Genomic DNA, 1153433 nt, shown 5'->3' with positions numbered 1-1153433 from the left:
GCCCTTTTCAAACATATTTCGTGTTTCTCCATTCCAGAAATATTTTATTTTTATTGAGTGAATCGTAGCTGAATTGTTTATTGTTTGATCAAAACCTATATACTAAAGTATTTAAAAAAGTATGCACGGTAAAAAAATATATAAACGAAATTTTCAAATGAAAATTCTTAAAAACCGCAAAATTGATGTTTTTAATTTTTGGATGTTTTGCAACATATTGTTTGAAATTTCTCGCACAATGCCTCAAAACGGAACATTTTTGGATAAAAAATAAATCATTTAAAATAATAAATAAAACTAATTTATATAAAACGTTATTTTTGGTGCGTTTTTTTGAGTACAGAAAAATAATAATATATTTTTAAATATGAAAAATTTCTGTCGAAGAATACTCAAGTAAAATTTAGCTGAGATGCATCACTTCCGAGATATACACGGAAAATCTAAACGTGGCATTAAAAATGTGATTCTATCACAACGGCGTACCTTTGGTCCCCAGGGCTAAGCCCGGCTAATGGGTAAAGCCCTCTCATCGCGGCAAGATCGTACATCTATGGAGAAAGAGTTTGTTTTTTTTATATATAAACTGCAATTTTATTTTTTAATAATATCAACTACTTTCTTGTTCTCGTCACAGCTCGAAAATTGTCTAACTTCAATTTGTGTTTCAGAGATAGGGATAAACGAGTGATATTTCTGAGTGCCTTGAACTGTTTTTGCACTTGAAAATAGTTGGTTAAGTTCTTGTGCAATGATATCATATTCCTCAGTAGTTGAATAACAAAAGAAGATTTGTGTAAGCTGCTCTTCTTTCCGATTTTGAGCCCAATCAAATAGTTCCTTAGCATTTTTTATCGGATGTTCACGTTCTTTGGCAAGACTGGCTCTGGTAGCCATACGTTTTAGTGTCCCTCCTATGGCATCACATGGCCCTTTTCCATGTGATGTTGCAAAAAATGCCATTCAACTTCTATATCATATTTGATTTTAAATTGCCAAAGAGTTGAAAAGTTCTTCCTATTTTTATACTGTGATGCAGCTCCGTCAGACATAAAATATATCTTGTTGACAGTTAATTTGTGATCCAATCGCAAAAAATCTATCATTTTAGATATGAATAAGTTGACAGATACAGAATCGTGGCGCAAATCTTCTGAAATTACAACATAACTTAAATGATTGACTTTGCCATCTGGACGATATATTTGTATATTACAAACGGATGCAAAGTAACTTGCTGAGCATTCCAATGATGGCTTTGAACTTCATCTTGAAGAATAAATGTGTAGTTTTCCGAAAAATGACAAATTACCGCAAATTCACCTTCAACTATCAAATTGTTTTTTTTTTGTGTTATTTAAAAATGTAGCTTGCTCTTTTTTTGATGAAATCATGAGGTATTAGTTTCTCCAATTTACGAGTTAAATATGATACAAATTCATCAGGCTGCTTTAAAAAAGTTTCAATATCACACCTGTCGGTTGTGACCCACTGTTCAAATTGTAATTCGTCAATGTCATTCTCTTCGATTTCTGATAACAAGCTTCGTTCAAAGGTAGTAGAATCTGAACATTTTTCACAACAACGTAAGGTGCAATCCACTGTTTTTGTTTCACATAATAAACTATCAGTAAAAAATTAAATCATGCAGTAAATTATATTTCTTTAAACTATGGATTATCAAATTAAGATTTTCGTGAATAGTACATACGCACATATTATGTGTTCCAGAGCTAGTTAACAATTTAGAATTCTTCGGTCTCAATTTTGCAAAAGATGAAAATCCTATTTGAACACCACTATGTAATTCAATAAATCGATTAAACGACTCTCATGCAACCTAGGAAAATTTTAGTTTAGTACTCATCCAATGCATTTTCTGTACTATCAAATAAACACATAAAAAAATATTGTTTTCCTTTATTTCGATTCTTTTCAACATTTGTAATATTTTATAAAATTATAACTTTTTTGTCCATAATTCTTCCATTGAGAAACATTGTGCAATAAATCACATAAGTTGTCCCCTAAAACATGTCCAAAAATAATAAAAATCACTAATGCATTTTCATAGAAAATCGATTTAATTTTTTTTTATTAAAAAAATCTGTCATTTTTTTTTACCGTGCATATTTTTTCCAAATAATCTTAAACAATACCTACAACAACCGCAAAATATATCCAAAAATTAAAAACATCAATGTTGCGGTTTTTAAGAACTATTAGTTTCAAATTTTCATTTGAAAATATCGTTTATATTTTTTACCGTGCACTCTTTTTTCAATACTTAAGCATAAACGTTTTGATCAAACGATAAACTATTGAGCTACGATTCGCTCAATCAAAATATTTTTTTTTCTGGAATGGAGAAACACGAAATATGCTTGAAAAGGGCCTATTTTTCTTTTTTTATTTGAAAATTTTATATAAATATGAGTATATCTCGAAATTGATGCAATCTAGAAAAAATTTACTTAACTACTTTCCGATTGCAATTTTTCTGTACTTTCAAATAATCACATAAAAAATTATTGTTTTCCTCTATTTCGATTTTTTTGTCAAAATCTGTAATTTTTTTAAAAGTTATATTTTTTTGTCCATAGTTCTTCCATTTTGAAACATTGTGCAATAAATCAAAACATATCCAAAAATAAAAAAAATCAAAACTGCGTTTCTGGAGAAAATCGATTTTAAAATTTTGTTTTTGAAATAAAAAATAATCTGTAACTTTTTTTACCGTGCATATTTTTCTCCATATAGTCCTAAGCAATATCTACAACTTTGTAGAAGATCTCGTATCGATCGGACAAACCGTTTTCGAGTTACAGTTTTTTAAAGATTAGCCATGCATTTTCCGAAACGCCGTTCTCAAAAATAAGGCGAGGTTCAAAATGGCGGTCTGAAAGTGCATAATGGCATTTTTGGTCATAAAGAATCTGTATGCAAATTTTCAGGCGATTCAAAAAATACAAAAATAATCGGTTTGCGAAACGGCGTGAACCGCTCAGATAGGGCATATAATGCCTTGCTTCCACTCCTCCGGTAGCTGTTCCGTTTCCCAGTTTCCCATCTTGATGATTCCGATACCATCCTTGCCAGCGGCCTTGTTGTTCTTGAGCTGTTGAATGACATCCTTAACTTCCCCCCATCGTGGGAGCTGGCTGGTTTCCACTGTCCGCTGTGCTGACGTACTCATCGCCTTCGCTGTCCTGACCTTCTGTGCATGTGTTCTCTGCGCCATTCAGGTGTTCATCGTAGTGCTGCTTCCACCTTTCAATGAGCTTCTGGTAGAACTTCCGCGTTTTTACACGGTACAGCAACTTCATCTCGTGGCATTCCACCTTTTTCAGGCGGCGCTTTATGTCCTGGAATAGGTGGGCTTGCTGTTTCCGCTTCAGTCTGCATCAAGTTCCCTCAGAAATGCCACCTGTGAATCCTTCATAGATTCTTCAAGTAATGTTTTTACTGGGATTTCTCCAGGATTGTTTAAGAAATCCTTCCAGATATTTCTCAAGGCATTCTGCAAGAGAGTTATCTTGATATTCTTTCAGAGATTCCTTCAGAGCCTGCTTCAAGAATTCATCTAGAAAAACTCTAAAGGGATCATTGCAGACATGTCTTCAAGTCTTTTTCCTGAGGTTATACTAATAACAGATTCTTCAAGGATTATTCCAAATAAACCAGATGTTTTCGGCCGTTTCAGTCTTAGAGAGCAGCAAGAATAATATTGCTCCACTATCCGACGGTTTCGGTAATTTATTTTACCTTTTTCAGTGAACGTAATTTCTATTCCTTGAAAAAAGTAAAATAAATTACCGAAACCGTCGAATAGTGAAGCAATACAATTCTTATGGCTTTCTTCGACTGAAACGACCGAAAACACCTTGTATACAAGCTATAATATCCAGTCGTTAAGCAACTTTTCCGTTGCTCCAGATATTTCATCAGGGGACGGTCATGGAGTACACGGGTAAAAATCGGATCCCAAAATCATAAAAAAAGACTCATGATTTCTGGAGCCTAGGGTATTTTCAGTTTATGAAAATACACCATGATTCGAAAGCATGATATCATGATTCGGTGCACCCGTAACGCAGTCAGTGCGTTATACTTTTGGCAGAATCATAAAGCTAAATCATGATGTTGGGATTTGGAATCATAATTTCCGGTGCGCATCTTTATGATTCTGGTCGGGTTTGCAAGCGCCATAAAGCTAAATCATATATTTAGGCTTTAGAATCATGATTCCAGGTGCGCATGGTTTATGATTCCGGTCGTTTTTTACAGGATCATGCAGCTAAATCATGCCATTGGGATCCCAAATCATGATTTCTGGTGCGCATCGTTTATGATTATCATTATATTTTCGGACCATAAAGTGAAATCATGATACTGGGATTTGGAATCATGATTTTGGGTGCGCATCATTTATGATTCTGGTTGAATTTGTTGGCACCGTAAAACCAAATCACGTTTTTGAAATTTGGAATCAAGATTTTTGGTACGCATTGCTAATGACTCTGAGGAGGATGTAACGACAAAATTGCGTTGATACTTTCATTTATTGTAAAGAACTACTGTAGTGTGAAAGACAGAATAATATTTTAACTATTATTGTGCGTAAAGTTGACTTTTCATGTTTGGTGATTTGTAGATAATATTGTATTATTTTCTTGTTTATTGAAATGATGAAGGTTTGTTCTTTGGTAAATGCTACTACACATAGAGTACCTACATACACTCCCGGTCAAAAGTTTGGGGTCACCCCCTGAAAGACATATATAAGTTTTATGGTGATATCTCTGCGAATTTTCATCCGATTTCAAATGCTTTAGGCTCATCTGAAAGATAAAGAATTAAACTTTGTACATAGTTTGCAGACAATAATTTTTACATATGGTCGGTGTTAAGTCAGAGTGAACTAGGCGATATTTTGGACAGGTGTAGACAAGCCAACAATTTTGACAACTCTGAACTTTTCGATGCTATTTTGAGGTTTTATCTGTCATTTTTTGCAGACTAAACTACTGTGTGACGGTCTGATTAAGGACATGGTTTGTGAAATCTAAAAATGGATATCACAATGGCCGCCTCTCATTCTGCTCTAATTCCCATGATCATAAATCTGATCATCCAGCAGGTCTATGAAGCTGAAAATATAACTCGTTGCTCGCTCACTCGCAGTAAACATTGTGGTACATTTTCAGATTGAGGCAGATTTTCAGATTTGTGCTCGAGAAAACGCGAGACAAAATGCATAGTTTTGAAAGTAAACGCACTGCACCTTCACATTAAGCTATTTGTGAGTACAACATTTATTTAAAACATATTTTGGGGTTTTGAGTTTAATTCATTTATTCTATTCTTTTCACTTGAAAAAAGATTATTTTAAGAAAAAAAAAAAAACGATCTTCCAGTTTAATTATCTATACCTTTTAGCAAATCACGTGTGCTCTTCGGGAGCTCATTAATGGACGCCGGGATTTTGAACAGGTATGACTGAACAAAGAGCCACAGCGGTTTGCAGTCCGGAGTGTATCGCAAATTTAGCACATAAGTGATATGCATACAAATGCATACAGCATGCACAATATTATCTGCGATATACTCCACGCCGCCAAAAATAACCATCGTTGCTTTTGTTGAGTTGCTCGTGCCCACTGCGACAATTTGAGGTTGTAGCGATGATTCCCCAAATTTTTCGCGGAGATGGTTCAGTCGCCGCTCGATCCTCCCTTCTATATCACCTGCGTTCTGTATAAAAAAAGAAAAAGTAAATACGAAATTAAATAATAAAGCATAAAACTATACTCAAAGACAACTTTGTTATGAAGTGCAGCTATAAATTAAGTGGTACAATTGATATAATTGTGTTCTCATGAACACTAAGTTGAAGAGGCAGGCGAAGTTCCAGTGGGGACGTTTGAGACAGAAAGAAGAAGAAGAAGAAGAATGTGTAACATCCAGAATATGCAGATGGTCGATAATCATGATTTTCTGTGCTGATATTAACTACATTTATTAGGGCTTCTGTCACTATGAATACAAGGTATAGTTTTATTTGAAGCAAGTAAAATTATATTCTTCTTCTTCTTACTGGCTCGACGTTCCTTACTGGAACTTGGCCTGCCTCTTCAACTTGTGTAGAGAGTACTTTTACAGTAGTAGAGCACTTTAACAGTTATCAATTGATCGGCTTTATTTGCCTGCCTTTGCATGATTTGTACATTGTGTGGCAAGCACAATAATACTTTATGCCCAGGGAGTCGAGAAAATTTCCCGACCGGACCGGGAATCGAACCCGCCGTCTCCGGATTGGCGATCCAAAGCCTTAACCACTAGGCTAACTGGAGACCCAAGTAAAATTATATTACACTTAATCATTATCTTTATACAACAAACGGACTAATTCTCTTTGAGTGGTCCTCAGCTTGTCCAAATGTAAATATAGAGACCTTTAGAATCAATCAAGTAATTCATTTAGAAGAATACCTGCAAAGAAAAAGAAAAATAATATTTTTTTCACTTTTACACATTATTTTCCCCTTTCCAGATGGAGGAGGGGCTCCAAACTACCTTTAAAACCTTCCCCGTCCCCAAAAACCCCTGTATGCAAATTTTCACGCCGATCGGTCCAGTAGTTTCCGAGTCTATAGCGGTCAGACAGACAGACAGACAGACAGAGACAGAAATTCATTTATATATATATATAGATATTGTTCAAACAATACAACTGTTTTTCTCTGGAAGTACAACTTTCATTCCGTGTAAACTTCTACTCGTCAAAGAATAACAAGGATATTGGTCGACATTAATTAACAAGGATATTATTACGATAACGTGAATATGATAAAGATGATAACCCGAAAGAATTGTTAAGCACGTTGTATCATAAAACTTTAAATTGTGATTTAGCATTTAAGTGGAATGCTAAAATAATTATTACGACATAACTCTTCCTTTTAATTCTACTATATTGTAAGAAACTCTAACAGATGTTACTAGGGAATACACTGAAGAAGAACACAAGTAGTCCTTGAAATACGCGCCTGTTACAAATTTTTACAATATAGTTTGTGATTAAGGCCGCACGGGACGTCATTATAATCATCCTATCCATTTGAAGAAGCAGATCTCAAGTACCACTCCATATATGGATGTGAAAAATTTATCACTATATTCTATATATGTGGTGCACAATCGATTAAATTTTCAGCTTCATCGGTTCACTAAAACTCGAGATTTGCTTCGGCAAAGTTTTGATGATAATTGTTAGAGTGAGACAAAAGATAAGGAAAATAACACGGTCTCCCGTGTCCCCTTAAATGACCAACTCAAGATTCACCATCTCTCTTCCACACTAAATCACTTCCTCACCGACAATCTTTCTCAGCAGCTCACTCTATCAACTCATTTACTTTTCAACCAACTTACTCATCAATTAACATGCTCCCTAACTCATTTTCTCATCGACTCACTTTCTCGCCAACTTGCTTTCTCACCAGCTCATTTTCTCACCATCTTACTTTCTCATTATCTCACTGTTTCACTGACTCACATTCCTCGCAATTAGTTCACGCGGAATAGTTCGGACGTATGTTTTTGTTTACATCTTTCGGTATCTCTAGCAGCGGGGATTGTTCGCTCCCTTATCCTGTTTGCATTGCCCCTGCGTGGGGTGAGCATCAGGTCAAGGTAAATCGTGTTTGTGTTTGGATCACAATTATCGTGGAGATTATATTTTTGGTGGATCATATCGCCAGCCATAGGACTCTCTGATTCATCGCCTATCCTACCTTAGTAACATAAGTTCCTTCCCGAGACGACTGTGGAGATGCTGTGCCAAAATCGAACAGTTATGTTGCCCAATTCTAACCGTGTAAAAATCGAACAACAAAATTGCCAAAATATAACCGTGCAAAATTCGAGCAGTGCCTAAAATGAACCGTACCAGAATCGAACGAACACTGTATATGCTTATGCTTATGCCTATGCTATTACTTTTTAACTAAAATTTTTATTTCTCCTCAACTTCATCTTCACCTCAGTATCTCACCAACTTCTTTTTTCCATTCCGGTTTCACCAGCTTATTTTCTAACTCACTTTCTCAACTCAAGAATGTGCGTTGATAAGATAGTGAGTTGTGGGTAAAATGAGTTGGTTAAAAAATAATTTTGTAAGAATGTGAGTTGGCAAGATAGTAAGTTGAAGAGAAAATTAGTTGGTAAAAAGTGAGTTGGTGAAAGTTGGTGGTGGAAAGTGAGTCAATAAGAAAGTAAATTGATGAGAATACGTGTTGGTGAGAAAATAAACTAGTAAGTTGGTGAATTGGTACGAAGGTGAGCTTATAGGAAAGAGTGTGGATTGGTAACAATATGAGTTGGCGAGAAGATGAGTTTATGAGAAAGTGAATTGGTGAAAAAATGAGATTGAAAAGTGAGTTAGAAATCACCTTAGTCTTACCCAATTTAACTTCTTACATACTTACCTTCGAACCAATTAACTTTCTCATTAAATCTCTTTCTCACTACCTCATTTTCGCACCAACTTACTTTCTCGTCAACTTATTTATCACCAACTCATTTTCTCATCAACTTACTTTGTAACAACTCACTTTATTATCAACTCATTTTCTCACAAACTCACTTTCTTCCCAACTCATTTTTCATCAACTGACTTGAACTCATTTTCTCATTAACTCATATTTTTCTAACTCGCATTCTCCATAACTCATATTCCCACTAACTTTCTCACGAACTCACTTTCTTATTAACTTGCTTTCTTAAGAACTCACTTTCTCATCAACTAAATTTTTCACCAACATATTGTTTTACAAACTCACTTTCTCATCAACATATTTCCCACCAACCAATTTACTTTCTTACTAACGTACTTTCTCCCTGAACTTTTCACAAACTCATTTTCTCACTAACTCACCCAATCACCCATATTCTCACTAAGTCCCTCACTTAATCATTTTCTCACCAACTTTCTAATGCGTTTAATAACTCACCTCTGTTCTGTGAACTGATTGGCTTAGACAGAGAACTGCTTTCAACTTTTTAACGATGTTTTTTCTACTTCGGCTCCATTATGCTTCTGTGCCTTTCGATAAAATACTATGTTTGAGTTATTATAAATGATGTTTTTTTTTCAAATATCTTGAATGGGATGCAATGTACAGTTCACCTGTCAGCCATATCAAGCATTCAAATTCTTCTTATTAGATTGTTTTTGTGTAATGTATTGCCTGTATCTGCAAAACAGTTCCATATGAAAAAAGTTGGCATTGAGAAAATCGTTATCAAAGTTTCAAACTACATAATTCATGCAAATGTTTGAAAAATCACTTATAATTAGCCAATATACAACATGGACCCGATTTTTTCAGCTCCATTTTGCGACAATCTTTATGCTGTCATCATTTTACAAATGAAAATTTTCCAAATCTTTTTGGTTCATCTTCAAACTGCTTTCGAAAACTAAAAAATAGAGCGATAAAAAGTTGAAAAATATGTTTAAATTTTAAAGGAGAGCAAAACATGTTCTCCAACCAGGAGCTGACAAAATTGGGTCAATAATGTATGTACGATAATAAAGTTACAGTTACAATGAAGTTAGAATATTATAATAAATTATAGAAAAATAGAATGACCTCGAAAGCAGATCCTTATGATGATTCCTGGTCAGTTCAATTCCATCATGGGGCTGATATGCAGTTACTTTGGGTCTCCAGGTAGCGTAGTGGTTAAGGCTTTGGATCGCCATTTCAAAGACGACAGGTTCGATTCCCGATCCGGTCGAGGAAGAATTTTTCTCGACACCCTGGGCATAGATTATCATTGTGCTTGCCACACAATGTACAATAATTATTCGTGCAATGGCAGGCAAAGAAATCTCTTCAATTAATTACTATGAAGTGCTAAAGGAACACTGAGTTGAAGAGGCAGGCCAAATTTTAGTAGGAACGTCGAGACAGAAAGAAAGAGTCAAAAACTAACATGGGACAATTATGTGTGGAGCGGCAGATTGAATGTCTGCCTGATAAAAATATTTAAATTTGTATTATTTGTTGCTAGACAACAGAGATTGTGTTGAAAACTACAGTAGTGCTTACGTCGACTATATGATTATGGACAGGATAGTAGGAGTGGGAATGGGGCACCCAAAACAGCAATGGAAATGGAAGCTAATTACGAATTAGAAGGCGGTGGAAAGTGGTCAGCATTTGTTTTCCATTGCAGATGCAAAAAGAGATTCATTTTGTAACACTTACCGGTAGTTGTGGGGGAAGTCGGAACGGGAACACCTACTGGGCGGAACCAGCCAAGGCTGAAAACGAAACGTCCGGAACGGCAACAAAATCGGGAGCTTATTACGGAAGAGAAGACGGTGAAAAATGGTCAATATTTGATTTCGATTAGAGGAGCAAAAATACATTAATTTTGTATCACTTACCGGTAGTTGGTAGGGCGGAGCTGGTCACTCAATGCGGAGCCGGAACGGATGCACCTATTGGACGGCAACAGCTGCGGCGGGAATGGCGACAGTGGCACTGGGACAATAAAACGGCTAAAAAGAGAAGACGGTGGAAAATGGTCAAAATGGATTTCGATTACAGGCGCAAAAATGGATTAATTTTGTATCACTTACCGGTAGTTAGTAGCCGGAAGAATTTTCCCTCAATGCGGAGCCGGAACGGGTACACAGGAGCCGGAACGGGCAACAGCCACGGCAGGAAAGGAACAGAATGAAACGGCTAAACAGAGAAGACGGTGGAAAATTGTCAGCATTTGTATTGAATTGCATGCGTTTTTTTCACTTACCGGTAGTTCTGCAGAGCCGGAATAGCTGGATATCAACGGAGCAGGAACGGAATAGTAGAGCAGGAACGACAGTAGAGCAACAGCGGCGCAGGGAACCGGCAATAAAAGTGAACTTTTTTTTAAAAAAAAAGGGCAACTTTTCCGTGAATGCGCAGCCAACTATGCTTTGCACAAGCTTTGCTAAACACGTTTTGACAGGTGCACCGTGTGCGTAACGCTTTTCATGGTCATGATTTGGAGCTCATGAAAATGGTTGCTCTGAATCATGATAGTGGTAGCTCAGCTTCAAAAATCATGAGTCTGAATCATGATTTCGTCCCAAGAACAAATTATAATTTTCATGATTCGTAAATCATGATAATGGGATCAGATTTTTTCCCGTGTAGGGGTTAGAACACACTCCTCTTACGCCGTGGACGAATCTCATCCCCGAGATAGTCACCTATAACGTAGAAGTTATAGCGACGACTCTCTTCAGAATGGAAATAAAAGAAAACAAAAATCATCAAAAATTCTGTCATGGGTTCCTCCAAGAATACACTACCCGTCATAAATACGGACTCACTAAAATAAGTATTGCAACACTCAGCTAAATATTGAATCACCCCCAAAAAGTTTAGCATCACCTCAAAATAGGTAAATTCACATTGCTATATCTCGAGATCCTTACAACTTGCAAAGAAGCGATCTTCAGCAAATTGTTCAGGGGATCAAGGACATCCGGAATGCAAATAGTTTGGTTCGCGATTTTTCCGCTAGGTAGCGCTAGTGAGCATGTAAAGAATTTTAAACTAGTTCTAGCTTGTGATTCACAAGAGATAAAAAGTTTGGGTCTTCGGTAAAGTTGTTCAGGGGTTCAAGGACATCCGGAAAGCAAACAGTTTGGTTCGCGATTTTACCGCTAGGTAGCGCTAGTGAGCATGTAAAACTGAGCAAAATAGTTCTAGCTTGTGATCCATGAGAGATAGAAAGTTCGGGTCTTCGGCAAAGTTGTTCAGAAGGTCAAGGACATCCGGAAGACAAAAAGTTTAGTTTGCTATTTTGCCGCTAGTTGGCGTCAGTGAGCATGTAAAGCTGAGCATTTTAAACTAGTTCTAGCTTGTGAATTACAAGAGATAGAAAGTTCGGGTCTTCGGCAAAGTTGCTCAAGAGTTCAAGGACATCCGGAAAGCAAACAGTTTAGTTCACGATTTTGCCGCTAGGTAGCGCTAGTGAGCATGTAAAATTGAGCATTTTAAACTAGTTCTAGCTTTTGATTCACAAGATATAGAAAGTTCGGGTCTTGGGCAATGTTGTTCAGGGGTTCAAGGACATCCGGAAAGCAAACAGTTTGGTTCGCGATTTTACCGCTAGGTGGCGCTAGTGATCATGTAAAACTGAGCAATTCAAAATAGTTCTAGCTTGTGATGCACAAGAGATAGAAAGTTTGAGTCTTCGGCAAGTGAAGAACAGAAAAAAAGTATAGGACATCCGAATAGCAAATTGTTTGGTTCCTAATTTTGCCACAAGGTTGCACTAGTACGCATATCAATTAATGCTTGAATAACTTTATGTACGTGTTTCAGGTATGATTAGTTCAATATCCAAGTGATTGATGTTTGATTTTTGAAGTAAATTTAAGGCATTCAGGTCTCATTTACATTATATTCAAGTGTTTCAGGTGAGATTCACTTCATTTGATTCATGTCTGATTCACTGCATAGGCAATTTTTTAAGGTAATATTCACTTCATATACAAGTAATTTAAGACCGATTAACTTCTTGTTCAAATTATTCAGATATCATTTACTTATATCCAAATGATTCATGTCATGTGACACTTAATTTTTGAAGAATGCAGTACTTTTTCTATTTATATTCAAATGATTCAGGTTCGATTCACTTCGTTTTCAAATGTTTCAGTTTTGTTAAGCTCATATTCAAATGATTCACATCTATCAATTCATTCATATTCAAGGGTTGTAGATCTAGTCTACTTCATATTCAAATGTTTCAGAGATAATTAGTTCCATATCGATACATCTGATATCAAAAATCATATATCTTCATGTTCAAGTGAATCGTGTCTGAGTTACTTCATATTAAATTGATTCAGGTGGCATACACCCAGACTACAGTTATCCCGTTTTTTTCGTCTCGTTATTCAATTATTAAGGTTTATATTAATTCACGTCTCAGTACTTCAGAGCTTATTTACTCATTTTAAAGTGGTTCATGTCTGATTCATTTCATATTCAAGTGTTTCAGGTTTTATTCACTTAATATTCAAGTGATTCAGGTCTGATTCACTTAATGTTGAACTAATTTGAAGTGCTCACAGCGCCACCTAGCGGCAAAATTGCGAACCAAACTGTTTGTCTCCCGGATGTCCTTGACCTTCTGAACAACTTTGCCGACGACCCAAACTTTCTATCTCTTGTGAATCACAAGCTAGAACTAGTTTGAAATGCTCAATTTTACATGCTCTCTAGCGCCGCCTAGCGGCAAAATAACGAACTAAACTATTTGCTTTCCGCATGTCCTTGAACCTCAGAGCAACTTTTTCGAAGACCCGAATTTTCTATCTCTTGTTAATCACAAGCTAGAACTAGTGCTTTATTTTACATGCTCACTAGTGCCAACTAGCGGCAAAATTGCGAACCAAACTGTTTGTCTTCTGGATGTCCTTGACCTTCTGAACAACTTTGCCGAAGACCCGAACTTTCTATCTCTTGTTAATCACAAGCTATAACTAGTTTTAAATGCTTAATTTTACATACTCACTAGCGCCATCTAGCGGAAAAATCGCGAACTAAACTGTTTGCTTTCCGGATGTCCTTGAACCCCTGAACAACTTTGCTGAAGATCGCTTCTTTGCAAGTCGTAAGGATCTCGAGTTATAGCATTGTGAATCTACCTGTTTTGAGGTGATGCTAAACTTTTCAGGGTGATTCAATATTCAGCTGAGTGTTGCAATACTTATTTTAATGAGTCCGTATTTATGACGGGTAGTGTACATGCAGGGAAGTCCAATGCAGGGATTCCTCCAGGAATCATTCAATCCTCGATTTTTTTTCTATGGATTCCTCCAGGAATTTCTTAAGAAATGCCTCGTGGAAAATCTTTCCGTGAACTACTCCAAGAAATTTCACAGGCGATCTTCCATTGATTACCGCAGAAAGTTCTTCAGAGTTGTGTGTTGGCCTTTTGAAAATTCCTCTGGGGTTTCCAATAAGAATTCCTCCGAAAAATTCTCCAAAGTTTAACCATGAAACTATCCTCCATTTATTTTGTAAGTAAATACTCTAAGAATGTCTCCAGGGATACATTAGAAAAAATCTATTCTAGATTTCTCTAGGAAAATTCCTTCATGGATTCCTCCAGATATTTCTCCATCGATTTTTCCATGGAAAATTTTTGGTAAAAACCAAGGAATATCTAGAGATTTCTAAAGAAATATCTCTGCATGGATATCATCAGTGATTCCTCCCTGTAAGCTTCACAATGATTCTTCTAAGGATCCTCAAAGGATGAGGGAATCCTGAGATACCATCAGGAATTCATTCAGCAATTTACCCAGGATATCTCTCAAATATCTAATTAACTCTTCATCAATTAACCCTGGTAATCTTTTATTAATTGGTTTAGCCATTTACATAGGTAACTATTCAGAGATTGATACAGAATTCTCTCCAGAGATTCTTCCAGAAATATACCCAGCCATTTTTTCAAGAATTTCTCCAAGAACTACTGCAGAAAAATCTCTACAGAGGTTCCTCTTAAAATTGTTCTAGAGATTTTCTCAGGAATGGCTCCTGAGATTTCTTCGGGAGTTCAGCCAGAGACTCCTGCATGATTTTTTTTTCGAAAAGATTTTCAAAAGAACCGTCCAGGAATTAGGCAAGGATTGCTCAAAAGATTCTCCCAGATATTCTTCTAGAGATTACTCCAAGAGTTCTTTGATGTAATGCTACAGAATTTTTGCCATATTTTTTTTTTCTAGAGGGCATCATCCAGGGATCTCTAGAGTTTACTCTAAGAATTTCTTGATGACAATTTTTTACAGTTTTCTCCAAAGATGGCTCAAATAGTTTCTCCAGCGACTCCTTCAGGGTAATTTCTGATTATATCTATGGAGGAATTTATGAGAAAATCTGTAGAGGAATTCCTACAGGAATTTTCTGCAACTATAATAATTCTTGAAGGAAAACCTTGTCGAATCTCTGGAGCAATTCCTGGTGGAACCTCTGAAGAAATCCTGGAGGAATCCCCAAGAAAATCTTTGGAATAATTCCTGGAGGAAATTTCTGGAAAAATCACTATAGAAATAATAGGTGTAATTCTTTAAGATCTCTGGAGGAATTTCTGGAGATAGCCAAGAATTTTCCTGGGGAATCCTCAGAGAAGTGTCTGGTAAGATTTCTGGAGGAAGTCGTATAGGAATATCAAAAGAAAAAGTTTGAATACTTTTTGAATAAATTTCTGAAGGAATCCCAGGAATAATTCATTGAAAAGTTCCCGGATAAATTCGTGGAGGAAAATCTTCGTGAACATTATACTGGGTCAGAAATTTATTCAAGCTATGGAGGAATAGCTCTCGAAATTTTTCCGTTTGAGCTGAAAACCTTATCGATTGGTCACTAGCTGGTGGTGACCAATCGATTAAGTTTTCAGCTCAAAAAGGTGTACCACATTTGTTAATGAGGAAACTAACCCGACACATTTCCTTGTAGGGCTACGGCCCTTAACAAGTTGGTTAACTACGTGCCCTGAAGAAGATCCAAACCATATGATCGAAACGTCGGCGATAAATTAAGATTATCAACGCTTTTGATTGTGACTGCAAGCCAAAATCCGAAAATAAGTTTATCAAACAAGTTTTTTTACAATTTTGTTTAGTTTGAGGGCGAGAATTCCAGAAAAGCTTTCACGTAATGATTCTATTTAAGCAAAATTATGTTAATGTACCCCGACCAATACCGTGAATAAAAGATCCAGTGTAGAAATCGTATTCGGTATACTGGAGGCACATTTCTTCATTTCAACTCTCTCTTCCGAAGCATCAACATTTTTGAAAACGATGACGATACCATTCTGGGAAGTTTTTCTTCGGCAAATGGAACCTATCCCTCTGAATTTTCGTTTATCTTACCACTCCGTAACGAGACCGATGCTGTATGCTGCTTCTGCTAGTGTTAAGCTGTTAGTTGCTTCGTTTTCGGCATCCACTAGCCCCCTATAAGTAAGATCGAGTGGCAGTTTATTCAAGCACTTGTGCCCATCACATCATCGGGCAGAAGATTTTTCCTCCTGGACCGAAATGTGTTTGACCTGTGCACAACGGATGAAAAAACTGAATTTCGACCATAATTATTTTATTGCCTCAATCGAAGCAATGTGGGAGTGGTCATTGAAGCTGAGTAGCAGGCTCTGTCCCAGTGAGGACGTAATATCAAGAAGAAGAGGAAGATGATCGAGTTGGTTCAAAACATGTGATAATAGTGGATAAATATTTTTTCAGGTAACAATAAAAAATATATTTTGTAAAGCATCAAATTTTTCAAATTTGCTCTAATTCGAAAACCAGAAAGTTTTTGCAAAAAGTATTAAACGTTTTTAGTGAGATCTATGGACGTTTTTCAAAGTGTTGTATTCAAAATGGCGACGATACAAATTGTTTTTTCAGTTAACTGTTAAAAACCATGAATTATTACTTAAGTTAAAAATTGAATGTTAATTAAACATAAACTTATTTTGTTACAATTTCCATCAAAAATCACACTTGGTATAAATCTCAAAATCATTTTTGGTTGCTTAGGTTACTTATTTATATAACCCACCATTGTGCAATGCGGTGGCGTTGGTTATGGGGATAGTCTTTCTCCTCCTAGGAGTTGTTATTTTTTCTTCTCTACTCTCTGCTGGACAAAGGACACGTCGTTCGGCTCTTCTTGACATATAGGAAGGACTTTGGCGCACTGGTTGAGGCTGCCATGCCATCATAAGAGGCCCATTACGTGCGCCTATTGGGGATTTTATAGACCGGTCATTATGGCCATTTCGAGAGGCCGTTGTAGAAAAGTGCTCTCGTATTTTCGCTTGTTCGAAGTTTTCCACTTCACAGTCGATGTTGGTGGCGGTGGAGATGCTCGCTGGGCACGATTTATGAGCGATAAGTGTACTTGTGTGATTTTTACTTTGTGGATAAGTTGAGTTTTGCTTTTTCGAGTTGCAATTTGCACTAATGAAGTGGGCATTGCTTTATTTCAATTGCTACATCATAAATACGCTTGTTGCCTTGACGAATATGTGTCTAATGACAATGCTCATCTTGTACATTTTAATGAAGTGTCGTATGCTAACAATTTCTACCTTAGAATAAATGTCTACTCAACATAATAAAAATATTGAACAGCTATAACATATGCTTATTTTGTTGAGCATACATATAATCACTGCGACAATGGATGGATCTTTTGTGCATATGATTGGAAGTATCTGCAATAATAACACTTTTTGATCTCAACTTGAAAACTGCAATACTAGATTTTGAAACATAATTTTAAGAAATTTTTTGATCGTAGTTTTGCGATTTGATCCAATGTTTCGGGAATTTCTGTTTCTTTTTTTACTTTCTGATCCCGGAAAATCTCCGGTAAGACCCTTAAGGTTGAAACTAGTTCAATCAAAAAAAAAAAACGTCAACAAAGATGAATGCAGATTTCCGTTCCATTGAGACGATCATCTAAAAGAGGTCTGATAGTTCGATGTTGTACCGCAGGAATACAGCGGTATTCCAATTGAAGTTTCTGTTGATTCTCAGTGCGTTATAACTAGTTAACGATTTATTTCTGCTCTGTGAGCCGAACCAGACGGTACACCTCCTATGGTACGGATGGTAGATTGGTTTCAAACACATTCTGGGGGTTAGTGCTTTGATGATAGTGGAGCAACAGTGCTGGACAGTATGAATACGGATTGACCTTTTTTCAAGCAAAATGGGTAAGTTTGAAGGTCTGGATATCGATTTCAAGTGATCGGCTCGACCTGGGATTGCCACCAAAGCTCATCATACCTAATTGAAATTCCTTTAAAATTGACTGAATACCTCTATAAAAAGCTTAAAATTTTCTCGCTAGACCAACAGTTACGGCAAATTGTTCCTATAGTGGAGGATCTCATAAGAAAACAATGGATACCGTAAATATTGATGTATAAATTGAAAATTTACCAAATGCCCCATTTGATTGTCTCATTAGATTTTCATCGGGTAAATGAAATTGAATCGTGTTTAATACGTCCACTATTGGTACATCTACTGTTTAGCCTAAATTTTTACTCACATCCCCCCTAAATCACAAAATGTCAACAACAAACACTTATCATTTGTCTCCCATTCAGGGATTGAATCCTGAGAAAATTGAGAGAATCTCTCACGTATCGCTCTCTGTAACTATCATAACATGCTGCACATTATGAGAGACTGTTTATCGTATACTGTTACAAGTTTGATCAGATTGGGGGGATAGTAGTGCATGATAAAACCCCTCTAAACATGCTCCAAGCCTGGGGGACACTGTTGTTATTGGAAGTTCGTGGATAGTTTATCGTGCCAGTAAAGAAAAACACCTATCCCCAACGGTAAACAAGCGAGAAAAATGGATTTTATCATCGCTCTCTCGTTGGGGCTCTCGCTCGCTGCTTCCATTTATCAGACTTGTTACACCTTGCGATACAATGACGATCGTGGACTGCAACAGATGGGATGTTTTTCTTTGCTTGCTTTGATCGTGCTTCATTCTCAAATGAGAGTGAATTCTGCAACGACTGCTCCCATTTGAAAAAAACTGCATTTTCATTTCAATATTTTTTAAATCGATCAATTTAACTTCAAATGGCATTCTTAAAACTAATTTTTATTTGTTAAATTGAATAATTTTTCAGGAGGGTATATTGCTCTTTATGTGTTTATTTATAAATAAGTGCTTAATCAAAATGTTGTAAATTTTGTCAAAATTGAAAATTTGTGTTTGTCGATGAAAAGTTGTGAATTTCCAGCTGAGCAAATTTCAATTTATCTCCATTTATCGCTGTAAAAAATTAAGTTTAATCGAAACACCAGAAACCACCATGAAATACTCCAAACTTGTCTATTTTATGAGAAAAAACTGCCTATGCGTTCTTTATTCTGTCCAGCACTGTAAATCATCGCCATCTATCGCAGTCAGGATAAATCTAATTGCGACGGATTTTTCCTCTTGCGTTCGCGTTCAAAGTGTGGGAAGGGTATACCACTTTGATAACACCGCACCATGATACTGGATTGCCCCAGCGAGTCGTAAAGTTCGATGAGATGTGAAGCAAATTGATGATGACATAGAGAGTGTCGGTTGAACTGGTGGTTTGGGGAAGTTTGTTAAACATACATACCGAAAGGTTCGCGACGCGACAGTTATCTAAGTGAAACCTTTTCGCGCCATATTGGTACCGGATGCAATCAAAGCAAAATGATGTTGATTGAACTGCACCAGACGCAGACCACGACAAAGCTGTTTTGCACTCCAGTTAACTTGATGGTTGAATTTTTAATTAAATTTACTTTGTGCAGTGATACTTCGTCAGGTTCGATTTGAAAAAAAATTATCGCAAGGATACTGAAAACTGTTGCACGGAAATGATGATTTGTTGTCTTCGCTCAGATAACGCGTTTTTGAAAAAATCCTACAATATACTTAACTAGGGAGACTTACGGCTTCGGCACCATTCGACTATTATCGGCAACCAAATTTCAAACGCCAAATATACAGTATTTTTCTATCAAAACACATCAGTGGAAACATTCAGATGATTCTTTGTTCTGCCTGCTTCCCGCTGGCGAGATTTCCGAGACTAAACAAACGATATCGCCGGAGATGTCATCAATTCAAATGAGCACGCCTCAAAATGCAACTGATTTGGAGCTGCCGAAGAGATTCACCAGCAGTTGTTATGGGAAAATTGCCGAAGAGATTGAGGCTGCCGACAATAGTCACACTGACAAGGGATGTTCGCAGCGTTGTAAAAACGTTTCCAAAAGCATTTTTGATAAGTCTGTCGGTATGAATCGATAGAGGATTGAGCAACGTATAAATGTAAATAGACAAACACGGAATTTGTCTGCTGATGTCCGAGAAAATTACAAAAGAAGCACGGAATCGGCTTAAGCTGCCGAGAATACGTAAGTTCCCCTATATATGAAACGTGGTGTTTTCGGCCGTTACAGTCTTTGAGAGCAATGTGGTAAATCTTTTCCTGCTTCTTATTTTCCTCTTTATCAGTTTTTCTTTTTATCATTCTTCTACTTCTTCTTCTTCTTATTCTTATTCCTGACGTTTGTTCTTATTTTTACAAAGCTTGGTTTTCAGCTTGCTTCTCAGCTTTGTGTTCAATGAGCACTTCCACAGTTACTAACTGAGAGCTTTCTTTGTCAAAGTTGCCTGCATCGAACGTGATTTGACCCACATTTTCAGTTGTCTGTCATTTTGAAAACAAGTAACTACAATTACCCAATCTAGTCTTCATTAATGCACCTCTCCCAACCTTTCAATTCTGAAATAACACTACATTTTTCTGGTGTTGGCGACACGAGCACGCATCGAACATAAAAAACGGTATAATCTTTCCCACTTTTCATTACCGCACCCTTAGAGATTCAGCTATCACCATCATCATCATCTTCTTCTTCATTGTGTGCAGCTCACTATTGCCAAGAAAGCGTGAAAATAGATGGTACAAAAGTGCCCAGCCAGACAACCATAACACCGGGACGTGTTACAAATTTTGCACTATCTACCCGTAAACCGTACGGTATGTTAGTGAAAAGTGCGGTTCAGAGGAACCGCACTCTGGTCACAAAGCTGTTGTGGATCTGCAGTGTATTGTCGGCCTTCTGTCCTGCACAAAAATCTGCAGAGTCGTAATAGTCATTCCAGTTGCGTAATGACTCATTACACAACGCTGCATAATTATGCAACTCTTTTGCCCAAATGGTTCATTATCAAACAATTTAAAATAAAATAACTTCCCACCTATACAGCCTACCGTTTATTTCCAGGTTATGTCACCTTCTGAACACAGGGTTCGCCGTAGTGCTCGCGAGGTCCATTCTTCGCTACTACAGATCGTTTTCCTGCTCGTCTCAAAAGATAGGCTTTAACGTTCGGAGGCCATTACTACTTGTAGATTCTCCTCTATAGTCTACATTTAACCCTCTAATACCCAACCCCGCTTTTAAACGGGGTACACTTCGGAATTTTGTGTATTTTTTCGTAGCTCGGAAATCAAAATGATTTTATTTTTGGCTTAAACCTTGACTCATAACACGCATATAAGAAAAGTTTTTTATGACTTTTCAAACTTTTTTGTATTTTTGAAAATTGTTTGAAAAAATATATTCTTATATAACCTACAAATGCCCGGGGTTCATTTAACGTGTAATATAAAAATCGTACCTTTTATATTTTTCTACGATCAACATATCACAAAAGAAGAGCCTGGTGGTATTAAAATAATTTTAAATTTTAATTTTTTTTTTCATTAGTTATACGGAAAATAAAATACGCTCCGAAAAAAAAATAATGAAATATTAATATTTTTAAAAGTACCGAAAAAAAAAAATAATTTTTTATTACTGCCAAAAATCAACAACCAGAAGAGGCTTCAAGAAAAAACGAAAAAAGCTAGGGATGTTCAAAAATAAAAATTATAAAAATCAAAAACCAAAATCCAAAAATTTGCGAATAAAAATAAATAATTACCCAAAACGTATTTAGAACAATTTTATATAACGAAAAATAATACTTAACTCAAAAATAAAAATTTGGGTATTAGAGGGTTAAAGCCCGTAGAGGACTATCGGTCATATAAGATTTTCTTCTAACCTGCATTGTAAGTCAAAAAAAAAAACGATGCGCCTTCGTATTTCATGACTGTCATTATAATGGGTCTTGCTAGCCGTAGCGGTTGCCCATTAGTTCATCTTTTGCTGCTTCATATTTTAGGCGATTGAACAGGGCTGCACACACCTTGAATGTTCAGTCGATATTGTAAAACACAAAATGACATCAATTTGATAGTATTTGAGCTAACGTTATTCTTGTAAATTAACATCCAATTTGACTGAACATTTTTCTGATGCGTACAATATTCAGTACAATGAGACGGAAAATAACGACGTTTGTAACTTAAATTTACGTCTTTTATCTTGCTTTAATATGTCGGGCACAAATAATGTAAATTTCAATGATTTTTTCTATGTAGTGTAAGTGTGAACCTCTAGAAACACCAAAAATTCAACTACAGGCAAATACTTGACATGGAATCGGTCAGTTACAGAACTCGACCATCTAGATTTGCAGTAAATTTTGCAAATGTTTTTGGTATCGTAGAATAAGCGTTTTCTGTAAATAAATCTACGATTTTGGCTCAAGAATGCATGCAATTTATTTGAAAATATCCAGTTCAGAAACGCTTGTCTTAAATGTTTACGGTAAAGTTGTAGTTTACCGTTAGAGCTATGTACAAAGAGAAAAATATACACTGAAAAAATATTTTATTTTGCACAATAATAAAACAGGCCAGCCCACTCAGTTATTCGTGTTTTGTTATCAAAAACAATGAATTGTCAAGATACTAGGCCATATTTATCTCTACTGCCTCATTTTTCTAGGTGAAAAATCACACTTTATCAATGGAAATGGCCTATTTTATTATTAAATCAATACATTTTTGCATTAAACTTGACATAAATGGCAACCGCTAGAAAAGTAATCATAATGATCATTATGGTTTAAAATAATTTCACAATTCTTATTTCATAATCAATACACATTTTTGGACAAAAAAATAAACAAAATATTGGAAATTGGTCAATAGTTGTTATTGGAAACAACTTTTTATTCAAACTTTATCCATCACTTTGTCTGAAGCATCTGTTTTCTGTCATAGAATCTAGGCTAATATTTGAAAAATATCAAAAATGGGATTTTGTGTGACTTAACATTTAAGTTTTACTTTTCAATTTTTCATGACAAAAAATGGAATCTGTTTTCAGTGCATATTTTTTCTTGAAGCTCAAATAGTTCTCTGCAACTTCGCTGTAGTGTTCTACTTTTTTTTCTCTGAAATAAACCAAACTTAAAATTTTGCATGTAAAATGCACAATCATAGGTCATTTTCAAAAGTTTAACTTAAGTCATTTTTTTAGACTCAGTCCAGATGGGATTCGTCTGAAGTATTCAATAGAATTTCTCAACATACTGTCTCTAAAATTCTACAAGTTACGACAAGGAATATGCTTAGAAACAATCCAGGACAAATCCTTGGAGGAAGAGGAACAGGGTGAATTTTTGGAACATTCATTATTTAGTATGTAAGAAGCTCTGAATGAAAGTCTAAAGAAAATTATACTTAACCCCTCTACCGGCAGCTTCATTTCAATTCAAATTCAAATCGTTATAACTTATTTGTTTTTCAATATTATTGCAAAAGCTCTCAAAAAACTGTTCTAGTTTTAGGATCTGTGTCGATATTGATCATTGGTCATCTGGTTTTGAAGATATTTTAAAATTCCTTGGGGGACCGACCCGTAACTACAACCCCCCGTTAATTTCTCAGGCTACAGAATTATAATCGTATTCGGATATTCACTCTTCGGAACAATACATTAATGAGAGTATGTTGTGAAAAAATGAAGCAATTTGGTGCAGCCGTCTTTAAGTAAAAACCATTTAGGTTTCTGGAACCACGCTGGCCAAATAAATATCTTAAAAACTTAAAAACATCATATTGTAATTTTAAGATATCTCCAAGAATACTGAACCGATTTGTATGTTTTTTTCAGAGAAGCTTCTTATTACCTGGAATTATATAGATATATAGATATAGAATTATATATATTTTTTTGATAAATTGATTAAAAACAAAATGGCCGTCAAAGAAATTTTATATGGAAAATATCGGTCCTCCAAGGAACATCGGAATATATTTAAAACCAGATCACCAATAATTAATATCGACACGGATTCCTAAACTAGAAGAGTTGTTTGAGAACTTGTGAAAAATGGTGTAAAAATATTGAAAAACAAAAAAGTTATAACGATTTGAATATTTATTTTGCGGTAAAAAATGAAGCTGCCGATAGAGGGGTTAAAGAAGTTTCAAGAAGAGCGATTCAGGAATCTATTTTCACTACTTCATACGAGTTTCAAAAGAAAATATTAAATATTGAATAGAATATTGGTAATCTGGTTGGGTGTTTTTTTTTTTGGCAGACAGTGCTACAAACCAAAGATAAAAAAGCTTTGAGATGTCGTAGAAAATATATTGCTGCCTATAATACTCAATTTTGAACAAATATTTGTTCCTAGCTGATCAGGTATTAGTACGTCGACCCTAGTGTTTGTTCATTAAAATCGTAGAGGGCATGACGAATTTTAATGAGAAGACCCAGAATTTTTTTAGAGCATTTCTCAAAAATTTCATTGAAAATTCCTCAAGAAAGAGATTTATAGAAGAAGAAAGAAGAAGAAACCGAAGCTCAAGAAAAATTGCTAGGCATAATTTATAAAAAAAACATCTTGAGGTATCACTATAAAAGGTTAAATTATATTGTAAAAAGATTGCATTGATTTCTGAAAGAAAATTACTAAATCAATGTATCAATGCTTGAAAGGATAAAAGTGTAATTTCTGGAAAAATTCAAAAGGAAATATTTGAAGGCATTTGTAGAGAAACTTAATATATCATTAATAGAGCTCTTTGAAAAATTGTCTCTTTGAGACAATTTGAAATCATTGGAGTACTTTACGGAGGAATCTCTTTAACAAATGTTAGTCTTAAACTTATGGACAAACGATTTTTTCTTCGAAAAAATCAATTCGCTACCATAAAGCGTTTCTGAAAAAATTTCTTGAAGAATGCAAATTATCCTTAGGGGAAACTTATAACATACAGGAATCCCTAGAAAAATACCTGGGAGAATTTCTGTCGGATTTCTTGGAGGAATATTTGCATAATGCTGGAGAATTTCGAGTTATTCCTTCGATTCTGTTAACGGAACCTCTAAAAAACGAATCTTAAAACTTTTACCAATCCGTATTGGAATTTTCAAAGGTATTACATGAACTCGTTACTCAGTCAACAAATTAAACCAAGACGCTTTTTGGGCTCCATTTTGCTAATTATGAAAGAAATTCGCTTTGTTTATATATTCAAATTTTGTTACATCTAATTGTCAGAAACGGTGTCCAGCCATTTGGCCGAATGCCATTTGGCCGAATCAAGAGCAAAAAAATAATCAAATTGTTTCAACGCTGATGTGTAGGATTAATAAGTGTGGCCCAATAACTGATCTGCTAGTAAACTTGTTGATCCTTATGATGTGGCGGGTCGTTATGTTTGTCGCTATATAAGTGCTCCAAGAGAATTCATAAAACTATCTGTTCATTCAGGACGAAGTTGTGAACTTGCGTCAAGACTCATGGTTGGTTCATCTCTGGGCTACGGTGTGCTAGGGTTTGAAATGTTTTTGATAATTTCTTGAGAAATTTTTCCTTCTTTCAAATAAAGGCTATTCTATCAACTTGTACTGGTTTCATTACTATTGGCAATAACTTAGCTTATATTTCAATAAGGAGTTTTACCTTTTTTTGAATCATCGGCAGTTCTTTATTGCTATACTGATAAAACAATTATTTGCATTAAACTAGCCCAGATAGCCGTAGCGGTAAACGCGCAGCTATTCAGCATGACCATGCTGAGGGTCGTGGGTTCGAATCCCACTGGTCGAGGATCTTTTCGTAAAGGAAATTTTCTCGATTCCCAGGGCATAGAGTAACTTCGTACCTGCCACACGATGTACACATGCAAAAATGGTCAATCGGCAAAGAAAGCTCTCAGTTAATAACTGTGGAAGTGCTCATAAGAACACTAATCTGAGAAGCAGGCTTTGTCCCAGTTGGGACGTAACGCCAGAAAGAAGAAGAAGTAGCTCAAATTTTTATAAGAGATTTTTACTTCTTTTGATCATAGGCTGTTCTTTAATATTTGAATATTTTTCATGGTTAATGGAACTAAGGCTTATTATACGTTCATAGAGTCTTGTTGAAAATTCAATCGAACCACTCTGCGAACACTTGCGTCAAAAAAGCTAACTCCGTTGTGAAAAGAAGAAGCCAAACTTGTGATAGCTTGAAATTAATTAATTTACTATGTGCTATCAGATGGAGATGGATGATCAATGAAAATTTATCCTTTTTTAAGAATAAACTGTTTTTTGAAATTCAGCTTTGAAATTCATTACAAAGGCATGCTAACTGTACTGCCCATAAAAGAATAACTGTCCCATATGGATTTTCTAACCAATACCTTTTTTCGTCACAACATCATGTTTAAATAAATACTCTACAATGCATATGAAAATTAACACACTATGTTTGAAAATGTTGTGGAAAAATATGAAGTTGGTGCAGTCCCATATTGAAAAATAAAGACATATCAGTCTTAATATGAACTTATGACTTAAATAGCAACTGCAAAACCGAGAATTGTGTTCAAGTTTGAGCGCTGGCGCTGTTTTCTCAATGCCTACTAGTTCAATTTGGGACAGTTTTGCCGTTATGGGCAGTGTAGTTTACTAATGTTTTAAATTTATGCCAAACGGCATTCGGCCAAATGACCCTTTCGACCAAATGGCGTTCGGCAACCGTCAGAAACAATATTTCCAAAATATTTAATTCGAAGGATTTGTCATATAGGGAGCCGGATCCTATTCTTGACACTTGTGATTTACTTGGGCAGTGTGGTTTTTCAAAAGCTACAAAGCTAATGTTTGGCCACAATATGCGTCGTAATGAAGCGCTTCTTATTGCAAAGTTTCAGACAACTCGGCTAAGAAACATTCCCCATGCCAAAGTGAATTATGGAATTGCCCTAGTAATTCTGCACCCTAGTATGTTAGACTCAACTGTGACATATTTTATGAGAAATATACTTTAACTCAAGAAGATCACGCTGAAAACTGATTTCCAGAAAAAAAACATGAACTTAACGAGGAAAAACTGTAAATGACATGTCGCTGTTCCCTATCGTCTGCACCCCTGACGACATGCTCGAATTGCATCGCACTGCTGCATTGTTGTCTTGTTGTCTTGGTCGTCGTCATTGCCGTCTTTTATTTAGGAGGGTAGGTACCAACATTCGCAACTAAAGCGGATTATCCCCGGATAAATATCCCATTATTTTCACACGGACATGGACCGAAACGAGTCGTGGCTTCGGGGAGCAAGAGCAAGGGAAGGTGACAGGAGAGGGACAATAGCCCATCGGCGGCGGCGGCGACAGACACTGACTAGTCGCAATCGAGATAGGAAAGTGTTGATTGAGATGACAAAAAAGTGAATTGTAAACTCATTAGGCGGGGTGATCCGGGTGGAGGGATTCTCGTTTTTGTCCGATAGGGGCAATGAATGGTTTTGTGGAAGATTAGGGATGAGAACAATGCATTGTGTAAGAAACTTCAAAAGAGATGCCGCCGTCTGTGTAAACATTTTCTTTTCATTGTCATTGCATCGATTGTTTGAAGCAAAACCGGTAGAAAAAGAGTAAAATTGTTGATTATTTTAGGACAAATATGTCAAATACTCTCTATCACGGACGTCAATTCATGTGACAACGAACTGACCTGTCGTTCAATGCGCTTCGAGCCAATATGTGATTTTGCGAATGGCGCCCACTTCCGGGGATATGAGTATGGGAGCATCGGATGATGATGACTTGTTGAAATATTTTCCCCGGACGAGGCTTATTGGAAATCCCCCATGCACACAGCAAAGGGGATACAACAACGCACCAAACTTTAATTTATTGAACTCGGTCATGTCATGTCATACAGGAAGATAATCGCTGTGGTGTTGGTGTGTTTGATATAATCAATTTGGTATTTGTTTATTCAGAATATCCAATGCATAAATAAACCTCCCTCTGGACGACCTGATGATGAGAAAGAATTTTACGTACAACTTGTTCGCGAGTACGATAGCTATTGAAGCCACGAAGTCAAAATTATCATTAGAGGACCGAAAGGTCAAGTTGGTGAGGTAGAAGAGTTTAACCATGCTATCTGAAAGATCAGCGCTTAACTGCTGGAGAAAATTGGAAGATGCAGCGGAGACCAACATCGGATATGTGGGACGGAGTCGACGGAATTATTGGTTCAACAAGGAATCTAGGCAGATTCTGGAGGCGGTCATGCTGCAGCAAGGGTCTCGACAGAACGTGGATCGTTATAGGCGGAAACGGCAAATTTAATCTTTAATAAATTCCACCAGAGCTTCCTTCGAAGATTCTTCCTTGTATCTCTGAAAGGACCCTACGAGGCATTCGTCCTGGGATTTCTGCATGAATTGCTTCAAGAATCAACCAGAAATTTATCCAAGATTCCAAAAAAAAAACTTGTCTATCAATTTTTCCAGTATTTCTCGTAGAATATTTAATTAATCCTGTAGGAACCCCTTCAGAGATCCCTGAAGGAATACCTGCTTCAAATCCCAGGAGAAACTCCTGATTGGGTCACTGGATTATATACTGGTTATATACTGAAATCCTTAGAAGAAATTTCTGGTAGGATATCACCATAGCAAATTTCTGGCAAAATTGCTGAAGGAATTTTGGAAAACTCTCAAAAATTCCTGGAGATATTTCACGAGAAATTGACGATTCCTTGAGGAATTCCGTTGAGAATTCATAAAAGAATTCCGGATGGAATAAATAAAAGAATTCCGGATGGAATCTCCTGAGTTATTCCGGTGATGAAATCCTTATAATAAATTTCTGATAAAATCCCAGTAGGAATCCTTGATAACCCTCAAGAACCCTTAGAGATATTCCGGGGGAATTCCTTCAGGATTAAATCCTTGAGGAATTTCGGGAAGCATCCCTTGATTGATTCCTGAACGAATTCCTTAAGAGATTACGGAAGGACTCCTTTCCGGGAGGAATCTCTTGAAGAATCACCTAGAAGCCCATGGAAAAAAAATCTGGTAGAATCCCTAAACAAATTTCGGGAGGAATCCGTAATACATAGCCTGATGGAAACCAGAATAACCATGGAAGTATTCCTGAAGGAACATTTAGAAGCATTCTTGACAGAATATCTGACAGAACTTCTGATGGCATCCTAGAAAATTTTCACGATAGAATCTCAGGATGATTTTAAGATGAAATCTTAAAAGTATTTCTAACGAAATAAATGAAAGAACTTCTGATGGAATCCCTGCAGAAACTCCCAATGAATTCCGCAGAAGAACATTGATGAAATCCCTAGAGGAGCTCCTGATATAATACCTAGAAGAACTCCTAATGGAATCCCTGGAGGAACTCCTGCTGTCATCCATAGAAAAACTCCTGATATAATATCTGAGGGAACTCTTGATTTTTGGAGGAATCCCAGGTAGAATATCTGAAGGAATTCTTGATGGAATTCCTTGAGGAACATCTGATGAAATCCCCAAAAGAACTCTGATGAAAGCCATAAAGGTACTCTCGATATAATCCAATTAGGAACTCCTGATGGAATCTCTGGAGAAATCCCGAGAATCAGAGAACACCTTGTGATATTCCTAGAAGAGATATTGATGGAATCCCTCGAGGAACTCCTGATAAAGTCTCTAGAGCAACTCATAATAGAATCATTTGAGGAATTCCAGGTGTAATCTCAAAAGGAAACCCTGGTGGAACTCCTGATAAAATCCTCAGAAGAACTGCTGGTGAAAACCACCCCAAAAGTAGTCCTGATGGAATACCCAGACAACCAAAATGTACGTATAACAAAATCACCTGGAGGCGAAAAGGCCTTCTACGTACAAAAGTGGAGGTGATATGCGTGCATATATTATGTGATGAATAATAACATACAATGCGAGTGTATAAATATTCCACCGAACTAACCTGTGATCTTATGCGACTTAACCCTCTAATACCCAAATTTTTGTTTTCGATCTAAATATTATTTTTCGTTATCTAAAATCATTCTAAACACGGTTTTGGCAATGAATTATTTTTCTTCGCAATTTTATGAATTTTGATTTTTGATTTTTATTATTTTTATTTTTGAACATCCCTATCCTTTTAAATTTTTTCTTGAAGCCTTTTCTTCGGTTACTGATTTTTGACAATAATAAAAATTTGAGTTTTTACTATACTTTTGAAAAGATAATTTTTTTATTTTTTTTTTCTGGAACATTTTTCATTTTCCGTGTAAGTAACGGAAAAACAGATTTGAAATTACCATCAGACTCTTCTTCTGTGATAGGTTGATCGTAGAAAAATATAAAAGTTACGATTTTTTATAATACATGTTATATGAATCCCACGCATTTGTAGGTTATATTAGAATACAATTTTTCAAACAATTTTCAATAATACAACTAAGTTTCATAAATCATAAAAAACTTTTCTTATATGTATGTTATGAGTCAAGGTTTAAGCCAAAAATAAAATCATTTTAATTTCCGAGCTACAAAAAAATACACAAAATTCTAAAGTGTACTAAAGGGTTAACTTATGATAACAAATGTCGATTTGACAGCTGCTACGAATCGATTCGACTTACTTTGTACGAGTGTACGGGATGAAACAAAATGTACAAATGAACTCAGAAAAGAAGTGTTTTATGCGAGGAAGCTCATCAATCTAACGAGTTTATCAACGATTTCTGGTTGTCTGGGTACCTACAGGAACTTTTGATGGAATCTTCGAAGGAATTCCTAAATATATTTTTAAAGGAACTCCAGATGAAATAATTGGAAAAAGAACTCCTGACGGAATCCCTGCAGGACCTCCTGATGAAATTCCTGGAGGAATTCCTGATAAAATTCTTGATGGATCTCCTGATAGAATCCCTAGAAAAACTAGATGTATTTCTAGAAGAAATCTTGATGGAATTTCTGGAGGAAATCCTGATAGAATCTATGAAAGAATTCCAGGTGAAATCTCTGAAGGACCTATTGATGTAATCCCTGGAGAGACTCTAGATGAAATCTCCAGAAGAACTCTGATGGACGCCCTATAGATATTCTTGATGGAATCCCTGTAAAAACTCTTGCTGGAAATCCTGCAGCAATTTTTGATGAAATTCGTTTTGGAATTCCTGAAGATATTTTTGAAAGAACTCCTGATTAAATGCCTCGAAGAGCTTCTGATGGCATCCCAAAGGAACTCTCGATCCTGATCCAATGGGAATTTCTGATAAGATTCATGATGGAACTCCTGATAGAATTCCTCGAGGAACTCCTGATATAATCTCTGGTGGAACTCCTGATGGAATCACTCGAGGGAGCTCAAGTTGAATCTCTTATGAAACTTTTGATGGAATCCCTGGAGGAACTCCTGATGGAATTCTTGGAGGAATTCCTAAAGATATTCTAGAAGGAACTGCTGATGGAATCACTGAAGGAATTTATGATGTAATGTCTGGAGGAACTCCTGATGAAATCCCTGGAGAAACTACTTATGGATCTCCTGATAGAATCTCTAGAGGAACTCTTTATATATCCCTAGAAGAAATCCTGATGAAATTTCTCGAGGAACACCTAATATAACCTCTGAAGGAATTTATGATAAATTTCTGGAAGAATTCTAGATGGACTCTCTGGAGGAACTTCTGATGAAATCCCCAGAAGAACTCTGATGGAAGGCCTATAGGTATTCTTGATTGTGATTTTGTGGCTTTCTCAGTCTAGGGAAATCAAAACGGAAAGTTTTGTTTTGCCCAACGTTTCGGCACTCTGTATTTGGCCTTTATCAAGGGTAGCGGTATTCTTGATAAAATCCCTATAAGAACTCCTGATGAAATCCCTAGAGGAACTCCTAAAGATATTATCGAAGAATCTTCAGATGAAATCCATCCAAGAGCTCATGATGAAATCCCTGGAGGAATGATCGATAAGATTCCTGATGGGGCTTCTGATAGAATCCCTAGAAGAACTCATTATGATATCCCTCGAAGAAAATCTGATGAAATTCCTCGAGAAACTCCAGATATAATCTCTAGAGGATGATAGAATCTCTTAAGGAATTCCTGGTTAAATCTTAGAAGGAACTTTTGATTGAATCCTTGAAGTAATTTCTGCTGAATACCATAGAAGAACTCTGATGGAAGCCTTAAAGATAGAATCCCTATAGAATCTATTGATGGAATCCTTGGAGAAACTCCTGATAGAATCCTTGGAGGAATTCTTGAAGATATTATTGAAGAAGCTCCTGATCCAATGGTTCCAACTGGAGAAACTTCTGATACAAATCACTATGAAGAACTCCTGATGGAATAACTAAAGGAACTCCTGGTAGAATCCCACGAAGAATTCCAGGTAGTATTTCTGAAGGCAATCCTGGTGGAATCCCGGGAGAAACTTGTCATAAAACTGCTAGAGGAACTGGAATGAATGATGGAATCTCTAGAGGAACTCCCGATGGAATTCCTAGAGAAAACTCCGATGGAATTCTTAGAGGAACTTCCAATATAATCTCTAGAGAAACTTCCAAAGGAAACCCTGATGGAACTCCTGATGCGATCATTCATGGAACTCATGATTGAATCTATAGAAGTACTCCCAAGTAGCACGCGAAACATCTTTCAAAGAAATGCTTCTCAAAAATGGTTTCAAAGACGTATCAATAAAAGCATCTGTAACTTACCTAGTTCTAGTTCCATTGCATATTAATCAAAAGCTCATAAAGATTCATTGTCGTTCCAATGAAATAGCATTTCACCCCATGTTTGACGTCTAACATTACTGGAACGGCGAGATTTGCTGCAAATGTCTTCTGCAAGCATCCATGAAGTCAAGTTTATCAAGATGTGTTATGTAACTTTTAAAACAAACTCTTGCAACTTTTCCAAAAATGCCAATTTTAATGTTATGTTCCAATATACTTTCACTTAAGGCATCCGCAATATAACTTCATTGCATGCAAGATGCGCTTCAATACCCACAACTCAAGAAGATTCATCCCAGTTGCGTGAAAGTTGCACTAAACAACGTGTTTGACAGCTAAAAGTTCGTTTGTTTCAATCAAGTTGCAGTAAAGTTGAGTCACACCTCACGTATCATGTAACGACTAAAATATGTTCTACTAACCGTTTGTTTCTTTACATGGTGTTTCTAATACGTTGCGCGAAATTTTTTGCATATTTTGCCAGTAATGAACTTGTATTCCGAAGAGTGCAGTAAAGTAATAAGCAACAAAGCAATGTGATCACTTATATAGAGAATTGGTGAGACTGTTTTTCGAAGAGCTAGTAGTGTGGTGAGTAGAGGAGAAGATTTATGATCTAGAAGTCGGGAGTTTGATTCTCGTTTATATTTTTGTTTTCATTTTTTTCCTCTTAAGTATTTTGCAACAAATATGCATTTAAACATAAGTTTGTTGCAAACAGGCTCCGCCTCTTGCGTTGCTATTCAGTGCAATTGTAAGTCGTATTTTCAACGATCTTCAACTCTGATTAGTTTCAAGAGATATGTGTATTCTTGAGTTGAAACAAACTGTGTTGCTTGGGTCCTGATGGAATTCCTGGAGACAGTTTTGATGGAGTTCTTGGTGGAATCTCTGATGGAACTCCTGGTGTAATCTATACAATAGGTTCTGATGGAAACTCTCTTGATGGAGTCCCTGCATGAAGTTTAAAAGGAATCCTTTTACCTGAATGAATTTCTGGTGAAACTCTTGAAAAATCCCTTGCTAGAATTCCTGGTACAATCCCTAGAGGAATCCTGTATTGAACTTTTGATGAAATCGCCGGTAGAACTGCTGGTGTATTTACTAAAGAAATAGGTTGAAGATTGTGGAAAACTGCCAGTGTGTATATAGAAACATCTCAAGAGTGTACATTTGCTAGACCACCAAGTCGTCGACGCTGCATAAATTCACGCATTTTGACTTGCCACCCATCTGCATCGGCAGTTCAGGACATCGAAGCTTCAAACATATCACCAACATGTGCATCAACTTGGGGGCAGAGTCAATGTTGGTCAAACGGTCCGAGCGTCTTGGGCTGCATAAGGGTCCTTTCGTGCTCGTCCAAATCGAAATGTCTGTTATGCAGCCCACAGACGCTCAGACGGTTTGACCAACATTGACTCCGCCCCCCAGGTTGATGCTCATGTTGGTGCTATGTTTGACCGTGTGTGATGCTGCTTGACGAACCAATTTGACAGTTTGTGAAACCGATTTGACGGTTGACGAATCGGTCGGCCAAAATCAAACGAGTTTGATTTTGCTCAAACCACCGGTGGGCGGAGCCAAATGTTTGACGAACCGATCGTACCGTCTGTAGGGATGTTGCACGAACATCGACGTCTTCATGTCAAATTGAAGCTTCGACGTCCCATGAACTACCGATGCAGATGGGTGGAAAGTCAAAATGCGTGAATTTACGCAGCGTCGGTGCCATAGTGATCTATCAAATGCGCGCTCTTGAGTTGTTTCTATATAGATAGTAAAATATCGTTTCCAACTATCTCTAATCGTTTTCTTGAGCAAATTCATCAAAGATTCTTTAATTATTCCTGAACCAATTTCTCCAGAAATATCTTCAGAGAATCCATCAGCAGTTTTACCTGTGATTCAAAAAAATCCATCCATGGATTGTATTTGGATTTGTACTACAGGGATTCCATCAAGAATTTTATCAGGAATTTCTCCAGGTAATTCTCTTGTAATATCTTTAGGAATTCTTCCAAAACTCCTTCATGATTCCACCTGGTGTTCCTCCAGAAATCCAATCAAGATTTTGTCAAGTGATTTAACAAGAAATTTCTGTAAGAATTCCTTTATAAATTCCTACCGAAAGTTTAACTGAAATTCCACATGGGATTCTATCAGGAGTTCCTACAAAGATTCCATCAGTGATTCCTCTGAGAATGATGAGTTCTTCTTCTTCTTGGCGTTACGTCTTCACTGGGACAGAGCCTGCTTCTCAACTTAGAGTTCTACTCTAGAGTTTCTACAATTTATAACTGAGAGCTTCCTTTGCCAAAGTTGTCATTTGCGCATGCATATATCGTGTGGCAGGTACGATGATACTCTATGTCCAGGGAAGTCAAGGAAATTTCCATTACGAAAAGATTCTGAACCGACCGGAAATTTAACCCAGAAACCTTCAGCATGGTTTTGCTTTGTAGCCGCGGACTCTGACCACTCGGCTAAGGAAGGCCTCTAGAATCAGGAGTTATTCTAGGGAAATAAACACAATTTCATCGAGGCATTCCATCAGAAGAACTTTTATAGATTCAATCATAAATTTCACGAAGGTTTCATTCAGCAGTTCCCTCAGGGTTTTTATCAGGACTAGCTCTAGGGATTCTAGTTCCTCTAGGAATACCATCAAGAATTCTTTTGGGGGTATCATCAGATGTTCGGCTAGGGATTCCATCTTGAATTCTTTCAGGGATTCCATCTGGAATTCCTCCAGAGATTCGATCAGGAATTCTTTCAGGGATTGCACCTAGAACTCAACTAGGGAGTTCATCAGAATTTTCTCCAGGGATTCCATCAGGAGTTCCTCTATAGATTCTATCAGGAGTTCCTTCAGGAAACTTATCAGGAATTCCTCCAGAAATTTCATGTGGAGTTCATCTAGAGATTTCATCGTTCAAGAGTTCCTCTTACAATATCTTTATATTCCTCCCAGTAACGATTCCGTAACCTCAAATCTACCTGTCCCACGAATATAAATTCTAGAATTTCAGCAACAAATTTGCATGCAATGAGCAGAGAGTTGTTAGAAAGGACGATTTCAATAGTTTACTCTTTGATTACTTTTTGATTTATATTCTAAATTTGTCGAAATAGTCATTTTTAGAATCATAGAACAAGTAGAAAATGAGGTAACGATTCGCCACTGATTCCTCCAAGGATTTCATCAAGAGTTCCTCTAGGGATTCTATCGGGAATTCCAATAGGGATTCTGTTAGGAGTACCTTTAGGGCTACCATTAGAGTTCTTCTGAGGATTTCATCACGAGTTCATCCAGGAATTCCATCAAGAGTTCCTTCAGAGATTCCATCTAGCATTGCTTCCAAGATTCTATTAGGAGTTCCTCCAGAGTTTATATCAGGAGGTCACCTACGACCAACATCAGGGTCTTCTAGGGATATCATAAGGAATTTCTGTAGGCATTCTATCAGGAGTTCCAGCAGGAATTATATCAGGAATTCCTCCAGGGATTACATCTGGAGTTCCTAAAGTGATTCCATAGGGAATTCTTCAAGGGATTTCATCAGGAGTTCCTCCTATGATTTCATCTGGAGTTCCTGCTAGAATTCTTCTTCTTCTTGGCATTATCGTCCCCTCTGGGACATAGCCGGCTACTCAGCTTAGTGTTCTTATAAGCACTTCCACAGTTATTAACTAAGAGCTTTCTTTGCCAAAGTTGCCATTTTCGCATTCGTATATCGTGTGGCAGGTACGATTATACTCTATGCTCAGAGAAGTCAAGGAAATTTCCTTTATGAAAAGATCCTGGACCGACCGGGAATCGAACACAGACACCTTCAGCATGGCGTTGCTTTATAGCCGCGGACTCTAACCACTCGGATGGGATGCCTCCAAAAATTCTTCAAGGAATAAATATCTCCAAGAATACTCAAAGGTTATCAGGAATTCCTCCTAAGATTTTTCCGGAAATGTCTCAGGATTCTATCACCGGAATAACTCTACAGATTCCATCGGAAATTTCTCAAGGAATTTCTCACAAAATATCTTCAGAGATTCTTGGGGGTTTCCAGAAATTAATTCAGCAATTTTACCAAAAATTTCTAATAAAGATTTCACAAGTAATTAGGGAATCCATCAGTATATCCTCAAGTGACTCTGTGAGGAGTTCCTCCTAGGATTCAAAAAAGGAATTCCTTCTGCGATTCCTCTGAGAATTCGTTCATTGAATCCAACAGGAATTGCTTCGAAAATTTCGCTAGGATTTCCTCTAGGCATTCCAACTAAAAGCCCTCCAGAAATTTCTCTAAGCAGTCCACCAGAGGTTCATCCATGGATTGGATCTGAAATTCGCCAGATAATTCTCCATGATTTCCATCAGGAAAATCTTCAAGGAATGAGCTGAAATTCTCATAAGGGTTCCACTAAAAATTCTTTTAGAAGCTTCACCAATATTTTTCCGTTGATTTCACCGGAAATTCAAGAAAATCTTCTGAAAGTTCTTCCAAAACATTCTGGAAAAAATCCTTCGGTTCCTTGAGAGATTTCACCAGTATTTTATCTAACTATTTCTTCCGGAATGGCGTTTTTTAAGAAATTTCGCCATGAGTTCTTCCAGGGTTAAGAATATCAATAGAGTTTCGCTAGAAATTCTTTACCAGAAAAATCTAATACAGCTTCGCCAGAAGTTCAACCAGAAAATACTTCAATGATTTGACTAGGATTTTCCTTCTTCGAATTTTTCAGGATTATCAAAAATTCCTCCAGGGTGTCAATAAAAAAACCACAAGTTCAAATGACTTTTTTTTTCTGGAAAACCGCGAGAGAATCGACCGGCAATTCCACGAAGGGTTGAACTTCAAGTTGAATTCCTTGAAGGATTTTTTGGAAAATTTCTGGAAAAAATCATGAAATAATTTATACTGAAATCATTGGAGGAATCACCAAAGAAAACTTTGGAGAAATTCACTGGGGAAATTCCTTAATATATCTCCGTAAGAACTTTCAAAGCAATCCCTGAAGGAGTTTCTACAGGATTCTCTAAGGCAATTGCTGTTGGATTCCTTGGAAAAAATCCTCCAAGATATACTGGAAGGAATTGATGGATAAATTCCTTTAGGAATCCTCGGAGAAATATCCGGTAGATTCTTGAAGCAATTCCTTCAAAAATCCGAGGTCGAATGCCTCGTAGGAGGTTCCCTTAAGGGATACAAAGAAAAATCTTTTAAGGAAACACTGGAAGAATTCATAAAATAATTTATTGAAGATTCCCTAGAAGAATCCCCTGAAAGTAACCTGGGGGAACCTCACGAAAAATTGCAAGCGGAATTCCTGGTGAAATCCCGTGTGTGAAATTTGTTTTGAATTCTTTTGCAGTATTTCTTGCTGAATTCCCAAAAGCTTCCTGGTGGAATCTCAAGATGAATTCCTTAATGAATCCTTGGATAAATTTTTGGTGGAACCACTGTAAAAGTTCCTGAAGTGAATCTCTACATGTATTTCTGTAGGAGTTTTTGAAGAATTTCTAGCAAAAATCGCGTAGGAATCTCTGGAAGAATGTTTGGGTTAATCACTGAAGGATTATTTGGAGGTATTACTAGGGAAAGATTTTTGATGCATAGGAGAAATTCCTGGTGAAATTATTGATGAAATTCCTGTAATAATTTCTTGAGCAATCTCTATAAAAATTTCTAGAGGAATTCCAAGTAAAAGCACAGGAAAAAAAAAATCATTAAATAATCTGTATAGAATTTCTTGAAGTTTCGATGGAGGAATTCCTAAATACATCTGTGGAGGATATTTTGGAGGAATTCTTGAAGGAAGCATTGAATGAATAAATCCCTCGGAAGTTGTTGTGTAAATCTCTGGAGGACTCTGTAGAGAAAATTACAAGAAAGAATCGCTGAAGAAATTCCTTTTGTTTGAATTTAAGGAGGAGTCCTAGGAGAAGCCCTGAAAAAAGTTCTGGTGAAATCCTTATGGGAATTTCCGGTGATAAATTTATTGAGAAGTATCTGAAATAATTCGTTATGTGATTCCTGAATAATTATATAACTTTAAGAGGAAAAAGAGGAATCTTTGAAAAATTGTGATAGCAATCTCCGGAAGAATTCTTGAAGTCAGCCTTGAACTAAGCTCTGAAAAATTACTGAAGAAATCACTTGAGGATTTTTTTTGATTTTTGTTGGAATCAGTAGAAGAAACCCTGAATAATTAGCAGAGGAATCTTTGAAGGAACCTCTGGAAGAAATCCAGCCTGAAGAATTTTCCTCGGAGGATTTTCTGGGTAAATCTGTGGATAAATTTCTAGAGGAATTGTTGATGAAATTCCTGGTAGAATCCCAGGAAGACTTTCTGGTGGAATCCCTAGTATAATCAATGGTTCTGGAAAGACTTTAAAGTAGAATAACTAGAGGAAACTGCTAAAGACTCCGGATACAAACTTTAAAGAAATTACCCTAGCCATTCTCATATCGATGACTGCTCAGAATAATCCCCGATAGAGATCCCTCATAATTTTAGAGTTCTGCCGGAATACTTCGTGCAAATTGTAATTGTAATTCCTCCTCAATATCCATTTCTTCCGGTATTTAAATTCTGAAAGTTCTGCTCTTTCTCACAACTATTATTGCTATAGAAATATTCACCCCACAGCCACAGAAATCGAAAAAAATAACAATCACATATTCACTAGGCTTGCCTAGAGCATTCAAAACATGCAATGAAATATGGTGTTGCTGCAACAAACTTTGACAGTCGGTCAAACGGTTGCAGCAACATAAATCGGTTTGACTAACTTGGGGGCGGAGTCAATGTTGGTCAAACCGTCTGAGCGTCTGTGGGCTGCATTATAGTCTCATTCAAGACCACGGCGAATTTCGTCAGAGTAGCTAAACTTTGCTTCGGCTATCGATTTGAACCGCATTAACTCTCCGAAGGTGTTTGAAAAAAGTTACGTTTAAGGTGTTCGGGTCATTTTGACCCGGATTTGACTTACGAATTTCGCAGCCGTTTTTGACCAAATATAAATGTTTTTGTACTCAAAATTATCGTCAAGGCTTACATTTTGTGAATCTGGCTAAAGATCTTGGTTTGGTAGGACTTGGCCGCTCAGAACCGGTGGCAAAAGGACCATGGTTTGGCCATTTTTGCAAGAGCATTTTTAAGAGCAAAATGCATTTGTTGTGAATTGTGAAGCATAGTATTTTGTCTGAAATGTTGCACTTGGAATCTTTGAGCGTCACGTGTTTAAGATGATCTTTGGCGGTGTACAAGAAAACGGTGCGTGGCGACAAAGGATGAATCACGAGTTCGCCCAACTCTACGGCGCACCCAGTATTCAGAAGATGACCCAAGCCGGAAGACTACGATAGGCAGTATAGGTTGCTAGAAAGCCGGACAGCAGAGATGGTGCACACTTCGAATTCGGTTAGTAAAAGAAGGCGTGAAGCGCAGCGAGCTAAGTGGACGGATCAAATGCATAGTGATTTGACGAGCGTGGGGCAGAACCGAGGATGGAGAGAACCACGAACCGAGTATTGTGGCGTGAAATTGTTGATCCAGTGTTATCTGTTCAGATGTTTAATAAATAGATGAATGCTCACATGAATCACATGTAATTACATTTTTCTAAAGCTTGGTTAGCGGAATTGAACCAGGCTTGAGTAAGCTTGAGGCCTGCTTTGAGTATACATTTTCTTACAAAAGCACACCTTTATACCAATCAACCCTTTAGACCACCCAATATAAAGCCATCGCATCGCAGCATTTCCGCCACACGCATTCCGGCACAGCCCAGGCACCAATGAGTGTCCGGCCCCTCGTGGAAAGCCCGGTGCCTCGGTGGAGTTATGCCACATAAATTAAATTGCAGATTTATTTGCATGAGCTCCGGCAGCGAAAACGGCTCAATTCGACGATGACGATGGGATGAAAAGTGGATCCGTGTGCGGGAGCGGAGAAAGGATGGATCTACATAAATATTTTCATTCGATGATCACTTTATTGGTGCAATCGATGACCCAAATTGAGGGCTCTCGACAGAGAAAAGGACAGGGCGCGTTATGCGTGGATAAAATCTGTGTTTTGGACGTGGGAATAATTACGATAATGAATTGGGAAAACATACACCGGCAGCCAGCGTGGCGTCATGTTTAAGTTGTGAAGTTTGCTTTCGATAGAGACTAACTGGTTTATGTTTCCATGCATTTCGGAGTGTGGTTGGAATAATTGATTGATGGAAAATTGCAATCGCAATTAAGTTCACCAAGGTGTTCTGGAGACAGCGCTTAATTGATTGTGTTTAAATTTTCTGGGCATGACTCCTATGGATGCAGCTAGGATTTTTATAAAGGGGTGTGATCCAATTTTGATATTACTTCACGGAGAAAGTACCATTTTTGAAACCATATGTACCCGTTTCAAATGTCTTCTCTTTTTTCGTATAAAACGTGACTTTATTATAATCATCCCATCTCCTTTTTCTTGGAACACGTGACAACAATTAACTTCTTGGATAGACTAAAAGACTAAAATGTTGAATCAACCTCTGTTACTTGCGGTATGTGAACATATGAAAATATTCTAAATTCTTAAAGGAAACGCCAAGGAAGTATTCAAGTACTTTATTTCTAAAGCTTTTCCGAAGAAAACAAATTTAAAGACTTCTCTTGACTTTTATCTGGAAGATTTTTGAAGAAAACTTTGAAAAAACACGAAATTGGAATTTCACCAAGATTCCACCATAGACATTCATTCATATTTTCCACTAGTTATTCCTTAAGGCATTTACTGAAAAATCTCTTACAAACATCTCGATGTTTTGAACTTATGTGGAATGACGAAATTTTCAAACAAATTATCCGAAAGGATTTGTTATGAATTTTTCAAAGTTTCTTGGAATTATTTACCAGAGAACTTCAAATTTATACATATGTTCATACTTTCATGAATTGTTCGAAAGAAAAACTTATGAGAGATTAATCAAGAAGTACACCGAAAGGTAGAGAATATTATAGGAACACTTCCAAAAAATCTCGTGCATTCCTCGATACAATGTATTCCAAGATTTAAAACAAAATGTTGACAAATATAATAGATAAATAAAACCAAAATATCCATTCTGGAACTGATCTGAAAATATTCTACGAGAATTTCTGTGGACATTTTTTAAAAACTCAAGAGCAATTTTCCTATGGATTTAGCCTGCAAAATATCCACAATAATTTCCCCAGAAATCTGAAGGTAAATTTGAATGAAAGATTAATTTAAGGTCAAATTCTTATAAAAATTTGTCAGTCATTCTTGAGAAAAAGAGCATCTTAATGTGACTTAAGAGACCATTTTGTTTAGAAAAGTTAGTGACGTTCAATTAAAACTATAGGCTTTTTAGAGACTTGCATTTAAAATTGTCCAAGTCTCTAAACACAGAGAATACTGTTAGTCTGTAGAATGATCGTAACAAAACATGAGTCATACCACCCACAACTCTCAAACGATTTAAACCAAATCATCGCAAATGGTTCCCGTTATTTATGCTCCACGCACGAAACACGCCAGCAACAAATTGAAGTAAATGGTACACATTAAGAATTCTTCATGCCCACCCTCGCTCGCGATGTGCTGCTTGATGGATTTCGGAAATCGCGATGGCAGTTGGTGACAACGAACAAGGAGATAAGCAAATCTGATGGCAAAGGGCACCGAAAGAAATCCCTTACGACCTGAGATCGCAGAACGAAGAAGAAGGGGGCGTTGTCCTTGGGAAAGATTATTGAGCTGGGTTTCCGGGGAGGTTTTGAATTCGATAAATTTTTAATCAATCCTAGTGGCAAACGGTGTTCGACGGTGGAAGTGCATTAACGAGTGTCGTTGACGTTGACGGTGATGCAACTCGCTGTTATGCGGAGGGGGATAGTAGAATCTTCAAGGGATGAAACATGGGCAGAAATTTATATGAGGTTTTGGAATTTATTGACAAATATATTTCTGAAGAATTGTCCGTTAATCCAAGCCGTATTTTTATAAAAACAATTAACTCATTGCGTTTGAAAAAGAAATTATGGAAAAAAGTCCTCGAGCTCAGGTGAACGATTCCACGCCGTTTCGCAAACCCGATTATTTTTTGTATTTTTTGAATCGCCTGAAAATTTGCATACAGATTCTTTATGACCAAAAATGCCATTATGCACTTTCAGACTGCCATTTTGAACCTCGCATCATTTTTGAGAAGGGCGTATCGAAATATGCATGGCAAATCTTTAAAAAACTGTAACTCGAAAACGGTTTGTCCGATCGATTTGAGATCTTCTACAAAGTTGTAGGTATTGCTAAAAATAATGAAAAATATGCACGGTAAAAAAAAGTTACAGATTATTTTTTATTTCAAAAACAAAATTTTAAAATAGATTTTCTCCAGAAACGCAGCTTCGATTTTTTTTTATTTTTGGATATGTTTAAGGGGACATTTTATGTGATTTATTGCACAATGTTTCAAAATGGAAGAATTATGGTTAAAAAAGTTGTGATTTTTTAAAAAATTACAAATTTTGAAAAAAAAATCGAAATAGAGGTAAACAATATTTTTTTATGTGATTATTTGAAAGTACAGACAAATTGCAATTGAAAAGTACTCAAGTAATTTTTTTCTAGTTTGCATCAATTTCGAAATATACTCATATTTATATAAAATTTTCAAATAAAAATAGAAAAATAGGCCCTTTTCAAGCATATTTCGCGTTTCTCCATTCCAGAAAAAAAAAATTTGATTGAGCGAATCGTAGATTTTACCGTTTGATCAAAACATTTATGCTTAAGTATTAAAAAAAAAGAGTGCACGGTAAAAATATAAACGATATTTTCAAATGAAAATTTGAAGCTAATAGTTCTTAAAAACCACAACATTGATGTTTTTAATTTTTGGATATATTTTGCGGTTGTTGTAGGTATTGTTTAGGACTATTAGGAAAAAAATAAACACGGTAAAAAATAATGACAGATTTAAAAAAAATTAAAATCAATTTTCTATGAAAATGCATCTGTGATTTTTATTATTTTTGGACATGTTTTAGGGGACAACTTATGTGATTTATTGCACAATGTTTCAAAATGGAAGAATTATGGACGATAAAGTTATAATTTTATAAAATATTACAAATTTTGAAAAAAAATCTAAATAAAGGAAAACAATATTTTTTATGTGTTTATTTGATAGTACAGATAACGCATTGGAAGAGTACTTAAGTACAATTTTTCTAGGTTGCATCAATTTCGATATATACTCATACTTATATAAAATTTTCAAATCAAAAAAGAAAAATAGGCCCTTTTCAAACATATTTCGTGTTTCTCCATTCCGGAAAATTTTATTTTGATTTCAACAACACAAACCAAGTCAAGTCAAGTACACAACACTGAAGACGGCTTTATAATTGAGGTTGAAATACGCGTATCTGTCGAAGGATACAAAAGTAGAATTAAAAGGAACAGTACTACTCATCTTTTTGTATATTTACAGGCATTCTACTAAACAGGCTCCACAAGGGCTTTCATCACTTTTGCCTGTGTTAGTAGGTATGATGAACAAAAACGTTTTTCCCATACCCATACATTTGGACATGGTAAATGAATAAAAGAAAAATGATGCTTTTTTAAGCGTACTTCATGGGTACAAAAATAATGCGCTTTTATTCGCTTTCAGAAGATTTGCGCCACGATTCTGTATCTGTCAACTTATTCATATCTAAAATGATAGATTTTTTGCGATTGGATCACAAATTAACTGTCAACAAGATATATTTTATGTCTGACGGAGCTGCATCACAGTATAAAAATAGGAAGAACTTTTCAACTTTTTGGCAATTTTAAATCAAATATGATAAAGAAGTTGAATGGCATTTTTTTGCAACATCACATGGAAAAGGGCCATGCGATGCCATAGGAGGGACACTCAAACGTATGGCTACCAGAGCCAGTCTTGCCAAAGAACGTGAACATCTGATAAAAAATGCTAAGGAACTATATGATTGGGCTCAAAATCGGAAAGAAGAGCTGCTTACACAAATCTTCTTTTGTTATTCAACTACTGAGGAATATGATATCATTGCACAAGAACTTAACCAACTATTTCCAAGTGCAAAAACAGTTCAAGGCACTCAGAAATATCACTCGTTTATCCCTATCTCTGCAACAGAAGTTGAAGTTAGACAATTTTCGAGCTGTGACGATAACAAGAAAGTAGTTGATATAAATAAGAAATAAAATTGCAGTATATATATATACAAAAAAAACTCCTTCTCCATGGTTGTACGATCTTGCCGCGATGAGAGGGCTTTACCCATTAGCCGGGCTTAGCCCTGGGGACCAAAGGTACACCGTTGTGATAGAATCACATTTTTAATGCCACGTTTAGATTTATCGTGTATATCTCGGAAGTGATGCATCTCAGCTAAATTTTGCTTGAGTATTTTTCGATAGAAATTTTTCATATTTAAAAATATAAAGTTATTTTTCTGTATTCAAAAAAACGCACCAAAAATATCGTTTTACATAAATTCGTTTTATTTATTTATTTAAATAATTTATTTTTTATCCAAAAATTTTCCGTTTTGAGGCATTGTGCAAGAAATTACAAACAATATGCTGCAAAACATATCCAAAAATTAAAAACATCAATTTTGCGGTTTTTAAGAACAATGAACTTCAAATTTTCATTTGAAAATTTCGTTTATATATTTTTTACCGTGCATACTTTTTTTAAATACTTTGGTATATAGGTTTTGATCAAACAATAAACAAAACAGCTACGATTCACTCAATCAAAATAAAATATTTCTGGAATGGAGAAACACGAAATATGTTTGAAAAGGGCCTATTTTACTTTTTTTTATTTGAAAATTTTATATAAATATGAGTATATCTCGAAATTGATGCAACCTAGAAAAAATGTATCAAAGTACTTTTCGATTGCAATTTTTCAGTACTTTCAAATAATCACATAAAAAATTATTGTTTTCCTCTATTTAGATTTTTTTCAAAATCTGTAATTTAAAAAAAAAACATAATTTTTTTTTTCATAATTCTTTCATTTTGAAACATTGTGCAATAAATCACATAAGTTGTCCCCTAAAACATATCCAAAAATTAAAAAAAATCGAAACTGCGTTTCTGGAGAAAATCGATTTCAAAATTTTGTTTTTGAAATAAAAAATAATCTATAACTTTTTTACCGTGCATATTTTTTCCATATAGTCCTAAGCAATACCTACAACTTTGTAGAAGATCTTAAATCGAGCGGACAAATTGTTTTCGAGTTACAGTTTTTTAAAGATTTGCCATGCATTTTCCGATACGCCCTCCTCAAAAATAAGGCGAGGTTCAAAACGGCGGTCTGAAGTTGCAAAATGGCATTTTTGGTCATAAAGAATCTGTATGCTAATTTTCAGGCGATTCAAAAAATACAAAATTAAATTTAAAAAAAAATCGTCATGTTCGGTGGGATTGCTCAGGTGGAATTTGAACCCACGACTATTGTGTGCAAGATGAGTATTTTATCATCCTTGCTACTTTGCCACTACTGATTACTTGTTTTTAATTCAAATCCCAACAATCTTCTTGTCTTCTTGTCTTCTTGTCTTCTTGTCTTCTTGTCTTCTTGTCTTCTTGTCTTCTTGTCTTCTTGTCTTCTTGTCTTCTTGTCTTCTTGTCTTCTTGTCTTCTTGTCTTCTTGTCTTCTTGTCTTCTTGTCTTCTTGTCTTCTTGTCTTCTTGTCGTCTTGTCTTCTTGTCTTCTTGTCTTCTTGTCTTCTTGTCTTCTTGTCTTCTTGTCTTCTTGTCTTCTTGTCTTCTTGTCTTCTTGTCTTCTTGTCTTCTTGTCTTCTTGTCTTCTTGTCTTCTTGTCTTCTTGTCTTCTTGTCTTCTTGTCTTCTTGTCTTCTTGTCTTCTTGTCTTCTTGTCTTCTTGTCTTCTTGTCTTCTTGTCTTCTTGTCTTCTTGTCTTCTTGTCTTCTTGTCTTCTTGTCTTCTTGTCTTCTTGTCTTCTTGTCTTCTTGTCTTCTTGTCTTCTTGTCTTCTTGTCTTCTTGTCTTCTTGTCTTCTTGTCTTCTTGTCTTCTTGTCTTCTTGTCTTCTTGTCTTCTTGTCTTCTTGTCTTCTTGTCTTCTTGTCTTCTTGTCTTCTTGTCTTCTTGTCTTCTTGCCTTCTTGTCTTTTTCTCTTCTTTTGATGATTTCATCCTACATTACGCAATTTGATAAATGAGTTCAAATCTGATACTCAACCATTCATTTGAGACACTTTTCGCAAAACTTCTCATCATACAATCAACATATGCTAATCGCCTGGAAGACCTTCAATCCCAACTATTTGAATATAAATACCAACCCCCCCGCGAAGTGACAGATAACGCAATTTTCACGTACCTACTTTCAACGTAAACAATGGGGCCATCCCCCGCTGCCGGCACAATTTTTCACTATGGCAGATCGGAATTTTGTTTCGTTGTTGACGGGTGCAAAACAACGAATGGAATGAAATGAAATAAGGGCGAGTCTGATATTTTCGTCTGCCAATGGAAATAAATTTAATAAAATCACCAAGTTTAAGCACCAAATGAACTTAAGAGCGTACCAATTCGTTCGGTGAACAGATTAAATGACGTGTTAGTGCTTTGTTTTGCGGGAAAGTAATCCATAAGAAATTACTCACAATACAGCCTAACTGATTTGTGGATCGCTTTTATGCCCTCAAAAGAAAGCGCTGGCCGTAACATAAAATAAAATAAAATATTGTGGGCCTCGTGGCCGTGCGGCAATGGCCGCCAAAAGTTAGCTTACTTTCTGGTAGTGATCCAACATATTGACGTTTGGCTTTGGTTCGGTCAATTGACTTGTCCACCGGTGTGATAAATTCATTCGGTTAAAGAATTTTGACACTTTAGCGGGTCACGTAGATGCTTCCCACGTGTTTCGGTCAAGTGTCAAAATTCTTGGACTGAGTGCACCGGTGGATAAGTCCATATCAAGCGACCCAAGTCAAACGCCAGATCACTAGATCCCTTTTTGTAAAAGTGGGCTAATTTTTGGTGATATTAGCGTTCGTAAAAGCGGGATACTTCATCCAATAAGCTTATATGATTGAAACTTAGACATCTGGTGGTGAATATGAGAAAAAAAGTGTACAAATCCGCAAAACAAAATGTACTGCGAGTTGATATGATCTCAGATTGATTTCAAGCTTATAACAGTCAATTTCCCATAAATCAATGATTATCGTAAATATCTAAGGGATGATTCAAATATTACGTAACGAAGAAATTTGCCAATTTAAACCCCCTCCCTCCCTGAAGTAACAGGTTTTATATGGAAAATTTCAATTTATTGTATAGCGTTAGCGTTAGCGTAGTTACGGTATACTTCGTAGATTGGATACTGGTAACATTCATGTTTCTTTTTAATAATCTCATTATGACTACTTTCAAGAACAAGGCAGGGGAGTATACCTTGTTCAAATCATAAACAAGAATACTAAAAGCATGAATATCACTATTCCCGGCCACGCCCATCTTTACCGTAACTTGGGATAGGGGAAGGAAATGTTGATGTAGCACTTACTTAATGAGAGGCCACCGACTCAGCGACACCCTCATAAGTGCTACGGAGTTGGAGGTTGGGGAAGGTATATTGTCAGGATTCGCCTAGAAAGCTGGCGATAGACCATAAATATTTGTTGTTTAAGCGTTTTCAAATTAATCTTTTGAATGCCGGCAATCAAAAGAGAAAACAATAGCTTATTTATAGTATAAATAGTATTTCGCGAAATGATTGTCGATTGTGCAGTAATATTTTTGCTCAATAACCAGTAAAAAGCAAAACCGATCCCTCCAGGGTCATCGGATTGTATAAAATAACGATACGCGTAAAAAAAAATCACGTCTATTGAAAAACTGTACTGTGCCCATTGAAAAACTGTACTGGGTGGTACTGTATTTTTAGATAATCGAAAAACGAAAGGAAGCGCGTTCGAACTAAACACCCTAAGATAACACAGTCCGTTTTTCTGCTCAAAATTATACGAAAAGCAGAATCGATCCCTCCAGGGTCATCGAACGGTTAAAAAGCATCCACAACCGATTGTTAGTTGCGTAACACCCGCCCGGACAGAATGCGCAATCTGAACATAATTATCAAACTCCGAAAATAACATTTTCCGTTCAAGAAACGATCAGAAGTTCCACGACGCGGACAAAAACGATCCGGAAGGCTCACAAAAGAAAAAGTATCATACTGGAACAAACTCACCGGATTGATTCTCTAAATTTATGTGCTGCCTGTCACTTCCGGATGGTTCGGTGAACTTAGGGCAGCCAAAAACCAACAGAACTGAGGACACAAATCAAACAAATCACTTTTTCATTTTCACTTTTCACTATTCCATTTGTGAATGTAAAAACTGTCCTGCTTGGGCTTCACAAAGCACTACCCAGCAAGACGCTCCAAAACAGGAAAAAAAAAATCTCCGGCGACGAAAACATGCGCGAAACCGTGAGCCAAATCTATCGGACGACGCAAAACCGAACTGACCTGCTTGGGCTTCATGAAGCACTACCCAGCAAGACGCTCCAAAACAGAAAAAAAAACAAAAAAAATCTCCAGCGACGAAAACACGCGCGAAACCGTGAGCTAAATCTATCGGACGATGCAAAACCGAACTGTCCTGCTTGGGCTTTACGAAGCACTCTGAAAATTTCAATTTATTGTATGGACCGAAACACTACAAAATATCTCTTATCTCTCCTTGTTGTGTTACGTAATATTTGAACGATCCCTCACAAATTTGTCTTGCTTTGGATTGCCAAGTGGTCAAAACATAATGTCGTAAACAAAGGAACGGTTACTATAAGCAACTTACAGCATGCGGACCACATCACACCACTATTCAAAACTCGCTCGTGGGCCATACAAAATCATCCCGATGACCGTACAAATCCTTTTAGAGAATCGCTATTTGGTGATTACTCGTTTATAATGATGTTACAAATGCCAAATAAAAAATGTAAAACTTTTTTATGTACATCAAGCATAATTCTAGTTTACGCCCTATTTTGAGCACACTCCATGATTTTATTGATTTTGACAGTACCACGGACCAAAATTTTTCGGTACATTGACGTTGTACTACAGCTGTCATGATGCTCCCGGGTTGATAAATACCTACCTGTAAAATCAAAGCCCACTGACGACGACGCTTGTCCCTTCACACCTACCTTTCAAAGATCTAACACACCCATAACCCAGCCAGACAACTAATCTTCGTCTAAACAAAACAAAAATAACCAAAAGCATTTCCAACCGCACATTGAACCCCTTGGGTTCCATTTCCTTCCGTAGCACCCGGCCAAGGTTCGACTCCACCCCCGCTGGTCTGAGATTCAACTCCTAAATCCTCAAACTCATCACGAGATCTGATTTCAGATAAGCAACATCTCCTCTCCGCAGCGCAGCATCCTCTCGAGATTCATGTAAAAGTTGAAAAGCTTTGCGGTTTGCTGAATAATGAGATGTTTTTCGTTCACCTCATCAACGGTGTAAACCCCTGTTAGAGCAGCTAGCTTCGTCGACCTCGGTCCTTGCCGAGATTATCTTGAAGATACGGTCTGCGTTTTGCAAACACAGACCACCGAGTAGTGGCGTAGGGCAGCCATTCATCTTGTTCCCATTACTCTCCAGCAGGCAGCTTACAATCTGGTTCAAGTCCTAGCCGGAGTCATTGGAGGCAAAGGCTCTTTTTTATCTATGCAAAAATACATCGCCCACGGACAATGAAGATTGCGCGATAACAAACGATGAGCGATGCTTCTGGGCTCTTGGGTTGGCGTTGGAAAGAAAACCTCTGAAGTCCACCGTCAGCCACCTGGAGAGCTATTTTGAAAATGGGATTTTGTTTCTCGAGACTCTTACCCCGGAAAGTTCAATTTGAAACCGAGGTCGAGCAGGAAGGTCGCTTTTAAAGTACGCATCACTATGGGTCGAAAATCGAAATTTAGCGCCAAAATGCCAAGCACTATAACGAAGTTCAACTCCATAATGTTCAATGATATTCTTCAATAAATCAAATAGAATTAACAGTATATCTAGAATCACACATGTTGAGAACAATGAGAAAGTCATAACACAGATTTAGATTTATAAAAATCTTGGACATTTGCAGCGATTTTTAGTCCATAGTGCTACGCAATGACAGAGTATCACTTACCGCTTCAATTGATGTTCCCTGCCGGATTCCGGTCGGAGGCATTCAGGAAATGAATGGCTTAGCATCGCGCTCGATTTCAACCGAACCACAAATGAACGAGCCATATATTTCAATTTGGAGCTCAGACGACGAACGGAAAACAAGTGCACACGCACAGTCGGCACATTTAACAAAAGTTTTCTTCCGATGGATAGAATCCTATTGATTGCGTGCAGAAAACCATTACTAATTGACTTTGATGTAAGCCAAAATTTAAGGGATGCCCCCTTTTTGTGTGGTGAATGGGATCCTTAATCTTCTTTTATCCTGGAGAAGGAGATGTTGCTTTGAGCGCGTGTGGATTCTCTTCCGGTTATAATTCGAAATAATTGCTTCCTGAAGACGGATGCAATAAATCCAGACCGCACCCTCGATTTGATGGCGATGTCGAAGGAAACGATGAACTGGAAGGGTTGTCTGCGAGATTTACTCAGTAACGATGATCGATTTAGTATTCTGTTTTTCGTGAAGAATAGGAAAACATAAACTTTTATTGATTGTTGACGTCGTCATTTCTATGAATAAATTTTACGCTATAATATGATCGACTATATTGTTCTCAATTTTATTATTGTTCTCAATTATATATTTGTTTGGGGCTGTCCATAATTAAAATATTTGTGTTCAAAATAAATATCAAAAAGCTCTTCCTTTTCTTTAAGGATTTCTGTAGTGATTTTATTTCAAATTTCTTCATGATAATCTCTACAGAGATCCACACAACAATTTCGACAGAGGTTCTTTCACGAAGAAGTTTTGATCGCAACCAGATTTTTTAAGACCGGATTAGATACACAGTTCGAACGAAACGTATAAATTTCTGAGACATATAATGCACATAATTGGAGCGTAGAATATCATGGATATTTACATGATATGTCATGTAAACTTCAATTATATGTCATGTAATCCAACAGGATTCTGTATGATTACATGACATATAACACATTTTAACATGATTTCAGACTTAAATTTACATGACATCATGTTTACATCGCATTAATGAAGTTTATATGACGTGTAATCTTCATTATTTTTAACTGTGTAGAGCTCCAGAAGCACCTTCACTCCTGAAGGAACAGGAGTTCTGCACAGTACGAACAAAACCTGTAAAATTATAGCGAGTCGAATGTAACAAAAGGACTTCATCATATATGATAGATATTTATGTGCGATCTTAAAATTACATTGCTGCTGGTTTGAAAATGAACTATAATTAGCTACCAAACTAGATGAATATATAAAAAAAAGTTCTAATCGGGAGTAGAACTCGCGACCTCTGGAGCGATAGCTACACGCCCGAGCTCTCTCGGCTCTCTTACCACCTTAGTAAGTGGCTGATACCGTTGTGTGCCGATAAAAAATGACTGAAATTTCTGAATTTTCAAGAAAAAACGAGATCAGTAGTAGATCTTTTCGTCCCGAGGTCCTCAAAACACGAAAAGCGGATTTTTTTTTTATATTTTTCTTCTTTAAAAACAATGTTTGTGAAATTTTTCTTGAAAAGTCAAAATGTTTAGCTTTAATTTTGTCCAAGAAAATTAAAAATCGGTCAAAAGATATGATTTAAAAAATAATAAAAAAATTGCAAGGTCGCGGTTATTTTGGTCACCCTTATAAAAAAATTCAAAAACACGTGTTTCCTTATTTCGGATAAGGAACAAAATAGAAAATTTTCACGGAATTCGGTGACCCACTAGATCGGTTTTCCATGGATGGAAACATTATTAAGAAATCCCTGTAGGATTTGCGGAGGAATCCCTAGAGGAACGTCTGGCAGAAATCCTGGAGGAATGTCTGGAAAAATCCCTGGAGAAATTCTTACCGGAGTTTCTGGAGGTATAACCAAGAAAATTGCTAGAGTAATTCCTGAAACAATCCATAGGGCTATTTTGGGAGGAACCATAATGTAGGTTTTGTGGAGTAATCCTAGCAGAAATTCCTGAAGAAATTGTTTGGAAAAATCTCAAAAGGATTACCTGGGTAAATTGCTAAAGGAATCCTTTAGAGACATCTTTGGAGAAAGGGCTTGAGAAATATCCTGGAGTATCATTGAAAAAAAAAATTGAAAAAATATTGTAGATATTTAGCTCAAGAAATCTCTGTCTATATATTTTTCTGGAAAAATCCCTGGAATAATCCTTGGATGAATTGCCAAATTTATGGAGAATTACCTGAACAAATCTGGTAATTTTTCAGGAGGAATCACTGGTGGAGTCTCTGTAAGAACTCTCCAGAGAAATCCCTGGAGTAAAGGAATGGAGGTTTATTGGAACTGGTCTATAATATACGGTTGTAATTGAAAATTCATCCCAAGGTGATCCCTAGAGATTTTTTTGAGAACAATTTCTAGTAAAATTATTTGAGATCTGTAAAATTAGGGGACCCAGATAGCCGTAGCGGTAAACGCGCAGCTATTCAGAATGACCTAGCTGAGGGTCGTGGGTTCGAATCCCACCGGTCGAGGATGTTTTCGGGTTGGAAATTTTCTCGACTTCCCAGGGCATAGAGTATCTTCGTACCTGCCACACGATATACACATGCAAAAATGGTCAATCGGCATAGTAAGCTCTCAGTTAATAACTGTGGAAGTGCTCATAGGAACACTAAGCTGAGACGCAGGCTCTGTCCCAGTGGGGACGTAAACGTCAGAAAAAAGAAGAAATAGATACTATAGAGATTTGGAGAAAATTATGAATAACAAAACGGTATACTGGGTGTACCAACGTTAGCCGCATCAACTAGTTGAAAACAAAATCCCAGGAGGTTTTTTTTAGTGAAAATCCTCAATAACCTCCTTCTAGAGATGTCACCAGGAGTTCATTCGGAAATTACTTTAGGGTGTTTACCAGATAATCCTTCAGATAAAGATCACTCTCCCGTAATCTTTATAGGGATAACTCTAGGAATTCTACCAGGGCTTTTGCCAGAGATTTCTCTATGAGACATTTGAAACCGTTTCTGATAGATCTCTAGGATTACCTTCAGCAATTCCTACGGGAATTTCTCCAAGAATTAATTCCAGGAATTTTTGCAAAGATATTTCTACAGAGATTCCTTTATTTGGACATTTAGCAAGCACTTCCTGCAGTAATGTCTCCAGTAATTCCTTTATAGATTCCTCCAGAAATATCTTTACTGGGATTCTTCAAGGAATGTTTCCAAGGATGCCTTTAGGATTTGACTCAGGAGTACTCTGGATTTTTACGGAGAGTACTCCAGGGATTTTTCAAGGGATGTATCCTTGAATTCCTGCAGAGGATTCTCTAGAAAATCTTTCAGAGACTTCTCCAAAGATTCCTCTAGGAAAATGTCAACAAAGATTCTTTCAAAGATATCTTCAAAGCATTTTCCAGGAATTGTTCCAGGAATTACACTAGGATAATTTCTTCAAGTATTACTCAAGATATTTCTTTAGTGATTTATCCAGAGTTTCCTCTGGGGATTACTCCACGGATACGTAAAAAGATATTTCCAAGTAGGCATCTCGAGATTCGCCCAGGAATTATTCCGAAGATTTTTTTTCGGAATTTTTCCACGACTTGTAGTTGTAGATCAAGATCTCTGCCAGAGATTTTGATCTACAAATCTCAATGGATTCTTCAAGAATTTAATCCAGGAATTCTACCAGAGTTACTACTAGGAAAATCGCTGCATGACTAACTCCAAATATCTCTAGATGATCCTACAGAGATTCCCCTGGAATTTCTAGAGAGATTCGTTCTGGGTGTCCAAAAAAGCATCAAAGAAATCCTCTAAGTGTTCCTCTAGGAATTTTTCCAGAGATTTTCCCATGAATTCCTGCAGGAGTTTCATCAGAATACAAAAACTCCTCCAGTAAAATCTCTACATATTTTTTTTGAAAATCGCTTCTACAAAATTTCTACAAAAAATTTTCAATTGATTCCTCTGAGGATAATTTCAGGGTTTTCTTCAGGAAAATCTCTACATGGGGTTTTCCTGGGATTTCTCTAGGGATTCCATCAGCAAAATCTCTATAGTAATGTTAACTGGGATACCTTCAAGGATTCTCCTGGAGGACTTCTTATTATATTTTATGAAATCACTAATAGAGGAATTCTATGAGGAATGTCAGAGGTATTTTTTGGAGACCCAGAACAATTCTCTTGAGAAATTTCAAGGTGAATCCCTAAAAAAAATACCTGAAAAAATTATAAGAATAATTCATATAGTGAATTTCCTTAGAGAATTCTTAAACGAATATCTACAGGAATTTATGAAATTATTTTTTGCAGAATCCTTAGATGAATTTTCGATAGAGTCTCCGGAAAAATTCGTGGAGCGATCTCTGGAGAAAATCTCAGAAATAATTCCTTGAAATACATAGAGAGGACTACTGTAGACATTGTAGTGAACTGTCTTTTTCTCTGGCCAGTTCTTCACACGGACTCGGTAATACTTTTTATATTTCAAACACTAATTTTCACTCGTTTTACATTAACACGTTTATTTTCCCCAAAACATACCAACATATTGGCTTCTGCTTTTAATACTCAGATACAACTGCCTACTGTGATCTGAATCAGTATCTTTTTTTCAACAGCGAGTAAACCCTTATTAAATTTAAATTATATCTTATTCCTTTCCTTTCTCTATCCCTACAGTAACATCCTTACAAAAATTGCTGGAATAATCGTTGAGGGAATCCCAAGAGAAACTCCTGACGAAATCCCTGAATGAGTTGCCGGAGGTATTTCAGGAGCCTTATCGGAACCGGTCTAGAAAATCTGTTACCAAACAAAAGTTCTTTATGGAGGAATATAATGGGTTTCGGAATCGATAAAACATTCAACAAAACGATATCCTGGATGAAATTCTAAAAGTCATGAAGCTCTGGAGCTTCCGATGAATAATCCAAATGATTGGATCTCTTTTGAGTTTGGATCCAGATTTCAAATTAGTTTAAGTAATAAATGTTATATATACGTTATTAGCTGTAAGAAATTAAACAGCTCGTCTTCTTTACCATTCAAAGAACGAGCATTCCAATTTACTACACTTTTTTATATTAAACTTTGGGAGGGATTATTAGAGTATGTTTAAAACTACAAATGAACTTTAACACTTCACTTTTTGCAAAAAAATAAAATACTAAAATCACTAAGGTGAGCAAATACCTTTAAACTCTAATATGTGTTGCTTATCTTGACAGATAGGCCTATTTCGTCTGCGACTTACAGACTTCTTCAGTGTCGAGCACTCGACACTGAAGAAGTCTGTAAGTCGCAGACGAAATAGGCCTATCTGTCAAGATAAGCAACACATATTAGAGTTTAAAGGTATTTGCTCACCTTAGTGATTTTAGTATTTTATTTTTTTGCAAAAAGTGAAGTGTTAAAGTTCATTTGTAGTTTTATTCCAATTTAAATTATTTAAATTTTTTTTGGATCCATTAGAGAAATGTAATCCAATAACAATTTGATTAGTAAATTTTACACCAGCTAGGACTGTTACAGTCATAGGGATGGTTTTGAACATTGCATCAATAATTTGATTCAATTGTTCAGTTGGAAAAATAAAATCAGAGGTTGACATCGTTTTCCTTAGACATATTTCCTATGATATTTTGCTCTACATCGTGAAGAAAAATTTTCAACGATAGAAAAATATCAACGAAAGCTACCGAAAACGTAAGCGCTCTTTTGAGGCGCTAAGCTGTCCAAGCAGCCTTCATAAAGGAATAAATCGGTCAGAAGGAAGAAAAACTGCGACAGATAAAGGAAACCGATCCTTCTAGTAGCACATCGTTCATCCTTCAAAATTTGCTTCCTTTTTTCGGGGTTTGTCGGAAGCAATGATGACTATCGCTAAATCCTCAGCATCCTACCCAGCAGTAGCTCCTATTTTGGTGCCTACAATCCAAACAGTCACCGCGGGAAGGCTTTTAGCTGAGCTGTGCCAATCAGTAGTGTACAAGAAATGAGGAACCCTCGTCAATGGCAGAGTTTGCTTCTCCTCAGCAATATGTGTGTGTTTGCGTGTTTACCGATGAAGAAATACATCCTTGCGACCGGCGGTTGGAACAACGCTCTCGATGATGTGATGTGTGTTTAGATGCCAGCTTGCCGTTTTCGATGCCATTGAGATTTGAGAGATGTCGTCGTCCGTCGTTTGCAGCACATGGCGTTTACTCTCACTTCATTGGATGGATGTACCCTATAACTTACCGACCCAAACCAACCCAACCATAATACGGATCCCGAGTCCTTAGATACTTCTTTTTTGGGGTTTCCTATTTGTTCAGCTTTGTTTGCTGAATGAGCAAAATAAAGTCATTCTCTTTCAACGATGAGGACCATTGTTGTGCAACTTTCTTTTGTTGGATAAAGACGGCAACGACAACGACGATGACGAGTACGACAACGAAAATGATAATGACGACAACAATGTTTCAATGGGACCGGGGCTATTGAGATAGCTGTAACGTCCTGCCGGGTTCTGTTTTTCTTCGTTGGATTATAATACCGAATAAGTGCATTATTTACAATACATATTCATTTGCTTCTATAATTGGAAGAGCAGAGAAAATTGTGACAACTGTTACAGTCGAAGCTCGTTATAGCGACATCGCAAGGGACCGTCGGTATACGGAGATGTCGCTATAAAATCGTCGTTATGAAGAGGTTGGATGTCGTTATTAAGCATGCAGGAATAAAACAATCATAATATGTACTAAAATAGCTAAACAAATGTCGTTATATTGAGTGAATATTGAATATAACACTAATGTCGCAATAGAGAACAGTCGAAATAGAGAAATGTCACTATGAAAGTTGAAATTAGTATGGGAATCTGAAGGGACCATTGGAAATGTCGTTATAGAGAGATTTGTCGCAATAAAAGTTGTCGTTATAACGAGCTCCGACTGTATTTACATATTTAGTGAATATTTGCAATTTTTCATGTTTCAATCATTGCCACGTATACACCACACGGTGCAATATGCAATGAACAAACATTCGTAATCCTATTTTTACGAACAGTCCTTGTACGTAATTCTATTTATCTTCGTAATTTTATATATATATTTTTTTTTGTATTTATTTAGTGCTACGCAACAATAAACTCTCTACATTGAAGTTTGTGCCTAAATAAATAAACAGACAACCATAAACGTAACTACACTGCCGTGCAAAAGATTGGGTCCACCCCCTTAAAATAATACACAAGTTTTTTGGTCATACCTCTGTGATGACACGTCCAATTGAAACTATCTGTGGCGGATTCAAAAGGCAATAAGTTATTTATTTATTTATTTATTTATTTATTGATCTCTTTAAACTTAAGACTGTTGTCTTTTATGTTTAAGTGCTGAGGATAAGAATAGTATGATTACAAAAAAACGCAAACACATTAAAAATTAACACAACTTCCAACTTACTAATGAAAATGCTCAAGACACGCCTTTTTGAAACCCCATGTGAAATTAATTGTTTGAATACCAGAAGGTAGTTCATTCCAGAAATGTATGCCTCTTACAAAAAATGAGCTTCCGTATTGTGATGTTCTATGACGGGGGATTTGAAACTTCCTGCCACGCTGACTTCTCAATGGTACTATTTTCGAAAATAAATATGGTGGTGTTTTGGATTGAACAATGTTTTGAAACAAAACAACACTTCTAAGTTTCGTAAACTTATCAAACCTGCAACCAATTAAAAAATGCTGTAAATGAGTCACGCTTGCATATCTGTTGAGATTGAATACAAATCTAACACAACAATTTAAAGCTACTCTAAGTCGATTTATAGTATTTGCAAAAGCTTGCGACAAAATAAAATCACAAAATCAAAAGTGTGGGTAAATTAGGGATTTGAATAGCATCAATTTAGTCTTAGCTCCAAGACATTCACCTTTAATTAAAAGGGTTCGCAAGGTTGCATATATTTTGCCGCATTGTTTTAGAATAAATGTATCCCATTCGAAATTGCTTTGAATGGTAATTCGTAAACTAAGAACTTCGTTCGAAAACTCTATTTTATCGCCATTAAGAAAAATATTAGGTTCGTTTACAATATTTCTGTTACGTGTAATGAGCATAGCTTGAGTTTTTCGCGTATTAAGAAGGAGAGAGTTTGCAATGGCCCACCTAGAAACATCAGAAAGACATTCGTTGATTAGATTTTCGACTGCTGCTGTTTCTAAACTGGTACAATCAAATAAGATCTGTACATCATCAGCGAAAAGGTGCACCAAACAGTTTCTCAAAGTTGAAGGCAAATCGTTTATATACAGTGAGAAGAGCAGTGGACCTAACACTGATCCCTGTGAAACTCCAGAACTGATAGGCAGCAGTGAAGAAAAACTATCATTATGAAAACCAGTTTGGTAACGATTTCTTAACCCCTCTACCGGCAGCCTCTTTTTTACCGCAAGAAAAAAATTCAAATCGCGATAACTTTCTTGTTTCTCGGTATTTTTGCACCATTTTTTCACTAGTTCTCAAAAAACTCTTCTAGTTTGAGGATCCGTGTCGATATTGATGATTGGTGATCTGGTTTTAAAGATATTCCAATGTTCCTTGGAGGACCGACATTTTCCATACAAAATGTCTTAGGCGACCATTTTGTTTTACGTCAACTTATCGAAATAGTAAAATGTGGGTTATACGATGCTATGTAATAAGGAGCTACTCTGAAAAAATCATATAAATTGGTTAAGAATTCTTAGAGATATCTGAAAATTACGATATGAGGTTTTTTGAAGTTTTCAAGATCTTTATTTGGTCAGCTTGGTACCAGCAACAGCAACATAAATGCTCATTACTCAAAGACGGCTGCTCCAAATTGCTTCATGTTCTCACAGCATACTCTCATTAATGTATTGTTCCAAAGAGTGAACATCTGAATACGTTAAAAAATCTGTAGCCTAAGATATATACGTGGGTTATGATTAAGCGTCGGTCCCCCAAGGAATTTCGGAATATCCAGATGACCAATGATCAATATCGACACGGATCCTCAAACTAGAAGAGTTTTTTGAAAACTTGTGAAAAAATGGTGCAAAAATACCGAGATACAAAAAAGTTATCGCGATTTGAATTTTTTTTTTCCTGCGGTCAAAAATGAAACTGCCGGTAGAGGGTTTAAATATGATCTAATCAAACACACAGCTCTTGAGCAGAATCCAAATTGTTGTGCTAATTTACGACGAAGATTAGTGTGACAGATTGTATCGAACGCCTTAGAGAAGTCCAGAAGAATCATGATAACATGTCCATTTCTATCTAAGACAGTTCCTATGACGTCAGAAATACTGAGCACGACTGTTTTTATGCTGTGTCCTCGACGATAACCAACAAGAATTCCGCCACCTAATCTACGAACTCGATCGTTTCTAAGGATTACATAGTTTTCTATGAACAGCACATCATTTGGGATCGTTTCATTCAACCATGACTCACATACGCACATTACATCTACCTTCAAAATCATTGCAATATTACGGAGCTCCTCAATTTTAGTCATTTTTCTAGCACATATACTTTGACTGTTCATACAGCAAGCGGAAAGCTTTCCATCAACCAATGCAGATTTCATCACAATACCAGGTAGACTCAAATTTGAAGAGACATTGGTACTGGATACACTAGCCATTATCGATATAATTGCTAAAAGTGGGGATCAAAAAAGCATGTCGAGGGAGCATTTTATTACTAAAACTAAGACTAAATGTTATCATATGATTTTCCAAATATATTACAAAAAAAAATCTAATCATGTACTTCGAACAAACTAACGTGATGATATTATATCGATCAAAAATCCTTCAGCACGTAATAACGAAACTTCATTTACGAACCACAGCAGCAGATTATCAACAACAGCAACGTTCAGCACCACAGCAACAATCACCGGCATGACTTTCAGGATGGAATCTGGAAATTAAAGGATGGAAAGGAAGGAAAAAAAGAAAAGCTATGAAGGAAAGGGTTAACTGCGTTGGGCGATACGAAATAAATCCTCCTCCGTCTTGATGACATGATCTTGATCCGAATTAGGAAGTCTGATGTGCACGATTCCCCCTCGGCAATAAACACTGGACAGTAGACCTTGCTTCTTCAACTCGACAGCTTTAGACCAGGGCTGTTAAGTATCATGACCGGCTTGCGACACTGACGAAACGAGTCTTCTCACTGTCGCAAATCGAAACTATATTTCATGTGCTCACTTCGTCAAGTCGCAATGACAGAGCTCTCACGAGAGCAATTTTAATGTTGTTTTGCTATTAAAATTTGAATCTCATTTTGAATAATTTCGGAAGGAAATGTGTTTGAAACGTTAAGTGGAAATCCTTCCTTGATTCCAACGATATAAATAACAATTAAAACAGTTAATCAACTTAAAATAGTCAAGTTTGCGATTCCGTCACAGGCCGTAGTGACGGAAAAATGAAAGAGAATTTAGAGAAAATCTCTGTCATTGTCTCGCCGTCCAATAACAGTGAGGTAAGCAACTTTGTAAATGTCGCGCGACACCCTGTATTTACATGGACGCTTGCCAGCCCTGCTTTAGACTTAAGTTTCCTAGCAGACGGTATCAAATTCTCATTGATGAAAATCCTGTTTTCGACTTAAACCCAAGTTGTGCCAATGTAAATGATCTGGATCGCAAGTATTTGGTAAATAAATCGTTCCGCTGATTAGTGATAGCGAACTGAACAAGAATGAAACAGATTGATCCTTCTCGGAGTGGTGATCTGGATAGACGGCGTAGATCTACCATGGGCACAGTTGAATCGGCGTATCCCAGGACTTTGCACCATATTCTGAAGTACTCTTACAGATTTTCAGTCATCATAAACGGTACATTGCTGATGATCAAATTGTTGGATAATGACGATCTTTTAATTTCATCGGTGTTATCGGCTACATTCCTCTTCACTTGCGTCAATCCAATGTTTACTTCAGCCAGATCACCTCCCCTAGTAGCACGGATGTTATACTAGAGGCAGAATAATTCTTATATGACCAAATCAGGTCACAAAAGAGTTAATATGGCTCTATTATAACATGTGTGTTGCTCGGGTCGTATACCATCCAGTCCTTTGTTGATCTCCTCTCGCAGTTCATTCCCAAGTCTGCTAGTTCATTATTGGACACATCTTTAGAAGTGTCATTCTTCGCCATCCCGCCTGTTTTGCTGCGAAGGCTCACTTGACTCATCGACCAATGGTTGGATAACAACAGATACAAAAACAGACAGCACTGTTTATCCGAGAAGTGGAATATCGGCAAACAAATTTCGATTTTATACCGACATCGTCTGAAATTTTTCGACGGATAACAGCAACTCCAATACGTCTCAGTTTTATCTCAGCAACAATGATCGATTTCAGCAATAACTCAGCATATATCAACGTTAATTTTTGTTCTTATGCACACTAGCTATGCAACCACTTCATTCTTACCACTGTTGCCAGAATGAATTGCCTTCTCCTGAAAGTGGAGCTGATAAGATTGAGAATCACTTCAGGGGATATTTGAAAAGTAACAGAAACATGATCAGAATCAAAATCAGCATGAGTAACTTATTGGCTACAAAGATGACTAAAGAATATATGCTTAATGATAATTCACTTTTCTTATTCCTTTGTTTATTTTTTTTTTGTTGTAAACTATACTAACTAACACATGAAAATAAACTTAAATATGTAAAAGTAAGACCTTTGATCAGTTATTTTTATAAAACAAATTTTCTATGAAACATTCTATGACCATTCCATATTTTCGCGATGCTCCGCATTTGGCATAACGCCATTTGGCATAGTTTGGGAAATACATTTTATGTATATATTTTTGACGTAGGACTACGCATTTGTTTTCTATATTGGGGTGCACTTTAAAAGTACGGAAAATGAGACATGTATCGAAATTAGGGGAGATTTTGAACGTTAATAACTCAGTTGTTAAACTATTGAAACTTTGATAAAACTTGACCCCTTTCTTATCCAACCAATCACATCCGAGCATTTTTCGACGGTATCGCTTCCCACTATAAAAGCAAATGGGTCCCTGCTTCTTCCCTCAGGAGGGACGAATGACCTTCGGGTTAAAGTCCCTCTCAAACAACAACAACAACAACAACAATTCTTCCCTCAGTCTTCTTTTTGCGGTCGGACTGTGAACACGGTCAGGTGAGTCATTTTCGCTTTGCGTTTGCACAGTTCAATTTGTGTCGTCGGAAGAGGAAGACGCAAGATTGATTTGCGGCGGCGATGACGATGGCTTGGGCGCTTCTCCGAGCGGCAAACTATTGCCCAGATTTCGATAAATTCAGCATCGGTGGTCAAGAAGCAAGCCCGTTTGGAGCCATCCACGTCACGAAACATTCAGCTGGTTCGTCGTATAAGCAAATAAATTGCCCAATTTATACATTTGCGTTGAGGATTTTCCGTTTGACCATGGCAATCAACTGATAACATTCCGCAGTGCTATTTATCTGTGACCGCATCGAGGCTAAGAAAGCCATCGGTCCTTTTCAGAGCCATCAAATGTGTGGGAAAGAGCTTAAAGAATAATATTTCCGACTTCATTACATCTTATATTCCTCAATCATTCTCACATCTCCATACAATTCGTTTATGAATAATAAATTGATGACACCACAATTTGTGACTGAATTCGCGGACGCTGCTGCAGTGCCGTCGGGGTGAGAGCTCAACATTTGTAAAATAGAGAGGCATTTCCAACAGCGTCTTTGATTTTCCATATTTTATGTGAACACTTCGATTACGAAAATTATCACATGCAACAAAATTGCGACATATTTAGAATGCTTTTGAAAAGAAATTCTTATTGAACAGTTTTCATCATTTTGGTACCCATGTATCAGAAATTTACCTACATACTAAAGAAAACTATTGATTATCAATAGCTAACTATTAAATATTTAGTAAATATCAACCATTCCAACTATTCATGTTCGACCAACTTCTCACGCACTATCATTTTCGGCAATTTTCAAGTAATTCCAAGCCCAACTCATCATTGGCATATACCCATTTCCTAGATTGGTCGACTAGAAAGCGAAGAGCACGAAAGGGAGAAGCATCATCTGCTAATCTAAGGTTATAAGACATGCTTCTTTTGTGCATTCGAGCTGGTAAGAGCTCCTCCGGACCTGCTTAGCAAGGAGCACCTCGCAGCCAGAAGCCTGCTGAGCTGTTGATCAGCATCTGGTTTGTGAAATCGCCCTAGATTGACCCGTGCTTCCAGATTTCGACTCGTGATAAACTCATGAGTCACCGCAGTATCAGTGGTTCAGTCAAGAAGCACACCCGTTAGGCACAATACCAGAAGCCCCCTGACTTACTGATCCGAGGAGCTGCCAATTGAGCGTCGGACTTGTGAAATCGCTAAAGATTTCAAGATTGAGCTAGGTTTCCAAATTTCGACTCAGGCCGTGTGATCCACTACCTGTTGCTGTTGTGCGCCATCCACGCTACGAAACATTTTCCTGGTTCGTCATATAAGCAGATATCTTCCTTAAATTTATACAATTGCGTTGAGGATTCCTCGGTATGCCATTCCATGGCAATCAACTGATATCATCCCGCAGTGCTATTGATCTGTGGCAACATCGAAGTTAACAAAGCCATCGGTCCTTTTCAGGGCCATCATATGTGTGGAAAAGAGTTAGAAGAGTAATATTTCTCAATCAATCACACAGCTTCATACAATATCTCATTTATCATGAATTACGTCTGGTTTGTGAAATCGCTCAAGATTGCTGGATTGACCTGCGCTTACAGATTTCTGCTCGTGATAAACTCATCATCTGTGCTGCAGTTAAGAATCAAGCCCGTTAGGCATCATTACCACTATTATTAGGCAAATCGAGCGTCTGGCTTGTGATATCGCTCAAGATTTCAAACTTAAGCTACGTTTTCAGATTTCGACTTCAGCCGTGTGATCCAATACCTGTTGCTGATGTGTGCCATCCACACCACGAAACATTCAGCTGGTTCGTCGTATAAGCAGAGAACTTATTCAAATGCATACACTTGCGTTGAGGATTCTTCCCCAGACAACCAGAATGTACGTATAATCAAATCACCTTTTACGTTATGTGACGCTTATATGAGCAAAGTTTCACGTATAAGATGTCGCGAAAGTGCCTTATACGTGCAAAAGTGGAGGCAATATACGTACATATTTTATATGATGAAACACAACATTCAATGCGGGTGTGTAGATTTTCTTGCGAATTAGTATGTACTCTTATGCGACTTAATTTATGATAACAAAGTTTTTTTGACAGCTGCTACGGATTGATCCGACTTACTTTGTAACATTATACGGGGCGAAACGGAATGTACATATGGACTCATGAAATAGCGTTCTATGCGAGGAAACTCATCGATCAAACGATTTCATCCACCATGCAGTGCGGGAGTGATGCAGTTTGTACAAACAAACGACTTTGTTCGTATACTGCTATGCGACTTCTGGTTGTTTGGGTCGTTAACCCATGACAATCAACTGATAACATCCTGTAGTGCGATTCATCTATGACAGCAGCTGAGCTAACAAAGCCTTTGGCTTTTTTCAGGGTCACTGTTGTGGCCAACAATAAGCCACCGGGGTGCATCATACCGGTGGACGAACATGCATCATGTTGAAGCCACAAACACACCACAAATCAGTCATAATGGCAACACTTTACTCACCTGAAAAGCATACCATTCAATATTATTCATACCTAAAACCAATAGAAAAGGTTACAGATAGCATTATTATTCGATTAATATTCTACTCACCATCGAGATCATTCCAGATCCAAACATTGAATTTGCATTGTTATTGATTATCTATCTTGCATTGTGTCATTGTCCGACGGTTCGAGAATATTCAATCCGTCAATTGTATAACAGTTTAGACACAGCACATTCTTGTATACAACAATGCACATCGACAATATTCTATGCAAGTACAATAGGGTAGAGGACTATAAATACAACACCATGTAATATACCAAATCAGTCTGAAATAAATTGTGAACTAGAACGTATTTCTGTCTCGTATTAATTATTCCCTACGGGAACAGTCACCAAATGTGCGTAAAACAGTTAACAGAGTAATATTTCCGACTTTATTTATCACATTGCCAAGCAATAAATAATATTTCTCTCAAACCACAGGATTAACAAAACGATGACTGGAGCTTTCATTACAATCCTTGAATAACTTCCTATAGACACATTAATGTTAAATATTCTTTATTTAGTTCAGCATAGTGAATAAGCCTCAATCACTACTGTTCTTTCCAATGTTACCATATATTTCATAGGAGGTTATTAATATAATTTAAAAATGATCATACAACCTAAAGTGAAATTTCATATTTTCATAGATAAATATGACGAATTCATCGGATAAAGATAAAGTATATTTGGGACATGAATAAACGTACACTTGGCTGCAAATCGTTAAAATTAACAAATATTAACGAAAGTTTCGAGTACTGCAAACAGTATGAAGTCGAAACAAGCAACAAGAACAAAATCAAATTCAGTTAAATTAACCATCGTGATCCTACGTCACCAGTTCGTACAACCCTTTAGGGATGTACTCTTATAGTTTTTTTTTTTTTATTTTGGGGTTGTTGATGATTTGTTTGATCTGAGTGTTTGTAATCTCCGAATCTTTTCCCCACCGTAGATTTTTGTACCGTGCAAATTTGTTGGGATAGATAATTTTGGTAGAAATTCTTCCTGTCTCCGTAGTTTATAAATGTCCAAAGATTTGGCACCTACTATTCGAAAAATATAGTACTGGACAAGGGATTTTGAAGAAATTTGTTCTTCTTCGTCTGTTTGTCGGTTTCTGAAGTAACTCTTGAAGAAACTCCTGAAAGAATTCGTAGAGGAATTCTAGAAGTAAACGCTCGAAAATTTCCTTAAAGATTTTGTGGAGATATTCCTGAAGAAACTCTTCTAAGAATTCATGGAGAAATTCCTGGAGGAACTTCTGGAGTCATTCTCTGTTAGTTTCGATCACATTTTTTGAAAGCATTAGCAGAGATCAAGTCGGACAAAGAAAGGCCAAAGGATTTCCAGAATCTATAAACCCGCAGCTAATCTTAAAGCTACCCGTATCAACTACATTGTCAAGAAATTTACGACATTCAGCCAAGCGAGTAATAACCATCCATGGAATCTTCCAACAAACTAAGAATTTGCCAAGAAATTTGTTCCGGGAATTAGCATGATTTTCTCTGCACCTTGGACAATAAGAAAAAACTTATGAAATTTCGATGAGAGAATCAACAAGAACATCTAGAAGAATTTATGATGTAATATTAATACACAGATCCCATTTAAATTTACTAGTGGAATACTGGAGGTTTCCTTGGATGATTTTTCCGGAAACCTTCTCTGGAAACACCAGTAGGGTTTTTGACCGTCTTCTAATAATTCTGGAAAAAAGTCTTTACAGAATTTTTGGAGTTATGCGTAATATCCTAATATGATCCGGTGGTCGCATACCGCAAGGAACTTCATTCCTAAAAATAACCAAAAATGTTTTTTCAGCAGCAATGCTCACACCGCAAGGTTCAGAATTTTCGCACCAATGATGCGAAATCTACGATTTTTCGCACGTAAGGAGAATGTTTTTTTCGCTTCCTCACCCTCACGTGAACATCTTTTATCGTTTACACTAATTTTCCCTGAAGCTAGGATGGAGGATAACCGAAAATCACTCCAATCTGGGGGGATAATTTCTTTTTCACTCAATCATATTTTCGCTCACCAACTGCTCCCGAGAATTATCAATATGTGAATGAACAAAAACTAGTGCCGGCGACGGGAATCGAACCTAGAACATTGCTAAAAACATCCGCGATGCTTGCACGCTAACCATGCTACCACACCAGCTTGACGAAAAGAGTGGATAATTTGGTGCATAAAAGCAACTGCTGGTTCGTGCCGATGGATACAAAAAAAGTTCTCCATGAATCGGAGAAAGAGAAAACAAACTTCTCACAGCTGCGGAAATGTGCAATTATCTATTTTCGCTTTGTTTTGTGGACGGATAAAATCGTAAGGCAGCTTATCGCTGAAAATTGCTGTGAGGGATAAATCCATTATCGTGAGAGTGAGTGAGAATACGGAAGCCTGCTTGCACCGTAGATAAAACTCATTGCGCACAAATTTTGCACAGTTGTTTGTGATCCATAATTGAACTGGAAAACTTCGGTAGTGCTTCGTGAAGCCCAAGCAGGACAGTTCGATTTTGCGTCGCCGGAGATTTTGACGTAGGACTACGTCTTTGTTTTCTATATTGGGGTGCACTTTAAAAGTACGGAAAATGAGGCATGTAACGAAATTAGGGGAGATTTTGAACGTTAATAACTCAGTTGTGTATGAACCAATTATTACGATTTTAGTATCATTCGATCAGAAATGTATCTACGCATCGTTAGTAATATATCCGATAAGTGAATTTTGTTGTTAAACTATTGAAAATTTGATAAAAGTTGACCCATTTCTTATCCAACCAATCACGTTCGAGCACTTTTCGACGGTGTCGCTTCCCACTATAAAAGCAAACGGGTCCCTGCTTCTTCCCTCAGTCTTCTTTTTGCGGTCGGACTGTGAACACGATCGAGCGAGTCATTCTCGCTTTGCGTTTGCACCCGCGTCACAGTCCAATTTGTGTCGTCGGAAGAGGAAGACGCAAGATTGATTTGCGGCGGCGATGATGATGGCTTGGGCGCTTCTCCGAGCGGCAAACTACTGCTGCTCGGAGAAGCGTCCAAGCCATCGTCGTCGTCGCCGCAAATTTATCCGCGCTCCCAGATTTCGACCCGTGATAAATTAAGCATCGGCGGTCAAGAAGCAAGCCCATTAGGAGCCAATTACCAGAAGCCTCCAGAGTTGCTGATCCGAGGAGTTGCTGCTAATCGAGCGTCGGAATCGCTCCAGTTTCCAGATTTCGACACGTGCCCGTGGATCCACTACCCGTTGCTGTTGCCGTTTGACCATGGCAATCAAGTGATAACTTCCCGCAGTGCTATTTATCTGCCATCGGACCTTGTCAGGACCATCAAATTTGTGGAAAAGAGTTGAAGGAATAATATTTCCGACCTTATTAGATCTTATATTGCTCAATCAATCTCGCAGCTTCATACAAAATTTAATTTGTTATGAATAATTGACTATTCGTGGACGCTGCTGCTGTGCCGTCGTGGTGAGTGCTCAACATTTCACTTTAAAAGTACGGAAAATGAGACATGTAACGAAATTAGGGGAGATTTTGAAATAACTCAGTTGTTTATGAACCAATTATTACGATTTTAGTATCATTCGATCAGAAATGTATCTACGCATCGTTAGTAATATATCCGATAAGTGAATTATGTTGCTAAACTATTGAAAATTTGATAAATGTTGACCCCTTTCTTATCCAACCAATCACGTTCGAGCACTTTTCGACGGTGTCGCTTTCCACTATAAAAGCAAACGGGTCCCTGCTTCTTCCCTCAGTCTTCTTTTTGCGGTCGGACTGTGAACACGGTCGGGCGAGTCATTCTCGCTTTGCTTTTGCACCCGCGTCACAGTCCAATTTGTGTCGTCGGAAGAGGAAGACGCAAGATTGATTTGCGGCGGCGATGACGATGGCTTGGGCGCTTCTCCGAGCGGCAAACTACTGCTGCTCGGAGAAGCGTCCAAGCCATCGTCGTCGCCGCCGCAAATTTATCCGCGCTCCCAGATTTCGACCCGTGATACATTCAGCATCGGCGGTGAAGAAGCAAGCCCGTTAGGAGCCAATTACCAGAAGCCCCCAGCGAATCAAGCGTCGGACTTATGAAATCGCTCAAGATTTCAAGAGTGAGCATCGTTCCCAGATTTCGCTTTGTGCCCGGTGATCCACTACCCGTTGCTGTTGTGCGCCATCCACGGACCATGGCAATCAACTGATCAATCCCGCAGTGCTATTTATCTGTGACCGCATCGAGGCTAAGAAAGCCATCGGCCCTTGTCAGGGCCATCAAATTTGTGGAAAAGAGTTGAAAGAATAATATTTCCGACCTTATTACATCTTATATTCCTCAATCAATTTCACAGCTTCGTACATAATTTAATTTGTCATGAATAATTGACTATTCGTGGACACTACTGCAGTGCCGTCGGGGTGAGTGCTCAACATTTCACAACGATTGTAAACTAGAGTGGAATTTCCGACAGTGTCTTTGATTTGCCATATTTTATGAGAACACTTCGATTACGAAAATGATCACATGTAACAAAATTGTTACATGTTTAGAATGCTTTTGAAAAGAAATTCCCATTGTACAATTTTCATAATTTTGGCACCCATGGATCAGAAATTTACCTTCTTATTAAAGAAAACATCATTTTGGCACCCATTCATTAGAAATTCACCTTCATACTAAAGAAAACTATTGATTATCAATAGCCAACTAGAGAATATTTAGTAAATGTCAACCCTTCCAACTATTCATGTTCGATCAATTTCTCACGCGTTATCATTTTCCGCAATTTTCAAGTAATTCTTAGCCCAACACATTATTGGCACATAGCCATTTTACAGATTGGTCGACTAGAAAGAGAAGAGCACGAATGGGAGGAGCATAATCTGCTAATCTAAGGGTATATAGCATGCTTCCTTCGTCGGATTCGGTTTCATTCCGTTTCGACTTCCGAGCTGGCAAGAGCCCCTCCGATCCTGTGCAGCGACGTCCGCACCTGCTCTGACCTTCAAGCTAGCGATCCAGCGTCTGGTGATCGGCGGTCAAGAAGCAAGTCCGTTAGGAGCCAAATACCAGAAGCCCCCAGAATTGCTGATCCGAAGAGCTGTTGCGAATCAAGCGTCGGACTTATGAAATCGTTCAAGATTTCAAGAGTGAGCATCGTTTCCAGATTTCGCCTTGTGCCCAGCCCTGTCGTCGTAAAATTTGAGCTTCTTAGTCGTCCCTTTTTAAGGGGGGCGTTGCTATCGTCCAGAGGGCGCTTTCACTCCCAGGCGTTAATGATGTCTGCGCATAAGAAATATCACAACTATTTTAATACATAGGGATCAACTGTGATGGAGGTTATGTTGCTATGGGTTTTCGACTTTCAGTCTATACAGATCATAAACGGTAATCCAAAAACCCTTAGCAACATTTTAATATATAAAAATTACATTATCACAAATACTTCAATATACATTCCTAACAAACGAAAACCAATATTCATTTGCACGTATTTAGTTTGTGTGCCATTTATATTAAAATATGGAATCAAGAGATCAAGTAAATGGGCTTAAACATTATTTAGTTAAAAAATTTTCTAATGTAAAAAGTGATAGTTATTTTGTCCTTGTATCAATTGAATCTACTATAACAATACCTTTTATACTACTGTATATGCTATGTGACTATTTTCTACCCAGTCAACATTTCGGTTGGTATATTTTTTGCTATACATCATTATATATGAATTAAATCACTCGTATAAAATGCATGAAAATGCTATATACACACCAAAGTGGAGGCCATATACGCACTTCCCACGGCTTTTTCGGACTTTCCATGGTCAGCAATACGATGCCTCAAAATTCCGATAAAAATTTAAAAAAAAGTTTCCAGTGAGACTCGAACACCGGACCTTTGGGTCCCTAAACCCGTACCATACCACAACACCATAGACCGCTACATGAATAAGGTGTGATTATTTGCCAACATGAAAAAAAGTTTGCTACACAGCACACACGCTTTGTTGTTCTTTGAAGCCCACCGCCAGAAGATACCAACCTCGGGTGGCAAATTTTACTAAGTTATTGCGATTTCATTTGATGCTAATCTGCATTGATATATGATCTGTCAGTTTATACAACTTGATGCGATTCTAGATTATACTATTTACGGCATGGTTTGTTGTCAACAAAGTTTGTCGACAATGAATCGTAGTGGAGAATTATATACAATTTGTGTTAACATTTATTCGTTTTGATTTAACATATTATGCGATTCTGATTTTTGACGTATGAATATGAGATTTTTGGCGCACATCCTTATACGATACGTGGTTCACTGGGTAGAGTCTATCAACTGAGACTATTTCGATGTGCCCTTTAAAAAGAAATCTTAATCCATGAAATGAACTCAGTCTTGTAGAACCTATCGCACAGTGTAATACGGATCACCTAATGCCAATCCAATAACCACATCAAACCGTTTATTTGTAAACATTTTTGTGTCTGCCTCAAATTTCAAAATTTTTCTTCTGTTCGGCATTTCGCTTTTAAAACAATATATTGTTATTGCATTTCGCTTTTTAAACAAAATTGTGAAAAATTTAAGCAAATTGATGCAACATTTTTTGAGTAACGACCATTTATGTTTCTGGAACCATTCTGCCCGTAAGCTCTAAGTCAAGAGCATAATTTTGACAATTGTATGATTTTTTTAATAACTTGATACTGTATTTATTTATTTTTTGATAACAAAATGGCATTGTACAAAATATTATGTTCGTATTTAATAAGAAATTCGTTCATCCGGTAAATATTATAGGACAGTTTTGCAGCTGCTCGAACTCAGTGTTTTCGAAGCTTATTGATTCTGATCTCAGAATTCAAAACGAAGCGCTAACGGCGAAACACGTTTTTCTGAAAAAAAAAATCAAGATAGAGCCAAACTCAAAATGGTCGCCAACATTATTTCAAATTGAACTATATCTTTCCTCCATGCGATGCCCTAAGATTGATTTGTGTTTCAGCGAATATATGAGAAGAAAGATGCGTGAAGAAATACATGGAATTTATCAAAAAACTGTCAAGCTAGGGTCCAGCAGTTTGAGTTTACCAAAACGCTTCTCCTCTAGTTTTATAAAATTCAAGCAAACTACGATGCAAACTGTAATTATAATAATATATGCCTATGGTAACCGCGTTTCAGCGATAAATACTCAACCATAGCTCGAAACATTTTTTTGAAGAAATTTTATGCGTATGCTCAGCCATGTAAGACTAGGAAAATTTGTAGACTTGACTAGAATGCAAAGAAAAGTTTTAAAGTTAGACATAAATAAATTAATACTTAAGACTCGATGTTTCGAATATTTGAACGTAAATTAATATATGAAGCGCACATAAAGAAATTTATTATATTAAAAAAAAATGAATCAAATAATTAAGTGTACAAAGATTTTTTTGAGTTTTCTAAAAGCAGAACATCTAGAACGTTTGAACTGCTTTTTTACTTAAAAAAAGGTGATCGATTTTCAGCGAAATTATGGCTTAAATTAAAAATGAAATATCGCTCTTGAAGTGATATCAAAATGAAAAAAAAGTCAACAATTTATCGGGATTTCAATGTATTTATCTTTTGTAGTTTTACGTTAGATATATTAGTGGATCTTGTAATTGCCAAGTATCAGTTACAGAAGGGTTTCAAACTAATTTCATCAAATTAAAAACACGAAAATACTTTTCTTAATGTTTACTTGATTATGAAAGTTTATCACTATCACATGAAAATTATTGGTCCAAAATAAACAAGGGTATGAACTGACTGTCTATAGAACATATATTATATATAATAATATATACAATTTTTCAGCTTTAAACTTTAACATATTTTATCAAAGTTCGAGAGTGGTCTTGGGCTCCTTAATGATCTCGTGCTTTCATCGAAGGATCTCTCGAGATAATTTAACCAATAATTTCTTTAATAATACAGAATACTAAGGATCAAGTGCATACAGCCCTGTAGGTAAATGCTTTTTTATCGCAATATCCATTTTATTAAAGGATTGTGCTAGTTTGCCCTAAATATTGTTTCCTCGTCGTTTCCTCGAACGTCAGTCCTTTGAATGTCTGTTCAGCGAGTATCCTGTTTCACGACTTTCTACATTTTAGAGTTGTGAACTGACCAGTCATCTGGTACGCATCCTGTTTCTATGAACTATTTTTGCACCTTCATGGACTGCATCACTTCTCGAAGTGGCACTTCATTCGGAAAAATGAGATTCGAAAAAAGTGTTATTCGGGGAACTTTCATTCGCGGAAACGACATTCGAGGACAAGTAGCACGTTTGATAAATAGTTTGGAAAAATAATATGAGACAAAATATAGATATTATAAACAGCAAATAAAACGGGTATAATTCACCAATATGATAAATGAATTGCTTGACATACACAATTCGCTAATCAACATTGATCCTAATTGCATCGCTCGTTCGTACAAGAGCAGACGACGTAACTAAAGGACCAAACTACTATTACTCTTCACTTGATAAACTTTAGTTATGGACATAAAGCAAACACAATTTAATTTCTTTTTTAGAGGGCGTTAAGATGCAGATGATCTACGTGAAACAATGTATAATCACTTCAGGGCGTTAATACAGATTGAAAAATATTCATAGGATAAGGTCAAATTACTCCAGGGTGTTGATAATGTTCAAAATGTATGCACATTTTAACAAGCAATTAATATTCAACAAAGCGTTAATATGATCTACATGAGACAAGATCAATTACTATATAGCTTGACAATTTCGATTGATGCCATACAGGGCGTTAAGTTGCACTTGCTCAATGTGGAATACGGTCTACTCCAGGGCATCTCGGAATTTACGATTCATGCCATACATATCGTAAAATTGTACCTGATCTACATAAAATTAGGTCAAATTACTCCAGAGCGGTAACACAGTTTGGAATATTTCCTGAAGGGCGTAAAAATGCACCTGACCTACATAAGATAAGCTTGAATTATTTGAGGGCGTTGAAAAGGCTAGAATTTTCTATTGACGTCCTAGAGGACGTTAAGGTTTACCTAAAATACGTGAGAAAGGAACAAATTAATCCAGGGCGTTGATATATTTTGACAATTTCGATGCGATCGATCAATCAGAGCGTTGAGATGCACCTGATCTTCAAAGGATATAGTCAAGTTACTCCCGGGCGTTGATTCTGCTAAGAAATTTCTATTGAGTTTCAACAAGGCGTAAATATGCTCCAGATCTCGCAAAGATCAATATGGATCAAAGTCAAATTACTTCAGACCGCTAATCTAGCTTGATCGGCTGATGTTATACAAAGCGTAGAAATGTTTCTGAACTATCTGAAATAAGGTCAGAGCGTTGCTAAAGCTTGAAATTTTTAATTGATGTCCTATAGGGCGTTGAGATGTACTTGATCTTTAAGGGATGAGGTCAAATTACTCCAGGGCGTTGATATGGCTTGGAATTTTCAATGGATACAGGGCATTAAGTTGCACCTGATTTACGTAAGACAAGGATTATAGATATCGAACAGGGCGTTAATATGAAGTTGATTTACATGGCACGAGTCCAAATTGATACAGCATGGAATTTTCAATTTATGTCCTACAGAGCGTTAATATGCACTTGATCTAAAATCTACATGAGACAAGGTCAAATTACTCCAAGGCGTCAATACAGATTGAAATATTCAATCAATACAGGGAATTGAGGTGCACCTGTTCCACGTAAGACAAGGTCAAATTAGTGGAGAGCGTTTATACATCTTGACATTTGCCCCACAGGTCGTTTAAATACAGCTCATTTACATGGAACAAGGTCAAATCGCTTCAGGGCGTTATTGAATCTCAGAATATTCAATTGATGCCCAACAGGGCGTAAAGATGCACTTGGTCTACGTAAAATGATATCACATTACTCCAGGGCGTTGATAAAGCTTATAATTTCAATTGATATCCTACAAAGCGTTGAGATATATTTGATCGATATGGGTCAAATTACTCCAGGGCGTTGATAGAGCTTGGAGTTTCTATTGATGTCATACAGGGCGTCAAGCTGCACTTGATTTACATGGGATGAAGTCAAATTAATCAAGGGCATTTATATAGCTTGAAGTATTTAAATAATATCCTACAGGGCGTTGAAATGTAGCTGATCTATTACTCTAAAGCATCGATACAGATTGGAGTTTTTAATCCATGCAGAGCATTGAGATGCACCTGATTTACGTAAGACAAGGTCAAATGAGTCAAGGGCGTTTATACATCTTGATATTGTCTCACATAGCGTTAAGTCTTCTTCTTTCTGGCGTTACGTCCCCGCTGGGACTGAGCCTGCTTCTCAGCTTAGTGTTCTTATGAGCACTTCCACAGTTATTAACTGAGAGCTTACAATGCCAATGACCATTTTTGCATGCGTATATCGTGTGGCAGGTACGAAGATACTTTATGCCCTGGGAAGTCGAGAAAATTTCCAACCCGAAAAGATCCTCGACCGGTGGGATTCGAACCCACGACCCTCAGCTTGGTCTTGCTGAATAGCTGCGCGTTTACCGCTACGGCTATCTGAGCCCCATACAGAGCGTTAAGATGCAGCTGATTTACATGACACGAGTCCAAACTACTCCAGGGCGTTAATAATGCTTGGAATATTCAAATTATGTGGGGCGTAAAGATGGGCGTCTACATAAAGGAGGTCAAGTTATTCCTAGGCGTTGATAAAGCTTGAATTTTTAATGATGTCATACAGGGCGTTAGGATCTATATGGGACAAAGTAAAATTACTCCAGGGCGTTGAAACAGCTTAGAGTTTTCAATTTTGATCTACGTAGAATAAGGTAAAATCACTCTAGGGTATTGATAAAGCCTGAAATTTTCAATCGATGTTCTACCGACCGATAGATATGATGAAATTACTCTGGGGCGTTGATACAGAGCGGTAATATACTCATGTTCTATATGAAGTACTATATGAAATAGGGTCAAATTACTCCAGAGCGTTGGAAGGAACAGGTTGGAAATTTCGATTGATATCTTATGGGGCGCTAGATTTTGTTTATGACCACATGTTTATGATTATGGGCGCACATTATGTTTATGACCTCAGGTGAAAAATTCTGAAAAATAATCTGAGAAAAGCTTCTTAGTCGTCGACTAAGCGCGACTAAGCAGGACGACAGGGCTGCTTGTGCCCGGTGATCCACTACCCGTTGCTGTTGTGCGCCATCCCCGGACCATGGCAATCAATTGATCAATTCCGCAGTGCTATTTATCTGTGACCGCATCGAGGCTAAGAAAGCCATCGGCCCTTGTCAGGGCCATCAAATTTGTGGAAAAGAGTTGAAAGAATAATATTTCCGACCTTATTACATCTTATAGTCCTCAATCAATCTCACAGTTTCGTACAACATGCTGTGCTGTGCCGTCGCCGTCAACATTTCACAACGATCGTAAACTAGAGTGGCATTTCCAACAGTGTCTTTGATTTGCCATATTTTATGGGAGCATTTCGATTATGAAGATTATCACATGTAACAAAATTGCGACACACTTAGAATGGTTTTCAAGAGAAATTCTGATTGACTAATTTTCATCATTTTGGCACCCATTAATCAGAAATTCACCTTCATACTAAAGAAATTTATTGATTATCAATAGCTAACTAGAGAATATTTAGTAAATGTCAAGCATTCCTACTATTCATATTTGATCAATTTCTCACGCATTACCATTTTTCGCAATTTTAAAGTAATTCTAAGCCCAACACATTATTGGCACATACCCATTTTCCAGATTGGTCGACTAGAAGAGAAGAGCACGAATGGGAGGAGCATCATCTGCTAATCTAAACGATTAAAGCATGCTTCCTTCGCCGGATTTGGTTTCATTCCATTTTCGCTTTCGAGCTGGTAAGAGCTCCCCGAACCTGCTTAGCGAGGAGCACCTCGTAGCCAGAAGCCTGCTGAGCTGTTGATCAGCATCTGGTTTATGAGATTTCGGCTCGTGATAAACTCATCTGTGGTGCAGTCAAGATTCAAGCCCGTTAGGCATAATTACTACTTTTATTAGACAAATCGAGTGTCCGGCTTGTGGTATCGCTCAAGATTTCAAACTTAGGCTACGTTTTCAGATTTCGACTTCAGCCGTGTGATCTAATAGCTGTTGCCGATGTGTGCCATCCACACCACGAATCATTCAACTGGTTGGGGATTCTTTGTTTAACCATGGCAATCAACTGATAACATCCTGTAGTGCGATTGATCTATGACAGCATCCGAGATAACAAAGCCTTTGGCTCTTTTCAGGGCCACCAAATGTGTGTACGAGAGTTAACAGAGTAATATTTCCGACTTTATTTATCACATTGCCAAGCAATGAATAATATTTCTCTCAAACCATAAGATCAACAAAGCGATGACTGAAGCTCTCATTATAATCCTCGAATAACACTTATACACATTGCTATTAAATATTCTTTAATTAGAATTACTTAGATTTTGCTTCAGCATACTGAACAAGCCTCAATCACTACTGTTCTTTCCAATGCTACCATATATTTCATAGGAGGTTACTAATATAATTGCAAAATGATCATACAACCTGAAGTGAAATTTCACATTTTCATAGATAAATATGACGAATTCATCGAATAAAGATAAAGTATATTTGGGACATGATTAAACGTACACTTGGCTGCAAATCGTTATATGCATAAATATTTACGAAAGTTTCGGGCACTGAAAACAGTATGAAGTCAAAACGAGTAACAAGAACGACATCAAATTCAGTTAAATTAACCATCGTGGTCCTACGTCACCATTTCGTACAACCCCATAGGGATGTACCCTTATAGTTTTTTTTTCCTGTTTTGGAGCGTCTTACTGAGTAGTGCTTCGTAAAGCCCAAGCAGGACGGTTCGATTTTGCGTGGTCAGGTAGGTTTTGCTCACGGTTTCGCGCGTGTTTTCGTTGCCGGAGATTTTTTTTTTTAACTGTCAGTGTCAGTTTTGTGTTCAGTCGAGGATGGATTACTAACTATTGAGTTCGTTTCATGCTTGTGATATGTAACACATTTTTTTTTGAAAGCGTAATTTTTAGGTAATATTAAAACAAACTTTGTATGATTCGTCACTATAAGTGTCGGCATTATGTTTTTTTCTTATACAATTTCAACGTACATATATTTTTTTCTCTTTTTGACATTATTAAAAATTATCTTTTGAATTGTTCGACATTGTGAATGTTGACGTATTTTTTGAAGCTTGTACCATATCGAGACAAAATGCACAGTAATACTCATATGTAATTTTCAAACAAACTGTGTATAGTTCGTCACTACAAGTGTCGGCATTATTCCTGTTTCATATAATTTGAAATATATACATGTAATTTTCAGTTTTCGTCATTAATAAAAACTTTTTTTGAATTGTTCGACATTATAGATGTTGACGTACTTTTAAGAGCTTCTACCAAAAACTTCTCGAGACAAATATACAAAAATAGCTTTAAATATACAGGGGATAGGCAAAATGATTGAGATAGGCAAAATTTTGCCCAAATTCAAATGCTTATAACTTTATGAAAAATGGATGAAATTGGATGCATCTGGAAGCAGTCGACGGCAAATTTGGTCCAGTTTTAGGAACTTTCTGGGCCATGCATATTTGCCACTGGACACCGGAGATGTTCCGGATTTTCTGAGGTCATGTCCAAATGTCATTTTTTCTGTCGCTTGTATTTTTGTGCGGTGTAAAGTTAGATAGATGTTTGCAATTTTCCTAGAAACTAGAACTAATAGGAAGTTGAATGCCACTGGACGCATTAAGATTGGTTGGAAATCTTCAGAAATATGACCATTTCCGTAAAACTGGTTCCGGAAAGCATGGTCAGTCATGTTTGTATTTCAAAGCATGTAAATATTATCCGGAGCTATATCCAAGCGGACAGCAACCTTAAAAATGATGTTTCCTGCAGCGTATTCAGAACCATTAGATGCACAGACTACTCTATAGAAGGTTCCAGGTACCCCGGGGGAAGTGGTCAATTAGGAACATATCCGGAACCATATCAATATGGGCATCAAACTTCATGATTTTCAAAGGTTATGCTTTCCGAAGCATTTCCAGCATCACCGGCTGCCATGACCACTTTATAGTAGGTTCCAGGTGCCCCGGAGGATGTGGCCAATTCAAAACATGCCCGAAAACACATCAATATGGGTATAAACCTCAAGATTTTTGAAGGTGATGCTAATAGAAGTATTTACAGCGCAACTTATTTATACGACCACTGTATAGTAGGTTCCATGGGCCCTGGGAGATGAGGTCATGTTTCGAATTGGCCACATCTCTAGGAGCCCCTGGAATCTACTATAGAGTGGTTATTACATCATGTGGTTCTGAAAATGATCGCCATTTTCCAAGTCCCATGGATCTTACTGCTTATGGTAGAATGTGATTCTAAACAGATGAACGGACATGTTCCGAATCGGCCACATTCCCCGGAGCACCTGGAACCTACTATAAAGTGGTCATGGCAGCCGGTGATGCTGGAAATGCTTCGGAAAGCATAACCTTTAAAAATCATGAAGTTTGATGCCCATATTGATATGGTTCCCTATATGTTCCTAATTGACCACTTCCCCCAGGGTACTTGGAACCTTCTATAGTGTAGTCTGTGCATCTAATGGTTCTGAATATGCTGCAGGAATCATCATTTTTAAGGTTAGTGTCCGCTTGGATATAGCTCCGTATAATATTAACATGATTGGAAATACAAACATGACTGACCATGCTTTCAAGAACCAGTTTTACGGAAATGGTCATATTTCTGAAGATTTCCAACCAATCTTAATGCGTCCGGTGGCATTCAACTTCCTATTAGTTCTAGTTTCTAGGAAAATTGCAAACATCTATCGAACTTTACACCGCACAAAAATAGAAGCGACAGAAAAAATGACATTTGGACATGATCGCATAAAATCCGGAACATCTCCGGTGTCCAGTGGCCAATGTGCATGGCCAAGGAAGTTCCTAAAACTGGACCAAATTTGCCGTCGACTGCTTCCAGATGCATCCAATTTCATCCATTTTTCATAAAGTTATAAGCATTTGAATTTGGGCAAAATTTTGCCTATCTCAATCATTTTGCCGATCCCCTGTAAGTCGTATATTTCCCCCTTGTCCATGCATCGCATCATCGACCAGAGGTGACTCCCAGATCTTTTCCTCCCTCACTAATAAACACCCTTACCGTGGTGATTGTGGAGATGCAGAGGTATTCTCGGTCTCTAGAAGCAACAATCAATACACCCTAACATTCCTTCCCCATCCCAACTGACTGTAAGGACTTGGCCAGCGCCGTTATTGATCAATAATATTAGATCTGCTAAAATTGCACTTCGAGAGTAAGCGGAAACTCCCATCCCTTATTCATTTGGATCGTAGCGCAATTCTTACCAGTTCCGATCAATCACGGAGTAGCAACCATTGACATGTACAGTCAGTCTATGCTATGCTATGCTATGCTATGCATAATTGAACTGGAAAACTTCGATCTGATTGGATTTAATCAAATTTGCGCACTAGTGCTTATGGAACCATGGAATACTATACTCGCAGCAGGCTTTGTTCCAGCAGGGTCGTTAAGGGAAGAAAAAAGTTATCGCAAGAAAAGCAAAACCCTTATCGGGTGCGTTTCATCTTTTTCACGAACGATGATAAATAACTAAAAACAAATCTGTCACCTCTCCTCATATTGGTAACGCACAGCGAACTCACAACTACACACTCATGACAAAGAAAATGCTGCCAGCCATGCATCCACCGGAGAGCCGACGATATTTTTTTGACAGTCGGTACCCAGACACCCAGAAGTCACAAAAAAGTTCACGTAATAACTCGTTTATTCATACAAATTACATCAAACCCGGAAAATACGGTGGATAAAATCGGCAGTTTGATGAGTTTCCTCGCATAAAACGCTTTTCTTCTGAGTTCATTTGTACATTTTGTTTCGTCCCGTACACTCGTACAAAGTAAGTCGAATCAATTCGTAGCAGCTGTCAAATCAACATTTGTTATCATAAGTTAAGTCGCATAAGATCATAGCTTAGTTCGATGACAAATTTATACTCTCGCATTGTATGCTATTATTTGTCACATAATTTATGCACGTATATCGCCTCCACTTTTGTACGTAGAAGGCCTTTTCGCGACATCTTATAAGTGAAATTTTGAACATACAAAGCCTCCAGGTGATTTCGTTATACATGCATTTTTTTTCTGTTAAGAACATAAAGGGCCCATTCACAAATTTCATAACGCTGAAGGAAGTGGGTGGGTGTTCTAACGATGTTACGATTCATACAAAAACAGAAAAATATCAATACAAAAAGCGTCACAAGGGGGTGGGTGGGTGTTCAAAACGACCAATTTGAGCGTTATGAAATATATGAACAAGCCCAAACCACTGCGACCAATATTTAATCTACATATTGTAGTATATCACGAGTCCTTTGGTTACCGGTACATTTTGGTTGTCTGGGTTATACCTCGGTTTGACCCCGGGCCCGGCACGGTAGCTTTGGTGTGATCACTCACATATAAAACATATGAAAGTTATTCAAAACATAACCCAGTCGGACTCCGCACGAGTCTTGGCGTGGTCCGGCACGGCGTAATGGGAATGGCCCTTAATGACATTACTTTTTGGTTATGTGAACTGTTCACGTATAAAATGTAACGCAAAGCCCTTATACGTACACAAGGGGAGGCGATATACTTGTTAATTATATGATTTAAAACAATATGCAATGCTAGTGTGTAGTTTTTATTGCGAACTTATCTGTACTTTTATGCGGTATAATAGATTTGGCAGCTTCTGCGGATAGACCCGACTTTTATTGTAAGCGTATACGGGACGAAGCGGAATGTACATATGAACTCATAAAGTATAGTTTTATGCAAGGAAACTCATTTATCATATGATTTAATCTATCATGCAGTGCGAGTGTGACGCATTTTGTATAATTAAACGACTGTGTTCGTAAACTGTTATGAGACTTCTGGTTGTCTGGGTATCCAATCATCTCAGTTGTAGTAAGATGTACATTATCAGAATTTCCATTCAAAATTCAACCTGCTACCGTCGGACGGGGCTACTTTTGATTCCAGGGGCTACTTTGGACACTCACCTTTTGTATTTATTAGCAGCGTAAATATTAATCTGAGCAATTTTGTGTCTTCAGCACTTTTATTGACCAATATATGCTCTACCACTAGGCATGATTTTTTCTTGGAACAACATCAACAATAACAGGATAAACAAGAAAACATTTCAAAAAAGCCCGAATAAATATTCACAAGGTATAAAACATTGGCTATACAAACATTGTTTGAATTTTACCCATGTCTTGGAAACTTATTGGGAGCATCACAAAACTATCGAATCGTCATGTTTCATGAAAATCTTGCGATTTGTTTTGCTTAAAATTGTTGTTTTATTAAAATAATTGATCAAAGGTCTTATTTTTGCGACTTTTATTTTATTATAATGTTTTGATTTGTGTATATTACAACTTAAAAAAAATAAAATAAATGTTTGTAAAAGTGAATAGACATAAAACACATATATTTCAATACGTACCAATGCCAAATTCACAACATAATCTCTAAAAAATTATTTTTCGTCATATATTACATGAATTTGTAGTACAGAACAGTTGCATCCTTCAAATGCCTAAATTAAACTACTGTTAAGCCAGCTCTAAACTGCTAAGAAGCTAAAAGCATATTACAAAAGCAAACTTACTTCTTTACGATCTTGCTAAACTTTACTTCATAGATTGCGTTTTTAATAAAAATTGCTTACTGGTATTAATTTAGTTACCGGTATTAATGTGATTCTTCAACATATCGTTCATATAACAGTAAGAATAGAAAAAAAAAGAGTTTTTGTACATAACTCATTTATCATCGCAGTACCTAGTAGTTACGTCGTTCGCTTATGTCAACTTGAAAATCGAGCATTCGTAACTGATAGTTAAATTTAAAAGGAAGATAAAAATTTAAGTTTCATACTGCAAACTGAGAATAGTGAATGGCATGTTTCGTTGAAATTTGTTATATATGTGTAATTGATTCTAGCTTTGCAATTTTCTACATTAGGTTTATCAATGAAAAACGTTCCATAACATCACAGTGGACAACAATTTATTGAATCAGTTTGAAAGTTATAAGGAAAAATCATTTCATTAGCAAATTTGCGAAAATGTCCAAAGTAGCCCCTTTTTTGTCTTGAAGGACACACTTTTTTCGCTATTCAAGCATTTTTGTTATTTCTTGATGGATTTGCCTCATATTTTGCACATTTGTTATGTACATATACAACTTAAATATAGGCAAAAAATATCAACATCTATCCATAATTCTAAGAGTTACAAATCCTCAAAGTTAAAGAATGTGGAAATAATGTCAAAAGAAGCCCCGTTTGACGGTACTTAATGATTTATCGAACAGAGAATTTCCGTGACCAAATGAAACAAAACGTCCGAATTGCTGAACGAATTCGTATTTTCCGGGAATTTATTTGACATCCTTCACATGTACGGAACAAGTCGCCACCACCACCACAACCACTTGGAGCTGTTTGCCCTTTTTGTATTACGTTTTGCCCGTTCCGCACTCGCAATCTTTAACACATGGTTTATGTTGTCGTCTCATGCAACCATAACAATCACCATCAACATCAGCATCGTCGGAAACAATCACGGGGGGGGAGTTGGGTGACAAAACGTCGAAAGATGAAACGTCGAAAAATCAGAACCTCGAAAGATAAATCGTCTGAATGAGAAAACGTTGGAGGAACAAAACATAGAAAGGACGTTTTCGTCGAAAGTAAATTATTGGAATGGAATGAACATTTCCTAGAATGATTTTCTCCCGAAAAAAAAAATAATTCACTATGTGCTAAATGTTGCATATTCAATCAATGACGATGTTAAAAATAAATCTGGAAAAGAGTTCTAGATAGTTGTTGAAAATTTACTGCTTTGGACATTTTGGGATTCGACAATTTGGCATTCGACGTTTGTCTTTCGAAATATATCCCTAAACCTCACAAAGGGTAGTCAAAGAGGTCAGGTTGGGGACAAGGGAGGAAGGTAATGTAATACTTTCATATTTACTGGTTCACTGCCGCGAATGCGTATGCGGTGACTTGCTAGGCGAAGAGTCCTCGTGCGGAAAAAAACGGAACCCACAACAACGTTTTATGAGCTTTCTTCCGTTTGGAAGTATGGTTCGCTGGAGTACAAAATAAGGAAGTTGATAAATTTTATTGTATAGTAAAATTCGTTTCTGTCGAGTTGTAAAACATTTTTATGAAGTCTAGCGTCGCGAGAGATGATTTAGTTAATAGGTTATGGCTGGCAGTGATATATGGGTAGGCGGGGTTTTAAATCGAATTTTTAACGAGTTGAACGAAGAAAGCAGATAGAGATGGTAGGGATTTTGTTCCGCTTCATTGGTTGAAAATTACGAAAAATAAGGGATGTAGTTTTTAAGTGAATAAAATAAAATCCATCAAATAATCACTTAAACCAACTGACGTTACTAGAAATCCGATATCTTACCAGTTTTTCATCCGATTTCCATAAATTTGGAACTTATAGATTTTCCTGATCTTTCAGATGTTAATGTTGATCAAAACATCAGTTGACCCATAATCAAAGAGAATATTAAAGAATCTTAAATTCTCAATGAATGCTCAACAAAATGCCCAACGGAATTATAAACGAAAAACCAACAATAACTGTTTTACCTTCAGCATTGTTAAACTTCTCCTTTCAATGCAAAGACAACCAGGAAAACATTCCTTTGGCCAGGGCAAGCAAATCGCTTCACTGATCAGGAACAGAACATAATCCCCTAACGGAACACGACCGAAGAGGAATCGCAAGAACAACATTGCACCACCCAAGTGCAACAACGGCCAATAGAGGACACATTTTTGTTTTCCTCCCGAGTTTTACCCCCGTTTAGTGCCGGGCACTGGGGCACACAATATTTTTCAATTTTTTGACCTAGCCCCAACCGAAAGAGAGGCGAGCAAAAACTGTTTGCCATGTTGGCACAGCTTCCGGAAAACTTTCGCTAGTTTTCCCCACCCGAACTGCCACAAGTATCTATGGGAGGGCGTTTCAACGGTTTTGGCACACTGGCCAAGCCGTCCAAGGGCTCCACACCAACTAACGACGCAAGGATTTTTGAATAATTGAACGACACACGAAAAACATTCACCCGGTCAAAGTTTGGACAGCCTCCGGGGGTTGGTGTCCAGCTTCCGAAAATATGTGTGTATGCCGTAGACAGTCCTCAGCATGTGAGGACCCGACTAGATGGATGGAACAAGATTATAGCATTTAGTGTTTCTCTGACATGTTTCTTAAGATCATTGATTATTATAAAGCATGTATCTATTAGTAAGTAAAATAATAAAAATTTTAACAAAACTAGAAAATTGCGAATCTTATTATCATTATAACAAAATTATAACATAATGTGTTCCAAGTATATTCCGAAATAAATCTGTTACAAATATTGTAACAATGCTTAATAACAAAATTATATCACCTTCTTTTGTTTTTAATTGCTTTAGATAACAAAGGTTATAATCTTGTTATATGATTCTGGTCGAGAATGGATCACGAACCCTGGTGTAGGCGACCCAAAAAAACCGGGAAGGTCAGGGTAGGTCAGGCATGCGAATGTAACTTTTCCAAACAGCAGAGGGACATGTGACCCGAAAGTCCCTGATGAGATGGGAGGCCGTCCGGCGGTCGAGCGATGGTTAGAAACTTTCTACAGCGTGATTAATATTGAATCAGGAAAAGTTGTGCGTTCGCCAGTGTCGCCATAGTTATGGGTTTGGTGCAGTTCACCAAACATGTGTTGGCTGGGTTCTGATTCAAACGAAAGGGTTGACGTTTTAAGGGACACTTCGATCTGATCGATCGGTTGTTTATCCTTGACAATGACTTATAACAGATTTCATCTACATGGCAGTAAAATAAAACTCAGCTAATTCTAAGCCATTCCCTATTCCATTCGCTTTTTATTCCCTTTTCATTTCGTTTTCGGTTTTATTTTTCATTTCATTTTCCATTTATTTTTCCATTCCTTTTTCCATTACTTGCTTCATTCCCTTTTCGATTTCCTTTACGATGTCCTTCAACATTCCCTTTTCTATTTCTTCTTCGATTTTCTCTTCTATACACTTCTCTATTCACTTTTCCATTCACTTTTGTCAATCTTTTTCTTATTCCTTATTCTGTTCTCATTGCATTTTCCATTTACTTTTTCGTTTACTTTTTAATTCCATTTTACGTTACTATTTTCATTCTTTTTTCCTTTCCCTTCACCATTCCCTTCTCCATTGATTTTAGGATTTCTTTTCTATACCCTTTATAATTTCCTCTTCCATTTCCTTTTCATTGTATTTTTCGTTTTATTTTAATTTTTTTTATTCCATTCTTCATTCTCTTTTTAGTTCCCTTATCCATCCCATTTCAATTGCTTTTCAGATCCATTTTTCATGCCACTTCCCATTCCACTTTCGATTCAATTTTCCATTCCCTTTAGCTTCTCTTTTTTACCTTATTCATTTCTTTTTCCAACAATTTACATTGCATTTTACCGGTGCCGTTTTCCCATTCAATCTTCCATTTACATCCGTTCTTCGTTCCCTGTTTCTTTCCCTCTTTTCCCATCTCCATTACATTTTTCATTCCCTATCATAATCCCTTTTCCTTTTCTTTATCCATTCCCTTTTCTTTTCCTTTCTTTGATAAGAGAATGTCCTTATCCATTTCCTTTTCTATTTCATTATCCATTTCCATTCCATTTCCATTCCATTTCCATTCCATTTCCATTCCATTTCCATTCCATTTCCATTCCATTTCCATTCCATTTCCATTCCATTTCCATTCCATTTCCATTCCATTTCCATTTCCATTCCATTTCCATTCCATTTCCATTCCATTTCCATTCCATTTCCATTCCATTTCCATTCCATTTCCATTCCATTTCCATTCCATTTCCATTCCATTTCCATTCCATTTCCATTCCATTTCCATTCCATTTCCATTCCATTTCCATTCCATTTCCATTCCATTTCCATTCCATTTCCATTCCATTTCCATTCCATTTCCATTCCATTTCCATTCCATTTCCATTCCATTTCCATTCCATTTCCATTCCATTTCCATTCCATTTCCATTCCATTTCCATTCCATTTCCATTCCATTTCCATTCCATTTCCATTCCATTTCCATTCCATTTCCATTCCATTTCCATTCCATTTCCATTCCATTTCCATTCCATTTCCATTCCATTTCCATTCCATTTCCATTCCATTTCCATTCCATTTCCATTCCATTTCCATTCCATTTCCATTCCATTTCCATTCCATTTCCATTCCATTTCCATTCCATTTCCATTCCATTTCCATTCCATTTCCATTCCATTTCCATTCCATTTCCATTCCATTTCCATTCCATTTCCATTCCATTTCCATTCCATTTCCATTCCATTTCCATTCCATTTCCATTCCATTTCCATTCCATTTCCATTCCATTTCCATTCCATTTCCATTCCATTTCCATTCCATTTCCATTCCATTTCCATTCCATTTCCATTCCATTTCCATTCCATTTCCATTCCATTTCCATTCCATTTCCATTCCATTTCCATTTCCATTTTTTCTGTCAATTTCTGTGTTCATTTTTCTGTCCATTTTTCTGTTCATTTCTCTGTTCATTTCCCTGTTTCATGTTGTTCATTCTTCTGTTTATTTCTGTTTTCACTTCTTTATTCTTTTTTGTACACTTCTCTGATAATTTCTCTGTCCATTTCTCTGTTCATTTCTCTGTTCATTTCTCTGTTCATTTCTCTGTTCATTTCTCTGTCCTTTTCCTGTCTATTTCTCTGTAAATTACTCTGTGCATTTCTCTGATAATTTCTCTGTTCATTTCTCTGTCTATTTTTCTGTCCATTTCTCTGTCCATTTCTTTTTTCATTTATTTGTTCATTTATCTGTCCGTTTCTCTGTCCATTTCTCTGTCCATTTCTCTGTCCATTTTTCTGTCCATTTCTCTGTCCATTTCTCTGTCCATATTTCTGTCCATTTCTCTAACCATTTCTTTGTCCATTTCTGTTTTCACTACTTTGTTCTTTTTTGTGAACTTTTCTGATAATTTCTCTGTCCATTTCTCTGTTCATTTCTCTTTAATTTCTCTTCAACTTTTCTGTTCATATTTCTGTACATTTAACTGTCCATTTCTCTGTTTATTCATCTGTCCATTTCTCTGTCATTTTCTGTGTCCATTTCTCTGTCCATTCCTGTATCCATTTTTCTGTCCATTTATCTATCCATTTCTCTGTCTATTTCTACGTCCGTTTTTTGTCCATTTCTCTGTTAATTTCTCTTTAATTTCTCTCAAATTTCTCTGTTCATATCTCTGTACATTTATCTGTCCATTTCTTTGACCATTTCTCTGTCCATTTCTCTAACCATTTCTCTGTCCATTTCTCTGTCTATTTCTGTTTTCACTACTCTCTTCTTTTTGTGCACTTTCTGATTATTTCTCTGTCCATTTTTCTGTCAATTTATCTGTCCATTTCCCTGTCCATTTCTCTGTTCATTTATCTGTCCATTTTTCTGTCCATTTCTCTGTCCATATTTCTGTCCATTTCTCTGTGCATTTCTCTGTCTCTTTCTATTTCCATTTTTCTGTCCATTTCTCTAACCATTTCTAAGACCATTTATCTGTCCATTGCTCTGTTAATTTCTCTCTAATTTCTTCTAAATTTTTCTTTAATTTCTCTGTTCATATCTCTGTCCATTTATCTGTTTATTTCTCTGTCCATTTTTCTGTCAATTTCTCTGTCCATTTCTCTATCCATTTCTCTGTTCATTCATCTGTTCATTTCTCTGTCCATTTCTCTGTCCATTTTTTTGTCCATTTATCTGTTTATTTCTCTGTCCATTTTTCTGTCAATTTCTCTAACCATTTCTCTAACCATTTCTCCAACCATTTCTCTGTGCATCTCTCTTTCTTTTTCTGTTTTCACTTCTCTGTTCTTTATTGTGCACTTTTCTGATAATTTCTCTGTCCATTTTGCTGTCAATTTCTCAGTCCATTTATCTGTCCATTTCTCTGTTAATTTCTCACTTATTTCTTTTAAATTTTTCTTTAATTTCTCTGTTAATTTCTCTATAATTTCTCTTTAATTTCTCAGTTCATATCTCTGTACATTTATCTTGCCATTTCTCTGTTCATTCATCTGTCCATTTCTCTGTTATTTTCTTTGTCCATTTCTCTGTCCATTTCTCTTTTCATTTTTCTGTCCATTTCTGTTTTCACTATTCTGTTCTTTTTTGTGCACTTCTCTGTTCATTTATCTGTCCGTTTATGTATCCATTTCTCTGTCCATTTCTACGTCCTTTTCTCTGTCCATTTCTCTGTTAATTTCTCTTCAACTTCTCTCAAATTTCTCTGTACTTTTATCTGTCTATTTCTTTGTCCATTTCTCTGTCCATTTTTCTTTCCAATTCTCTAACCATTTCTCTGTTCATTTCTCTGTCCATTTCTGTTTTCACTACTCTATTCTTTCTTGTGCACTTTTCTGATAATGTCTCTGTCCATTTCTCTGTCCATTTTTCTGTCAATTTCGCTGTCCATTTCTCTGTTACTTTCTTTTCAATTTCTCTTTAATATCTTTTTAATTTCTCTGTTCATATCTCTTTCCATTTCTCTGTCCATTTCTCTGTTTACTTCTCTGTCCATTTATCTATCCATTTCTCTGTCTATTTGTACGTCCTTTTCTCTGTCCATTTCTCTGTTAATTCCTCTTTAATTTCTCTAAAATTTCTCTGTTCATATCTCTGTACTTTTATCTGTCCATTTCTTTGTCCATTTCTCTGTCCATTTCTTTGTCCATTTTGCTGTCCATTTCTCTAACCATTTCTCTGTCCATTTCTATGTCCATTTTTCTGTTAATTTTTCTGTCCATTTATCTGTCCATTTCTTTTTCCATTTCTCTGTCCATTTCTTTGTTCATTTATCTGTCCATTTATCTATCCATTTCTCTGTCCATTTCTACGTCCTTTTCTCTGTCCATTTCTCTGTTAATTTCTCTTCAATTTCTCTCAAATTTCTCTGTTCATATCTCTGTACTTTTATCTGTCCTTTTCTTTGTCCATTTTTCTGTCCAATTCTCTAACCATTTTTCTGTTCATTTCTCTGTCCATTTCTGTTTTCACTACTCTGTTCTTTTTTGTGCACTTTTCTGATAATGTCTCTGTCCATTTTTCTGTCAATTTCGCTGTCCATTTCTCTGTCTATTTCTACGTCCTTTTCTCTGTCCATTTCTCTGTTAATTCCTCTTTAATTTCTCTAAAATTTCTCTGTTCATATCTCTGTACTTTTATCTGTCTATTTCTTTGTCCATTTCTCTGTCCATTTTTCTGTCCAATTCTCTAACCATTTATCTGTTCATTTCTCTGTCCATTTCTGTTTTCACTACTCTATTCTTTCTTGTGCACTTTTCTGATAATGTCTCTGTCCATTTTTCTGTCAATTTCGCTGTCCATTTCTCTGTTACTTTCTTTTCAATTTCTCTTTAATATCTTTTTAATTTCTCTGTTCATATCTCTTTCCATTTCTCTGTCCATTTCTCTGTTTACTTCTCTGTCCATTTATCTATCCATTTCTCTGTCTATTTGTACGTCCTTTTCTCTGTCCATTTCTCTGTTAATTCCTCTTTAATTTCTCTAAAATTTCTCTGTTCATATCTCTGTACTTTTATCTGTCCATTTCTTTGTCCATTTCTCTGTCCATTTCTTTGTCCATTTTGCTGTCCATTTCTCTAACCATTTCTCTGTCCATTTCTATGTCCATTTTTCTGTTAATTTTTCTGTCCATTTATCTGTCCATTTCTTTTTCCATTTCTCTGTCCATTTCTTTGTTCATTTATCTGTCCATTTATCTATCCATTTCTCTGTCCATTTCTACGTCCTTTTCTCTGTCCATTTCTCTGTTAATTTCTCTTCAATTTCTCTCAAATTTCTCTGTTCATATCTCTGTACTTTTATCTGTCCTTTTCTTTGTCCATTTTTCTGTCCAATTCTCTAACCATTTTTCTGTTCATTTCTCTGTCCATTTCTGTTTTCACTACTCTGTTCTTTTTTGTGCACTTTTCTGATAATGTCTCTGTCCATTTTTCTGTCAATTTCTCTGTCCATTTCTCTGTTAATTTCTTTTTAATTTCTCTTTAATATCTTTTTAATTTCTCTGTTCATATCTCTTTCCATTTCTCTGTCCATTTCTCTTTTTACTTCTCTGTCCATTTATCTATCCATTTCTCTGTCTATTTCTACGTCCTTTTCTCTGTCCATTTCTCTGTTTAATTCCTCTTTAATTTCTCTAAAATTTCTCTGTTCATATCTCTGTACTTTTATCTGTCCATTTCTTTGTCCATTTCTCTGTCCATTTTTCTGTCCAATTGGGTCCTAAAATGTTTAATGAAACCTTGTTTTTATTCAATAACACGAAAGAACACCTTACTGCAACTACTTTAGCAATTTTTTCCGCTCAAATAACGGCTATATCATGTTTAAACTTTAATTTAAAAATTGGGTCCATAAATGAACCTTGACACTTAAGATCATGTTTGACGTTCGCTTAGTCGACAAAAACACCACAGGGGTTTTAGTTCGACCACTGGGGTTGTTCCTATCTGACATTTCGGAAGGGACACGGAAAACAAAATACACCCAAAATTTGAGTTTAAGCCAAAGGGTGTGACAAAATTTAAAAAATTGTTTTTTGGGGCTCAAACCAACGGAAAACATTAGAAAATTGAGTAAACATGTGTTATTGGCCTAAACTTAAGCGTTTGGCACTAAAATAGGGACAGGGCTTTATGACCCTATTCTCTAACCATTTCTCTGTTCATTTCTCTGTCCATTTCTGTTTTCACTACTCTGTTTTTTTTTTGTGCACTTTTCTGATAATGTCTCTGTCCATTTCTCTGTCCATTTTTCTGTCAATTTCTCTGTCCATTTCTCTGGTAATTTCTCTTTAATTTCTCTTTAATATCTTTTTAATTTCTCTGTTCATATCTCTTTCCATTTCTCTGTCCATTTCTCTGTTTACTACTCTGTCCATTTATCTATCCATTTTGCTGTCTATTTCTACGTCCTTTTCTCTGTTAATTCCTCTTTAATTTCTCTAAAATTTCTTTGTTCATATCTCTGTTCTTTTATCTGTCCATTTCTTTGTCTATTTTTCTGTCCATTTCTCTAACCATTTCTCTGTCCATTTCTATGTCCATTTTCTGTCAATTTCTCTGTCCATTTCTATGTCCATTTTTTGTCAATTTCTCTGTCCATTTATCTGTTCATTTCTCTTTCCATTTCTCTGTCCATTTCTTTGTTCATTTCTCTGACTATTTATCTATCCATTTCTCTGTCTATTTCTACGTCCTTTCCTCTGTCCATTTCTCTGTTAATTCCTCTTTAATTTCTCTAAAATTTCTCTGTTCATATCTCTGTACTTTTATCTGTTCATTTCTTTGTCCATTTCTCTGTCCATTTCTCTGTCCATTTTTCTGTCCATTTCTTTGTTCATTTCTCTGTCCATTTATCTATCCATTTCTCTGTCCATTCCTACGTCCTTTTCTCTGTCCATTTCTCTGTTAATTTCTCTTTAATTTCTCTAAAATTTCTCTGTTCATATCTCTGTACTTTTATCTGTCCATTTCTTTGTCCATTTCTCTGTCCATTTCTTTGTTCATTTCTCTGTCCATTTATCTATCCATTTCTCTGTCCATTCCTACGTCCTTTTCTCTGTCCATTTTCTCTGTCCATATTTCTGTTCATTTTTCTTCCCATTTTGTACATTTCTCTAACCATCCGTTTTTCTGTCCATTTCTGTTTTCACTACTCTGTTCTTTTTTGCGCTTTCCTCTGTTCATTTCTCTGTCTTTTTCTCTGTCAATTTCTCTGGTAATTTCTCTGACCATTTCTCTGCTCATATCTCTGTACATTTCCCTGTTTTTCTTTGCCTGTTTTCTTTTCCCTGTAGAATCTCGTCAAATTTATTCTATGACGTCGATTAGAAAGCTGTTTCACATGTGTATTAAGTAAATTGCCCATGTTAACCAGGATACGATGAATTTTCCCACTACAAAATCAATCCCGTGTTGACTAGATGAGAGTCATACACGCGTATTGGCCAGAACATTTCCATTCAAGTCATAACCCTAGGGTGTACAGCCCAAAGTGTTTTTAAACGACCTGCCAACACCCCATCCGAGACTTCCAGCTGTGATCAAAGTACCTTCATCCGTCTGCCAATATCCAATAATATAAATTCCAGGATCTGCACCGAGTCGCGAAATTAAACCTTCCACCGCCCGATTTTATACGCGAAACCAAGCCTCCGGCACTCAGACGGATTTTTTCCCTCCTTTCACATCAGAAAAAACCGGACGACGAAATCGATTCCCATCCCAATTAAAGCGATACATGGTGGCGAGGGAAGGCTAACACCCTGCGCCTAGTGATAAATGATGGTGCAAAATTAAAATCCCATCGTCTTGTGTGGGTATTTGAATAAGCGAATCTACGCCGCTGTGAAGCCTGCACGAGCACAAGGCGGAAAGTATCCTCCCCTAAGCTGACTGCAATGTGTCCACGGGGTGGGAAGACATCGGCAGGGGCACTGTTTAAACTGAGGAAGGCAATAAAGCTTTAATTGCATTGGAAGTGTATTCAAATGTTTTGTTTCTTTTTGGTGTTGTATCTAGGAATCTGCAGAGGTTTACGAGGCTTCCATTTGGTAAAATGAAACAAAAGATTTGAAATTACTTTCAATGTGTGACATTATTTTTATGTTCAATAAAGTAGAGTCGCTATTAATTTTCAAGAGCTTAAGTATTCTTAAGTGTCTTATTCGTCGATTTAATATTGTGACAAAACAATTTTTAAGTGTGAAATTTTCACTAGTTACGCTGTTATATTTTGTACAATATGAGAGAACACATCTCGCTTTGCGTACACAGCATCAGCGTAGTATTATTTCTCTACCTGTTTCCCTTAGCAATGCATGAGATCATTGAAAAGAAATTTGTTTATAGTATCCAATCGACAAAGTATGCCGAAACAATGGTAACTTTAAGTAAGAGATAAATAGAAGCCATACCCTAAATCTACGAAAGCACAAATCTGTTTAACCAGATAACAGCTTGAGCAGCAAATTTGATCGTTTGGGTACCACCCAAATGATTAATCGTTCAAGTTTTGCAGCTTGAACGGCTGTTTGATTTTATGGAATTATGATTTTGAATGTTTAACACATTCATCTTAACCCTTGCATACTATTTCAGCTGTGCATTATGCAGTAATATAACAAATAACAATCAAAATAAGAAATTTTGATACTTACAACCCACAGCTAGAGAAACAATAACATTTCTATTTCATAACTGGTTTTAAATATAGGTACCAAGACAAAAACAAAATTTCCTGTATATTATAAACCGTTATCAAACACAAGAAGATGTTCAGTTAATCAAACATACTTCAAGCTACATACCTTTATTGTCAATAAATTGTCGCTTTATGGGCATACATTATCTTGAACATAACAGAACGGAAACTCCTTTTCCGCCCTTCTACGTTATAGATAGTAAGTAATCACGCATTGGATCCCTCAACCCTACTCAACAAACGGTGAGGATAGATTTATCTGTTGGCATGTGGTAAAGACATATCCCTATCACTTCTCCCTTCATCTATTTGTAGTTGTTTGGGATTGAGTTGGATATGTAAAAAAATGACAAAACAATCGGATGTAGGTTTGAAAATGCTAGGATCACTTCATAATAATACTGGATGCTAGTGGATTCAGTCAAAATTCAACCACTGAAGTAAATATATTCTTTTTTCAATCGTGATGCAGATTCTTCTGGATAATTTATGTAGAGGATTTGCTATCCTAGTATTAATAAAACTTGCCAAGCTTTGAAAAGTTCACTACGCAATAAATTTTGGCCCATTTTCCGAACTAAATATTTCGGGAAATCTCAGCCGACCGAATGGTTGATAAATATAATTGATTGCTAATTGTAATTGATGTTTCGTAAAAACAATAAAATTAATTGCAATAACTTTCTGCAATTAAAATCAAGAGCTTTTAGCACTCTGTGAGCATGTTTTACGAAACGCCGTACGTTCCGAAAGAAAGGAACTAACTTGCCTCAATGGGGTCCAATTGTGGATTTCTTCGGCTCCCTCAATGCCCTACCCGAGGAGGAAAGAATAACTCGCCAATAACTTATGCATACCATATTTTGGCATCATACCAGAATTAGGTATTGTTCAGTTATCAATACCTCATTTTGGTATTATAATGGTATTTGAAAAAAAAAAATGTTTAAAACAATTAAAAATACAGTGAGAGGCAAAATAAAGTGCCCACCTTACCAGTTTTCGAATTTCTCTCATTGATTTGGTTCAAATTAAAGTTAACACACCTAAATCTTTTGTGATATTTTATTTTTGATGTTCTTTTAAAGTTGCACTTACGAAATTTTGATAAAAAAAAGAATTTTACTTAAAGAAAAAGAAAATCAATTTGTATTGAAAAAAAAGTAGTGACAAAAATAAGTGCCCACTTCCTTCTTGGCCCCAGAAAAGATGATTTAAGAAAAATAAAAAGCAATTTAATAGTTAATGTGTCCTCCTTTGGCCTTAAGGACTTGCTGGAGGCTCTTCGGCATGCTTTTCACCAGGTTTTGTAGGTGTTGTGGATCTAGTTCTTCCCAGGCGCGCTCCAAGGCTTCAAAATAATTATTTTTGTTGGTAACACCAGTTTTTTCAACCCTGGCATCGAGAATCGCCCACAAATTCTCGATGGGGTTGAGGTCTGGGCTTTGTGGAGGCCATTCCAGCGGTTTAATCCGACAAGACCGGAAAAAAGACTTGGTCTTCTTTCCAGTATGCTTCGGGTCGTTGTTCTAGAGAAATATGAATTTCTCTTCAAGGCCCGTCTGGATCAGCGAAACCTCCAGATTTTCCAGCAAGATGTTAATGTAGGAATCTGCCATCATTATTCCGTCGATTTTCACGAGGTTTTCTACTCCACTCCATGAAAAACACCCCCAGACCATCACATTTCCTCCTCCATGCTTCACCGTTCCTTGGATGTGGTGCTCTGCATCACACACGAGCCCGCCGCTCTCGGTTAGACAGCTCGAGCTTCAGGAGCGCCACATCCAAGGAACGGTGACGCATGGAAGTGTGATGTGATGAAATGTGATGGTCTGGGGGTGTTTTTCATGGAGTGGAGTAGGAAGCGTCGTGAAAATCGACGGAATAATGACGGCAGATTCCTACATTAACATCTTGCTGGAAAATCTGGAGGTTTCGCTGATCCAGACGGGCCTTGAAGAGAAATTCATATTTCTCTAGAACAACGACCCGAAGCATACTGGAAAGAAGACCAAGTCTTTCTTCCGGTCTTGTCGGATTAAACCGCTGGAATGGCCTCCACAAAGCCCAGACCTCAACCCCATCGAGAATTTGTGGGCGATTCTCGATGCTAGGGTTGAAAAAACTGGTGTTACCAACAAAAATAATTATTTTGAAGCCTTGGAGCGCGCCTGGGAAGAACTAGATCCACAACACCTACAAAACCTGGTGAAAAGCATGCCGAAGAGCCTCCAGCAAGTCCTTAAGGCCAAAGGAGGACACATTAACTATTAAATTGCTTTTTATTTTTCTTAAATCATCTTTTCTGGGGCCAAGAAGGAAGTGGGCACTTATTTTTGTCACTACTTTTTTTTCAATACAAATTGATTTTCTTTTTCTTTAAGTAAAATTCTTTTTTTTATCAAAATTTCGTAAGTGCAACTTTAAAAGAACATCAAAAATAAAATATCACAAAAGATTTAGGTGTGTTAACTTTAATTTGAACCAAATCAATGAGAGAAATTCGAAAACTGGTAAGGTGGGCACTTTATTTTGCCTCTCACTGTACTTTGGTATTCGACAACTATTGAGGACTGCTGGAGGTATTGAACTAGTATTGAAAAATTTCACTTTAATATGAAAATCCATCAAGTATTATTTAGGTATTACAATACCTGATCTAAGTATCAGCTTGGTATTTGTAGAACATGCAGAAGGTATTATTTGAGGTATTTTACCACTTATGCAGGGCTCATTCATACCTCATTCAGGTTGTAAGTATTGGAAATTATCTGGTATGGAATACCTCAATTTGGTATTCAGTAGTTACTTTCTTCTGCTCGGGTAGTGTACAAAAATAATTAGCGAGCCGAGGATACGAAATTGACCACGAGGATCTGGAAGATAGTCGTCTGTGTCCTTCAGCGCTCTTTTGCACAGAGGTTGCATTAGCTAACAATTCTAAATGTGCACAAATCGAGAGTTTGAAATTTGAAAGTCAATTACTGCACCGGCCACGTCCTTACGGTCATCGGAGAAGGGAAGGAATGTTAGACAACCGTTGTTACTAGAGTCCAAGTATACCTCTGCATCCTTTCGACCTTTTCTTTTTCAACTTTTTGTCGTATATTCAATTTTTTCCTACTATATTGCGAGATGCACAGGTATGCACTTTTGGAGACTTCGGGCTTATACATATCATATCATCCCCCTAATCTACATCTAAAGGTTTGAAGCAGCTCCTGTTACATAAGGTAAGACAGTACAAAATTGATGAAATCTGCTATTCTACCTTCTACGTCATTTCTAGACTAGATAGATCTAGCAATTCCTTCCGAAAGTGTATGAGAAGATAGCGCTAGCATTTCCGTAGAGCTGCAAGCTATAATCTTCAAGCTAGTCACTTTTTAAACTCTTCATCATACCATTCGTTTCATCTTCGTTGTTAACCAGGACCGATCACGTTCCACGCCTTCGTGGTCAAAGTTTTATGGATCTCAAAAAGATGTTGATGACTAGCTGATGGCGGTTTTGTGCAGCTTATATATTCACACCAGAATTTAAGCAAACACTAGATAAGCATCCGGCAGGCCCGTAATGGTCGAAAAAAAAAATTAGTTTGACGAAAACTAGTTTTATCACATAAATCGATGAAATATGTAATCTGAATAATTAATTTGACGTTTTTATTTTTTCAGAAGGGGTTATACACATATTACGACACTTTTTTATATCAGTTTTTTAGGCTTTTTATTTAATTAAAAATGCAATCAAACTTGGCTGAAAACCCAACTTTTGTTTTTATTTGACCAAGTTTGATCAAAATGTGTAAGAAAAGTGAATATATATGTTCTGAATAAACTTTGTATGAAAAATATATGGAAAATATTGAATTTTTCAAACAGCTCTATCTTGCAAATCAGCAAATTGTCGAGCGGCCGTCGATGAAACCTGCTTGATAACTTCACACGAACTCGTTTGCTATAGGTGATCGATGACGGAAGAGAATCTGGGATAGCACTTTGTAGGCGGCGTTCAGGATAGTGCTTCCTTCCTTCTGGCGTTACGTCCCCACTGGTACAGAGCCTGCTTCTCAGCTTAGTGTTCTTATTTAGCACTTTCACAATTATTAACTGAGAGCTTACTATGCCAATGACCATTTTTGCATGCGTATATCGTGTGGCAGGTACGAAGATACTCTATGCCCCGGGAAGTCGAGAAAATTTCCAACCCGAAAAGATCCTCGACCGGTGGGATTCGAACCCCCGACCCTTAGCTTAGTCATGCTGAATAGCTGCGCGTTTACCGCTACGGCTATCTGGGCAGGATAGTGATCGCACGATAATTTTCACACTCCCGTTTGTCGCTTTTTTGTAGATAGGGCGTATAACGCCTTGCTTCCACTCCTCCGGTAGCTGCTCCGTTTCCCAGATTTTGATTATCAGCCGATGCAGATAAGCGGCCAACCTGTCCGGGCACATCTTGATGAGCTCGGCTCCGATACCATTCTTGCCAGCGGCCTTGTTGTTCTTGAGCTGTTGAATGGCATCCTTAACTCCCCCCATGGTGGAAGCTGGTTGGTTTCCACTGTCCGCTGTGCTGACGTAGCCATCGCTTTCGCTGTCCTGACCTTCTGTGCCTGTGTTATTTGCGCCATTCAGGTGTTCATCGTAGTGCTGCTTCCGCCTTTCAATCACCTCGCGTCCGCCCATCAAGATGCTCCCATCCTTATCCCGGTACATCTCAGCTCGCGGCACGAAGCCTTTGCGGGATGTGTTGAGTTTCTGATAGAACTTCCGTGTTTCTTGAGAGCGGTACAGCAACTCCATCTCTTGGCATTCCACCTCTTCCAGGCGGCGCTTTTTGTCCCGGATAAGGCGCTTCAGTCTGTATCGTTCCACGTTTTGTCGCTGCGTTTTGCGGGCTGCTTGGGCACGTCAGGAGTTAATCATCAATATTAACCTCCTTTTCCCGAGCAGCCTAGATAGCCGCGTAGTGTCGGTAGCGGTTGTTTCAACTGGCTAAGAATTAACACTACGGACTGCCTGTTCCGGTGGTAAAAGTCCACCTCACAGGTGACCCCTAATTTATGGTGTGATGCGTACCGTGCCTAAGAATGAATGGTTAGGGGGGTCTAAATAAAACCTAACCGCAAACGGAGCCTGTGGGGTACCAGGGCGCCCTCCACAGTATTGAGTCCTTCCTGTGCTACCCGGAGCAATGGTGCAGGTGACCTTGTGTTTCTCCGAGATAATCGGCTGCCCTTCTTCAGTCTCTATCCTGAGGCTTAATAAGGGTGGGATTATGAATATGTTGACATTTAATTTAAATTATCACCTATATGGATTCGCATTATGCGTTTTACACAGTGTATTCTGTGCTATTTCGCCTTTGGCGACTTTAAATAGATACCGATCTGGTTTTTTCGTTGCTGGTCTTTTTCGTGCTGAGATTGCAAAAAGCTTAATCCTGCCTAGTTTGGGTAGTGGCTACGGTTAGGTTAGCTCAGATCAATCTTCAGCATAAAAGAACAGCAACGATCAATCTTTGCAGACTCATGCAAAATGGTGCAGCCCAAGTGGCGCTAGTTCAAGAACCCTACTTTCGTAGAGGGAACTTCTATCTAGGTAACCTTGTGGACCCAGTTTTTGCTACTTTTAGCAAGCTTGAAATGGCAAACTCGCGCTCCATGCCCCGCGCATGCGTGCTCGTTAATAAAGCAATCGTTGCTACACTCATTTCTGAGTTAACTACCAGAGATGTATGTGCTGTCACAATCGATGTTTCTGTTGGTGACCTCAACAGGAAATACGTCTATTGTTCGGTATATTTACCACATGATGAACCATCCCCAACGGATGACTTCAAACGAGTTGTCGTACACTGCGTAACAAAAGGCCTTCCGCTGATTGTGGGCAGTGATGCCAATGCTCATCACATCATCTGGGGCAGCTCGGATATCAATTTGAGAGGCTCCAGTCTGATGGAATACTTAAGTAGTACAGACCTTGGATTACTTAACATAGGCAATCGCCCAACCTTCATGGTTTCTAATAGAGAAGAAGTGTTAGACATAACGCTCTGCTCGAATAGAATCAGTCACGAGTTGACGAATTGGCATGTATCAGATGAGGAATCATTATCTGATCATCGCTACATCTTCTTTGAACATTCAAATGTAACTGCGCAGACTTTGCGTTTTAGGAATCCCCGGTCAACAAACTGGGAACTCTACATTGAATTGGTTGCGACCAAATTTCATGGATATTCTCCGTCCATTGAAAATCCAAGTGATCTGGATGATGCCGTTGATACTACAACATCCTACATTATGGAAGCTTTTGAAGAAGCATGTCCTCTGCGGTCTGTAAAGACTACAAGAGGGACCCCATGGTGGAATTCCGATCTGACTAGACTCAGGAAACAATGTAGAAGGAGTTGGAACAGACGCCGTTCAGCTGGATCAGAGTCGTTCAAGTCAGCTCGCAAGGCTTACAAGAAGGCTCTTCGTTCTGCTGAACGATCCGGCTGGAAAAACCTTTGTACAAATGTTTCCAGTTTGAGTGAAGTCAGTCGGTTGAACAAAATTCTTGCAAAATCTAAGGATTTCCAAGTGAACGAAATTCGCTTACCTAATGGTGACTTTACTTCTTCCGATGAAGAAGTTTTAGAATGTTTATTCAATACACACTTCCCCGGATGTGTGGACATAGCATCTACGGATGAACCAAATGTCTTTTCATGTAGTTACGAGTCTCTGGCCTCGGCTCGCAGTATCGTAACTACTGAATCGATTCAATGGGCACTTAATAGTTTTGCTCCTTTCAAATCTCCAGGAGCGGATGGGATTTATCCTGTTCTGCTCCAAAAGGGATTTGAGTCTATCAAACATGTTTTGAAAAAGCTACTTGTAAGCAGTTTTGCTACCGGGTACATTCCCAAATCCTGGCGTGATATTACTGTAAAGTTTATCCCAAAAGGAGGACGTGCGTCGTATGAGGAAGCGAAGAGTTTTAGACCAATCAGTCTGACCTCTTTTCTTCTGAAATGTCTGGAACGCATTATCGATCATCACATCCGTGATGTTTATTTGGCAAACATGCCTCTTCATGTGAATCAACATGCTTACCAATCTGGAAAGTCCACTGTGACTCTTTTACACAAAGTTGTATACGATATCGAGAAAGCATTCGCTCAGAAGCAATCGTGCTTGGGTGTTTTCTTGGATATTGAGGGTGCCTTTGATAACGTGTCTTTCGATGCCATATTGGAAGCCGCACGAAACCATGGGCTACCTACAATGATTACCAATTGGATTCATCAAATGCTCAAAAACCGACATCTCTTCTCGACATTGCGTCAAGCAGCGATTCGAAAATTGAGTGTTTGCGGATGCCCCCAAGGGGGAGTCTTGTCACCACTTTTGTGGAATCTCGTAGCAGATACGCTATTGAGGCAACTCAATAATTGCGGTTTTCCAACTTATGGATTTGCCGACGACTATCTAGCTCTGATAGTTGGTATGTGCATAAGCACCCTATTCGACCTGATGCAAAGTGCTCTTCAGGTAGTCGAGAGTTGGTGTCGCCAATATGGCCTTTCGGTTAACCCGAATAAAACATCTATTGTTCTTTTTACGGAAAGACGAAACCGCGATGGAATTCGACCTTTACGTCTTTTTGGCACTGAGATTAATGTGACTGATCAAGTAAAGTATGTCGGAGTCATTCTAGATTCCAAACTTTTATGGACAGCTCACATCGATTTCAGAGTCAAAAGAGCATGCATGGCCTTCGGTCAATGCCGGCGAACCTTTGGTAAAACTTGGGGCCTCAAACCCAAATATATCAAATGGATTTACACAACAGTTGTTCGACCAATATTGGCATATGGATGTCTTGTGTGGTGGCAAAAGGGCGAAGTGAGAATAATCCAATCAAAATTGGGCCATCTCCAAAGGATGTGCTTGATGGCGATGTCTGGTGCGTTCTCTACAACTCCCACAGCAGCGCTCGAGGCCCTTTTCGACGTTGCGCCACTACACATATATCTTAAACAAGAAGCACTTTCTTGCTCTTACCGTTTATGGGTACTGGATCTACTGGAGAAAAATCCAGTGAATCGTAGATCTACACACACTTCGTTGTTTCCACTTTTGGTGAATTTGGACAAAATTGTCCTTGCTCCAAGTGATCTCACAATTGCTTGTAACTTTCCTTACAGGACATTTACCACACAATTCCCTTCACGGGAAGAGTGGACGTCTGGCTATTTGGAAAGAAGTATATCAAACAATATAGTATGTTACACTGATGGCTCCCTTCTTGAAGGTAGAGCTGGTGCAGGAGTATATTCTCGTGAGCTAAGGCTGAATCAGTTTTACTCACTTGGTAGAAACTGCACCGTTTTTCAGGCGGAAATATTTGCCCTTATGTGTGGAGTGCAATCAGCACTTCAACAGCGCGTAATGGGTAAAGTCATATACTTCTGTTCAGATAGTCAGGCTGCTATAAAAGCTCTCGCTTCGGCCAACTCAAGGTCGAAGCTTGTTATCGCATGTCGAACTCAAATTGAGGAACTGAATTCAGTCAACTCTGTAGGTACCTGGCCATTCTTCCATCGCTGGAAATGAATTGGCTGATGAGCTAGCTCGCGATGGAGCATCGCATGACTTCATTGGCCCTGAGCCGGCTATTCCAATTTCGAAGTGCTGGGTGAAGCTTCAGATAAACTCTTGGGCGGCAACTCAGCACAAGCAATATTGGAATAGTTTGGAGTCGTGTCGTCAAACAAAATTGTATATTACTGAGCCATCTCCAAAGGTGGCGAAGTATTTAACAAATCTGTCAAAGCAGAATTGCAGTCTCTTGGTCAGAGCGTTGACAGGCCACTGCCGACTCAACTATCACATGGCAAATATTCAGCGTGCTGACTCATTTGTGTGTGATAGTTGTGACTCCGATTATGGAACTTCGTATCACCTGATATGTAACTGTCCAGTTTTTGCGCAAATGCGATTCCAATTACTTGGTAAACACTTATTAAGTGAAACTGAATACAGAAGCCTGAATCTTCAGGACATTCTGTTATTCTTAACCCGCTGTGGTAATGAGCTATAGGCTCTCTTTACGCTCATGCGTTTTGCAGTGCCCTTTTTAGGGCGCTGTTCGAACCCATTGTGGTATGGAGCTACATGCTCTCATTTCGCTTATGCGATTTTCCCTCTTCAAGGGACCCCACTCCTATTTCCTCCCATCTTTCCCTTCCCTTTCCTCTCCCATCGGGTAGATGATGAAATAGGCTCAAATATGGCGATGGCACAAATCTCCCAACTGGTGGGGAACGTGCCTTTGGAGCCGGCCTTCTGATACCATGCTGTAGCATTGCAGCCCGCGCTGCATTCTTCTCCTCTAAAACCTCCTGGCACTCTTCGTCGAACCAATCGTCTCATGAGCTCCGTTCCACATATCCAACAATGCTTTCGGCAGCGTCGTTAATGGCTGCTTTGACTACCCTGCAGCAGTCCTCAAGAGGGGCCCTATCGAGCTCGCCCTCATCCGGCAACGCTGCCTCAAGATGCTGCGCGTACGCATTGGCGACATCCGATTGTTTCAGCTAGATTGTGCTGAGGCGGGCGTCGGTACCGTTCATCGTTGATGACGGATAGTTTTGGGCGCAGCTTCACCATCACCAGGTAGTGGTCAGAGTCAATGTTAGCGCCAAAATCTATCAGTCGTTGGACGTTCTCGTTCGTCAGCCGATGGGCGCTTTCCAATCGTCGGTGTGAATCTTCCTCCCGGCCAACCTGAGCGTTCAAACCTCCTATGATTATCATGACGTCGTGGCTTGGCCAGCGGTCGTACTCGCGTTCAAGCTGTGCGTAAAATGCGTCCTTGTCATCATTAGTGCTTCCGGAGTGTGGGCTATGCACGTTGATTATGCTGAAGTTGAAGAACCGGCCTGTGAGTCTCAACTTGCCCATTCACTCGGTCACGTGCTTTTGCATATCACCCATCACTATAAAAGCTGTTCCCAGCTCACTGTGTCGCCGCAGCTCTGGTAGATGGTATGATTACCTCTAAACGTTCGCACCATCGAACCTGGAGAGTATGCGATAAAGTTGAGAGATTTGCAGTTCCACGTACCGAGTTTCAAATCGCTAGTCCATTTCCGTCGCTGTGGTCTTTGAAGATTGTTCCGGTCCGTATTCTCTCGTTGACGTTCCTGTGCTGATGTGTTTGTACGGTTTGCTTGCAGGGCCTGACACCAACCCCTCAGATTTCCGGAGGACCACAGCGCGCAGTTTAGCTTAGAGTCCTTCTCTGGCACTCGGACGATGATCAGCGGCCCCTGACATGGAGTACAGACGCTCTAGGTTTGCAAGAGCAAACCGCCCCCTTCCCTGTCAGCATACGACCAAAGTTCCCACCGGGGTTGGTTACCCGATCTTCCCCAAGGTAACTCGTACCCCGGCCAGTACCACGAGGAGGTAGGGACAGGAGTTGCTGGGCAAGAGGCATACAAAGTCATACAAAAGGGTCTGTTTATTTTGATATTGGCATAATACAGCAATCAATCATCTACAAAGTTATCAATTACGTCAAGCAAATGATAGCAATACTGCAATATGCAACTCGACATTGGCACTTCATTATCAGTGAAATACACAAGTTTTTCTAATCCTAACTATTTCCTGTGTGGAACTGTTGCTATTCCACTTCGGATCACATGGTAAAACCAAGTAATTAAGTTTGTCCCATTCCACCCGAGCTAGGTACTGGTGTAGTGCACGTAAAGTAACGCATACCACGGATTATATTCGATCCAAGCAGTTGCTTCACTGTAAGCGATATTTTTCATGCTCGCCCGAATAAGAAGATTATCCCCTTGCAAAAAAATAACAGTAGAACGATACAAGAAATATCTATTGATATGGCTCATGGTGTGCCGGTATCGTTGCCCTTGTCATCACATTCGTCCGCATTCACCGTCAGTAGCTAACGATGATGACGGTGTTGCAGCTTGCAAAGTGATGCCTTTCCGGGTGGATGGAATGTCGCACTTTCAGTTGGGTCTCCTATTGACGCTTCCACCCACTTTACATCCTCCGCGATTTCTCATTTGCCATATAATCAATTCAGGTGAAATTCGGTAGGTCATTTGTTGCGTACTTTAAAATGCTAACTGTGATTGTATGAAATTGCTTCATGCGAAACGTCCATTATGCCAAACGTCCTTATGTGAAATGTCGTTATGTGGAACGTTTTCAATTAAAATGGGACCCTTCCACAATAAAACTGTGTCATTCTTAGGAAAATTAAGCTACGACAATCATTAAACAACACAATTATAGTGGGAGACAAGTGAGTGACAGCGTCTTACAGGAGACCTGACTGTATACTACCGACTACCGAATATCATGGCAGTGTTACTTTAGCACTTATAAATAAACGAAAAACCGAATTTAGTGCAAAGCCATTTAATTCCGCTAGAGTTTTTATCCGTTGACAGATACGCGTTTTTCGACTTCAACTGCAAGGCCGTCTTCAAGTCGAGTCTAGTACACGACACTGAAGACGGCCTTACAGTTGATGTCGAAATACGCGTTTCTGTCTCTATCGGAATTAAATGGCATAGTACTTATTGTAGACTCCGGATTGAAGGAAGACGAGGTATTTGTAAAGAACAAAGTATATTTGTGTGCTTCTTCTTTGGAGGTCTAACTGATAATAATCAAAGAACAGAATTTAACATAATGACATAAGGTTAGCAAAGCCTACTGCTCTGCTACATCTCCCCTTTTAGAATATGTCGTATGGGGCCAACCAAGCTGACAACTTCTTGGAGCGAAGCGGTCGTGGTTCAACATCGGTATCAACGGATGGCTCTTGTCCAGTCGCTTCATCTGGTTGGATCTCATCAGGTTCGGCAACAGCTATCGCTTCAGGGCGGACCAGTTCAGGTGTATTACATCGTAAGCGGTCATCATTTGCTGAAGTGGTTGCTGAAACTCCAGGAACTGGTACGACCTCGGGTCCAGGAGGGAAGGTTTCTTCTTCTAGGTCATCTGTTTCGATATGGGTGTAATCTTGATGTTCTTGTAGGAGGATTTGCCATGGAAGATTAACTGGTTGAGCAACAGATGGTTGTTTGGCTTCTTATCGTTCACGTAGCTGATTAGTGTGTGACCGTATAAGCTTCTCACGGGATCCGAGGTGCAGGAACACGTTGTAGTTGACTGAACCTTTCCGCTCTACAATCCGTCCAGGAATCCAGGATTTCTTGTTGCTGCTGTGGTACTCGGCGTACACCAGATCTCCAGGTTGAAACTCACGTTTGATAGCACCGTGTCTTCTGTTGAACTGCAGATTCTGTTGATCATTACTGCTCGTAGGTGTTCGAACGGGCTTCTTCAAGAGGTCCAAAGTCGTCCGGGCTGGTCTACCAAGAAACAGTTCTGCTGGAGTCTTCGTCTGCGGACTGCACTTATTCGGTGCATTGCGGTATACATACAGGAAGGTTTGAAGATGCTGTAGTGTTGGCGTAGATTTCCCTTCACTTAACTTCTTGAGTCCGCGCTTGAGAGAATCGACAAAACGCTCTGCTTGACCATTCGATTGGGGATGGTATGGAGCAGTACGCATGTGATTGATTCCGTTCTCTTGGACGAACTGCTGGAATTTTTCGCTAGTGAATTGGGTTCCGTTATCCGAGACTAGGGTTTCCGGATTCCCGTAGCGAGCGAAGGTTTCACGTAGTATATCCAACGTTGCAGTTGCGGTTATGTTACGAGTTCGAAAAATTTCTGGCCACTTGGAATATGCGTCCACTATAACCAAGTAGTATCCGCCGATTGGACCTGCGTAATCTATGTGTACACGTTGCAATGGTTGGGTGCACACGTGCTAGGATTCCAGAGTTGTCTTCGTCGGAGACTTCGCTGCTTGAGCACAGGATCTGCACTCACGAACAAAGTCTTTAACGTCCTCGTCAACGTTTGGCCAGTAAATGTAGCTTCTTGCCAGTGATTTCATTCGGTCCATGCCAGGATGTCCCTTGTGTAGCTGATGAAGTACTTGCTTGCGAAACTTTTCTGGAATGACGATGCGGTCACCAAACATCAAACAGTTGTCGACTATCTGCAATCCATCGCGTCGGGAGTTGAATTTTCTCACAGCAGGGTCAGTAATCTTCTTACTACTTACGGGCCAACCTTCTTTCAGGAATTGCATAACTTGCTGCAGAACTTGATCTTTCTGGGTTTCAGCAATAATCATCTTGAATGTCAGGGGGAGTTTGCTCACCGTATCTGTGACAACAGCTTTGACTTCGTTTTCCAAGTGTACTGCAGTGAGAACGTAATCTTCATCTGGTCGGGTTTTAGTGGACATCAGTCTTGACAGGACATCTACGCAACCGAACTTGTCAGCCGAAATGTGCTGGATCTCAAAATCGTACAGGAGCAAAGTGAGAGCCCAACGTTGCAGTCTGTTGGCAGTATACACCGGTATACCCTTCTTGGAGCCAAAAAACTTGATCAGCGGCTGATGATCCGTCTGGAGGATGAATCTACGTCCGTACAGCATTTTATGAAAACGAATAACTCCAAAAACTAGGGCGAGTGCTTCTTTCTCTATCTGTCCATAGTTGGCTTCTGCTGACGTCAAAGATCTTGATGCAGGTGCGATAGCCTTGATTTCGCCAGTTGGAAAACGGTGCATGATTACGGCCCCAAGTCCATACTTGGATGCGTCCGCCGCGACAATGATTTCCTTGGCTGGATCAAAATGGGTCAGGAGCAGATTCGAACAAAGAACTACCTTGAATTTGTCGAACGATTGTTGACACTCGGATGTCCAATTCCAGTGGGCGTCTTTCTTGAGCAGATTGTCGAGAGGTGCTCTTAACTGTTTCATCTGCTTCACAAATCGTCCATAATAGTTGATAGCTCCCAGGTAAGAACGAAGCTGTTGAACGTCCTTCGGTGGTGGCATCTGGGAAATCGCTAACGTCTTCGATGGATCTGGGTGAATACCGTCTTTGTCGACTATGTGCCCGAGAAACTTGATTTGGGAAACGGCGAACTTGCATTTTTCAATGTTGAGGTGAAAGCCATATTCTCGAATTCGCTCAAGGACAGCATACAGGCTACGGTCGTGTTCTTCCTTGGTCTTGCCAGCGATGAGAATATCGTCCAGATAAGGTTTCACTCCAGGTATTCCGGCAACCATGCTATCGATGATGCGTTGAAAAGCTCCTGGGGCTGATTTGACTCCTGGCGGTAGGCGGTTATACTGGAACAAGCCTCGATGTTTGTTAACCGTAAGCAGCTTTCTTGATGATTCCTCAACTTCTACTTGTAGATAGGCATCTGACAAGTCCGGGTGGGTGAAAAACCGTGCTCCGAATAGTTCAGCGAACAGATCATCAGGATGCGGAAGAGGGTGCCGGTCAGATTCGAGAGCGTCGTTCAAGCCAGTGGAATAGTCACCACATACACGGACATAGACATTATCTGCCTTCCGTACGACGACTATCGGTGCCGCCCAATCTGAAAATTGCACTGGAGAAATTATACCTTTGTCCTGGAGCCGCTGGAGTTCTGCTTCCACCTTCGGAAGTGCCGCGTAGGCCACCGGTCGCTTCGGACAGTACACCGGACGAGCGTCTTGCTTCGGGTACAGCTTAATTTTCGCTTTCGTGCATCGGCCCAGCGTACTCTTGAACACTTCTGGAAACTTCTGCTTGAGCTGCTTTGTAAAATCTTCAGGACGCTGCTGGATTGCATTTACAAGACTGTTGATTGGAATGGACCAAAGATCGAACAGGTCCATGGTTTCAATCCCAGCACGTTCAATTCAGGATTGTTTGAAATGAAAATGCGCTCTGACTTGCTCACGTTGCCGATGGTGATGTCGGTGTGAAATTCTGCTAGAAGCTTGAGATTATCTCCAGAGGCGGTGATTGCTGCTTCGGCAGTTCTCCGAGTCGCTGGTTGTCCTATTTTGATCCAGTTTTCTTCCGAAATGACTGTGATGTCCGATGCCGAATCATGTTGAAGCTTGACCGGTACTCCGTTGAGTTCCACTGTGACGAATTTTCGCTTGCTTTCCACGTTCCGGATTGAGAAAATCCCTTTTGTCTTCAGATTTTCCTTTGGCTTGAAGTGGAATGGCTTTGGTTTGGTTTTGTCGTTTGAGCAGTACCCATCTTTGTGGCCTTTCTGCTTGCACTTGGTGCAGGTGTGACTGGAGAACGGGCAAAAGCGAGTGTAGTGCATTTCACCGCATTTCCAGCAGGGCGTTTTGGGGGTCTTGGCTTTCTTCGGGTTTGAATCTTTATGGTTCCGAGTGATGGCGTTGATGGTCTTGCTATCCTTGTTCTCGACTATTTGAGTATCATGCTTCAGGTTAACAATACGATGACACTCCTCCACCAGATTTTCCAAAGTGATAGTACTTGGACCATCTGGCCGCGCCGGGGCTGATTCTTCAGCTTCTAGCTTGGAGATCAACCTGGCACGAATATCGGCATCGCGTGGTGATTGCAGGCCACAAATGAACTGGAGAGCCTTGAACTGGTCGTTAGATAGCTTTGACAACTGGAACGCTTCGCAGTGTTTGTTAATCTTCGCCGCATACGAGGTAAAATCGTCTGCTTCACTCTTGAAGTACTGCAAACACTGGTACTTCTTCTTCTTCTTTCTGGCATTACGTCCCAACTGGGACAAAGCCTGCTTCTCAGGTTAGTGTTCTTATGAGCACTTCCACAGTTATTAACTGAGAGCTTTCTTTGCCGATTGACCATTTTTGCATGTGTATATCGTGTGGCAGGTACGAAGATACTCTATGCCCTGGGAATCGATAACATTTCCTTCACGAAAAGATCCTCGACCAGCGGGATTCGAACCCACGACCCTCAGCATGGTCATGCTGAATAGCTGCGCGTTTACCGCTACGGCTATCTGGGCCCCAAACACTGGTACCTCGCATGGAAAATTGACTTCCGACGTCCGAACAGCTTGTCGGACATTTTTTCTTACGGTACTTCGATAGATGTTCCGTCGTGAGACTTGAGGTTGACTTCGGTTCGTACTTCTCGTCGCCAAAATATTGTAGACTCCGGATTGAAGGAAGACGAGGTATTTGTAAGGAACAAAGTATATTTGTGTGCTTCTTCTTTGGAGGTCTAACTGATAATAATCAAAGAACAGAATTTAACATAATGACATAAGGTTAGCAAAGCCTACTGCTCTGCGTACTAAATTCGGGTTTTCGTTTATTTATAGGTATTCCACTAAACAACTTCTTGTATGTTATGTTGATTCGCGATTTGGTTGTAACGGTAAAAAATAAAATTTTCTAAATGTCCATACCAAAACAAATCGAACAAGACATTTCACTAAAGACAAACGCAATCCGTATGAAATCGTAGCCAATGATACAGCGGAAACCGTTAGACTAATCGTTTCCGTCGTATCTGAAGAATTTACCCTTTCCCTCGCACTCTAGCTATTGCTAACGCGAAACACATCATCCAGCAATACCCGTCCGATGCAGCGATGTTTTATTATTTTACTCTCCGATCCGAATGCCATTGACGACATCCTTCGCGAGTCTTCCTAACTACTTGACATCACCAGGATACAATGTGATCAAATTTTCTACGATAGTCATCCTCAACATCAATGGGAAGAAACACGATAACTATCATCAGCCAGCATCTTACGAGCTCAGTTTGAAAGGGATGCTCTACACTCGATTTTCTCCACCCTTTGTGGAGATAATCGTTTTTTTATTAATGTCTTACATTTTCTAACTATTCGAGGATATAATACAGATATTTTGAAAAGGTCTTGTATTGGGTGCATAATTTTTAAATTATGACAGAAGACCTAACAGTAAAAAAATAGTCGGAAAATCGGATCAACACTGTAATTCAATCCATAGACCGTGGTGCATCGAACGGCTGTATTTGCTGTGCTATTAGAAACGCGTGCATTCCGGATCCGAAAGGATCGTTTTCCAGTGGAAAGGCTCCACCCCACGTTACTTTTGCAATACCATCACGATTAGCGTCCTGTTTCAGACACGGGAACAGGAATGTACTTTTAATGGATATTATTGCTAACCCATATCCACAGTGAGGCAACTCATGAAACTGGATAGACAGCCGGATAGACGACTACGGTTCTTTATTTGCTTAACACAGAAGGCAAACATGAAAAGTGTGAAATATAATGATCCAAATGCAATTATTTACACCCTCGTTGAGGGTATCCATATCGGCTCATACGAATACGAAGGATCATTGAGTAGTTATGAGTTGGTAGAATGATTTACATGAGGGCATCAAGCACGTTGAATAATAAAATACGCGTTCAGCATGAGCGAAACTACCGGACAGCAAACTGTCTATATCGAAACAAAAGCAAAAGTGCTTAGCGTTATTATTAATTTATTTGGTCCTAATGAGCACTTCCACAGTTATTCACTGAGAGCTTCCTTTGCCAAAGTTGCCATTTTTGCATTCGTTTATAGCCGCGGAATCTAACCACACGACTAAACAAGGGAACACGTTGATTTCTACAAGAAACCGTTCATCTGAAGGAAACCGTGCAAGAATTACTGTAGGAACTACTTTAGGAATATATGTAGAAAACAAACACCGAAAGAATAACTTAGGAATTGTGGGAGAAGCTGTGAAAGTTTGCGTTAAAATTCTTGGTAAAATCCTTAGAAGCATACCTGGATTCTGTGGAGAAAAATCATAAAATTTGGAAGAAATTTTAAGAAATCTGTTCAGAGTAAAATAGGCTATAAGATTTATAGTATGAACTACATAATTTTTTTCCGATAACCCTGTTAGTATTAATTAGTCGAATTCATAAAAGGAGTGAATTTTTCCATCTCTCTCCTTATATACAAACATTACATACACTAACAGAACCTCATGCTGAACTCACACTTAATTTTTCTTAAAATTAGTTGAATTAAACCTCTCGTTGAAAGCGGACGGAATCGTGTTTTCCTGTCGAGACGATTGAGAAATACCCAGTTCCTGTCGGACTTACCCAAGAAATCGCGAACTATCCACTTTGGGTCTCGTTAACAGAAATTCACCCGACGTGTCGCCGCGAGTTCGCTGGTTAGAAGATTTCACTTTTGAACAAAATCGTGAACAAATTCTACATAAACAAGTATAAGAATTTTTTTTTCTGAATATATGAAAGAAGTCATGAAGCTTTGTTGAAAAGCTATTTATTAATTCCTGAGAAAATACCTGTAGTTATCTTAAAGAAATCCTGGAGGAATATCTAAAATTTTTCATTAAGGGTTATTGAACGAATCTCTAAAAGGGAAACAAATTTCTGGGCGAGATTTTAGGAAAATCCTTGAAAGATTATATGTAGTAATTTGAACGAAATCTTTTCGACATTCATGTAAAAATTTCATTAGGAACTCATGGAGACATTTTCGATTTTAAGTACAGTTTATGTTCAAATACTAACGAGAATTGCTCGTGGAAACTCTTTATCAACGTCTCAAATAATATCTTGAGAGTCGCTCTAGAAATGGCTGCAGGTGATCTTGCCAGCAAATTCCAAAGCAGGATCTGGTTGCGTTCCAAAAAGAGATTTTGGAGAAACCCATAAAACTGGAAGAACACTTTTAAATGAGCAAGCGTTGCCCCTTTCCTTTTGCCGATGAATAAAAATTAAAATCAACTAGCTAGCTACAACGGTTAATATATTGCTGATTTTTTCAATAACTGTATTCAGCATATTTACATAAAATGTTATTATGATGAACTTTGTAGATGACTCTTGGAGTCTTTAAAACAGACTTCTGTAAAATATTAGAAGTTATTTAGAGAATTTCGTTTTGCCTGTGCGATGACAAAATTTTCGTCATGGAAATTATAATTAGTTAATCAATCTTTTATTTCAAATTCTCAAAAAATATTCTCAACATTAATAACTATAAAAAATTGCGTCCTGATTGATTTCTTGAGATTTTTTTCAATTTTTACTACCCAGATCTTCAGCCCTATGCTAGTTTAACTCTGGACCAACGGCTTTACTTTCCTTCCAAACGAAGTCTTCTCTATAACCTTTTTGGCATAAGCGTCTATCTCGGGGATGGGATTCCATCCAAGGTTCTCGGCGTGTGGCGTGCAGGTCGTAAGGCCGAATGGGTCGTTAGGTTGAAATAACAATTGAGATTGTGCGATATTTGCCAGAAAACCATTCGCCAGAAAACTATTCGCCAGAATGACATCTGCCAGAAAACCATTCGCCAGAATGTACCATTTACGAGAAAACCATTTGCCAGAATGTACCATTCCCCAGAATTTTTTTCTTGTCGATTTTGATCAATTAATGCATGGTGAAATATCTCGAAATCCAAAGATGGCCGTCACAATATTCGACTTGTGTCACTTTTCACATCTTCAAGAGCACTAAATTGAAATAGTAGTATGGTAACAATCTCATTCTTCTCATTTTAAGCTGTCTGCTACTGCACAGAGTAGAGACAATATAACACTGTTATTCTACATCTCTTGCGAGATTTTTGCCTATTAGATATTGATACAATATTCTAAGCTGTTTTACCTAGTTTTAACTTCGAGAAAATTGTATTTCCTGTCACCGCAAGCTTTTCTTCATCAGAATTTTGTATTGTACAGAATTTATTGTACAACTACCAGATAATTTTTGCTTTTCAATGAGCAGTTTATTGGGGCTGTGCTACTTTCTCCCGAATGTCTTTTCCCCGAACACCAGTTCCGCAACTGCCAGTTCCTTGAATACCCCGTTTCTTGAAGTGGACTATTTCCTCGGAAATGTTTTGGCTCTCATAATTTCCATAATTTATTGTATATTTCAAGGTGATGAACCGTTTATATGATATGCAACCTTCTTTTTTGTTCAGCGGTTCTTTAAAGTTTCTTCGAATTCAGCATTTTTTCTTGTTTTCTCTATCGTTCTTTCTAGTTTACCACTCTGTCTCTGAAGATTGTTCCTTATTCATTTTGAACTGCATCTATTTTGGTGCCGGCCATAAACCACGTGGTCGTTTAAGGGGTGGGGGGGGGGGGTTGTATAAGTCGGTGGATCTATCCTAATACCACAATTTCCGGTCATTCGGGAGAATAGATTGCGGGGAAAAGTGTCATTCGGATAACTGGAGTTCGGGGAAATGATATTCGGGGGTACAACATTCGGGTAAAAATAAACCAAACATTTTTTAGTGATAATGGTCACTTACATTTCAGTACATGAAAAAGTATTCAAAAATGAGTCATTGTCTATAGCTACTTGATATGGTTTGGGGCAAATCAGAATTCTCCATTCTTCATATATAGGATGTTCTTATTAATTTTTCTTATTTGTCATTAAGTTCCTGAAAGTTGTAAATGTAACTTTGGTTTGCGAGTGGAGGCATTAATTACTTCGTAGAACAGACGGCACAATTGTAAATATCCAATGAACTAGCCCTTAAGACGCAACAAAACTTTAAAGAACAGCTTATGGTGAAAAGAAGAGAGAACCACTTGTGAAATATTCCAAATCAAAATCCCCTTTAAAACTTAATAATATTAGAATAGAAAAATATTTAATTGAAACTGAAAAATTCAGAAAGAAAATCTTATGGAATTAACTAATTATAAAATAACAATCTCATGCTATAACATTTGTATAACAATAGTTGCAACGTACCTATATAAAAATTTCGAAATATTCAATGAGTTCGTCCATGAGAAGCCACAATACTTTGAAGAACAACTTAGGTTGAAAAGAAGGGCAAATCTCTTGTGAAGTCTTCCAAACCATAATACCATTTTACTGGGACTACATATATTAAAAAAAAACATTACTTTATTATCCGTTATTCTGAATATCGAATCTTTACATCAGTAAGCAGTATCTTTCATGCATAGTGGAACAGCTTCCAATGAATGGAATTGTGATTCTATTGTATGTTTTCTTCTTTCTAGTTCCACGGTCCCAAAGGATTAAGTGCTGTCTTTTCAATTCATATTTATAAAGCTTCAAATGTTGATGTTGATCGTTGAATGCACGAGAAAACGATATTTTTTATGAACCGTAAGGAAGTCATGTGTACCTAGTCAAACAATTAGAATACTAGAATCACAATACCCAAAACGGATATTCTAAGCTGGCTCACTAAGTCAACTGGAGATGGTGTCAAAAATACCCTGTACTTTTTTAAGTAACTAACAAAAACAATCCCACAAATTTTTCAACGCTCTGGCTCGATTGTTTCTCCTACAGTTGGTTAATCTGAAAAAAAATTTAGGGGATGGTCTATTCTGGGGAATTATTTATTTATTTATTTATTAACTTCGTCTTCAGTATTAAAACTGTACAGACTGATACTTAATCTATAACGCTCAATTCAAACTCTAGAATCGTATTCACAATTATAAGCAAAAACATGAACTCAAAATGCTACACTCATTCAAGCAACAGTATTACAAAGAAGAATTTTACAATAAAACTAAACATTATGGACAATATTACGCACATGGCACTACACACAAATTTAACATTGATGTTTGTAAACATACTATGCTTTTACGAAAATAAAAATCCTCTACATCTTCACATAATTAGGGCTCCAAGTTCTACCGCGGGAGTGGATAAATTCTCTAAATTTGATTCCTGGTGGCCACGTTGCAGAGTTCATAACGATTGTCTTCCATTTAGCGTCCAAAATAATCTTGAAAGACGCATAATCAAGCAGACTAAGGTCTTTGCCCTTGGGCACCAACTTGAAAACGTAAATAGCCTCATCTTTGTCGATTCCAACTGTTTGGCGGACCATACATTCGACTTCGCTTTCGGTGACATAGCTTTCTATATTCGCCAAGAAAAGCGGGAAAATCTGTTTCGGTGGCGAGCGTGATCCCAATAAACAATCGGTTTCTTCGTAACTACTATTTGTTGCGTATATAGGGCCGGAACCATCTAGTAGTTTTTTTTTTTTTTTTCGTGGCCACTACTGTGCCGGAATCAGTTGATCGGTAGCTTCTTTATCGATACAGATCTATTTTTAACCTATTTATATTTACATCAACTTTCACTCTCTCCTACTCTTTCACTCTCACACCGAGCAGGTAGAAGAGAGCTCTGCTGTTAGTGAGGCTAGCTGCCTGCGAAGAGGGTCAGTTTGTCTCAGTCACCATCTGATACTGACGGAGGATGAATGTGCTCCCCAAAGCACGCTCCTCCGTGCGGTGTCTTCTGGTGGCTGGACGGGTTTTTTTGTGGAGGGGCTGGGAATTGAATCCATTACCTTCCGCTTATGAAGCGAAAGCGTAACCTCAAGGCTACGGACCCCCTTAACTAGTAGTTTTGTCGATGAAAACGGTGGTGGTGAATTTTGTACGGCTACGTGCTGTAGTGATCGTGCTGTTATGCCCAATTACGTTTTACCGATTTCTTCAATTTGCGTTTTGATATCAGCCAGTTCGGTTCCAAATATTGGCGAGGAATTGGGTAACACTTCGTCCGTGTGTGGTGTTGATCTCTTCTTATAGAAATTATTCAAACAGCAATCACACATCCAGAGAACATTGTTGACTGACAAGCATTCCATATGAGACTCCAACACTCCAACACAATCAATGTGGTAGCTTTTGCTGCAGTCTCCTTCACACACGACGAACGATTCCGATGTAGCATTGACAGAGGAATAACATTTGCCACACTTCATCGTAAATGAATGCGCAGATTATGATGATGACCAAACGATGAAGATACGATTTTTCACGAATTTCCTTAGTTCATGGAATTATCCTTCACGTTGATGCTGTCCGTAATTTCTTTATAAGTACATCCACGGTAAAACAATTGCAAATACATCAACAGTTTCATATAAAAACTGAATTAATAGCAAGATCTTTATAACGCAGCACAGAAACAAGCGATACACACATACAACAATGGTACATTCTGGCGAATAGTTTTCTGGCGAATGGTACTTTCTGGCAGATGGTTTTCTGGCATATGGTACTTTCTGGCGGATGTCATTCTGGCGAATAGTTTTCTGGCGAATGGTTTTCTGGCAAATATCGCACAATCAACAATTGATCATTTACTACTATTTCAATTGGCTAACACATTCATTGTGATAATAAATCTTCGAGCTGTTTAGTAGAATACCTATAAGTAGATGAAAAAACCGAATTTAGTACTATACCATTTAATTCCACTAGAGTTTGTATCCTTTGACAGATACGCGTATTTCGACCTCAACTGTAAGGCCGTCTTCAGTGTCGTGTACTAGACGAGTCGAGTCTAGTACACGACACTGAAGACGGCCTTACAGTTGAGGTCGAAATACGCGTATCTGTCAAAGGATACAAACTCTAGTGGAACTAAATGGTATAGTACTAAATTCGGTTTTTTCATCTACATTCATTGTGTTTTTTTCCTTCTTTTCATCAAAGGCTGTTCTTTCTAGTTATATTTCACAGTGGTTATTGTGGGCAAATTATGCTGATCTAACAACTAACAATCAGGGTTGCTTGCTGTCACTATCAACGTTTGAAATTTGCTGATTTGTACAGGCCGACTGCGATACAATTCCGATCGTTCCCTATCACATCACTATCATGCTGTCTACTCCATCACAAGTGCATTGATGGCGATAGACTATGGATATCACTGATGGGTCAAGTTTAGCCTTAAATTAAGCAAATAAAATTACAATTTATCAGTACGATATTCTTGATACTGCAGCAGACGGATTGAAACTGTGTGTTGGTCACTGAAAAACATTAATAGCGTGGGTAATTACCACGTGATCACTCATTCTGCAGTGATTGTGATCTAGAGTGCGATGTCGCATCACCGCTGTTGGTTGTCAGATCAAAATGATATTGATAGTTCGCAACTGATATTGATAGCCCATCAGCCATCGGCTAATATGACCGATATTGTGCAACTCTGCTAACAATCCATTCGACCTGAAAATTCAATGGGTGGCTTCTGAGTAATGCACATTGTATTGAAGTATCTCTGTTAGTGTCCCATTCGATTTTACGCTTCAGCAGAACTATCGGCCATTTTCGGCCTAATGTCATTTTCTACCTAACGAACATATTCGGCCTACCGACATTCGACCTAACGGCATTTAGCCTAACTGGATAGAACCAAACGTGTGTTATAACCTTTAGAGTGCATTATAGTCCATTTTCTGCAAAAATATAACTTTATATCATTTGAAGATACAGGCCGTAATGACAAATTCCATGTCAAATCGGTTAGTCACAGAACTCGTCCATCTTCGATTTGCAGTAAATTTTACACATGCTTTTAGTTTGGTAGAAAAAGTGTTTTCCATAGAAAAAACGATCATTTTGACTCGAGAATAACTTATAAAAAGAGCTTATACATTTTTTGCAGGCAACATATTTGAAAAATTCTAGCTCGAAAACGGTTGATTTTAGACGCAAAAGTTCTATGCAGAAGTTGTTGCAAATCGTTTGGGCTTCAAGAAAAAATATACACTGAAAAAATATTATACGTTTTAACATGAAAAATTTAAAAATAAAACTTAAATTTATATTACGCAAAAACCTCATTTTTGATATTTTTAAATTTTCACCATAGAATCTTGACAGTAAACAGACGTTTGTGACAAAGTTTCATGCAGGAGAAATTTTTAATAAAAAAGTTTTTCTAAGTACAAGTTTTAGTCAATTTCAAATGTTTTTGTTAAAATGAATACGTTATGATGGTACAATAAGAATCTTGAAATAGTATAGCATAGCATAGCATAGACAAAATGTTTACGCGGCAACCTGGAATCGAACCAGGAACATTGCGATCGTTAGGCCCGTGCGTATACCACGCGCCTATCAACGCATTGCTGATGGTACAATAAGAATCTTGAAATGCTTCTAAACCATAATTATTATCTAGATAACTTCTCTAAATGTAGCCATTTTCAAATTATATCAAGTTTAACGCAAAAAAAATCAAATAGGCCATTTTTATTAGTTATTCGCGATTCTCCATTAATAATGATAAGTTTTTGAGAGTAAAGATCATATTTATTTCCACCTACTTATTTTACTTGATAAGAATCGCGATTTACTAATGCAAATGGCCTATTAAATTACTAAATTTATAATTTTCTTGTATTCAACTTTAAATAATTCGGAAATAGCTACTTCTAGCGAAGCGATCAAATTAATCATTATGGTTCAGAATAATTTCAAGATTCTTACTGCATCATCAGAACGTATTTATTTCGACAAAAATCAGACACTTTTTTATTAAACATTTCTCCATCATGAAACTTTGTCCCAAACATCTGTTTATTATCAAGATTCTATGGTAAAAATTAAAAAAATATATTTAAGGTTGGGTTTTGTGTTATTTAAAATTTAAGTTTTATTTCTGAATTTTTTCATGAAAAAACATTAAATATTTTTACAGTGTATATTTTTTTCCTATAGTCCAAACGGTCTACTACAACTTCTTCATAAAACATTTTTCTCTAAAATCAACAGTTTCTGAGTTAGAGTTTTACAAATAAGTTGCATGCAAAAAATTAAAGGTCATTTTCAAAAGTTATTTTACCATACCAAAAGCATGTGCAAAATTTACTGCAAATCGAAGATTATCGAGCACGATTTTTATTTTTTTCTACTCATTCTGGATGAAATTCTTCTAATACGTCATTGGAAAAATCTGCCAAAAATCTATTATGAAACTCGAAAGGTCAATGCCAAGGATCTGCAAGTTATCTTACAAAGTAGTAAATCCATAAATTTCCAGAAGAATATGTCATAACAATTTGATAAAAGAAAGCTTCACATATTACATAGGAATTCCATCTACAACGAATCTGGATGCTTTTCTTTCGTTTCTTCAAAATCACTTCAGGTTTTATGTCCAGAAATCGTGCCACGAAGTAACAATAATTTCACCAATGAAACATTAGAAAAACCTCAAGATATTTTTTTTTGAATGCTTGGAATAGCTTTGGAAACCTACCAGTTTTTTTCACAAAACAAGGAACTGCTCCATAATTTTATTCAAAAGTTCTATCAGAGAACTTACTGAGAAGTTTATAGGGATTTCTCCAAGTACTTATTTGAGATGGTCATCCTTAAATTCTTCAGAATGTTTTGTATGAAAAATGACACTCCTCTATTCTTTAAGAGGTGTTCACATTTTACATAAACATTCCTTCGGATATTTTTACAAAATTGGCAACAGCTAAGATTTGCGAAAACTACAAAAATGGTTTCAGGTACCTTTCATGGATTTGATTAGGAATATCATTAGGAACAAGGAAGCATTGCCTAGCGTTAGGGCTCTCTGAGATATTGCTCCAGGGAGTAGAAAATAATTTGTTTAAATATTCTTTGGTACTATCCTAGGAACTTCTCTGAAAATATCTTCCAAGCTTCTTCAACGAAGTTTGCTGAATACCTCCGAGAATACGAATTTGTTTAAGAATATATCTAGTATATCTTTTTAGCATTTTATCCCGGATTTTGCTGAAAATTTAAAACATTAAACTCGTCATAGGATGATTCTGGCGAAACCGTAATTACCAGGTAATCCTCTGAGATTCCCTCAGAGTTTTTCCAAGAATTTCAACTAATAATTCTCTCCGGAGTTCTACTAAGCACTTTTCAAAAAGTTACCGAAAATAATTACATGGAATTCTTAAACTTTCAAGAGTAAATACGAAAAAATAGTTCAAGGAATTAATGGAAAAGCACCTCATGTTTATTTGTTCCCATACATATTAGGTCCAAAATGTATTGCATTTATTTCTTCAAGAATTAATTTTGTGAGAAATAACAAAAAAAGGAAAGTCCAACATTTCTTACTAATTGCTTTTTGGATTCCACAAGTTGCTCATAATTTAGCTATTCACTAGTTGTTGTATGAATGAAAATGATAATCCTGAAAAGTTTTTGGCAGTATGGTTCAAATTTGGAAGGTGGTTATCATGCTCTTTAGAATTTTCAAAACATCTTAGTTTTCAAACCTTCTACGACATAAACATTTGTGCTTATTCTGCGCCGCGTGTGAGGTGAGACGAGTCGAATGAGGTGACAATTGTCGACTCGCTCCCATTTGATTAACATTAGTCGTCTCACGTCACTCGCGGTGAGAGCGACTCGTCTCGACTCACACGCCGCGCAGAATAAGCACGATTATATCCAACTTCCGTTTTAGACTTATTTTTGTCCCGATTTTAACCCCTAACGTCCTGGTCAGCCTTTGACTAGATAAATCTTACATGGAGCTGTGTAAAAAAATCAGAAGTTATAAAATGAATCTAAAGAAATTAGACGAGTAGGAGAATCTAGTGAAATTTAGGAAATTTTGGCAGATTTAAAATAATTTCCATTAGGAATGTCAAAAAAAAAATCTGTTCGAGCAATTTCAGAAGGAAGAATTCAATAAACTTTTGTAAGAATTTCCCCCTGTAAGATCCCAATAAAATACATGAAGAATTCCCAACGACATCAACAAATAGATGACGTCTGAAAAGATAGTCACTGTTGTAATTTTGAAGGAATCTTCAAACTTATTTATAAAAAAAAATCATTCATTCAAAAAAAATCCATACCGTAAAATGGGGTGTTAAGGGATGAAAAAAAATCCCACTTAAAATTCGAGCATCTTCTAGTATGCCAATAATTGAACAAAATACAGTCCTACCATTCTCGCGGCGTGTATATCAAAAGCCAATGACAATGAAGACGATCCTATGGCAGATTTCTGAGATTATCATAAAAATGTGTGATTTTTGGCGAAAATGCAAAATGGGGTGTTAAGGAATTTGAGCTTTGTATATAAAACTATGTTTTGCCAACAGCAAAAAAAAAAATTTTGGTCAACATCGTTGATGTGTCCCTTCAGCTCTAAAGGTCTTGTTCAATGTAAAGATGATATTACTTCAATATAATTCAAGTTGGAACTCCTGAAAACGCTATTCCTAACTGCTAAATCTCTCATACCTATGGATTCTATTTTCAAGCAAGCTATCAGTGCATCGCACAACTGTCTTGAAAAGATTTTTATACTTATATGCAGTATTCGTATCCTCGAACAGTGCAGAGCAATCTTGTCATGACTTTTCAAAAGAAGGATAATTTCAATAAGCTTTTAGTGTGAATAGGGTAAGTGTCCAATTTGCCTTTTAAATAAAGCACCACACCAAACTCAGAGTTCCTTAATATAAAAAGTATCAGCTGATGGCTGATGCTCTAAAACTATCAATATCACTTTGATTTGACATCCAACAGCATCGATGCGACATAGCAATCTAGATCATAATCACTGCAGAATGAGTGATCACGTGGTAATTATCCATGCTTTTAAGGTTTTTCAGTAACCAACACGTAATTTCAATCTGTTTGCAGCACTGTAAAAAAAAAATCATACTAATAAATTGCCATTTTATTTGCCTAATTTTAGGCTAAACTTAACCCATCAGTGATATCCATAGTCTATCGCCATCAATGCACTGGAGATGGAGAGACAGCATGATGTTGATGTGATTTAAAATGAACCGAATTGTATCGCAGTCGGCCTGTACAAATAAGCAAATTTTAAGCGTTGATAGTGACAGCGAGCAACTCTGCACCAAATAACGGATTTGCATGTAACACCCAGTGGCATGATCGAGAAAAATCCTAACGAAAATTTTCCAATGTAGAGCGGAAATCGCTCACACTATACCGCACACTATATATTTTCCAAAAAGAGCTCGGAAACAACCTTATATTATAATTGTTTATCTAGGACCTAGGTAATGCTTAAAAGAAATAATAGCTCCAAAACCATCTCAAATAAGATAATCATTCTTATATGCAAACTTTTCACCAATGTGAACAACTTTTGAAAATATCATCATGAAAAACCCATATTCACATTAATCAGTTTTTATCTACATTTTCCTACCAATTTTACCAAATTTTGATATAAGTCATTTTTGGTGATATTAAGTGACTTACTAAATAGATCCCTTAACTTTACGTTGCAGTTCAACTTCACGGAACAACTCAAAACTATATTGAAATATATTACGGCATAAATTTAATGGGTTTAGTTACTTAGAAATGTTAGAATAGATAATTCCTTAACACCCCACTTATTTTCAAAACGAGACTTTTTTCATAAAAGTTTCTAAAAATCGAAACCCAGACATAATTTTAAGAAGTTTTTGTCTGTACTATGATCTCAATTAGATTTCCTTATCTTCTACCTTACTCGCGAATTTTTCTCAAATATATTTCATGGTTTTGTAGATAAATGTATTTAGACCATAAAATTTGAACAAAAATGTTTAGAAAGGTTTTCAATTTCTAGAAACCACAATACTTCATATTAATAGACAGCTCCTATTACATAATGCAGTTCACAATCCTCTGAACAAATCTAGCTTTTCAGATGACTTACATATCGACTTTCTAGGTTTCTGTGATTTGTTAAACTTGATTGTGAAGTTCAATCCCTTAAAACCCCACGAGTCCTTAACACCCCATTTTACGGTAAATATTTTCAATTTAATTTAATTACTTCCTTTTAACTATTCAGATTTACAGTCAACACACCATAACTAAATATTGAAAGAACCATCGGTATTGAATCGTGTTATAGAACACAAAATCATCGAGTAAGCCTCTAAAACCAACAATCACTGTGGTACTCTATCTTGATATTGATATATGAAATATCAAGTAAGTGAGTGTGTCTTCAATGAGATTCCTGTGCTGATATATTTCTGAAAACCTTTCTCAAAAGCCTCAAATCAAAATATTTGATGGACCATTGAAGATATTTTTGTGTTAGTTCAGACTAAACTCCCAATTTGTACAGAAATTTCAATGGAAGAATTTAACATAAACAGTTTTCTGATGAATCCATGAATTTCTTTAGGAGTTCTTGGGTGTGTTCCAAAAGGCATTTTCAGTAAATAAAAACGTTAAATCGTCAAATTCGGCGGAATTTCTTTTGGAACTAACGAAGGAAAAATGCATACAAATATTTTTGGAGTTTCATAGAATATACTTTGAAGGATTTCATGGAGAAATTTCTTGCGATGTCGCAAAAGAAATCATAATAGTAATCTTTGAAGTGAAATCAAGAAAAAGATAACTTGAGACGTTATTACACACTGAAATTATTTTACCGAAATCCTTGAATTTCACCGAAATCTCAACAGCTGAACGGTTCGGTAAAATAAAACACCGTAATTCCGTTCAAATTTTACGGATTCCGTTGAATTTTTACCGACAACTGTTACAATCTACCTTATTCCGTTAATTTATTTCACCGAACTTTTCAGCTGTTGAGATTACGGTGAAATTCAGGGATTCCTGTAAATAGTTTAAGTACACACTAAGTATAGTTTAAGTACACAATGCAGGAAATTGTAGAAGAAACGAAATGTTCAAAGAGATAGATGGCCAATTATGCCAAGCAGTTTGTAATGCAATCGTAACATCCCTTATTCTGCTCTCATCCACTAACAGTAATCTGGTGGCTAATTATATCACCGTGACACAAATGAAGAGCTAACAACCAGCAGGGTAATTTATCATCTCCACTTCACACTGTCGTCGTCGGCGAGTAACTCTTCATTCGTCTTGCTCACAATGAACTACAAAACCGCACCGCAAGTGATTACGATGATAAACGGAGGCTTAGAATTACCATCCTCAGTGAATGCGTGCCAGAATGCGTCGTCTGTTCCTCGCCTGTGACGGGGATGAGTGCCGTCGTAAACTTGTGACAATAATGAGTGTAGATAAAGTCAAGAGCGTTCCATTATCACTTCTCAACTGCACCAACAATGGTCCGGCTTCTGATGTCAAGACCAACTACAATGGGAAACTTCAAAGAGGCAAGATTTTACACTCACTCACTCACTCACTCAGTATTCCTCACCTGCAAATGGCCTGAGGTAAATGAGGCATTTGAGAGAGATAAAGTTGTCCTCATCTCATTCGTATGCATGAAAAACCAATCCGTACACATGCTCAACCCTTTGGCTGTGTTCTGGGGTCGATACGCTCCAAGGGCGCTTTGAAGGGCTGTAACTATTTTAAATTTTCGTTTCAAAACAGTTTATGAATTTTAGATGCATTTTCATTTCGCAATTTTATCGGGATTCAATTTAGGGTCACATACAACGAACCATTTGTTGGTACAGTCACACGGTTAAACAGTAGCATGTGTTGACACATCAAACTTTGTCGGAGACTCGTTTCTGCCAAAGGCACAACTCCAAGGACATAGGTTTATGGTTGTGTGTTTGTAGAGCACAAAATTAAATGGATATAGGTACATATTAAACGAACAGCTCGATGTCACCCTTCCGACGAATGCTTCTCGGAAAATTCATGCGACATTCCCTTAAAATTTCAGGCCCCACTTTTCTGAGGAAACACATCGCAACAATGGCAACGGAGCAACCCCGGAAACCACACACTGGAATTGATATTTCCATTACGATGATTGCAGCTTTTGTGCACCCGGCATGTATGATGCTGTCTAACTATTTGCATTTTGTGCATAATACGACCACTTTCTTTCGTTGTTTCTGCTCAGCGCACCACTCCTCCTGGGGGAGGAGGAAAAACTGCCTTTCTTTTGGCGGTGATGCAGCGCTGATTCAGAATGCTCGGCAAAACGACATCCCGGAACCGCCCTTCCACGGGAGCTCATTCACGTTAATCAGTGGGATTTCCATCCAGAGCTCGACGGAAGGAACGTCAACGTTGTCGATTTCGGTGAAGCGTCAGAGGAGGAAGGACAAATCAAGAATCCTTGTTAGGTTGAGAGGGTAGGGTACGTATGTGGAAGAGGGCAAGAAACGACTATTTTTCCTACTTCAGCAATTGTTTGTCAGGTCGATCGGGTGGTTAAAGGCATTTCTGTCCCATTGTTGGGTCATTTTCGGATATGCAATACAATTTATTTATCTTGATATTTAAACGTCAAAAGACATAACGTCCTGACGTAGTTTACTGTAGAGCTCCATATAAATATTGACGTCGGTAATGGGCAATAATGCCACAGTTACCCATACTTCTAGGATTCCCAGGTTCTCTTCCACTGCGTAGAGCCAACATATTCGTGGTCTTACACAAAGTCACTTAGTTAGCACACGCTAACGCTAACGCTTACACAAAGTCACTTAGCTTAACCTGGTTCCATGCTGAATACCATTTTCTCAATTATTTCTTTCAACTTTCGCCAGACATCCTAATAATACCTTCGAGTGCGATGTTGAACAGTAAATTCGAAAGTACGTATTTTTGCTTCAACTCGTTCGACGCTACAAACATGGTTAACACCTCTTCTACAATCCGAACAGTTGATTTCGAACCATCCAGCATTGCATGTACCAACCTAGTTAGTTTTACCGGAAAACCAAGTTTAAACATTATCTTCCACAGTAGGGTGTGGCTTATTCTTCGAGCTGTTCTGAATGCATATCACTTAAATAGAGATACCTCAAAGATTGAGCCAAAAATATTGAGATTAAGAGACTTGAAGATGATTTTTTAAGTTATATAATATGACCTCCAATAAAGTCTTCATGAAGTTATTACCCAATTTTGAAGCCTTTAGCTTTTTTTTTATTATTCTCTTCAAAATTAAATTTATGGAAAGTTTGAAAATTCTTTTTAGATAATGATAAAGGGCTTTTTATCAAAACTATATCTTCTTCTTCTTCTTCTGTCTGGCGTTACGTCCTAACTGGGACAAAGCTTGCTTATCAGATTAGTGTTCTTATGAGCAATTCCGCAGTTATTAACAGAGAGCTTTCTTTGCCGATTGACCATTTTTGCATGTGTATATCGTGTGGCAGGTACGAAGATACTCTATGCCCTGGGAATCAAGAAAATTTTCTTTACGAAAAGATCCTCGACCAGCGGGATTTAAATCCACGACCCTCAGCATGGTCATGCTGAACAGCTGCGCGTTTACCGCTACGGCTATCTGGGCCCCGAAACTATATGCAAATCTATATGTAACTTGTGAATCCTTCCTACTAAAAGAAGCCTTTTCTTGTGATAACCTTGGAGATGCAGAGGTATACTCGGTCTCTTATAATAATGGATATCATGCGCATTTTTCTTTACCTAACGACCGTAAGATGAAAACACAACACTCATGTTTGTTTTTGCATTTACAAAATCTTTGGTTCATCACTAGAGTTCTCGATATATTTTACATGTAGTCTTCACAAATATCAATAGATGATTTTTCAAATGAGTTCACATGAATCGCATCATTTACCAAGGTGAATCCAGATTCCGTAGCTTCTGAATCATTCCCGCTAACAAAAACTGCTTACCGTGGCGACCCTGAAAATGCAGAGGCACACTAACATTTCCTCCCTCCCGGATGACCGTAACGGCCGGCACCGTTATAGACTCTATAATGATTGAGTTCTAGGAATTGTAAACTAAAAATGGTAAGCTACTTCCAAGCTCCGTCTGTTGGTTCCTTGTGCAATTTTGATTGTTCTGATAAATCACAGAGTAATTGTACATCCGGGGTTATAGAATTAAGGGCTTAGGTACATCAGAGGTAGCGCCATTAGGATTAGGAAGGGCATTAGGAGCAATGGCATTAGGGGTGATAGGATAGAATCATGTATGCCTTATCTATCCTCTCCTAAAAATCATTCTTTATGGAATCCAACATGCACGGGTCTACTTAAAGTTCTTACGTTCCAATCATTGTACCAAGACATAAGTATTCGCCAAAAATTTATTTGAAATCGGATTCTCTTGAAACTTTCAGGGAATGAACTAATACATATTGGTTATATTTTGGCATAATTACTTTATTCAATGTCCATTCCTTCGCTGAAAACCCGCACTTTTGACGTTAACTACGTCTTACGGCAATATACTGGGTGTCAATTGAAAATCTAAAATTTTGAGACCGTCACGAAATTATGAAAGATTTTGAACGCTAGTAACTCAGTCATTTATCTATAGATTTTAAAAATTTTCCCACCAATCGGTCGGAAATGTATACAGCAATTTTCTCGAATGGAGAAAACTATTGAATATCGACAATAAACTATTGAAAATTTGGAAAATGTCGACCCCTTTCTTACGCAACCAATCACGTGCAAGCAGTTTTCCACGCTTCTTTTGCGTTCCGCTTCGCACTATAAAACCAGACCGATTCCTGCTTCTTCGCTCATTCTTCTTTTTGCCGTCAGACTATGAACATGGTCGGCGAGCAAGTCTCGAGTGCCTTTCGCATTCTCAGCTCAGTTTTCAATGGAACGCGAATGGAACAACAACACGCCGCCACGACTGAAGCCGCTTGTTGAAGCGCACATCGTCATCGCCACCGCAAACCTCATCGGGCGAGGAGGATTTCTACCAGTGCGCCGTCAAAATGTGTCCGTGTTACGCAAATTCAACATTTCAATCGGTCCTTTCCAGAGCCAACAAATGTGTTTTAAAGAGTTGATTGTGTAATATTAATTTGTTCGAGATGGCTGAAGAAAATCGACCAAAGCCGCTTGTTGAAGCGCACATCGCCATCCGCACCGCAAATCTCATCGGGCGAGGAGGATTGCAACCAGTGCGCCGTCAAAGTGTGTCCGTGTTACGCAAATTCAACAATTCAATCGGCCCTTTTCAGAGCCAACAAATGTGTTTTAAAGAGTTGATTGTGTAATATTCCTTAATTTGTTCGAGATGGCTGAAGAAAATCGACTAAAGCCGCTTGCTGAAGCGCACATCGTCATCAGCACCGAAAATCTCACCGGGCGAGAAGGATTGCAACCATTGCGCCGTCAAAATGTGTCCGTGTTACGCAAATTCAACAATTCAATCGGCACTTTTCAGAGCTAACAAATGTGTTTTAAAGAGTTGATTGTGTAATATTCTTTAATTTGTTCGAGATGGTTGAAGAAAATCTACCAAAGCCGCCAAAATGTGTCCGTGTTACGCAAATTCAACAATTCAATCGGCCCTTTCCGGAGCCAACAAATGTGTTTTAAAGAGTTAATTGTGTAATATTCCCTAATGTGTTTACCACATACTTGCTATAATTTCTTAATTCATCTCATAGCAGCATACAATAATTGATTTATTACAAATAATTGACAATACGGCAATTTGAGGATGTTTCCGAGGACGCTGCTGCAGTGCCGTCGGGATGCAATAACAGCATAATGCTAATCTTGTACATCCATTACCCAGACATCAGTTTCATATAGCCTATTTCCCAGATAAGAAAACGAAGAATTTGAAAGGAGGAGAATCACCTGCTATTCTAAGGGTATAAAGCATCCCTTCTTTGTTGTATTCGGTTTCAGTTTCGTTTTGACTTCCGAGCGAGTCGGACGTTGTCCGTTTAGTTGCGAGGAAAGTAGAAGTTAGTGATAGTAAAAGTTCAAGCGTGCCCCCCAGTATGGGACGAAGGCAAAAGCAACGCAGTAATCGGGCTGCTGACACCACGGCAAGCACCCCGGAACAACAACAACAACCGAAGAAGAAGCGGCAGCATGATGAAATGTCCATTAACACCATGCTGTCGAGAAACCGCTTCAGTACCGGCGGCACCGCAGTAAACGACAGCGATCTGGAAGGCTTCGGTGACGAACCGGAGATTCCTGAGCAACAACAGGAGCAACGAGTGAAACCATCGAAAGTGCTCCCACTGATGGTGAAATCCCTCAGCTTGGACAAGCTGAAGCAAGCAATGGAATCCATCCACGTCGATGCGGCATACAAATTGTGCCGCGTTGGAATCAAGGTGGTTCTCGAATCCAAGGAGGATTACGAAACCGCAAAGAAGTTTCTTGACCGCAGCAAGGTCGAGTTCTTCACCTTCGACATGCCGTCGGAGAAACCGTTCAAGGCCGTAATCCGCGGCCTTCCCCTGATGGACGTCGAAATAATCAAGTCGGATCTTCAGCTCCGATACAAGCTGAAGCCGCTGGCGATCTATCCGATGTCTCGCCACAACCGACAGATGGAACAGCGCGACTGCCTGTACCTAGTGCACTTTCCGAAAGGATCTGTGACGCTTGGTGCACTCAGTGCTGTTCGGAAGATCCAGAAGCTCATCGTTTCCTGGGAAGGCTACCGTGGTGCGAACAAGGACGTCACCCAGTGCATGCGGTGCCTGAATTTCGGGCATGGAACCCGGAACTGTCGACTCAAGGCAAGATGCAATTTCTGCGCGCAGGGGCATTCCACGGATTCCTGTCCCATTGAAGAAGCTGTGGCATACAAGTGTGCCAACTGCGGTGGTCCCCATCGCTCTACGGATCGAGCTTGCCCCAAACGCGACGAGTACAAGCACATCCGAAAACAAGCCTTCACCACCAACCAACCCGGAAGAAGGAGGGAACGGGAACCCCTGTTTAATCCGGAAGACTTCCCAAGCCTCTGCCCAGAGGATCGTGGCGCCCCAGAAGCTGCTGCGCCGCAGAACCGATGGCTTCCGCCGTCTGCAAACCGCAAGCCTAGGACGACCACGCCTGAACGCCCCCCTGGATTCCAGCAGTCACCGCATTCTCGTGGGATGCCCCCCCATGAGGACCGCTCAGCTGACGTGCACCCCCGATTGTACACGGCAGCTGACCTCCAACACATCCTCAACGAGATGTGCGACAAGCTCCAACAGTGCACCACCCGTCTGGAGCAAGTCCGGGTAATAGGAAATCTGGTCCTGACCTATGGCTACTAACAACCTCAAGCTGCTACAGTGGAACGCCCGCGCCATCTCGCGGAAAAGCACCGAGCTTCTAGATTTGTTGATGCGTCAAAACATCGACATTTTAGTAGCCACCGAAACGCACCTGAAACCTGGCATGAACTTCCGATTGCCTGGCTTCACCATCACCCGACTGGATCGCACGCACTCGAGCGGGGGCGGAGTGCTCATTGCGGTAAGGAACCCCATCAAGTTCTCCATCCAACCACACTACAAGACATCGATCATCGAAGCTCTGGGCGTCGAAGTTGCTACCGATTCAGGTGGCATACGGATCATCGCTGCCTATTGTCCCAGGCAGTGCTATGAGAGCAACGGTCTAAGCCGGAAGTTCAAGGACGATCTGGCGAAGCTTACGAGAACCACCAAGAAATTCATCATCGCCTGTGATTTGAATGCCCGGCACGAAGCTTGGCGGAACCACCGAAGGAACAAAAACGGCGAACTTCTGTTCGACGACTCCCTGCTGGGGTACTATACCATCAGCGCTCCATTGGACCCAACGTACCTGTCACCCGCCGGCGTCTCGTCAACCCTGGACATATTCCTGACGAATGCCGACCGCTACATCAACATTCCGGAGACGACCACTATCCGGTCGAACTCCAAATCCGATCAACACCGTCAAGCCGTCCAGTACAGCAGCGAAGAGACTATCATCACGTCAACTGGATCGAGTTCCAGCGCAGGGTCGACCATCGCATCGACGAGAACGCTCCCTGAGCGACGCTGAGGAAGCTTCAAGAAGCCATTGCCGTGGCCGAGGATGAGTGCGTCCGTCGAGTTGCAACAAGATCTGTAAGTAACCCCATCCAAATTGACCCTGTTACCAAAGTGCTTATCGCCAGGAGAAACACTTCGCGTAGAATATACCAAAGATCAGGCAATCTGAGAGATCGAAATCTTGCAGCTCGACTGACAGAAGTTATCCGCAATAGAATTAACGTTCTAAAGAACAAAAAGTTTTTATCATCACCATCAAGCTATAGGCCTATTAGTCTTCTATCTTCACTCAGCAAAATCTTTGAACGCTTAATACTAAATCGAATTATGGAACACGTTACTAGTAATACCGGAAGAACAATTTGGCTTCAAAAGAAACCACTCAACTGCTCCTCAGCTCCAGAGAGTTGCCGGATTCATAAAATCAAGCAAGTCAGTAGCAAAATCCACAGTAATGACATTACTAGACATAGAGAAGGCCTTCGATAATGTATGGCACGAAGGTCTTCTCTATAAACTCTATAGGTATAACTTTCCGATATACCTTATTGAAATCATTCAGAACTACCTCACCGATAGGAGCTTTAAAGTAGTTGTTAACAGTGTTAGTTCGCAAACTTTCGCCGTTCCTGCAGGTGTTCCGCAAGAAAGTTTGTTAGGCCCAGTACTGTATAACATATACGCGTCAGACATCCCGCAAGCACCTGATGGGTGCCATCTGTCTCTTTATGCGGACGATACTTCAATCATGCAAAAGGTAGAAACACTCGCTTTACTGTCAGAAAACTACAAAACTACTTAAACACTATCACAAATTACATGTCTATCTGGAAAATCAAAGTTAACAACAACAAAACACAATGTATCATGTTTCCATACAACAATTCAGACAGGCTTAAGCCTCCACAAGATTGTAAAATCAAAATTGATGACAATCCAATTGATTGGTCCGATGAAGTAGTATACTTAGGTCTCACACTTGATAAAAAATTAATTTTCAGAACACAAATCGATAAAACAAAAACGAAATGTCAAATACTTTTGAATAGGCTCTACCCTCTGATAAGCAGAAATTCAAAATTATCAATGATTAACAAATCTGCTGTATACAAACAAATAGTTTTGCCTGTAATATTATATGGCTCCCCAATATGGGACAACTGTGCGAAAACACACAAAAGGAAATTACAAGTAATTCAAAACAAATTCCTAAGATTAATCTACAATCTAAATAGGTTTACCAAAATAGCAGATATACACGAAACAGCCGAGATTAAATCAATTGAAGAACAACTGATAAACATCAAACAAAAATTCATAGAAAAATCTCAAAACTCAGATTATGAGTTAATCCGTGGATTGTTTCCACAATAGATTAAGTAGTAGTTAGATTAGGTTAAGGACTAAACAAATAACCAGCAATGCGAAGCATTCAAAATGTAAAATGAAACCATAAAATACCTGTAAACAAACACAATAATGAAGAAAACTAAAGATGTAAGCTTTTGCGAATCAATTAAAATGTAAAAAGAACAGAGATTGTTAAGAGAAATGAAAATAAATGCTATTGAATGAAAAAATAAAATGTATTCGGTTTGATTCTGTTTTCGCTTTCGAGCTGGTAAGAGCTCTTTCAAACCTGCTCAGCTCCTCGCTACCAGAGGCAAGCTGTTTGTACGAGATGGCTGAAGAAAATCGACCAAAGCCGCTTGTTGAAGCGCACATCGTCATCCGCACCGCAAATCTCATCGGGCGAGGAGGACTCAACCAGTGCGCCGTCAAAATGTGTCCGTGTTACGTAAATTCAACAATTCAATCGGCCCTTTTCAGAGCCAACAAATGTGTTTTAAAGAGTTGATTGTGTAATATTCCCTAATGTGTTTACCACATACTTGCTATAATTTCTCAATTCATCGCATAGCAGCATACAATAATTAATTTATTACGAATAATTGACAATACGGCAATTTGAGGATGTTTCCGAGGACGCTGCTGCTGTGCCGTTGAAATGCAATATATTGACGTTAACTACGTCTTACGGCAATATACTGGGTGTCAATTGAAAATCTATAATGTTGCGACCGTTACGATATTATGTTTGAGTTTGAACTAAAGAAAGGCTAACTATGACAATCGACTAAAATTCAAATGCAGAAAATCACTTGGCGTAGTTATCGTCATGCGGTCGTGTCTTGTACACAATCCCCCCTGAATTTTTTTTTTCCTTAAGGTGAAGGTGAATCGGAGCCAAAGCTCAAATATTCAAGAGCACGGATCTGGAGAACCAAACATCCGATCTGGAGAACCAAACATCCGTTTGAGTTGGAAACCTTATCGATTGGTCACCACCAGCTGATGACCAATCGATTAAATTTTCTGCTTAAACGGATGTTTGGTTCTCTAGATTCGTGCTCTTGAAAATTTGAAGTTTGGCTTCGATTCATCTTCACCTTAAGATTCCTCATTACATTTTGTGCAATGGTTGAGCCAACCTTTTTGGTTTTTGGTTTCCAGCTCGTTTTTAAACACCTTGGACGATTTTCGAACTTTGGCCTTCATTATAGCACAAAATCTTTTCACCGGACGAATTTATAGTGAATTTGGGGGGTTGGCGGTTTTTGGTACAAAAACAACGTTATTGTCTCTGTACCAATCCAACGTCGATCGCGCGTAATGTCTCGCCTCCAGAGCCCAGCTCGTTTCATGCTTTGCTTAGCAAACCAGGCCGAACACTTGGCCTTCAGAGCCGCGTCGCGAATCTAAAGGTTCAGATTACGCTTGAAATAATCCAACACCTTCCGGGCCTTCACAGGGTCAGCTGTCTTCGATTTTCTTCCACTTCTAGCACGCTGCTCGATCTTCTGAGACTCCTTAAAACATTTTACCACCCGAGAGACAGTTGTATGGCTGATTACCGGTTATCTTCCGATCCATCTTATGCTCGCAGTCGGATTATCCATAACGGCGCGCAAAATTCTCCGGCGATTTTCTTTTTGTTTCGATGCCATCTCAATAATCACTGAACCGATAGTTATGAAATTTTGCACATATAAACAATACACTCCAATCTAATCATACGCAGGTTTTAATTATTTTTACGGACAAAAAGTTACACACAGATAAAAATGGTGCGAGTACAGGCCTTATGCTGGGTATTTTGCTATAAAACTACTATCTGGATTATCCGTTAGTTCTGTAAATGATGACTACGGTCCTGGTCATCACAACTATTCAGCTTAATCAGAGTTTTGGAGCTGTAGCTCTCAATGCTACGGGGATTCGCTCGTTAGGGCTCCGCTCCATGGAATCATTCGATGGTTGGATGTTCACCGGTTGAAATAAGTCCCAACTGAAAAACACTGAAATGTCATAAGTAGATGACAAACTGACTTTGACGTCTGAGCACCGTCGCTTGAAGTTTTCACATACATAACAACTGTACATGTATTTGTTCGTTTCGTGACGATTTGCTCTCCACACATGGGTGTCTTGAGCAATTTCTACACCTGCCAGTCGTCCTAACTTACTGGTAGAATTTGCTAGTTGGAAGGCAGTAGTGGTCCAATCAGCGTAACCTCGTAATTGTTTCAAGTTCTTTCGGATATGTTACTTTGATGAGCCGTTATGCTTTGTTTTTGATGATGATGCATCGGCTTTTTTCGGTAAAATTTTGTAACGCGAATAGTCTTGTGTTATACATTGTACAACATCCTTGGTTTTGCGAATATCCCAGGAGCCCGACCTCTTAGAGAGATGGCGTCTTCGGAAAAAATGTTCAGTAGCTCTAGGGTTATCATTATTTGACCCAAGAAATTCGGGGTTTTGCCAAGAGCGGGGCTAGTGAATACGAAACTTTTGTTTTGCGGATACTTTCTTTTTAGAAAGATGGCATCTACGGCAACATCTGCAAAACAAAAGTAAAAGACAACAAAAGGCAACATCTGCAAAACAAAAGTAAAAGTTCCATGCCCACTAGTGCCAGCTAGCGATCAAATTACGAAATAAAAGAGTACCATCAGACAGCGCTTCACCTCCAGAACTACTTTGCTGAAGACTCCAAGTTACGAAATTATCTGGATTTTGAGATATGTCGTTTTTAAACTGTTGTCTACTCGAACCGTTAAAGTTTAAAAACTCATATTTGGGAAATGTTCTCATGATGGTAGGTAGCAAATATTGTAAAGTTACTGTTAGGACTTCGAATGGCGTTAAAATGTGGAACTCATTAGGAGAAAACAACACAAATCCTTAAAATGGCATTTTGGACCATTTAACATTTGGCATTCAACGTCACCTAGAAGCGGATTGCTCACATAAAAGAATGCAAGAACAGCAAGTTTCATCGGAGAGCAGAATTCTAAAGGGTGGAGAAATATGGGCCAGACATGGGCAGGGTGAAACATCGAGTAGTGATGAAATCTCACATCACTTGCGATCTCGCCCTAAAAGCTATTGGTAACGGAGCTAAGCAAATGAATGGACCAGAATGGAAAGTATCACCACTGGGAGATAGATGAGGATTTTCTCTTAATCGTAGCATTGATGAATGACATATAAATCCATTCATTTACTCGGAAATAACACACTCGGTTACCAATAGCTTTAAGGGCGAGATCACAAGTTATGCGAGAAATGATTAGTCTGCACCAAGGTCTTCCGAAGCGAACAAAAGCGTTTCAGCAGCTTCCTGATAAAAGTGAAGGAGCGACACGCTGGCAAGAGAGGGTAGTGATCATGGAAGAGCAACGCAACGATGTAGATGATGCTGTCGATCAACAACCGTTGGCCAACGATGTGTGATACAGAGAATACTTTTCCAGCAGCTTCAGAGAATGACTTAATCAAGGTCACGGGCAAACGTGCTAAGAAACAGAAGCCTAATTACAGGAGTTTGCTTCGGTTTCGGATGAACATCGCACCAGAAAAAATCAGTAAGAGCAAATATTATGCTTCTCGAGAATTTTTAGCATTCCGATCACTTTCTCTTCACTTCTCGTGTTACGTGCCAGGGTCTGGTACTAGTTGGGCACTTTGCGAATCTTTTCTGAAAACCGCAGACCCTCGAAAAAGTTGCGCGCGATCGATCATGTGCCGAGTTGTGATCAGTCAAAACTATTTGAAACGCTTGCAACTTGAAAACAAGATGGTACGAACATATTAATTTACTTTTTAGCTGACGCACACTCGGTGGCCCAGGCGCGCAACTTGTTGGACAGTCTGCGGATTAAACCAAAGATTCGCAATAATCGCACAGTCGTTACAGGGAGGTGTGTTGAGCGAAAGCTTAGATCGGGTTATACGAAATAAAGCGAAACATATTAATGTGAGGGCTCGATAGAGATAACAGGAAGCGAGGAAATCAAAATTGATTGAATAGGGTGATGTGCTAGTATCCATCGTATTGAGCATTGATCAGTGAGAAATGCAATTTTCCCAGTATTGCAGTGAATGATGCTGATACAAACCGATGCCAAACAATTCTTTCTCAAAACGGATTTAGCATTGTACAATCACATTTTGATAAATCTTGATCTCTTTTTGGAAATAATTCAAAGAGAATGCACCTTACCGTATTCTCAATCCGTCGTATCGTTTTCAACTCCGTCGCAATCAGTTTCCAGATTCGTCTCACAACTTACGGCTCACTGTGTGTATTGAGTGGTAAAAACACAACATATCAACGCTAAATAAAATGTTTTACTAGAATATATAGATCTACGGGCATCTCCTTCCATTCCTTCAGCATGATGGAATATACTTATTTCCTTTAAAATTCATTGTTCGCCATCAAAATTCAGCCCAAACATACACAGTTAGAAATAATGAAGATTACACGTCATGTAAACTTCATTTATGCGATGTAAACATGACGTCATGTAAATTTAAGTCTGAAATCATGTAAAAATGTGTTATATGTCATGTAATCACACAGAATCCTGATGGGTTACATGACATATAATTGAAGTTTACATGACATATCATGTAAATATCCATGATTTTCCACGCTCCAATTATGTGCATCATATGTCTCAGAAATTTACACGTTTCGTTCGAACTGTGTATGAACACAATTCCGTTTGACCGTACAATTATGGCATTTGCTCACAGTGCAGGGAAAACAACACAATCAAAGGAACCGTATTTTTATGTCGAGCGTCGCGCACACATTGATGCGCACAAGCTTTTTTTTCTCAGTACGACGGATTGAACTTTGTTTACATTCTCAATTATACGCGGCGGTTGAGGAAATTTCGTAAAATTTGGTGATTTATTGTAGTTTTACGGCGTGTGATTGGAATGAAATCCTTCAGTGAAGAAGTACGAAGGTTTTCCATAGTGAAAATAAGTGCCCGGCGAAGTAAGTCACCCACGGGGGCGGGAGGAAACTTGTGTTAGAAAGTGGTGTGGCTCAGTCGATCGCTAAGCATTTCTCTCAAATCGTGTTCGTCCATGCGATTTCGGTGAAAAAGTGCAAAGCGGATAATTGAACTGGAGTTATCTACCGAAATACAGTAGTTTTATTGCATTTTTGGTGTACAAACCATAACAGCTTTCACAAAATTACACTTGGATAATGAATCTATCCACCGTAGTGGAACATTTAAAGTTTGATACGACGAATAGTAGCGCTTACGACGAAGTAGAACAAAACCCTATGCGGATAAAGAGGGCTTGGTTTGGGTTTAGAATAGAGGTGTGGTAGTATGATCTCGACGTTGATAAATTCGGTGAGTTATGGCAGCTAGTTTGAAAATGGTTAACGGTTGATACCTTACTGAATTATAAGAGATTTAGTCAAAAATTAAATACGTTGTCAGAGTGACTAGCGTTAATTTGAATAGCAGTAAAGCAAAGCGAATAAAAATCAAACAGACAAACAGATCATTAGGGAATCATAATGATAATAAAAGTATATGGCCATTCAGTTGTAAGCAGAGGTAGGGAGGCAGCGCTTAAAAACGAGGAAGTTTTAGAACTGTTCAATAAAGCGACAAGTTTTTTCAGTAGATAAAAGTAAATGATGGAACGAGGTTATGAAGCTCAAATCTTAACAGCTTTGTAAAAGCAAAAGTTGGGATTTTTTTACTAAAAAATCGAATGAGAATTTTTATGGTAATCCTTTTGAACACATGGATAAACGTAATAAGGATTTGGATATTTATCAAGCTATAAAAGTAATCGTATCAAGAATTTTCGAAATTGGAACAGAGATACTTAATCATATAGAAGATACTTTTGAGAGCTACAATCTTCTACAATGGGAAACAATGAACATTTTTAAAATTGCTGCACAATTAAAAAGGAAAGAAAAAATAATACATTAAAGATAATAATACATTAAAAGATAATTAGGAGGCCCAGATAGCCGTAGCGGTAAACGCGCAGCTATTCAGCAAGACCAAGCTGAGGGTCGTGGGTTCGAATCCCACCGGTCGAGGATCTTTTCGGGTTGGAAATTTTCTCGACTTCCCAGGGCATAGAGTATCTTCGTACCTGCCACACGATATACGAATGCAAAAATGGTTATTGGCATAGTAAGCTCTCAGTTAATAACTGTGGAAGTGCTCATAAGAACACTAAGCTGAGAAGCAGGCTCTGTCCCAGTAGGGACGTAACGCCAGAAAAAAGAAAAAAAGAAAGAAAAGATAATAAGTAGGGACAGTGGAAATTCGCGGTAAAATTCTTGCATTTTCGCGGGTGTCCAAGGCAATAAAACTAAAATTTCGCTGCTTTGTCGCGGCCCCATATTTTCGACCATATTTCACGTAAAAATGCATGTTTACAGTAAACATATCCGTTATATGTGTTAATTTCAAGGATATTCATTAACATATTTTTTTTATTTTACAAATTTAGATGATATGTTTAATATCATATAGTCAACATAAAATTCAGTATAAAACAAGCAGACGTCCAACGATTTTAACATTATTCATGAAACCTCGACTTAAAAAGGAATAAACCAATTTCATAAGCAAAACATTGAAGTTTACTGCGATTGTCATATTAATTCTCAAATTTTAACTAATTTCGCGGCATTTCCTGGGATTTTCTAAACTTCGCGTCAAATGCCAAATTTCGCGGAATTCGCGGCTTCCGTGAAATCGCGAATTTCCATCGTCCCTAATAATAAGCAATGGTGTCATCGTCACAGTTTCGCTTGAGCTTGAAACACTCGTATATGATTATTATTATTCAAAGTACTTTGAAAAGGGAACTGGTCAGACCTGCGGGCACTGACGATCCAGTGAATAATATTTCTGTAAGTGTGAATGATGAAGACAGAGACCATTTCTCCCCTTTCGTTGAAACAATTGAAGAGTTTTCTGGATGCAACCAAAAAAAAAATCTCTAGAATCCAATGGTTTTACTTATGAGTTTTGTTCACGAAATTTTAATATACTGAACAGCGATATTTTGGAAATGTTTAATGCTTACCTCTCTGGTGCACTTCAACCACCGAAAGTCTTCTCTGATGGTGTAATCACGCTTATTCCAAAAATACTAACAGAAATGTTTCTCTCGACAGCTATTAACCAACAACAGTGATTACAAATTATAAAAAAAAAAAAAAAATGCGAGATCGGTTTGTCAAGGTTGCTCTCTAAGTATGATGATATTTGTACTATATTTGGAACCCTTTGTAAGGACCATATCGGACAATTTAAAAGGATTTTGTATTCATGACAAAATTTTTAAAAGTTGTAGTTTTTGCAAACGATTTCAATGTTGTGATAAGATTTGAAGAAGAAATTCGACATACTGTTGACAATATTCGAATGGTATTCAGGAAATGCAAGGATAAAAATCAATTAAGAAAAGTATGGATTCATACGTATAAACAATTTAAGACTTTGATCACAGAAAATAAAAAAGTTAGATAATTTGAAAATATTGGGCGTTATACGTATATATATATTCGAAAAAAAGTGGTACCCAACAATGGTATGGCAGAGATAAGGGAAGCTTGTGGAGAATTCATATGGAATGGATTTATATTGAGAGTAAAAAAAAACAGCTTTACATTGATTTCCCCAAAGGAGGCTTAAAAACTTATTGATTTAGAAGTCGTAATGAAGGTACTTTTTTTTAAAGAATTAAGTTTTAAATACGGGCATAAACTGTAATCTTGTACAGGAAACATATCTTCTTGAAATAAGGATTCCCCAAAGCTTCACTAAAACTGCCAGTGTCGAGTTTAATTTGAAGTCAACCAAACTGCTGTACGCTTGTTTCATCGAACTAAATAATTGCATTAAGATTATAAAAATAAGACTGAATTAGATAATGAATGACATGGAGGATATTGCGTGTTTGTTTTAAAAAACAGATAAGAAAATTGAGAAAGAACAACCGAAAACCGTTTGCTAAGGAATTTGGAAATTTTCCAAAACTGTGTTAATCAGTTGAAGAAATTAAACATAAAATCGTTGCATAATGTTTATGAGAAGTAGCCTTATCTTACTAGATTCAAGTATGTGCTATTATGTATATGCAATTTTGTAAAAATATTATATCAATAAACAAAAATGCTGGCAGTATCCACCGGAAGAACTTTATTTGCATCTGGTGTGCCCAAACAAAATTATCAGCAGTTTTGTAAATGAAAACATACAAAGGCATAAGCCCCAATTTCAGGTGGGTCCATAATAGGCAATGTCGGCAGCAAGGTAGATAATCAAACACAGGCGTGATAAGGACGAAAGTTTTTAAAATGCATATGTTTTTACATGAAACTTGTTGACAGACTTAACAAACCGTGTATCTATGTAAAGGATTAAATCTTAGCCAGTAAAGTGTCCATTACTATAAACGAAAACCCATACTCCATACAAATGTTGTATTAACTCAAGTATTTCTTCAACCCTTCTACTAACAGCATCATTTTTTTTTTCATCACAAAATATTATTTAAACTCCAATAATTATTTTGTTTTCCGATAAACCATTTTTTACACTACTTTTAAAAAATATCTTCTATTTTTAAAATCAGTGTCGCTTATCGCGATTTGTATATTGTGCTGAAAAAATGAAGTTGCTGGTGTACGGGAAAGTGGGCAAACATTACCGTAGATCAATTATGACAGTTCTTACACTATGTACTAGTTGAGTACTAAAATAATTCTACATCCGATTATAAATCCATTCTAGGATGCATTTGAAGATCTGCATTCCAAACTTTATCCTTTTCGGCCAACGTAACGCTACCTACACACCTGGTTCCCCCCAAAGCTGAGATTTGAATAATCCCAACAAATCCTTTAGTCACTCTTGCAATCACCCATCAACTTTTTCCAACCCAATTCGGTTGGCTGCACTCTGACAGTTCGACAGTTTAGAGTTGCAAAACAAGAAATCTGTGGGGTGGGTTCTCCCGTCGTCGTTTTCGTAGTTTGTCGGTCGACAATGTGAGGTGCGCCGGCTGATGCTAAAACGAGATGCAGAGAAAGGCACTTGAATCCGTAATGTGTCGACGAACGACGCGAGAAACAAAGTGAGTGCACTTCTAGTATAGACATGTCGATTGGGATAGACGTCGATGTCGGCACCCAGCGCAAGCAAGCAGACCGCTCGAATGACGGACCGACCGCAGAGATGGTTCGTATTATTCTCTATGGCATGCCCCCCAACACCCTCTAACTGGAAAATCGTTAGAGTGGGGGTTGGTTGTTCCTGTTCGGTAGGGGTTCTCTGAGCTTTTGGCTTTCGGAGCACTTTTGCCACACTACCTTAGCACGTACATCACCTCTATCTCTACCAGCCACCATGAAGTCCATACTTTGGTAGAATTAAAGGTCAGGCATATCCTCACTATCTTCAGAGGCATGAAGGCCTACTCTACTGACCTGCGATCGATTACAATAAGGTCGATATTGTCTGCAAAGCCAAGGAGTATGTGCGACTGTCTGATGATAGTAACGTTTCTCTGCACGTCAGATTTCCTAGTAGCACCCTCGAGTGTAAATTCGAAAAAGCGTCTCCTTGCTTCAATCCGAATCAATCGAACTTTTGGTTTTGAATCATCCAGCGTAGCACTTGTCAGCCTAACTAGTCCACCATGTTCAGACATTATCTGCCACAGCTCATTTCTTTTCACTGAATCGTACTCTGCCTCGAAATCAATAAACATATGGTGGGTCTTCAAGTTATACTTCCGGAATTTATCTAAGATCATTCGCAAGGTAAACGTCAATGCAAGGAATGAATGTTTTATGAAAGAATTAATAATTTACTATGTGCTAGACGTCATTCGTAGCATAATTATTCGAACACTAGGTGAAACAAATCTGGAAAATAATTCAAAATAGCTTTTTAAACTGGTTAATTTCAATTTAAATATCAGGTTAAGAAACCCGAATCGTCCTGAGCACCAAGTGCTCCGAAGAGCACGATCTGAAAACCACTGGTAGATTTTTTCCTCTTCCTCAGGGATCCTGTTAAATGGGGCCCTACACTGACGAGGCGGGCGCTAATACATTCATCGGCGTGGATCGTTAATAGTGCTTGACTATGCAACTAACACTGAGTTAACCTTTGGATTCGCATTAGAGTGCCCTGAGGCGTAAATTTCCATCCCCCCACCCAGCTTCATTTGCATGGCGCCCATTGTTTCGAGCCGTGTTCTTTGTTTCAAGTGCGACCGCATAATTCACGTATAATTAATTTTATTTTTCAATACAAAGCACTTGTGCATCCCGAAGAAAGCCCTGAAGTGATGCCTTCGTCTCGAAAAACTTTATCTTGTCCATACGGTTTCGAGGAAGCCAGAACCACTCAATACGGTTCGGTGTGGCTTGACCAGTTTTATCGACCGTGTAAATTGAAGAGCAAACAGACCGCAATTAACCTGGGCATCAATTTTCAGCATCAACACTTTTCGGGTAAGCAGAATCCCGGTCCCGAGCCTCGACCGGACCACCCTTGAACCGGAAGCCTTCACCAAAGCCGACTTGTGTACTTTGCGGTGGGATTCGACCGAGAGCTGCCATCACTGAATGGACGGATGAATCCATCAGCCAACAAGCATCCCAGAACGGGAAAAAGCAAATGCCAGCATGGACGTAGCCAGATGGAGGAAAAGAAGCCTTTGTACAACCCTCCTGGCCAATGTAAAAAAAATCGCTACGGCCCTTTTTGTAGATGGGGCATATAACGCCTTGCTTCTACTCCTCTGGTAGTTGTTCCATCTCCCAGATTCTGACTATCAGCCAATGCAGACAAGCAGCCAACCTTCCCGGGCCTATCTTGATGATTTCGGCTCCGTTGCCATCCTTGCTAGCGGCCTTGAATGGCATCCTTAACTTCCCACATCGTGTGAGCTGGTTGGTTTCCACTGTCCGCTATGTTGACGTAGCCATCACTTTCGATGTCCTGAACTTTAATGCCTGTGTCCTCAGCGCCGTTCAAGAGTTCATTGTAGTGCTGCTTCCGCCTTTCGATCACTTTGCGTCCGTCCGTCAAGATGCTCCTTATCCCGACACATTTCAGCTCGCGGCACGAAGCTTTTGTGGGATGTGTTGAGCTTCTGATAGATCTTCCGCGTTTCTTGACAACGGTACAGCAACTCCATCTCTTGGCATGCCGTCTCTTCTAGGCGGCGCTTTCTGTCCCGAAATAGGTGGGTTTGCTGTTTCCGCTTCAGTCTGTATCGTTCCACGGTTTGCTGCCTGCGCTACATTCTGCTCTTCCAAAACCTCCTGTCTCTCCTCGTCGAACCAAATTTTTCCGATAATCTTTCTAAAATTCTTATGGAAAACCTTCTGAAATTCTGTCGGAAATCTTTTTGAGGATCCTCTAATTCCTTCCCATTAGATTTATTCGAGGATTCTTGTAGAAATTACCAAATTACTTCTAGGATGAGGAAGCATGCTAAATTTTTCAAGAAAATTCTCTGTGATTATTCTTTCGACTATCTCCCTAAGATTAATTTGGAAAATATTCTTTAACCCGTAATGGCCTGAGTGAAAGAAAAACAACTAAAACTCTCATCGCTCATCGAATATATAACGGATTTCAATAATATTTTTTCAGCATACTCGTACACATATCGAGTTACGAAAAGTGGCTAGAGGATCTCGGGAATGTTCCAATGGCCGGAGTTATTCCGGTGGTTCACTTGGTCAGGTCAGGTGAAAAGGGTGCTGTGCGTTTGTGCCTCTGAAGGTAGGCAAATTTCAAGTCACAGATAATTTCTGAAATCAGCTACAACGAAATAGAATTTCAAAAAAATCACATCGGTGTGAACTTTTTGAGAAACGATTGATTTGGATAACCATGTTTCCTGCATTTGATTCATCCTACAAATGTCCATTTTCGGGTCCCGGAGTACCTCAAATTTACGATAAAATGGCCAATTTGTATGTAATCATCTGTGCCAAGCTTATGGAAACACGTTTCAGTGAACTATTATGCTAGATCTCTACTTTTCAAGAAATGATACGGTTTAGTAACCAACATATCTATAGCCGGTTCTTCCGGGCATTAGGTCTGAATGGCCATATCAGGTACATTCTAAACGGTCCAAAACTTTTTATTTATAATGTTGATTATCATATCATAATGATCTATGCAAATTTTAATGAATGTCATTATAAATAAATAAAGATTACTTGGCATGTCCCAAAAACCAGCTGTTTTTTACCCGACTTGACCCAGTAACCCACCGGAATATCTCCGGCCACAGGAATGTTTCCGAGTTCCTCTGGCCACTTCTAGAAACTAGAAATGTGGGCCACTATACTGACAAATAATCATTTTAATCCGTTTAGAATTCGCTGAGCGGTGAATGTTTTAGTATTTTTGCTTTCACTCAGGCCTAAACGGGTTAATAGCTCTAGATTTTTCTCGGAAGTCCTCGAACTATCTTACGAACATTCTTCCAGACATTTTTCTGGAATATTTTAAGAAATCCTGGTGGGATTCATTCGACTGAAAATCTTCCGGATATCATTCAAGGATTCTATCTGAAGTTTTCTTGCGATTCTGGATATTTTCCAGAAATACCATTAAGATTCCTCGGAAAAAATATAGAATTCTTCAAAATATCTCCGTGGAAAATTTTCTGGGAATTTTTTTGAGATTATAGTGGGGTTTCCAGAAAAAAATCCCTGGTCAATTTGCGAAGGAATAACAAAGAAATTACTGAAAGATTTTCAGGGAAATTTAAAATGATATCCAAAAAAATCCCAGAATTTTTTTGCATGAAACATTTTTAGTAAACTCACAGACATCCAGAAGAATTCATGAGTATTTTCCAAAATAATTCCATCGCGATGTCCAGAAAGGTCAACGGAATAATTTCAGGATCTATTTTTTTTTCCTCTTCTTTTATTTGATAGGCACTCCGTGCTCTTGGCCACTACTATGCCGAGTATCAATCTATTTATAGTTCATATTGCTATTCCTCTCATACCGAGCAGGTAGAAGAGAGTGCTGTCGTTGGTCCAATCCATATCCATATCGAAGTGCATTGGTGTGCGGTGGTTCATTTTGCCATGTTCCCGTGTCGTGTGAGGCAACAGCCAAACAAAGAGGGTCAGTGTGTCCGATACATCCGATACTGACGAAGGATGGTTGTGTTCCCCAATACACGGTCCTTCGTGCGGCGTCTTCTGGAGGCTGGACGGAGTTTTTTTTTTGTGTGGGGGGATTGGGAATCGAACCCATGACCTTTCGCTTGGCGAAGCGAAAGCGTAACCTCGAGGCTACGGGACCCCCCAGGATCTACTTAAGAGTAACTTTTAGAAGATTCTCAGAAAGATTTCTGATAGATTTTCAGAGGTATAGTTTTAAGAGTTTCAGAGGGCTGTCCGGAAGTTTTCTTAGGGGATTTAAATTTGAGTTCAAGAGGGATTTCAGAAGATTCCACATTGGATTTTCGAAAATTCACAAGATAAAAAAACAAATAAATAACGAAATATAGGGGAACTGGGTGTAAAATGCGCCGTTGGGGTAAAACGCGCCACCCTTGTTTTGAACGAACGACGTGCTTTGGGGCGCTGTTTTTCACCCGAGATAATGGAAAATGTATTAAAATGCTTCTCCATGTATATTTTTAAGTGTTTTCCTGGCATTCAGCCAGGAATTCAAATTCCAGCATACGTAATGCCCAGCTGTAGTTACGTACCAATTTGAACCTTACAAATGTGCAATAACATCTGATCAAACGCCCTTATGTATGCAACGTGTTTGCAAGCATGATTGCGCATGCGTGCGCGCGAACGACTAACGCCGAGATCAAGTGGCGCGTTTTACCCCGCAAAAATAAGAATGCGGATAAGCAAGAATTTTTATAAAAATTTATTTATTAATTCAAAATTCAACAAAAAAAAATGGATGGCTGTGTCTACTATTTGATAGAAAACATTTTTGTCTATGAGATAATAAATAAAAAAAGGCTCACAATAACGTCTTCATAGCTAAAAACGCTTCCTTCCTTAGAGGGCGCGTTTTACCCCCAGTTACCCTAGTCAAGAACGCTTCCCGATGAACGCTTCCAGAAGAAGCATATAGAGATTGTTCCAGAATTACAGAATCTTTTTTTTTTAAGTATTCCACAGGAATTTTTGAAAAAGTTCCATAAGGATTCACGAAAGCATCCCAGAGGAATTTCCGGAAGAATCCCAAGAATTGAACGAAAGAATCTGGCAATGGAAGAATAGATTTTTTGTTATAGTCTCAGGCGGATTTCCGAGAGAATCTCGGATGAATCGGAATAATTCAAGACTTGTTTTTGGAAGAATCTCAAAAAAAAAACATAATTACAAATTGTGGCGAGCTGAGTGATTTGTACGCCATCCGGTTTGGAGGCGAATCAACGGTATCTAACTGAATAAAAATAGTTTTAGGAGAACGTGTTGAAAATAAGAATCAACAGTGCAGAATACATCAGACCGATTTACCATTGTTGCACACATCTAAAAGATTTTTTTTTTTGAATATAATTTTATTTAAATTGTTGGAAACATTTGAAATTTTCACTTATTTGAACATTGTCTAAAACCACAATTTATGAATCGGCAAAAAAGTTGTCCACAAATATGAATCAATGTGAACACGATTTATGAATCAGTCGTTTACTTTCAATAGGGCGATATTCGAAACTGAAAAGGCAATAGATGGCTCTTTTTCAGTGGTAGTAAAAACGAAATCCTGAAGTAAAGGAAGCACCACGGAAGATGAACTAAACACAAAAAGTTATGTATTCACTTTGCACTTGATTTCTAATCACTACTTTTTTGATCCAGTTTCCTAATTGCAAATAATTTGCGTTTTTCATTATTTTCCATACGTTTTGACAGTTCTCCGACTACCATTCTTCCAGGCGCTTGTGTTGAAAGTTTGAAAAATTTGAGAATCCAGCGTAGCGAAACACTGCTCGAACAACGTTAATAGGGTAACGACTGTTTATTTCGTTCATTATCGCTAAAAGTTGGCGCCTGCGGCAAAAAGTGCAGACAACAATCTTTCGAACATTCAGTTTTTCTCACTGGCCGCCCAGCGGCGACGCTGATGTTTGTATTCCACTCACTGCCCAGACAACCAGAAATCGCATGAAAGTTCACGTTACAACTCGTTTATTCATACTAATTACATCAAACCCGCAAAACACCGTGGATAAACTCGGCAGTTTGATGAGTTTCCTCGCATAAAACACTACTTTTCTGAGTTCATTTATATATTTTGTTTCGTCTCGTACACTCGTACAAAGTAAGTCGCATCAATCCGTAGCAGCTGTCAAATCAACATTTGTTATCATAAGTTAACTCGCATAAGATACCAGTTTGGTTCGGTAGAATATTTATACACTCGCATTGTATGTTATTATTCATCACATAATATATGCACGCATATCGCCTCCACTTTTGTACGTAGAAGGCCTTTTCGCGACATCTTATAAGTGAAATTTTGCACATATAAAGCCTCCAGGTGATTTCGTTATACGCACATTTTGGTTGTCTGGGTGATCGCGCTACGCTGGATTCTCAAGTTTCTCAAACTTCCAACACAAGCGTATGGAAGAATGGTAGTGGAGAACTGTCGAAACGTATGGGAAATAATGAAAAACGTTATTTACACGCAATTAGCAAACTGGATTAAGAAATTAGTGATTAGAAATCAAGCGTAATGTGAATAAATAACTTCTTGTGTTTAGTTCATTTTCCATGGTGCTTCGTTTGCTTCAGGATTTTGTATTTACTACCACTGAAGAGGAGCCATCTATTGCCTTTTCATCCATGACCTCTTATTTTTTTGATATTTTTAAAGTATGAATACCTTCTTACTTCTCCATATGTCTGATAGAAGAGCCAACAGTTTAGCTTGGGAGTTCATCTAAAAAAAAAACTTATGTGCAACAAAAGTAATCATAAAATAGGGGGGTCTGTAGCCTTGAGGTTACGCTTTCGCTTCATAAGCGGAAGGTCATGGATTCGATTCCCAGCCCCTCCACAAAAAAAAACCGTCCAGCCACCAGAAGACGCCTCACGGAGGACCGTGCTTTGGGGAGCACATCCATCCTCCGTCAGTATCAGATGGTGACTGAGACAAACTGACCCTCTTCGCAGGCAGCTAGCCTCACTAATAACAGAGCTCTCTCCTACCTGCTCGGTGTGAGAGTAAAATAGTAGGAGAGAGTGAAAATAAGATGTAAATATAGATAAGTTGAAAATAGATCTGTATTGGTAAAGAGGAAGCTACAGATCAACTGATTCCGGCACAGTAGTGGCCACGAGCACAGAGTGCCTTAAAAAAAAAGTAATCATAAAAATTACAAATCAGTTCTTTTCTTACACACTCGGTGTTCTTGGTCCTGCTGTAGAAGCAATATTCCGTTTTTATAGCCAAATTAGGAAGAACCTATCAAGTGTAACTAAAAAAAATTCCTTACATATTTTACATCTATACTGTTTTTTTTTGGTTCCTTACAAATTTAGGATTTTTTTATTTATCCATAAATGATTCAGCATAATAATCTTTGAGGTCTTACATAAACAAGATCCACAATTTTTATGGCCATATACGACATATATCCCCCTAAATAAATTTTTTCATAAGAATTTGTTTTTTTTTTCAAAATCATGGAAATTTATTATATGTTCAGATTTCTTTTCCACAAAAAAAAAAAAATAAATTTTCGTAGTTTATGAACGGTCACAAACCACTTTTGCTCTCACGTAACAAAATTTTACAGTTGAAACTAAGAACCATTTTTAAAAATACTTGTAGTTTGAACGCTGATTCATAAATGGTAACTTGAGTGTATATTTCCCACAATTTATTGATCAAGTATTTTACTCAAAAATCTTAGCTAAATCCATATAAATACGCATTTATCTCTCATGGCCAGTGATGGAAAGTGGCGAACACTTCTTCTGAACTAGAACAAAAACAAAACCAAACGCTCCCGAGCGTCAGAGCGCTGGTTTACTCGCATCTGTCGGCTCCCGAGTAACTGAAGCTAAAAGTGATTGGCGAACGTGTGCGGAGCTGTTCAGAGTCATATTGTGCTTTTGGGAAAAAGCTGCTTCCCCTCCGAGATTTATGGTTTTCAAGGGCTTTTGAGTACAAACTAGTAGTTAACTGTCGATATGATGGTTATATAATTAATTTGTCTGTCAAAACCATAATAAATCACACCTTGCTCGGTTACTCGCGAGTAAACGCTCCCGAGCTTGTTGCTACTTCTTTTGACATGTTCTCCCGAGCAGACGGGTGCGGACTTACTCACACCTAGCCAATTCCCGAGTCTGTGATATTTGTTATGCGTTGGTATACACTCGTTAGCTGCATCGTGATGCGAACTTTTCCAGCACTGCTCATGGCTATGTTTATTGAATCTGTAAATATTGTCTGTGGCTCATTCTGTCGAAAAAAATCTTTAAAACATAATTTCTAGCTAGGCACCAATAGGCACACGGCTTACAAAGTTGGCCAAAAATACAGCGCAAATAGCTACAAAAAGAAATGAGTAATATTGTTGCTTCATACCGCGATCAAGAGCTTTTTTACTGAGATAAAAAGCCGTGAAATGGCTGAACACTATGTGTTGCTTAACAGTTCAAATGATTCTGTGATATTTTGTGGGAAGTTTAAAATCAGCTGATTCTTAAATTGTAGGTGATTCAACTGCGTGTGGTGCGATTGTATTAAGAATCGTACACTGATCTACAAAACAGACGCTGGGAAAATGTGCACATCATTCACGGCGGGCGTCTCACAGGGTTTTAATCTTGACCTGAATCTCTGGAACGCTATTTCGACTCTCGCTCAACACTAGTAAAAATCACTCAACAAGAAGCCTTTGGAAAGGACATCTTCTAAATCAATACGAAGGGACAAGTTGGTTCGCACTCAGCTTTGGAAAATCTCGCTCCAATCCAAAAAAAATCTCCGGAATAGCAAACATCCTATCAGCCTTCCTGCCACAAACCAACAGAACTCGAACAGAAGACGAGTCTAGTACACGACACTGAAGACAACCTTACAGTTGAGATCGAAACACGCGTACAAACTCTTGTGAAATTAAATGGAATACATAGTACTAAATTTGGTTTTTCATCTACTTAACGAAACTCGTTCTGATTCACTTCCACCTGAAAAATCTCAACGCTGGCTTACAGCTTCTGATAGCCTGTGTTCAGGAGAAGTTCTGGCCTTTTCGAATTCGTAATCTGGCTCGGAATGTGGTGCACTCCAGTGTGAACTGCTTCCAATGTAAACCCACGAATTTCGAGCAGCTAATGGAGGACTTAACTGTGGAGAAAGTCACGCCGACTCTGCCATTTCTTAAGGCTCAAGAATCCATCATTCAATCATCAGCAATCATCAAAAATGAAAAACCAGTTTTTTTGTTCAAATTTAAAGAAATCCTCATAAAAATCTATCATTGCAATCCAGATAGCAAGTATAATGCAATGATAGATTTTCTTGAATATTGCTTAAAATTTGAGCAAAAAAACTGGTTTGGATAATTTGTAAAACGATGATGGTTATTTTCCTCTTAACACTGGCGTAGATTTGTGTGGACCGTTCCAGTTTCGCAAGCTGCCTAGGGCCCCTTCGGTGAAGTGCTATGTGTCTGTTTTTTTGCCTTGTCACTAAGGCAACTGACGTAGAACTCGTTCACCTAAGGTCACTACTACCACTTTTCTCGCGGCATTGCATCGATTCCAATTATTATTATATTCAGGTCAGCTTCAAGATAGACTGGAAAAACATAACTATACAAATAACTCGAGTCTAGTACACGACACTGAAGACGGCCTTAGCGTTGAGGTCGAAATTCGTGTATCTGTCAAAGTATATAAACTCTAAGAATTTAATGGTAAAGTCACAGACAAACAGACGTAACACTGACGAAATTTCCATCGACCACTCATTTAACAATCATTTTAAATTCGCTATGCTACAAATCTCGCACCCAGAGGCGCGCGCATCGTTTTTCTTCGCGTTTGACGTTTCACACTACCGCCATCTGCCGGTCTTGTTGCACGAAACACCTTTTCGTGGAACATGCTCACCAGATGATGATGGTGTAAACTGGGCGATGGATTTTGAAGAAATTTGTTCTAAGTGTTACGTCTGTTTGTCTGTGGTATAGTCTTAAATTTGGTTTTCATTTATAAGTATTTATAGGTATTCCACTACACGACTCGAAGATTTATCATCACAAAATTTTACGTTTCAAATCCAGTGAGTTCGATGAGCAATTCCCGTCAATCATTTAACATTTAAGTTGATTTCACAAATAATCATGAAATCAGCTATGCGTAAAACTTACTGCTTACAATATAGGAATGTTGAAGTTGTTTCGCTTGATTGCATAGAGTCATGCCTTCAAAGTTTGTACGGATATTATTTGTTCGCGGATGGAGTTATGAGGTCACTCTCCCCCTTTGTTGGAAATTCTGTCCACACCCATGAAAAGCCAGGCATATTGGCAGAAGTGTACCGCAAAAAACCCGTCCATCCCACGTCCGAGAGAGCCGAGTTTTGGGGCCATTTTCTGTTTGTGGTGCAATTTGGATCATGTTCCATCCCACAGCCAGCCAGACAGGGTTCCGTTCGGGTCGGTCAAAGCCTATAGTTCACCGCAATAGGGGATCAGTTTTGTGTTTACCGATTATGCCAACGTGTACGTGTCGAAGTACTTGCTCGCAGTTAGCTTAGCAGACAACTGGGCAAAGGTGATGGAACGGTTCTGTTGTGCATATTTCCATAAAGATTGACGTCCGGGGTCCGGGGGCATGTTTGCCGATTGGATAGGTGACGGGCGATGGATCTTCCCAAGGATGAGAATGAGATGGCAAATTAGTAGGAATTGTTTGGTCGGTATCTTTCGAGTGGATGTTCACACTTATTTAAGGGATATGGGTTAACTTCGTGGATTTGGGAGAAATCATGTGGTTTCATTATCATTTTAAACTGTAATTTATTTTTTTCCTTTTTTAAACTTAACTGCATGAGAAGTTAATTTTTATTTAAGGTGATTATAAAATGAAGCCAAACATTGAATTTTCAAGTGCATAAGACTGGAGAACTTGACAACAGTTCGCGTTGAAAACCAATCAAATCGCTTGCTTGCTGGTGGTGATTGATGGGATGTATTTTCAACGCAGTGCGCTATTTGGTTCATAAGTCTTGTGCTCTTGAAAATTTGAGGTGTGGCTTCGTTCTATAATCACCTTAATCTGTTGCGCTACAAAAAATTATATTTTTTTATATTTTTCAACATATTATCTACGAAATATTATCCCAATTGCTGTATATTTTCTGAGAACATTCACAGGTGCATGAAAGTTCGATAATAACCGATGTTTTGTCACCATGTAGTAACATTATCATAAATTCAATTCACTTCGCTGCAAGAATTTTAAATCACCGGTTCTTCGAAACCCTCCAACAATCTCGTTACATCGCTTTGCCCTTTTCGCAGTTACCGATACAACTCGTAGCCCAGTAACAACCACAGACACCCGATTGAAACGGATCTCCGACAGCCCCAAACAGTGGATGGCACAATCCGACCGCCCTCCAAGATAACGACATTAATATGCGGTGCATACTTCCTAATGCGTTCCAGGAAAGCCTTCCTGCGATGGAAATCACCACATTGACACCGGAGCTGTAGTCTGTTGCTCAGTCTAGACACCGCCGCTATCCACGGGCCCAGACTTCAAAGAATGTATACTTTGAATCCCAAACCCCATGCCGCTGCACGAGCTGCAGTCACTGCCAAAATAAAGTGGCCACTTGTTTGTAATAAAGATAAACTCTCAATAAAATAATTATGCATCCCTTGTAACTCATATTCCTTGTGATACACAGCAAAGAAGGTCTTGATTTTAATTAATGTTTTGATTTTACAGAGACCAAACATATTTGTCTAGAAAATGCGTCTCAAAATTAAAATCTCACTTGTGAATATAATACTTAAATTAACTATAATAAGTTGGTGGTGGTAAAAATGGATATACTACTCAGCTGAGATTCGAACCCATGACTCTTGTATGCTAGACGAGTGCTTTACCAACTAAGCTAACGAGCCAATTGGTGACCCAACAGCTCAGAAGGTTACAAGTTTCGTATTCAAATCTCAACAGTTCACACAGATCACCAAAGTGATAACTAATGATATTGAAAAAGTTTTTTATTTTTTACACATGATTTACTCCAATTTACGTGATTCTAAGCAAGTGAACATTTTATTTTATCCGCAACTGTGCAAAGATCTGGAAACACTCGCAAGAACAAAACGTGCTTCAATCCGTTTTCTGAGGGTGAAATACTTCCCCTCGGCCTAAAGCAGCGTGCGGGAAACTCAATCAAAAAGTTTCGCTCATTGTCGTCGTAAGTATTTCAACGAGAGACTTGTTTTCTATTAATTATGTTGAAACTTGTGCGGAATTTAATTAATAAAACACCCTCAACAACTCCATTCAAAACGGCTGACCAAAGTGCTAAAACTTTCGACATTATAGCCCCAGTCACTGTCTGCGTTTGGTCAGGTCATCAAACATTTATTTCCTGCAATCACTGTCAGCTTCGGCTGAGACACACACTGTGAACGGGAGCAAATTCGCATAGCCGTTGACAGCTTTTGGTAGCGGGAGGAGGAAGATCGGAACTTGGGAGAGAACAATTATTTAAATTAATTTCCCGCGTTGCGTAGCGCTCGAATGAACTCATCCATCACACTCATAATGAGGGAATAAGTCGTTATGTTTGGAAACAGTGCTGGACTGAATTGTGCGTTGTAGTGGAAGAACATATTTGAAAACCTTTTACATCTAGTTTAAGCCTTTTGTATGTGTATTTTGGGACCTTCCTAAACCTTCTGGTAATATCCGCGATTACAAATCAATGCCATGCTGACGGTCTCCAGGTTCGATTCCCTTGACTTCCCTTAGCATACAATATTCTCACATAATAGTAATTTTGCTGAAGTGCTTACAAATGACATAATTCAGAAACAGGCTCTGGTGACGTAGTTCAAAGAAGGCATTGAAGAAGAAAAATAAGAATAAAGCTGACAGCTCATGTCAGATTATCTTTTCCAGGATGGTTGTGCTACTTTTCCCCGAATGTCGTTTCCCCGATTGCCAGTTCCCCGAATGCCAGATCCCCGAATATTCCGTTTCCCCGAATAGCCCACTTCCCCGAAAAGCTTTTGGCACTCATATTTTTCATAACTTCATGCATTTCAGGAAGGTGAACGTACTGATTATCTAATATGCACCCTTCTTTATTTGATTGGCGGTTCTTACGAGTTTTACCATCCTCAGCATTTTTGGCAACATATTTTTAGTTGAGATTGATTAAATACCTCCTTCTTTTGATTGCTTATCGTTCTTTCTAATTCACCATCCGTCACTGAAAACTATTATAGCACCTTTTTGGATTGTCCGACATTTCCCCGAAAAACATTTTCCTCGAATGACGTTTTCCCGAATGAACTATTTCCCCGAAAATTGTTTTCCCGAATGTACCATTTCCCCGAAAAAATCATAATGTTATTGACATACTGAAAGCTATTTATGATCATGCTGCCAAAAAGTATTTAACGTGCTAAATTATGTAAGACTTGATGAAAATTGATTAATCTATATAAATAAAAATGGAGTGGTGTTTGTATGTCACGAAATGACTTCCGAACGGGTCAACCGATTTGAAAGATTATTTTTTCATTTTGTTCGTCAAGTGTTCCGACGTGTTTGTGTGTATAAAATTCCCAGGATATTCACCGGGACAGTAGAAAAAACGAGCGTGAACGGAACTGTCATTTAGTATGGGACGATCCATAGCGTTTTTCAACAGCCTTCTTGATGGCAAGACAAAGTTTGCCGGGCCCACTAGTTTGTTATAAAATCCATGTGTTTAAAGTAACAGATGTTCAAAATAATGTGCCACGTGCATTTGACTCAACACAATTTAGATTTTTTTTTGTGATAGCCTGATGAAAAAAGCGAGAAGCGGTATCTTTGGAGTATAGATAATCAGCTAAAGAACATTTGGCTAAATGAACATTCGGGTTAGTTTTGCCTTCTTAGAATAATAGGCTGTTCTTCATATTAGCTTAGCACTAAGCTTAGCTTAGCATATTAGCTTAGGCACTTAGCCGATAATATTTCAATTTGAATTTTCCCTTCTTTTAATAATAGGCTGTTCTTTCACATTGTGTCGCATGATTACGCAAAGATGCCTTAATTAGCCAAACGTCTTCATGCTATATGTTCACTAGGTTAAACGTTATTTTATTATATTTAGTGACAGTAGCTACATTGAGTCTATTGATCCTTAGAATATATTATATCTTGCACTATATAATTATACCTCGAGTCTTCCTTAGAGCATGTTAGTAATGGAAACTGAAAATGCTGATAACAGCGATGGGCGATTTTGAATCAATGTTACGAACATCGATTTTTTCGTTCCGATTAATCGATTTTTTTAATCGATGTTAGGATGACTCAAAATCGAGTGAATCGATTTTCTTCATTCGATTTTTTGTTTCGATTCAAAAGGACGGAGTTCAGATCAGAATTGATTATTGAGTTGATGAACCATAAACTTTGTTTGGAATCAGCCTTAAGATGTTGAATGTATATTTTTTAATTTCAAACGTTTTTTAATTGAAGGAATTTAATTATCAAATGCAATTGCATTTGGTCTTAGTTTGAGATTTTGTTTTTGTAAATTTCCATGTGAACTTGAAAATCGAATCGATTCAAAAACATCGATTCAAATGATTCGATTCAATCGGCGAATCGATTCGATATATCGAATTTGAATCGATTCAGTAACATCGATGTTCTGGTCAAATTCGCCCAACGCTAGCTGATAATCACTAATTAAATAGAAAAAATAGTCTATTTAAAAAAAAAATCTCAATTAAGAGTAGATCAACAGCTTTGAACATGTCGGATCGAAGTATTAAAATCTGTGGTATTTGTTTTTACAATAACATTTGAAGTAATTACCAGAATAAAGTCTGATAAAAGTTTCAGTAGTTCCGTTAATATGATTGATATATTTATGTATAAAGAGCAGCATTCTATAAGAAGGGCAAATTTCTGATGAAATCGAAACTGCCGGGAATCGCAAATTAGTCCCATCTGAATTGTCGTCAAATTGAGTTGAGTTCAGTTTTCAACAAGTCTTCCAATTCTCTTTCAACTGCACTAATGAGATAATATGATTTATTCTGTAAATTAGGAAAGAACACCGAGCTGTCCCATAATGAAAAGTAACCACATATCAGTCCCACTACAGATATTCGCACCGTGTAATACATAAAAGAACCGTATTTCGACCATCTCTCTATATTTTTCGGAAAAATATCGTTAGGAAAAGCAGAGTTTCGTTTAGATTTGATCAAGTTCCAATTATCTGGAATTTTTTGAATCTTTGTATGGAAAACGAGTTTGGAAACACCACAACCCATTTTCTCAATGCCTTATTTTTACAGATGGGACTGACTTGCGATTCACGCAGCATAGCAGCTGCAAGCAGAACAATATAGCAAAGCTTCAGAGAACTGCCTACGATGAAGGCGAGACTAGCTTCAAAGTTATCAACTATTTTGATTCCAACGATTATCACACCAATAATGTAAGGTAGAACAACCTATGTTTTTAAGAAGGGTTATTTATAAATTTGAAAACAAGCTTTTATTGCATTATAAATTGTAGTTGAAAAAAAATAACCATCTGCTTATGTTTCAAGAAACAGAAACTACTAACGTGGAAGTAATGATCGAATGATAGCCCGAATCTCATTTTTTATTTCTATGTTTTCCTGCAGTCTTCCCTGCATCTCATTTGTGTCAAGTCTTTGAATCCTGTAAACTGTTTTCAACCAGTCAAACTTTATTTCATATTTCTGCCGTTGCCAGTTCAGCCAGATGCCATTCAGATGAATAATGATGAGTTAAGTATCAGATTTGTTCATCTCTTGAATATTTTTTCAAAACCTAACTTCTAAATTTTATGCATTTTTATTACGATTCTTAGCATAATAAAATTTGAATACTGAACCTCATTTCCCAGACATATTTTTTGAAATCAGACATACCAGTAAAAACTGCCATCGACTTCCAATCTAAATATCACATTTTTCGATTCAAATCATTCATAAGAAAATTATTCGTTTGAAACGATTATCAAACTTACCGTATTTAGTCTATTACACCGATAATTTAAAAAAAATTAAAAAAGTCTTTGGAAAAAGCTTTCGGGGAAACAGTACATTCGCGGAAACAGTTCATTCGGGGAAATGGTTTTCGGGAGAAAATCCTTCGGGAAAATTTCATTCGGGGAAATGGTTTTCGAGGAAATGTCGGACAATCCCTATTTGAACTGCTACCCTTTTCGGGGAAACGGATCATTCGGGGAAATGGCATTCGGGGAAACGGGTCATTCGGGGGAACTGGCATTCGGGAAACCGACATTCGGGGAAACGACATTCGGGGAAAAGTAGCACAATCTTTCCAGGATACATGTCAAGTCGTACAGAATCTTGTGAAGTTGAATGAAGTTGCATCAAAACTTCTGGATGTGAAACTAAAGTTTTGTCCAAATGCGACTGAGTCGGATAGAGTAAAGAAAATCGCTACACGTCTCCGTAGAGTAAGAAATGGTTCGGCGTTAAAACCACTTGATCTGCCTCATCGAGTGGAACGTAGAACACCTCGAGTTGATGATCGCTTCAGCTTTTAGTAGCAGCGTCTCAAGCACTTCGTCACTCGAATGACGTGGATGTTCTGTGATAGTCGCCATTGCAGTTTTGACGGAGCGTACCATACGCTCCCTGCATCCTCCCATGTGAGGTGCAGAGAGCGGATTGAAATGCCACGTAGTCCTTGCATTGGTGAATGTTACCGCACTGTCCTTGTGAATGGCTTGAATCTGTTCACACAGCAAGTTGTTGGCATCCCTCAAACAGATTCCGTCATCGGAGTAGAATGCTGCTGGAGATCCTCTTCGACTAACAAACCGACGAATTACCGTCACGCAGGATTGGGTAGACAGACTTTGCACGATTTCCCAGAGCACGGCACGTATAGTGAGGCACGTGAACAACGCTGTCCACCGCTTCACTAAGCTGCGACCCCGTTCGAGGAACATAGGGCCAAAATAATCCACACCAGTATAGCTGAATGCCCGAACGTGCGGAGTTAGTCGTACTGCTGGAAGCGGGGCCATCATAGGTGACCTCGGAATAGCTTTAGTATTTTTGCAACGCTGGCATTCTCGGGCGATACGTCTGACGATTGCACGTAGTTGAGGAATTCTGAAACACTGTCGAACTTCGTCAAAGACTATATGTAATATTGTTACCATGCAGGAAACGTCGGTGATAATTATCGACCAGTGGACGAGTATAGCATGGTCTTTCGGCAAAATGACTGGATATTTCGTCTCGAACATATGTTGGTGCAGCCGAAATTCTACTGTTCATTCTAATTACACCCGCATCATCCATGAATGGCGACTCTTGATACAGTTCAGGTTCATATGGATGCTGAACATTATAATTCAGCACGCTATACTCGTCCGTGAAAGCTTGGAACTGTGGAACTGTGTAACTCTTCAGCCGTGCAGCACTGCTTCTGGGTCTGTTTCGGCCATTCGGCTTTGGACTGGTGAAGGAAATGTTCTCCCTAGTACCAACGACTGTTTGGATGGAAGTCTGGACCACTGCACTGCCCCATTTTGTGGCAACGTCCGCCACATTTTGCTTGAACGGAACGTGGTGCCATTCATCGACGTTTGAGGTGTTAAGAATTTCGCCAACTCGAAACGCCGCGTACGGGTGATAGCGGCGACTGTCGGATTTAATTCAAGCAAGCGCCATCGTGGAGTCCGTCCAGAAGAATCGCACCTCAACGTTGAGATTCAGTGCTGCATTAATGGTATCCATCAAGTGACACCCGATTATGCAAGCCTGCAGATCAAGCCAAGGAATAGAAAGCGGTTTCATTGTGGCCACTTTCGTTTTCGCCGAGACGAGCGTACAGTGGACAACTCCATCTTGCACTATACGAAGATACGCTGCACACGCATAAGCTTGCTCGTTTGCGTGGACGAATACTTGTAACTAGATACTTTAACGTATTCTACTGCTGCTTCTACTAAAGAAACATCGTGAGACTTCAACTTCCTGTATCCGCTTCAGCAAACGAATCCAGTCTTGCCACATTTTATGCAGCTCGGGGGAAAAAGTGTTCGATGGATCCATAAGGATCGAAAAGTAACATTACCAGTCGGAGCACTTGTCGCTGCGACATACACTGTTTCAAATCATCGTTCAGTACTACGTTGAAGGTAAAAAAAGCCCTCTGTCGGCTTCCATACCATGCCGAACACACACTCGACCTTTCCTGAGCCATCTAGCTCGAGCGACTTTTTCTGTAGACTATTTGGTTATCCTAACTGGTGCAGGACATCGGAAGAGTTCGATATGAAGTTTCGAATTTCGAAACTACTTTGGCTGTGTACGTACTTCACCTCTTTCACTAGCAACACAGCTTCTTTCAAGGAATCTACACTGTCAAAGTAATCATCAACGAATCTATGACATTTGGTCGAAAGACATTTGGTCGAATGACATTTAGTCGACTGACGTTTGGTCGAAAGTACATTTGGTCGAACGGACATTTCGTCGAATGGACATTTGGTCGAAAAGGTTTAATTGCAACAGCATTTTGTCGCTCATACGCAGGATAATTGAATAATGGGAAACAAGTATCGACCATTCTACAAACAATCTATATGCGGTTAGCAAAATTTTGTTGTTCAATTTAATGGACTTTATTCTTGCGTTTTTTGACATTTCATGCTCCTTTTTTATTCAGTAGCGATTAGCTGATCTTAAATGGAAGTAAGGCTACTTTTGTCACTACAGTCAACTCGTCCTCCCTTACTCGATACATAGTTAGCACAACTTTCTCGTTTAATTGATAAAAGATTCAAACGCAAACTCTGTTATTCACTCGTGGTCATCAACACCGTCAGCAAAGCCATATATTTTTGTGAAGAATGTTATTAAGATGGAAGTCACAATAAGGCAATTGGCCATAATTAGAGTTATCGATATTTAATATTCACTTCGCCATAAAGATTCCTTTGAAGCAATTTGTTCCTGCCGTTCCATTCAAAAATCTAACCCACGTCCGTGAACTATATGACTCGGAATTCAAAGAAAGGTCCCGAGCACTCTTTCCAAATGCTTTCATCAGATGAAGATTATCAGTTCATTACGAAGAACGATGAAATTTTAAAAGAATAATAAATTCAAAATATCACCATTTACACATCATTTATGATAAAGAAGCTTTAAGTCTTTAAAGAATGATGATATTTTGAAAGAATAATAAATTCACTAGAGCTAAACATTTCAGTCAAGTAATAAAAAACTACTTCTAAAAAGTTGAACAATCATCAATCAAGTAGCAAATCACAAACAAATAGATTTATGAAATTTCGAAATACACCCGATTCTGTTTTTGCACGGATTTTTTTTTACACGGCCGTGCAAAAAAAGTTTCCATACATTTTTTTCCGCCCAAACCTTATTTTTGCATGAAACGTCGAGAAATTGTGTTACATTTTTTGCACGGTTTTTGAAATTTTGAACTGAAAACTTTTTTTGCACGGTACGCATCCCCCGTACAAAAACATAATCGGGTGTAAAATGTCTCATGTTTTATTCGACACAAGTTTTTAATTCAGATTATTCATTTTCATTTTTTATTTTACCAACTTTGCTAAACATAGATGCAATAATCAATTTTACCAAATGAACTTTCAATAAACCATAACCAGAATAACCTTTCGACCAAATTTCCGTTCAACTAAACATCATTCGACGTTCTAAAGCCATTCGACCAAATGTCCCTTCGACCAAATGTACTTTCGACCAAATGTCATTCGACCAAACGTCATTCGACCAAATATCTTTCGACGAAATGTCCTAAAGCCATCATCAACATAGTGAGCTTTGATGACCGCCCCTGCTCTGCCCATAACTGCATAACAGTCACATTCGACATTTTTGACAAATTGGAGTTAATACCATGGAGAGTCATCAAATGATAAATACTTTCGATCAACTTACTGAAATCTGTGAGATTGTTCTAGAAAATTCGCAAAAAATACCAAGTTGTTTTGTCACATTGGTAATTATAACCGCATAACAGTCACATTGGGATTATAAATGAGCCTCATAATGTAATAGCAGTGAAATTTCTATCAGAATTATTTTCTGGCTATTCATCTAGTATGCGATATGAGTTGTACAAAATATCAGCCTCAAATAAGCACTTTTGAGTTCCTGGTTATTTTTGAATATTATAAATTTCTCCAATACTGCCATAAAATGCGAACTTCTTTTGCCATTTACTCAATGCCTACTTTTGTCGAATGTTACAAATATGCAGTTATGGGCAGTGCTGCTCTCGGATACTTTTATTTTCAAACTCTCGGGCGTTCTTGTTCTTAACGATCTGAGAAGAACAGGGAGTTGCGCCAAACGTAGCCACCCCGAGGAGAAAAAAATAACTCGCAATAACATTCTTATACCATATTTTGGTATCATACCATAATTAGGTATTGATCAGTTGTTTGAAAATCTTAAAAAAAAATTACGTATTGCCTTAATTTTGAGCCTATTCAGTAATTTATTTTTAATATGACAAAATTATTTGGATCACGCAAGCATGATCGAACATAATCCTTATTTGATAGTATGAATGTATTTTGTACCAAAATTGAATTAAATGTGGACATCAGTCTGCTTTGTGCTTTGATCGTGAGTGGTGGCATTATGCGTTGCTCCGGTGGTTACGATTTGATTTTGGATTTGATCACGAGTTTTTGATACTAGTGTGCAGTGATTCTGAATATGTTTCAGGAAATTTGATAAGAGTTCAGTTTTTTCATATTTCTAGTAAGTTTGTATGTAATTTGTTCAAATGATTGAACGGTGATGATCGAGAAGATATTGTTCATAATGGCCGAGGCGAAGCTATTGAGGAAGGTTTGTTGTAGAGGCCCGTTGAAGGATGTGAAAGAACGCTTGCGTGAATGAATCAATCCCAGAAAAATCGTAGTGAATATAACACAAATGTAAGCATTGAAAAGCGATTGATGTGATATGGAAAGAAAAAAAAATCGGATGGGCGATAGAAGATTGCATTTCGAATGTGAAAAATGTGAACGCATATGTGTGAGTGTAAGTGAAAAATAAGTGCTTGCGGTACAACATTCACACACCATACAACCACCGACACCATACGAAGTTTTGCCGGGCTGCCAGTTTCTTTCAAAATTCAAAGCTAAGTATCTTTTTAAATTTTCATTATATTCATTTGTCTTGCATGCTAGATTTAATTCAATTCATGAACATAAAATAATTGTTTGAAATTTTCAATATTTATATACATATATCAAGCGTGTGCTGGGATAAGGGCGAGAGTCGCATGATTGGTTTCTCTTCATTGATCCTCTCTTCTGTGAGTGGGGGTGGCGGGATGCGGGTTTGTCAGCGTTTTTCCACCTTAGGACGCAAGATTGTATCACTGCCAAGCGGTCTGAAGTGAAAAAGATGCTGACAAGCTTGCATCTTGTCACTTTTATTCGCAGAGGGGTGGATCGATGAGGAGAGATCGATCATACGACTTACGCCCTTATTCTAGCACACGCTTGATCTACCAAACTCTATTGTAGATACTCACATATTATTGAATTTGCCCAAATGTAATTTCAATTGCCTTATATTTTATTTTATCATCGTTGTTGGAAATCGCCAACAGAAGAAGATATTTCCGAAATAATAACCCCGAAATTAAACGACCGTTTCTGGGATTTACTGATAGGGGGATTATTATTTTCCTGAAAGGCATGAGTAATGTTATAATTTCACAGCAAAACTGAATAATTCTTTTAAATTTATAGGCAATCATAAAGTCTTATGTGTTCAACTTACGTTTAGTCTTGTTCCTGTGTCTAGTCCAGTCTATGTCTTGATCATGAACCAGTCTAATGTTAGGTCAATGTTTAACTGCCTGTCCTCGAAACACCGAATGACTCGGGAACAGTTGTTCCAGCCGTACTTTTAATCCGTACTATAATTTTAAGGTAGTTTTTAAGTATTTGCATGATTTCATGATTCTATGTTATTTTACCAAACTAATTCGTAGATTCAATTCATCACTTTAGGTTAGGTGTGTAACGAATTTGGCCAATAGATTCCTGATTGGTCATTAAAAGATTAGCGAATATCGATAACACAATTCAACGTTATACTACCTTATAAATACAGATAAATTCACTTATTGAGCTAAACCTACTATACATTTACTGCACTAATAGGCAAATTTGTAAGTTCAATTTTATCGCACGATGTTTACTATTTCACTCTTATCAACGTTATCATCTTTATAATGAACGATACAGACTCACCGCTATAATTGTGTGTGAAGCTGTCATCTCATCCATCGAAGCCGATTCGGCTTCTCTTCGTACCTAATGCCGGGGGGTACAACCGTCGGTCGTATAGAGCCAATTAAAACATAGAGGCGCGCTGGCGTAGGTTCGCCAACAGTCCCCCAGGTATGCTGACCGGTTGGCCAGCTTACTCTTCAACGCGCCGTACATCTAGTACAGCCAGTTTGGCTACCGGTCGTTCGTAGATTCCGGTTGCCGTTCTTACTGTACCAGACCGTAGTTTACTATCTCGTCCGGGGCGGATACAAATGACTCTGCCCTTTGGCCAACAGTTCCGAGGTAGTTTTGGGTCTAAAATCACCACCACGTCGTTGATCTCTATTGGTTTGGTATCGGCGAACCATTTGGTGCGGCGGGTTATTTCCGGTAGATAATCGGTGATCCACCGCTTCCAGAATCGGTTAGCCTGTACTTGGGATAAGCGCCAGCATTGGCGCAGCGTCTCCCCACGGTCATCTATGGTGCAGAGTGGTTTAACTCCATTAGACGACCCAAGCAAGAAATGGTTGGGTGTTAGAGCTGGAGCTGAGTCGTCGTCCACAGGAACGTGGGTCAATGGTCGCGAGTTGACAGTATTCTCTACTTCGGTTAAGAGATTGCGCAGAACTTCGTCTGACAGTTTTCTGCATGGTAGGATTGCCATTAAATTCTTTTTTACACTGCCGATTAGCCGTTCCCAACTGCCACCCATGTGTGGTGAAGAGGGGGGAAGAAACTGCCATGTGGTATCTGCGTCAACGAACTCCTTCATGATCTCTATTTGATCGATAGCGAACTTCGCTTCATTCAACTCTCGATTCGCTCCAATAAAATTCGTCCCTCGGTCACTGTAGATTGCTCTCGGTTTTCCTCTCCGTGAGATAAGGTTCCGCAACGCCATGACGCACGAATCCGTGCTGAGAGAATGAGCGACTTCTATGTGAATTGCCCGAGTCGTGAGACATGTGACTAGCATACCCCAACGCTTTTCTACTCGGCGGCCGATGACGACTTCGTATGGTCCAAAGAAATCGACGCCGACGTGGGAAAATGGACTTGCGAAGGCTTCGAGCCGGGCTGTCGGTAAATCTGCCATGATCGGTACTTTTGGGACAACCCGATGGTTTTTGCAGCGTTGGCAGTTGTTTCGGACATTGGCAAAGGCTGAACGAAGCTTCGGGATGCTGTATTTTTGTCGGATTTCGTTGATTACGGTCTCATGGTTCTGGTGGTGGAATTTTTGGTGGAAATGTGCAATGATCAGCTTAGTGGTGGGATGGTCACGGGGAAGGATAACTGGGTGTTTGGCATCTTCGCTTGCATAATCGCAGTGGGCGATACGGCCTCTCATCCGTAAAACTCCTCTCCGATCTAGCCAAGGTGATTTTTGGTACAGCGGGCTTGTTTTCGGCAAAGGTGTGTTGGTTAATTTTGGCTCGTGTTGTGACCGTTGAAGAAGAGCAACTTCATCGGGATAACCCTCCAGTTGCGTCTGACGAAGTAGATGTACTTCAGCGGAACTTATTTCTTGAGTAGTTAGAGGACCGGTCGAGATCGCTTTCTTCAGGTGCTTTAGTTTCCAGTTGTTAGAGAAACGGTGTACAAATCCAACGACTCTAACTAATCGACCCCAACTGGAGAAATCGTTGACCCGTATTATGGGATCAGTTGCGATGAAATGCGACATTGCACTGGGACGGAGTTCGAGGTCGGTGGTAAAGCCTGTCCACGATAAATTTCGGACACTTTTTTTTTTCAGTGTAGGTTTTGAATTATTTCACGGATTGCTGAAACGTTTCACTTATATGACAGCTGAAACTCTCCACTTTATTTCGTGGTACAACATGTTTACATTATCGTAACATTCACTGAAATGGCGTCCAATCAAGTGGAAGTGCGCAAACGTATTTTGTTTGAACGGCAGCAAAATCCGAATTTATCGGTACGCCATCTTGCACATCCAGCACAGGACATCTTGTGAGTCGGACCAGAAAACTTGACGCGAGATCTGAATCGTGAGTGCTTCGGTTAGTGTTCGAGCCAATCGGGCACCGATCAAGGCAGCTTGGAGCTCCAGTCGAGGTATAGAAAGGAACTTCAACGGCGCAACTCGGGTTTTGGCAGCAACTATATTGCACTCTACGTCATCGTCATGGTCGAATCGGAGGTAGCAAGTTGCTGCAAAACCGTTTTCACTGGCATCGACAAAGGTATGGAGTTGCACCCTTTCGGTATCGAAGCTTCGAGTACTGAAGTAGCACCGTGGAATGCTGATCTGCTCGATTTGTGGGAGCACTTGCAACCATGTTTGCCAATGTTCGAAGATGGTATCATCAACTTGATCATCCCACCCGATGCCAGAGCGCCAGAAATCTTGTAGCAAAATTTTCAGGTACATAAGAACCTGGGCTATTAGCCCAAGCGGATCGAATACTGACATGAGTACCCGCAGCATCTGTCGTTTTGTTGGACGGTGTTTACCTTCTAATAACGCTCGACCGTAACGATCCCACCCGACTCTGTAGGTAAAGATGTCCGAGTCGGTACACCACCACATACCGAGTACCTTCTCCGTGGCTAGCTCCGATGACAAATCTAGGCTTCTTTCTTCTGTGTGGTTCTCCTCTAGGGCATCGACGACACGCTTGGAGTTGCTGAGCCAATTACGGATTTCAAAGCCTCCTTCTGCATGTATCTTCTTTACTTGCGGTGCGAGTTTAATCGCTTCCTCTTCTGTCGTCACACTCACCAGCATATCATCGACGTAGTGACGCTTCTGGATGACCTCAACGGCCGCTGGTTACTCACCCTTGAAACGTTCGGCGTTCAAGTTCTTCACATATTGAGCACTACTAGGGGAACAGCACGCTCCGAACGTCATCACTTGGAGAACGTAGACGGAGAGAGTTCCATCTTCGTCATACCAGAGAAACCGCTGGCACTGCTGGTCATCTGGATGCATAAGCACTTGCAGGAACATTTCACGCACGTCTCCAGTTAGAGCAACACGTCCTTCCCGGAATTGGACGAGTATCGTGAACAGTTCGCAGAGTTGATCGGGTCCCTTGAGCAGCGATGTATTCAGTGACATACCGTGGACTTCTGCTGCCGCGTCCCACACCATTCGAATCTTTCCAGGTTTATTGACGTTCGTTACGGGAAATATAGGAAGGTACCACGTCCGTTCCCTTTGGGAAAGCTCTGCTTTTGTGAGCTTTCTGGCATAGCCCTTTTCGACGAAATCGCTGATTTTCATGTTGAGTTGATCGGCTAACAGAGGATCTTTATCCATCCGCTTTCTGAGGCATTGCAGTCGTCGGAGGGCCATCGGAAAACTGTCCGGCAGTCGAACATTGTCGTATCGCCACAATAAGCCTGTTTCATATCGGTTTCCTTTTAACGCAGTGCGAGTCTCGAGTAGAGTCTGCGCTCGCTCTTCTTCTGCCGAGAGATGTTTTTTCGGTTGAACAACTTCTAGGCTATCCACTGCGAAATACTCCTTCATCATTCTATGTAAGTTCTCGACCGAAGACGAGTCGCAGGCACATATGTGGAAAACTGAATGAACCTGGTTGGCAGCATTGTTAAGATTGCCTCCCCCGCAAATTGTCCATCCTAGCCGAGTTTTTACGGCGATCGGCTCGTGAATAGCTCCCTCGCGGCTTTTTTGAACAAGGCTGAGGTACTGGTCCTTCATTCCGATGAGGATTTTCGGTCGAATATCTTGATAGGAAGTGATTGGCAGGCCTCTGAGGTGTGGATACTGTTCAAACAGCTCTTCGAAGTTGAGCGTTTGCGGTGGTAGAAGAAGTTCTGCCACTGTACGTACTCCATGCATGGCGTACTTCTTGGATCCGTTGTGTTTCGCGGCGATCTCAAGCTGAACACTCTTTGAGTCATCCTCTCGACGCTTCGCTCCTCCAGTCCAGAGCAGGCATAGAGGCGTTGTCTCTCTCTTCAATTGCAGCTCATCTGCAAGATCTTGGTCAAGCAGGGTAAGTTCCGACCCGTCGTCCAGAAATGCAAATGTTCCAATCGAGCGATTCTTTCCATGAAGTACTACGGGAAGGTAGCGAAACAGCACATGACTAGAGGTAACCTGGTGGGTATGACATCCGTGCTCGTTTGAATTTGTCGCTGGTGGTGTTGATTCTAGACTTTGATGTGGTGGTCGTTTGCTTGCGTCGCTTGCGGAAGTATTCGACGACAGTGGTGCTCTCTTCTGCTCGTTGTGCAACAATTCGTGATGCCTTAGCTCGCATCCACTCCTTCCACAAGGTTTCGTCTGACATCCGCCACTGTGTTGATGTAGACACCGGCGGCAGAGGCCTAGATCTCGAACAGTTGCCCAGCGGGAATCACGAGAAAACTCCAGGAAACGTTCGCATTTGGGAATAGACCTACAGCTACCTTTGCATACAAGACAGCTATTAGCTTCATCTATAGCGGTGGAAGGGGCTTCTTCGGAGTGAGAGTTAACGAACGAGTTGCTCTTCTTGCCCATACGTGAGTCGCTTCGTACGGGTTTGGACTCGAAAGTGGTGTTTGGAATAGTTACGGCACTTGCAGCTTCTGCTAGTTGGTAGAGCCAGTTGCTGAAAGACTGTAAATTGACCGTCGGTAGTGATATCCGATACTGGGCCCAATTCAACTTGATCGATGGTGGAAGCTTGTTGACGAGCTGGTGAAGGAAGGTCATGTTATAGAAGTATTCTTCTAATCCACACGCGTCCACTGTCGCGCAGAAGTTTTGAACGCTTACAGCAAAATCCACGATCAATTCTAATTTGTCCTCTCTCAATGTTGGGAGTGAGTTGATCTTCGACATCATCGAGTGGACGATAACTTCCGGTTGCCCAAAAAGCATCTTGAGCGTCGATATGACCCCGCTGACATTCGAAGGGTGTAGCAGTCGGCTTTTTACTGCTTCATACGCTCGACCTTTCAAGCTTCGCTGCAAACGGACGATGTTTTCTTCGTTGGTGAATCCACATAGAGCGGTGGTACTGTTGAAGGTTGACAAGAACAGAGGCCACTCTTCTGGGTTTCCAGAAAACGTTGGAAGGTCCTTCGAAATGGCTTGTCGAGCAGCTAACTGTTTCCGAGAAATCGGGTATGCATCGGTTTCTTCCTCTTGGTTGTAGTCTCGATAGTCTCGCATGGTTGATGAATAGGGATTGCTTTGGTGATGAACCGCTGGTCGATTCGAAGGTGGTACGAACCGTCGATAGTCTGGTACCGACACGTTTTGTGAGACCCGACGGGATGGGTCCATCTCGATGTTTTTGAAAGCAGTCGGTGCAGTTACTCCTTGGCCACCAGAATGCGGTAACTGCGATATCGAAACTCGTCGTGGAAGCTCGTATGTTGGGAACGTCCGAGGCTGTTCCGAAAACGGAGTTTGATGTGTTGAGCCGAGAGCTAACTGCTGCATTCCAGCAGTCAGTGTCGGTGGATTTATAGGGCAGCTCAGCATGGACTCAGGGGCGGGGAATGGTTCAGGAGGACTTGGTTCTGGGAGTGACGACCGAATGCTACCAATCCGCGCAAATGTTGAATTCCAAAGCTGCATCTTGCCAACGTGCATATTTGGATCGATTGCTTCCTCGGCTTGGGATGCTATCAGCCCATCGTGGTGCGCATTTGTTGCTGTGATCCAGTTTTGCGTCCTGGACATGGAACCGTTCTTTGACGAGCCATTTTCGCTCATGGCTTGCTCCAACAGCTGATACTTCTGCTCCAAGAATGCCTTCTCTCTTTTTGCTTCCTCCGCTGCGATTGCACACTGCCGATCTGCTTCACGCCGCTCGACGTCCCTCATCTCTTCTAGCATTTGAAGTTTGAGCCTAGCGATAGCTTGCGAAGAGTGACTCGATGACACTGATGCAGCTTTAGATCCGTCTCGAGAAGGCGACACGACCCATTGAAGCGAGGTGACGAACGGTCCTTGATTTGCTCCTTTGGGTTGTTGGTTCGACCCATTAGCTGCCAGCGAAAGAGATAGTTGACTAGCTGTTATATCAGACTGCTGCTGCGGAGGCGTTGGCTGTGACTGCTGCTGGAGTTGGTGTGGATGCTGAGTCTGTACTGGTACTGAGAGCCGATTCAAGTGTGATTTAGATGACTGTCTTGAAGGACCACCGTTTCCTTGAGGAAGAGCTGCAGAAGAACTGTATTCCTGGATACCTTTCGCAGATTCGCATTTGGTACAGCTCCATGGAAAATGTTCTATTTGCTGCGTGACTCCTACGCATTGGAAGTGATGCCACTTGGAACACACGTCACATTGCACCATCTCGACTGAATCCAGTCCACGGCATACTTGGCAAGTTCAACCGGGATGTGACTCCTCCGGTACTGCCGTGACCACCACTTGCACACCACCATTTGCACTATTAGTGCCACCAACCACTTTGCCAGACCGTAGGGTTCGACTCGACATGACTGAATGTAATCCGCGTTTCCGTATATAAACGAAAATAATAATTTGTTGGAAATCGCCAACAGAAGAAGATATTTCCGAAATAATAACCCCGAAATTAAACGACCGTTTCTGGGATTTACTGATAGGGGGATTATTATTTTCCTGAAAGGCATGAGTAATGTTATAATTTCACAGCAAAACTGAATAATTCTTTTAAATTTATAGGCAATCATAAAGTCTTATGTGTTCAACTTACGTTTAGTCTTGTTCCTGTGTCTAGTCCAGTCTATGTCTTGATCATGAACCAGTCTAATGTTAGGTCAATGTTTAACTGCCTGTCCTCGAAACACCGAATGACTCGGGAACAGTTGTTCCAGCCGTACTTTTAATCCGTACTATAATTTTAAGGTAGTTTTTAAGTATTTGCATGATTTCATGATTCTATGTTATTTTACCAAACTAATTCGTAGATTCAATTCATCACTTTAGGTTAGGTGTGTAACGAATTTGGCCAATAGATTCCTGATTGGTCATTAAAAGATTAGCGAATATCGATAACACAATTCAACGTTATACTACCTTATAAATACAGATAAATTCACTTATTGAGCTAAACCTACTATACATTTACTGCACTAATAGGCAAATTTGTAAGTTCAATTTTATCGCACGATGTTTACTATTTCACTCTTATCAACGTTATCATCTTTATAATGAACGATACAGACTCACCGCTATAATTGTGTGTGAAGCTGTCATCTCATCCATCGAAGCCGATTTGGCTTCTCTTCGTACCTAATGCCGGGGGGTACAACCGTCGGTCGTATAGAGCCAATTAAATCATAGAGGCGCGCTGGCGTAGGTTCGCCAACAATCGTTTCGCAATACACCCGATATTCGGCAACACTGACTACTACAATCAAACTGCAACAGGTGACCTTGTAGTGCAACAGTGGGGTGTATTGGTTGCGTTGATGTCACAACTAGTTTTTATGTGTGCATGCAGAAAATGAAAATCTAGCATTCCTTGGGAGCTGTCGCTATACTTGGCAAACATCTAGGTTGTTGGAAAAAAAACTCGTTCGACATCATGGTCATTTCGATAAATAATGCTTGTTTTCCTATGAATTATATGGCAAATCTTATTCTTGATGAATATATTGCGGCGCTAATTTAAATCCATATTCGACGGTGGCGGTAACGCGTTGATAATATGTGCGCAATTCGCATCGTCAAAATTCAAGTATGCTTGGACTTTTTCGTTTATTAAGGACGCGAATGTTTCAAATTTGCTTAATCCTAAACATTTGATGATTTTTATTATCATTGCAACGTTATATCGACATTTTCAGATAATCGCATTCCGTCTGTTTTCTTTGCAGAACACAGTAATACTCATAAGAAAACCGTTTCATCTGAAGCAAGCTCCTAAACAGCTTACAGTAAATTTGCATGTATGTATTCAGTAGTAGTTTTTATGAATCATCAATAAGTGCATGCTGATTTTTGAAAATAATCAGTGATTACAGGTATAAAAACCGAAGTACAATGCAATGAGGATACGTATTGAATCATATGTTCTTTATTTTTCTTTGCAGACGCTGTTCATATAAAATTCGGTTTTCAATTTATTCAATAATTACATTTCAGCCCATTTGATCCATAAATATGCCATATGCAGGTTTGTTGAGGTTGAGCTTAATGGTTACTCCTCATATCTTGATATTCTATATCCCGTTTGGTTCCTATGGCTCTTCCGATGATTCTTTAAACTTAAACCACTATGAATCTGATCAGTTTTTTTTTCTAGTATTCCTAAACTGAATGTTTCATATCGGAGTTTTTTCTATGGTTTTCCTTATTTTCCTAATAAAATTTATAACAGGTTAAATCGCGATAACGCACCTTATTGTACGTCTAATTTCATATAAATATTAGGAACGCAATTTTTTTTTTCGTTTATATATTAATAAACTTTATAATGGTCTAAACTTTCAGGAGCATCATGGAGTCTGCATATCGTAGATTCTAACTTAATTAATGCTTTTCATGTTTCAGCTTGTCATTCTTCTTACAGCATCAGGATGTCATTGAAATTTCAAAAGGACAATAGAGATGAGTGCCAATCGGAGTCAAGAGAAAAATGTTTATTGTACGCGACTTTTTTGAATGATACATCTATAATGAATAATTTTATCACTTATAATATATTTCTTCAGGATAGGTGGCTCACGGACGAATAGGATACCGAACGAAGACCACACCTTTTTTTTTTTAAAGTATATGAAAAATGGATCACGATATATTTGATTTTTTTAAGATAAACATTCAACCGCAGGACGCTGGTTAGATGGACACCCATGAAACTGTATTTTGATTATACCATATAATATTGTGTTATACCATATTGTTGTACAATCAACTCTCCTTCACTCGATATCCCTTAAACTCAATTTGGCGAATCAAGCAACTCATAATAAGTCAATACTTGCTAATTTCAGTATTTATCGATTAAGGGAGAGCTGACTGTATTGTATAACATTTTATAATATTAGTTTATGTCATACTATATTATATTGTGTTATAATTTATTACTCTTTAATGAAGAATTTATATTATATCATGTTGCATTATATTATATCATATTACATCATATTGTTTTATATGAACCATATATTGGGAAGGGAGGGAGCATCAGGGCAGCATTGAAATTACAACTGGACAATGAAGTGGAGTGCCAATCGGAGTTAGGAGGAAAACTATTGATCGTTGGTGGCTAATGTTTTTCTCTCCAACAGTTGTAAAAGATTTGACGCGCCCTTCTTCTAACAAACCATCCCGTGGAAAGCTTGACAAGTACTGCAAATTTCAATATTCAATCTGTTGGATCATACTGTTGGAAGGAGATTCTCTTATTCCCGCGGATTTCGCGTATGTGTCTCTGCTTACGGGTCCGCCACCCCCCTTTTGGCCCTTCATACAATGGTATGTTGAATTCAGATCGGTAATGAAATTTGACCTTACTGTTGAGTGGAGCCGCAAGCAGAGCAAGACTCAAGCAAGGATGGTGGCTATCTACATACATACATACATACAAATTGAATTAAATGTGGACAAATTACAATTTTGGAAAAGCACCTCCTGTCCCCCAATTTCGGACAGCTTGGTTTGTTGTACCGTAAAACGGGGTAACTTTGATAGTTTTTTCGAGGAAAACTTGAATATTTATGCATGCTGTTTCAAAGAATTTTAATTCATATTTTTAAAACAAGTACTGGTATCCTAACTATCGATTCCAGTTGATAGATTTCCAAAAGATTTATTCTTAATGGATATATAATTTTCCATATAATCGAAAGTCGGTTTTCTGTTTTGGGGTAACTTTGATAATGGAGCATCACTCGAACAAAATTGAATGAATTACAGAACATTTGTAGGGCGTTGCATATCTTTAGGCGTTTAACGCTATATGGAAATTTCAAACTTAGATTCCAAAAATGGTCCCAGCTTGTAAAAATAGTATTCGCTAAGAGTTTTGAGACCGACTTCTAGTTCTACTATAACTAGGCTATCAAGTATAAGTGACGAATTCATTATGACTTCATCAAATAGTGATCGTAGAACAGATTGTTTGAGAGCATTTCAAAATTGCTAAAATCTTATAAATTTTCCATATATGCATATAAATCCTCAAATGTACTTGATTCCAACGAAAATAGCTTTAACATGAAGTGTCATACTTATACTCTTTATTTTTGCATTCGTTTTGCTTAACAGATTAACAGGAAATTTCGTTTAGTATGTTGAGAGTCTCGCATTATCAAAGTTACCCGCATTATCAAAGTTACCCCGTTTTACGGTATGACATCTTTGTAATTATTGTACCAGTGTCTCAAAATACAATAATTTTTCATGGATTCCGTCAATCATGATATCGAACATGCAAAGAAAATAAGAAGAATGAACATACAGAACAACATCATAAAATGTGCTATTTTTCATCATATACAAAAGAGGTTTTTGATGGACATCCTGCAAAATGAGAAAAATTGAAATTGTTCTTGTAAATGTTGCAAATGCATTGAATTGGCAATTATAAAGTAGTACTACGGCAAAAATATTCAATGATGTACAAATTTACAGAATTCGAGGCATCTCCAGATTGTGTCCGATATTGGGTGCCACCTTTTAAGATCGATCAATTTGGTACTAAAATACATCATCAAAATGCAATATCAAAATTCATATTTATATTTTCAAATATATTTTTGTACACTATAAAAATGATAATATTTATCATAGATGAGTAACAGGAGCACATAAAACCAATATTTTTTCGAATAATGAATTTAATGGCTTAAGTGTCCGGTACTGGGGGATTAGGGCGATTCACAATTTAAAAATGTTTGAGAATCCAATCTCCCATATGTTCCTTACCATCCTTATCATAAAAATAGTGTTCTGTGAAATTTTCAGCTTTCTAAGTGGTGATTTAAAGGTGGCCCAAAGACAATGTAGGTTAATATGGAAATTACTATGGAGAAATTTTGAGAAACGTTCCAAACACGCTAGAATTGTAATTTAAGTATAAACTTAATATCCCATATTGAAAACTCATTCATCAAACCTTAATGAAGGATGTTGCTGAAGAAACAAATCCCTTTTGAGCTATTTTTTTTGGGATTTTTGTACATGTTTGCTGGGCTATAATTTCATTTTAAGCTAAATTATAGCAAACAAACTCATAAATATCTCTTCTGCTATCCGTCAGATTGAATTTCTCTTTTCAGCAAATTTATTCATTAAGGTTTGAAGAATGAGTTTTTACTATGGGATAATAAGTTTGTACTTGTATTACAGTACTAGCGTGTTTGGAACATATCTCAAAATTTCTCCATAGTAATTTCCATATAAACCTACATTGTCTTTGGGCCACCTTTAAATCACCACCTAGAAAGCTGAAAATTTCACAGAACACTATTTTTATGATAAGGATGGTAAGGAACATATGGGGGATTGAATTCTCAAACATTTTTAAATTGTGAATCGCTCTACTGGGGGATCTCTCCCTATAACATTCCTTTGATTGTACCACTCCTTTGTCGACACCAAACAGAGGATGGTGCGTGTCTTTTTTGACTCTATCTTTACTCATTTCATTCCATGAACGATAAAAGCCATGCGTGTTGTATGAATGCAGGCTCATACAAGGGATAAAATTATGGGTCGTGAATCAATTATCATAACATTTTCCAAAGCCTAACAAAAAGTTACAAAACTAAACCGAAAAGCTGATAATTATTTTTCTGCACGGGCCTGATGTAGTGGTTATAACTAATGTCTCACATGCTGATGAGGACCTGGGATCGAATCTCATCCCCGAGGAAAAATCACCCTTTTCAGGCGGTCAAATTATAAAAGAATCAGACTTTATACACCGTTTGGCGACACAAATAGGCAAAAATCAAACTTATCTGTTGTTATATGTTTCCTATTAAACATGGATTGAAAGCTTTCGTATCAACAGTGTTCAGGTATCTTTTGACTAATTAGCAAAATATATGTTTTCGTTGGATTATGAATAATGTAACACTTCTACTAAACTCGGATTCACTGAACAACTCGAATTTCTTCACTAAACAACTCGAAGATTTATTACAAACACAAAATTTAACGATCCCCATCATTCATAGCTGAAGGCAACTTTCTTCAACACAGCTCACTAAAAGAGACTCTTATGTGGCTTTAGAATGGAGATTTGCATAGCATTAAAACATTCAAAGTTTGTATGTAGTTCCAACAATAAGCGGATTTTTGACTGTCAAAATATTTGAATATTTTTGTGCAACACTAAGTTTCCTCAAGATCCAGTCATCCAGTCCACCAGAAGAGAACCAGTTCGCATCATTCGAAGCCAAACTCTTCCCGTATTTATTTATGTATCTCATCCTAACCATCCTAACTCCCACTATCCCAATTTCAAGCTTTTTATGGCAGTCCCAGTCACCCAACTCCTTCCGCAATAATGGGGTTAACGTGCAAAGTGCGTGTGTCTGCGTGACTTTCACTATATACGATGTCATTCCCGACAATAACGACGGCCAAAGCAGAAGTCGTCGTCGTCGGCAACGCATTAAACGAAATTAATGATTCGAAATGGTAATGTGACATGCAATAAATTAAAATTAAAAATTCCCATTTCCCCGGTGCCATATCGCCTTTGGGTTGCGTTGCTGAAAAGCAGTGTTGTATCCTTAAATGGTTGGCTGAGGAGGAGGAGGAGGAGGAGGAGGTGGAGGAGGGACGAAGAAAAGGATCACTTTCGGGGTCGCTTTATGGCACATTATGTAAATTTACGCATGAACTGGAATGCGTGAAGTGCAAGTTTCAAGGGAAGCAATGAAAGTGGGAGTAAATTGCGAACAACAATTGTCCTTCATGCAAAAGGGATGTGCTGCTATTGGTAAATTAGGTTGGAACAGGAAACGACTTCGGTTTACGACTGGTCAGTAGAAGATGTCGTTAAAAGCTATGATACTAGAAATATGTCGTAAAACCGAAACTTCAAACTCAATTCTGTTGAAGTGCTTATGCAACATGCAAAGCTCTAATAATCCGTTAGCGTAATTGGCGAAACCAAACAAGCTAATTTCTAAAGTTTTCCCAGCTTTAGAAACGACGACGGCTACATAATCAAAATCCATTATCGCCTGTGTAGACAAAAGAGTTTTCAGTTCTCATCCCAATTAGGTAGGTATTTTACAATCGAATATTGTTACCAACTCGATCCTTTGTTCGATTTGACAATCCGCGCAGATTATGGACTTCACTCTGGAATGAAGTGCTTTCCATTGAAAAGTTTTCCCTTGTAAGCAGGGATGCCATATTGAGAGAAATGTCTTCCATTGGAAGACATTTGGATGGAGTGGAATACATCTGGCCACTTTTAGAAACTAGATATGGGTACGAGTATACTGAAAACAAACTACTATAATCCGTTTAGTATTCCATGAGCCGTGAGGGTTTTAATATTTTTGATTGAATAAATCACCTGGCATCCCTGCTCATAACCACAATCGGCCATCGTACGAACGGCTTCGAGATTGCATTCGTTGACAGCCAACGCGCGACTTGGTGGATGATAATAATGATCAAATTATAATATTGCTCATAACAATCCCGAATAATGGGCGCCTGGTTTCGATTCGATTCGCGGCCATTCCATTCCTAGATCCGCAGCAGTATCCAAAACAGGTGATGGAAGGAGATGCGGACAATCTTCGGAATTGATAACGAGGTGCATCTTTTGCAGCTTTTAATTACTTGCTTGGGTTTGCTGTCTCTCACTTCGTACACCTTGAGGACGGAAGAAAACGTGCTCAAGAATACTCGTTGCGCAATATAATGGGTTCGACTCTTCGAGTTCGAATACTTTGGTTATGGTTCAACGAGCGCGTCCTTCTCCAAGGTGGACGTCCAGAGGTTGGGAAACAGCGGACAGCAGGGAATTTGTTTTGCACTCTTCGTAGATGATGATGATGATGATCACTTGAGCGCAAGAGTTCTGTAATAGTTTTTTGCTGGTTCCCGAGAATGACACTCGTGGAAGAATGGCAGATTGTTTTCTGAAAACTCTTGCGCGAATTAATTGGTTGAGGAAAAGTTTCCGTTGTTCGATGGAAAACACTTGGACGGTAAATATTTTCATTCCATCGAATATTCCGTGGAAATGTCGTGCCACAGTATCGAACGGAATAAACAGTTTTTGCATTATGAGGCTCTCGTCCGTGTCTAGACTCAATCAGTCATCCCGACAGGGTGGAAATAAATCCCGACAATTTAATCCGACCGGAATTTCCGTCAAATAATAATTTCGCCTTTCTATTTGGTGGGAGGGGGATTAACGGGACGAGAAAGGGCGACAGACAACTAACGTGATGACGAGAGAGTGCAGGAGATTGGACCATAATGACACACCGAGCGCTTGACATCTGAGCTCATCGAATTATGGAAAATTTGCGAAGCGAATCGACGATAGAGGTGAGGATGCTCCGTGTTGCGTTGGATGCACTGAGGAAAGTTCACAGCTGACATTCATTTCATTTAAATATAACACTACTGATAATAAACCTTCGAGCTGTTTAGTTGAATTATTTGAACGCTAATTTAATAATAGCTGTACTAAATACTTTTAAAACGATCCTAAGGTAGAAAAATGAAGTGTGAACTAAGGACTGTTCATTTTATAAAGTGGACACCTTGTTTACACTATATCCTTTTTATTTATTGATTAAATTGAAATCGGTTTTCTGTGTATCGTTCAACTATTATTCTACAATGTTATGAAAATATAAAAAATCTTAAAATGCTTTTGGTTCGAGAACTAAATATTTTTTTGCTCCTAAGAAAAAATGTTTGTCAAACTTAAACATTATTTTTCACATGAAAAAAACCTAAATTTTATGAACAAATTGTATGTTGGTATCCTTTACTATTCTACTAAAGGTAGAGCTTTAGAAACATCAATAATATTCGTCCAGTCTCTGACACTAGGCCATTTAAGTGATTTATTCCTTATGGTCAAATTTGCTGGTACACCATCCTTTTACTTCCAGCAAAAAAGTAAAGTAACAAGCGTGTTCAAAACTGGTTTAGATTACTAAAGAAACTATATTTAATCGCATTCCTAGGTACAAAACTTACTCTTCATGGTGGTTTCATTAAAAAATCCCATACTTTTAAAATCCTTTACGCATGTTTATCGATCTAGAGTTGATTGTTGGCGTTTTTCTCCAAATATTTTGATAGGTAATTTCAGAATAACACATTCTGAAAATTATGCATGGATAATAAATTCTATTTCATTAAAACAGTGTTCTCAATTTTGATGATTGTCATTGTGCTTTGAGTGGTTTTTGAAAATAAAGCATTTGATTTTATATGGTGCTTTAAATATGAAGTGGGGACTAAATAAGCAATTCTATGAAGGCGTAGGATATATTTCATATTAATACTATACACTGAAAACATCTCTTCGTATTTATCCAAAATCCATTTCGTAAAACAAGATTTCGTACATATAACGCTATTTTCATTCATTGTACGAATTATTTGTACTTGACAGAATTTAGCGATTTAGTGACTTTACGAAATAATCGCAAGATGTACGATATACAATTCGTAGATGTGCGTTATCGTGTTGTTCGTATTACGAATTGTTTAGTATTACGAATTGTTTAGTATTACGAAACTGATCGTTTAATCTACGAAATCATTCGTTGTTTTCTGCAACGAAAGGTTTCGTAGACACATTTCGTAAAATACAACATGACACGACCGCAGCCGAGGGAGGTAAGAAGAAGCGCGTATAAATGTTCGTTCTGAATACGAAACAAACGAATTTTGATTACGGAATATAAAGTACATTATAACAATCATTGTTTGTTTTGATTTCGAGCTTGAATCATATTACGAAGCTGGTTGCATAAATTTGACGAAACTGTTTCGTTGCAGAAAACAACGAATAATTTCGTAGTTCAAACGAACGATTTCGTAATATAAAACAATATATATTTTCAGTGTATTATAACTTCCATCTGGATGTACTTTAAACCTTCGAATTCTACTCATATCAGTTCAAATAAAATTTAAAAATATCTTTAAAAAATCGATAATAAATGATTTTTGATACCTGGAAAATTGTTGCTTCAAAAATAACTTGATATTTTTTAGCAAGCTTCTAATTGATGATGCTATCGAAGTACAAGCATTTTTTGAAAAGAAAAAAATAAGATTGTCCTATTTTTCAGCCAATTTTTAATAATGCTTGATTTTAATAACCTCAAAAAAACGATCGTTCTAAACTTTGTGCCTTATTATTATGAAATTAGATTATTTTGGTATTTTTTTTATTACCACTTCATTGTACAATATTAGTCGAAAGATGTACAGAAAACCGATTGCGATTTCATTGATAAATTAAAAAGATATTGCATGTACAAGGTGGACACCTTAAAAAAATGAACAGTCCTTACGCCTTAACAAAGGTTGCGCATGTAAATAATTAACATGTTACTAAGCGCTGAATCTGTTCTAATGGTGGTTGTTGAATGAGATTGTTTGTTGAGATAATTATCATGTGTATCACTTGAGGTTAGACGTGTGTGGGGCAAGATGGCAACAGTGTATGTGTGTCGTCTCGGCCCGATCATTGCTCATCGATCAATCAATCATAGTGGAGTAGATTACAGAGGACGGATTTCACGCCAACTCGACAAAGGGATTGGCAGCACCCCTTCAGAATTCAATGAAACTTTCTGGGTGTGAAGACTATGTGAAACTAAGGTACTTTACATACTTTGTTTTTTCAAAATCGATCTAGACTAACATTTGGAAAGGGTCAAAGTTTTTTTTTACTTTTTTATAAACCCGTATAACTTGAAAACGGTAAGACCTACAAAAAAGTGTTGTATGGAGGACTGTTGTGAAATTTCCTGACGTTTTAGAAAAAAATATTAAAAAAATAAAAAACACATTTTCTACACTGAAAAAAAAATATTCAAAACATTAAAGTCCATTTAAAAATAACGGATTTGAAAGATTTTGATCATCCTTAAAAAAAACGGATTGAAAGATTTTGATCATCCTTAAGCAAAAAGTTTCGTAATTAAATTTACTAAGAGTCGTCCATACATTGCAAATTGGGCATATTTTAGAGAAAAAAGTTTTTCTAATATCGAAATTTTTAAGTCCCAAAGTTTTTTTTTCTCTTTTTTTTATAAACCCGTATAACTCGAAAACGGCAAGACCTACTAAAAAGTGTTGTATGGGGGACTGTCGTGAAATTTCCTGACGTTTGAGAAAAAAATATTGAGAAAATAAAAACACATTTTCTACACTGAAAAAAAAATTCAAAACTTTAAAGTCGATTTAAAAAAAAAACGGCCATTTCAGATTTTGATCATCCTTAAGCAAAAATTTTCGTAATTAAATTTACTAAAAGTCGTCCATACATTGCAAATTGGGCATATTTTAGAGAAAAAAGTTTTTCTAACATCGAATTTTTCAAGTCCAAAATGATTTTTTTATTTAATTTTCATTTCGCTTTAAATAGTCTAGTCTAATCATATTTTCAAGTGATAAATGAGTTTTAATCACAAAATAGATTATATTTGTTTAATTGGAAGTAGTTAAAAGAAATAAAACGAAATTATACAGTTTTTTTGATTAAATTCAATTGATCTCGCACCATACCGCTTATGAGAAAATCAACTCCTTCTAAAAATCCGATGGGTTTTTTTATGGTTGGAAAGATATCACAATAATATTTAATTTCTTATTTGGTCAAATCCAATCTAAACAGGTGTCTGGATATATTATGCTTAAGAAAAAAATCGTGGTTTGTTTTTATTTTTATTATTGCTATATATCCTAAAACGTAGTATCTGCACATGAATATTTACATTATTTTTGGGCTTTACTGAATAAATTGAATATTTTTGGTTCATCCTCTGAATTGGTATACCGTTCGGCTGTAATTTGTGTATCACTAATAGGCATAAAACAATGATATTTTTGGGTACCAGGGACAGTTTTAACCTTATCAAACAATTCCACCAATTCCTCTGACATTTTAACATATTGTTCATTAGATTTATAACAGAAATTTAATTTGGTGATACATGTATCAGTTTGTTTCACTGCCCAGTCGAATAGTTCTCGCGGAGTTGCGATTGTGTTTCCATAGTATTTTGCAAGTCTTGCTTTTTTTGCCATTCGCTTGAGAGTGCCACCAATAGCGTCACAGGGGCCTTTGCCGTGGGATGTGGCAAAAAGTGCCACTCTGCTTCCAATCCATGTATTTTCTTGAAATTACATAAGCTGGCATTTTTTTTATTTTTATAATGAGCTGCAGCTCCATCTGACTTAAAAATAACTTTTGATTTGTGTAACAAAATTTATCAATTTTGAAATAAATAGCTGAACTGCTACTGTGTCATGGGTCTGATATTATAAAAAAACTAACATTTTCCAATTTATTATTTTTTATGGTAAATCTAGAATTGGTGTATCACTGCTTGGGAAGTATTCCAGTGATATCCTTGAGCAGCGTTATAATTTTCAGAAAAGTTGCTAATTACCAGTAAAGACTGTTCATTTTATAAAGTGGACACTTTGTTTATGCTATATCTTTTTTATTTATTGATAAAATCGCAATCGGTTTTCTGTGTATCGTTGACCTATTATTCTAAAATGCTATGAAAATATAAAATCTTAGAAAATGCTTTTGGTTGAAGAGCTAAATAGTTTTTCCAAAAACTCTTAAAAAGAGCTGTCCGTCAAAGTTTAACATTATTTTTCGCAAAACAAAAATCCTTATTATTATGAACAAATTGTATGTTTGTATCCTTTACTATTATACTAAAGGCAAAGCTTTAAAAATATCAATTATATTCCACCATTCTATGACATTAGGTAACTTTAGTGATTTACCCATTTATGGCCAAATTTGCTGATACACCATCCTTTCACTCCCAGCAAAAGAGAAAAGTAAAAAGCGTGTCAAAACTAGTTTGGATTACTAAAGAAACTATACTAGTATAAACGAAAGCTAAATCGTGAGATTAAACTACAGTTTTAAGTATAAATTTTACTGTTTATGGTAGTTTTACTAAAAAGTCTCATACTTTTAAAATCATGTACGCATATTTATCGATCTACAGCAAATTGGGTCCTAAAATTTTTAATGAAATCTTGTTTTTATTTAATAACACGAAAAAGCATGTTATTGTAACTACTTTAGCAATTTTTCCCGCTCAAATAATGGCTATAACATGTTTAAACTTTAATTTAAAAATTTGGTTCATAAATGAACCTTGACACTTATGATCATGTTTGACGTTTGCTTAGTCGACAAAAACACCACAGGGGTTTTAGTTCGACCACTGGGGTTGTTCCTATCTGACATTTCGTAAGGGACACGGAAAACAAAATACACCCAAAATTTGAGTTTAAGCCAAAGGATGTGACAAAATCTCAAAAAATGTTTTTTGGGCTTAAACCAACGGAAAACATTAGAAAATTGAGTAAACATGTGTAACAAACTTAAGCGTTTGGCACTAAAATTGGGACAGGGCTTTAGGACCCTATTGTAAACAGTTTTCTCCGAATTTTTCAATTGGTAATCTCAGAATAACATATTATGAAAATAATATGTGGAAAATAAAATCGATTTTATTACAGCAGTGTTGCCAATTTTGATGATTGTCAATGCACTTTGATAGGTCTTCTAAGAATAAAACAATTGTGTTTCTGTTGTGCTTTGAATGTGACGTGGGGACTTACTAAGTAACTCTATGAAGGCGTAAGTTATTTTTCATATTAATACTATATTAGGAATTCCGTCAGGACGTACTTTTACACAAAAAATTCTACTCATATCAATTCCCATCAAATTTAAAAAAAAATTCTTTAAAAATATACGGGAAAATTGATTTTATTATATCTGTAAAATTGTTGCTCCAAAAAAAACTTCATATTTTCCATCAGGCTTCTGATTGATGATGCTTTCGAAGAACAAGCCTTTTTTGAAAATAGAAAATATAAATTATCGAATTTTCCAGCCAATTTCTTACAATCATTGATTTTGATAACCTCAAAAAGCCGACCGATCTAATCGTTGTTCCATATTCGTGTGAAATTTAATTATTTTGGAGAATTTTTATTATCACAACATTGTACAATACTAGTCGAACGATGTGCAAAAAACCGATTGAAATTTCATTGATTAATAAGAAAGATACAGCATGCACAAGGTGTCCACTTTATAAAATGAACAGTCCTTATTTAACCTTCGTCCTTGACGCTTTTTTGTCTTTTTTGTTTTGTAGAGAAGAAGACTGTTATTTGCAAATAAAATCATGAGTTATGAGCTTATCAACTTTTTTTAGGTAGATAACAATACAAACATATTCATAAATTGGAAGGCTGTTGTATGATTCAATAATCTCACCAACAATGACGTTTGGATCACAAGTCTCTGTTATTACCAAACGTACTCGTAAATCCATGCGGAAATATGAGAAACAAATAGTAGAGGAATTGGCTAGTTGCTGTACAGGAAACAATGACAGACCAACCGGTACTGAAATACTACGAGGAAAAACGGTCACCAAGAAGGTTAGAGCACTGCAAATGAGATTTTGGAGTCACATAGTACGGATGGAAGACAACCATTTGTTAAAATTGGCTGCTAAGTACAAAAAAGACTATAGAAAATTAGGAAGACCATCATTTACTTGGCTTGATGTTATTAAACAAAATGTTGATAGATATGGAGATCTGAGTTTTCAGGAATGGGAAGATTTAGCAAGAGACAGAGAAAAGGTTACAAACAAAATTGAAGAAATTTATGGAAAAGCGGAATCAACTGATTCAGATGATTGAAGATAATAGCGTTGTTTGAGGAAATAAATGTATATATAAGTATTAATCAGTAATTCATTCGAAAACGCGATTAATCATTCTACACCAACTCCCAAATGTACAAATACAGAGACACATAAAAGAAATTTCCGAAGTTTTTTTTTTTTTATTATTCACTTTATTTCATACCAAAACATCCATTATTCATTTATTTTTTGGTTATATTTATCATATTACTAATAATAAAAATGTTCTCTTACAGAAGTGATCCAGATTGATCAGGTAAATTCAAAACCAATTTCAACTCATTTATGATTATATATTACCAATAATGTTCTAAGTTGTCGAATAGAGCTCTTCCTCATTACCACCCTACCCTACTAACACAACTACCTCATCCTATGATGTCTATGAAGATAGTTTGGGTTCCCTGTATCTTCTAAAGTAGACATTGAACTAACATTCCTTCCCTTCCCTTAGCGATTGTGAGGACGTGGCCAGGTGTACCATTTGATGCTTGTTTTGTTAATTTCTAATATGTAGAAAAAAAAGCGTTAACTCCAAAACGATTTTTTTGCAACACTACTTATTAGATTTCTCAAAACGAAAAGAGTTAAGAATTGCACAGCCACCCACGATTTGTACAGTCGTTTATGCTATGCTATGCTATGCTATGCTATAACAATACAAACATATTCATTATTTCTTATTCATCTGGCGTTTAAGGCAGGTACGTTTAGTAAGTTTTTTTTCACAACACTTTTTCTAGAAGAGAATTTAATGGGATATGGATAAGGTTGTTACTTTTCAATGTTTGCAATACTGTTGTGATACCTTTCGAACCATAAAAATCCGTCGGATTGTTAGACGGAGTTGATTTCCTCATAGGTAGAGGCGAAGTCCATTGATTGCCTTCATCTATAAAACATAATCACTGTATAAATCCGTTTTTTAACTATTCTCAATAAAAAATACAATCTATTTTTTAACTCAAACTCATTTATCACTTGAAAACATGATCATATTTGACAGTTTAAAACAAAATCTTTGAAAAAAAAAATTCAGTAAAAAATTCGAAGTTAGAAAAACTTTTTTCTCTAAAATATGCCCAGTTTGCAATGTATGGACGACTTTTAGTAAATTTAATGTGTTTTTATTTTTTTTCAATATTTTTTTCTCCAACTTCAGGAAATTTCACGACATACCCCCATACAACACTTTTTTTGTAGGTCTTGCCGTTTTCGAGTTATACGGGTTTATAAAAAAAAGTGAAAAAAACTTTGGGACTTAAAAAATTCGATGTTAGAAAAACTTTTTTCTTTAAAATATGCCCAATTTGCAATGTATGGACGACTTTTAGTAAATTCAATTGCGAAACTTTTTGCTTAAGGATGATCAAAATCTGAAATGGCCGTTTTTTTTTTAAATCGACTTTAAAGTTTTGAATATTTTTTTTTTCTGTGTAAAAATGTGTTTTTATTTTTTCAATATTTTTCTCTAAAACGTCAGGAAATTTCACGACAGTCCCCCATACAACACTTTTTTGTAGGTCTTACCGTTTTTGAGTTATACGGGTTTATAAAAATAAGTAAAAAAAACTTTGACCCTTTCCAAATGCTAGTCTAGATCGATTTTGAAAAAACAAAGTATGTAAAGTATCTTAGTTTCACATAGTCTTCACACCCAGAAAGTTTCATTGAATTCTGAAGGGGTGCTGCCAATCCCTTTGTCGAGTTGGCGTGAAATCCGTCAGTTACTGTATGATGTCTCACATTGGCGAGCGTGACAGGTTTTGCTACGGATATTTTAATTCAATATCATAGCAAAATATATGAATTTTCTCAACCAAAATTCTGTTTTCTGGCGAAAAGGTATATGTCTAGAACATCTGCAATAGGAAGGATCATCATTTGCTCACCTTCGCCGTTTGGTCCATACCCGTGATCAGCTCCCATATCACAGATTGGTGTCTTTCAGAGCAGAGAGTAAATCTGGCAAAGCAGGAATCGCGGAACTCAGATATTCTAAGTCAACCACTTCTCCGACATAACCGACGTCAGAAGCTATCGTAGCGCTAACATTGACTCCGACCACTACCTGGCGATGGTGAAACTGCGTCCAAAACTATCCGCCATCAATGATGTGCGATACCGACGCCCGCCCGGTACAATCTAGAGCGGCTGAAACAACCGGATGTCGTCAATGCGTTCGCGCAGCATCTTGAGGCAGCGTTGCCGGATGAGGGCGAGCTTGATAGGGCCCCTCTTGAGGACTGCTGGAGGACAGTGAAAGCTGACATTAACGACGCTGCCGAAAGCATTGTCGGATATGTAGAACGGAGCTCAAGAAACGATTGGTTCGACGAGGAGTGCCAGGAGGTTTTAGAGGAGAAAAATGCAGCGCGGACTGCTATGCTGCAGCATGGTACGCGGCAAACCGAGGAGCGATACAGACTGAAGCGGAAACAGCAAACCCGCCTATTCCGGGACAAAAAGCGCCGCCTGGAAGAGGTAGAATGCCAAGAGATGGAGTTGCTGTAACGTTCTCAAGAAACGCAGAAGTTCTATCAGAAGCTCAACACATCCCGCAAAGGCTTCGTGCCGCGAGCTGAGTGTGCCGGGATAAGCCGGGATGAGACGTGGACTATGCTCGAGGGGGACTTGCAAGCTCTTGCGGTTTTCGAATGCCGAGTGCTAAGGATGATCTTCGACGGTGTGCAGGAGAACAGCGTGTGGCGGCGAAGGATGCACTACGAGCTCGCTTAACTCTACGGCGAACCCAGTATCGTGAAGGTAGCTAAAGCTGAAAGGGGACAAGGCATGTTGCAAGAATGCCGGACAACAACTCCGTAAAGATGGTGTTCGCTACGAATCCGGTCGGAACACGAAGGCGTGGTGCGCAGCGAGCTAGGTGGATTGACCAGGTGCACCAGGACCTGGAGAGCGTGGGTCGCAGTCGAGGATGGAGAGAAGCGGTCATGAATCGATTAAATTGGCGAAATGTTGTTGGCGAGGTTTTATCAAACTAATTGATGTTAAACCAAATAAATAAATAAATAAATAATAAGTCAACCAAATTATGTTCACAGCAATACAGTCGCCTCTCCACATCTCGATATCGAAGGGACCATCGAAATAGGGAGAGATCGAGACAAAGAACCAATTTTTGATGAATACTAGATTTAAAAACACTCCGTTGCCAAGAGAGTTATACACAAACAAACGTCATTTTGCACTCCTAATTTGTTTTAAATCCCAAAACTTTGGTCTCCCAACTAACAATTTTAGCGCTATAAGCTAAGATTATTTGCTATGTGCTGTATAACAGACGAATTGAAGCAGCGAAAGCAGCAAAAAATGAAAGCTGCCAAAAATAGAACGATTAGCGTTAATACAGCTGTAACGCAAACGTTTTGCAGCTACAAATCTTAGCTGAATAAATTTCGTCAGTTATCGCTTTTGTTGCTTTCACTAAGCTGTAACTCAACAACGTAAAAGATAACAACCTAATGGTGTGGAATAAAACTCGCCATCATTAATCCGGCTGCTTCTATTCAATATGATTTGTTATGCTGCTCAATATATAACTAAGAAGCGCTTTGTCGTCAGTTATACAGCGAGCATACAGCAGTAAGGTGTTAGACAACAACTTGTGGCGCATCTACTCAGCTTGTTGGATGTAAACATTGCGTTTGACGTTTCGCACTCTTTTACAGCCTGATGAAGTGGGGTAAGCGTTGCTATTACATCTTTTACGATCATTATAAAATATTGTGTGAACCTCGTTTATTGTCATTAGCCACAAACATGACATAGCTTTAATATTTATTTTATTGATTTTTTATACTTTAGGTGGGCAAATTTTTCAGATCATTTTTATGCTTTCTTTCCTATTTCAGTAATTCAGCTTCCAGGAGCATCAAAGAGTCTGCATGGAGGTATTAATTTAATCACAGGTTTTCATATTTCAGCATGTCGTTCTTCTCTACAAAATGTATATCGTTCTTACCTTGGAGTGTACTTTATGAAGCCGAATTCATCCCATCAATAGGATTTAATAATTATTAATACCTTCATCAACCATACATATACATAATTTTCATATTCCTATATTTCTTTATAATCATTTTTTTTTTCATAATTTGTTGGGAATTTAGAGGGTGCATCAGGGCATTATTGAAGTTGTAGATGGACGATAAAGTGGAATGCCAGCCGAGGTCCAGGAGAATGCGTGGTAACATCCTAGAAGATGGGCATATCTCCAACAGTTGCAATACAAATTAATAATGAAAATTGACTTTACTATTCTGTAGAACCGCATGCAGAGCACGACTCAAGCTAGGATGCTATCTACATATATACATACATACAGACATACATTGTCATTGTACTTTTTTTCAGGCTTGTTGGAACAATCTGTTATTATGTATTTAATATTAATCATCTTTCATCCATCGATTCTAGGTCAAATAATCCTGTTATTGCATGATTTCCTATATTATTTATATTTTAAATTATTATGTATAATTTTATTACATAACAATCATTTAATTGAATCAAATAACATGGGAGATACTTGGAGGGTGCATCAGGGCATCATTGAAGTTACAGCTGGACAATGGAGTGGAATGCCAGCCGGAGTCAAGGGTTGAAATAACCGTAACATCCTTGTAGATGGGTTCTTCTATCCCAACAGTTGTAATGGATTTGACGCGCCCTTCTTATAACAAACCATCCCGTGGATAATTTGACAGATATTGCAAATTTCATTATACTTTCCGTTGGATCATATTATTGGAAGAAGACTCTCTAATTCCCACGGGTTTCGCGTAAGTGTCTCTGCTTACGGGTCCGCCACACCCCATTTTGACCCTTCATACAATGGTATATTGAAATCAGATTGATAATGAAAAATGACTTTACTGAAAAGTGGAACCGCATGCAGAGCAAGACTCAAGCTAGGATGGTGGCTACCTACATACATACATACATTATAAAATATTGTGTGAACCTTTTTCGATGTAGAACAAAACGGTGTGTTTTCTTTGCCGTTCGATATAGACTGTGGTGGCAACAATGACACCGTCGAGACTTGTGGATGCAGATATCGTAAGTTCGATTCCAAGCGGTGGCAGGTAACGTTGGGATCATTAAATTCAGATACTTATGATATGAATTCCGGAAGCTGTGAAACAGCTTGAAAATAATATTTAATCGAAAATACAGCGAAGCGAACAACATTGAGTGCAATAACTTTTCGTTAGGAATTGAAAACAACTTCACTTCACTCAACACTTAAAATAACACAAGATTGCAATTGTTATGGCATCATTAAAGCCATTTACTGCTATGTACAAAGTAGAACAAAATATCAACTTATAATGATACTTTTTTCTTTTATTTTAATGTTTCAAGTATGTTCACACGTTAATTACTAATTTTGATATGCACTTTTGCACTGATGAACAACAACTGCTGAAGGGGACAAGCTTGTCATTTTTATTATTTATTATCGTAATGCCAAAATACACGCGATAATTCGAAATTACTACATTAATCTTATCGGAATCTCAAAATTCTTTTTGAAATCTTAGATTTTTTACGGGAATTTCAGTATATCTTCAGTATTTAGCACACATTATTTTCCCATGGCATTAAATCAAATTTTAGTTATTCCATTAAATTCAACAATCTCAAGGCATAGGTAGCAACCTTTGAAGCTACCAGTAGATTTGTAGTAAATGCTACTTTTATTCATACCAACGCGCTGTTTGTAGTATATTCGAAAGGTGTAGTGAAGTAAAATAACACAAACATGCTCCATTAGTATTCCACATATAGCATTTACTACCGAGAATGTAGTAAACTCAACTTTACTACATCTTGTTCATACCGCCCAATGTCGTAAATCATTAATTTCAAATGCGTTTATGGTATCATGAAAAAAATGGCATGAGAAATCACGCTAAAAAAAATGTTACACGTCCCATTTTGGTGCGAAAATGTAATTGTCATTTTTTATAGGTTCCCCGAAGCACTTCGGAGAAGTCTGGGGGCATATTTAAAGACTAAAGGGGGCAGGATCTGTCATTGATTTCGTAATTTTCAAAAGCAGTTTTTTCGTTCAAAATCGAGAAAATTTACTGGAAAATGTGTTCACTGTATTCTTTTCTCCAACAGAAACCCAGTGAATACATTTTCATCGAATAAAATTCAATTTTGAACAGAAAAACTGCTTATTAAGTTTCGATGATGACGATGATTACGATTAAGGAGCGTTGAACGTTAAAAATTCAAAAGATTGAATTCATGATGTTGTTTCAGAAACGTTCCATAGGCAAAACCATAGTAATTATTGAAATACCAATAATGGCCATAGATAGGTTCCTCAAGACAATCTGGAAAAATTCCGGAACCATTCGGCATTCGAGGATTGATATCCACGCCATCAAAGCTAAAGTAAAAACTGGGCCTTATTTAAAAACGTCATCAGATGGTTAAGATTTTTTCAAGAAATTATGTTAGCAAGCCAACTTGACATCTTATGTTCTAAGGGAATGGGAAATCACAATTAAAGAAAAAAATAGATGTCCTGGTAAATAAGCCAATAATTTGTCATTGTGCAAATTCTAACAACGTTTAAAGAAGTGAGAATATTTTGCTCATTATAATAAATGAAATAATGTGTTAAGGACTCCAGGTAAACGTCATATTTTGTGTGGTTGGTTGGCTGGCAACGATTACAATCGTAGTATATGGTTGAAAAAATATCATATATATTTTCATCTTCATCTGCGTATTTCTCTCAGTGCATTATTGTCCCATACCGTCACACACGCAATTCAACCAGACGCGACGCATCAAACCATCCGAAACGAATTTGAGCGATACGATTTCGGCCATCCATACGGCGGCGGCTGAAGGATTAGCGTCGACGAACCTGTCCCGTGTCGATACGATGCCACCCCAAACCACATCGGTCTCACCACGGGCATCAACCCACGCAATGTCCAGCTATGGGACCGTCGTCCAAGCCGTGGAAGAATGCGCTCCCAGTCTACCACCAGAGGTCATTTCCTGGTTAGGACTGTGGTGTCGTCCTCGCTGTCGTTGTAGTCGGTGATGATGACAATGAATGATGGGGACCGACGATGGCACAATGGTCGGAAATTAGAAAAGGTTGGCTACAAATAGTTTTATTATTAACAAATCTTCGAGCTGTTATGTGAATAAATGAAAAGCCGACTCTAAGACTTAACCATATAATTCCGCTACAGCCTGTATCCTTTGACAGATACGCGTATTTTGACCTCAACTGTAAGGCCGTCTTCAGTGCCCTGTACTAGACTAGTCTCTAGTACACGACTTAGACCGGCTTTGTCATATATTGTGATCAAATTGCCAATTGGAATGCAAACCAAAGGACCAGTTTTGAAAAAAAAAAGATTCTCAAAATTATTTTGGACAGTTCTGACCGCTTCTTTCTATGAAGACCGACCATTGTGAATGGTGAATTGCCCAGCCAGAATCAGCATCAGCAGGGATCAAACTGACTGTCTGCGTGATGGACGCAATTTGTCTGCCGACGCGACACCGAATACCTAGCTAGTGGGTGGCAATCCATAACACAGACTGACAGAGCGCATAGAGTCGCATAGACTTGATTGTCATACGAAACTCGATTATGAGAAAAAGCCATTGGAAATGTGAAACTGATGCGATTGAAATTTGATTTGGGGCTCGCCAATGTACGGGTACGAAAATTGCCTGCGCGAGTGAAGAACCATGATTTTCAAAACGTTCCGTTGGCGGTATGCGTTGCTTATCACAGCACGTGACCAGCACAGATGCATAAACAAAGCGATAGCATCGTATTCAAACAAACTGAGCAATTTTATGTGTGCGCAATTTTATGCTGGCTTTCTTATCAAAATAGCGAGCGTCGTATTGAGGAGCGTCCTTTTCCACGTGAGCCATTTCCAGTCGGGAAAGCATTACACTAGCGCGTGCAGCCAAATAACTTCCGGAGAGATTTTTTCCTTCCCAGTTGTTACGATCATGGGTGTCGTCAGGGGAGGGCAGAAGAAGTCTTGCACCCCTTCCCCTACGCTAAGATTTTTTCTTCAGCCGCGAATTTCTCCTCATATTCCTCCTTGTTTTTTTCTAAATATTTCCATAACTACACTCGGAATTCTTTCTCGATTTAAATTCGGAAATTCATCAAAGAATTACTATAAAAATATTACTATAAAAAAACATTTATGTTTTTCCTAGTATGATCTCCGGAGAAAAAATCTTCCAGAGGTTTTTGCAGGCACCCCTACTGTCAGAATACAAACGAATACTCCAGTAGTCTTCTTTTTGCACTTACAAGAAAAATCTCTTTAAAATTCGCTGAACAATATCACTATGATTTTTAAAGTAATTTCTGAAGAATTTTCAAAAAAATTCAAGTGGCACCCCAAGAAATTTGTTTCGGGGTTTTCTAAGACTTCCTCTTACGAATAACAGGGATTCTAACATAAATTATTTTATTTTCTTTAAATCACCTTTTGCGATTAATCTGAAGATTTTGCTTATTTGTTTTGGTGTTATACGGGATCCGTGTATATCTCGAGAGTTGATCAAAGCAAGAAAGACCGTTTTTCGTCTTCGGGTATACGAAGTGTGTTGCGGTTTGCTAGGTAGGGGTTCGAAAAGAAAACAGTTTTTTTTGGTGATGAGACGGGTAACCGTGAAATAGTTCGACGATATTGTTTTGACAACCAGCTTGAAAATATTACATGAGAAAATATTATATTATATTCATAAATATTAAATTTTATATTCAAATATATTATATATTATATTCATAGTATTTTATGAATTTTGGGGTTGAAGCGAGATAGATAGAAGGAGTGAAGCTGTCAACTTTCTATCGATGACATTTCGTGGAAAAAGACGGTCTCTTCTACCCATCTATTGGTCTTCTTGCCAAGCAAGAGCTTGTTTGTGAGCTTACTTCTGGAAGAAGATTAATTTTCCCTTGCGGAATTCGCATCCCTACTATGGGTTCGCTATTCGTTTTTAGCCCTTTAGACAAGAGTATAATTGAATACAAACAGTCATACAATCTTGAACAAATTGTTTGTTAGAACAGGCCATTGCTACCGGTGGATACCTACAATAGATGGCAGCTTACACTCCCGTGTTAAAGTTTCACTCCCTTAAAAACAAACAAAAGCGTTTTGTTCATATCTTTTTGATTACAGGTCCATTTGCTATGAGTTATTTTGAAGGTATTTTGCCAAAAACATTTTTAAATTTCGTATACTAAATGTTCACTTAAAGTTGAGACATTTTTCAAATTATACTTTGAAGAAACATGTATAGTTTCCTCAGCATTGAATCTACCAAAATGTTAAACCAATGTGTCATTAGAATCGTAGTCTTATAGATCACTTACGAGATTTTGACGGAAATATCTGAAAACTATTCAAAATAAATGAAACAGTCATTTAAGTCATCGTGCAAAAGTTTGGGTCCACTCCTTAGTATGGTATATGCATCGGTTTGGGTACATACAGTTTTTGTTCAACTGAGCCGCACGCAAATCATTTTTGGTAATACCTCTGCAATTTTCCAACCGTTTTAATGTCCATAGCTTTTACAAACGCAAATGATGACGCGTACATGATTAGTTTGAGATTTTACAAGAGTTTGGTGTTTAATGTAAGTTCAGGTGAACCCAAACTTTTGCACGATGACTTGAATGACTGTTTCATTGATTTTGAATAATTTTCAAATTTTCTGCCAAAACTTCGTGAGCGCTCTTCAAAGAATATAAGATTACGATTCCAATGACACATTGATTTCAATTTTTGGTCGAACCAGTGCTGAGGATATCGACCATGTTTTTTCAGAGTTTTTTTTATGTTGTCACTTTAAGTAAAGATTTATTATACAAAATTCAAAATATGTGTTTGGAAAAATACCTACGAAATAAGAATAACTCATTGCTTTTCAAATGCCCCATAAAAACAATAAATTGGACGTATATTCACAGAGGTACGGGCAAAACACTTTTGTAAGTTTTTAGGGGTGACCCCAACTTTTGCTCGAGAGTATCATCATCATATCATCAACTGCGGATTCCGTGGAAATCTCAACAGCTGAACTGCTCGGTAGTGTCAATGAACGAAGTACAGTATTTTTTTTTTTTTTTCAATATTTGGTAAAAACTCATTGAAATCTGTATTCTTCTCACGGTCTTTTTTAATTATCTGAATTGATCAGCTGAGATTACTGTAAAGCTCAAATGAATTTCTTAATTGACCTCAGTGTATAGATCAGACACAAATAACACCTTCAGATTTAAAAATGTAACCAGGATCATTCGGAGGATTAAATCAACCAGATAGATACCAATGCAGATTTATTAAATCATACTCTTCCGAGTATTGAGTATAAAGACTGTTACCCATAGCGTGTCAAAACGTGCTCCTATCGGCATGGTGTCTTCGGATAAAAAAATTCAAATACTATGGCGCATCGGGTGTCCAGAACATTTAATCCGAAATCCTACCACAGGTTGCGCTGCAAATTTCAACTTTTTATATGAGGGTTTTCAAATATAGTGTCTTTAACAAAGTTGTAATTTAAAGAAATAAAAACAAGTTTGCAGAACACACTAACTCTCCATCTGGTCACCCTACCGAAATTCAAAGATATTTCATAGAAGGACCTCGACATATCGTTTTACTCGAATACTTTGATTTTTTTTTAATTTTTGATGGTAAAGTGTTCTACAAAACTGTAAATAATCGAAATACACAACTTTTCTTGTTTGTATTTTAGAACCCTATTTATTTCCACAATAGTAAATAGGGTTCTTAAAAACAAATAAGAAAAGTTATTGTCATTTTTTGGTAAAAAAATCGCCATTTTTATGCTTTTGTTTTTACCAGGTAGACAAATGGATGCAGATAAAACCTTCATGAGTTCAAACTACATTATAACCAGTTGATTATTTCAACAATTTCACCTGTATCAATGAATATCCAAACAAGGGAATTTGAATATTATTGGCCACTTTTCTTTATCTCTCATATGATCGCATCTGTCTTTTTACTACGACATTTAACCCCATTGTCTTTAAAAAATGCATTTTTACTATTCACATCATATGAAAAAAAAAAAACAGTAGTTTCCCAGATTTGGAAAAATAAACTTGTACATCATGTGAAGAAAATTTGTTCATACTCTAATTGAATTTATGTCACCTGCAAAATATTAAACGGTAATGCTGCTATTTTTCAAATGTAATCTTTTCCAAATAATGATTATTTTCATCAGTTTGTAAAACATTGTTATCAACAAAAATGTCAACTATTGAATAATTAGAATAAAACAATATTATATAAAAGTGACCGGAACGTTGATGCTTCCAGAAGGCGAATTTGTCCTTTGAAGGAAGCATGCAACGCCTAGTGGCACAGTCGGAAAACATTCCTCACTAAAAGTTTCCCCAAAAAGAAAATGGAATTGAACCCACACTCCTGAACACGATGCGGCTAAATGCCTGACGACAGTAATCGCATGAAGCCCACATATTTGTTGGTCCTTTTATTGAAATTTCTTGCATTTCGATACTGTGACCAGATAAAGAGCTGATGTATTAAGCAGACTTGTATCAATTTTTTGAAATTAATTTGAAACATTGTAAGGGGTCATGCACAAATTACGTCACGCTCCAAGGGGGCAGGGGGCCAAGCCAAGTGTGACAAGCCTTACACAAATTTCGGAGGACTCATACAAAAAACGTAACAAACCCGGGGGGAGGGTGTCAAAAAGTTGAAATTTAGCGTAACATATTGTGTGTACGATCGCTTAGAGACATCATATATGAAATTCATCAAAAAAGTTGACTCGATGCGCCATATCAATTGATAATTTTCATCCAAAGTCACCATACCGATTAGAGAATGTTTTGACACGCTACAGAGAAATATTTACGACTTTAGGCATTCGAGCCACTGTGCCAAGCCACTGCACTTTTTCACCACAAAAAATTGCGATAAAATTTTTATTTCTCAATGTTTTTGCGTCATTTTTTCACAAAATAATCGAAAAACTCTTCTATTTTTAGGCTAAGTATGCATTGAAATTGATTATTAGTACTGAGAGGGTTTTGTTTTTAATAACATTATCAAAAAAGAATTAAATAAGGGCTATACAATAACACAGCGTAACAAAAATGACATTTTTGCGTGTCTCAAGGATCAAATTATGTGTCTCTAGTAGATTTGGGGTTGCTGAATCTGGTGCCATTCTCAGAAATGTTCCAGCACGTCACAATTTTTAGCTACAGGTCGCCAAAGTTGTATAAAACACTGGTTTTATTAATGTTTACATGAAATGTAAAGTACAATTTATCATACTTTTTTGTAATCTAATCCACCAAACATGCAAAATAGAATTTGAACTTTCATTTCAGACATAATTTGATTGAAATTGCGCGATTAAATTTCGATTAAACGATTTTTTTCAACATGCTTGCAGTCCCCATACAAAATTCTTCGTTTCTTCTATATGGCAATATACAACAATTCTCTAAACCATCAAAAAATAACTTTTCTGTATCGAAAGTAATACAAACTTTGATGATAAGTATTGTTATACACATAAAGTTTGAATTCTGTGGCAAATTAGGCCAATACATTACCTTACAAGCTGGCAAACTTGCATGCAAGTTGGCTGAAATAGTCATTTTTTGCATTTTCAACAGTCAAAATCTTAAAAACTAGACGTGCTATGATATTTCTGAAAACGGCAATGGATTCAGCAACCCTTAATTAAGTGAATAGCGGTATTTTGGTGCTAGAGACAAAAACGTGTTCCGCAGTGTAATAGGTAATAAGGAGCTTCTCTGCAAAACATCATACAAATTGGTTGAGTTGTTTCCATCTGTCAATGTAATCCTACCATTACAATATTCTGATTTTTTAAATTATCAAGATCTCAATACGGCCAGAATGATATCAAAAATATAAATGCTCATTTTAAAAAACGGTTTCAGTTTTTCACAACAGAGTCTCGTCAAAGTATTGTTTCGAAAAGCGAATAATCCAACATGAACAAATCTGTATCCTGAAAGATTACGCATAGTGGGGCAGATCGCTGTTTTCGACGGTCAAAACCTCTAGTGTTCTGCATACTGGCGGTTTGGTGCCTTCGACTAAGTATTTTGGAATGAATTGTACTATATTTTGACTGCTTCGGATATGATCTAGATAAATTAAAACTGATCTAGATCCATTTGATCTTAGGATGGCGCTGTATAGTAAAAACAGCCAAAAAATTGATTTTGACCTGTTTTTCGTACACCAAAATATATAAAAGCAGCTAATTTTTTGCCCGCAACTAGTCAAAAACACAAGTTTCATAGTCGTGAAGAAATAAAAGTGGAACCGCTTGGTGCTTATTTGCTGTATAATATACACTACCCGTCATAAATACGGACTCACTGAAATAAGTATTGCAACACTCAGCTGAATAATGAATCGCCCCCAAAAAGTTTAGCATCACCTCAAAACAGGTTAATTCACATTGCTATATCTCGAGATCCTTACGACTTGCAAAGAAGCGATCTTCAGCAAAGTTGTTCAGAGGATCAAGGACATCCGGAAAGCGAACAGTTTAGTTCGCGATTTTGCCGCTAGGTGGCGCTAGTGAGCATGTAAAATTGAGCATTTTGAACTAGTTCTAGCTTGTGATCCATAAGAGATAGAAAGTTCGGGATCCATAAGAGATAGAAAGTTTGAGTCTTCGGCGAAGTTGTTAAGAAGGCCAAGTACATCCGGAAGACAAACAGTTAGGTTGTAGATTTCACCGCTAGGTGGCGCTAGTGAGCATGCAAAATTGAGCATTTCAAACTAGTTCTAGCTTGTGTGCCAAAGACCCGAACTTTATATCTTCTATGGATCACAAGCTAGAACTAGTTCAAAATGCTCAATTTTGCATGCTCACTAGCGCCACCTAGCGGCAAAATCGCAAACTAAACTGTTCGCTTTCCGGATGTCCTTGAACCCCTGAGCAACTTTGCCGAAGACCCGAACGTTCTATCTCTTATGGATCACAAGCTGGAACTAGTTTGAAATGCTCAATTTTGCATGCTCACTAGCGCCATCTAACGGCAAAATCGCGAACTAAACTGTTCGCTTTCCGGATTTCCTTGAACCCCTGAGCAACTTTGCCGAAGACCTGAACGTTCTATCTCTTATGGATCACAAGCTAGAACTAGTTTGAAATGCTCAATTTTGCATGCTCACTAGCGCCATCTAACGGCAAAATCGCGAACTAAACTGTTCGCTTTCCGGATGTCCTTGAACCCCTGAACAACTTTGCCGAAGACCCGAACTTTTTATCTCTTATGGATCACAAGCTAGAACTAGTTTAAAATGCTCAATTTTACATGCTCACTAGCGCCACCTAGCGGCAAAATCGCGAACTAAACTGTTCGCTTTCCGGATGTCCTTGAACTCCTGAGCAACTTTGCCGAAGACCCGAACTTTCTATCTCTTATGGATCACAAGCTAGAACTAGTTTAAAATGCTCAATTTTACATGCTCACTAGCGCCACCTAGCGGCAAAATCACGAACTAAACTGTTCGCTTTCCGGATGTCCTTGAACCCCTGAGCAACTTTGCCGAAGACCCGAACTTTCTATCTCTTATGGATCACAAGCTAGAACTAGTTCAAAATGCTCAATTTTACATGCTCACTAGCGCCACCTAGCGGCAAAATCGCGAACTAAACTGTTCGCTTTCCTTGAACCCCTGAGCAACTTTGCCGAAGACCCAAACTTTCTATCTCTTATGGATCACAAGCTAGAACTAGTTTGAAATTCTCAATTTTACATGCTCACTAGCGCCACCTAGCGGCAAAATCGCGAACTAAACTGTTCGCTTTCCGGATGTCCTTGATCCCCTGAACAACTTTGCCGAAGACCCAAACTTTCTATCTCTTATGGATCACAAGCTAGAACTAGTTTAAAATGCTCAATTTTACATGCTCACTAGCGCCACCTAGCGGCAAAATCACGAACTAAACTGTTCGCTTTCCGGATGTCCTTGAACCCCTGAGCAACTTTGCCGAAGACCCGAACTTTCTATCTCTTATGGATCACAAGCTAGAACTAGTTTAAAATGCTCAATTTTACATGCTCACTAGCGCCACCTAGCGGCAAAATCGCAAACTAAACTGTTCGCTTTCCGGATGTCCTTGAACCCCTGAGCAACTTTGCCGAAGACCCGAACGTTCTATCTCTTATGGATCACAAGCTGGAACTAGTTTGAAATGCTCAATTTTGCATGCTCACTAGCGCCATCTAACGGCAAAATCGCGAACTAAACTGTTCGCTTTCCGGATTTCCTTGAACCCCTGAGCAACTTTGCCGAAGACCTGAACGTTCTATCTCTTATGGATCACAAGCTAGAACTAGTTTGAAATGCTCAATTTTGCATGCTCACTAGCGTCATCTAACGGCAAAATCGCGAACTAAACTGTTCGCTTTCCGGATGTCCTTGAACCCCTGAACAACTTTGCCGAAGACCCGAACTTTCTATCTCTTATGGATCACAAGCTAGAACTAGTTTAAAATGCTCAATTTTACATGCTCACTAGCGCCACCTAGCGGCAAAATCGCGAACTAAACTGTTCGCTTTCCGGATGTCCTTGAACTCCTGAGCAACTTTGCCGAAGACCCGAACTTTCTATCTCTTATGGATCACAAGCTAGAACTAGTTTAAAATGCTCAATTTTACATGCTCACTAGCGCCACCTAGCGGCAAAATCACGAACTAAACTGTTCGCTTTCCGGATGTCCTTGAACCCCTGAGCAACTTTGCCGAAGACCCGAACTTTCTATCTCTTATGGATCACAAGCTAGAACTAGTTCAAAATGCTCAATTTTACATGCTCACTAGCGCCACCTAGCGGCAAAATCGCGAACTAAACTGTTCGCTTTCCTTGAACCCCTGAGCAACTTTGCCGAAGACCCAAACTTTCTATCTCTTATGGATCACAAGCTAGAACTAGTTTGAAATTCTCAATTTTACATGCTCACTAGCGCCACCTAGCGGCAAAATCGCGAACTAAACTGTTCGCTTTCCGGATGTCCTTGATCCCCTGAACAACTTTGCTGAAGACCGCTTCTTTGTAAGTCGTAAGGATCGCGAGATATAGCAATGTGAAATTACCTGTTTTGAGGTGATGCTAAACTTTTCAGGGTGATTCAATATTTAGCTGAGTGTTGCAATACTTATTTTAGTGAGTTCGTATTTATGACGGGTAGTGTATACGAGAAACAGGTCAAAATTGATTTTTTTGGCTGATTTCACTAAAGGGTCATACAATGTCATCGATGTCAGTGATAGAGTGTTATTTTTTTTTTTTTTTTTGCAAGGACGCTCCTAGGAAAAGATAAAACTGATCTAGTTCAGTTTTAACTAATCTAGATTAAATCCGAAACAGTCAAAATGTAGTACAAATGATTCTAAAATAATTTGTTGAAGATACCAAACCTCTAGGATGCACGTCAAGAGTGCTAGAGGTATTGGCCGTCGAAAACAGCGATCTGTCCCAGCGTGTGACGTCGGTAATAACTCCTTCAAGAACAGGCACTCTGATCTACAAGAATAAACAGTTAACTCTTGAAGGTTTACGAACAATATTTTACTCGTATCAGCTTATGAAAATATATCCTGTCAAATTTTGAGTTGAATTAAACAAGTACCGTAATTTCGGGTGAAATTGATCATTTTTCACGATTTTTCTTGTCTGTTTTCTATAATAATGACAATGCCACACAATTGAATGCAGGAAAACAAGTACCAAGGCGAGCCTCATTGGCTCATATACCGAACTTTTCTAACAAATGTCACTTTAGTGCAGAGAATTATCTCTAAAATAAAATATCTGGGGAATTCATTTCGGGGTGAATTGATCACTTGTCAATGCAATTATTGTTAGTATTCAAAACAACTCTACATAATAAATTTGAGCTCCCTGAATCCGAATATGCTTGCAAAATTATTAACAATACAATATTTACAGAAATAATATATAGTTAAGCTTCATGAATTACACGGAAAACGCCTAAATGTATGCAATTTCCTAAGGAATTTCGTGATATCTAACAGAAATTTAATTATTTCAACCAAATGAGCAAATTGATACGAATTTTGCTGATGAAATCTGGTTTAGGGATGTATCTCAAGCATCCTCACAAACTTTCAGGTTCATACCATGTTCAAATCCTTGTTTAGAACTAGAAGTAAATGGATGTTTGTCAATACTGCACTGTACATGATTTTTAATTTTTCATTATTTTTCATAGAAATAAGCTTTATTTAACGTAAAAAACTTCACAATAAACAATTCGACAATAGTGACGGCAAACAACGTTCATTCACTGCAGGTTACATAGATATTTGTGCCCCATTAGGATGAAATAAAATCGTGTGACACGGTGATCAATTTCACCCTACTGATCAATTTCACCCGATTTTACGGTACTTTTTCGGGTACAGGTCTTCAGATCTTAATGTGTAACAAGTGATTTCTTGAAGGTTTTCAAAGACTACTTAAGGTTATCCAAAATTTACTTGGCGTCCAGGGGGTCAGACAAGCGTCACATGTGACCTACCAGAATCTTGGGAAATAGGATGAAATTAAATTTTAGTCATGTTCTTCTTCTTCTTCTTTCTGGCGTTACGTCCCAACTGGGACTAAGTCTGCGTCTCAGCTTATGAGCACTTCCACAGTTATTAACTGAAAGTTAAACTACTTAAAATACAGGTCATCCAATCTACAAGCGTAACAAGCGGCCTTTCACAATTTCGCAAACAAAGCCAATACCCACACATGCTCATAAAGTAAGGTTCTTCAATGTTTCAAGTTCAACGGCTATCGAAGGTTAACCTAGAACTCAAAATTAAACAGTCCTTTAGCGACTTCTTAAGATTCAATAATGAGTTTTTTGTTTACGGAGTCTCATGTAATTATGTTACAGCATTTTGAACTTTAAGAAATCACTATTTACGCTTCTAGATGTGATGACAAATATAATAGTTCTTGGATAACCCAAGGAATCCATTGGACTTCAAACTTTCTATATTAAGTTTGTCCAAGAATGCTTGCGAATGAATGTGTAGATTCAAAAACACACGCATAAAGGAATTCTTGGATCACCGTAATCATTTTTGTGCTCAAAACTTATCAGACATATTTGATAAAGCTTACCTGGATGTAAAGCTAATAAAAAATAAAAAAAAAGATCTCTGGTTACGCATGTTAATATGAAGAAGTATTTTTATATCCTAAGATAGGCATTTTCAGGCCAGCAACAAGCCACTAGTGTGCTTGATCTCAGCTATAGTGCTAAAGGCAGATGCTTTGCTACAATAAATGGTTCAACCAAATCATCACCATCATCATCACACCAGTGGACGCAGCCTACCTCATGCTGTCAGCCCAATATCTACTAAAACCACAAAACCAGCAACACTTCTACTCACCTATATTTCATTCCTCAACATGCATATCTAAAAGAAAAACAATTTTCAGATAGAGTACTTAAATTACTTACCTTTCGATCTTTCCAGATCGAACACAATCTAAAGATTGTTTATTTTAATTTTCATGCTCTCTATTGTCTGACAGTTCTGGAAAATGCAATCGATCGATAATAAACCTATTGCATAACAGTTACTCTTTCCACACAATATTGTATACAACAATACACTTCTAGAATATTCTATGAAGGCACTACAGGGTAAAGTGGCATATAAATAGGACACCATCAGTTGTACAAAATCAGTCTGAATAAACCATGAATTTGAACGTATCTCCTTTCGTGTAGTTATTCCCTACTGGATCGTTTCCGCGGGAATAAGGCATTAACTTAAAATATATTATGTAATTCTGTTTGATACCTATGATCGCTCGTTGAGGTTATTATTCTTTACACCATAGGTTAGTGAATTCAAGGAGACATATCTTAGATCATCACGAAATGGAAATTGAGCTTTGAACCACGTGGTACAATCGGTTTGAAAAATGTGCTTATTTGACACATAATAGTGTTTTGAGTTTTATTAATGAGCTGTGATCATGTCCGTTCTAGTAACAAGTTCTTCGAGAAATCCAAATAAATCATAAGTGAATGGTGATCTTGAAATTTCTCATATTCGTCAAACATCTTAATTTTGTCAAAATATTTTGTCAATACAAATAACCATTAATGCTTTTGGAATTTGCTTCATTATGCCAACTGTCCGGTTTTGGTTTTGGTTTTGAAAGTAAACCAAATAAATTGAGAAATATAGAGAATATATGGAAGAATATAGGGTTTCGAGAAGTCGAAAAAAATGACCACATAGCTTGAGGACGACCCCAAATTAGATTTCTTCTATCTTTTTGTAACATGATGTGTTATAAAATAAATTGTAACACATTTTGATATCAGCTTGTTATGTATAATAAATTCGTCATATCTAAATTTTATCAACGGAAGTTAAGTATATCTCAATTTGATATATTTGTGTAATAATTTTGATATGATCTTCTCGCCGAGTACGTATTTGAATATTTTTTAATAATGAGTGGAATATTTCCTACAAGAGTTGCTTCAGAAATTCGTTCAGCGATTTGAGCTTAAATTTTCCTGTGAATTGTTGTACTATTTTTTATTATTCTTCCAAACTAGGAATTTCTTTATGCACAAGAAGATCTATCGAAAACTTAATATAAAATCTTTTACAGAAAATGCGTCATACATGTTCTTCGAATAAACTAAAATGTCTGCAAGGATTTCTTTGATATATGAAACAAAACAATGAGGCCGAATTTTTCTAGGGCTTTTGAAAAATTTCCCTGGGATTTATTTTCATTTTATTAAGTGATTTCCTTGTGGACATGTTCAGGATTTTGTCAAGAAATTTCTGAAAGTATTTCAGATAGTTCTCTGCCAAGAAAGTAGAATTACTCATCAGGACAACTTCAGAATTCCCTTGAAAAAAAGATGGCTTTCCATCAGCTAATCCTCTGATGATAGTATAATATGATCTACATGAAATCCCCATTATTATACGTATAAGCAAGCTAAAATTAAATCGAGGTAAAACAGCTCATTATGGTTCCGTTTTGTCTCAAACTTCAAACAGTGGCGATTGTAAATATCAGTTTTAACTTATTTTTCAACACTTTTCAACATGAACGGCTTAAATTGTATAAGAATTGATACTTCTGTGCACAGATTTGGAAAATTTATTTGAAAAATCATTTTCAAGAGTTCGGAATTTGAGACAAAACCATTCATAACGCACATCCTGACTTCGCCCATGTACCCGACCGGTGCTCGGTAATAACCACGGTAGGCAACGTACATATGCTAATCAGAGGCAGCAAATCAAACTCCGAGGACTCAACCCCCACCCCATCACCAACCGAAGAACAACCCGCACAGTTTGCTTTTTTAAGTATGGCCACGTGTGCAACCGCGCGCTTCAGTCCAACAGCGGTATCGCAACAATCGTCGCTCATAATCAACTCATTGCGGGCTTACATGCGGTTGGATGACTGGTTAAATGCACAAAATGCGAAATGATTTAGCCAAATCCAATTCTACAGCGGCTTATCTCGGCAATCCTGTGAAAGGGAGAGGAAATGCAATTTCGGTGCGATTCGGACGGACGGTCGGTCGGTCGTTGTTTGTTTGGCATTATTTTGATAACGGGGATCGTTTTTGGGTGGGATGTTTTCCCGAGATTTCGATTAAACGATGCGATAAATTGAGTTTCCTATTTTCGGACTGCAAATTGATGGGAAAATTTGGGAAACTTGTTTATGACGATTGTGGGAATCATAACAAGATAAAGTTTGATTTTCGCTGAATTTAAGAAACGGGAACATTAATATCCCTTAGACGTGGTGGCGGTCGATTTCTTCGCCCCATAGAATTAATTACAAGTCCATTAAGCTGATGGTTCGCAATAAAATTCACTCATTACATACCACAATACAACAAAGTCCTATAGTCATTAACCACGAACAATCGACCAGCGTTAGTAACAGTTATTCCATCAGAGGTACAAAAAACGAAACCACGACGAGCAACAGTTTGTGCGGGTGTTCAACGCATTTGAATTGGTACCCCAACTCACACTCCGTTAGTTTTCAAGCAACTTCCGCATTTCCCTTTCCATCCAGCCAGAAGCGCAGTCATTTATCGATAAGTCAACTTTTTATTGGTGAAAGCTTGGGTCGTCGCCGTAAGCTAACTGCGTAATTATATGAAAACGTGTGGCGAAAGAGGGCTTGATAGGCCTCCCCATCGAGGACCAAGGGCTTTCCTTTGTCTTGCGGTTACGTCCATGGCTGCTAAGCAAAGCTATGCTGAAGGTGTCTGGGTTCGAATCCCGGACGGTTTACAAACTTTTTTGAATTGCATGGCCATAAAGTATTATAGTGTGTAATTTTCGAAAAAAAAAATCACTCAGTACATAGAACACTAAGCGCAAAATCAAGCACTAATCCAGTGGGGAAGTAGTGTCGAAAAAATAAGAAGAATAACCTCAAGGACCAACCAACGAGCAAAAAAACATCAAAAAGACCAACCGGACCGGCATCCGTTCTTTGTACGACGTTTTTGCCGGGATAAATTAACGTTGCGTGCGATTTGTGCATAAACTTGAAAATGAAGCAAGCGGCTAGACTCGCAATCGTGGAAAGGGGCTCGGTTGTAATTATGCGTTTATTTATAATTCAAATATATGCGTGTGCGGTGGTTGTTTTAACATTTTGGGTAGGCGTGCCTACGCGGGGTTGCAGTGGTGGATTCGAATTTGAGATTAAGGCAAATTTTCCAGCTAGTGCTGCAAAATGGTGTACCGACAACTTAGAAAAAGGGCATTTAAAGCGATTTAAAGTAACTTCAGCCATTTTAAGCCCGTTTTAATCTCATCCAATGAAGCATTAGTAGTTGGATAAAAGTTTATTCAGCTAAAATACGCATAACAGTGCGTTAAAATATGCTAAGAGGGGCCCAGATAGCCGTAGCGGAAAACGCGCAGCTCTTCAGCAAGACCAAGCTGAGGGTCGTGGGTTCGAATCCCACCAGTCGAGGATCTTTTCAGGTTGGAAACTTTCTCGACATCTCAGGGCATAGAGTATCATCGAAACTGCCACACGATATAGGGTAAGTGTTTCCTTAGTTGTGGGTGTTCCTATAGTTGCGGTAGTGCCGTTTTCGTTGATTTAATTAAATTAGCCACAGAACCGACACTGCCAATCGACGTATTGGCTTGTTGATACACGAAATAGTTGAAAAGAGCGTTCAAATTGATTGAAACTGATGAAATATCACTAAAATTGCTAAAACTGTTATTGCTTGTACCAATAGTTGCGGTAAAGTGTTCCTATAGTGGAGGATCCCATAAGAAAAACGGATACTGCAACTATAGGAACACAAATTAAAAATATACCGCAACTAAAGGAACAGTGAACCAATAGTGGAGGTATTATTTTTCACTGACATGCCGTGGATTACTGCGATGAAATATTTTTTCTCATTAAGCCAATGGTTGTTACTTCCCGTTACAACATTTACATGTACATTAATTGCACTTCTTGAATTTAGGCGGTTAAATGAAGTTCAATCGTGCTTAGTACCGCCACTATTGGTACATCTACCCTACGCATGCAAAAATGGCCATTGGCATAGTAAGCTCTCATTTAATAACTGTGGAAGTGCTCACTAAGCTGAGAAGCAGGCTCTGTCCCAGTGGGGATGTAACGCCAGAAAGAAGAAAAATACTTACAGGGGTTGTTTGAATTTTATTCCACTAAAATGTTTAGATTCATAAGCCATTTTTAACCATTTTTGGCTATTTGAGGCTATTTTAAGCTATTTTCAGCGGGTCTAAATAATTTAAAGTCATTTTTCCTTTAATTTGGAATTTGGAATTTTGAATTTGGAACTTGGAACATGGAATTCGGTGTTTTTTTGGGACAATTAAAATTAAACATTTAAAATTCTAAATTCCAGGTTTAAAATTCCATTTTAAACCATTTTCAGCTGGTCTAAATTGTTTAAATCCTTTTTCCCTTAAAAAAAATGATTTAAACAATTTAGACCAACTGAAAATGGCTTAAAATAGCCTCAAATAGCCGAAAATGGCTTAAAATGGTCAATAAATCTAAAAAAACATTTAAGTGGAATGAAGTTTAAACAACCACTGTTAAGCATATTTTAGCTTAAGAAACTGTTTCATTGGATAGCCTTAATGGCTTAAAATAGCTTATAACGGCTTATTATGGCATAAAATAGCCTAATATGGCTTATAATGGGCTAAGAACGGGTTCAAATGGCCTGAACTAGCTTAAATAGGCTTAAATCGGCTTAACACAGCTCTAGACGGATCAAAACGGCATGAAATGACTTAAAATAGCCTATTATAACCTAATACGGCAAAAAATGAATCATAATAAGCCCAGGCTGATACAAATATTAAATTTATTTTATGTCCGAGACCACTTGGAAGGTACGACCCCCCCCTCGTATAAATAAATAAGGAACAAAAAAATAAAATTAAAAAAAAAGTTATTTTTTAGAATTTTTATTTTTAATGATAGTTGTTAAACTGTTTCAATTCGTCCTCTGGATCATTATTTTACTTGTTTTTTACTTTGTAAATTGAAAAAACCTAACTGGTGTCAAAAAAATGATGAATCTTTTTTTTTTCTCCCCTTCAAAATTTTCGGATTTTTGAAGGGGGGGGTGACATAAAAGAAAATTAATATTTGTATCAGCCTAAGTTAAACGGCTTAAAACTGCTAAAAAATACCTAAAATTGCTAAAAAATGGCCTGAAATGGCTCCAATAATGGCGCATTCCGTGCCCTAACACCTGACCGTGTGACGTAAGGCGCCACGTCGTTTTCCAATTGGCTAATCCACCTAACAGTTATTCCTAACTAAGAACGGCTTAAAATGGCTTTATATTGCTCAAAATGCCTTAAAATATTTCAAAATGGTTAAAACGGCTCAAAAGTTTCAAAAAATCAAAAAATGGCTTAAAATGGCCCCAAAAATGGCGTGAAACGGCCTAAAACGGCTTAAAATGACTTTTTTTGTTAAAAACAAACAACAACAATACTAATGGCTCAAAACGGCCTTAAATTGCTTAAAACGGCTTAAAAGCGCTCAAAACGGCTTAAAATGGCTGAAACGGCTTAAATTGCTCAAAATAGCTTAAAATGGTCAGAAACGGGCTTAAAATGAAAAAATACGGCTTGAAAATGCTAAGAATGGCTTAAAACGGCTTTAAATGGCCTTAAATTGCTCAAAAAAAATAGCTTAAAATGGAAAAAGAAAAGCTTAAAATTGCTATATTCAAGGGCTTCAAGTTGCAGAAAATGGCTTTAAATGGCTTAAAACGGCTTCAAATGACCAAAAAGGGCTTAGAATGGCAAAAAAAGAGCATAAATGGCTTGAAACGGCTTAAAATGGCCTTGAATTGTTTAAAAAGGCTCACAACGGCTTCAAATGGCCAAGAAAGAGCTCAAAATGGCCAAAAAAGGGCTTAAAAATTAAAAATGCCTGAAATGCTCAAAAAAGAGCTTAAAAATGGCTTACAATGGCTTGAAACGGCTTAAAATGGCCTTATTTGGCTCAATATGGCCTAAAATGGCTCAAAACGGCTGAAAATGGCCAAAAGAGAGCTTAAAACGGCTTGAAATGGCCTAAGAAGGGCTCAAAATGGCAAAAAACGGCTTAAAATGGCTTAAACGGCTTCAATTGCTCAAAATGGCTCAAAATGGCTAAAAATGGGATTAAAATGGAAAAATACGGCTTGAAAACTCTAAGAACGGCTTAAAATGGCTTTGTATTGCTCAAAATGGTTTAAAACGGCTCAAAACGGCTTCAAATAGCTTAAAATGGCTCAAAACAGCCTAAAATGGCTCAAATAGACCTTAAACTGGTCAAAACGGCTTAAAATCGCTCAAAATTGCTTAAAACGACTTGAAATGGTCGAAAGAGGGATCAAAATGGCTAAAAATTACCAGAAACTTCTAAAAATGGCTTAAAATTGCCCCAAAAATGGCTTGAAACGGCTTAAAATTACCTTATATTGCTCAAAACGGCTTAAAATGGCTCAACATGGCTAAAAATGGCTCAAAACGGCCTTAAATTTCTCAAAACGTCTTGAAAGCGCTTGAAATGGCTCATAATGGCTTAAAATTGTCTAAAAAGGGCTCAAAATAGCAGAAAAACGGCCTACAAACCTAATTTAGAATGCCGAATCTCGGCTAATTTTAACCGAGGTCCGCACAGCCGAACTCAGCAAATAAAAGCCGAGTATCAGTAAATCGTGCTTCGTTGCTCAGCAACCGGACAATTTGTTAGCTCTCGGTTAAAATTGAAATGGCAAACAAATAGCTTAAAATGGAAAAAAGGAGTAGAATCGCCAAAAATGAGGGGTTCAAGTTGCAGAAAATGGCTTAAAATGGCTTAAAACTGCTTCAAATGACCAAAACGTGCTTATAATGGCCAACAAAGGGCATAAAATGGCTTGAAAGTTTCAATAAAGGCTTAAATTTCAAGTTGAAATAGCCTTATATTGCTTAAAAAAGCTCAAAACGGCTTAAAATGGCCTTATATTGCTCAATGTAGCCGAAAATGGCTCAAAACGGCCTTAAACTGGCCTTAAAATGGCCAAAAGAGAGCTTGAAATGGCTTAAAATGGCCTAAAAACGGCTCAAAATGGCAAAAACGGCTTAAAAGGCTAAAAACGGCTGAAAATGGTTAAAAGGGCTTAAATTGCTCAAAATGGCTTTAAATGGCCAAAAATGGACTTAAAATGAAAAAATACGGTTTGAAAAAGCTAAGAAGGGCTTAAAATGGCTGTATATTGCTCAATATGGTATAAAACAGCTCAAAACGGCTTCAAACGGCCAAAAATGGCTCAAAACGGCCCAAAATTGCTTAAAACGGCTTCAAATGGCGAAAATAGGGCTCAAAATGGCCAAAACCAGCTTAAAAAGGCTTAAAATGACTTAAACAACTTAAATTGCTCAAAATGACTTTAAATGGTCAAAAATGGGCTTAAAATGAAAAAAATCGGCTTAAAACGGCCTTCAATTGCTGCAAACGGCTTCAAATGGCAAAAAACAACTTAAAATGGCCAAAAGGGCTTTAAATAGCTGAAAAATGTAGAAAAGTTGCAGAAAATGGCTCTAAACGGCTAAGAACGACTTAAAATGGCATTAAATGTCTTAAAATGGCCTTAAATTGCTCAAAACGCCCTAAACAGGGCTAAAAACGGCCAAAAATAGGTTTAAAAAACGGTTTAAAATGACTTATAACGGCTTAAAAAGGCCTAAATGGCTCACAATGGCCTAAATGGCTCAAAATGACCTTAATCGGCTTCAAATGTTCAGAAAAGGGCTTAAAATGGCGAAAAACGGGTTTGAATAGCCCTCAATGGCCTTATTTCGCTCAAAATGGCTCACAACGGCTTCAAATGGCCAAAAAAGGGCTTAAAATGGCCAAAAATTTGCTTAAAATAAAAAAAACCGGCTTGAAATGGTTAGGAACGGCTTAAAATGACCTGCAATTGCTCAAAATAGCCTCAAATAGCAAAAAATAGCTCAAAATGGCCAAAAAGGGCTTAACATTGCCAAAAAAAAGGCCTTCAAAAATGACTCGAAACGGTATAGAACGACTTAAAATGGCCTAAAATGTCTTAAAACGGCCTTAAATTGCTTAATACAGTGAAACCTCCATGAGTCGATATTGAAGGGACCATCGACTCATGGAAATATCGAGTCATGGAACAGCAATTCTTTGGAAAGCTGCTTCTAGGGACCATCATAGTAACCATGAAATTATGTTTTTAGTATGGTTCCATGAGTCGATATCGAGTCATGGAACATCGACTCATGGAGGTATCACTGTATGTCTTAAAATGGCTTAAAATTGCTCAGAACGGCTTTAAATGTCTAAATAGGGTTTAAAACGGCCAAAAAAGGGGTCAAAATGGCCAAAAAGGGGCTTACAATATAAAAAACGGCTTAATATGACTTAAAATCGCCTTCATCGGCTCTAAACAGCTTTTGGCCTTAAATTGCTTAAAATGGCCTAAGATGGCTTAAAACGGCTTTCAATGGCTTAAACTGGCCTAAAATTGCTCATATTGGCTTAAAATGGTTTGATAGGGGTTAATACGACATAAAATGGCTTGAAACGGCTTGAAATGCAGAAAAAGGCTTAAAATATATATAAAAAAGAAGGCTTAAAATGGCTCACAACCGCTTCAAATAGCCAAAGTAGGGCTCAAAAAAGCCAAAAATATAAAACTTTAAATATAGACAACGGCTTAAAACGGCCTAATATTGCTTAAAATGGCTAAAACGTACTTTAAATTGCCAAAAAGGGCTTTGAATTGCCTAAAATGTCCTTAAAACGGCTTAAACTGCCAAAAACGGTTTAATAAATGAGAACAAGCTTAAAATGGCTTATATTAGAAAAAAAATTCGGCTTGAAAAGGCAAAGAACGGCTTATAATGTTCTTATATTGCTCAAAACGGCTTAAAATTGCAAAAAAAAGCTTAAAATGGCTTAAAAGAGTTTAGAATAGCCGTAATAAGGGTTTTCAATTGCAAGAAATGGTTAATAAGTGTTAAAATGGCTCAATACGGTTTAATATGGCCTAAAATGCCAGAAAAGTTGAGCCTAAAATGGCCAGAAGAGGGCTCAAAATGGCCGAAAAACGCTTAAAAGAACGAAAAACAGGCTTAAAATGGCTTAAAACGGTTTAGCATGTCCTTAAATTGCTCAAAATGGTTTAAAATGGCTCAAAACGGCTACAAATGGCCGAAATAGGTTTTATAATGGTAAAATAACGGGATAAAAATGGCTTGGAACGGCTCAAAACGGCTTAAAATTGCCTAAAATGGCTCAAAGCGGTTTAGCATGGCCTTAAATTGCTCAAAATGGTTTAAAATGGCTCAAAACGGCTACAAAATGGCCGAAATAGGTTTTAAAATGGTAAAATAACGACTCAAAATGGCTTAAAATGGCCTTAAATGGCTCAAAACGGCTAGAAATGGCCAAAAAAGGGCTAAAAATGGCCTAACAAGGCTTGAAATATAAAAAAATGAGGCTAAAAATAGATAAAAAGGGATTGAAAAGGCTAGGAATGGCTTAAAATGGCTCGATATTGCTTAAAATGGCAAAAAATAGCTTAAAAATGGCCAACAAAGGCTTAAAGTGGTCAAAAACCGAGCTAAATATGGTAAAACAGGACCCAAAAAAGCCTTAGTTGGCTTCAAACTGCTTGATGTGGCCTGAATTGGATTAATATGGCTTAAAATGGTTGGAAACGGCTCACGACGGGCTTAAAAATTGCTAACGACGGTTTAAGATGGCTTAAAACGGCTTTTAATGGCCTAAACTTGCCTAAAATTTCTCATATCGGCTAAAAATGGCTTAAAAGGTTAAAACGTCTTAAAATGGCTTAAAACGGCAAAAAATGCTTAAAAATGCTTAAAATATTAAAAGAAGCTTAAAATGGCCATAAATTGCTTAAAATAGAAAAAATTGCTTCAAATAGCCAAACAGGGATTAGAATAGCAAAAAATAGGGTTTTATATTGCAGAAAATGGATAAAAATGGTTTAAAATGGCTCAAAACGGCTTAAAACGACTTATAATGGCTCAAAATACCTTAAAATGGCCTTACATTGCTCAAAACGGCTTAAAATCGCTCAAAACAGCTTAAAATGGCAAAAAGGGCACAAAATGGCCAAAAGGGGCTTAAAATTGCTCATACCGGATAATAATCACTTGATAAGGCGTAATACGACTTAAAATAGCTTGAATCGGCTTCAAATGGCCCAAAAAGCCTTAAAAAGGTCATAGAAGGGCTTGCCAAAAAAATTGCTCAAATTAGCTTAAAACTGCTCAAAACGGCTTCAAATGGCCAGAAATAGGTTTAAAACGGCCAAAAGAGGGCTTAAAATATCTCAAAAAAAAGGCTTGAAATGGCTTCAAAAGGCCCAAAATTGCTCAAACGGCTTAAAACGGCTTTAAATGCCCAAAAAGAGCTTGAAATGGCGTTAAACGGCTCAAAACGTTAAAATGGCCATAACAGAGCTTAAAATGGGTAAAATGGCCACAACAGGGCTTTAAATTATTAAAAAAGAAGTTAGAATTGCCTAGAATGGCATAAAATGGCTTAAAACGGCTGACCAAAAAAGGCTTTAAATGGCCCAAAAAGGCTTAACATTAAATTAAACGGCTAAAAATGGCCTAAAATTGCTCAAAATGGCTTAAAATGATTTGAAATGGCACAAATGACTTCAAAATCTAGAAATCGCTTACAATTGCTCAAAATGCCTTGCAATGGTTCAAAACGGTATAAAATGGCTAAAAAATGGCCTGAAATTACCAAAAAGAGGTTTAAAAAGGTCAAAGAAGTACTCAAAATAATTTAAAACCGCTTCCAATGGCCTGAAACAGCTCAGAATGGCTTAAAATGGCTTAAAACGACTTATAAGGGTTAAAAATGGGTTGGAACAGCTTGAAATTACCTCAAATTATTCAAAATGGCTTAATATGGCTTAATATTGTTCAAAATGGCTTTGAACGGCTTAAAATGGCTTTAACGATAACGTCTTATAACGATTTAAAATGGCCTAAAATGGCTTAAAATGACTTGATATTACTCAAAATGCCTTTAGATGGCCTAATATGGTTTGAAATTGTTTAAAATAGTTTACAATATCCTAAAATGGTTTGATAAGGATAAAAAATTTCCTTTTAATGGCGTAGAATCGCTAAAAATGGCTTGAAGTTCGAAGCTTAATTAGGACTGTGTGTATTATCTGGTGACACAAAATTTGGCGAATGAGGAACACAACTCATGTTGGATGGAGGCAGCTTTCAACCTAGTAAAATTGCGAAGAATAGTTGACTCGGTTCTCTTGGCATTACAGTGTGCGCCAATAAAATTTATTGTTTAATGAATTCTATAATATTCCAAGAACTGCTCATGGATGCTTGTGAATTAGTTGAAAATTCGTTTAATGACAGGTTTTTCAGTGTTTTATGTTTTACCTAGTATCGTATAGGCTAAACTAACAGATTTAAAAAATATTGGATGCGCTTCTTACTGGTTTTACGGATACATAAAAATTTGTACCGTCATAATCGAGGCATTCAATCGAATATAAAATAAAGAAAATAATTTCAGAGATTGAAGTTGAAAATAAATCACGGATGTCCTAAACAAAGTTATTCAGATATACATCACATTTGTGACATTAAGTTCTATCGTGGAACAGGTCATTACCGTAACGTTTCTTCATGGTGATGACGCATTGAACTCAGATATATGTAGTGTCAATAACGCCTTTGCAACTATACTAAACTCTCCATCTAAATTAAGATAGATATTGGTTTCCCCATATATTGCACCAGCCAGCACAGGAAATCCAATCTCATCGATCTAATTAATTAGGAGCGTGTGTGCGCTGCCGCAGCTACAACTCAATCCAACGGACAACGTGAGAAATGACGTCGCCGTTTCCTTGATTGAGCCTAATCAGTTCAATTTCACACCTCGTTCGAAGTTTATGCAACAGCTAATAGAGTTTACCTGCAATTAAGTTGTATCTCATTATGCTTCATTTGAGTTATCTCGTGATGAACTGGTCCGTCCCCAGGAGTAATAATGTGAGTCGGCGACAGAACTTTCCAACTACGGGCCAAAGTGACAAAAACCACCTCATTACTTCTTATCCCCCGGAGGAATATACCGTTTCATTATTAATAAGATTATCCATCCTTGGCCGTCACCGTGTGCCGCTCAGGTTGAGATTTCACTTATCAGCATACGGTCCAAGTCAGGGCGAACCCAGGGCGCCATCCCCGGACCTTGGAGGGTTTCCCCTGCCCTGTCATCAATCAGTGTCAATTAAGGTGTACATGTACGCTGGCCCGCATATGGCTGCTCGTTCGGCGATTCCCGATTAGATGGGTATAACAAAATTGAAACACAATTCTATCAACTGTTTTTATTTTATCCGTATGGGCCTAAGTGAAAAAAACAACCTTAAACTCTCACCACTACCGCAAATACTTAACGGATTTCAATATTTTTTTGTCAGTATACTTGTACACATATTTAGTATTAACATAAGTACATACTATTCCATTTTGCCACGTTAGTTTCAAACCCACTTTTTTAGAAGGAAGTTTTTAATTCAAAGATTCACGCTACCTTTTGTTCGTGGTTGCAACCATGTTTAGTGAATAAACGGAGTTCTGTTTGATCTTTCGACCTTGATGCTTGCTTTTGCCGGAGCGAGCGACGAGGGCAGGATCAAACATGTCGCGCGTCGGTCTAGTAAGTGAAAAAGTGGCGTGATCGAGGAGTTCGGTTGGAGTAAGTAAAAAAGTGCCGCGATCGGTTAGTTCTGTTTGATCTTTCGACCTTGATGCTTGCTATTGCCGGAGCGAGCGACAAGGGCAGAATCAAACATGTCGCGCGTCGGTCTCGTAAGTGAAAAAGTGGCGTGATCGGGAAGTTCGGTTGGAGTAAGTGAAAAAGTGCCGCGATCGGTTAGTTCTGTTTGATCTTTCGACCTTGACGCTTGCTTTTGCCGGAGCGAGCGACGAGGGCAGGATCAAACATGTCGCGCGTCGGTCTCGTAAGTGAAAAAGTGGCGTGATCGGGAAGTTCGGTTGGAGTGAGTGAAAAAGTGCCGCGATCGGTTAGTTCTGTTTGATCTTTCGACCTTGATGCTTGCTTTTGCCGGAGCGAGCGACGAGGGCAGGATCAAACATGTCGCGCGTCGGTCTAGTAAGTGAAAAAGTGGCGTGATCGGGGAGTTCGGTTGGAGTAAGTGAAAAAGTGCCGCGATCGGTTAGTTCTGTTTGATCTTTCGACCTTGACGCTTGCTTTTGCCGGAGCGAGCGACGAGGGCAGGATCAAACATGTCGCGCGTCGGTCTCGTAAGTGAAAAAGTGGCGTGATCGGGGAGTTCGGTTGGAGTAAGTTAAAAAGTGCCGCGATCGGTTCGTTCTTTTTGATCTTTCGACGACCTTGACGCTTGCTCCTGGGCAGTGCGTCAAGAAAGCCCGAGCTGTCGTCCGTGTTTTTTTTTCGAGTCGCGCGCCTTTTTTTTTTTTTTTTTTTTTTTTTTTAATTCAAAGATTCACGCTACCTTTTGTTCGTGGTTGCAACCATGTTTAGTGAATAAACGGAGTTCTGTTTGATCTTTCGACCTTGATGCTTGCTTTTGCCGGAGCGAGCGACGAGGGCAGGATCAAACATGTCGCGCGTCGGTCTAGTAAGTGAAAAAGTGGCGTGATCGAGGAGTTCGGTTGGAGTAAGTAAAAAAGTGCCGCGATCGGTTAGTTCTGTTTGATCTTTCGACCTTGATGCTTGCTATTGCCGGAGCGAGCGACAAGGGCAGAATCAAACATGTCGCGCGTCGGTCTCGTAAGTGAAAAAGTGGCGTGATCGGGAAGTTCGGTTGGAGTAAGTGAAAAAGTGCCGCGATCGGTTAGTTCTGTTTGATCTTTCGACCTTGACGCTTGCTTTTGCCGGAGCGAGCGACGAGGGCAGGATCAAACATGTCGCGCGTCGGTCTCGTAAGTGAAAAAGTGGCGTGATCGGGAAGTTCGGTTGGAGTGAGTGAAAAAGTGCCGCGATCGGTTAGTTCTGTTTGATCTTTCGACCTTGATGCTTGCTTTTGCCGGAGCGAGCGACGAGGGCAGGATCAAACATGTCGCGCGTCGGTCTAGTAAGTGAAAAAGTGGCGTGATCGAGGAGTTCGGTTGGAGTAAGTAAAAAAGTGCCGCGATCGGTTAGTTCTGTTTGATCTTTCGACCTTGATGCTTGCTTTTGCCGGAGCGAGCGACAAGGGCAGAATCAAACATGTCGCGCGTCGGTCTCGTAAGTGAAAAAGTGGCGTGATCGGGAAGTTCGGTTGGAGTAAGTGAAAAAGTGCCGCGATCGGTTAGTTCTGTTTGATCTTTCGACCTTGACGCTTGCTTTTGCCGGAGCGAGCGACGAGGGCAGGATCAAACATGTCGCGCGTCGGTCTCGTAAGTGAAAAAGTGGCGTGATCGGGAAGTTCGGTTGGAGTGAGTGAAAAAGTGCCGCGATCGGTTAGTTCTGTTTGATCTTTCGACCTTGATGCTTGCTTTTGCCGGAGCGAGCGACGAGGGCAGGATCAAACATGTCGCGCGTCGGTCTAGTAAGTGAAAAAGTGGCGTGATCGGGGAGTTCGGTTGGAGTAAGTGAAAAAGTGCCGCGATCGGTTAGTTCTGTTTGATCTTTCGACCTTGACGCTTGCTTTTGCCGGAGCGAGCGACGAGGGCAGGATCAAACATGTCGCGCGTCGGTCTCGTAAGTGAAAAAGTGGCGTGATCGGGGAGTTCGGTTGGAGTAAGTTAAAAAGTGCCGCGATCGGTTCGTTCTTTTTGATCTTTCGACGACCTTGACGCTTGCTCCTGGGCAGTGCGTCAAGAAAGCCCGAGCTGTCGTCCGTGTTTTTTTTTCGAGTCTCGCGCGCGTTTTTTTTTTTTTTTTTTTTTTTTTTTTTTTTTTTTTTTTTTTTTTTTTTTTTTTTTCTGGGTGCTAGCCGAGCAAACGAGTGAAGCTGAAAATGGATTGTGGCCGCTCAGTCAAGGATAACGGATCAATTGGTGAGCTCGTTTCATGCTACTATTTCTAATCTATAAAATATGTATGACTGCACATTTAATCGTTACAATGGTGGGATGTAAATATGATGTTTCAACAAACTATGGATGGTTCGTCACTGTGAGTGTCGACACAAACTCTGATTCATGATTTATTTATGTTTAACATTTTTTTTTTTTTCAGAACACCCCTTATATACCTTTATTTTTGTAATTAAAAAAACTTTGAATGGTTCGACACTACAAGTGTAGACTTGCGAAAGGTCCACTTTATTCAACAAACTTTGGATGGTTCGCCACTGTAAGTGTCGGCATAAGAATAAGAGTGTTCTATGATGTCCCAACCAATTGAGTCTTTTGTTTCTTTTCAAATGAGTAAAATATAATAACACATGCTTTCGTACTGACAGCTGTAGGAATGTTACATTTAGGTATTTGTTCAACAAACTTTGAATGGTTCGTCACCTCAAGTGTCGGCATAATTTTCCTCTACATAGAAATTATATGAACAATTATATTTACGTATAAGCATGTATATATCTCACAAATCATTGTTTATCATGGTCTAATCGCTTATCAAAGTGAATCCTTTGACCCAACGATCCTCCCCATTAACAAACATCCCTCCCAGTAACCTTTGTGGAGATGCAGAGGCAAACACGGTCTCCAAATAGCAAAGGTTACACACTAACATTCCTTCCCTCAATCCCACCTGACTGCAAGGACGTGGCCGGCGCCGTTATTGACCTTGTATAAATAGAGGCACTGAATTATGCACACTGAAGAAGATTATGGCCTATCCCAGCTGAACTTCTAGTTGATTCTTTGTGCATTTTCACTGACTTCGGTCAATCACGGAATAGCAACCATTGATATGTGTAGTCAGTCTAAGCTAAGCTAAGCTAAGCTAAGCAACCATGTTTAGTGAATAAACGAAAGAAGACGTCACCGTTTATTTTTTCAAGACGGTGTCCAAGAAGGATTACCACCGTTAGCGTTTGCTAACGGGTCCTACGAAAAATAGATGGCACGGGTTTCAACAAGGATCGAAAGGGATTTAATAGTAGAAAGAAGAGTACTATATTGTAGCATTGAGAAGTACTGTTTTCTAATCGGGTCACTTCTGAGTGTGAGTGTGTGGAAATGGGACACCACCGTACGGGTAACCCTTCAAATATTTATGGCGAAGTTCCTCCCCCCGGTCTCCGGACGGAGGTTGGGATGGAAAGTGCATTAAGTGATTTTCATCGTTTCACTTTTTCCACCTCATCATCGTGATCATCATCATCAACCTCTCGCATGGCCGTCAAACCGTGGAAGATGTCGGGTTTTGGTCCGTGCGCTGATGGTTCCCTGTCAACAAGCTTGAAATCCCAAATCAACTTCTTGACTTTCGGTGTGGAAAGGGAGATGGGAATATGAAACGGGGAAAAAATGTGGTGGTGGTCCCATGAGAATCCGGGGACGACGCAGGAGAGCGGCCAGGAGCGGTAACAGACTTAAATTTTGCAAACTAATGCTAAAGGTAGCGGGTAACTTACAATTCGAATAGGGTTGGAAAAAATTGTCCAATCATCATCCGAATCAACAACGGGCATTCTTTTTTCGGCTGTAAACGGTTTGCGGTGTAGGCACGATGGGAAAAAATATGGTTGAATTATGAATTGAAATGAATAATAGCATATTGGAGGCCATAGTAGGCCCGACTTCAACTGATGATGCGCCTCCGTATTTCATGGCTAACGTTATTGTCAGCCGTCAGCAAGGATCCAAGGTACTCGAACTCGTCCACTACCTCGAAGGTATCCCCGTCTATCGTGACACTGCTTCCTAGGCAGGCCCTGACGCGCTCGGCCCCACCAGCTAGCATGTACTTTGTCTTGGTCGCATTCACCACCAGTCCAACTTATGATGCCTTGCGTTTCAGGCGGGTGTACAGGTCTGCCACCTCTCAAATGTTCGACCGACAATATCTATATCATCCGCGAAGCAAACAAATTGACTGCGTCCCACGTACACGACGTTGCTCTCAGTTGCATTGTGTATGGATGCTTTCACTGTTCTCCAGCAGTCCTCATGAGGAGCTACATCCAGATCACCCTCTTCCGGTAATGAAGCCTCGAGGTGCTGCGCGTATGCATTTGCGACATCCGATTGCTTTAGCCGCTCTTGGTCATACCGGGGCGGTCGCCGGTACCGTACGGCTGTTAACGACGGAAAGTTTTGGGCGCAGTTTAACCATCACTAGATAGTGGTCAGAGTCGATGTAAGCGCCACGATAGGTCCTGACGTCGATAATGTCGGAGAAGTGCCGTCCATCAATCAGAACGTGATCGATGTCTGCTGTGGCGATCTCCAGGTGTATCGGTATGGAAGGTTGTGCTACGAATGATCATAGTCTAGGAGGCGGCGAAACCAATTAGTCGTAGGGCGTTTTCGTTCGTCAGTCGGTAAGCACTGAACTGCCCAATAATCGGTCTGAGCTCATAGGGGAAGGGGTGGTAAAATGAACACCTTAAGGAAATCATCTAGTTTCTGATAGGAAAACGAGGAATTTGTTTAGTTCTATCGCACAACATCAAAAATAGGGATGTAATCTATAGCAGCGACAGGGATTCAGACTAAAATAGCTAAATTTTCACATGTTTTCATCGCTATCAAAAAGCGATGCAAATGTTCATTTTACCTGCACTATGTGGGTAAAATGAACAGCGGTTGGTGGTAAAATGAACACCATGCAAAAAACGTGGACAAAACAAATATTTCTGAAAATTTTCATTGCCCCACCGAAAATACATCCATTAATGATTGTAACCCATTCAAAAAGAATTCTAAAGGTATCAGATTTGACATCATATCATAACGATATTATCCTCACTGAAAAACCTCAAGTCGTCCGAGCTAAAAGTTATGTCAGTTCTAATTTTCAAACATGGTTTTCTAAAATCTTAGATTTCGTTGATATTTTCACTTCAATTGACCTACGTATAAACTTGAACACTGAGATTTATGCTCTAAATCGTCCGTGCGTGATAAAAATTCATCAACATTTGTTTTATCTCGGTAAAAGGCACAGGGTTCATTTTACCACCCCTGTTCATTTTACCACCACTTCCCCTACTCCTGGCCAACCTGAGCGTCTAGATCTCTTAAGATCTTTTGACGTCGTGGCTTGGGCAGTTATCGTAATCGCGTTCGAGCTGCGCGTAAAAAGCGTCTTTATCATCATCAGTATTTCCGGAGTGAGAGCTGTGCACTGTGAATTCCAGGACAATTTGGATAACTTGCAATATCCAATATCTTATCAAAAATTGTAGACACGTCTGTTTAGGCTTAATGATTGCTGTAAAGCACTAAACGTAGACATCATTCGCCTAAAATATTGTATGCACCTGTGTTGATAATGATCAAAACTTCAGAATGTTTTGGAGGCCTGAGCATTACTCTAGGTTAAATATACATTTCTAAATCCCCTGGTGCATCGTAACCTATTACAAATAACTGGTCTGTTAACTTTTTGTATGGAAGCATTTCGTTTCCAAATTAAAAATGAGTTCTAAAAGGAAGTTTATGTGATTTTTACCCTAGCTGACCCAGAGATGTTCTGGAATAACTTTGTCAACAATATTCCTATACAATCGTTTTCCATCACATATGAAACTACAACTAATAGTGAAGCAATCCTCAAAATTTCATTGAAAAATATTGAGTTATGTTCAATCACGAGCAATTTGTATTTTGTTTGCCAGTCTACGGGTTAAGCTGAAGTTGAAGAACGGACCTCTGATCCTGAACTTAACATTAAGTAAAGAAAATTCAATTGCTTATGATTGTATTTCCAGAAAACATGGAAGTTATTACCAATTTTTAGCAAAACATAAATCTTCCGAATGGCTCGATACTGTTGCATTCTGGAAGAGTGGCTGCTCTAGAACTCATTGAAATTACAGTACTCTTAAACTACTGGTACACGACCCCTTTTGGTAAAATCATAGACAAATTAAATACATAGATGTCGGGCTGAAAATGGGTATCACTTCTTGTACTACATTCAGTTTTGGGAAGCTGCAATGTACATAATTGATTATATTTCTTCTTCGGTTAAATGGCAGTCGGCCACATGACTAAAATCCGAAGAAAATCGCGTTTGCATTGATTAGTACTGTTTGTTTGTGTACACCAGAAGGGTGCATTTGTGTCGGACTTTAAAGTTAATTAAACAATTAACATTATACATTTTTATAATTCAGTGTCGCATATTTTTTTAATAGTTTCGTTATTCTGACTTCTTCATTATCAAGAGATTCTTGGAGATTTGCTTCGATGTAGTTTTATTGACGTTCTTGTCGTTCTTGCTTGTACTTCCAGCATTCAAAAAATATATGCCGCACTCCATAGTCGGTCCACAGCACTCGCAAGTGGGCAGAGGTTATTTTTTCAACAGAAAGGTGTGTGTGAGTCGCGTGTGGTGAGTATCGGTTGAGATAGCACACGTTATATCTCCAGCGAACTGTGTCATGCTCCACTTATCGCAACTTCGCATCTCGGGAGTCGCACCATTGTCTATTGGTGACGTATTGTTGGTCAGTTACAGTTAGACAAAACTTAAGACCAAAAACGACAGAATTAGTGTAAGTTGTACTGACGAGACTATTTAACGGACAACATTATTAGTAGCATATTTACACACTTCCAGTTCCCACTGAAGAAGACACTAACCCCGCGTTGAAACGTTGGGCAAGTAATAAACCTCGTTTTATTCCCGAAAAGACTGCATAGCCGTTAAATCCTAACGAGATAATGTTACAGTAGAACCCCCGCCAGATTACAACATAATGGAAGCTATTCAATATTCATTCTTTCGGTATATTGACGAATACTACGGACATCAATCGGAAGACGCTATGAAAGCATATGCGTCCAATAACAAATGTTGTGTAGTCGCCTTTACCCTTTCTAGCTACACCCATGGTATCAGCTTTGTATTAACTGCTAACCAGCCAGTCGATGAGCCAGCGTAGAAGAATTGCTTCGATAGATCGACTACGTAGTAAACAACTCGTCGTAGAACTACCTACGTTGCTAGATGGGCCATGTGAGATGCGAGTAGGAGATCGTTAGAGAGTTTGCCGTATGTTTTTGCAGTGGTGAATATGCTTCCGGAGTTGATTGTAGGGAGAGATCTTATTATCTTAACTCTTTCGCTGGACCCGACCGTTTTGATATCGGATTACTGGTCAACCGATGACCATCCGTAGCCATCTGCGGCAGTTAATATCGGGCATTACCCTCAAACGCACACGCACAGATATGCCTCCGCAAGGTCTTTTAATATATGAATTTCGTGTTTAGAATTAAGTGTAATTGTTAGCTTGTAAGCGAATAAATGTAGTCCGTGTAGTATTGTGTTTCCGTAAATATAGTGTTTTAATCAAACCGCCGCGAGTGTGTAAATAATTGAACCTGAAAAGAATTTTGTGCCCACAAACCCCACCGTCCACTGGAAGGAATTTGTATTAGAACAAATAATTTGCCCATCACCCATAACAACAACCCGGTCGAGTGCTGAGGAGCCATCCCACCCAGTCGAAGGAGGTAATTCTTGGTTCCCCAACAACAAGAAATTGGCAAATTTGGATAATCAGAAATCGTTCCTTATGTGTAGGCGGTAAGGTGTGTACCCCGTACACGTAGTGAACTCTTTCAAATATGTGCACCAAATTTTAGCGGAGAACGGTCCATATATCAACAAGATCAAAACGACTATCAACAGGTTCAAAAAAACTATCCTTAACCTGGAGATTAAGCAAACCATCTTCAAGATTAAGCAAACAAAGAAGTAAATAAAGGCGCTGATATCCAGTATCCGGTCTCTCACCAGCGAAAGTGTGATGGAAGAATTCACCGTCACACAAATAGAGGCATATAATGGTTGGTCAAGCAGAAATTGCAGAAGGACGGAATATAGGAAGTCGTTGACGCAGCGGGTACCCTATCACATCAGTACCTGTGTTGACCGTACGCCACAGTTCGGACGTCGTGCTGGTCGGTGAGATTTTACTTACGAAATTTTCCCACGATTGTTACTTACCTTCACAGATTGTCTTGCGCGCCTCTGCTTTTGCTGTTTAAAATGTTGCAAACGCTTCTGGTTGATCTGCTGTAGACATCGGAGCGACCGAAGACACTTTCGTCGCCGACGAATTACAACCTTCGCTTCGGGGCACCATCATGGAACCGCTTTAGGTCCGATTCGCGGGAAGCTCATAACGTCCCACTCAATTTGTTGACGGATGGTTTCTATTGTGATTCGTTAATGTAAATCCCAATCAGCTTGATCGTAGAACCATTTTCGCCGCGTTGTTTGCTGATTTGACCATCCAGGTATAGAAACCGTTATTGGAAAGTGATCACTGTTGCGTGTGTATCTGATAAGGTTAACTCCGAGCTAGACTTTCCGAACAGATGGTCCCATCGATCGCTGAAGTGTTGCCCGAAACCGAGTCGATGCGGGTAGCTGAGCCATCACTCATGATCATCAGTTGCTTCGTCAGGGTTGTTTCAGCTATGAATCGCGCTTGATTGGTGCGGTTCCCATGGTAAGAGTTGAAATCTCCTAGGAGCAGAATCATGTCTTCTAGATGATCGAATGGTTCACCCAGTGCGGTCTGACACTGAGTTGAACTCGGCGGAATATACACAGAAACCACAGTTGCCTGGATCGGTGCGTGAGAGCAAGCAACCACGAGATGTAGAGAGATATCGACTTGACCGTGTTCCAATAGTATTCCTTCCCAGATGGCAAGGCCAACACCGTGTTGACAGTAGTTGGTGCTCATCGACTACAGCAGCAATGTGTTGGCCTCAAGGCCACAGATATTCCACTGGAGGGCGGAGCAGCCGCCTGAGCGACTATCCGTAGCTGATCGTTTGGATGATGACAAGGTTGATGTTCTTCGGATCGGCAGATCTGTTGTGGGAGAAAGAGGGATTGCGGTAGCCTCTGACGACGAAATAATCAATCTGTCACTTGCCTGTGGGACGCTTTGTTCCACAGTACCAGCTGCTGTCGAAACCATTACACTAGTTCTGCCAATACCAACAACAGCCGGCACTGGTGAAGCGCTTTGTGTAATGATTCTAGGATGAACTCTCGAATGGCCTTCCCCGGGAGAAGTGGGTGATATGGCATATCCAGGCGCAGCATTATCCGTTTGAAGTTGGAAAGCAGAGACACTGACCTGTGGTACGTCTGGCCCACAGTGCCAGCCATTGCCGAAACTACTACACGATTGCTTCCAGAAACACCGGCAACTGGCACTGGGAAATGTCTTGATGTAGTTTCATCGGTGATTTAGTTGTTGGATGCGATGTTGATGCTTGATGTTGATGCTTGATGTTGATGCAGAGTGGATGATACCTCGGTGGATTTGCGATGTTGTGGTGGTGTCTAAAGTACCATCGGCTTCGGAGGTAAGACGTCCTAGATGACTCCTTCAGCCTGCCGTACTTGCGTCGGAAGATGTACTGCACTTTCCCTACTTCCGAACCAGAAAAGTCTCATTATACGTGAAAGGGTCGTCGTTGTTTTCCGAACGTTGTTCGAGAGTGGAGTCATCGAAGACGCTGGTTAGGGGGACCTCCGATACCCCAGACTTTTCGCCGGAGTACTCCATTTGAGTCAGATTATGCGTGCTGGTTGCGATCTTTTTCGGGGGTGGGCTGGTGTGTGGCGAGGTGGTTGGTTTGGTTTGGACGAATTTTGAAGGTCTACCGCAATTTGTCTCCTGAATGGCCGGGGAGTTGTTTTTTGACCGCGTCATTGGGCCAGCCGTCGAGTGAGCCACTCGTTGCTCTCAGCTGTGGCATGGCTTCTCTACGACGCACACTGGGGCAGATCGCTGTTTTCGACGGCCAAAACGTCTAGTACTCTGGATATACATACTAGAGGTTTGGTGTCTTCGACAAAGTATTTTGGAATAACTTGTACTACATTTTGACTCATTCAGATTTGATCTAGATAAGTGAAAACTGATCTAGATCAGTTTTATCTTTTTATAGGAGTGTCCTAGCAAAAAACTTTCTTCTGCAAAGTTGTTCTTACAAAAAAAAATGGTTCAAAATGTTTTGTCATGGATTTTTAGAAGCTCAACTGTAACAAAGTAAATTTTCCTTATTTAGCAAGTATTTCAGATTTAATTATACTTTTAGTAAAAGCAGTCTTGAAATAGTGTTGGGCCACGTGGGGCTTTTTTGATGCGGCGCACAGTGCGTCGCTCCATAGACAAAAATCAAATTACAATTTATTTTATCCTGCGATAATAAGCATTCACAAGTGCTTATAGATAGCATACGCTATTGAAACAAGTATTTATAAGCTTTACAAAGCACTAAAACTACTACAACATGCGTCGAAAGTGACAGTTGTCGGAGTAGCATAGCATAGCATAGCATAGACTGACTGTACATGTCAATGGTTGCTACTCCGTGATTGATCGGAACTGGTAAGTATTGCACTACGATCCAAATGAATAAGGGAAGGGAGTTTCCGCTTACTCTCGAAGTGCAATTTTAGCAGATCTAATATTATTGATAAATAACGGCGCCGGCCAAGTCCTTACAGTCAGTTGGGATGGGGAAGGAATGTTAGGGTGTAATGATTGTTGCTTCTAGAGACCGAGAATACCTCTGCATCTCCACAATCACCACGGGAAGGGTGTTTATTAGTGAGGGAGGAAAAGACCTGGGAGTCACCTCTGGTCGGTGATGCGATCCATGGACAAGGGGGAAATATACGACTTATATTTAAAGCTAGTTTTGTATTTTTGTCTCGAGAAGTTTTTGGTAGAAACTTTAAAAAATACGTCAACATCTATAATGTCGAACAATTCAAAAGACGTTTTTATTAATGACGAAAACTGAAAATTACATGTATATATTTTAAATTATATGAAACAGGAATAATGCCGACACTTGTAGTGACGAACCATACATAGTTTGTTTGAAAATGACATATGAGTATTACTGTGCATTTTGTCTCGATATGGTAGAAGTTTTAAAAAATACGTCAACATTCACAATGTCGAACAATTCAAAAGATAATTTTTAATAATGTCAAAAAGAGAAAAATATATGTATATTGAAATTGTATAAGAAAATAGCATAATGCCGACACTTGTAGTGACGAACCATACAAAGTTTGTTTTAAAATTTTATAAAAGTTACGCTTTCAAGAAAAAATGTGTAATCATAAGCATGAAACGAACTCACCAGTTGGTTATCCATTCTCGACTGAACACAAAACTGACACTGACAGCAAAACTTCTTGGCGTTACGAAAACAAACCGTCTTGCTTGGGCCTTCCCAGCAAGGCGCTCCAAAAAAGGGAAAAAAAATCTCCGGCGACGAAAACACGCGCGAAACCGTGAGCAAAATCTAACGGACGACGCAAAACCGAACTGTCCTGCTTGGGCCTTACGAAGCACTACCCAGCAAGACCTCGAAAGTGACAGTTGTCGGAGTAGCAGAAAAACTAAATTTTGTCGCATATTTTCAACATTCCTTACAACTAGCACGGAGAATGATGAAACCAATCTATTCAATCAAAATCTAAAAGAGAACATGGCTGAAGGTTGGTTAAGTATATATGATGTGATGAGAACATCAATTTTAACTGAGAATATGAGAAATCGTCATGATGAATTGGCTATGAAATTAAACTTATAAAATACTAACAAGGAACTTTGATTATCGATTCAAAAAAAGTTCCACCGAGTTCCAGCCTAAATCACGTATAGACATGTTTTTTGGAGTGTCATCTAAAAGGTCTGAAAGATACACCTGCAACCACCTGCAACTCTACGAGATTTTTGACTATTTTCAGGTATACTCCTTAACCAGCATAAGTATGAAAATGTGTTGTTTGTGATGAAAAATCTTAGAATCTTGCAACGTTATGGGGCCACGGCTCACCCAAACATTACACGAGAGCAAGTTCATGCTTAAAATAGTATATTTCTTTACAGTTTCCAAGCTTTTCTTCAAATTTTATATTAAAAACTGAAAATTTTTATATATATGCGTTTTTTTTTCAGCATAAAGGCGTTTTAGTCACTTTTGCAGCTACAAGTGAGAAAAGACATAATTGCAAATAGCTTCTTACTTTATTATGAGTATAATAGTACAAATCGCAATGTTTTTCTTGGGAAATAACGAAATTGGCGCTTGGGACAGTTCTGCGATTATGCGTATATTATATTTCATTTATGCAAATTGTAGCTCTTTTGACCAGAAATAACTTGCCCCTTCATACCTAGGTGCTCAAATGTCTTGATCTTTAAGTTTAGGTTTTTGTCCCGCATCTCCATACATTCGACGCACTGTGCGGCGGTTTGAAAATTTGATGAAAATATGTTAAAAAAAGCTAATACAGTTAACTCTCCCTTACTCGATATTGAAAGGACCATCGAGTTAGGGAGGTATCGAGTTACAGAACACAAAACCAATGCAACTGCGATTCAAGGGACCATCGAGGTATCCATGAAAACCAATTTTAACTATGGTTCTCTAACTCGATATCGAGATACGGAAAATCGAGTAAGGGAGAGTTAACTGTATTTGATAAACTTTTAATGAATTTATATTTTTCATATGTATTTCACAAATATATTGCATGTTGACAAAGTATTTTGAAGAAGTCATCTCTGAACTGGTGTTCTAATAAACATTTAAACGGAATTTAAGATAATTTGTCTTGTATGTGTATCTACCTATCTATTAAAATTACATTAAATTACATATATCCCATTTTGAACCTCATACATACTGATATGACGGCGTTTTTTTTTTCGATCCCAAAATCATTCCAGCAAAAAAGCCCCACTCGGCCCTACTTTATTTTCTTCACGCCAATGAAACTTATATTCTTGACTAGTCTTAGACAAAAAAAATTAGCTGCCGTCATCCGCTTCATGAGTAATCCAGGATTTTGTAAAACACTATCTTTGGTCTGTTTTTACTGAAGGTATCAATAAATCTGAACATTTTGCTAGAAAATGTTGTTTAATTACTTTTTTATGGTAAAGCTTTGAAAACTAGATGACAAAACATTTTATCCATTTTTTTTGTATATGAAAAAGTTGTCAAAATCGATTTTTGACTATTTTTAATAAATTGTCATACAGCTTCACCCACGTCAGTTGTAGAGAGTAAGTGTGTTCGGAAGAAATTAATTTGAAATGAGTAAAAAAAGGAGTACAATCTGAATGAGTAAAAAAGTAGTACAAATTATTCCAAAATACTTTGTCGAAGGCACCAAACCTCTAGGATGCATATCCAGAGTACAAGAGGTTTTGGCCGTCAAAAAACAGCGATCTGCCCCCAGTGTGCGACGATGGTTTCGTTCACGTGGTATGTTCTCTCTTGACTCGATTGTTGCTTGGCTTGCTTAATGAATGCCATCATCTGCTCGATCCTTTCGTCCTTTTGTTTGCCTTCGTCCTGCAGCTTCGCCTTTTCCTTATCATTCGCCAATATTGTCGCTTTCAACTCCTTCAGCTTTTTCTCCTGAAAGTTCTGTTGAGCAGCTTCCTCCTTGCTGTTCCACGCGAATAATATGAAATACAGTGTTTTGCGGGCAAAAATGCGTCTTCAATGAAAACTGGTACTTAATGGCGCGTAAAATTCGTCGGTAAAATGTTCATGATATATTTTCCCTTTTTTTTTATATGTCAGCTATTTTTTCGAAATATCTTGTTGGCAACTATCTTTTTCTCATTCTTTCTGAGACAGTGCCTGTTTATCAGCTCAGTAGGCACTTTTGCAGTTCAAGGGTTTATTCACAAATTTCATAACGTCAAAAATTGTTATTTTAGACACCTACACACCCCCTCGTATCATTTTTTGTATGGAAATTATACATATTGTATATGGGCTGTAACATTTTGAGGATAATTACTAAAATAAGCCTTTTATTGACTAAGAGCTCTTCTTGTCAATTTGGATTCTTGTTCATATGCCTATATGCCTAGGGACGTCAAGGAAATGTTCAATGCATAAAATCCGCCACCAGAGGAATTCGAACCCATAGCCCTCAATATGGTCTTGCTGAACAGCTGCGTGATCACCGGTGGTTGGACTTCTTGGTGGTGTTCATAATTCAATATTTTTCTTTCTTATGAATAAAGGTTGTCCCATAGCATCACGTGGTTGAAGAGATCATTTACGTCATAGCTGCAAAAATTTCACCAGAAATTTGCCCTTCTTTCTTAAATAGGCTGTTCTTTCCAGTTTTTGTTGGATAAGCTAGTCACTAATATTTCTATATAGAACAGGTTTTTAAAGGAATATCCTGAAGGCATTCACTAAAGTGAATCCTGCTATAATTCTCATATTTTTTTTTCTGTTTTTATCTTCTTGTATGGAAACAGACAGGTCTCTTGTGAATTTGCTCACCACTGTTCTGTCATCATCATTTCTTCATTGTCTTGATTCAAGAAAAAAAATCCTTTGTGGTTATCTTATCGAAATTTAAACCAATGATCCCACAAACCAACGAAATTTTTACTGTAGTAGCAATCATAGGCCGCCGTTTTTATAACATGTAAAAGTGAATAACCGTTTCCTTACTACAGCGGAACAGTTGTATATCAGGTTGGTCTCTAAGCGGGTTCCATAGAACAACACTTGCAGCGATTATCTCAAGGTGATCTTCCATTACCATCGTTTACGAAACAAAATCTTTAAGAAGATCTTAATGCTAGTAGCGCGTCACCTACAAAAATGAGTACTTTAGTACATCCTATTTTTTTGCATATTATAGCTATACATTTCATAATAAATTCACCCTTCTTTTCGAAATAGGCTGTTCTTCAGAGCATTGCAATGAAGCTGTGTGAATCTAACCAAAATTAGAGGACAAATCTGAACAAAACCTTGTATGTGCACATTATTTGCTTTAAGGGACGAATGACCTTCGGGTTAAAGTCCCTTTCAAACAACAACAACATTATTTGCTGAAAAAACTAGCTGCTTTTTTATTTTCTTCTTCTTCTTGACATTAACGTCCCCACTGGGACAGAACCGGCTACTCAGCGTAGTGTTCTAAGAGCACTTCCACAGTTATTAACTGAAAGTTTTCTTTGCCTGATTTGCCATTTTCGCATTCGTCCGGGATTCGAACCCAGACACCTTCAGCATCGCTTTGCTTTGTAGCCACGCACTCTAACCACTCGGCTATGGAAGGCCCATGCTTTTTTATCTTCTAATATTTGAAAAATTGAAAAATTTGTTGAGACAAATTTGTTGAATACTCATAAGGAGTGGTACAATTATCTCCCTACTCTCTAACTAGAATATGTCTCAAAATGTTATGCTTTCGGGGTAATGGCGTTCGGGGTAATGACTCATTCGGGGTAATGGCTTTCGGGGTAGTGGCGTTCGGGGTAGTGTCATAGAGTCAGCTTCACCGCACTCTTCCACGTGGAAGTGCGGCGAGCAATAGACAACGAACGCGAGAGTGTCCGAAGCTGAAGCAGCCATAGCACAACATTAGGTTGGAGAAACACGGGCGGGTTGGAACGCGCAGATATTTCAGATATTGCGGATACGTTGTCTCACAGAAATTGAGAATCAACGCCGGAGTATTCACTCTTCTGTCTTGTTCGTTACGGGTGATCCGTTGCACACGGATGACATTTTCGCTAATAATTTCTCGTAGAACGTCCTTCTCCTCTATTTGAATCAGGTCGATGCAGAACGCACCTACTGACATTCAAATTTTGATGCGGGACCACTTCCACTTCAGTTCCGTAAATTAGCTTCGAAACTTGGCGACTTGGGCTGGGTTTCGAACTCGCAGAGTGTATATCGAACTCTGTGCTTCGGACTTTGCACTCTCGATTGGCTCAACCGATTTCCCGGTAATGAACGGGTTGATCAGAAGTGGAATTCCTGGACAGCTGGAGGAACGTCATCTCACCAAATTGGTTCATTGGGCCCATATATTCCGGTAATCTGAGTTGAACGGACCCATGTTCAGCTTGTTTTACTCGATAGCGCGTGCAAAGACAATCCGTCAGCACGGTTTGTCAACGATGAATAATGACTGATTAATCACTACTACGGAGAACGCACAAATGAATGGACTTTTAAAACTTTGTATTTTAAATATTACTCACGGTGTTTATACAGTTAGATTACTGGGATCGGTAAAATTTAACTGGGTTTTTGAACTACCGAAAAAGTCAGTAAAATGTAAATTATCGTCATGCATGATTGCATGGCAAATATCGCCAGGTCTTATTTTTCACTGGTAATTGGTATTGAAATATAGCCCACCACAAAATTTCAAAAAAAAAATTTTCTTAATTTACTGACTTTATTGGTAGTGCAAAAACCCAGTATTTTTTACCGAACAGATTGAGTGTGTAGTAAAAGTTGGTTTTCATTGCTACCTCCCTTAAATCGTATTTGCATTGGATTTGTGTTCTATAACTCTTTACCGCCCTAACTCGTTGGTTCTTTAATATCAAGTTATGGAGAGTTGATTGCACAAAAAAAATTATGTAAAAATCAAAATATAAATCCTTTAAGCATTAGCAAAATTTAGAAGCAAGAAAATTTAACGTAAAATTTCCAACCGTGCTTTCGCTGCCATCCAGAACCTCCAAAGTCATTCGGATGTAATTTATTCGCGCTTCCTCTCATCCGGCCGTACCTTCCCGCACGATGACGGCGCCTCGAAAAATCATGTCAGTTTTCAAGGACCGTCCCACGGGGATTCCCAACCAGCTCACTCGTGCCGTGAGTGTGAGTTTATCCGTATGAACCGCGTTTGAATGCAAGAAGAAAATCTAAAAATCATTAGTCGATCGTCGTTTTATGCACACATCATACCGTTGCTACAGTCACAAGGGCCCCTCCCGAAGTGGTGAATAATATTGAACCGAGTTTTCGTATCAATCAGAGGCTCCCTGATGCGTTCAATGAGTTGGCAGTTTGTTTGCATTCAGTTGAATATTGAATCGAAATTTTGCAGGGAAGAATCAAATCAAATCTTATATCCACTCCTGAAGTTAAATATGGCAATGATGATCAACTTTATACACCAAAATTTCTGTGTGCGTTATTAATCAGGGGTACGTATAAAGAATATTACGTAAACGGAATGACCTTCGAATTTTGTAGATCAATACCAAATATACTGAAAATAAGACTTGTGTGAAAAAAAGTTTGTGAAAAACTATGTAAGCTTTACGCTGATAAGCCTTGATGTTCTAATTCAGCTAAGAATATCTAAAATGAAAACCAATTGCAATCACGTTTCATTACGTAAATGAATTTAAAGTAATATAAAGTTACGTCAATAAATGTTCCACTGTTCTCACATCAGCAATTCCAAGACGTGAGCGACGCTGAGGGACACACCTTTCAAGACTTTTACCTCACCGAGCGCCATTTTCTCCTGCAACCCAATTACGTTTCCAGTCAAACAATGCATTCATCACCGAAGAACGGATCCATCATTAGTGGCCTCCATTGTGTGATTTTACCAGCGCATGTTGTCCTGGGCCTATTATGCAAATTCATTTTCCATTTACACAATTAAAGCGTCTTATTATGTCGATTTCATCCGGCAAACTACCATCCCTGCCACATCCACCCCTGAGGCGGTTCCATTTGCCTTATCAACAGTCGACGTCCGGTGGGACGCTGTTGACTGTGCAGACGAGGGGTGTTATAAGGAGGCCTGGAGAAAGGTGAACCACGTTTCAATTATTCCATAACTAATTTTTCGTTTTCCTTCTATATCGTCCTGGCATGACATCTCAACTGGAACCAGGCTTGATTCTCAGATTATTATTCCATCTGAATGCACACAGGTAATAAATTAGAGTTTGTAGTTGATTCTGTTGTACTCATTAATCGTGCAATCCACAATAAAATTGGCAAATTTCAGGTATCAAGTTCAGTTTATTCAATATTTAATCTCAACCCTCCAATTCATACCTGAAATCCTCTAAACATAAAAAAAAACATTAATTTCATCGTGCAAAAGTTGCCGCATACGTACATCGTGTGGCAGTTACGATAATAAGGAAAGACAAGACAATTTCGATTACGAAAAGATCCTTAACCAACCGGGAATCGAACTCGGAGATCAGCATGGTTTTTGTTGAAGCCGCAAACGTTACCACCAGGCTAAACGAGGCCGATCATATCTATGGTTGGGTCGAAATTTGTGCATGGTTGAATAAACGCTACAATGTAGTTAAACTAGCAAAATATTTGGTAGAATTGTAGTAAACGATTGTACATATATATTTCTCCAGAAATTATACCATGAATTCAGCCAAAAATCTCTGCAGCAGGTATTATTGGAACACATTCTCTAAGAATAACAAGAGGCATACTTGGAGTAAATTCTGATGAAATTTCAGCAAGGAATGCCAGTGAAACTTTAACAAGATTCTTTGAAGGAACTATTGGATCCCTAAGAGACTTGCAGGATTCATTTGAAAATATCTGATTAGAATTTCTGGAAAAAATCCTTAGAATAACCTCGGGGTTCGGTCGGTGATGCGTGGTAATGCGGTCACCATTACCTAATTGCAAAAGCCATAGATCAAACCGAACTCCGTCCTATCGTAATAACCTTGCTGCTAACAGCATCCTGATGCTTATGAGAGGATGTAGAGTTCTCTGCAAATCAGAAGATTACCAACAGTTTGTCCTGATCTGAAGATTACGAACAGTACCAAATCTGACTTTGATATCGGACGGGAAGGAGACAATCCTCATGCGACGGTCTAGAACAGTGTCAACTACGGATTTGTGCGAATTGCTAGATTGAGCTAGATTGAATTGCTAGCAAGAGCTTAAATTATTAAATTGTTGTAGCATTTCCTGGCGGAAACCTTTAAAGTATTATTTAAATATAACTGCGTGAATCACTGAGGAAATTACTGCAACAATTGTTTGAGAAATTCCTGGCAAATATTTCTGCAATTTTTGGAGAAATCCCTTGAGGGATTCCTTTTGACAAAACTGGAATAAATCCTAGATAAAATAAATCCTAGACATAGGGTTTTTTTTTTATTCTTATGTGTTGAAAATCATTAAGAAAAACCACATAAACATTCAGAATTGCTCTGTAGGAATTGCTTGAAGAAACTTTGGTACCGTAAAACGGGGTAACTTTGATAGTTTTTTCGAAGAAAACTTGAATATTTTTGCATGCTGTTTCAAAGATTTACAATTTATATTTTTAAAACAAGTACTGGCATCCTAGCTATCGATTACAGTCGATAAATTGGCAAAAGATTCATTTTGAATGGATATATAATTTTTCATATAATCGAAAGTTGGTTTTCTGTTTTGGGGTAACTTTGATAATGGAGGATGATTCGAACAAAATTGAATGAATAACGAACATTTGTAGGGCATTGCATACATCTAGGCGTTTAACGTTATATGGAAATATCTGACTTAGATTACAAAAATGGTCCCAGTTTGTGAATATGCTTTTCTCTAAGAGATTTGAGACCGTATTCAAGTTCTATGATAACTAGGCTATCAAAGATAAGTGGCCAACTATTAAAAACTACATCAAATAGTGATCGTAGAACAGATTGTTTGTAAGCGTTTTGAAAATGCTAAAATTGTGTAATTTTTTTAAATTCGTATAAAAAGCCTAAAATGTTCTTGATTCAAATAAAAACTGCTCTTACATGAAGTGTCATACTAATATTCTTTAGTTTTGCATTCGTTTTGCTTAACTGATTAACAGAAATTATGATATTTCATTTAGTATGTGGTGGGTTACGCACTATCAAAGTTACCCGCATTATCAAAGTTCCCCGTTTTACGGTAATTATTTTTGGAGGGATCCCTAGATAAATCTTGAAGAAAACTCCAGATAAATTCCTGTAAGCATTTTTAAAATATTTCCTAAAGTAATACCTGATATGATGAGTATAAATGTGTGCAAGAATTTCCGAAAAAAAACCTGTCAAATTTTTCAAATAGCCTTAAGAAATCTCAGGAGAAATTCCTGGAAGAATCTGGAAGGATGCATAGATTTGCAGTTCGTTTCTAGTGGATTTTTGGAGATTTCGTTGAATTGCTGGGAAAATCTCTAATTGAAATACAGAATTAAGGGATCCAAGCAACCAAAAATTCAGATTTTACTTAAGCAGTCAACCAAAAAATTCACTTCTAGTATATTTTGAGCTCCAAAGAAACTATATCGCAGAATAAGAGCACATAAAGAATACTAACAGAACTAGATTCTCGAAAAAAGTAACTATTGTCAACTCTACATTACTCGATATTGAAGGAACCATCGAGTTTGAGAAATTTCGAATACTAGAGCACAAAATCAGTGCAAAGGGTCATCGAGGTAGTCATGAAAACCATCTGTTACTATAGCTCCTTATTTACTATCCTTACTTACTCCTATCTTGACTTGGCAGTTTACTATTTCAAAATAATAAAACTCAATCCTCATATAAAAAAATATTCATTTGGGAAATTATCACCAGATACGCTTGTATGCAGAGTGTATGCTGATACTTTTTTAGCTATGGCATTGCAATTCCAACTGATGTTCATTACTTCGAAATCGTGAGATGATCCAGCAACAATCGTCAACGACGCGTACAAATTACAATGATGGCCTATTTGCCCTAACTCGCTATCGAGATACGGAACATCAAGTAAGCGAGGATTGACTGTAATGCACTTTTTAGCAACTAGGAAGTTCAGAACAAGTTCATGTCGAACGTTTACTTTTATTTATGGTAAACATCATTTTTTTAAGCAACTTAAATGAGTTTTTGTGTGAACTTAATAAAAAAATACTTAGTCAAACATGCCCTTTTTTCTGTTTTTTTGTTGTTACTTGGGGTATGATCACGTGAATTCTATGAGATATTCCACTAAATATTCCTGCAAGGGGAACAAAATTATCGCAACAAACATTAAATTATGCAGAAGCACGTTAATAATTTAAATATAAACATATATTTTTGAGTATTTTTTTTTTCAATTACAAATTTGAAAGTAATAACAATGATTTCAAATAAGTAAATGTGAAGTTCTTAGCCGCATGAACACTCTACGTTAGTTTTAAAGGACAAACTGTTTGTAATTTGTTGGAGATTTCTAGGCAAAACTTTATATTCCGAATAACCAAAGAAGGAAAAACATTGCCCCTTGTGTGGCTGTCTTGGTAGTGTTATTCGAACAACACGCCAAGCCATTCCCATAGGGAACGTTAGCCACAAGGAAGAACGTTTCAAGCTATGGGGTGCGGACTCGAATATTTAGGTCGTTCAAATTGAACACAATCTTTTCCGCGAGTGCTAACCGTTGCTTGTTTGTTTGTCTCGCAGGAAACCACATTCAAAGTGCACGCTTAAATTACTTCACACAAAGTTTAATCAGTTCAATGCAGGCATTTAACCTAATAAATTGCCTTAATCAGAATGTTTCTGGCTGTATGATAGTAAGCAACATACTGTAGAATCGTTCAAAAAGACTAATGCATAATTTCTTTTAAAATTGGCGGTTCTTATGTGACTTAAATTATTTAACATTTTCAAACATAACGAAATCATGACCGTACATTTTTAGGCATGCCATATTTAATTTGACAGCAGCCTGGCTGCTTGTTGATTTTCAATTCGCATCCCCCATGTTTCAAGTAATACTGTTTTATATGGTATTCCCCCTTTAACATCTAATCCAATGTCTCTCGCCGTTCCCTTACGGTACCTATCGATCTAAGTTTTCATTGCTTTCTTCTCCTTGCTCCCTACTACTTTGAGCAAAACAGACCGATATGCCGGTAAATAAACTTTAAACAAAAATTAAATATTTAATTAGTTATAGTTTATGGTGTCTCTAATATACATAGCCAACCCACCTGACAAATGTTCTTGACTAGAAAAAATGCCTTTGTAACCATTTATTTTATATAATCCAATATTATCGGCCTTGATACACGTGTCTTCCAATATTCTTACGTTAATAGATACCACCGATGCCGGTCTCAAGAAACATGCAAGTTCTATCAGAAGCTCAACGTATCCCGCAACGGCTTCGTGCCGCGAGCCAAGATGTGCAGGGATAAGGATGGAAGCATATTGACGGACGAGCGTGAGGTGATCGCAAGGTGGAAGCAGCACTTCGACGAACATCTGAATGGCGGTCAGGACAAAGAGTTTGCTTTCTTCTGCTGTCGCGAACTGGTGCAGCCAAGGGATTGCTACGATGGTCTTTTTCTGTTGCGGAGCTCACCCATACGAATGTGCACATCAACAAAGTAGCTGGTGCGAATGTGGGGTAACGAACCACGGTCCACAAATTGAACGCATTACTTGCGTTTCATTATAAAGAAATCGTTTCACACTTCCTTTTTTGTCTGTTAGGTATCTACGGTTTGATTGTCCGAAGAAACATTTGCATTTCTGCAGCTCATTACCATCATCAGCTTAAGCAGATTTCATTGCGCTCCATGCGTTTTGTACTGTTTTCTCTCGTAGGAAGAGGTAAATTTACAAAAAATATGAGTGTGTGAGTGGAATTTGACTCTGGAGTATAAATTATGCTCCCGATAAGGAGGCACACCTCTAGCTGTCAGATTCCATAGTGAAAAAATAGGACGTCATCCCTCTGGGTGCAGCAGAACGTGTCTCTCCTGGCTACTGTTGAAAATCCATATGTGTGCTTGAAGATGGTTGAAATTAAGAACACGATGAGGTTTGCTTTTCCTCCGGAATCTGCGCGGCCCTCTTATGAAGAAATCGCCAAATTTGTCAAAGCATGTGGATATTAGTACCATCGAAATGGATACGCTGTACAGACGAGCAGAAACTCACAGTGTTTACTTGAAATTCAAGAATCAAAAAGCGTTCAAGCAAGCAATGGAGAACAATGCACATCCACTTCGTTTTGAATACGCGAATGGGACGACAGTGGTGGTGCAAGCATCAGATGCGGAAGGCAATTTTCAATATGTGCGAGTGTGTGAACTACCACCGGAGCTACCCGATAAAGAAATATCGTTGGTACTTGGCAAGTACGGAAACGTGTGATACGGGAAAAGTTTCCTGCTGGTCTTGGATTGGACATATACAACGGCGTTCGTGGGGTGTATAGGAACGTCAAATCTGAAATTCCGATAGTGCTTTATTTCCTCAACTGGAGAGGTAACATTTTTTACTTCGGAAACAAGGAAAAGTGTTTTATTTGTGCTGAAAAGAGACACCAGATGAGCGCCTGTCCCAAGAAAAAGGTTCAACGTCGGAATGGTGACACGGAAATGGGAGAACCATGCACCTATGCTGGTGTAGTGAAGGAAAATACATCAATGGAAATTGAAAAAGTAACGGAACTTTTGGAGATAGAGGTTTTAGAGGAGAAAAACATTGCGTCGGAAGAAATATGAACGGAAACTCAGGAGAAGGAGGATATTCCGAAATCCAAGGCCAAACCAGTGCCAATAAGATTTTGGAGGGCCAACGGAAAGACATATACGCAGTATGCAGAGGTTGCACAGATTAGTGTGGAAGACGAAACGGAGCCGCAGAAGAAACGTGACTTGGAGGCCAAGGCGTCTAGGAGTATTTTGCCACCTAAGGAGAAAAAGCAGCGAAGCTCATCCCAACTATCGTCTATCGGTTCGAAGTCCGATTTATCGGATTAGTTCGCATGTTAGTTTTTTTTTATATTAGAGTTCAATTGAAATTGTAAAACAACAATACAATTTAAATGACCATTTACTCCGTAAAGTGTTAAACACGTTTGAGCCCAATAAATAAACAATTAGAGAAAAGAAAAAAGAAGGTCAGTACAACGGAGAAATGCCTTCGTCGGTACTGCGGAGGATGGAAACCAACCAGCCCCCACTTTGAAGGAAGCTAAGGATGCCATTCACCAGTGCAAGAACAATAAAGCTGCTGGTAAGGCTGGAATCGGAGCTGAACTCATAAAGATAGGCCCGGTGAGGCTGGCCATTTGTCTGCACCGGCTGATAGGCACAATCTGGGAAACAGAACAGCTACCGGAGCAGTGGAAGAAAGGGGTTATATGCCCCATCTACAAGAAAGGCGTCAAGTTAGATTGTGAGAACTTTCGAGCGATCACCATTCTAAATGCGGCCTACAAAGTATTATCCCAGATCATCTTCCGTCGTCTAGCGTTAGCGTTAGCGTAGTTACGGTATACTTCGTAGATTGAATACTAGCAATATTCATGTGCCATTTGATAATCCCATCCAGACCGCTTTCAGGAACTAGGCTGGAGTGTAAACCTTGGCCCAATCTTAAACAACATTACCAAATTCACGAATATTGCTTTTCCTGGCCATACCGCACACAATACAAGCAGATCCTGGGCTGAATGGAATCGAATCCAGACTCCAACATAATGGTTTTTCTTTATAGCTGTGGAGGTTACCACAAGCCTACGGAAGACCCTTGAAGCCGATTGATAATACTTTCAAAATTCTCCACCTTCTACTCTCAATTCGTTAAACATTCTGCCCCTCAGGAAAACCCAAAACACCGAAAAACTGCATTATGTCCTGCCCTTATCCCAACCCAATGACGGAACCCAAGAGGCAAACCACTTCCTCTAATAATAACAATAAAATCCAATCTTATCCTCACGATCTCCCGGTTTTTGGGGTGGAGGCCTGATGGATGGTGCCTTGAGGCCAGATTGGGTTCGTCGTCGTCGTCTTCGTAGGCATATGGTGAGTGGTGTGATAATTATTCCCTATACATACTTCTGAAATGTGTGCATAATGTGGATTTAATTAAATGTATTTAGCACGTGTACCAACTGCATCGCGGCCACACCGCAGCGTGATTAGCATAGGGAAACCATTAACTTTGGGCGGATGGTGGTGTTGGAAGTGGTTGGGTGGTGGCGGTGGGTTGTCATGCCTGGAAGGAATGGGCGCGTTCCGGTACCGTGATTAGGGTAGATTTCCAAGTGTAGCAACGGCGGGATGGTTTAAATTGTGCTCTTATTGTAACAGTATGTAATAATATTCAAGTTTAAAATGAACAAGGGAGAGCAATTTTGTTCTGCCATTATGCTATAATTGTTAATGCTACGGTAACAATGTTCTGGTTAATACTTTCATTCCTATTTCTACATCTTATAAACGATAACACAGCGTAACAAAAATTACCTTTTTTTGTGTCTCAAGGTTCAAACTATGTGTCTCTAGTAGATTTCGGGTCGCTGAATTCGATGCCGTTCTCAGAAATGTTCCAGCACGTCACAATTTTTAGCCACAGGTCGCCAAAGTTGTATAAAACTCAGGTTTTATTAATGTTTACATGTAATTAATAGTATAATTTATAAAACTTTTTTGTGAATCAATCCACCAATCATGCAAAATATAACTTGAACTTTCAATATATCTAAATTTGATTGTAAATTGTATTAATATATTCAGTTTAAATCGATTTTTTCAACATGCTTGCAGTCTCCATATAAAATTCTTCGTTTCTCTTATATGGCATAAGACAATACTCTTCAGAACCACCAAAAAATAACATTTTATCAGCGGAAGAATTATGAAATTTGTTGAAAAGTATTATTTAACACATGAAGTTTGAATTTTGTGACAAATTAAGCAAATAAATTGCCATACAAGTTGGAAAACTTGTATGCAAGTTGGTTAAAATCGTCAAATTTAGCATTTTTAACAGTCAATATCTCAAAAACTAGACCTGCTATGATATTTTTGAAAACGGCAATAGATTCAGCAACACCTAATTGAGTAAATAGTGGTATTTTGATGCTTGAGACAAAAACGTGTTCCGCAGTGTAATTAATTCGTAAGGTTTCCTCAGTTTCATTGGTTCTTTTTGATTATTCATTGTATTTCACGGACGGAACTTAAGCAAAACCAGCCAAATCTAGAACATGACATGGAAGACGGCTTTACAGTTGAGGTCGAAGTACGCGTATTTGTCAAAGGAAACAAACTTTTGTGAAATTAAATGGTATACTACTAATTTCGGTATTCATTTACGTACAAAAAAATTAGTGTGCTTCAGCTAACTCATTAACTTATGGTTCCCACTTTATAATGAGTAAACGCGAATTCATTGTGACGTCAAGCACTTTCACATATTTTTTCTTCTTCTGAAGCAATCTCTGCATAGATAACTTGAGGAATACTTAAAGGAATACCTGGAAAAGAATTTCTGAAAACATACCTAGAATTTGTATCCTATATGCGTACACTGAATTCGGTACTAAGGCTGCCATAGTGCCGTGTACTAAACCCAACTTTCACGGATTTTCCTAAATAGTTCCTGGAGCAACAATCAGAAAAAAATCCTGTAGAAATCACGTGAGGATTCAAAAAGAAAACTGTACAGAAATTGATTAAAAATAATCCTTGAAAAGATCCTTGGGAAATTTTTAGCGCATTGATAGAATTCCTTACAGAATACTGGAGATTATCGTAATGGAATGTCTGAAGTAACTGCTGAAAAAATGTCTGAATGAGTGCCAGAAGAAATTCCTAGAGAAATCTTTGATGCAATTATTGGAAAACAAATCTTTGGCGTAAATCCAAAAGCAAACATTTCTGTCAATAAGAAGGAATTCAAAATACAAAACAAAAAATTGAAAAAAGCGGGGAATGTTTAAATAACCTTCTGGAGGAACCTCAAAATATTTTTTTCATTAAAATTGGCAGCTGAAATATACCTTAAATGGTGTCAGACATCGATTTCCATCATCTACGTTCCAGAAATATCTGTATTACATAGGTTCTCGTTGGTCGTTACTAGGCAGGAGCGTAAGTTGAAATTTTTAGATTGTAATAAAAGGAAGCGTAAGCTGGAATTTGGAGCGTAAAAAGAGGGTACGTAAAAAAGTGAGCGTAAAAAGAAGTTTGGTTATATTTTGAAAACATATCAGGAGGCGATTCCAAAAATATGTTGTCATCAAAAGGTAGAAAGACAAAAAAAGGTAGGGAAACACTGATCCGGAGTATAGTGAGGAAGATATTTCTAAAATCATAATTCGATGAATCGCTAGAGGAATTTAAGTAGCCATAACGAACTCTATGGAAAAATTCCTATTTTTCTATGAAAGAAAGAGTAATACAAAAAATTGTTGAGGGAGCACGAGAAATTGTAGGACAGTTTTTATGAAGAAGTCACTGGGGAATTCTCGGGAGAGTTAATTTATTCTGAATCCCAGAATCTACAGAATTCACATCGAAATTCTAGAGTCCACATTGGAATCACAGTATTTAGCTTGAACATCAAGGATCCATGTTCAAATACCAGAATCCACACTGAAATCGCAAAATCCACTTGGAATCTCAAAGTCCTCACTGAAATCTCAGGTTCCACCACCCACGTTACACTCAAAATATCAACACTGAAACCCTAGCAATCAGATGGAAACAACAGAATCCGCATGGCAATTCTTGCATTCACACTGGATTCCCAGCATTCACACTGAAATCATAATATCCATACTGTATTCCCAGGATCCAAACTGAAATCCCAGCATTCATACTGGAATCCAAAGATCCACACTGGAACCCCAGAATCCATACTAGAATCCTAGCATTCACACTGGAATCCCAAAAAGAACTCTAGAATCCCAGGGTTTACAATGGAATCTCAGGTTTCACACCGGAATCCCAGAATCTTCACTGTGATTCAATGAATGCCACTCTAATCCCAGGAACCAGGAATCTCAATATCGATATAAGAAAGTCAGGATCCAAACTAAAATAATCCACACTGGAACTCCAGGATCTGCATTAGAATTCGAGAATCCACACTGAACTCCCAGGATCCATACTGTAATTCTTGGATCCACACTCGAATTTCAATATCCACAAAGGGATCCAAGTATCTACACTGGAATCCCAGGGTCCATACTGAAATCGCAGGATCTACACTGGAATAATAGGTTTTACACCTGAACACGAAGATTCACACTAGAAGCTCAGAATACACACTGGATTACTAGAATCCACACCTGGAACCTAAAAATCCACACAGGAAACCTAGGACCCGTGCCAAAATTGAAGGTTGATTGCTCTTTAAGTATCATTAACATATAATTAATACATTGGGTTCTTAATCAGGCTATAATGTGTGCAAGTTAAGGTCTTCCAAGAACTCTTTGGAGTTTGGGCATATGATTCTACATGAGTTAACGGAGATCAATTTATCATTTCTATGTAGAATAATATCTCACAATATTGGACCCTAGAAGATTGTTATATTTTTAAGAAGCGTTTGTATTGACAGATCCAAGTTTTGGTTACTAAGTGAGTACAACAGGTGTCCTAGTTGATCCAAAAACTTCCTGGAATATATACCTGCAATGCACTGGCATATTTAGCGATCCATTGATTTATTTTTTGATATGGCACAGGCCCTTATCTATTCATAATAGTAAAATGAGTATTTTTATAATTTTTGCCGATGTCCTAGGTCCTGAAAGGACTCCATTAAATAAAGACTTTGGGATCTACGACCGAAATAAGAGATTGGAGGTTAGTTTTCAAATACTCCACAGGCTCCTAACCATTCATGTGAGTAAACGGTAAACGGTGTATTGTAATAATTTGTGCGGATGTCCTAGGTCGTCCAAGGACCTTATTGAATATACGCCTTGCAATCTACGACCGAAATAAGAGATTAGAGGTTAATTTTCAAATATTCCACAAGTCCCTAACCATTCCTGTGAGTAAACAGTGTATCGTAATAATTTGTGTGGATTAGGGCGGTTCAGAATTCAAAAATGTTTGAAAATCCGATCTCCCATATCTTCCCTACCATCCTTACCATGAAAATAGTGTTCTGTGAAAATTTCAGCTTTCTAGGTGGTGATTTAAAGGTGGCCCAAAGGCAATTTAGGTTTATATGGAAATTACTATGGAGAAATTTTGAAAAATGTTTCCAATACGTTAGCAATGGAATGTAAGCATAAACTCATTATTCCAGAATGAAAACTCATTCTTCAAACCATAATAAAGAAATTTTTTGAAGAGAGCAATTCAATCTGATGGATAAGTGAAAAAATATTCATGAGTTTGTTTGCTATTATTTAGTTTAATATGGGAATATAGTCCTGAAAACATCTACAAAAATCCCAAACAAAATTAGTTCAAAAGCGATTTCTATCTTCAGCGACATCCTTCATTAAGGTTTGAAGAATGAGTTTTCACTATGGGCTGATTTGTTCGTACTTACATTACTGTACAAACGTGTTTGGAACATATTTCAAAATTTCTCCATAGTAATTTCCATATAAACCTACTTTGTCTTTGGGCCACCTTTAAATCACCACCGAGAAAGCTGAAAATTTAACAGAACGCTATTTTTATGGTAAGAATAATAAGAAAGATATGGGAGATTGAATTTTCAAACATTTTTGAATTCTGAACCGCCCTAGTGTGGATGTCCTAGGTTCTAGGTGATGCATTTCGGCGCATTAAGCTTTGCTGGTATAAACGGATTTTATAACGACCGATGTATTTTTGGATTTTAAGCAATCAATGTATAAAGCTTTGGAATCTTTTAAATTGCATACAATTAGCCATTTTAGTTTGGTCAATGTAAACAAATTGAATCTGAAAGCTGGTTTTAGTTTCATTTACTATACATTTATTAAATTTAAAACAAACTGCTGTTGCTCTACTAAATTGCAGTGTACAATGTTGCTTCATGTTCTACTGTGCAATGCTTCTCCAGAATAGTGAGCCGCATTATTTTCCCAGTGTCTCAACGATCCCCGTGCAGGATTTCTCCCCCAGGATCAACTTAAAAGGTTTCACATCACGATTATTCTATGGACTAAATACTACAGTCAGCAAACTTACCTTGCTTGAATGAAACTTCCTAAGACTTTTTCGGGTGAAAGCTGGACAGTTTTCCGATACGCGGTACAATGGAACATTTCCGCTATTTGAGGCTCTGTTTTGCATTTTTCACATACTGCTGTGCACTGTTTAGGACACTTTTACAACAACAGACTTGGACTCGAGGAAACTTAGCAAATTCACGAGAAAATTAAATATATTTCATTTTTATTTAACGCGTCGCGACTTGCGTGAATTGGGAACCGGACAAGATTAACGTTGCAAGTCCAAAGAGTAGCATTGGTCAGTACCTATGCAAGAAAAAACATATAAAAGGAAAATGCCCGACAGTGTATAAAACAAAATCTATCGAGGATTAATTGTTATTGTTTGCAATAATTAAATGAGGAAAATGTTTGAAAAATAATAAAACGTATACTAAATAGTATACTTGATTTCCTCCGTGCAGTACAAATTTCAATGCCGGCCTACTTCGCCTTAATACATTAATGACCCGATTTTGTCAGCACCCGATTATGTCTACCCTCGATTTTATCTACCCCCGATTTAAGCACCGTTTTGACCCGATTTTGTCATCCTAAAATTTATATATTTTTTAATCAGACTAAACACGTCTATACTGGAAATATTGGGTGCATAAAGTCTATTATGACACTGGCCACGTCTGTACAATCATCTAATGACCGAAATTTTGAAATTTGAAATTTGTAACAATTATCCAAGAAACTGATTAATGTTACCTTGGATTGCGGTATATAGTAAATGGAATTATTAAACATGTTTTTTATTAACAAAAACATAAATCTAAGTCTTTAAATTCAGATCAAACATGAAACCAGTTGAGATTTTTTTTCCGATTTTATTTTTTCCCGATTTTGTCGGGAAATGACGGCTGACAAAATCGGGACATTACTGTATAAACAAATGTATTGATCTGTACTGATGTTCATGAATTTGCTTCGTTAAACAAGTGACGTCAATTAAATTCGCGTTAAAACAGACTCCGTTAATTGATGTTTTGGTGAATTTAATTTAAAAATGACGTCAGACATCGATTTTCGTCAACAATTTTCTCCAATCGGAGGTCGTCATCTTGGATATCAGAATGACGTCGGTTATCGATTTTTGTCATCTCCTCGTTGTGCCCGTTCTGAAAACACCCATAACACTGCGGAACACATTTTTGTCTCAAGCACTAAAATACCACTATTTACTTAATTAATGTTTGCCGAATACATTGCCGTTTTCAGAAACATCATAGCATGTCTAGTTTTCGAGATATTGGATGTTGAAAAAACTAAATTTGACTATTTCAGCCAACTTGCATACAAGTTTGCCAGCTTGTGAGGTAATTTATTTGCTTAATTTGCCTCAGAACTCATACTTCATGTGTATAACAATACTTATAAAAAAAGTTAGGAATATTTTTGACTCTCAATAGTTATTATTTGATGATTTAGAAAAGTATTGTATTTTGCCATATAAAAGAAACGAAGAGTTTTGTATGGAGACTGTAAGTATGTTGAAAAAATCGATTTAATCGAAATTTTATCATGTGATTTCAACCAAATTATATCTAAAATGAAAGTTTATGGCCTATTTTGCATGCTTAATGGATTAGATCACGAAACATTTTGATAAATCATACTTTAAATTTCATGTAATCATAAAAAATCAGTGTTTGAAACAACTTTGGCAACCTGTAGCTAAAAATCCTGACGTGTTGGAACATTTCTAAGAATGGCATTAGATTCAGCAACCCCAAATTCACTAGAGACACATTATTTGATCCTTGAGACACGCAAAAATGAGTTTCCAACGATTTTGCCAAACCAGAGGTCGCCATTTTGAATTCCAAAATGGCGTCGGACATCGATTTTCTTCATCCCCTCGTCGTGCCTGTTCCGTAAATACCCATATTTCATGAGTCTCCAAAGGTTTTCCCCAACCGGAGGTCAATAATTTCCCACATCATTGTCTAAACTCAATTTACACATTGCGTTAAAAAGGGGAGGTACATTAAGTTTACTTCGTAAAAAAAGTGACTTATATTAAGGAAGCGTAAAAAAAGACTTCGTGAATTGAGGTTTTAGTGTACTCTGAAATATCAGAATCCACAATAAAGCTCAGGGATTCATACTGGTATCCAAAGATCCATTCTGAAATCCATCGATCCACACTAAAATCCCAGGGTTTTCACTGGAATTGTACGATCCAAAGTGCAATTCACACTTTAATCAAAGGATCCAGAATCCACACTAGGATCCACATCCACATTGGAATCCCCAGTTCCACACTGAAATACTACGACCCTCATTACAATCCTTGGGTCCACACTGAAACCATTCGATCCACACTACAATCCTAGGATCCATATTGGAATCAAAGGATCCACACTGAAATACCAGCCTCTACACAGAAATCACGAAACCACGCTAATTGTAACATACACAGCAAAAAAATAATTAATAGCGGATTACTTGGAAGAATTAATTGATTCCTTAGAAATTACTAAATGATTTTGTGTAAAATGTTCGGTAAGCTCTACTGCAAGTTATAGGTATATTTCTGGTGGAACCTTAGGAGAAATCCATAGAAGATTTTTTAGAGAAGTTCATGAAATAATCTGAGGAAACTCTTTGAGAAATCTCTACGAAATTTTAAAACGCAAAACATGAAGGTTTTGAGTAGGTTGGTGATACAATTTAATTTTCAATATTGGGAGGAGTTTTTGATGAACTCTTGGCGGAAAGTTCTGAAAAATTTCGTGAAGGAGTACCTTGATATATACTGGATAATTTTATAATTTTCATTGTGAATTTATTTGGTTTTTTTTTCTGAATGAATGAGATTTAAAATTACTGAAGTAATCTGTGAAAAGTTTAATTGATAAATTGCTGTCCCTTTTATTACACCATGTAGTTGTATTTCCAACTTGCTTTTATTTTTCACTCTCATTCTATCTCACTTAAACTATTCGTTCATAGAAATTTCTAAAACCTGAGATGGACAGAAAACCGTTTAACCACGCTTCCATTCTTCTATCCTTATAGCACGCCTTTCCTTACGCCTGATACATAGGCAATCTGCTAACCAAAACGCAAGCCGCTGTGTCATTAAATTACCACCCCTACACCTTCCCGAACGAAGTGGCGTAGATGCAATACTAAATCCGGTCTACTGTGGGCTAGTTTTAATGCAATATCATTTTTATCCCCTTCCCCTCATTCATCAGATATTTAACATTTTTCATGTTTTCCACAAAGTTGTTGAACATCTTAAAAAGCGTGTTTTTGCTGTACATCGCACCTCTCTATCTCTCAAAGTTAAAGAATTATCAGTCGAATACATTTTAATAAGGCTTATTTGTTTGATAGTAAAAAGCCATGCAAAGACGCTTATAGACAAAAAACTTTTCAACTGCCGAAAGGGGAGATATGATACTTTCATGATTTGTAAGAGTTGTCTGCGCCATTTTGCGCCGAAGCCAGTTATAAAGGCCTAAACTACCCCTTGAAAAAAGAGAAATTCATGAATAGCTATGTTACTTCAAAAGATAGGGTGATGATATGTTCAGCAAAAACACGGGTTTTTTTTATGACAAACAACTTTGAGGAAACACAAAAAAATGTTAAAAATCTTGGAAAAAAGTTATGATAAAAAGTATAATTTTTAGGGGCCATTCACATACAACGGCATATATCTCAAAAATTATAAGAGTTAGAAAAATCGTGTCTTCGACAAAGTTGTTTAAAATTGCCAATTCTACAACTTTGCCGAAGACACCATATGTCTATCTAATTGTTTTGAAAAAATAGTTTTTCTATCTCACTACTAGGTTTGATCGCAAAACTTTTTTTCATCAGAAGATGCGCTTTAATATACCAAGAAACTTCTCCGAACAAACTATATCGCTAAAATCAACGTTTTGGGCGCTATTCAAAAAGCGCATGAAATCAAGAAAATAAAACACAGTCGAGTGCATTATCGCCTAGATGACAGGGTTCAAAGAATCTAGAATGCTTCAGTTTTTGGTGCCCTCATTGTGAGAAAAAGAACAATCTCACCACTAGATGGCAAGTGTTTTGTTTCGCTGAGTTGCATTATAATTTGTTTGATTGCAAAAAGATTTTTGCCGAGATCATCGCCATATAATCAAATCCGCCATAATAAATAATTGATACAAAACAAATACACGTCGTGACGTAAAAGTAAATCTTTAAAACTCACTTTCACGTGATAACGTGTATATTTTTTTGGTTTGTGGCAGTCTTGTAATTTTAAGAACTGATGTAAGTTCACGTCAAATTGTTCGCTTCTTTTATGTGAATCATAGAAGACTGAAATTTACATGAAATTTTCGAAGAGTGTACGGATATGAGTTGTTCGTGGAAAGTTAACAAATTTCACGCGAAAAAAGATTCTCGAACGGACCAAGACTGGAACCCAGCCACTTTCAGCAGAGTCAAAAGCTGCGCACATATGCCCACTCATGTAACAAGGATATTAAATTTTCTTCGTATTCATCACACAGCTCCACCCCAACAGTATCACAGAACAGAAAAAACCGAGTCCCTCCTGCAGGGTCGTGGTTTTACAACACTCGAGCTATAATGTAACACCCAGTAAGTACACAATTGTATTCCCTCCCGCATCCACCAGCTATGTAATCATGTAACGCTGCCACTCTCAGCCACCCGTTGCTGCGGAATGGTGTTTAGCCATGCCAAGTAGTTCACCACCTGGCCAAAACCAAAACCAACCAAACATAACTGTGCTACAATATCTACTGCTACTGCTGCTTTGTGGAGCTGTTTTCAAGATAAGCGCCTTCAAGGCATGCTCGACCGATACGCAGCACCCGATGAACAACGAAGTATTAAATGCCTCACTAATTACCGAGGCCGCATCCTGAGGGAGAGTGCATACCGAAAAATGAGGTCCTTCGATCCGGTTCGATGTGCGTTGGGGGGGGTTGCTCTTCTGGTGTCGTTGAGGGTGCGTCAACTACGAATATGTGTTCAATATGTGTGGTGTGCTTTATTGACTTTCCTACTGTTTTAATGCATTTTATATTAGTGGCCTCGGGGGTGAATTGTAATCGAAATGGGCGAAGGCAATAAAATGTTGCTTTCGACACATGTGTAGTTTAGTTTTGTTTGCACTGCTACTACGATGGACGGATCCCAGGTGGTAAAGGTTGAAGATAATTCTTGTTGTTTTGAAATGAGTTTAATAAGGCGCAGCAATAATTATAATTTATTTATTTGGTTCTATATCAAACTTTGGATTACAACTCATCAACAACATTTCATCAATCCATTGCAGTTCCATTTCACTCTCCATCCTCGGCTGAAATAAACGCTCTTCAGGTCCTGATGCATGTGGTTAATCCACTTAACTTGCTGCGCCCTACGCCTTCTTGTGACAACCAACTTTAAAGCGAACATCGTTTTAACAGGGCCGTTGTCCGGCGTTATAACAAAATCCCCTGCCCATTGCATACTTCTAGCTTTGTATACCTTCAGAAGGGCCTTCCTTAGCCGAGTGTTTAGAGTCCGCGGCTGTAAAGCAACGCCATGCTGAAGGTGTCTGGGTTCGATTCCTGGCCAGTCCAGGATCTTTTCGTAATGGAAATTTCCTTGACTTCCCTGGGCATAGAGTACCATCGTATCATCTTGATAAAGCCTCGCCAACAATAATTCGCCAATTCACTCGGTTCATGGCCGCTTCTCTCCATCCTCGACTGTGACCCACGCTCTTCAGGTCCTGGTGCACCTGGTCAATCCACCTAGCTCGCTGCGCCCCACGCCTTCTTGTTCCGACCGGATTCGTAGCGAACACCATCTTTACAGGGTTGTTGTCCGGCATTCTTGCAACATGCCCTACCCAGCGTATCCTTCCAGCTTTAGCTACCTTCACGATACTGGGTTCGCCGTAGAGTTGAGCGAGCTCGTGGTTCATCCTTCGCTGCCACACGCCGTTCTCCTGTACGCCGCCGAAGATCGTCCTTAGCACTCGGCGTTCGAAAACCCCAAGAGCTTGCAAGTCCTCCTCGAGCATAGTCCACGCCTCATGCCCGGCCTTATGAGCGTTTTGTACATCGTACATTTGGTGCGGGGGTGAATCTTTCTTGACCGCAGTTTCTTCTGGAGCCAATAGTAGGCACGACTTCCGCTGATAATGCGCCTTCGTATTTCCCGACTAACATTGTTGTCAGCCATCAACAAGGATCCGAGGTAGACGAACTCGTCCACCACCTCGAAGGTATCTCCGTCTATCGTTACACTGCTTCCTAGGCGGGTCCTGTCGCGCTCAGTTCCGCCAACCAGCATGTACTTTGTTTTTGACGCATTCACCATTAGCCCGACTCTTGTTGCTTCGCGTTTTAGGCGGGTGAACAAATCTGCCACCGTTTCAAATTTTCTCCCAATAATATCCATGTCGTCCGCGAAACAAACAAATTGTCCGGATCTCAAGAAAATCGTGCCTCGACTGTTAAGTCCGGCTCTCCGCATGACACCTTCAAGCGCAATATTGAACAACAGGCGAGAGAGTCCGTCGCCCTGTCGTAGTCCCCGCCGAGACTCGAACGAACTGGAGTGTTCGCCCAAGATCTTCACGCAGTTTTGCACACCGTCCATCGTTGCTCTTATCAATGTTGTGAGCTTCCCGGGAAAGCTGTTCTCGTCCATGATTTTCCAAAGCTCTACGCGGTTGATACTATCGTATGCCGCCTTGAAATCGATGAACAAATGGTGCGTAGGGACCTGGTACTCACGGCATTTCTGGAGGATTTGCCGCACGGAAAAGATCTGGTCCGTTGTCGAGCGGCCGTCGATGAAACCTGCTTGATAACTTCTCACGAACTCGTTTGCTATAGGTGATAAACGACGGAAGAGAATCTGGGATAGCACTTTGAAGGCGGCGTTTAGGATGGTGATTGCACGATAATTTTCACACTCCAGTTTGTCGCCCTTTTTGTAGAAAGGGCATATAACGCCTTGCTTCCACTCCTCCGGCAGCTGTTCCGTTTCCCAGATTCTGACTATCAGCCGATGCAGACAAGCGGCCAACCTGTCCGGGCCCATCTTGATGAGTTCGGCTCCGATAGCATCCTTGCCAGCGACCTTGTTGTTCTTGAGTTGTACTGCTTCCACCTTTCGATCACCTCGCGTCCGTCCGTCAAGATGCTCTCATCCTTATCCCTGCACATTTCAGCTCGCGGCACGAAGCCTTTGCGGCTGCTTTGAATGTCCTCCAGCAGTCCTCAAGAGGGGCCCTATCGAGCTCGCCCTCATCCGGCAACGCTGCCTCAAGATGCTGCGCGTACGCATTGGCGACATCCGGTTGTTTCAGTCGCGCTAGATTGTATCGAGGCGGGCGTCAGTACCGTATATCGTTGATGACGGATAGTTTTAGGCGCAGTTTCACCATCATCAGGTAGTGCTCGGAGTCAATGTTAGCGCCACGATAGGTTTTGACGTCGGTTATGTCGGAGAAGTGCCGTCGCGTTCGAGCTGCGCGTTAAATGCGTACTTACCATCATCAGTGCAACCGGAGTGTGGGCTATGCATGTTGATTATGCTGATGTAAAAAATTAGGCCTTTGATTCCAAACTTGCACATCCTTTCGGTGATCGGCCACCACCCGATCACGCGCCTTTGCATATCACCCATTACTATGAAAGCTGCTCCCAGCTCGCGCTTGTTGCCGCAGCTCTGGTAGATGGTATGATTACCTCTAAACGATCGCACCAATGCTGTTATCCAGCACACTACGCAGTGCAGTGCTACGAAACCGAAACCGCGGGTCTTCAGTGCATCGGAGAGTATGCGAGTACTTCCAATGAAGTCTCTGCATCTCTCGTTGACGTTCCTGAGCTGATTTTTTTTTTAAAGACACTACACGTTAATGCTTCCAGTGGGCTATTTTCCCTTTGAAGGAAGCACCACACTAGACAACGGACTAGTGCATGCAACGCCCAGTGGCACAGTTGGAAAACATTCCTCTCGAAAAGTTTTACGGCCTGAGACGGGAATCGAACCCACACTCCGATGCGGCGAACTGCCTCTGTGACACTAATCGCACGGCTATGAAGCCCACAAATTAAACGGCTACGAAGCCCACAATTTTTACGGTTGGCTTGCAGGGCCTGATACCAACCCCCTAGATTTCCGGAGGACCATTCCCCCTAATGTTCGGAGGACCATAGTGCGCAGTTTAGCTTAGAGTCTTTTTCTGGCACTCGGACGATGTTCAGCCGCCCCTGACATGGGGAATAGACGCTGTTGTGAGCCGCTCCTAACATGGAATACAGACGCTCAAGGTTTGCAGAAGCAAAAGCAAATGCAAACCTCCCCTTCCCTGTCAGCATACGACCAAAGTTCCCACCGGGGGTTGGTTACCCGATCTTCCCCAAGGTTACTCGTACCCCGGCCAGTACCACGAGGAGGTAGGGATAGGAGTTGCTAGGCAAGAGGCTAGGGACCGCACAGAGGGGTCTATTTTATTCCTGCAGGTACGCGAGGTACCAATGGTACGCCATGCCCAGCCATTTATCGTGCCTTCCAAGCATTTAAGCAAAAACTAATACACGTCAAAGCATCCTCATGATAGACCTAGAAACGCCCTAAATAAAAAATCGAAAAATATTGTATCTTTATTTGGTACCATGCAATGAAAGTTCGACCAAAAATTATAAATTTTACGTCAAAAAGCAACAAATTGCCATAACTTTTCCAAATCTCAACTGAGTTTTATGATTTTTGGAGTGAATGTCTCTTACTTAAATAGCATTCAAACCACTATAACATTTTTAGGTTTTGTTTTAAAATGAGCTAGAAATCTTTAAAAGCAACTCTTGCACCACTCGAACTTTTGCCCCATTTTACTCTACAGAGTACGAAACAGCTTGAAAAAACGTGTTCGGTGTTCGTTTGGGAAGACTGGTTTGCAGATCTGATAAAAAGTTCGTTGATATTGGTTAGATCTTACAAAAGCAAAATATGATGTGTCAATGGTATTCCAGGAGTACATTTTAGATATCATTGTCAGATCTTTTATCTCTATCAAGTTAATATCAAAAAAGTTGAAATTTAGCGTGACATAATTTGTGTACCATCCCCTAGATTAGAATGCTCACAAGCGCCACCAAGCGGCAAAATTTAGAACTAAATTGTTTATCCTCCGGAAGCCATTGACTTCCTGAACAACTTTATGAAGTTTCTAGCGCAAGATACAGCTTACTTAAAATGTTCAATTTATCATGCTTACTAGAGCCACCTAGCGGAAAATTGAGAACCAATTTATCTGCTTTTTAGATGTTCTTGATTTGCTGAACTACTTTGCTGAAGATCGAACCATGGCAGACAATTAATCAATCCATAAAAAAATATAAAATTTCCATAAAAAATGCAAAATTTGCCAGTAAAGAAACAAGGGTAAAATCAACAGAAAAGTTAAAAATTTCCATAAAAAAATAAAAAAAAGCATAGAAAAAACAAAATTTTCCATAAATAAAAAAATTTTGAGCAATAAATAGATTCAAAAGTGCAGTAGAATCGACAATAATCTCACTAAAAAATATCGAATTTTCCATTTAAAAACCTCAAAATGTCCCTATTTTCTTCACAAAAAGCAATAAATAATTATAAATTATCCACAAAAAAAGCCAAAATTTGCAATAAATAAATAATAATTCGCCCACAATAAATCAAAAATATCCATTAAAAAAATCAAAGATAGCAATAGCAGTAAATGCAAAGTTGCAATAAACAAACCCAACTGAGCAATTCAAAATGACAATCAATACATGAAAATGTTGTAGAAAATTCCAATATTTAAGTAAAACTTTCCATAAAAATAACGTAATTTTCCAATAATGAGTAATAATGTGTATAATGGATTTTATAAATTTTCAGTCAAACTGAAGCATTGTTTTCACAATTGGAGCTAGTTAGTCGTCGTACATACAGTATTGGACAAAACATTTGCAACTTTTTCGATTTTCCATACAAAATGACCAACTTTGATAAACTATGTCTCAGTTATTAATGGTCCGATTTGAATGAAATTTTCACAGAATATCAGACATAACTTGAACTTTAACATAATTTTTGAGTGATTTTTCCAATCACAAGTTGAAAAGCAGTAACGGTTATACTAAAGTGAATTTTTTGACGATTTTTCATAATTGACATAACTTAACATATTGAAGGAATAGCTTCATCATATGTTCAGCAAAGTTGTAGATTTTGACGAAATGAATAAGTTTGCTGAAGACAGTTTTTGTGTAAGGCTATCAGATTTTGAGATAAAAAGTTTTGATTTTTCGTCGAAAATTATACTTTAGTCAAATCGTTATTACTTATAAACTCGTGATTGGAAAAAATATTCAAAAATATATGTTAAAATTCAAGTTACATCTGATGTTCTGTAAAAGTTTCATTCGAATCGGTCCATAAATAACTGAGATATAACTTACCAAAGTTGGTCATTTTGTATGGAAAATCGAAAAAGTTGCAAATGTTTTGTCCAATACTGTATGTAGATGTAGAAATTGCATTTTAGAGTTCGATAATTAATTACGTAAGAATTTAGGGGAGGGGAGAGCGGGGAGATTGGCCGGGTTTGAAAAAATATTTCTTGCCATATAGAAAAAAATAATGTTTCATACAAAAAATCATACATGGAGGGGAGGCGAGGTTTCGAAAAATCACAAAAAAATGTTTTTTAATACACCCGATCGTTAGGCGCTACAATTTTACTTACTTCGGCAAAGTTGAAATGAAACATGGAACATGGGATATCTAATCTTCCAATATTAGGAACACTTATGTCACTGCTTGGGTTATGTCCAACTACATTGATGGTAGAAGCTTATGCTCTCATGCCCCACCAGCCAGGGAACTGGTGTTTACAAACTAAGCATCAGTAAAGTAACTGCCCACAGCAGTTGCAGAAATGTGTATACTTCGATTGATGAGTTTTTTCCTAAATATTTTTTTTATTTGCATACGAACATAATGCTTTTTAAAGTATCTTCTAATAGGTTCATTTTTAGATCTAGTGGGTTGTCTCAGTACTACAAATATGGTTAAGCATGCTGTAACGCTACTTTTGTACCTCATCACCCACTTCATGTTTTATTTCAACTTTGCCGAAATAATTAAAATTGTAGCGCCTAACGATGGGGTGAATTAAAAAACATTTTTTTGTGATTTTTCGAAGCCTCGCCTCCCCTCCATGTATAATTTTTTGTATGAAACATTAATTTATTCTATATGGCAAGCAATTTTTTTTTTCAAACCCGGCCAATCTCCCCACTCTCCTCTCCCCTAAATTCTTACGTAATTAATTATCGAACTCTAAAATGCAATTACTACATCTACATACGACGACTAATTAGCTCCAATTGTGAAAACAATGCTTCAGTTTGACTGAAAATTTATGAAATCCATTACACACATTATTCCTCATTATTGGAAAATTACGTTATTTTTATGGAAAGTTTTACTTAAATATTGGAATTTTCTACAACATTTTCATGTATTGATTGTCATTTTGAATTGCTCAGTTGGGTTTGTTTATTGCAACTTTGCATTTACTGCTATTGCTATCTTTGATTTTTTGAATGGAAATTTTTGATTTATTGTGGGCGAATTATTATTTATTTATTGCGAATTTTGGCTTTTTTTGTGGAAAATTTATAATTATTTATTGCTTTTTGTGAAGAAAATAGGGACATTTTGAGGTTTTTAAATGGAAAATTCGATATTTTTTAGTGAGATTATTGTCGATTCTACTGCACTTTTGAATCTATTTATTGCTCAAAATTTTTTTATTTATGGAAAATTTTGTTTTTTCTATGCACTTCTTTATTTTTTTATGGAAATTTTTAACTTTTCTGTTGATTTTACCCTTGTTTCTTTACTGGCAAATTTTGCATTTTTTATGGAAATTTTATATTGTTTTATGGGACGTTAATATTTTAGCCATCGAACCATTATGCATCATCAGCCAGGCCAGTATAGCCAGGCCCGGATTTGAGGGGGTGCCAAAGGGGCAAATGGATCTAAAAAAAGAACAAAATACATTTTGAAATGGTCTTCAATAATTTTTCCGTCAATATTCGAATATTTCAGTAGATTTTTTTATTTGCCTAACATATAAATCTCACAGGTTTAGTCAATCTCTATCCTTCGATAAATTACAAAAAAATAATGGATGTTGAGCCAAAAATTTCAAAATTCTTCTCAAATTAGTGTTCAAAAAATATTGGAATTAAAAATGCGCCTCAGTTTTTTGTCTATAGTTAACTTTGAGTATAATCCATAGAATATAAATCCTATGTTTTTTTTATCAAAATTGACAATGAAAGAAAATTTCATCTTTTTGTTTATTAAAAAAATCCATATAACGAGCCAATTGTCAAAAACGCTTCAGTGAAAGTATTAACAACTAGAAAGAAAAGATAAATTTGATCAATTGCATTTAAAAAATGGATACTCATAATATCAAGCACAGGATAACTTAAAAGAACTCTCTATCAAGTTTAAAAGGATTCATAAGAGATAATAGGTTTGTTAAGAATTTTGAAATGTGTGATGCTCCAAACTTTATGAAGGCCAGAATCTTTCGTGCACATGGGGAGTAAGGGGAAGAGAGAACGTTTTTTGTATGAAGCACAATACAATTGGGGAATGAACAATTTAGGAAAATGTGTTTATCATTATATCAATTAGTGTTTTTGTTTTTTTTTGGCTTAATTGAGAAACATTAGAAGAGTGGAAAGATGCAATTTTTTATATGAGGGCTAAAAACGGCTTTGAAGCTTTTCTGTATTTATTCACTTTATACAAATTATATAAAACCCAAAAAACAAGCCAATGTTCAACGAATTATTATTTTTTCCCATTGAACGGGGAAAATCACCTAAAATTACTATTGAAAATGTTGAATTTTTCAACTTCATTTTTCACTTATACCCCTTTGAATTTGGGCCCCCTTTTAAAGATCTGACCCGGGCCCTCCGAAGCCCAAATCCGGCACTGAGTATAGCATCATTAATGTTCCTGTTTTTAGGTGATGCTAAACTTATCAGAGTGATTGCAATACTTTTTCAAGCAAGAACGTATTTATGACGGGTAGTGTACATAACGGGCGTTGAATAAAAAAGGAATTTTTTTCAGTCATATAGTAAAAAAGTTTATTTCAACGAATTCAGTATGTTTTATGAACATTATATTAATCCTTCAAAAAAACGTCAATGAATGTCGGAAAAGGGGCCCTGATCAGCCGTACGACACTTACTTGCGTGCGTGTTACCCCAGAGCTGTCTTATTGATGATTGTTTCGGCTCTATCAGTGCCCTAGTATACAAAAATAATTGGCGGGCCAAGGATACGAAGCATTTGACCACGAGGATCTGGAATTGTATCCGAAAGATGGACGGCAGTGACTTCCAGCGCTCATGTGAAAGCATCGCGACTTAGTTGCGTCGTAAGGCTGATCACTTCTCTTATATTCATTAACGTTTTTTTAGGAATATTAAGAATTTGTTAAAAATTTTATTTTTCTGAATTTGACTGAAAAAATCTCTTTTTTTTTTATTGAACACCCTTTATTTAGTGAACTATTTCAACAATTAACGCAAATATTCTTATATTACGAATGCCTGTAGTACATTTTTCTAAAACCATTGAAAAACACTTGGTCAAGACTGTCTAAACACCGACCATTCAACGTTCCAAATTAATTATGCCTATGGCCTAAAATAAGTCAAAATAAATAAGTTCTAATGATTTTATTACCACCCTCTTGAATCGTTCCCAATAACGTCGAAAAATTGGCCATTAGTTCTCACTCGATTCAAGTGGATATCCGCTTACGAAAGCGCAACAGACCGAGAAGTAAAACGACATGCACCATATGGCTACTTTAGTGGCGGTGGTGGCGGTAAAGTGGCTCTACATCAGGTTCACAAACGCGTGCAATGCACTCGACAGATGCAGAGTGCACTGTAGCGCTTCCAGATGTCTCACCCTTTCGTCTTCAAGTAGGTAGATACCTAACCTTTGTACGCATGCCATCGCAAGCAAACATTATTTTGTTGTCACAGTACACATGGTGCTAAGAACTTCATGAACACCGAACATGATATAAGCAGCTTTGTTGGGAGCATAAGCACTTCCGACCTGACATAATGCCACAAACAACAGCAACAGCGCACTTTATTGTGTGCATCAATCTGTTACAAAATGCGCATTCAATGTGCATAGAAGAAGATACCGAAAGCGAAGTATTTGCCTCTATAGAGGCGAGATGCAACAAATTTGCTCTCATATAGCTCCTCGTATGGTCCAATTTGTCACATCACTCTCTTGAATCCCACCCGAAAGGCTTTTCTACCACTCAACACAGATGGATGACACAAATGGGATGCGATTTATTGTCGGTGCGGTTGAAGCAACAATCTCGCGCGCCAAAGACATTTACAGCATGCTGTCAGTTTCAGTGCGCTCACTCGCACTGGAAAACTCGGAGAGAAAAGCATGGCATCTCTCCGCTCTCTTTATCACTCTCGATGAATGTTATGTTATGCTTTGGATTTTCCATGTTTTTCATGCTCCTGACTGTTGAACATGGGAAATACCGCATAGGATATTAATATTCATTCGCATTTGAAAGAGAGAGATAAACTGGTAGATTTTGGCATGGCCTTCATTTGCTTCGCATGAGAGAAATGCGTTCATCACGCCCATATTTCGAGCAGTGTTTGAAGACATTCATTGAAGTATGCAATGTATGCCGTTTGGTCGAGTTGCAATTCACGCAAGTACATGATCCATAAAACTCTGAAGTCCTTTCTATATCCATTGATTCAAGAAACTCAAATATTGAGAGACTTCTACATTTTTCAAAAATTACTAGATATTTCAGCACAATTTACATGATAGAGTAAGAAGATTTTTGAAACAAAGTGTTGGTGATCTATAAGTAGTTGTAGAATACGGTATTTCAGCTCAGCCATTCTAAATAGTAATTGGCTCAGGAAGAATCATGACTGATTTTTTCTGCAAAAATAACTTTTTTTAATTTTTCGTCAAAAAAAATCAAAATATAACCCTGCGTGACGGTATCCTAAAGAAAATTCACGAAGAAATTTCTGAATTTATCTTTATATAAAATCGTAAAAAATTCTTTATTAATTTATTGGAGGAATCCCTAAATAACACTTTGCACTTTGGCCCAATAACCCATTTGGCCTAACGTACTTTGGCTCAACGTTCTTAGGCCAAATGACCCAACACTCTCTTTTGCGTAAGGTCAATAAAAACATTCTTCCCGCGTACGATATATCATTCAATGATTATCTATAAACCGAATTGGATGATTATTATTAGTACTTATTTAGTTGGCTTGCTGATGATGGGAGTTTCGTTTTTTATGCTATGAAGTGGTATTAAATTTTTATATCTGTAAAATAATCGTTTATTGTTTGCAAATCTGATTTAAGTTGCCAAGGACTGAAAGCCTCGTTAATATAGACATTAATAATAATAATGACTGAAATTAATGCACGGGTAAAAATGTGTTCCTGAAACCACGAAAATGATTCATGAAATCATGAATACCCCTATTCATGTCACGCTTTTCCATACAAAATCGGACCATGAATATGGATATTCATGATTTATTTATGATTCTGGGAACAGATTTTTTCCGTGTACGAATTAGCTTTCCCAGAGAGATATGAGCTCTTATTTCTGTAAGAATATGTGACAGGTTATGCTCACCATCCTCATCATTATAATTGTTTTTAATTAATCATTTATTTCTCAGGCTCAAGCGCCATTAGGCATAACGGAGCCTAATTCATTTGATATTGTTTTGTTAACAAAATTAAATTTGCTTCTTCTAGAAGACAAGGCAGACAGACGAAAACCAAATGGAGGACGAGGTGGACTGAACAACCAAAGTAGGAAATCAAACAAGGACATCAGTTTGCTTCCAAAAATTGGAAATCAGCGTAATAAATTCGAGGTCCAGCCTACCCAGACCATCTCTAATGTCTTCTTTATTTGGTTTCCCTCGGGCCCTCAAGGATTCACGTAAATCGGATCTGGCAGTAGGTACCACATCACATGATTAATGTCTTTGTATCCTGCCGCTATGGTTACTGACTGAAAGCCCTATCCGATAGAGGTGCGATCCCAAATAGAAGTGATTGGACATCAGCCGACACATGACCTTGATAAAATCATGATTCATGTTCAACAACAGGTCTCTTGGACACCTGAGGGAGAATGGAACGCAAGTCCCCATTGTCCCATTTTTGTTGCCAACTGAGCAGGGTTTGCTGACGAGCAATTGCGAAAAAAATATTGGAGGTGATTTGACAATCACAAACATCGCCATAACACGCACCTTGGCGAGTGTGTCTGCTTTCTCATTGTCCGATATCGAGTAATATGAAGGGACCCATACCAAGGTGATGGTGTGATTCGAGTTATAATCATTATGATCGGCAATATAGGTTATTCCAGGGAAAGAAATACATACACAAGTATTCCTGAAATTTGTTATAATTGTTATACAAATTTAGCGTAACGTACTCAATGGACGTTAAATAACTTTAAAAAAATATGGCTGGAGTAACACTTCAAAAACACACAAAGAAAAGAAAACATAATCCAAGGATTTTAAAAAAAATACACTCCAAGAACATTTATTGAAATATAACTTCATGAATTTTAGACAACAAAAGCCATCAAATGCGCTGATGAAATTTTAACGCATACATGTTAAATGAAATTTGGAAGTAAAGTTTGGAAGAATCCCAGTAGGAATTTTTTCAGGTAAAATAGTTTATACTGAAAAAAATTGTTGAATCTGCGATTTTTCAAGAGGAATACAGGTCGGACTCGATGATCCGGAGTATCGTTTTTTTTTTCACTTCAGAAATCGAATCCTCCGGATAATTGACTCGCTAAGAAAAAAATTAAATCTTTGATGAAATGATTGAAATTTTATCTGTTTTCGTTGTTTTATTTATATGATGCGGTGGCGTAAACAAAACCTATTTCTAGGAACATTAGGGGTCTTTACATGAAAAAAAAAACATTTTTTTTGACCAGCATACACAAAAAATACACTTTTTAAAACCCCCTTTTCTTAAAAATGTTCAAAACTGCAAAACCACTCATATTGTATATTGCAATACCAAATTATCTCAGATGTATGCATAAAAATGAAAAACAATTTCATCAATAAACAAATTTCGGATAATGGAGTCTAAAATTCCGGATAATCGAATCCCGGATAATCGAATCCCGGATAATCGAGTCACCGGATAATCGAGTCTCCGGATAATCGAGTCCGACCTGTACCAGAAATATCTGTAGAAATCACTAGAAAATTTTGCAGAATAAACCTTGCTGAGTGCTTTTGAAAACCTCAGGAAAAAATCCTGGTAAATTTTTTGGTTGATTTATAAATCACGCAATCAAGATATGTACTGCTGGTTATTTTCGGAAAACTCCTCTATGATTTTCACCATAAATTAATTAACTGATTACGCTTGGTAAAGATGGATACATTATGGTTGAAATTTTGAAAAAAAAAATCCACGTGCTCGGCTGGGATTTGAACCCAGGACCCAATTAGTAAAGCGCTCTAGCTTACAAGAGTCCTGGGTTCAAATCACAGCCGGGCACATGGGCATTTTCATAATTTCACCCATAGTTTATCCCTCTTTACCAAGCGAATATTCGCTTAAAAAGTTGGGTAACAAAGTTTTCAACAAAAACTCCCGGTAGTTCCCAGTAGTACAATGAAATTTTGTAACGAACGAACCCAAAAGATTGTCATAAGATGTGAAAGAGTTTTTCCTTTAAGAATGGTTTCACTAGAATCCATCGCCAAGAAATTTTCCAAAGAAATGTTATTCTCTCTGCAAACTGCTTCCAATACTTCAAGAAACATGTTAATATAGATAAAATTGTTAAAAATTCGCCAGGCTCTTTTCAAAAATGTTGTCAGATTTTTATAAAAATAATCAATAATCTTAGCAGAAATCTTCGACGGACAACTACGCAGATATAGATCAATTACGTTTTTCATTAATAATTCACCAAGGAACTTTTAAGTAATGGGCGGTCCATTAATTACGTAAAACAAATTTCGGGGTTTTTCAAACCCCCCTCCCCCCTTGGTAAGATTTTTTGTATGAAAGTTAAAAATAAATTGTATGGCGCGTAAGAATTCTCTGACCCCCCCTCCCCCCATAAACCCTTACGTAATTAATGGACAGCCCCTAAATTTACGAGGATCTCGACAAGGTGACGAAATCTCTCAACGATAAGACCCCTTATATGCAAATACTTCTAATGGATACTTCTAGGAACAATGTTTGTTGCATTTTTAATTTCGCTCATAAAATATTTTGCGATGTCAATGAGATAAAACTGGGCTTGTACTCAATTATTGAAAGAATGCCCCTCTCACGGGGTCCACGGACTATCGCTTGGGAAACCCTGCTATGGTGAATAAAAATTACAAGTTACAAGTTTTTCACTTCAGAACGCTTATCAGCGATGGAATCTTGAGTCCTTAGGTGAATAAATTGAACTTTCATGTACCTTGATATTTTTACGAAAACTTTAATCATTTGGGCTATCATCCCGACCAATGGGTTACAACAAAATTTTAGCACAATAATATCATATTTTGTTTCGATTTTGTTTAGTGTGAAGGAAGATTGTACCCCGTTTGGCATAAAGCCGTTTGGCATAAAGTCGTTTGGCATAATGGCCGTTTGGCATAATGCTCAATTGACATAATGACCGTTTGGCTTAATGATTGACTTGAAATAAATATCGGCATTTTTTAAGCTTTTACCGAGATCAACACCACCGAGCCCATAGCAAAAAAATTTGGTAGGTTCTAAACAAGCGTGGTGTTCGTTCAGAGATTATCCGAGCTAAGAATTTCAAAAATTGTTGTGACATTATAGAGCATTACTAAATAAAACTCGTGACGGATCTCTACATCTCATAACATAGAGTACCCTTCAGCTTGTTGCGATATACATATATAAATTCTAATTTTGGAAGTGTACATCGAAAACACCGTCTATTATCGAGAAAAGGGAACATTTGTGATTGAAATCATATATTTTCCAGCATATCTCGTAAGGAGATCACGCGTTTGTTCCAAAAAAAAGTATATATTGAATATTGGCAGGATCTGAAATAATTATAATTCTATCAACGCATCTGGCAAGAATTGATAATAAAAATGGTTCACAATTAGCTTTACTAAATAATTTTAAAAGAAGGCAAAATTTACAATTAAACAAATACAAGAATTGACACCAAAAATTATTGCGGCAATGACTGGTTCCCCCGAAAAGTGGTGACGAGAAAGAACGATAAACAGTCAAAAGAAGGAAGTATTCTGTCATTCTCGGCTATACACATGTTGGTAAAAATGCTGAAGACGGTGCAACTCGAAAGAACCACCAATTAAATAAAGAAGGGTGCATATTAGATGGTCAGTTCGTTCACCCCCCTGAAATGTATAAAGTTACGATAATTATGGGTGCTAAAAATTTTCCGGGGGAGTGGGCTAGTCGAGGAAACGGGATATTCGGGAAATGGCATTCGGGGAAACGGCATTAGGGGAAAAGTAGCACAACCCATCAAAGTAACTGCAGTAATCGATTGCCGCCCTTTTGTCAGTTGTATACAAAAATACTTAAATAATATAGCTCCAAAGAACATCCTATGCATAAAAGAAGGAGAAATTTATTGAAATTCAAAATCAAGTTTTCATACCTATAATAGTGGTTACATCATATTTAAAAAAAATAGAACAATTAATAGAAGAGTAAATTTGTGCTTAATATACAAAAATCTTCAGTGCAAAAATTTGTTCCAATAGCGAAACTCAAAAGAAGAATTAATATATGAAAGAAGGGTAATTTCTGGATAAATAATAAAATACTATTGGCAATAACTTTCCTAATATGCTTAGGGAATTCAAGAGCGAATGATTGTTGAATAGAGTGCCAGTTTGTATCAATTGACTCCAAAACAAGCCTTCACAGTTCTAACGAAACGTGTAAATTTCTGAGACATATAATGCACATAATTGGAGCGTGGCAAATCATGGACATTTACATGTCATATCATGTAAACTTCAATTATATGTCATGTAATCCAGCAGGATCCTCTGTGATTACGTGACATATAACACATTTTTACATGATTTCAGACTTAAATTTACATGACCTAATGTTTACATCGCATGAATGAAGTTTACATGACGTGTAATCTTCATTATTTTTAACTGTGTTGTGTCATCAGAAAGATTCAATAGAAACGTAAAAACGAAAATTGAGAAATTCTTGGTTTCAGACTCATTATGCCAAACGACTATTATGCCAAACGACCATTATGCCAAACGACTTTATGTCAAATGACCATCATGCCAAACGACTTTATGCCAAACGGCTTTATGCCAAATGACCTACCACCGTGGTGGAAATTTTGTTATTTTAGCTACTAATCAGCCAAAATTATAACATATTCTGTTAGAAGCATCGTGCAAACTTAAGTACGAAACATGCTACAACTCTGTTGTAATCAGCTGGTCTGAATTTTGTAATTGGAAAGTAAAAAATATCTTGTCGTGTAAAAATGTGTTACATTTTGAATGGGACATTTTATGCCGCAAAATTTAGTTGTTTTGAATTTAGTACGGAAAACATCTCTTAAAGTAGAAGATATCCTATTTTCCTCAACAGAATACATCTTGTTTATACTTTTCCTCGTCGTACAATCTGAGGAACATTAAATTTCGATTATAATAGAATTTTTTAGACTGTGAAACAAAATCAAGAACATTTCACGAGTTTCATCAAAATTTCAAATCTACCTATACATGAGTGATGAGCTTGTGATTAATCCATTGAAACACATTGGTGTAGACTTAAAAACGAATTACTCCGTTACAGAAACTCGCTCAGATGTTTGAACTAAAATAAAAAGTTCGAAAATTTCCTAACCTGAGATTGAACCTGAGAAAATTGAGAGAATCTCTCACGTATCGCTCTCTGTAACTATTATAATATGTAGCGCATTATGAGAGACTGTTTATCGTATACTACTACAAATTTGATCAGATCGGGGGTTTAACAATGCATGATAAAATCTCTCTAAACAAGCTTCAAATCGTCCCACAGATTTCTATTGACTATTGCTTTCGGAAGCTCGGGGATTGTATATCGTACCTGTAAAGTAGAACACCCCCCAACGGAAAACAAGCGAGAAAAATTGCTTTTATTAGGGTGATGTGCTAGTATCCATTGATCAGTGAGAACTGCAATTTTCCCAGTATTGCAGTGAATGATGCTGATACAAACCGATGCCAAACAATTCTTTCTCAAAACGGCTTTAGCATTGTACAATAACATTTTGATAAATCTTGATCTCTTTTTGTAAATAATGCAAAGAAAATGCATCTTACCGTATTCTCAATCCGTCGTATCGTTTTGAACTCCGTCGCAATCAGTTTCCAGATTCGTCTCACAACTTACGGCTCACTGTGTGTATTGAGTGGTTAAAACACAACATATCAACGCTTTAATAAAATGTTTTACTAGAATATATAGATCTACGGGCATCTCCCTCCATTCCTTCAGCATGATAGTACTAATACTAATTTCCTTTTAAATTAATTGTTCGTCATCAAAATTCAGCCCAAACATATGAACACAAATCCTTTTGACCGTACAATTATGGCATTTGCTCACAGTACAGCGAAAACAACACAATCAAAGGAACCGTATTTTTACGTCGAGCGTCGAGCGTCGCACACACATTGATGCGCACAAGCTTTTTTTTCTCAGTACGACGGATTGAACTTTGTTAACATTCTCAATTATACGCGGCGGTTGAGGAAATTTCGTAAAATTTGGTGATTTATAGAACTTTTACGGCGTGTGATTGGAATGAAATCCTTCAGTGAAGAAGTACGAAGGTTTTCCATAGTGAAAATAAGTGCCCGGCGAAGTAAGTCACCCACGGAGGCGGGAAGAAACTTGTGTTGGAAAGTGGTGTGGCTCAGTCGATCGCTAAGCATTTCTCTCAAATCGTGTTCGTCCATGCGATTTCGGTGAAAAAGTACAAAGTGGATAATTGAACTGAAGTTATTTACCGAAATACAGTAGTTGTATTGCATTTTTGGTGTACAAGTGTACAAACCATAATAGTTTTCACAAAATTACACTTGGATAATGGATCTATGTTGCAGGTAAGTTTCAATATCCGCCGTGGTGCAACATTTAAAGTTTGATACGACGAATTGTAGCACTTACGACGAAGTAGAACAAAAACCTATCGCTCTCTCTATGGGGCTCTCATTCGCTGCTTATATTCATCAGATTTGTTACAACTTGCGATACATCGCCGATCGTGGAGGCAACACTGCCGTGAATCGCAAATCAGTCACATCTGTAAAAAGTAGGCAGTGAGAAAATGGGCTGTGAAGTTTCCAAACTCGTTTTCCATACCAATATTCAAAAAATTCCAGAGGATTGGAACATGTTCAAATCATAATGAAACTTTCACAATTTACTTTTCACTATGATATCTTTCCAAGAAATATATAAAGATGAACAAAACATGGTTCATTTTTGTGTTACATGGTGCGGAAATCAGTAGTGGGACTGATATGCGGTTATATTTAATCATGGGACAATTTGACTTGGTGTTTTGTCCTATTATTTCCGAACAAATCTTATTATCTTATTAGTGCAGCTGATAGACCATTGAAAGATGTGTTTTAATCTGAACTCAACTCGATTTTGACGAAAATGCAGATGGGACTGACTTGCGATTCACGGCAGAACAGATGGGATATTCTTTCTTCGCTAGCTTTGATCGTGCCTCTAAATCAAATGAATGCGAATCCTGCAATGCCTGTTCCTCACTAAAACAATTTTAGATGCCGACAACACAGATTAACACTGAATTTAAAAAGCTGCCTAATCTAAATTCATATAACAAATCGTTTAGATTATAATCAAAAGCTTGGAATTAATTTAGAATTAAGGTGAAGAAGATTCGAATAAAAAAATCTCAAGCAGAAATCTGGAGTATTGAATTTTTGCCTGTGATGTAAATGTGATCACTTAGTAACTAACAAACCGATCAAATTTTCAGCTTGAACGAATTTTTAGTTCTCCAGATCTGTGTTTCTGACAATTTCAGGTTTGGCTTGAATCATCTTCCCCTTAAGGAACTCCGCGAAACACTATTTTTTAAAAAAGTGCTCCGCGAGCAAAATAGGCTGAAAACCCTTTACATTGTAGCTAAGGTTCCCACTTAGTAAATCCATTTATTTATTTTTTCACGAATTCCTACATAGTTCTCCAAGGATTTCTTACCGTACAGTGAAACCTCCATGAGTCGATATCTGAAGGGACCATCGACTCATGGAAATATCGAGTATTGGAAACCAACGCCTTGGAAAGCTGTTTGAAGGGGCCATCATAGTAACCATGAAATTTTGATTTTGGTATGGTTCCATGAGTCGATATCGAGTCATGGAACATCGACTCATGGAGGTTTCACTGTATTATTAAAAAAAAATATCCTCTAGTTAAACTTAAGAAATCGTTCAGAAATTTTCCATAAATTTCCTTAAAAATTCACCTGAAGTTCCCACTCAGTACATACATTGCTTTTTTCATGAATTGCTACATTGGTCCTCTTGGCTTCCTAAGTGCTAGCTCGGGAATCTCCCTCTCTCGGGAATTTCATTACATATCGCTCTAGAATTCGTTCAGGAATGCCTGTTCGAATTTCATCAGTAAGTTTACAAAGGATTTGTCAATCACTCCTCAGCCCTTATACGCCTACTTGTCCCATGTTCTTTGTAAACCTTATGGACCGCGGGACAAATATGCGTAGAATAGCAGTTCACACGTTTTTCGCAATTCCTCTTGAGATTTATGCACTTTGAAATTGCCAATTTTAGCAAGATTTTGTTTCCAATACCTAATTATTTTTCGTTTTGTTATAAAGACACATAAAAATACCTTAAAAATTTATCCTTTTATTAACCTAACATTCGCAGATTCAACATGATTCATCATGCCGGTTGATTTCAATTCAATAACTGGCCATAAGGCCTTCCTTAGCCGAGTGGTTAGAGTCCGCGGCTACAAAGCAAAGCAATGCTGAAGGTGTCTGTGTTCGATTCCCGGCCGGTCCAGGATCTTTTCATAATGGAAATTTCCTTGACTTCCCTGGGCATAGAGTATCATCGTTCCTGCCACACGATATACGAATGCGAAAATGGCAACTTTGGCAAAGAAAGCTCTCAATTAATAACTGTGGAAGTGCTCATAAGAAGACTAAGCTGAGAAGCAGGCTCTGTCCCAGTGTGGACGTTAATGTTAAGAAGAAGAAGTGGCCATTTACGCATAAGTTACGTCCCTACCCAAGTTTAAATTAGACAGTCCGACAAACCCAACCAGATGAAACCCATTTCAATTCTACCCACCATGAACGAAAATTCCCCTTCGCAACTCCAAAATCGAGCAGTTCATCCACAACCAACTTCACCCTCATCGTTATCCTTTCCACCCTCAAAACCACGCGAACACAACCCGAGTCCTTACGAACGTCCCGAGCGAGACACGAAGGCACGCACAAAAGTTCTCTCCCCATATTCTCGCCTCTCACCGAAATCGGAACCGATCCCAAGAACCCGCGCACCCTCCGTCCTTGTCGTCATCGCCATCGCCATCGTATTCGGAAGAACACAACTCAGCTGACGACGGAACCGTCGAAACAAACTGCTGGCTGGTCAGTCTAGCGCGTGAAGGTTGAACGTTCAGATCGGCGGCGGATGTTCTCTCCTCTGGCTTTCCATCCCGTAGTTTGGATCAGACGTTTAGTCCACTAGCCCACAGAGCGAGCGGTCAGTGTTCGAATCACGACGACGACGACGACGGTCGTTTTTCGTTTCGATACAGAGTGCGTGTGAGTGCGCGACGTGAAACGGAGGATCCGTGAATCCGTGCATCATAACTCAACCGAAACACGTGTGCAGTGTGCCGTAGTGTAGACGTCGAATGCGCTTTTTGTGACCGGGAGCCGGGGCCGATTGATTGCATTGTTGTGTGCAGTTGTCTGCAGTTGTGAGCCACGCTGCTGATTGATGATGATCACCGTCCTCCTCCACATGGCGCTGCTGCTTGATGGGGCTCAGTGAGTTTGTCGTCCTGTATAGCTGATGTCGTAGTCTACGTCGTAGTTGAGCAAAAAGCATTCGGAATGATGTTTGGTCGGAAGGAATGATTGAAGTGTCCCGTTCTACGAAGTGAGTTGTTGATTTTCGCGTGGGGGATATCCCAGTTCAATCTCGGATCCAGGATTTTGTCGAATGTAGAAATCCGTTCCAGGAAGAAGGCAAGGCTTCAACGAGAATTATTTGTGATTTCATTTCGGTAGTTAAAAGAATTTTGGTGTTTGCGTCCGAGTAAATTCTTAGGAATTAGCTTCAGAGAAAAAGTTATTCCAACGTAGCTTAGCTTAGCAGAAGGTCGTTCAAAAGAGGGCGAAAGTGCTTTATAAAACAGCTTTTATTTTTCTTTCGATTCTTTGTCACGCCGTTTTCTGGAAAGCTACTGAGAAAAAGTTCTTGTCACTTCGCCACCCACTTCGGTTAAGTGTACGACCCCCGGCTACAAAGAAAAGTGTAACATCAAGAAGCCGTGGAGAAGTGTAGTTTCAAGAACCAACCCAAGTTGAGGGTCTGTCTGTGGGTGGAAGTGAAATCTGACAAAACAACGACCCAGAAGCGTGTAAGGTGAAACCGAGTGCAGGATTTACGCGCGGAGATTGCCAGTGGATTGAAGTGAGCTGTCAGTTGCAAACACGACACAACAACGGTTGGCGATTTTAAAAACCGGCAGCGCCAGATAAACCTGCAAAAAAAGCCGGCTAAATTTTTTGATTGATTAGGGTACTCGGTCCAGCGAGATACAGTCAGTGTTTCCTTCTGGGAGGAGTGTTTTTGTGGTGTGGATTTTAGAGAGGCGACAACTTCGTCAAAATGTTGGATATAGCTGACCGGAGCTCGTACCGCAGTCTACGGTGGATGGCGATGCTGATGTTGGTGCTATTTGTTCAAGGTAAGATTCGATAGGACGAGTTCTAGGAACAGGTTCTGACACATTACTTGAAGGCGACAGATTTACGATACTCGTGTTCAAATTCAAAGAAAATTCGCTTAATTATTATATGTAATACATTTATTATTTACGAATAACGAATGTGAAATTTTAGATGCACGGGCCCTGTAATCTACAAATAAATATTTTAGAAGGCTTACTGGAAAACAAATTTAATACATTTGGGTTTAACATAAATAATTGAATAATAATAATTTGCTGCAACAGTGGAAATGATGAAGACCTGGATGATTCCCTTGCTTATCCCCATAAAACAATATATTATAATCATGTGATACGAGTTGTGCTACTTTTTCCCCAAATGCCGATTCCTTTCCTTTTTCATCCCATTTCCTCCAGTTTTTGGTCCCTAATTATCATAGATTCATAAGTTTAGAGATGTTGAACAATTAGATTAGATTTCAGACGAAATGTTCAAATATTTGCCGATCAAAAGTTCACACTTTTGAGACTCATTTTGATAATCATTTCTATAGATATCTATAAAAATTAAGAATGGAATGTTGAGTTCAATTAACAATTTGACTTTTCTTATTATGATTTACATGAGCTGTGCGTAATTCTGATCAAAATGTCCGGTAAAAGTGATGAAACGTTCAGAACAGAGGCGCGGCCACGTTCGAAACCATGGGTAGGACAAATATTCAGATATTGCTTCGGAAATTTCCAAAAAAGTTCATTTAGTGATTATTTCCAAATGAATTTCTTCAAGATGTTTATTAGGATACCTAAAATTCAACCTGAATTTTCCCAAGGAAAACCACAGCAATGGAATTTCTCCAAAGATTGTTTCAGAAATCATCTTAATTCCATCAAAAATTCTTTGAGAAAATTTTCCCATCTTAAGGCTCCTCATCGCTTCAAGGCTCCCGACCAAAACGTCTTCTAAAATTTAATCAATAATTTCTCCAGCAAATTCTAGGCATTTTTACTAGGGATTTCACTAAAGATACCTTCAGCAATTGATCCAGAGATTCCTTCTAAGAATTCTTCAGAGATTTCTCTAGTAGTTTTTTGAGATTTTCTCAAATAAGTCTTAAATAAAAAGAAAATCCGAAATTCTTCCAGGAATGTCTCCAGGGAAATGCCAAGATTTTTTTCTTAAAATAAATCCGTGAGGTATTTCTAAAGAAAATCCTAGAGTTCCCTTTGATGAAACTAGGGTAAGTTTTAAAGTCACCCTTTTGTGGTAGGTTTAAAAAAATTCTAGATTATTTGCAAAGATAACCAAATCAATCGAATTTCGGGATTGTATTCCGCAGAATTTCTCGAAAAACATTGGAAAAAATCTCTTTAGAAAATTGTGTAGGAATGATCGGAGGATTTACTGGAAAAAAATCTGTAGTATAAGCTGGTGTAACACCTTAAATAAACTTTTGAAGATTACATGGGAATTTTTTGAGATACTTTTTAAGAAATGTTTGGTACTTGAAAAAATAGATTTGTCCAAAGAACCCATCAAGGAATTTTTGATTTCTGGGAGGAAACGTGGACGAATTCTTGATGGAATCCACATGAACATTTGAAGAAATTCTCGCAGGGTTCCTTATAAAAAAAAACTCTTAAGCTATTTTTTCAAAACACTCTGGAATAAACCTTTGTGAATTTCCTAGGAAGAAATTTTGTAGAATTTTTTGAAGATCTCCATGAGTTGTAACTGGAGAATTTGGTTTAAGGATTAGTGAAAAATATCTGGAGGAAATTCTAGGATAGTTTGGAAAACAAATTTTAAATGAGGAAATTACTGAAAGTAATAGCTTTGGAGGTTTCAAAGATTATTGGATCGAAATTTGGAAAAATTCTTCTAAGTATTCTTTGAAAAATCGCTGGTAGAATTTAAGGGGGAATTTGTAGAAAAATCTTTGCCAGAATTCCTGAAGAGAACCCTGTTGGAGAAAGTATTTAAAAAAAAAAAAGGAATTATCATAGATTCCTCGAGGAATCTGAGACGAATTTCTTGAAGAGGCTCTTGAACCCATTATATTCTCCGAAGGTTTATTTGGAGCCTGTACAATTTTGCGTCAGGATCTAAATCAAGCAGAATAAGGGAAAAAAAGATTTTAGAGACCATTTTGACTAAAAATAAATAAAAATATAAACTTTTTAGAAACTTGCATTGAATTATAGACCAAGTCTCTGTAAATAAACATACTACCAATCATGTCATTTGCAACATTCATTGAATCAAGTTGTGTTATTATTCATATTAAAAAATATTTATTTAAATCCTTTTTATGCCAATTTTATAGAACAAATTTGACAAAAATAGGCCAAAAAGCTTGCCTTTACAACCAGTGTGGCTGTTCTAATTTCCTCATATATTTGTATGTAACAAATGGATGAGCAGCAAACATTCTGTGAAATTCTTTGCACTGAAGTTTTTTTTTTTTTTTTTGTTGAATCGTGGGTAGGACAATCCTTTGACTGTCCTACCCAGGTGTTTTTGTGCGTAGTACATGTCCTACCTGTCCTACCCACTTCCCGCGCCACTGGTCCAGAATAAGAATTCTGTTGTCTAGTGATGAAAAATTCACAATTTTTGGTAGCTTGATCGAAAGTCTAAGTGTAACACGGTTTAATGGCGCTTTAATATCTTATTTTTGATATAGTAAATGATTAAAAAAGATTTTTATCGGTCGGCTCAATGACATTTCAATTTACATAATGACAGTTTGTCTCATAGTAAAATTAGCCAAGGGGTAATTCAAACGCGATTTCCATACTAAATTCAAACATGTTTTAATAAGAGTTAGGCACGGAAAATAATGAAACTTTGGATTCCAGCTCAGTTTTTAACGTAGAATCAGAATATGTAAAAAACAGGATACCGCTGAACAAGCCAATTATAAGGACAAACAATTTTATGTATTAAAAATATGTCTTTATCATTCTTTAAAAAGCTAAGAATATCCTAAGCTTAATAACACTGAAGAATCATAAAAAAAATCACTGAGGCCTCAAGTGACCGTAATATAAATAAAAACGGTAGTGATTCTTTCGAGATGTACTATCGATATGTACTTTCCGATATTAAATGTTCATTCAAAAAATCCATCTACGATTGATTTGGTCTTAACCGACTCTAGTCATCTTTGTAGCCAACTGATTACTCATGCTGATTTTGATTCTGATCATGTCCCTGTTACATTTCAAATATCCCAAGAAGCGATTCTCAATCCTATCAGCTCCACTTTCAATTATTTACGAGCCGACTGGAATATATATAAAACGTATGTTGACTCTAATCTTGATGTTAACATTTCTTTAGAAACTAAACTTGATATTGACAATGTTCTTGAAACTTTAACAAATTCCATTGTTGAAGCCCGGAGCATTGCAATTCCAAAATGTAAAATTTGAATCCGTGATTATAGACGATGATCTTAAACTCTTGATCCGTCTTAAAAACGTGAGGAGAAGGCAATTTCAACGCACTCGCGATCCTGCTATGAAAATTATATGGCAGGATTTGCAGAAAGAAATCAAGAAACGTTTTGCTCAATTAAGAAACAAAAATTTTGAAAATAAAATTTCTCAATTGGACCCTGGCTCTAAGCCCTTTTGGAAATTATCTAAAATCTTGAAAAAACCTCAGAAGCCAATACCGGCATTGAAAGAGGAAAACAAATTATTACTAACTAATTGCGAAAAAGCTCAAAAACTTGCTATGCAGTTTGAAAGTGCGCACAATTTTAATTTAGGACTTACTAGTCCAATTGAAAATGAAGTTACTCAGGAGTTCGAAAATATTCTCAATCAAGAGAACGTTTTCGAAAATGCCTGGGAGACTGATTTGGAAGAAGTGAGAACTATTATTAAAAAATTCAAAAATATGAAAGCTCCTGGCGATGATGGAATTTTCTACATCCTCATCAAGAAACTTCCAGAAAGTAGCTTATCATTTCTAGTTGATATATTTAACAAATGTTTTCAATTAGCATATTTTCCTGACAAATGGAAAAATGCTAAGGTTGTTCCAATTTTAAAACCAGACAAAAATCCTGCAGAAGCTTCTAGCTATCGTCCAATCAGTTTGCTTTCCTCCATCAGTAAACTTTTTGAAAAGGTTATTTTGAACAGAATGATGGCCCACATCAACGAAAATTCAATTTTTGCCAATGAACAGTTCGGATTCCGCCATGGACATTCGACCACTCATCAACTTTTACGTGTAACAAATTTGATCCGTTCCAACAAATCTGAAGGCTATTCTACTGGTCTTGCTCTTCTAGACATAGAAAAAGCATTCGACAGTGTTTGGCATGAAGGTTTGATTGTAAAATTAAAAAACTTTAATTTTCCAACATACATTGTTAGAATAATTCAAAGTTATCTGTCAAATCGTACACTTCAGGTTAATTATCAGAACTCCAGATCTGAAAGACTTCCTGTAAGAGCTGGTGTTCCCCAAGGCAGCATTTTGGGACCAATATTATACAATATTTTCACATCTGACTTACCTGAGCTACCTCAGGGATGTCAAAAATCTTTGTTTGCGGATGACACAGGCCTCTCCGCCAAAGGACGAAGCCTGCGTGTCATCTGTAGTCGATTGCAAAAAAGTTTAGATATTTTTTCTTCGTACTTGCAAAACTGGAAGATTTCTCCTAATGCTTCCAACACTCAAATAATAATATACTCACATAAACCAAAAGCTTTTTATTTGAAACCTTCAAGTAGACATGTTGTCACGATGAGAGGGGTTCCAATAAATTGGTCAGATGAAGTTAAGTATCTAGGGCTCATGCTAGATAAGAATTTAACTTTCAAAAATCACATTGAGGGCATTCAAGCCAAATGTAATAAAAATGTAAAATGTCTCTATCTCCTTATTAATAGAAAATCAAAACTTTGTCTTAAGAACAAGCTTTTGATAATCAAACAAATTTTCAGGCCAGCCATGTTGTATGCTGTATCAATATGGACTAGCTGTTGTAATACCAGGAAGAAAGCTCTGCAGAGAATTCAAAATAAAATTTTGAAAATGATTCTGAGGCTTCCTCCCTGGTATAGTACCAATGAGTTACATAGAATATCCAATGTTGAAACATTGGAACAAATGTCAAATACAATCATTAATAATTTCAGGCAAAAATCGTTACAATCTTCTATTTCCACGATTAATGCGTTATATGTTTAGGTTAAGTTAGGTTAAGTATATTAAAAACGTTTTTTTTTCTCTTATAAGCAGGTGAAATCAACTCATCTGTAAAAAAACTGAACTGCTACGGCAAATGAAACGTAATATGTTGTTAACAAAATGTTAATTAAATCTTAAATATGTTTTACCAAATTAGGATGATAGTGTTGTCTAATAACACAGAACACCTAGATATAAGAAATGAATGTTATGTTTGGAATGATACTAATAAAGAAATTAAAAAAAAAAAATGTTCATTCAAAAGTGTCAGAACTCTTCTTTCCATTCATCGATTTGTATAAATTTTTGTTTTCAGACTAAGTCCTGTAGCAGGTCTCCTCTTAAAGACTTGGTCTGTATTTTAGTGCAAATCTTTAAAAAGTCTCGATTATCAATGAAAGGTCGTTAAAGTATTTTTTTAAACTTATATGAACTCTTAAGTCTCAATTTTCCTACTCTGATTTCCGATTTCAAACACATAATCAGAAATTTCCACAAGAATTCTAAAATTCTAATCCAGGATTTCCCTAGAAAATTTTTCCACCAATTGCAGTTTTCAACATATTTTCAAGTAGTTACTCTAGCAGATCTTCCGAAGAAGCTCTTGAATAAATCCCCAAAGGGTTTACCAGAGCTTTAGAAGAAAATTGTTAAAGATTTCTCCTCAAATCCATGTAACTAGTCCTCCAAAAGTTCCTAATCCGATTTTTCCAGTAGTTTCTCCAGCCATTGTCATTAAAATACTTTTACACCCATGTACAGTTTATCCCAGGAATTGCATGAAAATTCTTCCAGGAATGTTCTTTAGTAATAAATTGAGTACTCTTCCAGGATATACTCGATATAAATTTCTCCAACATTTCATCCAAGAATCACTTCTGAACTTCATCTAAACACTAAAAAACGTCAAATCCTCATGAATGCATCAAAATTTCATTTGGGGTTTCATAGCTGAAAATACTACATTTATTATTCCGGCCATTACTGCAAAAGGTTTCTAAGGACTATTCAATGTTTTGCAAGAAATGCCTCCAGAAAATCCAGCAGGACTGAATGCAGAGATTCATTTGATTATTTGTCGAAATTTTTTTTAGCAAATTGCCGGAATTCTTCTAGAAACACTTCCTCCGAAGTAAGAGAGCTTTTCAGAGATCCTCGCTATAGTTCATCAGGAATTTCTATAGAAGTTCCATCAAGCATTACTACAGGATTTGTTTTAGCGATACTTTCCAGGGTTTTTCAGTTTTGAATACTATTTTTGAAAATGTCCGTGACAATTTCCTGGAGACATCTCTAGATAAATTATTTGAGTACATCCTTTGAAATTTCTCAAAGAATTTCTGATGGGCTCTTTTAAGAAATCATAGAATAATAATAATTGAAACTTTATTATAGGGAATTTCAGCCCGAGGCTGGTTCATCCCCGTCAAAAAAAAACATAGAAGGAATCTGTGGAGCAATGTCGAAAGGAATTCTTAGAAATATTCTTGATACAATTTTGCAAAACATCTGAACGCCTACTCTGGAGAAAAACCCAGGAAATCAGTGGAGGAATCTCTATATAAATTATTGCTTTAGTTCTTGAAAATGTCCTGAACGGAAATCTTGTACGACATCCTAGTGAAATTGATTGAAAAACGACTAGCTGATCTCAAGGATTGGCAAAATGTGTGAAAAAATCTACAGTAATACTTGAAGTTCCCAAAAAAATATATTCGTAAAAAAATGTCTGGTTGGATTTTTATGATAAAAAAAATTGTGGATATTTTAATCTCCTGATTCCTGTATGGTCTATTTTTGGTTCCCGTTCGGTATCTCCCAAGACCGTTATTATCAGAAGAAAATTCCATTAAATCTGAGCTCAGCAGTCGTTTTTTATAGTCGGGCTGCACGCAAAAATAAATCGAAGAGTCTGATTAGAAGGTATAAGTCCACAAATTCAAAAAAATTCGAGATTTTCAAACAGTTTTTCACTTACCATGATTATCATAAGAAATTTACCATCAAAACTTGGTTCGAAACTGGTTTGCCTAGTAATTTGAAACCACTGATCGGATTTTCGAATCAAAAGATTGACAAAATTTATAGTGTCATATATTTTTTCAAGCGTAACCATTAGAAGCATTAATTTTTAAAGGATAGAAGAGGCATTCTAATATCGTTAGTCATGTCAATGATAAACTGCTATTACATGTCATAAAAGTTTCTCACAATTTTATTTATTTTTCATAGGCTCAAGCGTTTTAAGGCATAACGAAGCCAGTTTGATGATGTTACTAAATTATATTTTAATCGAATGCTACCAAGTGTTTTGATTGCGTGCTACTCAATGTTACAGTAAAATCGTATTTTTTTAACATTATAAATTCAGTGTAATGTATTAAATCAAATGAAATTAACGACATAAATAGCAAAAGTGCAATAGAAGCAAACAATAAAAAGCTTAAAGCATCCGTTTCGTCGCAAATTGACTTACAGATCTGAATTTAAAATATTTGTCTTAAGGAGTTCTGTTTGATCTTTCGACCTTGACACTTGCTTTTGCCGGGGCGAGCGACGAGGGCAGGATCAAACATGTCGCGCGTCGGTCTCGTAAGTGAAAAAGTGGCGTGATCGGGAGTTCGGTTGAAGAAAGTGAAAAAGTGCTGCGATCGGTTAGTTCTGTTTGATCTTTCGACCTTGACACTTGCTTTTGCCGGGGCGAGCGACGAGGGCAGGATCAAACATGTCGCGCGTCGGTCTCGTAAGTGAAAAAGTGGCGTGATCGGTGAGTTCGGTTGAAGAAAGTGAAAAAGTGCCGCGATCGGTTAGTTCTGTTTGATCTTTCGACCTTGACACTTGCTTTTGCCGGGGCGAGCGACGAGGGCAGGATCAAACATGTCGCGCGTCGGTCTCGTAAGTGAAAAAGTGCCGCGATCGGTTAGTTCTGTTTGATCTTTCGACCTTGACACTTGCTTTTCCCGGGGCAAGCGACGAGGGCAGGATCAAACATGTCGCGCGTCGGTCTCGTAAGTGAAAAAGTGGCGTGATCGGTGAGTTCGGTTGGAGTAACTGAAAAAGTGCCGCGATCGGTTAGTTCTGTTTGATCCTTCGACCTTGACGCTTGCTCCTGGGCAGTGCGTCAAGAAAGCCCGAACAGTTTTTTTTTATTCTTTTTGGGTCGCGCGCTTATTTTTTTTCCTGAGTGCTTTTTTATAGCCGAGCAAACGAGTGAAGCCGAAAGTGGATTGTGGCTGCTCAGTCAAGGATAACGGATCAATTGGTGAGCTCGTTTCATGCTACTATTTCTAATCTATAAAATATATGATTTATCAACAAACTATGGATGGTTCGTCACTGTGAGTGTCGACACAAACTCTGATTCATGATTTATTTATGTTTAACATTTTTTTTTTCAGAACACCTTTTATATACCTTTATTTTTGTAATTAAAAAAAACTTTGAATGGTTCGACACTACAAGTGTAGACTTGCGAAAGGTTCACTTTATTCAACAAACTTTGGATGGTTCGCCACTGTAAGTGTCGGCATAATAATAAGAGTGTTCTATGATGTCCCAACCAATCGAGTTTTTTGTTTCTTTTCAAATGAGTAAAATATAATAACACATGCTTTCGTCCTGACAGCTGTAGGAATGTTACATTTAGGTATTTGTTCAACAAACTTTGAATGGTTCGTCACCTCAAGTGTCGGCATTATTTTCCTCTACATAGAAATTGTTCATATCAAATGAAAATATTATATTTACGTATAAGTATGTATATATCTCACAAATCATTGTTTATCATGGTCTAATCGCTTATCAAAGTGAATCCTATGACCCAACGATCCTCCCCATTAACAAACATCCCTCCCAGTAGCCTTTGTGGAGATGCAGAGGCAAACACGGTCTCCAAAAAGCAAAGGTTACACACTAACATTCCTTCCCCCAATCCCACCTGACTGCAAGGACGTGGCCGGCGCCGTTATTGACCCTGTATAAATAGAGGCACTGAATTATGCACACTGAAGAAGATTATGGCCAATCCCAGCCGAACTTCTAGTTGATTCTTTGTGCATTTTCACTGACTTCGGTCAATCACGGAATAGCAACCATTGATATGTGTAGTCAGTCTAAGCTAAGCTAAGCTAAGCTGAATTTAAAATATTTGTCTTAAGAATTGAAGAGACAGCGTATAGTTACAAAAAAAAAAAAAAAACAAAAAGTTTTTATACTTCAACATAAGCTAACACACTTATATGGAGAGAGTTCAGGATAAAACAGCTTGGAAAAGTTTTTTAGCTTAACCAGTACGATTTTTTTTCCATTTGCACTTGCTGGTTATGGCGACTAATGTTTCTTAACTTGACAGGCACAGGGGTGCACGACGCTAGGCATAAATACGTTTGACATACGGACGTTAGGCATAAGTACGATAGGAATAATATAAGATAGGCATAATGGACGATTGGCATAATTCTCGAAACTAGCTTCTTATTATTCTAGCGATGGTTGATGTGAAAAAAGTAGATTATTTTTATGATTTTTGGGAAAGGTTAAAGAGGTCCAAAATTATCTCATGGTCAAATATTCATAAAAAAAATATGATAAGCAAGGTGGTGATGTCCTACATTACTAAATAATCGTTTTAATGTTTCATGATATGACTTTGTGATAGAAGTGGATCAATTAAGAAGGATCTAATAAATAAAAATATCATACTATAGATAGAGGATGCAAGTAATTTTGCCAGTCATCTTTATGGTGTGGTTATGCGAACATAATTAATGAAATTTCCATCAGTGGTTTCCCTTCTTCAAATCAACGGGTACTTTTTTATGTAATGCTGTCGATAAATGACTAACGATGTAAATGTTCAAATTATAATAGGAAATTTTGCCTATTTCATTTAATATGCTGTTCTTTCAAGTCATATTCCAACAATCATTGGCAATCTAGCCTAATTAATTTCATCAATGATTTTCTATTCTTTGAATCACAGGGCTTGATATAATTGATACCAGTGAGCCTGTTGAAATAAATAGAACGAAAATTGTAACATGTATTTATCGAATGCATAAAGCTTACGAATAATTAATGATTCGTAAAAGAGTAAAACTAAGCATCAATGATTAACTAAAAGTTCTGAGTCACTCACTCTATAAATGCTTCTAGAACACTGAACTGATAATCATGCTTGGTTCTACTAGAAATGTAATATTAAAACAAGGGTAGGATGACAACAAAAATAAAGTATTTTTTTATTCTATGTATGCAGTAGTTTCTATTTTAGTGCAAATAATAATAATATTTTACTGCAAATAATAGTAATATTGATTACTTGCATTTTACTTGATAATATTTGCATTGAAGGTTTGGCCTTCATCATTTCTAAGGTTGTTTTTCCGACGATTACACTACATAACTTTTATCTTTACTGATGTAATCAGAACACTAAAACAACAATCATTTTGTTATACTGCTCAAAAATAGTTGACTTGTTTATTAAACGGGTGAGGCTCTTGTGAATTACACCACATGGGAAGGTTTAAAAAATGTCGTGCATCGTTGTTGAGGTGTCTATACCCCATCCTTCGTCTGTCACGCATTGTCCAAAACTTAAAAAATGCACTGTTACATTTTCTAATAAAATTCCTTGCCTCTTCTCCAATGATGAGTGTAATTTTTAAATGTTTCCGTTAGTAGCATATTTCTCTTTCCATGATAACAGCAAATAATACTGTCTGAACACTGACCATATTATTTATTTCCAAACAAGATCCACCTTCATGTTATTTTATGCCGAAAGTCCTTTATGCCTAACATCCTTATGCCTAACGCCCTTACGCCAAATTCTTTATGCCCAATGGGGTATACTCCAGGCACAGTGTGTAACCGATTGAAGCTTACAGAGTAATATTAAGGTGATTATAAAGCGAAGCCAAACTTGGAATTTTTAAGTGCACAAGACTGGAGAATCTGACAATATTTCCGCATTGAAAACCAATCAAATTGCTTGCTTGCTGTGTTGACCAATGGGATAGATTTTCAACGTGGAGCGCTGTTCGGTTCACAAGTCTTGTGCTCTTGAAAATTTGAGGTGTGGCTTCGTTCTATAATCACCTTAAGTTTGTTCAGGATTCAAACCAGTTTATAACGGCCTTGCATACAAACCAACTACACTATTTTCCGGAAACTTAAACTGAAATTAGCAAAAAATCAATAACCAACATAGTTTTATTATATTTCAGCAGTCAAATCTCGAACATGCCAGGCATGAAAAATCAAGCACTTGCAGTGCTTTATAAAATATAACATTGTATTGTCGCATTTAAAGCATTGTCGTAACGGAAATCACACAAATTGAGCAGTAATGAATATTTCCTACTTTTCAACTTTGCTTCCTTTTCTTCATTTCATACATTTGGATTATGCAGTTCAAAAGAATTATGCTCGACCCAGAAGACCAAAATAGAAGACAAATTCCGCAAAGGGTGGACATAAGCACATAAACAAAATCTCAAGTTTCTAAATGTTCTTTGAAGCAGAGTGAAGTTAGAAAAATGTTAAATGTAATTGTTCAATTTCATTAGGGTTGTGCTATAAAGATAATTTCACTATTCATAATAATATTCAATTGGCTCCGTAATGCCTTATAGCGCTTGAGCCTATGAGAAATAAGTTTATAGTGCAAAATTTCTACGAAATGCAAAAGCAGTTTCTCGTTGTCAAAATTTGAACATGATGATGAACAGGAATATGTTACCTCTTCCATCTATTTGAAATAAGTAGCGTAATCCGAGGGCAAATTGATCACAATTTTACAACTTTTTGTCATGCTATCCTTCTGAACTCAAATATTGTCAAACAAATTTCGACAAATTCAGTACTCCATTGATCTTTATCAGTTTATATAATCGATTTTTCATGAAAAAATATTTAACATATCATAACAATAGGGGATTTTTTTTATTTCCGTACAAAGTGGGCCTAAGGTCTCAGATTTTCATGAAACTGTTTTCCACAGGCAGGGCTCATCAATATATGAATTAAAAAAAAACTGAGAAAAATTCAGGGTCGCTTATTTTCCCGGAAAACTCAGTTGGAATTTTTTTGTTTTCCTCTGACACAACTTACTTTGAAAAATCATAACTCAAGAACAAAGCATCGTAGAAACAAAGTTTTTATGAGAATGAAAGCAAATTTTCTCAGGAATAAAAAAAACATATTATCTGGAAAAAAACTTCCGCAAAATTTTCCACCGTTGAGAAAATTCGTAAAGAAAAGCCGGAAAAACTATGCTCCGCTCGTGGAAAATTTTCATAAAAATATTTTTGAGAAGATAATTTCAAAAGCTTTAATCGCTGACATTTTTGAAATGGTGTTTTTTTTTCGTTTTTGAGTTATGGCCAATTTTGTAAAAAATGTGCAAATGTGCCATTTTGAGCCTTTTCTTTGAAAAATCATAACTCAAGAAAGAAGCATCGTAGAAACAAAGTTTTTTATGAAAATAAAAGCAAATTTTCTCAGGAATAAAAAAAAATAACTGGAAACAGTTTTCCACAAAATTTTACACCGTTGAGAAAATTCGTAAAGAAAAGCCAGAAAAACTATGTTCCATTTAGTGGAAAACTTTCAAAAATATATTTTTGAGAAGGTAATTTCATGAGCTTTAATCGCTAAAATTTTTGAATTTTTTTTTTCGTTTTTGAGTTATGGCCAATTTTGTGGAAAATGACCATATAAGCCTTTTCTGAAATATGGGTTTATTTCAATCGAAGCATCGGAAAAACAAAGATTTTTTATCAAAGCAATTGCAAATTTTCTAAAACATCTGAAAAAAAGATATGGGATTGGTTTTAATGAAGTATAAGTCGGAATGGATGATATTTTTTCATGAAAAATTACACCACTAAGAAAAACTGAAAAAAAACCGTTACTGCCTCAATTTTTCATTACACTGAAAAGGGATTCTTTCTTTTCTATGGAGCAAATAAGATTATTATTTTTTTTAATTTTATTTATTCAATTATTCAGTTATATAACTTACATTTTCATCTTAATACTATCTATTTTTTCAACCGGGAAGATTGTCTTTGGTTGCTAACACCAGAAGATTTTCCTTTCTGGTTAATCATAATCATGCACTTCATGCAGATTTTCATCTTTTCCGAATCCACCGAACTCCATTCGAATGAAACTTGTTCATGAGACCATGGCTAATCGAGGCTAAATTTGTCCTTACTGATTTGTGGCCATCCAGTCCTAAGGGGTTACAGCCTAGCGAATAGTACAGTGGGGATTCGCTGGTTGGAACACGACTGCCTTCCATCTAGCGAATCCGACCCGTTAGTTGGCACGACTGACAGCTGGTGAAAATGCTCCACACTAACGCATCTGGAGAGCAAATCGTCACGGAACGCACATATACATACGCATTAGTGCTATATATGGAGACTTCAATGCGACGGCAATCAGACGTCAAAGTCAGTTTGACATTTTCTGTTGACATTTGAGTGCTTTTTAGTTGGAATATTTTCCAACCAGCGAACATCCAACCATCGAGTCATTCCATGTAGCGGACCCCCAACGAGCGAATCCCCACTGTATTCGTACCTAGTATTGAACTTTGTCCATTTCAACAGCCTCGGTAATAACGAGTAATATACAGCTGACAACACTTGCACTTTTACAATGCTCTTTCGATTTGATTTTTCAAACAAAAGGCTCAAAATGGCACATTTGCACATTTTTTACAAAATTGACCATAAATCAAAAATGAAAAAAAAATGAAAAAATTTCTGCAATTAAAGCTTATGAAATGACCTTCTCAAAAATATTTTTTTGAAAATTTTCCTCTTATTGGAGCATAGTTTTTCCGGCTTTTCCTTACGAATTTTCTCAATGGTGGAAATTTTTGTGGAAAACTTTTTCCAGTATTTTTTTTATTTTATTCCTGAGAAAATTTGCTTTCATTTTCATTAAAAAAACTTTGTTTCTATGATGCTTCGTTCTTGAGTTATGATTTTTCAAAGTAAGTTGTGTCAGGGGAAAACAAAAAATTTCCAACTGAGTTTTCCGGGAAAATAGGCGACCCTGAATTTTTCTCAATTTTTTTATTCATATATTGATGAGCCCTGCCTGTGGAAAAAGTTTCATGAAAATCTGAGACCTTCCGGCCCAAACCCATACGGAAATAAAAAAAATCCCCAACAGTTTTAATATTTAAAAACGAAAAGGACGCAAGCAGGTCTACTAATGAAATAAAAATCCTATATACTAAATTTGGGTCTCCTGAATCTGAAAATGATGTCAAAATTCTTACAACTTGAGTATTTGATCATATAATTGCAAAATTAAACCTAAAAATCTGCCTTATACGCCTTAATGTAGGCAATTTCCCTTGAAATAAGCCCATTATTAGAGAATAAACTGTTTTATAAGCAAAAAACTATACTTGCGTATAGTGTTCTACCCCATTACTCCGAATGCAATTTCCTTGATTGCCATCACCCCGAATTCCATCATCCCGAAAACTAATTCCCCGAATTTGCAATTACCTTGACATGATGATATTGATGACATTTCCCCACGATTTTGGAATTCTGGGTAATGGCGTTCGGGTTAATGGCATTCGGGATAATGGGATTCGGGGTAATGGGGTAGAATTGCTGTATGATATCAAAAATGAGTTCAGTAGCTCATACTTAAGCTTATACAGCATTTTAAACACTCGAAGTTTACATGTAGGCATAGCACCAGGGGATTGTTTAGCACATACGTTTTCAACTGTATTGCTTACACCTTCAAAAGCTGTGAATATTTCTATGCAAAACTGACTAGAAAACATGGAATGTCTGTGGTGCCTACGAAATCGTCAGCATCCTTGCGAAGAAATGTTTTTTGGTACCGACCTGATCAAATTCACCCTAGTGATCAATTTGCTCCCGGATTACGGTACTTCTAATGGTTATGGCTAAAAAGGGCGTAACTCCTGAAAAACCGTTTTAGCATTACGGATTTCTATTTAATTTGTGGACTTGTACCTTTGAAAGGGTGTTTTATCAAGACGGGCATCAAGATATATTTCAATTTTGCCCAGGCATGCAGCTTTACCATAGAAAACGACTGGTGAGCTCAGATTTAAAGGAGGTTCTTTTTTTTTGTTATAAACAATGGTCTGGAATGCACCGTGATATTTTGCTCCTGTTTGGACTTTTTCGTATTTCCTATTTTAAATCAACTAAGCCGCAGCAAGCCCTGTATAAAAATTAAAAAAAAGAACGGGTTCAGTAGGTAACGGTATATTTAACACTGCCCAAAATTCTTTCCAGGAGTGATCCATGGCAAAATCCATCAGCAAAATTTAAATTTAAACCAGGTTTGAATCTTTCTTAGAACTTTCTGAAAACAAAGTAGTAAAGTGAGGCAAAAGTTCGAGTAGGGCAAGAGTTTCATTTAAAGACCTCTAGCTCAATTCAAAACCAAATTTATAAATGCCGTGGTGGTTCGGATACCATTTAATTAAGAGACTTTCACTCCAAACATCATAGAAATCGATTGAGATTTGAAAAATTATGGCTATTTGTTGTTTTCGACGTGAATATTGTAATTTTTGGTCAAACTTTCGTTGCTTGGAAATAAATAAAGATAATATCTTTTTCAATATTTTATGTAAGGGCATTTATAGGCCTGTCATAATAATGTTTTGAGCTGCATTAGTTTTTTGCATTTATGCTTCGACACATGTAATAACTCACAAAAAAATCCAAATTGCCTAAAATCCACACATTATCTTCAAATTAAGCGAATTTTACCTGATCGTGCGAAAAGTGTTAACAAAATTTTACATTTTCTCTTAGTTTTGCGAAAAACTGCAACAATTTATCCTGTTTTGGGCAATTTTTTGATAAAAAACGATGGGGTGTATTTTTCGTCAAACATAAGTTTACGGCTGGTATAAAGTATGATTGTCGTAAAAGTATCGATATTTTGTATTTAGGCAGCAGACTATTGCCCCGCACTAGATTTCCAGTCTTGCTCCACCTGTGGGGCAATAGTTCGTTGAGGACAATAAATTTTGAAACTGTTATAACTGAAAGTGGTTAAATATTTTCAAACAAGTTGTTGAGCAAAATTATAGCTAATGTTGAAAGTTCACTGAATGGTTTTCATTTTGTTTCAATTGCTATTGTTTTCCGGAAACTTTGATTATACCACTAAGGTCGAACTTTTGCCTGACCTTACTCTATGGACCTGTGCACTGTGTATCAGTTTTTGTTTTAAAAATAAAAAGGAAGTCCAATTTTTCTTATTTAATATTTTAGTACACTCCAACCTCTTTTTACGACCGTTTTTTACCGACGGTTCTTTTTCCGACCACTTTTTTACGACCGAAATTCAGATTAACGACCGTTTTTATAAATGATCATTATCTTCAAAAGTATTCAAAATAGAGGATCATGATGTTCAGCAAAATTGTTCAGTAGTTCAAGGGCTAACATATGGTGGTCATTGAATTGCGGAATTCTGCCACTAGGTGGCGTTAGTGAGCATATAAATTTTGTTTTGCGGATATCTCAGGATCATGACCACTTATAAAGATGGCGTCTTCGACAAAGTTGTTCAGTAGCTCAAGGACCATCATTATAAACGCTATGAGATTCAAAATTTCGCCACCAGGCAGCGCTAGTGAGCATGAAACTTTTGTTTTGCGGATATTTCAGGATCCTGGCCACTTAGAAAGATGGCACCTTCGGCAAAGTTGTTCAGTAGCTCAAGCGCTATCATTATAAAAGTTATGAGATTCGAAATTTTGCCACCAGGCGGCGCTAGTGAGCATAAAACTTTTGTTTTGCGATTATCTTAGGATGCTGGCCACTTAGAAAGATGGCGTCTTCGGCAAAGTTATTCAGTAGCTCAAGCGCTAACATTATAAAAGTTATGAGATTCAAAATTTTGCCACCAGGTGGCGCAAGTGAGCATAAAATTTTTGTTTTGCGGATAGCACAGGATCGTGACAATTTAGAAAGATGGCGTCTTCGGCAAAGTTGTTCAGTAGCTCAAGGACCATCATTATAAAAGATATAGGATTCAAAATTTTGCCACCAGGCGACCCTAGTGAGCATAGAATTTTTGTTTTCCGGATAGCTCAGGATCCTGGCCACTTAGAAAGATGGCGTCTTTGGCAAACTTGTTCAGTAGCTCAAGGACTATCATTATTCTAGCCAAGAGATTCGAGATTTGGCCACCAGGCGGCGCTAGTGATCATAGATTATTTGTTTGCCGGATAGCTCAGGATCCTGACCACTTAGAAACATGGCCTCTTCGGCAAAGTTTTTCAGTAGCTCAAGGACTATCATTATAAAGGCTACGAGATTTGAAATTCCGCCACCAGGCAGCGCTAGTGAGCATGAAACTTTTGTTTTGCGGATATTTCAGGATCCTGGCCACTTAGAAAGATGGCACCTTCGGCAAAGTTGTTCAGTAGCTCAAGCGCTATCATTATAAAAGTTATGAGATTCGAAATTTTGCCACCAGGCGGCGCAAGTGAGCATAAAATTTTTGTTTTGCGGATAGCACAGGATCGTGACAATTTAGAAAGATGGCGTCTTCGGCAAAGTTGTTCAGTAGCTCAAGGACCATCATTATAAAAGATATAGGATTCAAAATTTTGCCACCAGGCGACCCTAGTGAGCATAGAATTTTTGTTTTCCGGATAGCTCAGGATCCTGGCCACTTAGAAAGATGGCGTCTTTGGCAAACTTGTTCAGTAGCTCAAGGACTATCATTATTCTAGCCAAGAGATTCGAGATTTGGCCACCAGGCGGCGCTAGTGATCATAGATTATTTGTTTGCCGGATAGCTCAGGATCCTGACCACTTAGAAACATGGCCTCTTCGGCAAAGTTTTTCAGTAGCCATAAAACCATTCATTAACCAATTCATAAACCACGTGGTCATTTAGAGAAGGGGGGAGGGGGTAGTTGATTTTCAAAAATCAAAGATTTCAATGTGAAACGATATTTTATCAAACAAAATTTTCATAGGCATCATTTTAAATACCCCAAGGAAAATACAAAACCATATATTTGTTTGCTAAAATATTGTGATTCTCCTTATAAGTCGTGGCCATACTTTCTGGGACACCCTTTAATTTAAGTAGGGTGTAGAACTAGGATAGTATCTATGATAACTCCGAAAAAACAAAAAGAAATTCATGCAGTTTATTAGATCATCAGGAACAATACACAAATTACCGTAAATTTCAGCAGCAATATCATTCAGCGGGGCCTTGCTTAGTCGAGTCGTTAGAGTCCGCGGCAACAAATCAAAGCTATGCTGAAGGTGTCTGGGTTCGATTCCCGGTCGGTCCAGGATCTTTTCGTTATGGAAATTTCCTTGACTTCCCTGGGCATAGAGTATTATCGTACCTGCCACACGATGCGAAAATGGCAACTTCATAAGAAAACTAAGCAGGCTCTGTTAATGCCAAGAAGAAGAAGAATCATTTAGAGTTGGGCAAATTTTACCACACCATCGATGTTACATCGATCTACCGGTTTAATCAAAAGCGATCATTTGAATCAATGCAATGTTTAGGCTCGTAAAATAATTATGGAAAAAACACCGAAACGAAGACCAGAGCATCCAAGAGCATCTACAAGGAGCGTGAAACCTAGGATTTCCGGTCCTTGTTAAAGGACTTTATGCCAAACGATTTAGGAGTCGGATCCTATTCTTGGCACTTTTGATTCACTTCGGCTATGGGTCTTTTTTCAAAGCTACTAAGCACATATTTGGCTACAATATGCGTTGAATTGAAATGCTTTTTGTTGCAAATTTTCAGAGAATTCAACCGATAAAAAACCCCCAAAGTGAACTATACAAGTGCCCAGGTAGCTCTGCACCCTATAACTTTTCAAAAGGCATGATTTAGAAAACAATACATATATCCACACTTTATATCCATTTATCAAACTTTGATTCGCTCGCCAAGCATAAGTTGATCCAATCACGCGAAAATAATAAAAAAAGCTTTAGCTTCAAAACACAAGAGCGTCACGTCAGCCGGATAAAAGTCTTCTTCTGTCAAATCTATGCCCGACTCGACGATTCCTCCCAGCACTGTCGTTTCCGTTGTTTATTTGGATTTATGCTATATAGTGTGTTTGCCTTGGTCTGTCTCTCTGTCTGTCTGTTTGTCTGGTACCGGTTGTTGTTAAACTCTCCGACTCCGGCAAAAAGCTTTTCGTGATCATCCGCCGTTGTTTCGTGTACTACCTTGTACTGTAGTGGGTGAAGGACGACACCCAGCCAGAGCGAATTAATTAGAAAACTTTCTGTGCTCGTACAAATTTGTCTCGGTGCGATAATAAATATCAATTCGACGCACCCGGGCAGAAAAATGGAATGCGACACAAATGGTGTATGCCTCTCTGTGCACCAACCAACCAACCAACCAACGTTGGAAATACAATCCAAAAGCACACTTGGGCCAACCGGAATGCCAATGGTGGAGATAAATTGTTTTGGAAGCTTTTTCGGATGGGTTTTTCGTTTGTCGACCATGATTTAAGCCAATCCGCTTGTTTTCATTCCTCTCTGGGGATATGCTTTGCAGTATGTTCTGAGCAGAGATTTTAAAAGGAAATTACGAGGCTTGATGGGGCCTTACTTAGCCGAATGGTTAAAGTGCGCGGCTACAAAGCAAAGCTATGCTGAAGGTGTCTGGGTTCGATACCCGGTTGGTCCAGGCACTTTTCGTAACGGAAATTTATAGCTGATTGCGAAGAATAGCAATACTGAGAACATTCACCACAATTTCACTGCAGAATTGCTCAGAACAAGTTTCTGACCCCAGTCAATTTCGGATGATAACCTAATTTGAAGACGCAGAACAGGAGGATAAATAGTGGCCCAAATAGCCGTAGCGTTTAACGGGCAGCATTTCAGCATGACCAAGGTGGGTTCGAATCCAACCAGTCGAAGGATGAAGCATAAAATATTCTTCATGCTTGCCACATGATATACACATACAAAAATGGTAAATCGGCAAAAAAGCTCTTAGTTAATAACTGTAGAAGTACCCATAAGAATACTAATCTAAGAAGTAGGCTCTTTTCCAGTTGGGACGATACGCCGGAAAGAAGATGGAGAGGAGGCTCAGCGCCTTGGTCGTCATCCTACACGTTTCGAGGGTGGTTGCTGGTTGTTTGCGTGGCAGTGCACCCGTGTCAGTTGCATACCTGGAAGGAAAGAACCGAGACCGAAAGAAAAAAAAACTCATTAGAATAGAGATGTAATCAAGGTGAATGCGAAATGAAGTAATGAAAGCAAAATTTAATCCTTTTTTATGATTCAAATGTTTGGCGCGCGCGGTTGTTTGTTCAGCCTTTCTCCACCGGCAGGGTTCTCTGTTTGTGCTTCCATGGAAAGTGTTGAAAGAGGACTTTTGTTCGGCAAAACCTCGAACCGGACTTTCTTTTCAGTGCCTCCGGGCTCTGTAAGTTCAAAATTCTGAGCATTAATTCATTAAATAGAGGCTTTTTGTGCGATTGTTGGTTTTTCATTTGATAAATGGGAAACTAATTGATTCAGGCAGACATTGCCTTTGCTTGTGTCTGTTGCTAGCAATTCTCAAATAAATAAGTTGTGGATTTCATTGAAAACGATTGGTAACCAGAACAAATCATAATTCTAGCAAATTGTGTTTAAATACATAGATTTAAGAGTCAGGTGCTGCAAAAGTACGACGTTAGTGAAATAATCAAACTGAACAGACTTATGTAAGAAATCAAATTTGAAAGCCTAAAACAAGCTTTTGTCCCACTATAACACCATAACTTACCATAACTATAAAGTATGCTGGTAAAAATTTCGAAACTGGCAATTTTTTGTTGATAAAAACATAAAATAATGATTTTCACGTCAAAGTTTTACTTCATATGAAAGGCTAATTGATGCCAGCATAAAAATACACAATTGATTTGATAAAAAAATAACTCAATAACGGGTTAAATGTAAAATACCGAAAACTGCAATTTTTCACAATACTTTTCGCACAATTTTCTTGTTAAAATCAATGGCTGTTTATTGATAAGTTTTCCAAATATTAATCGAGGGCACTTGGTGAAAATCAAGTTTTTTTCTGTTTCGCCGGAGTGACTTCAACCGAGGATGGATTACCAACTGGTGAGCTCGTTCCATGCTAGTGATAACACAAATTTGTATCGTGGCAATGTTGCATTTATTTAATCGTTTAACAAACTATGAATGGTTCGTCGCTATAAGTGTCGGCATAAGCATTTATTCCTGTTCTAGATAAAAAAAATGAGATACACGTTTCTATTATTCTATTCATTTGTCGCAGTTACCGTCGGACGGGGCTACTTTTGATTCCGGGGGCTACTTTGGACACTGACCTTTTGTATTTATTTGCAGCGTGAATATTAATCTGAGAAATTTTGTGTCTTCAGCACTTTTATTAACCAATGTAAGCTCTACCACTAGGCATGATTTGTTTTTGGAACAACATCAATAATAACAGGATAAACAAGAAAACATTTCAAAAAAGTCCGAATAAATATTCACTAGGTATAAAACATTGGCTATGCAAACATTGTATGAATTTTTCCCATGTCGTGGAAAGTTATTGGGAGCACCACAAAACAATCAAATCGTCATGTTTCATAAAAATCTTGAGATTTGTTTTGCTTAAAATTGTTGTTTTATTAAAATAATTGATCAAAGGTCTTTCTTTTATTATAATATTTTGGTTTATATATTTCACAACATAAAAAAATAAAATAAATATTTGGAAACGTGGACAGATATAGAACACACATATTTCAATACGTACCAATGACAAGTTCACAACATAATCTCTAAAAAAGAATATTTTCCGTCGTATTTCAAATGAATTTGCAGTGCAAAACAATTGCATTCTTCAATTGCTAAAATAAACTACTTTCAAGCCAGCTCTAAACTGCTAAAAAGCTAAAAGCATATTATAAAAGCAAACTTTTACTTCTCTACCAGCTTTACTCCATAGGTTCATTGCGTTTATAATGAAAATTACTTTTTTGTTACAGGTATTGATGTGATCCTTCTGCACATCGTTCATATAACAGTAAGAATAGAAAAAGACAGTTTTTGTACATTACTCATCAATCATCGCAGTACCTAGTAGTTACATAATTTGTTTATGTCAACTTAAAAATCAAGCATTCGTAACTGATAGTTCCATTCAAGAGGAAGTTGAAAGTTTAAGTCTCATACTACAAATTAAAAATAGTGAATAGCATGTTTCGCTGAAATTTGTTATATATGTGTCATTGTTTTAAGCTTTGCTTTGCAATCATTCTAAATTATATTTATCATTGAAAAAAACGTTCAATAACATCACAATGGACGATAATCTATTGAACCAGTTTGAAATTTATAAAGAAAAATCATTTCACTATCAAATTGTGAAAATGTCTAAAGTAGTCCCTTTTTTGTCTTGAAGGACACGTTTTTTTTCGTTATTCAAGCATTTTTGTTATTCCTTGATGGATTTGCCTCATATTACATTTGTTACTTATATATACAACTAAAATATATGCAAGAATCATCAATATCCATTCATAATTCTAAGAGTTACAAATCCTCAAAGTTGAAGAATGTGGAAATAATGTCACAAGAAGCCCCGTTTGACAGTACTGAACAAACCTTTGAATATTTCGATATTAAAAATATCGAATCACTGGCAGCATCCTCTTAAGCAACATGAATCACATCACTTGTCGAGAAGAACCCTGATCATGTAGCTTTTGAACTCTCCCACTGACAAATCTCATTTCTGTGAAAACCATGGAGATTAAGAGATGATCTCGGTCTATAGTAGCAATTGATGTCACACTAACATTCATCCCCTTCCGTGATGACCATAAGGACGTGGCCGGCGCCGTCAATCTAATTTTACGAAAGAGGTGCGCTTTGTAAAAGAGGACCACGTGATTATTGAGTTGAAATCAAATTCAGGTTAACTTCTGCGTTCATGAGTCCTCTCCTGGTGTAGAGATAACGCGCCCTATCTGATGAACAGGGAGTCGGGAGCTCGATTCTCACTGAGAAGACGTGCAACTTTTTTCGCAAAGTTCACATCAATTTGTCCATTTAACCCCTCTACCGGCAGCTTCATTTTTTCCCCCAAAATTCAAATTCAAATCGTTATAACTTTTTTGTTTTTCAATATTTTTGCACCATTTTTTCACAAGTTCTCAAAAAACTCTTTTAGTTTTAGGATCTGTGTCGATATTGATCATTGGTCATCTGGTTTTGAAGATATTTCAAAATTCCTTGGGGGACCGACCCGTAACTAGAACCCCCCGTTAATTTCTCAGGCTACAGAATTTTAATCGTTTTCGGATATTCACTCTTCGAAACAATACCATAATGAGAGTATGTTGTGAAAAAATGAAGCAATTTCTTTTTTTCAGAGAAGCTCCTTATTACTTGGCATTATATAGCCCATATTTTATTTTTTTGATAAATTGATCAAAAATAAAATGGCCGCCAAAGACATTTTATATGGAAAATGTCGGTCCCCCAAGGAATATCGGAATAACTTTAAAACCAGATCACCAATAATTAATATCGACACGGATTCCTAAACTAGAAGAGTTGTTTGATAACTTGTGAAAAAATGGTTCAAAAATATTGGAAAACAAAAAAGTTATAACGATTTGAATTTGAATTTTGCGGTAAAAAATTAAGCTGCCGGTAGAGGGGTTAATCCAATCGCAAAGTATAATTGATGTTTAGTTTCACGGTAGTTGTTCAAACTTCCATTCGGCTGTAAGCCGTAAAACCGATAAGTGATAATTAACAAGGCATTACAAAGTTTGAAAATTTCAAAATTGTACATAAAAGATGGTGTGCTACAATGTCTCTGTACAATTTCCATTATTCTGGTTAATCACGATCTCAATCGATTTTTATAATTTTCTACCGTAATCCGGGGTCAAATTGATCACTGGGTTGAATCTGATCAGGTCGATATCATTTGAGCTAGAAATCTTAATAACATGTTTTTTACCCTTCATAACAATTATTGGTTTTATGTTTTACTGATTTACCTTTAAAAATTCGATATAGAATATGCCCCATTTAGGTTGCACATTCAAAGATTAAGCAACTTAATCCAATTTTACCGAAATATTCTTCGTCCCGGTCCCGCAAAGGAAAACCGTCTAATAAGAAGCGTCGAAAACCTTTCACCACAAACCCCCGTATTGTCAGTGGCATCAAAGAACGCTTTTTCGTCCTGATCCTTGTCTGTCGGTTTGAATTCTTATCCTGCGAAAAATGCAGCGCACACCTTACCGAGGAAGCAATCGAAGTACGGGAAAACAAAAACATGAAGTCAGTTGCCGTGGTGCACTTTTGCTACTTCCTAAGGAAGAGGCCACCTACCGAATACACTGTGGGCGATCAGCAGGACAAAATTGAAAAATAGTGGCTTATTATGATACGTTTTTCTTGGTCAAAATTCCATACTGAATACTTACATAAATATACTTCTTTATTATCAGTACGAGATGTTTGCCGAAACTTATTTTTTAGCTACAAGGAGACTTCTCAAACATTTTATCGAAAACATATTTTTTCAAACGAAATTATTAAATTTGTATCACAAAACTAATGAATATGACACAAAAAAGTCAAACATATTTTTGTTCGCCTCACTTCATGAAAACTTCCCATAGTGAAGCAATCACCCGGCTCCGACTTCGACGAAAGGAAACCCCAAGCAAGAAAACAGCACAGCACAGCACAAAGTTGCGGAAATCATGTATCAATTTATCTGACGGCTGAATTCAATTTTCAACTTGTGCACTTATCTGATCGGGCAATATTTTCTCGCTTTATTTTCCCATTGTTTTTTTTGTTGTTCCAAAAAAAAAATCAGCAGCTTGAGCTTGAGTGCTACAAGCTTCGGAAAAATTGTGCAGGAAGTATGTGGCAACTGAGCTTTTGCCTGTTTTTTCCGACTGAATGGGCTCCTATGGGTGGATTGTTTTTATTCTTGGCTTCATCATTTCGAGAATTAGTCTACCATGAAGTATGGGAAAGATATCTTTTTCGGAAATCGAGGCTGTCTCGATTGAGCTTAGCAACGTATGACTAAGGAGACACAGAGTTAGAGTAGGAAAATCCTTTTTGAACCAAGAGTTTAAAGTCTTATCAAATTATAATGGAAGAAAATGTCACAATTATGTGACTAGGGGCCCAGATAGCCGTAGCGGTAAACGCGCAGCTATTCAGCAAGACCAAGCTGAGGGTCGTGGGTTCGAATCCCACCGGTCAAGGATCTTTTCGGGTTGGAAATTTTCTCGACTTCCCAGGGCATAGAGTATCTTCGTACCTGCCACACGATATACACATGCAAAAATGGTCATTGGCATAGAAAGCTCTCAGTTAATAACTGTGGAAGTGCTCATAAGAACACTAAGCTGAGAAGCAGGCTTTGTCCCAGTTGGGACGTAACGCCAGAAAGAAGAAGAAGAATGTGACTAATCAAGGCACAAAATTTCCACAAGTTTCGAAAAGGTTTTTCATGTCAATACTAATAATTGTTAGAAGATTTTGCGGAAAGAAAAAAAGGTTGTCAGCATTATCACAAAGTGTTTTTTCTGATCAATTCCACTCCTTGTTGGCTATAAAACATCTTTGATATCTAACCACCAAACATCTCATTATTTTCTATACATATAATTCATCGAAAAAAAAAATCTGATCAATCCACATAGAGATGATACAACTTTTCCCATGAACAGAAATATGTAATTACTTTTCTATCGCACATACATTTATAGATACAGTGAAACCTCCATGAGTCGATGTTCTATGACTCGATATCGACTCATGGATCCATACTAAAGACAAAATTTCATGATTACTAAGATCGTCCATTCAAACAGCTTCCCAAAGCATTCCTGTTCCATAACCTGATATTTCCATGAGTCGATGGTACTTTCAGATATCGACTCATGGAGGTTTGACTGTAGATATGTAATTTCTTTGTAAATTTGTGTATGTGAATAAAGTCAGGGCACATGGAATCTATTCCAGACCGGTACTATTTGTTACTCATATCGTCAGAAATCTGAAATGTGTGATCAATCGACCATAATAATCATGTGGCCTGATGTGTCGTACGATGTAATTTTGTTCAACCACTTTGGCCACTTCCTCCGAGACACTTGAAGCCAATTTCTAGCTAAATTCGCAAATGAATATGGTATTTTTGAACCACCATTATATTAGATTAAAACGAAACATGGGACATGGGTTAGTTGCTAACCAATCCCATTGAAATTTTGATTACTTTCTATGACTTCGTTTTGAAAAGAACCTATATTCGAATCTATTCTAACATTTACAATTGAAAACGGTACACTTAATTTTAATAAACACTTTCGCAATATTGTAATGAGTTTCAAAGTAATAAAAATAGGAAACGTTTCCAATTCTTCTCCATAGCTTGAGCTTGAGTTTGATTGGCCGCCCGTAGTTGCTACTCCAGTATTGCCAGATCAGCAGCATTTACACAAGGAAACAACCAGATGAATGCTTGCGAGTGAAATACACCCTCAGTGCTGATCATCTTCTGATTTTAGGCAACAATGGCGCCTGCCACATCAGAACGCAGACGAATTCGGAAAGGGGGAGGAATTGAAGTTGCATGTAAAAATGGCCCACCATAGACCGAATATACCGCTGCATCTACGTTACAGGGGGGAAGATATGGGAGTAAGGTTATTTTATAGCAAAGAGATTTGCAGACTGCTCATGTGTCAGGCGTAAGGGAAAAGCATGCTATAATGATGAACGAATGGAAGCGTGAGGAAACGGTTTCTTGTATGTATCCGGTTCTAGCGTTTGCTGTGAACGAATCGTTTAAGCTTAGATTAGGAGTGGAAGATAGAAGCTAGTGAAAGATACAACTACGAAGTACGAGGAGAGGGACGGGCCTGGGATTGAACCCATGGGCTTCTGCTTATGAAGCAGAAGTGATAGTCATTAAACCACCAACTTCGTCGATTTAGAATATTCCTCTCCATAAACTAGAAATTGTTACAAAAAGTTCCGAGTATGAGATCCTCAGAAAATTTTCAAAATTATTTCTATCTACGATACAATACTATGATTTTTTTTAAATTTTTTATAAAATTGTATAAGCTCATCACTTTCGAATGAAACACGGTAGGCAATTCATCGCATAATGGTAATAACCTCAGTTTGAAACGTTTTTTCTTCAATAATTCCTACTGATACTCCTTCAAAATGGAACTTGAATGGATGTCTCTTGCACGGGCAGCTCATTTTAAAGGGGCTTTTCCTGAAGGTGCCCCAAGGAATTCTCAATAATTTTTTTCCAAAATTTTCATTCTTAGTTTACTTTGAAATTCCTTTATTGAAGATTTTTTTTTTATATTTCTACTGGAACATCTAAGAGTGTTTTCGTAGCAGAAGCGCGTCCACGTTCCAAACCATGGGTAGAACAAACGTTGGCAACATTTTGTAAATAGTGAAGCTAAGAAAATTTTCAACATCGGACTAGAAATTTAAAAATTACCATATATGAGGGGCTCAAACGTAAAGGGGTGTGAGTTGAGTTGAGCAAATTCTAATGTTTCCAAGTGTTCTATCAATATTATCAATTGATATTTCTGCTCAACAAAAAAATCCATAAATTTAAGAAGACTGGCTTTTTTGCCCATACAACTTGTATAGAATGACGAATTGCTAAAAAAACTTCAGAGTGGAATTTTTCAAAACAAGGTTTTGTCACTAACACCAGGAGAGTGATTCCAAGCAACAGCACCAAAATTTGGTAAATTTTTTAATTCATTTTTTTCTATTGAGCTGAAACTTTGCACAGTTGTCCAGTTCCATCTAAATCGTCATTGTCCGATTAAATGCTCACGTCCTTTGGCTAAACTTGCTCTTGTGGCCATGCGCTTTATGGTTCCTCCAATAGCATCACAAGGACCTTTGCCATGTGACGTAGCAAAGAAATGCCATTCTGCATCAATTCCGTACTTTGATTTAAATTGACATAGGCTCGAAAAATTCTTACGGTTTGTGTACTGCGATGCTGCTCCATCAGACATGAAATATATCTTTCTGATTTCTTTATCCTTATCAACGCGTAAACAGTTAATCATTTTGGCAATGAACAAATTTACAGATACTGAGTCGTGTCTTAAATCTTCGGAAATTACAATAAAACTAAAATGTTCAATTTGCGTACTTCCATTGAAATAAATAACGAATGTTGTACGTTCCAGTGATGGGACTGCACTTCATCTTGCAATACAAAGCTATAGTTTTCAGAAAAATCACAAATGACTAAAAATTCACCATCTTGTAATGTATTATTCGTATTTTTTAAAAAGCGGGATTGCTCTGTTTTAATAAAGTCGTGAGGAATTAAACTTTCTAATTTCAAGCAAAAAAATGACACAAACTCATCTACAGGTTTTACAATAGTTTCTAGGTCACACCTATCCGTGGTCACCCATTGCTCAAATGATAACTGATCAATATAATTTTCTTCAAACTCAGCGAATAAAGTTTTTTCCAATGATGAAGAATCTGGACAATCCGAACAAGATCGTAGATAGCAATTTGATGTTGTATTTTCACACAAAAGACTACCAGTTAACATTTTAATATCCTTTGATAAATTGATTCTTTTCAAACTATGTAAGATTAGGTTAATATATTCGTGTGTTGTGCACACACAAACATTATGTGTTCCTGAATTGGATAGAAGCTTGCATTGCCTTGGACGAAGGCTTGCAAATGAGGAAAAACTTACCTTAATATTTTCGTTAATTTCCTTGAAGCGTGTATACGCTTCTTTCAAAGTAGTCATCATTAATCGTTTTTGGATTGCTTGACGCTTTCCATCTTTTTTTACAAATACATAATCTTTTTGGCCAGGCATAGCTCTACTTACTTCATCGTCTTCAAAATATTGAATTATTTTTTCTTTTGTCTCATCTGTTAATGAAGTACTCGACCTAGCATTTTTGGTTGCAAGACAGTTATTTTTGAATTGTTTTGCCTCTTTTGCTGTATTTCTATTGGTTTTGAACTCATCAATGGCGTCTTGAATAGACCACGAGCTTGGCAGCATCGACAAAATCAATAATTTTTCTTTCCTTGTTGTGGCTAGATTCGAGAACCTTTCCTTCATATTCATAATTACCTCATCGTAGTCTGTATTTTCCACATCCTCAGGTCCTAGTTTGAAGAGGTTTCTTCGTACAGCTTCGTTGATTTCACGGTATTTTTTCTCGGGTTAATTGACGTAACCCATCTTCGTCCATTTAATCGGAGTCACTTTTATTCCAGCTATCCCTTCGTTTACTTCGGAAATTTCAAAAGGTTTCCATATACTTATAATTTCAAAAGATTTCTCCCTGAACTTTCCTGGGGAATTTTTTCAAGAATTTTGTTCAGGGTATCTCAAGAATGCAATCAGAATTTTCTTAAGGTGAAATGAATGGCTACAAAGATTATTTCACAAATCATCGGATATACTATAAACATAACTTGAGAATTTTTTTCAAGAAACTCCTAACTTCACCAAAGTTTTATCCAGTGATTCCATCGATTTCCTTGAGACATTCACTAAGATTCCCGGCTAAAACGTCTTCTCAAAGTCAATTAATTTCTTCTCCAGAGACTTGAGTTTTATTTAAAATTTTCATGATTTTTAGAAGATTACAACTTGGATTAAGTAGACCTTGAAAGTTTTTTTTTCCGGAATTCTCCCAGGAACGTCTCCGAGAAAATGCCAAGCACATTTTTCTGGAAAATATTCCGGGAGAAATTTTCTAAACGAAACCTTATAGCGGTCTCTAATAAAACTTGTGTTAGTTTTAAAGTCACTCTTAATGAACAAGGATCTCTGAAATAATCTCTGGACACTTGAAGAAGTTTTAAAAGATTTCGTGGACAATTTGCTGAGATAATCGGGAAAAATCAATTCATTCTCGGGATAGTAGCTATTCAGCAGGATTTTCTACAGAAAAAAAAATCGAAAATCATTGGACAGATTTTCTATAGAAATTTACATGTATAGGAGTGATCGGAGAAATTATTGGAAATATTGCTGTAGTATAAAACTGATACAGTAAAAATAAATTAAATTATCTTTTGGATACTGCAAAGGATTTTTTGAGAAGCTTTTGAGAAATACTTGGATGAGATGCTGGAAAAAATTTAGAAAAAAAAAATAGATTTGTTCGAAGAACCCCTCACGGAATTTTGGATTTCTGGAAGAAAACGTGGATAAATTCTTGACGAAATCCATATGAACAGGTGGAAGAATCCTTGCAGTGTTTCTTGAAACAAAAACAACGCTTAAGCTTTTTTTTCAAACACTCTGGAATAAACCTTTGTGGGTTTCCTTGAAAGAAATTCTGTAGCAATCTTTGGAAAATCTCCTAGAATAACAAATGCTGAATTCGGTTGAATGATTGATGAAAAAACATCTAGTGTAAATTGTAGGATAGTTGTAGGGAATAATCGAGATAATACCGAGCATCATTTGAAAAATCTCTGAAAGTATTTCTGGGGGAAATTGTAGAGCAATTTTAAAAAGATTTCTTGGGGAGATCCCTGGAGGAGACCTTAAAAATATTCTAAACAATATAACTATGATATTTCCTAAAGCTTTTCCTTGGGGAATCTGAGCCGAATTTATTGAAGAGCCTGTTGAACCCGTTAAAGCCTCTGAAGGTTTCTTTGGAGCCTATACAGTTTTGCATTAGGATTCAAGACAAGCACCATTTTGGTTAAAATAGATACTTTGGAGACCTTCCATTTAAAAAAGAGACTTGCATTAAAATAGAGACCAATTCTATTAAAAAACCTACTATAAAATCTGTCAGGATCATTAATTGGATGAACTTTTTTTGCCATTCACATTAAATAGTATATATTTATATCCTTTTGAAATCGATTTCATTCAACAAATTTTACAAAAATAGAGCAAACTACTTGCTTTTACCACGAGTGAGGTTGTTCTTATTTCCTGATCTATTTCTGAATGAATGAATTGTGGGTAGGACAATCGTTTGACTGTCCTACCCAGGTGTTTTAGTACGTAGTCTCGCGCTACAGCCAAGTGTTTTTTTTTTCTGGATTTCCAATAGGAATTTCTTCAAGGGTATGTCTAGGGTAACTGTAAGACATTCGTGCTGGGATTCCAGAACTCGAGAAATCCAGTATGGACTGCTGCAGGTATTGCTTAAGAGATTCTTCGTCGCAAAGGAAATTCTTTAATACCAGGATTTTTGACAGAAGTTCCCTGTACATGAAGGTTGAAGAACTCCTTCATGATTTTTGCTGAAAATGCCTCAGGTTTTCTCAAAAATTCTTCCACCTTTTTTCCTCTGCCTTCTCTTGGGACTCCTTCTGAAAATGATCACTGGAGTCCTCCAGAAGTTTCTAGAGAGATTCCTCCAGGTTCATTTTTATAAAATCCTCAATGATTTTCTGTAGAAATTTTCCCAAAAGATTCTTCCAAGAATTCTTCAAGGAACTCTTCATCTGAGAGATTTATTCCTATTCCTCAAAAAAAAAAAATCTTGTAGTAATTCCAGAGAAGTTAATTTAGCAATTTCTACAAAGATTCTATTATTCAGAAGTTTTTTTTTACAAATTCTTTCACAGCATTCGCCATAAAGTATAAAGTAGTTGTTCTTAAATTCCGTCAGATATCCGCAGAAGTTTTTGAAAATCGCTTAAGATCCTGTTAAAAGATTTCCTATGGTTTTCGTCCATAAAAGCTTTACAAATACTTTAATGAATATTTTCATATATTTTGCTAGGTATTCTATTAGGAAATTCCTACATGATTTTTCGAAAATTTATGTATTGATACTCTCATAGATGACTTAACTTTTTTTCTGGTGTATCTTCATGAATTTAGCCTTGTGTTCCTTTAGGGGTTCTTACAACAGTTATCCAAGTATTGCTCCAGGAATTCCGTCTAGGTATTGGTTAAATAATTCTTCCTTGGATAGTTACTGTGACTCCAAGAAATACTCCAGGGAATCTTTTGAGAATGCCTCAAAAAATTTCGTTAGGCATGGATTGCCTGTACTTTAGTAGGTTTTTTCCGAGGATTCCACTATGATTTTTTTCAAAAATTACTTCAACAATGTCTTCACTGTTGTAAGCATGATGACCGTACAATTCGTAATTGATACCCAACAAACATTTTTCAGGATGTCTATTGATTCGGGAAAAACCGGGAGTTTGGAGAACACCCCGGGAAAATATTAGTTAGTAGAATAGTGTAGGTAGGGTGTTAGTAGAGAGATAATTAACAGTTAAGATCTTCGGAAAAATTTAAGACGTGTACTTAGGAATTCCTGGCAAGATGCTTCTTAAATTTATATTCAAATTCATGGTTGAATGAGATATTTGCTGGAGTCCTAACGGAAACCGAACCCATAATTGACCAGATTCTTAAAAGATCACTGAAATGGTTATTGAGTAGATTGATAATAAGGTTTCTAGAGGAGTCGAGAAAAGGTTATGAGCTTATTTTATCGTAATATTTTCGTACAAATTTGGCATATTTCTTGGGGGCATTTTTTATATTATTCCAAAACCTATGAATCTTTGAACAAAAATCTATGAAAACAAAACATCAACAAAATCTATAAATTTGAGGGGGTGGATGGTCTTTTAGATACCGTGATGCATCAATACCCGGACGCTTAAGCAAGGGCAAATCTTCAAACTCAGTTTTGAATAACTTTTCATCGAGTCAAGTTGAAGTCCAATTATCCAACAGACATTTATACATTATATCTTGCTAATAATGATAAACTTTACGTTAAAAATTACAATTAGAGCGTATAAATTGCTAGTTCAATGAGACAAGTCTTGTACCTAAATCCGGACATCAGAGGCAAGCTTGTATTTAAATCCGGACACATTTGAATCAAAATCTGGACAGCTACATTTCAACGCGAAAAAATCGTAAGAGGTTTGTGAAAGCTTAGTTTTAATCGACAAATGCCACATATATAAGAATTTTAAGCTTCAACTTACATAATTGTATGAATAATAAACCGAGGGGGACAACAAATCCAGATTTGTTAAGATTTATGAATATCATAAAAAATCATTCACATTTCTAAAACAATCAAACACAGCGCACTATCTGTTCATCATCTGTATCATCTTCATGCATCTTTTCCATCTTTTCGCATCTACTTCTTCGCTGCGCATCCTAGGACTGTCACTTGCGCATCTTTTTGTCACATCACCAAAACAGCAAAATGTTTCTCGATTGTTTACACAAGTTTCTTTGAATGGGAAAAAAAGGTAAATTTATCAATATTGTTGTTAGTTTCTTTCTGAATTGTCTGGTCCCAGACAGGTGAAACATAGGTCGTATCCGAGGCAGTCAATAATGTGTAGGAGTACTAAATGCACTAGGTAAGTCGACTCAACCGTGTGTTTTAGTGAGGTTTTGTTTTCAATTTTGTTTTGAAACAATCTTCCAGACTCTGGATTACAGAGGATCTTCCAGGAGCCTTCATCACGTTCACCGGAATACAGAGAAAACCATAATGTGGAAGAGAACATTCCTCCCGGATTCATAGGCACGCAATTGGTGATAAAGTGAATCGCATTGGAAATATATACTTGTATAGAAAAGGTTGCCGACATAAATGTCCCTGAAGTATATTCGAAACATAAGTTGATTAGAAATGCAGCAATAGAGTAAAACAATGTGGATAACCTGTACTTATAAGTCTAATTATTCGTTTGTTTCTGAAAAACCTACACTCTTAAAAATAATGAAAATTACTCTGGACGTAATTCTGGTTATGACTGACTGACACATGATGTAAGTGATGGAACGACACAAAAACGTGTCCTTGATGATGTATTGAACAAAAAATGTAATTTTAAATGTTAAAGGTCACGAAATCGATGGAACTATGATCAACATTTCCCGAATTAGACACTAACGTATTTGAAATTGGACACAAATTTACGTCATTCGGTTCGCTTCTTTTATGTGCATCCCAAAAGATGTAAATCACATTATTTTTTGGTACTGTGTTTGTTGGCAATCGACCTTTATTCCCGGATTTTTGGACTAAAAAGCTCATTGCCACCATTGCCATTGCCATGACCACTTCTGCATTTGCATATCGTATGACTTGTACGATGAGGCCTTTCTTAGCCGAGTGGTTAGAGTTCGTGGCTACAAAGCAATGCCATACTGAAGGTTTCTGGATTCATTTCCCGGTCGGTCCAGGATCTTTTCGTAATGGAAATTTCCTTGACTACCTGGGCATAGAGTATCATCGTACTTGTCACACGATATACGAATGCGGAAATGGCAACTTTGACAAAGAAAGCTCTCAGTTAATAACTGTGGAAGTGCTCATTGAACACTAAGCTGAGAAGCAGGCTTTGTCAAGAACAAGAAGAAGACTTGTAAGATGATACCCCGGAAGGTCGAGAAAATAGACATCTCCAAAAATTTCTCAACGGATGAATTCAAAGCCTCCACTACCATGCTTTGTTGTATAGCTGCGCATTTACCATTTAACCATCGAAACCATGAATACGATCCTGTTTCCATGCCACTCGGTTTGAATGGATCATTAAAATAACCAAAACGGCCGCTATGGAAAGCATAGATAGCGCCACCGTAGCCTTGTGTGTTTGACAGAACAGCAATGCTGTCACAATGTTAAATCCCATATACAGTGGCGCCTTTGTTTTGATGCGGTGAGCACTTGCAAAAACTACCTTCAATGATTCATTAAAGTATGGATTGCGAAAATGGAACTAAATGCTAATATAAGATGGTGGAAATCTGAAGAAATTTGCATTTCTTCCTATACCCTTTTCCCACCACATTCATCAGCGCTAGTCAACCAGTGAGTTATTTATTCATTCAAAAATATTCACATTGCATTGTTATAAGAATAGTAGATAATATTGTAAAATAAATCCGTCATTCCGTAATCCTAACCGTGGTTCCATAGTTCCAAACCTGGTCGACAGCTATTCTTTACTTTAGATTCCAAGCTCGGTTCAGCTTTCATCGCTCATTGTTTGCATCCATCCAAAAAGTTCTTCGGTATCTGAATCGGAATTCATAGTTCCGGTCCGGTTCATTGCTGCTGGGCGGATACTGTGCAGTGATCCGCTGCCAATGTATGGTTATCCATGAGCCATCGAAAGTTTCGAATGGCTTTCGGCCCAGGTCGATCATTGCATAATAGATATACTTCCGCTGTTTCGCCTAAAACAAAAGAATCATTTTTTTGAGTAATTGCATGTTCTTGTCTCAGATTGCATGTTACTTACCAAACAAATTTCCTTTTTGATTATTGAGTGTACACTATCATTACTATCATAAAAGTAAACTGATTTTTTTCATCGGTTCAATTTCACCATAGATACATGTCATCTATTCTATCTGACATAGCATCAATGCATATCTTCTTCCATCTCATCTATCCAATGCATCGTATGTCAGCGTTGCAAAGAGGTGAAGGTGCACCGATCTAAATTATCTACTTTAATCTTAATGAACGCCAAACGGTGGATGTAGATGTGTCGTCCCCCTCGGAATAAACAGCTGCAGCATGCGAATAAATTGTTTTTAGGCAAACGAAAGGCTTTCTATTCACTAATAACACTTCCTACAATAGTGTTGTATTGGTATTGTATTCATTTTATTGAAATACAAGCTCGAACAAGTAAAAAATGTTGTCCGGATTTAAAACCACTTGCCTGAGATCCCGGACAGCTTTCATGCACTACTTTAAATGTTAATACACACTATATTTTAAGACCGCTTGGTAGCCAAATCACTGAATAATCGTTGTTCTTCACTTTCATGATGAAACATTAATAAAAAAAAATAATTTCAGCGCTATTTCTTTGACTAAATGTTGTGATGCGTTCGTCATTGATTTTAAAATTTAACTAGCACTGAGGATGAATTGACGTCTAACTGGGGGTACAATTTTGTTTTCATGTCTATCAATTATCTGGCAATGGTAACTAGATTACCAATGAGAGGAGAATGATCAACGTTTATAACAGTGTAAATTAGGTGTAAAACCAAATAAATTAACATTCAATTTAACTTGCAATTGGAGAAAAATGTCAGAGTGTCCGGATATTGATACCGTCCGGATTATGATTCAGCACGGTATTTCATTGATATTTTTCCCTCTTTTGAAATTTAAGCTCGCAGTATGTTATAAATTTAATTAAAATTAAGTTAGACCATGTCATCCAAATTTCATACTGTACTAGTTGGCCCGGCAAACTTAGTATTGTTTTAGTTTTTCATACTTTCCCAGTGAATTCCATAAATTATTTTTGCAAACGAACACGTCAAAACCTTTATCCAACAAAATTAAGAAATAATTATCCAAATCTGTTAACCCGTTCTCAAGCCAACTCGTGGCATACAAGCACAATTCAATTTTTATTTATTTAGATTGGAAAAAAACATAAACATCAAGTCGCCGAATTTTTTTTGCAATCTGTTTGTTAATTTCTTGGGCATCCAGGATTTGGATAACTTATTTTGAATGGACACTCTGATAATTGATGAATAAGAGTTAAACAAACGACTCTGGGGTTGACCGGAATAATCAAAATTGGAAAGGAAACCATACCTTCTTCAGTGTACAATTTTGAGTCAATAATATCAATAACGGCGTCGGCGACGGCCACGTCCTTTCAGTCATCGGAAAAGGGAAGGAATGTTAGTGTAGCGTCCAATGCTACAAGAGACAGAGATCGTCTCTGCATCTCTATGGTTTTCACAGTTTTGTTAGTGGAAGATTTGAAAAAAGTAACGAACCATCCATTGTTGGATTAACGGTTATATAAACGTAGCTTATGTGTTTGCAATGATACAAATGTGTGTTATCACAAGCATGAAACGAGCTCAAAAGTTGGTAATATAACCTCAAAAGTTGGTAATCTATTGACTGATGATAGCAACTCTATCTTATGCTCTGTCCTTGTGATCATTACGATAAATGAAAAAGTTTCAAATAACTACAATCTTCTTTTTCTTGGCATTACGTCCTCACTGGAACAGAGCCTGCTTCTCATCTTCGTGTTCACTGAGCACTTCCACAGTTTGAAAGCTTTCTTTGCTAAAGTTGCCATTTTCGCAATCCTATATCGCTTGACAGGTACGAATATACTCTATGTCTATGAAGTCAAGAAAATTTCCATTATGAAAAGATTCTGGACCGACCGGGAATCGAATCCAGACAACTCCATCATGGCTTTGCTTTGTAGCCACGGACTCTAACCACTCGGCTAGTGAAGGTCCTAATAACTACAATTCCTGTTATTTACTGTTGGAAAATTTAATTGCTCGTTTTTTGCCCTTCATGAAACGAGCTTTTCATTTTAACCTTCAAAAAATATTTGACAAAAATAAATAATATAAAATTCAAAGTAAGCAATGCAAAACTAGTCGATGTGTCTTTGAAAGAAGACGAAAACATTATCAAATTAAAAAACTAACACTTTAAAGTTTGAAATTTGCTCTTAAAGGTTTGAAACGATAATTTAAAAAAAATGGTTATACAGCGTTACAAAAATGGAATTTTTGCGTGTCTTAAAGATCAAATTATGTGACTCTAGTACATTATGAGTTGCTGAATTTAAAGCCGTTCTCAGAAATGCTCCAGCACTTCACAATACATAACCTTATAAGGCTGATAAAAAACTCATTTAAATTAAATTCATTAAGGGAAATTAAACAAGTTTTTGAAAAACTCAAGGCAAAAATTAAGATACTATGATCAGATATGCGGATATACAATGTATCGTTATAAGTTGGTTGGTATATACGACTTGGTCCACTAAGCCCTCTATCGGAAATTTGTTTTCAAAATGAACACATAACCTTTCGTTTACGGTTCCGGTTTGGTTAGATAAAAGTAAAATTATTAGAGAAAAAACAGCAACAAGAAACCGATAAGCGATAGTTCCCACAAGCAGCGAACGGGCGAAACCCGTTCGCCATTCACAACACGCTGATGATAGTTCGCCTTCGTCGAGTAGTGGTCGTCGAGTTGACTCAGTTTTTCTTAACTTTCATCTCATAACTTTCCAACGTTTCCTTCCGGGTGCGGAAATCGATCGGGATCGTTGTCGGCTACCAGGCAGGGCACTTTCGTTCGCTTCGTCCGCTCCAGAAAGTGCCCTTTTTTCAGCTCCTTAATAATTTATTTTTATGTCCGGTCTCTCTCTCAGTGTGTATATCGCTTTCGGTGATGATATTTTATTAGTTGAGTGGAAACAAAAAAGATTCTTGTTTTTTCTGAATCGAAGTGCGGCGGTATGATATGGGAAGGGCGGAGGAAAATGATTGGTTTGTTTTGTGCACCATATTTTTTCGCTTTTGAAAGTATCAACGACAGGAAGACATTTACAATTATTTTTCTGCAATGGATGGCCCAGAGGAAATCATAATGGTTGATTAAGTGTACATGATTATAACCTTAATGATAACGAAACAATATGACTTTTGGATTTATCGTGCAATGGCTTAGGTGTTCTTCATGATAAACGCTCAGCTTATTAGCAAGATCAAGCTAAGGGTCCTGGGTTCGAGTCCAACCGGTCCAGGATCATTTCGGATCCAAAATTGTCTTGACTTCTCTGAGTATAGATTATCATCGTACCTGACTCACGATATACGAATTCAAAAATGGTCAATTTGTAAAGAAAGCTCTCAGCTAATAACTATGCAAGTGCTCTTGGAACAGCTTAGAATAAGGCTCTATCCCAGTTGGGACGTAAAGCTAGAAAGAAGAGGACGTTTCGTACTTTATCAAGACACTAAGTTTAACGAAGCATAATTTTTGTATTCAAGTTGATCAACTATTTTCACTCATTTACTTCAGTGACATTCCGATATTCAAACCCAGAAGCAAATTTTCCTCAAATCTTCGACTGCCCCAAAAAGGAAACACAAAAATTTGCCATAAACTTGGAAGGGCGCCACACAAACATTTCCATCACTACTGCTGCATTCGCCAACCCAAAAGGATGGACTTCGAATTGAAAGCTCCAGAAAAACGAAATGCTATGGTCAGCAAATCGAATAAAGCCCGGTAAATGTTGGAGGTTTTCACATTATGCTTTCATTTTTTTTTCTTTTCGCTTTTCTCGTATAGCCAGTGTTGCTGAAAGGCTGTCGATTCTTTCGAAAATTGATAAAATAAATTAAAACGATATACGAGCAAACTTGACAGGAAAATATGCCAACTAAAAACAAGCATGATAAGCTACTTTCTGGAAGTGTCTTAATTAGGACGTACAAAATTTCTTCATTGCCAAGGGATTTTATATTTTTGATTTTGTTTTAGAAAGTTTTCACAAGTTCTTTTGTTTCAAATCAGTCCCCCAGGAATTTTCAAAAACGTTCTCTTGATTGAGAATGCTTTCGAAATCCTGAGTAGCTTGATTTTCAATTGGAATAGTGAGCTAAATTGCTAAATTAAATTTTTGTGCGCTTTCAAACTGCATAGAAAGTTTTTGAGCTTTTTTGCAATTAGTTGGTAATAATTTTCTCTTTCAATGCCGGAATTGGCTTCCTAGGTTTTATCAAAATTATAGATAATTTCCAAAAGGGCTTAGAGCCAAGGTCGAATTGAGATATATTATTTTCATTTTTTTTTTGTTTCTTAATTGTGAAAATCCTTTTTCAATTTCTTTCTGCAGATCCTGCCATATAATTTTCATATCAGGATTCCAATCCAACGATCATAACTAATAGGTGGATTTCCCCAATCTCTTTTCGAAAGATGTGCCAACTTTGCACAAAACGGTTCCTCTTAAATTTGATTGACTTTTCTTCGCCGCTCGTTTGCTTCCGAGAGTCGGCTTCGATTGAACTGCACCGATCCTTTTTTTTCGCTTCCTTCCTTCCTTCCCCAGAATCGAAGCGTTTCCAGGTTCACGGCTCCAGGTAGCCAGAAAAGCTCATGCGATTAAAGTTGGACTCTGGACGGAATTTTGTTTGAAGTTTCCGAGATGGTGCTCTCCATCTGGAAAAAGCGAGGGAGTCTGGGCTATCGCACCATTACCGCGAAAAGTGGAATCAATTGAAAGTTTTTCCTATTTTCAGGTGTAAAATTTTCCTCGCTCGCTGATAGCAAACGGAAGCTCCATCCGAGGTTGGAACCATTCGAATGTGAATAATTCAAACGGTAAACTTGCTCTTCCTCGTCCCCCGCGCAGTTTTCCACCACAGAGGATTGACGATCTGACATATTTCATCGAGTGGGTGGGTGGGGCGATTTTCGGAACGGAAGATTCCAGAAGTTGGGATTGTGGGAGCGGGATGTGTTTGCCTTTGGGAAATTTCTATCGCTAATGCTTGAAAGTTAAAAGCGTGGCGAGTACGGCACATTAAGCGTAATAATTACTTTTTCGCCGAAGTGGTGGCGGTGGTGTAATATGTGTTCACATGTGTGGAAAAGTGAACGTGATGGCGGTCGGTAGTGGTATGGTTCTCGATGGAGCTTAGATAAAGTGTACTTTTGGTTACTCCTCGATTGAACTTTGCACGCTTGCTTGCTCGGCACGTTTACACTTGTAGGTTGTTGAACAGGTTGGCGATGATGAGATGAGGAGGCTGTGTTTGATGATGGGTATGGATTTCTGCGTGTTTATTTTGAGAATTGTAGATAAACTGAATGCGTCATCGAATAGAACTCTCCAAGAAATCTTGTATCAAATCTACAACATTTCAGTTTATAAGCTAATGGTTATTACGCGAAGATGGGTTCATTCAACTTACATAAGTTGAATTCAACGCAAATAGCAAGTACATATGATATATAACATTTTTGTGAAATTCACCTTTGTACCAATAGATCTGAAATTTAATTGTATTACATATTGATACAACATAATACTAGGAATATGGTATTTGTTAGAATGACGATATCACGAACGAATATAACTGACAAAGACACTGTCTTCAGCGGTGGTAGGTCATTTGGCATAAAGTCGTTTGGCATAAACCCGATTGACATAATGGTAATTTGGCATAGAGTGGCTGTAATAAATTGCACTGACGACATCAGGCTTCTAGAAACAATTGACACAAAAAATGACACTTTTATTAACAATCTCACGCTTTTGAATAACCTAAGGCATCTTTTCCCAAATGTGGCTTTCGCAGCCCCCCAGCATGTCTGCTCATTGCTTTGCCTGTACTTTGAAAAGCGAGCTGACAAAACGTTGGGGATGGTCGCGAAAACTATGTTTGTAGAAAATATTTCCAATAGTATTTTATTATTTACTCGGAAATTACCCTTCTTTCATATATGAGTTATTTTTTGAGTTGCGATGTTGGACAAAACTTTAGTATTGAAGCTTTAGATATATTCAGCATAATTTCATTCTTCTTACAAACATTGAATGTTCTTTCGGTACATGATGTAACAATAATTTAGTTTCATCAAATCAGGATAATAGTGTTTTCTGACTCAGAACACCTAGATATAGGAAATTAATGTGATGTGTGTAATGATACTAATGAAGAATTAAAAAAAGGTTTATTTTTTAGAGAGCTATTTAAGTCCAACTGATATAATGGCGACAAACATTAATCTGTCAAAGTTATCACCGAAAAGAGAAATTGATTACTGCAGTTTCTCGGATAATTCTGAACGCAACTTTGCTGTCCTTTCGTTGTTGCAATCATTTTTGACTGTTCTTTACATTAATACTGTTATAACATAATATTTTCTGAAGCCTATCTATTTTTTTATCTCACTGTTTTATCGATTCTTACAAATCATGCTGTTAGAATAATCATTACTTTGAATCCTACTACCTATAACTTTAACATATTTTTAAACGCAAGATTTTGTTATGCTAAAACAAATATAATGTCAATCACAAATTTTCTCTTCTTCAATAAATAGACGGTTTTCGTGACTTACACTTCCATTAAATATATTAAAATAATACTGGATCCATTAATGAATGTTTGCCCTTTACTGGCATAAACCAGATTTGCTGGTATGTCTGAAACATAGTATTTGGAAACTTGCAATCAGAAGACACAGTGTGTTTGTTTGACAAATTGAGACATGAATTTGCGAAAAAATACGCGTTCTAGTGAGACTCGAACTCACGACTCCGTGTACGCTAGACCGGCGCTTTAACCAACTAAGCTACAGAACACCTTATGATTCTGCGGAATAGAAAGCCAAACTGAATCCGAGTACTAACTATAAACACATCTCTTTTCGCAAATCCATGTCTCTTTCGGACTTAGATGCCAAACCCCCAACACGCTCACGTTTGTATCTCCCGATCGCAAGTGAGAGCGAATTGTTTATGGATACTGAGTTCTTACGCTCTACAGCCGCATACCTATAAGCCGAATGCTTGCCGGCACGAAATTCAGTATGCGTTGAGCTCTCAGTGCGGTCGCACGCTCTACGACCAACTGCGCCAGGAGGACGCAACGTGCCGGCAAGCATTCGGCTTATAGGTATGCGGCTGTAGAGCGTAAGAACTCAGTATCCATAAACAATTCGCTCTCACTTGCGATCGGGAGATACAAACGTGAGCGTGTTGGGGGTTTGGCATCTAAGTCCGAAAGAGACATGGATTTGCGAAAAGAGATGTGTTTATAGTTAGTACTCGGATTCAGTTTGGCTTTCTATTCCGCAGAATCATAAGGTGTTCTGTAGTTTAGTTGGTTAAAGCGCCGGTCTAGCGTACACGGAGTCGTGAGTTCGAGTCTCACTAGAACGCGTATTTTTTCGCAAATTCATGTCTCAATTTGTCAAACAAACACACTGTGTCTTCTGATTGCAAGTTTCCAAATACTAATACTGGATCGTTTAAATATTTTACCTTATATATTTCCTTTTTAAATTGTGTTCGAGTTTTGCTGTGATTAGATTTTTTTGGCAAAACTTTTAATCAAAAAACGCCTCTCTTTTTTTATTTTGATTTATACTGCAATAATTGATCTTAGGATTAAAACTTTCAATATTTTGCATATAATGTGCATATCAAGTTTGTGCAAACCAAGGCAAAGCTTGTTTCAGTAAAATCTTCTATGGTCACTTCTTTAATTATCAACTGATAATTTTATTTTACAATTCACCGTGTTCATATATGTATATCACGATAAGCTCATAGATATTTTATGACCTGAGAAGAAGAGGAAATTATTATTATGAAAAGATCTTCGACTTTCATCAAGTTATGCTTTCTATATCAACGATAAACTGTTCGTTCATTATTCAGTGATGTATTGGGGCGGTCCATTAATTACGTAAGACAATTTTGACAGTTTTTCATCCCCCCCCCCATCCCTCCGTGGTAAGATTTTTTGTATGAAAATTTAAAATAATTTGTATGACGCGTAAGAAATCTCAAACTCCCCTCTTCTCCCATAACCCCTTACGGAATTTATGGTACCCCTTACCTGGTTTTAATCAAATTACACACTTAAATTATTTCACCGATCTCAGTAAAAATTTTCGCCGAGAACCCAACAGCTGATAATTCGGTAATTTTCAACGCCAAATTTACCGAGATTCGGTTAACGTTTATCGAGATCTCGGTAAAAGTTTTACCGATAACCGTCAAATTATTACCGAGATATCAGCTGTTGGGTTCTCGGCGAAACCGTTTAAGTGTGTATATTTCGCTGAAATGTATGAAACAACAGTATTTCAAATCCACTGTTCATAATTTATTAAAAATACTGTTTTTTAGGTTTTTCTCAATTTGGTTAAGTTAAAACATAGCGACGTATACACAACCTAAGATACATTCGGCACTTGTTGGTAACATATTTTGTTTGGCAAATCTCCAACCGAACACTACGCGTTCCGAAAAAGAGTGTGAATTTTCGAAGGTGCAGAAGAATTCGCTAACTATATGTGTAATATATATCGTTTGAATCTTCTCAAACTAAATAACCCATTATGCCAAACGACTTTTACTTTTACTTTTCACATACTGCCAAACGGGGTGCAATTTTTTATATTTTAAAGTAGACAAAAAATGAAGTGTTTTGAACAGTGGGTCAAGATGGAGAAATCATGGACAAAAAAGTTACGATTTTTAAAAAAGGTTGATTTTTCAATATGGTCTAAATGAACTTTTTGAATGCTTTTCGACCTGATTTTATGAAAGTACGCAAAATTTGCAACAAAAAAGGTCTATGAGAAAATTTTGCTTATTGCTACCGTTTCCGAGATACAGCGATTTTAAAATTAATATTAATGAAAATTCACAACTTTTGGTTGTTTTCGGATGTTTTTCGAGTTGAAAAAATAAAGAATATTTTTTTTTCTGAAAGCATTTTATTTCATGTTCTTATGCAATGAGCATCCTATTTTAATAAGATTTCATACTTTTTCATAATGTTTACAAGTGTTGCAGCTCCATCGGACAAGAAATAAATTTTGTTCAAATTTAAGTGCTTTTCTTGGCGTGTAAAATTAATCATTTTTGAGATAAATAAGTTAACAAATATAGAATCATGCCGCAAATCATTGGAAATCACTACAAAGCTTAAATGATTGAGCATGCAATTTTCCTTAAAATAAATTGCAAATGGATGAATAGTTGCTTGCTGCGCTTTCCAGTGATGACTTTGAACTTCATCCTGAAGTACAAAAGTGTAATTTTCTGAAAAATTACATATAGCTACAAATTCTCTTTCCTGCAAGTTATTTTTTTATTTTTCAAAAATGTAGACTGCTCTTTTTAAACTAAATCATATGGTTTCAATTTTTCTAACTTTTGAATGAAATAGGAAACAAACACCTCTTTCTGTTTTGTGAACGTCTCTACATCGCATCTATCAGTTGTGACCCATTGTTCAAAAATAATTTCATCAACAAATTTTTCACCCATTTCTTCTAATAACTTTTTTTCTAAGGAAGTTGTGTCAATGCAATTTTCACATCGGCGTAAAAAACAATCTACTGTTGCATTTTCACATGTCAAACTATCTGTAAACACTTTTAATTCATTAGATAAACCGTATTTTTTTAAGCTGTGGGTTATGAGATTCACATTTTTGTGAATGGTACATACACAAACGTTGTGAGTTCCCGAGCTAGTTAAGAGTTTACAGTTTTTAAGCCGAAGTTTGGCAAAGGATGAAAATCCGATTTGTATTTCAGTGTTCAATTCCTGGAATCGGTTGTAGGCCTCACGCAATGTGGTAGTCATGAGCCTTTTCTGAACAGCTTGGCGTTTTCCGTCATTCCTAATTCCTAATCTGCTGAAAGAATGAACAAATTTGTAGGCTTATGAGCCTCGAAAAACAATCGAAAGTGACCGAAAATTTAAAATTATATCATAATTTTGTATTAAAATCGCTGTATCTTTAAAACGGTAAAAGTTAGCCTGATAGCCTCAAATACCTTTTTTGTTGTAAATTTTGCGTACTTTCATAAAATCGAGTTGAAAAACATTTAAAAAGTTTATAATGACGATTTTCAAAAATTCACCTTTTTTCAAATCATAACTTTTTTGTCCATGATTTCTCCATCTTGACCCACTGTGCAAAAGACTTCATTTTTTGTCTACTTTAACATATGAAAAAAAATCAAAAAAACGATTTTTGAGAAAATTTATTTATAAGCTTTATTTTCGAAATATAAAAACTTACAAAATTTTTTTACAGAGTATATTTTTTTACGGATAGTCCCAACAATAACCTAAAACTTTACGGAAGACACCAAACTGATCAGACAAACCGTTTATTAGTTAATTTTTTTTGAAAATAATTAAGGAATTTTTTCTAAGGCCCTTCTCAAAAGTTAGGCTAGAGTCAAAATGGCGAACCGATGATGCAAAAAGGGGCTTTTTGGCATAAAGAAAGCATGTGCAAAATTTCATCCAAATCAAAAAAATATATAAATGAAATTTGGGAAAAAGTCGTCATTATCTGTGGAACCGCTCAAATACATTAACTTAAACTTGAAAACAGACAAGCACAGCACCTGACAAAGAGTTACTAAAGCTGAAGCAGGAATCAAACCCCCAATCCTTGACTTGAAGCGCTTTATTTTCTTGCGCAATTGCCGCACGGGTGGTTAAAAAATGTCATTGTCAAAAATGTTAAAATATCATGGGATGGAAAAGTCATTGAGCCAAGTCGGGTGAAATAAATAGCCAAGGACATTATGAGTGCTGAATAACAAACTGTAACTTTAACATTGTTCTTGTAATTGCAAAATTGAACATATTTGGAATTTTATGGAGAACACTTCGCCTCGAGTACTTGAAATAGAACAAAACAAGTAATTGCCAAAGTTGAGCATTTTGTATAAATTCGACACGCCCTGCTATTATTCAGAACAGCATGAGCACGATCGGCGCCCACAGTTACTACTCCGTTATTGCAACAATAGTTGTTCTTACGCACGGAACCATCAGACGCTACTCAGGATCAGTGGCATCCTTAATGTTGAAATACTGGTGCTCCCATTATTATAACAAACAATAATGGATGCGTCCGAATGCAGGTCAATTTTGGGATGGAAGAGAAATGTTAAAGAGTTACTTGCTTTATGGAAGCCGATGAATCCTCTGCACTTCAACAGAAAAAACTGGAACTGGAACGTTTGGATATGGAAAAGGGTTTTTTGAGGCATTCATTGTGGTAAACGATCAAAAAGATTTTGCAATGATTATAAGCAAATGAACAATGTAATCGCATAGCGTGAACCAGACACAATTAACCCTGCATACAATATAATCAACGGATCAAACACTACACTCAAAACAGCACTGTATACCAATAGCGATTTAGTTATTCTTTGAGGCTGAGCAAATACATACAATATAGTAGAAACGCACTAATTTCCTACCTACAAGAAATCAGTGCCAATTTTCGAATTTTCATACAATCCAAGCCAGAATCGTATAAATGGGTCGAAAATTAGTGCACGGTTCTCTTTCCATATTCCAAAATAAGATGTGTAAATTCAAATATAGTTATATGTACAGAACTTAAGTACCAAACTCTTAAAAAAATAGTAGGGTAGCTGTTCAAGTATTCGTCACCCCAAGGAAAAATATTTCTATTTGATCAGTCGATAGACATCTGGATATGGTCAATACGTTCAACGAAAACATTCAATCCTAATTAAGCAGAAAACATATAACAACTGGTCACAAACTTCGTTTTTGTACTCAAAACTGCTGTTGCAAATAATGGATCATATGTACCAGCATGCGCAGCCATAGCTTTAATATATTTTCCTGAATTCGTCACCTACATTGATTATTGTGGCAAATTCAGGAAAACCGTGGCGAAATTAAGTGCAAGGGAACGAAAAATATTAGAAAAATGTTTTTTTTCTGTTATTTTCTCTAAAATGTTTGAGGTTTCTGAAAATGTTTCCATATAATTTCAAAGCGATGAATAATGAATACTAATCCTAACTTAATCCGGGGTGACGAATAGCGGTTTATATTCCCTACATGCTTTTTTGACACCTTACAATGGTTGGCTTACTCAATATGTAAATGGTTTATCTAAATGTTACGAGGCACTGTGGATAGTAACGGATACAAATCGCAAGCGTATATAAACTGAAAATAACTGAAGACATGTAGCTTATGGAAACCTTAACTTTACTAATACAACTATACTGACAGATGTCTTCTTCATTATGAGATATTTTGGACATCGACAGATTTAAACCTCATAAGTTATGAATGTAGCCGTTTCGGTAAAGCTTGTAGATATTCAAGACCTCAACCAGATTCAGCACTCCAGCTTTGAATGACCTAAAGTAGTGATTCCCAAAGTGGACAAATTCGGTTCCGGGTCATTTGGCTCGCTCAACTCTACGGCGAACCCAGTATCGTGAAGGTAGCTAAAGCTGGAAGGATACGCTGGGCAGGGTATGTTGCAAGAATGCCGGAAAACAACCCTGTAAAGATGGTGGTCGCTACGAATCCGGTCGGAACAAGAGGGCGTGGGGTGCAGCGAGCTAGGTGGATTGACCAGGTGCACCAGGACCTGGAGAGCGTGGGTCACAGTCGAGGATGGAGAGAAGCGGCCATGAACCGAGTGAATTGGCGAATTATTGTTGGCGAGGCTTTGCCAAGATAATTGATGTAAAGCCAAATAAGTAAATAATAAGTCATTTGGCCGAACGCCATTTAGCCGAATGTCGTTCGGCCGAAAGGGTAATTTGGCCGAACGCCATTTGGCCGAATGCCGTTTGGCCGAAAATTCAAACAATAAGGAACTGTAACAGTAAGAATGTAATTAAAATGAATCTCAAAGTTGAATTTCGAAGAACAGCTTATTTTTTGGAAAAAGAATAAATCATCATAATGAGATTTTTAGTTCAGGAAACAGTCAGAGCTAAAATCCCTAATGTAAGCATCTATTCACTTTTATACTAACGGCAACAGCTGGCAGTAGAGGTTTTTCTCCTTGCGCTTGTAATCATTTTTTGACAGTGACTGAAACGGCTTACGACTTACTCGTCCTTCTGAAGGATCGGTTTGCTTAAATTCCCCAAGTATCGTACTTAGTAAATTATTTCATAGCAACCAAATTAACATACAGGTTTTGCAAACACGAAATATTGGCTTAGTCTTTTGACAACGGAGAAACAGTTTGCTTCTTTGGCGTGAGTGTTCGTACGGCTTCACGCAACGGTGCAGAGTTCAGTTCACACGTTGCAATTTTAATTTTGGAAGAGAATAACATCTCTAATAACCCTTGTGCTGTTTTCAATAAGACTCTATGAACGTTTATAATACGTTCTTAACGTCTTAGTTCCAATTATTATGAAAGAACAGCCCTTGGTAAAAGGAAGGAAAATCTTATATGAATATATAACCAAGGATAATGCAAATCATCGTTATGTTAGTATAACTACGAAGAACTGCCGATGATTTAAAGAATATAAAATCCCAAATTAAAATATAAGCAAAATTTTGCCAATATTTATGAGCAATACGTTTCTCTTGGAAGAGCAGCCTTTTGTCAAAAGAATAAAAAACTTCTGTGAAATCATTAACATATGTAATGCAAATAATCGTTAGATCATTATAACCACAAAGAACTGCCGATGATTTAGAGAAGGTATGATTCCCAATTAAAATGTAAGCAAAATTATTAACAATAGTAATGAAACCAGTAGAACTTGAAATAATCGTCTGTGTGTAAAAGAAGCAAATATTTTGGATAGAATAATTGAAAATCGTTTTAAACTCCAGCACACCGTTAATAACCCAGAAACGAACCAATCATCAGCTAAGAGCCTTGAAACAACTTCATCCTGAATTAACAAGTCGTTCATTCTCAACAAACATGACGTCCCATCCTATCACAGTTATTGGGCCACTCTTCTGAATCCTACACACCAGTGTTGTAGCAATTGGATAATTTTTTGTTCGTGATTCGGCCAAACGGGATTCGGTCAAATGACCCGTTCGGCCAGATGCCATTCGGACAAATGGCGTTCGGCCAAACGGCATTCGGCCAAATGGCCGGACAGCGGCAAATTCACCCCTTGGGGGTGATTTTCAACCCCAGGGGAGCGCAATTTTGTCAAATTGAATTTGGAGGGCGAAAAAGCCAAAAAGGAAGTTAAAGTGCTAGTGTGCGAAAAATTGAAAACAACGAAGTTTTGCGAAGCAACTCTCATGCTTTCGCGGGAGAACTCGCGAGTCTACCAACAACTGCATATAATATTTGAGAGATTCAACTGTGAGTCTACCAATACTGCTTATAATATTTGTAGGAGACACTCATGTTAATGGAAGATTATGTGAATGTTTAAACATGAATCAGCTACTGAGAGTTCACTAAAAAGGTAACGTCCAAAGAATTTGTTGTCACAGATATTTTTTTAAGTAAAAACTAGATGCGAAACAAAGAACAAATATTTCAAAATCTTGAAGAAATCTTGTGTTGATGTTTTTCTTATAGAGAAATTTCAAAATTGTGCAGCTTATGTGTTTTTTTGTTGTTATCTGGGTTTTGAATTTTTTGAAGAGAGAAAGGAAATATCTGAATTCTTCTTAATCAATAAAATAAGGTTAAAAAACAGGAAGTGAACCGAAACTGTATCGAAAGTCGCAGATTGGTTAAAACTAATTCGGAAGCCAGTAATAAAAGCAATACAATTGAATATTTGCATTTATAAACCAGTTGATCATTTTAATAATTATCGATTATCGTAATTTAAAGATAAATGTCGATGATTGAAAACAAATAAAAACTATAGATTTGCTGATACTGAAAAATTTATAAGCATGATGGTTATGCTATGACTCTTTAATGGGTAAGCAAATCAAGGATATTTTTTGACGTACCCAGACTGACGGTGTTTCTGACTGATTTCAGAAAAACGTACTCTAAGCATTGATAACAACAAAATATTTGAATAATGTTATGTTGTATAAGAACTATATGATAAAATACCTGTATTAAATAGGCATAACATAATCAGAATTGATGTAGTGCTGGTTTATCGTTACAAGGTCAAAATATCTCCTAGTTCATATATGCTTTAAGCTAGATATGCTGTTTTGCTCAAGAAAAGTAAAAATTTCTGCCCAAGAAATGGTCAAGAAATTTCCTACAGTGAGCTCCATTTGAATTGACATTTCTTTTCAACTGCGTACTGCGATCAAAGAAAAATGCTTTCCTTGAGCATTTCTTGCAAGAAATTTCCCACGCATCAAGATAGGCGACTACTTTTCTGTTGCAGTGCATACTTCGCTTTAAAATAAACAATGGCTAACACTTTTCAAAACGTATAGAGTACTCTACCAGTAAATTTGATAATTTGATCAACTTTGGTACACTTTTGATAAGCTGGATCAGAATCTTTACACAGTGTAGCGTTTATGTAATACAAAAATATAAATTACATATCTGTTTATTTTCTTATTATAGGTATTTTACATCTTATAATGCATTCGTGTCTCTAAATAAAAGCGTTTTTGGAGTCTCAGTTGACAACCGTCTCTTCCCGATGAGTTCTTTTGTAGTATCAATTTCGTTTTCATGTCCGTTGCTGTTGTTGTTATCGTCGTCGCTGTCGTCGTCGTAGTCGTCGTCATCACCACTTGAGTCGGTATGAGCCGATGATGGTTTGCAATCGTTGTTTTGCTCCTTGTCAGAGCTGCTCGGTGCATGACATTGAGTCGATTTTTGGTAGCTCTCGATGATGTTTGTTTTTGGTTCCCATTCTTCGGGTAACTTACGTAGCTACGTAGATTATCTAAGACAATGTTTGCCGGCAATGAGCCTCTGTACGTGCCATAAATTCTTTTGTTCTGATGACTTTTACTGTGCGCCGTGTTTTGGTGCTGTCTCGCTCCTTCTCACGGGCAACTTGAAAACGGTGCGCACAGTAAAAGTCATGCGTTTTATAGCATGCATAGGCTCATAGCTTTTCTATTCTCATCCGAACCGCTCTAACACCATTAGGTACACCCGAAAAATAGTTCTTCCAGACATCGTTATGGATAGAAAGAACCTTGCTGTATTGTTGTAGATGCTTGGTGATCAGCGTGTTGGGCATCTGCGGTGGCAGATCATGGATCTTAACGGTAGTGGTAGGGCCGTCCACATACGCCGGGACGTAATAGTCAATCCCGTGGTAGATAAACGAATGTTGTAGATGGTGTAATTTATGAAGCCGTGGTGCTATGCTTGTGTTGCTCATCTCTATGAACACGCAGTTTTCGAGATGGTGCAACTGGATGCTCTTCATGTCGGCCATGTCGAGCTTGAGTGTGTTTCTTCGGTGTTTAAAATGCAAAATTTTATAGTCACTGATACCGCGAGCGAAGAACGGTTGCCAACTGACATTAGGGGATGATTTTTAAAAATATTAACCAAGGAGGCGAAGGTTTTAAAAGTTTGGGAAACACTGGTCCTAGAGTAACGAAAAATAAACGAAAATCTTCTCAGTTAGGTGTTGAGGCAAAACAAGCGCATAATAATTGATTTTGTTTATAATAGTTGTAGTTGAATGTAGTTGAAAATACAAAAACTTGTGAAATAATTTCAATCTTTTGAACACCCCAAAACGTCTAACCAACTTATTACAGTCGAAGCTAGTTATAACGAAAACTTTTTTAACGACAAAAGCTCTGTTTAGCGACATTTTTCGGTCCCTTGAAAAATATTTCAATGTTATATCTATTCTCTATAACGACTCTTCTCTATTGCGACGGTCCTTTGCGATGTTGTTATAACGCGCTTCGACTGTAGAGGCTATTTACATCATATGAAAGAATGATATCAACGGATTGCTACTGTATGCGTAGAGTGAAAATAAATTTCGGTTGAACATGTTGATCTGAGTACTGTTTGATCCTTTGTCGCTTACTCCTACGGGGTGGGTGACGAACACTATTTCGGCGTACAATGCGCTTATAGAATTATGTTGCATATACGGTTAGGCGTGAATATATCATGCATCGCATCACTCTCATCCACATCATGTGACACCCAGATCCTTACCTTATCACACTTACCAAATGTCTCCCCATGACAACTGTGAAGAGGCAAAGGTATACTCGGTCTCTTGTAACAATGGTTGTCCAACTTGCATTCCTTCTCTTCCTCCATGACCTTATGGACGTGGTCGGTGCCGTTATTGACTTTTAAGAATTGAGCTCTCAATTTGCTTATCCCAAACCCCATAAATTTAATTTCTGTGCAACTTCGATTGCTCTGGTCAATCACGAAGTAGCAATTACGATTATTACGGTCATCTATGCTCATGATCATGCTTTTTGCGCTTGGACATGTAGATCTTGAAGCTCATAACTCCAGAGTAGTTCAGATGGCATATCCAAAGGTCAATGAAGTGGCCAATATCACCAGTAGTGATTGATATGTCCTTCAATAAATTTGTTTTGCAAAATCGTAAAGTTTGATGTGTAACAAACCTGGTTTCAGCAACATTCGAAAAGTTGTCACTTTCTGGAGGACTCCAGATTCTTGGATATCCCAAGAATTGGTCAAAGATTTTGATAGCTTTGGAAATGCACTCGAATGAGCTTTTTCTGTAAAGTCTTGAAATTTGCTGTGGCGCAAGAAATCTTTCAGGATCATTTGAAAAATAACCAAGCTGCTCCCTTGATGGGCAACCTCCTCTACCAGAGATTTCAGGGTTTGAAGGCATCAAAAGTTGTTGTCTTTTCAAAAAAAATTAAGATAAGTTAAAATTTAGCAATCTGACCCCAGAACAAATGTAGAGGTGTCAAAGGAGGATTCCCTACATAACATTTTTGGTTTTATTCTTCCAATTGAAGTGACTTCTGTATTATACGAACTGCGATATGGAATGGATATGTAATGTTTAGTTTTAGGTAGTTGTTCAAACTTACACTCGGCATGTTAGCTGTAAAATGATGAAATCACAATTAAGAAGTAAATACTATATACCTACATATTCATCAATCATTGAAAATCATTCCAACAACATAAAACAAAATCGTGATGAAACTCATAATGTCACACACATCTTGTTTGCTTGTACTTATTTGTGTTTTAATTATTTTAATCTGAGTCTTATCCGAAATCTCATAAAATCAACAACTGTTCATACATTAGGATTGATAGTGGAAATCTTATCGAAACTTGAAATGGACTCATTTAGGGATTTACATTTAAATATGTATTGAATCCTCATCGGGATCAACCCAGAAGATTAGAACTAAAATATCATCGGGATCCTAAAGCAGTAACCAACCAGAAATCAAGGGAGAGTCCCCTATATACTGTTTTTGGTATTATTTTCTATCTGATGAGGATTCAAACATATACCGTACAACTATGCATGAAGATTTTGTAATTATTCCAACAACAAAAAAACAAACCTACTGTATCATATAAGATATGCTAGCTTAATCCAAGTTGTATTTCAATCCTTTTCGTTCTGAGTCTTGACCAAAGTCTTCTACAGTAGAATTGATGATGGCAATCTTATCAAAATTGCAATCGATCACAAATAGTGAATTCTACTCAAGGCTGCACTGAATTCTCATCGGGATCAAATCAGAAAATGATAGCTAAAATATCATCGGAATCCTAAAACAGTGATTAATCATGATTGATTGAAACAAGGACGATGTTGGGGTCAGTCAATTATCATGAACCGTAAACTATAAAAATTAAGCTTTGAATTCTTCAATATTTCTTAAAACGACACTCAGAAATTTTAGCAGGTTGGGTCCTACATGATGCATAAGTTGCTTCGTCTCAAGCCACCTGCAGCATCAGCAGTTTAAACAGGGGAAAATTCAAAAACTCCTTCTCTTATAGATAGTATTTGCCTGCTTCTTTCCCTATTTGCAACCATATACTTTGTTTTAAGAAAATTGATAATCATTTTGCAATTGTAAATCTTGTGATAATCAAGAACATAGCCTATTCTTCTTGTTTACCACAAAATAAATGATTGCAAATTCTTGTTTTTTAATTATGAATCGTGGTTTACGGCTAACCAGCCGACTGGAAGTTTAACAACTACCGAAAAGCTAAATATTACATATAATTTGCAATTGGATTAGATGGACAAATTGATATGAAGATTTGCGAAAAAGAGATCGGGGAGTCGTGAGTTCGATTCTCACTGAGAAGACGTGTAACTTTTTCGCAAATCTTCACATGAATTTGTCCATCTAATCCAATTGCAAATTATATGTAATGTTTAGCTTTTCGGTAGTTGTGATTGCAAATTGATTATCAATCTACTCAAAACTTAGTAAATGGTTGCAAGTAGAGATAGAGGAAGGTAAAAAGTTCTCATCAATAAAGATTTTCTTGAATTTTTCCCTGCATGAACTGCTGATACTGCTGGTGGCTTGAGACAAAGCAACTTATAGATCATGTTGCACCCAACCTGCTCGAATGTCATACATCCAAGGACCGAATGCTGGTTCAGGAACTACTGAATACTTGTTTATCGCAGAGATTTTTATTTTACCATCAGTAGCAGAAAAATGTTGAAAACATGTAATTTAATCCTATTCATACTCAACCAAAAGATATGCTTACAGCCACCAAAGTATGTGCGACCTTATCTATAACAACCACGAGCTAAAATGACACCACTTGACAAAAACACGCCCCGATGCATCCACTCTGAGGGACCTTTCACGCCTTATTGGTCACCCTGAAGCGTCGGAGCGTGACAGAAGAAATGGCAATAATTAAACAACCGCAAACATCGCCATCAGCCGTCATCGTCGTCGGTCATAACACTTCTGGGGTAGGAGAATTGTCTAAGTGTACCCGACTCTCTCAATTATGGCTGTGACAAATTTTGAATATCTTTGCGGTGTGGTACGTCTGGGGAGAAGAAAAATATCCGAGTCGGGACAAAAGCGCAAAAATGTGAGCTAATTTATTCAATTAATATTAATTACACATAACTTGGGAGCAGACACTGGGACCGGTCGGATGCTTAGTCTGAGATGAATGAAAGAAATGGGAGGTTTTTGTGCAATTGCAGTTCATTAAGTGATTCTGAGTATTTTGGGATAAGACAGTGACTGGTTTCGAACGAAATGATTCCCTTCAGTTTGAATTGAGGGATGTTGGTGATGAATTGAATATTGAACTTAGTTCTCTTCTTTTTCTCTATTATGACGTCATGTCCAAATTGACGCAAAATCTGCTACTAAGCTTTTAATGTTCTTTGAGCACTTAACATAGTAAGGCGGCTTTTACAAGTTACTTTTTCCTAGAGGGGGTTTATGAGTTATTTCGAATGGGATTTTTCCATCAATTCCCCTAAAAAGATATTTTTTTCAAAAAAAATTAGGCAAATAATTTTGTTAAATTAAGGATTTCTTGAGATTCCTCAAAAACTGCTTCCAAAGTGGTTTCCCAAAAATTCTATTATTACTTCCAAGGATATTTGACTTGTTTTTTTAACTCCTTCAATGATGACTGCAGGTATTCGTCCTGACATTATTCCGGGCGTCTTACAAGAGTTTGTTCCAAGTTGTTTCAAGGGATTCCTTTAGAAGTTCCTTTGAATATTTCTCCAAGCAATTAAAAAAACTTCTGAGATTCCTCCAGTAGTTTCTTCAGAAAATCCTCCGAGATTTCATTGAGGAATTCTTTAAAAGGTTTCTTTGATTAGATCTATCGGTATATTACCAGAAACTCTTCTAAAAGAATTTCAGGAATTTACCTGGAATTCTTCTGCAATCATATTTGAAATTGATTTGCGTTTTGCGCATTTAAAATGCTATAATATGATACATTTTTACTAACTGATTTAAAAGGTCCTCATTTAGGCAGGTGCAATATGTAAAAAATGTGTGATCAATAAGTAAGCGTCTTTATGTAAAACGACCATTCTCGAAGACTTCGGAAGAGATTAGGATTCTTAACCGCGTCGGAAAACTTACTGTGATCTCGTGTCATAAACAATAATACTTCCTCTCTCCTATAAGATTAAGTTGTTCACCTTAAAAGTAGAACCTCTGACGAGCTCAATAGAAAAAAAAAACTCACCGAAATCTCTAACACCAGCAATCGTCACCCGCTCGAATGAAGTAACAAAATCAATCAATCAAACCGAAACCGAAATCCATGCTTCGACCTTCCCAACTTCAGGAAACCCATCTTCGATTTACCTTCCCTCGGTGTGTGTGTGTGTGTGTCGAAGAGTCATAAATCACTGAGCAATTCCGCACAAATTAGCTGTTGATTTGATCTCGATCCGTTCGGATCAGTCGTGTGCTTCGCTTCGTTTCGTTTCGTTGGCCATTTTCATCCTTCTTCACCTCCCTCAATTCCACCCACACCCCGCAGAAAGTGCCCTGGAAAACCTGTGCCAACAATTTCTTCCACTCGAACGGACTTCTTCGTCCTGCTCCGATGTATAAGATGAGTCGATGCGACGACGATAGGAAGTAGAACGGATATTTTATAGCACTCGTTACCGGCTTTTTTCCCCGTCAGGCCATGCCTTCAAAAAGAACACATCACAAGGTGTATGAAAGTTGAGCCCAGCTCAAGCAAAAGCAACATGTGTATTGGCACCGAAGTTGATCCTCCTGTTGATGATGATGATGATGATGATGAAAACTACCATGGTGTGCAGCCAAATCAACAACACCCGCCAGCGTACGGGATTCTGCTGGAAAGCTGAAAATAGCATATCCCAGAAGAAACTGGACTCCAGTGATCCGGAAAACAAATTCCTGGGCTTTCCTATTGTCAGCTAATTTTTCATACGGTGTACCTCTTCTGTGTGGAAGAAAGCAACCAGAGGGTGTGCCAATCGATTCGGGATAAATTCCGCCTGGCCGAAATGAGAGATTCAGGCTTTTGTGTTGAGGATAAAATCCAGATGGGGGGGCGGAGGTTTCTCGTTCTGATGAGGTCAGGAAATGAGATACAGAATTAGATTTTTCGGTTTCGAAGCGGGACGGTGTGGCGTGGTGCGGAAAAAGGGTTCAGCAATCGATTTTCTTCCCGTAATGACGTAATTCGAGGGCAATTGAAGTCTATTTTTGGATTCGTTGGGAGGCGAAATCGAGGAGAAAATTTACGGAAACTAATTTAGTTCAAAATTACATCGCGAATTCAAAGACGAATCCTAAACAACAGAAGACGTCTCATTAAAGATGCGGAAGGTTTTCTATCTAAGGTTAGATCGTCTTGAAAATTTGACTTGAATATAAATTGCATACTGCTATCTTCTTTTTTTCAAACGGGATCGGAAGTAGGGTAAGTGTTCCCTTAGTTGTGGGTGTTCCTATAGTTGAGGTAGTGCCGTTTTCACTAATTTTATTGCATTAGCCACAGAACCGACACTGCCAATCGACGTATTGGTTTGTTAATACACGGAATAGCAGAAAAGAGCGTTCAACTTGCTTTAGAACTGATAAAATATCACTTAAATTGCTAGCACTTTTCTTACTTATACCAATTGTTGCGGTAAAGTGTTCCTATAGTGGAGGATCCCTTAACAAAACAACGGATACCGCAACTATGGCAACACAAATTAAAAATATACCGCAACTAAAGGAACAGTGTACCAATAATGGAGGTATTATTTTTCACTGACATGTCGTTGGTTACTGCGATGAAATCATTTTTCCCATTAACTCATTGGCCGTTACTTCCCGTTACAACATTGACATGTACATTAATTGCACATCTTGAATTCAGCCGGTTAAATGAAGTTCAATCGTGCTTAGTACCTCCACTATTGGTACATCTACCCTACGAGATCTTTATATAGATTGTTATCGAAAAATATGAGTATGTGGTTTTGACTGTGTGCATACATTGATTTTGGTTGCAACAATTATATGGTGAATTTTTCTGAAATCAGTTTGTTCTAACAACTTAAGAGCGTTCTAGAATGGAATTACTGAACTACGATTTCATATTCCGTAAAAACTCTTCTAGCAATAGGTACATGTTTCGAAGTCCTGATTATTTACTGAGCAGGCCATCTTCAGTAAAGCGAACGTTTCAACTTTGATTTATTCATAGCCAATTTCTGTCGCTATGATATTGAATCTCTATACTTCTTTGATTTATTCATGTGAAACTCAATTCAGACAATAATCCAAACGCAAGACTCACGAAAGATAGATCGTGTTGGAATTAATAACGGAAGTCAGAGCAAGATGCACCAATTAGGAAAAAAACTAAACATGACCTGTGAGTTTAACAAAAAACTCCATTCTTAACGGTATTATAGGGGAGTTCAATATATAATCTAGCAATTTTTTAAAACAGCATAATTGTGCCATATGGAAGAAGTAGGCATTGAAAAAATGCCAAACGAAGTTCAAAGTTTGAGATTTAAACTACGTATATTAGGTTGTCTTATTCTTGGCAAAATCAAAACGATAGTTTTGGCTTTGCCCGATGTTTCGGCTCTTTCATTGAACCTTTTTCAAGGGTATAGTTATACCCTCGAATAGGCCCAATAAAAGAGCCGAAACGTCGGGCAACGCAAACACACCGTTTATATTTTTCCATCCACCGACCATTCCAGCAAAATGTTTAAAGCCACCCTTCTATATATCTGGAGGAATTTCAGTACAATCAAATTCCTCAAGGAACACCGAAAGGTGGCATCAGAGATTTGTCTAATATTCTCTTAGAAGTTAGTTAACCTTCCGTCAGTCGCTCAAAAAAAAGTTACACGAGCGGTCGCATCGTGTACTGAGTACACGCGGAGCAATTTTGATTGTAAATCTAAAGCTAGGCAAGATAGAGTATTGATGTCTTCGGCAAATTTCTTCAGTTCAACGGTACCAATCGGTCAGTGGACAAAAAAAATATTCAAAACATCCTCACCCTTCAGTGGCCATCGGAATGTGTCCCGGGGGAACCGATGAAGTGGACATTTCGCAATGCAGTATCTCGAACACAAATATCTCAGGATCTAGATTTTTTAGCAAGATGGTGTCTTCGGCAAAGTTGTTCAGTAGATCAAGGACTAACATGTGATGGGATACTTGTTTCGGAATTCTGCCACCAGTTGTCGCTAGTGAGCATTTAATTTATCAAACATGGATATCTCAGGATCCTGATTACCTAGAAAGATACGGTCTTCGAAAAAGTTGTTCAGTTGGTCAAGGACTATAATATTATAGACCACCTAACTTAAAATTCTGCCATCAGCTGGCGCTAGTGAGCATGCAATATTTCAATCACGAATATCTCATGATCCCGATTTTTTAGAAATATGCTGTTTTTGGCAAAGTTGTTCGATAGTTCAAGGACTAATATGTGATGATCTATTTAATTTGGAATTCTTTCACCAGATGACGCTAGTGAGTATGACATTTTTTTAACACAGATATCTGAGGATCCCGATTACCTAGAAAGTTGACTTCTTCGGCAAAAGTATTGAGTACGTCATGGTCTATCATATGATAGACCACCCAACTAGGAATGCTACCACCCGATGGTGCTTGTAAGGATGCTGTATATTGATCGCGGCTATCTCAGGATACCGAAATACCGTAAGGTGGGTCCGGGGAGATAAGGATCTGAGGCCAAGGAGATAAGGATCTGAGGCCAAGGGTAATGTCGATGCACTGTACACCATTTGAGCAATTCAACAAGAATTGCTCAAGTACAGTGATTTGCTGAACCAATCGTGATTGCATAATCATGGAAATGATGTCTTCAACAAATTGGATTATTCTTTCCAAGGCTGAAGAAAAAACTTTTTGTCAAATTTTCAATTGACTCAATAATATTATATTCGTACAAAATCGACCCTTTCTGAGCCCCTCCTGGCTACACCACTGGTCCATGACCCGAAAGGCTTTGGAGTTTTTCATATTTTGACATGTAGAATCTAACTAAAATAGTCCGGTTGAAAACCCCGTGTAACGCCATCGTGATCTTCCCTTGTTAGCAACCATGATCCATATCACCGCCAACTCAGCAAAGAAAATCAAGTTTTGACTTCGCCTTCCTTGTAGAAAATTTTAACGCGTTTGGTGTTCCCGCATTTGATATTTACATTTCAAACGCACAAAGCAATACAAAAACCATAAGAAATCTTGGATGAACAGATTAGGAAACACAGTTAGGAATTATATTTATTTTTCTTTCTTTATCAGCTGCACCAGTTTGAACAATTTTTATAATATTCGTCCTCCTATTCACTTTTGACATAGTTTTTTTTTTATAGAATCACTTTCCGAGTTGAGTCTTCGTCGAGTCTAGTACACGATACTGAAGACGGGCTTACAATGGAGATCGAAATACGCGTATCTGTCAAAGGATACACACTCTAGTGGAATTAAATAATTCGTGATCAAACGTCAACATCCCACCGCAAAATCGCTAGTGTTTGGAGGTGATTTTAACCTCCAAATTGCCAAATAACCTCCAAAACATCACCTCCAAGTTAGTTCTAATAACCTCCGTTATATGAAATATGGTGGCGCGTCGATCGTCGCAAGTTTATCGTTAAACAGTCAATACAGTACTAAACTCGGCTTTCATTCACTTCAAGGTATTTTACTACAGTACTTGAAGCTCAAAATTATCAAGAAAGTAGGGTTTATCCACAGAATTAGTTTATATAGAGAAGCGCGAATACTGGAATCAAAAAACTGTCAAACGCGGTTCCAATCGAGCAATAAGCCTTTTCAAGAGATGTTTCTAATAAACTGATTCGGAAGGTCTTTGACAGTCTTGTATGGAACCAGTCCTCCACCGAATGGAAACACGGACCTCATGAAAAGGCCTGTCTAATGGGCGACAGAAAGCTGTTACGCAAAAACAATTGGGTGTGAGTTAGTGCAAAGCGATATGAAAGTGACGTGACCGGTTAGCTCGGTCTATTATGGCAACTCACAGGATGACACGCGCACTACAACATTGCTCGAATCGCCTTGAATGTGATAGAAGAGTGCATGGTGACGTCACGAATAATTCACCTTCTCTGTCCCTCTCTCATCACGGTCAATTGACTGTCCTGCTCTTTGACATTTACTGCTGGAATTGTTTCGTTTTTTTTTTTTATATGGAACTGACGTTCACTGCTGGAATTGTTGACATATTTTTATATGGAGTTTTGAAGTTATGTCAGGCGTGCAACGATCTATAGCTATTGCCTGTGTTGTTTATAAATAAATTCAAAATGCTCTCAGCGCTTCTCTAGTATAATCATATTCTCTGGGTTTATCATTATAGTCAACGCTCCATTATTGCTCTGCGTTATGTACAGTAACACCTTGGAAAGCTGTTGTTGGTGATAATTACAGTAAACATGAAATTTGAGTTTAAGTATGGATCCATGAGTCGATATCGAGTAGCGAAAATTTGACTCATGGAAGTTTCACAATATACCAGTGCAGAGAAAGTTCAATGTTATTTATGTTGCTATAAACCGAAGCATGTCGAAATTAAACGATCTCTTCATGACTCATTTTTGTAGTCATATTATTTAAACAATAAAATAGAAAATCATCCTTCAACATGTGTTATATACTTTGTTCATAATTGATGCTATATGATAACAAATTTAGGAAACACTTTGGCATGGTGTCGAAAACGAATCTTACCAAAATCGAACAGTAATTATGTTGTGAAAAATTCGGTTAGCTACATCTCGGTAGATTATGTTCCGAGATACGATATTTAAAATTACCGAATTCTCAGCTCTTGGGTTCTTGGCGAAATGTTTCGCTGAGGTCGGAGACATATTATAAGTGTGTATGGATCTTCATTCACCTGTATATCGCGTAGATATAGTGTGTCTTATGTGAGGAGAACTGCTTTGCGTTTTACGAAGTCTTTTCACGCAACATAATCAATGTATTCATCAGAAGTTAAATATAAATATAAAAATAAGATTGGTCAATTTGAATCTAGAATTTGAACGAGAATGAACTTTATATCTCTCATGTTATTTTGTGCTTGTCTATTAATTCACTGGTAGCGAAATATTTTCACATTTGACAAAACGTGCACTGATAGCCCAAATGATCAGCATCATAAGATGTTCAGAAAATAAAATGCTCACTGGCCCCGGGATGCATAACTCCAAACATAATTGCCCATAATATGGCAAAACTTTGCTTACTTAATAACTTTGACGAAGCCGTCAAGTTTTAAAACAATCGGGAACTCGAGATTTTGTATAAGAAAAATTTGAATCAGGACCTCTAGCGTAGCCTGATGGAAGTACATCTAGTATCCCACTGCATTTTGAATTGAATGTGGAAAATTTTGAATATATTTTACCCCTTATACGTTGGCCCGTGATATACAGAATAACTTGATCGAAGACGCCATCTTTCTAATCTAATTTTATTTTCAAAATTCAAAATATAAATATGTTTGAAAATCTAATCTCCCACATCTTCCTTATTATCCTTACCATAAAAATAGTGCTCTGTGAAATTTTTAGCTTTTTCGGTGGTGATTTAAAGGTGGTCCAAAGACAATGTAGGTTTATATGGAAATTACTATGGAAAAATTTTGAGAAATGTTCCAGACACGTTAGTACTGTAATGTAGGTACAAATTTATCATCACATAGTGAAAACTCATTCTTCAAACCCTTATGAAGGATGTTGCTAAAGATACAAATCCCTTTTGAGATAAATTGTTTGGGATTTTCTTTTTTATGTTTGCAGGGCTGTAATCCCGTAAGAAGCTAAATAAAAGCAAACAAACTCATGAATATCTCTTCTCCTATCCGTTGGAATGAATTTATCTCTTCAGCAAATTACTTTATTATAGTTTGAAGAATGAGTTTTTACTATGTGACGATAAGTTTGTACTTACAATCTAGTACTAACGTGTATGGAACATTTTTTAAATTTCTCCATAGTAATTTGCATATAAACCTACATCGTCTTTGGGCCACGTTACAATAATTACATAGAAAACCGAAAATTTCACAGAACATTATTTTTATAGTAATTATAGTAACGAACATATGCGAGATTTTTAAATTATGAACCGCTCTAATAATCACTAACACCGTGTTGTGGAAGAATTGCAAATCAAACGGCACATCACATGTTTGGTACTTGATCTACTTTACAGCTTGCCCCGATCAAAATACAGCATGCTCACAAGCGCCATCTGGTAGTAGAATTTCAAGTTGGGTGGCCTATCACATGGCATATCACCTTCTCAACACTTTTGCCGAAGACGTCAACTTTCTAGGTAATCGGGATCCTCAGGTATATGTGTTCAAAAAATGTCATACTCACTAGCGCCATCTGGTGAAAGAATTCCGAATTAAATAGATCATCACATATTAGTCCTTGAACTATCGAACTACTTTGCCGTAAACACCATATTTCTGAAAAATCGGGATCATAAGATATTCGTTATTGAAATATTGCATGCTCACTAGCGCCATCTGATGGCAAAATTTCTTGTTAGATGGCCTATAATATGATAGTCCTTGACCTACTGAACAACTTTTTCGAAGACCGCATCTCTCTAGGTAATCAGGATCCTGAGATATCCATGTTTGAAAAATTACATGCTCACTAGCGCCAACTGGTGGCAGAATTCCGAAACAAGCGGCCTATCACATGTTAGTCCTTGACCTACTGAACAACTTTGCCGAAGATACCATCTTGCTAAAAAATCTAGATCCTGAGATATTTGTGTTCGAGATATTGCATTGCGAAATGTCCACTTCATCGGTTCCCCCGGGACACATTCCGATGGCCACTGAAGGGTGAGGATGTTTCCAATGTTTCATTTGTCCACTGACCGATTGGTACCGCAGAAGTGAAAAAATTGCCGAAGACATCAATATTCTATCTTGCCTAGTTTTAGATTTACAATCAAAATGCTCCGCGTGTACTCAGTACACGATGCGACCGCTCGTGTGACGGGCCCGGTAAAATAAAGTTACACGAGCGGTCGCACTGGTGTACTGAGTACACGCGTAAAAACTTAGGTCAGAAACACAAAGTTTTCGAATACTTTTCGTTGATTTTTTCGAAAAATTTCTTCCCTACAAGCAAGAAGAAGAGTAGATCTTGGAATAGGACCAACACCCGGATCAATTTAAAGGGGTTTTCAACGTGTTTTTCGAGTTTTCGCAAAGTGCGTGTACTCAGTACACTAGGGCGACCGACGGTGGGTTAAAGAATGTTGTGAGATTTTTTCATTCATTCCACGTGAATTCCGCCTGGAGGACAACTATTTCTTCAATGTCTACTTTCTATCCACAAAATATGTGCCTAGATTTAACTAAAAAAGAAATACCTAGCCTTCCAAAACATAAAAGTTTTTCTTAACTTTTCTTCTAGAAATTCATTAATTCTGTCAAATCTTAACCTGAGATGTTTCGCTGAAAGTTCTACTAGAAAGTTCTCTCTTCCTTCAAATAGTATTTCCAAAAAAATATTACAAATCCTTTTTCGAAGTTCATCAAAAGTCCTTCAGAAATATTTCCAAAATTCATGGCATATTTCGTCAGAAATTCTACAAAGTTTTTTTTATTCTTGAAGCAGAATGTCCCCAGAATGTCCCTGGATTATACGAGAATTATCTACGAAATGTGATTTCAAAATGTCTCTTGCCTTCGATTCTTCAGAGGAATTTGGTTGCAACATACCACTATACTTTCACTTCCCAAATAAGCATAGCGGAATCTGTGATACACATAAAGAAATTTGTAAGGAGCTTCATCCAGTCTTCTAAGATCATTGTTGCGCACAATAGCGCATTTTAAATTAAAGCATTTATCGCAATACGCATATTGACAGTTACCGTTCATCAGGAACAAATACACAACATAGATAATAATTAGAAGTGAATTGCTGTGCGAAGATGGAGGTGCTTGCTAAAAGGAATCAATTGCTTTCCTGCAGTTTGTCACCGAATTTGTGAGTAAAACTTAATGTAAATAGATATATTTTATAATAAATGTTTTTTATATAGCTTTGTAGCTGACTGAAGACAAATATTCTGGTCTTAATTTCTGCTGAAAGAGTCGATGTCAGATGCACCTCCCGCAATCGCAACAATCATCCTTCTGCTCCAAGATTTAAACAAGCATGCTTTGAATTCATCTCAATGAGCGGGATCGTTTTGAATCCTGATTGTTTCAATCTCAGCTTGCGAGATTTGTGCTAGGATTCAATCTCAGGATTGAATCACTGTCATAAGCTCACAGGAGATCAATTGAATGCAAGAAGCTCCCCGAATTGAATAGTACAAAATGTTCCTCCTGTCCAATCTAAATATTCAACGTTTCAATGAGGATTGGAATGAACCAAACCTATGGAATGAGAGGCGCAGTAGTAGGGAAAATTATATCCGTCGTCAGAAACGTTCAGTTGTATCAAACCAACCTAGTGGTTGGCCCTACTGGCGGTCATTAGGCTGCTACAAATATTAATTTTCTTTTATGTCACCCCTTCAAAAATCCGAAAATTTTGAGGGGGAGAAAAAAAATAGATTCATCATTTTTTTGACATCAGAAGGTTTTTTCCAATTTTTAAAGTAAAAAACAAGTGAAATAATGATCCAGAGTACGTTTGAAAAAAGTTTAACAATTATCGTTAAAAATAAATATTCGAAAAAAATACTTTTTTTCTATTTTTATTTTTTCTTCCTTATTTATTTTTATCCCCCCCCCCTCGTACCTTCAAAGTGGTCTCGGACATAAAACAAATTTAATATTTGTATCAGCCTTACTAGCCTTGGTGTAGTGTATCAAGTCAAATATTTGAGCGTCACAGCACTATGTTTGGTAAATTCAGACATTCTCTCACGGAAGTCTAAATCTGAAATTCTGATAGAATTTTATTCATACTCGATTTATCGATATACCGTTTTGACTCATATTCCGAACACTTAAGGCCAACAGTGACTTCAAATGCATCTTATTGGCAAAAATTGGCTGATATTTGTGTAAATATTATTGTTTTCGCAAAGCCTAACTGTTAGCTGATGAGTGTACCGATAATAATGTTGATTTACTTAGTTTTAGTATTGTTTTTACGTAAAAGTATGGAACAACACTTTGATTCAAATGCCGAACACTGTGTTCATTCTGTCTCATATTCCGAACACCTTGATTCAAATTCCGAACAGCACGAATAAATCGTATTCAAATGAAAAATTTCGCAAATATATTCATCTGAGCTAGTTTTACTAGTCTCGAGCTAGAGAATCATCACTACTCCCGAGGTATAAAATAGATTGGTAGACGTTAAAATTGAATTGCAATTGACTGCCATTTCCTGGTTGTTTGATGACATATTTCAGCGAAACATTTCAACCCAATCGCCATACAAAAACCGAGTGTTCGGAATATGAGTCTGTTCGGAATTTGAGACAAAACGGTACATCGAAAGACTCATCACAAACGTCCTGTCAGACAAAAATTTTCAGTTTACATTGCCGGAAATATCAATGATCACTCGATTTATTTTACCATCAAACAATTGATCTAGGATTGAATCCTGGGATTCAATCCTCCCATACACGTGACATGATTCATTGCATGCCTAGATTTGAACAAAAAATGCGCGCCAAACAAATCTTGCTCTGGTGAATTTAAATCTCAGCAGTTCTTGGAAAGGGATTTTTTGAAGACTGGGCTTCATCAAATAGTTTCATCAATTATTTGCAAAATCCATAATATTATAATATTATTAAAATATTATGGATTTGAATTTTTGTGTTCGTTTGATAATCTCTTGATATTCTAAAAGCGACATTTAATTCTAGAAGTTTTGATAAAACGCACAATTCAAATGCAGAGATCGTGCAAACCCCAATAGAATGCAAATTTCTAGTTAAATCCACCCTTGTCGTTTCTGTAGATCAGGAACATAACAAAAGTTCGAAGTACAAATAATCAAAAATAATGAAAATTTGATTTTTTTTTTCTTGAAATTTCTTCTTTTTTTAAGAAGAATAAAAAGTTAGCAGCAAACAAATATTTTTCGAGCTTTTGTTCTTAACCCATTTCGAGATTCTTAAAGCTATGTAGTATCGCATGTACCATAGTTATTATGATGTATAGCAACATAATAAATAGAAACACTCTCATAAATAATTAAAATTAGGATAGATACGTTATCGACTTTTGCTGAGTTTTCTGAACTTGAGATTATGGTATCACTGACATTTAAGATAAGAAATGTCAGTGATACCATAACATCAAACGATTAAATAAATTGTCTCTCCATTGCAGCCCTTAAATTTTTTTTTAATAAATTCCAGAAACAGTTCCTCTAGAATATCATGTCAAGAGTCATTATTACCAGTCTTGATACAGTGTGAATTTCCCATACATTCGTATTTTGTTGTACGGTTGACATTGAAATATTGCACTGATTACAAATAATACGGAGTGATATGCTATTTCCATGATATTTTTCCTCATTTTCGTCACCATCATCAATAATTCATTTTTAAAGACTGAACTCTGAACTGAACTGATACTCCGGCAAAACTGTCGCTACAAGTTGTTATTGTTTGTGTTTCGCTCCACATAACATTATGATTTTACGCTGTTACCTATCGCCTAAAAAACACCGCTCGTCAAATTCCACTCACAACAACCTCCTCTAAGGGGGGTCTGTAGCCTTGAGGTTACGCTTTCGCTTCATAAGCGGAAGGTCATGGGTTCGATTTCCAGCCCCTCCACAAAAAAAAAACCGTCAAGCCACCAGAAGACGCCTCACGGAGGACCGTGCTTTATCCATTATCCAGTTCATCGCGTTCAATTGAGCCCAGAATGACAAATACACTTGCGGATACCATAATGAACACATTTGCAGAAGGTTATACCTGGATACTAATTTTCATTAACCTATAAGTTGTTTAAAGTTAGGCTTAGATCAGCACTCCCGCACAATCACTTATATGCACGCGCCTTGGGCAGCAGCTCGCCCAGCGTCATAGGTAGCTATGATGCGCTTAGTGGCTACCTCCAAGCTACGTCGAAGAAATACGTAGCAGTATTGCATGATCTACTTCAGATTGTTCAAACACCAACTTTATCCATTTCAATCATTATACAACCTTTTACATTATTGTTCGTTATCAAGTAGTTTTTTTGACATTCTGGGTCCAATTAAACGCGATCAACAATTTTCCTGAACCAGTAGATGGTTTGCTGTTTTGCATATGTTTGAACTGAAAATCCCATATTAACTTTGATTCAAATACGCCAGCTCATGGAACAACCAAATGAGCTGATTTTTTCAGAAAGGCTTCCTCTAACCCCAAGGAATGATCCTGGGGTGTGCCTCGAGGAATCGTACAACTTTATTTTTACCCCATACTGAGTTGGGCCAGTCTATTAATTATACTAAAATTTTTCATGAAATAGTGAAGAGTGGCTAAAAAATTTTGATTTCAATCCGTTAGAAATTAGTCAAAATTTTTTAGAATATCTCAAGAATTTAAAACATATGTTTTCTTGGAAAAATGTAGTGTACAGTCTAAGAAATAAGTTTATTCGTGCGAAATTACTTCAAAAAATAGAGCAAAATCGTGGAACGAGTTCCAGAAATAAAAAAAACTATGGTCGATTTAGTTGGACTTTTCCATAACAGGATACATTTCTGCCATCCATCTAAAAAACTTGAAAATATTTGTTATAAATTAGGTTATGGTCTTCGCTTGAAATTCCCACTATCTATTGTCCAAGAAATCTCTTCAGTTATTTTTGCCCATTTTGCAATTAGTTTTGTCAACCATTCTATGATTTTCAGTTAATGTATGAATTTCTTTAGTAAATTCATATACATGATAACTTTATCACCTGTCATCTCAAGTAAGGCGTACTCCAAACATATGGAAAATCATAATGCTGCTTTACTGTAAAACATCTTTTTTGTATCACAGTATTTTTTGCAACAAAGATGTCGAAAAATTGTGCGTATCGCTCACAGCAACAGGCTGGTTCTAGCGGTAACCAATAGAGTGACATCCGGACGGTTAATCTTTCAGTAGTCGCGTAATACACCGCAGTTAGAACCTCCACGCTGATGCTGTACATGACAAGCGATGTTTTTCCACTAATGTTGAACAAAAAACATGAGTTTTTTGTCAATAATAAGAATCATGTAAATTGTTTCCGATGATTATTTTGTTTATTTACCTTCGTCCAAAATTCCAGGAAAGGCTGGCCAAATTTAGGTTTGATTTCAAATTTTATTCTTTTACTTCACTATACTCCAGATAAAGCTTTAACACTTCACAATATATATTGAATATTTAGTAGGGTTTTGGAAAATTCGATTTAGATTTGCACACCGTGCATTGGTCCTCCATTATAGGACGGATACCCTAGCTGCATTTTTTTGGGCCTTCCCTAGCCGAGTGGTTAGAGTCCGTAGCTATAAAGCAAAGCCATGCTGAAGGTGTCTGGGTTCGATTCCCGGTCGGTCCAGGATCTTTTTGTAATGGAAATTTCCTTGACTTCCCTGGGCATAGAGTATAATCGTTCTTGCCACACGATATACGAATGTGAAAATGGCAACATTGGCAAAGAAAGCTCTCAGTTAATGACTGTGGAAGTGCTCATAAGAACACTAAGCTGAGAAGCAGACTCTGTCCCAGTGAGGACGTTAATGCCAAGAAAAAAAAGAACCCTAGCTGCATACTTTAAATATTTTTACATATCTTGTGCACTTGACTATGATAACACCAACACAAAAATATTATCTTTAGTAAGTGTTTAAAATCCCTTCTGAAAATTACGGGTCAAATGAGTCGTGGCTCTTATGAAAATAATCGTGATGCATGTTTTGAATGATTCGTGAGTGAGTCGCCCATTCCTAGTTCCTACGATGCTGATTCAGAACAGTTAAGTACCGTGGAACACGAAAAGGTCAGATATGTTGAAAAAGTCTCCCACGGCTTAATTATGAATTCCTTCTTTTGCTAATTTGAAATATCATCAACAATTCAACAAGGTAAACGAAACGTGGTTGCTTCAATTTACGTTCCAAGGAAAACCCCCGCTTAGTTTGGAACTTAAAATAGCTATAGCTAGGACGGCTCAAGCATCAATCGTTTCTGTGGAAGCAATGCTACAGTGTCGTTCAAACATCTTCCTTCATACGATATAACGACGATTCGCCAACTCAGCCACCTTCAGCAAGGTTTTGCGTTTGTCAGTAACTGAGAGAGGGAAATTTGCTGTAATATGATGAAGATGAAGAAACGACCACGCAATACTCAAACAGTGTAATGAATGAACCCACACTTATTGTTTGCCCTGTTCTATCTGGCGTTACGTCACAACTGGGCACTTCCACAGGGCTTTTTTTTTAACAATTCACCATTTTTGCATGTGTATATCGTGTGGTAGGTACAAAAATACTCTATGTCGCAGGGGAATTGAACTTCCAACCCGAAAAGATCCTCAACTTAGTCGACCGGTAGGATGCGAAGGCAAACCCACGTCCCGACTATCTTGGCTCCAATGAATGAACCCACACAGTACATTAAAATTCTTGAATTTCGTGTTTTTTCATCTACACAGTACCCTTCCATTTAGATTTCCGTGGGTTGTTTTCATAATAAGACACGTGCATACTTTGCGATTTCTTTAAAATTCAACTCAGACTCTTCGTAGAAATACGTATGCACCTACATAACTCTAATAATCCATCTTGCGCCAGCTTGAACGGATATTATTACGAACAAACACCCAAAAATAATCTCATTGCCACCCACTGTTACAGCATGGCAAGAAGCATGTATTCCTCTTCAACAAAATCTTCAGTCTAATGACATTTCGCGCGGAATCGCCATACGAACATCCAATCAAGCAACGAAAATCATCCACCGCTGTTAAACACCGGATAGCTAATGCTTCGTTTCTGACGGCTTCTTCCCACCAATCACTGAAGGAGGGTGCACAGAGCTCCGGAGCCCTCGAGCCCTAAACGAAATAACAAAAACAAATTATCTAATTATGACTACCATGGTCACCCCGCCCACCGTGCTCCCCTTTTGTGGATCAAACGCCACAGCGTGGAAAATTCACGTGCATGACCCATAAAAACTGCAAAACTGTGCTTTCCTGGCAAGTGACGAAGACCTGGGACTGGGAGGTGGGAGGAGAGGGTGGCAACAACGACGACGTTGGCATAGAACGAAACACGAAGCTACTAACCTTCCGACTGAGGGTATGCGATATTTCAATCACTAGTCGCCAGACCCAAATAACATAAGCGTTACCAAGTATATATTTAAAATACAGCAAAATTAATATAGAAACAATTATCTTGATGAAAGAGCGAAAAGATATTCGTGATCAATCAAGGATGGATTGCCAACTGGTAAGCTCGTTTCATGCTTATGATACCATATTTTAATAATGACAACGTTTATGTGATGAATATTGAATATATGATTGAACATATTGTTGTGGCGTATAAGCGTTTGCACATGAAAAAATGCATATCGCATACCCTCACTTCCAACTAGTACCTTGTACTGGCAGGACATCCAACGGCGGAATAAAAAGCGAAAACAGTGATTTGGAAACACGCTCGTCAGTCCCCAAGCGGAGCTCAAGTCACGGTGAACAAGCGTTATGGCAGCCATGCCGCGTGGGAATATTGCTTCAGGACTAGCGTCGTCGTAGTCGTCGTCGTCGTCAGGCGCTTCCCATGCGATTCTATATGGGCCATCATAATCATCATTAGAGCGCAGAAAAGGATAGCCTCCCACACCACTCGTCGTCGTTTCATAGCACAGGGACTTCCTTTTGCAGTTTTCGCTTGCTTGCGTGCGGAAAAGAGTTTTCTAAACTTTTGCTCGGAAACAGTTTTAATCATACACACCGACCGAACGAAGAACCGACCGACCCACCGATGTACTAAGGGCAGTTTTCATGTAGTCTGGCGGCCAAAAATATGTTTGATGGCTTATGTTAATTTTTTAAGCTTCGTGATACAAATTTGATTTTTGTCTTCAAATACAAGTTTTCGAGACAACTTTTTGAATAGGGCCTATAGGGAAATAATTTGTATTGTTACAAATGCTATGTAACATAACATGTTTCATACTAATCTCGTGGTAATGGCTAAGACCAAAGGTGCCATAGCGCCCCAAGAGAAGTCACCCGAGTTGCTGCGATCGATAATCGATGTACTCTTCCCGAACCATCCGATAAGCCCATGGCCCCTAGCGCGTATGCGGCAGATGAAGGAGAAAAAGTGACGAGAGTGACGAATGAAGAGCTAGCAGAAGTCGTAAAATCATTCGCGTCAAACAAGGTACCGGGACCCGATGGTATCCCGAATGTTGCCTTAAAAGCGGCAGTGAACGCGGATCCAGACATATTCAGAACCACGATGCAACGCTGCATTGATCAAGGAATCTTCCCGGATGTATGGAAGCGACAGAAATTGGTGCTACTACCAAAGGCGGGGAAACCACCAGGTGACCCATCGGCGTATAGACCTATCTGTCTACTAGATACGACGGGCAAGTTATTGGAGAGGTAGATTCTCAACAGGCTAGTACCGTATACGGAGAGTGCGGACGGCCTGTCCAACAACCAGTTTGGATTCAAAAAAGGTAAATCTACTCTGGACGCCATCCAGTCGGTCGTTCAGACAGCTGAGGTGGCAATCGAGCATAAAAGGAGCGGCATCCGTTACTGCGCGGTTGTCACTCTGGATGTGAAGAATGCGTTCAACAGCGCAAGCTGGGAAGCAATAGCACATGCACTTCAAGGTGCCGGTGCAGTTGTGTAAGCTTCTAGAAAGCTGTTTTGATGGTAGGATTCTACTGTATGACACAGAGGAGGGGCAGGAAAGCGTTAGAATTACCGCGGAAGTACATCAAAGTTCAATCCTGGGCCCGCTGTTATGGAATGCGATGTACGATGACGTACTGAGGCTGCCCCTTCCGACGGGTGTTAAGATTGTTGGCTTCGCCGACGATACACCCTAGTTGTGTATGGTGATTCGATGGAGGAAGTAGAGTTGACAGCACTCTATTTCCATAGTTGAGGTATGGTGGTCAACAACCGCAAGTCCGAGCAACGGGCGCTTATCTCGGTAGGTGATTGCACCATAGAGTCCAAGCGATCCCTTAGGCATCTTGGGGTAAAGATGGATGACAATCTCAGCTTCTACGTTGATTATGCCTGTAAAAGGGCATCAACGGCTATAGCGGCGCTTTCGAGGATGATGTCTAACAGCTCTGCTGTAATTGTCAGCAAACGCAAGCTACTGGCAAGCGTGGCGCTATCCATACTAAGGTATGGAGGACCAATCTGATCAAAAGCGCTTAGAACGAGCAGACACCTAAAGCGGTTGGGAAACACGTACAGGATAATGTGCTTAAGAGTAGCAAGTGCATACCGGACGGTATCTAAAGAGGCCGTGTGCATCATAGCCGGGATGACGCCCATCGGGCTCATCATCAAGGAAGATGTTCAATGCTTCTACCAAAGGGGTACCAGTCCACGACACGTGTAAAGAGGAAACGATCAGAAGCTGGCAGCAGGAATGGGATAACTCCACTAAGGGTAGATGGACCCATCGGCTAATGTGTCAGATTGGTATTGAAGAAGCCATTGGGAAGTGAACTTCCATCTGACGCAGTTTCTGTCAGGATTTCCTGCGTGCCCCAATTGTGCTGGTGTGGAGGAAACAGCGGAGCATGTCATGTTCGATTGCCCCCGTTTTATTGCTGTGAGAGGTCGCATGCGCACTACATGCGGAGGGGACACGTCCCCCGACAATATAATAGAGAGAATGTGTGCGGATGCCGAGTGCTGGAATGCAGTAACTACGGCTGTCACTCACATTATGTTAGAACTGCAGCGCCTATGGCACGTTGACCAAGAGTTGGCTGCAGAGGATTAGCCCTGCCGAGGCTGGTCCCTTGTAACATTGTTTAAGTCGGCTAGGAGAAGCAGTTTGCCTAGGCTACTTCTGCTACACGTGTTGTGGTATATGCACAGGCCCCTCCCCGAAGAAATACCGTAAGGTGGTTCCGGGGATATAATGGTCTGAGGCCAAGGGTAATGTCGATGCACTGAAGAATTGCTCAAGCACAGTGGATAGGATGGTTTTAGCGGGTCGTCGTTGGTGCGTCATCCCCGCATTCCCTGAGTTACCTTCTCAGGGAATATGTTTGCAGATTTCCTCCCTGTAAAAAAAATACGAATCTCGATGATCCCATTATGACGAGCAGTACTGTAGGGTCACACTCAAATCTCAATCAATGAGCTCTTCCGCAAGAGCAAACACATTAGAGATCTGCTTCGTAAATGTCACGCATGAGATTTTCATGCAAAATCACTCAATCACACTCAAGCCGTCAAAAATGATTCAGTTATAAAACCCGTCAAAACTCATGTAAACTGAATGTTGATGTTTACGTCAAAAAAGACATTTATAACTCTATCAGACTTACAAAATATCATGACTTTGTTAAAGAAAACTGTGGCAGTAAATCAAAAAGATGAGCCATCTCATCCATGATTTCTTGACCGCTGAGTTGTGTGGTTGACAACTCACGCATGAAAATTATCAATCGTGAGTTATGAGATTTGACTTTTCACAACGCTGACGACTAGTGAATATGTTCTTTTTCGTAGCGATAAAACAGTTATTTATGCTGATGCAACTTGTGCAACATATTTTTGTTGTTAAAATCATGTACATTGTACATATTATCAAACATTGGAAACACTCACTCATTTATTGCGTTTCCCTCACTCGCTTTCACACACAGTCGGGAGTGAGACTGCCGTTTCTTTAACAAAGCTGAACGTTTCAATGTCCAGCGCCCATCTTCTTCGACGAGCACTAAGCAAAACAAAAAATGGCCACTGGTTGAGTCGCTACTGATTCTGAAAACCGAAGGCAACCGAATGCAATACCGAATGATTGTTTACATTCGGATTCCGTTCGAGTGGCATTTGGGTTTGAGTGCTGATGAGGGTTCACAGGCTGGCAATACACACCACGGAATGATTCAGTGAGTGGGAATCCGCTCAGTCAGTTCAATGCATTCGGCGAATGGATGCTAATTGCGTGCCTCGCACACGGATAATAATCTTATTCCCTAATCATGATGTACAAGTCATGAACCTCATAATTTGGTTAGGTCATGATACCAGGACCACAAATCATGGTTCCTGGAGCCATAATCATGATTCCTCATAAGCGTAACATCCAGAGTTGCAACACTAAACGGGGTGCATTGCATCATTTCATTCGTTTCAATCTCCTGTATTTCATCATGTCAAAGTGGTAGTGCGGTAAGGTACGGGTATCACAAACAGAAGGCTCTTAGTTCGAATCTCGCTCTTAAAGCTTTTTTATTATTTTTTTAAATGTTGTCGATCATAATCGGAAGCAATCCGCAACAAAAACATAACGCGTGTGTTGCGTTACGGCAATCTGACTCATGATATCATGAGTCCAAATCATGGTGTATTTTCATAAGCTGAAAACACTCTGAAATCATTATATCATGAGTCATAATCTTGTTTTTAGATTCTGATTTCTATCCGTGCAGATGGAAGTGTATTGGTATTCACTCCTCTTCCTGTTGCTTCGGTTCTCCGACATTACCCGGAAAGCCATTACCCGGAATGCAATTTACCGGAATACCATTACCCGGAAAACCATTTACCGGAATGAACCATTTACCGGAAGACCATTACCCGGAAGGACCATTTACCGGAAAATTACTTTTCTATTTCTCGCCTTTTTCATCACGTCCTTTTAACCGTTTTGCGGTCATTCGGGTCAGTATTTTGTAACGATAATGGACAGGGGATGTTCTTCCATCAAAATTCCTAAGCATCGAAGAGGAGTCTAAGATATCTTCATACTTGATCATGTCAATATGCACCATCTTCATATATTTGAATTTCATAGATGATTCACCCTTCTTTTAAAAATAAGCTGTTCTTTCAACTTATCTTTGCAGCTTGTCTTGGCTGAACTGGCTAAATTTGGTTACAATTATGTAACTTTACTTTTGACATTCGACCGTCGGTTCTCCAAGCGTCCAATTGTTAATTAATAAGCAATGATTAGAATTTTGAACACGATTAGTTGTGCTCCTTTTCGCCGAGTGTCAATCCACCGAATGTCGTTTCTGTAAACGTCAATAACCGAATGCATTATATTCCTTTTGTCTAGAATGACCCATTTCAGGCCATCTGATATTCACCCTTCTTTATTTGGTTGGCGGTTCTTTCGAGTTCCACCGATCTTGGCATTTTTGGTAAAATGTGTTTAGTCGAAAATGACCAAATTTATGACAATATGATTGCTTACTGTTCTTTCTAGTATATTATCCTGGCATTGGATTTGGGGTACAGACATTCAGAGTTTTGACATTCGTAGTATATAGCAAAATGAAGCAAATTCAAATGAAAAGTTGATCTAATTAGGTTCAATATTTCGAAATCCAAAGATGGACGCCACAATGGCGAATAGTGTCTCTACTCTCAATCACCAAGGCAATCTTAGTTTCGTTTTGATGTTTTAGATTTCCTCTAAAGGCTCCCTTAAATCAAGGCGATTTTTAACGGTCACAACAACATGCACATGCGCTGCATGCACAGTTTGATGAGCGTGTCTAAGCCACAGCGACGCAATTTCGCAGCGATTTTCGTCGTGTCGATCTAGATGGTTCCATATAAGAGTGCTTGCAGCGACTCAACAACAATCGCGTCGATTTTTTGTCGATGTCGCTTGGGGGAGCCTTAAAGCTAAAATGAGAATAGCACTGTTGTATGTCCCTTCTCTCGCAAGATTAGAGTTTTTTGTGATACAATATTTAAAATGGATTCTAAATTGTTATTTGAAGAGAATAAGAAAACCATCATAAATCCAAACATTTTCAAATGCTGAGATTTTCTATTTACAATAATGCACCCAACTATAAGGTGACTATACATCGAAGCCAATCCTTAAATTTTCAAGAGCACAAATCTAGGAAACCAGGCAGCGGTTCGAGCTGAAAACTTGATCGATTGATCACACGCTGGATGTTACCAATCAATTAAGTTTTCAGCTTGAACGGGTGTTTAGTTCTCTAGATATGTGCTCTTCAAAATTTGAGGTTTGGCTTCGATGCATCTCCAACTTAATCGTTAGGCGATTTTTTTCGATTTATATTGACCTCGTTAATATTTGACATCAAATATACAAAACAAAAATAATTCTCTTCAATCTTTTTATCCTTGCCTGTAATGTTTAGTTCTACAGCCTAAATTTGAAGACATAGTTTTCATAGATCTATAGGATGCTTTGGCACTTTTGATTCACTTCGGCAGTGTTTTTTTTTTAAAGCTACTTAGTTTATATTTGGCCACAATGTGCGTCGTACTGTAGTGCGTCGTACTGAAGCGCCTCTTTTGGCAAAATTTCAGATAATTCGGTCGAGAAAAACCTGTGGAAGTGCTCAAGTAGCTATATACCCTATCAGGCGATTCCTTTCTAATAAAATCGCAAATAAATGACATGTGCAATTTAATTTTGGTATCGTAATATTCATTGCGGCAAAGTGCAGCTATTCATAATAATCAAGCTAAGGTTGGTAGAATTGAATACCGCCGATTCAAAATTATTTCTAGTTGGCAAATTTGACGACGTTTCAGAGCTAGAGAACTTATATACTTGTCAAACTATGTAAGAATGCAAAAGTGGTCAGCTATTAACTGTAGAAATTCTACTAGAATTGCTTTGTTCCTATCGACTCGTAACGCCAGCAAGAAGAAAAACATATTTGGTCCATAGCTGTTTGAATTTGTCTTTTGAAAAAGTGTTTATAGAAACCGAGGGAGTCAAGAAGGTCCATGGTTAGCGTGACATAATTTGTGCTGAGCATCATTGAAAGAGAATAAATAAAATATACAAATGTACTGAAAATGGTCGTCGAAATTGGAAGATTTGGCTTTCCGGGTAATGGTGCATTCCGGTAAATGGTACATTCCGGTAAACGGTTTTTCCGGGTAATGGTACATTCCGGTAAGTGGTATTCCGGTAAATTGCATTCCGGGTAATGGTATTCCGGGTAATGGTATAGAATCGTTCCTTCTGATTATCGTTTTTACACAATTGGTTTCGACGCTTTTATGCTATACTCTTCCCAGTATGGTTCAGCTATCACTGAACATTCGGTAGCACCAGATGTTTTACTTTTTTTATGGATGGTGTTCAGGTGAGTTAGAGAATTTTCCCCTGCTTGCATACTATATATTATACTTGCATACTATATAGTATATAAGTATCCCAAGCAGCACAGTTTGTTACAACTCAAGAATAAAATTATCTCTTGCAACTAATCCGAGTTGTCAATGGTTGAAAATATGACTTACAATTGCACTGAATAGCAACGCAAAAAGCGCAAGAGGCGGAGTCTGTTTGCAACATATTTAAGTTATACACTAAACCCTCAATTTACGGGGTATTTTTTTACGCTACCTCAACTTAAGTCACTTTTTTACGAAGTAAACTCAATTTACGTCACTTTTGTTACGCAGTGCGTAAATTGAATTTTGACAATTCTGTGGGAAATTATTGACCTCCGGTTGGGGAAAACCGTTGGAAACCCAAACAATATGAGTATTTTCGGAATGGGCACGAAGAGGGATGACGAAAATCGATGTCCGACGCCATTTTGGAATCCAAGATGGCGATCACTGGTTTGGGAAAATCGTTGGAAACTCATACATTATGGGTATTTTCGGAACAGCCATGACAAGGGAATAACGAAAATCGATGTCCGACGCTATTTTGGAATCCAAGATGGCGACCTCTGGTTTGGGAAAATCGTTGGAAACCCATACAATATGGGTATTTTCGGAACGGGCACGATGAGGGGATGACGAAAATCGATGTCTGACGCCATTTTGGAATCCAATATGGCGATCTCTGGTTTGGGAAAACCGTTGGAATCCAATACAATATGGATATTTTCGGAACGGGCAGGACGAAGGGAATGACGAAAATCGATGCCCGACGCCTGGGTGGACCTAGGATTTCGGTACAAATTATGACAATACTAATTTTATAGATACACATAGATAAGGGCCTGTGCCATATCAAAAAAGCATCTAATGATAATTGGTTACGCTTGTAGATCCGATTCGATATAGATCTTGGAGGAGCTAGGACATCCGCACAAATTATTACAATACACCGTTTACTCACATGAATGATCAGAGGCCTGTGGAGTATTTGAAAATTAACCTCTACGGTCGTAGATCCCAAGGCCTATATTCAATGGAGTCCTTGGAGGACCTAGGACATCCGCACAAATTATTACAACACACCGTTTACTCACATGAATGGTTAGGGGCCTGTGGAGTATTTGAAAACTAACCTCTAATCTCTTATTACGGTCGTAGATCCCAAGGCCTATATTCAATGGAGTCCTTGGAGGACCTAGGACATCGGCACAAATCATGAAAATACTCATTTTACTACTATGACTAGATAAGGGCCTGTGCCATATCAAAAAAAAAAAAACATCAAAGGATCGCTAAATATGCCAGTACATTGCAGGTATATATTCCAGGAAGTTTTTGGATGAACTAGAACACCTGTTGTACTCACATAATTACCAAAACTTGGATCTGACAATACAACCGCTTCTTAAAAATATAACAACCTTCTAGGGTCCAGTATTGTGAGACATTCTTCTACATAGAAATGATAAATTGATCTCCGTTTACTCATGTAGAATCATATGCCCAAACTCCAAAGAGTTCTTGGAAGACCTTAAGAGGGATTCCACGGAGGCATGCAAGTCGATTCTGATCGACCATTTCAAAAATATCTGAAACTTTGCACAGTTTTTCAGTTCCATCTAAATCGTCATTTTCCGATATCAAATCTTCAAGTTGAGTCACGACTAACTTTTCAAAAGGGTGTATGTGAAAATGGTTCAAAAATATTCAAAAAGCTGCACAGCAAAAACGGTTCGTTCGATTGTTAGACAACTAAAGAAACAAAGTTAGACAACTAAATAAAGATTCCAAAAAAATACACACAGTAAAAACAATTTTTTTTTTGCATTAAAAACCATCATTTTTGTCACAAAAACTAAAATATCTCAAAACCCTATCGGAATACCAACGTAATTTTTTGAGGGAAAACGGTCCATTATATTAACTATCTACCATAAAAATTTGGTGATGGTAAGCCAATAAACAAATAAGTTATGACATTTCAAATATTTCACAAATTTGACACTTAGTGAAAAATTTTTTTTTTTCATTGTTAATTTTTTTTAGGACCGCAGTTTGTTGCTGAATTTTTTGTTAAGGTTACCACATGAGGTTAACAAGTTGTTTTCATGATATTTTATTTAATTATTCATAACTATTATAGCATCTATTAGAAAGTTAGACGCGATCCAGTGTTGTGATCTAAAGTCTTGATAGTGTCATTTTTTTTATTGTACGTAACTGAAGAAAAATTCTCTCAATAGTGTTGAAACCTTTTGATAAAAGAAACCTATAAGAAATCTAATATTGAAGGCAAAAGCTACAAAAAAAGTTTTCTATACAGGTATACGACTAGTTTACCTGCAAAAAGTTTACCTCGTAGAGAACAAGGCGGGTCTATACCCAGGTGATCTAGTATACGTAAAGCAGGTCGGTTTTCTCGGCGCTGGTTTTCTCCACAAAGTTAAAATCTGATTACACCTGGGTATAGACCCGCCTTGGTAGAGAATAGACTTTGTTAATCATATTTGGGAGAAAGCGAGTAACTTCAACAACATCAAAAACATGATAGGTACATACCATGAACATACTCACGAAAAAGCTAAAAATATACTACCACTATGGTTATAAAAGATTTAATTGTAAAATTTTTCTTCAGTCAAGCAAACGACACCAAACTAGTCAGTAAAAACTTAAAAGTGATTTTGTTTATTAAAATCTAACGAGCAACATGAGTAGTCGCTTTCTCAACTGTTGCAGGCCGTTTGCAGAAAAAAAGTGTTCGAAAGAGCTACGAAATCTCACCGAAAGCACCATAGATAAACTGAAAGCGGCTGGTTATGCTCCAATGTCTACATTGAATACAAATTTACGCATTTGTACGTCCTGCCGTTTAAACGTTGACAAACGGGCAATCTGTACATCATCGGTGGATCAGGTTGCAGGAAGTTCGAAAACAACGGTACCATCAGCGACATCTGTTTCAACAAATCAATCAGAAGATGAGTGCATCCAGAAGGTCAACATCGAACGCTTCAACGAAGGGATAGCTGGAATAAAAGTGACTCCGATTAAATGGACGAAGATGGGTTACGTCAATTATCCCGAGAAAAAATACCGTGAAATCAACGAAGCTGTACGAAGAAACCTCTTCAAATTAGGACCTGAGGATGTGGAAAATACAGACTACGATGAGGTAATTATGAATATGAAGGAAAGGTTCTCGAATCTAGCCACGACAAGGAAAGAAACATTATTGATTTTGTCGATGCTGCCAAGCTCGTGGTCTATTCAAGACGCCATTGATGAGTTCAAAACCAATAGAAATACAGCAAAAGAGGCAAAACAATTCAAAAATAACTGTCTTGCAACCAAAAATGCTAGGTCGAGTACTTCATTAACAGATGAGACAAAAGAAAAAATAATTCAATATTTTGAAGACGATGAAGTAAGTAGAGCTATGCCTGGCCAAAAAGATTATGTATCTGTAAAAAAAGATGGAAAGCGTCAAGCAATCCAAAAACGTTTAATGATGACTACTTTGAAAGAAGCGTATACACGCTTCAAGGAAATTAACGAAAATATTAAGGTAAGTTTTTCCTCATTTGCAAGTCTTCGTCCAAGGCAATGCAAGCTTCTATCCAATTCAGGAACACATAATGTTTGTGTGTGCACAACACACGAAAATATTAACCTAATCTTACATAGTTTGAAAAGAATCAATATATCAAAGGATATTAAAATGTTAACTGGTAGTCTTTTGTGTGAAAATACAACATCAAATTGCTATCTACGATCTTGTTCGGATTGTCCAGATTCTTCATCATTGGAAAATACTTTATTCGCTGAGTTTGAAGAAAATTATATTGATCAGTTATCATTTGAGCAATGGGTGACCACGGATAGGTGTGACCTAGAAACTATTGTAAAACCTGTAGATGAGTTTGTGTCATTTTTTTGCTTGAAATTAGAAAGTTTAATTCCTCACGACTTTATTAAAACAGAGCAATCCCGCTTTTTAAAAAATACGAAAAATACATTACAAGATGGTGAATTTTTAGTCATTTGTGACTTTTCTTTGTTTTCTTTGATTTTCCATTGTCAGAAAATAAAATTAAAGCAAAACTATACTCGAACTGTACTGATAATGATGCAAAAGTGTTCGATATTGTAAAAAAATTGAATAACAATAAATAAATAAATAAGTATTAATAAAATGTTTTCATGATCTCATAACGCATACCCAAATCCAAAACTTTTAAAGTTTATATATAACATTTAGAAACTCATCGATCATACTCTAAAAAAAAATATCCTGGTAAAAAAAAATATTTTCGTGTAATCTGTTAATGCATTTTAATTTATACATATAAACATATACATATAATATTTATACATATACATAATATTTATACAAATAATATACATAATACTAATGAATACATGAAAACGACTTGTTTAATTCGCGCAAGGCCCTTAACAATAAAATCAGCAACAAACTGCGGTTCCCGTAATAATTTACACCGAAAAAAAAATTTTTTTCTACTAAATGTGAAAATTGTGACATGTTTGAAATGTCATAACTTTTTTGTTTATTGGTTTACCATCACCAAATTTTTATAGTAGATAGCTAATATAATGGACCGTTTTCCCTCAAAAAATTACGTTGGTATTCCGATAGGGTTTTGAGATATTTGAGTTTTTGTGTCAAAAATTATGTTTTTTAATGCAAAAAAAATTTTTTTTTTACTGTGTGTATTTTTTTGGAATCTTTATTTAGTTGTCTAACTTTGTTTCTTTAGTTGTCTAACAATCGAACGAACCGTTTTTGCTGTGCAGCTTTTTGAATATTTTTGAACCATTTTCACATACACCCTTTTGAAAAGTTAGTCGTGACTCAACTTGAAGATTTGACATCGGAAAATGACGATTTAGATGGAACTGGAAAATTGTGCAAAGTTTCAGCTCAATAGAAAAAAATGAATTAAAAAATTTACCAAATTTTGGTGCTGTTGCTTGGAATCACTCTTAACTAGTACACATTCTAGCCTGATTTAGAACCCAATGTATTAATAATATGTAAATGGTGGTAAAAGAACATATTTTTTTCAAAATAATACAAATTAATATCAGACTCCAAACGGCCTCCAAACGGACTCCAACCTCGTTTTACGAACTGAGTTCCCTCGTTTTACGCACTGATTCAATTTACGCACCAACTCAATTTACGCACCCCCGATCTAGTTCGTAAATTAAGGGTATAGTGTATCGAAATTGCTTATTTGTTGCAAAATACTTGAGAGAATACATATGAAAACAAAAATATCAACGAGAATCAAGATGATCAGAGATGTTTGTCACACCATTTGCAGCGACAATAGCGGTCTAATTCTTATATGTCTATTTTCGAGGCATACCTATATATTTGAACTGTAGCTAACCTATTTTGTTTCTTTCAACTTCAATTTCATTCAGTCAGTTTAAGATGACAAATCAAGATGCATTATAATAAATCTTCGAGCTGTTTTATGGTACACCTATAAATAGATTGAACCGAATTCAAAAATTACTTTACGTGCATCCGTTCTAATTGAACATTATGATCATTTCTGGACGTACTCATAGAAAATTGCTGGAATATATTTTTAGCACGCTTCTCAATAAAAAAAAATCCTCAAGACCAGGCTTCTTCCTTGCTCTTGATTTATCATCTTTCTCCCCCTTTCAACGATCAACTACAAAAGAGAAGCGTTTTTACCCACACACAAACTGAGCGTCCGTACTCTGTGGGATGAAGAGTTCAAACGTTTGTGTTTGCTTGTTTTCGTTCCCACAGTTGTGAAGAGTTTGTTTTGACAACCTCATTGCTCCAAAGAGAAAGAGATTGTTTTTCCCCTTTCTCAGTTCGGGGAAGAGCATTTTCAGACAGCTATTTGTTGTCTCTTTGCTGCTCTTTGTCCAAAAAGGCAAAAAGGAAAGCGAACCCTAGCTCTTGCGTTGACGGAGCAACCAACCTCAGTTCATCCCGAAAGCAATGATGATGTGTTCGAAGAGCTTCGCAGTAAGCAAGAGCTATCAAATGGAAGATGTGCATTTGGCTAGAGCCAACGTTCCCCCATATACAATGCACATCAAATGCTGACTCATAATTGTTGTGAGCGTACGAGTTTGCTCCATCTATCCGATCAAGGGGAGCAAAATAAAGCCTGCTCAAAACTCTGGTATTTATTGAGAGGATTGAACACAATGAAGTTTTCCTGCATTTTCCAAAACCAACTCTTTTGAATCTATTATTGAGATTGTTTGTTAAATATTCGGCTGATATCTGTCGCAGTGGTCTTCATCAGTTTTCTTCAGAGGTTCCCAAGGGACAGATTTTACGAAGACTTTGTAGCATTTTTTTTTCTGAAAAAATCTCCATACGGCAGATAGTTGGCTTCTAAAAAACCCAAAAACAAGCCTCTTAAAATATTCACAGCAGCTTCCAGAGCTGATGATTTCTAGTTAAATACTTGAGGGATGTTTCCAATCTTTTTGTATGGAATGAAAAATCTTCAATTAGCTGCTGGGAATATTTTTGATGAAATGCTAGCTGGATTGGTAGTATTCTCATGCAGAGAGAAATTTGATTGCTTTTTAACTTTTAAAGCAGGAACCCCCTAAAGCAGGAAAACTAATGTGCTGAAATTTGGGCACAATTTGAGTAATTTTGAAGAGATTCTTATTGCAAAGTTTTAGGAAATTCAGCCGAGAAACATGCCTCAAGCCAAATTGAATCGAGGAAGTGCAAAATAGTTCTTCACTCTGTTCTGATAGCTTACATAAGGGTGGCTTACTGCTAAGTTTCAGACTTTTGGATGAAAAAAAAAAAAACTCCCACTTAGTTAAAGAGAATGATGGAGGATTCCAAGTCGTTTACCCTACGTCTGCGAGTCGGGGTACCCGTGGTACAGTACGTATTTCTATTTTTAAGATTGGTTTAACAAAACCACAACAGATCTTGCTCAAATATTCTTTGAAAATGTTAATGTTTCTGATGTACTAAGAATAATCTATCAAAAAAAGTACCTTTTTTCGATTTTTGATCTCCTGATCACCCATAGTGCAGTGATGATGCTTCTTCGCGGAGTTACCTTCTGTCGATGGGAGAGTGATGTGAGCCGAGTGGAGTTGAGGTGCAGCTGAGGACGACTTGGCATATTATCCCTTTCGTTCCGAGGTGGATATCACCACTTTGGACGGCCTCTCAAGGGTTGTGCTGCTGACGAGTGCTGTTTTTTTTTTCTTGTCGCCATTTTTGCGAAGAGGCACAATCAGTCAGAGTGGGACTGTGGGATTAGCATAATTCATTCAAATTCACGTTTCGGCATCAGCTCAAGGTACGAGTGAGAAATGAGTTCGTTAGGAGATGAGCTTGGGAAGAATAATGGGACTAGTTTGAATAATGATCGTTTGGCATAGGGGTTTTTTGCGGGATGATGACTTTTTGCAATGATGATGATTGACTGAAAGATGGCACGCGATACATTTGGGCACGTGGGTATTAATAAGATACCAGACTAGACCAGAGAAACTCTACAATGAAAGTCAAAAAAGTAGGTTTTACTACTTTGTACCTTTCAATTCTGCCTTAATTGCTTATCCCTGACAGATTCGACTACCACTTGTAGCCTTTTTCATTGTCTGTTGCTTCTATCCAGAATGGATGAAGTTGCGCTCGTATGATCCAGGTTTAATGCAAAAAAATCGTTTACAGTCCCACATATTCAGAATTTTTATGTAATGAGAAATGCACTCCTATTGTTCAGCAATTATGTCAGTTTTCCGCCCACTTTCTTATTGCATAATATCATGGAATTGAAATTGTGCAACTCAAGATTAGGAACATGACAATTTTCACTCACGACTTAAAAGTTTTTGCTCATATTCATGAAAACAGCGGGCCAAGTATGTATAATTCTTCGATTTTTGTTTGCCTAAAAATGTGTTATATACTCGCTAATTTTCCTCTTATTTGTTTTCTTTTCAGGTATACCCACAAGAATTTTCAACAATTAGTCTATTTTTTGCAAATAATGATTGTAACAGAGAGCGATAAGTGAGAGATTCTCTCAATTTTCTCAAGATTCAATCCCTGACAGTAAGTAAATTCAGAAATCTCTTACCCATTTTCATAACATTGTAACCTGCTGGATACTGCAAACCATTGAATAACCAGAACGTAGGATGGTAACGAATAACGCCAGGGTTCATGTTGGTGGATCTCACCTCGTAACGCACCAAGTAACGCTTATATATCTGAGTTGCGGGACTTAAATTTCTGCATGGGAAAGACTGTCAGTGAAAATAAACAAATTGTTATCTCTTAAAAATCGCCAAAGGCGAAAAAGCACAGAATACACTGAGAAGAATGCATTATGCGAAACTATATCGGCGATTATTTTAATTTAAAAACTACATATTAACAATACCAAGCATATTTAGCCTCGGGCTTGAGCCTAAAGAAAGCACGCGATTATATCGGAGAAACACAAGGTCACTTGCACCATTGCCCAAATCGAATGTTCAAACTCCAGAAAAAGATATGTTTTGAATATCTGTGCCAAAACTAATTTACGCACGGTTCACAACGTAGTGCATCCTATAATTTATAATAACTCAGTGATAATGAAGCAGAAAGTGAAGGATGGTATTGTTCTGATTTTCTGGTTCAATTTTGGCAACGTTACAATAAAACAAATATCGTGTAGCCCATGTGTGCGAGGGAGGGTGCGTCGTACCCTGTTGCTCCTGAGTTTGGTGTGGCCGCATGTTCGTATAATTCTGCCATTCCGGAAATGAGACCTCTGCTATAGTGACTATTGGACTGGTCATCGCATTATTGGGGCGCCATTCGGATCAGCAGCGCACAGTGCACAGTGGCTGCACTTCATAAAAGCTATCCAAACTATCAAAAATCCTAATTAATTGTTTAAACACTATTTTTGCAATTTATGATTGAAAAAGGCTGAAATTCAAATTAAAATACGATTCGAAATATCTCTGAAACAACGAATAAGAACTAATATTTCAAACGATACCAATTGAGATGAATTTATTTGATTGTCAATACAGAAACTACAATTTAGATGGAACACCATCCAAAAAATTTGGAAAAAAATCAAAAGGGTCACTATCTGCAGTTCACATAATGTGAAAAATTGCTACACACTCAAATCAATCTTTAACTTTGAGAAATGGTTTTCCAATACTGGAAAATCGTAAGAAAATAGTAGTGAAAATATTACGTAGTTCTTTTTCAACTCTTCGCCAGCATTGGACCACTGTGCGGGCGTCGTGGTTCGGGTGCCATGTGGTTTTATGCGAATAAATTTGCAAATTAATTTATAGGAATTATACCCCTGCCACGTGCTGCAAACAAACCCATCCGGCGCACGGAGCCGGATTCATCCGGATTTGGCGACGGAATGCCACTGCGGGAATGTGGGGAAGGCCCCTTCCAGAGGTATTGGATGATAATTTATAATCCTGGCAGCACGAAACATGCGGCAGGCAAACATGGAAGCGCACGATTCCGAGCGCACAATATCGGTAAATAGTTCAATAAGTTAGTAGGTATGCTGCTGTCCAGTTCGAGCGACGTCAGCTTGCATCGATGCGCCGACCGACGACCGGATTGGGAGTGACATCTAATTATGGCAAAATGTTCCGGTGAACAATGGACCAGTGTAATTGCTTTCTATGGTGGAGCTTGGCAAATATTGTAAGATGAGGTATTTTCGCATCATGTCGAACGGAATTATAGGATTTTTGCTCTCATTATATTAATTGTCGTGCAGTTCAGGGAGCGCAACCAGTTTGTCCAGGGAATGGATTGAAGATTAATACAAAATTTGCTCCAAGAATTAGATTACTTTAGAAAATTCGTCAGGAATATTGGCGAGAAACTCAAGAAGTAACAACATTCAATCCCTACATAATTTCTTTCAGAAATGCCTATAAAACGTCACACATAGATTTCTCCAGGAATTTCTGTATTTATTATGTCGATTAGGAATAATTGGTCCCAATGCACAAAAAAGGTTTTATATTCCAAAAAAAATCTTAATCACCTGATTAACAAATTTACACTTTTTTTACCAAGTTCACCACAATCAACAGAACCGGGAAACGCATAACAATCCAACAACCACCGCAGCCATCAACCTCATTGAGTTTCCCCAATCAACACACGTCTCTCGGAGGTGAAACGTTTCATTAAAAGTCCACAGCTCCATGAAATTTAACTTCCATCCGGTTTTTCCTCCTGCTTATTTTCTTCACGCTGCGGGCTGCTATCACTTTGGTTGAATCAAAATTGCTCCCATTTTCCTCTCGCTTCCCCTCCCACGTGAAGTAAAGCAACTCTTTTCCCGAATTCCTGGCAGAACTCGACACCACTCCCCCGAGGATGCTTATAATGGCTGAATTTCCACTTCATTTACGGTTTTGGTTTAGGCATTGTTGAACTTTTTCCCGCGGTTTTTTCGAACTAGAGGGAAGTTGTTTCCACCCCCAGTTTATGAAAGCTGAAAGCTTCTGCGTTGCGTATCGAGAGCAAAAAGTTTGAACCGGGCCAAATTTGATTGTTATCAACTCTTCTCATTAGAGAGCGGTGCAGGGTGTGTCTGAAATCTCTCTTTTACTTCCTTTATTAGTATCATTTCAAACATTACATTCATTTCTTACATCTCGGTTAGACAACACTAGCATCCTAATAAGGTAAAACTTAATAAAGCTTTTATTAACATTTTATTTTGATTGTTTAAAGATCAAATGCTTGCTCTTAAGATAAGGTATTGAGTTTCTGTTCTGAGTTTGTTACATATGGCTTGAATGCCCATAATGTGATTTTTGAAAGTTAAATTTTTATCTAGCATCTATCTAGAAGAGCAAGACCAGTAGAATAACCTTAATTATGTTGAAATGGATTGATAGTCCTTTTGCTTTTCTTATAACGATTTTGGACACACCGAGGTGCTTTGGTATAGTGCCGAATTTTCACGAGTTTGTTTTCTATTTCTGGAACAAAAAAAATTCTCACCCACTTAAGACCCACATCCCACAGGGGTAGAGTCACACGTGTGTGCGTAACAAGTTGCCGAAAAGAAAAGTTAGATCGCGATTACGGTGCTCCTGGAACTACCTCTCGATTCGGGGGCGTTGCGTAACTAACACGATAGAGCGACAGAGCACTGCTGCCGAAATATCGATCAGCCGACAATATGCCGCTTATCTCAAATGGAACAAGAGTCAAAATTGTTTTTACGACGTGCAGGAAAAGTGTGTTTGTGGGGGAGGTGAAACGAGTTTTCCATTTAACGGTGCCAATTGTGAGTGTCGTAGATTTTATTTAAAGAAAAGTGCCATGCGGGCTCCATAGGTGTTGGTTGATGATTGGTAAAAATCCATTGACGATACATATGATTCGGGCCCAGATAGCCGTAGCGGTAAACGCGCAGCTATTCAGCATGACCATGCTGAGGATCGTGTGTTCGAATCCCGCTGGTCGAGGATCTTTTCGTAAAGGAAACTTTCTCGATTCCCAGGGCATAGAGGATCTTCGTACCAGCCACACGGATATACACATGCAAAAATGGTCAATCGGCGAAGAAAGCTCTCAGTTAATAACTGTGGAAGTGCTCATACATTAATCTGAGAAGCAGGCTTTGTCCCAGTTGGGACGTAATGCCAGGAAGAAGAAGATGGAGTTATTGAACGGAAGTGATTCAGCAGATCCTATGATTACCAACAGGATTGTCGAATACAAATGAACTCCATCCTTAGTTGTTTTTTTAGTGTTCCAAAGCAAACAAGAAGCAAACAATGAGCGTGCTTCTAATGTTTCTATGTACGGAGAAAAATCATCCTTAGTGCTTAGTGATAGGAACCAGATCCTATTCTTGGCACTTTTGATACACTTCGGCAGTGGGGTTTTCTGAAAGCTACGGAACTTCAAAATATACTCATAACTCAAAAACTTTAAGGGACTCCATTTATTTTTTGATGCCTGCTATGGATGATGCCTCGTATGGATGTTGCCCCTTGTGTTGAAATTCAGTGTGCTTAAGGGTAAACATTTCGGAATCTAAAAATGGCCGTCACAATGGTCGACTTGTGCCCCTACTCACGTTGTTAGAGGCACTAAACCAGAGAAATATTAGGCAAACGTTCCTGATCTTCTTATTTTGAGCTTTCTGCTAGTGGGCAAAGCCAAAATAAAAAGTACACTGTTGTTGGATGCTTCCTGAGTGCTTCGTGAAGCCCAAGCAGGACAGTTCGGTTTTGCGTCGTCCGATTGATTTTTCTGACGGATTCGCGCGTATTTTCGTTGCCGGAGAATTTTTTTCCCCTGTTTTGGAGCGTCTTGCTGGGTAGTGCTTCGTGAAGCCCAAGCAGGACAGTTCGGTTTTGCGTCGTCCGATTGATTTTTCTGACGGATTCGCGCGTATTTTCGTTGCCGGAGAATTTTTCCCCTGTTTTGGAGCGCCTTGCTGGGTAGTGCTTCGTGAAGCCCAAGCAGGACAGTTCGGTTTTGCGTCGTCCGATTGATTTTTCTGACGGATTCGCGCGTATTTTCGTTGCCGGAGAATTTTTTCCCCTGTTTTGGAGCGCCTTGCTGGGTAGTGCTTCGTGAAGCCCAAGCAGGACAGTTCGGTTTTGCGTCGTCCGATTGATTTTTCTGACGGATTCGCGCGTATTTTCGTTGCTGGATTTTTTTTTTTTTTTCCCTGTTTTGGAGCGCCTTGCTGGGTAGTGCTTCGTGAAGCCCAAGCAGGACAGTTCGGTTTTGCGTCGTCCGATTGATTTTTCTGACGGATTCGCGCGTATTTTCGTTGCCGGAGAATTTTTTTCCCCTGTTTTGGAGCGTCTTGCTGGGTAGTGCTTCGTGAAGCCCAAGCAGGACAGTTCGGTTTTGCGTCGTCCGATTGATTTTTCTGACGGATTCGCGCGTATTTTCGTTGCCGGAGAATTTTTTCCCCTGTTTTGGAGCGCCTTGCTGGGTAGTGCTTCGTGAAGCCCAAGCAGGACAGTTCGGTTTTGCGTCGTCCGATTGATTTTTCTGACGGATTCGCGCGTATTTTCGTTGCTGGATTTTTTTTTCCCTGTTTTGGAGCGCCTTGCTGGGTAGTGCTTCGTGAAGCCCAAGCAGGACAGTTCGGTTTTGCGTCGTCCGATTGATTTTTCTGACGGATTCGCGCGTATTTTCGTTGCCGGAGAATTTTTTCCCCTGTTTTGCAGTAGTGTGTGTTCCTTTGACTGCGACGCTTGCTCCTGCGGGGCGGGTGATGCGGTCAGGATCGAACGTGTTACGCGTGGAGTGCAGTGAAAATGTGTATAGTGTTTTACGGAAACCCCAGTGCAGCGACGGAGAAAAACTGCTTCACATCCTGGTAAAATCGTTCTTTATTATTGTTTACTTTACTCACTTATTACCAATTCAAACTAAATACGTGCCAGGGTCGAAAATATAATTTTCGATTCGGGAAGTGTAAAAACATTGCATATATCCATTTGATATCTGGATGTTTTTATGCGGGGCTTACTGTAAATAAAAATGACCTCAGAATGTGTGTGTATTTACTGCCATTCTTGAAATGGGTCGTTGGAATTTCAGTAGAGCTATCACCTTTCATCTCCTGGGCTAAAATTGTCTGCAGATATAAAGATATCGAAGGGTATCATTAAATACATGCATACAATTTTCTTCCATAAAAGCACTGCCGGCCAGTGGGAGGTGGATTGTATCACACACACACACACACACACTGTTGTTGGATGCTTCCTTTGCGAGATTAGTGCCTTCGATGTTTTAGTGTAATTTTAGAAGTTGGAATCGAAACTGTTTCACTTTAAGGAACGGACTTTTCTGGAAATATTGAAAGTTTCTTCAAACGTGAACCCAGACAACCAGAAGTCGCATAAAACATGACGTAATAACTCGTTTATTCATACAAATCACATCAAACCCGCAAAACACGTTGGGTAAAATCGTCAGATTGATGAGTTTCTTCACATAAAACGATATTTTTCTGAGTTCATTTGCACATTTTGTTTCGTCCCGTACAGATTTGTCGTATTTGGCCACAATATGAGTCGTATTGAAGTGCTTCTCATTGCAAAGTTTGAGACAATTCGGCCGAGAAAAAAACCCCATGCCAAAGTGAATCATGGAAGTGCCCAAGTAGCTCTGCATCCTACGCCTTCATCTTATACGTTCCTTGATCGACCTGAGAAGTAAGTCGTCAACCATTTATTGTGAAAAAAAATGATTCAAAAGATTATTAGATTTTTCATTAGTGCCGTAAATACCGGTACTCAGTGCTTTCCAGTACCGGTTTTTCGGTACCAAAAATTGATCGGTAATACCGGTACTTTCGGTACCGGTACTCCCGGTACCAAAACCCTAGTTTTACCACGTTTACATTCAAGTTAATGATGATGTTTTATGTCATGCACGCATGGGCGTAGCCAGAGGAGGCAATGGCAATGCCTTTCATTAAAAGTGAAAAAAAATCGATATTATCAATATAAGGGAGGGAAAGCTCCTGTTAAAAAAACTGGCTACGCCCATTTCCATTGCCCTCTTAAAAGCCCATGTAACCATGTAATACGTCAAAATTTGAAAAACAGGAACAACATAACATGACCCGATTTTGTCAGGTTCCCCATTTTGTCAGCCTAAAATTCATCGAGGGGCTGATAAAATCGGGTCCTCACTGTATAATCCGAATATACCTCTGCATCTCCACAGATCCTTGGGAGTCACCTGTGATTGGTGATATTCCATGATATATTCATTCCTAAACGGACTAGTATATGTAACTCGATCGTCGTAATGCACATCAAACTTCGCATGTATTTTGTGGTGGCCAAAGGGTAATCCACGTAACCACTGGCCCGCCAGTTCACCTTTTTGGCCTTATAGGGCTTTTAAGGGCTAATAGTGGACATGTCGTCTGCACTATATCACTATACTAGGGAGCAAGGCTAATTAAAGTGCTATTTTGTTACTTGGGAAGATCGAAATCAGGCCATCTTCAAAGGATATTGTCGTATTTTAAATGTGAGGCGCTGAAACTATCACCTATATCTTTTAGCTAGAGCAGTGTTTCCCAAACTTCGACTATCGACTTTCGCTCCGCTTGTTATTTAATTTTTGAATCGCCCCCTGATATATGGTTCATATACAAGTCCAAGTATGTAAGCGGTATACTGTGCTTATCGAAAATCGATCAAATGATCAAGTTAGCTAGTACATTACTACACAAGTGTGAAACAATGTCAAATATATGTGCTTTGTGACACATCTACACTCCAAAAGATTCCCACAACATATCCATATCCATATAATAAAATAATAATTTCGGTGGAACCCGACTTTTGTCATCCAAGTTTTCAGAGGTTTGTTTATTAAAAGATTTGGACCATTAGGAGTAAGAATGATAAGAATGCATGCAACCAAAATATCAAAAGGGGTCATGAAGAATATTTTTTCTGTGAAAAAATGTGGGCTTCATGGCATTGCGGTTAGCGGCGTCAGTCGTCTGGGCTTATTGTGCCACGAAGTGTGGGTTCGATTCCCGCTCCAGTCAGTGAAAACTTTTCGTCGAACGAAAAATTCATCACTGGGCTACTGGGTGTTTCGTGTTGTCCGTTGCCCAATGTCAGTGATTGTTCAGTCTGTGCAGCCTATGCGCTGAAGACGGTGTGAACTGTCTTTTTTTAATTGGATGCTTACAATAGAAATATTAGCTGCTTAATCTTAAATTTCTCTCATAAAAAAATCTTCTAATAATAAATACTAGTGGCCTGGAAAACATCGCCATGCCATCAAGTAGTTTGGTAGAAAACGCCAAGTAACCTCTTATAGAAAATGGCTGTAAGTTTTCCGACTATTTCGGAGATTATCTTAAACTTTTCCTTCGCACGAGCATTTTCAGACTCCTGAACGAATGCATCCATTGACCAGTTCTCAAGCCAGCTCATGACATGCAAACCATTATTATTTTTTATTTGTGTAACTTTAGTATTCATTCTCCATTCACATATTTATTGAGCTCTTATTCGCCAGCTTGGGCATCACCAGAGCGAAATCAAATTTGACAGTTGTTCTTTCTGTTTTATCGATTCAATCTATTTATGGATTTGATCCGACGTTACCTTCCTTTTACTACACTAAGAGGTATAAAAGATCTATGTTAAAATATTTTTAGAAATAGTTTGGCTTTGAATCGATAATCCTTTGGAAGCATTAGTTTAATTATAAGTTTGTATTAACCCTCCAATACTCATTTTTTACGATCTTAACATATCTTCTTCTTTCTGGCGTTACGTCCCCACTGGGACAGAGCCTGCTTCTCAGCTTAGTGTTCTTATGAGCACTTCCACAGTTATTAACTTAGAGCTTACTATGCCAATGACCATTTTTGCATGCGTATATCGTGTGGCAGGTACGAAGATACTCTATGCCCTGGGAAGTCGAGAAAATTTCCAACCCGAAAAGATCCTCGACCGGTGGGATTCGAACCCACGACCCTCAGCTTGGTCTTGCTGAATAGCTGCGCGTTTACCGCTACGGCTATCTAGGCCCCCTATCTTAACATATATTTTTGTTATTTAAAATCATTCAATGTTTGGAACGCTTAAGGCAATGATTCATTTTTATTCGCGAATTAATGTATTTTTGTGTTTGATTTGTATAATATTCATTTTTGAGCATCCTTATCCTTTTTTATTTTTTTTTAGTCTCTTCTGGTTTGAAATAATATGTTTTTTATTTCCACGGTACTTTTGATAATAATATTTTTTTAAGTTTTTGTGGAACATATATTGTTTTCCGTGTAATGAACTAAAACAGGTTTGAAATTATTTTAATACCATCAAGCTCTTCTTCTTGATTGTATACCTACCTTGATACCTTGATTGCTACAGCGTAGCGTCACGCCATTGCTGGGCGTATAGTAGAGCTCCATCTTCGTCGGTCTTGGGCGAAACTTCTCCAATTACCCCGAACGTTTAGGGTCGCCAGGTCCTCTTCCACTGCGTACAGCCAGCGTATTCGTGGTCTTCCCCGAAGCCGCCGACCTCTACCTGCTGAATATTATTTTCGCAATTCTTTCTTCCGACATTCGCACTAAGTGACCAGCCCACTGAAGTCTGCCGTATTTTACACGATTGATAATAGTCGCATCTTTGTACACTTGATACAACTCGTGATTCATGCGTTTGCACCACACACCATTTTCGAGTTTCCCACCGAGTATTGTCCGCAGCACTTTACGCTCGAAAACACCGAGAGCTTTCCGCTCTGACTCTTTCAACGTCCACGCTTCGTGCCCGTAGAGAGCCACCGGAAGAATCAATGTTTTATACAGGGCGAATTTTGTTTCCGTTTGCAAGCTGCGGGACCTAAGCTGGTTGCGTAGTCCGTAAAAGTCCCTATTTGCAGCCGCAACACGTCTTTTCACTTCGCCGGAAACGTCGTTGTCACATGTCACATGTTGTTTAAATTCTTCAACAACTTCAAACACATCCCCATCAAACACTACCTCAGCACCCACACCACCATGCCTGACTCTATCTCTACCTGCAACCATGTACTTCGTTTTGGTAGAATTAATGGTCAGACCTATCCTCACTGTCTCCCTCTTCAGAGGCACGAAGGCCTGTTCCACTGTCCGCAAAGCCAAGGAGCATGTGCGACCTTGTGATAATAATGTCATTTCTCTGCACGCCAGATCTCCTAATAGCACCCTCGAGCGATTGTACGACATTTCCCAGAATGACGTTCCCCAGAACGACATTCCCCAGAACGCCATTCCCCAGAATTGGACATTCCCCAGAAACCCATTCCCCAGAATGGGACATTCCCCAGAAAACCATTCCCCAGAATGGGACATTCCCCAGAAAAAAAAATAACAAGAGATCTTTGAGGTGTTCACATCCAGGAAAATGGTATATAGTAAATAGTGAATGCATCTAACTGGAAAATTCGAGGAAAACCATAATTTGCATAGGTAAAACATTTTCGTATTGTTTTTTTTTTTTATTTTTAACGGTAGGACTTTCGGTTTGTTGCAGTCTTTCATTTATTGAATGGAGAATCTTTAAATCAAAAATTCTTTAAAATTAACCACCTATGGTCGGAAATGTAATTCGAACCATTTGGAAAATTTTTGTATTCTTTAACGGTTTTCTCGTCGAAAAAGTTAAAATTTAGCGTGACATAATATGTGTACCATTCCTAATTATTTAGACAATAAACCTAGGAAGAACAGCATATGTTCAAAAGAAGGGAGAATATGCCATGAAAGCCGAAAAACAAATTCCATTAATTTACTTTGTGACATATTACACTACACCAATCTCCCTTTGAAAGTACAATTAGAAAAAACAGCCAATTTTAAAAGAAGGAAGAATAACTATGAAAACAAAAAAAAAACAATAGCTTGGATCAAGTTTGATCATAAAACACAGTATGGCATATGTAAGAACAGCTTATGTTAAACGGTTGAGCTACTTTTCCTCGAATGTCGGTTTCCCAAATGTCGTTTCCCCGAACGCCAGTTCCCAGAATGCCAGTGCCCCGAACAACCCGTTTCCCCGAATAGTCTAGTTTCCGAAAAGTTTTTAGCTCTTATAATTATCATAACTTTTGTGTTTCGATGTGGTAACGAACCGGTCATCTAATATGCACCCTTCTTCACTTGATTGGCAGTTTTTTCGAGTTTCACCATCATTGGCATTTTTGGCAAGATATATTTAGTCGAGGATGACGTTCAAATTCATATTATCTTCTTCTTTTAATTGCTAATCATTCATTCTAGTTCAGCACCCAGTCCTTAAAGACTATTCTTGCACCTGTTTCACTATTCGGGGAAACGGGTCATTCGGAGAGGTGGCATTGATATTAATTAAGACACAATTAAGAAAAATTTTAAACAGCATTTTCCTCCTAAGATTATGGTTGGGTCTGCCGATGAACCACTTAGCCACAAAACCACCTCTTTCCCCCTTCGTGATTTTTTGACCGTACAAACTTTTTAAAATTTGTATACCACACCCCCCCCCCCCCTTCCATAGAAGGCCAAGCCATTTATGGGGGTGCCCCAAGTGATTTATGAACGGCAGCTTAGATGGTTTGCCTGAGAAAAAGGAAGCAAACACTCGCCGTTCAAAAGATTTTTTAACTCAATTCCGATTTTATTCGTTTAAGATCCATAATAATGAAATTGACAAAATAATATTTTGGGTGAATTGACGTCTGTGTCCGGAATTCGAAGCTTCTGGGAATTCGAGTCAATTCAGTAGGTACATTTCTTAATGACAAAAAAACTAAACTACCATTTTTTTTCCACTCTTTACAAACGTATAAAACCCATTCTGGGGAATGTCCTATTCTGGGGAATGGTTTTCTGGGGAATGTCCCATTCTGGGGAATGGATTTCTGGGAAATGTCCCATTCTGGGGAATGGGTTTCTGGGGAACGTCATTCTGGGGAATGTCGTTCTGGGGTTTGACTTTCTGGGAAATGTCCTACAACCCCCTCGGATTGTACGACATTTCCCAGAATGACGTTCCCCGGAACGACATTCCCCAGAACGCCATTCCCCAGAATTGGACATTCCCCAGAAACCCATTCCCCAGAATGGGACATTCCCCAGAAAACCATTCCCCAGAATGGGACATTCCCCAGAAAAAAAAAATAACAAGAGATCTTTGAGGTGTTCACATCCAGGAAAATGGTATATAGTAAATAGTGAATGCATCTAACTGGAAAATTCGAGGAAAACCATAATTTGCATAGGTAAAACATTTTCGTATTGTTTTTTTTTTATTTTTAACGGTAGGACTTTCGGTTTGTTGCAGTCTTTCATTTATTGAATGGAGAATCTTTAAATCAAAAATTCTTTAAAATTAACCACCTATGGTCGGAAATGTAATTCGAACCATTTGGAAAATTTTTGTATTCTTTAACGGTTTTCTCGTCGAAAAAGTTAAAATTTAGCGTGACATAATATGTGTACCATCCCTAATTATTTAGACAATAAACCTAGGAAGAACAGCATATGTTCAAAAGAAGGGAGAATATGCCATGAAAGCCGAAAAACAAATTCCATTAATTTACTTTGTGACATATTACACTACACCAATCTCCCTTTGAAAGTACAATTAGAAAAAACAGCCAATTTTAAAAGAAGGAAGAATAACTATGAAAACAAAAAAAAAACAATAGCTTGGATCAAGTTTGATCATAAAACACAGTATGGCATATGTAAGAACAGCTTATGTTAAACGGTTGAGCTACTTTTCCTCGAATGTCGGTTTCCCAAATGTCGTTTCCCCGAACGCCAGTTCCCAGAATGCCAGTGCCCCGAACAACCCGTTTCCCCGAATAGTCTAGTTTCCGAAAAGTTTTTAGCTCTTATAATTATCATAACTTTTGTGTTTCGATGTGGTAACGAACCGGTCATCTAATATGCACCCTTCTTCACTTGATTGGCAGTTTTTTCGAGTTTCACCATCATTGGCATTTTTGGCAAGATATATTTAGTCGAGGATGACGTTCAAATTCATATTATCTTCTTCTTTTAATTGCTAATCATTCATTCTAGTTCAGCACCCAGTCCTTAAAGACTATTCTTGCACCTGTTTCACTATTCGGGGAAACGGGTCATTCGGAGAGGTGGCATTGATATTAATTAAGACACAATTAAGAAAAATTTTAAACAGCATTTTCCTCCTAAGATTATGGTTGGGTCTGCCGATGAACCACTTAGCCACAAAACCACCTCTTTCCCCCTTCGTGATTTTTTGACCGTACAAACTTTTTGAAATTTGTATACCACACCCCCCCCCCCCCTTCCATAGAAGGCCAAGCCATTTATGGGGGTGCCCCAAGTGATTTATGAACGGCAGCTTAGATGGTTTGCCTGAGAAAAAGGAAGCAAACACTCGCCGTTCAAAAGATTTTTTAACTCAATTCCGATTTTATTCGTTTAAGATCCATAATAATGAATTTGACAAAATAATATTTTGGGTGAATTGACGTCTGTGTCCGGAATTCGAAGCTTCTGGGAATTCGAGTCAATTCAGTAGGTACATTTCTTAATGACAAAAAAACTAAACTACCAATTTTTTTCCACTCTTTACAAACGTATAAAACCCATTCTGGGGAATGTCCTATTCTGGGGAATGGTTTTCTGGGGAATGTCCCATTCTGGGGAATGGGTTTCTGGGGAACGTCATTCTGGGGAATGTCGTTCTGGGGTTTGACTTTCTGGGAAATGTCCTACAACCCCCTCGAGCGCAATGTTGAACAGTAAATTCCGAAGTGCGTCTCCCTGCTTCAATCCGTCTAACGTCACGAACGAATTTGACACCTCCTCTGCGATGCGAACACTTGATTTCGAACCATCAGACATTATATGCCAAAGCTCATTTCTTTTCACTGAGTCGTACGCCGCCTTGAAATCAATAAACAGATGGTGAGTCTGCAAGTTATACTCCCGGAATTTGTCTAAGATCATTCGCAAGCTAAACATCTGGTCCATTGTCGAATGGCCCTTACGAAAACCAGCTTGGTATTCGCCGACGAAGGACTCCTCGAGCGGTCTCAGTCTGTAAAACAGGATGCGCGACAGAATTTTGTACGCCGAATTCAGCAGGGTAATTCCTCTGTAATTGGCACACTCCAGTCTGTGCCCTTTCTTGTAGATAGGGCGGATGAGGCCATCCAACCAGCCGGTGGGCAAATCTTCGTCCTCCCATACCTTCAGCAGTACTCGGTGGATCGACTGGTAAAGGTGCTCGCTTCCGTGCTCGAGAAGCTCGACCGGGATCTCGTCCTTCCCAGCAGCCTTACAGTTCTTCAGCTCGCTGATAACCTTTTTAACCTCTCCTATGGTCGGTGGGTCCACAGCTTGATCGTCACCATCTATGTTCATCCTGTTCCTCGATACATTTCCATTTTCACCGTTCAACAATTGTTGAAAGTGCTACTTCCACCTGACAGCCACCGCCGTTTTATCGGTCAGCAAATTCCCTTCTCGATCATTGCACATGGCGGCACTGGTACGGTATTGTGCCACGCACCATTGACCGTTGCATAGAATCTCCGCATATCATTCCGGTTCATGCTTTCTTGAGCGTCAGCTAACACACTTTCTTCGCGCTGCCTTTTCTTTCTGCGGTGGATTCACTTTTCTTCGGCTCTCGCTGCCCTGTACAACTCTCTGTTCTGTCGGGTACCGGCCACAAGCATACGGCTTCTGGCGACATTCTTTAAGTCTGTCACTCTCTGGACCTCTTCATCGAACCAGTCGTTTCGTCTTCGTCATTGACCAGTGTCGATCACTACCCGCGCCGTTGTTATCACAGCTTCGTGGATAGGGTCCCATAGGCTGTCGACGTCTCCAGCAACGTTGATTCTTCCCAACTGCTCATCTAGTTGCTGACGGTATTGCGCAGCTACCCCATCAGTCGACAAGCGTTGCAGTCGACTTGCATGCAAGTTGGCTGAAATAGTCAAATTTTGCATTTTCAACAGCCAGTATCTCAATAACAAGGCGTGCCATGATATTTTTTAAAACGGCAATGGATTCAGCAACCCTTAATTTAGTAAAAAGCGGTATTTTGGTGCTTGAGACAAAAATGTGTTCCACGGTGAAATTAATGCACACTCCCGTATTGTGATAGGTTTCCTTAGAAGGTATTTCCTCCTTATGTCCTGGCCTTACAGCCTCGGCTTAAGCGCCATTACTCGTTCTCTGAAACGAAAAGAAAAATTGTCCCTTTCCCATTATATAGAAATTAACTTTAGTGATCATCGATCATCAACTTGAAGCCATTATCACTAGTCTTGCTCCAATTTGCACCCCGAAAGTTGAAACAACAACATTAATTAAATCAATACTCGTTTGTGCATTTACCAGCTTCAGAATTGAACGTCTCATACAATATGATATTCTCCCATGCGATCAGTAAAACAACACAATTTAACAGAACGCCATCCTAGACTGGAATCGTCTTATTGAGTGTTTTTTTGGGGGTCAAGAACATGTTTTAAAGACTGCTTGAATAAATTATAGAAAACTGATTCTTGATTGACCTTTTTCTTCTAATTCTGTTTGTATTGAGCTAGTATTTAAAACATCTTCATCTTCTTCTTGGCATTACGTCCTTACTGGGACAGAGCCTGCTTCTCAGCTTAGTGTTCTTATGAGCACTTCCACAGTTATTAATTGAGAGCTTTCTTTGCCAAAGTTGCCATTTTCGCATTTGTATATCGTGTGGCAGGTACGATAGTACTCTATGCCCAGGGAAGTCATGGAAATTTCCATTACGAAAAGATCCTGAACCGACCAGGAATCGAACCGAAACACTTTCAGCATGGCTTTGCACATGCATGCAAACAGGTAAACTAAATTAAAGGATTGTAAATGGAAAGCTTTCACCGAAAATTTAGTAATATCTGAACAAAACGGTAAAATCGTATTCGCTAGGGTTACACTGCTTCATTCACTGCTGTCCTACTGCTTTTTCTTGCAGTCCTCAAGCTTGATACTTCCAACACACTGTCACCCTTTCAGCGCAGCTTAGGTCTTCACTGTTGTATACATTTTTCATTCAGTTAGACAATAGAAATAGGAATATTAGTAGAATGCTAGTGGCGCTGTTGTCACAAAACTGTTTTTGATTGTTGTTAGTTTCATCTATGGTTTTTCACTATTTATTAAATGCCATGTCGTATAGAATGATTTGTTTTGGTTTTAAAAATTGATTTGACACTTTGAGGCCCGGTACTCAGGCTGCCAGCGCGTGGCAAACTAGATGTTGGTAACACGATTAGCAGCGACATTAGAATTCTAAGGTTAATGTTTCTACTTTTATTAACACTTTTCACATTTCATCACTTCATTTAAGTTACTTTCATAAAACTTAATATAAAAATTCTTCAGCCAAAACACCAAACTATTTTATTTACCTTAGTGAGAAAATTCGTGACAGAAGTCAAAAATCGACTTGTCGCAAGCAGAGCTTACTGCGTTACAGTGATCTTTCACAGAGACCTCTATAGAAAAAAACTTTGCAACAGGTTCAAAGATTCATGTCTATTTTGATTCTTTGAAATATTGATTGAACTTTTCAAAAATCATTGTTTACTTTGTTCATAATTTATTAGGTTCTTAGCTAAGAACACTTAGCTAAGAAGCAGGCTCTGTTCCATTTGCGAATTAACATCAAAAATGAAGTATCGGAACGGTAAATTATTCATAGTCAGGTCACATTGGACACTATTTCTACTAAGAATCAGAATATTATATTTGACATGATGTAGAAATCATAAGAAATCCTTGTTTTTAATTATGAATCGTGGTTTACGGCCAACCAGCCGAGTGGAAGTTTAACAACTACCGAAAAGCTAAACATTACATATAATTTGCAATTGGATTAGATGGACAAATTGATGTGAAGATTTGCGAAAAAGTTACACGTCTTCTCAGTGAGAATCGAACTCACGACTCCCCGATCTCTAGTTGGGGCGCGTTAACCACTACGCCATGAGAGGACTCATGAACGCAGAAGTTAACCTGAATTCGATTTCAGCTCAATAATCACGTGGTCCTCTTTCGCAAAGTGCACATCTTTCGGAAGAATTAGATGCCCATCCAAACACAACGCTTTCTATATATATCCAATGCCTAGCCCGAGAGCGCATTGTTTTTTAGGTATAGGAATAGCACACTACACTAGCCAGCAACTGCGCTGGCTGAGGTTTCTATTGTGTGGGCTTCCAATGGGTCGCGACGTTCTCAAACGACCGGTTACGGAACATGAGTCCGTTGCTCGAAAAATACTTGTTTTTAATTATGAATCGTGGTTTACGGCCAACCAGCCGAGTGGAAGTTTAACAACTACCGAAAACCTAAACATTACATATAATTTGCAATTGGATTAGATGGACAAATTGATGTGAAGATTTGCGAAAAAGTTACACGTCTTCTCAGTGAGAATCGAACTCACGACTCCCCGATCTCTAGTTGGGGCGCGTTAACCACTACGCCATGAGAGGACTCATGAACGCAGAAGTTAACCTGAATTCGATTTCAGCTCAATAATCACGTGGTTAACGAATTCAGGTTAACTTCTGCGTTCATGAGTCCTCTCATGGCGTAGTGGTTAACGCGCCCCAACTAGAGATCGGGGAGTCGTGAGTTCGATTCTCACTGAGAAGACGTGTAACTTTTTCGCAAATCTTCACATCAATTTGTCCATCTAATCCAATTGCAAATTATATGTAATGTTTAGCTTTTCGGTAGTTGATAAGAAATCCGTTAAACTAAGAAACTTTATCGCAACAAATCAGTATTCCAACATTCATATTAAAAACATGGTTAATTCCATTGGCATCCAAATACCTAAGCAAGGCGGTACCAGTTCGCTTATTTGCTACAATTAACCAGACGTATTTCTTAGATATTCAAATTTCTGTTCAACAAACTTTGAATTCTTAAACGTATGTTAAATACAGAAACCATAAACGCCACCCCGAGCGTTCACCCCTCAAAGCCGATACGCCCCTGTTAACGCTTGCCGCCCCGGAAAGAAAAACGATTTCGCTGAAAACTGGCGCGCGTTTGTTATCTCAAATTATACACATTTTCACATACACACGTTCCGTTCTGCTTCCGAAGGAATATCTCCCAGAATTCGAATGGCAGCGGTGGTTGGAAAGCGGCAAAAAATAACAGCTCTCTAGAATTCCTTTCCATTCGCGCGTGCCACCCAACCGCAACCTCGCAGCTTCCCAATCACGCCATTCCACTCGGCCCAAGGCGCAAACCTGCCTCCCGACACATACGTTACAAGCGTAAAGGGGGACGTGGGGCAGAAGTTCGACTTGGGCCCAGCAAGAAACCCACCGGATCCGGATCATCGTTTTGCTCTGCGCTTTCCCATTCTCCGGCGTTCTTTCAATTTCACCCACTTGGACCATTCCGAGGGAACACGCTGAGACCGGCAAGCTTTTAAAAAGCGCGAAAAACGATTGTACGCATAGTCGTGTGCGTCTGTCTGTGTGCGAATGTGTGCTCAAAGAGTGTCGGAGAGAAAAAAAAATCGCTGAGGTTTTTGGCTTTTTGGCCAAACAGTATCTGCGGTGCTGCACCAGGACCAGACTTATCATTTGCGAGCTGGAGCAGCAATGGGGGAATTCCCATTTAGCCATTAGATAAGCTGTGCAGTGAGTAAACATGTTTCCCATGGCTGCGGCAGTGCACATTGGTTCGATTGGCTGAAAGCGTGAACTTAATTCAGTAGCATCTTCTGAATATGTCCCAATTCGATGCCCTGATAAAAGTATTTGTTTTACCTCTTCTAGAATTTTGTCTACGATTAAATGGGTCTAGGCAAAACTTTCTAGCCAACTGGTTACTCACGCTGACTTTGATTCTGACCATATTCCTGTTACATTTCAAATATCCCATGAAGTGATTCTTAAAATTAAAAAACTTTAATTTTCAAACATACATTAATCAATCAAATCAAAATTAATTAATTATCAAAACTCCAAGTCTGAAAGACTTCCTGTAAGAGCTGGTGTTCTTTAAGGCAGCATTTGGGGCAAATATTATACAATATATTTACATCTGACATACCTAGGTTACCTCAGGGATGTTGAAAATCTTTGTTTGTGGAAGACACAAGCCTCTCCGTCAAAGGATGAAGCCTGCTTATCAGCAGTAGTATATTGCAAAAATGGAAAATTTCTCCCAATGCATCCAAAACTCATGTTCCAGCATAAAGTTCTTTATTAGAAACCTACAAGTGACATATTGTGGTTTCAATAAATTGGCCAGATGAAGTTTAGTATCTAGGGTTCATGCTAGATAAAAATAACTTTCAAAAATCATATTGAGGGCAGTCATAATACTAGAAAGATATAATAGAAATAAAATTTTGCAAATGATTCTGAAGCTCCCAGGCATAGTGCTTATGAGTTACATGGAATATCTAATGTTGAAACATTGGAGCAAATGTTGAGTACAATAATAATATTACTGTATTGAGTCCACGATTTTAGCCAATCAAAACTCTGTGCAGCGGTGGCTTTACGTATGAGGTGGGTGGTTGTGTAGAGGAAAAAGAATTTCACGTTTCTGGAGTATTCCCGGCGTGATACTTTGGGCAAACAGATTTGTTTGGTTTCCACGGGAAAGTGCTCTCTCTCTCCCGCTCATGTTTCGATACACGTAGGATTCTTCTGTACGTTTGCGCTCGAATGACGGAAGTTTTATCGGATGGGAATTGTTCTGGTACAAATTGGAATGGTCATACTTTTGACGTTCTAGAAATTCTCGGAATTGTTGTTCTGAACTTCTAAGTGGTTGATTTTTTGGTGGATTTAAAAAAAAATCATAGAAACAACATAACTGTTTACTTAAATATCTGAATCGTTGAAATTTAAAGATAAATCCTCCCCCTAGTATGAAGTGAAAAAGATGATAACAGAAAATTCTAAAAACAGGTAGCACATAGCAAATAAACCTGTCTGTAATGAAAATCGCGAAAAAGATAGCGCTTGCAATGTGTAAAAAGCGGCTTAGTGGAATTAAGAAACAACATCGTCCAACCAACTTGGCACAGGATACGATCCCATTGGAGTACAACTGTGGTTGAAATCAGTCGTTGCAGAGAGAGGGATAAAAAAAAATCGAAAATGGTTTTCGGGGTGCCTGGCTACTGAAGTATGGATGTACAGAGGTATTGCGATGGGATACAGCCGAGGATTACCTCACGGAAAATCCGGAAGCAAAATAAACAAGCAAACAAATCTTCTGCAGATACGAATCGACACCGACGATTTGCTGGAATGGATGTGCTTTTGGGAACAAAGGAGAAAGTTGCCATTAAAGAAGCGTTTCGAGCAATTCATCGATAAATCATTAAGTTTTCACATTCGAAACATAAAAATGTCTCGGAAAAGTGGAAAAAATGATGAAAATGCTATTTCGCTTTTTCGCAAATATGTATATTGAAAAAATCGAAAAAATATTCCTAATTTCAAATTTAAATACACTGTAACCTCAATTTACGAACTAGATAAGGGGTTCGTAAATTGAATAAGTTCAATTTTAACCCATATCCGCATAGCGCACAGTGCGTGGCTCCATAGACAAAAATCAAATTTCAAGTTATTTTATTCGGCGATAAAAAGAATCCACAAGTGTTTATAGATAACATCGGCTATTGAAACGTGTATTTATAAAATTTATAAAGCACTAAAACGACTACAACAAGCGTCGAAAGTGACAGTTGTCGGAGTAGCAGAAAAACTTTATTTTGTCGCATGTTTTCAACATTACTTTCATTTAGTACGGAAGGTGTTGGAACCAATCCATTTAATCAAAATTTGAAAGAGAACATGTTTGAAGGTTGGTAAAGTATATTTGATGGGATAAGCACACCAAATTTAACTTTGAATATGAGAAATCGGCTCGATGAGTTGGCTATGAAATCAAACTTATGAAATACTAATATGTAGCTTTGATTATCGATTCAAAAAAAGTTCCACCGACTTCCACCCTAAATCACTCACAGACATGTTTCTCAGAATGTTCTCTAAGAGGTCTGAAAGATACAGCTGCAACTCCCTGCAACTCTTCGAGATTTTCGACTTTTTTTCGGTACACTCCTTAACCAGCACAAGTATGAAAATGAGTTGTTTGTGATAAAAAATCCGAAAATCTCGCAACGCTATGTGGTCAAAGCAGAACCAGACATTACGCCAGAGCAAGTTTATGTTTAAAATAATATATTTTAAAAGAAATTTCCAAGATTTTATTCAAATTTTAAGTTAAAAACTTGATTTTTTTTAAAATATGCGCATTTTTTTTGCATAAAAGCGTATAAGTCACTTTTGCAGTTACGAATATGAAGAGACATAATGGAAAATAACTTCTTATATCATTATAGGCAATAAAAGTACAAATAACAAGGTTGTTCTTGGAAAATAATGGAATTGGCGCTTAGGACAGTTTTGCGATTATGCGTATACTAAATGTCATTTATACAAATTGCAGCTCTTTTGACCAGAAAATTTTTTTCCTTTCATACCAAGGTGCTCAAATGGCTTGATCTTCCAGTTTTGATTTTTGTCCCGCATCTCCATACATTCAACGCACTGTGCAGCGTCCTAAAAATAGGACACAAGCCCCGAACGCCCAGCGTCCTATAAATAGGACAGTACTTGTTGAGCAAATATCTTGAAAATAAAGAGGTTTAGGAGAAAACTGTCTTCTGCAAAGTTGATCACAGGACTGCTGACTTCCACTTGGTATCTATTTTAATTCAGAATTAACTCACCAGGTGGCGCACAGACGTCAACAAATGTTGCATATATAAGCAACATATGAAACAACTTTCCGACGTACAAATATTTGCTTCGTTTATATCTCAGTCCAGCGATGAGATACAAAATTGGTGTCTTCGACAAAGTTCAATATCTAAATAATACCTATTCGCATAGAACCTTACAAATTCGTAAAACACTCCCAAGATGGCGCTAGTGAGCCAAAACTTTATTTGATTATATCTTAGTCCAGTTATGAGATACAAAATTGGTGTCTTGGATAAAGTTGATGAACTAAATTAGTGAATAGATCTAAAACCTTATTTGTTCGGAAAACACTCCCAAGATGGCGCTAGTGAGCCAAAACTTTATTTGCTTATATCTTAGTCCAGTTATGAGATACAAAATTGGTGTCTTGGATGAAGTTGACCAACTAAATTAGATCTATTCACCTAAAACCTTATTTGTTCGGAAAACAAATGCGTACCTTGTTTTTCTTTGAGGCCCAACGTCAGCAGATACCAAGTTTGGGTGGCAATTTTTGCTAAGTTATTGCGATTTCATACTATGCTTTCTGGATTGATATATGATCTGTCAGTTTATACAACTTAACGCGATTCTATGTTGCAATATTTACGACATGTTTTGATGTCAACACAAATGTCGTTTATGAATCGTATTGGGGATTTATATACAACTTGTGTTGACATTGATAACGATTGATTTGGCATCCTTTGCGATTCTGATTTTGGACGTATGAATATGTGATTTTGAATGCACATTCTTATACGATACGTGGTTCACTGGGAACTCTCCCTTACTCGATATTGAAGGGACCATCGAGTTAGGGAGGTATCGAGATACAGAACACATATTTTTCAAATTTTAAACTTTTCATTATTTTGACAAAATACATTCACATAGTTATTTTCACTTGAAAAACAATACAATTTTACCACATTTACCTTTGTGACACCTTTTTACCGATTAGCAAAAATTAAAAATTTTACCACCCAGAAATTGGCAGTAAGCTTTAATTTTACTATCAATTTAATCATTATAATCAAATTCATGAAATTTATTAACTTTTGGAAGACATTTGGAACTTTTCATGAAACTATCGAGTTAGAGAGGTAAACTTACTTGGGAAACTGAAACAGGTAGCATCGAGTTAGGGAACATCGAGTTAGAGAGGTATCGTCTTACAGAGGTATCGAAGGGATTGAAGGGACCGCGCATTCCATCGAGTTAGGGGAAATATCGAGATACAGAATATCGAGTAAGGGAGAGATGACTGTACAACGTTGGTGTCTTCGACAAATGTGTTCAACTGAATGAGATCTAGTCACCCGAAAATTTATTAGTTGGGAAAACACTCACTATATGGCGCTAGTGAGCAGAGATTTTATCTGCTTGTATCTCAGTCCAGTTATTAGATACAAAATTGATGTCTTCGACAAAGTTGATCAACTAAATGAGACATATTCGCCTAAAACGTTTTTAGTTCGGAATACACTCAAAAGATGGCGCTAGCGATCGAACATTTTGATTGTTTATATCTTAGTTCAGTGATGAGATACAACATTAGTGTCGTCGACAAATGTGTTCAACTGAATGAGATCTATTCGCCCGAAAACTTATTAGTTTGGAAAACATTCACTAGATTGCGCTAGTCGGCAAATATTGTATTTGCTTGCATCTCAGTTCTGTTATGAGATACAAAATTGTTGTCTTCGACAATGTTGAACAACTAAATGATACTTAGTCACATAAAACCTTATAACACTCACAAGATGGCGCTAGTGGGCAAAGATTTTATTAGCTAATATCTCAGTCAAGTGATTAGATACAAAGTTTGTGTCATGGACAATGTTGAACAACTAAATGAAGCCTATTCGCCTAAAACCATATTAATTCGGAAAACTCTCAAAAGGTGGCGCTAGTGGTTAAATATTTTATTTCATTTTATATCAGTCCAGCTCTCGAATTTGGTATCTTCGTCAAAAGTGTACAGCCGAATGGGATCTATTCGCCTAGAAACACTGTAGTTTGGAAAATTCTCCCAAGGTGGCGCTAGTAGACAAACACATTATTTGATTCTAGAGATTGGATACAAAGTTAGTGTTTTTGGCAAAGTTGGAGAACTGAATGAGACCTATTTGCCTGGAAACATATTACTTTGGAAATCACCTAAATGTCACTACTGGGCACACATTTTTTCGCTTATATATCAGTCCACTGATTAAATCCAAAGTAAGCTATTCGCCTAAAACCTTCTTAGTTCGGAAGTCATTCTCATGATTGAAGTCCAGTGATGAAAAATTTGGTATCTTCGAAAACGATGATCAACTAAAGGAGATATTTTCGCAAAAAAAAAACTATAAGGGTACATCCCTATGGGGTTGAACGAACTGGTGACGTAGGACCACGTAACAATAGAAAATATATTGCATCCCAACGGCACTGCAGCAGCGTCCTCGGAAACATCCTCAAATTGCAGTATTGTCAATAATTCGTAATAAATCAATTATTGTATGCTGCTATGAGATAAATTAAGAAATTATAGCAAGTATGTGGTAAACACATTAGGGAATATTACACAATTAACTCTTTGATACATTTGTTGGCTCTGGAAAGGGCCCATTGAATTGTTGAATTTGCGCAGGACGGACACATTTTGACGGCGCACTGGTTGCGTCCTCCTCGCCCGATGAAATTTGCGGTGCTGATGACGATGTGCGCTTCAACAAGCGGCTTTGATCGATTTTCTTCAGCCATTTCGAACAAATTAGGGAATATTACACAATCAACTCTTTAAAACACATTTTTTGGCTCTGAAAAGGGCCGATTGAATTGTTGAATTTGCGTAACACGGACACACTTTGACGGCGCACTGGTTGCAATCCTCCTCGCCCGATGAGATTTGCGGTGCGGATGACGATGTGCGCTTCAACAAGCGGCTTTGGTCGATTTTCTTCAGCCATCTCGTACAAACTTGCCGCCGCTTGGTGATCAACAGCTTGCCTCTGGTAGCGAGGAGCTGAGCAGGTTTGGAGGAGCTCTTACCAGCTCGAAAGCGAAAACAGAATGAAACCGAATTCAACAAAGGAGGGATGCTTTATACCCTTAGAATAGCAGATGATGCTCCTCCTTTCAAATTTTTCGTTTTCTTATCTGGGAAATAGGCTATGTGAAACTGATGTCTGGGTAAGGGATGTACAAGATGAACATTGTGCTGTTATTGCATCAAAGACACAGTCGGAAATTCCACTCTAGTTTACAATCGTTGTGAAATGTTGAACACTCACCCCGACGGCACTGCAGCAGCGTCCATGAATAGTCTCAAATTGTCGTGCCATCAATTATTAATAACAAATTAAATTTTGTACGAAGCTGCGAGATTAATTAAGGAATATAAGATCTAATAAGGTCGGAAATATTATTCCTTCAACTCTTTTCCACAAATTTGATGGTCCTGACAAGGTCCGATGGCAGATAAATAGCACTGCGGGAAGTAATCACTTGATTGCAATGGTCAAACGTGAAATCCTCAACGCAAACAGCAACAGCAACGGGTATTGGATCCCCGGGCACAAGTCGAAATCTGGAAACGATGCTCACTCTTAGAATCTCGAGCGATTCCGACGCTCGATTAGCAGCAACTCCTCGGATCAGCAACTCTGGGGGCTTCTGGTAATTGGCTCCTAACGGGCTTGCTTCTTGACCGCCGATGCTGAATTTATCACGGGTCGAAATCTGGGAGCGCGGATAAATTTGCGGCGGCGACGATGATGGCTTGGACGCTTCTCCGAGCAGCAGTAGTTTGCCGCTCGGAGAAGCGCCCAAGCCATCGTCATCGCCGCCGCAAATCAATCTTGCGTCTTCCTCTTCCGACGACACAAATTGGACTGTGACGCGGGTGCAAAAGCAAAGCGAGAATGACTCGCTCGATCGTGTTCACAGTCCGACCGCAAAAAGAAGACTGAGGGAAGAAGCAGGGACCCGTTTGCTTTTATAGTGGGAAGCGACACCGTCGAAAAGTGCTCGAACGTGATTGGTTGGATAAGAGAGGGGTCAACTTTTATCAAATTTTCAAGAGTTTAACAACAAAATTCACTTATCGGGTATATTACTAACGATGCGCAGATACATTTCTGAACGAATGATACTAAAATCGTAATAATTGGTTCATAAACAACTGAGTTATTAACGTTCAAAATCTCCCCTAATTTCGTTACATGTCTCATTTTCCGTACTTTTAAAGTGCACCCCAATGTAGAAAACAAAGACGTAGTCCTACGTCAAAAACAGATGGCTTAAGCGCCTCCTCCGAAGAGAACCGTCTGTCGAGTTATGTTTGCCCGGTAAGAAACCCAGCCTCAGGGCGGGTTTGTTTAAGGTGATTATAAAAGGAAGCCAAACTTCGAATTTTCAAGCGCACAAGACTGGATAATCAGACAACAGTTCACGTTGAAAATCGATCAAATTACTTGCTTGGTGGTAATGACCAATGGGATAAATTTTCAACGCGGAGCGCTGTTTGGTTCTCAAGTCTTGTGCTCTTGAAAATTTGAGATGTGGCTTTGTTTTATAATCACCTTAATAAAAGTCCAAAAAGCAATTTAAGAAACAATAGAGAAAACTCAAACGGTATGGTGGATCGAGATTTCTCAGATATGGAGTTCGCCTTAAGCGATTCTCAAAACTAGTTGATGCTGACCGTCATTCTGCCGACACACAAAGACACCACTCACGAGTATCATCACTGGAAAAACTCTCTAATTCAATCTTTCCTGTCCGCTTCAGACACGTGAGTGAAGAGACTGATTTCTAAGGCAGTCTATTCTAGCGTACAGTATAGCCCATAAAAAAATGCGAAAATCGTCATATCATGTTTTATAACAGTTTTTACATAGAAAATGTGAATGAAACATGAATGTTATTCATTACTTGCATTGTTTAATCTATTTAGACTCAGTTTATCGCTTTGGACATGATTTTTATCTGTTACTTTCACCTTACCAGAGAGGAAATGGAAGTATACCTTTAAACTTTATCATGCGGACGTCAGGTTCAATATCTGTGTGATGAAAGCTTCTAAAACATCAACGATGGCGTGAGATTCTTCACTGGCCTTGTCTTCAGCATACGCCCATATCAAATAATAGAATCGGTTCATACCTGGGTAATAAGCGACTTAAACATATTTTCGAAAAAAGTCTCATTTTAGAGAGCTTTGATTGAACCTTCATTTAAGTGTGATAAGCGGCTCCGTTTTGCTCAAAACCTATGAGCTAGTATTGATATAAATTGTCTCTAACCGAAGGAACAAATTTTATCCTCAAAAATCTGTTATAGGCCTCCGTATTTATTTTTTATTCAACTTTAACCAAAAATAAAGGCATATCAAACCTATAAAGACGCAAATGCCTTCAAAACTATGACCCTGGCAAAATATTTTATTGTGATCATGAAAAACACGTTCTCTAATAGCTCCTTCATTCTCTGATACCAAACAAACTAAAATTTTCAACAATAAAGCGTGATTTATGAAGGTGGAAAGTTAATCACCAGAGTATACGACAATCAGACGCTGTTTCTAGCTTTGGGCTGAAAAACCCTTTGAACTTACTTGCTTTATTAGATTATTTAGGACAGTAAGAAAAATACGACAAAAATTGTCATGGATAGCGAAGTTGTGTCAGAATATACTACAATAATCAGAAATTGCATTCACTATCAAAAACAATGAAAATAACGCCTGTGGATGATATATTCACGTTTAAACAATGTTCGCATTTTTTCATGGGCCATACTGTACGGCCATACATCCTTCCTAGCTTTCCCTAATATGTGTGCGGATTTCTATTCCGATTCTATCGACATTTATCGACATCTTCTTATTGTCTTCGAGCTCGATCAGTTGTGTGGAGTCTCAACGTATGCGCATGGTTAGTTGGTTTTGTTGTGTTACTCACAGACCCTTTTAGATCCTGCGATAAATGCCGCCGGCAAAGCAGAAGCGACGACCGTTGAAAGCGCTGGCAAAGCAGAAGTTCCGGACGAAGAATGAGACAGCAAAGCAGAATTCCGGATTTAGCGCATTAACGAGGGTGGTGATAAGGCGACTACCACTCCAAATTCGGCAACGAAATGCGACTTTTCGGTTTTACCTTTTGATGATGAGTCGCACGCCGATATTTACATGCGTCGGTGACGGATGACGCAGTTGACGACGGTGGGAATCGTCGGGGGCTTCACACGTGTGGCCTGTCCACATGCTAATAGAAAACTAGTAGTGGCCGCTCTGTCGGAACGGTTTGTTCCCTTCCAGCTTTCCCCCCAAACCGGAACTCATGAACGCTGAAGCGTGGGGTCGAAAGCTGCGTCTAAGGATTTGATGCGGTGTGCCGAGCTTAGGCCGTAAATCGCTAGACGCAGATCCTGAATAAAAAATTCTCCGCACAACAACAAAAATCACAATTACCTTTTCTTATTCACAAACGCACACACAAACTAGCTTGACCGTACGTAACCTTTGAACTTTGGCTAACGAACTTTACTACACCACAGGAAGTAACAAAAAAGTAACACTGAAAGACTTCTCACATTTTAAAGTTATTACCACTTAGAACACACCGCGACACTATCAAATATTCACGCACTCTCGCCTCTTCCACGGTCCAGGTCAAAATGGACGAGTAGAAGTTCTGAAAATCCTCAGATCAGGTGTGATTTTAATTCTTCGTGGACGGAAGTACGTTAAATCACCGAAGTAATTTTACGACCTTATCAAACAACGATCCTCATCAACTACGAATGAGAACCGAATAATGCGCTATCTCTTTCGCTACCATTCCATCTGAATGACCTGTATCGCTTCGTCTATTTTTGGACGCCGATCAATTTTAAACTATCGTACACTTTCGGACTTGAACTTTGAACCCTAGGCTTCTTTGTGTTTCGTGGTGTAGTGTGTAAGGCAATAGGAATTTTTATTTGAAATAGTATTTATGGAAGACGACTTATATGCATGTTATGTTCGCGGTGTCGGGTAGGTGCATTTCACTTGGAAAAACCATGATAAATTTATAAAAATATTTTGCATATATTCCTGTAGGAATCAATGTTGGAATCATATGATGTTGAAGGATCGAGTAATCTTTGGAAGAAGCCGAAAAGATTAACCTAGAAAACTATTCAAATCACATGCTTTTCAGAAATTCTATTTAACTTTTTGAAAGAATGCCAGAGAGAATTCCCGTAAATATTGACAGGGCAATGCCAAGAAATATTCTAGGCAAATTTCTGAATGAACCATTATGGTCAAATTTGCAGGAATGATAAGAAAGACTACTTAGGAAACTAGTTGATATAATTTGTTAGGGAATCTCTGCCTAGAAAAAAGTTTGGTGCCCCGCCCCCCCACCTTAAATTTTTTAAGTAGTTCTTGACCCCTCTACCGACAGCTTCATTTTTTCATCACAAATAAATATTCGAGTCACGATAACTTTCTTGTTTTTCATTATTTTTGCACCATTATTTCACAAATTTTCAAAAAACTCTTTTTACTCTTATCAGTTATGATCATTGATCATCCGGAGATATTTCAAAATTCCTTGGGGGAACGATGCGTTGCCATAAACCTCGTTATTATTGCAGTCTACAGATTTTCTCTTACATTCGATTATTTGCTTTGCAAAGCTATACCTTGAGGAAAGTCTACTGTGAAAATATGAAAAAAAAATCGGAGTAACTGCTTGATAGATATCAGCAGCGAACATCTGATAGAAATAGTGGCCTCCAGATTTGGAGCTTACTTAGATGGGTTTTATCGTGCACTGTTATAATCAGAGCTGTAGCTGTAACAGACTCTCATGATGTGTAGTGGATCATGATCAGATCAGAGAGCGATAATTAAGAGATACTTTCAATTTTCTCAGAATTCCATCCCCTAAGGTTGTAGGACAAAAGGTCGAAGGACAGAACGTCGAATGACAAAAGGTCGAAGGACAAAAGGTCGAATGGACAAAAGGTCGAAGGGACAAAAGGTCGAATGGACAAAAGGTCGAATGGACAAAAGGTCGAATGGAAAAAAAGGTCGAATGGACAAAAGGTCGAATGGACAAAAGGTCGAATGGACAAAAGGTCAAATGGACAAAAGGTCGAATGGACAAAAGGTCCAAATTGTACCGTTGAAAGGATTATCGTACATTCAGTTGCTAACATTTTAATCACAAATTCATCCCTTCTCATCTGAAGTTTTTCCTTCTTTTAGATGATAGCTGTTCTTCAGAACTATCGTTTGGAGCAATAATTTGTATTAATGCTAGTATTTGCCAAACAAAAGATTCATTTTCTGAATGTCGGTTGTTATTATTTTGATACTCCAAAGCATAAAGTAATTATTATTAGCTTTTTATTCGATACATTTTCAATAGAAATTTGTCCTTCTTTGAAACATTGGCTGTTCTTTTGGAGTTATACATGATAGTGGTTTTATACTGTTGTAGACACTTGTATCGACGGTTATTCCTTCTTTTATAATCGACCGTTCTTCATGGATTTCACTTTTGTATTTTGTATTTTTTTAAATACTGGCTGTTCTTCATGCTTTACAAAGTTTATAAGCATTTCAATTGCATTTCTAACAAAAGATTTTCCTCCTTTGGAAGTTTTGCTGTTTTAGGGCTATGCATTAGAGTTTTACCTGACTGTTGGTTTCGACTGATTTAAATTAGCATCAGGGAAAAATAATCATCCTCTTTCTGGAATTAGGTCCCAACTAGGGTGAAGTCTGCTTCTCAGCTACACTAGCATTTACTGAGAACTTTTCTGATAATTTGATCATTTTTGCATTTGTGCATCATGCTTTTTATTAGGAGATGATCTGCAACCGATGCAACACTTTATCATATGCAGAAGAAAAAGCCAAGGCAAACTGCTTCTCCTAGCCGTCTTGAACATTGTAACAGGGAACCAGCCTCCGCAGAGCGAACCCTCTGCTCTGCAGTCAACTCATGGTGGCACGCCATAGGTGCTTTAATTCCAGTATAATCTGAATGACAGCCGCAGTTACTGCATTCCAGCACTCGGCATCCCAACACATAGCACACATCGAGTCCCATGCACTTCGATGTACTTAGAGTTACATAATTACCAGGAGAACATAAATGAAATAACGAGTCTCCAACTAAACCGCCTTTCACATCATCAGAATCGTAATGTGCTGCGCTAGGTTCACAAAAATTCTGAAAGCGCGCGCTAGGGTAGATTCAACACATGCGCTGCTCGGTGCTAGGCTAGCCATCGGTATCCAAGTTGTAAAACAACTGCTCAGTAACGAAGAGTCTCTACAGCTATTTTTACCTTATTATACAGGTGTCTAGATGGTCTACATGGTACGCTCGAAGACGTGCGATCCGGAAGCTACAATTTCGATTCTCGTTTTAAAATTTTGTCTTTGTATCAATTATTGTGCTGTTTTTGAACAACGTATGTGATGAAGCGCATGAGACGCATTGAGAAATTACCCTAAAAAAGCAAGGAACACCAACATAGGTCTCAAAATGTACAGTGCACGGGTGAGCATGAAAGGAATGTGGCTCTTGCACATAAGGCTACAGCACGTACACAGTAACTCTGGGTGCACTACGACCTGAAAAGTCTAACAAAATTTCACCCCGAAAAGATCGTTGACCAGCTGAAATTGAACCTCCCTCAGCATGGTCTTTCTGAAAATATGCGCGTTTTATTCGCGTCTATTTTAGCTGTAGCGCTTGTGATAACTTGCTTTTTTATCTAAAGAGTATAGCCTTTTGTTCTTCCTAAATTGTTGTCCATGCGACCTTTTTCGTCATTCGACCTTTTGTCCATTCGACCTTTCGTCCATTCGACCTTTTTTGTCATTCGACCTTTTGTCCATTCGACCTTTTGTCCATTCGACCTTTTGTCCATTCGACCTTTTGTCCCTTCGACCTTTTTTCCATTCGACCTTCTGTCATTCGACCTTTTGTCATTCGACCTTCTGTCCTTCGACCTTTTGTCATAGATTCTCCCCTAATAATGTATCATAGAGGTACGAAAACCGCTAAGATGACAGTAATGCTTGAGTCTCAATATTCCAGATGGACTGCAGATAAGCAAATATTAGTGTTCAGCTAAGTTGTAGTGGGCATTCTACAAAGTTGTGTTCATTTTTGCTATAGAATAATATATTGGAAGCTTATTACACTGCATACTACTACAAAACAAATAAAGCTTAATACATTCGTTTGTCCGCAATTCAATATTTCGTATTTCTATATCAAGATACAAAATTAAAAAAAAAATGTTTTTCAAGGCTACTTCGATGGTTTTATCCAGCGTAATTGCGCTGCTTCCGTGTTCTGGGCATCAACATCTACCTATTTCAACACCACGAAAATTGAAGTGTAAATATTTTGAGATAAAGTAAACATTGTGGGTGATGCCCTCATCCCACTGTCCACCGATGCAAGGCTTTATTTTCTTGGAGCCAAATCCGTCGCTGATTTTAATGAGCATCTTTCTTGGAATTTCGGCTCCATCTGTAATAATCCCCGCTTCCGTCTCTGCTCCTTTACCCACGGACGGGAATGTATTCCTACTGAAAAATGAAAGCCCCATTAGCATGCATCCCACGACGTGCTCTGGCTGACTGCACCGCAACAAACGTTTATCCATCATCACATCAATTAGTGAACGCCGAAATTGATACGACACAAAGTCATGACATTTCCCCCTGCGCGATTACACCACCCACAACACAACGAATTCCACGTGTACCTTGCATTGGCGCACATGCCGACAATCGAAGTTGGGCAGTGGTCCAGATTTGAAAAAATATATGACGAAATCGTTTGGAATCCAAAGAAAACATTGTATCAAAACTTCAATGGCACAAATTTCACAAAGAAAACATCGAAGCTTAAAATAAAATGATCCAAATCAGAGATTCATTATTTATTCAGTCTAGTGCCTTTAAAACAGTGAGTAGGTGCTCGAGTTATCAAGGAAGCAACATGATTTGTTTCAAAACTGTATTTTTCGAAACTTCATCTCAAAACCTAGTTCTTTTTTTTATTCAGTGTTCAGAGTATTGTTTTATCCTCGATTCTCGAAGAGTTTTCTCGTATTTTCTGCAACTTATAACACACTTTCAAAGTCTTTCAGCTACTTTAGGAAAAAAAATAACAATATTTTTATAAGAATATAACTTCAATTTAATTCATCATAAACTATTCTTTTTGGGACGCAAAACATTTTCACAAATTTTGGTGAAATAGTTGAGTTAATGCAAAAATTAGAGACCTCATTCAAAAACCAAGCATGAAGAAAACAAATTTTCTTTTGAATGTTTTGTATGTGGTCTGAGCTATCCGCAGGGTAAATGAATGTTTGACTTTGTTTTTCAACTGAAAACATATTTTGAAACTGAGTTTAAGCCAGCTTTGTAGAAAACTGGACCACCGTGCGTCGTCATTTCCATACCCAACAACGGAGCAAACATTCTCCGCACATTCCCAGGGTTTGAATTCCAGCCATTCCCATTCGAATGCGGGTTGGCAATGGATGCGTTCTCATCCCTCCTTTCCGGTTACTTTGCCACCTCTCGTACAGTTGATGAGTTTAATTAAAACTAATAAATTTTAATTAAAGCGCTCCAGTGGAAATGATTTAACAGCTGCCAGTCATTAGTGGATGATGGGCCGATTGACAACCTGTGATGATTGATTCGCTAGGTGGTGCTGGTTATGGGAATGTTGTGTCAATGTTGCCGTCGATTTCATACATACTTAATTGAAATTAAAAGTTTAAAATTTTGTTTTTACCTTGATTTCTGCGTATGAACACAATTTTCGCGGCAAATCCTTCACGGATTTCTTCGAGATATTTTCTAGAGATTTTTCTTACAATTAGTTCAAGAATGACTGCAGGCATTTGTTTAGAGTAAATTGATTTACTCATAACGCGTGGTAAAGATGTATAAATAATGAACAAAATCTACGTGCTCAGGTGGGATTCGAACCCACGTCTCTTGTCTCTTTGGACTCAAAGATTTTTGACAGCCCTGAGGTAACTTAGGCAAATCAGATGTGAAAATGTTGTATAGTGTTGCTGCCCTAAATGCTGCCTTCAGGAACACCAGCTCTTACAGGCAATCTTTCAAACTTGGAGTTCTGGTCATTAACCTGAAGTGTAGATTAGTCTAACTATGTTTGTTCAAAAATTAACGTTTTTTAATTTTACAATCGAGGCTTCATGCCAAACACTGTCGAATGCTTTTTTATATCGAGAAGAGCAAGACCAATAGAAAAGCCTTTAGATTTTTTGAAACGAACTAAATTTGTAACACGTAAAACTTGATGAGTGATCAAATGCCAATATCGGAATACGAACTTTTCATTGATAAAAAATGTTTTTTCGTTGATGAGGACCATCATTCTGTTCAAATGTTGTATTACTTGTATTAAAGATATGTTACCAGTTATAATTTCACAATACGTCCTCTTTTCTCTCATTTCAGGTATTCCACAAAGACAGCCTTTTGTTTTCAAACCTATGCCGAAGTTATTCAAACCAAAACCTACATCTTTAAGTCCACGAGCAGAACCGAGGATTTCAGGTACAACACACTCATTTGAAAAACCAATTAAGCGCAGTCCAACTGACGTATTAATTGGCGCAAATCAGAAGCAAAAGGGTGTTAGATCAACTATCTTGCTTCAAAGCTACGTGAAGCTTTAAAGGCGCCTATCTCAGATATTATTTCCAATATATTGGAAAATGGGAAGTTCACCCCTTTGCTTCCAACCTCGTTTTACTGAATGTTGTTTGTCTCGTTGTCACATTCATTTAGTTTCAAAATCATCACTATTATTTTAGTACATTTTTTTTCTCTTATTTATATGTCTAAACATATCTGGGCATTTAATTTAATCCAATATGTCTCATCCAATGAGTCCAATCAAGTTTAACTCATATTGAAAAACAAGAACAAAAAATCAACACAAACACCCATCTCGTTATAATTGAATTCTCTCTCCGTCCAATCTGCATACTTAGGATCGAATCTCGGAATAAAAAAAAAATCCAATGAGTAGAATGTTTCCAGTCCGGTCCGTTGGTTTCAGCCCCATCACCCTAAGCATCCTTTTGCTATGTTTTTAACGCTGAATCACAGTCTCCCGCTCTGCCATCCTTCCGGTGACTATTCATATAGGATGGGAAGTGCTGCCGTTCTACGCATAACTGACCAATGTTCCAAAATAGAAAAACGAGAAAAAAGCAATTGAAGATTTATAGCATGTTTCTGCTCTATGCTGACTACATGCTGATGTTGAAATTATCTTCAATTACACTGCGGAACACGTTTTTTGTCTCATGCACCAAAAAACCGCAATTTGCCAAATTTAAAGTTGCTGAATCCACTACCGTTTTCAAAAATATCATAGCACGTCCAGTTTTTAAGATATTGACTGCTGCAAAGGCAAAATTTGACTATTTCATGCATGCAAGTTTGTCAGCTTGTATGGCAATTAATTATCTTAATTTGCCACAGAATTTAAATGTCATGTGTATAATAGATATTATCGATAAAGTTTATAATACTCTCGACGCTCAAAAGTTATTTTATGATGATTTCGAAAATTATTGTATTTTTCCATATATCTGAAACAAAGAATTTTGTATGGAGACTGCAAGCATGTTGAAAAAATCGATTAAATCTAAATTTAATCGTGCAATTTCAACCAAAATAATATCTAAATTGAAAGTTAAAGTCATATATTGCATGCTTGGTGGATTAAATCACAAACAAGTTTGATGAATCATACTTAAATTTTCATTTAAACAACAATTAATACAGTGTTTTATACAACTTTGGTGACCTGTAGCTAAAAATTGTTACGTGCTGGAACATTTCTGAGAACGATATCAGATAGAGCAATCCCAAATCTACTAGAGATACATAATTTGATCCTTGAGACACGCAAACATGTCATTTTTGTCACCCTGTTTTACCTTAAAATCCATAATGCTCCCTGAAAAACCTCTATGCTCTGTTATGATCTTTTCCTTTTACCAGCTTATGTAATTCTGAAGATGTGCAAAAGTGAGAACTTCAAGGCCGTACAAGGTGTTTTTTAGGGAGAGCATATCAATTTCCAGTAGGGACGTAAGTTGGGTTGAAATTAATTACATACATTCTGCAACCTCTTAACATGTCTCGCATCATTTTAGTCAAATAACCCCTTGACAATTGTTTAGGAGTGACATGTGGCTTTCACCTAATGAAAAAGCTAAGGTTTATGAGCAGAGAGAAAGATGGTTACGTCATCATTACACGATTGTGACGAGTTGATCGGTAAGAGATTAGAAGGTTACAGTTTTCTAGTGCTACTTCAGGAAAAGAGGTGAATGGTCACTAAGGTTTTATCTAAAGAACATTTGTACATATGTATGTAGATACTTGATCTTCTAAAATAAATGTAATTGTTCGTGTAAATTGTAATATTTAGTGTTTAACGTTAATTGAGTGTTTCAATGTGATCATCCTGTGGAAATGGAGGCTACCAGCAAAGAATAAGCAGCTCTAGAGAAGCTTATTTCTACTATAAGTGGATTGATGGAATAATAAAATATGGTGGAATCCCCTACTTACACGGATTGTTCTTTCGGAGGCCGATGTTACAGGTCGGTGGATCTAAGCCCCATCAACACTATTTTGCTCCATTAGGTTTTAGAGGATGTTAAGCCTAATTCTAGGGTGTTTTAAAGGGTGCTTTTTTTGACGAGAGGCTGTTTTGGTTGCATGATTTTCTGTAACCTCTCTCATCCCTTGTTTTACATTATTCCAATTCTTTATTAAAGCCATGTTGAACGCCATTAAAACCAATTTTGACATTCCTCTTACACTTACGTTCAGTGAAAGTTTAAAAGTGTCCAAAAGAGTTTTTTTTTATAAATTATATAAATTCGAAACTCCTGTTGCATCAGCTAGGTCAATCACTGAATTGAAATCCCCCAGGATTATTGTGTGTGCTGAGTAATTTTGCAAATATTGCGGAACTGTTTGGTTGAAAAAAGCTTCGCGAGCCGCTCTATTATTGGATCCCGATGGTGCGTATATATTCAAAACTTTTATTAAATTAGCGTCATTTCCCAGTTCGATGCATACGACCCTCGAATCCATGCTTCGCTGCACTCGCCTAACGTCTATTCCGTTGCGAATTCCAAATGCCGTACCACGCTGTGTTTCATTGATGTTCATTATCATGTAGTAGCCGGGAATACTTATACACTATCCAACTACTTCTTGCAAAGCAATAATATCTATATCGAAGGTATACACGAAAGCCCTCAATGCGTTTACTTTAGTTGTGTTGCTTATACCGTTAAGGTTAATTGTTGCAAAGGTGTAGGTGAAGTGTTGAATACTACTAACGTCTTCCATGCTTGAATCTATCTACTTGCCGTCCTGTCTGGTCTTCGATGATCGCCGAGTTCTAATGGAATCCAGTATCTCATCATCCGAAATTTCCATCGTGCGTTTCTCCGCTCCCCTGGTGAGAGAGCTTGACCTGCTGCTTGTTGGTGTGATTCGCGAACGGTCACTCACCATCGTTAACCTGGGTGCTTGGTGTACAGTCTGCTCAGTCGTAGATTCGGTGCTCGGCGAAGTGGTTTTAACAGTCTTCTCTCGAGACTCCATGTCAAGAGGAGAAGCCGGACGTTTGAATTGCTGTTGTGATTGGTGCTGTGCTGGGATTTGCTGTTGGACCGATGAATGCGATTTCAGTGTTGTTATTTCTGCCGCAGTTTCTGCTTGTTCCGGGGTAGGACCGGCGAGTACTCTGGAGTAGAATGACGAAGTTTGTTTTGCGTGGACATCTTTGCTCGGTTTTCTGCGCAACTGGCTCCAAAATGAACCTCCTGGTTGCAATGCTTACAGGTCTGGATCTGGTTTGAATACGTGCAGTGGCTGCTGTATCCCTTGATATTGATAAAGGATTGGATAGGGCTGGTCATACGGATACGTGCTATACGTACGCCACTAGGCGTTTGAGCGAAGAACTCTGACCGGCACATTTCATGCTTGATGCTGATGATCTCCCCGTAAGCTGAGAGATACTCCACGATCCACTCTTCAGGCATTTTGGGTGGCAGATGATGTAGTGTGACGTCGGTACCTCCATCCTCGACATACAGCCTCATACGGTGAGTAGCCCCATTGCTGTTGAGTACGAACTTGTTGTCGAATTCCTCTACTACCCTTTGCATCTCCTCCTGCGTCCGTAACTCCACGAATACTTTGCCTTCGATTCTGTCGATTTGTATGGCAGCCAAGTCAACTGGTGTTAGCTTCAGATTTTTGGCGATGAAAGTAAAGATGCTTTCATCTTTTAGCTTGCGGATTCCACGTATGTCGATGAAGAAGTTTTGCTTCCTCAACGAATCCATATTCGCGATTGGGGTCTTGGCCCGAAGAGCAAGCTTTATACCCCTTAACCGTAAAACTTTTCGAATGACAATAAAGCGCGATGGTTTAGGTCTTCTCAGCTTGAGTGCTCAGGGATAACTAAAGAGTTAAGAGAGGCTTTCAAAGACTGACAATCGTCAGCTTCGTCATCGGCTGGTGACGAAATGAAAAAATCATCGTCATCCAGTACAATAACTTCGTCATATTGTTTTTCACTCAATATCTCCCTAAAATTCTGCATACTCCATTTTTCGTATTCTAACTTTCCATCCATTTTCTGCTTTTCGGTGTTTAAAATTGCCCTCAGATATTTTCAGCATTTGTGTAATATCCACCAATTTGGTAGAATTTGATCTCTGAAAATTTCGCCTTGTGATATTTTCCGTCTGCTGGAAATTCTGATTCATTAGTTTTACACTTATCAAGCCTTTTTATTTTTGTTCAAATCTTCAGAGAACTCATGGGAAATTAAAACAAACTCTCTTGGCTCTATGAGAACCACTTGAAATCTCCCAAGTATCTGTGGATCTGTATCTTATATTGATTCGCTTTGATGGAAGACAGCGGATAATGTCATTATGTTCAAAGTTAAAAGTACACATGTAACGTTAGTTTTAGACTAAATCTTAACAAAATGTCCGCTAATATATTCTACCTACATTGTAGCTTGACTAGCGTAGTGTCAAAAAATTTTCAGGTGTATCATTGAGCTTAAAGAGCTAGCTCGATCTTCATCGGTCTTGGATGGTAGTTCTCTAGTTGATTCAACCCCATTACCCATAATTTCATTACTCCGAATCCCATTACCCCGAATTCCAAATCCCCGAACGCTCCATAACCCCGAATTTTAATATCGTGGGGAAATGTCATCAATGACTCTATGACACTACCCCGAACGCTACTACCCCGAAAGCCATTACCCCGAATTGGTCATTATCTCGAACGCCATTACCCCGAATGCATAACATATGAGGAATTTTAATTAAAAGGTGGTGAGATAATGTTACGATGCCTTATTAGTATTAAAGAAGTTTTCAGCAAATAATTTTTAAATACTGAGTTTCGTTCGGATGTGTTCTCTAATTTTAATAAAATTCACATAGCCACACTGCAATGCACTGAAGAATAGTCTTTTTCGAAATGAAGGGTAAATTTGTTATAAAAAAAGATAGCTACAATATGCACATGCAGGGTGTAGGGATTTTTTTTATTAGATTTAAAGCAGGACTATCTTCAATGAATGCCTTTAGGATTCCTCTTTCATAGCTGTTCCATATGGAAATAATAGTGACTAGCTTCCCAACAAACCAAATAGCACTTTAATTCATTCCGCGTGCTAATATACTGCTATTATAAAGTTGACATTCTAGCCGTATAATAGCCCCAGAAGACCAAAAAAATGAATTAACGGGCTAGTGGTTACTTGGGTCATTCAACGAAAACTTATAAGAACTACTTACTTACTTATTTGTCTTTGCATCAATTATCTTGATAAATCCTCGCCAATAATATTTCGCCAATTACTCGGTTCATGGCCGCTTCTCTCCATCCTCGACTGCAACCCACGCTCTCCAGGTCCTGGTGCACCTGGCCAATCCACCTAGCTCGCTGCGCCCCACGCCTTCTTGTTCCGACTGGATTCGTAGCGAACACCATTTTTACAGAGTTGTTGTCCAACATCCTTGCAACATGCCCTGCCCAGCGTATCCTTCCAGCTTAAGCTACTTTCACGATACTGGGTTCGCCGTAGAGTTGGGCGAGCTCGTGGTTCATCCTTCGCCGCCACACGCCATTCTCCTGCACGCCGCTGAAGATCGTCCTTAGCACTCGGCGTTCGAAAACCCCAAGAGCTTGCAAGTCCTCTTCGAGCATAGTCCACGTCTCATGCCCATAGAGGACTACCGGTCTTATGAGCGTTTTGTACATCGTGCATTTGGTGCGGGGGTGAATATTTCTTGACCGCAGTTTCTTCTGGAGCCCAAAGTAGGCACGACTTTTGCTGATGATGCGCCTTCCCGTATGCGTATTTCCTGACTAACGTTGTTGTCAGCCGTCAACAAGGATCCGAGGTAGACAAACTCATCACCACCTCGAAAGTATCCCCGTCTATCGTAACACTGCTTCCTAGGCGGGCCTTGTCGCGCTCAGTTCCTCCAACCAGCATGTACTTTGTTTTCGACGCATTCACCATTAGCCCGACTTTCGTTGCTTAGCCGCAGGATTAGCCGCACGAAAAAGATCTGGTCCGTTGCCGAGTGGCTGTCGATGAAACCTGCTTGATAACTTCCCACGAACTCGTTTGCTATAGGTGATAGACGACGGAAGAGAATCTAGGATAGCACTTTGTAGGCGCTGTTTAGGATAGTGATTGCACGATAATTTTCACACTCCAGTTTGTAAATAACGTCTTGCTTCCACACCTCCGGTAACTGCTCCGTTTCTCAGATTCTGACTATCAGCCGATGCAGACAAGCGGCCAACTTGTCCGGGCCCATCTTGATGAGTTCGGGTTCGATACCATCCTTACCAGCGGCCTTGTTGTTCTTGAGCTGTTGAATGGCATCCTTAACTTCCCCCATCGTAGGAGCTGGTTGGTTTCCACGGTCCGCTGTGCTAACGTAGCCATCGCCTTCGCTGTCCTGACCTTCTGTGCCTGTGTTCTCTACGCCATTCAGGTGTTCATCGTAGTGCTGCTTCCACCTTTCGATCACCTCGCGTCCGTCCGTCAAGATGCTCCCATCCTTATCCCGGCACATCTCAGCTCGCGGCACGAAGCCTTTGCGAAATGTGTTGAGCTTCTGATAGAACTTCCGCGTTTCTTGAGAACGGTACAGCAACTCCATCCCTTGGCATTCCACCTCTTCCAGGCGGCGCTTTTTGTCCCGGAATAGGCGGGTTTGCTGTTTCCGCTTCAGTCTGTATCGTTCCACGTTTTTGTCGCGTACCATGCTGCAGCCCGCGCTGCATTCTTCTCCTCTAAAACCTCCTGGCACTCCTCGTCGAACCAATTGTTTCTTGAGCTCCGTTCCACATATCCGACAATGCTTTCGGCAGCGTCGTTAATGGCTGCTTTGACTGTCCTCCAGCAGTCCTCAAGAGAGGCCCTACTAAGCTCCGGCAACGTTGCTTGGTTGTTTCAGTCGCGCTAGATTGTACCGAGGCGGGCGTCGGTAACGTACATCGTTGATGATAGATAGTTTTGGGCGCAGTTTCACCATCATCAGGTAGTGGTTGAAGTCAATGTTAGCGCCACGATAGGTTCTGACGTCGGTTATGTCGAAGAAGTGCCGTCCATCGATCAAAACGTGGTCGAATTGCGATACTTTCTGCTGAGGTGATCTCCAGGTGTACCGATACGGGAGGTTGTGCTGGAAATAGGTGCTACGAATGGCCCTATTCTTGGAGGCGGCAAAATCTATCAGTCGTAATCCTTTTTCGTTCGTCAGCCGGTGGGCGCTAAACTTTCCAATCGTCGGTCTGAACTCCTCTTCCTAGCCAACCTGAGCGTTCAAATCTCCTATGATGATCTTGACGTCGTGGCTTGGGCAGCGGTCATACTCGCGTGAGAGCTGCGCGTAAAATGCGTCCTTGTCATCATCAGTGCTTCACACTATGCACGTTTACGATGCTAAAGTTGAAAAACCGGCCTTTGAGCCTCAACTTGCACATTCTTTCGTTGATCACGCGCCTTTGCATATCACCCATCACTAAAAAAGCTGTTCCCAGCTCACGTGTGTTGCGGCTCTAGGACGTTTCGTCGAATGACATTTGATCGAATGACGTTTGGTCGAATGACATTTAGTCGAAAGTACATTTGGTCGAAAGGACATTTGGTCGAATGGCTTTGAAAAATGTATTTTGGTCGAATGATGTTTAGTTGAACGGAATCATTTGGTAAAAGTGATTATTGTTTCCTAAGTTTTGCAAAGTTGATAATATAACGTATTCTTTTGAATTATCTGAATCATTAACTGTTGTTGAATTAATAATGGGTCATTTTATGTAGTCTTATATTTAAATTTAATATACCTTTTTATTTGTAATTTGAAGTTATGCCTAAATCTAGGATTTAAATGATTATTCAAATGTACTTTTCATTAGTTTTTTTTTGTACATTGACTAAAATATTTAGCTCTAGTGAATTTATTATTCTTTTAAAATATCATCATTCTTTGAAAAACTACTCAACAAGTTATGTTATTACAAAACGATGTGAAGTTAATGTTTTATTCATTTATTATTCTTTTGTAATATCATCAATCATCGTAATGAAGATCAGCTTATCTGATGGAAGCATTCGTAAAGAATCCTCGGTATCTTTCTTTGAATTCCGGGTCTTACAGCTCACGGACGTAGGTAAGAATTTTGAACGCGGAAATCAGAACTCATGGCCAATTGGCTTATTGTGACTTCCATCTTTTTTTTTTTTTTTTTTTATTTGATTATTTATTTAATAGGCTCATGCGCCATTAGGCATTACGGAGCCGAATTTTTTGAAATATATTTACAATTTCAAGCTTGCTTCTTAAGTATAGTGTTAGCTTTGGGGAACCGTAAAACTCGCGGTTTGGTCGAGGTTAGGGGTAACAATAATATATAGGAAGGGATAGGGTAATAGGGCTTGGCGTTGGCAGTCAGCAGCATGAAGTTGAGGCGTATTTGCTGCTGGCCTAACGATGGGTGGACTGTACAACCTGTAACGATGCAGAAGAAAAACAATTTTCAAAGGGGACACAAGGTGGACAAGTGGAACGACAAGACAAGAAATTAAACACTAATTTCAGCTTGCTTGATAAAAACATACACAAGCTTCATATACTCTAGGTCAAGTCTACCCAACACATCTCTAATGTCTTCCTTTTCTGGTTTCCCTTGGGCCCTGAGGGATACACGTAATTTGGATCTGGCAACACCGTGTTCAGGGCAATCCCAAACCACATGATTGGCATCTTGATAGCCTGCACCACAGCTGCAGTGATTGCTGTCTATGAGCCCTATTCTATAGAGATGCGAGCCTAGTGAACTTCCATCTTAATAGCATTCCTCAAGCAAATATATGTCTTTGCTGACAGTGTTGGTGACCTCGGGTGAACAACAGAGTTTGCAGTAGAAGCTCTTGATTATTAAAAATGAAAACTGTGCTAATCCTATGTATCGGGTAAGGGAAGACGAGTTGGCTTAGGTGAAAATAGTTGTCTTGTTTCCATTTAAGTTCAGTTTATCTCGTATCTCATGCCTGAACGAAAAATCAGCATGAAACATAAAACACGCAAGAGGTAGATTTATACCTTAGAAGAGCGTCCAACAAATTGAATATCAAAGTTTTGCTAATCGCATAAAGATTAGACTGATACTTTTTCAATTATTCAATCACTCTTGCGTTAGCGACAAAATGCTACATATTATTTAGACTCGAGCACTTATTTACCACGAAATGTCGGTTTGACCAAATATCATTTTCTATCTGTTTGAACTAAACCTTTTCGACCAAATGTCCATTCGACGAGGCTTTAGGACATTTCGTCGAATGACATTTGGTCGAATGACGTTTGGTCGAAAGGACATTTGGTCGAATGGACATTTGGTCGAAAGCTTATTTTGAAATGGTTTATTGAAAGATCATTTGGTAAAATTGATTATTGATCTCTAAGTTTTGTAAATTTGGTAAGATAACGCATTCTTTTGAATAATCTGAATTATTACCTGTTGTTGAATGAAAAAACGGGATAATTATTTGTAGTCATATTTTCAATTTCATACATCTATGTATTATTTAGTGAGTTATATCCCGATATCTAGGATTTCGATGATTTTACTGATGATCTTTTTGGAATTAGTTTTTTTGTACATTGACTGCAATATTTAGATCTAGTGAATTTATTATTCCTTTAAAATACCATCATTCTTTGTCAAACTGCTCAACGATGCATGATGATTTGTTAAATTAATTACTCTTTTTAAACGTCATCGTTCTTCGTAATAAACTACTGATAATAAACTTCATCTGATGTACCAAATTTCGGGTTTTGCAGTTTACGGACGTGGGTATGATTTTTTGATGCGTAAATCAGACTTTCAATGGCAGAAAAAATTGCTTCAAGGAAAATCTTTATGGCGAAAAGAGTATTATATGTCAGTTACTCGCCTATAACCAATTGGCTTATTGTGACTTCCAGCTTAATAACATTCCTCAAGCAAATATATGACTTTGCTGTCGGTGTTGATCACATTGGGTGCATTACAGGGTTTACGGTAGGAGCTTTGAATAACTGAATTAGAGTTACAGTGAAACCTCCATGAGCCGATATTGAAGGGACCATCGACTCATGGAAATATAGAGTCATGGAACAGCAATCCTTTGGAAAGCTGCTTCTAGGGACCATTATAGTAACCATGAAATTTTGTTTTTAGTATGGTTCCATTAGTCGATATCGAGTCATGGAATATCGACTCATGGAGGTATCACTGTACATATTTTTCAGGAGCGCATAAATGTACTGACGAGCCTCCAACCAAACCGTCTCTCAGCTCATCGGAATCCTAGTGTGCTGCGCTAATAGAAATATTAGTAGTAGAACGCTAGTGGCGTTGTTGTCACAAAATTGATTTTAATAATTATTGCCTTAAATTATGGGTTTTCATTGTTTGTTCAATACCTTGTTGTTGTTTTGGTTTTGAAAATTAATCTGACACTTTGAAGCCCGGTACTCACGCTGTCAGTTCGTGGCAAACTAGATGTTGGTAACACAAACAGCAGCGACATTAGCATTCTTAGGTTAATGCTTCTACTGCTGCGCTAGACGGAGGCTCACGGAAATTCTAAAAGCGCGCGCTAGGTGATGTGCTCTCAGGGAAACTCGTCTCATGCGCTGCTCGGCGTTATGGCTCGCCATCGGTATCCAAGTCGTGAAACAACTGCTTAGTAACGAAGAACCTCTACAACTATCTTCGCCTCGTTATGCAGGTGTCTAGATGGCCTACATGATATGGTCGAAGACTCGCGATCCAAGTGTTACAATTTGAATCCTCGTTGAACTCTTTTATAATCACTTCAATTATTGTGCTGAATTTTAAACAGCACATGTGACGGAGCACATGAGACCGCAGTGAGACACATCTCAGGCAAAATGAGGCACACCAAAAAAGGTCACACAATGTACTGCGCTCCTGTGCGCTGACAAGCAAAGAGGCTCTGAGGAACTGAATTCAGTCAACTTTGAAAACATTGTATGGGTACCTTGCCATTCTTCCATCGCAGGAAATGAATTGGCTGATGAGCTAGTTCGTAATGAAGCATCGCATGAAATCATTCACCCTGAGCCAGCTATTTCAATTTCGAAATGCTGGATGAAGCTTCAAAAAACTCTTGGGTGGCGATACAGTAATATGAGCCATCTCAAAAGGTGACGAAGTATTCAACAAATCTGTTGCCGAGTTTTAGTCTTTTGGTCAGAGCGTTTCGAAAAGTTTCAGACACATTGCTTGTTAGCCTAAGGTTCTCAATCCACGTGATGGGGCTGCCATCTAAGGCATAGCTTCTGGGGAACAACATTTAGTATTCGTTCGCTGGATGCCAGAAAAGACGCTGTTTGAGTCGCATCTTATCACTTAAGCTGGCAGCTAAGTACGCAGTTCTTAGTTGTTCTTTTTGCCATCGGTAGACCTGTTGAAGCATGAGCTAGGGATTTGTGTAGACCAGAGCTATTTCAGGCGCTTATCGAATTCGACAAAAAATAACATGGGACATTTATGCGTATAACGGCCTAGTTCTGCCCGAGAAAAGCACGTCACGAGCGTAGGGGAAAAATTTAATTACGAACACGAGAGAATCGGAAAACACGCGAACGCGCTCTCCCTTTTTGTATGGGGGTGTAGTGGGAAGATCTGTAACGCGATGCCATGGGCTGGGAAACTTCAGAGGAACTTGGCCATGGCCATGCAGATGCCACGCAGTGAGTTGAGATAATTAAAATGTTTCAACGTTGGTTGCGCCAACCTTGCTCATCCTTGCAAGCCCTGATCGGACAGACAGACAGCTCTTCGGCACAGTCGATAGATACTCGGTCCTGACAGCCGTCAGCTGGAACAAACAACTTCGATTTGGGTAATATAGCCGTCAACTGATCGTCCGTCGCTCCGTCACTTCGCCCAACCGCCACGACGCGAGAGGAAACTCATTTACAAAGGCGCTTTCGGAATTGATTTGATTGCTTCATTCCGACAGGAATCGTTTGTTCCACACGGCGCACACCGAATTTGTTGGATTGGATTGTTTCATAGCCCCCCGTTCCACGAGCGAGTCCGACACGACAAGCAGAACCAATAAAAATAGCCAACGGCGTGCTCTAATGGCAAACGATGACGATGTAGGGAAATGAAAAGAATGCTCGGCATTCCCCGGGTTCGATTCGGTTCTGCGGTCAGCCAACGGTGGCATAAATGAAGAGCTCGGATCGGAACCCAAAGCGGACGAAAACCATTACATAATGATGACAAAACTTGTGCAAACAGTCGGCCTTCTGCCGGAGGACTCTGTTTGTATACAATTCCACATTTCCAGGGCCGCACAGTGGTGCGACTTCATGCCAAGGTTGAGAAAAACCTTAGAAGTTTCTTAGACCGTGTTATTTTGCCTATCTTTTGTCTCACTCTAACAATTTTCATCAGATGCAAAGGCCATCTATTAAAAAAGTTTTTATATATTCTCCTTACTTTACTCAATGGTATTCAATCATAACTGAAAAATGTTAAACTTGGTTTACCATAGTTATATAAGCCCACATGACTGCGAACCTTGTTGATCTATTTTCAAGATACTGCTGGTTATGTTTGTTGATCTGAAGTCATCAGAGTTTTGTGATAATTGTAGAGTGCCATTGGACTCCAAACTTCCTTTTAGAATTTGTTTGTATGGCTCTGCTTGGGTATGGACCTTATTTATGAACCTTTTAAAGATGTTTGGTTACGCCTGTAGATACAAAAGCCTTAACTTTAAGAAGATTTGAGGTTTTGTCCGGCTTTGCGCCACCGTGAACCGATCGTCATCCTTCGCCACAAATGTAATCGTCGTCATTCTCCCTTTGATGGAGTAGGTAAATCAAACGCCGTATCTCCCCTCCGCTTTCGGAATCGAATTCCAATCATTTCTCATCGACGTGTTGTCGACCAATTCGCTGAGGGGACCAATGGGATGTGGAACAAACACCCTCGCAGTCCAATCGTCAGGCAGGGAGACTATCAGTGGGATAATAAATAGGGTCCTAAAATGTTTAATGAAATCTTGTTTTCATTTAATAACACGAAAGAGCACGTTACTGCAACTACTTTAGCATTTTTTCCCGCTCAAATAACGTATACATCATATTTAAACTATAATTTAAAAATTGGATCCATAAATGAACCTTGACACTTGAGATCATGTTTGACGTTCGCTTAGTCGACAAAATTACCACAGGGGTTCAACTTTTTAACACCGGGGTTGTTCCTTTCTGACATTTCGGAAGAGACACGGAAAACAAAATACACCCAAAATTTGAGTTTAATCCAAGGGGTGTAACTAAATTAAAAAAAAAACTTAAAACAATGTTTTTTGGACTTAAACCATCGGAAAACATTAGAAAATTGAGTAAACATATGTTTTTGACCTAAACTTAAGCGTTTGGCACTAAAATTGGGAAAGGGCTTTAGGACCCTATTGACAACGATGGTGTGGATGAGCTGACCGACCGAGGACGAAAGCAATGGCCGATGACGAGGACTACGAGATGACACGGCACTAGAGGACTTCTCCGTGAGTTGTGCGTGCATCTCGAGGGGATACGAATTGTTTATCGTCATCATCGAGCTAGGCCATCGGTGATATTAAAGCGATATCAGCACGTCATCATCGCATTTCCATGCTTGTTCTGTTGGGATTTTGATGTTACTCCCAGGGTGTAGAATGGGATGTACTGGTGATAAATAGCATGAAAAATATTGATCTGATTGGTTTTTCAGAGCTATAAACATGACAAAATAGCTTGATATGTAAATTTATTTTTAGTGTTCAACATTCATTGTCTTGTCCTGAAATTCAGTTTTCCTTACTCTTCTCCTTGGCATAGCATATCATAGACTGTGACATGTCAATGGTTGATATTCCGTGATTGATCGGTTCTGGTAAGAATTGCACTTCGATTGCAGATGAGCATCCTATCAGACTTTTAGCAGATTCTAATACAATTGATCAATAACAACGCTGGCCAAGCCCTTACAATCAGATGGAATGAGGAAGAAATGATAATGTGTAATGATTGTTGCTGCTAGAGATCGAGAATACCTCTGCATCTCCACAATCACCAGGGTGTTTATTAGTGGAAGCGGAAAATAATCTAACAGTCACCTTTTGTTGAAGATGCGATCCAAGGATAAGGAAGAAAAATAAGACTCTTTCTTAAAACTAGTATTGCATTCTTGCCTCGCGGTTTAAAGATGTTGGTGGAAAAATTAAAAAGTACGTACATAATGTCGAACTATTCAAAGGTTATTTTTAGTATTGATGAAAAAAGGTATGTGTATATAAAAATTATATACATATAATAGATAAGTGCCAAGGGGGCAAATGCACCCGGCCCCTCGATTAAGGGGGGCTCCCGAGGAATCAAAATTAGGAACAAAAAACATTTTGAAATACCTTATAATTTTTCTCTTAAGCCATTCGGACATATAATTCTAACGTTAAAGTCAACTTTCCAAGATTTGAGTTAATTTTTCTTCTTTACCTTATATCAGAATCTCACAATATGGTTTAATTAATTTTTATCCTTCAATATAATACAAAAAAAAAATCATGATATAAAGCCAAAATCTTCAAAATTCTTCTCTTGTTAGTTTTCGAAAAATACTTGAATTGAAAATGCGCTGTACGTTTCTACAGGATCTTAAAATATACGGCAAAACCTATAAAGCACCGCTAAATTCAAAGAGTTTATCTGGTTCGTATCAGATCTCTAAAATTGGAAAGTAAAAGAAATTCTTATGTGAAGCGGGAGTCAATATATGCAAATACTTTTCTATTTTGTATTCCATAGTCGATGAAGTTTTCTTTGAATTCAGTAAAGGCTTAGAGTATACCTCGAATATAATTCATAGAATATACAGTACACGAAGGGCGATTACAAAAATGGTCATGTTAAGGAAACTGTATAACAGCTTCTAACGAACCGATTGACCTGAAATTTGAACTACATCTCATGAATAACTTGAAATTTTATTTATTATAAATTATTCAAATTTTATTCAAGAGATTGGAAGCTATTAAAAAAATACTAATCCGAGAAAAATGCCAACCACCAGAAGACCACTGCCAATGGACCCTTTTAAGCTTAGCAAGTGGTGGAATTTCTCTTGGACTACTTGTATAACGCTGTGGAACGTTTTTCTGTGGGAGGGGCATATTGCCTGGTTTGTTTTGAAACGGCAAAATTTAGACCGTTCATAAAAAACGTCTTGTACTCTTTTTAGAAGCTTCCTGGCAAGAGAAAGTTGCATGTAGAATATGATCAACTTACAACATAACACCTTGTCATCGAAAACGAGAGAAGTAATGCATTTACTACTGCGACAGAGCGGTTTTTCCTTAAGGGGGGCGTATTATACCTCTTTGCCGTTACTTAGTTTTTCCTACTCTTTGAATTCGTGTGACAAACTTGACTATCCTTCCAGACCTATTCCACTAACACCTGATAGCACCTTATTCAGGAATTTTCGAGAGATCATTAGTTTCCTTCCATGATATGTTGAAACCTTGCTGGAACTTCACCTTCCTCGGTCTCGAGCTATACTTGTCCAGTGGCTCCGAACATTTACGATTCCCAGGTCCATTTCCATTGCGTGAATCCTGGGAATCTATGACATTTGGTCGAATGACAATAAGTCGAATGACGTTTGGTCGAAAGTACATTTGGTCGAACGGACATTTAGTCGAATGGACATTTGGTCGAAAAGGTTTAGTTGCAACAAAATGCATATTATATTTGGTAGAACCGACATTTTGCGGAAGGGGTGGAATCTTAATAGTATGGAACAAGTTTTACGTTCAGTCTGACTATTGTCGAGAGTAGCATTTTGTCGCTAATACAAGAGTGATGGAATAATTGAAAAAATGTCGACAATTTTAACAACAATCTATTATGCGATTGGCAAAATTTTGTTATTCAATTTGATGGACGCTCCCCCAACATATTGATCAACCTCTTGTGTTTTTGCTACATTTTAGTTCAGGCATGTTCTGCGATTCGAAATAAGCTGATCATAAATGGAAGCAAGCCAAGTTTTGGTGTCTCAGTCATTTTGTCTTTCCTTACATACATAGAAGTCACAATAAGCCAATTGTTCATAAGTAAAGTTACCGACACCTAACATTCACTTAAAGCAATTTTTTCCTGCCGTTTCAATTCTGATTTTCGCATTCAAAAATCTTACCCACGTTCGTAAGCTGTAAGTGGCTGCTTGGGCACGTCAGGAGTTAATCATCAATATTAACCTCCTTTTCCCGAGCAGCCTAGATAGCCGCGTAGTGTCGGTAGCGGTTGTTTCAACTGGCTAAGAATTAACACTACGGATTGCCTGTTCCGGTGGTAAAAGTCCACCTCACAGGTGACCCCTAATTTATGGTGTGATGCGTACCGTGCCTAAGAATGAATGGTTAGGGGGGTCTAAATAAAACCTAACCGCAAACGGAGCCTGTGGGGTACCAGGGCGCCCTCCACAGTATTGAGTCCTTCCTGTGCTACCCGGAGCAATGGTGCAGGTGACCTTGTGTTTCTCCGAGATAATCGGCTGCCCTTCTTCAGTCTCTATCTTGAGGCTTAATAAGGGTGGGATTATGAATATGTTGACATTTAATTTAAATTATCACCTATATGGATTCGCATTATGCGTTTTACACAGTGTATTCTGTGCTCTTTCGCCTTTGGCGACTTTAAATAGATACCGATCTGGTTTTTTCGTTGCTGGTCTTTTTCGTGCTGAGATTGCAAAAAGCTTAATCCTGCCTAGTTTGGGTAGTGGCTACGGTTAGGTTAGCTCAGATCAATCTTCAGCATAAAAGAACAGCAACGATCAATCTTTGCAGACTCATGCAAAATGGTGCAGCCCAAGTGGCGCTAGTTCAAGAACCCTACTTTCGTAGAGGGAACTTCTATCTAGGTAACCTTGTGGACCCAGTTTTTGCTACTTTTAGCAAGCTTGAAATGGCAAACTCGCGCTCCATGCCCCGCGCATGCGTGCTCGTTAATAAAGCAATCGTTGCTACACTCATTTCTGAGTTAACTACCAGAGATGTATGTGCTGTCACAATCGATGTTTCTGTTGGTGACCTCAACAGGAAATACGTCTATTGTTCGGTATATTTACCACATGATGAACCATCCCCAACGGATGACTTCAAACGAGTTGTCGTACACTGCGTAACAAAAGGCCTTCCGCTGATTGTGGGCAGTGATGCCAATGCTCATCACATCATCTGGGGCAGCTCGGATATCAATTTGAGAGGCTCCAGTCTGATGGAATACTTAAGTAGTACAGACCTTGGATTACTTAACATAGGCAATCGCCCAACCTTCATGGTTTCTAATAGAGAAGAAGTGTTAGACATAACGCTCTGCTCGAATAGAATCAGTCACGAGTTGACGAATTGGCATGTATCAGATGAGGAATCATTATCTGATCATCGCTACATCTTCTTTGAACATTCAAATGTAACTGCGCAGACTTTGCGTTTTAGGAATCCCCGGTCAACAAACTGGGAACTCTACATTGAATTGGTTGCGACCAAATTTCATGGATATTCTCCGTCCATTGAAAATCCAAGTGATCTGGATGATGCCGTTGATACTACAACATCCTACATTATGGAAGCTTTTGAAGAAGCATGTCCTCTGCGGTCTGTAAAGACTACAAGAGGGACCCCATGGTGGAATTTCGATCTGACTAGACTCAGGAAACAATGTAGAAGGAGTTGGAACAGACGCCGTTCAGCTGGATCAGAGTCGTTCAAGTCAGCTCGCAAGGCTTACAAGAAGGCTCTTCGTTCTGCTGAACGATCCGGCTGGAAAAACCTTTGTACAAATGTTTCCAGTTTGAGTGAAGTCAGTCGGTTGAACAAAATTCTTGCAAAATCTAAGGATTTCCAAGTGAACGAAATTCGCTTACCTAATGGTGACTTTACTTCTTCCGATGAAGAAGTTTTAGAATGTTTATTCAATACACACTTCCCCGGATGTGTGGACATAGCATCTACGGATGAATCAAATGTCTTTTCATGTAGTTACGAGTCTCTGGCCTCGGCTCGCAGTATCGTAACTACTGAATCGATTCAATGGGCACTTAATAGTTTTGCTCCTTTCAAATCTCCAGGAGCGGATGGGATTTATCCTGTTCTGCTCCAAAAGGGATTTGAGTTTATCAAACATGTTTTGAAAAAGCTACTTGTAAGCAGTTTTGCTACCGGGTACATTCCCAAATCCTGGCGTGATATTACTGTTAAGTTTATCCCAAAAGGAGGACGTGCGTCGTATGAGGAAGCGAAGAGTTTTAGACCAATCAGTCTGACCTCTTTTCTTCTGAAATGTCTGGAACGGATTATCGATCATCACATCCGTGATGTTTATTTGGCAAACATGCCTCTTCATGTGAATCAACATGCTTACCAATCTGGAAAGTCCACTGTGACTCTTTTACACAAAGTTGTATACGATATCGAGAAAGCATTCGCTCAGAAGCAATCGTGCTTGGGTGTTTTCTTGGATATTGAGGGTGCCTTTGATAACGTGTCTTTCGATGCCATATTGGAAGCCGCACGAAACCATGGGCTACCTACAATGATTACCAATTGGATTCATCAAATGCTCAAAAACCGACATCTCTTCTCGACATTGCGTCAATCAGCGATTCGAAAATTGAGTGTTTGCGGATGCCCCCAAGGGGGAGTCTTGTCACCACTTTTGTGGAATCTCGTAGCAGATACGCTATTGAGGCAACTCAATAATTGCGGTTTTCCAACTTATGGATTTGCCGACGACTATCTAGCTCTGATAGTTGGTATGTGCATAAGCACCCTATTCGACCTGATGCAAAGTGCTCTTCAGGTAGTCGAGAGTTGGTGTCGCCAATATGGCCTTTCGGTTAACCCGAATAAAACATCTATTGTTCTTTTTACGGAAAGACGAAACCGCGATGGAATTCGACCTTTACGTCTTTTTGGCACTGAGATTAATGTGACTGATCAAGTAAAGTATGTCGGAGTCATTCTAGATTCCAAACTTTCATGGACACCTCACATTGATTTCAGAGTCAAAAAAGCTTGCATGGCCTTCGGTCAATGCCGGCGAACCTTTGGTAAAACTTGGGGCCTCAAACCCAAATATATCAAATGGATTTACACAACAGTTGTTCGACCAATATTGGCATATGGATGTCTTGTGTGGTGGCAAAAGGGCGAAGTGAGAACAATCCAATCAAAATTGGGCCATCTCCAAAGGATGTGCTTGATGGCGATGTCTGGTGCGTTCTCTACAACTCCCACAGCAGCGCTCGAGGCCCTTTTCGACGTTGCGCCACTACACATATATCTTAAACAAGAAGCACTTTCTTGCTCTTACCGTTTATGGGTACTGGATCTACTGGAGAAAATCCAGTGAATCGTAGATCTACACACACTTCGTTGTTTCCACTTTTGGTGAATTGGGACAAAATTGTCCTTGCTCCAAGTGATCTCACAATTGCTTGTAACTTTCCTTACAGGACATTTACCACACAATTCCCTTCACGGGAAGAGTGGACGTCTGGCTATTTGGAAAGAAGTATATCAAACAATATAGTATGTTACACTGATGGCTCCCTTCTTGAAGGTAGAGCTGGTGCAGGAGTATATTCTCGTGAGCTAAGGCTGAATCAGTTTTACTCACTTGGTAGAAACTGCACCGTTTTTCAGGCGGAAATATTTGCTCTTATGTGTGGAGTGCAATCAGCACTTCAACAGCGCGTAATGGGTAAAGTCATATACTTCTGTTCAGATAGTCAGGCTGCTATAAAAGCTCTCGCTTCGGCCAACTCAAGGTCGAAGCTTGTTATCGCATGTCGAACTCAAATTGAGGAACTGAATTCAGTCAACTCTGTAAACCTTGTATGGGTACCTGGCCATTCTTCCATCGCTGGAAATGAATTGGCTGATGAGCTAGCTCGCGATGGAGCATCGCATGACTTCATTGGCCCTGAGCCGGCTATTCCAATTTCGAAGTGCTGGGTGAAGCTTCAGATAAACTCTTGGGCGGCAACTCAGCACAAGCAATATTGGAATAGTTTGGAGTCGTGTCGTCAAACAAAATTGTATATTACTGAGCCATCTCCAAAGGTGGCGAAGTATTTAACAAATCTGTCAAAGCAGAATTGCAGTCTCTTGGTCAGAGCGTTGACAGGCCACTGCCGACTCAACTATCACATGGCAAATATTCAGCGTGCTGACTCATTTGTGTGTGATAGTTGTGACTCCGATTATGGAACTTCGTATCACCTGATATGTAACTGTCCAGTTTTTGCGCAAATGCGATTCCAATTACTTGGTAAACACTTATTAAGTGAAACTGAATACAGAAGCCTGAATCTTCAGGACATCCTGTTATTCTTAACCCGCTGTGGTAATGAGCTATAGGCTCTCTTTACGCTCACGCGTTTTGCAGTGCCCTTTTTAGGGCGCTGTTCGAACCCATTGTGGTATGGAGCTACATGCTCTCATTTCGCTTATGCGATCTTCCCTCTTCAAGGGACCCACTCCTATTTCCTCCCATCTTTCCCTTCCCTTTCCTCTCCCATCGGGTAGATGATGAAATAGGCTCAAATATGGCGATGGCACAAATCTCCCAACTGGTGGGGAACGTGCCTTTGGAGCCGGCCTTCTGATACCTGATAAGCTGTAAGACTCGAAAGAAAGATCCCGAGTATTCTCTCCGCATGCTTCCATCGGATGAAGATCAGCGTATCATTACGAATAACTATGACATTATAAATAATAAATAATAAAAACATTATGTTCACAACGTTGAATAGCAGAATAACTTGTTGAGCAGTTTTTCAAAGAATGATTATATTTTGAAAGAATAATAAATTCACTAGAGCTAAATATTCCAGTCAATGTACAAAAAAACTACTTCTAAAAAGTTTAATTAAATAATCAATGAAATGAAATTTAAAAATAAGAGTACATCAATGTCTCATTTTTTATTCAACAATTATTCAGATTATTCAAATGAATTCGTTATCTTACCAACTTTGCAAAACTTAGAAAAAAATAATCAATTTTACCAAATGATAAACCATCTGAAAAAAAGCTTTCAACCAAATTTCCGTTCAACTAAACGTCATTCGACCAAAATAAATGTACCAAAGCAATTCGACCAAATGTCCATTCGACTAAATGTCCTTTTGACCAAATGTACCTTCGACCAAACGAAATGTCCTAAAGCCCGTGGTTCAAACGTCTAAGTTACATCACCATCACTAAGTATTGTTCGCAGCATTTTACGCCCAATAATACCAAACGTCCTCCGGTCTGCCTTTTTCCATGTCCATGCTTTGTGCTCGTGTCGTAGATAGCCACCGGAAGTATGTACTTCAACAACTTCAAACATTACCATCACACACTGAATCGACAGAAGCTGGTCGTTTGGCCAAATGCTGTTTGGCCAAAAGGGTCGTTAGAACGAAATAACATTTGGCCATTTACTACTTTCAAATGGCTAACACACTCATCAGTGTTTTTTTTTAATCAAATGCTGTTGTTTCTAGTTATATTTCACAGCGGATATTGTGAGCTTGCAGGTAATGCAAAATATCCTGATCCAACAACTTACAATCCATTCGATGTAAAAATTAATTCCGTGGCTTCTAAGTAATTTAAATTTAAATTGATGCTTTTAAAAATATTTTCCACTAGCAACACATTTTTAAAGGATTGCTTCTTTGTGATAATCTTATATCTTAGTTTTTCAACGTATTTTTTGGCATGTGTTCCGATTTTCAAACAGTTTATGTGATTTTTTGGTAAAACATTGTGTTTATTTGCATAATATTTGTAAATAAGAGGAACTACAGGGTAAAAATAAACATAAACCCTTTATTTGACTAAATTAATGTATGAACAAGTCAAAATTATGTCCCTTATTAGTATCTTAAAAATATAATCCATGTTTCCTGCAATTACATTTAAAATGACTGTTGAAATATCGAATTTTTGAATGAGATTTACAAATACCGCAATAATTGGTAAAAAGCTATTTTCGTTGTCCTATTATTGCGGTATATGCTTTTTCTCAAAAATATTGAACTTTAATTCAAAATTCAATATCTATCATGTAACTACATCCATACTGACCTGATATACCCGCTACATATAATTGTTTTGGTTCTAAACTTAAAAATTTAAGCTTATAAAAACCCGTCCGTAGATAGAGAGACTGTTTAAAAATATAGGCTTTTCTTGATGCATCATTTCAAACTGTTCTTCCAACGATCAAAATCGTTTAATTTTTAAAGCATTCATCTGGTACAGCTTAGGAATACTATAAGCTTTCATCATCATCAATAATATCCATAGAAAATAGAGTTTTCGATTAATAATGAGGGTTTAATTCTTATACCGCAATAATAGGGAATACCGCAATAATGGGCAAATTACCCTACATAAATTCTGTATCGGTTTCTCCCTCCCAGGCTATTACCACCTATTGAAAGCTAATTTTATTCTGGTAAAGTTTGTCGAACAAGCCAATAAGATTAAATTAAGTTTAAACATTGTTTGATCGAGATTTGTTTTCCACGATACCCAGAAATCACGGTTTCCTGAATATGTATGCTATAAAAACACACATTGGCATTATTTTTCCAGGCCCTAGTCAACAGGAAACGAACATATTAAATCGATGAAATCATTACCCACTAACTGCTTACATGTTGCTTTAGGAAATAAATTACAAAAAATGGCCAAAGATCGAACAACCACTCCCAACCTGATGATAGTTAAATCGTGCTTGACACATGTACCATCTAATGAATGAATTGAACAAGTTAGCATTGCTTTTTCTTTCCGAGTGATGATTGTTTTGATCATTATCATCATTATCATTATCATCGACTGAGAAAAAGCAGTGCTAACGTGTTCATTTTTAACATTCCTTGAAGCTCATGGTGGTGTTCTTGGCTCACCCACAGCGGATTTACGAATGTGCTTCCTAGTTACCTATTTTTTACAATTTATTTTTGTAAGATAAAAAGTATCTTTAAGGGGGCAGGATCCGTTATTGATTTCGGAATTTTCAAAAGCAGTTTTTTCGTCCAAAATCAAGAAAATTTACAGGAAAATGTGTTCACTGTATTCTATTCTCCAATCGAAACACAGTGAACACATTTTCATCACGTAATTTTCAGTTTTGAACAGAAAAACTGCTTTTGATGATGGCGATGATTACGATGACGGAGCGTTGAACGTTAAACGGGATTGAGTTTTAGAAATGCATACACTGTGTCCATTTAGCTTAAGACCACCTACATTTTAGAACAAATGAAACAAATTTTGTTGAACTTCAAAGTAGTTGTGAATGTTTTATTGAGTACTTCAGTTGTACAGTATTTTGTAATGATTAACTTACGACTAATGAATAAATCTAATTTTTTAGAGGACCATTTCATATATTGTTCGCTTTTACACAGTAAAAGCTATGTGAACAGTGAAATTAATGTGTCAATAATCGGTCACCTTACCATTCCTGTTAATAACCTGGAACATTCGGTTCGGCATACTGTTAACCAAGTTTTCCAGTACAGTCTTCTCAATATATCCCCATGCCTCCAAAATAGCTGATTTGAGCTCATCAACAGTGGCGTACTGCTTACCTTCAGCATAAATCCTGCGTACAAGGATTCCCCAGAGGTTTTCCACAGGATTTAGGTCTGGGGAGCGCGCTGGCCAGACCAGCAGATCGATTTTGTGGTCCTTTATCCACTGTTTGGTTTCCTTGCTTGTGTGGATAGCAGCATTGTCCTGCTGAAAAGTGAACTTTTTGCGTCGAAATCTGCGCAGAAATGGTAGAAGACGCGTTTCTAGCACCTGGATGTAGTCCTTGCTGTTCATTTTGAACGACGCGAACGCAAGGTCCAGCTTTCCAGATGCACAGAATCCTGCCCAAATCATGCATGAACCGCCACCAAAATTTCTTGTGGTGAAATATTGTTCTTCTTTCCGCAAATCTCTCCAGTATCCATTAAATCCGTCGGGACCATCCAGATTGAACTTCTTTTTATCACTGAAGATCATCTGGAAGTAAACAAAAAAGAAAACATACTTTTTAATAAACATTCCTTAATCACGCTGAAAATTGCTTTAAAATAATACGCCCTTTTCACAACTTACCATGGTCCACTGTCGATTCATGTTGGCTTTTGCAAAGTTCAAGCGTCTCTCGATGTGGGATGGAGTAAGGTTTGGAGCTTTTGCCTTTTTGGCCCTTTTTATGTACGGACTTTGGACCAAAACTTGACGAATAGTCTCCCGGCAAACGTTCAAATTCAGCTCCTGCTTAATCTGCTTCAGCGATTTTTGGGAGGTCGAAGCGGTTCTAACGATTTCACGTTTCTCTCGTCCGGAAAGCTTCGATTTGCGAGGTTTCTTCCGATCTTTGCCATATCCGGAAGGATTTTTCAGATAAGTTAGGACCACTTGATGTGACCGGCCAATCCGACGAGCAATTTCTCTGATTCCAACTTTATCCCGGTGAAATGCTTCTATTTTGCCTTTCTCTTTATCCGTCAGTGCTTTTCCCTTTGACATAATGAACTTTTTCTTCTTAAAAATTTCAAAACACACGTAAAACACTTGTGGTCTTAACTTAAATGGACACCGCAAAAGTATGCGAAGGACGAATAAACACTGATCCTTCATCATCATCCACCACTACTCGTACATTCGACTGCTTACACAAATACAAGCAAAGTGTCATAGGGTGGGTCATAAATATAAACTGTTTTCCTATTGGATCTGAAAAAAATCAGGTGATCTTAAGCTAGCTGGACAAAGTGTAGTCATCATGTTCTGAAAATTCAAAATCCAAAATTTTCATACAGATATGTTTTTCAGGGAGAACACTCCCCAAAAAAAGTGATTTTCTAGAATCTTGAAGCACAAACCTCAACCAAATAATGTTTAAACTTGCTCCAATCATAAAACCGTGTTCGGCAAAATTTCGTAGAATTGAATAAACTACTATGTAGAGGTATTTCCGATAAGTTTTAATGTTCCGTTCAGTAGTTTCGAATTTTCATAGCTTGGAAATAGTCCAAAAACACATAATTGATTTAAAGCACATCTAAATTTTCTCCAAATTGATTGAAATTTTTACCAAAAGTACATTTTGACATGAAATATCAAAATATTGGTTGACTGAGGAACTTCCAGACATTTGAATAGGTCTACTGCCCAGTAATCGATTTCAATGAGGGAGACATCGTCCGCAAAAATTAACCCATTAACGCCCAGCGATCTATTTTGAGATCAGCAACCTCGAACTAGATGAAATTGAATAATGAAATTCTCAGCAAAGATGTGAAAGAGCTCATGGGCAATCTAACAGGTTTTTTTTTTAATTCAGATTCCTTCGACTAGATTGCGCTGCAAGCATGAATATTCCAATTTTTTGACAAACAGTCTTTTGTTAGAAAAACCGTGGTTTCAAAATCAGAGATTCCTGGATCCTGGAAGTCAGTGTGGAATTCTCTGTGAGTTCTGATATTTCAGAATAAATCCTGGGATTCCTGTGTAGATCCTGGGATACCAGTGTGAATACTGGTATTTCAATATGGATCCTATGATTCTAGTGATAATATTGGGTTTGCAGTGTGGATCGCAGGATTTCAGTGTGGACCCTGGGACTGTACTCGCAGAAATTCAGTGCCCATCCTAAGATTCCAGTGAGGATCCAAGAATCCCAGTGTGAATCATTTGATTCTACTGTGTATCCTAAGATTTTAGTGTTGATCATAGTACCTTAGTGTGGATCCTGGTATACCAGTGGATAGATTATAAGATTTCAGTGTGGATCCTAGAATTTCAATGTGATCGCAGAATGTCAGTGTTGATGTTGGGATTCAAATGGATCAAAATCCTTGGATTCTAGTATGAATCCTGAAACTCCAGTGTGGATCCTGGGTTTGTGGTAAAGATCGTTGTATTTCCTTGAAGATCTTGGAATTGTAGTGTGCGTCACAGGTTTTTATTGTGGATCATGGGATACCAATGTGGATCCCAGAACTTCTGTGTGGATTCTGGAATTTCAGTGTGGATCCCTCCATTGCAGTGTGAATCCTGGAATTGTAATTTAGTTTCGGACTAGACCTGAGACTGTGATGTAGACCGTATGATGACTATGTGGATCCTTGGATTCAAATGTGTATGTTGGGATTGCAGTGTTGATCCTGGAATTCTAATGTGGATCTTGTGATTACAGAGTGGATCATGAGATTTCAGCTTGGATTCTGGTGTTTCAGTGTGGATTTCTATGAGAAACCTGGATCTTCAGAATGGATTCTGGGAATCTTGTATAGGATCCAGAGATTGTATCATATACCGTAGAATTTTGAGAGACCGTTGGTTACCTACCTTGATACCTTAATAACTTGCTGGAACTCCATCTTCATCGGTCTCGGATTATACTTATCTAGTTGCTCCGGATTTGGATTTCCAGTGTGGGTCCTGAGATTTCTGTGTGGATCTAGAGATTGTAGCATGTATCGTTGGAGGTTTAGGGACAAAATGTCGAAAGACAAAACGTCGAATTCCAAAACGTCGAATGCCAAAACGTCGAATCCCAAAACGTCGAAAGGGACAAAACGTCGAAAGCAGTCATTTTTATAGCGACGGTGTTTGGATAAATAGTGTTGCTAAGGAAAAAATGGTTGCGAAGCAAACGGTGTTGGAAACAGCAAAATTCTCTATTTTCATCACAGTAAGCATAGAACAAATTTTCAGAAAAATGTCACTCTTGCATCCATTTCTGGCGAGGAAAGAAGCACCTTATGAAGCTTATTGAAATTGAAGCCCAAGATACGCAGAACTGATCAAACTAGTCAATATTTATGTTGGGGAATATAGGTTCGTGGCTTATACATACATTCAGCAATGCATTCCGCTGCTCCCTAAGTTGTGTGAAAAATCGTGTTCCCAATAACTTGAATCCCTTTTCAACTTTTCTTTTACAAACACTCCTAATCCAGGCACTATAACTTCCGTTAATCCTAGTTCTTTCCTTCCGATAATAATGTTCATCAGTCACATCCAATTAAACCACACTATTTTAGTGAAACCTCGCGCGCGAATCTTGCTATCTTTATTGCATGCATATAGATTGATCACTGATGAATCTATTAGTGTTGTTGATCGGTTTCGTCTCTTTTCGTGTTCCGAGAATGTGTTATTGTGCGATTGTTGCAATGGACCGATGCACGAGTTCACTAATTTGACGTTTGAGCGGTGCCGAATAGGCCTATTCAAATGACGTCTCAAATCAGCTGATCGTGAAGCACTTTGACAGTTCTTCTATGAAAATGACAGGCCCGTGTTAGCACCGGTCCTCCACCGATGTAAACAAATGCATAGACGGATCTGTCACATGAAAAGGCCTATTCACTGGTTTCCATGGTCACATAAATAACACGGCACCGCTAAAACGTCAAGTGGTGAACCCGTGCATAAGTCCATAGTGTTTGTAGTTTATGTCACTTAGATTAACAAACATAAACAGTTTGTATAGAGTAGCATGATATTTCTGAACATGATCATTGCAATTACTTAATTTCGTTTGCTTGTTTAACTAATCTAATATGATGTGAAAAAATTATTGACATCTAAGACATGATTTTTGACAATTAGTGAATTCTTTATTCTTTTACAATCTACTCATTCTTTCCTCGATAAGCACATTTAAATCGAATGATTGATTTTCTTTTCAGAAACAGATATTCGAAATCACATGTATGGAAATCAAAATCTCTAGCAGGTTTCCAATATGTACTATAGAATGGAGTATTAAACATCGATTTATTTTATGCGTAGAGAATTTATTTTTTGATCATGTCTACCATATAAAATGTACTAAATAGTAAATACGATACAGGTATCGTTGAGTAAATGATAACTGTCTTAAGTAGGATACCATTCAATTCCAACTAAAGGTAATTGATAGTTTCAGTTCAAAACATGTGTTTAAATAAAATAAGCACTTTGATGAAAGTATTTTATAACCTGAAAATTAAAAACAAATATCTTAAACAAAACCAACAAGTTTTACCAATTTTCAATTTGCGTTTTTTCTATCCTTCCAAGACCAACTAAAAAATACGGTGTCAAGATTAAGAAATTAGAAAAATATATTTTCACTCTCTAAACTTATCAAAACATTGTTTAGTATTTTCATCCCACGTTAAATTTTTATCGATTTTCTTCACATTTCTTCGCTTTAAATCGAATAAATTGAAGTTCTACCACATATTCACATTTTTTTCTATTCGACGTTTTGACATTCGACATTTCGTCTTTCGACGTTTTGTCCCTTCGACGTTTTGTCCTTTCGACATTTTGTCCTTTCGACGTTTTGGCATTCGACGTTTTGGTATTCGACATTTTGTCTTTCGACGTTTTGTCACCCAACCCCATGAAAAAATCTTCGCTATTATTTGCACTCTCTCTCGTATCGTTTGAGGATCTGTTTTGATAATTTTGAGTTAATTTTTTACTCCTCAGAAAAACGTCAAAATCACCTCACCTCACCAATATTTGCATCGCATAGGAATTTCTGTCAAGCCTGACAATCGCAGGATCCACGTCGAAGTCCAACGATGGACAAAACAGATCCTCAAACGATACGAGAGAGAGTGCAAATAATAGCGAAGATTTTTTTCATGGTACTCTTTCTCTCTTGTTGTTATGCTTATCTTTACTCACTCTTCAAAAGAACCCTTGAGCGACTCGCCCGAACAAAGCAGACCTCACGGATTTGTGATGGCACTCATTTTTAATGGAATTTTGCGCTGTTGTGTTTGGTGCATCTACCTCGCTCATTTGCCTTTCATTGCCTCTCAGCATTAATATTTTTTCGCTCCCTCGCAAAAAGGCAAAACCAGCACGCTGCTCTAGAATATGTCACCGAACTTTGATGATGTTGAGGAGTATTATCAAGCTCGGGGATTGTAATGTGAATCGCAGGATTTAAATGGGATCCAATCAAAGACAAATTAAAGACCTTCATGTCCCTTGCAGTTGCCCAACATTTTATGGCTCATAAGGTAATCTAGAATGCCGTGAAAAGTGTACTGCGATCTGTCAAACTTGGGTACCTTTTGTTCTACCGAGGGACCAAATGCAGTACTAGAAGTGGTACCCAATCTGAGCCCGAGTGGGACGGATCTGATCCAATGTTTCCAGTGTGAATCTTGGTATTTCAGTGTGATCCTCGTGCTCTATGGTAAAACCTGGCATTCCAATGTGGATGCTGGGATTCCAGTGGAGATATATAGATTCCAGTGTGGAAACTGATGTTCTAGTGTGGATCATGGGTTTACAGTTTTGATTCAGGGTGTTCAGTGTGGATTTTGAGATTCTAGTGTAGATATTGAGATTGTGAATACTGGGATTCCAATGAGGATCTTGGAGCTCCATGTGAATCCTGGTGTTACAGTATGGATCTTTATATTCCAGTGTGGATTTTAAGATTTTAGCGTGAATCCAGTGTGGATTCCTATTCGGTTCCTAGAATTCCAGTGTGGATCTTGGGATTTCAGTGTGAATCTTGGTATTCCAGTGTGGATTTTGATATGTTAGTGTGAATCCTGGGTTTTCAGTGTAGATATTGAGATTCCAGTTATTTCTGGGAATTCCACAGTGGATCATGGGTTTTCAGTATGATTCTGGTATTTCAGTGCAGATCCTGGGTTCCAGTATGGAACCTGGGATTGTACTGTAGATCTTTGGATTCTTGTGTGGATCCTGGGATTGCATTCGACTGGACCCTGTTGTTTCAGTCCGGCTCCTGGGATTCTAGTGTAGATTATGTTACTGCATTGTGAATCCTATGTTTTTAATATGAATATTGGGAATTTATTGTGATTCGTTGTATTTCAGTGTGGATGCTGTGACTTTAGTGTGGATCGTAATTTGTTAGTGTGAATCTTGGTATTCTAGTGTGTATCCCAAGATTCCAATTTGGACATTGGAATTCCAGTATGCATATTGGCATTCCAGTGTGAATCCTAGCATTCCAGTTTGGATCCTAGGATTGTATCGTGGTTCGTGGAATTCTAGTGATAATCCAGGGATCTTAAACAGTAAATTCGAAAGTACTTCTCCTTGCTCGAATCCATCAAACATGACACATTGACATCACGTCTTCAATGCATACGCTCGATTTTGAACCATCCAGCGTTTCACGTATCCGCCTAATTAGTTTTGCTCGAAAGCTATGTTCAGATATTATCTGCTACAGTTAACTTCTTTTCGTTGTATCGTACACTGCTTTGATATCAATAAACGGATGATAAGTCTGCAAGTAATACTCCCAGAAATTATGTTGAATTATCCGTGAGGTGAACGTTTGCTCCGTTGTCGAGCGGCCCCTATGAAAACCAGTCTCAATCTGTTGAACAGGTGCGCGGCAGTATTTTGTATGCACAATTCACAACTCCTTCCCAGCAGTCAGGGATGCCTCCACCATATTCTCTACAAAGCAGAAGTTCTCCAGGAATTCCTCCTAAGATGCCAGGAATGCCTCCGAGGATTCCTTGAACAATTTACCCAGGTAATCCTTCAGAGATTCCTACAAATATTTTTTCTAGAGACTCTTCTAGGGATTCATCTGGTAAAATCTCTTCAAGGATTTCTCCTAAGATTTCTTGAGCATATTTTCAGGAATTTCTGCAGGGATTGCTCTACAAAACTCTCTTCTTGGGTTCCTCCAAAAACTGTTCATGGTTTTTTTTTTTCAGGAATTTCTAAAGAGATTTCTCCCGGTATTCTTCCAAAGACTCCGTTCACTCCAGTGCTTTTTTGAGGTTTTCAACCAGCGATTCTCCCAAAAGTTCCTCCTAGGATTTTTCTAGAGATTCCTCCATGCAATCCTACAGAGATTTCTCCATATTCTTTTCTAGAGGTTCCTCTAGACAGGGATTGCTCCAGTCGTCCATTCAGATTTTCCAGGAATCCATCCAAGTTTTTTTTTCTAGGAAATCATCCAGGTATGTTCCCAAAAAAATCTTCAGAAAAGGAGTGTCTTTAAAAAATCTTGGAGGAATACCGGAATGCATTCTTGGGATTATATCTGATGCGATAGAGGAATTGATTAGGAAATCTCCGGAGCAATTTCTAGCATGATGATCTCTTGGAGAAATCCTTCAGAATATTCCGAAAAAATCTTTATAAAAAAAAATCTGAGTAAATCCCTAAAGGATTACCTCAAAAATCCTTGGAGTAATTCCTCTGGAAGAATTCATGGAGAAAACTCCTGAGAAATTCGTAAAGTAATAACTTGCTCTATGAAAAAATCCCTGCAGGAATTCCTGGTTGAATGCCTGGAGCAATCCCTTAAGAAATCTCCGGAATTATTTCTGTAGTAATTTTGAGAGTACTACTTGGGGAAAACCCTGCAAGTAACCCTGGAGGAATTTCAGGACAAATATCTATAACAATCCCAAAGAAGGTGTCGGAATTCCTGGAGAAAACCCTTGTGGCAACCCTCCAAGAATCCCTTCTCGAGGAACCCGTTGTGTAGTCTCCAGATGAAAATTTCAAGATAAATCTGGAAGAATTTATGGATGAACCCTGTACCAGCTGCTGGAGGGATTCTTGAAAAAATCTCATTAAAATTATTGCCGAATCACTGGAGAAATCACTGGAGGCATTCCTGAAGGAACTCCTCCTTTCTAGAGATTTCCCTAAAGGAATCTTAGGAATAATCGTTGGTGAAATCCTGGAGAAAATCCTAGCAGCATTCCTAGAGGAATTGCTTAAGTTACTCCTGGAGTCCTATCTGAGCCTGTCTGAGAGAATCTGGTTGCGATTGAATTTCTTGTTGGATGCATCTCTTCCAAAAACCGAAGTGGAATCCCTGGTAAAATCACTGTATGGATCACTGTGACGATTATCCTGGAAAATTTTCTGGCAAAATTCCCGGAGAAATCTTCGAAACAAATGATAGAGAAATCTCTGGAGGAATTGTTTTCCGACATCAAAGTTTTTATTTATCAATCTGACCAAGGCAAATTAATAATTTGGTTTTCTTTCGCACTTTCGTGCAATTTTTACAAATGTTCTGGCATTGCATGCACTGTGTAATCACAGCTTCAAAGTTTTTTAGTTCGCTATAATGGATAATGAGTGTATGTGGATGCTTCCAAGAAGGATTCTAATCACGACTTATGTGGATTCTTATGACAGAAACAAGCGATCACACATCTATCTCTAAAGATCCATTCTGTAGGCCCTTGATGTGTCCTTGATGCGTTTTTCCTATCCATAGTTTATAGCACACACAAGCTATCAAAAGACCAATCGAAAAAAAGAACTACTTGGCAGCAACTGCCCCGCCCACAGTAAAACCCCTCACCAGCCCCATCGTAATAGATGCCAGTCAAATGAAGCAATTATTGCTCTCAATTGTGCTTTATCCAACTGGGCTGCCGCATGGCTGATGGCAGCATTACATCGACCCACAAAGAGGGGGCCTCCTCTTCTGCTGGATTATAGGCAAATACACGGCAATCCGGTATGCATGCGGATGAGGACCATAGTTCGGATCAAGTTGATTCCACTTGACGCCGGGCACTGGAAATACCCATGGGCTAGACATGCGACTGGGACAAGAGTGTGCCCTGGTGGAGGACGACTCGCTAGGGTGGAGCCTCTTTTCAAAAATCTTTCGTAGTGGAAATTTACGGTCCTAAATGACTACGAAAGTTTAGCCCCACCCTAACGACTCACCTGGTCCAGTTCCTGCTGAAAGCAAATGATGACGAACGGCGATGATGATGATGACGACGATATCTCCTTCCGGGAACGTTGGTCAAGCGGCCGGTGCTGGAGCCGTTGCCGAGAAGATAATGTAGAATGCTTAGCAACTCTTCATCGCCTCTTCCGTCGTTTCCGTCCCCGCCCAGGAAATTCACGTATGAGCCTTTGGTTTTCAGAGATCCAGAAAGGATTTGTCTGTGTATAATTTCGTCCACTGAAAAGGAGATTAAATTGAATAGCTCTATCTAGTGCGGTGAGTCTCCTGAATCGTATGACGGTACGAAAAGTTAAACGTGGTGCAAGCAATGAATAGGCTGATGGCACCATGAAAGCAAAGTCCACAAAAAAAAGCGAATCTACTTATTCTGGGCCCGAGCGCATTAAGGAAGCGTGCCGTTAAAGAGCTGAATGCAGTCGCGTTCTTTATGAGTGGGAAATATTTGCATAGAAAGGAGGATTCCGCTACTTCTGAGCCTCTTCGTCACCTTGCCGGGGTAGACGAAAAATTGCGAGCTAGCTTTTTATTAAGTACCATTGCCATAGCCATCGTCATCATCAGTGCACATTGGGCTGAGTTACAAAATTAGGAGGGAAAAAAGATGTTGACTTTGAATTAAGTATTAGAACAAATGTGTTTCCGTAAAAATTGTTACATGTCACTGTGTTTTATTTTCTTGATTTCATGCGCTTTTTGAATAGCGCCCAAACCGTTGATTTTAGCGATATAGTTTGTTCGGAGAAGTTTCTAGGTATATTAAAGCGCAACTTTTGACGAAAAAAGTTTTGTGATCAATCCACCTAGCAGTGAGATAGAAAAACTATTTTTTCAAAACATTTAGATAGACATATGGTGTCTTCGGCAAAGTTGTAGAATTGGCAATTTGAAACAACTTTGTCGAAGACATGATTTTTATATCTCTTATACTTTTTGAGATATATGTCGTTGTATGAGAATGGCCCCTAAAAATCATACTTTTTATCATAACATTTTTCCAAGATTTGTAACATATTTTGTGTTTTCTACTTGTTTGTCATAAAAAAATCCGTGTTTTTGCTGAACATATCATCACTCTATCTGTTGAAGTAACAAAGTAATTCATGGATTACTCTTTTCATAAGGGGTAGTGTAGGCCTCTATAACTGGCTTCGGCGCAAAATGGCACAGACAACTCTTACAAATCATGAAAGTACCATATCTCCTCTTTCCGCATTTGATAAAAACTTTTATCTATAAGCGTCTTTGCATAGGTTTTTACTATCAAGCATATAAGCCTTATTAAAAAGAATTCGATTGATAATTCATTAACTTTGAGAGATAGAGAGGTGCGATGTTCAGCAAAAACACGCGTTTCAAGATGTTTAACAACTTTGTGGAAGACATGAAAAATGTAAAACATTTAAGTAAAAAGTTATGAGAAAAAATGATTTTAAACGAGTTTTTTTCATACAAATTTGTGTACTTCATGTTAAAAAACCGTAACTCTTTTACAAGGGACGGGGTTGGTGGTCTGATGCCTACCGCTTCTGCTTCATATGCAGAAGGTCATGGGTTCAATCCCAGGCCCGTCCCTTTCCTCGTACTTTGTAGTTGTATATCTCTCACTTGCTTCTATCTTCCATTCTTAATATATCACACTTAAACTATTCGTTCATAGCAAACGCTAGAACCAGAGACGGACAAGAATCCGTTTCCCTAACGCTTCCTACTTCCACGCGCACGCCTTTATTACGTCATTTTGCGCCGAAGCCAGTTATAGAGGCCTAAACTACCCCTTGTGAAAAGAGTAATTCATGAATTACTTTGTTACTTCAAAAGATAGAGTGATGATATGTTCAGCAAAAACACGGTTTTTTTTATGACAAACAAGTAGAAAAAACAAAATATGTTACAAATCTTGGAAAAATGTTATGATAAAAAGTATGATTTTTAGGGGCCATTCTCCTACAACAACATGTATCTCAAAAAGTAAAAGAGATATAAAAATCATGTCTTCGACAAAGTTGTTTCAAATTGCCAATTTTACAACTTTGCCGAAAACACCATATGTCTATCTAAATGTTTTGAAAACATAGTTTTTCTATCTCACTGCTAGGTGGATTGATCACAAAACTTTTTTCGTCAAAAGTTGCGCTTTTATATACCGAGAAACTTCTCCGAACAAACTATATCGCTAAAATCAACGGTTTGGATGCTATTCAAAAAGCGCATGAAATCGAGAAAATAAAACACAGTGCAATGTCGACTTGAAAGGTGAAACTTGAAGGTTTATTTGTCACATTGTATATGAAAAATCTTATTTATATGGAACCATAAACATAATCTTCGAATTCAATACAATTTTTTCCTCCTAACTTTTTGATCTCGCCCAATATGCAGTGGCTGTGAGACGCTTGTTTGTTTCCCTGGAATCGTTCTCCGTTCTATATTCTGGGACTTTTTTTTCTGTTGCGAATATGCCCCAGACTCGGGGCTGCCGCCCGTTGATTGCAGATTGCATTAAGTCTCGGCAATAGCATAATAACCCAACAGCCGGAGAAGAGAGTTGATGATGATTTGCTTTCCGTTCCTCTTTGCGTTCAAGTGGAAAAATGCGAAAATTTCCCATTCCATGCAAGTGCTATGGCTGCTCCCTTTAAACGTCAGCTGCCAGCCAGGGGTAAAAAAATTGTTAAAATATGCAATGAAATTCCACTCCGCCGATCCCAGACCCTGAACCTTGCCCTAGTTCGATCAACACACTCAAACCAAGCGAGGGAGGAAAGGGACCTTCGACGATTGCCACCGAGGAACGTTAATCAAATTTGAATCACTCAATTCGTGTGCGTAAATAAATTGCTTTCCGATTCCATTCCATTACACCACTCGATTTACTAATGGTTGTCTATTTGCTTGAATTGTATGGGGAGAGGAACGAACGGCGAGCTGAGGGAAGTGATGGTTTGCAGTGGGAGCTCTTCTATCAGAGGCAATTTGTACGACCCACGATGGTGTTGGGAGATTTACTTAATGGACCTGGATAAATCCCATCATTTTGATAGTATCAACCAAGAAGGGCTGTTTAATGAATTCATCGATGAAAAAACGTATCAATGAACTAATCAAACTTTCAGAGGAAAGTTTTTTTTTATTCTTGGATAATCTGTCGACGACAAACATATCATCCGCGAAGCTAACAAATTGACTGGATTCAAGAAATTCGGCTCTCTACATTGCACATTTTAGCTCGGGTCAGCAAATGATAAGTACAAACATTAATATACATATACTGATTACCACATTTGATATCTCACAGTTTCAGTGGAAGATGACTTATTATTCTTTCCTTTGGATAAAGGTAAGGTAAACGAAACGTAAGATTTGAAAAACCGTTTCCACGAATCTTCACCATAATTAAAAACAAGCTTGACTTCCACGAAATATGTCCACCTGGCACGGATGCCAGTCAAAAACCCGGAAACGTAAAAAAATATAACATTTACTTCATCACGGCACAACAAATTAGATTTTCAGCAGCAACGCCCGGCGCACTTAATTGCAACCCCATGTTTAACTCAATTTTCGTCATCCTCAAACCCGGCAAGGGATGGCAAACCATCATCATCGTTTCGTTAGCTTAAATAATAATTATTACAATAATGCAGATTGCATGCAAATTTTCCTTCAGCATCACATCATACTCGACTGGAAGTTGCTGTAGAACGAACGGTTCGTTGGTTGACAGCTCAGCAACAGGGAAAAAAAAACTCTGAAAACTCTGCTGCTGTTGCTGCAGAACTCCACGTACGGTACGGTACGGTACATCACTTTCAACCAACTTTGCGTGTGCATATGGTCATAAATTACATCACTCACGACATTGCATCTGGCGGGGTGGGTTCTGCACTGCTAGAATGAGCTCGACCGAAGACCGCTCCTCACATCCCATGTATGAAATAGTGGCAGCGGGCTGTGCTGCACACAAAACTAGACTACAGAACTCTTCACTTTCAACGTGATTTGCATCGCCGAGAAGTGTTGCTGCTAGATTGCAGGCACCGGAGGTTCTCAACGAGTTGTGATTTTGGAACAATGACTCGGATAAGCGCTGGTGAAATTTGAAGCTTGGGGTCATGCACAAATTACGTCACGCTCTGAGAGAGGGGGAGGGGGTCAAGCCAAGCGTGACAAGCCTTACAAAAATTTCAGAGGACTCATACAAAACACGTGACGAAGGGGGGGAATTTGCTTCGAATCCTGAGAAGGATTCACATGGAATTCTTCTTCTTCTTCTTCTTATTCTTCTTTGAATCCTGAGAAGGACTTGCTTGAAATCCTGAGACGAATTCGCTTGGAATCCGTAAAAGGATTCGTCTGGAATCACTAGAAGGTTTCGCTTGAAATCCAGATAAGAATTCGTTGGAATCCTAAGAAGGGTGCGATAGAGTCCTGAGAAGGATTCGCTTGGAATCCTAAACAGAATCACTCGAAATCCTGTGAAAGATTCGCTTCCAATCCTGGGAAGAATTGGCTTGCAATTCTGAGCAGGATTTGCTTGGAATTCTGAGAAGGATTCGCTTAGAATCCCAAAAAGGATTTACTTGGAATCCTGAGAAAGATTTGCTTGGAATCCTGAGAAGCATATGTTGAAATCTTGGGAAGGATTCGCTTGGAATTCTGAGAAGGATTGGCTGGGAATCCTGAAAAGAATTCGATTGGAGTCCTGATAAAGATTCGTTCGAATTCCTGAGCAGGTATCCTAAGCAGGACTTACTCGAAATCCTGAGTAGGATTTTCTCGAAATCCTAAGCAGGACTCGCTTGGAATCCTGAGCAAGATTTGCTCGGAACCCTGAGCAGAATTCGATCGAAATCCTGAGCAGGATTCGCTTTGAATCCTGAGAAGGATATCCTGAAAAGAATTCGATAAAGATTCCTGATAAAGATTCGTTCGGAATCCTCAGCAGGATTCGCTGGGAATCCTGAGCAGGACTCACTCGAAATTTTTAACAGGATTCGCTTGGAATCCTGAGCAGGATTCGATTGAAATCCTGAGCAGGATTCACTTGGAATCCTGAGCAGGATTCGCTTGGAATCCTGAGCAGGATTCGCTTGGAATCCTGAGCAGGATTCGCTCGGAATCCTGAGCAGGATTCGCTCGGAATCCTGAGCAGGATTCGCTTGGAATCTTGAGCAAGATTCGCTCGGAATCCTGAACAGGATTCGCTCGGAATACTGAGCAGGATTCACTCGTAATCCTGAGCAGGATTCGATCGAAATACTGAGCAGGATTTGCTTCGAATCCTGATCAGGATTCGCTTGGAAACCTGAGCAAAATTCGCTCGGAATCATGAGCAGGATTCGCTCGGAATCCTGAGCAGAATTCGCTCGGAATCCTGAGCAAAATTCACTCGGAATCCTGAACAAGATTCGCTTGGAATCCTGAGCAGTATTTGCTCGAAATCCTAAGCAGGATTCTCTCGGAATCCTAAGCAGAATTCACTCGGAATCCTGAGCAGGATTCGCTTAAAATCCTGAGCAGGATTCGCTTAAAATCCTGAGCAGAATTTGTTCGAAATCCTGAGAAAGATACGCTTTGAATCCTGGAAAGGATTGGCTTGCAATTCTGAGCAAGATTCGCTCGGAATCCTGAGCAGGATTCACTCAGATTCCTGAGCAAGATTCGCTTGGAATCCTGAGCAGGATTCGCACGGAATCTTGAGCAGGATTCGCTCGGAATCCTGAGCAGGATTCGCTCGGAATCCTGAGCAGGATTCGCTCGGAATCCTGAGCAGGACTCACTCAGAATCCTGAGCAGGATTCGCTCGGAATCCTGACGAGAATTTGCTCGGAATCCTGAGCAGGATTCGCTCGGAATCCTGTGCAGGATTCGCACGGAATCTTGAGCAGGATTCGCTCGGAATCCTGAGCAGGATTCGCTCGGAATCCTGAGCAGGATTCGCTCGGAATCCTGAGCAGGATTCGCTCGGAATCCTGAGCAGGATTCGCTCGGAATCCTGAGCAGGATTCGCTCGGAATCCTGAGCAGGATTCGCTCGGAATCCTGAGCAGGATTCGCTCGGAATCCTGAGCAGGATTCGCTCGGAATCCTGAGCAGGATTCGCTCGGAATCCTGAGCAGGATTCGCTCTGAATCCTGAGAAGGATTTGCTCGGAATCTTGTGCAGGATTCGCTCGGAATCTTGTGCAGGATTCGCTCGGAATCCTGAGCAGGATTCGCTCGGAATCCTGAGCAGGATTCGCTCGGAATCCTGAGCAGGACTCACTCAGAATCCTGAGCAGGATTCGCTCGGAATCCTGACGAGAATTTGCTCGGAATCCTGAGCAGGATTCGCTCGGAATCCTGTGCAGGATTCGCACGGAATCTTGAGCAGGATTCGCTCGGAATCCTGAGCAGGATTCGCTCGGAATCCTGAGCAGGATTCGCTCGGAATCCTGAGCAGGATTCGCTCGGAATCCTGAGCAGGATTCGCTCGGAATCCTGAGCAGGATTCGCTCGGAATCCTGAGCAGGATTCGCTCGGAATCCTGAGCAGGATTCGCTCGGAATCCTGAGCAGGATTCGCTCGGAATCCTGAGCAGGATTCGCTCTGAATCCTGAGAAGGATTTGCTCGGAATCTTGTGCAGGATTCGCTCGGAATCTTGTGCAGGATTCGCTCGGAATCCTGAGCAGGATTCGCTCGGAATCCTGAGCAGGATTCGCTCGGAATCCTGAGCAGGACTCACTCAGAATCCTGAGCAGGATTCGCTCGGAATCCTGACGAGAATTTGCTCGGAATCCTGAGCAGGATACGCTCGGAATCCTGAGCAGGATTCGCTCGGAATCCTGAGCAGGATTCACTCGGAATCCTGAGCAGGATTCGCTCGGAATCCTGACGAGAATTTGCTCGGAATCCTGAGCAGGATTCGCTCGGAATCCTGAGCAGGATTCGCTCGGAATCCTGAGCAGGATTTGCTCGGAATCCTGAGAATGATTCGCTCGGAATCTTGTGCAGAATTCGCTCGGAATCTTTTGCAGGATTCGCTCGGAATCCTGAGCAGGATTCGCTCGGAATCCTGAGCAGGATTCGCTCGGAATCCTGAGCAGGATTCGCTCGGAATCCTGAGCAGGGCTCGCTCGGAGTCCTGATGAGAATTTGCTCGGAATCCTGATCAGAATTCGCTCGGAATCCTGAGCAGGATTCGCTCGGAATCCTGACGAGAATTTGCTCGGAATCCTGACAAGAATTTGCTCGGAATCCTGAGCAGGATACGCTCGGAATCCTGAGCAGGATTCGCTCGGAATCCTGAGAAGCATTCGTTCGGAATCCTGAGAAGGATTCGCTCGGAATCCTGAGCAGGATTCGCTCGGAATCCTGAGAAGCATTCGCTCGGAATCTTGTGCAGAATTCGCTCGGAATCTTGTGCAGGATTCGCTCGGAATCCTGACCAGAATTCGCTTGGAATCCTGAGCAGGATTCGCTCGGAATCTTGTGCAGGATTTGCTCGGAATCCTGACCAGAATTCGCTTGGAATCCTGAGCAGGATTCGCTCGGAATCCTGAGAAGGATTCGCTCGGAATCTTGTGCAGAATTCGCTCGGAATCTTGTGCAGGATTCGCTCGGAATCCTGACCAGAATTCGCTCGGAATCCTGAGCAGGACTCGCTCGGAATCCTGACGAGAATTTGCTCGGAATCCTGACCAGATTTCGCTCGGAATCCTGAGCAGGATTCGCTCGGAATCTTGAGCAGGATACGCTCGGAATCCTGAGCAGGATTCGCTGGGAATCCTAAGTAAAATTCGCTTGGAATTTTGAGGAGGATTCGCTTCGAATCTTGAGAAGGATTCCCATGATTCGCTCGGAATCATGAGCAGGATTTGCTCGGAATCCTGAGCAGGACTCGCTCGGAATCCTGACGAGAATTTGCTCGGAATCCTGACCAGAATTCGCTCGGAATCCTGAGCAGAGTTTGCTCGGAATCCTGACCAGAATTTGCTCGGAATCCTGAGAAGGATTCGCTCGGAATCTTGAGCAGGATACGCTTGGAATCCTGACCAGAATTCGCTCGGAATCCTGAGCATGATTCGCTGGGAATCCTAAGTAAAATTCGCTTGGAATCTTGAGAAGGATTCGCTTCGAATCTTGAGAAGGATTCCCATGGAATCTTCGGGTGGAGTCGCTTTGATTCCTAGGAAAGATTCTCTTTTAATTCTAGGAAAGATTCGCTTTGAATACTGGGAAGGATTTGCCTCAAATCCTGGGAAGCATTCACCTCAAATCCTGAGAAGGATTTGCTTCGAATCCTGGCAAGGACTCGCTTCGAATCCTGGGAAGGATTCGCTTCGAATGCTGGGAAGGATTCGCTTCGAATCCTGAGAAGGATGCGCTTCGAATACTGGGAAAGATTCGCTTGGAATTCTGAGCAGGATTTGCTCGGAATTCTGAGCAGTATGTGCTCGGAATTCTAAGAAGGATTTGCCTGAAATCCTGAGAAGGATTTGATGGAATCCTCAGATGAAATTGCTTGGAATCCTGAGCAGGATTCGCTCCGAATCGTTTTGAATCGAAACGAACTGGCAACATTGTTGAGGTTTCAATATTCATCAAGACAACTTCTTTTTTCAAAGGCTAAGAAATATAAAAAAAATCGTGTTCTGTTATAAGTTCAAATAACATTAAGAGAAAAACTTCAAAGTTTGAGCTAAAAATATTGAAATTTAGAGGTGGCGCAAGCGTCTTGAAAGTGAATTTTCAAGTTATAAAAAATGGGCTTTAGAGAAGTTACCATAAATTCGTTATTTTCTGACCAATTTTGAAACTTTTAGCACCATTATCTTATTAAATTTTATGAGAACTTTGTAAAACATCAAATTTGTCAACATTCTAAACTAATCTCAGTAAATTATAATTTGCTCCGAAATTTTCCTAATTTTACTAAAACAAATCGTCATTGTTTGACTATAACTTCATAAAAACTCAACCGTTTCCAATTTGTTTTACATTTTGTAGAAGCAAATTAATCTAGTTTCAAACTGTTCATACAACAAATTTTTCTAAAAAGTGGTTTTGACTTAGTTATTTAACAAAAACTACCCAAAAACATATTTTTTGCAATGAAATTGCATTGTTTCTATAAAACTTTTAAAGCATCTTGTTTTTGCAATGGATTGAATAGTGCATATATTTTTTAACATGTACAAAAAAATTTTTGTTTCACAATTATTTAAATATTGTCGCAAAGTTCTTTTCAAATGTTCAACAATGAGAAAAATCAGTTTGATCTTTAGAGATATTGTTTGATTGGCAAAATAAAATTAAAAATCTGGCATTCTTCGTTAAAAAATCATGATTTTGTGTAGTTTTTGTTAAATAACTTGGTGAAACATGTTTTTTCTTTTTTTTTGTCGCGAAGACGAAACAGCCACCGGCTGAAAGTCTTTTTTTTAGTATAATGTGTTGAATGAACAGTTTGAAAACATATAAGTAAGCTTCAAAATCATGCAATAAGATTTGAAATGAGTATTCATGATGTTATGGTCATACAAAGATAAAAAAAACTCAGAAAATGAAGAAAAATTTGGAGTAAGCTATTTTAACTAAAACTAGTTTTAATTTTAGAAACAATTGGTGTTCGATAAAGTTTTCATAAATTAAATTTTAAAGATAATGGTGCTAAAAATTCAAAATTGGTTAGAAAATAACGAATTTATGGTGACCATTTTTTATAACTTAAAAATTCACTTTCAACACGCTTGCGCCACCTCTAAATCTTATTGTTTTTAGCTCAAACTTTGAGATTTCTCTATTAATATGACTTGAACTCACAAGAGCACACGAATTTTTGGTTTTTAGAACTTTTTCAAAATAAGCCGCACCCTAATGCGCATTAATACTTTGTTTTCCTTGATATTGATAAAAACTCTACTATATCCCATTCTTTTTATATTTTTTTGGTCACTTATTGGGAGAATCCTATTTAAAAGTTTCCACTGTCAGATGTTTTTTTTTCTATTTTGCTGATCAAGTCTGAATATTCAGATTCGTAAAGGTTCAAATTTATATTTACATCACCACTACCAGGTGTCGTGGAAATTCCATGTCAATTTTGCTTCAGCCGGGTAGCTCAGTATTCAACTGTAAAAAGTTATAAAGTAATAAAGTTTCGAGCTGGTGAACAATTTTGCAAGGTGCCATCTTGCAAGCTCATCCAGATCCTTTAAAACAATAAATTGTGTAGAAACTTCAGCCTTTATAAATTAAGATTAAAGATTATAATCTGTTAAAATTCTGAATATATTCGACCACTTCGCGATTACTCTTAAAGTTTTTAACAAATATCTCAAAGACATTCAACTTTTAAGGATTTTGAAATACAGAACATTTTTGCCGATTCGAGAAACACTGCCACTGGTTGTACCGATGGATGAGACGCAAAACAAATGAACTTTGCGCTACGAAATTGGGTGAAATCCCGAGATCGGGGTGGGATAGGTGGATCAAAATTAAATTTCCAAGATTTATAGCTTATCTCGAGCAATTTCGTTCCATCCAAGTTTTTCGGACAAGCACGATGACAACGTGCACGTCAAGGATGAGCTGCTGACGTATGAGTGCTTTGGTACTCGGTGGCATGCAAAAGCAATCTCAGCTAAACCAGAGGCAGCTCAGCAATCACCAGTGGCTAGTAACTAAATAAATTTTCAATTAATTTTCTTTGCCCGGTCTTTGTGTGCCACTCTCCCAGATGGTATTGCCGACTTGGAATGTGAATGTCTTCCCTCGGAGATAGGGACGGTAACTAACTTGCACACAAAGTCTCGTCGCTTCCAAGAACTCGAAAGGGATTTGTGTTTATTGTATAAGAAGTTCCTTTATCTTCCATTCAATGCCCGGCTGGCTGGCAACCAGAAGAAAATTCCATTAAATTCAATTAAAGCAGATTTAATCCACCGCACTAACAGTGTGTCTACAACAAATAAGAAGGGTAAAGTCGGAATCCACAAATCTGCCGCCGTCCCGCCGCTTCGTTCCGATTCCTGGTCCGGGGATTGCAAGGACGGTTAGCTTTGGCGGTTCCTCACTTTTCCGGATGGCCACCAGAACAACTTTTCACCACAGTCGCACTATGGGGTATTAGAGCAAACTAGCTGGCCAAATGTTTTTCGAGACATTTTTAAAATTTTGTATTTCGTATTTTTTAAACTTAGCAAGCACTACAATTCTTCTTCTTTCTGGCGTTACGTCCGTACTGGGACAGAGCTGGCTTCTCAGCTTAGTGTTCTTATGAGCACTTCCACAGTTATTAACTGAGAGCTTACTATGCCAATGACCATTTTTGCATGCATATGTCGTGTGGCAGGTACGAAGATACTCTATGCCCTGGGAAGTCGAGAAAATTTCCAACTCGAAAAGATCCTCGACCGGTGGGATTCGAATCCACGACCCTCAGTTTGGTCTTGCTGAATAGCTGCGCGTTTACCTCACTCTTTGTCAAAAGCCCACAGAACTTCTGCCAGAGTAATATCGGTAGTGTTTGGCCAAAAATCTGTGGACTCTCGTTCAGCTGCCGATTTCACCATCTGGAACGACGGAGGGTAGCTTTAAGTCGCTGATCTTTCGCTTTAGTAGTTCTTCCGCTACTTCTTCAAGATTATCCGTGAAACCGTCCTGCAACTGCTTGAGAGCAACTGATCGCTGTTGTCGGTGGCCACGCAATGTGCTGACCATACACCACAATTCGGTTGTCCTGCTACTGGGTGAAATTTTCGCCACAAAATCACTCCATGATTGTTCCTTCGCTTGGTTAACCACCTTTTCCGTTGCTGCTTTGACTTCCTGGAATTTCGCCTTCGCTTCGGGTTGGTCTGGATTGTTCTGCTGCAGACGTCGACGCATTCGAAGACACTTTAGTCCCTGACGAAATACTGCCACGGTATACCTTTCGGTTCAATACGGCCGCTAGAACGCGGGATTGTTTTGTTCTGCTATAATCTTCGTGGTGAAACTATCTAGATAGTTTCCGCGGTAATGCGTTAGTACATCAACCAATCAGTTTGGTAGTTGGACCACTTTTGCCTTGTCTTGCACCAGCCAGGGCATAGAAAATGCTATCGTAAATTGATCGCTGTTGTGTATGTCCGGTAGGGTTCGCCATGTAAACCTACGTGCCATACTTTCGGAAAAAATAAACACGTCAATTGGTTTTCCCGAAACAGGCTCGACACGAGTAGCGGAGCCGTCGTTCAAGATAAAAAGTTTTTTATCCAATGTTGTCTCGGTAATGAACTGACCAAGCGTGTTCGATTGATGAGACCCCCACTCGAAATGGTGCGCATTAAAGCTTCTGAAGTGTTCGACGCCACAGCAACGTGTATTGCTTGCCGATGAATTCGGGCGGGATGACGTGCTGGTCAACTTTCGTCTCCTGGAGTGCTGTCACGCAACGTTCGAGGTCGGCTATGAGAAGTTTGAAAACGTTAATGTTTGTCATAAGCCCACAAAGGTTCCATTGCAGGGCGATGCAGCCGTCAGAGTAACTATAGACAGCTAAACGGGTGGTTGATGAATATACTTATGATATCCGCCTGAGGTGATCAACTGTGAAAGAAGAGGGTGCCGCGATAACTTCTGTTGATGTTTGCTCGGAAACGAAACTTGCCTGTGGAATGCTTAGCCCCACAGTTCCAGTTGTTGTCGAAATCATTACACTAAATCTACCAAAACCGATAACAGCCGGCACTGGGGAAGAGCGTTGTGTAATGTTCACTTGATGGATTCCGGACGGAACTTCCCCGGGAGACAAATATAATGTGGGATGATCAGGAAGAATATCAGGCGCGGCGGTATCTGTTTGTTGTTGAAATGCATTAAAACTGACCTGTGGAACGTCTTGTCCCACAGTGCCAGTCATTGCCGAAACTATTACACGACTGCTTCCAGAAACATCGACAACAGTCGGCACTGGGGAACTTTGTGACTTTTGTGTCATCATCACCGTGACTTTCTCAGCCTGTCGTACTTGCGTCGGAAGAGGTATTACACTTTCCCTGCTTCCGAACCGAAAAATTTCGTTGTCCGTGTTCGTTCGAGAGTCGTCGTGAATTTTCCGAACGTTGTTCGAAAGGAGTATACCCCATAAGGCATAAAGACGTAAGGCATAAGGACGTTAGGCATAAGTATGTTAGGCATAATGGACGTTAGGCATAAAATAACTTGCGTGTGTGTCATTCAAAAACTCTTCTCATACCGAAAATTGTTCGGGTCCATTTACAAATTCCATTACGTTGATGGGGGTGGGTGGGTGTCTTTTAGATGTAACAGCTCATACAAATAGTGGAAAATTCACACAAAAAGCGTTACGAGGGGGTGGGTTAATTGGTTGGTTATAAATTGCAATTTTCAGTGTTATGAAATTTGACAATGAATCGATTATCGCAATATATGAAGGAAGATTATTATCATGGTCATTGTTATTATTCTAAAATCCATTTTTGTAAATATCCATTTTTATTTGCAATGTGCAAGTGTTATTTATTTCTAGCGATGTTTAGTTTGGTGAGTTTATGCCATTTCTTACATTTCTCTTACATAATTGCGTTAATTCTAAAGAAGGGAAATCTTCCATATAATTACACAGCGCAACAAAAATGACATTGTTGCGTGTCTCAAGGATCAAATTATGTGTCTCTAGTAGATTTGGGGTTACTGAATCTGATGCCATTCTCAGAAATTTCCCAGCACGTCACAATTTTTAGCTACAGGTCGCCAAAGTTGTATAAAACATTGGTTTTATTGATGTTTACCTTAAATTTGAAGTATATTTTATCAAACTTTTTTTGTGATCTTATCCACCAAGCATGCAAAAGAGGACTTAACCTTTCGTTTTAGATATATTTTGATTGAAATTCCACGATTAAATTAAGATTAAATCGATTTTTTCAACATGAGTGCAGTCTCCATACAAAATTCTTCGTTTCTCTTATATGGCAAAATACATAACTTTTCTAAACCATCAAGAAATAACTTTTCCGTGTCAAAAGTATTATATACTTTGAGATAAGTATTGTTATACACATAAAGTTTGAATTCTGTGGCAAATTAAGCAAATAAATTGCCTTACAATCTGTCAAACTTGCATGCAAGTTGGCTGAAATAGTCAATTTTTGCATTTTCAACAACTAATTTCTCAAAAAATAGACGTGCTATGATATTTCTGTAAACGGCAATGGATTCAGCAACCCTTAATTGAGTAAATAGAGGTATTTTGATGCTGGAGACAAAAACGTGTTCCGCAGTGTTATTAGTACTTATAATGCAAATATATACCTTGAAGACAGCAATCTGGAGTCAAGCAAAAAATTCATGTTACAGTAGGCGATAATATTTTCAACAATAATATTCTGGTAGTGTGACGCCAATAAGAGCGTTACATTCCCACTCCGAGTCTGCTCGTTAATTTAATGTGGTGAAAACAATTATTTTGCCTCTTCTGCCAACAATTTTCGATGGTTTTCAAACAATTTTGATCAGCCACATTTGAAAGTATTGCCTAAAGCACCTTAAAAATATTTGAAATTTTGCATTCTTATTTGTACACGACACATGAACACGTTTGCACTCCATGGCCAAGGATCCTGGATCAACTTGAAACCGAACTAAAATACCTTCAGCATGGCTTTTCTCTATGGTCACAGAAGTTACCACAAAGCTAATGAAGGCAACCCAAGTAACCAGGAAGCACGATAATGCGGCACGGTAACAGCATTATATGCGCATATAGGGTAATCATTTGATGCATGTCAGTTTTATATACGCATATAATGCTATTATAATGCCAGAAAAGACGAAATAGCGTGTCATTATAGTGCCAAGATATAACCGTGCACCACTAATGCTGATATAAGACCACGTGAGAAACGTCAGTTGTTTTTGTCAGGTTTTTAGGGCGAATATTTTGTGCTTTCGCGTACGCAGCCAGAGAGCTTTCGCGTATGCGGCTAAGCAACTGGTACACGAGGTAAATAAATGAATGAATGAAAACGGAAACCTCTAATAGTATGCAAAAAATGTAATAAATTGATACAGATAGTACTTCTCCGTATCAGATATATTCGTTTTGGTAAATTCATCCTTTTGAGGACTTGCAATTGCCACATTTTGATCCTCGTTATGAAGATGAAATTCCTCATTTTGCGTCTCGAACCTGCGACACCCGTATTGTTGAGTTGTTGTCCTGCTCCTTTGCTCCTACGGCCACATAAGATGAATAGTATTGGAGAGAAAAATGAACAATTTAAACCATCACTTTTCCCCGTCATAAAACCTTCAATTATAGTAGTGAGAAGATTTATGTTTGACTCCATCTTACCACTATATGCAAACACAAAGCACGTGGTATATCTGTCAAAACACTGGATGGCATTTAAACATGCCCTGTATTCGAATATAAAGCCAATATAGTGCTTATTTAATGCCTGTATGCATCAGGCTTAGAAGCATAAATGATGCTGTAATAGGGTTTCTATGCAGCGGAAGTGCTATTATAAGGTGTGTAAGCATTTGTGGTGCTATTATAATGCATGTACGTATCTATGATGCTGATTAAGGGCTTATTATTAGTGCTTATGGTTACTTGGGAATTAACAGCATTTCCATGCTAATCATTTTATCAAGTTTTGTTCTAGAAATTGACCTCAAAAAATTCACCACAATGGGACGGCTGCAAAGGACACAGTTTTGATCTTTGAAGCCCTCCACAATTACCAAAAAAGTCAGCTCACTGTTCACACAAATAATCACATTTTTTATTTTGAGAATTATGCCTATCGTAAATTATGCCTAATGTCTATTATGCCAAACATCCATTATGCCAAACGTCCATTATGCCAAACGTCCATTATGCCTATCGTACTTATGCCTAACGTATTTATGCCTAACGTCGTGCACCCGTTCGAAAGTAGGTTTATCGAAGATGCTGGTTAGGAGATGTATTCGGTTCCTAAGACTCTTCACCAGAATACTCCAACTGGATGAGGTCATGTGAGCTAGTACTGCCTCCTTCGGTGGAGAGCTGGCGTCTGGCGAGGTGGGGGAGTTGGGGAAGTTGAACTTCGCTGGTCTTCCGCGTTTCGTTTCCTGAACGGCCGGTGAGTTGTTCCTTGACCACGTCATTGTGGGCCACACGTTGCTTTCGGCTGTGGCGGGGCTTCTCTACGGCTACGGTTTCACTCACATGGTGCATTCTCTCTGGATAGGATTACTGCTTAGCCTGCTCGATGAAAGCCATCTTCAGCTCTATATTTTCATCTTTTCGCTTGCTTTCTTCCTTGAGTTTGACGGTTTCAATCTCCTGCAGTTTTTTTTTTTTTTATTACCCGCCACTATCCCCCACACCAAAAAGCTCACATGGAGAGGGAGCTTCCTGGTAGTGGACGCAACTATCTCAGCTCTATCTGAACAGCAATACAAAAACACAAACTTAATACGGAGCTGAGATGCAAAAAAATAAAAAAATAACTAGGAAAAATATATTGAATAAAATTAATAATAACATTCGAATGTGAAGGGCATGACATCCCAGTGGAACAAAATATTCCTTTTAAGGGAGCCATCTAAAAACTAAATTATACAAATGAATTTAAATATAACGTGTTACTGGTAGTAGGTGCAAAATAAAATAACAAAATAAATAAATATGTAAGATTAATGAAGGATATCAAAAATATCATTTTGAAAATACGACGATTGGAAATCTGCTTAATTTCATCCGGTAGTTGATTGTACTTGGTTGGACCGATGATCGATATTCTTTTTTGGCCAAATGTTGTGTTAGCTCGACTTTGAAGCAAATTATTTGGGCGCCTAGTTGGGTAAGCGTGAGGAACTACTGGCAATTGAACATTGTGATGAAAATTAACCCTATGAAGCATGTCGTGTAAAAATATTACAGTTTGTAAATCACAAAGACCATTGATTGGTAAGATATTGTGAGAGCAATCAGAATAAAGCTGAATTGAAGAAAATAAGAATGGTTATTTAAGTATAGTTTTAAGGCACCTATTTTGTATGGTTTGAAGCTTTTTCAGACGCGATTTACAAGCACGGCCCCAAGCAACTATTAGATAGTTGAAGGCTGAATGGATATGCGCAAAGTAGAATTTTTGTAATATACTGCGGGGTACAAAATAGCTTACTTTCCGTAAAACACCACACAGTGAAGATGTTTTCTTTTCGATATATTCTATATGCTCAGACCAATTCAAAGTGGCATCTAAAATTATTCCCAAATACTTGAATGATTTGACCTCTTCAATGCAGTAAGAGTTGAGCATAACTACGTTGTGAGCTTGAATCCGCTTCCTGGGTGAATGAAAAATCATATATTTAGTTTTTGATATATTTAGGGACAGAAGATTTGAAGCTAAGTATTTTGATAAAATTTTCAAGTCATCATTGATATCTTTTACAACCATATGCACATCAAAACGTGGGTAGAAGAGAGCTGTATCATCAGCAAATAGGCGTGGAACATCTTTCAATGGGAGTCTACAAAGATCATTGATGTACAAGAGGAACAACAATGGGCCGATGTTGCTCCCTTGAGGCACACCTACCGTAATTGGTCTGAGGGAGCTAACGGAGTCATTAATAGAGACAAATTGCATTCTATCTGATAAATAACTTTGCAAGACTTTATTTGCCAACCCTCTGATACCGTATGCTTCAAGCTTTTTTAAAAGAATTGTATGATTAAGTGTATCGAAGGCTTTCCGTAAATCTAAAAACAATGATCCCACAACTTTCTTATTGTCAATATTTTTGATAACATCATCTAGAAGCTCCAAAATTGCCGTTTCTGTACCGCTTCCTTGCCGGAACCCATATTGGTATTTATAAAACACATTGTGCTGATTGAGAAAAGGTACTAATCTGTTTATCAACAACTTTTTAATAATTTTATTAAATGTAGATAACGTTGAAACACTTTGTTCGGTAGAAACCTGGGCGTAGTTACCTGCTTGTTGCTTCACACGTTTTATAGCTTCCAGGAAACTCAAGTTTTCGTTCATTTGATCCTTGACAACCTCTACGTCTGTTTTGTATACCCGACACTGTCGATTTGTTGGGCGGTGGTCACCGTTGCAGTATCGGCACAACGGAACTGAATGAGGTCGATGCATGAAATGACAAAGCTACTTACAATCAGATTCGGGTGAGGGACAATTTCTTCACCTTGAGTAACTTGGCAACCTGAGCGGGATCTCGAACTCGAACCTGGGCGTACCCTGCGCTTCGGACTTCACGCTCTCTCTTGGACCGCCGGCGCATGCCTCAACCGATTTTGAGCTACAACTCAAGCATGCAAAATCTCAAGCTCAAGAGATATTTAGGTTTTTTGCAACACTGATACTGAGTATAAAAAAGTATTCTTGTTTTTGTGTCATATGAAGAACATAATTTCAAAATCTTTGGCAGTGACTTTTGGCCAGCTAGATTCACCAACCATTCCTCAGAGAGTCGTCGTCAAGACTTGAGTCGACTCGAAACGGAATATCTGCTGCTCTCGATGATGGCCAGCTTTGTTTCAACGAACGCTTAAGCTGTTTTATTGGCAAAGTTGTGGCGAAAAGTTTTCGCACTGCTTTTTCCCCCGGACGACGGATGGATGGCTCAAGGATTACATCTGGACCTCTCCCAGAGGAGGAAAGGGTCCTTGTGGGTCATGCGGGGCGCACTGGTGGGTATAAATGACGTCGGGAAGCATTTTCCTGTTTGCGTTGTTTCTGGCAGATCTTGGAACAATGTCGCCAACAACCGACACGTTAGCGGTTGAGTCATGGAAGGTGAAGTGACAACAGGTTTACTCGGAGATACAAGTGAGAAACTTTGCCAACTGTGGTTTGCCATTGATGTGGGAAGGGGTGATGGGGAGGAAAGCTTCCATAACTTAGTCACTCAATCATTTCTTGTGAGAAGTGTTAATGGGACGAGATAATTTGGGAATTCAGTTGAAGGATGAAATTGCAATATGGGGATATTTACACACCAGATTTTTTCTTTCTCTCGCTCCTCTACTGTGGCCGTTTGTGATTTTGATGAGATCATACTTTTTGAAAACAAAAAAAACTTGCCAAAGTGAACCAACAGTGCCAATAGTAGGATCCGGTTCACTATTGATGTACATCGAAATTTGGAAAAAAATTAGTAAAAATTGGCGAGAAATATTTTGACAAGGAGGTCACTTTACATATCTAACCAGGATTCTACTTGCTAATTCCTTCTATATTTCACTAACAATTTCACCATTCATTCTTCTAGTCTAGTTGAAGACTATATCATCCATATTAAATCAATACGAATCGATTGAACCCTTAATAAAAATTCTCTTTCTTCAATGCATTTCATTTATTTGGACTCTTTCCGTTTGTTCACCTTTCCTCGCTTTACAAGAAGCTTCAATCAATTATTCAAACCAAGGGAAACACACACCAATTCCATACTTTGCAAGTCAAAGAACTGTCATTTCAAACCGTTCTCTCATCCACCCTTTGAGGTTTGCATAAATTGTACCGCTTTGGATTGGTCAGTTCGGCCCAAACTGGAATTTTCCAACTTCGACGACGACAAAGACTACGTTGTCATTTTACTTCAGTTGGCAGGGGGACATACATTCTCTTGGGTTAACAACCATCGCCATTGTCAACTGGGGACGTACATGTGTGCGTGTGTGGGAATGATTTCTTGCCAGCAGTCGTGCCAGCTGGGACTTTCGATAAGACGAGGATTGACAGTTCCTTTCGATGGATGGTCGACGATTGAGGTTTCCTGGGAAATTACGCAATCTGTCCTCCTTTGTGGATGTAAGTCGACTGGAAAAATCAGGTCAATGATGGGGCTTCTATTGTTGCAGCAAAAATGGATTGAAAGCTGTCTATCAGGCGTAGATATATCAGTTTGCAGTCGGTAATAAGAACGTCTGCTTGACATGTAATGATTAAGGTTTAATCGTTCGCCCATCATGAAAGGAATTCAATTGCAATTCAATCGATTCCAAACCAATAAATGCAGAATTTTAGTTTTTTCTTGTATTGTTTGGATTCTACTTGTCCTACTAGTGCTACATGTCAAGAAAACCAGGAATCCTACTTGGCAAGGAATCCTGAGAATGATTCGCTCAGAATCCTAAAAAGGATTTACTCGGAGTCCTGAAAATAATTCGCTCAGAGTCCTGTGAAGCACTCGCTCGAAATTCTGAGAAAGATTTGCAAGGAATCCTGAAGAGGATTTACTCGGAATCCTGAGAAAGATTCGCTCGGATTCTTGAGAAGGATTCGCCAGGAATCATGTGAAGAATTCGCTCGGAATCCTGAGAAGGATTCGTTGGGAATCCTGAGAGAGATTTGCTTAGAATTTTGAGAAGGAGATGCTTGGAATTCTGAAAAGGAATCCGGAATCCTGAGTAAAATTCGCTCAGAATCCTGAGAAGGACTCGCTCGAAATTTTGAGAATGATTCGCAAAGAATCCTGAGAAGGATTCATTGGAATCCTGGGAATGATTCGCTTGGAATCCTGAGAAAGACTCGCTCGATATTCTGAAAGATTCGCAAAGAATCCTGAAACGTATTTATTGGAATCCTGAGAAAGGTTCGCTTTGAATCCTGGGGAGAATTCGCTCGGAATGCTGAGAAGTACTCGCTCGGGATCCTAATAAAAGATTCGCTTGGAATCTTGGGAAGGATTGGCTCAGAATCCTGAGAAGGAATGGCTTGAAATTCAGAGAAATAGTCGCTGGGAATCCTGAGAAGTACTCGTTCGAATCCTGAGAAGGATTTGCTTCGAATCTTGAGAAGGATTTGCTCGATATCCAGAGAGAGATTTGCTCAGAAAACGAGGAAGGGTTCGCTCGGAATCCTTAAAATTATTCGCTCGAAATCCTGAAAAGGATTTGCTCTTAATCCTGAGAAGAACTCGCCCGAAATTCTGAGAATTATTCGGGGAGAATTCGCTCGGAATTCTGAGAAGGACTCGCCCGGGATCCTGAAAAAGATTCGCTAGGAATTTTGAGAAGGTTTAGTTCGGAATCCTGAGAAGGATTCACTCGAAATCCTGAGAAAGATTCGTTTGGAATTCTGTAAAGCATTCGCTCGGAATTTTTTTGAAGGATTCGCTGGGAATCCTGAGACAGAATTCCAAGCAAATCCTTCTCAAAATTTTAATTTTGAGAATGATTTGCTTGGAATTCTGAAAAGGATTCGATTGGAATTCTGAGAAGGATTCGCTTGAAATCCTGCGAAGGATTCGCTTGGAATCCTGACAAGGACTCGATCGGAATGCCAACGATCGATAGAACTGTTACATACGCCGAACAATATAGTTAACAGGTCGAGGCGACAAATTTTTGCCTGTCTAGTGTTAGTAGTGACCAACACTACAACATCTAGCCGTTCGAGACCAGGACGTTAGGCAACGATTTGTCGTTTCGATTGTGTTGTTCACACATATGGCCCTCTGTTAAAACAAATTTTCATCTTCTATTCATTTCTCTCGTCGCTCGCTTGCGATTCTATCCATCTTGTCATTTCATTACTTTCGTTACTCCCTTTCACTCTGAGTATAGATATTGTATTCACCGAAAAAAGCCAATAAATTTTCATAATAATAAAGTCATGCGGTGATTAAACCTTAAAAAAAAAAAAAAAAATCTGAGAAGAATTCGTTTGAATCCTGAGAAGTAATCGTTCGAAGGATTTGAGAAGGATTTGCTCGGAATTCTGAGAAGGATTCGCTCGAAATCTTGAAAAGGATTTGCTCGGAATCATGAGAAGGGTTTACTTTAAATTCTTAGAAACATTCGCTTGGAATCCTGAGAAGAATTCACTCGAAATGCGTCCTATTCATCCTACCTGTCCTACTTGTCCTACTTGTCCTACTTGTCCTACTTGTCCTACTTGTCCTACTTGTCCTACTTGTCCTACTTGTCCTACTTGTCCTACTTGTCCTACTTGTCCTACTTGTCCTACTTGTCCTACTTGTCCTACTTGTCCTACTTGTCCTACTTGTCCTACTTGTCCTACTTGTCCTACTTGTCCTACTTGTCCTACTTGTCCTACTTGTCCTACTTGTCCTACTTGTCCTACTTGTCCTACTTGTCCTACTTGTCCTACTTGTCCTACTTGTCCTACTTGTCCTACTTGTCCTACTTGTCCTACTTGTCCTACTTGTCCTACTTGTCCTACTTGTCCTACTTGTCCTACTTGTCCTACTTGTCCTACTTGTCCTACTTGTCCTACTTGTCCTACTTGTCCTACTTGTCCTACTTGTCCTACTTGTCCTACTTGTCCTACTTGTCCTACTTGTCCTACTTGTCCTACTTGTCCTACTTGTCCTACTTGTCCTACTTGTCCTACTTGTCCTACTTGTCCTACTTGTCCTACTTGTCCTACTTGTCCTACTTGTCCTACTTGTCCTACTTGTCCTACTTGTCCTACTTGTCCTACTTGTCCTACTTGTCCTACTTGTCCTACTTGTCCTACTTGTCCTACTTGTCCAGTTTAACCACAATTCAGTCGCAGCCCAACGGAGATTCAATAGAAATCTAATCCAAATCGTATAGAAAGCCGAATTCAAACTAAATCCAAATTCATCGAAATCGTTTTAAAATCCATTCGAAATCAAATTGACATTCAGCCCAAATCTAAACAATATACAACTTTTACATTAGACTGGCCCACTTTAGTATGGGAGAAAAATTAAGTTGTTTAATTCCACGGGACACCCACCAGGATTATTCTTTAGGGTGAGAGGAAGACTTCCTGAAAGTTTCAGCATATTTGGTCGTTCCATGAGCTGGCGCAATTGAATTGAAGTTAATATGGGATTTTCAGCTCCAACATATAGGAAATAGCACATCATCTCCTGTTTGAGTCTGGAAAATTGTTGATCGCGTTCCATTGAACCCAGAATGTCAAAAACACTACTTGATGTAATAGCGAAGAATATTGTAGAAGGTTGTATGATGATTAAAATTGATAAAGTTGGTGTTTTAACTATCTGAAGTAGATTTGCAATATTGCATAGTATTCCTTCAACTTAGCTGGGTGGTAGCCACCAAGCGCATCATAGTCACCTATGACGCTGGGCGAGCTGCGGCACAAGGTGCATGCACATGTGTGATTGTACGAGTGCTGATCTAAGCCTAACTTTTAACAACTGAAAGCTTAATGAAAATGAGCTTAAATCCAGATACAACCTTCGGCAACAATGTTCATTAGCGTATCAACTAGTGAATTTGTCATTCTGGGCTCAATTGAACGCGATTGGCTAGTTCCATACAAACTTTGAATTGAATGCGCCAGCTGGGGGAGCAACCAAATGAGTTGAAATTTTTAGAGAGCTTTTTTCTTACCCTAAGGCACATATCTAGGGGGTGCCCCGTTGAATTTTACAACTTTTTTGTTTATGGGCCAGTCTATTTTACATATATACACGCAATTTATCTGAAATCCAATTGAATATTCAATATTTTCTCGTAATTCAAACCAATTGACATCCAATCGAAATCCAGTCAGAACTGAAATCATTAAATCAATATTTCAATCTAAATCCGAATTAAATTCAAATGATATCTAATCAAAATTCAATAATATATCAATTTAAGTCCAATCCAAATCCATTCTTAATCAAATGCATATTCAATTGAATTCCAATTGAAATTCAATCAAAATCAAATCTTATTTAAATGAAATTCAATCGAAAGTAAAATGAAACCAATTCCAATCCAATTCCATCATATCAAAATCCAATCGAAATATTTTCCCAATCCAAACGAAGTTGATATCCAATAGAAATCCAATCTAAATGTAATCTAAAATCATTTGAAATCCAATCGAATTCAAACCCAAGTTCAACCAAAATATTCATTCATTAGAAACGCAATTTCAATCCAATCCTAATCCAATCGTAATCCACTCGATATTCAGTCCAAGTCCAATTCCAATTCCAAGTTCAGTTTCAAGTCCAGTTCCGAGTTTAGTTTCAAGTCCAGTTCCATGTCCAGTTCAAAGTCCAGTTCAAGGACCATGGTCTGCATGAACTGCAGTTCAAAGACCAGTTCCAAGTCCAGTTCCAACTCAGGAGTTCGAAAATATTCTCAATCAAGAGAACGTTTTCGAAAATGCCTGGGAGACTGATTTGGAAAAAGTGAGAACTATTATTAAAAAATTCAAAAACATGAAAGCTCCTGGCGATGATGGAATTTTCTACATCCTCATCAAGAAACTTCCAGAAAGTAGCTTATCATTTTTAGTTGATATATTTAATCCTGCAGAAGCTTCTAGCTATTGTCGCCAAGGGCTGAAAGTCTCTCAAATAAAGAAAATTCAATTCATTCTAGCTATCGTCCAATCAGTTTGCTTTCCTCCATCAGTAAACTTTTTGAAAAGGTTATTTTGAACAGAATGATGGCCCACATCAACGAAAATTCAATTTTTGCCAATGAACAGTTCGGGTTCCGCCATGGACATTCGACCACTCATCAACTTTTACGTGTAACAAATTTGATCCGTTCCAACAAATCTGAAGGCTATTCTACTGGTCTTGCTCTTCTAGACATAGAAAAAGCATTCGACAGTGTTTGGCATGAAGGTTTGATTGTAAAATTAAAAAACTTTAATTTTCCAACATACATTGTTAGAATAATTCAAAGTTATCTGTCAAATCGTACACTTCAGGTTAATTATCAGAACTCCAGATCTGAAAGACTTCCTGTAAGAGCTGGTGTTCCTCAAGGCAGCATTTTGGGACCAATATTATACAATATTTTCACATCTGACTTACCTGAGCAACCTCAGGGATGTCAAAAATCTTTGTTTGCGGATGACACAGGCCTCTCCGCCAAAGGTCGAAGCCTGCGTGTCATCTGTAGTCGATTGCAAAAAAGTTTGGATATTTTTTCTTCATACTTGCAAAAATGGAAGATTTCTCCTAATGCTTCCAAAACTCAACTAATAATATTCCCACATAAACCAAAAGCTCTTTATTTGAAACCTTCAAGTAGACATGTTGTCACGATGAGAGGGGTTCCAATAAATTGGTCAGATGAAGTTAAGTATCTAGGGCTCATGCTAGATAAGAATTTAACTTTCAAAAATCACATTGAGGGCATTCAAGCCAAATGTAATAAATATGTAAAATGTCTCTATCCACTTATTAATAGAAAATCAAAACTTTGTCTTAAGAACAAGCTTTTGATATTCAAACAAATTTTCAGGCCAGCCATGTTGTATGCTGTACCAATATGGACTAGCTGTTGTAATACCAGGAAGAAAGCTCTGCAGAGAATTCAAAATAAAATTTTGAAAATGATTCTGAGGCTTCCTCCCTGGTATAGTACCAATGAGTTACATAGAATATCCAATATTGAAACATTGGAACAAATGTCAAATAAAATTATTAATAATTTCAGGCAAAAATCGTTACAATCTTCTATTGCCACGATTAATGCGTTATATGTTTAGGTTAAGTTAGGTTAAGTATATTGTTTTTTTTTTCTCTTATAAGCAGGTGAAATCAACTCACCTGTAAAAAAAACTGAACTGCTACGGCAAATGAAATGTAATATGTTGTTAACAAAATGTTAATTAAAACTTAAATTTGTTTTACCAAATTAGGATGATAGTGTTGTCTAATGACACAGAACACCTAGATATAAGAAATGAATGTAATGTTTGAAATGATACTAATAAAGAAATTAAAAAAAAAAAAGAAGTCCAGTCCAAGTCTTGTTCCAAGTCCAGTTCCTAGTCCAGTTCAAATACCAGTTCAAAGACCAGTTCCAAATCCAATTCCAAATAGAGTTCAAAGTCTAGTTCCAAGTTCAGTTCCAAGTTTAGTTCAAAGTCCAGTTCCAAGTTTAGTTTCAAGTCCAGTCCCAGTCCAGTTCCATGTTTAGTTCAAAGTCCAATTCCAAGCCAGTCCCAGCCCAGTTTCAAGTCCAGTTCAAAGTCCAATACAAAGACCAGTTCAAAGACCTGTTCAAAGACCAGGTCCAAGTCTAGTTCCAAGTCCAGTTCCAAATTTAGATCAAAGTCCAGCTCCAATTCCAGTTCCATTCCAGTTCTAAGTCCAGTTCCATGTCCCGTTTCAAGTCCAGTTTCAAGTCCAGTTCCAAGTCCAGTTCCAAATCCAGTTCCAAGTGCAGTCCAAGTCCAGTTCCAAGTCCAGTTCAAAGTCCAGTTCCAAGTCCTGTTCTAAGTCCAGTTCCAAGTCCAGTTCAAAGTTCAGTTCCAAGTCCAGTTCCAAGTCCAGTTCCAAGTCTAGTTCCAAGTCCAGTTCCAAGTCCAATTCCAAGTCCAGTTTCAAGTCCAGTTCCAAGTCCAGTTTCAAGTCCAGTTTCAAGTCCAGTTCCAAGTCTAAGCCCAAGTATAAATTTAATCCAATTCAAAATCAAGAAACATTCAACGTTGATGATGACAGCGAGTAACTCTAACCTTCAGAATGTACATCCGGCTTGAAGTTTGCGAATTCGAGTTGAGCTAACGTGCAAAATCCATGGTTATCACTATACTTTCGTTTTCGTAGATAAGAATAATTTCGTCAGCTGTTACGATGATGAGCTCACAAAGAAGTCTAGTACCGGATCAATAATGGGAAAACAGAGTTTTGAAGTTGAACCGTTATGCTTAACTTTGTGAAATACGCCAAGTTACAAATATTCCCACGTCAACTGCTCTTTTTTCATCTTCTCTTCAACAGCGTTATACTTTTCTTGAATCGACCAGCAATCTCCCGGCAACTTAAAGCAAGTTTTTCAAATTTTCACAGCGAAAAAACGCTCGCTGCAAATTAGTCGAACGCTAAAACGAAAACTTTGCCATCTAGGTACTTCCAAGTACTGTCATCCTCCATCGCCATTGCCTTGGCTCCGTCACCAGTCACACTATCGCACTCATCGTCATCACAGTCTTCGTCGTCATTTTGCGGCATCCATAATATTGAGTGCGACTCGGTACCTATATATTCCCGTAGTCTCCATTACCGAACTCATCTCGTCATTGCTTTTTCAAGTTGAGCCATTTTAACTGTGTAGGGAAGCTCGGAGAAGGAGACGGCAGTCTGAAGGACACACTAACTGAGACTGAATTTGCATTTTATTTCAATTTCACAGCTGAGCGCAGATAATCACTTATTCGCTTTTGTGCTCGAATAGTTTCTGACGTCGGAATTGGTTTGCTCTTTTTCTTTTTATTTTCTGGAATTGCCTGCGGTGGTCCTTAATCGATTGTCGACCAACGAGTCTCCGTCTACAACTACTGCATGCATTTTAAGATCTGTAAAACTCTGCTAAGTGTACGACTTATCCGCTAAGTCTCTTCTCACATCCCACCATTACAGCAATTAAAATAATAATGGTCACTGACTGCGCTTAATAACTTTACCGCCCAACCACCAAACATACCGCAAAACGACTGTCCGGCTTTGGACAAAAGCTGCGGTGCGTCTCGTTACATACAAATTGGAGCAAACGAAGCAATTCATCATCCAGTTAGCAGCATCCTTGTACTGAATGGTTGTTGTTTGCCATCAAGGTACAATACGAAGGACGACGACACACAGTTGCTCAAACTCGACAAACGGCACTTCACTTCAGGTGAGCTGCATAAATGTCAGCTAAAATTAAACTTTTGAATTTTTCAAATTTCTTGTTCTATCAATATCGCTGTTATCGCTGAACTTATACAAAAAAAGTTTTTGTTCACCCTATCTAGCAAACGCTGTTAAACGATCAGTTAACGAAATACGATAGTTTGAACCAAATGTTGCCAATTGTAGAAGATAGCGTGTCTATACCAATTTTGTTCACCGCCTGTTTTTCGTTAAATTGCCTTCTAAACCAATTTTGCCAAGAGATAATAATTTTGGAACAATTTGCGTCAATTTTGTGCGATTGACCTACATTTGTATGCAGTGCAACCACTGTGCAACAGTCGGCAGTTAGTGTCAGTGGGTGGTGGTAGATGCATTTTCATTTTTTCCCCTAGTTCCAAACTCGTCACCGTCGTCGTCACCAACCATCAGTAAAAACGTGTCATTATGACTGTGTGACGACGACTACAAGTAACCAACGCCCAACAAAGGTGTCGACGGACGACAATGGGGAATAATCAGACCGTGTCAGGATGTCTTTGGGGGGAGGACGCCAAAGGCAGACGAAGACGAAGGAAGGCATAATTAAAGTAGGAGCACTTTATCAAAGGATAATTGTCTAAATGCGGCCTGGAGAACTAGCGTTGGTGATGAAGTGTCCAATAAAGGATTGCAATAAGTAAATTTTTTCTTTGCTTTGTCTTCCGAATGAAGGGAGTATTTTTGTATTGTATGTATTTGGAATCTACACACACAATTTTAATTGCGGTACTGATGGATCTTTTTCACGTTAAAACGTATTACTGTTGGATTGGCATTTTAGTGAACAGAATCGAATATTTTTAGAATTCAGGAAGCAATTTGATGATTTGATATCTTATCATGAAATCATACCAAAATTTAAATTTCATGATTACATATTATGATTGTCCCTCATAACAGAGCTGTTCAGGTCCAAAGAATTTCTGTTCCATCATTTTTTTTTACTTATTTTTACTCTTCAATATCGACTTATATCGAGTTATCTATTAAATTTAAATTGAGGATCCTCCGATGGGTAAGAGTATAAAAAAGTATATATAAAATAAACAAATAGCGTAGATGGAATTTCTGAAGGAATCTAGGGTCATTTTCTGGTTCAGGGGTGTATCAGATTTGCACGTAAGGTTCAATACAAAACATGTAGATAACGATAGAAACAAGAAATTTTCAGGAATCAGTTTGATCGATTGTACGACATTTCCCAGAATGACGTTCCTCAGAATGACATTCCCCAGAACGCCGTTCTCCAGAATGGGACATTCCACAGAAATAAAAATAACAAGAGATTTTTGGGCTGTTCAAATCCAGGTAAATGGTAAATATTAAATAGTGAACACATTTAACTGAAAAATTCGAGGAAAACCAACTTATAGTTTCAACAGGTAAAACATTAAAGTTTTGTTTTTTTAGAGACAGCACTTCCAGTTGTTCCAGTCTTTCATTTATTGATTATAGAATCTTTTAATCGGAAACGTTTGGACGGGTTTTATATATTTTGACGATTTTTATATATTTTGACGACTTTTATATATTTTGATGATTTACTTCTTACAAACTTCAAGCTCGTTTAGCCCCTCCTTAGAGTTAATATGGGCCACCCTAGTGTACACAGACTACGATATTTTGTAGCTATGAGGTTTTGCTTTAAAAGGTAATTATCAAAGACAAGAGAACTTCTTTAGTGTAATTGTGTTTCATTAATCTACATAATTACGAAGACAATAAACCTAGGAAGAACAGCATATGTTCAAAAGAAGAGAAAATATGCTTTGAAAGCAAAAAATGCTAATTTCATCAATAAATTTTGTACATATAAGGAACATTATACCAACAATAACCCTTTGAAAATACAATTAGAAAGAACAGCCAAATTTAAAAGAAGGAACAATAATTATGAAAACAAAACAAAAATTACTAATAGTTTGGGTCAAGTTTAATCATAAAACATAGTATGACATATGTAAGAGCAGCTTATCTTAAACGGTTGTGCTACTTTTCTCCGAATGTCGTTTTTCCCGAACTAGTTCCCATAATGCCAGTGCCCCGAACACCCCGTTTCCCCGAATAGCCTAGTTCCCCGGAGTTTTTAGCTCTTATAATTGTCATAGCTTAGCGTGTTTCAAGGTGGTGAATCTGATATGCATCCTTCTTTACTTGATTGGCGGTTCTTTCGAGTTTCACCATAATTGGCATTTTTGGCAAGATGTATTTAGTCGAGGATAACCTTATAATCTATATTATCTTATTCTTCTAATTTCGAGTTCATCACCCAGTCCCTGAAGACTATTCTTGCACCTGTTTGAATTGCATCATTTTTCGGGAAAAAGAGTCATTCGGGGAAATGTCTTTTGGGAAAATCGGTCATTGGGAGAGCTGGCATTCGCGGAAATGATATTCAGAGAAACGACAGTAGCACAATCATTTTAAGCAGATGTAATATTGTTAAACAGTATTTTCTCCTTAAGATTTTGGTCGGGTCTGGACATGAACCACGTACTCATTTTTTTAAACCCTCTTCTTCCCCCATATTTTGTCTTTTGTCTGTACACACGTTTAGAAATGTGTATGGGCCGTGGTTTTTAGCCAAACCATGACCCCCCATAGATGATTAACTGATTTATGGACAGCCTCTTAGATGGTTTACCTGAGAAAAGGGAAGCAAACACTTTTCAAAATGTTTTATTTTTGCACTCCATTCCATTTTTATTCGCTTGAGATCAATAATGAATGATTTTGACGCAATAATATATTGGATGAATTGACACCTGTGTTCGGAATTCTAAGCTTCAAATTTATTTTTTCCACTCTTTTAAAACGTATAAAAACGATTCTGGGGAATGTCCTATTCTGGGGAATGGGATTCTGGTGAACGTCGTTCTGGGGAATGCCGTTCTGGGGTTTGGCTTTCTGGGAAATGTCCTACAACCGTTTTATTATATTCCAAGATATTTCTCCTAAAACCCACGTTTTATGATACCTACAGTAATTTATCAAACATCCTTTCAGGAATTCTTGAGAAATTTTCCTTAAAACGATCATCAAGTAATTGCTAAGAGAATTCCTGAAGATGTCTTGAAAATTCATCGAGGGAAAAAAGAGTCCATGGAGAAGTTTGAGTTAATATTCTGTGATACATCCCTGAAAAAAATCCTGGATTAACTTAACAAAGCATTTCTGCAGGAATGTTCGGAAAAACGGATTTCACGAAGAATCCTTAGGGAATCACTGAAAACATTATTATATGACTTACACAATTAAACTATTTCACCGACCTCAGCAAAACATTTCGCCGAGAACCCAACATCTGAGATTTCGGTAATTTTCAATACTGAATCTCGGTAATAAGATTATAGCAACCTAATGTTTTTACCGAGATTTCGGTAGAAGTTTTACCGATATCACTGCGGAGCACGTTTTTGTCTCCAGCATCAAAATACCTCTATTTACTTAATTAAAGGTTTCTGAATCCATTGCCGTTTACAACTCCAAATCTTGGTGAATCCGTTTACCGAGATTGATTCCCGAATTTAAATTTGTAAATAAGGGATTTCAAGCAAACAAGCTGCTGGAAGTTTTTGAAGATCTACTGGAAAAAAAAACTTTGAAGATTTAAAAATTCCTTGGAAACGGCTTTCCTTGGTTTATGGCTTAAGTCATGGTGAAAAAATCGGCCCTAAGCGAGTTTATGGAGTAATCCTAGCTCTAGATTTTCGACGAATTCCTTCCGTCACCTTCGGTTTATTCCAAGCAGAACTCTTAACAACTTCATAATGACTAATTTCTAGTAAAGTTGTTGGTTCATTCCCTGAGATTATATATTTCTTTCTTATCTCGTTAATTTGGCAGGCCGTAGGGCATAACAGAGCCAAAATCTTTTCTTTTTTTACAATATTTACATTTCATAAATTGTATAAATTTTAAAAACTATGTTAGTTTGTTGAAGTTTCGAGATTAGGGAATACAATTATACAACAGTATTCATTCATTTCATTTATTTAATTTAGAGTAAAGTGGGGCAAAAGTTCGAGTGGGGCAAGAGTTTCTTTTTAAAATTTCTAGCTCAAATCAAATCAAAACTTAGAAATGTCATGGTGGTTCGAATGCTATTCAAGTAAGAGACTTTCACTCCAAATATCATAAAAATCGATTGAGATTTGGAAAAGTTATGGCTATTTGTTGTTTTTCGACGTAAATATTGTAATACCGTCAATGGGGGTGACAATGGGTCTAGGGGGTGAGATTGGGTCAAAACGGAAAAATATGTTTTGTGAAATACTTCAGCTAATAACGCTGATATTACTAAAGTTAATAATTCATATGTTAGGGAACATATTATTACTCATAATTCATAACAATATACATTTTTAGAAATAGTAGTTTTTGTGTACTACATCAATAAACTTACATGTTGAAACTAGATAAAATTTACAGCATTAAATTTCTCCTGTACAAAATATCACGCATGTACTCTAGCCTCTATCGTTGTATTAGTAGAATGTTGAAAATCTTTTCATTACACATCACAGGTATTTTCCGGAATCTGTTTGATTTTCCCACAAGAAATAATTTTTTTCGGTACGATGTCCAAAACACTGAAAATGGGGGTGAGATTGGGTCAAGCAAGAATGATAGTAAATGAAATTCCAAGTCCACTTTTTTGACATTTTACGGTGCCGGGTGTGCTCTTTTTTCATTAAGATGTGTTTATTCTTTCTAAATACAGCATCTCTTAAGCATCAAACAAGTCTACTTGAGTATTCCGTGCATTGAATAACAATACAACGCATTTTGACAACTTCTCAAACCAGCAACTGTGTTTCGTGCGCAGCATCATCGTCAATTTTTTATCAAAAGGGTTTTATCTTAATTTGATTATTTATCAGTGTTTTCATATTATAGAAATATCTCACGGAAGTACAAATGAGTTGGATCGCTGAAATACTGGGATTATGACGTCAACTTCTGCCTGAAATTTATTGATCGTGGAATGTCGAACCGAAATTTAACTATTTGCGAAGGTTTAAAATAATCACTGTTTCAGTGCACCTTTGGGGAAACTGAATGAGCTTTATAGCAATGGGAATGAGACTTTGTAGACAATTTGAGGTAAAAACCAAGAAAATTTATGTAAACTTGACGAAAAATGTTTGGTTTACATATTTTTTCTCATAGCTCTTCAATTTTCAGTATAATCTTTCTTTTAAGTGGGTTTATCATACTTGTGAAACATCTTAGATATCTTTTTGTCTTGTTTGCATCGTTTTTTGGTCAAGATTTTTCAGTTGTGAATGGTTTTGAAATCATATTCTCAAAAACAAGTTATTTCAATTACAGTGACCCAATGGGGTGAGATTGGGTCATTTTTCATTCACTTGTGGTGCCGCTGTGCATAAATATTTGTCTTTAATTTTTTGAACAGTTGTTAATGTACCATCAAAGTACGTACAATTCAAATTTGAAGTTTATTGGAGTTAAATTGCGATAGTTTTTCGAAAAATAAATCGCACATATCCCTTTTTGACCCATTGTCACCCCCAACGACGGTATTTGGTCAAACTTTCGATGCATGGAACCAAATGAAGATAAAATATTTTTCAATATTTTATGTAAAAGCGTTTCTAGGCCTATCATAAGGATGCTTTGACGTGTATTAGTTTTTCCATAAATAGTTGGAATAAATTTTTGGTCCATAGCGGGGCAAAAGTTCGAATATGCGGGGCAAAAGTTCGACCCATGTATAAATCCACGGAAATTTTTTCAAATTTCCTGAAATCTACATATTATCTTCAAATTCAGCGAAATTTGCCTGATCGTGCGAAAAATGTCACAAAAATTTTAAATTTTCACTTAGTCTTGCGAAAAACTGCTATTTTTTGGGTGTATTACAATTAATCCTGTTTGGGGCATTTTTTGATGAAAATTTAGTGGTATATTTCGGCACACATAAGTTTACGGCTGGTATAAAGTATGCCTGGCATAAAAGTATTGATATTTTGTGTTTTAGCCAACGAACTTTTGTCCCACACTAGATTCGAACTTTTGCCCCACCGGTGGGGCAAAAGTTCGTTTAAGACAATCAATTTTGAAACTGTTATAACTAAAAATTGGTAAATATTTTGACACAAGTTTGTTCAGCAAAGTTATAGCCAATATGTTGAAGATTCGCTATATGGTATTTGTTTTGTTTCATCTGCTTTCATTTTCCTGGAAACTTTGATTATACCACTAAGGTCGAACTTTTGCCCCACCTTACTCTACATCTAAACAGATAACACTGAATCAACAATTTCACGTTACAATACTCGGTTCCTGGCCGTCTCTCCATGCTTGGTTCCGCCCAACGCTCGCCAAATCGATGCGCACTTGATCCGCCCACCTAGCTCGCTGCGCTCCACGCCTTCTTGTACTAACCGGATCCGACGCAACACCACCTTTGCAGGGTTGTTGTTCGGCATTCTTGCAACATGCCCTGCCCATCGTATTTTTCCAGCTTTGGCCACCTTCTATCACCTTGTTTTGGACGCATTCACAGGCGGGTGTTCAGGTCTGTCACCTTTTCAAATGTTCAGCCGACAATATCCATATCATCCGCGAAGCAAACAAATTGACTGGATCTCGTGAAAACCGTACCCCGGTTGTTAAGCCTGGCTCTACGCATAACACCTTCGAGCGCAATATTGAACAACAGGCACGAGAGTCCATCACCTTGTCGTAGTCGCTGGAGGGATCCAAACGAACTGGAGTGTTCGCCTGAAACCTTCACACAATTTTGCACATCTTCCATCGTTGCTCTTATCAGTCTCGTGAGCTTCCCGGAAAAGCTGTTCTCGTCCATAATTTTCCATAGATCTACGCGGTCGTTACTATCGTATGCCGCCCGTTATTGATCGGCCGTCAATGAAGAGCGGCCCTAGAATTCGTGTACGGATGATGATCTGGGAGAATACTTTGTAGGCCGCATTTAGAATGGTGATCGCTCGATAGTTCTCACAATCTAACTGGTCGCCTTTTTTGTAGATGGGGCATGTAGAAATTACAAAACAGATCTTGCTTCAGTGAAGTACATAATCAGAATAATGTTTATTTCCTCATCCTAATTTGACACTCTTCTCTAGCCTACTTGATTGCATGAAATACCACAATACTACAGGGCATATTACCAATTCCTTCCACTCCTCCGGTAGCTGCTCTGTTTCCCAGATTGTGCCTATCAGCTGATGCAGACAAATGGCCAGCCTCTCCGGATCCATCTTTATGAGTTCAGCTCCGTTACCATCCTTACGCTCGTCAGTCGAAATGCTCCCATCCTTATCTCGTAGCATGATGCCGTTGCGTATACATTTTTCGGGATTTCAACTCTTAAAATGATACTTAAGCTACTTAGACTACTCAGCTGAAAAGCCTGATGAGACAGGATGTACTGATCTGTTACGAAACTTAGTAGAAACGGGTTGTGGGAGACACGACTAGAAGGGGAAAATTCAAAGGGACAAACAAAGACATGGAACGAACGACAATCAAACTCGGATATTGATACGCTACAAAATGAGGTAGGACAAATTCATATATTCCAAATCTCCAGCACTTCCCCAACAGATTTCTGCTATTTTCCTCGGATTCGGAGAGTTTCAGTCAGTTCAGATTGCATCAGATTCCGCCGAAAGCCGTGCCGTAAACACAAAGATTGCTTTCTGAGAGCTCAATACGGTGGGAGAGATTATATAAAATTGTTAGTTTTTCGAATCGATACCAGATAAACAGCAAGTGACAACAAATGGAACAAAGCTAATGGAAATTTGCAAGAATATTTTATTGACTGCTATAAAAATAATATTCAAAAAAGGATAAGGTAAGAACACAAAACTTACAAAAAGAAGATCTTTAGACAAATGATTGGAGAGGAAAAGTAAAAATGAATTTTCAAAAGTGATGAATTAAGAAAATTGCTTTTGTCTTTCCCTGTTTTTCTTTTACACTTCTTTCGCCCTTTAAAATATTTTACCTTGATCTAACGAAGCTACTCACAATAATTAGAAAAAAAAAGTTTTCAATGATGACGATGTAAGATGATTCATTCTTTTCCATTTATTTGAGGCTCAATCGCGTTTAACGCTTGACAGATGACCAGGGTATTAAATCCAACACAAAGAGGTTGGAACGCAGTTCAAAACTGAAGTAAAGTACACAAATAAATTATACTTTTATACAAGACAAAACTTTTCTATAATCGGGTGGAATTCTTCTATCATTATTCTCACCTTGCTCTAAACGTCCACTTTTGCGAGAGTCCGCCTTCTCATTATCATAATATTAGCAATGTGAGAGGACCCATACAAAGGTAATCTGGTATAATCTTACAACCATTGCGCTCTCATTTGCTCTCTTATTTTTGTAAGAAAGTAAGATGCTTGCTTAACAGGATTCGTCGATCGAATAGAACTGAGGCTATACAAGAACGTGAAGAAGGAGATAGCAGGCATGTTCAAGATAATCTCCAAAGCGAAATTGATTGCTGCCAGCTCAGTAACATAAATCGTGCAAGGTTCTTGAAGTTTTTGGAAGGCAGAAGAGTTTTCGTTAAAGACGGGAATCATTCTCTATTTTGACTTTATTTATCGCAGACATTTCGAGATAAACAGTGTTCTAACCTGTTCAGAAAGCCACAGAACAATATCTATTTAGATGTAAAATTTTTCTATGTATTGCTATTTCAAAGATAACTTTCCGTTTAATGGTTAAACAGAAAAACAGGTTAACAAAATATTCAAACATGGTGATTGCATTTGATTCTTGCAGTCTGCTATTTTTCCGAGTTCCTGCAATCAATCCATGGAGCACCAGGTGATCAATATCCTTTTAAATAATTATCTGGTGAAGCACTGTTGTAACTGCAGATATTTATGATAGCAGCTTGAAAAAATCCATCAACTATTCGTATTGGTCACTTTCCCGGAACCTTTTGGGAACCACTAAGTGGTCAATGTTACCCAATATATCTATAGATATGTTTGATAAATTCAAAATGGAATTTTTAAATTTTTGACATTCCACACGGTTTAGCTGAATGAAATGTTTGGATTGATAACTTTTTCGGGAATCCCGGAACCTGCTACGGAACCACTAGATGGCCAATGTTACTTTAGACAACTTTAAATATATCTGATGAGTTCTGTATTGAATTCTGCAAATTTTGATGTGTCTTACGGTTTAGTTCTATCAATTGTTTGAATTTGGCACTTATCCAGGAATTCCGGAGCCGCTAGGTGGCTAATATTACTTTTCATTACTGAAGATTTCTTCGGTAAGTTCTCCATGGAACTCTGCAAATGTCTGCAGTTCTATCAAATTAATGAAATGGCCTTTTATTCGGGAATCATGCAATCTAGCCCTGAATTGCTAGGTGGCCAATGTTACTTTAGATAACTGAAAATTAATCTAATACATTTTTCATGGATTCTTAAATTCTGATGAAATTTATTTTTTATCCGGGAATCCCGGAACCTGTTACGGAGCCACTGGGTAACCAATATTCACTAAGGTTACTACATGATTCTGTTTGAAATTCAGAAAAGTTTTATGTGTCACATGATCTGATTGCATAAAATGCACGAGTTGGCCACTTCTCCGAGAATCCCAGAACATGTTACGGAACCACTAGGTGGCCAATGTTGCTTTTGATACTTAGAGATAACTCTGGAATGGAATTCAACAAGTTTTGATGTATTTCACAGCTCTACCAAATTTTTGAATTGGTCAATCATCCAAAAATCGTGGAACATGTTACGGAACTGCTAGGCGGCCATTGCTACTGTAGGCAACTTAATGGTTTTTCTATGGAATCCTGAAAATTTTGATGTGCCACAGAGCTATAAAATGTTTAAATTAACCACTTATCCGGGAATGCCGGAATCTGTTACTAAACCGCTAGACGGCCAACGTTACTTTTGGTAACTGAAAATAATTGAATTGGCCACTTTGCCAGGACCCCCAAAGGAACCCAAGAATCTGCCATGGTAACCCATGTGGACAATATTGCCATACTCAGGTGGCATCGGCTTGGGTCAATTTGTTATAAAATTCTGCAAAATTTGATGTGCTGCGTTAGTTCTACCAAAAACATAAATTACCACTAATCCGGATGCAGTGAGAACCGCTCGATGGCCTCCGGAATTGGCCCCTTGGCCACTTGGTAGCCAGTAGTGCTCTGGATAACTAACCGGTTGATTGGATACCATTTTCAATGCATTTTACATCAAATCCTATGTTTAATATAAGCCTAGACGATAATTTTTAGTATAAAAACATTTATATTTGGTTAAAAAACAACTGCGAAATTCAAAATCCGGGTCAATATGACCCAAACACCTTAAACGTAACTGTTTTTGAACACCTTAGAAAGGTTAACAATTGTTTTCAGTTGGCTTATTTTCTTGGCAAATGGAAAAAATCCAAGGTTTTACCAGTAATGAAACCGGACAAAAATCCTGCAGAAGCTTCTAGCTATCACCCAATCAGCTCTCTTTCTTCCTTCATCGACGAATTCGATCATGTTCGTCAGCGATTATTTCCTTTTTTCATTTCTAAAAAAGTGCAGTTAAGTGATAAAGGACTATGCCTGATGTTTGTTATAATTGATAGTAATGTATCCTAATGGGACAAGGAAGTTTTCCCAAAGTCGTCAATGACGACAACGACAACTCCTCCAACAACAACGCCAATGACGATCGTTCGAATTGTTCTGGGCACGCTTTCCATTGAGTAAAAGCTTTCTTCTGGCCGGAAACCCCGAGCGGAAGGGGCGGTTTCTTCTCGTTCACCATTTCCTGTTCATTTTCCTTGGCTGGGCGATTGGTTGCTCTTGGTTGGTAGGTGGCAAACAGCAATAAACGTTAGCATTTAAGTTAATGCACTGCCGTACGAATTTGGAGTCATTTCCTGGGCCACCGCCCTCCGCTCCATTCAAGGTGGATGAAAGCCGGTATTGTGTGCTAGAGCGTTTGATTTTATTGGTGGCAATCAGTGAGATTGAATGTGTGAGCAAGGCGAACTAATGGCGCGCAGAGGGGGCTGTTCATTCAAGGTTAGCTCCTTTGATGGGGAGGCGCAATTAGAATCAATTGAGAAGATGCTAATCGGGGTTATTGATGGTAATTGAGAATGTAATCGATTTATAGGATGCGATTGAGAAGATGAAACGGAAACGACCTAGGGAAATCTAAGAAACAATATTCATATGAAATTTTGTACATGATTTTCAAGTTTAACAAAACCTCAATTTGTTCCTTCAATAGAAGAATAATTTGGAGTTTTTAATGCAGACTATGGACAGTGTGTATCATACTCTAGTGCTCAGCATAAACAAAATCTTTCTGCTGACAGAAACTTTGAAATTTCTCAAAACAATAAAATAGTACTTTTCAGCGCAACTTTTCATACACAATATTGATTCCTTGTTTGGACCTTTACCTTATATTTTTCGTTTAACTCATTAGCTAAAGCTCACGTCGGCAATCCTTCTTGGGAAAAAACTTTTTAAAAGGTCACTTCTTTTTATTTACTGAGTATGGTTGCTACACAAACAAAAGGAATTTCTTTCAAAAAAAATGGGTTTGGAATTGTCAACTAACGTGGCGAAAATGAAAGAAAAACTGTTTCTACGGAATGCAAGTTTTCTTCCAAACCTGAAATGGGTAAAGCTGATAATTGCATCAAGATGAGCAATCCGTTCGATTCCTTAGACAAATTTTCCAAACATAAGATCCATACAATCTATAGCCCAAGCTTTTCGATTCATGTGAAGAAACAAAGGGTGCCGCCAATTCTTGGTCAGTCGCTCCGAATGAGTTTTCACTATGGGATGATAAGTGTGTACGTTTATTACAGTACAAACGTGCTTGGAACATTTTTCAAAATTTCTCCATAGTAATTTCCATAAAAAAAACATAGTAATTTCCATATAGACGATGTATTTGGGTTACCTTTAAATCACCACTTAGAAAGCTGAAAATCTCACTGAACACTATTTTTATGGATTGTAAGACATATAATGGAGATTTGATTTTCAAACAGTTTTAAAATTTGAATCTACTCTAGACTACAGGTATGTACGGTTCATCACTAAACGAAAATCTTTGACTTTTCACTTTCTAATTTATGGATAAAGAAACATATTGCGTTAGCATCCAAATTAATTGAAGGTTTCAAAAAAAAAAAAAAAGAATGAAATCATTCTAGCTGATAGCTTGTTCAGCTAAACGAAGTTATTGCAGTTTCAAGTTCCCCTACTGAAAAAAAAATCATTCAAAATTAATCATTATCAATTTGTGACTCACCGCATCGCATTCCGTTATCGGCAGTACCAAAAGTTTTTCTTGCCAACCATTCCATAAAGCCATCAAGATACAGATATCCGAGAACCATCTTCTGTCAGCACAGCCCTTATTCTTCAGCCAAAAAAAAAACGGGAAAGAAAAATCCATACAAATCGAAGAAGTTCCCATAAAAATGAATAAGATTATGGCTCACAGGGACGGAGAGGGGCCAGTTGTTGAAAAGTTCCTTTCCCCGCCCGTTTCAAGTCATAAAAGCAAAACCAAACCACGGCCAGGCGAAAAGTTTCACGGAAAAAATGATAGCATAAAACACTTGCTCCTTGCGTCTCTGGGCTTGGCACACCCGGCCAACCGTACGTCTTTGACCGCCACTCACTAACCAGCCCTCTGATGGTTTTCCACGGACCACTCCAGTGCCTCCCTTGAGTAACGAGAGACTCTGACAAAAATGCTCCGGAGAATGTAAATACCTACCAAGTGAAAAGATGAAAAAATCAAAAACGAATCAACATTTGTTTCTGTGCCTTTGGGACGGATGGATGCCGAATGGTGTTAGGAAGCAAATGCCAACAAGGGGCTCACGGTGTGAATTGTAGAACTATTTTAGAACCAAATATATAAAATTATGTGATATTCAATCGAAACTATTATACGCATACTTCGAGGTGTATTAGATTTTGCACATATGGTTGGAAACCATTTTTGGCCCAAAGTGGTGCAAAAGTTCGAATTAGCAGGACAAAAGATAAAGCCGTATATGATCCCGATAAAAACCATGAAAATCCCCTATCATCTTCTTTCTTTTTCATAGCATAACGTCCTTATTGGGACAAAACCTGCTTCTCAGCTTAGTGTTCAATGAACACTTCCACAGTTATTAACTGAGAGCTTTCTTTGCCAAAGTTGCCATGTTCTCATTCATAAATCTTTTTTTTCTAGTATTTTTAGGAAATTTTTATATTTTTTCATGTTTTTCAGAGTTTTATATTATTTTAAAAAAAGTTGAAATCTTATGCTTTCATTGCATAAAAAAACATTGCAAATCAGTTTAGATTTCGAAAGATGTGAAATGATAAAATGTATCTCAAATATTATAAAACATACATCGTTGAAATTTTAACAGTGAACGTAAAATGTTCTATACTTTCAAGAAAAAATGAGAACAGCAATAGCCCCTTTTGTCCCGTAGCCTTTAAAACGCTAAAAAACGGATATTTTTTATATTTTTCATGTAAAAAAAAAAAACAATTATTACGAAATTTTATATTTTTCTTGAAAAGTCAAATCTTTAGCATTCATTTCGTCCAATAAAATTAAAAATCGGTCAAGCGGTTCAAAAGTTATGATTATTTCAAAAATAAAAATTTGACAAAGTTTAGATTTTTTGGTCACCCTTATTTGGAAATGGTCGCCCTAATCAAAAAAATCCAAAAACACGTGTGTCCTTATTTCGGATAAGGAACAAAATGGCAAATTTTCACGGAATTCAGTGACCCACTAGATCGGTTTTTCATGAGATGGCTGAATATGAATATTTTATTTCAGTATTTTGCTTTGAATTTTTGTTTTGTAAAGCCTACCCATTATCTTGAGTCGCTTACAATATTTTTATTTGTTTTTATTTTAATTTATTTCTTTTTTTATGTGATTAAAATAAGCTTCATTGATTTCTTATTATGTTAAATATTTCAGTTATAAATATATTTAATCGTGATTTGTGGTGGCCCGGAGACATGGCCAATTCGTCCCCCGTAAGTACGACCCTGTTTCTAGCATTAGCATAAACATTAAGTGATTCGCAAAAAATCGTAAAAGGTACAACCCTAGACTGTTATACGAAAATTGCCACATTTTCGTCCGTTACCATAGACAGAGGTTTGGGACAAATATCTATCTCTAAGACGAAATAAACACAGCTTGTGACAATCGACAATTTTCCTGGCACGTTCGTTCGAGAACAGGTTAATTGATTAAAGACCTACTTACTAGAGATGATCAGGATGATACTAGAGATGACCCGACGAATTCGCGTTAGAAAATTTGATTTATTTCGGATTGTTTTTGAAAGGCTACAAAGTTATCGAGTACGGATCGGCTTACTCAAAGTCGGATTTTGGTCGGGTTTGGTAACAATTGTTAACAGAACAATAACCTGATAGATTAATTCATCATCTTTTCAAACTTGGGTTTCATTTAACCCGTATAGGCCTGAGCGAAAGCAGAACTACTAAAACCCTCACCGCTCCGCGAATTCTTAACGGATTCAAATGATTTTTTTGTTAGTATACTGGCACACATATCTAATTTCAAGAAGTTGCCAGAGGAACTTTTTATTCTCAAATTTTATGCATTTTAATAAAAATAAAAAGCAACTAAGAACGTTTTTTAGATTCGTAACGCAAAAACCAAAGTATCTAAAAGGGAGGGAGTTAAATCTGTCAAAAAACTGCATCCGCCATATTGATATACAATGTGACAGCTGGCGAATTTGTTTTGATTAGAGGATGGTTGTAAAAGCTATCTCGCACACTACCTGAATGTTTGGATTGGTTTAAATCACTTATTATTGGATTAGGTTCTTCGAACAGGCTTTTGTGTTCCAGATTTTATGTTCAAAATTGCTTCTTACACCATTTTAAAGACAAGTTCCACGCAGGAATGCGGAAAAAAGTTTTCACTTCACCGGTAGGATTCCCGGTCCTTCCCCGCAACTGACCAGCTCTTTTCCAGTAACTACTTAATTGATGTACCTCCTTGAAGACCTCGACAAAAATTTAGTATACTCACCAATTTATTACACTTCTAATACGGAACATTTAACAACCAAAGAATTTTGTTTTTCTTAGAATGAATTTTATGTCTTCCATCTATTTTTTTTTTTAGAAAATTTAAGGAAAATGCAACAAAGCTTTTATGAAGATATTCCATTGCTTCAACTTGGTTGACGATAATGTGAGAAGACGAATAGAGGCGAACGATACAGCGTTGATATATTAGATGTGGTATCGTGATTCCAGTTTGGGTAACAAATCGTTTATATGAGGCATGGCCCAGATTGGGCAAAAAATGCGTAATTTCTGGTTGATTGTTAAATTATTTACGTAATTTGACTTTGAATGTTTTTCTAAATATGGAAAAAGGAAGAAAACATGGCTGATTCTTAGCTCTTTGAGAAAGTGACATTGAGTAAAACAAACTAAAATTGATTCGCAATAATAATTGTCTTTTGCCTAAGTTTCCTACAGATCTACAAGAATAAAATTCCTTTAATGTACATGCGATTTTTAATGAGCATTCATCCACCTAAAAGTGATATTCTATATAACATCCTTAAAGTGACACTTTGAAAAGGCCTTAGTTACAAGCTTATTCCAATGATTGTTTTATAGTATACTACTTGATCTCGAAACTTTTTTTTTCTGATAATAGCTGTTGATTCTATCAACTTGATAGCTGCGAAGAAAGCTTTTTAAAAATTTAATATTTAATACTCTTAACATTTTCAAGCTTGGTCAAGCTTGGACTCATTGCATCCCCAACGAAGTTTGTAAGACTTTTTTAAATAGTTATGTATAATGATGCTGAGATTTTTTTCAATTTAAAAAAGGTAGGCAATTTCCTAAGGAAATTCCTAACAGAAATTCGTCAATGATTCCTAATTGAACATTCTCATGAAAGTTCCAACAACAGAGTCGATGCTCAGCGATGCTATTTTAGGTGAGAACAACATTTTCCTTGCTCATAACGCTTGCAGCACTAATATGAGACATTAATCTTCGGTAGTGTCATCCTTAACCATTGAAATCGTTGTTTCGAAAAGTTGACAAATTTACGCATGAAGTAAACGTATTTTTTGCAAAAATCATAATTATAATTAGCTTATAAATATAAGAAGTGCAATTCATGCTTTGGAAATGTACCTTCAATAAATGATGATACGAACGATTTGCGAGATGAGTCATTCCGATCAATGTTACCCCGGATTACGGTTTATAGGGGAAGCTGCTGTAAAATGAACAGGGTGGTACCGTGCCTTTTACCGAGGAAAACAAATTTCAATGAATTTTTATCACGCACATCATAGCACAAATAAGAGTGTTCGGTTGGGTCATAGGTCAATTGATCAATACAAAAACTAAGATTTAAGAAAACCACGTTTGAAAATTAGAGCTGACGTAACTTTTGGCTCGGAGGTCTTGAGGTTTTTCAGTGAGGTGAATTCGTAATGATATGATGTCAAATCTGATACCTTTGTGTTTTTTTTTTTGAATGGGTTACAATCATTTATAGGTGTATTTTTGGGAATGCAATGACATTTTTTTTAATATTAGTTTTGCTAACTTTTTTTCTACATGATGTTCATTTTACCACCAAAAGCTGATTATTTTATCCACATAGTGCAGGTAAAATGAACATTTGCAACGTTTTTTCCTAGCGATAAATATACCGGGTACCCCCGTTGGTTTGACCACATTCAATCAGAACACTTTTTAATTTGTACCCCGCATATTTGAACATCGTTCAGATTAAAAATGGTTCGAACGTCATATAGCTCATGAAACGGAGTAGAAGGGAATGGAACGATGTGAAACGAAACGCAGAATCAAAACAAAACAGTGAAAAAGGTGACCAGAAACACGTTTCTAGGGTGACTAGATGTTCAAATTAAAAATGAATCCCGATGGTTTGCATGAGGTATCGTTCAAATTAACGGGGGTGTACGGTATATGAAAATTTGACTATTTTAGTCTGAGTTCGTGTTGCTGCTCTAGATAACATCCCTATTTTTGATTTGGTGCGGTAGAACTATACATATACCTCGTTTTTCGATCAGAAACAAGATGATATCCTTAAGAAGCAAGAAAAAATAAAGCAAATGTCAAAAATGAAACAGCAGTTTTTGCTCTTAAAATCAACAAATTGGAAAACATAAAAACACACAGCCTTTTAATTATCATATTAAAAAGCTGTGTGTGTGTGTTTTTTTTTTAAGTTGTCGATTTTAACAGCGAAAACTGCTTTTTCATTTTTGACATTCGCTCCATTTTAACAAGCGCCTTAAGGTGTACATTTTACCACCCCTTTCCCTACTTTACATATTTCAGAATGGCCTTAATAAGTTGCTGGAAAAATTTCATACTCATTTAATTTTCGTTTCAAAGTTGACCTTGAAAGACACCGTGAACATCTTCACTTTGGTCGTCCCACCTCCCGTCCTTTTGGGGAACTGGGTACACATTCTGTTGTTGTCAGCTGGGTAATATTTTGTACGACTTTGTAGCACACCGCCACCACCACTGGTTACCGGCATCATCATCATCATCATCGCCAAAAGTCAAACCGCAGAAATCCGGGCCCCCAGCGTGGCAGCGAAATGATGAAAAATGGTAACAATTTTTCGTGATGTCGAAAACCATACAAAATGGAAGACGGCTGCTGTGGTAGGCATTGCCGGTGCGGATTGAAGTAAAGTTGGCCGAGTAATCCTGGTTTGAATAATCTGTTGCGGATGCAGCTGGGCTTAGAATTGGCGTTATTCTCAACGTGATTTGTGATATAATAGATGGTAATGAAATGTTTCAGGAGTTCAGATAATTCTTGATTCCTTAGATGTAAGTAGGATAAAAGAAAATATTATTAGTCTTATAAAAAATAGCTTCTTCTTCTTATTCTTGGTATTAACGTCCTCACTGGGACAGAGCCTGCTTCTCAGCTTAGCGTTCTTATAAGCACTTCCACAGTTATTAACTGAGAGCTTCCTTTGCCAATGTTGCCATTTTTGCATTCGTATATCGTGTGGCAAGTACGATTATACTCTATGCCCAGGGAAGTCAAAGATATTTGCATTACGAAAAGATCCTGGACCGACCGGGAATCAAACCCAGACACCTTCAGCATGGCTTTGCTTTGTAGCCGCGGACTCTATCCACTCGACTAAGGAAGGCCCCTATAAAAAATAGCTAAAATCCTCAAATTTTGCGGCGTATATTTCTATTTCAAAAACCGAAAAATCAAAAATGGTAATAATTGGAAAGTTCAAAAGAAATTTATGTATAATTTACTCTCTAATCTGCTTTGAACTATCCATCTCTCTGCTCACTTCAATCATTATTCATGAGATTGTAGTTAATTCCAATTTTGTTCACTTGTACATCATATCATTAGTTGATAAATAATAAATATATATGATTAGAGTTTACTTTTAACCAATTTTATTTGTTTCTTCTTTCAGGTGCGTATTCCATCAAGAGATGAAGTATTCTTACAGTTGAGCAGTTTTTCGTATTATCGTTTGGTTTGGAAAAGTGAGTAATAATATAGATTTTGTGATAGTAAAAAGTATAATGTTATACCAAAGCTTGAAATAACTTTAACCTTTAGTAGTTTTTTTATAAGAGAACCATATAATGTAATGATGCTTTTCCGCTAGTTTGAAAATTGTAGGCTTCTACAAATGGGACTTATATAAGCCGTAAATCTGACATTTGGCGCGGTAAATGGCTGGGCATGGCGTACCATTGGTACCTCGCGTACCTGCAGGAATAAAATAGACCCCTTTGTGCGGTCCTTAGCCTCTTGCCCAGCAACTCCTATCCCTACCTCCTCGTGGTACTGGCCGGGGTACGAGTAACCTTGGGGAAGATTGGGTAACCAACCCCCGGTGGGAACTTTGGTCGTATGCTGACAGGAAGGGGGGGTTTGCTTTTGCAAACCTGGAGCGTCTGTACTCCACGTTAGGAGCGGCTCACAACAGCGTCTGTTCCCCATGTCAGGGGCGGCTGATCATCGTCCGAGTGCCAGAGAAGGACTCTAAGCTAAACTGCGCACTATGGCCCTCCGAACATTTAGGGGGAATGGTCCTCCGGAAATCTAGGGGGTTGGTGTCAGGCCCTGCAAGCCAACCGTAAAAACACATCAGCACAGGAACGTCAACGAGAGAATATGAACCAGAACAATCGGCAAAGACCACAGCGACGAAAATGGACTAGCGATTGAAAACTCGGTACGTGGAACTGCAAATCTCTCAACTTGATTGGAAGTACTCGCATACTCTCCGATGTACTGAAGACCCGCGGTTTCGACATCGTAGCGCTGCAGGAGGTGTGTTGGACAGGAGCATTGGTGCGAACGTTTAGAGGTAATCATACCATCTACAAGAGCTGCGGCAACACACGCGAGCTGGGAACAGCTTTTATAGTGATGGGTGATATGCAAAGGCGCGTGATCGGGTGGTGGCCGATCAATGAACGAATGTGCAAGTTAAGAATCAAAGGCCGATTCTTTAACTTCAGCATAATCAACGTGCATAGCCCACACTCCGGAAGCACTGATGATGACAAGGACGCATTTTACGCGCAGCTCGAACGCGAGTACGACCGCTGCCCAAGCCACGACGTCAAGATCATCATAGGAGATTTGAATGCTCAGGTTGGCCAGGAGGAGGAGTTCAGACCGACGATTGGAAAGTTCAGCGCCCACCGGCTGACGAACGAGAACGGCCTACGACTGATAGATTTTGCCGCCTCCAAGAACATGGCCATTCGTAGCACCTATTTCCAGCACAGCCTCCCGTATCGGTACACCTGGAGATCACCTCAGCAGACAGAATCGCAAATCGACCACGTTTTGATCGATGGACGGCACTTCTCCGACATAACCGACATCAGAACCTATAGTGGCGCCAACATTGACTCCGACCACTACCTGGTGATGGTGAAACTGCGCCCAAAACTATCCGTCATCAACAATGTACGGTACCGACGCCCGCCCCGGTACAATCTCGAGCGGCTGAAACAACCGGATGTCGCCAATGCGTACGCGCAGCATCTTGAGGCAGCGTTGCCGGATGAGGGCGAGCTCGATAGGGCCCCTCTTGAGGACTGCTGGAGGACAGTCAAAGCAGCCATTAACGACGCTGCCGAAAACGTTGTCGGATATGTGGAACGGAGCTCAAGAAACGATTGGTTCGACGAGGAGTGCCAAGAGGTTTTAGAGGAGAAGAATGCAGCGCGGGCTGCAACGCTGCAGCATGGTACGCGGCAAAACGTGGAACGATACAGACTGAAGCGGAAACAGCAAACCCGCCTATTCCGGGACAAAAAGCGCCGCCTGGAAGAGGTGGAATGCCAAGAGATGGAGTTGCTGTACCGTTCTCAAGAAACGCGGAAGTTCTATCAGAAGCTCAACACATCCCGCAAAGGCTTCGTGCCGCGAGCTGAGATATGCCGGGATAAGGAAGGGAGCATCTTGACGGACGGACGCGAGGTGATCGAAAGGTGGAAGCAGCACTACGATGAACACCTGAATGGCGCAGAGAACACAGGCACAGAAGGTCAGGACAGCGAAGGCGATGGCTACGTCAGCACAGCGGACAGCGGAAATCAACCAGCTCCCACGATGGGGGAAGTTAAGGATGCCATTCAACAGCTCAAGAACAACAAAGCCGCTGGCAAGGATGGTATCGGAGCCGAACTCATCAAGATGGGCCCGGACAGGTTGGCCGCTTGTCTGCATCGGCTGATACTCAGAATCTGGGAAACGGAACAGCTACCGGAGGAGTGGAAGCAAGGCGTTATATGCCCTATCTACAAAAAGGGCGACAAACTGGAGTGTGAAAATTATCGTGCAATCACCATCCTAAACGCCGCCTATAAAGTGCTATCCCAGATTCTCTTCCGTCGTCTATCACCTATAGCAAACGAGTTCGTGGGAAGTTATCAAGCAGGTTTCATCGACGGCCGCTCGACAACGGACCAGATCTTTTCCGTGCGGCAAATCCTCCAGAAATGCTGTGAGTACCAGGTCCCTACGCACCATTTGTTCATCGATTTCAAGGCGGCATACGATAGTATCGACCGCATAGAACTATGGAAAATCATGGACGAGAACAGCTTTCCCGGGAAGCTCACAAGATTGATCAGAGCAACGATGGACGGTGTGCAAAACTGCGTGAAGATCTCGGGCGAACACTCCAGTTCGTTCGAGTCTCGGCGGGGACTACGACAGGGCGATGGACTTTCGTGCCTGTTGTTCAATATTGCGCTTGAAGGTGTCATGCGGAGAGCCGGACTTAACAGTCGAGGCACGATTTTCACGAGATCCGGACAATTTGTTTGCTTCGCGGACGACATGGATATTATTGGGAGAAAATTTGAAACGGTGGCAGATTTGTTCACCCGCCTGAAACGCGAAGCAACAAGAGTCGGGCTAATGGTGAATGCGTCGAAAACAAAGTACATGCTGGTTGGCGGAACTGAGCGCGACAGGACCCGCCTAGGAAGCAGTGTTACGATAGACGGGGATACCTTCGAGGTGGTGGACGAGTTCGTCTACCTCGAATCCTTGTTGACGGCTGACAACAATGTTAGTCGGGAAATACGAAGGCGCATCATCAGCGGAAGTCGTGCCTACTATGGGCTCCAGAAGAAACTGCGGTCAAGAAAGATTCACCCCCGCACCAAATGCACGATGTACAAAACGCTCATAAGACCGGTAGTCCTCTATGGGCATGAGGCGTGGACTATGCTCGAGGAGGACTTGCAAGCTCTTGAGGTTTTCGAACGCCGAGTGCTAAGGACGATCTTCGGCGGCGTGCAGGAGAACGGCGTGTGGCGGCGAAGGATGAACCACGAGCTCGCTCAACTCTACGGCGAACCCAGTATCGTGAAGGTAGCTAAAGCTGGAAGGATACGCTGGGCAGGGCATGTTGCAAGAATGCCGGACAACAACCTTGTAAAGATGGTGTTCGCTACGAATCCGGTCGGAACAAGAAGGCGTGGGGCGCAGCGAGCTAGGTGGATTGACCAGGTGCACCAGGACCTGGAGAGCGTGGGTCACAGTCGAGGATGGAGAGAAGCGGCCATGAACCGAGGGAATTGGCGAAATATTGTTGGCGAGGCTTTATCAAGATAACTGATGTAAAGCCAAATAAGTAAGTAAGTAAATCTGACATTTATTTCGGACGTCATGGTCAAACTAAGACTGAGTGTTAATGTTCTACAAAAAATTTCACAGCTTTTATCTTAAAGATTAATTTATCAAATTTCTATTTTCCAATAACTGTAGTGCTATGAAAAATGCACAGCATAAATTTGGTTGTCAAATTCCACTCTGTAACGTTTGAATTTGATCTGTTGAATATTGCATGAGTAAGAAAAAAATGTAATGATTTGCGATGCATAAATGAACGCTTTTACCCTTGAAAAGGTTCAAATTTCATGCATTACTCTAAATCACTTCAACCCTTCGTTCGTTTGCGGCTAGGCGAAAGTATCCAATTTCCGGCAGATACAAGATAAATTTGATGCACCCATTTTATAATGAACCATACAACACATCAAACTCGATTGCGACCCCTTACTTTTCAACCAACCAACACTCCGAAAAGCCAATTTATTTTAATAGACTCTTGAAACGGGAACCCCCTTCTAACAAACCAGCCGGAGAAATCTATTAAACTGACCAACCCTCTGCCCCGGTGTAATAAAACAAAAATTTCCTTCTATCAGTAGTACCGAACGACAACATGTTCGCTTCCTCGCCGAGTGCCATAATAACCCCATATCTCATTTCAGGAGGGCCGCCGTCGCACCCTAGCGCGAACAGCGGTTCCTCCTTTTGCTCTTGCGCTTTTCCACAATAAAACCATGCGCCACTGGAACTGGATCGAAGAAAAAAAAACAACGACGAGAAAATGATAAAAGCTAGTGAAATTTCCGGAAAAGGTGTTACCTTCAGTTTTTTTGATCCTCTGGAACTGGATTTAAACTTCCACGATTGTGCTTGTAGGCCCTCGAGGCGCGTTCTGAAGCTAAGGGGATGCGATACTTCGGATGATTCTTGTGGCGTCAGTCGCTTAGGCATTCAATTCCACATTCCGCTTAAACTATGATTTATCAAACTTTTCAGTGATCTTATCTAAACGACTTAAACTTACATGTATATTAAAGTTTGGATTTAATTTCACTATCAAATTGAATCGATTTTTTTTTCGATATGCCTGCAGTCTCATACAAAATTTCTTTGTTTCTTTTATGCATAATAATAATCTAGTTTTCCAAAGCAACAAAACATAACTTTTAAACATCGATAGTATTATGAACTGTGCTTATATGTGATCACATAAAATTTAAATTCTGAGGTAATTTAAGCAAATTACCATACAAGCAAGTAGACTAGTAGAATTCTGAGGTAATTTAAATTACCATACAAGCAAGTAGACTAAAATCATTAAATAAACAGCCAATATCTCAAAAACTAGACGTGCTTCGATATTTTTGAAAACGACATAAAAAAATGACATGAAACAAAATATGACTCTAACAACACTTCACAATTCAGTGAAAGGAAGTGGGTTGTTTCAAGATAAATTATTGTAACGAAACACAGAGAAATTGCCCAATAAAAGTATATATCGCATACCCTTATCTGCAACGAAAACCATAAACCAACTCTCGATTATTACTCATATCCTAAGCCGCTTGTTCGTGTTCGCTTATCCTACTGGCGAACCTCCAGTAAAAATGCCGACCGTCGCGGGAATTATGATATATGACACCGAGAGCTCAGCACACCAACATCGTACTGTAAAATGGGGTCTCTTTGATAATACAGGGCCCAAAATTTACTAAACGAAATTACAAAATTTCGGTTTAGCTAAATGAGTACAATCGTAATAGCAGTTAACTGAATAAGTTGTAGAATGATGTTTTTTTCAGAACGAGTCGTACATTTATCCTACAAAACTTGCAGAATTGGATGATTACGACGAGTTCTGTAAAAATCGAGTTCTGCAACGAGTTGCGTACAACGGTTTTTGCAATTTCGTAAACGACCACTTGAAATTATCACATATCATATCGGGATGTAGCCATAATTTAAACATTTCTGAAAATTGTTATGCAATGGTTTATTACGGAACTCAAAACAGCTGTGTAATGAAAAAATGCTGCGTAATAGTCATTACACAACTGATTTCAGTTGCGTTAGAACTATTACCACACTGCATTATTCAGTGAAGGAAAGTTGGCCATTTCATGGCAGGTTGGCACGAGAAACACAGCCATTATTACGATAAGAAATTGCAAAAATTGTAATAGTATGACATTTCATATCATTGCTGTTTTTGTTGGAATTAAGAACATTTAAGGCATTCATATTTTGAAAATTGTTGGAAAATTAGCATTTTGTCAACGCTAACAAACAATCACCTCTACGATCACTGATTGATGAAGTTTCAAAACTTTCATGGATCGAATCAGATCAGATCAGAAATCGGATTTTCTTCCAAAAATCTAACTAAGCTACTCCGTTCTACGGTACTTCCGATGGGCTTTCGTAGGATCCTGTGCATTGTTACACATGCAGAGGTGCAATCTCAATTTAGGCGCCTAGCCAGATGTTTGTGTCCGTGGCATTGCAGCAGCGTTCATCGATTCTTTTTTCTCACTTGACACTTTCTACGTCATGGGAGCTGTAACGATTTAATCTGCAGTGGAAAAAAAGTTAGAACAAATTGGAAACTATTTGTGGTAATCCGGTATCTGGAATCGAGATACTGTTTGTCGAGATAGGAAATCAATTATTTTTTAATTTTATCGTTAAATCTAACGAAGAATTATTTTGTAAGAAGTTAAACCATGAACAGTGTTGGAACCGTATCAACACTGATTCCATTTATATAAAAGAACATCCTGATATTCGATTTTTTTCGGGCAGCCAATAGAGTTTACCTCTAGCTTTTAAAGTGGATACCAACAAACCGGTCAATTTATGACCATCTAGTAGTAGCTGGTCGCACCTTGCTCTACTTTTCTCATGAGGATGTGTGTTACGGAGACTTGTTTTTGTAACTGAAGCAAGAAATGAAATAGGTGCAGTGTAATCTCTTCGTAAATTGGGTTTCCATTCTGGTGCTTTAAAGACCTCCAATTTTGCTAGTAACCATAATGAAAAAATCTAACAGTTAGGTTTATTTCAATGTACAGATTGTAACTTAAATTCATTTTTATTGACACGATGCATTCGCAGAAATGCAAGAAGTATATACTTAACAAAAGTAATCTAGACCAACTTTGGAAATCGCTGTATCTAAACCACTCTTATGCTCTTTGAGAATCCCTAAAAAATCCTTGGAAACATCATGGAATTCTTCGGGAACCTCTAGGAATTGCTTGAAAAGCCCCTGAAAACCTTTGAAAAACCCTTCAACTCTTTGAAAATATTTCAAAACTTTTCATCTAGGAACACTCACTTGCTAAACTGTATACCAGGCTGAATCGTGAGGCAGAAAGGGTTTAAGAATAATACGTTGACGAGCGTGATAGACGTGTTATGATCGACGAAGATAAGTTCGAGGTGTTGGATAAATTTATCTACCTCGAACCATTGGTAACGTCGGATAACATCTGCAGCAGAGAAATACGAAGATGTATCATTACTGGAAGTCGTGCTAACTCCGCAAGACCTTGCGATCTCCGCAAGACCTTGCGATCTGCTAAACGTCACCTCCGTACTATGTATAAAACCGGTAGTCCTTTACGGTAATGAGAAGTGGAAAATGCTTGAAAAGGATTTGCCGCTCTTTTTAGTGAACGGATCCGATCCGAATCACTCATTTTAGTGAACCGGATCTTTTGAACGGTTCAGTGGCTCAGCGGCTTGCAAAAAAAGAGCGAACTGAACCGAGCGAATGGGAAAAAAGAGCGGTTTATTCTCTGTTGCGCGACATGCGTCGTATCTTTCGCTATCTCATTCTTTGCCATATTCTACCCCAGAAACTCACGAGATACTCAGTCAATTTTCCCTACCAGAACCAAAAGCTGCCTTTCCAAAAGGGCACTTTTTCTCTCAATTTTTCATCTCCCTGTATATAAATGAGCGGGGCAAATTTGATGTTTTGCTTTGTATGCTGAGAGTGTGGAGCTGCAGCAAACTGTGTTTGCATGTGTGCAATGGCGCGCAAAGCAAGAAACGAACGAACGAGAATAGGGGAAAGAATCGGTTCGTTCTTTTTCTGGGTAACTTTTTGTCTGATCCGTGCCGATCAAACGAACCGACTCTCGCAAAAAAAGAGCCACGGATCACTCACTCTTTTGAGTGATCCGGATCTTTTAAACGGCTCCGATTCTTTTTGCCCATCTCTAGTTTCAACAAGAGAAGTAGGATCCCAGTGAACCACGTATAGTATTAGCGTCCAAAATCACATATTCGTGCGTCCGAAATCAGAATCGCAAAGCATGCCAGATTAAGCATTAGAGTAAGGTGGGGCATAAGTTCGACCTTAGTGATATAATCAAAGTTTCCAGGAAATCAATAGCAGTTAAAACAAAACAAATACCATACAGTGAACCTTTAACATATTGGCTATAATTTTGCTGAACAAACTTGTGTCAAAATATTTACTCATTTTAACTCATTTTTATTTTAATTCACAGATTCAAAATTGATTGTCTTATTCGAACTTTTGCCCCACCGGTGGGGCAAGAGTTCGAATCTTGTGTGGGGCAAAAGTTCGCTGGCTAAAACACAAAATATCGATCCTTTTATGACAGGCATGCCTTACACCAGCCGTAAACTTAAGTTTAACGAAACATACACACTAAATTTTCATCAAAAATTGCCCAAAACCCGGTTAATTGTTATATACTCAAAAATAGCAGTTTTTCGCAAAACTAAGTGGAAATGTGAAATTTTGGTGACAATTTTCACACGATCAGACAAATTTAACTAAATTTGAAGATAATATGTGGATTTAAGGAAATTTGCAAATTTTTCCGTGATTTTATACATGGGTCGAACTTTTGCCCCGCTGATTCGAACTTTTGCCCCACTATGGGCCAAAAATTGTTTTTAAGCATTTATACAAAAACTAATACACCTCAAAGCAACCTTATGATAGGCCTAGAAATGCCCTTACATAAAATATTGAAAAAGATTTTATCTTCAATTGGTTCCATGCAACGAAAGCTTGACCAAAAATTACAATATTCACGTCGTAAAACAACAAATAGCCATAACTTTTCCAAATCTCAATCGATTTTTAATGATATTTGGAGTCAAAGTCTCTTACTTGAATAGCATTCGAACTAGCATGACATTTATAAGATTTGTTTTGAATTGAGCTAGAAATCTTAAAAAGAAACTCTTACCCCACTCGAACTTTTGCCCCACTTTACTCTATTAATGTCAACACGAGTTGTATATAACTTCTCAACACGATTCATATACTACAATCAGTGTTGATAGCAAAACATGTCGTAAATATTGCAACATCGATTCGCGTTAAGTTGTATAAGCTGAAAGGCCATATATCAATCCAGAAAGCATCGTATGAAATCGCAATAACTTATCAACAATTGCCACCCAAAATTGGTATTTGCTGACGATGGGCCTCAAAGAACAACAAAGCAAGTGTCGCTGTACATGAACCATGCATTGATATTGGCAACAACTCCTTGGTAGTATAGTGATAAGGTGTCCGATTCCTAATCCAGAGATCCGGCGTTTGAGGCTTGCTGGAAACATTTTTTTTTATCTTCATCCAAATTTTGTGGCATCGTATTTCTGATCGCAGAAATTCAGAAAAAAAAGTCGTGCCAAGTACGCATAGAGCCTCCATTTTGGTAGGTAGAGTAAGGTGGGGCAAAAGTTCGACCTTAGTGGTATAATCAAAGTTTCCAGGAAAATAATAGCAGATGAAACAAAACAAATACCATACAGCGAACCTTCGTCATATTGGCTATAACTTTGCTGAACAAACTTGTGTCAAAATATTTACCCATTTTTAGTTATAACAGTTTCAAAATTGATTGTCTTATTCGAACTTTTGCCCCACGGGTGGGGCAAAAGTTCGAGTCTAGTGTGGGGCAAAAATTCGTTGGCTAAAACACAAAATATCAATACTTTTATGCCAGGCATACTTTCTACCAGCCGTAAACTTATGTTTGCCGAAAAATACACACTAAATTTTCTTCTAAAAATGCCCAAAACAGGGTTAATTGTAATACACCCAAAAAATAGCAGTTTTTCGTAAAACTAAGGGAAATGTAAAATTTTTGTGACATTTTTCGCACGATCAGGCAAATTTCGCTAAATTTGAAGATAATATGTAGATTTCAGGAAATTTGAAAATTTTTTCGCGGGTTTATACATGGGTCGAACTTTTGCCCCGCTATGGGCCAAAAATTGATTCCAACTATTTATGGAAAAACTAATCCACGTCAAAGCATCCTTATGATAGGCCTAGAAACGCCCTTACCTAAAATATCGAAAGTTTGACCAAATATTACAATATTTACGTCGAAAAACAACAAATAGCCATAACTTTTCCAAACCTCAATCGATTTTTATGATATTTGGAGTGAAAGTCTCTTACTTGAATAGCATTCAAACCACCATGACATTTCTAAGTTTTGATTTGATTTGAGCTAGAAATCTTAAAAAGAAACTTTTGCCCCACTCGAACTTTTGCCCCACTTTACTCTATATAGTTTTTGCATGCATTCCATACGATTGAATTGATTCATATAGAATGATGTATAACAAAAGTTATACCAACCAAAATGTTGACTGGGATCTTGTTAGTATGGGATCGTTCCATAACACTGCGGAACACGTTTTTATCACAAGCTTCAAAATACCGCTATTAACTTAATTAAGGGTTGTTCAACCCATTGCCGGTTTCAAAAATATCATAGCACGTCTAGTTTTTGAAATATTGGCTAATGAATATGCAAAATTTGACTATGTCAGCCAACTTGCATGCAAGTTTGCCAGTTTGTATGGAAATTTGCTTAATTTGCCTCATAATTCAAATTTCATGTGTATAACAATACTTACTAGCAAAATTCATAATACGTTCGATGTTCAAAAGTAATTTTATGGTGATTCACATAAGTATTGTATTTTGCCATATTAGAGATACGAAAAGTTTTGCAAGGAGACTGCAAGCATGTTGAAAAAAACGATTTAATCAAATTTTAAAAATAGAGTATATATTTTATACAGGGTGTCCGCAAATTATCCGAACAGCAGAAAATTTGGAAGATGATCTCGCATTGAAAACAATGAAAAATCAATGTCCATGTACCTTTTATAATACATCTATATGTTAACAAAAAATACAACTTTAAAAAATTTCGAAATGACTGCTTGTTACTGAGATAGGCAAATTTATATTTTTCGGAGACGTTTTTCCTGAGGGCCGCTAGTCATACTGGAGATGTGTTATCCCTAAAACCTAAAATAGATGAACCCAAATGCCCTATTATTATTTGAAGTAATCTACATGTTAGTGGCTTCAAGTTAGACTGAAAATAGAAAATGGTACGGTTCAAATCCAGTGAGTTCTATGGACATTTCTCTTCCGTCATAAAGCTCGGAAAACAGCTCCTTTTAAGACACCTCAATACATTTGGATTGGTTTTGCAATTATTTAAAATCGTAAATGTATCAAACTCACTTCTTAAGAATATAATAACCCAATGTTTAAAACCATGCAAAAATATTGAATTTATTATGCTTGATTATATAGAGCCATGTCTTCAAAGTTTGTACGGATAATTTGCGGACACCCTGTAATGATGTTTCGTTCAAATCTCAACAAGACCAGCGAGTCAATATATTTTATACGTTAATATCATAGTTTTGAAAATTTTTAAAACACAGAGAATGAACAGTTAACAAAAAAGAGGCTATTCACAAGGAATGAGATTATTGGTACGACTATTTCCTAAGCTCATGACATCTCATGAAAGATGTCGTTTACGTGTCAATTCTTATCATCGGGCATAACAAAGTTACGTATTTGCTGTAGAATCGCTTATCCGGCTCTCATATCCCATAAAGTTCACTTTATTCAAACACCTATCAACCATCGGTCGTGATGGGAAGTCATCTTCGTACTGAGGAAATATTTTCCACCGATTTTTATTAGCACTGATTTATGTGTGAGATTGCTGGTAGCTAGTCGATCAAAGTATCTGTACCCTAGACATCGTCGTCAGCTCCACTTGTCAGTCGTCAGTGTAGTTCGTATTTTTCGTTGTTCAGTAACGACGACATCTTCCGGACCGTTTGGCATTTCCTCGACATGGAAATAGACCTCAAGTCAGGCAGACGAGGACGACGACGACGGCGATGATGATGACACTGCCAGACCGATTTTATGCACTGGATTGCGAATCTGATCCGCAGGAACCATATTTTGTGCACTGTAAAAAATAATATATAAAATTTAACTTTAAAAACTCATATTAAGTGCATTCAAGCCAAATGTAACAAATATTTAAAAAGTCTTCATCCAATTTTCAACACAAAATTAACCCATATCCGCCCAGCGTCCTAAAAATAGGACAGAAGCCCCGAACGCCCAGCGTCCTATAAATAGGACAGTACTTGTAGTGCAAATATCTTGAAAATAAAAAGGTTTACGAGAAAACTGTCTTCTGCAAAGTTGATCACAGGACTGCTGACTTCCACTTGGTAACTATTTTGATTCAGAATTAACTCACCAGGTGGCGCACAGACGCCAACAAATGTTGCATATATAAGCAACATATGAAACAACTTTCCGACGTACAAATATTTGCTTCGTTTATATCTCAGTCCAGCGATGAGATACAAAATTGGTGTTTTCGACAAAGTTGAATAACTAAATAATACCTTCTTGCATAGAACCTTATAAATTCGGAAAACACTCCCAAGATGGCGCTAGTGAGCCAAAACTTTATTTGCTTATATCTTAGCCCAGCGGTGAGATACAAAATTGGTGTCTTCGATAAAGTTGAACAACTAGATAATACCTATTCGCATAGAACCTTATAAATTCTGAAAACACTCCCAAGATGCCGCTAGTGAGCCAAACAATTATTTGCTTATATCTTAGTTCAGCGATGAGATACAAAAATGGTGTCTTCGACAAAGTTGAAAAACTCAATAATATCTATTCGCATAGAACCTTATAAATTCGGAAAACGCTCCCAAGATGGCGCTAGTGAGCCAAAACTTTATTTGCTTATATCTTAGTCCAGTTATGAGATACAAAATTGGTGTCTTCGACAAAGTTGATCAACTAAATAAGACCTTTTCGCCTAAAACCTTATTAGCTCGGAAAGCACTCAAAAGATGCCGCTAGTGGTCGAACATTTTGATTGTTTATATCTCAGTTCAGTTCAGAGATACAAAATTGGTGTCTTCGACAAATGTGTTCAACTGAATGAGATCTATTCACCCGAAAACTTAATAGTTTGGAAAACATTCACTAGATGGCGCTAGTGGCCAAAGATTTTGTGTTGCTAATATCTCAGTCAAGTTATTAGATACAAAGTTTGTATTTTGGGCAATGTTGAACAACTAAATGAATCCTATTCGCCTAGAATCTTATTAGTTCGGAAAACACTCACAAGGCTCTAGTGGTCATTTTTTTTATATCTCAGTCCAGCGATGAGATTCGAAATTGGTGTCTTCGACAAAAGTGTTCAACTAAATTGGATCTATTCGCCCAGAAACATAGTAGTTTGAAAAACTCTACCAAGGTGGCGCTAAGAGACAAACATTTTATTTGCTTATATCTCAATCCCAGTGATTGGATACAAAGTTAGTGTCTTTGACAAAGTTGAAGAAGTAAATGAGACCTATTCGCCTGGAGACTTATTACTTCGGAAATCACCTAAATGGCACTACTGGCACAAATTTATCAGTCCACTGATTTAATCCGAAGAAATCTATGCGCCTAAATCCTTCTTATTTCGGAAGTCATTCTCATGATGGCGCTAGTCTGCAAATATTTTATTCGCCTACATTGAAGTCCAGTGATGAAAAATTTGGTATTTTCGAAAACAATGATCAACTAAAGAAGATATTTTCGCAAAAAAAACTTATTAGCTGGTATTTGCTTTTCTTGCGAAATATCAAGGAAACAATCACTAATTGGCCTGCCTAGATCAAAACAATCGATACACATGTTTTCTTGCCGTCGAATGAAAAAGATGATCTTTTGAAGGGTATAAAGAACGGAAAAACCGACAAATTGACTTATCCATCCATGAACTGAACTCCAAGGGTGAAGGGCGGCTGTCAAATGAGAGTTAAATGGAATAGCCCAACCTTAGTCCAGAACCAGTTTTATGGCTTAACGTGGAAAAGTAAAAATGATTATTCGCAAAATTACAGGTAATAAATGTGCTTGACAGATATCGTTTGCAAGCAGTTTTTTACTACGCGCTACTGCAATGCGTTGTTGCCAATTTAATCAGAAAATTATACTAAATTCCTAAAATGAATGTTCGAGAAAATTGATTACGCCTTCACTTTTGTTTGGTCGTATTTTTGTTTGGTTGTTCGCTTTTTAGAACCAGCGGCATGTTGAGGTAGCAGTACAGAGTCTCCCTTGCTGAACTCACTCGGTCCAAGAATTTTGACATTCGAGCGGGCACGCTTCCGTATGCTCCCCAGGTATTCTGGCCCGTTCTAGTGTCAAAAATCTTGGACCACGTGTATTCGGTTCTATCGGTGGATAAGACCATATGCATCAGTGATGCAGTAACTTCAACGTTATAGACGAATAATGTTGACTTCAAATATTCACGTCTGTAATGCATGTAATAGTTGGAGTGCAATATTTGACTGTCAATGGACTGAAGGACTAACTTTTGATTAGCACTAATGAAATTATATTATTGCCTAAAATAAATTTCGATAGCTGTCAGATCCGAGCCACATTGTATACTAATAACTTGACCCAGCAAAAATATGTTGATAGTTATGTTTTCAATATCAGCTGGCAAGTTTTATAGAATCTTTTTGAAGACTATTGTGATAAATCTGTAGGTTTTTTTATAATCAGTTCTGGCATGCATCTTTCGCCTCTGAAATTTTTATTCTTTATGTTGCAATTTCTTTATCAGGGTACGTCCATAAATTACGTCACGCAAAGTTTTGACATATTCATCCTCCTCAATTTTCTTATATATCACACTTTTTGTATGGATTTCAATTTTTATATGGGTAGTCACGTTTTTTTGTAACCCCCTCCTTCCTCTTCTGTACGGGACGTAATTTATGAATTACCCCTTACCTGCAGTTTTTTCAACTTGTTTACATTGTAATGGGTCGAAGAGCATGAAAATATTTTTGATTATTTTCGAAAATAATCTTTTAGAACAACTAGATATGGACGACACACTTTCAAGAATTTTTTTGGATCCCCACCATAGACTTGAATTTTTTTGGTGAAATAAGGTTTAATATATGGGAATATGACTATGAATTACAAAAACGGAGCTGAATTCCAATTGTGAGATACCTCGGGCGTTGACGGGTTAAAGCTATGGCCTAAGAACAAGCTTTTGATCTTCAAACAGCCATGTAGTATGGTGTACCAATATAGACTAGCTGTTGTAATACTAGGAGAAAAGCTCTGGAAATGATTCAAAATACAATTTTGAAAATGATTCTAAAGTTTTCTCCCTGATAAAGTACTAATGAGTTACGTAGAATATCTAATGTTGCATTACTGGAACAAATGTCAAAAAAAATTATTAATAATTTAAGACAAAAATCAATTATGCGTTATACGTTTCGGCTAAGCTATGCCAATTTAATGAATTTTTGTGCATCATTTTAAATGGTCAACTCGGATTTATCGATTGGTAGATCGATATTTGTTTTCTGTCGATTGGTTTCAGTATTTTTTTTTACTGTGCATGCGCGTTCGCAGCAGTTTCGGAAAATTGAGAAAATATAGCTGTTGAGCTGGAAGTTTTCCCATTTTTATATGTGTTTTGGCAGTACGGAATTGCAATATGGCGCCCCGTTCCTATTTGGAGAAATGGTTCGAAGAATGAGAGATCGAATTGCCATTTGCATTTTTCTATCCAAGGGAGGGGGGATTGTGGCTGTATCCGGAATCATGTGAGGGGAGCTGGGGAAGGAACGTAAAAAAGTACGAAATAAATGACAGTGCCATGTGTGACTGTCTGTTCGGTTGTCTATTGGAAATGTGCACGGTTCGGAGTCGTATTTCGCTCTGTTGCTGCTCTTGTTCTGCATGCGAGGAAAGTTTCTCGCTGTAAGAATGGATTGTTTCGATGGGTTTCTGAAGTGTACTGATGGTGCCAGCCATTGGAACTTTGTTTTACGATCGGATGTGCATTCCAGCATGTTGTCATGATAACTTATGGAAAATGTGGAACTTGTTCTCGTGCGATAAATGGTTTATGGATTATATGGACATACCATGATCAGGGGGCACGTACAGACAATTTTTATACGTCCAATATGCAGAGCTTATTCGTCACTGCAACCACCACCACAAATCATTAGAGTCAAAAGACAAATTCCTGGTATTTTACTAAGGGTATGCAATATTTCGAAACTTAATACATAACAAACAAAATAAAACAAAATTTTGCGTTACATGGAGTTTAGGGAGGGCAAAATATCTAATTATCAACCAATTGTTTAATCGTTTCATTTTGTCATTAACATTGCTAGAAAATTCTTGTGTCGTTTTGTATGATATCGGCATAGAAAATAATGCACATCACATACCCATCAAGCAACATCATTTCAGCAAACTCCCATGATCGAATCACAACAGCCTGCACACCTAATTTCAAACTGAAGGATATACCCAATATGGGCGTAAATAATTTAACCGTTCGATGGATTTCATCCAACGGGTTACGGCTTCCTGTGACCATTTGGGATGCCATCAATATGTTTTTTTTTCTCCTTTTCGTCAAACTCGTCCTGCAGTATCGATACCCCATCAATAAATGGATTTCGCGGCGATAGCTCGAGAGGGAAAACCAGAACGTTGCTCCGTATGAAAAAATCGGTAATGGATTAGCTTTCATTTGTTATGTACACTCCATATCTGGATGGGTCCATCTCCGATAGTGAGAACCAAATCGACCGGACCCTGCCCAGCGAAAACGCTTGGCTTTGCTCTTCCAGCCAAAATTTCCATGGATCATCAGGGAAAGAGAGTTGGAGGTGAAACATTCTGCTCTATCCTCCTGCTTCATCACGTGTTTCTTTTTTTTTTTCATTGACGCGAGCGCGATTGGTCCGACCCAAAATGGATATGCCAATTTGGGGGTGCTATGATGATGGCCACCACACAGCAAAGTGACAAGGGCTACAGTACTGGTTGCGATGTTTGACCACAGTTGGGAAAATGTTTCCCTATCGATGTGATCTTACATGGTCTCCTATGAAACGCAACAATTGGGTACGAATTGAACAAAGTGTAAAAATATTTCAGAGCACATCGTACTCTTATGCTGTGCATACACAAATTCTTTCTGCTCTCGAAAGTTTTTAAAACTACACAAAGCAATAAAACAGTACTTTCCTGAACTGAGCAATTCCACCGAACATGACGAATTTTTTTTTAATTTAATTTTTGTATTTTTTGAATCGCCTGAAAATTTGCATACAGATTCTTTATGACCAAAAATGCCATTTTGCACTTTCAGACCGCCATTTTGAACCTCGCCTTATTTTTGAGAAGGGCGTATCGGAAAATGCATGGCAAATCTTTAAAAAACTGTAACTCAAAAACGGTTTTTCCGATCGATTTGAGATCTTCTACAAAGTTGTAGGTATTGCTCAGTACTATGTGGAGAAAAATATGCACGGTAAAAAAAGTTACAGATTATTTGTTATTTCAAAAACAAAATTTTAAAATCGATTTTCTCCAGAAACGCAGTTTCGATTTTTTTATTTTTGGATATGTTTTAGGGGACAACTTATATCATTTACTGCACAATGTTTCAAAATGGAAGAATTATGGACAAAAAAATTATGATTTTTTAAAAAAATACAGATTTTGAAAAAAATCGAAATAGAGGAAAACAATCATTTTTTATGTGATTATTTAAAGAACAGAAAAATTGCAATCGAAACGTACTTAAGTAAATTTTTTCTAAGTTGCATCAATTTCGAGATATACTCATATTTATATAAAATTTTCAAATAAAATAAGTAAAATAGGCCCTTTTCAAACATATTTCGTGTTTCTCCTTCCCAGAAAAAAAATATTTTGATTGAGCGAATCGTTTATCAAAGTTAGTTTTCCTTTATTTCAATTTTTTGAAAATTTGTAATATTTTATTAAATTATAACTTTTTTGTCCATAATTCTTCCATTATGAAATATTGTGTAATATATCACTTAAGTTGTCCGCTAAAACATGTCCAAAAATAATAAAAATCACAGATGCATTTTCATAGAAAATCGATTTTAATTTTTTTATTAAAAAAACCTGTCATTATTTTTTACCGTGCATATTTTTTTCCAAATAGTCCTAAACAATACCTACAACAACCACAAAATGTATCCAAAGATTAAAAACATCAATGTTGCGGTTTTTAAGAACTATTAGCTTCAAATTTTCATTTGAAAATATCGTTTATATTTTTACCGTGCACTCTTTTTTCAATACTTAAGCATAAATGTTTTGATCAAACGATAAACGATTTAGCTACGATTCGATCAATCAAAATATTTTTTTTTTCTGGAAAGGAGAAACACGAAATATGCTTGAGACCCTTTTCTTTTTTTATTTGAAAATTTTATATAAATATGAGTATATCTCGAAATTGATGCAACCTAGAAAAAATTTACTTAAGAACTTTTCGATTGCAATTTTTCTGTTCTTTCAAATAATCACATAAAAAAATATTGTTTTCCTCTATTTCTATTTTTATTCAAAATCTGTAATTTTTTAAAAAATCATAACTTTTTTGTCCATAATTCTTCCATTTTGAAACATTGTGTAATAAATAACATAAATTGTCCCCTAAACCATTTCCAAAAATAAAAAAAATCAAAACTGCGTTTCTGGAGAAAATCGATTTTAAAATTTTGTTTTTGAAATAAAAAATAATCTATAACTTTTTTTACCGTGCATATTTTTCTCCATATAGTCCTGAGCAATACCTACAACTTTGTAGAAGATCTCAAATCGATCGGACAAGCCGTTTTCGAGTTACAGTTTTTCAAAGTTAGTTTTCCTTTATTTCAATTTTTTGAAAATTTGTAATATTTTATTAAATTATAACTTTTTTGTCCATAATTCTTCCATCATGAAATATTGTGTAATATATCACTTAAGTTGTCCGCTAAAACATGTCCAAAAATAATAAAAATCACAGATGCATTTTTATAGAAAATCGATTTTAATTTTTTTATTAAAAAAACCTGTCATTATTTTTTACCGTGCATATTTTTTTCCAAATAGTCCTAAACAATACCTACAACAACCACAAAATGTATCCAAAGATTAAAAACATCAATGTTGCGGTTTTTAAGAACTATTAGCTTCAAATTTTCATTTGAAAATATCGTTTATATTTTTACCGTGCACTCTTTTTTCAATACTTAAGCATAAATGTTTTGATCAAACGATAAACGATTTAGCTACGATTCGATCAATCAAAATATTTTTTTTTTCTGGAAAGGAGAAACACGAAATATGCTTGAGACCCTTTTCTTTTTTTATTTGAAAATTTTATATAAATATGAGTATATCTCGAAATTGATGCAACCTAGAAAAAATTTACTTAAGAACTTTTCGATTGCAATTTTTCTGTTCTTTCAAATAATCACATAAAAAAATATTGTTTTCCTCTATTTCTATTTTTATTCAAAATCTGTAATTTTTTAAAAAATCATAACTTTTTTGTCCATAATTCTTCCATTTTGAAACATTGTGCAATAAATAACATAAATTGTCCCCTAAACCATTTCCAAAAATAAAAAAAATCAAAACTGCGTTTCTGGAGAAAATCGATTTTAAAATTTTGTTTTTGAAATAAAAAATAATCTATAACTTTTTTTACCGTGCATATTTTTCTCCATATAGTCCTGAGCAATACCTACAACTTTGTAGAAGATCTCAAATCGATCGGACAAGCCGTTTTCGAGTTACAGTTTTTCAAAGTTAGTTTTCCTTTATTTCAATTTTTTGAAAATTTGTAATATTTTATTAAATTATAACTTTTTTGTCCATAATTCTTCCATCATGAAATATTGTGTAATATATCACTTAAGTTGTCCGCTAAAACATGTCCAAAAATAATAAAAATCACAGATGCATTTTTATAGAAAATCGATTTTAATTTTTTTATTAAAAAAACCTGTCATTATTTTTTACCGTGCATATTTTTTTCCAAATAGTCCTAAACAATACCTACAACAACCACAAAATGTATCCAAAGATTAAAAACATCAATGTTGCGGTTTTTAAGAACTATTAGCTTCAAATTTTCATTTGAAAATATCGTTTATATTTTTACCGTGCACTCTTTTTTCAATACTTAAGCATAAATGTTTTGATCAAACGATAAACGATTTAGCTACGATTTGCTCAATCAAAATATTTTTTTTTCTGGAAAGGAAAAACACGAAATATGCTTGAAAAGGGTCTATTTTTCTTTTTTTATTTGCCTCCGTATTTCACGGCTAACGTTATTGTCAGCCGTCAGCAAGGATCAAAGGTAGACGAACTCGTCGACCACCTCGAACGTATCCCCGTCTATCGTAACACTGCTACCTAGGCGAGCCCTGTCGCGCTCGGCCCCACAAGCTAGCATGTACTTTGTCTTGGTCGCATTCACCACCAGTCCAACTTTTGCTGCCTCGCGGCGGGTGTACAGGTTTGCCACCATTTCAAATGTTCGGCCGACGATGTCTATATCATCCGTGAAGCAAACAAATTGACTGGATCTCGTAAAAATCGTACCCCGTATGTTCAACCCGGCTCTCCGCATAGCACCTTCTAGCGCAATATTGAACAACAGGCACGAAAGTCCATCACCTTCTCGTAGTCCCCGGTGGGATCCAAACGGACTAGAGTGTTCGCCTGAAACCTTCACACAATTTAGCACACCTTCCATCGTTTGTAGATGGGGTATATTACCCCTTCTTTCCACTCCTCCGGTAGCTGTTCTGTTTCCCAGATTGTGCCTATCAGCCGGTGCAGACAAATGGCCAGCCTCTCCTGACCCATTTTTATGAGTTCAGCTCCGATACCAGCCTTACCAGCAGCTTTATTGTTCTTGAGCTGGTGAATGGCATCCTTAACCTCCCTCAAAGTGGGGCTTGAGTTTACATCTTCCGCAGTACTGACGAAGGCATTTCCTCCGTTGTCCCGTCCTTCATTGCCTGTGCTCTCAGCGCTATTCAAGTGCTCGTCGAAGTGCTGCTTCCACCTTTCGATCACCTCACGCTCGTCCGTCAAAATGCTCTAATCCTTATCCCTGCACATCTCGGCTCGCGGCACGAAGCCGTTGCGGGATGTGTTGAGCTTCTGATAGAACTAAAGCGTTTCTTGAGACCGGCACAGCTGTTCCATTTCCGCGCACTCCGTCTTCTCCAGGCGGCATTTTTTCTCCCGAAAGAGGCGGGTCTGCCGTTGCCGTTTCCATCTATAGCGTTCCACGTTCTGCCGGGTCCCTTGCTGCAGCATGACCGCCCGCGCTGCATTCTTCTCCTCCAAAACCTTCTGGCACTCCTCGTCGAACCAATCGTTCCGTCGACTCCGTCCCACGTACCGACGTTGCTCTCAGCTGCATCGTTGATGGCTGCTTTTATTGTTCTCCAGCAATCCTCAAGAGGGGCTTCATTAAGCTCACCCTCTTCCAGTAATGCAGCCTCGAGGTGCTGCGCGTATGCCACTGCGACATCCAGTTGCTTGAGCCGCTCTAGGTCATACCGGGGCGGTCGTCGGTACCGTACGTTGTTAACGACGGAAAGTTTTGGGCGCAGTTTGACCATCACCAGATAGTGGTCAGAGTCGATGTTAGCGCCACGATAGGTCCTGACGTCGATAATGTCGGAGAAGTGCCGTCCATCAATCAGAACGTGGTCGATTTGCGATTCTGTCTGCTGTGGTGATCTCCAGGTGTATCGGTATGGAAGGCTGTGCTGGAAGTAGGTGCTACGAATAGCCATATTCTTGGAGGCGGCGAAATCAATTAGTCGTAGGCCGTTTTCGTTCGCCGGTGGGCGCTGAACTTTCCAATCGTCGGTCTGAACTCTTCCTCCTGGCCAACCTGAGCGTTTAGATCTCCTATGATAATTTTGATGTCGTGGCTTGGGCAGCTGTCATACTCGCGTTCGAGCTGCGCGTAAAAAGCGTCTTTATCATCATCAGTGCTTCCGGAGTGAGGGTTGTGCACGTTTATTATGCTGAAGTTGAAGAACCGGCCTTTGAGCCTCAACTTGCACATTCTCTTATTGATCGTCCACCACCCGATCACGCGCCTCTGCAAATCACCCATCACTATAAAAGCTGTTCCCAGCTCATGTGTGTTGCCACAGCACTGGTAGATGGTATGGTTACCTCTAAACGTTCCCACCATTGATCCCTTCCAACACACTTCCTGCAACGCTACGATGCCGAATCCGCGGTCCTTCAGCACGTCGGCGAGTATGCGTGTGCTCCCGATGAAGTTGAGAGATTTACAGTTCCTCGTACCGAGCTTCCAATCGCTAGTCCCTTTACGTCGCCGTGGTCTTCACCGATTGTCCCGGTTCGTATTCTCTCGTTGATTATTCGTTGCTTGATATTTTTACGGCTGACTTGCAGGGCCTGACATCTGAAGAGATCAAAAGTGGAATAAATGATTTACATGGATTTTCCCCAGTCCGAGTAATCATTATGAAGAAGAGAACCCAATTCTCTTCGCTGTCAACATTCATTGGAAAGGATTTTCAAGAATATTATTTAATTAGCTTTAAGAAAAGTGATCTTAATAATATTGAAACTTGAGAAAAAGCAAAACTTATGTTCTATGTCCATGTGACTTGGGGAAATTTTCAGAACCCCACTCAGCGTCAAAATTGGGTTCATGTTACAAAACATTGCCCCATGAATGCTGAAATGTATGATTTGCGAAGGTTCTTCTCACGCTAAGGACGTCTGTCTTGTGAAGAAAAATACCGATAAGTTTGTATGAGCAAATTTCGGGGCAAACATAAGACTAATTTTTGGAATTGCTCTTAGCGTAAACGAATCTTAAAGGTTCAAACCAGGCAGATGAACGGTAACGTGTTTTGTTCTCGGAATTCCGCAGGCATAATTTCCAACAATGGTCATTTTTCAGTTTACGATCGAATGCTTAAGAATCATACCCATCAGTAAATTATAATCATGCTCATTCAACAGTCAATTTTCATCCGTCGGGTAGCCGTTCAAATCTTCTAATATCGAATGTAATTACCCAAAGAAACTCATATGCCAATATTATAGCAGGCAGTTTCGCTTCCTCCGTTTTAAATTGTCTTCGTATGGATAACCATTCTGATTGTTTCAAATCATATGGAAACACCCCTGCCCTTGCCGGCAACTCCTCCACTGTCTCTTCATTAACGGATAATACCAACATAAAATGCCTCCCTCTGATTGTGATTTTGAATTGAATCAAGTGACTGGAGTAGTCCAAGTTGAATTAACTAATAAAATTGTTATAGGATCACGTTGTCCAATGGATTCAAATATTTTTTTAAACTTTTTAAATTGAAATGTTCGTTCTATTTTCTAACAGCTGATAACATACATTCAGCAGTTACTTATTGAAATTTATTTGAATCCTGGATCCAAACTAAAACGAGGCTCAAACTTTTTTGTTTGTCGTAATGATTGACTTGATGGGGTATGCGGGGGAGTTGCTATCGTCATTCATAGGCGTATAAAACTCAACTTTTTTTTCGTCATTTGAAACCAAAGTTTTTGAAACTTTGGGTGTTTCTGTTGAAACACAGCTTGATAAATATACTATCAAAGCTGCCAATTTGCTTTTCAATGCACTGGACAGCAAATGCTTGAAAATGACTTGCGGAAATGGAAGCGCAATAAGTCACATTTTGTTGTCATTGGTGACTTTAATGGCAAGCATCACCCATGGAATAATTCGCAAAGTAATTAAATTCAGTCAGTGACGGATTTGGGTCTCGGGAGGCCCGTGTCAGATCTCTTGAAGAGTACCCTTGGTACAAAATGAGGAAAGTTTAGTTTTATGCAACACAAATTTCTGAAAACTTCAACAAATCGTAACATTAATTGAATTCGACAACATACATCACTTAGTGAATATTTGGGAAATAAATTATCTGTATCACATTTTTGAAAACGTACATAGTAGATTATAGATTTGAATTTAAGCCTGATTTGCTGTTAAAAAGAAAGTTCTTGGCCTATCTTGATACGTGGGAAATTCCTGCAAAAAGTGCTTTTTTCTGATCGCAATACGCAATTAAAAAGAAACGACAGTTAAAACGGGAGTCGTTGTAAAAAAATTCTGCAGGGAGTCGGCAAGAAATTTCTATAGCGATTCTTTTTCAGCAGCAAATCAGGCTTTAGAGTGGGTCGTTCTCAATCAAGTGTGAAGCGTGAAATGAACCAGTTGAAATCATGATTATAAGATTCATTGAGATTTTTAATATCATGAGCCAAGATTATATTCATTTTTTTAGATTTTTGGGGCACTTTTGATTTAGCTTCCATATAAATATCAGAAAATCTGCACAATATTGGCCTACCTGATATATTGAATAATTTATTGTACAATGTGTTGTTAGAGAAACACATGAGTTTCACCCTCGGTCTACCCACAAGTTTTAGAAATAGCTACACCCCTAGGCTCATATTTAAGTCTTTTGTTTTTTTTTTCTTATGTTAAAGATATTGAAAACTGGGAGGACAATGCAGACTGTTTGCAGATGATGCTACAGCCTCTGTGGATTATGATACATCTTAAGCTTTAAGTAAATATCGCATGAACACAAAACCATAAAAATATCAATGAAAAAACTACAAAATTCTGGTCCAACAATGGAAAAAAGTGCACTGGAATAAGGATACATCGAATTGCCGATAGAATTATGTGTTTGATAAAATAATAATTGCAGTACTCTAACAGTAAAATCATGAATATGTGTTCAGTACCTTCGTCAACTTTCGTCTTGGCACCCCCCTAAATCCGGGCCTGCTGATAGCCCTACTTGTTTTTTTTTTCTTTTCTAGAAACCCTTGTACAATTGTCTTGGTCTTAACTGACTCTAGTCAGACTGGCTTCACATTCAATTATTTTCAAGACTACAGGAATGAAACATATATCTTTTTTTCACTCAATAATTTATTTACTAGGCTTATGCGCCATAAGGCAATACGGAGCCGGGTTCTTTTGATTGTTTTGACAAATACATGATGGCTTCTTATCTTTCTATGTTAGCTTTAGGGAACCGTAAAATCGAGTTTAAGAATAGTAATAATTTTAAGAAAAGGATAGGACAATGGGATCATTCCGATGACATTCAGCAGGTTTCGATTATGACGTGTCTGCTTTGCTGCTGGTCGAACGTAGAGTGGACAATGATAACCTGTAACTGTAACGTCATTTAGAATCCTATTCGCGGTTTTCGTTCTCACTGATAAGATTTGAGTGTATTTGTTATGTGTACTAGAGTTCGTCATGAATGTCGCATAGTCTGAACACTAACCAAACAAGACGCCACCAATGGAAATTCAAAAGAACTAGAGAAACATTTCGGTAATTCAAATCTATTGCGTCTTAGAGAATTAACCAGAACTTCTCTCGTCGCTCCAACTAAATTGGGCATGAAAATTTCCAAATGTAAATTGACTAATAAGGAACAAAAGGTAGTACAACCTTTATACGTATTCGGGTGGAAATTGCCTCGGATTCGAGCAATGCGAAGGAACCCATGCCAAAGTGATATGATTCGTTTGATAGATAGGCCAAGGTGTATGTGATTCATTCGATAGAGCACTCAATGTAGATCGTACTTCACCGAAGAAAGACAGAGTGTGCGTTACCGGCTTCATTGAACGAATAGCCTCTATCGCAGCTGACGTGACCGAACTAGCTCGCAAAGAGTGTTGTACGCGTAGTACAATGTCATAAATATTGTTTGAGGATTTCGCTCGATTAGCTTTTCAAAACTGTCAATTACCAATGGGTTCAACACTTCACAGCGGATGAGGAACCTTAGGGGCGGTCCATTAATTACATAAGGGGTTATGGGGGGAGGGGGGGTTTGAGATTTCTTACGCGCCATATAAATTATTTTTAATTTTCATACAAAAAATCTTACCATGGGGGGAGGGGGGTCAAGAACCACCAAAATTGTCTTCATAATTAATGGACCGCCCCTTAATGACAATTCCACGAACCGATCTGATAAAGGTAGTATTCCTGCTAATACCTCTTAACTCATGAGTTGAGTTCATGCAACCTAACGCTATTCGAAGACAGCGATAATGAATACGGTGGAATTTCAGAATGTGTGTTTTCACGGTGGATAGGAAGCAAAAACTACCGCATTCAAGAATCGACAGAATCTTGGTGCGATGAAGCTTTATCAGATCATCCCCACCATGTTCCTGTGAGTGGACGCATGAAGTTGATTCGTTGTTGGCACTTCTGATACAGATACCTAATTTGTTTTGCCCAGGTGCATTTAGAATCATACCAGACCCCTTAATAGATCCACAGGATTATGCTTCCTAGAAAATAAACTAACTCAGTTTTCCTCGGAGAGAATTCGATACTCAGCTTTACAGTCCGCCTCTGGTCCTGTGTCGGAAACAACGGCGTCATTCGCAAGCTGCCTTAAGGGGGCAGGATCCGTCATTGATTTCGGAATTTTCAAAAGCAGTTTTTTCGTTCAAAATCAAGAAAATTTACAGGAAAATGTGTTCACTGTATTCTATTCTCCAACCGAAACACAGTGAACATATTTTCATCGAATTATTTTTACTTTTGAACAGAAAAACTGCTTTTGAAGTTTCGATGATGACGATGATTACGATGACGGAGCGTTGAACGTTAACGAGCAATTTATCATCAATCAGACAATCATCAATATCTCTTACATAAAAATTGTGAAGAAGAGGACTTAGACAGGAGCCGCTGGGGAGACCTATACAACTTATTCGCGAAGTTGTCGAGTTTCCATGTGAGAAAAACATGTGCTTCTCAGACAACAAATTGTACAAATAGTTGTTCAAAATCATGGAGTTTGTTCGAAAAGACATCGTTCCGCGCGTCAACACGGTTTCGGACATATTAAAAACTCGCGGCGAAATCCAACTCAAAAACAAGCTTCATTGCGCGAACAGAAATTACACTTTATTACTGTAAAACGAACGAGGTGTAGTTCTCGCGACGGTTCATTCACTTCTACTTTTGACTTGCAATTATTGATATATGCGGACCAGCACTATCGAGAAACGATCCGGTAGAACGGTATTTCACACACTACCGTACATGCCTATCACTCGTATCGAGAAGCGAAACGGACCGAGAGATAGCGCGTACCAGAACAGGACAGCCTGTGGTACGGCAATTGTGGAACATGAACGGTCACTCATTTCTGCCTACTTCTATCTTGCTTGACCAACATCTACGCAAACTACATCAAAAGCCCCCTTAATATCCGAATATCACTGAGCCCATTTGTTCTGTTTGAGCATAGGCCAGTTGAATTTCAGTAGAAAGCAGCGCGACACAATCGCTCGTTCCCCTGCCTCTGCGGAATCCAAATTGAGTATCTGAGAGAAGGCCATTCGATTCAACCCATTTGTCCAGCCGATACAGCCGATAGAGAATCATCTTCTCTAACAACTTTCGAAGACACGACAACATCGCAATAGAACGGTACGAGTTGTAGTCCGACGCAGGCTTTCCAGGATTTTAGATGGCAATAACTCTCACTTGTCTCCAATCATCCGGAATAATGTTGCTCCTCTATGAATACATTGAATAAGTTCAAAAAGCGCCTCTTCTCGACGTCTGGGAGCAAGTTGAAATTTATTCTATCTATTCCTGGTGCAGAATTTTTACATGAAATGAGAGTAAGTGAGAATTTGTTGAGTCCAATTCATTCCTTTCGTCTGGATAATCACGTGTGATCGTTTGCACTTGGACAGAATCCGGTCAAACTTTCTTCGCGAATCCATTCGAATATCCATCGAGAAGAGCTTTCACGATCCTCACTTACCGATACCGCATTGCTTCCGACCGCCCAAAGAGTTCGCATCGACGTTTTCCGTGATAGACCATTGACTAAATTCCTCCAGTAACCGTGTTTCTTCGCTTTCATGAGGCTCTTGAACTTGTGATCCAGAGAACTATACCGCTCGAATTTATCCCGTGAACCACGTATCCAATATTCGTTGAACGCGTTTGATCTTTCCCGATAGACACCGGTATATTCGTCATCCCACCACGGGGTGGGCAGTCGTCGTCGTACCGAGAATCCCGGAATTGGCTTACGCTGAGGTTGGAGAGCACTTTTTATAATCAACGCGGATGAAAACTAATATTCTTCCAGCGAGGGAAGTATATCGACCGATTGCTCACTTACGGAGATCGCTTCAACGTATTTTTTCCAGTCGATATGCTTTGTGAGGTCATACGCTACGTCGATCTGGTGTGTTCGATACGAGGATCCTGAATTTCTTTCCACATGCAATCCAATGATAATAAATTCAAACAAATTGAGAGGTATAACATACTTGGGAAATCTGAAGGTTTTAAACTAGCTGCTTCCCTTGTGTTTAAAATTGAAACATTTATCGATAGTAATCATGATGTTAACATGTCTTTGCAAGCAAAACTTGATATTGATTATCCTCTTGGAACTTCAACAAATTCCATTGTTGAAGCAAGAAGCATTGCAATACCAAAATATGAAGTAAAATTCGAATCCGTGATTATAGACGATGATCTTAAACTCTTGATCCGTCTTAAAAACGTGAGGAGAAGGCCTCTTCCGCCCACCCGCGATCCTGCTATAAAAAATATATGGGCAAAAAGAAATCAAAAATTTCTTAATTAAACCCTGGCTCTAAGCCCTTTAAGAAATTATCTAAAAAAGAACCCTCAGAAGCCAAATCCGGCATTGAAAGAGGAAAACAAGTTATTATTAATTAATTGCGATAAAGCTCGAAAACTTGCTCTGCAGTTTGAAAACACGCACAATTTTAATTTAAGACTCACTAGTCGAATTGCTAACCAAATTACTCAGGACTTCGAAAGCATTCTCAATCAAAGGAAAGTTTTCGAAAATTCCTGGGAGACTGATTTGGAAGAAGTAAGAGTTATTGTTTAAAAAAAATCAAAATTATGAATGCTCTTGGCGATGATGGAATTTTCTACATCCTCATCAAGAAATTCCAGAAAGTAGCTTATCATTAGTTGTTATATTTAACAAATGTTTTCAGTTGGCATGTATTCCTGCCAAATGTAAAAACGCTAAGGTTGAACCAATTTTTAAACCGGACAAAAATTTTGCAGAAGCTTCTAGCTATCGTCCAATCAGCTTGCGTTCCTCCATCAGTGAACCTTTTGAAAAGGTCATTTTGAATAGAATGATAATCCACATCAATGAAAATTCAATGTTTGGCAATGAACAGTTCGGATTCCATTATGGACATTCGACCACTCATCAACTATTACGAGTAACAAATTTGATACGTCCCAACAAATATGAAGACTATTATGCTGGTCCTGCTATTCTAGACATATAGAACACATTCGACAATGTTTGGCATGAAGACTTGATTGTAAAATTTAAAAAAAAACTTTATTTTTCCAACATAAATAAATTGTAAGAATAAATCAAAGTAATCTGTCAAATCGTACACTTTAGGTTAATTACCACAACTCAAAGTCTGAATAACTTCTTAACGTTGACTTACAACAGTTGAATTAACAATTAGGTCATACTGTGCAAAAAACTTACAACTTGCCGTTATTCGGCAATCAACAATACCTTAAATAAATCACATAACCGTCCCGGACTGCAATAATCCCTCGCTGTATGTTTCGCAACACTATCCGATCCCGAATGGCCGAAAATTATACTGCAAAGATAGTGTGAAAGAGCGAGCGACGCAGCGAAGTGGAAATGAGCAGATAACTTTGATACTTTTTTTCGTCCGTCCATCCATGTGCCAAAAATTGACACCATCGGCGGGCCCGGCTTTATGAAGGATGGCCGAAGTGGTCGATCGGATCGGGATCGGGTCGACCGGCGTCATTCATTTGTTAATTTTCCCTGATTATACAACACGTGTCTTTTTTTCTGATGCTCCAATCTCTCTCGCTCTACGTGCAACTGATTGTGATTGATATTCCGGAATCGAGGCAAAAAAAGTGAACTATAACTATGTTGTTGCGCTGTCGGGTATGAACTGAACTGATTGGAGTTGCAATCTGTGTATGGAATGAAATAACAGAGTGACGATGAAGGGATGTTCATGTGTGTACGGAATAGGTTCATGATTTATAATCATGAACAGGGGTTGAATTCTGAGAAAATTGTGAGTATCTCTCACTTATCAATCTTTGTAACAATCATGATCCACAACACATCATGAGAATATGTTTGTCGTCTACTGCTACAGCTCTGATTATATCGGGTGGATAACAGTGCATGATAAAACCCATCTAAACAAGCTCCGAACCTGGAGGGCACTATTGCTATTAGATGTTCAGAGATTGTTCAAGATGCCAATAGAGTAAAACACCTACCCCTCATGGTAAATAAGCTAGAATGCTCAGAAAGACTCTAGATACTGTCTCATTCTTTGCTGAACATCAAAATTTTCTCATTCTAGGATGATAAATACAGGCAGTGTTGCCAAATATCTCAATTTTTTCTCATCTTTCAATCTGTATTTAATTTAAATTTCCTTATCAATCGGATTTGATGTCTTGCAGTTGTTGTCAGATCAAATTTTGGTGAACTTAAAACTTAGGCGAACATGAACGAATGAGATCTGTATTTGTTATCTACTTCATTATTACATTAGATTTGATGTCTTGTTCAGATATTCATTTTTTTATAAAAACAGTTTTATCTGAATTTAGGTCGTTCAAAGTGGTCGTAGTCGAGTCTAGTACATGACACTGAAGACGGCCTTACAGTTAAGGTCAAAAAACGAGAGAAAAGGTGGTAAAATGAAAACTGTGCCTTTTATTGAGAAAAAATAATTTTCGATGGTTTTTTATCACGCACGGACGATTAAGAGCACAAATCGGATTGTTCGGGTTGATACGGAGGTCAATTGAAGTGAAAATATCAACGAAAACTAAGATATTAGAAAACCACATTTGAAAATTAGAACTGACGTAACTTTTAGCTTGAAAGTCTTGAGATTTTTCAGTGAGATGAATATCGTTATGATATGATGTCAAATCTGATACCTTTAAAATTCTTTTTGAATTGTTTACAACCATTAATGGAAAGTGGAATTAAATGGATTAGTACTAAATTCGGTTTTTAACAACACATTTTTACATACCTTTGTCACGTTTTGAACAACCCTGGTGAGAAAAAAAAAGACCAATATCATGTTTTCCCGAGTCATGCCTCAGCATCACTGATGCCATTGATCAGTGTAGAAAAGGTATAAAATTGAAGCAATATTGGAGTAGTGATTTCAGCTTTTTTTCTCCAACCCCATCTCGATACCGGCACGTTTTTCATTCCACTGAACTTATCCTATGGTACCACTGCTACGCTCTGGTCGAGGGCTTTGTTTTTATTGATACATATCCTACATACCAACATCCTCATATCATATGAACACGAGCATAGTCAGAGCATCCCCGAACGGACCATTGCATCGCGCGTTGTGCACTATCATAGTAGATGATCGCCTGAGAATGACACAAAAACGTACGATTTTATCGCGAACCCTCCACCTTCTTCACTGGACCCCTCGCAGCGCATAATAAGGATATGCGATATTTCGAATGATGCGTTCGAAACAGAAGTTCATGGGCAAAACCTCTGAAGGACAAAACGTCGAATGACTAGAGTTCCGAAGGATAAAAGGTCAAAAATGCTTTACTCGGTGGGAATATTTTCCTACCTCGGGAAAAGATTTTCGACCTTTGTCCCTTCTTCTTTATTCTTCGACCTTTTGTCCTTTAGACTTTTCGTCTTTCCCTCTTTCTGCTTTCTGTCCTTAGGACCCTTTGTCATAGACTCGAAACGGAACACTGCAAAATTTCACGGAATATAATGTAGCGAAAATGTTGTAAGGCGATTTTATTTCGATTCTTCCAATTGAAATAAATTCACGAATATGTTTCACTAGCTAACGAAACAAAACGTAATTTTGCGAAATATCGAGCTAAAACATTTTAGAGTGAAAATTAACATGTAGGGTAGGTGTACCAATTATGGATGCAATAGGTCAACTGTTTGGATACAAATCAGATTTTAACCACGTTTCTAAAACGTATGCATGACTTTTTAATGTTAATTACTAGTTTGAGGCCTTGCGAATCAGATGAATTGAATTGTTTTGGCACTAAATTGGCTTAAAGCTTTTAAAAAATGGTTTTAAATAGCTTTGTCTTTGTACCAATTATGGCAATAGTGTTCCTAGCATTCGACATAAAAGTGTGCCAATTATAGACTATCGAATATTTGCACGAAAGTATCTCAAATGCCATCCAGAGCGAATTATAATGCAACGCTAATAAGTAATAAAGTGATTGCTTAGAAAATTTTCCAGAAATTTTGTGTTAAATAGATTTTAAATCAATTTATTGCAATGGGTTCATGAGAGAAAATTAATTTTCGAAAAGGAGTCGAAATGTAGTGTAAATGCAAATTATGATACAAAAAAGCATTAATGATCTCACATTACCTTTCCAGTGCCTGATTTTAACGAAAATAAAAGAGAAAATTCAAAACTCGAGTGTCGCTGAAAACCCTTCTCTACCATGAAATTAGCATCTTCCGCTTGCGAATGTTTTCGAACATGTGATTGAAAAATCTTAGTAATTGAGTACAAAACACGCAGATAGTGCCTTACCAAACCGTCCCGTCGTGGAAGTAACCCGTGAAATATCTTTACTTCCTTTATTTCACTGATCAAAAAATGTAAACAAACCGCCTCCTGAGTATTGCCATAATTGGGCTCTCATACACTCTTTGTACCAGTTATCGACATAGTGGAAATAACACGATTTCCAACTTAAAACAGAAGATTTGATTGCACACCAGCTACATTTATTCATTTGTTCTCACTAGGCACCATACATTCAACGGTTGATGCAGTTTTTCCGGATGAAAACATACATTTCGTAACGGGTGTCCCTTAGCAAACTGCTAAGAAGGTGACATAAATGTGAGGCAAAATTTTCAAATGTTCATTTTTCGAAGCTTATTGCACGAATGTTCTTTTCAAGGTTTAGTTACTATCAAAAACAAATAGTTTTATCATTTCTGTGAATATTAGCCGTTATATTCTAGTGAAACAATAAGAAAAATCTCTTTTTGTTCCCACTATTGCCATAATTGGTGCTATAGCCATAATTGGTACTTCTACCCTATACGTTTGGAATTGCTTTTAACTGCTTTGCATTAAGAATAGGACAACCATTGACGTAACTAACGGAGCTGGAGAAGTCTAGGCTCCCTAGAAGTATCTTACTCCACCAAGAAATTTAATCATTCTTGCGGAGATATACGATACGGGGATAACCTACAAATTAAGGTCAAATTTTCCAAGAAATTACCAATAAAGGACTTCTTGTGGGGGTTTTCAAGAAAGTTCCTATCGTTTTCTGGGTTTCCAAAAGAGGGTTTGCAATTTTACAGTTTCAAAAAGGTTTTCAGGAATTCCCTGGCAGGTGTATTGAGATGTTATTAAGGGGGTTCTAGAGGTCTCTAGCGTTCGAAAATGGTTTTCAACGGTTTCCCTGTAAAATGAATGGGGTTATCTAATAGTTATTTCAGCAACAAGTTGCAAAATGACGATTTTTTCAGCACGAGTCGTACATTTATCCGACGAGGCTGGCCAAGTTTGATAAATACAGCGAGTGCTGAAAAAATCGAGTTTTGCAAAGAGTTGCATACAACATTTTTACAATTACGAAAAATGCAGTCCAAGTTGAATTATTTCTAACTAGGAGCACAAACATGTATCAAGAGAAGCCACATGAACATGGACGCGAAGCATCGGCTTATTTTACAATTAGGCTGTGATGCATAAATGTGACTGTCAGAAATTTTCACGCTTCAGTCAATACCATACCTCCATCCACATTTTATATTCCAGAATGGACCATAAGAGACGCTGCATGCAGTGTTTCCAACTATTGTACAATTATTCCTCATGTGTCATGTGCCTACAAGAACCATTGGGAATTTTGATTCAGGAATATTAAGTAAAGTTTTAGATATTTTGGTAATTCATCAGTAATGAATTAACTGCCTCTTTTTCGTGCACTGGACGAGTCGATTCGAATTAGTAGGGGAAGAACACCAATTTTCGACCTAGCACTAGTTTCCGAAAATTGGCACAGAATTTTTGTGGGTCGAAAATAAGCGCTTTTCCCCTATGGCTCATCGGCCACAATTGAATCGGCTAAGGATCGCCAAATGGATGTAAAATCAGAAATTGTAGACCATATCATTGTGCAGTACAGAGCAATTCTATAAATGACAAGGAAAGTGATTCCGATTTCTAATTGAAGACTTCAAAACAGTGCTGAAAATTGCTACTTTTCAGCACTGTTTTGACAGGCAGGAAAAGTAGGCCATTATGTTGTTCATTCTCTTGATAAAAAGTAGGTTTACATGCAATTTCAAAATAGTAATTTACGTAACAACAACTCGGCAAGCCTCGTTGGATAAATGTACAACTCGTGCTGTAAAAATCGAGTTCTGCAACGAGTTGTGTGCAATATTTTTTGTAATTTCGTAGAACACCACTTGAGAGTATCAGAAATCACATCTGGATGCATGCACCATCATTTTGATATTTCTGAAAATGATTCATTTCGCAACGCAGTTGCGTAATGAAAAAGCGTTGCGTAGTAGTCAAAACACAACTGATTTCAGTTAGGTAATGACTATTAACACAAAAAAGCTATATGTCTATTTTGAGGGATGTATGTAAGAAGCATGAGAACCTCTCAAGAAATATTTTGGAAAATCTTGATAACATTTGCGAAGCCCTTTTTCGAAATCCTTTGAAAAAGTTTTGAAAATCAATTGGGCACCACTCAAGGTCAAATTTAATTCTCACAACTAATTTTGTTATTGCTGAGATCTGCTATACGAAACAACAGTTAACACCCCTCTTCTCTACCATAGAATATTTTCCCATTTTTAATGGTTTATCACAATATCCGAGACTCTTCCCTTACCCTGAAAAGCGATATCATTTACGGACGGTTCCTTATTGTGTTAACAAAATATCGGCTTTTATTATTTTCTATACTCACTCTATAATGGTATGTATTTTTATTCTTATTTTATCGAACTTTTGTCAATGGTTTATTTCTAAGATTTATAATATATGATATGCACTGAAAATTATTGTGTCGAAGAAAGTCAGTTAATATATATACCTAAGGTACTTTTTGCAAGCAAAATAATGTCAAAATAATACATCCTGTTATTTTTATTTGAATGGTAAAACATGCCATTGGTTAGACTATTTCCCTTCCCCTAAACAGCTACGTCATTTATGGGTGGTCCCTTACTATGTCAACAAAATAACCAGGCTTCCGAATTCTCACTCACTCTCACGATAATGGATTTATCCCTCACAGCAATTTTCAACGATCAGCTGCCTTGCGATTTTATCCGTCCACAAAACAAAGCGAAAATAGATAATTGCACATTTCCGCAGCTGTGAGAAGTTTGTTTTCTCTTTCTCCGATCCATGGAGAATTTTTGCTGTATCCATCGCTTCGAGCAGCAGTTGCTTTTATGCACCAAATTAACCACTACTTTCGTCAAGTTGGTGTGGTAGCATGGTTAGCGTGCACGCATCGCGGTTGTTTTTAGCAATGTTCGAATCCCGTCGCCGGCACTAGTTTTTGTTTATCCACATAGTGATAATTCTCCGGAGCAGATGGTGAGCGAAAATATGATGGAGTGATAAACAAATTATCCACAGAGTGGAGTGATTTTCGGTTATCCACCATCGTAGCTCCATGGAAAATTAGTGTGAGCGATAAAAGATGTTCACGCGAGGAAGCGAAAAAAGCATTCTCCTTACGTGCGAAAAATCGTAGATTTCGCATCATTGATACGAAAATTCAGAACCCTGAAATAACTGATATTGTCCTCAATAACTCTCTAATGGCTTATTTTCATATTGTACAAAATTTCTGCCATTGGTTTGTACATATAATGTCTGTTAACAAATCAAGAATGAACGCCGGCACAAGGGCGATTCAAAATAAAAAAAAAAATTGAAAATCCATAAAATACCATAAAAATACTGTTCTGTGAAATTTTCAGCTTATTCGGTGGTGATTGAAAGGAGGGCCAAATACAATGTAGGTGTATATGAAAAATACTATGGAGAAATTTTAAGAAATGTTCCAAACACGCTAGTACTATAATGTGAGTACAAACTTATCATACACTAGTGAAAACTCATTCTTCACACCTTAATGAAGGATGTTACTGAAGAAACAAATCCCTTTTGAGCTATTTTTGTTTGGGATTTTTGTAGATGTTTGCATTTCAATAATCCCATATGATGCTAAATAATAGCAAACAAACTCATAAATATTACCTCTTCTATCCTCGGAGTGAATTTATCTCTTCAGAAAATTTATTTATTATGGCTTGAAGAATAAGTTTTCACAATGGGATTATAAGTTGAGTATACCCCATTAGGCATAAAGACGTTAGGCATAAGGATGTTAGGCATAATGGACGTTTGGCATAAAACTATTTGTTTATGCCACTTAACAAGTTTTTGATAGGAAAATATTTGGGGCCCATTGACAAATTACATAACGCTGAAGGAGGTGACTGGGTATCCTTGAACAGGTCATAAATCATTTGCAATATGGAAACACAAACCGTTCCAGAAGGGAGGGTGTCAAAAATGGCTATTTGCCCCATTAGTAAATCTTAGAATGGAGAAGTCGCAAAATATACAAGTAATCATTGGAGTCATTCTGTAATGCCACTCAACCCATTTTTCTAAATTGAAAGTTTATTGTTTAGATGTTCGAAGTGTTCAAAGTTGTTTGTTTTCGTGAGTAAATTTAATTTTTTGTGCTATATTTCTCTGGAAATATTGTACATTACATTAATCAAACAATCAACATGACTGGTAATGCCATTCTCAGCTGTGATTTTGTGGTTATGTTATTGGCGAACATTTCCACTCAGAGCTAGCTTATTAATTTAGTGATGTGAGAACACTTTCCTTCCCTCCTCAGCCAACATAATTTGCTGATTTTCAATTGATTACAAGCTAGCAAAGAGTTTGATATATATTTTTTAGAAAAAGAATCAGTCAGACATAATTACCATTTGAAGAAAAATCTGCTGGTGTCAGATTATTTTGCAAACGTACCAACTACTTGTTGAATAAGAGCCAAAAAAGTTGGACAGATCTGTCTTAAAACTTCTTCGGATCTCTGTAGAGCATCCATATAATCATTCAGAAGCTAGTAAGAAGGAAAATTTCTGATGGAAATATTTAAAGCTACAATGCAAAAGGTAGTATAACATTATAACCCGAAAGAACAGCATAAAACTTGAATATTTAAGCAGCTTTTATTTCCAGTAAAATTTATAATAAAACTATGAAGAACAGCCTACACACCAAATATTTGATCTATCTTCAAGCAATTTCGTTTGCTGAAACCAATTCAGCAATACACCATTTTACTGATATTCAGCACTTATGAAATTGTTTACTGGAATTCAGCAATCTAACTTGCTGAATACTTGTCAATACCATCGGGATTGCTGATTTTCAGTAATTTAAATGACAGATGATTGATGACCAGCAATCGATTTGAAATTTTGCCGTAAACCAGCAAACATAATTACTGAACTTGCATCAGCAATTGTTTTATTTGCTGAAAACCAGCAAACAGTTTTACTTGTCAACCGATAAACTTAGAACTAAACGAGAAAACCTATCCTGTTCGTTTCATGGGCCTAACTGACATGAAGTTTCAAAGAAAATTTAACCAACCAGCACCTTTTGAATCATATATGATTCATAGAAGGAAGAATATATAATGAGATCATTTTTAGCAATAATTACATTATTTACTGTAATGGTATGACCCAGAAGAACAGCATATTAATTAAATAAAGAAAATACATATGCTTTAAGACATCAGCAGCTCTATTGACAAAAATTCTCTTCACCAGATAACTATGAAGAACAGCCTTCAATATAAAGAAGGGAAAATCTCTTATGAAAGTAATATGTGTGCACCACACATAAAAATTGCAGCAAATCAGGTATAGTCGATTTTTCTCCTATTTTATCTTCTAGGCATTACAACTCATTTGAGAGCGACCCTACTTACTAGCTTAGTGTTACACAAGCGTTTCCACAGTTGACACAGTCCTTTCCCAAAGCTGCCATTTTTTATTCGTATATTGTGTGGCACACACGATTTCAATTATGACAAGATCCTGGACTGTACAAGAGTCGAGCCCATACACTTTGGTTTCAAGACGTGGACGTTATTACGAAGCTAGTGGAGGCTCTGTACATTATCCGCAAAACTTTAATAATTTTGCTTTTCTTGAATTAGATTCTCAGTTGATTCACAACTATGAAGTGGCATTAAGGCAACCACTTTTTAAAGAGCACTTTTGCGGGCCAGTCAGCTAATTGATAAAATGATTCCATTTTTCATTTCGAAAATTATGCCTATCGTCCATTATGCCAAACGTCCATTATGCCTATCGTATTTATGCCTATCGTACTTGTGCCTAACGTCCTTATGCCTAACGTATTTATGCCTAACGTCGTGCACCCTTATAAGTTTGTACTCACATTCCAGTACTAACGTATTTGGAACATTTCTAAAAATTTATCCATAGTAATTTCCATATAAACCTACTTTGTCGTTGGGCCACCTTCAAATCACTACCTGGAAAGGTGGAAATTTTACACAACATTATTTTTTTGATAAGGATGGTAAGGAAGATATGGTAGATTGAATTTTCAAACTTTTTTTTTAAATTATGAACCGCCCTAGCCGGCACACTACCAGAAGAGTGGAAGCACAGGCTTGTAGTCCCAGTTAGATTTAGTATGAATTATTTCTTACACTAATATGAATTTAGAATTACTTAAACTAAACATGCAAATTTGAACTAAAAATTGGCCACCCTAAAAACTATAACTGTTATAAAACACCCATACATAACTTATACACCCGATTGTAAAACGAACTGAACACAACACATGCAGCACAGGTCAGTAAGAACCTCCAGATCGACTACATAGTCAGTAGCAAACCGATAGCCAACCAATAAAGGCGGCCAACAATTCGTGCGCGTTTGTATGAATCCAAGAATAAAGTGGTAATTCAATTACGTAATAAAGTGACTAGTTCTCATTAAAAAGTAACAAAAGTGGAGTTGATTTGTACAATAGAAGAAAAGATATCGAGTACAAGGATTGGAAGGAGATTGATAGTGTATCAGGAAGGATTGAGAAGTCTGGAAGGAATCGGAATCGGAACGGAAAAGAAATCGGAATTGCGGATCACAAATTCACCATCACACAACGTAGGAAACTTTCTGGAGGTAATTAACTCGACCCCGAAACTACCAACCCCAACAGTCCCCATACCCAAAAGCTCTAAACCGGCCAACAGTACCTTTAGCTACCGCCCGATAGCACTCACCAGCTGTGCATGCAAAATTGGAAAACGGATGGGAGTCCAATGGCCTACTAGGCCACCGCCAACACGCATCCCGGCCAGTGTATGGTACCGGGACTTACCTAACGAACCTCGGAAATATCCTCGACGACACAATGAAGGCGCAGGAACACGTAGAAATCGTATCTTAAGGCAAACAACTGGGCCTAGGCCCCAGTATCTTAAAGCAACTACTAGAATAGGGAGTATACGGTAGCCTGTTGAACTTTATTAACCCGTATAGGCCTGAGTGAAAGCAAAAATATTGAAATCCTCACCGCTCAGAGAATTCTTAACGGAATCAAATGATTTTTTGTCAGTTCACTGGCCCACATATCTAGTTTCTAGAAGTGGCCAGAGGAACTCGGAAATATTCCTGTGGCCGGAGTTATTTCGGTGGGTCACTGGGTCAAGTCGGGTTAAAAAGGGCAATTTTTTGGGACATGCCAAGTTACCTTTATTTATTTGCAATGACAATCATTTTAATTTGCATAAATCATTAAGATCTGATATTCAACATTATAAATGAAGAGTTTTGCACCCTTTAAAATATACCGGATGTGGACATTCGGACGTAATGCCCGGACGAACCGGTTATAGATTTGTTGGATACTAAATCGTTTCAATGCTCGAAAAGTAGAAATCAAATGTAATTGTGCTCTAAAATGCGTTCCTATAAGCTTGGCACAGATGTTCAGATACAAATTGGCCACTTTATTGCATGTTTGAGGCGTCCCGGGACCCGAAAATGGTCATTTGAAGGATTAATCAAATCAAAAACTCATAGTTATCCAATTCAATCGTTTCGCAATAGGTTTACACTGACGCAAATTTCTTAAAATTCTGTCATGAAGTGGCCACATTATAACCAATTCCGGAAATTATCTGTGACTTGAAATTTGCCTACCTCCAGGGGCACAAACGCACAGTACCTTTCTCACCCGACCTGACCCAGTGATCCACCGAAATAACTCCGACCACAGTAATATTTTCGCATTCCTCTGTCCAGTTCTAGAAACTAGATGTGTGTGCCAGTATACTGACAAAAACTCATTTGAATCCATTAAGAATTCGCTGAGCGGTGAGAGTTTTAGAATTTTTGCTTTCACTCAGGCCTATACGGGTTAAGAGTTTCCTCATAAACCAAACCTTCGAGGTCCTGATAGGAAATCTTAAAAAAAAATCTAAAAGTGAGGCTCGTAGCTTTCAATGGCTGAGAGGCTGGCAAAATACTTGCCAAGTTCGCTAGCTACTGATTCTGGATCAGATACAGCATTCCACAGCACTTGAAGGTATACCTAGGTAGTTTTAAGCATTGAATAATATATTCAGAAACCATCCTTAGATTTTATAGTTAATGGTTTTTGCGCCACCGGAGTGATAATTTGCTTTTGTGAAATGAGCATGCTGATTAAAGTAGCTACAGCCTCTCAATCAAGGATGGATGATGATCAATTTGGTGAGCTCGTTTCATGCTTTTATTTTAATTGTACAATATATTATTGACCGTATATTTATTATGATAACGGTGGGAATGTACCTTAAATGAATTTATTTTAACATAATATGAGCAATTTGTCACTGTAAGTGTTGACATAGACTCTTGTACATTAACATTTAAAACCTCATACCATTGTTTTAACCTGATTTTAATAATTTTAAAAAATGGAGTCTGTATGTTCACGTTGTATTTAGAGTACTGAAAGGTGATTTTTTGAACTGAGGAGGAAAGAATAACTCGGAATAACTTTTGCATACCATATTTTGGTATCATACCACAATGAATATTTTTCAGTTATTAATACCTCATTTTGGTATTATAATGGTATTTGAAAAAATGTTAAAAACAATTAAAAATAATTCATTTTGGTATTCGGTAGCTATTGAGGACTGCTGGAGGTATTGAACTAGCATTGAAAAATTTCACTTTTATATGAAAATCCATCAGGTATTATCTAGGTATTACAATACCTGATCCAATTATCAGCTTGGTATTTGTAGAATATGCAGAAGGTATTATTTGAGGTATTTTACCTCTTATGCAGGGCTCATTCATACCTCATTTAGGTTGTAAGTATTGGAAATTATCTGGTATAGAATACCTTAATTTGGTATTCAGTAGTTATTTTCTTCTGCTCGGGAAATCGCATCATTTACCAAGGTGAATCCTGATCATGCAGCTATGATCTCTCTCTATCACTAAGAACGGAATTTTGACACCTGATTTGATTCCACCTGGTTAGAAGATAAAAAATAACTTTCATTCACTTACTCCAACTTATGGCAATGGAAGATTGCAACGATTTTTGTCTAAAATTACTATTTATGTTATTTGACAGCTGTTCTAATATTTCAATATGGGATATTCTATGTTACTCTTTAGTACTATACCAGGGAGGGAACTCCAGAATCATTTACAAACTTTTCCAGTGCAGAGCTTTCTACCTAGTATTACAACAGCTATTGGTACAGCATACAACATAGCTGGCCTGAAAATTTGTTTGAAGATCAAAAGCTTGTTCTTAAGACAAAGTTTTGATATTATGTTAATGAGTGGATAAAGACATTTTATATATTTGCCATATTTGGCTTGAGTTCCCTCCATGTATAAAACATTCTTATATTTCGCTTTGTTTCGCCATTTGCAACGCTACACATTCTATCATATTGTTACAAAACAGCTGTATAAAAATGCACATCCCATACCCTAAAAGCACAATTGCAACAGCAACACATTGTAAAACTGAGATTGTGTAGTTGCGCGCGTGGGGTCAGTTCGGCCTACAGGATTGATGGCATACAAAGTATAGTAATTTGTTTCCTGTCCTGGACAGAGCACGCTGCTGGGCGGAACTCGCGTAATAATGGCAACCGGTATAGTACAGACCTGACCTGGCCTGACCTGACCGGCACAAAACTCTCTCGCAAGAGGGTCAGAACGGGGCTAATGGATTGCAAACTGGCCGGGGTGATGAATATGTCACACATAGTAGCTGCGCGCCTAATGGAGCTTTTTTGTTTAAAATAATATAGATTCAGTACGTGTGTTCGGAGCTAGCAGTAGTGCGCTCCCAGGGTGAAAGGTTTCGTCGACGACGAAAGGGCCAGAAAAAGTCCATGAAGCTTAGTCACGAATATCTGATTGATGGCTAATGCGAAACGAGTGCCATGAAATGGGAGATTACAATCGGGGACGTTGTCAAAGCTTGACCGGTAATAAATTAAGTTTGTTTAACGATAACGCCCAAGGTGAGTTGCGAGGATTAGGTGGCTTTGATTTTCTAATCGGATTATTCGCTTTTTTAATGGAAATAACCCAGTTTTCTAAAACGCTTTGCGATTATCCAGTTCGTTTTTTGTTACATTTTGCTTAAATACCCTCGATGTGATTTTTTAAAGTTAAGCAAAACTTCTGTTATGAACACGAAATGGAAAACAAGTAAATTTGTCGCTACTACCGAATTCTACAACCCATCGCTGCAATTTTTTTACAAGGTGTAGTACCATGTAAGTATCAGCAACCCTGTTCGCGTTCACAGCATTGTAGGAACCATTTCAAGCTATTACAAGCAACAGAAACAACACAAATTGACGCATTCTAAACACAATAAAACCCTTCGGAAACCGTAAAACGCACTCATCAAAAAGCGAAACGACACCCATTGAAAGACGATCCCCCTTGTCTGGCCGAGGCTCACTTTATGGCTCATTACAAATCGTGCAACATTATCACCAGTCAGGCGAACCGGCGCAGCATAAAAGCAGAAGCAAAAACTCACGGCGACGCACCAAGAATCGAACCGACGAGGGAAAAGAGGGTCGTCTCCGCTTAGCTCTTCTGCCGTTTATTACCGCAATATTATAAATCGCAATCCGCAATGAATCAAAACCCGCCAGAAGCACCACCGGTTGGTCGGTTGGTTGAAATCGAGCACCCAAACTTTGAACCGCAGCCAAACCGAATCCGAATTCTGTGTGTTGCCGAATAATACAGTTGCACTTTTCTCGCTACTCAAGTAGGTGCCTCTTCAGTTTCGCCCAGGGTAAAGTGGTTGAAAATGCACTCATTGGGGGAAATGGTACAGTTTACAAGTTTCTTGTAAAACTTTGTTATATCTCTGTTAAACGAGATTGAGCTTAAGCTTTCATTTTGAACTACCTTCCCTTACCCACAGCACCAAACTCTCTTGGGCTGGAAAATTTATGACGGTTCTGCCTGTGCCGGGACGGTCCCCTTTGGATATTTCGCCTCGCCATCCTAAACCATTTATGAGCGTTGTCGTCCTTCCGGAGGTTCGACGATCGGTTGCAGCAGCCAACCGAACCCCGGGATGGATATTGCATGGCACACATGATAGCTAGCTAGAAGGACCAACAACGGCATCGTAAATATCCATTAGGAGCCTGGTTCATGCGTTATTTCGCAAATGTACAAATGAATGAACAAATTGTAGCAGTTTTTGATCATCGGCTACGGCAATGATGACAATGGCGGTGACGGTGCTTGAAATCAGTCCCAGCGGTACTGTGAAGCCATAGCCATGGGAAATGTTTCTGCCGAAAAGGGGAAGTGAAATTCACAGCGTTTTGCCTTTTTGAAGAGGTTGTTATCTTTTTTCACTCGGTTCCCATTTAGTTGCGGTAAGTTAGGCTAGTTGTTTGTAATGGTCCCAGCGGGACTAATTTGTGAACCTTTTACTAAATTAGAAAGCATTCCTTAGTCACGCGCTTATTTATGCAGATATGGTTTGTGTTTGTATGATTTTTCCGGGAAATATCTTAGAACGTAAAGAGAAATTTCACAGAATATAATACTGTCAACTCTTCACAACTCGATATTGAAGGGACCATCAAGTTAGGGAGATATCGAGTTGCAGAACATGAAATCAGTGCAACTGCGATCCAAAGGACCATCGAGTTAATTTTTACTCTGGTTCACTGTATCTATATCGAGATATAGAATATCGAGTAAGCGAGAGTTGACTGTAAATTTGTAATTATAGGGGAACATGGTCCAATTCGGACCTAGTAACAGTTTTTGGCCATATCTTTCTAGCACGATGCATGGCATGAAAAGTTTTATGTTTTCGTGAAAGAGCGATTCAGCGCACACATTTTTCTTCCAGAGAGTTTTGTAATAGCTCCTACCAGGACATGACTAGACAAGTTTGAATCAACTTCTCCAAAAGGTCCGAATTAGACCAACCCTGTTCCAATTCGGACCCTCCATGTTCTAATATGGACGATTATACCCCGTTTGGCATAAAGTCGTTTGGCATAAGGTCGTTTGGCATAAAGCCGTTTGGAATAAAGTCGTTTGGCATAATGGTCGTTTGGCATAATGATTTACTTAGAATGAATATCGGCATTTTTGAAGCTTTAACCGAGATCAATACCATCGAGCCCATAGCAAAATTTTTTGGTAGGTTCTCAATAAGCTTGGTGTTCTTTGAGAAATTTTTCAAGAAAGAAATTGGTGTGACATTAGAGAGCATAACTAAATAAAACTCGTGACGGGTCTGGTGTAAAATCTCTTCGAGATAATAATTTTCTCTACATCCAAGAACATTGAATATCACTGAGCTTTTTTTTTGCTTTTAATAACATCAAACCAAACCGTACCAAAAAGTTTCAAGAAAACAGATTTAGAAAACAAAAAAAATAAACGATGCCGTAAAAATGTGGTCGATTAGTAACTAATTTTCATTTTTATTTTTCACATTTGTACTCTTGAAAATTTAGGAGTGGTTTTAATTGAGGAGGTTTGAAGCAAAGGGGTGACAAACATCAAGTATTGCAGTTTTTCATTCCAAACAAATTGTATGGGAGCAGTGCTGTTAGCAATCACGATACTCAACACGTTTTTGTTAACATTCGACAGTTTTTGCCTTCAGCATTTACAACACGAGCGATCCAACGAATGTACGCAAGAAAAATGTCAATTGGCGTCACCAGAAAAGGTTACAGCTTTGTTTATTTCTATCATTTTTGCTAATAAGAGCTGTTTCAATTGCATGTGGGTCACATACAACATAACAAGCAATATCAAAGTATTCTTGCTGTAAATGATCGGACATTTTTGAAATCTATGCAAAATTCATGGTTTATGAAAATCGTGTCAGACGACATTCATTACACAGTTTTTTGTGTTTCTCGATAATTAATCCATCGCTCGTGCTGTGTGTGAAAAGTGTCATTAGTGGATAAGTGTACAAAAATTATTTGACTGCTGACCATGGAAGCGAAACGAACGTCGTGAAAAATGTCGAATGTTTACAAATACAGTGTTGTAAACATTCGACATTTTTCACGAAAAATAAACAAGCCAATCTTTTACGAATTACTTTGGTTTGCTGTTGTGTGGAAATTCACCTAAAATGCCTGTTACACTAAAAGTGCAATGATTTATTATCAAATGTTCAGTTTTGGAATTGATTTTTGTTACAGTGTAAAGTAAAAACATTTATCTAAATAGTGATGAGAAACAGGTGCTCCGCGAAACAATTTTTTTTTTCAATAAGTGCTCCGCGAGCCAAAAAGGCTGAAAACCCCTGCAATAGAATATTGGACGTTTAAAATTATTGCGGCAAAATAAAACGAAAAGACATCAAAAATTCCGTTCAGAATCATCGGTTCCCCGATTGCCAGTTTCCCGGTGCAGTTTAAATAGGTGCTATAATAGTCTTCAGTAGCTGGATAGTTAACGAGAAAAAGCGATAAGCAATCAAAAGAAGAAGGTATTCCGTCATTCTCGCCTATACACATGCTGGCAAAAATACTGTGGACGGTAAAACTCGAAAGAACTGCCAATTAAATAAGGAAGGGTGCATATTAGTTGGTAAGTTCGTTCATCACCCTGAAATGTATAAAGTTACGACAATTATGAGTGCCAAAAACTTTTCGGGGAAGTGGGCTAATCGGGGAAACGGGATATTCAGGGAACTGACATCCGGGGAACTATCGTTCAGGGAAACGACATTCGGGGGAATGTAGCACAACGCATAAGTAACTGCAGTCTCTTTTCATCAATAACTTGAGCAGATCGATTGCCGCTCTTTTGTCAGTTGGAAACAAAAAAAATATCAAACAAATATAGCTCCAAAAACAGCCTACGTTTAAAAAGGCGAAATTTATTTAAATTTGAAATCAACAGTCTGTATACCTATAATTATGGTTACATCATATTTAGAGAAAAAAACATAGAATGTTTGAGAGAAGTCAAAATATCGAAATTTGTGCTAAATATATCGAAATCTACTGTGTCAAATTCATTTCAATGATTTTTTCTCAAAAAAAAAAATCAATACAAGAATCAACATTTAAAAGAAGGGTAATTTCTAGATAAATAATAAAATACTATTGACAATAAGGGGCTGTCCATTAATTACGTAAGAGTTGATGGGGGGAGGGGGGTCTGAGATTTTTTATGCGCCATACAATTTATTTTTAATTTTCGTACAAAAAATCTTACCATGTGGGGAGAAGGGGTTAAAAAACCCCAAAAATTGTCTCACGAAATTAATGGACCTAATATGCTTTAGTTTATTCAAGACCATATGATTTTTGACTAAAGTGTCATTTTCTATCAATTGACTCAAAAACAAGCCTGATATCATCAGAAAGATTTAATAGAAACGTCAAAACGAATGTCACCTTAAGATGATCTTGATTTCAAACTCATTATGCCAAACGACCGTTATGCCAAACGGCTTTATGCCAAATGACCATTATGCCAAACGACCTTATGCCAAACGGCTTTATGCCAAACGACTTTATGCCAAATGACCTACCACCAATTTGGACCACCCTATATTTTATGATTATTTGAAATGTTAGTAACAAAATATAACTCAGATTTGTTTGGTATCATTTCAATCTAATTCGAGTCAGAACAAGCTCAAGTGAAATACGAATTTCATTAAAAATAGTTCAGAAACTTGTTCAAAATTAGGTACAGTCAACTCTTCCTGACTAGATATTGAATGAACTGTCGTGTATGAGAGCTACCGAGAAAAAGTTTCGAATTTTAAAGCTTTTTTATTTCGACAAAATACATTCAAAAAAGTCATTTTAACGTTGAATATTGTAAAATTTTCAACTCATTGAAACTTTGTTATGAAATATCGGGTTGAAAAGGTGAACTTGTATGGGAAACTGAAACAGACTCGAAGTCTCGGAAAATCAATTTGGAGAAGTATCGACTTATATTTATGGATTAAAGTACACTATATCGAAGGGACTGCACATTCTATCGAGTCAGGGAACAAAAACACAGAATATCGAGTAGGGGAAAGTATTGTTCTCAGTACTCGTAAACGTTTTTTGTAACGTATTTGTAACTATTTTGGATACGGCTTGGCTTTGGTGTTGATGGAGATGCTTTTCAAGTAGCTGATTTATTGATTCCTTTATGTTTAGTGGTGTGTATTTCTTAATTTTTTTCAAAGACTTTTTCTTGACCGCAACAGAAACAAAGGCACCTTCGATCAACATTGCAACTTTTGTGATTTTCTACCAATTCGTGAAGAGTTTGGGTGGAAATCTTGGAATAGACTGAGTGCTCGTTGAAAATGAAGAGGTCCATATTGAACCATGTCAAAAGGTCCGAATTGGACCAGCACACATTTTGTGATTTTCAAACTAGTTGAGCACAAACAGTGCATAGACCTATCAAAACCATATGGTCAGATGAAAGCTAATGCTAGGGAGATTCAATTAAAAAAAAAACAGAGAGATTGAAGAATTATTGTCGCTTACAGAAGCTTGCAAATAACGCCAACCGACAGTACACCTGAGCACTTCAAAATAATAAACTAATATAAAAATCAAACGAAATAACTGAAAGGCGTCAAATTTATTGTGTTAGATCTAAGCCAAACGATGAGCAGAAAAACGGTAAACACGATCTTCACAGTAGAAATACTTGATGGTCCAAATTAGAACAGGGTCCGAATTGGACCAGGTTCCCCTACCATTTTGTGTACTTTTTTGCGAAGGAAATCTCTATCAGATTTCAATTACTAGAGTCGATTCATCTTCTTCAGAAAACAAATTCTCATTTCACGAAAAATAACTTCTTCACTAGTGAATTTCAAGTTCGAATGAATAATAAAGTCCATTATGTAAGAATTTCGATGGAATATCGGCCTAAGGAAAAAGGAGGTACTCCTTTGAGAATCAAACACAAATAAGTAGATCAAAAACTGGACAGTTCTAAAGTACCATCCTGAAAAGAATGGTAGTAGTCCAGGTTTAATTTCAGCAGAAATCCTTGCTTAAATCCCAGAATTTCTAGAAGAATTAGAGGAGATGTGCAAGGGGTATGGTGGTACAAATTCCATTTAAGAATCACAAAACCTGTGCAGATTATACTATCAAAGAAGACGGATTATTGGTATTTTATCTAGAAAAAAATGAAGCCGCCCTTCTCCTTAAAGAAATCTTGGTAAGATGTATTGGAGGAGCCTCTGAATAAAATTCCTGGAGAATGTCTAATGGAATCAAAGCTAAGCAGCACTTCTCAAGCAATTCTTTCGACTTGAAAATCTAAAACCTTACGCTTCCTCCTATATGGGCAATTAATTTATTCTCTCAGGCATCTTTAAACAAATTCCATCAAGATTCTTGAAGAAATCAAACGCCTTTAACGGAATCCTTAAGCAATATATTGGAATATCCTGGAATAACCGTTAGAGCAATTCTCTGATGAAAATCCGTAAAAAATATTATTTAATTTTATAGTCTTTAATTAGTTCCTAAAATAAATTATGCGAAAACTTTACAGGGCTAATTAGTGGAATTTCTAGAGAAATTTCTTGATTATATCTGTTGTAGAGTATGGGTACCAGGTATGGATGCAACATGATAACAGTATGGGGAAAAATAGATTTTGACCGCTTTTCAAATACGTAAACATGACTAGTTGGTGTTAATTACTAGTTTAAATCCTTGCGAAATAGATGGATTGAACAGATTTAGTACTAAATTAACTTAAAGCTTCAGAAATTGATTATAAGAATAGTTCTCTTAGGGATCATAGCGGTTTTCAGATCGTGCTCCGCGGAGCACTTGGTGCTCCGCCAAGCCTTAGCAGGTGCTCCGCGACAGTTTTGAAAATTCATACCAATTATTTGAAATATCTCAACATTTTTCTTTAAATACACTTTCAATAATACCAAACCGAACAACACCAAACATTTTCAAGTGTACAGATTTAGAGAACAAAATAACCAATCGTGTTAAAAGTTTCGATCGAGCCCAGGACTCTTGTATGCTAGGCGAGCGCTTTACCAACTAAGCTACGGTGACCCAATAAATCAGAAGATTACCTGTTTCGAATTCAAATCACAAATCACGCAGACCCATTCCATAACCCATATCCATCCATCTCCTGCAGCGTTAAAACTGTTTGCCATACCTACATTGCTTCCACAACAACTGTATAGGTACTACAATATATATGTGTCAATAGATTACAATTTTTTTTTGCGAAGTTCATCAAAAATCATTTAGAAATATTTTTAAATTAGATCACAAAGTGTAACACATATCCCCCTAGCGGTAAAGGAATCTGAAGAGAAGCATTAAGTAAAATAACTGGAAAAAAATCATAAAAAATTGTAAGGCTCTTCCATAGAACAAAGAAAAAGCTTTATCAATTCTGCCAATAATCCATATTCTTGAATTGATTTTTTGTGCAATTCCAAACGGAATTCTTTGAGGCTTTCAGGCAGAATTCTGGTGAATCTATAAATTAAAGATTTCAAACATAATTTCTAAAGAAAATTATCAATTATCCTGTTATTATTCATCTCCAAAGAAAAGATTATAAATAATTACTTATTTTAAGTTGTTCCATTATCCATCTATTGCTTCTACCTGTTTCAACATTTTGTTGTTTCTCCTTCCATCACGTGACGGTTTCTTGAGCAACTCTGTACAACTGTTTATAATACTCCAACCAGAAGTTGCATAACAGTTTGCGAACAAAGTCGTTTGTTTATACAAAGTGTATCACACCCGCAGTACACGGTGGATGCAATCGTTTGATCGATGAGTTACCTCGCATGAAACGGTAGTTTATGAGTAAAAATGTACATTTCGTTTCGTCCCATGTACTCGTACAAAGCAAATCAGATCAATAGTAGCTGTCAAATCAACATTGTTATCATGAATTAAGTCGTATATGAGTACAGATTTGTTCGCAATAAAATCTACACACTCGTATTGCATGTTATTCTTCATCATATGAAATATGCACCCACTTTTGTACGTATAAGTCCTTTTCGTTACATCTTATACGTGAAACTTTGTACATTCAAATATCGCATAACGCAAAAGGTGATTTTTCTAAGATTCTACCCCATTACCCCGAATGCTATTTCCCCGAAATTCATCACCTCGTATTACAACATTAACCCGAATGCAACATTACCTCGAATGCACCATTACCCCGAATTCCATCACCCTGAATGCTATTTCCTCGAACCAGTAGCGCAATCAGAATTTGGCTGTAGCCCGACCAACCAGTCTTTATAATTCTATATAGATGTTTAACCAACGATTGCGATCGCTAACGATTCAAAACGAATCAATATCGATCGCTATCGAAAATCACTGACTGGTTGACCGGGAGGGGGGTTTTGTGAACTTAAGGGTACCTAATTTGTTTTTCGTAAAGTAAAGCGAGGGTAAAAAAATTCGAGCAGAAAAATATAAAAATATCCCTAGTATAACACCTAGTACCTGGCAAAATTTTCCAAAAGTTTTCCACAAAGCCTACTTCTCAGATTAGTGTTCTTATGTGCACTTCCACAGTTATTAACTGAAAGCTTTCTTTGCCGATTGACCATTTTTGCATGTGTATATCGTGTGGCAGGTACGAAGATACTCTATGGCCTGGGAATCGAGAAAATTTCCTTTACGAAAAGATCCTCGTCCAGCGGGATTCGACCCCACGACCCTCAGCATGGTAATGCTGAATAGCTGCGCGTTTACCGCTACGGCTATCTGGGCCTCCTATTATTTTTAGGTATTCCATTAAACAATCTGAAGGTTTATAATTAATTTTCAATATTGATTTTTATTCTATAAATTATTTTTGAGAAAAAAATTATACAAACTTAGAGCTCGTTTAGTTGACGCTCAAATTTGAACAGTACATCCTGGATGTCAAAATGAACAAATTAATAGGGTGCAAGTTAAAACATGCAGTTTGATCAATATCGGCCATCGTAATCAACATACTCACTCATACAACTCTCATATATACTTATCGCACGCTAGTTTATACTGCGCTCGTATTTGTCATAGTGGTGCTACTAAATGGTGTACAGATGAAGCCGGCGGTTCATTCATTTCTCTACTCACTGTCAAAGTTATATATTATTTGTTAACACTTTTGAAGTTTTCTTGAATAATGCATTATAATTCAAACAAAAAGAACAATTAACACTTCAGTCGTCGCGCTGTTGTATTTTGTACAACACTGTTGAAAAAACCTCGCTTTTCGTTCACAACAGCAGCGTGGTGGTTCTGACGGTGGCAAACTGCGCGACGACTGGACGGTTAAAAATAAGATGACATGACTTTTTGGTTGATTTGATTCTATTATGTGGTGAACCGAAAAGGCGAGACTACATTTGTAAATACATCTCTGTTTGAATCATATACTTTTTTTCTTGCTCTTACGTGAAAACTTGAAATTGAAGTAAGCTTGTTCAAACGAGCTGCTCCAAATCTAAAGAAAAATGGTTTTATTGACTACATTTATCAGACCGGCAGACTCATGTGGGCTGGTCACAAAGAGTGAATCTCTGAGAAAAGACTTTGGAACTTTATTTAAGATACTCATAGAGATTAAGCGCTTCATGAAGCGTTGCGAACATAGCAACATCTCAAATTAAACACGCGCCAGTGGCAGCGATTAGTGGGAATATCGATGAAGATAAAGCTCTGGAATGCGGTAGGAATGAAAAAACTTACTCGTTTTTCATATTACTAAAATAAAAAACACAATGACGTTTACATAAAATAACAAATTTTAATGGTATTAAAAAATGTTGCCAAAAACGGAATCCCATATTATCAACCCTCTAATACCCAACCCCGCCATTAGACAAGGTACACTTTGGAATTTTGTGTATTTTCGTAGCTCGGAAATCAAAATGATTTTATTTTTGGCTTAAACCTTGACTCATATAAGCAAAGTTTTTTTTATGACTTTTGACACTTATTTGTATTTTTGAAAACTGTATTCTTATACAACCTACAAATTCCTGGGGTTCATTTAACGTGTAAAATAAAAAAAAGGACCTTTTATATTTTTTCACGATCACAGAATCACAGAAGAAGAGCTTGGTGGTATTAAAATAATTTCAAATTTGTTTTTCCGTTGATTACACGGAAAATAAAAAAAAATCCAGAGAAAAAATTAAAATTGAATATTTTTAAAAGTATTGTTAAAACTTGATTTTTTTATTATTGCTTAAATCAGTAACTAGGAGAGACTTCCAGAAAAAATTAAAAAGCATAGGAATGTTAAAATAAAAAATTAAAATCGAAAACCTAAACTTATAAATTTGCGAATAAAAATAAATCATGGCCCAAAGCGTGTTTAAAACGATTTAAGATAATTAAAAATGATATTTAGATCGAAAATAAAAATTTGGGTATTAACCCTCTAATACCCAAATTTTTATGTTCGATCTAAATATCATTTTAAGTTATCTAAAATCGTTCTAAACACGTTTTGGGCAATGATTTATTTTTACTCGCAAATCTATAAATTTTGTTTTTTGATTTTTATAATTTTTATTCTTGAACATCACTACCCTTTTTCATTTTATCTTGAAGCCTCTTTTAGTTACTGATTTTTGGCAATAATAAAAATTTAATTTTTTGCGATACTTTTAAAACATCAAATTTTAAATTTTTTTCTGAGATTTTTTTTATTTTCCGTGTAATGAACGGAAAAAACAGGTTTGAAATTATTTTATACCACCAAGCTCTTCTTCTGTGATTGGTTGATCGTAGAAAAATATAACAGGTACGATTTTTTATACTACACGTTAAATGAACCCTAGGCATTTGTAGGTTATATAAGGATACAATTTTTCAAACAATTTTCAAAAATATAAAAAAGTTTCAAATATCATAAAAAAACTTTTCTTATATGCGTGATATGAGTCAAGGTTTAAGACAAAAATAAAATCATTTTGATTTCAGAGCTACGAAAAAATACACAAAATTCCAAAGTGTACCCTTTCTAAAGGCGGGGTTGGGTATTAGAGGGTTAAAGAGTTAATCATAGCTTATAACTTTCGAAAGTTCCTAAAAACTTTGATTAAGCAAATAGTAACCTAAATTATTTTTCTTGCTCTTCTCCTTTCAGGTACCCGTCGACACAACTAATGAATAGATGTTTCTTTCAAATGAATGCAAAACATTGACAAAATCGGACTAAGCCATAATGCTGAACAATAAGTAAGATCATACGAGATAAAACAAGTGATTCCGATAGTTTCTGCAAATTGATATAGCAATGGTTCTTTGACTGGTTTTCGGTAAAATATAAATCAAAATTTGTGATATTTTTCGACCATTTTCTAAGGATTACATACAAGTGAGATATAAATTCAAAAAGCATTCTAGTATATTCAAGACTACTTCTTTTGCTTATATTGAGCGAAACCATCCCAAAAAAAGAAATCTAGAAGCTTTTTGAAACAGGTTAAATATTGTAAGAAAAACCTGTGCAAAGGTTCGAAACTCCATCTTGAGGTGAAGATGAATTGAAGTCATACCTCATGCCTTTAAGAGTACAAATCTAGAGAGCCATGTTTCCAATCTTACTGAAAACTTGATCGATTGTTTAGTCGTTGTTTAGACTCCATCATCCAATCATCAGCAATCATCAAAAATGAAATAGGGTCGGTGTTCCCCTATAGTCACACTAGTGCCTTTTTACGGCCGTTTTGCTGTAAATCTTTTCAAAATATTTTTTGACATGAAGGTCAGGAGCTACTTATCTGAGTACCATTGATACACAACATGGTTTTGTTTTAAAAATGATCGAAATCATTGATTTTGCTTAAAATTTGAGCTCCCTTGCGCCTATAGCAAACCTTTTGTTCCTATATTTTTTTTTTACTTAATCATTTATTTATTAGGCTCATGCGCCATTAGGCATTACGGAGCCGAGTTCTTTTGATTTTATTTACAAATTCATGGTGGTTTCTTAATTTTCTATGTTAGTTTTGGGGAACCGAAAAACTCGCGGTTTGGTCGAGGTTAGGGGTAACAATAATTTCAAGGATGGGAAAGGACAATGGGATCATTCCGTTGACATTCAGCAGCTTTAAGTTGTGACGTGTTTGCTTTGCTGCTGGTCAAACGTTGAGTGGACAATGACAACCTGTAACGATACAAAAAGACGGGTTTCGAGGGGACACAAGGTGGACAAGTGGACCGACAAGAAAGGGGAGTTAAACAATGATGTTAGCTTGTTTCAAAAAATTGTACATCAGCTTCATGTACCCAACACATCCCTAATGTCTTCTTTTTCTGGTTTCCCTTGGGCCCTGAGGGATGCACAAAAATCATATCTGGCAAAACCGTATTCGGGGCATTCCCAAACTACGTGGTTGATATCCTGGTAACCTGCACCGCAGCTGCAGTGATTGCTATCTGTGAGCCCTATTCGATAGAAGTGAGAGCCTAGAGAGTAGTGATTGGACATAAGACGACACATTACCTTAATAAAGTCTCGGCTTAAGTTCAACCCCTTGAACCACGGCTTCTTCGATACCCGCGGGAGAATGGAATGTAACCACATGCCCAACTCTCCGGCATCCCACTTTTGTTGCCAGCTGACCAATGCATGTTGACGAGCCATTGAAAAAAATTCATTGAAGGCGATTTGTCGATCATAAATATCGCCTTCCATAGCGCCCACCTTGGCAAGCGAGTCCGCTTTCTCATTGCCCGAAATCGAGCAATGCGAAGGGACCCAGGCCAAGGTGATAGTATATGATTCATTCGATAGAGCACTCAATGTAGATCGTATTTCACCGAGGAAATACGGAGAGTGCTTTACCGGCCTCATTGAACGAATAGCCTCTATGGAGCTAAGACTATCCGTAAAAATGAAAATATTGATCAGAGGGAAGAGAGGCAATTCGCTCTAATGCGTAATGTATAGCCGTTAATTCTGCGACATATACGGAGCAAGGGTTTTTGACCCGTCTGTGTAAAACCTTTTATCGCAGCTGGCGTGACCGAACTTGCTTGCAAAAATTTTTGATATTTGCTCCGAACGAAGCAGATCTGGTATTCCACGGATATCTTGCTTCATGGTCAGATCAAAAACTACAGCGGAACTTGAGAAGTCAGGGAAGCAACCGTGATTGGGAAGATTCAAAGAAGGGTTAACCTCCAGAGTCATGTACGCGTAGTACAATGTCATGAATCTTGTTTGAGGATTTCGTTCGATTAGCTTCTCAAAATTTTCAATTACCAACGGGTTTAACACTTCACAGCGGATGAGGAACCTTAACGACAATTCCACGAACCGATCTGATAAAGGCAGTATTCCTGCTAATAACTCTAAGCTCATGGTATGAGTCGAGTTCATACAGCCTAAAGCGATCCGAAGACAGCGATACTGAATACGCTGAAGCTTCAGAATGTGTGTTTTCGCGGCGGATTGGAAGCAAAAACTACCGTATTCAAGAACCGACAGAACCGTTCCTGTGAGTATACGCATGAAGTTGATTCGTTGTTGGCACTTCTGATACAGATATCTTATTTGTTTTCCCCAGGTGCATTTAGAATCAAACCAGACCCCTAAATACATATGTGATAAACCTTGAGAGAGTTCCTTACCCATGAATTGAAGCTCTAGATCCGCAGGATTACGCTTCCTAGAAAAGACAACTAACTCAGTTTTCTCCGGAGAGAATTCGATACCCAGCTTCACAGCCCATGCGGACAAATTGTTCAGAGTATCTTACAACGGTCCTTGCAAATCGTCCGCCTCTGGTCCTGTGACAGAAACAACGGCGTCATCCGCAAGCTGTCTTAACGAGCAAAATCATCAATATCTCTTACGTAAAAATTGTAAAGAAGAGGACTTAAACACGAGCCCTGGGGGAGACCCATGTAACTTATTTGCAAAGTTGTCGAGTTTCCATGTGAGAAAAACATATACTTCTCAGACAACAAATTGTACAAGTAGTTGTTCAAAATCGAAGAAAGTCCACACTCGTGGAGTTTGTCTGAAAGGACATCTACGCAAACTGCATCAAAAGCCCCCTTAATATCCAGAAAGATTGAGCCCATTTGTTCTTTTTGAGCATAGGCCAGTTGAATTTCAGTAGAAAGCAACGCAAGACAATCGCTCGTTCCTTCGCCTCTGCGGAATCCAAATTGAGTATCTGAGAGAAGGCCATTCGATTCAACCCATTTGTCCAGTCGAAAGAGGATCATCTTCTCTAACAACTTCCGAAGACACGACAACATCGCAATAGGACGGTACGAGTTGTAGTCCGAAGCAGGCTTTCCTGGTTTTTGGATGGCAATAACTCTCACTTGTCTCCAATCATCCGGAACAATGTTGCTCTCCAAGAATGCATTGAATAAGTTCAACAAGCGCCTCTTTGCGACGTCTGGGAGGTTTTTGAGCAAGTTGATATTGTTCCTATAGTAGCACTACTGAGAGAAACTTTTTTTTTATTATACGAAATAATTGATGAATTAAGAACTTTTTTCACCAAACTAAAGCTTTTGATCCACACTTTGTTGGAAAAATATAAAAATTTTGTAAAAATACGGTTTTGATAAGTATTTTGCCAACGCCGTGATGCTAGTGCTACTATAGGAAAAGAAATTAGAAATAGTGCTACTATAGGCACATGTATTCCTATAGTGGCACAAGCGGTAATAAATACAAACATATGATTTTTCGTAGTTTTCATATTTTTCCCACAAAATCTAGATAAAAAACTTTCAGATGATGTAAAAATAATGACGCTAGCGTTATTTTTCAATTTTATACGAATATTAGTTCTTAGCTATGAGGCTATTGGTACATCGACCCTACCAGTTTTATCGTTCTTATTTGAAGAAATCCTCATTAAAATCATTCATCGCATTACAGATAGCAAGTGCAACGCAATGATAGATTTCCATAAACATTGATTTGATTTTAAGCTAAAAACCATTTATTTAAAAATTTTGAACGATGAGGATTATTTTCTTCTTAAACACGAATCATGAAATGCACGTTGTTCTTCAATGTCATGCGTCCTTTAGCTTATATCGATGTATGAAAACTTAAATGGTTATTCTTCCTGATTTCCAAGGAACTTCATGAAGTCCACTCACCCCACTCCATTGTTGGAAGAAGTTGGATGGTCATAACTTGCAATCATTTCACGATCCAACAAACTCATACTCCGCATTTTTTTTAACATCGAAAAAAACTTCCCGAAACGAGGGTCGACAGTTTTCCACCATTTGGCAGGATATTGGAAAGCGTCCACCCTGACGACGACACACGGATCCAACTTATGATGATGCTGTCAAAATCAGTGCGATTCATTACCTATTATTATGAAAGTGCCGAAGCCATGTGTTATAACAAGACTGGCACGCCAAAATCATGTGCAAAGACCAGGGCGGAAGAGAAATCACGAACGAAGAAACATTGGTGATGTTGGATCGGCCCTTCAAACGCAGATATCCCCGTGATATGGCTGCTGACGGATACCGTCGTAAAACATGTTAGGAATATGTGGGAGAAGCTCCGCCAATAAAAGGAAAAACCTGGGCATCAAACAGGAGACGGTATCGTTATAAAATATGAGATTGATCCAGGACAAGGTCGCACCGAAGCGTGAAATTGGAGTGATTCCAAGTTTACTGGCTGCTAGCTCGCTGTTTGAGGCTATTTCCTTTCCTTCATGTTCTAGCGCCACCCCTCCGGCGTCCAAGACAAAGTACTATGGGCCGAATTGGGAAATCTTGCGACAAAGTGCAAAACACTGTTTTTTATAAAACGAATTACCATTTTATCTCAATCTCCGAACAGACTTATATTCCGTACACTTGGTTTTGTATTGCGATTTGGTTAAAATGTTTCACCGAAATATGTCATCAAATTGACAGGAAATAGCAGCCATTTGGAATTCAATTTTAATGTCTCATAATCCATTTTATACTTCGAGAGTTATAATAATTCTCTAGCTCCGAGGTCGGTAAAACTAACTCAAATAAATTGATTTGTTGAATTATAATTTAAATACGATTTATTTGAGCTGTTTGGAATTTGAATCGAGGTGTTTGGATTCTTGTTAATCACTGCACACGACTTCTTCCAGTATATTTTCAAAATTTTGTTTCCTAGCCCATAGTGCAACGGCAAGGTCATGTCGTTTACCCGCCAAGACAACAGCATCGTCATCGTCGTGATTCGCAACATAATCCGAGGTGGTTTTGGTCCCGGTTTTTGACTGGGGATCCGCCAGCTTTTCACTTTCCTTGACCCTTGACGGACATTTTGGGCTAAACAGAATAGGTGAGCAGACAGAACGAAAGCTTCGGAACAATGCCCTCGGGCTGTTGAGTCTGCTGGTGGAATGCGGCGTGAATTTTAAAAAAACATCACACAACACCAACAAACGACCCCGGGATGATAGATGAAAGTGGCTTCGGTAGATGTTTATGTTGCCGAAAACAGAATAATGCTGCCGATGCGAAATTGTTTTTTCGCTTGATATCGTGTTATTGTTTTCGGGGTTGCCTTCCTGGAAGTGCGGAAAACAGAGAATTTCGAAAAATATGCAAGTTCTTGGTAGCTGTGTAAAGCTTCGGGAAGATTGTTGTACCACCAAAGAGCGCTATCTACTTTTAGCTGATTTCTCCAGGGGGAGTCCCTTTTAGTGCAGCAATTTATGGTGCCTTATTCACTGGAAGCGAAATGAAGGACCCACGTGATGCTTAAAAGCTCAAGACTATTAAAATGTGGATTGAAGTGGCGAAACTAACGCTCATAAATTTGAAAGTGTAACGTGGAAATGTACATTTATTACGAGACTTATTTACTTGATTGTTTTATCAACGATAATATCAAGTCTGATTTGTTGCAAAAGTGAAGAAGTTAACAGCTCTTCTGAAATATTTTACAAATACATTACAGTATCAAAACACTACCTGTTCATTTAATCTGGATATAGCTGTTTTGGCTGGTCTCTTCCCTAGGTTACATTTGAGTGTTACCGTCAATTATGGCTTGGGACGTTCCGATCTTTCCGATATATTAGGCAGAGAAACTGTCTTCATTTGTTCTGAAATGAAAGCAAAGTAATTTCTTTTGAAGCTCTGAGGTCTGAGGAAAGCCTCCATGAGAATCCGCAAAAAAGTACTATAAATTCAGACCAAACAGTAAAACCATGCATGAACTTAGCACAGAATAAGCAGAAAAAGAAAGAATAAATCCCAAAACTAACGATTCAACAAGTTTGAGGTTTTGGCACACGTTCTTCCACTGCAATGCACTGCACATTGCCAGCTCTCTTTCAAAAAGTGAAGCAAAAAAATATAACCGAGTAAAAACCTGGCTCGGTGCACAAGAAGGAAAAGCTTAGCTGAGTACTAGCTATTTTTTGTGAATAGTGCGCATATGTGTATTTGCACCTGGTTTATTCAATTCCGGAACGACCAACCGAACTGACTGAACAGAGAGTCCTGTATACGAATGTTAATGTTTAGTCAGCGTTAATGGTACAAACTAGCAAAGTTGGCTCGTTCGCTTGGACTCTCGGTTCGGACTGGGAGGGAAAAAAGAGCGACTTTTCAAATGTGAATACCGTTGGCACCCATTGTGATTATATGTGTTTGTACGGTTTTTGTAAGCTTGTTATGCTCTGATTTCCAGTACCGTCACACCGGGTAACTTTCAACTTGCAGTGAAATAATATGATTTTTCGTGATCTATTGTTTCGGTTGAGATATACATAAAGTCTGTTCCACTTGGTATTGAGCCACTTCTTTTTAATTACTGTGGCCCTCTAGTTGTCAGTTAGAAGATTATTATAGCCTTATGGTAAGAATGATTAATCCAATGATAAAAATTTCATGAAAATTCATAAATATTTGCAAAAGTTATCGATGCTAGAATTCGATTGACGAGAGAGAATTTTGTAAAATTTTGCTGAAAACTCATAATAGTCAGGAGAAATCATCGCAAAAATTCTTAAATTTTTGAATTCTGAGCCAAAAATACTACCGTATAGCACGTAAGGTGGATGTACTGAGTAAGTTAAAATAAGTTTTACAGATAAATTCACTTGCAAGTTGATTATTCGGCAAGCTATCTGTGGTTTTCGGCAAGCTATCTGTGGTTAAACCAGTGTTTTCTTTTTTTACTGGGATAACCAAATTGGCAAGTTTACAAAGAAAAGTGTCTCTAAAATAGAGTTTTCCTCTTCATACAATCGAACAAAGGTCCCGTGAGATTCACACGTGACTGAGCCTTCTGTCATAGTGTTTTTGGTATGTCTAAGGTATTAGCACAATAATGTCGATTTTAGTGAAAAGGTTTTATTCCTCCAAATTGTCCATATATTGAACAACAAATTGATCTTTTTAAGCAAAAATCAAGTGCTACACGGTGACGAGATGTATTTGATCCTCCGATCTTTGCTTGCTCCTGCGGGGGCAGGATCTCCCAGATCTTTGCCTTATCCCACTAACCCAATATCTTTTCCATGACAACTGTGGAGATGCAGAGGTATACTCGGTCTCTAGTAACAACGGTTGTCTAACTAACATTCCTTCCCTTCCTCGATGACCGCAAGGACGTGGCCGGCGCCGTTATTGACTTTAAAAATGTGATTTCTCGATTTGTGCACATTGAAGAATGGTAAGCTAATCCAAAGCCCCATTTATTAATTGCCTGTGCAACTTCGATTGTTCTGATCAAATCCGGAGTAGCAACTACGAATTGTAGGTCACCTATGCTCATGCTCATGCTCAAAACCAAGTGCTACACAGTGACATGCCAAGATTTTCTGTGCGTTTTTTCCTCTTGAAGAAATCATCTATTTTGTTCTAAGTGGAAAAGATTTTATGATGGCGATTGCAAGAGAATCAGTATACTCATCCCAATGATTTGATAACACTTCATAAAAGATTTGGGGACAAAAAGTTGAAAGACAAAACGTCGGAAGGGACAAAATGTAAATTTTATTTGTTCTTTCGGAAAAGAATCATTCTTCCAATCCTAATCAGTCCTCTACAGTTTTCTTCTTTCGTTGTTTTGTCCTTTCGACCATTGGCTAAGTTTTCTTCAGATGGATGGTAAACATTTAACTTGGTGTGAAAAAGTCCAACAAGATCGACCATAGTTTTGTTCTGGCACTGAATTCTTTCTTTGGTTTTGTTTCATTCTTCAAAATAATTTTGCTTTAAAGAACACTTAATTGTTTTTTTCAAAGAACATTTATTATGTTTTAAATTATCAATAGATTCCAAAAAATATTTCCCTAGTTTCCTACATATTTGAAGCAAAATGTTTAAGGTCACCCTTCGATACTTCTGAAAGAACTTTCGAATAATCAAATACCTCAAGGAATACCGAAAGGGAAGAGCTTTTGCTACAATTCTCTTGGAAATGGGTCAAAGAGTATTCTGAGATTTGTACATACTTTCAACGTGATTTTCTCCTGGAGATGAATTTTTCCTTCTATATCCACTTTTTTCTTCCTGAACTTCATTGATTCTGTCATACTTTATACTGAGATACTTAGCCGACAGTTCTACTAGAAACTTCTCTGTCAATTCCTTCAAATAGTGTTTTCCAAAACGTTTATTTCAAATTCTTTCATGAAGTTCATCAAAAGTCCTTCTGGAGAATATAGAGGTCGAGGAAAGATTTCTGCTAGATTCCAAAGATTATTTTGTAAAGAGGATTCTGATGAAACTTTTCGGGAAACTTGGGAACGCTTCCTTGAGGAACTTCATTTTAAAAATATCTTCTAATTCCAAAACGAATATAAAATTAAAAGATCTCAAGTCAATACCTCATTTTGGTGTTATAATGGTATCTGAAAAAAATGTTTGAAACAATTAAAAAAACTTCATTTTGGTATTCGATAGGTATTGAGGACTGCTGGAGGTATTGAACTATTATTGAAAAAAAAAATCACTTTTATATAAAAATCTATAATGTATTATTTAGGTATTGCAATACCTGATCTAAGTATCAGCTTGGTATTTGTAGAATATGCAGAAGGTATTATTTGAGGTATATTACCTCTTATGCAGGGCTCATTCATACCACATTCAGGTTGTAAGTATTGTAAATTATCTGGTATGGAATACCTCAATTTGGTATTCAGTAGTTATTTGCTTTTGCTCGGAAATTCTAATTTGCCTTCAAGATTTAAATTCAGTAAAATCGTCCATTACGAGCTTTACCATGATATATTTTTGGTAATGTTCTTATAAATATAATTTTCGCGTTAAAACTTTTACAGTTCTACTTCCATAATTAAAACAAGTCCCTCCAAAAAAGTTTTTTTTTTTAATTTCTGCAAGTAAAACATTAGTTTCTACTTCAATTTGTTTGCCATAGTATCATTAAACTTCGGAGTTCATGTAGAACATTTTCTAATAAAAAAAAATTCCTGGACTGGTTGCTCGAGTAACTTCTAAGTATTATCACGGAAGAGTTAATGAAAGAACTTTTAAACGTATTTCACTAGAAACTGTAAAGGAATGTTTTATTTTCCTAATATTATCAAGTAAGCATTTTTGAAGAAATTTTTGAACATTATTTTCAATAGAGTTTTGAAGCAATGCGGGGAGCAACATCAAATTGTTTTTCATAGAAATTCCCAATTGAATTCTTTTTTATTTGCTAATAAGGCATAAGGATGTTATACATAAAGACATTAGACATAATGGATGTTAGGCATAAAATACGATAGTCATAATGGACGTTTGGCATAAAATATCTTACGTGTGTGACATTTAAAATTTGTGGGTCTGTGTTCTTAAGATACAACAGCAAAAGATGCATATGGTGGCAAATTTATAAAAAAGCGTTAGCGGTTGATTGGTTGGCCATAAATTACTGTTTTCGGTGTTATGAAGTTTTACAATGAACCCATTTTTGCAAGATATAGAAGAAAACTGTTGTCATGGTTGTTGTTATCATTCTAAAATGCAGCCCAATCCTTTTTTGACGGTATTCATTTATGATTCTACGCCATTACCCCGAATGTCATTTCCCCGAATGCCGTCACCCTGAATTTCATTACCCCGAATGTACCATTACCCCGAATTCCATCACCCCGAATGCTATTTCCCCGAATTTACAATTATCTTGACATGATGATATTGATGAGATTTCCCCATGATATTGGAATTCGGGGTAATGTCATTCGGGGTCATAGGTCATTCGGGGTTCTGGAATTCGGGGTAATGGCGTTCGGGTTAATGGCATTCGGGGTAATGGGATTCTGGGTAATGGGGTAGAATCTTTTTTATTATATTTTTTTCACATGATTGTGTTAATTCTAAAGAAAGGAAATCATCCATATAAATAAAAGAACTTATTATGCACATGATAAACTTGAAGACCACAATCAAGAGTCAAGTCAAGAATTTATGTTATGATAGGTAACATTATCTTCAAAAAAATTTTTTGGTAATGTTGCAACCAGTTTCTTGGCGTCACATTCCCACTACGAACCTGCTCATCAATATTATCTAGTGAGAATACTTCCTTTGCCTCTTCTGCAAATAATTTTCGATGATTTTTTATTAATTTTGATCTGCCGCATTTGTAAGTTTTACCGAAAACACTTTGAAAATAATTGCAATTCGTCGAGTTTCTAAAAGTACAATTTGATTAAGTATTATTTTTAGATGCAGCAGTCAAGTTCAGATTCAACATAGCAGAGTATCCAGCATTTAGCATGGCGTTTATTCAGGTTCAGAATAATATTCCCATTTTTTTTGGTGCAAAGAGCTTCTCCACCTTATCTAATTACCAAGTGTTACACCTAACCATTCAAAAGCAAATCGAAACAAAAATGTAATGTCTACAGTTCCAATAACTATTAGAAGACAAAGAATCCACAGAAAAGCATATTTTAATAGAAGGTGAGTTTTTCGAACAATCCTTCACCTCCAGGCATCAAATTAACAGTAAGAGTTTAAAGAATAACCCATTATTCAAAAAATGGAAAATACAGCGTTTATATGTAGACAAAAAAAAAATTTCTGAATAAAACATAAGCTGCGCTAACTACAATACTTTGGTCGATATAACTCGATATAACATACAAAGAACAGCCTTCAATTTAAAGAAGGGATAATCTCTGATGAAAAATTTACCAGTTATATGTGTATAACCAAACTCCCCAAAACAAATCCTTAGCGTAGTGTTCTAGGAGTACTTCCACTGTTATTAACAAAAAAAAAATGCTTTGCCAAAATAGCCATTTTGCATTATTATTAATGCACGATTCACGAGTACGATTATGCTTCATGGCCAAGGATGTGAAGAAAATGAAAAGATTCTGGATCGACTTGGAAACAAACTAAGATATCTTCAGCATGGGTTTTCTGTATGGTCGCAAAATCTACATTAAGCTAATGAAGGCCCTTTACATTATTGTGCTGATCATTTAAGCAAGTTTTGGTCAAGAAATTAACTTCAAAGCCGTGTCGTGTACACAGTTTAAAAATAATTTAATTAGCTTCAAAAGTATGTAACAAATTTTGGAATCGGTTAAGTATTCATAAAGATATGGTCAAATAATGAAACATTTTGTAGTAGAAGAAGGAAAATTTTGTAGAAAACTACATTTAACAAAGACTAGTTTTGATTTTAGACAAAGTTGATGTACTTAAACTTTTCATGAATTTAGTTTTAAAGAGAACGGTACTAAGAGCTTCAAAATTGGTTAGAAAACAACAAGGTAATAAACACACTTAAATTATCTCACCGAGCTCAGCAAAACGTTTCGGATTGGGAGTGTTTAACTGTCACGTAACACTTCTTTTGAATAATAGCTTTTTGTTCTAACTACCTCCTAGCTGAAATATCATCCTGAACGGTCGTTTTTTGGACCCTCTAAGGAAGTGATTTATGGTTTTTGTCACAATTTATTAGTTGAACAGTGTCAATGAACGTCAATGAACATGTCAAAATGTAGAGAAAAAGTTTCTTAAAATAAGATAAAAATGCTCTGAAATACGTTGGAAATAATTCAATTGCTAAGCACTGCTTTTCATTTATTTAGATTGTTTACAATCGATTTGAGATAAAGCCTAAAGAAACTGTTTGTTTGATATGCCTGCGTATAGTTTATTTAATCGGTTATGAATATAAAATCAAAGAAATGTATTGCTTTCGGCTCGAAAATTGAAAAAAAAATGTTTATCTCTACATACGAAAAATTTCTGATGGCTTCAATTTGTGTGTAACGTGTTATAACAGTTGCATGGATTAAACGAATGAAATTAATTAGTTTTTTGTCAAAATAAATATATTTTCCATAATATGGTGCGTTATCCTTACACCACGAAATCATAATCAAAAAGTATTTATCGAGCAATGGACTCATATTCCGCAACCGGTCGTTTGAGAACGTCGCGACCCATTGGGATCCCGCACTATACAAATCTCATCCAGCACGTCGTTGGCGAGTAGTGTGTCGTCATTCAATATCTAATAAATAATACGCGCTCGGCTAGGTATTGCATATACAATCAAAAGCGTTGTGTTGGAAAAGGCATCCAACTCTTTCGAAAAAGGTGCGCTTTGCGAAAGAGAACCACTTGATAATTGAGTTGAAAACGAATGCAAGTTAACTTCTACGTCCATGAGTCCTATCGTGGTGCAGGGGTGACGTGCCCTATCTAGTGAACAGGGAGTCGTGAGTTCGATTCTTACCGAAAAGACGTGTAAATTTTTCGCAAATTTCACATCAATTTGTTCAGTAAATCCAATTGCTAAGTATGTAATGTTTGTTTTTTTGGTAGTTGTTCAAACTTCCACTCAGCTGGTTAGCCGTTTAACGATGAAATCAGTATCAAAAAGTGTTTTCTTTTCCTTGGAAAACGTTCAAGTTTATGTGATTTCAACCATATTATTTTTAAGTTATTTATTAAAATTTTTTGAACAGATCTTTTTCTGAGCTTTTAAGTGTTTCAAGTAACCCCTTCTGACGGTACACACTTTGGCAAGCATTTGGTTCGCTTTTTTAGGTAGCCTGCGGTACGTGCTTTTGGCTCAGTTTTGACTTTCCCACACTTTGGTTGGATCTATTTATTTTCAGTTAGCATGAATGTGCTGACAGATACCATTCCATATGGTGAATAATTTGCTTGGCATTGCCACTGGTACTTCTCGCAAGTGATAACGAGTGTGACGAGTTCCCAGCGATTCGCATGTAACTTCAACCAGTCGGAACTGTGTCCATCCGTTGGGTAGAGCTCTACACCATTCGCTATGATTTATTCCCCATCCCCAGCAGATAATTGAAATTCATCATTCTCTTTGTGGAGATAATCCAAGACATAACCTCACTTCCTGCCGGTTGTTCGCTTCCTCCAAAGCAGCACTAAAGCAGCAAGGCGCCGCTCAAAAGGAATGGGATAGCTGAGCTTCCACAGAGCGTCACACGTACTATCGTGAATAATAAATTCCGCTGAAATATTACGCACTGTCAGAAGTGCTTATGGCCCAACTTTCGGTATTAAATTGTAGCGAAATAACGTTCCGCTGAAGGAAGGAAGCGCTCGAGCTGCTCAGCCTTGGGCAACCTTGGGCGGCGCACAGTGGTTCAGTGCAGACCTTATTTTGGGCATAGTCACCATATTTTAGCTTTCGTAGGGAAACATTTGAACAAATTTTGTATTTTTATTTTTTACATTTTGAGCTTTTTAATTTTTTAAAAATGGAAACTAGGTATACCTCTTTTGTAAGATGATTCTATTCTAATCGATTCCTTAAACCTCAAAAGCATTTGAGCAAGAAATATCAACGGGGAACGATTTGTGCGATATAAAAAAGCTAACATTATTATTTGACAATAATAATTGTAATTTTAATAGGATTAACGACAGATGAAAATAACTTTGCGTACGAAAGAGTAGGATCTAGGTGAAAAATGATTTACCAATAAGAAAAAACTTATGCTGAAAACTGATTTTGTACGAGTTCTGATGAAGATGATATAGTTGGGTGGTAAAGCTTTGTTAAACATATTTTTCCCAGCTTTTTAGAAAATTAGACCTCTGTGTGCAGCGTAAGAAAGCGCCACGGTTCACACCATCCTGCTCGATGGTCCCTGTTGTGAGAATAAGATGCCTTTTAAAATTATTAAAGCGCAAGAAAAATGGATATTCAAAGCCGAAGACATTCCCTGGGATTGCCGCTTGCACGGAACAGTGCACTACTAGCGTACCTCTATGCTGTGGAGAATGCAACGTGAACTTGTTAGGTTGCATTTTAGAGGAAACACTCCAGTCATGTTGATACAAAGTTGTTATCGCTTTTGGCAAAGGCAAGGACACGTTTAATTGAGTTTAATATCATTGTTCTTCACTTAAAAAATTAGTACACAATTGTTTTTTCTTTCATTTATATTTTCCTTTGTACTGCAATTTCACTGGGACAGAGCCTTCTGAAGTTCTGAATCTGTTTTGACCGCAGCTTCTTGTGGAGGCCATAGTAGGCCCAACTTCCACTGATGATGAGCTTCCGTATTTCAAGGCTAACGTTATTGTCAGCCGTCAGCAAGGATACAAGGTAGACGAACTCGTCGACCACTTCGAACGTATCCCCGTCTATCGTAACACTGCTACCTTGGCGAACCCTGTCGCGCTCGGCCCCACCAGCTAGCATATACTTTGTCTTGGTCGCATTCACCACCAGTCCAACTTTTACTACCTCACGTTTCAGGTGGGTGTACAGGTCTGCGGTCTCAAATGTGCGACCGACAATGTCCATATCATCCGCGAAGCAAACAAATTGACTGGATCTCGTGAGGATCGTATCCATGTAAATCGGCTGTTCAACCCGGCTCTCCGCATAACAAATTCTAGCGCAGAATTGTTATTTCGTATCATAGTTTCAAATTTTTCTTACCAGCAGATAAAAAATGAGTAAATATTTTGACACAAGCTTGCTAAGCACAATTGTAGACAATACCTATGTTTAAGATTCATTACCTGGTGTTTGTTTATTTTTTTCAACTAAAGACTGGACTCGGAAAAAATGAGACACACAAAAATGATCACCAAAATGTTTTGGCATAATTTATTTATTGAATTTCATCTCCTTAGCTGAATGCTCGTACATTTCCCTTAACACTGCTCATGACAGCTTGGGCGAGGCTTTGCCCATCTTTCTTACATAATTTCTCCCAGCTTTTCTTCAAAGCTTTATCACTTTTTAATGTTTTTTAGCTTTTCTTCAGCTTCTTTTTCATTCTCGTCCAAAATTTTTCAGTCGGACGAAGTGTATTTGGTGGGTTTGCCTCCTTCGGGACCACATTAACTCCCTTAGCTTCGTACCAATCCATTACAGGCTGGGCGTAATGGCACGATGTGAGATCCGGCCAGAACAACGTGGGACCACGGTAAGAGCGGAGGAAGGGCAGCAAGCGCTTCTGCAAGCATTCCGCTGGATAAATCTGCCCGTTTATGGTGCCCGGGTCGCCTGCCACAACAGGAACTTCATCACGAATTTGTCCATCTTGCTCTTCCGGAACCTTCATGCAGGACGAACCGACAAAAAACTCGAGGCCGAGGTCCATGACGAGACAGCCTGACTTGACCAGCCACTCACGGTACAGCTTTCGCGCACGCAATTTGGCCACCGTGTTTTGCTTGTCAGTCCGTTTTGGCACCTCCCAAACCTTAAAAACACGTAGCCCAGCCCGCTTCATGGTCTGCTGAACGAACTACTTCGACGAATTGACCATTTTGGTCACGTCTCGAGTGGAAAGGTTCGAGTTATTCTTAAAGTATTGCCTTATCTTTCGCGCCTTCTCTGAGTGTTCTGTTTCGGTCAGCTCCAGCGCGCCGCTCGATAGTCTTTGTCTCCTGGAACATCCAAGCCTGACTAGGATTATCGATCACCGCGCCCAAGATTTGCTGGCGTAGCTCTTCTTGTTTCGAATGCATCTTGAAAACTACTTGATAAAATTGTGCACACATAAACATAACACTTTAAATTAGTAGCGAGAAAGAACATCAACCCCGTCGAGCCCTCGTAGGGCGAGATTAGAGCGGGAGCTTCAGCTTATTGCCGATGAGAAGAAGCTAATGGAAGATCTCAGCAGTGAACGGATCGAGATGTAACGAGACCTTCGTGAACGAGAACTTCAAGAAAAGTTGGAGCGTGAACAACAATTCTTCGCTCGGAGGCACGCATTGCTGACTCGGCAGGATCATGACGAGGAAAGAAGTGTGCGTAGTATACGAAGCAGCCAGAACTCAATACAGCGCACGGAAAATTGGGTAAGGCAGACGGGGTCGGGCGTTGTCGGTTGTGGAGACACCATTCCACAAATACAAGCATCGACGTCAGCGAACTCTGGTCATCCGGACGAGGCAAGTCTGGTAAACTTGCAGGGGGTACAACCCTCTTCGACGCCCCTGAGAACAGCAAACGAGTCGCCTCCACTCGGTGGTGAAGCTACGGCAAACATGGGATCAGATCGACTTGGATGGCAGATGGAAAGCAGTAAAGTCACGCATTCCTAGATGATGGATTGTTGGAGACACTCGGGGAAAGGTCAATAGCAGATGCTCTTGGAGCCAGAGGAGAGACGGAAACGCTGCGTATCGAATGGACTGGAGGCATCAACAAGACGATTGCTGGTGTAGCCAGCCCGGGCGATCCGTCTTAAAGCACGTAGCTTAAGCGCCACTCCACAAGGGAGACCACATGCCCAATTTTAATTTGCCCGGTTGAGACTCTCCTAAGGGCGAGTCCATTGAATTTTCCCGAAAGGAATTTTACAGATCGCTTCAGCTGACTTACGAACCAAACGACCGAACGGGGTTCACCCTATTATCGCTACGCAACCACACAATCAAGAAGGCACTCAGAGACTCCGGTAAGAGAATCACTCATGCTCAATACGAGCCAACATATGCTGCCGCTCGCTCTTTCTCATCACGGGCAGACTCGTCGTTCGACGCGCTACGCATCAACAAATAGGAAGCGGACTGAGTACCCAACGATCACACTCCATAAGGAGGACGGGGACGATAAGGAAACGCGAAGTGACGGTCTACACATGATAACAATTAAACATTTGGAATTACGGTTACAAACTAATTAGTGTTTATTGGTTTAATGACCACATGGTTGACGAACGAATAATTTATTTACAATCCACTAATTCATGATTTCCTTAATGCTAGCATTTTATTTCAACGTTTGTGTGTGTTCGTTCTCTCTATCTCCCTATCATGTGTGCGATTTCTCTCCCTATCTCTATCTGTTCTGTGCTCATGTGCTCTATGTTCTACGTCACCGACCAAAGCAGTGCATCTGCGGGCTAGTCTGCACTCCTGGTGACAATCGGATCTGGCGGCGGCAATTCGTCACGCACGCATCGTGATCCTCACTTCTTCCACTAGTAAGGCTTTAGTAGCACATACTCTTCAGTCTTAAGACTGGACAAAAAACACTCCGAGGCGCCCTCACCGGACGCCCCACTTCACTCCAAGAAAAGGTTTAAATGGGCTTGACTCACCGAGTTCGTTGGCTTGCCTTACGCTGTCGTTGACCTGTGACCCAGGTCAGTGTCCTCGTCTAGACGAGCGGCGATCTCCAATGGCGGTACTGTTGAATGACGCGTTCTTCACCGGAGCCGGGGTCTCGCAATGGCGGCGACAATAATCGAGCTTCGCAGTCGGTTGGATGGATTGGCCGACCTGCGAATCCTAGAGGTCCCCTGAACCTCACTCGGTCGATTTGGTGACGGATCGGCCGACTTCCAGCCGGTTGGGGGTTTGCTGGGAAGGTTTTCGTCCGTGAAGGGGGAAGACCACGCGCTTGGGTGCGGGTGTATTTGCTGCGAATAAACCAGCCTTACGGCTAAAACGAACACTGAGCACGACACTACATGGCACATATCGAGCACAATTACCTTGGATATTTGGCTATCACGCTAATTCGCACACAAATCCTAACTACGCACACTTTTCACGAACTAGAGAACGAATAAATATTTAATTAATTACCATGTACTTAACGTCACTAAAAGTAGCATACTTCACTACGGAAAACGAATAGATTACAAACGCGCACACTTCTTGTTTGCTGGGTAGTCACGAACGAAATGAACGAATCTGTGACTCCTCAGATTAAGGAAAGTGAATCTCGGACAAACCGGAAATTCGTCATTTCCCGAAACTTCCTCGTACACATTCGTGACCATATAGTCACGAAGGATAACTCGGCACGATGGTAGTGCAGCTGTCCCTTTCCAACCTTTCGAAAAAATCGATAAGCCCGCCCTAGGAGAGATTCAGCAAAATGTTCGCAACTTGTAATTGCCTATGCTAAGGGATTTATTATAATTTGAATTTGCTTAATATACTGTACATTGCCTATTATTGCTATCTTATTCTATCAACGCATTTGGACAATATTTACAAATTTCATATCATATATATTTACAAAATATATACAAATCTCCTGACCGCTACATTGCACCAGGGCTGTTTTACGAAAATTTGGTTTAAGGATTTAAACCAAATTTTCGTAGTGGTAAATTTTACTTTTTATGTACAGAATTCATTTAACTCCCATTAGCTATTAAATATTTCAAATTTCAACCGGGTTCCTAACCTATTTTCCATATATATAATTCAAAAAATAACCAATTAAAAAAACCAACAATCCATCTATATATTACACTCTATCTATATTTACAAACATATTTACAAAACTTAGGTTCACCCCAAAGGAAGATTGAGCTGTTTGACATTATCAATGTAGGGGAAATACCTTAACCAACAAAATCTCAAACCACAAAGAAATCTCAAAACTGCATTACTGCTGGCAACTTTCATTCTCAGCATAAGCATCATCCCAACAACACGTCATTGATTAACAACAACTGTCTATCAATGAACTTAACCCAACACATAACAGGAGCACATCGAGAAATCAAACACCAAACCTAAACGTTGGTCTATTACATTCCTCCGATATGACCGCATATACATATACATACAGAACTGGATCATTCAGATTCGCAACTACACCAATCCTCATCGTTGGTAAAACGTTCTCCTCTGAAATCACCGCAACGATTCTGTCTCACAGAGAGCCACCGAGCCTGCTACCCGGCTTACACGTCTCTGTGTAGGACGCAACGTAAACATAAACCACACAACAAAAATTCGCGCCACAACACATGTTAACCCGCCACAGTTTTCTGTGGCCTACGCTAAAACGTGAGTGCGCACCCTTAATTTCACTCAAACAACATTTCAACAACATTTCAAACGCCAGAACTCCTCTCCGGCTCTCTTGAAGCATTATCAAATGAAAAATACACAAACCAACTCACTACTACGTCACTCAGAGAGTATTTTCTCCGGACACTCACGACACCCATACAGTGATACACCCACCCACATTGATAAACGTCAAACTAAAAGTAAACATTAAAAAGTGCAGTGAAACCGAAAATAGTGAAAGTTTTTAGGTAAATTCTACCTTAAATACGGACGGAGAATGGCTTCGAATATTGAAAAACTGAAGACAAAGATACTATTGAACTGTAAGTAATGAAATTTTCTTTTAATTTGTGGTTTAGATTGGCTAACGATAGAAAAAGGGACTGGCTGACGGAGGCTCGAGGACACCGACGAAGGATATTCTCTTGCTGGCTGGAGTTATTTAAGATATCGGACGACCTATTTTTGAAGACCACCCCACCGGCCGGATGAGGCATCTTCCAAAGGATCGCATGACAGGGAAGTGTAATTCCAATCACCTCACAACATTTTTACCGTATTTTAATCTGATTTTTCTATTTTCAGGTACTACCGGACGAAAGAAGAAAACTTGCGACGAAATATGCATGAAGACAATACAGAGAGGGGTGGCCTAATTCGAGCAGAGGCCGAAAATTCAATTCATGTATATATTTTGTATTATGAAATTAAAGATATATAATTTAAGTACTAAACTAGATGTAAGAATTACTTTTGTGAACTACTTTACTAACATTATTTATACATTGCGGAAATTCTCCTTGATCGTCTTAATTAAGCGAAAATTTTTGAATTCATGAGGTGTAACCTCGCCCCTCCCACTTTCGGGCAGTACTTTCTTGGTACTTCCAAACTAGGACCATTTTTCGAAGTTGTTGTAGCTATCGCTCGATTGACTCGGGTTGCTCAACATCGTTTTTCCTTCCAGAAAACTTCTGAGTCTTTCTTTTCGATCAGCATCTGATACTCCCCAACATCAGACTCACGAATTCCACTTCCTTGGACAGTACTGCTCGTCATAACCCTTCGGCTCTGAGCTTTTGGCTTTGAGATCATCGCTCGGGAAGACTCCCAGAGCTCTCTCTGACTTCTGGTCGAGGGGATCACGAATAGCCACAACTACTTCTTCTTAATTGGTTCTATTTGAAAGAACCACCAAAATTCCTTTTTCCAGCACATTGCAAAGCTTCTTCTTGGACCGATTAACAGTCCAAGGATGCCCCTAGTAAGTAAAAAGGTTTTGTAGGGGCGGCAACTGATCCGAAGATCAGTGCTAAGCTTTGCAAAGGCGAAAATGTGTTTTATTTACCCGGAGCACAGCTTCAACGGAGTAATCGTAGCTCTTGGGTTTAACCCCAAGAGTGTCATAGCTGGGAAAAGGTTCACTTCAAGTATTTTTGTGAGACCAGGCCTAGCACTGGTTCATCGTCGCTGTCTAAGACAGGTACATAGCTGAAGGTCATTCAGGTCAAATTATGGAGAGCCTGGCTTGGCAAGTTTTTTCAAGAACTTGCAATGGAAAATGCCAAGTCTTTTTCCATCCAAACCCTCCAAATCGTAACAATGACTGCCCACTACTCTCTTAACGACTGCTTCAATGTATTTCGGTGCCAGCTTGGCTGAAACACCTTTCCCCTTGTCCGATAGTATGGTGTTCTTCTTGAGAACGGACTCACCGACGGAATAAGTTGGGCAGTTCGCATTCGACCTCAGATTATAGTAGGACGAATGTTTTTGGTAGGCGTCCTTCAAATTCCTACGCACCTCTTCCTGCAACTCCTCTTTTTCTTCGGGTGTGAGACCCACCTCATCTGCTGACCTCGTATCCCGCATCCGCCTATATTCCTTGCCATCAGATACTTGGTTTCGTCCAAATACAAGGAAATATGGCGTATACTTGGTCGTATTGTGCACCGAATTCCGGATGGCATTCGCGATGCGCTGTAGATTGTTCGCCCACTCCTTGTGATTGCTTCTGATGGTAGCACGGATAGCGGTCGTCACCACTCGATTTACTCTTTCCGAGTCATTCACCTGGGGGTGGTAGTTCGGCGTCTTCCAGTGCGTCACGTGATATTTTTCTAGCAGATCTCCAAACGTCCTAGAAGTAAACTGTGTCCCGTTGTCGGTCAACACCACTTCAGGTACACCGAACAACAGAAAGATTGAGTTCTCGACAAAGTGAGTCAACGTTTCTGCAGTTGCCTCCCTGAATGGTTGGATCATAACGAACTTGCTGAAGAGATCTGTTACTACCAACAAGCAGGTACTCCTACCCTTTCCTGAGGCTGGTAACGGACCGACATAGTCCATGGCTAAGAATTGCCATGGATGCTCTATCAGCTTTTTTTGGTCTGTCATCGGTGGTGTAGTGTTCTGGTTAGTAGCCTTACTCGTTTGGCACCTCATACAGGCCTGGCACTGCCGCTTAACCTCCATGCTCATTTTTGGCCACCAAAACCGTTCTTTGACAGCAGCTAGTGTCTTTTCCGGACCAAGATGTGCTACATCGTGTATCTTGTTCACTATTCCCTCACGCTCTCCTTTTGGGGGATACCTTTTCCAAAGGAAACGAGCATCTTCCACTTTGTTTTCCGCCTTGCAGTATCGTAAAATTTCCCCATCCACTACCCGGAAATTACGGTACTCGGCTGGACTCTGGTCGATCTTTGCAGCCAGTTCCTGATACTGCGTATCGGCGCTTACTGCGGAGATAGTTTCTACCGATCTCGATAGACAATCGGCTAGGACATTATTTTTGCCTTTCCTGTATTCTAGCTCGATGTCGTAGGATTGTATTTTCAATGCCCACCTCAACAACTTCGCGTTGCCCGATTCCACGCCAATGGTGAACAACCATAAGAGGCTGCGCGCATCGGTAACCACTCGAAACCGAGTGCCCTCAACGAAATGGCGAAAATGTTGAATTGCCAACAACACTCCGAGGCACTCTTTTTCCACGCTGGAGTACTTCCTCTGGGTGCTGCTCAGCTTTTTGCTGAAGTAAGCAATAACCCGGGACTGCCCATCTTGCTGCTGGATCAATGCTGCTCCTACAGCGAGATCGGAGGCATCAGATTCTATGGTGAACGGCATAGAGAAATCTGGATTGCCTAGAATAGGCGCAGCAATCAACGCTGCCTTCAATTCTCCGAATGCTAGTTCCGCTGAGTCCGTCCAGACGAACCTCTGTCTCGACTTCTTGAGAAGGTCGGAAATCGGTGCTACTATCCTGCTATAGTTTCCTATGAAGCGTTGATAGAAGCCAGCTAGACCTAACAACCGCCTCACATCCTTCACGTTCTTCGGTCGAGCGTAGTCCAAGATCGGTGCAATCCGAGAGTTGTCTATGGACACTCCCTCCTCGGTCAACAAGTAACCTAGATAGGACACTTTCTTCCGGCAAAATCTGCTTTTGTCCAACGAAATCGTCAGATTGGCCTTCGCGAGTCTTTCCCCTACAATACGCAACAGTCGAACATGTTCACTGAACGTATTTGTCGCAATCACAATGTCGTCCAGGTATACAAATACATAGGGTTCAAGATCGAACCCTATAACTTTGTCCATAAGACGACACATTGTAAAGGGGGCATTCGTCAACCCGAAAGGACAGACCTTAAAACGATACAAACCCTTCGGTGTTCGAAATGCCGTGAAATCTCTACACTCTTCTTTCAGTGGGATCTGAAAGTATGCATCTTTCAGATCTACCACCGAGTAGTATTTCGCTTTCCCCAATCGATGAAATATTTCTCCCATATTCCTCATTGGGTACGAATCCTTTTTCGTAAGAGCGTTGATCCTTCGAGAATCGAGGCACACACGTAGCTTCCCATTCGCCTTACGAACTGGAACTAGTGCGCTCGCCCATTCACTGGCACATTCCTCAATGGCATCCATCTGCTTGTATCGCTCCAACTCGGCATCCATTTCGCGTTGTATCGCTGGGGAGCACCGATACAGTGGTTGGCGCCTCGGTTTTACTTCTTCGTTGAGCACGATTTCGTGTTGAATCACCGATGTCCTTCCTAGACGATGCTCCGTCGTACACGGAAATGCCTTTATGGCCTCTGACAACTCCTTTCTCTGCTCCGGAGTCAATAGATGCTCAGTCTCTACGGTTTCTGGCGTAGCCTTCGAAGGTTCTGGCAGTTCTAAAGCTGGAATATCCAACGACTCGTCTGGATCAGCTCCCTTGAACGCCGGCAGTGATTCAATCGGTAATACAGCCAGCTCAACTGTTCGACTCAAATCGGCTCGTTGCCTAATATCCACCGTGGCAACTTGTTCGAAACCATCTGTACCCTGGATCATCGGTTGAATTCCGAAAGTTTTCCAAAAGTTGTACCCCAGAATCAAGGTTCTCGCTACTTGTGGAACGATTAAGGTTGGGATCACTTTCGTTATTCCCCGAAATTCCATTGGCAAGTTAACGTACCCTAAGCTTTTGTGCACCGTTTTGTCCGCGGTCACAATTTTGACCGGACTTTGGTGAACCTGTAGACCATTTTCTTCTGCCAAATGTTTCAAGCTGGTTACGCTCACGCTTGCCCCTGAATCCAACAGAGCGTCAAATTCTTTGTCGAAAATCTTAACAATTACGTGTGGACACATGTCCGTGTGAATTTTCACTTCGTATACGTTTTGATACGGATCTACGAAGGGCACCACATCTGCGTTGTTGGGAACTGTAGAGATTGGAATGCTGTCGTTCCCCAACTGGCATTCCAGATCTAGTTTCCCGAGTTCTCTACCTGATTTGTTCTTCCGTCCCCTGAATGTTTTTCGCAAGTAGTTACCGTTTTGCCTTGCGCACCACACAGGTAGCAAAACAGCTTCTTTTCTTCCGGACAGTTTCTCCACAAGTGACCGCACTTCCTGCAGTTCCAACACAACGGAGTCTGTGTGGAACTTGAAGTCTCTCGCGTATTCCCTATACCTCTTCCGTTAGTCCCTCCTGACCTTTGGTCTCTGAATCTCTTCTCCTTGTCGAATTTACTTCCTATCGCGTTCACGTTCTCTGACTCCGACTCTGAGCTATACGATTCCTCATCCTTTTGCTCCACTTCGATGTTGTGAATCGCTTTACTCGGTCCTTCTCGAGTATTCCTGAAAATCGGATCGTTAGCATCGATTCTGTACGCATAGTACTCCAGCTTACGCAAACTATCTACCGTCTTGCACGCCAGTTTTGAACGGTAATGAGGGCGCATGTTGTCCCAAATTACCTCGAAGATTCGCTGAGGATCCAACGGAGTACTCAACAGTTTATTCAGCCGCTCTATTTCCATCTTGAAACTCAGAAATGTTTCATTCCTGTTCTGTTTCCTTTCGTAGATTTTCTGACGATTCCCTTGGTCCCTATTGGGGTTGCCGTACATGTACCGGATTCTCTCTTCGAACTGCTTCCAATCATGAAACTCATCCGCATAACAGAGATACCAGTCGTAGGCTTCCCCTCGCAGAATCGTGTGTATCCTCTGCATAAGGACATCGTCAGCGATGCGATCCATCGCGGCAAGACGACGCACCTTCTGCAAGAAATCTTCCAGCGATCTGCTCCGCGCGTCACCTCTGAAACTCAAGTGCCATTTCTCCATTCTACGGTCAGCGTCTCTTATCTCCGCCTCGGTGATTCTTCTGAAGTTGCGCCTCGGTCTGAACTGCCTTCTAGTCCATCCATCTTCATCGTCCGAAAACTCATCTGAACTGAAGTCCAATTGCGCTCTCGCGTTGACTCCAGAAGATCGTCTAACCCGTTCGCCTTGACTCCAAACTCGCGCTCCATTATCTTCGAACCGACGCTGTGCAAAGTCCGCCTGCAAACTCGGTCGATGCCTCCATGTTCGGCCTAGGCGATTTCCCTCGTACGGATTCCTAAACTGTTCGTTACGGAACGCAGAACTGTCTCGTTGTGCCTCGTAGCTGTCCCTGCCATCGTACTCCTCTGCTCTACGCGGCACACCACCTGGTGCTCGGACTACGTATTCCGAAAATCGCTGCTGTTCGAAGCCCACATTTACACCTTGTTGACGCTGCATCTGTCCACCTTGACGTTGCCTTTCGTCCGCTCCACCGTAGTGGTCCTCATCGAGTCTGTCGCAATTCCACTGATCTCGCCGCCTATACCAGTCCTCGTACCCCTCATTTTCTTGATATCTACTCCCTCTGTGCGTATTTGGGTTGGCAGCTGCCCTATAGTTTCTGCTCTCGCGCTGGTAGTAACAATCTCTCTCATAGCTTTCTCGATCCCTATTGTACGCTCCGCTTTGCCGTTCAACATTCCTATTGACCACGTTCTCCTTTGAGCCTTGACCACTTAGTGAAGCTCTACAGTCCCTGTCTACCTTCTCTTGCCGATTCTGACTCTCATTATGGATCACCAAACCCGCGTATCCTTTGCTACCATCATTTGCATCCGCCAATTTTTCGCTCTCCATGCCGCTATTCTCGTCTCCACCTTTAGCTCCCGTAGATGCATTCAACAAAATTTCCAACTTCCGTTGCAATTCCTCTACTTGCGCTTCCAAAGCCTTCTCTCTCTCACTTACTACGCGCTCTGCCTCTTCCTGATTCCCATTCTTATTGACCTGCTCCTTCTGCTTTGTGCCCGTCTGTATTGATTTATCCGCACCTTCAAAGTCAAACGGATCTGGCCGTCGCTCATACTCCTTTCGTCCTTCAAATCTACTCAACTCTGCCCTTATGTCTTTCAACAATTCCCTTCGCATTCGCTCCGACTCCCCATCTTTCGTCATTATCCGGTAGACCCTACCCCAATAGTGCTTCAAGCGGGATAACGATCTATCATCCAAACCATTCGCCAATTTATTTCTCAACTCTGAGATTCGAGAGCAAATTAAATCGTACTCTTGATCGATCGTGAACGGAGATTCATACACTCTGCCTTCCTTTTCGTCCTCTTTAAACAAGTATCTCAACAGCCGATATTTTGCCTCAACGTCATTTTTAGTCTCTTCAAATTTCCCTCGTATAGTAAGCTCATAGTCTACTTCATCATTTATCAAATGGTCCGCATATGGAAGTTTGACAGCCATTTTAACAGAAAAATGTAATCTTAAATCAAAGGAAAAATATAAGAAGAAAATAAAACAACAAATAAACTAATTCTATATATAACCAATAATTTTCACTGTACTAATTCAATATTTCTAAATCTCAAAACCTTCCAAAATCTTATAATTTACCAAATTCACTATATCACTCAAAGAATCCACACAAAACCCAAAATTACGGAAGAAACATTACTCCGAAACTATCAATATGTGAACCTAAAATTATCCATAAATATAACGCAAATATTTTCCGAAAAATAATTCCACATCGAAAATTTCATAAATTCTCAAAATATTCCGAAGACCTTAGTTGGGCGCCAATTTGTAGCCAGCCCGGGCGATCCGTCTTAAAGCACGTAGCTTAAGCGCCACTCCACAAGGGAGACCACATGCCCAATTTTAATTTGCCCGGTTGAGACTCTCCTAAGGGCGAGTCCATTGAATTTTCCCGAAAGGAATTTTACAGATCGCTTCAGCTGACTTACGAACCAAACGACCGAACGGGGTTCACCCTATTATCGCTACGCAACCACACAATCAAGAAGGCACTCAGAGACTCCGGTAAGAGAATCACTCATGCTCAATACGAGCCAACATATGCTGCCGCTCGCTCTTTCTCATCACGGGCAGACTCGTCGTTCGACGCGCTACGCATCAACAAATAGGAAGCGGACTGAGTACCCAACGATCACACTCCATAAGGAGGACGGGGACGATAAGGAAACGCGAAGTGACGGTCTACACATGATAACAATTAAACATTTGGAATTACGGTTACAAACTAATTAGTGTTTATTGGTTTAATGACCACATGGTTGACGAACGAATAATTTATTTACAATCCACTAATTCATGATTTCCTTAATGCTAGCATTTTATTTCAACGTTTGTGTGTGTTCGTTCTCTCTATCTCCCTATCATGTGTGCGATTTCTCTCCCTATCTCTATCTGTTCTGTGCTCATGTGCTCTATGTTCTACGTCACCGACCAAAGCAGTGCATCTGCGGGCTAGTCTGCACTCCTGGTGACAATCGGATCTGGCGGCGGCAATTCGTCACGCACGCATCGTGATCCTCACTTCTTCCACTAGTAAGGCTTTAGTAGCACATACTCTTCAGTCTTAAGACTGGACAAAAAACACTCCGAGGCGCCCTCACCGGACGCCCCACTTCACTCCAAGAAAAGGTTTAAATGGGCTTGACTCACCGAGTTCGTTGGCTTGCCTTACGCTGTCGTTGACCTGTGACCCAGGTCAGTGTCCTCGTCTAGACGAGCGGCGATCTCCAATGGCGGTACTGTTGAATGACGCGTTCTTCACCGGAGCCGGGGTCTCGCAATGGCGGCGACAATAATCGAGCTTCGCAGTCGGTTGGATGGATTGGCCGACCTGCGAATCCTAGAGGTCCCCTGAACCTCACTCGGTCGATTTGGTGACGGATCGGCCGACTTCCAGCCGGTTGGGGGTTTGCTGGGAAGGTTTTCGTCCGTGAAGGGGGAAGACCACGCGCTTGGGTGCGGGTGTATTTGCTGCGAATAAACCAGCCTTACGGCTAAAACGAACACTGAGCGCGACACTACATGGCACATATCGAGCACAATTACCTTGGATATTTGGCTATCACGCTAATTCGCACACAAATCCTAACTACGCACACTTTTCACGAACTAGAGAACGAATAAATATTTAATTAATTACCATGTACTTAACGTCACTAAAAGTAGCATACTTCACTACGGAAAACGAATAGATTACAAACGCGCACACTTCTTGTTTGCTGGGTAGTCACGAACGAAATGAACGAATCTGTGACTCCTCAGATTAAGGAAAGTGAATCTCGGACAAACCGGAAATTCGTCATTTCCCGAAACTTCCTCGTACACATTCGTGACCATATAGTCACGAAGGATAACTCGGCACGTTGGTAGTGCAGCTGTCCCTTTCCAACCTTTCGAAAAAATCGATAAGCCCGCCCTAGGAGAGATTCAGCAAAATGTTCGCAACTTGTAATTGCCTATGCTAAGGGATTTATTATAAATTGAATTTGCTTAATATACTGTACATTGCCTATTATTGCTATCTTATTCTATCAACGCATTTGGACAATATTTACAAATTTCATATCATATATATTTACAAAATATATACAAATCTCCTGACCGCTACACTGGAACAGAAGTCGTCAAGATGGAGCACGGTGCTCCCCTGACCGTTATTATCAGAAAAAAATCTCCATCAAATCTGTGCTCACCAGTCAATTTCTATAGCCAAGCTGCATGTCTGGGCAAAATTTAAAAAAAAATCGTAGGGCCCGTTTTGGAGTTAGGCCCTTTTGAATGTATAAGTCCACTTATTCTAAAGAAATCCGAGATATTCAAACGAGTTTTCATTGGCCGTGATTATCAGGATAGATGTAATGTTAAAATTTGAATCAAAGTTGGATTATATGGTTATTTGTAAATTCTGGGAGAGTTTTGAATGAGAAGATAGACGAAATTTGGAGTAACGTCCTTTTGGAAGCGTAATCATTGAAAACACTCATTTCCAATAGATTAATTAGCTATTCTTATACCTTTGAGCATGTTCAAATGTTTTCAATGGCACATTGCACTTATATGCCGCCAAAGTATTTCACAATCAACTGATTTTCCATAGGCTCAAGTGTTTTAAGGCATTACGGAGCTAATTTCATCATGTAACCAAATTAGTTCTTGTAGCACAATATTCTGGATAGCTTGGTGAACCCATGTACTCACGATTCAGTTTATTTTACATGCAATTATTGTTACCTGTTGTATATCGAAGCGAAGTATACGTCAAGGAATACTTTACGTGTTAAGTTTTCGATTATGGATAGCATTGTATGGAATAAAATAAAATTAACAACGTAGAAAGCAGCGATATAAAATGGAAGAAAACAATGCAAAGTTTAGAACATCCGTTATTATTTTGTTTAATGGAGTTCAAAATTGCAGCATTTACAGAGCTTAAATATTTGTCTTTGTCAATTTGGAAAACTTTGTGAGGCTCCCAAAGTATGTTTTTTTTTCGTTTGTGATAAGTCATAGCAGCTCTTTACTTCACAAGCACAGTTTGCGATCGAAAACAAATAAAAGTGTACATGGAAATCTTTAGATTGTGTAGGATTGAAACCATATTCTGGTATATAGTCCAGCAGGTTGTCAACGGGGCCACAGAACGATTTACGATTTTCCGGTAATCATAACTGGAATTTACGTAAAATCCATGATCAACTCTGTTATAACCATATTTTATATATCTTTTCAAAATTATACCCCTTGACTTTGAATTCCATTATCCCGAATACCCGAAGACCATCTTCGCAAGTTCCAGTTTCTAGAATGGCATTACTTCGAATTCCATTATCGCGGGACAATGTCATACAAGGTAATTATATATCCGCGACAATAGCATTCAGTGTAATAGTGCGTTCAGAGTGATGACACTCGGGTTAATGAAATTCGGAGTTAAGGTATAGAATCTTCTCAAGAGAGTTTGATTTTCAAGGAGACATATAACATAAAGCTCTGAAAGTGTTATGATTTTAAATTCAATAAAACCAAATAATAACGAATGTTTCTTACTTTTCTTAAGCATATTTCAAGTACTGAGGCTTTGTTTCACAACATACCATGAGAATGGACTGTTTGATTTATACAATTCTTTCACTATTGTATTTATACAGAGCTCTTACGTGTTTGTGAAATCGAAAAGACCGAGAAACCCAATGGTAAAATTGTAGATTTTTGAAAAATATAAATGTAGTAATGTATGCTACAACTGATCACAAAACTATTGACAGTGGTCAGAGTTCTTTGGTTCTATAGTTTGGCCAATTGTGCATTACTCAGCAATTGAAGTTTATGTTCTGGGGCAGTACAAAATTAGCCGCAATAGCCGGTAGCTTCTGCTTCTTCTTTTGGCATTACGTTCCAACTGGAACAGAGCCTGCTTCTCTACTTAGTGTTCAATGAGCACTTCCACAATTATTACCTGAGAGCTTTCTTTGCCAGAGTTGCCATTGTTGCATCGTGTATCGTGTGGCAGGTACGTACATACTCTATGCCCAGGGAAGTCAAGGAAATTTTCATTACGAAAAGATTCTGGACCCAATCACCTCCAGTATGGCTTTATTTTGTAGTCGCGGACTCTAACCACTCGGTTAGGGAAGGCTCATGGTAGCTAGTGGGCGATAACAATATATTATGAATAATAATGACACGAAAATTGCTCCGTAATGCCTTACAGCGCTTGAGCCTTTGAAAAAATAATCAATTGTGAAATACTTTGGCGACATATAAGTGCAATGTTGTATTGAAAACATTTGAACATGCTTAACGGAATGCCTGCCTAGAAGAATACCTAATTAATCTATTGGAAATGAGTGTTTTCAATGGTTACACTTCCAAAAGGACGTAACTCCAAATTTCGTCTATCCTCTCAATCAAAACTAGTGTAAGTAGTTACAAATAACCATATAAACTAACTTTGATTCAAATTTTAATGTTATATCTATTCTGATAATCACGGCCAATGAAAACTCGTTTAAATATCTCAGATTTTATTAGAATTAGTGGACTTACACATTCCAAAGGGCCTAACTTCAAAACGGGCCCTACGATTTTTTTTAAATTTTGCCCAGACATGCAGCTTGGCTATAGAAATCGACTGGTGAGCACAGATTTGATGGAGATTTTTTTCTGATAATAACGGTCAGGGGAGCACCGTGGGAGATATCCGAAGTAGGTGGCAGGAAACGACACAGATTGTTCGAAGTATATGAAGTTGACAATCTTGGCTTGCCACAACACACAACGGATTATACTGAGCTTTCAACACGATTTGCACCTCTCGGAAAACTGCCGGTCAACAGTTTCCGCTCCGCTGTACCGGGAATCTTGATTGGGCAGAACAATATGAATTTGTTAGCTACATTGAAACTAATTGAGGACAAATTAACTGATTCGATTGCAACGAATACACGAATTGGATGGACAGTAAGTGGTAATCTGCAAAAGCCTACAATGCGTAGACAACATGCATGCAGAGTCAACAGACTGATCTACATGACGTTTCACCATTTTTTCGACGTAGAGAGCTTAGGTGTAGTGGGGATGCCAGCGGTGAAAGTCGTCGAGGAGCAATCTGCCTATCAGATCCTAGAAGCGATAACGCGACGGGTAAGCGATCGCCTGTTCTGGAAACAGGACTAGGGTAAGTGTACCAGTTATGGGCATAGTGGTTCCCTATTTTGCCATACGAGATTATTTTATAATGTTCAAATTTTGAATTTTTTTGTGTGTTGTAGAAGCAAGATTTAAGATATATCTAGATGGTAAAGCATTCAAAAATATTTAAAATGTGAAAGTTATCAAAATATCACATTTTCCCTAGTGCTTTACGACAACTTTCGTAGGCAAATGGCGGACTTCAAGACCAAGAGCTATATCAACCAAGCAACGACGGATGAACTTGAAGAATACCGTCGATGGGGGTGACAATGGGTCTAGGGTCAAAAGGGTGTTTTTGTCTAAATTTGATTATTTATCAGTGTTTTCATATTACAGAAACATCTCACGGAAGTACAAATAAGTTGGATCGCTGATATACTGGGATTATGACGTCAACTTCTGCCTGAAATTATTGATCGTGGAATGTCGCACCGAAATTAAATATTTGCGAAGGTTTAAAATAATCACTGTTTTAGTACACCTTTGGGGAAACTGAATGGGCTTTATAGCAATGGGGATGAGACTTTGAAGACAATTTGAGGGAAAAACCAAGAAAATTTATGTAAACTCGACGATAAATGTTGGGTTTACATATTTTTTCTCATAGCACTTCAATTTTCAGTATAATCTTTCTTTTAAGTAGGTTTATCATACTTGTGAAACATCTTAGATATCTTATTGTCTTGTTTGCATTGTTTTTTGTTAATATTTTTCAGTTGTGAATGGTTTTGAAATCATACTCTCAAAAACAAGTTATTTCAATTACAGTGACCCAATGTCACCCCCTCTATGGGGTGAGATTGGGTCATTTTTCATTCACTTGTGGTGCCGCTGTGAATAAATATTTGTCTTTAATTTTTTGAAGAGTTGTTAATGTACCATCAAAGTACATACACACCACATTTGAAGTTTATTGGAGTTAAATTGCGATAGTTATTCAAAAAATAAATCGCACATATCCATTTTTGACCCATTGTCACCCCCAACGACGGTACTTGAATCTTCGCCGTACATGGTACCCTCCGATTGGAATCGTTATTAACGAGACGAGGCCTGAAAAAATTCGCGTGATCTGGGATGAAGCAGCAAAAGTCGACGGCATATCGTTAAAATCCATGTTGCTCAAGGGCCCGGATATTCTAACACCGCTCAAACGTCAACGAGTGATCTCGTGCATTGGTCCATGGGGCTCTGCACTGTTTTGATTTTTTATGGGATTTTGACTTTTACTGGCCTTGTTGTTTACAAATTTCATGGAAGAGTGAAAGGGAGAGGTACATTTTTGTGCAGAGCCCCAAAGAGGTACATAACAATCTTCAAAAAACCCCACTCCAAGAGCTGCTGAGATTCAAAATTATCACAGCAAGATTTGTTTCGTGCGCATCTTTTATTCAAATCTAGTCATGCAATGAATCACGCCACGTGTATGTGAGGAATGAATCTCAGGATTCAATCCTTGATCGATTGTTTGCCGGCAAACAAGAATCAAGTTAGCATCGATATTTTGCCCAGAGTTGAATAAAACATTCTGTCCAGACCAGAGTTGCTTGCTGTCACTATCAACGCGCGAAATTTGCTGATTTTTACAGGCCGACTGCGATACAATTCGGATCATTCCATATCACATCAACGTCATGCTCTCTACTTCATCACCAGTGCATTGATGGCGATAGACTATGGATATCACTGATGGCCCAAGTTTAGCCCTAAATTAAGCATCTAAATTGGCAATTTATCAGTACGATATTCTTGATAGTGCTGCAAACGGATTGAAACTGTGTGTTGGTCACTGAAAAACATAAATAGCGTGGGTAATTACCACGTGATCACTCATTCTGCTGTGATTGTGATCTAGAGTGCGATGTCGCATCACAGCTGTTGGTTGTCAGATCCAAGTGATATTGACAGTTCGCAACTGATATTGATAGTTTTAGTCCATCAGCCATCAGCTGATATGACCGATATTGTGCAACTCTGGACAAGACACTTGAATCGTTTCTAAAAGATGACATTGTTAACTTGCAGTTGGGGACGATGAAACTGCTTACTGTTAAACAGGGCATAAATAAGATGCCATCAGGAATTTTGAAATGATTTTACGAGATATTTAGTAAAAAGTAGTATTGTGACGCTCAAATCTTTGACTCTATTCACTTTAACACGGCTGATAATGACTGATAATGGGGCCAACTTGCAGTCCACTGGCACTGGACCACTGCAGTGTTTTGACACTAGAGATGGGCAAAAAGAATCGGATCCGTTCACAAGAAGTCGATTCATTTTATCAGCGTGGATCAGACAAAAGGTGACCAGGAAAGGAACGAACCGATTCTTTCCTCTATTCTCCTTCATTCGTATCTCGGCTTTATTAGAACGCTTGACACGTGCCTTGTTTTACGCGCCACGGCACACATGCAAACACAGTTTACTGCAGCTCCGCTCTCTTGGCATACAGAACCAACCCACTAATTTGCCCCGCCCACTAGCATACAAGCAGATGAAAAATAGAGAGAAAGCTCACGGGAATGACAAAGCACATGTTGTTTCTTCTTCTTGGTTCGGGTAGAAGTAATCGGTCGAGTAGGATCGTGCGAGTTGGGGAAAGAACGTACGAAGAATGAGAGAGCGAAATATGTGAATAGTACGACGCATGTCGTGCAACATAGAGTGAATCGCTCTTTTTCCCGTTCGCTCTTCTTTTGCGAGCCGCTGAGCCACTGAACCGTTCAAAAGATCCGGTTCACTAAAATGAGTGATTCGGATCGGATCCGTTCACTAATATGAGCCGTTTTGCCCATCTCTATTTGATACAATAATTAAGCGTTTCATAAAAACGGGTATAATTTCATTGCCTTCTTACTACTTCTCCTCCCATTCGTCAGGTTTCGTTGGTCGTAATCCCTACGTAACGTCAAATATTCGCATTCGATATGAAGAGGAATTACTTGACAGGGATTCAGTCCTCGGTAGAGTTACATATTTCTCAGGAGCACATAAATGTACTGACGAGCCTCCCACCAAACCGTCTCTCAGCTCATCGGAATCCTAGAGTGCTGCACTGAACGGAGGCTCACGAAAATTCTAAAAGCGCGCGCTAGGTGATGTGCACCCGGGGAGACTCGTCTCATGTGCTGCTCGGCGCTACGGCTCGCCATCAGTATCCAAGTTGTGATACAACTGCTCAGTAACGAAGAGCCTCTACAAATATTTTCGCCTCATTATGCTGGGTGTCTAAATGGTCTATATGATATGGTCGAAGACTCGCGATCCAAGAGTTACAATTTCGATCCTCGTTGAAAACTTTTGTAATCACTCCAATTATTGCGCTGACTCAGCACATGTGACGGAGCGCATGAGACCGCTTTGAGACACATCTCAAGAAAAATGAGGCGCACCAAAAAAGGTCAAACAATATACAGCGCGCCCGTGCGCTTGCAAGCAATGAGGCTCCTGCACCTAAGGCATAATGCCGTTTGGCATAAAGGCCATTTGGCATAATTTAAAAAAAATATTTTTCTTTATAATTTGAAACCGTTTATTTTCGTGCTTGAAATGTTTGTCTAAGATAAGACTAATGGAAGACTAAGCAAATATTGGTCAAGATCTTTAGTATAAAAGAGCCAATGGGAAGTGCAAAGAAACACTTCAAGAGTGACTCGTTACCTATTTTAAAAGTTTATTACGAGGAAATTCTAGACAGAGAAAAGTCACCGAATGCGCGTTTGAGGCTGGTGATAAAGCATCAGTAGTTACTACATGTTGGGTTGCACCATAACGCTGGGGAGGTATCGTGTAGATGGAGATCTATATATCTGATTTCAATACAGCATCATTAGAAAACTTTCAAGTTTGATTGTGGTGAAACACAAGCACCGAATCAGATCGTTGTATACAATTTAAACAATTCAAAGGATGGACTCCCGAGCATGTGAAAAAAGCTGAACAAGATCATAATTTGTTCTCTAAAGTAACAAGGTACTGACGATCAAAGTAAGCTAATGGCTTGTTGAAGGTTAAAGATAAAATATCAAAAATAATATCTAATATTAGCATGAAGAAGTTTTGAGCAATATATTGCTATAATATTATAAAATCAAAACAATATCTGGCAAGTTTATGGATTAACCAACAAATCAATATCATAATATGATCTGATAGATGGCGAAGAATGAAAATTAACAAAATAGGATTGAAAATCAGCATCAAACCCTCGACTTTTAGATCTATACACAGATATGTTAGCCATTAGGCCATGACACACAAATGAGAGCCGAAGTAATTAAGAGCATCATGCTCTTCGCTGTCTGAGACTACTTTTTACTCTTAGAAGTTGTCCTGACACTACCCTGTTCAGTACGGCCATTTTGTTAGAGAATGTGTTTTGTTTAATGTCAAAAAACTAATTATGATCTTGTGTATATTTTAAGATGTCGAGCTAACGCGTTGAAAAAAAATCCCGCCTGTCCGGACTGGAATCCATTAAGCTATAAATTTTCACGTGCGCCATTCAACTGTATTCTTAATTGGAATCTTTTGTATTTCACGTATACGTTATATATCTATAGGGAAAAATGAAGTGGCAGAAGTGAATCTCCTGTCTTCGCACTTCAATCTGCAAAATTGTGCAGCCAAATTGATACAATTTCTCAAAAATTTAAAAAACGCATTGGTGCACGGTTATGAATTTAGATTAGTAAATTTCATCTTCTTTCTAACATAAGCTCTTATTTTGTATTTGCAGCTTAGCGAATATTGTTATACCAAGGCAAACCGGTGTAAATGAACCTATGAACCTATATTGGCGTACCTATGATTCACTACTCTGAAATCTAAAAAGAACTGCTTATATTTGAAAGAAGGTAAAATTTCTGTTGGAGTAAATCACCAATTGCAGAAGGGCATTAATATTGGCTTATTGTAGAACTCGTCATAAGGAAGAGTCGAAGATGATACACATTTGTTTTAGGTAGATCATTATCGTGTCCAACGTTGCGAAAAAATAATATTTGGAAATGTATTCTTCAAATCATGCCAAATGGCTGTTATGCCAAATGGCTGTTATGCCAAACGGCCATTATGCCAAATGACCATTATGCCAAATGGGGTAGAACCATTGTAAAATAAGGATTTAAATCGATCCCACTTATTGAGATGGATTCAAAGCATGCTTTTTTAAATCTGGGAGTAAAAGGATGATTTTAGAAGACTGGTACATAAGCGTGTGGAATTCCATATCCGCAATTGGATGTCGAGCGATAACACCGTGCTCGAGAAACTAGGCGAAGTTAATCGGAATCCGGCGAAAAACATGCTATCGGGAAATAATATTTCATTCGAGCGGGTGCTGGGAATGGCATGGATGCAAGAAGACGATGTATTCTTGTTTTTGATACTGATAGTGCGTTATCTGCTGGAGGATACCGCGATTCTATTGGGATTGATCGCGTCGTTCGTAATTCAAGGAAAGGTTAAAATCCAGGACGTGTGGCGGTCAATCACATACTGGGACAATCAAATTCCACCGAAGATTACTGAATGATAGGGATGGAGTTGATATAGGTACTCAAGCAGATGGACGGACTGCGTATCCCTCGGTTTTGTTTTCCGGGATACGACCCAGAGAGCTACAAGAACGTAGAGCTACATAAGTTTGTAGACGCTAGCGTTCAGCCTTACGCAGCCGTTGCTTAATGCCGCATCATAGACCACAGGGTCTTCCTTAGTCGAATGGTTAGAGTCTGGGAGGGAGAAACCGATACAAAATGTATGTACGTCATAGTGAGCCGAGATTATGCTGTCACGAACTGTCACTGTGAGCCCAGATCTTAGAGAATGGACAAACTTGATAAAAGCGCGTAATGGATCAAAACATTTTTTTTTGCATTTCAACAAAGTTGACGACAATCGGTTGAAAATCAATTCCTGCACACCCAAAAGCAATGCTACGATAGCACCTTATAATTTGATCGAATATAAAGTATTGAAACACGCATCTTTTTACTGTTTCTCAATCAAAATTAAAATTAAATACACATAAAACTATGGCCCTTTTTCCAAGTTTGTCCAGAAAGATCGAAGGTACACAATAAAAGAAAAGTAGCGATTCTTCCCAAGTCTGCCTTGATTGTCGTTGGTGAGCGGGAGTTATCTTGCAGTTTGGAAAAATGTTGAGTCATGTTTCGTGTGTAGTATCTGTGCCTCCCTCCCAGGTTAGAGTCAGCGGCTACAAAGCAAAGCCATGCTGAAGGTGCCTGGGTTCGATTCCCGGTCGGTCCAGGATCTTTTCGTAATGGAAATTTCCTTGATTTCCCTGGGCATAAAGTATCATCGTACCTGACACACGATATACGAATGCGAAAATGGCAACTTTGGCAAAGAAAGCTCTCAGTTAATAACTGTGGAAGTGCTCTTAATAACACTAAGCTGAGAAGCAGGCTCTGTCCCAGTGAGGACGTCAATGCCAAGAAGAAGAAGACCACAGTCAAATCAGAATAGCACTTGTTCCGTCGAAAACCAAGTCGCGCCGCTTCGAGAAATTTCGATACCATGGCTTCAATTCATGGAAGCGTTGCGAAAGACGGTTGAGGAGAATCGCTCGTTAACGAATCAAAGAACCCACTTTTGGAGTGACTCGTGTACGGTGTGTTTTTGGATCAAATCGGATACGGTATCGTCAATTTGTCGCCATCAAAGTAGGCGAAATATTGAGCCTTTCAAAGGTCGATGAATGGTGGTGGATTTCCACAAAGCTCAACGTGGCAGATGAAGCTACTTAGTGGGGGAAAGGCCTTTCATACAAATAGCCGCTGGTTCCAAGGACTACAATTCCTGTACAACAATCACATGAATTGGTCGACGGTTCCTGAAGACAACAGTGATGAAAGCAAAAGCGAATAACGAGTAACGTATGTATGCAGCCATCAAGTCAGACTGCCGATAGTGGACGTGGAAAGGGTTGCTGCGTGCGGTAGCGTACGTCCGCCACTTGGTTGATAGCATACGTGCAGTCAAAAGCGTCAAGTCTGCAGATACTGTTGCGACGATTTATTGCAAGGCTCCTCAGGAAGTACACTCCGATAATGGAACAAATTTCGTAGGAGGTAATCGAGAGTTTGATTTCAAATTCCAAACAGACTGATAAGTTTAACACTCTAGTTTTTTATGAACATTTCTTTGAACCATTCCATTTAAATATGTCAAAAAATACTGCTTACTGATTCTTTATCCTTTATACAGTCAGTCACAAAAGTTAGTAACCAAATGCTGTTTTTCCATACAAAATGCTCAAGTTTGAGGTGCTGTATCTCAGCTTCTGGTAATCCGAATTGGCTGAAATTTGGATGACGAACTACAAATATCTTGAAATTTTGCCTGTAAGGGAATTACTACATTGCAGTCATTTTACATAGAGTTTCGGAGGGTTGTTCAAAGACAAAAGTAAGTAACCGAGAGATTTTGTAATTTTATTCTAAAACGGTAAGTTTTGGGTTGTTGGTCTGTTCCACAAAGTTGTTCAATTTCAGAAGTCACACAAATTTGCAAAACACACCAACTTTCCACGACTTTTCGTTTTCGAATAAAATTGAAAAGTCTCTCGGTTACTTACTTTTGTCTTTGAACAACCCTCTGAAACTCTATGTGAAATGACTGCAATATAATAATTCCCTTACAGACAAAATTTCAAGTTATTTGTAGTTCATCATCCAAATTTCAGCCAATTCGGATTACCAGAAGCTGAGATACAGCACCTCAAACTTGAGCATTTTGTATGGAAAAACAGCATTTGGTTACTAACTTATGTCACTGACTGTATGTAATTGTGCCTTGAGTGAATCAAAACAGTATGGATTCGAGAAAAATAATTATGCAAAGTTTCTTTTTTGAACAAATATTCATACAAATACAGTAAAATGATTCTATGAAGCAATGAAACCTGCCAATAACACTATTATCTTTACAATTTGCAATTCAATCCGTAGGTGTTTATAAAATGTGCCCAGATTCTTCCTTATATTACCTTCTTCTTGCATTAGTTTTTTTTTTGAACTGCAGAGCAAATAGCAACAAAATCGATCAAGATCGGGCCATCGACCATGTCCATGAAATTTGTAGGAAGAAAAAGCTTTATTGAACGCAAAAATAAAACAGGCTTCGAATTTTGACCCTGAATGGCGTTTGTTTATCGAACACACTGAAATAAACACCTTTCTCGAGAAATAACCACGGTAGCGTACACAAAACGAACCGAACGTTTACTCATTCACAGAAAGCCATTGTAACTCCGAACCTATCCGGAAAACCCGAAATACCTGGAAACCACCCAACATCGGTTTCGAAATTAATTTCACCAGATTATGGGTGAATTTTCCAATTAAAAATTTCACCTTACCATTCCATCCCTGCCGCATCTTCTCCAGAAAACACTGCGCATCCCTCACCCCCACAATTCCTCGAAACAAGCAATTCGAGCTTTGGCAGGAAACTTTTCCCATTCGCTGGAGTTGTATCGTTTTACCAAAAAACGAAAACGAAAAAAAATGCGACGAGAAATTAAAGTAATTTCACTAATAGCACAAGTTTGTTTCGGCTTCGGCTGCTCTGCCTCATTGTAAATTGGAGCCCTAATTGAATTGCTACATTACCAGCGCCACAACTTCTCGCCCTCTGATGTTGGGCAACGAAGTCGCAAGGACGAACGAACGAAGAAAAATACTCAGCCCAAGTCAAACAGTGTGCAAGATCTTCGGCCCTGGCAGACTCAAGCCTTGAAGCAGGAGCACAATGTATAGTTTATGAGCCTGCAGGCGATTGTGTTACGAATTGTTCGGTTCGCACCCGCACAGCGAAAAATAAATTGTAATATTACGTCATATTAACTGCACATTAGCCTAGTCGCAATATGGTGTGCAATAGGGTCCTAAAGCCCTGTCTCAATTTCAGTACCAAACGCTTAACTTTAGGCCAGAAACACTTGCTAAATTTTTAAATGAGTTTTGTTTATTTCATTTTTTTCGGTTTTCGAGATTTGTCACATCCTTTGGTTTAAACTCAAATTTTGGGTATTTTTTGTTTTGCGTGTCCTATCCGAAATGTCAGATTGCAACAACCCCAGTGTCAAATCTAGAATCCTTGTGGCATTTTTGTCGACAAAGTGAAAGTCAAATTTGATCAAAAGTGTCAAGGTTAATATATGGAACCATATATAAATTAAAGTTTCAATGTTTTTTGCTATATGTTATTTGACCTGGAAAAATTGCTAAATTAGTTGAAAGAACATGCTCTTTCGTATTATTAAATAAAACCAAGAAATCATTAAACATTTAAGGACCCAACTGCATCTTTCAAATGTACAAAATCAGCCACTGATAGTCAAAATTTGGAGTCTATCAATCGATTTGATAAATTAAAAAAATAATGCAAACTTTTGATCGGGATGTGAACTCTGATCTTACAAATTAGAGCCACGAAGAATCTCATTACAATTTTATAGAATTTCAATATTCCGCTCAATTCTCATTTCTATTAGCGTCAAAAAAGTATTGGCAAAATGAACTCCCTTTCCTCGCCGTGGTGAGATGTGAGACTCTCATTCGCTAAATCATGGTTCAAATCCTTCTCAAACTTTTACTTCTTTTTTGTTAATTTCTCGAACCGGTTCAATCGATTGCTGGACTCCGAAAGTCACTTGACGCCTGCTATTTTTTTACATTTGTAAGATGTAATTGTACATCGTGTTTGAGTCGAAATTGGAAAAAATGACGAAATATTACTTTGTTTTTTGCTGTGCCCCAGAGGCACAATTTTGGGTTGGATGAATGTTGAAGCCGGTGCAAGTTCTCTAATTGCCCGATAGTGCATTTTCCCCTTCATCTCAAAACAGGCAAATATACCCAAAGTGCTCGAGAGTTTCGAGAATAGTGGCTGACTCGCATCTTTGAGCATTTTCTCTCCTTTTGATGGGGTGAATTTAATTTTTGGAATTGGTGAGCATGATTCAATTAAGGGAAGCCCGCAGTTTTCGGAAATGGGTTGTTGATTACGAAAGTGGAATACCGGTCATCAGGTTACAAGGATTTTGAATTATGCTTTAAGCATCGAACTTTCCTTGTGATTTCGATGGCAATGGGATTTGAGAGAATTCATTCAGGAACCTTTTTTTCTCGAAGGATTCATACTCAAAGGTATACATATAGATGATCAGAGAAGCATCATTTCTATTGTTTTCGTAGAGTAGATTTGCAATTCTTAACAGCTTACAAACTTTGCAAAACTAAGCCGTTATGGTTTTTAAATATAGCTTTTAAGTTCTTGGAAAGAAAACCTTCAAACAGTGTGCCACTTCAAGTGGTTGGAAGGCAAGCTTCCAATAAACAACAAGTTCATAAATTTTTAAGCTTTATAAAAACAAAATGGATATTTTTAAAAGAAAAAGTGAACTTTAAAGCACTATTTATTGAAAATTAGAGATTCTTTGCAGAAACTAGAAAACTTATCTTTCTGAAGCTTGGAAACTTCTCTTTCAAAAACTTAGCAGCTTCAGTTTGAGAAGTTTGAATGTTTTTGAATTTTCAAAAACTTGAGTATTCATCTTTAAAAAGCATGAAAGCTTATTCGAAAGCAGATGCTTTTGTCCAAGAGTTTCTAATTAGCTCGAAAGTTTCACAACAGAAGCTTGAAAGCTGTTCAACAGAGGCTGGGAAACTTCTATAAAGTCGCTTTTATTTTCTAAAACTGGAAAATGTATGCACAAAATCTGAAAATCTTTTCCAAAATCTTGAAGCTTTTCCTAAACTATTCCAGATTTGAACAAGCATCTCTTCAAAAACTTCTCAGTAGCTTCTCAGCAGAAGCTTGGAAGATTCTCAGCAGAAGCTTGGAAGCCTCTCAGCAGAAGCTTGGAAGCTTCTTTGCAGGAACTTGGAAGCTTCTCAGTAAAAACCTGAAATTTTCATAACAGAAGCTTGGAAGCATCCCAACAGAAGCTTGGAAGCTTCTCAGCAGAAACTTGGAAGCTTCTCAGCAGAAGCTTGGAAGCTTCTCAGCAGAAGCTTGGAAACTTCACAGCAGAAGCTTGGAAGCTTCTCAGCAGAAGCTTGGAAGCTTCTCAGCAGAAGCTTGGCAGCTTCTCAGCAGAAGCTTGGCAGCTTCTCAGCAGAAGCTTGGAAGCTTCTCAGCAGAAGCTTGGAAGCTTCTCAGCAGAAGCTTGGAAGCTTCTCAGCAGAAGCTTGGAAGCTTCTCAGCAGAAGCTTGGAAGCTTCTCAGCAGAAGCTTGGAAGCTTCTCAGCAGAAGCTTGGAAGCTTCTCAGCAGAAGCTTGGAAGCTTATCAGCAGAAGCTTGGAAGCTTCTCAGCAGAAGCTTGGAAGCTTCTCACTCGAAGTTTGGAAGCTTCTCACTCGAAGCTTGGAAGCTTCTCACTCAAAGCTTGGAAGCTTCTCAGCAGAAGCTTGGCAGCTTCTCAGCAGAAACTTGGAAGCTTCTCATCAGAAGCTTGGCAGCTTCTCAGCAGAAGCTTGGAAGCTTCTCAGCAGAAGTTTGGAATCTTCTCAGCAGAAGCTTGGAAGCTTCTCAGCAGAAGCTTGGAAGCTTCTCATCAGAAGCTTGGAAGCTTCTCATCAGAAGCTTGGAAGCTTCTCAGCAGAAGCTTGGAAGCTTCTCAGCAGAAGCTTGGAAGCTTCTCAGCAGCAGCTTGGAAGCTTCTCAGCAGAAGCTTGGAAGCTTCTCAGCAGAAGCTTGGAAGCTTCTCAGCAGAAGCTTGGAAGCTTTTCAGCAGAAGCTTGGAAGCTTCTCAGCAGAAGCTTGGAAGTTTCTCAGCAGAAGCTTGGAAGCTTCTCAGCAGAAGCTTGGAAGCTTCTCAGCAGAAGCTTGGAAGCTTCTCAGCAGAAGCTTGGAAGTTTCTCAGCAGAAGCTTGGGAGCTTCTCAGCAGAAGCTTGGGAGCTTCTCAGCAGAAGCTTGGGAGCTTCTCAGCAGAAGCTTGGAAGCTTCTCACCAGATGCTTGGAAGCTTCTCAGCAGAAACTTCTCAACCGACGCTTGAGAGCTTGTTAATCTAAACTTGGGAACTTTTCAACCAAAGTTTGTAAGCTTGGAAGCTTCTGAATAGAAGCTTGAAAAATTCTTAACCTAAGCTTAGAATCTTTTTATTCTAAGCTTGTAAGCTTCACAACAGAAGCTTGAAAACTTCTCAACCAAAACTTTTTAACCGAAGTTTGGAAGCTTCTCAACAAAAGTTTGGAAGCTTCTCAATAGAAGCTAGGTCATTGGCCAGTCTCGCAACATACTCTCATGAAAGAGCTCAAAATGAAAATCGTTTTTTCGGCAAATTCAAAATTCAATATAAACTTCCAACCATAAAATCATCAAAACGTTCTCTCCATATCACTTCAATATCTTACATACGAATCAATGCTGATACTATTTTCGGCTTTTCTTCACAATCGATACAAAATCCTGCTTCCTTCTCTTTCGTCTTAATCCTTCAGCCTTAATATTGTATATCACTCGTCTCGGCATCAATCCGAAACCCAAAACCGGGGAAGCAAATCGCAGATTGAAATCGTATAAATTCTTTATCTGGCGTTCTGTTTAAATTCTCCATCTTCAGCAGTTGAACAGGGAACCAAACGGAACGAATGGCACTACGACAAAATGCGGGTCGTCTTTCGTGTTTGCCTATTGCTTGGCACAACAGAATCCCTTTCCCGGTCGCCTACCTCGGTTTTGTCGTCGAAGAATCCATTCGACCGGGGAATACATAAAAGATCTGCTTAAAATTCACGCAAGCATTCGTAATCCGAGAATCCGACAGATAGTCCATACCCAATCATCAACCGAGGGTGGGTGGGGGAAAGTGGTGGAGAAGGACTCCGGGGAACAGAAGAAAGTTTATTTTTAAGATGGAAGAATCGCTGAACAGATGTTGGGCCGGGATGGGTTTCCCAACATTTTCTGGGCGGAAGCTTAATGGTTTGTATCCTTTTGTGCCCCTGATGATGGCTCCGATGAAATCGATCCGGCCGAACTCTTTCGTCGTGCACGTCGCAGAGGGACAACCTGTTTGGACACTTTTTGGCTTAGTGGTTGTTTGGTTCTGATTCTTTAAAATTATTTCAGAGTTCGTTCTATCACGATTTCAAATAGTTTGGAGGAAGGGTTTTGAATTATTTTCGAAGCTGTTAAAGAAGCATTTTTAAGGAATAATTTAAGAAATCCTTACTCTATGTTTTTTTAAAGTATTCCTCCAAAAGTCTTGAAGGACTTTCTTTGAAGGTTCTTCCCGGAACAATGCCTTGAAGTTCCTTTAAGATTACCAAACGTTTTCAATTGATTAGTAACATGAATTTTCTCATGTATACTTTTGAGAAATTTATTTTATGAATTCCTGGTAGAAAAAATCTACAAAATCTAAGAAATCTGAATCAGGATTTTTTAAGCTTTTTGAAGCGCTGCAGAGATCTTGAAACTTATATAGGTATTTTTCAATTGATCAATTGAAGGTTTTCTACGAGAATTCCATTGAATATTCTTTCGAGAAACCCATTTTTACATAGATCTTTCCAGAAAGCCACACTGGAGTTGCTCGGCTCAGATTTCCAGTCGTTAAAGGAACTTTTTCCACCAACTGCCATGATATTTGACACATGATTCATATAATCCTGACAATTTTTAAGCATTTCAATATATTTGATTACAGTTGATAATCAGTAATGAACCTAATCATATCCAATCATCGCTTCCATCATCCATGCTCATACTCCCATCCGCCTGCTGTAGTCTAGCTAATCAACTCATTTCTTCTCATAAAACTATACCAAACGCCGTCTCTTGTCCCAAATCAAGACAAAGGCGGCTCTCATCCAACCATCAGCGACGACGACGCCGAAAACCTACTTCTCTTGTTTCGGTGACATCAACGGCGTGCAGCATTACCTTCCCTTGGAGCCGCGGCGCGACGACGGAATGCTTCTGGCACTTTAATTAAAATTTATTTAGAAAATGGAAACTTTGTACATATCGTCACTCCGAAGCACTCCGCCTTCTCATGGCGATAGATCCAAGCCGCATCAGCAAGTTGGACGAGACGAGCATTAAGTGCATATATTCGTTGTCCCAGCAGTGTGCCTGGCGGAGCGTAACGAACCATCATCCCGAGTTGATGATCCTGCTGCTGTTGACTAGAAGAAAGACGACGACGCGAAATTGATGCCAACGACGAAGCCAACAGTTCGGGCTGCTGATTATTCACACAACGTACCCCTCCCCCCAAATATATAGTTATCATCATGGGCGTAGCCACAGTTGAGAAGAAATTTTAAGCTATGCGAAGAAAATTCAAATTTCATGGTCACAATGAAATAATTGCACGACATGAACATTATTCAATAAGCCTTGCTGTTCATCAAAACTACAGGATTTCATCAAAAATCCACAACGGATCTTGCAAAACAAATTGCTGAGAATTCGTCATGATCTTGCAAAAAAAAACAACTATTTATTTAAAAATAAGCACCTAAATGACACCTTCACGGGTTCCACCAATATATTCATCAAGAAGTGCCTTCATGTATGATTTCCAGAGTTGCTTAATATGAATCATATCAGCTGATGGCTGATGCTCTTAAACTATCAATATCACTTGCGAGCTAACAATATCACTTTGATTTGACAACCAACAGCAGTGATGCGAAAGCGTACTCTAGATCATAATCACTGCAGAATGAGTGATCACGTGGTAATTATCCATGCTATTAATGTTTTTCAGTGACCAACATATAGTTTCAATCTGTTTGCAGCACTATCAAAAATATCGTACTGATAAATTGCCATTTTAGTTGCTCAATTTAAGGCTAAATTTAACCCATCAGTGATATTCATATTTTATCGCCATCAATGCACCGGTGATGGAGTAGACAGCATGATGTTGATGTGATATAGATTGATCCGAATTGGATCGCAGTCAGCCTGTACAAATCAGCAAATTTTAGGCGTTGATAGTGACAGCGAGCCACTCTGATGATTTCAAGTTCTTCCAATAACTACGCTTGGCACATCAAAAAAGAATAGCAAGCCTCAGTCATATTATTATATATATACAGAGGATAAGCAAATAAAATTTGTCCTCATTCAAATGCTTATAACTTTTTGAAAAATTGATGAAATTGGGTTATCCAGTTTCTGAGTTGTTCCGGATTTTCCAAGATCATGTTTAAATTATATCAATATGTGTATTGTGTATCAAACTTCAAGATTTGTGAAAGGTATGCTTCCGGGAGCACTTGCAGAACCACCAGCTACCATGACCACTCTATAGTAGGTTCGAGGTGCCTTGGTGGAAGTGGCCAATTTCTCACCAGAAGTCCGGAACCATATTAAGGTTCTAGAATCCATCATTCAATCATCAACAATCATCAAAAATGAAAAACCAGGTTTTTCGTTCAAATTTAAGGAAATCCTTATAAAAATCTATCATCGCAATCCAGATAGCAAGTGTAGTGCATTGATAGATTTTCTTGAAATTGCTAGAATTTTGAGCAAAAAACTGGTTTTAAAAATTTGTAACACAAGATTTTTAAAGGTGATCAATAATTTTTAGTGCGATACCCATTGATACGAATATTGATATGGTTTTAGATGTGTTCGAAATCAGCCACTTGTTCCGGGACACTTCGAACATACTACACAGTGGTCATGACAGCCAATAGTTCTGGAAATGCTTCCGAATGAATCATCTTCAAAAATCTTAAAGTTACACACTTATACCGTGCTGCATCAATACCCGGACGCTTAAGATGACATGAATGTTCAAACTGTGACTCTTATATGTTTATCAAGAATTTTCTTAAAGTGTTATCATTAGACACATTCTTATATTTCAGATCTTCAGGGAAGCGATGGAATTTTGATGATTTTTGATGATTTTCACATGTAATTCAATGAAATATTGGAGTCTATCTTGATTTTAAATCCGGACACTCTTGGATCGAAATCCGGACACCTTCAATAGAATGTGAAATATTTATATATCTTTACAAGAAAAGCAGACAAACTCGTTTAAATATCGTTCTTGTATCAATTCGATGTATGTAATCTTCCTATAATGCTACAAAGATCAAAACGTATTTATTATTAGTGTTTTAACTACCTAATCTGAAGTGCGTGTAGTTTGAGCTCATTTACGTGCGGCTTGGTTCTAAAACAGGAAGATATTTTACGCTCATCCATCTTCTGACAACTCACACACAGTAAAAAATAATGAAGATTACACGTCATGTAAACTTCATCTATGCCATGTAAACAAGAAATTATGTAAATTTAAGTCTGATATCATGTAAAAATGTGTTATATGTCATGTAATCACTCAGGATCCTGTTGGATTACATGACATATAATTGACGTTTACATGACATATCATGTAAATATCCATGATATTTTACGCTCCAATTATGTGCATTATATGTCTCAGAAATTTACACGTTTCGTTCGAACTGTGCAACGCTGTTTATTAATATCATTCAACTCTTCTATTATTTTATCTTGAAAAAAAAAAACATTTACACTTGTTCAAAGTAAGTTTTTCATATGATGTCCGGATTTGAAATCATTGGCTCATAATTCCGGACAGTCTCATTTTACACCGTTTGAATACACATTTGTATTATTTACACATCAGTAGTGTTATCGAACATTAAAATTATCACTCTGGACTTAATTCTGTTCAAACAATCCACAAAAATATGCTTCACACACTTTTTATTCACTAAACGTTGTTCGTGTCCTAGTTTGTGCATTCACAGTTCGTCTAACTTGAATCAAAACGCACCGCGATGAAATGACGTTCGACAGAAACAACCAATTTATTTTTATCTCTAGTAATTATTTGGCAATGTTTACTAGATTGAAAATGGTAGTAGGTCATATTAAACATTTAAAGGCAAAAGTATGAATAAAATCCAATCATATTAACGTTCAAATTAGGCCAAAATCTTTGAATATTATCAGAGTGTCCTGATATTGGTACCGTCCGGATTTTGATTCACCACGGTATTGGAATGATTTCGGACATATTTTTTATTGGCCACTTCCTTGGTACCATAGTGAATCTAAATCCGGACGGTATCAATATCCGGACACTCTGTATATTTTCGTTGAAAGGATGTGAAATTGATTATTAAATTTATCCCATTTTAATAAACTTGGTAGTTTAAAGAATTTTGAACATTTTCAATATTCAATTTCAATATTCAATCAACAAATAATTAATTGAAAACAAAAACAAATACCTTGCTTCAGTTCGCCGTCATATTTGCGCCACGAAAGTTCTTTCGGTAAAAGTGTTAATAGGCCCAGCTTCAATGTTTGAGTTGTAATGGTGCGTTTCATGTATTTGGTGTATTTAGTGCCGAAAGAAGAATCTGTCTGGAATTATGATCAAGTGTTTGAAATGCGGACATTATATTTAAACTCCTTGTTTTCATCATATGAGTCAAATTAAAAATATGAAACATAAAGAGACATGTAAGAAAACTTCAACGATTCATATGAAAGCCATTATGAGTGAAACAAACACCGAATTGTGTGGACAAATTGCGTGAATCTACTGTTTCATGGCACAAATCTCCCAACTGGTGGGGAACGTGCCTTTGGAGCCGGCCTTCTGATACCCAAGGGCAGATAATCGAAATGCATGTTTAAGTCAAGGTCTGCTCTTAGAAGCATTTTAAGACATATGAATGGTTCAAATTCGTTAATGTGCTATGTGCTATGGAATGGAACTAGAGTATGATTTTCGCGAATTTTGTATAAATAATTCATGTTCAATTAGATCTGTCCGGATTTCAATTCAAGAGTGTCCGGATTTAAGAACAAGACATGTCTCATTATGTAACCCTCTAATACCCAACCCCCCCTTTAGACGGGGTACACTTCGGAATTTTGTGTATTTTTTCGTGGCTCGGAAATCAAAATGATTTTATTTTTGGTTTAAACCTTGACTCATAACACGCATATGAGAAAAAAATTTTTTGACTTTTGAAACTTTTTTGTATTTTTGAAAATTGTTTGAAAAATTGTATTCCTATATAACCTACAAATGCCTGGGGTTTATTTAACGTGTAATATAAAAAATCGTACCTTTTATATTTTTCTACTGTTAACCTATAACAGAAGAAGGGCTTGGTGGTATTAAAATAATGCTAAACCTGTGTTTCCGTTAATTACACGGAAAATAAAAATATTTTCAGAAAAAATATTTGAAATTTTTTATTTTTAAAAGTACCGTGAAAACTTGAATTTTAATTGTTGCCAAAAATTAGTAACTAGAAGATTTAAGCCTCTTCAAAATTAAAAGGAAAGGGATGTTCAAAAATGAATATTATAAAAATCAAAAACCAAAATTCATAGATTTGCGAATAAAAATAAATCATTGCCCAAAACGTGTTTAGAACGATTTTAGATAACTAAAAATGATATTTGGATCGAAAAAAAAATTTGGGTATTAGAGGGTTAAACGATTTTCATAATAAAATAGTAACTTTTACAGGAAAGTTAGTTACTTTCACAATGATTCGATATGACATTGTGTGTGAAGCAATGAAATATTAACTGCAACGCAATAAATCATGTTTGAAACAGGGTTCAAACATTTGTAGCTGCTTAGGTGTCCGGGTATTGATGCATCACGGTACCTGGACCCTGATATAGAGTGGTGAGTGCAGCTGCAACATCGTCTCAAAGTTTGTTTCCCAGTTTGATACAGTAAAATCAATAGTTAACTTCATCTTTCTGTTCTGCTAACATGAATAATTAAATTCGTACTTTTTTCTGTGGATAACAAATGAAAACTTAAAAATTTGCGCCAAATGATCCACTTACCCCGACGTGCTGAAGATATATACGATCGTGCTGAAGATGCTAATGATTGTGTCCAATATGACCTGCAATGGATGGTGGCTCATGTCATTTCCGGTGACCCCGCCGACATTTCTCAGCAGCTTCAGCGGCTTGTTGGTACAGTTGCGTTAAAAATCTCTCGTGTCTCCAATGCTGTTTGAAGAGCCTGTCAAATGTCGTTTACTTCTCCTTGAAAATGTGCCTTAAGGCGAAATAGGCCGTCATTGAATTTTGTACGTGTCGTTGATGATTGTTGCTAATTCATCTCACTATTTCAAATCAAAGAAAATCAGTTGGTTTTGCACTGACACAGCTGAAAAAGTATCAGCGTACTTTATGCTTGTTAGCGCTTACGGTGATACTTTTTCAAGTCTATATAAACTATCAAGACTGAGTTTTATCACTTTGAAATGCAAGCTGAAAATTCATCATTGTTGCCAAAACGAATGACGGGCTACTTAGCCTTAAGTGATTGACACTCTTCGTTTGTTGTACGGGCGACAAGCGTTGGTGATCTACTTCAAAAAGTACGTAGTTTTCTTTGAGGTCCAGAAGCTGACGCCGGTATTAGACGAGTTTGAGGTGTTGCGCATTGATGGAAGGATTGGTGCCGCACTGAAAGCGCAGCTCTATGCCAGATTTCCAGTGATCCTCTCAAAAACGCCCCGTGCTACAAAACGAATAATTTTCATCAAACGTTTCACCACGAAAATTCGGAGACGGTTGTTAACGAAGTTCAACAGTTCTACCACATCTCGCGTTTGAGAGTAGTGGTGAAGCAAATTGCAACTGCATGTTTGAGGTGACGAAAACTGTTCCGAAGGTTCCGCATGACGCTATTGCCGGTAGCTCGATTGTCGTCGTTGTTTCACCCATTTACCTATAGGTATTGTGCTCTGGAAGATAAATCCACGTAATGCGATTATCTGTAAATGTCGATATACCGTCGCAGTGATAATAAAAATCACTAAATTTGAAACATTTGCGTCCATGAAGAACGAAAAAATCCAAGCCTACTTGATTTTTGACGTTGCGTTTGAATTGCGCGCATATCTTCTACGCGTTACCGCCGCCGCTGGATTGATAAACGGTGGATCTCACAGGTACAGATTTATCTGGAGAGGTACAGATTTTTTCGATTTTTTGGGTACAGATTCTGTACGGTACAGATTACAGATATTTGAGAAAAGGTACAGATTAGTACAGATATTTTAGCTTTGACTGTAATATACATTATTCATACTCACATTATCGTTTTTTTAATTAGCATAATTTAATATTGCTTTCGGATAATCTTGAGTAGAATTTTATCAAGGTGTAAACAGATGATTGACGTCTGTAGTTAACTCATCTGGCCTACCCCCTATGGATGGATTACTGTGGATGTGGTATGAAGGAATGTGTAGCTGCGGAAGAATGGAAGAGAAGAAAAGTGATTGACAGTTTTGTCTTCCTGCGTAATTGAGTGGTGAAGCAGTTTGTTGTGCGTTTAACGAGGATTTAATTCAACTGATTTGGAAGTTATTCGGCCGTGATTTACCGCAATGTCTCGGAAATTCACTTTGACTGATTACTTCTCCAAAGCGGATAAACTGGAGAAAGGTAGGCTACATTTTTTTATAAATAGGAAATTATAATTGAAATGGGATTTTTGCAGACAAAAATACGGCGAAAAGTGTCGAGAAGCCAAAGCTGTCTGTTGAATCGGCAGGCACTTCTCAAGCCGGAAAAAAACATTTCTGATGTAGTCATGGGCACCGGAGCTCAGAGCGGTACAGCTGTGATTTTAATAACTCTAATTGTGTTTAACTAAAATTATTTTTAATTATTTTAGAAATTAAATCGAGCAACGATGCGACGGATTTTTGTGAATCGGAAATGAAAAAATCAAGAACCGCAAAAGAAAAATCACAAAAAATTAGGAAAGAATAGATCAGTACAGCGTGTCGCAGTACAGTTGTTTCGAAAAATATGAAAAGGACGAATCGTTTGCTTGGTGCAAGGTGTGCCTAGAAAAGCTTTGCATCAGACGAGGAGGAAAATCGAACTTGACGACTCATCTGGCAACGAAACGTCACAAGGAAACCGCTTCAAAAGTTCATGCTGAGAATGATGCTAAATTGGACTGTTTTGCGAATACTATGTCTTCTGAAGTTGCCATGTCAACGCAGGCGGAGTTGAATATTTCTGCTTGGGCGGTTGAATACGAATCTTTGACAAAAGGTCGAAAGACAAAAGGTCGAAAGGACAAAAGGTCGAAGAACAAAAAGGAAGGGACAAAAGGTCGAAAATCTTTTTCCAAAGAAGGAACAATTTCCCACCATGCAAATCGTGTTCGACCTTTTGTCCTTTCGATCTTTTGTCTTTCGACCTTTTGTCCTTTCGACCTTTTGTCTTTCGACCTTTTGTCCATAAACCGTTGAAAACAATGTCTCCTTCAAATCAGTTGGAAAGCTTGCGGAAGTTTTACGCACCATTGATCCAGAATCCAAAGTGATGGGCAAGATTACGCTCGGAACGATCAAAGCTACCGCAGTTGTTGAAGGGGTTTTAGCGGAAGAACAGCACCATGAACTTGTTACTAAGATACACAATAGCAAATTTTCGCTAAAAATGGTGATATGCAGGTACGTGATTATTTTTACTCCGCCGTTCCGCTTGGAGCAGCTGATCATAAAAGTATTTACAATGCTATAATTGATCAATTCCGAAAAGATGACGTGTCGTATGAAGAACGGTTGAAAGGATTTGCATGTGATGGAGCTGCAGTAATGATGGGTGTTTCGAATTCGGTAATGCGTTTGTTGAAATCAGACTGTCCATATATGATAATCATCAACTGCACATGCCAACGAATTCCATCCTCAAATCTAAGGACCTCATCAAACAACAGGGTGGAAGCTCGAATATCGTTCTAACTGCCACTATGCAGTCAAAGTTTTGCAAAACAATGTATAAACATCACTGATCGAGCGATGATGAACAAGGCTCGTTGGTACTACTTGAAACTTTGTTATTAAAATCAATTTAATTAAAAAATTATTTAAAAAGAAATAAACACGACTTTTAATTGCGGTACAGATTTTTGGTACAGATATTTTAGCAAGACGGCATAGATGAAAAAGATTTTTTGGTCCTCGGTACAGAAAAAAAATGTGGCAACACTGGTGGATCTGCCTGTTTACTTGTCTCGCCACCCGCGCCGTCCACTTTGAGGTAGCATACAGCCTTTCTACGCCTTCGTGCGTTAAAGCCATTCGTCGGCTCCTCAGCCGCCGAGGAGCTCCGTCGGAAATCTATACAGATAACGGAACCAACTTCCAAGGTGCTGATCGCATGCTGCGTGAACAGTTGATGGAAATACAGGGCAATCTGGCAGCGACGTTCACCAACACGGATACCAAGTGGATTTTAAATCCACTAACGGCGGTCGGTTAAGTCAGCTATGCAAGCATCCTACAACAGTGACAGGAAGAGCTGGACGACGGAGGATTGGAGACGTTGGTCGTCAAAGCGGAGGACATTGTCAACAGTTGTCCTCTTACCTACCTGTCCCTAGATTCTGCTGAAGGAGAAACCCTCAATCCAAATCATTTCCTGGTAGGTAGTTCTGATGGAGTTCGCCAGACTGCTTTAAAATCCACTGATCCTTCTGCGGTTAAGAATTCCTGGAAGCTGATACAACAACAATTGGACGTCTTCTGAAAGCGTTGGATTCGGGAATATCTCCCAATGCGGATGGAGTGGTTCAGCGAGGTGGAACCGTTGGCTGCGGGAGATCTGGTTCTAGTTGTGGATGAAACCCGGAGGAATGGATGGTTACGTGACAAGGTGAGAGAAGTCATTACTGTGAAAGATGGGAGAGTGCGCCAAACTGCGAGGGGGATATTGCGAAAACCCGTATTGAAGTTGGCCGTGTTGGAGGCTGAGTTGTGTTGTAAAACTGGGACTGGTGAGACGGGACCAGTGTACGGATGCTGGCAGCACGGTGTGCCATGGTGTCAACGCAACTGGACAGGCGAGGCACTCCAATTGATCGGAGGTGTTGATAAGTCTGATAATGACAGTAATATTCCATGAAATTTTTGCAGCGTTCCTGAAACAATCTATGGATGAAAAGTGGACAAAATTCTTGGAATGATTATACGGAATCTCTGAAGGTGTTTCTTGTAGAATAGTGGAGTTCTGTCAAGAATAATTTGACAAATCTATGAAAAATTTCTGATAAAAGCGCTCGTACAAAGTATGATGATTTTTTTTTTAATTTTGTCATTCCTCGTAAGCTTAAAGCAAACAAGCATTCTGAACTGAATGAATATCCACATGGTGATCCTGATGAAATTTCAATAGGCTTCCATGAAACATTTCTTCAAAAATTTTCATGGTGAATGTTAAGGTAAATCATTAGATATGTATATCAGCATATTTTTGACCTTAGTAGTAGAGGTTGAATAAAACAGTCTGACCCATTGGATGTAACGGCAAACTCGCTTACGCCGTTATTCCTGCGAAATATCTTCAGATTGCTAAGTTATCCAGTTAAATCAGAACTGACAGTAATCCTGTTCACGTCCATGGTCATCACTAGTTACTGCAGTAGAGTAGAAGCAATTTGCCAGCTAGAGATAATCAGTCCAGATCAGAGCCGCTAGGTCATTGCAATTGTGACGGCAGTGACAGGTCTTTGAACTCGCCTTATTTTTCCAACTTCAAAAGGGAATTTAAAATTCATATCTCCCCCACACAAACCGACTGAAACTATCCATATCTGTTCTGCTGGACAATTGTCATGTTATGAGGCACCCGCATGCAAGCGATCTTCCATTTGAGAGGACGCCGCTGCACTTGAATATTCAATGAAACAAAACAGCAGGCGGCAATGACCATCAACTGACGCTATGAGTTTGACCCCTATTTTGCATTAATTAGAAGCACAAACCGAACACGAGAAATATGAGAGGTCATCTCGTCGGATTCGTGCAACTTTAGGCGTCGTCATCAGATGGCTTAATTAGTTCGGTGCGATAACATTAGTTCTCGGCTTGGGGTGATTTATTAATACCATAAACGTAACGGCGTTGGGTTCGTTTAATGTTCGGCATATGCAGGAGGTTTTATGATGGTTTTAATGTAAATTTTTATTTCTTTATGATGTTTTGATGAAAATTTAACACGAAAGGACAGTTCGGAGAACTTTCACCCAATATAAGGAATCACATTTTTTTCCTTCCACACTGTCGAATGAATCCATGTTCAATGTTCATTGTACATTATCCAAGAAAGTATGAGCCTACTTTTTGCATTGGACTTCATACAACCTGGAGATGGGGCAATAGGCCTAATCATTCCTTAAAAGTTGACTTAACAACTTTCAGCAACTCGATATTGTAAAAATACTCTTCCGAAAGAACGACAACCGATAATTCCAAATTTATTGCTGTTTTACCGCTTCTGATGAGCCCCCACTCTGCAACATTTATTAACCCCCTGCTGTCCTCCAAAGCTTAACATGGAAGCTATATTACATTCCTCGAATCCTATATGTCCCATTCGTTCAGTTCTTCTCATAATCGTCGTTGTAAAAATAACCTCTTCGCAAACTTCCCAACCACAAGTGCGGGTGTGGAGTGAGGAAGTGTAATGAAAACACATTATTTTAAATATTAATTCAACCTTGTCTGGGTTGCTCCAGTTGAAGAGGAAAGTAAATAATTACTGCACGACGACAGCACACGCAGCCAAAGGAGCACGCCACAGTCAGTGCGATATCTAAATCTATGTCGTCGTCTTGTTCAAACCTGCTTCGAAACACGCTCACAAAATGCGACGATTCTCATCGTAAAGTTTCCGAATTTAGTGGCAATTTGGCACGCCAAAAACTCGTATGTCGTCCCGACTAACGTCAAGCTTCATCTTCTGCTATACCCCTAACTATCACTCCTTCCCTCGCCCCTGGGGAGGTATTTATTTTACGGTTAGGAAAATTTAGTGCGGTTTACCACCAATAGACCGACCGACCGACGACCGCCTGTCAATTGTCTTAGCGACCCAACGGGGCCAAAAATCAACTCTTTCAAACCGTAAAAAGACGGCTCACGCATTCGGGGAAAAGTTTTGGCTTTCATAAAATAAGTTGAGCCACTTTCCGTCAAGCTGGCAGGGTTTCCTCCTGGTGTCGTTTGCAGAACTACGTTTCAGCTGAAAAATGAGCGAACATATTCGGGAAAATCGTGTGGGGAAAGCCCGGTCGTATTCATTTTTGATATTTTAATTAAGAGAATTCTATAAATTATGCATTCGCTGATCCTGACGACAGTGGGTAGAAAGGAAACATACGACTTGGCAAGAGGCGGAATCAATGTCATGCCGTGAAGGTTTTGGAAGGATTTGCATTTTTTGCGGTTTCGAGGGAAGGGTAGATGATATACATTCGTGTATAAGTTTATACAGCAAAAATACGCGAACGTCTGTGAGTCGTCGTCGTCGGCCTACAACAACACGTCTGACATGAATCGCTAAACCGACCGAATCCATTCGCTCATGTGGGATGCACATAAACCTACGAAGGAAAAACTCATGTAAAAGTGAGCATCGGGGAAAAGGAAAAACATGTGTTTCTTTTCGCATGAAAGAGTTAAAACTGAGGCTGCCTCGGTTTCGTCAGCGTGACTCGTTTTTGGATCCCAGGTTTGGTTTGTCGTGCAAGAAATACGAGCTTTCGGGGTGTGCATAATGTATGAATTACTAAGTTAGTTTGTGGATTTTTGGGTTCGGAGGTTTTTCGTTTGATGGTTGACGTTGTTTATTCTTGTTTATGTGGGGAGACATTCCGAAAATAATTTGAATTTCAATTAACCACTCTCTTAGAGAGTTAAAACATAACGGTTTGCTTTAGTTTGAACTTGCAACGCCAAAGCGCCAATTTTTTATCGATTCTGGATTCTCTTCTCCAAATTTCACAATTTTCACAGATTGACAGATGCTCTCGATGAACTCAATTTATGAGCCATGTTGACAGGCTTAGGAATATCTACTGTATCTCTTTATTTGACTATGGTGCATAATCCAATAAAGTAACAAGTGATACTTTATCCAGCATATTTTTCCGACACTTGTCAACGTGGAACGCAAACAGCATCATCCGAAAATGACATGCCGGTAAAGATGAAACCAGTGGCGCGGGAAGTGGGTAGCACAGGTAGGACATGTACTTCGCATAAAAAAAAACCTAGGTAAGACAGTCAAAGGGTTGTCCTACCCACGATTCAACAAAAACAAAATCAAATCTTGAAAAATAAATTAAACTATTTATCATCTATTCAATATACATACAAACTCGATCAACATCGTACTTATTCTTATGGAGAATGGAAGACACAATAAGGTTTTTCATGGTTTCTCATGCTTGAAGCGTGAAGCGTGACATAGATTGTGCATGACCCCCAAAAAAAGCCTGGCTCGTGTGAAGAGCGATTGAGAATATCTAAAGTGGAAATCTTAGGAAAGTAACTGTAAGCATTGTTGCCAGAAACATCTTTAACCGTTAGAATAACTAATGGAGCAATACTCTATGGCATTTCCAAATGAATCAATGGATGGTTTCTTAAAAGTATCAGCAACCAGACCTATATAGAGTAAGGTGGGGCAAAATTTCGACCTTAGTGGTATAATCAAAGCTTCCAGGAAAACAATAGCAGTTAAAACAAAACTAATACCATACAGTTAACCTTCAACATATGGGCTATAATTTTGCTGAACAAACTTGCGTCAAAATATTTACCCATTTTTAGTTATAACAGTTTCAAAATTGATTGTCTTATTCAAACTTTTGCCCCACCAGTGGGGTAAGAGTTCGAATCTAGTGTGGGGCAAAAGTTCGCTGGCTAAAACACAAAATATCAATCCTTTTACGACAGGCATACTTTACACCAGCCGTAAACTTATGTTTGACGAAAAATACACACTAAATTATCATCAAAAAATTGCCCAAAACCGGGTTAATCGTAATATACTCAAAAATAGCAGTTTTTCGCAAAACTAAGTTAATATGTAAAATTTTGGTGACAGTTTTCACACGATCAGACAAATTTAACTAAATTTGAAGATAATATGTGGATTTTAGGCAATTTGCATTTTTTTTCCGTGATTTTATACATGGGTCGAACTTTTGCCCCGCTGATTCGAACTTTTGCCCCACTATGGGCCTAAAATTGTTTTCAAGCATTTATGCAAAAACTAACACACCTCAAAACAACCTTATGAAAGGTCTAGAAACGCCCTTACATAAAATATTGAAAAAGATTTTATCTTCAATTGGTTCCATGCAACGAAAGTTTGACCAAAAATTACAATATTCACGTCAAAAAACAAAAAATAACCATAGCTTTTCCAAATCTCAATAGATTTTTATGATATTTGGATTGAAAGTTCCTTACTTGAATAGCATTCGAACCACCATGTCATTTATAAGATTTGTTTTGAATTGAGCTAGAAATCTTAAAAAGAAACTCTTACCCCACTCGAACTTTTGCCCCACTTTACTCTATGTTCTGTAAAATATATCGGGGTCAACAAGCTCTTCAAGAATTTCGATTCCCCAAAGAAAAGCTTCAGATATTATCATAGTGATTTTATTTAGAACGATTGTCCGACATTTCCCCAAAAACTATTCCCCCGAATGCAATTTCCCCGAGTGCCGTTTCCCCGAATGAATTAATTTCCCGAAAATTATTTCCCTGAATGTACCATTTCCCCGAAAAAGAAATCGTAATGTAATTTACACCCTGAAATCTATTCATGATGCTGCTACCAAAGGTGTTCAACGTGCTAGCTGATGTAAAAATAAATGCAAATTTGTTAAGTTTGTTAATAAAACCCATATGATTGAAGTAACTGGTAAACTAAAAAAAATTTCTTGTGATAGCCTGACATGAAAAAGCAAGCACATGATAGGCAGTTTCATTGGAAGCGGTATGTTTGCCATATGGATGTTGGGCTTGTGGACATTTGGTCGAATGGACGTTTGGCTAAGTTTTTCCTTCTTAGAATTAAAGGTTATTCTTTAATTTTTTACTGTACCAATAATTATTGGCATTTAGCTGATAATATTTCAATTGCAATTTTTCCTTCTTTTAATGATAGTCTGTTCTTTCAAATTGTTTCGCATTATTTCGCAAAGATACATTAAACGTCCTTACGCATTATGTCCATTAGGTCAAACGATTTTTTTTTATTATATTTAACGAAAGTAAAGCAATGTAACTACCGATAGTCCATTGAGCCTTCATACGTTTCAGTAGTTTCAGTAGCTCTATTATTTTGTATTGATATATATATATATATATCTAGGAAGAACAGCTTTCAAATAAAAGAATGGCAAATCTCTGCTGTAATCAGTAGCAACTGCTGACAGAACAATATTGGCATATCAAAGCATCAAAGAACTGCCTACGAGTGAAAGAAGGCGAGACTAACTTTCAAATTATCAACTATTTTATGCCAATGATTATTAGAAGAACAACCTATGTTAAAAAAAGGGGTATTTATAAAATTGAAAACAAACAACTTTTATGTTATCAGTTATTCTAACAGAAAAATACTTAAACTTCTACTTTGGTTTTATAAAACACAAACTTATAACGCGGAACTAATAATCGAATAATAACCTCGACACGATGCGCTGAACTGTCAGATGCGTCCCAAACAAACTTATCGCCTAGGTTATCGATTAATTTATTTTGACATAGTTGTTATGCAGTGAAGATCAAGATATCCATTTGAATCCAGCACACTGTTTTCAACCAGTCAAACTTTATTTCATAATTCTGTCGTTGTTAACGGGCAACGGCCAGATGTCACAAAGATGAATTATCTCCGGACAAACGACATTAAGCGTCATTCTTTTTGTTTTCCACTTTTTGAATAATTTAAAAACTGGACTTGATTTTTTCAACATACAGTCAGGTCTCCTATAAGACACTATCAACCACTTTACGTTCACCGCGATTTCTCAGGTGTCGTTCAATTGATTCGAGTGTAATTTGGTAGATATTAAGCTCGTACTTAATACTGCCTCAGTGACCACTTTATCTGATTGAAAATAGCTGAGAAATTGCAGTGGGAGGAAAGTGGGTGACAGCGTCCTCTACAAGTTTTTCGTAGAAGATTTAAAAAATACACCAAAATTCATAATGTCGAACCGACATTGTATAACGAATTGTATAAAACATTCATAATGCCGACACTTGTAGAGTGACGAACCATACAAAGTTTGTTTGAATATTACATAGAAATAACGCTGTCATGAAAAAATGTATTATCATAAGCATGAAACGAGCTCACCATTTGGTAATCCATCCTCGACTGAACACGAATATCTTTTCGCATTCATACAACGCGAACCGCAGAATTTCTCGGCATCCCAAATACGAACCGTCTTGCTTGGGCTTTCCGAAGCACTGCCTGTATTTTCAAAAGAAGACCTGCCAACAGGTTTGATAATGCTCCTCAACATCATCAGAGTTCGGTGAAATACTCTAGAGCAGCGTGCTGCCTTTGCTTCTTTGCGAGGGAGCGGAAAAATGCTAAGCAGAGAGTCAACGAAAAATGAGTGAGGAAGATGTACAGCAAGTTAATTTGCTCCAAACTGACTTGCGAAAATTGACTCGCAATAAGTCAAAATTTTTTGTCATTGGTGACTTTAATGCCAAACATCGGTCATGGAATAATTCTCAAAGTAATTCCAACGGCAGAATTTTATTTGATGAGTGCTCTTCAGGATATTTCTCAATTCAATACCCTGATAGCCCTACATGTTTTTCCTCTTCTAGAAATCCATCTACGATTGACTTGGTCTTAACCGACTCTAGTCATCTTTGTAGCCAATTAGTTACTCATGCTGATTTTGATTCTGATCATGTCCCTGTTACATTTCAAATATCGCATGACGCGATTATCAATCCTATCAGCTCCACTTTCAATTATTTACGAGCCGACTGGAATATATATGAAACGTATGTTGACTCTAATCTTGATGTTAACATTTCTTTAGAAACTAAAATTGATATTGACAATGCTCTTGAAACTTTAACAAATTCCATTGTTGAAGCCAGGAACATTGCAATTCCAAAATGTGAAGTAAAATTTGAATCCGTGATTATAGTCGATGATCTTAAACTCTTGATCCGTCTTAAAAACGTGAGGAGAAGGCAATTTCAACGCACTCGTGATCCTGCTATGAAAATTATATGGCAGGATTTGCAGAAAGAAATCAAAAAACGTTTTGCAGATTTAAGAAACAAAAATTTTGAAAATAAAATTTCTCAATTGGACCCCGGCTCTAAGCCGTTTTGGAAATTATCTAAAATCTTGAAAAAACCTCAGAAGCCAATACCGGTACTGAAAGAGGAAAACAAATTATTATTAACTAATTGCGAAAAAGCTCAAAAACTTGCTATGCAGTTTGAAAAGTGCGCACAATTTTAATTTAGGACTTACTACTTACCAATTGAAAATGAAGTTACTCAGGAGTTCGAAAATATTCTCAATCAAGAGAACGTTTTCGAAAATGCCTGGGAGACTAATTTGGAAGAAGTGAGAACTATAATTAACAAATTCAAAAATATGAAAGCTCCTGGCGATGATGGAATTTTCTACATCCTCATCAAGAAACTTCCAGAAAGTAGTTTAAACAAATGTTTTCAAAAGGAAAAAAAAAAAAAATAATGTTATTTTGAACAGAATGATGGCCCACATCAACAAAAATTCAATTTTTGCCAATGATCAGTTCGGATTCCGCCATGGACATTCGACCACGAGAGAGAGAGAGAGAGAGAGAGAGAGAGAGAGAGAGAGAGAGAGAGAGAGAGAGAGAGAGAGAGAGAGAGAGAGAGAGAGAGAGAGAGAGAGAGAGAGAGAGAGAGAGAGAGAGAGAGAGAGAGAGAGAGAGAGAGAGAGAGAGAGAGAGAGAGAGAGAGAGAGAGAGAGAGAGAGAGAGAGAGAGAGAGAGAGAGAGAGAGAGAGAGAGAGAGAGAGAGAGAGAGAGAGAGAGAGAGAGAGAGAGAGAGAGAGAGAGAGAGAGAGAGAGAGAGAGAGAGAGAGAGAGAGAGAGAGAGAGAGAGAGAGAGAGAGAGAGAGAGAGAGAGAGAGAGAGAGAGAGAGAGAGAGAGAGAGAGAGAGAGAGAGAGAGAGAGAGAGAGAGAGAGAGAGAGAGAGAGAGAGAGAGAGAGAGAGAGAGAGAGAGAGAGAGAGAGAGAGAGAGAGAGAGAGAGAGAGAGAGAGAGAGAGAGAGAGAGAGAGAGAGAGAGAGAGAGAGAGAGAGAGAGAGAGAGAGAGAGAGAGAGAGAGAGAGAGAGAGAGAGAGAGAGAGAGAGAGAGAGAGAGAGAGAGAGAGAGAGAGAGAGAGAGAGAGAGAGAGAGAGAGAGAGAGAGAGAGAGAGAGAGAGAGAGAGAGAGAGAGAGAGAGAGAGAGAGAGAGAGAGAGAGAGAGAGAGAGAGAGAGAGAGAGAGAGAGAGAGAGAGAGAGAGAGAGAGAGAGAGAGAGAGAGAGAGAGAGAGAGAGAGAGAGAGAGAGAGAGAGAGAGAGAGAGAGAGAGAGAGAGAGAGAGAGAGAGAGAGAGAGAGAGAGAGAGAGAGAGAGAGAGAGAGAGAGAGAGAGAGAGAGAGAGAGAGAGAGAGAGAGAGAGAGAGAGAGAGAGAGAGAGAGAGAGAGAGAGAGAGAGAGAGAGAGAGAGAGAGAGAGAGAGAGAGAGAGAGAGAGAGAGAGAGAGAGAGAGAGAGAGAGAGAGAGAGAGAGAGAGAGAGAGAGAGAGAGAGAGAGAGAGAGAGAGAGAGAGAGAGAGAGAGAGAGAGAGAGAGAGAGAGAGAGAGAGAGAGAGAGAGAGAGAGAGAGAGAGAGAGAGAGAGAGAGAGAGAGAGAGGTTCAGTTTTTACTCCTCAGAAAAACGGCAAAATCACCTCCTGCCTCGCAGAGGTGTTCCAGAGTCTGCCTGCCAATAGAAATTGTCATCGATTCCCAATCCAAACATCTCCTCTGTTCCAAATCAAATCATTCATAAGATCATAAATTTGAAGCAATTATCAAACTTGCGAAATTCAGTTTCTTGCATAGATTATTAAAAAAAACATGGAAAAAGCTACAAACACAGTGGGAAACAGTGCATTCGGGAAAATGGTTTTCGGGAGAAAATCCTTCGGGGAAAAATCATTCGGGGAAATGGTTTTCATGGAAATGTCGGACAATCATTTAGAACACTTTCGGGGGCAACCAGAGCTATCTCTCCTGAAATTTTTCCCTGCCAATTCACCCAGACATTCTTACAGCGTTGTTTTTTCATAGCATGTTTTGAAGAATTTCTCCAGAATTTTCTACAGGAAATTCATGAGAACTCCAATCTTCATCAGGTTTTTTTTTCCATACTATCCCAGAATTTCCTACAGATATTTTCACTATTCCTGCAATTTCTTCCGAGATGTTTTTTTTTTAAATCCTTTAGAAAATCCTGCAAAATACTATCTCGAGATTCGATTGATTTTGTTTTTCGATTTTCTCAGCAAATTACCAATTAAATCTTAAAATTTTGCCTCGAAAGTCTAGAAGTTGTTTCAGAGGTCCTTGGTCATTAAGGATGGCTTCAAAACTTACATTGGTTAAACCAGAGGTTACTTTTTTCTTTGCATTTCCCTGGAGATATACTGGAAAAAATCCTGAAAAAAAAACTTTCACGACATGCTTTAGAAAAGCTCATAAAGTGAGTGGAGGAATTTCTGTAGAAATCTTAGAAGAAACCTCTGAAGCAATCGCTGAAGGTATCATCAGATACATTTTTAATAAAAATCTTATACAAATCCTGAAAGTCATTAAGAACAGAGCTAATCCATAAAAACGTCTGGGGGCATTTCTGGAGAAGTTATTGATTGATTTTTAGAAGCCCAGAAATCTTAGAGGATATCCTAGGGAAATCTATGGATGAATAACTGGACAAAGTCTTGGAGAAATTAAGGTTTTCTTGGGAAATTTCACAAAGAATTTTTAGAAGAACTTATTTGATTTCCGAAATAATCTTTGTAGAAATTATATTTTTTGCTACTCCTTGGGAATACCCAGGTTTAATTCTGAAGGTATCCTAAGCAAAACACTTGGAGAAATTCCCCAGGTATTCTGGATTGTCCTCCGGTATCCTTGAGCTGTGCTCCCAGCCGGAGTGTCCAGAGATTAAATTGTTCAGACTCTTCACCTTTAAACTAGCATCACGATAGCGGTCGTCGGTTAAAACGTACAAACGCTGAGGACGGGGTTTGTACATCGTGCGTCCAACAGCCACCAGCAAAACTGTCGCATTCAACTTTACTCGCGAGTTGCACGCGCATATCTAGCACGCCGACGACGGGGCGAACTGATTCGCGGACTCGTTAGAAATGGGGTTTTGTTCGGTGCGCAGTGGTCTTCAGCTGGAACCAGCTGAAGAGGTGCGGCGAAATAAAACTCCTGACTTGAGGTTCGTCAAGACTCTAACCCCCTTCTGTTTATTGATAGCCTTCTTTTATACCGTTTTACAAGTAGGCATTCTTAAGGTCTAAAGGTATGAGTGAACGAGGCGCCTGGTCCAAAATATTGACAAACAAAGTATTATGCGAAATGCCTTCCGCATGCCCATCGATTGCTTCAATTTGATGTGAGGCCGACGGTGTGAGTCACCGTGATGCATTTCCTAGAGAAGATCATGAAAAACACATTCAGTAAATAATACGAGCAGTAATACTTGTCAGTAACAGTAATGTCACGAAGAATTATCAAAAAAATCTTATCTTTTAGAGAAATATCTGATGGTTAAAATAATCACACTCTTATTTCCTGGCTCTTGTTAGTTTTCGTTTCATTTTCTTACTTCCTGTTTGGTCTCTTTTCGGCCTTTTAGGTATCTATTTTCGGGCAACAGGTCTTTAATATCCTACTTTTAAGGTACTCAGTCGTCTTGTGAAGGCGGAAATTTCAGTTTTGTGTTAACGACTGACGTTTTTCGAGTTTGCGTCCCTTAAATATAGTAACGTTCAAATTCAATTGCTGAATCCATACGGTTAACATTTTTGTTAGCTTCACTTTGCACAAAATATTTGTCAACGTTTGTCCTACCCATGGTTTCGAACGTGGTCGCGCTACTGGATGAAACCATACCATCAAAGTATCGATACGTTTACTTGAAAGTTATATCGAGATGAAGTATCGATACCTACTCAAATCATATAAGTACTTTCTCTTCTAGAGAAAACATAAAACTAAAACAATTTCTATAATTATTACTGAGTTCTCCATTCACAAAGTAACTTCTTTGTTTTCGTAGATACAATTTTTCAAACTTTGCAAGATTCAAAATCGTTATTATTGGACGATTCTTAAAGCATTTATTTTGTATGCGTAGATTTTATGCCGTAAAATTGTTTAATAAATCCAATTCAATAATCCAAACGCGGAATCTGAACGAGATAGAAAATTTATGTCTTTTAAACAGTTGTTCAAAGTGACCAGTGCTTCCCTAAGGGGCTCTACAAAGTTTCAATTTTATCTACTATGTGGCGCTAGTGTGCGTAAATGCTTTCGTTTTGTTGCAATTGTGGGATATTTCAAAATCTAAACGATACAGAGCATTCCTGCCTTTGAGCATACAGAGCTTCCCTTTAAAGTTCCAAAGTCATCCACTACGTGAGTGAGTAGAGCTTGCCTGAGGGAACCTAAAAAACTCCAAATTCATTCACAATGGGGTGCAAGTATATCTCAGCATACCTCAGTATCCAATGTTTTTGGGACAGTTGGTCTGAACAAGCAGAGCTTCCCGAAGGAGCCCTGCAAAGTTTTAAATTTATCCACTACGTGGCGCTACTGTACGTATATATTTCTGGTATGATGCAATTCAAGAATATCCCGGAAACTCAATGAAATAGAAAATTTCATGAATTCCTAAATTAAATTTTGCAGGAATTCCTGATAGATTGTAGTGACGTATTCCATTTTATCGCTAGACGAAAACCTGACGGTATTTTTGAAAAATTTCCTGAGGAAATACCAGTAGGAACTTCCGAAGGTATCTCTGCAAGCAACTCGGTATGAACCCGTTAGGAGATTCAAAAGAAATCCTTGAGGAATTTCCAGGAAGAATGCTTGGGAGAATTCCTGAAGGGTTCATTGGGAGATGGGGATTTTAGGGAGAAATTTCTTGGGAAACCAATTAATGATTCCGAGGTAGAACTTCAAGAAGATTTCCTGGAATAATTCCCTAAAGAGTTTTTGATAAAGTTATACGTGAAAGCATTCCTAGTGAAATTCCTGAATTAATCTTCGAAGGATTTCCTGAAAGAATCCCTTGACGTATTTCTTGAGGTATGTTTATTTCGAAGCTATTTCAAAAGGAAACTATTCGCGAGTAGCATTGCCCCCAGAACTACATCCCTGCATACATTAAATATACGACACCAACCCCCTCCCCCCTTTCTCCAATCATGCAGGCCACCAAATGCCCATTGCACGGTGACGTCATCAGAAAATCGCTCTCTTTCCCTCCTTCGGGAAATCTGAAAACATCGGTGCCAGTACCTCTCATAGTTTATTGAAGAGCGAAAGAGAAAGAATTTCGCCGTAAAATGCCTAATGCAGTGCGGATTAGAAAACCATTAGAAGGCATCTTATAGAGAGCGAGAATGACTCTCTCATCATTACTCTTTTCTTCTAGCGTCACTTGGAGTTTAACATTATGAGGCAAGGAGGTGGTAGTGATTTAAATGGATCCCCACTTATACTATAAACAGTCTATATATACAGTCCACTTGAAGCAATCGCACTCTCCCCCTACACAAACTCTGAGTTTATTCTTGATGCAATTTCTGGAGAATTCTTAAACGAATGCGTGGAAAAATTTTTTGAACAATTCTGAATGAATCCCTGGAGCAATTTCGGAAGGAATTCCTTGAGAAATCAATGGAAGTATATCTAGTGAGAAGCAATGGGAATTCCCAGAGGAATCCTTGAAAACAATTACTACAGGGATCTCCGGAAAATACATGTTGTGGCCAAGAACAAGCCACCGGTGGACGAACATGCCTCATGTTGAGGCCACAAACACTGCACAAATTCGCCATACTGGCAACACTCTACTCATCTGTAATACAATACAGATCATTCATCTGTTGCATACCTAAAAGAGACATAACAGTTAGATGAAAACATTAAATCATATGCAATCAACTTACCTTTCGAACTTTCCAGACCGATCACAATCTAACGATTGTTTATTTACATTTTCATTCTCTCTATGGACCTATGCACGAGTTCACTATTTGACGTTTTAGCGGTGCCGTGTTATGTATGTGACCATGGAAACCAGTGAATTCGGCACCGCTCAAATGTTAAATTAGTGAACTCGTGCATCGGTCCATTGTCTGACAGTTCCAGAATATTCAGTCCGTCAATAGTATAACAGTTTAGACTCAACACATTATTGTAGGGGTTCCTGGGGAAATATGCACCACTCAAGGAAAATGTGCCGAAATGAACACTAAACAGCATGTATGTAGTGTTTTGATTCACGAATCTAGGTTTGGGTTCACTATACATGGTGTTGAGCGAATTTTCATCATAATTACATTAGATTGTTGGAAAATTTAACATTTTTCAAACACTGCTTTTGCGTGAATCATGCGGGGCACGATGCACCGCTTTTTGGGACAGAACGCACCACAACAATGAGGCAAGATGCACCATCGTGTTTAAAACGTAATTTTGTTTATCGTAAAAACACGAGTTTTGGACGATATTCGTTTACAAGATGATACAATTGTGCATAAATACGTTAGTAAAGACTGCAAATGACCTAACTGACCTAACTTTTATTATTGTAGATTATTTTGGAATGGATCATTCTGCCCCGACCAATGGAGTGCATGTTGCCCCAACCGGGCGCTTATCAGAATTTTGTTTATCTAGTTCATTAATTTGAGGCTCGTTCGCGTTTAACGTTCTACGGAGCCGAAACTAATTTTTTGTACTATTTTCAATTTATTCACTTTTAAGTACCAAAATTAGTACGGGATGGAGCCAGGGTACTCGTGACAGCTCGAGGTTAGTGGTCACAATTTTTGAAGGAAGGACATGATAGGGATTGGGATCAGGGATTGGGATTGTGTTATTTCGCCAAATTATGTCATCAACAACTTACCCAATCTCTAATCATCTGTTTAATGGTGAAAGATTGTAAAAAAATCGCAATTCATCGCTTTCAAAACAGCAAGTGAAACTATCGGGAAAGTTACATCAGAATCGTGCTTTTCGAATTTATTGTTCTATCTCCCTGTAAAGTTTTTCAAAATGCACGAAAATCTCAGGGTGTCAACAATGCAACGTTTCATCAATCCGCATAGTGTTTTTCTCTCAAAACTCGTTTATTTCAGAGAAATAAACAAGGTGCGTTTTGCCCCGGCAGTGCATATAACCCCAGGAGCCCCTAAAAACAAAGTGAATCGAGAATATTCTATGCAAGTACAATAAATACACTATGTAAAACACCAAATCAGTCAGAAATAAACCGTGAACTAGAACATATCTCTCTCATAGTAATTATTCCCAACCGTATCGTATCCGCGGGAACAATACACAGTGGACTGAATACACAAAATCAGGGAAGAATTGAATGTTATGATTTTTTTTATCGGAAGCATGCAAGAATTTTGCAAGAATATAATCTATAGTGCTCAACGAAGACCAAGAAATGGTAGGTTTAGCTAGGAGTGCCCGAGAATTACGGGTGAGAAGAACGTAGCTGGAAGCCGGATCCCTCGCTGAATTAAAAGTGAGCACGAAGAGGCACTAATCGCTCAGGCGCAAGAAACTATGGAACAGAACGACATGCGACGGTTCTACGAATCTGTCAATGGTGTGCGGAGAAAAACTACGCTGTCTTCTGCCATATGCAACGACCGTGAAGGAAACTTGTTGACGGATAAAACAATTATGGCCGCCAGGAGAAACAAGTACTTCGAGTCATTGTTGATCGGAGATAACGGAAGTGAATCTGGTAGCAGAATCCAAATCGATGACGAGGGACAGGCGGTGGAATCTCCAAGGCTAGATGAGGTAAAGAAAGCTATTATTGGACTAAAGAACAACAAGATTGCTGGGAAGGACGAGCTCCCGGCCGAGCTCCTTCACCGTATTATTTCGAGGATATGGATGGAAGAACAACTGCTTACTAGTTGGTTGGATAGTCTCATTTTCCCTTTGTACAATAAAGGGCATCGACTGGAGTGTGCCAATTACCGAGGGATAACACTCCTTATATCTGCTTACAAAATCATGTCTGGAATTCTGTTCAACTGATTGAGACCGCATGAGGTGTGCTTTGTCAGCGACGGATCAAATGTGTACTCTACGTCAAATCCTAGATAAATTCCGGAAGTACAACTTGCAGACTCATAATTTGTTTGTAGGTTTCAATGCAGCGTATGATTCAGTGAAGAGAACGAGTTGTGGCAAATCATTTCCGAACATGGCTTTCTGCCGAAGCTGATTAGACTGATTCGTACAACGCTTCATGAATCAAAATCATGTGTGTGGGTGGTGGATGAGATTTCGTCATCGCTCGTAGATGGATTTAAGCAGGGTGACGCTTTTCTGACTTGCTGTTTAACATAGCACTCGAAAGTGCTATCAGAAGGGCCAGTGTGCAGAGAAGCGGTACCACTATCACACATTCTCATATTCTCCTTGACTTTGAGGACGATATCGACATCATCGGGATTCACCGTCGCACAGTGGCCGCATCCCATACAAATGCTGGCCAAAAGTATAATTCTCACTCAAAACGTTCAAAAATGCTAATTATTTGACAAAACATGAATTTAGAGGTAATTTGATAGAAATAGCCGCTGAAACAGAAAATCGATATTTTCGGCGTTATACAAGACACTGATCCTTCAGGTTATCCAATAATGTCATGGATTTTGGACATTGAAGGAAGTCGACCGGAGAGCTTTCGGAGTGTTTGAACGTAAAGTGCTGCGAACAATACTCGGCGGTAAATTAGAAAACGGCATCTAGTGGCGTCACATGTTTCACGAGTTGTACCATGAGTATAAAGAGGTGTATATTGTCAACGGTATAAAACACGGCAGGCTGCGTTGGGCTGTTCACGGTGCCCGTCGAACCCGCCGTTTTCTTGGTAGACCACGCACAAGATGAAATTTGGCAGTTGAGGGGGACTTAAGGGCACTTAACGTTCAGGGCGACTGGAAGCGATTGGCCCAAGACCGAGCCCATTTGGCGCAGATTCATCGTAACGAATTGTAGCCCATCATGTATTAAGTTAAATTCATTTGCACATTTTTCAACGTCAATCCAACAAGAAAGTAAGTACTCGTCAGTTTTGTATTACATAGCAAATAGAAGCAAGGCTCTGTCAGTTCTCACAACACATAAAAACAATTTTGTCAACATCGCACTGTTATACATGCAATTGGGTTGGTCTATTGGTTTTATGAAGTATTATGTTCCGGCTGTCATTAGCTCAACTGGTCAACATAATGTTACTAATTGTGGAAGTCCTCATATAAAGCTAAGCTGAAAAGCAGGTAAAGCTGAAGGTGTATAAACAAAAAGCCAGAAATACGTAGATTTCTTATGATTTCCAAACAAAACTTAAAAGGTGCGAGGTTTTTTGAAATTAATACAAATTTAAACTTTGGATGAAACAACAAGAGAGGATAACAACAAGGATCCATTCTTTTGATTTTTAAGGTCTCTAGACCATAATTTGCAAGATTTTGACACTAACTTTATGTACTATTTTCATCTTAATATACTTCAACAGTTCAAATGTCCTTAATTAAATAAATTAAATAAACAAATAACAAAATAAAAAAAAAGTTACGCTGGACCCAAATGCAAATGAACGAGGAAGATCTTGGTTTTCATCGGTCCAATGCCATTTTTTTATTATATAGTGACATTAAAATTCTTGGACACAGTCTTGGGAAAGAACTCACGAAAGGTCTCTTTCCGTATCATTGTTAGTATAAGCAAAAGGATGGGTGAATCAAGAAATTCACAACTTCCTTCTGAAAAGTGGGTTTTAGAATCGTTGAAAAAACGTAGATAATAATCATTACTATCAGTTTTCCAAACAGCCTTCAAGAAATCCTAAGCAGCTTGCCATATTCCTCAACAATCTTTAGTTTTTAGTTTTTATCATTCACAAACAACCTTCAATAATTATAAAACTTCCTTAAGGTGAAGATGAATCGAAGCCAAACCTCAAATTTTCAAGAACGCAAATCTGGAGAACCGAACACTAGTTCGAGTCACAATCTGCTAGTGACCAATCGATTAGCTTTTCAGCTTAAACGGATGTTTGGTTCTCCAGATTTGTGCTCTTGAAAATTTGAGGTTTGGCTTCGATTCATCTTCACCTTCATATTCCAACCATCCTATTTCAATTTTCATAATTTATCGTAGGAATCTCAGAAAAAAGGTAATTCTAAAAATGGTGGATACAGCAAAATATCTTTCATTCATTGCCAGGGATTAAATCCTGAGAAAATTGAGAGATTCGCTCACGTATCGCTCTCTGTAACTATCATAACATGCTGCACATTATGAGAGACTGTTTATCGTATACTGCTACAACTTTGATCAGATTGGGGTGATAGTCGTGTATGATAAAACCCCTCTAAACATGCTCCAAGCCTGGGGGACACTATTGCTATTGGAAGTTCGTGGATTGTTTATCGTGCCAGTAAAGAAAAACACCTATCCCCAACGGTAAACAAGCGAGTAAAATGGGTTTTATCATCGCTCTCTCTTTGGGGATCTCGCTCGCTGCTTCCATTTATCAGACTTGTTACACCTTGCGATACAACGACGATCGTGGACCGCAACAGATGGGATGTTTTTCTTTGCTTGCTTTGATCGTGCTTCATACTCAAATGAGAGCGAATTCTGCAAAGCCTGTTCATTGCACATCCGAGATAATCGCAATTTAGCGTACTTCTCAGAGAGGCTTCTGAAAAAAGTTAGTATACCCGGAAAAATCTCCACATGAATCATGATGAATATTTGTAAATGAAACACCTAAAATTTTTGTATAGAATAGTGTAAGGAATTAAGAATAATTTTCGCATGCATTTCTCAATACTAATTTCGATAATATTAATCGCGTTGGGAAATGATAAAGTTATTCATCATCTATTCAGAAATAATCTCGAAACATTTATAAATTCCAGAATTAGCTTTCAAAAGTGATTGAGTTGTTAAAAATTAAAAAAAAAACATTTCCAGTTATCATTACACACTAATGATCTAGAAAATATCTCAGAAGTCTAAATATCAGAGAAAAATTGATTGCGTGGTTTATGGATGACCCCAAGCGTTTAAACGAAACGTTGGAAATGTATCTATTTTTTTCAACTATTCATATTTTGTCTATAAGAGATACCTATCTGGTTTGTGGCTTGCGTCATCGATAACAAGATTGTGTACTAAAATACATTGTTTAATATATCTCCATTCACAAAGAAATTGTGTTTAATAAACGTTCTTTCTCCCTTTCCAGGTAAATGTCACCTCCGGTTGTCAATCTCCGTTCAAGCAGGTAACCTTATTGAAAACCACTCCGCAACGCTTCTGTGACTGGATTCATAATGGATGTGATTACGTCTCACGAACATCAATCATACCGAACCATTATCCCATCCAATCATCATCCCACGCAGCAAATTGCCCTGCTTAAAAATCAATTTTCCACATTTAGCTCAATCCAACCTGTACCAAAAGCATCGACCCGAAGCGGCCGCGCCATTCAATCAAGCTTTGAGGGGGGCATCATCCGAAGAAAGCCCTAAGACGACATTTTGGCTGATTAATTTATCCGGTATGTGCTGTGCCGTGCTTGCGCTACTTAATGCCATCCAAAAACGAACATTCCATTGAGGATTCGAGCAACCGAGGTCGCAAAACGTCGACATAGCGAGCTAAAAGTGTCACCGCCAGTCGACTTTACGGATTAGCATTGCTAATACTAAATCAACCTCCAACCGGTGTGTGGTGTGTTGACGATGGTGGTAAACCACCTCACGCCTTTTATGATCCAATGGCAACGACGACAGGCGACGGGGTTGACCGCCTTTGGAAAGAAATTCTAAATCATCCCCCTAGCCAGCCAGTCAGTGATCGCAATCCGTCTAAAGCAGCAGCAGCCCCAGCTATCCTAGCGAATGGTGAAGCAACAAGAGCAACTCGAGAGCTACATAGAACACCAACCGACTGCTCAGCTGGCTGCCGCCTCTACCTTGTTTTAAGGATATGCGATATGCATTTTTTTTATTTCGATGCTAAACGAAAAGGTCAACCACATTTTTAGAGTTATGACCCCTTTTGCTGTGAATTCCGTGTATTTTGTTTCGAACGCTATTGAACGAAATCATTCGAACTTTCGCATACCCTTACATACCTCGCCGTGAGCTATGAGACATCATATCCTTCTCTTCCGGACGGAGCTCGCGTGAAAGTGGCTGTCGGGCGCTTCTGATGCGCAACACAAGGACTACGACTATGACGACGACGACAAGCAAGGGTGCCAGGATAAGCCGGAGGGAAAAGGATTTTCGGTGTGCCATTGATGTCAACCGTCTGTTTTGTGTTTTGTGTGCACCTTTTGTACTGGATGATGTTCGGTATTTATAGGGCTCTGCTTGAATGCGACGACCTTCCCCCTTCCTGGCCGGGGATACAATGAAGTCTCACGTCTATCCATAGGTCTCATAACTGAAAGCGGGTGGAGGACTCTGGGGATGGTGAAGAAGTGTAAGGCACAAAGCCACCATGCTGACGGCCAATATAATCGAGAACTACCTATATAGGGTAAACGAACGAAAGAGCAGCCATCGACAGTCAGCAGTGCTTGAAGAATGTTCGTGTTCTTTTCAGCTGAAGAAAAGGGCCGAACGAAGTTCGAAGAAATGCGAAATGAGTGTGTGCGAGTACAAAGGAGCCACTTAGTGTCAATCCCTTTTCGGTTTCCTTCCGTTGTCGTCGTCGTCGTCTTGGGTATTTCTGTGTCATTTTACGCGGAAGCTGTCGGGGCTGGATTTTCGAAAGGGTTCTCTTTGTTGGAGGAATTTTCCTAATCGAATTATTCGAGGGCAGGGTACCAAATTCCAGGAAGAAATACAAAAAGAATATATGAAAAATGATCAGTAGAGATTTTGTGAGACCTTAAAAGTTCACAAAAACTTCTCACAGTTATGAAATGCATAGTCTTCCAAATTTCCGTGTAATTTCCTATATGTAAGGGACGTATGTAATGCCAGAAAATGAACGAGAAACTTTATAAAGCTTGAGAAAAGCCCTTTTTTTAACTTTTTGCCTGCGGATCAAAAATTTAAAACAATGTATTCGACTTCCATGCTCCCCATGTTTTAGTTTGTAACTGGTAATAATTGTTAAACTAGGATGAGTTATCCATTATTGGGATCTGTTTTTCCTTTTGATGTAATCTAATTAAATAAATAAAACAAAGACTTGTAACTTTTTTCACATCAATCAGGTATCCATTGAATTAAATTATTAAAAACTACATGTCATTGCTTTACAACTCGAATATGGTCATACAGTTAAACAAAATAAGTTTTTTCAATGTTTATTTTTGGTAAAATAAATTTTGAGCGTTTTCAAAATTTACTATTTTCCCAAAGATGGTCACTAAATTTCTACAAGTAAGTTCATGTCAAAAAAAAGAAATGCCATTGCTTTATATATTTATTTTAAAGCAAAGAGGTTGAAAATCTAGGGTTTCTCGTAAGTTTTTGGTAAAAAATGTTATATGTGTAATCCAAAATAATTATGTCTGCTTGAACATGTTCACTGGAATTGTACAATAAGGTGCGGATTATTTTTCAAAAGCTTTCAAAACCAAAAATTCGTGTGCTAATATGAATTCAAATCACATTAGAAGAGAATCCTCAAAGTTTGAGCCAAAAACATTATGATATAGAGGTGGCGCAAGCGTCTTGAAGGTGAATTTTTAAGTTATTTAAAACGGCATTCAGTGAAGTCACCATAACTTCAGTAATTTTTAACCAATTTTGAAACTTTTGACACCATTACCTTAAAAAGAAAATTATGAAAACTTTGTAGAACATCAAATTTGTCTTAAATCGAAACTAGTCTAAGTTAAAAGAAGTTTTCTCCAATTTGTTTGACCATAAATACTCAACCGATTCCACAAATACTGAACTACAAAAATACTCAACCGATTCCAAATATTTTGACATGTTTTTGAAGCAAATTTAGTTGGTTCCAAACTGTTCACGACCACAGTTTTCTAAAAAATGGTTTTAACTTAGATTTGAAACAAAAACTACCCAAAAACATGATTTTTTAATGAAAAAATCCAATATCTTTCCTAGAATACTTAAGTTTATAAAGCATATTGTTTTAATAACGTGTTGAAAAGTGCATATCATTTTTAACATGTGCAAAACTATTTTTGTTTCAATATTATTTAAAAATTATTGCAAAGTACTTTCCGAAGGTTTAACAAATGAGGAAAATCAATGTCAGCATTAAAAATATTGCATAACTGACAAAGTTCTGAAGAAAAAATTGGCGTTTTTCGTTTGACAAATATGTTGTCGTTCGGTTTTTGTTGAATAACTTTGACCAAAAAAAAAACAATTTAATAAGCTTCAAAACTATGCAAAAAAAATTGGAAACGGATTAACGGGTTTCTGTTCTGCTCTGCTCTGCTCTGCTCCGCTCTGCTCCACTCTGCTCTGCTCTATTCTGCTCAGAATTCTTCACAGGATTCTGAAAGTTCTGAAAGTTCTTTACAGTATTATGAACGCAATCCTTCACAGAATTTCGGAGAAACTGTTCTCATGCTTTTGAACAGAATCCTTCTCAGGACTTCGAACGGAATTCTTTTCAAGATACTGAAAGATACGATACTGAAATTTGAGCCATATATGTTTCAGGATTTTGAACAGAATCCTCCTCAAAATCCTAGACATATTCGTTCTCAAGTTTTTAAACCGAATCGTTCTCAAAATTCTAGACGGAATCCTTCTCAGGAGTTTGAATGGAATCCTTCTCAGGATTCTTAACGGAATCCTTCTCAAGGTTATGATTCGAGTCCTTCTCAGGATACTTAGCAGAATCTTTCTCAGGAATTTGAACAGAATCCTTCTCAGGATTTCGAATAGAATTCTTGTTAAAATTCTGAACAGAATCCTTGTCAGGATTCTCAACGGAATACTTTTCAGGATACTGAACGGGCTCCTTCCCATAATTCTGAGCGAACTCTTTGTCAGGATTATGAACGGATTTCTTCTCAGAATTTTAGACGAAATTCTTCTCAGGATTCTGAACGGAACCCTTTTTAGGATACTGAATTGATTCCTTCCCAGAATTTTGAGCGAAATACTTCTCATAATTGTAAACGAAATTGTTTTCAGGTTTCTAAACGAAATCGTTCTCAGAATTCTGAACGGAATCCTTCTCAGGGGTATGAGTTGAGTCCTTCTCAAGATTCTGAGCGGAATGCTTCTAAGGAATATGAACGGAATCCCTCTTAGAACTCTGAACGGAATTCTTCTCGGGATTCTAAGCGGAATCGTTCTCAGGATACTGAACGGATTCCTTCTCAGAATTTTGAGTGAAATCCTTCTAACGATTCTGAACGAAATCCTTCTCAGAACTCTAGACGAAATCGTTCTCAGGTTTCTTAACGGAATCGTTCTCAAAATTCTGAACGGAATCCTTTTCATGATTCTGAACGGATTTCTTCTCGGAAATCTGAACAGAAACCTTCTCAGGAGTATGAGTAAAGTCCTTCTCATCATTCTGAACGGAATCCATCTCAGGAATCTGAACGGAATCCTTCTCAGGTCTCTGAACGGAATCCTTCTCGAGATTCTGTACAGAATCCTTTTCAGGGTACTGAACGGATTTCTTCTCAGAATTTTGAGCGAAATCCTTCTCACGATTCTGGACGAAATCCTTCTCAGAATACTAGACGAAATCGTTCTCAGGTTTCTAAACAGAATCGTTCCCAAAAATCTGAACGGAATCCTTTTCATGATTCTGAACGGAATCTTTCTCAGTATTTTGTACGGAATCCTTCTCAGGATTCTGAACGGAATCCTTCTCAGGATTCTAAACGGAATCATTCTCAGGATTCTGAACGGAATCCTTCTCAGGATTCTGAACGGAATCCTTCTAGGGATTCTGAGCGGAATCCTTTTCAGGATATTAAACGGATTCCTTCCCAGAATTTTGAGCGAAATCCTTCCCACGATTCTGAACGGAATCCTTCGAAGAATTCTAGGCGAAATCGTTCTCAGGTTTCTATACAGAATCTTTCTCAGGATTCTGAACGGAAACCTTTTCAGGATACTGAATTGATTCCTTCACAGGATTCTGAAAGGAATCCTTTTCAGAATTCTAGACAAAATCTTTCTAAGGAATATGAATGGAATCCCTTTTAGAACTCTGAACGGAATTTTTCTCGGGATTCTGAGCGGAATCCTTCTCAGGATATTGAACGGATTCCTTCTCAGAATTTTGAGTGAAATCCTTCTCAGAATTCTAGAAGAAATCGTTCTCAGGTCTCTAAACGAAATCATTCTCAAAATTCTGAACGGAATCCTTCTCAGGATTTTGAGCGGGATGTTACTCAGAAATCTAAACAGAATTCTTCTCAGGGGTATGAATTGAGTCCTTCTCAAGATTCTGAGCGGAATGCTTTTAAGGAATATGGACGGAATCCTTTTCAAAACTCTGAACAGAATCCTTCTCGGGATTCTGAGCGGAATCCTTTTCAGGATACTGAACGGATTTCTTCTCAGAATTTTGAGCGAAATCCTTCTCAGAATTCTGAACGGAATCCTTCTCAGAATTCTAGACGAAATTGTTCTCAGGTTTCTAAACCGAATCGCTCTCAAAATTCTGAACAGAATCCTTTTCATGATTCTGAACGGAATCCTTCTCAGGAATCTGAACAATATCCTTCTCAGGAGTATGAGTCGTGTCCTTCTCAGGACTCTGAGCGGAATGCTTCTCAGGTCTCTGAACGGAATCCTTCTCAAAATTTTGATCGGAATCCTTCTCATGATTCTGAACAGAATCCTACTCAGGATTAAAAACGGAATCCTTTTCAGGATACTAAACGGATTCCTTCCCAGAATTTCGAGCGAAATCCTTCTAAGGATTCTGAACGGAATCCTTCTCAGAATTCTAGACGAAATCGTTGTCAGGTTTCTAAACGGAATCGTTCTCAAAATTCTGAACGGGGTCCTTCTCATGATTCTCAATGGAATCCTTCTCAGGAATGTGAGCAGAATCCTTCTCAGGATTTTGAACGGAATACTTCTCAGAAATCAGAACGGAATGCTTCTCAGGACTCTGAACGGAAACCTTATCGGGATTCTTAACGGAATCTATTTCATGATACTGAACGGGTTCTTTCCCAGAGTTATGAGCGAACTTCTTGTCATGATTTTGAATGGAATCATTCTCGCATTCCTTCCCAAAATTTTGAGCGAAATCCTTCTAAGGATTTTGAACGGAATCCTTTTCAGAATTCTAAACGAAATCGTTCCCAGGTTTCTAAATGGAATCCGAACGGAATCCTTCTCCGCATTATGAACGGAATCCCTTTTGGGAATCTAAACTCAAGCCTTCTCGGGATTTTGTACGGAATCCTTTTAAGGATTTTGAACGGAATTATTTTTAAGGATACTGAACGGATTCCTTTCCAAAATTATGAGCGAAACCGTTGTTAGGAGTCTGAACGGAATCCTTCTCGGGATTATGAACGCAATCCTATTCAGGATACTAAACGGATTCCTTCCCAGAATTTCGAGCGAAATCCTTCTGAGGATTCTGAACGGAATCCTTCTCAGATGTCTAGACGAAATTGATTTTCAGATTCTCAAAACTCTGTACGGGGTCCTTTTCATGATTCTGAACGGAATTCTTCTCAGAATTCTAAATGGAATCCTTCTCAGGATTCTGAACGGAATCGTTTTCAGAATACTAAACGGTTTCCTTTCCAGAATTATGAGCAAAGAACTTTGAACGGAATTCTTTTTACGATACTGAACGGATTCCTACTCATAATTATAAGCGAAACCCAGGTCAGGGTTCTGAACGGAATCCTTCTTAGAATTTCAGACGAAATCGTTCCCAGGTTTCCAAACGTAATCGTTCTCAAAATTCTGAATGGAACCCTTCTCAGGAATCTGAACGGAATCCTTCTCAGGATTATGAGTCGAATCCTACTCCTTCCCAGAGTTATGTTCCTTCCCAGAATTATGAGAAAACCTTGTCATGATTCTGAACGGAATCATTCTCGAAATTCGAGACCAAATCGTTCTCAAAACTCTGAACGGAATGTTTCTAATGATTCTGAACGGATTTTTTCTCAGGATTCTGAACGGATTCCTTCTTAGGATTCTGAACGGAATCCTTCTCAGGATTAAAAAAGGAATCCTGTGCAGGATACTAAGCGGATTCGTTTCCAGAATTTTAATCGAAATCCTTCTGAGGATTCTGAACGGAATCTTTGCCAGAATTCTAGACGAAATCGTTCTTAGATTTCTAAATGGAATCGTTTTCAAAATTCTGAACGAAATCCTACTTATGATTCTGAACGGAATCCTTTTCAGGATTATGAACGGAATCCTTTTCAGGATACTGAACGGATTCCTTCCCAGAATTTTGAGCGAAATCCTTCTCATGATTGTAAACTATATCATTCTCAAAATTTCGAACGGAATCCTTTTCAATAGTTTGAAAGGAATCCTTCTTAGGTTTGTTTGTTGCATAAGCAAATTATCCCATTGGGTAAATAACTCCTACCACGAATAGTCTGCGAAATTAAGAAGTAAATGCTGATCTAGCTGATAAAGGAAATATGCAAAGAGTTCATATTTTCTTATGCATAAATTCCCCATAAATACGTGCATTTCATGTAATGAACGTAATGCAATACAGCAGCTGCATCGATTATTCATGCTCATCCCCAAAGAACCGCAGTTCCGCAAAATGAAAGTAAGAAACCCTGAAAAACTTCATATCATCCGTCGTCCTTGCACATCACACACGAAGCAGAACTTGCAACCCCCGGGTGAGATTGGCAATTTATCGCTTGCAGTAAATGTACTCTCTCTTTAGTAAGAACCATCCTGTAGTGCGCTCGTGTAATGGAAGGTACCAACGATGCTCACGAGTGGCTTCTGCTCCTCTGCCGTTGACTTTTAATCATACGTGAGGCCAAGACAGAACAGAGAACACACTCTTCCGAAAAGTACGATCAGTGGGAGTATAATGTGTTTCCCACGACCCACCCCCACCTCAACATGGCGTCGTCGGTTTATCTCACAACCGAAAGTGCACGTTCCTGTTGTTACCTTTGGTCGTTGTTCGTTCTCGGTATGGTGGTTGATGTTACCATTCCGAGTTGAGCTGACGTGGCAAGGATGGTTGGGTGGAAGGATATTCCCAAATGTTTGCCGGATAAACATGCTACTAAAGGCTGCGACACATAAAACATGACTTGTAGTAGTCTCGAAGGGACACGTGATCTACGACAACCTTGCTCATGGCAAGAAGAGGACGCTTTTTACCTAAACTTGCCCTCGACGGCGATGTGGGATGGAATTGTCCCAGTGCTCTGTAGCGTCATCAACTTGACTTCAGGAGGAACGAGTGGAGGTCGTGTCGAGAGCATGTTCCCGACAAAAAGGGCACCGAGAGATAAGAAGTCAACCAAAATTGTATGTAAACTTCAACTTGTGCATGCGTTCGGGACGACGACGTGATGAAGCGAGGAATACCTACTGGCTGGAAATCTTGGAGAAAAAGCCAGATGAACCTGACTGTTGGCCATGTGGCGTCAAAAGGGAATCATATCCACTTAATCACCCTGATTCTGCTTCACGGTGTGTCTGGAACCAATATTAACAAATTATAGGCCACCAAATTAGCACCCACCACTTGAAATATATAGTATTCAAGAATATTCTCCGTGAATTTGGAAAAATTCACACGAGTATATAGCCCATCCTGGTAAATAATCATCAAGTTTGTATATGACATGCAAAAGATAGGTTATCCGATGGGTGCCAAATTGGTGAATTTTTCTGTTAACAACAATTTCAGACCCACCGTGCCAGCTGCTGCAATCTGATGGATGGCGGTGCTCTTTTGTTTCTCTGTTAAAAGCTCTCCATCATACTCAGTCAGTTACACATGAGAGGCATAAAAGGGCAAACGCATCACTCACCAGACCTTGTGTATGATACCTACCGGGGAGAAAAATGCGGATCACACTAAACTTCGGATTGCATGTAGCCGTGACTATCACACTTTTTCAGAGCTCCTATCCAGCTCTGCAGCTTTTTTTTGGCACTCGATGTGTTGTTCAGCATTTGCCTGGGGGCGTGGGTGAAGAATGGAGCTTTTATAAGCGATGACGACGCGTGACAAATGGATGCATAACGGAACCGTTTTGGGAGGTTCCCTCGAGGTGAGATGAAATAGAATGTGATGGCAGCCGACGACACGGATTGTGACGGGTGCGAAATATTTGAGCTTATGGAGTCAACTTTTACTAAAAAGAGCAAGTATTTAGCTGATTTATTGTATTTAAAGTTGAAAGTAATCGTTTCTTTCCGTTTTTTTTTTTGGAAAGTCAAATATGAAACGATTCCGTTTAGAAGCCAACGTTAAAATCTTGAAAGATTTCCATAAACATTCTTGAGAGGACTCTATTCAGATCCTGAGAAGGCTATTGGCTTGATCCTGACTACTTATGTTATCAGCGCCATAGTGTTCAGATGTTCAATGAAGAGCTGCTTGCAACTTTCAAGATTCAAGAAGTTAAATTTCTTCAAAATCTAAATGAAGGCTGTTCTTCCAATAAGGCCGGCAAAACACCCATAGATTTTCCGGCATGCTGAATCCTATGAAAGGTTCAATCCAGAATCCTGAGAAGGATTCCGTCCAGAATCTTGAAAACGATCCCGTTCAGAATCCGTACAAAGAAAGATATCTGAATTTTGTGAAACATGTCGTTTATAATGCTTTTAAAATCCGTAAAACAATCTGTTCAGAATCCTTTACAAAGGAATCTATTCAGAACCAAGAACAGAAAATTTATTAGTTCAGTATCTTTCCAAAATCCTGACAAGAGTTGGTGCAGAATCCTGATTGCAGAATTCCGTAAAAAAACAATTCCGTTCCAAATTTTGTAATAAATCCGTTCAAAATCCTAAAAGGATTACCTTATGCATCCTGTACAAATTTGAACGTTTTGAATACTTAGAGTATTAAGTTAAGAATACCAATGAGGATTCAGTTCAAAATTCTGAAGTTATTTCAGACATTTTTTCCATAACAAATATTATTATGTTCAGTATATTTAGATGTTTCATCCAGAGTCCTAAAAGAATGCTAATACGTTTCCGATCAGAGTCCATTCAAGATTAAGATCAAAATCCTAACAGCATGTTAATCATAGTTCTGAAAAAAAACGCAGGATTTCGATCATAATCCCGGAAATACTACATTGAGAATAGTAAGAGGAATCCATTCAATATCCTGGTTTCCATTCAGAATCCTGATAAATTTATGTTCGTAATCCTGGAAGCATTACGTTAATAATCCTGAAAGGACTCCATACATAATTCTGAGCAAACAGAGTTTCCTTTCCCATAATTCCTTATACACAAGATATGTAGATTTGATTCTTTAATATTTATATATTGAAAACAAAGTCTTTGATAAACTCTAAGCACGGAAGTACTATCCACCCCTTTCCCGACCTCAGAAGCAATCATTTAACATAACGACTCATCGAGCAAACGTAAAACTAATCTATGTGCAAACACTCCACCGCCATTAGAGCCTGAACTCCGCACAGAAAAAGGGTTAACAAACTGTTCGGGTGCATATTTTCCACCTTCCCACCTAATAGATCGTACGTGGTTTATCTCCTCCTCAATGACCTGGTGGTTACCAAAGCGATGCTACCGATCCGTCTAAAGCTAGTGGGATATTTTGTTCAGTCGATTTTTTTTTCTGTCCAATCACGTGCCTCTCTTGACAAATGGGACCCCGGTCTGGCACGCATACAACATCCGATAAGAGGGGAAGAGCGACTTCGTCGCTTCTCGTTGCTGCTTCTGGCGTTGTTTTACTATTGATGGTTTAAAATTTTAATCTCCATCATGGGCGTAGCTTGAGGGGGGCAAGGGGCCGTTGTTGACAGCGTCTTCAGCGATTTTTATTGGGATTTTTACAGAAATTCTTGTATAAATTCTTCCAGAGAGTCTTCCGTAAAATTTTTTTCTCTTTTTTTCACAAATATCCGGATGAACATTATTAAATGTTTTCTCCAAAAATTCATCCAAAAATACCGTGATAAGTACTCTATAAAAATAAGAAATCCAAAGATTATTGCAAAGCTTTGTTCCAAACATATTGAGAGTTTTTCAAGTATTATTCTAGAAATTTCATACATGACAGAAATATGAAATTAAAACATATACTTTAGGAAAATGTCTTCTGGTATCTGCTTCTTGATTTCGTTCAGCAACTACAACCAGAATTTCTTTCGGGAATAATTGATTTATTTTAATTTCCACCTTTTACCTCTTTTAATCCTTTTAATCCTTCCAAAGATTCCTGTCCAAAACAAGTGTAATGATTTGCATCAGTCACACAACCGAAATTCCTAAAAGAACTCATTTGACAAGAAAATCCTCGAGAATCCTCGGAAATATGTTTAAAAATTCTACCAGTTCTATTAAACCAGGAATACAATTAAGGATAAGAGTTTTTTATACAAATATGTTCAAAAAAATCCCATTAGAAGTTCTCAAGTATACTTGATTTTTTTAAAGTATTACCGCAAGTATTTTTAAGCAATCCATCAAGAATAATTTTAGCTAGTTCTCTTCGAAGAATTGGGAGCATATCATTAGGCCGAATGTCGTTATGTCGAAAGGGTTGTTAGGCCGAAATAACATTTGACCATTTGCTACTCTTTTACACGGCTAACACCATCATCAGTATTTTTTCTGTCTTTTAATCAAAGGCTGTTCATTCTAGTTATATTTCACATCGGATATTGTGGGCTTCTAGGTAGTGCAAATATTAATAATCTAACAACAATCTTCATTCAGCCTAACGGCAATCGGCCTGAAGGGATAGAACCGATTAATTCCTGGGTGCGGATGAAAATTGTTGGATTAGGACTATTCGCATTACCTAGAAGCACACAATATCTTATGTGAAATCTAACTAGAAAGAACAGCCTTTGATGAAAAGACAGAAAAAATTCTGATGATGGTGCTGGCCGTGTAAAAGAGTTGCAAAAGGTCAAATGTTATTTCGGCCTAACAACCCTTTCGACATAACGACATTCGGCCTGACGGCATTCGGTCTAATGATATGCTCCCAATTTTTGAAAGAGAATTAGCTGAAAATATTTTTGGCAGATTGCTTGAAAAATAAAGACTGCGACGAACTAAATTCGTAAAATTCAAACAACGAAAGCTTTAAAACCAATTCATATGTACACTTCAGGATTATCCCATTTTTTAATTAATAGTCTCTAAAATATGTCAAGCGTGTAAATAAAGCTCTTTCTAGCTTTGGTTATGTGTGAAAGATGATCAAAAAGTGCATAAAAATATTCCGCTAAATTGACAGAAAATATCAAGTACCCACGCAGTTTAAAAGAGAAAAAATTGAGCAATTGTTTAAAATGTAATGAAATTTCTTTTAAACCGATAATTTGAAATGATTTTAATTAAAAGCAAGTGTTACAGATTTGATCTTTTCATTTTGAAATCCTAGCAGGCGTGGAGGAAAAAGTTCATTTGGTTTTAATTGCAATTTGGTTTTTAGAATTATCTATGAAAAATGTGGCAAAAATCATACAAAACCACAAGAGTGGTAATTCAAAAACCCGAATCACGCAAACGGAGGAAAGACTTAAATTAACAGAAAACATCATTTTATTCCTGTACTTATTCCTGCAGCATTCCATAAAAAATGTTCAGAGTCATTTTCTTCTTCTTTTTTCTGGCGTTACGTCCCAACTGAGACAAAGCCTGCTTCTCAGATTAGTGTTCTTATGAGCACTTCCAAAGTTATTAACTGAGAGCTTTCTTTGCCGATTGACCATTTTTGCATGTGTATATCGTGTGGCAGGTACGAAGATACTCTATGCCCTGGGAATCGAGAAAATTTCCTTTACGAAAAGATCCTCGACCAGCGGGATTCGAACCCACGACCCTCAGCATGGTCATGCTGTATAGCTGCGCGTTTACCGCTACGGCTATCTGGCCCAGAGTCATGTCTAAGATTTTTTTCCTGAAATCCTTCTAAAGAATCTTCTAACAGCTTTTTCCCATGGTAACTCCAGAGCTACAAGGATTTTTGACGAATTCCAGAATAGGGACGAGACAAGAATAGGGAGTGGCTTATTTTTCAAAAGTTCTCAGAATTATAAATTCGTGTGCTCTTTTGAATTTGAATCACATAAAAAGCGAAACCTAAAAATTTGAGCCAAAAGTATTAAGATGTTGGCGAAAGCGTCTTTAAGTTGAATTTGAAAGTTTAAATTTATGACTTTCAGTTATGTTTTCATTACTTTGTGATTTTTCAACCAATTTGAGTCGTTTGGCATCATTTTCTTTAGAATTATATAAACGGAAACTTTGTAGAACATCAATTTTGTGACAGAGCTAATTTGAATTATTGTTAAGACGTTTTTAAATGTATTTAAAATGAGATTAGCTAGTTTCAGCAAGAGTTTTCAAGTTTTCCCGGCAAACAGTTGAATTTTTTTGTATTTTTCATTGTAAACACGAACTGGCAAATTGTTGAATGACTAAGTCAAAACATTTATTTTACTGAACTGTTTTTTTCCCAATTTCGAATAACAACTAATTTGTCTTTGGAAGATTAGAAATCGGTTGAATATTTATGAAGTGACCATAACTTTTCGACTTATTTGATCCATAAGCTTAACAAAAATATTAGCAGAAGATGATAAACATTGTTGTCATGATTGTCACGATATCGATTAGTGAGAGTTATTCTTAATTTTCTCATGATTCAATCCCTGATCAGCAGTAGATTCTACCCCATTACCCCGAATGCCATTTCCCCGATTGACATCACCCCGAATTCCATTACCCCGAATGTACCATTACCCCGAATTCCATCACCCCGAATGCAATTTCCCCGAATTTACAATTATCATGACATGATGATATTGATGACATTTCCCCACGATATTGGCATTCGGGGTGATGGGACGTTCGGGGTTTTGGAATTCGGGGTAATGGCGTTCAGGTTAATGGCATTCGGGGTAATGGTATTCGGGGTAATGGGGTAGAATCTCAGCAGTAATGTTCAGAGGAATATTCTGAGGATATCTTAAGACAAGTGCTGTGTAAATTTCGAAAGACATTTTTGGGGAAAAAAATCGATTGATTCGTGAAAAAAATGCAATGCATAGCATCCTTACAATAAAGGGAGTAAGATGCAATTTAAGAGAAACAACTCAAAGTCTTTGTTGAGCAATTTGTGAAAAAATCACTAGAGGAATTTTGAAACGAATACTTTGCGCCTTTTTTGGAAAACTTTTGAATAATTTTTTGAGGTATTTTATGAAGTAATGAAGTAGCTTAAATTAATGGAGAAAAAAGACTTATGACAACCCCTGGAGAAATACTTGAGATATTTCATACAAGTATTTATGCTAAAAAACATGGAAAAACTTATGAAATAACCTTGTACTCTCAACTGCAATACCTTTGATTCAATACTTAAAGGATTTTAGTCCTAAGAGAACCTCAAAATGCTGGAGCAATGCCTAACAGCGTTTCTGCAGAAACGTCTAAAGGAATCTCAAAGGAATTCCTTGGAGGAATCAATCGAAGAAAACATTGCAACACTCCTGCAGTAGAAAATTTACCTAAAATGACTTCGATCCCTTTCACCATCGATTCAATTATCTGACTTATTCGTTATAAGATCCTGTTACCTAGTAGAGTTATTGAAGTCCCCGACAAACTAAAACTATCAGGATTGTAACTTGATGTGTTATTTAATTAAGATAATTGTTATTTAATAACATTGGTAATAAATTAGATACAGGATCTTGTTAAAATAACTAAATTTTGCACTGCAGCTTTTATAATTGAAACAAATTTTGTTACATATACCTAGTCTATTCTTAAAAAAAAAAATACTTATAATAAAATAAATATTCTTCTTAGAAAAACAAGTCTCTACCGGGAGTCGAACCGAGACATGTACCAAACTACCAGAGAGGACCCGACGCCCCTACTATTGAGGCTATTGATAAACTTGAAGTGGAGAGTGATACAAGCTCAACTAGTTCTACATCGTTTCAGCTCTTGAACATAGGCTTCAAACTCCCGTTTCTGAGCTGAACAACATGACGTCACAGTTAGTGGCGGAATTGAACGTTCTGTTATCGTTTCAACCGATGATACAATTTCGTTATAATGATAAACGAAGCAAATATTATGTAACAAGATTTGTTAAAACTTTTTGTAACATGATGTGTTATGAAATGCATTGTAACTAATTCTGATACAATCTTGTAATAAATAAAATTATATCCTAATTTTATCAAAGGGAGATATTTATATCCCAACATGATACATTTATGATATAATTTTGGTATGATCAGCTAGTCGGGTCGTATGATATTTCTTCAGTTCGAATTTAGGGTTCCCAGGTCCTCTATCACTGCGTACACCAGAATATTCGTGGCGTCACATGAAGTCTCTGGCCCCTTGCTGAACATTATTTTCGCATTTTTTCTGACATTCACACTAATTTGCAGTCCACTAAAATGAGTCGTCCACTAAAGCTCAATAATGTTTGTTTTCTCATATACTTGACATAACTCATGATTCATGCGTATGCGTCACTCACCATTTGCTGTAGTTACCCACCGAGTATTATCCGCTGCACATTACGCTCAATACACCGAAAGCTTTACCTATCAGTCTCGTTACATGTCTTCTAACTTCACGGGTAACGTGATTGCCAGATGTTACAAGTGTTCCAAGATAAACTAATTCTTCAACAACTTCAAGGAAATATCCATAACACGCTTTCTTAGTACTAACATCACTAGACCTACCCATAAAACTACCTGTAACTTAAATTTGGTAGAATTGATGGTCAGGCCTATCTTCGCTGTCTCCCTATTCAGAGGCACGAAGGCTCCACTGAATCTATGACATTTGGTCGAATGACATTTAGTCGAATGACGTTTAGTCGAATGATGTTAAGTCGATTGTACATGTGGCCGAAAGGACATTTCGTCGAATGGACATTTGGTCGAAAATAATTTATTTGCTTTAAGAGACATATTCTATTTGGTCATTGAAACTAAGGAAAGCTTGTATGGTAGGTGCTATTAGGGGCCATCCAATAATTACATAAGGAATTATGGGGGGAGGGAGGGTTTGAGATCTCTTAAGCGCCATAAAAAATATTTTTAATTTTCACACAAAAAATCTTATGTATTGAGGAGGTGAGGGGGTTGATTAAAACCGACAAAATTGTCTTACGTAATAAATGGACGGCCCCTTACTGTAGGTTGCATATGCTAGAAAAACAAGATCTTGAACAAATTTGAGTATGTGTCGAATGGTATTCTGGTATTCCAGCGGATCACCCAGTCTCCCCCACAAAATTAAATGACTCTTTGCGTTGTTGTCGCTACTTGATGTCATTTTTTTATTCAGGCTTATTCAGTGAGAAGGATGAATCGCGACGAACTGATCTAAAATTGAAGCAAATTAAATTTTGTGACATAAGTCGACTTGTCTCACTTCACGTGAGGCCATCATAATTGCCTCCTTTATGCAGACAACTTAGGATGACCAAGTTGTTCTTGAATCATTCCAAATTCTTTTCCACGGTCGAACGCTGTATAACTTGATACGTAATAACGGTTCCGAGCATTGGAAGTATTCGAGATGAAGATCAACGGATATGTATAAAGAATGATGACATTTTAAAAGAATAATGAATTCAACAATGGTTAATATTTCAATTACTGAGCGTCGAAAGTATTCAATAGGATTTTTTACAAAGCATGATGGTATTTTGAGAGAATAACAAATTCCCCAAGTCATTGTGTTCCTACGTTGAGCAATAAGTAGACACATTTACCTATAAACATCTACTTAATTAGATAAAAAAGTCACGTCTTCCGAACCCAAAATTGGTTAAGATTAAGAACATTTACAAGAATAATGTATCCTATATAGATACTAGTGCATATGGTAACCACGTTCCAAGTGGGTAAACATTTTCTAAAGCCATTCGACAATGTCGAACAGTACATTTGAAAGTATGTCTCCTTGCTCCAATCTATCTGCCTACGTGATAAACGAGGTCGAAAGCTCGTCGGTAATTCAAACTTTTGGTTTTGAACCATTCAGCGTTGCACGTATCAGACTATTAGTTTCGTGGGAAAACCATGTTCAGATATTAGCTGCCACAGTTCATTTGTTTTCACTGAATCTTCGGTTGCCTTGAAATCAATGAACAGAGGGTTAGTCTGCAAGTTATTCTGCTAGATTTTATTTAAGTTCATAGGCTATGCCCGCTTTAATAGGATTAGGGGGTTTTACGTCTTCCATAGCATAACATGCTAAAGTATGAAATAATCACAAAAAAAGATACGCTATAATACTTTTGAGGTTATTCGTACTTAGCTACACGCGGCTACGTCCATGATCCCCACCGACTGCTGCATCCAATCCCAGTTCTAATTGAATGCGAATCTGCACAATGTTGTTCGATTTGATTTCGGGGGGGTTGCCTTGTCCGGGTTAGGTGCGGATATTTGGATTGCGCTTCGAAATTGTTATTTTTCCTGAAACCGAACGACGGAGAATATTGGATTAAAATAGTATAGCACCGAGCCTGGCGCTCTGCTCTGGGGTATTAGCACCCGACGATACTTCCCCGAAGCTATTAGCTATTAAATCTGAATATTTGAGGTCGCAAGCTTTCGGCCTCCCCCGGAAACCGTGGCAGGGCAAATTGGCACCCTGAATCTCTCTCTGTCGGGTGGATTCTGGCGGGAAACGGCGAGCTAGAGAAGGCGTTTTGTGGTGGGCGCCGCACACGAAACCCGAAATGGAAAATGGATATTGGGTAATTTTCGAAATCAGGCTTCTCTCTGTGCTGTGGGAGCTTCTGCTGGGGCTGTGCGTGAAGCGATTGTGCGAAGAGATTGGTTCTATGGTAGCAGAGGATGGTATCGATGATGATGATGATGGTAATGGGATAACGCATCCGGGTGAAATGGGAAAGATAGGATGTTGTGGTGGTTAGAGCGGAGGCTTGTTCTGTACGGGGCTCAATAGTTTTTCCGGCAGAAGGAGATGCTCTTTTAGAACGGGGAATAATCTTGTGGAATAGCTTGATGATTGCCCAAATTTGTTATTTATGTTTAGTATCATGGTACGTAAGGTGCAACTCAACTATATTGAAAATTAATTGAAAGAAATAAATTCTTAGTTGTCAAACAAGTAATTTAGTGCAACTTTCGTGCAACTGGGATGAATCTTCTTGAGTGGTGGGCATTGAAATACCACTTGCATGCAACGAAACAGATGTAATAAATTTTAAATGGAGCATTTGAATAATTTGAAACATACCATCAAAATCGGCATTTTGGGAATGCAAGGGCTTGGGGTTGCAAGGGTTTGTTTGAAAAGTTACTGAATACATCTTGATACAACTTGATCTCAATGCTTTTTGAATTGAATATTTTAAGCAAATCTCGTCGTTTCAGTAATGATAAACGTCAAACGCGGGATGAAATGCAAGTTCATTGGAACGGCAATGAAACTGTATGATCGTCTGATATTAGTATGCAACGGTAGGTAAAATTACAGATGCTTTTATTCACACATCTCTGGAATCTCATTTTTGGAAAGCATCTCGTTGAAAGATGTTCGCGAGCTATTTGGGTTTTGCCAAAGAACTACTTTTATATTTATGGTTTCAGATTTATCAGCAATTTTCTTCAAAAAATGTTTGCCTTCAAATGTCGATATCTCCGAAAGGCGTAAACGTATCTTAAATCTTCTGACGCCGTTAGAAGGATTACCTTTTTTTCTGTTTATAGTGAGGAATCTGTGAGGACGCTTTTGTTTGAAGAGTTTAATTGAATTTTGATGATAATATTGTTTTTAAACGAAGTATGACCAAAACATAGAAAATAAACGAGATTGTTCTTTATTAGTTTCAGCAAAAAAAATGCGAAATTTAAAGTTCTGAAACAGTCTAAAACAAATTATTCATAATCAACATGTTAGGATAGTAACATCTAAACAAAAATGTATATGCAAAAGAAAGCAAAAAAAGAAAATTTTGGTAGAACAACCAAAGCTGAGGGGTGCGGATACGAATGTTTTGGTTATTCAATTTGAACACAATATTTTCCACCAGTGCTAACCGTTGTTTGTTTGCTTGTCTCGCAGTAAACCAATTTCAAGGTGCACACCTAAAATAGTTCACACAAAGTCTATGCAATTTGATGCAGGCAATAAATTTAATAAATTGGTTGCACTAGATAGTTTCTGACCGTACATTAGTAAGAAGTATATGTAACAATAATTTTTAAAAACGTATGCATGAATAAGACCAAGTGTAACGTTTCTTCAAAAACTAGAATTCTTTGTGTCACATAAAATGTGTAATATTTCTTAGCGTGAATAAGTAATGATCGTAAAGTTTGATCATAAAACATAGTATGACATATGTAAGAGCAGTTTATCTTAAACTGTTTTGCTACTTTTCCAAGAATGTCAGTTCCCCGAATGTTGTTTCTCCACTCCCTTATAAGTGAAGCGACACATGTCTGCACTTCTTTCAATTCCTTCACTGAAGAAAGAATCCGCGCAGGGTCTTGCAGATCTTGCTGACGAATTTAATCGTCACGTACAGTTGCTGGATAAACTCGAAGGGACTGAGAACCACTGGAATTATTTTCTGGTCGAGCGACTGAGCCAATATCTCAACCCCGTTACACTCCGTAAGATTGGGTTCCGAAGGTGGCGACTACCCGAAGTTTCAAGAACTTCTAGAGTTTATCCACAAAAGATCGCGTGTTATTCAAACCCTTAAGCTCTCTCATTCGTCAAATACCCAATCCGAGATAAACCATCCCAAATCACGAATCTTTTCGTACGTTACTTCGAACAATGTTCAAAACGTTTCAGCTGCAAGCAAGCACATTTCCTGTTCCAGTGTGAACAATTCCGAACGCTCTCTCCTCAACAACGGTTCGAAGTTGCGAAGAAGCACGGCATATGTCTTAATAGTGTGGGACAAAATTTAGATTCACGCTCCAGTCCATTTTTTGGATTGCATTTAAGTTCCATAACAACTATGAAAAATTTCAGCTCGATCGGAAAAACTATATTTTAGCGCCAGCCGTTCAAACTTTGTATGGGATTTACTATGGGAAAACCTAGTTTTGCATAGAAAAATAGCCAGATGTCGCCCATTGACCTCTATAAAAATTCTCTACACAGACTTCCATTGATATTTTTACGATAAAGAGTATTGCCGAAGACCGCGAAACAATTCGACACTTGTGAAAAAAGTTATTCAATGAAAACCTATTGACGTTGATTAACACGTAAAGGAATAACAATAACAACAAAATCAAACTTTTTTCACAAGCATCGGATTGATTTGCGGTCTTTGGCAATGTTGATTATCGTAAAAATGCCTATCGAAATCTGTGTTCAGATTTTTTATAGAGGACAATGGGCGACCTCTTGCGATTTTTCTTTGCAAAAGTAAGTTTTCCCATAGTAAATCCCATACAAACTTTGAACGGCTGGCGCTAAAATATAGTTTCACCGATCGAGCTGAAATTTTGCACAGTTGTTATGGGACCTAAATGCAATCCAAAAAGTGGACTGGAGCAAGAATCTAATTTTTTCATATAACCGTGTCCCAGGCTAATGTTTTAACTCTCTGAAGGGAACACATCAAGCGAAGAACTGCTCCAGCGGTTCCTGTAAAAGTTGTGCAAGGAAACATCATTCGTTACTACATCTGCACCGTTTTCGTCAGTTCCTGGTTCTCAACCAGCAACAACATCGAGTAGATCTGCTGAAGCCAATTCGCAATCGTGGCAAATGTCGCATTCCGTTCCGAACGTTGTCGAAAGCTCTCCGTCGATAGAGCTCGCCGTTGCCTCACCACCTGTCTCGTCGTCGGTTCGTTCGAAGTCGTCGGGCGGTAATCCTTTCCCACGATCGTCGGTTGATTGCGTTGCCAATACTCCATCCACTTCCTGTCAAAGTTCAGATGTTACTACCCAACCTCGTCAGTCAACGGTCATTCTGCCAACAGCAGTGATAAAAGTGAAAGATGCAGATAACCAGTATGTTTGCGCCAGAGCCCTATTGGATAGTGGATCACAGCCAAGTATCATCGCTGAATCACTGTGTCAAAAACTCCGTTTGAAGCGAACAAAGCTGGAGTCACCGGTCAGTAAGATCGGACAATCCGTCGTTAATGCGCGCTACTCTGTGACACTATCGCTAAAATCTCGATTCGAAGCCTACACTACTCAACTAGACTGCCTAGTATTGCCGAAGCCAACCGTTGCATTACCCAGTCACCACATGGACGTCTCGCGCTGGAGAATCCCGAAGAATCTTCCTCTCGCTGACCCACATTTCAACATCAGTCAAGGTGTGGACATCATCATCGGAGCTGCCTTGTTCTTCGATCTTCTAGAGCACGATCAATTCTCGCTCGCCTCTGGGTATCCAACGTTGCAGAAAACGGTTCTTGGGTACATCGTCTGTGGGAAACTAGAGCAGCAAACGCCCGATACCACAAACATGCAGTCCTGCAACATCTGCGTTGAAGATCGGCTCGTTACTCAGCTTCAGCGATTTTGCGAAATCGAGAACTTCGATACAAGTAAAGCATACACTCCAGATGAACAATACTGCGAAGATCACTTCCAAAGCACTGTCGCCCGTTACAATTCAGGTCGCTATGATGTTCGTCTTCCTCTCAAGGAAGAAAAACTGTCGATGCTTGGGAATTCGCACACCACTGCGCTCCGAAGGTTCCAACAAACGGAAGAAAGGTTTGCCGTCGATGAAGGTCTGCTTCACAGTTATACTGAGTTCATGGTGGAGTATGAGAGGTTTGATCACAGGGAGTTAGCTCCCGTCGCGTTGCGTTACTCACAGTTTTTCCTCCCACACCATGCCATCCAGCGTCCAGAGAGTTCAACCACCAAACCCGTGTGGTATTCGACGGTTCCTGTCGTGGAGCTGCCTCGCTTTCGCTGAACGAGGCTCTATATGTCGGACCTACCGTTCAGCCTGCGCTCTTTTCAACTGTCGTTAATTTTCGTCTGCCTCGCTTCGTCATAACAGCCGACGCAGAGAAAATGTTTCGGCAGATTTGGGTCCACCCAGATGACCGTAAATTCCAACAAATCCTCTGGCTTAGAAGTTCAACGGAACCGATCCGCACGTATCTGTTAAAAACCGTCACCTACGGTCTTGTAAGTTCGCCATTTCATGCTGCTCGAGTCTTAAACCAATTGGCCGACGATGAAGCTCATCGCTTCCAGCTGGCTGTACCAGTGATACTAAAGGGCACCTACGTACATATACAACGTTCGCATTTCACTGGATTAAATCCAGATCGAATTCCTGGAAGGTCTTTGTTTCAAACCGAGTCACGGAGATTCAACGTGGATGCACGTACCGACCCGTTTTGATCCCTGTTGACCACATCTCCCGAGGAAAGCTTGCAAGCCAGATCCTTACAGACAAGCTGTGGTGCCATGGTCCAGCGTTTCTCACCTCCCCTGTCGAACAGTGGCCAAAGTGTGCGGTTTTGATGCCGACCAAGTCGGAAGTAGAAGAAGAGTTGCGTCCGTAGGTATCCATACCTTTGATGAACGAAGATGCATCCATTTTCAGCGAATCCTCTGAATTAGCTAAGTTAACAAGATTCTTCGTCAACCATTTTCGATTCTTAAACAACTGCAAACTTCCCAAGAATCAACGAGTACTTTCATCACTGTCACATGAAGAAGTGGATTTTGCACTGAAGTCAATGGTCCGCTTTGCCCAGCGCCAGGAATTTCCAACAGAAATACGCTTGTATAGCCGCAATAAGTCAGACAGGACTGCTAATATCGCATCGAAATCGCCACTCAAAACTCCACTTCGGGGTAGAGACTTGGCTCGTAAGGTTGTTCGTCAATGCGTCACCTGTTTCCGATGCAATCCAACACCCGCAAGTCAGATTATGGCACCGTTGCCATCAGTTCGCCTCGGACCAGCCCGAGCCTTCACTTACGCTGGGATGGATTACTGTGGGCCGTTTTTCGTTCGTCCGCTAATTGGGAAAGGTACGTCGGTAATGGTTTACGTGCGTTGTTCGTCTGTTTGGTGGTGAAGGCCGTACACCTCGGAGTTGTGCCGGATCTGTCGTCCGCCGCTTGCATCGCCGCAGTAAAACGCTTCGTGGCGCGTCGCGGTCGTGTTCTCGAGTTGCATTGCGACAACGCGACTACGTTGGTCGGTGCCGATCGCGAGCTCCGACAACTTCGAAAGGAGTTCCAGCTGCAGTTCAAGTCACCGGAATGGGGCGATTACTGCTCCGGAAATGGAATCACCTTCCGCTTCATTCCTGCACGCTCTCCGCACTTTGGAGGCATTTGGGAAGCTGGAGTGAAATCATTTAAGTATCACTTTCGTCGTATTATGGGACAGAGGTCTTTCTCCATGGCCCAGCTCCTAACTGTGAATCTGTCCTGAACTCCCGTCCCTTCGTTCCTATTTCCGATTCTCCCGATGATCTGTCCGCCCTTACTCCTGGGCATTTCCTGATTGGACAGCCTTTTGTCTCCATTCCCGAACCGGATTTGCTACAGAAGTCGCCTAATCGCATCACCCGATTGCAGGAGATGCATCGCTCGGTCTAGGACCTGTGGCGCTGCTGGTCACGAGACTACGTGAGCCAGCTACATCTACGAAGCAAGTGGAGACGTCCATCCGTAGACGTTCGAAAGGGTCAACTGGTACTCTTGATACAAGACAACTACCCTCCGCTACAGTGGCCTCTCGGCCGCATCGTAGAAACCGTCGCCGGTTCTGACGGACGAGTGCGTGTCGAGTGCTTCGGGAGAATACAAGTGGGCTATCTCAGAGATCGCCGTTCTACCAATCGACTCCGAAGATGAACATAAGGAATCCTCGCTATTGCCATCAACTAGCGACGTGGTGGTTGGTTGAAACGGACGGTTTCAACGGCGGCCGGCGTGTTGAGAGATTTGAATTACCTTAATTAAATTGAACACACATTAAATTGTACAACATACTTACCTACTACACTTATCTTGCTCCCTATTGGTTAACGCTACATAGATAGCGAACATACAGTACCCAGTACAGTGCGCTTCCACATCTCTCGAAGTTTCACGTTCCGTAAAGTGCTAGTTTGTCGGTCAAACCAAGTTTGTCCGTAGTCGAAGCACTCTCACACGCGTCCCAAAATGTCGTAGGTCAAAGTCCGATCGCTTCGCCGTAATTTGCAATTCTTTTCCCCTAACAAATTGTTTAAAGTAAAAAATCTACTCAAATATTGATTGTTGACTTTCATGGAAGCCCAAGCAGGACATTTCGGTTTTGCGTCGTCCGATAGATTTTGCTCACGGTTTCGCGCGTGTTTTCGTCGCCGGAGATTTTTTTTTCCTGTTTTGGAGCGTCCTGCTGGGTAGTGCTTCGTGAAGCCCAAGCAGGACAGTTCGGTTTCGCGTCGTCCGATAGATTTTGCTCACGGTTTTGCGCGTGTTTTCGTCGCCGGAGAATTTTTTCCCTGTTTGGGAGCGTCTTGCTGGGTAGGTATTTGGGAAGACCCAAGCAAGACGGTTTGTTTTCAGGACGCCAAGAAGTTTTGCTGTCAGTGTCAATTTTGTGTTCAGTCGAGAATGGATTACCAACTGGTGAGCTCGTTTCATGCTTATGATAACACATTTTTTCTCGAAAAGGTAACTTTTATGTAATATTAAGGACATTATAAAGGGAAGCCAAAAATGGCTACCAGTATGGTGCTTACTGTACCTCCCCTCACTTCTTCCCCCACTGGCCTGTGGTTGGTTGGAGCAAACAGGCATATTGATCGAATTTTAGTCACTCTTACCTCTTAGTTGCAATGCAGAACTGCTACTGTTTACTGTTTACTATGAAAGTATTCCCCAAAACTCATTTATACCCTCAAATACGGCTTAAAAAGCTCAAATACTGCAATTTTCTCACGCACTTGAAGTGGCATTTCTTTCAGCTTATTCTTCCAATCTTCTTCAACACATTTTGGAAACATTCTTTGAGCTTCGTTTTTTGACATTTTCACACATAGAAATCTTATAAAAATGTTATCACTGTGATAATTGATCACCATATTATTCATCATCATTAGCAAAATTACGGAAAACCATCGGAAATCGCGTTTAACTGCAGGAAAAACCCAGATCAGATTTCACTTTTGCGAAATGTAAACAACCACGACGGTGACTAAACGCAATTTTGTTGAGTAGTAATATTGGTGACTTTCGATGCAGTGTTGCCATAAAATTTAAAGCGAATAATTCATACAGACCAAATTAATTTTCGATTCATAGTGTTTTATGTAATATAGAAAGCAACGAATGTATGTTTCCATTATAAAATACTCGTCTGAAATGTTGGTTGATCATTGAAAACCCATTTTTCAATAACTTTTCAATTACTAGGAATATTCAACATACAATATCCGCAGCACTGTTGTATTAGCTGGGACGGATGTTGTTGTAACATGTTTTTGTCACACAAATATTATCATTGTGTGTAAAATGCACATTCTACTAATACCTATGCAGTCATTTTACATGGCTTTGCTTTATAATGTCCTTAAAACAAACTTTGTATGGTTCGTCACTATAAGTGTCGGCATTATGCTTTTTTCTTATACAATTTCAATATGCATATATTTTTCTCTTTTTGACATTATTGAAAATTATCTTTTGAATTGTTCGACATTGTGAATGTTGACGTATTTTCTAAAACTTCTACCATATCGAGACAAAATGCACAGTACAGTGAAACCTCCATGAGTCGATATTGAAGGGACCATCGACTCATGGAAATATCGACTCATAGAACAGCAATCCTTTGGAAAGCTGCTTCTAGGGACCATCATAGTAACCATGAAATTTTGTGTTTAGTATGGTTCCATGAGTTGATATCGAGTCATGGAACATCGACTCATAGAGGTATCACTGTAATACTCATATGTAATTTTCAAACAAACTATGTATGGTTCGTCACTACAAGTGTTGGCATTATTCCTGTTTCATATTACGATTCTTTTGAAAATTTTCCGTTCTGCGGTAGCCGCCGAGTTCTACCGCAGCTGTCATAGTTCTACCGCAGCCTTGAGAATCATTGTATCATTGAACGAAACCATCTAATCAAAGTGGGCTAATAGAGTCCGAAGCTTTGAAAAACAGTCGAAAACAACAATCATCAGTCTGGTTTCCAAGGTATCATCGCAACCGATTGATGATGCTTTGTGAAAATCAGTAATGTGACAGCTGCGGTAGCTTTCTGTTCAACCGTAGAATGGAAAGTTATCTCTAAAATTGCAATATAATTTAAAATATATACATGTAATTTTCAGTTTTCGGCATTAATAAAAACGTCTTTTGAATTGTTCGACATTATAGATGTTGACGTATTTTTTAAAGCTTCTACCAAAAACTTCTCAAGACAAAAATACAAAACTAGCTTTAAATATAAGTCGTATATTTCCCCCTTGTCCATGGATCGCATCACCGACCAGAGGTGACTCCCAGATCTTTTCCTCTCTCACTAATAAACACCCTTCCCATGGTGATTGTGGAGATGCAGAGGTATTCTCGGTCTCTAGAAGCAACAATCATTACACCCTAACATTCCTTCCCCATCCCAACTGACTGTAAGGACTTGGCCGGCGCCGTTATTGATCAATAATATTAGATCTGCTAAAATTGCACTTCGAGAGTAAGCGAAAACTCCCATCCCTTATTCATTTGGATCGTAGTGCAATTTTTACCAGTTCCGATCAATCACGGAGTAGCAACCATTGACATGTCCAGTCAGTCTATGCTATGCTATCAAATATTGATTGTTGACTTTGAAGTTAGCACTATATGTCTCAAGAGCAAATATTGAAAATTATTTCAAACTTGTTTTATTCATAATTCTGAAACCTCGTAGTCCTTCTTTAATCCCACTAAATCTGGGCCTGCTCAAGGTTCCTTCAATCAATATGAAGCAATTGTAAAAAATAATTTATAAATCTTTTCTAGGAATTCTTACGTAAAATTTATTTCGATCCTCTTCCTTCCTTGCAATAAAAAGTATGTTTTTTTGATACACACCCTTCCAGTGCTTACGTAATTATAGAACGGCCCGTTTTTGGAAGGACCCTATAAGATACAAGTTTCAGTCACAGCCATACAGAACTAATGCTGTCGACGTTTCACCCATTCGCAGGATACTGACGCTTATGCAGCAAAACGTCCTGTATGCACAACACAAACCACTCCAATCCATTATCTAATTTGGCCTCTCGTTAGGAACTACCTCTTCCTGTCTTTCAACCGCTTCCATCAGAAGTGGTCGACCAACTCCTGTCCTAGCTTCCAAGCGAATGCGTGCCTGTCCCTCCACGTCGGGACCAGACTACAGTCATAAATTATCCGGATTTTGATCATAATTAGCATAAACCGGTGTACGCGAACACAATTCAACTTCCTTCGTTTCCTGTGGCCGGGGCGAACAATAACGAGCCTACCGGCTGCTAAATAGACTGCTTCTTTCACCGTGTAATAGGCACATTTATTAAGTGGATCCTTCCCTGTTGAGGTTGACTTCTGTTTTGCCTTCCTGCCTGCCGCCTGCTGTGCGACGGCAATCCGAATCCTTGCATCAGCGTTCTCACAATAGGCCCACACCGAGTATTACAAAGGTCAAAAGGAAGCCGACGGAACCGTCGCACAGTGTGATGAAACTTAAAATGGACGGTTAAAATCTGTTAGAGGAATTTTGTCTAAACAAAACCTACGACCTCTACCCTCCCTCATAGATGCCCACTTCTTTTTCTTCTTCTTCTTGGTATTGCGTCCTCACTGGGATAGATCCTGCTTCTCAGCTTATTGTTCTTATGAGCACTTCCACAGTTATTAACTGAGAGGTTTCTTTGCCAATTTTGCCATTTTCGTGTGTTAGGTACGATGATACTCTACTTATGCCCAGGGAAGTCAAGCAAATTTCCATTACGAAAAGATCCTGGACAGACGAGAAGTGAACCCTTCAGCATGACCTTCAGCATGACTTTGCTTTGTAGCCGCAGACTCTAACCACTCGGCTAAGGAAGTCCCTCGTGGTGTAGGGGTAACGCGCCCTAAATTTTTATTGAACAGGGAGAAGACGTGTAACTTTTTCGCAAATTTCACATATTTAATCTAACTAGTTTTTTATTGTTACTACAGATACTACATATTTCAAAAAATGTTCCGAAGACTGTCCTGGGCTATAATGTTTCCCACAGGTTTTGACAGCTTATTTTTGGTTTTGTACCATTGTTCACCGCACTGGTGCTGACGCGTACAAAAAAATCTGCTGCCGCAGTAAAAAATAAAAGAATCAACCCCAAACCCGTTGCGCTAATAAATCACAAACCATCACTAACTCGAAAAGGAACCGCTACGCTGAGATTCGAGAGCGGAACGGAAAACAGGACCACATCGCAATCCTTGTCGCTCCCTCGCCCTCTCCAGCGATGCACAAACCGGTGACTGACGGTGCTCGTTATTGTACCCGAACAATAATTAATAACCATAAATATGACACGACGATCCCTCTATTCATAACATTCACTCATTCAATAACCCCTAATGGGGTGACATGAATAAAAAATGAAGTGTATCGAGTTCCGTTGAGTAACCCTTTCCTTTTGTATGCTGGCGATGGCGTATGTAGACTCTGTATACTCTGTTTTTTTTCCCTCGTTGCCGGTTATGCAATTGTACGGTAAACTGATTCCACAGAATAATGATGATGGATCCTTATGAATGTAATAAAAGTGACAGTTGAAGTAATTAAAGGGATTTTGAGTGCCATAAGCGGCTTTCATTCACTATTCCTGTGTTCCTTGATGTCGAACGTTCGTATCTCTCAGTTGCTTTTTGTTCTTTTGATTCTTTCGGTTGATCCGTTCCTTTCGTTTCTTCCAATCCTTTCGTTTTGCCTTCTTTGCATTCCTAGCGTTCCCTGCGAACCTTGCGTTTCTTGCGTTTTTTGCGTTCCTTGCGTTCCTGGCGTTCCTGGCATTCCTTTCGTTTCTTGCGTTCTTTGGGTTCCTTGCGTGTCTAGCATTCCCTGCGTTCCCTTGCATTCCTTGCGTTCCCTTGCGTTCCTGGCGTTCTTGCGTTTTTTGCGTTTTCTGCGTTCCTGGCGTTCCTTGCGTTTCTTGCATTCTTTGGGTTCCTTGCGTTCCCTGCGAACCTTGCGTTCTCTGCGTTCCTTGCGTTCCTTGCGTTTCTTGCGTTTTTTGCGTTCCTTGCGTTTCTTGCATTCTTTGGGTTCCTTGCGTTCCTTGCGTTCTTTGCGTTGCTGGCGTTCCTTGCGTTTCTAGCGTTCCCAGCGAATCTTGCGTTACTTGCGTTTCTTGCGTTTCCTGCGTTCGTTGCGTTACTTGAATTTCTTGCGTTCATTGCGTCAATTGCGTTCTTTCCGTTCCTTTCGTTCCTTTCGTTCCTTGCGTTGCTTGTGTTTTTTCGTTTCTTTTTTTTTTTACTTTTTTTGGTTTCGTTGGTTGCGTTGATTTCGCTTCATTTGTTCCTTTTGCTTCTGTCGTTGCTATTTTTGCTTTCGTTCCTTCGTTCATTCATTCCTTCGTTAATTCGTTCCTTCGTTCATTCGTTCTTTCGTTCTTTCGTTCCTTCGTTCCTTCGTTCCTTCGTTCCTTCGTTCCTTCGTTCCTTCGTTCCTTCGTTCCTTCGTTCCTTCGTTCCTTCGTTCCTTCGTTCCTTCGTTCCTTCGTTCTTTCGTTCCTTCGTTCCTTCGTTCCTTCGTTCCTGCGTTCCTCCGTTCCTTCGTTCCTCCGTTCCTTCGTTCCTTCGTTCCTTCGTTCCTTCGTTCCTTCGTTCCTTCGTTCCTTCGTTCCTTCGTTCCTTCGTTCCTTCGTTCCTTCGTTCCTTCGTTCCTTCGTTCCTTCGTTCCTTCGTTCCTTCGTTCCTTCGTTCCTTCGTTCCTTCGTTCCTTCGTTCCTTCGTTCCTTCGTTCCTTCGTTCCTTCGTTCCTTCGTTCCTTCGTTCCTTCGTTCCTTCGTTCCTTCGTTCCTTCGTTCCTTCGTTCCTTCGTTCCTTCGTTCCTTCGTTCCTTCGTTCCTTCGTTCCTTCGTTCCTTCGTTCCTTCGTTCCTTCGTTCCTTCGTTCCTTCGTTCCTTCGTTCCTTCGTTCCTTCGTTCCTTCGTTCCTTCGTTCCTTCGTTCCTTCGTTCCTTCGTTCCTTCGTTCCTTCGTTCCTTCGTTCCTTCGTTCCTTCGTTCCTTCGTTCCTTCGTTCCTTCGTTCCTTCCTTCGTTCCTTCGTTCCTTCTTTCCTTCGTTCCTTCGTTCCTTCGTTCCTTCGTTCCTTCGTTCCTTCGTTCCTTCGTTCCTTCGTTCCTTCGTTCCTTCATTCCTTCGTTCCTTCGTTCTTTCGTTCCTTCGTTCTTTCGTTCCTTCGTTCTTTCGTTCCTTTCGTTCCATTTGATGCTTTTCGTTCCATTCGGTTCCTTTATTTCCTTTCGTTTCTTTCGCTCCTGTCGTTCCTTTCGATCCTTTCGTTCCTTTTGTTCCTTTCGTTCCATTTGATGCCTTTTGTTCCATTTGGGTCCTTTATTTCCTTTCGTTTCTTTCGTTCAGAGAATCAGAAAATCAGAGAATCAGAGAATCAGAAAATCAGAGAATCAGAGAATCAGAGAATCAGAGAATCAGAGAATCAGTGATTCACATCTTTCACAAGTTTCTACGACAGTCTGTAGTCCGTTGACATTTCCACCTCATGAGACTGTTGCAAAAAAAAAAACGGGTGGCGTTCATGAATCTTCATTTGCATCCCGGTGACGTGCAACTTGTATCCACTTGCATACTCCAGACAGCGATTTCAACAATGAAGAAAATTTAGCGCTCTAACTAACCTCGTAAAAGTCGTATTCTTTACGAGGCACCGGCATGCAATTGTAGCTGCTGATGGTTCGTCAAGCGGGTGGTTTGTTCGTACACTACTTTATCGACAACAAGCGGGAAATTCTCTGTCCTGGGAACGACACAGGGAAAACTTTTGGTGGGTGGTGGATGTCGTCCTAGCAAAGCTCGAGAGGTGGTTCACACGATGATAAATATCATTTGCAACAACTTGTGCCATTGCGGTTCTGATTTGTTTCTGCTGCTTAGATTAAACAGAAACATTTTAACGATAACGGACGCCGGCTGATGATGGCCAGGGTGGAAGAACTTGAAAAATGTATGCGGAGCAGGACCTACCGCGGCGACGACGTGGTGGGACCGCAACTTTGTTGACGGGCGATTTATGGACTGGGGCTGGTTTTTGGTCTTGGTCGGTTCTCGCGAGGAAGTAGTAAAATTATTAACTGCTGATGGTGGCGCGGCGTCCGTCTGGAGAAGCGTATTAACATCAACCACCCACTCGTGGTTAGCAGAGTGGAACTGTTTTGGTAGAGGGAAATGGTTTCTTCAAGTGTACCATTCGATTCGCGGTGGTGGGCACAATGAATCATCACGGACGGAAAGGGCATTATGCCGATTTCAAGCTGGTTTTCGTTGGATGTCTCGAGCGAAGGCAGACGATGATGTACGCAATGCGGTATGGAGCCGTAGATTAGGATATGGCGAGGAGGAGTAGAAGCATTAGCCGTAGAAGGCCAATGTCGCGACTGTTCGTGTGACAAACATTTAGTTTGCCACGCTCTGACAGTCTGAATACCGGGTCTATAAGTGTCAAATCAAATTTTTCGACCATAATAAAACATTGTCTACAACATAGCGCTAAACAAACCATCAAAAACTTCAACAGTAAGTATTAATGAAATAATTCTATTTTGTGATAACAGCGCCACTAGCGTTCTACTGCTTATACTTCTATTCGAGGAGTCGAAGGTGAAACGAAATACACGTTTCTGAATCGTGTCTTCCTGGGTATTGCTATACGTACAGTCGCCTCTCCACATCTCGATATCGAAGGGACCATCGAGATAGGGAGAGATCGAGACATAGAACAAATTTTTAACGAATACTAGATTGAAAATCACTCCGTTGCCAGGAAAATCAAAAACAAACAGATGTCATTTCGTCTTCATAAATTATTTTGAATCTCTAAAATCTAGTCTAGTAGCCTTTGATAATGGACATATCGACATACGGAGAGAAAATTAGGAACGAAAATCACATCGAGATAGGGAGATATCGAGATAAGGAAGATTTCGAGATATGGAGAGTGAAAATGTATGCAGATTGAAGGGACCGAAAAAATCATCGACATAGGGAGAGATATCGAGATGTAGAACATCGAGATGTGGAGAGTCGACTGTACATCATATTTTTTAACAGGAAATTTGTTAAAGCTGGCTTTACTGCTTAACTTAAAGCCAACAATACTAAAATATTATTTATTATATGTTCATGAAACATCGTATAAATTGGAGAACATTGATGCAAAATCTAAAATCCTTCCGTAGCTCAGTGCTGAAGTGTGCGAACTAAAAGCAAGACCTCTTCTATGGATTTCCTTTTACATAGCCTGCTTCTCAGCTCAGTGCTCTAAGAGCTCATCTATAGTTAATAACTGGAAGCTTTCTTTGAAAAAAATACCACCTTTGCATTCGTTTATCATGTACCACCCATCCTGATTTTTAGGTTCTTTTGGGGTGTCCTGATTTATTTTCCATATTCAAAGTTTTGTCCTGCTTCTTCCTGCTTGGCGAATACTTTCGAATGTCAAAGATTTTTCGAATAAGAAAAAGTTATCCTAATAGATACCAAAAAACAACAAGAATAATCAAATGGCATTTATCCCAAAATCCATTTTGAGTTATGAGGTTCAGAAATATACTCAGATACACGACCGCTAAGCAGATTTCTTCAAAAAATATTGGTTAGTTGTTGGCAACATTGTTGCATGATATCATGGACTAAACAGATGAATGGATATTTAGTGTTTTTTTTAATGATTCCAGGAAAACTTACCACAAGCCTTCAGTATAACAAAATATTGGCATTATTTGCTGAAGCAATGGAACATATATGTTAGATGGAACATCTTTATCAAAATAGCATCGTAAAAATCAGAATTGACGAAGTCATTGGCTTATCTTTGCAAGGCCAAAATATCATCAAGTCCAGTTTGTCTGAACACCAACCGTAAGCTCTTGTAAAGAAGATTCCTACTGTGGTTTTTCGCAGACTTCAAGCAGTAACCTTAAAAAAATACTTAACAGATACCCATCACAACCAAAAGTCTAAACATAATTGTGTCTTCGAAAAAAAGCTAGATTATCGTATTAGCAAAAGGTGCTCATACACTCTAATAAGAAGTAACTTAAGATCGTACATTACGAGTCATCAACATTGAAAATTGAAAAAAAAATCTTCGTAATAGCTGCTGTCATGTTCAGAATTTATGACAAAATGGAATTTGCATATAAAAATTTTAAAAGTTGCAAAATGTCCTGATTTTGAATCTCCAGGAGATGGTCACCCTAAAGTTGACGGCATCGAGCTCTACCCGATTCGTTCACCGTGTAAAGTGAGAAGTGAGAGCATAGACTGGACAAGCAATAGGCCTTTTCATGTGACAGATCCGTCTATGCATTTGTTTACATCGGTGGAGGACCGGTGCTAACACGGGTCTGTCATTTTCATAGAAGAAATGTCAAAGTGCTTCCCGATCAGCTGATTTGAGACGTCACGTGAATAGGCCTATATGCGCGACCGGTCAACTACGATGGAAGTTCGGTGATGATGACAGGGCTGGTAACGGCCAGACAGCAAAATAATACAGACTTTAGTGCCCAAAATGATCAAAAATGACTTTAAAACTTCAAATAGTTATCAAACAAATTACTAGAAATGAGAATTGGTTCTATGTGTATATTAACAAATCCAATTATTGAGTAAATTTAGAATGTAAAGATTTGAATTAATTTGAAATATTTCTCAACAGTTGTCTGTTGTACGGGATGAAGACTTATGGTGAAGATGTATCTAAGCCAAACCTCAAAATTTCAAAAGCACAAATGTGTAGAACCAAACATCCGTTTAAGCTGAAAACCAATGGATTAGGTTTTCAGTTCAAACAGGTGTTCCATTCTCCAGATTTGTGCTTTTGAAAATTTGAAGTTTGGCTTCGTTTCATCTTCACCTTAATTACCATAAATGGTCAAAAAGATGATTGTGCTACTTTTCCCCGAATGTCGTTTCCCCGAATGTCGGTTCCCCGAACGCCAGTTCCCCGAATAACCCTTTTCCCCGAATGCCATTTACCCGTATGACCCAGTTCCCAGAAAACTGGTACTGTTCGAATAGGAGCTCTAATAGTTTTTAGTAGCAAGATGGTGAACTAGAAAGAACGATAGGCAATCGAAAAAAGGAGGTACTTGGTCTTTCTCGACTAAACACATGTTGCCAAAAATGCTGAGGACGGTAAAACTCCTAAGAACCGTCTATCAAATAAAGAAGGGTGCATATCAGATGGCCAGTATGTTCACTTCCCTGAAATGTAAAAAGTTATGAAAATTATGATCGCCAATGGGATATTCGGGGAACTGGCATTCGGGGAACTGGCGTTTGGGGAAACGACATTCGGGGAAAAGTAACACAACCCAAAAAGATGGTATTCCACATCACATTTTTATACCAGCCGAATATTAGCTTGGTATAGGTACTATTTTATATTTCTGATTGCAGTCGGAAGAAACTCATAGTTTATCAAATACATAAACTCCGGAAATCAAACTCTTTAGTTTTGATGGGTTTCAGATTACAGTAGTGCGGGGTGACATTGGGTCATAAGGCTGACTTTGAGTTAAGATTTATACAACAAACTACTAAAACAATGAAAACAATGTGGCAAGCTTCAAGAATACGTTATAAAAAGCCACTAGATGGTCTTAGATTGCTTTTTTGACGTTCCATCTAACCATGAGATGCATCGAAAAGGGCGGTCAAAGTCACAGATCTTGGTGTTTGACAAAGTTTATTGAAATGTTTCGGCTAGAAAATGCATCCCAAAGTCGCTTTTCAAGATTTGGCGAATATTCTACAAAACTTTTCCCAGAATTTTTTTTTCACATTTTCCGTTAGAAATATTTACGAAATATTCACTTGAATTCTTCCAGAAAGGTAGCCAGAGATCCCTGTCTTTCTTGATACTTTGATTTCCAATTCACACTATATTTGTCTTTAAAATAACGTATATCTATATCTTGCTGTTTGTGTTTGGAAAGCTAATCTAGCCTAAAAATTATTAATCACCAGAACACGAAATTAGTTACTTAAGTGAATTTTTTTCTGAAAAAAGTGACTTAAGTGATTTTTTGTTGGAAATAGTGACCAGGTCGAAAAAAATAAACAAGTAATTGAAATGAGACTTGCTACCAGCCCTGTGATGGTTTGTTGTCAAACGAAAAGTTCAAAATAAAAACAAACCTGAAGGGGGTAAAGTTTAAGTTCAGTTTGCGAGGTGCTACAAGTTTAATATCTCTCCGTGTAAATTTGTATCACAAGTACGATCAATACGGTGCTAAAATAACAGTAAAGGTAAATTATTCGCGGGAAAAATTGTGAGTTTGATTGGCTCAACCCCATTTAGGATAATGACATTTGGCATAATGCCGTTTGGCATAAATCCATTTGGCATAATGGCCATTTGGCATAACTTGAAGAACATTTCACGAATCACGTCCGAGTACCGACTCACGCTTTCCAAGTCATGCTTGTAGCTATGGGTATTTTTTCCTTTGTGGGGACAGGATGCCACAACGACCAAGTAAGTACTACGAGTTGTTCTATGAGGACTTACTTAAGCTTATTCTACGAGATGAGTGAGGTGAGAGTTGTCGGTCTCCTATAGCGAGGTGACAATACTCGACTCGTATTAAGTGACTCACCGTGCAAATCGAATTGGGGCTTACCTCACTCGAGTCGAGTATTGTCTCCTCGCTATACGAGCAGCGCCGGATTTCGGCTTCTGGGGGCCCGGGTCAGATCTCATGAAGGAAGCCCTTTTATACAAAATTCAGCACGTTTTGGGATTCCACAAACCAACGTGTTGAGTTTTGAATGCCATCTCATTCGGTCCAAAGATATGAGGGGCTCAAATGCAAAGTGGTGTAAATAACATTTTCAATTGTGAGCTATAAACATTGAAAATTTTAACTGTTTTCAAACTTATCAATAGTATTTAGATGATTTTTCCGTCCAATGGGAAACATATAACAATTCTTGTTATATTCCGGTGTTCAGACGGACTGGACTAAGTGATTTATTTTTAATGGCTTCTAGAAAACGTACCTCTGCTATTCGGAATATCAAAATATTTACATTATTTGCTATGATAATTCAACTTATCTATTTGATGACAAATTTGGATAATAATAGCATCGGAAAAATCAGAATTGCTGTTGTCCTCAATGTATATTTAAAACGCCAAAATATCGTCTAGTCCTGTCTGTGCATAGTTCTTAAAATTCTCCCATTTTGACAAAAATGTAATATTTTGTTAACAAACAATTTACGATAAGTATAATCTTTTACAAAGTTTGGCATTTCATTGAAGTGAACAAATTTGCAAAGGCATGCCTACTTCTAAATATTCACATTTAAAAAAAAATCCAATTTGTAATTTTTGGTATTATTTTTTTTTTTCAAATAGTGTTTTTAAATGCCTTCCAATTTCTTGAATAGAATTTTATTAATTTTCCATATATCAAATTCCCAGTTATTTATTAGATGTAATTCAAATTTCAGGTCAATCGGTTCGTCAGCAGCTGTTATAAAGTTCCCTAAACTTGAACATTTTGTATGCCTTTATGTACTCATTTCCTACCAGTATTGTATATTCAATAGATTATATTCAAAGCTAAACCTTTACTGAAGTAAAACTAAGCCTATACTGATTTCAAAGAAAACTTCATCAACTCTGGCTTGCAAAATGAAAAAGTATTTAAAAACACTGATCACCGCGTCACAAAAGAATTTCCCATACACTTCAGGTCTCCGATAGAATTGCAAATAAGTTTAAATTTTGAAGTTCTGATAGGAACCCAATAAACTCTTTGAATTCAGCAGCGATACACAGGTTTAGCCGTATTTTTTAAGATCCTGCAAAAATGTTCAGCCCATTTTCACTTCCAATATTTTTTTAAATTAATTAGAGAAGAATGTTGAAGGTTTTGGGTTAACTTTCATGTTTTCTTGTAATATACTGTGCAATTCAGATGTTAGGTGAAGAAAAACGATTTACTGAAATATTGAAAAGTTGTCTTGAACGTTTGAATTATATGTTCAAATGTCTAAAGAGAAAATATGAAAAGGTATTTTATAGTTTTTTGTTCCTAATTTTGATTCCTCGGGGGCCCCCTAAACCAGGGGGCCCGGGGCATTTGCCCCCTTGGCACCCCCCAAATCCGGGCCTGTATACGAGATCAACAATTCTCACCTCACGCCCAACTCATTCGTATCGCTTCAACAAATAGAGTAATAAGAAGAGTATACAAATTGACGCCGGGGAGAAATCTCGCTCGGAATAATCAATGTTAATGACACGATTATGTCGATTAAAATTTATGTTTTTTTTTATCCTTGAGAGAACATAAATTAGGCATGAGGAACAGCCAATGTTTGAAAGATGTGAAATTTCAAGATAGATGTTTCAATTGCTACAAAAATTAATTGGTACACAATTAATAATTCAGCATTAGAAATTTTACCTTCTTTCAAAAATAACCTGTTCTTTTGAGTTTGCAGCGGAGCGATTTAAAGGCACGCCAAGATTGATGATCATTTACATCGATTTGCCTTGGGTTCTGATTCAAATTCCAGACAGCTGCAAACTCCGGACTTTGTAAAAGAAACATTTCGCACGATATGATCAATATTTTATTTAGCATCTCTCAAAGATATCTATGAAAGTTTTAATGGAACATCTCAGTTGTGTAAACCGCCTTGGACGTGTATCTAGTGGTTGTGTGATTTCAATTGAAGGTTTGACATTTCTTATTGTCAATTCTGTGAGCTGTCCGTAGTAAGAATCATAAGAAGTCCATACATTTTTATTTATTTTATCCATGTTGCAGAATCAAAATCTTCACCCGTCATTTGAATGTTTGATGATTTGAATACTCGATAAAGCTTAGAAATCTTACAGAATACTATATTTCATATGCTTCTTGATAAGTTATACTTCACTAAGGGCTTAATTGTCCTCATTATGAATCAAAACGATATATAAGTTATGATTTTCAAAATTTGCAAACCAAAAAGAACAGCTCATGTGAGAAAGAAGGTGAAATGAACTAAACTGAATGAATCACTGTGCACCAATATTACGCGTTTTTGAACAAATTTTAATTCCTGGAAAATCAAAAAAATCCTTGTTGAAGTGCAAAGACAGGAGACAAACATCTGACACTTCAACTTGTTCTATGAAAAAAAAAACTTTTACATTAGTCTTAAAAAATTCTAATTAGGTAGACAATTGAACGACGCACAAGGGATTGAAATAAATTCTTTCTTTTAGTCAAATTGTACGCAACTATTTGTTTACCATTCTTGAACCGTGAAAGCTTGCTTATGATGCTGTATTGGAATCAGTTATCTAACAGACAACGCGAATAATAAACCTCACATATAAAGAGACAGCTGTATTAACATCAATCGTTGAAAGACTCTGATGGCAAATCTCCAACGATATTCTTCAAGTAAAAAAAACACATGTATCTCTTATAGTTTTTCCTTGTGCTTCACACAATTTATTTTGTACTGAAAAATCATGATTAAAATTTGTTCCTTTCTTCAGTAAACTTTACTTATCTTAGACAAACTTTTTTTTTTAATTTCAAGCTCTTACACATGGCTCAACATTTTTAAGTGTTAGAAAAAGAAACTAATAAATTTGCTTTCTTTTTTAAATTATGCCAAATGGCTATTACGCCAAATGGCCATTATGCCAAATGGCTTTATGCCAAATGGGGTAGAGCCGTTTGATTACATATTCATATGTGATTGGGTAGCCCTAACGATCGAAACCATGTACTGTCTAGATCCTTCTATATCGTTTCAAGAATTTTTTTATTGTTCTATTATTTTTTTATAGTCAAGCCTGCTTAGTTATATGATGAACAATTTAGCCTAGTGTGTCATTTTCAATTTCTGATATTAAAACTAATTTTATGAAGTTTTTGATCTTATTTCATAAAAAAAAATCGATTACGTAAACTGATAGACATAAATGAAGAACTTATTTTGTCGACATTAATTAGATAATATTTGAATTCCAAAGACTTGCATAACAAAAGGTTGTGAAAAGTGATACATTTGTCCCCAGATTATAGTATTTCTAAACTCCAGTCGATGAGTATTATTAACATAACCTTCTTTATTACATCTTTTCAGGTAATTTTGGTTCAAAAGCAATGCACGTCCACATGGTTCAGTCCACCTTCGTTGAAAAGTGAGTAAACATTTCTAGCACTAGCTGAATTTTCACTATATACAGCACAATCTAACAATTGATTACATCAGTAACATCAAACTTCGAAAATCGCATCTAAGATGGAAAGAATAGAAGATGAAGATCGCAAAGACACAGACAAAGCTTTTCTTACGACTGAACATCACAAAGTTTAAAACTCGGTTCGCTACCATGAGACTGTGTAGCAAACTTTGTTTTTTTATGATGGTGTCTTGTACTAGGCAGATGAAAAGGAATATTCATAATACTCGCAATTTTGTAGGTGAAGTCACAAATTCTCATTCTTCAACGATCGCTTGATAAACAATTACCCAACAATGCTGCGGGAACCCATAATTTCGAAAACGCCTCCTCATAAACGATAAATCTCCATAATGTAACTGCTTCTGGTAACATTTCTGCCTGTGGTTTTGATTTCTTCTCTGAACAATTGCTTCAAATGATTGATGAAATGTTCAAAATCACAATAATGGTTAAACTGTACAAGGGTGCGCTTAGCTTAGCTTAGCTTAGCTTAGCTTAGCTTAGCTTAGCTTAGCTTAGCTTAGCTTAGCTTAGATTGACTACACATATCAATGGTTGCTATTCCGTGATTGACCGAAGTCAGTGAAAATGCACAAAGAATCAACTAGAAGTTCGGCTGGGATTGGCCATAATCTTCTTCAATGTGCATAATTCAGTGCCTCTATTTATACAGGGCCAATAACGGCGCCGGCCACGTCCTTGCAGTCAGGTGGGATTGGGGAAGGAATGTTAGTGTGTAACCTTTGCTATTTGGAGACCGTGTTTGCCTCTGCATCTCCACAAAGGTTACTGGGAGGGATGTTTGTTAATGGGAAGGATCGTTGGGTCACAGGATAAGGGTATGCGATATGGATTTTTTCCATGTCGATACGAAACGAAACGATACGCGGAATATCTTGCGCTGATAATTACGAAACGAAACGAAATTTAAAAATGTTTCGTGCAACTCGATACGAAATCAAATACCTGACGGAACTTTTCGAAACGAAACGAAATTTTTAAGTTTGTTTCGCGGAATACACGTTTATGTTTTTTTTTCTTGTCAAAAGCTGGAAATTTGACAAAAGGCTTAAAAAACGTCTTTTTAAATCCTCTACCATATGGAAACCTTAGTGTTGCTCAGCGGAATCTTTACATGTTTTGATAAGACTCTTTTTTGTTTGAAATCTTCTTAATAACTTTCTAAGGTTTCATTTCAACATAGCTGACACTCACACAAGGGAATAAGTGGGTTTAATTTAAATGTTACAACTAAGAAGTGGATCGAAAAGCAGTTACAAACATTTAAAACAATCTCAAAAATATTGAGTGGAGCCCAAGATTAATTTAATTTTTAATCATGTGGATCTGATGTTATGCCAATCTATATCATAATACATGAAATAATGATTTTCATTTTTTTTTTGCTGTACTGTATGCTGCGTGGCTTGAATGAATGTGATTGGGGACACAAGTCGATAAGTGATCATGAAAACACTAAACTGAGAAGCAGACTTTGTCCCACTTGGAACATAACACCAGAAAGAAGAAGAATAATAAGTAGAACAGAGGAATCACTGGAATATTTGCTTTAGTATTTACTGGAGTATTGAATTAAAATTTATTTTAACAAATCCTTCAACACATACCTAAGAAATCAATCAAGATAAATTTAAAAGAACTGCAAGAGTAATAAATTCCAAAAGACATTGCGGCAGCAACTTAACCAGGATTGCCTTTTGGGGTTAATTTAGAAGTTCCAAATAAATTTTCTGGAAAGGCTTGCATAAGCTGTGAATCAATTCTTGGAGGAATCACTCTGGAGGATCAAATCTGGATGAATGCCAAATTTTAGACTAAACGTTGTAGAAAATACTGAAGGTATTTCTATTATTTTGTAGAGCAAATAAAGGAGAAATGATCCTATTCTGTGAAGGAATTTCTGAACGATTTCTGGAAAATTAAGAATTGTTGATACTATCTCATTTTCCGATTATTTGTTTAAAACTGACTACAAAATCACATTTTCACTAAATATTTGAAAATTTCGAAAAAAAAAAGTTTTGAACTGGACTACATAGCATAGAGGAACCGCAAATAAGATTGACAAGTTCACTCATGTTCGTTCAGACGGATTTTTCAATGAGCTAAATATAATGTTTGGCATTTTTTTCTCGAGATTTAGATGTGCGAAAATCGAAAAAAAAAAATTGTTGCGCTTTTCCATTGTGGAATACCCTAGGTACCGTAATCCGGGGGCAAATTGATCACTATTTTACAACTTTTTGTTGTGTTATCCTTCGGAATGCGAATGTTGTCAAAAAAATTTCGACAAAATCAGTACTCCATTGATCTTTATCAGTTTATGTTATCGAATTTTCATGAAATAATATTTAACATATCGTAAAAATAGTTTTAATATCAAAAAATAAAAATGACACATTGGGGTGAAATTGATCACCCTATAAGAAAGCATGCTGAAGAATAAAAAAATTCCCTATCTATTAAATTTGGGTCTCCTGAATCTGGAAATGATGTCAAAATTCTTATATCTCGAGTATTTGATCAATTTATTGCAAAATTAAAATTTGAAAATCTGCCTAATACGCCTAGATGTAGGCAGTTTCCATTGAAATAAGCACATTATACAGAATAAACGGTTTAATCACCAAATAATTTACACACTTAGATTTTTTCACGAGCTCGGCTGTGCAGATCTCGGTTTCCCGATTTTAACCGAGACTCAGCTAACAAATTGTCCGGTTGCTTAGCAACGAAGCACGATTTACTGATACTTGGCTTTAATTTGCTGAGATCCCAGGAAATTTGTTTGCCGACTACTCGGCTGTGCGGATCTCGGTTAAAATTAGCCGAGACTCGGCATTCTAAATTAAGTGTGTACGTGCTATGCTATATGATTTCAAAAATGAGTTCAATAGTTCATACTTAAGCTTACACAGCATTTTAAACACTCGAAGTTGACATGTAGGCAAACCACCAGTGGATTGTTTAGCACTGATATTTCCAATTGCATTGTATGACATGTATGACACAACAACGAAATCGCGGCGATTTTTCGTCGCCGTCGCGGAAAAAATCGCGTTGATTTGGGAGAGCCTTTACTCATGTGGCGCGAATAATTGATGCGTGCTATTAGTTTTCTCTTCTATTCTCCCACTGTTATTATGCAGAGTTAAAAGTGACGTCACAGCGGGAAAGCAAGAGAGAGAACTAATGCGCGCATCAATAATCTGCACTACCTGAGCAAATCCAGCACATCAGGGACTCACGCTCCGCACCTGTTTTTGACATTTGTGTACAAACAATTTTTGCGATATATTAACGGATTTGCTCAAAAGGACACGCGATGTTCCCCGGAGGAAACGAACAACCGTGGTTTTGCCCTCTGCTTTCGGTAGTTCATCAAACGCAATTGTTCCTTTCCTGGGCTATTCGCCGCGAGGACTTTAGGACAAATAGGCGTTATTGGAAACTTTACAACAGCAGTGCAGTTTATCATATCCTGCGGACCAGTCAATACTACAGTCACCCCACAGTTATGGACAGCACTCAGATATGGATCAAAGTAGGATTAAACGGAGATTATATAGAGAGTTGCAATTACGCAGAACCCATTTTACCTACGCGAACCATAAATCTATACAGCATCGCAATCAACAATAACATGCTTAAACACATTTGTTCCATTCGTATGAAATAAAATGTCATACATATGCCTAGAAGCGTTGATTCATATCAGTGGGGCATTGGAACCCATAGGTACCACAGTTATTAATCTAAGATAAGATGATGCCTAAAGAAACGCCAAAACGTATGCTTTCACTAGCACACCATTCGTTCGCATCGCAGATAATTTGCTGTTATAGTGTTCTGATCCATGATTTGAGTCGATTTGATCCATAATACGGACTCATTTTTGACTGTAGCTAGAAGTAGAAGCGAGCGCTTTGCCTTTTTTGTTCGAAATGAAACTCGAATTTCGCGAAATTCCGTTTTATTCCGTTTGTTTTCAATTTTCCGTGGAAATATTTTAACAATTTGGCGAAACGAAACGAAATAGCAAAATACAAATTTCGCCTGTATGAATTCCGTGGAATTCCGCGGAATTTCGTTTCGAAGCGTATTTGACGGAATCATTCGGTATTTCGCATACCCTTATCACAGGATTCACTTTGATAAGCGATTACACCATGATAAATAATTATTTGTGAGATATATATACATGCTTATTTGTAAATATAGTATTTTCATTTGATATGAACAATTTCTATATAGTGGAAAATTATGCCGACACTTGAGGTGACGAACCATTCAAAGTTTGTTGAACAAATACCTAAATGTAACATTCCTACAGCTGTCAGGACGAAAGCATGTGTTATTATATTTTTTTTTACTTATTTGAAAAAAAAACCCCGATTGGTTGAAACATCATAGAACACTCTTATTCTTATGCCGACACTTACAGAGGCGAACCATCCAAAGTTTGTCAAATAAAGTGAACCTTTCGCAAGTCTACACTTGTAGTGTCGAACCATTCAAAGTTTTTTTTTTAATTACAAAAATAAAGGTAAAAAGGGGTGTTCTGAAAATTAAAAAAAAATGTGAAACATAAATAATTCATGAATCAGAGTTTGTGTCGACACTCACAGTGACGAACAATTCATAGTTTGTTGAAAATTCATATTTACGTCCCACAATTGTAACGATTAAATGTGCAGTCATACATATTTTATAGATTAGAAATAGTAGCATGAAACGAGCTCACCAATTGATCCTTTATCCTTCACTGTGCAGCCACAATCCACTCTCAGCCTCACTCGTTTGCTCGGCTATATAAAAGCACTCAGAAAAAAATAGGCGCGCGACCCGAAAAGGAAAAAAAAACTTGGCTTTCTTGACGCACTGCCCAGCAGCAAGCGTCAAGGACGAAAGATCAGACAGAACTAATCGATCGCGGCATTTTTCATTTACTCTAACTGATCACACCACTTTTTCACTTACTAGACCGACGCGCGACATGTTTGATCCTGCCCTCTTCGCTCGCCCCCGTAGGAGCAAGCGTCAAGGTCGAAAGATCAAACAGAACTCTGGATAAACTGTACAAGGGTGCGTGAGATTTACTAATAAAATTGTAATTGGATCACGTATCTATAATGGATCTTTATTTTTCATAATTTTGTTAACTAGAATTGCTCGCTCTGTTAATAGCAAAAAGGAAGAACAGTTAGTTACATATATATTGCTGTAATTACTGAAACCTATTTGAAACCAGGATCCAAACTCAAAAGACATCCAAGACAACTTTTAAATTTATACTGATTTTGCTATGCAACCTGAAGGTTTGCCCTATTTAAATAAGGGACTGAATAGTTCAAGTGGCTAAGAATTTCATTTGTATTTTCATTCCAGAGAACGCTTTCCAAAATTATTGAGCAACTGATTTGAAAAAAGTGATAACTGTATTAAAAAAAAAATATGACAGATCCCTCATCGTTAAACTTCCAGAATGTAGCTCTTGTTTGATATATTTTAAAATGTTTTAAGTTGACTAATTTCCTTGAAAAAGATAAAAATATTTAAGTTGAACCAATTTGTGAACAAGACAAAAATCCTGCAAAGGCTTGCGTCTTTTTCCAATCAACTTACTTTTTTTCAAAGGTGATATGTTTGAAAAAGGAATTTCAACAAACATGATGGTTTGCATCAACAAAAATTATTTTTTGTCAATAAACAGAGTGGATTCTGACATGGACATTCAACTATGACTCATCAAATACAAAAAAAAAATGATTTTTTCAATGTACCGAACTAGACAACGCATTTGCAACTATTCCGATTTTATTCACAAAATGATCAACTGCAGAGCGTTAGATCTAAGGTATACATTTGTTTCAGATCTATTGAATGAAATTTTTACAGTTATCCACACAGAACTTGAATTTCAACATCTAGTTTTGAGTGATGTTTCCAACCGTTCAACAGAAATAAACGGATTAACTAAAGTGATTTTGTATACAATTTTTTATGATTGACATAACTAACCGTCATTGCTTTCAAGGTCGTGACTGGGAAAATTATTCAAAATATATGTTGAAATTCTAGTTATGTCTGATGTGCTGTGAAAGTTTTATTGAGTTCGGTCCATAAATAACAGAGATCTAGCATGTACGGAAAATCAAAAAGGGAGCAAAAGTTTTGTTCAATTTGACAAGTTAATTATCAGAATTTCGAGTCTGACAGACTCCATGTAAGAGGTGGTGTTTCTCAAGGCAGCATTCTGGAACCAATAACGTACAATATTTTCATATCTGACTTACCTGAGGGGATGTCAAAAGTCATTGTTGGTAGATGACACAGGGCTTTCTGCCAAAGGACGAAGCCTGCGTGTCATCCGTAGTAGATTGCAAAAAAAGATTGGATATTTCTTATATTATACTTGCAAAAATGGAAATTTCCAAAACTCAACTCATACTTTTTCTACTTTACTTATAAGTTTTCTAAATAGAACATTTGTTAATGAATTATTGATAGGGAAATGCTATTCATGGCTCTCTTGATTCACTCCCGCATTTTATTAAGCATCTGAGGTCATATTTGGTTACAACACTGAATTACTTCTGACTGCAATATTCGAATCAATTAAGTACTCAAGTGTTTTAAATTTCTTTATTAGTATCATTCCAAACATTACATTCATTTCTTATATCTAGGTGTTCTGTGTTATTAGACAACACTATCATCCTAATTTGGTAAAACAAATTTAAGATTTAATTAACATTTTGTTAACAACATATTACATTTCAGTTGCCGTAGCAGTTCAGTTTTTTTTACAGGTGAGTTGATTTAACCTGTTTATAAGAGAAAAAAAAAACGTTTTTAATATAAGGTACCCCGGGGCAAGTGAGAATCCGGGGTAAGTGGGACATTCCGTCATAGCTCTTTTAGGAATAGCTTTTCAAGAGGGTAGTCTTCTAGAAAGTTGAAGATTCAATGATAAGAAAAGTATTTAGTACAAATTGATTGTAATTTTTTATACCATGTGCTCCATGTAACAGTTGTCAGCTCAGCACCATTTTCAACTTGTATGATAAATTGTGACACGTTTCACGTTCTACATTGACTCGCAAAAAATAATTGTGCTATAAATCGAATTACCATCGGTAAGCTACAACTTTGAGTATTGTTACAAGCTGCATACGATAAACAGTTATTTTGTTTTCATTTCATATGAAAATTTTTATAGTCTAAATTACTCCAAAATATCTTTATACCCGGGGTAAGTGGGACCTATCGAAACAAGCACCAGAATCAAAACTTTTCTAGACACATTTCAAACATTTTCCTAGAGAGTAGCTTTAAAACATTCAAACGAATGATTTCTATAAAAAAAATTAATCTTATTTTACGTAATTGTTGAAAAGGGAGAACAAATCACAAATTTGTCTAAATAGGTATTTCTATTTTTATTTTTGAAATATGAATTTAAAATTAAAAGAAGACAGAGATAAAATTTAAAATACATCATGAGAACGATTTCTTTAATATTTTTATTCAACTTTATTTGATATTTCTATCAATCCAGTAGTTGCGGAAAACAGTTCCATCCCATTAAGTGGGATTCCGCCATGAATTACAGTAATAACAAATAATAATTAAATATTTAAAAATTCGTCAATTTTTGAAAGTTTACGTGCTACATTTCGATTGTTCAAAATATAAATAGTATATTTTGAACATATTTTATACCTCTTTACTCTTTTAGTGAGGAATTGTACGTACTCAAAATTGAAAATCCATGATTTATCAATCTTATTATTGCTATGGTTGACTTACTGATGACGTTGGACGCATGAAACTGGATGTGTCCCACTTGCCCCGTTTAGCGAGGTAACTGCGTCTATTGGCTCATTCTAACACTTTCTTCTAAGATTTTCACAATTTTGAAATTATTCGATCAAACTCACACACACCATCAAATATGTTGCCAAAATGTGAACAGGTTGTTGGATTTGCAAAATATTGATATTTTTTTAATTATATTGAACAATCTGTTTGAACTATTGTTTTTTTATGTCCCACTTGCCCCGCGGTACCTTACTTAACCTAACTTAACCTAAACATATAACGCATTAATCGTGGCAATAGAAGATTGTAACGATTTTTGCCTAAAATTATTTATTATTTTATTTGACATTTGTTCCAATGTTTCAACATTGGATATTCTATGTAACTCATTGGTACTATACCAGGGAGGAAGTCTCAGAATCATTTTCAAAATTTTATTTTGAATTCTCTGCAGAGCTTTCTGTTTCTGTTGTACTTCATAGGAGAAGTCGGGTAATATAAACGATCTGAAGATCATCTGAAGAAACCGCTGTGGATGATTTAATTAAAATAAGGTAATAACACCAAGAAATTCATATCCAATCAACTAAATGAAGCCAATTCTAGTAACCCTTTAACCTCACTGATGTCCGTACTAATTGGGTATCTTGTCGCTGTCAAATAAATTATTTCGTCCCTCGTCAAATTCAACTTCCGACACAACCTCCGAACTCAACTGAGTGTGCGGCTCGAAATTCCTTTTTTTTTTTCTTCCACTCCCAACAATGATGTTGTTCATTTTTTCCTCAATCATCCTGCCATTTCCCCCCGACGCCGCCAAAACGATGTTTCATAATCTAACTTTTACGATCAACCTCCAACATCTGTTGGCGTTACAAGTAAAAATAAAATAAAACAAGGAAGACAACACTTCTCCTCCTAGGAAAAAAGGCCTCCAACTCCAGACAGGCGCTATCCAACCCTTGCTCCCATAAAAGTGACCCAGGGATCAAATGCTCACTCACTTATTAAGTCACGCGAATCCAGCGTCTACCGTTGTTGGATGCTATAGAGTTTTTAATTTCGCTAAAACCCTCCCCGACGAGTATGGTGGGTCGGGATCGGCTAAGGGTCAACCAAGGGAAAAAGCACGATGTCAAAACTTTAAATAATTGTTTGACAGTTTTGTGGCCCTCGTCCTAGTTGATGTCCACTTTTCGCTGGAATGTTACCCCGAAATGGGAGCCCTTCGTAATGGATTAAGGGTAAGGCTGTAATACTTTTTTTTCGCTCGCACCCAGTAAGGATCCCAATGATCCATTTTCCTTCGACTTTGAACGCCAATTGAAGCAGACAGCGAAAAACTCAATTTAATTTCACAACTTGTAACTTTTGATCCGGTCTTATGAAAATTGATAGCGCTCAAGGTTGTCCTGCCGCGGGGACTCCCCTAGGAACCGGTCAGAACTTCAAGAAGGCAAATTTAGCGAAAGCGAAAAGAAATAAATTTTTCGCCCTTCCTGTTTCGGTTTCATGCCTAGGAATGATTGATGGAGCCACTCAGGCACAATATAAAATAATGAAAGGGGAGGAAAAGCCGAAACGCGAATCCGATTTACCTTGGCTTGAAGACATACTTTTCCTCCGAAAGTTTTCCAATGTTGAAGTGAGCCCCGGGGGAAAGGCAACTTCCTCCCACCCAGGAACGAACGAAAGAACGGGGAAACAATCAATGAAGTTAATGTGCTGGAAATGTTGAGCCAACTTCCCACTCCCAAAAAGGGGAGAAAAAGAGTGCAAAATTTGACAGGAAGCCACTTTCCGTGACCGCGCCGAAATGAGGCCTATTGCGAACGTTTTGACCCTTAGCAAACAAATGAAAAAGTTTTTTTTTATTTGATTGGGAGAAAAGTTTCTTCTGGAAACACGATTTGTTCGAGTGGTACTGGATGGGAGATGGTCAAGGCTTAAAACTAATTTTAATAAATTGTCCGCGTTTGTGGGACTTTCGGCTATGATATTTTGAGTGGAATTAGCGGTTCGATGTGCAAAGCTTGACGGCACAATAAAAACCAATGCCTCTTAGCCCAGCAAATCAAGTTTCGAGAGCATTGTCAATATAAAGTTTTGCTTGAAAAAAATTCTAACATCAAGATTACTATCAATGTATGTTTCAAATGGTCGGTGTTCAGACAGATGGTTCCACAAAAAGGGGTTTCAGGTGTTCGAAATATTAAAAATTTTGCATTATTCACTGCAGAAGCGCATCCACGTTTGAAACCATGGGTAGGACAAACGTTGGTAAATGTTTTGTGCACAGTGAAGCTGAGGAAAATGTTAACACGGGACTGGAAATTAAAAGTTGCTATTGTAAGGGGCTATTTGATGAGCACAAAATTAAATATGGGTCATACCACAATATTCCTAATTATTGGACGCAGTGGGTAAAAGGCTCTACAGACAAAAAAAAGGGCTCAAACGAAAAGGGGTATAAATGACCATTTGGTCGGTTATAACTCAAGTTGAGTAGAGAAAATTCTACTGTTACCAAACGTTCCAACGATATAGTTGGTTTTTCCGCTCAATAGAAAAAATGACATAATTCTGAGGAGACTGGCTTGTTTTTTTTTTGTCTCCCATACAATTTATAAAGAATGAAAAAAATGCTTAAAAAACTTCAAAGTAGATTTTATTAAATCTAGGTTTTTGTCACTGACACCCCTTCGTTTCTAACCCTCTTATGTTAATTTCTAACGGCAATTCTAAATCCACCAAGTACTTTTATAGAGTGTGCTGTGGAAGTTCTATAGGAACTGTTCAAGAGATTCAAGAGATTCAGCAATGCTTTGATAGATTGTATCGAGAGTGATCGCACGTTCAAAAGATTCTCCAAGAATTTTCTGAAAATTTTACATGGAGACCTCTAAGAAAGTATTTCCAAGAATGATCAAGCCAATTTATCCCAGAACATATACAGGGTTAGCCGTAGATTCAGAAATGCCATAGAAGATTGCTCCATTAGTTTTTTTTTTCTAATGGTTTAAGAAGTTTCTTGTAACAGTTCTTACAGTTTCTTTCAAAGGATTTTCACTATAGATATTCTCAATTTTTTGTGTTTCTTTTTCATGTTGAATCATGGGTAGGACAATCCTTTAACTGAGTGATTCCAAGCAACAGCACCAAAATTTGGTAAATTTTTTAATTCATTTTTTTCTATTGAGCTGAAACTTTGCACAGTTTTCAAGTTCCATCTAAATCGTCATTTTCCGATATCAAATCTTCAAGTTGAGTCACGACTAACTTTTCAAAAGGGTGTATGTGAAAATGGTTCAAAAATTTTCAAAAAGCTGCACAGCAAAAACGGTTCGTTCGATTGTTAGACAACTAAAGAAACAAAGTTAGACAACTAAATAAAGATTCCAAAACAAATACACACAGTAAAAAAAATTTTTTTTTGCATTAAAAAACATAATTTTTGACACAAAAACTCAAATATCTCAAAACCCTATCGGAACACCAACGTAATTTTTTGAGGGAAAACGGTCCATTTTATTAGCTATTAACCATAAAAATTTGGTGATGGTAAACCAATAAACAAAAAAGTTATGACATTTCAATTGACACAATTTTCACATTTAGTAGAAACAAAAATTTTTTTTTTCTGTGTAAATTATTACGGGAACCGCAGTTTATTGCTGATTTTATTGTTAAGGGCTTTGCGTGAATTAAACAAGTCGTTTTCATGTATTCATTAGTATTATGTATAAATATTATGTATATGTATAAATATTATATGTATATGTATATATGTATAAATTAAAATGAATTAACAGATTACACGTAAATATTTTTTTTTACCAGGATATTTTTTTTTAGAGTATGATCAATGATTTTCTAAATGTTATATATAAACTTTAAAAGTTTTGGATTTGGGTATGCGTTATGAGATCATGAAAACATTTTATTAATACTTATTTATTTATTTATTGCTATTTAATTTTTTTACAATATCGAGCACTTTTGCATCATTATCAGTACAGTTCGAGTATAGTTTTGCTTTAATTTTATTTTCTGACAATGGAATGAAACAGTGAAATTTTTGGGTTCCTTGGATCGTTTTCGCGTTATTATATTGCTCGCTGAGCTCTGATGCCGTCAATTCGTACTCTTCAGTAGTAGTAAAACAAAATGATAATTTTGTTAAATCTTCTTCTTTTCTTCGATTCGCCCAATCAAATAGTTCTTTTGCAGTTTTAATTGGATGCTCACGTTCTTTGGCTAAACTTGCTCTTGTGGCCATGCGCTTTATGGTTCCTCCAATAGCATCACAAGGACCTTTGCCATGTGACGTAGCAAAGAAATGCCATTCTGCATCAATTCCATACTTTGATTTAAATTGACATAGGCTCGAAAAATTCTTACGGTTTTAGTACTGCGATGCTGCTCCATCAGACATGAAATATATCTTTCTGATTTCTTTATCCTTATCAACGCGTAAAAAGTTAATCATTTTGGCAATGAACAAATTTACAGATACTGAGGCGTGTCTTAAATCTTCGGAAATTACAATAAAACTAAAATGTTCAATTTGCGTAATTCCATTGAAATAAATAACGAATGGATGAATTGTAGCTTGTTGTACGTTCCAGTGATGGGACTGCACTTTATCTTGCAATACAAAGCTATAGTTTTCAGAAAAATCACAAATGACTAAAAATTCACCATCTTGTAATGTATTTTTCGTATTTTTTAAAAAGCGGGATTGCTCTGTTTTAATAAAGTCGTGAGGAATTAAACTTTCTAATTTCAAGCAAAAAAATGACACAAACTCATCTACAGGTTTTACAATAGTTCCTAGGTCACACCTATCCGTGGTCACCCATTGCTCAAATGATAACTGATCAATATAATTTTCTTCAAACTCAGCGAATAAAGTATTTTCCAATGATGAAGAATCTGGACAATCCGAACAAGATCGTAGATAGCAATTTGATGTTGTATTTTCACACAAAAGACTACATTTTAATATCCTTTGATAAATTGATTCTTTTCAAACTATGTAAGATTAGGTTAAAATTTTCGTGTGTTGTGCACACACAAACATTATGTGTTCCTGAATTGGATAGAAGCTTGCATTGCCTTGGACGAAGGCTTGCAAATGAGGAAAAACCTACCTTAATATTTTCGTTAATTTCCTTGAAGCGTGTATACGCTTCTTTCAAAGTAGTCATCATTAATCGTTTTTGGATTGCTTGACGCTTTCCATCTTTTTTTACAGATACATAATCTTTTTGGCCAAGCATAGCTCTACTTACTTCATCGTCTTCAAAATATTGAATTATTTTTTCTTTTGTCTCATCTGTTAATGAAGTACTCGACCTAGCATTTTTGATTGCAAGACAGTTCTTTTTGAATTGTTTTGCCTCTTTTGCTGTATTTTTATTGGTTTTGAACTCATCAATGGCGTCTTGAATAGACCACGAGCTTGGCAGCATCGACAAAATCAATAATTTTTCTTTCCTTGTCGTGGCTAGATTCGAGAACCTTTGCTTCATATTCATAATTACCTCATCGTAGTCTGTATTTTCCACATCCTCAGGTCCTAATTTGAAGAGGTTTCTTCGTACAGCTTCGTTGATTTCACGGTATTTTTTCTCGGGATAATTGACGTAACCCATCTTCGTCCATTTAATCGGAGTCACTTTTATTCCAGCTATCCCTTCGTTGAAGCGTTCGATGTTGACCTTCTGGATGCTCTCATCTTCTGATTGATTTGTTGAAACAGATGTCGCTGATGGTACCGTGGCAAGACTATCTGCACTTGGTACTTCTGGTAACTCCTCAGTTGTTGTCGGTGCATCTAGTAATTTCTCAGTTGTTGTTGTTTTCGAACTTCCTGCAACCCGATCCACCGATGATGTACAGATTGCCCGTTTGTCAACGTTTAAACGGCAGGACGTACAAATGCGTAAATTTGTATTCAATGTAGACATTGGAGCATAACCAGCCGCTTTCAGTTTATCTATGGTGCTTTCGGTGAGATTTCGTAGCTCTTTCGAACACTTTTTTTTGTGCAAACGGCCTGCAACAGTTGAGAAAGCGACTACTCATGTTGCTCGTTAGATTTTAATAAACAAAATCACTTTTAAGTTTTTACTGACTAGTTTGGTGTCGTTTGCTTGACTGAAGAAAAATTTTACAATTAAATCTTTTATATATTTTTAGCTTTTTCGTGAGTATGTTCATGGTGTGTACCTATCATGTTTTTGATGTTGTTGAAGTTACTCGCTTTCTCCCAAATATGATTAACAAAGTCTATTCTCTACCAAGGCGGGTCTATACCCAGGTGTAATCAGATTTTAACTTTGTGGAGAAATCCAGCGCCGAGAAAACCGACCTGCTTTACGTATACTAGATCACCTGGGTATAGACCCGCCTTGTTCTCTACGAGGTAAACTTTTTGCAGGTAAACTAGTCGTATACCTGTATAGAAAACTTTTTTTGTAGCTTTTGTCTTCAATATTAGATTTCTTATAGGTTTCTTTTATCAAAAGGTTTCAACACTATTGAGAGAATTTTTCTTCAGTTACGTACAATGAAAAATATGACACTATCAAGACTTTAGATCACAACACTGGATCGCGTCTAACTTTCTAATAGATGCTATAATAGTTATGAATAATTAAATAAAATATCATGAAAACAACTTGTTAACCTCATGTGGTACCCTTAACAAATAATTCAGCAACAAACTGCGGTCCTAAAAAAAATTAACAATGAAAAAAAAAAAAATTTACTAAGTGTCAAATTTGTGAAATATTTGAAATGTCATAACTTTTTTGTTTATTGGCTTACCATCACCAAATTTTTATGGTAGATAGCTAATATAATGGACCGTTTTCCCTCAAAAAATTACGTAGGTGCCGTTTTGATTCATATTACGGACACTTAAGGCCTCTTTGAAGTGTCAGCCATCTAAAAGCATATAAATTAAATCAATGATTACGATTGCTCAGCGTTATCATGCTATCAGAACACTTACCTTTCGAATGGTAGGTGAAGATTTGAATTCCACAACTTCAATAAATATAAATAAATAGAAACTTGTACCCTCTTCATGATTTTTATTCCGGACAACACCTCCCTTTTGCTTCTTATTCCGGACGCTTTGATTCAAATTCCGGACAGCTCGTGAAAAGCAAAGTTGGAAAATTTAAATCGTTAAATAAACACCACCAACCATTAGAAAAACGTCAAAACTAGTTGAGCATTGTAAATTTTCATGGATTGCTATGGAAAAATCATATTAAAACGAGTCTCCAAATTGGGAACTTTTGAACGGAAAATTTTGAAACATTTCAATTGAAACCTTTCCCATACAAAGTTGAGTGTCCGGAATTTGAAGCTGTCCGGAATTTGAATCAGAACGGTATTCCGATAGGGTTTTGAGATATATGAGTTTTTGTGACAAAAATGATGTTTTTTAATGCAAAAAAAAAAAAAAATTTTACTGTGTGTATTTTTTTTTGGAATCTTTATTTAGTTGTCTAACTTTGTTTCTTTAGTTATCTAACAATCGAACGAACCGTTTTTGCTGTGCAGCTTTTTGAATATTTTTGAACCATTTTCACATACACCCTTTTGAAAAGTTAGTCGTGACTCAACTTGAAGATTTGATATCGGAAAATGACGATTTAGATGGAACTGAAAAACTGTGCATAGTTTCAGATATTTTTGAAATGGTCGATCAGAATCGACTTGCATGCCTCCGTAGAATCCCTCAACTGTCCTACCCGGTTTTTTTTGTGCAAAGTACATGCCCTACCTGTCCTACCCACTTCCCGCGTCACTGATTCACTGTAATAATTGAACTTATCTGATTGATGACACGTTTGTATCAAAATAGCATTGGAAAATCAGAACTAATGGAGTTCTCAACGTATTTTTAGAACGGCAAAAAATCATCTAGTCCGGTCTGTATGAACACCAACCATATGTTTTCCAATAGGCTCGAAAATAATTGAATTTGGAGCTAATAGGATTGCGGATCGCTTCATGGGATATTTGAAGAGTAGCAGGGACATGATCAGAATCAAAATCAGCATGCGTAACAAGTTGGCTACAAAGGTGACTAGAGTCGGTTAAGACCAAATCTATCGTAGAAGGGTTTCTAGAAGAGGAAAAAAAAGTAGTGCTATCAGGGTATTGAATTAAGTCGATCATTGCGATAATTACGACAATCAAAAAAGTGTGGATCTCTTTTGGGTTTAGATCCAGGTTTCAAATTAGTTTCAGTAATAACTGCTATATGTATTTTAGTTGTTGGAAAATGAAACAGTTCGTCCTCTTTACCTGAAGTAAAACTTCTGAATTGATTCCACATATCATTAGTACATATATTATGTTTTGGTACGTCAGGAGTTAATCATCAATGTTAGCTTCCTTTTCCCGATCAGCCTAGATAGCCGCGTAGTGTCGTAGCAGTTATTTCAATTGGCTAAGAATTAACACTACGGACTGCCTGTTCCGGCGTAAATAGTCCACCTAACAATGCGGCTTAAAGCTTACCGTGCCTAAGAATGAATGGATAGAGGGGTCTAAATAAAACCTAACCGCAAACGAAACCTGTGGAGTACCAGGGCGCCCTCTACAGTATTATGCCCTTCCTGTGCTACCTGGAGCAATGGTGCTGGTGACCTTGTGTTTCTTCGAGATAATCGGCTGCCCTTCTTCAGTCTCAAGCCTAAGGCTAAATAAGGGTGGTATTATTAATACGTTGTAATTTAGTTTAAATTTTCACTTCTATGGTTTCGCATTATGCGTATTACACAGTATAGTCTGTGCTTTCCGCCTTTGGCGACTTTTAAGAGATACCAATCTGGTGTTTTCGCTGCTGGTCTTTTTCGTTCTGAGATTGCGAAAAGCTTAATCCTGCCTAGTTTGGGTATTGGCTACGGTTGGGATAGCTTAGTTAGACCAATCTTCAGCATAAAATATTAGCAACAATCAATCTTTGTAGACTCATGCAAATAGTACAGTTCAAATGGCGCAAAAACCTTACTTTTGTGAACTTTTATCTAGGTAACCTTGTGGACCCAGTTTTTGTTACTTTCATAAACATGAAATGGCAAACTCGCGTGCTATACCTCGTTCATGCGTGCTCGTAAATAGCGCTGACGTTGCTACACTCATTTCTGAGTTAACAACCAGAGATGTATGTGCTGTCACAATTGATATTTCTGTTGGTGACCTCAATAGGAAATACGTCTTTCGTTTTGAGGTACATTTACCACATGCTTAAAAGGCCTTCTGCTGATTTGTGGGTAGTGATGCTGATACTCATCACATCATCTGGGGCAGCTCAGATATCAATTTGAGAAGCTCCAGTCTGATGGAATGCTTAAGTAGTTCTAATCTTGGATTACTTATTTTAGGGAATCGCCCAACCTTCATGGTATCTGCTAGAGAAGAAGTGTTAGACATAATGCTCTGCTTGAACAGAATCAGTCACGAGTTTACGAGTTGGCATGTATCAAATGATGAATCATTATCTGATCATCGATACATCTCTATATGAACATATGAATGTAAATTTGCAGACTTTGCATTTGTTATACTCCACAAACTGGGCATTGGTTGTGACCAAATTCTATGAATTCTTTCCGTCCACTGGAAATCCTAGTGATTTTAATGTTTCCACTTCCGATGAATTGGGACACAATTTTCCTTGCTTCGAGTGAATCCCACAATTGCTTGTCACTTTGTTCCTCACAACTCCCTTCGCGGGACGAGTTGACGTCTGGCTGTTTGTAAACGAATATGTCAGATAGTCAGGCTGCTTTTAAAGCTCTTGCTTAGGCCAACTCAAGGTCTAAACTTGTTATCGCACGTCGAACTCAATTTGAGGAACTGAATTCAGTGAACTCTGTAAAAGTTATATGGATCCTTTGCTATTCTTCCATTGCTGGGAATGAATTGGCTTATGAATTAGCTCGCAATGGAGCATCGCATGACTTCATTGGCTCTCAGGCAGCTTTTCCAATTACGAAATTCTGGGTGAAGCTTCAGAAATTCTTGGGCGGCAACTCAGCACCAGCAATATTGGAATAATTTTGAGTCATCTCGTCAAACAAAATTGTACAGTACTGAGCCATCTCCAAGGGTGGTGAAGTGTTTAAAAAATCTGTCAAAGCAGAATTGCAGTCTCTTTGTATCAACCTAGACTGGCCACTGCCGACTCAACTATCACATGGCAAATATTCAGTGTGTTGATACATTTGTGTGTGATAGTTGTGATTCCGATTATGGAACTTCTTATCACCTGATATGTAACTATCCAATCTTCGCGTAATGGCGATTCAAATTACTTGGTTAACACTTATTAAGTGAAACTGATTTCAGAAACCTGAATCTTCAGGACATTCTGTTATTCTTAACCCGCTGTGGTAATGAGCTATAGGCTCTCTTTACGCGTTTTGCAGTGTCCTTTTTGGACGCTGTTCGAACCCATTGTGGTATGGAGCTACATGCTCTCAATTCGTTTATGCGATTTTCGCTCTTCAAGGGACCCCACTCCTATTTCCTCCCATCTTTCCTTTCCCTTTCCTCTCCCATCGGGTAGATGATGAACTAGGCTCAAATATGGCGATGGCACAAATCTCCCAAATGGCGGGGAACGTGCCTCTGGAGCCGGCCTTCTGATACCTGATACTATTGATGGGTAACACAGCGCAACAAAAATGACATTTTTGCGTGTCTCAAGGATCAAATTATGTGTCTCTAGTAGATTTGGGATTGCTGAATCTGATGCCGTTCTCAGAAATTTCTCATCACGTCACAATTTTTAGCTACAGGTCGCCAAAGTTGTATAAAACGTTGGTTTTATTGATGTTTACCTAATATTTGAAGTATATTTTATCAAACTTTTTTGTGATCTTATCCACCAAGCATGCAAAAGAGGACCTAAACTTTTGTTTTAGATATACTTTGGTTGAAATTTCACGATTAAATTTAGATTAAACCGATTTTTTCAACATGCTTGCAGCCTCCATACAAAATTCTTCGTTTCTCTTATATGGCAAATTACAATTCTTTTCTAAACCATCAAAAAATAACTTTTCCGCATCAAAAGTATTATAAACTTTGATGATTAGTATTGTTATACACATAAAGTTTGAATTCTGTAGCAAATTAAGCAAATAAATTTCCTTACAAGCTGGCAAACTTGCATGCAAGTTCGCTGAAATAGTCAATTTTTGCATTTTCAACAACCAATATCTCAAAAACTAGACGTGCTATGATATTTCTGTAAACGGCAATGGATTCAGCTACCCTTTATTAAGTGAATAGAAGTATTTTGATGCTGGAGACAATATCGTGTTCCGCAGTGTAATTTATAATTTCAAGGTTGTATCTGAGAAGTACAAATTGGATTAGAATGTAATTAATTTTGTATCAATTTGACCTTACCCTACAAATATTTCAGAAAAACTTATTACAAATTAATTCAATATAATTTTAATTAGACAGAGCAAAACAATCTTTTTAACAGGAATAAATCTCGCGGAACTTTACTAAAGGACCTATGTACAAATGAGAGATTCTCTCCTCTCTCGTTCTCTTTCGGTTATAACAGTGGAATACTAGATATTTTGGGAAGTTTTTCACTATAGATCGAGAGTCAATTTCCTTGACTAGCGTTCCATACAAAAAACGCAACAGAAGAGGTTAATGTGTCTCAGTTATTAATGAAAGAGAAAGTAAACAAAGAGAGCCTCTCAATGTAAGATAGGTCCTTTAGTAATGTTCCGCGAGAAATCTGATTTTATAAGCACATCACTTCTCTTGCTTCATAATTTTTACAATCCACATGGCATTTGTTGCTAGTGTACACATAAATGTCAGAATGCCAGCTCTTCTCATCCGAGAGTTGGATTGTTCAACTGTCTACTCCGACGCGCCGACCGAGGGGTCGTGACAGTGGTAACCTTGAACATTGTTTAGTTAGAAGTTTAAAATCAGAGGGAGAAATATCACTAGAAGTAGGCACATTATCTGATGATTTTCCGAGCATTATTAGAGATTCGGTCTGGAGAATTCCGGCAACGAAAAACGTTAATGCTCATCTGCCTGGCACGACTATTCGTTTCGTTACGAACATAAGTCTTGCTTTTTCTAAGGCTTCAATATTATTTCGATCACTTTAAGTGAACTAAATAAAATTCTTGAGATAGTCTTTTCCAAGAATGCCATATTAAGTTCTCTTTTCCATAATGATTACTTGGACAGGAGAAAATTCAAGTTAGCATTAGCATCAAGCATTTCGCACAAATTCATATGTGGTACAGTCCTAGATCATTGTATGAGGGTTCCCGTCCGTTACCTAAGTCAGAAATTTGGGGCTAACCTCTAACTCTTAGACAAGATTGACGCATCCTCCAATAGCCGAGAGCTGTCCTGGCCACGTCCTTGCGAAAGCTAGGGAATAGGAAAGGATGATTGATTGAACACCTACTTAAGAAAAATGCAGAGAACTCTACGACCTCTCATAGGTGCTACGGGATGTTGTGGAATGTTGATGGAAAGGGTAGTGCCATAGGATACGTTCGGTAGACGTTCTGGCCGACAAATGGTTAATATTTACACATTGTGATCATGCGCTGCTGATCAGAACAAACTCATCGAATTCCCTTTTTGAAACTCCTCTGAAAGCCGTCGCTTCTCTAACAATAAACAATAACTTGACCCGTAACTTAGCGCTGTCCAACCGACAAAAATGTGTAGTTCATAATCCATCTTGAATCGGGCATCCACGAACCACATTCAGTTTTTGAATCAACACGTTTAACACACACAGGAGATTAAAAAAAAGAATCGAACAAAACACCTTCATGCTTTCTCATCTGCGTGGCGTAGCACTGGCTGAACCATTAGTGGAATTATTTACAAGTGTAAATGGACTGGAGAAAATCAAAGTTAATCATTTATTCCATTTTTGATCTCATAGGGTGACTTATAGTCACTTAAAAGACCTTTCATAACGACTTTGAACAAACGTTCAGTTTTGTCATAATAAGTTTAAAATTTGTGCTTCTTCTCTTCAAGATGTTTGAGAACAAGTTTGAGGTCTTTAAGAGTTTCCGGCAGAACGCGACAGTCTCTTTTCTTTGCGATTTGGAAGGAAACCTTTATTCCCCTAATGGAATCAAGATCTCCTGTCTAAATCCTACAAATTCGGAACAACTGACCACGATAGGCGGCACTCTTTGCTTCCTCACTTGAATAAAAGAGCCTGGGCTAGAGACTGCTTTGATTTTGTGTTCGGAAAATTTGTCTAAAGCATTGCTCATTTCGATACAATTATCAGCATCAACCATTTCACTCTTAAAAGAAAGTGCGCATTTCAGAGAAACGTCCTTTCTTCCATTACTGTCATATTTAGTGGCCGTTTTAAGAGAATGTTGACTGTAGTTAGTATAAATCAAAATCTCCTGTAATAGCGTGCCAAGAAAATAAAATTTTCTAATACCAAGACAACGTATCAAATGCGACAATGGAATCCCATTATCCATTCGTGCAGTTAATGTTGCTGTTCTATTTATAGTGCCTAGAGCCCGCCTACAACTAGAACGAACAACCTCCGGCCGACTAAGCTCTGTCATCATCCGTTCTCACGCACAGCTTTTAATCCATTCTAATTAATTTTCTCAAGTTGGTCGCCTGTTTTGTGTGGCATCCGTTGTCTTTCTCCGAGTCTTCTGTTCTGACACCTTACAATGATGTACTGCCATATCTCGCAGGAAGAATGACAGAAAAGGCGCCGTGACCTGTGCCCAGAACCCAACCAACCATCAGAGGCCAACTCATTGGCCGTGTTTAGTATTCCCGGAACGGAACGGGTAAACCTCAGGGACCCGGTCATATTTAACCGACTCGGAGAAAACCCCGGTGGGTCAAACGACCGGAGACGGGGTCAACACGTTCTTCCAGTTTTATTCAATGATCAGAAAACGCGAGTCGAGCATCCGGTTGACACAACGATGGACGCTCACGTTTCTCCATTTCCGTCCTTTAAGTTATAAATTGTAATTAGGTGTCAGAATGGTGCTTTTCCCATTTTACGCTCTCTCGATTTTCCCGTCCGTGGTTGGTTGGTTGGTTGGATGCGTCGTCATCTAGTGTGGGTGGTGGTCCTGGTTGGGTGGTTTTCCGGAACTGAACAGCCAGAAACCGGTTTACACGTTGTCCTGTGTGACACCCAGAGTGTGTTTTTGTGTGGCAAAAAAAACTGGAAGGTGTTGTACGAGGGGACGAACCCCCGCTTGTTGGTGGGTTTGCGGTTTGTGCAACAAGGAGAATAGTGGCAAACATTCCAGTCTCTATTGAGCTTTTCCAGCAGAAAACGCAAATAAAAATGACATTTCCAGACTGATATTGATTTTAGTGATTTTTGTGATTTTACTATAAGTTAAAATCAAAACTAAAAAACCGGTGCATTTCAGTGAATAGCCATAGATTATTGAATTAAAATATACTGAGAAAAATAATCATGGTGAGTCTACGTTAGATTACATATAAAGCTATTTAAAACCATACTCTTCAATGTTTAATATACATTTTCTTCAAATTGCTTAAAACTAGCACTAAGTTTCGCCGTATAGCGTAGAATGGTCAAATGTTTTGAAATATTCAAGTAGAAATAGCAATTTATATCAAAAATAGGTACTACGCAAAAGATGCTATCAATCTGATTATAATACAGTTACCGTTATATTTTGGCAACATGCCCAAAAAAATCATGTTGCCGAAGTCGAACACTGCCAAAAGCAAACGCTTTTTTTAATTAAAACTTCTTTCAACGTTATATTGACTTATTTTAATTATTTGGAAAATAAGTTTCAAAAAGGCCCACAGAAACATTTACATTAACAGGATAGGTGACTGACAACTGATCTTTTTTTTTTGTTTTGTTTTTTTTTTGTCTCGAAAGACGGAGTTAAAAGTCTTATGGCTTCTACTTCATAAGCAGAAGATTGTGGAGTCAATCTCAGGCCCATCCTTTACCTCGTGATTTGTAGTTGTATTTTTCTCTTGCTTCTATCTATCCAGAGACAGACCAAAAAAAAAACCGTTCCTCCAAAAATTCTTTTAAAATTTGGATGAGTAAAAGCATATTGAATAGCCTCTGATACGTGTAAAAAATGTTATTCAATTCGAAAAAGATTACTTTTTACGCGATTTGCGATTTAGGCTGGAAACGCTCTCCATTGCTTCACCGGAATACAACAGCTCAGTAAATACCTTCAAAGCCGGTTCCTCCTGCTCCTGTGTGTGCTTTTGCAAGAACGTGCAAATGTGAGAAAAAGTAAGCTGTTTGTCTTTGGCATTTTTACATTTCGAAACGTGTCGTAGTCACGAACCCCCGAGAGTGGAAGATAGTTGGGATTTCTACTTTGTGGTTGACAATCGTGCTCACGGACGCTCAAATCGCTTTTTGCGAATGTTTCCAGTTTTCTACTTGGTGGCCGTCGTCGGAGCAGAAGTAGGTGAGTTGGAGCTTGCTCATGCGGAATGTTGCAGCAGGGGATTTGATAATAAAATTTCATGCACTGCAACTCGAATGTGAATTTTTTGTTTTTTGTTTCGACGGCAGAATAACTTTCCAGGACAACAATTTACAACAAATCATGAATCGTTAAGGTTTTTCCTAGAATTTCATGATCTCTGAATAGCGAATTGTATCTCTGATATTTCCAGGAAAACGATGTATAAGTGTTAATAGGTACACTCCGAATTCTAACGACTGTTATAGGGAGATTGTAGAACGGTTGAATTATTTGTTTTGAAATATTCGATGACTAGGGTCGATGTACCAATAGCCGCATAGCTAAGAACAAATATTCGTATAAAATCGAAAAATAATGCTAGCGTCATTATTTTTACATCATCTGATAGCTTTTTATCTTGGTTGTGTGGGCAAAATATAAAACATACGAAAACTCAAATGTTTGTATTTATTATCGCGTGTGCCACTATAGGAATACATGTGCCTATAGTAGCACTATTTCTAATTTCTGTTCCTATAGTAGCACTAGCATCACGGCATCGGCAAAATACTTATCAAAACCGTATTTTTACAAAACTTTTATATTTTTCCTACAAAGTGTGGATCTTAAGCTTTCGTTTGATGTAAAAAAAGTTATAATTTAATCAATTATTTCGTATAATAAAAAATAGTTTCTCTCAGTAGTGCTACTATAGGAACAATAGGTTTATTATAGGCGCAAAGGAGCTCAAATTTTAAGCAAAAATATTTTTTTCGTTCATTTTTTTAGCAAAATCAAGATGTAAATCAATGGTACTTAGATAAATAGGTCCTGACCTTCATGTCAAAAAATGTTTTGAAAAGATTTATAGCAAAACGGCCGTGAAAAGTCACTAGTGCGACTATAGGGGACTGTCCACTAAGGGAACACCGACCCTAGATCTTGAAAAAGAGATCCAGAGTATTCAGCAAAGCTAAATCATGTTTATCGGCTCCGTTATGCTTTTAATGATTGAGCCTTAAAACAAGTGTTTTAAAATGCCATTCATGATTTAATATTTAGGATTTTGGCAACACAACTCGATTGTGAACTAGAGAGCTTTTTATTACTCTCATTTAACTCTTTTCAGTCGTCACGCGGTTTGCCACCGTCCGAACCACCTCGCTGATGCTGTGTACGATGAGCGAGGTTTTTTCACAAATGTTGTACAATATACACTACTGAAGTGCTAATAAGGGCAAATACCAAATTGGAGGTAACGATATTGAATGTTCAATGTTCCTTTCGCCAATTTGTAAATGGTCAAGTAGCTGGCAACTAAATTTATTACTACTTGACTTTACCAGCTACTTGAACAATAATAACTTGAATAATAATAAAAAGCTGAATGTTTTGAACTCACAAGCATATTAAAGACTATAATTTTCAATCAGTTTATTGATGTAACTAAACTATATTCGAATCTGAAAATAGTGTTTAGTATGTCAAATCATACAAGTGTGAAAAAAATAAAAAAAAAGATTAATTCTTCAACTTAAATTGATTCAATATAGCTATCAACGATTTGAGTGGTTTTCTAAATGATATTGAAATTGCTTGTAAATACTCCATATATTTGGAAATGAGTTTCTTCTGGATTTTCCAGGTATTTTTAAAAATAAATCCATGGGTGCTCACAAGAATTGCACCAAAAACCCATTCTAGATAGTCTTTACAAATTCCTCTTAGAACTCTGCCAAAAATATCAACTAGGATTTCCAAAAATGTTGTTTTTTAGTTAGTTAATTAATACAGCGATTGTGTCAGAGATTCACTCAGAAATATTTGTGATACAATTCCAAAAATTCAGCCTGCAGATACTTCAGGAAATTGTCCTAAGATACATTTAGTATGCATCCTCAAATTCTTTCACCAATTTCTTTTAAAATCATTTGAAAAATTTGTATCCAGTAATTTGTCCTAATTCTCTCTTTAAGGTATTTCCGAACAGAAAAGCATAATTTCTAATGAAGAGAATCAAACAGAGATTTCAGTTATTTAGATTGCTTATCTTTTGAAAGATAAGTGTACTTTAACTATAACTTGCGAGTAACTTAGTCTGGGGAAGATTGCATGTGGATTGCATGTATTGGAATCTGTCAGAAGATAACCAATATGCGTGAAATTATAAGCGACAAAACACTTGAATATATTTTTTCATTACTAGATAACTCTTCCAAGAATTTTCCCAAGAAATTTTCCAAAAAATGCCTCAGGTACTTCTCTAGATGTTACTCTAAGAATTTTTCAAAAAGTGCCTCCCGAGATTTTTTCCTCAGAAATTGATTCAGAAATACCATTGTAGATTGCAGGTACCAGGTTTTTTTTAGAGATACTGCATGAATCTTATAATAATTTTCTAGGGATACATACAATTGTCCTAGAAATTCGTTAAAAATATAAATTTCAATTTTCTCTGAATTTTCTTAGATTCTTCGGAAGATTTCTTACTCCAATAATTAAAATTGTATAGAAATTGTCTATACCGATTTCACCAGAACTTTCTCGAATCCTTACATGCATTATTCTAAAGTTTTCTCTAAGGGTGTCTACAGCGATTCGTTATGAGAATTCTTCATAGACTCATCCTTGAGCTTATGTTTGAACTCATTCAGAAATATTACCCATAATTTTTCAAGATAATTTTCCCAATAAGTCTTCAATAAATTTATGTCCAGGATTCAATTAAATCTTTACGCGTTGTAAAAATAGATAAATTATGAATGAAAATTACGAAGAAAAAAAACGCGTGCTCAGGTGGGATTTAAACCCACGACGCTTGTATGCTAGACGTGTGCTTTACCAACTAAGCTACCGAGCCACTTGGTGACCACTTGTAACTCAGAAGCTTACAAGTTTCGAATTCAAATCCCAACAATTCACGCAAACCCTACTCATAAACCATGTCCATCCTTTGAAGGAAACCTGTCGGGTTTCCAAACGGGATCCTGTGAGGATTGCAGAGGGAATATTGTGTGGATTCCAGACGGAGATCTGTGAGGATTCCAGACGGAATTGGGTGTGGGTTTCAGACGAAATTATGTGAAAGTTCTATACGAAATCCTATGAGGCTTCCAAGCGGAATCCTATAAGGATTCTAGATGGAATTCTATGGGGATTCCAAACGGAATCCTGTGAGGATTCCAGAGAGAATCCTGTGAGGATTTCAGAGGGACTGCTGTGAGGTTTACAGACGGGATCCTGAGATAATTCCAGTTGGAATCCTGTGAAGATTGCTGACGAAACCCTGTGAGGATTCCAGATGGAATTCTATGAGGATTATAGATGCAGTCTTGTGTGGGTTCTAGAGGAAATACTGTAAGGATTCCAATGGATAAAACTGTGACGATTCCAGACGAAATCCTGTGGTGATTCCGGACGAAATTTTGTGCGATTTCCAAAGGGAATATTTTGAGGATTCCAGAAGGAATCCTGTGCGGATTACAGATGGGATCCTGAGGTAATTCCAGACAGAATCCTGTGAAGATTCCAGTGAAGATTCTGTGAGGATTCCAGATCGAATCCTGTCAGGATTTCAGATGAAATCCTGTAAGGATAACATTCCTGTGAAGGTTTTAGAGAAATTTTTGTGAGGATTCCAGAGGGAATGCTGTGGGATTTCCAGATGGAATCCTGTGAAGATTTCAGAAGGAATACTGTAAGGATTCCAGAAAGAATCCTTTGAAGATTTCAGAGGGAACCCTGAGAGGGGATTTCAGAGGAGAGTCCTGTGAGGATTCCAGACGGAATTCTGCGAGAATTCCAGACAAAACCTTGTGAGGATTCTATAGAAAATATTGTGAGAATTCTAGGGAAAATACTTTGAGGAACGACGGGAATGCTGTGAAGATTCCAGAGAGAATGCTGTGGGGTTTCCAGACGGAATCCTGTGAGGATTGCAGAAGGAATTCTTTGAAGATTTCAGTGAAAATCATGTGATGATTCCAGAGAATGCTGTGGAGTTTCCAGACGGAATCTTGTAAAGATTTCAGAAGGAATACTGTGAGGATTCCAGAAAGAATCCTGTGAGGATCCTGTGAGGATTCCAGTTAAAACTTGAGAAGATTCCACAAGTACCTCTGTGAGGATTCCAGACGGAATCCTGTGAAAATTTCAGACAGAATGCTTTGAGAATTTCAGATGAAATCCTGTAAGGATTCCACAAGAAATATTTGAAGGATTCCAGATGGAATATTGTGGGGTTTCCAGAAGCAATCCTATGAGGATTCCAGGCAGAATACTACGAGAATTTCAGACGGAATTTTGTGAAGATTCCAGACGAAATACTGTGGGGATTCCAGATAGAATCCTGTAAAGATTTCTCTAGGAATGCTATTTCAAGAATACAACTCTTCTGGATGAATACTATTTTAAAATGTCCCATTCATGTCCATTAAATCAATTGCTTTTGAAAACCTCTAGGCGAAGATGGCATTGGTTATTGAAAAGCTTTGGCATAAGACGATTCTTTGAACTGTTCTTTTTGCGTTTCAGTTCTAGTTTTTTTTTGACACAATGTCAGCTCCCTCGAAGGTGTGAGAAATGAATTTTAATTATTTTTTTCTGTATTTGCAAACACATTACTCATGAACATATTCTCTTAGTTAGCAGAACATTTAAAGTCAAATTGCAAGTAAATTGGAAGTAAATTGGGGTTTTCGCATTTTTGGCCCAAATTCGGTACATGAAGGAGTTTTCCAGATAATCTTTCAGGGATTCCCACAGAAATATCTTCAGAGAATCGTTCTATCCTTCCAAAAAATCTTGCGAGGATTCCTTCAAGAGTTCCTCTGAAAATTTCTCCAAATATTACCCGTGGAATTATCCTATAAGAATTTAATACGAAAGTACCCTAACAATTTTTCCCTAGATACCTTCAGAGATTCCTCCACAAATTTGGCCATGGATTCCTCTAAGGATTATTCCTTCTAAGGAGATTTCTTCAGAAATATCATTGCAGGGATTTCTCCAGCAAAATCTTCACAGTGATTCTTCCAGGGATGCCTCCAAGGATTACTGCAATAATTCCTCTAGAGATTCCTCCGGCGATTCCTTCAGAGGTGCCTTCAGGGATTCTTTCAGCAATTTACCCAGGCAACCTTCCATTGAATCATTCAACAATTTACAAAGGTGATCATAGGATTCAGATATTCGTTCAAGAATTTCTCCATTGACGCCTTTAGGGTTTCCTCCAGGAAAATCTCTACAGGGATTTCTGCAGAGATTTATCCAGTTATTACTCCAGTGAAATTTCTACGGGGGTTCATCTAAAAATTGTTCCACTGAATTCCTCAGGAACTCCTTCAAAGATTTTTTGGGGTGTTGCTAATTATACTCCTGCAAGAATTCCTCTAACGATTTTCTAAGAAGGAATCTTGCAGGATTCCTTAAGAGGTTCTCGCACAGATCCTTCTAGAGATTTATCTAAGGATTCCTTTTTTGTAATACCACAGGGATTTCTCCATTTTTTTTCTAGATGGTATCAGCCAGGGATCTCTAGGAACTTCTTCAGTAAAGAAGTTTTTAGGGCAATGCCTGGAAAAATTCTTGGAGGAAACTCTAAAGGAATTCATAGGGTAAATTCTGGTGAAATCCTTGGAGGTATTCATGAGGGAATCGTTGGAAGACTTTGTAGAGAAATTTTCGGAGGCCTATATCGAATCTCTGTACAAAGTTTCTCAGATAGATGGAGAATTCCTGAAGCAAACTCTTGAAATAATATTTTGTAAAAAAAATCGATTGAAAAATCTTTGACGAAATTTCTAAAGGAACCCCAGAACCAATCCCAGGATGCCTTAAGAAGTTCACGGAGGAATCCTTGGATAAATTTCTAAATGAAACCTAGTAAAGATTGTACTCGAGGAATCTATGGAGGAACCACTTGAGAAACTCCTCGTGAAACCTGTAGAAAAATCCTAGTAAATATTTTCCTGTAGCAATCCCTGAAATAATCTTTGGAGGAATCCCTGGATTAACTCCTGGTTGAATTCCTGGAGTAATTGCTGAAGTATTATTGGCGCCCTATCTGAACCGGTCTAAAAAAAAATCTAGCAACGTGTGAAAATTCTCCCTGAAGAAAGCCTTGGCGAAATCTCTAGACAAATTTCTAGAGAAATTGCTGTAGGGATTACGGAAAAGATTAAATTGGAGGAATTTCTCGTACAATCTCTTCAAAAGCAATTACTGGAAAAATCTCTGGAAAAAATCCTCGAGAAATCTCTAGAGAAATTTTTCTAGGAAGGATTGGAGATATTTCGGGAGGAATTGCTTGAAGGAATCTCTGAAGGTTTTCCTATAGGAATTTATAATGCCCTATTTGAACTTATCTCTTATCTTAGTAACAGTATACAGTATTCTTCGCTATGATTCGTTCAATTGTTACACCGTCAAATGCCGTCTTACATGTTCAAATGATCAACAACTGTCATGACTAATGCACATGGATATGTTAGGTTATCTCAACTTTGCAAAGAATAGATTTAAAATTCTTGACAGACAATCCTCAGTTAACTACCGGCTCTTCACTAACTGAGTGAGATTTTCGAGATAAATTCACTGTAATATCTAAAGGAGCAAATTCAATCAGTTTATACAACAGCTGTACAGTATTCAATTCACTACTAAATTTCCCTTACAAATACAAACAGTTATGGAATTCATTAGACAACTATACCTTAGCTTGTGCATTGATTTTTACTTCAAAAGATTTGCTGAATAATGCTTTTACTGTTTTTTTTTTCTGACGTAGATTTTGTTTTTTTTTCGACAGTGGTCTCACTACTGTTTCGCAGTCAACAGTGTTGCCGGTAACACTTAGTTTTTAGCAACACCAAGCTGAGGGCATGGGTTCGAATCCCATCGGTCGAGGATCTTTTCGGGTTGGTATTTTTTTTTCGACTTCCAGAGCATAAAATATTTTCGTACCCACCAACCACATGACATATGCATGCAAAAATAGTAAATGGGCAAAGATAGTTCTCAGTAAATAACTGTAGAAGTTCTGATTAGAGCACTTAGCTGAGAAGCATGCTATGCTCCTGTTGGGAATAATGCCAGAAACCAGAAGTAGAATTCTATGTTTGGTTTTTGGCGTTGTGTGTATTTAGATCTGAATTTTCAGCTGATGGAACCACAGATAACAGATGTTTATGTCCGATTGCAAAACTGTGTAAGACAATTAATGGTGATTTTAAGTGGCAACACAAGTAGCAATATCATGGTGGCGCTGTTATCGCTAAGTTCCCATGGTAATGTCTGTGGTGAATATGGAACATTTCAAGATACCACTGATTGCAGCAATACGTTGTGTGGCGGCGCTAGTGTTTTCAACGTGTTTTAGTTTGAATATTTACACAAGTTTTCAGAAGATTTTTGTTCTAGAATAAACATCTGTTATCTGTGATGGAACTATATGATGATCTGAAAATGTACACATCTATCGGAACCGATTCCAGTATTTTCCGACCAAATCTGGCCAAATTTGATTTTTCTTGATGCTCTTATAAATCTAAATTAAAAATCATGAATTTGAACCTCGTATGGTATCAGCGACCATCAGGAGTCTCTGACAGCTTCTTTCAGCACGAAAATGTCCGTTTTCAGAAGCGCATCCATGAAATACCTGGATAGATATAATCAAATATGCAATTTTCTCGTAACGATTAACCCACCCACAGAACACACTTCCAACCCATCAGCTTCCGCCAATTTCTTCGTTGTCTGTCATCGTGATTTCAGTAGACGTGAATGCTCCATTGCATTCCGCAAGTGCAAAAAGCATGTCACCACCTACGCCATCATTCGTCAGAAGGCGTGAAAACTCAACACAGGAAAAGTCTACTCACGAAGCTCTTGTTCCGACGTGTCAGGCTAAAGACGCTTCCAACCATCATCAACAAGTCTAGATGATGGGTGCCCGCCAGAGTGGGAGTGAAATTAAATGCCTTATTCCAGCTGGTAGCTCTTTTTCATTTCTTCGAACTATGATATCTTCTACACTGAGGAATTTGCTCCGTCTGGAATGAAGAGTCATAAATAGTTGCCGTCCGTTGTGATGGGTTGCCGCCAGGAAAGAGTGGCAAAGCTGCCTCGCCGAACGCCGAGTGGAAGACTTGACACTACTAGACGGAGAATTGTTGGCTGTTTAATTGAATCCAATTCAATTATTGTCGCTCTTCAACGACGCGACTGCTGGAAGGATTGATGGACGGGTCTGTCAGGACTTTTGATGCCAGTCACGTTGTTTCCGGCTGTTTGAAGCTACAAATAAATACTAATGAATTGGTGGCTTTTGCGTAAGGGTATTTCATAGTGAAGGGCTGTAGTAACTGTTTTCATGTGTTCTTCTTCTTCTCCATATGGTAGACACAAAGATACTCGATGTTGTAAGAGAGGAGAAAATCAACAACCCAAAAATAAACCTCAACCGACGGGATTCGAACTCACGACCCTCAGGTTCCGGGAATCGTTCTAAGGAATTGTAGTTTGTTATTTGTTGTTGTTCTAAATGTTGAAGTTTGATCTACGCGTATTTCAATTCGCTACCACACTTTTTCCTTCAGCCGAAACTTCCCAGCAGTCTCTAATTGTATGAAGTGGCTATTTGTGGCTGAAACATATAATATGAATTCATTACATTACGAATTTCATTTGAGTAGATTGAACGACAGCTAAGAAATTGAGGTGGGCAGTAGGGCGGTTCAAAATTAAAAAAAAAAGTTTAAAATCCAGTCAGCCGTGTCTGCTTCACTATCTTAATTTTCAGGTTTTTCGGAGGTAATTTAAAGGTGAACTAAGGACAAAGTATACTAGAACCTCAATTTACGAAGTCTTTCTTTACGCAAATTCAATTTACGTCATTTTTTTTTTAGGAAATGTGTACATTGAGTTTAGACAATTATGTTATCGAATGACCTCCGGTTGGGAAAAACCGTTGCAATATAGGTATTTACAGAACAAGCACGACTAAGGGATGGCAAACATCTATGTCCGACGCCATTTTGAAAGTCAATATGGCGATCACCAGTTTGTGGAAATCGTTGAAACCCATGCAATATGGGTATTTTCGGAACGAGCATGACGAGGGGATGACGTAAATCGATATCCGAAGCCATTTTGAAATCCAAGATGGCGACCTCCGTTTGGGGAAGATCGTTGGAAACCCATGCAATGAAGTCCTTGAACAGCAAAGAACATCTAAAACCATCAATGCAATACTACGGTTGCTATTATTAAGTCTCTATCCGATGCAGACCTTGTAGGACCAAGAACATCAGTACAAATCAATACAGTACTCCATTGCCGTATATGACGGGTTCAGATATTATGCCGTAACTAAATACTATAAATATACAACTGCTAACGCTTGTAGATTCTAAAGTCCTCATTTCATTGAGTCCATGAACGAACAAAACATAGAAATAAATTAATACAATACCTCGGCGCGGCTATGGTTATGGGCTTTCACAGTATCTAAAAAAATCTTCAAACCGTTGCTCTGGCTTGTAGATTCTAAAACTCAAAATATACATCTGCTTACGCTTGTAGATCCTAGAACCTATATTCCGTGAAATCCTTGAAGGACTCATAATTGCACATGAATAAGTACAATACTACGTTTACTTACATGAAGGATCAATATAATATACCATAACTAAAACTATTACTAGAGCACTGGTTGCACTTGTAGATCTTAAGCCGTATATTATATGGAATTCTTGGAGGATCAAGAACATCAGTACAGAACAGTACATTGACCCATTTACTTTTATAAAAAGTTAAGATTTAATGTTATACCTAAATATCATAAATATACAACAGCTTACGTTTTCAGATACTGAGGACTATATTACGTGGAGTCCTTGGAAGTCCAAGAACATTGGCACTTCATTTACCAATATAAATAGATAAGCTATACAAGAAATTCCACACAAATTGATACAATACACAGTGAACTCACATGAATAGTTAGTGGTCTTTGGAGTATTTGAAAACTTATCACCTCTTATCACTTATTGTGGTCGTAGATCTCAAGACCTATATTCAATGGATTCCTTGGAGGACCAAACACATCCGAACAAACTTAAGTGAATGTGCCATATTAAAAACTATCGATAGACCATTGATCACGCTTGTAGATCATAAGGCCTATATTCAATGAAGTCTTTGGAGGACCTATAACGTCAGTACAAATTATAATAATACTCATTTTCTTGCTAGGAATAGATAAGGGCCTCTGCCATATCAGTCTTTGAAAACAAACCTTAGATTGTTTATTATGATCGTAGATAATAAGGCCTATATTCGATGATGTCCTTGGGCGACCCAGGGCATCGGTACGCATTATAACAATACTCATTTTACTTCTATGAATAGATAAGAACCTGTGCCATATCAAAAAAAAATCAAAGGATTGCTAAATACGCCAGTACATTGCAGGTATATGTTCCAGGAAGTTTTTGGATGAACTAGAACACCTATTATACTCACTTGGTTACCAAAACATGAATCTGACAATACAAAAGATTCCTCAAGATATAACAATCTTCTGGGGTCCAGTATTGTAGGATATTCTTCTACATAGAAATGATAAATTGATCTTCATTAACTCATGAAGAATCGTATGCCCAAACTTCGAAGAGTTCTTGGAAGGCCTTAACTTGCACACATTCTATCATGATTAAGAATCAAATATATCAATATTATGTTAATGATACTAGAAGAGCATAGTTTCTCTAAATAATAAAACATATTTCTTACAAGTTGACTCCAAAAGGCAAAACTTCGTTTTACGAACTAAGCTCCCTAGTTTTACGCACAAATTCATTTGACGAAATAATTCAATTTACGAACTCCCGATCTAGTTCGTAAATTGAGGTTACAGTGTATGTTTATATGGAAATAACTACACCCCAACCTCTTTTTACGACCGTTATCGGGGGGTCGTAAAAAAATCAGGGTTATAATTATGTTTTTGAAAAATGCAACATCTAGATGCGGAGATACTGATTCGAAATATTCAGCAAAGTTGAAGCATGGGTTGAGAACTTTCCAAAATAGCCGTTCAAGTTTTCAAATTTTGGTAATAGATGGCAACACTGCTCGTTTGTTATCAAAAGAGCCAATTTTATGGGAGTGTGGTATGTAAATACCAAAAACTTCAGAGATAACGATACCGAATGTTCACCAAAGTTGAAGGAAGTGTTGCGTGCCATACAGTTGGCCGAATCACAATTGTTTATGTGGCTGGCAACACTGTTTAAGAAGAATAAAAAAAGATCAAAACGAGAAAACTTGAGCGGAATAGAAAAATAGAATGCTTAGCAACATAGCAATACTCTTAAACTGTAATCCAGTTTTTCATGAAGGGTTCAAAATTTTGTCGTAGCTGGCAACACTGCTTAAGTGATATTGCGCCACCAGGCAGTACAAGTGTGCATGCAACTTTTGTTTTGGGAATTTCTCAGGATCCTGACCAGATAGCGTCTTCGGGAAAGTTGTTCAGTGGCTCAAAGACTATCATTATTCTAGCCAAGAGATTCGAGATTTTGCCACCAGGCGGTGCAAGTGAGCATATAATTTTTGTTTTGCGGATATCTCAGGATCCTGACCACTTAGAAACATAACGCCTTCAGCGAAGTTGTTCAGTAGTTCAAGGGGGTGTCCGGCCGTTTGGCCGAACGCCGTTTGGCCGAATGCCGTTTGGCCGAATGCCGTTTGGCCGAACGCCGTTTGGCCGAATGCCGTTTGGCCGAATGCCGTTAGGCCGAATTAGGAACAAAAAATTGTCAAATTACTACAACACTTATGTGTAAGATTCTGAGGTGTTACCCAATAATAAGTCAGCTAATTAATTGACTTTAATAATGTGACGGGACGTAAATGTTTGTCATAAGTGCTTTAAGTGCTTTAAGAGAATGATAAAATTCACCCGTTAGTTTATGACTAAGTTGTGAACTCCAATCATTGCATCAAGACTTAAAGCTCATGATTGTTTCATCTGGGGCTACCACCGGTATGATAGGGTTCCAGATTTTTAATGATTTCATTAGAAGTTTTTCCTTCTTTTAAGCATTCTTTAAATCATCGACAATTCTTAGTTGTTATACTAATACAAAAATTGTTTGCATCGCCCTTGCTTAAATTTTCATAAGAGATTTTTCCTTCTTTTGATCATAGGCTGTTCTTTCTGTTTCTCCTCCAATATTAGGATTGCAACGTGTGAACAGAACTCTGCACCGTTGCTTGCGTATAGCGTATATTTTCACCAGTGCATGAACAATTACGTGGAAAAAGCTCACAGTTTCTCCGTTGTGAAAAGAAGAAGCCAAAATTTGCGGTTACTAGATTTATGAAATAATTTACTTAATACGATTCGAGGGATCGAAGCAATCCAGTCTTGCAGCAGGACTAATAAGACGTGAACCGTTTCAGTTACTGTCAAAAGCTGACTACGAACACAATGCAAAAACTTCTGCTGGCAGTTATTACCGCTAGCAGAAAAGTGAATATTTGCTTAAATTTAGGATGTTCTTCTTTCCGCACTGACTGTTTGTTGAACTAACATCAAAGAGCCAATTATGTGTATATAAATGATGATTAACCTTCTTAAAAAATAAGTTGAATATGTTCTTTGAGATTCAGCTTCGAAACTCACTACTATAACATGCTATCTATAATTCACTACTTTTTCCTATTTCGGCCAAACGGCATTCGGCCAAATGGCATTCGGCCAAATGACCCGGAACCGTTCAAGGGCTATCATTATTCTAGTCAAGAGATACAAGGTTTTTCCATCAGGCAGCACTAGTGAGCACGTTTTTTTTTGTTTTGCGGGTATCTCAGAATCTTGACCACTTAGAAAGATGGGGTCTTCGGCGAAGCTGTTTGGTTTTTCCACCAGGCAGCGCTAGTGAACATAGAACCTTTGTTTTGCGTATATCTCAGGATCCTGGCCACTTAGAAAGGTGGCGTCTTCGGCAAAGTTGATCAGTAGCTCAAGCGCTATCAATATTAAAGCTATGCGATTCAAAATTTTGCCACGAGACGGCGCTAGTGAGCATGAAACTTTTGTTTTGCGGTATCTCAGGATCGTGACCACATAGACATGGCTTCTTGGGCAAAGTTGAGCTACTTAGCAAGTTTACCGAAGGGTCATCTTTCTTAGTGGTCAGGATCCTGAAATAACCGCAAAACAAAAGTTTCATGCTCACTAGCGCCACCTGGTGGCAAAATTTTGAATCTCATGGCTTTTATAATGATTTTGCTGAATATCATGACTCTCCATTTTGAATACTTTTTAAGATATTGATCATTTTTAAAAACGGTCTTTAATCTGAATTTCGGTCGTAAAAAAGTGGTCGTAAAAAGAACCGTCGGTAAAAAAACGGTCATAAAAAGAGGTTGGAGTGTATGAAGAAATTTCTCATATGGTGCTGAACAGGCGTTGCAGAATTCGCTCTCATTTGAGAATGAAGCACGATCAAAGCAAGCAAAGAAAAACATCCCATCTGTTGCGGTCCACGATCGTCATTGTATCGCAAGGTGTAACAAGTCTGATAAATGGAAGCAGCGAGCGAGAGCCCCAACGAGAGAGCGATGATAAAATCCATTTTTCTCGCTTGTTTACCGTTGGGAATAGGTGTTTTTCTTTACTGGCACGATAAACAATCCACGAACTTCCAATAACAACAGTGTCCCCCAGGCTTGGAGCATGTTTAGAGAGGTTTTATCATGCACTACTATCCCCCCAATCTGATCAAACTTGTAGCAGTATACGATAAACAGTCTCTCATAATGTGCAGCATGTTATGATAGTTACAGAGAGCGATACGTGAGAGATTCTCTCAATTTTCTCAGGATTCAATCCCTGGTGCTGAATAATAGCAAATTCATGAATATCTTCTCCCCCATCCATAGGAATAAATTACTCTCTTTAACATCTTTATTCATTGAGAATTGAAGAATGAGTTTTCACTATGAGGCGATAAGTTTGTACTAACATTACAGTACTATCGTGTTTGTAACATATTTCAAAATTTCACCATAGCAATTTTCCTTGGGCCACCGTTAAATCACCACCGAAAAAGCTGAAAATTTCACAAATCACTATTTTTATAGTATATAAGATATGGGCGACTGGGTTTCCAAATATTTTGAATTTTTAATCTTGGGTTTTATTTGAATTATGAATTTTGATTTTCCTTTAGACTTTAATTTGAATTTAATGCTCTTTCATATATTGTTTAACAATTTCTCAAATATTTCTACGAACTTTTGTTATCAAATAAGATTACAAATTCACCTGCATATCCAAACTCAGTTATAACACACATTTGCGTAGGAAATTCTTAAACCTGTCTCTCATCTGTTCCACCAATTAAAATACCCCACAAACTACCGGCTTGAGGGCAATCTCCGTCTAGATTCCTCTGACACTAACAGACAAACCGGGAACCAAAAAGCCAGCTTTGATGACTTTGCACCTTGTTCAATTTTCATCACACTTGAAACAAACCCCACACCCCCCACCTAGGGAGCTCGTTCCCAACGTTTTAGAACGCTTCGCAAATTGAATTTGATGACCCACCGTCGCGTCAGAAAGCCATTGCCTAACCGTAAGGCGCAAGAAACGGCAGTGCGAAGGTGCGCCGTTTATCACGTAGCAATTTCCACTTTGCGGCTTATTAGAAAGCGTAGAGTAAGCTGGGGAAAAAGTTTGAGATTAAGTTATATAAGCATGAGACTTTTACTCTAAACATCTTAGGAATCGATTTAGCTTGGTTCACTAGCAGAAAGCTCAAAATAAGAATTTCAAAATTGTTGACTAGTTATTTCTTCAATTTACAGGGTGATTACTATTACCTGTCAGTAAAATAAGTAATCATAGAAAAAAGATGGTTATATGAATTTCAATTACCACTGCATATCCAGTTTTGTACATCTATAACATTTGTCTTCACTATACATAGATAACATATTAATGTTTTTACCTTAATTTCTAACCACATGAGTTGTTTCAGAAGCATTACAGTTAACACGCACGTTATTCAAAAGCATATATTTTAACCAAAAAAGACATATTTTTTTCGCAAAAATTTTCCATAATCTGTCTTATGCTATTCCCTAGTAAGTCAAAAAGATTGTGCTAACATGCTGTTTCAATCAGGCAAATTTTTCAGCGGAGTTTAATCAAAAATACATATCTGTGCAAAACGTGCGTGCCAGGTGTAATGCTTTTAAAACAACACATATGACTAAAAACTAAGGTAAATGAAAAAAGATTGAATCTTTACTTTGCCGAAACAAACTTTATAGATGTACAAAACAGGATGTACAGTGGAAATTAAAATTCATACATACATCTTTTATCTACGATCAATTACTTTACTGACGGGAATTAGTAATCACCCTGTAGTGCATTTGATAATGTGATTTGAGGCACAATCTTTGTTTGATAATAAAGTAATAAAGTAAACCCGAGGAGAAAAAAATCTGTATGATGGCAGTTTCTGGCGATTCGTACAATCTGGCGAATGGTTTTCTGACAAATATAACACAATCTAGCAAAGTTGTAGCTGTATATTACTCTGTGATATTTATCTGTTTTCAACTGTTAAAGTTTTTCTGGAAATAATCATTATTGCACCAATGTTCAACTTTTGCTCCACCTCACTCTATGTCCGTAGGAGAAGGTGGTAGGCGCTGCGGCGGAAATGGTTCTGACAACGACGAAAAATGGTGAACGCGCTGAAGGGCAAGGACATTGCTGTCGCATGGCTTGAGGAGCCAGTCTCCCAGCTAGGAGCCACAGGACAATGTTTTGTTTGGGTACTTTTTTCGCGTGACCAACGTCGAGTGAAGATCTCCCCGGGCTGATAATGGCGGCAAAGCCACAGCGAAATTGTTCTTTCTTTATTTTAATTAATGATTTTTTGGGGGGAAATGGTCTTGTTCAGGTTTCCCCTTGGCGGGTAAGGTTTGCCCGTGAATCATAATATGAATCAGTAACAATATTCGAGGCGACTTCCTTTGTTGCACAACGGAAGAGGGTTTATTCTCCCTAGGAGCACTTGAATGGGATTGCGCGGTCGGTAAGGAAAAAGAAAGCTAACTGCGGACGATCGAGGTCATGCTCTGATTAATATTAAATGTGGATTGCCGCCTCCCACGTTTTGTTCTGGCTTTCTCAGCATGATCGTGGCCACTGACCTTCTGGTCCCTTGCTACATTAAAAAAAAGGAAATTAGAGTAAAAAGTGGCACGCTACCAATATGTTATAAACTATTATTCCCTCTGCGAAGAAAGCGTTTGTGTAATAAATCAAGCATGAAAATATGCTGCCTCATTTGGTTACGGTGACATGATGGGGGTGCCTTAATTATGCTCATATGTTGGTGCGTTAGTGCTAGTCATGCATAATGCGCATATGGTGTAAGTCACTTTCGGAGAAATGAAAGGAAATGCATTCAGCTGGTAATGCACGGACTGTGCGAGATAATGTTTATCGAACGTAAACAAATTAGTTTTAAATGATTTGTCATGCCATTTAAATGAAGCATGCAATGGTGTTGTTCTGTCTCAAACTGTGATCATGAATCATGTCATGAACACTGAACTGCACCATTTGAATGAAATTTGAGTCTTTAATGGTTCATTCATAGGGAGATATTCCTTTAGGCTTACCAAAATTTGTGAGAAAAAAAATTCAGGGCCTCTGTTAGATTTTGATGGTAACAGTTTATAGGGAGACGTGCAACAAGTTGCAACAGTCTGAAAACTGTAAATGGTGCTAGTTAACCTGGGATTCCTCTAGGAACCTCTGAAGCTATGTTGTATCTCGATTGTCAGTAATCTGAAACTGTGTACGGACTTACCAATCTATCTATCTATCTATATAAATAAAAATGGAGTGGTGTTTGTATGTCACGAATTGGCTTGCGAACGGGCCACCAGATTTTGACAATTCTTTCACTAAAGTGTTCGTGAAGTGTTCCGACATGTTTGTATGTATAAAAAGTTCAAAATATTCACCGGGAAAGTCGAAGAAACGAAAGCGAACGGAACTATAATTTTGTATGGGACGTTTCATGGCGTTTTTCAACAGCCTACTTGATGGCAAGACAAAGTTTGCCGGGACCACAAGTTTACACTAAATTGCTCATTATAACTCCAAACTTTGCCTTTTAATTTTCAATAAATATGAATTTTCAGTTTTGTTCCAACAAAATGCAAGTATTGGCTTAAAGAGTGGTCAATTTTGTCTAAAATATCGTTTCTGTCACCCTTGATCAGCTTCTATACACTCGTCGACCACAGCTGCTAACCAGAAAATCACTGGTTCCACCTTGACACATTAATAATAGTTAGTGTTTAAACCAAGCCTTCAAATACCTAACGCCCAATGGAAGTTTCTTGACCTCCGTCACGGAATAATCCAGTATCGAACCCTTGGACATGTGTCTCTCTGTGCTTCGGCTGACTCATTCTATTCAGAAGTAAGAGTATTTTCTAAACAAAACGTGCCTCGACCGGACAACCCTTAATCAACCCTCCCCCAGCCTTCCTGGGCGGTCCAAACCTCGAAGCTCCATAATTTATTCACCGTTTGTAAATACACTTCGGATGTAAAATTTATGCAGACCCCTTTCCGTCCGTCGGGTTGAGCTCTCAGCGATCTGGTATATACCAGAAATGCAGCATAATTTATTGGTCAGGTGTTGTGCGTCGGTTTGGGGCTTCGAGCATTCAATGGCGCTGAAGGACGCTGCGACATGGAATGTCCCTACGAAAGCTGAAGAAAGGAAATTTTTACCACAGGACGACCAGTGGCTTCCAACAGTTCCTTCACCCAGTAGCCATCTCAGTCTACCCGCTAAATGTGGGTAAACTGATTGAAAGCGGCAATTTATGCTCCCACCCCCTCATCGCTATCGCGCCTCCATCGCGCGATGACCGTTTATGGCGCAGTATGGCTTTCACTTTCCATTCATCGATTCGTCGAGGGAAGCGGAAGACAACAACGACTACGATGATGGCAGGTTTGACAGGTTTTCAATGCCTCCGCTAACCAGCCGGCTTTTCCTCACAATAATCGATTAGATAATATATTTAAGGACACAATTATTGGAGCCCTCGTTTCCGTTGTCGGGTTCAGTTCCACCCTTTGAAACAAGCGATACTTCGCTTGTTGGGGTATCAGACTGAAGCGAAAGAGAATCCAGCTAATCGACAATGGCAGTGTGCCACCGCAGCACAATGTGACTGTTTCAGAAAAGGGCGACCAAAACCTCTAGGTAAGGTGATTTAGCCCATCGGTTACCAATTATTTTGAATTTGAATCACAAGGTAAGCCCGAGTTAACATAAGTTTTTCAAAACATTTTTGTACCGATTAGTGTCCTCATCAAAGTTGTGCAATATAAAATTTTAAAAAACTTTTTCTTAGATGCCAACATGCTTTGACTTCGGGTTACAATGTGATATTGTAGCAGTTTGGCAACATATCCTCGAAATGAATTTTCAGGACTTTTTCATGCTAAAATCACAGAACATCCAAAAAATATGGACCATAAGGGCAGTTTTTGGCAGTCAACAACTGATTTTGAGGTTAAAGAAGTCAAAGCGTATTAGAATTAGAAGCAAAATAGTTAGAAATTTTGAATTATAAAAATTTTATATAAAGGAATCTGAAAAATATCGTGAAAAAATATTTTACTTGGGTTTACTTTGCGGCTGAACTTTGAAATAGTTTGGCCCAAAGATTTAGAACAGGGTTTCTCAACCGGTGGTCCGCGGACCCCTAGGGGGCCGTGAAGAGTTCCCAGGGGGTCCGCGAAGCCATTGAGAACAAGTGTCGGTTCTCCTAACTGATGAATAAGTCTCGCGTAAAAATTGAAAAGGGCCGATCCTCAGATCGTCGAATCAAAGAAAATTTGATGTGAATATTGATCACTACATTTTCAATTCCTATTTCTCTGTATTCAATTCATCTATATGATATGCTCGTTGATTGCATTTTACTATTTCAATACGTTAATACGAGATATTATTATGAAAACTGCTAAAAATGTGGAAAAAAATTATGAGATTAAATGTTTTACTCATTTTTGATTTTCAAGCAGACATTGACCTATTTATGAGTTTTGTTAGCGTGCCGTTTCCCAAGGATAGGATCTTTGGGTTTCCAACGAATGAGCAAAAGCGAGTGATTGGCCTCTCACCCTACTAAGGTCAATGGCAGTTTGCGAATTTTTCCGATCGTCGGCCGTTTTGAGCAGTGGACCAATGAATTATTTGAAAAAAAGCGGGTATTGGCTACTTTGCAAATCGGGTTTATAACGAGTTTTATGATTATGTTGACAATGTTTGTATAGTTTGTTTGTTGGGAGATACAATCAAACTGTATCAAAGACCGTTTTTTTACAATTGAATCATTGGCCTTTTAGAATTTTTATGCGAAAAATGTGATGGGTCTTTAAGGCCCAAGTAAAAATGGATAAAATGTAATATGTCGTCGTATAAATCAATATCAAAGAAAATAAAAACACAGAGCCTTTTTATTTTGCTAGTAAAACAGCTGTGTGTTCTTATTTTTTACGAATTGCTGATTTTAACTGCTTTTTCACTTTTGGCATTTGCTTCATTTTTGCTTGGGGGTCATGCACAAATTACATCACGCTCCGAGGGGGGAGGGGGTCAAGCCAAGCGTGACAAGCCTTACAAAATTTTCGGAGGACTCATGCAAAAAACGTGACAAAGGGGGGGAGGGGGTCAAAAAAGTTGAAATTTAGCGTGACATAATTTGTGTACCATCCCTTGGGCATTAATACAGTTTGGTCTCAAGAGAACATTTTTACCGAGTTGCAAATGTATGACCTGTCTGAAACCTATTTTGGTCCTTTCAACGTAAATTCTTGGTTGTCGACTACCTCAGTCTTAATCTGAGATTGCCGACAACCAAGAATTTACGTTTCAACTTCCAGCTGCAACTCCCAATAGTTCCTTTAAACTGTGAAAATACTGACAAATATCATCAATATGATTCTGTCAGTTATAGTCAGCTATAGTTATTCAACGCACAGCCATGCAAATTCTATCCAGTGTGATCTTAAAAATTAAAACCCAAGATAAATTCTGGAGGTATCAATAAAAAATATCTGAAATATTTGAAGATTAATCCTTAGCAGATTTTGCTAGCTTACTGGCGAGATCCAAGGTTTTCGGAGATTTCATGACGATTTTTTGAGAATTTCCCCTACGGTTCCTCACACCACATGAAATCTGCAATTTACTCTTGGCAAAATTTTTGGCGATTTATTGGCGAAATTCGGAGTTATTCCATGTGAAATATTTTATTCTTTGCACTTCTCATTCACTTCGACAGGGTTTTTTTTTTCAAACTACTGATCACAAGATGCGATGTTTCCAAGCGCTTCATATTACCAAGTTTAAGAAAATTCAGCCGAGAAATTTCTCCATGTCATTGTGGATACTGGAAGTGTCAAAGTTTTTTAGTTAATTCTAAACCGTACATAAATAAAGCTTAGTGTGACAATTGGATGATGAAAAACCTCACAGTGGTTTATCATTCTTGTCCTTCATGAATTGTTGAATTTTGTCAAGATGCCTTATGGAAGTTCCTTGTAGTATTATTGGAAAATACAAGGAAAATTCCTGACTCATAGTGGACTCCTCCAAAGAGATTACAGCAGGATTCTTATATTGACGATTTCTCCATTAGGATTTGTTGTGGATTACAGACATGATTTGTAGGAGTGCCTGTCCAGTACATTAGATAACACTTCATTGTACAATATGTTGTACAACATAGTTGAGAGAACCTCGCTTTTCGATCACAGCGACAGCTTAGTGCTTCTGGCAATGGTCAACTGCGTGGCAAACGGAAGGAAAAAATATTGGAGAGATTCGGTATTTCCATAAACATTGATTTTAAGAACATCCATCTTTAGGGGTCCGTGAGACGTTTGTAAAGCTTCAAAGGGGGTCGCGGCACCAAAAAGGTTGAGAACCACTGATTTAGAAGAACCATCTGGACATCCCAAGTAACCAGTAAGCACGATAATGCGGCACGGTAACAGCATTATATGCGCATATAGGGTAATCATTTGATGCATGTCAGTTTTATATACGCATATAATGCTATTATAATGCCAGAAAAGGCGAAATAGCGTGCTATTATTGTGCCAAGATTTAACCGTGCTTCTCTGCACCACTAATGCCGATATAAGACCACGTGAGAAACGTCAGTTGTTTTTGCCAGGTTTTTAGGGCGAATATTTTGTGCTTTCGCGTACGCAGCCAGAGAGCTTTCGCGCATGCGGCCAAGCAACTGGTACACGAGGTAAATAAATGAATGAATGAAAACGGAAACCTCTCATAGTATGCAAAAAATGTAATAAAATGATACAGATATTACTTCTCCGTATCAGACATATTCGTTTTGGTAGTTTTCATCCTTTTGAGGACTTGCAATTGCCACATTTTGATCCTCGTTTTATGATGATGAAATTCCTCATTTTGCATCTCGAACCTGCGACACCCGTATTGTTGAGTTGTTGTCCTGCTCCTTTGCTCCTACGGCCACATAAGATGAATAGTAATGGAAAGAAAAGTGACCAATTTAAACCATCACTTTTCCCCGGCATAAAATCTACAATTGTAGTAGTGAGAAGATTTATGTTTGCCTCCCTCTTACCACTATATGCAAACACAAAGCACGTGGTATATCTGTCAAAACACTGAATGGCATTAAAACATGCCCTGTATTCGAATATAAAGCCAATATAGTGCTTATTTAATGCCTGTATGCATCAGGCTAAGAAGCATTAATGATGCTGTAATAGGGTTTCTATGCAGCGGAAGTGCTGTTATAAGGTGTGTAAGCATTTGTGGTGCTATTATAATGCATGTACGCATCTATGATGCTGATTAAGGGCTTATTATTAGTGCTTATGGTTACTTGGGATATTCTCTCAAGACACCGGGCACGCTAAAATTACATCTATGACCCCTTAGTGGTTTTGATCGCCTTTTTCTGAAATGGTCCCATTGTGCGCTGTAGTCGTTCTCATGCGGTTCTTCTGATTCGATTGTGTGCGATTAATAGAGGCTTATACATTTTTATGAGCTGTTATTGATCGTAAATCGGATGAAACGATTTTATACGGAAAGAAAGATATTGGAATTTCATTAAAACTAGAGATAAACTGTCGTCAGACACGTAATTAGTAGAAAAACGAAACTTTTGAAAATAAAGGTGCTCTATGTTTAAACGTAATCCTGTGCACTGAAAAATACAAAACAAGGGAAACGTAAAGAAAAGTTAAAGTAACTCTGACCACGCTTCCGTTTGACAGAAATCTTCTTCTTCTTCTTTCTGGCGTTACGTCCCAACTGGGACAAAGCCTGCTTCTCAGATTAGTGTTCTTATGAGCACTTCCACAGTTATTAACTGAGAGCTTTTTTGACAAAGTTGCCATTTTTGCATTCCTATATCGTGTGTCAAGTACGATGATACTCTATGTCCAGGGGAGAGCCAAGAAAATTTTCTTTACGAAAAGATCCTGGACCGACCGGGAATCGAACCCAGACACCTTCAGCATGGCTTTGCTTTGTAGCCGCGGACTCTAACCACTCGACTAAGGAAGGCCCCTATAATGTATGTATCCTGAGTAAATGAAACCCTGTCATGAATTGTGTTAAAAATTTGAAAAATGGTCGTGAATATGAAATAAATCAGCCACGGTGTAGCTGTCATGGGCATGTAAGCTTCCATCTACTGCGCTTCCATCCTCTTTCACGCGAGAAAATTGTCACAATCGATCATACGTCAGGTGCACATTTTTACACTTTTACCAAAACATTTATTTGTATTGTGTGGCTTCTTACCTACCATTTTTATACTGTCTTATTTTACCACACAAAACCTTGCTTCGGCAGGAATTGTTTAAAACACAAGCTTGAATTCGAAAAATTACCAATGCGGAACGCGGAATCACATTTATCACAAACGAAAAATTAAAAATACTGAACGAGTGGCGTAGGGCCGCCAAACCAACAGCGAAATCACGTAACAATCTACCACACAAAACAACACAAACTATCTTTTAAAAAAAATCTCCGAGAAGAAAAACACCTTTATTACTTCAAAAACATTATCTCATAGAACATCGGAAGGTGGCGTAGCACCATCAGTCGATCCAAAAAAAACGCAGAATCGAAGTAATCGTGACGGAAAATTCAAAACGCAGCTGCATGGCTTACTGCGAAACGGTCTTCAAAACATTTAAAAAGATATTTGTCTAAAATACATATTTCTGGACAAGGATTGAATCTTGAGAAAATTGAGAGTATCTCTCACTTACCGCTCTCTGTAACAATCATGATTTGCAGCACATTGTGAGAACCTGTTTATTGTATACTACTACTACTCTGATAAAATCGGAAGATAGCAGTGCATGATAAAACCCTTCTATAAGAGCCAGTTCGCGAGAGCCGCAACCCCTTCTTGTATTGATGATCTTCGATCAGGCTGAAATTTTCATTTGTAGGGCTACTCATGGGCTTTTATTTGAGGTGTAATCCAAATATGCCGTTAAAAAAATTTTCGAAAAAAAATTTTTTTTTTCGAGGTAGTGTTTGAACTTGAGCCATTTTGCGAGTACCGCAACCGCCTTGTCTAAAGAGGTTGTATTGATGTTCTCCGATCGAGCTGAAATTTACAGGAGTTGTTTTCCTATATAAAAGAATATATTCCGCAAAATTTCAGATTTTTATATTAGGGAGAAGTGGTACAATATAACCATTAATGATTTAATATATAAAAACACAAAATCAATTAAAGTTCTATAATAGGGACAGTGAAAATGCACGAATTTGTGTGAAATTTGGCATGTTTACTTAACTTTATATGAACTTCAAAATGAACATGGTATTTGGATTAGAAAAATGTTTCAAATTCATGTTTTATTTTTCTTAATAAAATTTGTTTTTTTTTTCAAATCGACTTATATGTTTGTCAACCGAACTAGGTCAAAAAACTAAATATGAAGTTTTGTAGGGAAACTCAGGAGCTTTCATTCGCGGTGTACCGTAGAGAATCAAAATTCAGACTTTACCAATATCCGGACACTCTGATAATATTTACCAATAAAATGCTAAATTGACAACATTTATACAACTATATTGAATGAAAAAATAGCTGTTTTTGTAGTTATTACGACGTATTTGCCTTTCGGAGGTCTGTTCAACAAACTCATCAATGTCCCCGATGAGATCAGCTCAAAGGTACAAATATATTGGTTAGTGATAATCGTAAAGCATATTTTTATTTCTTACATTTGATCTCTTACTAGGCTAACAAATGCATTAAATTTTTAATTTTTTAAATTTAATATAGGGTAATTCAGGGCGCTATCTGTAATTATTCAGTTTTAATAAGGATATAGTAATAATATATAAATTAAAGTTCACTTAATAAACGATTTTGCATTCACATCGATCAATCAACAATGAGAAGGTATTTTTTTTCAATTCTCATTCCCCCACTCATTCGCATGGATGGTATCTATGCGTTCGAGGGGCGCTTTGATGGAGGCAATCGTCGCAGTAGTAGTGGTTGTAACATAATAATACACAAAGTTATAGTTTAAAAGTTTAGTGACACCACATTGGAAAAATATGCAGTAAATATAGTTTAAAATTGTAAAAATAGGCTGTCTGGAATTGGAGCCCAATGTTTTTGAATTGAAATTGTATGTTTCGATGCCGTAAGTACACAATTTTCAAATAAAACTGGAATAATACTTTGAGTAATATGTAATAAGAACAATACTTTATAAGGGAAAAGTGGGTCAAAATGGCCCCCAATATTTTTGTGTCGGAAAACACACAAAATCACAAGAACTACTATAACGTTTAAACGGATTGTACTGAAAAATATGTTTTTTTTTTTTGTAAAAACACACAATTTTCCATGGAAAAATGCACTTTTTAACAATCTTCATCTCTTTTTCACTCTTTCGAGAAATTTCCAAACATCAAGGCTAGTAAAAGTCAAAATTCCATGCAAGATATACAGTGCAGTGTCTCATAGCAGCCATATGTGCAGTCAGTCTAAACTAAGCTAAACTCAATTATTTACAAATTGATCTCTAGCAAACATACCATCATAAAAACATACATGTGACCCTCCCAATCAAACCCATCAAACATTATCCAAATTAAAAAAAAAAATGCGGTAGTTGATTCCCATCCAAACAGCGTGACAAGAAACAACGCTTACTACTGAACCGCCGAGGCTGCTAACGAAAACATTGGTGCAATGACTTATTGTTATCCACATCATCACTTTTGCAAGAAAGTGACATTTCTTTCAGATATGGCAACGGCAACACGGTATGATATAATCGGTTTTACAACTACCGACAAGAGGCCTTCATACGCTGCTCATACCGCCCGGATTTTGATTCACCACGGTACACCGCGAATGAAAGCCCTTGAGTTGCCTTACAAAACTTCAACCTAGTTCGGTTGACAAAAAATAAGTCGATTTGAAAAAAAAACTAATTTTACAAAATAACAGGTTTTTCTCAAATTGAATTTATTGATTTTTTTTTAATTAATTTTTTATCCAAATGGTTATTTTAAAGTTCATATTACGTAAAGTAAACATGCCAAATTTCACACAAAATCGTGCATTTTTACTATCGCTATTATAGCAGTTTAATTAATTTTGTATTTTATATATATATTAATTGGTTATTTTATACCACTTCCCCCTAATATAACATTCTGAAATTTAGCGAAATATTTTCTTCTATATAGGAAAACAACTCCTGTAAATTTCAGCCCGATCGGAGAACATCAATACAACCTCTTTAGACAAGGCGGTTGCGGTACTCGCAAAATGGCTCATGTTCTAACACTACCCCGAAATTTTTTTTTTTTTCGAAAATTTTTGAAACGGCATATCTAGATTACACCTCAAATGAAAGCCCATAAGTTACCATACAAAACGTCATATTTAGTTTTTCGACCTAGTTCAGTTGGTAAGAAAAAAATCGATTTAAAAATCACTAATTTTTTTATGAAAAACTCATTTTTCTCGATTTGAAGTACCTTCAAAATCCATATACCATGCCAATCTCAAATTTTATATAACGTAGAGTATACATGCCAAATTTCAACATAATCCGTGCACTTTTACTATAGTTATAAGAGTTTTTGTGATTTTGCACACAGAAAAAAATATTTAATTTTCAATGTGATGTAAACTGAAGTCTACCGTAAAAATAAATCAAATTCGTGTGTTGTTACAGCATCATGTAAATTTAAATGAATATACATTCAATTTTCAACTGAAAATAGTTGAATATTAAATGATCGTGTAAATTTAAAGTGAATTCGATTGAAAAATAATGGATTGGTCGTTGAAATTTAGGTTTATTTTCATGCTCCAAATATGTGCATGAAAATAAACTTAAATTTACAACATATTTTTAGCTGTGCATGTTTAGTGACATGAAATCATTGGGGGTCATTTTGTCCCCTTTCCCCCTAATATAAAAATCTAATATTTTGCAAAACATCATCTTTTATATAGAAGAACAATCCCTGAAAATTTCAGCCTGATCGGAGAACATCAATACAACTTCCCTTGGAAAGGGGGTTGCGGTTCTCGCGAACTGGCTCTTAAAAGCTCTAAACCTGGGGCCACTATTGCTATCAGATGTTCGGGGATTATTTAGCATGCCAGTAAATTAAATCACCTACCCCCAATGGTAAACAATGGTAAATTTATCATCGATCTCTCTTTGGGGCTCTCGTTCGCTGCACTTGTTGATCATACTTGTTACACCTTGCGAAACATTGCCGATCATTGAGCGCTACAGATGGAATGTTTGAAATGCAAACGAATTCTGCAATACCTGTTCCTGGATCCTTGATAAATTTCTTTGAAATCTCAAAAAAATTGTTTCCACTATCTCAACAAAAGCTATACTAAGCTATTCTTTCAACTTTTTTTTTCGGAGATTCTTCCTAGAATAGCTCCACGATATCGCCTAAGAAGTTTCTCGCAGTAATTCTACAAAGCATTCCGTTCTCCCAAAGATTTGTCTATGGGGCTCGTTCGGGGATTTTTCAGGTATTCCTTCTAAAGTTTTTCCATATTTCTTTTAGATATTTTCAGAGGTTTTATTGATTTTTATTTTATTTTATTTTAGAATTCTTTCTAAGGATACCTATACTTTCCGACAATTATTCTGAGGTTCCTGCAAACATTTGTCAAAAATGTTGTCCTAGGATTTCTTGAATTTCCACGGATTCCTGGGTGGATTCGTCATGGTGTTTTAGCAAGGATTTATTCAAGTTCTTCCATGACTTTTTCAGGAAACCTAGCAGGAGTTTCTTCGAGAACTTTGGCTTCTCAGCTTAGAGTTCCTTAGGCGGCATCCACAAATTACGTAACGCTCTAGGGGGAGGGGGGGAGTAAGCTCAAGCGTTACGGCTCATACAAAAATTTTAAATTTTTCATACAAAAATGGAAGGGGGGGAGGGGGCCAGAAATTGCCAATTTTGGCGTTACGTAATAAATGGATGCTGCCTTATGAGCACTTCCACAGTTATTAACTGAGAGCTTACTATGCCAATGGCCATTTTTGCATACGTATATCGTGTGGCAGGTACGATGATACTTTATGCCCTGGGAAGTCGAGAAAATTACCAACCCGAAAAAATCCTCGACCGGTGGGATTCGAACCCACGACCCTCAGCTTGGTCTTGCTGAATAGCTGCGCGTTTACCGCTACGGCTATCTGGGCCCCTGGCTAGTGTTGTGTGCTATTTCATTACCTAAAAAATAATGCGCTCTCGGGCTAGGCATCAATGTTGCTGAACAACGATCGGAAACACGAGGCACGATGATTTTTCGTAGGCATCAAAACAGAATCTCCGAATAAACACAAACAACCGTTCGGGCGCTTCATTCGTTCGTGTTTCATTTTCGGATCGCTGTTTCTCCCGACGCTATCATCGGGTGATTTTCCATCGCTCGGTAATGTAAACGCTACCTGCTCTTCGCGAAGAGCAGGAAAATATTCATTTTGATCATCTTGCAACAATCACGCTAAACTTGCTCCGCTCTAAAATCAATGCCGAGCGCAGATTGGTACGCCATATTCAATGACTGGAAGAATGACCTGATTGTAAACAGCAAGCTTGTTGACTTACGGTTGATCAGTGGGTATAGTGCTTTGAGCAAGATGTTGCTTTCTATGACCGTTTTGTCAGCCTGCTGTCTGAAGAGAAGCTTGCTGTCTAACGTTAAACCAAGGTAGCGATAGAGAGCCGCCTTCAGGCAGCTGAGGCATGTCCGAGGTGAACAGGTTGTATTGTAGGAGACCTAAAATACTACCCTGTGAAACACCTGCGAGGATGTTGAGTGGATCTGAGTTGACTCCATTGAAGGAAACCCTGAACGTCCTGTCAAACAGATAGTTTTTGATGGTTTTCACCAAATAGGTGGGAAGATTGTATCGGTGCAGCTTGTACACTAGGCCGTCATGCCACACGTTGTCGAATGCTTTTTCAACATCGAGCAACGCCATGGCAGAGGATTTGGCGAGGAACTTGTTCCGCCTGAGAATGTTCATTTCTCGAGTCAGTTTGTGCACGGTTGAACGACCGCGTCGAAAGCCAAATTGTTCCTCGAGTAAGATGTTGTTTTGATGGACTGCCGAAAGCAACCGTCTGTTGATCGCTTTTTCAAAAAGCTTTGATAAACCTGAGACAAGGCTGATGGGTTGATAGCTTTTGGGGGAGGAAGAATCCTTCCCAGGTTTCCTGAAGGGGATTACTTTTGCTGACTTCCACGACGAGGGGCGGAAGCTATGTCGGAGGCACTGATTTTCAATCAGATGTCGGTAGAACTGGAGACTCAATTGCTTGAGCTCCAAGTTCAGGATGTTGTCGAAACCTAGGGCCTTCATGTTTTTGGATGTTTTGAGATAGGCCAGCAATTCGTCAGCAGTGATCTCCAACTCCTCCGAGAAGTCGTTGGGGGATCGGTGTAGGTTAGCTGCGTGTTCGGAGACAGCAGCTTCGTGTGGGCTAGGAATGTCTAGCCCTAGATTGTGGGAGCTGACGATATGCCGACCTATCTCAGCAGCCTTCTCCGCAGGGGTTATCAAGCGATTCTTAGAGTCGGTGTTGTCTAATAAGATCAACGGTGGAATTGGTCTGGGTTTGGTTTTAAGAATTTTGGTCATCTTCCAGAATGGCCTAGCACAATCTGGGAGAGAGAGGATCTTTTTGGAATAGTCTTCGTTCCTAAGGTCCACCATTCTGGCCTTGATAATTTTGGATATGTGATTTACTTCGCTTTTTAACTGAGGCAAACCAGTGCGTTGGTACTGCCTGCGTTTGGTGTTCCGTAAACGAATGAGATCTTTGGTAACACGATCGATAAAAAGAGTGTTGCTCACCTGACCAGGTGCTTGTACATGCTGCTCTCGGGCCACGGAGAAGCCCAGTGAACCACGTATCGTATAAGAATGTGCATCCAAAATCACATATTCATGCGTCCAAAATCAGAGTTGCACAAGATGCCATATTAAACGTCATCAATGTCAATAAAAGTTGTATATAAATCCCCAATACGATCCATAAACGACCATCTGTGTTGACAGAAAAACACGTCGTAAAAAGTGCAACAAAGAATCACGTTATGTTATATATACTGACAGATCATATATCAATCCAGTAAGTATCGTATGAAATCGCAATAACTTTGCAAAAAGTGCCACCCAAACTTTGTCTATCTGCTGACGATGGGCCTCAAAGAACAACAAAGTATGTGTCGCTGTACATGAAACATGTATTAACATTGGCAAATAATCACCCATTGGATAAGTAACCCTTGGTGATACAATGGTAAAGTGCCCGATTCCTGATCCAGAGATCATGTGTTCGAAACTCCCTGGAAACTCATTTTTTATTTTCATCCAAATTTTGTGGCATCGTATATCTGATCGCAGAAACTCCGAAAAAGTCGTTCGAAGTACGCATATAGCCTCCACTTTGGTAGGTATATAGCCTTTTCGTGCATTCTATACGATTGAATTGATTCATATAGAATGATGCATAACAAAAGTTATACCAACCAAAATGTTGACTGGGAGGCCTCTTCGACGCACTGTAGCTGCCGGTCGATATCTTCGACGGATGCCAGAGGAGCCTTGTACCGGATGTTGGCGTCGACACACCGCCGGAATTGGCCCCAATCGACACGGTGGTAGTTGCGCCGAGTGACCCGATACGGGTTGACCAGGGAAACAACTTCTGCCACCACCGGGTAGTGGTCCGAGCTGAGGTCCTGGTGAACGACCGGTTGGAAGATGTTGCCGTCCATGTTGGTCAGGAAGACATCGATAGTTGAGTGGGCCCCGGACCGGCTCCGGCGTTTGGGTGAATACCTGCTCAGGATGTTGTAGTGGCCTTCCTACAGGTTCTGTTGTAGGATGAGGCCATTCCTACGAATGCTAAACACATTGTCATACAGACTCACATGGTTAATGATGGCCAGGTTGTCGATTTCTTCCGGGGGATCATTCACAAGCACATCCACGACTGTGCTATCGACGTAAATAGACAACGGGATCTTCCACTATCCCGTTGCACTCCATACAATGCTGAAATTGATGCTTCGATGCAAGGCTAGATGCAGCTTCCTCACTTTTCACTGTACCACTCGTTGTGTACCTACGTTCTTAACATTATGCAAGATTAGAAAATAAATCTTGGGCAAAAATGTGACAGAACTTTAAGCACAATTCTTACAGGTCACTTGCGCAAGACTCTTATTTCTTTCTAGGCAAGATTCTAGCAAAAAATAGGTTCCAAAATTCTCTTGATTCCCACATATTCCATGACTTGATTTTATTAGAATACTGGCAAGACTTTAGAAGCAAATAGTATGTAGATTTTTGACAGAATTTTGAGCTTTCTTGTTAAATCTTGTACTTCATGTTTATAAAAATCAAAACCTGGGCTAGATGACGAGATCCTGCGTACAGTTCTCACATAATCATAAGTGAGCTTCTAGGCTGCAAGTATTTGTTTATTGACTGGCTTTTGTTAGATTATATTAAAATGGATTTGTTTGTGAACTGAGCAAAATTTGGTTCGCCACCAAATATTGCTGCTGAGATTTGGCCCGCGGTTCAAAATCGTTGAACAGGTCTGTCCAATAATAGTTCAATCTTGTATCATTATATTCTGAAGATCAACAATCAAGACACCAGACATCAGAACAGGCAATATCACGTCAACGAACGGCTAAATTTAAAAGTAAGGTACCAAAACGCACCAGAACCTATCCAATCCATAATTCACCACTTACCTCAGTACGAACCCTTGTAGACGCTACCATCTCCCCAACCCCCCTCAAACGATTCAGTTTAGTTCTGTTGTCACGAAAACCACCTGCAAATCAACCGGTTCCTTGCTTTCCAGTCCTTTTCCCCATTATCCCTAGATTTCCCATGCGACCCCCTCTGCGAGACCGAACCTCATAAATCGAATCGAAACATTAATTTGTTAGTGAGGTCACCACATTTATAAAAATGACATTTAAATTGCTTTCTGGTGGCTGGCGTTGGTCGAGTGAGCTGGGCAGGACCGGTGTCAGGGGTTAATTTTTTTTCGGGCTTGGTGCACGCTTCAATGGATATGGCTAGAGACGGAACCCAGAGTTCCACAGCCGGTGCGTGCACGTGCTCAATTTTCCCGGCAAGCCCCGTTTTGCTGTGCGCCATATGGATATAAAAAGGAAGCCTCCTAATAGGACTTTTTTTTACTCCGAAGAAGTCTCACTGCTGCATCATCGCGTCGTCGCCACAGAGGAGTTAGTTGAATCAATGCGTGGAGGAGTTTCTCAATAGGAATATATAAATCCCATCATTTTTGATAATATTTACTTCTTCCAAATTTTAAATTCCAAGTTAAGTTATCAATGACTTTTTGCAAGTCAATTTCCGCATGTCATTTCGAAGCAAATTAACATGTTGCCCAGTGCATTTAAAAGGCAAATATGCAGCAATGTAAGTAAATGTGCCAAGCCGTGTTTCAACAGAAACACCCGAAGTTTCAAAAACGATGGTTTCAAATGACGAAAAATATAGTTTTATACGCCTATGAATGATGATAGCAACTCCGCCATATGCTCCATCTAGTCAATCATTTCGATAACCTTTCCTTTTGAGTTCGGATCCAGGTTTCAAATAGGTGTCAGTAATAATTGTCATATGATTGCAAAAGTTGTATTTCCACATATTTCCATTATTTGCTATTTTTTTTTCCTAATTCGATATAGTGAATTGATTTAAATTTTTATTCAGCAATACTCGAATTGCTTCTGCTATAGATGTAATAATTTTGCTCTTTTTGTTGATTTTTATGGCAAATTGAAATCATACATTTTGAGTACTTATTGAGCTACTTTAATATTCAAAAAATTACCTCTTACGAAAAGATCCGGCAGTGTGAAACTAAACAAAATTTGGCCATGATTGCCCAAAACGACTCCTGTGTGGCGTCGTCGAGGTGAGAGTTGAAATTACGAAATGAATTGAAAATATTTTTCGGGAAATGCGGCAAACGGCTTCCCCCAAATAGAGGTATGATGCGTGCACGACACAACACCAATCACACAAAACAGGTCAATAAATAACATCCAATTGGAAGCTCGTCGAGAATTTTCAGACGCGTTTGTGGTAATAGCATTTGAAATGAGCCATCGCACAGGCGACATTAATGGAGGAAATTTTGTTCGTTTTGATTTACGCCTCAGACCACCATCATCATTGCACTGCTTTTGCTGGCAGGTGTTCACGTGCAATGAAAGCAATTTACATGATTGGAGTATCAATAATTCGATGTTATTGGATCGGAAACGGAGGGGAGCTATTTTTAGAAGCGTGAAATCGTCACGAACAACCGTTAAAAGATTTAAATATACTCGAAGACTTCTTCTTTGAGTTTCACATTTGAAGAAGTGTTTGGTTTGTGTAGATTACTTTGTTGTGAACATATATCAGAACGAATAGCTCAAAAGCACATTCCAGAAAACTGAAGTGAAATTCAGATGGGAACCTGAAATTTGCCATAGAACCTCAGTGTAGTAACAGACCAATACTCGAAACCTGCATTTTCAATAATTCAAACTGAGTTCGGATGGATCCTCGAGTTGTATTGTCTCTCCTTTATCACAGGCGGCTACATGTCTATTCCTAGGAAAGAATGTTTAATATCAAATTAATGAGTCAGTTTGATTGACATTAAATTCCTTTTTGTTCAGTTTCCCCAAAGCCATCAAACTCATTTCTTACAATCGAGAAACAACTCTGCTCCGAAGTTTTGAAAGATCCACCTCGAACAAGAAAATAATATTATGTTTCCGAACCAATTTCAACCTCCAGCATTATTAGCAATCTTGTTGTTCCCGGAACAACTTCGTTCGCAGTCACTTCAAATTTCACGGCGAGCGAATAGCAATTCTGACACGGATCGATAATGACTTCGTTTCCAGCTTACTTCACACGGCAAAAGCAGGACTGACACGCGAAATTTATATTTCATGACCGAAAGCTCCTCGCCACCGACTGTCATCCGACCCCTTTCATTCCAAGGCCAGCAGCGAAACAGTAGTCTGCTTCTCCGTCGAACGACCAAGCCGATCTGCGAAACCGACCGAAAATTACAAAGTCAAATAAAATATCTACAGCGAGCTCTTCCCCGATGACTCCTTCCAGTCCTGGCAGCCATTCATACCGCAAGACACGCCGAACTGTATCACACAAAGAAACTCTCCGCGATTGACTCTAGCAGGGGAAGATGGTGCAAAATGTCAACTTTAGCTGAGTCGCATTCAATAGAGGCGTTGCTTCAGTTTTTCATGACAAAAAAAATGTTCGCATCACAATAATATTTTTGTTACTTGAAATTATTGAATCATTTTTTCACAAGTTATCAAAAACACTTCATTCAAGGGTGCATGATCCACTTCAACACCTACCCACCGCGACGATCTAACTGAGTTGCCGACAGCAGCTCGAGAACCCCTTTATTCCACCCGAGCCTCCCTCGAACTTATGGCAGCGAAGGATGTTCGCCCGGGGGCGCACTCGGCAAGAAAATAAATGACTTTCGCCACAAAATTTCACTATTTCCTGTCGCTCGTTTTTCCCACCGCCAACAACCACTCTGCCCACGTTTTTCCCGGGAAAAGGCTTCCGGTTGCCCACCTCTCAGTAGACGAAAGCTGAAGCACCACCGCCGTGAATGAACCAAACCGCAAGCATACTTCCTTCCCGTATACTTCAGAGACACAGAACCAGGGCTGGTGGCGGTCGGGCAGCGAAATAGTGAATATAGTGACTAAAATTACCGAAATAGTGCTCAAATTGTGACTTCTAAGTGATATAATAACTACAAACGTCAATTCAAAACTTAGAGTAAGGTGGGGTAAAAGTTCAACTTTAGTAGAATATTTTCTATTTCCAGAAGAGCTATAATAATTGAAAAGAAACGAATACCACACAGTTGAACTACAACTACAAATTTGCTGAACAAACTTGAGTCAAAAAATTTATTTGTTTTAAGTTATAATAGTTTCAAAATTGATTCTTTTGTGGGGTAGAAGTTCATTTACTAACACAAAATATCGACTTTTTTGAAAAAGAAATGCTTTCAACTACTACTGTCTGACTTTTTGTGGTAAATTGTGACCAGGTCGAGAAAATTGACCAAGTAACTAAAAATCGACTCGCTCCTAACCCTGCAGAATGTAGCGTTCGCCGTAGAAGAACCTACTTACGTATGGCGGGCTCAAAGGTGAGAGCACACAGAACGCCACTACGCAGCATACTGTCCCGAAAATATCAAGTCGGTTTCGAAGTAGGTACCTATGTACCGGGAGACGACGATAGTTCTGCTGCGACTTCTTCCGTCGGTCTTGTGGGGATTAAAATAAAACATTTTAGCAGTAAATTAGTGAAAGCAGCCCGAAAAAACGAGACTCATTCCGGATAATAGGTTTTTCCCGCACACTTCCCCAGACCTTGCAATGCTCAGAGTCATCTGTTCTCGGGTAGCCCCCATTGTGGCTCCAGGATTGGTACAGCGAAACTTCCATTTACGTATCTTAACCTGCTAATGACTATTTTGTAAATTTGGTACATTGAGGATTGTGGTAAACCAAGGAACATCTCAATGGCGACCTAAGGTTCGTCTATTTGAACTGACTAACTCCTTGGAAGGTAATCAATTAACCTAAGAGAATCTTGGAAGAGATCCTACAAGAATTTTAAAAGATATTCTACGCGAATCTCAAAGAAGATTCTACGAGAATCTCAGAAAAAATCTCAAAAGAGAATCTCAGGAGAGATTGTACGAGAATCTCAGAAGAGATTCTATGATAATCTCAGGATATATTCTACAAGAATCTCAGGAGAGATTCTACGAGAATCTCAGGAGAGATTCTACGAGAATCACAGGAAAGATTCAATGAGAATCTCAGGAGAGATTCTACGAGAATCTCAGGAGAGATTCTACGAGAATCTCAGGAGAGATTCTACGAGAATCTCAGGAGAGATTCTACGAGAATCTCAGGAGAGATTCTACGAGAATCACAGGAAAGATTCAATGAGAATCTCAGGAGAGATTCTACGAGAATCTCAGGAGAGATTCTACGAGAATCTCAGGAGAGATTCTACGAGAATCTCAGGAGAGATTCTACGAGAATCTCAGGAGAGATTCTACGAGAATCTCAGGAGAGATTCTACGAGAATCTCAGGAGAGATTCTACGAGAATCTCAGGAGAGATTCTACGAGAATCTCTGGAGAGATTCTACGAGAATCTCTGGAGAGATTCTACGAGAATCTCTGGAGAGATTCTACGAGAATCTCTGGAGAGATTCTACGAGAATCTCTGGAGAGATTCTACGAGAATCTCTGGAGAGATTCTACGAGAATCTCTGGAGAGATTCTACGAGAATCTCTGGAGAGATTCTACGAGAATCTCTGGAGAGATTCTACGAGAATCTCTGGAGAGATTCTACGAGAATCTCTGGAGAGATTCTACGAGAATCTCTGGAGAGATTCTACGAGAATCTCTGGAGAGATTCTACGAGAATCTCTGGAGAGATTCTACGAGAATCTCTGGAGAGATTCTACGAGAATCTCTGGAGAGATTCTACGAGAATCTCTGGAGAGATTCTACGAGAATCTCTGGAGAGATTCTACGAGAATCTCTGGAGAGATTCTACGAGAATCACAGGAGAGATTCTACGAGAATCACAGGAGAGATTCTACGAGAATCTCAGGAGAGATTCTACGAGAATCTCAGGAGAGATTCTACGAGAATCACAGGAGAGATTCTACGAGAATCACAGGAGAGATTCTACGAGAATCACAGGAGAGATTCTACGAGAATCACAGGAGAGATTCTACGAGAATCTCAGGAGAGATTCTACGAGAATCTCAGGAGAGATTCTATGAGAATCTCAGGAGAGATTCTATGAGAATCTCAGGAGAGATTCTATGAGAATCTCAGTAGAGATTCTACGAGAATCTCAGGAGAGATTCTACGAGAATCTCAGGAGAGATTCTACGAGAATCTCAGGAGAGATTCTACGAGAATCTCAGGAGAGATTCTACGAGAATCTCAGGAGAGATTCTACGAGAATCTCAGGATGCATGCGGAGAAATAACTGCAGATGAAGAAGAGGGAGGAAGACGCCAGACTACAAAGGCTGCAGATAGAATTGGAATATTTAAAGCAGTGGTATAACCTGTTGTTCTTCAGTATATAGAGCAGAGTAAGCGTAAACAGTAATCGGACCGGAGTAAGCATGAAAAGTAAACGGGACCAGTTGGAGAAATAGTTGAAGAGAGCTGCGGAAGGCGAATCTGGACAGTCCAATCCATCATCGTCGTACAGAGAACTACCTAACCTCGCGAGCTGCTAAGTTTATTGGCGATCCCCAAAAGTGGCCCATAGCTTCTTCAAGAACACAACAATGGTTTGTGGATACACCGATACAGGGAATTTGTCGAGATTCCAGCGTGCTTGGGAGGATATACATAAGAAGCAGTTAGAGCCGTCTACTGCTATTAGCTTCAGTGCCATATGTAATGGAGACACTGCACAAGCTCTATGGAAGACCGGAAGTACTAATCAGTTCTCTCCTAGAGGAGGTGCGAAGCGTGCTACTACCTGAGTCACTTTCGGTTTGGCAGTACAGAATTCGGTCGATCACATCGTCTTGGTAGATCAACAGGTCCACCCATCAAATCCAATGCTACTTCAAGAGTTGGTAGACAAGCCACTACAGAAGGGTACTTTCAAGCGAGGATTTGCGATAGTCAACTTGGCTATATTCAACAGTTTCATGGCAGGTCTTTTGAATCTGGCGTCCGATCTGGCTATCGATTTTGACTCTGTTCGGAATCATCACAAACAAGTCAGAACGGAAAAATCGAAGCAGAGAGAGAAGCTGTTCGCTCACGCCAATGAATCATCGCGAGCATCGAACCAAGAAAAAGATACGTCAACTGAAAGAACAAACGCAAAAGCGTGCTCGTGGAAGGCAATGCGCCAGAAGAATTTGAGTCGATTGTGTCTAGTTGCTCACCGAAAGTGGCCATGCCACTAAAAGAAGGAGTATGGGGTAGATGGCTGTCGTATTCGACACCGCAAGCTTCTGCACAGCAGTCAGCCTAGCCGAAGTGATCCGGTTGAAACAACGAAGCCGACCGAAGCAGTACACCACAACAACCACCACACGAAGTCGTTTTCCCTTTTCCGTTATCTGCCAGTTACACTATCTCGAAACGAAAAGCAAGTGGAAATATACGCTTCCCTGGATGATGGCTCATCTTCGACATTATTAAAAAAGACGATTGCAGTTCAGTAAGGGATCGAAGGCCGAAGGATAATCATGGGTAAGGATGGAGGGATAGGATCAGCAGACATGAAAAAGGCTCCAAATGAGTCGGCGTAGAACTTTTATTAACTGGCAAGCGGGAATCGCTTCAGATAAGCAACGTACGAACGGTGCGTGAGTTAGGAATACCTAGTCAATATTTGAACTACAGTGAGCTGTCGAAGGACAACCCACACTTACAGGGTCTGTCAGTCTGTAGTTATACCAATGCCAAACCTGGTATTATAATTGGCATTGAACATGTACATCTCCTTACTAGTCTGAAGGTACACAAAGATCCAGTTGCAGCGAAAACTCGCCTCGGTTGGTGTGTCTACGAAAGAAGTTCTGGGAACTGCATAAAGAACAGGAAATGAGTAAAACAGTGACCTGTAAGATTCGATGAAGAAGTTTTTCGCCGTCGAGGAAGCCGCTATGGTACAGCCCGTTGAATCTGAACAAGATCAATGAGCTCGTAGTATTTTGGAAGCAACCAGAAATGCGCGAGGATCAAGGGTTTGTTGTGGCGCAAGGAGAGCACCCACGTTTTAGAAAGCTACCAGATGGCGATGAGCTGATTCCGGGGACTAGAGAAGCGTCTATCCAGGGTTGGTTGGTTATTTGGCTTTACATCAATTATCTTGATAAAGCCTCGCCAACAATAATTCGCCAATTCACTCGGTTCATGGCCGCTTCTCTCCATCCTCGACTGTGACCCACGCGCTCCAGGTCCTGGTGCACCTGGTCAATCCACCTAGCTCGCTGCGCCCCACGCCTTCTTGTTCCGACCGGATTCGTAGCGAACACCATCTTAACAGGGTTGTTGTCCGGCATTCTTGCAACATGCCCTGCCCAGCGTATCCTTCCAGCTTTAGCTACCTTCACGATACTGGGTTCGCCGTAGAGTTGAGCGAGCTCGTGGTTCATCCTTCGCTGCCACACGCCGTTCTCCTGTACGCCGCCGAAGATCGTCCTTAGCACTCGGCGTTCGAAAACCCCAAGAGCTTGCAAGTCCTCCTCGAGCATAGTCCATGCCTCATGCCCGTTTTGTACATCGTACATTTGGTGCGAGGGTGAATCTTTCTTGACCGCAATTTCTTCTGGAGCCCATAGTAGGCACGACTTCCGCTAATGATGCGCCTTCGTATTTCCCGACTAACATTGTTGTCAGCCGTCAACAAAGATCCGAGGTAGACGAACTCGTCCACCACCTCGAAGGTATCTCCGTCTATCGTAACACTGCTTCCTAGGCGGGTCCTGTCGCGCTCAGTTCCGCCAACCAGCATGTACTTTGTTTTCGACGCATTCACCATTAGCCCGACTCTTGTTGCTTCGCATTTTAGGCGGGTGAACAAATCTGTTAAGTCCGGCTCTCCGCATAACACCTTCAAGCGCAATATTGAACAACAGGCACGAAAGTCCATCGCCCTGTCGTAGTCCCCGCCGAGACTCGAACGAACTGGAGTGTTCGCCCGAGATCTTCACGCAGTTTTGCACACCGTTCATCGTTGCTCTGATCAATCTTGCGAGCTTCCCGGGAAAGCTGTTCTCGTCCATGATTTTCCATAGCTCTACGCGGTCGATACTATCGTATGCCGCCTTGAAATCGATGAACAAATGGTGCGTAGGGACCTGGTACTCACGGCATTTCTAGAGGATTTGCCACACGGAAAAGATCTGGTCCGTTGTCGAGCGGCCGTCGAAGAAACCTGCTTGATAACTTCCCTCGAACTCGTTTGCTATAGGTGATAGACGACGGAAGAGAATCTGGGATAGCACTTTGTAGGCGGCGTTTAGGATGGTGATTGCACGATAATTTTCACACTCCAGTTTGTCGCCCTTTATGTAAATAGGGCGTATAACGCCTTGCTTCCACTCCTCCGGTAGTTGTTCCGTTTCCCAGATTCTGACTATCAGCCGATGCAGACAAGCGGCCAACCTGTCCGGGCCCATCTTGATGAGTTCGGCTCCGATACCATCCTTGCCAGCGGCCTTGTTGTTCTTGAGCTGTTGAATGGCATCCTTAACTTCCCCCATCGTGGGAGCTGGTTGGTTTCCGCTGTCCGCTGTGCTGACGTAGCCATCGCCTTCGTTGTCCTGACCTTCTGTGCCTGTGTTCTCTGCGCCATTCAGGTGTTCATCGTAGTGGTGCTTCCACCTTTCGATCACCTCGCGTCCGTCCGTCAAGATGCTCCCATCCTTATCCCAGCACATCTCAGCTCGCGGCACGAAGCCTTTGCGGAATGGCATTCCACCTCTTCCAGGTGGCGATTTTTGTCCCGGAATAGGCGGGTTTGCTGTTTCCGCTTCACTCTGTATCGTTCCACGTTTTGCCGCGTACCATGCTGCAGCATTGCAGCCCGTGCTGCATTCTTCTCCTCTAAAACCTCCTGGCACTCCTCGTCGAACCAATCGTTTCTTGAGCTCCGTTCCACATATCCGACAATGCTTTCGGCAGCGTCGTTAATGGCTGCTTTGACTGTCCTCCAGCAGTCCTCAAGAGGGGCCCTATCGAGCTCGCCCTCATCCGGCAACGCTGCCTCAAGATGCTGCGCGTACGCTTTGGCGACATCCGGTTGTTTCAGCCGCTCGAGATTGTACCGGGGCGGGCGTCGGTACCGTACATCATTGATGACGGATAGTTTTGGGCGCAGTTTCACCATCACCAGGTAGTGGTCGGAGTCAATGTTAGCGCCACGATAGGTTCTGACGTCGGTTATGTCGGAGAAGTGCCGTCCATCGATCAAAACGTGGTCGATTTGCGATTCTGTCTGCTGAGGTGATCTCCAGGTGTACCGATACGGGAGGCTGTGCTGGAAATAGGTGCTACGAATGGCCATATTCTTGGAGGCGGCAAAATCTATCAGTCGTAGGCCATTCTCGTTCGTCAGCCGGTGGGCGCTGAACTTTCCAACCTATCCAGGGACTTAGAGCTTCGTAGAAGAGTGAACGAACAGATCGACAGTTATAAACAGAAGAAGTACATCACTAAAGCGTCAACCAAAGAGGTCGCCAGTCTGAATCCTCACCGTGTCTGGTACCTCTTAGAGTAATGATCAATTCCAAGAAACCTCCCAATAGATCAATTAATGGTCGCAGTAGTTCAAAAATAAAAAAGAAGCCTAAACGATATGTTCCTTAAGGGGCTTTCTAGTGTCTCTGATGGAGATTCTGTTGTGATTTTGATAGAATAAAATTGATGTATAATCTGATATCCGGGAAATGTTTCTGCGGATTCTCATCCGAGATAAAGACAAATGGTCACAATGTTTACTTTGGAGAAACTGCCCTGAAGAAGATGTGCAAGTATACGTGATCCACGTTGCAATGTTCGGTTCTACGAGCTATCCGTGTACAGCGCAATTCGTGAAGAATTGGAATGCGTCCGACTACAATGAGAGAGTACCCTAGAGAAGTAGAAGCGGTAACCACGAACCACTACGTCGATGACTTCCTCGAGCAGGGGAGCTGTGGATTTCTTTGACTCAGTATAACAAGCAGTGGAGCTCGTGAAGCAAGTGCAAGAGATTCACTCAGCAGCTGGAATTGAATTTGAGAAAATTCTATCCAATAAAAAAGAAATACTAGAGCGTCTAGGAGAATCGAGGTAAACGATCAGTTAGCCCTTGCCTGTGGACAGAGACGGAGCGTACGAGCGTAATGCGGGTAACGAGAGGGTTTCTTCAGAAGACATCTTTACATTCAGGCAGCACGGAGTTGAGGATGCTCTAGGTAACGAGTCGTCAGGTGCTGCGTATCGTTATGAAGCTGTACGATCCCTAAGGGTTCGTTACTCACTTCGTTGTGCAAAGAAAAATCTTGATGCAGGAGATTTGAAGCACTGGCACGAACTCGGACGAGCCCTCCTGCAGAGCAGTTACACGATCTATGGATCTATGGTAGTACCGGAAGATCGACGAAGTATGCGTTCCACGTTGTTTCTTCGAAAAATTTTGCAACTAGTCAACAATATGTCTACGGACGAAGCTATGTCAGTTTGCGCGTATCTGGCTTATTTGAGAGTGACAGTTGATGAAGAGAGACAGTGTTCATTAATACCTGAAAAAACTAAAGCCACCCCGTAAATCTCCATTCCATGCTATGAATTGCAAACAGCCATGATTGGTACACGCCCGCTACAGAATAGTTGCTCAGCGCTCACAGTCAATATACAAAGCTGTTACTTATATGGATGGATTCAGTCACAGTTCTGGCCTGGCTACGTTCTGACAGTCGACTCGTCTCCTTTCGCGTCGGCGAAATTCAGTCGCTCAATTGTAGCGGACGATGGCACAAAATGGAGAGCAGGTTCATTATTTGAACTAGACTCTCTTTGGTATCAAGGCCCAGCAATCCTGCAAGATCCGAAGAGTCTGTGGCCATCAGAACAACCAGAAGCTACAGTGGAAACAGACGCTGCATGCGATGAAGCACGATTCGTTTCAGTTCATCGCACAGTTGAGCAAGTGGTAGATGTACAACCCTTCTCGAACACCCTACTACGTTCTATAGCATATGTTCACCGAGCTGTAACAGTGTGGAAAAAATCCATCAAGCGAGAGAATGTCGCTTTGAACACTGAGTCAAAACGAGTGAGTCAAATGAGACAGAGCAAACACTACGACGACAAGCACAGGCATATGCTGAAGAAATTCATCTGTTGGACAAAGGACGGAATGTAGGAATGTATTCAAGTTTGATTCGTTCGATGTTCCGAGGAGGCGAACAGTAGTGCGGAGCGTCAAACGTCAGTTGTCCGAAGAGATGCAAAAGATTAAAGTTATTAACGAAGACTGCGCATCCACCTTCACCAACGCTCGCACGCAGCAGTTTCTGCAGTTCCGCACATGAGAGGACCATGGGAGCGGTGAAGTCAGTGAAAGTAGCGATGGCAGCCATTTCTGACAGTCCACACCATTCGAGGTGTTCGAAACAATAATGTTGGAAGCTGATGGTATTATTACCTGTCGTCCACTCACCTATGTTCAATTGAATGCAGCCAACCAAGAAGCGCTCACTCCAAACCAATTCTTGTTGTATAGTTCGAGTGGACTCAAACAACCTAAAGTTACACTAGATCAGACGCACACTCTTCGAAATATTTGGGTAATCAGTGACAATCTGGTAGACGAGTTTTGGCGCCGATGGGTATTGGAGTATTAACCGATGCTAACAAAAAAAAACGAAGTGGCTGAGAACACGAAGCCATTGGAGCCGGGTGACCTGGTCGTGATAATCTACGAGAAGGTTCGGAACAGTTGGGAAAAAGGACGAATCTTGGAAGTTTTTCCTGGCAAATCAGACCAGGTGCGACGTGCGATAGGGCAGACAGCTCGAGGAACCTTCGCACAACGAAACAAAATAATACAACAGAATATTCGACACATAGTTAGTCAGCAGTTTTGTACTGCCAATCGAAGATTGAAGTGCACATTAGTCGATTATAATTTAGTGAGTTGAATAAGAGTAGCATCAGTTCAATTTCCTTATTTCTGTACATTTATATTGTACAATTTCAGCAGTACAGACTATTGACCCCGATAAATTTAAGAATGTTTGCACTGAAGGTTTGTCCGACACAAATGATGTTTTCATAAAATTATAACCTGAAATTAGAAATGTCAACAGTATGAATTAATTGTAGTTTCGCTGAAGACAGTTCTTCCCGTTTGTGGATCGATCAGACAGGACAGACCGAGAGAAATATTTAAAATGTAAGATGACTGAATTGCCTATTTATCACATTCATAACTAACTGAAATCAAACAAATTACAGCTTTGTAGCTGCTAAATCTGCAACTAAAAGACGGTGTTTGTTTTGACTATCGGGAACATAGCTCTTTGAAAAACTAAATCAGTCGTTGTACTTTAATTTTGGTAGAATATAATTAAATTAAAATCGAACATCTGGAGGCATACACTTAAAAGAGTTCTTGAATAACCATAAACGGTCATAGCACCAAAAACTCGAGAGATTATATAAGCGAATCACATAAATGAAGACTCGAGTGTAATGGGAATCCGTGGAAATAAGGCCATAACTGCAACTCGTGCTCTACCACCAGAAGGACTGCGAAAGACTCCATCGGGCAGGAACCAGCTGAGTCATATGGTGATGCATGCTCTCATACGCTGTCGCTGGGATTGTTCGTATACCCATTATCTCTGGCTCTCGGTGGTGGTAGGATGGTCAGAAAGCCAAGTCATGCTGGCCACCCGAACCCGGATGAGTCTCAGCCCCAGAATAAGGCCAAAAAGCGAAAATCCTAGAGAAAATGTGAAAACTCTATCCCGAAATGAGTGCTTGGTCATGGTGGTGGGAAGTATTAACGCTTTTCTGAAAGTAAGCGGAAGGAAGAGGCGTTTGGGAGGAGAGGAGACAGAATATGAATCGAGACAAAACTGTGCGGAAATTTCTATATTTTAAAGAACCGCAGACAGAGCCAGATGTTGAGCAAAGTTTTTGTCAACCCGGTGACTGTGGTTACGTGGGGATAAGAGGTATAACGAAGGCAACGAACGATGAATAAGTAGACCGAAATTAAGTTATGTTCCACGCGATAATTCCAAATCGCATTTTGTGATTATTTAATTTTAATATATTCAACATTTGTTGTAGATGGCTGACAAACATGCGGCAAGACTTGTTGAATTTCTGCTTAATTGATATATTATGATATATCAAACACCTTTCATAGATTCCGAAAATCTCAAATTTTTAAAAGAAATTTAACAAGAACCTAGAAGAAGATTGTACAAGAATTTCGAAGAAGATTCTTCAAAAATTTCGAAACATATTCTACAACAATCTCGAAAGAAATTCTACAAGATACTCTAAAGAGATTCCTCAAGAATCTCGAAGGAGATTACACAAGAATCTCGTACGAGATTCAACGAGAATCGCAAAGGAATTTCAACAAGAATCTCGAAAGATATCTCGAATGTAATGCTCCAATAATTTTGAACAATATCCTGAATAGAAATTTACGGAAATTTTAGTCTGAACATACAAGTTGTTTACAAATCCATTTAAAATTGGAAAAAATAAAATCAAAAGCGTATGATTAGTTGCATGTTAGTAAAAATACCTGATTTCCCAAAGTGGTCCTCCTCAAACTAGTTATTATTTCCGCATATTTATTAATCATCCTCGTTGCGGCACACACTCCCGTCCAATCTGGGCCTAATGAATTGATGAATCTTGCGGTGGTCGTAAATCTTCCCTCCGACGGCCGGTCGCGTGCATTCTTGCCACTTTCCAACATTGTGCCGCCGACGGCTTAATGCCAATAATTAAGTGCATAAATGTTGCTTCAAATTATGACATGAATTATCCATACACGGCGCTCGCTAATGAATATTCATTGTGTCGCATCAGGACACCGCACCGCTACTCGTCCTTGAGCTACTGAGGGAGGGTCGTTCTGAAGAGCTCCATTCGTCCAAGGTGTCAACCTCCACAAAGATGGAACGAATTCGAATGAATAATTTGTCTTCATTGCTCCATCTCCAGCATTTGTCACCCTGTAACTGCAAACAGAAATGCATTAATCTTCGACCCTCCGATGGGCAATGAATCGAGTGTTCTCTCGAGCGTCCCGTCAGAAAGACGATATACAGAGTGATTACTATTTTCTGTCGGTAAAATGAATGATCTTGGAAATGCTAATATGCATTTGAAAATCCAGTTTACATCCCGTTTTGTATATTTATCTGAAAATTTAAACTCACGTTAACTCCTTTTGCCTATGACAATTCAGTTTACCGACTGGAAATAATGATCACCCTGTACCTATCTATTCGCTCGATTCATTTTTCTTTCCACTGACTTTATTCCATCCGAAGCGAACGATTTGATGTGCCTTGAGGATGCAATTGCATCCTTCCCCCTTGCTTGCCACATGCACCAGCAAGGACTATGGGCAACAGCTGGTGTTGTTTAGTTTGACCTCAACAAGCGGCAACTCACAGTCGATTCGAGTTTAATTGTGTTTGCTTTGCGTCCGATGACCTGAGGCGGTAGGAGTAGCGAAGGCATGAGTGTAGCTAAATAGGACGGAAAGAATAATTTAATTAATTCTAATATTAAACAGACAAATTTGTGTTCAAATTTTACAAAATTTGGTCATTACAAACTTCTTTGATAATACTTGGAACCCACTAAAGCATTAATAGATTTTTTTTTGTTTTGGGAGTCCATCTATAGAGATTCAGAAAAAAAAACGCTTCATTAATATTTCTAAGTTTCTTCCATATCTTGCCAGTAAACCTTATCGAAATATAAATTCTTTCCCCTAACTTTCGAGATACACGACCCACCTAATCATCAAGTTCATTTGTTGCGACTCACCAGAGAAAAATAGCAAAATAAAAATGTTATATGGTATAAGGCTATTGTTTCGAACTTTTCTAATGTGTTTACCGTTTGACAATCGTATCGTATACTTTCCCACAATAAATTCAAATTTGTTGTAAATTCTTAGAGTATTGTTTTAAATATTAATGACTCCCTAGGATTTCCTGGAAAATAATTCAGACAACTAAAGTGTTTTGAGCAATTTGTAGGTTCTTCGATAATGTTTGGTTTATTGGCTAAGAGTTTTTGGACAAATGGTTTAAGCATTCAAAGTATGATGTCGTTCCTTCCTGGATGAACGGCGATGATTCTTCCTAATTTCCAAGTTTGTGGTGGTTGATTGTCTTCTGTCAGTAGGGCAACCGTGCCGATGTTGATGTTGGGCTGCTTCTTCGTCACCTTTGCTCTTGATTGAAGTGATGACAGGTAGGGTGATGTGCTAGTATATTGCAGTGAATGATGCTGATACAAACCAATGCCAAACATTTCTTTCTCAAAACGACTTAAGCATTGATGGGCTTCGTGGCCGAGTGGTTAGTGTCGCCAGGCAGTAATCGCTTCGTGTCATGAGGTTTCGATTCCCGCTTCAGTCGTCGAAACTTTTCGTTAGGAATGTTTCTCGGCTGTTCCACTGGAGCATGCTTGTCGGTTGTCTAGTGTTAAGTTACAGTCTGTGCAGCTAAATTGCTGAAGACGGTGTCCGTGTCTTTAAAAAAAATAGATTTTGATAAATCTTGATCTATTTTTGGAAATAATGCAAAGAAAATGCATCTTGCCGTATTCTCAATCCGTCGTATCGTTTTCATTTCTATCGCAACCAGTTTCCAGATTCGTCTCACAACTTACGGCTCACTGTGTGGTCAAAACACATCATATCAACGCTTCTCCTTCTTCTTTCTGGTGTTACGTCCCAACTGAGACAAAGCCTGCTTCTCAGTTAAGTGTTCTTATGAGCACTTCCACAGTTATTAACTGAGAGCTTTCTTTGCCGATTGACCATTTTTGCATATGTATATCGTGTGGCAGGTACGAAGATACTCTATGCCCTGGGAATCGAGAAAAATTCCTTTACGAAAAGATCCTCGACCTGCGGGATTCGAACCCACGACCCTCAGCATGGTCATGTTGAATAGCTGCGCGTTTACCGCTACGGCTATCTGGGCCCCATATCAACGCTACATACAAAATACATACGCTCTCGTATCCGTGAACAGCAGTCGTGAACTCGTCAACAATCAAAAATACACCATGAACTAGATCATGTTTATGTGAACGCGTTGCCTAGTTCCGAGAACGTTCATGTAAACAGGATGGTTGTTCATGGTGTATTCTTGATAGTTCACGTTTTCCGGAACTCTTTTTGAGCCTGTATAATAAAATGTTTTACTAGAATATATAAATCTACGGGTATCTCCCTCCATTCCTTCAGCATGATGGAATATACCAATTTCCTTTAAAATTCATTATTAGCTATCAAAATTCAGCCCAAACATATAAGCACAATTCCTTTTGACCGAACAACTATGACATTTGCTCGCAGTACTGCGAAAACAACACAATCAAAAGAATCTTTTTTTTTTACGCTGAGCATCGCGCACACATTGATGCGCACAAGGCTATTTTCCCCAGTACGACGGATTGAACTTTGTTTACATTCTCAATTCTACGCGGTCGTTGAGGAAGTTTCATAAATTTCGTGAATTGTAGAACTTTTACGGCGTGTAATTGGAATGAAATCCTTCAGTGAAGTACGAAGGTTTTCCATAGTGAAAATAAGTGCCCGGCGAAGTAAGTCACACAGGGGGGCGGGAAGAAACTTGTATCATAAAGGCTCCCCCAGATCTAAGCGACTTTTTACGGCGACAGCGACAAAAAATCGTCGCGATTTCACTGATGTATCGCTGGATGCACTGTTTGATGAGCGCATCTAAACCACAGTGACGCGATTTCGCAGCGTTTCGCGTCGTGTCAGTCAAGATGGTTTCATAGAAGAGTGCTTGCAGTGACACAACAACGAAATCGCGACGATTTTTTGTCGCTGTCGCCGTAAATAGTCGCGTAGATATGGGGGAGCCTTAAAGCAGTGTGACTGGTGTCGATCGTTAAGCATTTCTCTCAAATTATTTATCAAAAATTGAACTGAAGTTATTTATCAAAACACAGTAGTTTTATTGCATTTTTGGGGTAGAAGTGTACGAACCATGACAGCTTTCACAAAATTACACTTGGAAAATGAGTCTATGTTGCAGGTAAGTTTGAATATCCGCCGTAGTGAGACATTTTAAGTTTAATACGACGAATAATAGCGCTTACGACGAAGTAGAACAAAACCCTAATCTCGAGACCACCTTTTCTAGAAATGGCTCCGCAACTGATCTAAATACTACCATCTCGCCAGTAAATTTGAGCAATGTTTTCGTGAGTTGGTTTGGTTATTAGATCTAGTGGTCTTCCTAGCATTTGAAGAGCCGGAGTTATTGGTTGTTGGTCATTTGGATCAATGGATGAACTAAACAGTTAACTATTGACTCAATGTGAGCTAGTACGGTGTTGAACTCTTCAAAGATTAATGTAGCATTCCCATGAGTTCTGTCTAGCTGTGATTTCACCACCTTCACTCCTGCTTCCCACAATCCTCCAAAATTGGGAGATCTTGAGGAATGAACTCCCATTGCAGTTCACGACGCAGTAGGGAATCGTTGATTTTGTTCTTCTCGACCTCGTTGTTAAACAAGATTCACAGCTCCTTGAGTACACCAACGAAGTTTGTTCCGTTGTCGGAGAACAACTTCCTCACCATACCTCGTCGGTTGACGAATCGATCCAATGCAGCCAGGAACGCATCGGATGTCAAATCCGATACAAGTTCTAAATGAATAGTCTTTGTGACTAGACACACAAAAAGAGCAATGTATGCCTTCACAATCTTGGGTATGTGCTTGCCTTCCTTTACTGATACTGGTCCAGCATAGTCGACGCCAGTAAACTCAAACGGTGCAGCAATGTTAACTCGACATTCAGGGAGATTTCCCACCGGAGGTTGAATTATCCTTGGCTTCGTGCGGAAACATTCATGCAGTTGTGGATTACCTTTTGGATGGCTGTACGAACGTTGATGAGCTAGAAATTCCGTCGAATAGCTGCCAAAACTCCGGATTGGCCTTCGTGGAGTCGTTCTTAACCCGTATACAGTAAAAATACTGAAACCCTCAGCGCTAGAATGCCTAACGGATTTAAATGATTTTTTGTCAGTTAACTGGCCCACATATCTAGTTTCTATAAGAGGCCAGAGGAACTCGGAAATATTCCTGTGGCCGGAGTTATTCCGGCTGGTCATTGGGTCAAGTCGGGTAAAAAGTTACTATTTTTTGGAACATGCCAAGTTACCTTTATTTATTTGCAATGACAATAATTTCAATTTGCTTAAATCATTATGATCTGATATTCAACATAATAAATGAAGAGTTTTGCACCGTTTTAAATATACCGGATGTGGCCATTCGGACGTAATGCCCGGAAGAACCGGCTATAGATTTGTTGGATACTAAACCGTTTCAATTATCGAAAAGCAGATATCAAACATAATTATGCACTAAAATGCGTAACCATAAGCATGGCACAGATGTTCAGATACAAATTGGCCACTTTACCGTAAGTTTGAGGCGTCCCGGAACCCGAAAATGGTCATTTGTAGGATTAATCAAATGCAAAATTCATAGTTATCCAATTCAATCGTTTCTCAAAAGGTTCACACTGATGCAATGTTTTCTTAAAACGCCGTCATGTAGTGCTCACATAACAACCGATTCCGGAAATTATTTGTGACTTGAAATTTGCCTACCTCCAGGGGCACAAACGCACAGTATCCTTCTCACCCGACCTGACCCAGTGATCCACCGGAATAACTCCGACCACAGCATTATTTCCGCGTTCCTCTATCCACTTCTAGAAACGAGATATGTGTGCCAGTATACTGACAAAAAATCATTTCAATCCATTAAGAATTCGCTGAGCGGTGAGGGTTTTAGAATTTTTGCTTTCACTCAGGCCTATACAGGATAATGGATTTTCTTGATCAGTAGTTCAGTTACTCGGTGTTTTTGAGAAAGTATCAATTGATGTTTAGCTTCACGAAGATACTTCGAGCCTTGCAGATGTCCTCCGACTCGCAAAAAAACATCCTCGACTATTAATGGTTGTAATGCTGCCAGATGCTTTGGAGTTTCACCTCGTTGAATGCACTGTATCTCCTTTTGAAGTTCACCTTGCTGGAGAAGTCCAATGATGTACATCATTGCTTGACGCATGTCTTGTACCGTTAATCGTCCACATGAGCCATGAATGAATCGAGCAGCGTGACCGTAATTACGCTGAAGTTTGTGAAACGAATTGTACTGATCAACGTTGATTTCGAGTCTAACTATGGCCGGATTGGCGATGGTCACATCCTAGGTCACATCCTTTAACTCGGAAATGGCTACATCAGAAATTTCTTCTATCGGTTCTGTTTCATAGTCGACCACACGAAGAAAAGTTGGACCAGCCCTGGAATTTCTTCAGCCATGCCATGAAAATTTGGCTATCGGACCACAGCTTGATTTCACGGATATCTAACTTCAGTGTCGTTACCACCTTATCTACTAGCTTGGCTAACAGTACCGCAGCGCACAGCTCCTGTCTAGGAACAGTCATTTCAAGGAGAGGAGCAACTTTGGATTTGCTACATAGAAGATGAGCATCAGCTGTTTCGTCCTTATGAATGCAACGAAGATGAACGCAAATATACGCAAATTTAGAAGTATCAACGAAACCGTGGATCTCCATTACCTCTGTAGCAGTGACTACGACGCATCTTGGAATATTGACATTGTTGAGCTGACACAACGAATCCTGGAACTCAGCCTACTCCCGAAGTAGTTCACCTTCCACAGGATCATCTCAGTCGAGATAGATAGTCCACAGGCAATACACTATCACCTTTGCTTCTATGATAACCGGTGATACTAGACTAACTTGACTATTGCGGACAGGATTTGCCTCTTTGTTATCCTGTATTTTGACTTGATTGCTTCGTTTGCGCTGGAGTCTTGGATTAGTACTAGGTTCTTTCGATCCTTTTCAGAACTTCCTTTAAGTATCTCATCTTAATCATCATCACTTCAGTATTGGAAATGGCTTCAGCATCACTTCTTCCAGATCACAACGTAGCTTCTTGGTTGATTCAATTGAGTTTGATCCAGACAGGATGTCGTCCATATACGAGTCATTGAAATTATAATAAACGCCGCATACTGTACTTTTAAGTCTGGATCTTGGGCCAATCTTTTCTCCAACTGCAAATCGCTTTAAAGCCAAGGATATTGAACTTGATCCACTGATTCACAAAAGGGCAGAAGGACTACGATCATACATCCTGTTTAAGACAGGAGGTTCGTCGAAAATGCTTTTCGAAGTCTTCTTCCTCGCTCGTCATCAATGCTGGCTCAGCGACTTCCTCTTGCTCGAAAAAACGTTGCAAACGTTGCAAACATGGTAGATTTATTCACGTGCCTTAAATGCGCAGCAACAAGAGTCGGGCTAATGTTGAATGCGTTGAAAACAAAGTACATGCTGGTAGACGAAACTGAGCACGACAGGTCCCGCCTAGGTAGCAGTGTCATGATAGACGGAGATACCTTCGAGGTGCTGGACGAGTTCGTCTACCATGGATCCCTGCTGACGGCTGACAACAATGTTAGTCGGGAAATACGAATGCGCATCATCAGTGGAAGTCGTGCCTACTATGGGCTCCAGAAAAAACTGCGGTCAAGAGAGATTAACCACCGCACCAAATGCACGATGTACAAAACGCTCATAAGACCGGTAGTCCTCTGCGGGCATGAGACGTGGACTATGCATAAGGAGGACTTGCAAGCTCTTGGGGTTTTCGAACGCCGAGTGCTAAGGACGATCTTCGGCGGCGTGCAGGAGAACGGCGAGTGGCAGCGAAGGAAGAACCACGAGGTCGCTCAACTCTACGGCGAACCCAGTATCCTGAAGGTGGATAAAGCTGGAAGGATACGCTGGGCAGGGCGTGTTGCAAGAATGTCGGATAACAGCCATTTGGAGATGGTGTTCGCTACGAATCCGGTCGGAACAAGAAAACGGGGGCGCAGCGAGCTAGGTGGATTGACCAGGTGCACCAGGACCTGGAGTACGTGGGTCGCAGTCGAGGATGGAGAGGTGCGGCCATGAACCGAGTGAATTGGCGAAATATTGTTGGCGAGGTTTTATCAAGCTAATTGATGTAAAACCAAATAAATAATAAATAATAAACTTTAACCACAGACTCCGACAGAAGGTTAACCTGCGGCCCTGAATCCAGTAACGCTCGAGCTTGATGGGTATGTCCGCTTTTGGAACGGAGAATGATCATCGCTGTCATGAGGATTACTTGCTTGGTTGGTGGACAGAACACACTGGAATAGGAGGCATTCACAGGGCGCTCCGATACTGCTGGTAGTGGATTCGCTTCAGCCGAGTAGGGTGCCTCACTTGCTCTCGCATCTAATTTCTCTTGCTGCTCAAAATGCACAAGGGTATGGTGCTTTTTGGAACACTTTTCACAGTATTTGTCATCAGGACATGCGGTGATCTTTTCTCAGACAATTGAAGCACAACTTAGCTGATTCCAGTTTGCCTTTGCGCTGCTCGATATTCATCTTCTTGAAGGCCGGGCATTTAAAATTCTGGTGCTAGCTGGAATAAAAGTCGCACGTATATTCCAATGACGCTGTCACGGCATGTGACATTTAGGATCTACTCTTGGTTGGAACGATCTTCGGAAGCTGATGTTGGAGTAGCATTTTCACATCGTTCCAAGTTGTCGTTTCACCGGTACCCAGAGGATTTTGTGAGGCGTACACGGCATCCTCAATCAGACCGAGCTGGTCTTCGATCGGTTCAGAAGTCCGTAGTTCCGGATCTTCGGAAAGACGAGCGTCCACTAGGCGACTAAAAGCTACCCAGTTGATTCGATGGTAATCCCGTCTCATCGTCGGCGCGGCTGGTGTTGGGCTACAGTCAAGCTCGCATACCACTGGATAGTGATCGGAACTCAGCTCGTTGTGGGTGAAGCCTAGAGGTCCAGTTCCGAGAGGAAAACGTCCAGGGCTAATGTTCGTCCAGTTGGGGAGAGGAACGTTAATTGGCTCGGCTGGGAAGTGTAGGAAGCACGAGCTCGAGCTGAGGTGATCGACAAGGAGGCTGCCGTTCCTGTTGCAGGTGCGGCTTTGCCACAGGGTATGACAAACGTTGAGGTCGCCGGCTACCACAAAACCGGTTCCGCTGGTGAGCTTCCTCCGAGAATTGGATGGATGTGCCGTTGTTCATACACGGTCGAGGAACGTAGACAGCATACAGTAAGATGTCATGGGCATCCAGGCCGTAGTCCTGCTTCAAGCGAGTCAGGAGGCTCTCGTGGTTGACTAGCGATAGTCCAAAAAGAACCACACGATAGGTACGGTCGCTCGGTTTGTCGTGTGTGTAGTATACTCACACAGGTCCAGTTGACACCGCACCTTATTGTATTCTGTCAGTGCTCAGAGAGACCGGACTAGATGATATTTGGCGTTCTAAAGATACGTTAAAAACTCTATCAATTCTGATTTTTTCAATGCTTTTTTGATACAGATGGCTTATCAAATAGGTATGTTCCTTTATTACTGCACATAATGCAAATATTTTGATATTTCGAATGCTTGGGGTACGTTTTTCCGAAACCATTAAAAAACATTTGGTCCAGTCTGTCTGGACACCGACCATATCTAAGTCGCACGAGCTAGGTGCCCTCCTTTTATAGTGTCGTGTGGCTGAGCTTCCATCCAGAAGCTTCGGAGTTCATCTGTCGTGTGGCTGTTGATTTGCTTAGTCGAAGCTACACAGGTGGCTACGATCAGAAAACTCCTTGTCGTTGGGCGTGCTAATTGCGTATAAATACCTTCAAGTCAAAAATATTCCTTCAGATATTATTCTAGGTTTCTATTAGAAATTATGTATTAGAAAACTCACTTGAGATTTTTTTTATCATAAAATTATTCCAGTAGTACACGCAGCAATTATTCTGAGGACGTTTTCAAGCATTTTTTGCACGGATTATTCCAGATACATATATGCCAGGCAACTAGAACTTCTCTAAGGATGTCGCGATGATCCCTCCCTAGTATAACGCAAGATTCTCCCAAAAGGTTTCTTTGGAAATTTCCCCTCAAATACCAAAATCAATAACAAATAGCTACCACTACCATCTGAGATTAGTCCCTCATTTTAACCATTTTTTTTATATAACTTGTTTATGTAACAATTTATTTTTGAACTATTTAAAAGATTTTTACAGAAACTCCTTCATGAATTAGTCCAACAATTTGTCTTAAAACATTGGCAGGAAAATTTCTCCAAAAATTTCCTGCACTTTCTGACAGATTTTTTTGGAGTTGCTTTGTGGTATCAACGGACGATTTTCGTAGACTCCAGTAGATTCGAGAGAAAATAAAGGATAATGTTTTGGGTGTAATTATATTTCTATGAATTAATGTTAGATGTCAGGAGTTATTTCTGAACAAATATCTTGAAGAATTAAGTATCTTGATAAAACAAAATTCTGAATAAATTTTAAGAAAAGTTCTAAAATGAACTAAACATTCATGATTATCTACAGGAATCCTAAAAGAGGTCGATTTTATGTAAATTCTCTGAAGAAGCCAAAATCTTTTTTGAGAAATATTGGTAAAAATCATTGTACTTTTACGCTAAACTATCATGAGACAGCTAAACTAGTCATGATAGTTTAGCGTGCTTAAAAACAGCATATAACGATAAAAAAATTTCAAAAATAGAATTCATGTTCGAAACCACACCTCCTTCCCTCCCTCTGATGGGAAACCTAGCTACACTCATGACCCACGATGCACTATCTTGCTCACGACACACCTTTACCTTTTCCGAAACGAACTGTCCAGCTGGTAATGCACCCACGCTCCAGCAACGAGTTGTTGATGCGATAAAAGTAAAAAAACGAACTCGTTGAAATAATAGCAGTCAATTATGATTATTAATTTAATAACCGATGCAAACGGTGCTCGTTGGGTTGGCATTTGTTCAGCGGGAGGCGTCGAAAGAGTTTCCCCCTTCGATGTGTCCTACCGTCACATAGAGCGCTATTGTCCACCCGAACAATCGATCATGATTGAGCTGCCCGTTGGCCACACTTCACGGTTGATAGATTCTGTAAACAGATAAATGTGTGAACGACAGACCAACACCCTGGCTCGCCGTATCCCCTGGTGGCGGTCCCTGCTGGACTGCACGCGGTGTGTCATCATCACCAGAAACGTCCGTCCGTCCGGTAGCACAGTGGTTGAAAACATTTAAACAGTTATGGCCAGGTTCGGGTGCACGTCGTTAGGCATACCTAAGTTGGGCATAGGGACGTTAGGCATAAATACCATAGACATAATATACGTTAGGCATAATGGACGATTGATATAATAAACGTTAGGCATAAAGGGCGATTTGCATAGTTTTTACAATCATTCTAGTGATAGATGTTGTGAAAGAGTTGGTTACTTAAATAGGTTTTGCGAAAAGCTTAAAGGTTCACATTTACCTCAAGGTCAATTTCCAGCAGAATATATGATAAGCAAGCACGCTGACTTATTTATCGCTTTTTTATTACGCAACTGTTCTGAGTTGCGTTTTGAACCGTTATAAAATGTTCAGAAATTGCGATATAATGGTGAATGCATCCTAGTATGATTTCTGATACCATCAAGTGGTCTTCTACGAAAAAAATGCTGTACCTAATTCGTTGCAGAACTATATTTTCACAGCACTCGTCGTATATATCCAACTCGATAAGCCTAGTCGGATAAAAGTACTGAAAAAAACCCTCATTTTGCAAATATTTAGATTTGTTTTTCATCTCTGTTTGAAAAAGGGTTTTCGTCAGCTTTTTGAAAAAATAGACTTCTGTGCGTCCGTCCGTTTATTCGAGGCGACACGACAATGGCACCATGTGGTCAGCGAGGATTCGCCCCAGGGCTGTCTAGTAGCAAAAGGGGAGCGGCCAAGCATTCAGGTAATTTCGTACCGAAAAGTGATTTTACGCCCACCGAATGTGAGCACACTTTATAAAAACCATTCCACCGTGCACAATGATAAATTGCACAACAAAAGCCTAGAGGGGGGAAATCATTTCGATAAAGTTGTTAAAACAAACATCATTTGTTCTCCGCTGGGCGCGCTTGTCATCGTCAGCATTATATCGTCCACATAGGTAGGAGGTAGGTTTTGCTGTCACACGGATGGGTACACGTGCCCATGAATTATTGACTATTATTGGAAGCATTATTTTCTCCTCACTTGTTTTATTAATTACTGCGCTGACTGGGGAAAGATTACTACTATACGAGAACAATGGGGAAATGCAAAAGTTTCCAAATTGGACACAAAATTAGTTCGGGTTTTGTAACAATAGCGTGAGCTTCCGGATATCAGACAAATACCGTATCGAGAACTGTTTCAAAATGAGCAATTCTACAGAAGGTTAAACGTAATTGATATGATTGTGTATCATAATTGGTGCTAATTAACCTATTGATTTGTTTCACAGACCGACAGTTGTGACTAGCTACCAATTTATTTAAGTACAGCCAAACCTCTTTTTACGCCCCTATTTGGGGAGCGCAAAAAGAATCGGAGCGCAAAAGGAGTAAGTTGGAGTTCAGAGCGCAAAAAGAGGGAGCGTAAGTTCGAATTTAGCGTAAAAGAATTAGAGGCGTAATAAAGCTTTTCGTTTTTTTTTCTCGAGATGTTTTGCGAAGAGGTGGGGATTATCCGTGGTACTTTTTAAAAAGTTTCAATAGAGATGACGTTAACCATAGTTCCAGAAATAAGCTACTAAATTGGTTCTCATGGGTTGTCATCAGGCAGGAGCGTAAATGGAATTTTTGGATCGTAAAAAGAGGGAGCGTAAGTTGGAATTTGGAGCGTAAATGGATGGGGCGCCAAAAGAGGGAGCGTAAAAAAAAGTGAGCGCAAAAAGAAGTTTGGCTGTAGTTAGATAAATGCTGTTTATGGAATGAATCAGAATTAATGGAATGAATCAGAAATAAATCGACTCATAGTCGATCTTATGAAGATTAAATATAACAGTACTATTGTTCAATGGTTAACAATAAACATTACGTCCAAAAATGATTATGTAAAAACACATCATACTACCGCTTAAAATATCAGAATACTATTATTTAAGTTATTTATTGACGCTAGGATAACTATAATAACAACATTGTAAAGTTTTTTTGAAATACCCATAACGTTTCTTTTTTCTTTCCCTTTTCAGGTAATGATGCTGGGCATTTCTTAGATGCACTTGATGTACACTACTGAAAACTAAAGTACCCACAAAATATGATATGGTATGGCTCTCGAGTGTATATATTCTGTTAATATTCTATTAATACATTCTATTAATACATGTTAATACATCGAATCTACAGGACGTCTTTTTAACAGTATGACCAGGGCACCAAGCGAAACATTCAATGTAGTTCAGTTCTTTTACGGTACCTGTTTGTAAACCTATTGAAATCGGAATCCCATATATAAACTAACGGCGTATATTTAATTAAGAATTTAATGAATATTGATGTGAATATTCATATCATATTTAGTTAGAGATAGTTCAATATACACTGCTTTGGTACTCTGATCAATTATCGTCACTTGCGAAATATTTAATGAAAAATGTAACAGTTAACATTTTTAACTTTTTTTAAATTGTTTTTTAATAAATTGAAAATAACTCTAATCAGTGTTATAATTCGAACAACTCTTCACAAGAATCGAGTATGAAAATAACTAGTCTTGTATTTAGATTCATCAACATCTTTGAAAAAGCTGCTACGCTAACTGAGGGTTTTAATAACACTTTATTTTGAATAAAATACTTTTCACTTTTTCTGCCATGAAAACGACTGGCTGCATTTGACGTTTCGTGCCAGCGGAATCGCTGCATATGACGTTGATATTTTTCCTCTTTGTGAGTGTCTCTCAGGTTAAAAGTAATGTCTGCTAAGTTTACTGACGTGAATTTTTGCTGAGAGGTTCATGTGAGGGTTGCGCATGATTGATGTAAACACAGAGTGGAATAAGTAAAAAGCAATCCGCAATTATAGAAAAAAAAAAACCTGAACCGACCAGGAATCGAACCTAGACACCTTCAGCATGGCTTTGTAACCGTGGATTCTAACCACTCCGCTAAGGAAGGCCTCTACTGAGTATACGCTTCTTACACAAAGCTCGCTTGTTATACTCAGCACCAACGTAGTGCTGCATACGATGGCTGATGGTGCTCTTGATTTCTCAAGGCATTCCTGGAAGAAGCTGTTGAGCAATTCCTACAGGGCTTCCGAAGCACACTCTGTTGAAGCTCTTGGCTGAATTGTCGGAAACATTTCGCAAGATATTGCTTGATGAATTCTTCGAAAATGATTAGATATTTTTTCCCATGATTCATAAAAATATAATGTTTCGTTCCTCTTTTCTTCTCTCTGGTGTTACGTCTCAACGGGGTCAAATCCTACTTCTCAGCTGTTCTTATAAACACTTCCACAATTATTAACTGAGAGCTTACTTTGCCAATTGACCATTTTTGCATGTGTATATTGAGTGACAGGTATTAAGATACTCTATGCCCTGAGAAGTCGAAAAAATTTCAGCCCATCTGCGTGTTTACCGCTACGACTATCTGGGTCTCTAATATATATTTTTGAATTGGTATCAGTTTTCAACGATTCTACCCCATTACCCCGAATTCCATTTCCCCGAATGCCATCACCCCGAATGTTCCATTACCCCGAACTCCATCACCCCGAATGCTATTTACTCGAATTTACAGTTATCTTGGCACGATGATATTGATGACATTTCTCTATGATATGGAACTCGGGGTAATATCATTCGGGTCGATGGGTCGTTCGGGGGTTTGGGATTCACGGTAATGGCATTCGGGTTAATGGCATTCGGGGTAATGGGGTAGAATCGTTTTCAACATATCTTCCAATGATCGCTCAGTTGCACGCCTTTTTTGTTCAATTAGGCAAAAACGCGCAAACACAATTTATCAATGCTTACTTTTTACATAAGATGATGGCATGTGATTAATGACAGTACAAAAATCATAAGTATCTTCCTTAACAGGGTTGGTAGCGACTAAGTGCCTTTACCCATAACGCGGGTAGATCACCTTTTCGTGGTGCGTTATGGGGTAAAGATCTACCAATGAACCCTAGTCCTGACTGCTTCAAACGAAGAGAACAGGATGCTATAGTAATCAAAGGAACACTATTAGTCCTTGTTACATTTTAACCCTTGTTAAAAGTGACAAGTCTCGGTTTTCCAGTAGCTGAGAATGACCTTGAGACAAGGGTAAAAATGAGTCGAAATCAACAAGTTGTTTTCTAATCTTTTATTTATTGTTCTCTAGTTTGAAGAAGTAAGGACTAGGATTCTGATGCATGGACAATATCGGTGTCACTTCCCAACTTTATCAAGGGATCCGATTTTTACTGATAAAGGGGCGCGCCTGCGGAGAGTGTACCCACCACACCCTTCGAAGGGTTTAAAAAGCGGAACCTTTCAATTAAAATCCTTTCCTGTGATCAAGTTAGGAATGACAACTGTAAAAAAACCGAATACTTTATCACTTCTCGATAGTGACAAAGTAACACGACATGCACTACACAAAGGACACGGGATATACTACAATAGATCAAATATTGGTCGCAGTGGTTTATGTTCCGAACAGAAAAAAAAAGTGCCTTGAAAATAGGAACTCTTGCCTGAGAAAAGAAACCAGACAACAATAAAAAATCGATAAAAAAATGAACTAATGAGAAACCAAGAAAACAAAAAAACCTTATAGAAACCAGGAGATTTAGTTGTTATTCTTACCAGATATTTTCCTAAAAATATTTTAAACATAAATTTTTGCTTTTTTTTTAATTCTTTATGAAATTACAAGTATTACTGCTTGATTTTCTGCACGAATTTCTGCACTATTTTCTCCAGGATTTGCTTCAGGTATTTGCCCAAAGAGTTTCCTCCAAAGATTCCTTCTGGAGTTCATTTCGTGATTTTTACAGAAATTATTTCCAAATGTTTTGTTTAAAATCAGGAAATCTACAAAGGCGGCATCCATTTATTACGTAAAGCTAAATTTAAAGTTTGATCACCCCCCTCCCCCCTCCGTAACGTTTTCTGTATTAAAAAAATAAATGTTTGTATGAGCTGTAACGCTTGAGCCTACTCCCCCCTCCCCTAGAGCGTTACGTTATGGACGGCGCTTAAGTATAATTACAGAGATGACAACAGGTATTCCTCTAAAGATGATTTTTGAAAAAAAACATTTAAGTCATCCAAGAATTTATCAAATGATCCTATTTTTCTGAAACTTCCTCCAAGAATCTCGTTCAGAACATTTGCAAGAATTCAACCAATATTTTCTCCATGCATTTTCCAGGATTTCCACAAAAATTTCGTTCAAGATTTATTTGAGATACGTTCAGGAATTCTTCCAGAAAACTTTTTAGAAATTTTCCAAATCTTAAAATTATTTTTTCGGGGACAACAACAAACAACAAATATCTGAAGGTATAACTGAGAATTGATTTCACCATAATCCTTGTGGTAATTACTAAAGCATCGGAGTGTTCTAGGATTTCCTGTAACAAATTTAGAAGTTATTCCTCTAAGTATCGAAAACCTTGAAACACCACTGGAAGATTTCCTTGGAGAATTTGTCCATCCTTGGAGTCCATCATTTGTCCAGAATCCGTGGAGGAATATGAAGATGAATTTTAGGATTTCTGGATCGCTGAAGGAGTTCTTGAAAATATGCAAGAAGAAATCTCTAAAGAAAACACAAGCAGAATTCCTGAAGCTCTTTCTCAAGAAATCTGAGAAAAAAATTCTGAAGAACCTGTGCGTAAAACGCGTTAAATATTTACGTTAGAAACCTTCCGTTAAAAATAGAGACATTTTAGGGACTTGCATTAAAAAAAGACCAATTCTCTAAAAAGAGGTCTACTACCAGTCCTGCTGCAAGTTCTGTTAATATATTTCGGGAATCTTCATTTCAAATTTCGGCAAAAAATACACAGAAAAAAAATAACAGCGTTTCAATGTTTTAATAGGGAAATTATAGAACAATATCATTAGCTGTTGAGTTTCGAAGTTTGATCTAGTTTTTCTCAAGTCTATCTATGTGAAATGGTCCGAAAAAGTATAAAAAATTTAATCAATAATATATCTTACCAATGATCTTCAAGGTTTCTCAGTCTTGTGGTAATGACTGACATGAAAATTATCTGTCAAAAATTTCATTTTTTTCACCAGACTTTCTTGGACATAACTTTTTTTACTTCATTTTGGCGGGTTGACTGACAGATCTTTTAATAGATTATAAATAAGTACCTGACTCATGATAACACGAATTCAATTCCAAGAGATAGGCAACAAAAACATAACGCGTGTTATGTTTATGCTGCCTATTTATGCTGCGTTACGGCAATATAAATCATGATATCATAATTTGAAATTATGCTATACAGTCAACTCTCTCTCTCTTACTAGATGTTTCGTATGTCGAGTTTTTTGAACCATAGTAAATGTTGGTTCTCATGGCTTACTCGATAGTCCCTCGGATCGCAGTTGCACTAATTTTGTATTCTGTAACTCGATACCTCCCAATTTCGATGGTCCCTTCAATATCGAGTTATGGAGAGTTGACTGGATTTTCATTATGTGAAAACGCACTGGAATTATCATATCATGTGTCATATTCATGATTTTGGTATTCTTGTTCCTACAAGTGTGGAATCTTTTTTCGAAGGTGCTGTTATCAAGTTCTATAAAAAATTGGTAAGAATATGTAAACTAATGCGTGAATCATGTATATATTTATGAAAGAGCTTTCCAATCATTTTTATTTAGTATCTAAGGCCTCTACTCGAAAAAAATGCACAAGACAAAAGTGTTTGCCAAAAATTTATTTGAGGTCAGATTTTCTTGAAACTTTCAGGGTTACAAATGGGTTATATTTCGGCATAATTACTTTATTCAATGTCCTTTCCTTCGGTGAAAGGCCGAACCTTTCCCTTAAGACCCCTTATTACATTTTGTGCAATGGTGGAGTCAACATTTTTGGTCACTTTCATCCATGCTTTCTTCAATTCCAGCTCGTTTTCAAACAGCTTGAGCGATTTTCGAACTTTGGTCTTCATTATAGCCGAAAATCTTTCCAAAGGACGAAATTCTGGTAAATTTGGGGGGTTAGCGGTTTTTGGTACAAAAACGTTATTGTCTCTGTACCAATCCAACGTCGATCGCGCGTTATGGCATGATGCCAGATCAGGCCAAAATATTGTCTCACCTCCGTGAGTCCGCAGAAAGGGCAACATACGTTTCTGGAGGCACTCGGTGCGGTAAATTTCGCTGTTGGGTACCATCATTCTACTGTACGGTTTAGTTTATCGCATTGGCATATGGCCCGCCAAAACAAGTATTTTTTGGCGAATTTGTCCATTTTTCTCTTCCTTATGTCTTTCGGAACATCATAACCTGATTTGGCAACGTAGAACTCCAGCCCCGGTATCTGCTTTGCGTCTGCCTTGATGTAGGTTTCGTCTTCCATAACCACACATTTCGGTTTCGTTAAACACTCTCGATACAGCTTCTTTGCGCGGGATTTCGCCGCCGTGTTTTGTTGATCATGCCGGTTCGGCGCCTTCCGGACCTTGAATACACGAAGCCCAGCTCGTTTCGTGGTTTGCTGAACGAACCAGGCGGAGCATTTGGCCTTCAGATCCGCGTCACGAAACTAAAGTTTCGGATTACGCTTGAAATAATCCAACGCCTTCCGGGCCTTCACAGGGTCAGCTGTCTTCGACGTTCTTCCGCTTCCAGCCCGCCACTCAGTCGTCTAGAACTCCTTAAAAGATTTTACCATCCGAGAGACAATTTTATGGGTGATTCCCAGTTGTCTTCTGTTCCATCTCATGCTCGCAGTCGGATTTTCCATGACGGCGCGCCAAATTTTCCGGCAATTTGATTCTTGTTTCGATGCCATCTCAATAATCACTTGCATTTTGCACATGTAAACAATACACTTTAATCTAGTTATACCCAGATTTTCATCAATTTTTACCCACTGACAAAAATGTTGCACACGGATAAAACTGGTGCATTTTAAAGACAATTGTTTGATGAGAGCAGATCATTTTGTAATTTACGTTATAATTTTGAATCCTAAGCGAAAATAAAGAAAAAATATCTTCAAAAGCAAAATACTAATGATCAATATCTACAGAGTTTCCCAAACTGGAAGTGTTTTTTGAAAACTTTTAAACTTGTGGTATAATATTTATTTTGCAGTAAAACAATGATATTGCTAGTGGAGAGGTCAAGTGAAATCTTCACTGTAGACCTAATCTTCTACCATACATCTTAATTTTCATTACATTATCTTTAAATGAAATCTTTACCATTATGAGAGCTTGTTGGCTTTAACAATTAATTCTCTACAATCCGCAAACGATTTATTCCACATGCGCCAATTGTTGCCACTTTTCCATCTTTATCTAAATTGAACTGCCAGCTCTAATCTTTTAAATCCCAACAGTTCCATCATTGAAATTTTATAACATCGCACTGTCTTCCGCACTCCTCCCATCGACAAACAATAGAATCACGACACTGCACTCTGCCTAATTGAATTGTCTTCGTCATTCTCCTTCCTAATCGTCGAATGCAAACACAAACTCGTATCCACTTAGAGGCCCATCATCTTCCACGGGCCGCGAAGAAAGGCGCCGAGCCGCCAACCCCACACAATTCGCACACAATTCAATTTCACGCCAATGAATTTTCAATTAATTTAATAAGCATTATCTAACACTCCAGTCGGCAATGAGGCGCATCTGTCCCGATTCACACATACACATGTCACACTGACGACGAGCGAAAGTCTATTAATTTTCGTCAAACAAATCCCACCACTTCTAATCCTTTGCCATACAATCGACCCGGGGTTTTGTTCCGTGATTGAAACTTTCCAGCAGTCAGTGTGAGTAAGCTGGTAAGTGCTGCGCTTCAAGAAGTTATAGGGATCGACTTCGACGGCTATCCTCATCATCATAATTCCGCTCGTCTGTTGGTTTCCCTTCCTGTTTTCTGATCACCGTAGGTAGCAGCAGATATCTATTGCTACATTGAAGATCCTTTAAAAAAATAATCACATTATTCAACAACACCCTCTTCCGCTGATGATGGTCGTAAACAAGGATCGGAACAAACTTGTCTGGCTTGTGACGTGGCCCGATCAGGACTAGACGCGCACCTCATCCCTAATGTATCGCACGCGTGTTCAATTGAATGGAATCAGTCTCTAATCCTTTTTGTCATCATCAAAGTCACACAATACCCGGCTTTACACGGTTCACTCGAAGGGGCAGTAATTTACATCTGTTTGGAATGTCGAACTTTTTGAAAATTTATTCACCGTGAATGAGTGCGAATTTTTGGCCTGCGGCCACCTAAAAGCATCCGACCAGACGGTGAAAGCGGATTAAATTTTTAATGATTATCATTAGTGTCAATAAAAACGCACGGAATCGGATTTCGGCGACCGAACTCACCGCGCACAATAACTACCAGAAGCAGTCCGGATGGATCGGGGTTGGACGATCCGATTTCCAGGATTGGTTGGTTCGAAGAATGGGATGATTTATATGCACACGGCTCGTTGAAATCTAAACGGATGAATTTCTGCACGGGTAGAAAAAAAATGGTAACAGATGATGTGCTACCACCAGTGGACAGAGGTCCAGTTTTGTAAAAAGCTGACAAAAGCCTAATTTAAGAATAGTTTTTTGAGTTGAAGATCAAAATCAAACTTCCATCAACCATATCAGAAAGTTAAGTACACAAACGAGAATTTTAAAACAAAAATGTTAATAATAAATCTTCGAACTGTTTAGTAGAATACCTATAAGTAAATAAAACCCGAATTTAGTATTCTACCAATTCTACTAGAGTTTATATAATTCGTCAGATACGCGTAGTTCAACCTCAAAATGTATGAGAAAAATCCATTTTGTTTGAGTTTTGCTCTGTGATCATCAAAAACGAGTGAATATAGCCAAAAAGGGTATTTAACTCTAAATCATGCTCCTAAACACTTTTCATGGCTTAAAAGGTGAAATATTGAAAATGTAAAATTATTATTATTATTATTTATTAAGGAGGTTTTAACGTCAATGTCATTCGCCTCCAAAAAATGTAAAATATATTCCATTTTTTTCTGTTATTCAGAACCATTTTCACAATTTTATTTTGAATTCTCTGCAGAGATTTCTTCCTGGTACTACAACAGCTAGTCCATTTTGGTACAGCATACAACATGGCTGGCCTGAAAATTTGTTTGAATATCAAAAACTTGTTCTTAAGACAAAGTTTTGATTTTCTATTAATAAGGGGATAGAGACATTTTACATATCTATTACATTTGGCTTGAATGCCCTCAATGTGATTTTTGATAGTTAAATTCTTATCTAGCATGAGCCCTAGATACTTAACTTCATCTGACTAATTTATTGGAACCCCTCTCATCGTGACATCATGTCTACTTGAAGGTTTCAAATAAAGAGCTTTTGGTTTATGTGGGAATATATTAGTTGAGTTTTGGAAGCATTAGGAGAAATCTTCCATTTTTGCAAGTATGAAGAAAAAATATCCAAAATTTTTTGCAATCGACTACAGATGACACGTAGGCTTCGTCCTTTGGCGGAGAGGCCTGTGTCATCCGCAAACAAGGATTTTTGACATCCCTGAGGAAACTCAGGTAAGTCAGATGTGAAAATATTATATAATATTGGTCCCGAAATGCTGCCTCGAGGAACACCAGCTCTTACAGGAAGTCTTTCAGACCTGGAGGTCTGATAGTTAGAATGTGTACGATTTGACAGATAACTTTGAATTATTCTAACAATGTATGTTGGAAAATAAAAGTTTTTTTTTTTCATTTTACAATCAAGCCTTCATGCCAAACACTGTCAAATGCTTTTTCTATGTCTAGAAGAAAAAAGTTGAAATGCCTTCAGATTTGTTGGAACGGATCAAATTTGTTACACGTAAAAGATGATGAGTGGTCGAATGTCCATAGCGGAATCCGAACTGTTCATTGGCAAAAATTGAATTTTCGTTGATGTGGACCATCATTCTGTTCAAAAAGACCTTTTCAAAAAGTTAACTGATGGGGGTAAGCAAACTGATTGGACGATAGCTAGAAGCTTCTGCAGGATTTTTGTCTGGTTTTAAAATTGGAACAACCTTAGCATTTTTCCATTTGTCAGGAAAATATGCTAATTGAAAACATTTGTTAAATATATCAACTAAGAATGATAAGCTAATTTCTGGAAGTTTCATGATGAGGATGTAGAAAATTCCATCATCGCCAGGTGCTTTCATATTTTTGAATTTTTTATCAATAATTCTCACTTCTTCCAAATCAGTTTCACAGGAATTTTCGAAAACGCTCTTCTCTTGATTGAGAATGTTTTCGAAGTCTTGACTAACTTGATTTTCAATTGGGCTAGTAAGTACTAAACTGAAATTGGGCGCGCTTCCAAACTGCATAGCAAGTTATTGAGCTTTTTGCAATTAGTAATAATTTGTTTTCCTCTTTCAATGCCGGTATTGGCTTCTGAGGTGCTTTTTTCTCAAAATTTTTGGATAATTTTCAATCGAGAATTTTATTTTAAAATTTTCATCGTCTATAATCACGGATTCAAATTTTACTTCACATTCTGGAATTGCAATGCTCCTGGCTTCAACAATGGAATTTGTTAAAGTTTCAAGAGCATTGTCAATATCATGTTTTGTTTGTAAGAAATGTTGACATCGAGATTAGAGTCTATATTTTTGTTTCATAAATATTCCAGTCGGCTCGAAAATAATTGAAAGTGGAGCTGATAGGATTGAGAATCGCTTCATGGGATATTCCAAATGAAATAGGGACATGATCAGAAGCAAAATCAGCACGAGTAACTAATTGGCTACAAAGCAGACTAGAGTCGGTTAAGTCCAAATCAATCGTAGATGAGTTTCTAGAACAGCCAAAACATGTAGGGCTATCAGGGTATTGAATTGAGAGATATCCTGAACAGCTCTCATCAAATAAATAACTGCTGTTGGAATTACTTTGAGAATTATTCCATGACCGATGTTTGGCATTAAAGTCACCAATAACACACAATTTTTATTTATTGTGAGTCAATTTTCGCAAGTCAGTTTGGAGAAAATTAACTTGCTGTACAGAGCATTAAAACGGCAAATAGGTAGCACCTTCTTCTTTCTGGCATTACGTCCCCACTGGGACAGAGCCTGCTTCTCAGCTTAGTGTTCTTATGAGCACATCCATAGTTATTAACTGAGAGCTTACTGTGCCAATGACCATTTTTGCATGCGTATATCGTGTGGCAGGTACGAAGATACTCTATGCCCTGGGAAGTCGAGAAAATTTACAAACCGAAAAGATCCTCGACCGGAGGGATTTGAACCCACGACCCTCAGCTTGGTCTTGCTGAATAGCTGCGCGTTTACCGCCACAGAAACACCTAATGTTTCAAAAACTTTAGTTTCAAATGACGAAAACAGTTGATGTTTTATACGCCTATGATTAATGAGTGCAACTCCCCCACATGCCCCATCAAGTCGATCGTTACGATAAACAAAAAAGTTAGGATCTCTTTTGAGTTTAGATCCAGGTTTTAAATATGTTTCAGTAATAACTGTTATATGCACGTTATTATATTAAGAAATTAAAACAGCTCGTCCTCTTTACCATTCAAGGAACGAGCTTTCCAATTTAATGTGGTGGGTTTGAACATTACATCAATCATTAGATTCAATTGTTCAGTTAGAAAATTAAAATCAGAGGCAGACATTTCACTTCAAGTGGGTACATTATGTGATAATTTTCCGTTAGAATTTTAGGTAGACGAAGAAGCGGAGTAGTAGTAGTAGAGTTTCCTGTGGTGGCAGGTTTATTTTTTTCATTTGATTTAAAACAAGTAGAACGGGTACTCGTAGTATGACAAGGGAGGAGTTCAATTACCTGCTACGATTTCGGCAAAGGATTTTCCTTGGGTAGATACATTCGAAATTGAACTATTCGAACGGCTACCCGACGGATTAAAATTAGCTTGTGAATGAGCATGATTTTGATCTTCCTGATGGGTATGATTCATGATCAAGCGATCGTTGACTGAAAAATGAGCATTGTTCGATACTCCAGGCCAATTCTGGATAAGGGTCGTTTATCGTAACGGATATTATTGTTCATCTGTCTGGTACGAGCCTCGACGACTCGCCTGTGCGAAGGGCAAGCCCAAAAATTAGACTTATGATTGCCCCCGCAGGCGAACATAAGTTTTGCTTTTTCTAAAGCTTCAATATTATTTAAATCTTTTAAAGTGAACTAAATAATATTAAAATAAAATAAATATTCTTGAGAAAGCTTTTTCCGAAAAATGCCAGATTGGGTTCTCTTTTCCTTAATGATTACTTGGACTAGGGAAAATCCAAGTAAATCATTAATTCCATTTTTGATCTCTTTAGGTGACTTCCCAGACAACCAAAATGTACGTATAACGAAATCACCTTTTGCGTTATGCGATGCTTATATGTGATACGTTTCCGTATAAGATGTAGTCAAAAGGCGTACAAAAGTGGAGGCGATATATGCGTATATTTTATATGATGAAAGTTGACATGCAATGCGAGTGTAAAGATTTTATTGCGAACTATTCTGTAATCTTAACCGACTTAATTTGTAATAATAAAGTTTATTTGACTGCTGCTACGGATTGCATCGTACATTCTTTGTACGTGTATATGGTGTCGAATGCTCAGTGGTTGTGACACGAAATTTAACGGCTTTTTCACCTTCCCACACAGGTAAGTTCTTCAGGTAAGTTCTTCTCACACAATTAAGAAATTTCCGTTTAGGTTAACTAATTCACTAATTTATTGTTATCTACTCGCACTACTCTAATTCAACTTTATTACTTAATTCTACTATTTACAGTTCATAATTGGGTAATTCACACTAATTCAAATAATAATTCAATAACTTGAGCACTAGATGTCCAAATTTAGGAGTTACAATCCACTCGTCGAAACTGATTTGGACTCCACCTGTCGGTTCGATCGATGACACAGAAAAAGAGAATTACATACGCTATGGAGGTCCCTTTTATACTTGTCAGTTGACGGAAGAAGGAACAAGCGGAAATCAGAAAACGTCAAAAAACGCAAGCTGTATCTCTGTCGTCGAATCGGTAATCGTTGAACGAGGGAATGACCGCTGGATATCGATGATCTGCGCTGACTCATAGGTGTCGCTTCTCGCATATGCGAACATCCTGGCCCCTTCGAGGATCGGATTCTGACAGTTGCGTCGATGTTCAACGTGATGATGTTATTCTCTGCTCGATGGTTGATTATCTCGATTTTATGGTGAAAACGTCAATTGATATTGCTCGACGAATGAATTGCGAAAACTGGAATCAAAACATAAGACCCGGTAGCGGGTTCAAGGGCGGCATAACTAATAGGACAGGTTCTTACCTTGTCCTTTTGGTTAAAAGGACCTTGTATTTCTTTATTTTTAGGTGTTCTTTGCTGGAAACATTGAAGAGATGCCAAGGCTGATGATATTCTGTGGACCGGCTTACTGGTTGTTTTCATCGGATGCTGCAACTGGAAGAATGCAGATTTTCGAAACCGGTCGCTTGTATTCTCCTGTTGATGTTTTTATTGTGACGACACGAGTGATGCCATCGGTTCCTGGATGCAAATCCACTACCCGTGCTGTAGGCCAATGCAGCGGTGGTGCGTTCTCCTCCTTCAATACGACGAGCTGGCCCCGTTGGATATTTACGGGATGGTTGATCCATTTGGTTCGAGACTGAAGCGTACATAAGTACTCGGTGTGCCACCTCTGCCAAATATGTTGAAGTAGCTTCTGGATTTGCTGATAATCGCTCAGTCGATTCATTGGACTAGTGGTGACATTTACGTCAGGAACAGCCTTCAAGGACGAACCTGTCAAGAAGTGTCCTGGACTGAGAGGCTCGAAGTCGGAAGGGTCGTCACTTAGCGGAACGATCGGCCTGGAGTTCAGGCAACATTCGATCTGAGTGAGAAGTGTTTGCATATCTTCTATGCACAATGTTTGAGTCCCCAGAGCTCGAACAAAGTGTTTTTGGGCAGATTGGATTGCGGCTTCCCATAGTCCTCCAAAATGAGAGGCCTTAGGAGGATTAAAGCGCCAACGTATGCCATTTGACGCACATTCTTCGATGATTGCTTGCTGATGCTGATTACTTTGGATCATTTGTCAAAGTTCGTTTGCAGCACCAATGAAGTTTCTGCCATTGTCGCTGAAAATTTCCGCGCACAACCCTCGGCGAGCGACGAAACGTCGTAGAGCCTGAATGAATTTGGCAGTGCTCAGGTCTCCAACCAACTCGAGATGTACAGCTTTCGTTGTGAAGCAAACGAAAACTGCTACATAAGCCTTACCGGGTGCTGCTCGACGATGGATTGGTTTGAGGGAAATGGGACCCCAATAATCGATCCCAGTTATTGTGAATGGACGAGTCGCTGTTACTCTTTCGACTGGGAGTTCGGCCATAAACTGCTGGACGAGTTTGGGTCGGGCTCTTACGCAGACTACACAGTGTTGGGTGATCTTTCTAGCCAAACTTCTGGCTCCGGTAATCCAATACTTCAGACGAAGAATGTTGAGCAGCAATTGAGGTGCGGCATGTAAATGGGTTTCATGTAGAGAGCGAATGAGGAGTGTGGAGATTGAGTGGGTGGATGGCAGAAGAATTTGGTGCTTAGTGTCGAAGGGTTGTTGTGTTTGCTTTAGCCTTCCACCAATGCGAATCAGTTGATCGGTTGAAAGGAAAGGATGAAACCAACGAATGCGTGATTTAGACGAGACTGGCATAGATTGCTGCAGCTGTTTCCATTCAGCGGCGAATGTTTGTTGTTGAACTAGGCGGATTAGTGTCGTTTCTGCTCCTGTCATTTCTTCGCTGGTAATGATTGTTGTGCTTGGCCTTGAATTGCGCTGACAGTGTAGGATGAAACGGCGACAGTAGGCAGTAATTCGCAACATTTTGTTGTAGCTGGAGTATTTGCTGACGAACAAATCAATGAATGATGGTTCTGCGGTAGCCGTTATTGCTGTTGTGGGTGGTTTTCGTGCTTCTGGGATGCTGTTGTACTCGGAGTCGTTCATAGGTTGCTGGAGAGGCCAAAATTCCTTGTCAAGTGACAACCATGGTGGACCCTTCCACCAGAGATCGTTGTTGAGGAGATTTTCTGCAGGCAGTCCTCGAGAAATATGGTCAGCTGGGTTTTGGTGTCCCGAAACATGGTTCCAACGGCAATTTTGGGTAGATAATTGTATTTTGGAAACGCGGTTTGCCCCGAAGGTGGTCCATGCTGATGGTGTAGAGCTGAGCCAACAAATGACTATGGTTGAGTCTACCCAGAAATAAGTTTCGGTAGTGATTTTCAGGGAAGCTGCTACCTTTTCATACAGTTCAGCTGCGAGTAGAGCTCCACAGAGCTCGAGTCGTGGGATGCTTTGTTGCTTCAGGGGGGCGATTTTTGACTTTGCAGTCAGCAGAGCAGTTTTAGTTTCCCCAACGCTATTGCATGACCTTATATAGCAACAGGCTCCATATGCATTTTCCGATGCATCGGAGAAAAAGTGGAGTTGGATTGAAATAGGATTTGAACAGAGGATGCAACGTTCGATACGTAAATCGTTCAAAAGTGGTAGCTCAGAGGTGTAGGTTACCCAACGTTCCTTGTAGGATGGAGGAAGCTCTTGATCCCAACCCCATATGTGCCCTTCGTTGGATTTTAGTGTCCACAAGGCTTGCATAAATAGCTTGGCCGATGTAATGACGGGCCCTACTAGACCAAGGGGGTCAAATAGGCGAGCAATTTGGGAGAGAGCAATGCGTTTTGTTAGTGGGGTGTCGTTGATCGGAGGTAGGCCAATTTTGTAGCGAAGATGATCGGTTGCTGGTTCCCAGTGAAGACCAAGACTTTTGATGCATTGATCTCGATCTAAGTCCACTGAAGTTTTGAGAGCTTTATTGTCCAAGGGTACGTCTTCTAAGACAGCATCGACGTTAGAAGCCCACTTTCGTAGTTCGAAACCCCCAGCAGAGAGTAAGGAATCCAGTTGCCTTCGGAGTGCGATGGTTTCCTCTACGGTGTTTCCTCCAGAGAACAAATCGTCCACGTAGAAGTCCATTCGTAGTACTTCAGCGGCTTCCGGGAATCGGTCTTGCTCGTCTTCGGAGAGTTGGCGTAGTACCCTTGTAGCCAGAAAAGGTGCACTTGCTGTTCCATAGGTGACGGTCTTTAATTCGTAGGTACTCATTGGCGCGTCCGACGATGGTCGCCAAACGATTCGCTGCAGTGGTGCATCTTGTTCGTCAACTCGGATCTGACGGAACATTTGCTTGATATCGGCGATCAGCATTATGGGGTGAGTTCTGGATCGCATGATTATGGACCGAAGGTCTTCTTGAACAATCGGTCCGACCATTAGGGCGTCGTTTAGGGATGATCCTTCGGGAGTACGACAGGATGCGTCGAAGACCACACGCACTTTGGTGGTCGTGCTGTCTTCACGGATGACTGCGTGATGCGGCAGGTGATAGCAACGAGACGGGGGATTTTCGTAGTTGTGTACTTGCTGCATGTGCCCCAATTCTTCATATTCTCGCATGAATTCTCGATATTGGGTACCTAGCTCTGGGTTGCGTGACAGGCGATTTTCAACGAGGTGGAAACGGCGAAGCGCAGAACGGCGATTGTCACCGAGGTTCATTAGAGCATCTTGTTTCAAGGGAAGTCGTACAATGTAGCGGCCTTCTGGCGAGCGGGAAACCGTGCGACGGAAGTGAGCTTCACAAGCAGCTTCTTCGACGGAGTAGTGATTTTTGTCGTTGCCTTCTTCGATGGACCAGAACTTCTCCATTAGACGATGGAGATCAGCGGTTGTGGCTACGTTAGCAGTGACGGATGTTCTCGATTGACAGTTCGACGTAACCCCAGATACGACCCAACCTAGAACGGAATTGATTAGGTTTGGCAGAGACTCTCCGAGTTGAATTCGACCAGAAACCTTGAAGAGGTCGAAAAAGATTTCTGCTCCCAATACAAGTTGGACAGGTCTTGTATCGTAAAATGACGGATCAGCAAGCTGGATTCCGTCGGGAATTTCCCAGGATGAGACGTCTATCGATGTTGATGGTAGGTTAACAGTGACTTTTGGAAGCACCAAGAATTCAACGGCCGTAGAATATCCGCTGACTCGAGAGCGGATGGTGGATTGCAGCTTGTGACGAGCGTAGGTTGAGGACTGTCCGATACCAGTGATCGGAACCTGAATCTTGGTGCGTTTAGCCTTTATTTGTTGAGCTAGCGATTCAACCATGAAGCAGCATTCGCTGCCGGAGTCTAGGAGCGCCCTAGCAAAGTGTTCGGTTCCATTGTCATCGATCAGTGTGACCACGGCTGTGGCCAGTAGAACACTTTTCCGTTTCTGGCCGGAAGAAGCGCAGCTTACGGGTTCGGAGATGGCAGAAGCGGAGTTTCTTGGTGGATCTTCTACGATTGGGGCAGAAGTAGGTTTCGGTGGGGCAGATTCCACAGTTCTGGAGTTCGCAGAAGCTGGATGGGTTTCCCCGGGACAGAGTTGAGTATGGTGGCGACTTCTGCATTTACGACAGGTGCTTGACGAAGGGCATTCACGAGCTTGATAACCTTTCCGGAGACAGTTGCGGCATAATTGGTGACGTCGAACATCCTTCTCTTTGTCATCAAGGGTCATTTTTGAAAAGACAACGCACTGGTACAAGGGATGATGGTCGGAGCAGACGAGACACTTGCGATAGTTGGGCTGACTGGCCCCATGGCTGGCGACTGAACGAGAAACTGACTTCTTTGGGGCACCTTGGGACAAAACTTCGGTTGACTTGTTGATTGTTTGCAGAACGTTGACTCTGCGCTGGATGAACGTTGTTAGGTCGTTGAAGCTAACGTTGTCCTTCGATGTTGCATACTCCTCCCAATCACGTCTGGTTGTCGGGTCAAGCCTGCTGCTCAGCATTTTGATCAGGAGTATACCCCAGAACTCGGTCTTCTCTCCTAACTGTTTAAGGACTCGGACATTCGCTTCGAATTTTTCAACTAGAGAGTGTAACTCCGACGCAGATTCCCTTTTAAGCGAAGGGAACTCGAAAAGCGAGTCTACGTAAGACTGCTTCAAAATAGTAGGGTTTTGGTAGTGATCTACCAGTAAGTTCCTCGCCACCTGGTAATTGTTGGCACTGATAGCAATGGTTTGGATCAGCTTGAGGGCATCTCCGGAAAGGGAAGACCGCAAATAATAGAATTTTTGGATGCTCGAAAGTTCATGCGACGAGTGGACGAGCGAGACGAACAAATCATGGAAGTTTAGCCATCCATCAAGATGGCCGGAGAATACGGGCAGCTTAACGTCAGGTAGTCGTACTGACGATGTTGGAGGGACTTGTGCGGTAGTTCGAGAAGCAGACGGTGAGTCTGGGACAGCAGATTTATTAACGGAAAGTAGGAAACCCTTTACGTGGAAAAAGCTGGACTCAAAGTCTGTGCGGACCTTCAGATATTGGTCCAGGCTCTCTTCATCCAGCGTTTCGAGTTCGACTTGAGTGGTGTTCACGTCCTTCCAGAGGGCTACTAGGTGCTCCAGACGAACCGAGACTTGGTGAGCATCCCGGTCTTCCTGGTATTCTTCCACGAATGATTTGATGAGGTTGAATGAAGTCAACAAGCTCTTTAGGCGCGTCTTAAGGCCTTTGATGCGTCGCTCCGTTGACATCGTGGGGAGATGACGAAGATGACCAGGAAATGAAAGGATCTGGAAGGCGGAAGACCGCGCAGCTCAAACGAGTAGGGATAGGAGGTGTTGGAAAGATAATTACCTTCTCAAGGCAATTCGAATGCCTTGTATTGCAGATTGTTCCAGACGGCTAACCTCTTCAGCACGTGGCGGCGAATATCTGGCGGGTTCGGCGTAGATTCCGGGCTGGCGGACTAGCGGAGTTCACGCTATCCGGCTCGAAGGACCAATGTCGAATGCTCAGTGGTTGTGACACGAAATTTAACGGCTTTTTCACCTTCCCACACAGGTAAGTTCTTCAGGTAAGTTCTTCTCACACAATTAAGAAATTTCCGTTTAGGTTAACTAATTCACTAATTTATTGTTATCTACTCGCACTACTCTAATTCAACTTTATTACTTAATTCTACTATTTACAGTTCATAATTGGGTAATTCACACTAATTCAAATAATAATTCAATAACTTGAGCACTAGATGTCCAAATTTAGGAGTTACAATCCACTCGTCGAAACTGATTTGGACTCCACCTGTCGGTTCGATCGATGACACAGAAAAAGAGAATTACATACGCTATGGAGGTCCCTTTTATACTTGTCAGTTGCCGGAAGAAGGAACAAGCGGAAATCAGAAAACGTCAAAAAACGCAAGCTGTATCTCTGTCGTCGAATCGGTAATCGTTGAACGAGGGAATGACCGCTGGATATCGATGATCTGCGTTGACTCATAGGTGTCGCTTCTCGCATATGCGAACATATGGAAAGAAACAAAATGCACTGATGAACTCGGAAAATAGCGTTTTATGTGAGGAAACCCGTTACTTAAACGATTTCCAACACCGTTCTGTGTGGGTGTGGTGTTATTGGTACAAGTAAACGAGTTTCCACGTTAATTATTATGTGAATTCTGGTGGTCTGGATTATAGTCACTTGAGAGACCTTTCAAGACGACATGTCCATGCATGTCCACCTTACTGCTTTAGTACAAAAATCGATCGGTGGTTTTTTTTTCCTGAATTTTGATAGCTTTTTATCGAAAGGGACCTTTGCTAAATATACATCCTGGAAATTTAGGCTCACGCAGTATTTATTAAATTTCTTCATGTAGCTCTGTCGTAATCTATATAAATAAAAATGAAATGGTGTTTGTATGTCACGAAATGGCTGGAGAACGGATTATCGGATTTCAAAAATTCTTCCGTAGTTATGTTCCTGAAGTGCTCCGACGTGTTTGTGTGTATAAAATGCTCAGGATATTCACCATGATAGTCGAAACAGTGAGAGTGCACGGGACTGTCATTTTGTATGAGACGTGCCATGACGTTTTTTAACAGCCTACTTGATGGCAAGACGAAGTTTGCCGGGACCACTAGTTCTTAAATAAAATATGTTTCAGGACTGTGAAGACTTAATTTTGCTTTTATTCGAGAGGTCTTCAACTTGAAGTGCTTTTTCTCTTGTACCCTATAGAAGCTTGTGCACTAATTTGAATTTTGACTATCGATTTTTTCCTTCTGCTGTTGTTTATATACATCGATTTCAAATACAGATGTAGAACGATGTATTGAATGTCAACTGCATTTTCGTTTGTCCGAAGTTATGTTGAAGGTGTTGTGGCGAAAGTGAAGTATTGGAAGTCCAAACGCAATTAATTACTGAAATAACATCATAATTCAGAAATTCCTGTGGAAATTTCAAGTGGAAGTGTTATTGCTAGAAAGCAGGAATCGTTTATGGATTTACCTAATAAGGATATATCGTGCGGGTTTAAAATCCGAACACCTAAGAAATAAATCTAAACTCTTCCACTTCATATAAAACTTCTTCTGTGTGTATGAAGTGTACGGCCTGTATGGATTTAGGCCCCCTACTGTAATTTCTTTCAGATTATAAAAGCAATAGCTGTAGTTATATCAAACGGGCATTCTAAAATACAAAATTAGTGTTAAAATTGCACATAATCAATCACATCTCATACATGCAACCGAGATGTTTATATGGTTCCGTAGTTCATTCTAATATAATATCATCAGTTTAACCCACCCCACGTTACATTCTTCTGTGTTCTTTGTTCTTTCTCTCATTCTTCTTTGCTCTTTGTTCCATTCTTCTAGCATAGGAATCCTCCCCAGCTATTCATATGATTATTCGGGTTCATAGTAATCAATCAGCGAAACCTACTCAAGGGCCAAAAAACGCATGCATAAAATATATTTCGTCAAATATCATCTAAAGGAGTGGAGATATCGCAATTTTGAGGTGGTTTTTTGTCCTTAGGGGTCCTAAAATCACCAAAACAAGCTTAAAAGCATACCAAAATTTTTCAAAGTTCACTGAAATGGGAAAACTGCACATACGCCCTTTACGCCACCTCTAAACCTTCACCAAAAATTCTCATTTTTTCACAGTATGTTATTTTGGAACCGATGATTGTTTTCCACTTTGTAAATCCTGACTACGGAAGATTTTTGGAAATAAGCCCCACCCTAACGCGGCAGCCTCCTTTCTTTTCAATTTGGAAGCAGACCTTGATTCCCCTAATGGAGTTCAAGATTTTCTGCCTAAATCCCCCAAATTCGGAACAATTGACCACGATAGACGGTACTCTTTGCTTCCTCACTTGAATCAAAGAGCCTGGGCTAGTGACTGCTTCGATTTGGTTTTCGGAAAAATTGTCTAGAGCATCGAACTGATTGCTCATTTCGATGCAATTTATCAACATTATCGATTTCACCCTTGGAAGAAAGTTCGCATTCCGGAGAAACGTCATTTCTTCCATTCTTGCCACTTTTATTGACAACTTTAAATCCCACTTTTATGGAAGGAAGTTGTGAATTCAAATATTCACCCTTTCTTTCGTTTGTAGTTGCATGTTTAGTGAATAAACGAAAGAAGACGAGACCTCCTAAGAGGTTTTTCTTCAAGACGGTGTCCAAGAAGGATTACCACCGCTAGCTTTCGCCAACGGGTCCAACGAAGGCACGGGTCCAAACAAGGATCGTAAAGGGATCAATAGTAGAAAATATAGTACTGAAAAGTACTGTTTCAAAGCGCTGAAAAGTACCGTTTTTAATTTTAGCACTGAAAAGTCCTGTTTTTGTAGCACTGAAAAGTACTGTTTTATTGCTTTAGGTAGTTTTTAAAAACCTTCAAGAGCAGAGAGAATTCGTGTACGCACAGCACGAAGGTATGATGCGCACTGGAATACATGCCATTAATTTTCAAATCTAAACCACTGTGCAGCAGGATGAGGTTGGCATAACTTTGCATATGTCCTGCTCCTGATGACGATATGGTGCACGAGTTTGGGCGAGTGTGACAATCAGCTTTGGGGTTCTCTAATGACACAGCATGGAAAATGTAAAGTTTTTCGTTTGCTGAACGGATGTGGAACGAGAGAACTAGGCGGTGGCAGCTGGACGTGTAGGAGAACAGGCAAGACTGTCTCTACAACTGTGGTTCGACAGGAAGCCATTACCACTATTTGATTAGCAGTATTTGAGTTACGGAGTAGCTTTGAAAAGTTTGCTGGTCCGCAAATAACGAACAAACGATGACGCTGATTGCAATTTGGATGAGAAATTGTCCTAGTCTTGCGGTGGAGGCGTTGGGATGCACCACAGGAAAATCATGTCTATCATCATAAGATTGTTTCTTCAATGTTTAGTTAACAATATATTCTTTTGGTGTACCATGAAACTTTTCTTGCATAATTTACAAAGCTTGCTTTTGGTACTTAAAATGTCAATATTTTTGAATTCATTGAATCCATTCTTCCCAAACAAGAAAATCAGTGAAACCCTCAGATCACAATCTATTGAAAGACGCTGAATTCAAAAAAAGCTCGGAGTACACTGTGTAAGAGTCATTACATGGAGCCACATACATAGGTTTTAATTGAAGATGTTTTATTGTATGTTATTACACAAAATCCCATCCTTATTCAACCTCAGACTTAAAACTTGCAAAAATGAATGTTAATAATGCCCTATGAGCGAAACAATTTCTTATCTGAGAAAAAATCATAAATCGAAAACATCGCAAACCAAACCAACAGATTGTATCACCAAAGTCTCAAGAAAAGAAATGTTGCCTCGAATGAGAAATCGCCAATCTTCTCACTTTATAGCGTTCGTGATCCGGCACTCTGACCGAATAACCACTTCATCCCCGAATCACGAATTCGAGCCTTCCTTCAATCCCAACAACGAAAGGCTCCCACTATGCTCCATCCCCGGGAACAACGAAGGGAAAACAACGTAAATCAAAAGCACAATGCCCAAAAGCTTGACTCTCGCAGTTTCGCCAATCTCATCAGTTCTTCGAATCCATCTATCTGGGGGCCAATTTCACAGTTTTGCCGTTTTCTTTGTCCATGCGACACCGCCGTCGCCGCACAAGTTTACATCCAAAACGTGAGCCACCCCCCGCAAAGCTGGAAAAGGGTGGCGTTGAGTCAGAGGGGGTCAATTACAAGACTTGGGGGAAAAAGAACAGATATTTCTGTTTTTAGATGCAACGGCGAGAGATATGCGAGTTATTAGTAAAGAAACCAATCTAAAAAAATGAAACATTTCGTTGCATTCAATATGGTAGCAATCAAAATCAGTTTGGTCATCATCATCAAGGATAAAACGGCGAAAGGAGAAAAATTTAAGGAAATGAATATTTGTTGGAAGAACGAATCTTTACCGAAGGGATGTAGAATTCGACATGTTGTTCTTTGATCCCAAGGATTCCAGTCGGAATCCCAAAGCTTCAAGACTAATTTGCAAGGGTTCCAGTCGGATTCGCAAGGATTCCAGTCAGATTCGCAAGTATTCCAGTCAGAACCCCAAGGGCTCCAGTCGAATTCGCAAGGATTTTAGTTGGATTCGCAAGGAGAAAGATTTTCGATAGAATTTTAATGATTCTAATGAATATCAATGATAATTTACAAAAACACGTTCTATTAGAAGTTCGAATTATATTTTTTTTTTCATGTTCATTCGTTACATTGCTACCACTGAGATGTGTGAAAAAATTGAACACAATTTTCATAAGTTCAAAAACTTCAAAGTGTTCAAATTTTAACTCATTTTTCTCGAAATATGAAAGGTGTTACTTGGTCCACTCTGACTTACCACCGTCCAAATGGCATTCGAATGGGAACGTGGTGCTCGACTGGAGAGAGAAAGAAAAAATCACGCCCGTCATGTTTCACCTATCAAAATCGTAAAAATACGCTGCACGCGGGAAAGGAACCGTAAAAACGGGCAGGAGAGGAAATTTTATTTGCATACAAAGTAGTTTCCAGGTAGTAAATGTTGGGGCTGTCACGTGGCTCTTACCTAGCGATAGCGAGGAAAAAAATATACTGAGTAGTATGAGGACATTCTCCACCGAATTTAGGATGCGTAACAACACCAAGCAAGTATTGGATCCCGGTGCGCTTTTTTGGTTAACACCAAGGACTTCCTTCCTCGACGACGGACCGGAAATACTAAACTCATTTGTAACTTAACTCACCCACAAAAAAAGAAAGGTAAGCAAGGGAAAGCAAGCGTGCATCCCAAAACAGACATTAAATCACGTGCCCTTAACGGTGAAAGTAACGCGGCTCGTGAAAAAAGTTGAAAGGGCCAATCTGCTGGGGAAGCAGGTTTTCTTGAATCAAAAAGAAAAAAGTTTTGAGCACATAAAGAATTTTATTCGCCCATCGTGGCACCTTGTCGCGTAACTTCTGCCCTGCTTTCTCGCAAAACCCAGCGAATGAGCCGCCCAACCACGTGGTTCGCCAAAATGTTTCCGTCGTAAAATAAACAACTGCGAGATCCGGTCCTCGTGGATAGGCTCCTTGCCGTACGCTTTCATCTCACTAAGGCCACCTCCAGCTCGGAAAGAAGCGGAAACCAGTATATGTCCTCTATGTGCCCTTTACTGGTGGATTTTGGAGAAAGAGGCGAATTTTACTACTGCACACCCAACGCACAGAGGGCAACATGATTTTTTTTTAATTTATTCATTGATGGAAGTTTCATCCTGTGCAGATCACATTTCGAAATATTTCTTAAGCAGCTATCTTTTTTAACTGTTTTGTACATAGTATCACAAGAAACTGCTTTCTTGTCAACATTTTCTTCTAAAATACTAATAATTTGAACAACATTTGTTTTGCATATCATCTGGTCCAAAGAATGGGATATTTTGTATGTACCATGAAAAAATGTTCAAATTGCAATATCTACTTCTCAATATTTTGGTATCATTTTTCAACAAATCCTAAAAAAAAAACTCTTATTTTTTCAGAATATGCGTCCATATTGATCATTAGTTTTCTGGTTTTAAAGATATTTCGATGTTCCTTGGGGGATCGACATTCCCCATATAAAATGTCTTTGGACGTCACTTTGTTTCCAGTCAATTTATCAAAAATATAAGTAATAAAAATCTTCTCTTTTAAAATTCATACAAATCGGTTGAGTTGGAGACAGAAACCCTAAAATTACAATATGATGTTTTTTTTGTTTGTAGTTTTCAAGATTTTCCAACGGCCAACCACGAACATAAATGCTCATATCTCATAAAGGTTTTCACAAAATCGCATCTATTTATCCCAACAGACTCTCATCAAAGTGAATAATCCAACACGAGAAAAATCTGTAGCCTAAGATATTTATGTGAGCTATGATTTGGATGAAATTTTGCACATGCTTTCTTTATGCCCAAAAATGCCTTTTTGCATCATCGGTTCGCCATTTTGACTCTAGCCTTACTTTTGAGAAGGGCCTAAGAAAAAATCCTTGATAATTTTCAAAAAATTATGACTTAGAAACGGTTTGTCCGATCAGTTTGGTGTCTTCCGCAAAGTTTTAGGTTATTGTTGGGACTATCTGAAAAAAGTATTAACTGTAAAAAAAATGTTGTAATTTTTTATATTTCAAAAATAAACTAAATAAAAATCAATTTTCTCAAAAATCGTATTTTTGATTCTAGGATTTGCAGATGAAAATCAGCTTAATAAACAATTTAAAATTTGCGATTCGTGTCGTTTACAATTGGCCAAAAGAACAGCATTATCAATCAGTGATGACTTATCAAGTAGTGAAGAGGAAGATGTTTGCATGGAAGAGGAAACAATAGAAGCATCAGCATCAGCAACTTCAATACAGTCAACGGATTCCAATATGGATATTCCTAGTCAGGAGTCATTGGAAGCAACGTCAGCAACTTCAATAGAATCAACGAACTCCAACTTGAATGTTTCTAGTAAGGAGACATTGAAATAAAATGCTTTCAGAAAAAAAACATTCTTTATTTTATCAACTCGAATGACATCCGAAAACAAAACAAAAGTTGTGAATTTTCAGTAAATTTAATTTTAAAATCACTGAATCTCGGAATTAGCAAAATTTTTATTGTATACCTTTTTTGTTGCAAATTTTGCGTACCTTCATAAAATCGGGTCGAAAATCATTCAAAAAGTTTATTTAGACCATATTGAAAAATCAACCTTTTTTAAAATATCATATCTTTTTTGTCCATGATTTCTCCATTTTGACCCACTGTGCAAAGGACTCCATTTTTTGTCTACTTTAAAATATAAAAAAAAAAACAAATATAAAACAAAAAAACGATTTTTGAAAAAATGGATTTTTAAGCTTTATTTTCGAAATAAAAAAAAATACAACATATTTTTTACAGTGCATATTTTTTCCAGATAGTTCCAACAATAACCTAAAATTTTGCGGAAGACACCAAACCGATCAGACAAATAGTTTCTAAGTTTTAATTTTTGGAAAATTGATGAGGCTTTTTTTTCTTAGGCCCTTCTCAAAAGTAACGCTAGGGTAAAAATGGCGAACCGATAGACATTTTTGGGTATAAAGAAGGCATATGCCAAATTTCAGCCAAATCAAAAAATGCAAAAGTGAACCGACATTCGAATTCAAATGGAACCGCTCTATAGCGATGTAAATATTTTTTGTTGTGAAAATCTGAAGCAGCCAGTAGATGGGAAAAAGGGAGTCAATTTGGTCTGATCAGTTTTCATAAAATTATCGAGAATTCCAAATGAAAATTGTCTCAATATGAGATGGAATCAAACATACTATTACTTTATTTTTTATTTTTTGTCTAGTCTCTAGGAAAATTGTGTTAACATGTGAAAAAATGAATTTTTTCATATTTGAGACAAAATGAAATTGAAATAAAAATGACCTTAAGTCGATTTAAAAGACGTTAATTTTTTTTTTCAGTGTAGGCCAAAAATGAGATCTTTTCAGTGTATTTTTTTTTTAAATTCAGACAACTACATACATGTCATCCACTTTTCTTGTCCAACATTTTTTCGTAGGAGTTGCTATTTTTCGATAACACTATTTTGAAAAAAAAATCGAGATAAAAAGTTTGTCCCTTTCCAATAGACAGTTCAGATAAACTAACTAAAACTAAGTATGCAAAGTGGCTTACTAAGTGATACACTCATCCAGAAAGTTTCATTAAAAATATGCGTGGGTGCTGACAACATTTTTTCGCGTTGGTGCAATATGCGTCAGTTCCATGTTTTTACTGTTTGTCTGACATTCCAGTGATTTTTGTGTTACATATGAAGCCGCCATAGATTTATAAGCCGTCAATAATTTTATCGATTCGGAAATAACTTTGATATAACTTTATTATGCTGATTTATCATAACCTCTATATTGCTATACAGCCAATTTTTTGTTGCGAATGTATCTGGAATAAGACTGTTCAGTTTATAAAGTGGACACCTTGATTATTATCTAAGTTATTAATGAATTCAAGCTAAATAGTTTGTTTTTTTTTCATAAACACATAAGAAAAAAAACAAGCATTTTTTTTCTTGCAAAACGAAATGCATTATTTCTTTTACCGTTTTTCTTTTTCATTTTTGGTTTAAAAACTACAGATAATATTCTACAAATCTCTGTCACTAAGTCACTATAGTGATTTATCCATTCTGGCAGAATTTCCAAAATATAGTTTTTTATGTTCAGTTATATAGAAAAGCAAAAAAAATGGCTACGGAAAGAAAATAAAGTTTTATTTGCATAATAGAGAGCCATTCAAGAGTTTTAAGCCTATTTGAAATAATAAATTTTACTTTTTATGATCGTTTTATCGAAAAATTTCACACTTTGTCCAGCATACATGGCATTTCATGGCTGCTTGGGCCCGTCAGGAGTTAATCATCAATATTAACCTCCTTTTCCCGAGCAGCCTAGATAGCCGCGTAGTGTCGGTAGCGGTTGTTTCAACTGGCTAAGAATCAACACTACGGACTGCCTGTTCCGGTGGTAAAAGTCCACCTCACAGGTGACCCCTAATTTATGGTGTGATGCGTACCGTGCCTAGGAATGAATGGTTAGGGGGGTCTAAATAAAACCTAACCGCAAACGGAGCCTGTGGGGTACCAGGGCGCCCTCCACAGTATTGAGTCCTTCCTGTGCTACCCGGAGCAATGGTGCAGGTGACCTTGTGTTTCTCCGAGATAATCGGCTGCCCTTCTTCAGTCTCTATCCTGAGGCTTAATAAGGGTGGGATTATGAATATGTTGACATTTAATTTAAATTATCACCTATATGGATTCGCATTATGCGTTTTACACAGTGTATTCTGTGCTCATTCGCCTTTGGCGACTTTAAATAGATACCGATCTGGTTTTTTCGTTGCTGGTCTTTTTCGTGCTGAGATTGCAAAAAGCTTAATCCTGCCTAGTTTGGGTAGTGGCTACGGTTAGGTTAGCTCAGATCAATCTTCAGCATAAAAGAACAGCAACGATCAATCTTTGCAGACTCATGCAAAATGGTGCAGCCCAAGTGGCGCTAGTTCAAGAACCCTACTTTCGTAGAGGGAACTTCTATCTAGGTAACCTTGTGGACCCAGTTTTTGCTACTTTTAGCAAGCTTGAAATGGCAAACTCGCGCTCCATGCCTCGCGCATGCGTGCTCGTTAATAAAGCAATCGTTGCTACACTCATTTCTGAGTTAACTACCAGAGATGTATGTGCTGTCACAATCGATGTTTCTGTTGGTGACCTCAACAGGAAATACGTCTATTGTTCGGTATATTTACCACATGATGAACCATCCCCAACGGATGACTTCAAACGAGTTGTCGTACACTGCGTAACAAAAGGCCTTCCGCTGATTGTGGGCAGTGATGCCAATGCTCATCACATCATCTGGGGCAGCTCGGATATCAATTTGAGAGGCTCCAGTCTGATGGAATACTTAAGTAGTACAGACCTTGGATTACTTAACATAGGCAATCGCCCAACCTTCATGGTTTCTAATAGAGAAGAAGTGTTAGACATAACGCTCTGCTCGAATAGAATCAGTCACGAGTTGACGAACTGGCATGTATCAGATGAGGAATCATTATCTGATCATCGCTACATCTTCTTTGAACATTCAAATGTAACTGCGCAGACTTTGCGTTTTAGGAATCCCCGGTCAACAAACTGGGAACTCTACATTGAATTGGTTGCGACCAAATTTCATGGATATTCTCCGTCCATTGAAAATCCAAGTGATCTGGATGATGCCGTTGATACTACAACATCCTACATTATGGAAGCTTTTGAAGAAGCATGTCCTCTGCGGTCTGTAAAGACTACAAGAGGGACCCCATGGTGGAATTCTGATCTGACTAGACTCAGGAAACAATGTAGAAGGAGTTGGAACAGACGCCGTTCAGCTGGATCAGAGTCGTTCAAGTCAGCTCGCAAGGCTTACAAGAAGGCTCTTCGTTCTGCTGAACGATCCGGCTGGAAAAACCTTTGTACAAATGTTTCCAGTTTGAGTGAAGTCAGTCGGTTGAACAAAATTCTTGCAAAATCTAAGGATTTCCAAGTGAACGAAATTCGCTTACCTAATGGTGACTTTACTTCTTCCGATGAAGAAGTTTTAGAATGTTTATTCAATACACACTTCCCCGGATGTGTGGACATAGCATCTACGGATGAACCAAATGTCTTTTCATGTAGTTACGAGTCTCTGGCCTCGGCTCGCAGTATCGTAACTACTGAATCGATTCAATGGGCACTTAATAGTTTTGCTCCTTTCAAATCTCCAGGAGCGGATGGGATTTATCCTGTTCTGCTCCAAAAGGGATTTGAGTCTATCAAACATGTTTTGAAAAAGCTACTTGTAAGCAGTTTTGCTACCGGGTACATTCCCAAATCCTGGCGTGATATTACTGTAAAGTTTATCCCAAAAGGAGGACGTGCGTCGTATGAGGAAGCGAAGAGTTTTAGACCAATCAGTCTGACCTCTTTTCTTCTGAAATGTCTGGAACGCATTATCGATCATCACATCCGTGATGTCTATTTGGCAAACATGCCTCTTCATGTCAATCAACATGCTTACCAATCTGGAAAGTCCACTGTGACTCTTTTACACAAAGTTGTATACGATATCGAGAAAGCATTCGCTCAGAAGCAATCGTGCTTGGGTGTTTTCTTGGATATTGAGGGTGCCTTTGATAACGTGTCTTTCGATGCCATATTGGAAGCCGCACGAAACCATGGGCTACCTACAATGATTACCAATTGGATTCATCAAATGCTCAAAAACCGACATCTCTTCTCGACATTGCGTCAAGCAGCGATTCGAAAATTGAGTGTTTGCGGATGCCCCCAAGGGGGAGTCTTGTCACCACTTTTGTGGAATCTCGTAGCAGATACGCTATTGAGGCAACTCAATAATTGCGGTTTTCCAACATTTGGATTTGCCGACGACTATCTAGCTCTGATAGTTGGTATGTGCATAAGCACCCTATTCGACCTGATGCAAAGTGCTCTTCAGGTAGTCGAGAGTTGGTGTCGCCAATATGGCCTTTCGGTAAACCCGAATAAAACATCTATTGTTCTTTTTTACGGAAAGACGAAACCGCGATGGAATTCGACCTTTACGTCTTTTTGGCACTGAGATTAATGTGACTGATCAAGTAAAGTATGTCGGAGTCATTCTAGATTCCAAACTTTTATGGACAGCTCACATTGATTTCAGAGTCAAAAAAGCTTGTATGGCCTTCGGTCAATGCCGGCGAACCTTTGGTAAAACTTGGGGCCTCAAACCCAAATATATCAAATGGATTTACACAACAGTTGTTCGACCAATATTAGCATATGGATGTCTTGTGTGGTGGCAAAAGGGCGAAGTGAGAACAATCCAATCAAAATTGGGCCATCTCCAAAGGATGTGCTTGATGGCGATGTCTGGTGCGTTCTCTACAACTCCCACAGCAGCGCTCGAGGCCCTTTTCGACGTTGCGCCACTACACATATATCTTAAACAAGAAGCACTTTCTTGCTCTTACCGTTTATGGGTACTGGATCTACTGGAGAAAAATCCAGTGAATCGTAGATCTACACACACTTCGTTGTTTCCACTTTTGGTGAATTGGGACAAAATTGTCCTTGCTCTAAGTGATCTCACAATTGCTTGTAACTTTCCTTACAGGACATTTACCACACAATTCCCTTCACGGGAAGAGTGGACGTCTGGCTATTTGGAAAGAAGTATATCAAACAATATAGTATGTTACACTGATAGCTCCCTTCTTGAAGGTAAAGCTGGTGCAGGAGTATATTCTCGTGAGGTAAGGCTGAATCAGTTTTACTCACTTGGTAGAAACTGCACCGTTTTTCAGGCGGAAATATTTGCTCTTATGTGTGGAGTGCAATCAGCACTTCAACAGCGCGTAATGGGTAAAGTCATATACTTCTGTTCAGATAGTCAGGCTGCTATAAAAGCTCTCGCTTCGGCCAACTCAAGGTCGAAGCTTGTTATCGCATGTCGAACTCAAATTGAGGAACTGAATTCAGTCAACTCTGTAAACCTTGTATGGGTACCTGGCCATTCTTCCATCGCTGGAAATGAATTGGCTGATGAGCTAGCTCGCGATGGAGCATCGCATGACTTCATTGGCCCTGAGCCGGCTATTCCAATTTCGAAGTGCTGGGTGAAGCTTCAGATAAACTCTTGGGCGGCAACTCAGCACAAGCAATATTGGAATAGTTTGGAGTCGTGTCGTCAAACAAAATTGTATATTACTGAGCCATCTCCAAAGGTGGCGAAGTATTTAACAAATCTGTCAAAGCAGAATTGCAGTCTCTTGGTCAGAGCGTTGACAGGCCACTGCCGACTCAACTATCACATGGCAAATATTCAGCGTGCTGACTCATTTGTGTGTGATAGTTGTGACTCCGATTATGGAACTTCGTATCACCTGATACGTAACTGTCCAGTTTTTGCGCAAATGCGATTCCAATTACTTGGTAAACACTTATTAAGTGAAACTGAATACAGAAGCCTGAATCTTCAGGACATTCTGTTATTCTTAACCCGCTGTGGTAATGAGCTATAGGCTCTCTTTACGCTCATGCGTTTTGCAGGGCCCTTTTTAAGGCGCTGTTCGAACCCATTGTGGTATGGAGCTACATGCTCTCATTTCGCTTATGCGATCTTCCCTCTTCAAGGGACCCCACTCCTATTTCCTCCCATCTTTCCCTTCCCTTTCCTCTCCCATCGGGTAGATGATGAAATAGGCTCAAATATGGCGATGGCACAAATCTCCCAACTGGTGGGGAACGTGCCTTTGGAGCCGGCCTTCTGATACCTGATATATAGAAAAGCAAAAAGAATGGCTACGGAAAGAAAATAAAGTTTTATTTGCATAATAGAGAGCCATTCAAGAGTTTTAAGCCTATTTGAAATAATAAATTTTACTTGTTATGATCGTTTTATCGAAAAATTTCACACTTTGTCCAGCATACACTTATAATGACCAATCTAAAACTAATCATGAACTTTTTTTTCCTTAGTTTTCAATTGGTTTTCTTTTATTTAGAAGATTTTTTATTGTGTTTTTAAGATCAATTCATTGATTTTTGAAAATACTCTTATTTTACGTAAACCCAATTCACGTAACTTTTCTACAAAGTTTGTAAATTGAGTTGAGACGATTAAATGGGAAATTATGTGTTGTAGTGATAACTTTTGTGGAATCTGATTTGTTTTCAATTTATGCTTTGTAGTGTAGCTCAGACGTGTTCAAAACATAATACTGATTACACCTGCCATAATTTTCAGGATACTCTCTGAAATGTAGTCTGCAGTTCTACAAGCGTGATCTATAAATCTCATAAATCATTGCATATACAAAGAAGTTCAGCGCAATTTGTTGCCATGATTTTGTTGTTGTATTGTTATGTTGCATTACAAAGATGTGCTCAGTCATCCAAGAACTTACGTGCTCTATGTAATTCAATGAAATATGTTTCATCATGTCGAAATAGAGCTTCTTTAAAACAAGCTTTGAACAATCACAGTCATGCAAGAACTTCCTGAAATATAGATCTTTAAATTATACAGCATAACTTGTTACATAGCGAAGAACTTTAGTTTGTTGCACGCTCAAAAATATTTGATAAAATTAATCTTGGTAATATAATGAAAGTTCCAAGCCATCCAAGAAATCCGGAAAAGATAGTTCACAAGATGTACAAGATCTATCAGCGTAATAACTGATTGTTTTATAAGCGGTACACGTCCAGTAGACTTATGCTATTGAAACAAATGAATTGTTGATTTTAAGGCTAAGCCCGTCATTTTTTGGCAGCCATGTGGCCATTTCACCCTGCAATTTCAAAGCAATAAATTTCAGTTGATATTGATACGGAAAAGTATCACTGTATGCGCTTACACGCTGAAAGTATGCCGATATTTGTTCAGCCACGTCATTGCAACACCAACTGATTGTCATCAATGAATCAATGCACGCGTTCATTCTTTGACGTTTTAGCGGTGCCGTGATATTTATGTTACCATGGAAACAAATGAATTCGGCACCGCTCAAACGTCAAAATAGTGAACTCGTGCATCGATCCATAGACCGATGCAAGAGTTCACTATTTGACGTTTGAGCGGTGTCGTGTTATTTACGTGACCATGGAAACGAGTGAATCCGGCACCGCTTAAACGTCAAATTAGTGAACTCATCCATTCGACATTGTGACATAATTTAGCGACAATCATCAACGACGCGTACAAATTTCAATGACGGCCTACTTCACCTTAAAGGCCACTTTGAAACTATCAATCTATATACAAATAAAAATGGCGTGGTGTTTGCATGTCACGAAATGGCTTGAGAACGGATTGACGTTAGTTTTCCACTTTGCACTCGACGCGCAATGTAACGTGATCGTGCGAGGTAAAAAATGTTAAATGCTTCGGAATAATCGGGATAATGGGAGATGACTAATATGTCACTTTGTATGAGAAATTACATGACGTTTTATAACAGCCTACTTGATGGCAAGACGGAGTTTGCCGGGACCACTAGTGTATCCCTGATTACGCTCATAGATCTCAAAGCCTATAGTCGTCGAATATCTTGGTGGACAAATAACCTCCGTGCAAATCAAAATAATACACCGTTTACTCAGAAGCTAAGACCTCAGAAGAATCGTTTAGCGACTTTATCATAATAAACAAATATTGATATACGAGTGCTTACGCTCGTAGGTCTTATACTCTAGATTCCAAAGAGCACTTGGAGAATCAAGACCAACCGTAAAAATCAAAACACAAACAATACAATATAACAAACAACGACTTAGCCTTGTAAATCCTCAGGCCTATATTTTCTGAGTCTTTCAAGGACTAAGAACATCGGTACTCCTCCATTCAATGCTCTGTTTACCCATATGAATATTAATTCCATATTGAAAATCATCGAAATTAATTTCATATTGAAACTAACAAATTTGATGAACTAGATTACCAGTTTTACTCACTTTTAGTTACCAAATTCTTTATGGGAATCTTTACGAAACAAACGATTCTTCAAAATATAACAATCTTCTAGGGTTCAAAGATGTGAGATAAACTTCTTCATATAAATGATGAATAGATTTCCATTTACTTATGTAGAATCATATGCCCAAACTCCAAGGGATTCTTGGAAGTCCTTAACTTTCACACATTTCACATTTCGTTTCTGAGTGTCTGTCCCATTTGAGGCCCTAGAAAATTTAGAAAATTTTTGAAGAGTGTTCTGAATTAAATTGTTAATTTAATTGCGGCTTATGCACCCATTTAGTCTCACCCCAAATTTCTTATTATCACAGTGCGAGATTATACAATTTCGCAGTGCAAATGTATACAAGCAAGATCTGTCACAAGATAGGATGTTTCAGCTTTTTGACAGTCGGTCAGTTAGCCTACCTAGTTAAACAGATCTTGCTGTGCGCAATTCTGTGATTTGAGAGCAATATGTACTGTGATAATCGTTGAGACTAATCGGGGGAAAAAGTCGCAGCGAAATCATGCTTGAAGAGATGTCAAAACTATCACAGAAATCTATACACTCATGGAAGGCCCAATATTTTTGAAAAAAACATGACGAACGACGACTTCCATATTTTTACATTTATTTCCAGAAAAAAGGAATGTCCAATAAGTGGGGTTTGTAGTTGTCAAACTATTGTAAAATACGTTAATATCGAGTATTCTTATCAAAAATATGTTTCCGTCACAGATCTTAGATTCATTCAATACAAAATTCGCAATGGAATGAAAATTCAGGTAAAATTTCATAAAAAAATGGGTTTCATCAAAAAACAAGTCGACTAAAAACCTCAAGAGGAAGCTGTCAAAAGATTACTAAGAATTGTTCAAAAGTCTCTAAGAAACATTCAGAACAACATCACAGAAGCCCACAATATTTGTTGGTTATGTATCGTAGAAATATTTCTAGAATAATGGACACAACTTATGTTAAAATAATTCAAAATAATTAGCGTAAAAGTCCATTAAGTATTTATAATCTAGCAAAACGCAAATTTAGCACCATGAATTTATGAAGCCAAAAATTTCGCAAGAGTTAATAAAAAAAAAAACTTAAATCAGTCTAATATTTTGTATTGTCGTTTCTGATAACTGCGAGTTAATTTGTCAAAGAAAGCCAGGTAGAAACATCCGAAAACCACAGAAAAAGAATGCAAAAAAAAACCAGCAAAGGACACTAAAAACAAATAATGCTTTCACATTTACAAGATTTTGAGGAAGTGCAAAGAGATCAGCGCTCGGAAAAAACAAATCCAGCGAGCTCCTGAGCCAGATTTTAATCGAGAAGCTGATATTAATTTCAATCTTAGCTTAACCCGTTAACGCCCAAGCTATCCCACAATTGTACTTAAGTCCCAAAAAAGTCATCAATAGTTGTGTTATAGCAACGAAATTGAAATCTATGGTAAGGATTCAAAGAAAATCTTAAAAGTGTGTCGTCGATGTCTGACAGCTCAAAAGAATTAATTTTGCATCTTATCGAGATAAAATTCATGCCAGTTGATTCTTTTGAAACAGTAAGTGTTGTAAAAAATAATTTCGATTGATAAAGTTCAACTCGTCTGTATCCGAAGAAAATAAATCTTACACTTACTACAAAGGGTCCAGGAAATGTTGAAAGTCCAACTTTGACAATGCATTCCGTCATTTTTCAATAGATTTTCAAAATTTATGCAGTAATGGAAACCTACACTATTGAAGATCAATATACACTTGAAAGTTGTTTAACCTTTCGGTTGTCGCACGATTTTTTGTAACGCGCGTTGTACTTTCTACAACGTCCTTGATTTGAAGAATGTCCCAGGAATCTGACCACGTAGAAAGATGACATTCAAGAAATTCAGAATTTAGTCACTATGCGGCGCTAGTGCGCATGAAACTTTTTTATGCAGATCTCAGCATCCTGATCAGCTAGAAAGATGGCGTCTGCGGCAAAGTTGTTTGGTAACTCAAGGACTATCATTATTCGAGCTAGTTGATTCGTAATTTTGCCACCAGGCGGCGCTAGTGAGCATAAAACATTTATTTTGCAAATATCTCAGGAGCCTGATCTCTTAGAATTGGCGTCTTCGGATTGTTAGAATTGTTCAGTAGCTTAAATGCTTTCTTTGTTTATTCCTTATAATTCGAGATTTGGTAAAATAATGATAGTCACTGAGCTTTGCCGAAGAAGGCTGTCTAAAAATTCGCGATCGTGCAGTATCCGCAAAATAAAAATTTCATGCTCACTAGCGCCGCCTGGTGGCAAAACATCCTATTTCTTTGCTCAAATAATGATAGCCCTTGAGCTACTGACCTACTTTGCCGAAGACGCTATCTTTCTAAGTAGTCAGGCTCCTGAGATATCTGCAAAACAAAAGTTGCATGCTCACTAGCGCCCCCTAGTTGCAAAATTTTGAATCAACTTGCTCCAATAATGGTAGTCCTTAACTTACTAAACAACTTTGCCGAAGACGCCATCCTTCTAAATTGACAGGATCCAGAAATATCTGCAAAACAAAAGTAAAACTTCCAATGAGGTACCATCAGATAGAGTTCCACCTCCAGAATAACTTTACTGAAGACTTCATGTTTCTAAATTATCTGGATTTTGATATATACCGATTGAAAACTGTGGTTTACTCGAACCGTATATAGTGCGTTCATTATTATGCGACTTCCATGTACATTTGTTGATTTTACCGTATTATAGAGGGCCATACTGTAAATTAAAATGGTCGAGTATTGTTCTTAAGAATATTCTTGAAGAATACATCTTGGTTTGATGTTCAAAGTCTGTTGAGTAGAAATTCGTAGTTTTATCTGGAACGGATTTGTGGCACAAATTAAGCAATATTTCAATGTTTAAAGTGATAAATTTTGGTTTTCTTAGTAAAAAAAAGTACCAGAACTCTAAGTAACATGTTTGGGTTAATATATAAATTTTTGATTGTACTCAAAATTTGTTTCACCTAAAAAAAAAACGAGAAAAAAATTATTTTAAACTTGTTCTCCTATGAATCAAAATTCGATCTCTTCGAATTAATTCAATTGCTGAAAATCTAGAGGTTATCGGTAAAAATAATGTAGAGTGTAATCTATGTTTGCTCAAATACGTTCACTGGACTTGTATCAACCATTCTCTACAGATAAAGTTAGATATAATCGTTATGAATTATACTTTACATGCAAACAGGCTGAAAATCTAAAATGCGAAAAGTGTAGATAAATCCTTGCGCAAAATCGAGCTCGCTGCTATAGATAAGAAAATTAACTTCTGTGCTGACCATCAACGCGCCCAGGAGAATTTGTTATTAATGGCTTTTCGTACTCATGTTGCGTGCACTAGGGCATCGAGCTCGATTTAGCGATGTCATCTACACCTGATATCTTCAGGGCCGTGAGAGGACGACGCTAAGGGTCGAGCAAGGACTTCAAATTTTTACTTGATTTTGTTCTTACCAAAACATCACTTTACAATAACGAACTCATAACATTTCGCATTTTTGAAATATAAGGGACATCCTAATGTTCACCCTATTTTGACAGCGATGTTATTGTAATGATATTTATTTTCATTAATCATAAAAGTGGCCTTTATATTTGCATCACTTGTAGCAAAGATTATATTTAGCTTACCGCCCCGTTCAATAACTTGTCTTTTAAACTGTTGGTTGACAACAAAACATCAAATTTGAATCACACAGCTAATAAATAGGACATGAGACGACAACAATATTTTTGGCCGCCAGACTACAAAGAATCTGCCCACTGTGCGATGGGTGGCAGTTAGTCCTTCTCCTGCATGGAACGGCTCCTAATCAGACAACAACGGCCTCGACGACATGAGCCGGAATTTGAATGCGTTCCTTTATTTTTAATACCACTTTACGACCTTATTGAAGATTATTATCGCTCTGACAGACGGGTGGCTTCCGGCAGATATTCGCCACAAAAAGAGCTACGCCACCACCACCCGTCGTGCCAATGATAATAGCTGATGAGAAAGCACATGCGATGGATACGCGTTCTTAGTTTTACTTTTTTCAACTGGTGAAAAAAGGTGGTCCATTTTTATAAGAGAAAAATCAAACTTAAAAAATGTTATAACTTTTTTTCTAAACAGAAAGATATACGGTTTATATTGTCGAATATATAACAAATATCATAAGTTATACCTCGTTTTTTCATTTGGATCGAACATTTTTTTTCATATATTTGGAGAATTCCAAATGTACGGAGAGAATTAATGATACAAATGACAAAAAACGAAATGTAAAATAAGATTTTTGTGATCTGCTCATTATTGGTCATCCTATTGTGGAAGTATTGTTTCCGTTCGTGTTCATATCAGTCGGCTCGAAAAGAAAGCCGCTGGTAAAACACTCACCAGCTGAGTAGGCCATGAAAATTTTAATACAATCATTACTTTGAAGTCATGCAACCTCGCTGCGGATGTGTGGTGTGGATGAGATTGACGGGAGCCAAACGTTGTTGTCATCGCCTCTCCGTAGTCTTTGGTCTGTCGTCGGTTCGTTTCGGTTGGTCACAAGTACAACAGTATTATCCGACATAAATTTCCAAGTGGGCGTAATAGAATTTAAATTCATAGGTCCTTGAGCTGTGAAATGGAAATGATAACGTGCGCCGTTTCGGAGTGGATTTTACGGGGTGGATTAGGGCGTCTGAGAGTGTCCGGCAGGGCTGAACTCGGAGCAAAATATTACAATATGTTCAAAAGATTCATGAATGTTTTTCATTTATCATTCGCAAGGCGAACATCTGGTCCTTTATCATACAGCCCTGGTATTAGCCGACTAAGGTTTCTTCGAATGGTCTCAGTCAGGGGTTGAATTCTAAGAAAGTCGAGAGTCTCTCACTCTATCTCTCTCTCTCTGTAGCAATCATGATCTGCAACACGTCATGAGAGTCTGTTTATCGTCAACTGCTACAGCTGTGATTATTTAGAGAGGATATAGTGCATGATAAAACCCATGTTTTTTATCAAGATTGTTACAACTTGTGATACATTGTCGATCATGGACCGAAACATATGGGACGTTTTTCTTCGCTTGCTATGATCGTGCTTCAAAATCAAATGCAAACAAATTCTTCAATGCCTGGCAACGATTGATATGTTTTACTTGTAGTAACAACTCTGTATTGGGTTTCAATAGCTAATAAGACACCAAAATTATAGCATGTCAATGATGTGGAGTTTGTCTGTACATTACAGTTTTGTCATCTGTCTTCCTTCAACCCTGCTGAATCCTAAAAAAGCTCCCTACCCTCCCGCTCACAACCATAAAAATGAAATGTAAATGTGGCATCTTCTTATAACAAGATTCATCTTCACTACATTGCCCGCCCACTCTCTCTCTCTCTCGGTTACATCTGTATCTTGCATGCTGTTATCATAAACCAACAACGTGACTCACATTACCACCTCCAGCCAGCAGCGCCCACATCGTACATCATAGGACGCATCTACGCATAGTTGTCCCATGTTTTCTTTGAATGAGGCCAACCCGTAAAAAATGATTGATATCCTTATCTTCGAGATGCTTTGTCACAATCTTTGATGATATTTTTGGAGTTCGTATTCGTACCGAAAAAAAAAACGAATAAAACTGTCAATGGGACAAATACGAGTAGAACAGTTCCAGTAGTGGGCTTAGTCCTGATTTGCAGACTGCTTAGTGAGTGTAACATCGTTGCTACAGCGTATCCTCCTTAAGTAAGGACCGTTTCAGCTGAAGTCGTTCCAGTTGTTGATGTTCTTTTCCGTTGGGTGGATCGACAATAATCGTACGAAAGGACGTGTTTAAATATTGAATGGCGGAAAGCCTACATAAACATCTTTGGAGCGCGTCTGCTCATCATCCATCGTCGTTTCGCGCGCGCGAAAGGAAAACCTCACTGCTTCCTCGCCTGCACAGACTTTACGTTGTTTTTATACGTCATTAGGACACGATTAATGTCTTTTTCAATTACGAATTATGGGATTTGGCAGAAGCTGCTACTGATACTTATGCTCCCCAGCAAACTCCCCGGTGAGGTTTTATGACGTCGACAGGCATGCTAAACGACACCACCACGCCCAGGAGAATCGTCTACTTTTTTGGAAAGCGATTCTCGAGACGGTCTCGGGACGAACAGTCTGACTGTCGTTACGCAATAGGTCATCGAGCTGGAACGACCTTTCATTTCGCAGAAATGTGTACAACTTTCGATATCGTAGGCAATTCTAGGGCAGAGTAGGGGAAAAGGGGGTATGATGAGATAGTCTCAAGTAATATTTTAATTTATTTCACCAAGCTGTTGTTACCGCCATATTTTAAAGCTAATAAGACTCAACAACTTTAATAAAACTCCAGCTTCTAAGTGTAGTGTATGAAAACGTCTACCCTTGTAATATGCTTTAAAACATAAGGATTGTGAATAATTAAACTTAGAAAATTCAAAACCTGTATCTTTTCAAATAGATTTATTACCATCCTTTATTGTTATATTATTGTAGTTTAACACGTACACAGTTAATATTATGAATATTACACGCCATGTAAACTTCATTTATGCGATGTGAACATGACGTCATGTAAATTTAAGTCTGAAATCATGTAAAAATGTGTTATATGTCATGTAACCACAGAGGATTCTGCTGGATTACATCATATATAATTGAAGTTTACATGAAATATTATGTCAATATCCATGGAGTATCATACGCTCCAATTATGTGCATTATATGTCTCAGAAATTCACACGTTTCGTTCGAACTGTGTATGTCCCAACCCCCATTTCGACTAAAATTTTAAAATTCAAATTGATGGTCCTCAGCCGTTTTCCAACGGATTTTTAAGATTTTTTCATGGATCGATTAAAAAATTCTCATAGTTTCTGGAACTGCGGTTAACTTCTCGAAAATGACCATAGTTCCGGATATGTTCAAGGGAGCGCTGGCCACTTCCATGGACACTCCGGGAACCTGGTGCCTGGTGGAGGGTTAAAATGCCAATCAATCCCTTCACTAGCACAGAATCTGCCGATGATAGTAATCCTTCGATAGGCGAAATAGCTCCTGCAGCTGATTCCAAGCTCCCACGAAATTTGTACCGTTGTCCGAATACAAATCGGTACAAATGAATCGCCGTAATGCTTGTAGAAACCTCTCCGTGGACAAGTCGAATAGGTACCAACTCCATGTGTACTGCCTTCGTACACATGCCTACGAAAACGGCTACCGTGGTACATCAATACCCGGACGCTTGAGGTGCCACAAATGTTCTTACTTCAATATAAGCGTGTTGTTTTAGAAAATCCTCGCTGTAATATTGCTTGATAGATTGTTTCAAGCCAGATCTTCATAAAAGTGATAAAATTTTTGATAAAAATCATGATTTTAACACAAAAATCCATCAAATATTGAAGCATTTCTTGTCTTTAAATCCGGACACCTTAGAGAAATGATGTCTCTGTGTAACATCAAACTGTTACTGTGAAATCACCCATCACGCAGACAACCACAGAACACACGTCTTCCTTTGTAATCTACTCCACTATGACTGATTGATCAGTGAGCAACGATCGGGCCGAAACGACACAAACACACTGTTGTCATCTCGCCCCACACATCCCTCTTTCTCTCCGGAGAAAAAAAAATAAACTATGAAATAACGTATTTGGAACAAAAAAAATTTCCTCGGTAGCTACTGCCTCACCGATGCGTACCGAATAGATACCCTACTTCAAATGAATAAAACTCTCAGCGCGTACTCCGCAAAAATAATTCCCAAGGAGTATGGCAGTCCTCCATCAAGCACCATAGCTGAAAAAAAAAGAAACAGAATGCGTATACCTCTTTGAGCACTACAGTCCACATTAACCTTGCTTCCAGCAACCGCATGTTGCTCTCAAAAATCAATACCGATAATTCACGTTTCATCCTACGGGAATTAGCAAGTCTTCTGATAGCAGCACGAAATGCAATGATTCTCTATTCTGCGAGCCATAGCGTAAAACATTCCCTTTTCCAAAAGTCAAGTACCGGACTATCATAGAGACTTCCTATGAACTTCCTAGTTGAGACTGGAAAAGGATCATAAAACATCCTGAAAACGTCATAAGAAAAGTCATGTTGAATACCAATTCCTGCAGCGTAACACCGATCTCCCTTTGGTAAAACCCCGGATCGGCAATCCTGTTTCAAGAACTTCGATGAAGAAGTGCCCATGAACACAATAAAAAATGACATCTCCAGTAAAAAAAAATCTTTGAGTTGCGACACGGAATCTATAGTCAAAATCTAATCAACGAACCATGATTGAATCACATCCAAAAGACACATCCACTTCTGACTAAGTCACTCGAAAGTAGGGTGGATTCGTGAACTCGATTGCCACTTCAATAAAATGCAGCATTCCTGCACAAAGCCTGAAGAGAATGGTTTCTATCGCAACAGAGTCTCTGACCACCGGTGGAACCATGCACTCACTCACGCCACAATCCATACTACGACGATTCATCACTTCTCAAGGACCTTAGTTAAAGAAAAAAAAAACATAACTGTTGAACACCAATGTGCAGCAGGACTCTGGGCTACGAAATTGTCGATGTGTTCATCGGCTCTGTGTGAATTTCTCACGAATTGTTTTGCTAGTCTGAGGGCCTTGTGGAATCTCATTTTACTTTGTAGGCGCAAATTTCCTCGCAAAATCCTTTTTTTTTTTTTGTCTCTGTTCTTCCAGCAAAACGAAAAGCAAATCCGAACGCATGTATAGGTGATTCCTATAACACATCTCAATATTACTTTACCCAAGATCTCCAGTTTTGTATTCTCTCACAACCTAGCACAAGCCATTGAGCCGCTTATTGCGTTCTATATCTCTTCTATAACCAGTGCCGTAGCGTGCGGTTGGCCAGGTTGGCAGCCGCCAAGAGCGCCAGCTCTAAGGGGGCGCCAAAATGCGTGACGCACTTGGCAAAATTTTGGGAGAGACATGTCCTATGAGTACCAGATTCAAAGTGAAAAATAGAAAACATTACTGATATTTTAGCAATATGTGTTTAAAGCATCTCAGAAGATTGCATTATTCACAACTTGAAGATTAATGAGATATTGTCACGAATTTATCAATATAAATTAATTGAATCTATATTGAAATTTACTTAAGGTTTTTTTAATATTTATATTTATTTAATACTTATTCAATATATAACATATTACAACTACTTTTCTTTTCTTTTTTCTAATAAAATAACTTCATTACTCCGATTTGAGATTCATAATAAGAATAAACAAGGTTCTTTTTATAAATCAAAATATATGAGCATCATAAGATACGCTTCCTCTCCTATGCCTTTTAAGCTGTGAAACCGGCAAAACTGTACGTCTGTATGTCTGAAGTTGAAGAATAATTGTCACTCTTAAGCAAAGTTCGCCAAATACAACTAATATATTCGTGGATCAGAATTCTGGAAAAAATGTTTACGTAAATTAAGTACTGTCGTTATGCATTATTGAGTATAGTTCTTACATTATCTTAAGCAAGTTTTCACAACATTGGCAAGGATTGATACAGGATGCTCTGCAGAACTTACAAATAGGAATCTCACACAATCGGGGTCTTAGAGGAACCAGTGTATTTTCTGCATTTCTTACTATTAGTAATGAAAGGTTTTTGGATGTCAAACATTCTGAAATTTAGCCTAACGATAAATTTTTATGCGAAGAAATTTTATACGAATTTCGACAGTTTTAAAAACCGCGCACGACAAAAAGAACAAAGCTGTTGAAAATACCATACCCTAGTCAACCCCGTTATCACTGGAAATTGTGGACTTATCTCTGAATTCAATCATAATATTTGGTGTTATTTTGATAGAATACTTTTGATGAAATACTGAGCATAAATCTGTGAATATCTTGACTGCAATAATCATATTGTCTGGGGCACATTTTTCAAAAAATCTCCTGACCAGAATGATTTCACCTTCAAAATCCTGAACAGAATGATTACACCAACATTATGTTTAAAAAAATTATTGAACATAAATAACTTAATAACGAACTAGTCAAAAAAAAAACTATCAAAAAGTTAAATTTAACAATATTTAGATTTGTTATGAATGATTGTGCTACTTTTCCCCGAATGTCGTTTCCCCGAATGCCATTTCCCCGAAAGACCCGTTTCCCCGAAAAGTGGAGCAGTTCAAATAGGCAATAAAAAGAAGGAGATTTTTGGTCATTCTCGGCTATACAGATGTTGTCAAAAAGGCTGAGGACGGTGAAACTCATAAAAACCGCCAATCCAATAAAGAAGGGTGCATATCAGATGACCAGTACGTTCATCACCCTGAAATCTAATAAATATATGACAATTATGAGTTCCAAAATCTTTTCGGTGAAGTGGGTTATTCAGGGAAACGGGATATTCGGGGAACTGGCATTCGGGGAACTAGCGTTCGGGGAAACGACTCGACAATTCCAAGAAGAATCTGAAAAACTAGCTGAGTCTCCAACAGACATTTTTAGTCAATGCATTTGATAAAAATGTAAATCGCAAATGTTTGCCAAATGTAAAACTATTAGATGTTTCTGCCAATTTCATGGAATTCTAAGACCGTTCATCCAAAAACAAATTTATGAGCTTGTTCAAAATTTATCAACAGTTTCATGTAATATTAAATATAAGGGAATACTCAAGCTTTAGCATGATACTTCTTCAATGTTTTGGTAAAGTTTATATAGACATAGAGGTAGTTTTTGAATTTTAAAAGAAACCTTTTGGTTTTTTTATGGTATGTTTAACGCAATTTTGTTTCATGAAAAGAAATCGATAAATTTTGACTTTGACTTTGACAAGGGGGTGCCTAAATGGAGGTTCGCCAAGGGCGCCATGAGGTGACGCTACGGCTCTGTCTATAACTAATACAGTTTGGCCACCAATTTCATGGCAGTCATCTGTCGTCAAAACTCAATCCTTCCAAAATTCAGATATAAACCTCTCACAACGCAAAATGCATCGCGCAGCTCTAGACTCTAGACCAATCCATTTATTGACATTACAGCACCAAACCATAATCGCATTCTTTTAGGTGATGCAAAGTACTCTGATGCGGAGCCAACGTCAAAGTCAAAACAATGGCATGGTGACTTTCAGTGACGTAAATATAGGGCTAAACCGAATGAATGAATGAATGCTCACAGCTTACAAATTGAGCTGCGATTGCATTCTAGACCTTGGCAAAAAAAAAAATATGCGCAAGCAGTCCTCTCAACTCGCTGTGCATTCCACTATTCATTCTTAAAACGCGCTCTTACCCTATTTTGTGCTATTATTAGTCCTCTCAACACGTCATCAATTTATTTGAGCAATCCTCTCAACTCACTGTGCACTTCATTTTAATCAAGTATGGTGCTCCTCACAACTCGCTACTTATCAATTTACAAGCGGTCCTATAAACTCGCTATTATTCAAAGGTCCTTACAATACAGTATTACCCTATCTACTGATTTCTGAAGTCCTCTCAACTTGCTACAAATCTCTTCAAAAGCGGTCCTCTCAACTCGCACTACAATATAAGTGAAAGTTGGCGGTCCTCTACAAGCATTACGGCGCTTACCCTATTTTCCTCTCTCATCGGTCTCGCTATTAATCAATTTTCAAGCTGTCCTCTCAACCCGCTATTTTTCTTGCTATTAGTTAAATGTGGCGGTCCTCACAACACGCACTTACCCTATTTTAATATCTCAGCGGTCCTTTCAACTCGCTATTTATCAGTTGCAAGTGGTCATCCAAACTCGCTATTATTCAAAGGTGGCGGTCCTCACAACGCGCTCTTACCCTCTTTTCAGATTTCTGCGGTCCTCTCAACTCGCTATAAATCTCTTCAAAAGCGGTCCTCTCAACTCGCTCTACAATATAAGTGAAAGATGGCGGTCCTCACAACGCGCACTTACCCTATTTTCCGATCTCAGCGGTCCTCTCAACTCGCTATTAATCAAGTTACAAGTGGTCCTCTCAACTCGCTATTATTCCTAAGTGACGGTCCACACAACGCTCTCTTACCCTATTTACTGATTTTTGCGGTCCTCTTAACTTTCTACACATCTCTTCGCAAGCGGTCCTCTCAACTCGCAATACAATATATAATAATAAGTGAGAGGTGACGATCCTAACAACGCGCACTTACCCTATTTTCCTATATCATCTAGCTTTTTGTTTGTTTGCAAGCTGTAGCGATGTTTGTTATTCTTTAGATACATAATGTTTTTTAATATTTCTTGCACAAATAACAAATTTTATCATGTTATTTTGTTATTGATAAGTTATTGCATAACTTTCAAGAATAACATATCAGTGATGAATTTAGCTATAATTGTATATTTTGCTATTGATGAGATATTTATTGTCATATATTACTAACATAATATTACGCGTTGCAAGAAATATTTCGATTCCTGGAAAATCGGTTTGCTTTGAAGAGGAAATTTTCCTTGCTTTCAATCTAAGTCAACTATGCTCGTTGTTAGGAGCATTTGCCTGTTTTCAACGGTTTGACGTTTTCTAATTTTTTCAACATCAATGAAGTGTTCTTTTTTTCTAATGTTTTACTACAATCTTATAGTTCAAAGGAACATTCGGTTCAAAAAGCGTTACATATTATGTCCATCTAACAAAAGCAGCTCAATGTGGTTATCTTTTTTTCTACTCGAAAAATTTGTTTCAAAAAATGCCGTTGAGCTTTGGAAAGCGAAGATTTCAAAATGATGTCCTTGATTTTTTGGCATTTTTAGACCTCGTCTAAATAGACTGTTCCCTTATGATGAACGTCATTATCATATGTTCCCAAAGAGAAACAGCTTCTGAACTCGTATTGGAATTATTGGGTCTGAGTTTTCTTAAAATTGTCTCCATGTAAGCAGCTCGAATCTTTGCAGTTCCAAACATGGCGTCTAAAATGAACACCATTAGCCAATGATCTTTGGAAATAACCAATCGAAACCTTTCACTAACACCATTATCCACCTTAGGTGTGACATACAGAGACAAAAATGATGATTTTTCGTGAGCCAACGTTCAACGCACACTATGTGACTTTTGTTCTGTGCGGGGATAGCTCGCTGCGCGTTATTTCCGCGAGGCTATCAAAATTTTTAAATTTCCCCGCTATAATGGTTAAAGTAGATATGATTGCAAAATTTGTTCTTATTTTACCATTATTTTGTTATTCACCTCTACCCGGGTATGCATACATTACATTTGAGTTGATACTGGACCGAACTTTTACCGACTGATTCAATAGCCTGTTATGCAGATATTGCTAAAATTGATATTTTAAATCATAGTCCAGGTTACCGATATTTCATAAAATATTTTTAAATGTACATAATAGTTATTGTATTATAATTCTTTGGATATGCGAGACGAGAACATTTTTTGTCCTTATTAAAATATTTGAATCACATACCAGAGGGGCGATTCCAGATAAATATTGGCCTCAAGGGGGCGAAAGTTGAAATAGTTTGGGAAGCACTGTTCTGGCATTAGCATTGTTCTAGATTAATTATACATTTCTAAATCCATTGGTGCATCCTAACTTATTGCAAATAAGTGGTCCGTACACTTTTCGTATGAAAATATTTCGTTTTCAAATGATAAATGAGTTCTAAAAGGAAGTTTATGTGATTTTTACCTTACCTGGCCCAGAGATGTTCTGGAATAACTTTGTCAACAATACTCCAAATGTGTACTTTCTCATTACTCATGAAACTACAACTAGTAGTGTAGCAATCCTCAAAATTTAATGAAAAAATATTGAGTTATGCTCAAACACGAGCAATTTGAATTTTGTTAGTCAGCCCCGTAGCCTACGGGTTAAATCTTTCATAATTTAATGTACAGTCGCCTCTCCACATCTCGATATCGAAGGGACCATCGAGATAGGGAGAGATTGAGACCTAGAACAAATGTTTAATGAGTACTAGATTGAAAAACACTCCGTTACTAGGAAAATCAAAAACAAACAGATGTCATTTCGTCTTCGCAAATTGTTTTGAATCCCTTAAATCTAGTCTAGTAACCTTTGATAATGGGCATATCGACATACGGAGAGAAAAACGGGAACGATAATCACATCGAGATAGGGAGATATCGAGATAAGGAGGATATCGAGATATGGAGAGTGAAAATGTATGCAGAATGAAGGGACCGGAAAAATCATCGACATAGGGAGAGATATCGAGATGTAGAACATCGAGATGCGGAGAGTCGACTGTATAACACCTACAACCACAAAGTATTGAAATTGTTAGTTGGATGTGGTGTCATTGAACATGTCAAACAATCAATAACAATGTTGTTTTGTAAAAGAACAACCACCAGAGATTGAGTAATTGGTAATTGAGGTTAAAGGTAAAGAGGTGAAAGTGACAAAACCTTATTTTGAATAAATCGACTTCAGTTTTATTCAGCAATTTTTCATTTCATACATCATATATGGCAGCCGTAGAAATAAGCCAATCTTCAACTAATTTTGTTATTTTTTTTTCTATTGGACGAGAAAATCACATAAACCTACCTTTGGAAAGCTTGAAAACAGTAGAATTGTAGTTGTAGTATACTTAACTCAAAACCGACCAAAATGTCACTTACTCCGTTACAATTGTGATTCTCTGACATAGTGATCTGACTGACCAAAAGTTTTAAGTCAGAGCCATGCAGAAATCGTGCTGTCCCAACTATCCCCTACCGCGCTACCTTTCCAAGCAGAGGCGCGGAATTCGGCTAAGTGCTCCATTATGCCGAGATCAAACCGAAGTGCCTCTTTGGAGGACAAGATTTATTGCCCGACTCGGAAATGGTCCTTTTATTGAATTTTTTTCTCCCCGTGCCTCTATTGTGATGGCAGCAGCAATTGGAAGTGAAAGTGGACACGGTTAGCGTCTGGTCTGGGTTTACCGGAGCCAGGGCCAGAAATGAGCGATCGACGCAATATAATTCGAAATTATTTGCTTTGTTAGATTTGGGAAAACGAGGATGGGAAGAGCTCTATCGATGCAGTAAATCAACTGTTGGCACGTAATGGATTTACCTAATATGATTAATGAAGCAGGGGCTTCGAACATGATAGGAAACAAAGTTTGAAGTTCATGCCTGTGTGTGTCGGACTAAGCATTGATCAAAGTCAAAAATCTAGTTGAATACATTTCTTTTTTTTTTTTCGAAATATACATTCAACCCGTACGGACAATTAAGCTCTTCCAAGGACACCATAGAATATAGACTTCAAGGGAAGCGTATTTAGTAGATATTAATGGGTTTTTAAAATGGTAATGGTAGTGAATTGAACGAAGTTCTAGGTCATTCAAGGAACCCATCGAAAGCAGACCTGAGGATCTACAATCACAACTTATTGTCTATTGATAATTCATTGAATTTGTTTCAGACTTCCTATAAGCTGGTCTATAGAAAAAATCTTCAAAGAAGTCTCCACAGAGATCTTAATAAAGGTTCCCACAGAGTTCTCCACAAAAGTTCACGCAGAGGTCTCCACAGAGTTACCTACAATAACCCAGCCTACACACAGCCTACATAGGATATAAGCTTTGTGTTGGTCTTAGCAAACCTAGTCAAAAACCTAGTAAATTAAAACTTCTATTCTTTTAATATGCATTGAAACCTTTTAATTACTAAAACTTCAAGAAACTCTGAAACACTCGTTTAAACACTCCAACTTTTCAAAACTACTTATTGTCTGAAAATGAAAACTTTCAATTGCATCACGTCTATCAACTTGGTCCTTTCGCTCCCGATTCCCAAAAAGGAAACCCCGATATCGGAACCAGATTACGATCATCGTTACCCGAAAAGTCTTTCCCCGCAAATTGCATACGCCAAAGCAAACTCCAACTTTCCAGGCTCGGTGTTGTTTTCCTCCCAACCACACACATACAGGTACGCAAACACACCGATTGCAGCCCACATTTAATTAAACTTTCGCAGTTTTTCATGAAACCACTAGACTTCCTGTTTGAGATGGGACGGAAAAAAAGCAGACTCCGTATCATTCGATTGCCACCCGCCACATGAGTACGGTGCTAAACGAAAACGTACTCCAAGTGACACACCGTAAGCATTAGGGTGTCCCATAAAAAAATCAGTGTTAAAGAAGTCGTGGTGCTAAACCTTAAGATGAAATGTATGCTTATTTATAACATTTTTGTAGAAAAAAAATCACTCCTAAAAAACATTCAGAAGTTTCGCCGAATTAGCTTATAAAAAATGGCCATTTTGACATTTCGTACAGATGTTTTAAAATCCTACTATTTTCGTACCATTTTTTTATTTATCAGGCTTGATTAAGTTTTGAAGACAAAGCAATTGAATATTTTCAGGAACTTATGCTGCACGAATGTCCAATAATACTATTTATTGAACATTCGTGCTGTGTTAGTTTCTGAAAATATGATGTTTTTAATTCTTAAGTGGTTTTCTTCCAGAACTTGAAACCTCTATCCATTATCACTATTTATTACGAACAATGTCGTAAAAAAAAATCCTAAAAATATTGTCAAAAGAGAAAATATCGATTATGTATTCGATTGCTTCATAAATTGAATAATACACAAAGTATTACCCTAAAACATTCACAAAAAATGACCAAATAATGATTTTTTATAGGTTTTGAGAAGTGTTGAAGTCAAAAAACAATATTTTCAGAAACTTATACCACACAATTTTCATCAGAAATTACTATTTTTTAGAAATCAATCTGGCAAAACATCTAGACGTTTTAATTTTTTTAGGAATTTAATTTGTTCTACAAAAATGCTACAAATAAGCACATCTTCCATTCTAGGGTTGAGCACCATGACTTTTCGAACATAGCATTTTTCTGGGACACCCTAGTAAGCACACAGTTTCCCAGTTCTGGCTCTGCACTTGAAGAAATGAATGATTAAAAAGCGATGGTGTCGAATTTCTCGCAACTGACATCGAATGGAGGACTCAAAAAAATGCGAATACGACAGTATCGATTGTGAATCTGGCTGGTTGTGGAATCTGTTTCGAAAGTTTTGCGAACAAGAGGTGTTTGTGTGAGGGGGGCTTTCGAGAAGTGCAGCACAAACTATCAAAAACTATCTTCGGCAAGGACTCTCTCTTCCTCCGCATTCGATAGCACGACTGGTTGTGCTTGAAATGGGCGACGGGTGCGAAATGCAGGAAATTGGATTAAATTTCGATGACTGCAGCACGATGCTCCACTCCAGCTGTTGTAGATAGTGTTCGGAGCTAATTTAGGCCGATCCCAAAATTTTTAACCTATTGAATGAGACATGTTCTGTTTGATCTATGTACTTTGGATATGATTAGTTGTCAGATCAAAGCATCTTCAATATTGACATAGGATTTTTGAGTTAAACTTTCCTTTCAAGATGTCTACCAAAAAAAGGTTCAATATATGATCTTTTTTGCTATTGTTCTGAAATTTAAACACCTTTGCGAAAATAACTATCCTTATATCCTGCGAAAGTACTCTATGTACGAAACCAGTAGACAGAAAATGCAAGATTAAAATTATATATATTTTTTTTAATTTTTTCGAATATTAAAATTAAAATTTTGGTTCTATATTGTTAGGACCGAATGCCGTTAGGCCGAATGCCGTTAGGCCGAATGCCGTTAGGCCGAATGCCGTTAGGCCGAATGCCGTTAGGCCGAATGCCGTTAGGCCGAATGCCGTTAGGACGAAAGGGTCGCTAGGCCGACAGGGTAATTAGGCCAAAATGACCGACAGTTCTAATGAACGGTAAAGTCGAATGGATAACTAACAGGGATTGGTCAGGGTAATTTGCGTTACCTAAAAGCCGCCGAATGAATTGTAAGATCGAATGGACTGTTAGTTTTCAATCGGGATAATTTGCATTACCTAGAAGCCCACAATATCCGCTGTGAAATATAACTAGAAAGAACAGCCTTTGATTAAAAGAAGGAAAACACACTGATGAATGTGTTAGTCTTATGAAATAAAAGTAAATGATCAACCTTTCGGCCTAACGGCATTCGGCCTAACGGCTTTAGGCTTGAAGACACGGCTTTAGGCTTGAAGGGACGTAACGCCAGAAAGAAGAAGATCCGAACACTGCCAAAAAAATAGCAAAATTTTTGCTGCCACCAATTGCTAAATGACAGCCGAACCGTACTGGGATGAACGCTATCCAAAAAACTCGTAACCGAATGCGAGAAGGCGTAAATCGGTACAAACACGAATGGAAGTGATAACCGATACTCTTGTATCTGCAAGACACGAACGAACGCATTCGGCATTGAGACATCGGATGCATTCGACCGAATGAGTGGATTACCACTCACTGAATCATTCACTGTATGTGTATTATCAATCAGTGATCGCTCATCAGCAGTGAAAACCGAATGCCACTCGGGTACAATCAGAATATAAACAATCATTCGGTATTACGATCGGTTACCTTCGGCACTCAGAATCGGTAGTCACTCACTCACTCACTGATGCCGTTTATTTGCCTCGTGTAACACTCGATAAATAAGTAGAGTACGATCAGAAATTGAAACGATCTGCTTGGTTGAAGACGCGCCGTACACAGGCTTGATAGAAACTCCTCTGTGATGCAAAGAAGATGCAATTTTGCCATTTTTCCGAGGAGAAACAAAATTAACTCAAAATTTTCAACATAGATCTTCAAACGATTCGTATGAGAGTGCAAAAAACGCGAGGTTTTTTTTCTGGTACTCTCTCTTTCTCTGGTTGCGATGCTTACCTTTACTCACGCTTCAAAAGAACTCTTGAGTGTCCCGCCCGAACAAGGCAGTCCTCGGGGAGTTGTGAGAGCATTCTTTTTTTTATGGAATTCAATTCTGGTTTGTTTTGTGCAGCATCTTCCTCGCTCATTTTTCGATGCCTCTTTGCTTAGCATTTTTTCGCTCCCTCGCAAAGAGGCAAAGGCGGTACGCTGCTCTAGAGTATGTCACCGAACTCTGATGGTGTTGAGGAGTATTATCAAGCCTGGCCGTACGTGAAAGTGAGTGAGAGAAACAGAATAATAGAGCAAGTTTTTCACATGCTTGTCGAGCAGGCGAAAAAGCTAAGCAATAACAAATTTTCATGTGGGAAGCTAAAAGTGAAATTAACTTGATAGATGTAATAGATAAAATATCTGGAAATTATATTTAAAATTATCTCCTAAAGCACATTGGCATATCATATTTGATGAGATGATGATGATTTATATGAGAGCTCCAACATTTGTGTAAGGCTTGTGACGCTTGGCTTGACCACCCCCTCCTTTGAAGCGTGACAGAAATTTTGTATGACCCCTAAATCAGCCTTATCCTCCCTTTGGTTTTCGTCCGTCCACCTGGAACACGTCTGTTTGTACTGTTACATGACATGGGGTCTCAACGGTTCACCTGCAGCAACAACGCGGAACACTACACTACGCTGCTGAGTCAACGAGCATCCTCTAAATCCTATCCTTTATATAAATGTTGCATTCCCTCAGTAGCGTAGCTAGGGTTTTCGGGGCCCGGTGCGGAGTCGAATTCGGGGGCCCATTGAAATAGGAGTGTGCGTCGCTACAGGAGATAGGTCATTTGGCATAATAGTCGTTTGGCATGAGTCTGAAACCAATAATTTCTCAATTTTTCGTTTTTACGTTTCTATTGAATCTATCTGATGACATCAGGCTTGTTTTGGAGTCAATTGATACAAAATGACACTTTGTTCAACAATTATTCGAATAAATTTAAGCATATTAGGACAGTTATTGCCAATAGTATTTTATTATTTATCCAGAAATCACCCTTCTTTCAAATACCAATTCTTCTTTTGATTTTTGCTATTGGACCATATTTTTGCATTGAAGAGTTTTATATATTTAGCACAAATTTGCCCTTCTTTTAATTGTTCTATTTTTTTCTAACTATGTAACCATAACTATAGGTATGAGAACTGTTGATTTAAAATTTAAATAAATTTCTCCTTCTTTTATGCATAAACTGTTTTTTGGAGCTACATTTTTTAAGTATTTTTTTGTTTCCAACTGACGATTACCGAATCGATAACATTTATCTGCTCAAATTATCAGCGAAAAGAGAAATCGATTACTACAGTTATTTCGATGGGTTGTGCTAGTTTTCCCCGAATGTCGTTTCCCCGAACGCCAGTTCCCCGAATGCCAGTTTCCCGAATATCCCGTTTCCCCGACTAGCCCACTTCCCCGAAAAGTTTATAACACTTATAATTGTCGTAACTTTATACATTTCAGGGTGGTGAACGAACTGACCATCCAATATGCATCCTTCCTTCCTCAGCATTTTTGGCAACATGTGTATAGCCGAGAATGACAAAAAACTTCCTTCTTTTGACTGTTTATCGTTCATTCTCGTCACCACTTTTCTGAGAAACCAGTCATTCGAGGAAATGGCATTCGTGAAAAAGTAGCACAATCACTTCGATGGTTCTGAACGCACTTGTTTATGTCTTTTCGTTTTATTATGCCGCAATAGTTTTTGGCGTCCATTCTTCTATTGGTTCAATTTTAAATTTTGCCTTCTTTTAAAAATAAGCTGTTCTTTATATTTATACTGTTTTATACTGTTTTAAAGTTTATTATTTAGTAAAGCAAAATGTTAACCATTTATATATTTTGCTGTTTTATCCATTCTTGTCAGACGTGTTGTTAGAATGATAATAACTAAACCTGCCAATATTCAACATTTACTTTTTTTAGGGACAACCGCGTGTTCTCCTTCCGAGATATGCTGGAAAAAATATCATTTCAATAACAAATTTTCCCTTCTTTCGATAATAGATGGTGTTTTAGATGTACACTCCCAAAATAAGAATTTAAGTTTTGTCACAAATATTTTCTTTTAGAGATGTTTTTTTTTTGCGTTAGAGCCTTAAACATTTCAACCGAAAAATGATCTGCTCTCGTATATAGGCTATTTTTGCATTAAGTCGCATTGGTAGATCTTTGGATTAGAGCTTTCGATGTTTTGCAAAAAATCCATTCTTCTATTAAGTCGAGTGTTACGTCTAAACTGGAACAGAGCTTGGTCTGCAACGAAATATTCTATGAGCGTTCCCATGATGAATAACTGCGAACTTTCTTTGCCAATTTACTGTTTTCAAATATGTATAATCACAACAAGCTCAAAAATACTCTATATTCTGAGATGTAGAGACCCGTCACGAGTTTTATTTAGTAATGCTCTCTAATGTCACAACAATTTTTGAAATTCTTTGCTTGGAAAATCTCTGAACGAACACCACGCTTATTTAGAACAAACCAAAATTTTTTGGTGGTGTTGATCTCGGTGAAAGCTTAAAAGATGCCGATATTAATTTCAAGTCAATCATTATACCAAACAGCCATTATGCCAAACGACTTTATGCCAAATGACCTTATGCCAAACGGGGTACAATCGTCACTACAATACATGTGACTAGTCAACAAGGCTGGTAGCGGCTAAGTATCTTGAAATATGAATCTTGAGACCTCATGCCTGAAAAAAGAGATTTTAAAAAAACTGATCAAGAATAACGTTTTGATAAGGATTCCTCAGAGAATCCAACCAGTCATCTCTCAGAGGATCTTTCTTAAAAATTCTGGTGGAGATTTCTAGTGACGTTACGTCAAATATTAAAAAAAAAACTCCTAGATTTGTTTTGAAATACATTATGCTATTCCTTCATAAATTTCACAAGGAATTCCCTCCAGATTTTCGTTCGGGAAGAAGTGTTTATCCAGGGTTGTTTTTCCAAAGAAACCCTCTGACATTATTCCAAGGACTTTTTTAAGATTTATTTCTCAAGGAAGTTATTTTTCTCGAAAATAATCAAGCGGTTCTCCCATTGAATTCAAAAATTACTTCTGAATTTCTTTTTGAATTTTTTTTTTTTGAATTTCCTGTTATTTTCGTTTTTAGTTTCTTTAATATTGCAACTAGAAAATTATCTAAAACTGCCTTGAGAGATTTTTCTATATGAATTCTTCATCAGGCTTTTCCATTTTTTTCCAAAAAGAAGTTCTCAAAGAATTCTTCCAGGATTTCTCTAAGAACGCCTCCAAAAATAGGCTAAGGAAAATTTACAGAAATAATTGAAGGGGATTGCTGAAAAAAAATCCGGTGGATATTTCTAAACTAAATTATAGAGATATCACTGATTGTGGTAAAATATATGATGCATTTCTACAAGGAGAAGCTTATTAAAGATCTCCAGATTTCTTCTAGACTCTTGGGAGAGTCTTGAATAATCATCCCGAGAAACTGATGAAGTAGTTATTGAAAAATTAACCAAACGAAACCCTGCATAATTTTCTGTAAAATTTTCTAGTGGAAATCCCTGGAAATTCTCGAGTGGAAGTCTTGAAGCAATTACAGAAATAGTTGCTGTAGTATTATGTGGTCTGAAACCTAAAATGAACAATTAAAATGAAGAGTTTATTGAGAAATTTCTTCATAAATTATTCAAGAAATGTTTGAAAGAACCCAAAATGTCTGGAGAAATGTATGAAGGATCCCCAGTTGAATCAAACTAATGTAAATTAATTGCAACAATTCATGTGATAATCTGTGGGGTAATGCCTGAAAGAGTGGTTCGAAATTTACATAAAGTGATACTGAAAAAAAATGAGAGCTTTACTAGTTTTGATTTATCACGGATGTTTTCAAACCTGGAATAAACCTATGTATACTTTCTCGAATTTTTTTTTGTATGAATATTTCTGTTGTTATCAGTGTTGATAGACTCACACTCAAAATCTCAATCAATACGCTCTCCCGTGAGAGCAAACTCATTAGAGATCTGCTTCGCAAATCTCACGCTTGAGATTTTGATGCAAAATCAACTCAATCAACTCAAACCCGGCAAAAACTCTTGAAATCCGAATGTTGTTGTTCACGTTAGAAAGGATTACTATAACTTTACCAGACTAACAAGAAATTATTGCCGTGTGTGAGTAAACTGTGGAAATACGAGACAATGAGTTAAAAAGGTGAGCCAACTCATCCATGATTTTTTGACTGCTGAGTTGCATGATTGACAACTCACGCATGAAAAATCTCAAGCGTGAGTTGTGAGAAATTGAGTTTTTCACAACACTAGTTCTTATGACGCTTAGATAGTAATTAATGGAATATCGCTAGAACTAAAAGAAAATATCTTGGAAATCATGTGAGAATTTCTGGGATAATTGCCACATTGTTCGACTGATAACATCATTAAAAGTTTTTCAAATCGTTCAATTAAAATTGAGAAATCAATTAAAGTTTTTCAAATCAAATGTCTGAGAGAAATATTAGAGGAATCTTTATAACAATCCCAGGAGATATCTTTATAAGAAAAGGTTCTAGACAAATCCTAGAAAAATTCCTGAAGCTTTTCCATGATGAATATGTAAACCCATGGCATAATCGCTCTTAGGAATACAAACATTAATTTTGAAAGGCTTGGAGACCGGCTTAGTTTAAGGTATGACTCACAATAGGAATATTTCAAAAAACAATTTTTGGCTTCCTCCAGATCAACTTATAGAAGGCCCCCGGATTTTTTTGATTAACAGAATGATGTATTTTTGAATGAAAAAAACACGACGTTCTGTTAAAAACTACTGTTCCATATGGTTGAAATAAACCCTTTTTATAAATATAACTGGATGCTACAGGGGCCCCTCCAAACATAATTTTTCCTATTTTTACACATTTTAGTTTGTTAAAAACTGAATTTCTACTGCTATAGGAAATATTCACCATGATTTTGGGGCCCCTAGGAACCCGTGGCCCTTGCGGACCGCACCTACCGCACCCCCCTAGCTACGCTACTGCATTCCCTAACCCCAAAACTGACATAGAATTGGAAGAAGCAAATGTGATTTTGTGTAAAAATCAATTGAATTCGTCTCCGTTATGCCTAATGGCACTTGAGCCTGTGTGATAAATGATTAAGTAAAAAATAGTAGCTGTATATTCTGGATAAAAGCATTCAGAGTAGTGGTACATTTGGGGTAATTACATTTGGGTTGATGGAACTCGGGGTAATGGAATTCAAGGTAATAGGGTAGAATCGATTTCTGCATATGTTCTTGTTTACTGAAGATGATAATGATTTACAAGATATTTGTTTTGATCCATGTACATGAACCTGGCTACGGTAGAAATCCCTTCAATAAAAAGTAATTCAATTCAATTCAATCTCCGACTATCGAGGAGCTAACATTGACTCCGACCACTACCAGGTGATAGTGAAACTGCGCTCAAAACTATCCGTTATCATAGATGTTCGGTACCGACGCCCGCCTCAGTACAATCAAATGTGTTTAAATCACTCAGATAACGCCAATGCTTACGCGCAGAATTTTAAGGGGGCAGGATCCGTCATCAATTTGGGAATTTTCAAGAGCAGTTTTTTCGTTCAAAATCATGAAAGTTCACTGTATTCTTATGTCTTACCGAAACAAAGTGAACACATTTTCATCGAATAATTTTTAGTTTGGAACAGAAAAACTGCTTTTGAATTTTCGATGATGACGATGATTACGATGACGGAGCATTGAACGTTAAGACAATGTTGTCAGATGAGGGCTGCACGGGTAGAAATCAGAATCCAAAAACAAGATTATGATTCATGATATCATGATTCCAGCGTGTTTTCGTCTTATGAAAATACATCATGATTTGGACTCATGATATCATGAGTCAGATTGCCGTAATGAAACACACGCGTTAGGTTTTTGTAGCAGATTGCTCGGAATCATGATTCAAATGCCAAAAATGCTGAGTCGCGCATCCGTTTATGATCGACAAAATAAAAAAAAAAAGTTAAAAATAGCATGCATTGAGATTCGAGCCAAGAACCTTCCGATTGTGAGCCACGTACTCTGCCACTCAACCACTTCGTCTTGAATTAAGAGTGATCGATACGAATGTGATGTACCAAAAAGCGCCGCTTAGTGTTTTCACACTGAATGTTACGCTTATGAGGAATCATGATTATGACTCCAGGAACCATGATTTGTGATCCTGATATTATGACCTAACCAATTTATGAATTTCATGATTTGTAAATCATGGTGTGGGGATCAGATTTTTATCCGTGTACCTTTATCTCTACCTTAATGATCAGGCCTATCCTCACTATCTCCTAAGGGACGAATGACCATCAGGTTAAAGTCCCTCTCAAACAATAACAACAACAACAACAACAACATCTCTATCTCCTTCTTCAGAGGCATGGAAGCCTTCTCAACTGACATGTGATCGATTCCAATAAGGTCGAAATAGTCCGCAAAGCCAAGGAGCATGTGCAACCGTGTGATGATAATGCCGTTGCTCTCCATGCCAGATCTCCTGATAGCTCTTTCGAGTGCAATATTGAACAGTAAATTCAAAAGTGCGTCTAACGCCACGAACGAGGTTGACACCTAACCTGCAATCCAAACACTGGATTTTGAACCATTGCACTTATCAACCTAATTAGTTTCGCCGGAAAACCATGTTCAGACATTATCTACCAAAGTTCATTTATTTTCACATTTACCTCTATGATTGAAGAAATGCTCTTTCGGGAAAAAGTGGCATTAGCACCTGTTAACAAACCTGTTGTATCAGGGGGTCGAATCACGGGCTTATTTTTCGGGAAATAATCACTCCAAAACACGACGCGTTTACTCAACTAACGACACAATTCATTTATTAGAAAATTAAACGAAAGGCAATTTATTCTAAACTTCTTCTCGGTACACTTTATTCGCACGCTGTTGGTGGCTATCTGATCTCTTACTGAACGTCTAATAGAAACCGAATGAAAGAAAAAGGATCTGACGTGCATGTCGATGCAACGCACAAAAAGGTAACAATAGCTTATACAAATGCGTTTTATGCAGATTCATCTATGCGATATTTTCTATACGTGGAGATGGATTCTAATTCATAATATTTTAAATTCAAATTGAAAGTAATCTAATTACAAAATTATAAGCTAATGTGGACCGTATCAAAACCGTTGTATTAAAATGCTTTGTCACCAGTGATGCCACATACAAAGATTTATCTCTAATTACACAGATTTTTTCTTGTTCTTGCCTACAGATTTCTGTGATCACAGATCACAGATTTTTGAGTGAAAAAAGATTTTCAAGATTTTAAGATAAAACACGAGTTTAGGAAGGATATAAAAAAGAAATGCTATTACTCTGTATAATTTTTTAAAATTCTTTAGTATTTCAGATTTTTCGAAATAATTGTGCATCTGTTTCTCACTTTTAGTAGAGTAAGTTCAAATTAAAAACTGTTTACTTGCCAAGAACACCCAACATACGTTTGCAAATGAGGATTTTTTTTTATTTCCGTACAAAGTGGGCCGAAGGGTCTTAGATTTTCATGAAACTTTTTCCACAGGCAGGGCTCATCAATATATGAATGAAAAAAATTGAGAAAAATTCAGGGTCGCTCATTTTCCCGGAAAACTCAGTTGGATTTTTTTTTTTGTTTTCTTCTGACACTACTTACTTTGCAAAATCATAACTCAAGAAAGAAGCATCGTAGAAACAAAGTTTTTTCATGAAAATGAAAGCAAAATTTCTCAGAAATAAAAAAAAATATTAACTAGAAACAGTTATCCACAAAATTTTCCACCGTGAAGAAAATTCGTAAAGAAAAACCGGAAAAATTATGCTCCAACTCGTGGAAAATTTTCAAAAAAATATTTTTGAGAAGATAATTTCATAAGCTTTAATCGCTGAAATTTTTGAAATGTACTTTTTTTCGTTTTTGAGTTAGGCCAATTTTGTAAGAAATGTGCAAATGTGCCATTTTGAGCCTTTTCTTTGAAAAATCATAACTCAAGAAAGAAGCATCGTAGAAACAAAGTTTTTTTATGAAAATGAAAGCAAATTTTCTCAGGAATAAAAAAAAACTGGAAACAGTTTTCCACAAAATTTTCCACCGTTGAGATAATTCGCAAAGAAAAGCCGGAAAAACTATGTTCCAATTAGTGGATAACTTTCAAAAATATATTTTTGAGAAGATAATTTCATAAGCTTTAATCGCTGAAATTTTTGAAATGTACTTATTTTTCGTTTTTGAGTTATGGCCAATTTTGTGGAAAATGACCATATAAGCCTTTTCTTTGAAAATCCATATTTCAATCGAAGCATCGGAAAAACAAGGTTTTTTATCAAAGCAATTGCAAATTTTTATTAACATTTGAAAAAAAGATATGGGATTGGTTTTAATGAAGTATAAGTCGGAATGGATGATATTTTTCATGAAAAATTACACCGCTAAGAAAAACTAAAAAAAAAACTTGCCTCAATTTTTCATTACACTGAAAAGGGATTTTTTCTTTTCTATGGAACAAATAAAATTATTATTATTATTTTTTTTTTAATTTTATTTATTCAATTATTCAGTACATTTTCATCTTAATACTATCTATTTTTTCAACCGGAAAGATTGTCTTTGGTTGCTAACACCAAAAGATTTTCGTTTCTTTGTATTATTAAGAACAAAGCATGCTGTATTTTCATGGTTTTCATGTGCATCTGAAAATTCACTAGCAAAATGCTTCGTTCGTCTTTTGGTATAAATGAATGATATTTTTTTGTTCCAGGAATTGGATCAAGGTTAGCAAATCTTTCCTGAAGAAACTTTTCAGCCTCTGAATAGTCATTTTCAGTTGCAAAGATAAATTCTCAATCTTTTTTAAATTGGTGTTTCACCTTTTGCGACACAGCCCAGTGGAAAAATTGTTTGGCGTTATTAATTTCTGCTGACTTTCTGTTACTAGCATCTCTAGCCATTATGAAATTACGTTCTCAAAAATATATTTTTGAAAGTTTTCCAGTAATTGAAACATAGTTTTTCCAGCTTTTCTTTTCAAATTTTCTCAACGGTGGAAAATTTTGTGGAAAACTGTTTCCAGTTAATATTTTTTTTTTATTCCTAAGAAAATTTGCTTTCATTTTCATAAAAAACTTTGTTTCTACGATGCTTCTTTCTTGATTTATGATTTTTCAAAGAAAAGGCTCAAAATGGCACATTTGCACATTTTTTACAAAATTGGTCATAACTCAAAAACAAGTGTCAGGGGAAAACAAAAAATTTCCAACTGAGTTTTCCGGAAAAATAGGCACCCCGAATTTTTCTCAATTTTTTTTATTCATATATTGATGAGCCCTGCCTGTGGAAAAAGTTTCATGAAAATCTGAGACCTTTCGGCCCAAACCCGTACGGAAATAAAAAAAAAATCCCCAAATGCTATTTTTGATCTAAAAAGTTGAAATTTTAAATTTTTGTGCGACACAGATTTTTACCAAGATTTTTGGAGTTCAGCTAAAGATAAAAAAGATTTTTTCAACTTAAAACACAGATGAGATTCGAAATAAATGTGGCAACACTGTTTGTCACTAAATTTCTACTATTCAGAAGAACGATGTCCAGCCCAAACACCCGACTCAACAACCGGGAACCCGCACCAGTCTAATCCGTATGTGGGTCATACGTACGGAAAAAGTTGTTCTTCTCCGTCTGTCGATCTCTTCTGTGCACTAACTACATTCATCCACTTTACCCATTATTGTAGGCCGGGGCAGAAGTTTCGGGGCCGGGAAATAACTTTCATCGAAGTGAAATTATTATCAAGTTCGGGAGGAAATATGAGCAAAAGAGTTATGACGACGATACTCAGTTGCAGAGCAGCATCTGTCTTCTGTGTCTTCAGTCTGGGAAGTAACAGAATGGAGCCCCTAGAATCGATTGGTCGTACGACACAGCAGTTGTGGAATAGGGCAGTCGCACTCTTTGGTTTTCGTGATGCATCGGGATGCAATCACAGAACGTGCAGCATATCGACACATTGGAGCTTAAAGCAATGGGAAAACTTCGATGGGTTGCGTTAAAGTTGGAACTAGAGGACCGGGAGTTCGAATGCAGAACTTGATTCAACTGTGCTTAACTCTAAATGCAAATGATTAATGGAACTTGCTTCTGTACCATATATATTGGTTTCAAATTGAAAAGTTTATTTATGTTGTGGTTCATAGTTTAATGAGATTAGTATATAAATTGCTTCTGAATTCATTGGAGAAACGTTGGTAGTCTAAGGACCGCTGCTTCCACCTTCGCAGAAGGAAGTAATTAAATAAGTTTTAAGTTATCCTTTTTCACATTTATACTTTATTCTTGTATCTAGGGAAAGATTTTATATATTAATATTAACTTATTGTCCAGTGCATTGAGAAGACAAATAGGTAGTTTTAGAAGCGTATTTGTCGAGCTATGTTTGAACAGAAACACCCAAAATTTCAAAAACTCTTGTTTCAAATTGGTAATTATGTTAATCCTTTTATACATGTATACATCATTATATATTTTCTGCTTTTGTACTTAAATGCATGTAATAATCTTCCATCTGCTGATGCTGAAAATCCAGTAATAAATCCAGCTACAACGGCTTTTATGCTTTATACGCTCCAACAATAAATTCATTTCAATGTTGCTCTTACATGATCGGAAAAAATAAATTCTTCAATCGCGATTGGAACTTTCCATCCATCTCCCACTCGCAAAGTTCCCAACCGAAACAGGACCTTTCCCCGGTCCAATTTCCACACCACCCGCTCCCCCACTGTTTGTCATTGCACTTCTCGATAATTATTTATTCAAAACATGCCAACGAAAAACAGCACCGGGGCCATCCGGACACCCGACGGCAATGATTTCCCGACTTAAAATAATCAATATTTGTGTTTGCCTCCATTATGGAAAAACAACAACACACCGCCCGGCGTGGACCTGAGCCGGATGAGAAGCCGTGGGGCACCCGAACCCACGCCACGCACAGTGGCCAGACAAGACCAATAAGTTTGATTGGAGTATTGAATGATGTTTTTCAAAAATTCTGAACAATTCTGTTTTCAATTTTTGGAGCCATCTTAAAAGCGCAAAATTTGATTACTTCAATTTCATCAACTACGGTTCATCTTGAAATCAATCGAATCTCAAATAATTTAGTCTCCTGTTCACGATTTCACTAAACTTTTAGTTAAACAACCTTTAAAAGGCGAGAATGAATCTCTCAGTTTGATTTATGTAATTTCATTCAATTGTTAAAACAGCCTCTTTCTCTGAAGTAAAGCTAGGAAATTATTGTTTTCAATTGATATGTGGTACTTAAGGGATTTTGTCCGATCTTCATATAAAAGCATGCCACTGTTCCACGTGCCAACTGTGAACATTCTGTGCAGAGGGCGATACAGAACAAAAAAAAAACTCCGAAACAACATTCGAACTTGGACGGCCCATTTTTTGTGCGGAAACGAATCGAAACCCAGCACACATAAAAAAATCCAAACCGATCGTTGCCCATTCTCGGTTTCATCCATTTGGAGGGATTTCCGGGTGCTGCCAACCAACACGGTCAGCTACGACCCATCCATCGCCTCTGCACTGTGCTTCAACAGCTTGCGAATAGCGGTCGGAGGCAGCAGAGATGCAAACTTTGCTTCATCAAACTGATAGGATTCATTTTCGAAAGAATCGCAACGGAGACAGAAAAGCGCTCGGATGGTTCATGTACGGAGTGAGGTGAGTCTTCTCGTAACACAATTTTTAAATCGATGAAATATCCTCAAAAAATCCATCTGGAATCCTCGGAAGGAGACGGAATCCTGTAAGGACTCCAGATGGAATCCTGTCAAGATGCCAGACGAAATATTTTGAGGATTCCAGATTCCTTGGATGATTCCACATGGAATCCTTTGAGGATTCCTAACGGAATCCTGAGAGGATTTCAGACAGAATCCTGTGAGAATTCCAGACGAAATCCTTTGGGGATTCCAGACGGAATCCTTTCAGGATTCCAGACGCAATCCTCTCAGGATTCCGTCTGGAATTCTCGCAGGATTAGGATTCCATCTGGAATCCTCTTAGGATTCCGTTTGGAATCCTCTCAGGATTCCGTCTGGAATCGCATCACAATTCGGTCTGGAATCCTATCAGGATTCCGTCTGAAATCCTCAAAGGATTTCGTCTGGAATCCTCACAGGATTCTTTCTGGAATCCTCACAGGATTTCGTCTAAAATTCTCACAGGATTTCGTCTGGAATCCTCACAGGGTTTCGTCTGGAATTCTCACAGGAATCAGTCTGAAATCCTCAATGAATTTCGTCTGGAATCCTCACAAGAATCCGCTTGGAATCCTCACAGGTTTTCGTATGGAATCCTCACAAGATTTCATCTGGAATCCTCGCAGGATTTCGTCTGAAATCCTCTCAGGATTCCGTCTGGAATACTCATAAGAATCCGTCTGGAATCCTGTCAGAATTTCGTCTGAAATCCTCGAAGGATTTCAACTGGAATCCTCACAGGATTTCGTCTAAAATTCTCACAGGATTTCGTCTGGAATTCTCACAGGAATCCGTCTGGAAACCTTACAGGAGTCCGTCTGGAGTCCTTACAGGATTCCGTTTTGAATCCTCACAAGAATCCGTCTGAAATACTCAATGAATTTCGTCTGAAATCCTCAATGAATTTCGTCTGGAATCCTCACAGAAATCCGTCTGGAATGCTCAGAGGATTTCGACTGGAATCCTTACAGGATTCCATTTTGAATCCTCGCAAAATTCCGTCTGAAATCCTCGCAGGATTCCGTCTAGAATCCTCCAAGGATTCCGTCTAGAATCCTCAAAGGATTCCGTCTAGAATCCTCAAAGGATTCCGTCTAGAATCCTCAAAGGATTCCGTCTGGAATCCTCAAAGGATTCCGTCTGGAATCCTCACAGGATTCCCCCTGGAATCCTCAAAGGATTCCGTCTGGAAGATTTCGTAAGATTTCGCATGGAATCCTCGTAAGATTTCATCTGAAATCCTCGTAGGATTTCGTCTGGAATCCTCACAAATTCCATCTGGAATCCTCGCAGGATTCCTTCTGGAATCCTCGCAGGGTTTCGTCTGGAATCCTCTCAGGATTCCGTCTGGAATACTCATAAGAATCCGTCTGGAATCCTGTCAGAATTTCGTCTGAAATCCTCGAAGGATTTCAACTGGAATCCTCACAGGATTTCGTCTAAAATTCTCACAGGATTTCGTCTGGAATTCTCACAGGAATCCGTCTGGAAACCTTACAGGAGTCCGTCTGGAGTCCTTACAGGATTCCGTTTTGAATCCTCACAAGAATCCGTCTGAAATACTCAATGAATTTCGTCTGAAATCCTCAATGAATTTCGTCTGGAATCCTCACAGAAATCCGTCTGGAATGCTCAGAGGATTTCGACTGGAATCCTTACAGGATTCCATTTTGAATCCTCGCAAAATTCCGTCTGAAATCCTCGCAGGATTCCGTCTAGAATCCTCCAAGGATTCCGTCTAGAATCCTCAAAGGATTCCGTCTAGAATCCTCAAAGGATTCCGTCTAGAATCCTCAAAGGATTCCGTCTGGAATCCTCAAAGGATTCCGTCTGGAAGATTTCGTAAGATTTCGCATGGAATCCTCGTAAGATTTCATCTGAAATCCTCGTAGGATTTCGTCTGGAATCCTCACAAATTCCATCTGGAATCCTCGCCGGATTCCTTCTGGAATCCTCGCAGGGTTTCGTCTGGAATCCTCTCAGGATTCCGTCTGGAATCCTCACAGGATTCCGTCTGGAATCCTCACAGGATTCCGTCTGGAATCCTCACAGGATTCCGTCTGGAATCCTCACATGATTCCCACTGGAATCCTCGTAAGATTTCGCATGGAATCCTCGTAAGATTTCATCTGGAATCCTCGTAGGATTTCGTCTGGAATCCTCACAAATTCCGACTGGAATCCTCGCAGGATTCCTTCTGGAATCCTCGTAGGGTTTCGTCTGGAATCCTCACAGGATTCCGTTTTGAATCCTCACAGGAATCCGTCTGAAATCCTCAATGAATTTCGTCTGGAATCCTCACAGAAATCCGTCTGGAATGCTCAGAGGATTTCGTCTGGAATCCTTACAGGATTCCATTTTGAATCCTCGCAAAATTCCGTCTGAAATCCTCGCAGGATTCCGTCTAGAATCCTCAAAGGATTCCGTCTAGAATCCTCAAAGGATTCCTTCTGGAATCCTCAAAGGATTCCCTCTGGAATCCTCGTAAGATTTCGCATGGAATCCTCGTAAGATTTCATCTGGAATCCTCGTAGGATTTCGTCTGGAATCCTCACAAATTCCGTCTGGAATCCTCGCAGGATTCCTTCTGGAATCCTCACAGGAATCCGTCTGGAATCCGCAATGAATTTCGTCTGGAATCCTCCCAGGAATCCAACTGGAATTCTCACAGAAATCCTTCTGGAATCCTCACAGGAATCCGTCTGGAATCCGCAATGAATTTCGTCTGGAATCCTCCCAGGAATCCAACTGGAATTCTCACAGAAATCCGTCTGGAATCCTTACAGGATTTCGTCTGAAATCCTCACAGGATTCCGTCTGGAATCCTCACAGGATTCCGTCTGGAATCCTCTCAGGATTCCGTCTGGAATGCTCTCAGGGTTTCGTCTGGAATCCTCTCAGGGTTCCGTGTGGAATCCTCTCAGGATTCCGTCTGGAACCCTCTCAGGATTCCGCCTGGAATCCTTTCAGGATTACGCCTGGAATACTCTCAGAATTTCGTCTGGAATCCTCTCAGGATTCCGCCTGGAATCCTCTCAGGATTCCGCCTGGAATAATCTCAGGATTCCACCTGGAATCCTCTCAGAATTCCGCCTTGAATCCTCTCAGGATACCACCTGGAATCCTCTCAGAATTCCGCCTGGAATACTCTCAGGATTCCATCTAGAACCCTCTCAGGATTCCTTCTGGAATCCTCTCAGTGTTTCGTCTGGAATATTCTCAGGGTTCCGTGTGGAATGCTCTCAGGATTCCGTTTGGAACCCTCTCAGGATTCCACCTGGAATCCTCTCAGGATTCCGCCTGGAATCCTCTCAGGATTTCGCCTGGAATCCTCTCAGGATTCCGCCTGGAATCCTCTCAGGATTCCGCCTAGAATCCTCTCAGGATTCCGCCTGGAATCCTCTCAGGATTCCGCCTGGAACCCTCTCAGGATGCCGCCTGGAACCCTCTCAGGATTCCGCCTGGAATCCTCTCAAGATTCCGCCTGGAATCCTCTCAGGATACCGCCTAGAATCCTCTCAGGATTCCGCCTGGAACCCTCTCAGGATTCTGCCTGGAATCCTCTCAGAATTCCACCTGGAATCCTCTCAGAATTCTGCCTGGAATCCTCTCAGGATTCCGCCTGGAATCCTCTCAGGATTCCGCCTGGAATCCTCTCAGGATTCCGCCTGGAATCCTCTCAGGATTCCGCCTGGAATCCTCTCAGGATTCCGTCTAGAACCCTCTCAGGATTCCGTCTGGAATCCTCTCAGGGTTTCGTGTGGAATCCTCTCAGGATTCCGTCTGGAACCCTCTCAGGATTCCACCTGGAATCCTCTCAGGATTCCGCCTGGAATCCTCTCAGGATTTCGCCTGGAATCCTCTCAGGATTCCGCCTGGAATCCTCTCAGGATTCCGCCTAGAATCCTCTCAGGATTCCGCCTGGAATCCTCTCAGGATTCCGCCTGGAACCCTCTCAGGATGCCGCCTGGAACCCTCTCAGGATTCCGCCTGGAATCCTCTCAAGATTCCGCCTGGAATCCTCTCAGGATACCGCCTAGAATCCTCTCAGGATTCCGCCTGGAACCCTCTCAGGATTCTGCCTGGAATCCTCTCAGAATTCCACCTGGAATCCTCTCAGAATTCTGCCTGGAATCCTCTCAGGATTCCGCCTGGAATCCTCTCAGGATTCCGCCTGGAATCCTCTCAGGATTCCGCCTGGAATCCTCTCAGGATTCCGCCTGGAATCCTCTCAGGATTCCGTCTAGAACCCTCTCAGGATTCCGTCTGGAATCCTCTCAGGGTTTCGTGTGGAATCCTCTCAGGATTCCGTCTGGAACCCTCTCAGGATTCCGCCTGGAATTCTTTCAGAATTTCGCCTGGAATACTCTCAGGATTCCATCTGGAACCCTCTCAGGATTCCGCCTGGAATCCTTTCAGAATTACGCCTGGAATACTCTCAGTATTTTGTCTGGAATCCTCTCAGGATTCCGCCTGGAATCCTCTTAGGATTCCACCTGGAATCCTCTCAGGATTCCGCCTGGAATCCTCTCAGAATTCCGCCCGGAATCCTCTCAGGATTCCGCCTGGAATCCTCTCAGGATTCCGCCTGGAATCCTCTCAGGATTCCGCCTGGAATCCTCTCAGGATTCCGCCTGGAATCCTCTCAGTATTCCGCCTGGAATCCTCTCAGGATTCCGCCTGGAATCCTCTCAGGATTCCGCCTGGAATCCTCTCAGGATTCCGCCTGGAATCCTCTCAGGATTCCGCCTGGAATCCTCTCATGATTCCGTCTAGAACCCTCTCAGGATTCCGTTTGAAATCCTCTCAGTGTTTCGTCTGGAACCCTCTCAGGATTCCACCTGGAATCCAGAATTACGCCTCCAATCCAGAATCCGCCTGGAATCCAGAATTACGCCTGGAATACTCTCAGGATTTTGTCTGGAATCCTCTCAGGATTCCGCCTGGAATCCTCTTAGGATTCCGCCTGGAATCCTCTCAGGATTCCGCCTGGAATCCTCTCAGAATTCCGCCTGGAATCCTCTCAGGATTCCGCCTGGAATCCTCTCAGGATTCCGCCTGGAATCCTCTCAGGATTCCGTCTGGAATCCTCAAAGGATTACGTCTGCAATTCTCAAAGGATTCCGTCTAGAATCATAATACTCTTCCTCAAAATAAAAACGTATAACTCACATCGCCATCCTGAACCGCCACAATGCAATACACACTCTTAAGCTTCCTGCCTCGCACAGAACAATCGTTCACCAGTCATCAGTCGGGTTCAGTTGAGTTGGAACCATACAAATGAGCAAATGCCATCACACACACCCTCCTTCACCTACCCGACACAACGCTAGAAAGGACGAACGAATCGAGCAAACGTGATATCATAACACACCTCCCCGCCGCCCATCGTAAGTATGGAATTGTGGAAGATAGATGCCATAGGGTGACCATAATAATGGAGATCCAGCTCATCGAAATCGAGATCCGGTTACTCCCGGCACCGAAACCGTTTTGCAGCAGCTTCACTTGATTGCATCGATTCCGGAAATGGAAATGGGTTGGGCTGAGGCGGGAAGGGGGCGGTTCGGTGTGGCGCTGCACACATACATCACATTATGTTCGATGCCACTCCATTTTTCATTTTCCAAATTAATCTACATCCGGTCCGGGGATGGTTCTGGTGCCGTGTTTTCTGACGGGGTGTTTTCGGGTTGGTGAGAGATTATGGGAAGATGGTGAAAACACGATTTTATTAGGGATAGCAGCTTGATTTTCTCTATTTCTCTATGGTATGAACTGAAACAGAAGGTAATATAGGTTATGTGAACCATATGGAATCATTGCAGTAGCTAATACAAGAAAGCAAAACACACACAGTAAAAAAAACAAAGGAAAACTAAATAAGTAAATTTAAAAAAACACAAATTGAAATACAGCAGCATAAAAAACGAAAGAACAAGAAAAACTGAATGAAAATAAGAAATCTACATAAAACCAGTCGAAAGAAAATATAAAAGAAATGAGATGAATTTGAGTTCCAAATTAATAAAACAAAATATATGTTGTACTTCAAACCTAATAATACACATGAAAATTACGAAATGTGACAAAATAAAACACTCATAAAAGTATTATAGCGCTAAACGTCTATCCAACACCGACAATCATTCAGCACCGGAAAAAGGTTTCGAACAATCGACGATGTTTATTTTTTGCTTCGTCCATTTCTCAATCGATTTCCTCACAGCTCATCCACCGCAACCTATCAGATTCTTCAAAAATGCGAACAATGAAAATTTCGAAAGTGCTGTCCATTGTCCTCCTACCCTCACCACTATTTCTCCGCCGTCCTGACGAAGCTCACCAGCACCAGGCCAGCTCGAATCATTGGTAATTGTAGCCGAATTGTCTTCTATCCTTTAGCCAACCGTTCAATGTGAATAGCAGCCCCACCTACGAATCTTAACGAATGAGTTTCAACTGTTTCCATTCAATTATTTTATTGCCCTGATCCAATTTCCAATGACGACAAAGGCGAGCCTACAGCATTTGAGCGAGCAGACACGGAACGGAACGGAATACCGGAATGGCAATGAACATAAGCTTCAACACAATGAGCGCCTTGCTCGCCTACTCACATACCTCTGGAGCAGGGGTTCTCAATCTACAGTTCCTGAAGCTTAAGGCTAAGTAGCCCGTCATTCGTTTCGGCAACAATGATGACTTTTCAGCTTGCATTTCTAAGTGATAAAACTCAGTCTTGATAGTTTATTTAGACATGAAAAAGTATCACTGTACGCGCTAACATGCATAAAGTATGCTGATACTTTTTCAGCTGTGTCAGTGCAAAACCAACTGATTTTCTTTGGTTCGAAATCATGTGATGAATTAGCAACATCATCAACGACGCGTACAAATTTCAATGACGGCCTACTTCGCCTTAAGAATGCAACTCACGGAGAGTTTTTGGATAAACGAGGATTTGGAATCATTTATTAAAATGAATGAATCGTTCAATGAGTATTTAAAACATTTATTGAAATCAATCCCAGATTTATCATTCATAAATTCTGCTAACAAATAAAAAAATAACGTACTTTTTTTATGAAATTATTTTGAGTTTTTCGCTTAAAATAGGTGATTTTTAATATTTTATTTTCACAATAACAAAAGGATAAAAAGTGATTGCAAAATATATAAATTCGTTAAATAAAAATCATATCTATATATCTTCTGATAATTTTCCAAACGAGTGAGTATTATTTTTCTAAGCCATATGACTTACACTTAGGCGTATAACTTAGAAAAATAATACTCACTCGTTTGGAAAATTATCAAAAGATATATGCACAGACAAACAGACGTAACACTTAGAACAAATCCCGATCAAAATCATAGTCGCGAAAACATGTACGCCCAATGCTAAAAACACTGTAGGTGGCCGATGGACCAACAGATGGCGGTAGTGTGTAAACGTCAAACGCGAACAAAAACGATGCGAGCGCTGCGGGTGGTGGATTGGCCACCTACCATATATTTGAATCGGCCGTTAAAAAGGTGGTCGATGGACATCGGTGAGAGTGTGACGTCTGTTTCTCTGTGATATATGTATAGATATGATTTTTATTTAACGAATATATATATTTTGCAATCCCTTTTTTCCTTTTGTTATTGGGAAAATAAAATATTAAAAATAACCTATTTTAAGCGAAAATTCAAAATAATTTCATAAAAAAAAAACTAAAAAACCTTAGAACATACAAAAAAGCTGATCTGTTCTTCACAAATATTTTAGAAACACAATAAACTTTGCTGAGCGGAAAAAAATGTAAGTGATAAAAAAAGTTATAGTGAATGCAAGAAAACTGTGAAATTGAACTGTTTTTCGCAAATTTGATTATATTGTTCAGAATTTTCTAAGAAAAATGTTACACTTCTTTTAAATTTTGTTAAGGTTTTTGAATTTTTTTAATTTTTAAAATTTAGGTTCTTTGACCTCAGATGCATATTAATTTTTGCAGTAGCAATTAAATATTCTTATGCAGAACGCAGCTATGATGAAAAATTGGGATTTGACCCGCAAAATGCTGCTACTTGAGCACCACTGCTCTACACAACAGTTCAACATAGAATTCCATTGTTCCGCCATCCTTTGGGCTCCTGGCAAGAATGGCGAGAATGGTGGTTCGAAACAGAGATTTAATGCGATTAATCCTGGATCGACTCGACTTGAATCAAGTTGACGACGATTGATTTCATTTTGTTTCGAGTAGGCTTTCAACATGTTTTCCTTTTTCTCTTTTTATTCGGTATAATCAGATTGAACGTGTCATTTGCGAAGTTCTAGGTTGGGTGCGTTGACACTTTTCTGGAAATAGAGCGTTTGTTCTGTGTGGCTTCTTTGGTCATGATCTACTTAAGACTAGTATTCGTTGTAAGCAGCTTCAAAGCTGATTAACGAACAAAATGATGTCTCATTCCAACGAAATTTTGGTCTGCATAAGTATTCAAAAAATGAACTTCTTTACAATACTCAATCCTCGAACTGCAACCCCTTCAATCTGAGCTCCACTTTGTTCACGGCGGAAATTACCCAAGTCACGTTTTCCACAATCCTGCACATTCAACTGAGTCGGAAACTTAAAGTCCACCCTTCCCAGAAAATAACCCGGCGCTTAAAACTTTTTTCTTCATCATCCCCTCCCGGCGAACAATGGATCCGGGCCATGATGAGGGTCCTCAGTGTGTCCTTCGATACCAGGAGGCAAGTTCCATTCTCCAAGACGATTTTTGCTCTTAAAGTTCTGGCTTATCCCGGTTCTGAAATAGCCGGCGGCACACAACTTTTCTCATAGTCATTATCGTCCGATTCTGCACTATCAAGACCCAGAGAGCTGGCGGAGAATAACGTCTGAGACGAAATAGTTACCAACTTCGGTACGGGTAATATTGCCGGTTGTTGATATAGATTTCTCCTTTCGTAGACGAACACTGACCGGCGGCAGTGACGGTGAAAGCGTTTTCTTTTATACCGGGTAGAACGTGATTCTATTGCACAAAAAATCTGATCATCTCGAAAACAATAATGAGAAAGAATGTAAGCAGATCACATTACTCTTAAAGCTGAAAGACATTTTAATAAGCTTGAAATAAACACAAATAAGATTTGGATTTGGATTGGATTTGGATTGGATTGGATTTGGATTGGATTTGGATTGGATTTGGATTGGATTTGGATTGGATTTGGATTGGATTTGGATTGGATTTGGATTGGATTTGGATTGGATTTGGATTGGATTTGGATTGGATTTGGATTGGATTTGGATTGGATTTGGATTGGATTTGGATTGGATTGGATTGGATTTGGATTGGATTTGGATTGGATTTGGATTGGATTTGGATTGGATTTGGTGGATTTGGATTGGATTTGGATTGGATTTGGATTGGATTTGGATTGGATTTGGATTGGATTTGGATTGGATTTGGATTGGATTTGGATTGGATTTGGATTGGATTTGGATTGGATTTGGATTGGATTTGGATTGGATTTGGATTGGATTTTGGATTGGATTTGGATTGGATTTGGATTGGATTTGGATTGGATTTGGATTGGATTTGGATTGGATTTGGATTGGATTTGGATTGGATTTGGATTGGATTTGGATTGGATTTGGATTGGATTTGGATTGGATTTTTGATTTGGATTTTTGGATTGGATTTGGATTGGATTTGGATTGGATTTGGATTGGATTTGGATTTGGATTGGATTTGGATTGGATTTGGATTGGATTTGGATTGGATTTGGATTGGATTTGGATTGGATTTGGATTGGATTTGGATTGGATTTGGATTGGATTTGGATTGGATTTGGATTGGATTTGGATTGGATTTGGATTGATTTGGATTGGATTTGGATTGGATTGGATTTGGATTGGATTTGGATTGGATTTGGATTGGATTTGGATTGGATTTGATTGGATTGATTGGATTTGGATTGGATTTGGATTGGATTTGGATTGGATTTGGATTGGATTTGGATTGGATTTGGATTGGATTTGGATTTGGATTGGGATTGGATTGGATTTGATTGGATTGGTTTGGATTGGATTTGGATTGGATTTGGATTGGATTTGGATTGGATTTGGATTGGATTGGATTTGGGATTGGATTTTGGATTGGATTTGGGACTTGGATTTGGAATTGGATTTGGATTGGATTTGGAATTTAGGATTTGGATTGGATTTGGATTGGATTTGGATTGGATTTGGATTGGATCTTGGAATTGGATTTGGATTGGATTTGGATTGGATTTGGATTGGATTTGGATTGGATTTGGATTGGATTTGGATTGGATTTGGATTTGATTTGATTGGATTTGGATTGGATTTGGATTTGGATTTGGATTGGATTTGGATTGAATTTGGATTGGATTTTGGATTTGGATTTGGATTGGATTTGGACTGGATTTGGATTTGGATGGATTGGATTGGATTGGATTTGGATTGGATTTGGATTGGATTTGGATTGGATTTGGATTGGATTTGGATTGGATTTGGATTGGATTTGGATTGGATTTGGATTGGATTTGGATTGGATTTGGATTGGATTTGGATTGGATTTGGATTGGATTTGGATTGGATTTGGATTGGATTTGGATTGGATTTGGATTGGATTTGGATTGGATTTGGATTGGATTTGGATTGGATTTGGATTGGATTTGGATTGGATTTGGATTGGATTTGGATTGGATTTGGATTGGATTTGGATTGGATTTGGATTGGGATTTGGATTGGATTTGGATTGGATTTGGATTGGATTTGGATTGGATTTGGATTGGATTTGGATTGGATTTGGATTGGATTTGGATTGGATTTGGATTGGATTTGGATTGGATTTGGATTGGATTTGGATTGGATTTGGATTGGATTTGGATTGGATTTGGATTGGATTTGGATTGGATTTGGATTGGATTTGGATTGGATTTGGATTGGATTTGGATTGGATTTGGATTGGATTTGGATTGGATTTGGATTGGATTTGGATTGGATTTGGATTGGATTTGGATTGGATTTGGATTGGATTTGGATTGGATTTGGATTGGATTTGGATTGGATTTGGATTGGATTTGGATTGGATTGGATTGGATTTGGATTGGATTTGGATTGGATTTGGATTGGATTGGATTTGGATTGGATTTGGATTGGATTTGGATTGGATTTGGATTGGATTTGGATTGGATTTGGATTGGATTTGGATTGGATTTGGATTGGATTTGGATTGGATTTGGATTGGATTTGGATTGGATTTGGATTGGATTTGGATTGGATTTGGATTGGATTTGGATTGGATTTGGATTGGATTTGGATTGGATTTGGATTGGATTTGGATTGGATTTGGATTGGATTTGGATTGGATTTGGATTGGATTTGGATTGGATTTGGATTGGATTTGGATTGGATTTGGATTGGATTTGGATTGGATTTGGATTGGATTTGGATTGGATTTGGATTGGATTTGGATTGGATTTGGATTGGATTGGATTTGGATTGGATTTGGATTGGATTTGGATTGGATTTGGATTGGATTTGGATTGGATTTGGATTGGATTTGGATTGGATTTGGATTGGATTTGGATTGGATTTGGATTGGATTTGGATTGGATTTGGATTGGATTTGGATTGGATTTGGATTGGATTTGGATTGGATTTGGATTGGATTTGGATTGGATTTGGATTGGATTTGGATTGGATTTGGATTGGATTTGGATTGGATTTGGATTGGATTTGGATTGGATTTGGATTGGATTTGGATTGGATTTGGATTGGATTTGGATTGGATTTGGATTGGATTTGGATTGGATTTGGATTGGATTTGGATTGGATTTGGATTGGATTTGGATTGGATTGGATTTGGATTGGATTTGGATTGGATTTGGATTGGATTTGGATTGGATTTGGATTGGATTTGGATTGGATTTGGATTGGATTTGGATTGGATTTGGATTGGATTTGGATTGGATTTGGATTGGATTTGGATTGGATTTGGATTGGATTTGGATTGGATTTGGATTGGATTTGGATTGGATTTGGATTGGATTTGGATTGGATTTGGATTGGATTTGGATTGGATTTGGATTGGATTTGGATTGGATTTGGATTGGATTTGGATTGGATTTGGATTGGATTTGGATTGGATTTGGATTGGATTTGGATTGGATTTGGATTGGATTTGGATTGGATTTGGATTGGATTTGGATTGGATTTGGATTGGATTTGGATTGGATTTGGATTGGATTTGGATTGGATTTGGATTGGATTGGATTTGGATTGGATTTGGATTGGATTTGGATTGGATTTGGATTGGATTTGGATTGGATTTGGATTGGATTTGGATTGGATTTGGATTGGATTTGGATTGGATTTGGATTGGATTTGGATTGGATTTGGATTGGATTTGGATTGGATTTGGATTGGATTTGGATTGGATTTGGATTGGATTTGGATTGGATTTGGATTGGATTTGGATTGGATTTGGATTGGATTGGATTTGGATTGGATTTGGATTGGATTTGGATTGGATTGGATTGGATTTGGATGGATTGGATTGGATTTGGATTGGATTTGGATTGGATTTGGATTGGATTTGGATTGGATTTGGATTGGATTTGGATTGGATTTGGATTGGATTTGGATTGGATTTGGATTGGATTTGGATTGGATTTGGATTGGATTTGGATTGGATTTGGATTGGATTTGGATTGGATTTGGATTGGATTTGGATTGGATTTGGATTGGATTTGGATTGGATTTGGATTGGATTTGGATTGGATTTGGATTGGATTTGGATTGGATTTGGATTGGATTTGGATTGGATTTGGATTGGATTTGGATTGGATTTGGATTGGATTTGGATTGGATTTGGATTGGATTTGGATTGGATTTGGATTGGATTTGGATTGGATTTGGATTGGATTTGGATTGGATTTGGATTGGATTTGGATTGGATTTGGATTGGATTTGGATTGGATTTGGATTGGATTTGGATTGGATTTGGATTGGATTTGGATTGGATTTGGATTGGATTGGATTTGGATTGGATTTGGATTGGATTTGGATTGGATTTGGATTGGATTTGGATTGGATTTGGATTGGATTTGGATTGGATTTGGATTGGATTTGGATTGGATTTGGATTGGATTTGGATTGGATTTGGATTGGATTGGATTTGGATTGGATTTGGATTGGATTTGGATTGGATTTGGATTGGATTTGGATTGGATTTGGATTGGATTTGGATTGGATTTGGATTGGATTTGGATTGGATTTGGATTGGATTTGGATTGGATTTGGATTGGATTTGGATTGGATTTGGATTGGATTTGGATTGGATTTGGATTGGATTTGGATTGGATTTGGATTGGATTTGGATTGGATTTGGATTGGATTTGGATTGGATTTGGATTGGATTTGGATTGGATTTGGATTGGATTTGGATTGGATTTGGATTGGATTTGGATTGGATTTGGATTGGATTTGGATTGGATTTGGATTGGATTTGGATTGGATTTGGATTGGATTTGGATTGGATTTGGATTGGATTTGGGATTGGATTTGGATTGGATTGGATTTGGATTGGATTGATTTGGATTGGATTTGGATTGGATTTGGATTGGATTTGGATTGGATTTGGATTGGATTTGGATTGGATTTGGATTGGATTTGGATTGGATTTGGATTGGATTTGGATTGGATTTGGATTGGATTTGGATTGGATTTGGATTGGATTTGGATTGGATTTGGATTGGATTTGGATTGGATTTGGATTGGATTTGGATTGGATTTGGATTGGATTTGGATTGGATTTGGATTGGATTTGGATTGGATTTGGATTGGATTGGATTGGATTTGGATTGGATTTGGATTGGATTTGGATTGGATTTGGATTGGATTTGGATTGGATTTGGATTGGATTTGGATTGGATTTGGATTGGATTTGGATTGGATTTGGATTGGATTTGGATTGGATTTGGATTGGATTTGGATTGGATTTGGATTGGATTTGGATTGGATTTGGATTGGATTTGGATTGGATTTGGATTGGATTTGGATTGGATTTGGATTGGATTTGGATTGGATTTGGATTGGATTTGGATTGGATTTGGATTGGATTTGGATTGGATTTGGATTGGATTTGGATTGGATTTGGATTGGATTTGGATTGGATTTGGATTGGATTTGGATTGGATTTGGATTGGATTTGGATTGGATTTGGATTGGATTTGGATTGGATTTGGATTGGATTTGGATTGGATTTGGATTGGATTTGGATTGGATTTGGATTGGATTTGGATTGGATTTGGATTGGATTTGGATTGGATTTGGATTGGATTTGGATTGGATTTGGATTGGATTTGGATTGGATTTGGATTGGATTTGGATTGGATTTGGATTGGATTTGGATTGGATTTGGATTGGATTTGGATTGGATTTGGATTGGATTTGGATTGGATTTGGATTTGGATTGGATTTGGATTGGATTTGGATTGGATTTGGATTGGATTTGGATTGGATTTGGATTGGATTTGGATTGGATTTGGATTGGATTTGGATTGGATTTGGATTGGATTTGGATTGGATTTGGATTGGATTTGGATTGGATTTGGATTGGATTTGGATTGGATTTGGATTGGATTTGGATTGGATTTGGATTGGATTTGGATTGGATTTGGATTTGGATTGGATTTGGATTGGATTTGGATTGGATTTGGATTGGATTTGGATTGGATTTGGATTGGATTTGGATTGGATTTGGATTGGATTTGGATTGGATTTGGATTGGATTTTGGATTGGATTTGGATTGGATTTGGATTGGATTTGGATTGGATTTGGATTGGATTTGGATTGGATTTGGATTGGATTTGGATTGGATTTGGATTGGATTTGGATTGGATTTGGATTGGATTTGGATTGGATTTGGATTGGATTTGGATTGGATTTGGATTGGATTTGGATTGGATTTGGATTGGATTTGGATTGGATTTGGATTGGATTTGGATTGGATTTGGATTTGGATTGGATTTGGATTGGATTTGGATTGGATTTGGATTGGATTTGGATTGGATTTGGATTGGATTTGGATTGGATTTGGATTGGATTGGATTTGGATTGGATTTGGATTGGATTTGGATTGGATTTGGATTGGATTTGGATTGGATTTGGATTGGATTTGGATTGGATTTGGATTGGATTTGGATTGGATTTGGATTGGATTTGGATTGGAATTGGATAAGACAAGAAGACAAGAAGACAAGAAGACAAGAAGACAAGAAGACAAGAAGACAAGAAGACAAGAAGACAAGAAGACAAGAAGACAAGAAGACAATGCGCGCCAACTGCTACTATTCGCTAATTCACCTAGCAGTATTTTCCTAACGCTGATTCTCTGATTCTCTGAGCAAACAAATGGGATCCCGAAATTTTCACAGCCCTCAGCACTCTTGTCTGTCACTAAATAACGTCTCCCATCATCGTTTCTATCTCCTCGGCAGGCACAGCACCATCGCCCTCGCACTACCAGGATAGCAATTACTTGGAGGAAGACAAATACACGCCCGGATTCGTGACGCTGGGACAAAAGTATAGCATAGCCGTCGGCTCGACGGTGGTGTTACCGTGCAAAATTAATGAGACAGGTAAGAGAAATTATTCTTTTCTACAAACACAGCTCCGGCCCGGTCAGTGCTTCATGCGGGCGGCAGTGATGGCAACGATAATTCCCCAATAACCGTGCTGGAGAGCCCTAGAGTCTGCCTACATGGGCCACATTGGGCCAGATCACAAAATTAAGGGGAAATAATATTTTGGCTATGAAGATGATGTTTCGGATCAAAGTTGTCTTAGGGAATTTGTTGAATTTTGACATTATGCAACACAATCTGAAAATATATATTTTTCCAACCTGTGCTCTTCAAGTTAGCTATTCAAAATGCTCTAGGAAGTTGTTCTTTGTTCAATTATAAACAACTTTTCCGAAGACACCAGCTTCGTAAGTCTATTTTAGTTTTTGCTATGGCGTTTTAAATGATTCAGGGTAGGGTGGTGCTTGTAAAGGTATATATTGTCAAGGCTTTTTGGTTATAAATTTTTCAAAAGTTACGTCTTCTACAAAATTTTAGAACCAGTTTTTACTCTTATGATGGCGAAGAACGTAAGAATCCATTAAATTTAACATTAAGCATCCATTAGATATGACCATTATTTCTTCACAAAATACATATTTTTCAAATGTCGATATCCCAGAAACGGAGAAAATCAGGGATACAAATTTCACAAGCTTTGGAAGGGGTGCATACGGTATTATGTATTTCTGGAGAATAGTGGAGAAATCACTGTACACTTCCTTGTAAAAGAAGCAATTTTTACAGAACATTCACTACTCTCATTCTAAAACATAATCTTCATAGACAAAAATTCTTTTATCCTCTCAATTTTGCGATCTGGCCCATTGCTCATGGTGACTCGACGCCGACGGACGACGGCAATCTCCTTGTGCCATATAAATCACTCCACTTTACCAAAACCATTCTACCCCCTCTAACAGAAAACTCCGGCCAATATGTGCTCGCGTGGAAACGGGGAACAGCGGTCCTGACGGCGGCATCTGTCAAAGTCACCGTCAACCCCCGGATACGGCTGATGCCGGTGCAAGGTCAAGCCGACCAACCGTCGGGCAGTCTTTCGTCCGGGTACAATCTGGAGATTCGGGACGTGAAGACGACAGACAACGGGAGCTACATCTGCCAGATTGGCTCCATGGAACCGAAGGAAATTGTCCACCAGCTGGAGGTGCTGGTGCCGCCCACGATCATTGCCGTGTCACCGGAGAGCAGAAAGCTGGACATACACAAGGGAAGCCCGGTCCAGCTGGCGTGCAACGCTACCGGAAATCCTCAGCCGAAAATCATCTGGTCCAGACGGGTAAGTTGCGCGGGTGTGAGTTGCGAGAGCGATGCGATGCACGAATGAACGCGTTGTTAAAATAGATGATGAGGTGGTTAAGGTCGGATGGTCCATGGTTTGGGCGTCCGGGTTTCGTGATGTCACATTTTCCAATTATAGCAGCATATTTTTTTTTGTAAATCCCTTTATCTCTGCCGTTAATTTTAGCTCGTTTGCAATTTTAGTTTTTATTGTTGGACTTTTTCAGATTAAGAATATTCAAATACATTTAAAATTACAGTCGAATTTCGATTTTGACAATGTAATCAAAATTATGCAACAATAAAACCGTGGTTATGTTGTTTATAACATAATAATATAAGCCTCATCTAATGTCGCAAGAACACACAAAAAGTTAAGAATCATTTCAACAGCAACTCATACTTACCGGCGATTTTGAACTTTTTGATGTAATGCAATACGCAATGAAGCGATTCTCTACTTTTGTAACAAAAATAACATTAATCCCAAAGATCAAATTATATGTCTCCAGTCAATTTGAGATAGTTGAATTCAATACCGCTTTCAGAAATGTTCCAGTCCACCATGTCACAATATTTAAGCTTTATTTGTAAAAGATACTGATTTCTTTGAAATGCCTTATCGCATTCAAGACTGCTTGCAATCTTGACTGGAACTTAAACATTTCATGTTCTTTTATCCAAAACACTCGTTATTGCATTTTTACACAATTATCGTCAAAAATGACGTCAAAATTTACACGGCGTGTAAATTTAAGATTTTTCTTAGTTTATGATTACAATACTTTTACAAAACATCAGAACGTTCCTTTTAAATATCGAAAGTTTTACAAACATCAATAAATCCTATTTCATAACAAATGAAACAAAAATTTGTAATAAATTTAGCGCATGAATTTGTATACATACTGCTAAACTTGATGCAAGTCGATTGGCATCAATGTATAGTATAGAGTCGGTGTATCCTTAGTAGACAGTCCCTTATAGTTGTACTAGTGGCTTTTTTCAGCCATTTTGCTATAAATGCTAACACAATATTTTCAAAAATGAAGGTCAATACCTACAAACTAAAAAAAATAGATTTACGCTTGACTTTATATTACCTTAAATCATGTAAAGCCAATGCTAATATTATTCCATAATAAAACCCTCAAATACATCTATTATACCCAACATTACTAGCAAAATCAAGTAAAACGGCTCGGTTTAACGTAAATCATGTACGCTGAAAATTCAAACATAAATAAAGCACATTAAATGAACGACCCGTCGATCCAATCATGTGCATTATTCTTGACATAATATTCAACGTGTAATCGTGTAAACCGAGCATTATCGTTTCCAACTTACTTTCAAGATGCAAGAAAGCATGCAATTTTGGCGTATGTTGGATGTAAGATCATGAAATGTTTCAGTTTCACTCAAGATTGCAAGCATTCCTGTATGCAAAGAGACAGTTTACATTATTTATCGCTGAATATTTATTTCATTCAGTTAGTTTTGATTATATCATGGATCGGAAAAAATATGAGTTCTGTTTGATCTATCGACCTTGACGCTTGTCCTACGGTGGCGAGCGACGGAGGCAGGATCAAACATGTCGCGCGTCAGTCTAGTAAGTGAAAAAGTGGCGTGATCGGTTAGTTCTTTTTGATCCTTTGACCTTGACGCTTGCTGCTGGGCAGTGCATCAAGAAAGCCAAGTTTTTTTTCCTTTTCGGGTCGCGCGCCTTTTTTTCTGAGTGCTTTTATATAGCCGAGCAAACGAGTGAGGCTGAGAGTGGATTGTGGCTGCACAGTGAAGGATAAAGGATCAATTGGTGAGCTCGTTTCATGCTACTATTTCTAATCTATAAAATATGTATGATTGCACATTTAATCGTTACAATTGTGGGACGTAAATATGAATTTTCAACAAACTATGAATTGTTCGTCACTGTGAGTGTCGACACAAACTCTGATTCATGAATTATTTATGTTTCACATTTTTTTTTATTTTCAGAACACCCCTTTTTACCTTTAATTTTGTAATTAAAAAAAAAAAAACTTTAAATGGTTCGACACTACAAGTGTAGACTTGCGAAAAGTTCACTTTATTCAACAAACTTTGGATGGTTCGCCACTGTAAGTGTCGGCATAAGAATAAGAGTGTTCTATGATGTTCCAACCAATCAAGTTTTTTGTTTTTTTTTCAAATAAGTAAAATATAATAACCCATGCTTTCGTCCTGACAGCTGTAGGAATGTTACATTTAGGTATTTGTTCAACAAACTTTGAATGGTTCGTCACCTTAAGTGTGGGCATAATTTTCCACTGCATAGAAATTGTTCATATCAAATGAAAATATTATATTTACAAATAAGCATGTATATATCTCACAAATCATTATTTATCATGATCTAATCGCTTATCAAAGTGAATCCTGTGACCCAACGATCCTTCCCATTAACAAACATCCCTCCCAGTAACCTTTGTGGAGATGCAGAGGCAAACACGGTCTCCAAATAGCAAAGGTTACACACTAACATTCCTTCCCCCAATCCCACCTGACTGCAAGGACGTGGCCGGCGCCGTTATTGACCCTGTATAAATAGAGGCACTGAATTATGCATATTGAAGAAGATTATGGCCAATCCCAGCCAAACTTCTAGTTGATTCTTTGTGCATTTTCACTGACTTCGGTCAATCACGGAATAGCAACCATTGATATGTGTAGTCAGTCTAAGCTAAGCTAAGCTAATTATATCATGGATCGGAAAAAATATAAGATTTACCAAAGCGGAAAAAATATAAGATTTACCAAACCATCTAATGTAAAATGTGTGAACTTCACACAATTATTGTGGCACGATAAAATCGTACATATAACCGTGTTAAAATCGAGAGTTATTTATAGAAGCCATGTTAAAACGAGCAGTGATAAGATCGAGAATCTATATATATAGAGAATCACAGCTCAATTTTGTTGAAAAAATAATCGAAATAAATAGTTTTGCTTAAAATTTAAGCTCCCTTGTGCCTGTAGTAGACCTACTAAGAGATACTTTTTTTAACAACATAATTAATAAATCAAATCCATCGAAATATTTTGATATTTTTTGAAAGAAAATATAAATGTGCTGTTAGAAAAAGATTTTGATTTGTGTTTTGCCTACGCCGTGAAGCTAATAATTAGTCGAAAGTACTACTTTGACAATGCACATCTCTGTTGTTTTAGAAGCAATTTCAAAAAGGCAGCATTCAAGATCAATTTCAATTTTAATTGTCTCAAAATATATGCTCTTACACTTTGTGGCATTTTGGAAACCAGAATAGAACAAAAGCGATGGCATATAATTTTTTGGACATGAAATTTAGTGTTGAAGTGCAATGAAAATGTATTAACAAAAATCGTATTATTTCTTCACTATTAGTATACAGTCGAAGCTCGTTATAACGACAACTTTTATTGCGACAAATCTCTCTATAACAACATTTCCAATGGTCCCTTCAAATTCCCATACTAATTTCAATTTTTATAGCGACATTTCTCTATTTCGACCGTTCTCTATTGCGACATTAGTGTTATATTCAATAGTCACTCAATATAACGACATTCGTTTAGCTATTTCAGTACATATTATGATCGTTTAATTCCTCTATGCTCCATAACGACATCCAACCTCTTTATAACGTCGATTCTATAGCGACATCTCCGTATACCGACGGTCCCTTGCGATGTCGCTATAACGAGCTTCGACTGTATTTCATTGGAAAATATTAATAGATACTCTTTATTTTAAATTATTTGTCTATAAAACAAAATTAAAAGCGATGACATGCAACGATGAGTTTCATTGACATAAATTTGATTGTGAACATTGTTGAGTAGAAATAGCACACTCAAAATTTGTTCTACTCAAAAAAAAACAACGAGAATGATAAGAATGATAAGCAAAAAGAGAAATTTTGATTACACTCAAAATTTCTGTTGCCTTAAAAAACTTAAACCCTTTTTTTAACTAGCTAGCCTACAAATCGAAATTCAAAATGATGACATATATTTTTTCGGCATTATTTTGCTTATATTAATCCAGTGAACTTGTTTGGGGCTAAATGAAAATTTCAGATGACAATAAAAATTGCGTTTTAAAATATTTGGTAGTAAATCGAAACTTGAAACGATGTTATTTATTTATATATAAATATCTTGTTTGTTTTAAACTGTTTGCCTGTAAATAATGATTCATGGTAATTTGTTTAACTATTTCATTTATTCAAGGCTCAATGACCATTACAAATTCATGGTGATGACATGTATTCGTTTCAACAAAACATTTATTGTGGGATTTATTTTCTGGCATTGATTTATCGTTTGCGTGACGTTTCGGCCTACTGTTCTATTTCGGCCATCTTCAGACGCATATCAATCACCGCAGCTGAAACTACCTCCTTCCCAGCTGGATTGGAAACAGTCTTAGAAGTGAAGTTTTCTTAAGTTTTTTAATTAAAAGATACTAGACTGTAATCACAAATTTTTGCTGGGGTCCTACAATCACATTCATGTAGAAAAAACTGCATGTACAAGGTCGAATTTTGATTTACAGGACATTTCTTGGTTTCTTAAGTAAAACAAATTTTGAGTGAAATCAAACATTTATATTTTATGTGATTTGGGGCTCTGAAACTTATTATTCACCAAGAAAACCATAATTTATCACTGTAAACATTGTTACATTGTTTAATGAAACACAAATGCATACCAAATGAAACTAGGAACTACCTTCTTTAAATAATTTTGAGTAGTCTATCTATTTAAATCGCTTTTAATTGGATATTGATTAGAAATAGAATATTATTCCATTGCTGCAAAAATTTTGAAAATCACTTAGGAAACAACGGAGATATGCATTGTAACTTTTTCTGGATCCTTTGTAGTAAGTGTACTTTTTTCCATGTTGGTAAAATAAATGAACTTCTCAAACCGATATTTTACTATTACTGTTTCTAAAGGACCAACTAGCATAAATTTTAGAATCGAGTATTCTTTCGAAAGTTAAGCGTTCCAAAAATGTCACAGTTCATTCAATAATATTTTTTTCTACCTCAGAAATTCCTCATGGGGTTTCTTTGGAAATTTCTGCATGGATAAATCTGAAGTATTATATTGAGGTGTCCTGAAAAACTCTACACTATTTTTGTGAATTCTGCTAGTGATTTGTACTACATATAAGATCAAAGGGGATATCAGATGTGGAGGGTCTTGTTTCCTGAACTTAACAAAAATCCTGTGATTCGGGATTTTTATTTTCGAAGTCCTACACAGCAAAAAAATCTTAAATTTACATGTCACGTAAACTTTCATGATTGTCATGTGAATCGAATTATCATTTGACATTAAACGATAAATAATGTAAACTGCCTCATTGCATTCAGGAATGCTTGCAAACTTGAGTGAAACTGAAACATTTCATGATCTTGCATCCAACATTCGCCAATGTTGCATGATTTCTTGCATCTTGAAAGTGAAATTGAAAACAAGATCGCTCAGTTTACATGATTCCACGTTGAATATTCTGCCAAAAATAATGCACATGGATGGATCGACGGCGTGTCATTCCATGTGCATTATTTATGATTGAATTTTCAGCGGGAAAATCATGTAAATCGAGCCGTTTTGCAAGCAACATTCTTTGAGAGAAGGCGTTTCGCGTTCAATATTAAGGAATTTGGTAACAATGTTGTATATAATAGATGTGTTTATAGGTTTTATCATTGAATAATATATGAGCGACGGCTTTACATGATTGAAACTAAAATAACGTTACGTGTAAATCTAAGATTTTTTTGGTGTGTAGGATTTACTCATGATATCTGAAAACTACAATAAAATTGTCAAAACTTAACTGACGTTAGAAGTGTTATTGCATAATGAACATTCAGGTTAAAATATATGTAAAATATTGTCATTTTATATGTAGAAATTCGAACTGAATTTCCACATTTTTCCAAAACACATTTCTAATATGCGTGTCGGATAATATATTCTTGATACTTTTGTTTCACCTCTGTTGGAATTGTTTAAAATGCTACTGAGCTCATATATGCATTATATTAAAGTTCTTCATATTAAACAGTTTCAGACAATTCAGCCAAGAAAAACTCCCAAAGTCAAAGTGATTCAGGGAAATGCCCAAGTAGTGTTTTAACCTGAGTCTGGGTCATTTGGCATAATGGTCATTTCATCAAGAACAGATATATTTTGAAAGAAGGGATTTAATTCTAATAAAGCAAAACGGTCTCTATGCTAAACGAATTATGTCATTATGTCAAACGGCGTTATGCTAAATGACCTTATGCCAAATGGTTTTATGCAAAATGACCCGCTCCCCTTCAGCCTGTACCTAATGAGTTGAATTTTGTTTTCAAATGATTACTGTTTTCATATTTATGATTCCATAAAAATACATTGAATACCTCCACGACTCTTTGGCCTTGAGTGTCCAGAGGATTCAAAAACAAAACTCTGCCCAGATTTATTGAAGTGCTAATAATATGACCTGTATTATACTTCGTTTTTTTTTTTTTTCTAAACGTTTGAAGAAGTTTCAACTTAACCAGAAGTCTTTCTTCTATCACACCGCTTTTTATGAGATGTATTGTACACAATTTTTTAAATGCAGTCATGACGATTCCTCTTTCCTTGTCGCGTGTATATTACTTTGGACCCACGTTTCTCAACAGCTCACTGAAACGAGCATCTGGTAGCGAGCCGTTTTTCAAGAGTTACTAAGGTTGAGAAACAGTGCTTTAGACCATTCAGAAATATTTAGTGCTTCTCACAATCCTTCTTTTCCAATGATCACATTTCCAGCAAGAAAATAAACACAACTGTATGCTTTTGAAACAACATAGCCTAAGCAGTCTTTAGGGAGTCGAACACGCAAGTTTTTGCTCCAACGTTTTGAACTTTTTTCAAGGGTTCAATAACTATGGTTTTCACCCAACATTGTTTCAACAAAAAAACAGAAATGATCTGGTTGCGTAGATATGGCATGTGATATGATTACTAGAGAGAATTTTTAGGAGAATTCAAGTTGAAAAACAGAGCCTTCCCAGTAGGTTTTTCTTCATGCAAATCGGAGAAAGAGATTTAAAGAAAGGAAATCCTAGAAAAATATTGCAATATTTTTTTTAATATTGATAGATAAATATCCATTAAAATCAAGGAAAATAATGTGAGATTTTTGCTGAAGGAATCAGATGATATCTTCCGAAGTATGGATAAAATATAATAAATATTATTATAAACTCAATGATTTACATGACAGTTTCGATTAAATCAAAATCGTCTGCAAATCCAAAAAAGACGTCCTTCCGCATGACGATGGTGCTACTTTTTTATACGTCATACAAGAGCAGTATTTGGATACAGCAGGTTTAATGTTTAGTTAACAAAATGAACACAACTGAATAATTATTGTGTAGAATCAATCTTTAGATACATTTTCCATTTGTTTTATAACCCATACTGCCGGTGTCCACAATGTACCGATGTAAACGATGTACCGAAATCCACAATCAAAACCGTAGTATCGTCACATGTGTGGAATGGAAAGCATTATAATTACTTTTGAGTATAAGCGCTTGTGTGTTTTGTGAATATCTGAGAGAATGTGATGAGAATCCAGTTATATGCATATAGAGATCGGTGATTTTTTTTATTGGAAGCACATGACCATCCCGCTGTAAAAAATAAATGCATTGTGCAACCCAGTTCGGAAGATTTGAGAGAATATCAACAAAGATGTAGCTCCGGGATACGATCGACGTGTGGCTGGGCTGCTGTTTTGACGGCGATAACCAAAAACAACATAATATTTCATTCGAATCAATAGATATTGCCAAAAATAGACCCATATTGATATCATAATCAAAAGCTGCCACAATTGGAACATGCCATAAATGGAACATGACAAAAATGGAATCCCACTGTACATGATCCTTCAAACTACCTCTTCACCAAAAAAATGGAAACCTTCATTTGAACCACCAACCTTTGACTCATTCATCCTCCGATCAACTTTGATGACGAAGCAGAGCGGTGGCGTGCGGTATCTATTTAATCTGCCACAAACCAATTACTCTACCACAACATGCGAGCGAGCACCTATAGAGTTATATATAGGATGGCCAAAGTGCCATCATGGTTTGCAACACGATTCCAATTATGCTACCTCAAAATTGCATTCGACCTCTGGTATGCTGCTCTGTTTATGAAGGTGGTGACCGCACGTAACGTAATGCCATGCCATGCGTGCCATCGTTTGGCTGAGGCTGCATTCTCTGCTGGATGTGGCGGTACGATTCAATCTTAATCAACTGATTCGATAGATTTCCGGCCACGATGTGGCAAGGAAATGGGCCACAACATGAATGCTGCGTAATGTGCTATCTGAAGGCGATGGTAATCGGCCAGTTGTTGAACAATGGTTTGACTTCTACATTTGCTTGATTTAATTTTGTAATTTTAAACAGATTAGAACTAGTTCGTACTTGAATTTCATTATTTAATAAATCAGAAGTATTTACAAAATTAAATTTGTTTATGTCATGTGAATTCTACCTAGATTCCTCACAGGGAGCCATTCTTGATTTCTCAAAATAATCCTCTTACTATTCCTCTCAGGGTTCATCTCAAGAATCCTCTAGGGATTCCTCTCAGGAGTCCTCTCGGGATTCCACTTAGGAATTCTCTCAGTAATTCTCCCAGGATTCCTATCGGGAATACTCTCAGGATTCCTCTGAGGATTTCTCTCGGAATTCCTCTTAGGATTTCTTTTGGAATCCTCTCAGGATTCTTCACAGAAAACCTCTCAAGATTCCTCACATGAATCCTCTTAGAATTCTTAACAGGAATCCTCTCAGAGTTCTTCTCAGGAATCGTCTCATGAACCCTGTCAGGTTCATCACAGGAATCCTCTCATGAATCCTCACAGGTTCCTTCCTGGATTGCTTACAGGATTCTTCTCGGAAACCCTTACAGAAATCCTCTCGGGATTCCTCTCAGAATACTTCTCAGGATTCCTTTCAGGAATCCACTCACGATTCCTCACATGAATCCTATCAGAATCCCTAACAGGAAACCGCTCAGGAATCCTCTCAGAATTCCTCAAAAGAAATTTTCTCTGGATTCTTGTCAGAATCCGCCCACGGTTCTTGCTAGAATCTCCTCAGCATTCCTCCTGGAAGCATTCCTCACAGTTTTTGTCACTGGAATCCTTTCAGAATTACACATTTTCCTAATCTCTTCAAAATTCCTCACTAAAATTCTCTGAAAGTTTTTGAAAATTATTGATCATAAAATTCCTCACTATTTCACTGTCAGCAAGAGAGAAAATTACGTCAACGCTACCAACTCAAGGACCGTGACCCTAGTCCGATTACTTATTCCACAATGAGATTAGATTAGGTACACCGCCAGACTGTCAGCGGCCGAATACCCGAAACGAAAACCACAATCGAATTTATTTGCTCGGGTGGAAAATTCGTTATCCCAGCATGAACCCACCGACATGGACGGATGGAGGCCCGTCGTGTCGTCCCGAGTCGATCGATGGCGGTGGTCACCTAATCCAGCTTTTCCTATCACACCTATTTCGGAGAATCCCATAAACCACAAAAATATACTGCTGCCTTCTACTGGAGCGACATTCGACCATTCATCGTCGTCATCCGGGGATCCACAAATCGGTTGGCATCAGATTTATAGTATTGGACAATACATTTGTAACTTTTATGATTTGCCATAAAAATGGTCAACAGTCGATTTGAATTGAATTTTCACAGTTATCTGACAAATTTGTTTTAAATTTCAACATACATACTTGAGTATGTTTTCCAATTACGAGTTCAAAAGTTACAACGATATGACTGAGCTGCTATACACAAAAATTGTCCTAAGCAAACTTGTTCGTCTCGTCCAAACCTACAATTTTGCTGCAAATACCGTAAAACGAGCTAACTTTGACCATTTTTTTTTTTTTTTTAAGATAATCCGATTATTTCTGCATCCTTTTCTGACGATTTTTGTTTACATTTCTAAGTAATGCACTGGTATCTTAGTATCTTATTCATTTCGAATGCAAGAAAATAAAAATGGAAATGTCATGAAATGGCTTGATAACGGGGTAACGGACTCACGTGATTGAGTGCGGCAATCAGTTCACTGCTTTAGACAAATTTTCCGAACATAAAATTGAAGCAGCCTCCAGTCATGGGTCTTTGATCCAAGTTAAGAAGCAAAGGGTGCCACCCAACGTGGTCAGTTGTTCCGAATTTGGAGGATTTTGGCAGAGGATTTTGAACTTCATTAGGGTTATGAAGGTTTCCTTCCAAATCGCAAAGAAAGGAGACTGTCGCGTTTTGCTGAAAACTGTTCAATTCGTGGTTGGAAAAATTACTTTAAAAAATTAGATATTTCTCAAGAAAGTGTGGTCCGTAAATCTCTCAAAAGTTGAACATTTTGTATGGAAAATTTGAAAAGTTGCAATGTATCGTCCAATACTGTAGACAAGTCCATCGACATTGATTGCATTCGGTTTCCCTCTGCGTACGTTTGTGTTCTTTAGTGTGTGTATGAATGCGGCCAAGTTCAAATAGCCTCACCATGTACCTACCTAGTGAATGCCTGCGCCTCGACTAACATCCTACTGAATCCGTTTCTGTTTTCTCTGTTCCGTTCCTTTCCCTTCGCACAGAACAACCTCCTGCCGACCGGTGAACCGAACAAAACCGGCATCGCGTTCCTGGTGCCGCATGCCAACCGTCACAGCAGTGGACATTACAAATGCACCGCCGATAATCGGGTCGGCCAACCAGACAGCCGGGAAATCGTGGTCAACGTGCTCTGTAAGTATATAGTTCCGTTCGGATGCAAATGCTTGTCCAGTGGTGGGGACTCTGCTGTTTGTGATGGTGGTGATGGTGGTGAGGGTCAACTGAACAACAGTCCGCAACGATGAACGACCGACGGTTTGGATTGAGGCGACTTCCACAAATACACGACTAGCCGGGATGGGATACTATGGGGCTTCAGGCCACTAGCCTAGTGTCCTGTGATGAAGTTTATTTAGTGACGGTGAGGTTTGTGGAAGTGATTGTAAAAGTAATCAAAACAAGCTTGAACAGTCCATTGCAGATGAAGAGTTCTATTATGAATTGTGATGCCCCTTTGTGAGAAAACTTGAACAAAGGTCATGATTTCTACTGAAGCCGATTCGAAACGTCAAAGAAGAATCATTCTGTAACGAAATTTGGAAGATGATATTAATGATTTAATGCTATGCACCGGAGTTTTGAAATAAATCTTTGAATAAAAATCATCACAGTTGCAAACGTAGCCCTTAGGTTTCGAAGGCATATAACCAAAGAATTCTTTAAGTCTTTAAACTAAACAAAAAGAATTGTCGTAGTATTTCGTTCGGTGATCCTCCTAAGGATCTAAGAATTCACCTTCCTAGAATTCCATTCAGGAAACTGTAGTGTCGGGAGGGAGGAAGCGGCACATGCCAAGCTAATGACTCGATCAGCCGAATTGTAGCAGGAGCAATTCCAGCACAACTTCATCGCTCAAAACACTTTACAAGACTGGCGTGTCATTCATTTCTTCTCGTTTGCTTAAGTTTTCCTTGTTACTAAAACTATGTGCTCTTCTGCTTAGTTTATATCTTCGCTAATACCCCTCTCAATCCCTACATTCTCTTCCTGATCTACTCTTATAAACATAAGATCATTTCTTCTACTAGATTTTTCTATGATCAAATAAATTCAGATTATCTTTCATTCATCCCTTTGATGTCCTTGAGTTCGCATACAATAGTATGTTTAAGCTTAATCAGCTTATCGAAGGATCATGAAAAGCATTCTGTGCAGCTCACTTTTTAAGTAATTATCCGAACTCGAGTTCACAAAACGTTCACTTACACTGCTGCATAGAAAGCAGTTCAGCTCAAAAAAAAACCCCAATGAGAAGAAACAAAACGAAAAAATATGTTATTTTCACTGTCATTGTGCATCAACGCCATATTTCGTTATGCATATCCTCATTCTTAGTAGGTGTTGATTCAATATTTTTGGAAGTTGCATTTTTTTTAATATTTTCTGCAAGACTCGAACTCGAGTTCTCCTCGTTTGAAATCTTGGTCCATACCAGTACTTCATATGTGTGATGCAATTGTGTATGAATTAACTTGATATGTCGATTTCTTATGCCTGTGCTTCGATCTACTCATGTTGAAACTATTTATAACTTCAAATTCTCTTTGAAATCATCTTTGAACCCATTATACACTTGATAGTTCTTTTAAGTTTACTCCGAACTATTTCTGAACTTGTGGGATTTGACATTCCTTAGTTTGTTTTGTTCTGCAGTTTTTCCTCTGAAGTGCAAGTAGTCAAATTAAAAATAGCGAATTAAGAAAAACTTTATTGAAAAATATGAAAATGCCTAATTATGTACTGATTTGCATTAGAAATTAACAATTCTGTGCAGGAATAAGGAATATGTGTGAATTTTTCTGACGGACTTTACTCTAGTGAGGGAAGTGCTAGCTGTTATTTCCTCGAACCAGTTAAATTTTTGACTTGAACAGCATTTCTACGATGCAGGTAGGTAGATTCTACATGTATTCAAGCGAATTTGTGAGTATTTTATGAACATTTTCGAGCCTTCACTAAACAAAGTGCATTGCTATTTTAGTCCCCGTTATTTCAGTTGAGGGGTGGGTTTGTTTACACGATTAACTTTCATTTATTGCTGTCTTGCATTTAAGACGGTAAGAGCCTTTTTTGCAAAGTAATACCGTAAACTAGTCAACAAAAACACTGCGGAGTGATAAAATCTCATATAGGATTGATTGACAAAAAGCTTTTTTTTTTTTGCTTCCAAGTAATGTTCGAGTTCAAAAGAAGTTTAGAATAAGTACGGCTAACATTTTAAGTGAAAACGGGGTTGGTGGTCTGATGGCTACCGCTTCTGCTTCATAAGCAGAAGGTCATGGGTTCAATCCCAGGCCCGTCCCCTTTCCTAATACTTTGTAGTTGTAGTTGTACATCCCTCACTTGCTTCTATCTTCCATTCTAAATCAATCACACTCAAACTATTTGCTATGAACAAACGCTAGAACCAGAGACGGACAAAAAACCGTTCCCCTAACGCTTCCATTCGTCACCTTATTCCTCACTTTTCTCTCCTCATTCCTCACTCCTCATTTCACATTCCTTACTTCTTATTTCACATTCCTTACTTCTTACTCCTTATTTCTCATTTATCACTTTTTACTCCACACTCCTCATTCCTCGTTCCTCACTCATCATCATCATTCTTCATTCTTCAATCCTCATTCCTTATTTCTCACTTTTCACTCCTCATTCCTCATTTTCTATTGCTCACTCGTGTTTGCTCATTCTTCATACCTCACTCTTCACTCCTAATCAGTGTTGACCAGACTCATTTCCCCGGAATTCGAATTGTGAAGCCATGAACTGTTATAACTGTGCGTTGTATTCCTGAGATGGAGAGGGAGGTGGTTGGGCTTGAGTGTTGCACATGGGATCCGACAGTTTCGATCTCGGTGGGCCGCAATTCAAGTTTCGGTGAAATGATTCGCACTCACTCACTCACTCATTTCATTTCACCGAAACTTGAATTGTGGCTCTCTGGGATCAAAATTGGTCGATTTTGTGAGCAGTACTCAAGCTTAACCATCTGCTTTTCTATCTTAGGAGGATAGAGCATGCACACCAAAAAAATCTTAGATTTACACGTAACGTTATTTTAGTTTCAATCATGTAAAGCCGTCGCTCATATATTATTCAATGATAAAACCTATAAACACATCTATTATATACAACATTGTTACCAAATTCCTTAATATTGAACGCGAAACGCCTTCTCTCAAAGAATGTTGCTTGCAAAACGGCTCGATTTACATGATTTTCCCGCTGAAAATTCAATCATAAATAATGCACATGGAATGACACGCCGTCGATCCATCCATGTGCATTATTTTTGGCAGAATATTCAACGTGGAATCATGTAAACTGAGCGATCTTGTTTTCAATTTCACTTTCAAGATGCAAGAAATCATGCAACATTGGCGAATGTTGGATGCAAGATCATGAAATGTTTCAGTTTCACTCAAGTTTGCAAGCATTCCTGAATGCAATGAGGCGGTTTACATTATTTATCGTTTAATGTCAAATGATAATTCGATTCACATGACAATCATGAAAGTTTACGTGACATGTAAATTTAAGATTTTTTTGCTGTGTGGTTGTAGTAGTTCGTGGCTTCGTAGTTCGGAAAATGTTATTTTCGGGAAAATGAGTCTGAACAACACTGCTCCTCGTTCATCATTCCTCACTTCTCACTCCTCATACCTTACTTCTCATTCCTCATTCCTTACTCTTCATTCTTCACTCCTCATTCCTCATTCCTTATTCATCACTCCTCATTACTCACTCCTCATACCTCACTCCTCACTCTTCACACCTCATTCCTCACTCCTAATTTCTCTCTCCTCACTCCTCATCTCTTATTCCTCACTCTTCATTCCTCATTCTTCACTTCTCACTCCTTATTCCTCGTTCCTGACTTATTACTCCTCATTCCTCTGTATTTACTTCTCATTTCTCACTCCTCATATCACACTCCTTACTTATCACTCCTTATTCCTCATTATTTACCCTCATTCCTCATTTCTCACTTCTCAATCTTTATTCTTTACTGTCCATTTCACATTCCTCACTTCTCACTCTTCATTCCTCACTTCTCACTTTTTATTCCGTACTCCTACTTACGATTTCTCACTTCTCATTTCTCACTCATGTTTTGTTCCTCATTCCTTATTCAGCATTTCTCACTTGTCACTTCTCATACATCGTTCCTCATATCTCAATACTCATTCCTTACTTTTTTTCATTTCTCATACATCACTCCTCATTTCTCACTCCTTATTCCTTACTGCTCATTCATTACACCTCATTCATTGCTTCACCCTCTCGGGGGAATTACTCCCCAAGCAACCTAAAGTTCGGATAAAAGGGCCAGTTTAGGCTTAATCAGCTCACTTTTAAAGTAATTAACCGAACTTTATAGTTCGAAGTTCGATTTTTACCTTCAAGTACAAAAGGAGTTCAATATAAACTTGTTCCGAACGTTCAATATATATCAGTTATATTAAACACAAAATCAAATTTGTTTTATGTATGCTGTTTGATAATGTTTCAATGTTTACCAACACGGAGAAAGTTCTCGAAAATTGCAATGGGGATCATAGAAAATCGCTGCGCACGTGGTGATCGATCTTTGTCATATTCGGTTCAAGTGGTGATGAACTGATGTTGCGGATTAAAATTGTTGCAACAAGAATAGGAGATGACAATGTCTTTGTTGCAGCGTGTTGGGTGATAATTGATTCACTGTTGTTAACACAATATGACGTCACTATTTCATCTTACTATACCAACCTCTCTTTACATCACACGGCAACGCCAAACAAAACCGAAAACATTTCGATTTTCACCGCTTGCTTACCAGTCATCTTCCGACTCAAATTGAATGAAAAAACAACAATCAGCATCGACTCAAATCGTTTTGTCAGGAATCCTCCTAGTATTCCGTTCAGGAGTCCTCCTAGGATTCCGTTCAGGAGTCTTCCTAGGATTCTGTTCAGGAGTCCTCCTAGGATTCCGTTCAGGAATTCTCCTAGGATTCCGTTCAGGAATCCTCCTAGGATTCCATTCTGAAATCCTCCTAGGCTTCCCTTCAGGAATCCTCCTAGGATTCCCTTCAGGAATCCTCCTAGGAGTCTGTTCCGGAATCCTCCTACGATGCAGCTCAGGAATCCTTCTAGGATTCCGTTCAGGAATCCTTCTAGGATTCCGTTCAGGAATCCTTCTAGGATTCCGTTCAGGAATCTTCTTAGGATTTAGTTCAGGAATCCTCCTAGGATTCAGTTCAGGAATCCTGCTAGGATCCCGTTCAGGAATCCTTCAAAGGTTTTACTCAGGAATTCTCCCATGATTTCACTCAGCAATCTTCCAAAGATTCCACTCGTGAATTCTTCTAGGATTTCACTTGTGAATTCTTCTAGGATTTCACTCTAGAATGCTGCTAGAATGGCACTCAAGAATCCTCTTAGGATTCCACTCAGGAATCCAACTAGCAATCCTTTCATGAATCCTTCTAAGATTTCTCACAGAAATTCACCCAGGACTCCTCTCAGTAATCCTCCTAGGACTACTATTAGGGATCCTCCTAGGATTTCTCTAAGGAATCTTCCTAGAATTCCTCTCAGCAATCTTTCTAGGACTTCTCTCAGTAGTTATCCTTGGATACCAGTCACGAATTCTCCTAGGATTCCTCTCAAGAATCTTTCAAGCAATCCACTCAGCAATTGCTCTAGCATTCCTCTCAGGAATTCTTCTGGAATTCATCGCACGAATCTTCTAGAACACCTCTCACAAATCTTCCTAGGAATCCTCCTAGGATTCTATTCTGGAATCCTCCTATGATCCCATCCAGGAATCCTCATAGGATTTCACTCAGGAATCGTCTTAGGATCTCACTCAAGAATCCTCCTAGGATTCCATTCAGAAATCCTCAAACAATTCCATTCAGGAATCATCCAAAAATTTCATTGAGGAACCCTTCTTGGATTTCATTCAGTAATATTCCTGAGATTCCATTTAAGAATCCTCCCAGGATTCCATTCAGGAATCCTGCTAGGATACCATTCAAGAATCCTCCTAACATTTTATTCAGGAATCCTCCTAGCACTCCTAGTATTCGAATCAGGAATCCTCTTAGAAATCCATTCAGGAATCCTACTAGGATACCATTTTATAATCCTCCTAGGATTCATCCTAGGATTTCTCCTAGGATTCCATTCAGAAATCTCTCTAGGATTTTATTCAAAAAATCCTCCTAGGATTCAATTCAGGAATTCGAAGGATTCCACACAGGAATCATTCTAGGATTTCACTCAGGAATCATTTAAGAATTTACACAGACGTTCTCCTAGGATTTCAATCAGGAATTATTCTAGAATTTACTCAGAAATCCTTCTAGGATTCCATTCAGGAATCCTCCTGAGATTCCATTCAGGAATCATCCTGAGATTCCACTAAGGAATCCTCCTGAGATTCCACTCAGGAATCCTCCTAGGATTCTACTTAGGAATCCTCCTAGGATTCTACTCAGGAATCCTCCTAGGATTCCATTCTGAGATTCAATTTCTGAGATTCAATTTCGTAGGAAATTGATTTGGAATCCTTCAAGACTTCCAAACGGATATTCCCTTTGGATTGCGATTTGGAATTGTCACAGGATTCAACTTGATAATTTTCGTTTGAGTCAGATTGCAAATTTTCGTTAGAGGCCGATCGTTTCGTATACTTCTTGTGAGTCCAACCAGAAATTTGCAAAAGAATTAAAATATCGATTAAACTTCACTACATGAAACACTTCATCATACTAACGAAGAACGGACCTCTAGATTGTAATAATGCAATTCTGCAAAACATTTTCCGGAGCTCGGTAAAGTTGGTAGCTACATAGATTTGGAAATGAAATTTATCTCTTCCAACAGTGTTGCATCGTTTCCAACATAGGCAGAATGGTACGCACTCATAGTTTGTACCGTAGGTACCTTCCATTGACATCGTACATGAGCTTACGAGGAAACAACTACAACAACACAAACAAGCATTGCAGACTTCCCCGGCCCTGAAGAGAGCTCTCTCACTGGGCAAAATGTAAAATGGCACTTCCGAGCCATTTGAGGCCATTATTATGTGTGCTTGATGTGGAGTCCTGTTTCGACTGAATCCACTCCGGAACCGTTTCCGAATCTCGATGTTTTTCTTGCCTGCAAAAGTGTTCCCATGTACCTCTGCATGTGTGTGTGTGCTGTATGTAAGTAATTGGGTGTGAGATAGTGTTTTGAAGTGCCTACGCCAGCGAGACCGAAGGCAGGAACGAAATGGGCTTGTTGGGCTTTAAAAATTCCTGATGATGATGGGTGCTTTGCCGTAGAAATTTAGATTACATACTGCACAAGAGTATATTCAAAAATTGAGAAATAGAGCGTTGGTGAGTAGATCTTCATTTTAACTAGTGACTATAATTTATGCAGCTCGAGGAAAGGGGTAGAGGTCTTTCTTCGTTTTTGTGAGAATACTATTTTAAACATTACAAAGTCCCAAGTGTACACGTTCGGGGTCACTCGAACACTAGAACGATCCCAGAATTGTGATAAACTGGGGCCAACGTGGCTCCCCAACAAGCATGGCACTACTGACTGCAAAGCCGAGGTGAATATTTTATGACAGGAAGCGTCTGCCTATCCGCAAAGTAGCTATATAGGATGGTATCACATATGATCCGGCTCGAACGAGTGTGTGTGTATGCATGCAGTCACGTCTTTTCACATTAATAGGATTTATGAGCAGCATCCAGCAAACGAGTCCTAGGTCGGGCCGGTTCTGAAAAATAAATGGGAATTTCAGTAAAGAACGACATTTTGACGCCCAATTTCGAGTGGCCGGTGACTGTAGATGATAAATTTTATATGGTGACATTGAACTTGTGGTGCGGAGTCAAGCAGGATTGGTACAGTGATTTCATCAAGGGCATCGCACGTGTAGGAGTACTGAGCCTAATTCAGCTAAATTTTCTAACAAAACATGTAACCAAAGGCTCCGAATGATTTATTGACAGCTTCTAAGGTGTATTTTTTCAAAGGAAAATAGTTGCATTTTATGTGACGATTTCATATGAATCAATCACCTTAAAACTAACTATTTATCGAAAAATAAATTAGCAAATCTTAATTCATGTCAAATTTGACTTTTCAATTTCACTGTTCAAACTGATTTAAAAAAGAGGGTCATTTAACGCTTTCCTTAGCCAAGTGGGTAGAGCCCGCGGCTACAAAGCAAAGTCATGCTGAAGGTATCTGGATTCGATTCCCGATCGATCCAGGATCTTTTCGTAATGTAAATTTCCTTGACTTCAATGGGCATAGAGTATCATCGTACCTGCCACACGATATACGAATGCGAAAATGGAAATTTAGGCCAAGAAAGCTCTCAGTTAATAACTGTGGAAGTGCTCATTGTACACTAAGCTGAGAAACAGGCTATGTTTCAGTGAGGACGAAATGCCAAGAAAAAGAAGAGAACATGAACATCAGTAAAAAATTGTGGAATTCTTATAATCAAAAACATATCAGTCATGTAACATTGCCCTTCAACAAGGTCAGGGTTAGGTTATCCTAAAAATTTGCACCAAACACCAGATTCCTGTACATCTCCATAATATACTTCATTCATGCGTAGGTTTCATTTGAATCAGAAAGCTTATCTATGTGTTACCTTTTCCGAAAGATCTCCTAGTCAACAAGATAAAACCGACTTGAAACAAAACATGACACGTACGAATGGACTTGTACCAGCCTGAAGGAGATTTATCTGGCATCTAGAATTCTGCAAAATTCTACTCCATTACCCTCAATGCCACTCTTCCCCCATAACAAAGCAAGGTCTCATCTTCAACGTGTACAAGATTAACCACAAGCTCACATAAATTGTATCTCATTCCGAAAACGACGTACTTTTACGTCTGTTACGTGTCCAAGCTGATACCCCAAACCAACCACAAACGAATCCCCTGGTCACCATCAGCAGAATCTTTTGCTCCAAAAGTTTTCAGAAGTAAAAAATCTAACCCCATTTTCTAACAACTGCTTCTTTTCTCCCCATCTCGTTCCGATGCATCGGACCAAACCGATTCGGAAAACGCAGATCCGCCGGAAATCGAAGTGGAGCAGCAAACCGTTCACAGCGGTGTCGGACACGAGGCCCAATTAGTGTGCATCGTCCACGCCGAACCGGCACCCAATGTCATTTGGTACAAGGAGACGACCCAGTTGGGAACCACCGAGCAACACTCACAGCAGGTATGTATACGTACAACAAGGCACTACCAAATAGGCGCCACAGACCGATAGAGGAGTGTTCCTTTTTTTCACACCATTCGGATGTGCCTTCCTTCCCGTTCGTGTGTTCACTAGGGTGACCCCTTCGCATATAACGCCGAAGATTTCTTCAGGAGTTCATATAGGGATTCTGTTATGGACTTCTTAAGGAATTCCTACAAGAAAAATGCTTTCGTTAATTCAACCTGGATTTTTAAGAATCAACACAGAAACTGTTCCAGAAACCTCTTGGAAGTTCTATGTTCTCCAGGAATTAGACTTTTCTAGTATTTCCTCAATGATTTCCATTTAGGGCAACTTCAAGAATCTAACCACTAATGCCTCCACGGATTTCACTAGGAAGTTCTTAGGATTTCTCCGAAATTGTCGTTCGGAATTTGTACATTTCAACCAGGAATTCAGCAATTATTTTTAGAAATTTCCTAAGGAAGTCTCCGATGAATTAATTCAGGAACACTTCCAGAGACGTGTTCAGGGCATCGCCTAAGATTTTTTTAAAAATTATTGGAGAACTACCTGAAAAATCACGATAGTATTTCTAACGGAAATTATAAAGCTCCGTCGTTAGGAGTGAGATCAGGCCAAAACTGCGTAAGTCCTGATTGATTTTGAAGCAACTTTTTTAAAGTGATTTGGAATTTTATTCTGAACATGAAAATACGTGCATGCATTTGCAAATGTTGAACAAATATTTGAAATTCATATATTTTTCATTGAATAAGAAACGTATGAAAATTGGTTCAATTTCACCCCTTTAGAAAGGTGAAAAAGGGGACAAACCAACTAGAACTGGCTCACAATTGGGCGGTACGAATAAAATGAAGTAGAGTTGAGTTTACTACATTATCGGTACTAAACGCTATATGTGGAACACGAGTGAAACTTGTTTGTGTCATTTCTCTTTCTACACCTTTCGAGCATACTACAAACAACGCGTGGCTATAAACAAAGCAATTACTACAAAGCTACTGGTAGTTAGCTTCAGAGGTTGCTACTCTTGCTTTGAGATTGTTGAAATGAATGGAATTATTAAAAATTGAGTAAATATCATGGGAAAACGATGTCAGCTTTGATGTTTCGAAAGGTATTTTGAGATTTCCGTAGAAATTTTGATATTTTGGAAATAATTTTGAGATTCCGGTAAGGAATTTTGAAGTTATTCGAGAGATCTGGTATTCTTCCTGGCGTTACGTCCCAACTGGGACAGAGCCCAATCCTCAGCTTAGTGTTCTTATAAGTACTTACACAGTTTTTGAGTAAATTGACCATTTTGCATGTGAATATCGTGTGGCAGGTACGAAGATACTCATTACGATAATTATGTTCAATCTGGCATTACGATAATTATGTTGCTTCTTAGGAATTCTCGGATGTCGAATGGATTTCAGCTAATTATAAGGTAATTCTTAATTTTATGTAAGAATGACTGACTGACTGACATCCTAGATTCTCTGATTTTCTTTGGAACTCTGGAATCCCTATAGAAATTCTGGATTTCCGATAGACATTCTAGATTTGTTATACCAATTCTGGAATTCTGGAAGCCATTCTGAGATTCTTTTGGGAATATTGTAAATCCGGTATTTGATCTGGCTATTAATCTTTTGAAATTAATCGGGTATTTTCAAGACAGTATTTCTGTAAGAATCTCTGAGATTTCAGATTCCTGCAAACTCTTGTCTGAATCTTTGGAATTCTTGTAAAATTTAGATCCCTTTGATTTTCAGTTCCGTTGGGATTCCAGAGGAAAACTTCAATTATAGTCTAAACCTTTGAATGTCTGAATGCAAAAATGTAAAAGAAAATCCTTTATTCGCAATACAATAGTTGTTATTGTGAGAATTTATTTTTATTTCCAAGAATTCCAGGGATATTACCAGGAAACCTACCGAAATAACGAGAATGTCACAGAAATACTAAGGATTCCATACCCATCATCGGAGGTCAACATGCTGTTTTTTTTAATTCACAGAGGAAGCTCAAATTTCTACCGCTATTCCATCAGATTCTCAGTACTGGAATCTTGAAAATGTAAGGAACTTTATAATTCCACAATTGCTGTTATCTCAAGATTCCTTCATAGGATACAGATTTCTAGCTAAAATTCCAAAATTCTCAGAAAAACCCTTGTTGTCTAATCATTATAAGATTCACATGCACATAAAGGGAATGGTTATCGCAAATTTACACTTCAAATCGTGTTAAGTTACATAACCTACCGTTTTGATTCATAATACGGACATCTTCAAATTCCGGACACTCTACTTTGTATGGGAAACATTTCACACGAAATGTTTCAATTGTTGCCGTTCAAAAGTTCTCACTTTCGAGGCTCGCTTTAATAGGCTCTTTCCACAGATATCTATGCAAATTTATGATGCCCAACTGGTTTATACGTCTCTTTAATGAATTGATGATTTCAATTAATGATTTGACTTTTCTATTTGTGATTTTCATGTCCGGAATTCAAACCAAAGTGTCCGAAATATGAGGCAAAAGTGATGTAGCGTCCGGAATAAGAATCATGGAAATGACACACATTTCAATTTATTTAATATTATTCACGTTGCGGAATCGAAATCTTTACTCACCATTTGAAAGTTAAGTGTTTTGAAGGCTCGATAACGCGAAGGATTCATACAGAATGATTTATTTTATATGATTTTGATGAGTTATACGTCACTAAGGTCTTAAGTGTCCGTGATATGAATCAAAACGGTACATGAATTTGTGTTCATGATCGATTACGCGATGCACAGCGGGAATGAGTAATATTCATATTTTCACATGATTTGTCGTGAATAAGTGACAAATTTAGCATTCTCTTTATATACATGAATTTATTGATGTTACGCTGCACTCTTTTCTTAACGTGCAGCATCAGTCACTTGTTGAGATTGTGAACAATGTGAGTAAAAATCATGGACAATAATGTCAGCTTTGATATTTCGAAAGAGAATTGCTAGCCATGATGTATGGCAGACTCTTTTGTAATCGGGCAATTTTCGTTTTAATTTTTTCAATAATTTTAAGATTTCCGTTAAAAATTATGAGATTTCAATGAGAGTTTTGAGATTCCGATAAGATTACAGTAGAAATTTTTAATTTTGGCAATTATAAAGAAATACTGAACTTTATATGAGAATTGTGACATCCAATATTCTCGTATTTCTCTTGGAATTTCAGATTTTTTTATGAAATTCTGGGATTCCGATACATTTTAGTTTTGTTATACATGATAATTTTGGGACTATTTAAGGCTTTCTGGAATTCTTATAGCAATATTAAAAATCCGCAATCTGATTCGATTATTGATCTTTTGAAATTATTTTGGTATCTTTAAGAAGGTATTTCTGAAATTTTCGGATTTTACATCAAAACCTCAGTACTGGAATCCAAAAAAGTCTAGTAATTTCATTATTTTATGTTGCTGTAATCTCTAGATCTCAGAACACAGGTTTTTAGCTGAAATTCCAAAATTCTCAGAAAAATCTTTGCAATCATCATCATTATAAAATTCACATGCACATAAAGGGAATGCTAGATTTATCGCAAATTTATACTTCAAATCGTGTAAAATTACACAATTTACATCAATTAGTGTCCATGCTCGATTACGCGATGTATAGTGCGAATGTAGTAATATTCATATTATCACATGAGTTGTCGTGTAAAAAAGCGACAAATTTGGCTTATATGTATGATTTTATTGATTTTAAGTGTGTAGCTGTAATCTCTAGATCTCAGAACACAGGTTTTTAGCTGAAATTCCAAAATTCTCAGAAAAATCTTTGCAATCATCATCATTATAAAATTCACATGCACATAAAGGGAATGCTAGATTTATCGCAAATTTATACTTCAAATCGTGTAAAATTACACAATTTACATCAATTAGTGTCCATGCTCGATTACGCGATGTATAGTGCGAATGTAGTAATATTCATATTATCACATGAGTTGTCGTGTAAAAAAGCGACAAATTTGGCTTATATGTATGATTTTATTGATTTTAAGTGTCACTCTGAATGGAACATCACTCTGCACTCTGAATAGAATTATCTTAACGTGCAGCATCTGTCACTGCACATGTTCGAAAGTAGTAGGTACTACATGTTCGGAAGGTTTTCTATTCATACCAAAAGTGTAGTAAACTTTGTGAATTTTGTTTTTGAGAAGATGCAACATGTAGTAAAGTTCAACGCTTTTTATTCATACCGCCCAATAAGAACAGATTTTTTAACTAGGTAGTTTGTTTATTTGAGGCTCAGCCACGCTGAAATTATTTTTTTTTATTATTTACAAATTATTCTCTTTTTCAGTACCATAATAAGTATGCGATGAAGCCAGAGTACTTGTGGCATATCGAGGTGAATGATTACAATTTTTGGAAGGAAGGACATGGTTGGGATTGGGCTTAGGATTCTTTGACGTACTAAATGAAAAAAAAAAAAAAAAAAAAAAAAAAAAAAAAAAAAAAAAAAAAAAAAAAAAAAAAAAAAAAAAAAATCATTGAGTTAAATTATCCTATCATGAACAACAGGGGACGGACCTGGTGTAGTGGTTAGAACACTCGCCTCTCACGCCGAGGACCTGGGATCGAATCCCATCCCCGACATAGTCACTTATGACGTAAAAAGTTATAGTGACGACTTCCTTCGGAAGGGAAGTAAAGCCAAGCCGTTGGTCCCGAGATGAACTAGCCCAGGGCTAAAAATCTCGTTAATAAAGTCAAACCAACCATCATGAACAACACATGCCTCCAGTGACCATATCCTGGAGATTCAAAATCAGGACATTTTGGAATCTTCCTGTAAACAACAGCGATTTCATATTTTTTGTTTTTTTTTTTTCAAATGTTTTAGGTTTGAGCACTTGTAAGTAAAAGAGTTAAAAAAAAAAGTAAAAGAGTTGATCATCCTGAGGAGAAACTTGAGTGATTATCTTAAGAGTGTTTTGATTATTAGGAATTTAAAACAAAACTTGTTTCTTATAACAGTGTTCTGTTGTTAAGTTAATAACAAATGAAGGATACCTTATTTATTTTATTAAAGTGAAAATATATTAGTTTTATTGAATGCAATCCCATCTCAATATAATTATTTATCGTATTTCTCGGAAGATCGCGAGAAACTTTTAATTAGTGGGTTTGTGTATGAACTTTTAAATAAAACTAGCTTTTTGCTAAGAAAGTAATCAGTCACTTTTTCGAAGCCACTTGGGTGTTTCGACTACGCAAGTATCTTACAATTCACCAAAAACTCGTAAGAAATTTCCCAAAATCATTGTTTGAAAACTGGCCAAAACCCAATTAGCCAAACTGTCGCAAAGTTTCATCAAACATCTATCTCACCATCTATTTGGGTATCCAAAGAAATCCTTGATTAATCTCGCCAAAAAATGACCGATGGTTTTTAGAGAAATCGTGTCTGATCTAGATCATACTAGGAAGTTACTAAAAATGTCAGAAAATAATCCAATATATATATTTTTTTTGGAATTTCACAATAAAGCTTTAATTTTGATTTCATTGAGATCTCATGAGAATTCGCTAAGAATCTCGCAAGAAATTGCTAAAATCAATAGCACAAATCTCCCACTTGGTGGGGAACGTGGATTTGGAGCCTTCTGATACCTGCTCTTATGAAACTGAGAAGCATTCGCATTCGTTGAGGATATATCCCAAAACATGATGCAGAGTGCGAGATGTTACGCGATTGAGCATACCCTGGTAAAATTTAGTAGTTTCAGCCAGAATTTCAATTAATATTATCTCCACTGAATTTGCTATAGTTTCTTCAAATTAGATTTAACTTTTACATTCATGGTTTTTCCGCAAGCAGTAAAAAGCAGGACGAATCTTGAAATATGAGAAATAAATCAGAACACCTAGAAAAATCTCAAAATCAGGAGATGTCCTGCTTTGGCGCCCAACTTTGCAAGAGTGTCCGCCTTCTCATTGCCATAGATTAAGCAATGTGAGGGTAATACAACGGTAATCTTGTATGATCTTTAGAGCAGTGCATACATCTGCTCTCTTATTTTATTAAGGAAGTAAGATGCATATTTGACAGGTTTCATGGACTGGAGCGCCTCAATAGCACTGAAACTATTCAAGAAGCTCAAGAAGTGGTCTGTGGGCATGTTTGAAATCATTCCCAAAGCGAAGTTGATTGCTGCCAACACAGCCTGAAGTTTTCGGAAGGCGGAAGAGTTTTCATTGAAGCCATCAAAGCCAGTGGATCCTTCACCCGTCAGTGAAATATATCTTATAGGAATTGACATTGCGATACTTTTCATTGAAAATACGGAGAACAGTTAAACATTAAAGATGATCTGGGTTTCCTTGAATAACTTAATTCATTAACAGATCGTATTCAAGATAGTCATGTCATTGGTGAAGCTTACATGTGGAAGACTGGAAGTCAAATTACATGTAGTAGAGATAAACTCTCATAAATTTTTACTATATATCCAGTTTGAGCATTTCTTCAAAGTTGTCGATAACAAGTGTGTTGCTCATATCACACTTAAAAAGTAAAGAGCAGAGTTTTGCCTTTCGCTACAGTTTTCTAAAGCTTTCAAATAATAATGCATGAGGCAGACATGAATGAGAGATTTTAAAATAGTATTGATTCCATACATATATATTCCATATATATCTTTATATAACCATAAAAAAATTCAATTTTGAAAGGCTTTATTTTTAAGCTTTTTTCAAAAAAGTACTGGCCCTTGAGATCAGATTTTTAATGGTAGCTATTGATATGTGTATACCTTATTAAATTTTTACGAAAAAAATCCCGATATTTACAGGGATAATCCAGATAATGGTTTGATCCAAAGTCACCCCCAACAACGGTCCAAACTATCTTATGAAACTACTGTAAACATTTAAGACGAACTCTTGCAAGGATCTCTGCTGAAGGAACTGGACTCTCGAAGAAAACTTGTAGGATTTTCTAGCTAAGTTAAATTTAAAAAAAAAAAATCAATCAAATCCCGGGATAATATACTGTAGGATTCACAGCTGGAATCCATTGAAAAACCTCGAGTAGAACTTCTGAAATGATTTGTGTGAAAATTATCAGAGGAGCTAATGGAATAATTGCTAAATTCACTTTCTGGTGTAAAACTTTCAATTATCTTTTTAAAAGCATAAGGAGGTATCACTTGGTGAATTCAGATGAACTACAGAAATAAATCCTAGATGAAATGCTAAAAAAAATCCCTAGATGAACTTCTGGGAGCAACCGTGGGTAAATGTTTAAAAAAATCTAAACGAAAATGGCTGGAAGAATAACCGGAAAAATCGGCGTTGGGACTCCAGTTTTGTAGGTTTTCCTGGGAAAAATCTGAAACGAATATGATCATCGAGTCTGGAAATAAACCTTTATGAATTTTCTAGGACGTGCTTCTGTAAGAATCATTGGGAGATTTTTAAGACTACCGTAAAATCGGGTGTAATTGATCAGTAGGGTGAAATTGATCATCGTATCCAACGATTTTATTTATTCGTAATGGAGCACAAATATCAATGTAAGTTGCATTAAATGAACGTTGCTTGTCGTAACTATTGTCGAATCGTGTGTTGTGAAGTTTTTTGCGTTAGAGAATGTTTATTACTATGAAAATAATGTAAAATTTCAAAATCATGCACGATGCAGTATTGACAAGAAGATCTGACGTGCAAAGAAATGGCACTCCTTGGCTTTGCGGATGATATCGACCTTATTGGAATCAATCGCAGGTCAGTGAGGAAGACCATCATGCCACTGAAGAGCGAGACTTTGAGGACAGGCCTGACCATTTATTCTACCAAAACTAAGTACATAGTTGCAGGTAGAGCTTGAGGCAGGCTTGGTGGTATAGATGCTAAGGGAAGTGTTTGATGGGGGTGTGTGTAAAGTTGTTGAAAAATTTGTTAACCGTGGAACACTTGTGACATGTGACAATGTCGTTTCCCGCGAAGTGAATAGACGTGCTGCTACTTCGAATAGGTCCTTTTACGGACTACGTAACCAGCTTAGATCCTACAACTTGCAAACAGAAACAAAATTCACTCTGTATAAAACATTAATTCTTCCGTTGGCTCTCTTCGGGCACAAAGCGTGGACGTTTAAAGAGGCAAACCTGAAAGCCTTCGGTGTTTTCGAGCGTAAAGTGCTGCGAACAATACTCGCATGAATCACGAGTTGTATCAAGTCTACACAGATGCGAATATTATCAAGCATGTGAAATATGGCAGATTTCAGTAGGCTGTTCACTTAGTGCAAATGTCGGAAGAAATAATTGCGAAAAGTCGGTGACTTCGTGGAAGAACACGAGTACGCAGCCTGTACGCAATGGAAGAGAACCTGCCGATACTAAACGTTCGGGGCAACTGAAGAAGTATCGCCCAAGACCGACGAAGATGGAGCTGAACAATACGCCCGGCAATGGCGGGAGGCTACGCTGTAGCCATCAAGGTATCAAGGTAAGGTATTTATTATTATGCATGTGAATTACGGCAGACTTCAGTGGGCCGTTCACTTAGTGCGAATGTCGGAAGAAAGAATTGGTAATACTCTCGTCAAAAATTGCTTCACTCTCACCTTGTTATGATGACTATCTGAAACGAGCTCCTACATATTGACGGTCAATAAATCGTAAAATTGGACCACTCTAATCTGTACTGCCCACTATGGGCGGTTTTCATACAGACTGGCGGCCAAAAATATTTTTTCCATCTCATGTCGTATTTATGAGTTTTACGATACGAATTTGATGTTTTATTTTCAAAAACAAGTTTTCGAGACTAACTTTTGAATAGGGCCTATAGCGAAATATTAAACTTTGTTACTTATAATGCATATAAGCCATTTATGCGATTAACGTTGTGCAAACCATTATAAATATTAAAACTTACATAGAAATGATGATTTGAATGATTTAGCGAAATTCAGTTATTTTGTGAATTAGTTTTTAGCTGTTTTCAATAGAAAATGGTTAAAAATATTGGAAAAATTCAAAAAGCCTTAAATCAAAAAAGTGCAAATTTGTGCAACTAAATTCTTCACGATCATTTAGTTTACATCTCAAAGTACCCTTGGAACTGAATTTAAGCCTGGGACAACTTGGGACAAAAAAGTACTCGATGTGTTAACTATAAGCTTATTCGATTTTTTTAACCGCTTTATAAAAAAACATCATCAAAGCCACTATTTTGAACCTTTTTTTAATTTTTTTTATTGTTTCTAGGAAGCCTTTTTTGTAAGCTTTCAAATGGTGTAAAAACATTTTACGTAAGTATTATAGAAAAAAAGTTATATTCATTTGAGTAAACCATAGTTTTTGTTAATAAAAACAAGTTTTTCTCCATAGGCTCAACTTTGGCACCTCATATCTGAGTGTGCAATGCAAATCATGCCCTAATATTTTGGGGATTTCTTAGCAGACATGTTTACAATGAAATGGCGAACAAGAATTGAAATTTGGGGCACATCACTTTTTTGATTATTGGCCACCTGATAAGCCATAGTGCTGCCTTTTCCCAATCGGTAGACACCGAGACACTACAGCAGTCTGGTTTATCATTTGCACTCGAGTCGAATCCTATAGAGAGACGTTGCAACGTTGTTGGTAGGCAGGCATGATGCTCTTGCACTAGCCTACTGCTTCAGCACGACCGATGACGCTGCTGGTTGAGAGAATATTGTAGCAGTCCGGCTTTAAATCCGTCCTGTGGTCAATTGATCCTGTGCAGCAGCCGAGCGCTGATTGTGTGTAGGCCCAGGTGCAGCTGGAACGTGCCATGAGTGCCAAACATCATCGGCGCAAACACGTACTCGGTAGTATGGTGGCAATCGCTCGACCGGAGTCTGCATCTGGCAGATATTGAGATATTTAGAGGGATTAGGTGCGGCTGCAATTTGGATGATTTGGAGTTTGTTGTGCAATTTTCATCGGGGCTATAAATAATGCCAATCGGATACTCGATTGGTAGGTATTCATAATGAATAATATCCATTCTATAGTTTAATAGCTTGAAATGATGAACGTTTTCAACTTTTTTCGTCATTTGAAACCAAAGTTAACTATTTACTTATTCAATGCACTAGGGCAGAAAGTAAATTTGCTTCAAACTGACTTGCAAAAATTCACTCGTAATAAGTCATAAAATTTTGTCATTGGTGACTTTCATGCAAAACACGAGAAGCCTTAAAATTCACTTCGATAAGGGACAATATTATGATACAATTCTTACGATAGATCCTGATTTTCATTGCACGCCCTTCTCGGGAGCAAGCAACACAATCAAAGGACCAATCAATACTCATTTGATATTTTTACCGTTAATTATTTTTACCGTTTAATTTCAGCAGCAATATCATAAAATTACCCACAACCACCGTCTCCAACGTACTGAAATCATCCTTTAAAATCCCCACCCCGCAATCATATTAACCTAGCGCTAAGCCGTCGTTTCTCAACTTGGCGGCGGCGGCGCCCCAATCAGCGAACCGACAATCACATTGAGACACGTGGAGCACGTGTCTCCTTCCCAGTAGGTACGTGGCCCGAATGGTTTACGTGTGCCGTGTACGAAAAAGCGCGCACCCTGCCTTCGGGAAACACTCCAGAAAGCATACCGCCACTCGAATCGAAAACGTTCAACTCTTGCCATTTGGAAGGTACTTTAAGACACTAGGCACCACTTGGTTCCAAGATAAGTGGACCAGGGGTGGCCAAATTGTGGTTCGTTCCTTGGAACTCCTCTCATCGTGAAAACATGTCTACTTAAAGGTTTCAAATAAAGAACTTCCGGTTTTTGCGGGAATATTATTAGTTGAGTTTTGGTAGCATTAGGAGAAATCTTCCATTTTTGTAAATATAGAGAACAAGCATCCAAACTTTTTTGCTCTTTTTTGGCGGATCCAAAAACAAACATTTTTTGTAATCCTTTGGCTAACTCAGGTAGGCCAGGTGAGAAAATATTGTACAATATTGACCCCAGAATGCTGCCTTGAGAACCACCAGCTCTTACAGGGAGTCTTTAAGACTTTGAGTTCTGATTAGCGTTGGGCGATTTTGAATCGATGTTCCAAAAATTGATGTTTCCTTTCCGATTAATCGATTTTTTGAATCGATGTTTGGAACCCTAAAATCGGGTGAATCGATTCTCTTCATTCGATTCTATGATTCGATTCATTTTGTTGAAATCGTTAAACACTTCTTAATGAGTTTGTGGAAAAGAAACCATATTTTGAACTAATCTTGAAGTAGTAAATCTGTTCGATTGATTTTTGAAACTGATTTGATCGAAAGATGTTGAAATCGTATACAAATGCAGTTGATCTCATTTCAAGCTTCATAAATGTCAATTTTCGTCCGATTCGAATCGATTCGAAAACATCGATTCAAAGGATTCGATTAAAGCGGTGAATCGATTCGGCAGTTCAAATGTGAATCGATTCACTAACATCGATGTTCTGGACAAATTTGCCCAACGCTAGTTCTGATAACTCACTTGAAATGTACGATTTGACAGATAGCTTTGGATTATTCTAACAATGTATGTTGGAAAATTAAAGTTTTTTGGTTTGTTGAGTTTGTTGGTTTCGAAAAATCCAATCCAAATCCAATCCAAATCCAATCCAAATCCAATCCAAATCCAATCCAAATCCAATCCAAATCCAATCCAAATCCAATCCAAATCCAATCCAAATCCAATCCAAATCCAATCCAAATCCAATCCAAATCCAATCCAAATCCAATCCAAATCCAATCCAAATCCAATCCAAATCCAATCCAAATCCAATCCAAATCCAATCCAAATCCAATCCAAATCCAATCCAAATCCAATCCAAATCCAATCCAAATCCAATCCAAATCCAATCAAATCCAATCCAAATCCAATCCAAATCCAATCCAAATCCAATCCAAATCCAATCCAAATCCAATCCAAATCCAATCCAATCCAATCCAAATCCAATCAAATCCAATCCAAATCCAATCCAAATCCAATCCAATCCAATCCAAATCCAATCCAAATCCATCCAAATCCAATCAAATCATCCAAATCCAATCAAATCCAATCCAAATCCAATCCAAATCCAATCCAAATCCAATCCAAATCCAATCCAAATCCAATCCAAATCCAATCCAAATCCAATCCAAATCCAATCCAAATCCAATCCAATCCAATCCAAATCCAATCCAAATCCAATCCAAATCCAATCCAAATCCAATCCAAATCCAATCCAAATCCAATCCAAATCCAATCCAAATCCAATCCAAATCCAATCCAAATCCAATCCAAATCCAATCCAAATCCAATCCAAATCCAATCCAAATCCAATCCAAATCCAATCCAAATCCAATCCAAATCCAATCCAAATCCAATCCAAATCCAATCCAAATCCAATCCAAATCCAATCCAAATCCAATCCAAATCCAATCCAAATCCAATCCAAATCCAATCCAAATCCAATCCAAATCCAATCCAAATCCAATCCAAATCCAATCCAAATCCAATCCAAATCCAATCCAAATCCAATCCAAATCCAATCCAAATCCAATCCAAATCCAATCCAAATCCAATCCAAATCCAATCCAAATCCAATCCAAATCCAATCCAAATCCAATCCAAATCCAATCCAAATCCAATCCAAATCCAATCCAAATCCAATCCAAATCCAATCCAAATCCAATCCAAATCCAATCCAAATCCAATCCAAATCCAATCCAAATCCAATCCAAATCCAATCCAAATCCAATCCAAATCCAATCCAAATCCAATCCAAATCCAATCCAAATCCAATCCAAATCCAATCCAATCCAAATCCAATCCAAATCCAATCCAAATCCAATCCAAATCCAATCCAAATCCAATCCAAATCCAATCCAAATCCAATCCAAATCCAATCCAAATCCAATCCAAATCCAATCCAAATCCAATCCAAATCCAATCCAAATCCAATCCAAATCCAATCCAAATCCAATCCAAATCCAATCCAAATCCAATCCAAATCCAATCCAAATCCAATCCAAATCCAATCCAAATCCAATCCAAATCCAATCCAAATCCAATCCAAATCCAATCCAAATCCAATCCAAATCCAATCCAAATCCAATCCAAATCCAATCCAAATCCAATCCAAATCCAATCCAAATCCAATCCAAATCCAATCCAAATCCAATCCAAATCCAATCCAATCCAAATCCAATCCAAATCCAATCCAAATCCAATCCAAATCCAATCCAAATCCAATCCAAATCCAATCCAAATCCAATCCAAATCCAATCCAAATCCAATCCAAATCCAATCCAAATCCAATCCAAATCCAATCCAAATCCAATCCAAATCCAATCCAAATCCAATCCAAATCCAATCCAAATCCAATCCAAATCCAATCCAAATCCAATCCAAATCCAATCCAAATCCAATCCAAATCCAATCCAAATCCAATCCAAATCCAATCCAAATCCAATCCAAATCCAATCCAAATCCAATCCAAATCCAATCCAAATCCAATCAATCCAAATCCAATCCAAATCCAATCCAAATCAAAATCCAATTCAAATCAGTTCCAAAACCAAAATTAATGGTTATGTGTTAAGATACCGCAATTCTTACCGATTAGTACACCGCTAGATCAATTGCCAACCACTGAAATAGCCAGGATCTATAGTTGTAACGGCAGCAACGGGGAACCGCAACTTATGGATGTCTGGCATTTTTATCTCCGACGGTCTCATTCGCCGCCGTCGTCGCGTGGGTCGTTCCACTGCCATTTCCACTCATCATATGAAATATGGCGAAAACTACGGTTCTTCCCTCGGCAGACACGTACACCACACACATACAGTCAGTGGGATGAGTGGCAACCGGGTTGAGTTGAATAATTTCTTCTCCCTTTTCTGTGAGCACCGACTGCCATTTAGTATGTGATGATGATGATGACATTTGACTTGCCGCGGTGTCTTTTTAGAAGTGAGCATAAAGAAGGGAACTTAGTGACACGTCACACAATTTGCATTCACTCTGGAGGACGGAATGGCTCGGTTTTCATGTCTGTCGGGTTTTAAGACTAGAAATGGAACGTGTTCTTTTTAATTTAATGAAATTAATGGCAATTCACAGGTAAGCTGTCGTTTATCATTGCAGACCTTGCTATAAACGTTTCAAAGCATAAACGATTATATTTTATCGGGAAAGTATATTGAGGATCAAGAAATTAGCATTCAATTTAAACCCAGATTTTTGTTCAAATTCAAATGAAAATCTCATGAAAATCTATTATTGCAATACACATAACAAGTTCAATGCAATGATAGATTTTTATGAACATTGCTTGGATTTAAAAAAAAAAACTAGTTTTGAAAATTTGTAAAACAATGATGGTCATTTTTCTCTTTTTAGGCTCAAGAATCCATCAGTCAATCATCAACAATCATCAAAAAATAAGTTTTTTGTTCAAATTTAGAGAAATCCTCATGAAAATTCCCTGGGCTTGGAATTATATTTTCCAGGGAGCGATGAATTTTGATAATTGATCGCTGTTGTCAGTAGTTTTGATTAGATGTTGGGTAAATTTCAAAGCAATGGCAACCTTTTTATTACAAAATTTAGATTTTATCTTCTGACCTAAAGATTCTGGTTAAACTACTGTACTATGCAGTTGGGCTGCACTGCGCTATCACTCATCAAAATTGCTTTCACTTCGGGAAAATATAATTCTAAACTGGCGAGAAGATTACAGACTGAGGGTGGGATAGGAGCACAATTAGACCCTTGAATGTGCAATGTGGGGTGGTAATTGGGAATGCCATTGACGGTTTGTAATCTTCTACGAGGTTTTCGAAAACCAACAGGGCGCGTGCACCGGGTTGCGGATAGGAGCAAAGGGAGATCAATAGCATCTACTTAAAATAATAGAGCAAAAAGCCGTTCCATGATTAGGTAATGTTTAGCGATCTTCTATGGTGTTCTAGTACTATAAAATTCTTCACTCACTGGGAATTCTGGCCTTGATAATATCAATAGTGATAAAAACATAAAATAATACCTAATACTTAATAAGTACAATGTAGCTTCAATATAGTAATAAATGAAATAAAATCAATTTTCTATACTTGACAAGGTTTTGAAGACAATAAATGAGTGAAAGAACTACCTATTAGAAAAGCCACATCAGCTAAGGCTATACATATACAAATGTTGGTCATAGGGTCATGGCGAGCATTCGGTATGTATGTCTATGAATGATTCTTATCTAATAGGGGCACTAGAAGACCACGCGGACAATTTCGAAACAAATTATGTTTATACATCGGTCTTACGATCCGAAAGGCTCAGCTATGCTGCAAAGTCATTTTGTAAGCTATTCATTATTACTGTTTAATTGTTTATAATTCTAACAAAACTACATAATTAACTCATTACTAATCACTGTTCCTATATTCTCTTTTTCTCTCCTTGTCTGTTGCATGATTATGAGCATCACTAATATAATGCATGAGCATGCACAATAAGAATAATTTCAGGATTGAAAGCAGTACATGGATACCTGGTAGAATAGCTTCGAAAAAGATGCTCAACATAGAATATTTCTGGTCAGGGAAGTATCATCATCAAGGGTATGTAAAATTTTTCCATTAACTCATAGATCACTCAAACAAATGAACTAATAATATCAAATATTTTTATATAAATCAGCATCGTCAATCAGTGCAAAAACAGATAAAGTTTGTAAAGTTATCACCATCGATTGAATTGCGCTCTTTATAGTAATGTGCAATCAGTAGCATTTCTTTGCTGCTGTATAGTATGAAAATTTCTATGTTATTTATATCTGTCAAAAATAATCAGACCGTTTCGTTTTGCAATATCTGATTAAATTGATCATAATAATTATCTTAAAGATATATCGTCTAGCTCAAACCTTTGTAGGGGTATGTGGCGGGACCATCATCATCATCATCATCATCAAAATCTCCTAAAGCGGCGCATCGTGCCATCAGCAGCCCTTAGCATCACTCTCATATTGTTACTATTTTGTTGTTTATAAAATTTCTAGAAAGCGATCAGCATATTCTTTCTTACTTGTACAATGGCCGATCTATTTGGAATTTTAATAAGTCAAATCAAACTTCAAAACTCAAATTAAATTGCTTTCAGCACATTTACATTTTGCAGCATTAATCGCATTACTGTGTCAAGTCTTCTCCAATTCCCTATACCCTACCCCAACCCTTCTTATCCTTTCCGATGGTGTTCAAGTGGTCCGCATAGACTATTACGGCCATTACCTATCCCTTCCCCCGGCTTTGGACTGACTTGCGCTCTCATTGCCCCACCAAACGCTGCAAAATGAAAATGAAAATGAAAATGAAATTTAGAGAAATCCTCATGAAAATTACCTTAACTCTTTCCAATACTTCGAAATTCCGAGGAAATTAAAAAGCTCCTTGAACCATACTACCCACATGTCAGGAAAAAATGCATTTCAAGCAAACAACAACGATTCCAATCAACAGTGTGGGGATGGAAATCCGCTTTTCCCCGTCCGCTGCTACCAAGGAGCAGCAATGGAAATTCAATTCGGCACGTACGGGAAAAGAAGATTAAGCATACACACATATATCGAACTCAATCAACATCACCGGGTCATGCGAATCTAGCGCTGGTTGGCCCAATCCAGAAGGATGGTCCGATCGGAAAACGTGATACATGATTGTGTTTTCACCTCTGGGATGAAAGAAACCGCTGAGCTGTGGGTTTGTTTCTGGGACGGTACAGAAATAAATCAGGTTTGGACAGACGGGATGCAGATGAGATGCTGGAACGAGTCGTGCTGAGGTCACTGAAATTTTCTTAATGATAATTCTAAGCGAGATATTTTTGGATTCCGGATAATATATCTTGGGATTCTGAATCATTTTGTAAAGATTGGATTCGAGGTATTGATTAAAAGTCATGTAAGATTGACTCTGAAATCGATGTAAGATGTCCAAAATGGAATAAATGATTTACTTGGATTTTTCCCAGTCCAAATAATCATTACGACAAAGAGCACACAATCCGGCATTCGTCGGAAAGGTCTTTCTCAAGAATATTATAGAGCTCATTTTAACAAATGTGATCTAAATAATATTGTAGCTTAAGAAAAAGTAAGACTAATGTTCGATGTCCGTATGACATAAGAACATTTCCAGAAATCTGGAGGAAATTTCCTGAATCCCACTCAATGCCAAAAGTGGGATCATAGTACCAAACTTTGCCGCATCTATGCTAATTGCATGATTTTCGGAGGTTCATCTCACGCTAAGGACGTCTGTCCTGTGAAGGAAGATACCAAAAAGTTTGTATGTGCAAATTGCGGTGGCAACCATAAGTGTAACTTTTTTCGTCATTTGAAACCAAAGTTTTTGAAACTATAGGTGTTTTTGTTGAAACACAGCTTGGTAAATATACCTTCATAGCTGCCTATTTGCCTTTTCAATGCACTAGGCAGCAAGTTAATTTGCTTTAAAATGACTTGCACAAATTGACTCGCTATAAGTCAAAAATTGTCATTGGTGACTTTAATGCAAAACATAATAATTCGCAAAGCGATTCCAATGGCAAAATTTGTTGAGTACTCTTCAGGATATTTTGCAATTCAATACCCTGATAGCCCTACTTGTTGTTCCTCTTCTAAAAATCCTTCTACGATTGATTTGGTCTTAATCGACTCTAGTGCACCTTCGTAGCCAACTTGTTACTCATGCTGATTTTGATTCTAATCATGTCGGCCCTGTTACATATCGAATATCCCACTTGTTTTATTTTGATCCCTTAAACGTTGATTCCTAAGCACGGTAAGCATAACTCCGCATCACACCATGAACTAGGGGTCAAAGGAGACCCTTTACCACTAGAAACAGGCATTCCGAAATGTTAACTATTAGTCAATTGAAACAACATTTAGAAGACAAGAATGATTACTTGTCCTTTTATACTTAGACCGCAATTTTTCACATTGATATTCAAATTGCTTCCCTATGGCTCATTCGCTTTGTTTGAGTCGTTCGCCCTATTAATTTTTCACCTCCATCAAGAAAGTTTCCTCTCTCTGAAAAAATCATCAAACAATTCCCAGTGGACGTATCATTTATTCATTTCTGTCGTCCGCTCATTGTTTCAAAAAAGATAAAAAACGGGAACCAACATTCAGGAAACTCGAAAGAACCTCCACTAGAGCATAGGGCATCCATACTGTCCAGAAAGGTCGGCCACTTTTCACCTCACCTTATCGAATAAATACACACGCCATTATTACGTGGGTCGTTGCCAGCGACGACAATCGACCCTCCCCCCAACCCAACCCCCCTGGAGACAACGATGCATATATAAATAGCCCCACAATCAACATAATGGAAATATCAATTTACACTTGGCTGGAATATTGAATCGTCATCGTCGTCGAATTTCCCATTCCACATCGTTTCGTACCCACTGCTCGTGGCGATATCTTCCTTCCACCACGGTTGCACCCAGGTCACCTCTCTACCATCCTCACGCTATGCCACGTGGTCGACGGCGAGCGAGAAAAACAATGTTGTTTGCCATATTGCCACAGGACACTATCTAGGATAATGGCTGATGCCCGAGTCGTGCAGACCGGGATAGCATACGTGTAGGTATAGCCAGAGAGTTATCTTAAGTCCATCCGTACACATATGCCAGCGCCGTCGATGCAGTGTTATACACTGAAGCCTCCATTTACGTAATGGGTCGGGGGTACGTAAATGAACATTTTCGGAATTATAACGTAAATATACGTGTGTTACGTAAATGAAATTCTGATTCTCGAAATTCAGTTCGAATAAAATTTTGTAGATCAGTATCAAATAGATCAGTATTTGGATTATGATCCGAATAACGCGATCGAACCATATTCGGAGCGTGTAACAGTTCATGAACCATTACAACTCGTGGCACATCGCAATCAGAGAGCCCTATGAATGTAAACATTCACTCTCTCTCGTTTGGTACGTGGCGCGAGAGCGTTCAAGAGCAGTAAGTACAACAGACTACAACAGTATCGAGCCATTCGGGTGATTTATGTTTTGCATAAAATTGTTGTACGATTGCAGTTAAATTTTCCAAAGCCTGAAATATACATGATACTTGAATGACATAGCTTGTGAAAAACTAAGTCAGCTATATACTAAATTGCCTAAGGGTCTTAGGTGAGTCACGATCTTCATTGGAAATAGACCTCCAGATCTACAAGTGCAACTAGTAATTTCTTGAAGATCTGAAAACAACAATTTTAGGCCATATAGGCGCATTAAAATATTCAGTTAGATTTTGATCTCAACGTCCATTTATATGTAACCATATGTCCATATGTAACATATGAACTCATTTGAGTTCAAGCCTTCAGATCTACAAGAGTAACAAGTGAGCTTCCGAAGGATTATGCACGAAGTTGACATCCATACGGACTTGTTTTATTAATATTCTTTCAAGATTTTAGCTCAATGACTGTTTAAGATTACTCAAGAGCTACTTGGAATCAGGGTTGGGAAAAAACTTGAAATTCACTCTACAGTAGCCATCACAAACGGAAGCCTTGAAAATAGAAAAACACCCGTTGCTATGAGCAACCCAAAATTACTGTAGAAAAATGATCTATTTCCCGCTGCATTTCCCGCATTTAGAGCCTTCAATGACACTAATGATTTAGAAAATTAATGCACCCAACATAGGCTACTTGATGAGATTCACTTTTTGAACTACTGTACTGGGAGAGCCACGTGATTTTCGCGAAATTCAAGCCTACTACTATTACCATTCCCAGCACTGCTTGGAATATACAGGTCATCAGATCTAAGAGCGTAACGATACAGTAAATTTCGAACAAGGATAACATATATATCAGAACCAGATAGTGTTTTGAGTTGAAAACTTGATCGATCAAGTTCTCAGTATGAACGGTCTGTTTGAGCTATTGAAATTTTGAGATATGAATTCGCTTCATCTTCACCTTAAGTTCAATCAAGCTTTGAACTCAATGAATGTTTAGAGTTATCCAATAACTATTTAGTACAGATCGAAGAGCATAATCATGTGATCTCTAGAAGGTTTTGAACAACCCTTCTATCCATAAACGTATTGCATGAGGAAATTCGAAAGATCTTTAGATAAGCATGTAGATTAGAAGGTTCATGGGTGTTTTTTATAATCGTTAACAATCATTGAACTTAAATCTTGATAGGATATAAAACTGGCCCGCTCAACCTTTTCGAACCGCGGGCCAAATCGTAGAAACAATTTTGTGTCGCGGGCCACATTTTTAAACGCACAAATATTGGCATGATGTTTGAAAAAAGTCAGTAAACGAAGTTCTTATAATCTGACAAAAATCAGTGAATGAAATAAATTTTATTTGAATTTGAAATTTTACTTTAGAATCCCTTTCAAAATTATATAATGATCTTGTCCATAATATTTTGAAGAATCTAGCCCAAAGATTTAGGATCTTGTGAGTATAATATCCATGATTTTATAAAAATCATACTCCGAATCCTGTCAAGACCTGACCTAGTATTATTTGCATATCCCAAAATGTACTAAAATCCTGATCAAGCTTTTATAAAAATCTTGGTCAGAATAATCAGAATTTTAACAATAATCGTGCCTAGGATTCCTTCCAAATCTCACTCAATAATCATCTCGATATGTAACCTTCAAATCTATCAGAATGCTAAAAGCATTTAAAAATAAATTCGATTAAGGTTCTGCCAAATCTTACAAGCCGTTACATCATGCGCAGGATTTACAAAAAAATACGTATTGAATTTATTGAAAATTTTGGCTAGAAGTCTATAGAATTCGGGTACAAGTTCTGCAATAATCTTGCCATTGTTATCCATGAAAGTCGTATCCAGATTTCTTTAAAAATCTTATTCAAGATTTTGAGAAAAGCTTTTTTTATAATTCTACCATGGATTCTGCGTCACAGTTGTTGGTAAAATTTATTTCCTGGATTCTGAAAGATCTATAAATCAGTGCAATTATGTACGTCAATCATAAAACTGAGTACTAAGATGATTGAAAAACAATTAAAATAATAACCAAGCTTAAATATTTGGTTGATACTAAATTAAAAATTGAATATTCTTGGTAAGCTCTAGATTCGGGTTGATAGAATGGCCAACAGGCCAAAAATGAAAAGAATCTTTCAACCCTCCACGGGCCGCACAAAATTAAGTCGCAGGCCGGATGTGTCCAGCGGGCCGTACGTTGGGGAGCCCTGATAAAGGAATAACATGTCAAATCAGTTAGTCACAGAACTATACCAGCTTTGATTCGGAGTAAATTTTTCACATATTTTCGGTATGATAGGATGAGTGTTTTCCATAGATAAATCGCTCATTTTGACCAAAAATGGCGTATAAGTTTCTAAATGCTATTTATTTCATAAATACTAGAAGTTGGTTGAACCATTTGGACTACGTAAAAACATAAATTATGAGAAATATCATGAAAAAATAAAAAATGAACTTTAAACTACACGGAACCTCACTTTTCATTAATTTTAAATATTATATCTTGATAAGAGAACAATGAGTTTCCCACCACTTACTTATGGTTCGTGTTAGACCGATGGACTGATTAAAATGGCCTATTTTACCGTTCAATAACTTTTTGCATTAAACTTAAAATATCTCAAAAATGGCCATTTCTAGAGAAGTAATGAGGAATATCATTATGATTCAGAATATCTTCAATCCATTAACGCCCAGTGAGATCAGAAGTCTCGAACGCCCATTGATCTTCTATTTTAAGATCAGTTGCTTTAAGTCGCAGTTTGACAAATTTATCTGTTTTTTTTTACAAATTGGAGGGATGGTATCTTTGGCAAAATTGTGAAAGAGCACAAGAACAGTCCAATGGCAGTTTTTTCATTCAGATTTCTTTTACTAGTTTGCGTTGGAAGCATAGAATATTTCATTTTTTTTTGTGCTGATATGTCTGATTCTGGGATATCAGTGTGAATTTTGGGATTCCAGTATGGATCCTGAGATTACAGTGTGTGTGGATCTTGAGATTCCAGTGTCAAATCTAAGATTACATTGTGGATCCTGTGATTCTCTTGGATCCAAGTGTGGATCTTGAGATTACATTGTGGATCCTTTGATTTCAGTGTGTATCCTGGATTTCAATGAGAATTCTGGGATTCCAATGTTGATCCTGGAATTTCAGTGTAAGTTCTGACATTCCAGTATGGATTCTGAAATTCCAGTGTGAATTCTGGAATTACAATATGGATTTTGAGATTTCAGTGTGGATCTTAATATTATTCCAGTGTGGATCCTGGGATTCCAGTGCAAATCCTTGGATTCCAACGTAGTATCTTTTGTGGATCCTATGATTGTGGATCCTGGGGTTAAAGTGTGGATTTTGGGTTTACAGTGTGGCTCTTGGGATTGCAGTGTGGATTCTGGAAAGCCAGTGTGAATCCTATGATTCTGGTGAGAATCCTTGTATTCCAGTGTGAATCCTATGATTCTGGTGGGTATGGATCTTCAGATTCCGACGTGAATTGTAGTGCGGATCTTGATATTCCAGTGTAGATCCTAAGATTATTCCTGTGTAAATCCTGGGATTTCAGAGTGGATCCTGATATTCCAATGTGAATCGTTGGATTTCAGCGTAGATCCGGTGATTTCTATGCAGATTTTGGGATTTCAGTGTGGATCTTAAGAATTTAATGTGGACCTTGGAATTCCAGTGTTGATTATGGATAGCCAGTGGGCGTTCTGGATAGCCAGTGTGGATTCTGGAATGCTAGTGTAAATCTTGTGATTCCACTGTAGACCTGTGGATTCCAGTGTTGATCTTGTAATTCCAATGGGATCGATCCTTGGATTGTGTGATTTTCTTGTGGATCCTGTGGATCCTGTGGATTGTGTGATTTCCTTGTGGATCCTGGGATTCCACTTTTGTCCTTGGGATTCATTATAGATCCTTGGATTCCAGTTTGGATCTACTGATTATATCCTGGGATTCCAGTGTCGATCCTACGGTTGCAGTATGGATCCAGGAATTCCAATTTTGGGATTCTAGTTTTAATCCTGGGAAAACTGAATCCTGAGATTTTCTTGATCCTGAGATTCAATGCGGATTTTAGGACTAAAATGAGAATCCTGGGATTCAGTGTGAATTCTTGTATTCCAGTGTGAATTCTGGGATTCCAGTGGGTATTTTGGAATTACAGTGTGAATCTAGGGTTTCCGTTGTAGATTATGGAAAGTCACTGTGGATTCTGGGATTGCAGAGTGGATGCTGTGATTTCTTTGTGGGTCCTGATATTCCTGTTTGGATTTTATGATTCCTTGTTGATCCTGGAATTCCACTGTGAATTTTGGGATTCCAGTGTGGAATTATGGATTACAATTTGGTTTCTGGAAAGCAGCCAGTATGGATGCTGAGATTTAAGTGTGAACTCTGTGATTTCCTTGTGGATCCTGGTATTTCACTGTGAATTCTTAGATTCCACTGTGGTTCCTGGGATACCAGTGTGAATACTGTAATTCCAGTATGGATCTTTGTGTTCAAGTACAAATCCTGAGATTCCAGTATGTATCCTGGATTTCAGGTTAGGATCCTGGGAGTGTATCGTCGATCTTGGGTTTTTACTGTGTATCCTCGTATTCAAGATCCTGAGATTACGGTGTAGATCCTGAGATTCCAATAAAGATCCTGAGATCAGCGTGGATCTTGGGATTATAAAAAAAAAGTCTGCATCATGAAACTTTGAGCATCTGTTTTTTATGGTGGTCAAAATAAAAAAAAACACATTAAAATCATGGTTTTACTGTAATTTGAAATTTTAGTTTTACAGTTAACTTTCTCTTACTCGATATTCCGTATCTCGATATCGAGTTATAGAACCATAGTAAAAGTTGGTTTTCATGGCTAACTCGATGGTCCCTAGGATCGCAGTTGCACTGGTTTTGTATTCTGTAACTCGATACATCCCTAACTCGATGATCCCTTCAATATCGAGTTAGGGAGAGTTGACTGTATTTTTAATCTTTCATGACACAAAACGATTTTCAGTGTGTATTTTTTCACGTAGTTCGAATGATGACCTGTAACCCTTAACAAACAGATATAATACTCAAATTATTTTCATCGTACAGCGAAATAGCGCCCAATTTTAGTATTTAGTAGTTGGTTAACGGCTCAATCGTGGCGCTTGCATCGCCTTTGTTCGTTTGAAATTTGCACACAACCGCCACATAGTTCCCGGTTGATTGAACACTATTTTTAGCAGTGGGCGTAAATGTTTGTGTGACTATGTTTTTGACATTTACACGGATAGATCAGACTACCGAAAAGTGAAGTTCTTTAAACCTAAGTTTTGGAAAACTGCATTTAGTTTCTACCCAAACTTGTCAAACTTTGTCAAACAAAAACTACGTGCTGAAAGGATATCCCACGGAAAAGCCGAATTGAGTCAAAAGAAGTCAAAGTTAGGTTGATTTGTGGCTCCGTGTACGCACTACCGCCACCTTTAGAAGAGTGCATGGTGACGTCAAGAAAAACTCTCCTTCTCTGTCCCTCTTTAATCACGCTCAATTGACTGTCCTGCTCTTTGACATTCACTGCTGAAATTGTTTAGATTTTTTTTATATGGAGTTGGCATTCGCTATTGGAATTGTTGACATTTTTTTATATGGAGTTATGTCAAGCGTGCAACGATTTATACTTCCAGGTTGGGCAAACACAATCTTTTACGCATTGTGCGTAAATGTTTTAAATAGATAACAGTTCTGGCTGTTACGTCTGTTTCTCTGTCTGTAACTCGTTCATAGAAAAATTTTCTCTAGAAATAATAATCTCAAAGATAAAATGGCGATCTAGCCGAGGGTTCAAAGTCAAGTTTATAAATATAAATAATAACAATAGTTTTGAAGGTAGAATTATTCAGACAAACCGCTTGCACAAACTTCTAATCCATTTTCGGAAATTATTTCTTGAGTCAAAATGGCCGCTTTACATATTAATATGGAATATATGGAATATAATTATGAAAAACGCTCATACTATCGCACCGAACGCATGAGTAAATTTACATCCCAATCTAAGATTATCGGGCACGACTTTTCGACTCATTTTGGATTAAATTTATCTTTGAACCTGCTTGTGTGTAACCAGATGTATACCTTATTCTCTAACGTCAGATAGGTAACTGATTACGATTGTAGATTTTAAGGGCAATGTAAAGATAAATTATTGGATAACTTGAGTATGAAATTAATGCTTGAGTTTGAAAATAACCTCATCCATAAACCTACAAGAGGTCGTTGGCTACACTTGTAAATAAGAAGAAGTGTGCTCGAAGGAGCTTCTGAATAAGCATAAGCAATGTTTGAATCAAAACGTGATAGATTATGTTTATTTAGACCAGCTTGAGTAAGACCCTTATTCAATAACCTTTGAGAGATTGCTGGTTACAACTGTTGTAGATCGAAGTCCTGTTCTCAATACATTTCTTGGTTAATCTTACTCAGTCGTTGGACTGAAATATGAAAATGACACTTCATTATGACTGTTTGGGAATGATTCTTTCTCGTTAACCTTTAAAAGATGATCAGTTAAGATTGTAAATTTGAAGACCTCAAAAGAAGCTTAATAAGATCAACCTGAAAGCGTATTTGAAACTGGCACCTGGTTCATCGTGATTGTATGTGTCCTCTCGAATGTAAACTCGTTTATTTATCTTCAAGACATTGCTGATTATGTCTAGTCATCCGAAGTCCTGTACTCAACAGAGTTCATGGACAGCCCATGGACACAAAACTAAATATATTATGGAGGTTTGAGTCTGCATGAGTACGATCCTTATTCATAAACTTCAGAACGATCTCTAGTTACTCCTATAGTTTCAAAGTAGTTTTTGGATAACCGCAAACAATTGTTGAACTCAAAACTTGATAGAAAACATTTTATTGAGCCCGTTTGGGTTTTCTAATAATTTGTTAACGTCAGAAAGGTCAAAATTTGGTTGAAATTCAAACCACCAGAAAATAACTTTTGAGCATCGAAAGATTATGAGCTTGGTTGATAAGCATTGTTATAAATATAAAATTTAAATTCTGCGGCAAATTAGGCAAATAAATTTCCATACAAGATGGCGAACTTGCATGCAAATTGGCTGAAATAGTCAAATTTTGTATTTAACAACAACCAATAACTCAAAACCTAAAGGTGCTATTATATTTTTGAAAACGGAAATGGATTCAGCCACCCTTATTTAAGTAGGTAAATAGCGGTATTTTGGTGCTTGAGACAAAAACGTGTTCCACAATGTCATAGTTGTTCGATTCTGCGTAAGTATGAATTGTAATGATTAAGCCCTAGACGATCGCTAGTTACATTTATATAACTAAATACCTTTTACTCTTAGTTCGTGAGTTCAAGAAAACATTTTACATAATAATGAAGGATATAATAACCTACCTTTGAGATGTTCCTTTGGTTTAGCAAATTTTATCACGTAAATAAAATTATGTGAATAGAATTTACGTAAATAGAAGCTACATAAATAGATGTGTCAGTGAACTAGGTACCAACCGCAGGGGACTTGGAGGTGGCAAAACTTGGCACACGTCGTCGTCCGGATTTTTTTCAACGCGTCCAGCTCAACTTATCCGGAGCATTAGCTCTTGTGGTCAGGCAACCGACTTCGCCGTAGTCCTCGTCGGTCTCCGTTCGGATGAAGAGGGATTTGCACTTTCAATTTAATTTACGTTGAAATATGAGAGCATTAATCTGTCGTGTATGACGCGGGTGGAAAACCAGAAGGAGCTAACAAGGGACGATGAGTGCATTATGAAGGATTATGGTCTAATAATTCATTAGAGATAATAGACAGTGGCAGGCAGGCAGTCAAAGATGCTGTGTATGATATGAGGCAAAGGATGAGACGAACACACGTGTGAGAATCAAGCATACCTAGGTGTAGTGTTGCTGTTTGAAGTCAACAGAAAGATACAGTTTTATATGCTTATTTCGGGAATAAATTAGGGTGTGACTTTTGCTTTTTTCTTTTTTTTTATTGTTTCTTTTTTTAATTCTTTTATTAGTATCATTCCAAACATTCCATTCATTTCTTATATCTAGGATTTCTGTGTTAGAATTAAATTAGGTTTTTTAATTTTACAATCATTCCAAAAAAACACTGTCGAATGCTTTTGCTATGCCTATAAGAGCAAGACTTGTAGAATAGCCTTCAGATTTGTTAAAACGAATAGAATTTGTTACACGTAAACATTGATGAGTGATCGAATGTCAATGTCGGAATGCGAACTGTTCATTGGTAAAATTTTTTTTTTGTTCATATGGACATCATTTTGTTCTAAATGATCTTTTCAAAAATTTTACTGATGAGAGCTAATTGGACAGTAGCTAGTGACTTCTGCAGGATTTTTGTCCGGTTTTAAAAATGATACAACTTTGGCATTTTTCCATTTGTCAGGAAAATATTCGAACTGAAAAGATTTATAAATATATCAACCAAGAATAAGCTACTTTCTGGAAGTTTATTTATTAGGATGTCGAAAAACTTTTTAATAATAGTTCTCACTTCTTCCAAAACAGTTTCCCAGGAATTTTCAAAAATGTCCTGAGTAAATTGATTTTCCATCGGAGCTTTTTTGCAATCAGTTCAAATTTTTGTATTTTATTTTTGCCTCTCTCCTCCATAGCACTACCATCCTGGTTGATTACTTGGGGTGATATTATAAAGTAAACCATATTGGAGATGTGATAGTTTTCCCTACCCTAAATACGTAAACATCAAAGTTACACATTTAGGTAACGACAAGTTCTCAATTTGCTTTGAAACGCTGTTCGCCGTCTCAGCTACTTACCTACGTTGACAAAGTATCGTCTTAATATCGTGTAAGATGCTTCACTTCTAAATGGGATCAAGATTTGATATTAAATCATCATATACGCTGCAATATCGACGAGTGCGTCATTATCCCGTTGGAAACAGTGTGCCACTTGAGAAGTGCCATATTGATACAAAACACTCCATCCAACATCCAATTAGCATTTAAAGCCTTACCCACCCAATGAAGTGAACAGGGCAAGGCGGAAATTGCTATTAAATTAAATTCCTTCTCGGCACACACTCACACATGCAACTCACATACCATCCTCGTGCAGAACGATACAAACCCCATAAAGCAGGGCTTCCCAAACTGTACGTTGTAGCATGTTTTCAAGTTCACCGTGAGATGTTTCATCACTGCTTCAAATCGTTGAATACATGTTTTAATAGATCATTAAAATAACCAAAACGGCCGCTGTGAAAAGCATAGATAGCGCCACCGTAGCTTTGTGTATTTGGCAGAACAACAATGCTGTCACAATGTTAAATCCCTATACAGTGGCGCCTTTGTTTTGATGCGGTGAGCACCGAAAAAGTTACCTTTAATGATCCATTCAGATTAACTTTGACGATCAATCTATTTTGAGTCTTTTTTCAAAAGTTTAAAAATATGTTTTGGGAATAAAACAAAATATCGTATGGGATTGAATTCGCCTTGCAAATCTATTTGAATCCGTTCACTTTATACAAGATTCTTACTGTTTGTATAAAGTGTACGCATTTTGAGTTTGTACCTGTTTTGGTCCGCAACTGCATTCAATCATTGGTATAAAAAACTGTCGTAAGAATTCGAAAATCTCTGAAAATTTATAAGGATGCCACAACTTCAAAAAGTTTGGGAACCACCGCCACAAAGGATCGAATCCCGATCCCGCTTCAATGCACCGTATCCAATATCGATAAACTACACATATGTGAATGGCTAGTAGCTTCGCTAGCGCAACTTGCAATCACAGCATAATTCAGACTTTGTCCATTCACCTGCTGCACGCCTTCGCAACACAAAGTCAGCAGCATCAGCATCAAAAGCATCGTTATTAATTTGTTTCCCTATTCGGCAAACAGTGCCCGCCGTGATAATGAATTACCTCCGCTGCTGGTTGAAGGACCTTTATTAAAAGTTATACGTAGCATAGAACGTGTTCTCATAGTACACAGGCAACAATCTTGAGAACAGTACCTAGGTACTTGATTGCCGTTACTTCTTCGGACTTGCTGGTTTACAATGTTCCAGCATCTTAAGCATACAGAAAGGAAAATTGGTATGCGTAACTAGAAGGCTTCACATGAGGGCCGAGGGTCAAGATAAACGAGTAAAGTAGAACACGTGTACAGTAATTATAAGCCAGCAAATGCTACGGCCACTTGCTGGATGAGGGTCCGGAGAGTAATAGGATGCACCAAACGGAATTAAGTTCTACAGTTAGAATGAAGTTACAAAACGGGTTGGCAGGGTTGCCAACTGTTTACATTGTTGATATGAATTCTGTTCCGCACTTGTTGAACACAAAGTTCTTTTATATATTGATAATCAATATATATAGAATTGCATCTGTTTGAAGTAACGATTAATGATTTATGACCTTCTTTCCATATTTAAAGTTGTTTAAGTTGATATGTTTGCAAATCTCAAACCACGTGGAAAGCAATTGCAAAATACCACGATTCAAACCATTTTAAAAAGTTTGTGTGGAAAAAATATTATTAAGGTTTAAGAATCTCAAGAAATGGTCCACATACATAGCTCAAAAACAAACCTCTAGTTAGAAATTGCATGCCATACATATTGCTTGATTGAAATGATCAACGGTTGCTAAAAGTATATTCTTATTAATTGTAATATGAAGTGAAGTTGATAACTTTTAAGTGATTCTCTTCTATAATGTCTAATAGAATACATACATGATTTATGTCACTGAACCTCAATGAAGACTCAAAACTCTTTCGATTGGTTGTTGAGTCGGTAAATTTTGGCATTGAATATTGTGAATTACTTATTAGCAGGGATTGAATCCTGAGAAAATTGAGAGAATCTCTCACGTATCGCTCACTGTAACTATCATAACATGCTGCACATTATGAAAGACTGTTTATCGTATACTGCTACAACTTTGATCAGTTTGGGGGGAGAGTAGTGCATGATAAAACCCCTCTAAACATGCTCCAAGCCTGGGGGACACTATTGCTATTGGAAGTTCGAGGATTGTTTATCGTGCCAGTAAAGAAAAACACCTATCCCCAACGGTAAACAAGCGAGAATAATGGATTTTATCATCGCTCTCTCTTTGGGGCTCTCGCTCGCTGCTTCCATTGATCAGACTTGTTACACCTTGCGATACAATAACGATCGTGGACCGCAACAGATGGGATGTTTTTCTTTGCTTGCTTTGATCGTGCTTCATACTCAAATGAGAGCGAATTCTGCAATGCCTGCTTATTAGCATTAGCATTAGCATTAAGCAATTCGCACAAATTCGTGGGTGGTACAGTCCTAAACCGTTGTATGAGGGTTGGCTCCTCCCCGTCCGTTACCAAAATCAATGATTTGGGACTAACCCTTAACTCTTAGACAAGATTGACGCATCCTCCAACAGTTGAGAGTTGTCCTGGCCACGTCCTTGCGAATGCTGAGGAATGGGAAGGAATGATTAATTGAACACCTACTTAAGAAAGATGCAGAGAACTCTGACCTATCATAGGTGTTACGGGATATTGTGGAATTTTAATAGGATGGGAAAGGCCATAGGATACGTTTGGCAGACGTTCTGGCACCTATGAATAATATTTTGGCATTGGTTCATATTGGAACAAACTCACTGATTCTGCATTTGCAACCTCTCTGCAATTCGACGTTCAATCGACCGTCCAAATAAAATTTCTACACTCAGGGTGGTGTAAACAGCTTTGGTCACCGGCAAAACACTGTACGCGTGAATGGAAAAATTAAATGCGGAAAAATAACAAAACCGCATGCTTGGGCTTCCGCATTGCACTCCCTGAATATTGTGAACTAGTGGTCCCGGCAAACTTCGTCTTGCCATCAAGTAGGCTGTTGCAAAACGTCATGTAATCCCCCATACAAAATGGCACCTGAGTCTTCTCCCGTTTTCCCGATTATTCCGGAGATTTTCCCAAACTTTTTCCTTGCACGAACACGTCGCATCCCTTGTCGAGTGCAACAATGAAAAACTTACATCAATCTGTTGATCCGTTCCCAAGTTATTTCGTGACATACACACATCACTCCATTTTTATTTATATATAGATATAGATTACTTATTATTCCAAATTAAGCGCCTAAATGTTGGCAGTAGAGATGGGCGAAACGGCTTATTTTAGTGAACGGATCTGATCCGAATCGCTCATTTTAGTGAATCGGATCTTTAGAACGGTTCAGTTGCTCAGCGACTTCGTAAGAAAGAGCGAACGGAAAAAGAGAGCGATTCACTCCCTGTTGCGCGCCATGCTTACCGTCGTACCATTCGTTATCTCATTCTTTGTTCATTCCTCCCCAGGAATTCACGAGTGGGCACTTTTTCTCTTATTTTTCATCTAAGCTAAGATCAGTCTACCCAATTATGGGTAAAGTTCACCCATAATCGATGAAAAGTACACACACACACACTCATTTTATGGGTAAAGTGGGCTTTACCCATAAATAGGTAAACTCCCAGGTATATGATTATGAGCAAAATTATTGGAAAAGTACCAAAATATGAGTACTTCATTTTACTTTTCTTTGTGGATTTTCAATAATTATGTTGACAGAATAAAATATTTGAAATTGTTACAATCATACAAATACAACACAATTATCTGGTTAACATTAGAATATTAGAATAATCTGGTTAATCATATAAACTGAAGTAAAATTACATATATTCTGGACACACGTACACCATTCTTCAAGAACGCAGGTTCTTCCAAGTTCTTTTATGGGCCGTTATGTTGCACATGATGCTGCTGTTGGTTGCAAAAGGCTGCTCCAGTTGGGTGACAGTTGGGTTGAACTGCAGGTTGGACAGATTGTAGAATTTGGCAAAAGTTCGACGATCCAGCATATATCACTAATGTAAACTGAAACAAATAACAATTCAATAGTAGTAATCCTTGTTTGTATATTTCTGTTTTCGCTATGTGAATAAACATATCTACTTACCTTAAACTTATTCACTTCAATAGCTTAATAGTTTTTGAAGAAAGATTTTTAAATACAGCAATTGGATATCGTCACGCCGGTTTTTGTTGATGTTTTATTTTTCATCCAAATATGAGTAAATAATAGTACCCATATTTGGGTAAAGCTACTCTACTCATAATATGAGTGAACTTTACCAATATTTATTGGTAAATTATACCCATATTATGGGTTTAATATGAAAAACTCATAAATGGGTAAATCAATTACCTATTTATGGATATCTTAATAACGTGTATGTAAAAGGGGGCACATTAGTTGTTTGGCTATGCGGAGCTGGAACAAACGCTATAATAAATTATAGGGGGAAAGAATCGTTTCTTTCTCTTTCCGGGTCATTTTTTGTCTGATCCGAAGAACCGACTCTCGCTAGAAAAGAGCCATGGATCACTCGTTCTTCTGAGTGATACGGATCTTTTGGACGACTCCAATTCTTTTTGCCCATCTCTAGTTGGCAGTATACTTTAACCCCTCTATCAACAGCTTCATTATTTCTTCATAAATTTATATATTCATATCGTGATAACTTTTAGTTTTTTCAACAGTCTTGCACCAGTTTTATACAGGTTCTCAGAAACTCTTTTAATTTCGGAATCTGTGACAATCAGCCATCTCTTTTGAAAAATATTCCGATGTTTCTTGGGGGATCAACACTTCTCATATATAATTTCCTTATCCGTCATTTTGTTTTCAGTCAATTTATCAGAAAAACAGGATAACTTTGATAGTTTTATAAGAGAAAATCTGGTGGTCTCGAAGTTTTCAAAAATAAACAAAAACAATCTGTCTTGAAACGATCACAGTTGCCGGTTTTTGCAGTGCAACCAGACAAATGTGACACTTTAATTCGTTCGCTCACTTGAAATTGCGCATACTGTGCAAGATTGAGCGAAGCACATTCGGCACAATTTCAAGTTAGCCAAGTTTCCCACTCCCTGTGGCACGTAGTTTTCCACATGAGTTTGCTTGTAAAAGTCAAGTGAACATTTTTTGACAGAAATAAAAATATTTGATTACACTCAAAATGTATTTCACTTAAAAAACTATGGAAAACAATAATTATTTGACCCTTTTCCATGTAAATTGCAATTCAAAGCTAGCACATGTAGATTTATCAGCATAAATTTACTTATAGAAGTCAAGTGAACATGGTTGAGTACTTTTTAATTATGATTCGTGGTATATGGCTAACCAGCCAAACTTCCGAGCAACTACCGAAAAACTAAACATTGCATATACTTTGAAATTGGATTAGATGTACAAATTAATGTGAAATTGCGATTGATTTGCAAATTTCACATCAATTTGTCCATGTAATCCAATTGGAAAGTACCGTAATCCATGGGGCCGGAATGAAAATTCAGCGCAATGGAATGCATGGTTTGAAATTAACAACAATTGGTCAAAAGTTTATTATTGATAAACCTACATGTCATCACAGATAATTCGATTTATGCATTGGTTATTTATTTTACGACGTTGGTAGAATAACGAATTCTATTAAATAATCCGAATTATCTAGTATTTCGATGGTTTTTTAAATTAACTTAATATTATTTATTCTAATTCATATTGGCTGGAAAATCTAGCTTTAGAGAATTCATTGTTCTTTTGACGTCTGATGATTCTTAGAAAAAAAAACCTCTTCAACAAGTTATTGTATTAATCAACGTTGTGAACATAATGAATTTTCGACTTCATTATTCTTTGAAAATGTCTTCCCTCTTCGTAATGAACTACTGATTTTCATCCGATGGAAGCATTTGGAGAGATTTCTCGGGATATTTTTGTAATGTTCCGGGTCATGAAGATAATTTTGAGAAATATTTTGATCAAAAACAACTAAACAAGGAAATTGTGCTTATTCTGTATATCAGGTAAGGTAAGACAAGCTGGCTGATGTAGCAAAAATCGCTTGCTTGCTACTATTTGAGATTAGCTCGTCTTGACTAATCAACAATAAGCACAATGCATCGTCAAAAACGCAAGAGGATGATCAATATATTGGAAGAGAGTATGGTTCATTATTGTTTTCGTCTTTGTTGACGAGATTTTTAGTCCTGAGCTCGTTCATCTCGGGACCAACGGCTTTACTTCCCTTTCGTCTGCTGACTCTCGATGATAATCGAACTAAACTTAACATTATGTTTCCATAATATTTAGATTCGACCAAATTCCAGTCGACGAAATGTCGGTTCAGAACTGTTATATGATTTTATTGCAATCAAACGTTTTCGCCCAAATGCCCATTCGACCAAACGTTCTTTTGAACAAATGCCATTCGACAAAATGTCTTTCGATCAAATATGATAGATTATTCTTCTTCAGTCCTTTGATAACTTTTTGAGAAGCATTCCTGGTGAAATTTGCACCGAAAAGTTTAGTATTTCGACAAAAATAATAGACGATTTCAATGGTTTTCTAACAGAAATCTTTTAGAAAATTTGGAATGCACGAAATGCAAAAATGGAACTTTAGACGGAAATTCCTATAGATTTTTGGTGAAACTACATGAAAAACGCTTCTTAAGCAATTTCAAGCAAAAATACTAAAAGAAATAAAGAAATCCAAATGAAATTTTGAGTCAGATGTTGAAGGTGGTGAGACTTTGTTATAAATTAAATAGAAATTCAAAGCAATACGAAACTTAAGATGAAATTCTTAAAAATGTTTATGGTATGACACCATATATGACCTCTCTATATGGTCGGTGTTCGGACATACTGGACCAAGTAGTTTTGAATGCTTCCAGGAAAAATGTACCCTAAGAATTCGAAATATCAAAATATTTGCATTATTTTCTGTAATAACAAAGCATCGGAAAAATCAGAATTGATGGAGTTTTTTACGTATCTTCAGAACTCCAAAATATCATCTAATCCGGTCTGTCTGAACACTGACCATATGATCTTAAAGGATTTTCAGCAAATTTCATTGCCAAATTTACGGTAAATTACACGAAGGAATTAAATCCTTACTGTGAGATCTATTTATGGAGAAAACTTTTGCAGTATCCAAAGAAGCTTTCCAGGGCAAATTTTCTAACTGATTTACTGGAGTAATTCTTGCTGCACAATTAGTATGTATTCTTTCTCTCTTACGTATTCGAATTCTCTGAGCAGAAATTATAAAGTAAATAGTAGATTAGAGTTTTTTGTACCTTATAATTCCACACTAGTTGCTTGTCTTTTACGCGTCTCTCGACTACCACTTGTAGTCTTTTTTACTGTCAGTAACTCAAACGGATCATTTCATCTCGCTGAATATGTTCTACGATAGCTTGGTAGTAGTATTGAATTATTTTTGCCTACTTATTCTATAATAAAAAAAGAAAAAAATAAAATAATGCAGGATTTGAAAAAAAACAAAGATTTCTTGCAGTTTATGTGAACTTTATGTCCGCACTATTTGTATTTCTTGACTGTACCATTAGAGCATGCTTGTCCTTTTATAATGTAAAGTTACAGTCTATGTAGTTAAATGACAGAAGACATGTGGGTAAAATGGTGCTAAATAGAAATAAACTGAAAATCTTCAAAGGTGCCCACTTTTAAGAACACTATCCCGAGAAAAAACAGTTTGAAAGGGTATAAAATTCAGAAATTTCACTTCAGTTCAGAATCTAACTAAATTGAGTCATTCTACTCACAAAGCCCGTATTTGTGTCACAGCTCATTAATGAACCAATTTCATTCTAAATTGCATGGCAACTCTTTCTTGACCAAGCATATGATCCACACGTAGCTACATCTTGAAATCATCAAAAAGCTCAACCGGAGATAGTCCTGCTGCTTCATTTCACCGAACCCACCCTTATCCTGAACCGAATCTTTAAATCCATCACACGTTCCCTTCTGTGGCTACGTACCTACACCGAAACGTGTACAATACAGCAAGAAGTGAACACATACGCCCCCCATTTCGCCTAGGCCAAGAGAAACTTTAATGAAACTTTACTGCATAATGTGGAAATTTTCTCTGCTTCATCTCGTTTCGTTATAATTTAATTAATTACGCTCTCGTTCTCGGTTTCTGCTGAACGTTGTGCAGAAGCAGCTCCGAGGGTCCTGTTTCCTGTCGTTGGTTCCCATCTCTCTGTGCCTCTGCACTTCGATCCGGTCCCGGTGAGGCAAGCAAACGGCTGCTCCTACCTAGAGGTGTCATATGACAAGGACGGAATGCAATACACCCACTCGTCTCATATCTCGCACAAACTCTGGACTTGCAGGCTGACTAGCTATCCTATCCTTCCATGGGCTTGGTCAGGATTTTCACCGGGGGGCAAGCGGCCTTAGCTCTCTAATATCAATAAATAGTCTCAACATATAGATATAATTATAGGGGGCTGTCCATATTTCACAAGGTAATCTTAGTAGTTTAAGATGGAATTGCTCAAAAAGATCGAAAAGAAAAAAATGGTGTAAATTGTGCAAAAAATTCAGTAAGTAGAATGTCATCAAGAATCTCAAAAGTAAATTGAAAAAATAAGGTTTTCTGGAGAGAACCTTGAAGGAGTTTATGGAGTTATTCATGAATCCCAGAAAATTTGTTTGAGGTAATTTTCAAAAAAATATCTTCAGAAGTCACTAACAATATTGAAAGAAAAAAAAACTCGAATTTTACAACGGGACAACGTAAAATTCTCTGAATGGTTTCTGGGAAGACCTTTGACAGAAGTCTAATTTTAAGTTGGACTTCAAGAATTATCCAAAAAGTTTATCATGACGCAATTTTATCCTGAATATGGATCCAACATAATCTTCGTTTTATTTTGATTTTTTCGTCGCCCACGGATGGCTTCGTCCATGTATCCTACCCTACCCTACCACCATACATAGTTGACTAATGCCTTGCACATTCTTCTCCGTTTCAGGTCCGGGGCAACAAGCACAGTCTCATAATCCGGAATGTGACTCGTTCCGATCTCGGCAACTACACCTGCCAAGCCTCCAACAGCCTGGGCAAGGACCGGGGCACCCTGAACCTGAGCGGTCTGCCGACGGTTTGCTACTTTGATTCGGTATGTGGTTTTAATTAAAATTTAATGCGCTCTCGTGTGCGGCGGTCTCTTCGTCATCATCGTGAGTCGTATCTATCTTGTCGAATATCATGTTATTTTTTTATGTTCCATGCTTGTGGCGCGTTATCGATAGTTTTTTTTAACGGTTTACTAACTTTCCATCTATGCAGCCAACGCTGAGCAGCTACCGGGACCAGTACAACATCTCCTGGACGGTGCAAAGCTACTCGCCTATCGAGGAGTACCGTCTGTTCTATCGGTTGCAGTCCGCCTCGAAGAACCACTTGCTCCACGGGACCATCCACGACAAACCACTGGACAACCACATCTACTCGCATTCCGGCTATGGGTTGCACAGTGGCAGTGGATACAACCCTGGTGGCCATCACGGCAGCGAACAGTGGGAGAACGTCGTCATTCCGGAGATGTTGGCCAACTACCATGGGATGCGCGGGGGCGGCATGTACTACAACAGTCCATACAGCTACCAGCCCGGAATACGGCACCGGACGAGCTTCCAGCTGAAGAACCTCCAACCGGGAAGCAATTACGAGGCGCGCGTCCAGGCACGGAACGAACACGGCTGGAATCGGCTGTCGAGCATATTCCATTTCTCCACCCGATCGGAAGGTGAGTTTTTTTGCCAATGATGTGATTTTAGAGACGACGTTGAAAAATTTTAACGGTTTTTTTCAATTCGTTAACTTGTAAGACTCAAACACCAAATAGGCTTCGCGGAGCCGATTTGTATTGAATTTATTCGAAAATAAGAGATTTAATCAAATCAGCACCAATGTGTACATGGTATACCTATTCAAAATTTAGTTTCTTATTAACTATAACAAAAAACCTATACAAAAATAAGTCACGGGGCAAGATGAATCAGGGCCATTTTTGAGCGCAAAATACATGTTTTGATGACATGAACAATTTTGTCGAATGATCAGCATGGGCAGCTCTTTGCCCATTAATTATTATATTTTTTTACGTTTCGCGTAAAAAAATAAAAATAAGCTGTTTTTTATGCGATACATTCTATATAGTTAAGCGGAAATTGATACAGGGCAAGATGAGTTATCTTTAGTTTTGATCGTATTTACAAAGTATTTCAATGCCTTTAACATCAAATGCTATAGTTGAACATTTACTATACAGTTTATACAATTGTTGATAATATTAAAAAATTTCACTTACTTGCACATCGTCTAAAACCACATTTTTTGAACCGGCAAAACACCAGTCGTATCTGGACTAATACATAAAATAAATACAGTAAGGGCTAGAAATACTTATAGACCTAGGAATACAAACATAAACCACCCTTCCCAGCATAACCAAGATCAAACCACATAACAGTCATGAAACAGTACGCCGAAGTAGTGAAACATAAATTTAGCGACGTGATGTGTAAAACAATAATTAGACAATTTAACGTTGGATTTAAACACATAATGACAAAAAACAGAACACTATTATCCTAAGAAGAAGGCAAAATACATTGCGCCGAAACGTCGGAAAATAGAAAATCCCTGTTTTCCTTTGATTCCTTGAGACTGGATGCCAAACCAAAGCGAAGAAAACTATAAACAGTCGATAAATCAAGCTAACACCAAGATGGCCACGAATCCACATCAAACCTTTTATCAAACAATAGACCAACACTTCGGTAGACCTGTTACAACTAAAATGAAAGAATATGCTTCCTGCAACAAGAAATTGGCCCACATGAACAGCCGGAAGGATTTCCTGATTGAATGCAGGAGGTCTGGCCTTTTCCCATCCCACATCACCAACACATTCCGGTGTGTATATAGCCTATTAGAAGACAGAAGTCCTTTTTTGCAAAAACTAAACAATGCGTTGCAAGGATTCAAAAGGTCAGTCCTGAACATCGAGATCCGACAGACCTTCAGCAACATTCGCAGACTTCAACAAGAACTGCAAGCTATCAAAAGTTTCATCACGAACAACACCGATTCGCAAACCTACACCTCGTTCCTTTTCACTCAGGAACTTGCCTACAACCGCATACATGGCCAGAAACAGGTGCAGACATCGAAAAAGTTAAACAAACTGAAAGCAAAGGCACTTTTCAAGAACCAAGTACAGTCACCAAGCTTGAATAGCAAGGCGATTTTAAACACCACAAGCAAAACGATTCCGCCAGAAGCCGAGGTACTCCTTAGCTTGAGCCCCAGTTTTGCACTCCCATTTCACAACTTCAACCAACATCCATTATATCACCTGCTCGCCGAAACCGAAATGATCCTCAAAATTGAGCCGAACAAGACCATCCAAGACCGAACTCGATGCAATATAACCAATGTTATACAAAACCATGTCAACAAAATATCCAATGAGAGGAACAGCGACCCACAAACTAAATTCCTTACACAAGCATGCATCACAACTACAAAATTTTTAAAAGATTACGAAAGTAAAATGCAGGAACTACTTAACGACGACACAACATATCATCGTATTAGGAATGATCCCACAAACAAATATCAAACCGCTAACAACAACATCGTTGAACGTTTACGAAAACTGAAACTGATCGACTACCGCACCGCCGTCACCCTAAAAACCGCCACCGCCACCACCCCCCGGATATATGGACTCCCGAAAGCGCATAAACCAAATCTTCCATTACGACCCGTCGTCCCTGGTATGACGAGCCCCAGCTACGAACTATCCAAGTATGTATGCAAAATTTTGCAAGCTTCGTTGGATACCAAATACAACAACAGAGACTCATACAGTTTCTGTCAATAGGCCTTTTCATGTGACAGATCCGTCTATGCATTTGTTTACATCGGTGGAAGACCGGTGCTAACACGAGCCTGTCATTTTCATAGAAGAACTGTCAAAGTGCTTCCCGATCAGCTGATTTGAGACGTCATGTGAATAGGCCTATACATCAACACCGTTACTATTCCCCCTGGATATGTAATTGTGTCTTTCGATGTAGTATCTTTGTTTACTAATATTCCAAAACAACTGGTACTACACGATATAATACAAATCTGGGATACCATCAAACCACACACAGAGATCAATCTCGATCTTTTTCTAGAGATTGTATCTACTACATAGCAACTACCCATCTGTAACGATATGTCCACGAAGCGTAAATACGATTAAAGATCTTTACACACGCATCAAGGATCCGATACCTCTGGATCACCACCACAATGTGATCTATCGGATACAATGTGGAGACTGTGAGAAATGCTACATCGCATGACCGGTAATCTACTCAAAACGAGATTATCGGGCCATCGTAGCAATCTCAATCAGCTGGAGAGTCTATTGGCTTCGGGTTCTACGTATACAGATGAACCAGTGAGAGCACTGAAGGAAAAAACTGCTCTCCTAGCCCACTGCATCGAACACGAACACAGATTCAACTATGAGACGACAAAAATAGTTGATCAAACATACAAGAAAAATATTCTACCGGTATTGGAAATGATACACATCAGCAACGACAGTAATACAATAAACAAACGCACAGACACAGACGGCTTAAACACAACACTATCTGGACTAATACATAAAATAAATACAGTAAGGGCTAGAAATACTTATAGACCTAGGAATACAAACATAAACCACCCTTCCCAGCATAACCAAGATCAAACCACATAGCAGTCATGAAACAGTACGCCGAAGTAGTGAAACATAAATTTAGCGACGTGATGTGTAAAACAATAATTAGACAATTTAACGTTGGATTTAAACACATAATGCAAAAAACAGAACACTATTATCCTAAGAAGAAGGCAAAATACATTGCGCCGAAACGTCGGAAAATAGAAAATCCCTGTTTTCCTTTGATTCCTTGAGGTTGTTGATATTTTCACTTCAATTGACCTCCGTATCAACCCGAATTCTCCTATTTATACTCGTCCGTGCGTGATAAAATATCAATCAATTTTCTTTTTGTTTCGGTAAAAGGCACGGTGTTCCTTTTACCACTCCTGTTCATTTTGCCACCACTTCCTCTATGTTTATGGACACACTGACTATCCAGCAGAAGATTAGAACCAGAGTGGATTTAGATAAGAGTGCCGTCAATGTCAAAATTGAAACAGCGCGAACTGTCATTTCCATACAAATCCGCGTTCCAATCGAGCAGGAGACCTGTCAAAACTGGAACATGACATCACTCTTGTTTACAGGCACTCTAATTAGAACCAGTTCCGGGATCTCAACACACCCGATTCTGTTTATGCACGGGGGATGCGTACCGTGCAAAAAAAGTTTTCAGTTCAAAATTTCAAAAACCGTGCAAAAAAGTAACACTTTTCTCGACGTTTCATGCAAAAATAAGGTTTTGGCGGAAAAAAATGATGGAAACTGCGCGGCCGTGTAAAAAAAATCCGTGCAAAAACAGAATCGGGTGTATTCTAAATTTGAATTTTTATGAAATATACTACATTTAGGGTGTTTCATGTAATTTGGACAGAGCGTTACGCGTATATAATTTGGCCACCTCCATTTGATTTTGCCGTAAATAGCCGTAAATGTTTTCCCGATTGCCAATTCACCGAATAACGTTTTCCTGAATAGGATTGGGCTCGAAACATGTTTGGCACTAATACATTGGTCATACCTGGGAGGGAGGCACCGATACTACACACGAAATATAGAACAATGTTTGTTTGAACTGCAAGATAACTCCAGCATGCCAACAACAATCAAGGCAGGCTTGGGGAAAATCGCTAGTTTTCATTTGTTGTGTATTTTCGATTTTTCCTAACACACATGGAAAAAGGGCCACAGTTTTCTATTTTTATTGGAAAAAGTAAAACGATGCGTTTTTCAATGCTTTATATTCAATCCGATTGAAAGGTGCTCGGCTGACATTACTGGCATTGTGTGCCTGAATTGATTTTCATTCGATTTTTGTCACTTTTGATGAAATTCGAAAATGTGTTTTAATCAGTTACGCGCTTTTTCCATGTTAGTTCAATGTTTGAGATCTGGGCTCACAGTGACAGTTCGTGACAGCCGAATCCCGGCTCACTATGACGTACAGAAAGCTTGTATTGGTTTCTCCCTCCCAGGGTCATACTATTATGGGTCACCTAGTATCGATTGTTAGTCATTCTGTTCCACATGCAATTGTCACTACTTTATATATTTAACGAGGACTTAACGCTCCAAATCGACGATATAGTTAGGGACTTGTAATTTGTTCAATAGTTCTACAGTCGCCTCTCCACGTCTCGATATCGAAGGGATCATAGAGATGGGAAGAGATCGAGACAAAGAACATTAGTTTAATGAACACTAGTAATCACTCCGTTACTAGGAAAATAATAAACGAACAAACTTCATTTCAAGTTTCCAAATTGTTTTGAATCTCTCAAATTTGGTCTAGTAACCTTAGATAATGAGAGGAATTTGGGAACGAAAAATCAACAGGAACACATCGAGATATGGAGATATCAAGATATGGAGAGAGAAATCGTATGCAGAATGAAGGGACCGAAGCAATCATCGACATAGGGAGAGATATCAAGATGTAGAACATCGAGATGTGAAGAGTCGACTGTATATAAGTACTATATATAATATATATCTTCTATATAAATAAAAATGGAATAGTGTTTGTATGTCACGAAATAGCTTACCAACGGGTCAAGGGATTTGAATGATTCTTTCTCCGTTTTGTTCGTGAAACCCGTGTTTGTGTGTATAAAAATCCCACTATATTCACCGCGAAAGTAAGAAAATCCAGAGTGAACGGAACTGTTATTTTGTATGGGTCGATCCATAGCGTTTTTTACCAGCCTACTTGATGGCAAGACGAAGTTTTCCGGGACCACTAGTAAGTATATATAGATATACGCTAGATTTGTCGAAATATATGAATCCACGTGCTAATTGATAGTAATCGGATTTACAGTCTTTTTCATTCGATAGTTGGGCTAAAATGAAAGGCACTATCTAGTTTCATAAATTTTCCAGGAGATCCGGATTTGGTCACTGTGGCCACCGGGAAGCTACTACATCTGAAAAAAGTCCGTTTGTAGACCCTTACTTTGACGACCTGTAATTTCGTCACCAAACAAGTAATCAAAATCATCCATCAACAGTTGAATAGATACCCAGGTAACCAGTAAGCATTTGAATAAGCCGTGCGGAAGACTATTGTCTGCATTTGAACTGCTTGCTGCACTATCAAAGCAGTTTGGTTGCTTTGCTGCCTCTAATCAGCAAAAGCATTGCTATTTGAAATCTCTAGGCTGTTGATAAGCATTTCAGATGCCCAGACTGTTTTAGCACAGACAAACAGACGTAACAGTTAGAATAAATTTCTTCAAATTCCATCGCCCAGTTTAAATCATCATCATCTGGTGAGCATGTTACACGAAAAGGTGTTTCGTGCAACAAGACCGGCAGATGGCGGTAGTGTGAAACGTCAAACGCGAAGAAAAACGATGCGCGCGCCTCTGGGTGTGAGATTTGTAACATAGCGAATTTGAAATAATTGTTAAATGAGTGGTCGATGGAAATTTCGTCAGTGTTACGTCTGTTTGTCTGTGGTTTTAGGCTTGAAGCAAACGAAATGCTTTCTTGTTGCTGCATGGATGCCATGTTAAAGAAGTACACACGGAGAAATATTTTTACCTAGTTTTTGAGTTTACTTTACCCAAAATTAAGTATATTGATTATAGTTTCAACCCAAAATCTTTCGGTTTTCTCTTTCTTCCACACGAATGTTGTCAAAAATAGAGAAAGCTGCATCTACCCAATGGGGGTACTTTGGCTCAATAAGCCAAATTTGGGTAAATGCAACTTTTCTTATGTTTGGGTCGAAATAACTCAATTTTGCGTTAAATCAACCCAAAATTGAGTATATTTTTCTAATGGAATTAAAGCCAAACTACCTAGTGGGGACCTTGGAAATATAGCCAAAATTGAGTTATTGGGCTGAACTACGGAATTGCGTTGAAACAACCCAAAATTGAGTTGAATTCCGTCTCCGTGCAGGTAATATGTTACTGGTTCGATAATATGTGTTGTCTCTGTCGCACCCTTTCCTCGTTTATATAGAGACTAATTTTGACACCTCCATGACAAAAAGAGATCGCAAATCGCTCTCGCACTAACGAGAAATCTCGTAAGAAACTGTCAACATTTGCGGGAAGGAAAAGGCAACAAACATGTTGCTCCTTCTCTTACACAAAGTCTAAGAAAACGTCACTATCTTTGAAGTCAAGAATAGCGTCTATCGAATAGGGAATATGATCAAAATGGAAATGCGGGAGGGGTATGGTTTGCCTGTTTTATTCACCTTCCTTCTTTTTATTAGATTACTGCATGGCTTCCACAAGATCATGATCTGGCCGGTTGTGCTCCGAATACTTTAATCGAGCGCATAATTGGCACACAGTAGAAATGAATGCGAACACTGAGGCAAAAATCTCGCATGATTTTCATAAGATCACACTAATGAACGCGTTTTTTTATTTATTTTTTTTATTATTTTTTTGTTGATTCATAAGACACTTGCGTAATTCATTCGACGAGATTGAGATTCATAAGACAAGTGTAATTTTTTCATAACAATCAATTGTCAATGTCATAAGAACGCTTATAAACCCCATTGCTCACACTGAGGCAAAAATCTCGCATGATTTTCATAAGATCACACTAATGAACGCGTTTTTTTGTTTTTTTTTTTTTATTATTTTTTTGTTGGTTCATAAGACACTTGCGTATTTCATTCGACGAGATTGAGATTCATAAAACAAGTGTAATTTTTTCATAACAATCAATTGTCAATGTCATAAGAACGCTTATAAACCCCATTGCTCACACTGAGGCAAAAATCTCGCATGATTTTCATAAGATCACACTAATGAACGCGTTTTTTTATTTTTTTTTTTTATTATTTTTTTGTTGATTCATAAGACACTTGCGTAATTCATTCGACGAGATTGAGATTCATAAGACAAGTGTAATTTTTTCATAACAATCAATTGTCAATGTCATAAGAACGCTTATAAACCCCATTGCTCACACTGAGGCAAAAATCTCGCATGATTTTCATAAGATCACACTAATGAACGCGTTTTTTTATTTTTTTTATTATTTGTTTGTTGGTTCATAAGACACTTGCGTATTTCATTCGACGAGATTGAGATTCATAAGACAAGTGTAATTTTTTCATAACAATCAATTGTCAATGTCATAAGAACGCTTATAAACCCCATTGCTCACACTGAGGCAAAAATCTCGCATGATTTTCATAAGATCACACTAATGAACGCGTTTTTTTATTTTTTTTATTATTTGTTTGTTGGTTCATAAGACACTTGCGTATTTCATTCGACGAGATTGAGATTCATAAGACAAGTGTAATTTTTTCATAACAATCAATTGTCAATGTCATAAGAACGCTTATAAACCCCATTGCTCATCATTGTGAAGAACCACGTGAGGCAAATTTTCTTGGTACAGCCATTTCACTATCAGAAATTCAATATGGCTTCCGAAATGGACGTGTTTGCTGATTTGTCGCTGGCTGACTCCGTTTCTAATGCATCAAAGGGTAAATATTTTCTATTTATCATCAATTCCGCTGTAACTAACACTTTCTTTCGATCGGATTAAGGAATTGGATCCAAAGAATAAGATTTTTGACTGAAAATTCAAAACAATTTGTTTGACGCGTAAGAAATCACAAACCCCCCTCATCCATTAATCCGCCCCTAACGTAAACCTGCACCAATTCAGGCGTTCTTCACAACTTTTCTCAATAATGTTTCGCTGCTATAATATACTTCTTCGCGTTCAAAATAGGTTAGCCAACTAGAGAAAATCGAGTTTTCATCCATTTTGTCGTATCGCAAATCGATTCTTACAGTAAAGCTTTAATCGAATTGCGATATGACAAAATGGATGAAAATTTGATTTTCCCAAGTTGGTTAACTTATTTTTCAACGCGGATTAGTATTATTCATTCATTGAAATTTATAATCTAAAGCTCAAATTACATAAGACAGTCTTATGGAACCAAGAATGGATCAGAACGTAATTCATAAGACTATCTATGGATTTTGTTATCAAGTCAATGCTGGTTCATAAGATCATCGTACGAAATTCCTTCGAGGTGTATTATGGAAACAACATCTGCCGAAAACCATACGATGGTCCTATGAATTTCAAAGATTCCATAAGCAAATCTTATGACAGTCTTACGTTTGCTTTCCTCAGTGAACAAAACGTACCTTTTAAAGGCTATAAAAGCATTGCGCAGCATAACATCCTCTGTAGCATATTCAGTAGCGTGGATAGATTACCACCAATGCCATTCTGCGAAACACCGGGTCATAGTTTCAAGTTTCAATTATAGATTCAGCTAGCAAAAAATACACATCAACAAAAAGTATCCAATACAAAAGACATGGACCGGCGCAGGAGAGAAAAGGATAACGTATTTTTATTTTGTTTTGCTCTTTCAGGAGGCGTTACACGTTAAGTCACATAAGATCACTGGTTAGTTCGGTAGAATAATTATACACTCGCAATGTATGTTATTATTCATCACATAATATATGCACGCATATCGCCTCCACTTTTGTACGTAGAAGGCCTTTTCGCGACATCCTATAAGTGAAATTTTGCACATACAAAGCCTCCAGGTGATTACGTTACACGTGCATTTTGATTGTCTGGGTGTATATGAGAAAGGCGACACGGGAGGCCGTGTTATTTTCCCTATCTTTTGTCTCACTCTAACAATTATCATCAAAACTTTGCAGAAGTAAATCTCGAGTTTTAATGAACCGATGAAGCTGAAAATTTGATCGATTGTGCACTACATGTATAGAATATAGTGATAAATTTTTCACATCGATATATGGAGTAGTATTTGAGATCTGCTTCTTCAAATGGATAGGATGATTATAATGACGTCCCGTGCGGCCTTAACATTGTGACAGCATTGCTGTTCTGTCAAACACACAAGGCTACGGTGGCGCTATCTATGCTTTTCATAGCGGCCGTTTTGGTTATTTTAATGATCCATTAGAAGTTCGGCAGTCAAAACTTCGGCGACGGCGTTCTAATATAGTGCTTCGCCGCCGCAAAAGGAATGCCTTTGTCGGCGTAGAACTTCAGTAGAATGCCGACGCCGAACTTCGGCGAACTTTTGTTGATGATGTTTCAGTTCTCTTATGAACTACGGTCTAAAGTTAATCTGAATGCACAATAATGCGTCAGCAGCAGATTCGATTGAAGCTCCGTCTTGGATTGGTCGAAAGATGTCTGGCATTCCGGTCCATCGCCATTTCGGGTCCACGGTGTACTACATTGAGAAGGTGATATATTCCGAAAACTAGCAGCTACTTGGCGACGTCATTCCTATCGACCTCGAACAAATTTTCGAAAAAAAAAATGATCTAGTGGTCTAGATGGTATGGGCCCATTCACAAATTGCATAACGTTTTTGGGGGTGTAGTAAAGAACCTGCCGTGTTAATTTTTTATGCCGTGTTCACGTCCTTCTTCAGCAGCTGATCCATTTGATGACGCAGTTCGTGTATATTGCACACGAACCTGCCGTAGAAGTTGATCGTACCAAGGAACTGCGCAATATGATACAATTTCTATCCGCTTCAAACTGGAAATATCAAACGCGGTAAGGTTTTTTTCCACAAGTAATTCAGTGTAAATAATAGTGTTTTATCATTAAAAAGCGTCCTGGTACGATTAAAACTTTCATTGTAATGACAATTACTCCACACATTCATAGTTTCGTATTGTACAGTCGTACAATATTGTACATTCGTTGCACTACGTTCAATTGAGCTATGTGTTAATTGGGCTCCCGATAATGGGCTATAGCCGCAATAGCCCACCTAAAACGAAAGCAAACGTCACTTTTTGGCATAAAATTAACTTTGTCATACCAACATTGAATTAGATAAAAATATAAGCATATAAGATTATTTGACAGCCCAAAACTAAGCCCGATTAGTTAAAATCTTGACTGTATTAGATTACGTTAATAACGTTTTAGAATACTTGAATGATTTCCTTCAAAAATGATGAAAGTCACTTTTGTTTCCCAGTTTTGAAGACAACTCAATAAAAATAAGCAAAAGCATGGGGTTTTGACAGTTTTGTGAAAAAAAAACTGGCGATTGTAACAAGGATAAAAGGGTGGCCGGATCGGCACAAAACTTGCTATGAGCCAGTGTTTCACTGTTCCAAACAAACAGAAATAAAATCTCGATAATTGATTACAATTTCGATAATACATAACAGCCATGGACTAGTGATAATATCAGACTGATTAGGAAACATAAGTCTCGTCAGAAATCCTTTCGTCTGGCTCGACATCAGCCTACTTTGCTAATTCTGTTTTTCTGCTTCTCTATCGTCTCTCCCCCTCTAGACATGGAATTGGAACCATCAGCCCAGCCAGCAGTCCACGGTGCCGGACTGCTCGACAAGGGCCTACTGGGTCTCGGAAGCAGCGACGCGGCAGCGCCTTATTTTCATAAATCATCGACTTGCGGTGCTGTGCTGTTGGCCCTACTGGCTTTGGCCGTTGCGATGGTGGCATCGCAGCAACCATTGCTGCCGCCATTAACCGGCGGCTTATCGGCATGATTTGCATTGTTTCCGTTTTCCATTCCAATAAATCACTAGGCGATCTACGCACCTAATTAAGGCTAAGAATAGCAGCAACCATACCGTTCAACAAACTCGACTTTCCGAAATAAGAAATGACCAGCACCACCATTTTCTTACACCAGCCACCGCCTCTTCGTCATCGTCGTCGGATTCCGGTCACTTCAATTTTAAACTCAACAAGAAATGCACGATGCGATATTCTTCATTATACTAAATGTGAAAATGTTCTGACTATAGCTGCACATTGTGAAGTTTTTTCCCGGGTATGATGAAGAATTATTGATTTGACACAACTACTCGCACATTCCTATATTTTAATGTATTTTCAACACGTGGACAACTTATAATAACACTTGTTAATATCTTTCGTCTACATCCATGATACGATTTGACGTTTCCTTCGACGATTTTGAAGTTAGATTTTCTTGATTTTATTAATCAAGTAGCCATATATTTTGTACCAAAGAAGTAGAAGAAGTTATGAGAAATTTAAAAAAAGAAATATGAGACTTTAATGGAAAAGAACAAAAAGCTAGCTTTGAACAACAAAATCATATGTATTGCGTAGAAAAAAAGATAAGAAATGTAAGCTTTATTTTGAAATTTATGGCAACACTTATGTAAAATATGTGAACAAAACATCTGAGAAGGACAAAGTTGGAGTGTGAACCGAACCGATGTAGAAATTGTTTCATGAGCGGTCCAATATTGGACTTTTTCCTTATTTCCTCATAGGTGATGTCAGTAGATCACAACTATTCCAATGTTTTTGTTAGATTTAAGTTAAACTAATTTAAGTCAGCACAATTCATAATTCCTCAGAAATAAAGCTACGTGAGCATTATCTTTTCAAATAGAGAACAACCAAAATTGTCATTATTTTTATCAAAACGATTCATTGAATACTATCACATAACAAACAATCACATAAATTCGGTAAGTAATCATAAGTTAAGTAAAGAAATTTTATAGCTGGGTAAGACCAACAAATGGAATCGTCAAAATAGGCGAAACTTTAACATAGGCCTTTCTTATCACACAAGAAAACATCAAACTAAGCATGCCGAGACAAATAGGCATCACGCACCAGACATCAAATTGTCCGCTTGATGATAAAAAAAAACTATAAACAGAATCTCTGTGTGTTTGTGCCCAGCAAGTTTTAAACTCACCAAAACTAAATCAACTATTTTACCGCCGATTAGTCACAAATTGATATTTTTCTGTACATAGCTAATGTGTCCAGGCCATATAAATACGATACGGTTAGCATCTATAACGATCAAAATATCACTGAATCGTGAAAACAAAATTAAATCTAGATTGAGAACATCGCCAAAACTTCACCATCAAGTTGCATAATTAACTCAATCCACCAGTAAATTAACGCAACGCCTGACAAATGTAGTGGGTATCACACTTAAATCTGATTGATTTCCATTGGTTTGTTTTGTGGGACCATATAAAAAGAAAACATAATAAACTGATGCGAAAACAGAACAGGGAGGCACCAAAGAGAGAAACAATGGCGGCTACCGCCATTTTCAGCTTCCCCCAATCACCATAGCTATAGAACCCTACAAATACGATGTTTGCCGTTGGTGAAATGATGCATGCAAAGCAAATTGATAATTGAAGAATAATTACCACTGGTTCATCAATGGACAAACATGCAAAAACAACATCAAGACGAGGCGTCGCCGCGGTCACCACAGCAGGCGTGGAAAAAAAAACATCCTATTATCATCAGGCAGCAAGCCATGCCAACACAATTAAATCAGATTTTCCATTGTGTTCTACTATGTATACTTTTGCTATCATTTTGCACTTCATATCAAGTCCATCTCGAGTGAAACGAAAACCAAAAGCACAGTTTACAATTGAAAAAAAAAGAAACATCATTAATGAAGTAATAAAATAACGAGAAGAGCATAATATTTTAAAACAAAACCCATTATCGAAAACATACGAGACATGATCCGAAATCCGGATTCAATGCTTGCTGTATGCACTCTCCTTTGTATGACAACAAAAATGAACAAATTGATTTTACTACCAATGTTCGATGCTGCCTCCCAGCCTTGGTAACAAAGGGATTACCCTTTCCTCTGAAATTCTGCATTTATTCCATATCCATTCCCGAAATCATGCACAGAAACGTCAATAATCCACGCTTTAAACCAAAAGTATAAAAGGAAAAGACAACCAATCGAAAACAGAATCAGAATGGAATTCTCAATTATTATCATTGAGATTGTTCCATTAAATCGCCCTGATATTTCGGTCAATGACTGTCAGGTGGACGGTAGCACAAGAGCAGTAAAAACAAATGGCAGCAATGCACGTGTACATATGGAAAACAATTGCTCTCATATTTTCGTCCTTGCCGAATGAACAGACGAACGGGGAGTACCTATAGTAGCAGAAATACAAACGAGGTGAAATTATGACGAAAGAGAACATGAAAAATTACCATTTATGGCTTTAGGAGAAAAATTTAACAAAAACCAAGAGATGATTATGTATTAGATATCGGTGCGGCGAAATGATTCTAAGCACCACGAAAAGGAACAGAGCAAAGAAATGCGATAGTTTAAGAAAGATATCAAAGCTATCTAAATAAGCCTATAAGTTAGTCGTAATGATGAAAGACAAGGAACACAGAAAGTATTGTAAAATATATATTAAAGAAGTGATTAATAAAAAACTGGGAAATGTGACCAAAACGGTGTTATGGTGTGTTAGTTTTTACTTTAAGAAATTATCCTATTGTGCAATCAATTCTATATAACTCAATATTGAAATGAGAATCGAGTTAGGGAGATATCTAGTAATAGAACACAAAAACAGTGCAACTGTGGTTCAAGAGATCATCGAGGTAGCCATGAAAACCTGCACGATATCGAGATATGAAGTATCAAGTTTTGGAAAGTTTACTGCAGCATAACATGTGATAAGGGCCTGACTTTCGAACGTAAACATTGAGATATTCGCTTGAGAAGGTTTTCATTCATACCCGCAAGTCTAAGATAAAAGCACTTTTAAAATTGTTTCATAATGGTATACTTCTTCTTCTTTCCTCTGGTCGAATCTATCGCCTTGACGCTTGAACTAAACCTTTCCAAAGTTCAAAATTTCCCAAAACAATTCACAAATCGTTGATTCTATAAAATCTTATACTGAGATATTTCGCAGAAAGTTCTACTCATTTTTTTTTCGAAAAGTCTTCTCAAATTTTTTATTACTCTTTTTTACGAAGTTCATTAAAAGTCGTTCAGCAATATTTACAAAATATCAAATCCCCAAATTATACAAGAATTATCTAAAAAAAATGGTTTGGAAACGTATTTTCAGAGGAAATTTGTTGAAAAACCTTAAGAATACTTTTGTTTTCTAAATAAGCATGATGGTAAAGAAATCATTCAGCAATATATGTAACTTTGAATGGTAAAGGGATTTATAAAGAAATTAAAAGAAAAATGTGCTGAATCATTGGTTGGACCTCTCAAAATATTTCTATGTAAATTATTGACAGAATCCATATCCTGGGATCAGTGTTGTGAAAAACTCAATTTCTCACAATTCACGCTTGAGATTTTTCATGCGTGAGTTGTCAATCATGCAACTCAGCAGTCAAAAAATCATGGATGAGTTGGCTCACCTTTTGAACTCATTGTCTCGTATTTCCACAGTTTACTCACACACGGCAATAATTTCTTGTAAGTCTGGTAAAATTATGTTAATCCTTTCTAACGTAAACAACAACATTCGGGTTTCACGAGTTTTTGCCGGGTTTTGGGACTGAATCATTTTTTACTGTTTGAGTTGATTGAGTTGATTTTGCAACAATATCTCAAGCGTGAGATTTGCGAAGCAGATCTCTGATGAGTTTGCTCTCACGGGAGAGCGTATTGATTGAGATTTTGAGTGTGAGTCTATCAACACTGCCTGGGATTGATTTTTTGTGCAATTCCAGGGCTGAATTCCTAGTGTGTACCTGGTAATTCTGGGGAATCCAGAAGTTTACCCTCTAATACCCAATCCCGCCTTGAAACAGGATACACTTAGGAATTTGTTTGTTTTTTTTTGTAGCTCGGAAATCAAAATGCTTTTATTATTGGCTTAAAACTTGGCTCATAACACGCGTATAAAGAAAGTTTTTATGACTTCTCAAAAGTAAAAATTATAAAAACCAAAAACTTCATAAATTCGCGAATAAAAATAAATCATTGCCAAAACCGTGTTTAGAACGATTTTATGCGACGAAAAAATATATTTAGATCAAAAATAAAAATTTGGGTATTAGAGGGTTAAGGAAGGAATTCTGCTAGATTTCAAGGATACTTTCTAAAGAAGATTCTGATAAAAGTTCTTGAGAAATTTGTCTTTTTATTTATTTTATATTAATTAAAAGGATTCTAATTATCATGTAAGCATTCACCTCTAAAGAAATGATGGAACGATTGAGTTCCCCCGTATGTACTAGACCTATTCATATTTTCAAAAATGTCTGAAAACTCCCCAGTCAACCAATACTTTGATTTTTCATTGCGAAATGAACTTCTGGCCAAAATTTCACTCAATTTAGAGTAAATTTAGTTGTGCTTCAAATCAATTATGTGTTTTTGGGCTATTTTCAAGCTTTAAAAAATCATAACTACCGAACGAAACATCAAAATCTATCGGAAATACTTCTACATAGTAGTTCATCCAATTCTACGAACTTTTGCCGAACACACTTTTATGATTGGAGCAAGTTTTAACATAGTTTGGTTGAGGTTTGTATCTCGAGGTTCTTGAAAATCTCTTTTTTCGGGAATTGTTTTCACTGAATAGCATGCCTGCATGAAAATTTCGGATTTTTAATTTCCAGACATGATGACAATGCATATCTAAAAGTCAATCCCGTTCAAAGTAACCATTTGTCTTACGAAAATAAATTGTAAAAAATAGGTAATTCTGAAGCACATTTGTAAATCCACTGTGGGTGAGCCAAGAGCACCACCGTGAGCTTCAATGAATACAAAAAATGAACACGTTAGCACTGCCTTTTCTCAGTCGATGATGATGATTGTTTTCAAATCGTTCTAAATGATCAGTGAAATGCGATCAAAACAATCATCACTCGGAAAGAAAAAGCAATGCTAACTTGTTCAATTCATTCGTTTCCGGTACATGTGTCATGCATGATTTAACTATCATCAGGTTGCGATGCGGTGCTCGATCTTTGGGCATTTATTATAACTTATTGCCTTTAGCAACATGTAATCTGTTGATGGTCAATGAATTCATAAACGTATTATGTTTGATTCCCGTTGACTAGGGCCTAAAAAAATAATACCAATGCATGTTTTATATACCATGTATATTGAGAAAACTGTAATTTTTGGGTACAGCGGAGTACAAATTTGGATCAAACAATGTTAAAACTCAATTTAATCTTATTAGCGTGTTCGACAAACTTTAACAGAATAGAATTAGCTTTCAAATAGTGGTAATAGCAAGTGGTTTTGATTTTCCACATGCTAGTTATGATGTTTCAAACCCTGAAATAAGCCCAAAAACACATTTTCAACTTGAAGCATACTGAAATCTTTATCAAATGAGCTGAAAATTTGACCAGACATTGTTCTTAGCATGAGAATTACGAATACTGCTTGACCGGTAGATTTCAAGACATTTTTTAAAATATGAACAGGTCTAGTATGTACTGCAACGCTTGACACATTTGTTCTGCCGTTTTCAGCCGCATTCTTATGTTTTCGCAAACGTGTTTTGAATTTTCGGTGAGTTTGGCCGATGTATACTGCAGGACAGCTTTTGGTAAATCCCCGACAAGTCTTCCTTCGGTACTTTGTCCTTCAAGCAACAAAGACGGTCTTTAAGAGTGTTGCTATAGTATACTCTATACTCTTGTACACTGTCTGGAAGCCATGTTGCTTAAGGTGAAACATCTCGGAACACAAATATGGCCGTCACAATGGCCGACTTGTGCCCCTACTCACGTTTCCAAAGGCACAAACTGGGAAAATAGTTGGCAAACGTTTCTGATCTTCTTATTTTAAGCTTTCTGCTAGTGCACAAAGTCAAAATAAAAAGTTCACTGTTGTTGGATGCTTGCTTTGCGTGATTTGTGCCTTTGAAGTTTCAGTGCAATCTTAGAAGTTGATTCCAAACTGTTTCACTCGCTATAAATATATTTAAAACCAAATTCTCAGATAAATACATGAAAGCGTTTTTAAAGTTATTTCTTGACGAATCCTAATTACATTTTTGGAAAAGGTTCTAGAATAAATTCTTACATTTTTTATTCCTCGTAAAATTAAAAACATATTGGTACTGTTTGACAAATTCGCGATTTTTTCTCTAATAAACACCGTGAAAATTATGTTTATCTTTATTTACATTGTTTTTTTCAACATCTTAGATAGTTTCTAAGAGCTTATGAATTAAGAAAAATTAATGCTTTATAGATTATTGAAACAAGAAACTCCTAGAAAGATTCTTCAATAGATACGTTAAAAAAGCATATGTTTTTCAAAAGTATAGTAAAGAATCTTGATAGAATAAAACTAAAATCTTGAAAGGATGTCTGTTAAAACTTCTATAAAAATTCATGGACATATTCTGAAACGGATATAAAAAAACCCTGATTATTATTCATCAAGAACTTTTGGTCGAATTTATGACAGAATTCGCAGTATTTTTAATATGAATAATTTGAATAAATAAAAAAAAAACATCTTGATAAATCATTGATACCATCCAGGCAAAAAAATCAGATGAATTTTGTTATTTGCTCCTTAATGATCTATTGGAGTTTTCATGAAAAACCCTTGGCCGTTGTAAAAGTTTTATAAGAGAATCTCTTGTAAAACTCGGTGCAAAAAAAATTGACTAGTTTGAAAGAGTTTTTTTTCATAACAATATAAAGATAATAAAGGTAATTTCCTCCAGCTTAAGGTAATAATTTTTCAAGCTTTATTTTTATAGAAATCGCTCTCTGCAAGATCTGATAAAGATTCTCAATTGAAAAGTGAATTGAAATTCAATTGAATCCAAAGGAGGATTTTGGTGTAGACTTTGGGAAGTTTCTCATTATGCAATTATTTAATTAGAATGCTGAAGAAAATCTTAGATGAACAAAGCAATGTATCGTTTTATCATTGGCTTATGGTTCTTTTTGTGTTTGTATCAGCAATAAATTTCCATGGAATTAAATTTGAACTCAAAAAGTTCTTTTAATTTCATTGTTTGAATAATACCAGGGTTCTCCGCCAGACTGTCTACTTTGGACATTTCTCTGAAATCTATGGTGAGGTTTATTTCAAGAATAAAAATATTTTGTGTTTTTTGTGAAGAATTTTTGTATGATTTTTTTATGGATTAGTTAATAAATTCTTCCAAAAATTTATCTCAGCATTCTTATGGTGATTATTTTAAGAATTTGCAGTAGAATTTCTCCGATTATTGCACAACGATTACTTCAATCAGATACCTTTTAAAGTACCGTAATTTCGGGTGAAATTGATCATTTTTCACGATTTTTCTTGTCTGTTTTCTATTATAATGACAATGCCAAACAATTGAATGCAGGAAAAACAAGTACCAAGGCGTGCCTCATTGGCTCATATACCGAACTTTTCTAACAAATGTCACTTTAGTGCAGAGAATTATCTCTAAAATAAAAAATCTGGGGAATTCATTTCGGGGTGAAATTGATCACTTGTCAATGCAATTATTGTTAGTTTTCAAAACAACTCTACAAAATAAATTTGAGCTCCCTGAATCCGAATATGCTTGCAAAATTCTTAACAATACAATATTTATAGAAATAATATATAGTTAAACTTCATGAATTACACGAAAAACGCCTAAGTGTATGCAATTTCCTAAGGAATTTCGTGATATCTAACAGAAATTTAATTATTTCAACCAAATGAGCAAATTGATACGAATTTTGCTGATGAAATCTGGTTTGGGGATGTATCTCAAGCATCCTCACAAACTTTCAGGTTTATACCATGTTCAAATCCTTGTTTAGAACTAGAAGTTAATGGATATTTGTCAATACTGCACTGTACATGATTTTTAATTTTTCATTATTTTTCATAGAAATAAGCCTTATTTAACGTAAAAAAAAAACTTCACAATAAACAATTCGACAATAGTGACGGCAAACAACGTGCACTCACTGCAGGTTACATAGATATTTGTGCCCCATTAGGATGAAATAAAATCGTGTGACACGTTGATCAATTTCACCCTACTGATCAATTTCACCCGATTATACGGTATCTAAAATATTAGAAAGATTCTTCTGGGAATTCTGTCAAAGTGTACTTGGATGAACTTTAAATAATTCCTTAGAATAGGGGCCCAGATAGCCGTAGCGGTAAACGCGCAGCTATTCAGCATGACCATGCTGAGGGTCGTGGGTTCGAATCCCGCTGGTCGAGGATCTTATCGTAAAAGGAAATTTTCTCGATTCCCAGGGCATAGAGTATCTTCGTACCTGCCACACGATATACACATGCAAAAATGGTCATTCGGCAAAGAAAGCTCTCAGTTAATAACTGTGGAAGTGCTCATAAGAGCACTAATCTGAGAAGCAAGCTTTGTCCCAGTCGGGACGTAACGCCAAAAAGAAGAAGAAGAAGGGTCCTAAAGCCCTGTCCTAATTTTAGTGCCAAACGCTTAAGTTTAGGTAAACACATGTTTACTCAATTTTGTAATGCTTTCTGTTGGTTTAAGTCCAAAAAACATTTTTTCATGTTTTTTTTTAGATTTTGTCACACCCCTTGGCTTAAATTCAAATGTTGGGTATATTTTGATTTCAGTGTCCCTTCCGAAATGTCAGATAGGGACCGTTCAAATATTACGTAACGCGACAGGGGGAGGGAGGGGGTCTTAGGGACCGTTCGAATATTACGTAACGCAACAGGGGGAGGGTGGGGGTCTTACATATTGTTACGGTCCATACAAGAATTTAAAATTTTCCATACAAAAGCTGTTACGTGGGGGAGGGAGGTTGTCTAAAATTGACAAATTTTGCGTTACGTAATATTTTAATGAACACACTTAAATTAAATTACTGGGGTCGGTAAAATTTTACTGGGTTTTGGAACTACCGAAAAAGTCAGTAAAATGAAAACTGTTGCCACGCGTAATTGAAAAGCAAATTTCACCATGTTTTATTTTTTACCGATATATGATATAAAAAGAAAGCTCTCTGCAAAATTTCAGTAAAAAATCTCTGTTTTTCGATTTCTGACATTTTTTTTAGTTTACTGACTTTTTCGGTAGTTCCAAAACCCAGTTATTTTTACCGAACAGATTGAGTGTGAACCCATTCGCTCCCAATACGACAATTCGTCCGGTGGGGTGTGCTGCTGTCGTCATGATGATGGTTGACGAGAGCAATGTCAAACTCATTCATGGTTTCAAAACATTCGAAACAAAATATTTATTTGCACCGCTTACTTCACTTATGTATGAAATTGAATGAGATCCAATGGTAGAGAATTCATTTATCTACCCAATGGTATTTTTAGGGGCAGCGGAGAATGTCCCGAAGCGTGTTTTATTCAAGCGCAAAAATCGCTCAGGCGAAAGTTCCAATGAAACTAACCTCACATATCCTGGTTTTCCAACCTCAAACTAGTGCTCCTACCAGCCGGATCTCAATTTTTATGAAAGTAGTTCAATAATACAAAAAAAAAACATATGTATGTAGAACATAGAGAATGGATATTCCTACCTTTTCAGCCTAACTATTTCACTGTGAACCGTCTTATATCAGAAAAATAAAACATTTTTCCCCACAGCGGCATGTGATGGATGCGTGAAAAATCAAATCTCTCATCATCTGACTAGTTGCGCTACCAAAGTATAGATGGCTAACAGTATGTTGCGTTTTGCGATTGGAAGCGTATAGGAACAACCCCAGTGTTAAAACTAAAACCCCTGTGGTGTTTTTGTCGACTAAGCGAACGTCAAACATGACCAGAAGTGTCAAGGTTCATTTATGGACCCAATTTGTAAATTAAAGTTTAAACATGATATAGCCGTTACACAGACAAACAGACGTCACACTTCCATCATTGTCCATCGACCACCTTTTTAACGGTCGATTAAAATATATTGTAGTTGGTCAATTCACCACTCACAGCGCTCACATCGTTTTTGTTCGCGTTTGACGTTTGCACACTATCGCCATCTGTTGGTCGATCGGCCAAACACAACGATTTTAGCATTGGGCGTACATGTTTTCTCGACTATGATTTTGATCGCGATTTGTTCTAAGTGTTACGTCTGTTTCTCTGTGGCCGTTATTTGAGCGTAAAAAATTGCTAAGCATGCTCTTTCGTATTATTGAATAAAAACAAGATTTCATTAAAAGTTTTAGGACCCAATTTATTCAACTACATTCCTGCAAATATTCTTTGAAGTACTGTCAGAAGATATTTTTAAAGATTCTTGAGTGTTTTAAGGAATGATGAATGAAAAAATAAGTCCTAAGAAATCTGATCCAAAGATATACCTAATCCGAAATTCCATGGAAATATTTTAAAGGCATTCCTCGAAGAATCAGATCTTAAGGCGAAGTAGGCCGTCATTGAAATGTGTACGTGTCGTTGATGACTGTTGCTAAATCATGTAAATTTCGAATTAAAGAAAATCAGTTGGCATTGCCCAGATGCATCTGAAAGAGTATCAGCATACTTTCTGCATATCAGCGCATATAGTGATACTTTTCCGAATGATCTATGAGGACAATAGAGGTAATAAACTCTCTCTATTATGAGGACTGAGATGTTTCACTTTGAAATTGCGAACTGCTATGTCAACAAGGCTGCCAAAACGAATGACGGGCTACTTAAGCTGTGATTACACAGTGCGTGCAATGCACGAACATTTGAGCAAATTGCACGAATGTTCGCGCGAAAGCTAAGTATGCTGTTTCGCTCAAGAAAAGTGAAGAAATTCCTTGACTGAATGGGTCAAGAAATTTCCTACAGAGAGCCCCCTTTGAAGTGACATTTCTTTTCAACTGCGTACTGCGATCAGAAAAATGTGATTTTCTTGACCATTTCTTGGAAGAAATTTTCCACGCATCGAGATAGGCGATTCCTTTTCTTGTCAGTAGCAAACCAGCCTGAACTGTGTAATATGTCCACGAACTACTAGCAAACATATTGTAGAAACATATTCGTGCATTCAATCGTATGTGTTCGTCGAACTTGCGTTGCATAGCAACCATTAAAAGTTGTGTAGTACAAAAGAAAACCAAATTATTCATTCGCCATGATCAGACTGTCAAATCAAAACATTGGTGTCGGAAAAGATTTTTTTTCAGAGATCCCTCAAAGAAGTTTTAATCGCAACCAATTTCTTTCAGACCGGCTCAGATAGGGCAACAGAAGCAATTCATCTAGGAGTTCTTCCAGGATTATTCCAAAGAATACCGCAGGAAAATCTCTACTGAGGAGGAGTTCCTGCTGGAATCGCCTTTGACTCCTTCATAGATTGCTCCGGCAATATTTTTAATGAGATACCTCCAAGAATTCCACCACCAGCTGGAACAGCGATTCCACCACAGATTCATCCATGGATTTCACAGGTCCTGAAACTCTTCCGAAGATTGATAGAAGGGTTCCTCAAGAAAAATGTTTACAAGGATTCTTGCAGAGTTGTCACAAAAGATTTCTCCAGGAATTTCTACAGTTTCTTCTAGGTTTATGGAAGATATTGCTCCAGAAATTCCACCATGAATTTCTCCAAGGATACTTGCAGGGTCTTCCCCAGGTAATACTGTTGAAGTTACTCCAGGAATAATTCCGGAGATTTCTTCAAGGATTGCTCCATCCCCATTATGAATTCCTGCAGGGATAATACAAGTAATTATTTCACAAGTTTCTTAGGAGTTTCCTTCATGAATTCTCTCAGCGAAATCGCTACAGGATCTACTCCCAGCAGTTTGTAGGTAATCCTCAAGGTTTTGAATATCCAATTTTTTTCCGAGGATTCATCCAAGAGCACGTATAAATTCCTCCAGCGATTTCCCCATAAATTCCTCCACTATTCACATCCTAAATAACCTCAAGTATTCATCCAGGGATTCCTCCAAGATTTTTTCCAGACACTCTTTTTCGGAGATGCTTTGATAAATTCCTGAAGCAATACCTGAATGGATTCCTGTAAAAGTATCTGGATGGATTTCTGGGGCAATCCCTTTCTAGAGGAACCTCAGAGAAAAAAAGGAGTAATCTCTGTAGGATTTCATGGAGGAATCCCTAGAAAAATACTTGGAGGAACATCTGGGAGAGTCTCAGATTAAATATATGAAAGAAGCACTCAAAAAAAAAATGAAATCTTTGGAAGAATATCCCGGAAGAGTTTTCTAGAATAATCCCTGAAGAAATTCCTGAAAAAAATGATTGAGAAATCTCAGGAGAAATCGTTGTGGAGATTTTCCTAGATAAATCCCTAGATGAGTCTCTAAAAAAAATTAGGGGTCTCTGTTTACCTGGGTAAATTTTTGAAAGAATCCTCACAAGATTCAGTGGAGGCATATTTGGAGGAATTCTTGGGGAATTTATTCACTGTCACTAGTCTCTATGCTGGATACATCCCTAGAGAAATCCCTGGAACAATCGTTGGAGAAATTGCCAAATTTCTGGAGAACACCTGTTAAAATCTCTAGATGAATCCCTGTAGAAAGTATTGTGGAGGAATATCCGGAGGAACCTCTGGAAATATTCCTGGATATATCATTGAAGGAATCCCTGAAGATGTCTCTAGAGAAATTCCTGGATCAATGGAAATGAGTTCTATTCTCTTGATGAAATTACTGGGATGATTCTTTACGAAATTCCTGAGATATCGCTACAGAAGAGATTTGGAGGAACTTTTGGAAAACTGAAGGAATCTGCGAATGAATCCCTGGAGACATAGTTCGAGAAATCCGTGAAGAATTTCAGTATAAATCCTTGGAGGAATTCTTGATGGTATTCCTGGAATAATTTATGAAGGAATCTTTGAAGATATTCCTGAAGTAATCTCATGACTTTCCAATGCATTTGGTTAAAAGGAGTATTTAAAGTGTTTGGTGGAATGGAATACTTGAGGAAAACCCTGATGGTATTCTGAATGATTTTGTTTAAGAATTTCAGAAAGTATTTGCGCAATAATCGGAAATAAAATTAATGGAAAAATTATGATATTTTCATTAGTCTCACTTGATAAGTATTGTTATTAATATATTTGCATTCGGACTAATACAAGATAATTTGGATTACTTATTTGAAAGAAACTATGTAATTAGGCTATTTTTATATGAGAAAATTACGCTTTAATTATCAAGGATCTTTCCTACTGGGTGTTTGTAGTTTGTAGTTGATTGATGAATTAACACTCTTTTGGTTATGAAGTAGACCTACTTCATAATCAAAAGAGAAGAGTTTTTAGAACACAAAATTTCTTGAGAGGTAATTGTTGTTAATTATACGCGGATTTATTATACGCGGCATTTTTAAAAATAATTCAAATTTTAAAGTTGTGGCTAAAATTTCTTAAAATAAAATACGGTGTTTTCGCCTTTATTCTTGTTTACGGCGGATCCAACTTTCGATCGAATTATATTCGTTCGAATCCACGGGCTCACTTGATTTTGCTAACGAAAACGGGAATGCAAACCGTTTTTCGATCGAAAGAGCATTCGAACGTTAACAAGAATAGGGGTGATTATTATTTATTAGTTATAGAAAAGCCATGTTATTTTGTAAATTAAAGCAAGCTCATGTTTTTAGGCCACAATTTTGAGCTTCTATCAAGTATCACTCCATGTCATTTTCAAGAGTAATGATTTATCTGTAAAACTATTTATAATAACAGTTTTAATCGTATCCACTACTTGAATTGTGGGTCACTGGTATTGTAGAACTGATTTATGGCGAATTGTCTTTTGATATTTGTGTAAAATATAATGATAAATTACCATCTGTTGCAGGTCACCCCGCCGTTGCAAGTCATTTGTTTGACGGTATTTCCAAAAACTATTTTAAATATTTCTTTTTAAATTGGCACAATGATTTTGATACAATGTTTCAAAATTTTCCTTCAATAACTATTCAGATTTTCTATAGAAATTTCACTAAGAATTACATTACAAGGAATTTTTCTTGTAATGTATTAGAATTTTACAAAATAAAATTCTAAAAAATAAGTTCAAATGCTTGAAGAAATCCAGAAAAAATGTCCTGGGGTAATTAATTACAGTGATACCTCCATGAGTCGATGTTCCATGACTCGATATCGACTCATGGAACCATATTAGAAACAAAATTTCATGGTTACTATGATGGTCCCTCGAAACTGCTTTCCAAAGGATTTCTGTTCCATGACTCGATATTTCCATGAGTCGATGGTCCCTTCAATATCGACTCATGGAGGTTTCACTGTACTAATCCACTAAAGACAAATGCCGGGTTTTTCAATTACAACAATTCATGGATAAATCCTTGACGAAATCTTTGGAAAAGAATATCTGATATGAGCATTTGAACATTTGGTTAAGAAATTGCTGGAAGTAGTTATTCTATAAGGAATTTCTTTAGGCTTCCAGGAAACAGTGGTGGATTTATCTGTAAAAATATATGTTGCAAAAGCCATGTAGTTTTTTTTTTTTTGAATCAGAAGAAATTCTTTTAGGAATTCGTGAAGAAGTGCTTTGAGGAAGTTGTCTTTATGAACTTTGTAATCCGTTAACGTTGAAGGGTCTATCATCGTAATGGTTAAAATTTCGAGAACAGTTTTTCTGCTCAAAACTGAAATTTGTTCGCTGAAAATGTGTTCACTGTTTCAGTTGAAGAGAATAGAATACAGTGAACACATTTTCATGTACATAGGTAAACGTTGGGGCCCAGATAGCTGTAGCGGTAAACGCGCAGCTATTCAGCATGACCATGCTGAGGGACGTGGGTTCGAATCCCGCTGGTCGAGGATCTTTTCGTAAAGGAAATTTTCTTGATTCCCAGGGCATAGAGTATCTTCGTACCTGCCACACGATATACCCATGCAAAAAATGGTCAATCGGCAAATAAAGCTCTCAGTTAATAAGCGTGGAAGTGCTCATAAGAACACTAATCTGAGAAGCAGGCTTTGTCCCAGTTGGGACGTAACGCCAGAAAGAAGAAGGTAAACGTTGCTGATTTCAAATGAAAAAAAAAACTGCTTTTGAAAATTCTAAAATTAGTGACAGATTCTGCTCCATAATAAATTTTTGAAAAAATGTGTTCAAAATTCGAATTTTTCGGAGAATTTTTCAAATCATTAGGAAAAGGACTTCTTTGTATAAATTAATAATTTTAGAATGATTAACCGTACAATAATCATTGGAAAAATATTTTAGGGCATGCATGTAACATTTGTTTCACTATTTCTTATTTTGGGCGAAAGCAATATTGTTGGGAATTCCCCAGGAAACGGCTAAAAAGAAAGTCCAATAGTTGGATATGGAAAGTGAAATTCATGTAGAACATTATTTCTCAAGACTGGAATTCCTTGTATCAATTCACCGATTGAATCACCGGTGAAGCTATGAAAGAATTATGGGAAGAAATGCTAGAGTAAAGTCTGCCAAAACTTGCTGCAGTAAAAATTTGGAGAGAAATCTAAGAGTGAAATTGAGGATTTGTAAAAATAAGTGGATAAATGAAAGGAATCATTGAAGCAATCTTCTTTTAAGAACTCATACATCTCTACAGAGAAATACCCTAAAAATGTAGCTCGAATACCTAAATAACTTTTTGATTGACACTCTTGGGATTGGCTAGAGAACGTTTTGAAAGATTTGTTGGGTTAATTCTTATACAGTATGTAAGTTATTATCGAAATGTTATGGAAGCATGTCCTTGTGGAACATTGGAGGAATTGCTCGTGAAATCAATAATACATTTTAGGAGACATCCAGAAATTCATGCCCAATTATCTGAAGTGATTTCTGAAAAGTTTGTGGAACTCTTGAATTTCTTGAAGGACTTCTCCGGAAAATTTATAGGGTGATTCTTGAAAATAAGTTGAAGCTCCTAAAAGTTCATGAGCAATTTCTTTAAGTAATCTTCAAAGGATTCAGGATTTGCAGAGTATTTCAGAATTACTCGAATAAACGCCTTGGAGTTGTTGAGAATGATCATCTGAAAATAGTAAAGAATTAATTGAAGAAACTCGACTATAAATGGTATTTATACTGCCAATTCATGTGACATTTGGACGAACAATAAAAAAAACTGCATAAACAACACGTTGATTGCTGGAGGTACTTCTGGAGCCCTATCGGAACCGGTCTGGAAAATCTGACACCGAACACAAGTTTTTCTTAATGGGTTTCGGAAAGAATCGATGAAACATTCAATGAACGATATCCTAGGAGAAATTCTAAAAAATCATTAAGTTCTTTAGTTTCCGACGAAATTTCCAAAGGATTTCCTCGACATGTTTATTGGGTCGTTCCTGAAGACAATTCTCAACATTCTTGCATTCATAGGAGATTTTTGAATTAATATCTGGAAGTAAAGATGGATTAGATGAGGGGAATCGTTTGTAAATAATATACTTTGAGATTAGCAACAGCAGCAGTGACATTTTGGCGATCAATGAATGCACCACACATTGGTTGCTACGACCCACAGCCATGGAACCAAAGACGTGTTTGTTCGAACTGTGTAATATATGGGCGAACAGTTTGCATTTACAGAACCTCGAACAGTTCGCGCGAATATTGAACGAATGTTTTTGAGCGAACGTTCGTGCATTGCGCGCGTAGTGTAATCAAGGCTTTAGCCTTAAAAGAATCCCAGAAAGTACTAGAAGAACTTCTCCTTGAATCCCTGTGAGAAATCATGGAAGAAACTTTGAAGAAATCCTTGTAAGAATTTTCAAATAAGCATCTGCAAAGGAACAACCGTTTTTTGTGGAATAAGGATAGAGATTACCAGAAATTTTCTAGAAAGGTTCCAGTAATTTACAACTAATTTTTATCATTAACCTAGGAAATGCTAAATTATCTTTCAAATGTCTTCACAAATGAAATGTCTTCCAAATACCTTTCGCCTTCCAAAAGTCTTCCACACAACTCAAATGCCTTCCAATGGAAGAAGACATTGTCTTCCAACCTGGCATCCCCTGGTCAGCAGAGCTCAGGAAAAGTGAATGTGTAACATTTGAATCTCAATTTATTTTATATGGATTCTTTTTTTTCGTGTACGGTTTGAGTCTTCGGCTACATTTATCAAACACTCAAAAACTTTTCTTTCCATCGCCAATTCGATGGATGCAAAGCGGACCTCTGAATAGAAGATTATTAGCTTGCCACGCAATGTTCTATGATTTCGATGTTTCCGGGACCCCCCAAGCGCACAGCTCTATTTGTCATCATTGAGCCGCTCTGCTGTCAAATACCGTCATCATCAATCATCGCGCTGTTGAGAGTAATATTTGAGAAGGGATCAACGTTTTGTAAGTGCATTTTGCGAAACCATTGCATCATTTTTTTCAGAGCTCTTTTCAGACATTCAGCAACAATTTTCATAAAATTAACAAATTTTATTTTTGATATGACTATTATTTTTATTTGGGCAAAATCGAACAAGCTCTAAAACGACTAGATCATCTTTTGTTTACCAAAACATTAAAGCCCTTTTCAAACATTGACCCCAGTATTGTGAAAACGCGAACAGAGCACCCCATCATCATGATCATCAGCCAGTCAGTTTAGTTCCGTCAGCAGACGAAGGAAAGAAAGATTGGGTGTTGAATGTGTGGCGCATTTCTAGTGGAAATAATCTCGAATTTTTGTGAAAAATCTTCAATTTGGGTGTGAAATTTTGTGTGACCACAGTGGTGGCGTGTAAGGCAACATGTTTTCCGTACAGCAGCAGTGAAATTGTGTTTCGCGAAGCGTGAACGGAAGATTTTTCGCTAAACGATCTGGGATGAGTGTTGTTTCGTCGAGTGATTGAAAGAGGAGCAAAAAATAAGTGCTGAAGAAGTTCGGGCTTCTGCTTCATTTTGAAAAAAGGGTTTCGACGGCGAAAAAATCGCTTCCATATCGTAGCTTTATTGCATTAGTTTGTCGTGTTCGGTGCTTAGAGGGGAATCACACAGTCGGTCAAACTGGAACGGAACAAAAGAACGTCGACCAGCAGCAAAGACGCCCGAAAACACCACGGTTCCGAGGGAACGATTTCTGCTGGATCCGTGGAAGGCGCGGGAGGAGGAGGAGGAAGTGCCGACGTCGGGAGTTCAACGACAACAGCAGCGGAAGCAGTCGAAAGCAAAAAGAAGATGAACGGGCTTAGCTTTAGTGAGTTGTGTTGTTTGTTCTGTTGCCCGCCCTGTCCGGGCCGGATTGCGTCCAAGTTGGCATTCTTGCCCCCGGAAGCGAGCTACGATCTGAAGGCGGACGATGCCGCCAATAGTAAATTTACGCTGAATCTGCTGGATCGGGCCGACTGGCAGTACGGTGACCGGGAGAAGGAGTGCTTCGAGGCGTTCTTTGCCCGGTCCTCCAGGGGAAACCGAATCGCCTGCCTGTTCGTCAAGTGCAGCACTAATGCCAGGTAAGAACTCGGAATCAGTCCGAGAATGACATACAAACTTCAGCATTACTTCGACATCCATTCCTTGTGTTTGGCTGTTTCCGAACTGTGATGGCAATCGGAATGTATCATCTTTCGTTTCGGGCTGATAAGGAGAAGCAGTTTGTGCCTTGCTGGCAGATATGCTGCTGTTCATGAGCGTAGCCAGTAAGGGGTGTTGTCTCATCCTGGCCGATCAATCAAAATCAACTTATTTACTACGAATGTTAAGGTACACACATATTTCTAGAAATCACAGGCCTGGTAACACTCTTTTCAATGGAAGGCCTTGAAAGTCTCTATTTTAATCAATATGGTCTCTAAAGTATATCTTTTCCTTACTTTGCTTGCAATAAATCCTGATCAAAATTCTAGGTATAGGTTTCAGAGAAACCTTCGGAGACTATAACGCGACTAGGTTCTTCTAGAATTTAATCTGCAATTCCTTGAAGAAAAGATTCAAGAATTATCCTAGTGATTTCTGCAGAGATTCCATCTAGAATACTTCTACAGAGATCTCTCCCGAAATTCTTCTAGAGATCTACAATAATCTCTTATAAATTCTTCCTGCGTTGTTTCAAAGGATGTTCAGAATAATTTACTACAAGATATCCTTGAGCACTCCAAAGTTACTACCTGTAGTAAGTTCCTCAGGTATTACTTCAATTATTTTTTTCAAAGACTGCCTGGGTTTTTCTCCAAAGAGATCTTCCAAAGATTCATGCATATTTTCTTCCGAAAAAATCCACTAAGGTTTAAATGAGAGTGTTTAAAACAGAAATAGTTTATGCATTTTTCCAAGAAATCCTGCAAAGTTGGGATTCATCATGAAGCTCCTGTAGATTTTCTTTAGGTATTTCTTCAGCATTTCATTTAAGAATTACTTCTGCAGTTCTTCTAAACATCTCTTAAGAGGTTTCATTCCTATCCATTTTTTTAATATGGTGGTATATTATGCCGTGATTTTATTGATTTTGTTTCAATCATTTTTTCTAGGAAATCTTCTAAAACTTCTTCAAAAGTTCAGGAGTTCTTTCAGATATTCTTGTTCTTTATGGGTGACTTAAGAACCTACATAAGTTTCAGAATTTTCTTTAGAAATATCTCCCTTTTTCTGAAAAAAAATCTTGTACATCTCTGCAATTTTTTTTCTGGAGACATTCTTGGAAATATGAACTCCTAAAAAAGTCTTACCGATCTTTGCAGTAATTCCGAAAAGTATCGTTAGAGAAATTCCAAGTTGAAATTCTGAACAGGAATCTGGGAGTATGTCCTACAGAAATCGATGTAAATCACTGGATAATAGCAGTGTGGCTACCGAATCGAGAAAAAGGAAAAAACGAGAAAAAGACTGAAATTTTAATCCACCGGAAAAAGACGGGATTACCAGGGAATTTAATATGATCATGGAGAAAATCGTTTTCAACGTAAAGTGTTCAAGCTCTAAATCTACAAGCCACCGAAAATATGTTGTAAAAAGTTGTTCTGCTTGATAATATTGTGAATAAGCATCTATGATTTTGTTTTAGCAGAGTGATAATGAAATACACCTTTACTGGTTGGTGGTTGACAAAGGAATGAATAAATTTATTTTCAGGATCTCTTACATTCAATATCAGAAGGTTGCTATGATCGATTGTACTTCAACATCCCGCCTCAATTGATCAATCCCAGCATCGTTCGCAGTTTACTGAATCTCGGGGCAGGAAGGCCTTTCGTCATCAGATCCGCTAGTTGGTCCTCGGTTGGCTGATACTGTAATTTAATCTTCTTCTCTTGGATCAGGTCTCGCAGGAAAAAGTACTGGATATCGATATGCTTCATCCTTCTATGCTTTCTCGGTTCTTCACAGATGGCAATGCATGGCTGGTTGTCCTCATAGATAGTCACCGGTAAGGCAACTTCCACATCAAGCATCTTCAAGAGGTTCACCACCCACATCGCTTCGCAGCTGGCTTGGCAAAGAGCCATGAACTCCGCCTCAGTCGTCGACAACGCCACCGATGTCTGCTTTCTGGTTGCCCACGAGATCGTTGCTCCATGCAGCTTCACCACGTACCCCGAGACGGAGCGCCGGTCGTCCAGATTATTACCCCAGTCCGCATCGGCATATACGGAAAGTGTTTCCGACTCCATTGACCTCCGGAAAACCAAGTTGTAGTCGACAGTAGCTCGCAGGTACTTCAAAATCCGCTTCAGGTGAGCCCAGTGTTCTTCAGTGGCACAACATTGGAAACTCGCAAAATAGCTTACCGCCGCGCAGATATCAAGCCTCGATGTGATCATCAGGTACATCAAGCACCCAATCAACTCCTTGTAAGGCTTCGTCGTGAACCGCGTCGGATCTTCACACTTGAGCAGCTTCAGATGAGGGTCCATGGGAATAGCAGACGGCCTACAATTCTCCATCCCAAAACGCTGCAGAATCTTCATCACGTACTGCTTCTGGTCGATCGTCATAACGCCGTCGGCTCTGTTTCGGTTGATATTCAGTCCAAGAAAGCACCGCACCTCGGCCAGGTCCTTCATCTCGAACTCTCTTGACAGCTTTTGCTTTAAATGTTTGATCGCCAGAATCGAATTCCCAGCAATCAGGATGTCGTCTACGTATATAACGAGATAAACGACTGCCTCTCCCTTCGACCAATGGTAAAGACACTGATCATGCTGACTTCGTTGAAATCCGATGCTCGTAATGAACGTGTGGAACCTCATATTCCAGCTCCGGGATGCCTGCTTCAGTCCATAAATCGCCTTGTTGAGCTTGCAGACCAGATCGTTTCCCGCCTCAAAGCCTGATGGTTGCCGCATATAAATTTCCTCAGTCAGTTCGCCGTTCAGGAACGCGGTCTTCACATCCATTTGATGCACGTGCAGGTCTCGCTGGTTCGCCAGTGCCAACAGAATCCTCAACGTCGTCATCTTCGCCACAGGGGAATACGTTTCCGAATAGTCGAAGCCCTTCGTCTGCGTGAAGCCCTTCGCAACAAGTCGGGCTTTGTATCGGTCGATCTTGCCTTCACCGTCTTGCTTAATAGTGAATACCCATTTATTGCCTACAGGTCGACGCCCAGCAGGCAGCTCCGTCAAGCTCCACGTACAGTTCTTCTCCAGGGATGCTAGTTCAGCTTCGATTGCCTCCTTCCACAGCGGCCAGTCGTCACGCTTCTTCAACTCCGCTATGTCGCTTGGAATGTTGTCCACGTACTCCTCGGCACTCAAAGCGAACGCCGAAATATTGTAGTCTTCGTGCCAGATAGGAGGTGCACGAATTCTACCGCTTCTACGTACCTTGTTTTCATCAGGATTACCGCCAGCAGCTTCATCAAGCAACGTTTCATTCAGTTCTTCATTGTCGGTAGCTTCGTGCTCATCGTTGATCTCAGGTAAATCTTGATTTCCTTCCTCACCGACGATTGGATCTTGGTTCACAATCAGCTCTTCATCTTCGCCATTCTTGCTGTCGTCCGATTGACTGTTGCTAGTCTTGCCTTCGTTGAACACGATGTCTCGAGCCACAAATACCTTCTTTCCGTTCCAAACACGGTATCCATTCGGTGCGTAGCCCACGAAGATCGCCTTTTCGGACTTCATATCCAACTTCTTCCGCTTCTGCTTCGGGACATGGACGAAACATTCTGCACCAAAAATTCGAAGGTTACTCACGTTTGGCTTTCTTCCATTCCAGACTTCATAGGGAGTGCGATTACCATCCACAGCAACAGTCGGACTGCGGTTGATTAGGTACGCCGCTGCATATACTGCTTCGCCCCACAGGCGCTTCGTAACATTGCTTCCAGCCAGCATTGCCCGTACCTTCTCGACGATGGTTCGATTCATCCGTTCGCTCAGCCCATTCTGTTCCGGTGTGTACGGAACCGTCATTTCCAACTGGATACCTCGTTGCCGACAGAACATCTTCATTTGCTTGCTACTGTATTCGCCACCGTTGTCGCAGCGAAGACGAGACATCCTAGTTTGGAAATGTGCCGTTGCCATAGCCTCGTACGTCTTCAGACACTCCAGCGCTTCATCCTTCGACTTCATCAGGTAGACGACCGTTAAGTGGGTGAAGTCGTCCGTGAAGGTGATGAAATATTGCATGCCGTCCCACGACACAGGCGAGATGGGACCACAGACGTCGCTATGCACCAGCTCCAACGGACGGGTTGTCCGCTTTCCCTCACGGCTGACGAACGATTCTCGAGTTTGTTTGCCAGCAAGACATGGTTCGCAAACCATCGACTCCGAACATCCAGGCTTCACGCTGCTTCCCAGATCGAGTCCATCCACCATTTTTCGGTTGATAAGCTTCATCAGGTTTCCGTTGCCAAGGTGACCATAGCGTTGATGCCACAAGTCCAGCTCCTTGGTTACCTTTCCTGTTACCATAGCACTGTTTGGCGTTGATAGGTACTGGAAGTCCATCGCATATAGCACACCAACTTGCTTGCCGGTTGCTACGACATCTTGATCGGCATCTTCAACGACTACCTTGCCTTTGTGGAAAATCACTTTCTTTCCCGAACTTTCCAGCCGACGCAGGGACATCAGATTCAGCGTCAGCTCTGGAACGAAAAGAACGTTTTCCATACGCACATGGATGTGCTCACCATCGACAGTCGAGTACACGTTGATTTCTCCACGTTGCCTAGCGACCAGGTTGACACCTTTCTTCGCTGTCGCGATCCAGACGGGCTCTTCCAGCACCTCCAGATTTTGGAACAGTTCTCGTTGATTCGCCATGTGGTCTGAAGCCCCGCTATCCAGGTACCAGCTCCGCGATTTCTCATCCGAAGCTGACCCGGACCCGGCAACAAACGACACAGTTTTTGCAGCAGCACTGACCTTCGTAGATTTCTTCTTCTCGTGGTTCCGACCCTGCTCTTGACGCAGTTCAGATTCAGGACAATCGGCTCGCTTGTGGCCGAATTTGCCGCAGCCAAAGCACTTCAGACGGCACATTCCTCCGGACTTACCAGCAAACGCAACGTTGTCCGATTCTTGATTGGCCGACGAGTTTCTTCCCTTTCGCTTCGATTCAACGTCCAAATACTTCCCTTTCACGAATTCCAGGGTTAGCTTCTCTGAAACCGCCTCCATTGCCGTGTTCACCGACTCGTACGAAACCGGCATAGTGAGCATCAGGTGGCACACAATGTCTTCCTCGTCCATTTTCGCACCGGTCGACTTCAGCTCCCGAATCAACTGATCGAAGCGAAGAAAGTGGGATTCCAGACTCGAACGCTCATCGTGCTTCATCTCCAACAGTTTGCGCTTCAACATGAAACGATTCGTCAAGCTCTTCCGCTCGAAAACCTCATGCAGCCCGTTCCAGATTTCCTTCGGACTCTTCTTGTCCTTGATATACTCCAGGTGACTATCCGCGACCGCACCGATCAAGACCGAACGACACTTGTTGTCCTGCTTCTTCCGGTTCGCCTTCTTTTCCTCCTTCCCCTTCTTAACAGCTGCCGTATCCGTTTCCGGGATTTCCCAGAAGTCTTCCTCCTCCGCTGCCTTCTCGACACAGTGCGCGATTTCCAACTGCTCCAGGAATGCCAACATTCGGAACCTCCAATTGTTGAAACCCGTACCGTCGAAAGGCTTGATCTTGAGGAACTTCTCGTCGTCTCCCATCGTACCGGATTTTAACTGGCTTCGAGAACCTTCTTGGTTTGGGTTGTTCTGGGCCCAAAACCTTTTAGCAGAGTGATAATGAAATACACCTTTACTGGTTGGTGGTTGACAAAGGAATGAATAAATTTATTTTCAGGATCTCTTACATTCAATATCAGAAGGTTGCTATGATCGATTGTACTTCAACATTTTGGACATATAACATATAACTCTAACTTTGCCTAAAGCTTATAAAATTCACCAATTTAGCCTCATGATGTTAGTTTCACATCTTTTCAAAACCACTGTGCCATTTAAAAAGAAAATAATTTCAAAAAGTATTAGGTTTGGAGCTTTTCAAATATCATCCGAAATAACCTATTTTTCGACACTATGGGGCAAGTTTGCCACCCATATGGGGCAAGACGGCTACCGAATGATCATCGCATGTAATTCTACTTGTAATGAAATTTTATTTATTTCCTATTAATATAACTAGGACGCTAATTGATAATTAAAAAAAATGTTATCGTAATAAGGGGATGCTTTATAACAAGGTTCAAAACACGCGTAACTCTCTATTACTCAATTCGAATAACTAAAATGGTTATTTTTGTCTCCATTCAATACAATGCATGTATTACTCTTATATTACGGCTAATATGTATAATATTACAATAGGTCAGCACTAAATAACGGAAAAATGTTAATGAAGAGATGTAAAACGGTACTTAATAAGCCAAAAGCATGTTATTATTGAATATTTTGAGAAATAAATCATTTTGGAGGGCAAAAATGTCAGTTATTCCCCTACTTTACTTTAGAAACCACTACTGGTGCCTTATTTCGGTTTATTATTATGATTTTGTTGATGATGTTAACAGTTTTATAAATTTCACTCCAACAATTTTTGTTCACCAAATAGGTAGTACCAGTGGCGATTCCCTAACCTCAAATCTACCTGTTCCACGATTACAAATTCTGGATTTTCAGCAACAAATTAGCATCTAACAAATAAAGCTTTGTTAGAAAGGAAGATTACAACCATTTACTTTGTCAACTACCGAAAAGCTAAACATTACATATAATTTGCAATTGGATTAGATGGACAAATTGATGTGAAGATTTGCGAAAAAGTTACACGTCTTCTCAGTGAGAATCGAACTCACGACTCCCCGATCTCTAGTTAGGGCGCGTTACCACTACGCCATGAGAGGACTCATGAACCTTGATTCATAATTAAAAACAAGTATTTATCGAGCAACGGACTCATGTTCCGTAACCGGTCGTTTGAGAACGTCGCGACCCATTGGAAGCCCACATAATAGAAACCTCAGCCAGCGCAGTTGCTGGCTAGTGTAGTGTGCTATTCCTATACCTAAAAAACAATGCGCTCTCGGGCTAGGCATTGGATATATATAGAAAGCGTTGTGTTTGGATGGGCATCTAATTCTTCCGAAAGAGGTGCACTTTGCGAAAAAGGACCACGTGATTATTGAGCTGAAATCGAATTCAGGTTAACTTCTGCGTTCATGAGTCCTCTCATGGCGTAGTGGTAACGCGCCCCAACTAGAGATCGGGGAGTCGTGAATTCGATTCTCACTGAGAAGACGTGTAACTTTTTCGTAAATCTTCACATCAATTTGTCCATCTAATCCAATTGCAAATTATATGTAATGTTTAGCTTTTCGGTAGTTGTTAAACTTCCACTCGGCTGGTTAGCCATAAACCACGATTCATAATTAAAAACAAGCATTTACTTTGTGTTTTATAAACTAAATTTGCCGAATTATCCATTTTTAGATTCGTAGAACAGGTACAAAGTTAGGTAACGAGTCGCCTCTGGGTGATACACTTACCCCAATAAGTGTACATTTCAACAAAACTGGATTTCGTATGTAAAACAAAATTTTTTTTTTCGTTCAAATGCCACAATTACTTATACATTTTTTTTTTCATTCAAATGCCACAATAACTTATACATTTGCATAGCATAGTTTCACGATGTACAGTACGTTAGAAATATCTGTTAATAATTTACCATTTACCAAGCTATTTAGAAACAACGAAATCTTATAAAAAATCCACTCAAATTGGGTTATCTTTGCAAAAGTCGATGTAAATACGTAAAAAATAGAGCAATTTTCATAATATTTTGATCATTGTATTGTGAACTATTAGAGAGGGAACATATTGTTGAGCTCAAAGGGAAAATATATATTGTAGTTTTTATAAAGAGCATGGGTGGTACACTTGCCCCAAAGTCAGCTAGGTTTCGTTTTTTGTGTTCTTGATCAATGTTTATTCTCTTTTCCGTCTTTTTTTGGTTTATTTTTATCAGGCAAGAGGTCTCTAACTTCCTATTTTCAAGTAACTCGGTCGCTACCAATCCCGGAATCACTCGAAGATTTTTTTCTTTAACTCCTTGTAAAATTCGTCAATTTTTTTCATTGGATGTATTTAGTTATTCCTTCAGGTAATCTAACTAACCCGCCAAGGCTGCAGCCAGGTTAGTAAAGATAATTAATAAAAATGATAATATTGCTTTGAAAATTGCTCCTAATAATTCTCTTAGAATTAATGAATAGCTACTCTTGCAAATATCCCTCCAACAATTTGTTGTTCTGGCCTTTTCTCTAGACAGCTTAGATTAATCAAAACATTTCTTCAGGTGTACCTCTGAGAACTCCTCCAAAAATTCTTTCAGAATTTCTAATAGAACTTTCATTAATAATTAATCTCTGAGTTAATAATTAATCTTCGAACGAGAACTTTCAATTTTTTCCTGCCGAATTTTTTACAAAAATTCCAAACTATTCTTTACGATCATTGTGAAGTACCACCAGAAGCTTCTCAGAATAGCAAAGCATTCCTACAAAAATTATTCCAATTTTTTTTAAAGGTTCTGACCGGAAATTTTGAACTAAAAGACATTGCCTTAGACAGGGATTTCCCAAAAAATTGCTCCAGCGATTCTTTGGTTCCCATATAAGTGCTAATGGGGTAAGCCCACCCATCGCGGCAACATTACACGTCCTAGGGGAGGGAATGCAATGATTATGATGCGGAACCACAAATCGGTTTAAAATCGTCAATTCTGGATTAAAACTATCCTGGAGGCAATATTGAAAAAATCTATACGAAAAATTTCGTGAATTGGTTTTAATCATGTTTTCAGTGACACAGTGACCTGCCACTATGGTTTCCTGAATATGTGCTTTATTTTTGGAGGTTCTGATCGCGGGACAATTTGCCTGTAAACGTTAAAATGTCCATACTGCCCCATGGGGGTGTCCACTTTGCCCCGCTAGTTTGATGGTGACTACCAAATGGTCGGGGTTCTGCTAAACCGCACCAAGTGCCATTTTTCCCAAATTGAGTTTTTTACACCAAAGGATAAAAAATTATCCTTTGGTGTAAAAAACTCAATTTACACCAAAGGATAAAAAATTATAACCTCAGAATGCATGTAATTCTACAATAAAAGAACAGTGATCTGAAGAGAGTGTTTTGGAAAGCCCAAGCTAGACGGTTCGTTTTCGGGACGCCGGGAGTTTGGTTTTCGGTTCGCGTGTTGTGCTGGGCAGTGTTTTGGAAAGTCCAAGCCCGACGATTCGTTTTCGGGACGCCGGGAGTTTGGTTTTCGGTTCGTGAGTTGTGCTGGGCAGTGTTTTGGAAAGCCCAAACAAGACGCTTCGTTTCCGGGAGGCCGGGAGTTTGGTTTTCGGTTCGCGTGTTGTGCTGGGCAGTGTTTTGGAAAGCCCAAGCAAGACGGTTCGTTTTCGGGGCGCCGAGAAGTTTTGCTGTTCGCGCTGTGTGAGTTCAAAAAGATATTCGTGTTCAGTCAAGGATGGATTACCAACTGGTGAGCTCGTTTCATGCTTATGATAACACATTTTTTCATGAAAGCGTTACTTTTTTTGTAATATGCAATCAAACTTTGTATGATTCGTCACTATAAGTGTCGGCTTTATGCCTGTTTTATACAATTCTAATAAACATAAAATTTTTGACATTTCTTAAAATATTTTTTGAATTGTTTGACATTATGAATGTCGACGTTTATTTTAAAACTTCTACCAAAGACTTTTCTTCTTGAGGCATAAATTTTGTAATGTTCAAACAAACTATGTATGGTTCGATTCTACCCCATTACCCCGAATATCATTACCCCGAATGCCATTAACCCGAACGCCATTACCCCGAATTCCAAAACCCCGAACGACCCATCACCCCGAATGACATTACCCCGAATTCCAAAATCATGGGGAAATGTCATCAATGTCATCATGTCAAGATAATTGTGAATTCGGGGAAATAGCATTCGGGGTGATGGAATTCGGGGTAATGGTACATTCGGGGTAATGGAATTTGGGGTGATGGCAATCGGGGAAATAGCATTCGGGGTAATGGGGTAGAATCGTATGGTTCGTCACTACATGTGTCGACATTATTCCTGTTCCATATAATTTAAGATATACGCATATATTTTTCTCTTTTCGCCATTAATAAAAACTTCTTTTGAATGGTTCGACATTATAGATGTTGACGTTTATTTTAAATCTTCTACCAAAAACTTTTTGAGACAAAACTAAAAACTAGCTTTAAGTATAAATCGTATTTTTCCTCCTTATCCATGGATCGCATCACCGACCAAAGGTGACTCCCAGGTCTATTCCTTCTTCACTAATAAACACCCTTCCCGTGGTGATTGTGGAGATGCAGAGGTATTCTCGGTCTCTAGAAGCAACAATCATTACACCCTAACATTCCTTTCCTATCCCAACTTACTGTAAGGACTTGGCCGGCGCCGTTATTGATCAATAATATTAGATCTGCTAAAATTGCACTCCGAGAGTAAGCGGAAACTCCCATCCCTTATTCATTTGGATCGCAGTGCAATTATTACCAGTTCCGATCAATCACGGAGTAGCAACCATTGACATGTACAGTCAGTCTATGCTATGCTATGCTATGCTATGCAAAGGATAAAAAATTATAACCTCACTGCTATAAAAATATCGAGTGATTTGAACAATCGCTTGTAATCTTAGATCACAAATTTTGTTTGGAAGGACACGTACGTCATCAGAGAGAATTCATTTTTCAGATATAAAGCTATATTTTTCCATTTTCCTTCTATATTCTTACAATACATCCATTCAAAGCAACTCATAGAAACAGAGGCCAGTGAAATTGGGCAGCAATTGATTGATTAAAATTAAATACTGTTTCGGTGGCGTTGATCTATTTTCTTTGTTTATCCAGCCACACCGCACTAAGTAATGTTTATCTGAAAATCACATTTAGACATGAAGTAAAGGCATTTACATGCAATAAATACTTGTATTTGCTTGTTATATAATATGTTTATCAATCCACACAGAAGCCGTAATGAAAAAACGAATTAATTTAATCTGATACTGTGTGAACAACTCAGGTGGACTTGGTCCGCTTTAGTTGTTCAGAAAATCGCCTTATCGCCATCAAACCCCGTCAGACAAAGTGCACATTACTTGATTCAAGTTTATCACCATTGCTTTAAGAAGTGAAGTTTACCATTAAGAAGGCACGAGTTCGAATCCCGATGAAACTTTTTTTCTGTAGTTCTATCCGATGGTGATGGAAATCAAACCAATTTTAGATTCTGTGGTTATTCTTATATTGCAGTAAAACTTCAGCAGGTCAATGTACATCTGAAATGATAGTCATTCCTGGTGAACACTTCACGCATTGAACTGTGAACTTGATCAGCGAAGGTGCACTCAGGTGATCTGCGAAGGGCAGATCGAATTCATGGTTTTCTTCGATCATTAGGATCTATGTATGAACACGTGAGAACCTTGATCCAATACATATAAATCCGTCCCATAAACACTTGTGACATGGATTCCAACATGTACGGTGATGATAAACATCATTTGTCTCTAATTTACTTGTTGTTGAAAACTGTGAAACACATCCAACCATACCGAACCAAGAACCATATTTTTTTTTAATTTTTGTTCAGCCAGAGTGAACTGAGTGCTTCATATTGTTTAATGAAATTCAATTACATCGTTAATATTTGATGATTTACTAGTATATTTAATCTTGGTGTACTTATTGAACACTGGTAATCGCATGTGAACGATAAAAAATTAAAATTATCGTCCGCGATAAACTAGTACAGGAAAAGACTTTAAAGTAAAATATCTCGGAATAAAGATTTTGGCAGAACCCCGACCAAATGTAAGCTTTTTTAAAACCTTTGTTTGGAAACAAAATATTTTTTTCCAAATTATGCAACAATGTTCAACCAATGCTTAAGTTCTCTAAAAAGCATACTGCACATAAAAAACAGTTAATATTCATGTCTTTACAGCCAAAATAGGCAAATTCCTTAGGATGTCCATACTGCCCCGTATCCCCCTACTATCATTTCAATGGAGAATTCCTTGAAGAAATTCTTTTTAAGATGCCTAATGTAATTCGGGAGTTATTCCTGTAGGAACATGTACCGTTAGTCAAAACTATCTTTGAGAACTCTTGGGGGAACTATTTGAATCCTTATACCGTTTTGTCTCGAAATCCGAATGTGACTCATATGCCGAACGCTCGACTTTATACAGTGATTTTTTTAAAGAAATCATATAAATGTCTTCACAGGATGATAAACTATTTTACTTTTCAAGTCGTACATATAGAAATGTTTAACTTTTGACTTTTGAAATCGTCACTGTTGGGTATTGTGCAAAAACAATGCAGAGGTTGAGTAAAATGATCGTTTTGCGTGAAATTCATAAATGAATTTTTGAGGTTGCTTATCACCCCTTCCCCCTTTTGTTATGAAATCCGTGCTACGCTCATGCTGCTCTGACTGATGCGCAAGCAAAGAAGACGACGATTCTGACAAAATATTATTGTTTACTCACTAGTTGCTAATTAAGCAAGAAATAGTCGAAGGGAACCGTTTTCGAGATAGGCCTACATACAATCTTCACACGCTCGTTGCTGTGTAGGTGCAATGTTTTCCCTACTTGTTCTGAGGAAATACTTTACGGTAGGAGAAATTGCAATTTGCTTTGCATTCACATTCACATTTTATCGTTATTTTGTTCCGCGAAAACAACGAACATTGGAAAAGTTAAGTATTTTCATTTTAACCTTAAAAAAGTTTAATATAAAAGATGATTTTCCTGGTTGTAACTCAATCAATACTTTCTTCCTCTTGGCTTTGCGTCCCCAAATAGGCTGAGCCTTTTTTCAGCTTAGTGTTATCTCAGTAACATTTATTAATTTGTTAGTTAGGTTAGTCTAGTTCGAATGAGCTAGCGAAGTTTTGTGTATCCCCGTAAGAATTATGTTTTGAGGATCCGTCTTTTTACCGTAGGGCTTGCTGCAATCCTAGAGTGAGTTAAGACCTGTCTTCACTACAGAAATGGAACTGATTTACAAGGAATGGATGAGTGTAGAATATAGTAGACTCGTTAGATCATTAGGACTCAAATTCCAGAACGATTTTGATGACATCCAATATGCAATCCCTGGTTAAAATATATAGACATGTCTGTTTGGGCTTTGTGAATGTTGTAAATTATTTATCGTAGCCATTATATGTTTGTAAATAATTTAAGAACCTGTGTAGCTTATGGCCGCTTTCCTTAAGTTGGTAATACATACCCTGGTTCATTGTAATTCATGACAAATCACGGCAATGTGATACAACGCATAACGTCGTTTAGCTTCATGGTCGTTTGTCATAATAGCCGTTTATGAGTTTGTTTTATGTTTAATTATGGTCAATTCTATCATGATTAAATAAAAATTGCTTAAAATGGTACGAAGAGTTCTCCATGGAAATGCTAGCAGGTCGTGTATGGTGGCATTTAACCAAAATGCAGATTTTGGTCTGCTGCTTAAATTGGCCAGACTGTTTTAGAAATTTGAACAAACAACTCATTATTCTTACATAAAGCCAGTAAACGAGCAACATTCGTCACCGCGATGATTGAAAAACCAGAACACCTGAGGAAGGGGAAGCCCAACACCAAAACGGTTTTTTTCTTTGGCCCAAACGTCCAAAACATTCACGCTTGTCTGATAACAAACGCGTTCGCTCAATAATTGCACCCGAAAGCTGGTACTTATAGGCCAAAGCGTTGATGATTCAGATTGGACGGCTGCTGTCGGATCGTTTTCCTTTGAGATAATGACTCATGTTAACACGACAAGCCCATCAATAATAGCCTGATAAAGAACACCTACTAAACGGTTTTCATGCGAAAGTTACGGTTTTGATGCACGATATGAATCCGAGGGTTACTAACAACTTACTGGCTCGGTAAGTACCTACAGGGTGCGACAAAGGAAAAACCACTGAGTTTTCGTATCATCAAATATTACTGGTGTTCATACATTCAGTTGTTTAACAACATTATAAAAAGACCTAAAACCGTGAAATATGACCAAATTCATCGGAAATTACTTCAAACCCGTTTTTACCTATCACTTAAAGGGTTTATTTTTGATTTTTTTTATTTCATCACATACTGTTTGCGTAGGTATGTAATGTACGATAACCCGTACGGCGCACTCGTGATCATCTGATATTAAGCTTCTACGCAATCATATGGTTCACTGACCACGCTGTGAGTTGTAGTAGATACCTACGCTTTACAGCAACTTCAAGTTGTTTGATTGCGTTCGTTATCATTGCTGGTTTGAGTGTGACACAGTTTTACCATGAAATTCAAAGGATGAATGAAATCGATTAGTAAAGTTTCGTTGAAGAAAATCTATTCGGCTTTAGCCTAATAGTGATACAGGACTCTGGTCGTGAAAGATCAGAAGATGACTAGTTACGATAAGCCAACTCCGCCATATCTACGCGAGTGGATCCGACTATGATTATGGAACACTACATTCTACTTCCGCTGTGTGTCCCCATTCGTTGATCTAAAATTGTCAACATGCAGGTGCCCCTCTATACTCATATCAACGTAGCTACGTATAACTAACTCTCAATACGTTTTTTTTGTGAATTGTCACGCTTTTTGTTTGTCTACATCGTCTCCCTCCCCCATAGGAGGGGCCATCTCTCTCTGGTCAGGTGCTCCAATTCTTGTTCACATTCCCTACACAACTGTTAAGTGGTGGTAGAGATGAATAGAACAAAAAAATCCACTCGATGATTTCCTCGCCCTCCAGTTGGTTCGGGGGTGACTAGACGACAGACATATTTCTTATATCTATGGCATCCATCCCCGAACAGTAGATTAGAACAAAATCAAATCGCAATCATATCTAAATTTGATACAAAATTTGTTAAATGTAATAACAAATTGTGTTTCAGCTTCGTTAGAAGCGCTCTGGATGAAAGTATAACACAGTTTAAAGAAAAATAAGTATAATAACAAAAGTTTAACGTTTCACCTTGTCACCTTTTCGTGGTACATTACAGGGTAAGATCTACCAATCTAAATCCTATCCACATCTGGTTAATTGGGTTAGTGTAATATTATCTGGCAATTCAAGGATTCACGGTACTAAGTCCTTTTTAGTGGTAACGTTTTTTCGAAATTGAATCTATTTTACATGAATAAACAATCGAAGATTGCCAGTCCCGAGACTACACTTGAAGCCAGAACAAAAATCATAAGGATTGTTGAATATTGGTAGTTCAAAGATTAACTGATTACTAAACAAATTTTCTAGCCTGATTGGGTTTTGTTATTTTTACTACTAGTATGTCAAAATTATAACAAGGTTTCAATAAAGTTTATCAACTGAATAACAAAATTTGTTACATTTCTGTTGTAATCCACTTGTCGGTTTTCCAGCCGATAACTACGCCGACGATGATGATGAAAGCCAACCACTGGATGATAGTGCCAACCGAAACCAATTTGTCTCATACGCTCCCCGTTTATCTCTTTTCGTGTCTTGCAGATTCACACTGCTGTTCTCCCACGGCAACGCAGTGGATTTGGGTCAGATGACGAGCTTCTTCATCGGACTAGGCCAGCGGATAAATTGCAATATCTTTAGCTACGACTACTCGGGATACGGTATGAGTACCGGAAAACCAACGGAGAAGAATCTATACGCCGACATCGATGCGGCGTGGCACGCGTTGCGGACGCGCTACGGCATTAGCCCGGAGAATATCATCCTCTACGGACAGAGTATAGGGACGGTGCCGACGGTGGATCTAGCAAGCCGGTACGAGGTTGGCGCTGTCATTCTGCACTCACCACTGATGTCCGGCATGCGGGTAGCGTTCCCGGCGACGAAAAGGACCTGGTTCTTCGATGCTTTTCCCAGGTAAGTGAAGGGGGATGCAACCGGAAGGGTTGGGATGAATACATTTCGTCTTGTCTGGTTCCTAAAGTAGGAACTAGGTCGGAGTCTGGTTCTTAGCATAGTGTTCTTATTAACACTTCCACAGTTATTGCCCTTCGCTAACAAAAATCTACAAATTAGTACTAGGAGAGTGCCATCAGTGCATCAGTACATGGTCATGTTCCAGTACCCCGCTAACATTGAAAAAAGATAACACTGTGAGTATTTTTTTATGTATTTACTCAAGTAACCTTACACACCTGCGCGGTCTATTGGAACATTATCGGTTACTGGTGCTTTGATGGTAGTTTTCGAACCGAAACCTCAAACATCTCGCAAAAAAAAAAAAACAAGTGGTGTGAAGAACTAGCCATTCTGTGTTAAAATAAAGTTAAGAAAAAATCGTTCTGTTGCGGTTAACACTTCCTTTCCCAAAGCTTCGTTCGACAATTTAACTTTCTAGAAATAAGTTGTTGTAAATAAGCTGTTTTTTTTAATAACTTTAAACATTTGTAGTGAATGAGCTTACGCAAATGATGACAAACACACCACGTTGCGTAAAGAATGATGAAACCTACATAAGGCGAACTCTAATCATTCCAAAATCCGACATTTGAGACCGTTCAAAAATATTGATCTATAATAATCGGGCTAAGAATTGAAGAGTGCATGGTCAATCTACAAAAACTTGTCAATTCGAATGTTGTACAAAATCACATGAAGGGTCATAAGAGAAAACTAAGAAAATTTGGAGCGCAATTTGAATAAGTAAAACTTGACAAAGGTGTTGATACTCTGAAAATTTGAAGACACTTGATTAAGAGACGGATTTTTGACGATTCGTTGTTTATTTTGAAATTTTAACGTGGACAACTTTTACTAATAAAAATTTGCAATAGATTTGTTTAAATAAATAAAAAACTGAATTTAGTACCGTAATCAGGGGTAACATTGATCAGTTTTTAGGGCATTTCTTAAACGTTTCATCCAAAAATGTAAATGTTGTGAGTATCATATTTTTAAAACAAGTACTGCCTCGCATAGCTCGAGACTATATACTGTATTTTGTTTTTTGAAAGATTTAAGCATGTTTACAAAAATGTTTTATGTGAATTTTTCATATCGCTTGCAGAACTTATGTGAAACATGAATCTTCGGTAGTGTCATCCTTAACCATTCAAATGATTCTATAACATTCCCCAGAAAACCATTCCCCCGAAACCCATTCCCCAGAATTTCATTCCCCAGAATCTCATTCCCCAGAATGTACCATTCCCCAGAATTTCACTCCCCAGAATGAACCATTCCCCAGAAAACCAATGCCCAGAATGGACCATTCCCCAGAAAATTATATACCTACTTTAAAGTTTTGAAATAATCTATTTAAAAAACTTGAAAATTATGGAGTTTAAGTTGTTTACAAGTACATGAGAAGATTAGCATTGGTGCTGCTAGTTATGAACACTTTACGCATAATTCAAATTTCATTTGCAAATGAACTATCACAGTAGTTTCACTTTTATTGGCACTTATGAAGACTGATAGATCAGTCTATGGGGAAACGCAATATCCAATATTTATTTAAAAGAATATACAACTCATCACTACTCTGCACAAAATAGAGCTACACCCTTCTTTCGGTATAGTAGTTTCCAAATGTATAATTTTACATGTATGTCCAATTTTTATCAAATGTAGTGATGTATGCAGCTTTTTATCAATGTTTTAAGAAGGTGCATCATCTCTTACTTTTTAGGGCTAAACCGATTAGAATAAAGACGTTCGTAGTATCATATTATACGTTTCCGATAATGGTCATTTGGACAATGACCATTTGGCATGACATAAAGAACATCCTTTTTGAAAAGAAGGAGCATAAGTATGGCTGGATGGCAAATGGCTTTATACCAAATCATGTTATGCCAAGTGCTATATGGGCTCTCCATCGATATATTTTGCCTATATCATTAATGAGATAATACTGAAAGAAGGGTGCATCACTATATATGCAAAAATAAACATATAGTCTGTATATTTTATGGGAATGTATTAAAAGAAGGGTGTATTATTATAATATGCAAAATACTCATGAATAGGGGGATTAGGGGCATATTGGACACATTAGGTAAATGCTTATTTTACATAGAATGGAAATATGTTTCTTTGCTCTAAAATTAAATCCACCGCTTCCTCCGCTTTGCTTATAAACTAATTTGAAGCTGAGAAAAAAATATAGTAGAATTTCAGAGGACAAATGAAGCAAAGCGTAAACTTTTATACCGTCAAAACGTTCATATACAATACAGATTTCGTACAGTTTATAAAGTTTTGCTGAAATATGCATATTCCCAGAGAGTAAGGGGGTGTCCATTTCGCCCCGTGTGTTCATTATGTCCCTAACCCTCCTACCTGCATATTTGTTTTGTCACATCAGACCTTAGCCTGTCACATAAGTGACTCTTATTCCTCTTTTCTGGCGTTACGTCCCTACTGGGACAAAGCCTGCTTCTCAGCTTAGTGTTCTTATGAGCACTTCCACAGTTATTAACTGAGAGCTTACTATGCCAATGACCATTTTTGCATGCGTATATCGTGTGGCAGGTACGAAGATACTCTATGCCCTGGGAAATCGAGAAAATTTCCAACCCGAAAAGATCCTCGATCGGTGGGATTCGAACCCACGACCCTCATCTTGGTCTTGCTGAATAGCTGCGCGTTTACCGCTACGGCTATCTGGGCCCCCACATAAGTGACTCACGCAAAGCAATAATTAAAAAAAGAAAAAAAAATGGATATTCATATAGCTTTCTGGGGAATGGTGCATTCTGGGGAATGGAATTCTGGGGAATGGAATTCTGGGGAATGTTACATTCTGGGGAATGTTACATTCTGGGGAACGATTTTCTGGGGAATGGTTCATTCTGGGGAACGGAATTCTGGGGAATGGTTTTCGGGGGAATGGTTTTCTGGGGAATGTTATAGAATCATTCAAATCATTGTTTCGAAAACTTGATAAATTTACGCATAAAGTTAACGCAATTTTCGCAAAAATTTTAATTTTTAATAGCTTATAAATATTAGAAAGACAAGCAACATTCATGCTTTGGAAATGTTACATCAATAAATGATGCTACCAACTTATTACGGGATGAGTCATTCCGATCAATGTTACCCCGCTGATCAATGATACCCCGGATTACGGTACTATACCACCTAATTCCACTAGAGTTTGTATCCTTCGACAGATACGCGTATTTCGACCTCCACTGCTGTCTTCAGGTAATTTTATAGGTATCCCACTAAACAGCTCGAAGATTTATTATCGAACCCTTAAAATGCGTGAACGACTTTTTTGCACTCTTTTGCTCATATCTTTTCACTAAATTCTCAAAATTTTAACAGTATTGTGTAGGAGATTAGTTGCACCTCCAAATGCGTCCACACAGATTTGGAAACCGATGGTCAATCCGAATACAGGTCCTAAATGTCCATAATAATCACTTGATCACTTGACTTGTTCAAGAGACCGGAAGCCTTAGTATGCGGTCCTGGAGATCCAATCCAAATCAAATGTTGATTTCCATACTGTGTCAAATAAAATCACATTTATTTCATAAAAGATAACCATTAGAAACCTTTCTGGTCTTCTTGAATGCGGGTGACCATCTTAAGTCCAGTTTTGGAAGTTCAGTTTTATCATAAGAAAACAGCCAATTTGAGTTTTGTTCAGTAGCTTCGTTAACAATATATGAATCGGCACATTCATGAAAACTTGAAGAAAGTTATCATCACGAGAAATATAAAATCCGGGGATGACCCATTTCGCATAAAGACGTATCGCATAAGGACGTTTAGCATAATTTCTACTTGAAATTTGTACTTGAAAGTTCAGATAAGTACACGTGGAACTGAAAGTGAACTTCCCTAATTTGACGATTTGTTTTGTTTGGCAGTTATTTTTTACTGAGAGAAGAATTAAGTGCTGTGGTAAGCGTTTATAGAAACATATGTAGAAAACACGTATAAGAGGTGATTATTTGGCCAGTAGTTAAAGTTTGTCTGTTGGCACAGTGCAAGAATCAAAACATATTTGAGAAAATTGAAAGGACATCGTCAAGAACTCCGTAGTGCCTCCCGTGAAGATAAGAGCTTTACGATGTACTTTGGCTTTATTCTATAAGGAATTGCACAGTATTCTGATGCAGGTAGGTGAATTCAATATATTCATGTGTATAGAAGAATGCAAAGCAATAGTTTCAAATCTTTATGAAAAGCAGTGCAAACTGATGAAATTACTCTCATGTTCTATTTTGTTTCCCGAAGCTGAAAAGAAGTTCACTTTAAATGTGGTTAAGTGATTAAATGAACTTTGTGCAAGAAGTTCAAAGCGAGTACTTTTTAGAGCTGGTTTATGATCTTTTTTGGAACTTCACATATACTTCTTAGTTGAAAAATAGTTCGAAGTAGGTACGGTTAATCCTCTAATTGAGCATTATGGCAAGGTTCGAAACAAGTATTCAGTAAACTTATTGTGAACTTTTGCGTTGATTTGAAGAGAAGTGAGAAACTCAAATTGTACTTTTAAGTTTCTAATAAATACAATTGATTCCTTTTTAAGAAGTTTGTTATGATAGCTTTCTTAGGACCTTCAAATCATCCATAAAGTTCTAAAGAACTCAATCTGAACCGTGTTTGAACTTCTGAGTTCGCTCATCAAGTAAAATACGAACTTTTGGTTGCTTGGAATCTATATATCTATCTGAAATACCAGGATTCACAAAGAGATCCTTCTAGGATTCTCATTATAATATTTCCAGGATTCTCATCAGGAACCTACCATCATTTTCATCAGAAACCGTCCAGTATTGTAACCAGAAACTATCCAGCTTTTTTTATCAGAAACCCTTTAGGGTTCTTATTAGAAGCCTTCCATGGATTTCATTGTTCAGGATTGATAGGATTCTGATCAGCTCTCTTCAGGATGCTCATTAAAATACTTTCAGGATTCTTATTGAAATCGTTTGAGGATTCTCACAAGGACCCTCTCAGTATGAAAGGAATTTTGGAAATGAAGCTTTAATCCTCCGAAATCAAAAAGTGAAACTTTGTTACTAAACCTTAGCTCCAGCATAATAGATGGGGCTGGTGGTCTAATAGCTAACGCTTCTGCTTCATATGCAGAATGTCATGGGTTCAATCCCAGGCCCATCCCTTTCCTCGTACTTTGTAGTTGTATATTTCTCACTTGCTTCTATCTTCCACTCTGAATCTATCATACTCACACCCTGTTCGTTCATAGCAAACGCTAGAACCAGAGGCGGACAAGAAACCGTTTCCCTACGCTTCCGCTCTATCATCATTATAGCATGCATTTCCTTACACCTGATATATAGGCCGTCTGCTAACCAAATAGCAATCCTCTCTGCCATGCCTTTCCCCCAACCCATACACTCCTGCATGAACTGGCGTAGACGCAGTGCTCTATACGGTCTACCGTGGGAGCCAGTTTAATGCATCATCCCTTCTTCCCCCTTTCGCTCATTGGTCTGCATTCTGACGTGGCAGGCGCCATTGTTGCCTAAAATAGAAGATCACCAGCACTTATACACTGGAGGTGTCTGGTATCTCAAGCAGTCATTCGGTTGGTTCCTTGTGTAAGTGCAGCTGATCTGGCGATCTTGTAGTAGCAACCACGCGCGGCCAATCAAGCTCAAGCTCAAGCTCCAAACCTGAGCTCCAGCATAATGTTAGAACTATCCCAAATACTCCTATTTAGCTTCCGATAGATTTACTTTTATGAAACAGTTGTATTTTATATTTCTTATGATTAGAGTATCCTTTTAATTTGCATGTTTGTGCCAGACGATAATACTTTCTTTAAAAAAAATGTATTCCGGAACTAAATACCGTATTTACTTAACACAAATCTAAATGACTCCTATACGTTCAGAAAGTTCCAACTTTATAAGTTTCAGTATGCTGAAACAGTGTTATTTGATGTTTTGCATAAGGAGCCATCCACAAATGACGTAGCATTTTGCACTGATTTTTTACAAATTTAAATTTTGTTGTATAAGAGGATTTTTTAAATTTTTCGTGGTCAAGAAACAGATTTCAGTGAATATAATCAACAAAATACTTTAATTTGTTAAGGATATCCGTAATTATTCGCTTATTTCAAATCCAACAGTGGCTGGATAAATAAATAATAACGAATGTAATATATGAAATTAGCCATTTTTATACAATCATTTTTTATTAGTATTTCAACTAAACTTCATCATCGTCACCTGTACTGAAATATTCTTACATTAATTGAAGACATATAAGTTCAAGTTCACCATCTTTATTGGGAGAATTTGTCAAGAAATACTGGAATAAATTTATAATGAACATTCAAAAGGAATATAATATGCACGAACATCCTGAAAATAATGATAAATGAGGATTCTAGTCCTAGTAAGATTATCCAAATTATTATTATCCAGGCTGTTCCATCAAGATCATTGATATATAAAAACGAATCGTTGAATTGACTGAATGGGGATGTTCTGTAACATTGAATGCACTTAAAATCTTGTTTTACTATAACAGGGTGGCCACCGAACCGGGAAAAACGGAAAAAGCGGTAAAAAGACGGGAATTTGAGAAGATCACCGGGAAAATCGTTTTAAACGAACATCTTCAAGCTGTAATCTACAAACTAACCTCCAAAATAAGTTATAAAAAGTAGTTATGTTTAATGACATTGCCATGAGACATCAGCAATTTTGAACAAGTATCTTTCAAACATCAATGATTTAATTTCTACTATGCTACACCATATTTCTTAAAAATGTTTCACTATTTTCTTAGTAATGTTTCGAAATATTTTTTTAAATTTTTGTTCTCGAACTACCAGAGCTAATATTTTTTGAACTTTTCTCTAACTTGTTTTACTCGACGTTCTGAACCAAAGTTTTATTACTTATTGCGGATTGGCTTAGCACTGCTGAATACCACAACTAATCTTGAAAACAAGTCTTTATTTATGAAAGCTTCTATTACCGTGAAGGCCCCATACTCTGCGCACTTAAGGCTTTTCAAATTTCAAACCGCTGTAATTAATTGAAAACAAAACACAATCCTCTGAAATGTTGGGAGCAAATACTTATTGATTTTATGTACAAGGAAAAAATATAAAAGCTTCACTAATTAATGATTTTTATTGCAAATTTTTAATTCTTCTCAAGGGTGTCCGTGTTCCTAACTCTGCGCACTCATTTTTGCAATGCTCCTTATTCTGCGCATTTAGGTTCCTAACTCTGCGCACTCGATAAATTATTTATAACAGTTGAAGTATTTTACTAAAAGCATTACTAGCATTCAAATTCTGAATTAATCTTCATTTTCTTCCCTTATACGACATTACGTCCCCAGTGGAGCGTGGAATGTCTCTAACATAGAAGTTTACTAAGTGAAGTGAATTTTATCTATAATTCAATCCATGATAATTACTGTTACTGAATGCCATTAAGTGCAACTCTCAAAATAATCGAAATCATCATATGATTTCCAAAACATGTAATTAACTTAGTTTTCTAAAATCCAAAGCAACATACAAAAAGGGTACAAACTACGTCTTTTTTGCGTTCACCCTTGGCGTGTAAAGGAAAATTAGCTTTGACTGTTTATGTACTTTCACTAGAAAATATAAAAAACAAATTTTGTTTGGTTCGAGTCCGGGTTTGGTATTGAATAATTGTCTCGGATTCGGGTCGGATTCGGGTTTGAAGAAAATCAATAAGAACCTGGTTCTGGTTTGTTATATGTGAAACCCGAACATTCCTACTAAATACGAAGAATAGTTTAAGCAAAACGGTATATCCATTCTTAATGTATTGTTCATCACTCAATCGAGAAGTATCGCCGCCCTGTATAAGCGTGACGTAATTAATGAACGATTCATATTTCAGATCAATAACAGTACTTTATTGGCGTTTCTATATAGAAAATACGATTAAACCTCGATGTTCCATTACTCGATATTGACTCATGAAACTATACAAAAAAATATTTCATTGCATGGTTAGGGAGCATTCAAAAATTACGTCCATCGTTCAGGGGAGGAGGAGTCTACGAAAATGTGATAATGCATGCATTAGGAACCTACTGTAAAAATCGCGACAGGGGATTGAGGGGACGGAGTGTAGAAATCCTTAAAATATGATGGACGTCATTTTTTAATCTTCCCTAACTATGATGGTCCCCTCAAACAATTTTCCAAAGTATTTCTATTCCATATCGCGATGGTGTCGAGAATTCGATAATCCCCTTCAATATCGACCTCTGGAGGGTTGATTGTATGTTGAAAATAACGTTTTATAACTGCTGCGCATAGTAAGGACCATAGTTGAAAAATGGTTCCTTACTATGCGCACTTAAGAAGAACAAGAAAATGAAGAAAAAATAAGTTGCACTTTACCAGTGATGATTGCTTGATAAAAAAACTAGTGCCTACGTACCAAAAATTTGAAATATATTCTCTTTAATTTGATTCAAATGACTTAAGTGATGAGGTACTCCCATAGAATTTGCGCTAACGGGCAGTCAATTTGGACGTTTTTCAGTATTTTTAAAGCTTTTTTATTTTTTATTGAAGTAATAAACGTAAATTTGTCAAGAAAATTCTTCGCGTACTTTTTTATTACTATTGTATCAATATATGGAAAACAAATTTTAAACAAAAATTTAAATAATTTACCAGATTTTGGTGGATTTTGGTAAAAATGCGCAGAGTTAGGAGCTGCGCAGAGTTAGGGGCCCTCACGGTATGTCACTAGTTATCTAATCGACGAAGTTTTAAATATTGGCTCATTTACGATCTTAATAACGATCAAACCATTACTGCTCATATAAAATTTGTAAAATATCCATACAAAAGGCATTACGAGAGGGTGGGTGGATGTCAAAAATGATAATTTTCGGTGTTATTAAAGTTGTGAGCACTTACTTAGTTTCTACGTGTGTGGCCTTGTTTCATTCATATCTTGAACTTATTTGCTTTATGGAATAAAATTCAAGGGATTAATAGGGTGATCAAAGTATTTTGGAAATTTCAAGAGCATGAGTCTAGAGAGGCAAACAGAGCTTTGAGCTTAAAATTTTGATCCTATTATCATCACCAGAATGCAACCAATTCATCAAATTTTCAATGCGAACGGTTTTCAGGTTCTCTAGATCTTAAAACTTGAACTTGAAATTTCGAAGTTTGTCTTAAAGCGCATACTGTTGGTAAATATGGTTCAGATAGCATTCAAATTAAACTCCTAACGTGTCAAGAGTAGGAACTGTTTTATTAGCACAATTAACCATCTCTTTCCCATGATAGATAGCTCCAAAGCTCCATTGATTCTCGATGAACGCGAGACAAATCGATTCAGGTACTGCACTAAGCCATAGTTTTCAGAATAAAATTCTATATAGATTAGAACACTCTAATAGTCAACATATTTCTCCAATAGTGAAACTATTGATAAACAATCAAATTACTATGAAAAAACAACTAAAAAATTTTAAACCGATTTAAAAAAAAAATGTTGCGGTGCTTTTCATAGTAAAGATTTTTGATATAGAAAAAAGTCAATTAAAATCGTTGAAAAGAATGGATTAAAAACCGGGAAAATAATGTAAAATATACCGGGAAAAAAACGGGAATTTCAAAACCGAAATTTGGTGGCCACCCTTTATAGTAACGTTAATAAATAAAATGCAACCTAATATCATTTAGCAGAAAAAGAACAACACCGCGAATTTCAATTTCATTAGGAAATCAAAACGTAGAAAAATGTGAAAGAGTAAGGGACTTAGGAGCAATCTTAGACTCTAAGCTTTCTTTCGTAGACCACTACAATACAATAATTCACAAGGCTAATAACATGCTAGGGTTCATAAAACGCTTCTGCTACAACTTTCATGACCCATACACAATTAAAACTCTATATATTGCATATGTAAGATCAATCATGGAATACTGCAGCATTGTATGGTCTCCTTTCTCAATGACACACGAAGAAAGATTAGAATCTGTACAAAAACAATTTCTACTATATGCTCTTCGTAAATTAGGTTGGACATCATTTCCACTTCCACCCTACAAAGCGCGCTGCATGCTTATTGACATACAAACTTTGAAAGAGCGGCGTGAAATCGCAAGAGTTTCATTTGTAAATGATATCGTTTCGCAACGTATTGATTCTACAGAAATCTTATCAAAATTAAATTTCTACGCTCCTTCTAGGCAACTACGAAATCGTAACTTATTCTTGACAAATCATCATCGAACAAATTATGCCAAAAACGGGCCTCTAAATCAAATGATGGCCATTTACAATCAACATTGCGAAACTATTGACTTTACCATGTCTCGGCAAAATCTAAAAACATACTTCAAATCCACTAGAAATCGCAACACATGAAATAAAACAAAATGAAATTAACATTACTTACACTACACTTTTTTTTTCAATATTTTTTATAAATTTCATAATTTTAGTATTAAGAAATAAAACAAAAAATATGTATATGTAAAATGTACTAGTCTACGTCGTTTGACGAAATAAATAAATAAAATATTTACCTATATGAGCATATTATATTCTTTAGAGGAAATAAAGTTCCAACAAAAAATGTGAATTAGAGTAAAACAGTTGATTCTATGTCTTGTTAATAAATGGAAAAACAATATTTTCCAAGTCAATAAAGCATTGATTTTTATTTCACTTATTTAACTTTTAATTTGCTGATTTATAAATAAAATAGTTTAGACACAAATACAATATAAAATTCACATAACTATTTAGAGCTTCATAAAATCTGTTTGATTGTCATTGAAATTATAAATTCCTTAGATTTTTTTTATATTGATATTTTGAAGCTGAATCATCATTTTCAACTTAAGTTTAAAAATTCAGACAAAGAAGTTTAATAAAAAAAACAGTTTGTAACATTTTTCTACTCTTTTTAACGAAATTATTCAAAATGCTACGTCCACAAGTTGGGACCCCTCCCTCCCCCTCGTCTCACATCGTCACAAATTCGAGAAGTATTCCTCCCCTCTACGTCATTTATGGACGACCCCTAATGGGTGTTTTCTAATAATAAAAATCGGTCGGGATCGCATACTAAGACTTCCGGTCTTCTGTATCTGAACATGTCAAGTGGCCAAGTGATTATTATGGTTCAAAAACGTTCCAAATCAGCTCACAAGACTTGATACGTACTATATTCATATACTTTCACATAAATACATTCGAAATATATATTGAAATTTTATCAATATACAGGTGGAATAGGAGGTGTACAGTGTACACTACGTTTCCAGCCCGGTATCCAAATCTTTGCGGATGCATTTTGTGATGCAAATAACCCCCTACATTATACTGTTGAAATTTTGAGAATTGATCAACTGAGTCAAAAGAGCTTGAGCTTGAGCTTGATTAGCCGCCCGTGGATGCTACTCCAGTATCGCCAGAACAGCTGTACTTGCACAAGGAACCAACCAAATGACTGCTTGGGACTGACAGGCACCCTCAGTGTATAAGTGCTGTAGATCTTCTATTTTTAGGCAACAATGGCGCCTGCCACATTAGAATGCAAAGGGGGAGGAATTGATATTGCACTTATACTGGCCCACTGTAGACCGTGGAGTCCGACTGCATCTACGCCATTTCATGCGGGAATGTATGGATTGGGGGAAAGGCAGCGTCAATTTATTACGTAACGCTAAAATTGAAAATTTTCAAAACTCTGATTCCAGCGTTTGCTACGAACGAATGTTGAGTGTGATTGGGTGATAGATTGAGAATGGAAGATAGAAGCAAGGGAGATATACAACTACAAAGTGCGAGGAAAGGGATGGGCCTGGAATTGAACCCATGACCTTCTGCTTATGAAGCAGAAGCGATAGTCATTAGACCCTATCACTTCTACTCTAGAAGCTCCCAATCCAATTTTTATAGAGTAATTTTTCAAGTATATTTTTCATAAATTCATTAAAAAAAAGTTTCAAGTTTTACTAGAAGCCGGATCAAATTCTTGGCACTTTAGATTCACTTCGGCAGTGGGATTTTTTGAAAGCTACGCTAGCTCATATTTAGCCACAATCGTATTGAAGCGCATTTTATTGCAAAGTTTCAGACAAATCGGTCGAGAAAACCCCCATGCCAAGTGAATCATGGAAGCGCCCAAGTAGCTCTGCACCCTATTCAACAATTGTGGAAATATCGTCAAAACAGCTTTTGCTGGAATGCGATGTTCGACGCAGGTTTGACGTTTTTAAGAGGTGGAAACTAAATAATTTCCTGACGTTGATTATTGACGATTGAAAGATTATGTAGAATTATTTTTGGAAATGTGTATCCTTAAATAAGTCACTGGTTGAATTTTTGCAGAAGTCCTGAACAAAAATCTTGAAGAAAACCCTCTAAACATCTATGGAGAAACCAAGGAAATTCCTGGTTGAAATTATTACTTCGCAAAACTAGGATAGTTGAATTTCTTAAGAAGTCCTTAAGAATGAGGGGCCTTTCTTAGCCGAGTAGTTAGAGTCTGCAGCTACAAAGCAAAGCCATGTTGAATGTGTCTGGGTTCGATTCCCGGTCGGGTCAGGATCTTTTCGTAATGGAAATTTCCTTGACTTCCCTGGGCATATCATCGTATCATCGTACCTGGCACACGATATACGAATGCGAAAATGGCTACTTTGGCAAAGAAAACTCTTAGTTAATAACTGTGGATGTGCTTATTGAACACTAAGCTGAAAACCAGGCTTTGTCCCAGTGAAGACGTAATGCCAAGAAGAAGAAGTCCTAATCGAAAATTTTGTAAGAAATCTAAGAAAAAATAATTAAAATTCAATAGATGAACTCCTTAAAGACTAAGAACTTCCGTGATACATTTCTTGAATAATTTTCGGGGGAATCTCCGGAATCAATCTTAGACACTTTCCAATTTGTTTTCTTGGAGAAGTTGCTATCAGTTCTGCATATCAGAACTAAAATTGAGGAATGAAATTAGGTATTTTAACATTGTACTGCTCATAAACGCATTTCAGTCCCATGTTTGCTGAATTTCTTATACACATAGGGCAATTATGCGTTTCTGAGCTCGTAAAAGTATCTGACCAGTCCTATCTTCCGTTGTTGGGAATAAATTGGCTGATGTGGTTTGAATATGGTAAAAATACTGTTACACTCCAAGAACTTTGAAAATTTTCCAAACAAACGAATGACTATTTTGTCTATTACTCTGCCTGGTAGGATGACAAAATGTTGCAGTTGCTCAAATAGTTTCGTTTTTCTCTCTGTCATTTCCAGTATCGACAAAGTACCCAAAGTGACCTCACCGGTACTGGTGATACACGGCACCGAGGACGAAGTGATTGACTTTTCCCACGGAATGACCATCTACGAAAAGTGTCCCCGAGCGGTGGAGCCCCTGTGGGTCGAAGGGGCCGGACACAACGACGTGGAAATGTACAGCCAATATCTCGAGCGACTGAAGCAATTTGTATCGGTGGAACTGGTTAACTGACAAAAGTTGAACAAGGGCGGTGGAGGCAGTGGCGATGGAGGAGGAGGAGGGGGAGGAGCAGCAGGTGGAGCAAGTGGCCGGAAGAAGCAAAGTGCAGATAAAGATAAACGCAGCAAAGACACACCGGATAGCAGCGGTGGTGGTGATATGGCAATTGACGATGTACCGGAGGAAGATGAGATCGAAGACGATCTCAATACAGGTGAGAACGTTGATTTGTGAAAAATGTTTATTTGAGTCCAGTTTTTAGAGTACTTTGGCGTCCGTAGTATAACTTCTGCCATCAAAGTGGACTGATCTATGATTTTTGTAAATCATTTTGGTGTACATAGTGTAACTTCTGTGCATTGAAGTAATCAAAACTGAGTAAAAAAGATTTTTTTAATTTGTGTTACGCGGAGCGTTCAGCAATGCTAACTTGCTTTTTATTCTTTCAGACGACGAGATACTAAACGCATCAATAACTATCAGCTCGAATTCGAATGTGTCGACAACGGAGAAGCTTCTCTAGCATCAGGGGTCGGACGATGGTAGCAACGATCATTTGGTTACCATCATCATGCCATCCACCGTCAATCCAGCCGTTCCCGCTGCCAGCGCATCCATGCTGCCCCATGATAGCAATAGCCACAACAACAGTCTCAACAATAGTAAACGAAGCAACACTTCCGCTCGCAGCAGTGGAAACACCAAGGCCACGGTCCACATCAACGGGATCGCGGTTGACCATTTCCAGCAGAACTCGGACGTCGACGAGGATCGCAGCTCGATGGCGGCCTGTCAAAATAACGATATCCATGGATTCATCTCCTACTCCAGCGATAGCAGTATGATTGAACTGAACCTTAAGTTCAAGAAATGCGCGTGCAATGAGAACATAATCAATATATCCAAAGAAAATCTCCAACAGCAACAACAACAACAACAGCAACGGACAGAACAACGAAACTCGGAATCGTCGTTGGCCATCGCTACCAGCATGTCTTCTGCCGGTGGTTTGTTAAGTGAGTCAATGACAAGAATCGAGGAGGCTTCCGCTACTGCCGCCACACCGTTCAACAAAGAAGGTAAAAGTAAGAAATTACTACAGTTAAACAAAGACAATTTAAATAGTTTAGTAAATAAACTGAACGATACGAATAGCTCATCCTCATCGTGTACAAAGTGTAGATTATCGTTAGATATAAACAATATTTTAAATCAAATCGTAAGCGATGGAAAACTCAAATATACATCCCATACTAATGCAAAAGAACAAACGCCGAAAGAGATCGCAAACAATGTAGTCGATCCGGTAGAAAAAGAGTGCAATCGAACCTTGAAGGTAGTAAATAAGCTTGGCAGTCCCTCTAAGGCTGCCAGTTGGTCCCCCTTACTTCCTTCCCCTTGTTCCCACTCCCCCTCTCCAAGCGTTTCCACAGATGATCCGAATCGGCTTCAACGAAGACATAGCGAAACCGTTGAGCGCCGGTCTATTGGCATTCAACACGGATTGAAATCCGGCTATCGCAAGAAACACCAGCTTCGCAAAGGTAAAACACAAGTAGAAGAAATCATCGTCATTTCCGATGAATTCCGAAGACAATCACTTTCGGATCAGAAGGTCAGAATTCAACGGGCAAAGAAGTACTCCCAATCGATGGAAAGCATCGACAAGCAAGTGGACGAACAAACGGACAAAATTGGAGGTGGAGTTTTTGAATGTCTCCACCTAGAAAATGACACGCTGACGGTTGTGGTCGACAGCAACATCCCAGTAAATGGACATAAGAAGTCAAAATCTAAATCTGTTGACGACATTTCGCTTAGTTCCAATCACAACGAAGAAGAGTTTCCTCCGACCGGCGCACTGTCCAATGCTGCCAACAGTGTCGAACTGGTTTTCATCTCCGATGAGTTTGTCCAACGAAAAACGCGTACCAGCTCCGATGTCATAATCGTCGATGCGAACAAGAAGAGTCTCAAACGGCGAAAGTCGACCAGCAAAAATTTGATCATCATCACCGAGGACTACAAAGAAAAGTCGTCCACCGCCAAGAGCGACGTCAAAATCGTCAAGAGCAATTCGCTCAAATCGAAAGACCCCCGCCGCAAAACGACCATTTCCAATTCCAACAGTTTTCTGACCTACGAGGAACCGTTCTCGCCGGAAACGCTAGAGAGCAAAGACATTGGGACGATGTTTGCCGAGGCAAGTGCCGCTGCTGCGTCCGCCTCGGTAACTGCCTCCAAGTAGGCACAAATTCTGACTGTTTGCACAAAATTACTACCCGAAGTCCACACTTTTCCACTTTTATTGACGCAGGATGAAATATTACGCACAAAATAAGCAACAATCGAACGACGGGCCAATTGGCATAAACCGCATAAACATGTCTGTTCTCGATGAAACAATGTTATGCCAAATGACCCAGACGCTACTGAACGTTCATAGTCGTTAGCATTTGAAATCACGCACGATTTTTTCCTATTGGCTGCCTATCAGTCTTTTTTTTATTTCTTAGAGTTTTTTTTTCTTAACCGGCTGTAAGTTATGTGTTCTTCCTCTATCTTGTTACTTTATGTATGTTATAAATTTAGACATTTTTTAAATGTTGTCAATTTTATATGTATCTATGTTTCTCCTTATATTGTTGTTTTAAATTTTATGTTACAATGGACAGGATTGCTGCTTTTTAAATGAACTATAGGTATAGACTACGTTGTAATGGATAAGATAGCTGGTTTTGGCAAAATCTTGGAAATAGTTGTGACCAATGGTAATGATTGTGTACTAACAAAACGAGAGAGACATTATCAGTTTGAAACTGATCAACATAAGCTCGAATATCTATTGAGTCTTCGCAGTCTAAAACTTCATAAGATCTTCCCTAGTGAAACCGCAAGGAAAAGTTGAAAGTGGTTGATGGCCTCTTTGGCACTTGATAATTTATGTTGGCTCACTATTTGAAATTTATTATCAGGGCATTCCGAGGGAGCCCATATGGCATGAACTAGACCTGTGCGCCGAAATATGTTGAAAGGATCGACAGCGGCGGTATTATCAACGTCGCTGAATCTGTATTGGAATCCTTGTAAGCATACCGTAAAATATTATTTCTGGCATTCTTAGATAATTTCTATAGGAAATACTACAGCAATCTCTGAAGAAAATCTTGATTCATTGCTGTTAAAATCCCAGTAAGCATTTTTTTTTTAATTTGAAAGGTACACTGGGAAAGAAGTGAGCAATACCTGCAGAATGTATTTGAGGAACTTTGAAATCATTGAAGGAATTCATGGAGTAACTATTGGATAAATTTCCCAATGAATTCTTGGAAAATTCCTTCAATAATCCCTGGACAAAGTCCAAACATAGTTTCTAGAAGGATCCTTGGATAAAATCATAGATGAACCAGAAGAAATCCTTGCAAGAATTTTAGGGAAATTTTTCCATGAATTTGTAGGATTTGCTGGGGAAACTTTGTAAAGAATATATGGAACGAACTTGAGGATTTTTTGCTGGACTTATATAAGTTTTTTTTTTTTTTGGCGGAACTCCCTCTGAGAATTCTTGGAAAACATATAAAAAATTTTCTTATTGAAATATGTGGATAAATCCCCTAAAGGCTTAACAGAACTTCTAGAGTAACCCTCGGAGGAATCTCTGAAGAAATATAGAAGAAATTCCTGGAAAACTCAACTAGAGCATTACCAGAAATATTACGGAAGGAGTACTTGGATAAATCGTAAAAGCGTAGCTTAGAGGAACTCGTGACGAAAGAATCCCCAAAAGAAAACATTTTGCTGGACTATTTTTAAAGAAATGTATTGAAATATCTCTGAAAAAATCCTTGAGAAATAACCAGCGTAATTCCTGGAGGGACTCTTAAACACTTTTAAGAAAATCGAGAAATTACAGAAGAAAACACTGGCAGATGTTTCTTTAGAAACCTATATTGGAGTTTACGTGGAGAAACTTTTAGAGAAATTCATTCAAGTATCATTGGAAGAATCAATGTAGTAATTCATGGAAGGATGGTGCAATTATGTCATTTCTTTCTTCAATTTAAAATAGGCAATATTTTTCTAACGCCTCGCATATGGATTGATGGTCATAACTCGATACTGCTCTCTGCCGGGTATCTCTGTGTGTCCCGATGTTGATGAGATAAGAGGTAGCCCCCTTGCAGTAGATTACCTCGTTGAAATCATAGCTTGTGAAGTTGTCTTCTCTGATGGGATCAGTTAAGCTGATCTCACGAAGGAACTGTTCGTCAACTACTTTGGTCATCTTGATGAAATCAAAGGGAGTTAAAAATCATACGAAGTTCAACAGATAATGATGTCATCGAGGTAGTGGAACACATGAGGCTCCAGATCTGCGAAGATATGAGTCATCGCCGAGTTTAGGTGGCGAGCATCTAGGCAGACTCTGTACTGACCAGTCTTCTTTTTTACTGCCACCAGTGGATTATTCCATGGTGAATACAGCGCTTCCTCTATGACGTCGAGCTCCAGCATTCTGTCGATCTCCTTATATACTTCGTCTAGGACGTACTTTGACATGGGATAGTACCGTTGCTTCCGAGGCTTCGCATCTCCGACGTCAATGCGATGGACGTATCGGTCAGTTCTTCCCAATTTACCGGGTTCTGCTTTTGGGAAATGGCTTATGGCTTCTTCCAGTCTCCGCTTTTCTTCTTCGGACAGCGACTTCATCGACACTTGCTGAGGAATGCCTTCTATGTCAGGCTCCAGGCTTAACGCACAGCAGACCGGTTTGATGCTGAATGCGTTCCAGAAGTTCATTCCGAAGATCACACATGTCGGCAGCGTAGGGAGTAGCAACATCGCCACGACTTCATTCTTGTTGTTGTAGGCTATGGGCAAGCGAGTGTATGATTGGATGCGATGCTCTGTGCCATCTGCTGTTCTTATGCTTCCAACTAGTGCTATTTTCTGCAAGCCCAGTTCTTGTGCCATCTTTACGTTGTCGCCTCCCAAAATAGAGCAGTTGGCTCCGCTATCGAGTAGGCCAGTGACTTGCTTCCCTAGTACTTCCACCACTGCATGTGGACGATTGTCATTGTCGGGATTGATAATCAGTGAACTGATTTGGACTAAGTCGGGTATTACTGAGGGATCGTTATGGTGAAGCGAGGACTGCATACCCTCGGTTATTGGTTCCCCACTTGCGCGTTTCCCGAGCGTTGACGACAGGTCGGGCAACTTCGCAGAGAGAATCCCTTCTGACCACAGCGGTAGCAGAATATCACTGCTTGTGGCTTGGCACAGTCCATGAAACGGTGTCCTTCTTCATCACAGTTCCAATACATCATCGCTGCTGGAGATGGCCGTGCATTTGAAGCATCAACAGCTTGTTGGTTGCCGGAATTGGCTACTGGTTGTTGTGGAAATTGGTTGGACGGCTGTCTTTCTCCTGCTTCTCGTCGATCGAACCTTAGCTTCAGCGCGTTCACTTGCTGGAGTATGGCTTCCATTCGCTGGTTCACCTTCTCTTCCTCTTGTATTGACTGCTCGGCTTCCGGAATGTACGATGGCAGCGACCCGTTGTCTCCATAGCTTTGCAGCTTCTCCGTTTCCAACGCATGGACCTTTCCAAATCTTTGAAGCGGTTGTTGAGGCTTTGACGAACGCAATGAAGAATTCGGTGTGGCTAGTGCTGGCTCGATGAGTGCTCCATATGGCAAGGACATTCTTCGTTGGTGCTGTTGCAGTTTTCGAAGTTCATCTAGCTCTTTGCACGCTTTTACCAACAAGCGTGTAGAGTGGTGTGATGCTGCGATGGGAGCGTAAATGGAGTTCATGTTCTTCTTGATGATGAACAGCTTCTCTGGATCGGTCATCGGAGGATCGACGTACTGGAACAGAGTGGTAATGTCCTGGTAGAACTTGCTGAACGGCTCATCCTCACCTTGCAGGCGATGGTATGCCTCTACTCTCAGGATGTAGGCGTAGCTCGCTGGGAGGAATTCGTGCCTGATAAGGCGCTTGAAATCATCCCAGGATACCAACTCTCCAGTCACGTAAACGTTGCTGTACCAGTCGAGTGTATCGTCCATTAGCAGGTGCTTAACGTTCTTCAACAATACGTCTTCAGGAACTCCCTCGGATGCTGCGAAGATTTCTACGCGTTGCAGGAAAGTATTCAGCGATGAACCGTCTTTCTCGCCTTTATACCTGAACGGCCAATTGTGGATCGCCTTCAATGTTCTTCTTTCTTCTAACAGCGGCCTCGGAAAGTATTCTTGCGGTCTCTGGTTCAACTGACGTAGAAGATCGGCTCGAAGTTGGTAGTAATCTTCTCTGGCGTCAGCTTCACCTGCTTCTACTCTAGGTGGTTCATACGGCGGAGGTGGTATGCTGCTAATCGTTGGTTCACGCCGACCGAAATCTTTCTCCATGGTGAATCTATTGCTGGTTGCCACACGCTGCCTTAACGCTCCTCGACCTCTTCCACGGCTGGCAGACAAAGCTTCCAAGGACTCGGCTCCCCTTTCGTTGTCGTGTTGGGTTGAGTTCATCCGCTGCGGCCGATTCTCCAACGCTTCAATCCCTGGAGATGTAGACTGCCTTTGCGGATGTCCAGCTTGCTCGATGCCTGCATGATTCGACGAACTTGAACGAAAAGACGGGTTTCCCTCTGCGTCGAATCCTCGGAAATCTGCCTCGGCGGATATCGAAGTCTGGCTGATCCTTTTCGGAATTGCACCGGTGTTGCTTCTGTTCACACTTTCACTGTTCACTGGTCTAGCACTTTTTTTCGTTCTTCCCATTGCATCGTCCACATCCTCTAATGAAAACTGCACTAATAGTGATAATGTGGCGTGTGTGTCGACGAAAACCTCCGGCGGATCGATAATAGCCAATCTATCCCGATAGTGAATTAATCGCGATCCTATCAGACGCACGGCTGGGAGATCCCCGCGTTTCGTCGCTGCTTCAACTTCTGGTAGTAATTCGCGCACACTAGTTTGACATTGACTGATGTTATCCCCCGCATCCATGACATGCGAGGAACTGTCATGAATGATGCCTCTAATCTCATCTTCCTGCATGAGAGCACGCAAGCGAACGGCTCTTGCCCTGCGAGGAAGTGCTCCTAGATTGTTAACATGGCGCAACGCCAATTCGTAACCAATCTCTTCTTCCGACAGGCTTGCTGGATCCATGATCCAAATCGTCTTAATTAGTCAACTAGACAAGAACTAATAAAATCGTAGGTTCTACAAATGTGCTACTAAATAACAGAATTGTGGTACAAACTCAACACAAATTCTAAAAGTTACAAACCACAAACTAAAATAATTCGTTTTGTTGGGCGCCAATGTTGTGGAGTGGGGACTAAGCAGAAGGAAAGCTTAAGACCACCTCGGCTAGCACAAATCAAACGCCAACACAATGATTTACATATTCATCAACAATGAGCCAATTTATTCCCTCTCATTCCTCACTGGCCCTATCTCATTCCTCACTAGCCTATCTTCTTTGCTTATTCTAACAATTTTCTTAGTTGTTTACTCACGGACCGGAACATGCTGACGTGGGTTACGGTTGACCGTACTGTGGTGACCTGCATGTTAGCCACGGACCCTTTTACTGCTCACCCTCGGCGATCCGCGTTGCGAGGAGCCAACCCCAACCAATGGCAACTTTTCGGCTCATCCGTGTGGCTTGCCACCCGGTTCTGTGTCGTAACGGGTAGGTGCTGACCACCCGGTGTGTCCGGAACTCGCTGGAGCCGTCAAGGAAGGAGTTTCTCTCCGCTGGTCGGTCTGCGTTCGGGCTGGAGCTAATGAAGCGCACGAAGAAGAAACAGAAAAGAAAAAAGGCCCTGCGTCGGTGACGTAGATATCAGCATGAGCTCAATGCCCGATCATAGCGCTACTCACTTCCACGGAAGGCCTTTCTTGTTGTATTATTCGCACAATGGTTCGCACAATTGAGTTTGCGCTTCCTTGTCTAGGATGTCAAATCGCCCCGCGAATCGTGGCCTCGAACTCGCTTCGGTGTGGTCGCAACCGTTTGGCGTTACGCCAATCTAGGAATTTGACGATCACATAAGCATTGAATCGAGCAAGATTGATGTCGTCTTACCTGCCGTTCTTTCCTGCCTTGTGCTATTAACTGCCTGTGGCCGTGAGCTTTGTGGCCAGCGATCTTCGCTGCGTTAGGGTTAGGTTTGCGCACCCATCGTGCCTTCTGCACAATCACTATGAGTGGATAGAAACTGATGTAACTTTCCGCGCAAGATTGCGGGTTTTCCTTCTTATCTCCTGTAGTGTACAGCTATCTTAGTTGGGAAGAAACTTCCCACACTACCTCTGGTGTGCAAAATGGCCCCTGTGATGCGACGATTTACCCCGTCGATTGGGAATCCAATTTTCTTCCAGCCACAGTTTGTGCACATTTCACTACGGCGATTATGATATTCGCGGCACGAGGCTGTTTCCCAGCCGATAATCCGAACCACCGCACTAGCAAATTACTGTGTTCTTCTTTTGCACATCGGAACTCTCCCGCCGCAGCACGATGATGCTTCTCGACGGCTCCACTAAGAATGATTTCTTTCCTTCGACACGAGCTGATCGTGAGCGTTGACGGAAGTTGATCCGATGATGTGTCAGATGCATGATAATTTTCCTCATTGCAGGTGATTCAAGCGAGTAACCCACGCAGCAAATTTCCATCTTCTACCCACAGTTGGTTACACGGTCATACGATTCTGATCACTTCTGTGTTATTTGGCTTCATTTGAGTTAAAATTATACTTGGCATACTCTTTCATATTGGCTTAACATATCTAACGTAGCACATTTTTTTTTATTAGGAAAGCTTCAGTGATATGAAAAATAAAAGAAATAAAGATAAAACGGAATAAGACAGTTGGTGCGAAAAATGCTACTCATATATGGGATCTGCAAGGCGACTTAAAAATCTGTGCCTTCAACCCATTCTCCCTCTTCGATAGCCTTGACGATACGATTCCAATTCATGTTGACATGTGGCGACTGGTCCTCCAAGAGCCCTTTTACAATCTCGAGGTATGACTTGGCATCTGTGCCCACGAATTCAGGTTTCAATTTAATAGCTGCCAACTTCTCGAATTCTGGATTGATCTTTACACCTTGTAGCTGAGCAAGGGAAGCTTGTCCAGTCTGCGCAGTGTTGAGGCGCTTCCATGATAAGGCTGCGCATCCGAGGGTACGGAAGTTGCTTTGGGCTCGTTCCTTTAGGGTCAATGAGCTAATAAAACCTCCAAGAGGTGCCATACAATGAAACCAACTGGTGCATAGTCTTCTGCCATTTGGGTAACTCAACCAACACCAGGGGGGACACATGTAGCCTAGTAATGTCCGTTGTTAGCCAGAACTCGGCAATGAGAGAGAAGATCGTCATAGACGTCTCCTGGAAGATGAGATTCATGTGTTGTAATTCCGGAGTGTACAAAGTAATGGCTTTATTGTGTTCTCCCAGCTAATGGACTTGGCTGAGAGGCCCAATGTATGGCAGAGGGCCTTGATTCTCCGGTCAATAAATATGTCCAACTGATTGACCGCGTTCACATTAATTGTCTTGATTATCATGAGCAGAACGGCGTATGCTGCACATGTCATCACCGCAGAGGTATGGATTGCGTATTCTCGAGTGGGGCGGTCGCCAATAAAATCTTCGTGTTCAGCTACCATGAGCTCGAAGACCAAGTTGCTCTCAGTGGCCAGGTCCACTCCGTCATCTCGTGCTGTCACATATGCCAGATGAATTCCTTCCATCCCGGGGATCCAACGGAGCAGGGCTAGCAAAATGGAGATATTGACTCCACCATCCTTGTCGAATAGCCGGATCTTTGGAAGAGCAGCAAGGACTTGTGTCAATTCTCGTACCCGTTGAGGCTTGAGGATGCTAACCGCAGTTGTCGGCTTTCCCTTAGGGATTGCGGCGTCACCCTTGAACAGGCATACTTTTCCTAATGCCTCGCATAGGGATTGATGGTCATAACTCGATACTGCTCTCTGCCGGGTATCTCTGTGTGTCCCGATGTTGATGAGATAAGAGGTAGCCCCCTTGCAGTAGATTACCTCGTTGAAATCATAGCTTGTGAAGTTGTCTTCTCTGATGGGATCAGTTAAGCTGATCTCACGAAGGAACTGTTCGTCAACTACTTTGGTCATCTTGATGAAATCAAAGGGAGTTAAAAATCATACGAAGTTCAACAGATAATGATGTCATCGAGGTAGTGGAACACATGAGGCTCCAGATCTGCGAAGATATGAGTCATCAGCCGCGCCAGGGCCTGACTCGCTGTGCACAATCCGAATGGTACCACTTTAAATTGAAAATGGCCTCTTTGTGGTACCGTAAACGCTGATCTCCAAAAAATCAATGCAGGATTCCTTGAGCTCATAGTATTTTTCTTCAAAAACTCTGAGAATTTTCTATTTATCTTTAACAAATAAAATCCTGAAGATATTATTGGAGGAATCCATAGAAGTACCTTTTAGGGAAGAACACGCAGAAAAATAAATTAAAGTATAATGTAGTGCTCATGAAACACGTAACTGAAAAGCTGGATCTGTCCCAGTTGGGATGCATCGCAAGAAATAAGGAGAAATTGAGTGATCTTTGGAGGAATCCCTTAAAAAAGTCTAACAGAAATCCCTGAAATACATTTTGCAGATTCACTGTAGAGATTCTTGGAGAAATCCTATCTTGTCAATAATTTCTGGATAAAACCCTAGAGATATAGAATATTCCTTGCAGGATTTTTTCTAGAAGATCGCCGGAAGAATTTTGTTGGGATTCCCTAAATTATAAGTTGAGGGATCTTTGGAAAATTTCTAAAGAACTCTCGGAAATAATTGTGAATAAAGGAAGAATTTCTTCCGTAATCTGTAAAGGAATTCTTGCCGAAATTTATGTAGTCATTCAGAAAGACATTACTGAAAGAATCCCTAAAAAAAGATATCGAAAAAAAAATCTTGAATCCTTGAAATTGCGGATCATACTTGGTGAACATTTGGAGGCACCTCTGGAGGAATTTTTAATTATATTCCTCGAGAAACGCTTTGGGGAATCCGTAGAGAATCTCTACAGAAATTACTGGTGAAATTCTTGCAATTATTTCATTACTGTAGGAATCCGCGGTGAAATTCAGTATACACCTGGCCGAATACTTAGAGATATTTTTGAAAGAACCCCTGGAGCAACCCATGAAGGAATTCTTATTATAAGATTTTCTGAAGAAATTTCTAACTCTCGCATGAACTCATGAAGAAGTTCATAGAGAAATCCTTGTAGGTGTTGCAGGATTACTCCCTGAGGGCGCTATTTTTGAAATCCCCAGGAAAATAAAGAAGTTATGTTTGTAAGAATCTTTGGAAGGATTCTCGATGAAATTCGTCGAAGAATTATTTATGAAGAAATCCTTTAAGTAATGCCCACATATGTTTAGTGTTTTGTAAAAATATTATATTTGTTTAACTGAAATATTTCTGGGCGGCGTTTGACGTGTAGCACAGGTCTAGCTTAAAGTTGTTTGACAGAAGGGCTTCTTATATGATGGTCATTTGGCATATGTAAGCCCCTTCTTTTCCTAGCAGTCTATATGACTATTTTATATTATTTTCTACCAGCTTCATTTCGAATAAAACCAACTCGTTCAAAAAATAACATCATGAAACAACTTGCAATTCTCATTGAAAAAATCTTAGACTATCAATCCAACTTTCTTTACTCTGTCAACAAAACAGCGATAATAGGCAATTCCAAGCCGAAATGTGACTGATTTAGCTGCTAACAATGTAAGCTCATCAACGTTTTTTTTAGAAAACGGATGTTTTCCAAATTACATACTAGCAAATTTAGACAAAATATATTCTTGGTCAAATAATGGGAACTATGCACCCTCCAAAGCACAAATCTAAAACAAAAGTAGCAGTTAACACATAAATTACACATCAGCACCTGACGACAAGACTATAGGCTCATCGAAAACTAACCAGTAGAAAGCACACCACACATACTTGCTCTCACAACATAACCCCTTAACCCGAGTTCTGCCAAATCTGACACGATTGTTGTTTTTTCCACCTCTATTGCAGATCTGATCTGAACTCACCTTATTGCCGTCCCATGTAGCACAAACAAAGAAGTAAAGCTAAAAATTACAAGTATAAAACCGTTGTATAAAAAAACGCAGATTCATATTTAACTGCTAGTAGCCGCGTATTGGTAACAAGCGAATATTTGAACAATATTCCTAATCCTCCTCACCGGATGCTTCCTACTATAATAGAAAAAAAAAACATTCGATAGCTCACCTTACTACATGTGGAAGCGGAAACCACCAGAGTCCCTATTTTTACAACCATAGTTTACTAGCGATCGTGTGACCGCTTCCACCCGTGTTGATGATCTTGCATTCCTTCGTAGTTTTTTTCACTAACTAGCTAATTCTAAACGAAAATCCTGCATTTATTTGTCGTGTGCACATGAGACAATGTGATACAACTTACTATCCCTAAGTTCCCGTGTGCAATCCCCACCATGTGACTTCTATCTTCCTATCGCGACAAACGAAAACGAATAGTCTTCTGTAAAAACAAGAAAAAAAATGTCAAACCAATGGAACCATTCTTATTTTTGCTGCAGCTAGTTATACAAGACCGAACGCAGAAACAAACACTCAACAGTAGATGAGAACATAAATTTAACAAACACACTCGTACAACCAAGGACTGCATAAAAAGTAATCTAATCAAACTTAATATGTGACTGTACTGTAATAGTAGAAGACACAGCTAAAAGGAATCCCCCTTTACCCCGTTTTTTGATCTTCGAATCTATTATACATAACCGAGTTAGACGAATCTATAGCGACTGAGAGTGGCAGAATGTAGAACTGACGAATCTGTCATCGTATGTGGTATAGGAAAATTGTATGGATAAAATAAAGCAAATCAACTAGTATAGAACCTAATAAAGCAAACAGAAAATAACTACAACTAAGGTGTTTTATATGTACGCGGAAAATGACTTCATCAAATTATTCTGTTAGATCGGTTAGGCAAAGTACGACCACACGCAATATGCAGCAATTTAGTTTTTCTAACGAATTGTTTGCAGTTCACTATACTGCCATGAATCGCAAGTCAGGCCCATCTGCATTTTCGTCAAAATTGAGTTGAGTTCAGTTTTCAACATATCTTCCAATGCTCTTTCATGCACTAATGAAATGATATGATTTGTTCGAAAAAATTGAGAAACAGCAAGTCAAATTGTCCCATAATGAAAAGTAACCGCATATCAGTCCCACTACAGATCTCCGCACCGTGTAACACAAAAATGAAATTAGTTTTAGTCATCTTTATATTTTTCTCGGAAAGGTATTGTATTGAAAAGCAAACTGTGAAAGTTTGAATAAAATTTGAACATGTTTCAATCCTGTGGAATTTTTTGAATATTCGTATGGAAAACAAGTTTGAAAACTTCACATCCCATTTGCTCAATGCCTACTTTTTACAGATGGGACTGACTTGCGATTCACGGCAGTATAAGTCCCACATAACAAATTTGATACTTTTCCTCCGTTTCGCATTCATTCAACTTGAAATATTGTCATAGCTTGCGAAAACAAATAGCGACGGAGTGCGTTTAAATGAGAATCCCATCCAATTTGTTTCTTCAAATTCTATGGTGTATGAAAATTATTTTTTTTAGAAGTACGAGTCCGTATGTGTGGTGTAAAAATAATGTCAGAAGTATAATACAATATTAGCGGTTCATTATGATTGTGAGCATTGAAAAATGCGTTTTTTAAATTTATTACCCAATTATTAGTCCAAGTGAAAAAGAACAGCCCGAAAAATGAATATTATTATGATTATTTAAATGGTAATGAAATAGTATATATTAGTTGTCAGTTGTCATAAAATTATACAAAGAAATGTGGAAAAAATAATTACGAAAAAAAAACAAAAAGAAATTATATAAATCCAACTGTTATAAGTGAAACCCAACTAAAGAGTGCCTAATTTTCCTTTTTAATATCACAGCCATACTAGGTTTAAATTAATATAAAGTTTTTGTTCTTTTTTGTCTTTTCATAATAATACCGAACGTGATGGCAAGTTGCAAACATTGATCCGTTTGTGAGTGTATCACCAATGCTCAGCTAATCCGGTTTCATCAGTCAAATAAGGTAAGTGCGGTTGATTCCCATTGATTTGATCAAAGATGAGAACGATGTGAGAGAAGCGCTTAATAAGAAGATGATAACTGTTATGGCCCTTTTAGATTTCAGCCTAGCATTCTATACAATCAACCGTCATCTGCTTTGCAATAAATTAATTTTCAATTTTGAAATGCATTCATTATCTGTAAATTTAATTCATTATTATTTATCAGGAGGAACCCAATATCAGGTACCCCCGTTGGTTTGACCAGTTTTAATCTGAACACTTTTTGATTTGCATTGACCCCACTAATCTTATCATAGTTCAATTTGAAAATGGTTCAAACGTCATCTAACTGAAACGAAACGAAAAATTAAAACAAAACAGCCGAAAGTATAACCAGATACACGACTTTCAGGTGACTTGAATTTCAAATTAAAAATGAATCCCGTGGGTTTTCTTGAGACATCGTTCACATTAGCGGGAGTACACGGTATGCTGATTTTAGCAACACGATATCGTCAAAATCTCGGTCCTTTGGGGTGTACCCTAGGGATCGATACTAGGGCCTCTCCTGTTTTCTAAGTACAATTATGATTGACCCCTTGTTTTGTTCTTTTATATTGTTTTATCTATATGCTGATACCATCAGTGCACCATATTCCGCTCATTTAAGGTAAGTTATGTGTTCAAATTTTTATTAAAAATAAATATTGAATCGTTTCATACTATGTTTATGTCAGAATGTAGCTCAAAGTATTTATTGGAACCCCTCTCAGCGTGACAACATGTCTACTTGAAGGTTTCAAATAAAGAGCTTTTGGTTTATGTGGGAATATTATTAGTTGAGTTTTGGAAGCATTAGGAGAAATCTTCCATTTTTGCAAGTATGAAAAAAATATCCAAACTTTGCAATCGACTACAGATGACACGCAGACTTCGTCCTTTGGTTTTACCAGAGTTAGAGTTCGCCTTCCTTAACCGTGTGGTTAGAGCCCGCGGTTACAAAACAAAGCCATGCTGAAAGGTGTATGGGTTCGATTCCCGGTCGTTCCAGGGTCTTTTCGTAATGAAAATGTTGGGAACCACTGGACCAACATAGTGATCAATCGATCGCTACCACTACTATCACTGCTATGCTCACTGGTAGCAGCTAGACTGCTACCCGTAGATGCGCGATTAGTAAACAACAACAGTTCAGCCATTGTAATAGTCCGCGCGCTTCCCGCGATACATGTATGTACTTTTAGTTAGTCATTTTAATAAAGTTTTAGCATGTTTGTTTTGTACGTTCGCGTCTAGTTTATGTGTAAATATGCACACGACCACCCCGCCGGCGCGTACGTAACAGTGGCGACGAGGAAAAGTGAAATTTGAGAACATTTTCGCGCGAGTGAGTGAAAGTGTTTCGTTCACGGAAGAGGAGGAGAATTTCGGGAGACGAAATGTTTTCGCCACCCGGGAGTGACCGGCCAGGATCAGTGCCACCGGTAAATGGACTGCAACAGAATCCAGCAGCTCCGAATCCCCAACCGGGAGTGAATTTTCATCAGCAGCAGCCGCCGTCGATCCCGAACATAAATCCTCCACTTCTACAGCCCAGTGGTGTACAAGCTGCCTCCCACGTACCACAGGGACAGCAACAGCAGTCGCAGCAAAATTATTCGTCGGTCGATCCGATGAAGCTGCACTTCTTCCAGCAGATGCAACAGCAAATAAATCTGCAATTCCAGCAGCAGCAAGCGCTCCTCAATCAGCAGGTGGACATGTTCCGGTCTGCATTGTCGGCGATCAACATCAACGTTCCGACAAATCCGGAGCAAATTCTCGATTCACTGGCGAGTAACATCCGAAAATTCCGGTACGAACCGGACCAAAACGTTACCTTTGGTGGATGGTACGTCCGTTACGAGGATCTGTTCGCCAAGGACGCCGTTCGACTCGACGATGAAGCCAAGGTGAGACTGCTGCTGCGGAAGTTAGGCCCGTCGGAACACGAGAGGTACACCAGTTACATCCTTCCGAAGAGTCCCAACGAAATCAAGTTCGACGACACGGTGAGTAAGCTCAAAAGCTTGTTCGGCATGCCAGAGTCTGTGATCAGCAGACGGTATCGGTGCTTGCAAGTCAAGAAGCAGGCCACCGAGGACTACAAGACGTTCGCCTGTCGGGTGAACAAGTTGTGTGTCGAGTTCGAGCTAGGGAAACTGTCGGAGGATCAGTTCAAGTGCCTCATGTTCGTCTGTGGGCTGAAGGCGGAAAGCGATGCGGAGATCAGAACGAGGTTGCTCAGTCGTATTGAAGAGCGGGACGACGTAACGCTGGAGCAAATTTCGGACGAATGTCAGCGGCTTCTCAACATCAAGCACGACACGGCGATGATAGAGACAGCGTCTTCGTCGGCAGCAGTGCAAGCAGTGAAGAAGCAGCACAGCAAGAAAAGTTTCCGTTCCGGAAGAGGATCGCCAGAGTCAAGATCCAGCAGTCAGAAGGGTGCCAGTCCAGCAACTCCGTGTTGGAACTGCGGTGCCATGCACTATTCGAAGGATTGTCCATTCCAGAAGAATCGGTGCAGGGACTGTGGTGAAACGGGTCACAAGGACGGGTATTGCTCCAGTGCCAGGAAGATAAAATCTCCAAGCAAGCGGTACAGCAGAACACCGAAGCAAGCAACGACGAGAAGCGTGCAGGTGAAGAACATCCAGAAGCGACGAAGGTTTGTCAAAGCGGACATCAACGGCAGGCAAATCAGTCTGCAGCTCGATACTGCGTCGGATATCAGCATCATTTCCGAGCAGACATGGCAGAAAATCGGGCAACCTGCATCAAGTCCTGCAACAGTGCAAGCCGCAACAGCGTCTGGCAAACCGCTGAAGCTGAAGTTCCAGTGTAGCTGCGAAGTAAGCCTCAATGGGGAGAAGCATATAGGTCGATTCTTCGTAATCAAGCAACAGCTCAACTTGCTTGGACTAGACCTCATCGACGCGTTCAATCTCGGGTCGGTGCCAATGGACCAGTTCTGCAACCAGGTTCGCAGTTCTTCCACGTCCATCAACTCCCTCAAAGCAGCTTTTCCGGAGGTTTTCAACGACGCACCGGGACTGTGTACGAAGGCGAAAGTGAAGTTCACGCTGAAGGAAGGAAAAACACCAGTTTTCCGGCCAAAGCGACCGGTAGCGTATGCAATGTGCAGTATCGTCGACGCCGAATTGAATCGGCTTGAAAAGGCGAATATCATCACTCCAGTCGACTTCTCAGAGTGGGCAGCTCCCATTGTCGTCGTTCGCAAGGCAAGCGGCGCAGTTCGCATTTGTGGAGACTACTCCACTGGCCTCAATGACGCCCTTCAACCACATCAGTACCCGCTTCCGCTGCCGGAGGACATTTTCGCTAAGCTAGCGAACTGCAAGGTATTCAGCCAGATCGACCTGTCAGATGCGTTCTTGCAGGTGGAAGTAGACGAAAGCTGCCGGGAGATGCTCACCATCAACACGCACAGAGACGTCAGTGCGCATCGTACCTTCGTGCTGTGCGTACACGAATTCTCTCTGCTCTTGGAAGTTTTCTTAAAAACTACCTATAGCAATAAAACAGTACTTTTCAGTGCTACAAAAACAGTACTTTTCAGTGCTAAAATTAAAAACGGTACTTTTCAGTGCTACTAAAACAGTACTTTTCAGTACTATTTTTTCTACTATTGATCCCTTTACGATCCTTGTTTGGACCCGTGCCTTCGATTTTTCGTTGGACCCGTTGGCGAAAGCTAGCGGTGGTAATCCTTCTTGGACACCGTCTTGGGAAAAAACCTTTCGAAGATCACGTCTTCTTTCGTTTATTAATTAAACATGGTATCAAAAACTAACAAAAGGAAGGGTGAATCTCTGAATTCACTACTTCCTTCCAAAAAAGTGGGTTTTAAAACTGTCACTACACGTGGCAAGAATGGAAGAAAGGACGTTTCCCCGGAATGCCAACTTTCTTCCAAGGGTGAAATGAATAATTGTATCGAAATGAGCAATCAGTTCGATGCTCTAGACAAATTTTCCGAACACCAAATCGAAGCAGCCTCTAGCCCAGGCTCTTTGATTCAAGTGAGGAAGCAAAGAGTGCCGCCTATCGTGGTCAGTTGTTCCGAATTTGGGGGATTTAGGCAGGGGAATCAAGGTTTCCTTCCAAATCGCAAAGAAAGGAGACTGTCGCGTTTTGCCGGAAACTCTTAAAGATCGTGAGCTTCTTCTCAAACATCTTGAAGAGAAGAAGCACAAATTTTTTACTTATGACGACAAAACTGAACGTTTGTTCAAAGTTGTCTTGAAAGGTCTCTCAAGTGACTATAAATCACCTGAAGAGATCAAAAATGGAATAAATGATATACTTGGATTTTCCCCAGTCCAAGTAATCATAATGAAAAAGAGAACCCAATCTGGCATTGTTCGGAAAGGGCTTTCTCAAGAATTTTATTTAGTGCACTTTAACAAAAAAGAACTAAATAATATTAAAGCTTTAGAAAAAGCAAAACTTTTGTTTGATGTCCGTGTGACATGGGAACATTTCCAGAAACCTGGAGGAAATTACCAGAACCCCACTCAGTGCCGTCGGTGCCAAAAGTGGGGTCATGGTACAAAAAATTGTCGCATGGATGCTAAATGCATGATTTGCGGAGGTTCTTCTCACGCCAAAGACGTCTGTCCAGTGAAGGAAGATACCACCAAATTCATATGTTGTAATTGCGGGGCTAACCATAAGTCCAATTTTTGAAATTGTCCTTCACGCAATAGAGTCATTGAGGCTCGTGCCAGGCAGATGAAAGATAATATCCGTTACGATAACGGTCGTTTCCGGAATTTGCCTGGTAGAGCATCGAACAATGCTCATTTTTCAGTTAACGATCGCTTGATCATGAATCATACCCATCAGGAAGATCATAATCATGCTCATTCACAAACTAAATTTAAATCCGTCGGGTAGCCGTTCGAGTCTTTCAATTTCGAATGTATCTACCCACGGTAAATCCTTTGCCGATATCGTAGCAGGAAATTCGAATTCCTCCCCTGTTCGATCCATGGGTACCCATTCTACTTGTTTCAAATCAAATGGAAAAAACCCTACCGCCACAGGTAACTCCGCTTCTTCGTCTACCGGAAATTCCAATGGGAAATCACATGACATGTCTGCCTCTGATTTTAATTTTCTAACTGAACAATTGAATCTAATGATTGATGCAATGTTCAAAGCCACCACTATGACTGAAGCAGTCCAAGTAGGTGTAAAATTTACAAATCAAATTGTTATTGGATTACGTTTTTCTAATGGATCCAAATAATAATTTAAATATTTTAAATTGGAATGCTCGTTCTCTGAATGGTAAAGAGGACGAGCTGTTTAATTTTCTTACGGTTAATAACGTGCATATAGCAGTTATTACAGAAACGTATTTAAAACCTGGATCTAAACTCAAAAGAGATCCTAACTTTTTTGTTTATCGTAACGATCGACTTGATGGGGCATGTGGGGGAGTTGCAATCATCATTCATAGGCGTATAAAACATCAACTGTTTTCATCATTTGAAACTAAAGTTTTTGAAACTTTAGGTGTTTCTGTTGAAACACAGTTTGGTAAATATACTTTCATAGCTGCCTATTTGCCTTTTCAATGCTCTGGGCAGCAAGTTAATTTGCTCCAAACTGACTTGCGTAAATTGACTCGCAATAAGTCAAAATTTTTTGTCATTGGTGACTTTAATGCCAAACATCGGTCATGGAATAATTCTCAAAGTAATTCCAACGGCAGAATTTTATTTGATGAGTGCTCTTCAGGATATTTCTCAATTCAATACCCTGATAGCCCCACATGTTTTTCCTCTTCTAGAAATCCATCTACGATTGATTTGGTCTTAACCGACTCTAGTCATCTTTGTAGCCAAATGATTACTCATGCTGATTTTGATTCTGATCATGTCCCTGTTACATTTCAAATATCCCAAGATGCGATTCTCAATCCTATCAGCTCCACTTTCAATTATTTACGAGCCGACTGGAATATATATAAAACGTATGTTGACTCCAATCTTGATGTTAACATTTCTTTAGAAACTAAACTTGATATTGACAATGCTCTTGAAACTTTAACAAATTCCATTGTTGAAGCCCGGAGCATTGCAATTCCAAAATGTGAAGTAAAATTTGAATCCGTGATTATAGACGATGATCTTAAGGTGATTATAAAACGAAGCCAAACTTTGAATTTTCAAGTGCACAAGACGAGAGAATCTGACAACAGTTCGTGTTGAAAACCAAATCAAATTGCTTGCTAGCTGGTGGTGACCAATGGGATAGATTTTCAACGCGAAGCACTATTTGGTTCTCAAGTCTTGTGCTCTTGAAAATTTGAGATGTGGCTTCGTTCTATAATCACCTTAAACTCTTGATCCGTCTTAAAAACGTGAGGAGAAGGCAATTTCAACGCACTCGCGATCCTGTTCTGAAAATTATATGGCAGGATTTGCAGAAAGAAATCAAGAAACGTTTTGCTCAATTAAGAAACAAACATTTTGAAAATAAAATTTCTCAATTGGACCCTGGCTCTAAGCCATTTTGGAAATTATCGAAAATCTTGAAAAAACCTCAGAAGCCAATACCGGCATTGAAAGAGGAAAACAAATTATTACTAACTAATTGCGAAAAAGCTCAAAAACTTGCTATGCAGTTTGAAAGTGCGCACAATTTTAATTTAGGACTTACTAGTCCAATTGAAAATGAAGTTACTCAGGAGTTCGAAAATATTCTCAATCAAGAGAACGTTTTCGAAAATGCCTGGGAGACTGATTTGGAAGAAGTGAGAACTATTATTAAAAAATTCAAAAACATGAAAGCTCCTGGCGAGGATGGAATTTTCTACATCCTCATCAAGAAACTTCCAGAAAGTAGCTTATCATTTTTAGTTGATATATTTAACAAATGTTTTCAATTAGCATATTTTCCTGACAAATGGAAAAATGCTAAGGTTGTTCCAATTTTAAAACCAGACAAAAATCCTGCAGAAGCTTCTAGCTATCGTCCAATCAGTTTGCTTTCCTCCATCAGTAAACTTTTTGAAAGGGTTATTTTGAACAGAATGATGACCCACATCAACGAAAATTCATTTTTTGCCAATGAACAGTTCGGATTCCGCCATGGACATTCGACCACTCATCAACTTTTACGTGTAACAAATTTGATCCGTTCCAACAAATCTGAAGGCTATTCTACTGGTCTTGCTCTTCTAGACATAGAAAAAGCATTCGACAGTGTTTGGCATGAAGGTTTGATTGTAAAATTAAAAAACTTTAATTTTCCAACATACATTGTTAGAATAATTCAAAGTTATCTGTCAAATCGTACACTTCAGGTTAATTATCAGAACTCCAGATCTGAAAGACTTCCTGTAAGAGCTGGTGTTCCTCAAGGCAGCATTTTGGGACCAATATTATACAATATTTTCACATCTGACTTACCTGAGCTACCCCAGGGATGTCAAAAATCTTTGTTTGCGGATGACACAGGCCTCTCCGCCAAAGGACGAAGCCTGCGTGTTATCTGTAGTCGATTGCAAAAAAGTTTGGATATTTTTTCTTCATACTTGCAAAAATGGAAGATTTCTCCTAATGCTTCCAAAACTCAACTAATAATATTCCCACATAAACCAAAAGCTCTTTATTTGAAACCTTCAAGTAGACATGTTGTCACGATGAGAGGGGTTCCAATAAATTGGTCAGATGAAGTTAAGTATCTAGGGCTCATGCTAGATAAGAATTTAACTTTCAAAAATCACATTGAGGGCATTCAAGCCAAATGTAATAAATATGTAAAATGTCTCTATCCCCTTATTAATAGAAAATCAAAACTTTGTCTTAAGAACAAGCTGTTGATATTCAAACAAATTTTCAGGCCAGCCATGTTGTATGCTGTACCAATATGGACTAGCTGTTGTAATACCAGGAAGAAAGCTCTGCAGAGAATTCAAAATAAAATTTTGAAAATGATTCTGAGGCTTCCTCCCTGGTATAGTACCAATGAGTTACATAGAATATCCAATGTTGAAACATTGGAACAAATGTCAAACACAATCATTAATAATTTCAGGCAAAAATCGTTACAATCTTCTATTGCCACGATTAATGCGTTATATGTTTAGGTTAAGTTAGGTTAAGTATATTAAAAAAGTTTTTTTTTCTCTTATAAGCAGGTGAAATCAACTCACCTGTAAAAAACTGAACTGCTACGGCAAATGAAATGTAATATGTTGTTAACAAAATGTTAATAAAATCTTAAATTTGTTTTACCAAATTAGGATGATAGTGTTGTCAAATAACACAGAACACCTAGATATAAGAAATGAATGTAATGTTTGGAATGATACTAATAAAGAAATTAAAAAAAAAAAAAAACACGCACAGAGGTCTCTATCGATACAATCGGCTCCCACCAGGAGTAAAGGCGGCACCTGGAGCATTCCAGCAGCTCGTAGACACGATGCTCGCTGGGCTTGAATGTACGTCGGGGTATCTCGATGACGTTCTAGTCGGTGGCGTAAACGAAGAAGATCATCAGCGCAATCTCGGAGCAGTTCTTCGTCGTATTCAGGAATTCGGATTCACCATCAAGGCCGAAAAGTGCTCGTTCGGCCAGCAGCAGATCAAGTACGTCGGACATCTCATCGACGAGCAAGGTCTGCGTCCGGATCCAGCTAAAGTTGAAGCCATCTGCAACATGCCCGCTCCTACCAACGTATCAGAAGTCCGCTCTTTCCTGGGAGCGATAAACTACTACGGAAAGTTCGTTCCGAGTATGCGCAAGCTTCGCTATCCACTCGATGAGCTTCTCAAAGCAGATAAGAAGTTCGCCTGGACAGCGGAGTGCGAAAAGTCCTTCACCACCTTCAAGCAGATCCTCCACTCAGACTTGCTTTTGACGCATTACAATCCGCAGCTTGGAATAGTGGTTTCCGCGGATGCTTCATCGGTAGGCGTCGGAGCGACCATCAGCCACAAGTTTCCGGATGGGTCGCTCAAGGTAGTGCAGCACGCATCCAGGGCACTGACGTCCGCCGAGCAAGCCTACAGTCAGCCAGATCGTGAGGGACTCGCCATCATCTTCGCCGTGACAAAGTTCCACAAGATGGTGTTTGGTCGCCATTTCACCTTGCAAACAGACCACGCACCGTTGCTTCGAATCTTCGGTTCGAAGAAAGGCATTCCAGTCTACACGGCGAATCGGCTACAGCGTTGGGCTCTTCAACTGCTGCTCTACGTCATCGTCTACGTGAATACCGAAAAGTTCGGGAACGCCGACATTCTGCCCCGGCTAATCAATCAGCACGTCAAGCCGGAAGAAGACTTCGTCGTAGCCAGCATCATCACCGAGAACGATGTAAGATCTGTAGCATTAGATGCAGTTGACGCACTTCCTCTCAATTTCAGAGCGATTCAGCATACCACCCGTTCCGACCCTGTTCTCAGCAAGGTCTATCGCTACATTCAGCAAGGCTGGCCACAATCAAAATCAGCCATTCCGGACCGTGATGTTCAGCGGTTCTTCGACCGTAGCGACTCGTTATCAACGGTTCAAGGGTGCGTGATGTTTGCTGAACGCCTTGTGATTCCGAGCAGTTTCCGAGCGCGTTGTTTGCACCATCTTCACCGGGGTCATCCGGGAATCCAGCGCATGAAGGCGATTGCGTGCAGTTACGTGTACTGGCCGTCGATCGATTCGGACATCACTGCGCACGTCAAGGGTTGCAGTAGTTGCGCAGCCGCAGCCAAGAGTCCGCCCAAATCAGCACCATTGTCGTGGGCCAAATCAACGCATCCATGGCAACGGGTTCACATCGATTACGCTGGGCCCATTGAAGGAGAGTACTTTTTGCTCAGCATCGATTCGCTTTCCAAGTGGGTTGAAATCGTCCGAACCAAATCGATCACTGCCTCAGCTACCATCGGAATCCTACGGAGTCTGTTCGCTCGTCTCGGCATGCCAGAAACGTTAGTAAGTGACAACGGCACGCAGTTCACCAGTAACGAGTTTGCGCAGTTCTGCCTGGAGAACGGTATCAATCACGTTACCACCGCACCGTTCCATCCACAGTCCAACGGTCAGGCAGAGCGTTTCGTGGACACATTCAAGCGAGCGATCAAGAAAATCCGAGAAGGGAGAGGAGCCATCCAAGAAGCACTGGACACTTTCCTGATAACCTATCGTTCGACACCAAACCCGTCAGCCCCAGAAGGCAAATCTCCGTCCGAAGTCATGTTCGGGCGCCGAATACGGACCAGTTTGGATCTGCTTCGCCCTCCAACTGTTCAACCGTCGAGCGATCATAAAGGTGCACGGTCATTCAGGAAAGGTGATCTAGTGTACGCCAAGGTGCACTCGAGCAATTCCTGGAGATGGGCACCGGCAGTAGTTTTGGAGCAAATCGGAAACGTGATGTACAACGTGTGGGTAGAAGACAGGCGTATGCTTCGGTCGCACATCAACCAGCTGCGAAACCGAACCGTAGCCGGTAGTACACAAACTTCCGGTACGACTTCGTCCAAGGCAGTCAACCATCAGTTGCCTTTGAACATTCTGCTTCAAGCCTACAACCTGCATCAGCCAAGTCAGCCTCAACCGTCACGTCCTTCTCCGCTACCAACACCAGCACCATCCGTTCCGGTGGCACAGCCGCCATCGTCGCTCGCAGCACCGCCAGAACATTCGACACCATTGCAAGCTAAACCAAACCTGGTCTGGGTGTCTCCAACAGCGACGGAACTTCCGTCTTCTTCTGTATCGTCAACAACCCGATTCCCATCGTCCTCAGCAACAAGCTCTGTTCCATCAACGTCAGCAGAGTTCATGTCAGCCAACGAAGTCGAAACAGCTGGTCCGTTACCTCGACGCTCTTCTCGCCAACGAAGACCGCCGATAAGGTTCGATCCATACCAGCTGTATTAAGAGGGGAGATGTTGGGAACCACTGGACCAACATAGTGATCAATCGATCGCTACCACTACTATCACTGCTATGCTCACTGGTAGCAGCTAGACTGCTACCCGTAGATGCGCGATTAGTAAACAACAACAGTTCAGCCATTGTAATAGTCCGCGCGCTTCCCGCGATACATGTATGTACTTTTAGTTAGTCGTTTTAATAAAGTTTTAGCATGTTTGTTTTGTACGTTCGCGTCTAGTTTATGTGTAAATATGCACACGACCACCCCGCCGGCGCGTACGTAACAGAAAATTTCTTTGACTTTCCTGAGTATAGAGTATCATCGTACCTGCCACATGATATACGAATGCGAAAATGGCAACTTACGCAAAGAAAGCTCTCAGTTAATAGCTGTGGAAGTGTTCATTGAACACTACGTTGAGTAGCCGGCTCTGTCCCAGTGGGGACGTTAATGCCAAGAAGAAGAAGAGTTCGTGGATATATGACCAAAAGTGAAATTCAAAAAAATTATAGTGGCCCATTTTCCCAGATGATGAATTTTCACGATTTCCCTATATACATACCTCAAACTTAAAGAACTCATATCCCCTAAACTATGCATCGTAGAACAAAAGTTTTTAGTGAAATCGAAAGGAAATTGTCTCAGCAATCTATTTAAAATATAAAAATAAAAACATTTCCCGGAACAATTTTCACCATGGAGAAAATTAAAGGAAAATTAGCTGAAAAACTATCGTCTCTATCATGAAAAACATTAAAAAAATGTTTTTTGTTTCATCAATTCATACTCTAACTTTCGTTCATAGACGCCAAAATGGTATCTTTTACGTGATCACCCGCACGCTTCCTATAGGAAAATGTGTTCTATTGTAGGCCTTATAACCGTGCGCTAACGGGTTCAGTAATTTACACGCATTGTAAGTGTAACGCAGTAAACCATCTTCCCCATTTAAATTTTGACCATATGAATATATACACTCAAAATAATCCAAACGTCATTACTACGTGAAAAATCACGTAGATCCTAAATAATGAACTTTTTCTGGCTTTACCTGACTAAGATAACAGTTACCGAGCCATAGATAAACACAATATGTTGCTCTGGTCATTTTCACAGTATCAAAATATCGCTCTTACGTGAAAACAACGTACACGCTTCAATTCATTTCGACCGTGTTCACTTCATGATTCATTTTGTGTTGTGATCAATTTAAAGATGGCGTCGGTTGTAAATAAACTTTGAGTTGGTAGATTGATTTTGTTCGTTTATCTGCTAAATTCAAAAGTATATTTTTATGAAGTTTTTCTCATATTAATATGAATTCTATTATTAAATCAATCATTGGACCATTTTTCTGGAAGGCGTCAAACGGGGCATCAAATAGAGTTTGCAATGTGAATCAAATTTGCAAACGGTTCCGGAAGAGACGTAGCTGGCCAAATTGTTCTTCTTTTAATGAAAATTGAGCGTAAGTAAACTTATCATATGGTGTAATGGTGAAAAAATAGTCATATTTGTGACATTCTCCCTCTGGCACAGGAGCATCGTCTGCGACCACTTGGCGGAAGATTCGAGCCCGAATTATATTAGAACCAGGCGATTTCGTTAACAACTTAAATTAAACTGTGTCGGTATCTAATGTTGAATAAATACAATGACTACGGTTGAACAAAAGTCATTATTTATTTTATATCATTAAATTGAAGTTTAAGAATACCAAAAATACAAGCAAAACTATTTGCAGCTGTAGCGAATCCTAGTAAAATTCACTGGAAATGCACCTTGAGTTCCATCAAGCTATTTGGTGAAATATACGAAAAAAATCACGTAGCTATTACGCGGTTCTCCGATGGAGTGAAACAAGTTCTTTGGTTCATTCATTCATTCATGATTCATTCATCGTCACCTACTATCCCCGTAAAAGCTACGTGGAAAGTGCGATGGAAAAAAACCACGTATGTTTCCACGTAACAATGACGTTTGGATTATTTTGAGTGTAATAAGTAATACTGAATGCAATGCCTATAAAATTGAGTCTTATGCAAAGTTACGTTGTTTACACTGCCGTGAATCGCAAGTCAGTCCCATCTGTAAAAAGTAGGCATTGAGATAATCGATTTTGAAGTTTACAAACTCGTTTTCCATACGAGTATTCGAAAAATTCCAGAAGATTTGAACATGTTCCAATCTTGATGAAACTTTCACAATTTGCTTTTCGCTATGATATCTATGCGAGAAAAATATAAAGATGATCAGAACACGGTTCATTTTTGTGTTACACGATGTAGAATTCTGTAGTGGGACTGAAATGCGATTACTTTTCATTATGGGACAATTTGACTTGCTATTTTTTCTTATTTTTTCCGAACAAAGTATATTGTATCATTAATGCAGCTGAAAGGGTATTAAAAGATATGTTGAAAAGTGAACTCAACTCAATTTTGACAAAAATGCAGATGGGACTGACTTGCGATTCACGGCAGTACACGAGTCTAAACTTCTTCATAAATCCGATGAAGTGATAAACCGTCTAACGTAAATCGAAACTTTTCTACTTTCCACCATAACCTTCCAAATCAGTTTACACCACTCTCTTTACCGTTGTCATTCTGGTGGTAATTTTTATTTCCGAATCATTGGGGGTATGGTAGAAGCACCGGTTTTGGCCTGCCTAACAGAATATTATTTCGGCCAGATATTTGGCTTCTATTCCTAAATTGGCAAATCGCATTGATTCCTTATGAGCGTGGTCAAATTAGGAGTACCCTGGCCACATTAGATGTAAGGGAATTAAAATTAATTGTTTTTCTTATATTTTGAATACGGACGAGTAAATGAATGTAGCTTTATCATGTGAATGCTATCTACTGAACACAAATGGTTTCATGTTGATTAGCTATGTAAAACGGTATATAATCCACGATGGCTACACTCAAAAAATCCAAACGTCATTGCTACGTGAAAAATCATTCCAAATTCATTTTACCTCCACTTCATCTGACTAAGATAATGATCACTAAACCATTTATAACCACCAAATAGTGACTCGGTAATGTTTACTGAGGTTACCTATCGCACTTACGTGGAATTCACGTAGGTGCCTAAGTTCATTTTGACATCTTCATAGTGTACGTACATTCGGTGTTGAGCACAAATCCTAAGATGGCGCCCGTTTGTTTTTTGAAGAACTTCAGAAGCTGCTGCTGCTTTTAACAATGTGTAAGATTGATTTCAAGGTAAATATGCTTTGAATACCGAAAAATCCCTGCATTACTTCATATTTTATACCTAATTTATAATCTCTATCAATTATAGCACGCGTAGGCTACAACAAGACAGACCAAACTCACAAAATTGCTCAGATTGACAATAAAAATATCACAATCTTTAAGTTTGTTTACATTTTCCAATTGGGAATTAGTTTTCTTCCAAAGCCTATTAGAAATAAGATTGGTCTTTATTGCAGTTAAATTTAATGCAAAACCATCTAGGTCCTATTGAAACGCTTCGTAAAGGCTACCGGAAAATCCACGTAGCTCTTACGTTAAGCGTCGGTGGAATGGACGAACTTCCAAAGTTCATGCGTTCATTCTGGGCTACCTATGATTTACGTAAGAGCTACGTGAAAAGTGCGATGGAAAAAAATCATGTATGTTTTCACGTAACAATGACGTTTGGATTATTTTGAGTGTACGACTGGAGTATGGCCAAAACCGGGGGAATTTCGTTCGCATTGTTAGTCAGCAGTTTCAGACGAAATATTTGGTTTGAGACGCATAAATACAGATATTTGAACAGTTTTGTAAATGAAACCACACAAGAGGGTCTATAATACGCCTTTTCATAACAGGCATTCGGATAACAGTTTTCCAATTGTATATTTCGCTGGAAAAATCGAATGATTTTGTGTGTTTCATAGGCGTACTATGAAGTAAAGACATTGAACTTGTTGTTAGACTCCACAAAACGTATATCTGTCTGAGATATCATTGCGGAAAAGCGTCGAGAGTGAATTTCAGCTACTAAGGGGTCCATTACTATGATTGAAACCCTATAAATTTCTTTGAACTATAACTTTAAATATCATCGTTTTATTTTCAACATGTATAGATAAAACTCTATGAATATATAAAGAGCAACACACACCTATATAATTTGCACTCCGTAGAATATATCACATTTTTTTACGATTAGCGAGCTCCTCGACATACTCCATTTCGAAATTTTCACCATCCAACAGCCGAAATACATCATTCCGAAAACCTCTCAAATCCTCGTTCTTTCTTCGGTGGCTCGCTATATGCATGTCGATCATGACCGGTGGAATCGGTTCGATTTCCGCCGTTTTGGCTACATCGTTATAATAATCCCGTTGTACTTCACCGCCCATCATGTGCGCTTGTCGCTTCTTCAATCCTCGTTTCCAGCGATTGTTCATTTCCGACTCAAAATCTTCCATCATTTCTTCCTTGGTCGGAAGTGGCCTCTCTCCAGAAAAGTATTTCATGACGAATCGAGATTGCAAGTCAAACATCAGAGTTGTGCAAACCAGGAACGGTATCCCAATGAAGGCCATCGTTGGGTGGTTGATATTCAGGATGTGCTTGTACAATGGTTTGACCCAATCATCGTCCAGTTCGATTCCACAGTCTTCATGCAAAAATGGGAATTTGAAGTGATAGCCAGTGCAGTACAAGATAAAGTCTACCGAGTGCCTTGACCCATCAACAAATTCCACTTCAGTTTCATGAAGCCGGGCAACGTCTGGAACTTGTACAACATTCGTGGGAAACACTGCATTTTTCAGCTTCTGTGGCACATGATGGCTGAAATAAATGGTTTTTGCACAGTCTTCGGCAGCAAAAACTAAATCTCTGCCACTTGGACCAGCGCCAATAATCAAAACGTTGCGGTTTTTAAAAACGTGAGGTTTCCTATACTGATGACTATGCAACTGAACGCCTTTGAACAGGTCTTTGCCTTGGAAGTCTGGAACAACCGGATCGGAATAGTGTCCATTGCATACCAGAACGTAATCGAAGAGCATTGTTTCCCGTACATCTTGTTTAAGGTCTTTGACCCGGACTTGCCACTGTCCATCGCCATGAGGTCTCACCTCTTCGACCAAGTGTTCAAACCTTGTATGCTTATCTACTTCAAAATGTGCAGCGTAATCTTTTAAAAATTCTAACACCTCGCTCCAGTGAATGTACGATCTTCGCTGTTCTGGCATATCATAATCTGCATAACCCATGATTTCTTTAGGTAGATTAGTCCACAAACTATCGTACATGCTGCTGTGAATGCCCAGCCCATGGCGGTCCTTTCCCACGGCATCGGTATACGACCAGGTTCCTCCGATTTGATCCGTCTGTTCGAACACTACCACATCTCCGCCGGCTTGCAGTGCATATTTCGCTGCGCAAATTCCTGCAGCTCCGGCACCAATGATGCAGTATCGTTGTCGCTGTTTTCCCTAGAATTATATAATGTTTGCGCTGGAAGATTAAGTTCAATGCAAGCGCAAATTAAAAATTACCATCTTTCCTGATGTCCACAGCTCTCACAGTGCGATAAATTATTTTAATCAGTGAAGTTTGATATTGGTTGTTTATGTAGCTACGCTCCACTGCAAATGCTCACGGCGACTCTCCGTTAGCTACTGAAAGGAACGAAATCTAACGGGAATGAAGAGGGCCAATATTTATCAGCTGTTTCGGGGTGTTTAAATGTATTTGTGAGAATATTTCGGATGCTTGGCGAACTAAATGACAAAAGTTGATTTCGGTCTTAATGAATGCTAGTCTGAGGAAAGCTTTATGGGATCTTCCCAAGTTCAGTTGGTAAATCGGGCACTATAAAACATGGGAAAGCAAAGCGCAAGAGTTCGATCACCTGGTCATGTTGGTGATCTTTCTTGGTTATTTTAGACATAGAATCATCGTGTTTGCCTCTAAAACGTAAACGCATGCCTGAAAATGCAATTTTCTTCTAAATGACTTGTCCGCGAGCTACATCAACGACCAGTAGGCATACTCGCCGTACGAGGAACTCCGTGTGCGATGGGTTCGAAATTGAGCTACTGTTGACCGTGGTAGTTAACCGGTTCACATAGACTCGGACACTCGATTACCTACTACCACTACATCTCGAACGGTCATCGATGGTCATCTGGAGCGGAGAGTAGCAGAGCAAAGTTAGTTGGTACAGAATCGTCGCCGCGATCAGACGCAAGGGGCGAACCCTTGCTCGATTTTAAGTTGTTAGATTAGTAATAAATGTTTGTAGTGTTTAGCGAATAAAGTCCGGTAGTTTTAATGTAATAAAGTGTTTTTTGTGAAATTGTTGTGTTCTGTACTGCATGCAACGGAAGAAGGTCAACGGATGGCAAGGATCTTGAGGGATTAAGGACGGCCAGGACGTAGGAACTGGAGTCGATTGGATTGGATAAGGAAAAAGGAGGTACGTCTGGTGAAGGTCAAGTGGAGGTCGCAAACAATTTTGGTCGGACTGATCCCCGACATAAGCTGGTCCTTCGAGCCGGATTTCCACTACCGCCAGACCACAGATCGGTCGAATCTCGACGCTTCGACCACTTCGCGCCAAGAACGTCCATCAAAAGGCCATTCTTCGGACAAAGGACTTCCGCCATAGTATAGTGCCTGAATAGATCCATCGCCATCTCAAGGATCTTCAAAGGGAGTAGTCGCCATCTCAAGCCGTCTTCAAAGGATCCTTCGGCCATTCGGGATCGTGTGAAAGGATCCAACCGCCATCCTTCTCATAGCCAATAGGATTTGGCAAACCTTGTCGAAGCCATCGCCGTAATTAGGATCGACGTTTACCAATTAATCATCTGCGAGTGAGGATTTGGACTTGGCCTACAACATAGGAGCGTCTACAACATTGTAGAATAACCGGAGCGTTGTTCTACTACCGGTCAGGTATGTTAGAACAAATCTAGTATATGTTTAGCCGAAGCATATTCAGTATTCCCCACTAACGCCAACCCTTCGATCTCTTGTGGCTGTATTTCAACGAGCACCAAACGGACGACGAACTAGTGAATCGTTTTGGGAAGGATTCGTTTCGAATATCCTCCTACCTGGACACGCTATAACTACCGATCAACGGACACGTCGGAGGTGAATTCGGTTCGCGAAGAACTGATGCGAGCACTTCCATCCATCCAACAACGGTGACGATTGCGTACGTCAAGGACGACGATTCAGTTACGTACAACGACGACGAACGACAGATTGCGATCACGAGGGAGACGACATCGCAGTTGCTTCGAGGCCTGGGCATCACGGAACGGCCGTCGCGGTCAGGTAAATACACCTTAATAGTATATGCCCAGCCGAAGCTGGATTTTGTGGTACTACACACTCAATAAATTTCAACCCTTTCGATGCAAATTGGATTGTTGCGAGTCAACTTATTTACGGACGCAATCCCTGAGGTTTTCGTTGGTTTTCGGACTTGAACTACGCCATTCAGCGCCATCTTTAGTTCTCCAGGTGAGACTAAGTATATGTCCTGCCGATGCAGGCCATTTTTGTGAAACTACATTGGTTCTTCTTTCTCCGCTGCACTGATTTGGATCTGAATTGAGACGATTCCCCATTTATCACCACGAAATTGATGAATTGTGACGAATTGAGGCATTTTTGAACTCGGCTACCATTGCACGCTGTTGTTTCATAGGTGAGGCGAACAGTATATGTCTAGCCGAAGTTTCAATTTTGTATACTACATTGAGATTTCCACTCCTTCGCACTTCTCTGGCTTGAATCGGAATCTGAGGCAACTAATCATTCATTGAGCTGAATCAAATTGGAGATTGCTGCATTGGCTTCGGTGGTGCCACTGTTTCTTCTCATAGGTGAGCTGAACAGTATATGTCTAGCCGAAGCAATCAATTTTGAATACTACATCTCCGTTTTATCCCGATTTTGGATTTTGCTACGATTCAACGGAACTGCGAGTACAACATCCTGCCCAACTGCCAACTTTAGTTCGAGTTACCGTTACGAGAGGCTTTCAAACATGTCGAAACCCATCACGAGGAATGCTGATTCCTTGAAGTCGTTGACTACAAGGCTCAAGGGACTCAGATTATCTTTAAGCAATATTTGCCAGTTTGTAAGAAACTTCAAGGATGATACTTCCGCCACTCAAATTAATGTTCGTCTTGAGAAGTTAGATTCGCTATGGGTACAAATTAGTGAAACTATTTGGGAAATCGAAGCGCACGACGAGTTCGAGGAACAGGAGAGCCTTCAGAAGGATCAATTGGAGATGGAAAATCGCTACTACGATGCGAAATCGTTTCTAGCGGAGAAGGCTCAAGTATTCCAGAGTAATTCTACCCAAAACCAATCAATGCGGTCCGGAGATTCCACTCTACATGGCGTAATGGACCACGTTCGATTACCTCAAATCAAACTACAATGTTTTGATGGTAATATCGATGACTGGCTGAGTTTCAGGGATCTCTACACTTCCTTGATCCATGAGAAGCCAGATTTACCGGAAGTTGAGAAGTTCCACTATCTCAAGGGGTGCTTAGCAGGCGAGGCTAAGGCACTAATCGATCCGCTAAAGATCACCAGGGACAACTATCAAGTTGCTTGGAAGACGTTGCTAAAACGTTACAACAACAACAAACTCCTAAAGAAGAAGCAAGTGCAAGCAATTATCAAACTGCCTTCGCTTAGCAAGGAATCAATCACGGAACTTCACAAATTGGTTGATGGATTCGACCGTGTGGTTCAGACACTCGACCAGATCATCCAGCCAGCCGAATACAAGGATTTGTTGCTGGTGGAACTCCTTAGTTCTCGTCTCGATCCCGTTACACGACGAGGGTGGGAAGAACATTCGTCTACGAAACAGCAGGACACCTTCAAGGAGTTGCTGGAATTTCTACAGCGGAGAATCCAAATTCTCGAGGCTCTACCGGCGAAGGTAGAATCAAGAGTCGACCAAGTCCTTCAACCGAAACGGAAGCCATTTTCAGCGAAGGTCAGCAATAACGCCGTACAGTCGAACAACGCTAAGTGTCCCTCGTGTACGGAGATTCATGGACTTCACACGTGTCCAGACTTTCTGAAGATGTCGATTTCTAGTCGAGAGTCCCTTTTGCGGGCTCAATCACTCTGCCGCAATTGTCTCAAGCGTGGTCATTTAGCTCGAGAATGCTCATCAAAGTTTTCTTGTCGGTATTGTAAGTCTCGTCACCATACGTTGCTGTGTTTCAAGGCAGGAGAAACAAACGGAAGCCAAGAATCTTCAGGGAAGGCGAATTTGAGAGACAATGCTCAGCAGAACGACACAAGTGCTCATTCGAAGGCAGCGAATGCCTCAGCGGTTGAATCTACTTCTTCCAACGCGGCACAGTGTGTTTCATCGCAGGTTCTTCTGGCTACAGCAGTCGTTGTGATCGAGGACGACCAGGGTTCTCGCTATCCCGCACGTGCACTACTGGATTCAGGGTCAGAGTGCAACTTCATCTCCGAGAATCTGTACCAGATAATGAAGGTTTCCGTTCAAAAGGCCAACATTTCGATTATGGGAATTGGACAGTCTGGCACAAGAGCATCTCGTAAAATCAAGGCGGCCGTCAGATCTCGAACTTCGTCATACTCTCGAACGATGGAATTTCTGGTCCTACCGAAGGTTACAGCTTGCCTTCCAACCTCTACAGTTAAGGCAAATGGATGGGACATACCGGTGGACATCGAATTAGCGGATCCGGAGTTTTTCCGATCAAGAAAGGTCGACTTGGTGTTAGGAATCCAAGCTTTCTTCAGTTTCTTCCCGTCTGGAAGGGAAATCCAGTTGGGCATAGGCCTGCCTGTACTCACCGAGTCTGTTTTTGGATGGATAGTGACAGGCGAAGTCACTTCGGCAAGTCAAGGCACCAAATACACTTGCAACATGGCAGTTTCCGATGATCTGGAGGAACTAATGGAACGGTTTTGGTCCTGCGAGGAAGTGGGAGCCGCCAGCAAGTACTCTCCAGAAGAAGCGCTCTGCGAGGAGCAGTACGAGCGCACAGTCCAGCGAGGCTCGGATGGACGATATATGGTTTCTCTTCCCAAGAACAACGAGGTTTTGGCAGGACTCGGTGAATCGAAGGACATCGCTCTGAAGCGGCTGCGAGCGGTTGAACGAAGGTTGTCAAGAGACGAACGTCTTCGGAAACAGTATAGCGACTTCATGACCGAATATCTGGAGCTCGGTCACATGCGAATGGTGAACGAAGGCGAGGAAATGGCAGTTAAACAGTGTTTTCTGCCCCACCACCCAGTTATCAAGGAGTCAAGTACCACGACGAAGGTGAGAGTGGTCTTCGATGCCTCCTGTAAAACTTCTACGGGTGTGTCGTTGAATGATGCTCTGTATGCTGGACCCGTCGTTCAGCAAGATTTGAGGTCGATCGTTCTCCGCAGTAGAATTCGTCAGGTGATGGTCGTAGCTGATGTAGAGAAAATGTTTCGGCAAATATGGACGAGTTTGGAGGACACGCCGCTACAATGCATCCTGTGGAGTACTCCGGATGGGAAGGTGATACCGTTTGAGCTCCTCACTGTAACATACGGCACCAAATGCGCACCATATCTCGCCACTCGAACCTTGAAACAGTTGGCATTCGATGAACGAGAAAGGTTTCCATTGGCAGCACCGACAATCGAAGAGGACGTGTACATGGACGACGTTATTTCTGGAGCAGACGACGTCGAATCTGCGATTGAATTGAGGCGACAAGTCAACGCAATGATGGACAGCGGTGGATTCAAATTACGAAAGTGGGCTTCCAACCGTCCTGAGGTACTGGAAGGTATTCCTTGCGAAAATCTGGCACTACCAGATTCAAATGGCATTGATTGGGACCAGAATGCAGAGGTGAAGGCATTGGGCCTTACGTGGCTTCCCAACGCAGATCAATTCCGTTTCAAATTTGAGGTACCTCCTATAACGGAAAATCAGATTCTCACGAAGCGAAAGGTGCTGTGCTACATAGCAAAGCTTTTCGACCCGTTGGGTTTGCTGGGAGCGACGATCACATCAGCAAAGGTCTTCATGCAACGGCTCTGGTGTCTGAAGAATGAAGCAGGTAGCATTCTCCAATGGGACGACCCACTACCCGAAATGGTGGGTGAGGAGTGGCGAACATTCCATAAGCAAATTCCGATGTTGAATGAAATTCGGATTCCTCGATGCGTAATCAGTCCAAACTCAGTCGCTGTAGAATATCACTGCTTTTCGGATGCTTCGATAGTCGCCTACGGTGCGACAATCTACGTTCGAAGTCAGAGGGACGATGGCTCAGTTTCGGTTCACCTGCTCACTTCGAAATCCAAGGTGGCACCACTCAAGGTGCAATCTCTGCCACGGTTGGAACTCTGCGGTGCGCTTCTTGTATCGCAATTGTGGGAAAAGGTGGCAGAATCGCTGAAAGCAGAAGAGAAGGTTAACTTTTGGACGGATTCGACCTGTGTGCTCCACTGGATCAAATCACCACCAGGAACATGGACCACTTTCGTCGCAAACAGAGTTGCGAAAATTCAAGGGTTGACGGAAGCTGATCAATGGAGGCATGTTCCAGGAAATACTAACCCTGCTGACCTGATTTCGCGTGGGATTTCACCAACCAGCATCGTCGGAAATGATATGTGGTGGCATGGACCTACCTGGCTGTTGGAAATCCCTGAAAAATGGCCTAAACCCGTGGAAACCCACCCAGAAGAGGGATTGGAAAGGCGACGCAACGTGGTGACGTGCGCTGCGTCGAAGGAGTCTGGGTTCATTTCGGATTTTGTAGCAAATTTCTCGTCGTTTAATAGGTTAATTCGGATGACCGCATACTGGTTACGTTTCCTGAACAACTTACGGTGCTCAGTAAATGAAAAACGAGTAGGATTTCTTTCCACATGTGAGCTACAAATCGCAGAACAAATTATTGTCCGCAAGGTTCAGGCAGAATCATTCTCGGACGAGATCAGCAAGCTAACGGCTGGTACATCTGTGGCACGGAATTCCCCTCTACGATGGTTTAACCCTCGAATTGACGAAAAGGGAATTTTACGAGTCGGTGGTCGATTAGCTCATTCCGAAGAGTCGCCGCAAACCAAGCATCAGATCATCTTACCGGCAAGGCACGCATTCACCGAGTTAGTTCTTCGTCATTTTCACCAAATGTACCTCCACGCTGGACCACAACTGCTTCTAGGGATAGTTCGGCAACGTTACTGGCCGCTCGGTGGCAGAAATCTAGCAAAAAAGATCGTACATCAGTGTCAGCGATGCTTTCGGGCAAAACCATTAATCATGCAGCAACAAATGGGAGAATTACCGGCAGCAAGAGTCACCGTTTCGAGGCCGTTTTCAAAATCCGGCGTTGATTACTTCGGTCCTGTTTATCTGCGGGCCGGTCGAGGACGCAAGCCAACCAAGGCGTACGTCGCAATCTTTGTGTGTATGTCAACGAAAGCTGTCCATATGGAACTTGTGTCGGACCTTTCTACAGAGCGATTTCTGCAAGCATTACGACGGTTCTTTGCACGGCGGGGGCGTTGTACTGACATTTACTCGGACAATGGGACGAATTTTGTAGGAGCGAGAAACCAAATCCGAGAGCTGTTCGATTTGCTGAAAGAAAGTACACATCGTGAGACGGTTTCAAGAGAATGCGCCAACGAAGGCATATATTGGCACTTCAATCCTCCGAGTGCTCCACATTTCGGAGGTTTATGGGAGGCAGCGGTTCGTTCGGCGAAATTTCATCTGCTCCGAGTTCTCGGAGGCACTCCAGTTTGTTACGAGGATTTCGTCACCTTGTTGACTCAGGTTGAGGCCTGTTTAAATTCTAGGCCGTTGACAGCACTATCGGATGACCCGCTAGACTTAGAGCCTCTGACACCGGCACATTTTCTGGTTGGAGGATCACTCGTTGCCTTTCCTGATCCGGATTTCGGTAATGTCCAACTTAATCGATTGACACGATTCCAAGTTATACAGCGGCAGCTTCAAGATTTTTGGAAACGGTGGCGTCGCGAATATTTGACACAACTTCAGGCCCGATCAAAACATTGGCAGCCAGCAGTAGATGTGCAAATTGGAAGGCTAGTTGTGATTGTTGAACCTAATCAACCACCTACACAATGGAAGATGGGTCGAATTGAGGTATTACACCCGGGCGACGATGGAGTCACTCGAGTTGTTACAGTGAGAACAACAACAGGAATTTTGAAACGACCGTTAGCCAAATTATGTCTGTTACCGATGCAAACTCAGGATGATTAAGGAAGCGTTCAGTAGATTCCGTCCAGTGCATCGAGAGAAGTTTCTTTATTTTCAGAAGTTTCCCGGCAACTTCAGGGTGGGTGAGGATGTCCGCGAGCTACATCAACGACCAGTAGGCATACTCGCCGTACGAGGAACTCCGTGTGCGATGGGTTCGAAATTGAGCTACTGTTGACCGTGGTAGTTAACCGGTTCACATAGACTCGGACACTCGATTACCTACTACCACTACATCTCGAACGGTCATCGATGGTCATCTGGAGCGGAGAGTAGCAGAGCAAAGTTAGTTGGTACAGAATCGTCGCCGCGATCAGACGCAAGGGGCGAACCCTTGCTCGATTTTAAGTTGTTAGATTAGTAATAAATGTTTGTAGTGTTTAGCGAATAAAGTCCGGTAGTTTTAATGTAATAAAGTGTTTTTTGTGAAATTGTTGTGTTCTGTACTGCATGCAACGGAAGAAGGTCAACGGATGGCAAGGATCTTGAGGGATTAAGGACGGCCAGGACGTAGGAACTGGAGTCGATTGGATTGGATAAGGAAAAAGGAGGTACGTCTGGTGAAGGTCAAGTGGAGGTCGCAAACAATTTTGGTCGGACTGATCCCCGACATGACTCTTATAAAAGATTGAATCAAGGGTTGCAGAGCTATTATGAGAAATTTTGAGTTACTCGTTATGTGAAATCTATTCAAAAAGGTTAATAAACCGCAATAGTTCTGGGCTGTGATAAAAAATTTACTCACGCCGGAGCCGTTTTGCCCCTTGAGTTTATAACTGTGGTCGATCACCAGAATGCGGTCCTTGAATCGTTTTTATGCGGCACTCGAAAGGATTTTGAATGTTAATGTCATGTGACCTGTTTGTTGTAAGTTCTTGATAGAAGGGTTTACTTGTTTTTGTTTTAGCAACTAACTATTAAAATTATGATCAATTTCACTGCGTTTCTCTATGTTGGTCAATCGAATATTTATCAGTAGTTATTCAGAAATTTAATGTAATCCATTATAAGCTGATGAACATAACAAATGGCTGCGATTGGCGATATGGTCAAAACCGCTTTTTATACCCTATGCCCATTAAGGTGAAGATGAATCGAAGCCAAAGCTCAATTTTTCAAGAGTTTCATAATTGGAGAATCAGACAACCGTTTGAGCTGAAAACTTGATGATTGGTTACTTGCTGGTGGTGACCAATCGCACAAGTTTTCAGCGTTGATGGGTATCTGGAACCCAGAAAGTCGTAGCGGCAAACGCTCATCTATTCAGCAAGACCAAGCTGAGGGTCGTAGATTCGAAGCCCACCGGGGTGAGGTGTTGAGCACTGTCATAGGTAGATGATCACAAGTTTTAGGCGATACTTGAATGTTGCTCTCCTACACCGTCTTAAGAATGTTTTTTTTTTTTTGGTCTTATGAGACGTTTATGATTGGGTTGGCGTAAGTTTGAAGAATTACTGGTTTTGTTCCTGGTTTTATAGAATTGGTGCTAGAGAACACTTCAAGAATAGCATAAAATTAGCTTTGCTACTTGGGTAGTGTATAATAACGGCAAAATTGAAGGCAACCCAATCTGATGACAGCGCCGCGTAGCCGGGGCATAACGACATACTTTGAAATGACCAGTACCTAGCTTTACACATGCCGACGATTAAAGATGATGTTAAGTATCTTCTCTGTAGTATGCTGATTTTTTAGAGAAGAGATTTTTTTTGAGCCAATTAAAAATCATATGATTCCAGAAGGAAGCTGTTGCTTACGAATAAAAGCTGGAGGTTTCGGAAAATATTTGACTACTTCAAGTATGCTTTCGTATATTATTCTACAAAGTTTCTCAAGAATATTTCATGAAATTCTTTAAAAGAATCTCCCAGAAACTCATTTAAAGATTTATACAGATGCTTCCATAGTTCTCGAATTTCTAAAAATATTGCTCTAGAAATGTATTCACAAATTATTTGGCCGCTTCCATTGGAAATGTTTGAGGAATACTAGGAATTTCTGGAAATTCTCGCGGTACATTCCTCAAAATTTATAGAGCAATTCCTGCAGTCATCATTCCATTCATTTGTTATAAACTTCATAAGCGATTCTTTACTTCTACAGGAACATCATATTCTCGAAATTTTTTTAAAGGGGTTATTCCAGAAAATTACTAGGAATTCGAACAAAAATTTGCATGAGATTCTTTCAGAATGTACATCAGAGATTCTTCTACAATTTTTGCAAGATAGGAGTTATTTTATAATTTTCTCTCTCTTTGACTCCCTCTCACAATTATCAAAACTCAAAACTTTGCTGAAGCAAATCTCGTTTTTGGGATGGTACACAAATTGTGTCACGCTAAATTTCTATTTTTTCGAACAACAGACAAACCAAACCCCCCCCCTTCTATTGTCACGTCTTTTGTATGAGACATCCAAAAATTTGAGCCCTTGTAGTGAACCGATAAAGCTTAAAATTGAATGGGTTGTGCACAACACATAAAGAATTAAAGTGATACATTTTCACATCGATATATAGAGTGGTAATTAAGATTTGCTTCTTCAAATGGATAGAGTGATTTGGGGCCTTCCTTAGCCGATTGCTTAGAGTCCGCGGCTACAAAGAAAAGCCATGCTGAAGGTGTCTGGGTTTGATTCCCGGTCGGTCCAGGATCTTTTCGTAATGGAAATTTCCTTGACTTCCCTGGGCATGGAGTATCATCGTACCTGCCACACGATATACAAATGCGAAAATGGCAACTTAGGCAAAGAAAGCTCTGAGTTAATAACTGTGGAAGTGCTCTTAGAACACTACGCTGAGTAGCCGGCTCTATGGGGACGCTAATACCAAAAATAAGAAGAAACACGATAGGGTGATTGTAATGACTTCCGGTGCGGCCTTAAACAAATATATATTCCACCAAAACTTGCTCCATAAAATTAAGCAACGATTCATTAGGAAATTTTTCCAATGAATCCTCAAAGGGATCCTAATCAGGATTTTTTCCAACAATTTTATAAAGAATTTCTGCAAGAAATTACTTGTAGTTGAAATCTCCAGACATTTTCCTAGAAATTCCTCATATAATTGTATCCAAGAAATCAATTCATTAACTTATTTAGACTATTATTTTTTCTAATTAGTCTATTAGGAATAATCCCATGATTTCTTAGAATACCTATGAATATTCATCAAGTAAATCTACACACTCCTCTCCTTTGAGGAAGAATTTATGAATGCATCCCTAAAGAAATTACTATATAAATATCTTTAGGAATTGTTAGAGGAATTTTAGGAGGAATTTATCGAGAAAACCCTGAGCGGTATCCAACAAGAATTGTTTGAACCTTGTTAGAAATTTCTGGATTTATTCGTATAGAAATTTGTGGCAGTATCTTTGATGTTTCTTAGTGGATTTTTTGGGAAGATTTTTTAGAGAAATTCTTAGAACAATCCTAATTCAATACTCCTTAGATTTGTAACCCTAGAGAAACCCCCACGATAATTGCTAATACATTTATTGATTTGAATACAGAACGAAGTTTTGGGAATTTTTGTATGATTCGAAAAGAGACAAATTATTGAAAAATTGTAAAAATATCCATGCAGGGGTTCCTGATTAAATTCCTGAATGGGACTCCACAAATCCCTTGAGGACTCCTAGATTGATTCCTAAAAATATTCTTGGAGTACTTATTTGATATTTGAATTCAGCGGGAAGCCCTAGAGAAAATATTGAAGAATTTGTGAAAATATCCATGAAGTAATTCCTGAATAAATTCGTGAATGAGTCTCTACAAAAATTACCGGAACATATTCTGTCTGAAATCCCTTGAGAATTTCTAGAATCCTAGAGAATTTATTTGATGGGCCACATTAATTACACATTTCGGTACGTTTAAATCAAAAGGACGGTCTTGTCTGGATTCTCTAACGAATATTATTTTTGCTTGTCGTTCTTCCGGCATACGGGCTATGTTGGAGAAACTGATCACTCGGCAACACTGACATCAGTTGACATACCGTACTCGAACCAAATTTGAAACATCACAATGACAGATAATGAGACATAAGTAATCTACACACAAGACAAGCATAACTTGATTGTTAAAACAAAACACATTGAATTAGTACCACGCTGTTAGTTACAAATTAGTAAACATAACATATTAAGTTGATCTAGTTTTCGACAATTACATAAGACAACTAGACTTTGTAAGTACACAACATTGAATTACATGCAGACTTAATAAATAATGGACAAATAACATTAATACAGATTAGACAACAAATACAAACCCAGTTAGACACGAACAAGTTAACTACTGGAAAGACTTATAATTATAAGTAGACATGGACTATTTAAGACGATTACTGACACTAACTATACTGAATTACAGCTAAAAGCAACACTTTACCAAATCCGAGCTTGTCACATAGAGCGTCCGAAGATCTGTGCCTAAGGCTGGCCGCAACAGGCAACGTGACCAGCCCAATCAAATCTATCAGTAATTAACTGTTGTAGTGATCTTAGAACACAAAGCCAATAGCTGGCTCTATTACTGAAGAGACTTGACGAACATTCAGTCTTTATGTTATTTATAAATTCAGTTTTTTTAGTGGTATTACCAGAAATATCAAAGTATTCTCCTAAACAATCTTTTGAACGAGGTCGTTTTAAAATTAAATTTTAAAAGGGTCACTCAAGAACTCCTATCTTGAATTCAAAAACTGTTCAAAAACACAAGAAGAAAAATAACTTATAAAACCGGGTACAATAATGTAGGAATAAAACAGGGTGGCCACCGAACCGGGAAAAACGGGAAAAGCGGGAAAAAGACGGGAATTTGAATCCACCGGGAAAAAGACGGGAAAAACCGGGAATTTGAGAAGATCACCGGAAAAATCGTTTTGAACGAACATCTTCAAGCTGTAATCGACAAACCAACTTTCAAAATAAGTTTTAGAAAGTTGTTATGTGTAATGATATTGCCATGAGGCATCCACAATTTTGAACAAATATGTTTCAAACATTAATGATTTTATGTCTACTATGGTACACCATATTTCTTAAAAATGTTTCACTCTTTTTTTAGCAATGTTTCGAAGTAGTTTTTCAAATTTTTGTTCTCGCACTATCAAGGGTAATATTTTTTGAACTTTTTTCTAACTTTTTTTACTCTAAGTTTTGAATCAAAGTTCAATTACTTATTGCAGATTGGTTTGGCACTCTTCTGTAATTGGTTAATACCACAACCAATCTTCAAAACAAGCGTTTAATTATAAAAGCTTTTAATATGTCAATAATTATCTAATCGTCAATGTTTTGAATAGGGCCTCATTTGCGATTTTGATAACGATCAAGCTGTTACAGCTCATCTAAAATGTGTAGAGTGTCCATATAAATTGCATAACGGGAGAATGAGTGTATGGCAAAAATGATACTTTTCGGTGTTACAGTGATACCTCCATGAGTCGATGTTCCATGACTCGATATCGACTCATGGAACCATACTAAAAACATAATTTCATGGTTACTATGATGGTCCCTAGAAGCAGCTTTCCAAAGAATTGCTGTTCCATGACTCGAAATTTCCATGAGTCGATGGTCCCTTCAATATCGACTCATGGAGGTTTCACTGTATTAAAATTGTAAGTGAGCCCTAAGTAAGTGCTTCCACATGTGTGGCCTTGTTTCCCATATTTTGAACTTATTTGCTTTAGAGAAGAAAATTAAGAATTGAAAAAAAATCAATTACGGTAAGAAAGTACTTGAGCATCTTGATGATTTACTTAGGAACCTGGGGCTTTTGTCGGCCAAATTATCTGAAATTCAGCATTAAGATACATGTAAGATTATTATAAACCATAGCTAAATCTAGAAATTTCAAGAGCACAAGTCTAGAGAACCAAACAGTGTAGTGCTCTGAGCTGAAATTTTGATTGTTTTATCATCACCAGAATGCAACCAATCCATCAAATTTTCAACGGCTGTCAGGTTCTCTATATCTTGAAACTTGAATATTCGAAGTTTGACTTAAAGTGCATATTGTTGGTAAATATAGTTCAAATATCATTCAAATTAAACCCCTGTCGTGTCAAGAGTGGGGTCTGTTTTATGAGCACAATTTAAACATCTCTTTCGCATGATAGAAAGCTTCAGAGCTCCATTGATTTTCGACGAACGCGAGACAAATCGATTCAGATGAATACTATACCATGCCATAGTTTTCAGAATAAGATTCTACATATAAAGATTAGAACAATCTAACAGTCAACTTATTGTTCCAAACTATTGATAAACAATCAAACAACTAAAACATTTGAAACCGATTCCAAACAAAATGGTTACAGTGCTTGATTTTTGATATACAAAAAAGTCAATTAAAGTCGTTGGAAAGAATGGATTAAAAATCGGGAAATTTATGTGAAATATACCGGGAAAACCGGGAAAAAAGCGGGAATTTCAAAATCGAAATTTGGTGGCCACCCTGTAAAAATACTATAAACGAACGTCTCGCTGGCGTCGGTGGTCAAGCTATGATTAGGAATATACCGACCGGGAAGAAAGCGCTTATCATTAAGCAAGCAATACCAGTGAACACAAAATTTGCTGAACAAAAGATAGAGGAAACCACAGGCTATAAACTTGATTTAAAAATAATAATCTGGAGAGCTTTTACCGACTCTCAACGCTCTGAGTTATTGACTTTGTTTTACCCAAATACGCCAATTCTGCTGGCTCATTCAGTGAGTTGCTGGCGTCTGCGATGGAGTGTAAACCCAAGTACTGTATCATCGGAGCCGGTGCTGGAGGATTGGCTTGTGCAAGACATGCTTCCAACGCATCAGCAGAGGTCACCGTATTTGAGCAAACCGATCGGATTGGAGGTACCTGGGTTTACACGGACACCATTGGACAGGACCAGCATGAAGTTCCAATCCACACCAGTATGTACGAAGGGTTGCGTACCAACCTACCGCGACAGATTATGGGGTTTCCGGACTGGCCAATCGAGTCGGATGTGTCGTACGTCAAACAGGAGGAAGTTCTCCAGTGGTTGCAGGATTACGTGGATGAATTCAAATTGCGGAAGCTTATCAGGTTTGAACATCAAGTGATAAGAGTGTCACCGACCTACAACGATCGGAGCAAGTGGGAGGTGATTGTGAAAAATTTACGGAATGAGCGATATGATATATATGTATTTGACTACATAATGGTTTGCAATGGTCACTACTCGCATCCGATGTTCCCGGAATATTTTGGCAGAGATAGTTTCGAAGGATTACAAATTCACAGCCATGATTATCGCAAAGCAGAACAGTTCGCAGGACAAGACCTACTCTTGGTTGGTGCAGGTTACAGTGCATCTGACATTGCTATTGCAACGGTTAAAGTAGCCAAAAGCGTTACTATCAGTCATCATAATCCAGATAAAGTCGATTTCGATATCGAGGGTTCCATTACCGTGAAACCTGGAATTTTGAAGCTGACATCAACGGGTGCCGTATTTGTCGACGGAACCGAAAAGAAAGTCTCGACGATTATCTATTGTACCGGGTATAAGTACACTTTTCCATTTTTAAGTGTCGATTGTGGAATTCGATTGGAAGACAATCATGTGGAACCCTTGTACAAACATGTCATCAATATTAATCACCCGACGATGGCACTGATTGGTGTACCCTTCTATTGTATACCTACTCAGATGATGGACCTTCAAGCACGATTTTGTATGAAGTTCTTCACAGGTGAGCTGAAGCTACCGCCAAAAGATGAAATGTTACAAGACATGGAAGCCGACATTGCCTATCGAAGAAGCAAGGATTTACCACGGAAGTGGATGCATAAACTGCACGGAGATTTCCAGTGGAAGTATTATGAAGAATTGGCTAGGACTGCAGATATTCAACCGATCAAACCAGTTATAATAGCGCTTTTCGAGGAGAGTATGCGCAGGAGAGCAAAAAGTGTCCAGCATTATCGTAGAGATAAGTTTGAAGTAATAAATGATGAAGAGTTTCGTGTGTTATGATAATAAATTATCTGAATAGCAACTCTGTGTTTTCTCTCTTATAAAACTACACATATTATTACGCATTTATCATTTATTCAATCCCATCACTTCGCCTAATTGACTTTGATGAAATTCTCATCGTCTATGATGCGATACACATTGTTCCTGTAATTCAATATATCCTGTTTCTTCTCCCGAACGCATACCGTGTATAACTTCGTTAGCACAGGCTTCAAAGGCTCGATATCGGCAATCCGAGCCAGATCATCGTAATAGCGTTGCTGTAGATCCCCGGAAAGCATATGAGCTTGACGCTTCAGAAATCCTCTTTTGGCACGTTCTTCCTCATCCGCCTTGGTGTCTGCAACCATTTCCTGCTCGGATGGTAGCCTCTTTCCTCCACTGAAAAATTTTATACAAAATCTTATCTGTAAATCCACCATCAGGGTGAAACATACACTGAACGGCAATCCAATTACCGCCATCGAGGAATGCCGTATGTTTATGCAGTGCTTGTACAATGGCTGGACGTGATTCTCCTCCACAGTAATACCACAATCCACGCTGAGAAATGGGAAGCTGGTCCGGTACCCCGTACAGTAAACCAGAACATCGCAAGTCTGCCGTGTACCATCGACAAACTCAACTTCGTTATCATAGATTCTGGCAATCTCCGGTTTCTGCACAACTTTATCGTAGAAAATGTTCAACCTTTCCGGACACCGATGACTCAGTGCAAGCTGCTTGGTAATTGGAGCCGAAGCAATCGCTACATCTATACCGCTGTGGCTTCCACCCACCACGACCACGTTTTTACCGGCAAAAGGCGCAGGACTTCGATAGTCGTGACTATGCATTTGACGACCTTTGAACGTTTCATGACCTGGGATCTTCGGTGTGAATGGACTGAAGAAGTGACCATTGCACACGAGGATGTAGTCAAACATATACGAATCATATCTGTTGGCCTGAAGATCTTTCACTAGCACCTTAAAAATATGGAAACTTGTCAATTAAATGTCCCAACTACACACACGTCACATTGCTCACCTCCCATTTTTCAAAGTCCAGCTTCCGAGTCACCCGGATCACATGATGCTCAAATTTGATATACTTGCAAAGCTCAAACTTTTCGACATAATTTTCGATAAACTTCAACACATCCTGCGAAGTTACGTAAGATTCCTCCTGCTGCCCAATCGGGAAATCTGGGAATCCCATAATCTCCTTCGGAATATTCGTCTTCAAGCCCTGGTACATGCTGGTATGAATGTCCAATCCGTGCTTATCCTTTCCGATTTCATCGGTGTAAACCCAAGTTCCGCCCACTTTGCTGGTCTGCTCGAACACCGTCACATCGCCACCCGCTTCCAGGGCATGCCTAGTGGCGTTGATTCCTGCCAATCCAGCTCCGATGATACAGTAGGTTGACTTAGCCATTTTCACTCGATTCACTACGGAACTTGCTTTCTGAGCAAAGGTATCGGTTAAACTGGACAGTCGAATTATTTCGGCTCAGCTTTTTATCGTAGCGCTTTTTATCGAACTACGAAAGTATGGTAAGATATCCGGATTAACCAACCATCAGCTGGCGCTACGGTTAATCATGGCAAGCAACCAGAACATTAATGATTGTGATTGATTAGAGACCAGAAGTAACTTCTCGTTGTCCGTATAGGCAATATAGGATTTAGGATCAATTAAGATAAGAGGCAAGGTCAACCACGAGATGCGACCGGTAGACGGTTTTTCGTTTTAGTTAACAGACAATCCTGCACTGCATTTCATAGCACGTAGTCGCGTACTAATCGCCAGATTAGTGTTATCTTCGATAAAATCGGAGCTGGGGGTGACGTGAAATCGACGAGCAATTACATGGTATTGCTTTGCGTGTTGTCTATTTTTGATGCTTTTTCTAAAGAAAAAGTATTATTGATAAAATATGAATCAGTGTCATCCTGATAATATACTTCGGAGAAATTGGAAAATATGTTTACCCATTATCGGTGAAAGTAACGGTGATGGAGGACTTCTAGAAGCAATCTCAAGTGGGATCTCAGAAGTGTTTTCTGAAAGAATTACTGGAGAATGTACAGAAAAAATGGTTATGGAAATATTCCTATCCAAATCCCCTGAAGAAATCTTACGAAGAATTTCTAATGAAAATCGGTCAAAAACTTCTGACGTAATTATAGGGTAGGTGTACCAATTATGAATACAATATGTTAACAATGGGCCTTCCTTAGCCGAGTGGTTAGAGTCCGCGGCTACAAAGCAAAGCCATGCTGAAGGTGTCTGGGTTCGAATCCCGGTCGGTCCAGGCTCTTTTCGTAATGGAAATTTCCTTGACTTCCCTGGGCATAGAGTATCATCGTACCTGCCACACGAGATACGAATGCGAAAATGGCAACTTTGGCAAAGAAAGCTTTTAGTTAACAACTGTGGAAGTGCTCATAAGAACACTACGCTGAGAAGCAGGATCTGTCCCAGTGAGGACGTAATACCAAGAAGAAGAAGAAGAATGTTATCAATGTGGATAAAAATCATATTTTGATCGCGTTTTCGAAACGTAAGCTGATTTGTTGATGTGAATAATTAGTTTGAAGCTTTTCGAGACAGACGAAATAAACAGTGTACAAAGAATCTAAAAATTGGTTTCCTAAATCAACGTATTTGAACCAATTATGGCAATAATGTTCCTGGCATTCGTCATAAAAGTGTGCCAATTATGTATTATTTGCACGAAATGAATTGAAAGCCATCTATTGCGATTGATAATGCAACGCTAATAAGAAATGAAGTGATTGCTAAAAGCATTTCGCAGAAATGTTGTGTTAAATTGATATTAAGGTCATTACGACACGAAGCCAAACTTCGAACTTTCAAGTGCACAAGACTGAAGAATCTGACAACAGTTCGCGTTGAAAACCAATCAAATTACTTACTTGCTGAAAAGGATGGGATAAATTTTCAACGCGGAGCGCTGTTTGGTTTTCAAGCCTTGTGCTCTTAAAACATTTGAGGTGTCTATAATCACCTTAAGTCAATTTATCGTAATGTAATGATGGGAGCAAATAAATTTTCCAAAAGGAGTGTGAAAATTCAAAATATGATACAAAACAGCGTTAATGAACGCAAATTGCGAATTTTGGTGTAAAAAAGAGCAAAAATTAAATTTTAATAGGAATTCTGGGAATTCACTGAAAACTTTCTTGAAAAATTGAATTTTTTGGTAAAATTCTTAGAGGATTTCTGCCATCATTTATTAAGAGTTTCGACAGAACTCCTGTTAACTGATTATCTGGGAGTATTTTTTGGAATTTCATGAAGGCAGTCCGGAGCGATTAGAAAAATAATTGAAAGATTTAATTTCATGTTTTTACTACTCGGGTGAAATACTTAGGTATATGTTTGCGCAAATAATAAACATATTTCTGGATGAATTCATAGTGACTTTTTCAGCTATTGCTCCAAGGATCCATGTAGAAATTTGTCTTGGAATACTCCGAAAACTCCTCCAATGAGTTTAAGAACTTTCCTTGGGATACCTAAACAGATTTTTTCCAAGAATTCTTTTAGTAATTTCATAAATTGGACAAATTTCATAAGTTTTTACCGACAAATTTCTTAAAGGATGCCTAAAACGATTGTTTACAAGGAGCGAATGCAAGATTGTTGATTACAAGGAGATGCGCTTGAGGCAGTCACGAATTAGTGTTTTTGAGTAATTCCGCAATGATATTATGTTAGTGTAGTAAGTAATAAATTCGTAATGCTAATGGTGTTATCGCATCTGAAGAGCCCAAATACTGATATAAAAGGAATAAATAAGGTAAGATATCAAGACACAAGTGCAAGTCAGTCAGTTTAAAAGCAGCTTTTATGACAACAAGGAGTATTATATCAATCTTTTATAAAAGCCGTAACAAATAAGTGTCATTCAGCCACTACAAGTTTCAATGAGGTATTTTATGCTGCAATAAAGCTGGTTTTGTAGTTACAAAATTTTGATTTTATATTTTGCCTCTACATGGAGAAAACGGAAAACTCATATTTGAGTATTTTTCACTTATTTTTGAGTTATTTTTCTCTCCCTATTTCATTCGCTCCTTCTATTGTTGTCAGAGAGCGAAGAGCAAAACAACCCAAAAACCAAACCTTTGTGCGTTACCTCAAATTTGAGTAAGTGGCATAGTACTGGAGGTTGAGTTATTTGATCTGCCGGTTGAGTGAAAAGGACTTAGCCCATAGGTATTTTTTTTTGCATGGCTGCAAATGAACTTCTACCCCATCAACTCAAAATTAGGTTAACGCACGAACCTCCCAAATTGAATGGAATGAACTCACTTTTGAGTACTTCATTTTCTCCGTGTATAAGGTTTTGAAAACAACCAAGAGCTGACATACAAAATATCATCGTATAGCAACGTTAAATGTCGCCACTAGCTATTTTAGCATTCATGTGACTGACATACAACATTAATAAATTCACACGAATGCCAAATTGCTGTGAAATTGTTACTTGGGTTTACATGGACTCCTCCAGAGATTTTTCCTGTGTTTTCACCAGAAATTTCTTCATGGATTCAAGGGTTATTACATGATTTTTTCCATAAAAATCTCTACAGGGTTTTTTTCCAGGGATTTCTTTTTCCACCAGCAAAATCTCTACAGCAGTGGCTTGGGGGTGACCCATTTCGCATAAAGACGTTTCGCATAAGGACGTTTCGCATACGGACGTTTGGCATAATGGACGTTTCGCATAAAGCAGTTTCATATAAGAACAGGTAGCATTTTAAAGAAGGCATATAATTCTCTTTATGCCAAACGTCCATTATGCGAAACGTCCACCCATAAAATTATGCGAAACGTCCTTATGCGAAACGTCTTTATGCGAGACGTCCCTCCCCCCAGTGGCTTAGCTAGAGTTTTCCGGGCCCGGTGCGGAGGCAAATTTGGAGGCCTCCGAAACAGAAATATGTACAGCCACGGCATCGTAAAAAAACAGCCAAATTATTAGATAAAGTAAATGTGTGTCAAATTACTAGGAGAGAGCAGCAATTTTTTACTTAGCACTAAATTTTGAACAATTCATACGATTTTGCCTACTTTGTATGAAAATCCGAAAATTGTCACAGATTTCTTCTAGGTCGAAATTTAGTGTTTTCCCCAAATACAGTGATCCTGTGTTGAAAAACCTGGACTTAATCAAAATGAATATGTCTAATTGTACCGAAGTCGCATGTTTCTTCAATATTTTTTTCTAAAACACAAAAGATATTCAACCGGTGAGAATTGTCTTATATAAAGGCATAGTCAGTATTTCCGTCAGGGAGTAATTCTTGAAGTAAAAAATAAGGCTTGTATAACTTATTGTAGGATAATTTACGACTTTGGCACCCTTCGACTATTATCGGCAAAAATTTATAGAAGTTAGCTCACAGTATATTTTCGTTGAACTACCCAAGTAACCACGAAGCTATATGTGAATACTTTATGTTAGCTCTATAGTGTGCTATCAGATTTTGTTTTAAAGAGACATAATCTTTAAAAGCTTTATAAAGCATAATTAAAGTGGGAAAGGTCCCCACAATAAACAAATTAATGCACAAACCCTACTAAAGCATTTATGTTTGTATTTGTAGGGTTCATGATGTATATTAGCTTATAATAATTTATATTTAGGGCTTGCGTTAAAAGTAAACAAAACAATGATTCCACTGGCTACCTTCCAATGGTTTTCTTTACCATCTTAATGTTTTTTTTTTCGTTAGAATCAGGATTCGAACCCACAACTAGGATGATGGTGTGCTGGATGCCTGGCGTGTTGGTGTCCTGTGCTTAAGCTGCTGATGTGATAAGGTAGGATAAAAGTTCCTTATAAACGAATCCACTGTGTGTGTCGTCCAGTTATTACGACTAGAAAGAATTTTCTTCGGCGATTGAACAACAGTGATTCCCTTTCCTCACCAAATGAAACATAAATAGAGAGAATTTGATCACCATTCTTACGCGTAGAGGAAATAACAGAACTTAACCCACAAAACAAATCCCTAGCGCGGAGCGTTGATGTCATTCTATTCATCCAAAGGTTAATCTAAATCCATGGTTTAAAAATTTATCAGTCAGTAGAAATTGTATTTGCTGTACTTCAAGATTGATTACAAACCATTATAGGGAGTCGATGCCGGTTATGTACCCTTTGCGTACTATAACTGCTACAGAAAAAACATAAAATTAACTTTCGAAGCAACCTTATTCCTATGAATATCCACCGGGAGAACTTCGATTGCATTGTTAGTAATCAGTTTCAGACAAAATATTTGGTTTGAAACGCATAAATACAGATATTTGAACAATTTTGTAAATGAAAGCACACAAGAGGGTCCATAATACGTATTTCCAGGTGGGTCCATAATAGACACGTCGGCAGCGAGCCAGATTACATGGGAATCAAATGAAGGGTCCATAATTCGAAACGTCAAATATGTAAACATTCCTATTATGGACGCTGGGAGGGTCCATAATAGGCATTCGGACAACAGTTTTTCAAATGTGTAGGGGGAGATCCCCCAGTGCCGAACAGCACCCAATACCGGACAAAGCCGAAACATTGAGAAATCATGGTCCAATCAAGATGGTGTATTAGTAGAAAAGAAATCTATTATGTTGACTAATGATTGTGTAGAATAACACATCCTTGAAATATGCATGCCTTTTTAAAAAAGTAGAAAAGTTTGAAAATCTTTAAAAAATTGACGTATCCACTTAATTTTAAGCCAATTTAGTAAATATTTTGAATATGAAAAAATACTTTGGATCCCGCAAGCATGATCGAACATAATCCTAATTTGATAGTATGAATGTATTTTGTACCTTAATTGAACTAAATATGGACAAATTACAATTTTGGTTAAGCACCTCTTGTCCCTCAGTTTCGGACAGCTTGATTTGTTATATGATATCTTTGTAATTATTGCATCAGTGTCTCAGAATACTTTCATTTTTCATGGGTTCCGTCGATCTTGGTATCAAATATGCAATAAAATTAAGAATAATGAACATTCAGAACAACATCGTAAAATGTGCTATTTTTCATCATATATGAAAGAGGTTTTTGATAGGCATCTTTCAAACTAAGAAAAACTCAAATTATTCTTGTAAATGTAGCAAATGCATTGAATTGGTAATTATAAACTATTCCTATAGTATACACATTCGATGATGTTCAAATTTACAGAATTCGAGGCATTTCCAGATCTTGTCCGGTATTGGGTGCCACCTTTCGAGATCGATCAATTTGGTACTAAAACTCATCATCAAAATGCATTATCAAAATTCATATTTATATTTTCAAATTTATTTTTGTACACTATAAAAATGATAATATTTATCATAAATGGGTAACACGAGCCCATAAAATCAATATTTTTCGAAAAATGAATTTAGTGGCTTAAGTGTCCGGTACTGGGGGATCTCCCACTATTTCTCTGGAAAAATCGAATGATTTTGTATGTTTCATAGGCGTACTATGAAGTAAATACATTGAACTTGTTGTTAAACTCCACAAAACGTATATCCGTCTGAGATAACATTGCGGAAAAGCATCGGAAATGAATTTCAGCTACTAAGGGGTCCATTACTAGCAATGAAACCCTAACTGTAATTGTCATTTATATCGCATTAACATAAAAGATTCCAATTTATGTGTGGGGAATCCTATGAAGACATTGATCATATAATTTTTCGTTGTACTCGGTACATTATACCAAGAAGTACAATTTTAAAACAAATTCAAAATTCAGGTTATCCCATTCCATATCTGTTCGAGATATTTTAGGGCATATGTTTCTGACAATTTTGAAACTTCTATTTCAGTTTTTAAATGAAATCTCATATTATGTGTGATATTTACTTTTTCTTCGTATCTTCCTTTTCAGATTTGAAGAGTATTTTACTGTGTGTGGTATCTCATTAATCCTGGACGTTTCCCTTTTTCAAGAAATTGGCTCTGCTATGGATCAATGCCGTTTGAGCCTTTTATTATTAAGATTGTTAATTTTATAATGTGTTCAGAAAAGATAAAGAGGTTTTGTGCCGTTTTCAATTAGATTTTAATTAAAAATCACTCAAAGGGGCTTTTGAAGTTAAAAAATAAAATAAATAAATAAATAAATTCATATATTAACGCCAATTAGATATTCACTTGATATTTTAAAATGGTTCGTCACCCAAGAGAATACGTACAGGAACTACTAGAAATTTTCTTGATGGCATTGCTAAGAATATTCTGAGTTTGTACATGGAAGTGTTTTAAGAAATTTTATAGATTTGTTAACGAAGTTTTGGATAAATCTCTAGATATGTTTGATCAAAAATTGTTCATAAAATTAACGACATACTCTCAATGAATTTACCCGACGAAGTTTCCAAAGGTATATCTTGATGAGTTTCTTTTAAAAATTGTGCTTTTGGAAATATCATAAGGGTTGAAATCGATTTTTTTTTTCAAACCCGTGCCCATGTTGGTTACTGTATTATTTTAAACATGAGCGATATTGAGATCTGAGGTTCAGAGGAGCCTCTGATATTGTCGATATAGATTTTCTACAAACCCTATTGTTGTCATGTTGATTTTCTTTTTAGGGTATTACAAATTGTCAGTTTGGTACCTCCAAGGTTTCTTCAGGTATTCCAGACATGTCTGTGGGATTCCTGCAAGAATTCCTCCCGGTGTTCAACAGCCCACGTATTCCTCAAAGGATTTCTTAAGAATTTCCTCTATGAATTCTCCCAGAGTTACTACTATGAAAATCGTCTTCATCTGAATGTCAGATAATTCTACCGATATTCTCCAGGAGTTTCTTCAGTGATTCGTTCTCGGCCTCCAAAAATCCTCCGAGGATTCCTCCTAGAGTTCCTCTCAGAATTCTACAGGGATTCCTGCAGATATTTCTTCAGGAATTTCTCCAAAGACTGTTCCAGAAAAAAAAAACTACATGGTTTTCACTAGAAATTGTTCCAGGAATCAGCTGATAGAAAAACGACTGTATGTTTTAATGCAATACGCTTTTGGTCTACGCAGTCCAGTCTTTATTACAAAAAATCCTTTGAAAAAATAAAGACTGCGTTGCCAAAAGCATATTTGATATACCAGGAATCTATTAAGGAATTCCTCCAGAGATTTCTCGGGAATTCCTCCATTAGGAGCCAAGAAAGATTTTTTCCAGGAATTTACCCGGCGATTCCTTTAAATTTTTTCTAGAGATACTCCCAGGGATTGCTCCAGGAATCCCTCCAGGAACTTAACCAGGGATTTCTTTAAAAAAATCCTGTGAGAACCTCTAGCAAAAAAAACGCGGAAAAAACCCTGTAAGAATTCCTTTTTTTATGATATCCCTGGAGGGAATCCTGTAAGAGTTCTTAGTGAAACTCTTGGATTTTTTGGAGACAAAAAAATCTACTACAAATTCCCTGAAAAGATCCCTGAGAAATCCTTGAAGAAATTTCTGGAGAAGATTTTACAGAAGAATCACTAGAGGCATTCCGACAGAAACTCCTGGCAGCAACTAGAGGTTGTTGAGAGCTTTTTTCAGCACGAAAATGTTCGTTTTATAAAGTTAGGAAAAGTCAGAAAATTTTAGATTTCTGTCTCTTTTCTGTACAAAGTTATAGCTCTTTTACTGTGCCGATTGGCCAAAAGTGACCCCAATGCACCCCAATGACCCCAAGTGTTAATGCATAATGTGTAACTATTCTTAATGCTTTAGTATTTAGAATAAGAATTTATTGTACGAGTCTTTCTACAGCTTTAGTGGAAGCAGAACGACTCTCTTTGCTCATCATTGCATGTATTCTTTTGTTTATGTTGCATAAATCGTTAAAAGGGGATAAGATATATTACAAATGGTAATTCAAGTGGAAACTTCGATGTCTATCTCAAAACTTTGAATAAAAAATCTAATTAGCATACATTCATGAAAAACACTTTGACAACGAATTAATGTGGTCTGTCGATTGCATCTTTTCATTCAATATGCTAATACAGATTATCACGAAACAGCGCCTCCAATTTATATCAGTTAGTGGAACTGTCGCTAAGGTGGCATAAAATAAATTCAACGCATAGTCGTTTTGTACGACAGTTTGAGGCACTAAGATTGATAAACGCCGACAAGGAGCACGATAATCTTGTCTTGTTCACTATATTAATAAGCAAGACAAGATTGGGAAGCTGTCTCACTACCTGTCACCAGTATCATGACTAGTGTAATCAATCAACCCAGAAGCAATCGCGTCTGTATCCTCTCATTTGAGTTGCACATAAGTCGTGTGCTCAGCACACGATACGACTGCTCTTGGGTTAAGCAACTGCAACTGCAGCTAGAAACACAAAGCCCGCAAACGGCTCGCCATTGACAAAAGAGCTCGATGTGATTGTGCGTTGACCGCTTTACTGCCTTTCAGATTATGGCCAATCCTCCTGCTGTCTACAAAATCGCGCCCCAACGCCAGAGCCGGTTACTTATAGTTCACCACTACAAGGGACATCGTGTAGGAAAAATGCGCTTATTGTTAACTGAGGAAAAGAGTGCAGTTGATAAGGGAACACTGTGGAATTTTCGCATCTCTATCGGCTTATATGAGTATAAATTAATAGTGCACCAGCTTCGCACGTTTTAGTTCGTAATAGTACGCGTGGATAGCTGGGTCACAAGCGACCATAAAGTGGGATGGATCTCGGTAAAAGGTACTGCGTGATTGGTGCTGGAACTGCTGGATTGGCTGCAGCGAAGAGAATTTTGGAAACTGGCGCGGAAGTGATTGTGTTTGAACAAACCGATCAACTCGGTGGAACGTGGAACTACACGGACACAGTCGGGAAGGACAAATATGGGCTGGATATCCACACTAGCATGTACCAAGGGTTGCGGACTAACCTTCCGAAGGAAGTTATGGGTTTTCCGGACTTTCCGATCCCTGAACAGAAGGAATCGTACATTCCTTCGGAGGATATTTTGAACTTTTTAATATCGTACGCGAACAAGTTTGACGTTACACGGCACGTGCGGTTGGAGCATCATGTGGTTTCAGTGGATGTAGTTGAAGAACCTAAGAAGTGGAAAGTAATGGTGAAGAACCTTCCTGAACAGAAAATTGAAACTTTCTTTTTCGACTATGTGTTTGTTTGTAACGGCCATTATCATACGCCTCTATTACCTAGCGTTCGTAATATTGAACTGTTCGAGGGAAAGCAGTTACACAGCCACGATTACAGAACACCAGATAATTTCAAAGGTAATTAGATAAGTTTATTTGGCGATTATAATTCTAATCTGAAAGTACCCAACAGGTGAGAAAGTGCTAGTTGTAGGAGCAGGTCCCTCGGGTATGGATTTGGCATTAGAGATTTCGAAGCAGGCACTCCACGTTACGCTGAGTCACCACGCTAAGGAACCATTTAAGACTGTTTTCCCATTAAATTTAACACAAAAACCCGACATTTTGGAACTGACACCAAGTGGGGCAATATTCCAGGACGGCACCCATGAACATTTCACCGTTATTCTCTACTGCACCGGGTACCGCTACAGCTTCCCATTCCTGAGTAAAAACTGTGGAGTCGTCGTAGAGGACAATTACGTTCATCCGTTGTACAAGCATTGCATTAACATCAATCAGCCCACGATGACCTTCATAGGGCTTCCGTATTACGTGTGCGCCGCGCAAATGTTCGATCTACAGGCGCGATTCTGTCTCACATACTACACTGGGAACAAGGAGCTGCCGACAAAGGAGGAGATGCTGGCCGATATGCACGAACAGATGAAGCTGAAATGGATGCAAGGTTGTCGGAAGAGTCAATCCCACATGATGGGCCCGGCGCAGGGAGAGTATTACGACGATTTGGCGCGGACGGCCGAGGTGGAACCGATCAAACCGGTGCTGACCCGACTGCACAATGAAAGCAGCCAGCGGTTCAATGATGATTTGTTGAACTTTAGAAATGATATTTTCCGAATTGTGGATGACGATACTTTTGAAGAAGTTGTGAGAAATGAGTAGAATATGTGAAGATTGCACCGTAGATGCTGTCGAATTAAATTTTATAGTTCTACACGAAATATAACTGTAGCTTCATGAAATAGTTATAAATATCGAGAGCAGAATTAAAAGTAACACATCCAGTTGGTCATATTCAAACCTTTTAAACCTTTTTTAAATAAACAATAGAGTAAGCTGGGGCAAAAGTTCGACCTTAGTGGTATAATCAAAGTTTCCAGGAAAACAATAGCAGTTAAAACAAAACAAATACCACACAGTGAACCTTCAACATATTGGCTATAATTTTGCTGAACAAACTTGTGTCAAAATATTTACTCATTTTTAGTTATAACAGTTTCAAAATTGATTGTCTTATTCGAACTTTTGTCCCACCGGTGGGGCAAGAGTTCGAATCTAGTGTGGGGCAAAAGTTCGCTGGCTAAAACACAAAATATCGATCCTTTTATGACAGGCATACTTTACACCAGCCGTAAACTTAAGTTTGACGAAAAACACACACTAAATTTTCATCAAAAAAATTTCCCAAATCTGGGTTAATTGTAATATACTCAAAAATAGCACTTTTTCGCAAAACTAAGTGGAAATGTAAAATTTTGGTGACAGTTTTTACACGATCAGACAAATTTAACTAAACTTGAAGATAATATGTTGATTTCAGGCAATTTGCAAATTTTTCCGTGATTTTATATTACGGTTGTTAAGAAAATTTTCCGGTTTACGGTAGCCGCAGAGTTCTTCCACAGCTGTCAAAGTTCTACCGCAGGCTTCGAAATCATTCTATCATTGAAGCAAACAATTCAATCATAGTATGCTTGAAAGAGAAAACACAATGAAAAATAGCAACCAACAACAATCATCAAGACGGTATCCAAGGTATTATTGAAGCCTACCAGTGGATATCAGTGATGTCACAGCTGCGGTAGCTTTTCGTTGAACCGTAAAACGGAAAGTTTTCCCTGAAATTGCAATACATGGGTCGAACTTTTGCCCCGCAGATTCGAACTTTTGCCCCGCTATGGGCGAAAAATTGATTCCAACTATTTATGGAAAAACTAATCCACGTCAAAGCATCCTTATGATAGGCCTAGAAACGCCCTTACCTAAAATATTGAAAAATATTTTATCTTCATTTGGTTCCATGCATCGAAAGTTTGACCAAATATTACAATATTCACGTCGAAAAACAACAAATAGCCATAACTTTTCCAAATCTCAATCGATTTTTATGATATTTGGATTGAAAGTCTCTTACTTGAATAGCATTCGAACCACCATGACATTTATAAGATTTGTTTTGAATTGAACTAGAAGTTCTAAAAAGAAACTCTTACCCCACTCGAACTTTTGCCCCACTTTACTCTAATAATGAGCAAAAACGACAATAATGAGCAATGTAAGAAAAAGCAGTTATTTATCGTTTAAGAGCTCGGTAAAAATTTTTGGAGTCTCGGTTGAATACTGCAGTTATGACATAGGACTAATTAACGAGACTTCATCAAATTTAAGAATATCGTGTTGCTCACTTTTGTCTGTTATTCAAAATATTCAACTAACCATGGCCGTAGTCAGCCGGGGATGTCAAGCTACCTCAAAAAATCATTCACGAATTTCACTCAAAACAATAACTATACTCAACTTCTGCACTCTTTTTGCATACAATGTTCAAATATGATGGACATCAACCTTTTTCTATTACACTGAGCAAGGTGGAATCTGAAACGCGTCTTAGTTCAATTTGTTGGATGAGGGTTCACTTGACGCTTTGCAAAATTCCAGATTGGAAAAAATCAAAAGATTCGATTGGAAGAATTCATGTTGACTGAAAATTTCAGTTTAGCCGATTATTGAAAGGATAGTCCCTCCATAAATATATTCCACCTGCATTTTCTCCAGGTATCTACCAAATATTCCACAAATGAAACCTACAGAAAATCCCTCCAAAGGATATTTAGGGATTCCCGTATAGATTAATCCAGGATTTGTTTTCGTTTCCCATCCGGATAATTTGCATCTATGTAAAGAATTTTTCTGAAATTTAGACTTTAAGGTGAAGATGAGCCGAAGCCAAACTTAAAATTTCAAGAACACAAATCTGGAGAAGTAAACATTCGTTTAAGCTGAAAACTTTATCGATTGGTCACTAGCTGGTGGTGACCAATTGATTAGGTTTTCAGCTCAAACCGGTGTTCGGTTCTCCAGGTTTGTGCTCTTGAAAATTTGAATTTTAGCTTCGATTTATCTTCACCTTAAAGACACAATACATGAACTCATGAGTTTTATATTATCATTTGTTGAAGAAATTCCTCCGTAGATTTCTATCCTTTCTTGGTTACCACTAATTTTTCAAAAAGTTCAACTATTTATACATCAAACTTATGGATAAATGGTTTTAAATGTTTCCTCTTGAATTGCTTTAGTTGTAATTAAATTCATATAAAGATTTTATCAAACGTTCTTTATCAAAATCCTCCAAAAAGTATAGTTTGAAAGAATTCGTTCAAAATTTCATCCAGATTTTGATCGAACTCTGTAGAGAAATCCTACATCAAATTTTCTGAATAATCTCTGATAGAATTTCAAAAAATGCCTGAAGAAATTTGTTCAGGAATTTTATAGGATCTTTTTAAGTAATATCTCCTGGTAATTTTAGGAATTATTTTGGTAAAAAGGCCTCGAAATAAATAAGTAGGGGAAATTTTTAAACAAATATCAACTGGAATTCCTGAAATATTATCTAAAAACTTTATAAGACAAACTACTTTGAAAAATCTTCAGAGCAGTTTCTTGTCGAATTCCTGTCTAAGACAATGTTAGGAGATATTCCTAGCGAAATGCCTGATCGAATCAATAAAAGATTACTATAGTAATCCTTCCACATTCCATACCCCTATTCGCCTAGCAAATGGAAAAAAATCAAATTGCTGTCATTTCGGCAATTCCTGACGGATTGCCTTTGTTTTGTGGAATGGAATCGTCTGGATGTCTAGTGTTTCGATCATCATAGGAATATCTTGATATGTTCACCGGCTCGGAGTTATTATAATGGGTCAAGGAGTCAAGTCGGATAGAAATGGTTTTTATACACACTCAATCCGTTCGATTTTAGGCAGCATAAGTCAACATACAGAATTTTGTCCGTTCTGGTCTTAACACGGGCGTAGAATCCGAAAAAAAAAACGATCCGGGTCGCAGAACTTCGATAAAGTTGCCTGTTTATCGCCACTTTTATTCTAATTGTCAAAAACGGAAAACGGAACACAGTTAACTCCTTGAAAAAGGCACAATAAATGTGTCCGAAACGTCGGATGAAAACTTGAAATCCGTTTTTGAGCATAATAGACTGGAGGCCATAACCTACAACATAATCATCACAGTCGTATCCCTGAGAAAGAAAATAAGAGTTTGGTGAACTGCAAGAATTCTTCAAGAATCGATCAGGACGCAAAAAGTTGCTGAAAGACAATTCAAACGCAAAATTCATTTCCGCGGCAAAATTTGTCTCATCTGCTGAATCTTTAAATTATCAGAATATTTTTTTTTACATATTTTTTTCAGAAGTCTGATTTTAAGCTGATCTACAAGAATAATGCTGAAAACAATCTTTGAAAATTTTACTACCTTATAATAACTTCTGTAGCAAATTATTTGACTTTGTTTTTTTGTTTCATCGATCATGGAAGCCAAAGCAAAATACCGGTATTGAACAATTTAATGTTCATTATCTAGGGCTGAAAGTCTCAATAATTAAGAAAAAAAAATTAACAATCGTTTCAACTGTTTTCTTCTGTTCATTTACTAATTGACTGCAGCAGATTGCAATGCGTTATACAGAATGGTTAGCATGAATTAGATTGTTTGTGCGTAAATTAGTTTACATGTCAACCATTGTAGACGAACAATCTATAAATGTGTTTTTTTTTTTACATATCAATGAGAGTTTTTTGTACTCCAAAGTCACTAGTGGATGCTAATCTATTTAACATATCCACAACGAACAGACGTCGAAGTCCAATTTGAAACCTATGTTGGAATTTACGCGTCGTTTAAAAAGACAAACATCGTAGTAGCGCTGATATCGCAAAGTCCGTAGCGAATATGAAACATTTCAAAATATGTACCGTTTTGTCTCAAATTCCGAACACTCGGTTTTTGTATGGCGATTTGGTTGAAATGTTTCGTTGAAATATGTCACCAAATATCAAGAAAACGGTAGTCAATTGCAATTCAATTTTAACGTCTCCAATATCATTTATACCGTGGGAGTAGTGATAATTATCAAGTTTGAGACTAGTAGAACAAGCTCAGATACATTTATTTGCGAAATTATTCATTTGAATACGATTTATCCGTGCTGTTCGGAATTTGAATCAAGGTGTTCGGAATATGAGACAGAATGAGCACAGTGTTCGGCATTTGAATCAAAATGTTGTTCCATACTTTAACGTAAAAACAATACTAAAACTAATTAAATTAAAATTATTATCGGTACACCCAACAGCTAACAGTTAGACTTTGCGAAGAAATGAAAATTTACACAAATATCCGCCAATTTATGTCAATCAGATGCATTTGAAGTCACTGTTGGCCTTAAGTGTTCGGAATATGAGTCAAAACGGTATATTCACCATTTGTTTACCCAATACTTTTTGTGGCAGCGCTAGTGATCAAATTGGATTTCATTTTCAATCCTCACACAGCTTTTGAGAAGATTTTTCTTCTAGCGTAGATGTATGTTCTCTGTGGTTTATTTATCGTAAGGATGCCAAATCTACACAACTAGGGTAGGCGTATCAGTTATGGACATAATGGTTCCCTATTTTGCCATACGAGATAATTTGATTATTTTCAAATTTTTAATCATTCTGTGTGTTTTGGTAGTTTGATATCGAATGAATCTTGATGTTAAAACATTCAAAAATACTCAAAATGTGAAAGTTTTCGAGAAAACACATATGGCCAAATAGGGAACCACTATAGCCATAACTGGTACACTTTCCCAATGTACGTCGTACTTTTTTTAGTTATATCAGACGGATATGTAATTTTAATAAATCAGATTAAACTTAATATTTATGAAAGAAATTTTTGATGTTCATAATTCAAGTAGCTTTATTAGTATTCAATTACGAAGCATGAAGAGATTCCTCAATCTACCGCTCTTACGATATAATGTTTTATTCAACTAAGTATAAAAACCTAACCGACTATAGCTATTTACAATTAGACTTACGATTTTATCCTAAAAATATCACTTCAATTAACTTTCACATAAGTCTCATCGTCAACTATTCTGAATATATCTTTGCGGAAATTGACCAAATCCTCACTGAACCGGAACGCACAGAGTTTGTGTAGCTTCTTGATGACCGGCTTGATGGGATCCACGCCAGCTGTCTTGGCCAAATCATCGTAGTACCGATCCTCTTGCGGTCCCATCATGTGAGCTTGACGCTTCTTCATGCCTCTACGCCAGCGTTCCTCCATCTCAGTGTTGGTGTCTACTTCCATTTCTTCTTGCGACGGAAGTTCTTTTTCTCCACTGAAGAACTTGATACAGAATCGAGCCTGCAGGTCCATCATCTGCGCAGCACATACGTAGTAGGGCAATCCAATGAACGCCATCGTCGGATAACGAATGTTGATACAGTGTTTGTAGAGTTTCTGGACATAGTTGTCTTCCACGACAATACCACAGTCACAACTCAGGAACGGGAAGGTGTATTTGTACCCGGTGCTGTAGCAAATTACGCTAAAGTCCTGCGATGTGCCGTCCGTGAATACAACACCAGTTTCGGTCAAACGAGCGACATCGTTTTTCAGCGTTACGTTATCCGGGAAAGTAGTTTTGGGTTTGTCCTTGAGATGGTGACTCAGGGTAACTCGTTCGGCCTTCTTGGAGATCTCGTACGCGAGATCCATACCAGAAGGACCTGCTCCAATTACTAGCACGGTTTCACCTAGAAGAATAAGAATGTCTTAGAATTTTTCGATAAAATCGTTGAAATTAATCTAGCAATTACCAACAAATGGGTCGTTGCAACGATAATCATGACTGTGCATTTGTTTCCCTTTATATATATTTAATCCAGGATAATTAGGCAACTTTGGGGTATGGTAATGCCCATTGCACACCAACACGTAGTCGAAGTAGTACGTCTTGAACTCATCATTCGGACAATCCCGAACAATTACCTCCCATTGTTTCTCGTCTTTCGTGGGTTTCACCCGTATCACGTAATGACTAAACTTGATGCATTCCGTAATTCCGAAAAAGTCCGAAAAATATTTGAAAAATTTCAGCATGTCCTCCGCTGGAATGTAGCTGCTCTCCTGTTCCGGTATGGGAAAATCCGGATAACCCATTATTTCCTTCGGCAAGTTGGTCTTCAAGCCCTTGTACATACTCGAGTGAACATCGATGCCGTATTCGTTCTTGTCCACCTCTTCGTTGAACACCCACGTACCTCCCAACTGATTGGCCATTTCAAAAACGGTCACCTCGCCGCCGGCCTGGAGAGCATGTCGAGCCGCGCATAGTCCCGCAGTTCCGGCACCGATCACGCAGTAGGTGCGTTTCTTGTCATTGATCTGCGAAAAGAAGGAGAGTCGAAGATTAGCGATGTTCTAGTATAAATATACAGTGATTGATAACTTGCGAACTGTACTGAAACCGTCATCGGCAAATTGATTTCAAGGCTAAGTTTAGTGTTATCAGAATCTGCGAGCTGCTAGGGTCAGGCCATGCAACTTTATATGGTTACAAGTTTTTAAAATTTCTCTTGTATGAGCTTTGAACAGACCTTATCAGTGAATATGGTGAACACCCTCATCCATCTCTCAATATGAAAATCATTGGTGTCTTCTTCCCGATTACATGGTTCTATCAATTTACTGAAGCATTCTACTATTTTTAAATAACTTCTGGGAAAGTAGGGCACTCTACCGGTAATACACACTCTGATAACCGGATTTCGAAACACATGTTTTACATGCCCCATTCCGTTACAAATAAAACAGCTACGCCTCTCGATCGAGTAAGTTTATCAATAATGACGTCTTTCATTCGTTCCTCCGAAAATATTTCTGAATGCTACAGAAAAGATTTCGTGCAAAGCATGGAAATATTGTGATCTGGTTGTTGCCACCCAATTTGGCTCATGGCACAAAAAAAGTGGTCTCGTGCAAAAATAACGGTTGTTCGTGTGCTCGAGAAATATCACTGTGCAGTCCGCAACAAAATAAATCCATGGAAATAACGTATCAATACCGAAATGACTTGTGTTAATTATTATTATGTTGTGACGTTGCGACACGTGATAAGCTCATAAGACGCTGCCGCTGCATTTTTTCCAACTTGTTATGATAATACGGATCATTTGTTCGAGGAATCAAAGACCTCATTTCGTTGCTGGGTCGATTTCCGTTTTTTTTATTGTTCTTATTATTTATCTCATGAATAGAAAAGTTTCAAATTAAGGTAACACGGGAGACCATTGAATATTTGAAATTATACCATCAACAGGGCGTAACTTCAAAACGGACCGTACGATTTTTTTTTTCAAATTTAACCTGGACTTGCAGGTTAGCCATAGAAAACGATTGGTGAGCACAATTTTTTTTAGAGATTTGTTTTCTGATAAGGACAGTCTGGGGAACACCGTGGCATCGGTGATCCGTGTAAAAGTTTTGGTTCAGCCCCTAAAAAACATGCAAAAGTGTTCTGTCCGTATCTCTGTGATTACACGTCCAATTGAAACTCTCATTCGAAAGGTAATGAATTGTTCTTACATCGTATGTATTTTTCCATAAACATTTTTTTGAATTTGATATACTAAATTTTTATTTAAATTTGGGACATTTTTCAACAAACGCACTGAAAAACCATGGCTAATTTTCTCAGCATTAGATCGCCCAAAACTTTAAATCAATGTGTCATTAGAATCGTAATCTTATATTCTTTTAAGAATGCTCACGAAATGTTGAAAATGTTGAGTTGAAAAGTTTCTTCTAGGATTCTTTCCGGAATCACGCCGAAGGATTTCTAAAACGATTCCTTAGGATTTTTTTACGGAGTCCTTAGTTTTTTTGTATTAAGGACATCGACAAAACGCTTAGGGCATTCTCAAAATTTGTTTAAAATCTCATTAAAATTTAAAATGTTTAAAACATTCCGTCAAGGCTATTGAAACGTATGTTTTGTGGAAATACTTCAATAAATTACAAGGATTCTTCAAATAATACTACCAGGGATTCGTCTAAATAAAACTTTAAGAAACCTCTCGTGGAATACACAGTTTTTTCTTGATTTCTTGTGGGTAACAAACCAGAATTTATTCCAAGAATTCAGCCTAAAACTGTGTTACGCTCTTTTTCTTCTTTTGTGTTACCATTGTATTATCTTTAGTGGCAATAAATGTGCGATGTTCAATCAGTTGATAATTGGTGATCGAGCAATGTGTCTGAACTTTTTAAAAGCAATCAACTGTTACCAGTCAAAGTATATCAATTTTAGAAGAAATCAAGTAGTTGGTCCTGCCCTGGAAATGGGTTGTTAAGGTAAGTTAATTAAAAATTCTACCAATACCCAGTTTTTTATAATTTGTGATGTTTTAATGCTATTTTAAAATTAATGTAGGGTAATTTTTGGCTTTACAGCTCAAATTAGTTGAAAAAGAGATTTAAAAAGTGACATAAGTTGAAATGACTTCACAACAGAGACTTTAATGTGACTGGCTTAAAATAAGAGGCCAAGTCACTGAAAAGTGACTCGCTTCCAGCCTTGTAGATTACATAAACATTTATTATTTCATCATGGGGGTTTTATAAAAGCAATATGTTTAAAAATTTACGGCAACGTTTCTTCCGTAAAAAAAATACGGCTGGGTTCAATAAAAATCGAGTGACGAAAATATCCATGCTGAAGTATTTCATGGAAGTTCAAAATTGTCTTTTAACGAACGGAATCATCTATCTCAGGAATAAAAGGCGCGATAAATAAACTAATAACGTAGTTTTTCAGGCAGCCGAATGTTTATTCGGCTATTTTATCAACCAAAGGGAGGCACCCAATCATCAAATGTTTGATCCTTTGGTCGCGTCACTTGCTCCTGCGGGGGCGGGTGATGCAATCAAGATCAATCGTGTTGCGCGTCGCTCGCGTAGCACGATATAGTAGCGTCGCGGATCGCGAATTGCGTTAGAAGTGTTTGATGTTTTCATCGTATTGCTTGTTCTTGCGACAGCTTGCGGAGAACCCAAGTAACCACTAGCCCGCTAATTCGCCTTTTTAGGCTTACAGGGCTGTTATAGGCTAATATAAGGCTTGTCAGCTCTATCATAGCCCTATAAGAGCACGGAAGGCGAAATAAAGTGCCATTTGGTTACTTGGGAATACTTGTTCGGCCTCGGCGTACAATGCGTTTATCGAATAATGTCGCGAATCTGGTTGGGCGTATCATGGATCGTATCACCATCCAAAGGTGACTCTCATATCTCTACTTTATCCCACTAATCCAATATCCTGCCCATGACAACTGTGGAGATGCAGAAGATTCTTCGGTCTAGTAACAATGGTTGTCTAGCTAACATTCCTTCCCTTCGCCGAAGATCGTATGGACGTGGCCGGCGCCGTTATTGGCTTTTAAAATTTGAGCTCTCGATTTGTGCACATTGAGGAATGGTAAGCTAATCCCAAACCCCATTCATTAAATCTCTGTGAACCTCGATTGCTTTGGTTAATCACGGAGGAGCAAATACGAATTGAACGATTTTCTATGCTCATGCTCACGCTCAAAGAAAAGAGGGCTCCAATCTTGACAGCTGGCAGGATAAAATTCCAGGAAACCTCTGAAATATTTAGATTCCTGGTTTAAATCTTCCGACAAATGTCCTAAGAAATCAATGAAAGCACCTCTGACGAAATTAATGCTTGAACTTCTGAAAAGGTCCTAAAACTAAATCTTGGAATAATTATCGATGGATGAATCGATTCGATGAATTCAGGGAGGACTATGGTGCTTCTTGAGACATTTTGAAGAAGTTTCAGGAGAATTTGATGGTGGAATCTGTGTAGCAATTTCCGAGATTATTCTTAGAAAGATTCCAGGTTGGATCAATTTTTGAAGGCGTATCGTACGAAATTTTTAGGTGAATTCTTAAAGAAGTTCGTTAAAGAATCGCCAAATCGCCCTTTAAAGAAATGTTCGGAGTAATACCTGAAGGATACAGGTCAAATGCGTAAATTAGTTTCAGACGGAAATCTTGGTAATAAAATACATACAGTAATACCGTACACCCCCGTTAATTTGAACGATACCTCATGCAAACCATCGGAACTCATTTTTAATTTGAACATTTAGTCACCCTAGAAACGTGTTTCTGGTCATCTCTTTCACTTTTTTGTTTTGATTTTGCGTTCCGTTCCACAGCGTTCCATTCCACTTTACTCCGTTCCATGAACTAAATGACGTTTGAACCATTTTTAATCTGAACGATGTGCGAATTAGCGGAGTACAAATTAAAAAGTGTTCAGATTAAATGTGGTCAAACCAACGGGGGTACCGGGTACGTTCAATAATACTTGTCTCATTGTCACGAGTAATATCTGTCGAAATAAAAAAAATACCCTCTTTAAATTTGTTTAGACAAATGTCTGGCCAGATCCTCTGAAAAATGTTTATCAAAACTCTTATATGTGTTGTTTTTCTGTTTCGATCCTTTTTGGTCTCATTGACCTTCAATCGTAGTACATTGATTCCCCATGGAAATCTATTTCAAAGTAGTCGGCCGAAATCAGAGTGTAATGGTTGTATAATGATGAAGTAACATCACCAATACAGTAGTGTTTCGGTTTTACCAAGCTGATATATCTGAATTTATAAATGTATTTATCTGTGGATTCGATAGAACATTAAATTATTGACATATGTAATAAAAATCATTACATAATATTACATTACATAATACATAATATTACATAATCATATTATGATTCGTAATGATAGATGTAACGATGTGCTGGTAGTTCGTTTTGATTTTCAACACTTTCAAAATTGGTTTGATTTTCATTGTTTTAATTTTTGTACCGGTTTCGAATCAGCAGAACCGCAATCGAAATATGTGTGTCGATAAATCAATTTTTTGTCGTTTAGTAACATAACGACGTGATACATTTCTTTATAGAAGCCAATACATTTAAGTTGGTTAAGAACACCGTGAAATAAACTTCTTCTTGTACAATAATGAATCTGTGATAAAGCCAAACGTAAATTTTTTAATAGTTTAAATGAGAAATGAAAGAGTCTAACCATCACTGTAATATTGTTTAAAGAATTAAAAAAAAACATTATTTGTTTTCGATTGTGGCACATTTTCGTGTTTGGAAACTGAAAAGTTTCGATTTTGTTACTAAAAACGGAATCACACTGTAGTTATTTCCATAAACCTAATCAAACACCGTCAATAATACGTGAGAAATAAACGGCAAACAAACGGCTGTTTTGATTTTCTAAGTGATATATAAGCTAAGTAGTGCTGAGCAGAAGGTTAGAAATCCCTGTTGCCTGGGAAGGATCGAGTAATGTCAGCACATACAACAGCTCATAACAAATCAAGACGCGCTTATCACAAACTATCACATCCAACAACCCTATCGTCTATTATGATCCTTCACGAACGAATCAAGAAGATTAACAGTTCACAAACAAACGGTTTTTATTATTTACATCAGGCTATGGCTCAGCATGTGCTTCGTGATGTTGCCAAACATGCCATAACTGTTTTAGATCAACTATGCTTGTCAAACTATTCGATGGGATTTTACGCTGACTCAAGTAATACTGTGTTTTACCGACATCCAGATCCCAACACATCTCAAAAGGGGAACTTTCACTTAATTTGTTTTATTAATTGCCTAAAGCATGATGCAATGCTACGAACGCATTGCACTTCGAATTTTCCGTTACACTTTAATCGCCTTTCAGCAAACGAACAATGGATTATTGGACACACTTACCATGTCATTCACCATTTTACTTCTCTTAAGTTGGCTAACGTAGCTTATGTTCTGTTCTTATCTAGAATATTCAGACTTATCCCTTTTCAAGTCACTTGAAAGTCACTGCTTGCCACTGTTTCGCCAGTTTTGTTCTGCAAGATCTTCACTATCGCACTGTGCACCGAAGACTACCGATCCGCCTTGCGGACTTGTGTCTTTTTATTAACGGCGACTAACCAAGACGACGATCGGTCTTGCATCAAACTCCGGCCGGCAGTGGTCTCCCATCATCTCTATGGAATAGAACGACGCTACTCATTCTCGTAAGGGCGCGAGCGACTTCGTCGAACGTAGACATCGCAATCGGTCTTTCCGTAATGTAAAAATGATTATTTTGACTCGTGTGTAAAATCTATCGATAGATAGAAAATACCTACAACCTACCATGCCAAGTCCATTAGAGTTCGATGCTGATAGGGGACCGTAAGCTATGTACAGCGTGATAGTCGTAGAGCGGATCCTCTCTCGAAGTTGCTGAATGAAAAGCATGAAAGAAACCAGAGACTTACACACAGTCAACATAGAATGCGGGCACTGGACCGTCAGGTGCTTACAGCGTGCAATAAAGACCTATCGAGTATACTGCCAGAATTCGAACTCTGTGCGCAGAAGTAGGAGGCCCTAGGTTGAAGTTCATCGATAAGAAACGATGTTGCAGATACAAACCCTACAATAACATTTCAAACAATTTGTGCAAGATGATGAAAATATAATCTTAAGGTGGTTACAAAACCGAAGCCAAACTTTGAATTTTCAAGTGCACAAGACGAGATAATCTGACAACAGTTCGCGTTGAAAACCAATCAAATTGCTTGCTTGCTGTTGGTGACCAATGGGATAGATTTTCAACGCGGAGCGCTGTTTGGTTTCCAAGTCATGTGTTCTTTGAGGTCATGTCGAGCTACATTTACAAACCGCCAAAATTAGTTGTAAAAAATCGTTACGTTTATTATATTCTAATTGCCGGTAGAGTTACGGCAGCATTAATTTTTCCCTACAAATAAAATCAAATCGCTGTAATTTTTTGTTTCCGGACAGGTTTTCACAGGTTCTCAAAGAACTCTTCTATTTGTGGAATCTGTGTCGATATTGACACTTAAAAATCATACAAATCAGTTGAGTTGTCTCAAATAAATTTAAAAATTACAATGTAGGGTGATTTACGGCTTCGGCACCATTCGATTATTATCGGCAATCAAATTTCAAAAGCCTAAAGAGGGATTCCACGGAGGCATGCAAGTCGATTCTGATCGACCATTTCAAAAATATCTGAAACTTTGCACAGTTTTTCAGTTCCATCTAAATCGTCATTTTCCGATATCAAATCTTCAAGTTGAGTCACGACTAACTTTTCAAAAGGGTGTATGTGAAAATGGTTCAAAAATATTCAAAAAGCTGCACAGCAAAAACGGTTCGTTCGATTGTTGGACAACTAAAGAAACAAAGTTAGACAACTAAATAAAGATTCCAAAAAAAAATACACACAGTAAACAAAAATTTTTTTTTGCATTAAAAAACATCATTGTCACAAAAACTCAAATATCTCAAAACCGGAATACCAACGTAATTTTTTGAGGGAAAACGGTCCATTATATTAGCTATCTACCATAAAAATTTGGTGATGGTAAGCCAATAAACAAAAAAGTTATGACATTTCAAATATTTCACAAATTTGACACTTAGTGAAATTTTTTTTTTTCATTGTTAATTTTTTTTAGGACCGCAGTTTGTTGCTGAATTTTTTGTTAAGGGTACCACATGAGGTTAACAAGTTGTTTTCATGATATTTAATTTAATTATTCATAACTATTATAGCATCTATTAGAAAGTTAGACGCGATCCAGTGTTGTGATCTAAAGTCTTGATAGTGTCATATTTTTTATTGTACGTAACTGAAGAAAAATTCTCTCAATAGTGTTGAAACCTTTTGATAAAAGAAACCTATAAGAAATCTAATATTGAAGACAAAAGCTACAAAAAAAGTTTTCTATACAGGTATACGACTAGTTTACCTGCAAAAAGTTTACCTCGTAGAGAACAAGGCGGGTCTATACCCAGGTGATCTAGTATACGTAAAGCAGGTCGGTTTTCTCGGCGCTGGTTTTCTCCACAAAGTTAAAATCTGATTACACCTGGGTATAGACCCGCCTTGGTAGAGAATAAACTTTGTTAATCATATTTGGGAGAAAGCGAGTAACTTCAACAACATCAAAAACATGATAGGTACATACCATGAACATACTCACGAAAAAGCTAAAAATATACTACCACTATGGTTATAAAAGATTTAATTGTAAAATTTTTCTTCAGTCAAGCAAACGACACCAAACTAGTCAGTAAAAACTTAAAAGTGATTTTGTTTATTAAAATCTAACGAGCAACATGAGTAGTCGCTTTCTCAACTGTTGCAGGCCGTTTGCAGAAAAAAAAGTGTTCGAAAGAGCTACGAAATCTCACCGAAAGCACCATAGATAAACTGAAAGCGGTTGGTTATGCTCCAATGTCTACATTGAATACAAATTTACGCATTTGTACGTCCTGCCGTTTAAACGTTGACAAACGGGCAATCTGTACATCATCGGTGGATCAGGTTGCAGGAAGTTCGAAAACAACAACAACTGAGGAATTACTAGATGCACCGGCAACAACTGAGGAGTTACCAGAAGTACCAAGTGCAGATAGTCTTGCCACGGTACCATCAGCAACATCTGTTTCAACAAATCAATCAGAAGATGAGTGCATCCAGAAGGTCAACATCGAACGCTTCAACGAAGGGATAGCTGGAATAAAAGTGACTCCGATTAAATGGACGAAGATGGGTTACGTCAATTATTCCGAGAAAAAATACCGTGAAATCAACGAAGCTGTACGAAAAAACCTCTTCAAATTAGGACCTGAGGATGTGGAGAATACAGACTACGATGAGGTAATTATGAATATGAAGGAAAGGTTCTCGAATCTAGCCACGACAAGGAAAGAAAAATTATTGATTTTGTCGATGCTGCCAAGCTCGTGGTCTATTCAAGACGCCATTGATGAGTTCAAAACCAATAGAAATACAGCAAAAGAGGCAAAACCATTCAAAAATAACGCTCTTGCAACCAAAAATGCTAGGTCGAGTACTTCATTAACAGATGAGACAAAAGAAAAAATAATTCAATATTTTGAAGACGATGAAGTAAGTAGAGCTATGCCTGGCCAAAAAGATTATGTATCTGTAAAAAAAGATGGAAAGCGTCAAGCAATCCAAAAACGATTAATGATGACTACTTTGAAAGAAGCGTATACACGCTTCAAGGAAATTGACGAAAATATTAAGGTAGGTTTTTCCTCATTTGCAAGCCTTCGTCCAAGGCAATGCAAGCTTCTATCCAATTCAGGAACACATAATGTTTGTGTGTGCACAACACACGAAAATATTAACCTAATCTTACATAGTTTGAAAAGAATCAATTTATCAAAAGATATTAAAATGTTAACTGGTAGTCTTTTGTGTGAAAATACAACATCAAATTGCTATCTACAATCTTGTTCGGATTGTCCAGATTCTTCATCATTGGAAAATACTTTATTCGCTGAGTTTGAAGAAAATTATATTGATCAGTTATCATTTGAGCAATGGGTGACCACGAATAGGTGTGACCTAGAAACTATTGTAAAACCTGTAGATGAGTTTGTGTCATTTTTTTTGCTTGAAATTAGAAAGTTTAATTCCTCACGACTTTATTAAAACAGAGCAATCCCGCTTTTTAAAAAATACGAAAAATACATTACAAGATGGTGTATTTTTAGTCATTTGTGATTTTTCTGAAAACTATAGCTTTGTATTGCAAGATGAAGTGCAGTCCCATCACTGGAACGTACAACAAGCTACAATTCATCCATTCGTTATTTATTTCAATGGAAGTACGCAAATTGAACATTTTAGTTTTATTGTAATTTCCGAAGATTTAAGACACGACTCAGTATCTGTAAATTTGTTCATTGCCAAAATGATTAACTTTTTACGCGTTGATAAGGATAAAGAAATCAGAAAGATATATTTCATGTCTGATGGAGCAGCATCGCAGTACAAAAACCGTAAGAATTTCTCGAGCCTATGTCAATTTAAATCAAAGTACGGAATTGATGCAGAATGGCATTTCTTTGCTACGTCACATGGCAAAGGTCCTTGTGATGCTATTGGAGGAACCATAAAGCGCATGGCCACAAGAGCAAGTTTAGCCAAAGAACGTGAGCATCCAATTAAAACTGCAAAAGAACTATTTGATTGGGCGAATCGCAGAAAAGAAGAAGATTTAACAAAATTATCATTTTGTTTTACTACTACTGAAGAGTACGAATTAACGGCATCAGAGCTCAGCGAGCAATATAATAACGCGAAAACGATCCAAGGAACCCAAAAATTTCACTGTTTCATTCCATTGTCAGAAAATAAAATTAAAGCAAAACTATACTCGAACTGTACTGATAATGATGCAAAAGTGTTCGATATTGTAAAAAAATTGAATAACAATAAATAAATAAATAAGTATTAATAAAATGTTTTCATGATCTCATAACGCATACCCAAATCCAAAACTTTTAAAGTTTATATATAACATTTAGAAACTCATCGATCATACTCTAAAAAAAAAATATCCTGGTAAAAAAAAAAATATTTTCGTGTAATCTGTTAATTCATTTTAATTTATACATATATACATATACATATAATATTTATACATATACATAATATTTATACATATAATATACATAATACTAATGAATACATGAAAACGACTTGTTTAATTCACGCAAAGCCCTAAACAATAAAATCAGCAACAAACTGCGGTTCCCGTAATAATTTACACCGAAAAAAAAAATTTTTTTCTACTAAATGTGAAAATTGTGACATGTTTGAAATGTCATAACTTTTTTGTTTATTGGTTTACCATCACCAAATGTTTATGGTAGATAGCTAATATAATGGACCGTTTTCCCTCAAAAAATTACGTTGGTATTCCGATAGGGTTTTGAGATATTTGAGTTTTTGTGTCATAAATTATGTTTTTTAATGCAAAAAAAAAATTTTTTTTACTGTGTGTATTTTTTTTGGAATCTTTATTTAGTTGTCTAACTTTGTTTCTTTAGTTGTCTAACAATCGAACGAACCGTTTTTGCTGTGCAGCTTTTTGAATATTTTTGAACCATTTTCACATACACCCTTTTGAAAAGTTAGTCGTGACTCAACTTGAAGATTTGATATCGAAAAATGACGATTTAGATGGAACTGGAAAACTGTGCAAAGTTTCAGCTCAATAGAAAAAAATGAATTAAAAAATTTACCAAATTTTGGTGCTGTTGCTTGGAATCACTCAAATACATAGTAGTTTTCTATCAAATACAAATCAATGAAAACATTCAGACGATTCTTTGTCTCTGTCAGCTTCCCGTTAACGACATTTCCGACAATGAACAGACAATTACGCCAGAGATGTCATCAATTCAAATGAACACGCCTCAAAATGCGATTGTTTTGGAGCTGCCCAAGAGATTTGCCTGCAGTTCTTATGGAAAAGCTGCTGAAGAGAACGAGGCTGCCGTCACACGGACATGAGATGTTCGAAACGTTGTCAAAACGTTTCCAAAAAGCTTTTAACAGGTCTGTCGGTGAGAATCGATAGAAGAATGATCAGCGCATATATGTAAACAGACGAACACGTAATTTGTCTGCTGACGTTCATTCATGACGAAGTTATGAACTCGCGTCAAGACTCTGGGCTCATGGTTGGTTCGTCTTTGGGCTACCAACGGTGAGCTAGTGTTTGAAATGGTTTTGATAATTTCATAAGAAATTTTTCCTTCTTTTAAACATAGGCTATTCTTTCAACTTGTACTGGTTTCATTACTATTGGCAATAATTTATCTTATATTTTAATTGGGAATTTTTCCTTCTTTAAATCATCGGCCGTTCTTTATAGTTATACTGATATAACAATTATACTAGCATAAATTTTTATAAGAGATTTTCCCTTCTTTTGATCATAGGCTGTTCTTTCAGATTTTAATATTTTTATAGTTAATGGAACATAGGCATATTATATGTTCATAGAGTCTTTAAAAATTAAACCGAACGACTCGGTGAACACTTACGTTAAAGAAGCTAACTTTTCGTGAGGTATGTTATTCGACTGTACCACTGGGCGTTGCAAGCTAGTCCGTTGTCTAGTGTGGTGCTTCCTTCAAAGGGCGAACAGCCCACTGGAAGCATTAACGTGTAGTGTTTTTTTTAAGTTCAAATATTTATAATGGTTTTCGCAGCGTTTATCGCAAAAATGGCCTATATGCATATTAGTATCAAAACACACTATTTCACTATAGGTCCTTTTCAAAAGTTGGTCTCGAAAACTTACAAAACAAAACATCAAATTTGCATTATGTAACTTATACATTCGACATGAGAAGGCAAACATATTTTTGGCCGCTAGTCTATATGGAAGCCGCCCATAGTGAAATGATCCGGATCCAATCGACACTAATTCTTGAAGAAAAAGAGTTTTTTTTGAAAACTTGTGAAAATGAATGGAGCAAAAATATTGGAAAATAAAGAAATATGCGATTTTAATATTTTTATGTGGTGAAAATTGATTCTGCTAGTAGAGGGGTTAAGCATCTGGCAAGTCTTTGAGATGAAGACGCATAGAAGCCAAATAAATCCGGGTAAATTCAGCAATTTGGTGAACTCACCGGGAAAGTATGTATTTCAAACATAAAACTTCCGGTTTGTTTGGACTATGAGAAAAAACTATTTTTTTTCTTAAGAAGGTGTACAACTGCCTGTTACTCGTACAAAAATGAGTTACTATAAAAATAGTAAACGATTAAGATCATTGAAACATTTCTAAAAGGGTACTTAGTAATTCCTTCTTGGCAAGATGCTTGCTAGATTTCCATTTAGACCCATTGCGAATTTTAAATAAGATCTTTTATGGAATTCTTATGGAAATAGGATCGATAATTGAAAAGTTTCTTGAAAGTTCTTTCAGAGAGATCACTGAAGTGGTTATTAGTAGATATCCAATAAGGTATTTAATAGGTTCTAGAAAAGATCCTGAATTTTGTTTGGATGATTTTTGGGGTTGATAAGAACACTGAGTCTTGGTGAAGCCTTGTCTGGATTACTAGTTGGACTAGTCCTTGATCTATGACAAAGTTCTTATGAGGCGCCTGATGAGATTTTGTATGGTTTTTTGCATATTCACAGCGAATTCTTTCAAGCATCCCCAACAAATTTCTTGTAAGATTTTTCATGTTTGGAAGATACAATTTTGGATTCATGTCAAAAGTGTTGGTCAGCTTCATAGGAGGACATTAGGTAGGCTGACCATACGTCCCGTATTTAACGGGACAGTACCGTTTTCATCACCATGACGAGCTGTCCCGTCGTTTTATTGAAAATGTTCAAATTGTCCCGTATTTTTGGAAATTGAGCATAGAAACAGCATATTACACATAAGTCAATTTATTTTGAGTTTTATATCTTTTTAACCTTATATTTTTAGTTGTTATCAGTTTCTCATCCAAGTAAAACTAAATTTTTAGGCTACATATAGTTTTGACTAACTTTTTGTTGTATGCACAGTCAATTTTTTTCTGATTCACTTCAAACTTAGACGCTATTTACCAGAATGAAACTCATTTAATTATAGGGGAGCCAAACTTTCAAAATTAGCATCACTCTAATGCTTATATCTATATCAATTTTTGGCGAATTTTCAAAACATGGCTGGGTCTCATTTAAATATGGTTTGTTTATACAAGGGTAATATATGTAAGTTAAAAATATCCAGATTCAATAGAAATATTTTTGGAATATTGTGAAAATTTATTTGAAAAAGCAACATTCTCCAAACTCTAGCATGAAATTGAGACTGAGAAGACTAATTTTGCATATGAATCCAGCAATCGAACCTTAAAATTCAATCTCCTTCCAAACTTTTTTCTACATAATTTATTTTTAAACTAACTTCAAACGCTTATTTATATTATCGGACAAAATGTAAGGTTATTCATTGATGTAATGGTGTTACTTAAATCTTTCAAATAAATCTTTAAAGAATTTAAAATATTGAAAAAGGACGAAGTTATATGTATTTAATGCAAGTTTCAAATAAATCTTCTAAAGCCCATAGGTACACTATCTAACAATTATTTCAAACTATATTGAACAACAATTTTACTTCTACTATTGATTAGTTTATATTTTTTCAATAAAACCATAAAATATTAAATCAATTGAGGTTTATGACTGGATTATCATAACGAACACATTTTCTTTTTAATTTTTCTTATGACTTATTCTGCTAACCCAGAATCTTTTTTTATTTTTGCATTGAAAGTTATAAAGATTAAAAAAAAAATGTTTAAGGTAGCTAGGTAGCTTCCAACGCATTTTTCTAGAATCATGTAGAGATTTCTTTAGGAGAGCATTATCTTTGGCTTTCAAAATTGTCCCGTTTTTATCCGGTTAGCTTATGGTCAGCCTAACATTAGGAGGTATCATTTCTTCTTCTTTCTGGCGTTACGTCCCAACTGGGACAGAACCTGCTTCTCAGCTCAGCAGTGTTCTTATGAGCACTTCCACAGTTATTAACTGAGAGCTTTCTGTGCCAAATGACCATTTTTGCATGTGTATATCGTGTAGCAGGTACGAAGATACTCTTTGCCCTGGGAAGTCGAGAAAATTTCCTTTACGAAAAGATCCTCGATCGGTGGGATTCGAACACACGACCCTCAGCTTGGTCTTGCTGAATAGATGTGCGTTTATCGCTACGGCTATCTGGGCCCCTGTTAAAATAATTTCTCCTTAGATTTAACATGAGTTTCAAAAATCAAGAATTTTTCAAGCATCCAGCTATGGGCATTATTCAAAGGGAATTCTTAGAAGGTAATGGATTGATTCTTTTGTGGGAATATAGTCTAAATTTAGAAGATGCACAGTGCTGAAGTTTGTTAACCCCTCTACCGGTAGCTTCATTTTTTACCGCAATAAAAAATACAGTGAAACCTCCATAAGTCGATATTGAAGGGACCATCGCTTCATGGAAATAAGGACTGTTCATTTTATAAAGTGGACACCTTGTGCATGCTGTATCTTTCTTATTAATCAATGAAATTTCAATCGGTTTTTTGCACATCGTTCGACTAGTATTGTACAATGTTGTGATAATAAAAATTCTCCAAAATAATTAAATTTCACACGAATATGGAACAACGATTAGATCGGTCGATTTTTTGAGGTTATCAAAATCAATGATTGTAAGAAATTGGCTGGAAAATTCGATAATTTATATTTTCTATTTTCAAAAAAGGCTTGTTCTTCGAAAGCATCATCAATCAGAAGCCTGATGGAAAAAATCAAGTTAGTTTTGGAGCAACAATTTTACAGATATAATAAAATAAATTTTCCCGTATACTTTTAAAGAATTTTTTTTTTAAATGTGATGGGAATTGATATGAGTAGAATTTTTTGTGTAAAAGTACGTCCTGACGGAAGTCCTAATATAGTATTAATATGAAAAATAACTTACGCCTTCATAGAGTTACTTAGTAAGTCCCCACGTCACATTCAAAGCACAACAGAAACACAATTGTTTTATTCTTAGAAGACCTATCAAAGTACATTGACAATCATCAAAATTGGCAACACTGCTGTAATAAAATCGATTTTTTTTCCACATATTATTTTCATAATATGTTATTCTGAGATTACCAATTGAAAAATTCGGAGAAAACTGTTTACAATTTGCTGTAGATCGATAAATATGCGTACATGATTTTAAAAGTATGAGACTTTTTAGTAAAACTACCATAAACAGTAAAATTTATACTTAAGACTGTAGTTTAATCTCACGATTTAGCTTTCGTTTATACTAATATAGTTTCTTTAGTAATCCAAACTAGTTTTGAACACGCTTTTTACTTTTCTCTTTTGCTGGGAGTGAAAGGATGGTGTATCAGCAAATTTGGCCATAAATGGGTAAATCACTAAAGTTACCTAATGTCATAGAATGGTGGAATATAATTGATATTTTTAAAGCTTTACCTTTAGTAGAATAGTGAAGGATACAAACATACAATTTTTTCATAAAAATAAGGATTTTTGTTTTGCGAAAAATAATGTTAAACTTTGACGGACAGCTTTTTTTAAGAGTTTTTGGAAAAACTATTTAGCTCTTCAACCAAAAGCATTTTCAAAGATTTTATATTTTCATAGCATTTTAGAATAATAGGTCAACGATACACAGAAAACCGATTACGATTTTATCAATAAATAAAAAAGATATAGCATAAACAAAGTGTCCACTTTATAAAATGAACAGTCCTTATCGAATCATGGAATCGCAATCCTTTGGAAAGCTGTTTCAAGGGACCATCATAGTAACCATGAAATTTTGTTTCTACTATGGTTCCATGAGTCGATATCGAGTAATGGAACATCGACTCATGGAGGTATCACTGTATTCAAATCTCGATAACTTTTTTGTTTCTCGATAATTTTGTACCATTATTTCACAAGTTCTCAAAAAACTCTTCTAGTTTTAGAATCTGTGTCGATATTGATCCTTGGTCAACTGGATCCTGAGATATTCCGAAATTCCTTGGATGACCGACGTTTTGCCATAAACAACGTAAATATCTCAGGCTACAGATTTTTATCATATTGGGATATTCACTCTTCGGAACAATACATTAATGAGAGTATGTTGTCAAAAAATGAAGCTATTTGGTGCAGCCATCTTTGAGTAATGAGCTTTATATGTCTGGTACCACGCTGGCCAAATAAAGATCTTAAAAACTTCAAAAAACATCATAACCTAATTTTCAGATATCTCCTTGAATTATTAATTTATTACCTGTCATTATATAGTCCACATTTTATTTTTTCGATAAATTGACGAAAAACAAAATGGCCGCCAACGACATTTTGTATGGAGAATGTCGGTCCCCCAAGGAACATCGGAATATCTTCAAAACCAGATCACCAATGACAGATATCGATATGGATCCTTAAACTAGAAGAGTTTTTTGAGAAGTTGTGAAATAATGGTACAAAAATATCCAGAAACAAAAAAGGTTATCAAAGTTTGAATATTTTTATTGCGGTAAAAAATGAAGCTGCCTGTAGAGGGGTTAATCGACCATCGTCCCGTAGATGGACAACATCGAGCCCGAAACCGGTCGACATAAAAAGTTAATTTTTAATATCCTTTTTACTTGTAAGAGCAATAAATGTTGTGTTCCGTCTCGCGTCGCGTTTTTATGTCATCGTAGTGGAAGTTCTTACGTTAGCACACCCAAAAAATGGAATGTAAAATTGATAATAAATCCTCGGGCTGCTTAATAAAGTACGTATAAGTAAATTAAACTAAATGTTAGTTCTACATCATTCAATTCCACTAGACACTAAGTCAGCTTTGTATTGAAGGTTTTAAGTTTACTGAGAACCAGTAAAATGGTTCGAAACTAACAGAGACATTTTTGTACGGGAAAATGATGAAGATGGAAGATGATGTTAACAAACGTACTATGGGGATCTTTACTGTAATTTACCATTTTTTACAACGTCTTCTTTTTCTTGGATCTACGTCCGTACTAGAACACGGTCTGCTTCTCAGATTATTGTTCTAAGAGTGCTTCTTCTGTTATTACCTGAGAGCTTTCTTTGCAAAAGTTACCGTTTTTACGTTCGTACATCGGGAATCGAACCCAGACAACTTAAGCAGGCATTTCATTGTAGCCCGGACTTTATCACTAGCCTAAGGATCCCTTTCTCAGATAAGCCAGTTCAATGAATCCATTCTTGGAAAATTGACTGAGTGTTACTGTTTTCCTACGATTAATTCATGGAATTCCAGCTCTTATATCGGTTTTTACACTGGTGAACCCCGTTAAACCAGCAAATAGTTTCGCATTCCATAGTGTTCACGCTATGCAATCTCAACTACGAATGCATAGATGACGATCTTTCCTAACAAAAACAACAACAACTGCTGACGACTTGATGTCATTATCGTCACAAGTGACTGTGTAGAAGCGAGCCTCCATTCCATTCCATCCCTGTCAACATGACCTAGACAATAAGCGTGCGCTTGAGGTAATCGTGTTTCTGTGGTGGCACACACATCCAGAGCAACGTGCACATCGCTGCATACTCATACTTATCGCTAAACGTAAACACGCGATCCATATTCGCCAGCATTTGCCCACAGAAGTTCCTATCAATGTACAGATAAGGCCTCAACCAACAAATCACCGGTCTTCGTTACATATTCTAAATTGCGAATTTGATAAGGCGGCTTTCGGTGGCTACAGGCTATTGCGTCACCGCGAATAAAAAATCATCCGTCATAGCAACCCTTACCGATTACCGGGATAAGGTGAGAGAATGGAAGAAAATTTCCACATCGTTGTCTATTTTCGGCGAAGCAGGCGCAATTTTGGTAGCACTTAGCAATAAGCAGCGATTTTGGAGTTTTGTACAAAATATTTGTTATCATATATTACGCGCGGGAGCATCGAATGATTTGAGGAGAACAACATGTTTGTGTCCCTAAAGGGAATATTTTAATATTGGTGATGAGTTGTAAGTGATCTGCGCGCAGAGAAATTTGATAATGATCCTCGTATTGAAGATTGCTTTCATGTTTCCTTGTCTGCCACTAACCCTTGTAACACAGATTTATTATTTTTATTCACTAAATTTCCACACCAAAATTATCCAGTATTGAATGATTTCGAATCATATCCTACTAGTTATTTGTCTACAAGGCTCTGCTAGATTTTTTTGTAGGTTCTCCAATTCTAGGCGGGATCCTATTCTTGGTACTTTTGATTCACTTCGGCAGTGGGGTTTTTTCAAAGCTACAGAGTTCGTATTTGAACACAATATGCGACGTATTGAAGTGCTCTTCATTGCAAACTTTCAGACAATTCGGCCGAGAAAACCCCTCTTTGTCAAAGTGAATTATGAACGTGCCCAAGTAGCTATGCACCCTATGGACTTGGGATATCTATATCTGAGAGTCTATGAAAAGTATCGAATCATGAGTTTTATACATAATGGAATATACTCTACTACTATATTTTTGAATTGTTCACTTAGATGGGTGATATCTGAGACGAGACTCGCGGAGACGATCTTCTTTTTCTGCGATTGCTGAGTTTTTTGTTATTATTACACTCAGTGTTGACATCCATCTTGCGCAAGCCGTTCAAGCTCTCACATGACCATCTCAGCAAAAAACTTTTGTGATGCAAACACCGGAGCATAAACGGCATTTTGAGTGAAACTTCATGCCAGCTATTACTTTTAGTTACTAAATCTACTAATTCACTTTGTGATTTCAATATAAATTTTAAGAATAAAAATAATAAGAAATGAGCTACACTAGAAAACTAAGAAAATTAACACTAAGGAAAAAACATTAAAAAACTTCAAATCAAAATTTAAAAAAAAACTAATTAATAAGCAAATTTTTAGAAACTATTTACACTTCAGCCCTCTCAGGGTCTATCCGGGAGAATCGTTCAGGGGCGGACTCACAACCCACACTTGCTTTATTGAGAAAAACTGTAATCACAGCGGAAGAAGGTAAAAAGGAATTGCACTTGTTTTCAATAATTAGGCTTGAACACTATAAATTTGAATTTCAACTTTTAAACGATTCATTTATTTAATATTTACAGTTTTGGGATGGAATTCATAGGGTAATAAAGGATGCACAATTAACATCACCTGCCGTTTCCTTTCGTCTGTAACTTCGCCTCCAAGTCACCTTATGCCGGATCTGGATGGCTTAGCTCCACACTATACTTCATTCGGGTTGGCTCCAATCGATCGAAGATTCACAGCCTTTAGGTCACTACCTTGGCACTAGTGTAAGAAACTGACGGTAGCACACACGACTCGGTGGAAAATATAGTTCCTAGATGGATGAAATTAAGATTTAGGCCATAAACGGACCGAACTATTGAAATTTAGTTACTGGAAAAGATCTTGTTGGCTCCTCTTGCATCGCCTTATATGCAAAATTCCCCATTCGAAATCATGACGAAGCAGTAGTCATGGATACGGAACATTTCCCGGGAGAGTTTTGCTTCCGTATGGTTGGTATCTCGCGCCATGTTTTTGTGCATAAGGAGGGAATGGCGATACCAGAGGATTTATAGGAGGATTTCAAATTCAAATTTAAATTATTTATATTTACAAATTCATTTTTTTTTTATTTAATTCATTCGTTATATTAAGGGTAACTGGTATCGAAGGATAGGGGGAAAGGGATTGTATTTACATATTCGCATATTTACATTTAAACTAGTATTAAGCATAATTATTCACAAATTTACAAATATTTACCAAATTATGAACATGTTAACAAAGTATGGATATTTACAAAAAAAAAGAAGAAAAATATATATAAAAAACAAAAAGAAAAAATACAAAAAAGCAAATCTGAATTGTGACCTATCACATAGGTAACAATTATCCCGGATCGGGTGTAAAAAAAAACATTATTATGGGGCTCTCTATAATCGAGTTATCAGATTACGAAAAAAAAGTTCAAGCAAAAGTTCTCTCTTCTTCCAGATTTAATTGATTGGGAGCAATGATTGATCCTATGCGGCAAGTGCTGTTGCTCGAAATCATCTAAATTTGGAAGAATGAGCCTGCTTTTGCATGAATCCGGTTTTTGTTCTCTACCTCCGACTATAGAATTCCCAGGCGTCCAACTATAAGTTTCGCTACACAACTCTCTGCTCTGCCAATTTTAGTTGATTCTTCGCAATAATTGATCCTGGACGGCAAGTGCTGTTCCGAGGAATCATATAAAATTGGAAGAGTGAGCCTGGTTGTCGCGGAAGTTATCTTCGTCAAAAACTTTCAATATCCGAGTATTTTTTTCGAGCTACCATGTGGATAAAACTGCCGTTTATTCTGTTCATAGTTCTCTTCTCCTCGAAATTCATATTGATTTGGAGCAATGATTGTTCCTATGCGGCAAGTGCTGTTCCTTCAAATCACTTGAATTTGGAAGAGTGAGCCTGCTATGAATAGAAATATAGCAATCCTTTCCGGTCGCTCGAAGGAAAAGAGCCGGAGCTTCCAAAGTCTTTCCATTTGGTAGAGGGATCTGCGTGTCGAGATTTGGTCAACTATGAAGACCTATTCAATTAGTAGTTCTCTGCTATTTCAAATTCAATTTAATTGAGAGCAATGATTGTTCCTGAGCGTCAAGTGCTGTTGCTCTTACTTACGTGAATATGAAATAGTGAGGCTCACTATCTAATTGAATACGTACTTCTATGTCGCCATGATCTGGACAGGTGATTTGTCCCGAGGATTAATTAGAATTATTAAATTGTTATCTGCAAACTGCAAATGTACTTGAAATTACAAAACCATATTTCGTCAGAAAAGCTCGCATTTTGCCACTCACAGAACCCACTGAACAAGACCTAAATTAATTATTTTCCTGTCAACATTGGTTGACAAAATAACTTAGAACTAAATAATGTACTTAATTAGAGAGAAAAACAATGATTACTTCTCTTTTTTTAATGACGTCACAAGATTTCACTTGGACCAGATTTTATTTTCATATACTCACATTCAAACATCTCATTTAACAAACATTCATCAAGCCACTCAATCATTTAATTTCCACTCATTCTCCTTCATAATTTTCAGTCATCCCATTCATTCACACTTTCTCATTCAAAAATTACGCTCATCCAACTTAATTACTACTAAAACACATGATTTTAGGGCGCCCTTAATTTATGGTTGTTTCTTTGATCACTCTAGCGTCTCTTATTCTAAGAGAACTGGCGATCTTATTGCGAAACTTAAATTTCATGAACCGATCTCAATGCTGCTTCTTTACTCTCTCGCATGCGAGAAAAAATTGCAAGCAACATGAGAGGTTTTTAATGACTACAACGAATGTCGACCATACCAGGTTGAAAAAACCTTTTACTCAGCCCTGTGTATGTCGACTCAATAAAGAAGGCTCTTGTGTGGGTGTGAAATGTCAAAGTATGTTTACATTTCTAACAGAAAACAGGAGTTGAATCGTAAATCGTGAAAGTTTTCCACTTTTTCCGTGGTTTTTGTTTCAGTTTGCAGGTGAGTATTGGTCATTCACATCTAATTGTGGCTCAAAGTATGTGAATATTTATTTTGTTTTTGTGTATCGTCTCTATTTTCAGGTGCCACGATTAAACATCATTATGCAGTAGCAGCAATGAAAAAAATTTATCAAAATAAAAATGAACGGAAAAAGAAATTCGGATGATTTTTTTTATTTTGAAGGGAAATATCTTAGGCATTGGTCGAATAAGTATTTGATCCTTGATTGATAAATCAGAATGTTATTGATTTATTGCGCTGATTGTTAAGTTGGGTTTGCCATCAATGAATTATGGCTCATTGAATGTTTTCATGTCTAGGTAATTGTGGATTGATGCCGTACAGCGATTTGAAGAACCACGATCTGTGCACAAAATGTACGTTGAGTGTTCGCAATTTCCTACTGGCTGGCCATGTTTGCCACAATTGAAGCATCCGTTTTCAGGTGGGGGATGATAGGAAACGAAAAGGTACTCCTGGGCCGATGATATTTTCCTATGGCCATCAGGATTGATTGGTTTCAAGGGTTGAAACTTTGAGTAGCCTGAATGCAGTTTGGGTGATCGGGGATAATAGGAATATGTTGGATGCTGATTAGAAAATGGGTAGGATGACCAATGCAATAAATTGGATGGATAATCACTGTTCCATGATATCGAAGAGCATTGTATATTAGGCATGGAAGTCCTGCATGTCGTTGGTGATTGTAAATTGTCACATTTCAACTGTGATGAAACGTATGGTAGATTCTGGTGTTCATTTGAGCTAATTGTTCCGCTCAAAGAATTAGAATCTATCGCCGTCGGTGGATTCATGTCGGCTTTTTGCATGTCAATTACCGGTTCAGATTCAACAGAACTATATGTGGAAATGCTCGATACACTGCCGTCGGCAACTGAAATTTGCACAGATGATTCTTCTTCGTTCATTTCGGCAAGTTTACTTTCCAGTTCTTTGACTCGAAACAACAAAGACTCCACAACAGCTTTGTCAACAGCGCTCAGATTCGGGTGTTTTGCAGATAACTGCATGTAGTCAAAAAAGAATGTCGAAAACGTAGCCATTGCCATAAGATCAATTCACAAAATAATAAAAACCAAAATGCAGAAAAAGTAATTCACAAAATAAAAAAATCACACAATAGATTCAATTCACAAAAGACATTCAATTCACTACACAATCAATTCACAAAAGAAATTCTATTCAATACAAAATCAATTCACACGTTATTTAAATGAAAATAATTCTATTCAGGACTGAAACAATGAGCTATAGAATAACACTTAATTGTTCAATGAACAAAGGAAAAAAGCTATTATCATCATCCGAAATGGTTTTGTTCTAACACAATCGATTTTGCAATTTGAAAGCACAATTTAGTAATTCTAATTATGAAAGAAATTGGAACGAAATTGAAATTTTCGATTTCGGATTCTCCCGGAGCACAATTCAAAAAAGGTTCTAATTTTGGATATATTAGAAACTTTTTTGTTCACACACTAATTTACGTTGGGCGCCAATTATTACTAAGCGACTTCTACACAAAGGACATCCAGGAGTAGATACGGTCCATAGCAAGCAACTACGTCTATTGGCCTGGGATCGACGAGCAAATCAGTCAGCGAGTTCGGTCGTGTGAAGAATGTTCAAGAGCAGCCAAGACGAACAGAACAACCAATTTGGAATCTTAGTATGTACCGCAAAAGCCTTGGCAGTAGATACACGCAGATTGTGCTGAACCGATTGACGGTAATTACTATTTGCTGTCGACGCATTCAGTATGTGGCCAGAAGTCATCTCTAAGAAGCGCATCACAACATCTGCTACAGTAATCATGTTCCGAGAAATCTTCTACGGATTCAAATCATATTCGTTTCAAGGTGGACACAGCCGTATTCAAGGATCTTACGACACTTTGTTTTCTGCGCTGCCGCTGAACATCGATTCCAAAGTTGAACTCATTCGCTACGATGGATCTGATTTCCGAGCGGTTGGTACATTCAATGCGGAAGTGCGATACAAAGATCACGTGTTCACGGAGGAGATCTACGTTTTCGAGGAAACAAGGCAGTCGTTGCTGAGCCGGCGGACCATGTTTCGCCGGAATTTGAAAATCGGTTTTTGCCACGTTTCGAAGGACACAGTTGATTGCAAGAAGCAGCTGGAGCCGCTGTTGAGTAAGCATGCTGAAGTTACTGGACCGGCTGGAAGAGACTGGAATTATTCCGAAAGCACCATCGTCAGAGGCTGAATGGGTTACGCCACTTGTCTCCGTTTTCAAAAAAAGATTCGTCGATCCGACTGAGCGCATATTACCGTATCCGTATGTGACCGAGGAGATTTTTGCGACGATTCAGGGAGACAAGTATTTTTCAAATCTCGACCTGAAGAACGCGTATTATCAGCTTGAGGTGGATGCTGTTGGCCTGCAGCACGCACAGGATTGTCTACTGAATGAACCGACTTCCGTTCGTAACGAAGCCAGCGTGTTCCATTTTTCAAGCGACTTTGGAGAAAGTTCTTCAGGGGCGCCGTGGAACAGTAATTTATTTTGACGATACACGCTATGTCTGAACCAGACGATTAAAAAAATCGAACGTACATCGGGTTTTTTCTCGCTAGAGATCAGAATTTGGTCTATATTTTTATAATCGGAAGGTTTAAAAATATTCTATCGGTAAAATTTTTTCCATACATTTTGTATGGGCTGAGATTCGTCGAAAACGGGGTTTTCATTGGTTTTAATATGAAAAATAGCTAAAAAGTGGAAAAAATAAAAATTTCACCGATGGAATATTTTAAATCCTTCCGATTATGAAAATATAACCCAAATACTCAACACTAGCGAGAAGAAGCCCAATGTACATTCGATTTTTATAATCGTCTGGTTCAGACATAGCGTGCGATATAATGGTATCAGACCGGACCATTACGGAGAACTTGGCGAACCTGGATTCCGTACTGACTCGGCTCAAGGAGGCCAGATTCCTGCTGAACACAACGAGGTGCGAATTTTTCGCTCAAGAAGTTGATTATCTTGGTCACGTTATCGATCAGGATGGCTTACTCAAGGATCCTGAGAAGGTGTGCCAAGCTGCTTACCCGTATAGCTGAATATGTGAAATTGGGATGGCCGAACTCAATTCATCAAGAAAATTTGAAGACCATTTTCCAAAAATGAGAAGAGTTTAGCGTAGAAGAAGACGTTCTCCTGTAGAGCTATCGCATCGCGGTTCCAATCAAGCTTAGACAGTTTCTACTAGACGAGCTTCACTCTGTTTATCTGGGAATTGTGAATATGAAAATCTTGACCAGGTCGTATTTGTGGTGGCCATCGCTAGACAAAGAAATCGAAGATATATGCAAGAAACGTGAGTTGTGTATTCAGCAGCGACCCGAACGAAGCGATCCCATCTAATCATGGCGTTTGACAAATGCATGCTGCGACCAAGTACACATGGACCATTTCTCGTTCCGATGGGCGGATTTCCTGGTGCTGCTGGATAGTTATAGTAAATGGATCAAAGCATTCCCTGTTCGTACGCTAACTTCAAAAGAATCAATGGACCAATGCACGAGTTCACTGGTTTGACGTTTGAGCGGTGCCGAATTCACTAGTTGCCATGGTCACGTAAATAACACGGCACCGCTCAAACGTCAAATAGTGAACTCGTGCATAGGTCCATGGACCGATGCACGAGTTCACCATCTGACTTTTGAGCGGTGCCGTGTTATTTACGTGACCATGGCGACAAGTGAATTCGGCACCGCTGAAACGTCAAATTAGTGAACTCGTGCATTGGTCCATGGACGTATGCACGAGTTCACTATGGACCGATGCAAGAGTTCACTAATTTGACGTTTGAGCGGTGCCGAATTCACTTGTTTCCATGGTCACGTAAATAACACGGCACCGCTAAAACGTCAAATAATGAACTCGTGCATCGGTCCATGGATCAATGCACGAGTTCATTATTTGACGTTTGAGCGGTGCCGTGTTATTTACGTAACCATAGCAACTAGTGAATTCGGCACCGCTCAAACGTCAAACTAGTGAACACGTGCATTGGTCCATTCTGACGTTTGAGCGGTGCCGAATTCATTCGTTTCCATGGTAATATAAATAACATGGCACCGCTAAAACATCAAATAATGAACGCGTGCACTGGTCCATACATAAGATTTCAGAGTTCATCAGCAGATTTGGTTCCTTCGGTACACTGGCGTCGGACAATGGAACTGCGTCGGAAGAATTTCAAGCTTTCTTTTCATCCCGAGGAATCAAGCACTTGCGTACAGCACCATATAATCTCTGTTCCAATAATGATACTGCGGAATATGCTGTGAAGACAGTAAAAAAAATCTGGAGATGTATCGTGCCACTTAGCATGCAACAACCGGAGAGAGCCCATTCAAGCTGAAGTATGGTAGAGAGATGAGAATCCGGTTCGATAAGCTGAAGGCAGATCCTGAAAGACGACAAGTGAATTTTGAAATAGGAGAAATCGTTTATGTCAAAGACTACCGAAAGCCAAACAAATCAATATGGATACGAGCGAAAGTCATCAAAAGCTTGGTGTAGCCCTCTACAAATGTGTGGTAGCGGTGCTAGGAGTTATCAGAGTAGGAGTCATCAATTGCTGAAGTACCACATTTCTATTTATTTAAAATTATTTAGGTTGCGAAATCAAAAATAGTAAATAAATCATTCGAAAGTTAAGAGTTTTGAAGGCTCGGTAACGCAATGGAATCATACAGAATGCATAATTTTATGTTTTTTGATGAATTGAACTTCGCTAAGGCCTTTCGTGTCCGTAACATGAATCAAATGGTACCCATTCGATGATTACGAGGACGATACAATGAGAACTACCAATAACGTAATGCAGCTTCCAAACGATCAATCTGGTGACGAAGCGGACTAAGCTTCCATGAGTGAATCGGATGCTGAGGAGCAGACCGCACAACGACGTCCAGTCAAATCCTATGTTACCAGATACAATCGTGTGGTAACACAACCACGTTGTGTTGTGGCATAAAAGCAATGCCTTAACGCACTGCAGCAACGAGCGTGGCGTCAAAAAGCGTGGCACGTGGCGTTGTCAATCGTTGCGGCGATGCAGCACTGCATCCTTAGCGATCTTTTGGTGGCTAATAACCAGCCGGTTGTTGATTCCGACTAGGTACTAATAAGTCATCCAATTTTCATTCCCTAGTCAGCTTTAACATGATCACCATATTCGATCAAGCTTACATGATCCAAATAATTGTTTTATTTAAATTGACAATTTAAAAATATGGATGTACTTTGCACCAAAGTTCAAGCAAATGTAGACAAACTACAAATTTGGTGTAGCACCTCCTGTCCTCCAGTTTCGAACAGCTTGGTTTGTTACACGATTAATTTTTTTGTTCTTGTATTGCAATTTTAGGGAAAACTTTCCGTTTTACGGTGCAACGAAAAGCTACCGCAGCTGTCACATCACTGATTTGCACTGGTGAATCATCAGTAGGCTTCAATGATACCTTAGATACCGTTGTTGTTTGTTGCTATTTTTCATACCGTTTTCTCTTTCAAGCATACTATGAATGAATTGTTTGCTTCAATGATGGAATGATTTCGAAGCCTGCGGTAGAACTTTGACAGCTGCGGTAGAACTCTGCGGCTACCGCAAACCGGAAAATTTTCTTAACAACCGTAATATTCTGTTTATCATTGTATCAAATGTGCAAGCATAGTAAAAATGTTATTTTTAGTCAAAATAAGTGTTAATATTTTCAAAGTGATTTTTGCATGCTACAAAAAATGATATTTATCATAAATGAATAACGAGATTGCATTGAACCAGTCATTTTGAAATTATGAATACATCGGTTTAGACATCCGGTACTGGGGGATCTCCCCACAAACATTCATTGAACGTTTTGCCTGTTATTGTTGTACTTTTTTGATTGCTTTTGCGTAATTTTACTGGCTGCGGTGATTCTAGGCGATTTACAAGTTTTTCAGTAAATCAAATGACGATTTCTGTAAGAACAAACAAATATCCTTAGAATTTTTCTAATTGTATACGTTTTTTCGGTAAAGCTCATTAGAAAACCGACACATCAGTTGAATATTTATTTACAGTACGTTTTCGGTAACATATTTCACACATGCTCGTTATTTCGCTCCGTGTCATTTATCCACATTTGTTGATACATATTGCATTATGTTATTTCATGTTGTGTAACGATGATTGAAGTAGAATTATTTAAAATATCAGCCAAAAAATCTTTTCCAAAACATGTTTGAAATGAAAGTGAGCGAAATTAGGAGCGCGCGCGAAATATGAATATTTTACATATGATGAAATACATTCTGAAATGTTTCAGCTCGGAACTGCGTCAAATGTAGAGCTGTTACTGTTCTCACGGTATTTTCAGTATTCTTACAAAGTTATACTTAATTAGAATGATACGATCATTTTGGTTTCGATACAGTTGAGAAACTTGAATTCATAGCTTCAGATAAAACAATTACCCATGTTTTATGGGTAGCTCAGGACCACCTCGATAAAAAAAAATGCATTTTTAATCGTTTACTAGGCCCGAATAAGCATTAAATTTAGTTTTCCGGACAGATCTTGGCATTTCATCGTGCTTCCCTGCAATACAAATTCTAATCCACTAAACGCACCGCATCCGTCAGATTGACACTGAGTATATGATCGAGAAAAATATCTCACCATTCACGAAAACACCAGCTCATCCGCGATGGGCACTCAACATAACGTCAAAGCTTTTCCCATCACCACCCACCCACTCACAATCACCCAGTTTGGGTTGTTTTTCTTCGGGCATCGCACATCAAGTCCATGATGATGAACTTGGTGGTTAAAATTTAAAAGACAGACGAGTCTAAAATTCAGTCAGTTTGCTAACGCTATAGGAAAGAGTATTGATTTTTCATTACCAATGTTCAAATCATTGAAACATTATAGAATTTGAGCAAAATTGTAGCTGTAAACAGTCAAAGTCGGTCTTAAGGTATTTTACAAAAATAACTATCCCGATGTGAGCCAACCTGCCGTCAGTCACCGAAGCAAGAGAGTAAAACCAAAAGAGCCCTCCCGAACGCTCCCAAAACAACCCAAGTGGGTGTGAACGCTCTCGTTTCGGTCTGTTGGCTGGCTGGCGGTGACGGGCACTCACTCACTCGCTCGCTCGCTCGCCGTCGTCATTCCGCTGTGTTGTTTTGCGTTGGAAACCAGCTGAATCGATAATCCAAACAAAAGTGCGAGTCTAGTCATAAGGATGTGCTGTTTTCCGTGAAAATCGTCGAAAAGTCGGGAAAATTTCCATCCGAACCAGTGTTTCCGGTGCAAAGTGGTGCCAATCCGGCCAGATTGAGGAACGATGAATCGCAGCGCCAAGTTGAAGAGCGTCGCGGTAAGTTGATTTTCGGGCAGCCTTGAGACTCCGCAAAGTCTATGGGCAGGCAAACATCGCTTATATCGTCTATCAGTCTATGGTGAAAAAATGAGAGAAGCAGATATTTTCACAGAGATGACGAGCACGCAGAAGATGATAATAGTATTAGATAAATATTAGCGAGCCGATACGACAAACAGAAATTGCACAACTTCTTTTTTTTTCGGGGGCTACGTGCATCATCATCATGAATGATTACATCGATGGTTTGCTCACTTTGCGCATCCGAGAGGTGTAGAAACGGGGGCCCAATCGACTGGAACGTGTGGTGCACCATATACAATATACCTACATCCAAATGCAATGAAAAGCTGGAAAATGAAAGTGAATCGTTTACAGCAGGTGCCTGTTAACCTGCGCGATGGCTATCGAAGAGGATGTCATTATCAATTTTCGAGGCTAATTGTAGGGAATGTAGAGCATGGCAAATCGTAGGGAACATTAGTGTCAACTTGGTATAGACTTCAAACCAAAGGCGATAAATTTTGTTAGGAACCAGGCGACCAAAGCAATAAACCGCAAACGATGTACTAACCCAAGCCTTCCCTAAATGATAGGGGAAAACTCGTCTTCAAATCTTTTCTCCTTTTTATAATCAGATGACTTCATGCCGCGATTTTCTTTTCGCATTTCCTGCTTTATATACATCGCACAGTGGCGCTTGAACGGATAAAATCTCAAAAAACCACAGTCATCGTTAAAATAAAGTACCCACTTGCTAGTGAGTCACTTTTTTCGACCTGATCACTAAAAAGTCACTATGTGTAAATAAAATCACTTTGTAATAATCACTAAATCTCTGTTTTCGTGATCTGATGATAAAGAAACTAAATGCTGGGTCAACTTTAACGTGATTTGAAAATCACGTTAAGAAGTGTGAAGAAAAATAAGGATTCAGGTGAATATTTCGAGAAATCTCCATCTCCAATGGAAAATGTGATTTTTGTTCTAAAGAAATTCTGACAAAACTTTGAAAACGTCTTTAAGCTAAATTTTCTGGCCAAGATATCCTACATTTTTCCGCTGATCTTAATCCCGTTTTCTCATTAGTTTTATATCCTGTAAATAAAGAATAAAATAACATATTAATCAGTCCACAGTCCGGAAGTTTCTCTACTGAGCCTACAGCAGCCACTATTTATAGCTATGAAATCCCGTAGCTACGAACCAATAAAAGGTACCAGAGTCAAAAGGTAAAATAATTGACATATTGACATAATACATGACAATTAGTTTGATCTACTACTGCTATTAGTAAAAAACACGTTTCTATAATGAAAGCTTGAACAAACATCGTTGACATTATCAATAAATAGTGGAACTCCCATGAATTTCAGCAACAGATTTGCATCCAAAAAAATAAAGATTTGATAGATGACCGATTCTAATTAGTCAAAAGACTTTCGTTTTTTTAACGATATTAATGGACTAAATTCATTTTTTTTTTCGCTTGGGATCCAAGACTATAATGTTTTCTACGTGTTGTATATAAAAAAAATAATAAATTTCGAGTGGTTTAAGATTAGGGCCGGGTACTGGGGAGTCCGTGCAATTTGAATCAACATGGTATGCCGTATTAATCATCTTCTGAAATATATCAACGTTTTTTTTTTAATCCTTCAAATTTTTTTCTACCACTAAAAATTTTTCTTCTAAGTATTCCACAAACTTGTCCAAAAATGATCCAAGTACCTTCAATGAATTTTGGCCAGTAAACTCTTCATGCACATGAATAAAACATTCCATCACGAGTCTTTTTTTTCCTGAGATTGGGTCAAAACGGTATGTTAGGGAACATATTACTACGCATAATTAATCACAATATACCTTTTTAGAAATAGTAGTTTTTGTTGACTATACAGTCAAACCTCCATGAGTCGATATTGATGGGACCATCGACTCATGGAAAAATCGAGTCATGGAACAGCTTTTCTTTGAAAAGCTGTTTGAAGAGACCATCATAGTAACCATGATTTTCTGTTTTGACGTAGGACTACGTCTTTGTTTTCTATATTGGGGTGCACTTTAAAAGTACGGAAAATGAGACATGTAACGAAATTAGGGGAGATTTTGAACGTTAATAACTCAGTTGTTTATGAACCAATTATTACGATTTTAGTATCATTCGATCAGAAATGTATCTACGCATCATTAGTAATACATCCGATAAGTGAATTTTGTTGTTAAACTATTGAAAATTTGATAAATGTTGACCCCTTTCTTATCCAACCAATCACGTTCGAGCACTTTTCGACGGTGTCGCTTCCCACTATAAAAGCAAACGGGTCCCTGCTTCTTCCCTCAGTCTTCTTTTTGCGGTCGGACTGTGAACACGGTCATTCTCGCTTTGCTTTTGCACCCGCGTCACAGTCCAATTTGTGTCGTCGGAAGAGGAAGACGCAAGATTGATTTGCGGCGGCAATGACGATGGCTTGGGCGCTTCTCCGAGCGGCAAACTACTGCTGCTCGGAGAACCGTCCAAGCCATCGTCGTCGCCGCCGCAAATTTATCCGCGCTCCCAGATTTCGACCCGGTATAAATTCAGCATCGGCGGTCAAGAAGCAAGCCCGTTAGGAGCCAATTACCAGAAGCCCCCAGAGTTGCTGATCCGAGGAGTTGCTGCTAATCGAGCGTCGGAATCGCTCGAGATTCCAAGAGTGAGCATCGTTTCCAGATTTCAACTTGTGCCCGGGGATCCACTACCCGTTGCTGTTGCTGTTTGCGTTGAGGATTTCCCGTTTGACCATGGCAATCAAGTGATAACTTCCCGCAGTGCCATCGGACCTTGTCAGGACCATCAAATTTGTGGAAAAAAGTTGAAGGAATAATATTTCCGACCTTATTAGATCTTATATTTCTCAATCAATCTCGCAGCTTCATACAAAATTTAATTTGTTATGAATAATTGACTATTCGTGGACGCCTTGCTGTGCCGTCGGGGTGAGTGCTCAACATTTCACTTTAAAAGTACGGAAAATGAGACATGTAACGAAATTAGGGGAGATTTTGAACGTTAATAACTCAGTTGTTTATGAACCAATTATTACGATTCTAGTATCATTCGATCAGAAATGTATCTATGCATCGTTAGTAATATATCCGATAAGTGAATTTTGTTGTTTAACTATTGAAAATTTGATAAATGTTGACCCCTTTCTTATCCAACCAATCACGTTCGAGCACTTTTCGACGGGTCCCTGCTTCTTCCCTCAGTCTTCTTTTTGCGGTCGGACTGTGAACACGGTCATTCTCGCTTTGCTTTTGCACCCGCGTCACAGTCCAATTTGTGTCGTCGGAAAAGGAAGACGCAAGATTGATTTGCGGTGGCGATGACGATGGCATGGGCAGTAGTTTGCCGCTCGGAGAAGCGTCCAAGCCATCGTCATCGCCGCCGCAAATTTATCCGCGCTCCCAGATTTCGACTCGTGATCGATGGTCAAGAAGCAAGCCCGTTAGGAACCAGGAGCCCTCAGAGTTACTGATCCGAGGATGCTGCTAATCGAGCGTCGGACTGGTGAAATCGCTCAAGATTTCAAGAGTGAGCATCGTTTCCGGATCTCGACTTGTGCCAGGGAATCCACAACCCGTTGCTGTTGTGCGCCATCCACGGACCATGGCAATCAACTGATCAATCCCGCAGTGCTATTTATCTGTGACCGCATCGAGGCTAAGAAAGTCATCGGCCCTTGTCAGAGCCATCAAATTTGTGGAAAAGAGTTGAAAGAATAATATTTCCTACCTTATAACATCTTATATTCCTCAATCAATCTCACAGTTTCGTACAAAATTTAATTTGTCATGAATAATTGATGGCACGACAATTTGAGACTATTCTTGGACGCCTTGCTGTGCCGTCGAGGTGAGTGCTCAACATTTCACAACGAATGTAAACTAGAGAGGCATTTCCAACAGAGTCTTTGATTTGCCATATTTTATGGGAGCATTTCGATTATGAAAATTATCACATGTAACAAAATTGCGTCATATTTAGGATGGCTTTGAAGAGAAATTCTGATAGAATAATTTTCATCATTTTGGCACCCATTAATTAGAAATTCACCTTCATACTAAGGAAAACTATTGATTATCAATAGCTATCTATAGAATATTTAGTAAATTTCAACCCTTCCAACTATTCATGTTCGATCAATTTCTTACGCATTATCATTTTCCGCAATTTTCAAGTAATTCTTAGCCCAACACATTATTGGCACAAACCCATTTTTCAGATTGGTCGACTAGAAAGAGAAGAGCACGAATGGGAGGAGCATAATCTGCTAATCTAAGGGTGTATAGCATGCTTCCTTCGTTGGATTCGGTTTCATTCCGTTCCGACTTCCGAGCTGGCAAGAGCTCCTCCGATCCTGTGCAGCGACGTCCGCACCTGCTGACCTCCAAGCTAGCGATCCAGCGTCTGGTGGTCGGTGGTCAAGAAGCAAGCCCGTTAGGAGCTAAATTCCAGAAGCTGATCCGCAGAGAAAAGAGCAGCAAATCAAGCGTCGGACTTATGAAATCGCTCAAGATTTCAAGAGTGAGCAACGTTTCCATATTTCGCCTTGTGCCCGGTGATTCACTACCCGTTGCTGTTGTGCGCCATCCACGGACCATGGCAATCAACTGATCAATCCCGCAGTGCTATTTATCTGTGACCGCATCGAGGCTAAGAAAGCCATCGGCCCTTGTCAGGGCCATCAAATTTGTGGAAAAGAGTTGAAAGAATAATATTTCCGACCTTATTACATCTTATATTCCTCAATCAATCTCACAGTTTCGTACAAAATTTAATTTGTCATGAATAATTGATGGCTCGACAATTTGATACTATTCTCGGACGCTGCTGCAGTGCCGTCGGGGTGAGTGCTCAACATTTCACAACGATTGTAAACTAGAGTGGCATTTCCAACAGTGTCTTTGATTTGCCATATTTCATAGGAGCATTTCGATTATGAAAATTATCACATGTAACAAGTTTGCGACATATTTAGAATGGTTATTAATGGGGGCACCCATTAATCAGAAATTCACCTTCATACTAAAGAAAACTAGTTATTATCAATAGCTAATTAGAGAATATTTAGTAAATGTCAAGCATTCCAACTATTCATGTTTGATCAATTTCTCACGCATTATCATTTTTCGCAATTTTCAAGTAATTTTAAGCCCAACACATTATTGGCACAAACCCATTTTCCAGATTGGTCGACTAGAAGAGAAGAGCACGAATGGGAGGAGCATCATCTGCTAATCTAAGGGTTAAAAGCATGCTTCCTTCGCTGGATTCAGTTTCATTCCATTTTCGCTTTCGAGCTGGTAAGAGCTCCTCCGAAACTGCTTAGCGAGGAGCACCTCTTAGCCAGAAGCCTGCTGAGCTGTTGATCAGCATCTGGTTTATGAGATTTCGGCTCGTGATAAACTCATCTGTGGTGCAGTCAAGAATCAAGCCCGTTAGGCATCATTACTACTATTATTAGACAAATCGAGCGCCGGCTTGTGGTATCGCTCAAGATTTCAAACTTAAGCTACGTTTCCAGATTTCGACTTCAGCCGTGTGATCTAATACCTGTTGCTGATGTGTGCCATCCACACCACGAAACATTCAACTGGTTCGTCTTGTAAGCAGAGAACTTATACAAATTTCTACACTTGCGTTGGGGATTCTTCGTTTAACCATGGCAATCAACTGATAACATCCTGTAGTGCGATTCATCTAAGACAGCATCCGAGCTAACAATGCCTTTGGCTCTTTTCAGGGCCACCAAATGTGTGTAAGAGAGTTAACAGAGTAATATTTCCGACTTAATTTATCACATTGCCAAGCAATGAATAATATTTCTCTCAAACCATAAGATCAACAAAGCGATGACTGAAGTTTTCATTATAATTCTTGAATAAATTCCTATAGATACATTGCTATTAAATATTCTTTAAGTAGAATTACTTAGATTTTGCTTCAGCATGCTGAACAAGCCTCAATCACTACTATTCTTTCCAATGCTACCATATATTTCATAGGAGGTTACTAATATAATTTCAAAATAATCATACAACCTGAAGTGAAATTTCACATTTTCATAGATAAATATCACGAATTCATCGGATAAAGATAATGTATATTTGGGACATGATTAAACGTACACTTGGCTGGAAATCGTTATATGCATAAATATTCACGAAAGTTTCGAGCACTGAAAACAGTATGAAGTCAAAACGAGCAACAAGAACGACATAAAATTCAGTTAAATTAACCATCGTGGTCCTACGTCACCAGTTCGTACAACCCCATAGGGATGTACCCTTATAGTTTTTAGTATGGTTCCATGAGTCGATATCGAGAAATTGAACATCGACTTGAGAACTAGATAATATTTACCACATTAAATTTATCCTGTGCAAAATATAACGCATGTACTTTAACCTCTATCGTTATATTAGTAGAAGGTTGAAAGTCTCTTCATTACACTTCACACGTATTTTCCGGAATCTATTTGATTTTTCCACATAAATTTCATTTTTGTCGGTACGATGTCTAAAACATCAAAAATGGGGGTGAGATTGGGTCAAGCAAGAACGATAGTAAATGAAATTGCAAGCCCACTTTTTTGATATTTTACGGTTCCGAGTGTTATCTTTTTTCATTCAGATGTGTTTATTCTTTCTAAAAACAGCATGTCTGAAACTCCAAACAGGTCTACTTGAGTAGTCCGTGTATTGAATAACAATGTAACGCATTTTGACAACTTCTCAAACCAGCAGCTGTGTTTCGTGCGCAGCAACATCGTAAAATTTTATCAAATGGATTTATTTTTTGGAATTTGATTGTTTATCAGTATTTTCATATTATAGAAACATCTAATGGAAGTACAAATGAGTTGTATTGCTGAAATATTGGGATTATGATATCAAAATCTGCCTGAAATTTCTTGATCGTGGAATGTCGCACCGAAATTTAACTATTTGCGAAGGTTTAAAATAATCACTGTTTCAGTACACCTCTGGGGAAACTAAATAGGCGTTATGGCAATGGGGATGAGACTTTGAAGACAATTTGAAGGAAAAAACAAGAAAATTCATGTAAACTTGACGATAGATGTTGGGTTTACATATTTTTTCTCATAGATCTTCAATTTTTTGGTATAATCGTTCTTTTGAGTGGGTTTATCATACCTGTGAAACATCTTAGATATCTTTTCGACTTGTTTGCATCGTATTTCATCAATAGTTTCTATCTCTAATTGAGGTTTATGTACAAATATTTACATTTAAACTATTTATTTTTTTTTTTTGAATAATAGCCTGACCAATTTGACGTATATTTTCAACGAGACGATACCAGGTATCGATTTATGAATAGATTACCATTTTCAATCGATTTGGGACGCATTTGAGGTTTCGTCCGCTCTTTGTATGGAGGCGCTCCACTGTGCATCTTTCTGTGCTTTAAATCATTTTTTTTCTTTTCCAAACAGGCCGCTAAAAACGAGTGCGTACAGGTGGTGGTACGCTGTCGGCCGCTCAACAACAAGGAACAGGCGGGTAACTTCCAGCGGGTGGTCGATGTCTTTCCGAGCCGGGGCGTTATCGAGATACTGAACTGCAATGAAACGTCGCGGGAAAATAAGAAGATGTTCACCTACGATGCGGTGTACGACTGGGGGTAAGATTTTATCACTGCTTAATTTTATCATGCTTCATTATATCACGCTTGATTTCAACACGATTCTCTTGGAGATTATATCACACCACGTATGGGTTTCATAAATGTTACATTTAATAATTATTCTAAAACAACCAATATGTTTCCTCTTATCTGTTTTTTATTTAATTCATTCATTTTTTGCTTTATTGTGCTTATTCTACAAGGCGTGTAAGGCGAGACGAGTCGAGTGAGGTGACAATTGTCGACTTGCTCCCATCTGATTTACATTAGTTGCCTCACGTCACCCGAGATGAGAACGACTCGTATCGACTCACACGCCGAGCAGAATAAGCACATATATAAGACAGAACTTAATAACAATTGCGTAGCAAGAAAAAAGATTCACTACACAATTTTGGGCAGTGATGTAGGTACTCAGGAAGGAAGGAATCATTCAATTGAATATTTTTGCACGTCCTTGGATAAATTTTCTAAGGAATGATTAGATACATTTTTGGAAACATCAACGGATTTCCAAAATGAGGAGTAGGGAAATTTATTGTTATTATTCAATATGTTCCTAAAGTTATCCTTGTCCTCGAATAAACACTTTGATACTATGAAAGAAATGCTTGGATAATATCAATGTTTGGTAAGAAGGGTTGTGGAATAAATATTGCAACATATATTTTATTTATTTCCTTAAATTTGAGAAAAATTGCTGCTTGAACGATCTATTGCAAGGAACCGTCGTAATAGGGAAAAGTCGTTATAAAGAACGGTTATGATATTAAAATATTTTTCAAGGGACCAAAAAATGTCGCTATAGAGAGCTTTTGTCGCTATAAAAGTTGTCGTTATAACGAGCTGGGGCCCAGATAGCCGTAGCGGTAAACGCGCAGCTATTCAGCATGACCATGCTGAGGGTCGTGGGTTCGAATCCCGCTGGTCGAGGATCTTTTCGTAATGGAAATTTTCTCGATTCCCAGGGCATAGAGTATCTTCGTACCTGCCACACGATATACGCATGCAAAAATGGTCAATGGCACAGTAAGCTCTCAGTTAATAACTGTGGAAGTGCTCATAAGAACACTAATCTGAGAAGCAGGCTCTGTCCCAGTTGGGACGTAACGCCAGAAAGAAGAAGAAGAATAACGAGCTTCCACTGTATATAGATTACTCAAGAGAGAGTTCCAGATTTTTTCAGTGATTTTTCAAGAGATTCCCTCAGAAAATCATCATCGTTTTCTCCAACAATTATACCAGAGATAGTTTAGAAATTCTTCAAGAGATGCCTAAAAGGATTCTTTTCCATTCGTGTTACAAGGAAATCCTTCATCAGTCAACGTCCAACGTTAATACCTCTTGTCATTTGAAGAGGGATTGCTCCGAAAATAAATCCAGCGATACATGGATTTCCTCTACAGGTCCTTCCGATGGGGCCTTCCTTAGCCGAGTGGTTAGAGTCCACGGCTACAAAGCAAAGCCATGCTGAAGGTGTCTGGGTTCGAAGCCCTGTCGGTCCAGGATCTTTTCGTAATGGAAATTTCTTTGACTTCCCTGGGCATAGAGTATCATCGTACCTGCCACACGATATACGAATGCGAAAATGGCAACAAAGGCAAAGAAAGCTCTCAGTTAATAACTGTGGAAGTGCTCATAAGAACACTATGCTGAGAAGCAGGCTCTGTCCCAATGAGGACGTAAATGCCAAGAAGAAAGAACAACTTCGTACATCAGCAGGCTATTCAAAAGATATTTTAAGTTATTTCTCAAGTAAACTTTCCATGGACTCTTTCAATGGTTAATGTAGGATTTCCCCAAGGTAATGGAACAGCAAGTATTTTTGTAATTCTTTCGATTATTCCAAAGAATTCGCACAAACTTTCCAAGGATTCTTCCAACATATCCGGCAGGATGGTATGTAGGGTTTCGTTTGGATTTTTTCCAATAATAATTTGTTTAGAGAATCCGTCAAGAACTCTCTCATGGCTTCGAAATTTATTCAGAGATTCTTGCAGGAGTTTATAATATGTTTCTCAAGCATGTTAATCAAAGAACATTTTAAGATGACTTTCAGGAATATCTCTAGAGGAATTCCTGAACAGGTTTTGAACGAAAATCTCGAGAGAATTCCTCTGAAAACCCGGACTAGAGTCATTGGGTGAATTCCTTAAGACATCTTCGGAGCAATCGGTGAAGCAAACTTTGCAAACAGTCAGGCATTGAGCTTGCCATGCTGCGAGGGATCAATACAAATTCTTAGTTTCGCAGTTTATAATCAATACACACATAATTCTCCTTTCATTCCAGGTCCACCCAGCAACAGGTGTACGATGAGGTTGTTCGTCCGCTGGTCTACTCGGTGCTGGAAGGATTCAATGGATGCGTCTTTGCCTATGGCCAGACCGGCACCGGTAAAACGCACACTATGGAGGGCATTAAGAGTGATCCCGAACAACGAGGTATCATCCCACGTGCGTTCGAGCAAATCTGGGCCCACATCAACCGTTCGCAGAACATGAACTTTTTGGTGGCCGTTTCCTATCTCGAAATCTACATGGAAGAGTTGCGAGATTTGCTGAAGCCCAATTCGACCACGCCGTTGGAACTACGGGAACGCGATGGGGGTATCGTGGTTCCGAATCTACACTCGGTGCTCTGCAAGAGCGTAGAGGACATGATCCATGTTATGTACATGGGAAACAAAAATCGCACGGTAGGATTCACAAACATGAACGAACACAGTTCCAGATCGCATGCAATTTTCCTGATCAAAATCGAAATGTGCGAAGTAGGTTCAACTCTAGTCAAGGTGGGAAAGTTGAACCTGATCGATTTGGCTGGTAGCGAGCGTCAATCGAAGACTGGAGCCACGGCAGAGAGATTAAAAGAGGCTAGTAAGATAAATCGGGCTCTGTCGTCGCTGGGAAATGTGATCTCCGCTTTGGCGGAAAAGTCACCCCACATTCCGTATCGTGATTCTAAGTTGACTCGTCTGTTGCAAGACTCCTTGGGTGGCAATTCCAAAACTATCATGATAGCAAATATTGGCCCTTCGGAATTTAACTATAATGAAACTTTGACTACCCTTAGATATGCAAATCGGGCCAAGACTATTGAGAACAAGCCTATTATGAACGAGGATCCACAGGATACGAAATTGCGCGAGTATCAGGAGGAAATTGCCCGTTTACGGCAGCTTATAACTGAGCGTCAAACCCGAGAGAAATCCGTTCCAAAGGTTAGGAAGGTGAAACAAAAGACTATTAAGCGAGATGAAAGTTTGGAAGAGTCGGATGAGAAGTCTGATTCCGAAGCAGAAGAGGAGGAGGACGAGAAGGAGAATGAGCAAGACTTTAGTGAACTGGACGCCAAAGCGCAGGAAGCTTTGTTGAAGGAACGTGAGTTGACTGCTTCCCTAGCAGGAAAATTGCAGGAGCTAGAGAATCAGCTGGTGAAGGGTGGTAAGAATATATTGGATACTTATACCGAACGTCAGATCGAACTGGAGAAAAAGATGGCTGAGATTGCCGAGCGTAAGAAGCGGGAGATTGAAATGCAACAGCAGCTGGAACTGCATGAGGAATCTACAATGGAAATTCGAGAGACCTTCACTTCTCTGCAACAGGAGGTAGAGCTGAAAACACGCAAGTTGAAGAAATGCTACACAAAGTGTATGGCCTTGAAGCAGGAATTGCAGGATACTAGGGACGAGCACAACCGAGATCGACGCGAGCTAGAAATGACTCAAAATGAACTGATTAAGGAGCTGAAGCGTTTGCTGTTGATAATTGACAATTTTGTCCCGGCAGAGGTCAAGTCGCGATTGTATACGCAGGCCAAGTATGATGACGAAGCAGAGGAATGGTATCTCAATAGCAATATGATCTTGAGTAACCACCAAATGGTGCCACGACCGGTGGCCGACGTGAACAGGAGGCGACCGATGTCCGAGTATGCTTTGCATATGATTAAATCCAATGCATCGGATGCTGTGCGTTATAAGGTGAGCTATAATTGATCCATTTTATAACACTCGTTTTGAAATAGGGGAGAGTTCAGTTCCTATAGGACAGATTTTTTACATATTAAAGCGTTAAAGAGAATGTATAATTCAAATTCTGTCAACATTTATGAACTCAAATCTTATCTCGATGCGGAAAAGTGGTACTGTGGTCTCTGGGCAAATCATAGTATCGCTATCGTATGTAATGCATCCGTAGATGTGTTCATGAGAAGAGTTAAAAATTTTTTCATTAGATCTTAGTGTTTCTGAATGTTCATGTAGACTAAGTTGTCAGATGGACTTTGTAATAATAATAATACCGTAATCCGGGGTAACATTGATCGGTTTTTGGGATATTTCATATTTATTTTATTTGAAAATGCAAATGTCGCGAGTTTCATATTTTTAAAACAAGTACTGGCACTCACCGCTCGTGACTATATATTGTTTTTTGGTTTTAAAAAGATTTAAGTATGTTTAAATAGATGTTTTAAGTGTTTTTTTTGAATTAGTTGATATGGGGTAACATTGATCACCCATGTGAACAACGTTCGGTAATATTGAAAATGCCGTTACTTACTTAAATCATGGCCCCTGAAGCCGAATATGAAGAGCAAACTCTTACAAATCATTTACTTTTTTAGTTATTTCAAAAATAAAAACACTCTGAACCGCGCAATACGCCTAAAAGTAGGCAATTTCCTAAGGAAATTATGCATTCTTAATAGTAGTTCGTTAATGTTGCTTAAATGAATAAACTTATGAAAGATTTGACTACGGAATCGTTTTTGGCGATGCCATTTTTAGTAACAAATGCATTTTCCATGCTCATACCGTTTGCAGAACTCACGTGAGACATGATTCTTCGGTAGTGTCACCCATAATGATAAAAATCATTGATTCAAAAAATTGACAAATTTACGCATGAACGAAAAGCAATTTTCGTAAAAACCTCAATTTACATTAGCTTATGAATATGCCTACATGCTTTGAAAATATTTCATCAATAAATGATGATTCGAACTTTTTACGAGAAGGGTCAAACCGATTAATGTTACCCCGCTGATCAATCTTACCCCGGATTACGGTACCTACATTTTATCTAACGAATTATCTCTTTTCTTGTAGGGCGAGAACATTTTGAACTACGAATTGGACATGCCCCTTCGTACAACCTACGAGTACTCCAATCCGAAGGTTTCGGCGTCCCTGCAGGCGGTCCTGGCTGAAGCCATGCAAACCGAGGACGACATTGATATTACCGACCAGTCCAACTATGCTAGCATGATGAAACAACGACTGGATAGGATTACCCGTCGTAACGTTGGAGCTGAAGGATCTTCCGGAAGTGGCAGCAGCGCAGGCACTACCACGTCCAACGGTATTCCTCCCAGCAGTAGTAGCAGTAGTGGTGGTGCAGTAGGAATCGGTGCCAGCCGTGCCCGATCGTCAATTTACAACCGCGGAATGTCGGCAGCGCCCACGTTCGGAGCGCATTCCGGGTCGACAACGGCGAAAAAAGCACCGCCGGCCAGTGCAGCTACCTTTCCGAAGGCGCGTGGTTTAATACCGAAGTAGATCCAGCGCCAAGGTGAAACTGAAGTACTCATTTGATATTTCTACCCCCTTCTAGTTATCCTCCTCTCTTAATCATCATAATCCTCAGCACAGCACACACACAACAAGCATATGCTCATCGATAATTGTTTTAAAAAGTGTTGAATGTTAGGTTCGATTAGTTTTCGGTTGCATTTTTCGGCAGAATTACGAGATTTGATTTTCCGGGCTTGAATGTAGGAAAAGTTTCACACGCGTGCGCTTAACAAAATTGACTAGATAGGCAACGACACTCACGGAAAAGATGTTGGTAAGACGAACGGTAACGGTGTGAGGATTGGACACAGCAAATATTGACGAGTTATCGAGGTAATGTAAGGACGAATGGTACGGTTTACGACGGTAGGATGAAGAAAAGATAAAATATCGTTAGGCTTAGTAGGAAAAGTGCTGTAGGCACACGGTGTCTGTCTATATCGTTTTCACGGTTTTTCGGTTCTAGTTGTCGATAGATTTCAACTATCTCTCGTGGTGTAAATAGGGTGTATTTTTTTCGGTTGTTACATTTTTTATATATATTTTTTTTTAGTTTTAGCAAACGAGTCTATTTACGTTGTTAGGAGAAATATTGTGGCTAGACATGAAATGCTTTAACATTCTATTTATAATTATTCGTTCGATTGTGTTCCTTACCAGTATATTCGCAAGTGTCATTGACTTTTGTTAAACGTTTCTTGTTTGATTTGACTGAACATAATTACTGCAGCAATTAAAGTGTAGACATATTAGTTTAGTTTTGTTATTTTATGAATTCCATTATTGCATTCTAATCACTCGCATCCCTCAATACCCTCAAAGTAGTTGTTAGTATTGTAAGAGCATAAAACGCTAAATTCGTAATGGCTATTGATAATAATTTGATATTTGTTCGCTGATTAAGTTACACGGATTGAAAAACATCACTGACAAAAGTCAAACGGTTAGCCGTTAAACAATTGATGGAAAGACAAATAATGTTATGGAACGAGTCGTACATTTATCAGCAATTTTGAGATGAGATTCCAGGATTAATCCAGGAATTATTCTAGCAAATTCTCATGCGAATTGTCTAGAAAATTTTTCAGAAATTAATGGAGAAATTCCTGATAATATTCGGGAGATATTACAAAAAAAAAAAAAACATTCTTAAAATCATTTCTATCGGGTTTTTTATAAACTCACGATGACGAAAGGAAATCCTTAAGTCTTGATGAAGTCTTTAAGGATTCTCTAGATGAATTGCATTGATAATTAATGGAAAAATTACCAATTAAATTCCTGGCTAAATTTGTGTGAGATTTTCTGAAGGTATTCGTCTTGTGCAGCGTGCAGGAATGATCGGAATAATAGCAAATGAGAAACCTTAAATGATCTTTTGAAGAATCCATGGATACTTGACTAGAGTTTTTACTTCCCTAGTCTAACTCTTGAGGAATTGCTGGAAAAAATCTTCTAGAATATCATCTGGAAAAATAACTAAATGAAATCCTGGGAAAATTTAGGAAGTAATACCAGTGTGAAGTAAAGTGAGTGGTGAAGAATTTCCTGGAGCGAATTCTAAAGAAATTACTGTAAGCATTCTTTAAGAAAGCGCTGGAAGGATTTCATAAACGAACTTCTGAGAGAAGTGGAGAAGAAATCTCTAAGATTCGATCGAAAGATGAATCCACTGTACACAAGAATTAGGGTTATTGATTATTTGGCGGAGTATGCAGAGATGTCCAGTTGTTGATCATTCTCAACAGATACATTCTACAAGAAACTCGACGCATCCTGCAAAGATTTCATACCGCAAACTGAGAAGCGCAGTCACAAAGTTTTAATTTTTAAGATCGAAAGGTGAAAGCTGTCCAATGACGTACACCTGAATGACTCAAAAGACACAAAATTGTGAGCAAACTTTAAAGAATTCAAATATTTAATCAGCGAGCAATTATCAAAATCATTGTCCCGAAAGTAAAACGCCGTTTTCAATCCAACTGAACAAATACTATGCAGTCCAAATCAATCCATCAATAGAAAATTGTATGTTATAAGGATACCTTTCCACTGAATGATGATGATAGTAGGTACCCGAACCAGATGCAATTTAATATTATGATGATCACTAGGACAGTTATCAAATAGGTTCTTATTAGGTGATATATGTAACCAAAACAGTTTTATGTGTACCAATGCATAGAGGAATGCGAAAGAAGCAAATATAAAGGTAAAAAATCCGAAACAATTTTAAACAGAAAAATATTAATTACTCTGGACAAAAAAGTCACGAAAAAATCTATCTTCTAAAATCAGCTTTGCTTCAAGTCAGTGGATATTGGAAACGAGTTTCATTTTTACTTCTGGAGAAAGTCTCTCCTTTAACGCTTCTCATTGGGAACAAACAGTCCTAGCTAAGTGGTACCTCCTACATATTCGAACAGTAATGCATTAAGTTGAACCGAATGTAAAAAGCACAATGCTGAATAAACTGATTCAATGAAGAAATAGTTTTCAAATGGATATTTTTTTCTCAGAGAAATCATTCCCAACCTTACGTCGGTATCAAGCTTGCTTTCAGCTATTTATTATCGGTCTCACCGCAATCATGTACACCGGGTACAATCCTTTCGGAAAGTCCTTCTGTCGTTGTTCCTTGACCACTCGTAAATTTCCTCTCGTCAGCAGTTGTTTCATCAGCTGGAGTGGCCTCGTCACAGAAGAGTCTTGTCGATCCATCTCCACCTCGGCGGCATTGGTAAAGTTCTCCTTCATCACCATGATGCCATTCTTCTTCAAGGCTTTCGTACATCGGAAGAAGAACTCCACGATATCGGTATCGGTCAGATGACCCAACACCCACTGGGACCAAATTACATCGTACTTTCCTGCCTCTGGCTGGAAATCCTGCAGCCCCACATTGTACACCGTTCCCAGCTTCCCGGTTGGGCTCAACTCCTTCTCGGCCGTCGCGCAAAACTGAGTTTCCTGTTCCACAAGATCCACCCGGTCGAAAGTGGGCATCAGAAGATTTTTACTGACCCGTCCAATGCCGGCACCACAGTCCAGGGCCTGCAACCGACCGGGAGCTGGTTTAATTTTGAAGAGATTCTTCAAGAACTGCTCCGATCCACGAATGTCCGTGAAAGAAATACTACCGAATCCACCCAGCATTCCGTCAACTGTGGGTGAAATCTTGGACCAGTACTTCTTGGCATCCTGGTAATACTTGTCGTCCTTCGTTTCGCCGGTGCCGTTGGTGGCAATAGGTTCTTCATGTTCTCCATTCTGGGTGGACGTATTTTCATTATTGTTCGACTCGTGTACTTCGGTGGGTTGATCGGAATTACATTCCATTTTCTTTGTTTGATAGTGTCTTCGAAGAAGAATTAAAATTAATATAATTAACAAAATATTTAACGTTCAGATAGGCACAAAACCGCGAAGAACTTGTGGAACAGAGCTGGGCTCCTTGGACGACTGAAAATCAACAACGCTAAGCATGGTTCCCTCCCACATTGAGTGAGACAAGCTTGTCAAACATTTATGTTGAGTGCAAAGCTCCTGTACACTCAACATAAAATGAGTACCACATGCAGACACGGTAAAATGATGCTACTCGGATTGGAACTTGGTTAATGCTCGCACAATAAAATTTGGAAATCCGGAAATCCCCCAAAGCCGAACATCTGAGTCGTTAAATGTTAATCTTCAATCAACACTATTGGGTTTATGCATTCTTGTTACTCATTTCTAGTAAAAGCTTATTATTTTGTTTTCATCTAAAAATAGATTTGCATATATCAGTACGAATTTTGGCATTGTAGTTTGATGATGTAGGGTAAAGAACTACTTGGGCACTTCCATGATTCACTTTGACATTTTTTTTCTGAGTCTACAATAAGAACCATAGCATTATGACGCATAGATTCAATAACAATCCCCAGAATTTCATTATCCAGAATGCATCAATCCCCAGAAAGCAATATGTACCTAGTTATGCTCCTGGTAAGCATCACAGATGGTCATTTAAAAAAAATGATGGTTCATTGGAAATTTATCCATTGAATCTTCCATTGATTTCTCTGGCACATTCCTGTTTGGGTTTATTCACAAATTTCATAACGCCAAAAATGGCAATTTTCGACACCCACCCACCCCCTCGTAACGCATTTTGTATGAATATTCTTCAAATTTTGTATGAGCTGTAACATCTCAAGGATACCCACCCACCCCTTCAGCGTTATGAAATTTGTGAATGGGCCCTTTAAAGCATCTTCAAAAATTGAAAATTCCTTTAGGAATTCCTTTTTTTATTTCCTAAGAAAATCCTCATAGCATTTTTTCAATCATCAAGGAATTATCAAGGTATGTCTTCAGAGAAAAAGCAACGATTTTTCTTTCTTTTTTATATTTTAATCCGCAGTGAATTTCTAAAGAAAACCCAAGAGTAATCTCTGATGAAACTTGTGTGAGTTCTAAGTATGCCTTAATGAATTCCTACGAAAATCTCTGAAAGAACTTGTGGATTATTGATGAAATTCTTTTTTAGGATTTTTTAAATAAATTGCTAAGATAACTGAAAAAACGGGGGCCTTCCTTAGCCGAGTGGTTAGAGTCCGCGGCTACAAAGCAAATCCATGCTGAGGGTGTCTGGGTTCGATTCCCGATCGGTCCAGGCTCTTTTCGAAATGGAAATTTCCTTGACTTCCCTGGGCATAGAGTATCATCGTACTTGCCACACGATATACGAATGCGAAAATGGCAACTTTGGCATAGAAAGCACTCAGTTACTAACTGTGGAAGTGCTCATAAGAATACTAAGCTGAGAAGCATGTTCTGTCCCAGTGAGGACGTAATGCCAAGAAGAAGAAGAAGAATAACTGAAAAAAAACATTCGAGTCTCTGAATAATGTCCCTCAGGACTTTGCGAAGAAAATCGGACCGAATCCCTGAAGAAATATATGTTCGATTGATCGGAGCAATAATTCTAATCAATGCTGATTTCCCTTGAACAAAATTGTGAAGAATCCAAGGAGATTTGTTATTTTTTTTCTTTTTTTGAAAAATTATTCGAGAAATGTAGCAAATATTTTAATGAAATGCTGGAGAAATGCAGATAAAAATTTCTGGTGGAACTTAATGAGAAATTTATTGAGCAATTCTTGGAAGAGTTTATGATCTATGCAATCGAATAAAGCCTGAAGAAATGTTTATTAAAATGTCTGGAATAAATGAAAACATCGGCTTAGGAATTATTGTACGGTTTCTTGAAAAAATGTCAAAACGATTGTTTTTTTTTAATTTTATTTTTTTTTACAACTGTAAAAATCGGTGAAATAACCAGTGCAAAAACATCTGGAGGAAATCCTGGGGTAATCGCTAAGAACTTGTGATGTAGTCCAATAATAGTCTCCGAAGGTATCTCTGGAGCCACTAGAATTTTGCACCAGGATTCACTAAAAGCAGATTAAGGCAAAAATTGAGTTTGGAGGCCATTTTGATTAGAATAGAAACGTTAGATACCTTAAAATAGTGATTAGAATCCAAAACAGTGGTTCCCAACCTTCATAAAGCAGTGACCCCTTTTGAAGGTTTACTAACTTGACTCCTGAACGTGATGATCTCTAAACGAAAGCTTAAGAAAACATTTCAAAGATTGATTACAGATCAACAGATGTCCTTGACAGACACACCCATACTTTACATATACGACGTATATGTACTTTACCACTAATTTAAAACTATTATCCTGATTGTAGCCAAATTTCCCTGAGAATCCCAGGTTTTATTCAGGTTGAATAAAATGCCCTGGATAATTCCAGCTTTTCCACATGATTGGTCTAGCGATTTGCAGTTTTGGCCTGAAAAGGAACCATTCGGTTCGTCACATCCTCGACGATGAAACACCAAGTTTACATCGAAGAAACCCTAAAAAAGCGTGTATTGCCATTATTCGCAAGCATAGAGCAACGTAATCTTTGGCCAGCTGCCACTATTCTAACATGGAATAAATGCGCTGATTCCATATCCTGTTTCACTATGCGGGTGCTAATGGGCTCCATCAAGGTCCGATATTTCGTTCGAACTGGAGAAATGTTACCATCTTATGCTGTAACTTTGAAGTTTTAATAAATGTAGGTACTGAGCAATTCTCGCTGAAATCAGGCCGCCATCGGCACCCATCGTTAGAATTCCAATTTTATGTCATTGATCGCTAGTTTTCGATAAAACTTAAGGGTGGTCCTTTTTGTTTTCTTGAATTGGTGGACCCCTCGTACGCCAGCTAGCTAAACAGTTTGCCAAAAAGTCCATTTTTTGATAAATCTTGGCTATTTCTTGACGTGATATGTCTCATATTTCGCTTGGAACACATAGCAAACTTAGTGGCATCGTATAGAGAAAGGATATGGCTTTCATTTAAAGTCAAAAAAATTTTGGCGGCTATTTTGAATTTGGCCGCCATCTTGAATTTTGTTAGAAAAATCGATATTACACCATTAGCGCACCGCTCGTTTGAATTCTGAGATTACCGTCAGAAAGCTAAGGAAAATTGCGTAAGATAGGCTACAGAAACTAGGTGAGCAATGGTATTTACCCTATGAAATGAACGATTTTCTAAATCATGTTCTACGATTTTGACGTATATGGCGAGTGCAATCAATGCAAAAAACTTTATTTGTACAACAATGAAACAAGTTTTCAATCCTTTGTGTTTTATTCGAGTTGAGTGAATAATAAGAGTATTATTTTGAGTGATAAAATCTGGCGGCCATCTTGGATTTTGACGCCATCTTGGTTTTAAGCAGTAGAATGAATTTTTCACTTTGATAGCACTCAGCCTGTCGAATTTAGAGGCTATCAATAAAAACAAGGTTAGTTGTACTCTTCTTCTTAATATTCTTCATTTTACTGACGTTACGTCCATACCGGAACCGAGCCTGATACTCAGCTTTATTAGTTATAAATACAGGTTATTAAATAGGAATTTTCTTTCATAATGCGATTTTTAATAACAGAATAATTCTTCGACATATCTTTGAATTTAGTAAGAATTCAATAAATGAAAACCGTCCAAAAACATCGATTGAAATAAACAAACATTTTTTTACCATATGCATTGTTGTTCATTGAATGAAGTTTTTAGATTGCGCGTTGGGACATTAGTAAGTCTTGTGGTAATATCTATAGTTTCGATGTAAAAAATTGCCTGATGTGCATAAATAAAAAATGGAAATCTTAAATTTTTAAGCAAAAAAAATCCTTGATTATCTGAGCCATAAAATATCGTTTTTACTACCGCCGAACATGCATTTGCAAAATAGCGAAATTGAAAGATGAGAAGCAAGCTTTGTTCTATTGTGGACGTAATGCCGACGCGCAGATGTATCATTTTAATGTTGGAAAATCTGGCGGCCATCTTGGATTTCGTCGCCATCATGGTTTTTAGCAGTTGAATGATTTTTTACCATCTCAGCGCTCATCATGTTGAATTATGAGGCCTCCATTAAAAAGAAAAATCAGATTCTTTCTTTCTTATCTTATCTCAGCTGTTCAACTGATTGTTCATTGCTATCAATGGTTTTGAACCAAATAAATGAAATACTAAATGCTATTTTTCAACTCGAATTTATGCTAAAGAATAATTCAGGTAGCAAATAAGCGTTAAAAAATCCTATTTGATAATTTGTTTCTAAAGCTGGTTAAGCTGAGGGGCTGGCTCTGTTCCATTAGGGACATAACGTCAGGAAAAAGAAGAACATGAAGAAAAATAAGTGTAACGGTAGCATTTAAATTCAACATTTTGAGTGCTAACAAGGTGAAAACTCATTCTACTACTTAAAACTAAGATGGAGTCAAATTCCAAGATGGCCGTCAGAGTTTTTCATTCAAAATAATACTCCTATTCTTCATCTGACTCGAATAATACACCAACGATTGAAGACTTGTTTCATTGTTGTACAAAAAACGATGTTTGCATTGATTGCACTCACCATATACGTCAAAATCGTAGAACATGATTTAGAAAATCGTTCATTTCATAGGGTAAATACCATTGCTCACCTAGTTTCTGTAGCCTATCTTACGCAATTTTTCCTCAGCTTTCTGATGGTGATCTCAGAATTAAAACGAGCAGTGCGCTAATGGTGAAATATCGATTTTTCTAACAAAATTCAAGATGGCCGCCAAAATTTGTTTGACTTTATCCTTTCTCTATACGATGCCACTAAGTTTGCTATGTGTTCCAAGCGAAATATGAGACATATCACGTCAAGAAATAGCCAAGATTTATCAAAAAAAAGAGCTTTTTCGCAAACTGTTTAGCTAGCTGGCGTACGAGGGGTCCACCAATTTGAGAAAACAAAAAGGACCACTCTTAAGCTTTATCGAAAACTAGTCTGCCCATTAGGGCATAACTGTCCCATATTGAATTAGTAGGCTTTGAGAAAACAGCGCTCAAAATTTGAAGTTTGCATTTTCATACAAATGTTTATAATATTCTAGTAAATTTTTGAATGCAATATTCATTTAGCACAACCCCACAGAATACTCATTTTGCTAATATTGATCAGTAAAAAATATAAAGTTGAACATAATTCCAGTTTTGCAATTGCTATTGCGATTCAAAGTTCATATAGAGACTGTTATGCCTTTATTTTTCAATATGGTACTGCACGAACTTCATATTTTTCCACAACATTTTCAAACAGAGTGTATAAATTTTCATATGCCTAGTGAAGTGCATACTAAAGCATGAATGTTGCGATGAAAAAAGGTGTTAGTTCGAAAATCAATATGGGACAGTTATGCTTTTATGGGCAGTAGTGATCAGTGACATAAAATTGGAATTCTAACGATGGGTGCCGATGGCGGCCTGGTTTCAGCGAGAATTGCTCTACTGTGAACCCAAGAAACATTTTCAGCTGAATAACAGTTTATTCAGCTAAACATACTCATTTTTGTATATTAAGCTGTTGTCAGCTACTAATTTTACATGAGAAGCAACTACCATAGCGTTCTATTTCACTTTACTCCGTTCCATGAGCTGAATGGCGGGTGTATCATTTTTTATCTGAACGATTTGCAAATTAACGGGGTACAAATTAAAAAGTGGTCAAACCAACGGGGGTACCCGGCCAAACGCCAAATCTCTGTTGTCCCGGAACACAGCGATTTAAAATAAGGGTAAATAAACTGCAATTGAAACCGTAATAATTATACCATCAGTGCACCAGTATCCGCTCATGCCCCTATTTCCATTCACTAGTGTAAAAATTGATTTTTCGTGTCAACAACCATCATTTATCGCACGGATATGTTCTAGCAATATAAACAACTTTCAAATGAAGTCGTGTGCCATTATTTTCATTTTTTTTATTTTGCCGCTGATTACCTATACTTGGAACTCCATAGTGACATAAAAATAGTATTGATCGACACATTTGTTATTTTGTAATAAACATTTGAACACATAACTTCCCTTAAATGGGCGGAATCTGGTGCACTGATGGTACCTACTTCATTTTTTACGGTTAGTAGCTGAAAAAACACTGAATCACTGATCATACTAAAATTCAGCTGATTACAAATTAAGTACGCAGCCACTACCGACACCGTCTGTATACAGACCTAGGTATAGGTTTTTTTTTTAAATAGCGCCTCTACTGTTAATCTGGTTACAGTACAGATGATTTTGGCCTATTACATGTCTATTAATTTTATTTATTTTCACCATCTTAGTTTAAGCACAGATTTTATATATCTAAAGAAGGTTTCACAATTCTATTTTTAAATAATTCCTTAGAGCTTGAGCTTGTGCTTGATTGGCCGCCCGTGGTTGCTACTCCAATATCGCCAGATCAACTGCACTTACACAAGGAACCATTCAGACGACTGCTTGGGACTAACAGGCATCATCAGTGTGTAAGTGCTCATATTTTGGGCAGCATGCGGGAGTGTATAGTTTGGAGAAAGGGTAATTTTATGGCAGAGAGGCTTGCTTTTGTTTAGCAGCCTATGTATCAAATGTAAAAAAAAGGCTTGTTAAAATGCTGGAACTGGGATTCAACTCATGACCTTCTGCCAAGAAGAGCTGGACAATCGAGATTTGCATGTATGAGGTCCAAAATGAATAAGCCCTGAAGTTTAATCCTCCTAGCCGCTAAGGTTTCCAAGTTGATGACCTAGCAACGATCAGGGTAGTGGGGAAGACTGACTGGATCGGACCACAGAACATGGCGCAAAGCTAGTAGTAAACACTGGCGTCGAATGAATTAACAGAAACGTATGCTGAACGATCTAAAAAGTAAGACAGCAGCCATGTCGTGATCCAGTCCGAAAATCCAATTGACATTTTTGATGGGACATTTTTTTCTACGGCCAGCATGTGAGGAACCGTGTGAAATGCCTTCGCAATACCGATGTAAATCGAATCAACCTGTCGTTACAATTCCATCTCGCGAGATGGATACTACTGCAGTAGTAGCATAGCACATCAGGTTAGTCGAGTGATCGAACGGTTTCGGACAAATCCTATGTTGGTTTAAGGTGAAACAGTTTGGAATCAACTTCTAAGATTGCACTAAAACTTCAAAGGCACAAATCTCGCGAAGAAAGCATCCGACAACAATGCACTTTTTATTTTAGCTTTGTGCACTAGCAGAAAGCTTAAAATAAAAAGATCAGAAACGTTTGCCAACTATTTCTCCAGTTTAGTGCCTTTGAAAACGTGAGTAGGAACACAAGTCGGCCATTGTGCCGGCCATCTTTGTATTCCGAGATGTTTCACCTTAATAGAAATGATAGGCAAAGCGGCAGTGTACAGTGCATTGGGAAATAGTTTTTGGAGTACTTTACTCGGGCAGCATAACAGTGCCACATCACGATAATTTTCAACACGGTTATTTTTTCCTGATTTGTGGATTAGCATTATTATAGCGGTTCTCTATGCGGAAGAAATATTATTTGAGTCAAATAGCGGTTGAAAATGATGGTTATCGAATTGGCAGCGTGGCCGCACAGTATTTAAACAGTGATGGAAGCAGACAGTCAGCTCTAGGTCGCTTCTGGTCTTGTTGTTCTTGAGAGCACGAGTTACTTCACCGACAGAAACCTGCATAGTTGGTAGGCTTATGTTAAACGGAGTCGACATTTCGGAACCTATCATGGCGGGACACTGAACACCTGGTGAATACACTTTCGAAAAAACAGCTAATAAATATGCAGCTGCAACATAGATTCTGCGTACCAATTCACTTTTATTTTGTCTTTTTTTTAGTTTTACAACTAAATTTTTGTAAATGCGGTTCTAAAGTTTTTAAAGGAGTGCTATTTTTTCAGTTTTGCCTCTGTCGATGAAGATTCTCCAAAGTTCGATAAAATCTGAAATGTATGGTAATCCAGATGCCTTTATTTTCCCGAGAAGCACTATAAATTGTGAGGAATGGAACTTCGTGAGTTGGCTTATACATAGTTAAATGATATCAGAAGATACTCAAGGATGTGATCCAATAAACGTCGCTGTTCATGGAAAGTGAAATAAAAAGTTTACTAGATTATCGCTTAAGTATAAAAATAACCACAGTTGCACTGTAAAGCACTCGTCTACCTGTCCGAAAAAAGGAATCTAACAAGCTACTTGCCTCCATTGTCAGATTCGACGTTGCAGCAGGTCGTAACGCGATTTTGTTTGGTAATGGTTGTCCTCGATGGGTCTAGACGGTTTCCAGCCGCCCGGAGCAGCACGAACAGTGCTGCACTCCGCTTCCGTAAGGGATGTTTGCTTCCTTGATATCACTTAGCAGCGATAGAATTCTTCCGGCTGTTTCCGTTGGTCTGATGTGCACCTTGGCCGCATCGTTGTTTTCGCCATTTTCACTGGGCACTGGCGATGCGCTGGTTGGACTAGGAGACATTGGTAGATCGACAATCGGTGGATGATGACGCAACTGATCGAGGGATGGCGATGGACTAGGCGGCGTTCGCGGTATGGATGCCCCCTTTTCTATCACCAGCTGATGTACGAGATAGTTGAGCTCTTTGAGCTTCAGTTTCATCATCTCGCGATCGTGTGCCAATTGTTCCAGTTGAAGATCACGCTCCATGTCTTTCTGTTTCAGCATTCGCCGCTGCTGTTGGTAGAGCGTTATGTACTCGCCAATCGTTTCCGTTTCGCCTTGCAGTTGCATAACCAAATGTTCCAGCCGTTGTTTCTCGTCGGTTAGCTCGGCCACCTCCAGCATGGTCCGCTTGAAACGCTCCTGAAGCTTCTCCATAGCTTCATGCGTGGGAATGCTCACGGTAGAAACACTATCGCTGATGCCGTCTTGCTTATCCACGTGATTATCACCAGTGATATCGTGGACCGGTGTGGGTTTAGATCTGTTTTGCAAACTGTTGATGGCATTCACAAGTTCAGCTTTTTCCTGCCTCAGTGTGTCAATTTCCCTGTGAAGATCGTGCGGTTGTTCTTCATGTTGATGTTGATCGTGACTATTGCACTCATGGTGATGATGATGATCGGTATTCTCAACATTCGTAATCACTTCGTGATGGTTCTGCTGCAACTGTTGCAGTTGTTGTTGAGCACGCTGTAATTCTGTCTGAAGAGTGCTGGAATCGTTTGCACGTGACTCATAATACCGTAACCGATCGATCTCTTGATTCTGCTGCAAAATCTGCTTGTGTAGTTCGGTAGTCTCGTGCGCCAACCGAATCATTTCCTCGTCCTTGTAGTGAAGTTTCTCACGAATTGAATTCAGTTCCTCTTCCAGCTGACCGTAGGTGGCTTTCATTTCCTTACCCAGATGGAGTTCAGTTTGTAGCTTGTCGGTAAGTTCTAGTTTGTCGTTACTCTGAAAGATTAATCAATTAGTTAGGGTCGAAATCAAATATATCAGTCCGCTAACATACAATTTGCACAAACGCCTTCTGCATCTCTTCCAACTGTGCCTTCAGTTCCATATTCTGCGCAACTGCTCTGGATGCACCGACCTTCCCGCTTTCAATTTCAGCCATTAGCTTAGCCACATCTGGTTTTTCCAGTTGTAACCGTTCCAAAGCTAACTGCAGTTCAGCTATTTTCTGTTCGCCCAATGCCACTTTCTCGTCGTACTTCCGTTGGAGTTGTTCGACTGAATCGTGATGCGTCTGAAATATAAATTGATTGCGTTACTATCTCATATCTAACCCTTTTTCTCAATTAAGGGCTGGTAACGACTGATTATCATAAAAATAGGAACTTCAAAGACATCAAAAAAAAAAAAAAAAAATCAAAAAGAGATAATAGAACAAAAATAATCCAAACGAGAATCAAGAGATAAGAGTGTTCAGTTTTTTTTGTTGAACTACAAGTAGTAAGTATTACTTGTGACATTAAGCATTATTGCTCGTATTACTGTATGCTTTTTTTTCCAAGAATTCCATTAAGACATTATCCATGTAATTGTTCACAATGTGCTTCAGAAATTATCAGTGATGCTTTAACAGCCTTTCTAAGGAATTTCTCCATGATTTCGTTCAAGAAATCTTCACGAATTAACCCTAAAATTTATTTGAGGAAAACTCCATAAATACTCCAGATGTTCCACCATGAGTTTACTCAGGAATTTCTCCAAACTTTCTTTTACAATTTTTTTATGAGTAAATTCAAAAATTTCTTCAGAGATATCTCATAAGTTTCGTTCTGGAAGTACTCTAAGAATTATTTAAGAAATATCCCATGGAAGATCTCGAAAAATTTAATCAGGATTTTTCCAGGTATGTATCCAAAGAATTCTCCTTCTCCAACAAAAATCATGTAGGTATATAGGATATTTTTAGAAATTATTGAAGAAATTTTGGAAAAAAAATATAGGAGGTACCTAATTTTAATACAAATCACATAATAATCTTAGGAGAAACTTTTCTATAAATTTTTACTCTCAAGGATAAAAAACTGCCTAAATTCATCGAGGATGCATTTATACGTTTTGCTTGGAAAAAAAATCAATCTAATCGCTGAATAATGTCCTGTAGGATTCTCTGAAAGAATTCCTTTAAAAACATCAAACGCAACCCCTGTCTACGAATGATAGGAATAATTGCTGATATGAAGCTTTAGATGAAGTTTTAGAGATTTTTTTTGAAAATTTGTTGAAAAAAATCTTTGCTAACCGCACCGCTGCTTCGCATCTTTTTCGCGTAATAATTGCAAGTTTAGTATCTCGAAAAATCCTAATCCAACAAATAGCGTTGGAGAGTCAGTGCAAATACCTAATTCGTCTGTGATCGTATAAGTTTAAAGAGTTTATTGCGTCTAATCTCGCAATCAGTGCAAAAACAGCTTGATCATTTTCGCATTAGTAACGTCGGCCGCAAAATCCCGAGAACGTACAGTTGCCTACCGAAACAGATGAGAGCTTGGGTGAGAATGTGTTCTCATTGTATTTGACGAACATTGATAAACGTGCTACGGAGAACGATATCAGTCTGATGGTGGCTAGACAGCTCGAAGTTCCTCTTGCAGAGTGTTTGGAGGTTGTTAAGTTGGTGTCGAAATGGAGAAACTCAAATACGTTGGATTTCGTTGCATTCAAAATTGTTTTGGATAGACAACTGAAAAGTACAGCTATGACTGCGTCGACCTGGCCGAAAGGGGTGAAGTCTGGACAAACATTTGAAAAGGGCCCAAGAGGTCTTGAGCCTTTTTTTAGAAACGTTGCTGTTGAGCCCTTCTTAGCCCGCCCACGCAAACTAACACAACTATCAGAAAGATTGGCGTTAGCTCTTCCTGATAGTGGTATTGGTGAGCGTGATCGAGTTGAATTGGGCTCAACAGCGTCTTGCAAAGCCAATGTTTACCAATTTCGATGTGCCCTTTTGAAATGTTTGTCCAGAAGTATCGAGAGTTTGTCAATCGATTCAACGACATTTGGCAGCCCACGTAAATTATCAATATGTTGACTGTAATGTGCTTTGAAGTTTTAATGTGTTTAGTTCCTGTTAAATTTGTTTATTTTGTTTCTGATAATCGATATGATTGTATTCTTTTGATTTTTTCTGTGTCTACTGTTGTACTAAAGTAATCAATTGTTGGATAGTTGTATGTTACTTAATTTTAAGTTACAGTCTGTAAGGCCCATGGACGAAGGCGGTGAAATAAATAAATAAATAAATAAATAAACGAATACGAAGATGGCTGGAAGAATCACTAGAATCGACTCCTTGAGGAACTCTCGTGGAATTTCCTGGTACAATCCCTTAACAAATAAGATTTTCGTAAAAGATTTTGAACATGTGTTTTTACCACATATCTACGTGTAGCAGATAAATGTCAACGGATGCTTGTTTTGTGTTTCTGTACATGCAGAGAAAACAGACCTTTTTGTTTCAAAAATGAATATTTTTTAAAAACTACAATTATTTTTGTTGAATACAAATATTAAATATTGTTGATCCAAAAATTTTAATTGTTGTTCCAAAAATTTTAATTGTTGTTTTTACACCAAACTGATGGGAACATAAGTTGCGTAGAATCAATAAAATATTTTTTTGATTGTTGGCACAATCTGTTTCGTTTTCAAAAAAAGTTTTTTGGTTTCAAAAAGCCCTATTACTTACACACATAGGGTAGAAGCACCGGTTTTGGTCATACGCCAGTTGTAGCCATAGTGGATTATACACCGTTTAACATAGCCAATCAGCATGAAACCTTTTGTGTTTAGTAGATCACATTCATATGATAGAGCCACATTCATTTACTCATCCAAATTGATTCAAAACATAAGAAAAACAATAAATTTTCTTTGTAATTTTAACTCCCATACACCTAATTTGGTCAGGGCACTCCTAATTTGACCACTCTCATGAGAAATCAATGCGATTGGCCAATTTAGGAACCGAAGTTAAATCTCTGGCCGAAACTGGTTCCGTTGGCCTATATTGACCAATGAAATTTTCAAAGCGAAAAAATAAAACCATTTCAGTTTTGATATTTTACACACATAATATGGATTGAATACTTGCATTTGACATATTTGTAGTGTAAAAACGTCTACCCATTTAATTTTTATTGACATTTTCTCTTAGACTGGCCAAAACCGGTGCTTTTACCCTACATATTTATTATATGAGAGTGTGTATGCTTTGTTTTCGCTATTATGTACACTCAAAATAATCTAAACGTCATTACTACGTGAAAAATCACGTAGGTTCATGATAATGAACCATCCTCTGACTTTACCTGACTAAGGTAACAGTTACCGTTTCATAAATTAACGTTATTTGTTGCTTTGATAGTTTTCACTGCATCAACCTATCGACCTTACGTGAAATCTACGTACATGCATTAATTCATTCCGAACGTGTTCATCTTCGATTCATTTTGTGTTGTGATCAAATGTAAAGATGGCGTCAAGTGAAAATAAACATAAAGATTTGATGGACTTCCAATTAATTTAATTAGTTATATTAAAGGTATTATTTTAAATGTTGTAGTAAGGATTCCATTAATTAGGATGTTACTTCTCAATAGATCATCGGGCCATTTTTTCTGAGTCGCATCATTGTTAGCAATGCGGGTCAAATTGGTACGTGGTACTGGAAGAGCTGGTGCTGGTCAAAATGGTTTTTCCGTTTTTGAAATTTAAACGTGAGTAAACTTTTTAATTTAGTAATGATTTCAAAAAAAACTATATCTGTTCCCGATATTCTTTCTCTGAAACAGAAACGTTGCCTTTAACTATGTGCCGAAGGATTTTCGAGAACATCGAGTCGAAACACACACCAAAACCAGACTATCTTGTTACCTGATTTCCCGATACTCAGGCATTGTGTGAAATACTTTATTTTGATCAAAACCGATGGTTCAATAAATAAAAGTAAAACTTTATGTATTACATGTTTTATTGAAAAATAATGTTATTTAAAAATAACAATGCGAAAGCAGCATTGCACCTATACAGAATTTTAGTACAGTTTACCGGGAACATACCTTAGGTTCTATTCAACTACTTGGTCAAATATACGAAAAAATCACGTAGCTGTTACACATGCCTTTGATGGAATGGTACAAGTTCATTTGTTCATTGGTTCATTCTTCATCACCTACGTTCCCCGTAAGAGCTACGTGAAAAGTGCGATGGAAAAAAAACCACGTATGTTTCCACGTAACAATGACGTTTGGATTATTTTGAGTGTACGCACGGCTTGTCAGACGCCTTTTCCATGATTTCAAACAAAACTCAAAATGGATTCAACAGAAGAAGTTTTGGTTATGGACTTGAGGAAGTTAGTGACGGTTATTTTTTTGCTGAGTTTTGGAAAAAATTATCAATCGTCTTCTGGGTAAGAAATTGTCTTGTTTCCATGTAACTATCTGATATACGAGCTTATACGCATTGTTCGATTGTTTCTCTCTAGAAAATCAATACTATCTTGAAATTCTGAAAATCCTGGAACGGAAGGAAATTGAAGAATTGATACCGCCGCCATTTCTGGTTGACCGGACGAATTGCATGCATAGATTGAATGTTTTGAGAATTTCACCAGGTATAAATAAACGGATGAAGTGTTTTAACAAAAGGAATAATAATTGTATTTTTCTATGTATCATAAGATTTCCACAGATTGTTATTCAACCGCATCACCGGTGGTAGGAGAAAGTAATCTGAATCCATCACTCGTGAACGGTGCACTGCAAATTACTTGCTGACTGCGTCTACAAAATGCATAAATGGCTAAAGTAATTTTGTAATCAGAGTTTATAGGAAGGCAATAACTCATCTGGTGATTATTTCTAAATCAGATGTAAATAAAATCCAAATGGAGAGAAAATAGTCTTTTTATTTATGATCATTTCAAATAAAATAGAAAATAATGAAAATACATCCTACATAAATAAAAAATTAAATATTGAATCAAAAACGTACTTTTTTGTTTATAAAAATACTTTTTTTGGTTCAAAAAATATAAATTTTTAAAGCAACACAGTTATTTTTTGTTTCAACATAAGGTATTGTATTAACAAATATATTTATTATGAATTCATAAAAATAATTTTTGTTCGTGTTGACGACTGATTCTAGAAACAAAAAAAGTATTTTTTTGAAACAACAAGGTTTTGTTGTTGAATTCAAAAAAATATATTATTAGCCGAGAAATGATAATTTTTTCTGTTGATTTCAATACAGAATATTATTGATTTTAAAAATCATTTCTCTGTGTGTAGGATTACTAAGGAATAGGATTAATTTTGGAGCTTGCTAGATTCCTGCTGAATTTGTTATAAATTGATTTCCGATGTTGAATATGGAATTTTGAGTGCTTCGATGATATACTCGGTATTATTATCTTACTCCTGAAATTTCGGTAGTATCTCTGGGATTCTATGAATTCAAAAAAAGTTTTTAGAAAGATGGTTGGATTTTGGAATGATTTTTTGGAATTCTAGTAACACTAATAAGATTCTGCAATGATATCTTTCGGATTTTTGAGAAAACCTATGAGGTGTTGGGAAAGAATTCTGGAGGGAATGTTGGGATTTGTATGGGTATAGTAGTGTCTCCTGACGGTAATAAGGCTATCCACGAGGACTTTCCGCGATAGGACTGACAGCTATAAGTGTACATGCAACCCAATCGACAGGGTAAACATACCATGCGAGTGTTATCAGAGCTTAACATTTTCCTTTGTAATTGAACGGTCACTCCGAACGCGAAACGTCAAAAGCTCATGATAAATAAAAAATCAGCTGATCGCAGCTGTCTCATGGATTGCCTTATCGTTGAATTCAGTGAAGATCTCCTCAGAATCTCCAGAATTCTCATTGAAACTCAAAATATGTTTGATGATGTTTCAAAGATTCTTGTAAAAATATAGAAGAATCCTGCCAATATTCAAAATATTCTTACACGGGAAGAAATTCTGCGATAAAAATTTCTATTTTTGTTGAATATACGCAGCGTGCAAACACAGACAAACAGACGTAACACTTAGAACAAATCTCGATCAAAATCATAGTCACGATGACATGTACGCCCAATGCTAAAATCGGTGTGTTTGGCCGACAGGCCAACAGATGGCGGTAGTGTGTAAACGTCCAACAAGAGCAAAAACTATGCAAGCGCTGCGAGTGGCGGATTGGCCACCTACCATATTTTTGAATCGTCCGTTAAAAAGGTGGTCGATGGACAATGATGAGAGTGTGACGTCTGTTTGTCTGTGATATATATGTGCTAATACCCGTCGTGTTATGCTTCGATCAGTGAAAACCTGTCATTTCCTCAGTGTTTAATGTGAATGGTGTTGATTCAAACCGATGCCAAGCAACTCTTTCCCACGGCGGCTTTCGCATTGTGAAATAGGATTTTGATGGATCTTGATCGTTTATTGGAAATAATGCAATGAAATTATCACTTTCCGTTGCCCAGTTGTCCATATTCGTCGTTTCCATTTTTATTTTGGTCGCAATCAGTTTAGATTCATCTCACAACTAATGGTAATAGGACTCAAATTTTTGGGTGTATTTTGTTTTCCGTGTTCCTTCCGAAATGTCAGATAGGAACAACCCCAGTGCTAAACATCAAACCCCTGTGGTGTTTTTGTCGACTAAGCGAACGTCAAACATGATCTTAAGTGTCAAGGTTCATTTATGGACCCAATTTTTAAATTGAAGCTTAAAGTTTCATCTAACAACTAATGGTAATAGGGTCCTAAAGCCCTGTCCCAATTTTAGTGCCAAACGCTTAAGTTTAGGCCGAAAACACATGTTTACTCAATTTTTTGATGTTTACCGTTTGTTTGAGTCCAAAACAATTTTTTTATGTTTTTTTTTTTGGATTTTGTCAAACCCCTTGGCTTAAGCCTGATTTGCTACTGAAAAGGAATCGCTAAAGAAATTTCTCGCCGATTCCTTGCAGAAATTTTTGTACAGCGACTCCCATTTGAACTGACATTTCTTTTCAATTGCGTACTGCGATCAGAAAAAAAGCGCATTCTTGATCGATTCCTTGCAGAAATTTTTTACGCATAAAGATAGGCCGAGAAATTACTTGTCAGCAGCGAATCAGGCTTTAAACTCAAATTTTTGGGTGTATCTTATTTTCAGTGTTCCTTACGAAATGTCAGATAGGAACAACCCCAGTGCTAAACCTAAAACCCCTGTGGTGTTTTTGTCGACTAAGCGAACGTCTAACATGATCTTAAGTGTCAAGGTTCATTTATGGACCCAATTTTTAAATTGAAGTTTATTAAACAAAAACAAGATTACATGAAATTTTCATTAAACATTTTAGGACCCTATTGTAATATAGTGAGTAGGTAAAATAATGCACTTAAACGAAAACAATAAACACCACAATTAAAGGAACCGTTTTCTGCACTAGACATCTCACCACGTTTCTGATACATTTAACAGAAATAATTTTTGTCAACCTGATTTCGACTACAGACATGGTACATTCAGTCGCATTTCTCAGGGTGTCCATTCAAATTAAATTTTTCAATTCTCGGATGTCCGGATTTCGAAGCAGTATCGTTAAAATATATAAAATATATTGAACTACTGAAAATCTTTATGAAGATTATGAATATCATATTTATGCATATTGATTGTCAAATACTGGAAAATATAAAAATTTTCAATAAATATTTCGTTTAAGTAATTAATGTGCTAATTGAATTTATTGTGTCCAATAGTACAGCTAACTTACAAAATAATCTGTATAATTTATTGAAACTGTTTGAAAATGGTTCAATTTCCTGTTTTAACAAGGTTTATACAGATCGTTCAACATTTGGGTAGCGTTCAACAATTAGCGAATTACCCTAGGAGGGGTTTAAAATCACTAACGTTTGGAAGGGGTAATAATCAAAACTTTTTTGTATTTTTCAAACAAAGTGGTCAAATTTGGAGGACTCGATCTATGTTATTGATGAGAACGTTGATGAAATTTTTAAAATATTGTTGGTTGAAACGGTTTGAATTTTGAACGAGTTTTGGATAAAGAGATATAAACGATTTATAGAAAAATCTCAAAAACCAACAATATAGATATTTTTAGTATTTTTTGTATAATCAGGACTGAGAGATTGCTGAAGTTACTCTTAGATCAGGTCTTTGATTTAGAGATTTATCATTTCAGTAATTTAACAAAAAATCACGTATGTTTTCCTCATTCCTGGTAGAAAATATTTAACAATAGTCATATAACCTTCTGGTAACTATTTTCAGTCAAAAAATACCAAGTACCCAAGAAAATGTATAGGAAATACAGATATTTTGTAATGATGTTAAAAATACTACTCTGTGTAACAAAATTCAGACCATAGTTTACGGCAAATTTAGTATAACAAATCAATCATGTTTAAAGAATGCTTTCAAAATTATGCGTTAGAAATGGCTCATGGTTGATTCCTGGAAAAATTCATTATCTGGTGAAACTCTCGTTGGATCCAAGGATCGATGAAGATCATAAACGATATCTCGTCAAAAACATTTGATTGAATCCTTGCTAAAAAGATGACAAAAATCCAAACAAGCATCAAAGATTTCGTCAAGAAAGTCGTCAAGAACCTAATAAAAATATGTTCAATATTACCTAAAAGCCGATTGAAATCATTAGAAATCTCACAGGAAACTTCCTAAAAGCGACTGGAAGAAATCGCTGTGAATCTGCAGAAATTTATACAAAATCTCGTCAAGGATTTCAAAAGGAACTTTTAAAAGATTACGACCAAGTCAAATTAGTAATCCGAGCAAGGCATCTTCAACAATCAGTACGAGTATTTCCAGGAACTTATCCAAAAACAAATTCTCAATGAATTTATCAACAACTTCATTACGAACTAAAAACAATTCGAAAAATCGTAACCCTAAGCTTCTTATCAACTGCTAAGAATTTCAAGAAAAAAAAGTTAAAGATCAATAATATAATCAACTAAAACAGTATAAGCAAACCATTAATTACATGTTTAGTGATTGTACAAGAAACTTTCAAGTAACTGGTCAACTATTTCTTAGATTCCCGTTATCATTTCTGCAAAGATGTTGCAACATCCATAGAAATAATCTTCTTTAACATTCTTCAAGTGAGTAATAAATACTCCCGGAGAGGTTCTTCAATGATATCCCGCCATGCGATTCCCTAGGATGCTTCAGAAGATCTCCTTTGGATTTGCATTCTAATTCAGTCGAGAAATCACAAAGGCTAAGAAACCAACGATTGTTATTATAGGATTTGGCTAAAAAATACTAGAAATCGTAAATTATCTCTCTAGCAATTATATTCGTGTTGAAAGATGCGATGCCAGGCAGTCATGCAAAATTTTCTAGTTTCACCCATAGTGCTTTTTCCCGGTGTGTTCCCGCTTTTCCCGAATGGATGGACACCCTGATTTTTGATCAACTGAAAATTTTCTGTGCGAGCGTTGAGGTTAACCCTTTAACGAATTAAATTTGCCTATTTTGAATATGGTAAGCCTTAAGAAGGTGCACAGAAACATTGAGATTAACAGAATTTGTGACTGATCATGATCCGTTTTTTCGTGTACATGGATTTCCGTGTTGCCAAATTCAAACCGAGTCGAAATCGAACGGGCACTGTACGATGAAAAGTATTCTTAGTAAAATTAGTACTCTTATGATCACTTAAACACACTTGTTACCCTATCTCAGCAATTATTTTCCTGCTTGTTGTGGCATTATACCGGGCAAACGCTTGCTGTCCGAACTCGCTGTCGCTCGTCGGACCTGGAAAAACATCCTCTGTTTGCATCGGGCAAACCCAGGCGTTTGCTGTTTGCATGACACCGAATAGATGCTATACTATTTTACTAGAATAAACAGATCGTTAAAAACTCACAACAGGCAGCAGGAATGTTATCGAAAGCTTAAATATTCCCAGTAAATTACCAATTATTCCGATCGGAAATTAAAAGATCTCCACAGGATTTTAAAAGATTCATAACCCAGCCCATACTTTGCCACTCAAATACCCAAATACCAAAACATTTCCCGGAATCCCAGATATTTACCGGACTCCTTAACTTCCAACAAGAAAAACCAGAGTAATGGAATTCTTAAGGAAACTCTAGAATGACTATAGTCCTACAACTCTTTTTGAAATTAAAAAAAAAAAAATAATACAGAATGCAACTTCAAATTCAAAGTTAACGTGGAAGCCCCAAAATTCTCACTGTCGTTCCAGCATTCTTATGAAAATCACAATTTCAACATTCCAACGGAAATCACATATTCCTATGAAAAACTGTATATTCTCACCGGAATATGAGAATTCTATACCAAAGCACAAAACTAACATCGTATTTCCATAAAATTTACTCAAATGTATGTTATTCCACTCGACTTCTTAATTTAAAAGAATGAGTATCAGTCTCTGAAGCTAACTACCAGTAGCTTTTGTTCATACCAACTCGTTATTTGAAGTATGTCCGAAAAGTGTAGTAAAGCAAAACACATAAGCATGAAGAGACTTTAGACACCTTTCATTGAAAATATACTTGCTACCAGCCCTGAATTAATGTCATACCGTGTTTTCCGCTCGTTCCGACTCCATCGCAGATATTTTCTCCCTCAGCAGTTTGACTTCCGCTTCCAGTGCCACCTTCTGTTCATCATTCTCAGCCGATTCGTTCTGCTGCGCCGCATAGGTCTGTTGCTTCGTTAACTGTTGCTGAATTTGCCTCTCCAGTTCGCCTACGTGTCGCACCAGGTTGTCCTCGCGCGAAGACAGTCGATTGTTCTCCTCGGTCAGCTCCTGAATCTTGTCCGCCAAGTTGGCCACTTCGCGATTCAGATGAAGCACGTAGTTTTGATATTGTTGGTTGCTCTGGTCCCGCTCGTTTCCGATTTGATTGATAATGTTCTGCAAATCTTTTATCTGTTGCGATTTGATTAGGTTTTGCTGACTCAAGGATTCAATTTTGGCATTGAAATCCTGATCGTCATCTGAGGAGAGCTGCTGGATTCGCAGCTTGGATAGGCTCAGTTCCGATCTTGTTTGTTCAAGCTCTTTCTGGAGTGATTGTAATTCTTCATTGCGTACTACTGACTTCTGCTTCACCTCGCTCAAATCTTCCTGGAGGTCTTCATATAGTTTCTTGAACTTGTTCGCCTCTTCTTGATACTCATTCAACTGAGCTCCTATCGTTCTTTCCAATTCTTCAAATCTCGACCCAGAGAGCTTTATTCCTTCGAGCTCTTTCTCCAACTTTTGGACTGTCGCTCTTGATGCCTTCAATCGATTTTGAAGCTCATCGTTCTCCGTCGATTTCTCCTTAACCAAACTTTGATACTTACTGACGGTTGCCGTCAGTTCAGCCTTCTCTCCGACCAGAACCCCAACCGCTTGAATCTGCATCTGCAGTTGTTCCTGGATTGGTCCCAGCTCACTGGTCACCTTAGTGCTATTCTCCAGCTTCAATTTATCGATCTCATTCTTCAATTCCTCGACCAAAGATTGATTATTCCGCAGCCTTAAACGCAGTTCATCGTTCTCCAACTTTTGAGCGTTCATCACTCGCGAAAGTTCCGCCTTCTCCGATTCCAGCTCCAGTATCGTGTTCTGCGGTCCCAAATCCGCACTGGCATTGGCAATCAGGTGGCCAATTTCCTCCGATATTCGATTTATGCTGTGAACGCTCACATCCATGGCTGCCGGTTCTGGTTGGGCGACCTGCGGTTCCATAGCCAGGAAATCTGGCATGGCGTTATTGCTGAAGTAATTGGACACACTGTAGGACGAAGGTTGTCCCGATGACAACACTTCTTCTTTCGGCAAGTGGTTCTGATTCTGGATGTCATCTTCGGCGGGGGATGGCGAAGGAGAAGGTGCGCCTGTGTTGTTATTACTACTAGGCACTGGAACTGGAGTTTCCCTTGCGGAATCACCTTCGCTTTTGCCGGAACTCTCGGTCTTTTGCTTCGATTGATACTGCTTGAGCTGAAATAAATTAAAGGATTAATCCTAAATTCATTCCTATCCAAAAACAAGAAGCAAGAGAGGGCTGACGTGTCAAATTTGCCGTCATTGGCTGGCGATAAACGGCGATGTATTGTTTTGCGTTTCAACTCGAAAAACTATTGGAAATTTATTATCACTTCAATCACAGAACTAGAGTGCACTAGAAGTACGCTAAATATACCCTCAAAACTTAGAAAATATACTGGAAAATCAGATAAAACCCACCTTTTTTCGAGCAGCAGCAATTTTTTCCTTCTTGTCTGCCATGATTGTTGTTTTTGTAATTGATTGTTTGACAGAAGATTCTCATCATCATCATCATCATCATCATCGTCATTACACGCTCGTTCAAATCTACTCAAAAGAGAGTAACTTTGACTCACTTTTGAACTTTCATACTAGCTGTCAAAAGTGAGTAACTTTATTTTATCAAAGTGAGTAACTTGTTACTCAATTATGAAAGAAAACGACCTTACTCACTTTTGAGTAAACACTAACATATTTGACTCACTTTGTAACTGTCAAACACTTGTGAAAATTTCAGCTTCCAAGATTAGGAGTAAATATCGTTGTAAGAAAATGTATTAGTAGTAAAACAAGTGCTTAAAACCTGTATAATTACCTAAAACGAATCATGCAAGTTGTGCAATAGTTGATACATTGTTACTGTTGTTATTAATCCGCTATCAAGTGAAGCGAGATCGGAGTTTTTGATAGTAACCAAGTCCTGGTTCTGCCCGAACAACCGCAAGAGACAAGTTTATACACAGTAAGTTTTACCGTCATACATTTTTTTATTGAACTAATAGCAATTCTTTACAGTCTTTCCGGAAATGCTACTGGCTCGGTCTAACATCCGGATCAACATCCAGCGAATGAATGTTTACCGGAAGAACATTGCGTGCTTTAATGCTCAGCAAAATCGTTAATTTCTGGTAAACACGGCCCACAGTTTACTGCGAACCTTTAGGTTTTCTTCCCGCTGGAAGTTGCCGCGTGACATCATCGTAAATTAATCCCCCAGGATCCCCCTCCGGGGATCCATTCCAGAGAAGCGAAAAAATTGGACACAAACATCACAATTTTATTATTTACTTGTTATATAATGTACTATTTATGTATGAGATAATAAAATAAATGTTATGTCTTTCGGTTTTTTTTTCTGATTCTATTTAAAAATAAAAATAATAAATTTATTTCCAAAATGTTATTTCTAAAGTGAGTGACATCTACTCACTTTCGCAAATTGTGGATAAAACGAAGTGAGTAAGTGTTACTCTAATTTTGACATTTGACAGTGTTACTCTAAAGTGAGTAACCATGGCTTTACTCACTTTTGAGTAGTTCCACTTTGTTCCGAAGTGAGTCGAAATCTACTCACTTTTGAGTAGATCTGAACGAGCGTGTAGATTGAGGAATGATTATAATCATGTCATCAACAAACCCAACTAGTGTGTGCTGCATAGGATCACTGCTCGCTGTGTCACGCAAGGCATCTGAAAGGGGGTAATTTAAGAAAACACGGGAGACCGTGTTATTTTTCCTATCTTTTGTCTCACTCTAACAATTACCATCAAAACTTTCAGAAGCAAATCTCGAGTTTCAATGAACCGATGCAGCTGAAAATATAATGGGTTATGCACTACATTATAGAATTATAGTGATAAATATTCTCGCATTATCTGAGATAACGCCCTGAAAACCATTGGTAACCACGTGTGTAGCTCGTTGTTTCTGAACAAATGAATGAATAAGCATCCAAACCAACACCACTGGCAGGTAGAGAATGTTCCTTTCTTCTTCACAGCATTGTTAAATAACGTGTAACTTCATTCAAATATTCAGAAACAACAAGCTACTCACATGATTACCAATGGCTTTTAGGGCGAGATCATAAGTTATGCGAGAATTTTCCACATCGATATTTGGAGTGGGACTTGAGATTTGTTTCTTCAAATGGATAGGATGATTAGGGCCCATTCACAAATTTCATAACGCTGGAGGGGGTGGGTGGGTGTCCCAACCATGTTACGGCCCATACAAAAATTGTATGATATTCATACAAAAAGTGTTACAAGGGGGTGGGTGGGTGTCCAAAAAGGCCAATTTCAACGTTATGAAATAAATGAATGAGCCCTTATGATGACGTTCCGTGCGGCCTTAGTCTGTCAGATTTCTCGTCCCGCCATTTTTGAAACATCAAGGAATAATATTCACCACGATGTGGAGAAAAAATCATAGGGACAAAAAATCGGAGAGAAATATATTGTAGGGGACCGAGGGGTGAACTAACCTGTCGCCAGTTTTTCATTGTTTTCCAATAGTTAGAGGCTCCAAAACATATTGATTCCTTAGGAAAGTTTGTTCATTAAATTGACAGTAAGCATATAAGCCAATAAAAAAATTTCACGGAAATGGTCTATTTCTCGTCGCGGACCGATAAAACCGGTTAGAATTTGTTCTGCTCCGAATGCTTTCAAGCAACGTCTGCAAATTGAGCTCAGAGTTTCGGTTTCAAAATGGTCCAATATCCAGCACACAAGTTTTGCAAATAAGTGGGATTACATGTAAAATTATACATTAATTATTATTCATATCAACTTATTTTATTAGTCATTTTAACTCATATACGAAAAGGCAATAGTACTGTTGTGACAGAAATTTTCACTTGCATAATGATAAAAACAACCCCTATATTCATAGCAGAGAGGATCGATGAAGAAAAATCGATCATGTCATATTCGTCCTGATAGGCCTATTCACAAGACGTTTCAAATCAGCTGATCGGGAAGCTCTTTGACAGTTCTTCTATGGAGATGACAGTCCCGTGTTAGCACTGGTCCTCCACCGATGTAAACAAATGCATAAACGGACCTGTCACATGAAAAGGCCTATTCTTGCACACGCTTCATTTATCCTCTAGGTATAGTTTTTTTATTGTGGATTTTTCTTGTTAGAGCGCAATATAAAAAAGCCACCGACACGTTAATGTTGGAATGTACACGATTTGTCCTATAAATATCTTTCACACAGTTGAAAATCGGAATTTTCGACACGCGAAAAACGGATTTTCTCCAAATCCATGAGTCGGAGGTACGTCCGGTAAGAAGCGCTGTGTAGCACACCAGGTCCGCTGACCAGCGGTTCGACGCTCCCGACGTTACGTTCGATGTATATTTAGAGATAAATCGATTGCTTCCGGCTTCAACTGTGGAGACGCGATAACTTCAAGCGTATAACCTAATTCGCTGCTGAAAAGTAATTTCTCGGCCTATCTTGGTGCATGGGAAATTTCTGCAAGGAATCGATCAAGAATGCGCTTTTTTTCTGATCGTAGAAAGCAGTTGAAAAGAAATGTCAGTTCAAATGGGAGTCGCTGTAGAAAATTTCTGCAAGGAAACGGCGAGAAATTTCTTCAGCAATTCCTTTTCAGCAGCAAATCAGGCTTAAGGCCGGTTTGCTACTGACAAGAAAAGGAATCGCCTATCTCGATGCGTGGAAAATTTCTCCCAAGAAATGGTCAAGAAAATCACTTTTTTTTTATCGCAGTACGCAGTTGAGAAGAAATCTCGCGGAACATTACTAAAGGACCTATGTACAAATGAGAGATTCTCTCCTCTCTCGTTCTCTTTCCATAATAACAGTGGAATACTAAAGATTTTGGGAAGTTTTTCACTATAGATCGAAAGTCAATTTCCTTGACTAGCGTTTCATACAAAAAACGCAACAGAAGAGGTTAATGTGACTCAGTTATTGATGAAAGAGAAAGTAAACAAAGAGAGCCTCTCAATGTTAGATAGGTCCTTTAGTAATGTTCCGCGAGAAATGTCACTTCAAAGGGGGCTCTCTGTAGGAAATTTCTTGACCTTTTCAGTCAAGGAATTTCTTTACTTTTCTTGAGCGAAACAGCATACTTAGCTTTAAGCTAGGTATGCAGTTCCGCTCAAGAAAAGTAAAAATTTCTGCTCAAGAAATGGTCAAGAAATTTCCTACAGTGAGCTCCATTTGAAAAGACATTTTTTTTCAACTGCGTACTGCGATAGAAGAAAAATGCTTTTCTTGAGCATTTCTTGCAAGAAATTTCCCACGCATCGAGATAGGCGATTACTTTTCTGTTGAAGTGCATACTTCGCTTTAGACTAAAAAACATGATCGATTTCCCTTTGTCGATCTTTTCTTTCAAGGTTACAAAATCAAACATTCACTGTATGTGAAAGCTGACCATACTCTGCTGCATGGGCTCGTATGACGAAATTTATGAGCGTGATGACAGTTCGCTGTCACGGCATGTGAAAAAAAGCAAAAAAAAAAATGCAGGTGTTCCACTTCGACTCGTTTGCCACCCATCAGCAGCAGCAGTGCTGAAAAGTATCTCGGAATCGCAATAATCGCGCTCAGAAGTTGAAAAATAAGTGGACACCGTCTTCCGAAAACGGTCCGCTTCTACCAAGTGCCGTGAACAATATCGCCGTAACGCGTGTGGTGTTAATTAACAGACAGTGTAAGTTTCGCTGGCAGGCCGCAGGAGAATCCCGCGCTGCTAATTGAACCGATTCCGAATTAGGTGAAGCCAGCAGGAAAGTGAAGTGAAAACGTAGTAAGAAAAGATGACGCGTTAGAAAATCCCGGATCGCACTCTTTCCCTCTCTGTGGTGTGGCGAGGATATTATTTTGCGGTTCCTTGCTGCGTATGTGTTGTTTGTCGGGGGAATATTATGTAATTTCGGATAAATCGGAGGAAAATATCGGTGTTATTTATGGGTCGATGACTCGGCCGAATTTATTATTCAAAGAAACCGGCAGGCTCTTGCGGGTCGCAAGGAATTGATAACGGGTGCCCGTTGACCGAAAAGGAAATTACGCAGAACCGGAGTGCAGCGAAACGAAGTGAAAAGGAAAACGAGCAGATGCAGAAGCAGCGCTGTGCAATCCATTCTCTGTTTTCGATTCAATCTTGCTCATCTCATCATCGGTTACCGGAGTTTTTGTGTGCGGGTTTCGATTGTGTGTTTTGTGGATTCGGAGTGCTGCCACCGTTAAGAAGAACACGGTTCTAAGATTGAACGGCGCGGTGCAAAATCTCGTACAAGCTGTCGTGGGATGCGCAGTGTGGACGGACAGTGGGACAGAGTGTTTTTGTCTGACAGAAAAACAATATTTTGAGGAAGAAGCAGTTTTAAAGAGTTTTTCGTTTATTCTCCTAAATGTTTCATATGAGAAGATTTTTATTTTGAAACTTGATCACTATTTCAATGTAAGTCTATTTTCAATAAAAAGTTTATATGCTCGGTATTTGTGCAAAATTTGAGCAAATATTTAATATTTTCTTTAGATACTTTCTACTGATTCTTCCAACGATTTGCTAGTAATTATTTGAGTATCTTTCAAAGTATCGCTAAGTAATTCTGTGAGTATCTTTCAAGCAATTTGAAATTTTGTAATTTTGTGAGTATTCTTCAAGCAATTTTTCAAAGATTGCTTAAAGGAATTTCTCTAGAACTTGCTTCAGGAAATTCTTGAACATTTCAACGTTACTACCTCCAGTAATTTTCTCACTGATTACTTTGATTTTTTTTCCAAAGACTGTCGTAGGACTTCATCCAAATATTTTTTTCACTGACTTTTCAACCAAATTCTTTAGCTTTAGATTTCCCAAATATTCTCACAGAATTTCTGAGGGTTTTTTACTAAGGTTAATTCATGAGTTTTAATAAAATTAATTCTAAGTTTTTTTTTCATACGCCCGACAAGTATTTATACGCCATTTCATCCATGGTCACTCCAAAGAATTACTTCAAAAATTCCTCGAGGGATTTTTTGAGAAAATCAATTAGGGACATTTAAAATAATAATAGCCTTGTTTCGTAATTCAGTTTCTCCAGAAGTTTTTCTAGGAATTTCACCAATATTTCATCCAAAAAATATAAAAGTTCATTCAAGGTTTCAGACCAGTTACCACTACAACAATTTTTCCAAGAAATCCTCATTCCTACACAATTTTTTAGAGATTTCGTCCGGTGTTCTTCAAGGAGGTCCTTAACAGAGATTTAAATGATTTGTTTTTTATTCAATTATCTTAGCAATTAATTTAGAAAATCCTTTGAAAGTTCGTCAATAGTTACTATGGAAATCCTTATTTATCAAGGATGACTTTAGAAATTCATCACGAAAAACTCTTGAAAGAATACTTGGACAAATCTTTGAAGACTTCCGTGAAAAATCTCTTAGCAATATCTGGAGTAATTCCTGAAAGGTATTCTTAGAGGAAATCCTAGTTAGAATTGTAAAGAAATTTTGAAGGAAAATTTTGTATGAAATTTTGAGAAATTCCTGGAGGCATATCTGGAGAAGTTTCTGGTTGAATACTCCAACATGTTATATCAATATAATGATATTCGCCGGAGAAAAACCTTGAAATCTTAAAGCTTTCTTGAAAAATATCTGAAATCATATATGAAGTAATTCCTGATGGGATCGCTGAGATAATTTCTGTGACATTTTTCGCAAAAACACAGATTGTATTTTGAGATATCTGAAAGAAAATTCATAACAGAATTCCTTAAGGAAAATTTTGGAATGATCTGAATCTTTGGGCAAATACCTGAGCTAATTTCTGATGAAATTCCTTGTAAAAAACATTGAAAATGCATACAGTAATACAAACAGTATTATTTGTCGTTTTGTCGCTAGGAATTTCAAAAATAAAATTTTTAGGAATATTCTTAGAGAAATGTTCTGTTTTTGAACCTGGAATTATTTTGTAAAATCTAAAAAAAACCTGGGAATATCAGGGAATTTCGTTTCGGTAAACGAATAGACACCCTGTAGATTGATATTATTGGATGATTTTTTTAGGAAGTTCGTTGAAGCTCACTGAAGAAATCAAGGAATTAATAATCCTAAAAGGACAAAAACCTAAACTTCTGACGAAATTCCTGCACAAGATCATGCAAAAAAAAAAAAATACATTTATGACATAATGGGCACATTAAGCAAATGCTTATTTGAAGACTATAAAATGGTAATACTTTTCAGTTATCGTCGGATAGTTTCCAATTTTGTAATTAGTACGACGTGTTGCATTCATTCATAGTGAACAAAATCTTATCAAATGTCCGAAAAACGAGATAGAAAATAGGGTTGTTGTTTTGGTAGGTAAAAAGGGAATCGGAGCAGAATAAACACTGGCGGAGTTTAGTGGATACTATATTATTGATGAATGTCAAACGTTCTGATATGTGAAACGTTTCTTCCTCAATCACGTTAGCAAGAAAACAAACTTCTGTGGGTTAGTTACTTTGCTCAAAGGTTAAATTCTTCTACCACCAATTTGAAGCTAAGCAAAAAAGTCAAATTTCAAATGAAATGTTGGATCTCTTTTTGGTTACTTTTTTATTCCTACAGATTTCTTAAGTTCATATTTTCAAAACATCCAGTCGCTAGCAGTCCTGTAATTCAGAAAACTGAAAATTTTGCTAAAAAGGGACGAGCTAATATGGCATGAAGTCATTTAGCATAACTAAACTAGCTAGGTCAATTTGTATTTTTTAATTACAATGCCAAAGAACGTGAGAAACTTTCAAAAATTGCTATCCTGCCATTTCTACTACCAACATAGGCAACATTTTACTAGAGGTAATCCATCGATGTTTTGTAATGGATTAATCCATTAATTAAGCTTAATTAAGCGCTTACATAATCATTTGCTTGATATAGTTCCAATCCAGGACGTTTGATTATTAACACAACAATTAAAAATCATCAAGTTCTAGTATGTGAACATACTGAAAAAAAAAACAGTATCAGCATAGTACCGCAAATTCGGATCAAATTGATCAGTAGGGTGAAAATGATTACGATGTTATTTCTTACTAATACGGCATCGATTACTATGAACCTGTGAGAAATGATCGTTGTATATCTTAATTATTGTCGAATTGTGTGTTGAGAAATTTTTGTGTTAATTAATGTTCATTTCTATGAAAATTATTTTAAATTACAGAATCATATTCGGTGTTGTATTGGCAGACACCCGTAGACTTAAACCACCGATGAACAAAAATTTTAAACAGAAATCTGGAAATGATGTCAGCCTCAAAGTTTGTTAAGATGATTACGATATATACCCAAAACAGATAATACCATATAAATTTGTACCAATTCGCTCATTTTGTTGAAATTGTTAAATTTTTGTTAGATATTAGAAAGTTCCATTGGAATTTGCCTTAATTTAAGCGTGTTTTGTGGTATTCTTTAAATTTAATTATATAAATTACTATAATTATAATTATCAAAAATTTCCATAAATATAGTATTGTGAAAAATATGGAAGGCATAATCGGATTCATAGACAACAATTTAGTTATGCAAAATTTTAAAAAATATTATAATAAGAAATTATCAATTCATTCTTGAATAAACTAAGGATGATCGCATTGACAAGGAATCAATTTCACCCCGCAGTGGAACATCCCGATTTTTTTTTATTTTAGGCACTAAAATCGCATTTGTTAGAAAAGTTTGGTACGCGAGCCAATAAAATGCTCCGTCGTACTTGTTTTCCTGCATTTAGTTGTTTGGCATTGACACCATTGTAAATGAATTACTTGGTTTTCCCATACAGGGCTTCTGCAGCTTCAGTTTTGAACCAAAAGGGTTCAAATTTTGGTTATGCGCTCAGAATATGACCTAGTAGAATAAACGGTGTAGAGAGAAAATGTTATCTTAAACCATTATTCTGTCCCACTTATCCTATCCACTTCTCTTTGGGGCATAATGCTCTTTGGTGTAACTGGGATTCAACCATGGTTATGATCCTTCTTTTAAATAGGCTATTCTAACTGAAGTGTCCGTTATGCCAAATTGCCTTCGGTCTTTTTAAAACTTTGCCGAACGAATTTATGCCTACTGACCTTGTGCAAATCGAAATTATTTCATTTGGGGTAGCTCCATTAAACTTATAGAATGACTTCCTAATGAGCTATGCTATGCATTCTCAGATATTTTCGCACAAATCAAATAATTTCTCTGGTAGTTCAAATAAGTCACTGTAAAATAGTAATAAAGATAATCCAAAATTTTAATAAGTTTATAAGCCTTTTAGATCATTTGTATTTAATCCCGTGAAATATTTTTGAAATTTGTTTAAAACATTTGAAATAATGAAGAAAATTTCGAGGCTAATGACTGTAGCTAAAACCTCTCTAATATACTATAAAAATGGAGAAACTACGACAAAGTCATGTTTTTCTGGTTGTTGTTGTTGTTATTGTTGTTTGATGAGGGGGACTTTAACCCGTGGGTCATTCGTCCCTTCGTGTTTTTCCGGTGTCTGATATTTGTTGCACGGTCTCCCCCCTATTTGTCCCACAGTGGCATCCCACGTCAGAAATGGAAGCATGACAGCAAAGTTGATTATCATTGAGGTGATTTTACATTCTACAGCCAGCAGCAGTGCCGACCAGTGACCAGATTTGCATGTGTATAATAAACTCGTATATCTGTGTACCAGTGATATAACTACCTATGTGCTATCATTCATGGGAAATGTACACCGCTTTGCGAGTCAATAAAGATTGATTAAAGCCACTGTATGTACTCTCGATAGAAGTTCATGAAAAGGTTCTCCGGTGGAAGAAATACGAAATACAAAGTGCAGAAGAATGAATTGAAAAGTGTGTGGTGCAGAAGAAGATCGCAAAAATTAAAACCAAGTTGTGGCGTAAGAATGACGAGAAGAAGCGCTGTAAACGCTCGAAAAGATAATGGAATTTTTTGTGAGTCTGTACGTAAACTTAGAGACGAAGCAAACGAGAAGAAACGGTCACAGCATCAGTAATTGGGATTATTTTCGGTGGCCTTGAAAAGGAACGAGTTTTAAACAAAAAAAAAGTTCATTAGCAAGTGCTTCTTAAAGAGACGCACGCAACGTGCTTAGAAGCGGGAGTGATTGATAGTGCTGAAAAGTGTCTTCGGAATACGCTTCTAGATGACGACGTCATCGAACATTGACGCGCACTTTTCGCCGGCTGGCGGTGGAAGTGGCGGTGGTGGTAATGGGTCAGGCCAAATGCCCCAATACCCTTACCAACAACAGCAGCAGAATCACCTGCCCTCGCAACACCACAATCACGCCCACCACAGCCAGCATCTACAACATACGGCCCAGCAGCCGTTCCCGGTTGCGTTGCCGCCCGGCGCCTTGGTAACGCCCGGCAATACAAAACTAGTGACGACGCCGATGCCGATATCGGCCACTGGGCGTACCATTTCGCGCCAGAAGCCTACGGTGGGTCGGGAAGCCGAGGAGAAGGCGACCACCTTGCCGTCCAGGGTTTCACAACTCTATTACAAGCATGGGTTGTTCCTGTCCAGCTATCCGACCTGTGCGACTAGCGTTGCTATTGCCGTCATCATATTCTGTTGGTAAGTTTTATTAGAGATTTAACGTTTTAAGTATTCGCTAAACTTGGGCGAGATAATATGTGTTTGTCAGGGATACAAATGCATTAGATAATGTTTTCGTGTACTAGGTTTTTAGGCAAACGCTCAAAAGCTGATCGAACACATTGCAGTAAATATATCTAATAACTCGATTAAAATTCAAATTTTGGAGAACATCACAAACATTTCTTTTTTTACATGTATCCATGGTGTCTGAGGAATGAATATAATAAATGACAAATCTTGAAAGTTAGTTGAACGAACTGAGAACATTCTAGGTGTATCAGGTTTGCACCAATTATGAACTATACGCTAAACGCTCTGTCACACTCAGTGCTGACGCTAAAGTTCTAATTGTTATACAGACTTGTATCGATCTCAGAAGACTTGAAGTCTACCAGATACTTTGGCTGGTAAACAACCCGAAAGTGTGTTATTAGTGATACAGAGTGAAATAAAATATATGAAAGCAGTGGGTTCACTCTTCGGCCACCACTGCCGGTATACTATTAATCAGGAGTTCGAATTGCATCAACCAGAACTCAAAGACCAACCGACTCATTGACCGTCTTTTGCACTGGCTAACACGCGGTTCATTTCGTTATCACTTATCGGTCGCTTATTTATAAGACACACTTGGCAGTGCGCAACCGTGCACACGTTATATGCAAGCGCCTATATATACAAAACAGATAGCTTAAGGGTAAACATTGAAGTGAAATGCAGTTTTGCGCGCATTCGAACCAAATCCAAACAAGTGGTGGTCGTAAAAAAAGGCTCGTAGCTGTGATTTGTGTTTACCATTTTCAACGGATTTCATACGTCAAGAAGGTGTCGCAAGTGTCTGTCTATAGCGCAATGCAGGAGGCACGGTGCATCATCCAACTGACTCTCGATATAGCCGGTAGAGACTATTTTAGGGAAACTTGTCAATCAACTAAGACATTAGAATGGAATACACAAGTGGAAGTTCTCTCTATCAAATTACGACGAGCGATCATTATCGATCTTGAATTGCGGTATTACAACTTTACGAGGTACGAGGAGACTATATCAAAGTTTCAACGAGCTTGCGACATGCACGTATGCCTAAAAGTAATTCAAGATGTACCAAAGTGTGGATCGACAGGTCTTAGAGGGGTGTGTGCAAGTGTTTACCTTACTTCTGGCTCGTATCCACAGACCTACATTCCTGAAGCCTACAATGTCGTTCGTATCTCATTATTCTATTGGTTCGATTAGGTCGAGTTGATCATCGAAACTGGTTTGCGACGCGCATTATTTGCATGACAAGCTGAGCTCATTTGACGCGATCGACTGGCAGAAGCGAGTTGTGGAACTCATAGTGGTTGGTGGTAGTTTCTGCTCTTGCTTACGCTTACTCATTAGCCAGTGGGGACTTTTCTATCTGATACGTAATATTGTTGCACTAACAACATCTCGTGAAGCTTATTTACTCGATTACTAATCAAGAGAGACTAAAATACTAGTTAAAACGTCACTGAACCGTTACAAGTGGTTGTCTTGAGAAAAATATTTGTTGAAATACTTATGCATCGCATTGAGCGGCTTTTGAACTCATACCTATTACGAATGAAGAAGATTAACTTCCTGTTGAACTACACAGAAGAATAAATATTAGGGTGATTCCAAATATCGTTTTAGCTTCACACCGCTCATCTGAACTCATTGGGATAAAAACTGAGACTGCACAAGACCTTTAAAGTTTGCATGAGAACAACTATGGAAAAAACAAGCAATGCATTCAATCGGTCATAGTTTTTTTTCCAATGAGCCTCTGATGGTTAGTAATATGCTAATACTATAACTTACATTTATCACCTATAGGTGATAAATACCTATACCTACTACTTTGCCGAAGACCGTATTCAAATCAGGTGTCTCAATAATCAGTTATTGATTTATATCAAATCGGAAATTCTGCAACAGTGATCATTTATCTTCTGAACAGGCAACATTGCTGCGTTACCCAGTGATGCTTACGGAGCAGCTCAATTCTAGCAGCCAAAGATTGTCAATTCACACTTAAATCAATAACTAATTTCTGAGGCGTCCGATTTGAGGACGGTCTTCGACAAAGGTGTAGCTGGTGTATGTACAGGGGATAGGCAAAATTTTGCCTAGTTTCAAATACTTAGCTTTATGAAAAATAAATGAAATTGGATGCATCCTGACGCCGCCGAGGACAAATTTGGTCTAGTTTCAAGAACTTTACTTGACCATGCATATTGACCACCGGATACCGGAGATGTTCCGGATTTTCCGAGGTCATGTCCAAATGCAAGGCTGGTAGCGAGTCACTTTTTAGTGACTTGGTCACTTTTTTGAGGCCAGTCACTTTAAAGTCTCTTTTTTGAAGCCATTTCAACTAAAGTCACTTTTTTCGTCAAAAAGTCACTTTTTTCCACTATTTTGAGCTAAATTTTCGGGAGAAAATTATGAATCGGCCTTTTTAATTTAAGCTAAGTTTTAAGTTAGCAGGGTTTCTACTACCTGGTAAAACCTGGAATTATCAGGGAATTTTATTCAACCTGGAATTATCAACGGATTCCGGCTATATGCAGGGAAGTTACTTCGAACCAGTAATTATTATGGCAGAATATGTCCATTTTGTAAACAAAATTTGTTCAATTAAAAAAACTTTCGGCTGCGCCGCTATTACAACACTACTTGAGAAATTCAGTCAATTAATTATTAGTTATTTTTATTATTCCGAATAAGACTTGTTTAAATAAGGAAGTAGGACTGGAAAATGGAAAAGGCAAGTACTTGGGCAAGTACGATTCCCAGTTCCATATGAAATAAATAATTTTATAGGAAAAGATTAAAGCTTACTACCGGTAAGAAAAATAGTATATTTTCAGGAAAGTAGATCTTTTGTAAGGCTTGGATACTAGTTCAATGCATATCTCTAAAAAGTGTTTATTTTTAGTTAAGGTCTCCAAAGATATTATAATCAATATGGCATCTACAGCCACTTTTTTGCCTTAACCTTGTCTTTCCCATGGTAGCTCCAGAACTCCATTAATTTTTGACGAACTTGAAGCAATCCGAACCAGCGGAATACTATTAAATTATGATTCTATACTTTCCAAAGTCAACTAACTTTTTGAATTGTAAAACTATTGGTAACCAATCAATTTACTGTTGCAAAAAAAAAACCAAAAAAAATTAAACTGGTTTTGAAAAAGCAGACTCTTTGAAACATTGTTTATTGAATTACTTTTTATAAAAAAGCTTTTTCATAAAGAAACTGTCGATTGAAGTCGTCGGAAAGAGATAGTTAATCTGCTTGCAGTGAATTCTGGTGCAACATTCTAGAGCAGGCCTGCCCAACCTTTTTGGCTCTTTTTCGATATAAATTGTTGGTGCGTTCGCAAGAATAGACCGAAATGAACAAAATTAGTCTCAAATGAAAGCTTGGTAGTATATCTGTCTAATCCATGCTGAAAATTTTAAATTTATATCAAACTCTTCGCTAGCGATACAAGCAAAGGTAAAAATCAGTCCGGCCGGATCATTTTTTGAACTTAATTGCGTCGGTAACAAAGAGGTTGATACAATTTTTAAATTTTCAGCATGAATTAACCAAATATACAACCAAGCTTTCATTTGAGACTAATTTTGTTCATATCTTTCTATTCTTGAGAACGCACCAACTATTTATGTCGAAAAAGAGCCAAAAAGGTTGGGCAGGCCTGTTCTAGAGGCTCCAGAGAAACCTTCAGAGGTTATTACGTAACTATTTATCCAGAGATTCCTTCTGGAATAATTTCAAGAACTCCACCAGGAACGCCACCAGTTTTTCAATAGAAGCTTAGAGGAATTTCTTCTGAATTTGGTACTAAACATTTTAGAGCATTCCTACGCTACTACCTCCAGTAATTTGCACAGAGATTACTCTGAAAGAAAAAATCTCAGTATTTCCTCTAGATGTCTATCCACTGATTCTTTGATTTCTCCAAGCGTTACTTCTAGGATTCTTCCCGCAGGTCTTACAAAAGTTCTTCCCCAAAGGTTCATTGCAGAGTTTTCGAAAAAAAAATCGACATTTTTGCAAGACACCCTACAATAATTCCTACGTCTTTTTATATTTAATCCAGGCATTTTTATAAGGATTCTCTCAAAAATTCATCCACAATTACTCTGCGGAATTGCTCAAGCTAGTTAAGCAAGTTTAAAGTATTATTGGATAAAATCTTTTCCAAGAATTCCTCGATTAATGGCATCTGGGATTCATCATTAGGTTCCTCTAGAAATTTTTCCAACATTTTTGATTATCATAACAATTTATCAAGAAATATATTCTTCAAGAATCCAAGAAATCTTTCAGAGATCATCGTAGGTATTCATCATTATTACTCACACAAGCTTCATTAGAAATTAAACTAGGATTTATTTTTAGAAATTCTTCGCGGACAAATTTTTTTCTTGACATTTCCCTGAAGACAACCCGACTAGTGGATTGCAAAAGGGTTGTAACAGATTTTGTTACTCAGTTAGCGCATTTTTTCGAACAAAATATGTTATAATTTTGGCAGGTTAGTAGTAAAAATAACAAAAAAATATAATACAATTCCTTGATTGTCAAGTCACTTTTAGTCACTTTTTCGAAAATCGAAAGTCACTTTTTAGTCACTTATTTCTCAAATCTGGTCACTAAAATAACTTTTTTCGGTGCCCATTTTTGCTACCAGCCCTGCAAATGGCATTTTTCTGTCGCTTGTTTTATTTTGTGCGGTGTGAAGTTGAATAGATGTTTAAAATTTTCCTAGAAACTAGAACTAATAGAAAATTGAAGGCCGGCGAATGCATTAAGATTCATTGGAAACCCTCCGAAATATGGCCATTTCCGTAAAACAGGTTCCGGAAAATAAGGCAGTCATGTTTGTATCTCCAATCATGTAAATATTATTCGGAACTGTATCTACGTAGGCATCAAACTTCAAAATGATGCTTTTGGCAGCATATTCAGAACCATTAGATGTACTGACAACTCTATAGTAGGATCCAGGTTAGACCTATTCATTTTTTCAAAAATGTCTGGAAACTCCCTAGTCAACCTATACTTTGATTTTTCATTGCGAAATTAACTTCTAGCCAAAATTTCACTCAATATAGAGTAAATTTAGTTGTGCTTCAAATCAATTATGTGTTTTTGGGCTATTTTCAAGCTTTAAAAAATCATAACTACCGAACGAAACATCGGAAACATACCGAACGAAATTATCGGAAATATTTCTACATAGTAGTTTATTCAATTCTAAGAACTTTTGCTGAACACGATTTTATGATTGGAGCAAGTTTTAACATAGTTTGGTTGAGGTTTGTATCTCGAGGTTCTTGAAAATCTCTTTTTTCGGGAAGTGTTTTCACTGAACAGCAAGCCAGCATGAAAAATTTGGATTTTTAATTTCCAGACATGATGACAATGCATATCTAAAAGACGGGTTTGGTGGTCTGATGGCTACCGCTTCTGCTTCATATGCAGAAGGTCATGGGTTCAATCCCAGGCCCGTCCCTTTCCTCGTACTTTGTAGTTGTATATATCACTCACTTGCTTCTATCTTCCATTCTAAATATATCACACTCAAACTATTCGTTCATAGCAAACGCTAGAACCAGAGACGGACAAGAAACCGTTTCCCTAACACTTCCATTCTTCCACGCGCTTGCCTTTCCTTACGCCTGATACATAGGCAGTCTGCTAACCACAAAAGCAAACCTATCTGCCATGCCTTTCCCCCAATCCATACACTCCCGCATGAACTGACGTGGATGCAGTGGAATATATGGTCTACGTGGGAGTCAGTTCAATGCATCATCAATTCCTCCCCCTTCCCCTCATTGGTCTGCATTCTGACGTGGCAGGTGCCATTGTTGCCTAAAAATAGAAGATCACCAGCACTTATACACTGAGGATGCCTGTTAGTCCCAAGCAGTCATTCGGTTGGTTCCTTGTGTAAGTGCAGCTGATCTGGCGATACTGGAGTGCATCCACGGGCGGCCAATCAAGCTCAAGCAAGCTCAAGCTCAATGCATATCTAAAAGTCAATCCCGTTCAAAGTTACCATTTATCTTACGAAAATAAATTGTAAAAAATAGGTTATTATAAAGCACGTTTGTAAATCCACTGTGGTGAGCCAAGAGCACCACCGTGAGCTTCAAAGAATACAAAAAATGAACACGTTAGCACTGCCTTTCCTCAGTCGATGATGATGATTGTTTTCAAATCGTTCTAAATGATCAGTGAAATGCGATCAAAACAATCATCACTCGGAAAGAAAAAGCAATGCTAACTTGTTCAATTCATTCGTTTCCGGTACGTGTGTCATGCATGATTTAACTATCATCAGGTTGCGATGCGGTGCTCGGTCTTTGGGCATTTATTGTAATTTATTGCCTTAAGCAACATGTAATCTATTGATGGTCAATGAATTCATAAATGTATTATGTTTGATTCCCGTTGACTAGGGCCTGAAAAAATAATGCCAATGGGTGTTTTATATACCATGTATATTGAGAAAACTGTAATTTCTGGGTACTGCGGAGTACAAATTTGGATCAAACAATGTTAAAACTCAATTTAATCTTATTAGCGTGTTCGACGAACTATAACAGAATAAAATTAGCTTTCAAATAGTGGTAATATCAAGTGGTTTTGATTTTCCATATGCTGGTTATGATTTTTTAAACCTTGAAATTAGTCCAAAAACAATTTTTCAACTTGAAGCATACTGAAATCTTTATCAAATAAGCTGAAAATTTGACCAGACAATGTTCTTGGCATGAGAATTCCGAATACTGCTTGACCGGTAGATTTCCAGATATTTTTTTAAAATATGAACAGGTCTAATCCAGGTGCTCTGGGGCACTTCCCCAATTATAAACATTATCGGAACCATATCAATATATATGGGCATCAAACTTCAAGATTTTTGAAGGTGATAATTCCGGAAGCATTTCTAGAACCACTGACTGACATGACTACTCTATAGAAGGTTCCGGGGGACGTGGCCATTTCAAAATATGTCCGGAATTACAGCAATATGCATGTGCTTCCAGATGCATCTAATTTTATTTATTTTTCATCAGTGGCGACTCGTAACCTCACTTTCTACCTGTTCTACGACTCTAAAAATGACTATTTCGGCAAATTTAGATTATAAATCAAAAAGTTTATTATTGAAATCGTCCTTTCTAACAAATCTCTACTCATTACGTGCAAATTTTCTCAGCTGTGTACTGTAATCAATGATATGTTATTTTCTTGATCGTTTCTGGATAGACGTTTCCCACGCATCGAGATAGGTGATTACTTTTCTTGTCAATTGAATCAGCCAGTGCGACCAGTATTACAATTTCCTCATAGATTTTTGTCCCGCAATGGCGTTCGTCAATAGTTCAAAATTATCGCTCTCGAAAATAAACACTGGTTGTCCGGGAGTCTTGGAACATTATAAAAATTGAAGGATTTCTGTAGGAATTTTTATTTTTTCAACATGTTCTAAACGGGAATTCCTAGGAAAATCGATGGAAAAATCAATGGACAAATTTCTGGAGAACTTGGGGTTTCCTTCTAAAATGAAACTGAGACGGTCTCCGTAGGGATTTATGATGCATTCCACATAGTATTTTTTTTCGTGAAAAATACTCTTGAAGAGATCACAAAAAAAAAATTCCTAAAGAGATCACAAAAATAACTCCTGAAGAGATCTTCAGAACGCCAGCCAGAGAAACATTCTGGATACGACGCCAGTTATTTAAAATTAAAAATTCGTCAATCATTTATGTATTTTGAAGAATTGGATCTGAAAATATTTTTAATGCATGAAAAAACCTGGATTTATCAGGGAATTTCATTTATATAAATGATGGGTAATGGGTCATGGGTAAACGCTATGACCGATTTAATGAATTGCTTGCTTTGCCCAGTTTTCATCGAAATAAGCTCAAATTTTGAGAGGACACACAGAACTTGATGTAGAATCGAACGAGCGCACAGTGGCGGCCCTTCATACAAATGCCGGACAAAACCTATAATACGTCCCAAATCGCTTGATAATGGTAATCTGTTAACTTTATTGGATACCTGATATCACCCCGTTGGAAATAACTGCCAAATTGAAAATTCGATTTTCTAGTGAAATTTGTCCAAATTAAGTTTTGTCATCCAATCGAATAAAAAGGCTATTATTACAAAAAAAAATAGTTGTAATGCAGAAATTTGTGTACAAACCCAATCTAGAGATACATATTTAAGTTCCTTGTAGTAATTTCAGTATAGTTTTAAACGAGTTATGACACATTATACAGATTTGAATGATGAAATAGATAAATTATGATGAAAAATAAAATGGAATTGTCACCTCTAGGAGCAAAGAGGGTGTAAGAAAACTTAATACACTACAGAAAGTATGGATCATTTGCTGCTTTATAATGAGAGACTTATTTTTCCGAAACACTTCACATAAAACGGACGAAATTTTGAAAATTTATTAAAATTTTAGAGAAGTATTGCAAAAAAAAAAAAACATTTTTCACTACAACATACAACTTAATGTGTTGAAATGTATGTTATTATAGCCAAAGGCTTAAGACTACGCTTTCAAATGAGGCCTATTGAGCTTAAATCGGTTATTATTCCGTTGAGATACAGCTGTTTGAATTTTGCAGACTTTCCCGCACTTACGATGCTGCCAAAAATAGAAAACAAAACAGATTAATCTCAAATTTTGAGAAATCGTCCCTCAATAGTATAGAAGTCTATAGAAAATATTAACCCTCTAATACCCAAATTTTTATTTTCGATTTAAGTATTTTTCGTTATCTAAAATCGTTCTAAACACGTTTTGGGAAATTATTTATTTTTATTTGCAAATTTTTAAATTTTTGTTTTTGATTTTTATAATTTTTATTTTTGAACATCCCTAGCTTTTTTCATTTTTTCTTGAAGCCTTTTCTAGTTGTTGATTTTTGGCATAATAAAAATTTAAATTTTAACGGTGCTTTTAAAGACATTAAATTTTTAATTTTTTTTCGGAGCGTATTTTATTTTCCGTGTAACTAACGAAAAAACAGTTTTGAAATTATATTAATACCCCCAGGCTCTTCTTTTGTGATAGGTTGATCGTAGAAAAATATAAAAGGTACGATTTTTTATATGACACGTTAAATGAACCCCAGGCATTTGTAGGTTATATAAGAATGCAATTTTTCAAACCTCTTATAAAAATACAAAAAAGTTTCAAAAGTCATAAAAAACTTTTCTTATATGCGTGTTATGAGTCAAGGTATAAGCCAAAAATAAAATCATTTTGATTTCCGAGCTACGAAAAAATAAACAAAATTCCAAAGTGTACCCCGTCTAAAGGCGGGGTTGGGTAATAGAGGGTTAACAATCGATTTTGAGAACATGAATTTTTGAGGTTTTGTCCGGTCATGCGACACTGTGGAGCGGTGTGCAGGCTTGATAATTCTCCTCAACATCATCAGAGTTCGGTGACATACTCTAGAGCAGCGTGCTGCCAGTGCCTCTTTGCGAGGGAGCCAAAAAATGCTAAGCAGCGAGGCAACGAAAAATGAGCGAGGAAGATGCAGCACAAAAAAAAACGAGTTAAATTCCATCAAAAAAGGGTGCTCTCACAACTCCCCGAGGACTGTCTGTTCGGGCGGCAGACTCGAGAGTTCGTTTGAAGTGTGAGTGATGGTGAGCATCGCAACGAGAGAGAGAGAGAGTGTCTGAAAAAATCCTCGCATTTTTCTGCACTCTCACTCGAATCGCTTGAGGATCTGTGTTGAAAATTTTGAGTTTATTTTCTTCTCCTCAGAAAAACGACAAAATCGCCTCCTCTTTGCCTCGCAGAGGAGTTTCTATCAAGCCTGGCGGTGTGAAGCAAACACGATTTTTTGGACCACTCTAATAAAGATTATTTGATTCCATCTATAACAGAACTCTAACATATTTTGTTAGTCTAGCTAGCATGTTGTTTCTAATTATTTTTTTTATAATTTGGCACTTCTTCTTGGCATTAACGTCCCCACTGGGACAGAGCCGGCTACTCAGCGTAGTGTTCTAACCACTCGGCTTAGGAAGGCTGCGATAATTTGGCACATTAGTAGTTAGTAATTAAAAACACATGAAGCAAAATTGAAACAAAATAGCACAGACAAACAGACGTAACACTAATTATTTACGTCGCACAAAAGAATTGCGCCCAAGTCTAGTATTTTGGTAGTTGACTGACGACTTCTCGCATCACTTTTGTTCGAGTTTGACGTTAGCTCAGGGGTCGTCCATTAATTACGTAAGAACTTATGGGGGGAGGTGGGGGGGTGCTGGTTGAAATTTCTTACGCGCCATTGCCTTACGTAATTAATGGATCACCTCTTACTACTGTCACCTAGTTTGCGGTTGGCCAAATGAAGTGTTTTTAGCATTGGGCGTAAATGTTCACGTGACTGTTTTAAATTGATAATTGTTCAAGCTGTTACGTCTGTTTGTCTGTGAAAATAGGTTATTTTTATAAAAATATGTTATTTTCAATAACTGAACAATATCGAAATTTATTTTTTAGACATATATTGAACTATAAATTTATAAGCAATTGCTTTCTGATTCTTCATAACATATTTTGTTATATTTGTAAAAAAAATCATGTGTTATGTATTATACAACTGATTTTAACAATTGTGTTATACAGTCAACATTCGTTCGTTGCACTAAACCGGCAGCCCACCTAGTGAAAGGCTTGGGCTGAGTTCTCAGCTGTCAAAATAACAAATACAATAGAAATGCAGAGCTACCAGAATTGATAAATCTAGCTTTATGTCAAAAAGTGACGTATGTCTTCGTTTTAAGTGGACTATAGCCCACATAACGGGAACCCACATAAAGACAGTGCAACAAACGAAATTCGACTGTAATTCTCTCTATGGATTCGTAAAACTTTCTGATATAATTGAGATGAAATTTTGTTGTAATCCACTTATACGCTAACATATTATGAAAAAAGTCGTAGAAAACGAAATGGAATTACTAACAATTTTATATGCATTGTACCCATACAGATTATTTTAAAAGGAAATTAATAAAAGAAGCAATCTATAATCGCAATCGCAAAAGGTAATGGACACTGAGAAAGATTATAAGGTCAAGATTGGAATCACAAGATACATTATATACTCTTGAATTCCTTTGTTATTGCTTTGAAAATTTTAATTTAATATAAATTGTGAAAATTGTCGCCAGATTAAGCAAAACCCTGGCCACGATCACAGGGTTTGACGGTGCCAAAGTAGAAGGTGCACCATAATAATACCCGTCTGTGAAACATATCACCTTCCCAATACTTTGGCACACCTCTAACGGTTCATGATTTATCATGAAACGGCTGCATTCAGGCGGAGGATTTGTTAATATGTTTCGGCATATTATCAGGTCCTCTTCGAACGGAGGGACCGCCAGGGCTCATTAGTTACTTATAAACCAGTGCTGGTTGTTGATGGTTCAGTTCGTTTACCACGAGCTGTAGCATCCTTTGTACTAATCAGTAATGGTTGTTAAGTTTCGAAGCTAACGTGTGATCAATCGTTTTATAATGCAACATTAGAATGGATGTTTGGTGGAACTGCGCCTAACACTTGTTGTTATTAAATTTTGTGATTGTGTTGGTGCTAATGGTGTGTTTATAATAAAATCTATGGTGATGAAAATTTTAAAATGAAATTGGAAGTGATTCTGATAGTTTTGTTAGAAATATAATAATGATGATGTATAATGATGTGAACTCCACTAATTTAATAAAGGCCATAACACATTTTGCAATCATTTCTCTGAATATAAACATTATTGCCTAGTTCTTTGAACATGCATGATAAAAGTGTTAATAATGACAGCGAGTGCAGAAAAATGGATCGAAGTGATTTTGTTTTACTGTAACTTTGTTGATAGTGCTAAATTGTAATTTGAATAGTAATGACTCTACAGCAACAAAAATGATGAAACATTTAAATTGAATATCTTTTAATTACTTAGTAATGCTAACAGATGGTAAATGCTAATAACAATGAAATTATATGAAAATGGTGTGATGTGAAAAGTGATATAATGGAAAGTATATCTGAAGTGTATTACGAAAGTTGATGAGTGATAATCGGTGAAATACGTGATAGTGTCGAAAATAAAAGTGACGATAGTGAGTGATGAAATGAAAAGGGGAATGAGGACTTTTTAATAAAACTATTTCGTTCTTCACTTTAACCACTCTAGTAGCATTTCAGGCCTTATCATAGTTTGATAGTAGTCTAAAGTACTAGACTGCAAAACTACGGTAAGGGCTGATTGCTGCTAGGGTACACAGTGACCATTTGAGCAACATTGCTTAGGAACGTCTGTGTGATGAGCGCAATAGAGGCTTATAAAAGCAAATGCTGGGAAGGAGCTTAGGGCAGATTAAGAGTGCCAGTACTACCCCTATCGCTACCGACAAAAAAAAAAAAAAAAGAAAATTTTAATTTAATATAAATTGTGAAAATTGTCGCCAGATTAAGCAAAACCAAACCTAGACCAACTTTAAAAATAAGTTAATAAATAAAACGAAAACACACTGAGGCTTTGGCAGTAAGTGATTGAAATTTATAACGGTCTAGTCATTGGGTTCGATTCACAAAAAATAGTCCAAAACTTCAATTTTGTAAAATGATTTCATCTCGTCTTTTGGGAGTAGAATAGTTCGAAATTCAAAAAAGGTTGATAATCTATATTTTCCTTACAATCCTTACGATAAAAATAGTATTCTGTGAAACTCTAAGCTTTTTCGGCGGTGCTGTAAAGGTGGCCCAGAGTCGATTTAGGTTTATATGGAAATTACTATGGAGAAAATTTGAAAAATGTTCCAAACACTGTAACAAGAACTGTAAAAAAATGTTTTATCCCATAGCTAAAACTGATACTTCAAACCTTAACAAAGGAAGTTGCTGAAGAAACAATTCCTGAAGAAGTTTTCAAGGTTCAATTCCCAACTGGAGTTAAATAATAAACAATTTCATTAATATCTCTCCTCCCATTCGTTGTATTGAGTTGCTCTCTTCTTTTTTATGCTTTGAAGAATGAGATTTGACTACGCTGTTAAGTTTGTACTTACATTACAGTTCTAACGTGTTCGGAACATTTTTAAAAATTCTCCATAGTGATTTCCATATAAACCTACTTCGTTTTTGGGTCACATTTAAATCTCCATTGAAAAAGCTGAAAACTTCGCAGCCTATTATTTTTATCGTAAAGATGGAAAAGAAGGTGTTTACGTAATAAAAGAATTATCAGGAAAAACATATTGAAGGTATCTTAAGAAAAGAATTGTTTGCATTGAGGAAGGTACACTTGAAAAGTAATTGATTCCTTTGAAAACTGCGGTAGTATTTCTGAAGTAAGCCCTAGGGGAATTCAGGATGTAATTCCTGAAGAAATGCAAAAAGGGATAGCTGAATAGTTTTGTTGTAAAAAATCATGGAAATACACCCAACCAGTTGAATACACAGAAAATGTTAAGTTCTTGTACAGTATCTGTATTGAAATCTCAAATTTCATGTGAGAAAACCTTACATATGGCGGCGTCCATTTATTACGTAACGCTAAAATTGGAAATTTTTGACCACCATTTATGTGGGAATGCCGGTTAGGGACCTTGTGCTTATTATGGACCCCCTTCAAAACATCAGAAATACTCAAAACAACCTCGTTTATGGGAATATGCAGCGTTTCAGGAAAAATATCAGGTGCAGAGTGCCTTAATACAGTTATAATAACAGTTTTGTAAACAAAAAAGGAAAAAAAGATCCATCATCAGCAATTTTAGGTGGGTCCATTATAGGCAACTTCGGCATCGATGTGGATGTCAAGGAAATCAAATGGAGGGTCCATAAAAGGTAACCTTGAATGTTCATATACCGAAGGCGAAAGGTTTTCCTTGAAACTAAACATAAACTTGAAACTAAATAAACCATCATCATTTTGAGAATTTTCAAAAGCAGTTTTTCGTTCAAAATAATGAGAGTTTACATGGAAATGTGTTCACTGTATTCTATTCTACAACCGAAACACAGTGAACACATTTTCGTCGAATACATTTCAGTTTTGAACAGAAAAACTGCTATTGAAGTTTCGATAATGACGATAATTACGATGACGGATCCTTAAACGTTAAGGATAGCAAAATCCGTAAATGTCAAGCAATTGCCATACAAAACCGCTCAGGTAGCGTAGTGGCGGTTGTTGAAGCTGTAGTCCAAGCTCTTGATAAGCTTTACTGGTTCATATCAAACGACGATGATAAGAATAACGCGGGAATCAAACACGAATCCGTAACCTTTAAAATTGATGATAAGGTGTCGGGTGCCCTGCCCATCGTGTCTTGCTTTTGCGAAAATTCGCCTTTTTTCGAATACTGAACTTTCTTATCGCCTTCCTAGGCCAATCCAACAAATCGAGCCGGTCTGGTCACTGCACGCGTGTTATCTCTGATAGTGAGTTGAATGTCAATGCCATATACCTCTCTAGATCCATATGAAGCTACGTTTTGGAGTCTCTCTTGGTTCGGTCGCTCAAAACGAAACTATGAAGCACACCGGTGCTGGGTTCGAAATACAGATTTTAGATCGAAAAAAGGGAGGTTCGAAAATTCTTAGCTTCCTCACAGTATTTGCGAGTTTAGCTTATAATATAGTTTGATTACCTAGAAAAAAAATGTTAAAAGCCATTATCTGCTAGCAGATCCAGATATCGTACAAGTCTAGATGCAATGGTATGACGTGATTCAGAAGTTCTGCCGTTCTTTGACCGAACGCTTACGATCATTCATTAACACACATAAATGTCAGAATAATTTGGTAGGACAGGTGTGCCTTTTTGGTAATCATGTCACGATGACTGCGAAGTTTTTTTTTTGAATCATTTGCGTACACCCAAAACATGACCTACTACAAAATGCGTATTAGACATACAGAAAATGTTAGGTTTTAATACAGAGAATAGAGATTTTAATACAATACTGTTTTTGTATTAAAATCTCTATTCTTACATTTTTACAGCACCTTACATTCTTAGTATATATAACAATATTGTAACTGTATAAGAACCTTACATTCATTATATATGTAACAATATTATAGCTTTACCTTACAAATAGGTTTTAATGCAGCATTGAAATAAAAGCTTGTAACTGCTGGTTGGATGTGGTAACTTTTTGTCGTTTTGATTGATGATGAATGATTTGAGGGGACGGTTTGTTTGTGGTATACAATAAATTCGATTTTTCAAATGAATAATCTTATGCTTTATTGCTGAAGCTAAGAATTCTTTTACTTTTTACCACATTGGTCTACAGTCAGTGACATAAGTTAGTAACCAAATGCTGTTTTTCCATACAAAATGCCCAAGTTTGGGGTGCTGTATCTCAGCTTCTGGTAGTCCGAATAGGCTGGAATTTGGATGACGAACTACAAATAACTTGAAGTTTTGCCTGTAACGGAATTATTACATTGCAGTCATTTTTCATAGAGTTTCAGAGGGTTGTTCAAAGACAAAAGTAAGTAACCGAGTGACTTTGTGATTTAATTCGAAAACGATAAGTTGTGGGTTGTTGATCTGTTCCACAAAGTTGTTCAATTTCAGAAGTCACACAAATTTGCAGAACACACCATTTTTCCACGACTTATCGTTTTGGAATTAAATTAAAAAGTCTCTCGGTTACTTACTTTTGTCTTTGAACAACCCTCTGATACTCTATGGAAATGACTGCAATGTGATAACTCCCTTACAGGCAAAACTTCAAGTTATTTGTAGTTCGTCATCCAAATTCCAGCCTATTCGGACTACCAGAAGCTGAGATACAGCACCCCAAACTTGGGCATTTTGTATGGAAAAACAGCATTTGGTTACTGACTTATGTCACTGACTGTAGACCAATGTTGTAAAAAGTAAAAGAATTCTCAGCTTCAGCAATAAAGCATAAGATTATTCATTTGAAAAATCGAATTTATTGTATACCAATTCGGACTACCAAAAGCTGAGATACAGCACCCCAAACTTGGGCATTTTGTATGGAAAAACAGCATTTGCTTACTAACTTATGTCAATGACTGTATATAACCATTTAAGTATTAGGTATGAATAATAGAAAATTGTCAAGCCCACCATGCAATGTGCTTATACCATATGAATTTCACCATGAGTGATGGGTTCCGTTTTTCGTGTTTGCTAAATCATTGTACTTAACTCTGATCTACACCGGTTCATTTGAATAAGTAAATAATGCCCGCTTCTTTTCTTTCGTTACAGTTTCCCTCTGCTTAACATCCCACTTCCGGGCACGATCCCAACTAAAGTGATATTCCCATACACTGAGCAAATTGGCCATAATCTACACCTGACCAACATAAACGCCAGCGAGTCCAGTCCTTCGGACATGTACAATCCGTTCAACTTCAATGGGAACAACTTCTTCAACATCTACAACATCAGCTTGGAACCGCCGTTTCCTTGGGCCCGTATAGATCCGTTACTGTACGTGCAGCAGATCATTATGCGATCCAGCGTGGTTCCGTGGGAGGATGGCCTGCAGCTGATGGACGCCTATCGCGGTCCGCTGTACGAGGTGTTCAAGCTCATTGAAATAATTCGGAATCACGAGGACGAAAGGTGAGACGTCGGGGCGTTATCTCCGAACCGGTTATATGTGGTTGCCATTATATGGAGGTGATAATTCGCAATCTTTTTTTGGTGTTTTTTCAGCAAAACAACCTTGAGTCATCTGTGTTTGCATGTGGAGAATGTGAAGCGCGCCTCGCAACAAATGCTGTTCCCGGAGTATAACTGTTTGCTTCTCTCGCCGGCAAATTTGTGGCAGCAAAATGTGCAAAGCTTCAACAAAGATAACAGTTTGCTAAATACGGTTTTTCTAACTCATGTAAGTTTTGATGAAAGATCAACTATCATTCGGCAACATTTCATCGTTCGAAATCGTTTCAGAATTTGCAAAAATCCAAGGTGTCTACCTCGGAGATGCTGTTTGGGATCACCCTTCGAGATACCGGTGTCAAGCGGTACCCCATGCGAGTCCGTTCGCGAATCGTCCAGTACGCTGTGACGTTGATCCTCCGCGAGAACAATCCTGCATTCATCAATTCGTTGAAGGAAAAACTCACCAAAGCCTATCCCCTGCATCAGCCGGTTCCATCGGAAACGGAACCATCCCAAACAACTTCGCACAGCATACGGGATCAATCGTCCATCATGTACATCTTCTATCCGGGAGAGTTCGATTGGAAAGAGTTTCTGCCGCAGTGCATTACGATCGTGATGCTGTTTCTGTACGTTTACTTCTCGGTTCGGAAAATTGACGTAATTCGATCGAGACTGGTGTTGGCTTTCAGCGCTGTTCTTACCGTGTTGGGCAGTTTGACTATGTCTTTGGGAATGTGCTTTTTCTTTGGATTGACCATTAGTTTGCAGTCGAAAGGGGTCTACCCGTACTTGGTGATTTTGGTGGGACTAGAGAATGTGTTAGTCATCACGAAAAGCGTCTTAACAACGGATAGCAATCTGGACGTAAAGATTCGGCTAGCTCAGGGTCTTTCCCGAGAAGGATGGTCCATTACGAAGAATCTGTTGACAGAGATAACGATTCTAACGATAGGATTGTGCACTTTTGTCCCGGTGATTCAGGAGTTTTGTATTTTCGCGATCGTTGGTTTGGTGTCGGATTTCTTCCTTCAGATGATGATCTTCTCGACGGTGTTAGCGCTGAATATCAAACAGGTTGAGTACAGTGCGGAGGTTCGACAACTCCCAAAGATGCTGTATTATAATAGCGACATACGGAGGAACGCTACGGACGCTAATCGAAATGGTGGGATAAGTCGTTCGATGTCGCATCCGAAGTTGTCCGGAATGGATCAAGGAAGTGGTCACAAGAAGAATAGTCTCACTACTTCTGGAAACGGAAAGGATAAGAAGATACCGAAACGCTTGAGAATCGTCAACTTCTGGGCCCGAACGCGTTTCTTCCAAAGAGGCTTCATGATCTGGATGGTGTTATGGATATCGAATATTATATACAACTCCGGATTGATCGAGTTGATGATCGACAAGAATCTTTCAGCGCAACGAGCTGCTAGCGAAGCAAGCAAAGTGGACATTCCAATGAATGATATGCATGATCTCAGGTCGGCAGAAGCCAATCATATGAACTATAATCACTTCACCGAGGAAGAGCTTCGCGGTGGCAATGAGCGCATTTTGAATATTACCGAGCAACTGAACCGTCTCAAACATCCAGACTATGAAACCGTCTATCATCTGTCGAATTTCCACTGGTCATCTATACTGAAGCAGTACAACATATCTCTGTCTGGAAGGTACGTAACCGTGTTACCTTCGATCAAGTTGTCCCACGCGGTGAGTCCTCAAGTTGCATTGAAGTTACGCAACCCGGAAGAGAACACGCCACATCACTTCCAGTGGAAGGCACTGGCAGCTGCCTTGGACCCGTTGGACCTAAACGACGTTGATACTGGAGATACTCCAAGTATGAGCACCACAAATGCCCCTTTTTATCCAAAGACTCCAATGGAGATTCTGCTAAGCTGTATGCTCATTGCGGTGAGCATTTTCGTTTTGACGTACACGCTTATAATGCTTTATCGATGTATGTGCACACGAAACTATGCCGAATGGCGTGCCAGCTGGAATGAGAGCGAAACCGAAGAACCCAAGCAAGAGCAGCGCATCCTGGAGGGTGTTCCAATTCAGGTAAACGGCCATAAGCATCGAATTGAATGTGTAGTAACAGATGGCAATATGATTGCCAGTTCGTGCTTGCAAGGGCAAGTGAAAATTTGGGATGTTACAAATGGGGAACTGGTGGCGCAAATTCATCGAGTCAGTAATCTAGACATGCAACGTAAGGAAATGCAAAGCTCTCCGAATGGGTCCGTCATTGTGAAAAGCGAACCATCAAGTACAAACATTACAGGAGTGCAGGAACTCTATCCGGAGCAGTCTCCAACCAGTTTTGCGTTTAAGCTGAAGAAGAAACTTCAATTCAATTTTACTAACCAAAACCATCACGATAAACCGATGGATACCTCTATGTTTGACTTTGCTGCCCAGTATGATCGTCATTTCACCAGTGATCCATGTGGGAATCATCAGAAGCGTATGAGCAATGGAGGTCTGGATTTAGATGAGCAGAATCTTAGGAATCGATTTCTTTCAAACAATCGCTACTATGAAGCAGCAGTCAATCAGCCCAAGAGCAATCGATCACCTCCTCCTCCTTCTTCTGGGAGCTATCAACGGTCTCACAGTGGGGAGGACGAAACTCAGCGAGCCCTCACTGTTTCCGGATCGCCACCAGGTGGTGCAAGTGCAACAGTTCGCAAGAAAACCTACCAGCCATCGCCGATATGGTGTTTGGACTTTTTGGATAATCTCATTGTGATTGGGTGTGCGGATGGGAGGTTGGAGTTTTGGGAGGGAACTACGGGTAATTTTAAGGTAAGTCGTTAGATGCCGGACGTTGTTAGTTTGCGTTACTGATTTTTAACTTCATTTCAGTGTATTTACGAAACCGAACATACCCTCAACAACGGGGTAACTAATATTAAATTAACCGGGGATAAAGTGATTGCGGCACGCCTTAGTGGTCGCATCGACTTCCTACGGCTGGAAACGTATACCCAGGGTCGTCAAATCGACTGGGGATTCACGTCAGCGTATCGAAGAAGTAAGTTACAATCGTTCGTCCCCTGAACCAAGCTCGAATCCAAATCCGTTCCTATTTTTCCAGCCCACATACGAACGGGTTCGGCAGGAAGTTTGGGAATGTTCCAAATAGGAGGTTCTTCGGGAGCGCATCCGTCCAGTGCAGCAGCTGCCCAATCGGAGGAAGAACTCCGTTGTATATTAGAGCACCACCAGCAAGGGCATCGGATGCCGGTCACGTGTCTGGAAGTGGCAGGTGGTACCGTCATGACCGGAAGCCAAGATCACACCGTAAAGGTGTTCCGTCTCGATAGTCACATGCTGCAGTTCACGTTGCATGGGCACTGCGGGCCAATATCGTGCCTGTTCATCGACCAGTGGCAAGCAGGCATGGGCGCATCCGGCTGTCAGGATGGGTTCCTTTGCGTGTGGGATTTAATAAGAGGTATCATCGAAGCCCTTGACCTTCTAAGGAATGGTCTTACATTTTACAATTGTTTTGCAGGCGGCTGTATGTACAAAATTGAAGCTCACGACGATTCAATAGTGGCACTTGCATGCTCCCCCAGCTACGTGATTTCGCTTGGTTTAGATGAGCGGATACGAGTTTGGGATCGCTTCCAGGGCCAACCACTGACTACGATGGCGGTTACGCATGTCTACTCGTCACTGGTCATGCTCACACCGTCTCTTCTCGTAACGGGGAAGCCAGGTTAGTTGTTGTTTTTGGTTTTTTTGAGATGCGTTCAGTATTTTTTTTACCTACGATTTTGAAAAGAATAGAGCCACGTTTAGACTTGTGGATAGGAAACAAAGCAGTTGTAGATTCAATCCGGTATATTTCATTCCGTATCGCTTTCGTTCACCACAGTCCTAAACGGTACAACTTCTCGGATGGACACGTTATCGGTTTGAATCTCACTATCAAAAGGCAGCTGGATCGGAAAACTACACTATCAGATATTATCCGAGGGAATCTTAAATTCCCAAACCGCTAAAGGACTTCAATTTCTCAATTTATTTTTCAAACTGTACCTCCAGTATTTGCAACACGGAAATCTTCAGGAATTTCTGTAGAAATTCCTACAAAAATTGCTGCGTGGGATTGGGGATAAATTATCACAGAATTCCAAGGATAACAATGGAAAAATATATAGAGTAATCGAAATGGAATTTCTGCAACAATTCGTGGATAAGAGTCATAGTAATCAATCCTTGTACAAAAACTAAGAAATCTAAAAATTCATACGTCATTCTTCTACATACGTCTTTCGTGCTCCTGAGATTGATCTGAAATACATTCATTAACGCCTCTAAGCATCCAGCAAATCTCTCAGAGATTCTCACTTAAGTAACATACAGTGATTCCTCAAGAAATGACTAATGGAATTATGCCAGAAATTCACCCAAGAAATCTTTCAGCAGTCCAGCGCGGATACCTCTACTTATTTACATGTGAATTGTCACGAACATACTTTCAGGAATTTTCCAACAATTTCATCGAAGGATTCTTTCGGGAATGAATTCATCGATATCTGCATTTAATTCCTACTGAAATTCATTCATAAACACCTTCAAGAAATTCTACGAGAAGTTTCTACACAGATTTTTAATATTTTTTCAAGCCATTGCTACAGTGATTACTACCATGATTTTTACCAAATTGACTAAAAAATTACTCAAGAAATTCGGCCAGGTCATATTTTTAGAATTAACTTCAAAAAGTAATTATTGTAGCACATCTTCCACTGATTTCTATCAAGCTTCCTCACAGATGTGTCAGGGGTTTCTGATAAACTTCCGAAAGGAATTTCTCACAGAGACTTCCAAGTTTTCATCCATGGTATACTACTGTAGCAGACTATTCCAAAGTTTTTTTTTTCGAGTACTTGTTTTAAATTATGAATCGTGGTTTACGTATGGCTAACCAGCCGAGTGGACAAATTGATGTGAAGTTTTGCGAAAAAGTTACACGTCTTCTCTGTGAGAATCGAACAAGGAGTCGTGAGTTCGATTATCACTGAGAAGACGTGTAACTTTTTCGCAAAACTTCACATCAATTTGTCCATTTAATCCAATTGCAAATGTCGAATTCGTTTTTGAACCTAGGTTGGAACTGGCGCAACCCGTTCTGAATCACAGTTTCAACCCCAACCCGATTCAGGTTCGACCGAACTACAATTTGCTTGACGTTTGTTTGTTTATGTGTTGATCACCGACCCAGTTCCTAAAAACGAAAACGACAAAAGTATATGTAATGTTTAGCTTTTCGGTAGTTTTTCGAGTAATTTTTAGAGTTGATTCATATCCACTATGGAAACTTTCTCAGGGTATAATTAAAGATGTTCCTGGTTCAAATCTTAAAGAATTCTGAATTCTGAACGAAAATTTCGGAGAAAATCCTGGGGAAGTGTCTGGAAAAAAAAAAACTGATGAAAAGAAGTCTGTTGAATTATTGGATACACACTTGAATTACTGAGTACTTTTTCGGGCGTACTGTCTAAAGATATTTAAAATGTATTATTGAAGGCTTTTTGAACAAAAATTTCAAAGGTATCCTTAGGTAAATTTATGAGGCAATAACTGGACTGGTTGAATGCCTGCACAAATCTTGTGGAAATACCTGGAGAAAATGCTGGTAAAATGTATGAATTTCTTATTAGGAATTAGAATCTAGGAATTTCATAGGAAGCTCTATTTGATAACTACAAAATTGATTCTAACAAGCTATCGTAGTCTAACATCACCGGTTCGTACAGCCCCGTAGGATTGTTCCCTTGTAGTATGTTGAAAAGCAGTTTTCAGCAGATTGAATCGAAAATAGTTGTGTCCGTTGATAAGTGAACTAAATGGACATTCGTCTAGTTTGGATCATTCTAAACAAAATTATTCATACATTTTTGGAGACTGCACGAATCTTATTAGTTATAAGCTATTATTCAAATACAATCATCAATCTGTTCCTCTTCCGATTTCAGGATCGCTGGTCGTGTGGGACGTCCGGACGGGGGAGATTGTTCGGGAGGTCAAACTGGATTGCTCCAATTCGCAGCTTAGCCCGAAGATCATGCTGCCCGCGTGCGGCTCGGTGATCTGCGACTACGGCAATCAAATGAGAATAGTCCGTTTCCCGCTGGTGGCCGCGGACAAGTGTGATTAAATCACCAAACCAAACCACAAGACTTACACACAAACACCTAAACTAAAGACAGAGAACATTACAAAATAATAATTCCTAACTCAGAGCTAAGACAAACCCAACAAATGCAACTAAAGAGATATCATATGCGAGTTAGTAGGTTTCTTCATAAGTATCACTTGCACTATGAAAAAGAACATTAATTTATTAAGTTGCTAAATTTATGATAGTTTTAGCATAATTATATTTATTTATCGTGTTTAGAAGATTTCGTTGTTTAGAAGTTTGCTCAAATTATTCAATTCGCATCAGGACGGGAAATAGCAATCGTGCAGCTCTCTAAGGCAGTGAATTTTTGTTTTAGTAACTTATTGACAATAAAAAGCTGAATTTCGAGATTAAACTGTTCGATTAATGAATATCCAAGTAAACCACAAGGTGATTGAACTTATGTAGGCCTTTAAAGTAAGATTGAACAACGAAAGCACTCATTGAAATTGTTAACATTTTTACAATGCATCAACATCCAATACACTAAGTAGATCGTAGGGTTATCAATTTGCCACCAGAGAGGAAATACAACATTGATTATCATGCGCCAGACATGTTTCCAATAGACACAAACAACACAACCACACTTTATCGATACCTGCAACTGTTGAACGAGAATGCCTTTGATGAAAAAATGCAAACCCAAACTATTGAATAGTCAGTTTTAACAAACTCGAAAACAAAGTTAATAAAGTGAAACCGAAATTTAATATTACCTTGTTTGCTTTGTTCCTATCCGAAATACCTTTAACATAAATTCAATTACAATCATCATAATAATGAATCATAATTACAATCATAATAATAATGAATTTTGATCCATTGTGAAGAAAAAGTCGGGAAATTGTTTTATCAGAATTTTGACAAATTTTATATCATTCAGAAGACAGTAAGTTAGAATGAGCTTATTCAAGTTCCAAATTCTACGAAACATAACCTAATTTGTCAATACTGAGCATTTCTGTAAGTTTGAGAAAATAAAGGAAAAATCAGCACAAAATCGATTTTTCTGGATGTGTAAAATAACAGCCCGGTTTCTTATAACTTTATTTTAAAGAGTATTGGGATTTTTTGATAAGTGCAAAATTTATAAGCGACAACATACGAAATTATTTCAAACCAAATTTTATTGTTTCGAACACATTTCTTTACTTTTGAACTAAATGCAAGAAAGTATTAAAATTTTTTCTAATAATCCAACGTTCAGTCTTATTTCTTCATTTTGATGAAATCCGCCTCAAACTCGTACACCCCGACGGAGTTGTTATTCTTCTGATCATACTCCACCCAATCATCCTCGGACAGATCGATGTCCTCGAATTTCGGTCCACCTTCCGTCGCCTTGGCAATCCAACCGGACCGGGGACTGAACGCAACCGGTTCCACTCCGCGGCAATCGAAGGCAACGATCGTCTTCAGCTTTCCGGAGTCGTCCGCCGTGTAGGATGCTGAAAAAAAAGGGAAAAGACCATCACATTGCTGGTGGCAGGTTGCTTTTTAAAGAAGCTTGGTCTCGTGGAAAAGCTTCAGAAATTCTGATAGTTATTTCTTCTGATATACTTTTAGGGGTTCCTCCAGAATCTCCTCTAGTGATTGCTTTATCTATTCTCCCAAAAATCTTCCAGCGGTATTTCAAAGGATGTTAAGTGATATTACTTCAGAATTAGCTCCAGGAAATTCGGGAGCACTCTCAACGCTTCTACCTCCAGTAATTTCTTAGAGAATATTTCAGGATTTCCTCCAGATATTTATTTTGACTAATTCATCCACTGATTTCTCCATCAATTATTCTAGTAGATCTTCCAAATTATGACAAGAAATTCCACAATTATTCACTTCAGAGTGAAGATGAAATTTTATTAACGATTTTATCAGGAAAATCTACAAGAATTCCTACGCTTATATTTACGCGAATTCTTACAAGAATTCCTCCACACTGATTCCCGGAAATTGCTCTAAAAACTCAAGAAATTCCTCATTAGTTTTGACCTGGGATTCGTCTTGAGTTCATGGCCAATTCAATTAAGGATTACTCTTGCAGTTTTTCCAAACAATTCCTTTAGAAACTTCTGAAGTAAAATCTTCAAAAGATCAATTAAGATTTCACACCATCTAATACTACAGTAATCATTCCAACAATTCCTCCGATCACTTCCACACAAACTTCTCCAATGAATTCTTCCAGGACATTATCCAGAGATTGGAATGATTTTTCTGTTTTATTTTAGCACTTTGTCTAGAAAATCCTCCAACATTTCCTCAGGAGTCCAGGATCTCTTTCAGATAACCTTACTTTTCAATTTATTCAAGTTTCATCAAATGTTATAATTTTTATATTAAAACAAATCTCGAATAATTTCTGAAAAAATACTTTCATTTTTTTCTGAAGACATCTCTAGAAAAATGTCTGGAGAAAATATTTGGATTTTTTTCAAATTTCTTGAAGAATTCCCAAAAGAACCTTAGGAGGAAACTCTGGCGAAAATTCGATTTTTAGAGAAATTTCTTATTGAAATCATGAAGAAATCCTGAAAGACAGTTTTGTAGAATTCTTGGAGAAAATACTTACTGGTTGAATTTTAGAAGTTTTTTTAAACGAAAGTCTTGAAGGAAATCCTAGAGAAAACGATGGTTGAATCATTGAATAAATTATTGGAGAACTTTCTTGAAAATATGCTGAAAGATGCTTTTGAAAACATTCAGAACGGCTTGTGGCTATCTAAAACGAAACTCTTTGAGGCATTCCTTAGGAAGTCCCTAAAATCACCAAATTAACTCTTGAAGAAATTTTAGAAGACAAATTTAGGGCAAAGAGCAATGAAAATAATGAAAAATACAAGCAGTAAATTGATTTTGTCGTAATTTTATGAAGAATTCGAAATAAATATTTGTAAGATTCCCTGAACATCTTAAACATCCTAGCTCATAGTTCACGTTAGGATTTTTTTCTTGCTACCTTTTTTGGTCTCTTTTGACCAAACAAGAGGTATCTAAAGTTTTTTAAGACACTCAGTCGCTACCAGCCCTGCCATAATCTCGAATCCAACTTAATTCCTATATTATGCATCCTTACCATTACTGCCCTCGACGATGTCGATGCTGTTCTCGCGGGAGCACATCCGGCATTTCATGTAGAAGTTGAACCCTTTCGGATTGCGCGTGTCCTCGTTGACGTGTTCGCCCTCGGTGATGTCGTGCCACTTGTCCGACTCTTCGCCGCAATTTGTGCACTTGATTTTCAGGAAGAACGGATAGTTTGGGTGGCACGTTTTCAGCTCCTCGATGTTCTCGAGGGTGGCCTTGATCTGGAGACCGATTTTCACCATGTTTATGTTGCAATTGACCGGAAAATTTACTCGTATTTTTTGGAAAATAATGCCGATTGTGGGTTGTTTTGATTCTTGCACAAGATTATTTGGGCATTGTAGCTACATCACCAGACATGATTACCCCTCGTTACCAGACACAGCTGCGGTGAGCCGTGAATGGAGCACGGTGAGTATGAGAAGCCGAACAACCTTCACGGTTCACGGGGCTTTGCTGTCTGTGATTTTTGTTTGGTTTGCTTTGAAGTCGTTGAAATCCCGGTGAAAAGTGGGTGTAATTTTCATCATGAAACTCGCGTTATTCCTAGTTTTTCTCGGTGGTTCCTTCATTTTCCAAGTGAATTCAATCAGTGTCGATGAAAATGGTTACATTCTGTACTGTCCTTGCATGGGTAAGTAAATGCCGAATTTGCAGTTTTTTGTTATTCGATTGCATGTTTGAGGTTAATGGCACTTCTGTTGATGCTTAAAATTACAGTAACAGCTGGATATTTAAAACACCGATTGTAAATACTAATAAGGGGATACACGACATGATCTGGGATTAAATATTTTTGGTTTTCGAGTTACAGAATTTTCAGGTTCGGATTTGAAAAATTTCATTGAATTTACTATGGGGCCGTCCATTAATTAGGTAAGGGGTTATGAAGGAAAGAGGTTGTCTGAAACATCTTACTCATCAATTTATTTTTTCGATATAAGCCATTTTACGAGACGTTTCGGAACAGCTGATCGCCGAAACGGCGTCAATTGACAGGAGACCTGGGATTAAATCCAGCGTGATTTTTAACAACGCCTCATCTTTCCAAACGAGGACATGAAGAAAATGACAAAAAAGAGATCCAAAAATGTTTGTTACTGCAACTTTACACCTAGTTATTGTATCAGCTACCTCTTTTTCACCTATATTTCACATAAAAAGGCATTTTTGTGATCAGAAATATTTTAATATTTTTTCTCCATTTAAGTTTTCGCCTGTATGAAAAGCTACGCTTGAAATGCGCACAGTCATCAACCATCATCATCGCCATAACTGACGGCGATGATTGAAAAATCCCAGGTCTCCTGTCATTTGACCTGCTTCGTAAAATGGCTCATACATACGAAAAAAAAAATGTTGGGTGGGGGTTTGAAAAATCCCAAAACGTGTCTTACGTAATTAATGGACAGACCCTATTTATATTTTGTATTGGGTTCTACTCAGGATTTTCCTGCATAATATTTTCGGTTCGGACCAGGGATGCCAGGTGATTTTTTCCAATGTCTTCCAATTGCATGGAAAAATGTCTTCCAATGTCTTCCACTTAAATCATTTCAATTATCATGGTAACTTTATAAAGTTAATAACTTTTCGGGTTAAGGCCCAAGTAAAAATGGAATAAATGTAAAAACTGAAAAAAATCTGTTTTCTGCTTTAAAATTCCCAATTCTTAAAAATAAACAACATAAAACTGCTTCTTCAGTTGTGACCTTTGATACAATTTCAATTAAGCCTGGTTAGTCAGAAAAATAGGCTCTCCTTTATCATGTTTGACATTATTGTTGAGGAATTTCTTCAAAGAAATCCTTCACAGCAAATTCTTTTTGATTATCATTTTAAAACCATTCTTGTCAGGCAATAGCTGACCTGTGCAAGGTTTTATTTTCAACCAGATTTCAATTTAAACGGAAGTCCCCTTGGTTATGAATAATACTTTTTGAGAATTCATTAAGAGTTCAACCAGCAACTAGTCTAAGAATACCTTCACAGATTGCTACATGAACCCCTACATTTATTTGCTCACGAAATTCTCCAGTTGTGTTTCATGAAATGTATATAAAGGAATATGGAAGGATTCTTCTAAGATAATATGAATGTATTCCTCTAAGCATTGCAAAAAGAATAAATTTAATGAACAATTCAATTAATAAAATTTCTAGCAGAATACTTAATTGTCTATATTGCAAGCCAATCATCGAGAAACTTTTTGTTCTTCGTCCAAGAATTTCTTCAAATGTTTAATCATGGATTTCTGCAACAATTTATCCCGGAATTTCACAAAGAATGTATCCAGGAATTCCTCCAGAATTTTTTATATAGATTTTTCAAACACGCCCACCTTTTTCTGCAAAAAATTCCAGAAATTCTAGCAAAAATATAATAATTTTTCATGGTTTTCATCAGGCTCTTTAGCAAATTTCTCAATCAGTTTTGCAATAAGTAGTCCATGTACGACTCTATGAATTCTTCTCGCGATCTTAAAAATTTCGTTAAAAGTTTTCAAACAAGTTACCCCAGTATTCCTTATAGCATTCTTTAAAAACTATCTGCACTATTAACTTCAGGGGTTCTTCCCTGAATTTCCTGCCATGGATTCCACCATGGATTGTGTTCGTTAGAGATTTCTCTGAAGGTTCCTGATGAAAAGCATTCAGGGATTTGTGCACACATAATATATGAAATACCTCTGAAAATTCTTTTAGTTTTTTTTACACTTTAATCGTTGCGCTGTTGTATTTTGTACAACACTGTTGAAAAAAACTTCGCTTTTTTCGGATGAACTGCCAATAAATCTCCGGTGGAGCTCCCGATGAACTTTGGAAGAATTGCTGGAAAAACTCTGAAGAAATTCCAAGATCAATTGTGGAGGAATTCCCTAAGAAACTGTGGAGGATTTCCGGAGGAACTCTGGAGTAAGTCCGGGTGGAAGACTGAAGGAATATCCAGAGAAAATCCAGAGGAATTCCTGGAGGAACCCCGGAAGAATTTCTGGAGAAACTACAAAGAAATTACTGGAGGAATTTTTGAATGGAAGGAATCCGTAAGGACTCCAGATGAAACTCTGAAGGAATTCTAAGATAAACTCGTAAGAAATTCCTGGACGAATTTTGAGAATTTTTGGAGAAACTCTGGATGATTTCCCGAGGAAATCTAGGGGAATACTCGGAGTAATTCTAAAAGAATTCATAGTGGAACTCCGGAGGATTATTACTGGTGGATTACTTGAGAAACTCCGATTAAATTCATGGAGGAACTATGGTGAAAATCCGAAGGTATTCCCGGTAGAGCTCTAAAGAAATTTCTCCGGAGAAGCTCCTAGTAGAGCTTAAAGGAGTTCCCGATTGAGCCGTCCAGAAATTGCTCGGGAGATTTTTTCCAAGAATTCCCCCGGAGATTTCCCCCAAGAACTCCTCCGGAATTTTCTCCAGTAATTTCTCATGTGATTTCCAATAGCAATTCCTACGTGGATTTCGTCCAGAATTTGCACAAGGAATTCCTAAGAGGATTTCAGATAGCAATTTCAGCGGGGATTTGGTTCAAGATTTTCTCTGGGGATTTCGTCCAGAAATTCATTAAGGAATTCCTCTGTGGATTTTCTACAGAAATTCTTTCGGGATTTCCCAGGGAATTTTAAGGAGATTTTCTCCAGGAATTTATACCAGGAATTTCTCCGATTATTTTCTCCGGAGTTTCCTTCTGAGATTTCAAGGGTTCCTCCGGCGATATCCATAGGAGCTCCTCCGGAAATTTTCTTCAGGAATTTCTCAGGGGATTTTCAATAGCTATTACTCTAGGAATTTTGTGCAGAAATTCTTCCGCGAATTTCCTTCAAGAATTTCTCTGGGGATTTCCTCTAAAAGCTCTTCCGAGTATTTCCTCCTGAAACTCCTCCTTGGATTTTCTCCAGGGATTCTTCTGGGGATTTTGCCCAGAATCTTTTTTCAGGGATTTCGCCAAGGAATTCTTCTTCAGAAACTTTTCTGGCAATTTGCTCAAGGTATTTTCTTCAGGAATTCCAGAAGTATTGGAATTGGAATTGGATATTCCCGAAGAAATCCTTGATATCGCCGGAGAAAATCCTGGAGCAAATCTGCAAAGAACTTCCTGGAGGAAATCTTTTGAAAAATTCTCTGAGAAAATCGCCGAAACAATTTCTGGAGAAAATCCCCGGAGTAGTTTAATAATGAATTGCTGGATGAAATACCCATAGGAAATTCCTGGTGCATGTCCTCAGAGATATTCCTGGAAGAAATTTTATGATAAATTCTCTAAAAAAGTCTCCAAAGGAATTTCTGGAGAAAATCCTCTTAATGAATTTCTAGGCGAAATTCCTAGAGGAATTCTTGGACGGAATCCACTGAGGAAATCCCCGTAGCAGTTTTTGGATAAATCATCGAAGAAATTTATGGAAAAAATTCCCGAAAGAATTTTTCGAACAAATTTCCGGAAAAATCCCCAAGGGAATTCCTAGACCACAACTCCGGAAAAAAATCCTGGTACAAATCCCCAGATAAATTTCTGAAGGAAATTCTAAAAGGGATTCCTGGAGGAAAACCCCGGTGGAATTTCTGGACGATATCCATGGAGTAAAATTTCCGAAGGAAATGCATACCCGGAGAGATTCCTGGAGCAAATCCCCAGAGAAATTCCTGCAGCAAATCCCGGAGGAATTCGTGCAGCAAACTCCCGGATGAATGCCTGAAAGAAATCCCCAGAGGAGTTCCTGTTGGAAATTCTGTTGGACGAATCGTAGGAACTGCAATAGAATTCCTGGAAGAGCTCCTGGAGATATCTGTAGGAAGACTTCGTAGTGGAATATTTAAATATATTTCCGTTGAAATTCGTGGTGGAATCCTTGGACGAATCCCTAAAGAATTTCCCAGAGAAATACCCTGATGATTCCTAGAGGTGTCCTGTATGAGTTGCTGATGGATTCTCCGAAGGAATAGCCGGAATAATTGCCGGAGGAATCGCTGGAAGAGGAATGAATATTGTTGAAAACAGCTTCGATGGAATATTGTTCCTGTTTTCACTTACCTCAAATGAGTAGGATCTAGAGCGCAGTATCAGCGAGAAAAATCCGAACTTATAAACAAACATGTATCGAACCAGTTTATGAACAGTTCAAATATTGGTCCAAATCCGACCAAAAATGAACCGGGCAGTTAGCCTGTTCCAAAAAAATGGACCAGAAAACTGGTGTAAAATAAAATTGGAACAATATTTGCAACACCGGTGCAAGCTCCAATTTATAACATGGTTCAACAATTTGGACCACCGGTGAAGTTGCTTTAAGGTTACCCATTGTTGAAGAAATTCTGGAGGAGTTTCAGGAGAAATTAGTGAAAAAAATCTTTACAGATATCCAGATATCAAAGTTGCCTTGGGATAATTTCAGAAGCAACATTTGTAGCAATCTCAAGAAAAAATCATATAAGAATCTGTTTACTTTCTTTATAAATTCGTAAAAAAAACACGAGGAAAACTGAAACAGATTTTAAAAAGTTCTTGTTAGAATCCTTGAATAACTTTGATGCTTCTATAATACTTAAATACATTACTAGAATGTCGACAAGAGTTCCTAGAACAAACTCTAGAAACATCTTTGTCAGAATTCTCAAATCATCTGAATCCTTGGAGAATTTTCAACGGAATTCGGAGAGGGATCGCTATAGCTCGATTTAGACGTGCAATAATCTTTTTGGAGGGGATTCTTGTAATTTCCAACTCATATGTTTTTTTTTTCTTTAAATCTAGTAATTTTAAAAATGCTAATAATTTAAAATTGTCTTCCAAATGTCTTCACAAATTCTGAAAAGTCTTCCAAAAATCATCCGTCTTCCAAATGTCTTCCACACTACTCAAATGTCTTCCAATGGAAGACATGTCTTCCAACCTGGCATCCCTGGTTCGGACCGTGTACGCGTACGGGCTTTAATAATTAAATTAAGTTCAGTAAGTGTCGGCGTCTTCCTTAGCCTACACACTTAGTTCAGAATGCCGAATCTCGGCTAATTTAAACCGAGATTCGCACAGCCGAGAATTCGGCAAACAAATTTCCTGGGATCTCAGTAAATAAAAGCCGAGTATCAGTAAATCCTGCTTCGTTGCTAAGCAACCGGACAAATTGTTAGCTGACTCTCGGTTAAAATCAGGAAACCGAGATTCGCACAGCCGAGCTCGTGAAAAAAATCTGAGTGTGTATAATGGTAACGTTTGAGGACACGTGGGGTTTTAATGGATTGAACTTCTCTATCAAGTTCGACAAGTCACAGAAACGTCGAAAGTCGATATATCTATCAGTCATATGAATAGCTTGATTTGTTCGGAGGATTGTAAATTGCATTATGCGATAGAGGCTGTCTACTAATGTAAATTATTGTGGATTCTGGATATGTAAAACGTTTTAATGCATTGTTGTTCGAATTTTGTGGGGTCAAAACATATATTTATTATATTATGAAACAATATTGAGAAAACTATGTGAGTAACTTAGAAGCAATTATATAAAATGTCCTAATTGATACAGAATCTCCTGAAAATTTTTCTTGGTATTTTTCTTAGTATATTTCTTGATGGATTACTTGAAGGTTCCTTTGAAGGAATCACTCAAAACATCCTCGAAGAAATTTATAGAATTCTCTCTAATTGAGGAAAGACATCTAGAATTTCTCGTTGAGTTTTCGGGGGATTTATTGGAGAATACCCCTATTTCTTGCGAAATTCATGTATGCATCCTTCTGGTCTTTGGCGTCGAGTGTTTTGGATGCATATCTAAAACTTGTTGAGGACTTTTTTTACCTTCTTAAAATTTTTATTTAAGAATAATGGAAGAACTCTTAAATAAGTTCTTGGAGGATCTTTAGAATTATTTCTTGGTTAAAACTTCTGGAGATTTTCTGAAAAAATATTCTGGAAGATCTTCTTCTTGGCATTAACGTCCTCACTGGGACAGGGCCTGCTTCTCAGCATAGTGTTTTAAGAGCACTTCCACAGTTATTAACTGAGAGCTTTCTTTGCCAAAGTTGCCATTTATGCATTTGTATATCGTGTGGCAGGTACGATGATACTCTATGTCCAGGGAAGTCTAGGAAATTTCCATTACGAAAAGAACCTGGACCGGTGGGAATCGAACCCAGACACCTTCAGCATGGCATTGCTTTGTAGCCGCGGACTCTAACCACTCGGCTAAGGATGGCCCCTGGGAGATCTTATTAGAGGAATAACTAGAGGAGTACATATTCTTCAGCATATCTAAAAAATACTTGTTGAGGAGTTTTTGCGAGAAATCAAATAAGAACATCTGGAGAAAATTTATGATTTATGCCTGGAGAAATCCTAGGAGAATCATCTAGAGTATTTCCTGGCAAAATTATGAAAGCGTCTTCGAACTAAATTCTCAAGAAATTCTTAAGGAAGGAATCTACTGGGAGTTTTCTTGGACGAATTTATTTTTCACAAGGATAAAATCTTGGAGATTTTATGAAGAATTCAAGATTATTATTCCATTAAGGGACTTTTGGAATAGTCATTGAAGCGCAGCCAGAAGAAGGCCGGTGAATAAAAATACCAAATCAACTAAGTTAGTAGATGAAAAACCGATTCTAGTACTATACCATTTAATTCCACTAGAGTTTGTCTCTTTTGACAGATACGCGTATTTTGACCTCAACTGTAAGGCCGTCTTCAGTGTCGTGTACTACAGTCGAGTTAAGGTCGAAATACGCGTATCTGTCGAAGGAAACGGTATAATACTGAATTCGATTTTTCATCTACTTATAGGTATTCCACTAAACAGCTCGAAGATTTATTATTATTAAAAACAATTTAGTTTGCTACGAAGGATAATATATTGTTTTAATTTTTCAAATATTGTTTTCAGCACTCATATAAAAAAAGGTTGCGTACCTATTAAATATACTGCTTCGCGACTAAAAATGGGTGAACCAACGTGCGAAGTTCGATTTTTGACCAACTTCGCCGTGTCGCGAGTCACTTCGCTTTAGTGTGCATCTATGCCCTCCGCCGTGTGCATTATGCGCACTATTGAGAATCGAGTTGCGACATGACGAAGTTGGTCAAAAATCAAACTTCGCACGTTGGTTAACCCATCTTTCAACGCGAAGCAGTATAATAAGTAATAAATCTCAGTCCTTCTCAAAGTCAGACTGTCAAAGATCCTTCCAGAAATCATTTAGCATCTCCCTGGGCAATGGAAAAAAATCTGCCACGGAAATTTAGATTGTGATTGAATTGTTTCAGAATGTTTCAGAAGTTGACTTCAGCATTCATATTAACAAAAAAAAAACTTTTTGAAGAATTCTTCAACTTACCAAACAACTAGACTTCTGCTCAAGATATCACCAGATATGACGATTCTATCAACAGCCTTCAATATATCTTGAGCGTAATCTGTCAACAATATTTTACGGAATCCAAATAGACCTGCCAAGTTGTCTTGAAACAAATTCTTCCAGTAATTAAAGAATATGACAAAAAAATTGGATAAGAGATAGCTCCACGTATTCCTTCTGCATATTTTTACATAAACTTTTCATGCGTTTACACTCGAACTTGGTCAGAAGATAACCCGGTATTCCACTTTAAGAATTATATATTCTTAAAAATCAAGTATTTTTATTCCTTAGTAAATTAAAGTTATTCCTTAAGAACAAGTTTGAAGTTTATGAATAACTTCATGAATTCCTTCAAGGATTCCACAAAAAATTCCAATTCTTAATTTTTTTCAGGTGCTTCTTGGGCACTTTAATGATTCACTTTGGCATGGGGGTTTTTCTCTGCCGAATTATCCGAAACGTTTCAATACGACGCATATTGTGGCCAAATATGAGTTTTGTAGCTTTCAAAAACCCCCACTGCCGAAGCTAATCAAAAAGATCCTGCAAGCGTAGAAATTTCTCCAGAAATATCCTTTGAGCTTGAAGAGGAGGACCTCCAACAATTATAATTTGTGTAGGAATTTCATCTGTAGGTAAATATTTCCGAGCATTCTCAAAAAAAAAAAAAAAAAATAAAAGGTGCAATAACTATTTCTGTAAAAAGTTCTCCGGACAGTTTTTTTTTTTTAAATTTCGTCAAATATTTCTACAATCCTTCCTGCAGTTCTCTTAAAAGTTCTTAGATAATTCTTAATGAGATTTCGAAATCTTTCAAGAGTCTCTTTGGAAAAATAATTTAAGAATAACAAAAATTAATCCTGCAGTTTCCCTAAAAAAATCTAATGGTTTTTGTAAGGATTTCCCAAATCTTCAAACATGAATCATTTCACAGATGCATTAGAAATCGTTATAAATATTTTTCAGGACTTCATCTTATGCTTCCTTCAGGGTTCACTATCATTTATTTATGAATGCCTCTTAGAACACGAAAACTTCCTCTGCAGAATTCATAGGATTTTGTCAGAATATTGCTTCTTGGCAAGTTTCTGCAGGGATACTCTTAGAAAAAAAATCTGGATATATCCTTGGAGTAGTTCGTAAAAGAATTTCTGAAATATTTATAGAAGGAGTACCATAAGAAACTCCTTTTTAAATTTTCGGAGCATTCTTGGAAACATTTTTTTCAGATATATGTATATGAAATTATGGGGAAATTATTTCAAATTTAACGTTTCATACAAAAAATGTAAAGTGGTTGTGTATAATAATCGTTTTGTATGAAATTCGTAAATATCTTTTGAGGTCGCTCGCCCCCTCTGATGGAAATTTTGATTATGCCCATGGAAGGAATTCCAAATTAAAAAAGAGAATTCTACTGGTCAATGTTTTTTGGAGGATATTTTAGACTTTTAGAGCAATACTTGGAGAATTGTTCGAGGAATTAATAGATAATCTTTTAAAGGAATTCCTTAATAAACATCTTATGGAATTATGTTTTCCTTAATCAGATCCTCAGATGTATTTGAATAATCCCAAAGTAATGTTCTCGAGCATTCCCTAGACAAAGTATTTCAGGAGATTTTGAATATTTTTGATTTTGTGAAGAATCTTCTGGATTAATCAATGAAGGCATCCCTTGACAAATGTCTAGCTTTAATTTTTGAAGGACTGGAAGATAACCTGTTTAGGATGCGCTGTAAGAATTCCTGAAAAAAAGAATCCGTATAGGGATTCCTGTAGGTTCTCTGGAAATAGCTTGCCAAAATTCTTAGAGGATCGTCTTGAGACTTTCCTGAAAGAACTTTTCTATCCGTAGAATCCGTAGAATAATCCCAGAGAGTGTGGATTGTGGATTCTTTCTGAAAGTCTTTCTTTCTTGTGGATAAATTTTTGAAAGATCTTCTTAGGGATTCCATGGTCATCGTGGAACTCTAGATCAATTCCTTCAGATGTTTCTCAATCATTCCTTGGAAAATCTCCTCAAAGAATTTCTGCAAGAACTGCTTGAAGTTTTCCTGAAGGAACTTAAAGTGTAATTCCAAATGAAAGTTTTTAAAGATTTTCCTGGAAAATTCCTGCAAGGTCAGTGTTGTTGAAGAAATAAAAAAACCATAGAAGAATTTCAGGAGAAATTCTTGAAAGATTTCCTGAAGAATTCATGCTCTTGGTCAATGGTGCTTCAGCTACAACCTATTGCAGGCCGAATTGGAAATTTTCATCATCGGGTGGCATTCTGTGTTAATTCTTGTATGTCTATCTCAAATTCACAGCATTGATGTCATCACTTGTTGAATATGATGGGAATTGTTTGGTAACACATTTACATATACTTCGAAATTCTTGTTTCTCTATAAACAGGATGAGCACCACTGCTCTTGGTATTAAAAATTCACGAAAGAAAATTTTAACAAGTGGAAAAATAGCAAATAATCCTTTTTTGCCCACAAACTTTTCCAATAGAAAATTGAAAAGTCTTTCTATTTTTAGTCATTACCATTGATTACATATTTGTCGCGATATCCGTGTGATTTTATTCACCTGCGTGCTCTAATCAATGGTGCATTTGATCAGTTTCCTTGCGTTGAATTGAAACCTGGAGAATGCTGACTAAGAATATCCTCAGCATCTTCCTATGCCATGATTAGTCGCACCATGTACTGAACCATCGAAAACCACGCATGCAATACACAGCAATCCACACAAGATAAATAAGATCGATAAGGTACAATGTTGCTCACAAATTTCGTAGTTTACCACGTTTTTAACAAGAAATATATTAAAATAGGCAAATAACCGGTACATTTTTTGGTATTTACCCACTAAAATGACAATTTATCAAATAACTGTCTAAAAAGCTTTAAAACTTTATGCTCTTGGATCTTAAATTTTAATAACGTCATTGAAAAGTAAATAGAAAACCTATTACGATTTCATTATTAATAAAAAATATTATAAACAAAATGTCCACTTTCTAACATGAACAGTCCTTGCAAAACATGCTCCTGAAAATTTGGATACGGTATCCGGTGACCATTGTTCATTTTCGTGAGCCCTGAATTTTTGTGCTATAAACAAAATTTATTTGGAAATCAAAAAAAATCTATCTTCAACATGTAATCAAAACATTTAAAAATTATTCTTCATTTTTGGCCAAATTTTTCTTAAAAGTTTGACAAACTTTTCCTGATAGACATTTTAATTGTGTATGGAATTAATTGCTCCAAAGATTCAATTGTTTTTTTTTACAATGGTTGCATGGTACAATGATTCAATTTAGATTAATCTATAAATATGTACTGGACAATAAAAAAAATTTCATAATACCAAGTAATGTTCGGCTAAATATGTATATCATTCCCGCTTCATGCATTCAATCTGGCAAAGCATCGCATTCTATCGCACACTTTCAATTTCATCTCACATCTGCGCGCTTGAGGCACACTGACCAGCACCACATGTTGCATGCTTATACGCTATCTGTCGTGTACGGAATCTGTTTACTAATCGCTTCGTTAGTTGTCGCTTTTGTTCGTTGATGCTTCTCGCTTTTCTAACATCCTCCCATATGGTCTAGTGGCTAGGATATCTGGCTTTCACCCAGAAGGCCCGGGTTCGATTCCCGGTATGGGAATTTTTTTTCACGGTCCCAAGAAATCTGAAACATGTTCTTGTTTGTTCCACGTTGTTGTAGGTCGCTTCGGTAATCAAGCTGATCACTTTCTGGGAGCTTTGGGGTTTGCTCATGGTTTGAATCGAACACTGGTGCTGCCACCGTGGGTGGAGTACAGGAAAGGAGCAGCGAACTCGGTTCAAGTACCGTTCGACACGTACTTCCAGGTGGCACCCCTGACCGAATACACCCGCGTGATAACGATGGAGAATTTCATGTCAAATTTGGCACCATCGTTGTGGCCACCAGAGGAACGCATTTCGTTCTGCTATACGGAGCGGATGGGTTTAGACGGAAGTACAGGCGGTGGCTGCAACGCTAAAAGTGGTAATCCTTTTGGGCCATTCTGGGACACATTCAAAATTGACTTTGTCAAGTCGGAATTTTTCGGTCCAAAGCTAAACTACGACGTATACCATCACGATATGGCGAACAAATGGGCAGAAAGGTACCCTAGCGATAAGTGGCCAGTGATTGCATTTACAGGAGCGCCTGCCAGCTTTCCCATTCAGATCGAAAATCGCGAACTGCACAAATATCTCAAGTGGTCCGTTACAATTGAAAACGCTGCTCGCGATTTCATTCGGAATTCGTTACCCAAGGGTGCGTTTATGGGAATCCATTTGCGGAATGGAATCGATTGGATAAGAGCTTGCGATCACGTTAAAGAAAGCTCCAACCTGTTTTCCTCACCTCAGTGCCTCGGGTATCGGAACGAGAAGGGATCGCTTACTTTGGAAATGTGTCTTCCATCGAAAGAAATAATAATCCGTCAGATCAAGCGACAGATCAAAAATCACAAAGAAGCTTATAAAAATAATGAGATTAAATCAGTGTTCGTTGCTTCTGATAATAATCATATGATTCACGATCTGAACGAGGCACTGAAACGAATGGACATTACGGTGGTTAAACTGCCGGAGAATAACCCTCATCTTGACCTGGCGATTCTTGGGATGTCCAATCACTTCATCGGGAATTGTGTGTCGTCGTACTCGGCCTTCGTTAAAAGGGAGCGAGACGCAAAGGGATTTCCCTCAACATTCTGGGCCTTCCCGGCAGAGAAACACATGTCCAAGTCGGCGAAGGCAGCAGCCGGTGGATCGGTGACGCACGAAGAGCTGTGATTGTGTGAGGATGCTGATGAGATCATTCATTGAAAGAAACAGAGGAGAATTAAGACAAATAAAAAAACAAACGGGGCTGTCCCAAGGTTCCTTATTTTACGTCGTTTGTACGATGCACAAAATCTCGTGTTGGCGAACGTTGGTTGTTTTGATTTGAAGCGGTAATAACCAACGTGTTCACATCAATGTAGGTATAGTTTGAATAGGTTTTGGGTTCTGGTGTCACTCGGTTCCAACTAGTAGCAGCTAAATAAATGCAACTCACTCATAGTATCACTTTTCTACCGAACGACCTTGTTGGTGCGTTTTTGATGACTGGTATTTTGCTGCACTGACCCACAAGCATTGGAGGCAATTTGTTTCTACTTCGGTTACCAGATCTGATGATGTGTAGGCCAATATTACGACACGATTTTTAAGTGGATGAATGAGCACGTTTGTGTTTTTTGTTTGTTTTTAACACAATAGCAACGAAACTAATGGACTAGGGAAGTATTATTTAGTGATGATAAGGATGATTAATGTGTTAGAGACTGATGTAACGAATAATGACCATACTCACTCATGATTTGCACTTAGTATCGAAGATATAATCTTTTATGCAGTCAAATTTGTCTTTTCTTGATATCCGAAATCCTATTCACTAGTAACTGAAACTAAAGGCTTTGAAATTTGATTTCATGCAACTAAGGTAAGGATGGGCAAGATGGGTCACCCAAGGAAAAGATCTCCATAACTTTCCATACTTATATAAATCGAATTGACTTTTTTTTTTCATAGAAACTAATGTCACAGTGGGTCAAAAATAATCTTTTCGCTTGTCTCAAAGATCAATTTACATGTTCCAGTAAATTTGGGGTTGCTGCATTCAAAAATGTTTCAGCACGTTACAAATGTTTGCTACAGTTCCTCAAATTGTAGAAAATACTGGTTTTAAAGATATTAAAATATAATCAATTGAATGTTTTGGTAAATAAATCCACCTAGCATGCAAAATAGGACTGCAATTTTCGTATGAAGCATGATTTATTTTCAATTGCAAGAATAAAGGTCGAATTCATCAAATTTTTAAACATGTTCGAATTTTCCGTACAAAATTCGTTGTTTTCTTTAAATAACCGGGTACAATATTTTTCCAAACCATCTTAAACAGGGTGTCTACTATCTGGAAAAACCTGGAAAACCGAGAATTTTATTCAACCTGGAAATACCTTTTTTTGCCTGTTATGCAAATATGATAAATTTGTAGAAAAAGAGCAACAAATACAAAAGACACGAAAAATAGAACATTTCTCAGGTAATTAAATTTGTTTAGAGTCTTGATCCCTATTTTAATGCAAGTCTCTACTTTTGGTAAAGGTCTCTTAAGTCTCTATTTGAATAAAAAAATTATCTTTAAAGTCACTTTGTTAATTTGCTTGCAGTGAATCGTGGTGCATAATTCTAGAGGCTCAAAAACCCACAGAAACTATTATATTTCCTCCAAAAAATCCTACAGCACTCCAACGCTTCCAAAAAAGTTTATTCCAGAGTTTTCGAAAAAAAAAAACGTTTCGTCGTTTTTCCACGACACCCTACAATAATTCCTAAGCCGATTTTTTCATTTATTCCTGACATTTTTCTAGATTTTTTTTCAAATATTTATCCACTCAGGAATTGCTCCAAAAATCCTTCAGTCATTACTCGATGTTATCTGTTATAAACTTTTCTAAGAATTCCTCGATAAATTCCATTGAGTTCCTCCAAAAATTTCTCTTGGAATGTCTCCAGCAATCCATCAAAATATTGTTGTTGCTGTTTGAACATATCTCTAATAAATTTTCAAATTAAATTGCCTGATCTCCATGGATTCTTCAAATCTTTGTTAAAAATTCAGAAATAAAAAAATTAGGAGGTCTTTCGGAGATCCTCGTTAAAAATTATCAAGGCGTACTTAGAACATTCACACGTTTCATTTGAGGTTACTCTAGGGTTTGCTGTAGGAAGTCCTAGGGAAATCCATGAAATAATTTTTGGATAGATGATTCCTGAATTTATAGAAAAATTCTAGACTGAATTGTTGAAGGTATCTAAAGCGAAATTCTTTGAAGAATTACTTAGAAAGTTTGTGAAAAATCCCAAAACAAACTCTTGAAGTAATGTCACAAGAAACTGGGTACGGGAATGATCAACTTCTCCCCACTGATCAACTACACCCCGAATCACGGTACCTTGAATATTTCTACAAAAAAAAAAGTTCAATATTTGCGATAAGATACTGTTATTGAAAAGTTAAAAATATACTGTCCAAGAAAATTCCCAAAAAAAAAATGTTTGGGACAGTTTTAACTGCAAAATTGGGTTTTCTTAAACTCTTCTTGGTTTTCTTGAATTTAGTATGGAAAACAACAAGAAATCCAATTTTGAATCTTTCAGGGTGTGAAGGTTTTGTCGGGATACTTATCCTTGTCGATAAAAAAATTCGAAGAACTTACAATTTCCAAAATAATTGAATATGGAATATACTTGTTACGAAATTTATCAACATTATGAATACATCCGGGAGTGCTAAACTTACAGTTAACACATTAAAAAAAGCTTTAAAAAATACTTTGCTATAGAAACTCATTTATTTGTTCGAACTAAAAACAAAAGTTGCAAAATTTCTTAACCAAAGAATTCTGAAATTTTCAAGCCACGAATTTTGAAATATTCAACGAAAAATCAAAAATAGTTTTATTTAGATCACGAATTGTCAGTTTAAATCTATAATTACGAAACTTGCTCAACCAAATAAAACAAATCGTTTTAGATTAAAATATAATCAAAATTATGGAGAAGATGAATCGAAAACAAAATTTTTTTTTTTGATCACGCTTCTGGAGAACCAAACATTTGTTTAAGTTGGAAACTTGACCAATAGCAAGTGAACAATCGACTAAGTAAAAACCAAATTTCAAACAAACTGGTGCTTGAGAGCAGGTGCTCCGCGTAACAATTTTATTGCAAAAAATGCTCCGTGAGACAAACAAGCTGAAAACTCCTGGAATAGATTATTTTTTCATATCTGACTTTGATAAATAAAGGCATTCAGAACATTAAATCAAATCAAATTTTGAATGTTGAATTTTGATAAACATTCTTGATTTTCGTAGCAATTAAATAGAACTCGTCAATTTTTTGGATTTTTTTCTTTTCCTATTCCTAGAATAAAAGTGATAATTGTTTTTTTTTATTGAAGTAGAAAAATACTTTGAAATGTATTGTTAGATAAATTTATTTTCAAGGATACCTATCATATAAAAAAAAGTTTTTAGTTTTCTAAAACTAACCATTCGTATATTTCGGGAGTATTTTTTTTAATCTGGACTTATTTTTTAAAAACTGGAAAACCTGAAAATATCGGGGAATTTCATTTCTGTAATTGAGTAGACACCATGATGAAGTTTCTTAGTATTGCAAATTTGGCATCTAATTAATAAAACTGATGTCTGTACCTAAATATGCTCATAAATCAGCCTACAAGCTGATAAACTTGTATACAAGTTAGCTGAAACCAGTAAATAATGTATTCAAACCAATCAGTACCTCAAAAACCAGAATGTGATGTGATATTTTTAAAGACGACAATCCAGCAACCTCAAACTGTTTAAATTGCGGATTTTGACGTTTGCGATAAAAACTCGTTTTGTTGTGTAAGCTATGATAAAAGACGAATGAAAAGTCTTAATATTTGATCACCTTACCTTAGATTTTTTTATAATAATGGCCATACAATATTGGACAACACATTTGCAACTTTTTCTATTTTGAGCATCAGCATGAGCACAGATGACCGTACAATTCGTAGTTGCTAGTCCGTGATTGACCAGAACAATCGAAGTTGCACAGAGATTTAATGAATGGGGCTTGGAATTAGCTTACCATTCTCAATGTGCACAAATCGAGAGCTCAAATTTTAAAAGTCAATAACGGCGCTGGTCACGTCCTGACGGACATCGGGAAAGGGAAAGAATGTTAGTTAGGCAACCGCTGTTACTGGACACCGAGTATACTTCTGCATCTCCACAGTTGTCATGGAAAGGATATTGGGTTAGTGGGATAAGGTAAAGTTCTAGGGGGAGTCACCAATGGTTGGTGATGCGATCCATGATATAATAATCACGCCTAACAGGATTCGTGATATAATTCGATAATCTCGTTGTACGCCGAACAAGTGTTCATCACTCGCCCACATAAGAGCAAGCGACGCGATCAATAGATCAAACACTACTAACGATCCGCGGCGCTTTTTCATTTCACTACTCGACCGACGCGCGACATGTTTGATCCTGCTGCCCTCATCACCCGCCCCCGAAGGAGCAAGCGTCGAGGTCGAAGGATCAAACAGAACTCACTTGGCATACAATTATTTAGCATTTTAAAACTGATTTCTGTGGTAAAATATGCACATAAATCAGCATGCAAGCTGATAAACTTTCATTAATTGACATAGCTATACAAATTGAAAGAATAGATTCATGGTATGGTGGTTCAATAAAGTTGTAAATTGTAAAGTCAAACCGTTGTTACTTTTAAATTTGTGATTGGAGGAATTACTGGACAATATATGTTTCAATTCAAGTTATGTCTGATGCCTGTGAAAATTTCATTGAAATCGGTCCACAGACAACTGAGATCTAGCTTACAAAAGTTGATCATTTTGTATGGAAAATCGAAAAAGTTGTGACTGTATACGATTACATTATAAAACTAATAAACAAGCAAGAAATATAAAAACAAGGAACTTATACGTAGCTCTCAAGTAGCTACCTGTTTATCATCCAATGAAATTATTCATTTCATTGAAAAATATAAAGTTGAAGCGCACATTACACTGACACTAACCTTACTTGCCCCCTGACTCATCTTGCCCCTTTTTACCCTAGATTCAATTCAATGCTTTTTTTTCTGTAAAAATTGGAATAATTCCAATTTGAGGGATTATCTGTATGATCTTCGAAAACGATCGTGGGAAATATGTTTATAAAGACTCTTGCATTTTTTTAGTTAGTTTTCTCTCTTCTGCATTGAAAGGAGAATGTTATTATTATTGAGTCACCCCAATAACGTATCCGCTACGATGTTCGTCAAATAATGTTAATGATAAGACTGGCTCTTGGGAAAACCCGCATGTATTAAATTTCCTAATCACTGCTTGTAGCAATGTCTAGAAAAAAATGTGGGTTTGTTAACATCCGATGAATCCTGTTGGAGATAGCCGGATGACTTCGTTCAGCTTCCCACATCGGAAGCCTTGTTATTAAAAAATCCTCTTCAAAATGTTTGCGCCTAATTAGTTAGTTGAGAGTTCATAGTTATAGGGAGATCCCTGAAACGAAGTGTCTGCGAAGTCATTCATCTTATAACGATGCCTAATCTGACACATGTCCGTTCGCCTATTTTTTTTTTATCGATGACTGATAAGGTTTGAAGATTGCCTTGTTAAGTAATTTAAATTCTGTACTAAATATATATTAAGTTGGTGGCACTTCTGAAGATTAACATTCGTGCTAACAATTATCAAAAGGTCTTTCAAAGCAAACGATACCGTAAACGTGTTTCAATTGATGAGTTGTTTAGATTATGCCAGTGCTTTAGCAGATGGTTTACTACCGTCGATGGGGGTGACAATGGGTCTGGGGGGTGAGATTGGGTCAAAACGGAAAAATATGATTTATGAAATATTTCAGCTAATAACGGTGATATTAGTAAAATTAATAATTTATATGTTAGGTAACATATTATTACACATAATTCATCACAGTATACATTTTTAGAAATAGTAGTTTTTGTTTACTATATCAATAAACTTGTATGTTGAAATTAGATAAAATCTACAACATTAAATTTCTCCTGTGCAAAGTATCACGCATGTACTTTAACCTCTACCGTTATATTAGTAGACGGTTTAAAGTCTTTTCATTACACTTCACATGTATTTTCCGGAATCTATTTGATTTTTCAACAAAAATTTTATTTTTTTCGGTACGGTGTCTAAAACATCAAAAATGGGGGTGAGATTGGGTCAAGCAAGAACGACAGTAAATGAAATTGCAAGTCCACTTTTTTGACATTTTACGGTGCCGGTAGTTCTCTTTTTCATTAAGATGTGTTTATTCTTTCTTAATACAGCATCTCTGAAACATCAAACTAGTCTACTTGAGGATTCCGTACATTGAATAACAATGCAACGCATTTGGACAACTTCTCAATCCAGCAACGGTGTTTCGTGCGCAGCAACATCGTAAAATTTTATCAAATGGATTGTTTTTTTTTAATTTAATTATTTATCAGTGTTTTCATATTATAGAAACATCTCCTGGAAGTACAAATGAGTTGGAACACTGAAATATCGTGATTATGACGTCAACATCTGCCTGAAATGTGTTGATCGTGGAATGTCGCTCTGTAATTTAGCAATTTGCGAAGAATTAAAATAATCACTGTTTCAGAACACCTTTGGGGAAACTGAATAGGCTTCATGGCAATGGGGATGAGACTTTGAAGACAATTCGAGGAAAAAAAATAGAAAATTTTTGTGAACTTGACGATGAATGTTGTGTTTACATATTTTTTCTCATAGCTCTTCAATTTTTTGGTATAATCGTTCTTTTAAGTGGGTTTATCATACTTGTGAAACATCTTAGATATATTTTCATCTTGTTTGCATCGTATTTCATCAATATTCTTCAGCTGTGAATGGTTTTGCAACCATATTATCAAAAACAAGTTATTTCAATTACAGTGACCCAATGTCACCCCCTCTATGGGGTGAGATTGGGTCATTTTTCATTCACTTGTGGTGCCGCTGTGAATAAATATTTTTCTTTAATGTTTTGAGCAATTGTTAATGTACCGTAATCCGGGGTAACATTGATCAGCGGGGTAACATTGATCGTGATGACTCATCTTGTTAAACGTTCATATAAAGATTTATTGATGAAACATTTTCGAACCATGAATGGTGCCTCTCTTTCGTATATTCATAAGTTAATGATAATTAAGGTTTTTGCCAAAATTGCGTTTAGTTCATGCGCAAATTTGTCAACTTTTTGAAACAATGATTTCTATCATTTTCACTGACACTACCGAAAATTCATGTCTCACATGAGTTCTGCAGACGATGTGATCAAGGAAAATGCGGGTGTTACTAAAAATGGCATCGCCGAAAACGATTCCGTTGTCAAATCTTTCATAAGTTTATTCAATTAGGCAACATTAACTAATTACTATTACGAATGTAGAATTTCCTGAGGAAATTGCCTACTTTTAGGCGTATTCCGCGGTTCAAGGTGTATTTAATTTTGAAATAACTCAAAAAGTAAATGACTTGTAAGAGTTTGGTCTTCATATTCGGCTTCAGGGGACATTTCCAATATTAGCGAACGTTGTTTACTTGGGTGATCAATGTTACCCCATATCAGCTGAATCAAAAAATCACTTAAAACATTTATTTAAACATGTTTAAATCTTTCGAAAAACAAAATAAAGTACATAGTTAGGAGCGGTGGGTGCCAGTACTTGTTTTAAAAATATGAAACTTGTAACATTTGTATTGTGAAATGAAAAATTTTAGAAAAACTAAAAAAAATGATCAATGTTACCCCGGATTACGGTACCATCAAAGTACATACACACCAAATTTGAAGTTGATTGGAGTTAAATTGCGATAGTTATTCAATAAATAATTCGTACACATCCCTTTTCGACCCATTGTCACCCCCAACGACGGTATACTTGATGACAGCACTTCATCATTATCATCAACATATAAGATTTTTGTTCCAATATTCAAATTAAAGCCAAATTTGTATGCATGAGTCGAAAAGTATTATAATTGCTCGAAATTCGATTCATTGAGAAATAAGTTTTCAGTTAGTTATAGAACAGAATATCTGGAAAGAAAGCTCCATCCCAGTTTTGATGTAATGTCAGAAGTTAAAATAAGATATTAGTAAACTAGAATAGCTTTCAAAGGCAACATGTTTATGGTTTGTCATAATTTCGAACAATATAGCTCGCTACGAATAGAAAGCACTATTTGTTTATGGGCTGACATTTTTCCAATAGTGCAAATCATATGCAAACTGCGTAGTAAATTTCGTCGAGCATTCAAAACAAAATCGTTGCTCATTGGAGCAAAAAATAGAAAATAAAATCCATCTACAGAAGGTCAGATGTCAACATCGTCGTTATATACCTTCGTTCCATAAAAAGACATTCCTCACTCTTTTCGAAGTGACTTATGAAGGCATCGATCGAGCGTGCGACTTAAAGTTGCAATCGCCGTGTGCTCTCTTGGTGATCGCGATTGAATGCATCGATGAGGGAGTAAAAGAGAAATAAATAGCAAGTGGAAGTCTGTAACCTCAGCTCCAAGCTGGTGTGTATGCCTATGTTGCAACAACCCTCCGCTAAAGATCATGTTTTGGCCATTTACTCACTACATTAATGGCGAGCCGAAAATACGGAGATTGGAACCTACGGTTTGTACCGAGTGTTATGCAAATAAAGTTATAATCTTTGAAAGCCTTACGTCATGCATCACTGGCAGACTCGTGTAAACCCCACCTGAAGTCACATTTTTGCCACTAGGACGGTCGTTCACCGCTTGAAGCGCGTCGTACTGTGGGCTTAATGGGCATTAAGGTGGCCCATTTTTGTTTGGAGAACTTGTACAATTCTTTTTTGCAATTTTTCATCGTAATAGGCTGTTTTTCATCACGCCAATCTGTCATGAAACGGCCTACTTTCCTGTACTGAAGTATTTAGTGCGGGAATAGTCATTACGCAACCGAAACCAGTGCTGTAATGATTCATTACGCAACTGTTTGAGTTGCTTAATTATTCATTACACAACATTGTATTATTACAATTGTTAAATAATGTTGAATGCATTTTGATATTATTTCTGATAAGGTACCGTGGGGTAAGTGGATACAGAAAAATTAATAGTCAACTTCATTGTTATGTACAGCTAACGTGAATAATGCAATTCAAACTTTTTTCTGTTATCCACAATGAGGGACTAATATTCATAAAATCGTCATTTATTTCGATTTTTCTGATTGTTATGTATTGAGTATGAGGGACTTGAAAATTTGCGCCAAATGATCCACTTGCCCCACCATGGTGAGGTAAGTGGATCACCAATAACATACATCTGTTTTCAAAACAAATGTGGTTTAATTATGTATAGTACGAATGATAATACTCTCGTTCTTGTTATTAGTGCTAATAATGTTACATTTTAATGCTTTGAAATTAAAAAGTATCTTTTTTTAATCAAAACATATGAATATACATATTAAAAATATTGTAGCTAGAATAATTTGAAGAAAATTCATCCATTTGTACACATAAGTTATACAGAAGTATTGTAGGATTATTTTTAACAATGTTTTATAAAACACTCGTGGTTAAAAAATATTAGCTACATTTACTTTTGAATAACAAACTGAAATCCTTTTGTTCTACTTATGAATATATATGTATCATCTGTCTAGAACAATAATGCAATTCAAACTTTTTTCTGTGGATAACAAATGAGGGACTAATATTCATAAAATCGTCATTTATTTCGATTTTTCTGATTGTTATGTATTGAGTATGAGGGACTTGAAAATTTGCGCCAAATGATCCACTTGCCCCACCATGGTGAGGTAAGTGGATCACCAATAACATACATCTGTTTTCAAAACAAATGTGGTTTAATTATGTATAGTACGAATGATAATACTCTCGTTCTTGTTATTAGTGCTAATAATGTTACATTTTAATGCTTTGAAATTAAAAAGTATCTTTTTTTAATCAAAACATATGAATATACATATTAAAAATATTGTAGCTAGAATAATTTGAAGAAAATTCATCCATTTGTACACATAAGTTATACAGAAGTATTGTAGGATTATTTTTAACAATGTTTTATAAAACACTCGTGGTTAAAAAATATTAGCTACATTTACTTTTGAATAACAAACTGAAATCCTTTTGTTCTACTTATGAATATATATGTATCATCTGTCTAGAACAATTTATATGGTCAAATAAGGTACGATTATATGCTTTCAATTGGAAAATTTGTATATTTTGCACTTCTGCAACTTAGCTTAGATAAACCACGAAAAGTTTCGTGTAAATTTTAAAAATATTACTCTTTTATACCAGAAAGCTTAAAAAAACTTTTAGGTGGAAATTTAAATTTCTTTGGTCAATTTGACAAATTTAAACTGAGAATGAATAAAATTAAGGGAAATCAACATTTGCGGACACTAAAACTTTTTAAAATTATCGTAAGCAGTCTGCCAATAAATAATAATAATACTTGATCCACTTACCCCACCCCATTAAAAAGTAGGGGTAAGTGTACCATGTCCAATATATCTGTATTTATTTATAAAAATCACATATTTTTTGTTGTGATTCATTCAATTAGAACTGAAAGGTTCACCACGTGTAGAAAAAACTAATAGTATTCGATTTTAGACAGAGATACAGTGGATTTTTGATTGATAGAAAACAATTTTAAAATTATTTAATTTTTGCAGCTAACAAGTTTGCTTGCGTTAGTGTACGTGTAGTACCAGTTTTGCAATCAGTGTGTGCGTAAGAATATAACCTAAAACGAAGCAATGGTGTGAAAACATTCCACATATGCAAGTATTTATGCTTAATATTGACGAATGATCCACTTACCCCACTGATACACTTCCCCCAGTGTACCTTACCCTCAAGTGGTCTTCTACGAAATTGCAAAAAATGTTGTACGTAACTCGTTGCAGAACTCGATTTTTACAGCACACGTCGTAATTATCGTACTCGGCAAGCCTCGTACAATAAATTTTCGACTCGTGCTGTAAAAATCATCATTCTGCAACTTGTTCCGTAAACTACTAAACTTAAACTTGCCAAATTTGTTCATTCGAACCCCAGAAGCGACTGTCAGGACTGAGATTTCTTGAAAAATAAATTTACCCAGAGACTGTAACAGGATTTCCTCCAGATATTTTTCCACTAATTCTTCGACCGATTTCTCCAATTGTTCTAGAAGGTTGTCCAACGATTCCTAGAGAAGTTCTCTTAAGAAAATTAAAAAAGGTATTTTTTGTGTGATTCAATTGTTTTTTTTTTTTAAGAAATCCTACAAGAATTCCTTTTACCGTTTATCCAATCATTCTTCAGGGCATTTTATTATGGATTCATTCCACAATTCATTGTTGATTACTTCCAGGAATTGCTCCAAAAATTCGTACAGGTCTTGTTTGACGAAATTTATCTAGAACTTTTCCAGCAATTTCTCAAAAAATTCGACCTCATAAGGTTCCATAAGACGTTTTACGAGGAATTTGTAAAGCAGTTGTTCTCGAGTAATTTCTTAAATGGAACCTCCATAGATTCTTCGTCAGTTTATTTGATGTTTTTCACCAATTAATACATCAGCAATCATTTCAGTAATTCCTCCCATCATTTCTTCAGAGATTTAGTTCAATCTTTAAAATATTCTTTCAGACAATCATGCAGGATGTTATCCAGAGATTCGATTTGCTTTTCAACTTTCTTGACCATCTATCTGAGACTCCAGCTTCTTCAAGAATACCAGAAGTTCTTTCATAGATTCTTGAAGTTATTCATTAAGGCTAGTTTAGAATTATCTCCCGGGTGTTTTCAGAATGTATTGAATAATTTCTGAAAAAAAGCCTTGGAAACATCCCCAGAAAATTTATCAAACACTTCCTTCCGATATTTCTAAACAAACTGGTTAAAATTAAAAAAAAAAAACAGAACGACAATTTGAAGAAATTACTGGTTAAATTCTGGAAGTTGTTCTGAACAGGAGGAAGTCCTAGGAAAATTGATGGATAAATCTGGGAAATTTCTATTTCCCTTGAATTTTTTTCAAAAGAATGTTAGGAAAAACTTTTGATGGAATTTCTGAGGTGATTTCTGTAGTTATGCTTAGAAAAAATCCTTTAAGATATGTGAACGAAATTCATGGAAGAATTTATATTGAAGTCTGAAACAATTTTGGAGTAATAACTGCAGAAAATTTGAACGAATATCAGAAATAATTTCTTATAGAAAATTATGAAAAAGACACATACAACAATACTAACACTTGTCGCAATGTCACGACAGATTTACAAAAAAGTCTGAGAAATATTTTTAGAAAAATGTCGGGTCAGATTCGATTGAGAATTAAACTCTTATCATCTAAATTGTGGTAGATTTGTTTTTGTTTTACGATCCTTTGTATATATTTTTTTTTACATCCGCTTTGATCTCCTTTTTCAGGTAAGAGGTCTCTAAAGTTACTATTTTTAAGACAATCAGTCGCTAATGGCCCTGAAAGGAAACTGAAATTCGGGTTTCCCCTGGAGTGGAACGTACAGACAAGTTCAGTTTTGAGCCACCTTAAGGCTCAAGTAAAAATGGATCAAATGTCAAAAGTTAACAAGTAGTTTTCGGCGTTAAAATCGACAAATCGAAAAAAATAAAAACACACAGCTGTTTCATTTGCAAAATAAAAAAGCTGTGTGTTTTATTTTTTCCGATTTGTTGATTTCAAGGGCGGAAACTGCTTTTTCATTTTTGACATTTGCCTCATTTTTTCTTGCACCTTAAGCGACACATGCTAATATAAAAAAACTGATGTGATATGTTTGAAAAATGATTCGGCACACATAATTCAAGGAAATTGGATCACTTTTGTATAACAACCATTTCCTGTAAAGCTGCCCGTTCCAACCCCGAAGTGAAAACGAATTTAATTAACCCCAGCACCACCAATGGTCGAAAATGTTATTAAAACCATTTTTCCCATATATTTGGTTGATTTTCTCCATAAAACTTTAAGCTCGTTTATCCCTTCCTTAGAGTTGCCGGATTCCGCTCCAATTTTCACAGTACCTTCTAGGGGTCCAAAACTATAAATTTAGGGTTGTAACTTAGGATTTTTGTAGTTTGATCATTATGGGCCACCCTAATGGTCATGTATAACGGGTGGCGGTGGTGGCGACACCAGTAGCGATTTGCCATCCAAAGAACTACAACCCGACCAACAAAGACCTCCAATATTACTTTTATTGGCTGTTTCAACTAAAACCACCGATCTCTCACGCTCTCTCACACGGTTGAACCGCAAGTCTCCAAGTCCAATCACCGCGTCATCGTGGTTAACCCCCACCGCGAGAGTGGTGCCGATGATGGTTCAATAAGCAAAAACAACACATTGGTATCCGAAAGACAACAACAATCTCCAATTCTTCGGCCAGCCGTTCGTGGCTCATGATTTGATCGAAATCGAAATATATTATACCAGCAATACATACGAGCGCCGATAGTTTGCTCTGATGAAGTTTATAGATGGTGGTTTCCGTAGGCAGGGTGGTGGGGCAGTGGCGCCCCTTTTGGAGGGTTCGATTTTGTAAGCCACCCGCGGAAATCGCGTCAAGCTCGGTGAGTGGAAATCAAAACTGCACACCAATTCATCGCCAAGCTAAGCGTTAAAATAATCATACATCGCGGAGAGCTTCTGTGAATTTGGGAGAAATGTAGACTCGAAATAAATTCAATTTATTTATTTATTTAACTGTTAAAATTCATAAATCCAACTTGCATTATTTAGACTGAACTTGCATTATTTAGAAATCACGATTGAACCATTGCACATACTTTAGTGCAGTTTTGTTCACATATTGGCAGAATGGTGGTTTGAGGAATTCTTCCATATGGTAGACAGAATGATAGCCGATATGAATTCAAACAGTTATTACACATACACATCATTTTTGTCAATGTCATTTTTCACAGATTTGAATTTCACAGAATGATTTTTTTTATAGTTTTCAGATTTCAGCTCTCAGTCAATAACTGTGCTCATAAGAACACTAAGCAGAGAAGCGGGGTCTTTTTTAATGGGAACGCCAGAAAGAAGAAACAGAATAACGTACTACATTTTCTAGTCGTTACTAAATCTTGCACCCAAATTTAAGACAATCCCACTGTTTTTCGTTCATCAAAATTAGAGGGTCTTGTTTACCGGACTTGAAAAAAATCTGATATTCCCAACATTTCCCACATAACAGAGCAAGGAACGAATGTAAATTTGACCCGAAGCAACATATGCGCCTACTTAAATGTTATGAAATGATTTCAGGAACCCAACACAAGACATTAACTCTCAATATTATCAATTGGCCATATGGTATTGGCTGGGTTGTAGAAGAGGCACGGGACTATTCAAATCTCATGAAATCATCTGAGCAATTCTCGCTGAAACCAGGCCGCCATCGGCACTCATCGTTAGAATTCCAATATTATGCCACTGATCGCTAGTTTTCGATAAAACTTAAGGGTGGTCCTTTCTGTTTTCTCAAATTGGTGGACCCCTCGTACGCCAGCTAGCTAAACAGTTAGCGAAAAAGCCCTTTTTTTGATAAATATAGGGTATTTCTTCACGTGATATGTCTCATATTTCGCTTGGAACACATAGTAAACTTAGTGGCATCGTATAGAGAAAGGACATAGCTTTCATTTAAAGTTAAAAAAATTTTGGCGGCCATTTTGAATTTGGCCGCCATCTTGAATTTTGTTAGAAAAATCGTTTTTTCACCATTAGCGCACCGCTCGTTTTGAATTCTGAGATCACCATCAGAAAGCTGAGGAAAAATTGCGTAAGATAGGCTACAGAAACTAGGTGAGCAATGGTATTTACCCTATGAAATATACGATTTTCTAAATCATGTTCTACGATTTTGACGTATATGGCGAGTGCAATCGATGAAAACATTAATTTTTGTACAACAAAGAAACAAGTTTTCATTCGTTGGTGTTTTATTCGTGTCGAGTGAAGAATAAGAGTATTATTTTGAGTGAAAAAATCTAGCGGCCATCTTGGATTTTGACGCCATCTTGGTTTTAAATAGTAGAATGAGTTTTCACCTTATTAGCACTCATCATGTTGAATTTTAATGCTACCGTTACACTTACCTTACTTCTTGTTCTTCTTTTTCCTGACGTCCCTAATGGAACAAAGCCAGCCCTTCAGCTTAACTAGCTTCAAAAACAAATTATCAAATAGAATTTTAGCTGCAGGACCTAAGTTGGTTACGTCGTCCGTAAAAGGCCCTATTCGCAGCCGCATCTTTGAAACGTCGTTGTGACATGTCACAAGTGATCCAAGGTAAACAAATTCTTCAACAACTTCAAACATATCCCCATCAAACACTACCTCAGCACCTACAACACCAAGCCTGAATCTATCTCTACCTGCGACCATGTACTTCGTTTTGGTAGAATTAATGGTCAGGCCTTTCCTCGCTGTCTCCCTCTTCAGAGGCACGAAGGCCTCTTCCACTAACCTGCGATCGATTCCAATTAGGTCTATATCGTCCGCAAAGCCAAGGAGCATGTGCGACCTTGTGATAATAGTGCTATTTCTCTGCACGCCAGATCTCCTAATAGCACCCTCGAGTGCAATATTGAACAGTAAATTCGAAAGTTCGTCTCCCTGCTTCAACCCGTCTAACGTCACGAACGCGGTTAACACCTCGTCTGCGATCCGAACACTTGATTTCGAACCAACCAGCGTAGCACGTATCAGCTTAATTAGGTTCGCCGGAAAACCATGTTCAAACATTATCCGCCACAGCTCATTTCTTTCCACTGAGTCGCACGCCGCCTTGAAATCAATAAACAGATGGTGAGTCTGCAAGTTATACTCCCGCAATTTATCTAGGATCATTCGCAAGCTAAACATCTGATCCGTTGTCGAACGGCTCTCACGAAAACCAGCTTGTATTCGCCGACGAAGGACTCCTCCATCAGTCTCAGTCTGTTAAACAGGATGCGCGACAGAATTTTGTACACCGAATTCAGCATGGTAATTCCTCTGTAATTTTCACACTCCAGTCTGTGCCCTTTCTTGTAGATTGGGCGTATTAGGCCATCCAACCAGCCGGTTGGCAATAGGGTCCTAAAGCCCTGTCCCAATTTTAGTGCCAAACTCTTAAGTTTAGGCCAAAAACACATGTTTACTCAATTTTCTAATGTTTTCCGTTGGTTTAAGCCCAAAAAATTTTTTTTTAGATTTTGTCACATCCTTTGGCTTAAACTCAAATTTTGGGTGTATTTTGTTTTCCGTGTCCCTTACGAAATGTCAGATAGGAACAACCCCAGTGGTCGAACTAAAACCCCTGTGGTGTTTTTGTCGACTAAGCGAACGTCAAACATGATCAAAAATGTCAAAGTTCATTTATGGACCAAATTTTTAAATTAAAGTTTAAACATGGTATAGCGATTATTTGAGCGGGAGAAATTACTAAAGTAGTTACAGTAACATGCTTTTTCGTGTTATTTAATAAAAACAAGATTTCATTAAACATTTTAGGACCCAATTCTTCGTACTCCCATACCTTCAGAAACAACTCGGTGGATCGACTGGAAAAGCTGCTCACTTCCGTGCTTGAGAAGCTCGACCGTGATCTCGTCCTTCCTAGCAGCTTTACAGTTCTTCAGCTCGCTGATAGCCTTTTTAACCTCTCCGATGATCGGTGGGTTCACAGCTTGATCGTCATCATCAATGTTCATCCTGTTCCTTGTAACATTTCCATTTTCACCGTTCTGAATTTCTCAATTGCTGAAAGTGCTCCTTCCACCTGGCAGCTACCGCCGTTTTATCGGTCAGCAAATTCCCTTCTCGATCATTGCACATGGCGGGCACTGGTACGTTATTGTGCCGCGCACATTGACCGTTGCATAGAATCTCCGCACACCGTTCCGGTTTATGCTGAATCTTAATATTTACTTAATCTTTACTGAATTTTAATTATTACTGAATTTTTATGGCAAATTCCAAATTTTGCAATTACCGACTTTAGTTAACCATAACTGAACATCAGTAGTTTCAAATAAGTTAGCTGAAATATCGGTATTTGTGTTAGTTTGCGGTGTGAACTCCGTAATAAAAATTACTGAACAGAGAAACCGCGATTAAGTGTGCAAGCAGCATGTTCTTACCGTTACGCTGAGGTTATTTCATGAAGTATGAGCGGTCATATGTCTAGTTTTATCTATTACATATTTATGTTAGTCTCCTGAATCACAGGAAGTGACTTCAAAATCCGGTCATTGTATGGCCATCTAGCCTACTAGGTTTTTAGCCTACGGGGTTTTCGATAATTTTAACGATTACTAAAAAAACAAACTGTATTGCTGTGTGCGTTTGAAATGCAAATATCTAATGCGGGAACACCAAACGCGGTAAGATTTTTCACAAGAAATGCGATGTCAAAGATAGATTTTTCTTGCTAGGACGGCGGTGATTTATGTATACGTTGCTAGGTGTCCTTTGATTGTTATGTGTTACCGCATTTGGAGGACGTTTAGTCAAGATTTGCATCTGAAATGCAAACAGCAATAAATAAAAAATATGTTTTCATTGATGGAATATTTTTAAAACCAGATCACCAATCATCAATATCGACACGGATCGTCAAACAAGAAGAGTTTTTTGAGAACTTGTGAAAAAATGGTGCAAAAATACCAAGAAACAACGATTTGTTTGCGCGAAGGACAATCCCAAAAGTTCGACTTATGGTTGTCCCCGCAATTAGCGCATACAAGCGCATGTTCAAGAAGAAATACCACCGTTAGCTCCCACTAACAGGTCCAAACAAGGATCGAAAAGGGGTCATTTGGTAAAAAAATGTAGCACTGAAAAGTACTGTTTTGTAGCACTGAGAAGAACTCTCGTATAACTTATGATCTCGCCTGAGTGTGTGCCTCATTGTTTTTTAGCAAGTCAATGGACCAAGTTAAAAACTATCACCACTGGGAGATATAGGAGGATCTTCTCTTCATCGTAGCATTGTTAAATAACGTGTGAATACATTTGTTTGCTCAACAACAATTAGCTACACACTCGGTTACCAATGCAATGGGTTTTAGGGCGAGATCATAAGTTATGCGAGAACTGTTTTACTGCTTTAAGTAGTTTCAAAAACCTCCGAGAGCAGAAATAATTGGTTTACGCACAGCACGAGGGTATGATGCGCACTGAACCGCTCGGACTCAATGCCCTCAAGAACCGACTATACATTTGTAGTATTCTTAACCGTCTTCTTTGTAGTATTTCTTAACCTATTCTTCAGTTCTGGAAAAGTAGATATCTAACACAATAGTTCACAAAAATGTGTTCCCATAAGCTTAGCACATATTTTACAAATTGGCCACTTTATAGTAAATTTGAGGCGTCCTGGGGACCAACAATTGGTCATTTGTAGGATCAATCAAGTGCAAGAGAAAAGAAGTTCACACTGATGCGGTTTTCTTAAACTTCTTTGACATAGTGGATTCCTAAAATTCTTTGCCTACCTCCATGGGTAGAAAAGCAATGCACTCTTTTCACCCGACCTGACCCTGTGATCAATTAAAAGCGAAAAAAAAATCCACAAAATATTAAAAATTCAATATATTACAAAGTAAAGTATAAACTTGAATTTTTATTATTGCCAAAAATCAGTAACTAGAAGAGGCTTCAAGAAAAAATGAAAATGTTCAAAAATAAAAATCAAAAACAAAAATTCATAGATTGGCGAATAAAAATAAATATTTACCCAAAAACGTGTTTAGAACGATTTTAGATAACTAAAAATGATATTTAGATCAAAAACAAAATTTGGGTATTAGAGGGTTAAACTTCGAAGAGCCACTAATAATTTATAATTTACTTTTTCAACTTTCTACGATTGCTCCTCTAGAGAGATTCTCTTTATGCCAATGCTTATGGCAAAACCGTTTCGTTTGCAGTAAAAAATCAATGAACTCTCCAACTTCAACCGCGACGACGCATCCCAACGGAGCAATCGAGCATAGTTTTTTTGTTTTTTTTTTTTTGTATAGGTAGGTACACGCCATCACCCACCTGAATCTTGAGCGCCTTTTTTGCTGCCGCCGAATGTTGAGCTTTTCGGATGCGACGATTTCCCTTCTCATTTGCTGTCTCATATTCATATTCCCATCTCTTTCCTGCGTGCTGCGATTTCTTTTGCAAAAGCATCTGCGCGTGATGGAAAACCCTAATGAAATAAATCGGTGGCAAACTGGTTCGGGTACAGCAGGGTTGCTCAATCGGTGGTTCGCGGAACCCTAGGGGAGGGCGTGGTGATTTCTCAGGAGAGCGGTGAAGTCTTTGCAAATATTTTCCGCTTAGCTTGATTGATGAATGCGATGAACACGCAATTTTTTTTTCACAACGCTTATTTTGCAGGATAAGCAGAGTTCAGATTTACATTATTTATAATATTTCGAAAACTTAAAACTTCTTGTTTTGTTTTTATTCACACACTTATTAACTAAATACTTGCAATAGGGTCCTAAAGCCCTGTCTCAATTTTAGTGCCAAACGCTTAAGTTTAGGCCAAAAACACAAGTTTACTCAATTTTTTAATGTCTTTCGTTTGTTCAAGTCCAAAAACATTTTTATATGTTTTTTTTTTTTTTAGATTTTATCACTTATGGCTTAAACTCAAATTTTGGATGTATTTTGTTTTCCGTGTCCCTTCCGAATTGTCAGATATGAATATCCCCAGTGTTAAATTTAAAACCCCGGTGTTTGTGTGGACTAAGCGAACGTCAAACATGATCAAAAGTGTCAAGGCTCATTTATGGACCCAATTTTTAAATGAAAGTTTAAATATGATATAGCCGTTATTTGAGCGGGAAAAATTGCTTAAGTAGTTGCAGTAACATGATCTTTCGTGTTGTTAAATAAAACAAGATTTCATTAAACATTTTAGGACGCTAATCATTCTGTCATTAGGAGATAACAAGCCTAATGTTACCTCATTGGGTTTGTTTGATTTTTAGTTGCTAGTTCAAATTTCTGACCAGATGCTCAATTTTTTTTTGAAAGTTCCATGACGATGATGAAAAGATTTAAAATTATGTACTAATTCTACTCAAGCCATTGGCGGACTCTTCGCGAATCCATCAGTAAGACTTTTTATTAGAATTTAAGTCTAATATTTGTGATAATGATCTTAGTAAGATTTCTGAGAATGATCTTAACGAATATCTGACAAGGTTTATGGCGAGCTTCTGAGAGTGTTTTCATGAGCCCATTTAGAGGCCATTATTTGGCTGCTAATAGCCTATCAGCCCAGAAATATTTTCAACAAATTGCTTGCGGTAACTTTTGTTGCAATCTTCTCAAATACCTGATTGTTTTGTTTCATTACATCATGATATTTTTTTAAACCTCATCGGACTCTTAAAATATGTTTGGTCGACTTTTGCAAAGCTACTAAATGGAATACTCTAGATGATCTTATCAGCATTCTCACAATATCTGTGGTTGACTACAGGCGAAATTTTAGTATCTTGGTAATAACAATTCCATTATTTTTACCATAATTTTCCATTTCAAGAACATTAATTTTAGGGATCCGCGGAATGCTTGCAGAACTTCAAAAGGGGTCGTAACATAAAAAAGGTGGGAACCACTGGGGTACAGCAAAGAGAGTACACCACCGACAAACGCGACCGCAGATAGACATTGCATTGCTGCACACACCACCCAAACATGCTTATTTTGGAATCGAATAGCTCTCTATGGCTATCGAAGGAAAGACAAGGAAAAAGACAGTTATGTAAATCTTCACCGACGTTCGCCACTTATTTTTTCGCTAAAGGCGTCATTAGAGATTGAAGGAGGGCATGTGAATAAAAAAACATGGTCATATAATGCAAACCGAGAGAGCGTCCTAAAAAGACACCCTTATTGCTGGCGACTCACCGCGAAGATTCGTACGCTGAAGATACACATTATGGGCGCCTTTGTTTCGAAATCAAATCGCCTGAGACGAAGTAAAAGTAAAGTAATAGCGGGTGCCTTTGGAGCATTGACGTGGGCGATGGTTACGTCCAGCTTTGTTTTAGGTAATCTAATTTGAATCATTTCTAACTAGGTATCTAGAAGAATGTTTGTATCGTATTTTCAAACGTGTCAATCAGCGTCATTCACACGTCATAATTGATTATTGATTTTATTCCTTTCCATCGAATTTCATCTCACTCAATGACGCACGTGATGACTGCGTATTATTAAAAATGCTTCCTACGCCAGGAATACCGCAGTACTGTAACCATAGGTATCATATAGAACAACTTGAATCGCGGATTTTCCTTGTTGTATTTTTAGATCACTGAGTAGTTTTGCACAAGATAATGTGGAAAGTGCCATCCATCCTATGTCGGATGTTCGATGCTCGTCAACGAGGTGATAGGTCAATGTCAATCTTATCACCAAACCGTGCATTCGACGATGAACGTTGTATAGATGCATTTAATTCATTTACTTGTGTTGAATGATTCATCGTTGATCTTTGCATAGGCCAGTCCAAAGTTCTTAAGCAAACTGATAATTGTCTGACCATCTGACCATTTAGGAAATCTCAAGAAATGATAGTATAATGCACAAATTGGAGCGTGATGTTACTAAAACAATATACAGGATTTAATCTTACTCCAACTTAATTCAACCCTTTAACGTTCATGGTGTTTGTCGAGCTCTTCCACTTTTTGGTGAATCGAACATAAACCAATTCATTTAAATATTGTAACTACATTAATATTGGGATAAGGTTAAGGGCTCGGTAGGACTGGCTATTGATTTACAACCAAGAGCTTTTTTTACGATTTTAGATTGGTGGTTGAAATATGTGCATGAGAATAAACTTAAAATTCCAATATTGTCTAGCTGTGCTCTGTAGAGCCTTATTCATGGAATTACAATAGTTAGTCTTTATTGGTACAGAATGCAATATGACCGATTTGAACAATTGTTTGTAAATCGAAAAATTATTCTTGAGAAGAAGTTTCTCGTGAATAGATACATAACTTTATCTGACTAATATTTTGAAACACCTTGAAAATTTGTCTACCTCAAAAAGTTTTTTTTTCTCACATTGTTGGAATATTATAAGTTGAATTTTGGAAGTATTCAGATACCTATATTTTCCTTTTTTTCAAGTATGAAAAAAAAATACTGCAGATGAAACGCCGGTCAACCATTTTTTTTTAATATCTCTGAAATGACTGTCGAATGCTGTTTCTATTTCTAGAAGAGCAAAACCAGTTGAATAGCCTGTGTGGTCGGATGTCCAAGTAGACAAAATCTAAAAAAAATCTTCTATTTAAAGAATCTTGTCCATTTTGATTATGTATCCCATGGATTTGAAGATAAGCACATAGTTGACCCGATTTTGTCAACCCCCAACGAGTTCAAGAACATTTGTGTCTCTGGAAATAATGTTTTGTTCTAAATGCACATTTGAAGCTTAGTTCAGAAAAAAAATCTGGGATTTATGAGGCAGTTCATTTAAATGATATCTTTATACGAAGAATCCTTAAACAGTTTATCGAACATTTTCTAAAACATCTGTTTTTGTATAGACATCCTAGAAATTTTGATAATACAAATCGAATTGTAATTCCTTGACAGACAGACTATATATGTGGGTACGGAAATAATAAACTTCTCCCCACTGACTAACAACACCCCGAATTACGGTATTTCATAAAATCCTGCCAGAATCGCGTTTTTTTACATTTGCAATATTCACCGTTTTCAAATGTTATTCTAGATTTATGAGAGATTGCTGTAATAAAGCAGATACGGCTCTCTTAAATGTTGCTGACAGCTGGTTATCGGCTACAGATTTAAATGCGTTCCTAGAATTCCATTGATTTATACAATTATTACCCAAAAATAAACGGTTGAAAACGCATGCAAATACTTCCTTCGTGATAAAACCAAACCCAAACCAAATGGATCTAATTGCACGATCAGGAATTTCATCACGGATGTTTTTAACTCTTACTCATTTAGTTCCTAAAGCTACGTAGCCGTGCACGCATGCAATTTTTCTACGGTAAACTTCGATAGTATTGGCATGAAGGCTATCAACATATACTACTATCTTGGTTTGGGTCCCTTCACATTACTCGATCCAAGGCGATGAAAAAGCGGACTCGGAAACCAAGTTAGGTGCAATAGTAGGCGATATTTGTAATCGACGAATTGCCTCAATGATTTTTTAACTAATGCTCGTCAACATGTATTGGCCAGCTGACTACAAAAATAGGATGTCGGAGATTTGGGCAGATGGTTATTCCATTCTCCTGCAGGTACAAAAGAAGCCGTTGTTCAAGGGGTTGGCCTAAAATCGAGATTTTATTAAGACAATGTGCCGACTACTCTCAAAGTTTATTTCTATCGAATATTGATCACAGATAGCAATCACTGCAGCTATGATGCTGGTAATCAAGATATCAATCACGTTGTTTGGGAATGTCCTGGTTACGACATTGTACATTGCACTATGGTGCAGGAATCAGTTTTACGCGGAAAGATGCAATTCGATCTTTAGAATGAAACATTAGACGAAAACAAAGTTTCGTTTGTATCTATGAACGACTTTTAGAACTTAATAAAACGCAAATTTACATGCAAAAAGATTGTTGTTTTTAGTTCAAAAGTTGTCATTTGTTTTTCAAGGCATTTTATAGGAGTTACAAAAATAACACATCTGTAATTTTTTGATATAATGTACAATTTTATTTTGTCTTTTGAATGCCGTCAAAAGATTTTTTTATGTTTGCCCCAATCAGAGATATTTACAATCAAAGTAGGCATGTTTTTGTAAGAAAAACAACAATAACTCCCAAATGGAAGGAGATAGCTACTTTGATGAGATATTTGAATTGAAAACGCTAGAGCCAGAAAATCAGTTTTGTTCGGACCACCCTATGTCACCGTAGGAAAAAAGCTCTAAATTGATCAATTTAAGAGATAGAAAAAAACTTTTTTTGGCAAAGTTGCTTGAAATTGAATGGTCTTCAACTTTGCTGAAGCAAGTATAATATAATTTTTACAAATAAGAAAGTTAGTTACACAATTTCTACGAAAATGTGGTCCACCTTAATTTTCAATAACACCAAACAAAGGGTTTAACAAACAACTTTGTTGAAGACCGTTTTCGTTTAATGTTTGATTCTAAAGCTCAAAATGCATCTTTCCACGTAAAACTGATTCCTGGACCACAATGCATTGGTCCACGTAACAAAATTAGTTGGAATAAATTATTAACTTAAAAAATATAAGAGATAGCGTTTTGGTGTCTTCTGAACATTTACTTGTCTGGTCAAGGTGCGTTATATGCAAAAATGTCCTAAGCCCCAAATTTCATAGCTTTCAATATTCGCTCTCAAACTTTTTTATTTCAAAAGATAGCACAATAAAATGTTCTACAATGTTGGAGATTATTGAAAATATAAAAGCTTTCTAGAACATCATTTTTTCTATATCTAAAAGTTTGAGAGATATAGGTCACTTTAGAATTTATAGGTCAAAATCGGGTTTTCCTCAATACTAACGGAAATATTAATTTTCCGCCTACTATGTTCTGAAGAGTTTTAAATATACTTAAAATACACATTTTCTCTGAAGACGTCATACCTCTTAAATTTTCCTATGAAAAGATATAAGCGTTTTTGTAGTTTTTTCATCCACTTTTACAAGCGTAACATTTCAAAATGGCGAAAGGGAAATCAAAAACGTTTTCCACTTCTTAAATAAGCATATCTTAAAGTGTATTTTAAGAAACTTTGATGAAGGTATTTTTTGATTTACTTTAAAAAATGTGTTTTGAATTATTCCTTAACTTTACTAAGAAAACAGATTATTTTGAGTTATTGAGATTCTAATTCAATCACAGTCGAATATTTTATAATACATTCATAAATAAAGAATCATTCGTTTTTCCAAAGACAAAAAGGGCATGTCTGTATAAATGAAAATGGAATGGTGTTTGTGTGTCACAAGATAGCTTGAGAATGGATTGACCGATTTGAACAATTCTTTCACTTCTGTTTTCCGGAGCCTTCAATCCGAAGTGTTTGTGGGGAATATTTTTAAAAATCTTTCGAGAAAGTTGAAAAACGGGAAATTCAAATTTGACATCAACTTCGGGATTTTTTTCCAATGCCTCTACAGCCTACTAGGTAATAGAACGTTTGCAGGAACAGCTAGTTGTTGGTAAATATGGGCTATCAATTTTAAAACGAACCCCTGGCGAAGTGAATCGAAAGTGTCATGAGTATAATCCACCCTATTGGCACAATTGAGAGGGTTAGAAGCAAAAGGATGTAAGTAAAGAAAATTGTTTTGAGCAAATCGACTTTTAAGTATTTTCAGCAATTTTTCATTCCATATCAATTGTATAAGAGCCATAAAACAAGTCAATGTTCTACGAATAATATTATTTTTCCTATTGGACGTAAAAATCATCTAAATTACGGCCTACCCTTTTGCATTTGGGCTTTTCAAGTAAAAAGCGGGAACATTTTGAAAATTATACCGGGAAAAAAGCGGGAATATCAAAATGGATATTTAGTGGCCACCCTGTATTAACTGAGAACTTTCTTTGCCGAATTGCCATTTTTGCATTCGTATATCGTGTAGCAGGTACGATACTACTCTATGCCCAAGGAAGTCAAGGAAATTTGCTTTACGAAAAGATCCTGGATCGACAGAGAATCGAAACCAGCCACCTTCAGCATGGCTTTGCTTTATAACCGCGGACTCTAACCACTCGATTAGGGAAGGCCCCATACCAGCTATAACCATACTGGTTCCTATTTGGCCATATGTAAAATTACAAAAGCTTTCATATTTTGATTTGTTTTGTGTGCTCTAACAACAAAATACATTTAATATCTAACTACAGTCGACTCTCCCTTACTCGATATCGAGTAAGATAATCATAGTAAATGTGTTTTTCATGACTAACTCGATGGTCTCTTGGATCGAATTTGCACTGTTTTTAATGTTCTATAATTCGATACCTCTCTAACTCGATGGTCCCTTCAATATCGTATGGCAAGTTGTCTGTATTTAAATAAACGAAATATTTCGAAATTTGAAAACAACTGAATTATCACATATATTGAAACAGGGGATCACTATGGACATAACTGGTACATTTACACTACCTATTCTGAAAACATAAGAGTTTTTTGACAACTTGTGAAAACATAATGAAATAATATCATACCAAGGAAGTTGTCGAGATTTACAAAAAAATATGTGGGGTTAATGATGCGGAAGAGAGGGATTAGTGAGTGTTTGAAAATGACATTTAACAACTCATACCCCATTTTAGAGATATCTAAAGATTAGCCAACTGAGCCAGTCTAATAATGGCCGTGGGTTCTAATTCGTGCAATCTTCCACATGATCAGTATCGCCACGATCACTCGATAACCGCGTGTAAGCTTATCTCATCGTCCGCCGATGAGTTTGTTGCGTTGTCACTATAATGTTATGCTCCGAATCGAAAAGATGTCTATGAAAATGCTATTTTTGGAAAAAGAGTGCTAATATCGGTAGGCGGCAATGAGAATTTTTTTTTTGGCGTCGGCGGTCTCTTTTTTGCCGTAACCCAGCTGTGTTTCGATCGATTCTATTTTTGGTCGCTAATTGCAAGCGGATCTGTACGGCGTTGGAGTACAAAATGGCGTATACCTGCCTGCACACGATTTGACTAATCTGAGAAATATGCCAATGTGCAAAGCATAAGCCGCCAGCGCGGAATCGAGCATCGCCGTGTCACCATTACACATAGGCAGTCGCGTATGGGAAAAATATTGGCATGACATTGGAAAAGGGTAATCAGCAATTGTAAACACAAAAACAGCCAATAATCAAAACAATTGTTTATACAAAAACAGCCAATATTCATCAAGTCAATCTGTCATGAAACGGCCTACTTTCCTGCACTGAATAATGCAGTTGAAATCGACTGAATATCACGCAACTCCTTTTCATTTTCCAACTATTTTGAGTTGCGTAATGAATCATTAGTAATAATTTTCAGAAATTGCAAATTTATGATAAATACATCCCAATTTCTGACGCTCTCAAGTGGTGTTCTCGATTTTAACTCGCCAAGCCTCGTTGGATAAATTTACGACTCGTGCTGTAAACATCATCATTCTGCAACTTGTACCGTAAACTACTATTTCGTCGAAAAAAATCGCGAAAAACAACAATAAAAAATCGATTTGTCTAATTATTTAATTTGCTACTTTTTGTTAAAACACAGAGTGTTCCTCTTCTTTAAATGCATGTTAATTAGGCGGCCGTCGCATATTTTTCATACATGAGTAAAGCGATGGCAGTTGGTCACGTACATACATCTTTCGTTGCGCTCTCAAGCCTCATCTGTCCCGCGGCGGGTGTCTTATTCTGGGGCAAGCACGGTGGGTGTGCAGATTAACCGTTAAATTTAACCGGTATTTGCTTATGCCGCACGCTCATCGCCTTTCTTTACTTACTACACACTTTGCCGCCTCTAGAGGAGACACGGTGCCCCGACAGACCGTTATTATGCAAAAAAAATTGTCCATCAAATCTGAGTACAGGGCTCGATTCCTGAGGTCATTCTGCATCTCTGGGCCAATTTTTAAAAAAATCCCTAGGAGGAATCTCAAGAAATGTCGATTTGAAGTTTTTGACTAAAAATTTCAGTATAATCCATATTAAAATTTTTCAATAGCACTGAAAAAAGCTACAAAAATGCTAAAAAAGTTGGCCAAACTGTTCTCAACTAGTATAACATTGTTACCGTTATTATAATTAGAAATATTTACAGCTTTTCCGGCATTCATACTAAATGACCAGCTCACTGAAGTTTGCCTATTTTATTCGCTCAATAGTTTTCGCTCCTGTTCTCAAAAAAAATGAGCTTAGAGAGCCAATAATAAGCGTTTTATACAGGGCAAATTGACAATGATGTTTCATTTAGGCAAGCTTGCATTAATCGTTGCTCTCTTTGCATTATTATTAAAAAACTGCTTTAGTTTTCGAAACAATTTTCAGTATTCACGATAAAGGACCGCGAGGTGTATTGGCGAAGTTGTTAACGAAATAACGTCTCCGTTTGCAAGTTGCGGGTCCCTAAGCTTAAGGTTACGTAATCTATAAAAGAAGATATTCGCAGCTAGAACACGTGTTTTTACTGCACGGGAAACATTATTATCATACGTCACAAATGTTATATGGCTCTTCAACAACTTTTATTACATTTCCATCAAGAACTGCCTCAGCACCAACACATATGAACCTGTTTTTTCTCTATATGCGACCATATACGTTTGGGTACCCGAGGAGGGACAAATAACTCCCGAATAACTTATTTATACCATATTTAGGTATCATACCAAAATTAGGTATTGTTCGGTTGTCAATACCTCAATTTAGTATTATAATGGAATTGAAAAAAAAATAACTTTAAAACAATTAAAAATACCTCATTAGACAGCTATTGAGGTCTGCTGAAGGTATTGAACTACTATTGAAAAATTTCACTTTTATATGAAAATCCATTAAGTATTATTTAGGTATTACAATACCTAATCTAATTATCAGTTTGGTATTCGTAGAATATGCTTGAGATATTATTTGAGGTATTTTACCTCTTATGCAGGGCTCATTCATACCTCGTTCAGGTTGTAAGTATTAGAAATTATCTGGTATGGAATACCTTAGTTTGGTATTCAGAAGTTTGTTTCTTCTGCTCGGGTAGAGTAAATCGTATTACAAGCTTATCTTAGTTGTCCATCTTTAAAATAGTGAAACCCTGCTTTACTAAACTACGATCGATTCCAATAAAGTCATTGTCTTCAAAATCAAGGAATATAAGCAAGACAGACAAACATCAGATTCGTCACCGACGAAATAAAAAATCATCGTCATCCAGTATAACAACACTGGCAGGTCGTCGTCTCGTCATCGACGAAAGAACGCACGACTAACTTTAACCCATAATCGTCAACGAGCAAATGTTTCTTTATTCCGCTTGCTACCCTTACATACATGAAGAAAGCGTTTACTGTATAATCGGTTGCTACGCACCAAACAACGAAAGGTATCACATGATTGCGATTCTACAATAGTTCTGTTGGTAAGCGCGTGGAGTTGACGATTGTGAGATCGTTTGTTCGATTCCAGACGCGTTTTGTTGTTTTGTTTTTGGTTTATTTTTGCAAAAAATACTCATAATCTGTCGAAGACACGATTCATATTTTTAGTCGGTTTGGTGCTCCCGAACGAAGAAATCGCATTTGTTCGTCATGCTTATGTGACTGGATCTCTGCGGCAAATCGTCATCCGATGCTGGTTGAGTGACGATGACAACGCTTCTTTTAGTTTCGTCGCCGACTTTTTCTATTTGACGGCGACGATTGTCTACGCTGAGTATAAGCGACAAAACGTTTTATTAAACAGTAAATTCGGAAACTCATCTCTTTTCATTCCATGTAATTTACAAATAAAAGCTCCTCGTCTACAATTCTTACACTTGATTGTACTTGCAACAGCTAGATTTTTGTTACTGAGCCGAACGCGACCTAGAACTCAATAAACAGATTGACGATAAATCTCGAAAAAAAAACGAAGTAAATCGTTGCAGGTATATAGAGTGCAAGTCCTAGTGAAGTTGATACTTAAGTAGTACTTAATGTAAGAACGATAAGTGTTATGTCTTGTCTAGATTTGTAAGAACGATAAGTATTATGTCTTGTATCCGTCGCGTCTCGTGAATGTCGTGTAGTTCAAACTATAAAAATGAGTTGTACTTAATGGGGATTTGTTTGAAGTTGTTAAAGACTTTGTCAATCTTCGAACACTTGTGACATATGACAATCATGTTTCCCGTGTAGTTAGAATCCTGTTGAGGCTGAGAATGTTAAACAGGATATTTTTACGTAAAGTGCTGAGGGCAATACTCGGTGGAAAACTAGACGTATACATCAAGAGTAGTACCAGATGAACAAAGAAGAAAATTTTATTAATCAAAATAAATACGGCAGACTTTGGTGGGCTGGTCATTTAGTGTGAAAGTCAAAATATAAGCTGTTAATTATTTATATTCAGCATTGAATGTTTCACGTTTATCGAACGTAACATCAATAGTATAATGAAATTTATTTATTGTTTTTATTTTATTAAACTAAGCTTACTGGTTTACGCCATGTAAAAGCATACTTAAGCCACTCTGGTAAGTTAAGTCAGTTGTAAATAATTGTAATTATAACAACGGTAACAATGTTATACTAGTTGAGAACAGTTTGGCTAACTTTTTTAGCGTTTTTGTAGTTTTTTTCAGTGCTATTGCAAAATTTTAATATGGATTATATTGAAATTTTTAGTCAAAAACATCAAATCGACATTTCTCGAGATTTCTCCTAGAGATTTTTTTGAAAATTGGCCCAGAGGTGCAGAATGACCTCAGGAATCGAGCCCTGTGCTCAGATTTGATGGACAATTTTTTTGCATAATAACGGTCTGTCGGGGCACCGTGGGAGAGTTTGTTCGCCTTCTATCATCAAGCGCGCAATGAACTGGCTTAGATTCCACCGTTTGACGGCTACTGGATTTTATCCACACGTCTGTCGCGCTTATGTCCAAACCCGCACTTGCAACCTCTTTTTTTTCCCTCCCATCAGGGTCGGACTCTATTGAGGCCACCTTAACCCTAGCAGTTAAGCACTGTTGAAACGTTTTGAAAGTGCCCACAAGTCTACTTGCGATCCAGTTGATGGCGCATCTGTAACTTTTGTCTTCGCTGAATGGAAACTCTGGGTCGGATTGAATGAAAATTTAGTTCGTTGTAATAAATGTAACAAATCTCTCCTTAGCCATCAAAAAGAAACTACGAAACACGCGACAAGAATTGAAAAAAATCGTGGATGTTTAATTTGTTTTGATGATGATGATGATTATGATTACGGATTTTCCATATGGGTTAGCAGCATCCACTATATTTTTAAGTTCCATGGGCTCTAGCTATGTAAGGAATTTAAAGTCATTTTTATTGAATAGGGGGAGATCCCCCAGTACCGGACAGCACCCAATACCGGACAAAGTCGAAACATTTAGAAATCATGGTCCAATCAAGATGGTGTATTAGTAGTAAAGGAAGCTATTATAGAGACTAATGTTTGCGTAGAACAACACATCCTTGAAATATGCATGCCTTCTTAAAAAAGGACAAAAGTTTGAAAATTTCAAAAAAAAATACGTGTTGCCTTAATTTTGAGCCTATTTAGTAATTATTTTGAATATGAAAAAATACTTTGGATCACGCAAGCATATTCGAACATAATCCTATTTTGATAGTATGAATGTATTTTGTACCATAATTGGACTAAATATGGACAAATTACAATTTTGGTTAAGCACCTCCTGTCCCCCAGTTTCGGACAGCCTGATTTGTTATATGATATCTTTGTAATTATTGCAGTGTCTCAAAATACATTCATTTTTCATGGATTCCGTCGATCATGGTATCAAAGATGCAATAAGGAAAATGAACATTCTGAACAACATCGTAAAATGTGCTATTTTTCATCATATAAGAAAGAGGTTTTTTATGTACATCTTGCTAACTAAGAAATACTCAAATTGTTCTTGTAAATGTTGCAAATGCCTTGAATTGGCAATTATATACTATTCCTATAGTAAACACATTCAATGATGTTCAAATTTACAGAATTCGAGGCATTTCCAGATCGTGTCTGGTATTGGGTGCCACCTTTCAAGATCGATCAATTTGGTACTAAAATACATAATCAAAATGCAATGTCAAAATTCATATTTATATTTTCAAATTTATTTTTGTACACTATAAAAATGATAATATTTCTCATAAATGAGTAACACGAGCACATAAAACCAATATTTTACGAATTTTGAATTTAGTGGCTTAAGTGTCCGGTACTGGGGGATCTTCCCCTACAACTAATGAAACAATATTTACTCTAGAAGCAATAAACAAGATACCGTTTTGACTCATATTCCGAACACTTAAGGCCAACAGTGACTTCAAATGCATCTGATAGGCATAAATTAGCTGACATTTGTAGAAATTTTAATTTCTCCGCAAAGTCTAACTGTTAGCTATTCGGTGTGCCGATAAAAATGAAAAGAAAAACTCAATTGTAACTACAAATTTCGTCAAAAACATCATTTTAATTGATTTTGTAGGAAGTCCTTTAAATATCAAAATCAGTAAAATTAATTAAAATAACGTAAACAGACAAAGGACGGGCAAGTTTATAGCAGGCAAAATGCAACGGTTATGTTTCATTTCTTGTTTTATAATTTAGCTCGCCTTTATTTCTTCCCTTTATTGTTTTGGAGTAGCAAATAATAAGGTATAATTTACCTCGCGTTTTTAGGCCTAAAATCAATTTTGGAATGTTCTTAGTGTAGGATTCCAAAAAACCAAAATGATGCATTTCAATACGATCTTTACATAAAACTCCAGTTATTATTGACTCTGCAGAAATTTATAAATGTCCCGTCTTCTTCTTACTGGCGTTTGGACCATACTGGGACACAGTCTGCTCCTCAGCTTATTGTTATTATGAGCACTCTACTCTTTCTTTGCCAATTGACCAGTTTTGCATGTGTATATCACATTCTGACTTTTGCGGACAATGCGTATTTTTTATGTTTATATTTAGAAGTGCAATTTAGAAGAAGTAATTCATTGAGACCATTCAATTACAAACTCAAGTTTTTAGAGCTTTTTATCTGAAGCTTTAGTTATGTTTTGCCATGTTCGTTGTTCATTTTATTTAAATTGTGTTTTTAATTAAAATGCCTTTGGTTTTCTTTTAGGACCTTTTATTAAACTATATACAATAATAAAACCGACAAAATTTTGTACTTTGATACATGAATTCTTCAACTCTAAGCTCTTGCTTCGGCCAACATAAGGACGAGATAAGTTATCGCTTGTAGAACTAAAATTGAGAAACGTAATTCAGCTAACATTGAGAACCTTGGATGAGTATTTTTTGAGCGGAAGCTTTACTTTTACAAAAAACAAAACTGGAATCGTTTAAAGTCGCTTCGCCAAACAAAATTCAACATTACTGGACCATCTCGAGGTACCTATTCTTCTTTTTGGTATTTCGTCTCAAATGATGAACTAGAGCCTGTATCTCAGCTTATTGTTCTATGAGCACTAGAGTGGTTCGAAAAATCGTTTTTACTCCACACAACTCATTCGTTTCAAGATCAAATTTTGAATGCCCTCTCTGAACTCATTTTGATGAAAACTGAGACTTTTTTTATTGGTACCCGCCACTATCCCCCACACCAAAAGCTCATGTGTAGCTTCCTGGTAGTGGACGCAACTATCTCAGCCCAATCTGTGCAGCACGTGAAAAAAACTAATAAAATACAAGCAAAACATGAGATGAGATTGAATTAACGTTAAACTAAATTTGAATTAATTTAAATAGAATTACGAGGCGTGATGTCCCAGTGGAACAAATATTCCATTTAAGGGACCCACTTATGATATAATTACTAATAAACTTTGAACCAAAAAAAAGATAGATATTTAAGAAAAATTAATATAATTAATCTATGATTGGTTTTTGGTAGTTGACATATTGCCCAAAATACGAATATTATTTTTTATCGAAGAATGTCGTGAGGATTTAGTTTTAAGTATTGCTTTAGATTTTGTTTGAAACTATTGCGATTGCTTATTTGTTTCAAGTAATCCGGTTATTGTTTCTATAGCTTAGGACCAATGATTGAAATTCTTTTTTGACCGAACATGCTCTATTTTGATGCAAATTGTGTGTACATCTTGTACGATTGCCATGGGATATTGAAGGTAGTTGAATATTAAAAGATTATTGTGCAAAGTGTCATGAACAAACATTAGAGTTTGCATTTTACAGAGACTGTGAATTGGAAGAATATTGTGAGAGACATCAGAGTAAAGTTGAAAAGTGGGAAATAAAAACGGATTGAAACGTTTTCAAACATCTATTCTGGGGAGTTTGGAGCTTTTTTAGAGAAGACTTAGAGGCACGACCCCATGCTATAATTGGATAGCTCAGGCGTGACTGAATATGACCAAAATAGAAGTTACGAAGTATTCTGCGCGATACAAAATTACTTACTCTTTGCATGATTCCACATAGCGATGATACCTTTCTTTCTACATTTTTTATGTAATTTGCTCGGCTTAGGGTAGAATCCAGCATCAATCCTAGATATTTAAATGATGATACTTTTTCAATACTGGAAGAATTGAGTAAGACTTGGTTACGTTGTTGAAAAATCTTTCTAGTTTCTAATACCTCTAATTCCGTAGGCCTCCAATTCATCTAAGAATATTGCATGGTTCAATGTGTCGAAAGTCTTGCGTAAATCTAAAAAGAGTGCACCGAAAATTTGCTTTTCATCAATTCCCTTTATTATATCGTCAAGAAATTCAACAGTCGCCGTAGCTGTACTGCTGCCTTGACGAAAACCATATTGAAAACTGTACAACACGTTGTGTTGTTTAAGAAAAGGAGTAAACCTTTTGATAAGCAATTTTTCTAATATTTTATCAAATATGGATAGTGTTGAGATCGGTCGGTAGTTGCTTGTATCAGAAACATAACCAGATTTTAATATAGGAATGACTCCAGCAATTTTTAAACAGTTAGGATATGAGCCAGTTTCAATAATTCAATTGAAACAATAAAATAGTATTCTGGAAAAGTAATCAGAATTGTTTTTGATGAGATCTACAGATCGGGCTCCGGACTTTTATTACGCTCCAAATAATTAATAATCAGTGTCACTTCACTAGCTTTAGCTGGATTCAAACACATAGAACTAGACACACGTCTTACGTTTGAACGTGGATTCACTCCAGCATCCACCTGAATGCTATCGGCTAATATTTGGCCTAAGCTCGAAACATAATTGTTGAATATTTCACTGATTTGTTGATCGTCAGTGATTTTTGCACCATCTTCAACTAGGGTAATTTTATCAGTTTTAGCATCTTTCCCAAAAATGTTGTTTATGTGCTTCCACAACTTCGAGTGTGGTCTATTGTTTAAAAGGTTGTCGAAAAACAATTTCTTGCATTGCTTCTTCGCTATGATAACTTTGTTGGAGACCTGGTTTGGGGGCTCTTTTAGATGTTGGTCTTGTGGGTTTCTTTTAACTCTTTTTATGTAGTTATTTTTAAGCTCTATTAACGACCATACATTGAAATTTATCCAAGGACAAAAGCTTGTTTTAGTGCTTCAAATGCGGTAACACGAAGTAATCAAAGGACTCTTAGCAACCATGATCCATATCTCCGCCAACCTAGCAAAGAAAATCAAAATCTGACTTCGCCTTCCTTGTGAAAAATCTTACTGCGTTTGGTGTTCCCACATTTGATTTTTGCATTTCAAACGCACATAGCAATACGATATTTTCAAAGCGTTAGAGCTATGCTGATACTGTTAGATGCATTCATTAGCGAAAAGTCAGAAAATAAATTTGATAGAAATATCATTGCTACTATGAGGCTCATGTATAATCTCAATGTGACTATTATACTGTTTCAATAACCAATGCGACAAAACAACTTGGTGTTTTTTTACTTTCTAGAACAATCTCACAGATTTCAGTAAGTTTATTCTAAAGTTTTTATCTTTTGATGACTTTCCACGGTATTAATTCGAAATGGTCAAATGGCTTAGCATTTTATTTGGAACGGAATCCGCAATACCTTCCGTTAAATTTTGGGTGGCGTTCGACTTGAGCCAGGGCATTTCATATAATCGCTCTATCAATTCATATCTTTTCGCTCTTTTTCCGGTTTCCATGCTGTGCACTCTTGTCCTGCCTTTCGCTCCCAGTTCTCTTTTTTCATCTGCAAATCGTCGAAAGTCGTTCCACACTATCGCCTGTACCCTGTATAAGTGTATAATGATGCGATTCGGTATTATTAACCGAAGCGTATACACAGAGTCTTCCCACAACGTAGGTAACAAATTTATTAATCTTCATCTGGATTTTTCCTGGCTCAAGTCGCGCGTGTAAGTCGGCGGCCCATTCGTACACATGTAAGTGTGCGGGCGCGCGACTTCATTACCGTCCTTCTCTGTCTGGCCACTACAATAACCCTTTATGTATATGCGGAAACCAGAGGGAAATTAATTCCGCACTTTACCGCCTACCCATACCGGCCACGCCGTTGTCCATCCTCATCTGGGGCACCTACCTAACTTGTAGGTTTACGGTCGAAACCGCTTACATATCCATCAACCATCACACTTTGCGCTTACAATTTTGAATAATTTTCTTCGAACTCATACCAACTGCTGCGATGATGGCGATTTTACGATATTGTACTGTCGTTTTGAGGCCACATGTCCGGTTCGAGTTGGAACATCTCGGTAGCATAGTACAGGGCTGGTGCAAGTCTCTGTTTAATGTTGTTGTTGTTGTTGTTGTTGTTGTTGTTTGAGAGGGACTTTAACCCGAAGGTCATTCGTCCCTCTCTGTTTAACCCGTAGGCTACGGGGCTGACATACAAAATTCAAATTGCTCGTATTTGGGCATAACTCCATATTTTTTAATGAAATTTTGAGGATGGCTTCACTATTAGTTGTAATTTCATAAGTGATGGGAAGGTATAGCTCCGGAGTATTGTAGACAAAGTTATTCCAGAACATCTCTGGGTCAGGTAGGGTAAAAATCACATAAACTTCCTTTTAGAACTCATTTATAACTTGGAAACGAAATGTTTTCATTCAAAATGTGAACAGACCCATTAATTGTAATAGTTTAGGAAGGCCCAGGATGTTTTTAAAATTTATAATTAACCAAAAGTAAGACTAAGGCCTCCAGAACATTCTGGAATTTTGCCATAATCAACTCAGGTTCATACGTTATTTTTTAGCGATTGATGTCTACGTTTGTTGGCTTACGGCACTCACTGAGCCTTAACAGACGTGTCCACAAATTTTGACAAGGAATAGGATATTCGAAGTCATCCGAATCATCCTGGAATTCAGGTCCTTATGATCTACCAAATCTACTACAGTCTATAGTAACCCAATTCTCTTGAAACTTTCGCGTTCCTATCCATAAAGCTTCATATGGTTCAAAGAGTGTACTGCTGTGAATATTGATAATCTCAAGGTCTTCAGAACATACTGAAGTTGTGGGTTTCAACTTCTATACGCAACTTAACTTATTATTCAAATAAAATGTTTTTAACATATCCATACTGGATCACAAATCTCCGTTATAGATAAAAATATTTGTTTCCAAGCTTATTGGTGGTACTATGAATTTTAAATTACTCTGATGACAATATTTACAATATCTACTTGATCTACTGGTACTGTTTCTCACTTGTTTTCGACATCTGATATCGCAGTATCTCTAAGGGCATCTTCAAAGCTTTGGAAATGTGATTCAAATGTTTCCTTTCCTTTCTGGCGTTACGTCCCAATTGAGATAGAACCTGTTCCTCAGCATAACCTGTTCTCATGAGAACATTAACAGTTATTTACTGGGATCTTTTCATTCACAGTTATTTACTGGGATCTTTCAATTTATCTATGATTTGCATAACAAAGAGATCCTCAACCGGTTTTGTCTTAATTGGGACGTAACGCCAGAGAGAAGAAGAAATATCCGAATCACATTTCCAGAGCTCTGAAGATGCCCTTTGAGATTCTGCGATATCAGATGTTGAAAACAAGTGAAAAACAGTACCAGTAGATCAAGTAGATATTGTAAATATTGTCATCAGAGTAATTTAAAATTCATAGTACCACCAATAAGTTTGGAAACAAATATTTTTATCTATAACGGAGATTTGTGATCCAGTATGGATATGTTAAAAACATTTTATTTGAATAATAAGTTAAGTTGCGTATAGAAGTTGAAACCCACAACTTCAGTATGTTCTGAAGACCTTGAGATTATCAATATTCATAGCAGTACACTCTTTGAACCATATGAAGCTTTATGGATAGGAACGCGAAAGTTTCAAGAGAATTGGGTTACTATAGACTGTAGTAGATTTGGTAGATCATAAGGACCTGAATTCCAGGATGATTCGGATGACTTCGAATATCCTATTCCTTGTCAAAATTTGTGGACACGTCTGTTAAGGCTCAGTGAGTGCCGTAAGCCAACAAACGTAGACATCAATCGCTAAAAAATAACGTATGAACCTGAGTTGATTATGGCAAAATTCCAGAATGTTCTGGAGGCCTTAGTCTTACTTTAGGTTAACTATAAATTTTAAAAATATCCTGGGCCTTCGTAACTTATTACAAATAAAGGGTCTGTTCACATTTTGAATGAAAACATTTCGTTTCCAAATTATAAATGAGTTCTAAAAGGAAGTTTATGTGATTTTTACCCTACCTGACCCAGAGATGTTCTGGAATAACTTTGTCCACAATACTCCGGAGCTATACCTTCCCATCACTTATGAAACTACAACTAATAGTGAAGCCATCCTCAAAATTTCATTAAAAAATATGGAGTTATGCCCAAATACGAGCAATTTGAATTTTGTATGTCAGCCTCGTAGCCTACGGGTTAATGACTTGGTCACTATTTCAATGTAAGTCTCCAAAAAGCCTCTTTTTTCGATTGAAGGTCTCTGAAGTCTATATTTTCACCAACATGATTTCTGAAGTTACTTTTTTTTCATTTATTCTAGTTGCAGTGTAGTTGCAGACTTTTTGAACCCACGTAAATGAATAATTTCGAAATCACAGTATGAACTGTAATTTCAATGGAGAGAAACTTTTTGCTTTTGAATCGTACTAACAACTGAATCCCAGGATTTCTTCTACATATTTTTCACTAATTCTTTCATCGATTCCTCCAGAAGTTACTCTAGGAGACTCCCAAAGGTCCATACAGAAGCTCTTCAAGGTAATTCACAAAGCTTCATTCCTCAGTTTTTGGAAAAATTCGTTTAGGGATTTTTCAGGAATCCCTACTAGAATTTTCATCCCGATTTTCCCAAATTTTCTTCCACGCATTTCCATATGCAATTCTTAAATTCATCCATGTTTTCTCGCAGGAATTTCTTCAAAAATTACTTCATGGATTATTCGAGGAAATCTTTCAAGCATTTCTCTATAAATTCGACCTGGGATTGCTCATTGATTCCCTTCAAACCCTTTTCTAGAAATTCCTCCAAAATTTTCTGAAAAATTTTATTGACATTCTCTTGAACACATCTCGAAAGGGTGGATGCAAAGAATCTCTGAAGGCTACCTTGTAAAATTTCTCAAAGAATTTATGGAACTATGCCAAAAGCAATTTTACTCATTTTTTAATGCTCAACCAGCAATATTTCGACAGCTGTTTTGCTGAATTTTCATCAGTTTTGGTTTTCGCTTTTTTAGGTTTTCTCCGTCCCGGTTGGATTCTTGAATATAAATAAAAATTCAAGGAGAATTTCAGAGGAAGTCCGTAAAAGAATTACTAAATGAACTCTTGGAGAAATCTTCTAAGGAGTATCTGAAGAAAGGAAAAATATTTGATTTTTTTATGGATACTATACACCTGAAAAGTGAAGCAATCTTCAATCGCGATGAGTGAGAAATTACTGTTCAATGAAATCATTTTTCTTTTATCATAGTACGCATCCGAGAAAAACGTCATTTAAAATGGCATTCTTTGAAGAAAATTTCTTGAAACACTTTTTTGCTCTTCTATAGTATACCTATTGAAGAATTCCTAGAGAAAATCACGAGAAAATACATTAAGTAATACGAACGGTAATAATGTCGCAATGTCACGAAAAATTAAAAAAGGCTTAGAAATATTGGAAAAAATTGGTCAGATTCTCTGAGAAATCAAGCTCTTATCTCCTGGTTTCTGCTAGTTTTCTTGGTTCCTGGTCTCTAGTTAATCTGTTTCTACTTTCTGGTTTGTCTCTTTTTGATCTCTTTTGTCAATCAACAGGCCTCTTATTTTCTTATTTTAAAGAAACGAAGTCGCTACCAGCCCTGATAGTAGCATCTTTGTATTTTCGAGTGCCGATAGTGGGGGAAAGGTGAGAGATGACTAATGTCTTTTCGACGGCATCTGCGAAGGGAAAGTCCCTTGACGAATAATCCAGTGATCGATAGATTCATCGATCGGCTTGTTGGAGAAATCCCAAATGCGTTGATCAGCGTCAAATCGACTTGCCATTCAAATTCGATTCAGTTCACTTCCGCCCTTTTGGCACGTTATGGAGTGTACTATCACATCTGCAAGCCTCATGGATCGCGTCCAATAACTGGTTCAAACTCGTTTAGAAAACGGTGGCAAAAGTTTATTGACTTTTCTCAAAGCGCGCGCTCTGCCATGGTTGGCTCAGATGCTGGTTCGATAGACAGAGCAGGAAGCCCAATATAACATGAATTGGGTGGGAAAATGTGAAGCTAAGACGCGAAGCATAGCATAAATGTGGTCCAAACATCGGGTACTGCTTTCTGGTCTTTTTTCTTTCTCTAGTATCATTTTCCTAGGCTCTCTTCTATGCACACTTACTGGCACTCTCCTATTCAAGCGCTCTTAAATGGATCAACAAGTTATGGGTTCGTGCGCGCGTAAGCTACCTTCCGACCACCACCACTGCCGAGGCGCGACCCGCCATGGATCAATCGGCGGGTGCAGCTTATACACTTGTATAAGATTAGTCCAAACAAAAGATCATGCTCGCGCGCCAACTTCCAGGTGTAGTGTGGCCCAGCCGAGGCTCCGTCGTAACTGCTCTTTTAAGGTGGTATTGGTATGCCTACCTACCTCGATCACCATGGACCCTCCTCCACTGTATTTCTGACAGTCGTCCTACGCATAATTGTCCCATGTTCCAAAATGTGCAACCGAGAAAAACGGTCTTTAAGATTTTAACATATTTACGCCTTTTATTGGCAAAGAGAGTAATAAATTTAAATGAATACGTTGCAATATCATGAGAATCAAGAGCTCAAATTTTGCTACGAAATTCGAAGTGGAACTGTCATGCCTAGACAAAACGGAGTTCTGGAAGAATTTCTGCACGGAAAAATATTTTTACCTAATTTTTGAGTTTACTTTACCCAAAATTAAGTATATCGATTATAGTTTCAACCCAAAATCTCTCGGTTTTCTCTTTCTCCCACACGAATGTTGTCAAAAATAGAGAGAGCTGCATCTACCCAATGGGGGTACTTTGGCCCAATAAGCCAAATTTGGGTAAATGCAACTTTTCTTATGTTTGGGTCGAAAGAACTCAATTTTGCGTTAAATCAACCCAAAATTGAGTTTATTTTTCTAATGGAATTATAGCCAAACTACCTAGTGGGGACCTTGGAAATTTATCCGAAATTGAGTTACGGAATTGCCGAAATTGACCTACGGAATTGCGTTGAAACAACTCAAAATTGAGTTGAATTCCGTCTCCGTGTACGCATAACAGTCACACAAATTGTAGCGTCAATTTTGTGCTGAACATACACGCTTACAAATTGAGTAAGATTCGCACAAAATTGAGCTCTTCTGGACAAACACACCATGTGTGTAATTTCAACTCATTCTAAAACACTGCTCTTTTGTTGATTTATTTTGATTTTTGGCAAAATAAATCACATATGAAGATGCTTCGCAATAAGAAACATTTTAATGTCTGGACGCTGGTCGTTCAGACAGTTGAGGTGGCAATCGAGCATAAAAGGAGCGGCATCCGTTACTGCGCGGTTGTCACTCTGGATGTAAAGAATGCATTCAACAGCGCAAGCTGGGAAGCGATAGCCCACGTTCTTCACCGCCACAAGGTACCGGTTCGGTTGGGTAAGCTTCTAGAATGCTATTTTGATGATAGGATTCTACTAGAGGAAGGGTAGAAAAGCGTTCGAATTACCGCGGGAGTACCTCAATCCTGGGCTTGCTGTTATGGAATGCGATGTACGATGACGTACTGAGGCTGCCCCTTCCGACAGGTGGTAAGATTGTTGGCTTCGCCGACGATATCACCCTCAGTGCTGAGAGTGCCCAAAAGAGATTCATTCAGTTTAATAAGTAACATATGTTCAAGAGTATCTTCCGATAAACCGGTTCTCAAATCTGACAACACCAATGCCAATCCACTGAAAGCCCTTTCTACTGAGACTTGAGATGCTGGTGTAGCTAGAACAATCAATGCCTTTGCAGAATATTTTCTAAAACTCCATAATACAGTGGACTTGATTCAATCAAAAACAGTGCCGCTTCCGCAGAATGCTGAAAATGATCACAGCCGAGTGTTCCTAGTGAGCAAAATGCGCGATATTTCGGCTTCACTCGATCCAGCCATCAGTGTGGCAGTCGAAATTGAGTGAAATCCGGGGGGAACTTAGAATTAGAACTGTATGGATAACAGCGTTCGAAATGACGACAGTTTCAATTTCTCTACCTATCCGGAAAAATAATTCTACATATTTATTTTTCGAATAATACACTACGTTTTTATTTGGTTTTGAATAAGACAACGAAACAAGTAACACGTGCAGTACAAAAAAATATGTAAAATTACATGCAATTTTTCTACTCAATTAAGACTAGCATACACGTACTTACTTGTTACATTGTATCTTATTTTATTTAAACATCAATTATACTCTTATGGTATAAACATAACAAGACAAAATAGTAAACGGTTAAAATACTATAACTCACCATAAATCAATTATTACAAATACGTTACTTGTTTGCATTGCAACTATATAGTTAAACTGTTTTAGTACTGTTTGCGTTACAATAAATTGGTTAAAAAATGGATGGTATATCCACCTTTGATGAACAGTAAACAGAAAAATTTGTTCGGGAAAATTGGCAATTTGGAATGGTTACATAACTTAACCGCCTATTCCCCATACTGTTATTTTTCGAATTACCATTTCCCTATCTGTAAAAACAGTTTGTGGTAGCGTAGACTTATTGTTATTTTAGGTTATATACGAAACTGTACATATATTGTCCCAAATGGTTGTGGATAATATTGGAAACAGTACAAATATGGTTCATATTTATGCGGGTAATTACCTTTTTTTTACAATTTATGTTCGTACGATGAAACGTATCTTTAAACGGGATTGAGTTTTAGAAAGGCATAGTCATCATATTCTGGAAATAGAAAATCCGAATTTTTCATACAGGTATATTTTACAGGGAGAACACACCCCAAAAATAGTGATTTTCAAGAACCTTGAAGCACAAACCTCAACCAAACTATGTTTAAACTTGCTCGAATCATAAAACCGTATTCAACAAAAGTTCATAAAAATTAAATAAACTACTATGTAGAGGTATTTCCGATATGTTTTAATGTTCCGTTTAGTAGTTATGAATTTTCAAAACTCGAAAATAGTCCAAAAACACATCATTGATTTGAAGCACATCTAAATTTTCTTCAAATTGACTGAAATTTTGACCAGAAGCTCATTTTGACATGAAAAATCAAAATATTGATTGACTGAGTAATTTCCAGACATTTGAATAGGTCTAATGTAGAGGTTTGGGAATGCAATGAACCACCAAACATTTCAGTCAGGAAGTCCGCTATACTATCGCCCACACTTGTCTCATTGGTTGAAGTTGCTTCTCCAGTTACATTTAGAACTGTATTTGCGCACTTTGTCTGCTTTCCTTTTCAGGTTTTGACCAGATATTTCTATAGATAAAACAATAATTTAACGAAATTGTTACTGAAATGGAAAATAATTATACCTGAACTTCTTCCTTTTCTTCAGGTATTAAAACGGTCGACTTCAAATAAGTAAAACGGGGATCAAGGAACAAAGCGACCTTGAACGCAGCGAAGAACAAAGCGGCCTTGGTGCAGCGAAACGAATATCTTGTAGACTATTCAGATCTCTTATTGCCAGAATCCAACACATGTAAAAATCAGAAAATGCTTGATGCTGAGCCTATAGCAGCTTAGTAGTGATATACATTGCACGGAACGCTTCTTCATATTCTTTCACAAACTGCCATGTTTCTTCATCAAGTTCTAGTAAATTTGTTTAGATTATTACAAACCAAACAACTATATTATTGGACATACTTAGCAAAATGAATAACCGTCCTTGATTTATGATAGATCGAATCATTTTGTACTTTCCGCACCACCAGGTAGGGGCCAGAGAGGTAGATATGAAAGTTTCTAGTATTCGAAAATGGTTTGTATTTTATTTTCTTCATACTCTTTGAAAAATCCGTTACGGTCTTGATAAAGGGATCTGAATTTGGAACTACGTCATTCAGCGCAAGCTGTAGGGTGTGAGATGCACACCGAACAATGCATCTTTTTCGCTGCTGCGATCGTATTGGCTACGTTATCCGAAGTCATCGAAAAAATTTGATCAACGGAAATTTAATCGCCTCAAAACATCCAAAATTTGCATATTCAAATTTTTGGCTGTTTGGCTTTGCTTAACTTCAATCATACCTGCAATTAATGGAAACAAATAGTTTTTTTTTACTAAAAAAATAGTGTAGTTTATAAGTATATAGTTGTCTTACAGAGCGTACGCGTTATAACTTTGTGGTTAATTTAATATTGAGCATTTATACATAGAATATGTCGTCCGAATCTTGAAGCTAAATCGATTTTGATGGATACTAGACGGCCAGCTATTTCTTTAGTTACACCTTCAATAATCATATCAGAAATCTGTTTGAGATGATGCTTGATACTCTTGCGATTCATATTTGTATTCAAAGCTTCAGCCAGCGGGTCCAAGATGATCCGAAAACCTTCCCACTCAAAACAGCTTAACGGCAAATTGTGTTTTGTGATGAGTTTCACGCAAGCTTCCAAGAACTTTTGCCGGTCGAAGCAAATAGTGAGCTTCTCAGAACATTTTTTTTCTTTTTAGCTGGAATTCCTCCTGTGAAACCTAATTTTTGAGCGATGTCGTGATGTGTGTTTCGGAAATGGCAAACAAAATTGCCAGCATCATAGTTCTCTTGTAAATACGAACATGTTTCAAATTCTTCAATTCTGCATTTGAATTTTCCTTCGATCTCGAGTACAAAATCCTTAACCATCGATACTAAAGATGGCCTATTTCTCTTCTTTGCTATCTGGACTGCAGTTTGCTTGAATGAGGTCGAACTGTTCCATTGGGATGGGAAATTGTCCTGTTCCTCTTGCCGGTTGGAGACTTAATGAAAAAAAAATCTCGGCCTTATGGTGTGCACACCGGTTGTTATGGAACGAAAAACTACTGTAGCCAGCTACCGTACACACTAAGCTCTTACGGTAAAATTTTACCGTACTCCGTTAATTTATTTTACCGAACTGTTCAGCTGTTGAGATTTTACAGGAATCCGTAAAATAATTTAAGTGTGTAGCAACATACAATCGTCAGTGAATTTCAATCATTTGAACGACTGTAAAGAGTTGTTCTGCAGTCATCGTCAAGGATAGCTATGATTCACGATAGTTTGACTCCGCAGAACGAATTTCAGATTTTTTTCCCAGCACTGATCACCCTAGTGGTCTATGGCGAATCGATGGAGTAAGTAGAGTTGACAGCAGCGCACTCTATTTCCATAGTTGAGGAATGGATGAAGTCTACGAAACTAGGACTGGGCCGTCACAAGACTAAGATGGAGGTGGTCAACAACCGCAAGTCCGAGCAACGGACGCTTATCGCGGTAGGTGATTGCACCATAGAGTCAAAACGATCCCTTAGACATCTTGGAGTAATGATCGATGACAAGCTCTGCTTCGCTAGCCACGTTGAATATGCCTGAAAAAGGGCATCCACGGCTATAGCGACGCTTTCGAGGATGATGTCTAACAGCTCTGCTGTAATTGCCAGCAAACGCAAGCTCCTGGCAAGCGTGGCGCTATCCACACTAAGGTATGGAGGACCAATCTGGTCAGAAGCACTTTGAGCATCATAGCCGGGATGACGCCCATCGGGGTCATTATCAAGGAAGATGTTCAATGCTTCAACCAAAGAGGTGCTAGAGGAGTCCGCGACACGTGTAAAGAGGCACCGCCCAGAAGTTGGCATCAAGAATGGGATAACTCCACTAAGGGTAATACCAAATGTGTCAGATTGGTATAAAAGAAACCATCTCTTCAACAAGAATTGCTCAAGTAAGGACTGTTCATTTTATGAAGTGGACACCTTGTGCATGCTGTATCTTTCTTATTAATCAATGAAATTTCAATCGGTTTTTTGCACATCGTTCGACAAGTATTGTACAATGTTGTGATAATAAAAATTCTCCAAAATAATTAAATTTCACACGAATATGGAACAACGATTAGATCGGTCGATTTTTTGAGGTTATCAAAATCAATGATTGTAAGAAATTGGCTGGAAAATTCGATAATTTATATTTTCTATTTTCAAAAAAGGCTTGTTCTTTGAAAGCATCATCAATCAGAAGCCTGATGGAAAAAATCAAGTTATTTTTGGAGCAACAATTTTACAGATATAATAAAATCAATTTTCCGGTATATTTTTAAAGATTTTTTTTTTAAATTTGATGGGAATTGATATGAGTAGAATTTTTGTGTAAAAGTACGTCCTGACGGAAGTCCTAATATAGTATTAATATGAAAAATAACTTACGCCTTCATAGAGTTACTTAGTAAGTCCCCACGTCACATTCAAAGCACAACAGAAACACAATTGTTTTATTCTTAGAAGACCTATCAAAGTACATTGACAATCATCAAAATTGGCAACACTGCTGTAATAAAATCGATTTTATTTTCCACATATTATTTTCATAATATGTTATTCTGAGATTACCAATTGAAAAATTCGGAGAAAACTGTTTACAATTTGCTGTAGATCGATAAATATGCGTACATGATTTTAAAAGTATGAGACTTTTTAGTAAAACTACCATAAACAGTAAAATTTATACTTAAGACTGTAGTTTAATCTCACGATTTAGCTTTCGTTTATACTAATATAGTTTCTTTAGTAATCCAAACTAGTTTTGAACACGCTTTTTACTTTTCTCTTTTGCTGGGAGTGAAAGGATGGTGTATCAGCAAATTTGGCCATAAATGGGTAAATCACTAAAGTTACCTAATGTCATAGAATGGTGGAATATAATTGATATTTTTAAAGCTTTACCTTTAGCAGAATAGTAAAGGATACAAACATACAATTTGTTCATAAAAATAAGGATTTTTGTTTTGCGAAAAATAATGTTAAACTTTGACGGAGAGCTTTTTTTTAAGAGTTTTTGGAAAAACTTTTTATCTCTTCAACCAAGAGCATTTTCAAAGATTTTATATTTTCATAGCATTTTAGAATAATAGGTCAACGATACACAGAAAACCGATTACGATTTTATCAATAAATAAAAAAGATATAGCATAAACAAAGTGTCCACTTTATAAAATGAACAGTCCTTAGTGCATGGGCTGGTTTTAGTGGGTCGTCGTTGGTGCGACATCTCCGCATTTGGAGCTGCCGAAGAGATTCACCAGCAGCTCTTATAAGAAAGTTGCCGAAGAGATTGAAGATGCCGACAATAGTCACACTGACAAGCGATGTTTGCAGCGTAGTAAAAACGTTTCCAAAAGCGTTTTGGCAAGTCTGTCGGTGTGAATCGATAGAGGATTGAGCAGCGCATCAGTGTAAACAGACAAACACGGAATTTATCTGCTGATGTCGATGAAAACTACAAAAGAAGCGCGGCATCGACTTAGTCTGCCGAGAATACGTAAGTTCCCCTAGTATGTTTTTCATAGAAAAAAATTTAACAAAAAGTAACATACGACTATTATGCGTATAACATCAGCTTAGCTCTCGTTCGTAACAGCCTTCGACCGCCTTAGCGCATGTTCACAGAAGCGAATCAGTTCGATGTTTATTGGGCTCCACCTGAATAAGCCGTAGGGGAATTAGGGGCATAATGGACACGTTAAGCAAATGTTCGTTTTAAGACCCTTAAATGGCAATGTTTTTAATTTACCCCCGGCTAGTTTTCAAGTTTGATGTTAGTACGACGTGCCACATTCATTCATAGTGATAAAAATCATATCATATGTCAGAAAAGCGAGATAGAAAATTGGGTCGAAAACAAGGCTGGTAAAAAGGTATCGGGGCGAAATGAACACCTGTATGAAATTTAGTTATTCCAACATATTCAATGACTGTCAATCATTCCGATATGCAAAAGGACTCTCCCTCAATCATAATAGCTAAAAAGAACCTATCTGGGTACGTTACTTTGCTCAAAAATTAGATTCTTCCACGGTCTTGCTTATATGCCAATTTGAAACTGAGAAAAATTTTAAGTCAAATTTTAAAGAACAATTGAAGCAAAAAATATTTTTTTTTACCGTCAAGCATTTCAAATGCATTACAGATTTCATGCAGTGAATGAACTTTTGATGAAATATGTGTATTATCAGATATTGAGAGGGTGTCCATTTCGCCCCGTATGTTCATTATGCCCCTAATCCCCCTAATAGCCGCAAAAGAGGTATACATAGGTACGACACGAAGATTTTTTTTCCCGAGCTATGTTGTGGCACTTCTTCGGGGTCATTCCCTCGTTGTTGCTGCCGTTACCGCTGCTGCCGCCTCCTTTTGTCACACAGCTTTATCGCCCTCAATCTTTCATAAAGCTGTCTGCGTGGTGAGAGGAATCTACCTTTTATGATGAACGCGGGAACATCCCGTCGAGGAAGTACCATTCCCGTTTGGCCTTGTGTCTACCCTGGACTTTGGAGAGAGAGAGAGCGATCATGATTCCGTGGTGAGAACCTATATATACGGAACAAGGGAACGAACCCAAAGTGGATCGGGAACAAGGAATTTTGAAGAAAACAGAACGACGATGCCAAAAGACAACTTGCGCTAGTAAGTGGCGGCAACCACGATGGATGGCTTTCTTGATCCGAAGGGGTTTTCTACGGGGAAATACGGGAGAAACCAAAAACCAGTTATTGCGGATTAATATAATATCATACGTATGCTCTTGTCTTCGACGTTGTTAGCTGGCTGACGATGAATGTGGCGCGGCTATTCACGATCGGCGGTGGTGACCTGTGCGCACTGGTGTGAAGCACAGTGTGCCTCAGGCCTCAGGGTTTCCAGAGCGAACAGGGTGACGCCGAGGCGTTGGGGTGTAGCGAATATGTGCAATCGTTCGCACAACTAGGTGCTGCTGCGGCTGCTGAAAAGGTGAAGGAGACTGGCCGGAAAGTGACGACGGACGGCTCGTGAGAAGTTCGGATTGAACCGGTCTTGCTCGTCTGGCCTGGAATGCGCGATCTGTCAATGCTCATTATTTGATGCTGAACTCGAAAATATGATGGCTCAACAGATTCATTACTTTAAATATGATACATTTATTACGGTAATACCAGATAGATATTGATTGAGCAATAAGGTCTCCAGAACAAGTTATTAGTGATTTAAGCCACCGATAAGCCCCTCGTAAATTAATCAATTTTTGAATTGCATGTTGCTCGTAGGAACCTTTTCGAAGTAATTAATCTCGTTTGGAAATTGAAAATCGTACAAGATCATCTCTCATCTGAGTCATTCGTCGATTTCGAGTAGATCCAATCGGCCGTTTGAATACCACAAATCGAATTATCTATATTTATACGCATACTCACACCGGATTAGCTGCCCAGAACGAGTGTAAACCAGTCACAGTGGTGAGTGATACGTGCGGTATGTGTGACTCACGCAGCTCAACATGCAAGCAGCATTATTAGTTTTATTGTTCCTACTACTGGTCGCACTTGTATGATGCATACCGATTCAGTGAATTTAATGAAGGTTATTCTCCTTTTCTTCGCTATAACTACGCCGACCAAAGTGCAAAATTGTGATTCATTCTGACGCACGTGCCCATTGCGGTGCGTCACAGTGTTCACCAAAGTGTAATTTGGCATTCGGTGGATCCCTTCACCCCTTTTTCCACCGATAGTGTCGGAATTTGGGGAGAACACCTGAACCTGAACAATGTTAACAGCGTCAGGCGACCGTCTCCGGTTTACGCACACTGATCAAATGACAGAACAGGTTATCGAATGTAGCTAGTTATACGTATTAATATCTGGTCGAAAAAAAAGCACCACTCAAGTGTATCTACACACCGTTTTGAAGGCCATCCGGTTTTTTGTTCGAATTTATCGAGGGGTTCGCTTCAATGTATGGTTTGTGGAGGCTGTTAAAGCGTCCTTATAATGCTTGTTTTTGCAGTTTAGGTGAATTAGAAGCGCAGCGTCATGTATTATATAATATGTAACTTTTTAGATTACTATAGAGAATTCTAAGTATTTAGAGGAATCATGCTGATCAAGAACTATGCTTTGCCAAAATTATTTTATTGGTGATTTTTATTTTTTGAGTTTGCCGGGTAAAAAGATTTTTGGACGAAGCCCGATGAGGAGACCGATTTGAGATTTATTATAAGAAAAAAAAGTTCATTTGATTAATCTTACAATAATCTTACAATTACAATTTTTCTACCGGAAGTTAGTTCTACCGTTCGATAAATGATATTTAAAAAAGTCATCGCCAAAAGGCTACGTTTTCAAACATATTTTCACTTAGGTAATCGTAGGCTTTTCTTTTGTTTCACCATGACCTGGAAGTAGTTTACGCAGAACCCTTGCAGGATTAAAAAAGGACTGTATTTATACAAAATCTCGAAGAAGAAAGAACTTTGATCAGACACGATTTTTACGGATAGCATGGCCAGGATTCTTACAGAATATTCAACAAGATTCCATAGATTTCTGGCCAGAATTTTCATAGAATTCAAAACGTAATTCTCTAAAATACTTTTTTATGATTGCAATATAACCCTATGTACGGTTTTGACAGAATCTGAGGCTAATTTATAATATAATTTTGAGCGCTTCTTTTAAAATACAGGACAACATTCTCAAAGATTTCAAGGTAGGAGATGGAAATCAATATTGGGCGAGATTCTGAAGGAAAACTAGGCTTATTTCTCATAAAATCCAGTACATAATTCTCTTTTAATTCTGAGCAAGACTTGCACCAAAGCAGGAGTTTTACACAATCCGGATCATGATTCTTACAAAATCTTTTGCAGGATTTTAAATCCAAGTTTTTTTTTAAATCTGGGCAATAATCTCATAAATTCTGGGGTAGATTCTTCAAAATATTCTGGGCTAGATTAATACAAATATACAAATTTGTTACATTCACCTATTGTGTCGTAAGCCGAAAACGGCTTACGTCTAATTGATTTCGCCGCCTACAAGAATATGGCCATTCGTAGCACCATGTTCTGATTGATGGACGGCACTTCTCCGACATTATCGACGTCTGGACCTATCGTGGCGCTAACGTCGACTCTGCCCACTATATAGTGATAGTTAAACTGCGCTCA

At 38.2% G+C, this 1153433-nt stretch overlaps 13 protein-coding genes, 4 long non-coding RNA genes and 1 other non-coding gene across 26 annotated transcripts; 10 read left to right on the top strand and 8 right to left on the bottom strand.

The window, feature by feature from the left end:
* Positions 1–5619: 5619 nt before the first annotated feature.
* On the bottom strand, positions 5620–10658 carry LOC110679039. Its single transcript, XR_002502157.1, has 3 exons — positions 10460–10658; positions 10278–10372; positions 5620–5754 (listed from the first exon to the last, which is right to left on the bottom strand). It is a non-coding gene; the product is annotated as an uncharacterized LOC110679039 (long non-coding RNA).
* Positions 10659–272983: 262325 nt separating this feature from the next.
* LOC5566851 (lachesin) lies at positions 272984–874378 on the top strand. Its single transcript, XM_021848912.1, has 8 exons — positions 272984–274320; positions 801578–801721; positions 802630–803006; positions 813747–813897; positions 822856–823010; positions 860065–860211; positions 860382–860841; positions 871630–874378. Exons 1-8 carry the CDS (start codon positions 274242–274244, stop codon positions 871845–871847), a joined length of 1731 nt encoding a protein of 576 aa, XP_021704604.1. The 5' UTR covers positions 272984–274241; the 3' UTR covers positions 871848–874378.
* On the top strand, positions 307911–308331 carry LOC110677721. Its single transcript, XR_002501152.1, has 2 exons — positions 307911–308019; positions 308088–308331. It is a non-coding gene; the product is annotated as an uncharacterized LOC110677721 (long non-coding RNA).
* LOC110677722 lies at positions 309473–310085 on the bottom strand. Its single transcript, XR_002501153.1, has 2 exons — positions 309916–310085; positions 309473–309850 (listed from the first exon to the last, which is right to left on the bottom strand). It is a non-coding gene; the product is annotated as an uncharacterized LOC110677722 (long non-coding RNA).
* A 15249-nt stretch (positions 874379–889627) lies between the features above and the next one.
* On the top strand, positions 889628–933948 carry LOC5566852 (protein ABHD17B). Of its 2 annotated transcripts, XM_001651227.2 has the most exons (5): positions 889628–890491; positions 906059–906433; positions 919807–920225; positions 920461–921090; positions 932128–933948. In XM_001651227.2, exons 1-3 carry the CDS (start codon positions 890217–890219, stop codon positions 920021–920023), a joined length of 867 nt encoding a protein of 288 aa, XP_001651277.1. In that variant the 5' UTR covers positions 889628–890216; the 3' UTR covers positions 920024–920225; positions 920461–921090; positions 932128–933948. The 2 variants fall into 2 exon arrangements, with proteins under 2 accessions (XP_001651277.1, XP_021710436.1); XM_021854744.1 differs by lacking the exons at positions 889628–890491; positions 906059–906433; positions 932128–933948 and having other exon boundaries at positions 920025–920225; positions 920461–923152.
* Positions 933949–949230: 15282 nt separating this feature from the next.
* LOC5566854 (senecionine N-oxygenase) lies at positions 949231–950861 on the bottom strand. Its single transcript, XM_001651229.2, has 2 exons — positions 950712–950861; positions 949231–950648 (listed from the first exon to the last, which is right to left on the bottom strand). The coding sequence occupies exons 1-2, from the start codon at positions 950712–950714 to the stop codon at positions 949347–949349; spliced, it is 1305 nt and encodes a 434-aa protein (XP_001651279.2). The 5' UTR covers positions 950715–950861; the 3' UTR covers positions 949231–949346.
* A 14265-nt stretch (positions 950862–965126) lies between these two features.
* On the top strand, positions 965127–966523 carry LOC5566855 (flavin-containing monooxygenase FMO GS-OX-like 6). Its single transcript, XM_001651230.2, has one exon. The coding sequence runs from the start codon at positions 965233–965235 to the stop codon at positions 966499–966501; it is 1269 nt and encodes a 422-aa protein (XP_001651280.2). The 5' UTR covers positions 965127–965232; the 3' UTR covers positions 966502–966523.
* A 36-nt stretch (positions 966524–966559) lies between these two features.
* Positions 966560–968185, bottom strand: LOC5566858 (senecionine N-oxygenase). Its single transcript, XM_001651231.2, has 2 exons — positions 967534–968185; positions 966560–967472 (listed from the first exon to the last, which is right to left on the bottom strand). The coding sequence occupies exons 1-2, from the start codon at positions 967921–967923 to the stop codon at positions 966597–966599; spliced, it is 1266 nt and encodes a 421-aa protein (XP_001651281.2). The 5' UTR covers positions 967924–968185; the 3' UTR covers positions 966560–966596.
* Positions 968186–976936: 8751 nt separating this feature from the next.
* On the top strand, positions 976937–978635 carry LOC5566856 (senecionine N-oxygenase). The gene is made up of 2 exons (XM_001651232.2): positions 976937–977781; positions 977837–978635. The coding sequence occupies exons 1-2, from the start codon at positions 977217–977219 to the stop codon at positions 978547–978549; spliced, it is 1278 nt and encodes a 425-aa protein (XP_001651282.2). The 5' UTR covers positions 976937–977216; the 3' UTR covers positions 978550–978635.
* A 4996-nt stretch (positions 978636–983631) lies between these two features.
* Positions 983632–990761, bottom strand: LOC5566857 (senecionine N-oxygenase). 2 transcript variants are annotated; one of them, XM_001651234.2, is made up of 3 exons: positions 990563–990761; positions 984570–985137; positions 983632–984506 (listed from the first exon to the last, which is right to left on the bottom strand). In XM_001651234.2, exons 1-3 carry the CDS (start codon positions 990575–990577, stop codon positions 983803–983805), a joined length of 1287 nt encoding a protein of 428 aa, XP_001651284.1. In that variant the 5' UTR covers positions 990578–990761; the 3' UTR covers positions 983632–983802. The 2 variants fall into 2 exon arrangements, with proteins under 2 accessions (XP_001651284.1, XP_021710437.1); XM_021854745.1 differs by lacking the exon at positions 990563–990761 and adding an exon at positions 985350–986052.
* Positions 990762–1013970: 23209 nt separating this feature from the next.
* LOC5566859 (kinesin-like protein Klp68D) lies at positions 1013971–1029981 on the top strand. Its single transcript, XM_001651235.2, has 4 exons — positions 1013971–1014209; positions 1021718–1021905; positions 1024201–1025896; positions 1027025–1029981. The coding sequence occupies exons 1-4, from the start codon at positions 1014177–1014179 to the stop codon at positions 1027472–1027474; spliced, it is 2367 nt and encodes a 788-aa protein (XP_001651285.1). The 5' UTR covers positions 1013971–1014176; the 3' UTR covers positions 1027475–1029981.
* Positions 1029838–1030995, bottom strand: LOC5566860 (N-terminal Xaa-Pro-Lys N-methyltransferase 1). Its single transcript, XM_001651236.2, has one exon. The coding sequence runs from the start codon at positions 1030826–1030828 to the stop codon at positions 1030049–1030051; it is 780 nt and encodes a 259-aa protein (XP_001651286.2). The 5' UTR covers positions 1030829–1030995; the 3' UTR covers positions 1029838–1030048.
* An 8003-nt stretch (positions 1030996–1038998) lies between these two features.
* LOC5566861 (golgin subfamily A member 2) lies at positions 1038999–1052734 on the bottom strand. The gene is made up of 4 exons (XM_021848591.1): positions 1052659–1052734; positions 1051000–1052412; positions 1040384–1040620; positions 1038999–1040325 (listed from the first exon to the last, which is right to left on the bottom strand). The coding sequence occupies exons 1-4, from the start codon at positions 1052698–1052700 to the stop codon at positions 1039186–1039188; spliced, it is 2832 nt and encodes a 943-aa protein (XP_021704283.1). The 5' UTR covers positions 1052701–1052734; the 3' UTR covers positions 1038999–1039185.
* On the top strand, positions 1043588–1044467 carry LOC110677656. The gene is made up of 2 exons (XR_002501101.1): positions 1043588–1044101; positions 1044177–1044467. It is a non-coding gene; the product is annotated as an uncharacterized LOC110677656 (long non-coding RNA).
* A 3999-nt stretch (positions 1052735–1056733) lies between the features above and the next one.
* On the top strand, positions 1056734–1086559 carry LOC5566863 (sterol regulatory element-binding protein cleavage-activating protein). Of its 7 annotated transcripts, none has more exons than XM_021854687.1 (9): positions 1056734–1057483; positions 1061878–1062858; positions 1079234–1079593; positions 1079687–1079861; positions 1079924–1082452; positions 1082513–1082681; positions 1082745–1083104; positions 1083165–1083371; positions 1085638–1086559. In XM_021854687.1, the coding sequence occupies exons 2-9, from the start codon at positions 1062422–1062424 to the stop codon at positions 1085817–1085819; spliced, it is 4419 nt and encodes a 1472-aa protein (XP_021710379.1). In that variant the 5' UTR covers positions 1056734–1057483; positions 1061878–1062421; the 3' UTR covers positions 1085820–1086559. The 7 variants fall into 7 exon arrangements, with proteins under 7 accessions (XP_021710379.1, XP_021710383.1, XP_021710384.1 ...); XM_021854691.1 differs by having other exon boundaries at positions 1056734–1056934; positions 1085638–1086370; XM_021854692.1 differs by having other exon boundaries at positions 1056734–1057030; positions 1085638–1086370.
* A 399-nt stretch (positions 1086560–1086958) lies between these two features.
* On the bottom strand, positions 1086959–1089276 carry LOC5566864 (UPF0587 protein GA18326). Its single transcript, XM_001651242.2, has 2 exons — positions 1088923–1089276; positions 1086959–1087297 (listed from the first exon to the last, which is right to left on the bottom strand). The coding sequence occupies exons 1-2, from the start codon at positions 1089173–1089175 to the stop codon at positions 1087059–1087061; spliced, it is 492 nt and encodes a 163-aa protein (XP_001651292.1). The 5' UTR covers positions 1089176–1089276; the 3' UTR covers positions 1086959–1087058.
* Positions 1089277–1089354: 78 nt separating this feature from the next.
* Positions 1089355–1102742, top strand: LOC5566865 (GDP-fucose protein O-fucosyltransferase 1). The gene is made up of 2 exons (XM_001651243.2): positions 1089355–1089567; positions 1101027–1102742. Exons 1-2 carry the CDS (start codon positions 1089462–1089464, stop codon positions 1102130–1102132), a joined length of 1212 nt encoding a protein of 403 aa, XP_001651293.1. The 5' UTR covers positions 1089355–1089461; the 3' UTR covers positions 1102133–1102742.
* Trnae-uuc lies at positions 1100895–1100966 on the top strand. The gene has a single exon. It is a non-coding gene; the product is annotated as a tRNA-Glu (tRNA).
* Positions 1102743–1153433: the final 50691 nt, after the last annotated feature.

The sequence above is a fragment of the Aedes aegypti genome, chromosome 3, assembly GCF_002204515.2.
Source record: "Aedes aegypti strain LVP_AGWG chromosome 3, AaegL5.0 Primary Assembly, whole genome shotgun sequence".
NCBI classification, from domain to species: Eukaryota; Metazoa; Arthropoda; class Insecta; order Diptera; family Culicidae; genus Aedes; species Aedes aegypti.
This window is presented reverse-complemented; position numbering and strand designations above follow the sequence as displayed.

Coding starts and splice junctions, on each gene's coding strand:
- LOC5566857 (XM_021854745.1), bottom strand. CDS start 985,547: ATGGGGCATGTAAAACATGTGTTTCGAAATCCGGTTATCAGAGTGTGT. Junction 985,138..985,349: donor TCACCATATTCACTGATAAG/GTCTGTTCAAAG, acceptor TTCTTTTCGCAG/ATCAATGACAAGAAACGCAC. Junction 984,507..984,569: donor TTGCAACGACCCATTTGTTG/GTAATTGCTAGA, acceptor TTATTCTTCTAG/GTGAAACCGTGCTAGTAATT.
- LOC5566852 (XM_021854744.1), top strand. CDS start 920,583: ATGCCATCCACCGTCAATCCAGCCGTTCCCGCTGCCAGCGCATCCATG.
- LOC5566865 (XM_001651243.2), top strand. CDS start 1,089,462: ATGAAACTCGCGTTATTCCTAGTTTTTCTCGGTGGTTCCTTCATTTTC. Junction 1,089,568..1,101,026: donor TCTGTACTGTCCTTGCATGG/GTAAGTAAATGC, acceptor ACGTTGTTGTAG/GTCGCTTCGGTAATCAAGCT.
- LOC5566858 (XM_001651231.2), bottom strand. CDS start 967,923: ATGGCTAAGTCAACCTACTGTATCATCGGAGCTGGATTGGCAGGAATC. Junction 967,473..967,533: donor TGGACTTTGAAAAATGGGAG/GTGAGCAATGTG, acceptor CATATTTTTAAG/GTGCTAGTGAAAGATCTTCA.
- LOC5566851 (XM_021848912.1), top strand. CDS start 274,242: ATGTTGGATATAGCTGACCGGAGCTCGTACCGCAGTCTACGGTGGATG. Junction 803,007..813,746: donor AAATCATCTGGTCCAGACGG/GTAAGTTGCGCG, acceptor CCCTTCGCACAG/AACAACCTCCTGCCGACCGG. Junction 860,842..871,629: donor TTTCTCCACCCGATCGGAAG/GTGAGTTTTTTT, acceptor CTCCCCCTCTAG/ACATGGAATTGGAACCATCA.
- LOC5566861 (XM_021848591.1), bottom strand. CDS start 1,052,700: ATGGCAGACAAGAAGGAAAAAATTGCTGCTGCTCGAAAAAAG. Junction 1,052,413..1,052,658: donor TTGCTGCTGCTCGAAAAAAG/GTGGGTTTTATC, acceptor AATTTATTTCAG/CTCAAGCAGTATCAATCGAA. Junction 1,040,621..1,050,999: donor CGGAACGAGCGGAAAACACG/GTATGACATTAA, acceptor TTTATATTTCAG/ACGCATCACGATTCAGTCGA.
- LOC5566856 (XM_001651232.2), top strand. CDS start 977,217: ATGGATCTCGGTAAAAGGTACTGCGTGATTGGTGCTGGAACTGCTGGA. Junction 977,782..977,836: donor AACACCAGATAATTTCAAAG/GTAATTAGATAA, acceptor AGTACCCAACAG/GTGAGAAAGTGCTAGTTGTA.
- LOC5566860 (XM_001651236.2), bottom strand. CDS start 1,030,828: ATGGAATGTAATTCCGATCAACCCACCGAAGTACACGAGTCGAACAAT.
- LOC5566864 (XM_001651242.2), bottom strand. CDS start 1,089,175: ATGGTGAAAATCGGTCTCCAGATCAAGGCCACCCTCGAGAACATCGAG. Junction 1,087,298..1,088,922: donor CATCGTCGAGGGCAGTAATG/GTAAGGATGCAT, acceptor CTTTTTTTTCAG/CATCCTACACGGCGGACGAC.
- LOC5566855 (XM_001651230.2), top strand. CDS start 965,233: ATGGAGTGTAAACCCAAGTACTGTATCATCGGAGCCGGTGCTGGAGGA.
- LOC5566863 (XM_021854687.1), top strand. CDS start 1,062,422: ATGACGACGTCATCGAACATTGACGCGCACTTTTCGCCGGCTGGCGGT. Junction 1,062,859..1,079,233: donor GCCGTCATCATATTCTGTTG/GTAAGTTTTATT, acceptor CTTTCGTTACAG/TTTCCCTCTGCTTAACATCC. Junction 1,083,105..1,083,164: donor CGTGTGGGATTTAATAAGAG/GTATCATCGAAG, acceptor ATTGTTTTGCAG/GCGGCTGTATGTACAAAATT.
- LOC5566859 (XM_001651235.2), top strand. CDS start 1,014,177: ATGAATCGCAGCGCCAAGTTGAAGAGCGTCGCG. Junction 1,014,210..1,021,717: donor CCAAGTTGAAGAGCGTCGCG/GTAAGTTGATTT, acceptor TTTTCCAAACAG/GCCGCTAAAAACGAGTGCGT. Junction 1,021,906..1,024,200: donor GATGCGGTGTACGACTGGGG/GTAAGATTTTAT, acceptor CTTTCATTCCAG/GTCCACCCAGCAACAGGTGT.